We start from the raw sequence: 1048898 nt of genomic DNA on the forward strand, positions 1-1048898 counted from the left end.
TTCCTCCTGATACACATGAGTAAACTTTACCCACACAAGTAAATTCTTTAAAGATATCTGGCACATTCTTAACAATTACTTCTTGAACAGGCTGTACAATCGTGTGCACCTCGTTTGCTTCCCTTGGGCTTTTCTTTACCACTTTAACAAACCCCACTGTCTTATCCTGTTTTACCACATCAGCCTTCCCAGTACTTTTCTTCAACCACCAACACTGTGACTTTACATGGCCTAGTTTATGACGTGAAAACATTTGTAACTTTTCATTTCTTTTCCACCTTCCTGGATTTCTTTTTTAATCTGGGGTACACTCTCTTTATTGTCTCCCATCAGATCACCTTTACCTTTACCACTTGAGTATTTCTCATGTCCCCAGTTTCTATCCCTCACTGTCTGAAACTGATGTCGGAAACCAATCTTTGATTTATGAACTAATTCATAATCATCTGCCATTTCTGCTGCTAATCTCACAGTTTTAACCCTCTGTTCTTCCACTTGCGTTCTCACTACATCAGGAATTGAATTTTTAAACTCCTCCAAAAGTATAATTTCTCTGAGAGCTTCATACGTTTGGTCTATTTTCAAAGCCCTTATCCACCTATCAAAATTACTCTGTTTGAGCCTTTCAAACTCCATGTATGTTTGTCCAAATTCTTTCTTTAAATTTCTAAACCTTTGTCTGTAAGCTTCAGGCACTAGCTCATATGCACTTAAGATGGATTTCTTCACCTCCTCATACGTTCCAGATACCACCTCCGGTAGTGATGCAGGCAATTCACTAGCTCTACCTACCAGCTTTGTTTGAATCAGTAACACCCACGTATCCTGTGGCCATTTCATTTGTTTAGCTACCTTCTCAAATGAAATGAAAAAGGCTTTCCCTTCCTTCTCGTCAAACCTTGGCAATGCTTGGCCATATTTAAATAGATTCCCACCAAGCCTTCGACTATGACGCTCTTTCTCACTATCCTCATCACTATCATCCAACTGTACGTTTCCCTTTACGTCTGCCAAATTTAACTGATTGTCATGTTTCATGGCCATTTTCTGAAGTTCAAACTCACTCTCTTTATCTTTTTCCCTGATCTGTATCTCCCTTTCTTTTTCTTTTTGTTCTGCTAGGGCTATTCTTTCTTTTCTCCTTTCTTCTCTCTCCTTTTCTTTTTCCTCTCTCTCTCTCTTCCTCTTTCTTTTTCCTCTTTCGCTCTTTCTCTTTCCTCTCTCGCACTCTCGTATGCCAGCCGCTTTTTTTCTCATGTTCCATTTGTTTAATTTGGAACTGAATTGTTGCCATTTCCAATGAGTCAAACTGTATCGCAGGTAACTTTAAATGCTTAACCACCGCCATAATTACCTCACCTTTTCGCATTTTGTCAGGTAATGTTAACTGCAATGTTCTTGCCAAATCTAACAGTCTGCTTTTAGTTTCTGTCCGTAAGGTACTACGTGTAACATTCTCCACCCCCAAAAACGTCTGAGCCTCTGAAAGAGCCATTGTTCACAACACTCTCCCCAATTAAACTAAAATGCCACACCAGAAAAGCAACAATCCTTCACTGTCTTTAAGTTCCCAAAAGCCAATCCAATAGATAGACTTTTATCCCGGATGAGCCCCCAATTGTTATGGCCGAGGCCTTTTCAGAACCCCGTCTCTGCGTTGGTGGAGGATGCTGGTGAAAGTAGTGCCGTAACTTTGGTGTGGGTTTTCTGAGGGTCTGGAGGGGGAGCTGTGACCCCGGACTGTCCGGCCTCGACTGATGGGAATCCTGGAAGACAAGGAACATAACGTCAGCTCTTTGGAAGGACGGGGTTGTGGGAAATGCAAGGTTCACTTGAAATAGGATATCTGGATAAAGTTGAATTGGACTCTCACTTCTTTGACGCATGCCGAACTCCATGTCAGTCACAGCTTGCTCCTCGGCCTCCCCCATGTATTCTTCAAAAAGTGTGTGGCCGCTTATCTCAGGCATGCCCCCGCCTGTCTTCTGATGCTCCATTCGATTATTGCCCACTTTATCCTTGGGGACACAAAAAGAACATAGTGAGATGCCTGCAAGCCAGTTTTATGGGGTGTATTTCTGGTGGCATATGTGGGCAAGATGCCTGACCAAAGAGGGCAGGGCATGTGTTTGGAGTTCCTGGAGGGTGGGTTCTGAGGGACATGCTGGTAGGTGGAATGTTACTGGCATATATGGATTTGGGGGCAGTTGTCAGGCGTGATGCCACGTGACAAGGACAGGAGTGATATTAGAGTAACACAGGTGGTTATCACCCAAGCTGCTCGAAGGAGGCCATTAATCTTCTTCCTGCAGTGCATGCTGGTCCTCTCGGTGAGGCTGCCAACACTCACTGAATGTGCAACTTCATCCCAGGCTTAATTCATTACAGCTGGCTGGTATCTCTACCCCAGCCTGGGGAAGTTAATGTCCCTCCTCTCCTCAACAGCGTCCAACAACCTGTTTCCAGAGCGAGGAAGCATGGTACAGGTCTATTAGCAGCCATCTTCTAGGCTGGAATGAGAGTCTGGGGTGAGTGGTGCACTTAAAAGCAGCTCCAGCTTGTCAGGCTCACAATGGGATGCCCGACCCTAGACAATCACATGCCTGGGGAACCGGGACTCGGGCGGCATGCATGTGGGTAGCGTGCCAGCCCATTTGCCTGGATGGAGTCGCGCCACCCCAGCACTCCTAGTGGCAGCGCGAAAATGTTCTGATTCTCCTTTGGCGGGAGCACTTACTCTCTGAAATGGGAATCCTGCCCATGGCCTTCTGTTGTGTGCTGGGCAGCACGGTAGCATAGTGGTTAGCACAGTTGCTTCACAGCTCCTGGGTCGCAGGTTCGATTCCCGGCTTAGGTCACTGTCTGTGTGGAGTCTGCATGTTCTCCCCGTGTGTGCGTAGGTTTCCTCCGGGTGCTCCGGTTTCCTCCCACTGTCCAAAGATGTGCAGTTTAGGTGGACTGGCCATTCTAAATTCCCCTTAGTGTCCAAAATGGTTAGGTGGGGTTACTGGGTTACCGGAATAAAGGGGATAGGGTGGAGGCGTGGGGCTTAAGTAGGGTGCTCGTTCCAAGGGCTGGTGCAGGTTTGATGGGCTGAATGGTCTCCTTCTGCACTGTAAATTCTATAATTCTATGAACCCTATGGGGAGCTCAATGAGTGATCACCGTGGTCCTCGTGAGGGTTATCAGATCCCCACCTCCACCCCACAAGTCCAGACCCTCACTCACTTGACAATGGGGCCGCCGTTGCCTCTTTGCACACAGTCTTAAGTCTACCATCAGCAGAGCTGGGGGCATGAAGCGGATTGGGGATAGTGGTTTCCTAGCCAATCATCGAAGTGGCATCGATGGAAGCCCTTCCTCGACATTGAATTCTGGCTGTGGGTCAGTTACATCAGTCTCCATATCTGAGACCGAGCCTTATTCTTGGAGGATAACTCTTGGGTTGAACGTGGGTTGAGTTCCCTGTCTGGAAGTATGTTCCATTGGCATTGAGGGCACTTTCCTGCTCTAGTAGTTTCTGCTCCTGAGATGGTCCACATATTTCTTTACGGTCTTCTCCCTGGACTTGACCTTGTACCACACGGCTCCAGTCTTTTCCACTACAAAGCCCGGGATCCATCTCCTAAATTATGAACCTAGGAAGTATATCCTGGCCTGAAGGTCCAATCGGGTATTGTAATTATTTTTCTGGGCCTCTTGTTTTGACTCCACTTTCCCACCTAGGTTGGAAACAATAGACTGAGTCTGGTCCAGAGGCATTGGCACATCAGCAATTCCGCTGACGACACCCCCTTTGTATTTGTTTTGTGGTCCTGTAACTATATAATAATAATAATATAATAATCGCTTATTGTCACAAGTAGGCTTCAATGAAGTTACTGTGAAAAGCCCCTAGTTGCCACATTCCGGCGCCTGTTCGGGGAGGCTGGTACGGGAATTGAACCTACATCTGGCTTCCTGAGCTTGACTCCAATACTGAAAGCCCCGTGCCAATCTTAACAGGACAATCAGAAGCACCCACTGTCGACTTCGCTACACCTGTGGAAATGGCCAGGGAGAGCTAGGGTATGGGTACGGCTTTGCCGGGCTTATGGGGTTAATGAACCCACGCTGCTGGCATTGTTCTGCATTGCAAGCCAGCTATTTAGCCCACTGTGCTAAACCAGCCCCTAGACTGAATAGGAACCAAGCCAACATATTGTCGAGTGAGCTGGCGGTTTGTTTCTTCATGCCACTTTTAAACCGCTGGACCGCCCATTCCGTCAGGTCATTGGAAGATGGGTAGTGTGGCACTGTTTGGATGTGTTTTATTCCGCTGGACTTCGCGAACACCTGGAATTCTCTGCTGGTGAAGGGGGTCCCACTGTCGGACACACAGTCTCTGGCATTGTATGGGTACAAAATGACTGCCGGTGTTTCTCTATGGTGGCACTGGAAGTGGTGGAGGATACCTAATGTATGTCCATCCACTTAGAATGAACGTCAACCAAGATTAAAAACATTAACCCCATAAATGGCCCGGCAAAGCTGTACCCATACCCTAGCTCTCCCTGGCCATTTCCACAGGTGTAGCGAAGTCGACAGTGGGTGCTTCTGATTGTCCTGTTAAGATTGGCACGGGGCTTTCAGTATTGGAGTCAAGCTCAGGACGCCAGATGTAGTTCCTCATCAGCATCTTCATTTTATAAACTCCTGGGTGACCACTGTGTAAATCCTTCAAGTTTGGGCATTGGCCTGGGTGAGGGACGACCACTTGGGCTCCCCACAGGATGATGCCATCTTCCACACTGAATTCTAGGCATTTAGATAGAAAGGGCTTTAGATCCTTTGTGGCATGTGCATGAATTCCACCACTTAGGATCGCGTGGCATAGTTTTGCCAGCATGGGGTCCTAATGGAACCATGTCTGGATTTGTTTCGTGGATATGGGCAGCGTGTCCATAAAGCTTAAAATCATGATAGCTTTGTCCATTTCTGGTGTGGTTGGGGAGGGGAGCAAGCATGTGGGCAGTGGTAGACAACTCAGAGCGTCGACATTGGCTATGTATGTTCCTGGGCGGTTCTCGAAGGAGTACTCATGAGTTGCCAACAATCGTGCCCAGCGTTGGATCCGAGCCAAGGTGATGGGGGGGCATCACTTTGTCCTCCTTAAAAAGAGCCAACAGTAGTTATTGGTCCGTGATTATTGTAAAGTGTCGACCGTAGATGTACCGATGGAATTTCTTCACACTGAATATCATGGCCAAGCCCTGTTTTTCAATTTGCATACAGCAAATATGTCTATCTGCCAGGGTTCATGATGTGCATGCAATCGATCGCTTGGGGCCACGACCACTTCTGGTTCTTCTTCAACGTTGCGTGTAGGGGTGCCAATAAGGTGGCTAAGCTGGGGATACATTTCCCATAATAATTGATGAGGCCTAGAAACAACTTCAACTCCATTGTGTTTTGCAAAGTCGGTATCCCTATTATGGCCTTTACTATGTCCTCTACAGGGTGCAGGTCATCTCACTCGCCTGACACATGCACATTTCCCGTTTGAAATGGGAATCACCACAGGACTTCCTCCAAATTTGCCAGCTGTTCTTTTTCAGTGACACCTGTGATTAATGCATCATTTGGGCGGTACAGTGGCACAGCTGTTAGCACTGATGTCTCATAGTGCCAGGGACCCGGATTCAGTTCCAGCATGTGTGGAGTTTGCACGTTCTCCCCGTGTCTGTGTGGGTTTCCTCTGGGTGCTCCAGTTTCCTCCCACAGTCCAGAGACATGCAGATTCGATGGATTGGCTATCTTGAATTGCCCCTTGGTGTCCAGGGATGTGCAGGTTGGGTGGGGTTGTGGGGAACTGCAAAAGGGTGAAGGTGGGGCCTAGATAGGGAGCTCTTTCAGAGGGTCGGTGCAGATCTGATGGGCTAAGTGTCCTCCTTCTGCACTGTAGGGGTTTTATGATCCAGGTACACTGCCACCCTAGGCAGCCCTCGAAGGATATTTTCCACTACTCGCTGGAAAATGTTACACGCCAGTGAGACTCCGAAAGGCAGGCGGGTGTATTCCTATAATCCCCTATGGGTTTTGATGGTGTCATATTTTCCGGATGCTGTATCGAGTTCCAGCTGGAGGTTTGCATGGCTCATGTCCTACTTGGTAAATGTGTGACCTTCCGCCAGTTTTGCACACAGATCTTTGATGTGCGGGATGGGATATCGATCAACATAGGGTGTCCCTATATGCCGATGATGTGCTGCTGTATATTTCGGAACAGCACGTCAGTGGGGAGTATAATGGAGCAGTTTCAGAGATTTGGGACATTCTTGGGGTATAAATTGAATTTAGGAAAGAGCGAGCATTTTACGGTCTCTCCGTCTCCGTACAGCAGGGGTACTGGGGGTGGTTTTGGCAATCTATGGGAGGATCCTGGAGGAGGATAAGGTGTCCATGCAGAGGATTAAGGTGAAGTATGAGGAGGAGCTGGGTGGGGAATTCTGGAAGAGGGACTGTGGTGTGAGGTGCTGTGAAAGGTGAATGCTTTGACCTCGTTTGCGAGGTTGGGGGTAATGTCCAGGGTGCACCTCACAGGCTGTTTGAGGGGGTGGAGAATGTCTGTGAATGATGTGGGAAGGGCCCCATGAACCATGTTCATATGTTTTGGTCCGACCCCACAGCTGAAAAGGTTTTGGAGTACAGTGTTCAGTACAATCTCAGAGGTGTTGCATGTGGGTCCCAGTCTCCTAAAAGCCATATTTGGGGTGTCGGACCAGCCCGAGTTTCTGGCAGGTGCAGGGGTAGATGTCTTAGCCTTCGGCTCACTGATTGCTCACAGGTGGGTCTTGATCGGGTGGAGGGGGGACATGCTGGAGCGTTTGACCCTGGAGAAGGTGAAGTTCAAGCTGAGGGGGGGTGAAGGAGGGGATTATTCATCATGCACTTTCAGGAGTTAGCTACTGCTGATTGTTCAGGGGGGGGAAATCAAGGGATGGGGGGCGTTTCCTTGGTTTGGGTGGGATTGTTTTTGTATTGTTGAGGTTGTTCTTTTTTCTTTTCTTTTGTATGGTAAAAATGCTGAAAATTTGTTGAATAAAAATATTTAAATATGTAAATAAAAGTGGACACCAGTCAAGGCAGGAGACTCTGTTCACAGTTACTTTATAGCCTCCATAAAAACAGATTGATTTATCAGGCTTTAGCACCAGAACTGCTGGTGCAGCCCATTCTGCAAATTGTAACAGGCAATAATGTCAAGGCTCTCCAGCCGCCCAAGTTCAGCCTCTACCTTGGTCGCGCTCTGAAATACTTAAGTAGAGCCTCTGGATCTATGTAGATCTTTGCCCTTGCTCCTTTGATTTTGCCGAGGCCTTCCTGAAGTACCTCAAGATATTTCCCGGTGACTTTCTATAGGCCCCCAATTCGCATTTCGAAAGTTTGCTACCAGTCCAATCGGATTTTGTGCAGTTAATCTCTGAACGAAGAACAAAGAACGAAGAAAAGTTCAGCACAGGAACAGGTCCTTTGCCCCCCCCAAGCCTGGGTATATTATGATGCCCTAACTAAAAAAGAAACCTTCTGCCCTTACTCTGTCTGTATCCCTCAATTTCCTCCCTATTCATGTATCCATCCAGATGCCTCTTAAATGTGCCTGCTTCCAACACATCCTCTGGCAGCGCGTTCCAGACACCCACCACTCTCTGCATGAAAAACTTACCCCGCACATCTCATTTAAACTTTCCCCCTCTCACCTTTAACTTGTGCCCCTTATAATGGACACTTCCACCCATCTGGCTATTTACCCTGTCTAAGCTTCTCTATCAGCTCTCCCCTCAGCCTCCATCTTTCCAGTGAAAACAATCCTAGTTTATTCAACCTCTCATAGCCAACACCCTCGAGACCAGGCAACATCCTGGTGAACCTTCTTTGCACTCTCTCCAAAGTTTCCTTGTCCTTCTGATAATGTGGTGACCAGAACTGCACGCAACACTCCAAATGCAGCCTACTCAAGGTTTTATATAGCTGCAACATGATTTCCCAACTCCTAAACTCAATGCCCCCGCTGATGAAGGCAAGCATTCCATATGCCTTTTTAATCAGCTTGGCCACCTGTGTTGCCACTTTTGGGGAACTGTGAACCTGCACGGCCAGATCCCTCTGTATGTTAATGTTCCTAAGGGTTCTGCCATTTACAGTATAATTCCTACATAGATTTGATCATCCAAAATGCATTACTCCGGATTAAACTCCACCTACCATTTCTGTGCCCAAGTCTCCAATCTATGTTTCTCCTGTTGTATCCTCTGACAATCCTCGGTACTATCAGCAACTTCGCCAATCTTCGTGTCATCCACAAACTTACTATTCAGACCACCTATATTTTTCTCCAGATCATTTATATATACTGCAAACAACAGAAGTGCCAGCATTTCCCGTGGCTCTCATGAGGGTTAACACAAAACTATGGCAAATATTTGCGGCTTCAGCACAGATCCTAGCAGGTCCCGATGAGTTGCTCCTTTCTAATTCAAGTGCACACATACCTATTGGGCTGGACTCTCCATTTGGGAGACTGTTCTCTCGCTGTAGCGAGACCTTCCCTTCCACTGTAGGGCAATATCATCTTATGTAGGCAGCATGTTCTGTCAGTGGATGGTATAGATCTGCATCTTAATCCAAAGCCTGTGGAGATAGAGTCACACTTTCACTGCCAGTATGTGCGTCAGGCACTGCAGTTATGGGTCGTGGGCTCATGACATATTCCGGTTTGCAACCGATGATGTTCCCAGGTTCCTTGCTCTTCTAGGTAGAAGTCATGGGTTTGAAAGGTGCTGTCAAAAGAGCCTTGGCGAATTGCTGCAGCGCCCATTGCAGACGGTATGCACTTCTGCCACTGTGCACAGATGGTGGTGGGAATATATTTCATCCTGTGGTTTCAAAGCAACCACTAAGGTCACAGTGACTTGTCAAAAGGCAGTGGAATGTGCAACTTATGATTACTGTGTTACACCTTGAGATAGAGTCAGCTTACGTACTGAAGGAGCCAATTTTCTTTTCTTTAAAGCGTATTTTCTGCTGGACTCTTTACAAGTTGTTTCTCTGTAACAAAATTTAAATATTTCAAATGCTAGAAATCTGGAATGAAAACAGAAAATGCAGGTAACACTCAGCAAGTCCGGCAGCACCAGTGCTGAGAAAAACAGAAGTAGTCCCACCACAAGGGGTGGAGAGCTGGACCCGACTCAGGTACACACGGGTGAGGGAAGCTAGGAGTCCTTTTATCAGCAGTGGCCAAATCAAAGGCTGCTTCTTGACCACCATCCAAATGAGGACAGCGGCAGACATTCCAGAGCTCAGTAGCCTTGGAAGTGCCACTGGTGAAGGCAGCTGGTCCAAAGGCAGCGGGGCATATCAGAGAGTGGCGCATAGCTGCAGGGGTGGGCCTTCCCACTGGTGAGTCATTCCATGGGCCCTGGAAGTGCCATAAAGAAGACAGCCACCCTCCCCCCCATCCCCACCACCACCACCCCCGCCACCCCATCTCCGTCCTCCAGAAACCCGCTGGGAGGCTACTAAGGTTTACCTGGCCATCTCCATCGTGGTGGCAAACTTTTCTGATGTCAGTAAAATGTCGGCAGGGCGGGACGTTGTTCTTTTTTATTCATTTACTGGATGTGGGCATCGCTGGTTAGGCCAGCATTTATTGCCCATCCCTAGTTTCCCTTTAGAAGGTGGTGGTGAGCTGCCTTCTTGAACGGCTCAGTCCCTGTGGTGTAGGTACACTCACAGTGCTGTTAGGGAGGTGTAATAAGTGCACGGAGGCGAAGTCCCTTCACCAGAATTCCTTTTATTTACAAAACCAACAGCAGTACAACCATGTGTATTCAGCTTGCTGTCTACAATGAGAGTGCAGAGGATCTGACACTCCCTGTTATATACAAAAAAAGAGGTTCCCTGATTGGGCCACTAATCAGGGAACTCGTATTCCAATTGGCCAATCTCAAAGGCCTGGTCGAAGTAATTACAGGAAGGAATTTCAAGATTTTGCCCCAACATCAGCGAAGGAACGGCGATATATTTCCAAGTCATCTGGTCACCATTGCTCGGGCTAGATTTATATTCCAGATGTATGAACTGAATTTATCTCCACCAGCTGCCGTGGTGGGAGTTGAACCCATGCCCCCAGAACGTGAGCCTCAGTCACAATGGTTAGCACTGCTGCCTCACAGCATCAGCAACCCGGGTTTGATTCCAACCTTGGGTGACTATCTGCGTGGAGTTTGCACATTCTCCCTGTGTCTGCGTGGCTTTCCTCCCACAGTGCAAAGATGTGAAAGATAGGTGGACTGGTCATGCTAAGTTGTCCCTTAGTGTCCAAAGATGTGTAGGTTAGGTTACAGGCTTGTGGGGATGGGCAGGGGAGAGGGCCTAGGTAGGGTGCTCCTTCGGAGGGCTGGTGCAGACTCGATGGGCTGAATGGCCTCCTTCTGCCCTAAAGGGATTTTATGAATCTATGATTCCCAGTCCAGTGACTTTACCAAAATAGAACTGAATCCTTACAAGAAGCAGGGAGTTCAGAAGTGTAGTCAATGCAGTTGTGGGGGTCAGTGGGCACATAGATCAAATCCTTTGCCTGTATACTGTTGGGGATATCACGTCCTGTGAGTTGGAGCTCAGTGTTCATTCCCATCATCCACCACGGTTCTTTCATTTCTTCCTTGTTCAACCCAGAGAGTTGCAGGAGTTGATGCGCAATCAATTACTCTCGAGACAGGGTGAGTCATAACTAATAGGCTTTAATCTGCTAGAACTCTTCCTCAGCCGCTTCGATACAGAAAGTGAAGGCTGCTGGGACGGCATTGGTTCTTATACTCCGCCTCTTAGGGCGGAGCTATGTACATCAGCCAATGGTAGACTCCTGGCTCCAGCCAATGGTAGACTCCTGGCTCTAGCCAATGGTCATCCACCTCTCAGGTACCGCAATACCTGGTATTACCACAGGAGTCCTGAGAAAAATGTGCATCAGCAGTTAAAAGATACAGTCGTTCATCTTTTGACATATGTTAACAGCTGGCCTGCCTATCCGACAGGACTTCCAGCGCATTCAATAGCGCACATCAGTTAAATGCAGAAGTCAGCGGGTTCCTGACGGTTTTCCGACATGCCAGTCTTTGTTGATGTTTTAACCTCTTGTGCACATTGACAACTGCCCACCCTGGCAAGTTAAAATTCTCTCCCTGGTGTGTGAACTTCTGCAACAGGGAGACTGAGCTCATAAAATGTGCTCCAATATCTATAGCAGCGCTTCAATGTTATATACAGCTTCATTGTCCAATTATACAGTTACATCTTTACTTCCCCGTTTAATAGACTTGCCACTAGGAATACATTCAATAGTTCTCCATGCTTTTTTCATTCATATAAACCTGGAATATGCTCAGCAGATTTTTAACAACTGAGCATTTATGAAGTTTAATTCAAAATTCCTATATCTCCTGAAGACTTATTATACAGATTAAATCATACAGTCATAATTTAAGTACTGTTTGCATCAATTTGTATAAGGCAAGTCCAGTAAGAATATATTTAATCGGCCCAGAGGTATTCTAGTTTGTCAATGCTGTTCCTCTCAGTCAAAAGTTCAGCAAGTTTTTTTTTCTACAATGGCTCTGTTGAGCAGGGGGTGATAGTGAAATTGACTTCCTCATATTTGATGGTACTATTTATCAAGTTTTGCACTTTCTAGAACTTTAGGCCAACATATGTAAAAAGCACAATGGCAGATGTGTTGTGCTTGGAAAGTTCTTTTTCACACTAACAAATGAATTCAAATATGCAGAATCATATGGACCAAAATCATGTGCATTTGTCATTTTCATTGGGATTGATTAAATTCTGCAACATTAAGGTTTAGGAGTTCTTGTGGCATAGTGGTAGAATCCCTAACTCTGGGTTCAAGTCCCATTCCAGGACTTGGTGGCAAAGCAAGGTGCGCTCATAATGTGGTTGAGTATCAACTTGTAAATCCTTCCAATAGCCGTTGGTAAGAGTGGGAGCGATTCCTGGTCAGCCATGTGATGGAAATAAATTGGAATCGCTACCATCACTATGCATCGTCCCAGGCTACAACATGCATGGAAGAGTGCATGTTGTCAAAGCAACTCGGTCATCTTTGGGCGCCAGGCAGCTCAGTTGGCTGGACAGCCAGTGTGCATCACAAGCAAAGATACAAAGTAGGAGCTTGAGTAGTCCAATCAGCCCCTCGATTCTGCTCTGTCAATCAATAAGATCATGCCTGATCTAATTGTAACCTCAACTCCACATTCCTGCTCACCCCAATTACCTTTCACCCCTTTGCTTTTCAAGAATCTATCTACCTCTGCCTTAAAAATACCCTAAGACTCTGCTCCCAGCACTGTTTGAGGAAGAGCGTTCCAAAGACTCACGATCCTCTGAGTGAAAATAATTCTCATCATCTGTCTTTATGGGTGAGCCCATATTTTTTAAAAGTGGCCTCTAGTTCTAGATTCTCCCACAAACATCATTTCTAAATTCACCCTGTCAAGACCCCTCGGGATCTTATATGTTTCAATCACATCGCCTCTTACTCTCTAGACTCCAGCGGATACAAGCATAGCCTGTCCAGCCTTTCCTCCCATTACAGTTATTCACCTAGTAAACCTTCTCTGAACTGCTTCCAATGCATTTATATCCTTCCTTAAATAAGGAGGCCAAGACTGTACACAGTACTCCTGATGTGGTCTCACCACGGCCCTGTATAACTGAAGCATAACCTCCTTACTTTTGTATTCAATTCCCCTCGCAATAAACAAGAAAATTCTCTTAGCTTTCCTAATTACTCGGTGTACCTGCATACTAGCCTTTTGTCATTCGTGCATGAGGACACCCAGATCCCTCTTCATCTCAGAGCTCTGCAATTTCTCACCATTTAGATATTATGCATCTTCTTTATTTTTCCTGCCAAAATGGATACTACCACATTTTCCCACATTAAATTTCATTTTACAAGTCTTTTCCCACTCACAAAACCTATTTATATCCCTTTGTAGCCTTCTTATATATCTTCTTCAGAACTTACTTTCCTACCTATCTTTGTGTCATCAGCAAGTTTAACAACCAGACTCTTCAATCAAATCACTTATATAAATTATAAATAGTTGAGGTCCTAGTACTGATCCCTGTGACATAGAACATAGAACATACAGTGCAGAAGGAGAACCATTTGACCCATCGAGCCTGCACTGACCCACTTAAGCCTTCACTTCTACCCTATCCCCGTAACCCAATAACCTCTCCTAACCTTTTTGGTCATGAAGGGCAATTTATCATGGCCAATCCACCTAACCTGCACGTCTTTGGACTGTGGGAGGAAACCGGAGCACCCGGAGGAAACCCACGCAGACACGGGGAGAACGTGCAGACTCCACACAGACAGTCACCCAGCAGGGAATCGAACCTGGGACCCTGGCGCTGTGAAGCCACAGTGCTATCCACTTGTGCTACCATGCTGCCCACACAACTTGTGCTGCCATGCTGTCACACAACTCATTACATCTTGCCAACCAGGCAAAGAACCATTTATGCCTTTTTGTCTATTTCCCATTAGCTAGCCATTTTCAGCCCATGCCAATATGTTACTCCCTACAGCACGGGCTTTTATTTTCTGCAATAACCTTTGATGTGGCACCTTATCAAATGCATCCACAGGTTCCCTTTTATCCACAACATATATTCCTTCTTCAAAGAACTGCAATAAATTGTTTAAACATGATTTCTCTTTCACAAAATCATGTTGACTCTGCCTGATTACCTTGAATTTTTCCAAGTGCCCTGCTACAACATATTTAATAACAGCTTCTAACATTTTCCCTATATCAGAGGTTAAGCTAACTGGCCTGTAGTTTCCTGATTTTTGTCTCCCTCACTTTTTGAATAAAGGAGTTACATTTGTATTTTCCAATCCATTGGAACCTTTCTCCAATCTAGGGAATTTTGGAAAATTAAAAACAAAGCATCAACTCTCTTAATAGCCACTTCTTTTACAGCCCTAGGAAGTGGTCAATCAGGACCTGGGGATTTGGCAACCTGCAGTTCCCCACAATTCGTTCAGTGCCAGTTCCCTGGCGATTGTAATTTTCGTGACTTCCTCCCTCCCTTCCATTTCCTTATTTTTTTATTATTATTATCAATTTAGAGTACCCAATTCATTTTTTCCAATTAAGGGGCAATTTAGTGTGGCCAATCCACCTACCCTGCACATCTTTGGGTTGTGGGGGTGAAACCCATGCAGACACGGGGAGAATGTGCAAACTCCACACGGACAGTGACTCAGAGCCGGGATCGAACCTGGGACCTCGGCGCCGTGAGGCAACAGGGCTAACCCACTGCGCCACCGAGCTGCCCTTTCCATTTCCTTATTGACAGCTATTTCAAGAATGTTACTTGTATCCTCCATAGTGAAGACTGATGCAAAATATCTGTTCAGATTGGTGGCAACAGCATGAAGTTTGATCCCTGTTTTGGCTGGGGTGGATTCAGAACCTGCCTCCTTGCCCTACACATGGTGGAGATTATGGCGCTGTGAGTCAGACCTGCCTTTCGGCAGAGAACTGAAGGAGAAGAACATAAAAGTAAAACAGGAAAATACAAGCCGAAATCTATTTCTCTGCAATCTATCAGTAGCATTCCAGAAGAAATAGCTGGGAGATACAGTGTTCATAACAAGAGAAGTATAAAATAAAGAATAAGTTAGGAGAAAGCATACATTATACATCTTTCCTTTGCATGTTCAGACCGAACTGTCACATCTGTTGACAGGTTCTCCTCAACTTCTGCTTGCATAAGGACTGGGAAAGAATTGCCGCATTATTTAAACAATATAAATCTTATCCTCACAGCGTGGCGGGGAGTCTTAGTTCTTTTCTGATTTACTTGCATGCATATAAGTTTATAAAGCAGTCTTGAAAAACATGCATAGAATGCGATTTAAAGTTGGTGGGCTTCTTTCCCCCGACTGGCAGAATACTTGTTAAATTTCAAACAGAATTTGTAAACCACTGCTGGATACGACAAGAATATTTGATAGGTATGATCAGTGGATTGGATTTTTATGCTTCTGTACATAGCCTTGAGAGAACAATCTTAAAAAAAAGAGTAAAATCTCTTTAATGTCTATCACACATTGTTGAGCCAAATGAAAGTAATACTGCTGGAAGCACGAAGCATTTCCACAGAGTTTACAGTCTGTTGGCTATATTTGCCAAAAAGCAATGAACAATAAAAAGCTGAACTGCAAACAGAGCTCCTCATGGAATTGCAATACCTGTCCTTTGAACATAGAACATAGAAAATGCAGCACAGAACAGGCCCTTCGGCCCACGATGTTGTGCCAAACCTTTGTCCTAGATTAAAAACAAATGAATCTACATCCCATCATTCTACCGTAATCCATGTACCTATCCACTAGCCGCTTGAAGGTCCCGAATGTATCCGACTCATCGACTTCCACAAGCAGTGCATTCCATGCTCCCACTACTCTCTGGGTAAAGAACCTATCTCTGACATCCCCCCTATATCTTCCCCCATTCACCTTAAATTTATGTCCCCTTGTAATGGTTTGTTCCACCTGGGGAAAAAGTCTCTGACTGTCTACTCTATCTACTCCCCTGATCATCTTATAAACCTCTATCAAATCTCCCCTCATCCTTCTCGGTTCCAATGAGAAAAGGCCTAGCACCCTCAACCTTTCCTCGTAAGACCTACTCTCCATTCCAGGCAACATCCTGGTAAATCTCCTTTGCACCTTTTCCAAAGCTTCCTCATCCTTCCTAAAATGAGACGACCAGAACTGCACACAGTACTCCAAATGTGGCCTTACCAAGGTTTTGTACAGTTGCAACATCACCTCACGGCTGTTAAATTCAATCCCTCTGCTAATGAACGCTAGCACACCATAGGCCTTCTTCACAGCTCTTTCCACTTGAGTGGCAACTTTCAAAGATCTATAAACATAGATCTCAAGGTCTCTCTGCTCCTCCACATTGCCAAGAACCCTACCGTTAACCCTGTATTCCGCATTCATAGTTGTCCTTCCAAAATGGACAACCTCACACTTTTCAGGGATAAACTCCATCTGCCACTTCTCAGCCCAGCTCTGCATCCTATCTATGTCTCTTTGCAGCCGACAACACTATCCAAAACTCCACCAATCTTCGTATCGTCTGCAAATTTACTGACCCACCCTTCAACTCCCTCATCCAAGTCATTAATGACAATCACAAACAGCAGAGGACCCAGAACTGATCCCTGCGCAACGCCACTGGTAACTGGGCTCCAGGCTGAATATTTGCCATCCACCACCATTCTCTGACTTCTATCGGTTAGCCAGTTCATTATCCAACTGGCCACATTTCCCACTATCCCATGCCTCCTTACTTTCTGCATAAGCCTACACTGGGGAACCTTATCAAATGCCTTACTAAAATCCATGTACACTACATCCACTGCTTTACCTTCATCCACGTGCTTGATCACCTCCTCAAAGAATTCAATAAGACTTGTGAGGCAAGACCTACCCCTCACAAATCCGTGCTGACTATACCTAATCAAGCAGTGTCTTTCCAGATGCTCAGAAATCCTCTCCCTCAGTACCCTTTCCATTACTTTGCCTACCACTGAAGTAAGACTAACTGGCCTGTAATTCCCAGGGTTATCCCTATTCCCTTTTTTGACCGGGGCATGACATTCGCCACTCTCCAATCCCCTGGTACCACCCCTGTAGACAGTGAGGATGAAAAGATCATTGCCAACGGCTCTGCAATTTCATCTCTTGCTTCCCATAGAATCCTTGAATATATCCCGTCAGGCCCGGGGGAACCTGTCTATCCTCAAGTTTTTCAAAATGCCCAACACATCTTCCTTCCTAACAAGTATCTCCTCAAGCTTACCAGTCTGTTTCACACTGTCCTCTCCAACAATATGGCCCCTCTCATTCGTAAATACTGAAGAAAGGTACTCGTTCAAGACCTCTCCTATCTCTTCAGACTCAATACACAATCTCCCGCTACTGTCCTTGATCGGACCTACCCTCGCTCTAGTCATTCTCATATTTCTCACATATGTGCAAAAGGCCTTGGGGTTTTCCTTGATCCTACCCGCCAAAGATTTTTCATGCCCTCTCTTAGCTCTCCTAATCCCATTCTTCAATTGCCTCCTGGCTATCTTGTATCCCACCAGCGCCCTGTCTGAACCTTGTTTCCTCAGCCTTACATAAGTCTCCTTCTTCCTCTTAACAAGATATTCAACCTCTCTTGTCAACCATGGTTCCCTCACTCGGCCATCTCTTCCCTGCCTGACAGAGACATACATAGCAAGGACACGTAGTATCTATTCCTTGAACAAGTTCCATATTTCAATTGTGTCCTTCCCTGACAGCCTATGTTCCCAACTTATGCACTTCAGTTCTTGTCTGACAGCATCGTATTTACCCTTCCCCCAATTGTAAACCTTGCTCTGTTGCACGTACCTATCCCTCTCCATTACTAAAGTGAAAGTCACAGAATTGTGGTCACTATCTCCAAAATGCTCCCCCACTAACAAATCTATCACTTGCCCTGGTACATTACCAAGTACCAAATCCAATATGGCCTCCACTCTGGTTGGACAATCTACATACTGTGTTAGAAAAGCTTCCTGTTTTCTCTCTTCCCCATGTCGTGGGGGAGGGGGGAGGGAGGATGAGGAGCTGGGGGCGCCGGCCATTGGGGGCGGGGCCAAATGGGAAGCGCGGGCTTTGTTCCCGCGCTATGGTAATCATGGCGGGAACAGGGAAGCAGGAAGGAGGGGGCCTCGCACAGTGGGAGCCGAGGTCACGGGGGGAAGCCGAGGTCGGCCAGAGTTTGCTGACTTCTGGGAGCAACATGGGGGGTGCAATTACGCTAGTGAGGGATCTAGCCGGGGGGGAGGGCGGGTTTAACTAGGTTGCTGCTGTTGGGGAGAAGGGGGAGCTGGTATGGGGTGGGGTGGTCGGGGCGGGAAGGCGCCGTTGGGGGGAGATACGGCTACATGGGAACCGGGTGAGGAGCTGGATTGAAAAAGGAGATGGCTAGTCGACAAGTGGGGGGGGGCCAACCCGGCTGATCACGTGGAATGTGAGAGGGCTGAACGGGCCGATAAAGAGGGCACGGGTACTCGCACACCTAAAGAAACTTAAGGCAGATGTGGTTATGCTGCAGGAGACGCATCTGAAACTGATAGACCGGGTCAGACTACGCAAAGGATGGGTGGGGCAGGTGTTTCATTCGGGGCTAGACGTAAAAAACAGGGGGGTGGCTATATTAGTGGGGAAGCGGGTAATGTTTGAGGCAAAGACAATAGTGGCGGATAGTGGGGGCAGATACGTGATGGTGAGTGGCAAATTGCAAGGGGAGGCGGTGGTCTTAGTGAACGTATATGCCCCGAACTGGGATGATGCCAACTTTATGAGGCGTATGTTAGGACGTATCCCGGACCTAGAGATGGGGAATTTGGTAATGGGTGGAGATTTTAATACGGTGCTGGACCCAGGGCTGGACAGATCGAGGTCCAGGACCGGAAGGAGGCCGGCTGCAGCTAGGGTGCTTAAGGACTTTATGGAGCAGATGGGAGGAGTAGACCCCTGAAGATTTAGTAGACCTAGGAGTAAGGAGTTTTCGTTTTTCTCCTATGTCCACAAAGTTTATTCACGGATAGACTTTTTTGTTTTGGGAAGGGCACTGATCCCGAAGGTGACGGGGACGGAGTACACGGCTATAGCTATTTCGGATCACGTTCCACATTGGGTGGACCTGGAGATAGGGGAGGAAAAAGAACAGCGTCCACCCTGGAGAATGGACATGGGATTATTGGCAGATGAGGGGGTGTGTTTAAGGGTGAGGGGGTGTATTGAAAGGTACTTGGAAATCAATGATAATGGGGAGGTTCAGGTGGGAGTGGTCTGGGAGGCACTGAAGGCAGTGGTTAGAGGGGAGCTGATATCTATTAGGGCACATAAAGGAAAGCAGGAGGGTAGGGAAAGGGAGCAGTTGTTGAAAGAACCTCTGAGGGTGGACAGACAATATGCGGAGGCACCGGGAGGAGGGACTGTACAGGGAAAGGCAAAGGCTACATGTAGAATTTGACTTGTTGACTACGGGTAATGCAGAGGCACAATGGAGGAAGGCACAGGGTGTACAATACGAATATGGGGAGAAGGCGAGCAGGTTGCTGGCCCACCAACTGAGGAAAAGGGGAGCAGCGAGGGAGATAGCGAGGGAGGGGGGTGAGAGATGAGGAGGGAGAGATGGAGCGGGGAGCGGAGAGAGTGAATGGAGTGTACAAGGCATTTTATGAAAGATTATATGAAGCTCAGCTCCCGGATGGGAAGGAGAGAATGATGTGCTTTCTGGATCAGCTGGAATTTCCTAAGGTGGAGGAGCAGGAGAGGGCGGGACTGGGAGCACAGATTGAGATGGAGGAAGTAGTGAAAGGGATTGGGAGCATGCAGGCGGGGAAGGCCCTGGGACCAGACGGATTCCCAGTTGAATTCTATAGGAAATATATGGACTTGCTGGCCCCGCTACTGATGAGAACCTTTAATGAGGCGAGGGAAAGGGGGCAGCTGCCCCCGACTATGTCAGAGGCAACGATATCGCTCCTCCTAAAGAAAGAAAAAGACCCGCTGCAATGCGGGTCCTATAGGCCTATTTCCCTCCTGAATGTGGACACTAAGATTCTGGCCAAGGTAATGGCAACGAGGATAGAGGATTGTGTCCCGGGGGTGGTTCATGAGGACCAAACTGGGTTTGTGAAGGGGAGACAGCTGAATACAAATATACGGAGGCTGCTAGGGGTAATGATGATGCCCCCACCAGAGGGGGAAGCGGAGATAGTGGTGGCGATGGATGCCGAGAAAGCATTTGATAGAGTGGAGTGGGATTATTTGTGGGAGGTGCTGAGGAGATTTGGCTTTGGAGATGGGTATATCAGATGGGTACAGTTGCTGTATAGGGCCCCGATGGCGAGCGTGGTCACGAATGGACGGGGGTCTGATTATTTTCGGCTCCATAGAGGGACGAGGCAGGGATGTCCTCTGTCCCCGTTATTGTTTGCACTGGCGATTGAGCCCCTGGCCATAGCATTGAGGGGTTTCAGGAAGTGGAGGGGAGTACTCAGGGGAGGAGAAGAACACCGGGTATCTCTGTATGTGGATGATTTGTTGCTATATGTGGCGGACTTGGTGGAGGGGCTGCCAGAGATAATGCGGATACTTGGGGAGTTTGGGGATTTTTCAGGGTATAAATTGAACATGGGGAAAAGTGAGTTGTTTGTGGTGCATCCAGGGGAGCAGAGCAGAGAAATGGAGGATTTACCGTTGAGGAAGGTAACAGGGGACTTTCGGTACTTGGGGATCCAGATAGCCAAGAATTGGGGTACATTACATAAGCTTAATTTAACGCGGTTGGTGGAACAGATGGAGGAGGACTTTAAGAGATGGGACATGGTGTCCCTGTCACTGGCAGGTAGGATGCAGGCGGTTAAAATGGTGGTCCTCCCGAGATTCCTTTTTGTGTTTCAGTGCCTCCCGGTGGTGGTCACGAAGGCTTTTTTCAAAAGAATCGAGAAGAGTATTATGAGTTTTGTGTGGGCCGGGAAGACCCCGAGAGTGAGGAGGGGATTTTTTCAGCGTAGTAGGGACAGGGGGGGGCTGGCACTACCGAGCCTAAGTGAGTACTATTGGGCCGCCAATATTTCAATGGTGTGTAAGTGGATGGGAGAAGAGGAGGGAGCGGCGTGGAAGAGATTGGAGAGGGCGTCCTGCAGGGGGACTAGCCTACAAGTTATGGTGACGGCACCATTGCCGTTCTCACCGAAGAAATACACCACAAGCCCGGTGGTGGTGGCTACATTGAAAATTTGGGGGCAGTGGAGACGGCATAGGGGAAAGACGGGAGCCTCGGTGCGGTCCCCGATAAGAAATAACCATAGGTTTGTTCCGGGGAAAATGGATGGGGGATTTGGAGCATGGCAAAGAGCAGGGGTAGCACAATTGAGAGATCTGTTCGTAGATGGGACGTTTGCGAGTCTGGGAGCGCTGACGGAAAAATATGGGTTGCCCCAAGGGAATGCATTTCGGTATATGCAACTGAGGGCTTTTGCGAGGCAACAGGTGAGGGAATTCCCGCAGCTCCCGACGCAGGAGGTGCAGGATAGAGTGATCTCAGAGACGTGGGTGGGGGATGGTAATGTGTCGGACATATATAGGGAAATGAGGGACGAGGGGGAGATCATGGTAGATGAGCTGAAAGGGAAATGGGAAGAAGACCTGGGGGAGGAGATTGAGGAGGGGCTGTGGGCTGATGCCCTACGTAGGGTAAATTCATCGTCCTCGTGTGCCAGGCTAAGCCTGATACAATTTAAGGTGTTACACAGGGCGCATATGACTGGAGCACGGCTCAGTAAATTTTTGGGGGTAGAGGATAGGTGTGCGAGATGCTCGAGAAGCCCAGCGAATCACACCCACATGTTCTGGTCATGCCCGGCACTACAGGGGTTTTGGGTGGGGGTGGCAAAGGTGCTTTCGAAGGTAGTGGGGGTCCAGGTCGAACCAAGCTGGGGGTTGGCTATATTTGGGGCTGCAGAAGAGCCGGGAGTGCAGGAGGCGAGAGAGGCTGATGTTTTGGCCTTTGCGTCCCTAGTAGCCTGGCGCAGGATATTGTTAATGTGGAAGGAAGCCAAACCCCCGGGTGTGGAGACCTGGATAAACGACATGGCAGGGTTTATAAAGTTAGAACGGATTAAGTTCGTACTAAGGGGTTCGGCTCAAGGGTTCACCAGGCGGTGGCAACCGTTCGTCGACTACCTCACAGAAAGATAGAGGGAATGGAAAAGAAGAAGACAACAGCAGCAACCCAGGGGGGAGGGGGGGGGAGGGGGAGGGGGGGGAGGAATCGGACGGACTCTCAGGGATGTTATTGTATATGTATAGGCACTTGTTTTAGGTAATGTATATTGGACTGTTAGATCGTATCTTTGGAGAGTATTTATTTTTGACAAGGCAGTTGCCATTTAGTTTGGTTTTTGTTTCTGTTCATATATTATTTATTTATTTGTTTAAAACTGGCCACTGTTATTTATATTGCTTTATTGTTGTTTAAAAGAAAAACCATGTACTGTTATGTTTGGCCAAAAAATCTTGAATAAAATTTTTTTTTTTTTAAAAGAAAAGCTTCCTGGACACACTGCACAAACACCACCCCATCCAAACTATTTGATCTAAAGAGTTTCCACTCAATATTTGGGAAGTTGAAGTCACCCATGACTACTACCCTGTGACTTCGGCACCTTTCCAAAATCTGTTCCTCCACATCTCTGCTGCTATTGGGGGGCCTATAGAAAACTCCCAACAATGTTACTGCTCCTTTCCTATTTCTGACTTCAACCCATACTACCTCAGTAGGCAGATCCTCCTCGAACTGTCTGTCTGCAGCTGTTATACTATCTCTAATTAAAAATGCCATCCCCCCACCTCTTTTACCACCCTCCCTAATCTTATTGAAACATCTACAACCAGGAACCTCCAACAACCATTTCTGTCCCTCTTGTATCCAAGTTTCCGTGATGGCCACCACATCGTAGTCCCAAGTACCAATCCATGCCTTAAGTTCACCCACCTTATTCCTGATGCTTCTTGCGTTGAAGTATACACACTTCAACCCATCTCCGTGCCTGCAAGTACTCTCCTTTTTCAGTGTTACCTACCCCACTGCCTCACTCCACGCTTTGACGTCCTGAACATCGGCTACCTTAGTTGCTGGACTACAAATCCGGCTTTGCTCGGGTATTTAGATTGAACATCATTAATTTTTAGTGTAGTGGAATTATTTTTCACCAGTTGCTACGAATAACAAGAAAAACATTTCATGAGGTGATCCGTGTACTAACTCAGAAAAGGACAAGAAAATTAATTAAGAGCAAATTAAAATGTGGTAACCATTCAACATTGCTAATCTGTTACTCTATTCCCTCATAAAATGCTCCATAGATCTTTCAAAATGTGATTCAACATCTAAGCTGAATAATATTAAGTTTAATGCACTGCAAATTTTGTCACAACACTCGTTAAAATTTAATACAAGATTTAAAATCCATGGCAACAGACATTGATACTTATTCAGGTTTCAGTGCAGCTGCCAATTGACTGTTGAAATCATTAACAATGACCCAATGGAAACTGATAAAGCTTCTTAAAGAAAGGAACATTGTAATGAACCCTTCAAATATTGAATTGAAAATTTCCTCGGAGTCTGAATATGTCTTACATAAAAAAATACCTAAGATGTCCTGTCTATTTAAAGAACGTGTCAAATGAAACATATTTTATGGAATGTTCAGTCTTTTCCCAAAGCCAGTTTTTGTGAGACTGACAAGCCAACAGTCATGTCGGTGACCAGATTCCTTACAAAGTTAAATATGTCTTTTATTTTATGCCGTAGTGAAATAAGACAGCTGAGGTATAAAAATGACTCCTGATTACAGTAAATTGCTTACTTCCTTCCATTCATGGAGGTCCCACTATGTCTCCTATTGATCCAGAAGGATAAATATGAATTTCTAGATCAGTTTATGCAGTATAAAACTACTACCCAACTGTATTTCCAATTAAATAATTTCCAGAAGCAAAGGTTACGAGATAAAAGTTACTATATAAGAGGAATGTCCAAGGTGTTGTCTCTACAAGGCATGTGTCTCCTGACCCCATACAATTATTCCTACCTGCCGCCAACCTCTCTGCACTCATTTCCACTGCCCTCGCTCCAAAAAGGATAGTCTCCCTTAAGTTCCCACTTCTTGCTGGTTCCATTAAGGACCCATTGAATTTCTCAACCCTTCCTTTAAACAGCGAGTTGACTATTCATGTTTCTTGATCACTGTCAATTCACTGAAGGTATTGTATTTGAGGCCTACCCATAAAAACAGATTGAGCCTCTTGCTGATGACATCATAGATTATCATAGATTATCATAGAATTTACAGTGCAGAAGGAGGCCATTCGGCCCATCGAGTCTGCACCGGCTCTTGGAAAGAGCACCCTACCCAAGGTCAACACCTCCACACTATCCCCACAACCCAGTAACCCCACCCAACACTAAGGGCAATTTTGGACACTAAGGGCAATTTATCATGGCCAATCCACCTAACCTGCACATCTTTGGACTGTGGGAGGAAACCGGAGCACCCGGAGGAAACCCACGCATACACGGGGAGGATGTGCAGACTCCGCACAGAAAGTGACCCAAGCCGGAATCGAACCTGGGACCCTGGAGCTGTGAAGCAATTGTGCTATCCACAATGCTACCGTGCTGCCCCCCATTGCCCCAGACGTTGCGTGGACAGTGGGATCCCGGGTCAATGTAGACCCAACACAGATATCACCCGGCTGTCATGAGGAATTCGAAAGTACTTCCATTGCAAATATATAACTTTATTCTATTCATGTTACTTTTTTTTATAAATAAACTCATAAATAGTTTTAAATTTGAAATAAAATCTAAAGATATATATTTGTTTATGAACAGAAGATGAGTAAGATCTTATGGAGGCATAAAGTAAATTTGTTGTACAAAATAATTGATAAGGTTTCCTGTTTTGTTATTTGGATGCATCCAGCTAACCGAGATCTCAAGGCTATGGGATAAACTTGCAAACTAAGGGTGCTAAAGCAAAATGCAGCGGAAGCTGGAAATCTGAAATAAAAACAGCAAATGTTGGAAATACTCAGCAGGTCAGGCAGCATCTCAGTTCTGATGGAAGATCTTGACCTGATATGACAACTTTGTTTCTCTCTCCACAGACACTGCCAGTCCTACTGAGTATTTCCAGCATTTTCTGTTTTGAAGCTATGAGTAGTTAGGATTCACCCATGAACATGAGATGACGGCTAAAGTTATTGACAGATGGATGACAGAAAAAGACCCCAAAATGTAACACTATCGGCCTTATTTTTGTTTTTGATTGGACGTACTTTCTTTCTAGATTAAAAAAAAAGAATAAATATTGCTGAGAAGAGAGATATAGGGCAGGATTCTCCGACCCCCCGCCGGGTCAGAGAATCGCCGGGGATCGGCGTGAATCCCATCTACAGAAGAAACAGTGCAACCAACTCACCTCAGTTACAATGAGGTGAGGTTGGCTTGAGAAGGCGTTGTACTGAGACATAGCAGACACATTGTGCCTAATAAAGCCATGCTTCTACAGCTGGGCACCACATTTTCTGTTTTGTATGGGAACAGACCTGAATTCTGCAAATCACTGCCTCTAGGTTTTTCACTCTGATTCTGAAGCATGAAGATACTCCAACTGGGCTTCAGGTCAATGCCAATGAAGGCTCTATTGTAGGTCCTGCTTCAGTTCTCATTCATATGGTTTAATGTTGGCTCCAAGAGGTACTTTTAAACAGTACTTACATTGTAGTGTACTTCATGTGATTTTTGTTTGGTTGAATCTATACGCCTGTATGTGAGTGAACAGAGCCACATGGCTTTTAGAATGTCTGCAGACAATTTCCCTGTGATTTTGGTTGCAATTGATTCTGCTTCTTGTTTCATTCAATAAACATTCTCACTATGGTCACATCAGGAAAACATAGGAATTAAAATGTATTGAGTTTATTTTATAATACTGTTAAGACTTGGTTGTCATATCTTTAAGTATATCGGTTACAATTGTATTCTATATGTAACAGGACCACAAAAGCATACTGGATAAGCTCAGTTGAATGTTGGCTACACTCCTCTACAAGTCATCATGTTGCGAAGTGATGAAAAGGACAAATTGAGAGCATGTCAGGACACTTTGTTTAAAAGTCGTTCGAGTGTGAATAACCCCAGGGAGGCTGTTGGCTTGTTAACCAGCAATGACTGTAAATATGTCTAGCCAAATAGCTGTGAAATGGGACAAGAGCATATTAATCAGGTTAAGTGGTCATTGCTGATGAATAAACAACAAAGAAGCATTAATCTGGAGCCCCCCCCCCCCTCTCCCAAATGACAATTAGAATGACCTAAACTTGACTCAAGGAACCATCATGGAAGGGCAGTTTGGTGATGATTGACCAATCAGGTGGACAGAAACGGAGTTTTATTTAATATGGCACAGAACCAAACTGGGAACAGCCTATAAAATGAGGATTTCTACGCTATTAAGTACACGCCACTATCAAGAAGAAAAGACAGAAAATAAACTTTAATCAAGAGACAAGGCACCCAATCAACGGGAGATTGAAGACTCACGTTGCATCGTTAACATGACATGCTAAGCATCATGGTTTTTTGCTTATAAAACTTAAGAATGTCTGTGAAGCTTGTGAAATCACCCTGGTATCTCGTGCGGTTTTGTAGCTCATCTGAAGTGGAAGTCCCTTTTTAATTAGCTCTCCCAACTTAGTCTGAAATTGTAATTGACCCAAGTCTTACAGTTAAATTAAGACAATTGCCAGATTTTACAAAAAATTCACCCAAGTAGAGAGATTTTAAAAAATAAATTTAGATTACCCGATTCATTTTTTCCAATTAAGGGGCAATTTAGCGAGGCCAATCCACCTAGCCTGCACATGTTTTGGGTTGTGGGGGCAAAACCCACGCAAACACGGGGAGAATGTGCAAACTCCACACGGACAGTGACCCAGAGCCTGGATCGAACCTGGGACCTCAGTGCCGTGAGGCAGCTGTGCTAACCACTGCGCCACCGTGCTGCCCCCACTGAAGTAGGGAATTAGCTCTGTCATTCAATACACATCCCCCTCGCAGCTACCCAGTTCCACAATAAAAATCAAATATAAGTATTTATTTTAGGCAGTTGGTGGGCAGTTCATTGCAGATAAATCTACAGAGCACCATAGCTGCAGTTGTTCATGAAAGCACTCAGCACCACCTTCTCAAGGACAATTAGAGATAGGCAATAAATGCTGACCTTGCGAGCAATGCTCACATGCCACGAATGACTGAAAAAGGATTCATGAGAATGAAATCAGGAAGTGGTTGCACCTATTAAGACGGATTGAGAGAGTGGAGCTTTTCACTCATTAAGCTGAGGATGAAATATTAGAATAAACAGCATAACAACTGTTTGGAAAATTGATGTCAAGGCAAATAAATTCAGCATTCTGATTGGAACAAGAACTTAAACCTGTACTGATTGGGATCTGAAGGATCTGGACGTCACCGGGCCTTAAGTGGAGGACACACCCAAGGGGGACTTTAATGCAGAAAACAATTCCATGGTGTTTTACAGAAGTGTAATCGAACAAAAGTTGAGATTGAACCAAGATGAAGATATGAGGGATTGAATTTTAGGCTCCCCACTGGTGGGTTTTAGGCGGGAGGTTGTGAAGCATGAAATTGAAGGGGTGGGATTCTCGGCGGGTCCCCACCCGTCTTGATCACACAGCAGTTTTACGCTGGGGCAGGCAAGGCCTTGGATGGGAAGCCCACCCTTGTCCCAACTGAGGCACTTAAGCGGCTAATTAATGGTCACTTAAGGGCCGTTTTCTGCCCTTCCTCAATTTTTAGGCTGGCGGGAACATTGACTCGCCATCGATTGAGGCTGAAAAGAATCAAAGTTAAATCTTTGATATTGGGTGAGATATTGGGGGGATGGTGCCTCCATCAGAATCTCTCTTCTAACTGGGGGCACCCTCGCCTTAAGGCCTGGCACCTCTGGTCCTCACTTCATCTCCCCATCCCCCCACCAGCCTCTCAGTTGAGACCCCAATCGCCCCCCCCCTTGTGACAGCACTTCCCCCCACTCCCAGACCTCCCCACCCTGAGACCCCTTACACTTATCTTGTCCTCTGGCTCCAGTCCTAATGCTCAGGCAGGTTTGTGAACTTGCTCTTCTGTCCACTGCAGGGACTGCAGCTCCCTAAACTGAGACTTCACCCTGAGTGAGGGGCAGAAGTCCCGCCTGCAGCCAATCAACGCTCAGTGGAGCATAAATTGCCTCAGAGCAGTCGGAGGTGGCAGTGATGTTTCCCCTGCCGACTCTTTGGATGGTGGAAGGTGAGCCTCCGCCATCTGGAAAATTCAAATCCAGGAATTTTGGCTAAAATCTTGGCAAAAGAGCTATGTTTTAAATATATTATTAAAGGTGAAATGTGATAAGAAGGGAATTGTGCCGTGGAGGGGGAGAGGGCGAGTGCCGGGGAGGGGAGGGCGAGTGCCGGGGAGGGGTGGTCGAGTGCCGGGGAGGGGGGTGGGAGAGTGCCGGGGAGGGGGGAGAGACCGAGTTCCGGGGAGGGGAGGGCAAGTGCCGGGGAGGGGAGGGCGAGTGCCGGGGAGGGGGGAGAGGACGAGTGCCGGGGAGGGGGGGGACGAGTGCCGGGGAGGGGGGGGGGGATGTTGAGGAGGTTGTCCGCCTGGCCAGGTGCCAGCTTCCAACAGTCGCGACCATGCAGCCCATGGCACCTGGCTGCGAGGGGGGTGGCGTACGGGCAATGCTGACATGTCATCATTCCCCGCCCCCATCCCCCACCCCCTGCAGGCCGTTATGTTTGGTGATCACCCAGCGATGTTGGCCACCGAGGCGGGAGCTGCACTTCTACATGTTGCCCTGGGGAGCAGGAGGAGGAGCGTGCCAGGGAGGCGGCGGAGGCTGCCGCAGAGGAGCGTGCCACAGAGGGGCAGGTGGTAGCCGCCCAGGCTGGAGGGCCGCCCGCCCGACAGGACGAGGAGGAGGAGGAGCACGAGGAGGAGGAGGAGGAGGAGGTGGTGGTCCCACGGCGACGGAGACGCCCGATGAGGCCCCGTGTGTACCGGCTCTGTTCGTCGTACCAGGACCTCACGGACCGGGCATGCAGGAGGGGACTCCGGATGAGCCAGGAAACCGTCGCCCATATCTGCCACCTGATGGCACACCGGGCACCGCGTGGCACTGGGGGAGGACACCCTCTCCCCGTGGCCGTCAATGTTACGGTGGCCCTGAACGTTTATGCCATGGGGTCATTCCAGGCGCCGAGTGGGACCTGTCCGGCACCTTGCAGGTATCGGTGCACCGGTGCATCCGGGCAGTGACAGACGCCCTATATGCCATTGCGTACCGCTACATCCGCTTCCCTGTGGACCGGGCCAGCCAGGATGCCTGAGCAGCGGGCTTCACTGCGGCGGCCGGGATTCCCATGGTCCAGGTCACGATCGATGGGATGCACGTCCCCGTGCGGCTGCCTGCGGATAACAGGGCCGTGTTCACCAATAGGAAGGGGACCTATTCCATGAACATTCAGGTGGTCTTCAACCACCGCATGAGGATCCTGCACGTCTGTGCCCGGTACCCGGGCAGTGTACATAACTCATTCGTAGTGGCGCAGTCTTTCATCCCCGGCATGGGGCACAAAGGCAGCTTCTGTAGGTGTGAAAGTGATTTTATAACAAACAGTTCATGCACGTGCCCTAGCCCCTATAACTCATCTGTGCCCTGCACCCGTGCCAGCTTACTCAGTGTCTAATTATTTGGCCTTACGGGCCCTTTGACTACATCTAGGTGGTTCCCCAGATGGTACAGCAGAACTGGAGGTGGACTCCTGTGATTCCTGCCCTGTGATCCAAGATCCCTTTGGCGGCTGTTTCCTGGGGCGGCCCGGCCTAGATGGGCCAGGCTGCGGCTTGGGCGACTGGGATGGCGAGCTGCCAGCCTGTCCTGCCCGTTGCCCACCAGATGCACCTGGGACGGAAGTGGGGGGGAGTCTGTGGTGTTGCAGTGTTGCTGGACCTCCCCTACAGGGGGACCCGGAACGGGCCCCAGCACCTCCTCCTCTCTCGGGGTGCCCGATGGCTCTCGGGCCTCTACATGGGTCGGGGATGCAAAGGGACCGACCATCCGACGACCCCCAGCACCTGCCGCTGCCAGTCCTGGAGGCTCGCCCTGATACCAACAAGGGTCTGCAAGTTTGCAGCCATGGAGCTCAGGGAGTTGGCCTGTCTGTTTCTGGGCGACGCCGGACAACACCTGGGCAATGGCGCCGATGCCCTCAGCGATGGCCTGCTGGGACTGGGCCACTGCCTGCTGAGACCGGGCCACGGCGTTGAGCGCCTCTGCTATCTGCTGGTAGCTCTGGCTCATGGCTGCCTGTGAGAGGGCAGCAATGTCCTGGGCCACAGACGCCGCCTGCACGGAAAGCCCCAGGACTTGCATACTGCTCCCCAATGTCTGACACCGTCACCCCCATTGCCTCCACCGCAGACGCCACCCGTGCGGTGTCGGCCTGGGTGGCTCGCATGACCGGCACCACTCCCAGCTCCTGGATGCGGGTGGACTCCTCCACCTGCGTCTGCAGCCGCCGCAAGCCGGCCGTCACCCCCTTCGATCGTCCCAGGTTCGGTGGTTGCATCGGGTCTATGGGTGGGTGTGGTAACTCCAGGAACACGGGGCCCGTCAGGGCGGTAGATGTTTGCTTGCGCCGCGATGCCCGCCGACCTCCTGGCCCCTCGGCTGCTCCTACCTCCACCTGCTGTACCAGGACGGATATGTTGTGCGCACCAGTGAGTGTACCAGAAGCCTCATCACTAAAGTGCCCAACCGAGGTGAATGTCTCTGCGATGGTGGAGGGTGTTGGAGACAGCAGTGGCGTTGTGTCGTGCTCCTCGTCCGACCCAAAGTCCACAGTCCCCTGGGGTGGTGGTTCCTGTCCACCTGTCCCCTGTGTGTCGGTGTCCTGTGTGTCGGTGTCGTGTGTGTCAGTGTCGGGTGTGTCAGTGTCCTGGGTAGGGGTGCCCTGGGTAGCGGTGTCCTGGGTAGCAGTGTCCTGGGTAGTGATGTCCTGGGTAGGGGTGTCCTGGGTAGGGGTATTCTGGGTAGGGGTGCCCTGGCTTGGCTGCGACGGGGGCCTGTGGCTGCCCCCCTCGTCGCTGGGTGTCGCCCGCCTGCGCGCCTCACTCGCACGAGACGGGGGCATCGTTTCCCTGGTGTTCCAGGTCTGTCCCTGTCTCGTGGCCGCCCTGGGACGTCCTGGGGTGTCGTATGCTGGAGGGGCCGGGTCTCTCCCTGTCTCGTGGCCGCCGGATCGTCCTGGGGGTGGTCGGCATCCGTGGGGACGGGTGCCTAGACATTTGGTCCTGCAATACACAATACGCAGGCGGTGTTCGGGGGATATGGGGGAAGGGGGATATGGGGGAAGGGGGATATGGGGGAAGGGGGATATGGGGGAATATGGGAGGGGAAATATGGGGGATATGGGGGAAGGGGGATATGGGGTATGGGGGAAGGGGGATATGGGGAAGGTGGATATGGGGGATATGGGAGGGGGAATATCGGGGATACAGGGGAAGGGGGATATGGGGGAAGGGGGATATGGGGGATATGGGGAGGGGGGATATGGGGGAGGGGAGATATGGGGGATATCGGGGAAGAGGGATATGGGGGATATGGGGGGAGGGGATATGGGGGAAGGGGGATATGGGGAGGGGGGATATTGGGGAAGGGGGAAATGAGGGATATGGGGGAAGGGGAATATGGGGAAGGGGAATATGGGGGCAGGCGGATATGGGGGAAGGGGATGTGGGGGAAGGGGGATATGAGGGATAAGGGGAAGGGAGATATGAGGCAGGTTGGAAAGGGGAGAAGAGGGATATGGGGGATATGGGTTAAGGGGATATGGGGGAAGGGGGATACGGGGGCTATGGGGAGGGGGATATGGGGGAGGGGGACATGGGGGAAGAGGGATATGGGGAGATGGGGAGGGGATATGGGTGCAGGGGGATATGGGGGAAAGGATGATATGGGGAAAGGGGGATATGGGGTATATGGGGGAAGGGGGATGGGCCGTGGAGGGTCTCACTTGGTGGTGCGCCCCCGACCTCTGCATCTGCAACCTCCCAGTCCTCGGGTCCGCCTGCAAGTTCCAGGGCCCTCTCATCATGAACAGTGAGTGGTCTCTCATCAGCTGGACCCCCTCCGGTCCTCTCACGCTCCCTGTTGTTGTTGTGTGTGCGCTTCTCCTATGAGGGGCAGGCGGCTGGATGGCAGGGATAAAGGGCAACAGTGTTAGGCAGAGATGTACATGCAGGCCAGCGGTTGTGTGTATATTGGCAGAGATGCGCACCCCATCCTGCCACTGCAGGCTGCATGGGTGGGTGCAGCCATGTCAGTTGCACCTAGGGCATCGGAGGGGGGTGGTTACTCACCCTGGCTGCCCTGACAAGGTCATTGATCTTCTTGTGGCACTGGGTGCCTGTCCTTGGTGTTACTACCACAGCGCTGACGGCCTCTGCCACCTCCCACCACAGGCGCCGGCTGAGGTGTGGGGCGACCCTGCGGCCTTGTCCGGGGTACAGGGACTCCCTCCTCTGTTCCACTGCGTCCAGGAGCGCCTCGATGTCGCGCTCCTGGAACCTCAGAGCTGCGCGGCGGGCGGCCATCTTGATGGCTCGCCAGGGGGGGCGGCGTCTTTTGTGCTGTGACGCCACGCGTCCGTGATGAGTGACGCCATCGCGAATGGCATCACGCCGCTGCTAGCCCATTCCGGGCCGGAGAATCTGCGCCGTTTCGGGGGGCCCGACGCCGGAGTGATCCGCGCCGTTTTTGGCGCCGGGTTCCAGCGATCGCGCCGATTATCGGAAAATCCCAATGCCCCAAAAAATCAATTCACCTTCATAATCTCATTGAAAGTGGATTTGACGAGGTGTTTGCAACTGAAGAAAATAAATAAATGCGAGGAAAGAGCAGGCAATAGAATTAGCTCCAGTTAAAGATTTAGCACTGGCTCAGATAGCCTCTTTCTGTGCTGAAATTTCTGTGATTCTTTGGTTCGTCCACATCTCCAGCAGGTGTTTATCTAAAGCTATTGCATAGTCCGTAGGAGGAATTAATACGTATTATGTCCGGTTCTGTATTCATTAAGCAAACATAAGCGTCTGGCATGATCGAACAAGTGTGGAGTCTTTCAGGTCATCATTTGTCAATTAGGTAGCTAGAAAACTTTGTACTTTGGATGTGTGATTCATGCAGTTTCTGATCATACTGAACTGATCTCAAACTAAATTGTGACCTTTAATATGAGAAATATGTGAAGTTCTACATGTAAGTCAATACGCTGCAAGATGCTGAGAGGAAATATCGTTGAAATATCCCAAAACTTGGTGCACAGTTGAGCTGTTTCATCCTCTCTTCACAAATGCTGCTCGACCTGCTGAGTGATTCAAGCATTTATTAGAGAAAGAATTCAGTGCAATATGGCAATGTGCAGGTGGCTTGATGCCACCATTCCACAAGCACTGACATTCCCTGTTGGGGCAGGAGCGGCAGTACTTTGCATTCGCTATTTTGCATTTTGCGGTCAGGAATGGAGGTAGCAAAGCCAGGGGTCAATTTAGAAAATGGGCTGAAATTCAGAGTCAAGCTTGAATCCACAATCAAGAGGTCAACTTACGAACAATTGAGTCAAACTGAGATTTTTTTTAAAGTTACTGGCAGGATGGGAGCATCACTGGTAAACCGTAATAATTGCCCTTCTCAAACTTCCTTTGTATACAATTGAGCGGTTTAATCAGCCATTTCACAAGGCAATTAAATGTCACACACTGGACACAGCAAAGTCTATGGTCACTGACAGCATCCTGGCTGTAGTACTGAAGACGTACGCGCCTGAACTAGCTGCACCTTTAACTAAGCTGTTCCAGGACAGCTGTAACCCTAATATCCACCTGACAATATGGAAAATTCCCCAGGTGCATGCTGTCCATAAAAAGCAGGACAAACCCAATCTAGCCAACATAGGGGAGGCGGTGGCGTAGAGGTATTGTCGTTGGACTAGCAATCCAGAGACCCAGGATAATGATCTGGGGACTCAGGTTCGAATCCCACCACGGCAGGTGATGGAATTTGAAACTCAATAAAATGTCTGGAATTAAAAGTCTAATGATGACCATGAAACCATTGTCGATTGTCATAAAAACCCATCTAGTTCACTAATGTCCTTTAGGGAAGGAAATCTGCCGTCCTTACCTGGTCTGTCTTACATGTGACTCCAGACCCACAGCAATGTGGTTGACTCTTAACTGCTTCCTCAAGGACAATTAGGGTGGACAAGAAATGCTGGCGCACCCTGCGACGCCCATGTCACGTGAATTAATTTTTAAAAACACCCCATCAATCCACTCTTGATCATCAGCAAAGTGATGAAAGGTGTCTTTATCAATGTGATCAAGGAGCAATAACCTGTTCACGGACATTCAGGGTGTGATCGAACGGCCTCGTCGCACCAGACTCAGTAACGCAACAAGGCATGAAATCTTGATCCCGGCCCCGGAGTTTGCACATTCTCCTCCTGTTTGTGTGGATCTCACCCCCACAACCCAAAGATGTGCAGGTAGATGGATTGGCCAAGCAAAATTATCCCTTAATTGGAAAAAAATAATTGGGTATTCTAAATTATTTAAAAAACGAGGCATTAAATCCCACGAGAGGCCTATCGCGAGATTTGCGATGCTCGAAACGCCTCGCAAAATCGAACAAGATCTCGCAATCTGGATCTCACCCAATAGGCTCATTTAAATATGTCGGGGCCCGATTCTCCTGAGGCCCGGGAACGAACGGCCGTGCCTGGGAGAACATGCCATGGCACCATTTAGCACTGGTTCACATAAACGTGGACAACATCTTGGGGGGGGGGGTTCTCCCAGGCCAATATTGAAGACCCTTGGCTGGTCAGGAACAGGGCAGGGTGTCACTGTGGCTCTCCCTCTGGCACTGAGCATCTTGGCAGTGCCAGACTGGCACCTTGGCACTGCCAAACTGGCACTGCCAAGGTGCCAGGGTGGCACAGCAAGATGACAGGGACACTGTCAGGGTGTTTGTGTGGCAATGCCAGGGTGGCACTGTCAGGGGCTGGAGCCTGAGGGGGGTCATACCATGAAAGGGAGGATGAGGGGAGAATGAAGGGTGAGGGGTGATGGGCGGGTTTGAAATAGCCTCATAAAGGTGAAATGAAAATGAAAATCGCTTATTGTCACAAGTAGGCTTCAATGAACTTACTGTGATAAGCCCCTAGTCGCCACGTTCCAGCGCCTGTTCGGGAGGCTGGTACGGGATTTGGACCGTGCTGCTGGCCTGCCTTGGTCTGCTTTAAAAGCTAGCTATTTAGCCCAGTGTGCTAAACCAGCCCCTGGTTGGGGGGGTAAAGAGTGTGGTTCCAAAAAGGGGGGGCCCGAAAGGGGTGGGAAGGGTAGGTCAGAAAAGGCAGGGTCCCTCAGCGACTCCATAGCGGGCTGTCCTCACTTAGGGGGGTGGTAATGCCCTTGTGTGTGACATTTCCCGAGGGTGGGGATCCTCAAAGTCATTTTGAGATCGGGGCACCCTTTCAAAATGGTAGCCTAATCTCTGACAAACCGGTCTCACAGGTGAGTTTAGCTCCTTCCTACTGAAAGCACCCAAATGGCACTGCCTGGGTGCCAGGATGGCACTGTCAGGGTGCCAGGCTTGCAGTGCCAAGGTGCCAGCAGTCCCAGTGGCCACCTTGCCTGAAGGCCAACCACCCAGACAGCCTCCATTCACCTGAGAGACCCATACCCGGTACCGTTCCACCTGGACCTTATTTGTGGGGGCCAGTACTGAACGGCACCCAGCTGGGGTCTCTTCAGCGAGGGTGGTAGATCAGCGAGGTGGCCATTCAATCCAACGACAGCATGGCTAAGTGGATTCTTAAAATCACTTAGCCATTGTGGGTGGGACTCCGATCGTGATGTCTCGCGAGGTCTGGTTAGATCTCGTGAGGCATAACGGCCGTCGGGAATCCTGGGGGAGGTCTCTCCCGGGATTTACCAGCCGCGTCCCGCTCCAATTCCGCCAGGATGCGGCTGGTAGATCCCGCCTTTAGCAATTTTTTGGGAACCTTGGGGAGTTTCTCCCCGGTCTAGCCCACACTTAGAAATGTTTTCAGCAAAGAGAAGCTGAACCTGCCAGAAAGAGCCGCCATTTTAAAAGGGTGTCCCGCTCTCACAGTGAGCCCTCACCCTCCACCCAGATGGTTGGAGATGCTTACTGATTGACACTTGTGTGTCACAAAGGTTACTTGCCATTAGCCTGAATGTCGACCAGAGCTTGCTGCATGCCAGCATGATCTCCTTCGGTATAGGAGTAGAAAATGGTGCTGAACATTTGCGAACATTCCCACTACTGACCTTATGGTGGAAGCAGTTGACAAAGCAGCCCACTCGTTTGACAGTCCATCCACCAAATTAAGCATTCACTCCCTCTACGTTTGACACACAGTGGCAGCAGTGTGTACCATACACAGGACGCACTGCAATAACTCACCAAAACTCCTTTGACAGCATCATCGAAACCCCTGACTCCTAGAAGGACAAGGGCAGCAGATGCATAGGAAACCAGCATCTGCAGGCTCCCCTTTAAGCCACACACCATCCTGACTTTGACCTATATTGGCACTACTTCACTGTCGCTAGGTCAAAATCCTGGAACTAGCAGGGGATGCCTACGCTACATATACAGATCAGAGGCTGAATGCCCTTGACTGCTGAAGTGCTCCCCGACTGGAAGGGAACATTCCTGCCTGGCGATTGTTGCGCAATGTCCATTCATCCGTTGTCGCAGTGTCTGCATGGTCTCGCCAATGTACCACGCTTCGGGACATCCTTTCCTGCAGCGTATGAGGTAGACAACGTTGGCCGAGTTGCACGAGTATGTACCGCGTACCTGGTGGGTGGTGTTCTCACGTGTAATGGTGGTACCCATGTCGATGACCTGGCACGTCTTGCAGAGATTGCCAAGGCAGGGTTGTGTGGTGTTGTGGTCGCTGTTCTGAAGACTGGGTAGTTTGCTGCAAACAATGGTCTGTTTGAGGTTGCGCGGTTGTTTGAAGGCAAATAGTGGGGTGTGGGGATGACCTTGGCAAGATGTTCGTTTTCATCGATGACGTGCTGAAGGCTGCAAAAAAGATGTTGTAGTTTCTCCGCTCCAGGGAAGTACTGGACGACGAAGGGTACTCTGTCGGTTGTGTCCCATGTTTGTCTTCTGAAGTGTTCCCTTCCAATCAGGGAAAAACTTTAGCAGTCAAGGGCATTCAGCCTCTGATCTTCGGGTAAGCGTTCTCCAAGGCAGCCTTCAGGCCGTGAGACAACACAGAATCGCCAAGCAGAAACGTATAGCCAAGTTCCGCACACATGAGTACAGCCTCGACCGGGACCTTGGGTTCATGTCGCATTACAGTCACCCCCCACCATCTGGCCTGGACTTGTGAAATCTTACCAACTGTCCTGGCTTGAGACAATTCACACCTCTTTAACCTGTGATTATTCCTCTCTCCAGTCGCTCCGTCTGGACCTGTAAAGACTTAATTACCTGCAAAGACTCGGATTCAAAGTATCGTATTGCATCTTTGACTTTGCCGATATATATGTTTCTGGAACCCACCTCTTTATTCACCTGAGGAAGGAGCAGTGCTCCGAAAGCTTATATTCTATGCCTCAGTTAATGAAGGAAAGTATCCCATAAGCCTTCTTAACCATCTTATCGACCTGTCCTGCTGCATTCAGGGACCTATGGACATGCACCCCAATGTCCCTCTGGTCCTCTTTATTTCCTTGCGTCATACTGTTCATTGTATATTCCTTTGCCTCGTTAGTCCGCTCAAAATGCGTCACCTCACACTTTTCAGGGTTAAACTCCATTTGCCACTGTTCTGCCCATTAGACCATCACATCTATATAGTCCTGTAATCTAAAGCTTTCTTCCTCGCTATTTACCACACCACAAATTTCTGTGTCATCTGCGAACTTACTGGTCATACCAGCCACATTCCTATCTAGGTCATTAATGTACACTATAAACAGCAAGTGATCCAGCACCAATTCCTGCAGTACTGGACACAGGTTTCCAGTCACAAAAATAACCTTCCACCAACACCCTGTGGCTTCTGCCACAAAGCCAATTTTGGATCCAATTTGCCAAATTGCCCTGGATCTCATGGGGTCTTACTTTCTTGATCAGTCTCTCATGCGGGACCTTGTCAAAAGCCTTATGTAGACTACATCAACTGCTCTGCTCTCACCTACACACCTAGTCACCTCCTCGAAAAATTCAATCAAATCTGTTAGACATGCCCTCCCCTTGACAAAGCCATGCTGACTATCCTTGATTAATCCTTGCCTCTCCAAGTGGAGATTAATTCTGTCCCTCAGAATTTTTTCCAATGGTTTCCTTACCACTGATGTTAGACTCACTGGCCTGTAATTACCTAGTTCTTTCCTAATTCCCTTCTTGAATAATGGTACCACATTATCTGTCCTCCAGTCCTCTGGCACCACTCCTGTGGCCAGATTGGATTTGAAAATGAACATCAGAGCCCTTACAATCTCCTCTCTTGCCTCAGAAAGCAGCCTAGGATACATCTCATCTGAGACTGGGTGTTTAACACCTCCTCCTTCACAATGCTAATCTGTTCAATTATATCACAGTCTGTCTCCCTGCTTTCTATACCTAAATTGTCCTTCTCCATCATGAACACAAATGCAAAATACTCATTTAATACCTCAGCTGTGTCTTTCGGCTCCACACGCAGGTTGGCACTTTGATCCCTCGTAGAATCCATAGAGTCCCAACATTGCTGAAGGAGGCCAATCGGCCCATCGGGTCTGCACCAACCCTCTGAAAAAGCACCCTATCTAGACCCAATCCCCCATCCTATCCCTGTAATTCCACTTAACTTACACATATTTGGACACTAAGGGACAATTTAGCATGCCCAAACCACCTGATCTGTGCATCTTTGGACTGTGGGAGGAAACCGGAGCACCCGGAGAAAACACACGCAGACACGAGGAGAACATACAAACTCCACACAGATAGTCACCCAAGGCCGGAATTGTACCCCTGTCCCTGGCGCTGTGAGGCAGCAGTGTTAACCACTGTGCCACCATGCCTCCCTGGTTACGCTCTGGCCCTTAATATACTTATTAAACACCTCGGGAGTCTCCTCTATGTTCCCCGCCACTGTTTTTTCATGCCCCCTCTTCACTCTCCTGATTGCTTTTTTAAAGATCCCCCTGCACTTTCTACACTCCTCGAAGGCACCCATTGTTTTCAGCCCTCTGTATCTGCCATGAACTTCCCTTTTTTCCTGATCCAATTCTGTTCAAGGAGGGAGCTTACACCACCTCTTCAATTAAATTTAGGGATGGGCAACAAATGCTGGCCTTGCTGGTGATGTTTGCATCCCATGAACACATTTTTAAAATTTAGGCTAGTGTGGGTAAGGAAGGCAGATGTCCTTCCCTAAACCAGGTCATTTTTTCACAATCCAGTTGTTTCATGGCTAATATACCAGCTTTTAATTATATACTTAGTTGATGTAAATATTCCCAGCTTTGTTGAGTTTAGTAAGTACACCTCTAGTTTACTAGTTCAGTGACATAGTCACTATGCTACTATATCCCACAATCAATTTAATAGCCCATTGTAAATTGCATTACAATATCATCAGACTTATTTACCATTTATTTAATCTTGGAGGAACACATATAGGACTGCAACAACATGTTACAATCTACCTTTCTGTAATAGAATCCTTACAGTGCAGAAGGAGGCCATTCGGCCCATCGAGTCTGCACCGGCCCTTGGAAAGAGCATCCTACTTAAACCTATGCTTTCACCCTATCCCCAGTAACCCAGTAACCCTACCTAACCTTTTGGACACTAAAAGCCAATTTAGCATGGTCAATCCACCTAACCTGCACACCCTTGGTCTGTGGGAGGAAATCGGAGCACCCGGAGGAAACCCACGCAGACAAGGAGAGAAAGTGCAAACTCCACACAGTCACCCAAGGCTCCGAACCCAGGTCCCTGGAGCTGTGAGGCAGCAATGCTAATCACTGTGCCACCGTGCCATGCAATATGCATCATAACACGCTTACTCAGCCAAATACAAATTGCAAAATGTTGCTTTGAAAAGCAATGAAAGTTTGTGTTCATTTGGAATAAAGATCTGTTTTCAATACTTTTTTTCAATACGTATTGCTCCATCTAGTCAGGATCTGCAGTGAAACCACAGGCCAAACCTCTTTTACGCACATTCAAACCACAGCAAGACCATGTGGAACAACAAAAATAAGACATTTGCAATTATTTATAGATGTAAATTACTGAAGGCAGGAGGAAATATGCAAAAGCCATGGCAACTTGATGTGATGTGCTTTTCTTTTCCTTCAACTGCACAACCTCACACAATATTTACAGTTTACTCCTTATTAACTCCACAAAATAAAGTTTTAACCATTAGATTGTCGAATAATTTAATTTCTTATCTAAATTATAGATAAGGATGTTCATTCAAGGTATCATTCAAACAGCAAAATAAAAGACCTCATCATTATCTTAAAGAGTCCTTCATGATTTCAGTACAGATATCACATATTGCAGAAATGCATGCACTAAAGCAATAAACATAAGTCAAATTTGTTGAAATGTTGAAAGATTATTTGTTGGCATCAATTAATTTGATACCACGCTCCTCAGTTCTCAGAAGACCAAAGACTGAGGGCACGATTCAGCGGACTTGAGTTAAAGTCTGCTGAATAACGCATTTAGCGAGTGTTTCTCGGCACTGGCTATTCAGCACTTTGCCATTTTTCTTTTGGCCTCGAAAAGGAAATTCCCGTTGAGGGTTCTCTTTAAGTCATCAAAGTGCTGAGCTCGCCAGTGCAGGAAGACTACTCGCCGATTGAGGCACCATTTTTAAAGGCAGCCCCGATCCTTGGACCCCTTCAGCTGCACTGCAGCCTTCTTAACCCTCCTCCCTCTCCGCCCCACCGCCCAACATACCTCTTCCGGGTACTCGAAACCCCCCACCCCGGCTTTTATGGGCAAGCCCCCTCCCTGATCTGACCCCTGGAACAGGCACTCTGGCACCTTGGCCTTGGCACTGGCAGCCTAGCACCCTGGCAATGCCATCCAGGCACCGTGGAAGTGGTGCGAGTGGGATGAGAGTGTCACTGGCAAGGCCAGCATTTGTTGCTCATCCCTAATCGCTCTTGAGAAGATGATGGTGATCTGTCTTCTTGAACCAGTCCATCTGGTGTAGGTACACCTACAGGGCTGTTAGGAAGGGAGTTCCAGAACTTTCATCCAGCAACGTTGAGGGAATGGCGATAGAGTTCCAAGTCAGAGTGGGGTGTAGCTTGGAGTGAATTTGCAGCAGGTGGAGTTCTCATGTATTTACTGCCCTTGTCCTGGCAGAGGTTGTGAGTTTGGAAGGTGCTGTTGAAAGAACCCTGGTGAGTTGCTGCAGTGTATGGGACATACTGCTGGTTCTTTGTGCCAGTGGTGGAGGGAGTGAATGTTTAAGGTGGTGCATGTGGGCACCAAACAAATAGGCTGCTTTGTGTTAGATAGTTTGGAGTTTCTAGAGTGTTGTTGGTGCTGCATTCATCCAGGCATGTGGAGAGTATTCCATCATACTTGCGCCCTATGGAGAGTCAGGAGGTGAGTTACTTAGAATTCTCAGCACCTGGCCTGCTCATGTAGCCACAGCATTTATGTGGCTGGATCAATTAAGTTTCTGGTCAATGGTAACCCCCAGAATGTTGATGGTGGGGCATTCAGCAATGGTAATACCGTTGAATGTCAAAGGGAAATGGTTAGACTCTCTCTTGTTGAAAATGGTCAATACTTGGAACTTGTGTGGCAAGAATGTTACCTGCTACTTATCAACCCAAGCCTGAATCTTGTCTAGGTCTTGCTGCCTATGGGCATGGACTGCTTCAATATCAGTAAAGTCACCAATGGTACTTGGCAATGTGAAACCATTAGTGAATACCCTCACTTCTGACCTTATGTTGGAGGGAAGATCATTGATGAAGCTGAAAATGGATGAACCTAGGACACCTCTGCACTGATGAGTGAGATGATTGGCCTATAAAAAAATAGAGCCATCTTCCTTTGTACTCGGTATGACTCCAACCAGTGGAGTATTTTTCCCTGATTCCATTGACTTCAATTTTGCGAGAGTTCTTTGATGCCATACTTGGCTAAATGTTGCCTCAATGTCAAGGGCAGTCACTTTCACCTCACATCTGAAATTTGACTCTTTTGTCCATTTATGGACGAAGGCTGTCATGAGGTCAGGAGCCATGTCCCCCTGGTGGAACCCAAATTGAACATCTATGAACAGGTTATTACTGTGTAAGTGCCATTTGATAGCACTGTTTGATGACCCCTTCCATCACGTTGCTGATGATCAACAGTAGACTATGTGGTGGTAATTGGGTGGATTGGATTTGTCTTGCTTTTTGTGCACAGAACATATGTGGACAATTTTACACACTGCCGCGTAGATGCTGGTGTTAAATCTATGTCCCAGGCTATTGACCTCACTGCCTATAGGATTCCTATCCATTGCATCTTGACCCCTCATATACCTCAATTAAATTTTCTTTTTGCCTCCTCCTCTGATCTAAAGAAAACAACCCCAGCCTATATCTAAACTTTCCTCATAGTGAAAATTTCCATTCCTGGCACCTTCAGGTGGTGGGGTTCCAGGTATCTGCTGCTTTTGTCCTTCTAGATGTTAGTAGTGGTGGGATTGGAAGGTGCTATCGAAGGAACCTTGGTGAATTACTGCAATGCATCTTATAGATGGTACACAGGGCTGCCACTGGTGGAGGGTTTGAATGTTCTTCGGTAGAAAGGGGAGCAATCAAGCGGGCTGCTTTGTCCTGGATAGTGTTGAGCTTCTTTAGTGTTGTTGAAGCTTGTCATGTGAGAGTACCTTTAAGAAATGGGTGTTTATTACTGCAGTGATGTCAGAGTTTGGGTGGAGCTGGGCTGTCTGTCAGCTTTTAGTTTCACTTTGAGGAAAGCTTGGGCGTGACTGTTTTTGTTTTTGTTTCGTTTCAGTGTTGGAGCTGCAGTCAGCCAGCCAAAGGTATAATGTTGTTTCTTTCTGCCATGTAAAGACTATCTCTTGATCATTTGGTGAATTCAGAGTTACAACTGTTCTCAATAGTGAATTTAAACCTGATCTTTGTGTTAAAAAGAGTCTTTTGTCTTCCGGATGTTGTTTGGGAATTTATTAAGGGTTATCCATTGAGTACTGTATTCTTTGGGGATTTAGTAGTGTTGATAGTTGTTAAGATGTTTACTGTGGGTTTCTAAAGTGTTAACTGGTTTCATAAATAAATATTGTTTTAATTTAAAAGTACTGTAGATTTCTGTTTGCATCACACCTGTAGAGTGGGCCGTGTGCTCCCCATACCACAATCTGTTAAAAGTTGTGGGTCAGGAACTTCCGGTTGCGGCGATGCACTGCTAAGCCGCACGTTTCGGCAGCTCCCGTTCTAACGGACTTTTGGGCTCTTTTTGGGAGCCCCAACGGAATTTTTTTTGGGACCAAGCCCAGTGTGGGGTGACGAAGGAAGGAGTCCCCCCGGGTGTGTATGGAAAGGATCGGTGGTAGTGGCCAGATTGCGAAGGATCCCTTGGAGCAGCGGCGGAGAAGAGAAGGAAGAAGCAAGATGGCGATGGATGGAGCCCAGACAACATGGTCCCCGGACCAGAAGGAATTCCTCCGACGGTGTGTGGAGGAATTAAAGAAGGAAGTGCTGGCACCAATGTTATTGGCAATCGAAGGGCTAAAAGAAACGCAAAAGGCCCAGGCGATAGAGCTCCATGGGGTGAAGGCGAAGGCATCTGGGAACGAGGATGAGATTCTGAGCCTCGTGGTAAAAATGGAGACGCACGAGGCGCTACATAAGAGGTGTATCGAAAGACTCGAAGTCCTGGAGAACAGCTCGAGGAGAAAGAACCTCCAGATTCCTGGGTCTCCCTGAGGGAGTGGAGGGAGCTGACGTTGGGGCTTATGTGAGCACGATACTCCATTCGCTAGTGGGAGCTGAGGCCCCCTCGGGCCCCCTGGAGGTGGAAGGGGTTCACCGGGTCCTTGTGAGGAGACCAAAGGCTGGAGAACCACCAAGGGCGATAGTGGTGAGATTTCACCGCTTCACCGACAGAGAGGCGGTTTTGAGCTGGGCCAAGAAGGTACGGAGTAGCAGGTGGGAGAATGCGGTGATACGAGTGTATCAGGACTGGAGCGCGGAGGTGGCGAGAAGGAGGGCGAGCTTTAATTGGGCCAAGGCAGTGCTTCACAAGAAGAAAATTAAGTTTGGAATGCTGCAGCCGGCGCGATTGTGGGTCACGCACCAAGGCAAACATTACTATTTTGAAACGTCGGATGAGGCATGGACCTTCATCCAAGAAGAGAAATTGGACCAGAACTGAGGAACTGATGCTGTGGGGGAGACGACGATTTTGATGTATAGAAATGTAAATTGGGGAATGGGAGGTTCACAGTATCGGGACGATAACGGGGTTTTTTTCTCTTTTCTTGACGGGGGGACACTGAGAAATGTGGACGCCGGTGTAAAAAGGGACTGAGGGGGGGGGATGGGGAATGGGGGAGCTGCGCCATGGGGGGCGGGGCCGATCCAGGAAAGCGCGGGGTTTTTTCCGCGCTAGGGAGATGATGGCGGGAAGATAGGCGCAAGAAGGATGAGAGTTCCACACATGGGGGAGGGTCAAGGAGAGAGCGGGGGAAGCCGGGGTCAGTTGGAGTCAGCTGACTTTCGGAAGCACCATGGGGTGAGTAACCATGCTATATGGGGATCTAGCGGAGGGGGTGGGGGGGGTGGGGGAGGGGTTCAACTGGGTTGCTGCTGCTGGGAGCGAGAGGGAGCTGGCAAGGGAAGAGGTGGTCGGGACGGGAGTGCGCCGCCTGGGGGATGGGTGGGTGCGCGGGACCTGGACGGGGGACTGGCCTAGAATAGGGGATGGCTAATCCGGGGGAGGGGGGGGGCGGGCGGCCCCCCCAATCCGGCTGATCACTTGGAATGTGAGAGGCCTAAATGGGCCGATTAAGAGGGCCCGAGTGTTCGCGCACTTAAAAGGACTGAAGGCAGACGTGGTCATGCTTCAGGAGACGCATCTGAACGTGGCGGATCAGGTTAGATTAAGGAAAGGATGGGTGGGACAGGTGTTCCACTCAGGGTTGGACACGGAAAATAGAGGGGTGGCGATATTGGTGGGGAAACGGGTGTCGTTCGAGGCTAGGAATATAGTGGTGGACAACGGTGGTAGCTATGTGATGGTGAGTGGTAGATTGCAGGGAAAGGAGGTCGTGCTGGTAAATGTATGTGCCCCTAACTGGGACGACGCGGGATTTATGAAGCGGATGCTGGGACGTATCCCGGACCTGGCAGTGGGAAGCCTGGTAATGGGGGGGATTTCAATACTGTGCTGGATCCAGGGTTAGATCGGTCTAGATCCAGGACCGGAAGAAGGCCGGCAGCGGCCAAGGTGCTCAGGGGGTTCATGGAGCAAATGGGAGGAGTGGATCCGTGGAGATTTGCCAGGCCGTTGGCCAAAGAGTTCTCCTTTTTCTCCCATGTCCATAAGGTATACTCCTGGATAGATTTCTTTGTTTTGAGCAGGGCACTGATTTTGAGGGTAGCAGGAACGGAGTATTCGGCCATAGGCATTTCAGACCATGCCCTGCACTGGGTGGATCTGGAACTAGGAGAGGAGAGGGAGCAGCGCCCACTCTGGCGACTGGATGTGGGATTATTGGCGGATGAGGGGGTCTGTGGGAGGGTGCGGGGATGTATTGAGAGGTACCTGGAGGCCAATGATGACGGTGTGATCCAGGTGGGGGTAGTATGGGAAGCGCTGAAGGCGGTGGTTAGGGGAGAGTTGATCTCCATTAGGGCTTACAAGGAGAAAAAAGAGGGCAAAGAAAGGGAGAGATTAGTGGGGGAGATTTTGAGTGTGGATAAAAGATATGCGGAGGCCCCGGACGAAGGACTATATAGAGAGAGGCGAAGACTTCAGACGGAGTTTGACCTGCTGACCACAGGGAAGGCAGAGGCGCAGTGGAGGAAGGCACAGGGGATGAGATACGAATATGGGGAAAAGGCGAGTTGGCCGTTGGCCCACCGAGCTTCGTAAGAGGATAGCGGCGAGGGAAATAGGGGGAGTCAGGGATGAAATGGGAATAACGGAGCGGAGAGCAGGGATGGTAAATGAGGTGTTTAAGACCTTTTATGAGAGGCTATACAGGTCCCAACCCCCGGAGGGAATAGAGGGGATGCAACAGTTTCTGGACCAACTAAGGTTCCCGAGGGTGGAGGAGCAGGAGGTGGCAGGTCTGGGGGCACCAACTGGGGTGGATGAGGTGACTAAAGGGCTGGGGAACATGCAAGCAGGGAAGGCCCCGGGTCCTAACGGGTTCCCGGTGGAATTTTGCAGGAAATATGTGGACTTGTTGGCCCCGCTGCTGGCGAGAACCTTTAACGAGGCCAGAGAAGGGGGGACTCTACCCCCGACAATGTCGGAGGCGACGATATCACTAATCCTGAAGCGGGATAAAGATCCGCTGCAATGCGGGTCATATAGGCCTATCTCGCTCCTGAATGTGGACGCCAAGTTGCTGGCAAAAGTGCTGGCGATGAGGATCGAGGATTGTGTCCTGGGGGTGGTGCATGAAGACCAGACAGGGTTCGTAAAGGGGAGGCAACTGAATGTCAATGTGCGACGGCTGTTGGGGGTGATCATGATGCCCCCAGCGGAGGGGGAGGCAGAGATAGTGGTAGCGATGGATGCAGAGAAGGCATTCGATAGGGTAGAGTGGGAGTATTTATGGGAGGTGTTGAGGAGGTTTGGGTTCGGGGAGGGGGTTTGTCAGTTGGGTCAAACTCCTCTATGGGGCCCCAGTGGCAAGTGTAGTCACAAATCGGCAGAGATCGGAGTATTTTCGGTTATATAGGAGAACAAAGCAGGGGTGCCCCTTGTCCCCACTACTGTTCGCGCTGGCAATTGAACCACTGGCCATAGCGTTGAGAGCCTCTAGGAAATGGAGGGGGGTGGTTAGAGGGGGAGAGGAACACCGAGTGTCACTCTACGCAGATGACCTACTGCTGTATGTGGCGGATCCTGTGGAGGGGATGACAGAGGTTATGCAGATATTGAGGGAGTTTGGCGATTTTTCAGGATATAGGCTTAATATGGGGAAGAGTGAGCTTTTCGTAGTACACCCCGGGGATCAGGGAAGAGGGATAGACGCCCTGCCGTTAAGGAGAGTGGAAAGGAGCTTCCGATATTTGGGGATTCAGGTAGCCAAGAGCTGGGGAACTCTACACAAACTCAATCTGACGCGGCTGGTGGAGCAGATGGAGGAGGATTTCAAAAGGTGGGATATGCTGCCGCTCTCACCGGCGGGTAGAGTGCAGGCGGTCAAGATGATGGTCCTCCCAAGGTTTCTTTTTGTGTTTCAATGTCTCCCCATTTTGATCACTAAGGCCTTTTTTAAGAAAATAGATAGGAGTGTTATGGGTTTTGTGTGGGCAGGGAAGACCCCGAGGGTAAGGAGGGGGTTCCTGCAGCGCAGCAGGGACAGAGGGGGACTGGCGTTGCCGAATCTGGACGACTATTACTGGGCCACCAATGTGGCGATGGTTTGCAAGTGGATGAGGGAGGGAGAGGGGGCGGCGTGGAAGAGGCTGGAGATGGCGTCCTGTAAAAGAAGGAGGCTAAAGGCGCTGGTGACGGCGCCGCTACCGCTTTCCCCGAAAAGGTATACCACAAACCCAGTGGTGGTGGCAACCTTAAGGATCTGGGGGCAATGGAGGCGACATAGAGGGGTGACGGGTGCCTCGGTGTGGTCCCCGATCAGGAATAACCATAGGTTTGTCCCAGGAAGGATGGACGGAGGGTTCCAGAGCTGGCATCGTGCAGGAATTAGGAGATTGAGAGACTTGTTTATTGATGGGGAGTTTGCGAGCCTGGGAGCGCTGGAGGAAAAGTATGAGTTGCCCCCGGGGAATATCTTTAGATATATGCAAGTGAGGGCGTTTACGAGGCAACAGGTGAGGGAATTTCTGCTGCTCCTGACACAGGGGATCCAGGATAGAGTGATTTCGGGGGTATGGTTCGGGGAGGGCAAAATGTCCGAAATATATCAGGAGATGAGAGAGGAGGGGGAGGCGCTGGTAGAGGAGCTGAAAGGAAAATGGGAAGAAGAGCTGGGGGAGGAGATTGAGGAGGGTCTGTGGGCTGATGCCCTAAGTTGGGTAAATTCCTCTTCCTCGTGTGCCAGGCTTAGCCTGATACAATTCAAGGTTCTACACAGAGCACACATGACGGGAGCAAGACTGAGCAAGTTCTTCGGAGTGGAGGACAGGTGCGGGAGGTGCTTGGGAAGCCCGGCAAACCACACGCATATGTTCTGGTCGTGTCCGGCACTGGATGAGTACTGGAGGGGAGTGGAAAGAGTGATTTCAAAGTTGGTGAAGGTCCGGCGTCAAGCCAGGCTGGGGGTTAGCTATATTTGGGGTAGCGGAAAAGCCGGGAGTGCAGGAGGCGAAAGAGGCCGATATTCTGGCCTTTGCGTCCCTGGTAGCCCGGCGAAGGATCTTACTTATGTGGAAGGAAGCGAAACCCCCCGGTGTGGAGGCCTGGATAAACAACATGGCAGGGTTCATAAAACTGGAACGGATGAAGTTTGCGTTGAGAGGATCGGTTCAGGGGTTCTCCAGGCGGTGGCAACCGTTCCTTGACTATCTCGCGGAACGTTAAGGGAAAATAAATCGTCAGCAGCAGCAGCCCAGAGGGGGGGGAGAGGGGAAGGGGGGGAGGGAAGGGGGGGGAGCACTATTTCTTGTTACTTTGCTAGTTCACTATTTTATTTAAATAATGTTACTTATTAGTTATTGTGTTATCTCTTATGTTGATTTGTAAAGTGGAAAAATTGTGTTTGAAAACTTTAATAAAATATATATATTTTTTTTAAAAGTTGTGGGTCAGGTGAACTCCATGATACACTTTGGGGTTCTCTAAACCCTGCCCCATAACAAATTGGGGGCTCGTCTGGAATAACAGTCTATCTATTGGATTGGTTTAGTGAACTTAAAGACAGTGAGGGGTGAGCATATTGAAGTTGCTTTTCAGGTATGGTATTTCAGTTTAAGTAGGGAGTGTGTTGTGGACAATGGCTCTTTCAGAGGCTCTGAAGTTTTTGGGGGTGGAGACGGTCACATGCAATACATTACGGACAGAAACTAAAAGCTGACAGACAGCCCAGCTCCACCCACACTCTGACATCACTGCAGTAACAATCACCCATTTCTTAAAGGTACTGTCACATGACAAGCTGCACTTAATAATAATATAATCTTTATTGTCACAAGTAGGCTTACGTTAACACTGCAATGAAGTTACTGTGAAAAGTCCCTAGTCGCCACATTCCGGCGCCTGTCCGGGTACAGAGGGAGAATTCAGAATGTCCAATTCACCTAACAGCACATCTTTTGGGACTTGTGGGACGAAACTGGAGAATCCAGAGGAAACCCATGCAGACACGGGGAGAACGTGACGGGAATCGAACCTGGGACTTTGGAGCTGTGAAGCAACAGTGCTACCCACTGTGCTACCGGCATTTATCCAGGCAAGTGGAGAGTTTTCCATTACACTCCTGACTTGTGCCTGTAGATGGTGGACAGACGTTGGGGGGTCAAGAGGTGAGTTACTTGCCGTAGGATTCCTAGCCTTTGACCTGTTCTGGTAGCCATAGTATTAATATAGCTAGTCCAATTCAGTTTCTGATCAATGGTAACCCCCAGGATGTTGATTGTGAGGGATTCAGCAATGGTAATGTCATTAAATGTCAAGGGACAGTGGTTAGATCCTCTGTTGTAGGAGATGGTCATTGCCTGGTACTTGTGTGGCATGGATGTAACTTGCCACTTGTCAGCCCGAGCCTGGATATTGTCCAGATCTTGCTTCATTTGCACATGGAAGGTGCAATTCTCCGGAAAAATTTCGAAGTATGGTAGCGAGGAGGAATTGCCATGAACTTCCCGAGGCTCGTCCCAGCGCGGCCGGCAAAGCAATTCAAGGTGAATTGGTCCACTTAACGAGGCCTCACAGGCCTCTTGCCACAAATGAAGGCTCGCCAGCTGATTAGTCGGCACCGCACTCGCAAGCCCCCTGCGAACAAGGTCGAGCAGCACTTAAGCTGCATTTGCTCAGACAACCCCAGCCGGCTCGCAACAATGGCGCCGAGGAGACCGGCCCCAGGATTCGGGGATACTGACCTAGGGAGGCTGCTAGACGCTTTGGAGGCCAGGAGGGATGTCCTGTTTCCCCCGAATGTTCCGGAGAGTCAGCCACAAGGCAGCCAGTGCTGCCTGGGATGAGGTGGCGGCAGCTGTCAGCACGGGGAGTGTGACCAGGAGGACTGGCCTCCAGTGCAGGAAGAAGGTCAACGACCTACACCGGGGCAGCATGAGTGAGTGGAGACCAATGCCCCCCACTCCCAGCCACCCCCTCCAAGGGAGCATCCACCCCTCAACTCCCCATGCAAGACAGCAGTCGGAGGGCTGCTGGAACCCACGACCCAGCTGGGTCCCAGCCTGATGCTGAGCCTGTGGTTCAGAGGTACTCTGAGCTGACCGAGACGATAGGGTGCAGCCAGGACATTCAGGGGAAGATGTCAGTGTAACTCCAGCAGATCCATAGCCGATTGGAGGAGTCCCAGAGATGGCACAACACTCCTAGGGTGGCGACTGTGGAAAGCCTGGTGCAAGACGTCAGCACCACGGGTGAAGATGGCCAAGGAGCCGCGCCGTCGGTGACGGCCTTGACTGAGGGACTCGGCAGAACATCCAACATGCTGGAGGTTGTCAGCCAGTACCAGACTGATCTTGATGAGGTTCTGCGGGACTTGTCTCGCTCTCAGGTGGGCAGGTCTAGGCGCTGCGCAGCTTGTCCAAGTCCCAGTTGCAGGTGGGCATTGCCGAGGTGCTGCAGTGCATGTCCCAGTCACTGAGGAGCATCACTGAGGGCGTCGACACAAAGGTGTAGACCATGGTGCACCGCCAGGGCTGGCAGAGCCAGATGATGCAGGGGCAGCCGGGGCTCGAACCAGCTGCCCCTCCACTGCAAGGTGAACCCAGGGCCCAATGGGCACCAAGCAGGAGAAGGGGGCGCTGAGTACCAACCTGGACCTGTCCCATGGAGTGGTCAGTGGCTACCAGCTCCCCTGGGTTCCACCCCTTTGATGAGGCTACGTCTCGAGGTCAGCACACAGGACATGGCGGCACGGCTGTGCCTGTACCGACAACAAGTAAGCATGGCCCCGGCTCTCCAGCCCCAGAACCACCTGAGGATGCCCGCCAAGGGCATCAAAGACGACGGGACGAGGTAGGCAGCTGGCTGCCTTCACCTCAGATGTGCATCCTGAGGAAACATCTAGACGTAGCGTAGAGCTTGGAGGGCCAAGCACGTTGAGGATCACTGAGGGCACCGGGGGAAGAGGAAGAGGAGAGTAGGTAGTGGGTGAGGGGGCTGGGGGAGGGGGAGGGGGGTGGGGGGGTGCGACACCATCGGGAGTGGGGTACTGTATAACACATTGAACACCTTTTTGCGCAACCATCATTATGCCTGTGTCACTTTCTTCCGCAATGCGGGCTGACCTCCGGACCCTTTGCCCATCTCCAGGCATCTCTTGCCCCCCCCCCCCCTTCCCGATAGTGCTCACCCACCCTCCGTCGTGGACATGGCCCCGGAGCTGTGTCCCATACCCTGGGTGTTCGGGTGTTGGCTGCTGTGTGTGGGGTGTTGCCTCCTGCAGTATTCAGGCACAGTGTTGAGGCGTCAGGGTGCGATTGGGATGTTAGGCAATGACCTCCACATGCTACATGGCCCGTCCACGCACAGGAATCCACTTGGCATGTGTGAAGTGCTCACTTAACCACAATTGCCAATTTCCTATTCGCAATAGCCTTCAACCGCAAGGCCAGAGGCCTCAGCTGTCGGTGGGGCTTATAGGTGGTCATTGGAGAAGACTGGCAGGCCAAGGGTTGCCCCACGGGTCCACATGATCCATGGGTTGACATAGTTGACCCCCCTTACCCGGTTGCCCCCCTAGAACCTTCCCCCCACCCCTGAGGAGGGTTTCCCACCCCCAGCCGAGGGTCCCTCACCCCCCACCGAGGACTGGGGTGGTACGCCCAGCGCCCCTAGGCTCTTTGCCTGTGAGCAAAGATGGCTACTTACCTCCTTGGCTTCCCACAGAAGCCCTTACGCCAGGTTTACGTATTTCAAAAGGAGTACTAATTGGCACCAGCGTGAGCACTTGCTGGGGAGGCCGCTGAATGACCGGGAGAGGGCTCAGTCCAGGAGGGGAGGGTCACTCCAGAAGATGGGGGGGGGTTTGGGGGAGTCAGACCGGAGACCACAGAGGGCGACAGGGAGGTGCAGGGTCAGATCAGAGAGAGTGGAGAAAGGGGTGGGTCAGACTGGACCAGATGGATCAGTCCAGGAAGGGGTGGGGGTTTGTCCCGAGGGGGGGGGTCAATCTGGGAGAGGGGGGTCGGTCGGGGAAGGGGCTGGGTCAGTCCGGGAAATGGGTGAGGTTCGGATCGGAGGGAGGGCAGTCCGGGAGAGGGCGTGTCAGCCTGGGATAGGGTTGCGGTGGAGCAGGAGGTTGGGGGGGGGGGGGTTTGTATCAGGGCTGGGGGTGGTGCAGTGGGTCCCCTGGGGGGGATCGTGTGTGTGGAGGGTGTGCCCTGTAAGGCTGGGTGTTTGAAACAGTTACTCTGGAGTTCAAAGTTATTTTTTTTCCTCTAATCCTTTCAGAGTAACTATCAGGGTAAAACTGTCAGATCCATCCAAAGTGTTTTTAAAATAAATTCTTTTTTCCCCAATTAAGGTGAAATTTAGTGTCGCCAATTCACCTACCCTTTTTGGGTTGTGGGGTGAGTCGCATGCAGACCTGGGGAGAGAATGTTCAAAGAACCATCTGAAGTTAGCAATTTAAATTACTTTGTCGGATGTTTCCAGCCCTTAGCCTCAAGAGGAAGTTTGCACTTTTGGGCAATTGCTGGGTAAATTCTTACGTGGGAACTTCCTAGAAGAATTCCCCTGCACATCATTGGGATACCCCCATGGGGGAGGGAGTTGTTCAGAGGGAGTGGTCAGTGCTGTCAATGCTGGAAACCTTGGGGTTAAACCAAGGATACTGGTGGTAGGAGGGTATTATGACTGTGAGAGGGGGCAGTGGATGTGGTGGGGTGAGGTGTGGCAGGAGTAGATCCCTTCAGGAGGGTTGTTCATAGGGATAAGAATTTTCATATGGCTCTTGAGTATGAGTAAGGTCAGGCATGGCCATGGGGGCTGTGACAGGTTTGGGCACTGTGGAGAGGGAAGGCATTTGAAGGGAAATGATGATGCTTTCTAGGGCAATGGTTCCAAACCTGTGGCACACGGACTGCTGGTGATCCATGAGAGTGCTGCAGGTGGTGCGTGGGAACAAATATACACTTGCATGTACCTTGTATGTATCATAATCGATGTTACAGTCGTATTCGCAATGTAATTTGATTCACAAACAACCTTGTGCAATATAATCCGCAATGTGTTTGTGACTGTGCATCATAAACTATTAGCGCACGGTAGCACAGTGGCTAGCACTGTTGCTTCATAGTGTCAGGGTCCCAGGTTTGATTCCCGGCTTGGGTCACTGTCTGTGAGGAATCTGCACGTTCTCCCCGTGTCTGCGTGAGTTTCCTCCGGGTGCTCCAGTTTCCTCCCACAAATCCTGAAAGATGTGCTTGTTCGGTAATTTGGACATTCTGAATTCTCCCTCAGTGCACCCAAACAGGCATCGGAATGTAGCGATGAGGGGTTTTTCACAGTAGTTTAGATTTGGATGGATTTGGATTTGTTTGTTGTCACGGGAACCGAGGTACAGTGAAAAGTATTGTTCTGCGAACAGCTCAAACAGATTATTTAGTACATGAAAATAAAAGAAAAAGAAAATACATAAAAGGGCAGCACAAGGTCCACAATGTAAATACATAGACACCGGCATTGGGTGAGCATACAGGGCTGTAGTATTAATCAGGTCAGTCCATAAGAGGGTCGTTTAGGAGTCTGGTAACAGCGGGGAAGAAGCTGTTTTGAGTCTGTTTGTGTGTGTTCTCAGACTTTTGTATCTCCTGCCAGTTGGAAGAGTGAGCAAGTCGGGTGGGAGGGGTCTTTGATTATGCTGCCCGCTTTCCCCAGGCAACGGGAGGTGTAGATGGAGTCAATGGATGGGAGGCGGGTTTGTCTGATGGACTGGGCGGTGTTCACGACTCTCTGAAGTTCCTTGCGGTCTTGGGCCGAGCAGCTGTCGTACCAACTTCATTGCAGTGTTAATGTAAGCCTACTTGTGACACTATTAAAGATTATTATTATCGTTAGAAATAATTGTGTTGTTATTACCCATTGATATTGATGCACGATCAATTACACAAAGTCAAGAGTAGGATGTAATCGAGGCTTTATGACACTGAGTTGTGTGGCCTCCTACAGCAGCTGACGAAATGGCTGCTGTATTGGGAGCACACATATTAATACTCCGCCTACTGGGCGGAGCCAGCAGGCAGGGATCTACCCCCGTACCTGTAGTACAGGGGCCTTACCGTAAAGCACTTATATCAACATCCTATATATACAATATATACATCAGTGGTGACTACCACAGATATATAAGTTTGACTCCTGTCAGCCGTAGGCTAGATAAAAAATGTTTATAAAACTTGCGTATGTTGTCATCCACAAAAGCCTTTGATGGCAATTTACCAGGTGTGCACGGTCTGGCCAGTAGAAGTGCGGTTTACACTCCGTGCAGACCTGGCCGTCTCTGGTGATCGCCCTGACTTCCTCGATGGAGTAGGGCAGGTTGCGGGCCTTCATGAAATGGTAAAAACCTGTGACCCCTGGGTGACAGAGGTTTTCATGCAGGGTCCGGAGTCGGTCCACTTGTCCGCTGGCACATGTACCTCGGGATAGGGCATCGGGGGCTCGTTGAGCTTACCGGGGCGATACAAAATCTCATAATTGTAGGTGGAGAGCTCGATCCTCCACCTCAAGATTTTATCGTTTTTGATCTTGCCCCGCTGTGTGTTATTAAACATGAAGGCAACAGTGAGTGAGGAGAGTGAATCTCCTGCCGGCCGGTTAAGGCCTCCAATGCCGCACAGCTTCAACGATGGCTTGGGCCTCTTTTGCGACGGAGGAGTGCCGAATTTCGGAGGCATGGAGGGTGCGGGAAAAGAATGCCACGGGCCTGCCTGCCTGGTTGAGGGTGGTGGTCAGAGCGACGTCTGATGCATCGCTCTCGACTTGGAAGGGGAGCGCCTCGTCGACCGATGCATAGAGGCCTTGGCGATGTCGGCCTTGATACGGTTGAAGGCCTGGTGAGCCTCGGCCATCAGAGGAAAAACAGTGGATTGAATGAGTGGGCGGGCCTTGTCTGCATAGTTTGGGACCCACTGGGCATAATATGAAAAGAACCCCAGGCAACGTTTGAGGGCCTTGGGGCAGTGGGGGAGAGGGAGTTCCATGAGGGGGCGCTCCATGAGGGGGCGCATGCGATCAGGGTCGGGCCCCAGAACTCCGTTCTGGACCACATAGCCGAGGATGGCTAAGCGGTTCGTGCTGAACACGCACTTCTCCTTGTTATACGTAAGGTTGAGGAGTGTGGCGGTGTGGAGAAATTTGGCAAGGTTGGCGTCATAGTCCTGCTGATCGTGGCCACAGATGGTGACATTGCCAAGGTCCAGGAAAGTGGCCCGCAGCCCGTACCGGTCGACCATTCGGTCCATCTCCTTTTGGAAGACCAAGACCCCGTTGGTGACGCCGAAGGGAACCCTAAGAAAGTGGTAAAGGCGGCCGTCTGCCTCAAACGCAGTGTATGGGCGGTCCGCCTTGCGGATGGGGAGCTGGTGGTAGGCAGATTTCAGGTCCACTGTGGAGAAGACCCGGTACTGTGCAATCTGATTGGCCATACCAGAAATGCTTGGGAGGGGGTACACGTCGAGCTGCATGTACCGATTGATGGTCTGACTTCAACGACCATCCTGTTTCTCCCCCGTTTTCACCACTACCACTTGGGCTCTCCAGGGGCTGTTGCTGGCCTCGATGATGCCTTCCTGAAGCAGCCGCTGGACTTCAGACCTGATGAAGGTCCTGTCCTGGGCGCTGTACCGTCTGCTCCTGGTACCGACGGGTTTGCAATCCGGGGTTAGGTTTGCAAAAAGGGAAGGTGGGTCGACCTTAAGGGTCGTGAGGCCGCACACATTAAGCGGTGGTAGGGGCCCGCCGAATTTCAGGGTTAGGCTCTGGAGGTTGCTCTGGAAGTCCAGGCCGAGTAGCAAGGCAGCGCAGAGGTTGGGGAGGACGTAGAGGCGGAAGCAGCTGAACTCCACGCCCTGGACAGTGAGAATGGCGATGCAGTACCCCCGGATCGCCACGGAGTGGGACCCGGAGGCCAGGAGATTCTCTGGTTAGCGGGGTGTACCGTGAGGGAGCAGCGCCTGACCGTATCGGGGTGAATGAAGCTCTCAGTGCTCCCGGAGTCCAGCCGGCAGGAGATCTCGTGCCCGTTGACCTTCACTTTAGCTGAAGCAGTCGCGAGGTTGTGTGGTCGAGACTGGTCAATCATGACCGAGGCGAGACGCAGCTGGTCGTTGGCGGTTTCAGGCAATGAGCGGCCGGATGAGATGCCCGACGGGCATGGGTCCTGAGTCGGGCCGCACGTGTCGTGCAGAAAGCAGGATGGCGCCGCACGTTGGTCCTGGGAGGAACAAGATGGCGGCGCCCACGGGCTGCACGTGTTGCGAGTCGAGCAAGATGGCAGCACCCACTGGCCGCACGTGTTCCTAGGAGGGGAAGATGGCGGCGCTCACTGGCTGCACGTGGGGGGTGCCGGGACAATAGTAGCAATTGAGCGGGCCTGGCACACTGCAGCGAAATGTCCTTTCTTGCCACAGGAATTTCAGAGGGCCCTCCACGCCGGGAAGCGCTGTCGGGGGTGTTTTGACTGCCCACAGAAGTAGCATTTGGGCCCTCCGGGGTTGGTTGGCTGCCGCGCGGATTGGCTGAGGGCGGTCGCTGATGGGGTCCACGATGGGGCGGCCGTCTGCGCAGTCCATGATGCACAGGGTGGGTGAGCCGCGCGGTCGGGGGCATAGGCCTGAATGTTGCGTGATGTGACCGTAAGTGAAAGCGCTAGTTTTTTGGTCGCCGCAAGGTTGAGCATGGCCTTCTCTAAGAGGCGCTGGCGGATGTAGTCAGACCCTATGCCCGTAACAAATGCGTCTCTCATCAGCAAATTCGAGTGTTCCGTGGCCGAAGCGGCCTGACAGCCACAGTCTCTAACTAGGGGGAGCAGGGCGCACCAGAAATCTTCCACCGTCTCACCGGGAAGATGACGCCGCGTGGAGAGGAGGTGCCTGGCATAGGGTGTGTTAGTCCACTAAGCGTAGTTTTCCTTCAGTAGCGCCATGGCCTCTGCGTAGGTCGGCGCGTCCTGGACAAGTGGAAAGACGTTGCAGCTCAGCCGTGTGTAAAGGATCTGGAGCTTCTGTGCTTCTGGAATTTTGTCTGGCGCAGACCCGATGTACGCTTCAAAACAGGCGAGCCAATGTTCAAAGTCCTTTTTGGCGTTGTCTGCTTGCGAATGCAGCTGCAGGCGATCTGGCTTGATGTGGAGGTCCATCTTCTGAAAAACTCAGTGCAATAAATTGATGCACGATCAATTACACAAAGACGAGAGTAGGATGTAATTGAGGCTTTATTACACTGAGATGTGTGGCCTCCTACAGCAGCTGATGAAATGGCTGCTGTACTGGGAGCACACATATTTATACTCAGCCTACTGGGCGGAGCCAGCAGGCAGGGATCTACCCCCGTATCTGTAGTACAGGGGCCTTACCGTAAAGCACTTATATCAACATCCTATATATACACAATATATACATCAGTAGTGACTACCACAGATATATAAGTTTGACTCCTGTCAGCCGTAGGCTAGATAAAAAATGTTTATAAAACCTGCATATGTTGTCATCCACAAAAGCTTTTGATGGCAATTTATGGTCCGCATAGAGGAAAAAGGTTGGGAACCGCTGGTATTGGGAGATGGGGGAGGGTCAAGGGTAACCAATGGGAGGGTGAAGGTAGCAGGGGGAGGGACAAGGGGGGGCAGGACGATGAAGATTGGGGTATGGGATGGGTCACAGAAGGAGGGTAAAAGGTGTTGGACGGTGTCTGGAAGGTGGTGTGCACCATGCTGAAGCTCAGGCAGATCAGGATTTTGACGGCCTCGTCCAGCAGAAGAAATTCCAAGTGGGAGGTGGGTCATCTGGTGGGTGGGGCTGAAGGACAGCTCAATGGGACAATCGAGGCAGAACACTGGTAATCTATCCTGATAAGGCAAAGGCCTGCCTGGAGAGTCTACAGCGTAGTGGAGGGAAGAGGAGTAATGTAAGTGGGAGGTTTCTCACACATGGCTCTCACTCATGTCCCTGAGCAAAGAGCATGATTCAGGGGAGCGCAGACCTAGCATTAGTCCCCCTAGAAAGGGGGTGGAGTGCACACCGCCAAGAACTCACACAGCAGCAAGAAAAATCCAGGAGACCCCCATGAAGTGAAATGATTAATATATTTATAACGGTGCTAAATACATTGGTTGAACACCCCTGTCACCAGTGTTCATTCAATACTTCTTCATTTTTCGTAACCTACCACTACATCAAGGGTCTTTTCTGCCATTCACAGCAGAGATGGAGGCAGCCTGCTGACTACTATGACCTCTTCCCATTCATGACTTTGGCAGGTGCTCTCAGAAGGCCAAGGCCTAGAGGACCCAGCCTTCTTTGGATCTCCTGTTCTGGGGCAGGCGCACCCTCAGCAGTTTCAGAGGCTGGGGTCACAACCAGGGGTGACTCTGAACGCATGACGATCTGGGAGTGCCCTGGGTGGAAGCCCCAGGGGTGTCCACCTGACACACCCCCTCCAGTTGGGTGCCCGATGACCTCTCCCTGACTTCTTGAAGAGAAGGACCAGCACTCCTTTTTTCCCCAATTTTTTTTTTTAGCCATATTTCACAGCCTGTTTTTGTTCGCAATGAAGGAGCCCAAAGAAAGCAAGCTCATCCAGGCCTATTCTCATCATGTGTACTTGCAATATTCTTAACTGTGAACTGTTACTGTGAAAGGTAAATCCAGGAGTGCGTTTTCTAGCTGGTTGGCCCAACACCATCAGTATGGAACATGCAAATGAAAGCCAGGATCCCGATTCACGCTGTGAATTATTCTCCTGCCAGTTAAATTTCAATCTGGATATCCATTGAACGTATGCTAATAAATCATAGTGCATTTCTATCAGTTTAGCATATGATCTGGTGTGTACGAACTCTATTCCCCCATCTGCAGTAGATGAAGAGATAAGTTCTATACTGTAGTGAAGATTTTAAGGGAACTGATCCTTCCTTTACCAGTGCTGCCTAGTTCTTTTCGGTGCTGTTTCCAATCCTTTGTATTTCTTTGGTTTCTTTCATAAATATATTTGTTGATATTTTACATCTTTTAATTTTAATGATTTTAAGAACCTGTTAATGAAGCCTCAACTGCTTCCAGGTAGCGGCCTGGAAAAATATAAAATTGTCTGATAATAAGGTGGACCATCACGAATCTTGATGTCCGCTCTCCAAGTACCCCGAGGCTCATCCAGAACGGTCGAGGTGCACTGTTTAAGCATCTGGGGTGCCCATTTTATCACAGTTTGCTGTTTGCCATATAGTGTGTGTGGGCTGCGTACCAAAGTCAGGAGCCATTTCCTCAAAGGACAGTGCTTGTCACCCACTAGCCATCCTCTGCTTTGTCATGGTGACTCAAAAGCAGGTGACACAATGAAGGCTTCATGATAGTTGCCAACATACCAGGTATTGACCTGCATGGTGGGTTGAATATGGCCACACACCAGCTGGACAATGTAGGAGTGGTATTCCCTTCAATGTTGGTGCTTCTCAGGGCTGACATGCAGTGCTGTCAAAGTGGCATTCCTGCAGGTAATGGCAACCTGCACATTGGGAATTCCTGCAATCCTCACAAAGCCTGCTTCTCTCTGGCGAGAGTGAAAATGTGTTCAGATTTCTTAGCATAGAGTGCCTCATTGACCTTCCTAATGCATATAAGATATACATATATTCTAAATATAATCTCTTCCAGTCTGGAAGGAGTGAGACACATGAAAGTTCCTGACCACAATCACTTTCACAGCCACTGACAATACCATCCTCCCACTTAGTCAAGGTTTCAGGCTAGGGCTGCAGCAGGTGGCAGATTTCAGTCATGGTGTCCATATTGAAGTTCAGCAACCTTAAATAATGTTTCTTATACACAACACCACCAGCAAAGAAGGCATCAGCCCCATTCCCTTTGAGATTGCAGAACTAAAGAATATCCTACAGGGTTTGAAGTGTGGCAGGCAGCAGGTATGACAATATCACGCCACAAGTTCTGAAACACCTGGGGCCCCGAGCTCTTGCCTGGCTGACCCCGATTTTGCACAATGGTCATAAACACCATTCCATAGAAATGGTGGACAGCAAATGTTATCGCCATACCAAAACCCAGAAAAGACGCCATACTTGCAGTTATCTACCATCCAATCTCTCTCCTGTCGGTCCTATATAAAATCCTTGAATGTCTCATCCTTTAGCGCATATCCTCAATTGTAGAAGAAGCCCTTAGTGTCGACCAAGCTGGTTTCCACAAGCACTGCAGTACAGAGGAGCAGGTACTGACCCTTACCATCCACATTGAAAACGGCTTTCAGAAACACCTGAAAAAACATGCTGTGTTCCTTGATCTCGCAGCTACCTATGACATTGTTTGGTGGTCGATAGGACACTGACGTTCCGGGAACATCTAAAAGCAACTGCAGGAAAGGTTAAGTCCAGAAATAACTTGATTACCAAACTATCTGGCTCAATGTCCGTACCTCAGCACTCACACTCTCATACTCAGGAGCAGAATACTGTGCCCTTGTTTGGTCAATATCATCACACGCACACAGTGTTAACACCCAGCTGAATGCTCCATGCGTAGCATTCATGTGTATCATTACTGGAACACTATGCTCAACACCACTCCCTTGGCTCCCTGTCCTGGAAAACATCACTCCTTCACCTATCCGCTGACTTGCAATAACCCTCAAAATGATAGGAAAAGTTTACATGTCCCCCACCTACCAGTCCATGGTGGCCTATTCAGGCCACCCAAGGAATGACATCAAGAAGATCTGGAAAAACACTCCCACACGCACTTAAATGCAAATTCCACCTGGACAAATGAATGGGAATCATTGGACATGACAAAATAAGTACCTGGTCTCAAACCCAACCCAACAACTTCCTGGTTTGAACCTTCCAAGGAAAGAGTGGTGCACCCTTAACATGTTCAGGACCTGCCATGGCCCCTGCTTGGCCAACTTCCACAGATAGGGCATTAGTGTCAGCCTCCTATGTGCCTGTGAGAGAGAGAGAGCAAACCATGCACTACATCATGGAAGAATGTCGAATCCACAGACTCATGAAGGCCTAACCGCACTCAACACAGCAGGACCCAAGTCATAGATCATAGAATTTACAGTGCAGAAGGAGGCCATTTGGCCCATCGAGTCTGCACTGGCTCTTGGAAAGAGCACCCTACCCAAGGTCAACACCTCCACCCTATCCCCATAACCCAGTAACCCCACCCAACACTAAGGGCACTTTTGGGTACTAAGGGCAATTTATCATTGCCAATCCACGTAACCTGCACATCTTTGGACTGTGGGAGGAAACCGGAGCACCCGGAGGAAACCCACGCACACACGGGGAGGACGTGGAGACTCCGCACAGACAGTGACCCAAGCCGGAATCGAACCTGGGACCCTGGAGCTGTGAAGCAATTGTGCTACCACAATGCTACCGTGCTGCCCCGCCTGAACTCCTTGGTTTAGGGACTTTGCATTGGCTAAATAAAAATAACTGAGTTTTAGGGAGGAGAATCGCTCACTGAGTAGATATCGGGTGGGATTCTCTGAGCCTCCGCGCCGGAATCGCGCTCGGCGCGAGACAAGAGAATGGGCATCAGACCCGCTATCGGATCCGACACCGCTCCCGCGATTCTCCGGTAGGCGGAGAATTGCCGCGAAGTGGGTGCAAGCGATCGACGTGTTGCCGGTCGGGGGCCATTGAAAAAGGCCCCCGCGCCGATTCTCCAAAGTCAACTGGCCGAGTTCCCGCCGGCGTGGTTCTCTCATGGTTCCACCCGATGGACACTCGGCATGGCAGCTGCGGACACAGTCCACGGCCGCCCTGGTGGGGGGCGGGGGGATTCTTCCCTGCCGGGGGGCTCCAGGACGGCCAGGCTTCTGATCGGGGGCCACGATCAGCGGGCGCGCGCAATCTGGAGGGGGCCTATGTTGTCGGTGCTGCGGAACGAGGTGTGGGTTGGCCATGTCGCGCAGCACAGCCGACGAGGCCGCCGCCATGCGCATGCACGGACCCCCGACTGGAAGTGCAGGGCCTCGTATCGGCAGCTGGAGTTGCGAGGACCACTCTGGGGCCCTGCTAGCCCCCTGGAAATCACAGAATCACCTTGGACTTACTCCAGGTAAGTCCAGAGTGATTCACGTGCGTTTTTTCACAGGCGTGGGGACATAGCCCCATTACTGGAGAATTCCATCCATGATCTGCTGCTAAGAACCCATATCACCCTTCTTCTCCTCCGTGTTCCAGCAGCATGTCCTGCTCTGTGTTTCCTCTGGTCAATCTCCCTGCTATGCTATACTCTAAGGGGGTTACATACTGCTGCCCCCAGATTTGGGAGCAAGTGATTTGTGCAGAACCTTTGAAATCAGGACAGACTTTCAAGACATGCCACACTGTTCTCTGTCGACTTTAGAAACGTTAAACAACTTAAGAAAGTACCAGACGTTTCTAAAATCACAGCAACAGCCAATAAGAAATCAATCAGAAATTAGTTTGCAGAGCATTGTTGGGGCAAGAGGGGTCTTTCTTCTGCTGAGCACACGTTCAGTTGTGTATGTTTAAGAGCAGTGAGTTCCAAAACTGCTCCGCTGGTACCCAATCAGTATTGCGATTTTAGTATTGAACAGCTGGCTAGATGCAATTGTCATGGAACAACATATGTCGGTTCCTCACAAGCATTTCCATTGAAGGCGAGGAATGCTCTGACTACCACACAGCACACGGTGCAGGATGGTTCAGACTCTGAAGACGAGGATCGCTGTTTCTCAGATGTCCTGTACCTACAGGGAGGAGGATGACACCTCATCCTCTGCTCCCTTCTGTCCCTCTTACTTCTGCAGAAGCTGTTGTTTCTTTGCCTCCTCACATTCACCATGCAAGCCAAGGGAAACTCCCAGTAAGCTGCTCATAGCCAAGAACTCATGTCCTTCTTTTGACTCCTATAAGGTGTGGTAGCAAAGCACTTATTCATTTTAGGTGAAGTCCACAGAAAAGTTCAGGAATAAATATTACTCGAGTGTTGAGCAAGTCATAATGAAGTGTCCCAGAAAGTCTCCTGATGTTTTAGAGATCCTCATTACAGCTCCAGCAACATTGAACCTGAATTGCTGAGTATCCCTTCAAGGATACTTGAAATCGATACCAATGCTGTGTTTATTCCAAAACAGCTGGTCGCTGTTAGGAGAGAGGGAGTCAGTTGAGGCCTTAGCTATTGAAATGCCTCGCAGCCTCTCACAGGCGCTGGCTTCAACTCTTTTACCAACTTGGCATGTTGTGCAAAACATGGGCTAAAGGGGAGGCAGTGGCATAGTGGTCTTGTCACTGGAGTAGTAATCCAGAGACCCAGGGTAATGTTCTGGGGACTCAGGTTCGAATCCCACCATGGCAGATGGTGAAAGTTGAATTCAATACAAATTTGGAATTTAAAGTCTAATGATGATGATTAAACCATTGTCGATTGTTGTAAAAACACATCTGGTTCACTCATGTACTTCAGGGGAGAAAATCTGTTGTCCTTACCTGGTCTGGCCTATATGTGACTCTTAAATGCCCTTGGGGATGGGCAATAAATGCTGACCCAGCCAGCGCCAGTAATGGCCACATCCCATGAACGAATAAAAAAATAAATAGTCTGATATTTCAGCTAAAGGCTCCATCTTGGCAATGGTCAGTAGCGCCTGAATGCACAGTCGAAAATTGCCTTGACACACTATTCTCTCTGGCAAGGAAATCTGACTGAGACTAAGGACAGAAGTTAGAAGAATTTTTTTTGTCAACAAGAGTTATTGGAGCATGGAATGCTTTGCCACAGGGAGTGATTGAGTAAAAACTATTGTACTTTTCAAGGAAAAGTGCACACAAAGAAAAACACAGGGCTGTGGGGAGATAGCAATTTCTGACACCTACTCGATTAACTGAACATCTATGGAAATGTAATCATTGTTTGTAAACTCGATGAATATGTATAATGTAATATAATATATTATATATATTCATGGAGACAAAGCAGACACTGAAGGTTTTACTGTTTAGCCTTGCTCCTGTTCTTTATATGTTGAAGGTTTATGCAATGCCAAAAATGCGATAATGCAAAACCTTTACGTTTGGTGCAGGAAACAGTTGCCACTTTCAGATAACTATTTGCGTCATTCGGGTTATTTTATGGCCACATTTGTGGTTGCAAAGGACAGTTTGCTGAATCTGTGTGACAGAAACCTTGCAGCTGGTTTGCAGAGCTTATGATCTTTCAGCAGGCACATTTGCTACACCAGGGACCATCTCAAAAATCCTCACGCTTGCTTTAAATGAATAACATCTCATTTGAATGTGGCTGGTTCAAATTCCCTTCATTTGGAGGTTGAATGATACAATCAGAATAAAAATATTCAACACTGAAAACATTTTAAAGAGAAACTAATGACCTCAACAAAAAATGTGTAAGTTATATTGGATAAATGCAAATGAATTGGAAGCCTACTTTCTATTTCACTTTGAAATAACTTGTTGGCTGACTTCCTTTTCCAAATCGCTTTCAGATTAGATCGGCTAAATGAGATTTCTCTCAGTGACAGCATTAAATCAAGTAACACTTGTAAAGTAAGAGCCTCCAAAGATAAACATAATGAAAATTAATTTCCCTTTTAATTTCTATAAAACTGCATCACTTGCAAATGAAGAACTGAAAATGCCAGATGCCTCAAACATGTTTATTTTCGTTACCTGGGGTTTCTGTATTTTCTGGCACTTTCCTTACGCACTTCCATCCACTCCTTGCAAGGTAAACAATGGGAAGATATTAGGGTTCGGGAGTGAGAGCCAGTAGGCAGGGCCAGGGATTGAAATATCCTCAGCAGGATGTTCCCATTCCTGTTTTACAATCAAGATCTGGAACTTGTGTTGTGGGCAATACATCAAGATCTGGGCTCTACAGGGGTTCATATGAGCCCTACCAGTGAGGATGTGACCAGGGAAGTGCCTGGACTACTGAAGCTCCCCCAGGTTTTTCTTCCCCTGAAATGTAAAGTAATCATCTCCTTTGCTCAGACAACCATAGGCATAATTGAGGGGTCAGGCCCTTTCCGGTAGCATGAATGAGTGAGAACTAAATCTCTGGGGGATATGGCCGGAGAAGTGCCAGAGATGGTCCACACTTTGACCTGCTTCACCCATGCAAAAATGTACCATTGAGGCTGACTCTACAAATTCAAGCAGGGTCATGGTGGAGGGCACCATAAGAATCCAATGTTTGGAATTTCAATTTGAAGAATTTAAGTATCAGCATTTTCCAGGGAGAAGAAAATGTCTAAAGATCGATGCCTGTTCATGTGACCTGTCATTTATTGTGTTCTGTTGTCTTGCCCTTGCAATGATGCACACAGAGCTGCTGGTGACTTAACTAGGATGATGAATTATTGATGAGTTTTTCGAAGAGGTCACAAAGATGATTGATGCAGGTAGGGCAGTGGATGTTGTCTATATGGACTTCAGTAAGGCCTTTGACAAGGTCCCTCATAAGACATAGGAGCGGAAGTAAGGCCATTCGGCCCATCGAGTCCACTCCACCATTCAATCATGGCTGATTTCAACTCCATTTACCCGCTCTCTCTCCCTAGCCCTTAATTCCTATAAGACATAAGACATAGGAGCGGAAGTAAGGCCATTCGGCCCATCGAATGGCAGACTGGTACAAAAGATGAAGTCACATGGGATCAGGGGTGAGCTGGCAAGATGGATACAGAACTGGCTAGATCATAGAAGGCAGAGAGTAGCAATGGAAGGGTGCTTTTCTGATTGGAGGGCTGTGACTAGTGGTGTTCCACAGGGATCAGTGCTGGGACCTTTGCTGGTCGTAGTATATATAAATGATTTGGAGGAAAATGTAACTGGTCTGATTAGTAAGTTTGCAGACGACACAAAGGTTGGTGGAATTACAGATAGCAATGAGAACTGTCAGAGGATACAGCAGGATTTAGATCGTTTGGAGACTTGGGCGGAGAGATGGCAGATGGAGTTTAATCTGGACAAATGTGAGGTAATACATTTTGGAAGGTCTAATGCAGGTAGGGAATATACAGTGAATGGTAGAACCCTCAAGAGTATTGACAGAGAGATCTAGGTGTACAGGTCCCCAGGTCACTGAAAGGGGAAACACAGGTGGAGAAGTTAGTCAAGGTGACATACGGCATGCTTGCCTTCATTGGCCGGGGCATTGAGTATAAGAATTGGCAAGTCATGTTGCAGCTGTATAGAAAGTTAGTTAGGCCACACTTGGAGTATAGTGTTCAATTCTGGTCGCCACGCTACCAGAAAGATGTGGAGGCTTTAGAGAGGGTGCAGAAGAGATTTACCAGGACGTTGCCTGGTATGGAGGGCATTAGCTATGAGGAGCAGTTGAATAAACTCGGTTTGTTCTCACTGGAACGACAGAGGTTGAGGGGCGATCTGATAGAGGTCTACAAAATTATGAGGGGCATAGACAGAGTGAATAGTCAGAGGCTTTTTCCCAGGGTAGAGGGGTCAATTACTAGGGGATTGATGCACGATCAATGACCACTAAAGCGAGGTTGTAGTCCAACTGAAGGCTTTAATAAGATAGATGTTTCCCCCAGCAGCTCAGGTACAGAAAGAAGGCTGCTGGGGCGGCACGGGCTCTTATACCCCACCTTGCAGGGCGGAGCTACAATACAGCTTGACCAATAGAAAACATACAATATCTACCAATGGTGTTCCAGCATTACCAGATACCGGAATACCTCTCCACCGACTACCACATTCACCCCCTGTTTTGATATTATAATATGGTAACGTGGTAGAAATTATAGTTATGGAGGTACCGTAATACCTCCGTACAGAGCTTTGTCTTATTGTCGTAACTATTTACAGATTCACAATTAACGATATACACTTTAAAATGAAGCAATCAGTTGATCGAGGGCCCTGGACGTCCTCTGTGATTGTCGAAGCTCTGGTGGTGACGCCGGTGGAGACTCGTACGTCTGTGACTCCGGGAGCGTGGCCTCGATCTCTGTGGCAGCTTCAACACCCCTAGACGGCGCTGGTGGGAAAGCCGGTTGACCTGGGAAGGGAGCGTCTGCGGGGTGCGTTGGAGGGCGGGGGGGCTAGACGGGGCCAGCGGAAGGACCGATCCTCCTGGGAAGGGGGTGGCCATAAGGTGCACCGTGTGGGAGGGAGGGTGGGACTGGTGGCTGGGGTGTGCGTGGGGATCCGGCGGGCGCCAGGTCTCGTAGGGAGACCGTATCTTGCCGGCCATCGGGGTACGCCACGTAGACGTACTGGGGGTTAGCGTGGAGAAGATTGACCCTCTCGACCAACGGGTCCGACTTGTGTGCCCGCACTTGTTTTCAGAGCAGGATGGGTCCGGCAGCTGCCAGCCAGGTCGGGAGGTCCCAGAGGAGGACTTCCTCGGGAAGACAAGGAGACGTTCATGAGATGTTTGGTTGGTTATGGTACAAAGCAGTGACCGGGTGGAGTGGAGGGCATTCATGAGGATTTCCTGCCAGCGGGAGACTGGGAGATTCCTGGACCGTAGGGCCAGTTGGACCATCTTCCAGACCGTTTCGTTCTCCCTCTCTACCTGTCTCTTACCCCGGGGGTTGTAACTGGTCGTCCTGCTCGAGGCGATGCCCTTCCTGAGCAGGAATTGACACAGTTCGTCGCTCACAAAGGAGGATCCCCCTATCATTATGTATGTAAGCGGGGAACCCGAACAGTGCAAAGATGCTATGGAGGGCCTTGATGACGGTGGTTGCGGTCATGTCGGGGCAGGGGATGGCGAATGGGAACCGGGAGCACTCGTCAATCACGTTCAGGAAATACGTGTTGCAGTCGGTGGAGGGGAGGGGGCCTTTGAAGTCCATACTGAGGCGTTCAAAGAGACGGGGAGCCTTTATCAGGTGCGCTTTCTCTGGCCTGTAGAAGTGCAGTTTGTACTCCGCGCAGATTTGGCAATTCCTGGTGCTGTCCTGACCTCCTCGATGGAGGAGGGCAGGTTGCGGGTCTTGATAAAGTGGAAGAAGCGAGTGAGGCAGAGGTCCTCGTGGAGGGCTCGGAGGCGGTCCACTTGTGCGTTGGCACATGTGCCAAAGGACAGGGCATCAGGAGGCTTGTTTAGCTTCCCAGGACAATAGCAGTTATCTCGTAGTTATAGGTGGAGAGTTCGATCCTCCACTGCAGGATCTTATCGTTTTTTATCTTGCCCGCTATGCATTATCGAACATGAAAGCAACCGACCGTTGGTCAGTGAGGAGAGTGAATCTCCTGCCGGCCAGGTATTGCCTCCAATATCGCACAGCTTCCACTATGGCCTGGGCCTGCTTTTCGACTGAGGAGTGGCGGATTTCGGAAGAATGGAGGGTACGAGAGAAGAAGGCCACGGGTCTGCCCGCTTTGTTGAGGGTGGCCGCCAGAGCAATGTCAGACGCGTCGCTCTCGACCTGGAAGGGGAGGGACTCGTCGATGGCGTGCATCGTGGCCTTTGCAATGTCTGCTTTGATGCGGCTGAAGGCCTGGCGGGCCTCTATCGACAGGGGAAAAACTGTGGATTGGATCAGGGGACGGGCCTTGTCCGCATAGTTGGGGACCCACTGGGCATAGTAAGAAAAAAACCCTAGGCAGCGCTTCAGGGCCTTGGAGCAGTGAGGGAGGGGGAACTCCATAAGGGGGCACATGCGTTCAGGGTCGGGGCCTATAACTCCATTTCGCACTACGTAGCCGAGGATGGCTAGGCGGTCGGTGCTAAACACGCATTTATCCTTGTTATACATAACGTTAAGGATCTTTGCTGTCTGGAGGAATTTTCGGAGTATGGTGGTATGTATTAGGGGTAATACGGTACACCATGATGCCGAGGAGCTATTGGAGGACAGATGCTGGGTTCTGATTGGATCTGCCGCCTTATGGGCTCCACCCAGATAGGCGGGGTATAAGAACCCGGTTTCTCCCAGCAGCTGCAATCTGTAACTGAGCTGCTAGGGAACAAGTCTGCTCAATAAAGCCTCGATTGAAGTTCTCTACGTCTCGCCTCGTGTGTGATCGATGGTGCTACAATTTATTGAGCAGACTTAAAAAGAAATATGGAGCTCCGGATCGCCCCGGAGTGCCTGCGAAATGGCCCCCAAGCAGCTAACGCAACATCGGCGTTTAAGCACTGGCTGGCGTGCTTTGAGGGGTACCTCTGAACAGCCCCCGGCAGACCAACAGAAGACCAGAAGATGCAGGTCCTGCATTCCAGGGTGAGTCCCGAAATCTACCCACTCATCGAGGACGCGGAAGATTTCCCAGCGGTGATCACCTTGCTGAAAGAGACCTACATTCGGCCCGTCAACCAGGTCTATGCACGCCACCAGCTCACGACGAGACGACAGATCCCCAGGGAATTTCTAGATGAATTCTACAATGCTCTAACGACCCTGGGAAGAAACTGCGACTGCCCAGCGGTAACGGCGAATGAACACACGGACCTCCTGATCAGAGACGCATACGTAGCAGGTTTGGCATCGTCGCAAATTCGCCAGAGACTTTTAGAGAAAGACTCTCTCGGACTCACAGAGGTACGGGCCCTTGCAGCCTCCCTCAACGTGGCCTCCCAAAACGCTCGTGCCTATGCCCCCAACCGCACTACAGCCCCTTGGGCTCCGTGGACCCCCGCCGCAACCGACCCCCCGGCACCCCCCACACCCCCGCAAGCGTGCGCGGCCAGAATCCCAGACCACCCGGAGGGGCCCCGCTGCTATTTTTGCGGGCAGCCGAAACACCCCCGCCAGCGCTGCCCGGCCCGCTCGGCCACCTGTAAAAGCTGCGTCAAAAAGGGGCACTACGCAGCGGTGTGCCAGTCCCATGGGGTCGCCTCTATCTCCGGGGAAGAAACGGGACCACGGACTCAACCCCCCCAGCGACCCATGTGCGGCCAACGGGCGCTGCCATTTGGACCCCAGACACCACGAGGGGGGGACGGGAGCCGCCATCTTCTTACCCGCGGGCCGCGTGCGATCCATGGGAGCAGCCATTTTGTCCACCCCCAGCCGCGTGCGACCCATGGGAGCGGCTATTTTGTCCACCCCCGACCGCATGCGATCCATGGACGCCGCCATCTTGGCTGACAGGCAAGGACCCCAGCGTGGATGGCTCCACGCTGCCTGAAGACAACGACCAGATGCACCAACCACGTTTGGCATCGGTGACCCTGGACCAGTCGCGGCCCCAGACGCTCCAGACGACAACGACAAAGGTGCTGGTGAACGGGCACGAGACGCCGTGTTTGATCGACTCTGGGAACACGGAGAGTTTTATTCATCCGGACACGGTAAGACGCTGTTCCCTTGTAATTCGTCCAAGCACCCAAAAAATTTTCCTGGCGGTGGGGTCCCACTCCGTTGCAATCAAAGGGTTCTGCATCGCAAACCTAACGGTGCAGGGGAGAGAGTTCAAAAATTACCGGCTGTATGTCCTTCCCCACCTCTGTGCTCCCACCCTCCTGGGGTTCGATTTCCAATGCAACCTCCAGAGCTTAACATTCAAATTTGGTGGCCCTATACCACCACTGACTGTCTGTGGCCTCGCGACACTCAAGGTCGAACCACCTTCCTTGTTTGCGAACCTCGCCCCGGATTGCAAACCCGCCGCCACTAGGAGCAGACGATACAGCGCCCAGGACCGGACGTTTATCAGGTCCGAAGTCCAGCGGCTGCTGAAGGAAGGCATAATCCAGGCCAGCAATAGTCCCTGGAGAGCTCAGGTGGTAGTTGTGAAGACCGGGGAGAAGCAGAGGATCGTCGTAGACTACAGTCAGGCCACCAACAGGTACACGCAGGTAGATGCGTACCCTCTTCCCCGCATATCCGACATGGTCAATCGGATTGCACAGTACAAGGTCTTCTCCACCGTGGACCTTAAGTCCGCCTACCACTAGCTCCCCATTTGCCCCGGTGACCGCAAGTACACTACCTTTGAAGCAGACAGGCGGCTGTACCACTTTTTAAGGGTTTCATTCGGCGTCACGAACGGAGTCTCGGTCTTCCAACGGGAGATGGACCGAATGGTTGACCAGCACGGTTTACGGGCCACATTCCCGTACCTCGACAATGTAACCATCTGCGGCCACGACCAGCAGGACCACGACGCCAACCTCCGAAAATTCCTCCAGACCGCAAACGCCCTCAACCTCACCTACAACGAGGAAAAATGTGTGTTTAGCACTGACCGTCTAGCCATCTTGGGCTACTTAGTGCGTAATGGAGTGATAGGCCCTGACCCTGAACGCATACGCCCCCTCATGGAGTTCCCTCTCCCCCACTGTGCCAAAGCCCTGAAACGCTGCCTGGACTTCTTTTCTTATTACGCCCAGTGGGTCCTCAATACGCAGACAAGGCCCGCCCACTAATCCAGTCCACTACTTTTCCCCTGTCGACAGAGGCCCGTCAGGCCTTCAGCCGCATCAAAGCGGATATCGCAAAGGCCATGATGCGCGCCATCGACGAGTCCCTCCCCTTCCAAGTCGAGAGCGACGCATCCGACGTAGCTCTGGCGGCCACTCTCAACCAAGCGGGCAGACCCGTGGCCTTTTTCTCCCGGACCCTCCACGCTTCAGAAATTCACCACTCCTCAGTAGAAAAGGAGGCCCAAGCCATAGTGGAAGCTGTGCGACATTGGAGGCATTACCTGGCCGGTAGGAGATTCACTCTCCTCAGTGACCAACGGTCGGTAGCCTTCATGTTCGATAATGCACAGCGGGGCAAGATAAAAAAACGACAAGATCCTGCGGCGGAGGATCGAACTCTCCACCTACAACTATGAGATCTTGTACCGTCCCGGAAAGCTGAACAAGCCTTCCGATGCCCTATCTCGCGGCACATGTGCCAACGCACAAGTGGACCGTCTCCAAGCCCTCCACGAGGACCTCTGCCACCCAGGGGTCACTCGTTTCTACCACTTCATAAAGGCCCGCAACCTCCCGTACTCTGTCGAGGACGTCCGAACAGTCACCAGGATCTGCCAAATCTGTGCAGAATGCAAACCGCATTTTTTCAGGCCAGATAGAGTGCACCTGATAAAGGCTTCCCGTCCCTTTGAACGCCTCAGTTTGGACTTCAAAGGCCCCCTCCACTCCACCGATCGCAACACCTACTTCCTTAACGTCGTTGACGAATACTCCCGTTTCCCCTTCGCCATCCCCTGCCCCGACATGACCGCGGCAACGGTCATTAAAGCCCTCTGCATCATCTTTACCCTGTTCGGTTTCCCCGCCTACATCCATAGCGATAGGGGGTCCTCCTTCGTGAGTGACGAGCTGCGTCAACTCCTGCTCAGCAAGGGCATAGCCTCGAGCAGGACGACCAGCTACAACCTCGGGGGGAACGGGCAGGTAGAGAGGGAGAACGGAACGGTCTGGAAGACCGTCCTACTGGCCCTACGGTCTAGGAATCTCCCAACTTCCCGCTGGCAGGAAGTCCTCCCGGATGCCCTTCATTCTATCCGGTCCCTGCTGTGCACCACCACTAACCAAACGCCTCACGAGCGCCTCCTTGTCTTCCCTAGGAAGTCCGCCTCTGGAACGTCACTTCCGACCTGGCTGGCAGCCCCGGGACCCATCCTGCTCCGGAAACATGTGCGGACGCACAAATCAGACCCACTGGTGGAAAAGGTACATCTACTCCACGCCAACCCGCAGTACGCCTACGTGGCGTACCCAGACGGCCAACAGGACACGGTCTCTCTGCGGGACCTGGCGCCCGCCGGAGCTCCCCACACCCCCCCAACGCCAATCACCACCCCCTCACTCCCGCCGGTGCACCCCACAGCCACCCCCTTCCCGGGGGGATCGGTTCTCCTCCCAGGCCCGTCCAGGAGTAAGGAAACAGAGAGGGATAGCGCGATGCTCCCAGAGTCGACCGGACCCGAGCCAGCACCACCACCACCACTTGGGCTGAGACGATCGGAGGGCTGAGACGATCGGAAAGGGCGACCAGGGCACCATCTCGACTCATCGAATCGGCTTAGGATGTAAATAATTCAGTGGCCCAGTAAAGCGGCATTGTTGTAAATAGTTAATGCTGCGAATCGGGTTAAGGTGTAAATAATTCAGTGGCCCAGTAAAAGCGGCATGGTTGTATATAGTTAAATGGTTAAGGCACCAACCCTGTAAACCCCTACCACCATACCACCCACCACCCCGCCGGGTTCTTTTTTAACAAGGGGTGAATGTGGTGGTATGTATTAGGGGTAATACGGTACACCATGATGCCGAGGAGCTACTGGAGGACAGATGCTGGGTCCTGATTGGATCTGCCGCCTACTGGGCTCCACCCAGATAGGCGGGGTATAAGAACCCGGTTTCTCCCAGCAGCTGCATTCTGTAACTGAGCTGCTGGGGAACAAGTCTGCTCAATAAAGCCTCGATTAAAGTTCTCTACGTCTCGCCTCGTGTGTGATTGATGGTACTACATGGAGGTTGGTGTCGTGGTGCTGCTGGTCGTGCCGCAGAGGGTGACATTATCGAGATACGGGAATGTTGCCCGTAAACCGTACCGGTCAACCATTCGGTCCATCTCGCGCTGGAAGACTGAGACCCCGTTAGTGACATTGAAGGGAACCCTTAAGAAGTGGTAGAGCCGCCCATCTGCCTCGAAGGCAGTGTACTTGCGGACACTAGTGCGGATGAGGAGCTGGTGGTAGGCGGACTTAAGATCCACCGTGGAGAAGACCTTGCAATGCGCGATCCTGTTTACCAGGTCGGATATGCGGGGGAGAGGGTACGCGTCCAGCTGCGTCAACCTGTTGATGGTCTGACTGTGGTCGATGACCATCCTATGCTTCTCCCCGGTCTTTACCACCACTACTTGAGCTCTCCAGGCACTGTTGCTAGCTTCAATGACTCCTTCCCTCAGTAGCCTTTGGACCTCTGACCTAACAAAGATCCGATCCTGGGCACTGTACCGTCTGCTCCTGGTGGCGACGGGTTTGCAATCCGGGGTGAGGTTCGCAAACAGGGAAGGCGGATCGACCTTGAGGGTCGGGAGGCTGCAGACAGTGAGAGGGGGTATAGGGCCGCCGAATTTGAAAGTTAGACTTTGTAGATTGCACTGGAAGTCTAAACCTAAGAGTGTGGCTGTGCAGAGGTGGGGAAGGACGTAGAGCCGGTAATTTTTAAACTCCCTTCCCTGGACCGTGAGGTTTTCTGCACAAAACCCCTTTATCTCTATTGAGTGGGAACCAGAGGCCAGGGAGATTTTTTGATTAACGGGGTGGACGGGGAGAGAACAGCGCCTTACCGTGTCAGGATGTATGAAGCTCTCCGTGCTCCCAGAGTCGATTAAGCAGGACGTCTCGTGCCCATTGATTAGTACCGTTGTTGTAGCAGTCGAGAGTGTTTGAGGCCGGGACAGGTCCAGGGTCACCGAGGCTAATCTCAGCAGCTGAGTGTTCTCTTCGGGCGGTGTGCGGTCAGCCGAGTTGGGGTCCTGGGAGTCCATCCAAGATGGTGGCGCCCATTGATCGCACATGGCTGGGGGTGCACAAGATGGCGGCGCCCATCCATCGCACGTGGTGTCCGTGGGACAAGATGGCGGCCCCCGGGGCCGCACGTGGCCCAGGAGAAGGAAGATGGCGGCGCCCGCTGGCCGCACGGGGACCGTGGAGAGGATTGTGGTGGCGGTCCGCATTCTCCACCGGAGACCGCAGCGACCGCCTGGGCCTGGCATACCACCACGAAGTGGCCCTTTTTACCACATCCCTTGCAGGTGGATGCGCGGGCCGGACAGCGCTGCCGGGGGTGCTTGGCCTGACTGCAAAAGTAGCAACGGGGCCCCCCGGGGTTGCCAGCCCATCTTGCAGCACAAGCTTGTGGGGGGATGGGAGATGTCTCGGGGTCGGCCGCGGAGGGGTTCCCCGCTGCCCAGGGGGCTGCCGCGCGGTCGGGGACGTAAGCGCGGGCATTTCGGGAGGCCACATCCAGGGAGCCTGCAAGGGCCCGTGCCTCCTTGAGACCTAGGGTTTCTTTCTCCAGCAATCGCTGGCGGATTTGGGAGGACAGCATACCTGCAACGAAAGCGTCCCGGATCAAAAGTTCTGTGTGGTCGCTCGCCGAAACTTGCGGGCAGCTGCAGTTTCTCCCCAACACCAGGAGCGCACGGTAGAATTCTTCCAGCGATTCCCCAGGGATTTGTCGCCTCGTTGCTAGCGGATGTCGGGCGCAGAACTGGTTTACCGGGCGAATATAATGTTCTTTTAGCAGCTCCATTGCTGCATCGAAGTCGTCCGCGTCCTCGATGAGGGTGTAAATGTCCGGGCTCACCCTCGAGTGCAGGACTTGCAATTTCTGTTCTCCCGTGGGTGTGTTTTCGGCCGTTCCGAGATATCCGTTAAAACACGCCAGCCAGTGCTTGAAGGTTGCCGTTGAGTTTGCCGCGTGGGGGCTGAGTTGCAAACACTCCGGCTTGATTCGGAGCTCCATCCTTTTAAATCTAGCTTATTAAATTGATGCACGATCAATGACCACTAAAGTGAGGTTGTAGTCCAACTGAAGGCTTTAATAAGCTAGATGTTTCTCCCAGCAGCTCAGGTACAGAAAGAAGGCTTCTGGGGCGGCACGGGCTCTTATACCCCGCCTTGCAGGGGGAAGCTATCATACAGCTTGACCAATAGGAAACATATAATATCTACCAATGGTGTTCCAGCATTACCAGATACCGTAATACCTCTACACCGACTACGACAGGGACATCGGTTTAAGGTACGAGGGGCAAGGTTTAGAGGAGATGTACGAGCTAAGTTTTTTACACAGACGGTAGTGGGTGCCTGGAACTCGCTGCTGGGGGAGGTTGTGGAAGCAGGGACGATCGTGATATTTTAGAGGCATCTTGACAAATACATGAATAGGATGGGAATAGAGGAATACAGACCCAGGAAGTGTAGAAGATTGTAGTTTAGGCGGGCACATGGTCGGCACAGGCTTGGAGGGCCGAAGGGCCTGTTCCTGTGCTGTACTTTTCTTTGTTCTTTGTTCTTTGTACATGGAAGGATAACATACAGAATGCTATACAGATTAGGTTACTCTGGAACTACCCGATGTGTCCTGTTGTACGCCTTACTACCAACTGATGAGTCTCCCATGCCATGTGGCTAAGGTCTGAAGCCACGACTGAGGCCGCATTGCTAACTATGTGCAATACCATTCACGGGCATATCGCCACATCACCCTTCCTTTGGAGATGCTAAAATTTACACACAGAAACATAATTTGTAATATACAGAAACATTCTTTGTGTTATTTTTTAACACATGTGGCATATGTTTGTACAGATTTAACTAGGCGTCAATTAACATGATAGAACATAGAACATAGAACAATACAGCGCAGTACAGGCCCTTCGGCCCACGATGTTGCACCGAAACAAAAGCCATCTAACCTACACTATGCCATTATCATCCATATGTTTATCCAATAAACTTTTAAATGCCCTCAATGTTGGCGAGTTCACTACTGTAGCAGGTAGGCATTCCATGGCCTCACTACTCTTTGCGTAAAGAACCTACCTCTGACCTCTGTCCTATATCTATTATCCCTCAGTTTAAAGCTATGTCCCCTCGTGCCAGCCATTTCCATCCGCGGGAGAAGGCTCTCACTGTCCACCCTATCCAACCCCCTGATCATTTTGTATGCCTCTATTAAGTGTAGCTGCAAAATGTGTCCTTTGTGCAGAGCTCATTGTGCATCTCCGATGGGATCACCCACTGATTGTCTTGGCTCTTTTCAGCTTTCTGGAAGACTGGTTTCTGTGCCGGTCTTTTGTGCCTTAGCCTTTTGACACAATGCACCCTGAAGACTGGTATTCTTGTTGGCCATTCCTGCACCTTCAGCTTTTGCGTCACCAGCTTCTTTTGTTTCTTTACGTGGTACTTTTGCTGCTGCATTATGTGCTCTCGTGATACTCTTTGCTGCTGCCTTGTTGTGTGGTCTCTGGCCTGTCGGCCACATTGCCGATGTTTTCTTGCGTAGTGTCATCGATGGGACTCACGGCATTCCCCCACTCTCCTTCTCTTCCTTTGTTTTTGTTTTGAGTGTGATTTTGTGACTGATTTTATGACCGCTGCTCTCGTTTATCTTTAGAGCGATTTTGCGACTACTTTTTTTCCGTTTAGCTCTGGTAGCACCCATCGTGCCGTTGGCCTGTGCCATGGAAGCAGTGGTTTGTGGGTCATCTGCAGAGACGTGTCATGTGAGTGTGCTTCTGAGAGACTGTGTGGTCGTGGTCAAGTCTGCCCCTTCAGCGACCGGCTGCAGAGCCTCAAACTCTAGTATCTGGGTTGGATTGCACTGTGGTATCTGGGTTGGATTTCTCTCTGGTATCTGGGTTGAATTTGCATTCCCAGCATTGAGTGTTGTCCCTACATCTTGCGCTTGAGCCAAGTGATGGTTCCTCGGCACTCAAAATTAATATGCACAAACCATTTTTTCCAGAGAGACCAGGTAGTGACTCATCCTTGTCTTGTGATAGTATATACGTTTCATCCATCACCATGGAACTGCATATAGATGCTGACATCAGCTCCTCTAACTACGTGTTCTTCAAACTTTTTTTGCGGGGACCCATTTTTACGAACCGGCCAACCTTCGGGACCCAACCCAGCCAGCGGGTCACGACCCATGCGTGCCGACCTTCACGATCCACGCCGGCCGATCTGCACGACCCACAATTTTCTCTTACCTTGTTTGCTGCTGACAAAAATGGAGGAAATGAACAAAGAACAAAGAACAAAGAAAATTACAGCACAGGAACAGGCCCTTCGGCCCTCCCAGCCTGCGCCGATCCAGATACTTTATCTAAACCTGTCTTCCATTGTCCAAGGATCTACTTCACCCTGTTCCCCACCCGTTCATGTATCTGTCTAGATGCATCTTAAATGATGCTATCGTGCCCGCCTCTACCACCTCCGCTGGTAAAGTGTTCCAGGCACCCACCACCCTCTGCGTAAAAAACGTTCCACGCACATCTCCCTTAAACTTTCCCCCTCTTACCTTGAAATCGTGACCCCCTTGTAATTGACACCCCCACTCTTGGAAAAAGCTTGTTGCTATCCACCCTGTCCATACGTCTCATAATTTTGTAGACCTCAATCAGGTCCCCCCTCAACCTCTGTCTTTCCAACGAAAACAATCCTAATCTACTCAACCTTTCTTCGTACCTAGCACCCTCCATACCAGGCAACATCCTGGTGAACCTCCTCTGCACCCTCTCTAAAGCATCCACATCCTTCTGGTAATGTGGCGACCAGAACTGCACGCAGTATTCCAAATGTGGCCTAACCAAAGTCCTATACAACTGTAACATGACCTGCTGACTCTTGTACTCAATACCCCGTCCGATGAAGGCAAGCATGCTATATGCCTTCTTGACCACTCTATCGACCTGCGTTGCCACCTTCTGGGTACAATGGACCTGAACACCCAGATCTCTCTGTACATCAATTTTCCCCAGGACTCTTCTGTTGACCGTATAGTCCGCTCTTGAATTAGATCTTCCAAAATGCATCACCTCCATCTGCCATTTCTCTGCCCAACTCTCCAATCTATCTATATTTTGCTGTATTCTCTGACAGTTCTCCTCGCTATCTGCAATTCCACCAATCTTAGTATCATCTGCAAACTTGCGAATCAGACCACCTATACCTTCGTCCAGATCATTTATGTACATCACAAACAATAGTGGTCCGAGCACGGATCCCACTAGTCACCTTTCTCCACTTTGAGACAACCCCTTCCACCACTACTCTCTGTCTCCTGTTGCCCAGCCAATTCTTTATCCATCTAGCTAGTACACCCTGAACCCCAGACGACTTCACTTTTTCCATCAACCTGCCATGGGAAAATTTATCAAACGCATTACTGAAGTCCATGTATATGACATCTACAGCCCTTCCCTCATCAATTAACTTTGTCACTTCCTCAAAGAATTATATTAGATTTGTAAGACATGACCTTCCCTGCACAAAACCATTCTGCCTATCACTGATAAGTCTATTTTCTTCCAAATGTGAATAGATCCTATCCCTCAGTATCTTCTCCAACAGTTTGCCTACCACTGACGTCAAGCTCATAGGTCTATAATTCCCTGGATTATCCCTGCTACCCTTCTTAAACAAGGGCACAACATTAGCAATTCTCCAGTCCTTCAGGATCTCACCCATGCTCAAGGATGCTGCAAAGATATATGTTAAGGTCCCAGCTATTTCGTCCCTCGCTTCCCTCAGTAACCTGGGATAGATCCCATCTGGACCTGGGGACTTGTCCACCTTAATGCCTTTTAGAATACCCAAAACTTCCCCCTTCCTTATGCTGACTTGACCTAGAGTATTTAAACATCCATCCCTAGCCTCAACATCCATCAGGTCCCTCTCCTTGGTGAATACTGATGCAAAGTACTCATTAAGACTCTCACCCATTTCCTCTGACTCCACGTATAAATTCCCTCTTTTGTCTTTGAGTGGGCCAATCCTTTCTCTAGTTACCCTCTTGCTCCTTATATACGAATAAAAGGCTTTGGGATTTTCCTTAACACTGTTAGCCACAGATATTTCATGACCCATTTTAGCCCTCTTTATTGCGCGTTTGAGATTTGTCCTACTTTCCCGATATTCCTCCAAAGCTTCATCAGTTTTAAGTCGCCGGATCTTATGTATGCTTCCTTTTTCATTTTAGCTAGTCTCAACTGTCATCCATGGTTCCCTAATCTTGCCATTTCTATTCCTCATTTTCACAGGGACATGTCTGTCCTGCACTCTAATCAACCTTTCCTTAAAAGACTCCCACATTTCAAATGTGGATTTACCCTTAAACAGCTGCTCCCAATCCACATTCCCTAGCTGCTGCCAAATTTTGTGATACTTGGCGTTTCCCCAATTTAGCACTCTTCCTTTAGGACCACACTCGTCTTTGTCCATGAGTATTTTAAAACTTACGGAATTGTGATCACTATTCCCAAAGTAATCACCGACTGGATCTTCAACCACCTGGCCGGGATCATTTCCCAATACCAGGTCCAGTATGATCCTTTCCCGAGTCGGACTATTTACATCGTGCTCTAAAAAAACTCTCCTGGATGCTCCTTAGAAATTCTGCTCCATCTACGCCTCCAACACTACATGAGTCCCATTCAACGTTGGGGAAGTTAAAATCTCCCATCACGACCACCCTATTGCTCCTACATTTTTCTATAATCTGTCCACATATTTGTACCTCTACTTCACGCTCACTTTTGGGAGGCCTGTAGTAAAGTCCCAACAATGTTACTGCACCCTTCCTATTTCTTAGCTCTATCCATATTGCCTCAGTGCTCCAATTCTTCATCGTGCCCTCCTTAATCACAGCTGTGATATCATCTCTGACCAGTAATGCAACTCCTCCACCCCTTTTACCTCCCTCCCAATCCCTCCTGAAGCATCTGTACCCTGGGATATTTAGTTGCAAGTATTGCCCTTCCCTCAACCAAGTCTTAGAATACCAATAACATCATTTTCCCAGGTACTAATCCAAGCCCTAAATTCATCTGCCTTACCTGCTACACTTCTCGCATTGAAACAAATGCACCTCAGACCACCTGTCCCTTTGTGTTCATCATCTCTTCCCTGGCTACTCTTCCCCTTAGTCACATTGAGTTTATTATCTAGTACCTTACTGGCTTTAGTTGCTGCCTCTTTACTGACCTCTAACTTCCTAATCTGGTTCCCATCCCCCTGCCGCATGAGTTTAAAATCTCCCCAACGGTGTTAGCAAAAGCACCCCCTAGGACATTGGTTCCAGTCCTGCCCAGGTGTAGACCACCCTATTTGTAATGGTCCCACCGCCCCCAGAACCGGTTCCAATGTCCCAAAAATCTGAACCCCTCCCTCCTGCACCATCTCTCAAGCCACGTATTCAGTCTGACTATTCTTGAATTTCTACTCTGACTGTCTCATGGCACTGGTTGCAATCCTGAGATTACTACCTTTTGAGGTCCTACTTTTTAACTTATCTCTGAACTCCCTAAATTCTGATTGTAGGACCTCCTCCCGATTTTTACCTATATTGTTGGTGCCTATATGCACCGCGACAACTGGTTGTTCACCCTCCCCCTTCAGTATGTCCTGCAGCCGATCTGAGACATCCCTGACCCGTGCACCCAGGAGGCAACATACCATTTGGGAGTCTCGTTTTCGACCACAGAAACGCCTGTCTACTCCCCTTACGATTGAATCCCCTATGACCATAGCCCTGCCAGTCTTTTTCCCGCCCTTCTGTGCAGCAGAGCCAGCCACGGTGCCATGAGCCTGGCTACTACTGCCTTCCCCTGGTGAGTCATCTCCCCCAACAGTATCCAAAACGATATACCTGTTTTGGAAGGAGATGACAGCAGGGGACACCTGCACTGCCTTCCTGCTCTTTCTCTGCCGTTTGGTCACCCATTTCCTGTCTCCCTCACCAATCCTAATCTGCGGTGTGACTAACTCACTGAACGTGCTATCCACGACCTCCTCAGCATCACGGATGCTCCAAAGTGAGTCCATCCGCAGCTCCAGAGCCATCATGTGGTCTAACAGGAGCTGCAGCTGGACACACTTCCCGCACATGAAGGAGTCAGGGGCATCGGTCGCATCCCTGAACGCCCACATTGAGCACGAGGAGCATAACACGGGTCTGGGATCTCCTGCCATTTTTACACTTTACCTTAACTGATTACAGATATAATATCAAATAATGAATAAGTGAAAGGAATAAAGATACTTGCCAATCGCATTACTTACCAACACACGAAGAGTTAAATTTCTCCCAGCTACTGCTAATTGGAGCACTTTCATTACCAGCCAATCAGGTCACTGCTTTGCTGTGATGTCACTCTTCAAGGTAAGTTTTTAAAGAGGAAAACTTACCTTCCCGACAGACCCCTGGCCACTGCTCCCGCCGAAAATCTGAAGGCCGCTTCTCCGGCAGCTGTGTCCCGGCCGCTCTTTTATCCTGTGTCCCCGCTGCTCTCCTCGCGCTCTTTCACTGTGTCCCCGCCGCTCTCCTCACGCTCTTTTATCCTGTGTCCCCGCCGCTCTTCTCGCGCTCTTTCACTGAGTCCCCGCCACTCTCCTCACACTCTTTCACTGCAGGCTGTGCAACTGCCAATCAGCAGCTCCGCTCTACTGCCCTCTGAAGAATGGTTTTGGTTCCCTTTGGCCTTCGTACACGCTCTTCCAATGGAACCTGTTGGATGAAGGTGAAGCCTTCCGGTGTCGGAAAGTATGGAGTCTCCATCTGTCCAAAGTTCTGCATATTTTTCCTGTAAAACTTTATCAAATAAACCCCCCCCCGAACTTGTAAAAAAAAATGAATAAAATAATTGTAAAAAGTAAAAATTAAATGAATAAATAAATGAATAAAAAACCCCAAACTTGTAAAACAAAAATCTGCGACCGTTTTTTAAAAAAGCAGCCGCACTGCGAATGCGTACCAGATCATTGGCGCGCATGCGCAATGCGGCCGCATTTTTTTTACATGTTTGCGGCCATTTTGAAGGCTGCTTGCAGCCGGCGTTATTAACAACCGGCTGCTGCGGCTGTTGCACGCAGATTAGCGCGATCGGGAGTGCCATGACGGATGGCTCCGCGACTCACTCGACAGCCGCCTGCGACCCACCCGCGGGCTGCGCCCCCGCGTTTGACAATGCCTGCTCTAATTCACCTTTCGGTGGAGTGGCCTCAGGTATTGGGGAGTCCACTATCGGAACTATTTCATACACCCGAAATGATTCCCCGCATGCCTCTGAAGTTAATTTCTCCAGAGTGGATACTATGGGCGGGATTCTCTGCAATCGGCGCGATGTCCGCCGACCGGCGCCAAAAATGGCGCGAATCGGTCCGGCATCGCGCCGCCCCAAAGGTGCGGAATTCTCCGCATCTTGAGGGGCCGAGCCCTCACCTTGAGGGGCTAAGCCCGCACCGGACTGATTTCCGCCCCGCCATCTGGCGGGAAAGGCCTTTGGTGCCCCGCCAGCTGGCGCGGAAATGACTTTGCCATGCAGCGCATGCGCGGGAGCGTCAGCGGCCGCTCACGGCATCCCCGCACATGCGCAGTGGAGGGGGGTCTCTTCCGCCTCCGCCATAGTGGAGACCATGGCGAAGGCGAAAGGAAAAGAGTGCCCCCACAGCACAGGCCCGCCCGCGGATTGGTGGGCCCCGATCGCGGGCCAGGCCACCGTGGGGGCACCCCCCAGGACCCCGGAGTCCGCCCGCGCTGCCTTGTCCCGCCGTTCGAAAGGTGGTTCAATCCACACCGGCTGGCGTGGGTTGACAGCGGCGGGACTTCGGCCCATCGCGGACCGGAGAATCGCCGGGGGATTTCCGCCGACCGGCGCGGCGCGATTCCCGCCCCGCCGAATCTCTGGTGGCGGAGAATTCGGGACACGGTGGGGGCAGGATTCACACCGGCCCCCGGCGATTCTCCGACCCGATGGGGGGTCGGGGAATCGCGCCCTATGTCTTCTATTTTTAGTTTGTTTGCAGCTAAGTCGTTTTCCTCCAAGGTATCTGCTACTGCAATTTTACTTTTCATCTCTGCGTGTGCCATTTCAGAGCGTTCGCACTTCTTGATGTCCGGCCAAGGCTGGGCTTCCCTTGTGATCACTCCCGCCAAACCACCGATGTAGCGTTGCACAGGCTCCCTCGCTGAGTTTGCCATCTCTTACCAGCATTTCATAGTCATCCTCCTCCAGCTTATCCTCCGAACCTTCTTCTTCGTCTTCATAAATATCATCGTAATACTCATCATCGGAGTCACTATCATCTGCAAAGACTTCTGTAAAGTACAACATTGCACATGGAAATATGTGTTCACCCAGGAGGCGACCAACTTCAAAGTCAGCAGCGAGTCTTGCTGCAGAACTTTTATTGAACACTCCGTGCCGCAGAGCTTCTGGCGGACTGGAGAAATTAAAGAATAAGTCACTTGGTACAGTTTTCGTTACTGTTTTGCGTGTGCTCCGACCATTATACTTCAGCTTCATTTTAATGGTTTTCAATGCAACATTTTATCCTTTCTTCCAGTCGATCTGGTACCTTGTGCATCCCGTGATTTCTAGTTCATCACCGAATGTGAATTCACTCTCGTCAGGCTGGTATGCTTTCGTATGCTTTCGTAATTACTCATTTGTAAAATATTCATTTGGCTCAAACGTAAACTCCAGAGTGAAGCTCATTGGCTGTTCACGTTCTGAACATTTAACCTTCACATTTTGTAGCTGCTTTAATATAGGCTCATCATGCTCCTGTATCATACCACTGAGTATGTACACCTTCTTGAAGACTGTTAACCAGAAATCTGGAATTCCCTTTGGCTCTTCCTTCACCTCATCTGATTTGTCATCTTCCGCCTGGACTTTCGCTTGCTCCTCATCGAGTGAGTGCACCATCATATCTCGTTGATCGTCTGGCCTCTGCTGTCTGGACCATACAACCGCTCACTACTATTCAGAAGGACTTCTACATTTGTTTTGGTCAGATTGGTCTGATCCTTGGTTGAAATGAGATCAATGAAGTACTGTTCTTCTGGGGGCATCTCATCAACTGCGTTAATTGCTCTGATTTGGTCCTCTGTCAGACACGAAAAACATTGTTTCGCAAAGTGATCTGTGTGGCCATATGCTGGATATTGCCATGGGCCATGTCAGTTGCCACATTTCTGGCATAAGATGGCGGACCTGGTCAGCCGCTTAAAATGGCCACCCACACTGAGACCACGCTTCTTATTGAACTGTGTCACAGTGCTGATGGCGATGGCGTCTTGTTCCATGTTGCCACCAAAATGTTTTGAGCTGAGTGTACTAATTTGCTGTGCAGTCAACCCACCCACATGGCAAATCTATATCAGGTGTTTGTCTAATTCAAAAGCTCCATTAGAAAGACAACTTCAAGCTACAGTTATTGATTGTTACGGTACGGAACATAGAACATAGAACGATACAGCGCAGTACAGGCCCTTCGGCCCACGATGTTGCACCGAAACAAAAGCCATCTAACCTACACTATGCCATTATCATCCATATGTTTATCCAATAAACTTTTAAATGCCCTCAATGTTGGCGAGTTCACTACTGGAGCAGGTAGGGCATTCCACGGCCTCACTACTCTTTGCGTAAAGAACCTACCTCTGACCTCTGTCCTATATCTATTACCCCTCAGTTTAAAGCTATGTCCCCTCGTGCCAGCCATTTCCATCCGCGGGAGAAGGCTCTCACAGTCCACCCTATCCAACCCCCTGATCATTTTGTATGCCTCTATTAAGTCTCCTCTTAACCTTCTTCTCTCCAACGAAAACAACCTCAAGTCCATCAGCCTTTCCTCATAAGATTTTCCCTGCATACCAGGCAACATCCTGGTAAATCTCCTCTGCACCCGCTCCAAAGCCTCCACGTCCTTCCTATAATGCGGTGACCAGAACTGTACGCAATACTCCAAATGCGGCCGTACCAGAGTTCTGTACAGCTGCAACATGACCTCCTGACTCCGGAACTCAATCCCTCTACCAATAAAGGCCAACACTCCATAGGCCTTCTTCACAACCCTATCAGCCTGGGTGGCAACTTTCAGGGATCTATGTACATGGACACCTAGATCCCTCTGCTCATCCACACTTCCAAGAACTTTACCATTAGCCAAATATTCCGCATTCCTGTTATTCCTTCCAAAGTGAATCACCTCACACTTCTCTACATTAAACTCCATTTGCCACCTCTCAGCCCAGCTCTGCAGCTTATCTATGTCCCTCTGTAACCTGCTACATCCTTCCACACTATCGACAACACCACCAACTTTAGTATCGTCTGCAAATTTACTCACCCACCCTTCTGCGCCTTCCTCTAGGTCATTGATAAAAATGACAAACAACAACGGCCCCAGAACAGATCCTTGTGGTACTCCACTTGTGACTGTACTCCATTCTGAACATTTCCCATCAACCACCACCCTCTGTCTTCGTTCAGCTAGCCAATTTCTGATCCACATCTCTAAATCACCCTCAATCCCCAGCCTCTGTATTTTCTGCAATAGCCTACCGTGGGAAACCTTATCAAACGTTTTGCTGAAATCCATATACACCACATCAACTGCTCTACCCTCGTCTACCTGTTCAGTAACCTTCTGAAAGAACTCGATAAGGTTTGTGAGGCATGACCTACCCTTCACAAAGCCATGCTGACTATCCCTGATCATATTATTCCTATCTAGATGATTATAAATCTTGTCTCTTATAATCTCCTCCAAGACTTTACCCACTACAGACATGAGGCTCACCGGTCTATAGTTGCCGGGGTTGTCTCTGCTCCCTTTTTTGAACAAAGGGACCACATTTGCTATCCTCCAGTCCTCTGGCACTATTCCTGTAGCCAATGATGACATAAATCTTTACTATTTTCAACACAACTGATATTTAAACCTTCTTGGTTATCCGTGACAATTGAATGGAGTTATGAATGTTACAAGGAATTCAAAAACAGCACGAGGTAAGTTCATTCTTGCTCAGTCAGCTCAAATCACAGTCAGGCTGTGGCTGAAATACAGGGAGCTGTAGTACAGTCTAAGTTGAATGAACGTTTTTTTGCATCAATGGTCAGGTGTGATCAGTGTAAACAGCATCTTGTGAAAGGTGCGCAGTGAGATTTCATTGCACCATTGTGGCACTGCATTGAAATCTTGGGTGCAAATTTCTCACCGCATTGTGCCCAAATGCCAATCTAGTTGTGCCATGTGTATCATGGGAGAGGACCAAAGCAGGTTACGCACTGGGCGCCAAGCCGATTGGAAGTCACCCGACTCGCTATGCCCAGCGCAATCTGGATCACACCCTCGCTGGTGTGACCTAGATAATCATATTTCATAGAATTTACAGTGCAGAAGGAGGCCATTCAGTCCATCGAGTCTGCACCGGCTCTTGGAAAGAGCACCCTACCCAAGGTCAACACCTCCACCCTATCCCCATAACCCAGTAACCCCACCCAACACTAAGGGCAATTTTGGACACTAAGGGCAATTTATCAAGGGCAATCCACCTAACCTGCACATCTTTGGACTGTGGGAGGAAACCGGAGCACCCGGACTAAACACACGCACACACGGGGAGGATGTGCAGACTCCGCAGAGACAGTGACCCAAGCCGGAATCGAACTTGGGACCTTGGAGCTGTGAAGCAATTGTGCTATCCACAATGCTACCGTGCTGCCCTTAAGAACAAATTAATCTACACTATATCATTCTACCGTAATCCATGTACCTATCCAATAGCTGCTTGAAGGTCCCTAATGTTTCCGACTCAACTACTTCCACAGGCAGTGCATTCCATGCCCCCACCACTCTCTGGGTAAAGAACCTACCTCTGACATCCCCCTATATCTTCCACCATTCACCTTCAATTTATGTCCCCTTGTAATGGTTTGTTCCACCCGGGGAAAAAGTCTCTAACTGTCTACTCTATCTATTCCCCTGATCATCTTATAAACCTCTATCAAGTCGCCCCTCATCCTTCTCCGTTCTAATGAGAAAAGGCCTAGCACCCTCAACCTTTCCTCGTAAGACCTACTCTCCATTCCAGGCAACATCCTGGTAAATCTCCTTTGCACCTTTTCCAAAGCTTCCACATCCTTCCTAAAATGAGGCGACCAGAACTGTACACAGTACTCCAAATGTGGCCGTACCAAAGTTTTGAACAGCTGCATCATCACATCACGGTTCTTAAATTCAATCCCTCTGTTAATGAACGCGAGCACACCATAGGCCTTCTTCACAGCTCTATCCACTTGAGTGGCAACTTTCAAAGATGTATGAACATAGACCCCAAGATCTCTCTGCTCCTCCACATTGCCAAGAACTCTACCGTTAACCCTGTATTCCGCATTCATATTTGTCCTTCCAAAATGGACAACCTCACACTTTTCAGGGTTAAACTCCATCTGCCACTTCTCAGCCCAGCTCAGCATCCTATCTATCCAGCTCTGCATCCTATCTACTAATAGCCGCGCTATGTAAACCCCCCGTCCTGCTATTTGTGGACAGAACATAACATTTGCCAGGTAGATGCCAGTGTGTAGCTCTACTGGAACAGCTTGGCTCGAGGTTCTGGAGCAAAAGTCTTCAGTCCTATCAGCAGAATGTTGTCTGGGTCATAGCTTTTGCAGTATCCAGTGCCTTCAGCCATTTCCTGATATCACATGGAGTGAATTAAATTGACATCTGTGATGCTGAGAACCTCAGGAAGGGGCCGAGATGATTATCCGCTCGGCACTTCTGGCTGAAGTTGGTTGCATATACTTCAGCCTTATCTTTTGTGCTGGGGTCCCCTATCATTGGGAATTGAGATATTTGTGGAGTCTCCTCCTCCAATTAGCTGTTTAATTGTCCATCACCATTCACGACAGGATGTGACAAGACTGCAGAGATTAGATCTGATCCGTTGGTTGTGGGATCACATTGCTCTGCCCATCGCTTGCTACATCTGCTGTTTGGCACACAAGTAGTCCTGTGTAGTAGCTTCACCAAGTTGACACCTCATATCTAGGTATTCCTGGTGCAGCTCCTCGCATGCCTTTCTGCACTCTTCATTGAACTAATGTTGTTCTCTCGCCTTGATGGTCATGGTAGAATGGGGGATATGACAGGCCATGAGGTTATACAGTGTGGTTGTATACTGTTCTGCTGCAAATGAAGGCACACAGCACCTCATGGATGCCTAGGTTTGAGTTGCTAGATCTGAAATCTGTTCCATCCAGCACTGTGGTAGTGGCACACAGCATAATGAAGGGTATCCTCAATGTGAAGATAGGACTTTGTATCCACAAGGACTGTGCAGTAGTCACTGTAATGGACAGATGCATCTACCTCTTTAAAAAACAAAATTGTAATACTCTTGGAGGCTCTGGCAGTGCTATATTGTTTGCTCCCCACTCTATTCAGACATCTGGGGCAGGATTCTCTATTTGGAAGATTATGGGCTGGATTCTCCGATTTTGAGGCTATGTCTGGAGCATGTGTCTACTATTACGACCAAAAGGTCGGCGCCAACCCCGCACTGACACTCTGCCCGGTGGGGGGGCTAATAGCCGCGCTACGTAAACCCCCCCGGCTTTCCTTGCAGATACGGATGAAGAATTGCCGAGTCCATAGCCACGCATGTGCACAGCGGCGACCTGCAGCAGTACAACGTGGCGCCAGTTGCGCACGGTCCCGGCCTGCCAGATAGTGCCCCCCTGTAACCCCCCTCGTCACTCCCAGACCACCCTCCACCAGTCATCCCAGCCCATGCCGAAGCCCCCCTGGCCAGCAGAATGGTTCCCTCCTACTGACGTGCCGCTGGACACAGCCCGCAGATGCCACATGAGGTTGATGAAACCTTAGACCACAAGTGATCCACGTCGTTGGGAATTCGGCCCATCGGGGATGGAGCATCGGGGACGGACTTTGGGTGATGTCCTGAGGCCGTCCCAACGGCGTCTGACGTACTCACTGATGATGCCGTTTTGGAAGGGGTGGAGCATCCAAATACAGGCGCTACCCCCAATTTTGGCGTCTAAAGGGATTCTCCGCTCAATCGCGAATGTGATTTCGGCATCGGCAATCAGAGGATCCCACCATATGTTCTCCCACCAAAGCTGAAATGCACCTGAATTGCACCAACTAACAGCACTTTACTCTATTTGAATGGTCCAGGAGCTGTCAATCAAAGCTTATAAACAATGTGGTTAGTTTCACAGCTGACTACTTCAAAGTTACTCAACCCTAAAAAGAGATGAATGGAGCAATGCTGACAGCTGGGTGCATATGGAAGCTGCCAATCACAGCCTAGTAAAATCAATATCAAATAGAAATGAATGAATGGCCTGAAGATCAAATATCTGAGGGGGTTTAAACCCAGCTGACTGGTTTTCTCTTTCTAGGATTTGACAGGTACTTCTTCCTGTGTCTGAGCCTGAAGGTGTATTGCCCAGGTGAGTGTTAAAGCAATGATTTGTGACTTCCGGTTGCGGTGAGGATGAGCTAGCCGCACGTTTCGGCAGCTCCAGCTCCGACGGAACTTCGGGCTCTTTGCCGGCCGAAAAACCCGGTGTGAGGTGCGTGGGAAGGGAGTCCCCCCCGAAAGACGGAGGGAAAAACCGGCGGCGGCGGCTGCAGCCCGAAGAATCTTCAACCACAAGGTCAGAGGGAGTGGAGAACAAAATGGCGGCGGAGAAATCGCAGGCGACATGGGGGCCTGAGCAGGACGAGGTGGTGAGACAGTGCGTGGATCTGCTGAAGAAGGAGGTAATGACCCCGATGTTACAGGCAATTGAGGGGCTTAAGGAGACTTTAAAGACCCAGGAGACTGAGCTTCGCGTGGTGGAGCAGAAGGTGTCAGGTATTGAGGACGAGGTCCCGGGCCTGGCGGTTAAGACTCAGACGCACGAGGCACTTCATAAAAAGTGTTCTGATAGGATTGAGGCCCTTGAAAATGGAGCGCGAAGGAAGAACCTTAGGATACTAGGTCTCCCGGAGGGTGTGGAAGGAGTGGACTGTGGAGCATATGCAAGTAAGATGCTGAGCTCACTGATGGGTGCTGAGGCCCCTGCGGGCCCCATGGAGGTGGAGTGGGCAAATCGGATCCCGGCGAGAAGACCAAAAGCGGGAGAACCACCGAGGGCGATAATCGTGCGATTCTACCGCCTTAAGGACAGAGAAGAGGTCCTGAGATGGGCTAAAAAGGTGCAGAGTAGCAGATGGGAGAATGCTGTGGTAAGGATCTACCAGGATTGGAGTGCGGAGGTGGCGAGAAGGAGGGCGAGCTTCAACCGAGCCAAAGAGGTTTTGCACAAAAGGAAGGTGAAGTTTGGGATGCTGCAGCCGGCAAGACTATGGGTCACGCATCAGGAGAGACACTATTATTTTGAGACGGCGGAGGAAGCATGGTCCTTCATCAATGAAGAGAAACTGGACCGGAACTGAGGGACTGATGCTGCAGGGAACTGTTATTGTTGTTATTGTTATTGTTTTTGTTAATGTGATGGTGAAAGTTAATCGAGAAGTAAACAGGGAAGGGGGGGGACATTGGGGAAATGTGGGCGCCGGTGAGGGGGGGAAAGGCGGGACATAGTCGGAGAATGGGGAAGGAGAGGGGGAGGGGAAAGGGAGCTGCGCCATAAGAGGCGGGTCAGGTAAAGGGATGTTCCCGCGCCAGAAAGAATAAGGCGGGGAAACAGGCGCAAGGCGGATGGGAGTTCCCTCACACGGGGGGGATCGAGGAGCGAGCAGGAGTAGCCGGGGTCAGTTGAAGTCAGCTGACTTACGGAAGTGATATGGGGGGAGCAATCAAGCTAGATAGGGATCTCGCGGGGGGGGGGGGGGGGGGGACAACTGGGTTGCTGCTGCGGAAATCCAAAAGGAAATGGCTAAAGAGTGGGTGTTCGGGGGCGGAATGCGACGCTGAGGGAGCGAGCGGGAGCGCGGAGGCGGGATATGGGACTGGCCTAGAGAAGGTAATGGCTAGTCGACACGGGAGGGGGGCAGGTAGCCCCCCAGTGAGGCTGATCACGTGGAACGTGAGAGGCCTGAATGGACCGATAAAAAGGGCCCGAGTGCTCGCGCATTTGAAAGGACTAAGGGCAGACGTGGTTATGCTCCAAGAGACGCACCTAAAGGTGGCGGACCAAGTTAGGCTAAGGAAAGGATGGGTGGGACAGGTGTTCCACTCAGGACTGGACGCAAAGAACAGAGGGGTGGCCATTTTGGTGGGGAAACGGGTAGCATTTGAAGCAAAGAACATCGTAGCAGATAGTGGAGGTAGATATGTAATGGTGAGTGGTAGGCTGGAGGGAATGGAGGTCGTGTTGGTTAATGTGTATGCCCCAAATTGGGACGATGCGGGGTTCATGAGACGGATGCTAGGGCATATTCCGGACCTGGAGGCAGGAAATTTGATTTTAGGAGGGGACTTCAATACGGTGCTGGACCCGGGGCTAGATAGATCCAGCTCAAGGACTGGAAGAAGGCCGGCAGCGGCCAAGGTACTTAAGGGGTTTATGGACCAAATGGGGGGAGTGGATCCATGGCGATTTCTTAGACCCAGGGCTAGGGAGTATTCCTTCTTCTCCCACGTCCATAAAGTGTACTCCCGGATAGATTTTTTTGTTTTAGGAAGGTCGTTGATCTCTAGGGTGGAAGAAGCTGAATACTCAGCCATAGCGGTTTCGGACCATGCCCCACATTGGGTGGACCTGGAAGTAGGAGAGGACAGGGAGCAGAGAACACTCTGGCAATTAGATGTGGGACTGATGGCGGATGAGGGAGTGTGTGCAAGAGTGAGGGGGTGTATTGAGAGATACCTGGAGGTCAATGACGACGGCGAGGTCCCTGTGGGAGTGGTCTGGGAAGCACTAAAAGCGGTGGTCAGAGGAGAGCTGATTTCTATTGGGGCCCATAAAAGGAAAACAGAGGCCAAGGAAAGGGATAGACTACTTGGGGAGATTTTAAGGGTGGACAGGGAATTTGCAGAGACCCCGGAGGAGGAGCTGTACAGGGAGAGGAGACGACTCCAGACTGAGTTTGACCTTCTGACCACCAGAAAGGCGGAGGTACTGTGGAGGAAGGCACAGGGGAGGAGGTATGAATATGGGGAAACGGCTAGTCGCCTGTTGGCGCACCAACTGCGAAAGAGGGCAGCAGCGAGGGAGATAGGAGGAATTAGGGATGAAAGGGGAGACACTGTGCGAAGGGCAGGAAAGATAAATGAGGTGTTTAAGACCTTTTATGGGGAACTGTATAGGTCTCAGCCCCCAGAGGGAGAGGAGGGGATGCGGCAGTTCCTGGACCAATTGAGGTTCCCGAAAGTGGAGGAGCAGGCGGTGGCAGGCCTGGGGGCGCCGATTGAGGTGGACGAGGTTATTAAGGGACTGGGAAGCATGCAAGCAGGGAAGGCCCCGGGGCCGGACGGGTTCCAGGTGGAATTCTACAGAAAATATGTGGACTTGTTGGCCCCGTTGTTGACGAGGACGTTCAATGAGGCCAGGGAAGGGGGGACTCTACCCCCGACGATGTCGGAGGCGACGATATCGCTAATTTTGAAGAGGGACAAAGATCCGTTGCAGTGTGGGTCCTATAGACCTATTTCACTATTGAACATGGACGCCAAATTGCTAGCAAAGGTGCTGGCATCGAGGATAGAGGACTGTGTCCCAGGGGTGGTGCACGAAGACCAGACAGGGTTCGTAAAAGGGAGACAATTGAATGTTAACGTGCGACGACTATTAGGGGTGATAATGATGCCCTCAGTGGAGGGGGAGGCAGAGATAGTGGCGGCAATGGACGCAGAGAAGGCATTTGATAGGGTGGAGTGGGAGTATTTATGGGAAGTGTTAAGGAGGTTTGGGTTTGGGAACGGGTTTATTCGCTGGGTTAGACTACTTTATGGGGCACCAACGGCAAGCGTAGTTACAGGTCGACATAGATCGGAGTATTTCCGATTATATAGGGGAACAAGACAGGGATGCCCGCTGTCTCCATTGTTGTTTGCGCTGGCAATTGAACCTCTGGCCATGGCGTTGAGAGACTCTAGGAAATGGAGAGGGGTGACTAGAGGGGGAGAAGAACACCGAGTCTCGTTATACGCGGATGACCTATTGTTATACGTGTCGGACCCAGCGGAGGGGATGATAGAGGTTATGCGAATTTTGAGGAGGTTCGGGGAATTTTCGGGGTATAGGTTAAACATGGGGAAGAGTGAATTATATGTGATTCATCCAGGGGACCAGAGTAGAGAGATAGAAGGCTTACCGCTAAGGAAAGTGGAAAGAAACTTCCGATACTTGGGGATTCAGATCGCTAGGAGCTGGGGAACCTTGCACAGACTTAATCTGACATGGCTGGTAGAACAAATGGAGGAGGACTTTAAGAGGTGGGACATGCAGCCTTTATCGCTGGCGGGCAGGGTGCAAGCAATTAAGATGATGGTCCTCCCGAGGTTCTTATTTGTATTTCAATGTCTCCCTATTTTAATCACCAGGACCTTTTTTAATAAAATAGATAGGAGCATTACGAGCTTTGTGTGGGCAGGGAAAGTTCCGAGAGTAAGGAGGGGGTTCCTTCAGCGCAGTAGGGACAGATTATTATTGGGCCGCCAATGTGGCAATGATACGTAGATGGATGATGGAGGGTGAGGGAGCGGCATGGAAAAGGCTGGAGAGAAGGTCCTGTAAAGGGACGAGTCTAGAGGCGCTGGTGACGGCACCGCTACCGCTCTCACCGACAAAGTACACCACGAACCCGGTGGTGGCGGCAACACTGAACATATGGGGACAGTGGAGGCGACAGAGAGGGGTGCGGGGAGCCCTGGTGGGGTCCCCTATCAGGAACAACCATAGGTTCGCCCCAGGAAGAATGGATGGAGGATTTCAGAGCTGGTACCAGTTGGGAATTAGGAAGGTGGGAGATTTATTCATAGATGGGACTTTTGCGAGCTTGGGAGCACTGGAGGAAAAGTATAAGTTACCCCGGGGGAATTTCTTGAGATATACGCAGGTGAGGGCGTTTACTAGACAACAGGTGAGGGAATGTCCGCGGCTCCCGACACAGGGGATACAGGACAGGGTGCTTTCAGGGGTGTGGGTCGGAGAGGGCAAGGTGTCAGAGATTTACAGAGAGATGAGGGAAGAGGGGGAGGAGTCGGTGGGCGAACTAAAAGGAAAGTGAGAAGAAGAACTAGGGGAGGAGATAGAGGAGGGTGTGTGGGCTGATGCCTTAAGCAGGGTAAACTCCTCTTCCTCATGCGCCAGGCTTAGCCTGATTCAATTTAAGGTGCTACATAGAGCACACATAACGGGGGCAAGATTGAGCAGGTTCTTTGGAGTGGAGAACAGATGTGGGAGGTGTGGCGGGAGCCCGGCAAACCACGCACATATGTTTTGGGCGTGCCCGGCACTGGTAGGATATTGGAAGGGAGTGACGGGAGTGATCTCGCAGGTGGTGAATTTCCCTGGTGTAAAACCAAGCTGGGGGTTAGCTCTATTTGGAGTTGCGGAAGAGTGCAGGAGGCGAAAGAGGCCGATGTCGTGGCCTTTGCGTCCCTCGTAGCCCGGAGCAGGATCCTACTCATGTGGAAGGAGGCGAAACCCCCCGGACTGGAGGCCTGGGTAAACGATATGGCGGGGTTTATTAAACTGGAGCAGATAAAGTTTGCCCTGAGAGGATCGGCTCAAGGGTTCACCAGGCGGTGGCAGCCATTTCTCGACTACCTCGGGGAACGTTAGAGGGAAGACGGATGACCAGCAGCAGCAACCCAGGGGGGAGTGGGGGGGGAGGGGGTGGAGGAGGTTTAGTTGAGTATAGGTCAATAGAGTACGAGGTTTTGTTACTTGTGTATTATTATTATTATTATTATTGTTAAAAAGTTAAAAATTTCTGTTTTGTTATTGTTATCATTTCGTTTGTTTTGTAAGCGGGAAAAATGTTGCTCAGGGGAAAAAAAATTTCAATAAAATATATTTTTTAAAAAAGCAATGATTTGTTTTACTGCCTCTGTCTGGCTCTCTGGCTTCAATGGGGTCTCTCTTCTGGGGGGCTTCCTGACAGGGGTCTCTCTCTTCTGGGGTGCTTCCTGATGGGTCTCTCTTCTGCAGGGTCTCTGGGGAGGCTCTTTATTTAGGGGGTCCCTAGGAGATCTGTTTATTTAGGTGGTTTCTGGGGGTCTCTTTATTTAGGGGGTCTCTATGGGAGTTTCTCAATTCAGGGGGTCACTGTGAGAGTCTCTTTATTTACGAGGTCTCTGTTGGGGGTCTCATTATTTAGGGGAGCTCTGGTGGAGGGCAGTGGGGGGGGGTGAGCAGGTCTTGCATTGAGGGAGGCCCTTCAATGGACTTTGGGGCAACTCCCTTAAAAAGTCACCCCCTTGGCCCACCACGAGGTCCACAGCATCAAGTTTGTCATGTTTGTCAGGACCAGCACTAGTTCTCGCCTACATGATTCCCTACCCAGAGGACCGGAGAATCATGCGGGCCAGGAGAATATGGTGCGCTGCCCATCGATCCCGATGCCAACAGGATCGGAACAGTGGAAACAGGAACTCCTTTTATTCCCGATGCTGGATTCTCTGCCACATCAGGAACTCCGCCACCAGAAGCATGAGGCAGAGAATCTAGCTCCAGTGCTGTTTTAAGTGTTTTACTATAGTGTGTTCAATAATGAACCCAGTAGCTGTTTTAGTCCTGGATGCTGATGCTTTTAACAGTTTTAGAGAAAGGAAGAGCCAAGGTGGAAGAGGATAACATAGGCCTCCTAGGTGCCATTCACATGTTCTGATTTTTCTATCAAAAAATCTTGACATGGTGAATCATTTTGATTGAAGGTATAATAATTGTTTGGGATTGAGCGCTCACTGGTTTGACAATCACGAACAGCTTAGAATAGAAGCTTTTGCATTTTATGCAATTGGATGTGTGCAACTCTTATGGATAGAAATCATCAATGAGACATTGAATAACCCTATAATTTTGCTGGGGAAAAGTGCTGATATTGTCTGCCTTTGAAAGCAGTGCATCAGCCACTTGTTTAATATGTCTGTGAAATATGGGCTGATTGATATGGCCAATGTCTGCTATGGCATCTTGAAACAATCCAAAAATATAAAGGTTCAGAATATGATGACTCTGGCAGTCACTGACAATACTTTCCTATGGCGGAGATAGGTTACAAACAAGATATCAAGAGATGACATAATTCTGTCTGTGTCTTTCTATTGACCCGGAGTCTACAAAGGTAGTTTTTCTTCGGAATTTCACAGAAGCATTTCATTAGTATGGATAAGAAGTATCTGATGTGACGTGACATACTAGATATATTCTTCCTCCAAATAATACCAAAACAGAAGAATCCTCATTGGAATGCCCAATTTCAAATTTATAATTGTAGCAATTAAAAAACTAACTCTTAAAGATCAGCTTTCAAAATAATATAAAAGACCAGCTAAATGGCCTCCATCTTTGCTGATTATTTCTCTGGCCGGGATTTCCATTCCCATTCTCTTTGGGCAGGTTTGGCAACGGGAGTGGAAAATTTCTCAAGAGGCCCAAATCGCGTCTTACGTTGATGCAAACCTCGCCGAAATCACCCCCTTCCCCTGCAAAATCAGAAACCTAATTTCAATACGTAAGTATTTCATTATCAGGCCTCCCCACAGCAATCATCCGCCCACATTCAAAAGTTTACCCATGGCTGCATGTCACAACGGTGTGAATCAGGACTGCTTTCAAAAGACATGAACCTGGCGTGCTCATCTCTGAGGGGAGTTCAGAGCTGAGCGCACAGCTCATCACTTGGCACCACTTCTTCAAAGGGCAGAGAGGGCACCAGAAAGGGTGAGGGAGCAAGGGCAAGGGAGGTACAGGCGAAGGTGAGGGGGTACTCCATCCTTTCTCTCAATCCGAGTAGTGTAGCTGACATCCCTTCCTGATGTTCCCGGCCTTGCCTTTAGAGCTTTAGCAACTGAGACATGACCGAGTCCAGAGTCATGTCATCTAACTGAGCCTCAGCAGAATCTGACTTCCAGCTAACCTCTTGAGTGCCGGTACCCTGGGATGTCCCTGCCTCCACCTGCTGTAAATCACCAGTTTGTGACCCCCGAGACCCCTTCAAAACCTATTCCCACCAAGGTCTGTGTCTCTGTGTTGGTGGAGGGTATCGATGAAAGCTGTGATGGTTCTTCAATGTCAACATCTTCGATGGTGCAGAGCTTTCTTGGAATGGGCTGGTGGACTCCTTGGGCTGCTCCCCTGATGGGAGAAGGGAGATTTCATCAGTCCATGGCAGAGGCCTTCACATACAGGAGACATGACTCATGTTGGTTTGGTGTGACAGGTGATGGTGTTCTGGTCTTCACTTCATTTGTTGGTGCCAACATCACCATCGGCACAGGAATTGTTGAACTCCTCCCCAGCCAGTTGGGGGGCTCTCTCCTCAAATTTGGAGAGGACTTCCACCTCGGGCATCCGTCCTCCCATCTGAGATCTCTCCCTCTTATTGTTAACCCACTTGTCCTGCATGAAAACAGATGAAGAGTAGAGTGTATAGGCAGAACGCATGCCAGGCCAGATGCTAAGGATTCCTGGCATCCAGGTGAATGGTGAGTGGGAGCTGTGAGGTGATGAGGGGGTGATCTGCAGCGGAGATGAAGATGTGTGTGGGAGAGTGAGTGGTGGTGTCTATTGAGCTGGCAGTGTGTGAGCTCCCTGTGGATGTGCGATGGGTGTGTGAGTGTGAGAGTTGAGTGATGGGAAGAGTAATTTCCCCTGGCAGATCGGAAGAGATCACCCTCTTACAGCACTGGATGTCGGTCTTCCTCTGCAGGGCATTGGCACTGACTACCGCTGCCACCATCTCCCATGGTGGGTTGATGTCCCTGCTAGCTGGTCTCCTCTCCACAACCCCGCCCCCCCTCCCCACCCCACCAAGTGCCTAAAAATATGGCGCAAAAACCCGCCATTGCCGCTGACAGGCTAAACATTGCTTTTCCCGCTCGCTATCCCAAATGCAGGAACGTTTCCACCTTATGGTGGCACAGTAGCCCATTGCTTCCTCACAGCGCCAGAGACCCAGGCTCCATTCTGGCCTTGGATGACCGTCTGGAGTTTACATATTCTCCCCATGTCTGCGTAGGTTTCCTCCGGGTGCTCCGGTTTTCTCCCACAGTCCAAAGATGTGCCGATTAGGTTGACTGGCCTTGATAAATTGCCCTTGGTGTCCAAAAGGATGCACAGGTTAGGTGGGGTTTCAGGGATTGGGCGAGCCAGTGGGTCTAGGTAGGGTGCTCTTTCAGAGGGTCAATGCAGACTCGATGGGCAAAATGGCCTCCTTCTGCACTGCAGGGATTCTATGGATATGGATTCTATTATTAAAATAATAGTGACAATTGGGAGGATTCTCCATTTTCCACTCCCATTTCGTTTGAGTGGGTTTGGCGATGGAAGTGGAAAATCTCCAGAGAGGCCCAACTTACGTATCACGCCAATGTAAAAGTATAACATGCTTGCCCCCGTCCCCGCCAGTGACATAATAGGAATCTTGGCATTCAATGCTGGGACATCATTAGGATACATTTACATATCATTATGAGATCTCATTCCCCCCAACCCCCCAGTACGAATATCCATTCATGTTGGTGTGAGAGCAGACTGCGTGAATTACAACTGGCCTCCCACCTGCCAGTCTTCCCAGAGAAACAGGTGAGTGCATTGCTCAGGGGGTGGAGAGGGTCATGCCTGAGCACTACCCAGGCACTGTCCCCTGTTGCTGCCTGGCCTGGGCAGTGGCAGCGAGCAGTGCCTGAGCAGTACAAGAGGCCTGTCCCAGAGGCCAGTGCTTGGGGCAGTGTCTGGGCAGTACAACAGGCCTGTCCCAGAGGACAGTGCCAGGGCAGTGTCTGGGCAGTACAAGAGGCCTGTCCCAGAGGACAGTGCCAGGGCAGTGTCTGGGCAGTACAAGAGGCCAGTTCCAGAGGACAGTGCCAGGGCAGTGTCTGGGCAGTACAAGAGGCCAGTTCCAGAGGACAGTGCCAGGGCAGTGTCTGGGCAGTACAACAGGCCTGTCCCAGAGGACAGTGCCAGGGCAGTGTCTGGGCAGTACAAGACGCCAGTTCCAGAGGACAGTGCCAGGGCAGTGTCTGGGCAGTACAAGAGGCCAGTTCCAGAGGCCAGTGCTTGGGGCAGTGCCTGGGCAGTACAAGAGGCCTGTCCCAGAGGCCAGTGCTTGGGGCAGTGTGTGGGCAGTACAAGAGGCCTGTCCCAGAGGCCAGTGCTTGGGGCAGTGTCTGGGCAGTACAAGAGGCCAGTTCCAGAGGCCAGTGCTTGGGGCAGTGTCTGGGCAGTACAAGAGGCCTGTCCCAGAGGACAGTGCCAGGGCTGTGTCTGGGCAGTACAAGAGGCCTGTCCCAGAGGACAGTGCCAGGGCAGTGCCTGGGCAGTACAAGAGGCCTGTCCCAGAGGCCAGTGCTTGGGGCAGTGTCTGGGCAGTACAAGAGGCCAGTTCCAGAGGCCAGTGCTTGGGCAGTGTCTGGGCAGTACAAGAGGCCTGTCCCAGAGGACAGTGCCAGGGCAGTGTCTGGGCAGTACAAGAGGCCTGTCCCAGAGGACAGTGCCAGGGCAGTGCAAGAGGCCTGTCCCAGAGGCCAGTGCTTGGGGCAATGTCTGGGCAGTACAAGAGGCCTGTCCCAGAGGACAGTGCCAGGGCAGTGTCTGGGCAGTACAAGAGGCCTGTCCCAGAGGCCAGTGCTTGGGGCAGTGTCTGGGCAGTACAAGAGGCCTGTCCCAGAGGCCAATGCTTGGGGCAGTGTCTGGGCAGTACAAGAGGCCTGTCCCAGAGGCCAGTGCTTGGGGCAGTGTCTGGGCAGTACAAGAGGCCTGTCCCAGAGGCCAGTGCTTGGGGCAGTGTCTGGGCAGTACAAGAGGCCAGTTCCAGAGGCCAGTGCTTGGGGCAGTGTCTGGGCAGTACAAGAGGCCTGTCCCAGAGGACAGTGCCAGGGCAGTGGCTGGGCAGTACAAGAGGCCTGTCCCAGAGGACAGTGCCAGGGCAGTGCCTGGGCAGTACAAGAGGCCTGTCCCAGAGGCCAGTGCTTGGGGCAGTGTCTGGGCAGTACAAGAGGCCTGTCCCAGAGGACAGTGCCAGGGCAGCGTCTGGGCAGTACAAGAGGCCAGTTGCAGAGGACAGTGCCAGGGCAGTGTCTGGGCAGTACAAGAGGCCTGTCCCAGAGGACAGTGCCAGGGCAGTGTCTGGGCAATACAAGACGCCAGTTCCAGAGGACAGTGCCAGGGCAGTGTCTGGGCAGTACAAGAGGCCTGTCCCAGAGGCCAGTGCTTGGGGCAGTGTCTGGGCAGTACAAGAGGCCTGTCCCAGAGGCCAGTGCTTGGGGCAGTGTCTGGGCAGTACAAGAGGCCTGTCCCAGAGGCCAGTGCTTGGGGCAGTGTCTGGGCAGTACAAGAGGCCAGTTCCAGAGGACAGTGCCAGGGCAGTGTCTGGGCAGTACAAGAGGCCAGTTCCCGACGCCAGTGCTTGGGAGCGGTGCAGGATGCTAGGGCCAGAGGCAGTGCCAAAGGGGCAGTTTCTGGGCAATACTAGAGGCCAGTTCCAGAGGCAGTAGCAGGGTGCAGTGCAAGAGGCCAGTGCCAGAGGGTAACCAGGGATGATGGGCAGGAAATCCTGCCTGAAATTCCAATTGGAAATATTGTAATGATCAAGCACTGGAATATGAAATCATTTTCCCTCTCCCATGATATCAAGGCCAAGCAAAGCATGCCAACAAATTAGGTCTGAACCTGGGCCTTATATATAAGCCTATCAGGGAAATGCTTCTTTAAATTGAATGGACTTTGCACCATCATTTACTGCTACTCTGGAAATAATCTTCTATATTCAAGTTTCAGTAAAATAAGCATTTAAAATATTTCAAACAGCACACTAGTTTCCACCACGATTTTGTACCCACCCCTTGTAGTGTATTCACCACCTCCAACACCAGCATTCCAGATGCCCAAATTTGTTCTGAATTAGAGTATACACTTGAATTTCCTCTAACCATATCCACTGCTCAATGTGATCTTTACACTGAGGAGTCCAGGCTCAGATTAGGTGATAGCTTTGCTGAAATCACTGTTCTGGCCACATGCTTGACCCTCACTTAGCTTCCTGTCACTTGGCAACTTTAATATCCCATTCCACTCTCACTCTTACCTCTCTTTCCTTGTCCTTCTCTACTATTCCAATGGGCATTGACTTTTGACTGATGGGACAGGAATCACGGCGTATTTAGTCATGGGGGAGACGTCAGTCTCCACGAGGTGGGAAACAACAGAAAGCGGAAGGGACTTATGAAGGATTCCCGGTGACTGGTGGTGGGGGTTCCTTCACTATCAGGCACTCTGTGCCTAATTGAGGCCGTTGGAAGCCACCCCACATCTGTTCTTGTCTTCGACCTTCCATTCCCCCTTTTGCAATACCCATTCTGCCTTCACTCACTTCTGACCTGGGGGGCCCTCTGTGACCCTGGGCCTCATGTGGGTGCAATGCCACCAGTAACCAGCAGCACTCCTACTGGTGCTGGCAGCACGAGGAGTTGTTAGCCTCTGATTGGCAGGTCATCTACTGCCAGGTGCTGGCCAGTGTGCTGGATTCCATTGGGACTCACCCCTGGAACTGACGAGACGGTTCCCTGCCTGATCTCCAATGCCCATCAGCCTGATAAAATCCTGCCCAATGAAGATCATCATAAGCTTGAACAATAATACCTCATCCTTTGACCTGGCACTTTGCTCTGTGGTTTTAATATTAACTTCAACAATTTCAGGCTTTATCTCGCCGGTAAGCACTGGTAACATAGAATGGGGGAGCGAGCGGGTTAGTACTGTTGGGAAAGTGTTTAGCACCTCTGGTATTGACTTGACTTTTTCATTCGTCAGACTCCTGGGCCGCTGGAACCTGACTGTCTTTTCATGCTTGAAATTATCCTGCTTTAAATATTCACACATTCTCTTAATCTGGTATATAGCTTTTATTTGTCTCATCATGCCTCTGTCTTCCTTGCGACATGATCACTACTGTAATTTAACTACATCCTGTTGTCCACTAATTCAATTCACGGTTCATTACTTCTCTTTTCTGGTGTATGTCTCTGATCCACCCACCTCCTTGTGCTCCGATCCTTCATCAGTAACATTTTCCAGTTCTGACAAAGCCCCATACCCAAAACCTTTATTCTTTCTTCACAGATGCTGTCTGACCCACTGAGTGCTCCCTGTGTTTACTGCATTTATAGAGCTGGATTGATTTGATAACCCAGTCACTATAATTCAACAATTTCAAGAAAATATTAGTAAATGTCCAGTAAGCTGACTTATTTCAAAGATGTTGTATTAAGTCACATTAGGGTGCACACACTGCAGACTCTCTATTCTCGGGCAATTTGCAGAGTGAGCGTGCTGGTTTGAAATGAGCTTCTATCGAGATCTAATACATAGCTTTTTGCTGCAGAGTTTGGTACAGAACAAACAGGCTGTATCTTAAAATGCAAAATCCCCACTTGATCAGAATTACTCCTGTCTGCAGACTGGTCGGAGATCCTTCTCTGAACTTTCCTTTTGGTCACTTACAGAATTGTTTCTCCATTTCTCCTATCTCTTCTGTCCTGAAAACACTTGGGATTTTATCTCACTCAAAACCCATTCATTTACACAGAGTTCAAATCAGGCCCACAGACTCCCAATTAAAATTAATTTCCTAAGGTTCTGCAGAGGAACTTGCACTCATTTGGTGTGCAAGCAGTTTATTATCTCATGAGGGATTCGCAATCAAATCAGGTTCTTACCTGTTACCAACAAACATAATCCAGTGGAGTGGATCACAGTGAGCAAGAGCAGAAACTCTCCCTAATCCAAGTGCACTGACGATTGTAGAATCAGTACTGTCATCTCAGCTGGAATCAACTTACTGTGTAATTCCCAGTGTGGGAATTAAACTCTCTCTTCCACACAATACACCTACTCACTTGCCACGTTTAATGAGACAATGGAGAAGCTCACCATTAGTTTGCATGTTTTTTCTAATGATCCTCCAGTGAATCTCCCATGTTGTATGTTGAGAGATTGCAGCAACACCTCTGGGGCAAGTAAAAACAGGCCACCTGTATGACTGATTTTTAGAGGTTATACTGCCATCATGTGGGAGAAGGAAATATAGCCGGCATGCCAGGTATTGTTATCTGCTGAAGGATATAAATTAGGGCTGGGACTTTTCACTCGACGGGTCTTCTCAGGCAGGCACCTGGTGAGCAGGCCTCCCAGGTGAGCTCAGGTGAATGCAGCACTCAGAGGGAACGTGCCTGGGCAGGACTAGGGAGCAATGCCAGGGGGCAGTGTCAGTGCCAGAAGGCAATGCCAGAGGGAAGTGTCGAGGGAAATGCCAGTGGGATAGTTCTGGGCTGAATTCCTTTGTGCTGGGGAGCCTTTAAAAATTCAGCGACTCGATAGACTAAGTCGCTGGCGGGGTGGGCGAATCAGAGGTCAACCCGACAGTGATACGTCGCAGGATCCACCCATGATGCTTTTTCTTTCTCTGTGTTGTTTCTCTCTGGAGAAAGGTACCATCGATGGCAGCGGCTTCAACGCCAATTTTTCCCGCTCTTGCGGATTTCTGGGAAAATTTCATCCCAGGCTATAGACACTTGTGACTGGGCGGGATTCTCCGCAAACGGCACGATGCCCGCCGACCGGCGCCAAAAACGGCGCGAATCAGTCCGGCATCGTGCCGCCCCAGAGGTGCGGAAGTCTCCGCATCTTGAGGGGCCGAGCCCTAACCTTGAGGGGCTAGGCCCGCGCCGGACTGATTTCCGCCCCGCCAGCTGGCGGGAAAGGGCTTTGGTGCCCCGCCAGCTGGCGCAAAACTGACTTTGCCGGGCGGCGCATGCGCGGGAGCATCAGCGGCCGCTCACGGCATCCCCGCGCATGCGCAGTGGAGACCATGGCGAAGGCGGAAGGAAAAGAGTGCCCCCACGGCACAGGCCGGTCACAGGTCGGTGGGCCCCGATCGCGGGCCAGGCCACCGTGGGGCCCCGGAGCCTGCCCGCGCCGTCTTGTCCCGCCGGTAAGAGAGGTGGTTTGATTCTCGCCGGCGGGGCAGGCATTCCAGCAGCGGGACTTCGGTCCATCGCGGGCCGGAGAATCGCCGGGGGGGCCCACAAACCGGCGCGGTGCAATTCCCGCCCCCGCCAAATATCCGGTGCCGGAGAACTCGGCAACCGGCAGGGCAGGATTCACACCAGCCCCCGGCGATTCTCCGACCCGGCGGGGGGGTCGGAGAATCCCGCCCCAGATTTTCATGTCAGGCATAGGAATCAGATTGCAGGGCTAATCCCACCAGCCTGTTCCCACCTTTTCTGGGGCTCCCGGTGGCTCATCTATATTCAGTTGAGCACCCCCCCCCCTCTCACCCTACTCCCTCACCCCCTCCTTTTGCCCTCACCCTCACCTCCTGACCCTCACACAACCTCAGTCCTCTTCATGAGCCCCTTAAGTCCCTCACCATACTCCCTCATGACTTTATGCTCTACCATTATCCACTTAAAGAACAGAAACCACAAGCCCTATTATAACAGTTAGAAGCTGGTGAATAGCCCATAAAACTCCATGGGTGGGATTCTCCAACCCCCTACCGGGGTTGCTGGCGCACCCGTGCATGCGCCAACTTGCGCCGGATGGCGGAGGCCCTTAGGCGCCGGTTGGCATGGCGCCAAGCCCCTTCCGCTACGGCTGGCTTGGCGCAAACCACTCCGGCGCCAGCCTAGCCCCTGAAGGTGCAGAGGATCCCGCACCTTCCGGGCGGCCCCGCGCCGGAGTGGTTCACGCCACTCCTTCACGCCGGAGTTGCCTGCCCCACCGGTTTCCTAAGAATCCTGCCCCATAAGTAAACAAAATGACTCTTCAAACCATCTGTGTAAACAAAGTCAACCACTTGTAAATCATTTAGGCAGTTGCATTGTGCCAAGAGCCCATAGAATTCCCTGAGTAAACAGACTTCAGAATTGCTATCTTAACAGATGTCTAGACTGAATACATAAAAATAATGGGAAAATATTAAACATTTACACATTGTTAATATACTACTACACTTTTAACAATGTGAAATGTGCTCTTACCTTTTTAAGCATTAGATGAACATTTTTTAGCACCTGAAGACTTTTCCACATTTAAAATGTTATCTTTTGCTTGACAGCTTGTGAGTTTCAGAAATAACAATTTGGCAAGCATATTGTTTAATGGGTAGTTACATGTTCCAATCCTAGCACCGTCACAACTCACCTTAATGTATACAGATTCAACTCATGCTAATGGTGAGCTATATAAAAAGGTTTTGTGGACCATGAAGGAGTCCACACCGAGTAGTTTAAATGAAACAAAGTTTCATTACGCTGAACTATTACTCACACAACACGAACGATCCCTGCCATGTCTCTTCCTGTCGGTATGAAAACCGGCCAACTTTATACGAGAGGTAATTACACATGGTTTGGAGTTCCCTGCCCCCTTAACGGAGAGTCCGTTTTTGGCGAGGTTAACAGGGATGCTAATTGTTGCCAACACACAAGTCCCCTGCTGGTTATGACGGGAGGCAAAACTATTTTACTTGTCTTTGAAGCTCTTCCCGCCTTCAATCCGGAGTTCATGCCTTCATGCAGTTGGCGTCAAGCCCACCAGCTGCTGAAGTCCAGTCACCGCCATGAAAGTTAAAACGTTTACTGGAGATGGACTCCCAATGAACCTACAATACTCCTTAATAGGAGTTGAGGCATTCCACACTGGAGGGTGTGCAGAGGACTTTCACTAGGTTGGTTCCGGAGTTGAGAGGATTAGTTTATGAGGAGAGACTAAGTAGACTGGGGCTATACTCATTGGAATTTATAAGAATGCTGGGGGATCTTATAGACCTTATAGAAACATATAAAATTATGAAGGGATAGATAGGATAGAAGCGGGGAGGTTGTTTCCATTGGCGGGTGAAACGCGAACTAGGGAAATATGGAAAAGTCTGCAGGTGCTAACAAATGTTCATCCATGTGAAGCAGTTGAGGCTACCATGTTAAATGTTTTTAAGGTAAAGGTAGATAGATATTTGAACAGTAAAAGAATAAAAGGTTACGGTGAGCGGGCGGGTAAGTGGAGCTGAGTCCAGAAAAAGATCAGCCATGATCCTCAAGAGGCCAAATGGCCTACTCCTGCTCCTAGTTCTTATGTTCTTAATCTGGGGCTCATTCCCTTCCCCACCCTTGTGAAAATGGAGGGGCCTCCGGGCATGCCGCTCGATAGATTGTTTTTCCATCTCACCTCTATTTGGTGCAGAGTAGGACATAAAAATCCAGTTTGTCTATATCCATCTTGTGGCATTGCACCAATTCAACCAAATATATATAGTATAAGATGCCAATGGAATTGGAAGAGAAACGTGCTCCACTGAGCGACCTATTTGGCAGAGCACGAAACTACATGTTATATTTATAAAATAAAATTAAATGAGAAACGTTAAGCTCACAATTTACAATTGCAAATGCTGGCAGGAAAGAGTGACCAAACATTATGACAATTGAAGCCAGATATATTGGCTAGAAATGTGCATACTATACAAGGTAACTTAAAACATACAGGTAAATGATAATTTGATAACACGAAGGTCCAAAGATGGTGCTTCACAAGAAGGGAATGTGGGTTGGAAATTGAATTATAAAAGTATTGGCCCATGTCTGAAGGTCATGCTCCTGTCTAGCAGATTCCACACAAAAGTGGAAGGCTCCCAAAATTGTCCTAATAAATTCAATAGTGGGAAGCTACTTTTCCAACACTGTGGCACTCTTCCATTCTCTTAGGCTCCAAAATAAATGCTGTAATTTCTCTGTCATGTCACATATAATAGGAATTTACTATTCCAGCTGAGCCATAAAACGCTACAGCTTACGCCTGAAAGGCCAAAAAAAACCTAGTGTTTAGATTTTCTTTTCTGTTGCTGAGCAGCACCAGAAATAAACCCATAAACTTGGCTTCAAGTCAGCCATATTTTTGTAAAATAATGGCTGGAACACAAGACCTTCAGTTATTATATTTCTTTGAATGTGCTTATTTTTACTGTTCCCAGTTCATGAATTGCCTGCCTTGGTAAGTGTGGGCAGCACGGTAGCACAGTGGGTTAGCACAGTTACTCCACAGCGGCAGAGTCCCAGGTTTGATTCCCGGCTCGGGTCACTGTCTGTGTGGCGTCTGCATGTTTTCCCTGTGTCTGCGTGGGTTTCCTCCGGATGCTCCGGTTTCCTCCCACAAGTTCCGAAAGGCGTGCTGTTAGGTGAATTGGACATTCTGAATTCACCCTCTGTGTACCCGAACAAGTGCCAGAATGTGGCGACTAGGGGCTTTTCACAGTAACTTCATTGCAGTGTTAATGTAAGCCTACTTGCGAAAATAAAGATTATTATTAGTATCAGGAATTAAGTTTGACTGTCCTAGCTGCTGATCTGCCAAGTGTCATCTGAAGATCTGGGAGGGGATTCAATACATTGCCACGATAGGATGCTGCTGCAAATCAGGTTGTACCATTCGTTTTATGAATTCATGCAAACATTTCCAGCGCTTAGAAGACACTTTTTCGAAGAGCATGCTTCATTGCAAATTATTTTTACTCAGGATAAGAGCAAAAACAGCAGATTAAGATCATACACTTACTCACAGGCAGCTCATCAACAGTTATTGTGACTGAATTCCTCTTACAATGGATTTGCTAGCAACTGAGAAAAATTGCTTATTAACTATTAGTTAGTCCAACGCGTAAAGAGCGAAGAGTTTTTACATCAAAATGTTTTCCCATCTTTTATCTTTGAAATTTTGACAGACCTTCCATTTCTTCCATTTAGTTTTTCTTTCAAGATTTTCAGTGTGTACATTTTTGTACCAGTTAAAGAATGAAAAACCAGGAAACTGATTAGTTACTTTGGGCAGGATTTTATCTCTTTTTGACTGTGTCAACCAAGGCTGGAAAAGCCAAGTGTGGCCCGCAGACTCTTCTGCCGGTTTCTCCTGCAATATTTTTTGACAGTTAGTCAGATAATATCCTGGAGGTGGATCTAACAATGTCAGATGGCAGTGCGGCTCTAAATGAGCCTGTCCCGGTCCCGTGTCGATCCAAAAAAATAAAAATGACCCTCCAAAATGGCCCTGAAGACACCGTCCACGGAATCCCCCCACCCAGCACATGAACACGGGAGACCCCACCCCATGGACAGGGAAACAACCCCTCCCCCCAATGAACCTCTCCAACAGAAGCCCCCCTCCCCGACAATGCTCCGTGACATGCTGCCTGGTACTGCAGGCACGATCCTCTCTCCCTGGGGGCTGTACTTACCTGTGCGCCTTTTGTAAGGGCCCCGAAGAATCCAGCACGAGTTTTAAGGATACAAAATAATAAAGTTTATTTACTATAACAATATATACATAGTAGCAGCAGTAACTTCCCTTGCTACCTTCTCCTTCCTCCTGGCTCCTGGACTGGCCAGCTTATTTATAGTAGGAGTTTCTCCGCCCCCCTCATTGGGGAAGTTCATACTCCCATAGGATTGTGGGATAATCATTAGTCCCCAGCCAATCGTCAGTAGGCAGGTTATAACAGCGCCCCTGGTGGAGACCGTTCACCAGGTTGCCATTTCTCAAAAGCTCTTGATGGTGATACACTGAGCTGGTGTTACACTGGGGAAGCCCACTCATGGGCCGGGATTCTCCAAGCCCCGCGCCGCGCTGGAGGATCGCCGCAACCGTGCCACGCTGCCCCAACACCGGCACGTGATTCTCCAAGGAGCGGAGAATTGGCGCCATTTGCACCGGCAGTCGCTGGCCACTGTCCACGGCCGGGCTGCCGATTCTCCGGCCTTGATGGGCCGAGCGGCCGCGCCAAAATGGCAGATTCACACCGGCGTCGTCCACACCTGCTCACATCCGGCGGGAACTCTGCGCGCAGGGTCGGGGGGTGGCCTGTGGGGAGGGGGGCTCCTTCATGGATGGGGCCTCCGATGGGGTCTGGCCCGCGATCGGGGCCCACCGATCGGCGAGCCAGCCTCTCCAGCTCCGGCCCTATTTAGTTACGCAGCTGGCCCCTGAACCCCGCGCCATGTTGCATCAGGGCCGGCGCATTGAGGAAGTCACCCGCGCATGCGCAGGTTGGCGCGGCGCTCATGTTGGCGCCGGGAAGGGAGGCTGGAGCAGCGTGAACCGCCCCAGCGCCGTGCTGGCCCCCTATGTGGGCCAGAATCGGTAGTGCCCGCAACCGTTTCACAATGGCGTTCATGACGGCGTGGACACTGCCTCCATTTCGGAGAATCCCGCCCATGATATTTAAATGTATGCAAATGGGGTTCCTGACCTTTCATGGCAGGAACCCCATTGCGCCATTGGTGGGGGGGGGGGTGCGGGGGGGAATGGAAATGGGAAATTCCGCCAGTGTAAAAAATGCTTCGGGATTCTCCTCCCCCAATGGCTTTCTTGCCTGTTGAAATGGGGGTGGAGAATCTCGGCTTTATTTTGAAATTGCAGTCACAAGATGAAGCCTCTTTAAACGGAGATCATATTGTTGCCTGTCATATGTTCCTCAGCTGCTCTGCTGCCAAAACCCTCACCCATGCTTCTCATCTCTTCCCACCAGATTTGACTATTCCAATGTTCTCCTGGCTTCCATGTATCGTAACCTGAGTTCACCTGAAAAAGATTCATCCTAACCCAAACCAGGTTCCCACCCTTAACACTTATTCTTCCTGGATCCTGGGCCATCAGCTTCTCAAATTTAAAATTCTCATCCTCCTGCCTAAACACCTTCATGGTCTTGTTCTTCCTTCAAGCAGCTATTGGATAGGTACATGGATTACGGTAAAATGATATAGTGTAGATTTATTTGTTCTTAAGGGCAGCATGGTAGCATTGTGGATAGCACAGTTGCTTCACAGCTCCAGGGTCCCAGGTTCGATTCCGGCTTGGGTCATTGTCTGTGCGGAGTCTGCACGTCTTCCTCGTGTCTGCGTGGGTTTCCTCCGGGTGCTCCGGTTTCCTCCCACAGTCCAAAGATGTGCAGGTTGGGTGGATTGGCCATGATAAATTGCCCTTAGTGTCCAAAATTGCCCTTGGTGTTGGGTGGAGGTGTTGAGTTTGGGTAGGGTGCTCTTTCCAGGGGCCGGTGCAGACTCAAGGGGCCGAATGGCCTCCTTCTGCACAGTAAATTCAATGATAATCTATGATTAATCTAGGACAAAGGTTCGGCACAACATCGTTGGCCGAAGGGCCTGTTCTGTGCTGTATTTTCTATGTTCTATGTTCTATCTCTGAAAGTCCCTCCAGACCGACAACCCTCCATAAACTCTGCAAGTCTACAACACTGGCCTCCTGTGTAAGCCCTCTCCTCTTCCTTCTCCAATGAGGGACGTACCTTTTGCCAAAAGTGATGGAATTACCTCCATAAACCCCTCCGCCTCCTCCAATAATTCCCTTCTTAAAACTTACCTCTTTTACCACCCACCCGTCCCTTGGAATTTTCTAATTCTAATTAAACTTTTGGAGGGTTTTTAAATTTAATTTCAATTACACATTATAGGGTTACAAAACATACACATAGTCCAGAATGTAAATAAATTGCTACAGTAAAAATGTCTGGTGTAAGATTTACCCATCCTTAACTGCCTTGTCAAGCTGGTGGTGAACAACCTTCTTGAAACACTGTAGTTCATGTACTGAAGGTGCAAAGTGCTCTTATGTACTGTTACAATAAAGCAAAGATTATTTATACAGCTATTTTCACAGCAGGAGTGGGTTCCAAAGTGCTTACAACAAATTAGTTACTGGAAGTGCAATCATTGTTCATTTCCACTATCCTATATCTGCCTGAAAGATCTGGGGGTGTTAATGACAATATCCCTCAATTCAGAAATTTCTCTTCTTCAAAAGTGTATTTCTTCGGTCTATTCTGAAGGCAACTGAATGAACACCTGGTTGGACAAACCTTGATACAAATTACTGAGATAGTTTATTTCAGATATAAGAAGCAACAACTATCATCACATGTTTTAGTCAATGCCACTTGTCTTTGATGAAACTGCTGCACTTAGTCACATCCGTGAGTATAGTCTTATTTGACTTAAATAGGATAACTCCTTTGCATTCTGTTCTTTAGCCCAGGGTAGAATCTCTTCTATTCCACCAGCCCGCTACCACTTTTTCAGTCAGCTTGATTTCAACATCTGTTTTTAGTCAAGCTGACTACCACTAACCAAGAGGAGAAATAGATAAGAAACGGACATAAGTAAGAAATACTGGCATAGGAAAGATATACTGGCATTGGAGGCAGTCCAGAGAAGCTTCACTAGGTTGATCCCGGGTATGGCGGGATTTTCTTATGAGGTGAGGTTGAGTAGGCCTGTACTCATTAGAGTTTAGAATAATGAGAGGCGGCCTTATTGAGTGAAGCACCATTAGTCTAATAATAATAATCTTTATTGTCACAAGTAGGCTTACATTAAACTGCAATGAAGTTACTGTGAAAAGCCCCTAGTCGCCACATTCCGGGGCCTGTTCGGGTACACTGAGGGAGAATTCAGAATGTCCAAATTACCCATTAGAATATTGAACTATTTTTCATTGGGCGCGATCCAACGGAAAGGTTTCTGGGCACGATCTACTTGAATGGGAACAGAGTTCGTAGCGCGTGATTAGTCGAGTGTTTCTCAGCGCTCAGAGCGCCGGGTACACCACGCTATCGAACGGCCATTCGGGTAGATATGGGGCCTCAACGGCGAACATGCTTCCGAGGCCGCACTTAGTCCCGTTTTCTGAGCAGCTCCGCGCGTAACGGCACCTCCGGGGGTCTCCCAGGTTATCAGAGGCATCCGGGTGGTCGGGCTCTGTGCAGGGTGGTAACCTCACACTACTGCTGGCACCTGAGCACCATGGCATTGCCACCATTTTTAATCACTTGGTCCGTTGCCTTGTATGATATGTCATTTCAAATGCTCATCCAAAAGCCTCTTAAACGTTGTGAGGGTCCCACCTCTACCACCCTTTCAGGCAGTGAGTTACAAATTCCAACCACCCTCTGGATGAAAAAGTTTTTCCTCACTCCACTAAACCCCCTGCCCTTTGCAGTAAATTATGTCCCCTGGTTACTGACCCCTCCACTCAGGGAGAAAAGTTCCTTTTGATCCACCCTATCCAAATCCCTCATAATTTTTACATCTCAATCAGGTCCTCCCTCAGCCTTCTCTGCTCCAGGGAAAACAACCACAGTCTATCCAGTCTCTCTTGATAGCTCTCCAGCCTGGGCAACATCCTGTTGAATCTCCTCTGCACCCTCTCCAGTGCAATCACTTCCTTCCTATAGTGTGGTGACTAAAACTGCACACAGTACTCCAGCTGGGGGCTAACCAGCATTTTATACAGCTCCAGCAAAATCTCCCTGATCTTACATTCAATTCCTTGGTTAATAAAGGCAAGAATCCCATAAGCCTTCTTAACCACCTTACTGCTGTCTTCAGAGCTCTATGGACATGCAAACCAATGTCCCTTTGATCCTCTGTACTTCCTAGGGTCCGACGATTCCTTGTATTTTCCCTTGCCTTGTTAGTCATCCCAAAATGCATTCCCTCACATTTTTCATGGTTAAATTCCATTTGCCACTCTTCTGCCCACCTAATCAGCCCATCTATATTGTCCTGTAATCTAAGGCCTTGCTCCTCACTATTTACCACACCACCAATTTCTGTGCCATTTGTGAACTTACTTATCATATCTCTTACATTCACATCCAGATCATTGATGTATACTATAAGCAACAAGGAACCCAGCACCTATCCCTGCGGAACACCATTGGACACAGGGTTCTAATCACAAAAACAACCCACAACCATCACCTTCTGCCTCCTACCACTAAGCCAGTTTTGGATCCAGTTTGCCAAATTTCCCTGGATCCCATGGACTCTTACCTTCTTCATTAGCCTCCTATGTGGGACCTTGTCAAAAGCCTTAGTAACGTCCATGTCGACCACATCAACCACACTACCCTCATCTACACACCTAGTCACCCCCCCAAACAATTCAATCAAATTTGTAAAACATGATCTCCCTTTGACAAAGCCATGCTGACTATCCTTGAATAATCCTTGCGTCTCCAAGTGGAGATTAATTCTATCCCTCAGAATTTTTTCCAGTAGTTTCCCTCCCACTGAAGTCCGACCCACTGATCTGTAATTTTGTCCCTACTTCCCTTCTTGAATAATGGCACCACATTAGCAGTCCTCCAGTCCTCTGGCATCTCTCCTGTGACCAGAGAAGATTTGAAATTTTTTGTCAGAGCATCTGCAATCTCCTCCCTTGCCTCCCACAGCAACCTGGGATACATGTCATCTGGCCCTGGTGATTTGTCCACTTTTAGGCCAGTTAAAACTATTAATACCTCCTCCCTCTCAATGTTTAAGTGGTTCAAGTAAATCACAATATGTCTCCCTGACTTCTGTACCTATATCATCCATGTCCGTAGTGAACAGTGTTTTTTCATCCCCCTCTTTACTCTCCTAATTTATTTATTTTTCTTAAGTACTTTCTATACTCCTCTAAGGCTTCTGCTGTTTTGAGCCCTTGGTACCTGCCATTCGCCTCTTTTTTTTCCTATCCAACCTTGGATATCCCTTGACATCCAGAGTTCTCTTGACTTATTGCTCCCACCCTTCACTATCATAGGAACATGTTGGCCCTCTCTATTTCCTTTTTGAATGAATCCTGTTGCTCTGATGTAGATTTTCCTACAAGTAGCTGCTTCCAGTTAACTTTGGACAGATCTTATTTTGTTGAAATTGGCCCTCCTCCAATTCAAAATCATAATTTCCGGTCTATCTTTGTCCCTTTCCATAACTAACTTAAATTCTAATGAGTTATGGTCACTGTTTCCAAAATGTTCCCCCACTGAAACTTCAAACACCTGCCCGGCTTCATCCCCTAAAACTAAATCCAGCACCACCCCCTCCCCTGCAGGACTTTCTAGATATTGGCATAAAAAGCTCTCCTGGTTGCATTTTAAGAATTCCACCCCTTCTAAATCTTTCACACTTTGACTATCCCACTTAATATTGGGGACGTTGAAATCCTCTAATATTATTGCCCATTTTTTGTTCCAATTCTCAGATGCTTATCTAGGTAAGCACAACTTTTGATTTGTAAGAATTATGGCCAATTTTGCTTCTGCCCTAAGGTCTAGGTTTTTCATCCTCACCATCCATGTTCATGATAGGCAGCCAATAGGAGGAAAAAGGTCAAAGCCCCCCTCACCAGAAATGTATCCAAATTACACCCAACACATTTTCTGGAGGGCAAGAGCAGTTATGATAAAAATATCTGTCTCAGACAGATACCTCATTTCAATATCAGTTTTGGGGTATCTATACTGTATTTCCTGGAAAGGCGAAGCTAAATGCACCATTTGTCAGCATGGTTTTATGAAGGGTAAGTTACGCTTGAATTCTTTGCGGATTTAACCAGCAAGGTGGATAATGAAGAACCTGTGGACATGGTACATCTAGCCTTCAAGAAGGCATTTGAGAAGGTGCCACATAAAAGGCTGATCCTGAAGGTAAAATCGCAGGGGATTGGGGTAAAGTACTAGATTTGATTGAGGATTGGCTGGCTGACAGAAAGCAGACGGTAAGGTGAAATGGTCCTTCACTGGCAGGAGAACTGTAACTAGCAGGGTGCCGTAGGCTTCATTCCTCAGACCTCAACTGTTTACAATTTATATAAATGATCCGCAAGCATGGACAGGGCGTAACATAGCAAAATTTGCGGATGATACTAAAGTAGCTGGGAAAGTAGACAGTAAAGAGGAGATACAGATTTTACAGACGGATATAGATAGATAGGAGATGGGGCCAAAATTTGGCAGATGGAGTTTAATGTGGATAAGTGTGAAGTTATTCATTTTGGCCAAAAAAAAGTTCGGCAAATTATTATCTAAATGGAAAGTAGATTCAAATGCATCTGAGCAGAGGGATCTGGGTGTCTTTGTTCATGAATCGCATGAAGTTTGTTTGCAGGTACATAATGTAATAAGAAAGACAAATGGAATGTTAGCATTTATTGAAAAAGGACTGGGGTATAAAAGTAGAGAAGTATTGTTGCAATTGTGTAGGAGGTTGGTGAGACCACATCTGGAGTATTGTGTCCAGTTTTGGCCTCCTTATTTGAGGAAGGATGTGGTGGCATTGGAGGCAGTTCAGAGGAAGTTCACCAAATTGATTGCGGGGATGAAAGGATTGACCTATAAGGAGAGATTGAACAGTTTGGGCTGATGCTAGAGAGGATCTGATTGAGGTATATAAAATAGTAAAAGGGATTGATAAAGTAAATGTAGACCAAATGTTCCCCCTTGTGGGGCAATCTAGAACAAGAGGTCACAGATAGAGGTTTTAGAGGCGGTAGATTTAAAACTCAGATGAGGATGCACTACTTCCTGCAGAGGGTGGTGAATTTGTGGAACGCACTGTCCCATAGTTTGGTAGAGTCCACATCATTAAGTGGTTTCAAGAGGGAGAGAGATATATTTCTGATTTAAAAATGGGTTAAGGGGATATACAAGTAGGGGGTGGCTTTGAGACCAGGAGGAGATCAGCCATGATCTGATTGAATGGTGGAGCAGGCTCAGTGGGCTGAATTGCCCACTTCTGCTCCTAACTCCTATGTTCCTATGATTCCTGCAGTCAAAAATAAACCTTGCAGACTGTGAAATGGACACTGGTAAAGGAAGTGGAGTTTGTGGAAAGGTCATGGTTTGGGCAATTTATAAGTTCTTGAAAGACTTTGTGTGTTGTAAGCCGGTTCAGCTCAGTTGGCTGGACAGCTAGTTTTTTAAAATATATTTTTATTCAACATTTTCAATTTTATACATAATAATAAAAAACAAAACAAACAACCCAGAACCATTCCCCCACCCCTCCCCCTCAATGCAAAGAACCCCAACACCCTCCTCCCTCCCTAGCAACTATCGGTGACCAGCTCTTTAAAGTAGAGAATAAACGGCTGCCATCTACAGAAAAAACCCTCAATTGCCCTCCTCATGGTGCACTTGACCTTCTTGAGATACAAAAACTCCATAAGATCCCCCAGCCATACGGAGGCACTGGACAGAGAAGCTGACCTCCACCCCAGCAACACCTGCCTCCAAGCAACCAACGAGGCGAAGTCCAGAACATCAGCTCCCACCCCATCTGAAGCTCCGGCACGTCCGACACCCCAAATATGGCCCCTAAAGGTTCCATTTGCAGAATTGCCGACATGGTACTTGATGTACCGTCAATTACCACGAGACAAGGATGGTGAAACAATCGAGGCTTTATTGCACAAGATGTTGTGCCTCCTGCAGCTGGAACTAGAATGGGAGCAGCGCAGGAGAGCATACACTTTTATATGCCGCCTGCTGGGAGGAGCCAGCAGGCTGGGATTTACTGTGGTACCTGTAATACAGTGGCAGTACCGTAATACATGCAATGTGTTACCAGTGGTGTTTCCCACATTCACCCCCTGTTTAAAAAAAGAGTCCGGCAGGGATGAAGAAAAACGTTACAGATTGATTCTGTCAGGGGCTCTGACCCTCCGCTGCGATCGCCTCAGTCTTGGTGGTGATGTGGGTCACCTGCGACTCCGGGAGCACGTTATCCTCTTCTTCGTCACCCCTTAGTGGATCCAGTGAGGGGACGGATCCTGCTGGGGTGGGGGCTGCGGTGATGTTCGCTGGTGGGAGGGTGGGTGGTGCAGGGGTGAATGAGGCAACCGGAGGGGGGGGGAGCGGTATCAGGTCTGGGGTTGTGGGTGGGAGGGAGACTGTGTCCTGTCGCCCGTCGGGGTGTGCCACGTAGGCGTACTGCGGGTTTGCATGGAGGAGGTGGACTTTCTCGACCAAGGGATCCGATTTATGGCTCCGCACATGCTTCCTGAGAAGGATGGGTTCAGGAACTGTCAGCCATGTTGGGAGCGAGACCCCGGAGGTGGACCTCCTAGGGAAGGCAAACACACGTTTGTGAGGGGTTTCATTAGTAGCGATGCACAGGAGCGACCGGATGGAGTGGAGCGCGTCAAGGGAGCACCTCCTGCCTGCGGGAGACCGGAAGATTTCTAGACTGAAGGGCCAGCAGTTCTCCCTCTCCACCTGCCCGTTTCCCCTGGGGTTGTAGCTGGTCGTCCTGCTCGAGGCAATGACCTTGCTGAGCAGGAACTGACGCAGCTCATCACTCATGAAGGAGGATCGCTGCGGATGTAGGTGGGAAAACCAAACAGAGTGAAGATGCTGTGCAGGGCTTTGATGACCGTGGCAGAAGTCATGTCGGGGCATGGGCTGGCAAAAGGGAACCGGGAGTACTCACAATTACATTGAGGAAGTACACGTTGCGATCGGTGGAGGGGAGGGGCCCTTTGAAGTCCATGCTGAAGTGCTCAAAGGGGCGGGAGGCCTTCACCAGGTGCGCTCTATCTGATTGGTAGAAGTGCGGCTTGCACTCTGCGCAGACTTGGCAGTCTCTGGTTACGGTCCTGACCTCCTCAATGGAGTAGGACAGGTTGCGGGCCTTGACAAAATGGAAGAACCGGGTGACCCCCGGGTGGCAAAGGTCATTGTGGAGAGCCCGGAGTCGGTCCACTTGTGCGCTGGCACATGTACCGTTGAATAGGGCATCAGGGGGCTCATTGAGCTTCCCCGGGCGATACAAGATCTCATAGTTATAGGTGGAGCGCTCGATCCTCCACCTCAAGATCTTGTCATTTTTGATCTTGCCCCGCTGTGCATTATCGAACATGAAGGCAACAGACCATTGGTCAGTGAGGAGAGTGAATCTCCTGCCGGCCAGGTAATGTCGTCAATGTCGCACAGCTTCCATAATGGCTTGGGCTTCCTTTTCGACAGAAGAGTGCCGAATTTCGGAGGCATGGAGGGTGCGGGAAAAGAAAGCCACGGGTCTGCCCGCCTGGTGAAGGGCGGCGGCCAGAGCTACGTCTGATGCATCGCTCTCCACCTGAAAGGGGAGGGTCTCGTCGACTGCGTGCATCGTGGCCTTGGCGATGTCATCCTTGATGTGGTTGAAGGCCTGGCGGGCATCAGCGGTCAGGGGAAAAACTGTGGACTTGATGAGTGGGGGGGGGCTTGTCTGCATAATTAGGGACCCACTGGGCGTAATACGAGAAAAACACCAGGCATTGTTTCAGGGCCTTGGGGCAGTGGGGGAGAGGGAGTTCCAGGAGGGGGCGCATGCGGTCGGGGTCGGGCCCTAGGACTCCGTGTTCCACAACGTAGCCACGGATGGCTAAGCAGTTGGTGCGGAACACGCATTTCTCCTTATTGTAGGTGAGGTTAAGGAGTTTGGCGGTATGGAGGAATTTTTGGAGGTTTGCGTCGTGGTCCTGCTGACCGTGGCCACAGATGGTGATATTATCTAGGTACGGGAAGGTGGCCCGCAGCCCGTACTGGTCAACCATTCGGTCCATTTCTCGCTGGAAGACCGAGACCCCATTGGTGATGCCGAAGGGAACTCTAAGGAAATAATAGAGGCGGCCATCTGCTTCGAATGCAGTGTATTAGCTGTCCTCCGGGCAGATGGGGGGCTGGTGGTAGGCGGACCTCAAGTCTACTGTGGAGAAGACTCGATACTGCGCATTCTGATTGACCATGTCAGATATGCGTGGGAGGGGGTACGCGTCGAGCTGCGTGTACCAATTGATGGTCTGGCTGTAGTCAATGACCATCCTGTGCTTCTCCCCAGTCTTCACTATCACTACTTGAGCTTTCCAGGGGCTGTTACTGGCCTCAATGATCCCCTCCCGCAGAAACCGTTGGACCTCCGACTTGATAAAGGCCCTGTCCTGCGCACTGTACCGTCTGCTCCTAGTGGCGACGGGCTTGCAGTCCGGGGTGAGGTTTTCAAACAGTGAAGGTGGATCGACCTTAAGAGTCGTGAGGCCGCAGATGGTGAGGGGGGGGGCAGGGCTCTGCCGAATTTCAAAGTAAGGCTTTGGAGGTGGCATTGAAAATGCCACCTCCAAGACCTAGTAACAGGGCATCACAGAGATGGGGGAGGACGTAGAGCCTGAAGTTGCTGAACTCCACGCCCTGAACGGTGAGGGTCGCGGCACAGTACCCCCGGATTTCACCGGAATGGGATCCGGAGGCCAGGGAGATTTTCTGGGTGACGTTGAGTACCGGGAGGGAGCAGCGCCTTACCGTAACAGGGTAGATGAAACTCTCTGTGCTCCCGGAGTCAAAGAGGCAGGTCGTCTCGTGCCCGTTGATCTTCACCGTCGCCGTAGTGGTCGCGAGGTTGCGGGGCCAAGACTGATCCAGGGTGATGGAGGCAAGCTGCGGAAGATGTTGGGAGTTCCCGGGCTGATCAGCGGTGGTGGAGGTATCGGCGGGCCGCGAATGGCCAGGCGAGCAGGGGTCCTGAGGCGCGGTCCGAAATGGCGCCGAAGATGGCTGCGCCCATGGGGCGCACATGGCGGGCGGCGTCAAAGATGGTGGCGCCCACGGGCCGCACGTGGCTTGTGGTGGAGAAGATGTCGGCGCCCCTGGATCACACGTTGGGGGTGTAGCAATGCCGGGAAACAGCGGCGACCGACCGGGCCTAGCAAACGGAAACAAAGTAGCCCTTCTTCCCGCACCCGTTGCAGGTCGCGCTCCGCGCCGGGCAGCGCTGCCTGGGATGTTTGCTCTGGCCACAAAAATAACACTTGGGCCCTCCGGAGTTGGCTGGCTGCCGCGCAGCGCAGGTTTGCGGTGTACTCGAGTCAGCCGCTGGTGGGGCCCACGATGCCCACGCGAGTGCCGCGCGGTCGGAGGTGTAGGCCTCCAGATTACGGGAGGCCACTTCTAGGGAATTGGCACGCTGCACAGTCTCTGCAAGATCGGGCGTACCCCCTTCCAATAGCTGCTGGCGAACGTACGTAGACTTCGTGCCCGTGACATAAGCGTTTCTGATTAGTAGTTCGGTGTGTTGGACTGCCGAAACTGCCTGGCAGTCACAGTTCCTATCGAGAACCTTTTTTTAAAAATATATATTTATTAAGAGCTTTTTTCACAAAATTTTCAACCATAAAAACAAACCACTCCCCCCCACCCACCCCCCCCGTAACAAAAGAGAAAGAATGCTCACATAGCAAGACATGAACATGGCAAGTCAATATGATACAGAACTTTGTACATTGGATTCCTCCCGTACATGTTAGTTTTCCGGATCGTTCCTGTGTTTTCTTGTTCAAATGCCTCCTTCCCCCCCCACCCCCCACCCACGAAAGATATCCCCCCCCTCCCCCCCTGGGTTGCTGTTGCTGCTGTCCGACCTTCATCTAACGCTCCGCGAGATAGTCTAGGAACGGTTGCCACTGCCCGTAGAACTCCTGCGCAGACCCTCTCAAGGCAAACTTTATCCTCTCCAACTTGATAAACCCTGCCATGTCATTTATCCAGGCCTCCACGCTGGGGGGCTTCGCCTCTTTCCACATTGACAAGATCCTTCGCCGGGCTACTAGGACGCAAAGGCCAGAATGCTGGCCTCTTTCGCCTCCTGCACTCCCGGCTCGTCCACTACTCCAAATAGTGCTAGCCCCCAGCTTGGCTTGACCCGGACTTTCACCACCTTAGATATTGTTCCCGCCACTCCCCTCCAGAACCCCTCCAGTGCCGGGCATGACCAAAACATATGGACATGGTTCGCCGGACTTCCTGAGCACCTCCCACATCTGTCCTCCACTCCAAAGAACCTACTCAGCCTCGCCCCCGTCATATGCGCTCTGTGCGCTACCTTAAACTGTATCAGGCTAAGCCTGGCACACGAGGAAGAGGAATTAACCCTATTTAGGGCATCAGCCCACAGCCCCCCCTCAATCTCCTCCCCCAGCTCCTCTTCCCATTTATCTTTCAGCTCCTCTACCAAAGACTCCCCATCTTCTTTCATCTCCTGGTATATCGCCAACACCTTGCTCTCTCCGACCCATGCACCCGAAATCACCCTGTCTTGAATCCCCTGTGCCTGGAGCAGCGGGAATTCCCTCACCTGCCGCCTCACAAACGCCCTCACTTGCATGTACCTGAAGGCATTTCCCGGGGGTAGACCAAATTTCTCCTCCAGCGCCCCTAAGCTTGCAAACGTTCTTTAGCGTTGCCGCCACCACCGGGCTCGTGGTGTACCTTGTCGGCGAGAGCGACAGCGGTGCCGTCACCAGCGCCCCCAGGCTCGTTCCTTTGCAGGACGCCATCTCCAACCTCTTCCACGCCGCCCCCTCTCCCTCAATCACCCACTTACGGATCATCTCCACGTTGGCTGCCCAGTAATAGCCACCCAAATTCGGCAACGCCAACCCTCCTCTATCCCTGCTACGCTCCAGGAACCCCCTCCTTACCCTCGGGGTCTTGCTCGCCCATTTTTGCCAGCAACTTAACATCTACGTTGAGGAGCGAGATTGGTCTATACGACGCACATTGCAGTAGGTCCTTATCCCGCTTCAAGATCAAAGAGATCGTCGCCTCCGACATTGTCGGGGGCAGGGTCCCCCCCTCACTTGCTTCATTGAAGGTCCTTACCAGCAACGGGGCTAATAGGTCTACAAACTTCCTATAGAACTCTACAGGGAACCCATCCGGCCCCGGGGCCTTCCCTGCCTGCATGCTCCCCAGTCCTTTAACTAGCTCCTCCACCCCAATTGGCGCCCCCAAACCAGCCACCTCCTACTCGTCCACCCTCGGGAACCTCAGTTGGTCCAAGAATCGTCACATCCCCTCTTTTCCCCCTGGGGCTGGGACCTATACAGCTCCTCGTAAAAGGCCTTGAATGCCTCATTCACTTTCACCGCACTCCGCACCGTAGTTCCCCTGCCATCCTTGATTCCACCTATTTCCCTCACTGCCATCCTCTTACCGAGCTGATGTGCCAGCATCCGACTCGCCTTCTCCCCATATTCATATATTGCCCCCTGTGCCTTCCTCCACTGTGCCTCTGCCTTCCCTGTGGTCAACAGGTCGAACTCCGTCTGGAGACTTCGTCTCTCCTTGAGTAGTCCCTCATTAGGAGCCTCTGCATATCTCCTGTCCACCCTTAAAATCTCCCCCACTAACCTCTCCCTTTCCCTGCCCTCTCTCTTCACCCTATGAGCCCTGATGGAGATTAACTCTCCCCTGACCACCGCCTTCAGCGCCTCCCATACTACTCCCACCTGCACCTCCCCGTTGTCGTTGGCCTCCAGATACCTTTTGATGCACCCCCCCACCCTCCCACACACTTCCTCGTCTGCCAGCAGTCCCACATCCAACCTCCACAACGGGCGTTGGTCCCTCTCCTCCCCCAGCTCTAGCTCCACCCAGTGCGGGGCGTGGTCTGAGATGGCTATGGCCGAATACTCCATTCCCTCCACTTTCGGGATCAATGCCCTGCCCAGACCAAAAAAATCTATCCAGGAGTAGGCCTTATGTACGTGGGAGAAAAAAGAAAATTCTCTGGCCAAAGGCCTGGCAAATCTCCACGGATCTACTCCCCCCATCTGGTCCATAAACTCCCTAAGCACCTTGGCCGCAGCCGGCCTCTTCCCCGTCCTAGATCTCAAACGATCTAATGCTGGGTCCAGCACCGTGTTAAAATCCCCACCCATTATCAAGCTCCCTACCTCCAAGTCTGGAATACGCCCCCAACATCCGTTTCATGAATCCAGCATCGTCCCAGTTCGGGTCATATACATTCACCAGTACCACCTCCGTCCCCTGCAACCTATCACTCACCATCACGTATCGGCCTCCATTGTCCGCTACTATGTTCTTGGCCTCAAACGACACCCGCTTCCCCACCAATATTGCCACCCCTCTATTCTTCGCATCCAGCCCCGAATGGAACACCTGTCCTACCCATCCCTTCCTTAACCTGACCTGATCTGCCACCTTCAGATGTGTCTCCTGAAGCATGGCCATGTCTGCCTTCAGTCCCTTCAGGTGCGCGAACACTCAGGCCCTCTTAACCGGCCAATTTAGGCCTCTCACATTCCACGTGATCAACCGGATTGGGGGGCTACCCACCCCATCCCCCCCCGCCGACTAGCCATCTCCTATCTTATGCCAGTCCCGTGCCCGCGCCTCACGCACCCTCCAGTTCCCCAGACGGGGATCCCCCGCCCCGACTATCTCGTCCATGTTCAGTTCCACCTCGGACAGTGCAGCAGCAACCCTGATGTCCCCCCTTCTCCCACCCTTCCTCCCCCCCACCCCCCCCCCCCCCGCTAGATCCGCATCTAGCACTTTTGCTCCCCCCACATTGCTTCCGTGAGTCAGCTGACTTCTGCTGACCCCGGGGTCCCCCGCCTTCCCGTTGATCTCCCCGTGTGGGAGTCCCTTTTCCTCCTTACCTTCCTCCTTCCCCTCCCCCCTAGTGTGGGAAAAAGCCCGCACTTTCCTGAGCCAGACCCGCCCCCTGTAGCGCAGCTCCTGTCACGGCCATTGTCCCAGTTCCCCCATCCCCGAGTCTCACCTCCCTCCAGCACCGACGCCCACATTCCCCACCATTTCGTCTACAGAGAGAAAAAAAAAGACTTTTAACCAGAACTCTACCCACATCGCCATCCATCATCCCACCCACGAAATATACTTAACCCATATTTACAACCCCATATACAACCAACATCCCCCACACAACCGCAGCCCCTCAGTTCGAGTCCAATTTTTCCATTTGGATAAAGGTCCAAGCCTCTTCTGGCGTTTCAAAATAATGGTGTCGGTCCTGATAAGTGACCCACAGTCGCGCAGGCTGCAGCATGCCGAACCTGACTCTTTTTTTGTGCAGCACCGCCTTGGCCCGGTTGAAGCCGGCTCTCCTCCTTGCCACCTCCGCGCTCCAATCCTGGTAAACCCGGATCACAGCGTTCTCCCATCTACTGCTCCGCACCTTCTTGGCCCATCTCAGAACACTTTCTTTGTCCGCGAAACGATGGAACCTTGCCACTATCGCCCTTGGCGGTCCATCAGCCTTGGGTCTCCTCGCCAGGACCCGGTGAGCCCCTTCCAGCTCCAGGGGGCTCGGAGAGGCCTCCGCACCCATCAGCGACTGGAGCATCGTACTCACATACGCCCCGGCATCAGCTCCCTCCACTCCTTCGGGGAGACCCAGAATCCGGAGATTCTTCCTCCTCGACCTGTTCTCCAGGACCTCAAGTCTCTCGGCCCACCTCCTGTACACCACCTTGTGCGCCTCCATTTTTACCGCCAGGCCCAGGATCTCGTCCCCGTTCTCATTAGTTTTATCCCTCACCTCACGAAGCTCCACCGCCTGGGCTTTCTGGGTCTCCTTCAGCCCCTCGATCGCCAACAACATTGGCGCCAGCACCTCCTTTTTAAGCTCCTCCACACAGCGCTTAAGGAACTCCTGCTGATCCGGCCCCCATGCTGCTCGATCTCCGCCCTCCGCCATCTTGTTTTTTTCCCCCTCGTTTTTGCCGCTGCTCCACCGTTAATTTCTGCCATACAACGTAAGGGGGGAGCTTACTTCACCTTCCCACACGGGATTAAATCAAAAAATTTCCGTTGGGGCTTCTCTGGAGAGCCCAAAAGTCCGTTATAGTGGGAGCTACCGAAATGTGCAGCTTAGCTCCGCATCGCCGCAACCGGAAGTCCTCCTATCGAGAACCTGTAGAACCCGCAAGAAATCGTCAAGAGTTTCCCCCGGGAGTTGCACTCTCGTGGCCAGGAGGTGCCTGGCGTACACTTGATTCACCGACCTAATGTACTGTCCCTTTAGTAGCATTATCGCTTCTGTGTAGGTGGGCGCATCCCGGGTGAGGGGAAATATTTGATGGCTCACCCGTGAGTAGAGGACTTGGAGCTTCTGTGGGTCCGAGAGTTCTTCAGTGGCTGCTCTGAGGTAGCCTTCAAAGCAGGCTAGCCAGTGCTCGAAGGCGGACGTGGCGTTGGCTGCGTGAGGGCTCAGCTCCAGGAGATCAGGCTTGATTAGGAAGTCCACCTTTTAAAATCTTGTGCAATAAATTGATGTACCGTCAATTACCGCGAGACGAGAATGGTGAAACAATCGAGGCTTTATTGCACAAGATGTTGTGCCTCCTGCAGCTGGAACCAGAATGGGAGCAGCGCAGGAGAGCATACACTTTTATACACCTCCCCTGCACCGACCGCAACACGTACTTTCTGAACATGATTGATGAGTACTCCCGGTTCCCATTCGCCAACCCCTGCCCCGACATGACCGCAACCACCGTCATCAAGGCCCCCCATAGCATCTTTGCACTGTTCGGGTTCCCCGCTTATATACACAGTGATATGGGGTCCTCCTTTATGAGCAGTAAATCTGCAGGCTGGGATTTACTGTGGTACCTGTAATACAGTGTGTGGTATTATAGGTATTACAGTACCTATAATCCAATCCACAGTTTTTCCCCTGTCGATAGAGACCCGCCAGGCCTTCAGCCACATCAAAGCAGACATTGCAAAGGCCACGATGCACGCCATCGACGAGGTCGAGAGCGATGCGTCCGATGTAGCTCTGGCCGCCACCCTCAACCAAGCGGGCAGACCCGTGGCCTTCTTCTCACGTACCCTCCATGCTTCCGAAATCCGCCACTCCTCAGTCGAAAAGGAGGCCCAGGCCATAGTAGAAGCTGTGCGACATTGGAGGCATTACCTGGCCGGCAGGAGATTCACTCTCCTCACAGACCAACGGTTGGTTGCTTTCATGTTCGATAATGCACAGCGGGGCAAGATAAAAAACAACAAGATCTTGCGGTGGAGGATCGAACTCTCCACCTACAACTACGAGATCTTGTATCGTCCCGGGAAGCTAAATGAGCCCCCTGATGCCCTGTCCCGTGGCACATATGCCAACGCACAAGTGGACCGCCTCCGAGCCCTCCACGAGGACCTCTGCCACCCGGGGGTCACTCGTTCTTTCCATTTTGTCAAGACCCGCAACCTGCCCTACTCCATCGAGGAGGTCAGGGCAGCCACCAGGGGCTGCCAAATCTGTGCGGAGTGCAAACCGCACTTCTACCAGCCAGAGAGAGCGCACCTGATAAAGGCTTCCCGTCCCTTTGAACACCTCAGCGTGGACTTCAAAGGTCCCCTCCCCTGCACCGACCGCAACACGTACTTTCTGAACGTGATTGATGAGTACTCCCGGTTCCCATTCGCCAACCCCTGCCCCGACATGACCGCAACCACCGTCATCAAGGCCCCCCGTAGCATCTTTGCACTGTTCGGGTTCCCCGCTTATATACACAGTGATATGGGGTCCTCCTTTATGAGCGACGAACTGCGTCAATTCCTGCTCAGCAAGGGCATCGCCTCGAGCAGGACGACCAGTTACAACCCCCGGGGTAACGGACAGGTAGAGAGGGAGAATGGAACGGTCTGGAAGACCGTCCTACTGGCCCTACAGTTCCGGAATCTCCCAGTCTCCCGCTGGCAAGAAGTCCTCCCGGATGCCCTCCACTCCATCCGGTAACTACTTTATACAACCACCAATCAGACACCTCACAAACGTCTCCTTGTCTTCCCAAGGAAGTCCTCCTCTGGGACCTCGCTCCCGACCTGGCTGGCAGCACCCGGACCCATCCTGCTCCGAAAACACGTGCGAGCGCACAAGTCGGACCCGTTGGTCGAGAGGGTCCATCTGCTCCATGCTAACCCCCAGTACACCTACGTGGCGTACCCCGACGGCCGACAAGATACTGTCTCCCTACGGGACCTGGCGCCCGCCAGAACCCCACGCACATTCCAGTCACCAGTCCCACCCTCCCCTCCACCGCAGCACCTTACAGGAGGATCGGTCCTTCTGCCACCCCTGCCTAGGCCCCCCCCCCACCCACCGACGCCCCCCCCCCCGCAGGCGCTCCCTCCCCAGGTCAGCCATTTTCCCCACCAGCGCCGTCTAGGGGTGACGAAGCTGCCATGGAGATCGAAGCCATGCTCCCGGAATCACAGACGCCGAGCCTCCACCGGAGTCACCACCGAGGCTCCGACGATCACAAAGGACGACCAGGGCCCCCAATCGACTGATTGCTTCATTTTAACTGTAATCTGTAAATATAAAACACCAAATGTACATTGCTACCAGACTTGTAAATAGTTACTGAACACTGCACGGACGTTTTACTAATTATACCATGTTGTTATGTTTTGTAGTTGCTGGCCACCACCTCCATCGGACTTTTTTTTAACAGGGGGTGAATGTGGTATTATAGGTATTACGGTACCTGAGAGGCTAAAGTACCATTGGTAGAACCTGTATGCTTGCTATTGGCTAGAGTGTATAATAGCTCCACCCTGATAGGCGGGGTATAAGAACCCGTGCCGTCCCAGCAGCTCTCATTCTGTACCTGAGTTGCTGGGGGAAACATCTAGCTTATTAAAGCCTTCAGTTCGACTACAACCTCGTTTTAGTGGTCATTGATCGTGCATCACAGTGGCAGTACCGTAATACATGCAATGTGTTACCAGTGGTGTTTACCACAGTACTAAAGAAGGAGACCCAGAATCTCACGAGTTTAGGACACAACCAGAATATGCACATGGTTAACTGGACCCTCTCACAACGCGCGCACTCATCCGCCACTTCTGCAAACACCTACTCATTCTCTTTTATAAAATATTTTTTTTAACCCCCCCCCCCCTCGTAACAAAATAACAAGAAGTCGCACAGAGCAAGATATATACATGGTAAAATGATATGTTACATAGCTTTGTACACTGGCTCTCTCCCGCACGTGCCAGTTTCCCCAATCCTTCATGTTATCTCTTGCTCATCCACCCTGCCAGGCAAGCCCCCATTCCCCCCTCCTCCCCCCCCCCCCCCCCCTCCCAGGACGTTCCCCCCCCCGCCCAGGTTGCTGCTGCTGCTGACCGACCTTCCTCTAACGCTCCGCGAGATAGTCTAGGAACGGTTGCCACCGCCTGTAGAACCCCTGCGCAGACCCTCTCAAGGCAAACTTTATCCTCTCCAGCTTTATGAACCCAGCCATGTCGTTTATCCAGGCCTCCACGCTGGGGGGCTTCGCCTCCTTCCACATTGGCAACATCCTTCGCCGGGCTATTAGGGACGCAAAAGCCAGAATGCCGGCCTCTTTCGCCTCCTGCACTCCCGGTTCGTCCACTACTCCAAATATTGCTAGCCCCCAGCTTGGCTTGACCCGGACTTTCACCACCTGAGATATTGCTCCCGCCACGTCTCTCCAGAACCCATCCAGGGCCGGGCATGACCAAAACATATGGACATGGTTCGCCGGACTCCCTGAGCACCTTCCACATCTGTCCTCTACCCCAAAAATCCTACTCAACCTCGCCCCCGTCAAGTGCGCTCTGTGAACCACCTTAAATTGTATCAGGCTGAGCCTGGCACATGAGGAGGAGGAATTAACCCTACCTAGGGCATCAGCCCACAGACCTTCCTCAATCTCCTCCCCCAGCTCCTCCTCCCATTTACCCTTCAGCTCCTCTACCAGCGCTTCCCCCTCTTCTTTCATCTCCTGGTATATTGCCGACACCTTGCACTCCCCGACCCATACACCCGAGATCACCCTGTCCTGAATTTCTTGTGCCGGGAGCAACGGGAATTCCCTCACCTGTCACCTCACAAACGCCCTCACCTGCATATATCTAAAAGCATTTCCCGGGGGTATCTCAAACTTCTCCTCCAGTGCCCCTAGGCTCGCAAACGTCCCGTCAATGAACAGGTCCCCCATTCTTCTAATCCCCGCCCGATGCCAGCTCTGAAACGCCCCGTCCATCCTCCCCGGGACAAACCGGTGGTTACCCCTGATCGGGGACCACACCGAGGCTCCCTTTGCTCCCCTGTGCCGTCTCCACTGGCCACAGATCCTTAGCGTTGCTGCCACCACCGGGCTCATGGTGTACCTTGTCGGCGAGAGCGGCAGCGGTGCCGTTACCAATGCCCCCAGGCTCGTTCCTTTACAAGACGCCATCTCCATCCTCTTCCATGCCGCCCCCTCTCTCTCCATCACCCACTTGCGGATCATCACCACATTTGCTGCCCAGTAGTAGCTCCCTAGGTTTGGCAGCGCCAACCCTCCTCGGTCACTACTGCGTTCCAGGAACCCTCTCCTTACTCCTCGGTGTCCTATTCGCCCACACAAACCCCATAATACTCCTACCTACTCTCTTAAAAAAGGCCTTGGTGTTCACGATGGGAAGGCACTGAAACACAAACAGAAACCTCGGAAGGACCACCATTTTGACCGACTGCACTCTACCCGCTAGCGAGAGCGGTAACATGTCCCATCTTTTGAAGTCCTCCTCCATTTGCTCCACCAACCTCGTCAGATTCAGTTTATGTAGGGCCCCCCAACTCCTGGCTATCTGGATCCCCAGGTACCGAAAGCTCCCCTCCGCCCTCCTCAGCGGTAGATCCCCTATCCCTCATTCTTGGTCCTCTGCCTGTAGTACAGAAAGCTCCCTCTTCCCTACATTGAGCTTATAGCCCGAAAACTCCCCAAACTCCCTTAGAGTCTGCATGACCTCCACCATCCCCTCCATTGGATCTGCCACATACAGCAACAGGTCATCTGCGTAAAGCGACACCCGATGCTCTTCTCCCCTCGGACCACCCCCCTCCATTTCCTAGACTGCCTCAATGACATGGCCAAGGGTTCGATCGCCAATGCAAACAACAGGGGGGACAGGGCGCACCCCTGCCTCGTCCCTCGGTACAGCCGAAAGTACTCCGACCTCCGCCGGTTCGTCAATACACTCGCCACCGGGGCTCTGTAAAGGAGCTTAACCCAACTGATAAACCCTCCCCCAAACCCAAACCTACGCAGCACCTCCCAGAGGTATTCCCACTCTACTCGGTCAAAGGCCTTCTCCGCATCCATAGCTGCCACTATTTCCACCTCTCCCTCCTCCGATGGCATCATTATCACGTTTAAGAGCCGCCGCACATTGGTGTTTAATTGCCTGCCCTTTACGAATCCCGTCTGGTCCTCGTGGATCACCCCCGGGACACAGTCCTCGGTCCTCGTGGCCAGCACTTTTGCCAGCAACTTAGCATCCACATTGAGGAGCGAGATCGGCCTGTACGATCCACATTGCAGTGGGTCCTTGTCCCGCTTTAGGATCAAAGAAATCGTCACTTCCGACATTGTCGGGGGCAGGGTCCCCTCCTCTCTTGCCTCATTAAAGGTCCTCACTAGTAGCGGGGCCAACAGGTCTACGTACTTCCTGTAGACCTCCACTGGGAACCCGGCCGGTCCCGGGGCCTTCCCTGCCTGCATGCTCCCCAAACCCTTGCTCAGCTCCTCCAACCCAATTGGTGCCCCCAAACCAGCCACCTCTTGCTCCTCCACCCTCGGGAATCTCAGTTGGTCTAGGATCGTCTCATCCCCTCTTCCCCCGCTGGGGGCTGGGATCTTTACAGCTCTTCATAGAAGGCCTTGAATACCTCGTTTATTTTCGTCGCACTCCACACCGTGGCTCCCCTTCCATCTTTGACTCCCCCTATTTCCCTCGCTGCCATCCTCTTACGGAGCTGGTGTGCCAGCAACCGACTAGCCTTTTCCCCATACTCGTAGGTCGCCCCCTGCGCCTTCCTCCACTGTGCCTCTGCCTTCCCTGTGGTCAACAGGTCAAACTCCGTCTGGAGCCGTCGTCTTTCCCCAAGTAATCTCTCCTTCCACTCTTAAAACCTTCCCCACTAACCTCTCCCTTTCCATGCCCTCTGTCTTCTCCCGATGAGCCCTGATGGAGATTAGCTCTCCCCTGATCACCGCCTTCAACGCCTCCCATACCACCCCCACTCGCACCTCCCCGTTGTCGTTGGCCTCCAGGTACCTTTCGATTCACCCCCTCACCTTCCCACACACCACCTCATCTGCCAGCAGTCCCACATCCAGCCGCCACAGCGGGCGTTGGTCCCTCTCCTCTCCCGGCTCCAGTTCCACCCAGTGCGGGGCGTGATCCGAAACGGCTATGGCTGAATACTCCATCCCCTCCACCCTCGGGATGAGCGCCCTGCCCAGAACAAAGAAATCTATCCGGGAGCAGGCTTTGTGCACGTGGGAGAAAAAAGAAAATTCCCTGGCCTGCGGTCTTGCAAACCTCCACGGGTCCACTCCCCCCATCTGATCCATAAACCCCCTAAGTACCTTGGCCGCCGCCGGCCTCTTTCCAGTCCTTGATTTGGAGCGGTCCAATGCTGGATCCAACACTGTATTGAAGTCCCCTCCCATTATCAGGCCTCCTACCTCCAGGTCCAGAATGCGCCCCAACATGCGCTTCATGAATCCAGCATCATCCCAGTTCGGGGCGTATACGTTTACCAACACCACCCACGTCCCCTGCAACCTACCGCTCACCATTACATATCGCCCTCCATTATCCACTACGATAGTCTTGGCCTCAAATGACACCCGCTTCCCCACCAATATTGCCACCCCTCTATTCTTCGCGTCCAGTCCCGAATGGAATACCTGTCCTACCCATCCCTTTCTTAACCTGACCTGGTCCGCCACCTTCAGATGTGTCTCTTGGAGCATGACCACGTCCGCCTTGAGTCCCTTTAAGTGCGCAAACACTTGGGCCCTCTTCACCGGCCCCCTTCAGGCCCCTCACGTTCCACATTATCAGCTGGATTGGAGGGGGCTCTCCCCCCCCCCCTCCTGCCGACTAGCCATCTCCTTTTCTAGGCCAGTCCCGTGTCCGCGCCACCCTCACCCTCCAGTCCCCCAGCCGGGGGACCCCCGCCCCGACCACCTCTTCTGTGTCCCATTCCCTTTCGGCCAGTGCAGCAGCAACCCTTTTTCCCCCCTTCAACCCCTCCCCTCCCCCCCGCTAGACCCCTGTCTAGCTTTTTTGCTCCCCCCATATCACTCCCGTAAGTCAGCTGACACCTGCTGACCCCGGCTTCCCCCGCCGTCCCATTGACCTCCCCGTGTGGGAGTGTTCCAATCAGTATGCGTTCCTCCATTCCCCTTCCAGCCTTTCTTCCCTCGCGCGGGAAAACCCCCACGCTTTCCAAAGCCTACCCCGTCCCCTCTGGCGCAGCTCCTGTCGCGGCCTTGTCTCTCTCCCCCAGCCCATGTAACATTTCCTGCGCGTGATTGACCCCCTATATACAACAACCATCACACATCAAACCTCAAACATCCCCCCCACCCTCACAAACCCTCAGTTAGAGTCCAACTTTTCGGTTTGTATAAATGTCCACGCCTCTTCAGGCGTTTCGAAGTAATAGTGTTGGCCCTTGTATGTGACCCACAGTCGCGCTGGCTGCAGCATTTCAAATCTCACTCCTTTCTGGTGCAACACCGCCTTGGCCCGGTTGAAACCTGCTCTCCGCTTTGCAACCTCCGTGCTCCAGTCCGGGTATATTCGGATCTCTGCATTGTCCCACTTACTGCTCCGCTCCTTCTTGGCCCATTTCAGGACCCTCTCTCTGTCCGTGAACCGGTGAAATCTCACCACCATCGTCCTTGGCGGCACATTTGCCTTGGGCTTCCTCGCCAGCACCCGGTGTGCCCCGTCCAACTCCAGCGGCCTCGAAGGGGCCTCCGCGCCCATCATCTCCCCGAGCTTCGTGCTCACGTATGCCCCGGCATCGGCCCCCTCCACTCCTTCAGGGAGACCCAGGATCCTCAGGTTCTTTCTCTTCGACCTGTTCTCCAGATCTTCGAGTCTTCCCGCCCACCTCTTGTGTAGCGCCTCGTGCTGCTCCACTCGCACCGCCAGGCCCAAGATCTCGTCCTCATTCTCACTGACTCTTTTCTGTACCTCCTGGATCTTTACCTCGTGGGCCTTCTGGGTCATCCCTAGTCCTTCAATCGCCGACAGCATAGGCGCCAGCATCTCCTTCCGCAGCTGCTCGAAGCAGCGCTTGATGAACTCCTGCAGCTCCGGCCCGCATTCCGCTTTGTCCCCGGCCGCCGCCATTTTGCTTTTCTTCCCTCGCTTCTCCCGCTGCTCCAATGCCGCATTTTTGGCCGTTTCACTTCTGGTCCGGTCCATAAAAGTTGAAGGGGGACCTCTCTCTTCCCTTCCCCACGGTTGTCTTCGAAAAAAATTCCATTGGGGCTCCTCTAACGAGCCCGAAAGTCCGTGATAGCGGGAGCTGCCGAATCGTGCGGCTTAGCTCTGCATAGCCACAACCGGAAGTCCACCTACTCATTCTCTACCTAGTCAAATGGACCCTATGCATTACCTTCAACTTATCAACCTTAACCTTGCACAAAGACATCACATTCATGTTCCGCAGAGCCTCGTGCCATACCCCATCCTCCAATTTCAACCCCAACCCCTCTTCCCACTTGGCCTTGACCCCCTCTACCGACACTACATGGCTGGACAACTGATTTGTGATGCAGAGCAAGTCCAATGGCAGAGGCTCAATTCCCGTACCGGCTGAGTTTATTCAGGAAGGCCCCGCCTTCTCAACCTTGCCCCTCACCTGAGGTGTGGTGGTCCTCAAGTTAAATCACCAGCAGTCAGCTCAACCCATCAAAGGTAAAACCATCCAATGGTCATCATGGCAATTTTATTTACTTTTTAATATCAGTGTTCACGTTAGTCTGTAGTTTGTCACATTTGCTGGATTAAATAAACCAGATTTAGAGTAAAATGACATATTTTTGAAAGTTTTGATGAGTAACTATTTCCTACTGCTTGGTTGAAGCTCCCAGAACAAAAGAGCAATGACTACAGTTGCAGCTTTCTCCCACACGCTTGGTTGTACAAACAGCTTGACTGTTTCCATAAGCAGGCCACTCGCCTCTGACCTACTTTCTACATCTTTATTCAAAAACTTAACCCTAAATCGTGGAAAATTACTCATTGCAGAATATGTAGGTTGTCCATCATTCTGTCGCCTAAAATACCACATCACAACATATTGCGTAGAGGCTAAAGCTCCTATTCATATTTGTTTACAGGTTAAATAATACATGAGCTGAAAGATAAGCAACAAGTCTATATTGTATAAATCAAACTCGCACAACATATATTTAAAATAGTTTTTTTCTAGTCGGTTCTTTTGAAACCAGGTCCATCTTTGGTAAGCTCTTAGAAAGACATGGATGCGAACATTCCATCCTCACGCTGCATGCATCTCAGGCACTGCTTCAGGGGATGGAGGGGTGTGGAGGGAGGGAGGTCGGTGGGGTGCTGGCAGGGTGGCGAGGGTCAGACAGAACTCTAATTCACTGGTATTCCATTCTGTGGAGAGGGGTCTTGAGGTACCCTCAATAATGACGCTTAGAGTGCCTTTGTAGAACTTGGAATGCGACCATTAGCAGGTGATTAAATCTTTACAGCTTAGAGTGTAAACGGTAAAGAAGGCTTTAATAGACTAAGAACTATGCTAGAGCTGAGACATGTGCTAACTGCTGCACAGCCCACAAGGCAGCCCCTTATATATGGCTCACAGATGGGCGGAGCCAGAGGCGGAGTCCCCAGGGTTCCAAGCCGGTCTTAAAGGCGACATCACCTTACATGATGACAAGGCAGTAACCGTTCATCACAGGGCTGAGAATTGCAAGAGTGGGGGTGTGGGTGGATCTAATGCCAGCGCCCTCTGTACTTAGGCCAGAGGATGTTCCCAGGCTTCCCTAGGAAATGCTGGCCAGTACACCATGGGCAGATTTCAATGGAGGCCTCGTAAAGACCCCAAGAAGCCACGGGGCACAGATAATCTATCTATCCTGATAGGGATTGAGTACATTTTAGCAATCATTCCTTTAATTGCAGAACTGTAGCTACTCCGTGCCTGTGAGGCCTTTTCTGCAGTCTACCTGGTACAAGGATCTGCTTTTCATATTCAGGGGTGTCAGTCAGTGTGGTCAAAGTCATCGACCCAAACTTTTGGAATAACCATGTCCCTTTAATTTCAGCTTCGGTAGCCACAGGTTGTGCTGCAGCCCGAGTGCAATTGGTCAAGTTGGCCAATCAGATGCCAGCCCCCACAGCCTCCTCTCATCTATAGATCTCCAGCCAACCTCTTTGCCAAATAAAGGCAGCGTGAAGAACGCTGAAAAGTTTCAGGAATGGTGAGGATTGTTTGTGTTGTAAAGTTAAATTGTGAAGTTAAACCTGGCAGTAGTCAATTAATGAAAATGTTAGGAGTTTTAATAGCGCGGTCAACAAAATAAGACTGGTTTGCGATAGTTGTTTTTCTTCTGCACAGTTTTAACCAGTGATACACCATCAATAATAGACGATGAGTGATGAACGTAACTGAGGCTTTAATACACTAAACAGCAAGCCTCCTGCCTCTGGACCCGAACTGGAGAGACCTGCCACTTTTATACAGAAGCCACGAGGGAAGGAGCCACAGGCAGAGCCAGCCTGGACAAGTCCAGGCATGTACAACACAGCACAGTGAATATAATACAATGGACACAATAACACGGTTTACCACATTCACCCATGTTTAAAAAAAGTCCGGGGGGGGCAAAGTGGTGTTAAAGGTCAAGTCTGTCGGGGCCTTGACCTTCCACTGTGATCGCCTCAGTCCCGGCTGTGGTGTTGGCGCCGGCGTCGAGACCTGCGCATCCGGGAGCGTGTTGTACTCTTCTTCACCCAGATGTTGAGTCGGCGAATGGGGGGGGGGGGGGGCAGTGTATGGGCAGGGGTGGTGGTGCTTGTCCTCGGTGGGCCTGCGGGAGTCAGTTTGTGAGGGAGGTGGTGGAGGTGGGGGGAGACGGTGTAGGGTGGGGTGTGGTGGTGATTGTCGCCGGGGAGCCTGCAGGAGCCAAATCTTGAAGGGAGACCGTGTCCTGCCGCCCATCCTGGTGTTTCACGTAGCCATATTGGGGATTCGCATGGAGCAGCAGGACCTTCTCGACGAGGGTGTCGGTTTTATGGCTCCTCACATGGTTGCAGGGAAGAGCGGGCCCCGGGACTGTCAGCCAGGACGGAAGCGAGACACCGGAAGTGGACTTCCTGGGGAAGGCAAACATACATAGAAGCGACAGGATGGAGTAGAGCGCATCGAGGAGGACCTCCTGCCAGCGGGAGACTGGGAGACTTTTCGACCGTAGGGCCAGGAGGACGGCCTTCCAGACCATCGCGTTCTCCCTCTCCACCTGTCCGTTTCCCCGGGGGTTATAGCTGGTCGTCCTGCTGGAGGCGATGCCCTTGCTGAGCAGGAACTGACGCAACTCATCGCTCATAAAGGAGGAGCCCCGATCACTGTGGATATAGGCGGGGAACCTGAACAGGGTGAAAAGACTGTGCAGGGCCTTGATAACGGAGGCAGAGGTCATGTCAGAGCAGGGGATGGCGAAGGGGAATCTGGAGTACTCATCAACGATGTTGAGGAAGTACACGTTACGGTCAGTGGAGGGGAGGGGCCCTTTGAAGTCCATGCTGAGGCACTCAAAAGGGCGGGAGGCCTTTACCAGATGTACTCTGTCTGGCCGTTAGAAGTGCGGTTTGCACTCCGCGCAGACCTGGCAGTCCCTGGTCACGGACCTGACTTCCTCGATGGAGGAAGGCAGGTTGCGAGCCTTGATAAAGTGGAAAACGCGGGTGATCCCCGGGTGACAGAGGTCGTTGAGGAGGGCCCTGAGGCCATTCTACTTGTGCGCGGGCACATGTACCCTGGGAGAGGGCATCTGGGGGCTCATTGAGCTTCCCGGGCCGATACAAGATGTCATAGCTGTAGGTGGAGAGCTCGATCCTCCACCTCAGGATCTTGTCGTTCCTGATCTTGCCCCGCTGTGTATTGTTAAACATGAAGGCAACCGACCATTGGTCAGTGAGGAGAGTGAATCGCCTGCCCGCCAGGTAATGCCTCCAATGTCCCACAGCTTCTACAATGGCTTGGGCTTCCTTTTCGACGGAGGAGTGTCGAATTTCGGAGGCATGGAGGGTACGGGAGAAGAAAGCCCCGGGCCTGCCCACCTGTTTGAGTGTAGCGGCCAGAGCAAAGTCCGAAGCATTGCTCTCCACTTGGAATGGGATGTACTCGTCCACAGCGTGCATCGCGGCTTTGGCGATGTCTGCTTTGATGCGATCGAAGTCCAGTCAGGCCTCAGTCGCCAGGGGAAACGTGGTGGATTTGATCAGTGGACGGGCCTTGTCAGCGTAGTTGGGGACCCACTAGGCATAGTAAGAGAAGAACCCCAGGCATCTCTTCAGGTCCTTGGGGCAGTGGGGAAAGGGGAGTTCCAGGAGGGGGGCGCATGCAGTCGGGGACGGGCCCTAGGACTCCGTGTTCCACGATGTAGCCGAGGATGGCCAGGCGGGTTGTGCAAAAGATGCATTTTTCTCTATTGTAAGTGAGGTTCAGGAGTTTTGCGGTGTGAAGGAAGCGCCGGAGGTTCTCGTCATGGTCCTGCTGGTCACGGACGGTTATAGTAGATTTCGCGAGGTGGTGCGGCCGGGGCTGGTCCAGTGTGACGGAGGCGAGTGTCGGAAGACGGTCGCCGGACCGGTCGGCGGTAGCGGCGGCCAGCGTACGGTCAGGCGAGCTGGGTTCCCGGGAGGCAGCGGAAGGGTCCCAAGATGGCGGCCCCCATGAGTCGCACCTGGCAGGTGAGGTGCAAGATGGCATCTAAGATAACGGCCCCAGTGGGTCGCACGTGGCGGGCGAGGTGCATGATGGCGTCCAAGATGGCGGCCCCCATGGGTCGCACGTGTCGCCTGAGATTAAAGATGGCGGTGCCCACTGGTCGCACATGGCGGGTGGCGCGGCAGCTGGGGGTGGCCCCGACCTGCAGCAGGCAGCGCTGCTGGCCCTAGAAGATTTAGGGGGGGGTCTGGCCTGGCAGGCTTTTGCGAAGTGGTCCTTCTTCCCACAGCCGTTACAAGTAGAATTCCGTGCCAGGCAGCGTTGTCTGCTGTACCCTGGCAGCAGAAGTAGCACTTTGGGCCTCCGGCGTTGGTGGGCCGCTGTGCGGCGCAGGCTTGCGTCGCACCCGGATCGGTTGATGGCTGCGCCCATGAGGCCCACGAGGGTACCGCGCGGTCGGAGGTGTAGGTCCCCATGTTCTGGGAGGCCACCTCCAATGAGTTGGAGAGCTGGACTGTCTCTGGGAGGCTGAGTGTCCCCGCTTCTAATAAACGCTGGCGGATATAGTTCGAGTGCATGCCCGCAATATAGGCATCCCTGATCAGCAGCTCCGTGTGCTGGGTAGCCGATATCGCCCGGCAGTCACAGTGTTGACAGAGGCTGCACAAGGTGCACAGGAATTTTGCGAGTGATTCCCCAGGGCATTGGCGTCTCGTGGCGAGGAAGTACCTAGCACATACCTGGTTGACGGAATTCACATAATGTCCTTTAGCAGTGTTATCGCCTCTGCGTACGAACCTCTGTTCCTTCCCCCCAACTTCCACCCCGGCTAGACTCATCGGAACCTGTTCTGCCGGGCTCCGATGGCCGCAGCCCCTCCCCCCACCTCACTCCCGTTTCACTGACCAGCTTAAACAGGACAGCGTGGAGGCCCACGCCCGGGTCTCTTTCCCCCTTGCCCGGTCCTAGGAAAACCAAGAAAACCCCTTTAGCACACAAACCCCGCATACACACCCAAGCCCCAAAGAACCATCATTGCAAGTGAAAGTCCCATCTCTTCCCTTGTCCAAATATATACGTTGGCTCATTTAGCACATACACCGGCACGCAGTGAAAAAATACAGTCACATGAGGCTACATCAGTACATGACCATTTCTCAATTCAGCCACAGTCATTCAGCCTTCACAAACTCCTCCGCTGCTTCCGCCGCCCCAAAATAAAAGTCCTTCGATTTGTAGGTCACCCTCAACTTAGCTGGGTATACTGTGCCGCACTGCACCTTACTGATGTACAGTACCTTCTTCACCCGGCTGAAGGCAGCTTGCCTCCTCGCCAGCTCCACCGTAAAGTCTTGATAAATGCGTATACCAGCTCCAGCCCACTGCATCAACCGCTTCTGCTTGGCCCAGCTCAGGACCTTCTCCTTCACACTGTACCTACGAAAGCACAGAGTCACTACTCTTGGCGGCTCACTCTCCTTTGGTACAGGCCTCCACGGCCGATGAGCCCGATCCAGTTCATATCGGGAGGGATCATCCCCCTCCCCCAATAGCTTCGCCAACATCGTGGCAAAATACTCAGTCGGCCTCGGGCCTTCCACTCCCTCGGGCAGACCCACAATCCTCAGATTCTGTCGCCTGGATCCGTTTTCCAAGTCGTCCATTTTGGCTCGCAGACCCTTGTTGATCTCTACCACCTACTGCATCTCCTCCCCCATCGAGGTGAGTTGATTACTGTGCTGCAATAATGTCTCTTCCACTTCCTTCAGTGTCTCACCTTGCTCCTGCACCTCCGCCACTGCGCTCAATACTGCCGCCCTCACCGGGGCAATCGCCTCCTCCACCAGCACTTTCAATACCGCCCCCAACTCCTTCCTCATCGCCTCCATGTGTTTTGTGAACTGCCTTTCGAGTTCCACGGCCATCACCTTGTTGCTAACTTTTCGGTTGGTTCAATTGGCTCTGTTTTATAACCTTTGCTCTCGAGTCGCCAGGTATCTTTATGATACCGCCACGAGGTTCAAGTCCAAGTAATGATCAATAACTCAATACACCGATTAGTAAGATTCAAATCAAAGGACATTTATTATACACAGTAATCGCTACTCATGTACAAATTCTACATCTAAGCTACTTCTACAACTAACAGGCCTATACTTAACTTTGGACTGGCCCACCAGGTCAGGGGAACAAATGGCCTCTCGTTCGGGTTTTGAGTCTGCGGGATTCGAAGTTGGTACGGATTGGTAGCTAGGAGCGCCTATCTCGTAGCGAGCGTTGAATTAAGACTTACGGTCTGTCGGCGGTCACTGCACCGGTCACGGTCAAGGTTGGTTCGTGTTGCTGGGTGACCCGGGCAGGAAGAAGAGAGCGAGTTGAACTTGGGGGCTTAACTTTATAGTCCCCAGGCGCTTCCCTCCTTTCGGGGCGGACCCTGTACCTGGTCCTAGGTGATTGGACTTCGTTCCAATCGCTTGGTTCGATTTCTCCAATACTGGAGCGGTTCTCTGATCGATGGCCGGTCTTGAGGTGTCCGCTAAACTCTTTTGTGTTGGCTCCTGCTGGCGCCAGGGAGTCTGGCTTAGTTTTGTGTGTCCCAAATGTTGCTACTGTTCCCGGGGATTGCTCATTTGTATGTAGATGGCTGCTACATTATCATGCTGATGGCCGCTGGTATCGATGCTGTCTGGGCTTTTGCAGAGTTTTAATACACAGCAAACCTGCACCTGCTGTTTTCTGCCTGTGTTGGCAGAATTTCCCTTCAGCCTTTGCCGTTCGCCATTTTAAATCGGGAGTTGGCCAATTTAGGTGGCTTCACACCTTAGTCATTTCTTCAGCCGTGGGCAATGCGGCCTCCCCTGGTGCCCCAGCCTCCACTTTTCTTGCCGTCCCTGCGGTGACCTTTCCACTCCCCAACGGACTTTCAGCTGCTTTTTTCATGGCCGTAGTTTTACTTATTTTCGACATTTCCCTTCACTGTGCCTTCTCCCTGCTTTTGCCGCCTCCGTTGCCCCTGGGACCAGGTGTTAAACCCCGAAAATGCCGTTTCTGAAAGGGGGCCCTCCAATGTGTGGCTGCCTCCCGCCTGCCGTCACCGGAAGTCTGGCTCAATGTTGTTTTGATCAACTTTAATAGGTAACTTAATTTCTGAAAAATATCAAATAAGCCTTTAAGCGGGGGCAGGGGGGAGGGGCACAGATATTACAGGGTGCAATTTCTCTTCAGCAATAATGTTAAATGGGAGTGTCATAACCCCCACGATGTCCATGGGGAAACCATCATTGTTTTCTCATGGAGCTCACGGAGTACAAACTTCCCAGATAGTGGGGGTAGGCCATATGCCTGGGCCTCGCTCTGTACTGACATAAAGGTTGGCCCAAAACAGGAACTAGACAGACTAGTCCTCCCAGCAAGGATTGTACTTGGAGTGAGGTGCTGCTTTACGCAGAACTTTTTACATAGTTAAAAGAAATTAATTTTCAATTTTCGCCTCATTCCTCAATTTACTAAAAGGAGATAGTGAGTGGAATTTTCCTGGCCAAGAGGTGGGACGCTTGGAGATAGGGGCTGAGAAAATAGTCTCCCTGTGGCAATTTGGGAAACTATCCCAGCCAGATGCTCCTCAAGAGGGGGCTGTATACAGAAAAAGCCCCATCTAAGGCCCAATTCCTACCACTGGAGGGGTTCCCTCCTCTGTGAAGGGCCTTTGGCCCCTCTGAAATTTACCTTAACATTTACACCTCCAAAGTTGCCGCCATATTGAGATGCATCTCCCATACTGAACTGCCTCAACAGCATCCACCCCTCCCAGGATGTTGAACTGCAGACCCTCTAATTGGACCAGTAGCAGAAAGAACCTGCCCGCTCTCCTTAGTTGAACAATGAATGCGGACGCAGCCAACTTGACGGCCGTCTCTGGGAAGATTGCACTGTTGATCTCGCTCTTGGCACATGTGGACTCAGGATCCCAATTTGCTCCCAATATCATGGATCAAATCCAGCCTAATCACCCAGCAACCTGTTTTGCATCTCACTTCAATGGCTCAGACTGTTAAACAGGTGACCAATTTGCAAAGCCTCAGGCTGGTGACAGGCCTCCGGTCGCAGCCACAAGAAACCTTCTGGAGTGGCAGCAATAGGCAAGGGTACATCTGGCTGAGTTATCAGAGGCTACGCAAATCTATGTGTGGATGATGGAGGAGTCCATCTAGGCCATGTCTCAGGCATGCAAGTACAGTTCTTCCTCCAAGGAGAAATTGGCAACCGTCATAGAGAGCCAAATTGAGCAGAACACTCAGTCATTGCCGAATATGTGCCTGGGCCTGTATTCCTTTGTTCTGGTCATGATTTCGATGCACTTATTTTTTACTATTCTTTTATGGGATATGGGCATCACTGGCCAGGCCAGTATATTACCCACTCTTAATTGCCGCTGAACTGAGTGGTTTGCTAGGCCATTTAAGAATCACATTGCTGTGGATCTGGAACCCCATGTAGGCCAGATCGGGTATGGTTGGCAGATTTCCTTCCCTGAAGAACATTAATGAATCAGGTGGGTTTCTATAATAATGGTTTCATGGTCATCATTTGACTTTTAATTCCAGATTTTTATTGAATTCAGATTTCACCATCGGCCATGGTGGGATTTAAATGCGGATCCTGAGGGCATTACCCTGAGCTCTGGATTACTAGCCCAATGACAATACCGCTAGGCCACTGTCACCGCTGTGACTAGGCGAGAGGGAATCTGAAATCTGGACATCCTTCAGGTGGCCTTCCTCCTCAAGTCATCAGGAATGCAAGTGAGGGAGGGGGGTCTGCCAGTCTGCTTCTTCTGGGAGCTCCTGTCAGGGTGATCCAAGAGTGAGCAGATGTTCCTCTGCCCCTTGGCCTGTAATCCCGGTGCTGCCAGTATTTGTGAACAAAGAGAATGTACTTTTAGAGTAGATGGGTGTTAGAGTGGTTTCACAGGTCGGCGCAACATCGAGGGCCGAAGGGCCTGTACTGCGCTGTAATGTTCTATGTTCTATGTTCTATGTACTTGTATCTGTGCAGGAACCCCTTGGCATGATGGTGCCTCCCAGACCTTGGGCAACCAGAGGACAGCCGGCAACATTATCTCAGGCAATGAGGCATCGCATTCAGTAGCCTGCCTCCACCTTAGCTGCACTACATTGTAACATTCTTAAACGTTTGAAAGAGCACATTGCCAGTGTTACGATCCCAATTAATGTTATAACTGAAGAAACAGATTCCAGAATGGAACCCTGGCTGAAAAGACCTTAACTTTTTATAAAACATGAAGGAACAGAGTCACAGGAGCCCAAATTAGCTTTAACAACAAGAAAAAATCATGTATTGAACATGAAAAAATTGTATTATGATACAATACTTCTTTATGCCCCCCTTAGCTTCACAATTACACAGATTTTAAGGTTATGACTGATGGCAAAGCTACAACGGTCTCAGGAACACAACGTCTCTTTAAACACGCAAGATGGCTGTGGTCAAATACACTCTCCACTCTGAATTTTGGATGCTGCGACACATTATGGAAGGGGGAGTTGCCTGGATGCTGTGTTTCATGAGGCAGTCACACCCCTTAGATTAACTACCTTGAATTCAGCCAGTGGTCAGGGACAAGAGGGTGTGGCTGTGAGTGAGTTAGGTAGAGGGATCCAGGAGGTAAGGTTGCAGGAGCGTCAGCCCTTGTCCTTGTCCAACAGTAAGAAGTCTTACAACACCAGGTTAAAGTCCAACAGGTTTGTTTCTAATCTGTTTGAAACAAACCTGTTGGACTTTAACCTGGTGTTATAAGACTTCTCACTGTGCTCATCCCAGTCCAACGTCGGCATCTCCACATCTTGTCCAACAGGTTTGAGATTCTTGCTCCCTGTGTGGATGAGAGCAGGGACCGTGGGGTAAATGAGAAAATTGACCAAAGTACCATGGTACAGGGAACCATTCAAATCTGGGAAGAGAAAAGAAGTGTCGTCGTAATCATGATAGTACAGTTAGAGGGATAGAAACTGTCCTCTGTCACAGAGGACACAAAACCGAAAATCTCGATGGTTGCATTGCCTACCTGGGGCGTGATTCTCCGACGCCCCACCGGGTCGGAGAATCGCCGAGGGCCGGCGTGAATCCCGCCCCCGCCGTGTCCTGAATTCTCCGCCACCGGAGATTCGGCGGGGGCGGGAATTGCGCCGCGCCGGTCGGCGGAAATCGTGCCGGTCGGCGGGCCCACCCCTTGCGATTCTCCGGTCCACGATGGGCTGAAGTCCCGCCGCTGTCAACACACGCCAGCCGGCGTGGATTGAACCACCTTTCGAACGGCGGGACAAGGCAGCGCGGGCGGACTCCGGGGTCCTGGGGGGGCGCAGGGCGATCTGGCCCCGGGGGGTGCCCCCACTGTGGCCTGGCCCGCGATCGGGGCCCACCGATCCACGGGCGGGCCTGTGCTGTGGGGGCAGTCTTTTCCTTGCGCCTTCACCATGGTCTTCATTATGGCGGAGGTGGAAGAGACCCCCTCCACTGCGCATGCGCGGGGATGCCGAGAGCGGCCGCTGACGCTCCCGCGCATGCGTCGCCCGGCGAAGTCATTTCCGCGCCAGCTGGCGGGGCGGAAATCAGTCCGGATCGGGCCTAGCCCCTCAAGGTGAGGGCTCGGCCCCTCAAGATGCGGAGAATTCCGCTCCTTTGGGGCGGCGCAATGCCGGACTGATTCGCGCCGTTTTTGGGCCCCGTATCCAAGGAAGGATGTGCTGGCCTTGGAAAGATTCCAGAGGAGATTCACAAGAATGATCCCCGGAATGAAGGGCTTGTCATATAAGGAGCAGTGAGGACTCTAGGTCTATACTCGATGGAGTTTAGAAAGATGAGGGAGACCCTATTGAAACTTACAGGATACAGAGAGGTGGACGTGGGAAAGATGTTTCCACTAGTAGGAGAGTCTAGAACCCGAAGGCACAGCCTCAAACTGAAGAGACAATCCTTTCCAAAGAACAAAGAAAAGTACAGCACAGGAACAGGCCCTTCGGCCCTCCAAACCTGCGCTGACCATGCTGCCCGTCTAATCTAAAAACATCTGCACTTCCAGGGTCCGTATCCCTCTACTCCCATCCTATTCATGTATTTGTCAAGACGCCCCTTAAACATCACAATTGTACCTGCTTCCACCACCACCTCCCGCAGTGTTCCAGGCAACCACTACCCTCTGCTTAAAAAAATGTTCCTCGCACATCTCCTCTAAACTTTGCCCCTCACACTTTAAACCTGCATCCCTTAGTAATTGACTCTTCCATCCTGAGAAAAAGCTCCTGACTATCCACTCTGTCTATGCCCCTCATAATGTTACAGATTTCTATCAGGTCGCCCCTCAACCTCCGTCGTTCCAGTGAGAAAAAAAGAGTTTATCAACCTCGTAGCTAATGCCCCCCCATACCAGGCAACATCCTGGTAAACCTCTTCTGTACCCTCTCCAAAGCCTCCACATCCTTCTCGTAGTGTGGCGAACAGAATTGAACACTATACTCCAAGTGTGCCTAACTAAGATTCTATACCTGCAGGATGACTTGCCAATTTTTTTCTCATGCCGTATGCCTTCTTGACTACCTTCTCCACCTGCATTGCCACTTTCGGTGATCTGTGGACCTGTACATCCAGATCCCTCTGCCTGTCAATACTCTTAAGGGTTCTGCTATTTACTGTATATTTCCCACCTGTATTAGACCTTCCAAAATGCATTACCTCACATTTGTCCTGATTAAATTCCATCTGTATTCTGTCCTTTTAAATCTCCACCCGATCTATATCCTGCTGTATCCCCTGACAGTCCTCATCGCTATCCACAATTTCACCAACCTTTATGCGTTCGGAAACTTACTAATCAGACCAGTTACATTTTCCTCCAAATCATTTATATATACTACAAACATCAAAGGTCCCAGCACTGATCCCTGCGGAACACCACTATCACAGGCCCCCATTCAGAAAAACACCCTTCCACTGCTAACCTCCATCGTCTATGACCGAGTCAGTTCTGTATCCACCTTGCCAGTTCACCTCTGATCATGTGTGATTTCACCTTCTGTACCAGTCTGTCATGAGAGCCTTGTAGACAACATCCACTGCCCTACCTTCATCAATCTTCATCACTTCCTCGAAAAACTCAATCAAGTTAGTGAGACATGGCCTCTCCGTCACAAAACCATGCTGCCTCTCGCTAATGCATCCATATGGGAATAAATCCTGTCTCGAAGAATCCTCTCCAATAATTTCCCTACCACTGACGAAAGGCTCACCAGCCTGTAATTTCCTGGATTATCCTTACTACAATTCTTAAACAAAGGAACATTATCTATTCTCCAATCCTCTGGGACCTCACCTGTAGTCAGTAAGGATACAAAGATTTCTGTCAAGGCCCCAGCAATTTCCTCCCTTGCCTCCCTCAGTATTCTGGGGCAGATCCCTTCAGGCCCTAACCCTAACCCTATCTAATGTTTTTCAAAGCGCCCAACACCTCTTCCTTTTTGATCTCAATGTGACCCAGACTATCGACACACCCTTCCCCAGACTCATCATCCGCCAAGTCCTTCTCTTTGGTGAATACTGATGCAAAGTACTCATTGAGTACCCCACCCATTTCCTCTGGCTCCATGCATAGATTTCCTCCCTTGTCCTTGAGTGGGCCAACTCTTTCCCTGGCTACCCTCTTGCTCTTTATATGCGTACAAAAAGCCTTGGCATTTTCCTTAATCCTGTTTGCCAATTACTTTTCATGGTACCTTTTAGCCCTCCTGACTCCTTGCTTAAGTTTCTTCATACTTTCCTTGTATTCCTCTCGGGTTTTGTCTGTTCCCAGCCTTCTATTTTTTTTTTTAAAGTATGTTTATTAAGAGTTTTTTAACAAAATTTTCAACCATACAAACAACCCCCCCCCCCCGTAGCAAAAAATGTAGCTCGCATAGCAAGACATGAACATGGCAAGTCAATATGATACAGAACTTTGTACATTGGATTCCTCCCGTACATGTCAGTTTTCCAGATCATTCATGTGTTTTCTTGCTCAAATGCCCCCAGAAGAAAAACCCTTCCCCCTCCCTCCCTCCCGCCCCCCCCCCCCCCCCCCCACGAAAGATATCCCCACCTCCCCCCCTCCCTCCCCCCTGGGTTGCTGCTGCTGCTGTCCGACCTTCATCTAACGCTCCGTGAGATAGTCAAGGAACGGTTGCCACCGCCTGTAGAACCCCTGCGCAGACCCTCTCAAGGCAAACTTTATCCTCTCCAACTTGATAAACCCTGCCGTATCATTTATCCAGGCCTCCAGGCTGGGGGGCTTCGCCTCTTTCCACATTAACAAGATCCTTCGCCGGGCTACTAGGGACGCAAAGGCCAGAATGCTGGCCTCTTTCGCCTCCTGTACTCCCGGCTCGTCCACTGCTCCAAATATTGCTAGCCCCCAGCTTGGCTTGACCCGGACTTTCACCACCTTAGATACTATTCCCGCAACTCCCCTCTAGAACCCCTCCAGTGCCGGGCATGACCAAAACATATGGACATGGTTCGCCGGACTTCCTGAGCACCTCCCACATCTGTCCTCCACCCCAAAGAACCTACTCAGCCTCGCCCCGTCATATGCGCTCTGTGCACTACCTTAAACTGTATCAGGCTAAGCCTGGCACATGAGGAAGAGGAATTAACCCAACTTAGAGCATCAGCCCACAGCCCCTCCTCAATCTCCTCCCCTAGCTCCTCTTCCCATTTACCCTTCAGCTCCTCTACCAAAGCCTCCCCCTCTTCTTTCACCTCCTGGTATATCGCCGACACCTTGCCTCCCCGACCCATATGCCCGAAATCACCCTGTCTTGAATCCCCTGTGTCGGGAGCAGCGGGAATTCCCTCACCTGCCACCTCACACCGCCCTCACTTGCATGTACCTGAAGGCATTTCCCGGGGGTAGTCCAAATTTCTCCTCCAGCGCCCCTAAGCTTGCAAACGTCCCATCGATGAACAGGTTCCCCATTCTTCTAATCCCTGCCCGATGCCAGCTCTGAAACCCCCCGTCCATCCTTCCTGGGACAAACCGATGGTTATCCCTAATCGGGGACCACACCGAGACTCCCAACGCTCCCCTGTGTTGTCTCCACTGACCCCAGATCTTTAGCGTTGCTGCCACCACCGGGCTCGTGGTGTACCTTGTCGGCGAGAGCGGCAGCGGTGCCGTCACCAGCGTCCCCAGGCTCGTTCCTTTGCAGGACGCCATCTCCAACCTCTTCCATGCAGCCCCCTCTCCCTCGATCACACACTTACGGATCATCGCCACGTTGGCTGCCCAGTAGTAGCCACCCAAATTCGGCAACGCCAACCCTCCTCTATCCCTGCTACGCTCCAGGAACCCCCTCCTTACCCTCGGGGTCTTGCTCGCCCACACAAAACTCATAATGCTCCTGCCTACCCTCTTAAAAAAGGCATTGGTGATCACGATTGGAAGGCACTGGAACACAAAAAGAAACCTTGGGAGGACCACCATTTTAATCGACTGTACCCTGCCCGCCAGCGAGAGTGGCAACATGTCCCACCTTTTAAAATCCTCCTCCATCTGTTTCACCAGCCACGTCAAATTAAGTTTATGCAGTGCCCCTCAGCTCCTAGCTACCTGAATCCCCAAATATCGAAAGCTCCTTTCCGCTCTCCTCAACGGTAGGTCGTCTAACCCTCTTCCCTGATTCCCCGGATGCACCACAAAGAGCTCACTCTTTCCCACGTTGAGCTTATAGCCCAAAAAGTCTCCAAACTCCCTTAGGATCTGCATGACCTCAACCATCCCCTCCACTGGGTCCGCCACATACAGCAACAGGTCGTCTGGGTACAGCGACACTCGATGTTCCTCTCCCCCTCGGACCACCCCCTTCCATTTCCCCGACTCCCTTAACGCCATGGCCAAAGGTTCAATTGCCAATGCAAACAGCAGAGGGGACAGGGGGCACCCCTGCCTCGTCCCTCGATACAGCCGGAAATACTCGGACCTCCGCCGGTTCGTGACCACACTCGCCACCGGGGCTCTATACAGGAGCTTGACCCAACTAATAAACCCTCCCCCGAACCCAAACCTCCCCAACATTTCCCAGAGATACTCCCACTCTACTCAGTCAAAGGCCTTCTCCGCGTCCATGGCTGCCACAATCTCCGCCTCTCCCTCCACCGATGGCATCATTATCACATTTAGGAGCCTTCGCACATTGGTATTTAGCTGCCTACCCTTTACGAATCCCGTCTGGTCCTTGTGAATCACCCCCGGGACACAGTACTCAATCCTCGTAGCCAACATTTTTGCCAGCAACTTAGCATCTACGTTGAGGAGCGAGATCGGTCTATACGACCCACATTGCAGTGGGTCCTTATCCCGCTTCAAGATCAAAGAGATCGTCGCCTCCGACATTGTCGGGGGCAGGGTCCCCCCTCCCTTGCTTCATTGAGGGTCCTTACCAGCAACGGGGCAAACAGGTATACAAACTTCCTATAGAACTCTACTGGGAACCCATCCGGCCCCGGGGCCTTCCCTGCCTGCATGCTCCCCAGTCCTTTAACCAGCTCCTCCACCCCAATTGGCGCCCCCAAACCAGCCACCTCCTGCTCCTCCACCCTTGGGAACCTCAGTTGGTCCAAGAATCGTCGCATCTCCTCTTTTCCCCCTGGGGACTGGGTCCTATACAGCTCCTCGTAAAAGGCCTTGAATGCCTCATTCACTTTCACCGCACTCCGCACCGTAGTTCCCCAGCCATCCTTGATTCCACCTATTTCCGCACTGCCATCCTCTTACCGAGCTGATGTGCCAGCATCCGACTCGCCTTCTCCCCATATTCATATATTGCCCCCTGTGCCTTCCTCCACTGTGCCTCTGCCTTCCCTGTGGCCAACAGGTCGAACTCCGTCTGGAGACTTCGTCTCTCCCTGAGTAGTCCCTCATCAGGGGCCTCTGCATATCTCCTGTCCACCCTTAAAATCTCCCCCACTAACCTCTCCCTCTCCCTGCCCTCTCTCTTCACCCTATGAGCCCTGATGGAGATTAACTCTCCCTGACCACCGCCTTCAGCGCCTCCCATACTACCCCCACCTGCACCTCCCCGTTGTCGTTGGCCTCCAGATACCTTTCGATGCACACCCGCACCCTCCCACACACTTCCTCGTCTGCCAGCAGTCCCACATCCAACCTCCACAACGGGCGTTGGTCCCTCTCCTCCCCCAGCTCTAGCTCCACCCAATGCGGGGCATGGTCTGAAATGGCTATGGCCGAATACTCCGTTCCCTCCACTTTCGGGATCAATGCCCTGCCCAGAACAAAAAAATCTATCCGGGAGTAGGCCTTATGTTCGTGGGAGAAAAAGGAAAATTCTCTGGCCAAAGGCCTGGCAAATCTCCACGGATCTACTCCCCCCATCTGGTCCATAAACTCCCTAAGCACCTTGGCCGCAGCCGGCCTCTTCCCCGTCCTACATCTGGAACGATCTAATGCTGGGTCCAGCACCGTGTTAAAATCCCCACCCATTATCAAGCTCCCTACCTTCAAGTCTGGAATACGCCACAGCATTCGTTTCATGAATCCAGCATCGTCCCAGTTCGGGGTATATACATTCACCAGTATCACCTCCGTCCCCTGCAACCTACCGCTCACCACCACGTATCGGCCTCCATTGTCTGCTACTATGTTCTTGGCCTCAAACGACACCCGCTTCCCTATCAATATTGTCACCCCTCTATTCTTCGCATCCAGCCCTGAATGGAACACCTGTCCTACCCATCCCTTCCTTAACCTGACCTGATCTGCCACCTTCAGATGTGTCTCCTGAACCATGGCCACGTCTGCCTTCAGTCCCTTTAGGTGCACGAACACTCGGGCCCTCTCAACCGGCCCATTTAGGCCTCTCACATTCCACGTGATCAGCCGGATTGGGGAGCTACCCACACCCCCACCCCCCACCGACTAGCCATCTCCTATTTTAGGCCAGTCCCGTGCCCGTGCCCACGCCTCCCGCACCCTCCAGTCCCCCGGACAGGGAACCCCCGCCCCGACCAACTCTTTCATGTTCAGTTCCCCCTCGGACAGTGCAGCAGCAATCCTAATGTCCCCTCCTCTCCCCCCCTTCCCTCCCCCCCTCCCCGCTAGATCCACATCTAGCACTTTTGCTCCCCCCATATTACTTTCGTGAGTCAGCTGACTTCTGCTGACCCCGGCTTCCCCCGCCTTCCCGTTGATCTCCCCCGTGTGGGAGTCTCTCTTCATCCTTACCTTCCTCCATCCCCCCCACCCTAGCGCGGGAAAAAGCCCACGCTTTCCTGAGCCAGCCCCGCCCCCTGTGGCGCAGCTCCTGTTGCGGCCATTGCCCCAGTTCCCCCATCCCCGAGTCTCACCTCCCTCCAGCACCGACACCCACATCCCCATCTATCATCCCACCCATGAAACACTCTCCACCCATATTTACAACCCCGTTTACAACCATCATCCCCCCCCTCAGTTCGAGTCCAATTTTTCCGTTTGGATAAAGGTCCAAGCCTCTTCTGGCGTTTCAAAATAATGGTGTCGGTCCTGATAATTGACCCACAGTCGCGCAGGCTGCAGCATGCCGAACCTGAATCTTTTTTTGTGCAGCACCGCCTTGGCCCGGTTGAAGCCAGCTCTCCTCCTTGCCACCCCCGCGCTCCAATCCTGGTAGACTTGGATCACCGCATTCTCCCATCTACTGCTCCGCGACTTCTTGGCCCATCTCAGAACACTTTCTTTGTCCGCGAAACGATGGAACCTTGCCACTATCGCCCTTGGCGGCTCATCAGCCTTGGGTCTCCTCGCCAGGACCCGGTGAGCCCCTTCCAGCTCCAGGGGGCTCAGAGAGACCTCTGCACCCATCAGCGACTGGAGCATCGTACTCACATACGCCCCGGCATCAGCTCCCTCCACTCCTTCGGGGAGACCCAGAATCCGGAGATTCTTCCTCCTCGACCTGTTCTCCAGGACCTCGAGTCTCCCGGCCCACCTCCTGTGCACCGCCTCGAGCGCCTCCATTTTTACCGTCATGCCCAGGATCTCGTCCTCGTTCTCATTCGTTTTATCCCTCATGTCACGAAGCTCCACCGCCTGGGCCTTCTGGGTCTCCTTCAGCCCCTCGATCGCCAACAGCATTGGCGCCAGCACCTCCTTTTTAAGCTCCTCCACACAGCGCTTAAGGAACTCCTGCTGGTCCGGCCCCCATGCTGCTCGATCTCCGCCCTCTTGTTTTTCCCACTCGTTTTTGCTGCTGCTCCAAAGCCTCTTTCTCCGACGCTCCACCGCTAATTTCCACCATACAACGTAAGGGGGGACCTTACTTCACCTTCCCACACGGGATTAAATCAAAAAATTTCCATTGGGGCTCCTCTGGAGAGCCCAAACGTCCGTTATAGCGGGACCTGCCAAAATGTGCGGCGTAGCTCCGCATCGCCGCAACCGGAAGTCTGTTCCCAGCCTTCTAGCCCTCACAACTGCTTCCCTTTTCTTTTGGACTAGGCTCACAATATCCCTCGTTATCCAAGGTTCCCGAAACTTGCCATACTTATCCTTCTTCCTCACAGGAACATGCTGGTCCTGAATTCCTATCAACTGACATTTGAAAGCCTCCCACATGTCAGATGTTGATTTATCCTCAATCAATCGCCCCCATTCTAGACTCTCCGGTTCCTGCCTAATATTGATATAATTAGCCTTCCCCCAATTTAGCACCTTCACCCGAGGACTACTCACCTTTATCCAACAGTACCTTAAAACCTACTGAATTATGGTCACTGTTCCCAAAATGCTCCCGTACTGAAACTTCTACCACCTGGCCGGGCTCATTCCCCAATACCAGGTCCAGTACAGCCCCTTCCCTAGTTGGACTATCTACATATTGTTTCAAGAAGCCCTCCAGGATGCTCCTTACAAACTCTGCCCCATCCATGCCCCTAGCACTAAGTGAGTCACAGTTAATATTGGGGAAGTAGAAATCACCCATCACAACAACCCTGTTGCTTTTACACCTTTCCAAAATCTGCCATAATATCTGCTCCTCTATCTCCCACTGACTGTTGGGAGGTCTGTAGTAAATCCCCAACATTGTGACTGCACCCTTCCTATTCCTGAGCTCTACCCATATTGCCTCACTGCATGAGCCCTCTGAGGTGTCCTCCCACAATACAGCTGTGATATTCTCCTTAACAGTAGTGCAACTCCCCACCCATTTTACATCCCCCTCTAACCTGCCTGAATCATCTAAATCCTAGAACGTTTAGCTACAAATTCTGTCACTCTCTCAACCAAGTCTCTGTAATGGCAACATCATAGTTCCAAGTACTAATCCAAGCTCTAAGTTCAGCTGCCTTACCTGTTATACTTCTCACATTGAAACAAATACACTTTAGACCACCAGTCCCGCTGTATTCAGCAACGTCTCCCCACCTGCTCTTTCTCTGAGTCTTACTGGCCCTATTCTCTAGATTCCTCCTCAGTTATTTCACCTTCTGGCCTATTGCTCCGGTTCCCACCCCCTTAAACCTGAGATGAGGTGGAATTTCTTTAGCCAGCGGGTGATGAATCTGTGGAACTCATTGTGCAGAAGGCTGTGGAAGTTAAATCACTGACTGTTTTTAAGAGAGATAGATAGGTTCTTGATTAAAAAGGCGATCAGGGGTTATGGGGAGAAGGCAGGAGAATGGGAATGAGAAAATATCAGCCATGATTGATTGGCAGAGCAGACTCGATGGGGGGAATGGCCTAATTCTGCTACCATATCTTATGACCTTATGGTCTAAGCATAATAGAGTCAGTTAGAACTTAACCAACCCCCACACATACAAACATCTGTCAAGCATAAATCTTTTTTTTAATAAACATTTTATTGAGGCATTTATGGTTTTACAACAACAAAATAAACAATGTACATGAATTTATAAACATAGTGCAAAAGCCATCTTCCTCCCTTACAGGTCCCACCTTTACTAACCCCCTACTCTAAACTAAGCTTCGAGCATAAATCTAACTATAGTTTTTACCCTTCCAGGCACAGAAACATTAAATTAAACCCACTTAAAACTACATCTTTAGATCCCTTCAAACTACCTTTGTTTTCCGAACATCAGGCTGGCAATGGAGTTCAACCATTTTATCATCTTTTATGGCAGTGTAAGATGAAACAATCTTTTTTCATTTCTTCATGTGTTGAATGGTTTTAGTATCGTCCCTTCGTTAGCTGTGTATCTGCAGAATAAGTAACAAGGTCACCTCTTCATGGTTGGGGTAGCCAGCATCGGGGGTGGGGAGGGGAGATTGTTGACAGACAATGGTGAGTTACACTTGGGAGGACATGTCGCGAGGTTCCATGGGTGAAAGGTCTAAAGCATAGGGATTATAAAATGCATCATGCCTGCTGCAACCTGGTGTGAATGAGGAACTCAAGGGCCTCCCTCACGTCTTTCCATCACCCTTGCTTCTCATGCTGGAGCCTAATCTTGTTCAAACAGTTTCACAAAGTTGATAGCTTGCTCACCTAGTTAGCTCCATCTTGACAGCCCTCAGCATTTAGACCTATTGCTCAAAGGCCTCCTGTCATTGGTACCTTTGCACCCAGCACCAAGCTTCTTGAGTGCTTCTTTTCCTCTGCCTGAGGCTCCAGGAACTCTTGATGAGATCCACATTGGCTCCAAAGATTCTACAATGTCAAAGCCCCTGATAAGGATGTCTTCCACAGAGTGCCTGGCTTTCAAGGAACACCTGTTTCCTGTGCTTCTACAGTCACCAAGCTCCTTCGGCCAGTTAAATCTACCCTTGTCCACCCGAAGATTACCTTTGTTCTCCCTAAAGTGACCCACAACCTCCCTACAGTGACCCATAACCTTGCCATAGTGACACTTTTCCTCCCCGTGATGATTCACAGCTGCCTCTCCCCTCTTTGAAGAAGATAGCTGAGCTGTGGCAGGCTGCTCCAAATGGCTCAACTCCCCCTCGTAGACACCACCGCTTTAAATGGCCAGGAAATTGACGGCCACTGATCCCCATGTACCTCACCTTTCGAATTAAGTGTACTATTAATCACATTAAGTTCCAAGTTAATGAGTGGGAAACATGTTAAACCATTAAAATTTACTTCATGACATTAATATTGGCATTGCCATTCCACTTCCTCCTTTCGCTGGGATAATTCAGGCCTTTTAGCCCAACGTTGGAAATCTGAGACGGCGCCTCCTGCACGATTCATCACCCTCCCCCCACAGCGCCCCATCCATCAACCAGAATTCAATTCCACCCTCAGGGTGTCCAACAGTTTAGCAGGATACAATAGATTTAGTCATATGAATAGCTTTTCATAGTGGGTCTTGTCATGTAAGTGCCCCTTTAAGAAAGGTTGGTGGGCAGCACAAGTGGATAGCACTATGGCTTCACAGCTCCAGGGTCCCAGGTTCGATTCCCACTGTCTGTGCGGAGTCTGCACGTTATCCCTGTGTGTGCGTGGATTTCCTCCGGGTGCTCCGGTTTCCTCCCACAGTCCAAAGACGTGCAGGTTAGGTGGATTGGCCATGATAAATTGCCCTTAGTGACCAAAAAGGTTAGGAGGGGGTTATTGGGTTATGGGGATAGGGTGGAGGTGAGGGCTTAAGTGGGTCGGTGCAGACTCGATGGGCCGAATGGCCTCCTTCTGCACTGTATGTTCTATGTTCTATGTTTTTGTCTTATCACATGGCTTCAGTGATGTTATTTTGTGGATGGAGCTGGGCCGAGGCTGTGAGATGAGAGTGGATTTCAGTTTGACTGCTGTGGACTCAGAAGAAGAAAGACGTATTTTTCCCTGTCTTTCTATGTTTTCATTTTAAAGATCTGTTCCAGTAAAAAGCACATTACTTGTGGCCAAATTTAAAGATATAGTTGTTTTCCGGAAGGAGCTTGAATCTGCTGTTTGAGACTGGATCAGAAGTTCAGGAAAAGGACCAATCCGATTCAAGTGAGAATATAGAGTGCTGGGCCACTCCCTTAAAAAGGGATTTTTGGTTTATTGGATTTTGTTATTGAATTTGAACAGTTAAAGGGGGAATTCATTAAGTGTTATACATAGATTACTGTAGCTGTGTGGTGTCTTTATGTTTGTAATTGATAAAGATTCTTGCTGTGATTTTATATACATAATATTTATATATATATATCTTGCTGTGTTTATATATATATAGATGTTAACGACATTCTTAGAATAAACCTTGTTTGAATTAAAGTGTCTAGGAAGTCTGAAGAATCACATCTGCAGCAAAGGCTCATCCTACAAATTCAACAGAAAGGTTGTAGGTCAGGTGGACTTCATAATACGCTTTGGAGTTTCTAAGCCCTGGCCCATAACAGTCTTTACAAACAAATATCCCAATTTACCACCATAATAATAATAATATCTTTATTGTCACAAGTAGGCTTACATTGCAATGAAGTTACTGTGAAAAGCCCTTAGTCGCCACATTCCGGCGCCTGTTCGGGTATGCAGAGGGAGAATTCAGAATGTCCAAATTACCTAGCAGCACGTCTTTCAGGACTAGTGGGAGGAAACCGGAGCACCCGGAGGAAACCCACGCAGACACGGGGAGAACATGCAGACTCCGCACAGACTGTGACCCATCCAGGAATCGAACCTGGGATCCTGTGAAGCCACAGTGCTAACTCACTGTGCTACTGTGCTGCCAATCGGTCATATGATTAATTCATTTTATATAAATTAATGTAAAGACCATTGGATCTATTTAAAATTTAATATTGTACATAAATGCAACTTAAGTAATATTTTCAACTGAAAAGCTTTGATCTTCACCGTTAACTGTCCCAAAAGGGTCCCTTTTTATTTTTATTTGCAGGTGGTGGAAATAAGACATAAGTGAGAAGGAGAATTACAATCAGGGTTCATTTAAACTAAATTGGTAAATGCCGAGAGAGACCAGTTATTGTTGCTGCTATAGAAGTTATGTTCAGAATACAGAGATGAATTGAACAGGAATGGTTCACAAAAGAATAAGATGAGCTTAAATCCTATATAACAACATAAGGAACATTAGGAATGAACAGTTAGCATTCAAATTGTGCAGAACTAATAAGATTTTAATACTATTTAAATCATGTAAAAATGGTGTAAGGTAAGCATCAGGGTTTTGATGGGATAAATAAGAAACGGTTTCCAGACCACATGGATTTAGGTGATTGGCAAAAGAACCAGAGGTGACTGTGTCGTGAGTTGTAGGAATAGGAGCGTGCTTCCTGAAAGAATGAGGAAGCAGATTCAATAATCATTTTCAAAAGGGAATTGTATAAATACTTGAAAGAGAAAAGACTGGGGGGTGAGGGGTAAGGGAATGAGACAATTGGATAATTCTTTCAAATAACTGGATCAGCCACGAGGGGTTGAATGGCCTCCTTCTTTTTGCATTGTACTATTCTTTGATTCTATAAGATAAGGAATACTTTGCAAAAATAAAACTGATAAACCTGGCACAGAGCAGCAGTTAATTAATAAATAATGGAACAACTGTGTAGCTGATAGAAGAGTAAAATGAAGAAAGGTATGAGCAACGAGCTCAGAGTAGAGAGATCAATGAGATCACTAAATAGGTGGGATACTAAGTTGCAATGAGGAAATAAGAAACTTACAAATGGATATAGATAGGTTTGGTGAGTGGGCCAAAATGTGGCAGATGGAGTTTAACGTGGATAAGTGTGAGGTCATCCATTTTGGTCGGAGAAATAGGAAGGCTACTTATTAAATGGGGAGACTTTAGGGTGCTCCGATGCAGAAGGATCTGGGTGTCCACATGCATGAGTCGCAGAAACCTATCATGCAAGTATAGCAGATAATAAAGAAAGTGAATGGAATGTTGGCATGTAAGGAAATGTTGTTGTAAGTGTATAAGGGATTGGTGAGATCGCACTGGAGTATTGTATACAGTGTTGGTCCCCTTATTTGAGGAAAGATGTAGTGGCATTGGAGGCAGTTCAGTGGAGGTTTGTTTATTAGATGGATTATGAAGAGAGATTGAGCAGGTCCCAGGTTCGATTCCGGCTTGGGTCACTGTCTGTGCGGAGTCTGCACATCCTCCCCGTGTGTGCGTGGGTTTCCTCCGGGTGCTCCGGTTTCCTCCCACAGTCCAAAGATTTGCAGGTTAGGTGGATTGGCCATGTTAAATTGCCCTTAGTGTCCAAAATTGCCCTTAGTGTCCAAAGTTGCCCTTAGTGTTGGGTGGGGTTACGGGGTTACGGGGATAGGGTGGAGGTGTTGACCTTGGGTAGGGTGCTCTTTCCAAGAGCCGGTGCAGACTCGATGGGCCGAATGGTCTCCTTCCGCACTGTAAATTCTATGAAATTCTATCTATTGAGCAGTTTAGGCCTATACTCTCTAGAGTTTAGAAGAATGAGGGCGTGATCAAATTGAGGTACATAAGATGATAAAAGGTATGGATAAAATGTAGGTGGAGTGGATGCTTCCTCTTGTGGGGCATTCTAGGACGCGAGGTCATAGTCTTAGGGTAAGGGGTAGCGGATTTAAAACAGAGATGAGGAGAAACTACTTCTCCCAAACGGTCGTGATCTGTGGAAATTGCTACTACAGAGTGTGATGGATGCTGGGACAGTGAGTAAATTTAAGGAGGAGTTAGTTAGTATTTTAATGAGTAATGGGTTGAAGGGTTACGGAGAATGGGCGGGCTGGTGGAGATGAGGCCACGATGAGATCAGCCATTATCGTGCTGAAAGGTGGAACAGGCTTGAGAGGCTAAATTGCCTAGTCCTGCTCCTAGTTCTTATGTTCTAAGAAAAAACGATTCTGTTTAATTCCAGCTCTTGTTCTGTTGCCCTGTAGGTAACAGCACCTCAGGCATAAATCTGGTGTTCTTGATTGGGAAGGGGATTTCTTGATTAATGAGGGGATCAGGGGTTATGGCAAAAAATAGGAGAATGGGGATGAAGAATGTATCAGCCAAGATCAAATGGCAGAGCAAATTTGACAGGCTGAATGGCCTAGTTCTGCTCCTATATCTCTGGTCTTATGGAGTGATAAAGATGTTGGAACCACAATAAGCATAAATGAGATAATAAGCACTTGCTTCTTAATAACATGAACAACGAAATACTGCAGCAGACTTTGTACCATGTTTAGCATTTAGAACTTCACCACACAGGTCATTAATGTTCTGATGAAGGATGCAGACCCGAAATGTCACAACCTGCCTTTTGTCTTTAGAAATCTTGACTGAGATATCCTTTATTTCCAAACTTTTCTGCTTGCATTTCCTTAATTTGATATATCAATGCATTCATCCTAAAAAAGCCATGACATAAAAACCTTTAGTAGTATGTATGTTGAACTTCATAAAATATATTTCTTTTTATTCACCATTGTCTCAAGTTAATAAGTCAAGCAGCAAGCCTTTTGTGAGTTTTAAAATAAAGAAGGTAACTTAATATCACATACTTGCTCCAGAAGTTTAAAACACAATGGCCTGGATTCGCTACTGGGGGGTTCCTGGGGGTTCTACTAGGGGGCTCTTGATGTTGCCAAGCATCGAAGAATCGGGATTGGTGCTGGGCATCGATCCGAGCAACATTTTCATTTCTAGTAGTGGGCTGTGATTGACAGCTTCCACAAAACAGCTGCAGCCTTCATTCATTTATCTCCCTTCATGGGTGAGTGACTCTAAGGGCTGAAACCTCAATGTTTACAAATATCAACCACATCAAAGAGCGATAAGTGCATTGCAATGACATGCTTGAGTGATTGGAATGCACTTAGTGATTGGAATGTACTTACCTCTCTTTGATTTGCAGTGCGGTAGGGGCGGTGGATGGTCGCAGGACTTCGCTATTGGGCTCCCCATTCAAAATGTTGCCCCGATAGCTGGATTCCCTCCAGATGGTTTGTACACATTTAAAGTTATTTTCCCAAAAAGGAATGTGTGTTGATTACACATCCTGCGCTGTCATTTGACAATGTGAAATTCACCCAGTCTAGTTTGGATGAAGGACCATCAGAATACAATGAAGAATCGATGGGATCCATTCATATTCCATTCAAATATTGTGGCGAGAAGAACATTTCAGAGGCTAGAAGTCATGTGGCGAGTAAAGCAGGGCAAAGACGCGTTGGAGGCGACTGATATGCTCCTGCGCTGTGGTCGACCAAATAATGATATCGTCCACATAGATGCGCACGCCTTCGATGCCCTCCATCATCTGTTCCATGATGCGATGGAAAACTTCAGAGGCCGATATGATTCCAAATGGCATCCTATTGTAGCAGTATCTGCCAAATGGAGTGTTGAAGGTATACAGCTTCCTGCTGGACTGATCCAGCTGAATCTGCCAGAAGCCCTTTGAGGCATCAAGCTTGGTGAATATTTTTGCCCGAGCCATCTCGCACGTGATCTCCTCATGTTTGGGTATAGGGTAATGTTCCCTCATTATATTGCGATTTAAGTCTTTCGGGTCAATACAGATCCGGAGCTCGCCAGAAGGCTTCTTGATGTACACCATGGAGCTGACCCATGCAGTTGGCTCCCTCACCCGGGAAAGCACTCCTTGCTCCTTAAGGTCCTGCAGCTGCTGCTTGAGGCGGTCCTTGAGGGGTGCTGGGGCTCTGCGAGGTGCATGAACTACCAGAGTGGCATCCTGTTTGAGCAGGATTTTGTATGTGTAGGGCAGTGTACCCATGCCCTCGAAAGCATCCTGGTTGTGAGAGAGGATTGAGTTTAGTTGAGCCCTGAATTCCGCATCTTGGAAGTCAGATGTGCCTTCTGGAGAGAGAGAGAGTGTACTCGCTGAACGAGGTGGAGGAGTTTGCACGCCTGTGCGCCTAGCAGAGAGTCCTTTGAAGAGCCCACGATCTCGAAGGGTAGGATGGCTTTACGCGAGTTGTGCGTCACTTCGAGTTGGCACGACCCCGTGGCGGGGATGACGTTGCCATTATAGTCGACCAGTTGACAGATGGATGGAAGGATTGCTGGTTTGAAATGCTGACCATGCGAGGAGATTTGCGGAAGCACCAGTGTCCAGGCGGAATGTGATCTGGGATCGGTTGACCGTCAGGGTAGCACACCACTCGTCGCCCGGATCAATGCTGTGCACCGACAGCGGCTGGTGCGTTCGACTCGGGGACAGCTTGTTATTGTTGATGACAGCAACGCAGAAAGGCTCCCTGTCCTCAGTGTCACTGGTATCTATAATGTCAGGATTGGACTCAGTGAACGTGGGTAGAATTGCCCGAACATCTCTGTGAGGCTGGTTAAACTGTTGTGAGTTGGCAGGCTGAGGTGCTCGACAGCAGGCAGCATAGTGGCCAAGCCTGCCACAGGGTAGGCATTGTCGCACTTTGGCCGGACATTGTCGCTTTAAATGGGCAGAGCCACAGTTGCCGCACGTCATGACGTCAGTGCGTTTGTTGCGCCACCGCACATGTGCGGTGCGGTCTTGCGTAGTGCCGCGTTCCTCCGCGTCAACGTCCCCTCTTTTGGCGCATACAAGCACGGGAGGCGTCGGAAAGTGCGCGAAGTGGCCACCCTCCTCCGGGCCGCGGGCTGGAAGGTACTCGATCGTCTGGCCCCGCTCTGCCTCGTGGGGCCCCTGCCGCGCCGTTTCAGCCGCCTGGATGTGTGAGTACCGGCTGGTGGCTTTCTCATGCAGGACGCAGGTCTCGATGGCCGTCGCTAGGGTGAGTTGCTTGATTCCAAGGAGCTGCTGGCGCAGGGTGTCCAACATGACCCCGAAAACTATCTGGTCGCGTATCATGGAGTCAGAGGTGGGCCCAAAAACCGCAGGACTGCGCGAGGATGCGGAGGTGCGTTAAATAAGACTGGAAAGGCTCATCCTTACCCTGCAGGCGCTGCTGGAACAGGTTGTTCTCCATGCTGCAGGATGGCGGATTGCTGATAAGTTACAGGTAGGTCTCACAGGGGCTAGTATGCTTCCACTCCTGGAACCTTGTTGTGTTGGTTGTTCTGGTCTACAACAGGTCAACATGGCTGGAGATGGTGTAACTCTATTTTATTAACAACTCAACTGTAATAACATATTGTAACTTTGGGTAAGTGCATTAGCAGCTTATCTGTGGACCCTGTCCTGTCACTATCTAGGTGAGGCACTCAGCACATGGTGAATGTGTGAGAGGCAGGCTGTGAGCTCTGTGCTCTGAGCTGGCTGCTGCTGGACAACCTGGAACTCTGGTGTCCCCTGTCTTTATAGTGCGTGTGCTCTCACTGATGATTGGCTGCGATGTTGTGTATACTGGTTGGTCCTACTGTGTGTCCATCAGTGTGTCAGTGTGTGTGTAATTGCACCATGATATGCTGATGTATATCATGACGGGACCTGATGAAGGTCTTGTCCTGGGTGCTGTACCGTCTGCTCCTGGTGGCGACGGGCTTGCAATCTGGAGTTAGATTGGCAAAGAGGGAAGGTGGGTCGACCTTTAGGGTCGCGAGGCCGCACACAGTAAGGGGTGGTAAGGGCCCGCCGAATTTCAGGGTTAGGCTCTGGAGGTTACACTGGAAATCCAGGCCGAGGATTAGTGCAGCGCAGAGGTAGGCGGAAGCCGTGGAATTCTACGCCTTGGCCGTACAGTACCCCCGGATCGCTACGCAATGGGATCCGGAGGCCAGGAAGATTTTTTGATTGGCGGGGTGTATCGTGAGGGAGCAGCGCCTTACCGTATCTGGGTGTATGAAGCTTTCGGTGGTCCCGGAGCCCAGCAGGCAAGAGGTTACATGGCCGTCGACTTTCATGCTGGTGGATGCGTTGGCCAGGTTATGCGGGCGAGACTGGTCGAGTGACATGGAGGCGAGCCTTGGTTGGTCGTCGGGTAATGGGGCGGCCGTTGAGTTCAGGTCCTGGAACGCTGGTGGTGTCCATGTGCTGAGGGGTAGACAAGATGGCGGCGCCCGAAGATCTTGCGGGTTACAAAATGGCGGCGCCCATGGAACGCACGTTGCGGGGGTGGGACAAGATGGCAGCCCCCATGAAACGCACGTGTTGCGCAGAGGGGAAGATGGCGGCACCCACTGGTCGTACATGGTCTGGGCGGGGGGGAGGAGGAGATGTCGGCGCCCATTGTCCGTGACTGGGGGGGGGGGCGATCATAGCTACTGAGCAGGCCTGGCACACTGCGGCGAAGTGGCCTTTCTTCCAGCAGGCTTTACAAAGGGCAGCGCGGGCCGGGCAGCGTTGGCGGGGGTGCTTTTGCTGGCCGCAAAAATAGCATCGGGGCCCCCCGGGGTTCGCTGGCTGGCGTGCAGCGCAGGCGTATTGGGTGGGCAGTGCCCCCGCTGGGGCAGCTGTCTGTGGGGTCCACGAAGTGTAGGAGGGGTGGGCCACGCGGTTGGGGGCGTAGGACTGGACGCTGCGCAGGGCAACCGTCATGGAGAGTGCGAGCGTTTTAGTCTCTGCGAGGTCCCGCGTGGCCCCTTCTAGGGGCCACTGGCGTATGATATCTGATCCAATTCCAGTCACAAAGGCGTCCTGCATAAGGAGGTCTGTGTGTTCCTTGGCTGTAACGTCCTGGCAGTCACAGTCCCGGACTAGTGGGATTAGGGCCCTCCAGAAGTCTTCTATGGACTCACCAGGTAGTTGAGAGCGAGTGGCGAGCCGTGCCTGGCGAAGAGCGTGTTTGTCTTCTGCTCGTAGTTGTCTTTGAGTAGAGTCATGGCTTCGGCGTAGTTCGCCGCATCCTGGATTAGGGGGAAGACTTTGAAGCTCAGCCTGGAATATAAGATCTGAATCTTCTGAGCCTCCGGAACAGGGGTTGGTGCCGTGTTGATATACGCTTTGAAGCAAGCTAACCAGTGCTGGAAGTCCTTTCTGGCGTCGCTTGAGTGCTGATCCAGCTGCAGGCGATTCGGCTTAATACGGAGGTCCATCCTTCGAAACTGATAGCAATAAATTGAGGCATGATCAATTTGACTTAAGACGAAAGTTGAATCCAAACTGAGGCTTTATTGCTATCAGATGTGTGGCCTCCCACAGCAGCTGGCGAAATGGCTGCAAGCAGGAGGACATGCATATTTATACCCCGCCACCTGGGCGGAGCCAGCAGGCAGGGGCCACAGGCGAACCTGTAGTGCAGGTTCTACCGTACATCGTCTAATATAGGTACAACAGTGGTTTACCACAATGGGTACAAACTAATTTCTCCGCAAAACATTAGCACTTGTCTGTTCCCATATAAGTACCCTTTTAACAGCATGATGAATCTTAATTCCTGCCAAAGAACGTCTCTGCACTGAAAATTACCTTTTGCAAGTGTTGAATCGCGTTACCTCAGTTTTTAATTATTGTTGGAGATTTATAAAAGTTTGTACTTTTCCTTTCTGTCCCTTTTATGTCGTGTTCACAATCCAACCCTTTTTTTTTCAAACACTTCCTGGTTCAGGCACTGTGCTGCTCATTAATAATTCTTCAATCTGAATGGTTAAGGAGATGTGCAGTTGCTTGTTCTGTTCTCACGGATCCCAGACGCTCTGTAGATACTGCTGGCAGCAACACACCATGTAAAATGCTATGGAAAGTCTTCGGGGAAAGCAAGTCTGAAGAACAGATGGAGCCATTTGTTCCTTGCTCACAGAAAAATCTGGCCCTTAATCTATTAATTAATTTATTTTCCAGGAACTGATCCAGAATCACATAGTACAATCTGTGAGAAGTTCTCTTACCAAACTCTTTCCATTCTTTTCCAATGGCAAGGTGCTCTCACTTAGGTATCCCAGCATCATCTTGGATTTATTATAAGGAATACCATGGAGATTTGGTATATTTAAAAAATATTGTGCCCAATCCATGTTTTATCCATTGTGCTTCAGAGATCACACTTCTTGTGACACCTGGCATACAAAGGAAATGTAATTATCCCATGTTAATTGACTCAGAACATTTACTACAATAGAAGAACAATATTGACATAAGTATTTACTATTTACGCACATTCAAATTCATCTTCCATTCCATTATACAATTGCTCCAGATCTCTTCCAGTGTTGTTTATCTCCTTTATGCTTGATAAATGACTATTTAGCCTAGTGGCAACAGGACATTTTATATTACAGAAAGCATTCTCCTCCAAATTATACTAACTGAAGGGACGCCAGAGCAGGATTCTGACAAACATTGGGCGGGATTCTCCATAGCCCAAACTCAAAAGCCGGGTGGGCTTTGCCATGGCTGTGGGAGTAGTAGAGGGTGGCCAGAAGGTGGGCTGTGGGGTCGGGGTGGGCGGGTACGCGGTCCAGCATGGCTGGTGCCGTTTTTCCCAGCACGACCAGTGCATGTGTGGGGTTTGTAGATGTGCGCGGCTGCAGCTTGTCAGCCCTGCGCATGCGTGGCCCGGGACCCGGGTATTCTCTGACCGTTTTCCGCGCGTTCCATGGGTATTTCCACGCGGCGCCGGTGCTAGCCCTTCACCGGTACCGGAATTGATGAGGGTTTTGTGCCGATTTTCCAGTCGTGAAACATCACGGATCCTCCGTTGGCACTGGCGCTTAGCCTCAGGAACGGAGAATCTAGCCCATTGTCTCTCACTCCATTTTTATCCTGCTGCAAACCATAAGCAAACCATTTTTAATCCTTTGAGGCAATTTACATTACCCCCATTGAATTAATTTTGGCTTTAGATGAGAGTTTAAAATGCATTACAGCGACTGTTAAATATTGCTGCAGACTTTCACTTCCATTGCCTGAGGGATAAACTATGGTTGGAAGACAGGGCGAATTCCCCTGTTTTATTTTGAATCATGCCATGGAATCCTTTATGTTAAGATGTGGGAGTTGACATGGCCTGAGTTTGATCTGACAGATAGCAAAATACATGGCCCTGCAATGAATGAGCAGCATAGATGAGTTTGTGTCTCTGGAGTGGAGCTCCATCCCACAACCTTCCCTGATTCAGAGACAACAGTGCTACCAACTGAGCCAAAAGTAACACCATCCACTCCTTCAATAAAATTAGTAAACACAGCAATCTCATTCTTCAACTTATTCCATATAACACCGGTCACTATTTCTAAAATAGGTTGTTATTTTTGGCAAAGTATCTTCAAAAAGGAATTGGGAGAATTAAATGAAGAACGGTGTTGAATATTATGCTGCCTTGGAGTCACAAAGCTAAACTAAATTTTTGTGGCAGTAAAATTAATGGGAGGACGCGATTTAGGATTTTTCAAATGTTAATGTATATGTTAGGTTTTTTAAACTTGGACTGAAAGAAGAGTTCAAATTAACAAGCCTCAAGTGAGTATAGAGATTAAATGAAAAAAATGTTAATACAGAGTTGTGAAATATTTGAAAATCTCAGCTAACTAAATAAATAAATACTGAGTCAACTATTGGACAATAACTAACTGGAAATGGGATTGAAGACCTGAGGTTTCAGTATAACTTGCAATGATCCACAGGACATGATGGTTCTTGTAATGCTGAGACTGAGAAAGGTGGTCTCATATTTGCACATCACCGAGACAGGGTTTAAATAATAGGGATAAACATTCAGGGATTTTACTGAATTATTTTTTGGGAATCAGGAAATATTGATGTAGAACCTTCCCACAGGTCGGTAAATGAATGATGTACGGGCATTCATTAAACCAATTGCATGAAGCAAATAAAAACAGAAAATGCTGGAAACACGCAGGTCTGGTAGCATCTATTTGTCCGTATGACTTCTTCATAGCTGCCTGAAGACATTTTCTTGTCCTTAATGCACTGGAGAGGCTGCCAGTGTAGAGGGTTCCATCTCTGCTACTCCACTACTGGGCCGATATCTGGGCTTTGAGTTTCTGTGTGTGTCTCTCTCCAGCTGGCACTGAAACTTCAGAGGCCAGGGGATGCCGCACTGGGACACCCCCACGGGAGAGAGCACTGAATCAAGCCTGCCGTTTATCCCTAACCGGAAGCCTGAGGCTTATATCACACTGATATCCAGACCCCCACCAATGCCCAGGCGATTCTCTCTCTTGCCGGTGGTACAACACCCACCCGGTTCCTACTTCGCTGGAGTAGCTTTCCCAAGAGAGAGAATAGGACACTGCTGTTTATTACCTAACCAGCAGCCTGTCCTGAGTGAACGGGTTCGAATCGTTCAAGATGACCCTAGATTCTCGACCCCGGAATTAAGGTGAGGAATATCTTAACAATGACTTGGTCAGAGATCGCTGGTGAGAGATTGAAGAATTTAAACGACTCCAATTATCAGCAAATCGAGGTTTATTGCAAAACCCAGGTCAAAATCATCAAACAGAAGAAATTATAATAAAATCTTAAGCTCTAACACAAACTAAGTCTATTCAGGAAGTACTATAACGGACACAACGTAAAATCTTATTGTTACACAATTTTAGCAATGGCACAAAACACAAATCAAGCCCCCTGCCCCAAAGCCTCAACCACTATCAAAGTCAAGGGAGTTTCGCAAGCTGCTGCAGGGTACTTACGGTCGCAGGCTGCGGGAGGTCAAGGCGAAGGTGGAGAGGTCAAGCCAACAGACCCTCAATCGAAACACAGCCCCTTTTATATTGTTTTACCTGTGTTTTTCCTGTGTTCGGCCAGCCCCTTTTGCATTGAATTGGTAAGGTTTAAAGTTCCCGCTGGCCCCGTCCCCTTTGAGCCGGGCAGACCTGTCGACTTCCGGGTTCTCCTCGCAGGTCCGCTCCTTCCAGCCAGGCAGACCTGTCCAGATTTGAATTTGGCGCCGACTCCGCCCCCTCCACCCAGTGAGTTCCTGCCGGTGGCTTGTCAAGATTGGAGTACCTCCCCCAGGTCCGCCTCCAACTTCAAGGGGCTTTTCCAGCGCAATATACTAAGCCCAGACAGTCTGCCTTTTGGGATAACGAGGTTAAGCTCTCTTGTGAAGATTTTCAAAGTCTTCCATCTGCTCCGGAGATTGCTGCTCTTCTCACCTCGCTATGTTGATGGGGTGTTGATTGGATTCTGCTCTGGTGGAGGCAAAGTCATTTACATCTGCATGGGGGCTATGACCATCCCATTGTCCTGCTTGCAGGCAGGCCCCTTTGTATTACCATGCCCCTTTGTCTGTGTTTTAATCTTATCTAGTTGTCTGGCTCCTTCTTCCTTGTAGCCCCTGGGGGGGGGGGGGGGGGGGGGGGGTTGTAAGTATCCATACACCTACCCAGCTCAGCAGGCCAAGCCTGCTGGGAAATTTGGTTATGTTCCAGTCGCTGGATTTTACTCTTGAACAGTCCAAAAAAGGCCGAATTGCCCGAAAACCTTACAGATGCCCCTTCGATACGTCCCTACCTGCTTGGACCGTATCGACACAGGTGAAGGGCAATCATTTCCTTTTGTGTGGACCGTAGGCCCCCCCTCAACAACATGCGAAACTACAAGTCCCAAGACAGTTCCCTTAATCTAGGCTACCCCTAATTTCATTGAATTAATTTAAACACACAGTAACATACACACATTTCACCGGAACCCCAAACGTAAGGGTCCCTGTACATATATCACAATCAAATAACTGAAACCCGCGAATCCATACAACTATTTACATTTGAATCTCTTTATTACACTAAGGATCCTCTTTTCTGGGCTGCACTTCGCTTCTTCCCAAAAGCCCGTTGAAGGCTCTTCATTTTCCTCCGTCGTCGATACCTGCAGCTGAGAGGTTCAGTACAACTGAGGCGACAGCATAATGTACCCCCTGGTACAACATTTTCTTTGTGGGGACAAACACTAAACCATTCTCAGGCCCCCTGGTGGTGATCAGACAGTTGTGTGGGTCGATTGGTTGGGCTGTGGGCAGGGGTATCTTTACCTGAACCAGCAGTTCGGTAGCCTTTACAGTCATCCCTTCCCTGGGTGTTACACATCCCTCCCCACTGCGGTCAATTCATCCCGTTCCCTGGGTTCTGCCACCACCTTACAAAAGTGATCGATGCCCCTTGTGGACATGCCTTGGCAGACCCCCATAAACACAAATAAATGCCCTGGTCAGAAGCCCACCACTTATCCCAGCAAACGGTGATCCTACCCGGTGACCCCGTGATGGTCCGGTAGGTGTTGTTGTCCAGGCGTTCCCAGTCCGAGGACCGATCCCTCATGTCCAGGCTCAGCTTCCTGGGCCAGCACCATCTCCCCAAAGGAACGTCCCCCTTACAGGTTAAACACACCCGCCTGCCCTCAGTCACCCTAACCCGGTCAGTCGCCACCTGTATCTCCTCGCAGAGTACAGAGGCCTCTCCATAGGTGAAGCTCTGGTGGCTGGTGTACCTGGTCGAGTTCGACCCCAGCCATCCAGGCCACCTTCCCAGGTGTGAGTAGCGGGTCTGCTCTGTGACCACCTGGTCTCCCTGTCCGGTAGTGACAAGAGGAGCTCTGCCGCCAGAGCACCCATAGACAAAGGACTCTTCTGTCTTGCCTCTGCGGAGTTCTCCCGGTCCCACCATCGCCAAGATCATCAGCAAACTCCACCTCGTCGGGTGCCCCATCTGTAAAACAGACAAAACACATCCTTGCCTCTATAGAACTACCTACCTTAAAGTACATGGTTTCTATCCAGCGGCAGCAGCAGCTCCCGCTTTGAAGTTGGGAAATCGACATGAAATTGCCGCAGCCTATCTGTGATTCTGTGTCCACAGCCCGGCTCCACCAGGGTCCTAGTGCCTGCTGCTCATTCATTATATCACTGCAGTATGCGCTTCTGTGATCCCATGATCCTAAATAACCCACACACCACTAAACACTAATTAGAACTAACAGGGGGGGAATGCTATATACAATGCCACCCGTCTCCGGGTGGCCAAATTAAAACTGGACCCCGCTATACTGGGGCTGTTCACCTGTTTGGACCAACGGCTCGGGCCAGACCTCCCCCTCCCGGGGGTCCGGACTGCCCCTTGCCTCTCCTTCCCCAAAGGGGTTCGGGGATCCCTTTTTGCTCCCTCCGGAGACTGGGCTACCTGTGGCAGCACAGGGTAATGTCCTACATCCCTCACCGTTCCCTTCTACTGGGGACCATCTTACCGGGGGCTTGGAGACCCGATTGCTCCTTCGTCCCCTGGATGGTTCCCAAGCCCAAGGTGATACCTCCCTCTCCTCTGCCTCCCTAGCCTCTATACTAAGGCAGGCTACCTGACCCACAGGTAAGGGCTTGGGAATCGTTACTGTCCCTGGGCTGGGTGCTTGCAGCACCGTCGGTCTCTTTGGGACTGCCCCTTCGGGACAGCACATTGTCACTGGTTGTGTGACCGTGGAGTCAGGGACCTCCCCCACCATTGTTAATTCTACGGGGGGTTTCTCCACTACCACCCCCAGTCTTCCCCCCAACTTGCTCTTTCTTGCCCTTATGGGGTGGAACAATTTAAATTGACTGATGTGGCATTCGCAGGGGTCCCACCTTAAGGGATTTAAACTGCAAATAGCCGCTGAGGCAGCCTCCAGAATGGGACCCTGCACCTGGACCGGACCAGGGTCTAGGGCTAGAACTACCCCTGCGCTCCCTTTTTCCTGAGGCTGCTCCCTGGGTAGTCATACGGGTTCTTGTGGTGTGGGTGTGGGCAGGTCCTGGCCCGTTGCCATTGCCACCTGTCCCGACCCAGCTGCTAGGCTCTGCAAAAAGGCTAAAAGTTTTTTTAAATCGATGGTTTCCGGGGCAGCTGCTCCTGCCGCCGGGGTCTGACTCTCTACTGCGGGAGCCCTCTCCTCCTTGCTAGAGTTCTTACACTCCCGCTTGAAATGCCCGGCCTTACCACACCCGTAGCATACCGGTTTCTTGTCGGAGGTTCGGGTGCCCTTATGCTTCCACTCTCTCTTAGGGGGTGCTGGCGCGATTTCATGCACCTTACCCTTAAGGGGCTTTTCCTCACTCCTCTCCCCATTGCGATATGCGAGGGTGAGTTTCCTAAGGACCTCTGCCTCATTAAGGGCCGGGGTCTGCGGGTCGAACCAGTGTTCGGCTTTTGCCCTAACGTTAGGGAGACAGTTGGCTACTAGGGTCTTTAGCCAGTGGGCTGTTCTCTCTCCTAAATTCTGTCTATCCGCGGGAACCCCGCATGCCTCCACATAGACAATCCACAGCCTGTCTGCGAACATAGTGGGAGATTCCCCTGGTTGCTGTTTGGTTTCCCCCACCCTCATGAAAGGGCTCCCCAGATTCAATCCCATTACCTCCAGGACAGCAGTCTGTGCTGCCGCCCATGTGTCAGGTCTTCCCCCATTCCCGGAGGTCACTGCCCTGCATAGCTGTGCATCTAGGGTCATCAGGAGCATCCTTACCTGCTCCCCCTCGTCGCAGTCATTAATGCTGGCTGCCTGCTCCACCTCCATAAAATGAAGCGACGGATCCCCTTTCGGAGTTAGCCTGGGAACGTGGGCCACCATCCCCCTGAGCGCGGATGCCCCATGAGGAATGATAATGTCGCCCTCAACCAGTCCCCTATTTGCCAGCCCCGCATACCTTCTCTGCCTGACAGGGCACATCTGCCCTACCTGGGGTTCCTGCTCCTCCGCCTCCCCGGCGTCCAGCTCTCCTGCCCCGTTGGGTAGCCCCCCTGTCCCCGGGCTAACTACCCATATAGGAGACGCCGCTATCTGGGGATACACCACTGACCCCCCTTGGACCTGCCCCTGACCGGGCGGTCCGAGCCCTACCTGCTGACCCGGCCCCATCACCGGCATCCCAGGCAGCGGTCTGTCCTCATCCCATGGGGACCCATATACGAAACCAGGCGGGCAGGCCGCCAGCTGGGGGTACCCTGCCGACCCCCCTTGGACTTTCCCCTGAATGTGCAGTCCGATCCCCCCCTGCCGACCCGGACACAATCCCGGCGCCTCAGGAGGCGGTCTATTCCCCTTGGCCTTTGGGGAATCATCCGCTGCGAGGCGCACCTTGCCCCTTGGGAACCCCCCTGGACCTACCAGGTGTACCTGTCCCGACCTTGGACAAGGACTCCTCCAACTCCGTTATCCGTGCCTGGCACGGGCCATGAGCACAGTCCCCTACTTCCTCGCGAGCCACTCGGTACGTTGCCTCCAGCTTCCTACACTGCTCTGTACTCCGAGCATAGAGTTCCTGGAGCCTCCGTTCCTTTGTCTTACCCTCCACTATCTGGCAGTGGAGATATTCCTTCTCGCACCGGTTAGACTCGCTTTCCTGTAGGCTGCCCTGTTTCATTTCTGCCAATTCCTCCCGCAGTCGTTCAGCTGCGCTAGCGCTGTCCCCTGCGCTGGCCCTAACTTCTCCCAACTCCTGCTCTAATTCTTCGACCCTTCGCTCTGTTTTGGCTACCTGCTGGGACAAGCAGACCAGCCACACTGCCTTCTCCAAGTGCCTTTTGTGTGCCTTACTTTCTGTCCATGCGGCCGCCGCCATTACGGGTCGCTCCGCATTGATTAGCTCTGAGACCCAAGGTTTGGTGAGGTTGACCTTTTGCCACATATACGAGGAGATTCTCTCCTCCATTTTACTTTGTTCCCTCACCCCCTCTGCCAAGTCACATACTCCAAACCACCGGGCTCCTGCCGCGGTCGCCATTGTAGAGGGTTCCATCTCTGCTACTCCACTACTGGGCCGATATCTGGGGTTTGAGTATCTGTGTGTGTCTCTCTTCAGCTGGCACTGAAACTTCAGAGGCCGGGGGATGCCGCACTGGGACACCTCCACGGGAGAGAGCACTGAATCAAGCCTGCCGTTTATCCCTAACCGGAAGCCTGAGGCTTATATCACACTGATATCCAGACCCCCACCAATGCCCAGGTGATTCTCTCTCTTGCCGGTGGTACAACACCCACCCGGTTCCTATTTCGCTGGAGTAGCTTTCCCAAGAGAGAGAATAGGACACTGCTGTTTATTACCTAACCAGCAGCCTGTCCTGAGTGAACGAAACACAGCCCCTTTTATATTGTTTTACCTGGGTTTTTCCTGTGTTCGGCCAGCCCCTTTTGCATTGAATTGGTAAGGTTTAAAGTTCCCGCTGGTCACGCCCCCTTTGAGCCGGGCAGACCTGTCGACTTCCGGGTTCTCCTCGCAGGTCCGCTCCTTCCAGCCAGGCAGACCTGTCCAGATTTGAATTTGGCGCCGACTCCGCCCCCTCCACCCTGTGAGTTCCTGCCGGTGGCTTCTGTCAAGATTGAAGTACCTCCCCCAGGTCCGCCTCCAACTTGGTTTTTTCTACCGTTTATCTTCAAGGGGCTTTTCCAGCGCAATATACTAAGCCCAGACAGTCTGCCTTTTGGGATAACGAGGTTAAGCTCTCTTGTGAAGATTTTCAAAGTCTTCCATCTGCTCCGGAGATCGCTGCTCTTCTCACCTCGCTATGTTGATGGGGTGTTGATTGGATTCTGCTCTGGTGGAGGCAAAGTCATTTACATCTGCATGGGGGCTATGACCATCCCATTGTCCTGCTTGCAGGCAGGCCCCTTTGTATTACCATGCCCCTTTGTCTGTGTTTTAATCTTATCTAGTTGTCTGGCTCCTTCTTCCTTGTAGCTCCTGGGGGGGGCGGGTTGTAAGTATCCATACACCTACCCAGCTCAGCAGGCCAAGCCTGCTGGGAAATTTGGTTATGTTCCAGTCTCTGGATTTTACTCTTGAACAGTCCAAAAAGGGCCGAATTGCCCGAAAACCTTACACCAGAGACAGGAAATAGGGTTTGCGTAGCAACTTGAAGGGTTTCTGCCGCATTTCCAGAGGAAATGGATAAAGGGGAAAACTTCCACCCAAAGCAGACTGAAACATTAAATCCCAATAAACAATACAGAATAAACAATTGAATCCAACCTCAAGGTAAAGTTTAACAATGTTAAGCAAAATCCCTGGAATGCCTGTACTTTAAAAATTTTAATGCAAGCAAAAGTTAAAGGCTGCAAAATTGGGCTCTGCAGCACCATTAGTTTTGGTGCCATGACTGCTGTTTTAGAACCAAAATTGTTAAGGTGCCACTTCCAGTGCAGTTTGCGGAAAATGCCATCTTGGCAAGTGATGAGTGTGCACCGATTATGCAGAGTATTCAGATAATGACATTTCTCACTGTATAATGCTGACTGGATGTCAATATTGCCATTTTGGACCTTGCCACTCAAGCTAATGCTCTCTATTAAATGCATTCAGCTGCATGAAGCACTTCCCACCAACCCGATTTAAAAGAGTCATTAACAACGGCCAGGTTATTTGTTGAAAAGTTTCTACCAGTTCAGTTTGAGTTTGTGGAAGATTTGGATGTTTTGAGGAGTTGCCTACAGTTAGTAAAATCTGCAGGGAGTGGGGCTGCATGGAGAGAAGGGCTGTGGCCACATGCTGCCAGTAATGGTGGCTATAGCAGCAGGCCCCTTCGGTTGCAGCATGACACAGATGAAAAAAAGACTGCAAATAAGATGGCAAGCTGCTCACAGAGTGGGAGGAGCAGAACAGAGGGGAGAAGGGTTCTAATTAGGGATGAGCAACAAATGGCCAGTGAAGCTCACACCCGGTAAAACTGAATTTTTAAAAAAGCAAGAGGACATGTCAAATCTCCACTTGTCTGGATGAGTGCCGCTCCAAGAACCCTCAAAAGCTCTATACCATTCAGAACAATGCAGTGCCACTTGACTGGAGCCCCATCTACCACCCGGGCAGCACGGTAGCAAAGTGGTTAGCACTGTTGCTTCACAGCGCCAGGGTCCCAGGTTTGATTCCTGGCTTGGGTCACTGTCTGTGCGGAGTCTGCACATTCTCCCTGTGTCTGCGTGGGTTTCCTCCCACAAGTCCCAAAAGACGTGCTTATTAGGTGAATTGGACATTCTGAATTCTCCCTCTGTGTACCCGAACAGGCGCCGGAATGTGGCGACTCGGGGCTTTTCACAGTAACTTCATTGCAGTGTTAATGTAAGCCTACTTGTGACAAGAAAGATTATTGTTATTATAAAGATTATTATTATTGTTAATAAACATTCACTCCCCTACAGCTGACCCACCGTGGCTGCTGTGTGTACCATCTACAAGATGCACTGCAGAAACACAACAAGGCTCCTTCAACCGCACTTTCCAAACCCGTGACCTCAACCACCTTGAAGGACAAGGGTAACAGATGCATGGGAACACCCCACCTGCACGTTCCTCTCCAAGTCATGTAGAATCCCAAATTTCTTTCTCCGTCAGTCTGGCCTCAATAAAAGTCGAGATGGATTTGCAAGTAAAAAGAAGTTATTTTATTCAGCTTGCAAGCTACCTAGTCCACAGTGATACAGATAACATATTGCTTTCTGCAGCCCCGGGAACTAAGTGAAGGTCCCAGACAAAGAGATCAGTACTCATACATTCAAATGGCATCAAGTTTCACATACTCGACACCCATAGGTCATCCTATGTCCCTCCTGACTTGTTTGATCTATTCTGATTGGCTCACTTCCAATCCCTTTCTTCGGCCCCTATCAATGCAGCATCACTCTCATAGACACACCTCTTCCTGCTTTTTCCATGCGGTCTAAAATCCTTTGTCTCTACTTGCCAGAATCAAAGTGGCTTATTTCTACATTACATTAACTAATATCTCTAAAGTAACTATTTTATATCACATTCGTCATTCCCTCCTTTTATCATTCCATGATAACCGAACTATCCAATCCATAGCTACGGTTCCTCATCTAAAAAGATCCGTCGCTGCATTTCCAATTCCTGTCTTAGCCCCCCTTCATCTGCTTCACCCTCATGGATTTTAACAGTTAAATTTTTTGGGGGGTTAAATTTTACCCATCACACATTTAAGGATGGCCAGGCCCACAAAGATGCAGCCGATAGCTACCACTAGATACATGGCCATATTTATCAACCAGTCCTTCCAACCTCCAAATCCCCAGTTACCCCAAGAGCCAGGATCCTGCATTCTGTCCAGGTGATCCCGTATGTGATCCATAAATTTAGTGATGTTATCCTGAACTCCCATGATACACTTGCCCTGCACTATGGCGCATACCCCACCCTCATGGGCCAGAAGATAGTCAAGAGCATACCAGTTCTGCATTGCAAATAACCGTAGCTGAGACAATTCCTTGGTTATTGCCCCGAGGGCTCCCAAGGTTTACTACCCGGGTTTTCCTCAGTTTGGCCTTTAACTAACTTAAGTGTATCTCCCGGTAACCTACGTTCTAGCTGTACTTCCCTTCTCATACGCCCCATCCTCTCTCTAGTCCCTTTCACTTCCTCATAGCCTCTTCCTACGCTCTTCTGACAGCCTGATATTACCTTTATTGCACCACTCTTAACACATCCAAAATCGAATTTACATGTATTCCAAAAACAAGGCAATGTCCATATAATGTTCCCTTCCCATCGCCGGGACCGGTGCAACTGCTTCATGACTTCTGCATTCTCCTTAACTTTGATGACCTTCCATGAGTCGATACCATGTCCTCGTATATGGGGGCAGCGAAGAACATCACCTTTGCAGAGGTGATGTAACCTTGTAGATTGGTTGGGGCTACACAGATACATAATATTCCCCTTTTCCATGTCCATCGCCAATAACACGCCAAGCGAAGTGAGGCCAAATATCATACAGACGATGCGCAGCCACTCCATCATGCTCCACACCTGTAAAATAGCACTGGAGAAGGGAGGCAGGTTAGTATCCGACCTTTTACAGTAGTGGAGATGGACTCAATTTACAGTGATGTAGGTGGACCCAAGCACTTCGCCCCTCCACTTTAACTGCTGTGGGGGTGGTAAGGAGAACTTGGAAGGGCCCGTCCCATCGCGGCTCCGACCCCTTCCCAGTCCAAGTTTTGACCATGACATAACTACCGGGCTGGACTGAAAGTGAGCTAGGTACTGGGGGCGATGGCTGGTGAGCCACGCGGACCTGGCCATGGAGTTCCTTGAGCACTAGCGTGAGGGCTAGAACATAGGTGGTCATCTCTTCAGTCATCTGATGAAACTGAACCAGTCTGGGAACCTGCAGGCTCCAGGGAGTTCTAAGAGGCCTGCTGTTATAACCTGCCTACTGACGATTGGCTGGGGACTAATGACTATCCCACAATCCTATGGGAGTATGAACTTCCCCAATGAAGGGGGCGGAGAAACTCCTACTATAAATAAGCTGGCCAGTCCAGGAACCAGGAGGAAGGAGAAGGTAGCAAGGGAAGTTACTGCTACTGCTATGTATATATTGTTATAGTAAATAAACTTTATTATTTTGTATCCTTAAAACTCGTGCTGGATTCTTCGGGGCCCTTACAAAACTGGCGACGAATGTAAAAGTGAATAGCTGTCTACACTGCTGAAGCCACCTCCCTGGATTTTTGTTGGATACAGGTTGGAAGTTGTTTTCTATTATACCATGCCTCTGTACGGACGTTTGGATGTTTTTGATGCTGCGCTGGAAAGCTGGAACCAGTATGCACAACGGATGCGTTACTATTTCCGGGCAAACAATATCACCGAAAACGAGCGCCAGGTGGTCATATTGCTCACCGCCTGCGGGCCGCATACGTTTGGGGTGATTAGGAGCCTTACGTACCCATCTGCGCCGGACACCAAAACGTTTGACGAACTTGTGAATATAGTGGGGCAACACTTTAACCCAACCCCGTCCACGATAGTCCAGCGTTACCGGTTTAATACCGCTGAGAGGACCCCTGGAGAATCCCTTGCCGATTTTTTATCCAGGCTACGCGGGATTGCGGAATACTGTGACTATGGTGAGACCTTGTCAGAAATGTTACGCGACCGTTTGGTTTGCGGTATTAACAATGCGGCCACCCAGAGAAAGTTGTTAGCGGAGCCAACATTGACTTTTCAACAGGCAATACAAATAGTCTTGTCCCGAGAGAGCGCAGAGCGAGGAGTACAGGAGCTACAGGGAATGGAAGTGCATGCCTTGGGGCGAAACCCTTTCCGCCCAAAAACGTCCCCCCGCACTCCTGCGGTACCTTGGGCGAGGCAACGACCAGACCGACGCCAGTGGCCATCGGACATTCCTCCCCGAAGGAAGCCTTCTCCAGAGCCAATGGATGAGGAGCCATGTCCGTGTCAGACTTGTAGGCGCCGACCCCGTCGCGGACGGCGGTCCTGGGAACGCCAGAGGCGCCGTCGTTCCGACCGAAACTGGGACCAGCCCAGGGGCCGTAACTGGGACCAGCCCAGAGGCCGTACATTCCATGTGGATGAACCTGCGGCGACCACTCCTGAGGACGTGGAGACGGAGGACGACTGCCTGCAGCTGCATTGTGTGGCAGCTCCCCGTGTGGGCCCCATTAAGGTGACAGTACGGGTCAATGGCCACACGCTGGAGATGGAGTTGGATACTGGCGCAGCAGTCTCCGTGATCGCCCAGAAGATCATCCCCGCAAAAGATTCCCCGCCCCCGGAGCTCAGTTCAACAGCGGCAAAGACCACAAACAAGGGAAGGTAGTCCTCCAAATCTTCCACTGGTGCCTCGCTCAAAGCCTGCGCAGGTCATGACGGATGACGGGACCGAATGGGGACAGAGACGCTGACATGACGGAGGCAGCAGACTCTAACTCCGAGATGGAGACACAGGATGAATCAGAGGGGGAATCCTCAGGTCCACAGGCCGTGGATGTACAACCGCGCCGTTCATCACGGAAGCGCCGGTCTCCGTCTCGTTATACGCCGCCTGATCCAGCGCCGCGTGCAAATGGCGTCCGGCCTGCGGCCAAACGAGTTTGACGCCTTCCTTCGCCAGGGCCTACAGTGGATTCCTTGGACTTTGGGGGGGAGGGATGTTATAACCTGCCTACTGACGATTGGCTGGGGACTAATGACTATCCCACAATCCTATGGGAGTATGAACTTCCCCAATGAGGGGGGCGGAGAAACTCCTACTATAAATAAGCTGGCCAGTCCAGGAACCAGGAGGAAGGAGAAGGTAGCAAGGGAAGTTACTGCTACTGTTATGTATATATTGTTATAGTAAATAAACTTTATTATTTTGTATCCTTAAAATCGTGCTGGATTCTTCGGGGCCCTTACAAAACCTGCCATAAAGAATCTCGGCGGGAGAGAGCCGGGCCGGTCCCGCAGGTGTAACCCGCAGCTGGAAGAGGGCAACGGGGAGCAACTTAAGCCATGTCAGTCCCGTGTCTGCTCTTAATTTAGCCAATTTAGTTTTGAGGGTCTGATTGTGTCTCTCAACCAACCCGGCCGCCTGCGGTCTATAAGCACAGTGTAACTGCTGGCGTATGCCCAACTGGGAGCAAAACTCCTTGTTAATTTGTCCAATAAAATGAGGCCCATTATCAGAACTTAACTGAGCTGGTATACCGTACCGGGGAATGATTTCCCTCATCAGTAGCAGCTTTATTATCGATAGTCGGATACGCCTCGACCCATCTGCTGAACACATCCACAATGATCAAAACATATTTATAACATTGACACCTTTCCAACTCAATGTAATCCATTTGGAGCGTCTCAAAGGGACCACTGGGCAACGGGGTTTGCCCCTTCCCACAAGGGATACCTTTTCCGGTGTTATATTGCTGACAAATCAAACACCGATTACTGATACTTTGGGCCAACCCCTGCATTTTAGGGTGCCACCAAGTGTCCAGCAACAAATCACTAGTCCCTCGAGCCCCACAATGAGTTGCAAAGTGTACACATTCAATGACCCATAAAGCCAGCACATCAGACATACAAGTCTGATGTGCAGGCGTGGTCCATAAAGAGGAAACAGAATCATATGTACAACCTAACCGTTTCCACATTTGTTTATCACTCTCAGGAGCGTCCTCCTGTAACCTTATGACGTATTGGATGGTTGGCATTGACTTGTCAGAAGCAGACATATTTATAGTAGATTGTTTAGTCTGACTTAATATCTTAGGCACCATCACTTGCTGAATTTGCGCGGCTGTTCGCGCTGCACAATCTGCTCGTTCATTACCAACGTCAACTGGGGTTGTACCATTCGTGTGGGCAGCGCATTTAATAACGGAAATCTGCGCGGGCATAAGGATGGCCTGCAGTAGGTCATTAACTAAACCCCGGTGGGATATTTGACCACACATAATCATGTCAGGTTGTTCTGACGAAATGTCACTCAAATCGCCCCTTATTGTGGTAGTTTCCTGAATCAAGGCTAAACAGTCGTGGCCAGGTGCGTCTTCATGGACAGGGGGACCACTAAGAAAACAGGCTGGATTGATAGTGGTACAGTATTTAAATGTCAGACGTGGATTGTTCAAAAGGTATATCTCATACCTATTCTGACGAGCTGCGGTATGATGCTGAGTCTGCAGTTGCCTCAGTAGTGCGATGACCGAGTGGGAGCTATACACCGTAATATCCTGTTGGAGGGTGAGAGCATGTAACGGCTATGCGATGGCATTGATTGAACGTAAATCCTGTACTAATCGGTACTGGTCTGGTTTGGCTGGTTTAGGCACAGCAAGTATGGGGGTGTTACATTCTGATTGGCAAGGGACCAAAATACCCTGTTTCAACAGCTCTTGAATTAATTTATCTATTGATGGAGCAGCTTGAGATTTCAGGGGGTATTGTCGAATGGAAGGTAGCTTTACATGATCCTTAATCATCACCTTAATAGGTTTAACATTTGTCTTTCCCACTTGTGATGGGTATTCCGCCCAGACCTGTGGATTGACATATTCCAACACATCATGTCCCCTGTGATGCTGCAGTCGAGTGTTAATCGTTTCAGGGACCTCAAAATATTTTATGGTAGTGCCGTCCAGCATGACTTGAAGTGCGTAGTCTGTTGGATCCGAATGATCCACTGCCCTCCTGACCATTCGCCCCATATCCCTGGCATGGTACTGGTCATGGACCTGACGTGTAATATGAGGGTTTACCGAAGCTGACTGTGGCCATAAATGTGGTGATATTGTAACAAAATCGGCTGTACCTTCTTTTCCCGTGACTGTGGCTGTAACCTTGACTGGCCATTCGGTCTCAAGTAATGGCCGGTATTTGTCCTCCAACTCCCTATTTCGTCCAGTTCTGTCATAGGCCAGGGTAACGTGATGCAGTGACTGTTCAACGTCTAACGTCCACCACTGGGGGGTGATAGAAATATAGCACTGTTGTCTCATCCTCCATGATGTAACCGTTACCCCCTCATCTCCGCATTCTAGCTGTAGCTGGAAGATACACAGTAAATCTCGGGCCAACAAGTTACAGTCCAATCCAGTAGTCACTACAACCTGATGCTCTGCAGACTTATTCTCGTAACTGACTGTCACAGGTTCAGAAATAGGATACTCACACACCTGTCCTTGGAACCCTGACAATTGCTGCGTGTGGTCGGATAATGGTAATTTAAGTGCTAATTGCACAGAAGACATGGCTGCCCCGTCCTCTTCTTCCAGTAGACCAATGGCCCCTCAGAGGGGGCTGCGGTTGTAGAGCTGTTGATTCGTTCGGTGGGCCATAAAAAGGGGGTGAGGGTCCCTTTGGGTGGGTTTGGTATCCTCCTCTTCGCTGATCCACCCACCCAAAGTCACTATATTGGGGCTCCTGCTGGTAAACTACCATTTCTGCCGCTTGTTGGGATCGCCAATCATCCTTTTTCATTACATACTCAGTCTTAACCTTTGTAACTGAGCCTCCTTCTTGGCCTACACCCTCTTTCCAATAAAATCTGACTGCCCTTGCCATCTGGGAAGGGTCGTTCTCTGTCCAATTCATGTTATTACATTTCACAGCAGTAACCACAGAAGGTGGTAGGCAATGCATTAACATAGCACAATATTGAGGGGAATTCTGACCATTTTGATACAGCAAATCGCCTGACTGCCCCCGGTAGATTTCATTAAAACGCTCCAGAAATTCCTCTGGCTCTTCAGTCTTCTTAGGTTTTAGGTCTAAGATAACAGAAAGATTTATGGGCCTTTGAAATGTGCTATTCAACGCATTCAAGATCTGTGTCTTTCTATCGTCGTCTAACGCATAGGCCTGCTGAAGTGCGGCATGACTAGCATAATTCAGGTGGTTAAGATAATTGCGGTACTCTGCTGGGGTTAAAATCTGCTGGACTAGGGCCCAGAGGTCCCTTAAATCAGCTTGATAAATTGAGATGGTAGTTCTCAAGGAATCCATGAAGGCAGCAGGAGATTTTTTCTATCTGGGATTGTAGACATAATAGCCATCATCTCACTGGGTGTCCATGAGAAGTAAACGTCTATCGTGGGGTTCGCTCCCGCAGTCACTGCGTCAGGGTTTCGCATCTTCCTAATCGGTAACTGTCTCCGAATGTCACCAGGGGGCACTCTAGCTATTTCCCCTGGTTGTTCCAGGACTTCAACATCTCTCCCTGTCACTAGGGGGAGTTCTTTCTCTTCAAAAGAATCTGTTTCAGCTTCCTTTGTTCCCGAACCTTGTGGTTTCTGCTTAGTTTGGAGAGACTTAGGTGATATGCTTACTTTTCCAAATTATTGAATTTTTCTTTTTCTGTCAATTCAAGGCCAGCCATTGAACTACGTAGCTCATCTCTTGCGCTTTTTTTTTAAAACTTAAAAATGTTTGAAAATTCAAATTGAATTACTGCAACTTGCAAGCTTAGCTCTGATCTCAACTCAGAACTAAATTTACAATTTGCTTAACACAAACTTGTATAACATTTACAACTTAATTATTTCTTTATCTTAACAATTTTTCTTTTAACAAGTTTTTTTTCTTTTACATACACATAAGTATTAGCAAAATCAACTATCATCTCCAGATTTACACTTTTTAAAATGGTGTCCATGATCTTCTTTAAGTTTCTATTAATCTCCAGATAAAATGAGATAAACCTTATTTCAAGTAAGTAAAACTTAAGATTCTGGCAATTTCAATCAATTGCTTTCGAAAATAATAACTTTTATCAAAGAGGTGGAGAAACCCACTGGTTTCCTTTAATTAATTCAAAACGTAACTTTGCCGGTGTTCACTGACTCAAAGGAAAGGTATCCGATTACACTACAGACTGGTGCTGTTATCTCAAGGCCTGAGTGAGAAGCACTGTCTGTCTTTAACTTTTCCTGCTGCTGTTAACCCTTTGAGAGACTTCTGCTTCAACCAATATGCAGCATTCCCCACAATCTCAACTCGTCCTCGGAACTGCGTTTTTCGCCAATACAGTCCAAGGAGACAATTTTAGCTTAATCAACTATATATTTAAAACACTCACATAGAGTTGAACCATCTTCAGATTTAAAGACAGTTATACTGGACTGAACCTTCAGTACTGAAGTCCCATCAGCCCCTGAACCCATATAATAGACTGAACCTTCATTACTGAAGTCCCATCAGCCTCTGAACCCTTATACTTGGAATTGAATAATCATTTGAGATGTCACATCAACCCAAAACCCTAACCCAAGCCGAAACAACAATATGAAATCCCATCAATTAAATTGCGAATCCCCAGACTGACCTGTGATTTCGTCGAGGCGGTCTTTCTGTGCCAACCGCGAGTGACCAGACTAATCAGACGATAAGAAGAGGGGAACAATCAATGCGCGGTCATTTTCCAGTTCTACATTGAGGGCCCTCATTCCCCATCCTCCTGTTCATAATCAGTCTAATTCTGATTTCGCAGTTGGACCAGGATCACCCTGAGAAATCCCGGTTTTCGGCACCAAATGTAGAATCCCAAATTTTTTTCTCCGTCAGTTTGGCCTCAATAAAAGTCGAGATGGATTTGCAAGTAAAAAGAAGTTATTTTATTCAGCTTGCAAGCTACCTAGTCCACAGTGATACAGATAACATGTTGCTTTCTGCAGCCCCGGGAACTAAGTGAAGGTCCCAGACAAAGAGATCAGTACTCATACATTCAAATGGCATCAAGTTTCACATACTCGACACCCATAGGTCATCCTATGTCCCTCCTGACTTGTTTGATCTATTCTGATTGGCTCACTTCCAATCCCTTTCTCCGGCCCCTATCAATGCAGCATCACTCTCATAGACACACCTCTTCCTGCTTTTTCCATGCGGTCTAAAATCCTTTGTCTCTACTTGCCAGAATCAAAGTGGCTTATTTCTACATTACATTAACTAATATCTCTAAAGTAACTATTTTATATCACATTCGTCATTCCCTCCTTTTATCATTCCATGATAACCGAACTATCCAATCCATAGCTACGGTTCCTCATCTAAAAAGATCCGTCGCTGCATTTCCAATTCCTGTCTTAGCCCCCCTTCATCTGCTTCACCCTCATGGATTTTAACAGTTAAATTTTTTGGGGGGTTAAATTTTACCCATCACACATTTAAGGATGGCCAGGCCCACAAAGATGCAGCCGATAGCTACCACTAGATACATGGCCATATTTATCAACCAGTCCTTCCAACCTCCAAATCCCCAGTTACCCCAAGAGCCAGGATCCTGCATTCTGTCCAGGTGATCCCGTATGTGATCCATAAATTTAGTGATGTTATCCTGAACTCCCATGATACACTTGCCCTGCACTATGGCGCATACCCCACCCTCATGGGCCAGAAGATAGTCAAGAGCATACCAGTTCTGCATTGCAAATAACCGTAGCTGAGACAATTCCTTGGTTATTGCCCCGAGGGCTCCCAAGGTTTACTACCCGGGTTTTCCTCAGTTTGGCCTTTAACTAACTTAAGTGTATCTCCCGGTAACCTACGTTCTAGCTGTACTTCCCTTCTCATACGCCCCATCCTCTCTCTAGTCCCTTTCACTTCCTCATAGCCTCTTCCTACGCTCTTCTGACAGCCTGATATTACCTTTATTGCACCACTCTTAACACATCCAAAATCGAATTTACATGTATTCCAAAAACAAGGCAATGTCCATATAATGTTCCCTTCCCATCGCCGGGACCGGTGCAACTGCTTCATGACTTCTGCATTCTCCTTAACTTTGATGACCTTCCATGAGTCGATACCATGTCCTCGTATATGGGGGCAGCGAAGAACATCACCTTTGCAGAGGTGATGTAACCTTGTAGATTGGTTGGGGCTACACAGATACATAATATTCCCCTTTTCCATGTCCATCGCCAATAACACGCCAAGCGAAGTGAGGCCAAATATCATACAGACGATGCGCAGCCACTCCATCATGCTCCACACCTGTAAAATAGCACTGGAGAAGGGAGGCAGGTTAGTATCCGACCTTTTACAGTAGTGGAGATGGACTCAATTTACAGTGATGTAGGTGGACCCAAGCACTTCGCCCCTCCACTTTAACTGCTGTGGGGGTGGTAAGGAGAACTTGGAAGGGCCCGTCCCATCGCGGCTCCGACCCCTTCCCAGTCCAAGTTTTGACCATGACATAACTACCGGGCTGGACTGAAAGTGAGCTAGGTACTGGGGGCGATGGCTGGTGAGCCACGCGGACCTGGCCATGGAGTTCCTTGAGCACTAGCGTGAGGGCTAGAACATAGGTGGTCATCTCTTCAGTCATCTGATGAAACTGAACCAGTCTGGGAACCTGCAGGCTCCAGGGAGTTCTAAGAGGCCTGCTGTTATAACCTGCCTACTGACGATTGGCTGGGGACTAATGACTATCCCACAATCCTATGGGAGTATGAACTTCCCCAATGAAGGGGGCGGAGAAACTCCTACTATAAATAAGCTGGCCAGTCCAGGAACCAGGAGGAAGGAGAAGGTAGCAAGGGAAGTTACTGCTACTGCTATGTATATATTGTTATAGTAAATAAACTTTATTATTTTGTATCCTTAAAACTCGTGCTGGATTCTTCGGGGCCCTTACAAAACTGGCGACGAATGTAAAAGTGAATAGCTGTCTACACTGCTGAAGCCACCTCCCTGGATTTTTGTTGGATACAGGTTGGAAGTTGTTTTCTATTATACCATGCCTCTGTACGGACGTTTGGATGTTTTTGATGCTGCGCTGGAAAGCTGGAACCAGTATGCACAACGGATGCGTTACTATTTCCGGGCAAACAATATCACCGAAAACGAGCGCCAGGTGGTCATATTGCTCACCGCCTGCGGGCCGCATACGTTTGGGGTGATTAGGAGCCTTACGTACCCATCTGCGCCGGACACCAAAACGTTTGACGAACTTGTGAATATAGTGGGGCAACACTTTAACCCAACCCCGTCCACGATAGTCCAGCGTTACCGGTTTAATACCGCTGAGAGGACCCCTGGAGAATCCCTTGCCGATTTTTTATCCAGGCTACGCGGGATTGCGGAATACTGTGACTATGGTGAGACCTTGTCAGAAATGTTACGCGACCGTTTGGTTTGCGGTATTAACAATGCGGCCACCCAGAGAAAGTTGTTAGCGGAGCCAACATTGACTTTTCAACAGGCAATACAAATAGTCTTGTCCCGAGAGAGCACAGAGCGAGGAGTACAGGAGCTACAGGGAATGGAAGTGCATGCCTTGGGGCGAAACCCTTTCCGCCCAAAAACGTCCCCCCGCACTCCTGCGGTACCTTGGGCGAGGCAACGACCAGACCGACGCCAGTGGCCATCGGACATTCCTCCCCGAAGGAAGCCTTCTCCAGAGCCAATGGATGAGGAGCCATGTCCGTGTCAGACTTGTAGGCGCCGACCCCGTCGCGGACGGCGGTCCTGGGAACGCCAGAGGCGCCGTCGTTCCGACCGAAACTGGGACCAGCCCAGGGGCCGTAACTGGGACCAGCCCAGAGGCCGTACATTCCATGTGGATGAACCTGCGGCGACCACTCCTGAGGACGTGGAGACGGAGGACGACTGCCTGCAGCTGCATTGTGTGGCAGCTCCCCGTGTGGGCCCCATTAAGGTGACAGTACGGGTCAATGGCCACACGCTGGAGATGGAGTTGGATACTGGCGCAGCAGTCTCCGTGATCGCCCAGAAGATCATCCCCGCAAAAGATTCCCCGCCCCCGGAGCTCAGTTCAACAGCGGCAAAGACCACAAACAAGGGAAGGTAGTCCTCCAAATCTTCCACTGGTGCCTCGCTCAAAGCCTGCGCAGGTCATGACGGATGACGGGACCGAATGGGGACAGAGACGCTGACATGACGGAGGCAGCAGACTCTAACTCCGAGATGGAGACACAGGATGAATCAGAGGGGGAATCCTCAGGTCCACAGGCCGTGGATGTACAACCGCGCCGTTCATCACGGAAGCGCCGGTCTCCGTCTCGTTATACGCCGCCTGATCCAGCGCCGCGTGCAAATGGCGTCCGGCCTGCGGCCAAACGAGTTTGACGCCTTCCTTCGCCAGGGCCTACAGTGGATTCCTTGGACTTTGGGGGGGAGGGATGTTATAACCTGCCTACTGACGATTGGCTGGGGACTAATGACTATCCCACAATCCTATGGGAGTATGAACTTCCCCAATGAGGGGGGCGGAGAAACTCCTACTATAAATAAGCTGGCCAGTCCAGGAACCAGGAGGAAGGAGAAGGTAGCAAGGGAAGTTACTGCTACTGTTATGTATATATTGTTATAGTAAATAAACTTTATTATTTTGTATCCTTAAAATCGTGCTGGATTCTTCGGGGCCCTTACAAAACCTGCCATAAAGAATCTCGGCGGGAGAGAGCCGGGCCGGTCCCGCAGGTGTAACCCGCAGCTGGAAGAGGGCAACGGGGAGCAACTTAAGCCATGTCAGTCCCGTGTCTGCTCTTAATTTAGCCAATTTAGTTTTGAGGGTCTGATTGTGTCTCTCAACCAACCCGGCCGCCTGCGGTCTATAAGCACAGTGTAACTGCTGGCGTATGCCCAACTGGGAGCAAAACTCCTTGTTAATTTGTCCAATAAAATGAGGCCCATTATCAGAACTTAACTGAGCTGGTATACCGTACCGGGGAATGATTTCCCTCATCAGTAGCAGCTTTATTATCGATAGTCGGATACGCCTCGACCCATCTGCTGAACACATCCACAATGATCAAAACATATTTATAACATTGACACCTTTCCAACTCAATGTAATCCATTTGGAGCGTCTCAAAGGGACCACTGGGCAACGGGGTTTGCCCCTTCCCACAAGGGATACCTTTTCCGGTGTTATATTGCTGACAAATCAAACACCGATTACTGATACTTTGGGCCAACCCCTGCATTTTAGGGTGCCACCAAGTGTCCAGCAACAAATCACTAGTCCCTCGAGCCCCACAATGAGTTGCAAAGTGTACACATTCAATGACCCATAAAGCCAGCACATCAGACATACAAGTCTGATGTGCAGGCGTGGTCCATAAAGAGGAAACAGAATCATATGTACAACCTAACCGTTTCCACATTTGTTTATCACTCTCAGGAGCGTCCTCCTGTAACCTTATGACGTATTGGATGGTTGGCATTGACTTGTCAGAAGCAGACATATTTATAGTAGATTGTTTAGTCTGACTTAATATCTTAGGCACCATCACTTGCTGAATTTGCGCGGCTGTTCGCGCTGCACAATCTGCTCGTTCATTACCAACGTCAACTGGGGTTGTACCATTCGTGTGGGCAGCGCATTTAATAACGGAAATCTGCGCGGGCATAAGGATGGCCTGCAGTAGGTCATTAACTAAACCCCGGTGGGATATTTGACCACACATAATCATGTCAGGTTGTTCTGACGAAATGTCACTCAAATCGCCCCTTATTGTGGTAGTTTCCTGAATCAAGGCTAAACAGTCGTGGCCAGGTGCGTCTTCATGGACAGGGGGACCACTAAGAAAACAGGCTGGATTGATAGTGGTACAGTATTTAAATGTCAGACGTGGATTGTTCAAAAGGTATATCTCATACCTATTCTGACGAGCTGCGGTATGATGCTGAGTCTGCAGTTGCCTCAGTAGTGCGATGACCGAGTGGGAGCTATACACCGTAATATCCTGTTGGAGGGTGAGAGCATGTAACGGCTATGCGATGGCATTGATTGAACGTAAATCCTGTACTAATCGGTACTGGTCTGGTTTGGCTGGTTTAGGCACAGCAAGTATGGGGGTGTTACATTCTGATTGGCAAGGGACCAAAATACCCTGTTTCAACAGCTCTTGAATTAATTTATCTATTGATGGAGCAGCTTGAGATTTCAGGGGGTATTGTCGAATGGAAGGTAGCTTTACATGATCCTTAATCATCACCTTAATAGGTTTAACATTTGTCTTTCCCACTTGTGATGGGTATTCCGCCCAGACCTGTGGATTGACATATTCCAACACATCATGTCCCCTGTGATGCTGCAGTCGAGTGTTAATCGTTTCAGGGACCTCAAAATATTTTATGGTAGTGCCGTCCAGCATGACTTGAAGTGCGTAGTCTGTTGGATCCGAATGATCCACTGCCCTCCTGACCATTCGCCCCATATCCCTGGCATGGTACTGGTCATGGACCTGACGTGTAATATGAGGGTTTACCGAAGCTGACTGTGGCCATAAATGTGGTGATATTGTAACAAAATCGGCTGTACCTTCTTTTCCCGTGACTGTGGCTGTAACCTTGACTGGCCATTCGGTCTCAAGTAATGGCCGGTATTTGTCCTCCAACTCCCTATTTCGTCCAGTTCTGTCATAGGCCAGGGTAACGTGATGCAGTGACTGTTCAACGTCTAACGTCCACCACTGGGGGGTGATAGAAATATAGCACTGTTGTCTCATCCTCCATGATGTAACCGTTACCCCCTCATCTCCGCATTCTAGCTGTAGCTGGAAGATACACAGTAAATCTCGGGCCAACAAGTTACAGTCCAATCCAGTAGTCACTACAACCTGATGCTCTGCAGACTTATTCTCGTAACTGACTGTCACAGGTTCAGAAATAGGATACTCACACACCTGTCCTTGGAACCCTGACAATTGCTGCGTGTGGTCGGATAATGGTAATTTAAGTGCTAATTGCACAGAAGACATGGCTGCCCCGTCCTCTTCTTCCAGTAGACCAATGGCCCCTCAGAGGGGGCTGCGGTTGTAGAGCTGTTGATTCGTTCGGTGGGCCATAAAAAGGGGGTGAGGGTCCCTTTGGGTGGGTTTGGTATCCTCCTCTTCGCTGATCCACCCACCCAAAGTCACTATATTGGGGCTCCTGCTGGTAAACTACCATTTCTGCCGCTTGTTGGGATCGCCAATCATCCTTTTTCATTACATACTCAGTCTTAACCTTTGTAACTGAGCCTCCTTCTTGGCCTACACCCTCTTTCCAATAAAATCTGACTGCCCTTGCCATCTGGGAAGGGTCGTTCTCTGTCCAATTCATGTTATTACATTTCACAGCAGTAACCACAGAAGGTGGTAGGCAATGCATTAACATAGCACAATATTGAGGGGAATTCTGACCATTTTGATACAGCAAATCGCCTGACTGCCCCCGGTAGATTTCATTAAAACGCTCCAGAAATTCCTCTGGCTCTTCAGTCTTCTTAGGTTTTAGGTCTAAGATAACAGAAAGATTTATGGGCCTTTGAAATGTGCTATTCAACGCATTCAAGATCTGTGTCTTTCTATCGTCGTCTAACGCATAGGCCTGCTGAAGTGCGGCATGACTAGCATAATTCAGGTGGTTAAGATAATTGCGGTACTCTGCTGGGGTTAAAATCTGCTGGACTAGGGCCCAGAGGTCCCTTAAATCAGCTTGATAAATTGAGATGGTAGTTCTCAAGGAATCCATGAAGGCAGCAGGAGATTTTTTCTATCTGGGATTGTAGACATAATAGCCATCATCTCACTGGGTGTCCATGAGAAGTAAACGTCTATCGTGGGGTTCGCTCCCGCAGTCACTGCGTCAGGGTTTCGCATCTTCCTAATCGGTAACTGTCTCCGAATGTCACCAGGGGGCACTCTAGCTATTTCCCCTGGTTGTTCCAGGACTTCAACATCTCTCCCTGTCACTAGGGGGAGTTCTTTCTCTTCAAAAGAATCTGTTTCAGCTTCCTTTGTTCCCGAACCTTGTGGTTTCTGCTTAGTTTGGAGAGACTTAGGTGATATGCTTACTTTTCCAAATTATTGAATTTTTCTTTTTCTGTCAATTCAAGGCCAGCCATTGAACTACGTAGCTCATCTCTTGCGCTTTTTTTTTAAAACTTAAAAATGTTTGAAAATTCAAATTGAATTACTGCAACTTGCAAGCTTAGCTCTGATCTCAACTCAGAACTAAATTTACAATTTGCTTAACACAAACTTGTATAACATTTACAACTTAATTATTTCTTTATCTTAACAATTTTTCTTTTAACAAGTTTTTTTTCTTTTACATACACATAAGTATTAGCAAAATCAACTATCATCTCCAGATTTACACTTTTTAAAATGGTGTCCATGATCTTCTTTAAGTTTCTATTAATCTCCAGATAAAATGAGATAAACCTTATTTCAAGTAAGTAAAACTTAAGATTCTGGCAATTTCAATCAATTGCTTTCGAAAATAATAACTTTTATCAAAGAGGTGGAGAAACCCACTGGTTTCCTTTAATTAATTCAAAACGTAACTTTGCCGGTGTTCACTGACTCAAAGGAAAGGTATCCGATTACACTACAGACTGGTGCTGTTATCTCAAGGCCTGAGTGAGAAGCACTGTCTGTCTTTAACTTTTCCTGCTGCTGTTAACCCTTTGAGAGACTTCTGCTTCAACCAATATGCAGCATTCCCCACAATCTCAACTCGTCCTCGGAACTGCGTTTTTCGCCAATACAGTCCAAGGAGACAATTTTAGCTTAATCAACTATATATTTAAAACACTCACATAGAGTTGAACCATCTTCAGATTTAAAGACAGTTATACTGGACTGAACCTTCAGTACTGAAGTCCCATCAGCCCCTGAACCCATATAATAGACTGAACCTTCATTACTGAAGTCCCATCAGCCTCTGAACCCTTATACTTGGAATTGAATAATCATTTGAGATGTCACATCAACCCAAAACCCTAACCCAAGCCGAAACAACAATATGAAATCCCATCAATTAAATTGCGAATCCCCAGACTGACCTGTGATTTCGTCGAGGCGGTCTTTCTGTGCCAACCGCGAGTGACCAGACTAATCAGACGATAAGAAGAGGGGAACAATCAATGCGCGGTCATTTTCCAGTTCTACATTGAGGGCCCTCATTCCCCATCCTCCTGTTCATAATCAGTCTAATTCTGATTTCGCAGTTGGACCAGGATCACCCTGAGAAATCCCGGTTTTCGGCACCAAATGTAGAATCCCAAATTTTTTTCTCCGTCAGTTTGGCCTCAATAAAAGTCGAGATGGATTTGCAAGTAAAAAGAAGTTATTTTATTCAGCTTGCAAGCTACCTAGTCCACAGTGATACAGATAACATGTTGCTTTCTGCAGCCCCGGGAACTAAGTGAAGGTCCCAGACAAAGAGATCAGTACTCATACATTCAAATGGCATCAAGTTTCACATACTCGACACCCATAGGTCATCCTATGTCCCTCCTGACTTGTTTGATCTATTCTGATTGGCTCACTTCCAATCCCTTTCTCCGGCCCCTATCAATGCAGCATCACTCTCATAGACACACCTCTTCCTGCTTTTTCCATGCGGTCTAAAATCCTTTGTCTCTACTTGCCAGAATCAAAGTGGCTTATTTCTACATTACATTAACTAATATCTCTAAAGTAACTATTTTATATCACATTCGTCAGTCACATAGTCCTAATTTGGAACTATATTGCCATTCCTTCATTGTCGCTGAGCCAAAATCCTGGAACTCCTTTCCTAACAGCACTACACCTACATAAAATGGACTGCAGTGGTTCATGAAACCAGCTCAGTAGCACCATCTCAAGAGCATTTAAGGATGGGCAATAAATGCTGGTTTAGTCAACAATGTCTTCACCCTGTGAAGAAATCAAACATTTCAGTCGGGTCTCTACTGCCCTTCTATATCTAATGGACTTGAACACTCCAAATCCTTAGACCAGATATTTATCAAAACCTGGACGTTTGGACTGGATACTGTATCAATGAATTGTATATAGGCTGAGGTTTCTTAGGCCTTCCATTTAGTTCTGGAAAGGTTGTCCCTTCAGATCTTCTCCAACCATTGTAAGGTTTAAAACTCTTTGTTCAATATAGGTGTCCCTGGTGTCCTAAACATTGCCACCTCAGGTATTAACTCTCCAAGTCCTAATATTCTTCAACTGTGGAATTTTGTATCTAAAACTCTCTTTCTCTCCTCAGCTTCATTAGACCATAAAGTCAACTCCCTGTTAATAAAGTCCTTCAATTAACAAGAGGTTTAACTTTCTTTGTTGACACCCAGAATTTCAACCAAATTATGTTGAAAAAGATGTTTCCTTCACCTTAGCTGATTCAAAGTTCTCAAACTGTTTGAACCAAGAATTGGCCCTTGGAACCTACTCACCCCAATAATTAACTTGTTGACCCTTTTATTTTCTATTATTTATCTCCTGGACAACCTGGTCCCAGGATGATTCACTGGAACCCATCTGTTTTTTAACAAGAAATCAGATCCTAGTTCTTCAAGGGGCCACCACTCCACATAAAATGTAGCTTCCCTCCTCCCTCCCAAAGGCACATGAGGCGTCACAATATGGACATTCAAAATAATAATGATAATAATCTGTATTAGTGTCAAAAGTAGGCTTACATTAGTACTGTAATAAATTACTGTGAAAATCCCCTGGGCACCACACTCCAGCGCCTGTTCGGGTACACTAAGGGAAAATTCAGAATGTCCAGTTCACCTAACAAGCATGTCTTCCGGGACTTGTGGGTGGAAACTGGAGCACCCAGAGGATACCCACGCAGACACTGGGAGAATGTGCAGACCCCGTACAGACAGTGACCCAAGCCGGGAATGGAACCCAGGTTCCTGGAAGCAACAGTTCTAACCACTGTGCTACCGTGCTCCCCTAGGCATATGACAAAGGACCACACAATAGACTTATTCAGAAATAAAAGCACAAGGTATTAAATGTGTGGTAATAACTTAGATCTCTAAACAGAAAAATGATAGGAGGTACAGAGTGGTGAATGGTCATTTTTCTGACTGGAGAGAAGTATGTAGTTGGATTGATATTAGTGCTGTTGCTTTTCTTGTTTTATACCTGGACTTGTGCATAGGAAGTATAATTTTGAAGCTTGTAGCTGATACAAATCTTAATAATATAGTAAATACTAAGCAAGATAGATTTCAGGAGGACATAGACTCAACCGAGGCAGATGCAATTTAATGCAGGTAATTGCAAAGTGATGCATATTGGAACAACAATGGAGAAGCAGTGTAATCTTATTGGTCACAAAAGCAAAATACAACAGAGGCAGGAAATCTGAAATGAAAATAGAAAATGATGGGAATACTCAAAAGATCAGGCAGCATCTGTGGTGAGAGAAAGTTAATGTTTCAGGTCAATGATTTTTAATTTGTTTCAATGGCAACATAATATAACACACAATAGAACATTCATTCAGCAAAATCCATGCAATTAAACCTATACCCAGCAAAGAGCATCAATGAAATGTACTGAAGAATCATCTATACTAAACTTTCATCATTAATCACAATATTAGAAAAGCTTTTACACCAATGACAGAAAATTGAACATTTTTAGATCAAAAGACATGGGGTGCGATCAAACCAATATAAAACGGAGACTGTTCTGGATGGGATTGCTGAGAGCGACCCTGCTATCTAATGACACTCTGTTTTGTTTTCACGCCCCGCCAGGGAATGCCCTCCTGAGGCTGCACTTAGCGTAATTTCCTGCACAGCGGAGCTCCTCAGGGCAGGAAGAGAAAATGGCACCTCAATCTCTAGACCACTAGATGCGCCTCAGACTCTCCCCAACGTCCCAGCCACCTATAAGGGGGTTCTTGCCCCCCCCCCCACACCCCACCTCATACAGGCTGGGCACCTCTGGGCCCAATCCCTGGCTCAAACGAAATGCCAGTTTGGCACCTTGGCACTGCCACTGGGCATCCTGGTAGTGCCCCTGCCAGCCTGTCAGTGCCACCTGGGGGCACCATGGCAATGCCAGGCTAGCACCACCTGGGAGACCTGCCAAGTGCTGTTTCACCTTGTCCCCATTGGTGGGACTAGTGCTAAACGGCAACAAGCTGCGGTCTCCTTGGAAAGGGGATTTGATCCCGGGAGCCGGTTCCATCTGGTGAAGGGATAGTTAAGTTAATTTCTAAACTTACCTAACTCTGCCAGTCTGGATCCCGCCCTCCCATTGTGGGCAGGATCCAGATCGCAACACCTTGCGAGATCTGGTTAGATCTTCCGAGGCGCAAAAACCGTCGGAATCCTGGGATGGGCCTCTCCCAGGATCTTTCAGTCTCGTCCTGTCCTAATTCCGGCAGAACGCAGCCGGTAAATTGCGCCCATGGATGAGGAGGTTCCTTCCCAACATATACAGAAAGCAACATTAGAGTCATAGAGGTTTACAGCACAAAAAGAGACCCTTCGGCCCATCATGTCTGCACTGGCCATCAAACACATATCTATTCTAATCTCATTTTCCAGCACTTGGTCGCCTTGTATGCTATGCCATTTCGTGCTCATTTAAATGCGTCTTAAATGTGAGGCTTTACGCCTCTACCACCCCTTCAGGCAGTGAATTTCAGATTCCCACCACCCTTTGCGTGAAAAAGCTTTTCATCACATCCCCTCTAAATCTCCTGCTCCTTAATCTATGTCACCTGGTTATTGACCCCTTTACTAAGGGGCAATGTTCTTTCTTATCTGCCCTATCTCTGTCCCTCATAATTTTGTACACCTAAATGAGATCCCCCTTCTGCCTTCTCTGCTATCAGGAAAACCCCAGCCTTTCTTCATAGCTGAAACACTCCAGCCCAGGTAACATCCTGGTGAGTCGCCTCTGCACCCTCTTGAGTGCAATCACAAATTTCCCACAGTGTGGTGACCAGAACTGCACACTGTACTCTGGCTGTGGTTTAACGAGCATTTTATACAGTTCCATCATAACTTTCTTTCTCTTATATTCTATGCCTCGGCTAACAAAGGAAAGTATCCCATATGTCTTTTTAGGGGAGGGATAGTGGCACAGTGGTTGCACCACTGCCTCACAGCGCAAAGGACCTGGGTTCAATTCCAGCCTCGGGTGACTGTGTGTGGAGTTTGCACGTTCTCCCTGTGTCTGTGTGGGTTTTCTCTGGGTGTTCCGGTTTCCTCCCGCAGTCCAAAGATATGCCGGGTAGCTGGATTGGCCATGATAAATTGCCACTTAGTGATCAAGAAGGTTTGGGCTACTGAGTTACAGGGATGGGGTGGGGGCAGGAGGCGATGTATGGTGCTCTTTCAGACTCGATGGGCCGAATCTGCACTGCAGTGATCCTATGATTCTAATCTATGAACCACGTTATCTACCTGTCCCGCTGCCTTCATGCACCCTAAGGTCTTCCTGGCCCTTTCTAGCGTCCTACCGTTCATTGTGTATTCCCTTGCCTCAGTGCATGTACCTGAATGAACTGGGATTCTAGCGTCCTACCGTTCATTGTGTATTCCCTTGCCTCAGTGCATGCACCTGAATGAACTGGGATTCTAGCGTCCTACCGTTCATTGTGTATTCCCTTGCCTCAGTGCATGTACCTGAATGAACTGGGATTCTAGCGTCCTACCGTTCATTGTGTATTCCCTTGCCTCAGTGCATGTACCTGAATGAACTGGGATTCTAGCGTCCTACCGTTCATTGTGTATTCCCTTGCCTCAGTGCATGCACCTGAATGAACTGGGATTCTAGCGTCCTACCGTTCATTGTGTATTCCCTTGCCTCAGTGCATGTACCTGAATGAACTGGGAACTACCTGAAGTTCGGACCTTCCTGAATGGACTGGGATTCCCCGCTGCCCTGCCGGGTAGGGGTGCTGTGATTGCCAGCTGCGACCAGCAGGGGGGATGGCGGGGCGGGGGGCTGGGCGCAGGCGCGGCCAGGGCGATTGTGACGCACTTGGAGCCGCCCGCTCCCCTCTGGTCGCCACAGTCGCGCGCAGCCTGATCCTGATCCGCAGCGGGAATCCCGGCACCGGGAATAACGGGAACCTCACCGAGTCCAGCCCGGCTTCACAGCCGCGCCTCGCCGCTCCCTCCCAGGTCAGCAATCCGCGCCATTGGTTTCTCGCTCAGAATCGGCTCCCTCAGCCTTGTTGTCATGGCGTGAGGCGGTGCCGGCGTTGCTAGGCCGCCGTTTCAAACAGAGCGGGGCGGGGTCGGGCCGAGTGCATCCCCCGAAGCCTAAACCCTGCCCATGGTGAGAGAGGGTCTGCATTCTGCCAGAATCAGGTGAGTGCTGCCTGCCGCCTGTGCAGCCACCTCTTGTCGCCTGATTCTCCTCATGTTGGAATGGGTATCTCCCGCAACACCTGCAAATTTATCAGTATTATGCCTGCTATTTTCTGGTTTTAATGCAAGACCGGTTTTATCATTTAAAATGCACTGGGCTCAGTAACACAAACGAGCAACAATTGTGGAGCAACATCACCTGACACAATGGAATGGGAATAATAACACTTTTAAATATTGACATGTGGATTCATTAATTAGTCAGTATACGCAAGCGAAGCAGATTTGCCTGTCTTTTGGAAGTATACATGAAATAATTCCAGTGAAATTAGTGCAGGTAGCTAAAACAGTATTGACATAGTAAGTCTTACAACACCAGGTTAAAGTCCAACAGGTTTGTTTTGAATCACAAGCTTTCGGAGTGTAGCAGCTCCTTCAGGTGAATGAAGAAGTGGGTTCCAGAAACATATATAAACAAAGTCAAAGATGCAATACGATACTGTGAATGTGAGTCTTTGCAGGTAAATAAGTCTGGCATGAGACAATTCACACCTTTTAAATCTGTGATTACCCCTCTCTCTGGATCTGCAAAGACTTAATTACCTGCATAGACGCGCATTCAAAGTACTGTATTGCATCTTTGTCTATATATATATATATATGTTTCTGGAACCCACCTCTTCATTCACCTGAGGAAGGAGCAGTGCTCTGAAAACTAGTGATTCGAAACAAACCTGTTGGACTTTAACCTGGTGTTGTAAGACTTCTTACTGTGCTCACCCCAGTCCAACGCCTGCATCTTCACATCATGGCTACCATTGTTGACATAGTCATTATCTGTTTTGTAGGCAGCAATTTCTATCGTCCAACATTTATTTAACTGAAGCTGATGGGTTTCTCTGGGAAAAACTAGTTTTTAGCGCTCACAGGACACATACAAGGTAAGACCGAATCCTTGAGAGTACAGGTAGACTTCATTTAAGATCTTTATGAATATATATTGCTTCAGGGCACAATAACTGGAATGACTTTGCCATCTAAAATCATGAAGAAAATCAGTATGTCAGAATGTGCGCATGGAGTTTAATTCCAAGGTGGTTTTTGCAATGTTGAATTTCTCCCATTCCTTTGAATATTGGCACCAAAATGCTTGGCATCCGTGCCCTTGCGATTTGCTGTTATCATAACACAATTAATTAGCTTGTTCAGGACATGGACCCTATATTCACAAAGGCAGGTCCATACTGCAATTATTTCATCTGATTCCACTGCTTCGGCATTTTCCAATCCTTTGTTCTGCCTTGATTAGCAAGCTATCTCTTCTGGTGTCCTTCATTCATAAGCCAATTAAAGTATTGGACCTACCCCACTTTGATTTCATACTCTTTTACTCCGGTTATGCCATCTATCCTTTATTGTATGCATATTTCCCACATCTTTTGTTAATCTGTCTCCTCAATGTGTTATGATTGCAATTTCTATGATCACGGCTCTCCAGCTTCCACAGTCTAGATTTAGATTTATTGTCACGTGGTGCAGTAAAATGTATTGTCTGCACAGTCCAAGGCAGATCACTCCATACATGAAAACATATAACATAGAATAAATATCTGAGGATACATAATAAAAATACATAAACATAGACAGTGGGTAAAGTGTATATAGTGCTACAAATATAGAGAAAATGTGTATAAAGATCTGTTCAGACCCTAAGAGGGTCATTCAGGAGTCTCATAATAGCGGGGAAGAAGCTGTTTTTGAATCTCTTGGCGCGTTTCTCAAACTTTTGTATCTTCTGCCTGATGGAAGAGGTTGGAAGAGAGAATAGCCCAGATGGGATGGGTCTTTGATTATGCTGCCCGCTTTCCCAAGCCAGCGGGAGAGTGTCGACAGAGTCAATGGTTGGGAGGGGGCTCGTATGATGGACTGAGCTGTATTCATAACTCTGTCTTTGATGAAAGTCAACATCTTGGCGTTTTCAAACCCTGCACCTTTCCAGCTGGCGGATGTGTTCGCGGACATCTTCAACCTCTCCCTACTCCGTTCCGAGGTCCCCGCCTGCTTCAAGAAAACCACCATCATACCGGTGCCAAAGAAGAACCAGGCAGCATGCCTTAACGACTATCATCCAGTGGCTGTGACAGTGATCATTTTGAAGTGCTTCGAGAGGTTGGTCATGAGACACATCAACTCTATACTCCTAGAATGCCTAGATCCACTGCAGTTCGCATACTACCGCAGCAGAAGTCATCTCCCTGGTCCTACACTCATCCCTGGAGCATCTCAACAACAAGGACTCCTACCTCAGACTCCTATTCATTGACTACAGCTCCGCCTTCAACACCATAATCCCAGCCAAGCTCATATCAAAGCTCCAAAACCTAGGACTTGGCTTCTCCCTCTGAAATTGGATCCTTGACTTTCTAACCCATAGACCACAATCAGTAAGGATAAACAACAACACCCCCTCCACAATAGCCCTCAATACTGGGGCCTTGCAAGGCTGCGTACTTAGCCCCCTACTATACTCCCTATACATACACGATTGTGTGGCAAAATTTGGCTCCAGCTCCATCTACAGGTTTGCTGATTACATGACCTCAGTGGGTCGGATCTCAAACAATGATGAGTCAGAGTACAGGAGGGAGATGGAGAACCTCGTGGTGTAATGACAACAATCCCTCAATGTCAGCAAAATTAAAGAACAGGTCATTGATTTCGAGAATCAAAGCCGTGTAGACACCCCTGTCTGCATCAACAGGGCCGAGGTGCAAATGGTTGACCACTTCAAATTCCTAGTTAATGCATCATTAACAATCTGTGCTGGTCCACCCATGTTGACGCAACGATCAAGTAAGCATAACAGCGCCTATACTTTCTCAAGAAACTAAGGAAATTTGGCATGTCCACATTGACTCTTACCAACTTTTTCAGATGCACCATCTGGCTGCAACCCAGCATGGTATGACAACTGCTTGACCCAAGACCGTAATAAACTACAGACAGTCGTGAACACAGCTCAGTCCATCATGCAAACCTGCCACTCGCTGCCTTGGGAAAGCGGGCGGCATAATCAAAGACCCCTCCCACCCGGCGTATTCACTGTTCCAACTTTTTCCATTTGGCAGGAGGTACAAATACACTAACAGATTCAAAAACAGCTTCCCTGCTGTTGCCAGACTCCTGAATGACCCTCTTGTGGACTGATCTGATCTCTTCACTCATCTTCCCTAATGAGTAGTACTGCACTCCTATATGCTTCACCCGATGCCTGTGTCTATGTGTATTTATGTATACCCTATGTTTATTTCATGTGTGGCATGATCTGTCTGGACTGTACACAGAACAATACTTTTCACTGTACCTCGGTACACGTGACAAATCCAATCCAATCCAACCTTTTCTGCTTCGAACTGTCAATGTATTTCCTCATTTGTCTCCCTCTTGTTCTGCTGCCCACAATTTTGCCACTCACTACCAAATTATGTAGTTGCTCTACCCTAAGTACGTGTCCAAGGAGTCTTGTTGTCCCTCAGTAGTCAAAGCTCTTGTGTACCAGAATGAGTGAGAAGCAATGGGAATATATTGTTGAGCTAGAGAATCAGCCATAAGAACATAGAACGTAAGAACTAGGAACAGGAGTAGGCAATTCAGCCTCTTGAGTCCACTCCACCATTCAATATGATCATGGCTGATCTTCTCTTCGTCCCCACTCCACTTTCCTGCCCGTTCCCCATGAACTTTCAACCCATTGCTGATTAAAAGTGGTCTCTCTTCCAATTTACTCAAAGTCCCCGTATCCGCCGCACTCTGGGTTAGTGAATTCCACAGATTCACGACCCTTTGAGAAAAGTAACTTTTTCTCATCTCAGTTTTAAATCTGTTGCTCCTTATCCTAAACTATGACCTCTCATTCTAGATTGCCCCACAAGAGGAAGCATCCGCTCTATGTCTACTTTGTCAATAACTTTTATCGTCTTATATACCTCAATTAGATTTCCTCTCCTTCTAAACTTGAAAGAAAATATGCCTAAAATGCTCAATCTCTCTTCATATGACAAACCCCATCATCTCTGGAATCAATCTCGTGAACCTCCTCTGAACTGCGTTTAATGCAACTACATCCCTCCTCAAATATGGGGATCAAAAGTGTACACAGTACTCCAGGTGCGGTCTCACCAATGCTGTATACAGTTTCAGCAGCACTTCCCTACTTTTACACTCTCTTCCTTTCGCTGTAAAGGCCAAAATTCAATTTGCCTTCCTTATTACCTGCTGTACCTGGATACTAGTTTTCTGTGTTTCATGCAAGAGGACACCCTGATCCCTCTGCCCTGAAGCATTCTGGACTTTCTATGTCATGATCATCACATTGAATGGCAGGGCAAACTCGATGGGTCAAATGGCCATCTCCTAATTTCTATGAGGGAGAGAGTGAGTGTTTCAAATCCAAATTTGGATTACATCAAGGATTGTCAATGAGCCTCTTCCTGATTGGCTTCCTGATGTTCTGACTGAGCAGGTGGGACGGGGGTCATAGTCAGATGACATTGAGCAATGTGAGGATGATGAAGATTTTTTTTACGAAAGTATTTTTATTTCAACAAATTTTCAACATTTTCACAATACGGCCCCAAGCAACCCCCAGGCCCTGTTATGCTTTCTTGATTGTAGCGTCAACATGGGTGGACCAGCACAGATTGTTAATGATGCATTAACTAGAAATTTGAAGCGGTCAACCATTTGCACCTCGGCCCTGTTGATGCAGACAGGAGTGTGTACACGGCTTTGATTCCTGAGATCAATGACCAGTTCTTTAGTTTTACTTCTCCAGTAAATCGCCCCGCTACACCGAGGCGCAGGGTGGAGAGGCTGACCTCCACCCCAACAAAAACCGCCTTCGACCGATCAACGAAGCAAAGGCTAAGACATTTGCCCCCGTGCCCACCTGCAGCTCGTGCTGGTGCGACACCCCGTAAATGGCTTCTACAAGGCCGGGCTTCACATCCACATGTAAGATCCTTGAAATTGTTCTGAATATCGACCTTCAAAAATGTTCTAGTTTTGCACAGGACCAAAACATGTGAACATGATTCCCACATTGCTCACAGGTATCCTCCACCCCCTCAGGATACCTGTGAGCGATGTGGGAGGGCCCCTAAACAGCTGGCTCATCCTTGACTTAGTGAGGTGTGCCCTATACACTACTTTGAGCTTTATCAGCCCCAACCTCGCACAAGAAATCGAGGCATTCACCCTCCGCAGCACCTCACACCACAGTCCCTCTTCTAGGACCATCCCCAACTCCTCTTCCAATATCATCTCCAATCCCCTCCATGGACATTCCGCCCTCCTCCAGGATCCTCCCATAAATCGTCAAAATGACTCCATTCTCCAGTCCTCCCGCTGACAAGACTTCCTCCAACAATGAAGGGGCCGGCGCTACAGGGAAGGTCGGGAACATCTTCCTTGTGAAGTCCCGCACCTGTACATACCTAAACCCCTCTCTCTGTGTCAATCCATATTTCTCTCCCAATTCTTCTAGTCTTTCGAATCGTCCCCCAAGGAACAAATCCTTCATTTCACTAATACCCTTCTCGCAACCCCAAACCGCGACCATCCTTCCTGGCCCAAAACCGTGATTCCCCCTAATTGGCATCCCCCCCCAACCCAGCCCTCAATTTAAAATGCAGCCTAAACTGCCTCCAAATCTTCAGTGTGGACACCACCACCTGACTCGCCAAATACCTTCCTGGGGCCATTGGGAGCGGTGCGGTTGCCTACGATCGCAATCGCGACCCCCTGCAAGAGCCCGCCTTCATCCTTACACCATCCTCTCACCTTCTCCGCATTTGCTACCCAATAATAGTAAAGCAGGTTCGGGAGGCCTAGTTCCCCCCTTTCGCCTCCCCTCTGCAATATCACCTTTCTAATCCTGGGAACCCACACCCTACCCCAAATGAACGAGGAGATCAATGTATCCAACCCCTTGAAGAACGATTTAGGTAGAAAGACTGGCAGACACTGGAACAGAAACAGGGACCACGGCAACACATATTTTGACAGCCTGTACCTGGCCTGCCAATGACAAAGGGAGATTGTCCCACCTTGCCAAATCAGCCTTCACCCTCACAACCAAACTGGTAAAATTAAACTTCCGGAGCCCTGCCCAGTCATGAGCCACGTGCACCCCCAGAGTGAGACGCGCCAAGCAGAATGGCTGCTACTCCGACACCTGTTCCCACTCCCAGTGGGGAGACCATAAAAACCTCAATTTTTCCTCGGTTTAACTTGTACCCCGAGAACTTCCCAAATCTCTGAAGCAGCTCCGTTGCTCCCCCCATCGATACCTTCGACTCCGAGACGTATAGGAACAGATCATCTGCATATAGGGACACCCTATGTTCTACCCCACCTCTCATTATCCCCTTCCACAATCCTGAGCTCCTTAGAGCAATGGCCAAGGGTTCTGTAGCCAATGCAACCAGAAGGGGGGACATAGGGCAGCCCTGTCTCATACCCCAGTGCAATGCGAATTACCCCAAGTTCAAATTATAGATAGGGTGAACAGTTGGAGGCTTTATCCCAGGCCGGAAATGACAATTACAAGGGGGCACAAGTTCAAGGTGAGGGGGTAACAGGTTCATTGGCAATGTGCGGCAAAAGTTCTTTTACACAGAGGGTGGTGGTGGCCTGGATGCACTGCCAAGTGAGGTGGTTGAGGCAGATACGATAGCGACCTTAAGATAGGCACATGAATAGACGGGGTTTAGAAGGATACAGGCGGTTGCTCTACATAGGACTCATGATCGGTGCAGGCTTGGAGGGCAGTAGGGCCTGTTCCTGTGCTGTATTGTTCTTTGAACGAAATTACCTCCCCCCTTACTATGCCTGCAAAGCTTCCCAGACCACCGATTGGGAGACTCCTCCTCCCCCCCCCCCCCCCAGATTTAGGATAACACCCATCACCTTCTTTGCAAACCCCGCATCGTCCCATTTGGGCGCTCATTAAAGCGCCAACCTACCCTCCAGCAAATTTGTCACTACTACGTACCTGCCCCCCAGATCCACCACCACTTTCTCCATCTGGAACTTGCTTACCAGTACCGCCATGCCCCGAGCCCTACTGTCAAACCCCGAGTGTGACTCACCCAGTCCTTCCTAAGCCTCACCTGATCTTTCACCCACAGATGTGCCTCCTGTAGCATCACTACATCAGCCTTTAGGCTCTTCAAATCAGTGAAACCTTCAATCTCTTCACCGGTCCCCCAATCCCCTCACGGTCTATATTACTATTCTGACTGGGGGTCTCTCATCCCCCGCTCTTCCTATCAACCATCATCATAGCCCCGGGTCCTTCCTCTCAGGCTAACCCGTCCCAGCCTTTTGTTACCTTCGAACACCACCACCTCCAAAAAAAAACAACTACTTCCCCATATCAACCCATTACCCAGTATCACCCCCCCCCCCCCCCCCCCCCCCTCATGCCTCCCAGGCCCAGCAAAACCTGCTCAACCAGACTTCGATGGCTGCGACCCTCCCCCCCCCCTCCACACTCCCGTTCAGTAACCACACTCTGCTTGCTTGTGTGGGGGCCCCTACCCAAACCCACCTCCTCCCAAACCCCCCTTCTATTAGCCAGTCCCAGGAAATAAAAAACACCCCCACCAAAGCCAGTGCACATATTCCCCAAGCCCAAAGTACCTATAACAACCGTCCCATATACAACTAAACCCAAGACCCCTACATTCTCACCACCCAGTACAGAAATGTAAAACACCATAAACAAAAAATAAAGCCCAGTCCCCTTCCCCTCAGTTCAGACCTCATACCCAATTCCATCACATTTCAGCCCCAATTCTTCAGCCTTCACGAACGCCTCCGCTGCCTTCACCATTCCAAAGTAGAGATCTTCCGAGTTTTGCGTCACCCTCAACTTGGCGGGATAGACCCCTCCAAACTGCACACTTTTGTTGTAGAGTGTCGCCTTCACCCTTCTGAAAGCCGCCTGCCTTTTCGCCAAATCCATCGTCAAATCATGGTAAATTCGTATACCAGCAGCACCCTCCTATTTCACCTCTCGCCTTTGCTTCGCCCAGTTTGGGACCTTTTACTTGGTACGATACTTATGGAAGCGAAGTATAATTGCTCTTGGTGGCTCATTTGCTTTTGGCTTCAGCCTTAACGACCGATGTGCCCTGTCCAGATCATATCGGGAGGGTTCTTCCCCCTCCTCCATCAACTCCGCCAGCACCTTTGCGAAGTATTCAGTCGTTCTTGGGCCCTCCACCTCCTCCGGCAGACCCATGATCTGCAGATTTGGCCTCTTTGACCTGTTCCCAGGTCCTCCACCTTAGCTTTGAGTCCTTTATTCCCCTCCCCAACTCCTTGCCCATCAAAGTGATCTGGTCGCTATGCTGCGACATAGCCTCCTCCATCCTTTTCAACTTCTCTCCTTGCTCTCTTATCTTGGTCGCATTCTTCGACACAGCCGCTATTACCGGGGCAATTGCCTCCTCCACCCACGTTTTCAGCACAGCCATCATTTCCCTTCGCATTACCTCCATATGCTTGTTGAACAGCCTTTCAAAATATCCGGACATGAGTTCGATCAGAGAATCCACCGTGAAGGGAGCGGCGCCACATTGTACTCCTTCCCCCGCCATCTTTTTTTCCTCCTGAGACATCGGCTCACTCTACAACGGATTTTCGTACGCCCCCTCCTTTCCGCCGTTCTTCGTCTGGGCCTTTGACATCACAATATCTTCCTACGCCGATTTATTCAAAAATTGCCCCTGAGAGCGGGCAATAAAGTGTTTTAAAAATCCAAAACTTTGGGAACTTCCCCAAGTGTGACCTCTGCTTACATGACGTCACCGCAATTCAGATTAAGACATGACTGAGTGTCTGGAGTAACTGGAGAAAAACACCGGAAGACAAGAGTATGAAGATTAGGAGACCAAAGACCCAGTAAATGGATTGTCAGTTTGAACATAGGAAAGTGGGTCAGAGCGAAGGTGTATTATGGGAGAAGACTTGGAGCAAGTGAATGGTTTGAAGTACATGGGGTCATGATGATGGAAGTATAGAAATTAATGGATTAGCTCTGGTTAGATTGATGGGAAGAAGCTCAGTGGGTTGTTATGTGATAGAAAAGTTTTGCCAAAACTAAAAGGAAGGCTCCAGAGGACAGTTGTGAAACTGGCCATGTTATATTGTGCAGGAACTTGGGGCAACATCAACAAGAGAGGATCAAGGACTGAACATTGAGATGCAAATGCTGAGATGAATGTGTGGGGTGACCAGAAAGGACAAGATCAGGAATCAGTACATTGGGGGTCAGTGAAAATTGTGGAAGCATCGAAGAAAGTGGCGAAGAGATTGAAATGGTATGGTACTTTATTACAGGAGAGAGAAAAGGAATGTGGTGAGCAGAGTGATGGTCATGGAACTGCCAGGAAGAAGAGAAAGGTTTGAAGACCAGATGGCAAAATGCAGTGAAAGACTTGAGTGCAGTGGGATTGGAGGAAGAGTAGTTACTGACAGGAGGTGGAGAAGGGGATCAACCAGCATTGTGGCGATCCCAAGTAAAATGAGAGAAGCTGAAAGAAAAAGTGTGAACACAACCATATGCACACACGGGCTGGAATCTTAATCAAGCATATTAAAAAAATATATATAACTTTAGAGTACCAATTATTTCCTTTTCAAATTAAGGGGCAATTTAGCGTGGCCAATCCACCTAACCAGCACATCTTTGGGTTGTGGGGGTGAAACGCACGCAGGCACTGGGAGAATGTGCAAACTCCACACGGACAGTGACCCAGGCTGGGATTCGAGCCGAGTCCTCAGCGCCGTAGTCCCAGTGCTAACCACTGCACCACATGCTGTCCCTTACTCAAGTACATTTTGGGTGGGGTGACAGGCAGGGAGACATGTAAAAGTGGGCTCCATGACAGTGACACTTGAGGCTCCCGGGTTCAATTCCCACTTGGGTCACTGTCTGTGTGGAGTCTGCACATTCTCCCCGTGTCTGCGTGGGTTTCCTCCGGGTGCTCCGGTTTCCTCCTACAAGTCCCGAAAAACGTGCTTATTAGGTGAATTGGACATTCTGAATTCTTCCTCAGTGTACCCGATCAGGCGCCGGAGTGTGGCGACTAGGGGCTTTTCACATTAACTTCATTGCCAATGTAAGCCTACTTGTGACTAATAAATATTATTATTATTAGTAGTAATAATAAATAGTCTCATTTAGTTTCTAACAATTGCACATTTGATGTATGTGCACAGAAATGGAAAATCCAAGAACATTGTGCATTGTTTCTTCCTGAAAACTGAATAATTTAATTTGTAATTTTTTTGTTAGCTGCCTTTTTTGCCCAAGTTGTACAGGAATGATATCTGTACAAACCACTGAACCTTTTCTTCTAAAGATACGACTCTGTCTGTCTTTCCTTTGTTCTTTGAAACAAGGCACTGTTTGTTTCCTAAGGTGGAAATTCAAGGTCAAGTGTTTTGAAGTCTGGTGTCCAACCTAATGTTTCTCCCTTATTCAACATGATTGTAGACTGGCTATTCATCTGCTTGTTCGTGGGACTTTGTGAGAATTGGCTGCTGAGTTTGCCGTGATATGAATCTCTTGGGCTTAATGACAAAAGGAGGCCTTTCCCCCCCATTGTGACTGTGCTCAGTGTTTGCAAAAGCAACCCAAACTAACCTGCTTATCCTGCTCTCACCCCATTGCCATCTCTGTTTCAAATATTTATCTAATTTTCCCTGAAGGATGAACTGGTTTCCCCTGAACCACCCACTAATGCACAGCATCCCAATCTCCAACAAACCTCCATGTTTTACAAAACAAACCTCAACCATAGTTTCTTGGTGACATTTTTAAATTAATAGTCTTGAGGTAATTGTTTTATGTAACAAACACAAATACTTACCTTGATTTAAATGGCAGTTTGAGGACCTCGGTTCCCAACGGACCTCAAGACTGCTGTGCCTGCGCAGACCAGGGACTAGCAGCACATGCGCAATTCACTCCTTTTCATTCGATAGGTTTCCTGCGCACTTGCACAGAAGGGAAGGAAAAGAAAAAGTGAAACTGTGCTCAAAGCAGATCATGTGACCTGACATGGGGAGTGGAACGCAAAGAAGGTCCTAAACCAGGGAGTGGAGCAGAAAGAAATCCTCAGCAGCGACAAAGATAGAGGTATATCCCATTATAAAAGTATGGGATTCACCTGAGGAAGGAGCAGCGCTCCGAAAGCTAGTGACATCGAAACAAACCTGTTGGACTTTAACCTGGTGTTGTAAGACTTCGTACTGTGCTCACCCCAATCCAACGCCGGCATCTCCACATCATGGCTACCATTATAAAAGGCTTGAGGAATATAGGGCGTAGCTGTTAATGAGGATAATATGAATCGGGATCAGTTTGGGCAAAGACAAAGATTTCAGTGTTGATAGAACATAATTGCACAGATTCTGACTGCAATTTTTCTAAAAACTAATCAGCTAAATTTTCACTTATGAAAAAAAGGTAATCTCTTGCCAGTCAGTAATTCTGTTTGAATGTTATAAAGGTGACTAGGACACATTTTCAACATCAAGCCTATCTTTACTACCCAAAACATATCATTGTGGCAGTATTTTGATGTATTGTCCGATGGCTGGCAGAAAGTACTTGGCAAGAAAATAGATTGATTTGTTCATCCGAATAGAGATTAGCACCCTTTCTGTTCATACGCACTGATCTTGGTGCAATAAAACCATTGAAAAGTTTGCTGAAAAATGTAGACTTCTGTAGTTGGGCTGTATTTTGGGCACATAGCGGGAGAAACACTGTCATAGTTTCTCTGATGATGAATAACGCCAAGGTTCGTTTTTAAGCAGTCAAGAATTGCACGGGTAAAGTGGCCCCTGATGCACCATGTATAAGGTAAAAGCAGGTAGCCACCACCAACTGTACAGGGCCCCACTATTTTCACATGATGCACAAATTTGTATGTACTTCAAATCTGATTATACCACATTTCTAGCTTAAAGTGTGCTATCTTTGCCGGACAGACTAAAAATACCTCAGCGACTGCTTTGCTGTTCTGTTCCAAAGTATGATAAGTTTCCTTTGGGGTACCACTTCAACTTCCTGTCTCATTCACAGTATTGGCTTTTTACCTTCTTTTTTTTTTTCCTACCCTTCCTCCTTACACCATCCACCAATGTATAGGTTTTTTCTTACTTGTGGTTTGTAAACTGTTGTCACAGTTTCATGCTTCAATGCCAACTGAGGATTTTTAAAATACTAGCTAAAAAACTGAACTCAGAGTTTTTAAAACAGGCTAAAAGTATGACTTGCGTTCACTATAAAGGTGGCTATGCAATTTGTATTGCTGTGTTTCTAACCCACTGAGGTGGAGAATCCTTGTCTGCAAAAACCAAACAATGGCCAGACCAGAATTTGAGAAAGCCACCGATCCTGTCCTCATTCGCAAGGCTTCAAGACAATCATCTGGGATATTCAACAAGGGGAGGTGGTGTTCCCAGACATGAACTCATCAAGCTACAATGGGAGTGTGTTAAACTCTATGACTTGAACAGTGGGACACTGGCTGATAGAGAGGATTTCCAGTCATGAACCACGTTACAAGGGAGAATACCCTAGACTTGACGATGTTCGAATCAATGAGTGACAGTCATGCGAGAGACCTTCCATTTGTTTGTTTAAATTTATACGTTCTCTGCAGAAAGAGGAAAAGCAGCTGAGATGCTGACAAGAGAAGGCCTGTGTGGACTTCCTCCTTCCTCCCTCTCTCTCCAACCCACCTTGCAAGCTGACTGTGACAAACCAGGGATGCCCCTGCTGCAAACAAAACTTTTTAAAAGAATTCAACCTAGCACTTCTGTCTCTAGGACCATAGCCAAAACTGGCTTCTAAATCGGAAGCATTGGGACCTCCAAAGCAAAGTTGCAAAGAGCACCAAATTCAGCCTCAAGCCAGCCGCATCACCAACTACAGACTTGACTGTAGATAGACCGTATACCCCTTTATTTCTCTGGACTGTAATCTATTGGCATGCATACGTGAACTTCCAGTGAGTGTGCATGTGCGCCTGCTATGTATTTTATTTTACTTCTATCAGTTTAAGTATAGTGACCTCATTCTTTGTTACACTCAAGAAAATCTCTCCAATTGGTTCTTTATGATCACAGCGTGTAAACAGTTAAACAATCACTGAATTAGCAGATGTATCCTTTTCAAAACAACCTGTTGCAGTCAGTTGGGGAGAGGGAAGAGTGGGGCAATTCAACCGCTCCGCACCTGATTGTAGCACTTAACCCATTAATTGCTTTCTTGTGGCAGGAAGCAGCATAACTGGCTTCTTTTTCTTTCCTACCATCTCCCCACCCCCTTTATTTTGTTGTACATTTAATCAGGTGTTTAAAGTTTCTGGTTTTGATGAAGTCTGTATGCCTGAAATATTAAACTGATGGATTTTCTGTGCAATTTTTGCTTCTGGAATTTACTGTTTTCTTTAAGAAGCTCAAACCGAAGAAACTGAAGATGAGACCGGGGGTGGGGCAGATGCGGTGTCCAGGCACGGACCCCCATTGCCGCGGCCTACAGGACAGTCATCTTGCGCGCACCACTGAGAAACATGTGGGGGCAGGGGCTGCAGTGCAGGCCGGGGCCAATGTGTAGCCTGTTGGGCATGGGGGTATGCACCATGCTACTGCCTTTCATCCCCTGCAAACCATGGACTTCGGAATCCAACCAGGGATGGTGGCCTTTGTTAGCCTCTGGCTGCTGTTGAGTAAAGAGTCAAGAGATCTGCTCCTTTTCCCAAATGCCTTTATTTTTCTTTGAACACACTCAGCACCAAACTCTATCATCACATCACATGCCCCAAAGGCCACCTGTAGCGTCTTTACATATCAGTGCCAATTATTGAAACAATGAGACATCTAATTGGAATGTTTCTTAACCCATTCCTTAACAGTCTCCCCTTCCTTGGAGAGAAAAACTAATTTGGTGAAAATTTCAAGAAACTCAATCACACGCAATTTCCCCCCTCTTTTTTTTTTTTTGAAAGGAAAAAAAACAGTAACAGAAACAGGCGCCATTCATTAACAATATCCAAGATCCACTGCAATGTGGGTCGTATAGACCGATCTCGCTCCTCAATGTTGATGCTCAGTTGCTGGCAAAGGTGCTGGCTACGAGAATTGAGGATTGTCCCGGGGGTGATTCATGAGGACCAGACGGGATTTGTGAAGGGTAGGCAATTAAATACAAATGTGCGGAGGCTCCTCAATGTGATTATGATGCCCCCGGTGGAGGGGGAAGCGGAGGTAGTGGCAGCTATGGACACGGAGAAGGCCTTTGACCGGGTGGAGTGGGAGTATCTTTGGGAAGTGTTGCGTAGGTTTGGGTTCGGGGATGGGGTTCATCAGCTGGGTCAGGCTGCTATATAGAGCCCCGGTGGCGAGCGTGGCTACAAATCGGCGGAGGTCGGAGTACTTTCGGCTGTACCGGGGGACGAGGCAGGGGTGCCCCCTGTCCCCCTTGTTGTTTGCACTGGCAATTGAGCCTCTGGCCATGGCACTGAGGGAGTCCAGGAAATGGAGGGGACTGGTCCGGGGGGGAAGAGGAACACCAGGTGTCGTTGTCTGCTGACGACCTGTTGCTGTATGTGGCAGATCCAGTGGAGGGGATGGCGGAGGTCATGCGGATCCTAAGGGAGTTTGGGGACTTTTCGGGGTATAAACTCAACGTAGGGAAGAGTGAGATCTTTGTGGTCCATTCAGGGGACCAGGGAAGAGGGATAGACAAGCTACCGCTGAAGAGGGCGGAAAGGAGCTTTCGGTACCTAGGGATCCAAGTAGCTAGGAGTCGGGGGGCCCTGCACAAGCTCAATTTGACGCGGTTGGTGGAGCAGATGGAGGAGGATTTTAAAAGATGGGATATGCTGCCACTCTCACTAGCGGGTAGGGTGCAGTCGGTCAAAATGACGGTCCTCCCGAGGTTTCTCTTTGTGTTCCAGTGCCTTCCCATTATGATCCCCAAGGCCTTTTTGAAACAGGTAAGTAGGAGCATCATGGGTTTTGTGTGGGCGAATAAGACCCCGAGGGTGAAGAGAGTGTTTCTGGAGCGTGGCAGGGACGGGGGCTGGCGCTGCCGAATTTGTGCGGCTATTATTGGGCAGCCAATGTGGCGATGATCCGTAAGTGGGTAATGGAGGGAGAGGGGGCGGCGTGGAAGAGGCTAGAGATGGCGTCCTGTGTGGGCATGAGCCTGAGGGCGCTGGTGACGGCACCGCTGTCGCTCTCGCCGACAAGGTACACCTCGAGTCCGGTGGTGGCGGCAACGCTGAAGATTTGGGGGCAGTGGAGGCGAGATGGGGGCCTCGGTTTGGTCCCCGATTCGGGAGAACCATTGGTTCGTCCCGAGAAGGATGGACGGGGGGTTTCGGAGCTGGCATCGGGCAGGGATTAGAAAAATGGGGGACCTGTTCATTGATGGGACATTTGCGAACTTAGGGGCGCTGAAGGAGAAGTTTGGGCTACCCCCGGGAAACGCTTTCAGGTACATGCAAGTGAGGTGGTTTGTGAGGCGGCAGGTGAGGGAATTCCCGCTGCTCCCGGCACAGGGGATTCAGGACGGTGATTTCGGGTGTATGGGTTGGAGAAGGCAAAGTTTCGGCGATTTACCAGGAGCTGAAGGAAGAGGAAGAGGCTTCGGTGGAGGAGTTAAAGGGCAAGTGGGAGGAGGAGCTGGGGGAGGAGATAGATGAGGGTCTGTGGGCTGATGCCCTGAGTAGGGTTAATTCTTCCTCCCCTTGCGCCAGGCTCAGCCTAATACAGTTCAAAGTTACTCACAGAGCGCATATGACTGGGGCGAGGTTGAGTAGGTTCTTTGGGGTGGAGGACAGATGTGGGAGGTGCTCGGGAAGCCCGGCAAATCACGTCCATATGTTCTGGTCGTGCCCGGCACTGGATGGGTTTTGGAGGGGTTTTGCGAGGACTATGTCCAAGGTGGTGAAAGCCCGGGTCAAGCCGAGCTGGGGGTTGGCATTATTTGGGGTAACGGATGAGCCGGGAGTGCAGGAGGCGAAAGAGGCCGGTATTCTGGCCTTTGCGTCCCTGGTAGCCCGGCGGAGGATTTTGCTATTATGGAAAGATGCGAAGTCCCCTAGTGTGGAAGCTTGGATCAATGACATGGCAGGGTTCATCAAGTTGGAGAGGATAAAGTTTGCCCTGCGAGGGTCTGTGCAGGGGTTCCTCAGGCGGTGGCAACCGTTCCTAGACTATCTCGCGGAGCATTAGGAGGAGGTCAGCAGCAGCCCAGGGGTCGGGGTTCTTTTGGGGGGGCGTTTGGGTGGGTGGGTGGGGGGGGGGGGGTTCCCTATTGGTGCTTTTAAATGTCATATGAGGGGTTATTGTATATGGGGGAAATCCAATGTATAATTTTTGATTGTTCTCATGTTTTTTTTCTTTTTGTTGGGGGGGGGGGGGGGTTTGTTGAAAATCTGTTGAAAAATTTGAATAAATATATATATTTTAAAAAAAATTATTTGCTTTATTTGCTCTCTATGTATTCTACTTTAGGATCATTAATTTTTGTACTCAACTCTAAGACATCCGGTCTAGTCTGTCTACCTAACCAATTCAGTTGCCCAAATAAACTTCGCAGTTGCTCTTTTTCCATCTTTGAAACCACTGTGTCTTTTTGTGAAACCCGACTACGACTAGGAACGGGAGAGAGAGAGGGAGCCGGTGCAGCTTGGGATTCAGGTTGGTGTTTAAACTTGCCCCCATGTTCCAGCGGCCTTCATTTCCGGGAGCGGGAGAGAGAGAGAGAGCCGGAGTGCAGCTTGGGATTCAGGTAGGTGTTTAAACTTGCCCCGAGGTTCCAGCGGTCTTCATTTCCAGGAGAGAGAGAGGGAGCCGGAGTGCAGCTTGGGAGTCAGGTAGGTGTTTAAACTTGCCCCCAGGTTCCAGCGGCCTTCATTTCCGGGAGAGAGAGAGGAAGCCGGAGTGCAGCTTGGGATTCAGGTAGGTGTTTAAATTTACCCCCAGGCTCTACCGGCCTTCATTTTCAGGGATTCAGGTAGGTGTTTAAATTTACCCCCAGGCTCTACCGGCCTTCATTTTCAGGAGAGAGAGAGGGAGCCGGAGTGCAACTAGGGAATCAGGTAGGTGCTTAAGTGTTTGATTTTTACCTCTATTTAAGTTGGACGGTTGCTAAACCCGAGACACTACTCTTGTAGTGTCTCCCACCCTTCCACCTCCTCTAACCTAAGGGGGTGAGTGAATATCAGGTAAGCTCTCTCTTTGCTTTTTCTTTTATCTGCAAGTTATAGCTTCAGATTTTCGGCGGGAGCAGTGGCCAGGGGTCTGTCGGGAAGGTAAGTAGCTGCGAGAAATTTAACTCTTCGTGGGTTGGTAAGTATTGTGATTGGTAAGTAAAATCCTTATTCCTTTCACTTATTCATTGTTTGATATATTTGTAATCAGTTAAGGTAAAGTGTAAAAATGGCAGGAGATCCCAGACCCATGTTACGCTCCTCGTGCTCAAATGTGGGAGTTCAGGGACGCAGCCGATGCCCCGACTCCTTCATGTGCGGGAAGTGTGTCCAGCTGCAGCTCCTGTTAGACTGCATGACGGCTCTGGAGTTGCGGATGGACTCACTTTGGAACATCCGCGATGCTGAGGAGGTCGTGGATAGCAAGTACAGTGAGTTGGTCACACGCAGATTAGGATTGGTGAGGGAGACAGGGAATGGGTGACCAAAAGGCAGAGAAAGAGCAGGAAGGCAGTGCAGGTGTCCCCTGCAGTCATCTCCCTCCAAAACAGGTATACCGTTTTGGATACTGTTGGGGGAGATGACTCAGCAGGGGAAGGCAGTAGTAGCCAGGCTCATGGCACCGTGGCTGGCTCTGCTGCACAGAAGGGCGGGAAAAAGACTGGCAGGGCTATAGTCATAGGGGATTCAATCGTAATGGGAGTAGACAGGCGTTTCTGTGGTCGAAAACAAGACTCTCGAATGGTATGTTGCCTCCCGGGTGCACGGGTCAGGGATGTCTCAGATCGGCTGCAGGACATACTGAAGGGGGAGGTTGAACAGCCAGTTGTCGTGGTGCATTTAGGCTTCAACAATATAGGTAAAAAGCTGGGTGAGGTCCGACAATCAGAATTTAGGGAGTTAGGAGATAAGTTTAAAAAGTAGGACCACAAAGGTAGTAATCTCAGGATTGCTATCAGTGCCACGAGACAGTCAGAGTAGAAATTCAAGAATAGTCAGAATGAATACGTGGCTTGAGAGATGGTGCAGGAGGGAGGGGTTCCGATTTTTGGGACATTGGAACCGGTTCTGGGGGCGGTGGGACAATTACAAATCGGATGGTCTACACCTGGGCAGGACTGGAACCAATGTTCTAGAGGGTGCTTTTGCTAACACTGTTGGGGAGGTTTTAAACTAATGTGGCAGGGGGATGGGAACCAGATTAGGAAGTTAGAGGTCAGTAAAGAGGCAGCAACTAAAGCCAGTAAGGTACTAGATAATAAACAATGTGACTAAGGGGAAGAGTAGACAGGGAAGTGATGATGAACGCAAAGGGACAGGTGGTCTGAGGAGCATTTGTTTTAATGCGAGAAGTGTAGCAGGTAAGGCAGATGAATTTAGGGCTTGGATTAGTACCTGGGAATATGATATTGGTATTACGGAGACTTGGTTGAGGGAAGGGCAAGACTGGCAACTAAATAACCCAGGGTATAGATGCTTCAGGAGGGATAGAGAGGGAGGTAAAAGGGGTGGAGGAGTTGCATTACTGGTCAGAGATGATATCACAGCTGTGATTAAGGAGGGCACGATGGAGGATTCGAGCACTGAGGCAATATGGGTAGAGCTAAGAAATAGGAAGGATGCAGTAACATTGTTGGGACTTTACCACAGCTCTCCCAAAAGCAAGCGTGAAGTAGAGGTACAAATATGTAGACAGATTATGGAAAAATGTAGGAGCAACAGAGTGGTCGAGATTTTAACTTCCCCAACATTGAATCAGACTCATGTAGTGTTGGAGGTGTAGATGGAGCAGAATTTGTAAGGAGCATCCAGGAGAGTCTTTTTAGAGCAGTATGTAAATAGTCCAACTCGGGATGGGGCCGTACTGGACCTGGTATTGGGGAATGATCCCGGCCAGGTGGTTGAAGTTTCAGTCGGTGATTGCTTTGGGAATAGCGATCACAATTCCGTAAGTTTTAGAATACTCATGGACAAAGACGAGAGGTCCGAAAGGAAGAGTGCTAAATTGGAGAAAGGCCAAGTATAACAAAATTCAGCAGGAGCTAAGGAATGTGGATTGGGAGCAGCTGTTTAAGGGCAAATCCACATTTGAAATGTGGGAGTCTTTTAAGGAAAGGTTGATTAGAGTGCAGGACGGGCATGTCCCTGTGAAAATGAGGGATAGAAATGGCAAGATTAGGGAACCATGGATGACGGGTGGAATTGTGAGACTAGCTAAGATGAAAAAGGAAGCATACATAAGATCGAGGCGACTTAAAACTGATGAAGCTTTGGAGGAATAACGGGAAAGTAGGACAAATCTCAAACGCGCAATAAAGAGGGGTAAAAGGGGTCATGAAATATCTTTGGCTAACAAGGTTAAGGAAAATCTCAAAGCCTTTTATTTGTATATAAGGAGCAAGAGGGTAACTAGAGAAAGGATTGGCCCACTCAAAGACAAAAGAGGAAATTTGTGCGTGGAGTCAGAGGAAATGGGTGAGATTCTTTTTTAAAAAAAAAATATTTATAAAATTTTTTAAACACAATTTCTCACCCTTACAAACAAACCCCACCCCCCCTCGTAACAAATAGAAAGAAAGCGCACATAGCAAGACATAAACATAGTAAAACGATATGTTACAGAACTTTGTACATTGGATTCCTCCCGTACATGCCAGTTTTCCAGATCCTTCATGTATTATCTTGCTCAAATAACCCCCAGACAGACCCCCCCCCCCCCTCGCAAGACATTTCCCCTGGGCTGCTGCTGCTGACCGACCTTCATCTAACGCTCCGCGAGATAGTCTAGGAACAGTTGCCACCGCCTGTAGAACCCTCTCAAGGCAAACTTTATCCTCTCTAGCTTGATAAACCCTGCCATATCATTTATCCAGGCCTCCACGCTGGGGGGCTTCGCCTCCTTCCACACTAGCAAGATCCTTCGCCGGGCTACTAGGGACGCAAAGGCCAGAATGCCGGCCTCTTTCGCCTCCTGCACTCCCGGCTCGTCCACTGCTCCAAATATTGCTAGCCCCCAGCTTGGCTTGACCCGGGCTTTCACCACCTTAGATATTGTTCCCGCCACTCCCCTCCAGAACCCCTCCAGTGCCGGGCATGACCAAAACATATGGACATGGTTCGCCGGACTTCCTGAGCACCTCCCACATCTGTCCTCTACCCCAAAGAACCTACTCTGCCTCGCCCCCGTCATATGCGCTCTGTGAACCACCTTAAATTGTATCAGGCTAAGCCTGGCACACGAGGAAGAGGAATTAACCCTACCTAGGGCATCAGCCCATAGCCCCTCCTCAATCTCCTCCCCCAGCTCCTCCTCCCATTTGCCCTTCAGCTCGTCTACCAACGCCCCCCCCTCTTCTTTCATCTCCTGGTATATCGCCGACACCTTGAACTCTCCAACCCATACGCCCGAGATCACCTTGTCTTGAATTTCCTGTGCCGGGAGCAACGGGAATTCCCTCACCTGCTGCCTCACAAACGCCCTCACCTGCATGTATCTGAAAGCATTTCCCGGGGGTAGCCCAAACTTCTCCTCTAGTGCCCCTAGGCTCGCAAACGTCCCATCAATGAACAGGTCCCCCATTCTTCTAATCCCCGCCCGATGCCAGCTCTGAAACCCCCCCGTCAATCCTCCCCGGGACAAACCGATGGTTACCCCTAATCGGGGAGCACACCGAAGCTCCCATTGAACCCCTGTGCCGTCTCCACTGGCCCCAGATCTTTAGCGTTGCCGCCACCACCGGACTCGTGGTGTACCTTGTCGACGAGAGCGGCAGCGGTGCCGTCACCAGCGCCCCCAGGCTCGTTCCTTTGCAGGACGCCATCTCCAACCCCTTCCATGCCGCCCCCTCTCCCTCAATCACCCACTTACAGATCATCGCCACATTTGCTGCCCAGTAGTAGCCCCCCAGATTCGGCAGCGCCAATCCTCCTCGGTCCCTACTGCGCTCCAGAAACCCTCTCCTTACCCTCGGGGTCTTATTCGCCCACACAAACCCCATAATGCTCCTGCCTACCCTCTTAAAAAAGGCCTTGGTGATCACGATGGGAAGGCACTGAAACACAGAAAGAAACCTCGGGAGGACCACCATTTTGACCGACTGTACTCTACCCGCTAGTGAGAGCGGCAACATGTCCCATCTTTTGAAGTCCTCCTCCATCTGCTCCACCAGCCTCGTCAGATTCAGTTTATGTAGGGCCCCCCCAACTCCTAGCTATTTGGATCCCCAGGTACCGAAAGCTCCTTTCCGCCCTCCTCAGCGGTAGAGCGTCTATCCCCCCTTCCTGGTCTCCTGCCTGTACTACAAAGAGCTTACTCCTCCCTGCATTAAGCTTATTGCCCGAAAAATCCCCAAACTCCCTTAGAGTCTGCATGACCTCCACCATCCCCTCCACTGGATCCGCCACATACAGCAACAGGTCATCTGCATAAAGCGACACTCGATGCTCCTCTCCCCCTCGGACCACCCCCCCTCCATTTCCTAGACTCCCTTAATGACATGGCCAAGGGTTCAATTGCTAATGCAAACAACAGGGGGCACCCCTGCCTCGTCCCATGGTACAGACGAAAATACTCCGACCTTCGCCGATTCGTAACCACACTCGCCACCAGTGCTCTGTAAAGGAGCTTAACCCAACTAATAAACCTCCCCGAACCCAAACCTACGCAGCACTTCCCAGAGGTACTCCCACTCTACTCGGTCAAAGGCCTTCTCTGCGTCCATAGCTGCCACTATCTCCGCCTCTCCCTCCACCGATGGCATCATTATCACGTTTGGGAGCCGCCGCACATTGGTGTTTAGCTGCCTGCCCTTTACAAATCCCGTCTGGTCCTCGTGAATCACCCCCGGGACACAGTCCTCGATCCTCGTAGCCAGCACTTTTGCCAGAAACTTAGCATCCACGTTGAGGAGCGAGATCGGCCTGTACGACCCACATTGCAGTGGGTCCTTGTCCCGCTTCAGGATCAAAGAGATCGTCGCCTCCGACATTGTCGGGGGCAGGGTCCCTCCCTCCCTTGCCTCATTAAAAGTCCTCACTAGCAGCGGGGCCAACAGGTCTACGTACTTCCTGCAGAACTCAACCGGGAACCCGTCCATGGGTGAGATTCTTAATGAGTACTTTGCATCGGTATTCACGAAGGAGAAGGACATGACGGATGTTGAGGCTAAGGATGGATGTTTAAATACTCTAGGTAAAGTCGGCATAAGGAAGGGGGAAGTTTTGGGTATTCTAAAAGGCATTAAGGTGGACAAGTCCCCAGGTCCGATGGGATCTATCCCAGGTTACTGAGGGAAGCTAGGGACGAAATAGCTGGGGCCTTAACAGATATCTTTGCAGCATGCTTGAGCACAGGTGAGGTCCTGGAGGACTGGAGAATTGCTAATGTTGTCCCTTTGTTTAAGAAGGGTAGCAGGGATAATCCAGGGAATTATAGACCTGTGAGCTTGACGTCAGTGATAGGCAAACTGTTGGAGAAGATACTGAGGGATAGGGTCTATTCACATTTGGAAGAAAATAGACTTAGCAGTGATAGGCAGCATGATTTTGTGCAGGAAAGGTCATGTCTTGCAAACCTAATAGAATTCTTTGAGGAAGTGACAAAGTTAATTGATGAGGAAAGGGCTGTAGATGTCATATACATGGACTTCAGTAAGGCGTTTGATAAAGTTTCCCATGGCGGGTTGGTGGAAAAAGTGAAGTCTTATGGGGGTCAGGGTGTACTAGCTAGATGGATAAAGAACTGGCTGGGCAACAGGAGACAGAGAATAGTGGTGGAAGGGAGTGTCTCAAAATGGAGAAAGGTGACTAGTGGCGTTCCACAGGGATCCGTGCTCGGACCACTGTTGTTTGTGATATACATAAATGATCTGGACGAAGGTATAGGTGGTCTGCTTAGGAAGTTTGCAGATGATACTAAGATTGGTGGAGTTGCAGATAGCGAGGAGGACTGTCAGAGAATACAGCAAACTATAGATAGATTGGAGAGTTGGGCAGAGAAATGGCAGATGGAGTTCAATCCAGGCAAATGCGAGGTGATGCATTTTGGAAGATCTAATTCAAGAGTGGACTATACGGTCAATGGAAGAGTCCTGGGGAAAATTGATGTACAGAGAGATCTGGGAGTTCAGGTCCATTGTACCCTGAAGGTGGCAACGCGGGTCGATAGAGTGGTCAAGAAGGCATACAGCATGCTTGCCTTCATCGGACGGGGTAGTGTGTACAAGAGTTGGCAGGTCATGTTACAGTTGTATAGGACTTTGGTTAGGCCACATTTGGAATACTGCGTGCAGTTCTGGTCGCCACATTACCAGAAGGATGTGGATGTTTTAGAGAGGGTGCAGAGGAGGTTCACCAGGATATTGCCTGGTATGGAGGGTGCTAGCTATGAAGAAAGGTTGAGTAGATTAGGATTGTTTTCGTTGGAAAGACGGAGGTTGAGGGGGGACCTGATTGAGGTCTACAAAATTATGAGAGGTCTGGACAGGATGGATAGCAACAAGCTTATTCCAAGAGTGGGGATGGCAATTACAAGGGGTCATGATTTCAAGGTGAGGGGGGAAAGTTTAAGGGAGATGTGCGTGGAAAGTTTTTTACGCAGAGGGTGGTGGGTGCCTGGAACGCTTTTCCAGTGGAGGTGGTAGAGGCGGGCACAATAGCATCACTTAAGATGCATCTAGACAGATATATGAATGGGCGGGGAACAGAGCGAAGTAGATCCTTGGAAAATGTGACAGGTTTAGATAAAGGATCTGGGATGGCGCATGCTGGGAGGGCCGAAGGGCCTGTTCCTGTGCTGTAATTTACTTTGTCCTTTGTTCTAATTGCTATTGGGCTGATGCTCTCCAAATAAGATTTTTGACGTAAAGTTGCCCCTAACTTGGTCTGTCCGATTTCTATTCCAATATATTTAAATGCCCCGGAAACCTGACGTCCAACCCTGAATCTTTTCCTCAACTCGGAGATTACAATAGCTTTGAAATCACCAGTCCCACCCCACAAAAAAATCATCGACATGTATCATAAATATGCCAGAAAGATTTCCCTTATAGTGCCAGTAAAACATTGCCAGATCTGCTTTTAACTGGCAACAGTTTAACAATCAAAACTGACCTTACCGAAAAATGCCAGACTCCAGACGCATCATTTAATCCACATACACATTTGTTCAACTTCCAGAGTACCCCTTCTGTGTTAGCTGCCTCTTTAGGAGGACGGAGAAAATTTTCTCTCTGAAACTGATGCCCCTGCAAAAAGGCAGCTTTTATATCTATTGATTTGCATTCCAATGTCTTTGTGGGTAATAGAGCCAAGAAGATCTTTAAAATAACCTTTCTTGCCTTCGGTGAATCTACCCTTAAATACTGATTTTCTAAGTTTTCTTCAAATCCCCTTGCCACAAGCCTGGCCTTTGCCTTATCAGTTCCATCTGAAAGAACCTTTTCCGTGCAAATCCATCTGTGGGATAGAGCTCTTCGTCCCCTATCCGGTACTTCCATGTATACCCCAAGATTTACTACAACTATGCAGTTATTGCTGTTTGGCATCTTTGATAACTTTTTCATCTAATTTATTGGAAGCCACCGAAGTCTCACATGTATGTGGGCTTCTACTCCTGGTAGCATTCATAGTCTTACCCATGTTCCGAGACCTTGACAAACGACGTCCCCTATCTCTCCTGGTATTTCGTTCTGTACTGCTACTGCTTGATCTTTCCCTTCTGCTGTGGGATGGCCTTTCAGTAGTTCTTGACCTTTTCCTGTGAACCTGTTCACTAGCCAATGTACTATCTGAACTGGCACTTTCTGTGCGTTCCATTTTTGAACTTCATGTTCCCAATCTATTGTCTTGACATCCTCCCCTGTACGCTGTACATTCACCAGTGTTTATACTTTCCAGTGGCCTTCCCTGTTCTACTAATAACAGTTCCATTGACTAGACCCTTCAGACAAGTATGTCACTTTTGTACCAACCTTTGGCAGTTGTCCTTATGGAAAAACGGCCTGTTCTAATTCATCAGCAGTATTGTGTTCCTCTACAGAAACCCTGTCTATATCAGTTAACTGGCCATCATAATTCTGTAACACGTGCTTACCAGATGATCCTGGTTCCTCATCATGTCTGTCTGCTCTGTCTAAACTTGAAAATTTGTAGTCTGTACCCATTATCCTTGATGATTGTACCCTAACAGTCTGATTGCCATGTTGCAAAATAATTGTTTTGCCATCTATGCCTATGATCTTCCCTGGGCTTTTCCATTCATTAAAATTGTCTCTCTTATAGTACACTATGTCTCCTTGCTTAAAAATGGTATTTGATGGCCGTACATTATGCCTTAAAGCACTGCGAATTCTTTCAGAGATATCTGCTTCCAAAAAAGCTTTTCTACTACTATGTAATTTAAATGCTCAGCCAAGGCAGAGCTAATTGTAGTCCCTTCCCAAGCTGGAGGCTGGTCATCCAAAATGGATGGAATATTAGGATTTCTACCAAACACTAATTGATAGGGACGATAGCCCCCAACCAGCTGCAATGAATTCTTTGCATGTACCGCCCATGCTAAGGCTGAATTTAACTTGCAATTTGGTCTATCTGCCAAAATGTCCCGGAGCATTTAATCTGTTACTGCATGATTTCTTTCACACCATTACTAAATGGGCTTTCCGCAGCCATATTCATAACTGTGATATTTACGTTTTCACACATTTCCTGAAACTCACCATTAGCAAATTCTCCCCCGTTGTCTGTGAGGAATTTTGCCGGTGCGCCCATTCCTGTCCCTATCCATTTTTCCACGATTGGATCCAGGATTACTCTCTCTTCTTTACTTCGTACAATGGTTGATTGACTAAATCTGGTTGCTAAAGCTACAAAACAAAATGCTAAAATATATTGTTAGTTTTATCCCAGATCTTAAGGTCCATGGCCACAATATTGTTAAATTCCTGGCCAAAGGTAGGGTTACTATCGGTCGTGATGGTGTCCTTCTGTACTTCCTACAAACCTCACAGCGATCACTAACCTGTTCTATCAGGTTAGTATAGTCTTCATCCCTTACTCCTGCATCCTTTAATACATTTTTCAGCCTCGGAGGAGACGGATGAGCAAATTGCGAATGCTGTTTTAATACAAGCTTTTTATCAGCTAAAGTCCCATATCCTGCTGCCAATAACACATCCTTAACAACTGCGCCTGAAATATTATTTTTCAGTAATGGAATACAATCGTGTCCCGACTGTAAATTGTAAGTCCACCATCTTTCCAAAAACTGTTGCCTTATCCTGTTCCATATCCAGTTTCATGTGCGCTTTCTTCATCGACGGTCAGCTCAGAAGCAAAGGTATCTCACTTGATACAACATCTGTGCTAATGAAATGATTCACTCCAGCAATATTGCGACTTCAGAGTATTATCATCCCCAAACCTGAAACTTGTGGAACTTTCAAATTCCTTAACTGTTTTGTTATGTTTCCTTTGTAACATAAGCGGCTTCCTTGTGTTGCATTTGTCAAGGAAGGTCGAGACGTGTAAATAACTTCAACTCATTTATTTACACTATGTACACTTTTATAACTTGAGTTCGACACTACTGCTAATCCTATTGTAGCTACCTAAACTGACGAACCAGTTGCTGTCTTCCACGTGGTGGGTGTGATAATGAATCAACCCTGTGCCTCTCCTCACTGACTGTCTCCACTGGCCAAAGGGCTGATCATGTGTGTGGTGTCCTTTATGTATGGGTTGGTGTAATGCCCCCCTGTGGTCGTGTCACCTCCTTGTGTATCGTGAATGTCCATTGGTCGCCTCCTATCTAACTTATCTATTGGTTGAGTGTGTGTGTGTGATGTTTCTGGTGCTCCCTCTAGTGTCTGTCTAGCTTACATGTATTTACAGTGATGCACATCACCACATCCTCCCTTTTTTATATGTTCATATTTTCTGTACACTTTAAGAAAAACTGAACAAAGAAAAGGTAGAGAAGGTAAGGTATATACAAGTCATGGGAACGGTGATTAAACAATAAGTCCAAATCATTCATGTGAATCCATAAACCATCAATCATCATGGTCAAATGTCTCTCTTGGTTATGAACGCCATCAGCAGGAACCAATAAGTGGTCAATTCACTGCGCTGTCCGATTTGGAGTCTTTTTCTTTTTTCTTTTTATGTTTGTGGTGGTGTTGTCGGGTGGCATCTTGTAGTTGATAGGTCGTTGACATTGAAGAGGTACCATCAACAGTATCATTCGAGGTCATGGATGTGCCAGATGTTGAAGTCGGATGAGACTGTGCATACTGGTTCTGGCCACATGCTGTGCTGGAAGGGTGATTCTGCTGAGAAGCGTTGTAGCATGTCGATTTGGAGACAGAATTGCTGCTCGCATCAATGTCTGGTGATGGTGTGAAACTAGAACCTTGCATCTGATAGGAATATGCTGTCTGGCCAGGCTGTGGTGCAGCAAATCCTGGGCAGTAACTAAGGCATCCAGTCTGTAGTGCAGATTGCGCTGGCGGTAGTCCTCCTTTGGTCTTGATTCCATTAGTGGGCAATCCGTAGTGCTGGCCAGTTTGAGAATATGCTGCATAGACTGCTGGCTGCTGCAGGCTTGAATACTGGGTTTGTCCAGCATGAGCTGTCATTGGCCGCACTGTCGGTGTGGAACAAATGTGTGGACATAGCTGTGGTGAAAATTGGTGTATTCCTCTTGGACTGTAGCTGCTGCTTGTTATTGCTGACCCAGTGTGATTGTCACGTGATCCATCTCCTGTCGTTGTGGCATCTACTGTCACCATGAGCGTGCCATCACTGAGGTTGCGACACTGCCTGTCTGGAGTAAAGTCTGGCTTACGTGAATCAGAGTCGGCGTTTGGTTGCTCCCCATCTGGAGTCTGGTCTGTTTTTTGTTGATGCTCCCCGTCCGGAGTCTTAGCAGGTTCACTGGAGTCAGCTGAGATTTCTTGAAGCTGCACGTCTGGAGTCGGAACATGCAGGAATGCATTGACTAGTGGAGAGGTTTGAGCAATTGAGGGTGGAAGTAGTGTGGTGTCACCGGAGTCACCAGTGGTCTCACCGTGATTGTCGAGTGCCTCTGTACGCACTAGTTGAGGTCTGTCACTTTGCACCTTTTGCATGGGAAGTGGTATGCTGTCGTCACTAGTTTCACATACCGTGGGTAGATCCTCAGTAGCTGCTTGCTGTTCACTAGGGTTGGGTAAATTGTCAGAGTTTTCATCTGGTGGTGCAAACAATGTGGGTGGACTGTCATTGTCTTGCCGTTGTCCTTCATTTGGGCTTTTCTTCTTTGGAATTTTAAATCTTCCCCCAGACATTACAGAACCTTGTTCATTTCCCTCAATTTCTCCCATATGTAGGGCATCAAATGTTAGATCCAATGTTTCTTTCGTCATTGTACTAGTTTCCAAAGAACAGTCCGTTTCAATTTTCTTCTCAGTTACTTCATATGCATCCTTTTCTAATGTACGTGCCTTCTTAGTCTCTGGCTCTGATTTTGCTGGGACTGGCACAGTCACAGTCTCTCTTTTACTGTTCTCAATTGCCCATATTCTACTCCCCAGACATAAATGCTTAATCTCTGGAGTTAATGTGGTACAATGGATAATCGGGTCGACCTTATCTGCATCTTCACCATCACTGGAAAGCACAATTGGTTCACTTGAAACTGTTGCGGGTTTTAAGTGCTTTATCTGGCTACTCGATGTCGGTGTCCTCCGGATTCTTGCTCCAATGTTCTGCTCATTTATCAGTGGAGTGTGCAGAGGTTCAATGTGATTAATATTCCCATCAGGGGTTGAAGAGTCATTACTGACTAACTGCTGGTCTCTGTAGTTGGGACTTTGCGGTTTTGTGTTGAAGGGAGACAGTTGTCCCTGCTGTAGATACGATTCAGGTTGTGTTATTTCCATTAAATGAGGATCAATGTCTTGTCCATTTTTTCGATCCGTACTAAAGCAATGGCAATTTTCAGTCTGCTCCTTGTAAGTTAGACATACAAGCAATTTCTTTAGCAAATCCTCAGCATCCTTCTGTGACTGTGCAGCATTATTAATATCTCTTTGGCTAGAATGATCCTGAAGGTCAGCGCATAATCCTTTTTTTCTTCGGGCTTGGAAGAGGCGATTCCTTTGGCTTGTCTTCATTTGGGCTTGAACAGTCATCAGCGCTGTACCCTTCATTGTAGCATGATAGACCGTCATGGTCGTCCTGTTGTGCAATGGCGCGTGGTAGACTGTTATAGCCTTCTTGCTGTTTACGTGAGCATGGCAGACTTGTATCGTCTGCCGCTAGTTGGTCAGAGGAGGTTGCTAGACCCTCATGGTCTTGTTCCTGCAAGGACTGCGCATCGGAGTCATGCGTTTCTGCAATTGTGGAGTCTGTCCACGAGCTTGCTGTGGAGTCTTGTGACACTGGAGTCACGTCTTGTTCCTGCAAGGACTGCGGTGTGGAGTCTTGCATGTCTTCTTTCGTAGAGTCGGGAACCCTGAGCCGGGCGTGGACCACGCTCTGTGTGGCAGCAGGCCGCTCTCTGTGGGCTTGTACTGCTTTCTGTCTCTTAATTTCAGGCTGCAGCATCATCCTGCACTGATGAGTTGGGACGTCATATCTGCTGGGTTGAAGATCCTCAAATCCGAAAAATGAATCCGCATCTGCGTCGGATTCAATGCGGGGGTCGCCAATGTGCAACACGAAAGGTTCGTCCGAGTCTTAGTCATCTAGGACCATGGAGCTGTCATTGGGCTCGCGAGGTCCAGAAAAAAATGTAAAGGTCGGTATCGAAGTATTCGAGGTCGGAATCATCGGTTTGCGCGTAGGTAACTGCTTGTTGCAGGGTTCTTCGGAAGTTAAATTCATTTCCTGGTTCAATTTGGGGCATTGTGCTGTCATTCCAGGTGCAGGAAGGTTTTACAGCTTTAAAAGATTTTTTCTTTGATTTGGGATGTTTCCCCTTTAAATTGGATTTGGGACGTTTCCCCTTTAAATTGGTGCAGTCTGGGGCCTCTGACGTCATGACGCGCGTAGCACGTAGGAAGCGATTGCGCATGCGCAGATCGCTGTTCCTTTACCGATGGCCGATTTCCTGATTGCGCATGCACGGCGTCTCGCTCATGCGCAAACGAACCTTCCGGTTCTGCGCACTTCTCGCGCAACTGCGCTAGTGTAGTCCCTTTAGCAAGATGGCCGCCGACCTCGACCCAAATTGCTCTCTGGTCCGGGATTTCGGCCTCGAGGTGAGTACTGGCGCTTTCCTTGCCGATTGGAGTGTGTTTTCCTCACAGTATTTGCCGAATTTGTCCAGGACTGCCTGGAAGTCGTACCTGTTTTGCCCCTTGGAGAACTTGAATTTTTAAAAGATTTCTTCTGCTCTTGCACCGGCGATGGTGAGGAGAAACTCTATTTTTCATCTTCGGCCAGGTCTTTAAGTTCGGCTGCCACCAGGAAGAATTCAAACGTATGCCGGAATCGCTGCCAGTTTTCGCGGAGATCGCTGTGGCACTGGAGCTGCTGCGGAACCGTGAGCTCGAACATCTTGCCTGGGTATTGCTGGTTGTCACTGTACGCCGAGGTATGGCTATCTGGATTTAAGCAGTTCACTACTGGTACCATGTTTTGTTATGTTTCCTTTGTAACGTAAGCGGCTTCCTTGTGTTGCATTTGTCAAGGAAGGTCGAGACGTGTAAATAACTTCAACTCATTTATTTACACTATGTACACTTTTATAACTTGAGTTCGACACTACTGCTAATCCTATTGTAGCTACCTAAACTGACTGACCAGCTGCTGTCTTCCACGTGGTGGGTGTGATAACGAATCAACCCTGTGCCTCTCCTCACTGACTGTCTCTACTGGCCAAAGGGCTGATCATGTGTGTGGTGTCCTTTATGTATGGGTTGGTGTAATGCCCCCCTATGGTCGTGTCACCTCCTTGTGTATCGTGAATGTCCATTGGCCGCCTCCTATCTAACTTATCTATTGGTTGAGTGTGTGTGTGTGATGGTTCTGGTGCTCCCTCTAGTGTCTGTCTAGCTTACATGTATTTACAGTGATGCACATCACCACATTAACCTTGTTACAATTTTCAGCATTCAAAGAGTCCAGGTAACATTTTAACCAGTCAGTTCCACACACAGTAGATGTGCAGCCACTGTCCAATACAACACAATTGAAGGATTCTGCAACCAACACCCTCATTACCGGAGTAAAACTACTTGTTAATAGAACAATGGCTTCTTTTCGGTCTCTTATCTTTTTCCTCTTCTGACTCTTCCGTGTCATGTGTAGCTTCAAACACTCTATTATAACGTGTTGGACAGTTGAAAGCATAATGGTATTGAGAGTCACACCAAAAACATCGATTTATCATACCCCGGACATTTCTGGGGTTCATTTTCCTATTTCCATTCTCCATGTCCCTCCTATTATAGGTTTTAAATGGGTTTCTGTCTTCATAATTTCCGGGTCCCGAACTTCTTCCATATTCTCGTAATCTGAACGTAGCCGTAGGATCTCGCCTCCTGTCAGTAGCGTATCTTCCATTGTCTGCTTTATTTCTGACTGACCCATTTGTGACATAAGAGCCATAGGAATTGAATGTTTCCCCAGGAACTTCTTTAAGGCCTCTATCATCTGATCGAATAAGGTATCATTATCCGCAAACTTAACTCCTGTCAAAGCCAGGAGCCTATCCATTATTGGACACTCTAGCACAGTCCAGTAACATAAATGACAACACAGATTGTGGAAATTCCAGGCGGTGTTTGTGCAGCCTTCTGTATAGTCTGCTAAATTCCATTATGTAATCCTCAATAGAGATATACTCGTTTTTTGCGGAATCTATCGAATTCTGACCAGGCTTCATATGCACTTAACAAGTCATCCTTTTGATAAATCTTATCCACGAAACGCAATAGAGTCTCCAGACCTCCTTCTGAGTCTAATTGTTCCAATTCCAGTTCAGAAAACACTTTGCTTCAGATTTTACTCATAAGGTAGAGAAAGAGCCATTGCCATACCTTGTTTCCTCTTTTCCACGTAACAACTGCACTTCTCCATTGGTCATACGATCCCCTTTCAGAAAATAATGGTGGATAGTCATCGTTATCTGAGATCCAGCCATATTTTCTTTTTTTTCCTTCTCACTCCTTGGTTGATGCAGAATTTTTTTTTCCCTGGAGAAGTATCTTTCAACCCTTTACATTTACACAGCAACCATCCTCTGCTACCACTGTTGGCGTCTGGCTGCTGTTGAGTAAAGAGTCAAGAGATCTCCTTTTCCCAAACACCTTTACTTTTCTTTGAACACACTCAGCACCAAGCTCATCATATCACATCACATGCCCCAAAGGCCACCCTGTAGCCTCTTTACATATCAGTGCCAATTATTGGATCAATGAGACATCTAATTGGAATGTTTCTTGACCCATTCCTTAACAGCCTTCATCCTAGCTGCCGCAGCCCTGGGGGATGTACTGAGGCTGTACGAGCAGGAGTGCTCGGGTAAGGAACATGCAGCAGCGGAGTCTGCCGTAAGGTACAGGAGGCAGCTGGTGAGGATGGAGAGCTGGCCATCCAACAAGCCAAGGAGAAGGTGGGAAGGAGGCGCTGCCTTAGGCCTCGTATGTACTGGCAGCGCCCGTCATTTGAGGACCTGTCGGAACAGGCCTGCTGGAAAAATCTCCGGCTGAGCAGGGGTACTGTGTGACATATCTGCAGGATCATCGCGCACCTGGAACCGCGGGAGTATGGGAGCGGGTGTCCTCCCAAACTGACGGTCGCTCTGAATTTTTATACCATGGGGTCCTTCCAGGCGCCGAATGGGGACCTGTCTGGGATCTCGCAGACCTTGTTGCACAGGTGCATCCGCACCTTAACGGAGGCCCTGTGTGCCTGCACGGTGAAATATATCAAATTCAATGTGGAACGAGCCTACCAGGATGCCGGGGCAACGGGTATCGCTGCCATCGCCGGGATGCCCCAGACCAGGAGGTGGTCGATGGGATGCATGTCCCCTTGCGAGCACAGGCCCATGACGGGCTGACTTCAGAAACCGAAAGGGATTCCACTCGATGAACGTGCAGCTGGTGTGTGACCATGAGCTGCACAGACAGTTCCTGACATCTTCGAGGTGCACCCCCAGATGAGGGGTTGGCTCTTGGGCGACAGGGGTTACCCGCTACAGTCGTGGCTGATGATGCCTAACTGGAGGCCACAGATCGACGTGGGAACCGTTACAACGACACCCATGCCACAACCAGGGGCGTGATCGAGTCATGCTTCGGCATCCCGAAGATGTGGGGAATTATAAAACACAATAGACACCCTTGTGCACAGCCAGTATGTTGCCTCTCTCACTTCTGCAATGTGGGTCGGCTCCGAACCTTTAGCCCATCTCTCCAGGCATTCACCCCCCCCCCCCCCCACCTCCCTGGGCACACTGCACACACGTGATGTGTGAGTGAGCACTCAGCTGAGGGCTCCGACTACAAATTCCCAATAGCCTTCAGCTGCATGGCCAGAGGTCTTGGCAGTCGTTGTGCGATGGGTGGTCGGTGGGGCAGATGGGCAGGGACAAGGGTTGCCCCCGGAATGGATACATATGAACCAGGGGTTGGCATGGTGGTAGGCCACCACTGCGGAGGGTTCCCCACAACCAGCCGAGGATCTCCCATCCCCCGCCGAGTATTGGGGTGGCAAGCCCAGTGCCCCTGGGCTCTTTGCCTGTGAGCAAAGATGGCGACGCACCTGCACGGCTCCCGCAGAAGCCCTTCCGCCAAGTTCACGTTTTTAATAAGGATTACTAATCAGCGCCAGCGTGACCTCTTGCTGGGGAGACTGATGAATGACAGGAGACCGTTGGATATGGGGTAACTCCCGTTAATTCTATGTAAATAGGGACTAAGTGGTGATAATTGGTTTCTTGCCACGCTACGGTGAGATCCCGATTTCGCCTACGGGAGTGGGCCGGTTGAATCGCAAGCTATTTGGTGCCTGCCGCGGTTCTCATTTCTGGCGCCTCCCGCTATTCACCAGCCTCAATTCGCTTGAGCTAGGGTGCAACAAGGTTGGAGAATCGCAATCAAAAGATCTGTCAAGAGGAGATGTAAATGACAATTGTAAAGAGCTGCCACCTGAAAGGAAAAAGAGAGCTAACAAGGGGGGACATAAACAAAACCAGCAAAGAAAAATAAAATAAAATAGGGTACGGTCTAAAATAGATGAACTTAGTGTTGATTCTAAAAGGACACAAAAGGTCAAGAGCAAGGTGAAGAATTAAAGTGACGACTGGAAGCTCTGGACCACATTTACATATCAAATGGAGGGGCTCACAAAGCGGTCATCCAGTCTGCATTTGGTGTTCCCAATTTAGAGCTGACCACATTGTGAGCAGCAAATGCAGTATGTTAATTTGAAAGAGGCAGAAGTAAATTGCTGCTTCACCTTGAAGATGGGGTGGCACAGTGGTTAGCACTGCTGCCTCACAGCCCCAGGCACCCTGGTTCAATTCTGGCCTCTGGTGACTGTCTGTGCGGAGTCTGCACGTCCTCCCTGTGTCTGCGTGGGTTTCCTCCGGGTGCCGGTTTCCTCCCACAGTCCAAAGATGTGCAGGTTAGCTGGATCAGCCATGATAAATTGCCCTTCGTGTCCAAAAGATGTGCGGGTTGGGTGGGGTTATGGGGATGGGGCTGGTGTTGCCTTAGGTAGGGGGGCTCTTTCAGTGGGTCGGTGCAGATTCGATGGGCCAAATCGCTTCCTGTACTGTAGGGAACCTATGATTCTATATGGTAACTAGACCACCAAAAGGTAGTTGAAACGGGTTGTAAAAGTTAATCTTGATTTTAAACTTGGTTATTTTTATATCTTAGATTATGGATTCTAAAACTGGAGCAGCTAGCTAAACATCGCAATAATAGTAACGGAATAGAATCAGAACTAACAACAGTTAAATACTGTTAATATATACAGGTAACAACTAATTACATCATCCCACTTAAAGTCAGAAATGCAGTGTCATTAATGCCTTAATTAAACGTCAGTCTTTCAGGAGCTTTGCGACTACTCCACAGTACCACTGGTGACTGTCAACTCTGATGTTGTTTGACTTAGTTCAGCTGAACATGTGGGTACAGGAGTAGGTTAAGTATCTGTGCATGAGTGTCCCTCTCCGGAAGTAGAGTCCACTGGAAGTCCTGGTACAACAGGGACCACTTAAGTTAAATTTCCACAGCAGCATTTCCTTCTGTTGTGTTATCTGGAACTTTTGCTGTCTCTGAGTCATGGTGCAGACGGATATGATCTTGGTGCCCGCGAACAACTCTTCCATTGTTCAATTTCACTGCCAATGACACTGGACCACTTCGGTTAAGAATAACTCCAGGTAGCCAACGCTGGTTACTGCCAAAATTCCTGGTATAAACACAATCATTCGGGTTAAAACATCTCTCCTTGGCATGATAATCAGGACTCTCCACTTTCCTCGTCTCCTTCCCACCTTTGCTTTGACATCTGGATGTAGCAGATCCAGGTGAGATTTCAGACTCCTACCCATAAATAATTCATCTAGTTAGAGCCCTGTAGTTGTTTGTGGTGTGATACGATATTGAAATAAGAACCTCGAGAACTTGGTCCCGAAAGTATCACCCATCATCCTCTTCAATCCGTCCTTCAATGACTTCGCTCTGCCAAACCATTTGAAGCTGGATGAAAAGGCGAGATATACACATGGCGTATTCCACTCCTTTGCACAACATCTTGGAATAACTCGCTCGGAACTGTTGTACCATAATCAGAAACGAGAGATCCAATAACCCATGAGTTGCAAAGACTTTGTTTGGCTTCTCTATGGTACTGGGAGCTGTAATGTTACTTACGAAGTATACTTGTAACCACTTAGGATGTATATCCATGATGACGAGAAACATGTGACCCATGAAAGAACCTGCAAAATGCACATTAATTCTCAACAAAGGATGATCAGGCCCCTCCCAAGAATATAATGGTGTTAGTGGTGCCACCCTCTGGTTAGATTGACATGCAAAACAGGATTTCACTTTGTTCTCCAAATCCTGGGCCATATTAGACCACCAAACATACAACCGCTGCCTCAGGAAGGCAGACAGCATTATCAGCGAACCCTCCCATCCAGGCATTGCCTTCTTCCAGACCCTTCCATCAGGCAGAAGGTACAGAAGTCTGAAGGCCCGCACATCCAGACACAGGAACAGCTTCTTCCCCACAGCTACTAGACTCCTCAACGACTCTCCCTTGGACTGATCTGTTCCCTGTAAGAACACTATTCACAATGTCTTATGCTACTCTTGCTCAAGTATTTACTTTGGCCCCTTGTTCCGCACTGTAACCAATCACTGTTTGTCGATGTACCATTTGTCAATGTACTCTGTCGATTATCCTTTTTTTTGTCTACTATGTACGTACTGTGTAAGTTCCCTTGGCTGCAGAAAAATACTTTTCACTATACTTCGGTACATGTGACAAAATCAAATCAAATCAAATTTTCTTTCGAGAGGCACTTGGATGAGCCTCATGAATTTCATCCATTGCTTGCGAATGACCATGAGGTGAAACGACCTGCACACTTAACTCGTCTTTGTGCCTCATGTAAGGCTTCATTCCACCATTGTCTATGATAGATGGCCATCCTTGCATCAGAAATCTTTTAACTTGTGACAGAATAGGATCCCTTTCCGACCACCGCTTAATTTGTTTAGCACTCACTGGAGAATGGGCAAGTCTCTAGTAAGAAAATCATCTTGGGAAGACACAATACCTGGGTTGGCAAATCAGCAAAGGGAGACAATTTAACACGTCCACATTAGCATTGTCCTTCTCTGCCCTGTGCTGATGCATTGACAATTGTAAACGCCCAGCCCTGTATTCTTGCTGAGGTCATGGGAAGGATACATTTTGACACGTTGAAAAGGCTCACCAACGGCTTGTGGTCGGTACATATGGTGAACGAACGACAATTGAGGTACCGAGGAAATCTTTTTACTGCAAAAGTGATAGCTAGACCTTCTTTTCCAACTGTGAATACCCCTTTTCAACCTTTGTCAGCGTTCTAGATGCAAAACAAATGGGTTTTTTGGACACATCCTTCATTGCATTAGAAAGTACCCATGCCCTACACCATAGGGTGATGCATGACAGAATAAGTTCCATGTCTAAATCAAATTGGATAAGCAGATTTTTCAATTGCAGCAGCACTTTCACATCATTGAAAGCCGCCTTCTGTGCAGACTCCCACTTCCATTTTGTTTCTTTGTGCAGCCAACACTAGACAGGTCTGGCAAAATCTTTCCACAATAGTTTATCAAAACTACAAATGTCCTGATCTCAGCCACATCCCTGGGCTTCATCGCTCGAACATTGCTTTCTAAAGGAGATAATTTTGAGCAGCCATTCTGTGGCCTGGAAATTCCACACCTGATGCCTGTAAAGTGCACTTGCTCTGCTTCAGATTCAGTCCTGCCTCTGAAAACCTTTTTAAAACTCGATTCAGGTTGCTGAGGCGCTCCTCCCCAGTCTGACCAGTTTTGAAAATGCCATCAGGTAGATTGCAACATGAGGAATGCCTTGTAACAGGTTGTTCACCGTCCTTTGGAAGATCGCTGGACTTGAGGATATGCCAAAAACCAAAACAATTATAATTGAATAATCCTGTGTGTAGTGATGGTCTTCCTCAGTAAGAGTTGTTGATACTGTTGATACTTGTTGAACTGGCTCATGTCCAGTTTTGAAAATATCTTGCCTCCTCCAAGGGTTTAAAACTGATCTTTACCCTTGGCAATGGGTAAGCATCCAACTTGGAAACCTGATTAATGGTAAGTTTGTAATCCCCATATATACGCACAGTACCATCACTTTTAAGAACAGGAATAATTGGAGCTGCCGAATGTGAAAACTGAATGTCATCAATGATTCCTAGCCTTTGCAGCCACTCCAACTTGTCTTCCACTTTGCCTTTCACAGCGTAGGGCACTGCCCTCAGTTTGAAAAAGTAAGCAGTAGCCTGAGGATCTACAAACAATTGAACTGTAGAGCCACGCAATGTACCCAGTTTGTCTTTGAAAGCCTCATGTTATTTCTGAATTACATCCTCTGTCACTGTTGTGTGCTTTATCTCATCCCAGGTGAACTGAATTGTCCAGAGCCAGTCACGCCCTGGTAGACTAGGCCATGCCCTTTTACTACCAGGAGCTGTGCTCTTGCTTCTTGGCTGTTATATTCCATGCAATGGTATAGACTCGCCAATGTATGTCCGAAGGTTGATTCCTGCTTCAGTGAGGCCTGCTTAGAGCCTCAAAGCTTCATGAAGGTATCTCCCATTCATTTTTTAAAAAATGTATTTTATTAAAAACATGTATCAAAACAGGTTATGGCAAATAAACACCCCGGGAGACATACTTCCCAGCAATCAACTATACAGTCTGTATAGATTTTTTCCCTTTTTCACCCTCTCCCACCCCCCACTGCATGCGACAAACAGATCCTCAAACACGCTCACAAACATCCCCCACCTTTTGTCAAACCCCCCCTGCAGAGCCCCGTAACTCATACTTTATCTTCTCTAACGGCAGGAAGTCGTACAGGTCACCCAACCAAGCCACTAGCCCCGGTGGCGATGCTGACCACCACTCCATTGTGCAATCAGAGAGGCGAAGGCCACAGCATCGGCCTTCCTTTTCTCCATGTGCTCCGGCTTCTCTGAAACCCAAATATCACCATCAAAGGATCCGGGCCCACCTCCTCCTCCACTATCCTGGCTAAGATCGTGAACACTCCCACCCAGAATCGTCCCAATTTTTCATAAGCCCAAAAGATGTGCACGTGATTAGCTGGCCCCTGCTCACACCTCTCACACTCATCTGCTATGCCCTGGAAGAACCCACTCATTTTCCCTCGAGTCTTATGCACCCCCCCGGCTCAAACCCATGATTCTCACACAGCGGCGTTAACATCAACATCCCTTCCACCCTAAAGTGCCTCCTCAACTGATTCTATATCTTCACCATGGACTGCACCACTGGGCTTCCTTATTACCCACTCGGAGCCATTGGCAATGCTGCCGTCACATAGCCCTTAAACTAGACCTCTTACAAGATTCCTCCTCCATCCTAACCCACTCTACTCCTTCTCCTGCCCACTACCACCACACATTATCCACATATGCCGCCCAATAATAATGAAGCAAGTTTGGCAACGCCAACCCCTCCTGCTGCCTCTGCTTCTGTAGCAGAGTCCTCCCCACCCTCGGCACCTTCCCCGCCCATACAAAGTTTGAAATGATCGTGTTCAATTTCCGAAAAAAAGGCCTTTGGTATAAAGATCGGGAGACCCTGAAAGATGAACAAGAACCTCGGCAGATTATTCATTTTCACCACTTGGACCCACCAATGTCAAGTGCAGTGTATCCCACCTCTTAAGATCCTCCCTTGCCTCCTCCACCAGCTTCGTTAAGTTGCACTTATGGAGCCCTGTCCATTCCCTCACTACCTGAATCCCCAAATACCTAAATCCCTCGCTACGTAAATGGCATCCCCCCTCTAAATTAGCCCGCTGTCCCAGATCATTCACTGGGAAAACCTCACTTTTAATAGAACATAGAACATAGAACAATACAGCGCAGTACAGGCCCTTCGGCCCACGATGTTGCACCGAAACAAAAGCCATCTAACCTACACTATGCCATTATCATCCATATGTTTATCCAATAAACTTTTAAATGCCCTCAATGTTGGCGAGTTCACTACTGTAGCAGGTAGGGCATTCCACGGCCTCACTACTCTTTGCGTAAAGAACCTACCTCTGACCTCTGTCCTATATCTATTACCCCTCAGTTTAAAGTTATGTCCCCTCGTGCCAGCCATATCCATCCGCGGGAGAAGGCTCTCACTGTCCACCCTATCCAACCCCCTGATCATTTTGTATGCCTCTATTAAGTCTCCTCTTAACCTTCTTCTCTCCAACAAAAACAACCTCAAGTCCATCAGCCTTTCCTCATAAGATTTTCCCTCCATACCAGGCAACATCCTGGTAAATCTCCTCTGCACCCGCTCCAAAGCCTCCACGTCCTTCCTATAATGCGGTGACCAGAACTGTACGCAATACTCCAAATGCGGCCGTACCAGAGTTCTGTACAGCTGCAACATGACCTCACGACTCCGGAACTCAATCCCTCTACCAATAAAGGCCAACACTCCATAGGCCTTCTTCACAACCCTATCAACCTGGGTGGCAACTTTCAGGGATCTATGTACATGGACACCTAGATCCCTCTGCTCATCCACACTTCCAAGAACTTTACCATTAGCCAAATATTCCGCATTCCTGTTATTCCTTCCAAAGTGAATCACCTCACACTTCTCTACATTAAACTCCATTTGCCACCTCTCAGCCCAGCTCTGCAGCTTATCTATATCCCTCTGTAACCTGCTACATCCTTCCACACTATCGACAACACCACCGACTTTAGTATCGTCTGCAAATTTACTCACCCACCCTTCTGCGCCTTCCTCTACGTCATTGATAAAAATGACAAACAGCAACGGCCCCAGAACAGATCCTTGTGGTACTCCACTTGTGACTGTACTTCATTCTGAACATTTCCCATCAACCACCACCCTCTGTCTTCTTTCAGCTAGCCAATATCTGATCCACATCTCTAAATCACCCTCAATCCCCAGCCTCCGTATTTTTTGCAATAGCCTACCGTGGGGAACCTTATCAAACGCTTTGCTGAAATCCATATACACCACATCAACTGCTCTACCCTCGTCTACCTGTTCAGTCACCTTCTCAAAGAACTCGATAAGGTTTGTGAGGCATGACCTACCCTTCACAAAGCCATGCTGACTATCCCTGATCATATTATTCCTATCTAGATGATTATAAATCTTGTCTCTTATAATCCCCTCCAAGACTTTACCCACTACAGACGTGAGGCTCACCGGTCTATAGTTGCCGGGGTTGTCTCTGCTCCCCTTTTTGAACAACGGGACCACATTTGCTGTCCTCCAGTCCTCTGGCACTATTCCTGTAGCCAATGATGACATAAAAATCAAAGCCAAAGGTCCAGCAATCTCTTCCCTGGCCTCCCAGAGAATCCTAGGATAAATCCCATCAGGTCCCGGGGACTTATCTATTTTCAGCCTGTCCAGAATTGCCAACACCTCTTCCCTACGTACCTCAATGCCATCTATTCTATTAGCCTGGGGCTCAGCATTCTCCTCCACAACATTATCTTTTTCCCTACATTTACTTTGTACCCGAGAACCCCCCAAACCCCCACAGCAGGCCCATAATCCTTCCCATACTCTCCAACGCACCCGAAACATACAGCAAGAGGTCATCGGCATAGAGCGTCACCCGATGCTCCCTCTATCCCCTCATAATCCCCCACCACTCCGCCGACCACCTAAGAGCCATCGCCAACGGCTCTATGGCCTGCGCAAACAGCAACGGCGACAGCAAGACACCCCTGCCTCGTAGCCCTGTGTAAGTCAAAGCTTCGTGAACTCGTCCTCGCAGTTGCCTCGATGCCACATACAGCAACCACACCCATGCCACAAATCCCGGCCCAAAGTGAAACCTTCCCAAAACTGCGAACAAGTATCGCCACTCCACCCGATCAAATGCCTTCTCCGCGTCCATGGACACCACCACCTCCGGTACCAGAGCCCCCAACGGATTCATCATCTCATTCAACAGCCATCTTGTATTACTCGTAAGCTGCCTGCCCTTCACAAAGCCTGTTTGATCTTCTGCAACCACCCCGGGACACAATCCTCCATCCCCCGCGCCAACAACTCAGCCAATACTTTCACATCCGTGTTCAATCATGATATGGGCCTAAATGACCCACATTCAACCGGGTCCTTTCCCTTTTTTGGGATTAGTGTGATTACTGCCTGCGCCATCTTCTCTGGCAACTCCCCCTTCTCCAGTGCTTCATTAAACGCCCCCAACAGACGTTGTGCCAGGTCCGTTGAAAATTCCTTATAGAATTCTGCCGGGTACCCATCCGGCCCAGGGCCCTTCCCCAACTTCATACCCCTGATACTATCCAGCACCTCCCTCAGTCCCAGGGGGTCCTCCAACGCCTGCCTCTGCTTCTTCCACCTGGGGAAATTCTACCTTGTCCATAAATCGCCCCATGTCCCCCTCCTCTCCCCCACAGGTCCGTCTCGTAAAGTCTCTGGTAGTACTCCCTAAACGCCTCGTTTATCTTCCCTGGCTCCAACACCACATCCCCAGCCCCAGTTCATATCTTCAGTATTTCCCTGGACGCAGCCTACCTCTGCAGCTCGTGCGCCAGCATGCGGCTCGCCTTCTCCCCATACTCTTTTTGCACTTCTTTTGCCCTACGCAGTTGCTCTACCGCCCTCCCCGTTGTCAGCCTGTCAAACTGTCCCTGCAACCTTTTCCTTCTTTCCAATCCCTCCGCGGTGAGCACCCTCTAATATACCCTGTCCACCTCCACTATCTCGCACACTAGACGGTCATGTTCCTCACTCCTTTCCCTATCCGCATGAGCCTTAAACAAAATAATTTCCCCCGGACCACTGCCTTCACTGCTTCCCAAAAAATGGCCGCTGGCACCTCCCCATACTCCTTAATCGCCGCCCGCACCTTATCACAAAAAACTCCATCCGCCAACAACCCCAAGTCAAACCTCCATCCAGGTCTCTGCTCTCGTCCCGATCTAAACCGAATCTCCAGCCAGTGGGGCTCATGGTCCGAGATAACTATCCCCGCATACTCTACCCTCTCCACTCCAACCAAAATCTCCTGACTCACTACAAGGTAATCAATCCTTGAATACACCTTATAGACGTGTGAAAAGAAGGAACACTCCCCCTGGGTTCTGAAAGCGCATGGATCCACCATACCCATCCTCTCCTTAACCCCCCCTCCAGCTCCCTTGCCATTCATATCCTACCCATTTACCTGGGACTCGACCTATCCATCCTCGGCTCCAGGGCACAGTTAAAATCTCCTCGGGTATCCCCATTGATGACCAATGCTGAGGCTTCTGTGTCCACCACCTCCATCTTGGTTTTCTGTCCATCGATCTCCTCTGTAGCATAAATAGGCTCTGCACTCCCGTCATTCATATTAAACATGTTGTAGTGCTCCTCTGCCTGGTCTGAGCTTTCCAAGTGATGCACAGTCAACTGAGGCTTCCTTACATTTGAAGTTGCCTGCTCAGCCTTCAACTTTCTCTTCACACCCTGGCACTTCTTCGCTATATGTCCCGTCTTGTTGCATTGGTGACAAACAGTGTCCATAAACTTAAAATGATTCACAGTGTGACCTTTCACACCTAAAACACTCTACTGTCCTCACCTTTTTACTTACAGCACCTTTTTCTATTTGATGCAGTGCACCTGCCTGCGTGCCACCATTGGCCGTCTGAATATATTTTGCATTATTGGCAGCCGCTTCCATGCCCTGATAAATATCTAGAGCCTTCTTAAAAGTAATTTTGGCTTCTTCCAACAAATATTGCTGAATTCTATCCTTGTTAATGCCACAAACTAGTCTGTCCCAAAGCATGTCTTCCAAAACTGCAGCAAACTCTCAATGTTCATAGAGCTGGTGCAATTCAAAACGAAGTTAGCTACAGACTATCCCGTCATCCGAAAATGACTATGGAATTTGAAGCGTTGTACAATTACTGAGGGTTTAGGATTGTGGTGATTCCGAATGAGTGTAACTAAGTCTGCAAATGAAATTCCCTCAGTTAGCTAAATCTCTCACTAGCTTGTAAGTCTTCGCCCCACACACACTCGGGAGAATTGAGCACTTTCTAGACTTGTCTGCAATTCCATTTGCCAAGAAAAAATGTTCCAACCTTCAACATTCAGACATGATGGACCCAAACATAGCCATGGTGCTGCTAACCTGTCTTCCATCAGTAACCTTAGCAAAACTTCATTTTGAACATGCTGAAACTTGAACTTTTTTATTCTCATCGCCAAAAAGATGTGGCAACGTGACCACAAAAAAAAGTCAAAATGTGTTGTGAAAGTTAATCTTTAATATACAAAAATAACAAAAGTTTAAAATACAATATGGACTCAAAAGAAGGAGCATCGAGCTAAACATCAAAATAACAGTAATGGAAAAGAATCCGAACCAACGGCAGCTAAATATGAATATACACGGTAACAACAACTAATGATGTTATGGCACCTCCTATTTTGACTAGGCACTATATAGCCTTCCAGATTCAACACAGTTCAAAAACTTCTTTTGCCTCTCCCCATCCCACTTTGTTTCCTTTTGCTGCGATTTTGTTTTTTTTCCTCTTGTTTCTTTCTCTCTCTCCCTTTTCTTTGTTTTCAGACAGTATCTGATCATGGTTCTGCCATTCAAACCTTGGTTATGGGAGATTCAAGGGGGATTAGATAGGTGTTTCTGTAGCCGCCAACAAGACTCCAGGATAGCATGTTGCCTCCCTGTTGCTGTCGTCAAGATGACCGGGAGTACCTTCAGGACATATTCTGGAGGGGGAGGGTGAACAGCCAGTGGTCATGGTACATATTGGTACAAATGACATAGGTGAAAAAAGGGATGAGATCCAAAAAGCAGAGTGTAGGATGTTGGACAGTACGTTTTAAAAAATAGGGCCCCAAAGGTTCTGATCTCAGGATTACTGCCAGTGCCATGTGCTAGTCAGAGCAGAAATAGCAGGATATATCAGATGAATATGTGGCTGAAGAGATGGTGTGAGGGGGAGGATATCCTGCACTGGCCTCCCCGAACTAGTGCCGGAATGTGGCGACTAGGGGCTTTTCACACTAACTTAATTGAGCCTATTTGTGACAATAAGCCATCATTATTATTATATCAGATTCCTGGGGCATTGGGACCGGTTCTGAGGAAGATGGGACCAGTTGAAACTGGACAGGTTACACCTGGGCAGGACTGGGACTGGTGTCCTAGGGGGGAGTATTTTCTAGAGTAGTTGGGGAGGGGGAGGGGGGGGTTTAAACTAAAATGGCAGTGGGCTGGGAACTTATGCAAGGAGTCAGGAGGGGGAAATCGAGGATAAAAAGAAAAGACTAAAAGGGGAATAAGAAAAGTGATGGGCAGAGAAACCAAGGGCCAGAATCAAACAGGGCCACAGTGAAAAATAATGGGAATGGGACAAGGAATGTTAAAAAAGACAAGTCCTAAGGGTTTGTACCTTAATGTGCGGAGCATTTGCTATAAAGTGGATGAATTAATTGCGCAAGTAGGTGTATTTGAGACATGGCTGCAAGGTGACCAGGGATGTGAATTGAACATCGAAGGGTATTCAGTATTTAGGAAGGGAAGACAAATCAGAAAAGGTGGTGGGTTGTATTGTTGATTAAAGAGAAAATTAACGCAATAATAAGGAAAGATATTGGCTCCGATTATGTGGAATCTGTATAGATAGAGCTGAGAAGAAACACCCAAGGGGCAAAAACACATTAGTGGGGATTGTGTAAGTAGACCCCTAAACTTTAGTGTTGAAAAGGCATTAAATCACAGTAAAGTTAATGGGGCAATGCCAAACAGAGTGATATTGGGACATGAAACAAAAGATAGAAACATAGAAAATAGAGAACAGACGTACTCCATTCGGACCTTCAAGCCTGCTCTACCATTCATTATGATCATGGCTGATCATCCAACTCAGTAACCTGTTCCCGCTTTCCCCATCTATCCTTTGATCCCTCTATTCCAAAGAGGTAATAAAACAGGAAGGATTGCCAAACCATGACTTACAGTGGACATTAAAGATAGCATTAGACCCAAGGAAGAGCCATACACATTGGTCAGGAAGAAATAGCAGACCTTTTTAAAAATAAATTTGGGAGTACCCAATTAATTTTTTCCAATTAAGGGGCAATTTTCCATGGCCAATGCACTGACCCTGTACATCTTTGGGTTGTGGGGACGAAACCCACGCAAACACGGGGAAAATGTGCAAACTCCACACGGACAGTGACCCAGAGCCGAGATCGAACCTGGGACCTCGGTGCCGTGCTAACTATGCGCCACCGTGCTGCATGCCCTTAAATAGCAGACCTGAGGATTGGGAGCAGTTTAGAATTCAGCAAAGGAAGTGTGGCGACTAGGGGATTTTCACAGTAACTTCATTGTAGTGTTATCGTAAGCTTACTTGTGACACTAATAAAGATTATGTAACTTGAGACCACAAATAAGGTAGTGAACTGTGTTTTTTCGGAAGAAAGAACTTTATATAAATAAATACCAAAGTGCAACAACAGTAACTCAGCAGAACAGTAGCAAGAGTGAAAACAGAAGTTCTCGTAAAGGAACAAGCCACCTCTTGCAGACTGAAAAATCCTGCCCAAAATTCGCACATGCTTAGAACCCTCAACAGATGCCAGTAAAACAATTACATAGGCTTATAAGAACACTCTGTACTCAAAATTACACTCTGTAACATGTTCAATTTTCACTAAAGTTATTGCTGTGGAATTTCCTCTCCCTCCTCCCCAGCGAGGATATGTGGTCGTCTCTTGGTGTATCCCATGGTGCCTTAATGGGTCATAGGCACACTTTCAAAATATTTACATGTAGCGGCAGCATGTCAGTGAATTTGTATGCAGTTGTGCATCTAACAAGGGATCTTTGAGATCGGCTTGCTTTCTTTTAATGTAAGCGTGAAAAATCTTTGGGTATATTATGCTCTGGTTATAAAACAGCTAAAAACAAAATTAGCACTAACGTTAAGCAAGGAAAATTTTATTCACAGTAAATTGTACTCAGTTGAAAACATGATAGCATGATAAGAAATATCAGAGAATGTTGCAGCTTGCTTGTAAAAAAGAATTGCAATAGCGTAGTATAAATGCTTTCGGCATTACTCATGGTTCATCAGTATCTCTTGTTTCCTTCGGTACGGGTAAGCTGGAAGGCAATTACCTTGACATTATCATAGCAACAATTTGATAAGTGATAAGTTTCCTCGCTGAATATTGTTGCTGCTCAATAACTAGATTCAGGAATGTTTCCTAAAGATTGCAAGGTGGCAAATGTCACCCGACTATTTAAGAAGGGAGGGGGAAAGAAAACCGGGTACTACAGACCTGTTAGCTTTACATCAGTGGAAGGGAAAATGTTAGAATCTATTATAAAGGATGTGATAAATAGACTCTTGGACAATTATTTCCAAGTTTGCGGATGATACAAAGCTAGGCGGGAATATATGTTGTGAGAAGATGTAAAGTGGCTGCAGGAGGATTTTGACTTAGTGAGTGGGCAAGAATATGGCAGATGGAACATAATGTGGAAAAATGTGAGGTAATCAGCTTTGGTAGAAGGAACAGATATGCAGAGTCTTTCCTAAATGGCAAGAGATTAGAAAGTGTATAAGTCCTTGTCCATAAAGCACTGAAGGCTAACATGCTGATGCAGCAAGCTATTAGGAATGCTAATGGAATGTTAGCCTTTATCACAAGAGGGGTTGAGTACAGCAGGAGAGAAGTCTTGCTTCAATTGCATAGAAGCTTGATTAGACCATACCTGGAGCAGTGCTGGGCAGTTTGGTCCCCGTACCTCAAAAAGAATATTATTACCATAAAGGGAATGTAGCGAAGGTTCACCAGACTTGTTCCGGAGATGACGGGACTCTCTTATGAAGAGAGATTGGCAAAATTTGGCTCCAACTCCATCTACAGGTTTGCTGTTGACACAAACGTAGTGGGTCAGATCTCAAACAGCGATGAGTTAGAGCACAGGGGAAAGATAGAGAACCTAGTGGAGTGGTGTAATGACAACAATCTCTTCCTCAACTTCAGCAAAATTAAGGAGCTGGTCATTGAGTTCAGGAAGCGAAGTATCGTACCCACCACTGTCTGCATCAATGGTGCCGAGGTGGAGATGTTGACAGCTTCAAATTCCTAGGTGTGCACATCACTGATAATTTGTTCTGGTCCACCCAAGTCGACGCCATGATCAAGAAAGCACAATCACATCTGTACTTCCTCAGGAAACTAAGGAAATTTGGCATGTCCACATTGACTCTTACTAACTTTTACAGATGCACAATTGAAAGCATCCTATCTGGCTGCATCACAGCCTGGAATGGCGCTTGGCCCAAGCCCATAAGAAACTACAAGAGAGTTGTGAACACAGCCCAGTCCATCATGCGAACATGCCTCCCATCCATTGACTGTCTACACCTCCCGCTGCCTTGGGAAAGCGGGCAGCATAATCAAAGACCCCACCGGGTTATTCTCTCTTCCAACCTCTTCCATTGGATAGAATGAAAATGAAAATCGCTTATTGTCACAAGTAGGCTTCAAATGAAGTTACTGTGAAAAGCCCCTAGTCGCCACATTCCGGCGCCTGTTCGGGGAGGCTGGTACAGGAATTGAACCATGCTGCTGGCCTGCTTTGGTCTACTTTCAAAACCAGCGATTTAGCCTTGTGCTAAACCAGAAGATACAAAAGTCTGAGAACGCACTAACAGGTTCAAAAACAGCTTCTTTCCTGCTGTTACCAGACTCCTGAATGAACGACCCTCTTTTGGACTGAACTGATCCCTTCACACAGTAGTACTACACTCCATATGCTAACCCAATGCCTGTGCCTATGTATTTACATTGTGTATCTATTGTATGTCCTATGTTTTTTCATGTATGGAACGATCTGTCTGGATTGTAGGCAGAACAATACGTTTCACTGTACCTCATTACACGTGACAATAAATCAAATTAAAGGTTGGACAAACTGGGCCTGTATTCTCTGGAGTTTCGAAGAATGAGAGGTGATCTCATTGACACCTACAAAATACTTGAAGGAATAGACAGGATAGATGCAGATAAGATGTTTCCCCCTGTTGGGGAGTTCAGAACTAGGGGGGAGCCACTTAGGACCGAGATGAAGAGAAATTTCTTCATTCAGCGGATTGTGAATCTTTCAAATTCTCTTCCCCAGAGGGCAGTGGAAGCTCAGTGATTGAGTATGTTTAAGGTAGAGATTGATAGATTTCTGATTACCAATTATGTAAAACGTTAAAAGGTATCGAAATGTCCAATCAGCCATGATCGTATTGAACGGCGGAGCAGGGTCGACGGGCTGTACGGCCTACGCCTGTTCCTGCAATCCTGCATGCACAAAACCATTTACTTTAGTGCCTTACGTTGCTCCTTTCTTTTACTTGTTTTTAGGTTGACTATCAGCTAAAGGTTTTTAACAAAAATAATTAATAAGAAAAATCTCCACGATCTTCAGGAAGATGCCAGCAGGTATGATTTGGACACAACTTTCTTGGTTTTGATAGGAAAATACACTAGACATTTGAAATGAAAAGATATTTTGGGAGTAAATAATTAAGGTCGGTCAGTGTCTGGAGTGGGGGGAAGGCGTGAAGAAATTACAACAAAAAGCTGGAAATACTGCATGTCCGTGAATTCCTCCGGAGAAAACATTTTTAATGGATTTTCAGCATTTGTAGTTCTTGGAAAAAGAATCTGCTTGATATTGAAACAGGCTTCAATGAAGAACGGTTTATTTTTTGTGCATGTTGCACACATCAGATTGAAGGATATTTGTGCTGGAAAATGCAACACTTCAGTACTCCGTACTCATCGCAATGGGTCCCAATTCAGATGCAGTGTGAAGCTCTCTGCTCTGTCCTAACACAAATTTTTGGCCCCAGCCTCAGAATGGCATCTCCACTGTAATTTAACTTTTTTATAATTTGTGCACACGCATTCTCTGGCCCTTTGGTTCTTGACTTAGGTGAATTTTCAGCTTTTGAATCAAACTGGGTTGATACTTTATGCACTCACTTTTGTAACCAACCCCATGGGGAAAACATAAAACCAAAATTACCGTGTTAAAATGTTTTTCTCATTCATGGTGTGTGGGCGTCGCTGGCTGGGTCAGCATTTATTGCCCATCCCTGAGGGCATTTAAGAGTCAACCACATTGCTGTGGATCTGGAGTGACATGCAGACCATACCAGGTAAAAACAACAGATTTCCTTCCCAAAAGATATTAGTCAACCGGATGGGTTTTTACAACAATTGGCAATTGGTTATCATTAGCTTTCAATTCCAGATATTTATTGAATTCAAATTTTCCCATCTGTCCTGGTGGGATTAGAATCTATGTCCAAAGAGCATTATCCTGGGTCTCTGGATTACCAAGCCACTGCCTCCCCATTTACCCAATGGCCTCCCCAAGAAGAGCCGCCAAGGATATTCATGTTCATTTCCCCATGCAATATACCAAAAACAAATGCTGGAAAGTTCTAATGAATCAATTTTAGTCTCCGGGAGCTCAACCAATTTTATTATTATCCCCAGGGGGAATGGCAAACTCAAGATTATCAAATGACCACTGAAGAAAAAAGATTTCACACTTTTGTAACTTTTACTTTCATTTAATGTAAATTAAACTTGAATTAACAGAAGTACGACCTTTAAATAATGATAAATTTCACTTTAAATAGATAATACAATAAAGATGCATTTTACACAATCTTGAGCACCTGCATCTCTCCCCATAGACATGTGACGACACTATGTGCAGTTCAAAGGTTCTCTAATTCAAGAGTCTAGTATGTAGGATTCCCCACCTTCCCATTCTATTGATTAAGTCCTCGAATCACAATCACCAGCAGCTGTATTCCATCCAAAGTTCCTGAAAACAATTGTCAACCGAATGGCTCACTCCTACAGAACTTCCTTACCTTGGTTCACGACAGTCTTGAAGGTGCAGATTCCCCAGAGATTCCTTTGTCCATGCCCTTTAATAAATGTGAAAAATTGCCCAATATGTCCTGTCCATAAAAAGCAGGACAAATCCAACCCGGCCAATTACTACTCCATCAGTCGACAACTATCATCAACATAGTGAGGGAAAATTTTGCTGACTGTGCTATCAAGTGGCTCTTACCAGTGAAAACCTACTCACTGCTTAGTTTGTGTTCCACCAGGGCACTCAGATCCTGACTTCATGACAGCCTTGGTCCAAGCCTCATTAAAATCTTGGTCCAAACATGGACAAAAGAGCTGAACTCGTGGGGTGAGAGTGACTGCCCTTGACATCAGCCAACATTTGACCGAGTGTAGCTGCAAGGAGCCCTAGCAAAACTAAAGTCAATGAGGATAAGGGGGAAGTCATCATGCTCTGTTTGCAGAGCCGGTGCAGACACAATGGGCCAAATGGCCTCCTACTGTACAGTAACAATTCTGTGATTATGTGAAAACTTTATGCTAGTTGGAGTCATATCTAGCGCAAAGCAGTATAAGTTATGGTTATTGGAAGTCAATCTGCTAAATTCCATGGCATCACTGCAGGAGTCCCGCAGGGTAATCGTCTAGGCTGAATCATCTTCAGCTGCTTCATCAATGGCCTTCCCTATTTCATAAGATCAGAAGTGGGGATGTTTGCTGATGATTGGACAATGTTCAGTACCATTCGCAACTCCTCAGGTACAGAAGCAGTTTATTTCCAAATGCAGAAAGATCTGGACAACATTCAGGCTTGGGCTGAGAAGTGGAAAATAATAGGTGTGATTCTCCCAAAAGCCTGCGTGTTTCTGGGTACTGACAGTGCCCATGCCAGCTGGCAGTGCCACCTGGGCACCTTTGCAGTGCAAGGTTGGCACCCAGGTGACTGCCAGGGTGCCAGGCTGGCAATGCCAGGGTATCCAAGTAGCACCAGCAATTCCAGGGTGCCACCCTGCCCAAAGAGCATGCAGCCGCGGGCCTCCAATCCCCTGGGAGACCCTCACGAGTGTCTGGTCCCCGTTTGTGGGAACCAGTGCTAAATAGTGCTCGCCTGAGGTCTCTGAGGCGAAGGGGTTGAATCCCAAAGCCTCGGGTACCTCAGGAATCTGCACATGAGAGTGAGGCTTACTGCCTCACTCTAATATGCCGATTTGCTAAAAGGTGATCTGCCCATTGTGGGCGGGATTCACATCACAGCATCTCGGGAGATTGCGTTGAATCTCGTGAGGCGTTGCGAGCTAGATAGATCCCAGGAGTGGGGTCTCCTGTCTTTTAACAGCCAGGCTGGGCCGTGGCGCACTGCTTTTCTGGCGCTCCGTGGCTGTTGGATCGCACCCAATATCACGCCACACTAATGTCAGGCAATGACCATCTCCAACAAGAGAGAATCTAACCATCGGGCAGCACGGTAGCACAGTTGCTTCACAGCACCAGGGTCCCAGGTTCAATTCCCGGCTTGGGTCACTGTCTGTGAGGAGCTGCACATTCTCCCCGTTTCTGCCTGGGTTTCCTCCGGTTTCCTCCCACAGTCCAAAGATGTGCAGGTCAGGTGGATTGGCCATGATAAATTACCCTTAGTGTCCAAAAAGGTGGGTGGGGTTACTGGGTTACGGGGATAGAGTGATGATGTGGACTTGGGTAGGGTGCTCTTTCCAAGGGACCGTGCAGACTCGATGGGCCGAATGGCCTGCTGCACTGTAAATTCTATGATCTCCCTTGGCATTCAATGGCATTTCCATGCTCAAGCCCTGAGCAGAAACTGAGTTGGTCTAGCCATATAAATGCTGTGGCTACAAGAGTAGTTACAGCCATTCTGTGATGTGCAACTCCATCCCTGACTCCCTAAAGGCTGTCCACCATCTACAAGGCAAAGTCAGGAATGTGATGGAATACTCTCCACTTGCCTGGATGAATGCAGCTCCAACAATCCTTAAGAAGCTTGACACCCTCGAGTAACATAGTGGCCTGCTTGATTGGAACCCCACCCACCTTATTAAACATTGACTCCCGCACCACTGATGCACAGTGTAAACTGCATATATCACCTACAAGATGAACTGCAGCAGCTCACTAAGGGTCCTTCAACAGCCCCGTCCAAACTCGCATGAATCGCAGTGCCTGTAAAACATCAATTTCTAGCCCCTAAATTTGCCGTTGGATTGTTTTGACCAATTATGGCTTATGTTTCAGGAGAAAGTGAAGCCAAAGCAAAGACTAAAGCTCAGTTTGAAGAGGTGTTCAAAAGCTATTCTGGTTTAGCTGTCGAGAAAAGGAAATCCAGAAAAAAAAGTGTACCTTCACAAGACGATATTGTGGTGAGTGTAGATTGAAGGATGTCATTGTCTGATCCGGCTTGTTTTTATGCTCGTGGACTCGCCCAAAAGTATTTTATTTTAAAAAATATATATATTTTATTGAAAATTTTTGGCCAACTATCACAGTACATTGTGTATCCTTTACACAGTAATATCACAATATAAATAACAATGGCCAGTTTTATAAACAAGAAATAAATAATATATAAACAAAATTAAATGGCAACTGCCTTGTCCCAGATAAATATTCTCCAAAAATATGTTTTAACCGTCCAATATACATTTATCTATAACAACAACCTATACATATTATACTTATATACTTATATATTAACATCCCTGAGAATCCCTCTGGTTCCTCCCTCTCCCCCCCCCCCCCCCCCCCCCCCCCCCCCCCCCCGGGTTGCTGCTGCTGTCTTCTTCTTTTCCATTCCCTCTATCTTTCTGTGAGCTATTCGACGAATGGTTGCCACCGCCTGGTGAACCCTTGAGCCGATTCCCTTAGGACGAACTTAATCCGTTCCAGCTTTATAAACCATGCCATGTCATTTATCCAGGTCTCCACACCCGGGGGCTTGGCTTCCTTCCACATAAACAGTATCCTGCGCCGGGCTACTAGGGACGCAAAGGCCAAAACATCAGCCTCTTTCGCCTCCTGCACTCCCGGCTCTTCTGCAACCCCGAATATAGCCAACCCCCAGTTTGGTTCGAGCTGGACCCCCACCACCTTCGAAAGCACCTTTGTCACCCCCACCCAAAACCCCTGTAGTGCTGGACATGACCAGAACATGTGGGTGTGATTCGCTGGGCTTCTCGAGCATCTCGCACACCTATCCTCTACTCCAAAAAATTTACTGAGCCGTGCTCCAGTCATATGCGCCCTGTGTAACACCTTAAATTGTATCAGGCTTAGCCTGGCACACGAGGACGATGAGTTTACCCTACTTAGGGCATCAGCCCACAGCCCCTCCTCAATCTCCTCCCCCAGCTCTTCCCATTTCCCTTTCAGCTCGTCTACCATAATCTCCCCCTCGTCCCTCATTTCCCTATATATGTCTGATACCTTACCATCCCCCACCCATGTCTTTGAGATCACTCTGTCCTGCACCTCCTGCGTCGGGAGCTGCGGGAATTCCCTCACCTGTTTTCTCGCAAAAGCCCTCAGTTGCATATACCGGAATGCATTCCCTTGGGGCAACCCATATTTTTCGGCCAGCGCTCCCAGACTTGCAAACGTCCCATCTACAAACAGATCTCTCAATTGTGTTACTCCTGCTCTTTGCCATGTTCCAAATCCCCCATCCATTCTCCCCGGAGCAAACCTATGGTTATTTCTTATCGGGGACCACACCGAGGCTCCCGTCTTTCCCCTATGCCGTCTCCATTGCCCCCAAATTTTCAGAGTAGCCACCACCACCGGGCTTGTGGTGTATTTCTTCGGTGAGAACGGCAACGGCGCCGTCACCATGGCTTGTAGGCAAGTCCCCCTACAGGACGCCTTCTCCAATCTCTTCCACGCCGCTCCCTCCTCTTCTCCCATCCACTTACATACCATTGAGATGTTGGCGGCCCAGTAGTACTCACTCAGGCTCGGTAGCGCCAGCCCCCCCCCTATCCTTACTACGCTGCAAAAATCCCTTCCTCACTCTCGGGGTCTTCCCGGCCCACACAAAACTCATGATACTCTTCTCAATCCTTTTGAAAAAAGCCTTCGTGATCACCACCGGGAGGCACTGAAACACAAAAAGGAATCTCGGGAAGACCACCATTTTAACCGCTTGTACCTTCCCTGCCAGTGACAGGGATACCATGTCCCATCTCTTGAAGTCCTCCTCCATCTGTTCCACCAACCGCGTTAAGTTTAACCTATGCAATGTACCCCAATTCTTGGCTATCTGGATCCCCAAGTAGCGAAAGTCCCTTGTTACCTTCCTCAGCGGTAAGTCCTCTATTTCTCTGCTCTGCTCCCCTGGATGCACCACAAACAGCTCACTTTTCTCCATGTTCAGCTTATATCCTGAAAATTCTCCAAACTCCCCAAGTATCCGCATTATCTCTGGCATCCCCTCCGCCGGGTCCGCCACATACACCAATAAATCGTCCGCGTAACGAGATACCCGGTGTTCCTCTCCTCCCCTGAGTACTCCCCTCCACTTCCTGGAACCCCTCAATGCTATTGCCAGGGGCTCAATCGCCAGTGCAAACAATAATGGGGACAGAGGACATCCCTGCCTCGTCCCTCTATGGAGCCGAAAATACGCAGACCCCCGTCCATTCGTGACCATGCTCGCCATCGGGGCCCTATACAGCAGCTAATATACTCATCTCCAAAGCCAAATCTTCTCAACACCTCCCACAAATAATCCCACTCCACTCTATCAAATGCTTTCTCGGCATCCATCGCCACCACTATCTCCGCTTCCCCCTATGGTGGGGGCATCATCATTACCCCTAGCAGCCTCCGTATATTCGTATTCAGCTGTCTCCCCTTCACAAACCCAGTTTGGTCCTCATGGACTACCCCCGGGACACAATCCTCTATCCTCATTGCCATTACCTTGGCCAGAATCTTAGCGTCCACATTTAGGAGGGAAATAGGTCTATAGGACCCGCATTGCAGCGGGTCTTTTTCCTTCTTTAGGAGAAGCGATATCGTTGCCTCCGACATAGTCGGGGGCAGCTGTCCCCTTTCCTTCGCCTCATTAAAGGCTCTCATCAGTATCAGGGCAAGCAAGTCCACATATTTCCTATAAAATTCGACTGGAAATCCATCCGGTCCCGGAGCCTTCCCCGCCTGCATACTCCTAATTCCTTTCACTACTTCCTCTATCTCGATCTGTGCTCCCAGTCCCACCCTCTCCTGCTCCTCCACCTTAGGAAATTCCAGCCGGTCCAGGAAGCACATCATTCTCTCCTTCCCATCCGGGGGCCGCAGCAAGTCAAATTCTACGTGTAGCCTTTGCCTTTCCCTGTACAGTCCCTCCTCCGGTGCCTCCGCATGTTGCCTGTCCACCCTCAGAAGTTCTTGCAGCAACCGCTCCCGTTCCCTACTCTCCTGCTTTCCTTTATGTGCCCTTATTGATATCAGCTCCCCTCTAACCACTGCCTTCAGCGCCTCCCAGACCACTCCCACCTGGACCTCCCCGTTATCATTGAGTTCCAAGTATTTTTCAATGCACCCCCTCACCCTTAGACACACCCCTTCATCTGCCATTAGTCCCATCTCCATTCTCCAGGATGGACGCCCTTCTGTTTCCTCCCCTATTTCCAAGTCTACCCAATGTGGAGCGTGATCCGAAATGGCTATAGCCGTATACTCCGTCCCCCTCACCTTCGGGATCAACGCCCTTCCCAAGACAAAAAAGTCTATTCGCGAATAAACTTTGTGGACATAGGAGAAAAACGAAAACTCCTTACTCCTAGGTTTGCTAAATCTCCACGTGTCTACTCCTCCCATCTGCTCCATAAAATCTTTAAGCACCTTGGCTGCAGCCGGCCTCCTTCCAGTCCTGGATCTCAACCTGTCCAGCCCTGGCTCCAGCACCGTATTAAAATCTCCCCCATTACCAACTTTCCCACCTCTAGGTCTGGGATGCGTCCTAGCATGCGCCTCATAAAATTGGCATCATCCCAGTTCGGGGCATATACGTTTACCAAGACCACCGCCTCCCCCTGTAATTTGCCACTCACCATCACGTATCTGCCCCCGCTATCCGCCACTATGGTCTTTGCCTCAAACATAACCCACTTCCCCACTAGTATAGCCACCCCCCCTGTTTTTCGCATCTAGCCCCGAATGAAACACCTGCCCCACCCATCCTTTGCGTAGTCTAACCTGGTCTATAAGTTTCAAGTGCGTCTCTTGTAACATAACCACGTCTGCCTTAAGTTTCTTAAGGTGTGCGAGTACTCGTGCCCTCTTTATCGGCCCGTTCAGCCCTCTCACATTCCACGTGATCAACCGGGTTGGGGGGCTTTTTACCCCCCCCCCCCTTGTCGATTAGCCATCCCCTTTTTCCAGCTCCTCACCCGATTCCCATGCAGTTGTGTCCCCCCCAGGCGGCGCCCCCCCCCCGCTAGATCCCCCACTAGCGTAGTTACACCCCCCATGTTGCTCCCAGAAGTCAGAAAACTCTGGCCGACCTCGGCTTCCCCCCGTGACCTCGGCTCGCACCGCGCAACGCCACCTCCTTCCTGCTTCCCTATTCCCGCCATGATTATCATAGCGCGGGAACAAAGCCCGCGCTTCCCTTTTGGCCCCGCCCCCATGGCCAACGCCCCATCTCCTCCACCTCCCTTCCTCCCTCCTCCACCACCTGTGGAAGAGAGAAAAGTTACCGCATCGCCGGATTTATAACATAAAACTCATCTACCCCCCCCCCCTTTTCCCCCCTCTTCGCCCCCCCCATACTCGCCCCACCACTTTGTTTCAAACGTTCTTTTTTAGTAACCCGCTTATTCCAGTTTTTCTTCCACAATAAAAGTCCACGCCTCATCCGCTGTCTCAAAGTAGTGGTGCCTCCCTTGATATGTGACCCACAGTCTTGCCGGTTGTGGCATTCCAAATGTTATCTTCTTTTTGTCAAGCACCGCCTTGGCCCGATTAAAGCTCGCCCTCCTTCTCGCCACCTCCACACTCCAGTCTTGATATACGCGGATCACCGCGTTCTCCCACCTACTGCTCCGAGTTTTCTTTGCCCATCTAAGGACCATCTCTTTGTCCTTAAAACGGAGGAATCTCACCACTATGGCTCTGGGAATTTCTCCTGCTCTCGGTCCTCGCGCCATCACTCGGTATGCTCCCTCTACCTTCAGCGGACCCGCCGGGGCCTCCGCTCTCATTAACGAGTGCAGCATCGTGCTCACATATGCCCCGACGTCTGCTCCTTCTGCACCTTCAGGAAGACCAAGAATCCTTAAATTATTCCTCCTCGCGTTATTCTCCAGCACCTCCAATCTATCCACACATCGTTTATGGTGTGCCTCGTGCATCTCCGTCTTCACCACCAGGCCCTGTATATCGTCCTCGTTCTCGGCAGCCTTTGCCTTCACGACCCGAAGCTCCCGCTCCTGGGTCTTTTGCTCATCCTTTAGCCCTTCGATCGCCTGTAATATCGGGGCCAACAGCTCCTTCTTCATCTCCTTTTTAAGCTCTTCCACGCAGCGTTTCAAAAACTCGTGTTGTTCAGGGCCCCATATTAAACTGCCACCTTCCGACGCCATCTTGGTTATTGCTTGCCTTCCTTGCCGCTGCTCTGAAGGATCCACCGCAATCCGGCCACTTTCCTCTCCTTTTTCCATCCGTATCCAGGGGGGATTCCCTTCTGGTTTACCGCACAGTGCTTTTAGCCGTTAAAATTGCCGTTGGGGCTCTTATTAAGAGCCCAAAAGTCCGTTCCACCGGGAGCTGCCGAAACGTGCGAGTTAGCTGGTCATCGCCGCACCCGGAAGTCCCCCAAAAGTATTTTAAAGTTGCTTATCAGGTGCAATGTTTCAGTAGCCTCTGCAGTGCTTGCCTGCCTCCTCCCCCCGTGACTGAGTGCTTGCCCGCCCCCCCCCCCCGCGACCGAGTGCTTGCCCGCCCCCCCGCGACCGAGTGCTTGCCCGCCCCCCGCGACCGAGTGCTTGCCCGCCCCCCGCGACCGAGTGCTTGCCCGCCCCCCCGCGACCGAGTGCTTGGCCGCCCCCCCGCGACCGAGTGCTTGCCCGCCCCCCCCGCGACCGAGTGCTTGCCCGCCCCCCGCGACCGAGTGCTTGCCCGCCCCCCCCGCGACCGAGTGCTTGCCCGCCCCCCCGCGACCGAGTGCTTGCCCGCCCCCCCGCGACCGTGTGCTTGCCCGCCCCCCCGCGACCGAGTGCTTGCCCGCCCCCCGCGACCGAGTGCTTGCCCGCCCCCCCGCGACCGAGTGCTTGCCCGCCCCCCGCGACCGAGTGCTTGCCCGCCCCCCCCCGCGACCGAGTGCTTGCCCGCACCCCCGCGACCGAGTGCTTGCCCGCCCCCCCGCGACCGAGTGCTTGCCCGCCCCCCCGCGACCGAGTGCTTTGCCTCCCCGCGACCGAGTGCTTGCCCGCCCCCCCGCGACCGAGTGCTTGCCCGCCCCCCGCGACCGAGTGCTTGCCCGCCCCCCCGCGACCGAGTGCTTGCCCGCCCCCCCGCGACCGAGTGCTTGCCCGCCCCCCCGCGACCGAGTGCTTGCCCGCCCCCCCGCGACCGAGTGCTTGCCCGCCCCCCCGCGACCGAGTGCTTGCCCGCCCCCCCCGCGACCGAGTGCTTGCCCGCCCCCCCGCGACCGAGTGCTTGCCCGCCCCCCCGCGACCGAGTGCTTGCCCGCCCCCCCGCGACCGAGTGCTTGCCCGCCCCCCCGCGACCGAGTGCTTGCCCGCCCCCCCGCGACCGCGTGCTTGCCCGCCCCCCCCGCGACCGAGTGCTTGCCCGCCCCCCGCGACCGAGTGCTTGCCCGCCCCCCCGCGACCGAGTGCTTGCCCGCCCCCCCGCGACCGAGTGCTTGCCCGCCCCCCCCGCGACCGAGTGCTTGCCCGCCCCCCCGCGACCGAGTGCTTGCCCGCCCCCCCGCGACCGAGTGCTTGCCCGCCCCCCCCGCGACCGAGTGCTTGCCCGCCCCCCCCGCGACCGAGTGCTTGCCCGCCCCCCCGCGAACGAGTGCTTGCCCGCCCCCCCGCGACCGAGTGCTTGCCCGCCCCCCAGCGACCGAGTGCTTGCCCGCCCCCCCCGCGACTGAGTGCTTGCCCGCCCCCCCCCGCGACCGAGTACTTGCCCGCCCCCCCCCGCGACCGAGTGCTTGCCCGCCCCCCCGCGACCGAGTGCTTGCCCGCCCCCCCCCGCGACCGAGTGCGTGCCCGCCCCCCCGCGACCGAGTGCGTGCCCGCCCGCCCCGCGACCGAGTGCGTGCCCGCCCCCCCGCGACCGAGTGCTTGCCCGCCCCCCCGCGACCGAGTGCTTGCCCGCCCCCCCGCGACCGAGTGCTTGCCCGCCCCCCCGCGACCGAGTGCTTGCCCGCCCCCTCGCGACCGAGTGCTTGCCCGCCCCCCCGCGACCGAGTGCTTGCCCGCCCCCCCGCGACCGAGTGCTTGCCCGCCCCCCGCGACCGAGTGCTTGCCCGCCCCCCGCGACCGAGTGCTTGCCCGCCCCCCCGCACCGAGTGCTTGCCCGCCCCCGCCACCGAGTGCTTGCCCGCCCCCCCGCGACCGAGTGCTTGCCCGCCCCCCCGCGACCGAGCGCTTGCCCGCCCCCCCGCGACCGAGTGCTTGCCCGCCCCCCCCCGCGACCGAGTGCTTGCCCGCCCCCCCGCGACCGAGTGCTTGCCCGCCCCCCCCGCGACCGAGTGCTTGCCTGCCCCCCCGCGACCGAGTGCTTGCCTGCCCCCCCGCGACCGAGTGCTTGCCCGCCCCCCCCGCGACCGAGTGCTTGCCCGCCCCCCCCGCGACCGAGTGCTTGCCCGCCCCCCTACGACCGAGTGCTTGCCCGCCCCCCCCGCGACCGAGTGCTTGCCCCCATGGGCCCCCATGGGCCCCCATGAACATACATGACAAGAAGGACTATAATACACTATGACACTGATGTATAATGATGACTATACACTCATAATTTTACATAAACTATCCCTTGGTCTCCAACTATCTATGTTACCTGAACTCTGAAACAGCCCTTTCCCCAAACAATATCCAATTTCAAGTAACTCAATGAGCTAAATCCAGCAGATATTTGACACATCCAGGTTAATATGGCGACATCTGGGAAATAGTCTTCAGATTCAGCGTAGCCAAAAGGTGGCTGCTTCTTTTGGGAGATGATGGCTGGAGTTCTCCGTTCATTCACATCGGTGGGATTCTCCGGTCCGCCTGCAGTGAATGGAGTTTTGTCTGAGCGCCAAATTCTCCATTCTCGCTGGCAGCAGTGGCGGCGGGAACGTGGATCGGAGAATCCCGGCCTATTGGCAGGTGTATCCGGCCTCCCAGCCACGTGTTTCTCGGCAGCAGGAGGCGGCGCGCCATTCTCTGGCAGCGGGATTCTCTGCTCTTTCTGCTGTCAATCGGAATTCCCACTAAAGCCACCTTATGCCGTTGGGAAACCCGTGGGCGGGAGGTGCAATGCCAGCGGGACCAGAAAATTCCGCCGCCAGTGAACGGCCAAAAAACTCCGGCCTATACCTGCAACTGTTGTAGTTGTGATGTCAGCTGTCTCTTCCCTTTCCCCTTTTTGTACTGTGCAATAAATGAAAACGAACAGCAATGTATATAATTTTGAAAATGCTAATAAAAAGCTTTTATTAAAAAAAAATTAGGTGGATTGGCTACGCTAAATTGCCCCTTTGTTTCCAAAGGTTATGTGGGGTTACTGGGTTACGGGGATAGGGTAAGCATGGGATTAAGTAGGGTGCTCTTTCAAGGACCAGTGAAGACTCAATGGGCCGAATGGCCTCTTTCTGCACAGTAAATTCTAGGATTCTATGACACACTCAACCTATTTGGCCAGTCAAGTCCTGGGGTGGGACTCGAACCTGGGGCTTCTGGTTCAGGGGCAGGGGTACTGCACCACAAGAACTCCAAGAAATGAATTACTGTTTTTAGGTTTCCTGCTGCCTTTCCAAACACTATCCACAAGCCATTTTGCCTGTAGGGTAATCTGCAGTTGAATGGGAAGCATCATCCACCCCAATTCTACACTTCCAGGCTGCTCATCGTTTTGTATCCTACGGTACTGTTGATCTGCCTTGGTTTAGGTGACAGATTAACTGGTGATTGATTTGGTTCCAAATTTCCATTACCAGATGTGTCATTGTGGGGCACCTCAATCCCAAATAGAAGCTGTTTATATTATTGATCTCCCATGGAGACACTCATGGTAAATATTAAGTGTTAAGAATTGGGGAAAAATAAGATTAAAAAAACAAAGCAAAACAGGGAGTTGATTAGAGACGGACGTCTGGAGAAACGATGAGATGCAAATTCATCTATTGGTGGAAAACTTTGACATTTGTGCCTAGAGAAAACAATGGGGCTACAGAGGTGGTAATTTCAAAGTGGAGAGATACGGAAATCGACAGATGCCTACCAAAAAACGACTCCACACGGTGAATCACATCAAAGGGAAGTAAATAATATAACTGTGGAGCTATTTGACTGGTTTGTGGCTTTTCCTCGTGTTGTGCATGGCCTTGACACATTGTTATGAATTGGTATAAAATCGTTTTGTTTTTAATTTTGTCTAGCTTGAAAAATTGAGGAATAAACTTGGTCTGGATAAGGATAATGAAGATGACAGAACTATTTTAAATAACACGTACAACCCAGAGGAACAAAGTCCCCGCTTCTCAAAAAACAAGCTGAATGAAAGAACCTCCGTGGCAGAAAAAGTTAACAATGATGAGGTCGGTGAAGATGAAACCCCCCCAAAAAAAAAAAAAAACAAGAAAAAGAAAATGGGAACTGAAGAAAATCCTTCCGTAGAGGAAGCGGCTGCTCCCGAATCTGTAACAACTCTGCAAAAATCAAAGGAAAAGAGGTCAAAACGGACTTCTGGAGTGGAAGACCAAACCGAGAATGTGCGAAAGAGCAATTTGGGAGAGGATGTGGATTCCCTAATCCAAGCTTATCAGCAGCATATAGCGGCCAAAGATGCAGGAGGTGGCAGAGATGCAGGAGGTGGCAGAGATGCAGGAGGTGGCAGAGATGCAGGAGGTGGCAGAGATGCAGGAGGTGGCAGAGATGCAGGAGGTGGCAAAAAGAAAACTGAGAATATCAGGATGCGTTCACGAGAAACATTTTCACGTGTCTCTTCAATATTAACCAAGCAACTGGACAAACTGAAAACGCCAAAAGAGTTACCGTTGACAAATGAGAAGGAAACGAGGTAAGAATGAGAACGCTTAGCAATGTGATTTTGCAAAGTAAAGGCCGTTGCAGTGGTACAAAGCCATTGTAGCTGCGGATACAGTCGCAGAATTGCTGGGTTCGTGACCGCGCATGGGCATGGCGCAGCCTACAGTGGCCGCGCCGTGCAACATGGCGCCTGCCGCAGGCGGACCCGGCCTGCCAAATAGTGACCCCCTTTGGCCAGTCTTACCCCCCCCCCCCCCCCCCCACTGTGGTGGCACTGGACATAGTCCGCAGTTCCCGAAAATAAATACCACCATGCGACCGACACCATCGGGAACTCGGCCCATCGGGGGCAGAGCATCGCGGGGAGGGCCTCAGGTGACGTCCTGAGGCTGTCCCTATGGCGTGCGGCGTACTCCTCGAGTATGCCGTTTGGAGGGGCGGAGCATCGCAAAAGCGGCGCCGCCCCCGGTTTCTGCACCAACGTGGATTCTGCGGCCGATCGCCAAACACAATTTCGGCGTCAGACCGAAGAATCCCGCCCATTGTGTTTAGCTTTAGTATGATGATGTAGTCAATGGGAGGAGCCAGGGGCTGTTGAGTTTTGGGGTTCAGTTTTGATCTGTCCGTGAATAGACCAGCAGTGTCTCTCAGAGCAGTTGAATTTTAAAGATTTTGCCTGTGAACAGGACAAAGGTTTCTGAAAAGGATGATGGAGGCAAGAACCTGCAAGCTGGTTCCTGAAGGATCTCTCACAGCAGTTTATCCAAGACATCTCTTTACAGCAAGTATTCCTGGGTCTGCTAACTGTATTTAAAAGTATATTATGACCTGAGATAGGTTTTGCTTGAGTGGAGATAGAAGATAGCAGTTAGGAATTATTGTTTCATTTCATTGTTAAGCATTGTTAAGCTATTTTCTTTATGCTATTAGAGTTAGTTTTAAGACTGTATTAATAAAGTTAGTTTTAATGCTCCGTATCTCTATTTGTGCGTGAAACCACTCTTGGAGCGAAGTATCTTTTCCCCACAGCTCTACAAATTAAATTAAATATTGGGTTTTCAGTCAGGTATCCTGGCAACTGCTGGGGTCTAGTCCGGGATCGTAATAAAGCCCATCGTTCTTTACAAGCAAACCTTCCAAAGAAATTATATGAAAATCGCTTATTGTCACAAGTAGGCTTCAAATGAAGTTACTGTGAAAAGTCCCATAGTCGCCACATTCCGGCGCATGTTCGGGGAGGCTGGTACGGGAATTGAACCGTGCTGCTGGCCTGCCTTGGTCTGCTTTCAAAGCCATCGATTTAACCCTGTGCTAAACCAGCCCCTTCTTTCTTTACTGAATCAAAGATCGTTACAAAGTACTGAACTATACATGCAAGAATCACTTCTTTTGCAACAACAGTATGGGAATTGAAGATGAATAACTATTTCACAGTTCAGTTGAAAATGGTTTGTGTAGAAAATAAATTTACAAACCTTTGTGTACTCAATTTGGGCACTCAATTTCGGGCGGCACGGTGGCACAGTGGTTAGTACTGCTGCCTCACAGCGCCAGGACCCGGGTTTACTTCCGACTTCGGGTGACTGTGGAGTTTGCACTTTCCCCTCATGTCTGCGTGGGTTTCCTCCGGGTTCTCCAGTTTCCTTCCACAGTCCAAAGATGTGCAGGTTAGGTGGATTGGCTATGCTAAAATTGCCCCCTAGTGTCCAAAAGGTTAGATTTGGTTACTGGGTTATGGGGATAGAGTGGAGGTGTGGGCCTAGGTAGGGTGCTCTTTCCTAGGGCCGTTGCAGACTTGATGAGCCGAATGGCCTCATTCTGCACTGTAGGGATTCTATGATATTATTCAAGAAGGACATGCGTTTTCAAAAAAAGTCAAATTATATTTATTTTTAAAACACCCTTTTGTCTTCTTATGCCCAAGTGAAATGCATCTTTCAGAGCTGGAGAATAGCCGGGATGAAACTAAAACTAAAGAGATGATTCCTCATAGAAAATTGGTTTCTGCATTAGAAGAGATGAACAATGAAAAAAAAGAGTGGGACGAGGATGAAGAAAAACAACAAACAGCAAGAAAAAAGACCAAGAAAACTAAAAAAGGTACAAAAAATGGTAAGTTAAATTTCATTTATAGAGGGATATCAAAACTGTGATGTAGAACATAGTGCAGTATTTATTTTAGATGTAACTATATACTTGATATTTCATTATGAGAGCATTTTTGATGTAAAAGTTTTGTGCAATGGAGGAGTAATTTTTTTCTATTTGTAAAATGATTTCTGTAATTTCAGAAAGAACAAAACCAAATTGTTTGTATGACATGTAAATGATTTGGAGTGGTAATAGGAGCTTGGACCAGTTGCAACTCAATGTTGGGGATTTTGGGAGGTGGGGAAGGGGAGGGAGATGAGGAGAATAAAGAATGTCACACTTTCAAAGTCCAGAATTGAGATGTCTAGTTGATCATGTGCCTAAGGAGTAACTGACTGGTGCAGTGGATACCTCATGACCTTTTCATCTGAAATTTAGTTCGAGTTTAGCCCAAACTTAAGGATTCAGCACCTCCTGCTGCTGGTACTGAGAATCCTATAAATTGGGACAGTTTCCACTGAGTTTCTAAAGTTCCATAGCATAAATGTGCCTCCGTTTGGCATTAATTACATCAAAATTAGCAATTTCTCTTGGCGAGGGTACAAGAATGGCTAGTGTGTGAAATAGAAGTGTTGCACTGTTCTAAGCTCCGTCCATGCTTAACAATGCAATTGTTAATACAGTGCCAACTAAGAAATGTTTGATGCTGAAACTTTGGGCAGAATTTTCATTTGCCAACTGGATCGGGTGCAGACGAGATTTAAACATTCCATTCCCAAAAGCACCTCTGGATCCCAATGCTTCTGGGTAGGCACCTTGATTTTCAAAGAGAAGGAAGGAATGAGAAACTTGCTTGTTAAAGGGTCGGGGAAGGCAAGGAAGGGATTCTATTACCAATTGGGTGAACTCAACTGCCTGGTATTTGTTAGAAAGAGTTGTCAGGTTTACTGCAGGAAGAGCTTAATGTTTGTTATTATTTGATGTAAAGTAACTGTGCCTGGTGGATCTTGCACTAGCGTGTATGCGCGCATTACCTTTATTTTGACAGTGTGGCCAATTTCCTTTGAGTTAGCACTGTTGATCCTCAAGAATTGCCTGCTTTTGTGAGCAAGACAGTAATCGCAGCAGCCCCGTCACAGCTGGTGTTACTTTTGCCACTCCCGCTCTGCTGGAAGCTCCTGCCTCCTGGAGAAGTTCAGTGCCACCAGTTGGGCATCGAGCCCACCTCCAGCCCAATTAGGATATTTGCATTTAAAATTAGTGTTGCATGAGTGACACAGTGGCAGTGTGGGATCGAGAGCCGGAAATGATCTGGGTATCAGATTCCCAACCTCATTTAGGAAATCTGGTCCTTGTGCTTCCTTTCATTTGTCTACGTTTACAGTATATTTTAAAAAAACATTCATAAATGGAACAATTTAAAGTTAATTGCCCAATGAAAATGATACCACATTGACCACCCATTTTTCATCGCACCTGATTATATTCTCTGGCAATGAAAGTTAAAGTTTCACTCAACGTGAAAGGCGATTACTCATTTATGATTCATTTGCTATGTTTTCGGAGAGCTGCACAAAGTGTTTGCCCAAGTCAAAATGAAAAAGCATTGGACTATTTTGGTCATGGTCAATGTTTCGTTGATTGCTGGTATTGTGAAATGTGATTTGGAAAGCAGTTTAATGCATTGTACTACACAATGTATTTCCCATCACTACTGGTAATGATGGCTCTCCAAAACCAACAAAGCTCTGACCAACTCATACATCATTTTTTCTTGTCAAAATAACTCCAGAAATGATTTTTTGCTCTGAATGTGTACATTGGACAGCCCCACTGAAATAATTCTCATTAGAGGGATATGGACCAGATACAGGCAAATGGGGTTAGCTTCGATGGACTTTTTGGTTGGCATGGACCAGTTTGGGCCAAAGGGCCTGTCTCCGTGTCGTAGCTTCTATGATTCTGGCTTAATTTTTCAAATTATGTCACTATTAATTGGTATATTCTCCATGGCAACAACTCTGCCAATTTTTAACCATGTTCATATCTGATATCTCGCCTACCTGCTCCTTTATAATGCCAATCTGTCGCTATTATCATGTGTTGGTGAGATTTTCCATACAGCAAATTGGCAGCACACTATATTTATTGCATATTTCATTTATTATTTGTGTTTACTACACCCTCCTTTACTGGCAGCGTCCTCCTTAATGAAAACACATTTAGGTCCTCTTCCTCCACAAGATCCACTCCTTAGCATTTAAAAAAAATCTTGGTGTATCTTAGCTTCAGATCATTGTGAACAGTTGAATGGACAGCATTCAGGCCCTGAAAACTTTCAGGGATATCATAAAATTCAGCACTTAAAACTTGCCACTCCAGTTGGAATTGAATCGAATGAGTGTTCAAAGAAAACTAATTTCTTTATTATAAAATTATTGTGTACCCTAATGAATATGTCCATGTTTTTGGTTCACTTTTCCTTTTTTAAGTACTAAATTCAGTGCCATTAAATTAATGTTTTATTTGTGCTTTTTTTTAAAGAAGCTTTTCTGATAAAATGATCAAACTAAAGACAGATTTCACTTGGCATATTACTAGATAATTGATATTGGATTTGCAGTACTGTTTACAGAAGCGAATTCAATTGTTCTGGTTTGATCAGAGAACTTCAGCTGGACAAATGGGCAACACATTTGACAATTTGGAACTTTAATTATCGAGCTAATTCTTTATTTTACACGTATGCAATTAAAAGGAAATATATTCACTAAACAAGCACCGGTAGGTGTCACAATTGCCATGTGTTTACGAGATTTTCCATCCAGTGAATTGACAGTTCCCTCTGTGTATTACATAATTAATTATATGTGGTGGACAATGCTATGAAAACCCTACATCAAGTGTAAGAAAATCTCCTTATAATAGTGTCTGCATTTACCTACAATAGCCATGCCTAAAGGTGAGGGTGTGATAGGTGGTTTAAATGTTAAAGATGTCGCAACCCTATCCGTTTTTGGATTAAGTGTGATGTCATCCACTAGCTGCAGAGCTGCACTGATATAGTTTTTTTTAAAAAACACTTTGCAAGCAGTTATGGAATGTGGCCACTTGTTGGAGCTGCAGCACAAAATTTAAAAAAGTTATTTTTCAGTCATCTATGTATGGATTTCAGTTTTCCGAATTACATGTAAGCAGGAAAACTTATATAACTTCATGTAAATTTTAGTTTTTTGGTGTCTTGTTCCTCTCTTTTGGTTTCATTACCCTGTATTGTCTTGTTTCTTGTCACCTCACCAATTCTGCTGTTCTATCTTTCCACTACTCCCCAGCCCTTTCCTTTACTGCTCTCTCTTCCTTACAGAGAACCCTTTAAAACTGTGTAGCGATGTGCAGGCCAACAATTATCTGTTTCATGGCCTATTCAAGTTTTTTTTTTCCTGCAGTTGCTCCTCTCTAAAGCTATGATCAGTTTACCTGCAATAATTATGGAAAGGTACAGTTGAAAATAGGAGACAAAAGTATTCTTGTGAGTGAGGGGGGATGAAGAAAAAAAAATTAGGGGAGACAGGCATTTGAATTTTAAGGGTGCAGTCAGAAAGGCAAATTGATAGACCAAAGGAACAGATTGAGCGAGTGGATGAAAAGACAAAGAAAATCGAAGGACAATGAGAGATTTGGGGCAAAGGAAATTTAAATTAAAAGACACACAGGGACAGAGACTGACATTGCTGGGAACCGAGAGCAATGGACATGTAGGGAAATACATCAAAACAGCAGAAAACATTAAAAGAGCGATTTGTGCGACAAATACGTAACAACTGTAGCCACTTAAAATGGCCAACTCCTGATTCAAAATGGCGAACGGCAAAGGCTGATGGGAAAGTCAGCCAACAAGACAAAAACCAGCAGCTGCAGGTTGGCTGTGTATTTACCTCTGGAAAGGCCAGACAATATCGAGACCAGCAACCATCAGCATAACAAAACAGCATCCATCTGCATACTAATGAGCAATTCCCGGGAACAATAAGCAACATTTAGACACACAAAGCCAAACCAGACTCTTCGGCACCAGCAGGAGCCTACACAAAAGGAGGTTAACGAGCACCTCAAGACCGCCCATCGATCAGGGAACCGCTCCAGCATTGGAGAAAATTGAACCAAGCGATTGGGACAAAGTCCAATCACTTGGGACCAGGTACAGGGTCCGCCCGAAAGGCGGGAAGCCCCTGGGGACTATAAGAATTGAGCCCCAAGTTCAAATCGCTCTTCTCTTCTTCTCCACCTCTTTGCTCTCTTCATGCTCTTCTTCCTGCACGGGTCACCCAGCAACAACGAACCAACATTGACCGTGACCGGAGCAGTGAAGATCGTAACAGTAAGTCTTAATTCAACGCTCGCTACGAGATAGGCGCTCCTAGCTACCAATCCGTACCAACTTTGAATCCCGCAGGCTCAGAACCCGAACGAAAGGCCATTTGTTTCCCTGACCTGTTGGGCCAGTCTGAAAGTTAAGTATAGGCCTGTTAGTTGAAGAAGTAGCTTAGACGTAGAATTTGTGCATGAGTAGCGATTACTGTGTATAATAAATGTGCTTTGATTTAAACCTTGCTAACCGGTGTATTGGATTATTGATCATTACTCGGACTTGAACCACGTGGCGGTATCATAAAGATACCTGGCGACTTGAGAGCAAAGGTAATAAAACAGAGCAATTGAACTAAGGCAAAGTTAGCAACATTATTTGGCGACATCCTGACGGGACCCGATCTAGAAGTGGAAAACCACTCCGGGAGAACCCAGAATTTGAATTAGAGGTCCAGTTGGAAAAAGAAAACCACAAGTGTTCAAGCAGTTCTGATCAATACTCATAATTCGGAAGTGTGTGTATGCATGCGTAACTAACAGGGCTATAAGATAAAACAGATTTTTTTTTGTTGCGACAAAACTGTCGAAAGTTTGTATTTCGGAAAGCCGTACCCGTATTTACAGCACCGCCTTAATACCCCTGTCCCAAATTTGAAGAGCAGCATTCGGATAGGAAAGATGGCAATGCAGCGCCTCATGAACCCAAGAGGAATTTACGGTCACAGCGACCAGCAGCAGTAGAGTGGGACAATGTCCCATTTGGGAGGAAGAGATCAGGAAATATCTCAAAGGGAAAGGATGGCCCCTTTGGAATGAATTCTGTGACGACGAGGAATCAGGTCCCAGGAGTATAGGACATACTTGGTGGGAGAACCTGGGCGAGATCCACAAAAAGAGCTTAGGGAAAGCTCGCAAGCCGATGGCAATCGTGTCCTGCTTGGCACAATTGCGAGGCACAGAGGAGGTCGTTAGGACGCTCCGGAAAGAAGTTGAGGGCATATATCGAATGAGTAAGGTCGATGTAAGCGAGGTAGAAAAGGAGAATTTGGAATTGAGAAGGAAGTTGGCGGCAAAAGATGGAGAGATGGATGACGCCAAAAGGGCTCACCAGTCTTGTCTGGTGCACTTAAGCAGCTTCCAGTCTCAATACGAAAAGGCCTATCAGGACACGCAACATGCAGTCCTGGTACGTGAAGAAATGGAAAAGCAGGGAGAGGCATTACAGAAACAGTGTAGTGACCTCAAGGCAGCATTAAGAGCACTCCATGCTGCCACCACAGAACAAAGACCAAGCACGCTAGATCACGTAAAGTGCCGGAAGCAGATTGCAGAGCTGCAATCGCTGCTTTCAGTTCAGAAAGGTTTCCAGGAAACCTTTGGAGAAAAATTAGATCAGGAAGACGGCCCTGATTGGGAAGAATTGAACGAAACAGCGCAGAGATATGTTCAGGGAACATGTGCGCAGGGAAAGCTACAAAAAAGGAAAGCGCCCCAACCCCCCACACAGCAGATACTTCTAGCTCCAATGAACCCAGTAACCACCCACCGCTCAGCCACATCGGACGATGCAGAATTTCTATACTCCACCCCCTTAACAGTGACCCAATTACGGGACGCGTGCGATAAGATCACTCCGTTCCTCCCCACCTCAGACCCCCACCATTTCTTTGCCACAGTTAAGCATCAGGCGACCATGTACGGCCTGGATGAGCGAGAACATGTAAAGCTCACAGTTTTAAGTTTAGACCCTTCAGTAGCAGCAGCCCTTCCCGACCCACAGAATGTAGGAGGAGGCACCCTTGCAGAAATACATACCGCGATCCTGGATGCGATCGGGTAAAACCGGGGTGACCCCGTAGATGGCCTCAACAAATGTAGGCAAAAGAAATCCGAGCACCCCACAGCGTTTGCTGGACGCCTGTTGATCCACTTGGCAGCAGTCTTTGGAGACTTAGACTGTGCCCATTTGTCCCCAGACAACATAGCCAAATGGACCTGCACCCTTATCTCCCATGCCACAGAAACAGGACAGAAAACTTGCACGAGTTATGATCCCTCAGAAGAGGCCCATAACGAGAAGTGGGTAGTGAAAAGATTGCCCCGCGCTTGGGAGCAATCTATACAAAGCAAACCCGCAGTCAAGAATCCCGAGGAAAAGCAGGCCGGAGCACATATGCAGGCAGTAAAAAAACACCAGAACCCTGCATGGGTGAATGAGGGAAAGAACAGCCCCCCCACCCAAGTTACAGGAGTGTTACAACTGCGGACAGTTGGGACACTTCGCAAGGGAATGCAATGCCCCTAAAAAGCCACAGAGAGCCCAGCAGACGGGCACTCTGAGTAAGAAAAAGACAGAGCCCATTCATAGCGTTAGCGCCCGTTCAGATCAGACGGACTTGACCGTAACGGACTGACGGTGTACGGGTTCCCCAGTTGGGTAGTTGCAGCAAAAATTCAGGGAGAGCCCATCGAATTTCTCTGGGACACAGGAGGATCCCGCACCACAATAAATTCCTCCACCCTATTTCAAAAAGACACGTGGCCCACTACAGCCACTATCACCCTCAGCGGCTTTACAGGCCACTCACAGCAGGGACACATCACAGCCCCTGTACCCATTCAAATCGGGACCATCACCACCAAGCACCCTGTAGTTTTAGTTCACCTGCCCCACACAGCAGAACACATTTTGGGAATCGATTTCATGAATTCCCAGAATCTTTCATTTGATCCAGTCAACCAGTGTGTCTGGAAGATAGCAAAATCCGCAAGAGCCCCCGCAACGCTCAACATAGGAGAGTACGCGAACAAAATTAGCGCAGTAGACGAATTTTGGTACAACCCGACCACGCTTCTTACGGACAAGCAGGTTAGGGCAGTTCTGCAAAAGAACAGGACAGCATTCGCGACCCACAAGCACGACTGTGGACGGATGACTGGCTCCGTACAAATAACAGGACCTGACCCTAGACCCCAAAAACAGTATGGATTTCCCCAAGAGGCAGAGGGAGAAATCTCAAAGGTAATAGAAAGCTTATTAGAGCAGGGCGTACTTAGATCAGTAGCCTCCACTAATAATGCCCCGATTTGGCCAGTGAGAAAGCCCGATGGATCATGGCGACTGACCATCGATTACCGGGAACGCAACAAAGTCACCCCAGCAGCAGCCCCCACAGTAGCAACAAGTCCTGAGACCATGCTCAAGCAGGGGCTCAATTCCCGATACTTTCCGGTTTTGGACGTCAGTAATGGATTCTGGTCCATTCCATTGGCAAAGGCGTGCCAGTACAAATTTGCCTTCACCTTTAAAGCACAGCAGTACACGTGGACCTGCCTGCCACAAGGCTTCCACAACTCCCCCTCCATTTTCCACCGACAGCTGGCAAATGGTTTCACCAAATTCTCTCGCCCTGAATGTCTGGTTCAGTACGTAGACGACCTACTACTGCAGACAGACACCAAGGAAGAGCACATTGAGCTTCTGTCCGAACTCCTGGAACTCTTACACTCAATCGGTTGTAAAGTCAACCCCAAAAAGGCCCAGATTTTGGAAGAAAAGGTGATATATTTGGGAACAATTATCACACATGGTAAACGCGAGATCGAGCATAAAAGGATTGACTCGATTGCTAAATTGCCCCTTCCCCAGAACGTTTCAGCCCTCCGGTCGTTTTTAGGACTGGTTGGCTACTGCCGAAACCACATTGACGGTTTCGCCAGCAAGGCAGCACCCCTCTCAGACCTCCTAAAGAAGGGAGCCCCCTGGGAATGGCTTCCGCAGCATACGGATGCTGTGGGCTCTTTAAAACAGGCACTCATGGCAGCCCCCGCACTACAAGTTCCAGACCCACTTTCCCCTTACGCCATAGAGGTAGCGACCACAGACCGCACCCTTTCGGCCGTGCTCCTCCAGGAACGGCATGACCAGTTAAGGCCCGTAGCTTACGCCTCCAGAATTTTAGATGCTGTGGAGCAGGGATTTTCAGCCTGTGAGAGGCACCTGCTCGCAGTATTTTGGGCAGTGCAGTATTTTTCATATATTACCAGACTGAACCCCATCACAATTCTCACCGAACCCACCCCCACCCAACATTTAGTGGACGGACGACTCAAGGACGGTACAGTAAGCCAGATTAGAGCAGCGAGATGGACCCTTCTCTTGCAGGGACGGGACATCACTGTTAAACGGACAAAGATGCACACCTTTTTAGCTGACAACTTACAGTACCCCGGAACCCCCCATGAATGTGAAATTATCTCCACACCACGACACAGGCCCCTTTATCGCTAAAACACCCCCCAGAAAGATAGGTCGTTCAAACCAGGGCCCCCAACACACAGACACGTGTGAGCCCATAAAGATCTATGTGGATGGATCTTCCACAGTCTTGGATGGGAAGCGCATAACAGGTTGCGGTATCTATGTCGAGGACACGCAGTGACGCGCCCTCTAAATAACGATAAAACTGCCAGGACACTTAGGCGCACAGGCAGCAGAACTTGCGGCCATCGTGTATTTAGTGGAACGCCCAGATTCTTTCCCCAGCCCAGCAGACATATACTCGGATAGCCTCTATGTCTGCAACAGCCTCACGGAATTTCTGCCCCTGTGGAAAGCAAGAGGATTTGTTTCCGCAGACGGAAAACCCCTCCCCTCAGCCCCATTGCTCCGTCGCATTTTAGAGAGAGCACAGAACAGGACTTTTGGGATAATCAAAGTCCGCAGTCACCATCGTCCCTCCACCCCCCCCCCCCCTGGAAATGTGAAAGCTGACGCACTGGCTAAAGCAGGTTCCAGGCGTGGATATTTTTGGACACCCCCTGAAAGCACACCAGTGAGTGCAGTTCAGGTCTCACAGACAAAGATCGAGGATCTAGTGGAGGCCCAGAAGCAGGACAGCAAGCTCAAGGAGATTGTAAAAGGAAAATATCCAGCTCCCTATGAGAGGTTCAAAAATGCGCTGACCACACATGACGGTGTGGTGTTGAAAGACATCCTTTATGTGGTTCCTGAACAGGACAGGAATCAACTGATTTGTTTGTTCCATGACGGTCATGGACATCAGGGAATCGATCCCACTACAGCCCATCTCAAGCAGCTTTGTTGGTGGCCGAATTTAAAGGAAGATGTAAACCATTACATCGAGAATTATCTTTTCTGTGCCCAGAATAATCCGGACAGATATGCCAAAAAGGCTCAACTCAGCCACACCCGACCCGTTAATGGCCCCTGGACTAACCTCCAGATTGATTTTACAGGACCATTGCCCCCTCGCAGGAATGGCTATAAATATGTACTTGTGGTAATTGACACATTTACGAAATGGGTGGAAGCATTCCCAGCCCGCACAAACACTGCAAAAACCACAGCCAAGATTTTGACCAACCACATCTTTACAAGATGGGGATTTGTATTGCAGCATTGAATCAGACCAAGGTTCCCATTTTACGGGACGTGTCATGCAGAATGTCCTCACGATATTTGGCATCACCCAAAAATTCAACATAGCATACCACCCACAGTCGAGTGGTATCGTCGAGCGCATGAATCGGACCCTAAAGTCCACCCTCAGAAAAATGGTCCAGCAGAACAACACCACTTGGGACTCAGTCCTCCCTGTTGCGCTGATGTTTTTGCGTAATATAATTTCTACTTCCACAGGTTACATCCCACACACCCTCATGACCGGACGCCCCATGAAAGGCACAGAATATTTATTAGGTTTAGACTTGACCAGCCCCGAAGTGACGGCCCTCACACACGAGAAAGCAGTGGAGCAATTAGTTGAAAATGTTAAAACGGCTCAGCTAGCAGCCCCAGTAAAATTGGGCACCAGAAAGAAACAGAGCAAGGCTTGTTTCGACAAGACAGTGCATGCGACTGAGTACAGTATAGGACAGCAAGTTATGCTCTCCGTATATAACCCCAGCACATTCCTGTCACCAAAATGCTCGTGTCCGTACTCCATTGCGGACAAAGTAAGCCCTTCCGTATATAAAATAAAGTATCCCAACGGTAAGACTGCGTGGTTCCATATCAACCAACTGAAGTCATATGGTACACAGTCTAACCACGCACACCACGTCATGCTCGACACAGCACACCACGCCCCGCCCACAGCCGACGTAACCCTACCATCCCCCAACACGTCCAGCCCAGCCACGGACTCGACCTCGACTCCACTCCCGAAATATACACTCCCGCCCCGGAACGCCCACAGACTGCAGCAGCAGAGACAGTGACTGTGACTCGGACGATAGCCACAGCACGCCTCCCTACTATCCCCATGCAACAGGACCCATACCCAGCGATTCCGACTACGATCCGAGTGATCCCTTCATGATCACTTTCCTAAATAAACCCAGTAATAAGTCTTACAACACCAGGTTAAAGTCCAACAGGTTTGTTTCGATGTCACTAGCTTTCGGAGCGCTGCTCCTTCCTCAGGTGAATGAAGAGGTATGTGCCAGAAACATATATATAGAGAGATTCATAGATGCCAGACAATGCTTGGAATGCGAGCATTAGCAGGTGATTAAATGTTTACAGATCCAGAGATGGGGTAACCCCAGGTTAAAGAGGTGTGAATTATGTCAAGCCAGGACAGTTGGTAGGATTTCGCAGGCCAGATGGCGGGGGATGAATGTAATGTGACATGAATCCCAGGTCCCGGTTGAGGCCGCACTTGTGTGCGGAACTTGGCTATAAGCTTCTGTTCGGCGATTCTGCGTTGTTGCGCGGCCTGAAGGCCGCCTTGGAGAACGCTTACCCGGAGATCAGAGGCTGAATGCCCTTGACTGCTGAAGTGTTCCCCGACTGGAAGGGAACATTCCTGCCTGGTGATTGTCGCGTGATGTCCATTCATTCGTTGTCGCAGCGTCTGCATGGTCTCTCCAATGTACCACGCTTCGGGACATCCTTTCCTGCAGCGTATGAGGTAGACAACTTTGAATCTGTCTCTCTATATGTTTCTGGCACATACCTCTTCATTCACCTGAGGAAGGAGCAGCGCTCCGAAAGCTAGTGACATCGAAACAAACCTGTTGGACTTTAACCTGGTGTTGTAAGACTTCTTACTGTGCTCACCCCAGTCCAACGCCGGCATCTCCACATCATGGCTAAATAAACCCCACCACTGAACTACACAGACGACCCCGATTCCGTCCCCACACAGCTAGACACCAACTATTGGCACCGAGATAACTCGTTCCGACTCGTCCACAATGACGAGAGCGACCCCACCTCACACCATGCAGCCCTTTCAGCCCTGATACACTCAAACGTTTGGCACCAGGGAGAAGATGACAACCTTGGGTCTGACTCCCATACCGAGAACTCCTTTGCGACCCTGTTCGCAACCAAGAACTGAGGTGTCCAGATGATGTTTTAAAAGGAACCGCTTGGGCGTAGTGGTGTCCTTTCTTTTTTTTAAAAAATATTTTATTGAAAATTTTTGGTCAACCATCACAGTACATTGTGTATCCTTTACACAATAATATAACCGAATAAATAACAATGACCTGTTTTATAAACAAAGAATAAATAATATATAACAAAAACGAAAACTAAAACTAAATGGCAACTGCCTTGTCTCAGATAAACACTCTCCAAAAATATGATTTAACAGTCCAAAATACAATTATTTATAGCAACGACCTATACATATTATACATATATATTAACAACCCTGAGACCCCCCCCCCCTTGGGCTGCTGCTGCTACCTTCTTCTTTTCCATTCCCTCTATCTTTCTGTGAGCTATTCAACGAACGGTTGCCACCGCCTGGTGAACCCTTGAGCCGATCCCCTTAGGACGAACTTAATCCGTTCCAGCTTTATAAACCCTGCCATGTCATTTATCCAGGTCTCCACACCCGGGGGCTTGGCTTCCTTCCACATCAACAGTATCCTGCGCCGGGCTACTAGGGACGCAAAGGCCAAAACATCGGCCTCTCTCGCCTCCTGTACTCCCGGCTCTTGTGCAACCCCAAATATAGCCAACCCCCAGCTTGGTTCGACCCGGACTCCTACTACTTTTGAAAGCACCTTTGTCACCCCCATCCAAAACCCCTGTAGTGCCGGACATGACCAGAACATGTGGGTGTGATTCACTGGGCTTCTCGAGCATCTCGCACACCTATCCTCTACCCCAAAAAATTTACTGAGCCGTGCTCCAGTCATATGCGCCCTGTGTAACACCTTAAATTGAATCAGGCTTAGCCTGGCACACGAGGACGATGGGTTTACCCTACTTAGGGCATCCGCCCACATCCCCTCCTCAATCTCCTCCCCCAGCTCTTCTTCCCATTTCCCTTTAAGCTCATCTACCATAATCTCCCCCTCGTCCCTCATTTCCCGATATATATCTGACACCTTACCGTCCCCCACCCATGTCTTTGAGATCACTCTGTCCTGCACCTCATTCGTCGGGAGCTGCGGGAATTCCCTCACCTGTTGCCTCGCAAAAGCCCTCAGTTGCATACACCGGAATGCATTCCCTTGGGGCAACCCATATTTCTTGGTCAGCGCTCCCAGACTTGCGAACTTCCCATCCACAACAGATCTTTCAGTTGCGTTACTCCTGCTCTTTGCCATATTCCAAATCCCCCATCCATTCTCCCCGGGGCAAACCTATGGTTATTTCTTATCGGGGACCCCACCAAGGCTCCCGTCTTTCCCCTATGCCGTCTCCACTGTCCCCAAATTTTCAAAGTCGCCACCACCACCGGGCTTTGGTGTATTTCTTCGGTGAGAACGGCAATGGGGCCGTCACCATAGCTTGTAAGCTAGTCCCCCTACAGGACGACCTCTCCAATCTCTTCCACGCCGCTCCCTCCTCTTCTCCCATCCACTTACTCACCATTGAGATATTGGCGGCCCAGTAGTACTCACTTAGGCTCGGTAGTGCCAGCCCCCCCCTATCCCTACTACGCTGTAAGAATCCCTTCCTCACTCCCCTCGGGGTCTTCCCGGCCCACACAAAACTCATGATACTCTTTTCGATCCTTTTGAAAAAAGCCTTCGTGATCACCACCGGGAGGCACTGAAACACAAAGAGAAATCTCGGGAGGACTACCATTTTAACCGCCTGCACCCTCCCTGCCAGTGACAGGGATACCATGTCCCATCTCTTGAAGTCCTCCCCCATTTGTTCCACCAATCGCGTTAAATTTAACCTATGCAATGTACCCCAATTCTTGGCTATCTGGATCCCCAAGTAACGAAAGTCCCTCGTTACCTTCCTCAGCGGAAAGTCCTCTATTTCTCTGCTCTGCTCCCCTGGATGCACCACAAACAACTCACTTTTCCCCATGTTCAGTTTATATCCTGAGAATTCTCCAAACTCCCGAAGTGTCCGCATTATCTCTGGCATCCCCTCCGCCGGGTCCGCTACATATAACAACAAATCATCCGCATACAGAGATACCCGGTGTTCTTCTCCTCCTCTAAGTACTCCCCTCCACTTCTTGGAACCCCTCAATGCTATTGCCAGGGGCTCAATCGCCAGTGCAAACAATAATGGGGACAGAGGGCATCCCTGCCTTGTCCCTCTATGGAGCCGAAAGTTTGCAGAACCCCGTCCATTCGTGACCACACTCGCCACTGGGGCCCTATACAACAGCTGCACCCATCCAACATATTCATCTCCAAAACCAAATCTCCTCAGCACCTCCCACAGATAATCCCACTCCACTCTATCAAATGCTTTCTCGGCATCCATCGCCACCACTATCTCCGCTTCCCCCTCTGGTGGGGGCATCATCATTACCCCTAGCAGCCTCCGTATATTCGTATTCAGCTGTCTCCCCTTCACAAACCCAGTTTGGTCCTCATGGACCACCCTCGGGACACAATCCTCTATCCTCATTGCCATTACCTTGGCCAGAATCTTTGCGTCTACATTTAGGAGGGAAATAGGTCTATGCGGGTCCTTTTCCTTCTTTAGGAGAAGCGATATCGTTGCCTCAGACATAGTCGGGGGCAGCTGTCCCCTTTCCTCTGCCTCATTAAAGGTCCTCATCAGTAGCGGGGCGAGCAAGTCCACAGATGTCCTGTAAAATTCAACTGGGAATCCATCCGGTCCCGGAGCCTTCCCCACCTGCATGCTCCTAATTCCTTTCACTACTTTCTCTATTTCAATCTGTGCTCCCAGTCCCACCCTTTCCTGCTCCTCCACCTTGGGAAATTCCAGCCGGTCCAGAAAGCCCATCATTCTCTCCCTCCCATCCGGGGGTTGAGCTTCGTATAATTTTTTATAAAATGCCTTGAACACTCCATTCACTCCCTCCGCTCCCCGCTCCATCTCTCCTTCCTCATCCCTCACTCCCCCTATTTCCCTCGCTGCTCCCCTTTTCCTCAATTGGTGGGCCAGCAACCTGCTCGCCTTCTCCCCATATTCGTACTGTACACCCTGTGCCTTCCTCCACTGTGCCTCTGCAGTACCTGTTGTCAGCAGGTCAAATTCTACGTGTAGCCTTTGCCTTTCCCTGTACAGTCCCTCCTCCGGTGCCTCCGCATATTGCCTGTCCACCCTCCGAAGTTCTTGCAGCAACCGCTCCCGTTCCCTACTCTCCTGCTTTCCTTTATGTGCCCTTATTGATATCAGCTCCCCTCTAACCACTGCCTTCCGCGCCTCCCAGACCACTCCCACCTGGACCTCCCCATTATCATTGAGTTCCAAGTACTTTTCAATGCACCGCCTCACCCTTAGACACACACCCTCATCTGCCATTAGTCCCATGTCCATTCTCCAGGGTGGGCGCCCTTCTGTTTCCTCCCCTATCTCCAAGTCCACCCTATGTGGAGCGTGATCCGAAATGGCTATAGCCGTATACTCCGTTCCCCTCACCTTCGGGATCAACGCCCTTCCCAAAACAAAAAAGTCTATTCGCGAATAGACTTTGTGGACATAGGAGAAAAACGAAAACTCCTTACTCCTAGGTCTGCTAAATCTCCACGGGTCTACTCCTCCCATCTGCTCCATAAAATCTTTAAGCACCTTGGCTGCTGCCGGCCTCCTTCCAGTCCTGGACCTCGACCTGTCCAGCCCTGGTTCCAACACCGTATTGAAATCTCCCCCCATTACCAACTTTCTCACCTCTAGGTCCGGGATGCGTCCTAGCATCCGCCTCATAAAATTGGCATCATCCCAGTTCGGGGCATATACGTTTACCAAAACCACCGTCTCCCCCTGTAGTTTGCCACTCACCATCACGTATCTGCCCCCGCTATCCGCCACTATAGTCTTTGCCTCAAACATTACCCGCTTCCCCACTAATATAGCCACCCCCCTGTTTTTCGCATCTAGCCCTGAATGGAACACCTGCCCCAACCCAACCTTTGCGTAGTCTCACCTGGTCTATCAGTTTCAAGTGCGTTTCCTGTAACATAACCACGTCTGTTTCTTAACGTGTGCGAGTACCCGTGCCCTCTTTATCGGCCCGTTCAGCCCTCTCACGTTCCACGTGATCAGCCGGGTTGGGGGGCTTTTTACCCCCCCCCCCCTTGTCGATTAGCCATCCCCTTTTTCCAGCTCCTCACCCGGTTCCCACGCAGCTGTGTCCCCCCCCAGGCGGTGCCCCCCCCGCCCATCCCACCCCATACCAGCTCCCCCCTCTCCCCAGCAGCAGCAGCCCAATAGGTCCCCCCTCCCACCCCCTCTCCCACCCCCCCCCCCGCTAGATCCCCCACTAGCGTAGTTACACCCCCATGTTGCTCCCAGAAGTCAGCAAACTCTGGCCGACCTCGGCTTCCCCCCGTGACCTCGGCTCGCACCGTGCGACGCCCCCTCCGTCCTGTTTCCCTATTCCCGCCATGATTATCATAGCGCGGGAACCGAGCCCGCGCTTCCCCCTTGGCCCCGCCCCCAATGGTCAACGCCCCATCTCCTCCACCTCCTTTCCTCCCCCCACCACCTCCTGTGGAAGAGAGAAAAGTTACCACATCGCAGGATTAATAACATAAAACTCCTCTTTACCCCCTTTTTACCCCCCTCTTCGCCCCCCCATACTCGCCCCACCACTTTGTTTCAAACGTTCTTTTTTTTTAATAACCCGCTCATTCCAATTTTTCTTCCACGATAAAAGTCCACGCCTCATCCGCCGTCTCAAAGTAGTGGTGCCTCCCTTGATATGTGACCCACAGTCTTGCCGATTGCAGCATTCCGAATTTTATCTTCTTTTTGTGAAGCACCGCCTTGGCCCGATTAAAGCTCGCCCTCCTTCTCGCCACCTCCGCACTCCAGTCTTGGTATACGCGGATCACCGCGTTCTCCCACTTACTGCTCCGAGTTTTCTTTGCCCATCTAAGGACCATCTCTTTGTCCTTAAAACGGAGGAATCTCACCACTATGGCTCTGGGAATTTCTCCTGCTCTCGGTCCTCGCGCCATCACTCGGTATGCTCCCTCCACCTCCAGCGGACCCGCCGGGGCCTCCGCTCCCATTAACAAGTGCAGCATCGTGCTCACATATGCCCCGACGTCCGCTCCCTCCGCACCTTCAGGAAGACCAAGAATCCTTAGGTTGTTCCTCCTCGCGTTGTTCTCCAGCGCCTCCAGCCTTTCCGCACATCGTTTATGGTGTGCCTCGTGCATCTCCGTCTTCACCACCAGGCCCTGTATGTCGTCCTCATTCTCGGCAGCCTTTGCCTTCACGACCCGAAGCTCCAGCTCCTGGGTCTTTTGCTCCTCCTTTAGCCCTTCGATCGCCTGTAATATCGGGGCCAACAGCTCCTTCTTCATTTCCTTTTTGAGTTCTTCCACGCAGCGTTTCAAAAACTCGTGTTGTTCAGCGCCCCATATTAAACTGCCACCTTCCGACGCCATCTTGGTTTTTGCTTGCCTTCCTTGCCGCTGCTCTAAAGGATCCACCGCAATCCGGCCACCTTCCTCTCCTTTTTTCATCCGTATCCAGGGGGGATTCCCTTCTGGTTCACCGCACAGTACTTTTAGCCGTTAAAATTGCCGTTGGGGCTCTTATTAAGAGACCAAAAGTCCATTCCACCGGGAGCTGCCGAAACGTGCGACTCAGCTGGTCATCGCCGCACCCGGAAGTCGTGGTGTCCTTTCTGATGGAACCTGCCACATGTTTTCTGTTGTTTGTAAGTTTGTTAAATGTTGTTTGTCAGACCGAAAGAAAAATTCACGGCCCCAGGCCTTTTCAGCAGAAACCTCTGAGGACTTGCCCACAGAGACTCACTATTGCCAGACACTAGTTCAGCGGAACTAGCTTGTCTGCAGAGACTTGTTCAGGTACCAGACGCCCGTTCGCAACTGCCCTTCTGGTTCAAGGCAGGAACCACTACGGCAGCCCCCCCACGATGACTACATTTCTTGCCCGTTCTTGTCGGTTGCTCAGGCAGTGGAGAAACGACTTGGGACCCGCCCTGCCTGGGAATCCCCCCTCTGGTCAACTACGCTCGGGTAGGGGAGACACGGCATTGGTAGCCGTCCTACCCGGGGGCACCATCCAACTCTTACCCGTCGCGGCCCAGACGCACCTCATTTTGGCACTTTCAGTTCAAAAAGTTTTGTTTTGTTTCAGTTAACCCTTAGGTTGCCAACCACATGCTATTTACATCCTGAAACATGTGGATGGTAAATTGCGCAGTCTGCGAGACGGCTCGCACTGGTTCATTATTGGGAAGTGTGTCTTGTCCTAAAATTCGGTTTTTGAAAAAGAAGTAAAAAATGACACATAGTGGTCACATAGTGACCAGTTAAAAAGGGAGTAATTGGCACTAAAGGACAGACAGACTATCGTACGAGATGTTAAACAAAGATAGTTGCAGACACTATGCTTGTTTCCACAGAACTCCAGAAGCTCCAGGACCAGAGAAGAAAAGAAAAGAAAAGGAAAGAGAAGAGCCATGAGGACTTCCTCCACATGGATCAGCATCGTACTAATGGACATTTGGTTGCGAGTGAACGCGAACCCCATGACTTCAAGCCCCCCAGCCGTTAATGTTTCACTTCCCCACAGTACCCAGAGCCCAGTCACCAGCGACACCGCACCATCTTGGTGTGCCAGGTTTATAACCTGGTACTCTGTCATATGTAATAGAAACCTTACTGGTATTAGCGATGCTCTGCTGCATCGTGCAGACTATGCGTCTAAGGAAATGGGGAAGGAGAGCCTACTGCGCTCGAACCCTGGTATATAGGATCAGATCCCCTATTTTCAGATACGACCAGACCCCCGACCCCCACGATCTATAATAAAGAGCATTCATTTGTGGTTTTATTGTAAATAAAGAAATGTAAAGAAATGTTCATGAGAAAATTGTACGATCCTGAGCTTGACTGCCAAGCCAGGAAAAATGTGTATAGACTGCTATGATTTTGTTTGTATGGTTGAGGAAGTTGGAATGATGAAATGTTTAAGTGAGTGTAGTGTATTAAGAATAGTTAGAGGTTCCCAGTTTATTGGTTTGTAATGCATATCCCTGTTTGACATAGCGCCCTTAGAATTGTCAGTTAAAAATGTTTGCATAGTTATGGTCAGTGTAGAGGCCATGAAGGAAGTGCCCCCCCCCCAGGTCAGGGAATGGAAAGCAACATAGTTATGTGACCCTTCACGCTTCGCATTAGGATCACAAGAAGGGTAGTTGGCCACTTAAAAGGACCAACTCCTGATTCAAAATGGCGAACGGCAAAGACTGATGGGAAAGTCAGCCAACAAGACAAAAACCAGCAGCTGCAGGTTGGCTGTGTATTTACCTCTGGAAAGGCCAGACAATATCGACCCCAGCAACCATCAGCATAACAAAACAACAGCCATCTGCATACTAATGTGCAATCCCCGGGAACAATAAGCAACATTTAGACACACAAAGCAAAACCAGACTCTTCGGCGCCAGCAGGAGCCTACACAAAAGGAGGTGAACGAGCACCTCAAGACCGCCCATCGATCAGGGAACCGCTCCAGCATTGGAGAAAATCGGACCAAGCGATTGGGACAAAGTCCAATCACTTGGGACCAGGTACAGGGTCTGCCCCGAAAGGCGGGAAGCCCCTGGGGACTATAAGAATTGAGCCCCAAATTCAAATCGCTCTTCTCTTCTTCTCCACCTACTCGCTCTCTTCATGCTCTTCTTCCTGCACGGGTCACCCAGCAACAACGAACCAACATTGACCGTGACCGGAGCAGTGAAGATCGAAACTGTAAGTCTTAATTCAACGCTCGCTACGAGATAGGCGCTCCTAGCTACCAATCCGTACCAACTTTGAATCCCACAGGCTCAGAACCCGAACGAAAGGCCATTTGTTTCCCTGACCTGGTGGGCCAGTCCGAAAGTTAAGTATAGGCCTGTTAGTTGTAGAAGTAGCTTAGACGTAGAATTTGTGCATGAGTAGCGATTACTGTGTATAATAAATGTGCTTTGATTTAAACCTTACTAATCGGTGTATTGGATTATTGATCATTACTCGGACTTGAACCACGTGGCGGTATCATAAAGATACCTGGCGACTCGAGAGCAAAGGTAATAAACCAGAGCAATTGAACTAAGGCAAAGTTAGCAACACAACACTGTACTGAAACATAAATAGGTAGAAAAAGGACACCAACATCCTTGAGCAAAGAGACTTGGAGATTACGAGGCCAATACTTTCCCAGTGTTTAACTGCAGGAAATTGTGGCTCATCCAACCCTGGCTGCCAAACAACACAAGAAAAACAGTGGAATAAAGGTGAAATACAGCAGGTGCTAGAGATCTGAAATAAAAACAAAGTGCTGGAACAACTCCGCAAGTCTGGTAGCATCTGTGAAAGACAAAACTGAATTAACATTTCGGTATTAGACTTGAAATGTTAACTCCATTTCTCTCTCCACGGATGCTGCCAGACTGAGAATTTTCTGTTTTTATTTCAGAGAACTGATGGACCTACCTCTGCTCCGCTCTTTGGAAAAGTTTTCTTTAATTCATTTTGCCTCTTTAAAGTGAGAATGTAAAAAGCTTTCTCAAAACACATCTCTACATTATTCACTCATCCTCTCATAAGACTCAATTCCCAATGTCTTTACCCTCTATGAAGCATGCTGGAATATTTTTCTGTGCCAAAAAATTTACTGTTTTTAAAAGTGCAGGAGACTTGTTCTTGACAACTACTGGGAATGCAGGTTTTGGCTGTGGGAGTCATAGAAACATAGAAAATACGAGCATGAGGAGGCCATTCAGCCTTTTGAACCAGCTCTACCATTCATTATGATCATGGCCGATCATCCAACTCAGTAGTCTGATCTGTCCTCTCTCTTTCTCTTCTCCTCCCAATATCCTTTGACCCCCTTCGCACCAAGTATTATATCAAATTACTTCTTGAAAACAGTGTTTTTGGTGTCAACTGTTTTCTGTGGTCATGAATTCCACAGGCTGACCACTCTCTGGGTGAAGAAATTTCTCCTCGCCTCAGTCTTAAATGGTCTACCCCATATCCTCAAACTGTGACCCCCACCATCGGTATATCCTTCTTTCAGCTACCTTTTCTAATCTAGTTTCTATGAGATTGCCCTCTTTCTTCTGAACTCCAGCGAATACACCGAAGCTTCACACAGTCTTGCCACGAATCAGTCTGGTAAACCTTCTCTGCAATCCTCTGTAGCAAGAACACCCTTCCTCAGATAAGGAGACCAAAACTGTACACTATTCCAGGTCTGGCCTTACCAAGAGCACACCTGCAAGACATCCCTGCTCCTGTACTCTAATCCTCTCGTTATGAAGAACATTTGCCACCTTTACTGCCTGCTGCACCTGCATGCTTGCCTTCAGCGTTTGGTGTATGAGGACACCAAGGTCTCCTCTCCTAATTAATGGTCATTCAAAGTGGATAGCTTCATATTTCTCCAAATTATGCTGCATCTGCCATGCATTTATCCACTCACTCAACTTGTCCAAATCACACTGGAGGATCTGCACTCTCCTCAGTTCACCCATCCAGCTTTATGTCATTTGCAAATTTGCATTTTGTTTCCTCATTTAAATCACGAATATACATTCTGAATAGCTAGGGTCCCAGCACCGATCCCTGCAGTACCCCACTAGTCACTGTCCGCATTTGGAAAAAGATCCGGTTGTTCCTGCTCTTTGTTTCCTGTTTGCTAGCCAGTTTTCTATTCATCCCAATACATTACCCCTAATCCCAAGCGCTTTAAATGACCTGCTAATCTCTTGTGTAGGACTATGTCAAAAGCCTTTTGAAATTCCAAATAAACCACATCGACTGATTCCCCTTCATCAACTCTGCTAGTTACATCCTCAAAGAATTCCTCGAAATATTAATTTCCCTTTCACAAATCGACGATGCTTAAAGTCACCATTTGTTCCCCATCCCTCATTGCCTTTCAGAAGGTGGGAGTGAGATGCCTTTTTGAACTATTGCAGTCTCTCTGATGTAGGTACATCCACAGTACTGTTAGGAAGGGAGTTCCAGGATTTTGACCCACTTCCAGCAGTACATTTTGGAGCTCTATTCATATGGAGTATTCCACCAGTTGCTAAAAAGAAAAAAAACTAATCCTGCCTGGCAAAAATGGGGTTATAACACATTTTTATTCCAATTTATTTGAATATTATTTACTTGAATATTATTTTTAAAAACAAGACACCTGAATCGTTCATTGTGCAGTATTACAGAAGTGATATAAGTGCATGCTTCACATGTTTATAATATACGCCTTGCTATTGGGAAGAGGGAGTAAACTGGAAAGAGAGTATATCAATTTGGGTACCCTAATGTAACTTTCAAAGAGGTTTTTTAAAAAATTAATTGCAGTAATGATATCTCTCCATGCTAGCAGCAGCAGCAGCAGCAGTAGCAGAGGAAATGGCGATGAAAGAAGAGATAATCCAAGACTATCATAAAGAGGAAGAAACCGCTCCCGAGTTAGAGACTGAACTTCAGCAGCAGAAACAAAAGTATTTGACTGATGAAAATCTGGTTCTCGGTGTATATATCCACAAAGCAGACCTATTGAAAACAGATATTCTGACATCCCACCCCTCAGTCAAAGTTCATGTTGTTGACGAAGTGTCAGGGAAATATATAAAGAAAGAACACAGGTGAGATTCAACGCTGAAAAGGTCTGCTCAGTCAAACGATGCATAACAAACTGAGTTGGTGATTGAGAATGCAAAGATGTCTTTTATGTAATTTATAATTACAGGATAAACAATATACATTTCTAAGATGGCATGAAACATTAATGCAACTTCAGCGGCCAAAGGAAGGGGTTTTATTGAGAGCCTTTTGGATTATCAGGATGTCCCAAATTATTTTAAATTACTTATTTTTGAAAATAGGTCACTGATGTAATGTTGGGAAGCAAGGCTACTGATTTTTGCGTAGTAAAGACCAACACACAGCAAAGAGATAAATGACGTGTTAATCTGTTTTGATGATGTCTGTCAAGGGATAAGTATTGGCCTTGACACCAGTTTGACTGTTTGCACTTCAAATTGAGCTATGCAATTTCTAAACGATTTGTCAAGGCAAAGGGCTTGAGTTAATGGGCTGGATACCCCGTCACCCGATGTCGATATCGGGGTCCACGATGCGGTGCAAAATCGAGATATTGGGATCGTCGGCAGACACTGATCCGATTGCGGTGTTCTGAACCCCCCCCCCCCCTTGCTGGTGGCAGGAACGAGGTCCACGAACGCGTGCCAGCGGGAGGATGTAAATGTGACCCCATGAATAGATAGAATCCCCCACCCCCAGGACCCCATGAATAGGGAGAACCCCCCCCAAATTCTCTAACTGACGGAACACCCCTGGAGGGACCCCCTAACTTGGGGGGACTGGGAGGGACCCACTAACTGGAGGTATCCCCTCACAGAAACACCCTGACTACAGGACCCCCCCCCCCCCCCCCCCCCCCCCCCACACACACACACACACACACTTACCTCTCTTTGATGTGGTCAATGTTTGTAAACTTTGGGGTTTCAGCACTTGAGTCACTGATCCAGTGAATGCACCAAGGATGCAGTAGTTTTGTGGAAGCTGTCAATCACAGCCCACTACTAGAAAGTGTTCTGGCTGTAATTATTTTCACCGCCTCTGTGTGGACTATTCTCGTCCTTCCATTCAGGGGCCTCTTTTCTGGGGGGATTGGGGGGGGAAGGGGAATCTCTGTATGGGTCCCCTTTAGTTAGTGGGGGGCTCAGTAGGGGGTCCCTTTAGTTCAGGGGTCTCTGTAGGGGATCCCTTCAGTTAGGGTGTCTCTGCTGGGGGGTTGCTTTAGTTAGGGGGGTCAGTTAGGGGTTCCCTGGGGGGGTCCCTATTACAGGGGTCTCAGGGCGGGGGAGAATCTCCCTGTTGCAGGGATCTCTGGGAAGGAGGGAATCGAATTACAGGGGTTTGGAGGTGGGGAATCTCTCTATTTCAGGGGTGCCGAAGAGGGGGGGTAATCTCCCTATTTCAGGGGTCCCGAAGAGGGGGGATTTCCCTATTTCAGGGGTCACGGAGAGGGGTTGGGGGGGGAAATCTATCTATTACAGGTGTTCCTTCGGAGTGTGGGGGGGGGAAATCTCCCTACTATAGGGGTCCAGGGGAGTTGGGGAGGTAATCTCCCTATTACAGCGGTCCCGGGGAGTGGAGGGGGGAATCCCTATTACAGAGGTCCCGAAGAGGGGGAGGGGGGGGGGGGGGGAACTCCTTATTACAGGGGTCCCGGGAAGGGCGGAATGGGGGAGGGGGGTCTCCCTATCAGAAGGATCACAGAGAGAGGGCATCTCCCTATTACAGGGGTCCTGAGTGGGGGGGGAATCTCCAGGGGTCCCTGCAGGGAGGGGCACGGGGTCTCCCCGTTACAGGGGTCCACGGTTGGGGAGATGTGGGGGGAATCTTCCTATTGCAGGGGTCCCTGGGGCGGTGGGTCACCCCCAGTACAGGGGTCGGGGGGTGTCTACGTATTTCAGGAGTTCTTTGGTGGGATCTCCTTGTGAGCGGGTCTGGGAGGCGGGGGGCGGTTGCGTTACCCCTGTACTTGGGTTGTGGTGCTGATTTGCGGTGCATGGGGTGGGGGGGAGGGGGGGGGGGGGGGGGGGGGGGGGGGGGCATGAACGGCCGCGGGGTTTCGCGATCAGGCATCCTGCTCAAATTCCTCGTATTCCTCGCCAGGCATAAATTTGTATGTCAAGGGACACGGAATTGCATCCTGAGTTGTGCTCCCAAGGGGATCGTGAAAGGGTTCAATTCTCCTCTGGCGGGAGAACATAGATTCTCCGCCCCCCCGACACTGAAATCGCGTTCGGCGATGATGTGGAGAATCCATTTTGGCAGCGAAATTGGGAGTGGCGTCGGTTTTTTAAATTCTCTGCCCCCCCAAAATAGCTGTGCTCGTGGAGTATGCCACGCTGAGTATCCACTGCCTCAGGCCATTGCCTGAAGCCCATCCCGCAATGCTCCGTCCCCGACCAGCCAAATTCCCGACGGCGTGGGACTCTCATGGTCCCACCGTGGTGGTTGCGGACTCAGTCTGTGGTCGCCACAGTCGGGGGAGGGCCAATGGGCGGGCAGCAGGGGCTTCATTCGGGGCTGGGGTCAATGTGTGCGGGCGGTCCGGGGTGCGCGAGCGGCTGATGCGGGGTACTACTTTGCCGGTCCAGGTCTGTGGGTTGAGTCTGCCATGGAGCACGGCGCGGCTGCTGCAGGCTGGTGGCCGTATCGCCAGCTGGAGCTGCGAGCCCTATGACAGCCCACTGCTAGCCCCCAGCAAAACGGGGAATCGGTGGCCTTTTGACGCCAGTTTTCCTGGCATAAAAGATCACAGTTTTCACGACGGCGTGGGGACTTAGTCCCAAACACGGAGAATCCAGCCCATAGTCTCCCAAACACGGAATCCACCCCAGTGTCTTATTCGAAAGATGGCAATTCTAATGGTGCAGCACTCTTTCAGTACCTTACTGAGGGTGTCATATTCAGTTGTGTGCCAGTGTTTCTGGCGTTTGATGCTTTAAACTACTAAATGCGATAAAAGCGCTATCATTGAACCTTTTAATTAAAAAGCCACCCAGAAGGGGGGAGGACTTGTACCACGAGTGCGAAGCATCGCCTTTAATTAACTGGTCATGTTGTGTTTCATAAGCTTCTATGAAGCACCTTGGGACATCGTCTTACGTTAAAGGTGCTATATAAATGCAACTTTGTGGCTTTGGGAGGATGGTATGCAATTTAATAAATTTACAAAATAATTGGTGACCAAGTAAGTCACATTGAAAAATGAGGCTTTAAATTTGTTTGCCTGGTATTCTTGTACCTTTTGAAATTAGTGAGATTATCCGTGTGAGTGTGTTAATAGTTTTCCATCTATTTCTTTGAAGTTTTATATCTAGCACATGTTTGTAGACCATGGGCACATGTCCATGTGCCATTGTGATAAAAACAGAGAACTGCTTTTTAAAAATAAATTTAGAGTACCCAATTCATTTTTTCCAATTAAGGGGCAATTTAGCGTGACCAATCCACCTAGCCTGCACCTCTTTGGGTTGTGGGGGTGAAACCCACACAAACGCGGGGAGAATGTGCAAACTCCACATGGACAGTGACCCAGAGTCGGGATGGAACCTGGGCCTCGCCGTTATGAGGCAGCAGTGCTAACCACTGCGCCACCGTGCTGCCCAGAGAAATGCTTTTTAGTGGCTTATGATCAAATTAATCAGAAAATGGTAAACACGAGCTGTTCTAATTCACAGACCTCATTAACATACTATTGGATCACCTAATGGGAATGGGTAAAGGAAAACTGCCAGCCTTCTAGCCACCAGCCTGCACTTGGTTAAGAGTGGGGTACGATTTTCCAAGAGTCTTGTGATTAGGGATGGAAAGGGGCAAGTCCAGAGCATTCCAGCTCCACCTGACCTCACACAGAATTTTAAAAAAAATCTTTCATAATTTAAAAAAAAGCTATCTCTTCAGATTTTGATCCTCCCTTGACTTGTTTCAGCCCGTAAGTAAAATTCTAATAGCTTCCCCACTCCGGCCTGAGTTAAAATTGCCTACGGGCCCTGATGTCTACATTGAACCATTTATTAAATGAAAGGGCCCAACTGGCTTTTGGTTGAACAGTTTAGTCACCTGTCCTGGAGACAATATAGATAGGCTGACCACAGTAGTCACAGTGGTTTCAGCTATTAGGTTTACCCAATCTCAAATGATCACAAACTAAAATGTCTTCAAGGCTATGCCAGCACCCCTGCCAATGGGAAGTGGAAAGTGTTCATCAGACCCTGATATAACGAATATTTTAGCACAACAAGGGCAATAAAATAAAAACAGAAAATGCTGGAAACACTCCAGTTCAGCCGCACATGTGGAGGGAGAAGCAGACTTAATGTTTCAGGTCTAAGGTCATCACAGGCCTCGAATGTTAACTTTGGGCCATAACTTGGGTGGAAAATCATGGTCCACAGGCGTTCCAAAAGTTTAAAGCTCACTTACCTGTTCCAGAAAACTTTGTTCAAACCTCCACTGGTTGGATGGAGCTGCTTGGAACCTGCAGATAAAACGTCCCCGCAGGCCCTAGTGCGGAGCAACTGCAGTGAACTCTGAAGGCCCCCCCCCCCACCACCGCTTTTTTTTTTTACTGCACCAGGCTGCCATAAAGCAGGGAGGTTTAAAGGGCCCACTGAAATTGGCAGGCCAGGGAGAAGGTAAATAGATGGTATTTATCTGGTTGGGAGGGTTGTGTCAATGGAGGGGTTAGGGTTGTGTCTTGCGAGGGGAGGGGGCTGTCAGGCTGGGTGGGATGTCAGAGGTCAGATGTCAGGGTGTTGTGAGGTGAGGCTGGTGGGGGTGACTTGAAGGGGCAGGAGTGGCGAGTGGGGGGGAGGGGGGGGGGAGGCAGGGGAGAGAGTTGGAAATGTCCTGGCTGGGGTGTGATTATTCAGGGTATGGTCCGTCTGGTGTGTGGGAGTGTGTGCTGTGCGCGCCTCGGTCTAGGTGTTTAAAATAGTTACACTGAAGTTATAAGTCAGACTTCTGACTTTTCCACAGTAACTATCCCTGTAACACTGGCAGAACCATCCTAAGTTAGCAATTTAAATTGTTTTGTCACATGGTTCGCACAGCAGCGCAGTGGTCCTATGGAAGTTTATGCTTCTGGACATTTACCGCTGAGAAAATTGGATACCCACTGAACCCATCGTTGTAGAGCAAGGAAGTTGAGAGTTTCCAGATTTGCTTTTGTAAGTGTGGTAAGCTTCTGCACAGCTTTGCAAATATGTTTGAATTGCTAGATTGAATTTTTTTGTTGCGTTCCTTGTTATTCTGTTGTACATTCTCTCATGTGAGATCCATAAATGTCTTCCGCATGTTTATTGCTTGGTATCTCCCTTTGTTATCTCCTGCGAATATACGAGAGTCTCATTGGCATGTTTTGTGAGACCATTTGTCTGCAGGGGGCATTATAGCTTAGCCCAGTCTTGTACTGAATCAAGGTTCATATACACTTGCTTCTAATAGTCCTCACTTAAAAGTGAGGCATCTGGATGGAAATTGTCCCATTGGGCAGACGCAGCATGGGTTCATAAAGGGCAGGTCGTGCCTAACAAATTTAGTGGAATTTTTTGAGGACATTACCAGTGCGGTAGATAACGGGGAGCCAATGGATGTGGTATATCTGGATTTCCAGAAAGCCTTTGACAAGGTGCCACACAAAAGGTTGCTGCATAAGATAAAGATGCATGGCATTAAGGGGAAAGTAGTAGCATGGATAGAGGATTGGTTAATTAATAGAAAGCAAAGAGAGGGGATTAATGGGTGTTTCTCTGTTTGGCAATCAGTAGCTAGTGGTGTCCCTCAGGGATCAGTGTTGGGCCCACAATTGTTCACAATTTACATAGGTGATTTGGAGTTGGGGACCAAGGGCAATGTGTCCAAGTTTGCAGACGACACTAAGATAAGTGGTAAAGCAAAAAGTGAAAAGGATACTGGAAGTCTGCAAAGGGATTTGGATGGGTTAAGTGAATGGGCTAGTGTCTGGCAGATGGAATACAATGTTGACAAATGTGAGGTTATCCATTTTGGTAGGAATAACAGCAAAAGAGATTATTATTTAAATGATAAAATATTTAAACATGCTGCTGTGCAGAGAGACCTGGGTGTGCTAGTGCATGAGTCACAAAAAGTTGGTTTACAGGAGCAAGAGGTGATTAAGAAGGCAAATGGAGATGGACTTCCGGGTGCGGCGATGACCAGCTGAGTCGCACATTTCGGCAGCTCCCTGTGAAACGGACTTTTGGGCTCTTGATAGGAGCCCCAACGGCAATTTTGACGGCTAAAAACACTGTGCGGTAAACCAGAAGGGAATCCCCCCTGGATACGGATGGAAAAAGGAGAGGGAAGTGGCCAGATTGCAGTGGATCCTTTAGAACAGCGGCAAGGAAGGCAAGCAAAAACCAAGACGGCGTCGGAAGGTGGCAGTTTAACATGGGGCCCTGAACAACAAGAGTTCTTGAAATGCTGTGTGGAAGAGATCAAAAAGGAAATGAAGAAAGAGCTGTTGGCCCCGATACTACAGGCGATCGAAGGGCTAAAGGAGGAACAAAAGACCCAGGAGCTGGAGCTTCGGATCGTGAAGGCAAAGGCAGCCGAGAATGAGGACGATATACAGGGCCTGGTGGTGAAGACGGAGACGCAGGAGGCACATCAGAAACGATGTGTGGAAAGGTTGGAGGCACTGGAAAACAACGCAAGGAGGAACAACCTGAGGATTCTTGGTCTTCCTGAAGGTGTGGAGGGAGCGGACGTCGGGGCATATGTGAGCACGATGCTGCACTCGTTAATGGGAGCGGAGGCCCCGGCAGGTCCGTTGGAGGTGGAGGGAGCATACCGAGTGATGGCGCGAGGACCGAGAGCAGGAGAAATTCCCAGAGCCATAGTGGTGAGATTCCTCCGTTTTAAGGATAGAGAAATGGTCCTTAGATGGGCGAAGAAAACTCGGAGTAGTAAATGGGAGAACGCGGTGATCCGCGTTTATCAAGACTGGAGTGCGGAGGTGGCGAGAAGGAGGGCGAGCTTTAATCGGGCCAAGGTGGTGCTTCATAAAAAGAAGATAAAATTTGGAATGCTGCAACCGGCAAGACTGTGGGTCACATATCGAGAGAGGCACCACTACATTGAGACGGCGGATGAAGCGTGGACTTTTATTGTGGAAGAAAAACTGGAATGAGCGGGTTATTAAAAAGAACGTTCGAACAAAGTGGTGGGGCGAATGTGGGGGGCAAAGAGGGGTTTTATGTACTAATCCTGCGATGCGGTAACTTTTCTCTCTCCCACAGGTGGTGATGGGGGGAGGAGGTGAGGTGGAGGAGATGGGGCGTTGGCCATTGGGGGCGGGGCCAAGGGAGAAGCGCGGGCTTGGTTCCCGCGCTATGATAATCATGGCGGGAATAGAGAAGCAGGAAGGAGGGGGCGTCGCACGGTGCGAGCCGAGGTCACGGGGGGAAGCCGAGGTCAGCCAGAGTTTGCTGACTTCTGGGAGCAACATGGGGGGAGTAATTACGCTAGCGGGGGATCTAGCGGGGGGGGTGGGAGGGGGGAATTACTGGGTTGCTGCTGCTGGGGAGAGGGGGGAGCTGGTATGGGAGAGGATGGGCGGGGGGGCACCGCCTGGGGGAGATACAGCTGCGTGGGAACCGGGTGAGGAGCTGGAAAAAGGTGGTGGCTAATCGACAAGGGGGGGGGTAGGAAGCCCCCCAACTCGGCTGATCACGTGGAACGTGAGAGGGCTGAACGGGCCGATAAAGAGGGCACGGGTACTCGCACACCTTAAGAAACTTAAGGCAGATGTGGTTATGTTACAGGAAACGCACCTGTAACTGATAGACCAGGTTAGGCTACGCAAAGGATGGGTGGGGCAGGTGTTCCATTCGGGGCTAGATGCGAAAAACAGGGGGGTGGCTATATTAGTGGGGAAGCGGGTAATGTTCGAGGCAAAGACTATAGTGGCGGATAACGGGGGCAGATACGTGATGGTGAGTGGCAAACTACAGGGGGAGACGGTGGTTTTGGTAAACGTATATGCCCCGAACTGGGATGATGCCAATTTTATGAGGCGGATGCTAGGACGCATTCCGGACCTAGAGATGGGAAAGCTGATAATGGGGGGAGATTTTAATACGGTGTTGGAACCAGGGCTGGATAGGTCGAAGTCCAGGACTGGAAGGAGGCCGGCAGCAGCCAAGGCACTTAAAGATTTTATGGAGCAGATGGGAGGTGTAGACCCGTGGAGATTTAGCAGACCTAGGAGTAAGGAGTTCTCGTTTTTCTCCTATGTCCATAAAGTCTACTCGCGAATAGACTTTTTTTGTGCTGGGTAGGGCATTGATCCCGAAGGTGAGGGGAACGGAGTATACGGCTATAGCCATTTCGGATCATGCTCCACACTGGGTGGACTTGGAGATAGGGGAGGAAACAGGAGGGCGCCCACCCTGGAGAATGGACATGGGACTAATGGCAGATGAGGGGGTGTGTCTAAGGGTGAGGGGGTGCATTGAAAAGTACTTGGAACTCAATGATAATGGGGAGGTCCAGGTGGGAGTGGTCTGGGAGGCGTTGAAGGCGGTGGTTAGAGGGGAGCTGATATCAATAAGGGCACATAAAGGGAAGCAGGAGAGTAAGGAACGGGAGCGGTTGCTGTAAGAACTTTTGAGGGTGGACAGACAATATGCGGAAGCACCGGAGGAGGGACTGTACAGGGAAAGGCAAAGGCTACATGTAGAATTTGACTTGCTGACTACAGGCACTGCAGAGGCACAATGGAGGAAGGCACAGGGTGTACAGTACGAATATGGGGAGAAGGCGAGCAGGTTGCTGGCACACCAATTGAGGAAAAGGGGAGCAGCGAGGGAAATAGGGGGAGTGAGGGATGAGGAAGGAGAGATGGAGCGGGGAGCGGAGAGAGTGAATGGAGTGTTCAAGACATTTTATAAAAAATTATATGAAGCTCAACCCCCGGATGGGAGGGAGAGAATGATGGGCTTCTTGGATCGGCTGGAATTTCCCAAGGTGGAAGAGCAGGAAAGGGTGGGACTGGGAGCACAGATCGAGGTAGAAGAAGTGGTGAAAGGAATTAAGAGCATGCAGGCGGGAAAGGCCCCGGGACCGGATGGATTCCCAGTCGAATTCTATAGAAAATATGTGGACTTGCTCGCCCCGGTACTGACGAGGACCTTTAATGAGGCAAAGGAAAGGGGACAACTGCCCCCGACTATGTCTGAAGCAACGATATCGCTTCTCAAAGAAGGAAAAGGACCCGCTACAATGCGGGTCCTATCGACCTATTTCCCTCCTAAATGTAGATGCCAAGGTCCTGGCCAAGGTAATGGCAATGAGAATAGAGGAATGTGTCCCGGGGGTGGTCCACGAGGACCAAACTGGGTTTGTGAAGGGGAGACAGCTGAACACGAATATACGGAGGTTGTTAGGGGTAATGATGATGCCCCCACCAGAGGGGGAAGCGGAGATAGTGGTGGCGATGGATGCCGAGAAAGCATTTGATAGAGTGAGTGGGATTATTTGTGGGAGGTGTTGAGGAGATTTGGTTTTGGAGAGGGGTATGTTAGATGGGTGCAGCTGTTGTATAGGGCCCCAGTGGCGAGCGTGGTCACGAATGGACGAGGATCTGCATATTTTCGGCTCCATAGAGGGACAAGGCAGGGATGCCCTCTGTCCCCATTATTGTTTGCACTGGCGATTGAGCCCCTGGCGATAGCGTTGAGGGGTTCAAAGAAGTGGAGGGGAGTACTTAGGGGAGGAGAAGAGCACCGGGTATCTTTGTATGCGGACGATTTGCTACTATACGTGGCGGACCCGGCGGAGGGGATGCCAGAAATAATGCGGATACTTGGGGAGTTTGGGGATTTTTCAGGGTATAAATTGAACATGGGGAAAAGTGAGTTGTTTGTGGTGCATCCAGGGGAGCAGAGTAGAGAAATAGAGGACCTACCGTTGAGGAAGGTAACAAGGGACTTTCGTTACCTGGGGACCCAGATAGCTAAGAATTGGGGCACATTGCATCGGTTAAATTTAACGCGGTTGGTGGAACAGATGGAGGAGGATTTCAAGAGATGGGATATGGTATCCCTGTCAATGGCAGGGAGGGTGCAGGCGGTTAAGATGGTGGTCCTCCCGAGATTCCTCTTTGTGTTTCAGTGCCTCCCGGTGGTGATTACGAAGGCTTTTTTTAAAAGGATTGAAAAGAGCATCATGGGTTTTGTGTGGGCCGGGAAGACCCCGAGAGTGAGGAAGGGATTCTTACAGCGTAGCAGGGATAGGGGGGGGCTGGCACTACCGAGCCTAAGTGAGTATTATTGGGCTGCTAATATTTCAATGGTGAGTAAGTGGATGGGAGAGGAGGAGGGAGCAGCGTGGAAGAGATTGGAGAGGGCGTCCTGTAGGGGGACTAGCCTACAGGCTATGGTGACAGCCCCATTGCCGTTCTCACCGAGGAACTACACCACAAGCCCGGTGGTGGTGGCTACACTGAAGATTTGGGGACAGTGGAGACGGCATAGGGGAAAGACTGGAGCCTTGGGGGGGTCCCCGATAAGAAACAACCATAGGTTTGCCCCGGGGGGAATGGATGGGGGATATGGAATGTGGCAAAGAGCAGGAATAACGCAACTGAAAGATCTGTTTGTGGATGGGAAGTTCGCGAGTCTGGGAGCACTGACCGAGAAATATGGGTTGCCCCAAGGGAATGCATTCAGGTATATGCAACTGAGGGCTTTTGCGAGGCAACAGGTGAGGGAATTCCCGCAGCTCCCGACACAAGAGGTGCAGGACAGAGTGATCTCAAAGACATGGGTGGGGGATGGTAAGGTGTCAGATATATATAGGGAAATGAGGGACGAAGGGGAGACTATGGTAGATGAACTAAAAGGGAAATGGGAAGAAGAGCTGGGGGAGGAGATCGAGGAGGGGCTGTGGGCAGATGCCCTAAGCAGGGTAAACTCGTCGTCCTCGTGTGCCAGGCTAAGCCTGATTCAGTTTAAGGTATTACACAGGGCACATATGACTGGAGCACGGCTCAGTAAATTTTTTGGGGTGGAGGATAGGTGTGCGAGGTGCTCGAGAAGCCCAGCGAATCATACCCATATGTTTTGGTCATGCCCGGCACTACAGGGGTTTTGGATGGGGGTGACAAAGGTGCTTTCAAAAGTAGTAGGAGTCCGGGTCGAACCAAGCTGGGGGTTGGCTATATTTGGGGTTGCACAAGAGCCGGGAGTGCAGGAGGCGAGAGAGGCCGATGTTTTGGCCTTTGCGTCCCTAGTAGCCCGGCGCAGGATATTGCTAATGTGGAAAGAAGCCAAGCCCCCGGGGGTGGAGACCTGGATAAATGACATGGCGGGGTTTATAAAGCTAGAGCGGATTAAGTTCGTCCTAAGGGGGTCGGCTCAAGGGTTCACCAGGCGGTGGCAACCGTTCGTCGAATACCTCGCAGAAAGATAGACGGAATGGGAAAAAGAAGGCAGCAGCAGCAGCCCAGGATCGGGGGGGGGGGAGGAGGGGGGGGGGGAGGAGGAACCAGAAGGACTCTCAGGGTTGTTAATATATACTGTATAGTATGTATAGGTCGTTGCTACAGATAATTATATATTGGACTGTTAAATTATATTTTTGGAGAGAGTTACTTGTGACAAGGCAGTTGCCAATTAGGGCTAGTTTTCATTTTTGTTATTTATTATTTATTCATTTTTTGTTTATAAAATAGGTCATTGTTATTTGTGTTGTTATAATATTGTGTAAAGGATGCACAATGTACTGTGTTGGTTGACCAAAAATTTTCAATAAAATATTTAATTAAAAAAAAAAGAAGGCAAATGGAATTTTGTCCTTCATTGCTAGAGGGATGGAGTTTAAGACGAGGGAGGTTATGCTGCAATTGTATAAGGTGTTAGTGAGGCCACACCTGGAGTATTGTGTTCAGTTTTGGTCTCCTTACCTGAGAAAGGACGTACTGGCGCTGGAGGGTGTGCAGAGGAGATCCATTAGGTTAATCCCAGAGCTGAAGGAGTTGGATTACGAGGAGAGGTTGAGTCGACTGGGACTGTACTTGTTGGAATTTAGAAGGATGAGGTGGGATCTTGTAGAAACATATAAAATTATGAAGGGAGTAGATAGGATAGATGCGGGCAGGTTGTTTCCACTGGCGGGTGAAAGCAGAACTAGGAGGCATAGCCTCAAAATAAGGGGAAGTAGGTTTAGGACTGAGTTTAGGAGGAACTTCTTCACCCAAAGGGTTGTGAATCTATGGAATTCCTTGCCAGTGAAGCATTCGAGGCTCCTTCATTAAAGTTTTTAAGATAAAGATAGATAGTTTTGTGAAGAATAAAGGGATTAAGGGTTATGGTGTTCGGGCCGGAAAGTGGAGCTGAGTCCACAAAAGATCAGACATGATCTCATTGAATGGTGGAGCAGGCTCGAGGGGCCAGATGGCCTACTCCTGCTCCTAGTCCTTATGTTCTTAAATCCATGAACAATTGCTTATCTTCGTTAAAGGGAAGCTATGGTCAATTGTAGCATCAGACCTTGAACTAGTTCAGTGACCAATGGTGAAACCTCTTTCTTACATTTTGTAGTGACAGAAATGAATTTTTCTTTTAAGATAAATGTATGGGGCTCTGGGGAAATCTTTTTTATCATATGCAAGAGAATTGTGCCCTTTATCCTCAAATTGTTTTTAAATATGTGAGTTGAAGACTTTTTCAAAAATGAAACAAAAATTAACGATGCAAGAGACTAAAACAGAAATGAAAGAAAACGAAGGACAGAGGGAGGTCAAATTGGTTGTCTTGGTGGAAGCATATAAAATACACTCCAGCGTTCTCTATGTCACATATTTCAACTTAGAAATGTGCATTCTAGATTAAATAAATTTGATGTTTAGATTACAGAAACTCTTCGTTTGACAGTGAAATGCATTAGTGTAGTAGTTAGTGTATGAGTTACTGTGTGTGCTAACCTATAATCAGTGACACTCTAGTCTGGACTATTTATTTCACCCCCTCACTTCCAATAAATGTGCATCATGCTTTGCACTTGACACATTTCTAAAGTATTCTGATGAGAAGTAAATGCAGATGGGAATGCGAGACATGACGTCTATTCTATCCTCTAACTCGCTTGGACCATCCCTTAACTATTGCATCAACAAAATTAATTTTGCAAATTGGTCATCTGCAATGTTAGGCCATACTTTGTAACCAAATATAGATACTTAGTCATTTTGCAATTCTCTCATGCTTGCTTTGAATACTATGCACGCAATATTTTGCAAAACCACAAGCCAATAAAGATGCTCAATATTACAAGAATGATTTTCAAATATGTGAGTAACATTTGTCTGTGGTAATACTATAGTTTGTATTAATAGGCAATACGTCTAACTGGTGATCCATGTTTTGAAAGACTAACTTGGGTAACTGACTCTACAGACACTGATATGTGTGTCATAGCTATTGGTCTGAGTAAATCTGCAAGGTTATGCAAATAAAAGTGTTAAATTAACAGCGAAAGATGATGTTGTATTTATATAGCACCTGCTCATGTTTTTGTGAAGTGCTCCAAAACCCTTCAAATACTTAGAAAGGTTGGAGGTGGAATTTTCTGCTTTCTGGTGCAGCATGCCCCCCCCCCCACAGACAGCGGGATCCTCCACCCCGGCAGCCAGCCAATGGGATTTCCCATAGTGGGCACCCCACGCCGTCGGGAAATCCGCAAGTGTGAGTGCACTGCTGGCGAAACGGAGGATCCCGCCAACAGAGAATCCAGCCCAGGGACTTTTATGCAGCAAAATACAGCCGATAGAATCATAGAGTTTGACAGCACAGAAAGAGGCCCTTTGGCCCATTGTGTCCTGGCCGGCCATCTATTCTAGTCCCAATTTCCAGCACTTATGTATGCTAAAGTGTTTCTTTTCTTTATTCATTCATGGGATATAGGCATCGCTGGCCAGGCCAGAATTTATTGCCCATCCCTGAGGCCATTTAAGAGTCAACCACATTGCTATGGGTCTGGAGTCACATGTAGGCCAGACTAGGTAAGGATGACAGATTTCCTTCCCCAAAAGACATTAGTGCACCAGATGGGTTTTTGCGACAACCAACAATGGTTTCATGGCCATCATTAGATTTTTAATTCCAGATTTCTATTGAATTCAAATTCCACCATCTGCCCTGGTGGCCTTTGAACCCGGGTCACCAGAGCATGTCCCAGGGCCTCTGGATTACTAGTCCAGCGACAATACCACTATGCCACTGCCTCCTGATTTGTAGTTCTGTCAGTTGAGGCAGGATTTCCAGCCAGGATTGATGGAGAACCTGCTACTTAGTGGTTTCATGTGATCTTTAATATCCTACAAGGCCAAGAAGACAGAGTTATCAGTTTAATGTTTCATCCAAAGAAGCATATCTGAAAATGCAGCATTCCCTTGGGGTTTCAGTGTGAATGTAGTGGATGAAGTCAAGAGTAGGGTTGGACTCATATCCTTCAGCAGTGAGAATGCAATCAGCTAAGTCAAGCTGCTGCTGCCATTCAGAGTTGTATTTGTTACTGCAAACCAGTAGAAATGAAAATGAAATGAAATGAAAAAATGAAATGAAAATTGCTTATTGTCACAAGTAGGCTTCAAATGAAGTTACTGTGAAAAGCCCCTAGTCGCCACATTCCGGCGCCTGTTCGGGGAGGCTGGTACGGGAATTGAACCGTGCTGCTGACCTGCCTTAGTCTGCTTTCAAAGCCAGCGATTTAGCCCAGTGAAGCGAGTTTGTACTTTGTTCTGCTTTTGTAATCTTTATCAAGTACTTGTTGACTGAAGTGAAAAATTGCAAAAAAGATTGGGTTACACTAAAATTGCCTTCAGAGTATACATTGAACATGATTAAGTCATCGGTAAATAGCAAATTCAACATCATTTTTAAGATAGGATTTGGCCCTCTGCACTTACATTTGATAATACTCCCTTAAATGCCTTCTCATCTCATCCAAAAATGCCATTTATCTTTAAAAATGCATCTAGTTGCCTCTTAAAGCAATTTCTACTGTCTACTTCAATGTTCCTCCCTCCTTCCCTATGAATTTGTTGTGGGAGTGGAATCAAGTTTTACTTTGATTCCCTTTTACTGCAGTGAATCATTTGTCCAGCAAACCTTAATAATCCCCTTCTAATAAAATATTTGAATTACAGGAAAAGGAAGTGTTATTTTTTTGTTCCATTAACTAACCTAAATGTGATTTTTTAAAAAAGATGCAATTTTTTTCTGTCAGCGTAGTCTTCGGGGCAAGGTCTGTGCTACTGCAGTGAGTGTTTTGCAGTGGTTACAGTGCAAGCATCAGGTGTGCACACACTGGTCAGTGCACTGCTTGAATTTCCCTTCCCTCAAAGCATATAAAAATATAAGGACTGGACTCTTGGTGGTGGCGATGTGCTGAACAATTGCACGAAAGGTGGCTCTCTCTTGGAAACTTCAATTTAGACCCTTTTAACCTGTAAATCAGACACCAAAACAAGAAACCTACCAGCCCCCCCCCCCTTCAAAAACCCTTACCCTGAACTAACAACCACCTGAGGAATGCCTCCAAACCAGCCACGGAGCTTGAAAAATAGTAAGAGCAGCAAAAATGAGGAGAGGAAGATTCAGACAAGCAAAGCGGAGAAGAGCATGGTGGACCGAGTGGGATCGCCAGTGTGAATGATGGCCCACCCACTGACACGGCAGTGGATGGAGCTCCTTACACAAGAGCTCCAAAAATACGGAGTTCATCAAGGAGAACTTCATGTCGGCCATGGGGGTGGCCATAGAAATCACGTTGGGCCCCCTTCAAAGAGGCGCTGGAAAGAACGGAGTAGAGGCTGGAGATCCAGGAGGCAACAGTGCGGGAACTGGAGAAAGCAGCCAGCAACCAGAGCAATCGTTTCACCTCACTCAAGGCAGAAGTTGAAAAACCCAGAGAGCGCATACAGTCCGCATCTATCCAGGACATTGGGGCTGACCTGGCCAAGCGCTGGGCTGAGTTCAATGGGGCCTCGGCGGTTTTATTCAAAAGAAGGTGCATTTCGGAATGCTGAACCCGGAGAGACTCTGGGTAACAATAGACAATAAGGAACATTATTTTAACACACCGGAGGACGCAGACATGTTCATCCAGAAAAGCAGGCTGGGAAGACAGCAATAGCGGACATATATGGACCATTAACAATGTTTCTTCATTCTCTGGACTGAACACTTACACATCCTGGGTGAGGGGCGGGGGGGGGAAAGAGGAGAGGAGGAGGCAAAGGCAGAGGTACACCAAAGTGAAAACGGGGATGGAGGGGAGGGTGGGAGAACAAAACTGGCAGAGGAACCTAGGAATTAGCAGAAGTAGGCAATTCAGCCCTTCAAACCTGCTACGCAATTCAGTCATATGGCTGACCTCTTCCTGGTCTCAAATCTACCTCTCTGCCTGTTCTCCATATCCCTTTAACCCTTTTTTAAAATCAGAAATATATCTCTCTCCTTCTTGAAATCACTTAATGATTTAGACTCACCGCACAATGGGACAGTGTGAGTTCCACAAATTCACTACCTTCTGCGAGAATCTCCCTCCATGTACTCGAATAGGAACCGGAATGTGGCGACTAGGGGCTTTTCATGGTAACTTGTAGAGCTGCTCCCAGGGGTGAGCCACCACACTGGTGAATATGCTAATGCATTTAAGTAAGAGAAGGGCGTGGGGTGCTGCAGCACCGCTCCCGAAAGGGAGGGAGCACCTGCCAGAATTGGGGACAAAACAAACAAATTGGGGGGAAGGATGGGGAGAAGGGAAAAGGAGAGGGAGGCAAGGGGGGAAAGCAATAGGGGTACTAGGAAGGGAGGACTCCTGAAGCGATGGGCTTTGGGGGCATTGGAGATTAGGTAGGGGGAGGGAGGGGAGATCGGGTAGAATGCTGGTTACAACAATTGCACCTGGAGGCAGCCAGAACAAAGACGACAATGGTGGACATCTTGGATGGCCCACAAACACAGGGAAACGCCGGCGTGCAGGGGCACATCCACGTGGTAAGTATGGCTGGCTCCGCAGGCTGGTGGGGGACAGAAATCCCCAATCGGGGTAGTCACCTGGAATGTGAGGGGTCTAGACGGCCCGGTGAAAAGATCCAGAGTCTTCGCCCACCTTAAAAGCCTGAGGGTAAGAAAGAGCTGGATAGGACAGACCTACCAAGTGTGCTATGGTACGAGTGTGAGGGTGTGTGGCCATCCTGTTTAGTAAAAAAAAATTACCGTTACAGCGACGACTACGGTGCCGGCACCGGGGGAGGGACAATATATACTGGTCAAAGTGTCCTGAAAGTGTCCAACGGAGAATCCAGCCCCCTATTCCTATACTCAAATTCTCTTGCTTTGAAGGCCAACGTACCATTTGCTTGCTGTACCTGCGCGCTTACTTTTAGTGACTGATGCACAATTACATCCAGGTCTCTCTTGAGTATCCACCTCTCTCAATTTACACCCATTCAAATAATAATCTGCCTTCCTATTTTTGCTACCAAAATGGATAATCTCACATTTATCCAGATTATACTGCATCTGCCATGCATGTACTCACTTACTCAGCCTGCCCAAATCCTGCTGAAGTATCTCTGCATCCTCTTCACAGCTCACCCTCCCACCCAACCTGGTATGAATTGATCTGTTTATACTTATCCGGTGTTTATTCCTTTTTCTTATTTCTGAACAGGTGTTAACATTTTGCACCCTTCCAATCATCTAGTACAGCTTTATATCCATAAGGGTGTTTGAAAATTTGCAGTTAGAGTCTCTGATCCTTTCTGACTTTGCTTAGCGTTCATATGCTAACTTTAGCTTTTGCTTTTTGCTCTTGGCTCTGATAATGTCAGAATTAAACTGGTTCACTCAAATTGCTTTTACAGAATGAAGTGTTGATAAAGATCAAAAGCTGTATGCCTTGAAAACTATTGATTTTGAGATGTTACTGATACAGAAATCAGAAATCCACAGTGCACTAGCATTGCTTATTTTTTAAAGAAAATAACCTCTTGGGTCAACATAAATTGCAGCGTGAATAAAACAAGTATAGTTAGCGTGGGCAAGGAACTAATGATGTTTTCATAAATCAATTTAAAGTTTTACCTTATTCATTGTTTAAATCTTTGAAACCGATGGGCCCCATTTGTAAAAAAAAAAAGCTTTGGGACGTGATCCAATGGCCACACTGTGACCGAAAACCAGTGCGCCGTGGTGCAGCGTGACGATAAAAGTCAGGAAACCATACTCCCGGGATCTATCCGGCTCGCAACGCCTCGTGAGATCCAATACGATCTCGTGAGACAATGCGATGTAAGTCCCGCCCATTATGTACGGCATCACTTTTCAGTAAATCTGCATATTCGAGCGAGCCATCTAGTGTCACTTTAATCCTGAGGCTTTGGGATTTGGCTTTGGGATTTATCCCCTTCGCCTTGGAAATCTCGGGTGAGCGGCATTTGGTACTGGTCCCCACAAACGTGGACCAGACGGAACGCACTTGTGGGGGTTTCCCAGGTGATTGGAGGCCCCTGGCTACATGCCCTTTAGTCAGGGTGGTGCCCTGGCACTGCTGGTGCCACCTGGACACCCTGGTGCTGCCAGCCTGGCACCCTGGAAGTGCTACCTAGGTGCCAACCTGGCACTGCCAAGATGCTCAGGTGGCATTGGCTTGGGCACTGCCAGGGTACCAGGTTGGCACTGCCAAGGTCCAAGCTGGCATGTTTGCACACGTGATCGGGCTAGGGAAGCCCTGTGTGGGTGTTGGAGGGGGATGTTGGGGTGGGGGGGGTGGGGGAGGTTGCCAGGGATCCTCCCATAGCACGTTTGGGCTGGGGGGGATCAGGGGTGGGTGCTTTGGTGGCCTCGGAGATCGGGACCCCATTTAAAAATGGTGTTCCCATCTTTCGCGAGCAGATCTCCTCAGTGGACAAAATGCGGCTATGTGCGGCCTCGGTAGTGTGTTCCCCACTGACGCCGCTTATACAGCGAGAGTCGCGTTGTATAGCCATGTATTTCTCGGTGGTGTGATCTCTGGGAAACACGTAGCTAAACGCTCTTGCAGTGGGATTTTGTTCCCAATTAGTTGAATCGTGCCCTTTGTATTTATTATACAAAACCTTGCTGGAATAAAAAGCTCTAGGAGATTTAAAACTTTTGGGAACATTTCCTTCTTGTTTTGTCATTCTAATTCTTTCATGTTGATAGCAATCGACCTGTCACTTCATATTATGAGCACGAGAACGTGGAGCACATCCTTCCCATCATGACACAGCCGTTCGATTTTCGGAAACAAAAGTCACCAATTCCAGCATGGGAGGAGCAAATTATCTTCAATGAGAGATTTGGTTACTTCCTTCAAGGATCATTGGATTCACCTTGTAGCCTTCTATTTTTTGAGGTATCAAATATTTTGGTTGGATCCTGCATACCAATTCTGCACTCTATCCTCTTAACCTTTTTATATGCTAATTGGACCTAGGTGAGTGATATACAGTTGTATATTTTGGAATGAGTAGAGCAACTTTTTTTGAATGTTCCAAATTAGTTTAATTTAAACGCATGCATGCTAATCAAAGTTAGAGATAGACCTCAAATGTTGAAATTGCCATTGAAAACATTAGTGCAGTGTTTGTTTTGCTGAATTCACAGTTTTGCACGGCTTGAACCCCAAGCCCCACATTTCTGATTATGGAGGTAAATTTATTAAAACATTTTAACTGCATAGATTTAATCAATATGATTGCACATCGTGCAAATTTAACTGACGGATAACGAGAGATTTTCCATATCATTGTGCCTCAACAACGTTTACTTTCAGGCTCAGTAAGTGGAAAAAGGGATTGAGGTACATTGCACCATATGTTCACCTCCACTTCGCTGCCCTGGAATTTCCAGATTTCCCTAAGATAGAATAATTTGAGCAGAAGCTGAAGAAAGCACGGGCCCATTTTAATGTTGAAGTGAGACAGAATGGCGTGTTCCTAGCCTTCTACTGCAGATTCTTCTCAATGTAGCTCCATTGTTCGTCAGTATACAGATACCTGGATAATTCTGGCATTAGGATCTGTGATCCTCTATGAACTGGAAATTCTATAGGGCCACCGAGGGGTTAGGCTGATGGAAACAGGAATGAAAATGTGTCTCCCCTCCCAGCAGAATCCAAAAGGCCTGTGGACAGACTAGTGGGTAGGAGGAACAGCTGTAGACATGGAAGGCCTGCAGCTGCACTCTTTCTGCCACCTCTTGATTCAAGTGTAAGGCCCGTTAAGGCACAGAAGATCGTCTCTCCCCTCATAGTTACAGTACACTTCCCATACATTGCATTTGTTCAAGTACCTGCTGAGAGCGTAGATGAGAAACTACCACATAACATATTTTCAGTGTAATGAAAAATGAAGTTATGAAAATAAATATTCAGGCTTTTACCACAAGTGTCTAATCTGCCCTGGAGTGAGACCAAGTGGAAAATCTTAAGTGAATTTTATTTTACACTTGTATTTTAGAGCTAATCTGAGTTAGATATTTTGCATCATTTGTTTTGGTTTGTTTGAAGGTCTAATCAGCTATTTTGACGCTTGTACAGATCCTTGAATTTGTAAGTATGGATGAAGCCAGAGTCAACTATGCAACTCAAAGTAGTGAAGGTGGTTGGCGGAAAATAGCCTGGGCATTTCTAAAGGTAAAGTGTTATGGACATAGCCATATTCTGAAGCATAATGCAGGCAATTGTCTGCAATATTTGCAAGGTCTTAGCAGATTTTTGTTTCTAACATAGCCAGTTCTGATTTAACTGTGCTTCATAATACCTGACTTTGTGTAAATAGCATTCCCTTTTCCAGTCTGAGATCATTTTTAATAATTATTCACAGCTTAATTAGATTGGGAATGATGCCACTTCGAGGAAAGGAGATTCAGTGTACGCAAAATAAAAGGAAGCGTCCTCTTTGGCTGCTGAAATCGAAACAATGCTGCATGCGTTGCTTGCTGCTTTTGCCACTCCACAGCACCATCCCAAAGGTCATAACTGCAGTATTGCCTACAGCCAAGATCTAAGCCACCAATGTATACGCAAACTTCATATCGCATGGTAGCCACAAATGTCCTCATACCACAAAGCTCGATATCTGCTCCTCTACTGATCCAGACCCTGTGGATGCAGGTTAGCACCGTCATCACTAGTTTGATAGGACCTACACAAATTACTAATGGCACCTTGGCAGATGTGGTCAAACTAGCAAAGCTGGCTCCCGATCACTCTGGAAAAGCTCTCTTTTGAGCAGTAAGTGATAGCGTGCTGTCACTTGCAAGCCACTGCAGAATCTTTCAGATTAGCAGTTAAGCATTCACATCTCAGTGATGACACTGGGGTTTCATATGTTGGCAATGCTTATGACGAGCAGAGGAGCCTCAACCAGTACAAAGTCTACCAAAGCACAATGTTGTTTTCCTGAAAATGGGGTGCACAGATTACCTTCTGAACTGCCGGACAAAGAAGTGAACTGCCGGACAAAGAACAATACAGTACAGGAACAGGCCCTTTGGCCCTCCAAGCCTGCGCCGACCATGGTACCTGCCTAAACTAAAACCATATGCACTTACAGAGTCCGTATCCTTCCATTCCCACCCTATTCACATATTTGTCTAAACAAAGAACCTGCCTGGCATCACTCCATATGCTCTGCTGCCTCTGAATCCATCAGATCATAGGACGCTGAGTGGCAACCTTCCAGTGCTGCTAAAGAAAGTTAAATCTAAAAAAAATAATTCTGGTGATAGGCCACATACCTGAAGCATTTAATTCTTGTTTCTCTCTCAACAGATGCTGCTAGAACTTCGGAGTATTTTCTGGCATTTTCTATTTTTATTTCAAATATCCTAAATCCCTCAGTAATTTGCTTTGTAAATATCAAATGCAACTGGAGCAAATATCCAAGTACCAGAAGGAAAATAAAATCTGCAGCCCATCTTCTATCTGCAGATCCTTCCAATGGCTCTTTCAGGTTATTATGGACATTCTGAGGTCTCAGAATCCAGGACTGCCTTAGCTGGAAAGAGGCACAAAACTAATTTCTGCTCCCCATTTTTACATAAGACAAATTGAGAATTTTGCTATATCATAGAATCCCTACAGTGCAGAAGGAGGCCATTTGGCCCATAGAGTCTGCACTGACCCCCTGAAAGAGCACCTTACCTGGGCTCAAACCCCACACTATTCCCGCAACCCCACCTAGGGCCAATTTAGTATGGCCAATCCACCTAACCTGCACATCTTTGGACTGTGGGAGGAAACTGAAGCACCCGGAGGAAACCCATGCAGACACGGGGCGAATGTGCAAACTCCATACAGACAGCCACCCGAGGTTGGAATCGAACCCAGGCCCTTGGCACTGTGAAGCGCCTCTAACCCACACACCACCCAGGCTTGGAATTGTGTAGCCGTCTTTCACTATCGCTGGGTTAAAATCCTGAAACTCCAGGTGGACTGAAGCAGTTCAGGATGGTGGCTCACCATCACCTTCTGGGCAATTAGGGATGGCCACTGTGCCCCAGTGCTGCCATATTTCTGCCTTCACATGCCTGCCGTAGACCAAACTGGAATATTTAGCTAAGCCCAAAGTCAGCGGTACACTTGAGCACAAAGACGAAAATAATTTGCCTTACTTTATATTTCAACAATCTTCTTTGATTGTGTTCTCCTTCTCACAGAGACGTGCACTGGGTGAATCTGAAGTGATTTGCTCTTCATTTGAGAGACTGAACAAGCATTTTGACCATAATATGTAATACTTTTTTTTAGAATTTCTCTTTTTTTAGAAGTTTGTTCTCAAGATTTGGGTGCTGGAATTGGTGTTCTATAACTTCCCTGAGAAGCTATAGTCTTCTGTTGTAATTGTTTTAGTGACTTGCTTTGTGGTGTCAAGAGTCATGTAGTACATTTGTAAGCCACACCATGTGAAGGTAGTGTTCACCCTTCTCTGAACAGCATTAGTGAACCATTGGGTTTATATCTTTTTCTTTCCTGGTCCCAACCCTGAGTTTAACTAAATCAATTTCCCACTTTGAAATGTTGGGATTTGAAGACTAAACCTCCAATGATCCTAGTCAGTGCAATAATTGCTACATTATCACATCTGTCTACATGTACTGTTGGTGGATTGCAGTAAAAAATAGCTTCTAATCAGCATGAAATATTCACTCTCTCCACCATGACTCTCTGATAGTAGTGTGTACCATCTACAGATGCACTGCATCAACTCACCAAGGCTACTTCGACAATACCTTCCAAACTCATGACCTACACCATATAGAAGGTTACGGAAAGCAGATACATCGAAACAACACCATCAGGATGTTCCCCTCTAACCCACACACCATCCTGGCTTGGAATTATATAGCCTTTCTTTCACTGTCGCCGGGTTAAAGTCCTGGACCTCCCTTCCTTAACATCACTGTGGGCGTACCAACACCAGGTGGACTGAAGCAGTTCAGGATGGTACCTCACCATGACCTTCTGGGCAATTAGGGATGGCAAATAAATGATCTTGTCAGCGATACCCACATCTTGTGGAAAAAATAAATAAAACCTTTTTCCTCCTGGATAAGATTTCCTAGCTCATCACAACTAAATAACTTTACTGCTGTGTAGTACTATGGAATGGAACATTTTTTTCAAAAAATAGCTTTTTTTTCTATTGAAATGTTTAAAAAAATGAAATTATCATATAAAATAGCAGTTCAGGAAGGGATTTTGTTTCTTTACGTAGTTACAGGCGAAAATATACCCATTGGCCATGAAATTCCTTAGGATGAAGATTTTGGGGGGGTGGGATGGTTTCATCTGGGAGGACTAGATTACTTCCGGATTCAACCCAGTTTATCCTGGCCTTTTAAAGTTTTTGCAGGAGGCCGAAATTCCTCTTTCCCTTCCCACCCGCACTCCCCATTTTGGGGAGGTGTGTTGAAGGGGTGGAGAATTCCAGGACTTCGCTGAGAAGGCATGCCAGTTCAGAACCAGTGTTCCCAATTGAGATAATTTTTCCCAGTGGGGATTGATTTACCTTGCCCAGGGGTTCACCTGCTGCCTTTTTTTCAAACCAGGAATTAAAGAATGGTGTTTTTCTTCTTTCCTGCAATCTGATACAGTTTCGGGACGAGGGCATGCAAGGTGGATCCTCAGGAATTTGGAGCTATTGCCTTTGGTCTATGTTTGTAGTTGTTTTATTTGTCCTTATAAAAATATTGTATGATATTATAAAATTTTGTTCAATGAATGCTGGAATCACAGATGCTTCAGTTAACATGTGTCACTTATAAACACAAGCATTTCTGTTGTCATTAAATAGTTGGTAGGTGCTAATGGAGTGTTGAATATTGATCGGAAACTGCGTCTACAGTTGTATTATCCGCCTGTAAAAATCAAGAAGCTTTCCAATTCCATCGAAGTATTTGAATGGTGGAAGAAACGCCCTTGGAATCAATACCCTTCAACTTTGTACGTTACAGTGAAAGGCTTAAGGCTACCTCAAAATGTGAGTCTAAATTAAGAAACTTCAAAAGCCTGTACACACACTGTACATTTTCTGGAACTGTGAATTGCTTCTTCAAACCTTAAAAAAAACTTCAAGCAACCTTTCTTCAATGAGGAATTGAGTAAAACAGAATTTTATATGGAAGAATTTTAAAAAAGATATTCACAAAATTACATTCTTTGGAAAGAGTATTTTTGATGGGCATATAAACAAAATATGCAAGACAAAATCACATGCTGTGATTTAAATTTATATGGCTATGATTTTCTTTTGTGTTTTTTACTCAGGAGAACTTGGGTCTAGAATTTGCTTACAGTAGGAGAAGGCGATGCATCATTCAAGCATAAGCCAGACAATATACTGACTCACAAATCAGAATTATAGCTCACTATTGTGTTACTACCAATGTTTTGGTTAATTTAAATCTTGAAGGGATTTCACTTTGTTTTCTCTCAAATGGATCTCTCCCTGCTTGTGTTTCTACAGTATTAGATTTTGATCAGTGTTTGTACCAGGGTACAGCCAAACCAGAGTTGGTGTTATGGAGCGGACAGTGAGGGGTGCAATGCTGGATTTCAACATGCATTTTTCCTGCATAATACTACCAAAATGGTGCTGGTCATATGGGCTGGGAGGCTTTCTAACATGCAGGATGTGCACCTGAAAAGGAAGGAAAGCAACCCCCATCCCAAAAATAACCAGACCATTGAAATGACCGGAGCTCGGAGTAATCACAAGGCACTACGTCAAATTTGGATATGGTCTTAGGCCAGCACAGATTGGGGTACAGTGATATTACAGCAGTTGTAGGCATAAGTCAACTTTCTTGGCAACTCGTCATTTTATGTTAATTATCTTTTAACACTTAGAGTGGATCTTTATGGTCCCTCGCTGGCAGATTTGAAGGGGGGGGCTCTCATAAATGCAACAAGTTGGCCTCCCGCCATCTACCCACCCACCACACTGACCCATCTCCCATTTTATGGTGGAGATGTCAGGAAGCCCCCTCGTCCATGAGCCTATTGAGTGGCTAATTTATAGGCAAAACGTGGGTTGGCTGGCACTGTAGCTCTGCAGGCTGGTATTGGGAAAGGTTGATACCTCCTTTTGGAGGTCCCTTCATCCATCAGAGTTTACCCCCCCAACCCGGGTCATACCTTTCCACTTGACCTTTTCTCCCACTTTCTCAAACCTGATCCCCTAACCCCCTTACACCCTTGTTGGGGCCTGCCAGCCAGGTTCCCCAATATACGGCACTGCGGTTAAAACTGCTGCTTCACAGCTCCAGGGACCTGGGTTCAATTCCGGCCTTGGGTGACTGGGTGACATTCTCCCCGTGTCTGAGTGAGTTTCCTCTGGGTGCTCCGGTTTCCTCCCACAGTCCAAAAATGTGCATGTTAGGTTGATTGGCCGTGCTAAATTGCCCTTGGTGTCCAAAAAGGTTAGGTGGGGTTACTGGGTTTAGGGGTGGAGGTGTGGGCTTAAGTAGGGTGCTCTTTCCAAGGGCTGGTGCAAACTCGATGGGCTGAATGGCCTCCTTCTGCACTCTAAGGATTCTCTGATACCTGGATTTACCTTCAGAGCATCCTCAATAAATTTCCAAGTTACAACAGTGACTAGATTAGTGAAATAAGGATGTCCTGAGGTTGTGAAAGGCACTCTGTAAAACTACAAGTTCTTTATGTTGTTGTATCTCTTCAATAGGTGAATCCTTCTGTACGTTCCATGATAGCTATTCAACGAGAACAGGGCACTATTTCATACAATGAGTTTCAAACTGAGTTGGTGGAGAGAGGTGTTTCATCAACTGTAGATTACCAGAAGTTGGATATTTTGAAATGGGTCAGACTACCTGGACAGGTAAAGAAGCTTGCTTAACCTGTGCTGTGACTGCAATAGAAATAAAAATCAGGAAAGATATAAAAATGGGCGAGAAGATTCACTGTTGCTCAAAATAAAGCATTACTTCCATTTATAAATTTTGTTCATTTTTTTAAAAATGATTTTATTCTTCTGAAGCCCCCTCTTGCAAACTTCTTAGAAGTTACCTTATACAAAGTGTAGAAGGTTATGTTTAATGATAATGCTAACATGTAAAATTTACAACTTGTCTGCCTTTCTTTTAGGTCTGTCGTATTCCTAACCATCTTCTGCTGTCATTTCGGGGAGGACAGATAGGATGCTTCTTTATCGAATTTTCTCATGATGGAAGAAGTTTGGCAGCATCGTGTGCTGACCGGAATGGCCATTTCATTGTAGGTGAGAATTAGCAAGCGTGAAGAAGCAAAAAGGTGGAGACAGATTTATACATGCAGCTGCTCCGTGCTTGATTTCTACATTTCAATGTCAGTTCACCTGTGATCCTTGAGTGAAAATAGCCATCAACAATTATGCCACCTCTAATGCAATTGAGTATCCTAAAATTTCAGGCAATTAAGAATCACGATATGAGGCCTAAGTTCTTGCCATTATATTTTTTCTGCTTGCATCCTGTCACCTTTATGACATTAATGATTTTGCAGAGCTTCACAAAATTGTCCAGCACCTTACACCATTTTGCACAGTAACAGGGTTACAGAATCACCACCTCTGCCGTAGCTACTGCGAAAGAGAAGGCTGTCCAGGGTGGACAGCAGTACCTATCCTGCTCCAGTGCTCCATTGTCAAACTGTACATCAGAGTTGTGTAACACAGCGGTAAAATAAACAATTAGGTGACCAGGAATGTGTAAAGATCAACCATCCCATGTCCTGTGGAGAAACTTAGTTATCTGAAACTTCAGCTCCTCTATTTAAATAAGAGCAGTGAGCAGTCACTAATATCCATCCTGCCCAACAGTCCCTGAAATAAATAACATGCTACTTCAGTTGGTTCAAGTAAGCAGACTGAAAGTCACAGTTTTAGAGGGAAATTATTCTATATGGACATGTGTTAATTTTTAAAAAAAATCTTGTTTCCCTTTTGTGTTCAGCGTGGACCACTGATTTGGTTATTTGGAAGTAAGTAACAGTGGGAAAAGAGAGAGGTTATTAACATTCTGGGTTGGAAGCTTAGCCGGCTTGCATTGGGTCTGAAAACCTCCCAAGGGGCATTTCAGTCACGCATTGTCTTTGGTCTCCAGGTTTGGCATAAGGAAACTTAACACTTAGTTTTAGGATCTGTTTCGCCACCTCCAGTTATATTCTTCCTCAGCAATGACATCATTACCCTACTTAACCTTTGGTATCTTTATAAAACGTCCTCGGCTGAATTCTCAGTTTGGGAGACAAATGTTCTCACTGGAACTGAATTGCATTCCCGTTGGGTGCTCTGTTTGTTCCGAGATTCAGGAGATACAAGTGGGTCATGACTCTGCCAGCGTGAATTGGAAGCAATTCCTATCCCTGCAGCAGTTTGTTGGGGCCGGAATTGGGAATTCATGCTAAAGAGCTCCACCCTACCCTGGTTTCGGGAGACTGGCATCAAGCAGTGAGTTTGCTTCATTAAGGAGAGGACAGACACCCTCTTCCCCAGTATGGGTCGCAGTGAAGCCCGCCATCCTGAACAGTGCCTGGTAGGAGGTGGCAGATGCAGTCAGTGCTGCCAACCTCACCAGTAGGAGACAGCTCATGGTCCTGAGGGGTGGGTGTCACTGGTGAGGCTTCTACTCTGAGAGGGGCAGTGTGTCAGGGAGGGTTCCAAAAGCAACAGTGCAGTTGTCATTTGGTGGTGGCTGTGCAACTGAGAAGTGCCACCACCTGGTGGGCTAGCGACTGAGCATGGCCCATGACTATCCCCTTGATGATACTGCTGAGGTATGAGGGTTTCCAAAAGGGGGAGGGCGGGTGGGTTCCCACAGAACCAGAACCTCTCTAAGCATTTGCAGGACACAGTGAGCAGTCAGCAATGTGAACAGGCAGGAGCCTGTAAATAGCACCAGAGGGGTGTGTTTAAATCACATATTGCAAAAATGGCACCCTGATCCCAAGGGGGGCCCCCACCCCTCCCCATTCCAAGGGGGACACCCCGAATGTAAGGACTTGGCACTGTCGTTCCCCAGTCTCCCCCTCTCGCCCGCCCCCACCCCTGCCAAATCTCCAGCAAGCAGGGAACGTTTTGAGAGTTTATTTTATCTCCTCAATAGCAATGGCGCTCAGGTCCCCCTTGTAAATACTCGCACCAATCTGTGCCTGCGTGGCTCTCGCCTGAGAGGTGTGAAGCATTGCGGAGGAGTGAAACATACTTGTGTCAAACCCGTAAATGAGATTTGAATCCATGCAAGTTTTTTCTAGAAAAACGTTTATCGAGACATTTTTCATAATAATCAAATCAGAACAATCCGAACCAATCAAACAGAAAAATATCATAGAAGGGAAATTACAAAAAGGCAAAAACATACACCTAATTAACTTAACTCAAAAACTAACGGGTGACTAACTCATTAAAACTGGAAATAAATGGTTGCCATCTTTAGTAGAATCTCTCCACCGCACCCCTGATGGTGAACTTGACCTTTTCCTTTTTTAAAAAAAATATTTTATTGAAAATTTTTGGTCAACCATCACAGTACATTGTGTATCCTTTACACAATAATATAACAGTATAAGTAACAATGACCTGTTTTATAAACAAAGAATAAATAATATATAACAAAAACTAAAACTAAATGGCAACTGCCTTGTCTAAGATAAACACTCTCCAAAAATATGATTTAACAGTCCAATATACAATTATTTATAGCAACGACCTATACATATTATACATATATATTAACAACCCTGAGAGTCCTTCTGGTTCCACCCCCCCCCCCCCCCCCCCCCCCCGGGCTGCTGCTGCTGCCTTCTTCTTTTCCATTCCCTCTATCTTTCTGTGAGGTATTCGACGAACGGTTGCCACCGCCTGGTGAACCCTTGAGCCGATCCCCTTAGGACGAACTTAATCCGTTCCAGCTTTATAAACCCTGCCATGTCATTTATCCAGGTCTCCACCCCCGGGGGCTTGGCTTCCTTCCACATCAACAGTATCGTGCGCCGGGCTACTAGGGACGCAAAGGCCAAAACATAGGCCTCTCTCGCCTCCTGCACTCCCGGCTCTTGTGCAACCCCAAATATAGCCAACCCCCAGCTTGGTTCGACCTGGACCCCCACTACTTTCAAAAGCACCTTTGTCACCCCCACCCAGAACCCCTGTAGTGCCGGACATGACCAGAACACGTGGGTGTGATTCGCTGGGCTTCTCGAGCATCTCGCACACCTATCCTCTACCCCAAAAAATTTACTGAGCCGTGCTCCAGTCATATGCGCCCTGTGTAACACCTTAAATTGAATCGGGCTTAGCCTGGCACACGAGCACGATGAGTTTACCCTACTTAGGGCATCCGCCCACAGCCCCTCCTCAATCTCCTCCCCCAGCTCTTCTTCCCATTTCCCTTTCAGCTCATCTACCATAATCTCCCCCTCGTCCCTCATTTCCCTATATATATCTGACACCTTACCGTCCCCCACCCATGTATTTGAGATCACTCTGTTCTGCACCTTATGCGTCGGGAGCTGCGGGAATTCCCTCACCTGTTGCCTCGCAAAAGCCCTCAGTTGCATATACAGGAATGCATTCCCTTGGGGCAACCCATATTTCTCAGTCAGCGCTCCCAGACTTGCGAACTTCCCATCCACAAACAGATCTTTCAGTTGCGTTACTCCTGCTCTTTGCCATATTCCAAATCCCCCATCCATTCTCCCCGGGGCAAACCTATGGTTATTTCTTATCAGGGACCCCACCAAGGCTCACGTCTTTCCCCTATGCCGTCTCCACTGTCCCCAAATTTTCAAAGTCGCCACCACCACCGGGCTTGTGGTGTATTTCTTCGGTGAGAACGGCAATGGGGCCGTCACCATAGCTTGTAGGCTAGTCCCCCTACAGGACGCCCTCTCCAATCTCTTCCACGCCGCTCCCTCCTCTTCTCCCATCCACTTACTCACCATTGAGATATTGGCGGCCCAGTAGTACTCACTTAGGCTCGGTAGTGCCAGCCCCCCCTATCCCTACTACGCTGTAAGAATCCCTTCCTCACTCTCGGGGTCTTCCCGGCCCACACAAAACTCGTGATACTCTTTTCGATCCTTTTGAAAAAAGCCTTCGTGATCACCACCGGGAGGCACTGAAACACAAAGAGGAATCTCGGGAGGACTACCATTTTAACCGCCTGCACCCTCCCTGCCAGTGACAGGGATACCATGTCCCATCTCTTGAAGTCCTCCTCCATTTGTTCCACCAATCGTGTTAAATTTAACCTATGCAATGTACCCCAATTCTTGGCTATCTGGATCCCCAAGTAACGAAAGTCCCTCGTGACCTTCCTCAGCGGAAAGTCCTCTATTTCTCTGCTCTGCTCCCCTGGATGCACCACAAACAACTCACTTTTCCCCATGTTCAGTTTATATCCTGAGAATTCTCCAAACTCCCGAAGTGTCCGCATTATCTCTGGCATCCCCTCCGCCGGGTCCGCTACATATAACAAGTCATCCGCATACAGAGATACCCGGTGTTCTTCACCTCCTCAAAGTACTCCCCTCCACTTCTTGGAACCCCTCAGTGCTATTGCCAGGGGCTCAATCGCCAGTGCAAACAATAATGGGGACAGAGGGCATCCCTGCCTTGTCCCTCTATGGAGCCGAAAGTATGCAGATCCCCGTCCATTCGTGACCACACTCGCCACTGGGGCCCTATACAACAGCTGCACCCATCCAACATACTCATCTCCAAAATCAAATCTCCTCAGCACCTCCCACAAATAATCCCACTCCACTCTATCAAATGCTTTCTCGGCATCCATCGCCACCACTATCTCCGCTTCCCCCTCTGGTGGGGGCATCATCATTACCCCAAGCAGCCTCCGTATATTCGTATTCAGCTGTCTCCCCTTCACAAACCCAGTTTGGTCCTCATGGACCACCCTCGGGACACAATCCTCTATCCTCATTGCCGTTACCTTGGCCAGAATCTTAGCGTCTACATTTAGGAGGGAAATAGGTCTATAGGACCCGCATTGCAGCGGGTCCTTTTCCTTCTTTAGGAGAAGCGATATCGTTGCCTCAGACATAGTCGGGGGCAGCTGTCCCCTTTCCTTTGCCTCATTAAAGGTCCTCATCAGTAGCGGGGCGAGCAAGTCCACATATTTTCTGTAAAATTCAACTGGGAATCCATCTGGTCCCGGAGCCTTCCCCGCCTGCATGCTCCGAATTCCAGCCGGTCCAGAAAGCCCATCATTCTCTCCCTCCGATCCGGGGGTTGAGCTTCATATAATTTTTTATAAAATGCCTTGAACACTCCATTCACTCTCTCCGCTCCCCGCTCCATCTCTCCTTCCTCATCCCTCACTCCCCCTACTTCCCTCGCTGCTCCCCTTTTCCTCAATTGGTGGGCCAGCAACCTGCTCGCCTTCTCCCCATATTCGTACTGTACACCCTGTGCCTTCCTCCACTGTGCCTCTGCAGTACCCGTTGTCAGCAAGTCAAATTCTACGTGTAGCCTTTGCCTTTCCCTGTACAGTCCCTCCTCCGGTGCCTCCGCATATTGCCTGTCCACCCTCAGAAGTTCTTGCAGCAACCGCTCCCGTTCCCTACTCCTGCTTTCCTTTATGTGCCCTTATTGATATCAGCTCCCCTCTAACCACTGCCTTCAGCGCCTCCCAGACCACTCCCACCTGGACCTCCCCATTATCATTGAGTTCCAAGTACTTTTCAATGCATCCCCTCAACCTTAGACACACCCCTTCATCTGCCATTAGTCCCATGTCCATTCTCCAGGGTGGGCGCCCTTCTGTTTCCTCCCCTATCTCCAAGTCCACCCAATGTGGAGCATGATCCGAAATGGCTATAGCCGTATACTCCGTTCCCCTCACCTTCGGGATCAACGCCCTTCCCAAAACAAAAAATTTGCGAATAGACTTTGTGGACATAGGAGAAAAACGAAAACTCCTTACTCCTAGGTCTGCTAAATCTCCACGGGTCTACTCCTCCCATCTGCTCCATAAAATCTTTAAGCACCTTGGCTGCTGCCGGCCTCCTTCCAGCCCTGGACCTCGACCTGTCCAGCCTCGGTTCCAACACTGTATTGAAATCTCCCCCCATTACCAACTTTCCCACCTCTAGGTCCGGGATGCGTCCTAGCATACGCCTCATAAAATTGGCATCATCCCAGTTCGGGGCATATACGTTTACCAAAACCACCGTCTCCCCCTGTAGTTTGCCACTCACCATCACGTATCTGCCCCCGCTATCCGCCACTATAGTCTTTGCCTCAAACATCACCTGCTTCCCCACTAATATAGCCACCCCCCTGTTTTTCGCATCTAGCCCCGAATCGAACACCTGCCCCACCCAACCTTTGCTTAGTCTCACCTGGTCTATCAGTTTCAAATGCGTTTCCTATAACATAACCACGTCTGCCTTAAGTTTCTTAAGGTGTGCGAGTACCCGTGCCCTCTTTATCGGCCCGTTCAGCCCTCTCACGTTCCACGTGATCAGCCGGGTTGGGTGGCTTTTTACCCCCCCCCTTGTCGATTAGCTATCCCCTTTTTCCAGCTCCTCACCCGGTTCCCACGCAGCTGTGTCCCCCCCAGGCGGTGCCCCCCCGCCCATCCCACTCCATACCAGCTCCCCCCTCTCCCCAGCAGCAGCAGCCCAATAATTCCCCCCTCCCACCTCCCCCGCTAGATCCCCCACTAGCGTAGTTACACCCCCCATGTTGCTCCCAGAAGTCAGCAAACTCTGGCCGACCTCGGCTTCCCCCCGTGACCTCGGCTCGCACCGTGCGACGCCCCCTCCTTCCTGCTTCCCTATTCCCGCCATGATTATCATAGCGCGGGAACCAAGCCCGCGCTTCCCCCTTGGCCCCGCCCCCAATGGCCAACGCCCCATCTCCTCCACCTCCTTTCCTCCCCCCACCACCTCCTGTGGAAGAGAGAAAAGTTACCACACCGCAGGATTAATAACATAAAACTCCTCTTTCCCCCCTTTTTACCCCCCTCTTCGCCCCCCATACTCGCCCCACCACTTTGTTTCAAACGTTCTTTTTTAAAAAAATTATTATTAAATAACCCGCTCATTCCAATTTTTCTTCCACGATAAAAGTCCACGCCTCATCCGCCGTCTCAAAGTAGTGGTGCCTCTCTTGATATGTGACCCACAGTCTTGCTGGTTGCAGCATTCCGAATTTTATCTTCTTTTTGTGAAGCATCGCCTTGGCCCGATTAAAGCTCGCTCTCCTTCTCGCCACCTCCGCACTCCAGTCTTGGTATACGCGGATCACCGCGTTCTCCCACTTACTGCTCCGAGTTTTCTTTGCCCATCTAAGGACCATCTCTTTGTCCTTAAAACGGAGGAATCTCACCACTATGGCTCTAGGAATTTCTCCTGCTCTCGGTCCTCGCGCCATCACTCGGTATGCTCCCTCCACCTCCAACGGACCCGCCGGGGCCTCCGCTCCCATTAACGAGTGCAGCATCGTGCTCACATATGCCCCGACGTCCGCTCCCTCCGCACCTTCAGGAAGACCAAGAATCCTTAGGTTGTTCCTCCTCGCGTTGTTCTTCAGCGCCTCCAGCCTTTCCACACATCGTTTATGGTGTGCCTCGTGCATCTCCGTCTTCACCACCAGGCCCTGTATGTCGTCCTCATTCTCGGCAGCCTTTGCCTTCACGACCCGAAGCTCCAGCTCCTGGGTCTTTTGCTCCTCCTTTAGCCCTTCGATCGCCTGTAATATCGGGGCCAACAGCTCCTTCTTCATTTCCTTTTTGAGTTCTTCCACGCAGCGTTTCAAGAACTCGTGTTGTTCAGGGCCCCATATTAAACTGCCACCTTCCGACGCCATCTTGGTTTTTGCTTGCCTTCCTTGCCGCTGCTCTAAAGGATCCACCGCAATCCGGCCACCTTCCTCTCCTTTTTTCATCCGTATCCAGGGGGGATTCCCTTCTGGTTCGCCGCACAGTACTTTTAGCCGTTAAAATTGCCGTTGGGGCTCTTATTAAGAGCCCAAAAGTCCGTTCCACCGGGAGCTGCCGAAACATGCGACTCAGCTGGTCATCGCCGCACCCGGAAGTCCAACGTGACCTTTTCCAAATGCAGAAATGATATTAGGTCACTCAGCCAAGCAGAGGCACTAGGCAGAGTGGGAGACATCCACCCAAGCAAAATCCGCCTCCAGGCTATCAAAGAGACAAAGGCGAGGACATCCACCTTCATCCCAAACTGTATCACCAGCGATCTGACACCCCAAATATGACCACTAGCAGACACGGATCCAAATCTACACGCAATATCTCTGACATGGTGTTAATATAAGACGCCTAGAAGCCAGTCAACAGGAAACAAAGGGTAATGGTCGATGGCTGTCCTTACAATTGGAAAGTGTTTCAAGGTGTGTTCCAGAGAGCTCGGTGTTGGGACCCTTACTGTCTGTGTTGTATATTAACAATTTGGACGTGAACTTGGGGAGCACGATTGGGAAATTTGCAGACGACGCAATGATTGGTTGAGTAGTGGACAGTGTAGAGGATAGCTACAATTTCCAGAATGATATAGATGGATTGGTGGAGTGGGCAATAAAGTGGCAGATGGAATTTAACACAGAAGTGTGAGGGCATGCATTTAGGGAGGTCAAACAGTTGTAGTGAGTACTCAATAAATGGGAATATACTAAGTGGGGTGAATGAAGTGAGAGATCTTGGCGTATAAGTACACAGGTCCCGAAAGACAGCAGTTCAAGTAGATAAGGTTCTTAAAAAAGCATATGGAATGCTCGCCGTCATTGGCAGAGGTATAGAATATAACAGTAAGGATATAATGTTGGAATTGTATACGACACTGGTGAGGCCACAACTGGAGTATTGTGTGCAGTTCTGGTCACCACATTACAGAAAGGACGTAATTGCTCTGGAGAGAGTGCAGAGGAGGTGGATAAGAGTGTTGCCAGGGCTAGAAAAGTGTAACTATGAGGAAAGATTAGATAGGTTGGGGTTATTTTTCTTGGAACAAAGAAGGCTGAGGGGTGACTTAATTGAGGTGTATAAAATTATGAGGGGAAGACTTCCGGTTGCGGCGATGACCAGCTAAGCCGCACATTTTGGCACCTCCCGTTTCAACGGACTTTTGGGCTCTTATCGGGAGCCCCAACGGAATTTTTTTACAGCCAAACCCAGTGTGAAGCGACAAAGGAAGGAGTCCCCCCGGGTGTGGATGGAAAGAAGCGATAGTAGTGGCCAGATTGCGGAGGATCCTCTGGAGCAACGACAGAGAAGAGAAGGGAGAAGCAAGATGGCGGCTGAGGGAGCCCAGATGGTATGGGGCCCGGAACAGCAGGTGTTCCTCCGACGATGTGTGGAGGAGCTCAAGAAGGAGGTGCTGGCGCCGATGTTGCTGGCGATTGAGAGATTGAAGGAGACGCAAAAGACCCAGGCGATGGAGCTCTGTGGAGTGAAGGCAAAGGCAGCCGAGAATGAAGACGAGATACAGGGCTTGGTGGTGAAGACGGAGACGCACGAGGCACTACATAAGAGGTGCATAGAAAGGCTGGAAGCCCTGGAAAATAGCTCGAGGAGGAAGGATCTAAGGATTTTGGGTCTTCCCGAAGGGACAGAGGGAGCTGATGTTGGGGCGTATGTGAATACGATGCTCCATACTTTAATGGGAGCTGAGGCCCCGACGGGCCCCCTGGAAGTGGAGGGAGCATACCGGGTCCTCGTGAGAAGACCAAAGGCAGGGGAAATACCGCGAGCAATAGTGGTGAGGTTCCACCGCTACAAGGACAGAGGGAGATGGCCCTGAGATGGGCTAAGAAGACACGGAGTAGCAGGTGGGAGAACGCGGTGATCCGCGTGTATCAAGATTGGAGTGCGGAGGAGGACGAGTTTCAATCGGGCCAAGGCGGTGCTCCACAGGACGAAAGTAAAATTTGGAATGCTACAGCCGGCAAGACTGTGGGTTGCACACCAGGGCAAACACCACTACTTTGAGACGGCAGAGGAGGCGTGGACATTTATTCAAGAAGAGAAGTTGGACTAGATTTGAGGAATTGATGTTTGGAAAGAAGTAGCAAGGAGAGAGGGAGCTGCGCCACTAGGGGTGGGGCCGAGAGGGAAGCGCGGGTTTTTTTCCCGCGCTATGGAAATAGGGGTGGCAATACTGGTGGGGAAACGGGTATCGTTCGAGGCTAAGACCATAGTGGCGGACAGTGGGGGCAGGTACGTGATGGTGAGTGGCAGATTGCAAGGTGAGGCGGTGGTGCTGGTGAACGTATAGGCCCCGAACTGGGATGACGCGGGTTTTATGAAGCGTATGTTGGGGCGCATCCCGGACCTAGAGATGAGAAATTTGGTAATGGGGGGGACTTCAACGTGGTGCTGGACCCAGGGCTGGACCGGTCCAGATCTAGGACCGGGAGGAGGCCGGCAGCGGCCAAGGTGCTTAAGGGGTTTATGGAGCAGATGGGAGGAGTAGATCCCTGGAGATTTGCTAGACCGAGGAGTAAAGAGTTTTCCTTCTTCTCCCACGTCCATAAAGTATACTCCCGGATAGACTTTTTTGTCCTAGGAAGGGCGCTGATCCCGAAAGTGGTAGGAACGGAATATTCGGCTCTAGCCGCTTCAGATCACGCCCCACATTGGGTGGATCTGGATCTAGGAGAGGAAAAGGAGCAGCGCCCACTTTGGAGATTAGACATGGGACTGTTGGCGGACGAGGGGGTATGTGGAAGGGCGAGGGGATGTATTGAAAGATACCTAGAGGTCAATGATGATGGAGCGGTCCTGGTGGGAGTAGTATGGGAGGCGCTGAAGGCGGTGGTTAGGGGGGAGCTGATTTCCATAAGAGCCCACAGGGGGAAACAAGAGGGTAAAGAAAGGGAGAGACTGATTGGGGAGATTCTGAGGGTGGATAGGCAATATGCGGAGGCCCCGGATGAAGGGCTATACAGGGAAAGACGGAGATTACAGACGGAGTTTGACCTGCTGACCACGGGTAAGGCGGAGACGCAGTGGAGGAAGGCACAGGGAATACAATACGAATATGGGGAAAAGGCGAGCCGATTGCTGGCCCGACAACTTGGGAAGAGGGGGGTGGCGAAAGAGATCGGAGGAGATAGGGACGGGGAGGGAAGGATGGAGCAGAGAGCGGGGAGGGTGAACGGGGTGTTTAAGTCATTTTATGAGAGGCTGCATAAGTCCCAACCCCCAGAGGGGAAAGAGGGAATGATACACTTCCTGGACCAGCTGGAGTTCCCGAGGGTTGAGGAGCAGGAGGTGGCAGGTTTGGGAGCGCAGATTGAGGTGGAGGAGGTGATTAAAGGAATTGGGAACATGCTGGCAGGAAAGGCCCCGGGACCAAATGAGTTTCCGGTGGAATTTTACAGGAAATATGTGGACCTACTGGCCCCACTCCTGACGAGAACCTTCAATGAGGCCAAGGAAAGGGGGACACTACCCCCCGACAATGTCGGAGGTGACGATATCGTTGATCCTGAAACGAGACAAAGACCCGCTGCAGTGCGGGTCATACAGGCCCATCTCCCTCCTAAATGTAGATGCCAAGTTACTAGCCAAAGTGATGGCGACAAGGATAGAGGACTGTGTCCCAGGGGTGGTACATGACGACCAGACAGGGTTTGTTAAAGGGAGGCAATTGAATGCCAATATACGAAGGTTGCTGGGGGTGATGATGCCCCCACCGGAGGGGGAGGCGGAGATAGTGGTGGCGATGGATGCAGAGAAGGCATTTGATAGAGTGGAGTGGGACTATCTGTGGGAGGTACTGAAGAGATTTGGATTTGGAGAGGAGTTCATCAGATGGGTTCAGCTCCTGTACGGGGCCCCGGTGGCAAGCATGGTTACAAACAGGCAACGATCCGACTATTTCCGATTACATAGGGGCACAAGACAGGGGTTCCCCCTGTCCCCGTTACTGTTCGCGTTGGCAATCGAGTCATTGGCCATAGCGCTGAGGGGCTCTAAGAAGTGGAGGGGGGTGCTCAGAGGAGGAGAGGAACATCGGGTGTCATTATATGCGGATGATTTGCTGCTATATGTGGCGGACCCAGTGGAGGGGATGCCAGAGATAATGCAGACACTCAGGGAGTTTGGAGAGTTCTCGGGATATAAATTGAATATGGGAAAGAGTGAACTTTTTGTGATGCACCCCGGGGAACAGGGCAGGGGGATAGATGATCTGCCGCTGAGGAGAGTAGCAAGGGATTTTCGATATCTAGGGATCCAGGTGGCCAGGAACTGGGGAACCTTGCATAAACTTAACTTGACGCGACTGGTAGAGCAGATGGAGGACGACTTTAAGAGGTGGGACATGGTGCCCCTGACATTGGCGGGCAGAGTACAGGCGGTTAAAATGGTGGTCCTCCCGAGGTTTCTTTTCATGTTTCAGTGCCTCCCCATACTGATTACAAAGGCCTTTTTCAAGAAAGTGGACAGGAGTATTATGAGCTTTGTGTGGGCTGGAAAGACCCCGAGGGTAAAGAGGGGGGTTCCTGCAGCGCAGTAGGGACAGAGGGGGACTGGCACTGCCGAGTCTGAGTGACTATTATTGGGCCGCCAACGTGTCCATGATATGTAAGTGGATGAGGGAAGAAGAAGGGGCGGCGTGGAAAAGGCTGGAGATGGCGTCCTGTAAGGGAACAAGTTTAAAAGCACTGGCGACGGCGCCATTACCGTTCCGCCCGAAAAAATACACCACAAACCCAGTAGTGGGGGCGACTTTGAAGATTTGGGGGCAGTGGAGACGACATAGGGGAGTGACGGGTGCCTTGGTGTGGTCCCCGATAAGGAACAATCACAGGTTCGTCCCGGGGAGGATAGATGGGGGATTCCAATCTTGGCAGCGAGCAGGAATTGGGAAGTCGAAGGACTTGTTCTTGGACGGGACGTTCGCGAGTTTGGGAGCATTGGTAGAAAAATACGGGTTGCCACCTGGGAATGCCTTCTGATATATGCAAGTGAGGGCATTTGCGAGGCAACAGGTGAGGGAATTTCCGCAGCTCCCGGCGCAAGGGATCCAGGACAGAGTGATTTCGGGGGCATGGGTTGGTGAAGGTAGAGTGTCCGATATATACAGGGAAATGAGAGACGAGGGGGAGACGATGGTAGAGGAGCTGAAGGGTAAATGGGAGGAGGAGCTGGGGAAAGAGATTGAGGAGGAGCTGTGGGCAGATGCCCTAAGTAGAGTAAATTCCTCGTCCTTGTGTGCCAGGCTTAGCCTGATCCAATTCAAGGTTCTACACAGGGCGCATATGACGGGAGCAAGGCTGAGTAGATTTTTTGGAGTGGAGGATAGGTGCGGGAGGTGCGCGGGAAACCCGGCGAACCACACTCACATGTTTTGGTCATGTCCGGTATTGCATGGGTTCTGGGTGGGTGTGGCAAGAGTGATCTCAAAGGTGGTGGGGGGTCCGGGTCGAACCAAGCTGGGGGTTAGCTATATTTGGGGTTGCAGAAGAGCCGGGAGTGCAGGAGGCGAGAGAGGCCGGTGTTTTAGCCTTTGCGTCCCTAGTAGCCCAGCGAAGAGGTTCGGCTCAAGGGTTCTGGCAACCGTTCCTTGACTATCTCGCAGAGCGATAAGGGAAAACAGGAAAGACAGCAGCAGCAACCCAGGGGGGAGGGGGGGGGGGGGGTTCTTTTTTTTTCCATCCTAGTTGTTTATATTTATTTTTTCAGTATTATTATTTCTCTTCTCTTGTTCTTTTTCTGCACTTGTTGTTAGTTTAATATATTGTTTAAATAACGGTCAATGTACATTTTGTTACAAAGTTGTAAAAATGAAAAATTCTTTTTGATCGAAAAACTTTAATAATTTTTTTTTTGGAAATATATTTTATGAGGGGAAGAGATAGGGTGACAGAATCAAATTTTTCCCTTGAAGGAGTGTTCTAGAACATGGGAACATAGATTCGAGATAAGAAGCAGAAGGTGTAGAGGTGACATGAGGAAGAATATTTTTACACAGAAGGTAGTGGGAGTCTGGAATTCGCTGCCCGAGTTGGTGATGGATGCAGAGACCCTAAACTGTTTTAAAAGGCACCTGGACCTGCACCTTAAGTGCTGTAAGCTACAGGGCCATGAACTGGGTGCAGGAAGGTGGGATTAGAAAGGGCATCTGGGTGTCCTCGGGCTGGCATGGACAAGGTGGGCCAAAAGGCCTCCTTCTGTGCTGTAACTTTTCTATGATTCTATAACTTGGGACAGGACCAGAACATATGTGTATGGTTAGCCAGCCCAAGTGAACAGAGCTCACACTTCTCCAGAGAAAAACCCATTCATCCTAGCCCTGGTCAAGTGCATTCTATGCAAGACCTTAAACTGAATCAGACTCAGCCGAGCACATGAAGACATGGAGTTAACCCTGTGAATGGCCTCATTCCACATCTCACCATTAATAATGGGACCCAATTCACCCTCTCATTTCGCCCTCGCACCACTCAATGGAGCAGAATACATTGAAACCATATAGGTTTGAAATAGACCCCTCATCAGGCCAAGCCAGTGACAGAATCTTGCTCAGCAGGGAACAGGGTAGTGCCAACGGAAAGTAGGGAAAGGCTTTAAGTGAAAAAATCGTGAATTTGGAAATACCTAAAAAAGACTGGAACTGGGGCAGCTGGAACTTCGCAGCTAACTCCTTAAAAGTAGCAAACCTCCCCTCCAAACCGCTCCAGACCCTTCCCTTCCCAAAATTTGAATGTTGAGTCTGAACCAGCTAGTAAGAAAAGATGATTATTACATATGGGGGCTAGTGAAGACAGGGAACGGTGCTTGAAATGCTGCCTAAACTGCTTCAAAATTCTGAGGGAGGAAACCACCACTAGATTCGAGGAAAAGTTTACAGAGGAAAAAGACAGTCGTGCAGTCACTACTACATGAAGACTAGAGATAGTGCAGAAGTACACTTCCATTTTTCTCCATGTGAACCCTGTATTGCTAAACCACAACAACATTTTCTGAATATTGGCTATCCAATAATAAAACACAAAATTGAGAAGGGCCAGTCCCCTTGATTGTGTGTCCCTTTGAAGCAGAACCCCACCGATTCTGAGATTGCTACCCTCCCAATTAAAAGAAGATGTTAATTTGTTGACCTTTATAAAAAGGGATTTGGGGAGACACTGAAAGAAAGAAGAAAGGGGCTGGTTTAGCACACTGGGCTAAATCGCTGGCTTTGAAAGCAGACCAAGGCAGGCCAGCAGCATGGTTCGATTCCCGTACCAGCCTCCTCGAACAGGCGCCGGAATGTGGCGACTAGGGGCTTTTCACGGTAACTTCATTGAAGCCTACTCGTGACAATAAGCGATTTTCATTTCATTTTCTTTTTCAAATATCTCTGGTAGCTTTGGGCCCCCCAGACCTCCAGATAATGAAGGCTCGTCTTGGCAAGGCGTAATGGTACTATCCCCAGTTGGGCTCTCCTTCCCTGGGGATTAACCGGGAGACAGTCACTCTTACCTAAGTTCAACTTTTATCCAGAGAAGGGGCCAAAAATGTTAATTAACTTCATTATGTTGTCCAGGGAGGATAATCGATCCATAATACAGAGAGTTAGATCATCCGCATAAAGGGACACCCAATGCTCCACCCCTTCCCGAATAAATCCCTCCACAACGGAGTACCTCAGCGCAATAGCAAGCGGCTCTATTGCCAGAAAAAAACAGAAGGGTGAAGAGTGGACAGCCCTGCCTTCAAAGAGAAATAATCAGAGTTCAGGTCATTCTCACAAAAACTGGCAGTGGGGACCTTATACAGAAGACAAATCCAAGAAATAAATTTGTGGCCAAAACCAAACCTCCCAAGAATCTCAAATATGTACTCCCACTCCACTCTATCAAATGCCTTTTGGGCAGCCAGAGAAGCAATCAACTTGGGTTCTGTACTTAGGAGGGGAAATAGACAATATTTAACAGGCGACGCACATTGGCCGACAATTGTCAACCCTTCACGAAGCCCGTCTGATCCTCCGAGATTATATTTGTGAGTCAAGGCTCCAGCCAAAGTGACAGCACCTTGGCTAGTAGCTTGACTTCCATGGTCAAAAGTGAAATAGGTTGATACAACCCACACTCTGTTGCGTTCTTGTCCCTCTTAAAAAGCAAAGAGATGAAGCTTGAGTGAGGGAGTGATCCCCAGGATAGGGAATCATTGAACATGTCCAGAATTAAAGGCACTTGCTGCTCTGAGAACATCTCATAGAATTCAATCGACAAACCATCCAGTCCAGGGGCTTTGCCAGATTACATCAACCCAATGGGTGAGAATCTCCGGAAACATTTCTAAGTGTGGTAGCAAGCAGGAATTGCCGCGGGCTTCCTGCTGGTCGGCCCAGCTCAGCTGGCAATATAATTCAACGTTAATTGGTCTACCTAACGAGGCCCCGTGGGCTTTTCGCCCCAAATGAAAGCTCACTAGCTGATTCGGTGACACCATGCTCGCTAGCCCCCCGCTAACGACGTCAAGCAGCACTTATGCTGCACTTGTTCAGCCAACCCCAGCCAGCACGCAACAATGGCGCCGAGGAGACGAGCCCCAAGATTCGGGGACACCTATCTGGAGAGGCTGCTAGATACCAGGAGGGATGTCCTGTTTCCCCCAAAGGTCCCGGAGAGTCAGCCATAGGGCAGCTAGTGTTGCCTCGGATGAGGGGGTGGCAGCTGTGAGCTGGGGAAGTGTGACCAGGAGGACTGGTCAACGACCTACCGACCGGGCAGCATGTTGAGTCGACACCAACGCCCCACGCGGAGGCTTGCAGACACCAAAGAGGTGAGGAACCATGGGGCTCCACCCGGAGGACCTGTCGAACGTGAGTTGTTATTCCCTTACTGACTGACCCATCCCACTGACTACATGTCCATTCTCCCACAGGTCCTCCAGCCAATGGTGCCGGCCCATCCCGGGCGGCACCCTTACCTGACTTCCAGGAGAACACCTTGGAGGAGAACTCCAAGGATGCAACCGTTATAGTCGCAGCACAGCTGTCATCCCCACCCTCCAGCGCAGATACAAGCACCTTTGTGGTTTATGTTAGTGGACAGGCTTCTGGGGCACAATCTGGTGAGCAGCACATTGCTGTTGATGCACATCAGGTGGAGGCAGAAACATCAAGGCGAGACAGCAGTCGGAGGACTGCTGGATCCCAGGACCTAGCTTGGTCCCAGCCTGATGCTGAGCCTGTGGTTCAGAGGTACTTGAGCTGATTGAGGAGATAGAGTGCCGCTGGGACATTCGGATGGAGATGTCAGCGTCACTCCAGCAGAACCTTAGCTGCTTGGAGGAGTCCCAGAGGCTACAGGCTAGGATGAAAGCCTGGTGCACGATGTCGTCAGTGAAGGTGTCCATGGCGGCGCGCAGTCGGTAACAGCCATGGCTGATAGCCTTGGCTGAATGTCCGACTAGCTGGGGAATGTCATCCAGTACAAGGCCGACCTTGGTGAGGTTCTGGGGGACGTAACCCGCTCTCAGATGAGCATGGCCGAGACGCTGGGGAGCTTGGCCCAGTCGCAGATGGGTATGCCGAGGCGCTGCAGAGCGTGGCCCAGTCACCGAGGAGCATCGCCGAGGGCGTCGACATGATGGTGCAGACCATGGGGAACCGCCAGGGTTGGCAGAGCCAAATAATGCAGGCCCTATGGGCACCGATCAGGAGGAGGGGATGCTGGGTGCCAACCCAAACTCATCCCATGGAGTGGCAATGGCGGCCACCAGCTCCCCGAGTTCCACCGCTCTGATGAGGCTAGGTCTCGAAGCCTAGCACAGGGACATGGCGGCATGTCTGTACATGTGCCGTCAACCTGTGCGCCGGGCTCCTCCGGCCTCAGGCCCCAGAGGATGTATGCCAGGAGTATCTAAGGCCATGGAAATGGTAAGCAGCTGGCTGTCTCCACCTCAGATGTGCATCCTGGGGAGACATCTAGACATAGCCTAGAGCTAGGAGGGCCAAGCATGTTGAGGATCACCGGAGGTAGGAGATAGGTAGGGGTTGGGGTTTGGGGGGGGCTGCACCATTGGAAGAGTGAGGATTATAAAACACATTAAACACCTTAGTCCACAACCATTATGATGCCTCTGTCACTTTCCTCCACAATACGGACTGAGCTTCGAACCCGTGGCCCATTTCTTCAGGCATCCCCCTGCCCCATGACACCCACCCACCCTCTGGCTGTGGATGCCCTGGGTGTTCGGTGTTGGCTTCTGCGTGTGTGGTGTTGCCTCCCGCAGTGTTCAAGCACAGTGATCAGCCATCAGGGTGTGATTGGGATTCTAGGCAATGACTCTCACATGCTACATGATCCACGGGAATCCACTTTGGCTGTGTGAAGTGCTCACTTAACCGCGATTGCCAATTCCCGATTAGCAATAATCACCAGCTGCATGGGGTTGGCATGGAGGTGCGGCGAGCGGTTGCTCCCACCCCTCCCACCACCTCCCATGGCGGCCCACCCCTGCGGAGGGTCCCCCACCGAATACTGGGGCGGCAAGCCCAGCACCCCCAAGCTCTTGCGAGAAAAGATGGCTACTCACCTTCTACCGGCTTCACGTTTGTCAGAAGTACTAATCGGTGCCAATGTGAGCACTTGCTGGGGAGGTCGCTGAATGACAGGAGGCCGTTGGCTATGGGGTGGCTCCCGTTAATTGTATGGAAATTGAGCTTCAGTGGTGAGAATTGGTTTCTCGCCTCGCTTCAACGCGATCCTGATTTCGCCTATGGGAGAGGGCCAGTTGCATTGCAAACTGTTTGCAGCTTGGCACGGTTTTTATTTTTGGCCTCTCTCGCTATTCGTCGGCCTCGTTTTGCGTGAGCGAGAGCGCAACGAGGTTGGAAGATTGCCCCCAAAGATTTTAACATTTCATCAGGGTGTAACAGGGATTCTACCTCACCGCCCTCTCCACCTCAACTGTTGGGATAAGTAGGCTGTCGAAAAAGTAAGTCATGACCGATCCATCCTCATGAGGCTCCGTTCTATAAAGATCGTTGTAAAAAAATTCAAAAGTCACATTAACCTGGGGAGAACAGAAATGAGGTTACCTTTTGAATTGCGTATCTGTGTGATCTCTGGGGAGGCTGCCTGCAGTTTCAGCTGATGAACTAAAAGGTGACTAGTCCACTCCCCGTATTCATAGAACATATCCCTTGAACACCACAATTGGCTTACCGCACTGTTAGTCGACAATAGTTCGAACTATGTTTGCAATTTTTTTCCCCACTTGCCAGCAACTCCAGGGCAGGTTCAAACCAGTACTAATGGTCCACCTCGAGAATGGAGTCCACCAGTCTTTGCTGCTCCACACTTGCTGTCCTCACCAAATGCGTTCTTTAGGAGATAATTTCCCTCCTAAGGACCACAACGTGGAAGGTGAGACTGACTCGATTATTTTAAATTTGATATAGTCTTCCGTGGCAGTGAACATACGCTCAGAAATCTTTTTATAAGCTAATAGTGTTATGTCTAACTTCCATGGTGGACGTTGGGTGGGGCCAGACTGCAGCAATAAATCAACAAACTGCGGGGCATGGTCCGAAATAACAATTGCTGAATACTCACGTGCCACCACTGAAGGGAGGAGAGACCTATGTAGAACAAAAAATCAAATCCGCAAATATACTTGATGGACGTGCAAAAAAAACGAAAAATCTTCATCGCTAGGATGCAAGAAGAAGCACCAAGGGTCTACTATCCCCCCACCCCCCCGTCTGCATCATGAAAGATGACAAAACCCTGGCCACCCCCGATGGTGAAAAAGATTTATGCTTGGAATGATCCAATCTAGGGTCCAAGATGCAATTTAGGCCCCCACGCAAAAAAAGCTAATGTGAGTCTAAATTGGGGAGAGAGACCAGCAGGGTATTAATAAAGTTCATACTGTCCCAATTGGGGGGGTAAATGTTAACCATGACCACCGGGGTGCCCACCAGGGAGCCACAGACAATAAAGTAGCGACCACTTGAATCCTTTTATTAATTAAAATCGCTGGCCTAACATCAAAACCTGAATGAAAAACCTGCCCTACCCTCCCCTTACGCAGCCTAATTTGGTCTCTGACCCGCAAATGGCTCGCCACGTCAGTGTTTAAACTTTTATGGTTAGCATATTCCCTCGATCTTTTCACTGGGCCATTCAAACCCCTAACGTTCAGGTGACCTGCAGAACAGGTCTCCATCCCCCCCCCCCTCCCGAGTCTGAAGTCAGCCATTTCCACTAAGAGAGATTACCCAAGGGATAACTAAAAGGTTCAGCAAACAAATCCACCCAAATGCTATCAAACCAAGTCAAAGGACTAGACAAAGAAAAGTCTACAGACACCATCTGCAAACTACCCCCACTCCCCTACCCCTCCTTTTAACGTCCTCACCCTTGAATACAACCACATCCAAGTACAAATACAAGCAAGGCAAGCAAAAGCTATTAAAACCTACGTCTAACAAAGCTAAACAAAACAAAAATGCTAAGCTTATTATCTATAAAAAAAACTACGAGAATGAGCTGCAGCGAACCCTTCAAAACCGCTCCCATTAGCTAAATCTTTAGTAGCTCCATATACCTATATTTATATAAGCTATATGTCATCATAACAAACAAAACTCCACATTGTGTAAAACCCCAAATTTAACCAAGAACTATAAGAACTCAACCCCAACAAGAACAAAAAAATCCAGAACAAACGTGAATCCCCAACAATGTAACAATTCAACATGCCTGTCGACAACCGAAAAAACCCATTTACACCATGCCCAACTTCTGTCTTTTAATGAAAAAGTCCACCTCCTGGCTTGTCGAAGAAATAGTCTTTTGTCTCAAAATTAACTCTGAGCTGAGCTGAGTAGACCGCACTAAACCAGACTCCATTCTTATACAGGGCGGCCTTGACTCCACTGAACGTGGCCCCCTTCTTCACTAGCTCCCCACCCAAGTCCTGATGGAACCTAATGGAGTGACAATCCCAATCGCAGTGCTCCTTTGCCAATCGCAAAACCTTCTCCTTCTTGAAGCTGTGGAGCCTCATTATCACCGCATCTTCAGGACGAGGCCTTGGCTGAAATGTATGATGGGCTTGGTCCAACTCAGGAGGTGATGTGAATCTACCCATACCCACCATCTTGCCGAATATGCCCAAAAATTACTCCCTGGTCCTTGGGCCCTTCATCTCCTCTGGCAACCGCACAATCCGAATATTTTGCCTTCTGGACCAATTTTCTAGGTCGTTTATCTTGGCTCTCAATGATCTATTTGTTTTGATCACCAAAGACACCTTGTCTTTCCCCAACATTGCACCACAGGAAGTCTAAATCCGTGCAAATGGTGATTTTGCATGGGCCCACCGGGCATGGGGTGCGAACATCACTAACACAGACAGCGGGTAACCGGAGTATGGCGTCGGAATCGCGGCCGGGAGCAAATCGCGCTTTTTGCAATACCACTCTTAATCGCAATTCTAGCTGCTGGCTTCAGGAAGCGGTGAATTCAGCCCCCATATCATTTAGCTCCATATCCCATTCACAACCATTTTTATATTTACAGTAGTTTCACCAAATGGCATAAACTAATTTTCAAAAAGTAGTTCTAAATGCTCTTTACGTGGTTATAGAAATATCCAACTTCCATCAGATCTTCAGAAATATCTAGCCTCATCAGATATCCTTTTTATATTTCGATGATCTCCATTATACTTGCATTTTTTTTTTTCCTGGAGAAAAATTGGACGTAATTCTCGGAATTTGGTAGGAATCCCAGAAATGGTTTCATGCCAGTGTGAATTGACAGTGGAATCTTCCACTGGTGCCCGCCATGGCAGGTCAGAAAACGTTTCAGAGGCCAGAGGGCACCTTATTTGCATCCCGTTCATGGGATACAGGTGAAGGCCCCCAACCCCCGCACCAGATTTTCCGGCAGGAAAACACACTGGTGTGAAAAATGTTTAGAACAATGTGGCCTGCAGGTGTTGGGATTTGCCGAAAAATGTCTGTGGCTGCCTCCAAATTTTGGGATGGAGGCTGCCTGAAACCCTGGAACACCACAACAGTGGGACAGGTGCATTTGGAGTTGGACCTTCCAAATTCGGTGTCCTGGAGGTTGTCAATCTTCCAGCCTCAAAATGTTCCTGGAAATTCATCTTCATTCTCAGGATGTCCACCTCTCTTAGAGAGCTCCGGGAAATCTATCTTTATTTTCAGGCGATCCACCTTCTTTCTTTAATAGTAGGTCAGTGATGTTGGGCACTGTTTCAATATGGCATTTGACATGTTGGCGGACTACGCATCACCCAGGCCTGCCCCGCCACTGAATGCGGCGTAAAACACTGGGTGCATAATTAATGAAGTAGGGCCAGAAGATTTGGCGGGTTTTCCTGTCGGTCTTCGCAGCAGGAAACACTCCACATTCCAGACCAAGACACTTGGTCTCAAAAGGGGTGAATTTTGCCCATTATGTAACCTAGACCATTATTTACTTGCTGATATATTTCACCACTCTCTTATTCTCCTCCCCATCCAAACCTAGTTTAAGTGGCTCCTACTTAAGTGTCTTTGGCATTGGAATTCCTCAAGTGTCCGCTGGTCTCCAATCATAGTCGACTGGAGCCCACAGGAAAACTGAAATAAGTTGGCTTTGCTGATTTTCATTGTTTCCAGGAGTTTGCTTAGTGCCAGTGTGTCACACTGCTGTATAAAAACGAAACATTTTTAAAAAGTGATACACGCAAGATACCAAAGTTGTATGAAATGTAAAATAGCATATCTGGACTAAATAAAGCAAAGGAAATGTTTATATTTGTTCAGAATTAATATCTAGACAATTAATTGCAAAATGATAATGCTACCAGAAAGCAGAAAAATGCGATATTGTCATGTGAGAGTACCTTTAAGAAATGGGTGTTTAAGAAATGTACCTTTAAGAAATGGGTGTTTATCAGTGATGTCAGAGTGTGGATGGAGCTGGGCTATCTGTCAGCTTTTTACTTTTGTTTTGGGCTGTTTGCTGCAGGGTGTGTTTTAGTTTCGATTTCAGTGTTGGAACTGAAGCCAGACAGAGCAGGTGTACTGCTGTTCTCACTGCCATGAAAAGACTATCTCTTGATCATTTGGTGAATTCAGAATTATAAATGTTCTCAGTAGTGAATGTAAACCTAATGTGCTTCTGTTAAAAGGTGTTTCTTTTGTCTTCTGAATGTTGTCTGGGAAGTTATTAAGGATTACTTAGTGTTGTATTCTTTGGGGGTTGTATTTGAATTAATGGTTGCTAAGATGTTCACTGTATGTTTTAAAAAGGTTAACTTGAGTTCATAGAATAAACATTGTTGTGCTTTAAAAAAAAACGTTTCAATTTCTTCTGTACCACACCTATAGAGTGGGCCGTGTGCTCCCCATACCACAATCTATTAAAAGTTGTGGGTCAGGTGAACTCCATGATACACTTTGGGGTTCTCGAAACCCTGGCCCATAACACTAACTCGGGGCAGACACATTATGGAATTCCTAACATCTGTGATCCGCTCTCAGTCCAATGCATTCTGTAAACTATGGGATCCCTATCTTAAATTTGTATAATCTTTGCCCCTGTTGGGTTTTCCGTGAGCCATATTTTAAGTCATAATCTCGCAATACATAATGGTGTGTGGCCTGAACTGTTCTCCTTTCGTACTCATATCGCCTTATCCTCTTTCCCCCGAATCTGTTTTTGGATTGATCCATTATCAAAACAGGAGGCACTAGTTCCTTAAGTCTGTTGTTCAAAGTTCATCCTGTCTTGGTTGTTCCTATGTTTGCAATAATTTTTGTTCTGTACTGTACCTGTTTTGCATTGATAATTATTTTCTTTTATTATTTGTAGTGATATTTGTAAAAAATTTTAAAAATCTAATAACATTTCTTAAAAAAAAGAAATTGCATACATGTAGTTAAAAATAAGTGAGAAAAATTTGGTAATTTACTCGTTCCAGACTAATTTGCGCCTTTATGTCTATTGATTTAGTTTATGAAATTCCTTCTGGACATCTATTAGGAGAATTCAATGGACATTTTAACATTGTTTACTCTCTTTGCTGGTCGAATGATGATAAAACTCTTCTATCAGCATCATCAGATGGTACAGTAAGGTTAGTGCTACAAAATTACTATTTGTAGAATAAATTTAATTTTAAACCTACTGATTGCCACTTTTTTCTCTTGACAACTTTACTGCCCTCCCTTTACTTAAAAACATTAACTCCATTCCTGTTTACAATATCATTGATATTGGTCAGCCTTGGGTATCTCATCCATGTAGCCATCATGTTTTCGAAAGATCAATAAGAATTTAGATTTGTTTGCTGTTTGCCTGAACTTGCTGTGTGTGGTTAAACTTGGCTATATCTTGGCAGTGTTATGACATCCTGGGTAATGCGCGTTCAATTCTAGCCCCACTTGTTACGGAGTCACAACACAAGTGAATTAACCAGTAATTCTTAGAAGATACCTGAAGTCTTTGGCCCTTGACTACCCAATAATTACAGTCAACAGGTTTGTAAATATAAACACAATTACTGTTTATTTATAATGAAATGCGCAACAAATACAACTAATTAACTATTATCTAACTCCTAATTCCCCACCTTAACTTTCCCCCACCCTCTACATATCTTTGTTTCAGATTATGGTTTTTAGCATATCTTTCTTCACAGCAAGCTTGCAGGTTAAAGTCTCTGTTTGGAGCCTGTAATGGTCTTCTCTGTAGATTCATTCATTCAGGTTCTCTGTAGTTTCAAGAATGCAGTACCCTCAGCTTTTCTGGGGAAAAGAAAAAATAATCTTTAAAATAATCTTTGTGACTTCCGGTGGCAGCTATGAAGGAGTAAGTCGCACATTTGGTGGCTCCCGCTCTGGTCAAACTTTTGGACCTTTCCCCCGTTTTTCTACTGGACTTGAATTGTAAAACGGATGTTAGTGGCAATTGTTTACTGAATTCCCACTTCGGTGCATGGAGAGAAGGACTAGAAGTGTTCGTAAGGGCAGAAACAAAAAGATAGAGAAGGCTTGGGCTGTAGCTGCAACAGAAGACAGCATGGCGGAGGTTCGGACCTCTGGCTTGTCGACCCAGCAGTCTATGGAGCAGCTGATGCAAGTCATTCAGGAAGGCTTTGCTACGCAGAAACGGGACTGCTTGGACCCAATAAAAGAGTCGATTGAGCGGCTGGAGCATAGATTGGACGCCCAGGACCGGGCGATCCAGACGGTGGAGAAGGTACTGGCTGAGCAGGAGGAATGCGGGCTGCGGTGGAGCTGGAGGTGGGGATGCTGAAGGACCAGCAGAAAAAGCTCCTGGAGATGGTGGAGGACCTAGAAAATAGGTCCCGCCGGCAGAACCTAAGAATCGTCGGGCTCCCAGAGGGGTCCGAAGGAATGGATGCTGGGGCATACATCGCAGACATGTTTGTGAAACTGCTGGGGGATGGGGCATTCTCCCAGCCCTTGGAGGTGGATAGGGCTCACAGAGCTCTCGCGAGGAAGCCGCATATAGGAGTTTGACAATAGCATCCTGTGGGTTTACCAGGACCTGAGTGTAGAGGTGGCCAGGAGGAAAGCAGGCTTCAACCAGATCAGGTCGATCCTTTTTAAGAAAAAGGTGAAGTTTGGACTGTTATACCCAGCCCGTCTCTGGGTCACGCATGAAGATCAGCACTTCTACTTCGAGTCGCCTGAGGACGCGCTGGACTTTGCGAAAAAGAAGGGGCTGGTGATGGATTGAGAACTTTTGAACTTGGCTGCAACGTTCATGTTTTTGTTTTTTCTTTTTGTTTCTCTGTTTTTGTAAAATGTTTCCCGTTTTGAGTTTCATGGAAGATGTTTGTGATGCCGTTTGCATTGATTTGGAACCAGCGGTAGAGCTGAGTGAGTTAACGTTTTCATTTGCACTGTTGGGGGATGGGGGATGGAGGGGTGCTTGTTTTGATCTTGGTGTTTTTCTGTTGGGCAATTGTGTGGGGGTTGTTTGATGAAATGAAAATGAAAATCGCTTATTGTCACAAGTAGGCTTCAATGAAGTTACTGTGAAAAGCCCCTAGTCGCCACATTCCGGCGCCTGTTCGGGGAGGCTGTTACGGGAATCGAACCGTGCTGCTGGCCTGCCTTGGTCTGCTTTCAAAGCCAGCGATTTAGCCCTGTGCTAAACAGCCCCATGTTGTTGGAGTTAGTTTGTATGAGCGGGGGGGGGGAACTATCTGGCGCCGGGGATGGGGGCCACCAAGCTAGCTGGGTGAGATAGCTCTCTGAAGCAGAGGGGTGTGTGCATATGTTTGGTTTAGTAAAGGGGTTGGGTTACAGGGTGTTGTTACTAGGGTGGAGGGGGGTGAATGTTCTGCTGACGAGGGAGGGACTAGGCTGAGGGACAGAGAGGAGGTTGGGGGCGGGGGCTGCCTGGGGATGGACCGGTGGACGTGCAGAGCACGGGCTGGAGGCGAGCCTAAAAAAGGGGATGGCTGATCGGCGGAGTGGGGGGGGGGGGGGCGGCAATGAGCCCCCCAACTAGGCTGATCACCTGGAACGTTCGAGGGTTAAATGGGCCGGTCAAAAGGCCATGTGTGTTCGCGCATCTTAGGGGATTGAAGGCGGACGTGGTAATGTTGCAGGAGACGCACCTTAGAGTTACGGACCAGGTTAGACTGAGGAAAGACTGGGTCAGTCAGGTCTTTCACTCGGGACTAGATTCAAAGACTAGAGGGGTAACGATCCTGATCAATAAGCGGGTGGTGTTTGAGGTGGGTAGAATAGTCTCAGACGTGGAAGGTCGGTACATTATGGTCAGTGGGAAGCTAGAGGGGGTGCAGGTGGTATTAGTAAATGTGTATGCGCCAAATTGGGATGATGTGGAGTTTATAAAGAGGATGCTGGGGAAGATACCGGACCTGGACTCGTACAGGTTGGTCATGGGAGAGGACTTCAACACAGTTATGGACCCTGGCTTGGACTGGTCAAGCTCAAAAACGAGCAGGTTGTCAGCAATGGCAAAGGAACTAAGAGGGTTCATGGAGCTGATGGGAGGGGTGGATTCATGGCGATTTGGGCGGCTGAGGGTGAAGGAGTTCTCCTTCTACTCACATGTGCATAAAGTGTATTCCCGGATTGATTTCTTTATTTTGAGCAGGGCCTTGCTGGCTGGGGTGGTGGACACGGGGTACTCGGCGATTACAATCTCAGACCATGCTCCGCACTGGGTTGACCTGCAGGTTAGTAAAGACAGTAACCAGCGCCCACACTAGAAGTTGGATGTGGGCCTTTTGGCGGATGAAGGGGTGTGCGAGTGGCTGAGGAAATGTATTCAGAGCTACCTGCAGGTCAATGCCACGGGGGAAATTTCAGTAGTGGTGGTGTGGGAAGCACTGAAGGTGGAGGTCAGGGGAGAGCTGATCTCGATCCGGGCCCATAGGGAGAAGGTGGACAGGGCGGAGATGGACCAACTGGTAAAGGAGTTACTACAGATTGATAGGAGGTATGCGGAGACCCCAGAGGCAGGGCTTTTAAGGGAAGGGCGAAGGTTACAGGCGGAGTTTAACTTGCTGACCACAGGGAGGGCGGTGGAGCAGTTGAGAAAGGCGAGGGGGGCGATCTATGAGTATGGAGAGAAGGCCAGCAGAATGCTTGCACAGCAGCTTAGGACGAGGGAGGCAGCTAGGGAGATAGGGAAAGTAAAGGACGGAGATGGGAACCTGGTTGGTGATTCAGTAGGGGTGAATAAGACGTTTAGGGATTTCTACAGCAGGCTGTACAGGTCGGAACCCCCTACGAGGCCGGAGGGGATGAGGCGCTTCTTGGAGGGGCTGAATTTCCCAAAGGTGGACAGAGAGCAGGTAGAATGGATTGGTGCCCCCAATTGGGCTGGAGGAGATAGTGGAGGGCTTGAAGGCCATGCAGGCGGGTAAGGCCCCGGATCCGGACGGGTACCCAGTGGAGTTTTATAAAAGGTTCTCTGGGATATTGGGGCCGGTGTTGTTCAGGGTGTTCAATGAGGCAAGGGAAAGAGGGGTGTTGCCCTCGGCGATGTCACAGGTAACAATATTGCTGGTTCTTAAGCGGGACAAGAACCCGGAGCTGTGTGGGTCCTACAGGGCGATCCCCCTGTTGAATGTAGATGCCAAGTTGCTGGCCAAAATCTTGACCTCCAGGATTGAGGATTGTGTTTGGGACGTTATTGAGAAGGACCAGACGGGGTTTGTTAAGGGCAGGCAGTTGGTGGCCAATGTAAGAAGGCTGTTAAATGTGATCATGTGCCCCCGGAAGGTAGGGAGGTGGAGTTAGTGATCGCAATGGATGCAGAAAAGGCTTTTGATCGGGTAGAATGGGACTATCTGTGGGAGATACTGGGACGGTTCAGATTTGGGCGGGGCTTTATTGACTGAGTCAGGTTACTGTATCAGGCTCCTGTGGCAAGTGTACGGACGAATAGGACGACATCGGACTATTTTAGACTGCACCGGGGGCGAGACAGGGATGTCCCCTCTCCCCACTTTTTTTTACGCTGGCTATAGAGCCGTTGGCAATTGCTCTGAGAGCCACAAGGGGCTGGAGCGGACTGGTCCGGGGTGGGGTGGATCATGTTAAACGTTTTAGTTGCTGTGAAATGAAGAGTCTAAAGTTCTTGTTCCCTTTCACCAAACGCCATTTATTTCACTTCCACAGCCTCTGCACAAAACTCTTAACAACACACCACCTGACAGAGGCCACCTGAAGCCCCTTTACATATCAGTGTCAATTAATGGATACTTAACATAAATGAGACAACTAATTGCAATCTCTCTTAACCCATTACTTAACAGAGCACAGGGTTTCACTCTATGCGGATGACCTGCTTCTGTACGTTTCGGACCCAATAGAGGGGATGGAAGAAATCATGAGGACTCTAGGAGAATTTTCGGGGTCTAAGCTTAATATGGGAAAGAGTGAGATGTTTGTGGTCCAGGCGAGGGGACAGGCGAGGCGACTGGGAGAGCTGCCGTTTAGGTTAGTAAAGGGAAGCTTTAGGTACCTCGGCATCCAAGTGGCGCGGGAATGGGTCCAGCTGCATAAATTATGGGGTCGGACGAGACGCACACCGAGGAGCTGAAGCGCAAGTGGGAGGAGGAGCTGGGAGGTGAGATAGACGATGGTCTATGGGCAGACACGTTGAGTAGAGTCAACGTGTCTGCATCATGTGACAGGCTCAGCCTGATACAATTTAAGGCTGTTCACCGGGCTCACATGACAGTGGCCTGGATGAGCAGATTCTTTGGGGTGGAAGACAGGTGTGCAAAATGTGCGGGAGGACCGGCGAACCATGTCCACATGTTTCAGACATGTCCAAAGCTTAGGGGATTTTGGCCGGGGTTTGCGGACGTCATGTCCACGGTGTTAAAAACAAGGGTGGCGCTGAGTCCAGAGCTGGCGATTTTTGGGGAGTCAGTTGAACCGGGAATCCAGGAGGAGAAAGAGGCAGATGTTCTGGCCTTTGCTTCCCTGGTAGCCCGGAGACGGATACTATTAGCATGGAGGGACTCAAAGCTCCCGAAGTCGGAGACCTGGCTATCATACATGGCTAGCTTTCTCTGTTTGGAGAAAATCAAGTTTGCCTTGAGAGGGTCACTGTTCGGGTTCACCCGGAGGTGGCAAGGGGGGGGGCGGGGGGGAGTAGTTTAGATTAGCGGAGGGGGTCAATAAGTGTGGGACCTGTACGAGAGGTAAATGGCTTTTGCACTATCTTTATGGTTTCATGTATATTGTTCTCTTTTGTTGTTGTTACCAAAAATACCTCAATAAAATGTTTATTAAAAAAATAATAGTAATCTTTGTCACAAGTAGGCTTAAATTAACACTGCAATGAAGTTACTATGAAAATTCCCTAGTCCCCAACTTTGGACTTTTTCAGGTACACTGGAGTACTGTGTGCAATTCTGGTCGCCACATAGGAAGGATGTGATTACACTGGAGGGGGTGCAGAGGCAATTCACCCAGATGTTACCTGGGATGGAGGATTTAAGTTCTGAAGAGAGGTTGGATAGGCTTGGGTTGTTTTCGCTGGAGCAGAGAAGATTGGGGGACAACCTGATCCAGGTGTACAAGATTGAGGGGCGTGGACAAGATAGGGAGCAGCTGTTCTCCTTAGTTGAAGGGTCAGTTACGAGCGGACACAAGTTCAAGGTGAGGGGCAGGAGGTTTAGGGGGGATTTGAGGAAAAGCTATTTTACCCAGAAGGTGGTGACGGTCTGGAATGCACTGCCTGGGAGGGTGTAGAGGTAGGTGCCTCACATCCTTTTAAAAAGTACCAGGAGAGCACTTGGCACCTCATAACATTCAAGGCTGTGGGCCAAGTGCTGACAAATGGGATTAGGTCGGCAAGTCAGGTGTTTTTCATGTGCCGGTGCAGACTCATGGGCCGAAGGGCCTCTTCTGTGCTGTATTATTCTGTGATTCTGTAATTCAACACAAAGCATGTTTTCGATAACCCTGGATTCAAATTGGCACACAAAAATAACTTATCTGTGTCAGGAATCATGCTTCAGAAATAAGACTGTTTTTTAAGCAAATACTATGGCACAGTTTGAATTGGCAGTCTAAACCTTTTTCTCCCCCAACCAAGACTCCAGGATGTTGGCATGGCAGCCGGGTTTAGCTTTGATATTGACTCTGTTTTCAAACCAGAAAATCAGGTTTACAAAAGAGGTATGTTATCTCAAGTTGGAATGGTGAAATGGAGTTTGATTTAGAGATTGTTTGTAACTGCATTTGCATAATTTTGACTGGCCGATTCCAGGTGGATGATAGCACTTCTTCCTATCATATTGCCAAAAGACCTGCTCGAGGAGTCTCAGTCAAATCTTTTCTATTGACCATGATTCTCGGCAGCAGCCCTGAATTAATGCCAGTTTGGCCAGTGCTGTGAATTATCACAATAGACATAGTAATTATGAATAAATATTTATGAACAAACATTCATCACTGAGGAAGTTAATATTAATATGAAGGCTTCTGCTAATTGAGACATAACTTTTCATGTACCTTTAATTTCTAGATATCTAGTAGTATTGTGCTTTGGCACAATATTTCGAATGCAACAGGCTCTAAACAGAAATTTGATTAAATGAATATTCAATATGTCTAATTTTCATCTATACAAGTAATTAGGTGGCTCAGTGAGTAAATGCATTGCATGATATAGAACTGAGTCCTTCAGACCAGGTTGGTCTCAGTTCTGATATTTGCCTATTCTGACCTGGCTTGTCTCAACAAGGGTGGTATCAGAGAATTGCAGTTCATCTTACTACTTCTTCCTGGTGAAAAGACATAACTAAAATCAACAGGGTTACAGCTTCTAATCAATATTTAGCAATTCCAGCTGGGAATGAGAATGTCTCGATGCTGAGTGATGAGGCCTGGACATAATATGCCCATCTCAGTTCTCCGATCAAGCAGACCACTTTTGTTCACTGCTTGGCTCTCGTGTGTATTCGGATGAGGTACTGTTGGGCTACCATGTTTGTGGAATATTACTGCAACATGAAACAGTGCTTTCAGTTGCCTTGCCTTTAGGGTAAAAGAGTTAAATTCACCATGTTTCCCATTCTGGATCACCATCTAGTTGCTCCTGTGAGGAACGTTGGTGCCTGCTATGTGTAGATGTTGGACCTTGAGAGTTGAGAAGGTCAGCATTCTTCTTTAAAAATTGTTTTATTTAACATAATTTCAGAGTTTTGCTATTTGATGCTCTAGGACCTCATTCTTGGAGCAAGTAATCTAGGATAACTGATTAATACAGAGATCTGCTCGGCAGTTCCTATACAGTAGGTAAGATTGAAATTTTAAATGTGGTGAATGTATAGTAATAACTGGTTGGTATTGTTGATGCCAGCTCCGTACTGTGGAGGTAGTTATAGAAAACTCCAATACCTATAGGTCTTTGAAATATTTCAACAGTTTTTGTGTATTTATCTGATTTGTAAACTTTGTACAACTGCTAAATTCTGTATTGTAATATGAGCATTCTAAGTACTGGATGCTCATGAAACCTATGGGGGTGAGTTGTTTTAGAAAAGATCAAACAAACTTTACCGTGATGTGTTTACTGTTTTTAGGGTTTGGAATACAGAAAACTATCAGAGCCCAGCTGAAAAGATCCTTCCACATCCTTCATTCATCTATACTGCAAAATATCATCCGTTTGTGCAGTATCTTGTAGTTACAGGAGGCTATGACACTATAATCCGTGTCTGGGATATAAATGTGAATGAAGCGAATGGTCAGTTACTCCAGGAACTTGATGGGCACAAGAGCTTCATTAACGTACTTTGTTTTGATGCTGAAGGTTAGTTTAGTAATTACTACATTATATTTGTATAAACAAGCAAAAAGTAACTACCTAACTTGTCATATAGCTTTTTGAAAGTTACGAGGCATGGATCTTACCAATATTTTGAAGGTCTTTTTTATATTGAGTATATTAAAAATAATAAAAGGTTTGCAAAGTCAGATTTAAGAATGCATTAAAAGCTGTTGTGTCAGACATTGTCCATGGGAATACCCATTAGAAATGTATCCACGACTTCTGGTAGCGGTGACGTACTGAGTGGTCGCACACATGGTGATTCCCGGCGGGGCACTCTGTTTTCATCCCTTTCTGCCCGATATACAGGTAATTTATGTCATAATATACACCAGTATATCATGGTGCAGACACACACACTGATGGACACACAGTGGGACCAATCAACACACACAACACAGCAGCCAATCACCAGTTAGAGCACACATACTATAAAGACAGGGGGCATCAGAGTTCCCGCTCATTCGAGCTGCAGCTTCCTAGTAGGACAGAGCTCACAGCCTGCAGCACAGACATTCACCATGTGCTGAGTGCATCGACTGGTTAGGACAAGGCAAAGGTCTTTAGTTCAATCTAATATCATGTTAACCCACAGTGAGAGTATGTTAAACAGTTAATGACTCAATAAAATAGTGTTGCACTATTTCAAGTGTTGGTGACCTGTATGTGTTCCACGGATCCAGAGCGTCCAACACAACAATTTATTTTTCGTGGGAGAAGAAACAGGAACAGTTTGTGTGACAAAGATCCCCCTCCTGTTTGTATAATGTTGAGCAGAAGTAATTACAAGGAGAAGTTGGTTGATGGCGTCTAGAGCCCTTAGAGCCCCAGCAGGGGAAAACATGGCGACGGTGGCTTCTGTTGAGGCTGGGGCCCCTCAGTGGACAAGCGAGAAGTTGGTTAGCTTTCTGGCCGATGAATTTCGGAAGCAGCTGCAGAAGATAACTGAGAATCTAAAGAAGACAATGGAGGAGGCTTTGGCCCCAATCCGGGCGACCATTGAGATGTTGGACCGGCGGATGGAATGAGACAGTTCAAAATGAAGTTCCTGTGAAAAGCCCCTAGTCGCCACATTCCGGCGCCTGTTCGGGTACACAGAGGGAGAATTCAGAATGTCCAATTCACCTAACAGCACGTCTTTCGGGACTTGTGCGAGGAAACTGGAGCACCCGGAGGAAACACGGAGAATGTGCAGACTCTGCACAGACAGTGACCCAAGCCGGGAATTGAACCTGGGACCCTGCCGCTGTGAAGCAATGGTGCTAACCACTGTGCTACCGTAGAGATTGTACTGTTGAGCATTGTATTTTGGAGGAGGGGTAATGCTTATTGTTTCTTTTTCCTCCAGGGTTCTCTATTAAAGTTTGGTTTGGGTAGCGGGGTTGATCGTTGATATATTGTTGTGTTGACTTTGATTCTTTCCCTGTGTGGGGATCACCCTGCTAGTGGTATAGCTAGTTAACGGGAGCGGAGAAGAGGGATGTCTGCAGCCTGTTCCCATGTGGGACTTTCTTTTATGGTAAAACTTTTTGTTTGGCTTGGGGATTAAGGTGGGGGTGGGGTTGATTGGTTATTTGCTTGGTTTCTGGGGTGGGGAAGAGAGGGAGGGATAAGATTGCTAACATTGACAATTCCTTGGTTCTTGGGCTGGTTTTATGGGGGTGTGGCGGCCATCTTGAGTGGGCCTGGAGCTGGTGCAGCTTGAGGCACTGCTGAGTTGCCTCACAGTGGGGTATGATTTGTGGAGGATCGCGAGGGGGCTGCTGGGCGCTGGGACTGGAGGCCCCGATCCGATTGATAACCTGGAATGTGAGAGGGTTAAAAGCCCCAGTAAAAATATCCCCGATGTTTGGGCACTTGAGAAGTTTGAAGACGGATGTGTGTAATTTTACAGGAGACCCATTTTAGAATTAAGGATGAAACGAGGCTGCGGAGGGGATGGATGGGGCAGGATTCGACGGCGGGCGATCAGGGAGGCAAAGGCAAGGGTGTCCGCCCTCCTCCCCAGGAATAGATCTGGCTCGTCTGAAACCCCGAAGACCGTCACTTTCGGGCATAACTCCACCCTCACCCCCACCACTTTGGACATTGCCTTGAAGAAGGCAGTCCAGTACTCCACAAGTCTGGGGCAGGACCAGAACATGTGGGCGTGGTTGGCCGGGCCTCCTTGGCACCGCTCACATCTATTCTCCGCCTCCGGGAAGAACCTACTCATACGGGTTCTTGTTAAGTGGGCTCTATGTACCACTTTTAGTTGTGCAGGTTGAGGTGAAGTTGACCCTATGCAGTGCTTCGCTCCAGAGTCCCCACCTTTAGGGGGAGGATTTGAGGTAAAACGTTTTTACCCAAACAGTGATAACAGTCTGGAATGCACAGGCTGGGAGGGTGGTAGAGGAGGGTTGCCTCACATCCTTTAAAAAGTACCTGGAGAGCACTTAGCATGTCGTAACATTCAAGGCTACGGGCCAAGTGCTGGAAAATGGGATTATGTAGGCATGTCAGGTGATTTTCATGTGCCGGTGCAGACTCGATGGGCTGAAAGGCATTTTCTGCATTGCATTATTCTGTGATTCTGATTCTGTGGCAGCTGGACCCACTTTTGCTTTATGTTCAATGATTCCATATCTCAGAGGGGTGTTGCCACCCACGTTGACACAGGCATTGATTTCCTTGATCCAGAAGAAGGACAAAGATCCCATGTAATGTGGATTCTATCGTTGTTAAACACTGCTAAGTTGGCAATGGTGTTGGCAACCCTGTCTACCGGAGATGAGTTTGGAGGAGCAGACTGGATTTCGGAAGGGCCGCCAGTTGTCAGTTAATATCAGTAGGTTGTTGAATGTTGTGTTGTTGCCCTGTTCTGAGAGCAAACCAGAGGTGTGCGGAGGCTGCCATTTTGTCAAGCCAAGACTAGCTTTCGCTATTTGTATATTCAGGTTGACCAAGATTGGCCCACGCTTCAAAGACTCAACTTTTCTGGTCTGGTGGATGGGGTGAAGAAAAGGTGGGATGCCCTCCCTCTGGCCGTAGCAGGAAGGATACAGACAGTGAAGATGAATATTATCCCAAGGTTTTTGTTTATGTTCCAGTGTCTCCCAGTCTTTCTTTGCAAGATTTTCTTTTTTTGCAGGGTTAACAAGTTGATTTCTACTTTTGCATGGGCGGGTAGGATTTGGGTGTGTGGGAAGATTTTGTAGAGGGTCAGCAATTGGTAGATGGGGGTTAACTTTACCCAATCTGTTTTGTTATTGCTGGGCGGTGAACATTGATAAGGTGGGGGTGTGGTTTGAAGATCTGGGATCTATCTGGGGCGAATGGAGGAGGTTTCAAGCAAGGGGTCTAGTCTGAGGGCTCTGGTTACACCGCCACTTCCTTTATCTCCGGCTAGATTTTCTTCTAATCCAGTGGAGATTGCTATCTTGTGGACTTGGAAACAGTTTAGACAGCATAAGCTGGGTTCCATGTTTCTTCTCGCTTCGATCTGTAGCAACCACAGGCTGTGTGCCATTTGACTTTTATAATAATAATCTTTATTGTCACAAGTAGGCTTACATTAACACTCCAATGAAGTTTTTGTGAAAAGCCCCTAGTCGCCACACTCCGGCGCCTGTTCGTGTACACAGAGGGAGAATTCAGAATGTCCAAATTACCTAACAGCACGTATTTCGGGATTGTGGGGGGAAGCCGGAGCACCTGGAGGAAACCCACCGGGACACGGGAAGAATGTGCAGACTCCGCACAGACAATAACCCAAGCTGGGAATCGAACCTGGGACCCTGGCGGAGTGAAGCAACAGTGCTAGCTACTGTGCCGCTCACTCAACGTTTAAAGCATGGGACAAAGGAAGGCTGGAAAGGTTTAGAGATATGTTTTTGGAGGGTAGGATCGCCGACCTAGACGAGCTGCTGGAGAAGTTTCAGTTCCTGAGGGGGAATGTATTTAGATACTTGCAGGTGTGTGAATTTTTGCGCAAGGTGCTCCCTTCATTTCCTTTGGTGCCATCACCCTCGCTTATGAAAAGGGCTCTGGCCATGGGTGAACTAGGGAAGGGTAAGATCTTGGGTTTAAACTAGTGTGAAAGAGTGGTGGGAACCGGAACAGCAGGCCAGTAAATGTAGAGACTAGGGAAAAAAGGGAGACTGAGATAAACATAGTGCAGAGTAAGAGCCGGTAGAGGAAAACTGCAGGGCTAAGCGGGACTGTAGGCCTGGAGTGCGTTTGCTTCAATGCAAGAAGTATAACTGGTAAGACAGATGAACTGAGAGCCTGGGTTACTGCATGGAACTATGATGTAATTGCAATTACGGAGGCATGGTTAAAGGAGAGACGGGACACGCAGCTTAACTTTCTGGAATATTGTTGTTTTAGACAGGACAGAAGGGGAAACAAAAGAGGTGGGGGAGTTGCATTGCTAATTAGGGAGCAGATCACAGCTATGTTGAGGGAGGACACATTGCAGGGATCTTGTAGTGAGGCATAATGGGTGGAGCGCAGGAATAAGAAGGGTGAAATCACAATGTTGGGAGTGTACTATAGACCTCCCAACAGCCCGCAGGAGACAGAGGAGCAGTTGTAGTCAGATATTGAAAAGGTGTGAAAAAAGCAGGGTAGTTGTGATGGGTGACTTTAACTTCCCTATATTGACTGAGAATCCTTTACAGCCAGGAGCTCGGATGGAGAGCAATTTGCTAGATGTGTCCAGGAGAGCTTTTTGATACAGTACGTTGACAACCCAACCAGGGAGGGGGCCATAGACTTGGTATTGGGGAATAAGCCAGGCCAGGTGATTAATGCTTCAGTGGGGGGGCATTTTGGGCTTAAGGACCATAATTCCGTAAGGTTTCGATTAGTCATGGATAAGGACAAGAGTGGCCCACGGAGTGAGGGTGCTTAATTGGGCGAGGGCCAATTACATCCACATTAGACAGCAACTGGGGAATGTGGAATGGGAGCGGCTATTTGAGGATAAGTCCACCTCTGACAAGTGGGAGGCTTTTAAAGGCCAGTTGATTGAAGTTCAGGACAGGCATGCCTCACAAAAATGAAGGGTAGAAATGGCAGGATTCGAGGATCATGGATGACCAGGCAAATTGCAAGCATAGTCAAAATCTTTAGCAAACATGGTCAAGGCGAATCGCAAGGCTTTTAATGCATATATTAGGAGCAAGAGAAAGAGTAGGCCCACTCAAAGATAATGGAGGAAAGTTATGCGTGGAACCACAGGAAGTGTGTGAGATCTTTTTTTAAAATATATATATATTTAGTCAAATTTTCAACAAAACACTCCAACCAGAAGAGAAAACAAAAAGCACAAAACAAGCAAAAATTATACGTGAGACTTCCAACAAAATACAATATACAAAATACAATAACCCCCGTGTGTGAGATCCTTAATGAGTACTTTGTATCAGTATTCACCAGGGAGAAGAACATGACGGATGTTGAGGTCAGGGAATGGTATGTGAACGTTCTTGAGAACATCAATATATCAAAGGATGAAGTGTGGAGATCCTAAATTGCATTAAGGTAGACATGTCCCCAGGGCCGGATGGGATCTTTCCAAGGTTACTGCGGGAGGCAAGGGGAGAAATAGCTGGGGCCTCAACAGATATCTTCACTTCCTCTTTGACCACAGGCGAGGTTCCAGAGGACTGGAGAATAGCCAATGTTGTGCTCTTGTTGCAGGGACAATCCAGCAAATTATAGGTCCGTGAGTGACATCAGTGGTGGGGATGTTTTTGGAAAAGATACTGAGGGTCAGGATATATGCACATTTGGAGGAAAATGGACTAGTTAGTGATGGGCAGCATGGTTTTGTACAGGAAGACCATGTCTCACCAACTTGATTGAGTTTTTTAAAGAGGTGACAAAGAAAATTGATGAGGGAAGGGCTGTGGGTGCAGTTTATATGGACTTTAGTAAAGCGTTTGACAAGGTCCACATGGTACAAAAAAACTAAAATCACATGGGATTTGGGGTGGGTTGGCTAGATGGATATAGAACTGGCTTTGTTTTAGAAAATATTTAATTGAGGCATTTATAATTCTTACATTTTAACATTCTAAACAACAGAGCGGTCCAGCACATGCAAAAACCCAACAATAACATACCCAATTTCCCACTGCCCTAACTCCTAGCTACCCATATATTAGATTCCCTGCTCTTAGTCTTCACTTCTGTGCCCCCCCCCCCCCCCACCCTACCCCACCCTGCTCCTGCTGACGGTCAGTTTTCCTTAAAGAAGTCGATGAACGGCTGCCACCTCCAAGCGAACCCCTGTACTGAGCCCCTTAAGGCAAACTTAATCTTCTTTAGCCGAAGAGACCCTGTCATGTCACTGACCCACACCCCTGACTTTGGAGGCTCTGAGTCCCTTGATTGCATTAAAATCCGTCTCCAGGCGTCGTCCTCTCTCCCCTCCTGGGCTCCCGGATCTTCCGACGCTCCAAATATTGCCACCTCTGGACTCGGAATCACCCTCCCTTCCAGGACCTCTGACATGACATCTGAGAGTCCCTGCCAAAATACCCTCATTTTCAGACAAGCCCAAAACATATGTACCGCCCACATCTGTCCTCCACCTCCTCAAAAAACTTACTCATCCGGGCCACAGTCATATGAGCCCTGTGGACCACCTTGAACTGGATCTAGCTGAGCCTGGCACACGATGAGGATGCATTGGCTCTTCTCCGGGCCTTCTCCCATAGCCTGACTTCCTTATATATTTCAGTTCCTTATATATTTCCGAGGCCCTCATCACCCCAACCCCTGTTCTGGACATCACCTTACCCTGTAGTCCCCTTAGAGGGAGGCGAGGGAAGCTTGGAACTTGCCTCTGGACAAAATCCTGTCCTTGCAGGTACTGGAATCCGTTCCCACCCGGTAACTCAAACTCCTTCTCTATCCGAGATACCCAAATCTCTCAATCCCTGCCCGCTGCCACCTCCTAAAGCCCCCGTCGAGCCCCCTCCAGAACTGGCTTGGTTATAGATGACAGAGAGTAGCGGTGGGAGGCCGTTTTTCAGAATGGAGATGTGTAGCTAGTGGTGTTCCGCAGGGATCAATGCTGGGACCTCTGTTGTTTGTAGTATATATAAATGATCTGGAGGAAAAGGTGGGTGGTCAGATTAGTAAGTTTGCGAATGACATGAAGATTGGCGGAGGATAGTGCCGAGGATTGTCAGAGGATACAACAAGATATAGATAGATTGGAGATTTGGGCACAGAAATGGCAGATGGAGTTTAATCTGGACAAATGCAAGGTAATGCATTTTGGAGGATCCGAATTACACTGTAAATGGCAGAACCCTTCAGAACATTAGGTGTACCCGGAGGAAACCCACGCAGACACGTGAAGAATGTGCAAACTCCACACAGTCACCTGAGATCGGAATCGAACCTGGGTCCCTGGCGCTGTGAGGCATCAGTGCTTAACCACTGTGCCACCTCCCCCCTCCCCCCTGCCACCCCCAATGGTTTGCTACGGTTTTGTTGTCTTTAAGGGGGTGGGAGGGGGTTCAGGCTGGTTGTAGTTGAGGGACAGGATCGGGTTGGGGTTGTATTGTTGGTGGGTTTGTTAGTTATAATGAAAATGCTGTATTAATAAAAATAAATTTATTTTCTAATATATCAGCGATTAGTTGCAGTTCTGCCTATAGGTGGTGCTGTGCTCTAGTCTTCTGTCTTTGCTTAGCTTTTGAACTAATGTCACGTGGCAGGCTACACACTAATTGATCTGATTCTGCTTTAAATTGGTTTGGCAGAATAGGACCAGCAACTGCTTTCACAAATGAGAAACATCCAAACATATCGCAGCAATAAATTGTTTTGCCTCGGATAAATGTTACGGTATGTTACAAATACTTCTCAAAATGCAAGAGCATCATCTTTCGGGCCTTTTTCCCGCCGCCTCTATTCCATCCCCTTTTGACTTGATTAGTGCTTTTCAAGTTAGTTATGGATAACTCCCTCCAATTTCTGTGTAACACCAGCTGATGATTTGTGCCTTAAGTATTGACTCCTTCCCCATTTTCGCCGTTGGAACTTTTTGAGCTAAATATTTTCAATGAACCCTGTAAAATCAGCACTTTAATGCTTGGATCCAGGCATCTTCCACTCCTCTACCCCATTAATATACTGGACTAGAAGATGGAGCTTCCTACATGCCTGCTAAATCCTTTGCTATCCATCCCCAAAATCGTTCAGGAATTTTGTGGTGATACATGTATAGCAACTGTAAGTACAGAAATCTTGATTCTAAACCACTATACCTCTCACCTCCCCCTTCATCACACACCCTGAAACAAGAGTGTCACTGGCCTTCCCCAAAACCCATTCCTCGACACTGAGAATCTTCTTTAGGACATTTTTTCCACTAAACTCTCTCGAGAATTGTACAAGCTTTTCAATCACTCTTCTGTTCCTGGTGTGAGTCTTAACTCTTGGAAACAAATAATTATCGAATGGCCGAATAGTACAGCGCAGAAGGAGGACTTTTAGCTCATATTCTGTGCACATTCTTTCTGTGAGTAATCCCGTTTGAGCAACAAACTCATTTTTGACCTATTTCTCCGAAATTATTTCTTCTTCGTGTATTTATCAAATTCTGCTTTGAAACGACATTTGAATCTATATTCATTACCCAGCAGGCAGTGAATTCAAAATCCTAACCATTCCTTGCATAAGTAAAGTCTTTCCTCTTGTCGCCACTGGGTTATTTTTGACAATCACCTTTGAATCTGTGACCTTTGGTTATTGACCCTTCAGCCATGTAGCTGTTCTGCTTTAAAGAGAACAAACCCAGCTTCTCCAGTCTATCCACGTAACTGTATCCTCATCTCTGGAACCATTCTAATGAATCTCTTCATTCCCTCTCCAATGCCTTCATGTTCTTCCTGTCCTTCTTAAGTGTGGTGCCCCCAATAGGACTCAATAGTCCGGTTGAGCTACAATATGATAGGTTTAGGATATCTTCCTGGCTTTTGTATTCTACACTTATGTTTGCTTTATTCACTGCTTTGTAAACCTATTTTACCATCTTCAAATATTTGAGCACAAACCCCCCCCCCCCCCCCCCCCCAGGTCTCCCTCCCCTCTTGCACCTTTTTAAAATTGTGCTATTTAGCATGTATTGTTTTCATAGTCTTCTTGTCAAAATATATCCCTTCACGTTGAACTTTGCGTTGAATTTCATCTACCCAAGCATCTGCCTTTTCACCACCCTGTCTCGGTTCTCTTGAATATATTACTATCTTCCTTACTGTTTCTACACTTCAGGTTTTGTGTTATCTGCTGGGAGAGATGAAATTGTACCCTGTAACAAAGCAGCAGTTGTCCTCGTACTGAACCCAGGGAAATTCCACTGTACTACCTCACCAATCTGAAAATCAGCAGTTCACCACAACTTTTTTTCCAATAGATTTGCGACTGCCCTGGTGGGGGGTGGGGGGGAATCAAGTACTGGGGCGACCTTATGGGCGGGTAATATGGAGCAGCGCGGGGCCAATCATTGGGATCTTCTTTCCTGGTCCAGGTCCACTGGCTGAGTCCGCCATGACCCACAGGGACATTTTGGGAGAATCCAGCCCCCTATCTCTGAGAATCTTTTCCAACAATTTCACTATCACTCACTGACATCAAGCTCAGTGGCCTATAATTACCCGGATTATCCTTACAACCCTTCTTAAATAGCGGTACAACATTGGCTATCCTCCAATCCTCTGGGATCTCACCTGTGGCCAATGAGGACACAAAGATTTCAGTCAGAGGCGTAGCAATTTCATCTCTTGCTTCCCTCAGTAATCTGGGATAGATGCCACCTGGCCCTGGGGATTTGAAACCTTAATGCTTTTTAACACACCTAACACATCCTCCCTCGTAATAACGACTTGTTCTAAACTGTTTACACATCCCTCTGAGACACCACCAATCAGCATGTCCCTCTCCTTTGTGAATACTGATGCAAAATACTCATTAAGGACCTCACCTACTTCCTCTGGTTCTACACATTTCCCTCCTTTGTCCTTGAGTGGGCCAACTCTTTCTCTATCTACCCTCTTGTTCCTAATATACGTATAAAATGCCTAGGGATTCTCCTTAATCCTGTCTGCCAAGAATTTTCGTGACCCCTTTTTGCCCTCCTAAATCCCTGCTTGGGCTCTTTTCTACTTTCCTTGTATTCCTCAAGTGTGTTATCTGTTTTTAGTTGCCTGTACCTCACATATGCATCTTTTTTCTGTTTGACAATATTCTCAATTTCACTGGTCATCCATGGTTCCCGAATCCTGGCTTTCCTTTTACTGGGGCTGATTTAGCACAGTGGGCTTAATAGCTGACTTGTAATGCAGAACAAGGCAGCAGCGTGGGTTTAATTCCCGTACGGGCCTCCATGAACAGGCGCCGGAATGTGGCAACTAGGGGTTTTTCACAGTAACTTCATTGAAGTCTACTTGTGACAAGCGATTATTATTATTATTATTATTATTATTATTATTATTATTATTATTTTTACCGGCACATGCCTGTCCTGCACTCCCATCAACTGCTCCTTAAAAGACTCCCACATGCCAAATGTGGATTTACCCTCAAACAGCCTCGCCCAAACACCAGCCTCTAAATCCTGCCTACTCTGGTTGTAGTTAGCCTTCCCCCAATTTAGCACCTTACCCCTAGAACAACACTCGTCCTTTTCCATGAGTATCTGAAAGCTTACGGAATTGTGGTCACTGTTCGTCACATGTTCTCCAACTACAACGTTGATAAGCTGGCCGGGCTCGTTCCCTAGTATTAGGTCCAATATAGGCCCCTCTCTAGTAGGGCTATCCACATATTGTTCCAAAAAACCTTCCTGGCCACCTTTACAAGTTCCTTACCATCCAGACCCCTAGCCTTAAGGGATTTCCAGCCAATATGAGGAAAATTAAAGTCTCCCACTACAACAAGCCTATTATTTCTACATTTATCCAGAATCTGCTTACATATCTGTTCCTCAACTTTCCGTGGGCAGTTGTGAGGCCTGTAGTACACCCCCACATAGTGACTGCCCCCTTCCTATTTCTGAACTCTACCCACAATGCCTCGTTATTGATTTTTCCATAGTGTCCTCCCTCTGTACAGCTGTAATATGTTCCCTAACCAGTATTGCAACTCCCCCACCTCTTTTACCTTCCTCCCTGTCTCACCTAAAACACCTATATCCTGGAATATTTAGCTGTCAGTCCTGTCCCTTTTTTAACCAAGTCTCCATTACAGCAACCACATCCAAGTTCCGCATGTGAATCAAGAGGTATGGGGGAAGCGCGGGATTACAGAATTGAGTTAAAGGACCAGCCATGATCGTCTTGAATAGCAGAGCAGGTTTGAAGGGCCGAATGACCTACACCTCCTATTGTCTCTGTTTTATCTATACAGTACGGCGAGTAGCTGAGGAGGAGAAACGGAAGGGAAATCTAGACAAATCTTTTATGATCAGGCTGTCTGTGAAGAACTCACCTGAATGCAATACCAGTAAACACAGCTCCAATTCCTATTTCATGAACAAGAATACTACACCTTATCTGACCCCTTTCACTGACCATCACAGCATCGGTTTGGCCACAATATAAAACTCAAATCCACCAAAAATAAATATCCTAAACCAAATTTATATCCATATTTCATTAAAACATGAAGAAATTACATTGTGAATTCCTTTAATGAGTCTATGAGCCTTTGCCTGTTTTAGTGCTTCTGGACAGTGCTATCCTACGGGCTACAGCATGGAAGGTAGATGACTGGTATCTTACAATGGGGAGACTGAAAATAGCCTTGAAGGATGATTGGAAGGCCAAGTTTAGACTGTACGACCTCAGCATGGATGTCAGCAGTCTGGCTGACGGACACTGGTAGAGTAGCAGGCATGGGAGGAGGATGTTGCTATCCAGAGAAAGGATAGCAGGGTTTGCTCCTCATTCACCTAGGTTGATGCCTCAGCAGTCCTCATAATCAGCTGGAGGATGGAATGCTGTAACACCCTGAAAACTGCTCAATGCAATCCCCCATCATAATTGCAGTAATTGAGCTCACAAGGCAGAAAGCTGACCTTGTTTGAAGTCTGAGCTTCCATTGCAGCATCCATTCATTGACTGACTTCACCTTGTGCTACAGTGGAAGCTGAGACATCGATTATTAAATGCTGGATTGCTGTTGGGTCTGTAATTGTGCTATTTGAATTGGCTACTGCTTCCATTCTGGGAAGGATAGGCTCAAAGCTCTAAGTGTCTGCAAAGGTTGGCACTGGAGACCTCAATGCTCTTTGTTGGACACAGGTTTTCTGACAGACCTGTCAATGCACTAAGCATATCATTGTGCATGCCTGACAGCCTTTTCCTATAAACTGCCCCATTGAAATGTCATTCACAGAACTATTATGCAGAGTCTTTTAGCGTTTTGGCATCTGCACAACTGTTGGCCACTTGTGGCCAGTGCCTCTCCATGTGCAGATCCAAACTTCTGTGCTATCCTCTAAATTTTGCCAAGTGTCGGTACTGCAGCTGGTAACTGCAAATGTGAAATTGATGACAGTGTTGCTTCTTCATCACTATCTTGTCTTCTATATCAAAAGGTGCATGCTTCATCTGTAATTTGTAAATCAGAAGAGATTGTGGGAAGTGAGAAATAGAGTCTGTTACAGGCATATTGTCATTTTCAATGCCCTGCCGCTTGGTAGGGCCTTGGCAATGGCCACTTGAATGATGGTAAGCACCATCTCTTTTTGGTGTTCAGGACATGTATTTGTGCTCTGCAAATTAACTCCTGCCTCCAGATAAACACCATCTTGTCCTACAAGGGAGAGGGAAATGTGTGAGTGTGTTGTGGTACAATCTGCTTGGATGATGTGGCTGTCGTAGTTAAATAGCTGGCAGCATGCATAAATTGTGTGATGTGGTTGGGGCTTGCAACCAGTGCTAAGTGTGCGCGGATGCGTTGTAATCATGAATTTTAATTGAGTCTGTTAATAAAGATTGTTGGCAGTTGAGTGATAATGTAGCGCATTGAATAGTATTTGCAGTTATTGGGATATGGTACTTGAGCATTCAGTGAAGTTGCCCACTCGTGGGATCATTGAACATTTTGTGGTTAACTCCTGCCATTGATTACTACAGTTATCTAGACTCTTGTCTTCTGAAAGTTTGTCTGAGAAACTTATCGCCACCTGTGGAAATGGCACTTCTAACTCATTTGCCTCTGCTCCGTCGATACCTCCAGTGAAGCATTAGAAAGTATTGAGTACGTACTTTCTCTCATGTTGTGCTATTATTGAGTCTTTTCCATGTTACAATGACGTGCTAAGAATTCCACCAACTGCTGAGCCCAACGTGCAACATCCCTTTAAGAGGTGCAAGCTAGTTTTAAGTAGTGGAGACTAACTTGCAATGGTTCTCGTTTTCTATGATTTTGAATCCCTTCCTAAGGTTTGAAGCCACTAAACAATGCATTTAGCACTAGCTGCATATCACAGTCATGGTAATTACTATTGAACATATGCAGGGTAATCTCGCTGCACACCCTTTCCCACTCGATTTTAGCAAGCAGCCCAGCTGAATGAAGCATCAATGTTGGGAGTAGCCTCTCTCTTGTGTCTGTTTGGAGTGTTCATTTGTACAATACCAGTTAACACATCCTTCCCGATTACAATTGTTTCCACAGACAATTTGTGCCATTCCCTTAAGTATTTCATAGGTGATAGCCCTGCGGGACACACAAAGCTGGAAGGGAACCTGGAGAGGAGACAGAGAACACAGAGTCTCACTCTATGCAGGTGACCTGCTCCTCCATGTCTCGAAGCCACAGGAGGGACTGAAGGCAATACTGCAAATACTGAAAGAGTTTGGAACCTTCTTGGGCTACAAACCTACCCTGTGCAAAAGCGAGGGTTCCCAATGTACCCAAAAGGGGGAGGGACATAGAACATAGAAAAATACAGCACAGAACAGGCCCTTCGGCCCACGATGTTGTGCCGAACCTTTGTCCTAGATTAATCATAGATTATCATAGAATTTACAGTACAGAAGGAGGCCATTCGGCCCATCGAGTCTGGAAAGAGCACCCTACCCAAGGTCAACACCTCCACCCAACACTAAGGGCAATTTTGGACACTAAGGGCAATTTATCATGGCCAATCCACCTAACCTGCACATCTTTGGACTGTGGGAGGAAACCGGAGCACCCAGAGGAAACCCATGCACACACGGGGAGGATGTGCAGACTCCGCACAGACAGTGACCCAAGCCGGAATCGAACATGGGACCCTGGAGCTGTGAAGCAATTGTGCTATCCACAATGCTACCGTGCTGCCCTTAGTGAACAGAACAATATTTGAGGTTTATTTTCACTGCACCTGTTTGTTTTACCACTCACTGCAACAACAATGGGGGTTTCACTGATGAAGAATGAAAATATTTGCACAGCACTCCATTGCCTTTATTTAAAGCCTTGTCTTGCCTGAAAACTACTTATTTTTCTTCCCACTCCACTTGTGGGCAGCACGGTAGCACAGTTGCTTCACAGCTCCAGGGTCCCAGGTTCGTTTCTCGGCTTGGGTCACTGCCTATGCGGAATCTGCACGTTCTCCCCATGTCTGTGGGTTTCCTCCGGATGCTCCGGTTTCCTCCCACGGTCCAAAGATGTGCAGTTTAAGTGGATTGGACGTGCTTGCTAAATTGCCCCTTGGTGTCCAAAAAGGTTGGGTGGGGTTACTGGGTTACGGCGATAGGGACGGTGCAGACGCGATGGGCCGAATGGCCTCCTACTGCACTGTAAACTCTATGATGCTATGACTCACAGAACCATTAAACCAAAGAAACCAGCTTTGAGACAATATAATGGGCGGAAATACAGATTTTCCATGATTTTAAAGTTATCTTAATTTATGAAATTGACACATTTCTAGACACTAAAACCACATTCAATTCAGGCTGTTAACGTGGTTGATAAATTATTGCTAAAAGGATAACCAAAGTTTCAGAAGCCTTGTAACGTCTAAGGTCTGTTGGAAATGCATAATATATCTGTAAAGTGCAGCTAAGAGAAAAACAAAATTCATAGTTGGGGGGGAAAAAAAACAAGCAAGAAACATTGCTGGACAGCAACATTCCTAAGATGGACCAAAGAATGAATTTTTCATGATATTCCACCATTGATGCTACTCCTGACTCCACTAATTCTGGTGAGCGTGGCATTTTTTATGAAACATTTTTTATATATTAAGGTTTTTGTTAATATGTGATATCTAACATTCTTTTGAAGTATATACAACTATTGTATTCTTCCTTCTGTAATAATTTGCTTTTCCACACGTTCAGCAGTTCTACTTAACAATTCCAATCTTTATGTGCGTTCTTCAAAGTCAATTAAATTAAACTTTGTGTTCATAGGTGACTGTTGTTGTCCTCCGGATCGACATAACAGGAAGCCATGATGCTCTTTGTGTCGGAGCTCAGGCACAGTTATGACTGAAGATGGAATTGAAAATCAACAAAACAGATCTTCAAGCATATTATTAGGAGAAAGAAAAAATATTGTGGGTGCTGGAAGTCTTAAAAGTAGCAAGTATGCAAAAGCTCAGCGCGTCCGTCAGCATCTGGGGAGAAAAACAGAGTTAATGTTTCGAGTTGAATGTGACTCCTTCCAAATTCAAAGTGTTAACTCTGTTTCTCTCTCTCCACCGATGCTGTCAGACCAGCTGAGTTTTCCAGCACCTTCTATTTTTACACCAAGGGTAGCTTCCCTGCTTTTCTTCGAAATATTGCCATGGGTTGTTTTTTTTTTTTTTTGTTCCCCCCCCCCAAGAAGGTAGACTGGGTCTCTGACTGATGTGTCAGCCTTGATTTTTGTTTGTGTGGAGTTGCAATCATAGAATCCCTACAGTGCAGAAGGAGGCCATTCGACCCAATGAGTGCACCGACCCTCCGAAAGAGCAACCCAATCCCCCGCCCTATCTCTGAAACCCCACCTAACCGTTGGACATTTGGGGGCAATTTAGCACGGCCAATCCACCTAACCCACACAACTTTAGACTGTCGGAGGAAACCCACGCAGACAAGGTGGCAAGGTCAGAATCGAATCCGGGTTCCTAGCTCTGTGAGACAACAGTGTTAGCCACTGTGCCACCGTGCTGACTGAAATACACATTCCTCTGACTCAGGCAAGCATGCTACCTATTGAGTCACGGCTGATACTGAGGAGACAGGCTATCATCTTTTGTGCAAGATGTCCTCCAATACAGAAAAAAAAGGACCACAGCAACTGAAGGTTGTAGCTGTCCTTTTCATCATCACTACCCCAGTCATGGTACTGACAGCTACTGCATGTTGGAAACTTATGGAAGCTATCTGGTGTGGATTTGCAGTATCAAAGGAGTTACTGCAGAAGATCGCCAATTCCCATCCATCCCTGTGTTCAATGACCTACATTAACTCCTGACCCGGCAGCACCTTGATTTTAAAATTCTCAATGTTTTTGAATCTTCCATGGCCTATCTCTGTAACCTATTTCATCCCATAACCTGTGCTTTTCCAATTCTGATCTGTTGCATGTTCTCAATTTTAATCTCTATACCATTGACAGCTGTGCCTTCAGTTGCCTAAATTGTAGAATTATCTTCTAAACATCTTGCCTATATCTCCTCCTTTAGTTGCTCCTTAAAACTTATCTATTTTTTCATTGAATTTCATAGAATCCTTACAGTGCAGAAGGATGACATTCGGCCCATCGTGTCTGCACTGGCCGTTTCATCGATAGCGCACCTACCTAGGCCCAATCCCCTGCCCCTATCCCTGTAACCCCCCCTAACCTTTGAGCATCATTAGCATGGCCAATTCAACCAACCTGCACATCTTTGGACTGTGAGAAGAAACCGGAGCACTGGAGTACATGGGAGAATGTGCAAACTTCACACACAGTCATCTGAGGTCAGAGTCAAACCCGGGTTCCTGGCACTGTGAGGCAGCAGTGCTCACCACTATGCCACCGTGCCATGATAAAGTCTGATACGATTCCTCTCCTAATGTCTCTTTGTGTAGTCTGGTGTCAAATTTCTGTTTGACAATCCTCGTCTGAAGCATCTTGGAATGTTTTGCAATTTTAAAGGTGCTTCATCAATGCAGTTTGGTGAAGGTAAGGTAAAGTTGCCATAGTCCTATTTGACCATAGGCTGTTTTGCCCTTTGAGGAGAAGAGCTGACTGGTGGTGATTTAGCCTGAGGATCACCACACCTCAGGCGAAAGGCAAGGTTGAGAAGGCGTGGCTTTCATGAATAACCTCAGCCGGTTCGGAAATTGAACCCACACTGCTGGCCTCGCTCTGCATCACGAACCAATGCAATTGCACTTCAGAAATATTAATCAATGCAACAATTATTGTTAATGTTTTTAATTTAAGATAAAGTAATGAGTCCCACTCCATTTATATTAAATCAAGTTACAATAAAGGATCATTGTTAATTATTGTAGAACTCTTTCTGTGTTCAAGATAAAAGGCAAGCATCAACTCATACTCCGTCTTTCATATTTCACTTAGTATCTTTAGGTTATAACCTGTATCTGTGTTGAAATGTTTCTGGGATCATTTGTCAACAGCCATATTTCCCACTGTGGGTCCTTTTATCCATTCACACGTTAGTACACAGTTGGAAATGTACTATTTTACAAATAAATTCAAACTTTGCACAAGGAGTAAACTGGCAATAGCAGATGCATGATGAGTCTAAAATCGATTTATGGTGCTTCGTATTTGGCTACATTTGCATTTATTTCCAATGTGAAAAGCAATTTTTGTCCAGGTAAATATAGGGCTGGACGATGTCTCCAGCTACCATAAGACCATAAGACATAGGAGTGGAAGTAAGGCCATTCGGCCCATCGAGTCCACTCCACCATTCATTCATGGCTGATTTCAACTCCATTTACCCGCTCTCTCTCCATAGCCCTTAATTCCTCGAGAAATCAAGAATTTATCAACTTCTGTCTTAAAGACACTCAACGTCCTGGCCTCCACCGCCCTCTGTGGCAATGAATTCCACAGACCCACCACTCTCTGGCTGAAGAAATTTCTCCTCATCTCTGTTCTAAAGTGACTCCCTTTTATTCTAAGGCTGTGCCCCCGGGTCCTAGTCTCCCCTGCTAATGGAAACAACTTCCCTACATCCACCCTATCTAAGCCATTCATTATCTTGTAAGTTTCTATTAGATCTCCTCTCAACCTCCTAAACTCCAATGAATATAATCCCAGGATCCTCAGACGTTCATCGTATGTTAGACCTACCATTCCTGGGATCACCCGTGTGAATCTCCGCTGGACCCGCTCCAGTGCCAGTATGTCTTTCCTGAGGTGTGGGGCCCAAAATTGCTCACAGTATTCTAAATGGGGCCTAACTAATGCTTTATAAAGCTTCAGAAGTACATCCCTGCTTTTATATTCCAAGCCTCTTGAGATGAATGACAACATTGCATTTGCTTTCTTAATTACGGACTCAACCTGCAAGTTTACCTTTAGAGAATCCTGGACTAGGACTCCCAAGTCCCTTTGCACTTCAGCATTATGAATTTTGTCACCGTTTAGAAAATAGTCCATGCCTCTATTCTTTTTTCCAAAGTGCAAGACCTCGCACTTGCCCACGTTGAATTTCAACCGCCATTTCTTGGACCACTCTCCTAAACTGTCTAAATCTTTCTGCAGCCTCCCCACCTCCTCCATACTACCTGCCCCTCCTATCTTCGTATCATCGGCAAACTTAGCCAGAATGCCCCCAGTCCCGTCATCTAGATCGTAATATATAAAGAGAACAGCTGTGGCCCCAACACTGAACCCTGCGGGACACCACTCGTCACCGGTTGCCATTCCGAAAAAGAACCTTTTATCCGAACTCTCTGCCTTCTGCCTGACAACCAATCGTCAATCCATGTTAGTACCTTGGCTCGAATACCATGGGCCCTTATTTTACTCAGCAGTCTCCCGTGAGGCACCTTATCAAAGGCCTTTTGGAAGTCAAGATAGATAACATCCATTGGCTCTCCTTGGTCTAACCTATTTGTTATCTCTTCAAAGAACTCATAACAGGTTTGTCAGGCACGACCTCCCCTTACTAAATCCATGCTGACTTGTCCTAATCTGACCCTGCACTTCCAAGAATTTAGAAATCTCATCCTTAACAATGGATTCTAGAATCTTGCCGACAACCGAGGTTAGGCTAATTGGCCTATAATTTTCCATCTTTTTCCTTGTTCCCTTCTTGAACAGGGGGGTTACAACAGCGATTTTCCAATCCTCTGGCACTTTCCCTGACTCCAGTGACTTTTGAAAGATCATAACTAACGCCTCCACTATTTCTTCAGCTATCTCCTTTAGAACTCTAGGATGTAGTCTATCTGGGCCCGGAGATTTATCAATTTTTAGACCTCTTAGTTTCTCTAGCACTTTCTCCTTGGTGATGGCTACCATATTCAACTCTGCCCCCTGACTCTCCGGAATTGTTGGGATATTACTCATGTCTTCTACTGTGAAGACTGACGCAAAGTACTTATTTAGTTCCTCAGCTATTTCCTTGTCTCCCATCACAAAATTACCAGCGTCATTTTGGAGCGGCCCAATGTCAACTTTTGCCTCCCGTTTGTTTTTAATGTATTTAAAGAAACTTTTACTATCATTCCTAATGTTACTGGCTAGCCTACCTTCATATTTGATCCTCTCTTTCCTTATTTCTCTCTTTGTTATCCTCTGTTTGTTTTTGTAGCCTTCCCAATCTTCTGACTTCCCACTACTCTTTGCCACATTATAGGCTTTCTCTTTTGCTTTGATGCATTCCCTAACTTCCTTTGTCAGCCATGGCTGCCTAATCCCCCCTCTGATAACCTTTCTTTTCTTTGGGATGAACCTCTGTACTGTGTCCTCAATTACTCCCAGAAACTCCTGCCATTGCTGTTCTACTGTCTTTCCCACTAGGCTCTGCACCCAGTCGATTTTCGTCAGTTCCTCCCTCATGCCCCTGTAGTTACCTTTATTTAACTGTAACACCTTTACATCTAATTCTACCTTCTTTCTTTCAAATTGGAGATTGAATTCGACCATATTATGATCACTGTCCTAAGTGCTCCCTTACTTTAAGATCTTTAATCAAGTCTGGCTCATTACATAACACTAAGTCCAGAATGGCCTGTTCCCTCGTGGGCTCCATCACAAGCTGTTCCAAATAGCCCTCCTGTAAACATTCAATGAATTCCCTTTCCTTGGGTCCACTGGCAGCATTATTTACCCAGTCCACCTGCATATTGAAGTCCCCCATGATCACTGTGACCTTGCCTTTCTGACATGCACTTTCTATTTCGTGGTGCATTTGGTGCCCCCGGTCCTGGCCACTGTTAGGAGGCCTGTACATAACTCCCATTATGGTTTTTTTGCCTTTGTGGTCCCTCAACTCTACCCACACAGACTCCACATCATCTGACCCTATGTAATTTAGTGCTATTGATTTAATTTCATTCCTAATTAACAAGGCAACCACGCCCCCTCTGCCCACCTCCCTGTCTTTTCGATAGGTTGTGAATCCCTGGATGTTTAAATGCCAGTCCTGAACCCCCTGCAACCATGTCTCTGTGCCTACCACATCATACCTGCCAGTCACAATCTGGGCCACAAGCTCATCTACCTTGTTCCGTACACTGCGCGCATTTAAATATAGCACCTTTAATTCTCTATTGACCGTCCCTTTTTGTTTTCTTAGTGTGGTGGACCTTGGTTTACTGAGCCTTTCCATACACTGTGTCATATTTTGTGGGATTGGGACTATCATAACCTCTCCTGAGTTTTGTCTTTTCGTGCTTTTTTGTATTCCTAAGCTACACCTCCTGGAAGCCCGGGTTTCGGAGTAGGAGTGGCGGCTGGGGACACTGTGGAACATCCCCGAGGCAGAGAATGTCGTGCATAGCACGTATAGAGAGATGGTCACACCACAGGCTCAGACTCCACAGGCAGGAAGGGAATGGGTGACCACCAGGCACAGCAAGAGAACCAGTCAGGCAGTGCAGGAATCTCCTGTGGCCATTCCCCTGCAGGACATATATACTATTTTGGTTATTTGTGGGGAATGATCTCTCTGGAAAGCAGCAACAGCCAAATTCAGAAGGGAGGAGTAAAAAGTGTCTGAGTGCAATAGTTATAGGATACAATTGTAAGGGGAATAGATGGGCGTTTCTGTGGCCGCAAACGAGACTCCAGTCACAGCGCCGAAGACCCGGGTTCGATCCTGACCCCAGGTCATTGTCCGTGTGGAGTTTGCACATTTTCCCCATGTCTGTGTGGGTCTCAATCCCACAACCCAAAGATGTGCAGGGTAGGCTAAATTGTCCTTTAATTGGAAAAAAAACCGAGACTCCAGGATGGTATGTTGCCTGATGCTAGGGTCAAGGATGTCTCTGAGCGGTTGCTGGACATTCAGGAGGGGGAGGATGAACAGCCAGTGGTCACGGTACAAACGACATTGTTAAAAAAATGAATGAGGTCCTAAAAGCAGAATATAGGGAGTTAGGAATAAAGTTGATAAGTTGGACCTCAAAGGTACTGATCTCAGCATTACCTACCAGTGCCTCGTGTTAGTCAGAGTAGAAATAGTAGGATAGATCAAATGAATACGTGGCTGAAGTGACGGTGTGAGGAGGAGGGTTTCCGATTCCAGGGGCATTGGGACCGGTTCTGGGGGAGGTGGGACCAGTACAAACTGGATGGGTTAGGCCTGGGCAGGACTGGGACTGATGTGCTAGGGGGAGTATTTGCTGGACTGGTTTAAACCGAAATGGCAGGGAGATGGGAGCCTATGCAAGGAGTGATAGGCATAGATACCAAGGGCCTAATTCAAAAAGGGCCACAATAAAAAATATTGGGAGCAGGCAAGTATGTTAAAAAGACAAGCTTAAAGGCTTTGTGCCTTAACACGTGGAACATTTGCAATAAAGCGGATGAATTAATAGCGCAAATAGACATAAACGAGTATGATTTAGGGGCTGGTTGAACACAGTGGATTAAACAGCTGGCTTGTAATGCAGAACAATGCCAGCAGCATGGGTTCAATTCACATATCAGCCTCCCTGAACAGGTGCCGAAATGTGGCGACTAGGGTCTTTTCACAGTAACATCATTGAAGTCTACTTGTGACAAGCGATTATTATTAGGGGCTGGTTTAGCATAGTGGGCTAAACAGCTGGCTTGTAATGCAGAACAAGGCCAGCAGCGCGGGTTCAATTCCCATACCGGCCTCCCTAAACAGGCGGCGGAATGTGGCGACTAGGGGCTTTTCACAGTAACTTCATTGAAGCCTACTTGTGACAAGCAATTATTATTATATGATATAATTGGGATTATGGAAACATGGTTGCAGGGAGATTAAGGATGGGAACTGAATATCCAGGGGTATGAGAAAGGACAGACAAAAAGGAAAAGGTGGTGGGGTTGCATTGCTGGTTAAAGAGGAAATTAACGCAATCGTGAGGAAGGATATTAGCTCTGAGAATGTGGAATCTGTATGGATAGAGCTGAGAAACACCAAGGGGCAAAACATATTAGTGGGCGTCGTATATAGACCCCCAAACTGCAGTGGTGATGTTGGCAATGGCATGAAACAGGAAATTAGAAACACATGATAAAGGAACATCTGTAATTATGGGTGATTTTAATCTGCATATAGATTGGGCAAATCAAATTATCCACAACACCACAGAGGAGGAATTTCTGGAGTGTGTAAGGGATGGTTTTCTGGACCAATACATTGAGGAAACAACTAGAGAGCAGGCCATCCTAGACTAGGTAATGTGTAACGAGAACGGAATCATTGGCAATCTAGCTGTGCGAGACCCCTTGGGGATGAGCAACCATAATTTCAAGATGGAGAGTGAAGTTATTGATTCTGAGACACGGATCCTGAATCTTAATTAAGGAAAATACTATGGTATGAAGTGCATATTGGCTACAATAGATTGGGAAATGTTACTGAAAGGGATGACGGTGGATAGGCAATGGCAAACATTCAAGGAGAGCATGGGGAGCTGTAACAATTGTTTATTCCTGTTTGGCACTAAAGTAAAACCGGAAAGGTGGTAAATGCAGGGCTGACGAGGGAAATTAGAGATAGTATTTGATCCAAGGAAGAAGCATACAAATTAGCCAAGAAAAACAACAGGTCTGAGGATTGGGAGCAGGATAGAATTCAGCAAAGAAGAACCAAGGGATTGATTAAGAAAGGGAAAATAGAGTACGAGAGTAAGCTTGCAGTGAACATAAAAAACGACTAAATGTTTCCATAGGTATGCAAAGAGAAAAAGATTGGTGAAGACAAATTTGGGCCCTTACAGTCAGAAACAGGGGAATGTATTATAGAAATTGTTGAGCAACTAAACACATACTTTGGTTCTCTATTCCCAAATAAGGTCACAAATCAGGTACCAGAAATGTTGGGGAACGCAGGGCTTAGTGAGAGGGAGGAACTGAAGGAGATCAATATCAGTGGAGAAATGGTGTTGGGGAAATTGATGGGATTGAAGGCTGATAAATCCCCAAGACCTGATGATCTACATCAAAGAGTACTTGAGGAAGTAGCTCTAGAAATAGTGGATGCATGAAGATCATCTTCCAGGATTCTATAGACTCTGGAAAAGTTTCTGCAGATTGGAGGATAGCTAATGTAACCCCATTATTTAAAAAGGGAGGTCGAGAGAAAGCAGGGAATTATAGCCCAGTAAGCCTGACATTAGAATTGGGGAAAATTCTAAAATCCATAATCAAAGATTTTAAAGCAGAACACGAAGAAAACAATGGCAGGAGCAGACAGACTCAGCATGGATTTATGAAGGAGCAATCATGCTTGACAAATCTACTGGAATTCTTTGAGGATGTCACTCGTAGAATTAACGAGGGGAAACTAGTGGATGTATATTTGGACTTTCAGAAGGCTTTTGACAAAATCGTTCATAAGAGATTAGTGTGTAAAATTAAAGTGCATGGGATTAGGGGTAGTGTATTGAGATGGGTAGAAAATAGGAAACAAAAGAGTAGGAATTAACAGGTCTTTTTCAAATTGGCAGACAGTGACTAGTGGGGTACTTCAAGGACGGTGCTCGGACCACAGCTATATATAAATGATTTAGATGAAGGAACAAAATGTAATATCTCCAGATTTGCAGATAACGCCAAGTTGTGTGGGAGGGTGAACCATGAGGAAGATGCAGAGATCCTTCAGTGTGATTTGGACAAGTTGAGTGAATGGGCAAATGAATGGCAGATGCAGTATAATTTGGAGAAATGCGAGGTTATCCACTTGAGTAGCAAAAACGAGAAGGCAGACTATTATTTGAATGGCCATAAATTAGGCGAGGGGAATGTGCAACGAGACCTTGATGGCCTCGTACACCAGTTACTGAAGGTAAGCCTGCAGGTACAGAAGGTGGTAAAGAATACAAATGGTATGTTGGCCTTCATTGCGAGAGGATTCAAGAATTGGAGCAGGGATGTCTTGCTGCAATTATACAGGGCCTTGCTGAGGCCACACCTGGAATATTGTGTGCAGTTTTGGTCTCTGAGGAAGGATGCTCTTTCTCTAGAGGGAGTGCAGCGATGGTGTACCAGACTTATTCCTGGAATGGTGGGACTGACGTATAAGAGATTGAATCACTTAGGATTGTATTCGCTGGAGTTCAGAAAGGCTGAGGGGGATCTCCTAGAAACCTATAAAATTCAAACAAGTTTATTGGGCGGCACGGTAGCAGTGGTTAGCACTGTTGTTTCATAGTGTCAGGATGTCCCAGGTTTGATTCCCAGCTTGGGTCACTGTGCAGAGTCTGCACGTTCTCCCTGTGTCTGCGTGGGTTCCCTCTGTGTGCTCCACAAGTCCCGAAAAACGTGCTGTTAGGTAATTTGGACATTCTGATTTCTCCTTCCATGTACCCGAACAGGTGCCGGAATATGGCGAGTAGGGGCTTTTCACGGTAACTTCATTGCCGTGTTAATGTAAGCCTACTTGTGGCATTAAAGATTATAATTATTAGACCGGGTAGATGCAAGAAGGATATTCCCGATGGTGGGTGTGTCCAGAACCAGGAGTCCCAGTCTGAGGATACGGGGTAGACCATTTAGGACAGATGAGGAAAGATTTAATCCCCCAGACTGGTCGGCCTGTGGAATTCGTTACCACAGGAATTAGTTGAGGCCAAAACATTGCATGTTCTCAAAAAGCAGTTGGATGCATTATGTTGGGCAAAGGGATCAAAGGATATGGAGGTAAAGCGGGATTAGGCTATTGAGTTGGATGATCAGCCATAATCCTAATGAATGACAAAGCAGGGCCAAAGGGCCTCCTGCTTCTATTTTCTGTTTCTATAACTCTATTTGCAAAGTAATTCTATAAATTTAATGGCAATATGTTGATATGATTGAAACCATTAAATAGATGGTCAGCAATCCAGAGTGATGGTTTAGCAGAAGGTGGACTTGAGAAAACAATAGCTGTAAGAAATAGTTTCATGCAGAATGCATTAAAGAAGGGTAGCTGTCTTATCGTTTCAAAACCTCAACAATTGTTCACAATATATTGAACTGTGTAATTCAAGGAAATGTTACCTTTTTAAGAGAAACAAAGAATAAGAGTTCCAGAAACCCAAAGAAGTTGAGGCATAAATGACACAAACATTACTGCAGCACAACTAGAAGCTACAACAGGAAGTAGGCCTGAGAGCCAATCCTGACCAAACATTTCACTTCGGTTTTCTGAGAAGGGAAAAGCTGGTTAGGCGTGTAGCAATGTAAAACCTGTACTGTGGGGTCAAACAGGATGTGACAATTTCATGTGGTCTGAATCAGTCTGTACAAATGGCTGAGGAGCTGGGGTGGGTTAGTGATAAGTTTGCTGAGTTAATAGCAGGGAATGAAAATGAATTTGATATTCCAAGTGTTCAGTTGTTATTTTTGCTTAAAGTCATCTGCCTTAACATGAATGAACTTGAACTATTGTCAATACTGAGATTCAAGCTATTAAACAGTGACTGGGAGTGCAATGCCCAGGAGCCAGAACTGGTTGGTTGCCTTGATACTTGTACCATGGATCCATTCTGGGTTTTTTTTAATACTCAAAATCTAAATTTTATTTTTAAATCTCTGCTTTGTATTTTATAGCATAGTTTTCTTATCACTGTTGTACACTGGGTGTCAGTATTACAACAGCATTAAAACATGTAACATGATTATTTTTGGGTGTTTTATAAAAGCTATTAAGGTTTTTTTTTTTGTTGAACAGGACTACGCATGTTCTCGGGAGACAATTCAGGACTCATCATTATTTGGAGCACTTTTGTACATCAAAACTCGCAGGAAACGTTAGTTCAGCAGTGGAATATTGCCGAGGTACAGTAGCGGGGGGAATTCAACTGCTCTGCAGTTCACACCTTGAAAGGATTATTGTGTCTGGATTCTAATAAACCAAAGTTTGCAATACAAAAGCAATCATCAATTTGTTGATAAGTGGTAACTACTTCTATATTTTATGATATGCATTGTAGAAATCTAATGGAAACCCCTCCCTGGAAACCTCACGTAATTCTTCATCTGTGTTAAGTAAATACCACCGATCCTGATTGATGATGATGTGTCCTATAATAGTATTAAATCATTTCTAACAGCTGCTACAAAAAGTGCCTACCTGACAAATTGATTGACAACTTCCTGAGAAATAGGTCTATTCTGAGGAAGTATCAGATATTTCAAAGTCTTTGAAACTTGTAACCAGCAACTGTCACAAAGGGTTAATTATTTGATTAACAATGGCCTGATTAGCGTTTGTGAGTCAGGTGCGCAGAATAGGGAAAATTCCCGGCTCCAGGAACCCGGCTTTTAAAAATGGCTGCCTTTGAAACTTCCTCTGACTTTTTAACCTCCCTATCCAATTGTAAAAATCACCTTCCAACCCCATTTCTTGGGCAAAGCTTTTCAGGTATTCATTTTAACATTCACAAAGTCTCGACACCCATTTGATTTTCTCCTCTGAAGTAACTGGGGCCATTTTCTATATGAAAGGTGAAATATAAAAGACAATTGTGATTACTAGAATGTTTTAACTTGTATCTTGTAATATGGTATCATCATACAGGTGAGATGAGAAGATTGAGTATATTATAAATTTTGATTTGATTACATTTTTCTTTGATGTCGCAAATGTATTTACAAAATATTGTGAAGGTTGGGTAGTTACAATGTATTTAAAATAATAATCAAACTTCTTTACAGAATATAATGCAGAATGATCTAAAGGGTGTTCCTATAAATCATCTGGAAGTTCATCCAAATGGCAGGCGTCTACTAATTCATGCCAGAGACAGCACTCTGAGAGTGATGGACCTAAGAGTGTAAGTTATTAAATCTTAAAATAACAAGACCCCAATCTGACACACATGCACCTACTGTCAAGTTTATGATGGCAGGCAGCGAGGAGTTTGTGTCCCAACTTGAAGAATCAAGGAACTTCATTAGCATACTTAAATAAGCTTCCCACAGTATATTGTGAGACTGACTTGCATTTAACAGTTGGCACATGGTTTTCCAGATTGGAAACTTCGAGGAAGCATGCAGGAGTTGTTAGCCCCGGAAGGTTAAGTGCTTTTTATTGCACCCTTTGTGGAACAGGAAGAGACAGCCCTGCGAGGAAACCTTTAGCCTTTCATGACCTCTGCAGCCACCATTGGTAGAGTGGTTCAAATTGGGGGTGCTCAAGAGGACAGATCCCCCCCCCAGTGAGTCTCCAATCGTGAAGTGTTGTCTTTAACCCTGGCTTCGAAAAGGCAACCTGCAAAATTCCTGGGTATGGTAATTGAACACCTGGCCATACTGTCCCCTATTACTATCACGTTAATTTTCACTTCTCTACATGCACCACCCACCCTCCCTTTGACCACCACACTGCCGGCCATGTTCTCAGACTCGCAAGAAGTCTCCGACACTCGTGCGCTGTGTTCTCCGACACTCGTGCGCTGTGTTCTCCGACACTCGTACGCTGTGTTCTCCGACACACGTGCGCTATGTTCTCCGACACTCGTGCGCTGTGTTCTCCGACACCCGGCGCTGTGTTCCCCGACACTCGTGCGCCGTGTTCCCCGACACTCGTGCGCCGTGTTCCCCGACACACGTGCGCCGTGTTCCCCGACACTCGTGCACCGTGTTCCCCGACACGCGTGCGCCGTGTTGCGCCGTGTTCCCCGACACGCGTGCGCCGTGTTCCCCGACACGCGTGCGCCGTGTTCCCCGACACCCGTGCGCGTGTTCGCCGACACGCGTGCGCCGTCTTCCCCGACATGCGTGCGCCGTGCTCCCCGACACCCGCGCGCCGTGCTCTCCGACACCCGCGCGCCGTGCTCTCCGACACCCGCGCCCCGTGCTCCCCGACACCCGCGCCCCGTGCTCCCCGACACCCGCGCCCCGTGCTCCCCGACACCCGCGCCCCGTGCTCCCCGACACCCGCGTGCCGGGCTCTCCGAACATTGCACTGTCTTCCCCACCCGCACGTAGTGTTCGGGAAGGTGCCGCCCGCTTGCGCTCCTTTCCTTTACTTGCATTGCCACCAAGTTTTGTGTCATCAGCAAATTTGGAAATTACATTTGGCCTCCCCATCCAAATAATTGATGCAACTTCTGAATAACTGGAGCCGAAGCACTGATCCTTGTAGGCGGTACAGCATGAATATAATGGTGTTGAAACGTATAATTAGAAATCGCTTATTATTGTGGGTCCTTGTGAGTTTTAATGTATTTCTTTTCCAGTCAGTTGGGATTCCCATTTTTCATATTCCTTATTTATTTTCTAGATTGGCTGCAAAGAAGTATACAGGGGCTACAAATTACCGTGAGCAGCTGTACAGTACATTCACGCCCTGTGGAACTTTTCTTTTTTCTGGCAGTGAAGATGGGATATGTTATGTTTGGAATTCAGAGACGGGTATGATTCAGCTGTTACCACCATTCAATCATGCCTGATATTTTCTCATCCCCATTCTCCTGCCTTCTCCCCATAACCCCTGATCCCCTTATTAATCAAGAACCTATCTATCTCTGTCTTAAAGACACTCAGTGATTTGGCCTCAACAGACCTCTGCGGCAAAGCGTTCCACAGATTCACCGCCCTCTAGCTGAAGAAATTCCTCCTCATCTCAGTTTTAAAGGATCATCCCTTTAGACTTTAGGGCAGCACGGTAGCATTGTGGATAGCACAATTGCTTCACAGCTCCAGGGTCCCAGGTTCGATTCCGGCTTGGGTCACTGTCTGTGCGGAGTCTGCACATCAAAGAACAAAGAAATGTACAGCACAGGAACAGGCCCTTCGGCCCTCCAAGCCCGTGCCGACCATGCTGCCCGACTAAACTACAATCTTCTACACTTCCTAGGTCCGTATCCTTCTATTCCCATCCTATTCATGTATTTGTCAAGATGCCCCTTAAATGTCCCTATTGTCCCTGCTTCCACCACCTCCTCCGGTAGCGAGTTCCAGGCACCCACTACCCTCTGCGTAAAAAACTTGCCTCGTACATCTACTCTAAACCTTGCCCCTCTCACCTTAAACCTATGCCCCCTAGTAATTGACCCCTCTACCCTGGGGAAAAGCCTCTGACTATCCACTCTGTCTATGCCCCTCATAATTTTGTATACCTCTATCAGGTCTCCCCTCAACCTCCTTCGTTCCAGTGAGAACAAACCGAGTTTATTCAACCGCTCCTCATAGCTAATGACCTCCATACCAGGCAACATTCTGGTAAATCTCTTCTGCACCCTCTCTAAAGCCTCCACATCCTTCTGGTAGTGTGGCGACCAGAATTGAACACTATACTCCAAGTGTGGCCTAACTAAGGTTCTATACAGCTGCAACATGACTTGCCAATTGTTATACTCAATGCCCCGGCCAATGAAGGCAAGCATGCCGTATGCCTTCTTGACTACCTTCTCCACCTGTGTTGCCCCTTTCAATGACCTGTGGACCTGTACTCCTCGATCTCTTTGACTTTCAATACCCTTGAGGGTTCTACCATTCACTGTACATTCCCTACCTGCATTAGACCTTCCAAAATGCATTACCTCACATTTGTCCGGATTAAACTCCATCTGTCATCTCTCCGCCCAAGTCTTCAGACAATCTAAATCCTGCTGTATCCTCCGACAGTCCTCATCGCTATCCGCAATTCCACCAACCTTTGTGTCGTCTGCAAACTTACTAATCAGACCAGTTACATTTTCCTCCAAATCATTTATGTATACTACAAAGAGCAAAGGTCCCAGCACTGATCCCTGTGGAACACCACTGGTCACAGCCCTCCAATTAGAAAAGCATCCCTCCATTGCTACTCTCTGCCTTCTATGGCCTAGCCAGTTCTGTATCCACCTTGCCAGCTCACCCTTGATCCCGTGTGACTTCACCTTTTGTACTAGTCTACCATGAGGGACCTTGTCATAGGCCTTACTGAAGTCCATATAGACAACATCCACTGCCCTACCTGCATCAATCATCTTAGTGACCTCCTCGAAAAACTCTATCAAGTTAGTGAGACACGACCTCCCCTTCACAAAACCGTGCTGCCTCTCACTAATACGTCCATTTGCTTCCAAATGGGAGTAGATCCTGTCTCGAAGAATTCTCTCCAGTAATTTCCCTACCACTGAAGTAAGGCTCACCGGCCTGTAGTTCCCGGGATTATCCTTGCTACCCTTCTTAAACAGAGGAACAACATTGGCTATTCTCCAGTCCTCCGGGACATCCCCTGAAGACAGCGAGGATCCAAAGATTTCTGTCAAGGCCTCAGCAATTTCCTCTCCAGCCTCCTTCAGTATTCTGGGGTAGATCCCATCAGGCCCTGGGGACTTATCTACCTTAATATTTTTTAAGACACCCAACACCTCGTCTTTTTGGATCACAATGTGACCCAGGATATCTACACCCCCTTCTCCAGACTCAACATCTACCAATTCCTTCTCTTTGGTGAATACTGATACAAAGTATTCATTTAGTACCTCGCCCATTTCCTCTGGCTCCACACATAGATTCCCTTGCCTATCCTTCAGTGGGCCAACCCTTTCCCTGGCTACCCTCTTGCTTTTTATGTACGTGTAAAAAGCCTTGAGATTTTCCTTAACCCTATTTGCCAATGACTTTTCGTGACCCCTTCTAGCCCTCCTGACTCCTTGCTTAAGTTCCTTCCTACTTTCCCTATATTCCACGCAGGCTTCGTCTGTTCCCAGCCTTTTAGCCCTGACAAATGCCTCCTTTTTCTTTTTGACGAGGCCTACAATATCACTCGTCATCCAAGGTTCCCGAAAATTGCCGTATTTATCCTTCTTCCTCACAGGAACATGCCGGTCCTGTATTCCTTTCAACTGCCACTTGAAAGCCTCCCACATGTCAGATGTTGATTTGCCCTCAAACATCCGCCCCCAATCTATGTTCTTCAGTTCCCGCCTAATATTGTTATAATTAGCCTTCCCCCAATTTAGCACATTCATCCTCGGACCACTCTTATCCTTGTCCACCAGTACTTTAAAACTTACTGAATTGTGGTCACTGTTACCGAAATGCTCCCCTACTGAAACATCTACCACCTGGCCGGGCTCATTCCCCAATACCAGGTCCAGTACCGCCCCTTCCCTAGTTGGACTGTTTACATATTGTTTTAAGAAGCCCTCCTGGATGCTCCTTACAAACTCCGCCCCGTCTAAGCCCCTGGCACTAAGTGAGTCCCAGTCAATATTGAGGAAGTTGAAGTCTCCCATCACCACAACCCTGTTGTTTTTACTCTTTTCCAAAATCTGTCTACCTATCTGCTCCTCTATCTCCCGCTGGCTGTTGGGAGGCCTGTAGTATACGCCCAACATTGTGACTGCACCCTTCTTATTCCTGATCTCTACCCATATAGCCTCACTGCCCTCTGAGGTGTCCTCTCGCAGTACAGCTGTGATATTCTCCCGAACAAGTAGCGCAACTCCGCCTCCCCTTTTACATCCCCCTCTATCCCGCCTGAAACATCTAAATCCTGGAACGTTTAGCTGCCAATCCTGTCCTTCCCTCAACCAGGTCTCTGTAATGGCAACAACATCATAGTTCCAAGTACTAATCCAAGCTCTAAGTTCATCTGCCTTACCCGTAATACTCCTTGCATTAAAACATATGCACTTCAGGCCACCAGACCCGCTGTGTTCAGCAACTTCTCCCTGTCTGCTCTGCCTCAGAGCCACACTGCCCCTATTCCCTAGTTCTCCCTCAATGCTCTCACCTTCTGACCTATTGCTCCCGTGCCCACCCCCCTGCCATACTAGTTTAAACCCTCCCGTGTGACACTAGCAAACCTCGCGGCCAGGATATTTATGCCTCTCCGGTTTAGATGCAACCCGTCCTTCTTATACAGGTCACACCTGCCCCGGAAGAGCTCCCAGTGGTCCAGATAATGGAAACCCTCCCTCCTACACAGGCTGTTTAGCCACGTGTTTAGCTGCTCTATCTTCCTATTTCTAGCCTCACTGGCACGTGGCACAGGGAGTAATCCCGAGATTACAACCCTCGAGATCCTGTCTTTTAACTTTCTGCCTAGCTCCCTGAACTCCTGCTGCAGGACCTCATGCCCCTTCCTGCCTATGTCGTTAGTACCAATATGTACAACGACCTCTGCCTGTTTGCCCTCCCCCTTCAGGATGCCCTCTACCCGTTCGGAGACATCCTGGACCCTGGCACCAGGGAGGCGACATACCATCCTGGAGTCTCTTTCACGTCCACAGAAGCGCCTATCTGTGCCCCTGACTATAGAGTCCCCTATTACTATTACTCTTCTGCGCTTTGACCCTCCCTTCTGAACATCAGAGCCAGCCGTGGTGCCACTGCTCTGGCTGCTGCTGTTTTCCCCTGATAGGCTATCCCCCCCGACAGTATCCAAAGGGGTATATCTGTTCGAGAGGGGGACAACCACAGGGGATTCCTGCACTGACTGCCTGCCCTTTCTGGTGGTCACCCATTTCTCTGCCTGCACCTTGGGTGTGACCACATTTACATAACTGCGATCTATGACGCTTTCCGCCACCTGCATGCTCCTAAGTGCATCCAATTGCTGCTCCAACCGAACCATGCGGTCTGTGAGGAGCTCCAGTTGGGTGCACTTTCTGCAGATGAAGCCATCCAGGACGCTGGAAGCCTCCCGGACCTGCCACATCTCACAGTCAGAGCACAGCACCCCTCTAACTGACATTGCGTCAATTAATTAAAATTAAAATTAAAAAATCCTTTTTTTTTTTTTAAATTATTTTTAAATTTCAAAGTTACTGTTAACTATCTGTTTCCTAGCACTAGATTTCTAATAGAAATGCGAAAGCTAAATATAGTACTCTCCGATCTCTGGCTTAGATATCCCTCTAAATTATAATTAAGTTATTATATGTTTAATTAGTTACCAATGCTCAAATTTTTTTTAAATTTAGTGTAGAATCCCAACCAGCCACTCAGGCCACAGCTTTTCTGTGATGTCACTTCAGTTTCCCCCCGACACACAATTTGAAAAAGGTATAAAAGTAAAAATGAGTAAAAATCACTTACTTACCTTCTTACCTTCTGAGCGTCTTAGATGTTCTCAGGTTCTCTCGCTGACAGAGACTGCTCCTCCACCTCCGAACCTTGACCTGCACAATGCTAATAATATAATATGGCACTTACCTCACACCAATGGGTATTATTATTAGGTTAGAGGAGGAGGGCGGGTGGGAGACACTACACGCGTAGTGTCTCGGGTTTCCTCTCCACCAGAATTTATTGGTTGGGGGGGGGCCTTCCCAGAAGTCCGCGGGTCGAACTTCCGGTTCCCGCCTTATATAAAAAAAATAAAACAGAAAAGAAGAACAGACACGGGACCAGGTAAGGGTTTTTAAAGTAACTACTCACCTCCCAGAAGGCCCCTGCGCACCGCTGCCGCCGAAATCCAAAGGGCTGCTCCTGCAAAGGTAAGGGTTTTTAAAGTCACTACTCAACTCCCAGAAGGCCCCTGCGCACCGCTGCCGCCGAAATCCAAAGGGCTGCTCCTGCAAAGGTAAGGGTTTTTAAAGTCACTACTCACCTCCCAGAAGGCCCCTGCGCACCGCTGCCGCCGAAATCCTCCCCGTGTGTGCGTGGGTTTCCTCCGGGTGCTCCGGTTTCCTCCCACAGTCCAAAGATGTGCAGGTTAGGTGGATTGGCCATGATAAATTGCCCTTAGTGTCCAAAATTGCCCTTCGTGTTGGGTGGGGTTACTCGGTTATGGGGATAGGGTGGAGGTGTTGACCTTGGGTAGGGTGCACTTTCCAAGAGCCGGTGCAGACTCAATGGGCCGAATGGCCTCCTTCTGCACTGTAAATTCTGTGACTGAGATGGTGTCATCTGGTTCTAGTTTTTCCTACAAGTGGAAACATCCTCTCCACATCCACTCTATCCAGGCGTCACCGTATCCTGTAAATTTCAACAAGATTCCCTCTCATCCTTCTAAACTCCAATAGGTACAGACCCAGAGTCCTCAGCCTTTCCTCATATGACAAATTCTTCATTCCAGGGATCATTCTTGTGAACCTCCTCTGGACCCTTTCCAAGACCAGCACATCCTCCCTTGGATACGTGGCCCAAAACTGCTCACAATACTCCAAATGGGGTCTGACCAGAGCCTTATACAGCCTCAGAAGTACATCCCTGGTCTTGTATTCTAGCCCTCTTGACGAATGCTAACATTGCCTTCTTAACTGCCGATGAACTTGCACATTAACCTTAAGAGAATCGTGAACAAAGACTCCCAAGCCCCTTTGTGCTTCTGATTTCCTGAGCATTTCCCCATTTAGAAAATAGTCTATGCCTAAATTCCTCCTTTCAAAGTGCATAACCTCACACTTTTCCACATTGTATTTAATTTGGCACTTCATTGCCCACTCTCCTAGCTTGTCCAAATCGTTCTGGAATTGCTTCCTCAATACTACCTGTCCCTCCACAGATCTTTGTATCATCTGCAAACTTAGCAACAGTGCCTTCAGTTCCTTCTTGCAGATCATTAATGTATATTGTGAAAAATTGTGGTCCCAGCACAGACCCCTGAGGCACACCACTAGTCACCGGCTGCCATCCTGAAAAAGACCCTTTTATCCCCACTCTCTGCCTTCTGCCAGTCAGCCAATCCTCTATCCATGCCAGGATCTTACCCTTAACACCATGGGCTTTTAACCTATTTAACAATCTCCTATGTGGCACCTTGTCAAAGGTCTTCTGGAAATCTAAATAAATCATGTCCACTGGTTTTCCTTTGTCTAACTTCTTTGTTACCTCTTCAAAGAACTCTAACAGACTTGTCGGACGTCACCTCCCTTTGACAAAGCCGTGCTGACTCAGTCCTATTTTACCATGCACTTCCAACTACTTCACGATCTCATCTTTAATAACAGACTCTATAATTTCCTGTCTTATGCCTCCCTCCCTTCTTAAACAGCGGTGTTACATTAGCCACTTTCCAGGCCTCTGGAACCCTTCCTGCCTCCAGTGATTCCTGAAATATCACCACAAATGCCTCCACAATCTCCTCAGCTATCTTTTAAGACCCTGGGGTGTAGTCCATCTCGGTCCAGGTGACCTATCCACCTTCAGATCTTTCAGTTTCCCCAGAACCTTCTCCTTAGTGATGGCCACTGCACTCACCTCTGCCCCCTGATTCTCCTGGCGCTCTGGCATCCCACTGGTGTCTTCCAGCGTGAAGACTGATGCAAACTAACTATTCAGTTCGTCTGCCATTTCTTTGTTTTCTATTATTATTTCTCCAGCCACATTTTCCAGTGGTCCAATGTCTATTTTTTGCCACTCTCTTCCCTTTTGTATATTGAAAGAAACTCTTCCTATCTTCTTTTATATTACAAGCTAACTTGCACTCGTATTTCATCTTCTCTCCTATTATTGTTTTTAGTTGTCCTCTACTCGCTTTTAAATAATTCCCAATCCTCTGGCTTCCAACTAATCCTTGCGCACTCCGGGGGGGAGGTTTGTTATGGTGAGTGGGAAATTGGACGGAATGCCGGTGGTGTTGGTGAATGTTTATGCTCCGAACTGTTACGATGTAGAGTTTATGAGGCGGGTGCTGAGGAAGATCCTAGACCTGGACTTGCACGGGCGGATAATGTGCGGGGGGATTTTAACATGGTTCCGGAGCTGAAGTTGCATCAGTTGAGCCCAAGGTCGGGGAGGGTGTCGGCGGTGGCGAGGGAACAGGGGTTTTATGGAGCGCCTGAGGGAGTGGAGCAGTGGAGGTTTTGTGGGCCAAGAGCGAAGGAATTCTCGTCTTTCTCCCATGTGCATAGAGTGTACTGCCGAATCGTCTATTTTGTGTTGGACAGGATGTTGTTGGCGGGGGTGGTCGGTTCGGAGTACTCTGCAATAGTGGTTTTGGATAATGCTCCACTTCAGGTGGACTTGCAGGTGAATCGGGGGTTGGGGGTTGGGGGGGGGTGCACACTGTGGAGGTTGGATGTGGGGCTGTTGGTAGCTGAGGAGGTGTGCAAGCGGGTGAGGGCTGCTATTAGGGGATATGGGGAGCTGAATGACATCGGTGAGGTTTCGGACGCCACATTGTGGGAAGCACTGAAGGCAGTAGTAAGGAGGGAGTTTATTTCAATACGGGCGCACAGAGATAAGACAGAGATGGGCGGAGATGGCGAGGCTAGTGGAGGAGATTTTGCAAGTGGATAAGAAGTATTCGGAGGCTCTGGAGAAGGTTGTTGAGGGAATGACAGAAACTTCAGATGGAGTTTGGACGGATATCCACGGGTAAGGCAGTAGGGTAGTTGAGGAGAGCTAAAGGGGTGGTCTATGAGTACGGGGAAAAGGCAAGTAGGATATTGGTGCATCAATTGAGGAAGCAGAAGGCAGCGAGGGCGATCGGAAAGGTGAAGGATAGGGGAGGGAACACGGTCTTGGATCCGGTGGGGTGAATGGAGTGTTCGGGGATTTTTACAAGAGATTGTACGAGTTGGAGCCCCCGGCCGGGGTGGAGGAAATGAGGCGTTTTTTGGCTGGTTGAAGTTCCCTCGGGTGGAGGAGGACCTGGCGGAGGATTGGGAGCCCCAATTGGGCTGGTGGAGGTGGTGGTGGAGGCTATGGGGGCGATGCAGGCGGGGAAGGCCCCAGGCCCCGACGGGTTCCCGGTGGAATTCTACAAAAAGGTTTGGGGGACTTGGTGCTCCTACTGGTAAAGGCGTTCAATGAGGCAAGGGAGTAGGGGGTGCTCCCCCCGACATTATCGCAAGCCTTGATCTCAATTTTAAAGAGGGATAAGGATCTGGAGCAGTTGATTCTGGCGCGGTTGGTGGAACAGATAAAGGGGGATTTTAGAAGGTGGGATGTGCCCCCGCTGTGGCTGGCGGGACGGGTGTAATCGGTGAAGGCGATGGTCCTCCCCAGGTTCTTTGTGTTCCAGAATCTACCGATCTTCATTCCTGAGGCTTCTTTTAGGAGGGTGAATGCACTGATTTTGGGGTTTGTTTGGGCCGGTAAAGCCCCACAGGTGAAGAAGGTGCTGCTGGAATGGGGTCGGGTGGGGTGTTAGCTCTCCCAAATTTGATGAATTATTACTGGGCGGCGAATATAGTCATGGTTAGGAAGTGGGTAGTGGGGGAGGAGTTGATATGGGAACGGAGTTGGTATGGAGGCAGCCTCTTGGAAAGACTGGGGTTTGGGGGCACTGTTGACGACACCTTTACCATTCTCGCCGGCCAGGTACTCCACAAGCCCGGTGGTGGTGGCGGCAGCCCCTAAGGGTGGAGGTGGCCTCAGTTTGTGCACCGATTTGAGGGAATCATAGGTTTGCTCCGGGAGGGCTGGATGTGGGGTTGTGAGGGGTGGCAGCTGGCGGGGTTTGGGGACCTATACGTTGGGGGTCGGTTTCCGAGCTTGGAGGGGGTTGGTGAAGGAATTTGAGTTGCTTGTCGGGAATGGGTTCCGGTATTTGCAGGTGAGGGATTTGGCCAGAAGCGGGTACCATCCTTTCCTCACCTGCCACCCCAGAGCCTACAGGACAAGATGGTGTCAAAAATGGGTAGGCGAGGGTAAAGTGTTGGAAATTTATAAGGAGTTGATGGATTAAGAGGGAGTCCTGATAGGGGTAGTGAAGCGTAAGTGGGAGGAAGAGTTGGGGAGGGAGGTGGAGGCTCTGAGGTGAGTGAACGCATCCTTGTGTGCTAGGCTTAGACTTACACAGTTCAAGGTGGTCCACAGGGCACACTTGACTGTGGCCAGGATGAGCAGGTTTTTTGAAGGGGTGGAGGATAGGTGTGGGCAGTGCATGGGTGGGCCCGCGAGTCATGTCCACATGTTTTGGGCCTGTCTGAAGCTTGGGGGGTGGGGATTGTGGCAGCGATTTCCCGACGTTATGTCGGAGGTCTTGAAGGTGTAGGTGATCCCGAGTCCAGAAGTGGCGAATCTGGGAGTGTCAGAAGACCTGGAAGTCCAGGGAGCGAGAGAGGCCGTTGTCTTGGCCTTTGCCTCACTGGTAGCCCGGAGACGGATCTTACTGGAATGGAGGGAATCGGGGCTGCCGAAACCGGGGGTGTGGGTGAGTGACCTGGCAGAGTTTCTTCGGCTGGAGAAGATAAAGTTCGTCTTGAGAGAGTCTGTGGAGGGTTTGCCCTGTTCATTGCTGTTCATTGACTTCTTTGAGAACAGTTAAGATGTCGGCGCGGGGGTAATAAAAAAAAAAGGAGGTTGGGGAGTGGGAGGAAGGATGGGTGGGGTGCTAGGTATAGAACATAAAAAATACAGCACAGAACAGGCCCTTCAGCCCACGATGTTGTGCCGAACATTTGTCCTAGATTAAGAACAAATCAATCTACACCCCAGCATTCTACCGTAATCCATGTACCTATCCAGTAGCTGCTTGAAGGTCCCTAATGTTTCCGACTCAACTACTTCCACAGGCAGTGCATTCCATGCCCCCGCTACTCTCTGGGTAAAGAGCCTACCTCTGACATCCCCCCTATATCTTCCACCATTCACCTTAAATTTATGTCCCCTTGTAATGGTTTGTTCCACCCGAGGAAAAAGTCTCTGACTGTCTACTCTATCTATTCCCCTGATCATCTTATAAACCTCTATCAAGTCGCCCCTCATCCTTCTCCGTTCTAATGAGAAAAGGCCTAGCGCCCTCAACCTTTCCTCGTAAGACCTACTCTCCATTCCAGGTAACATCCTGGTAAATCTCCTATGCACCTTTTCCAAAGCTTCCACATCCTTCCTAAAATGAGGCGACCAGCACTGCACACAGTACTCCAAATGTGGCCTTACCAGGGTTTTGTACAGCTGCATCATCACGGCTCTTAAATTCAATCCCTCTGCTAGTGAACGCTAGCACACCATAGGCCTTCTGCACAGCTCTATCCACTTGAATGGCAACTTTCAAAGATCTATGAACAAAGACACCAAGATCTCTCTGCTCCTCCACATTGCCAAGAACCCTACCGTTAATCCGCATTCATATTTGTCCTTCCAAAATGGACAACCTCACACTTTTCAGGGTTAAACTCCATCTGCCACTTCTCAGCCCAGCTCGGCATCCTATCTATGTCTCTGCAGCCGACAACAGCCCTCCTCACTATCCACAACTCCACCAAGTGTCGTCTGCAAATTTACTAACCCATCCTTCAACTCCCTCATCCAAGGCATTAATGAAAATCACAAACAGCAGAGGACCCAGAACTGATCCCTGCGGTACGCCACTGGTAACTGGGCTCCAGGCTGAATATTTGCCATCCACCACCACTCTCTGACTTCTATCGGTTAGCCAGTTTGTTATCCAACTGGCCAAATTTCCCACTATCCTATGCCTCCTTACTTTCTGCATAAGCCTACCATGGGGAACCTTATCAAATGCCTTACTAATATCCATGTACACTACATCCACTGCTTTACCTTCTTCCACGTGCTTGGTCACCTCTTCAAAGAATTCAATAAGACTTGTGAGGCAAGACCTACCCCTCACAAATCCGTGCTGACTATCCCTAATCAACTAGTGTCTTTCCAGCTGCTCAGAAATCCTATCCCTCAGTACCCTTTCCATTACTTTGCCTACCACCAAAGTAAGACTAACTGGCCTGTAATTCCCAGGGTTATCCTTATTCCCTTTTTTGAACAGGGGCTCAACATTCGCCACTCTCCAATCCCCTGGTACTACCCGTGTTGACAGTGAGGACGAAAAGATCATTGCCAATGGCTCTGCAATTTCATCTCTTGCTTCCCATAGAATCCTTGGATATATCGCATCAGGCCCGGGGGACTTGTCTATCCTCAAGTTTTCAAAATGCCCAACACATCTTCCTTCCGAACAAGTATCTCCTCGAGCTTACCAGTCTGTTTCACACTGTCCTCTCCAACAATATGGCCCCTCTCATTCGTAAATACTGAAGAAATGTAATCGTTCAGGATCTCTCCTATCTCTTCAGACTCAATACACAATCTCCCGCTACTGTCCTTGATCAGACCTACCCTCGCTCTAGTCATTCTCGTATTTCTCACAAAAGTGTAAAAGGCCTTGGGGTTTTCCTTGATCCTACCCGCCAAAGATTTTTCATGCCCTCTCTTAGCTCTCCTAATCCTTTTCTTCAGTTCCCTCCTGGTTATCTTGTATCCCTCCAGCGCCCTGTCTGAACCTTGTTTCCTCAGTCTTACATAAATATCCTTCTTCCTCTTAACAAGACATTCAACCTCTCTTGTCAACCATGGTTCCCTCATTCGACCATCTCTTCCCTGCCTGACAGGGACATACATATCAAGGACACGTAGTATATGTTCCTTGAGCAAGTTCCACATTTCAATTGACAGCCTATGTTCCCAACTTATGCACTTCAGTTCTTGTCTGACAGCATCGTATTTACCCTTCCGCCAATTGTAAACCTTGCCCTGTTGCACACACCTATCCCTCTCCATTACGAAAGAGAAAGTCACAGAATTGTGGTCACTATCTCCAAAATGCTCCCCCACTAACAAATCTATCACTTGCCCTGGTTCATTACCAAGTACTAAATCCAATATTGCCCCTCCTCTGGTCAGACAATCTACATACTGTGTTAGAAAAGCTTCCTGGACACACTGCACAAACACCACCCCATCCATACTATTTGATCTAAAGAGTTTCCACTCAATATTTGGTAAGTTGAAGTCACCCATGTCTCCTACCCGATGACTTCTGCACCTTTCCAAAATCTGTTTCCCAATCTGTTCCTCCACATCTCTGCTGCTATTGGGGGGCCTAGAGAAAACTCCCGACAAGGTGACAGCTCCTTTCCTATTTCTGACTTCAACCCATATTACCTCAGTAGGCAGATCCTCCTCGAACTGCCTTTCTGCAGCTGTTATACTATCTCTAATTAATAATGCCACCCCCCACCTCTTTTACCACCCTCCCTAATCTTATTGAAACATCTACAACCAGGAACCTCCAACAACCATTTCTGCCCCTCTTCTATCCAAGTTTCCGTGATGGCCACCACATCGTAGTCCCAAGTACCGATCCATGCCTTTAAGTTCACCCAGCTTATTCCTGATGCTTCTTGCGTTGAAGTATATACACTTCAACCCATCTCCGTGCCTGCAAGTACTCTCCTTTGTCAGTGTTACCTTTCCCACTGTCTCACTACGTGCTTTAGCGTATGTATGTCGTTGGTTTGATTATTTGCAGTCCTGTTGGCTTGTTTTGTTTGATGGTTGTGTTTGATGTGTAAATATATAAATGCCTCAATAAAATATTTTTCAAAAAATAAAAGACTAGCAACATGAACCTAAAATTCCTGAGGTTGAGGATCATTTTCCCAATCCAGGCTGGTTACCACAGGTTTTCTATCTGGGATAAAAGAGCTCCACAGAGTTGAATGCAGGCAACTGGATTTACATTGAATCCAAGCGATGATAAAGAGATGGGATTCCTCCAGGGCATCTTCTAAACACCGAATAAAAATCCCAGAACCTGCTACAATAAAAACAGAATTGATCAATGTGAAACCATAACCCTTTATAAGGAATGTTAGTGATACATTCTTGACTTTATTATTATTTGTTCATGGGTGACATGGTGGCACGGTGGTTCGCACTGCTGCCTCACAGCTACAGGGACCCGGGTTCGATTTTGGCCTCTGGTGACTGTGGAGTTTGCACTTTCTCCCCGTGGCTGCGTAGGTTTCCTCTGGGTGCTCCGGTTTCCTCCCAGTCCAAAGATGTGTAGGTTAGGTGGATTGGCCATGCTAAATTGCCCCTTAGTGTCCAAAAGGTTAGGTGGGGTTTCTGGGTTATGGGGATAGGGTGGAGGCATGGGCCTAGATAGTTGTCTCTTTCCAAGGGCAGGTGCAGACCCGATGGGCCGAATGACCTCCTGCACTGCAGGGATTATATTTCAAGGATGTGGGGATTTCTGACACAGAAAGCATATTTTGCCAATCTTATTTACCCTCGAGGTCGTGAACTGCTATCATGAATCGCTGCACGATGTGATGAAGGTACTCCTTGTTAGAGTACCCAATTCATTTTTTCCAATTAAGGGGCAATTTAGCATGGCCACTCCACCTACCCTACACATCTTTGGGTTGTGGGGGCTAAACCCATGCAAACTCCACACGGACAGTGACCCAGAGCCGGGATCGCACCTGGGACTCCTGCAGTGTTATTCGATAGCAAGTTCCTATATTTTTCCTCGGCGAGATTGAAAGTGAAGGAATAGATTTCCAAGTCCAGCGTGGCTTGGAAAGGAGCTTGTGTAAACACCAGGGGCGGGATTCTCCCCTACCCGGCGGGGCAGGGGGTCCCGGCGGGACGGAGTGGCGTGAACCACTCCGGCGTCGGGCTGTCCCAAAAGTGCGGAATCCTCCGTACCTTTAGGGGCTAGGCCCGCCTCGGAGTGGTTGGCGCCCCGCCGGCTGCCGTGGAATGCCTTTGGTGCCACGCCAGTCGTGGCCGAAGGGACTCCGCCGGCCGCCGCGAGTCCAGCATGTGCGGGAGCGTCAGCGGCTGCTGACGTCATCCCTGCGCATGCGCGGGGGGGGGTCACCTACTCGTCGGGCATGGCGGAGGGTGATGGTCGGCGAGTAGGAAAAGAGTGCCCCCACGGCACAGGCCCGCCCGTGGATCGGTGGGTCCCGATCGCGGGCAAAGCCACCGTGGGGGCACCCCCCGGGGCCAGATCACCCCAGACCCTGGAGCCCGCCCGTGCCGCCAGGTCCCACCGGTAAGAGACCTGGTTCAATTTACGCCGGCGGGACCGGCGTAGAAGCAGTGGGACTTCGGCCTATCGCGGGCCGGAGAATCGCCGGGGTGGTCCCGCCGACCGGCACGTTGCGATTCCCGCCCCCGCCGAATCTCCGGTGCCGGAGAATTCGGCGGCTGGCGGGGACGGGATTCACACCGCCCCCCGGCGATTCTCCGACCTGGCGGGGAGTCGGAGAATCCCGCCCCAGAATTGCATTAAAAGGTCATGGGAGCTCAAAGCATTAGGCTGGTTCCTACTAAGGAGTGATCATTAAACTGGATAGTGAAATATGTTTCCTCATGTTTGTTGAAATTCACCTTGAAAGTGTAGATCTTATACAGTGCCTTAAATTGCACAGTTCATTTGTGAGACAGAAAAAAATCCAAGATGGCGCCAGAGCATGGTGATTCTCTGCTAACTCTCAACCAGACCCTTTTCTTTTATCTCTTATCACCGTTCTGACTTACTACAACTCTTTTCCACCTCATATATAATTACTATTACTTGTTTGGTCTTTATTCTGCACTGTAACCAATCACAATTTGTCGATGTACCATTTGTCAATGTACTCTGTCAGTTACTCTTGCCTAATATGTACGTACTGTACGTTCCCTTGGCCGCAGAAATTACTTTTCACTGTACTTCCTTTGGTACATGTGACAATAAATATCAATCAATCAGCTAAATTATTTTTATCTTGATTCCAACAGCCCAGTTTGAATAAGGGAGTGTTTACTCAGAAGGGCACCATATTTAAGCTTTCTCCATTTTGAAGACACGTTTTTTTCTTCTGCTGTCGTGGGAGGTGTGCATCGCTGGCTAGGCCAGCAATATTATTGCCGTTGAGAAGGTAGTGGTTAGCTGCAGCCTTGAACCACTGTTGTCCATGTGGTGTAGATACATCCATAGTGCTCTTAGAGCAGGAATTCCAGGATTTTGACCCAGTGATAATGAAGGAATGGCAATGTGCTTTCAAGTTGGGGTGGTGTGTGACTTGGAGGGGAGCTTCCAGGTAGTGGTCTTCCCATGTACCAGCTGCCCTTGTCCTTCTAGGGGTAGTGGGAGCAGTTTTGGAAGTTGATGTCGAAGGAGCATTGGTGAGCTCAGTGCATTTTGTATCGGGCGGCACGGTAGCAGAGTGGTTAGCACAGTTGCTTCAAAGCGCCAGGGTCCCAGGTTTGATTCCCGGCTTGGGTCACTGTCTCTGTGCGGAGTCTGCACATTCTCCCCGTGTCTGCGGGGGTTTCCTCCGGTTTCCTTCCACAAGTCCCGAAAGACGTGCTGTTTGGTAATTTGGGCATTCCGAATTCTCCCTCCATGTACCTAAACAGTCGCCGGAATGTGGCAACTAGGGGCTTTTTACAATTAATTCATTGCAGTGTTAATGTAAGCCTACTTGTGACAATGAAAAATATTCTTACTATTAGTATTCACAGCTGCCAGTGTGTGCAAGGGAGTGAATGTTGAAGGTGGTGAATGGGGTGCCAATCAAGGGGCTGTTTTGTCCTGGATGATGTGGAGCCTCTTGAATGTTGGTATAACTGCACTCACCCAGGCACATGGTGGCACATATTTAAAATGGTTCTGCCCCCCTCCAACTCCTCTCTCCAACCCCCAACTCCTCACTCCATCCCCCTCCACTCCTCTCCAACCCCACTCCTCCCTTCAGCCCCACTCCTCCCTCCAGCCCCATTCCTCTCTCCAGCCCCACTTCTCTCTCCACCCCCTCACTCCTCTCTCCAGCCCCACTTCTCTCTCCACCCCCTCACTCTTTCCATTGCCTCCTCTCTCCAGCTCCCCACCCCACTCCCCATCCCCTACTCTCTCCATCCCCCCCCCCACTCCTCTCTCCACCCGCCCACTCCTCTCATTACCCGCCCACTCCTCTCATCACCCGCCCGCTCCTCTCACCACCCGCCCACCCCTCTCATCACCCGCCCGCTCCTCTCATCACCCGCCCACTCCTCTCATCACCCGCCCACTCCTCTCATCACCCGCCCACCCCTCTCATCACCCGCCCACTCCTCTCATTACCCACCCACTCCTTTCATCACCCGCCCACCCACTCCTTTCATCACCCGCCCACTCCTCTCACCACCCGCCCACTCCTCTCTCCCCGTAACTCGTCGCTCCACCCCCCTCTCTCCAGCCCCACTCTTCTTTCCATCCCCCAGACCTTTCACCACCCCCACACCTCTCTCTATCCTCGCACAGCTCTCCCTACCCCCCACTCCTCTCCAGCCCTACTGCTCTCCAACACCCACTCCTCCCTCCACCCCGTCACTCCTCTTTCACCCCCCCCACTCCTCTCTCCCCCTCTCCTCTCCAGCCCCACTCCTCTTTCCCCCCCCCACTCCTCTTTCCCCCCCCCTCCTCTCTCCATCACCCCCACTTCCTCACTCCTCTCCCCAGCCCCCAATCCTCTGTACCCTACTACTTTCTCCATCCCCCACCTCTCTCTCCACTCCTCTCCCTACCCACACTCCTCTCCCTACCTCCACTCCTCTCCCTACCTCCACTCCTCTCTCCACAGCCCCCACTCCTCTCTGCATCCCCCCTCCTCTCCACCCACCACTCCTCTCTCCATCCCCCCTCCTCTCTCCCCACTCCTCCATCCCCCCAGTCCTCTCACCAGCACCCCCCCACCACTCCTCTCTTCTTTCCCCACTCCTCTCTACACCTCCCCCACCTCTCTACACCCCCACTCCTCTCTACACCCCCCACTCCTCTCTACACCTCCCCCACTTCGCTCTACACCTCCCCCACTCCTCTCTACACCTCCCCCATTTCTCTCTACACCCTCACTCCTCTCTACACCTCCCCCACTCCTCTCTACACCTCCCCCACTCCTCTCTACACCTCCCCCACTTCTCTCTACACTCCCACTCCTCTCTACACCTCCCCCACTCCTCTCTACACCTCCACCACTCCTCTCTACACCTCCCCCACTTCACTCTACACCTCCCCCACTTCACTCTACACCTCCCCCACTCCTCTCTACACCTCCCCACTCCTCCCTACACCTCCCCCACTCCTCTCTACACCCCCACTCCTCTCTACACCTCCCCCACACCTCTCTACAGCTCCCCACTCCTCTCTACACCTCCCCCACTCCTCTCTACACCTCCCCACTCCTCTCTACACCTCCCCCACTTCGCTCTACACCTGCCCCACTCCTCTCTACACCTCCCCCACCTCTCTACACCCCCCACCTCTCTACACCCCCCACCTCTCTACATCCCCCCACTCTGCTCTACACCTCCCCCACTCCTCTGAACACCTCCCCATTCCTCTCTACACCTCCCACACTCCTCTGAACACTTCCCCCACTCCCCTCTACACCTCCCCCACTCCTCTCTACACCTGCCCTACTCCTCTCTACACCTCCCCCACCTCTCTACACCCCCCACCTCTCTACATCCCCCCCACCTCTCTACATCCCCCCACTCCGCTCTACACCTCCCCCACTCCTCTGAACACCTCCCCATTCCTCTCTACACCTCCCACACTCCTCTGACCACCTCCCCCACTCCCCTCTACACCTCCCCCACTCCTCTCTACACCTCCCCCACCTCTCTACACCCCCCCACCTCTCTACACCCCCCCACCTCTCTACACCCCCCACCTCTCTACACCCCCCACCTCTCTACACCCCCTCCCTCTACACCTCCCCCAGTCCTCTCTACACCTCCCCACTCCTCTCTACACCTCCCCCACTTCGCTCTACACCTGCCCCACTCCTCTCTACACCCCCCACCTCTCTATACCCCCCACCTCTCTACAACCCCCCACCTCTCTACCCCCCCACCTCTCTACACCCCCCCCAACTCCCCTCTACACCTCCCCCACTCCTCTGAACACCTCCCCATTCCTCTCTACACCTCCCTCACTCCTCTGAACACCTCCCCACTCCCCTCTACACCTACCCCATTCCTCTCTACACCTCCCCATTCCTCTCTACACCTCCCCCATTCCTCTCTACACCTTCCCACTCTTCCCTACACCCCCCAGCTCTACACCCCCAGTCCTATCTATACCCCCAACTCCTCTCTCTCCCCCCACTCCTCCATTCCCCACTCCTCTTCCACCCCCACTCCTCTCTGCACCCCCCACTCCTCTCTGCACCCCCCACTCCTCTCTGCACCCCCCACTCCTCTCTGCACCCCCCACTCCTCTCTGCACCCCCCACTCCTCTCTGCACCCCCCACTCCTCTCTGCAACCCCCACTCCTCTCTGCACCCCCCACTCCTCTCTGCACCCCCCACTCCTCTCTGCACCCCCCACTCCTCTCTGCACCCCCCACTCCTCTCTGCACCCCCCACTCCTCTCTGCACCCCCCACTACTCTCTGCACCCCCCACTACTCTCTCCACCCCCGCAGTCCTCTCTCCAACCCCCCCCCACTCCTTTCATCACCCCCACACTCCTCTCTCCCCCCCCACACTCCCCTCTCCCCCCCCCACTCCTCTCCCCCCCCACTCCTCTCTCCCCCCCCCCTCTTCTCTCCACCATCCCCCACTCTTCTCTCCACCATCCCCCACTCCTCTCTCCAGCCCCACTCCTCTCTCCAGCCCCACTCCTCTCTCCAGCCCCACTCCTCTTTCCAGCCCCACTCCTCTTTCCAGCCCCACTCCTCTCTCCATCCCCCAGACCTTTCACCACCCCCACATCTCTCTCTACCCCCATACATCTCTCTATACCCCCCCCCACTCCTCTCTACACCCCCCCCACTCCTCTGTACACCTCCCCCATTCCTCTCTACACCTTCCCACTCTTCCCTACACCCCCCCAACTCCTCTCTACACCCCTACTCCTATCTATACCCCCCCCACTCCTCTCTCCACCCCTCACCCATCTGCACTACATATGCAGAATGTCACCGTAATTCAAAGGAAAAAATAGATCATTACCCAAAATAGATCATCTTATATAAGAACTGAGCAAGTATTAGAATTGGGGAACTTCGATCATGAGGCATGATAAAAGCTCCAATTCAGAGAAATTGAAACTGAGAATTGTTAGTGTTTCATTCTCCCACCTGGAAATGGTTGGGTATGGTCTGTGGCATTTCTTATAATAAATAAGACTCAGTAGAAACGCAGAATTTTTACAGTGAAGAAGTAGGCTATTCGGCCCATCAAACCTGCACTGGCTCTCTGAAAGCGCATTCTACCCAGACCCACTCCCCTGCCTTATGTTATATACCTTGCACGTTCTTTCTTTACAGATAGCAATCCAATTCCCTTTTGAATACCTTGGTTGAATATGCCTCCATATCCTCACATCACTTTTACTCTTTTTGTCAATTATATTGAATGGGCGCATCTAGTTTTTGATGCCCCCTTAAGTAGGAACAGTTTCTCACTATTTACCCTGTCGATACCCCTAAGGATCTTGAGTACCTCTATTAAGCCTCTTCTCAGCCTTTTTTTCTCCCAAGAAATCAGCGTCAACCAATCTATCCTCAGTTACAATTCTTTATTCCCGGAATCATTCTTGTGAATCTCCTCTGTACTCTTAAAGAACAAAGAAAAGTACAGCACAAGAACAGGCTCTTTGGCACTCCAAGGGGCTGGTTTAGCACAGTTGGCTAAACAGCTGGCTTGTAAAGCAGAACAAGGCCAGCAGCGCGGGTTCAATTCCTGTACCAGCCTCCCTGAACAGGCGCCGGAATGTGGCGACTTGGGGCTTTTCACTAACTTCATTTGAAGCCTACTTGTGACAATAAGCGATTTTCATTTCATTCATTTCATTTCAAGCCTGCGCCGACCATGCTGCTCGTCTAATCTAAAACCTTCTACACTTCCGATGTCCGTATCCCTCTATTCCCTTCCTATTCATGTATTTGTCAAGACGCCCCTTAAACATCACTATCGCACCTGCTTCCCCTACCTCCCCCGGCAGCAGGTTCTGGGCATCCATTGCCCTCTGTATAAAAAAACTTCCCTCTCACATCTCCTCTAAACTTTACCCCTTGCACCTTAGTGCCCCCCTAGTAATTGACTCTCCCACCCTGGGAAAAAGCTTCTGATTATCCATTCTGTCCATGCTCCTCATAATTTTGTAGACCTCTATCAGGTCGCCCCTCAACCTCCGTCATTCCAGTGAGAAAAAACTGAGTTTATCCAACCTCTCCTCATAGCTAATGCCCTCCATACCAGGCAACATCCTGGTAATCCTCTCCTGCACCCTCTCCAAAGCCTCCACATCCTTCTGGTAGTGTGGCGACCAGAATTGAACACTATACTCCAAGTGTGGCTTAACTAAGGTTCTATACAGCTGCAACATGACTTGCCAATTTTTATACACAATGCCCCGGCCAATGAAGACAAGCATGCCGTATGCCTTCTTGACTCCCTTCTCCACCTGTGTAACTATTTACAGTGACCTGTGGACCTGTAGACCCAGATCCCTCTGCCTGTCAATACTCCAAGGGTTCTGCCACTTACTGTATTAAACCTTCCAAAATGCATTACCTCACAATTGTCCGGATTACACTCCATCTGCCATCTCTCCACCCAAGTCTCCAGCCAATCTGTATCCTGCTGTATCCTATTGCCAATTTTTTTTTTTTGAGTATAAAAATTGGCAAGTCATGTTGCAGCTGTATAGAACCTTAGTTAGGCCACACTTGGAGTATAGTGTTCAATTCTGGTCGCCACACTACCAGAAGGATTTGGAGGCTTTAGAGAGGGTGCAGAAGAGATTTACCAGGATGTTGCCTGGTATGGAGGGCATTAGCTATGAGGAGAGGTTCAATAAACTTGGTTTGTTCTCACTGGAACGATGAAGGTTGAGGGGCGACCTGATAGAGGTCTACAAAATTATGAGAGGCATCGACAGAGTGGATTGTCAGAGACTTTTTCCCAGGGTAGAGGGGTCAATTACTAGGGGGCATAGGTTTAAGGTGAGAGGGGCAAGGTTTAGAGTAGATGTACGAGGCAAGTTTTTTACGCAGAGGGTAGTGGGTGCCTGGAACTCGCTACCGGAGGAGTTGGTGGAAGCAGGGACGATAGTGACATTTAAGGGGCATCTTGACAAATACATGAATAGAATGGGAATAGAGGGATACGGACCCAGGAAGTGTAGAAGATTGTAGTTTAGTCGGGCAGCATGGTCGGCACGGGCTTGGAGGGCCGAAGGGCCTGTTCCTGTGCTGTACTTTTCTTCTTTTTTCTCTCCAAAGCCTTCACATCCTTCCTGAAGTATGGCACCCAGAACCGGGTGCAGTACTCTAGGTGAGGCTTAACCAGTCTTGTACAAGTTCAATGTGACCTCCTTACACCGGTACTCATTGTTCCTATTAATGAAACCTAAGGTGGGCAACACAGTGGCGCAGCGAGTTAGCCCTGCTGCCTCACGACGCCAACGTCCCAGGTTCGATCCCGGCTCTGGATCACTGTCCATGTGGCGTTTGCACATTCTCCCCGTGTTTGCGTGGGTTTCACCCCCACAACCCAAAGATGTGCAGGGTAGGTGGATTGGCCACGCTAAATTTCCCCTTAATTAGAAAAAATGAATTGGGTACTCTAAATTTATTAACAAAAATAACAATAAAACCCAAAATTCTATATGCTATATTAACTGCTCTCTCAACATGCCCTGCCATCTTCAATTACTTATGTACCCTCTGCTCCTCCACCCCTTTTAAAGTTTTTCCCTTTATTTTGTGCTGTCTTTCCATATTCTTCCGATCAAAATGAATTAACTCACATTTCTCTGCCTTGAACTTCATCTGCCACTTGTCTGCCCATCCACCAAGATATCCATGTCCTTTTGAAGTTCAAGACTATCCTTATCACAGGTGACAATATTTCCAATTTTGGTATCATCTGCAAATTTTGAAATTATGCTCTCAATGCCACCATCAAGGTCATTAATGTATATCGGGAAGAGCAAGAGTCCCAAATCTGACCCCTGGGAACTCCACTACAAACCTTCCTTCAACCTGAAAAACAACCTTTTACCAATTTCTTATTCAAATGCCTACTTTTCCTTTTATTCCATGAGCTGGAGTTGCGCTCACAAGTCTGTTGTGTGGGGAGACAGAGTCACGTCCACGGCTGCAAAAGCACCTGCCTTCTCCCCTAACTATAGAATCACCTATCACTGTAGCACTTCCACTCTTTCTCCCGTGCAGCTAAGCCACCTGTTGTTACAGTCCTCTGAGGAACCATTTTGCTCACCAGTATCCAAAATGAAAAAGTGGCTAAAGAGCGAGATAGCCTCAGGGGGTTCCTGCGCTACCTGCCTGTTTCGCTTGAATATTCTGGTAGTCACCCATTCAATCTCTGCCTGTGTGATTCTTCGCTGTGAAGTGACTGTCTGTAAAAATGCTATCCAGGTAATTCTCAGCTTTGCAGATGCACCACAGGGACTCTAGTTGCTGCTGTGAGGGATATCTCTGGGCCATATTGAGATAACATCCGAGCCACTGATTTACAGAGAAGAAATAAACCACTCCATTTTTTATTAAATAATCGCACCGCGGGCAGCATTGCTGCCTCACAGCGCTTGGGACCAGGGTTGTTTTCTGGCTTACGAGACAGTTCAGAAACACAATGTAGTCCCATTTTTCTATGCAAATTCTGCGCATTTTCCACTAGTATGTGCATGTCACTTGATGTAGCCAACAGTGACCTATTGGGCCAAGTGATCTGTTTCTCTCCTGCAAATTCTATGAGTGAAATCTGTCATCTTTTCCTTTCCGGCCTAAATGGGATTCTCAGATCCACAGCAACTTAGTTGATTCTTAGCTGCCCTTTGAAATAGCCGAGCAAGCCATTCAAGATGGGGCTCACCACCACCACCTTTTCAAGGGCAATTTTTTTTCATAGAATCCTACAGTGCAGAAGGAGGCCATTCGGACCATCGAGTCTGCACCGACCCTCCAAAAAAGCACCCAAACCGAGGCCCATTCCCCCGACCTAGGATAGGCAATAAATGCTAGTCTTACCGGTGACTCCAACTTTGAGCAAATGGGTAAGGATAGCAGGTTTCCTTATCCACAGGGTAGTAATTGAACCAGTTGGGTTTTAGCTTTGTGGTGACTTTACTGAATGCAGCCCTTTTATTCCAGATTGATTTATTTTAATGGAATTCCAATTCTCAAGCTATTAAGTACGTTGCTGTGGATCTGAGAGAAACATATAGGCTACACCAGGAAATGATGGCAGATTTCTTTCCCATTAATAACATTAGTGAACCCCTGGATTTTTCAATTTTGTAGCTGCTGAGATGGGATTCAAACTCATGTCACTGGATCATTAGTTTGGTCCTCTTGATTACTAGACCAGTAACATAACCACTCTGTCACTGCACCCCTAATATGATCTGGCCTCTCTACTGACTGACGTGACTGACTCTTAACTCTCCTCTGAAGTGACCTTGCAACCAGTTGTATCAAACTACTGCAAATATCAATAAGAAGATTGGATGGACCACTTGGCTATGACCTGGAGGAGTGTTTTTCAAGCTTTCTTTCCCGGGATCCACTTTTACCAACCGGCCGTCTTTGGGACCCAGGCCGGCCGACCATCACCAACCACCATTTTGATATACCGGGCGCATGTCCTCTCTGCCCCTGCTTCTGGCAGGAAGACTCCATATTTAAAAGCCAGCCACAGCTATTGCGCGCTTCTCCCCCGATCGGGAGTGCCGCGACCAATCACTCGCGGCCCTCCCGACACTTGCCCGCTTTCCACCCGCAGATCATGACCCGTAGTTTGAAAGACCCTGACCTAGGGTATTAAATCAAGACAGAACAAGGATTTGAACTTTGATTCTTTTTATTTTTCGAGTCGCATGTTGTTCAGGAACGGAGTACAATAAAATAAAGCTGGTAGTTCACGCGTTTTCAGTTCTGAATTTTAAATATCTAAAAAGAATACATACAATCCGTACAGTGCAGAAGGATTTTGAGCCTTCACCAACCCTCTGAAAGAGCATCCCACCCATGTCCATCCCCTGCTTTATCCCCATAACCCCACCAAACTAGCATATCTTTTGAACACTTAAGGGACAATTTTTTTTTAGCTTGGCCAATCCACCTAATCTGCACACCTTTAGACTGGGCGGAAACTCGAGAACCTGGAGGAAACTGGAAGACACGGAGAGAACGTGCAAACACCACGCCGCCACCTAAGACCGGAATCGAACCCGGGTCGCTGCCACTGTGAGGCAGGCGTGCTAACCTAAAATATGATCATTTTAAAATTATTTTTCACGAAAATATTGCACTTAAAATTTAACTTTTCTCTTCAAGCACTTCTGGTTTTATTTGATTAAAGTATCCAGATTTGAGGCTCAATTATTGTATGTTTTGTTGCCTTTGTAGTTCACTTAAGATCACTGTCCAGTTGATTGTTTTTGACTATCAATGTTGACCATGATTGCAGACCTTTCTTTTTCCTTTTGGTAGGTGACCAAGTGGCAATGTATTCTGACCTTAATTATACTTCAGCAGTCCGTGATGTAGCCTTTCATCCTCATGAACACATGGTGGCTTTTTGTGCTTTTGGACCGAATCAGCCTATACTCGTCTTTGTGTACGATCAGAAAGGTGAGCTTATTGTTCAACTGCTATCTGGAAGGACTATAACTAAGTGTCCACTCCAGTTTACACTAGTGCTTAATAATGTACAAAAAGTAGCTACTTTACAGATATGGTACTCCTGAGCACAAGTGTGTGTGTGTGTGTGTGTGTGTGGAAGTGGGGGGGGGCGAGTTGCATAAGCATATTGTGCTTTTTTTTAGCCTACCTATTTCTAAGTTTGCTCAGAAGTGGTATTGTTTCAATAGTGTAGCTATTCTGTAGAATTGTTTTTAATCAATTGCAAGACCACAAGCGATATGCTTTGGATTCCCGTGGAAGTTCTTAGTGTTTTGCTAAAGAATTGCTGAATAAAGTAATCAGAATAAAGTTGGCCACAAGATTCAGCTAGAGTTTCAAAACTTAACTCCTAATTAAGAATGACTTGCATTGTTTAGCTCCGGGAGGACCAATATAATGTAGGTCAAACCAATAAATTTCATATTTGAATATGATTCAGCTGTGGAAATGAACTCAGTTTCTGTTATATATGTTAGTACGTCATTCAGTTGATGGAAAAAAAAATCGAATGGGAATAGACAAGCTGTGTTTGTGTGTGGGTGGAGGAAGAACACCAAACATTTTAGTGGAAACTTTGTGCTCCTAAGTCAAGTCTTATGTGGTGCAATGGTGTTAGCACTGCCCTTTCACTTCTGCAGGCTGAATTCAACCCATACTGATGAGATAAAGGTTTTCACTCCAATAACTAATGTTCACTAGTGAAATGAACTTCGATACATTTGGAATTGTCAATTTCCCATGACAAAGTTCACTGGTTTTGAAATGGAAAAGTTGAATTGTGGAGTAGCAGCTGCATCTGAGGTTGAATTTCATTACCTGTTCTTAGAATTTGGAAACAATGGTAATGCAATATATATTACCCCCCCCTCTCTCTCTCTCTCTCTCTCTCTCTCTCTCACCCCCCCCCCCCCCCCGACATCCCTTGCTTAACCCTGAAGACGTTGAAAACTTGTGGACTGGAGTAACACACATGTGAGCTAGTTTTGAGTTTTCAACAATCTTGCAGCTGTCATTGTAATTTTCTAAAGTTAGTCCACAAATTGCCATTTTTTTAAAAAACAGTTTACCAATTTGCTATTTGGAATTTGAATAATGACCCCTGAATTTATCCTCTGGTACCAGAACCATTAGGCTGCTTTGTTAGTTTGCTCTAAATCTAAGAACTGCTATACTGGTTTGAAAGCAATTAATAGTGGGGGGAAATTGTTCCGATTTCCCTTATAGGTTTGCTCACAACGTTGCTGCATATGAAATGAAGAAATAGGAACAAGAGTAATCCCCGAGGACGGTAGCACGATAGCACAAGTTGATAGCACTGTGGCTTCACAGCGCCAGGGTCCCAGGTTCAATTCCCTGCTGGGTCATTGTCTGTGAGGAGTCTGCACGTCCTCCCCGTGTCTGCGTGGGTTTCCTCTGGGTGCTCCGGTTTCCTCCCACAGTCCAAAGACGTGCAGGTTAGGTGGATTGGCCATGCTAAATTGCCCTTAATGTCCAAAAAGCTTAGGTGAGGTTATTGGGTTACGGGGATCGGGTGGAAGTGAGGGCTTAAGTGGGTTGGTGCAGACTCGATGGGCCGAATGGCCTCCTTCTGCACTGTATGTTCTATGACCCGTTCCACCATTCAATAAGGCGATTGCTAACCCTATCCTAGCCTCAACTCCACCATCTTGCCTGTTCCCCATACCCCTTGGCATCCCTATAGTTTAAAAATTTGTCCATCTCACCTGGGGCTGTACGGTGGCACAGTGTTTCAATAGGTTCACCTCATTTTTCTAAACTCCAATAAGTATAGGCCCAAAGTGCGCAACCTTTCCTCAAAAAACAACCCTTCATGAGACTTTCGGTGACGGCGGGCAGGAGGCGGCCGCAAAATGGAGGGCTCCCGGTCGGCAACGGCATTTTCGGGGCTTTAAGCCCGGTCCCAGGGTCCCCGGAGGCGGCAGAAGAAGGGAGGAGGCACGGAGGAGGCACAGTGGAGACACAGGAGGAAAAAAGGAACCAAGAAAAATGTCGAGGGTGAGCAAGAAAACGGCCGGAAAAAAAACAGCTGGAGGTCCGTCGGGGAGTGGAAAGGTCACCGCGGGGGTCACCAGGAAAAATGGAGGCTGGAGCACCAGGGAAGGCCGCACTGCTTACGGCTGAAGAAATAACTAAGGTGATGGCTGCGGAATTTGAAAAGCAGTTGGCGCAGATTGTGAAATGCATGGGGACGGTGAGGAAGGAGATGAGGGAAGTTTTGAGTATGCTGGTGGAGGAGGCGGTTTCCCCGGTGGCGAGCGCAGTGGCGGAGGTGTGAGAGCAAGGGGAGGCGCTGAAGGAAGTGGAGGAGACGTTATTGCAGCACGGTGATCAACTTGCCTCGATGGGGAAAGAGTTGCGGAAGGTGATGAATACTAACAAGGATCTGCGAGGAAAAATGGAAGACCTAGAAAACAGATCCAGGTGACAGAATTTGAGGATTGTGGGGCTGCCCGAAGGAGTTGAAGGACCGAAGCCGACTAAGTACTTTGCTGCGATGCTGGCAAAATTATTGGGGGAGGGGGAGGATCCCTCCCGATATGAACTGGATCGGGCTGATCGGTCATGGAGGCCTGTACCAAAGGCGAGTGAGCCACCAAGGGCAGTGACTCTGTGCTTCCGTAGGTACAGTGTGAAGGAGAAGGTCCTGAGCTGGGCCAAGCAGAAGCGGGTGGTGCAGTGGGCTGGAGCTGGTATACGTGTATACTAGGACTTTACGGTGGAGCTGGCAAGGAGGCGGGCTGCCTTCAACCGGGTGAAGAGGGCACTGTACATTAGCAAGGTGCGGTGCGGCATTGTATATCCAGCAAAGCTGAGGGTGACTTATAAGCTCAGGGACTTTTATTTTGGAACGGCGGAAGCAGCGGAGGAGTTTGCGAAAGCAGAAGGACTGTGGCAGAACTGACAAATTGAGGAATGGCCATGTGCCGATGTAACCTCATGACTGTATTTTCTTCTTTTTTGTATCACTGCGTGCGGGTGTAGAGATTAAAGGAGCCAATGTGGTATATATCTGGACAAGGGAAGGGACTGGACTTTCACTCGAAATGAGAGGTCTTTGGGGTGTAGGTGGATATGCGGGGTTTGTGTGCTAAAAGGGGATATTTGGGCTTTCCTAGGGCCGGGCAAGTGGGAAAGGGACCGGGCGGGGGCCTCCACGCTGGCCGGTTTAAGCCGGCCAGTGAATGGGAGTGAGGTGGGGGGAGGGGCTGTGGCCATCGGAGCCTGGCAGAACAGGGTCCGAGTGGTCTAGCTGGGGTGGAAAGTTGGGGGGGAAGGAACCGAGGTTGGGAGGAGGAGTTTTACAAGAGGCAGTGGACAGGAGGAGCTGGAGACCTGCGGTGGGGGGGTGAGGGGTGGGGGGTGGGGGAGAGCTGTGTAAGATTAAGGGTGACTACGGGTAATCCCCGATTCCTTTTTGCCATTTGTCTATGTAAACATGCGGGTTGAGGGTTGGGAGTTGGTGGGTAGATGGGATCGTTGTTATTATGGGGACTGACATATCTTGCTGATTATTGTTTATTGTTGATGGATGTAAATGTGGGAGAAAATGTGAAAAAAGAGGAGAATTTAAAAAAAAAATTTTAAATAAAAAAAACAACCCTTCATGCTAGGAATAAACCTAATGAATGTTCTCTGAACTGCCTCCAATGCAAGTATGTCCATTCTTAAATAAGGAAAGCAGAAGTACACAGTACTCTAGGTGTGATCTTATTAATGCCCTGTGCAGTTGTAGCAAGTCTTTCCTACTTTTATACTCCACCCTCTTGCAATAAATGCCAACATTCCATTTGCCTTTCTAATTACCTTGCTGTACCTGCACATTAACCTTCTGTGATTCATGTACGCAATCCCTCAGTACCCCAGCATTGTGTAGTAGGTCTCCATTCAAGTAACATTTTGCGTTACAATCGTTCCTCCCATTTTCTCACATTATACTCCATCTGGCAAATATTTGCTGACTCTCATAACCCGTCTATATCCCTGTTCAGACTCTGTGCACTCCTCACACCTTGCTTCTCCACCAAGCTTTGTATCGCTAGCAAATTTAGCTACAATACACAGTCCCTTCCCCCAAGTCATCAGTACAGATTGTAAGTAGTTGAGATGTCAGCACTGATCCCTTTGGCATCCTACTCGTTACAATTCGCCAATTTGAAAATGACCTACTTACCTGTTTTGTTATTTGGCTAATCCCTTTGTCCATGTAAATATATTGCCCTAACACCTATTTTCTGTCGTAACATTTTATGCATCTTATCGAATACCTTTTGGAAATCCAAATCTATTGGTTCCTGGTTGTCCATCTTGCTTGTCATATGTCTACTAACAGACTTCAATCATTTCATAAGACCATTTCGAGTCTGCTTGGTTGTCATGATTTTCTAAATGTCCTGCTACTGCTATCTTAATAATGAATGATAGCTGTTCGGCTAACTGGCCTATAGTTTCCTGCTTTGTGGCTGCCCTCCCTTTTTGAATAAAGGTTTTACATTTGTAGTTTTCAATCTACTGGGATCTTTCGGGAATTTTAGAAGATTGCAGCCAATGCATTCGCTATCTCTGCAGCCGACCATCAGGTCCAGGGGACTTGTCAATGTTTAGCCCCATTAGTTTGTCCAACACTTTTACTCTTGTGATAGTGATTGTTTTAAGCTCTTCCCTTCCTTTCTAACCTGAGTTTTATTAGCTTGAACCTATGCCCCCTTATCATCCTTCACAATTCAATTTCAATTAATATTCTTCATATAATAATTCTGTCCTAAAACTATTTTGCATGCCTCTTTAAGATCACCTCTCAGATTCTTTCTTTTTAGATTGAAAGGCCAAGTTTCTGTAGTCTTTCGTCGTAATTCGGTTGTCTTAAAATTAGGAGCGAAATTATCTGGCCCTCCTGGAGTGGATGCAATGAGCCATTGGCTGCCAGCGGGGTCTTCCCACATGACACCTTTGCATGACTCACGTGCTCCGCTGATGGGGAACACGCCACAGGGAGTCACCTTCAGCAGGGCTGGAAAATCCAGTCCTAGAAGTTCGACTTGGGACACTTCTCTGCACTACCTCCAAAACTTTAATAACAAAGAAAAGTACAGCAATGGAACAAGCCCTTCGGCCCTCCAAGTCTGCCCCGACCATGCTGCCCGTCTAAACTAAAATCTTCTACACTTCTGGGGTCCGCATCCCTCTATTCCCATCCTATTCATGTATTTGTCAAGATGCCCCTTAAACGTCACTATCGTCCCTGCTTCCACCACCTCCTCCGGTAGCGAGTTCCAGGCACCCACTACCCTCTGTGTAAAAAGCTTATCTCGTACATCTCCTCTAAATCTTGCCCTTCGCACCTTAAACCTAATAGTTCCATTGATTCTTGGCAACCAAGAGCTGACCATAGTATTCAAGGTGTTGTTGGAATATCACACTTTTTGGGCTGGATGATTTCTTCATAGATGTATTCTACTATTTTGCTTATGCAGTGGTTCACTGTTGCTGAGCCAATATCCTGGAAATGCCTCCAAAGCAGTATTGTGGGTGTACCTATACCAAATGGACTGCAGTGGTTCAGAAGGACAATTGGGGATGGGCAATAAATGCTGGCATAGCCAGAGACATTCACATTCCATGGAAGAATAATAAACAAAAAAGTTCAGCATTGTATTGGCATTGATGCTTCATTGTTTGGACACATTGAATGTTGAATACAAAGTCCCCTCCAATTTCTTCCTTTGCTATTTCAACAGCATTGATGCAGTTTGTGATTTTTCCCATTTTTCTAAGTATGCAAAATAATTTACACTTATCAGCATTAAATCAAATACTGTTCATTTGCTCACGTGCATGTTTTGCCCATATCTTTCCATTTTAATTCCTGCAACTTAACTCCCCTTTGTAAATTTGTCCACTGCGTTTCTTAATCCAAGTTTTTGATGCAAATTGAAAGCAGGGTCATCCCAATGCAAATTCCTCAGCACCTCACCCCCTCAGGATGTTAACAGTGGAGGATTCAGGGATGGTAATGTTTTGAACACCAATGGGAGATGGTAAGCTTCTCTCTTATTGGATATGGTCCATGCCTCATACTAATGAGTCTGTAGTTGTCTGTGTTGGTTTTGTTACTCTTTTTGAAATTGGTTCAATTTTTCCTATTTCCATTGGAATATCTCATCTAATGATTCCCTTGGACTGACAAATTTCCAGTGAAATATTGTTTAGCCCTGCAAATGTTTTTGTTTTGAATACTTTAAGCCTGCCTAGAAGTTGTATCTTTATATTAAAGTAAATCATTTTTCCTATTATCTCGCATGTTGCACATGTCTTCCGTGTTGAAAACTGAGTTAAGGTTGACCTGATTAAGACATTTTTTAAAAAGAAGTTTCGTAACAGGGAGCTCTTCAGAGGGTTAATAAAATTTAAACTAAGATGTAAACCATTTAAAGGGCAATGCAGTGACTATGGACATAATAGAACATGCAAAAGTTAAATATACTACTCGGGGATCATAGCGGTGTTTGCTTTAAGCTGTAACCATCTCGAAGTTCCAAGTCAAGCACAAGTTAACCCTTTTAAGTTACAACAAGTGAGTAGCTGCGCAGAAAAGTGCAAAGGTCCGTCCACTTAACTGAATAGGCAGCACACAACAAAAGGAAATTAGGGTTCGTTGGACCACAGATGTAGAATTCGCTGAGCTAATGATAAGTTAATGCGTATAGAAAATGGCATACATTTGGGAATTAAAAAGGTGAAAGATGTTGAGTTTTACCAAATGGCGCTTGGTAAATTGAACCGCCTACCCTTTTTCGTATGTTCCTTTGTGCTATTGGGATCTTGAGATGATTTGAGCACAATTACCCAGACTCTGCTTTAAATGTTGAGGCCCACATTCTTTGGTTTCAGTGATGACCATTTGACGCAGCCATAGAAAGAAGAAATAACAAAGCAGAAGAGTCAGAATGAATTTGGAAATGAGGGATGGACAGGATTTCCTGTAATGGGACATGAGACTCGATTTGAATGTTTTTTAAAAACCATAAACAGTTCTACAGGATATCAAAACACTGAACACTTCAGTCTGGTGATGTGTGGTCTGACACCAGAATAAATGACCATGTAAGCTACTGGGTTATTGTACAAAGCCAAATGGTTCCCCAGTGTCCTTCAGACAAATTAATCTAATTTCTCAACCTGGTCTGGCTGATCTGTAAATGGGCAAGAGAGGGGGAGATTTTTAATTTCCCCTAAAGTGCTGTAGCAAGTCAGTCAGTCTGGTTATATAATTGGTTCACGAAGGGGGACTATCACAACCTTTCCAGGATGAATAGGGGTGCAGCTTGCATGCATTGCCACCAGCTTAATTTTTTGAATACTTTGTTTAATAACATGTATTCTCCCCGGTACTTCGCACAATTTTTGCTGACTTCCCTTGATGCATAGCTTTGAAAAAATTGACCCCTTTCAGACAGGAGTTTGTGATGAATTACCATTAACTCAATGGCTATTCTGCTAAAAAGATGGCAACATTTGATTCATGCAGCTGCAGGGAGTGCTCAGGTTTCAGTTCTGTATAGAAACAGACTTATATATCAAGGTGGTGAATTGAGCAGAAGTAGGGAGTGTTTCTAGGAGTATTATGTATCCTGTTCATGCAATGATGTGCACCACCTTGCATAACAAGGGAGATGTAGTCCTTTGGGGGTTAACCAACACTAGAACCGTGATTTCAGAATATCCTTCCAAAGGCAGTGCATTTTGTTGCATACACATGCTTGTGTTGAGTTACGGCTGCCAACCCTCCCCAATTGCCCAGCAGTATTCCAGAATAGATGATTGATCACTTGGCTGCTGCTCTTAGAGACTTGGAAGAAAAGTAGATGATTTGCACCTGGACAGTACAGAAGTTGCTGTTTTGTGTATGTAGCCTTCCAATGTTTTCAGAAGTGGTTCCAGTTGTTTCTGATTTTCTTTCATCAGTTTAGGGTTACTTGCTGCAGAATTCCCACATCCATGGCTGGGGATTCTGCAGCAAGTAATTCACCTCCTGACTGCCCAAATCCTGTCCGCCATTTACAAAGCACAAGTCAGGAGTGTGATGGAATATTCTTCACTTCCCTAATGAGTGTAGCTGCAACAGCACAAAAAGCTTGACACCATCCAGGACAAAGAAACCCACATGATTGCCACCCCATCCACACCTTAAACAATCATTCCTTCTACCACCGACACACAGTGGTGTGGATCACCTACAAGATGCACTTTACCAATTTGCTGAGGTACCTTCAGCAGCACCTTCACTACCTAGAAGGACAAGAGAAGCGGAGGCAAGGGAACACCACCATCTGAAGCTCCCCTCCCAAGTCGCACACCTTCTTGACTTGAAATTATATTGCTGTTTCTTTGACCCTGTTGCAGGCTCAAAATCCTGGAACTCCCTCCCTGACATCTTTTGTGTATAACTACACCACATAGACTGCAGTGGTTCAAATAGGCCACCATCACCTGAGAGATGGATAATGCATGCTGGCCTTGCCGGCAACGTCTGCATCCTGTGAACCAGTAAAGAAAAGAGCTAATCCTTAGAAAATATGTTTTTTTTTAACTCAGTGAGTTGTTATAATCTGGGGAATGCACTACCTGATAGGATGGTGGAAACATATTGAATAGTAAATTTGGATATATTGTTGAAAAATAAAAATTTGCAGAGCTCTAGGTAGAATGGTGGAGTGTTACTAATTCGATAGCTCTGCAGAGCTTTAGGTAGAATGGAAGCAAGTCACTAATTCAATAGTTCTTTCAAAGACCCAGCACAGACATGATGGGCCAAATGATGGCCTCCTGTTCTGGAACATTCTCTGATATGTGAAATGAAATGAAAATCGCTTATTGTCACAAGTAGGCTTCAAATGAAGTTACTGTGAAAAGCCCCTAGTGGCCACATTCCGGCGTCTGTTCGGGGAGGCTCGTACGGGAATTGAACCGTGCTGCTGGCCTGCCTTGGTCTGCTTTAAAAGCCAGCCATTTAGCCCAGTGTGCTAAACCAGCCCCAGCAGCTTGTTTAGCAGATATGTTTAGCAGATATATTTGCAAACTAAAGTAAATGTCATGTGACCGAATTTAAGGATTAAGCCCGATTATGGATTGCAACACTACCTGGAATTAGAGCTTTAGATTTATTTCAGTATAAAATTGTGAGCACAATATAGCCTAAGAGATTGGCCAGTCCCAAACAGTAAATTAATAAAATGGATTTTTAAAATCAGCTAGCCTTAGATCAGTTCTAAGTATGTTTCACTAGTCAAATTGCCAGTTACAGAAACTTTGAAGCTCCTAATCTCAAGTATGTATATAAAGCTACCACTTGATGGAGTAGTATTCATATATTTTTAACACGATTGCTTGAATCCATCTATCATTGTAGATTCAAGCCCCACTGATAATTGAGCATTTAATGTAGGCCAAGCTTGTCAATCTTTTTTGTCATTCACCCATGTCAAAGCCAGTCAGTGGACACATCTGATTATACAGAAGTGCAAGATTCTCCAGACCCTGTGGCATTCACTACCCCAGGTGGATGCCAGAACATTGACTGTTGGCGGAGTGGGCTTGAGGGACTGAATTGCCTACTCCTGCTCCTAGTTCTTATGAAAAAAAAAATGAAAGTACCCAATGAAACAAAATGTGAGCTGTTGATGCCTTCATCCTTCATTGCCTTATTTTTACCCTTCCCTTGTATTGCCACCTTTTTTACCTCCTCTTTCCTTTCTTCTAAGCCTGCTTCTTATCTTTTCCTCTCCTCATTCTTTCTCAAGCTTTAAAACTCCCACATTTTTCTCTTTTTCTTTCTGTGTAAAACTCACGCTTTTCACCAAACTTCTGGTTACTGCTCCTTAGGTTTGCTGCCTGTTTTTCTCTTATGTCTCTGGGAAGCACCTTGGACATCTTCTACGTTGAAGGCATCGTGTGACTACAAGTTGCTGTTGGCACAAGGATGATTTGTGGGAAAGGTAGATTACTTAGAAATATGGCAGTGACTCTCACTCTAATTCAAGTTTTAACCAGACTGTTGACCTACTGATCAGTTTTTTGAGGTCAGGATCCCTGGAAGAATAATTTTCCCTCAGGTCCTGTCAAATATAGCAGGGAGAATTGATTAACATGTTTTGTCTGTTTTATGACCACTGCCATCTAGATTGAGTGGCTGGCTGTTGAGTGGGTTGGCTATTAGCACCATGCCACAGTGGGATGGGACGAGGAGGGAGTGAGGGATCGGCGTTCTCAGGAAGTCAGAAGGCTGAGTGTTGAGGGAAGGTTGGAAGGGCTTTGGGGGAGGGAAATGAAATGAAATGAAATGAAAATCGCTTATTGTCACAAGTAGGCTTCAAATGAAGTTACTGTGAAACGCCCCTAGTCGCCACATTCCGGCGCCTGTTCGGGGAGGCTGATACGGGAATCGAACCGTGCTGCTGGCCTGCCTTGGTCTGCTTTCAAAGCCAGCGATTTAGCCCTGTGCTAAACAGCCCCAGGGAATGTGGTGGGAATGGTGATAGGAGGATCAGAAGTACCTCAGGGCAGACCTGAAGGGTTTTGGGGGAGGGGAGATTGGAGGCCTGTTGAATGAAAGGGGATCAGAGGTCTGTGGCATGAAGTGGACGAGAGGCCTTGGGAATGGGGGGAGGAGTTGTTCAGAGGACTCTGGGGGGTTTGAGCGGGAGCTGAGATTTGAAAGGTCGAGATTTGAAAGGTCACTATGGGAAGATTGTGTGTGGTAGGTGAAGCAGAGAATCTGGATCCAGAAGCTAAGTGGAAAGTCACTTGCCTCCTGGATCCAAATGGCCTCACCTCCCTTTAGTTAGTGTATTTCCCGAGGCTTGGAAAATGCAGCCACACTGGGTTAAATTTAAAATGTTGGTTAATTTTGAGGCATGTAGCCTCCAAATATTTAAATCACCAGTCTGTCTCCTGTAGGTGGATTGGTTGCCCGTGCCCCAGTTAAAACCGCAAGTGGACAGTGATGGATGCGTTTTGAATTTTTTTACATAGATACCGGCAACCCGACCAAAATCCAGGTCTTTTTGGGGATTAAATTTCTCCCTATAGTGTTTTATTCAAATTAATATACCTGAATAGGGATAGCATCGTGACCAGTGTTCCCTCTAATTTTTTCTGTTTGCTGTGTTTACTTTAAGTTTTTTAACAGCCACAACCACATTATATTCATTGAGGCAACTTGAGTGGTCTCCAAGGTACTTCCAGGTTATATAGAAACATTGGTTGTGACCAGGTGCACGATTTAATGCCCACATTGTGCCTGAAAAACAACTCACCTCAGCGCAGCATAACCGATAAAAGCTGGGAGACCATGCTCCCACCACCTAGCCTGCTCGCAATGCCTCACGAGAGCCAACAGGATCTCACGAGAAGTTTTGATGTAAATCCCACCCATTGAGAGCAGGATCACTTTCCAGCAAATCTGCATATTAAAGCGAGACAACTAGTCTCATTTTAACCTGAAGATTCCTGAGATATCTGAGGCGTGGGATCTATCTCCCTCACCTCAGAGACTCGGGCGAGTGCTGTTCAGTACTGGTCTACACCAATGCGGACAAGACGGGATGGCACTCGTGGAGTCTCCCAAGGCATCGGAGGCCCCAGGTGCATGTCCTTTGGGAAGAGGGGCACCCTGGCATTGGCATCCTAGCAGTGCTACCATTGGCATGGCCAAGGTGCCAGCTTGGCCTTTTTCACAGTGGTGCGATCAGGCCAGGGGTGCCCTGTGTGGTTGTTTTTGGGAGGGGGTGAAATGGCACCTCACATAGTGCCTTGGGGCTTAGCAGGGGTTGGGGTTGCTTCGGGGATCACCAGTGTACAAAACAGGGTTATGTGCGGCCTCGGGGGCGCGTACCTTGTTGAGGTCCCTTATCTCAAATGCGACTCGCGTTTTATAGCCTTGTGTTTCTCGGCTGTACACATTATTGCTATGGGACTTTGTTCGCATTTAAATCACGCCCCATGTGTTTTTAAGAATATTAAATCTTAGTTCGTCATTATTATTCTTCTATAAGTAGCGACACAAATGACCTAATTCACCAAAAATTTACCCATAAAATTGTGTTTTTAATGTTTGAAATCCTTAGAAATATTTTACATCAGAGTTTGCAGGTTTCTCAGACATGTAGCAATCCTAGTTTTCTTAGTTATAACTGTATACAGACCTCTAAATTGAAAAGAGTTAAAAAATATAAAGAACTACAATCTTCAAAGTGCACGGTTATCACTCTGCAGGTGTACTGTAACTCACAGAATACAATGTAAGTCTTCTCACCACCCTGACATTTTAGTGCAGAGAGCGGAGCATAACACAAAGGGCCCGATTTAAATCACTTGCACAGTCAGATTGAGTCCAAGACGTCTTTTCTGATTCAAAGTAAGATGAACTATCACTTGTGGCTTGTTCTAAGTATGCTGTGCCCTCTTCCTTTATCACTGATAAAACCTTTCTATCCTTGGTTCCCTCCTCTTCCCCACCCCCCCCAACTTGTGTTGCCCCATGGCTACATATTGCAAAACTAAGGTGTCCAGTTCAGTGTATAAGCTGATGATACCAGTTCTACAACTCCTGCCACTCTCAATACGTCACCCACCACCCGCTGCCAGTAATTGTGCATAGTCGCCTCACTTGTCTGACGTTCGGTGCTGGAGGAGTTGTGAATTTTTAACTTAAACATAACGAAGACTGGAGCCATTCTCTTTGGCCTCATGACATGAATGCTATACGTTGACACCGATTCTACCTTCCCCTCAGGTCACGGTCTCAGGTTGAATCAAACTGTTTGCCACCTTGACGTCCTATTTGACGTAAAGCTAAGATTTCAGCCTGAACCAAAACAAAATTGGCGGTGCTATTCCCCATCTCTATATCTGTCTTAGCCCATCTGCTGTCAAAACCCTTATGCTAGCTGGCAGTTTTGTTTTTGTGACTGCACATTGAGAATGAACAAATGAACTTCCATATCCAAATGCAAAGCTCCTTGAACTTTTAAACCAGTTTGTTTTGATGCTTTCTCGCTTTGTGTGTTTAATGTCTTATAGTTACAGGCTTTAGCATACTTACATTCAAATGATTTTCCCCCCCAATTACTGCATATGAAAATATCGCCAAAGACTATTTCTAAAACACAGTCCATAGCTGCATTTAAACAAAAAGATATTTGCCTGACAAAGAGAAATATTGAAAAGCTTGGTCAATAAACAGGAATGTAGGGTTGGACTGATTGGTTCATTTAGAGATAAATGCTGACACAGACTGGATGGAATGAAAAGCCTGTTATGTGCGTTTTATGATTCTGCGCCGACTGCTGAGCAATGCATGGATGAGCACTCGCCTGAAACGGTGCAGTAGATTTGGGTTTGGGAAGCTCCAGAGCTACATTGAAAGAAATACTGCCTGGACAAAGAATTCCCCCAGTGGAACAAGGAAAATTCCAAACAGTATGTAGAGATAATCTTCAAAGAATCTTTCAAAATGTTGAAAATTTATTTTTTGTAACAGAAATTGAATTAATCCATCTATAACAAAATGTTTGACCAGATTTATGTTTAACACTTTATTTCATAATCATCAAGGGAGATTCAACAGTCTGTTTGATTTTAGAGTTACCATCATTTACTAGACAGTGAAAAATATTGTAAAATTGTTCAAAATTATACAGTTCAGCTCTTGTTGATGTATACATAAATGCAGGTGCAATCTGGATTATTTAAAACTTAACAGCAGCAGACTTCCTCACGTGCATGGCTGCAGCTGCGTGAAATTGAATTGAATATTACAAGCATATCTTAGAAAAATTGAGTATTAAGCACTTTGCTCAGAGTGAAATATTTCTGCACCCTCCAAGTAAACCTTTTGTTTCCTTCCTATGATGGCAAGGCCAGCATTTGTTGCCCATCCCCAATTGCCCTTGGTGGTGGTGAGCAGCAATCCATGTGGTGTCAGTTCACCCACAGTCTTGTAGGGGAGGAGGTCCCTGGATTTTCCCTCCAGTGACAGTGAAGGTGCAGTGATCTGGTTCCAAATCAGGCTGGTATATGGGTTAGAGAGAGCTTGAAGGTGGTGGTGTTCCCATATGTTTTCTGCCGTTGTCATTCAAGGTGGTATGAGTCAGGGTTTGGACTGTGCTTCAAATATACCGTGGCGAGTTTTTGCAATGCATCTTGTATATCGTCAATAATGCTGCCACTGAACGCAGTGGTGGAGGGAGTGAAGGCAATGAATGGGGTAGGTGTCAAGTGGGCTGCTTTGTCATGCATGATGTTGAGCTTCTTGAGTGTTTGTTGTTGGAGCTGCTCTCATCCAGCCAAGTGAAAACTATTCTATCACACTTGGGCCTTGTAGATGGGAATCGGGAAGTGTGTTATTTTCTGCAGAATTCCCAACCTCTGGCCTGTTCTTGTAGGCACAATATTTATATCTCTGACCCAGTTAAGGTCTTCAAGGTTGTTAGCCCCAAGGAAGTTGATGAGTTACCAGGAATGACAATGTCGAGATTATGTTACTTGACACGTAATCTAGTAACACAAGTTCAAATACCACAAAGGCAGCTGGTGGAATTAAAATTCAATTAATTAATCTGGTGTAAGATCGTAACTGACCATGAAACTACTGAATTGTCTTAAAAACTCATCTGGCTCACTAATGCCCTTCAGGAAAAGAAATCTACCATTCTTACCCAGGCTGGCCTCCCTGTGACTCCAGACCAAGAGAAATTAGGTTGATTCTTAATTGGCCTATGAAATGGCCTAGCAAGCAAATTGACATAAATGAAAGTGGGAATAACAAGAGACCATGTTGAGACAATATTTTAGTGCAGCAGTAACTTGCATTTGTATAACACTTCTCGCGTAATGAAGTATCCCAAAGCACTACACATTTGGCACCAAGCCCTATAATGCGATGTTAAGCTAAAAGTCCAGTCAGCTGACTTACGGGAGTGTTATGGGGGGAGATTTTAAGAGTGGACAGGAGATATGCAGAGGCCCTTGAGGAGGGATTACTTAGGGTAAGGCAACGTCTCCAGACGGAGTTTGACCTGTTGACCACAGGGAAGGCAGAGGCTCAGTGGAGGAAAGCGCAGGGGGCGACCTACGAGTATGGGGAGAAGGCGAGTCGGATGCTGGCACACCAGCTCCGTAAGAGGATGGCAGCGAGGGGAATAGGTGGAGTTAAGGATGGAAGGGGCGCTACGGTGCGGAATGCGACGAAAATAAATGAGGCATTCAAGGCCTTCTATGAGGAGCTGTACAGATCCCAGCCCCCAGCGTGGGAAGAGAGGATGAGACGATTCCTAGACCAACTGAGATTCCCGAGGGTGGAGGAGCAAGAGGTGGCTGGTTTGGGGGCACCAATTGGGTTGGAGGAGCTGAGCAAAGGTTTGGGGAATATGCAGGCAGGGAAGGCCCCGGGACCGGACGGGTTCCCGGTGGAGTTCTACAGGAAGTACATAGACCTGTTGGCTACTAGTGAGGACCTTTAATGAGGCAAGCAACTAAACACCAATGTGCGGCGGCTCTTAAACGTGATAATGATGCCATCGGTGGAGGGAGAGGCGGAGATAGTGGCAGCTATGGACGCGGAGTAGGCCTTTGACCGAGTAGAGTGGGAGTACCTCTGGGAAGTGCTGTGTAGGTTTGGGTTGGGGGGAGGGTTTATTAGCTGGGTTAAGCTCCTTTACAGAGCCCCGGTGGCGAGTGTGGTTACGAATCGGCGGAGGTCGGAGTATTTTCGTCTGTACCGTGGGATGAGACGGGTGCCCCCTGTCCCCCCTGTTGTTTGCATTAGCAATTGAACCCTTGGCTATATCATTAAGGGAGTCTAGGAAATGGAGGGGGGTGGTCCGAGGGGGAGAGGAGCATCAAGTGTCGCTTTATGCAGATGACCTGTTGCTGTATGTGGCGGATCCAGTGGAGGGGATGGTGGAGGTCATGCAGACTCTAAGGGAGTTTGGGGATTTTTCGGGCTATCAGCTTAATGTAGGGAAGAGTGAGCTTTTTGTAGTACAGGCAGGGGACCAAGAAAGGGGGATAGGCGATCTACCGCTGAGGAGGGCGGAGGGAAGTTTTCGGTACCTGGGGATCCAGATAGCCAGGAGTTGGGGGGTCCTACATAAACTGAATCTGACGAGACTGGTGGAGCAGCTGGAGGAGGACTTCAAAAGATGGGACGTGTTACCGCTCTCGCTAGCGGGTAGAGTGCAGTCGGTCAAAATGGTGATCCTTCCGAGGTTTCTCTTTGTGTTTCAGTGCCTTCCCATCGTGATCACCAAGGCCTTTTTTAAGAGGGTATGCAGGAGCATTATGGAGTTTCTGTGGGCGAATAAGACCCCGAGGGTAAGGAGAGGGTTTTTGGAGTGCAGTAGGGACCGAGGAGGGTTGGTGCTACCGAATTTGGGGAGCTACTACTGGGCAGCAAATGTGGCGGTGATCCGTAAGTGGGTGATGGAGGGAGAGGGGGCGGCATGGAAGAGGTTGGAGATGGCGTCCTGCAAAGGAACTAGTCTGGGGGCGCTGGTGACGGCACCGTTGCCGCTCTCGCCGTCAAGGTACACCACGAGTCCAGTGGTGGCGGCAACGCTAAAGATCTGGGGCCAGTGGAGACGGCACAGGGGTGCAATGGGTACAGTGGTCCCCGATCAGGGGTAACCACCGGTTTGTCCTGGGGAGGATGGAGGGGGGGTTTCAGAGCTGGCATCGGGCGGGGATTAGAAGAATGGGGGACCTGTTCATTGATGGGATGTTTGCAAGCCTAGGGGCACTAGAGGAGAAGTTTGGGATACCCCCGGGAAATGCTTTCAGATACATGCAGGTGAGGGCGTTTGTGAGGCGGCAGGTGAGGGAATTCCCGTTGCTCCCGGCACAGGAAATTCAAGACAGGGTGATCTCGGGCGTATGGGTGGGAGAGGGCAAGGTGTCGGCAATATACCAGGAGATGAAAGAAGAGGGGGAGGCGTGGTAGAGGAGCTGAAGGGTAAACGGGAGGAGGAGCTGGGGGAGGAGATTGAGGAGGGGCTATGGGCTGATGCCCTAAGTAGGGTAAATTCCTCGTCCTCGTGTGCCAGGCTTAGCCTGATTCAATTTGAGGTTCTACATAGAGCACATATGACGGGAGCAAGACTGAGCAGGTTCTTTGGGGTAGAGGACAGATGTGGGAGGTGCTCAGGAAGTCTGGCGAACCATGTCCATATGTTTTGGTCATGCCCGGCACTGGAGGGGTTCTGGAGGGGAGTGGCGGGAACAATATCTAAGGTGGTGAAAGCCCGGGTCAAGCCAAGCTGGGGGCTAGCAATATTTGGAGCAGTGGATGAGCCTGGAGTGCAGGAGGCGAAAGAGGCCGGCATTCTGGCCTTTGCGTCCCTAGTAGCCCGGCGAAGGATCTTGCTAACATGGAAGGAGGCGAAGCCCCCCAGCGTGGAGGCCTGGATAAATGACATGGCTGGGTTCATTAAGTTGGAGAGGATAAAGTTTGCCTTGAGAGGGTCTGCGCAGGGGTTCTACAGGCGGTGGCAACCGTTCCTAGACTATCTCGCGGAGCGTTAGAGGAAGGTCTGTCAGCAGCAGCAACAACCCGGGGGGGGGGGGGGGGGGGGGGGGGGTTCTGCCTGGGGATATTTGAACAAGAGAACACATGAAAGATCTGGTAAACTGGCATGGACGGGAGGAATTCAGTGTACAAAGCTCTGTAACATATCGTTTTACCATGTTTATATTTTGCTATGTGCGTTTTCTTTCTATTTTTGTTACGGGGGGGGGGGTTTGTTTGTAAGGGTGAAAAATTGTGTTAAAAAACTTCAATAAATATATTTTTTCAAAAAGCTAAAAGTTCAAAAGCTTGGCTAAATAGTTAGGTTTTAAGGAAGGTGGAAATATGGAGTGATTTAGGGAAGGAAGCCAGAGCTTAGGGAGCTAAAGACAGCCACCAATGGTGGAGTGATTAAAATCAGGATGCACAAGTTGCCAGAATTGGTGGAATACAACGGTCGAGGTGGCTGTGGGACTGAAGGAGATTGCAGAAATGAGGACGAACAAGGCGTGGGGGGATTTGAAAATATTGATGAGAATTTTTTAATTGAGCTGTTACTTGACTGGGAGCCAATGTAGGTCAGCGAGCACTGGGAAGACAGGTGAACAGAACTTGGTATGTGTAAGTGCACAGACAGTAGAGTTTTTAATGATCTCAAGTTTGCAATGATAGAACCTAGAAAGCTGACCAAGATTGAGTTGGAATAGTTGAGTCTTAAGGTAACAAAGGCATGGATGAAGGTTTCAGCATCGAATAAGCTTAGAAATGCCCAAAGTCAAGCGATTTTCCAAAGATATGTATAGTGGTCTTCGTGATCGTGTGCGTATGCGGTAGAAAAGCTCATCAAGGAGTCAAATGTAACACCCTAGGTTGCAAGCAGTTCCTTACAGCAGCAGACATTTGTCAAGGAAAGGGGTGGAATCTGTGGTAAGGAACAGTGCTTGTGGTGGGGACTGAAAGCAGTGACTTCTGTTTTCCCAATGTTGAATTGGAGGAAACTTCTGTTCATCCAATACGAGATGTTGGATAAACAGCCTGACAGTTTAGAGATCTAAGAAGGATCAAGAGAGACAGAGGAGAATCAGATCTGGGTGCTGTCAGCACATTGTCAGACTGACATCATGATTTTGAATAATGTTGCTAAGGGGAAGTATCTTGATGAGAAAAAGGAAGGACCAAGGATAGATCCTCTGAGGAAACCATCAGTAATGGTGCAGGCACAAGACAAGCCATTAAGGCGATTTGTTGACCATGACAGGATGGATAAAAATAGAACCAGGTAAGTAACTGATGACCAGTTTAGTATGAATAGGGTTTAGAGAGTGTGTCTCGTTGACACTAAAAGTTCAGAGGCGATATGTAGGTAAAAACGAGAAACTAGAAAAATATGTGAATTCCGGGTTAGCGCAAGGAGGAACTTTAATAGGAAGTTGTAGTTCTGAGCTGCCAAAAAGGGAAAAGATATGGAGGTGCTACACACTTGGTTTTATTGCAATGAGAATTTTTTTGGGGAGCTGTTGCTCATATAATCTAAGATGGGGAACAGAAGCTTTCACAAACACTCTGCTGACATGATTACCTATTACGTGATGTTCCACCAGCAAGGATATATTCTCTGATAAGTAATTACCCCTCCCCTTTGCTTCTTCATTACAACAACTGCTTAACATTTTTATAACAGACCCACTTATGCATTATTTCTATATGTATATAGAACTTAATATGACAGTCTCACAGGTGGACGTCTGGTCCTTTTGGGTTATAGTCTATATTCTGGAATCTGGCTTCTTGAGACCTTAGAAGTATTCTCTTTTCCTTCAGTAGGTGGTACTTCCTGGAAAGTTACTCCAGTGTCCGCCTCTATAGATATTAGGAAATCGTCAGAAGCAGAATCTGAACTTGTCTCTGTTTGTTCCCTATTCAGAAGTATCCATAAGACCATAAGTCATAGGAGGGGAAGTAAGGCCATTCGGCCCATTGAGTCCACTCCGCCATTCAATCATGGCTTATTTCAACTCCATTTACCCGCTCTCTCTCCATAGCCCTTAATTCCTCGAGAAATCAAGAATTCATCAACTTCTGTCTTAAAGACACTCAACGTCCCGGCCTCCACCGCCCTCTGTGGCAATGAATTCCACAGACCCACCACTCTGGCTGAAGAAATTTCTCCTCATTTCTGTTCTAAAGTGACTCCCTCTTATTCTAAGGCTGTACCCTCGGGTCCTAGTCTCCTCTGCTAATGGAAACAACTTTCCTACGTTCACCCTAGCTAAGCCATTCATTATCTTGTAAGTTTCTATTAGATCTCCCCTCAACCTCCTAAACTCCAATGAATATAATCCCAGGATCCTCAGACGTTCATCGTATGTTAGGCCTACCATTCCTGGGATCATCCGTGTGAATCTCCGCTGGACCCGCTCCAGTGCCAGTATGTCCTTCCTGAGGTGTGGGGCCCAAAATTGCTCACAGTATTCTAAATGAGGCCTAACTAGTGCTTTATATCACTGTTTAGATTTTCCAATGGAAACACCTCTTGAGAAGTTTCAGCGATTTCACTTTGTGAAGGTAGTAGTTGGTCAGTATGACGTTGCCAAACTCTTTCATCATCTGTCTGTACGGTGTATGATATTGGACCTGTGTTTGCTAGGATCACAGTAGGTACCCATTTCTCATTTGTGGTGTAGCTTCTGGCTAACAGTCACTGTCCTCAGTTGAATACTTTGTAAGAGTTTTGTTCCCTCGTCACAATCTGTGATTGTTATTGTCGTTTGACAATCACTGAAGTATCAGGTGGGATCAAAAGCTCTGACTGAAGAGTCATCCAGACTCTAAACATTAGCTCTGTTTTCTCTCTCTACAGATACTTTACCTATAAAGACTCGCATTCCAACCAATCCGCACATTAAAACCCATAATTATCTTGCAATTGTGTCTCCTATATATGCTGTGTTTGTGAACCTGCCTCCACTTCGCCTGATGAAGGAGCAGCGCTCCGAAAGCTTATGATTTCACATAAACCTGTGGGACTTTAACCTGGTGTTGTGAGACTTCTTACTGTGCCCACCACAGTTCAGCGCTGGCATCTCCACATCACAGATGCTGTCAGGCTCGCTGAGATTTTCCACCATTTTCTATTTTTGGTTCAGATTCCATCATCTGCAGAAATGTGCTTTTATCAAAAGATCAATCTGTGTTCTCAGTTTCATTGAAACATAGAAAATAGAAGCAGGAGGAGGCCATTCGGCCCTTCGAGCCTGCTCCGGCATTCATTCTGATCATGGCTGTTCATCAAGTTCAATACCCTGATCCTGCCTTACCGCCCCCCCCCCCCCCGTATCCTTTGATCCCTTTAGCCCCAAGAGCTACGTATAATTACTTATTGAAATTACACAACGTTTGACCTCAATTACTTTTTGTGGTAGTGAATTCCATAGATTCACCACTCTCTGGGTGAAGAAATTTGTCCTCCCCTCAGTCCTAAAAGGTTTACCCCTTATCCTCAAACTATGACCCCTATTTCTGGACTCCCCCACCATCAGGAACATTCTTTCTGAATCTACCCTGTCTAATCCTGTTAGAATTTTGTAAGTTTCTATGAGATCCCTTCTCACTCATCCATCCTCCAAGGAATATAATCCAAACCAATTTAGTCTCTCCTCATGTGACAGTGTCGTCATCGCAGGAATCAGCCTGGTAAACCTTTGCTGCACTCCCTCCATAGCAAGAGCATCCTTCTTCAGATAAGGACACCAACACTGCACACAATACTCCAGGCATGGCCTCACCAATGCCCTAAAGAATTACAGTAAAACATCTCTATTCCAAGGCCAACATACCATTTGCCGCCTTTACTGCCTGCTATATCTGCGTGATTACTTTCAGCGACTGATGCACAAGGACACCAAGGTCTCGCTGAGTATCCACCTCTCAATTTCGACCAATTCAGATGATAATCTGCCTTCCCATTTTTGCTATTGAAGCGAATAACCTCACATTTATCCACATAATACTGCATCTGCCATGCATGTGCTCACCCAGCATGTCCGAATCCCACTGAATCATCTCTGCATCCTCCTCACAGCTCACCATCCCACCCAACTTTGTATCATCTGAAAATTTGGAGGTAATACATTTAGTTCCCTCGTCCAAATCATTAACATATAATGTGAACAGTTGGGGTCCTAACACACATCTCTGCGGTTCCTCACTAGTCACTGCCTGCCAATCAGAAAAAGACTAATTTATTCCAACTTTTTGTTTCCTGTCCGCTAACCAGCTTTCTATCCATCTCAAGACACTACCCGCAATGTCATGCGCTTTAATTTTACATATTAATCTGCTATGTGAGACCTTGTCGAAGCCTTCTGAAAGTCTAAGTAAACGTCATCAACCGGTTCTCCCTGGTCAACTCTACTAATTACATCTTCAAAGAATTCTAGTGGATTTGTCAAGCATGATTTTCCTTTCGTAAATCCATACTGACTTTCTCTGATTACACCACTGCTTTCCAAATGCTGTGCTGTGAAATCCAGCAACTTCCCTACTACCGACATTAGGCTCACTGGTCTATAGCTTCCTGTTTTCTCTCTGTACCTCCCTGAATAGAGGGGTTACATTCGCAACCCTCCAATCTGTAGGAACCATTCCAGAGTCCAAAGAATTTTGGAAAATGCCACCAATGGATTACTATTTCTAGGGCCACTTCCTGAAGTACTTTAGGATGAAGATTATGAGGCCCTGGAGATTTGTGCACCTTCAATCCCATTAATTTCCCCAAAACCATTTCTTTACTAATACTAATTTCCTTCAGCTCGTCACTAAAACTTGTGCTTCTCAGAACTTCCAGTACATTATTCCTGTGTTTCTTTGTGAAGACAGAAGCAAAGAATGAATTTAGTTCCTCAGCCATTTCTTTGTTCCCTGTTATGAACCCCCCTGTTTCTGACTGCAAGGGGCCTATATTAGGTTTTTATTAATCTTTTTCTCTTTACATACCGATAGAAACTTTTACAGTTAGTTTTTATGTTCCCCGCTAGTTTACTTTCAAATTGTATTTTCCCCTTCTTAATCAATCCCTTGGTCTGCCTTTGATGAATTTTAAACTGTTCCAATCCTCAGTTCTTGCTTTTTCTTGCTAATTTGTATGCCTCTTCTTTGAATCTAATACTATCTCTAATTTCCCTTGTAAGCCATGGTTTGGCCACAGTTCCCTTTCTACTCCTGCGGCAAATAGGAATAAACAACTTTTGGAGTTCACCTATTCGTTCCTTGAATGCCTGCCATTGCCTATCCGCTGTTTTTTTTAATTTTTTCCTTTTCTTTCAGTAATGTTTCCCAGTCAGTCATTGCCAGCTCATGCCTCATACCATCATAGTTACCTTTATTGAGGTTCAGGACTTTGCTCTCAGAATCAACTACCTCACTATCCACCTTGATAAAGTAGTCTGCCATATTATGGTCACTCATCCCAAAGGTTCTCTCCACTAGATTGCCAACTAATCCTTTTTCATTGCACAACACCCAGTTCAACATGGCCTGTTCCCTTGTTGGTTCCTCAATATATTGGTCCAGAAACCATCCCGTATACACTCCAGAAATTCCTCCTCAATTGTACTGTGACTAATTTGACTTACCCAATCTATATGCAGATTAAAGTCATCCATGATCACAAATGATCCTTTATCATCGGCATCTCTGATTTCCTGTCTAATGCCATTCCCAAAATTGCCACTGCAGTTTGGTGGTCTGTACACCACCCCTACGAATGTTTCCTTTTGGACAGCATCATTGCTGGTGAACTCTGTGTCGTTGCAAGTACAGTATTCCGGTAAGATATTAGGAATTTGTTCACTCTTCCTGCCAATGTATCTTGGTCCTTTGTACCCTTTGATGGAATATTTAAACGACTGAACGAATCATTGTGTGCCGTGTATACCATTTTCCTTTAATATTATAGAGATTATAGAATCATAGAATTTACAGTGCAGAAGGAGGCCATTTGACCCATTGAGTCTGCACCGGCTCTTGGAAAGAGCACCCCACTTAAACCCACACCTCCACCCTATCCCCATAACCCAGTAACCCCACCTAACCTAAGGGCAATTTAGCATGGTCAATCCACCTAACCCTGCGCATCTGTGGACTGTGGGAGGAAACCGGAGCACCCGGAGGAAACCCACACAGCCACGGGGAGAACTCCACGCAGACTCCACACAGACAGTGACCCAAGCCGGGAATCAAACTTGGGACCCTGGAATTGTGAAGCAACTGTGCTAACCACTATGCTACAGTGTTGCCCTTTAAGTAGCCTTTGAACTCCTTAGAAGCAAACCGAGTACCATTGTTACCTACAATCTGCTCCAGTGTACCAAATCTTGAAAGTACTTTGGCTAGCTTCTCAATAGCCTCTTCTGTCATCATGGATTTCATAATCACTACTTCTGGCCACTGTGCATCCACAACATGTGTCCTCCACTGGACCAGCATAATCTATGCGTATTTTCTGCCATGGTTGTGTCGGCCATCCCCACAGATGTAATGGTTGCAGTGGTGGAATATTCCTTTGTTTTGTATTGGACAGATACTGCCCCACTTTCTCTTCAATTTGAGAATCTAATCCGAACCACCAAAATAACTGCGTGCAAGTTCTTTCATCCTCGCCACACCAGGATATCCCTCATGTAGTTGGTCATGGACATTATTCGGCAAGCACGGAGGAATAATCATTCTGATTCCCCATAATAAAACTCCATTCTAAACTGTCAAATCAAGTCTTCCCGTGACTTAGGGCCTAAGGTCTGGATTTTTACTGTGAAGGTCGTCACTGTTCCTTTTTGGGCCACGTCCTTCACCTTCCCCATCACTGTATCACTGTATCTCTGAACTTGAGATGAAATCACAGGGATGTTATCCATGGGTGAGAAATACAGGATAGATCATAGAACATACAGTGCAGAAGGAAGCCATTCGGCCCATTGAGTCTGCACGGACCCACTTAAGCCCTCACTTCCACCCTATCCCCGTAACCCAATAACCCCTCCCAACCTTTTTTGGATGCTAAGGGCAATTTAGCATGGCCAATCCACCAAACCTGCACGTCTTTGGACTGTGGGAGGAAACCGGAGCACCCGGAGGAAACCCACGCAGACACGGGGAGAACGTGCAGACTCCGCACTGACAGTGACCCAAGCCAGGAATCGAACTTGGGACCCTGGTGCTGTGAATCCATCGTGCTAACCACTGTGCTACTGTGCTGCCCCCTGTTGACTAAATATTCTTCAGGTTCTTGCTTGACAGCAATCCTTTTTTCAAATTTCGAGTACCCAATTCTTTTTTTTCCAATTAAGGGGCAATTTAGCGTGGAATCCACCTACCCTGCACATCTTTGGGTTACTGTTGTAAGACCCACGCAGACATGGGGAGAATGTGCAAATAGTGGACAGTGACCTGAGATGGGGATCAAACCCAGGTCCTTGGCGCCATGAGGCAGCAGTGCTAATGTAACGGCAATCTTAACAAAGCATCAGCATTTGCATGTTGCTCCGACTTGCGATATTGGATATCGTTCTTGTGCGCCGATGATATCAAAGACCATCTTTGTAATCTAATAGCTGCTAAAGAAAAATATCTTTATATGGCCCAAAGATTGGTGTCAAGGGTCGATGATCTGTCAAAAGAGTAAAATGTCGTGCCTCCCCATTCTGATCACAAAGGCCTTTTTAAAAAAAAATAGACAGGAGCATTATGAGCTTTGTGTGGGCAGGAAAGACCCCGAGAGTAAAGAGGGGGTTCCTGCAGCGCAGTAGGGACAGCGGGGGACTGGCGCTGCCGAGTTTGAGCGACTACTACTGGGCCGCCAATGTGTCGATGGTCTGTAAGTGGATGAGGGAGGAAGAGGGAGCAGCGTGGAAGAAGCTGGAGATGGCGTCCTGTAAGGGAACGAGCCTAAAAGCGCTGGTGACGGCGCCGCTGCCGTTCTCCCCGAAAAGGTACACCACAAACCCAGTGGTTGGTGCAACCTTGAGGATCAGGGGGCAGTGGAGGTGACACAGGGGAGTGACGGGTGCCTCGGTGTGGTCCCCGATAAGGAATAACCACAGGTTTGTCCCAGGGAGGATGGATGGGGGGGTTCCAGTGTTGGCAACGAGCAGGAATTAGGAAGCTGAGGTACCTGTTTATAGACGGGACGTTTGCAAGTCTGGGAGCGCTAGAAGAAAAATATAAATTGCCCCCGGGGAACGCCTTCTGGTATATGCAAGTGAGGGCATTTGCTGAGGCAACAGGTGAGGGAATTTCCGCAGCTCCCGACGCAGGGGGATCCAAGATAGTGATTTCTGGTCGGAGAGGGCAAAGTGTCCGAAATATACTGGGAGATGAGGGACGAGGGGGAGGCGATGATAGAGGAGCAGAAGGGAAAATGGTAAGAAGAGCTGGGGGAAGAGATTGGGGAGGGGCTATGGGCTGATGCCCTAAGTAGGGTAAATTCCTCATCCTCGTGTGCCAGGCTTAGCCTGATTCAATTTGAGGTTCTACATAGAGCACATATGACGAGAGCAAGACTGAGCAGGTTTTTCGGGGTGGCGGACAGGTGTGGGAGGTGCTCGGGAAGCTCGGCGAACCACACACACATGTTCTGGTCGTGTCCGGCACTGCATGAGTTCTGGGGGGGCGTGGCAAGGGTAATTTCAAAGGTGGTCAAGGTCTGGGTCAAGCCAGGCTGGGGGTTAGCTAAATATCGGCGAAAGAGGCCGATATTTTGGCCTTTGCGTCCCTAGTAGCCCGGCGTAGGATTCTACTCGTGTGGAAGGAAGCGAAACCCCCAGGCGTGGAGGCCTGGATAAACGACATAGCAGGGTTCATAAGATTGGAACAAATAAAATTTGCGTTGAGAGGATCGGCTCAGGGGTTCTCCAGGCGCTGGCAACTGTTCCTTGACTATCTCGCGGAATGATAATGAAAAGATAGAAATGACAGCAGCAGCAACCCGGGGGGGGCCCTATTTTGTGTTTTTGCTATTTGTTTTTTCTTTTTTTTTTTTAGTTGTTGTTGTTAGTTCACTATATTATTTAAATAATGTTATTTACCAGTTAATGTATAATCCCTTGTTGAGTTGTAAAAACGGAAAAATTTTTGTTTGAAAAATTTTAATAAAATATATTTTTTTTAATAAGAGTAAAATGTCGACCATGAAAGTAGTTGTGAAACCTCCTTACCCCGAAAATAATGCTGAAAGCCTCTTTTTCTAGCTGAGTGTAATTTGTTTCTGCGCTAGTAAGAGTTCTTGAAGCAAATGCTATCTCTCTTGTTGGCATTATATGCAAGGCAACTGCACCAACCCCATATGGTGATGCATCGCAAGCAAGCTGCAACTTCAGCTTGGGATTGTAGTAAACCAATAGCTCTGATTTCTTTAAGGTATATTTTACCAGATTATATACACTTTCACACTCTTCTGACCGATGCCTTAGCCGTTTGGCACATAAAAGTGTGTCATGATTTCAACCGTGTTGCTGAATTTGGAATAAATCTGCCATAATAAATTATCAATTCTAAAAACGACGTCCGTTGTGTCACATTTTGAGGACGTGCTTGTAAGATTACTGTCACATTTTTTCGCTCCTTGTGCAAGCCAACTTTATCGGATGATGTGAACTAGGTAATTTATGGATGTCTTGAATAATTCACACTTTTTCTTTTTAACTCTGAGATTATGTGTTTGTAAGAGAAGCTTCCAAGTTCTTTTTTTTCTTTTTTTAATAAAAATTTACAGCACCCAATTTTTTTTTTTCCAATTAAGGAGCAACTTTAGAGTGGCCAATCCACCTACCCTGCACATCTTTGGCTTGTGGGGGTGAGACCCATTCAGACACAAATTTCCAAGTTCTTCAAGTTTTTTGCTCATTTTAACTTGTGATGAGAATGTCATCTAAGTAACAGTACACCTCATTAGCCCGCTCAGAATTTGATCCATCAACCTCTGGAAAAGACCAGGAGAAAATGTCTTCTGTAACATAGAATCATAGAATTTACAGTGCAGAAGGAGGCCATTCGGCCCGCCCTCGGAAAGAGCACCCTACCCAAGCCCCCGCCTCCACCCTATACCCGTAACTCAGTAACCCCATCTCACCTTTTTGGACACCAAAGGCAATTTATCATGGCCAATCCACCTAACCTGCACATCTTTGGGCTGTGGGAGGAAACCGGAGCACCCGGAGGAAACCCACGCAGACACGTGGAGAATGTGCAGACTCTGCACAGACAGTGACCCAAGCCGGGAATCGACCCTGGAGCTGTGAAGCAACTGTGCTAACCACTGTACTACCGTGCTGCCCCAAATGAAGCATATCTTTGTGCGTCGTGATAATGAGTGGTGGTTGTAATTTTGCAGCCACATTCATTTGTAAATATGCCTTTGATAGATCAATTTTACTGAATTTCTGCCTTCAAACGTCCAGCAAACAGATCATCCTCTCAGCAGCAGTGATATGCACACAGTGCCAGCTTAATAGTTGTTTTAAAATCTTCATACATTCTCACAGAATCATCGTGTTTCAATAAAGGAACTATTGGTGTTGCCCAATTGCTTATAGCAACTGGTTCACTTACTCCTACTTGGACTAACCTTTACTTTTGGCTTGATGGTGTATGGTATGGTTCTGGCTTCCTGACATTTTGATGTACTCTTTGGATTGATTTTCAGTTGCACTTCAACTCCTGTCTTTTAGCCCAGTGAATCTTCAAACTCATTTTCACACTTCTCCAGAAGTCGCTGTAGGTTATTCGTTGAATCCACTAGTTGATTCACTGCTCTGCAGTTGAATTTACCTTTTGCAAACCAGACTCTACAAAATAAGGAAAATTTCCACGGACAATGTGGAGAGGCAACCCCACTGATTGTCCATTTATTTCTAATTTTACCATAATGCATCCTTTTAATAGTACAATCTCTTCTGTGTACACCCTTACGGTAACATTGATGGTTTTAAAGGCAGAAGCTTCAACTTCTGATTATAAATTGTCTCGGGCATCAAAGATACAGCTGCATCGTATGCACTTCTATTTTGATTTGGTTACCATCAAGTTTTGGGAATGCCCAGAAACATCGTTGATTCTCCCGCACCAACATGATGCCTCGTTTCAGCTCCTGAAGTTGTTCTCTTGACTGGTCTTGAACTTCATCTACTAATTTAGTGACATGACTAGTCTGCTTTTTCTTGCACATCTTTGGCCTTGGTGATGTTTTCAGAGCCCAGCATGCTTTAGAAATATGGTCCATTATTCCACAGTTCTTGTACTTGTTTTCTCTACTCCAACCTTCCCCTGTTGAGTGTCCAACTCATTATGCGTGTCGAAAGAGAAAATGCTGGAAAATCTCAGCAGGTCTGGCAGCATCTGTAGGGAGAGAAAAGAGCTAACCTTTCGAGTCCAATGACTCTTTGTCAAAGCCAAATATGTGTGTACATCGGTGACATGGTTCATAGAATAATAGATTCCCTACAGTGCAGGAGGCCATTCAGCCCATCAAATCTGCACCAACCCCCAAAAGAGCACCCTACCTTGGCCCACTTTCCCTGCCCTATCATGTAACCCCACCCAACCTCTTTGGACACTAAGAAGCAATTTAGCATGGCCAATCCATTTAACCTGTACATCTTTGGACTGTGGTAGGAACCCGGAGCACCCGGAAGGAACCCACACAGACACTAGGAGAATGTACAAACTCCACACAGACAGTCACCCAAGGTCAGAATGTAACCTGGGTCCCTGGCGCTGTATGGCAGCAGTGCTTGCCACTGCTGCTCCTTGCAGCATTATTTCTGACAGCCTCCATTTTGTGCATCTTTCCCCCAACTCCTACCTGTGAAGTTTCTTTTGTTGCTAGCTCCATAGACGTAGCAACTTCCACAGCAGCTTTGAGTAAGCAGCTTTTTCTGAAAAGCTTCATTGTGGAGTCCACATTTCAGCCCATCACAAAGGGTGTCATCTAGTGTTGCACCAAGTTGCAGACATCTTAAAGTCGTGAGGAATGGTAAAATTATTTTACCTTTTTTCTGACTCGGACGTGGAGTCAAAACCTTTTTGCGATCACAACCACCTAGGTAAGAAATGCCCTTCTAAAATCTTCATTGTTTGCTAGATGAAATGTTCCAACCTTTAGGGCCTCTGCTGTTTGATTTGTAATGAGATACAATTGAAATCTCTTTTCAAATGAATTCCAAGTCTCTCAGTCTTTATCAAATGCATCCATGGTGCCCATTTTTGACGCCATTCCGGATACTGGCTCCGAGGGTCAATACTCCATCCAACTTCCTCCCTTATAATTATTTTGTATATATGGAACAAGCAATCCCCTTATTCACAATGCAGCTTAGAAACTTGTCTTTTTGACTGATTGTGGTCTGAAGTTTTCCCCGAGTACTGACCTGTAAAGACTTATGAATCCCTATTCCCGCAGTCCATTTAGAATAATAATAACCTTTATTGTCACAAGTAGGCTTATATTAACACTGCAATGAAGTTACTGTGAAAAGTTATCTGGTTGCCACATTCCGGCGCCTGTTCGGGTACACAGCGGGAGAATTCAGTATGTCCAAATTACCTAACAGCATGTCTTTCTGGACTTGTGGGAGGAAACCAGAGCACCCGGAGAAAACCCACTCAGACATGGGGAGAACGTGCAGACTCCGCACAGCCAGTGGCCCAAGCCCGAATCGAACTGGGACCCTGGCGTTGGGAAAAGCTTTGTCACATGCGCAAGTCCTGCAGCACAAATTCTACCCAGTTCAATGGCAAGCAATTTTTGAACTGTAATTCTTCTTACTCACGGTTGCGTTCTGTTATTTTTTTTAAAGCCTTCAGCATTAGAAACTCTGCTTTGCCTGACTTGAGTCCAGTCCCGAAAATCCTTTCTCCACTCTTGACGCCACCTCCATTGTGTCTATTGACTAGTTTTTTTTCAGCAATTTTGTTTTCTTGCCTCAACGCTCGTTGCAGTTTTCCCTTTGTTATATCCCTGAGTTGCCGCAAGAGAAAAGGTGAGGAGGTACCACGCATTTGGATTTCTTACAAACACGTAAGGTGAGAGGAATTATTAGGAGATGTTGCTCATACAATCTAAGATGGATTGATGCATAAGAAGCTCTGATGCATAACAGGTTAAATCCAATGGGCTAGGGAAAAGGAGGGAAGCAGAAAGGTGATTAAGGAAGATGGTTAATAGAATATCTGTGCAATTAAAAATACCAGCTCAGAGAATTTCCAATTGTCCAACTGTCAGACTAAGCTAAAGTCACAGACTAATGACACAGACTCTCGTCGGATGTGGCAAGGCTTAAACAACATAACAGGCTACAAAGCAAAGCTGAGTAGAATCTCTGGCAGCTGGGCACCCTTCCCCGATGAACTCAATGTATTCTATGCTCGTTTAGAGCAGGAAACCAACATACCATTGTCAACTGCCCCAGCAGCCCTGGACACACTCATACTTACTGTCACGGCTTCCAAAGTCAGATTAGCCTTCTTGAAAGTGAACCCTCTGAAAGCAACGGGTCCTGCCAAAATCCCTGGTCGTGCACTCAGATCCTGCGTGGACCAACTGGCGGGTGTGTTTGCGAACATCTTCAACCTCTCCCTACTCCATTCCAAGGTTCCCACCTGCTTCAAGAAGACCACCGTCGTATCAGTGCCAAAGAACCAGGCAACGTGTCTCAATGACTACCGTCCGGTGGCCTTGACATCCATTATTATGAAGTGCTTCAAGAGGTTGGCCATGAGACATGTTAACTCTACACTCCCAGAATGCATTGATCCACTGCAATTTGCATACCATAATCCCAGCCAAACTCATATCAACACTTCACAACCTAGGACTTGGCTCCTTCCTCTGCAACTGGATCCTCAACTTCCTGACCCATAGACCACAATCAGTAAGAAGAAACAACAACACCACCTCCACGATAGTCCTCAATACCAGTGCCCCTCAAGGCTGTTACTTAGCCCCTTACGAGACTTCCTATACACACACAACTCAGCAAAATTTGGCACCAAATCCATCTACAAGTTGGTGATGACACGACCGTAGTGGGTTGGATTTTGAACAATGATGAGTCAGAGCACAGGAGGAAGATAAAGAACCTAGTGGCATGGTGTAACGACAACAATCTCCCACTCAACATCAGCAAAAATAAGGAGCTGGTCATTGACTTCAGGAAGTAAAGTATCGTGTACATCCCTGTCTGCATCATTGGTGCCGAAGTGGAGATGGTTGACAGCTTCAAATTCCTAGGTGTGCACATCACCAACAATCTGTCCTGGTCCACCCATGTCAAAGCTACGATTACGAAAGCACAAAAGTGCCTACGCTTCCTCAGGAAACTAAGGAAATTTGGCATGTCCACATTGACTCTTACCAATTTTTACAGATGCACCATAGAAAGCATCCTATCTGGCTGCATCACAACATTGTACGGCAACTGCTCAGCCCAACGCTGAAGAAACTACACAGAGTCAACACAGCCCAGTCTATCACACAAAACAGTTTCCCATCCAGTGACTCTATCTACACCTCCCGCTGCCTTGGGAAAGCAGACAACATAATCAATGACCCCTCCCACCAGGGTTATTCTCTCTTCCATCTTCTTCCATCAGGCAGGAGATGCAAAAGCCTGAGAACACGCACCAACAGATTTAAAAAGGTAGCACAGTGATTAGCACTGTTGCTTCACATCGGCAAGGACACGGGTTAAATTCCTGGCTTGGGTCACTGCCTGTGCGGAGTCTGCACGTTCTCCCCGTGTCTGCGTGAGTTTCCTCTGGGTGCTCCGGTTTTCTCCCACTAGCCTAGCAAGATGGGCTGTTAGGTGAATTGGTCATTTGGAATTCTCCCACCGTGTACCCTAGCAGGGGCCCTAGTGTGGCGACTAGGGGATTAGCAGTTGTACCATGCTGCTCTAATAGCAGGAGGAACAAGGCTTTGTCATTGCACCAACTCACTTCTCCATTTTTCTCGCTGCAATACTGCATCTCACCTCTAGCAAATTACTCTCAGGCATGCAAATCATTTCCAGAACAGACAGGTCACTGTTCAAACGACACCGCCTTTAATCCAAAACAACTCCAACCTCATTCATGGAGTTTCATTTTGCAGATTGCACTTATGTATGCGCTTACTCAGAAACTGAGCTCCAGATCATTGTCTGCTCTTTCTCCAAAGACATATGAGAAAACTTCCCTCTCACTAAACTCAGGCAGACATAGTCAACAACATTCATCATCACCTCCAGTGTACTAGCTCAGCCTTTGGCGGAGCAAAAGAGTATTTGAGAACCAGGATCTCAAACCCAAGGCGAAAGTCATGGTTTGTCAGGTAGCAGTGATCCCCATGCTCCTATATGCTTTGGTGACTTTGGCAGCCTTTGGTGATTAAGCATTAAAAAGCACAGGTGAGGTATCAATAGTGGTGCCTTTGCAAGATCCGCCATTCCTAGTAGCAAGAAAGGTGATCCAACAGCAACGTCCTTTGCCGGGAACATTCAGAGGCCAAGTCAAGACAATGGAACGAGTGCACAAACTTAAACAACTCTTCAAGCACCACCTGCCTCATGTGCCAGAATCTGCAAATTATACCTTGGACTTATCAGCCATCTAAGAACGATCAAACTGGCATTGAAGCAAGGCATCCTCGATCACGGGGGATTGGCTAAGAGTGAAGAAGGATAGCAAAACGGAAGTTAAATTAATTAACCCTCTTCCAGATCAAATTCCTCTCCCTACTCCCACCCCCGCACCACCACCACCAAAATAAAGCATTTGATTTGATATCCAATTGAATATGAAACTTATCTGAAAGTTTTTTAAAGTTCATTCTCCAGCTCATTTTCAAATAATTTGGAAAATTGAAATTCAAAATCCTTTTACAGGCTGAGGAAAGATTTGCTTTGAATTATACCAAATATGCAAATATGCAGACGCTACAAAATTTTGCTCGGACTGTAGTATCCTGGTACTTGCAAATGGTGGTGATTACCTTTACCTGAATAGCATGATAGCCCTGGGAAAAATATCAAATTCAAGCTTTTTTGAGAATGGATAAATTAAAATCTTCATTAAGGTACTCTGGTAGCCAGAGGAATGTTTTGCTCACTTCCTGTGAGCACAGGGAGGAAAGGGACAGAGGATGTAAGTCAGTTAAATAAAGAGCTGCAAAAAGCAGGCCTTGTCCTGGACTGGAAGTTACGGTAAGTCAGTCGGATTTAGAAACAAAGAACAGAGTAATTTCTAGTTGAAAGAAGACCCAAGGCACATCGATTCACCTTCTGCCATCCTGGTAGTTTCATAAAGTAATCATAATCGAGTTGTTGAGAAATCATATCAATTGATTTTTATCAGTTAGCTGACAACAGACTGGGACAGGAGTTTCCTCAAAAGATCAGAAGATTAAAAAAATATTGGCAGGAGTAAGTTGTACGGCCTCTCGAACCTGCTCCACCATTCAGTAAGATAATGGCTGATCTGATTATGACCCTGTTAGGGACCGGTAATGTTTAATCAAAACATTACCAGTCAAAATCAAACACTTGGCAATTAACCAACAACTGCTTTTAAACAAATATAAACTTTTATACATATCAAAACTAATTAAACGACTTCCGGTGGCAGCGATGAGGGAGTGAGCCGCACATTCGGTGGCTCTCGCTCCGGCCGGATTTGAAACCTGGTTTCCCGACTTTTTGGAACTTTTGAGCGCTAGAAAAGACGGCCACAAAGTTGCTGATTGAAGTGTGTGGAGCTGCATGGAAACAAAGAAGAGCAGAAAGCAGCGAATGCAGGAAAAGAAGGGGCAGAGACAAAGTGGTGTGGGAGCTGACCCGGGACCAAAGATGGCTGACCGGACCGCGGACCAGACAATCCAAGCAGCGCTGGACAATATGCTGCGGGTCATAAAAGGAAGTTTTGAAGACTTGAAGCGGGATAACTTAGAACCGCTTCAGAAAGCGATGGAGCAAGTGAACCAAAGACTAGAGGCCCAGGACAAAAAGGTCAAGGAGCTGGAGCAAGCGGTGGAGGAACAGGCAGACACACAAACGACCGCTGCAATAGAAATAAAGGAGCGACAGAGAAGGCTGCTTGACAGACTTGAAGACCTGGAAAACAGAGCCCGCAGACAAAATCTGAGAATTGTTGGCCTCCCAGAGGGGGCCGAAGGAGCGGACGCCACGACGTTTGTGTCAGACCTGTTCCAGCAGCTGATGGGGGCTAACTCCTTCCCGCGACTGCTGGAGCTGGATGGGGCACACAGAGTGCAGGTGAGGCAGCCGCGACCGGGGGGTCCCTCCCGACCAGTGGTGGTCAGATTTCACAGGTTCACGGATAAGAAGCGTGTCCTTCAGTGGGCAAAGAGTACAAGGAACTGTACATGGAACAACAATATCCTGCGCATCTACAAGGACCTGAGTCAGGAGGTGGCCAGGTGACGAGCACCGTTAAACGAATTAAGGAGATTTTGTTCAAAAAGCACGTGAAGTTCGATCTGTTCTTCCCAGCACGTCTTTGGGTCATGTACCAGAGCCAGCATTACTACTTTGTGGACCCCGATGAGGCGATGGAGTTCGCAAAGGATCTGGGACTGGTGCCGAACTGAGGACCCACGGACTCAAGCCAGAGTCTGAGTATTATTGTTTACGTGACTTTTATTTTTCTTGGAATGACTTTCTATTTTTTTGGTGCTTCGCAGGTACTTTGAACTTTTTTCGCTGCCTTTGGTTACAATGGGCAAGGGGGGGGCGGGTGCCTTTGGTTACAATGGGTAAGGGGGGGCGGGTGCCTTTGGTTACAATGGGCGAGGGGGGGACGTGTGCCTTTGGTTACAATGGGCAAGGGGGGGGCGGGTGCCTTTGGTTACAATGGGCGAGGGGGGGGGGACAGGTGCCTTTGGTTACAATGGGCGAGGGGGGGACGGGTGCCTTTGGTTACAATGGGTGAGGGGGGGACGGGTGCCCCCTCCCTCTTTTCTTTTTTCGGCTTGCTTTTTCTTTGTGTTTTTTCTGTCTGGAGCTTCCATCGTAACAGAAATTTGGCCGGGAAGCAATGGGGGTTAAAGTTATTTGATGCAGGGGGGTTTACACGGGCACTGTGTTGCTGTGTTTTTCTTTTATTAATGCGCAGAAAGGGGCGATTGGTATCATTTAGCTGTGTACACGACTGGAATAGCATTACAGCTGGAGCGGTCTCAGGTCTTTGTTTGATTGCCCTTTTTTGTTTGATCTTCCTTATCTCAAAGAGACTGCTCGAGCAGGACAGACCAGGGGAATTGGGGAGGATGAGATCGGGGGAACCATGGGAGCGAGACAAGTGGGCGCCGGAGAGATTAGTCACCGGGCTAGCAGGAAGCTAGTCAAGGAAGTCAGGTGGGGGATATGCATACAGCCAGTGTATGGCAGGGGTCGGGTTTCAGAGGGTTGTTGTTGCTGGGGAGGGGGGGGAAGCTATTCTGCTGACATGGGAGGGATTTAAATTAGGTAACAGAGAGGAAGTCGGGGGTGGGAACTGCCAGGAGGTGAAACCGGGAGGGGCGCGGCACATGGGCTGGGGGCGGGCCCAAGAAGGGTTATGGTTGACCGTCACCGGGGGGGGGGGCGGGGCGGAGGCAAGCAGTCAGGTGCCCACCAACCAGGCTGATCACCTGGAATGTCAGGACTAAACGGGCCAGTCAAGAAGGCGCGTGTGTTCGCGCATTTGCGGGCTCTAAAGGCGGACGTAATCACGCTGCAGGGGACACATCTGAAAGTGACTGACCAGACCAGACTAAAGAAGGGCTGGATTAGCCAGGTCTTCCACTCAGGCTTAGACTCTAAGTCCAGGGGAGTGGCAATCATGATCAATAAACAGGTTCAATTTGAGGCGGAGGGCACAATTGCAGACGGAGGTGGTAGATTTTGTATGGTCCGTGGTAGGCTTGAGGGGGTGAGGGTAGTCCTGGTGAATGTATATGCTCCAAATTGGGATGATGCTGACTTCATTAAAAGGTTTCGGAGCGCTGCTCCTTCCTCAGGTGAATGAAGAGGTCTGTTCCAGAAACACATATATAGACAAATTCAAAGATGCCAAACAATGCTAGGAATGCGAGAATTAGCAGGTGATTAAATCTTTACAGATCCAGAGATGGGGTAACCCCAGGTTAAAGAGGTGTGAATTGTCTCAAGCCAGGACAGTTGGTAGGATTTTGCAGGCCAGATGGTGGGGGATGAATGTAATGTGACATGAATCCCAGGTCCCGGTTGAGGCCGCACTCATGTGTGCGGAACTTGGCTATAAGTTTCTGCTCGGCGATTCTGCGTTGTCGCGGGTCCTGAAGGCCGCCTTGGAGAACGCTTACCCGGAGATCAGAGGCTGAATGCCCTTGACTGCTGAAGTGTTCCCCGAACGGACATCACGCAACAATCACCAGGCAGGAATGTTCCCTTCCAGTCGGGGAACACTTCAGCAGTCAAGGGCATTCAGCCTCTGATCTCCGGGTAAGCGTTCTCCAAGGCGGCCTTCAGGACCCGCGACAACGCAGAATCGCCGAGCAGAAACTTATAGCCAAGTTCCGCACACATGAGTGCGGCCTCAACCGGGACCTGGGATTCATGTCACATTACATTCATCCCCCACCATCTGGCCTGCAAAATCCTACCAACTGTCCTGGCTTGAGACAATTCACACCTCTTTAACCTGGGGTTACCCCATCTCTGGATCTGTAAAGATTTAATCACCTGCTAATGCTCGCATTCCTAGCATTGTTTGGCATCTTTGAATTTGTCTATATATGTGTTTCTGGAACAGACCTCTTCATTCACCTGAGGAAGGAGCAGCGCTCCGAAAGCTAGTGACATCGAAACAAACCTGTTGGACTTTAACCTGGTGTTGTAAGACTTCGTACTGTGCTCACCCCAGTCCAACGCCGGTATCTCCACTTCATTAAAAGGGTGCTGGCGAAAATCCCAGACTTAGATTCACGCAAACTGATCATGGGGGGGGGATTTCAACACGGTCCTCGACCCCGGACTAGACCGGTCATGCTCCAGAACGGGTAGGCTCCCAGCGATGGCAAGGGAACTGAGGGGGTTCATGGAGCAGATGGGGGGGGGGGGGGGGGGGGGTAGACCCATGGAGAGCCAGACGGCTGACGGGAAGAGAATATTCGTTCTACTCGCATGTTCACAAAGTATATTCTAGAATCGATTTCTTCATCATGAGCAGGGACTGTGTAGGCTGGGTAAAAAACACAGAGTACTCGGCGATCACCATCTCGGATCATGCCCCACACTGGGTCGACCTGCAGGTCTGCAAAGGGAGATACCAACGCCCGCAATGGAGGTTAGACGTAGGGTTGCTAGCAGATGAGGGGGTGTGCGAGAGATTGCGGAAGTGCATGCAGGACTACCTGCAGGTTAATGACACAGAGGAAGTCTTAGCAGCGACCCTGTGGGAGGCGCTGAAGGCGGTGGTAAGGGGGGAGCTGATTTCAATCCGGGCCCACAGAGATAGAACAGACAGAGCGGAAATGGACAGACTGGTCAAGGAGATTCACCGGACAGACAGGGAAGACGCAGAGGCCCCGAGGGAGGACCTACTTAGAGATAGACGGAGACTGCAGGCCGAGCTGGGAGTGCTGTCCACGAGCAAAGCCGTGGAACAACTTAGGAAGGCAAAGAGGGTGGTATATGAGCATGGGGAGAAAGCTAGCAGAATGCTTGCGCAGCAACTCAGGAGGAAGGAGGCGGCCAAAGAAATAGGCAGGGTAGTGGATGTTATGGGAACAGAGTGGAGGACCCGTCAGGACTGATCAAGGTGTTTCAGGAGTTCTATAGCAAGCTCTATACCTCGGAACCCCCTGAGGAGCCGGAGGAGATGAAGCGCTTCTTAGTGGGACTGACCTTCCCAAAAGTGGGCAGGGGGCTAGTAGACGGACTGGGGGCCCCGATTAGAGCTGAGGAAGTACTGGGGGGCTTGAAGGCCATGCAGTCGGGTAAATCCCCGGGGCCGGATGGATACCCAGTGGAGTTCTACAAAACGTTCTCGGAGATAGTGGGGCCGGTGCTGACCAGGGTATTTAACGAGGCGCGGGACAGCGGGATTCTACCTCCGACAATGTCACAGGCTACCATCTTGCTGATATTAAAACGGGATGAAGACCCGGAAGCGTGTGGGTCATATAGACCAATCTCCCTGATCAACGTCGACGCCAAGCTTCTGGCTAAGATTTTGGCGCTTAGAATTGAGGACTGTGTCCCGGAGGTGATCAGGGAAGACCAAACAAGGTTTGTTAAAGGCAGACAGCTGGTAGCCAACTTAAGAAGACTACTCAACGTGATGCCCCCGGAGGGCAGAGGGGTAGAGGTAGTGGTGGCAATGGATGCCGAGAAGGCGTTTGACCGGGTGGAGTGGGACTATTTGTGGGAGGTACTCTTGACGGTTCCGGTTCGGTGAGGGCTTTGTCGACTGGGTCAGACGATTGTACCAGGCCCCAAAAGCTAGCTTAAGGACGAATAGGACAACATCGGAATATTTTAGACTACACCGGGGGACCAGACAGGGATGTTCACTCTCCCCGTTGCTGTTCGCACTGGCTATAGAACCTCTGGCGATTGCCCTGAGAACGGCGAGGGGGTGGAAGGGAAAAATTAGGGGAGGTGTGGAACACAGGGTCTTGCTTTACGCAGACGACCTGCTTTTGTACGTATCAGACCCACTGGCCGGGATGGACAGTATACTGGGAATATTGAGAGAATTTGGCTGGTTTTCAGGGTACAAACTGAACATGGCTAAGAGCGAGATGTTTGTAGTGCAGGCGAGGGGCCAGGAGAATAGGTTAAAGGGGCTGCCATTTAGGTTGGTCGGAGAAAGTTTCCGATACTTGGGGATACAGGTGGCGCGAGACTGGGGCAGGCTGCACATGCTAAATTTGACTAGAGTGGTGGAACAAATGAAGAGCGAGTTTCGGAGATGGGATGCGGGGAGAGTGCAGACGGTAAAGATGACAATCCTCCCAAGATTCCTGTTTATTTTTCAGTGCCTCCCGATTTCATCCCGCAGTCCTTCTTCAAAAGGGTCAACAAGATTATTATGGGCTTTGTCTGGGCGGGAAAGTCCCCGCGGGTGAAGAAAGCGATGCTTGAGAGGAACCGTAGCGAGGGGGGGCTGACGCTGCCGAACCTTAGCAACTACTACTGGGCGGCCAACATAGGCATGGTAAGGAGTCGGATGGTGGGTACGGGGTCTATTTGGGGGCGAGTGGAGGCGGCTTCGTGCAGGGGCACCAGTTTGGCAGCCCTGGTCGCGGCTCCCCTGCCGCTCCCGCCAGCCAGGTACTCCACCAGCCCGATAGTGGTGGCAGCCCTGCGGATCTGGGACCAGTGGAGGAAACATGTTGGGGAGGTGGGAGCATCGGTCTGGTCTCCATTATGCGACAACCACCGATTCACCCCCGGGAGCATGAATGGTGGATTCCGAGCATGGCGGCGGGCGGGGGTGGGGAGGATGGGCGATATGTTATTGGGGGGAGCTTCGTGAGCATGAAGGTCTTGGAGGAGATATTCGGACGAGTAAGGGGGAATGACTTTAGGTACTTGCAAGCGCGTGACTTCATACGCAGACATGTCCCATCCTTCCCACGCCTCCCACCAAATGGGATCCAGGATAGAGTAGATTCCAGGGGAGAGGTAGGAGAGGGGAAAGTCTTGGACATTTACCAAGAACTCATGAAAGGGGAGGAGTCCCAGACGGGGGAACTGAAGCTCAAGTGGGAGGAGGAGCTCGGCGAGGAGATGGAGGACGGGGTATGGGCGGAAGCCCTGAGTTGGGTAAATTCAACTGCAACATGTGCTAGGCTCAGCCTGATTCAGTTCAAGGTCGTCCACCGGGCCCACATGACGGTGGCCCGGATGAGCAAATTCTTTTGGGTGGAGGACAAGTGTGCTAGGGGGACCATGCGCAGGGGGACCAGCGAATCACGTCCACATGTTTTGGGCAAGTCCAAAACTTAGGAGATACTGGGAGGGATTTGCGGACATCAAGTCCCAGGTACTGAAAACTAGGGTGGTGATCAGTCCAGTAGTGGCAATTTTTTGGGTCTTGGAAGACCCTGGGGTCCAGGAGGAGAATGAGGCCAACGTCTTGGCCTTTGCTTCCCTGGTAGCCCGGCGACGCATACTGCTGGCATGGAGGGACTCAAAGCCCCCGAAGACCGAAGTATGGCTCTCGGACATGTCGAGCTTTCTTGGTCTGGAAAAAATTAAGTTCGCCTTGACAGGATCTTTGTCAGAGTTCGCCTGAAGGTGGCAACCATTCATCGACTTCTTCGTGGGGAATTAAACGTCAGCGGGGGGGGGGGGGGGGGAGTAGAATAGGGGGGATAAATAGGCGGGTACTGTTTATGAGAGAGGTTTGGTTATTTGCACTATGTTTTTGTTGATATTTGCACGTTACACTAACTGTTTACAATGCCAAAAATACCTCAATAAAATTGTTTATTAAAAAAAATGTTGTGTTTGGTGTTCCGATACACAAACGAACCAACACGGTTGTAGATGGTACAACTCTGTTTTATTGTTCTGTACAATAATTATTAACTTCTGGCTGTGGTTCGTACTTCACCAGCTAACCTGTGGACCCAGCCTTGGCACTATTTTTGTGAGGCACTCAGCACATGGTGTGTGTCTGAGTGGCACGCTGTGAGCTCTGTGCTCTGAGCTATCTCCTGGTAGAATGAGCGGGAACTGTGGTGTTCCCTGTTTTATAGTGCGTGTGCTCTCACTGGTGATTGGCTACGATGTGTGTGTGTTGGTTGGTCCAACTACCTGTCCATCAGTGTATGTGTGTGTATGATTGCACCATGATATGTTAATGTGGATATCATGACAAAAAACTAATTAAACAAAGTAGACACTGTTAACTTAGCACTGGCCTACAAAGACTTGTGCTATAAGCTCAGTTCTACTTTTTAACTAACTCCCCCACCAGCTGCCAAAGAGTTCCATCGTCTTTAAAATCGCCGTCAGTGGTATGGGAAGCATTGAAAGAGGTAGTGAGGGGCGAGGTCATCTAGTTTAAGGCACAGGTGGACAGGGAGGCAAGGGAGGAGTGGCAGCGGTTGATGGAGGAGATGTTGGAGGTAGATGGAAAGTAAGTGGAAGACCCGATGCCAGATCGTCCGGCAAGGAGGAGGGAGCTACAAGCGAGGTCTGATCGTCTGTCCATGGAAAGGCAGTTCGGCAGCTGAGGCGAGCGAGGGGAGTTGTGTATGAGTATGGGGAGAAGCCCAGCCGCTTGTTGGTGGGCTAGCTCCTCCGGCGGCGAGAGAGATTGTTCGGGTCAGGGGTGGTGGCACTGGAACAACGTTTTTGAAGAGTTCTACAGGGATTTGTCTAGATCAGAGCCGCCAGATGATGTGTCGGTATGAGGGAGCTTTTGGGGCGATTGGAGTGTCCTGAAGTAGGAGAGGAGGAGAGGGCAGGATTGGAGGAGCCAGTGATGGGAGGAGTGCAGGTGGCAATCGGGAGAATGCAGATGGGTAAGGCACTGGGGCTGGATGGTTTTCCGGTGGAATTTTATAAACGATTTAAGGATGAGTCGGCGCAGCTGTTGGTGGAAATATTTGAGGATGTGATGGTCAGAGGGACATTGCCAGAGACGATGGGTCAAGCATCCATTTCATTGCTGCTTAAAAGGGACGATCCGGTGGAGTGTGGGTTGTACAGGCCCATATCTCTGTTGAATGCGGATTGCAGGATATTGGCCAAGGTGCTGGCGCTTAGGTTGGAGGTGTGTCTTCTGAAGGTGATTGGGGAGGATCAGATGAGGTTTGTAAAGGACAGGCAGTTGTCGTCAAACATGCGACTGCTGTTGAATGTGGTGATTTCTCTGGCAGAAGGAAGTTGGAGTTGGTGGCACTGGATGCGGAGAAGGCATTTGATCGGATAGAGTGAAGATATCTGTTTGCTGGTTGTCGAGGTTTGGGAATGGGCCCACCTGGGTGAAATTGTTGTCTCAGGATCCGATGACGTGTGCGAACAAATGACATTAATTCAGGGTACATTCCGTTGTACGGGAACGAGACAGGGATGCTCTGTGTCCCCCTCTTCTGTTTGCGCTGGCGATAGAGCCAAAATGTTGAGGTGCTCGGATAAATGAAAGGGGGAGGGGGGGAGCAATGGTGTCCCTGTACGCTGATGATCTGTTGTATATTTCGGACTCGAGCTCTTCGAGGGGAATATAATGGGACTGCTTAGAGGATTTGGGGCATTTTCAGGCTATAAGCTGAACTTTGTAAAAATTAGCGTTTTGTGTTGTCGTCTCCAGGGGTGGGAGTCGGTGTGCGGGGGAGTGGTTGCCATTTCAGGTGGCATCAAGCCACTTCAGGTATTTGGGAATGCAGGTGGCCTGGGATTGGGCCCGGCTTCGTAAATTGAACTTTACGAATCTAGATCGGTAGGGTTAAGGTGGTTCTACGGAGGTGGAATAGTCTTCCCCTGACGTTGGGCAATATCATAGACCTCCAACGAGCAGATGGCGGTGCAGACATACCATGGGGTCTCTAGACCATGGTCATGTGATCAGCGACTCCCGTATAAGTGGAGACACATCCGGCCATCAGGAGATGGTTGCAGAGGGTAGTAAAACATACAGGGATAGGGTGGAAGTGAAGGCTTAAGTGGGTTGGTGCAGACTCAGTGGGCCGAATGGCCTCCTTCGGCACTGTATGTTCTATGTACTATGTACAAGAGAATGGTCGATGCTGGATGTAGTTCCATAGGAGTAATAAGGAGACTCCATGATAACGTGCTCTAACAGATTGCTATCTTACCACACGAGACTCAATAAAGATCCTGGTTTCGACAAGTCAAGGTGTTTAGTGGATTCCTTTGCAAGGTTCAGAAGATCAAACACCACGAGTACTGAAGATTGAAAGATAGCGACGGCAGTGATAACGTTAGGCATTCGGCTTGAAGACCAATGTGATGAACTGCAACCTGAGGTGACCAACGCGCTAGACGATGCTGAAGCTCGATATGAACTGAGAGCTCCCCACCAGCTTCAGATGTCCGGTAATGTAGGTGAGAACTGGCGGCTGTTCAAGCAGCAGATTGAACTTTAGGTTTCGGCCCTGGGCATACAGGCCCAGCTTGATGAAAGGTGAATTGCGTTGCTGCTGAGTGGCAGGTCCACAAGCGATTGAATTGTATAACTCGTTTGCGTTTGATGATGAGGACGATCGCAAGAAATATGATGAAGTGATGAGGCACTTTGATAAACATTGTTCCCCTAAAAAGAATGAAACTTTTGAACGATGCATGTTCCGTATGCGTACCCAAAGACATGGCGACGGTTTTGTCACAGATTTGAGGCTGAAAGCCCAGTCATGCAACTTCGGCGACCTGAAATCTTCATTGAATCTTAATCAGATTGTCTTTGGTGTAGCTCATGATGAGCTTTGGGAAAGTTTATCACGGGAAGATTTGGTGCTGGAACAGGCAGTGAAGATTTGGCAGGCGAGCAAGATAGCGGCACAGAGAATAGGCGCATTCTGCTCAAAAAAGTTTGCCGCCAATTCGGAAGAAGAAACCAGCGCCATTAGTGCTGTGACGCACGTCATGAGAAACATGGTCTCAGTGTGGGCGGCCATTTTAAGCAGCCCAGGTGCTGCCGCCGCCATCTTATGCCAAAAGTGTGGCACTCTTCATGCCCAACGGCAATGTCCGGCCTCTGGAAATGTTTGCTCCAGGTGTGGCCGTATTGGGCATTTTGCAAAACAATGTTTGTGCGTTCTACAATGGAACATGCACGAGCGGTGCACACAGTTGATGAGATAAATACCAAAGAACAGTTTTCCATCGATCTCAGCCTGGCGAGGAACCAGAAAAGTCCGAACAAGAATGATGAAAACAATATCTTAAGGAAGACACAAGATAGCAAGAACTTTCCCAAGTCCTTTACATCTAAATTGAATTCGATGGTGATACTGAACAATTCTTTAATACGTTGTGACTTTGACCCTAAAGCGACAGCCAACCTCGTGAGTCGATCTGCAGCGAAAATTCGCCGATCGGCCAGGGCTGATGATAGACTTCGGAACAAGAACTATGGAGACCATCGATGTCTGTTAACTGGTGCTCTCCGTGGCAGACATGAAGCATACACTACTTTTTCATATTGTAGATATGGACGTTGATTCCGTACTTAGTGTAAAATCATGTCAATCCCCGAATCTAGTCCAACGACTATGTGTCCAAGAAGGTGGCTGGTCAGCTGAACACTCTGGATCCCTACAAGACATTACAGTGTGCACGGTGTGTGAGGATTCAGAAGAAACCCTAGTGGAGGACGACAAATCAGACAAGAGGACGGAATTGCCGGTGAGCATTCCGCAATTCTGGTGAACAGTCTTCAAGAACCTGCATAGGCTCAATGGCATGATACGAGAACGTGACGAACCTGCATTAAAGCATCTGCAAGGTGTGAGTGTTAAACAGACAGAGCATGGGAAACCGTGGAGCTTCACTCTATAGAGTTTACATTCAAGCCTAACTAGTATTTAACAAATGAGATGATCACTAAAGTATATCAGCTGGACTCGCAGCCGCTTAAACCACTCTTTGCTGAACCACAAATCATCGGTTCCACAGGCTGCACAATCGACTGGAGGGAGGGCAAGAATGTAACGAGGAGAACAATCTGAACGAAACCAAAGCACAAAGGTCGAAGCACTCCAAGAACAGTGACAAATAAATCGTTCTTCAATTTCTTCAGTCCCGCTGAAGTTCCACAGCGTGGAATCTTAAGCCAAGCTTTGGTGGCCAAACAAATGGCTGACTTTGAACTTGGCACCCCATTACATGAACAATAATTCCGTATGCGATGTTACATTTTTCAGCTGAAACCTTTGCAGACGATGCCGAATATGATGGCGAATACGACGGATATCTGCTCGCCGATGTCGATGATGATGCAGAAAGTGGAGGTGAAGCAGTTGAAGACCACCATGAACTACTTGCAAATCTCTTTTCCAGCAGCACTGCCAAAGCTCCAGAAGCACTGCTCCGGTGGTCTGGAAGGAATGGCGAGATGGTCATGGGGGACGCCCAGACCGGGCTGGATTCTGTGGAGAGCGGGAGTTTGCAGATGGCACATTTAAAAATCGAAGCTGCTGATACAACAGAAAATCAGCCATTGACTGGGCCACAGACGGAAGAAATCAACCAGATATTAGAAAAACTGGCCTCAGTGGTACATGATGACTCATTCCAGGTCTTTGAAACGGTTCCTGTACTTCACTCCCAAACCATCGACAACACCGATGATGAATGGGAAGACAGATGACGACAGTGATGACAGCGACTTGGAGGTTGCAGTATTAGGCGACTCCGAGATTGACTCTGAGGAAAAACTGATGACAATTTCATTTTGCAGCTCCACAGACCACTCACACATTGTGAGTGTGACCAAGATGACCCAGTGTCTGGATTGACTCAGCCAGAGAGCATTGTCATTTCGAATGGCGAATAGCAAGTGCTGGACGAACTATACACAGTAATAAACAACTACGAAACAGAACACCAGGAGGCCTTGTTCATCGTGGCCGGAGACTTCAACAAGGCCAACCTCAAGAGTGTACTGCCAAAATTCCACCAGCACATCTCCTGTCCCACCAGGGGCGACAACACTCTTGACCACTGCTACTCAAAAATCAAGGGCGCCTACCGTTCCATCCCCCGACCGCACTTTGGGAAATCAGACCAGAAGACGGTGCTCCTTCTCCCAGCATACAAGCAGAAACTCAAGCGGGATAATCCAGCTAAGAAGGTTGTGCAGTGCTGGTCCGAGGAGACAGAAGAGCTCTTATGTGATGGTGATCCCATGAGAGAGGCACAAATGATCCGTGCGAAGGAGAAAGACACTTGCCAGGCACAGCCTGTTTATGGACAACTTAGTAAAACTCGTTCACTTTGTTAGACGAATATCATGATTGTATAAAGATTAACAAATCAATGTTGCTTGTAAACTTATCTTAATGTTTTGTGAGGAAGGGGGATGTGGTGATTTGCCTATGGGCAATATCATAAATGATTGGTGTGCGACCTCCAACCAGCAGGTGGTGGTGCAGACACACCATGCGGTCTCTAGGCCATGGTCATGTAACCAGCAACTCCCATATAGGTGAAGGCACATCTGGCCATCAGGAGATGGTTGCAGAGGGTAGTAAAACATACAAGTGATTGGTCGATTCTAGATGTAATTCCATAGGAGAAATAAGGAGACTCCAACGTGCTCTGTAACAGATTGCTATCTTACCACACGAGACTCAATAAAGATCCTGGTTTGGATAAGTCAAGGTGTTAGGTGGATTCCTTTGCAAGGTACAGAAGACCAAACACAAGAGGGTGCAGGCGGTGAAGATGAATATTTTGCCGTGGTTTTTTTTTCAGTGCCTGCCGGTCTTCCTGCCGAATCGCTCTTTAAGGAGGTGGATAGGCTGATTTTGCCACTTGCCTGGGCAGATAATATGACTAGGATTAGGAAGGCAGTACTTACGAGGGGGCAGTATTCGGAGGAGGGGGGGGGGGCGGTGCTGGGTTGGGCCTCCGAACTTATTGTGCTATTACTGGGCGTCAAATGTGTAGAAGGTGCGGAATTGGAGTAGGGAGACGGAGGCTTTGTGGGTGAGGATGGAGGCAGGTTCTTTTAAGAAGACGGGGTTGTGGGCGTTGGCAACAGCGCCGTTCCCATTTGACCCAGGGAGGTATTTGGTGAGTCCTGTGGTGGTTGCCATGCTGAAAATATGGAGGCAATTTGGGCATCATTTTAGGTTAGGGGCCGGGGTGGAGGTCGTTGCCGATCCGAGGGACTCATGGGTTTGAGCCGGTGAGGATGGGAGGAAAGAGGGGTGAAGGACTTGTTTTTGGATAGGTGGTTCGCAAGTTTGGAGGAGTTAGGGGCAAAGGTTGGATTCCTGCGTGGGGAAGGTTTTAGGTACATGCAGGTGCGGGAATTTGCGAAAAACATCTTTCCAACATTTCCGGTAGCACCTTCCTCCTCGGTGCTGGAGGAGGTGTTGTCGGTAATGAGGGTTGGCGAGTGGGGTCATCTCGACGATTTATGGGAAAATTTTGAAAGAAGATATGGGGCTGGATTCTCCGGTCGCCGATGCCAAAATAGTGTTCGCCGATCGGCTGGAGAATCCAAGTTTCCAACGAAATCGGGAGCAGCGTCACTTTCGCAATGCACCCCCCCTCCAAAGAGGCGTACTCTAGAAATGTGCCATCCCACTATGCTCCATCCCCCGATGCTCTGTCCCCTTTAGAATGCTAAAATTAGTAATTGTATTACCTCACATACTTATGTTTCAGTGAAAACATGTCCAAATTACATAATTGCTGTAGCTCTCGTGTATCCTTTTAATAGCTGCAATATCCTTTATGGACACAGTATTCTATGTGTGGTTGCTGTTTTGCAAAGTATCAGAATAATCCCACAACTTTGGCTCATTAGTGAACTTGTAACGCAACCAAGGTCTGATTTGCTTCACAGCCGAAGCACAGCATTGTGATTACTTCAGTACATTGTCAACCTGGACTCCCACATCTTTATTTATCTATTTTGCATTTCTCCACTTCAGAATTGCCAAGTATTTTCAAATCCTCAAGTGCATTCTAATCAACCTTGGAGTCTACCACTTTCATTATCTTTGTATTATGTGCAAATTTAGCCATTGTACTTAGGATTGGTAGCTCCACTTCATTTATGAAGGTGCTAAACAAAAGAGGTTCCACACCTGTGGAGCCTCACTGATAATATTCTTATAGGCTGGTGACTGTCCTTATGCCACAACCATCTGTGTTCTATCAAATAAATAAACAGCTTTTCACAACTACCAGTAAGACCGAAAAGAAAATTTTAAAATATGCTTCCGCCCTGCCTTTCAGGATAGCCGTAGCTTGCTGTTTTTGTTTTGTTTGGCATAGCAAGTGTTGTGGATTAATTTTAAATACTTGGATATACTAACCCCTTCACTCACATTAGGCTGGATTTATGCACCCCCACTGACAGGTTTGAAGTTTGCTTGTAAAATCCAGCAAGCGGCTTTCCTGCTGCCTAACTGCCACCCTGAACTGTCTGAAATTTGTATGGGGATATAAGGGAGACCGGCATTGGACCGATCGAGTCCCTTAAGTTGCCAATTAATGGCCACTTAGGTCCTTATCCCACATTGCTGGTATTTCTTTAAATTCCTTTATCAGAGTTACAAAGCTAGAGCTCAGAGTGTGGACAGGGGCAAACCCCTAATCCAGCTCCTTGCCTGCTCTAAAAACTAATTCAATTTCAAATTGAATCCAATTCATGGTCCCCACAAGAGAGACATACCAGGGGCCCAAGTCATGCAAGAGGTCCGCCCACTTTAGCTGCATGGGCAGAGTGGTGGTGGGGGAGAGCTCCTGGGGCCAATTAGTGTAACCTCCCACAAAGGTCACCCATCTTTAATCCTTCCCCCTCACTTTGTGAATGTGGGCCCCCTTTCCCCTCATCGCCAAGCCCCCCCAGCCCCAGAATTACCCGGTTCCTTGAGATGGTGTGGTTGCCTGTAGTCCGAGCAGTTGTCAGCCCTCCTGCTGGAGCTGGTGGGTCTACATGGCCAGCAACACTGTAAGGCAGGACTTCCTCACGAGAAAAGAGAAGTAGTCTCACCTTAAAACTATGAGCATCACTGCCACCACTAAATCCCTGTGGGCAGCTGCTGGAATGTGGGCAGCTACCCACTGACCTTTTAGTTGGTGAGGTGGTGCAGACCGCGGTATCCCATAAAATCAAGCCCCCAAATCCTATAAAGTAAACCTGCTTCATGATTTTACATTGATACCTCCTTATTCGTTCTGCCTAGAAAAGGGGAAATGCACATGGAAAAGACATATGAACCAGTTCATATGACAAAGGGAACAGATTGTCTATATTGTACTGTCATGTAATTAGAGATTGGCAGTGTGAAATAACTGCAGAATGCAAAAGACACTGGGCTTACTTACCAGAAAGTCCCGTGCCACTGAACTCAAGAGAATAATTTGAGCAGACTCAATTTTTTAATTATTAAGTTTATTTTTGTTATTAAATGTATATTTTTAAAATTTTGATCAGAATCTTATTCTGAGTTCATGGTCAACAGGTTGAGGGGCACACAACAGCAGCCAAAACTTTTTCAACAAGTGTTTTAATAATTTGTTTAAGATTTCCTTGTCTTTTCTTTTGTTAGGGTCTCTTGACTCCTCATTTGGAAAAAGTCACCTTTCTAAGTCCTTTGTGGTTCCTTGTTCATAGAATCATCGAATTTACAGTGCTGAAGGAGGCCATTCGGCCCTTGAAAGAGCACCCTACTTAAGCCCACACCTCCACCTTATCCCTATATTCTAGTAACCCCGCCTAACCTTTTTGAGGCACTAAGGGCAATTTATTATGGCCAATCCACCTAACCTGTACATCTGTGGGAGGAAACTGGAGCAACCGGAGGAAACCCACGCAGACACGGGGAGGATGTGCAGACTCCGCAGAGACAGTGGCACAAGCCGGGAATCGAACCTGGAACCCTGGAGCTGTGAAGCAACAATGCTAACCACTGCTACTGTGCCGTGATAGCTTTCCAGCTGCTTTCCTTGGGTTTATATTATTACCAATCCCCTTAGTTATAATTAGTCCTTGCTATTCTTTGAGTCAAATAAAATAAAGTGAGATGAGAAGGATGTCGAGGTGTACAGATTTTATGTTGGTGGTCATATAAATTTTTTAATTAAATTTTCAAATTATTGACAGACTGAATTCCTGCTAATTTTCATATTTGTACTTATGTTTTCTGGTGAAAACACGGCTGCACTTGATGTTTTCTAGTTGGGAAATACCTTTTACTCGCAACTTGGTGTTGGGATGTCTAACACCACGGGCAGCACGGTAGCATGGTGGTTAGCACAATTGCTTCACAGCTCGAGGGTCCCAGGTTCGATTCCCCACTGGGTCACTGTCTGTGCGGAGTCTGCACATTCTCCCCGTGTGTGCGTGGGTTTCCTCCGGGTGCTCCGGTTTCCTCCCACAGCCCAAAGATGTGCAGGGTAGGTGGATTGGCCATGATAAATTGCCCATAGTGTCCAAAATTGCCCTGAGTGCTGGGTGGGGTTGCTGGGTTATGGGGATAGGGTGGAAGTGTGGACTTGGGTAGGGTGCTCTTTCCAAGAGCCAGTGCAGACCCGATGGGCCGAATGGCCTCCTTCTGCACTGTAAATTCTATGATTCTATACCATTGCCGCGATTTTGCACCTGCGCTCGCTGTGAGCGGAAATGATAATGTGGGCGCAAAATATTGCAAGACTCTGAAAAGAGAATCTTGCCGGCGAGACTTTTCAGATTTTCCCTGCTACCCATTGATGATGTAAGGAGGTTCCTGCCCAGGAAGATCAAGAGCCTCATTTCAATACATTGACCTACAACTAATGGATTTCCCTGCCGTATCCTTCCCCACACATTATGAATTCCCTCCTCGTTGACTAGGTTTACAACTGTTTTCTTTTAAAACGGGAACCAGGCACCCCAATCTCAGATTCCTGGCTGCTGGCTTTTTCTGATCCTGCATTGCTAGCGTGTCAGCATGGGCTACGCTGCAGATTTCTTCTGCAAAGAGTGCTAGATTATTTGGCAAATAAAGCTGGCTGTGCGGCTGCGAGCTATGCGCCAGTTTTCTCACCTCAGCCAGGATTCTATGCAGAAAATGGAAAATTCCACCCACGGCTTTTAAGTATTGCAAGTGTGCAAGGACATTTACAGTCATCTGTGCCCGTAGAAAATGTCATCAATGTTGGTGAAAGCATAGTTGAGCCGTAACTCCATTTCCTTAAGTCTGCACCACAGCCACCATATTCGAGGAATAGAAGCTGATATCATAGAATTGTATCTTCAAGAGTGAGGTAGAGGATGCCTAGCAAGGTTCTGTGTAACCAACATTGGTTGCATTAGGTTTATTGGAGATCTCTTGAGTAACCTCGAGATCTGACTCTACATTCCACTCTAGTGTGACAGTAGGATGTATTTTCTCAATAGTACTTTCTGACATAATTAGGAAGAGAGGCAATTATGAAACACATTGATGTTGATGTCAAAGCAGTTTTGACCCGGGCAGCACGGTGGCACAGTGGTTAGCATTGCTGCCTACGACACTGAGGACCCGGGTTTGAATCCCGGCCCTGGGTCCGTGTGGTGTTTGCGTGGTTTTCACCCCCACAACCCAAAAGATGTGCAGGGTAGGTGGATTGGCCATGCTAAATTGCCCCTTAATTAGAAAAAAAAATATTTGGGTACTCTAAATTTATTTTAAAAAGCAGTTTTGACCCATTCTGTGACAGAGCAAAATTTATTTGCACTGTTTGTTGCTTTTGTGTTTTATGAATTGGATTATTTTGGCACCATTATTTCCCAGCAGAAATTTGCAAAATAGTTGGCAGATTTATATCCATGTCATCATGGTTAATAAGGAGAATTGCAAGGCAAGGCTGCTGCCTAGCTCAAATACTTTCACCAAGCATCATCGCTTGGATCCTTCAACCAAGGAACACTAAAGCTCTGACAGATGATTGTTGAATACAAATGCATTATCTAGTCTAAGATTAATTTGTGTTTTCTCCTCATGAATATTGCTGGAGCATTCTTTTAGACTATATACAAATGTTGGAATTAAGAGCAAACAAAGTTATGTACAATTATTGTACCTTTCCTGCACTATAGAAACATAGAACACAGGAGCAGGAGGGGGCCATTCAGCCCTTTGAGCGTGCTCTGCCATTCATTATGATCATGGCTGATCATTCAACTCAATAGCCTAATCCCATTTTCGCCCCATATCTTTTGATCCCCTTCACCCTAAGTACTATATTTAACTACTTTGCAATAAGAACTAGGAATAGGAGTCGGCCATCTGGCCCCTCGAGCCTGCTCCGCGATTCAATAAGATCGTGGCTGACTGTTTTGTGGACTCAGCTCCACTTACCCGCCCGCTCAACGTAACCTTTTATTCCTTTACTGTTCAAAAATCTATTTACCTTTGCCTTAAAAACGTTAAACGAGATAGCCTCAACTGCTTCACTGGGTAGGGAATTCCACAGATTCACGATCCTTTGGGTGAAGAAGTTCGTCCTCAACTCAGTCCTGAATCTACTCCCCCTTATTTTGAGGCCTTAATGCTAGTTTTAATACCTTTTTGAATCCTAACACCTCCATAAATAACATCTCCTGAGTCTTTCTTCGCTTTATCTTTTCTCATAACTTTAGATGTAGTTGAACCCACCTTCCCACATGCTAACCTGCTGCTTTACTTCCCATTAACCATTTTACTTCCCGCAGTGTTCCCCCCCCACTTGTTAGTTTAAAGTCATTGAAACCACCTTATTTATCCTTTTCACCAGAACACTGGTCCCAGATCGGTTCAGATGGAGACCGCCCCAATGGTACAGCTCCCTCCTGTTCCAATACTGATGCCATTGCCCCAGGAAATGAAACTTCTCTTTCCCGCACCACTCCTTTAGCCACGTGTTTACTTCTCTAATTTTCTCATCCCAATGCCAATTCGCAGTTGGCTCAAGTAGTAATCCAGAGATTATGATCCTTGAGGACCTGTTTTTTAATTTAGTTTCTCGTGTCTGATAATCCCCCAACAGATCCTCTTTCTACGTCTTGCCTATGTTGTTTTTCCCAATGTGGACCACAACAACTGGATCCTCCCCTTCCAATAAGCCGGTCAGAGATGTCCCTCACCCTGGCAGCGGGCAGGCAACATATCATGCGGTCTCAACTACTTCCTGTGCTCATGAATTCCAACGGCTAACCACTCTCTGGGTGAAGAAATTTCTCTTCATCTCTTTCCTCAATGGTCTACCCCTAGCCTCAAACTGTGACCCCTGGTTCTGGACACACCCACCACCGGGAACATCCTTCCTGCATCTACCTTCTCGAGTCCTGTTAGAATTGTACAGGTTTCTATGAGATCTCCCCCTCATTCTTCTGAACTCCAGCCAATTCAATCTTAACCGATTCAATCTCTTCTCATAACTTCAGTCCCACCATCCCAGGAATCAATCTGGCAAATCTTCGCTGCACTCCCTCTAGAGCAAGAACACCATTCCACAGACCATATTCCAGGTGTCTCCTCATCAAGTCCCTGTATAATTGCAACAAGACATCCCAGCTCCTGTACTTTGATTCCTCTCGCTATGAAGGTCAACACCTATTTTTGAATAGGTGATGAAGAAAATTGATGAGAGAAGGGCTGTGGATGTAGTTTATACGGTCTTTAGTAAGGTATTTGACAAGATCCCACATGGCAGACTGGTACAAAAACTAAAATCACGTGGGATTCGGGATGGGCTGGCTAGACGGATACAGAACTTGCTTGTTTATACAAGACAAAGAGTAGTGGTGGAAGGGTGTTTTTCAGAATGGAGATCTGTAGTTAGTGGTGTTTTGCAGGGATCAGCTCTGGGACCTCTGCTGTTTGTAGTATATATAAATGATCTGGAGGAAAATGTGAGTGGCTTGATTAGTAAGTTTACAGATGACACAGTGATTGGCGGAGTTGCTGATAGTGCCGATGATTGTCAGAGAATACAACAGGATATCGATAGATTGAAGACTCGGGCACAAAAATGGCAGATGGAGTTTAATCTGGACAATTGCGGGGTGATGTATTTTGGAGGATCAAATCGAGGTATGAATTATACTGTAAATGGCAGAACCCTTAGGAACATTAACATACAGAGGGATCTAAATGGGTTCATGAATAGGGAGGGAACAGAGGAAGTGCAGAAAGATTTTTTTTAAGCTAGGGCATCATGATCGGCACAGGCTTAGAGGGCCAAAGGGCCTGTTCCTGTGCTGTACTTTTCTTTGTTCTATACCATTTGCCTTCTTTAGCACCTGCTGCACCTGCATGTTTACCTTTAGTGCCTGGTGTACGAGGACACCCAGGTCTGGTTGCACATTCCCATCTCCTAACTTATGGCCATTCAGTAAATAGATAATAGTCTAAATAGAAGTATCTATATTTGCTGCAGTGGTTTACTGCACTGTAATGGCCTGACTTATCTGGCAAAAAGAACTGATGCATTAGCTAGGGGCGGCCTCTTTGTAGGGAAAGAAGTCATGTGAACCCTTAATGCATCAGATCTTAAAAAGTGTCACGTTTTGTGTTGTCATCCTCCAACCACCCCACCTCCATTTTACTTTACATGGAGAGCTCAATTCAAAAGATAATTACAAGTCAACTCATGGGTGATTGTAGATCATATGGAGGTAAGGACAAAGATCTCAAACCAGTAACTTTTGTAGATCCTATATTTGAATAATCATAGAATTTACAGTGCAGAAGGAGGCCATTCGGCCCATCGAGTCTACATCGGCCCTTGGAAAGAGCACCCTATTTAAGCCCACACCACCCTAACCCAGTAACCCCACCAACCTTTTTGGACACAAAGGACAATTTAGCATGGCCAATCCACCTTACCTGCACATCTTTGGACTGTGGGAGGAAACCCACGCACACATGGGGAGAACATGCAGACTCCGCACAGACAGTGACCCAAGCCGGGATTCGAACCTGGGACCCCTGGAGCTGTGAAGCAACAGTGTTAACCGTCGTGATATCGTGCTACTATTGATTGATTGATATTTATTGTCACATGTACCGAAGTACAGTGAAAAGTATTTTTCTGCCGCCAAGGGAACGTACGTACACCGTACGTACAAAGTAGACAAAAGAATAATCAACAGAGTACATTGACAAATGGTACATCAATAAATAGTGATTGGTTACAGTGCGGTACAAGGCCAAACAAGAGCAGATTAAGGCGTCATGAATAGTGTTCTTATAGGGAACAGATCAGTCCAAGGGAGTCATTGAGGAGTCTAGTAGCTGTGGGGAAGAAGCTGTTCCTATGTCTGGATGTGCGGGTCTTCAGATTTCTGTATCTTCTGCCTGATGGAAGGGTCTGGACGAAGGCAAAGCCTGGGTGTGAGGGGTCTCTGACAATGCTGTCTGCCTTCCCGAGGCAGCGGGAGGTGTAGACAGAATCAATGGGAGGATGGCAAGCTTGTGTGATGCATTGGGCTGAGTTCACCACACTCTGCAGTTTCTTGTGACCTTGGGTCGAGCAGTTGCCATACCAAGCTGTAATGCAGCCAGATAGGATGCTCTCTATGTCACATCTGTAGAAATTTGTGAGAGTCGATGCAGACATGCAGAATTTCTTCAGCTTACGTAGGAAGTAGAGACGTTGGGCTTTCATGACTGTTGCATCAACGTGAGTGGACCAGGACAGACTGTTGGTGATGGTGACCTCATGAATTTAAAGCTATTGACCAACTCCACTTCAGAGCCATTGATGTAGACACGGGGGGGAGGGGCTTTGTACTACGCTTCCTAAAGGCTATTACATGCTTGTATCGGTTTTTTCCGTAATGGTGTGTTGGTTATATGGATGATTTTGTCTGAAAAACACTGGAGCTCAATCAAGACTGCTATAAAACATGCAGGTGTGATGCTTCTGCCCATGAGGTATTGCTATTTCACACCAGTAGATTACAAATTATTGCCTTTCTTGACAAGGCATCCAGTGTTGTGTCAGTGACCTATTTGAAAATATTCCAATGTTTTTCCTTTGCAATGCAACAACAGGAGTTGCTAATTTGCCTATCATTTGCAGCTTTTTCTTGTTATAGAAAAACATAGAAAAATACAGCACAGAACAGGCCCTTCGGCCCACGATGTTGTGCCGAACCTTTGTCCTAGATTAATCATAGATTATCATAGAATTTACAGTGCAGAAGGAGGCCATTCGGCCCGTCAAGTCTGCACCGGCTCTTGGAAAGAGCACCCTACCCAAGGTCAACACTTCCACGCTATGTCAGGCAGGGGCATGCATTTACAAAATAAAAAAACTTGGAACCTCTAATTTTACCTAAATACACTATACTCACGAACATTGCATTATCCTATCTTCCTAAAACATACAACAACAATCACGACATTTAATATACTCTTTCCTGGCTTGGCAGTCAAGCTCAGGATCATACATTTTTTGTTCATGAAAAGTTTTGTACATCTTTTTATTTACAGTAAAAACGCAAGTGCATGTTCTTCATTATTGTGTTATAGGTCGCGGGTGTCGGGGGTCTGGTCATAACCGAATATAGGGGATCGGATCCGATATACCGGGGTTCGAGCGCGGTACGCTCTCCTTCTCCACTTGCGGAGGCGCATAGTCTGCACTACACAGCAGAGTATCGCCAACGCTAACGGTGCTTCAATCACGTAGGACAGGGAGTACCAGGTTATGAACCTGGCACAGCAGGAAGATGCAGTGTCGCTGGTGACTGGGCTCTGGGTACTGCGGGGCAGTGAAACATTAACGGCAGGGAGGTTTGGAGTAATGGGGTCCCCGTTCCCGCGCAACCAAATGTTCATCAAAAGAGTGTTGAGCACGATGAAAGAAGTCCTCATGGCTGTCCTCTTTCCTTTTCGTGTCCTTTTGTTTTCTCCGGTCCCGGGGCCTCTGGAGTTCTGTGAAAACAAGCATAATATCTGTAACTACCTTGGTTTAATATCCGGAATGTTAGTGTGTCTGTCCTTTTGGGGCCAATTATACCCTTATAATTAGTCACTATGTGTGACTCCCTCATTTTTTTTTTTTAAAACCAAATTTTAGGACATGGCACACTTCCCAATGACGGACCAGTGCTGATTTACCATCCAAATGTTCCAGGATGTAAATAGCATATGGCAGCAACCTAAAGGTCGCCGAAACAAAAAAACCTTTTTGAAATGAAAAATGCCAAATGAGGTGCATATGGGCCGCGACGGGTAAGATTTGGATGGAGTCCCCGGGTAGGACGGCTACCAGTGCGTATCTCCCCTACCCGAGCGTGTTTGACCAACGGGGGGGTCCCCAGGCAGGGCGGGTCTCACGCCTTTTCTCCATTGCCTGAGCAACCGACAAGAACGGGCAAAAATGTAGTCATCGTGGTGGAGTTGCTACAGTGATTCTATCCTTGAATCACAAGAGCAGCTACGATCGGGCGTCTGATACCCGAACCGGTATCAGCTGAAGTGTCTGCAGACAAGCTAGTTCCGCTGAACAAGTGCCTGGTCTGTTGACCAGTTATCTGCAGATAAGTTGGTACCGCTGAACAAGCGTCTGGCCGCGGTGGGTCTCTGAGGGCAAGTGCTCAGAAGTTTCAGGTGAATGGGTGTGTGACAGTGAGAAAAATTCTCCTGTCGGACGAACAACACAAAACAAACGTACGAACAACATAAAACATCCTGCAGGTTCCATCAGGAAGGACAACACTTCTCCCAAGCGTTTCCTTTAGACATCATGTGGACACCTCCGTTCTCTGTTACGAACAGGGTCGCAAAGGGGTTGGCGGCTTGGGAGTCAGACACAAGGTCGTCCCCTTCTCCCGGGTGCCAAACTCTGGAGTGAATTAGGGCTGAAAGGCCTGCGTGGTGTGAGTTGGGGTTGCTTTCGTCGTTGCGGACGAGTCTATAGGAGTTGTCGCGGTGCCAATGAGTTGTGTCGAGTTGTGTGGGGACAAAGTCGGGGTCGTCCATGTGGTTCGGTGGTGGGATTTGTTTAGAAAAGTGATCATGAAGGGATCACTGGAGTCGAAATCGGAGTCGCTGGGTGTGGGTCCGGTTGTATGGGGATAGAGTCACAGTCGCTGTCTCTGCTGCTGCAGTCTGTGTGCGTTCCGGGCGGAGTGTAGATTTTGGTGGTGGAGTCGAGGGCGAGTCAGTGTCTGGGCTGGACGTGGTGGGGGTTGGTCTGGTTACGTTGGCTGTGGGCGGAGTGTGGTATGCTGCATCAAGCATGACGTGGTGGGCGTGGTTTGACTGTGCTCCATAAGCCTTTAACTGGTTGATATGAAACCACGCAGTCTTACCATTTGGGTATTTTATTTTATATACCGATGGGCTTACTTTATCCGTAATGGAGTACGGACCCGAGTATTTTGGAGACAGGAATGTGCTGGGGTTATATACAGACAACATCACTTGTTGTCCTATATCATACTCCGTTGCATGCACTGCCTTATCAAAACAGGCCTTGCTCGGTTTCTTTTTGGTGCCCAATTTAACTGCGGCTGCTAACTGAGCCGTTTTTACATTAGCAACTAATTGCTCCACGGCTTTCTCGTGGGTGAGGGCCGTAACTTCAGGGCTGGTCCGGTCTAAACCTAACAAGTATTCTGTCCCTTTCATGGGGCGTCCGGTCATAAGAGTGTGTGGGGTGTAACCTGTGGAGGTGGAAACATTGTTCCGCAAAAACATCAGCGCAAAAGGGAGAACTGAGTCCCAAGTGGTGTTGTTCTGCTGGACCATTGTTCGAAGGGTGGTTTTTAGGGTCCGATTCATGCGCTCCACTATACCACTCGACTGTGGGTGGTACGCAATGTGGAATTTTTGGGTGATGCCAAATATCGTGAGGACGTTCTGCATGACCCGTCCCGTAAAGTGAGAACCTTGGTCCAACTCAATACTGCGGGGGAGTCCCCATCTTGTAAAGATGTGGTGGGTTTGGATCTTGGCTGTGGTTTTCGCGGTGTTGGTGCGGGCTGGAAATGCTTCCACCCACTTTGTAAAAGTGTCTATGACCACCAGAACATATTTATAGCCATTCCTGCAAGGGGGCAATGGACCTATAAAATCAATCTGGAGGTTAGTCCAGGGGCCGTTAACGGGTCGGGTGTGGCTGAGTTGGGCCTTTTTGGCATATCTATCGGGGTTGTTCTGCGTGCAGATAAGGCAATTCTCAATGTAATGGCTTACATCTTCCTTGAGATTTGGCCACCAACAAAGCTGTTTGAGGTGGGCTGTGGTGGGATCGATTCCCTGGTGTCCATGAGGGCAAGTGCAGCAGCAACCCAATAAACAAATTAATTGGTTCCTATCCTGCTCAGGAACTACATAAAGGGTGTCCTTTAACACCACACCGTCATGTGTGGTCAGCGTATTTCTGAACCTCTCGTAGGAGGCTGGAAACTTCCCTTTCACGATCTCAGTGAGAGCGCTATCCTGCTTCTGGGCCTCTACTAGATCCTCGATCCTAGTCTGCGTGACCTGAACTGCGCTCACTGGCGCACTCACTGGCGCGCTTTCGGGGGGTTTCCAAAAGTACCCATGCCTGGATCCAGCCTTAGCCAGTGCGTCGGCTTTTACATTTCCAGGGGGGGAGGAACGATGGTGGCTGCGGACTTTTATAATGCCAAAAGTCCTGTTCTGGGCTTTTTGTAGAATATGGTGGAGTAATGGGGCTGAGGGGAGGGGTTTCCCATCCGCGGAAATAAATCCTCTTGTTTCCCACAGGGGCAGAAATTCTGTGAGGCCGTTGCAGACATCTAGGCTGTCTGAGTATATGTCTGCTGGGCTGGGGAAGGAATCTGGGTGCTCTACTATGTACGCGATGGCCGCAAGCTCTGCTGCCTCAACATAAATCCCGCAACCTGTTATGCGTGGCCCATCTAAGACTGTGGAAGATCCATCCACATAAATCTTAATGGGGGAACTTCCGGGTGCGGCGATGACCAGCTAAGTCGCATGTTTCGGCACCTCCCGTATTAACGGACTTTTGGGCTCTTATCGGGAGCTCCAACGGCAATTTTCGAAGGCTAAACCCACTGTGAGGCGACATAGAAGGGAGTCCCCCCGGATGTGAATGGATAGTAGAGATAATAGTGGCCAGATTGTGGAGGATCCTCTGGAGCAGCGGCAAAGAAGGGAAGTGAGAAGCAAGATGGCGGCGGAGGGCGGCCAGTTGGTATGGGGCCTGGAACAGCAGGAGTTCCTCCGGCGATGTGTGGAGGAGCTCAAGAAGGAGGTGCTGGCGCCGATGCTGCAGGCGATTGAGGGGTTAAAGGAGGCGCAGAGGACCCAAGAGGTGGAGCTCCGTGGAGTGAAGGCAAAAGCTGCCGAAAATGAGGACGAGATACAGGGCTTGGTGGTGAAGACGGAGACGCACGAGGCACTGCATAAGAGGTGTATGGAGAGACTGGAAGCCCTGGAAAATAGCTCGAAGAGGAAGAACTTAAGAATCTTGGGTCTTCCCGAAGGGGCAGAGGGAGCGGACGTTGGGGCGTATGTGAGCACGATGCTCCATACCTTAATGGGAGCTGAGGCCCCGACGGGCCCCCTGGAACTGGAGGGAGCATACCAAGTCCTCGTGAGAAGACCAAAGGCAGGAGAAATACCTCGAGCAATAGTGGTGAGGTTCCACCGCTACAAGGACAGGGAGATGATCCTGAGATGGGCGAAAAAGACACGGAGCAGCAGGTGGGAGAACACGGTGATCCGCGTGTATCAGGATTGGAGTGCGGAGGTGGCGAGAAGGAGGGCGAGTTTCAATCGGGCCAAGGCGGTGCTCCACAAGAGGAAAGTGAAATTCGAAATGTTGCAGCCGGCAAGACTGTGGGTTACACACCAGGGTAAACACCGCTACTTCAAGACAGCAGAGGAGGCGTGGACATTTATTGAAGAGGAGAAGTTGGACTAGATTTGAGAAAGAGTGTTTGAAATGAAGTAGCAAGGTGGTGTCAAGGGACTGTGAAGCAGATGGGGGAAAATTTTCTTTCCCCTCGAACCCCTCGAAGGGGGGACACACGAAGAAATGTGGGCGCCGGTGGGGAAGGGGAGGGGGAAGGAGAGAGGGAGCTGCGCCATCAGGGGCGGGGTCGAGAGGGAAGCGCGGGCTTTGTTCCCGCGCTATGGAAATTGTGGCGCAGGAAGGAGGGGGCCTCACATAATGGGAGGCTAAGGATAAACGGGGGAAGCCGAGGTCAGCCAGAGTTTGCTGACTTCCGGAAGCAATATGGGGGGAGCAACTAAGCTGGAGAGGGATCTAGCGGGGGGGGGGGGGGGGGGGCGGTTGACTGGGTTGCTGCTGCTAAGGGGAAGGGGGAGCTGTTACGGGATGGGATGGTCGGGACGGGAGGGCACCGTCCGGGGGATAAGCGGGTGCGTGGGAACCGGGTGAGGAGCTGATCTAAAAAAGGGGATGGCTAGTCGACGAGGGGGGGTGGGTAAAGAGCCCCCCAACCCGGTTGATCACGTGGAACGTGAGAGGGTTGAATGGGCCGATTAAGAGGGCAAGGGTATTTGCGCACCTAAAGAAGCTAAAGGCAGATGTGGTCATGCTTCAGGAGACGCACTTGAAACTGGCGGATCAGATCAGATTAAGAAAAGGATGGGTGGGACAGGTATTCCACTCGGGCTTGGATGCGAAAAATAGAGGGGTGGCAATACTGGTGGGGAAACGGGTATTGTTTGAAGCGAAGACCACAGTGGTGGACAGTGGGGGTAGATACGTGATGGTGAGTAGCAGATTGCAAGGTGAGACGGTGGTGCTGGTGAACGTATATGCCCCGAACTGGGATGATGCGAACTTTATGAAGCGTATGTTGGGGCGCATCCCGGACCTGGAGATGGGAAAGTCTGTGCTGGACCCAGGGCTGGACCGGTCCAGAACTAGGACCGGGAGGAGGCCAAGGTGCTGAAGGGCTTTCTGGAGCAGATGGGAGGAGTGGATCCCTGGAGATTTACTAGACCAAGGAGTAAAGAGTTTTCCTTCTTCTCCCATGTCCACAAAGTGTACTCCCGGATAGACTTCTTTGTCCTGGGAAGGGCGCTGATCCCGAAGGTGGCAGGAACGGAGTATTCGGCTATAGCCATTTCAGATCATGCCCCACATTGGGTAGATCTGGAAGTAGGAGAGGAAAAGGAGCAGCGCCCACTATGGAGATTAAATATGGGACTGTTGGCGGACGAGGGGGTATGTGTAAGGGTGAGGGGATGTATTGAAAGATCAATGATGACGGAGAGGTCCAGGTGGGAGTGGTCTGGGAGGCGCTGAAGGCGGTGGTTAGAGGGGAGCTGATCTCCATAAGGGCCCATAAAGGGAAACAAGAGGGTAAAGAAAGGGAGAGATTGTTGGGGGAGATTTTGAGGGTGGATAGGCAATATGCGGAGGCTCCAGATGAAGGGCTATACAGGGAAAGACGGAGATTGCACACGGACTTTGACTTGTTGACCAAGGGTAAGGCGGAGGCACAATGGAGGAAGGCACAGGGAGTGCAGTATGAATATGGAGAGAAGGCGAGCCGGCTGCTGGCCCAACAACTTCGGAAGAGGGGGGGCGGCGAGAGAGATCGGAGGGGTTAGAGACGAGGAGGGAAAGATGGAACGGGGAGCGGAGAGGGTGAACGGGGTGTTTAAGGTATTTTACGAGAGGCTATATAAGGCTCAACCCCCGGAAGGGAAAGAGGGAATGATGCGTTTCCTAGACCAGCTGGAGTTCCCGAAGGTTGAGGAACAGGAGATGACAGGACTGGGAGCGCAGATTGAGGTGGAGGAGGTGGTAAAAGAAATTGGGTACATGCAGACAGGGAAGGCCCCGGGACCGGATGGGTTCCCGGTGGAGTTCTATAGGAAATACGTGGACCTGCTGGCCCCACTTCTGACGAGAACCTTTAATGAGGCTAGGGAAAGGGGGACACTACCCCCGACGATGTCGGAGGCGACGATATCGCTGATCCTGAAAAGAGACAAAGACCCGCTGCAGTGCGGGTCATACAGGCCTATTTCCCTCTTGAACGTAGATGCCAAGCTTTTGGCCAAGGTGATGGCGACGAGGATAGAGGACTGTGTCCCTGGGGTGGTGCATGATGATCAAACGGGGTTTGTTAAAGGGAGGCAATTGAATGCTAACATACGGAGGCTGTTGGGGGTGATGATGATGCCCCCACCGGAGGGGGAAGCGGAGATAGTGGTGGCGATGGATGCAGAGAAAGCATTTGATAGAGTGGAGTGGGACTACCTGTGGGAAGTACTGAGGAGATTTGGATTTGGAGAGGAGTTCATTAGATGGGTTCAGCTCCTGTACAGGGCCCCGGTGGCAAGTGTGATTACAAATAGGCAACGATCTGACCACTTCCGACTATATAGGGGTACAAGACAGGGATGTCCCCTGTCCCCGTTACTGTTTGCATTGGCAATTGAGCCATTGGCCATAGCGCTGAGGGGCTCTAGGAAGTGGAGGGGGGTACTTAGAGGAGGAGAAGAGCATCGGGTGTCATTATACGCAGATGATTTGTTGTTGTATGTCGCGGACCCAGTGGAGGGGATGCCTGAGATAATGCAGACACTCAGGGAGTTTGGAGAATTTTCAGGATATAAATTGAATATGGGGAAGAGTGAACTGTTTGTGATGCACCCCGGGGAACAGGGCAGGGGAATAGACGATTTACCGTTGAGGAGGGTAAGAAGAGATTTCCGGTATTTAGGGATCCAAGTGGCCAGGAACTGGGGAACCTTGCATAAGCTTAACTTGGCACGACTGGTAGAGCAGCTGGAAGAGGACTTTAGGAGGTGGGACATGGCGCCCCTGTCACTGGTGGGCAGGGTGCAGGCGGTTAAAATGGTGGTCCTTCCAAGGTTTCTTTTTGTGCTCCAGTGCCTCCCTGTACTGATTACAAAGGCCTTTTTTAAGAAGGTGGACAAGAGTATTATGAGCTTTGTGTGGGCTGGAAAGACCCCAAGAGTAAAGAGGGGGTTCCTGCAGCGCAGTAGGGACAGAGGGGGACTGGCACTGCCGAGCCTAAGTGATTATTATTGGGCCGCCAACGTGTCAATGATATGTAAGTGGATGAGGGAAGGGGAAGGAGCGGCGTGGAAAAGACTGGAGATGGCGTCCTGTAGGGGAACTAGCTTAAAAGCACTGGCGACGGCGCCGTTACCGTTCTCCCCGAAAAAATACACCAGAAACCCAGTGGTGGTGGCAACTCTGAAAATTTGGGGGCAGTGGAGTTCTACTTATGTGGAAAGAAGCTAAGCCCCCGGGTGTGGAGGCCTGGATCAACGACATGGCAGGGTTTAAAACTGGAGCGGATAACATATGCATTAAGAGGTTCGGCTCGGGTTCACCGGGCGGTGGCAACCGTTCCTCGACTATCTCGCAGAGCGATAAGGGAAAATAGGAAAGGCAGCAGCAGCAGCCCAGGGGGGACGGGCTCATTCGGGTCTTCAGGGGTTTTATGTGTGTGTTTATATATTAGTTATTTATATTTGATTTCACAAAGTTACTATTTTAGTTATTATTTCTGTTGTTTCTTATTTTGTTGTTCGCAGCTGCCGTTAGTCAGCATATTATTTATTTAAAAAACGATCAATGTATATATTATTACAAAGTTGTAAAATGGGAAATTTTTGTTTGATTGAAAAACTTTAATAAAATATATTTATAAAAAAATGTTTAAAAATCTTAATGGGGTCACATGTGTCCGGGTGAGGGAGGCTCTGAGATGGATTTGCTAATTTTCTGGGGGGTGTTTTAGCTATAAAGGGGCCTGTATTATGGTGTGGAGAGATGATTTCACACTCATGGGGGGTTCCGGGGTACTGTAAATTGTCCGCTAAGTATGTGTGAGTCTTTGTCCTTTTGACTGTGATGTCCCGTCCTTGCAAGGGAAGGGTCCACCTAGCTGCGCGTATTTGGCTGACGGTACCGTCCTTAAGTCGTCCGTCCAGTAAACGTTGGGTGGGGGTGCTCGGTCAGAATGGTGATGGGGTTCAGTCCGGTAATGTATGAAAAGTACTCGACTGCCCAGAAAACTGCAAGCAGGTGCCTCTCACAGGCTGAAAATCCCTGCTCCACAGCATCTAAAATCCGGGAGGCATAAGCCACGGGTTTTAACTGGTCGTGCCGTTCCTGCAGGAGCACGGCTGAAAGGGTGCGGTCTGTGGTCGCTACCTCTATTGCGTAAGGGGAAAGCGGGTCTGGAACTTGTAGTGCGGGGGCGGCTATGAGCGCCTGTTTTAATGATTCCACAGCATCCGTATGCTGCGGAAGCCACTCGCAGGGGGCTCCTTTCTTTAGGAGGTCTGAGAGGGGCGCTGCCTTGCTGGCGAAACCGTCAATGTGGTTTCAGCAGTAGCCAACCAGTCCTAAAAACGACCGGAGGGCTGAAACGTTCTGGGGAAGGGGCAATTTAGCGATCGAGTCAATTCTTTTATGCTCGATCTCGCGTTTGCCGTGTGTGATAATTGTACCCAAATATACCACTTTTTTTTCCAATATCTGGGCCTTTTTGGGGTTGTCTTTACAGCCAGTGGAATGTAGTAATTCCAGGAGTTCGGATGTTTGTTTGTTGGGCTCTCGGTGGCTTTTTAGGGGCATTGCACTCTTTTGCAAAATGTCCCAAATGTCCGCAGCTGTAACGTTCTTGCGGTTTTGTTGGGGGGCTGTTCTTTCCCTCATTTACCCAGGCGAGGTTGTGAGGTGTAGCTTTTACTGCCTGCATGTCTGCGGCGGCTTGCTTTTCCTCTGTGGATTTAGCGGCGGGTCGATTGTGAACAGACTGCTCCCAAACGCGGGACAATCTTTTAACCACCCACTTCTCGTTATGAGCCTCCTCCGAGGGATCATAACTACTACAGGCATTCTGTCCTGCCTCTGTGGCATGGGAGATAAGGAGGCGAGTCCATTTGGCCATATTGTCTGGGGACAAATGGGCACGGTCTACGTCTCCAAAAACGGCTTCGAAGTGAATCCACAGGCGTCCTGCAAACGCTGTGGGATGCTCAGACCTCTTATGCCTACACTTATTTAGGCCATCTACGGGGTCCACCCCGGTTATACCCGATCGCATCCAGGATCGCGGTATGCATTTCTGCAAGGGTGCCTCCTACGTTTTGTGGGTCGGGAAGGGCTGCTGCTACCGATGGATCTAGACTTAGAACCATGAGCTTTACATGCTCTCTCATCCAGGCCGTACATGGTCGCCTGATGTTTGACGGTGGCAAAGAAATGGTGTGGGTCTGAAGCGGGGAGGAACTGTGAGATTTTTGCACACGCGTCCCGTAATTGGGTCACTGTGAGGGGGGTGGAATATAGGAATTCCGCCTCGTCTGACGTGGCTGTGCGGTGGGTTGTTACAGAGTTCATCAGAGCCTGAACTACCTGCTGTGTGGGGGGTGGGGGTGCTTTTCTCCTTTGGGGCTTTCCCTGCACACATGTTCCCTGAACATATCTCTGCGCTGTTTACTGTAATTCTTCCCAATCAGGGCCATCTTCCTGGTCTAAACTTTCCCCAAAGGTTTCTTGGAATCCCTTTTGGACAGAAAGCAGTGATTGCAGGTCTGCAATTTGCTTCCGGCACTTCGCATGGTCTATGGTGCTCTGCCTTTGTTCCGTGGTTGCAGCGTGGAGCGCTCTCAAGGCTGCCTTGAGATCACTACATTGTTTCTGTAGCGTCTCCACCTGCTTCTCTGTCTCTTTCTTTACCAGAACTGCACGCTGCGTGTCCTGATAAGCCTTTTCGTACTGGGACTGGAAACTACTCAAATGCGCCAGACAAGACTGGTGACCCCGTTTGGCGTCAGCCACCTCTTCGTCCTTTGCTGCTAATTTCCGCCTTAATTCCAGATTCTCTTTCTCCACCTCGCATACATCGACTTCACTCATACGATGTATGCCCTCTACTTTTTTGCGGAGAGTCCTGACGACCTCCTCTGTGCCTCGCAATTGTGCCAGACAGGACACAATTGCCATCGGCTTGCAAGCTTTTGCTAAGTTCTTTTTGTGGATTTCACTCGTGTTCTCCCACCAAGTATGCCCTATACTTCCGGGACCTGAGTCGTCATTATTACAGAAATCATTCCACATGGGCCATCCTTTGCCCAATAGGTATTTCCGAATTCCCTCTTCCCAAGTGGGGCACTGTCCCACTCTACTGCTGCTGGTCGCTGCGACCGCAAATTCCTCGGGGTTCATGAGGCGTTGCATTGCCTGCATGGCCATCTGTCCTATCTGCTTGCTTCGGTTAAATTTGGAACAGGGGGCTAAGGTGGTGTCGTAGATGCGGGTACGGCTTGCGATAATTTTCGAAAATACAGACTTCCGACAGTTTTGACGCAACAAAAATCTATCAGTTTTACCTTATAGCCCTGTTAGTTTTGCATGCATACACACACTTCCGAATTGTGAATTATTAAACAGAACCGCTTGAACACTTGTGGGTTTTTTTTTTGTTTCCAATTGGATTCTATCCAAATTTCTTGGGTTCTCCCGGAGTGGTTTTCCACTTCTAGATCGGGTCCCGGCGGAGTCGCCAAAATGTTGCTCTTATTAGCCTTAGTTTTATTAGCTCTAATTCTGTCACCTTTGCTCACGAGTCGCCAGGTATCTTTCTGATACCGCCACGTGGTTCAAGCTCAAGTAATGATTAATAATACAGCACACCGCTTAGTAAACGTTAAATCAATGATCATTTATTATATACAGCAATAAATACTTATACAATAATCCTACTTCTAGACTATTACCTACCACTAAAGGCCAATACTTAACTTTGGTGATGGCCCACCAGGTCAGGGAAACGAATGGTCTATCGAATAGGGTCTGGCCTGCGGGATTCAAAAAGGCTGGTACGGGTCGATAGTCTGGAACACCTATCTGGTAGCGATCGCTGGAGTAAGACTTACTTGTTCTTTCGTCGAAGGGACTCGAAGGTTGTGAGGAGGAGAAGGGGGCTCGATCTGAACTTGGCCCCTATTTTTATAGTCCTGAGGGGCTTCCCGCCTCTCGGGGTGGACCTTGACCCTGGTCTCAAGTGATTGGACTTGGTCCCAATCACTGGGTTCGATATGCTCCAATAATGGGGCGATTCCTTGATCGGGGGGTGGTCGTCCACCTTTCTTTGTCTCAGCCACTGCTGACGCCGAGAGGTCTGGATCGGCTTTCAATTGCTAATTTGTAGCAATTGTTCCCGGGAATGGCCAATTAAAATGCAGATGGCTGGGTTGATGTGCTGTTAATGGTTGCAGGTATCAGTCTGGGCCGACTTCCCCAGAGCCGAATGCACTGTTCTGCCTGCAGCTGTCCGTTTTGAGTCCTGTTGGCTGATTTTCCCATCAGCCTTTTTAGTTCGCCATTTTAGATCGGGGTTTGGCCAAATACTCGGGAATCAGCCATTTTAGGTGGCTACACTACCGTGCTGCCCTTAAGAACAAATTAATCTACGCTATATCATTCCACCGTAATCCATGTACCTATCCAATAGCTCCTTGAAGGTCCCTAATGTTTCCGACTCAACTACTTCCACAGGCAGTGTATTCCATGCCCCCACTACTCTCTGGGTAAAGAACCTACCTCTTGACATCTTGGGGATATTATTTATTAACCACACAGACTTCTCTGTCCAAAAGTGCCCTCTTCGTTGCACAGTCATTTACAATGTTATTTTGCAAACTATCAGCAGGAGCAATAATTTAGTGGAATTCGTTCACCTGTTGTAGGCTGGGTTTTTTTAAATTCATTTATGGGATGTGGGCGTCACTGATTAGGCCAGCATTTGTTTTTATGCTGGCCTTCTTAAACCGCTGCAACCCTGAGGGAGAGGTGTCAGGGAGAGAGTTCCAGGATGTTGCCCCAGCTACAGTGAAGGAACGGCCATATATTTCCAAGTCAGGATGGTGAGTGGGGAACTCTCACTGGTGGGGTTTTTTAGACGTTTTAGTTGCTGTGATATGAAGAGTCTAAAGTTCTGTCCCCTTTTCACAAACACAAATTTCATTCCAACAGCCTTGGCACAAAACTCTTAACTATACATCACCTGACAGAGGCCACCTGAAGCCCCTTTACATATCAGTGTCAATGAATGGATACTTAACATAAATGAGACAATTAATTGCAATGTCTCTTAACCCATTACTTAACAGTCTCCCCTTCCTTGGAGAAAAAAAATAATTAGGTGAAATCAAAATTAAGAAACTCAAAAACAACACATGATTTCCCCCTTTTTTTATTGGACGAGAAAGAAAAAAAACAGTCACAGAAACAAGCACCCTTCATTAACAATATTCAAAAGTTTCTGTGAATTCGCCCCTCTTTTCATAAAACAGTCTAACAGTTGATAGCTCCTGTCGACCCATTTAATGTTTGTTATTTCCCCTCTGTCCAACATCTGCTTCAAACTTGCGATGTCTATCCGTAACCTCTTTTCATTGACACTTTTTGTAGAGTGCACATTTTCCCACAGGGATTTATTGTCAATGTGACAGTCAATAGGTATATTACCCAAATCTCCTAATCGCAAAATTTCTGTCAATATCATACTTATCTAAAAGGCCATATCCACCGCCTCTACAAGGCTTAATGTCTCAGCAGCCAAAGTGCTTTTTACCACTCCTTATTTTCTTTGTTTCCCACACAAGCGGGCAACATTTACCATTGTTCCCCAAAAGGAAAATTATAAATCCTCCTGCGCTTGAAACCCCATCACATAAATTTGCATAGGACGCATCACTATAAACTGAGTTTCAAGTGCCTACGGTCACCTAAAACCGGAAACTTCAAAACACACTCCTGCATTTTTAGTTTGGCCAACGCTTTATTTGCTCTTATTATGTCTTCCACTTTGGGATCATTCATTTTTGTACTCAACTCTAAGACATCAAAACTCACGTCTGGTCTAGTCTGTCTACCTAACCAGTTCAGTTGCTCAATTAAGCTTCACAGTTGCTCTTTTTCTATCTTTGAAACCATTGCATCTTTTTGTGAAACTCGGCCACGACTAATTACTATTAGGCTGATGCTTTCCAAATAGGATTGCTGACGTAAAGTTGCCCCTGACTTAGTCTGTCCAATTTCCAGTCCAATATATTTAAATGCACCGGAAGCCTGACTTTCAACCCTGAATTCTTTCCTCAAACCAGAGATTACAATAGCTTCAAAATCACTAGTCCCACCCCACAAAAAATCATCAACATGCATCACAAAAATGCCAGAAAGATTTCCTTTATAATGCCAGTTAAACATTGCAGGATCTGCTTTCAACTGGCAACAGCCTAACTTTAACAAAACTGACCTTACTGAAAAATACAGAAGATTGTAGTTTAGTCGGGCAGCATGGTCGTCATGGGCTTGGAGGGCCGAAGGGCCTGTTCCTGTGCTGTACATTTCTTTGTTTGTTCTTTGTTCCAGATGCATCATTTAATCCATATACACATTTGTTCAACTTGCAGAGTACCCCTTCTGTGTTAACTGCTTCATTAGGAGGACGGAGAAAAATGTCTCTCTGGAGCTGATGCCACTGCAAAAAGGCAGCTTTTATATCTATAGATTTGCATTCCCATGCCTTTGTGGCTAATAGAGCCAAGAAGATCTTTAAAATAACTTTTCCTGCTGTAGGTGAATCTACCCTTAAATCCTGATCTTCTAAGTTTTCTTCAAATCCCCTTGCCACAAGCCTGGCCTTTGCCTTATAAGTTCCATCCGGAAGAACCTTTTCCGTGCAAATCCATCTGTGGGATAGAGCTCTTTGTCCCCTATCCGCTAGTTATAATGTATTATACATCTGTAAACCAAATTATTTCAGAGACGAAATTTTTAACAGTTTACTTTTAACAGGTACTTCTGTGTATTCCCCAAATTCACTCCAACTATTCAATTCTTGCTGTTTAGCTTCTTTGATAACTTTTTCATCTAATTTATTTGAAGCCACCAAAATCTCACGTGCATGTGGGCTTCTACTCCTATTAGTATTCGTAGTCTTACTCATGTTCCGAGATCTTGATAAACTACGTCCCCTCTCCTGCCTGGTATCTCGTTCTGTACTGCTACTGCTTGATCTTTCCCTTCTGCTGTGGGATGTCCTTTCAATAGTTCTCGACCTTTTCCTGCGAACCTGTTCACTATCCGATGTACTATCTGAACTGGCACTGCGTTTCTGTGCCCTCCATTTTTGAACTTCGTTTTCCCAATCCATTGTCTTGACTCCTCCCCTGAATGCTGTACATTCAACCAATGTTTATACTTTCCAGTGGCCTTCCCTGCTCTACTAATAACAGTTGCATCCTTCCATTGACTAGACCCTTCAGGCAAGTATGTCACTTTTGTACCAACATTTGGCAGTTGCCCTTTCGAAAAAATGGCCTGTTCTAATTCATCAGAAGTGTTGTGTTCCTCCACAGAAACCCTGTCTATATCAGTTAATTGGTTCTCATAGTTCTGTAACACATGCGTACCAAATGACTCTGGTTCCTCGTCATGTCTGCCTGCTCTGTCTAAATTTGAAAATTTGTAATCTGTACCCATTATCCTTGATGAATGTACCCTAACAGTTTGATTACCATGTTGCAAAATAATTGTTTCGCCATCTATGCCTATGATCTTCCCTGGGCCTTTCCATTCATTAGAATTGTCTCTCTTATAGTATACCATGCCTCCTTGCTGAAAAACGGCATCTGATGGCCGTACGTTATGTCTTAAAGCTCTGCGAATTCTTTCAGAGACTTCTGCTTCCACTACTGCTATGTAATGCATTTAAATGTTCAGCAAAACCAGAGCTAATTGTAGTCCCCTCCCAAATTGGAGGCTGGTCATCCAAAATGGACGGAATTTTAGAATTTCTACCAAACACTAATTGATAAGGACTATAGCCCCCAACCATCTGCAATGAATTCTTTGCATGTACTGCCCATGCTAAAGCTGAATTTAGCCTGCAATTTGGTCGATCTGCCAAAATTTTCCAAAGCATGTCATCGATGACAGCATGATTTCTTTCACAGACACCATTACTAAATGGGCTTTCTGCAGCCGTATTCATAACTCTGATATTCATGTTTTCACACATATCCGTAAACGCATCATTAGCAAATTCTCCCCCATTGTCCGTAAGGAATTTTGCCTGTGGACCCATTCCTGTCCCTATCCATTTTTCCACGATTTGATCCAGAATTACTCTCTTTTCTTTACTTCGTACAATCGTTGATTGACTAAATCTGGTTGCTAAATCTACAAAATGCAAAATAAATATTTTATTTGCTTTATCCCAGATCTTAAGGTCCTTGGCCACAATGTCGTTAAAATCCCTGGCCAAAGGTAGGGTTACTATCAGTCGTGCTGATGTCCTTCTGTAGTTCCTACAAACTTCACAGCGGTCACTAACCTGTTCTATCAGTTTAGTATAGTCATCATCCCTTATCCGTGCTCATGAAATGATTCACTCCGGCAATTTTGCAAGGGATAACCACTCTTTTCAGCGACTTCAGAGTATTATCATCCCCAAACCTGAAACTTGTGGAACTTTCAAATTCCTTAACCTTGTTACGATTTTCAGCATTCAAAGAGTCCAGGTAACATTTTAACCAGTCAATTCCACACATAGTAGATGTGCAGCCACTTGCCAATACAGCACAGTTGAAGGATTCTGCAACCAACACCCTCATTACCGGCGTAAAAATGCTTGTCTTTATGACAATGCCTTCTTTCTGGTCACTAGCTTTTTCCTCTTCTGACTCTTCCGTGTCATGTTTCGCTTCAAACACTCTATCATAACGAGTTTGACAGTTGAAAGCATAATGGTATTGAGAGTCACATCGAAACATCGATTTATCATGCCCCGTGCATTTCTGGGGTTCATCTTCCTATTGTAGGTTCTAACTGGGTTACTGTCTTCATAATTTCCTTGTCTCGGTCTCCTTATATAGTCTTGAGCCCTGTTCATAGCCATACGATTTCGCTATCCTGTTAGTAGTGTATCCTCCTCCATATTCTGCCTTATTGCAGACTGACCTATTTGGGTCATCAGAGCCATCGGAATCGAATGTTTCCCCAGAAACTTTTGTAAAGCTTCTGTCATCTGTTCGAGTAAGGTATCCTTATCAGTAAACTGAACTCCTGTCAAAACCAGGAGCCTATCCATGTTGCTCACTCTAGCACAGTCAAGTAATTTAAAGGCCAACACAGACTGTGGAAATTCCAGATTGTGTTTCTGCAGCCTTTTATATAGTCTGCCAAATTCCATTATATCGTCTTCCATGGAGATATCCTCCATTATCAAAATCCAACCATGCTTCATACGCACTTCAGTCATCTTTCTTATAAATCTTATCCATATAATGTAATAAAGTCTCCAGACCTCCCTTTGAGTCTAACTCTTCCAATTCCAGCTCAGAAAGCACTTTGTTTCGGATTTTACTGCCAAATGGTAAAGAAAGAGCCAATGCCATACCTTGTTTTCTCTTTCCCAAAGCAGTTACTTTAGTCCACATAACTACTGCACTTCTCCATTGGTCGTACGATTCCCTTTCAGAAAATAAGGGAGGATAGTCATATCCAGCCATCTTTATCCTCGATTCAGCCATATATCCTTTTTTTTTTTCCTTTTCTCACTCACTCCTTGGTTTGATCTGGAAAAGTTGTATCTTTCAACCCTTCACATTTACACAGCAACCATCCTCTGCTGAATGTTCAATGTTTTAGTTGCTGTGATATGAAGAGTCTAAAGTTCTGTCCCTTTTTCACAAATACGCATTTATTTCATTCCAACAGCCTTGGCACAAAACTCTTAACTGCACATCACTGACAGAGGCCACCTGAAGCCCCTTTACATATCAGTGTCAATTAACGTAATTAACATAAATGAGACAACTAATTGCAATGTCTCTTAATCCATTACTGAACAGAGTTCCAGGTATCTGCTGCTCTTGTCCTTCTAGATGGTCATGGCCATGGGTTTAGAAAGTGCTGCCTGAGGAATCGTGGTGAGTTACTGCAGTGCATCTTGTAGATTGTGCACGTGGTTGCCAGTGTTCGTCGGTGGTGCAGGAATTAGACCATAAGACCAGAAGACATAGGAGCGGAAGTAAGGCCATTTGGCCCATCGAGTTCACTCCACCATTCAATCATGGCTGATTTCAACTCCATTTACCCGCTCTCTCTCCATAGCCCTTAATTCCTCGAGAAATCAAGAATTTATCAACTTCTATAAGAATGTTTGATTGAATGTTTGTTGAAGGGGTAGCAATCAAGAAGACTGCTTTGTTCTGGACGTTGTCGAGCTTCTTGAGTGTTGTTGGAGCTGCACTCAACCAGGCAAGTGGAGAGTATTCTATCACATTCCTGACTTGTGCTTTGTGGATGGTGGGCAGGCTTGGGGGTGGTCAGGACATGAGTTCCTCGCTGTAGGATTCCTAGCTTTTGACCTACTCTGGGAGCCACAGTATTAATGTGGCTAGTCCAGTTCAGTTTCTGATCAATGGTGACCCCAAGAATGTTGATTGTGCGGGATTCAGTGATGGTAATGCCATTGAATGTCATGGGCAATGGTTAAATCCTTTCTTGTCGGAGATGATCATTGCCTGGCTCTTGTGAGGTACGAATGTAACTTGTCACTTGTCACCCCAAGCCTGGATATTGTCCAGGTCTTGCTGCATTTGGACATGGACTGCTTCATTATCTGAGGAGTCTCAAATGGTGCTGACATTGTGCAGTGATCTGCGAACACCCCCACTTCTGACCTTATGATGGAAAGGAGGTAATTGATGAAGCAGCTGAATGATGGTTCGGCCTAGGACACTAGCTGGAGGATCTCAGGAATTGTTGTGCCAACAAAATAGGGGCAACCTAGATCTGCCTGCCCTGATATGAAATGAAATGAAATTAAAATTGCTTATTGTCACAAGTAGGCTTCAAATGAAGTTACTGTGAAAAGCCCCTCGTCGCCACATTCCAGCGCCTGTTCGGGGAGGCTGGTACAGGAATTAAACCGTGCTGCTGGCCTGCCTTGGTCTGCTTTAAAAGCCAACGATTTAGCCCTGTCCTAAACCAGCCCCTAACAGTAACATGGCTGTATGCTGACTAAATTTACTCTCAAAAACAATTAAGTTTGAAAGAAAAGCAGTCAAATTGACAATCTTTGTGTATTAAATTATGATCTTATTGACATTATCTTTTGGCAGCCTTCTGATAGCATCTCCACCCATGTTCAGACTAAGAAAAAGAGACAACTTATGAAAATAGCATCAAAACCACGGTAGCATAGTGGTTAGCACTGTTGCTTCACAGCGCCAGGGTCCCGGGTTCAATTTCCGCTTGGGTCACTGTCTGTGCGGAGTCTGCACGTTCGCACTGTGTCTGTTTGGGTTTCCTCCGGGTGCTCTGGTTTCCTCCCGCAAGTCCCGAAAGACGTGCTTGTTAGGTGAATTGGACATTCTGAATTCTCCCTCTGTGTACCCGAATAGGCGCCGGAATGTGGCGACTAGGGGCTTTTCACAGTAACTTCATTGCAGTGTTAATGTAAGCCTACTTGTGACACCAATAAAGATTATTATTATAAAAGACACCTCTGAGTGGTTATAACATTGTTTCTGTGATGTAACTGTAGGCTGTGACTTCCGAGCTCCCCAGCGTATCCCAAAGAAGCACTGGGGAACCTTCTCGGAACTTCAAAGGTGTAAGGGTTTGCATGACAGTTGCCCAGAAATGCTAAATTCCTCTGGGCAATTTCCCTTTGCTGGGAACAATCTGAAAATGTAATTTAAATTGCAAACTTTGGATGGTTCCAGCTGTGTTATACAAAGTTGCCCAGGAAAAATTAGAAGAATTAAATCCTCGTCTAACTTCTGGGTGACTATAGTAAGACCAGACCAACCCCTCCCACACCACGGAACTCTTTCTCAACTTCCCAACAGAACTCTTCGTGCCACCTCACCAGCACCTGACCAATCTCAGTGGACACTTCTTCAACCCCTCCAACCTCCCTCCCAGAAGGTATTCCTGGATTCCTGTTGCGATTCTCATTCTCTCTCTCTCTTCTCTCCTTCCCCCCCCCCCCCCCCCCCCCCCCCCCTTCCTGGATTGCGATGCTGGGCTTCAGAGACAAGTGCGCTGACTGGATCATCTCGCCCGGCCTGAGTTGGAAGGTCAGGCGAGACAGTCACGGAAGACATTTTGCATAAGTATTGGTAAGAATGGCAATCTGACACTGATTGCCCCTCCAAGGATGTTACGGCCCATATTTTCTGTCTTTGTTGTGGTAAAGGGTATTTCCATTCCTATTGCAACATACCTGATTTCATTACTGTAAATTAGATATAAATCTATTTTTTCTATAAATGTAACCACACAAAGCAGACACGTTCAATTTTATGTTGCAGTGTTTAAAACAGCATAAAATGATGTTTATGTAAATTACTATTTTTTTCCCTCCCTTATCTTTTAGTTGCTCAAATGGAAGCTGAGACTATGAAAGAAGTGTGCAAAGCAAATCTGAAGTCTGGATCTACATCTACACCAAAAGGACCCAAGATATTTAGCAGCACTTTTGATAGTAGTACTTTTGACAGCAGCACTATATATGATGCTTCATTTTCTTCAATTAATCATTCATCCAGGATATCTATGAAAGTGCAAAAAGTCAAACAAAAACTGGACTCCGTCATGGTATGTACCATTTATGAAACCGCAATCAAAAATGAGGACTTTATTGCAATGTTCATTGCAACAAAAGGGTCATTCCCAATCATTTCAATTAGAACATAAAGTATGCCTGGAAGGATGGGTAGAGTGTTTTTAATTTTGAAAATATACCATTAGTCAGCATTCTTTGCCTAAGACAGACTCATGGAGTGTGGGTGCTCATTGAATCTGAACCGACAGAGGATTGCAGCACCGGAAGCCAGAAGAGGGGAAAGGGAAGTGGTGACCTCTGAAATTTTGTAATTATTGGATAGTAATATTCCAAATGGATATAGTCACTCATTATGCCTCGGCTAATGCAAATTGCTTCCATTTGGCTATACCATTATCTATAAATACTTGATGAATACAAATTGGTCTAAAAATAAATGTATGTAATTATTTATAATTCACTATTATAAAAATATCTTGCATTTATATAGCTGCCTTCATGACTTCAGGACTTGCCAAAGTACTTTACAGGAAATGAGATGTTTTGTAGAAGATGTAAAAATGAATGTAATAATTTACATAAATATTTATTGATATAGAAAAGGCAGAAATTCTAAAAATAAACTTAATATTTATTCCATACTGCATCAATATTTTAAAATGTTTATGGGCCAGCTGCTAAACTAGGCAGGGTTGCAGCAGGTGTTAATAACCTGATGCCAAACATTCAGTCCTGACAAACACAGGTCTGGCAAGGATGCAGTGGTTGATGGGGATGAGAACCCGCAATAGGCCAGCAGCTAAAAATAGTCCACAGGAATGAAGCGGCTAGACCCAGGTTTTGTGGAAGGTGCATTGTGGGGCTCAGGCAGAAGGGAAACCCAATTAGAATCTCTGTTGGTAAAACAAAATGTGCTAGTTATTTCACTGGCACGAAATGGCAATATAGGTGACTGACATCAACACCGATGCTTATTGAGACTTCCGGTGGTGGCGATGTGGTGAGCAGTCACACACAGGGTGGCTCTCGCCAAGGTACTTGATTTTTGGCGCTTTATGTACGTCCTGTGGGAGATGTTTTTTGTTTGTAATTTATTGGAATAAGACCCTCTCACAGAAACACAGAAAAAATACAGTGCAGAAGAGGTCCTTTGCCTCATCGAGTCTGCACGGACATATGGAAAACACGTGACCTACCTACCTAATCCCATTTGGCAGCACTTGGCCCATAGCACTGAATGTTATGATGTGCCAGGTACTTTTTAAAGGATGTGAGGCAACTCGCCTCTACTACCCTCCCGGGAAGTGCATTCCAGACTGTCACCACCTTCTGGGTAAAAAGGCTTTTCCTCACATCCCCCCTAAATCTCCTGCCCCTCACATTGAACTTGTGCCCCCCTCGTGGCTGACCCTTCAACAAAGAAGAACGCTGCTCTCTATCCGCCATGTCCATGCCCCTTATAATCGTGTACATAGGTCGCCCCTCAGTCTTCTCTGCTACAGCAAAAATATCCCAAGCCTATCCAACCGCTCTTCATAATTTAAATGTTCCATCCCAAGCAACATCCTGTGAATCTCCTGTGCACCCCCTCCAGTGCAATCACATCTTTCCTATAACATGGCGACCAGAACTGCACATAATACTCCAGATGTGCCCCCCCCTCCCCCAAACTGGTTGATAAGCTGGAATGTGAGGAAGTTAAATGACCCAGTAAAAAGGACCCAAATGGTAGCGCAGTTGAGAAGTTTGAAGGTGGATGCATTTTTTTTATTTACAGGAGACCCATTTGAGAATTCGGGATCAGAGAGGTTGTGGAAGGGATGGGTGGGGCAGGTATATGACTCAGGATTTGATTGTAGGGAGCGGGGCTGCCACTGTGTTGATTTATAAGAGAGTGGCTTTTTCTGCAAGCAATATATTGGCAGACTCGGGTGGGAGGTATGTAATAGTTAACAGGTCATGGCAGGCACGCCAATGGTGTTGGTCAATGTGTATGCACCAAACTGGGATGGCACAACATTCATTAACAAATACTGTTCTCTATCCCAAATCTTGATTCTCATCAGCTAATTATGGGGGGAGGGGAACTTCAACTGTGTTTTGGACCCTAGACTGGGTAGGTTGAGTCCCAAGTCTGAGTCCATCAGGGGTGGTGAAGGAGTTACTAGTGTTCATGGAAAAGCTGGAAGGAGGGTGGGAACAGACGCGTGAGGTTTATGTTTCTGAGGAATAAGGAGTTTTCTTTTTTTTTTTCTCGTCCACCAGAACGCCCGAGTTGACTTCTTTGTGGTGGGTCGGTCTCTTCACCCTGGGTGAGGGGGTGGGTGGGTTACTTAGCGTTCATTATATTGGACCATGCTCCACATTTTGTGGACCTGATGTTGGAGCCGAGCTGCTCTCAGAGACCCCCGTGGAGACTAAACACGGCATTGCTTGCAGGTAAAGAAATGAAATGAAATGAAAATCGCTTATTGTCACAAGTAGGCTTCAAATGAAGTTACTGTGAAAAGCCCCTAGTCGCCACATTCCGGCGCCTGTTTGGGGAGGCTGGTACGGGAATCAAACGGTGCTGCTGGCCTACCTTGGTCTGCGTTCAAAGCCAGCGATTTAGCCCTGTGCTAAACAGCTAAACAAAATAATTTTTGTGAGTGAGTATCCTCTGCCAATGGGGACTATGTTAAGTTCAACAGGAACGGGGAAGTCTCCCCGTCCACGCTCTGGGAGGCCCTAAAGGCAGTGGCTAGGAGGGAGATGATCTCTTTTAAGGCGCATTGGTATAAATCTGGTAAGGTGGAGAGACAGAGATTGGTGGACTCCATTCTCAAAGTGGACCACCAGTATCTGATTGCCCTGACGCCAGAGTCATTGGCAGACAGAAAGAAATTGCAAATGGAGTTTGAGTTGTTGTCACCGGGTAAGGCGGTGACCCAGCTGCATTGCTCGAGGGGAACTTTCTGTGCATATGGGGAGACGGCCAGTCGCCTGTTGGCTCACCAGCTGAGGCAGCAGGCTGCCTCCTGGAAGATAGCACCGGTCGGACTCGGTTGGCAGGATAGTTTCGGCTCCAGAGAAAGTTAATGAGGTGTTTGAGGCAGAAATTTATTTCATGGATTAAACTTTAATACAGGGCCCCCATCGCGAGTGTAAGTATTATTTACAACTGGGCAGGGGTACAAGAACAGGAGTGCCCGTTGTCCCCATTGCTGTTCGCATTAGCAATCGAGCCACTGGCCATTGCTTTGAGGTTGTCTACCAGTAGGAAGGGGATAGAGAGCAGGGAGGAAGCATAGGGTGTACTTGTATACGGACGATCTGTTACTCTAAATTACGAACCCTCTCTCCAATATCAGGAAGATAATAGAGTTGCTGAGGAAGTTTGGCTCCTTTTCGTTGTACAAGCTAAATCTGGGTAAGAGTGAATTTCCCGGTAAACCCCCGCCCCCGGGAGAGAAGCTGATCTGGGAGGCTGCTGTTTCGTCCGGCCAAGACTAGCTTCTCGTATCTGGGAATCTGCATGGCCCATGACTGGGTCTCGCTCCATAAGTTTAACGTTTCTAGTCTGGTGGATGGGGTGAGGGCCAATTTGAAAAGGAGGCCTCCCTCTGACCGTAGAGAGAAGGGTACAGACAGTGAAGATGAATATTCTCCTGAGGTTTTTGATTTTTCTTTCAGTGTCTCCTTGTCTTTCATCCCAAAGCTTTCTATTGCAGGATTAACAAATTGATTTCTACTTTTGTTTGGGTTGATAAGACTCCTCTGATTCGTAGACATTTTTTTCAGAGAGATACGTCATCTGAGGGGTTGGCATTACCCAATCTGTTATGCTATTATTGGGCGCCAAATATTGATAAGGTGTGGGGATGATTCGGGGGTCTGGACGCTCTATGGGGGAGGATGGAGGAGGCTTCGTGCATATGGTCAGGTCTGAGGGCCCTGGTTACAGCACCACTCCCTTTTTCCCCTGCTAGATTCTCTTCTAGTCCGGTGGTAATAACTACTTTGAGGGTTTGGAATCAGTTTAGACAGCATTTTAAAATGGGCACCATGTCTCTGTTGGCTCCAATTTGCAGGAACCATAGGTTTGTGCCTCTTGGCTTAAATTCATTGTTTAGGCCAAGGAAGAGAGAGAGGGGTGGAGAGTTTTTGGGATATGTTTCTGGAGAGTAGGTTCACAAGCTTGGACTAGATATGAGAGAAGTTCCAGCTCCCGAGAGGAGCCCAGTGATCTTCAGGTATGTATTTCTTTACACAAGGAACTGTCTTCATTTCCTCTGGCACCGTCGCTCTCGCTTTGGACACGGTCCTGTCCATGGATGAATCAGGGAGGGTACGATTGCGGAGGTCTATGGGTTGGCGATGGAACAGGCATCGTTGGAAGAGATGAAATGAAATGAAAATCGCTTATTGTCAAAAGTAGGCTTCAAATGAAGTTACTGTGAAAAGCCCCTAGTCGCCACATTCCGCCGCCTGTTCGGGGAGGCTGGTACGGGAATTGAACCATGCTGCTGGCCTGCCTTGGTCCGCTTTAAAAGTCAGCTATTTAGCCCTGTGCTAAACCAGATAAAGAGGAAGTGGGAGGATGAACTGGGTTTGGTCTTTGAGGAGGGGATGTAGAATGAAGCCTTGCATCGGATCAACTTCGCATCCTCATGTGCGAGTTAAGCCTGATCCAGTTCAAGGTGGTGCACAGGGCACACCTGACTAGGGAGCATATGAGTGGGTTCTTATCTGGAATGGATGATAGGTGTGAGCGGTGCTCTAGGGGGCCGGTGAATCAGACACGTGTTTTGGTCTTGCCCCAATTTCTTAGTTTCTGGGACTCCATTTTTGATACAATGCCAGGGATTTTGAGTGTTCAGCGAGAGCCGTGCCCGTTGGTGACCAGTTTTGGAGTTTCGGACTCACTGGTGCTGCAAATGGTAACAAAGGCAGATAGATACCTTGTCCATTGCCTCGCTAAAAGCCTGGAAATGAATTCTGCGTGGGTGGAGGTTCCCGGTGCCGCCTAAGACCTTGACTTGGTTGGGGGACCTGATGGAAATTTTGCACCAAGAGAAGATGAAGTATGAAGGGGGTCGGTGCAAGGGTTCTATTCGAGGTGGCAGTCTTTTATCGTTTCAGGGAACTGGCTATTGTCAGCTGTTGGGGGGGAGAAGGGGGTTTGTCCTTTTAGTTACGTTAAGGTTTTGTTTTATCTATGGGGGGATTTAGTGGATGCATTTGGGGAATAAGGTGGGGTTGAGGTTGGGCTTGTTTGGTTGTTGTGTTTGTTACAATGAAAATTTTGTTTGCATAAAAATATTTTACAAAGCTTATTGATGCTTATTGAACAAATATTTTGCAATATTTTATATTGTATCATTGCCTGTAATTTATATATCTGCCAGCACGGTTACAGTGGTTAGCACTGTTGTTTCACAGCGCCAGGGTCCCAGGTTCGATTCCCGACTTAGGCCACTGTCTGTGCAGAGTCTGCACATTCTCCCTGTGTCTCGTGGGTTTTCTCTGGCAAATCACGATAGATGTGCTTTTAGGTAATTTGGACATTCTGAATTCTCCCTCTGTGTACCCGAACAGGCGCCAGAATGTGGTGACTAGGGGATTTTCACAGTAACTTTATTGCAGTGTTAATGTAAGCCCACTTGTGACAATAGAGATTATTGTTATTATTAAAAATTTTATTATTAAAAGAATATTGACTTCAGGCTGGAAAGTACTTTCCAGTAACGGTACTGTTGTAAAGAATTGGAATAAACAGGAAAATTTTTGGATGAGCATTTAAAGAAAACATTGAAAATACTGTTAGAGTGAGCAAGAAAGTTACTGAGCAAGAAAGTTAGGAGTGGTTAAAGGTGTAATAGCTGTAGACAAATTAGTGTAACAGGATTTAGGAAAAAGAATTTGAATTGAATAATACATTTTAAAAAATATATTTTGCGGTTTTAATTTATAATGTGCTTGATTGGAGACCTGTGTGCTCTTCAGCTGTCTGGTTAATTATTTCACCAGAAGCACTGTTGTATAGTAAGCAGAATTGTTTAATTATTCAGCACTGACGTAAATACTGAAGAGTAGGCCATTCTTATTTTTAATAGAATTTGTTGTTTTGAAGCTCATGAAAGCCAGGTGTTCCTGATTTGTAAAGTCTTTGCCCAGGTGCATTCACCCTGTGGGTGTAATCCAGGGAATCCTGCCAAGATGAACCACTTTCCATTAAAAAAAAATTAGCATTACATTTTCAATAGAAGCAATTGTTAACAAGGCTATGGGGGCAACAAGATGGAGAATTACCGTGTGTGCTGGTGCTATTAGCAGAAATATCTATGGATGGTGCACCTGTTTGTGTGTGTGTGGAGGGGAGGAGGTGTCAATTGACGGAGGCTATTAAGATTTATGCAAGCAGATGTGGTCTTGGAATATTGTCACCTCGAGTACATTGAAGCTTAAGATTGTTAGACATGTATACATTTAGAGAACAATTGTTTTAATGTGTGAGTGGTGATCCATTTATTGTAATGGAAAAATAGGAATTTCATGCCAGAGCTTTTTAACTCATTTGTGTATCTAATTTATTTAAATATAGTTTTCACTATTTTCTGCAACCACACTGCCAGCATGACAGTGTGAAGTCAGACTTCAGTGTCATTGGGCAAATTGCATCATTTCAGGCTTTCAACTTCCCTTCTATGGACCTGACCAATAAATACCAATTTCAGATTTGGTCAAGACTGATAATTCAAGACCTGTTTATTGGAATCTATCCTTGATTTCGGATCCACACCATGACAAAGGCTACCTGCTTCCACCTCTGTAAAATCACCTGGGATAGGGATGGAGACAAGAGGGATGGGTGGGTGGATTTTGGAGACCAGGTGGGTGGCACATAAATGAGTGTATGATCTTGTCCTGATGCGCACAAGAAACTCCCAAAGGATATACCCTGTTCCTTCCTGCCCTTTTTAGCAGATTAGATGCATTCTGGGGACGGGTCTGGGGTGGGCAAGAAGCTAGTGACCTAAAATATTTCATGTACCCTACTCTGCTGAAACTATGCCCAGTGGGGCCATATAATCTAGTCTAAGGTTGGAGGCGGGGAACCATGTCAGGACTTTCCCAAGGCAAATTGGGAACTGGTCAGCTGTCAGGTCCATGCAGAAACGCAGACTTAAAATGCAATTAAGGCCCTATTTTTGGGCCATTTTGCACTGGTCCACTACTTTACCGACCTCCAAGTGTTGTCTCGTCTTATGTCAGCTCAATTGTGCCCATTAGAGCCAGGCTGCTGTCTGACAATTAACAGTCCTTTGTAGGGGTTACAGCTCTACCACCTCTACCTCAATGGCCCTACAGGCTTCAGAGATCTTATTGTTTACTTCTGCACAGGTAGCTGAGGATATCTCCATGCTGTCTGCGTCGGCAGCACCTAACCTCACCTGGTGGGGCTGTTGACCTGAAGTTAGGCCAGCCACCTCTGAAGGCCATTCACGTTTGGCAATAGGATAGCAAGCCTGTGGAAGCATTCAATAAAGAGGGCCTCCTGGACAGTTGTGTCGCCCCCCCCTATATATTCTGCACCTTTGATTTCGACTGCCTCCTCCAAGTCATGTTTAAGGAACAATAGTTTGTAACAAATTATCCCCAAGGTGTTTCTTCCCCTGAAGTCGAGACATTCAGTGGTGCCCCAAGTCATCGTTGTTGACTACCGATAACGCTCCTCCCACTCTGATGAGTCCCTCCTTCCCAGAATGGTGATGGAGGAGTCTGAGATATTGGCTGTCGAGCTGTTTCCTAATTGGTCTGTAAGTCAAATCTCTCAACTTGGACACCCATCCCAGATTTAAAAGGAGTTTCTTGATGCACCAGTTACATTGCAAATACAGCACAGACTCGTGACAGTTCACACAAATACCAACATATGACCTGCACATGCTTTTATTCTTGGCCTCCTTTTTGACTTTTCATCGATCTGTTAGTGGTTCCAGGAGAACTGAGAAAACACATAGGTGCCTGAAAGAATTTTCAAATTGTTTTAGAATGATTTTCTTGATTATTTTTTTATTTGCCTCATTATTTGTTTATTGGGGCTGTTACTGCATTGGGAACCTTTTAACTTCATAACTGTTTATTCATATATTGGCTTTTCTGTTCAGGAATATTGTAGGCAATGAATTTTGCTTTTTACATTCTTTCATTGCCGGGAAGTTGTCAGGGCCCATATATTTTACGTTGTAGTCAGTCGTTTCTTAATATCATGTGGAGTGAAACCAAATTGGTTGACGATTGACATCTGTGACATGAGGAGGTGCACTTCTAGCTGAAAATGCTTGCAAATGCTTATCTTTTGCACTGATATACTGGGTACCCCCATCATTGGTAGTGATACACAACACAGTGGAACCAATGCCTAGTGTAAAGTTGGGACTTGTTTGCACACAGACCCCTACCTATGTTATCATGGACCGATGCACCTATGACAGGTAGATTGCTGAGAACAATCTACCTGTTATGGGGAGAAGGCTGGAGAATGGGGATGAGAAAAATATCAGCCATGATTGAATGGCAGAGCAGACTCGATGGGCCAAGTGGCCTAATTCTGCTCCCATTTCTTACAGTCTTAATAAGGCTCAGTAGGTTTTTCCCCTCTCGTTGGTTACTTCTCCAACCGCCAAAAGTCCAGTCAGAAGATATGTTCTTCAGAACTTGATCAACTTGGTCAGTAGTGGTGCCAGCCAGCTACTGTTGGTGATGGACCTTAAGATCTCCCACCAAAGTACATTCTGTGCCCTTGCCACCCTCAGTGCTTCCTCCAAGTGGAGTCAACATGGAGGAATACTGATTCATCAGTTGAGGGAGAGGGTTAGGTGGTAATCAGCAAGAGGTTTCCTTGCCTATATTTGACCTGATACCATGTCACTTCATGGGATGCAGAGTTAATGTTGAGGACACCCGACTGTATATCATGGTGTCGCCACTGCTGGGCCTGTCCTACCGGTAGGACAGGACATACCGGTGATGGTGGTGTCTGGGCCATTGCCTGGTACCATAGAACCATTGAACATTACAGCGCAGTACAGGCCCTTCGGCCCTCGATGTTGCGCCGACCTGTGAAACCACTCTAAAGCCCATCTACACTATTCCCTTATTGTCCATATGTCTATCCAATGACCATTTGAATGCCCTTAGTGTTGGTGAGTCCACTACTGTTGCAGGCAGGGCATTCCACGCCCTTCCTACTCTCTGAGTAAAGAACCTACCTCTGACATCTATCCTATATCTATCGCCCCTCAATTTAAAGCTATGTCCCCTCGTGCTAGACATCACCATCTGCGGAAAAAGGCTCTCACTGTCCACCCTATCCAATCCTCTGATCATCTTGTATGCCTCAATTAAGTCAGCTCTTAACCTTCTCTCTAACGAAAACAGCCTCAAGTTTCCTCATAAGATCTTCCCTCCATACCAGGCAACATTCTGGTAAATCTCCTCTGCACCCTTTCCAATGCTTCTACATCCTTCCTATAATGCAGCGACCAGAATTGCACGCAATACTCCAAATGCTGCCGCACCAGGGTTTTGTACAGTTGCAACATGACCTCTTGGCTCCGAAACTCAATCCCTCTACCAATAAAAGCTAACACACCGTACGCCTTCTTAACAACCCTCTCAACCTGGGTGGCAACTTTCAGGGATCTATGTACATGGACACCGAGATCTCTCTGCTCATCCACACTGCCAAGAATCTTACCATTAGCCCAGTACTCTGTCTTCCTGTTATTCCTTCCAAAATGAATCACCTCACACTTTTCTGCATTAAACTCCATTTGCCACCTCTCAGCCCAGCGCTGCAGCTTTAGTGTCATCTGCAAATTTACTCACCCATCTTTCTACACCCTCCTCCAGGTCATTTATAAAAATGACAAACAGCAGTGGCCCCAAAATAGATCCTTGTGGTACACCACTAGTAACTGGACTCTAGTCTGAACATTTCCCATCAACCAACGCCCTTTGTCTTCTTCCAGCTAGCCAATTTCTGATCCAAACTGCTAAATCACCCTGAATCCCATGCCTCCGTATTTTCTGCAGTAGCCTACAGTGGGGAACCTTATCAAATGCTTTACTGAAATCCATATACACCACATCAACTGCTTTACCCTCATCCACCTGTTTGTTCACCTTCTCAAAGAACTCAATAAGGTTTGTGAGGCACGACCTACCCTTCACAAAACCGTGTTGACTATCTCTAATCAAATGATTCCTTTCCAGATGATTATACATCCTATCTCTTATAAACCTTTCCAAGATTTTGCCCACAACAGAAGTAAGGCTCACTGGTCTATAGTTACCAGGGTTGTCTCTACTCCCCTTTTTGAACAAGGGGACAGACAACATTTGCTATGACTGTCAGGTTGTTGCTTGACTAATCTGTGGGACAGCACCCAGTACTTAATGAGGAGGACTTTGTGAGTTCGAACAGGCTAGTTCTTGTTTTTTCCCATGCCTAAGTCAATGCCAGGTGCAGTTTGGGACAATTGAGTAGCTTGCTAGGCTATTTCAGAGGGCCTTTAAGAATGAACAACATTGTTGTGGGCCAGACCAGGTAAGTATGGCTGATTTCCTTCCCTCAAGGACATGAATGAATCAGATGGGATTCAATGACAAATCAATGATAATTCCAGATTTTTAAAATTAATCAATTGAAATTGCTAATGGAACTTAAATTCCACCAGCTGCCCTGGTGGGATTTGAACCCATGTATTAATCTGGGCCTCTGGATTACTAGTTCAGTTACTCTACTATTACAGTTCCATCTCCCCAGAATGATTATGAATATATTCCAACCACTCAAGGAAGTTGGACACTCAATGTAATACATACTTTGCCAATGTAATGCATACTTTGACAGTTGCATGATACGCTGAGGGCATAGATGCATAAGATAAGTTCCCTTTTTTAAAGTGTGGCAAGCTCACATTAAATGCAGCACTGTTAATGATAATAGATTGACACGATTATTTAATATCAAATAATTCTCTGCATTGAAATCTGAATTTAATTTATTTTAGGAGTCAGGACAGCAGGGTACTTCAGAAATGGATCGCTATTTTTCTCAGCCAGGTATGTGAATGTACAGATACTGACTCACCTATTATTTGTTTCTAGCATTTTTATTTCACATTTTATCAGCCTTTGTCGGTTTCCCCCCCCCCCTCCCTCAGATCTTTGGCTGCAGTAATTTTTAAACCCTTGAGCAGGTTGTCAGATTCAGGTGAGATCAGTCTACTTTTGGCACAGATGTAATCACTTGTGCAACACTGGTGCTAGATGAGTGTGTTAAAAAGAGTGTGCTAACATCAGAATCACACTTCACTGTTCAATTAGAAAACACTATTCTTGAGAGGCATTTTATTAGGCCAATCAGAGGCCAGCTTTTTGGATATTATGAAGGTCCTGGAGACAGAAGCAAAGGTAAGAAAACCGGCTATTTTAAAGGTATACGCTGTAGAAAATATAGAACCTGCAATTTTAAAAAGCTAAGATAAAAATAAAAGAGTGAGTAAATTACAAGAAGATAGTCTAACAATTAAAGGGAAGGTGATGACTAGAAATAGCAATTGAAATTTGTATTTAAAATAGTTTTGTCTTTATGGACTGTTGGGCCGAATGGTCTGTTTTCATGTTACAACTTCTATATATTCTTATTTAATTAGAGTAATAAAAGTGACAACTGAGTGGCTGCATTATTTCCAATGCTTGATCAAAATGTTGCAGTGTGAAAGATCGAAAGAATATACAGCTGGGTCAAGAAATCTGGAGTTTAATTTGCAATGCAGTAATCTAAATTTAAGTTTACAAATTGCAAGAACAAATGACCAACAATAGCAAAATACTTCAGATGTTGGGGATGAGAAATGAAAACAAAGCGCTAGGAAAACTCAGCAGGTCTGGCAGCATCTGTGTAAAGTGAAACAGTGTTTTAATGTTTCGAGTCCCAATGACTCCTATTCAGAACAATTCTGTTGTGTTGTACTTCCTTAGAGCAGGCTTCTTTAAACACCTCTTTATCCATTTTTTCTTCAATAGGTATGGTTCCCATGATGTCGTTGGATATGAAATGGGATTCAACTTTTCGTTCAATGGACAGTTACTACTTCAACAGTGTAAGTACTGGTGATAGGTTTTGCACAGCTGTTAAACTATGGAACTTTCAGTTGTGAATGATGATTTCTGTGCTGCACAACCTTCCATTAGAAGCTGTTTGAACAGGCTGCAGTGTAAACATATTTTGGCTAAATTCCATAGCCCTCAATCATAAGTGACTAACCTGAACCCCATTGAATGCAGTGCAGGCGGCACGGTAACTTCAAGCTGCTTGCTCATTTCAATTATTTCAACATCCAGCCAGTTCTAACTTCATTCAGCTGCGAGTATTGTGAGTGTCTAGCACTGCTTAAATAGTTAACCTGCACCTCTTAAAAAGGAGGTGCATTGTGTCTGGAGCAGGTGCTGGCCATTGTGCAGGAAGTGAATCTGACCCAAGGAACAGTGAAGAACGGCAGAAGAGGGGAGGGAGCAGACTCCCAAGGTTTTCAGCTGCTGCACTGGCGACTGTGGTGCTGTGGGTGGAAAGCAGAGAGATGTCCTGTACTGGCAGAAAACCAGGAGGCCCGTTAAACATGTCAAAAGGCAATGGGAGAAAATAGCCATGGTGATCAAAGCCAGGGGTTCTTCCCAAGGTCCTGGATGCAGTGTCACAAGGTGCTCAGTGACCTTAAGCAAAAGATAAAGCTCAATGAATATGTTTTCAAGTGCCATATCTTACCAATTGCAAGAATAACCCCAGCCACTGCTCAATTTCCCACAGCCCCATCATTCACCTACCAACAATTTCTATCAATCAGAACCTGTATCTGAATTCATGACATTCACCGCACCCTCACTCACTTATCACTGCTGCAAGCCTCACACCCAGATCTCAACTTGCAAACACTGCTAGTTATTCAACCATGACAGCCACAACACACAAACAGATTTGTGGCACGCAATAACATGCTGTGCCTTGCAGGACAACTGAAGCCAGCAGGTTCCAGTGATGGGGAACAGGTGCACATGCTTATCTTAACCCCAGTGGAGGAGATGCAGAAGCTACATCCAGCGATGGGACTGAAGCCATCAAAGATGATGGTCTTATATACAATCCTCCGTTTAACATCCCGCCTGCCCTTCATCCCACGCTCTTCTGATTTCCAAGCTGCAGTTGTTTGAAGCATGCACCTCTTACTTCCCTTTTCATCCCTCCTGCACCACAACCTTACACTTGTGCCTTTCTCTTTCTGGATATCCAGGAATTGCAACATGACCAGACAATAGAAGAACAGCAAGAAGTTGTTAATGAAAACATCACTCAGTTCCTCACACTCAGCCACTACCGCAGATACTGAACTGCATCGAGGGTAGCATAGAGGTTTGTTGGACACCCAGTGCAAGTGGCCTGCACACTGCACAGGGGGCAAGGATAGTATAGTTGCCAACTTCCAGAGAGTGAGGTAGCACACTGGGTTTGCTGCAGAGAACTCAGATGAGTAATTTGATGGGGAAGTCTACAGGAGAAAAAAGGACAATTTGAATTTATATAGTGTGTTTCACAACCTCCAAACATCCCAAAGTGTTTTACAACTAGTGAAGTTCTTTGAAGTCTAGTCTTGGAATGTAGAAACAGCAGCAACAAGGTTCCAATGTGGTAATGACCAAATAATCTGTTGTTATGAAGTTGACTGAGGATAAATACTGGCTATATGCCATGGAATATTACATCAGGGTCTCAGCTTAAAGTCTAATTTAAAGACAGCACCTCTGTCAGTGCAGTATTCGCTCCATACTGCACTTGAGTATCAGTTTAGATTTTGTGTTCAAATCTCTGGAGCGGGACTTGGAACCAAAACCTCCTGACTCCGAGAGCATGCAACAAAATGTATCGGGCGTTGTGAAGCCTGCTGAAAAGCCTACAATCAGTATCAAGGAATCTGAAGGTATGTGGTAACAACTTGGTACAGTGCTTTGCACAGTGATTAGACCCTGTCCTTTACAATGTAGAAGTGGTGGGCAGCCTATTCTCACACTTGTGGACTCAACCATGATGCAGCAGCTGTTGGCTGATGTTGCAGCTTCCATTGCAACACCGACCTCCAGCCATTCACTTTGAGTGCTACAAAGGAAACTCATACTGCCAGTCATACAAGGACAAGCTTTTCAAGCTCAAACTGTTGCCATCGTGGCTGTGGATTACAGTAAGCAAAGGGACTTGCAGGTTGTCCAAGAATTAGTCCTTCACCAGATTATTAAAATTGTGGTGGTTCCATGGAAAACAAATCTGTTGTCCTTTTTCAGGCAGACATATTCTTCCTGCCTTCTCTGACACTTGCTGTTACCTGCCAGCCCAGGCATCTGCCACCCATGCAAGCTGGTGAAATCTGCATCTGGAACTTCTAAAGCCATGAGCCTCTTGAGATCATCCTCCAAAGTCATCTGCAGTCATAGATCATAGAGTAGAATTTACAGTGCAGAAGTAGGCCATTCGGCCCATCGAGTCTGCACTGGCTCTTGGAAAGAGCGCCCCACCCCGTAACCCAGCAACCCCACCTAACCTAAGGGCAATTTACCATGGCCAATCCACCTAACCTGCACACCTTTGGACTGTGGGAGGAAACCGGAGCACCCGGAGGAAACCCACGCACACACGGGGAGAACGTGCAGACTCAGCACAGACAGTGACCCAAGCCAGGAATCAAACCTGGGACCCTGGAGCTGTGAAGCAATTGTGCTAACCACTGTGCCACCGTGATACCCTCCACAGAGAGTGCGCAGCCTTCATCAGCCATGTGTAGCACAAATGTTCTTTTTGGCTTGGAGGAAAACTTGCTGGTTCTGGTGTTCCCATGCATCTGCTGCCCTTGTCCTTCAAGGTGGTGTTTGTGTGTTTGGAAGGTGTTGTCGAAGGGGCCTTGGTGAATTGCCTCAATACATTCTGCAGATTGTAGACACTATGCATTGGTGGTGAGGGGAATGAATGTTTAAATTGAGTAGGAACAATAGAATCAGAAAAAGCCCAAGGAAGCCAAGCACTAAAGAATGCATGAATGTGATTAGTTGATTGTTGTATGCAAAATGGCATGAGTTCATTTACAAATTTGCATTGGATTGTATTGGATTGTTTAGTTTATAATGGTTTCTGTTTTTGCATTCTGGTGATGTGACACTGATTGTCAGCGACAGAGGAAAAGTAAGGTGTAACGACTGTTGGTGAATAGAGAATTGTAGTTTCTGTTATCGCACTTGGAAAAGTTCTTTGTTGTCATTCCAACCAGAAATTGTCTCGGTTGCCTCCTCCATTTTTCATCCTCCTGCTCCTCAGCTGCCCATCCTATAGCCGATAACAATCGCATTATAGCAAGGTTGTTAAATATGGTCCACTACGCCTGAAGAGCATGTTTCCCGTCTCCAGCAGGTATTCCGCCGTGTCCATGCCAATGGCCTGAAGCTGAACAGGTCCAAATGTTGCTTTGGCATGTCGACACTCAAGTTCCTAGGTGACCAGATCTCTCAGCAGGGCGTGCGCCCGGACACAGACAAGGTCAAGGCCATCGAAGCCATGAAGGTCCCTGAAGACAAGAAGGCGGTATTGCGCTTCATGGGCATGGTCAATTTTCTGGGCAAGCTCATCCCAAACCTGGCCTCACACACCACGGCCCTATGATACCTGGTAAAAAAAGTCCACTGCCTTTGAGTGGAAGGCAGCACATCAGGCAGAGTGGTTGGAGCTGAAGGCCAAGCTCTCCACTGCACCCATCTTGCCATTTTTCGACTGACACAGGGAGCCAGATCTCAACAGATGCGAGCCAGGATGACATCGGTGCGGTGCTGCTTCAACGCGATGACACTTCATCCTGGGCTCCGGTAGCCTACGTATCGAGGGCCATAACGCCCACCGAAACAAGGTATGCACAAATAGAGAAGGAATGCCTGGGTCTTCTCACTGGCATTCTCAAGTTTCACGACAATGTCTACGGCCTGCCGACATTCACTGTCGATACGGATCATAGGCCTCTGGTCCACATTATCCACAAGGACCTGAACGTCATAACGTCTCGGTTGCAGAGCAGCCTCCTCAAACTCAGGCGGTACGACTTTGACTTAGTGTACACGCCTGGCAAGGAGCTCATCATCGCTGATGCAGTGTCCCACTGGAAATCATCCAGCAGATTGAATCACAGGTGCAGCTGTGTGCTAGCACCCTCCCGGCGTCTGATGAGAAGGTGGTTCGTATCCGCGAGGAGACAGCCAAAGACCCCCTCTTGCAGCGTGTCATGCACCACCTCGCCAATCGCTGGCAGAAAGGGCTGTGCCCTCAATTTTACAATGTAAAGGATGACCTGACAGTGATTGATGGTATCCTCCTCAAGCTGGACCGGATTGTCATTCCACTCAGTCTCCAGAGCTTGGTGCTCCGCCAAATCCATGAGGGACACCAGGGCGTCGAAAGAGTGCAGACGCAGAGCCAGGCAGGCTGTCTACTGGCCCGGTATTAGACAGGACATCTCGAACATGGACCTCAACTGTGCGACCTGTCAACGCTTCCAGCCAGCGCAGAGCAAAGAGACGCTCCAGCAGCATGAAATCGAGACCTCCCCGTGGTCCAAGGTTGGTATCGACCTCTTTCGTGCGAATGGTCATGACTACGTGTTGATTATTGGCTATCTCTCCAATTACCCTGAAGTCGTGAAGCTCTCAGACCTCACATCTCGGACCGTCATCAAGGCCTGTAAGGAGACGTTCTCCAGGCATGGTATCCCACCCACTGTCATGAGTGACAATGGCCCGTGCTTCAACAGCCACGAGTGGTCTATGTTTGCCAAGTCATACCATTTCAAACATGTCACTTCCAGCCCACACTATCCGCAGTCCAATGGGAAGGTTGAAAAAGGGGTGCACATTGTGAAACAGCTCATTTGCAAGGCCGCGGATTCTGCTTCTGACATCTACCACCCGCTGCTTGCGAACAGGGCGACCCCACTGTCCACTGGCATGTCGCCGGCTCAACTGATGAACAGGGACCTGTGGACGACACTTCCAGCCATACACTTGCCCAACCTGGATCACCTCCCGGTCCTGCAGAAGGTGCAGCAGCTCCGAAACCAGCAAAAGCAGGGCTATGATGCTCATGCCACCGATTTGCCCGTGTTATCCCCGGCAGACACTGTCAGGATCAAGATACCGGATGGTGGCTGGTCTGCTCCAGCTGTCGTTGTTCGGCAGGCTGCGCCCCAACGAAACAGACGCGCACTGCGCAAAGTTGCCTGCCCCAACCGCTTTCTTCTCCGTTTCTGTTCGTTGTTTTGCCACCTCCTGATACCTCGAACTATGAGGCCACCAGTCAGGCTTCCATTCCGCCTGTCAAGGCGCCGTCGTCCCCACCACCACCTCTCCTGCGGTCGACAAGGATCAGACGCAAGCCCCAGTGACTGGAATTATGAACATTTGTTTTGTTTGCTATGTTCTGTTTTCTCACATTAGACAGCTGTCTTCACATGTACAACAAAGAACAAAGAAATGTACAGCACAGGAACAGGCCCTTCGGCCCTCCAAGCCCGTGCCTACCATGCTGCCCGACTAAACTACAATCTTCTACACTTCCTGGGTCCGTATCCCTCTATTCCCATCCTATTCATGTATTTGTCAAGATGCCCCTTAAATGTCACTATCGTCCCTGCTTCCACCACCTCCTCCGGTAGCGAGTTCCAAGCACCCACTACCCTCTGTGTAAAAAAACTTGCCTCGTACATCTACTCTAAACCTTGCCCCTCTCACCTTAAACCTATGCCCCCTAGTAATTGACCCCTCTACCCTGGGGAAAAGCCTCTGACTATCCACCCAACGTATGTAAATACGTTCACATATGCCACCGCTTGTAAATACGTTAATATATGCCACCACATGTAAGTATGTTCCTATGTGCCAACAAAACATTTTTAAAAAGGGGACGATGTCATGATATGCAGACATGCAGATAATGATATACAGACAGGCAGCTAATGAACACAGAGAACAGGACATGACCAATGAGCAGGCAGGACACTCGGGTGATATCTCACTATAAAAAGCATGAGGCACTTACTCCGCCTCTTTCCACTGATGAACATCTATAGAGTGAGTCAGGGTGTATGTGCAGCATCACACCTCCAGCACGTGGCTAAGAGCTAGTCTGGTTCAGTCAGACAGAGTAACCATACTTGGGTTAGCAGAGAGTCGAGCTCTTAGAGAACTGTGCTCCTGGTTCAGTAAATCAGATTGAACTAACTTCAAGATCTGGAGTATCTTTTGGTTAAAGCTGCATCCAGTTGCAGCCTGTGTTATCCCAGAGTACGTAACACGACAACTCTGTCTCATTTTGTGTGGCAGCCTTGTTTTCAGTGTATGCATGTGGCACGTTGGTTGTGTACTGAGTGCATCAGCCATGTTGTCAGCAAATAGCCCTTATTACCCAATATCCACTATTTGGTTTGTCATGGTGACTCAAATGCAGCTGCCACAGCAAACTGCAGCATGAAAGCATCATTATTGCTGCCAGATTATTGAATATTAACTTGCATATCTCATTGTGTATGTTCACACAGCAGCTGAATGTTGACTGAGTGACATCCCTCTTGATTTCAATATAGCGCAGAGTTGACAGGTGGTGTGCACAAAGCAACATGCATTCAGTTAATGGCACCCTGTACTTTGGGGAAACATATTGTCCTAATGAAGTCACGTGCTCACACTGCCTGTTTCTCTCTGGTAAGACAATGAGATGTAGTTAGTTCTCATTGCATAGTGAGTCTCAGTGACCTTCCTTACTCAGCAGTGCTCAGAAAACTGAAATGTTACAAATATTTCCAGTCCCAGCCTGGAAGGTACGCAATGGTGGGGACGATGGCGCCTTGACAGGCGGAATGGAAGCCTGACTGGTGGCCTCATAGTTCAAGGTATCAGGAGGTGGCAAAACAACGGACAGAAACGGAGAAGAAAGTGGTTGGGGCAGGCAACTTTGTGCAGTGCGCGTCTGTTTCGTCGGGGCGCAGCCTGCCGAACAACGACAGCTGGAGCAGACCAGCCACCATCCGGTATCTTGATCCTGACAGTGTCTGCCAGGGATAACACGGGCAAATCGGTGGCAATGAGACAGGTAAAAGTTGATTGCCATGATCACCGTTACAATCACCGGCAATGTGGTTCCTGCTTTCTCGGAGGTTGCAGTTGTGACTGAGTAGGTGGCAAATTTCTGTGAGGCTGTTCTTACTGAAGCACCAAACATCACACACGTTGTTGTTCGCTGAGGTTGAGATAGAACAATTGTATTCACAACACCCTGGGTAGTTATTGCCTCCTGCTGAGAGCCCTTCTTTCTCGCTCCCTCTTCTAAAAGCTTGCACTGCTCTGTGTGACCTCCCTTTACTCTTCAAGTCATGCTGCTTTCCAAGGAGAATGTGCATTGCTGCATCTAGGCCTAGAAGCACCTAGTTTGTGAAGAGAATTAAAGTCAGCAAATGTTTCGTTTCAACACCATCACAAAACTAATTATAGACTGCAACCATCTATGCCCCAGGACATTACAGCAGGAGTTCCTCAATGCAGTGCCCCAGGGCCAGTTTCTTAAACTGCTTCATCATTAAACTCCCCACCATTTTCAACATACTCCTTGGTTACTTATTAGTAATGAGGCAGTGATATGTGCTTCAACAAGCCAAGACATAACAAACTACTCTTACATAGCACCTTTCTCAACCTCAGGGTGTACCAAAGCAACGTGGTGCTAAATAAGCACGTCTGAAATTGTATTACTGTGGGTAGAGGGAAGATCCATGGGATCAATATATATAAGTATAGGAGCAGCTGTGGACTAGGAACTTGGCCAACCTTTCGAGCTCAATCTAATAATCAGTCCAGCAGAGGGCAGTAGAATGGAGCTGCTGATTGGCTGTTACGGGGAAAATTTGCATCAGTGCATTGCGGTCACTGCATCCAGAAAGTGTAACTGAGCAAAACATCCTAGGTGTTCAAGTCAAGGCAAGCATCCAGTAGAGGGCAGTTGAGCAGAGCTGCTGATTGGCTGTTGCGGGGTAAATTTGCATCAGTGCATTGCAGTCAGTGCATCCAGAAAGTGTACCTGAACAAGACACCCTAGGTGTTCAAGTCAAGGCAAGCATCCAACAGACGGAAGTAGAGCGGAGCTGCTGATTGGCTGTTGCGGGGAAAATTTGCATCAGTGCATTGCGTATCTTGAAGGTGGCTTGTGGAGGAGCTGTTGTCAAGTGACAGTTAAACCCGAAACACTTCTTCAGTGTTTCCCTCCCTACCTCCTCCTCTAACCAAAAAAAAAAGACAATCACTGTAAGGATCCCAGCCGAGTAAAGATCAAGAAGGAGACTCGAGGGCAGGTAGAAGTTGAACTGTGACGTCACAGCCTGCAGTGAAAGAGCACGAGGAGAGCGGCGGGGACTCAGTGACAGAGCGCGAGGAGAGCGGAGGAGACTCAGTGAAAGAGAGCGAGGAGAGCGGCGGGGACACAGGATAAAAGAGCGCGAGGAGAGCGGCAGGGACACAGTGAAAGAGCGCGAGGAGAGTGGCGGGAACACAGGATAAAAGAGAGCAAGGAGAGCGGCGGGGACGCAGGATAAAAGAGCACGGTGAGAGCGACGGAGAAACAGGATAAAAGAGCGCGAGGAGTACGGCGGGGACACAGCTGCTGGAGAAGTGGCCTTCAGATTTCCGGAGGAGCAGTGGCCAGGGGTCCGTCGGGAAGGTAAGTTTTCCTCTTTAAAAACTTTAAAAACTTAGTTTGACCTGATTGGCTGGTAAGGAAAGTGTCCAATTAGCAGTAGCTGGGAGAAATTTAACTCTTCGTGTGTTGGTAAGTATTGTGATTGGTCAGGAAAATCTTTATTCCTTTCAGTTATTCATTATTTGATATATTTGTAATCAGTTACGGTAAAGTGTAAAAATGGCAGGAGATCTCAGACCTGTGTTATGCTCCCCGTGCTCAATGTGGGAGTTCAGGGATGCGGCCGATGCCCCTGACTCCTTCATGTGCCGGAAGTGTGTCCAGCTGCATATCCTGTTAGACCGCATGACGGCTCTGGAGCTGCGGATGGACTCACTTTGGAGCATCCGCGATGCTGAGGATGTCGTGGATAGCACGTTCAGTGAGTTGGTCACACCTCAGATTAGGATTGGTAAGGGAGACAGGGAATGGGTGACCAAAAGGCAGAGAAAGAGCGGTCATCTCCCTCCAAAACAGGTGTACCGTTTTGGATACTGTTGGGGGAGGTGACTCACCAGGAGAAGGCAGTAGTCGCCAGGCTCATGGCACCGTGGCTGGTTCTGCTGCACAGAAGGATGGGAAAAAGACTGGCAGGGCTATAGTCATAGGGGATTCAATCATAAGGGGAGTAGACAGGCGTTTCTGTGGTCGAAAACGAGACTCCCGAATGGGATGTTGCCTCCCCGGTGCACGGGTCAGGGATGTCTGAGATCGGCTGCAGGACATACTGAAGGCAGAGAGTGAACAGCCAGTTGTCGCGGTGCATAAAGGCACCAATGATACAGGTAAAAAAACAGGATGAGGTCCTACAATCAGAATTTAGGGAGTTAGGAGATATGTTTAAAAAGTAGGATCTCAAAGGTAGTAATCTCAGGATTGCTACCAGTGGCACGAGACAGTCAGAGTAGAAATTCAAGAATAGTTAGAATGAATACGTGGCTTGAGAGATGGTGCAGGAGGGAGGGGTTCAGATTTTTGGGACATTGGAACCGGTTCTGGGGGCAGTGGAACCATTACAAATCGGATGGTCTACACCTGGGCAGGACTGGAACCAATGTCCTAGGGGGTGCTTTTGCTAACACTGTTGGGGAGGTTTTAAACTAATGTGGCAGGGGGATGGGAACCAGATTAGGAAGTTAGAGGTCAGTAAAGAGGCAACAACTAAAGCCAGTAAGGTACTAGATAATAAACTCAATGTGACTAAGGGGAAGAGTAGACAAGGAAGAGATGATGAACGCAAAGGGACAGGTGGTCTGAGGTGCATTTGTTTCAATGCGAGAAGTGTAGCAGATAAGGCAGATGAACTTAGGGCTTGGATTAGTACCTGGGAATATGATGTGGAGATGCCGGCGTTGGACTGGGGTGAGCACAGTACGAAGTCTTACAACACCAGGTTAAAGTCCAACAGGTTTGTTTCGATGTCACTAGCTTTCAGAGCGCTGCTCTTTCCTCAGGTGAATGAAGAGGTCTGTTCCAGAAACACATATATAGACAAATTCAAAGATGCCAAACAATGCTTGGAATGCGAGCATTAGCAGGTGATTAAATCTTTACAGATCCAGAGATGGGGTAACCCCAGGTTAAAGAGGTGTGAATTGTCTCAAGCCAGGACAGTTGGTAGGATTTCGCAGGCCAGATGGTGGGGGATGAATGTAATGTGACATGAATCCCAGGTCCCGGTTGAGGCCGCACTCATGTGTGCGGAACTTGGCTATAAGTTTCTGCTCGGCGATTCTGCGTTGTCGCGGGTCCTGAAGGCCGCCTTGGAGAACGCTTACCCGGAGATCAGAGGCTGAATGCCCTTGACTGCTGAAGTGTTCCCCGACTGGAAGGGAACATTCCTGCCTGGTGATTGTTGCGCGATGTCCGTTCATTCGTTGTCGCAGCGTCTGCATGGTCTCGCCAATGTACCACGCTTTGGGACATCCTTTCCTGCAGCGTATGAGGTAGACAACGTTGGCCGAGTCACACGAGTATGTACCGCGTACCTGGTGGGTGGTGTTCTCACGTGTAATAGTGGTATCCATGTCGATGATCTGGCACGTCTTGCAGAGATTGCCATGACAGGGTTGTGTGGTGTCGTGGTCACTGTTCTGAAGACTGGGTAGTTTGCTGCAAACAATGGTTCGTTTGAGGTTGCGCGGTTGTTTGAAGGCAAGTAGTGGGGGTATGGGGATGACCTTGGCAAGATGTTCATCGTCATCAATGACGTGTTGAAGGCTGTGAAGAAGATGACGTAGTTTCTCCGCTCCGGGGAAGTACTGGACGACGAAGGGTATTCTGTCGGTTGTGTCCCATGTTTGTCTTCTGAGGAGGTCGGTCCGGTTTTTCGCTGTGGCGCGTTGGAACTGTCGATCGATGAGTCGAGTGCCCTATCCCGTTCGTACGAGGGCATCTTTCAACGTCTGTAGATGTCTGTTACGCTCCTCCTCGTCTGAGCAGATCCTGTGTATACGGAGCGCTTGTCCATAGGGGATGGCTTCTTTAATGTGTTTAGGGTGGAAGCTGGAGAAGTGGAGCATCATGAGGTTATCCGTGGGTTTGCGGTAAAGCGAAGTGCTGAGGTGACCGTCCTTGATGGAGACGAGTGTGTCCAAGAATGCAACTGATTTTGGAGAGTAGTCCGTGGTGAGTCTGATGGTTGGATGGAACTTATTAATGTCATCGTGTAGTCGTTTCAGTGATTCTTCGCCGTGGGTCCAAAGGAAAAAAATGTCATCGATGTATCTGGTGTATAACATCGGTTGAAGGTCCTGTGCGGTGAGTAGGTCCTGTTCAAACTTGTGCATGAAGATGTTGGCGTATTGGGGTGCGAATTTGGTCCCCATGGCTGTTCCGTGCGTCTGGATGAAGAACTTGTTGTCGAAGGTGAAGACGTTGTGATCCAGAATGAAGCGGATGAGTTGCAGAATTGCGTCTGGGGAACTGCCAATCTCCAGACGCAATTCTGCAACTCATCCGCTTCATTCTGGATCACAACGTCTTCACCTTCGACAACAAGTTCTTCATCCAGACGCACGGAACAGCCATGGGGACCAAATTCGCACCCCAATACGCCAACATCTTCCAAGCACAAGTTTGAACAGGACCTACTCACCGCACAGGACCTTCAACCGATGTTATACACCAGATACATCGATGACATTTTTTTCCTTTGGACCCACGGCGAAGAATCACTGAAACGACTACACGATGACATTAATAAGTTCCATCCAACCATCAGACTCACCACGGACTACTCTCCAAAATCAGTTGCATTCTTGGACACACTCGTCTCCATCAAGGACGGTCACCTCAGCACTTCGCTTTACCGCAAACCCACGGATAACCTCATGATGCTCCACTTCTCCAGCTTCCACCCTAAACACATTAAAGAAGCCATCCCCTATGGACAAGCGCTCCGTATACACAGGATCTGCTCAGACGAGGAGGAGCGTAACAGACATCTACAGACGTTGAAAGATGCCCTCGTACGAACGGGATATGGCACTCGACTCATCGATCGACAGTTCCAACGTGCCACAGCGAAAAACCGGACTGACCTCCTCAGAAGACAAACATGGGACACAACCGACAGAATACCCTTCGTCGTCCAGTACTTCCCCGGAGCGGAGAAACTACGTCATCTTCTTCACAGCCTTCAACACGTCATTGATGACGATGAACATCTTGCCAAGGTCATCCCCATTCCCCCACTACTTGCCTTCAAACAACCGCGCAACCTCAAACGAACCATTGTTTGCAGCAAACTACCCAGTCTTCAGAACAGTGACCACGATACCACACAACCCTGTCATGGCAATCTCTGCAAGACGTGCCAGATCATCGACATGGATACCACTATTACACGTGAGAACACCACCCACCAGGTACGCGGTACATACTCGTGTGACTCGGCCAACGTTGTCTACCTCATACGCTGCAGGAAAGGATGTCCCGAAGCGTGGTACATTGGCGAGACCATGCAGACGCTGCGACAACGAATGAACGGACATCGCGCAACAATCACCAGGCAGGAATGTTCCCTTCCAGTCGGGGAACACTTCAGCAGTCAAGGGCATTCAGCCTCTGATCTCCGGGTAAGCGTTCTCCAAGGCGGCCTTCAGGACCCGCGACAACGCAGAATCGCCGAGCAGAAACTTATAGCCAAGTTCCGCACACATGAGTGCGGCCTCAACCGGGACCTGGGATTCATGTCACATTACATTCATCCCCCACCATCTGGCCTGCGAAATCCTACCAACTGTCCTGGCTTGAGACAATTCACACCTCTTTAACCTGGGGTTACCCCATCTCTGGATCTGTAAAGATTTAATCACCTGCTAATGCTCTCATTCCAAGCATTGTTTGGCATCTTTGAATTTGTCTATATATGTGTTTCTGGAACAGACCTCTTCATTCACCTGAGGAAGGAGCAGCGCTCCGAAAGCTAGTGACATCGAAACAAACCTGTTGGACTTTAACCTGGTGTTGTAAGACTTTGTACTGGGAATATGATGTTATTGGTATTACTGAGACTTGGTTGAGGGAAGGGCAAGACTAGCAACTAAATATCCCAGGGTATAGATGCTTCAGGAGGGATAGAGAGGGAGGTAAAAGGGGTGGAGTAGTTGTATTACTGGTCAGAGATGATATCACAGCTGTGATTAAGGAGGGCACGATGGAGGATTCGAGCACTGAGGCAATATGGGTAGAGCTAAGAAATAGGAAGGGTGCAGTAACATTGTTGGGACTTTTCTACAGGCCTCTCAAAAGCGAGCGTGAAGTAGAGGTACAAATATGTAGACAGATAATAGAAAAATGTAGGAGCAATATGGTGGTCGTGATGGGAGATTTTAACTTCCCCAACATTGAATGGGACTCATATAGTGTCGGAGGCGTAGATGGAGCAGAATTTGTAAGGAGCAACCAGGCGAGTTTTTTAGAGCAGTATGTAAATAGTCCAACTCGGGAAGGGGCCATACTGGACCTGGTATTGGGGAATAATCCCAGCCAGGTGGTTGAGGTTTCAGTCGGTGATTACTTTGGGAATAGCGATCACAATTCCGTAAGTTTTAGAATACTCATGGACAAAGACAAGAGTGGTCCTAAAGGAAGAGTGCTAAATTGGGGAAAGGCCAAGTATAACAAAATTCGGCAGGAGCTAGGGAATGTGGATTGGGAGCAGCTGTTTAAGGGTAAATCCACATTTGAAATGTGGGAGTTTTAAGGAAAGGTTGATTAGATTGCAGGACAGACATGTCCCTGTGAAAAAGAGGGATAGAAATGGCAAGATTAGGGAACCATGGATGACGGGTGGAATTGTGAGACTAGCTAAGATGAAAAAGGAAGCATACATAAGAAGGGGAGTAGAGACAACCCCGGCAACTATAGACCGGTGAGCCTCATGTCTGTTGTGGGTAAAGTCTTGGAGGGGATTATAAGAGACAAGATTTATAATCATCTAGATAGGAATAATATGATTAGGGATAGTCAGCATAGCTTTGTGAAGGGTAGGTCATGCCTCACAAACCTTATCGAGTTCTTTGAGAAGGTGACTGAATAGGTAGATGCGGATAGAGCAGTTGATGTGGTGTATATGGATTTCAGTAAAGCGTTTGATAAGGTTCCCCACGGTAGGCTATTGCAGAAAATACGGAGGCTGGGGATTCAGGGTGATTTAGAGATGTGGATCAGTAATTGGCTAGCTGAAAGAAGACAGAGGGTGGTGGTTGATGGGAAATGTTCAGAATGGAGTTCAGTTACAAGTGGCGTACCACAAGGATCTGTTCTGGGGCCGTTGCTGTTTGTCATTTTTATCAATGACCTAGAGGAGGGCGCAGAAGGGTAGGTGAGTAAATTTGCAGACGACACTAAAGTCGGTGGTGTTGTCGACAGTGCGGAAGGATGTAGCAGGTTACAGAGGGATATAGATAAGCTGCAGAGCTGGGCTGAGAGGTGGCAAATGGAGTTTAATGTAGAGAAGTGTGAGGTGATTCACTTTGGAAGGAATAACAGGAATGTGGAATATTTGGCTAATGGTAAAGTTTTTGGAAGTGTGGATGAGCAGAGGGATCTAGGTGTCCATGTACATAGATCCCTGAAAGTAGCCACCCAGGTTGATAGGGTTGTGAAGAAGGCCTATGGAGTATTGGCCTTTATTGGTAGAGGGATTGAGTTCCGGAGTCATGAGGTCATGTTGCAGCTGTACAAAACTCTGGTACGGCCGCATTTGGAGTATTGCGTACAGTTCTGGTCACCGCATTACAGGAAGGATGTGGAGGCTTTGGAGCGGGTGCAGAGGAGATTTACCAGGATGTTGCCTGGTATGGAGGGAAAATCTTATGAGGAAAGGCTGATGGACTTGAGGTTGTTTTCGTTAGAGAGAAGAAGGTTAAGAGGAGACTTAATAGAGGCATACAAAATGATCAGGGGGTTAGATAGGGTGGACAGTGAGAGCCTTCTCCCGCGGATGGAAATGGCTAGCACGAGGGGACATAGCCTTAAACTGAGGGGTAATAGATATAGGACAGAGGTCAGAGGTAGGTTCTTTACGCAAAGAGTGGTGAGGCCGTGGAATGCCCTACCTGCAACAATAGTGAACTCGCCAACATTGAGGGCATTTAAAAGTTTATTGGATAAGCATATGGATGATAATGGCATAGTGTAGGTTAGATGGCTTTTGTTTTTTGACTTCCCATGTCGGTGCAACATTGTGGGCCGAAGGGCCTGTACTGCGCTGTTTCGTTCTATGTTCTATAAGATCTAGGCGACTTAAAACTGATGAAGCTTTGGAGGAATATCGGGAAAGTAGGACAAATCTCAAACGCACAATAAAGAGGGCTAAAAGGGGTCGTGAAATATCTTTGGCTAACAGGGTTAAGGAAAATCCCAAAGCCTTTTATTCGTATATAAGGAGCAAGAGGGTAACTGGAGAAAGGATTGGCCCACTCAAAGACAAAAGAGGGAATTTATGCGTGGAGTCTGAGGAAATGGGTGAGAATCTTAATGAGTACTTTGCATCGGTATTCACCAAGGAGAGGGACATGACGGATGTTGAGGCTAGGGATGGATGTTTAAATACTCTAGGTCAAGTCGGCATAAGGAAGGGGGAAGTTTGGGGAATTCTAAAAGGCATTAAGGTGGACAAGTCCCCAGGTCCGGATGGGATCTATCCCAGGTTACTGAGGGAAACGAGGGACAAAATAGCTGGGGCCTTAACAGATATCTTTGCAGCATCCTTGAGCACGGGTGAGGTCGCGGAGGAATGGAGAATTGCTAATGTTGTCCCTTTGTCTAAGAAGGGTAGCAGGGATAATCCAGGGAATTATAGACCTGTGAGCTTGACGTCAGTGGTAGGCAAACTGTTGGAGAAGATACTGAGGGATAGGATCTATTCACATTTGCAAGAAAATAGACTTATCAGTGATAGGCAGCATGGTTTTGTGCAGGGAAGGTCATGTCTTACAAACCTAATAGAATTCTTTGAGGAAGTGACAAAGTTAATTGATGAGGGAAGGGCTGTAGATATCATAAAAATGGACTTCAGTAAGGCGTTTGATAAAGTTTCCCATGGCAGGTTGATGGAAAAAGTGAAGTCGTATGGGGTTCAGGGTGTACTAGCTAGATGGATAAAGAACTGGCTGGGCAACAGGAGACAGAGAGTAGTAGTGGAAGGGAGTGTCTCAAAATGGAGAACGGTGACCAGCGGTGTTCCACCAAGATCCGTGCTCGGACCACTGTTGTTTGTGATATACATAAATGATCTGGACGAAGTTAAAGGTGGTCTGATTAGCAAGTTTGCAGATGATACTAAGATTGGTGGAGTTGCAGATAGCGAGGAGGACTGTCAGAGAATACAGCAAAATATAGAAAGATTGGAGAGTTGGGCAGAGAAATGGCAGATGGAATTCAGTCCAGGCAAATGTGAGGTGATGTATTTTGGAAGATCTAATTCAAGAGCGGACTATACGGTCAATGGAAGAGTCCTGGGGAAAATTGATGTACAGAGAGATCTGGGAGTTCAGGTCCATTGTACCCTGAAGGTGGCAACGCAGGTCGATAGAGTGGCCAAGAAGGCATACAGCATGCTTGCGTTCATCGGACGGGGTATTGAGTACAAGAGTCGGCAGGTCATGTTACAGTTGTATAAGACTTTGGTTAGGCCACATTTGGAATACTATGTGAAGTTCTGGTCGCCACATTACCAGAAGGATGTGGATGCTTTAGAGAGGGTGCAGAGGAGGTTCATCCGGATGTTGCCTGGTATGGAGGGTGCTAGCTATGAAGAAAGGTTGAGTAGATTGGGATTATTTTCGTTGGAAAGACGGAGATTGAGGGGGACCTGATTGAGGTCTACAAAATTGAGAGGTATGGACAGTGGGGATAGCAACAAGCTTTTTCCAAGAGTGGGGGTGTCAATTACAAGGGGTGACGATTTCAAGGTGAGAGGGGGAAAGTTTAAGGGAGATGTGCGTGGAAAGTTTTTTACGCAGAGGGTGGTGGGTGCCTGGAACGCTTTGCCAGCGGAGGTGGTAGAGGCGGGCACAATAGCATCATTTAAGATGCATCTAGACAGATATGTGAACGGGCGGGGAACAGAGGGAAGTAGATCTTTGGAAAATAGAAGATAGGTTTCGATAAAGGATCTGGATCGGCGCAGGCTGGGAGGGCCGAAGGGCCTGTTCCTGTGCTGTAATTTTCTTTGTTCTTAATAAAGAGTGATGGAGGAGTTAAATCAGCATAAAGTGAAAAGCCTGAGAAAGGGACAAGAATCTCAGCTTGCAGGTGAGGAGCAGGCCAGTTAGTGGAATAAAATCATTCCAGCAGATACTGCATGCTCAGTCGAAAGCACCTCAAAAGGTCGAACTCATTGTTCGGCCCTCGAGGAGCAGAGAAATTATATTTAACCCAGAGGAAATAGTTTTTAGCCCAAGTCACAGAATAGCAGTAGAGTAAAGATCAGAGATAGAAATACACTGGAGTGTCGTGCAGAAGTCCAAAAGATAACAGCAGGAGTTCGAGGATTCACATTCTGGGCTGAAACAGGTTATATGGAACTTAAAACAATTGTTTTTCAATTCTGTTTGAGCCATGTCACTTCCGCTCTCTGAAGTTCCATTGTTCATTCTAATTCTTCAATGTTTTGCACAATTTCTGAACTACCACAGTCCAGTTCTCAGTAGGGTTTGAATGGTCTTTGGTAAACTATTCACTGGCCTTTCTTCCAACTACTACATCTTGTGTACTATCACCAGAAAACATTTTTAAATCAGTGCATGTAGTCATTGACTCAGAAAAATCACTTTGAAATTTCTGGTTTACATATTTGTAATTTTCAATTTTGAAATTACTTCAGTTTTCTTATTGTCCATTACTGACTTTGATACATCAGTACTTTTACTTGGGTCAGTTCTTTGCTCACCTCGATTTCTATTCAAAAATGAGTTTTTATTCACAGGGTCAACCTTTGAATTGCCGCACTTCATACCATTCACCTTCTTCATTTCCGACAATTTACTTTATAGTTCAAAAATCTCATTGTTCTTTTCACGACCAAGTTTGAGCAGTGAGTTAGTTATGCTTTTTAATTCTACATTCAACCAATTATTGTGATTTCCCAGAACCTCCTTTTGTTGTTCAAGGCATTTTCCACAATACTTCACAAGTACTTCTGATGCTTGAAGTTCATCAGGTTTTAACTGAAAATCAGCCTATGATAAGTTTGTTTATTTTGGTTTGTCCTTTAGACAGCTCAAAAAATCCTTCGTCAAATATTCCACTTTTCCTGACTGATTGTCAAATTGTTCTCACCAGTTCTCTTTTAATTCGTCAAATCTTCTTCCATACATGCAAGTTGATTTTCTGTGGTTAATTAGGTTTTCTTTCAATTGTTTATTATCTGTAAGAAGTGTCTCATTTGTCTCCACAGTAGTTTTCAAAAGTTTGTTAAAAACACCATGATCGAGGGCGGCATGCTTCATGGTGACGGGGACCCGGGTTCGATCCCGGCCCGAGGTCACTATCCATGTGAAGTTTGCACATTTCCCCCCCCGTGTCTGCATGAGTCTCATCCCCACAAGCCCAAACCTGTGTAAGGTAGGTGGATTAGTCATGCTAAATTGGCCCTTAATTTGAAAAAAAGGAAATGGGTACTTTAAATTTTTTTCAAAATCACCATGATCCATTGCCTGGTGCAATACAGTTGTCATACCATTACTGTCTCCACACGCCAAATCATTACCTAGGATGAAATCTATTCATCCAATAGATAATTTAGGAATATTTCCCACTGTAACAATTCCATTTACAAAATTGCTTCTTAAATTAACTTTACACAAAGAAATAGGTTTATCCCTTCTATTAATATCCCTTATTAATCAATCCTTTTTTCTTCACAAAACTTCCTGCAATACAAATTGTATCATCTGCTACCGTCAATGATCTGCCCCTGTATCTCTTAAAATTTTAATTTGTATACTTATTTTGTTAGACGAGCAGGGGAAATCTTCTCCCTCTGAAACAAAACATCCAGATCCTCCAATATCCTGCCTTCCTTCACCAGTACTCAAATTATTCTCTGAACTATCTTGAGTACTAACCCCCTTTCTCATTGATTCTGAATGAACATATTACACCTGCACCACTGCGACAGTTTCATCAAGCATTTTCTTTTGAAATGCTTCCTTTCCTACTCCTGTAATTGGTCTTTAATTTAATTTCCAACAATGTGTCCCACTTTGTTGCAATGGAAACACTTGGGCCTCTGAATGTCACTTCCACGTGGCCTCAGCACCTTCCTTTTTGATCCAAGGTGAAATTTCCTGACCATTCCCAACTGTTCCACCTCTTTCTTGACTATTTGTTTATGTTTCTCCTTCCCACCTTCTATCCTTTATAAAAGGATCTTGTTTAAAAGGATGACGGAGAAAGGTTTAGTTCTATGGACCAGTTCGTAATCATCAGCTAATTCTGCTGCCTGTCCAGCAGATTGAACTTTTTGTTCCTTCACATGCATCTTAATAACCAAAGGAAATTAATTTTTAAATTCTTGTTAAAGAATCTCCTCTCCCAGGGCTTCATAAGTTTTCTCTATCTTTAACACCCATATCCAATGTTCAAAACTATTTTGCTTCACCCTCTCAAATTCAATATGAGTTTGTCCTGGCTGTTTTCTTGTGTTTCAAAATTTCTGCCTGTATGCCTCGGGAACCAACTCATATGCACTAAGGATAGCTTTCTTTATTACATCGTAATTTACAGATACCTGTTCCAACAATGGTGCATATGCTTCACTAGGTCTACCTAACAGTCTATCAGTGATGTCCAAATTCCTGGTGGCCATTTCACCTGTTTAGCTACCTTTTCAAAAGAAATAAAGAGTGCATCCACATCCTTTTCCTCAACCTTTGGAGGATCTTATACAAATTCAAACATTTCCCCACAAGGTTCATGTCTAGAATTACTTCTTTCCTAAACCTGCTCTAATATCTCTGCTTTAACGTCCAGCATATTCCCATTCATTCGCTCTCTCTCTCTCTCCTCCTCTTTATCTCTCTCCTTCTCTCTCTTCGCTCTCTCCTCTTCGCTCTCTCCTCTCCGCTCTCTCTCCCCTCCTCTCTCTCCTCTCCTCATTCTACCATTGCTAATCTTTCCACTTCCATATCAAGTTTTCTCATTTCAATTTCTTTTTGAAAAGCTCTCTCTTTTTCCTTTTCATTTTCCTACATTTCTAATTGTTTCATTTGTAATTGAACTTTGGCTAATTCAGTTTCCTCATTTTTTTTGAAATACTGGTCTATCTGACAACCCTTTCAACTTTAAATGTTTCGCTGTGCATTCAATAATGTCAGATTTTCTTGCCCCTGCAGGTAATCCCATCTCCAATTTACCTGCCAATTCAGTTAACTGACTCTTAGTTATTTTTTAAAACCAGTTAGAGTTACATCTTCCATCTTTAGGAAAGTCTTAACAATTTCCATTGCCATTTTGGATTTTAACGTGCACAATATACCTCACAGTACTCCAATTCTTTTTGTTCAGCATCTCAGTACCCCACTTAGTCCTTCTAAGGATTCACAGATCCCATCATTTAACAATAAATCCCAGACCAAGTTTTGCTATTCAGCATCCAATAGCTTGCTTTTCACCTTTCAAAATATTCTAACACATTATTATTAGTCTAATCCAAGAACCCTTTCTCTACATTTTGAAATCCCGCAAGAGTCCCCACTTTTGTTACGATCCCAGTTGGTGTTATAAGTAGACAGGAAGTCCCAGAACGGAACCCTGACTCAAAAAAACATAACTTTTACTTGCTTTTATAAAATATAGAGGAACAGAGTCACAGGGCTACTAATTAGTTTTAACAAGGAAAAAAAAAATATTATAAATATGTAAAAATTGGATTATACAATACTCCTTTACTCCACCCCCCTTAGCTAAACACAGATTTTAAGATTAACAAGGATTAGAAAGCACATCTTGAGCTATAAAGGTTTCATTACACACAGTGCTTTTAGTACGAAGTCTTACAACACCAGGTTAAAGTCCAACAGGTTTGTTTCGATGTCACTTCCTTTCGGAGCGCTGCTCCTTCCTCAGGTGAATGAAGAGGTCTTCAGGTGAATGAATGTCTTCAGGAATGAAGACCTCTTCATTCACCTGAGGAAGGAGCAGCGCTCCGAAAGCTAGTGACATCGAAACAAACCTGTTGGACTTTAACCTGGTGTTGTAAGACTTCGTACTGTGCTCACCCCAGTCCAACGCCGGCATCTCCACAACAGTGCTTTTAAGCACACAAGGTGACTCCTCTCTGAACCCAAGTGAATGTCTGTGGATTTCTCCTCAAAATTTCCCACGGTGATTCTTATGCCGTAAGCTATCTTAGCTCACTGAACTGCGGCCACCTGTCAAGTGATTTCAAATTACACTTTCAAGAATCACCCTTTTAAATCATCTTGTAAATTATGTTTTCCTTCCCTCAGATGCTTCCATCCAGGTTTCGCTTTCAGGATTTGATTTGATTTATTATCATATGTACCGAAGTATAGTGAAAAGTATTTTGCTGCGGCCGTGGGAACATACACAGTACGTACATAGTAGACAAAGAGAATAATCAACAGAGAACATTGACAAATGGTACATCGACAAACAGTGATTGGTTACAGTGCGGAACAAGGGGCCAAACAAAGCAAATACATGAGCAAGAGCAGCATAGGGCGTCGTGAATAGTGTTCTTACAGGGAACAGATCAGTCCAAGGGGGAGTCGTTGAGTAGTCTTGTAGCTGTGGGGAAGAAGCTGTTCCTATGTCTGGATGTGTGGATCTTCAGACTTCTGTACCTTCTGCCTGATGGAAGGGTCTGGAAGAAGGCAATGCCTGGGTGGGAGGGGTCTCTGATAATGCTGTCTGCCTTCCTGAGGCAGTGAGAGGTGTATACAGAATCAATGTGGGGGTGGCAAGCTTGTGTGATGCGCTGGGCTGACTTCACACTCTGCAGTTTCTTGCGATCTTGGACCGAGCAGTTGCCATACCAGGCTGTGATGCAGCCGGATAGGATGCTCTCTATCGCACATCTGTAGAAGTTTGTGAGAGTCGATGCAGACATGCCAAATTTCTTTAGCTTCCGTAGGAAGTAGAGAAGCTGTTGGTCTTTCTTGACTGTTGCATCAACGTGAGTGGACCAAGACAGACTGTTGGTGATGGTGACCCCCAGGAACTTGAAGCTATCAGCCATCTCCACTTCGGAGCCATTGATGCAGACGGGAGTGTGTGTCGTGCTACACTTCCTGAAGTCGATGATCAGTTCCTTGGTCTTTCTGACATTTAGAGAGAGGTTATTTTCGCTACACCATGCAACCAAGTGATTTATCTCCCTCCTGTAATCTGTATAAAGGGAGATAGCATCTGCTTTGGACCGGTTGCGGTGATAGGCAAACTGCAGTGGATTGAGACTGTCTGGGAGGCTGGCAGTGATCCGTCTCATGACTAGCTGCTCGAAGCATTTCATGATAACAGACGTCAGGGCCACCGGTCGGTAGTCGTTGAGGCAGGCTAACCTGTTCTTCTTTGGTACTGGTGTTATGGTGGTCTTCTTGAAGGAGGTGGGGACCGCAGAGCGGTGGAGTGAGGTGTTGAAGATATCTGCAAATACACTCGCCAGCTGGTCTGCGCAGGCTCTGAGTGCTTGCCGAGGGACTCCGTCGGGGCCCGTCGCTTTCCGCGGATTCACTCTCAAGAAGGCAGCTCTTACCTCTGAGGCTGTAATAGTGGGTATGGGTGTGTCCAGGGCTGTTGGGGTGGATGGCACTGATGCATTGGCTGACTGCTCAAAGCGGACATAGAACTTGTTCAGATCATCAAGGAGGGTTGCTCTAGCCCCAGATATTGCGCCTGGTCTTGCTTTATAGCCTGTGATCGTGTGTAGGCCCCAGGAGGTTTTACTCCTCTCCCTTCAAGTTTTCCTTGTCTTAAAGACTTTTACACAAAATTATTTCCACACTTATTTCAAATATTATCTCACTAACTGTAGTAATTGCTCACAAACCTGAGCACGATAGCTGAAATCACTCTAGCCTCTCATGATCCAATGCATTTTCAACTCTGTGAGTTTCCAGGTTCCTCTGTTCCATTAACACTTCTTGGAAATCTCTGTTAATTTCTCTAGTTTCCTTAACTGGCTGGACTTTAGATTTCCAGCATTTGTTTTCTTAACCATTACTCCATAGTTTGACATTCCTTCCAGCAAGGCTGAGGGAGGTATTCCCTCTTCAGCCCTCTAAAACAAATTGCTTCCAGCAGAGCTGTGAGAGATGCCATCTCTCTTACTACCTATCTTCAACTGCAATCAAATTAGCTAACCTAAAACTTAAAGGAATCTCTACCTTTCAAGGCCCCAGTTGCTAAGCATCTACTGCTGGTTTATTTACTTTTCACACCGTAGCCCTCTCTCAGCACAATGGAATCACAGTTGGAATTGAAACCAACTCCCCAAACATATAAACATCTTTGTCCAGCAAGAATCTTGCTATAGATTTTACCCTTCCAGGCACAGAAACATTAAATTCAACACACTTAAAGCTATACCTTATTTCTAATGTTTACCAATACAAATAGAAATCCCTTGAAACTACCTTTATTTACCTAACAATACCAACCATAAGGATTGGGGATCTTAAGCAATGTGTAAGAGGAGATGGTAGAGGGCGGGGAAGGAAAACGTATGGCATTGGATGGTAGCAAATGGGATTGTAAACAAGAGGAAATATGTCATGATCTGCCACCAAAGCATTCCATGGAGTGTGTGGGAGAGGTGTTACAATGCTTAGATAATTGTTAGTTGGTGTAGTTCCAGTATGTTGCATTGTTATTAATTGGTCGCACTGTGCTGGCAATAATAATAATCTTTATTGTACCAAGTAGGCTTACATTAACACAGCAATGAAGTTACTGTGAAGAACCCCTAGTCGCCATATTTTGGCACCTGTTCGGGTACACAGAGGGAGAATTCAGAATATCCAATTCACCTAACAGCACGTCTTTCGGGACTTGTGGGAGGAAACCCACGCAGACACGGAGAACGTGCAGACTCCACACAGACAGTGACCCAAGCCGGGAATCGAATCTGGGACACTGGAGCTGTGAAGCAATAGTGCTACCCATTGTGCTACCATGCCGCCCATATGCAATGCATTTACAGTTTCTGTAGGTTTCAGGTCATGTATTGACCATCGGGGAATCGTTTTCTCAAAGAAAAAGTCACTCCAACATTTGTTCCCAGGTACACAGCATCATATCTAATGCTTTCTAGACAGTGTCATGGTGGTATTGTCACTGGACTAGCAATCCAGAGATTGTTCTCGGGACCCAGGATTAAATTTCCCCATGACTGATGATGGTCAATAAAAGACTGGAATTAAAAATCTGATCAAGACCATGAAACCCTAGTTGACTGTTTAAAAATCCATCTGGTTCACTAAAGTCTGGAAATCTGCTGTCCTTACCTGTGACTCCAGACACACAGCAAATGTGATTGGCTCGTAAATGCCCACTGAAATGGCCTAGCAGTTTAAGGGCAAATTGGGATGGGCAGTAAGTGCTGACCCAGCCAGTGACCGCCCACATAATCTTTATTAGTGTCACATGTAGGCTTACATTAACACTGCAATGAAGTTTTTGTGAAAATCCCATGAATGAATTTTTTAAAAGTGCAGGGGAAGAAAATAGTATGGTGATAGATAGACCTTCCCTTATTTCAAATATGTATGTGTGTGTGTTAAGGATTTATATATATATATATATATATATATATATATATATGGTAATAAGATTAATATATGTGGGAATTAAATTCTTTGGGTGATGTATTTAGAATGGTTGGCTTAGAGGTTCAATGGTGTAATTGAAATATGATATTTTATTAGGTATTCAATATAAACCTTGTTTTTGGATATGTTTTCCGAAGAAATTTTTTTCTCATAATAGGCCTATATGAATTGCAGTCTATAAAAGTTTATGAAGTATAATTAAAAGGATAATTTGAATGAACAGACAAGAGTATTGCCCTCAGGCAATGAATGTCAACTGTAAGAAGACTAATAGTAGAACGCAGTGCTCTGCTAATAGGTAAAGAGTGGCAGAAAATTTGACTTGCAAGTTTATGCAAATTAGTATTAGCTCTTGAAGGTCAAATGTTTGCAGTTGATATGGTGAAGCACAGATGTGATCTTTTTTAGAAAGGTAGTAATCTTGTTTTTTTTTGTCAGATTTCAAATTTAATTGTTTCAGTATGGAAATTTTACATTTCTGGAAATCCATGTCCTTTACATCATTTGCATTATATAAATATGAAATGCAAAACATTCTGTATAGAACTTGGCACCTATTTTTGAACGTTTGTTCCTTTTGCCTAATACAGACAATTTACATCTGTACTATTACACAACCCAGGACCTGTATTGAAAGTAGTTTTGTTAAATTGTGACTTATTTACTGACGGAACGCTGTGAAAAATACCCAAGTGTTGGTTACCTTTAATACAGCCACCAAATTTTATGTGTGATCAGTTATGCAATTTTTTTTCTCTAATGTAATGATTACTTCATTTTCTTTCATCTGTGCCAAGATAAACTTGCAAAACATGAAACCCGAAGGTTTAGATGAGAATATTTAATGTAGTAACAACTGTAAGGTGAAGAAAAACCATATGATGTCAGCATATTTTCATTTTAAGGCAACTTAATAGCTACCCTGATCAGATGATTTTGTGCATACAGCAAGCAAACTCATGTATGGGCCCAAAGCCACTACTTTTGGCCCTGAGAAGTGCCCAGTCAATCGCTTGATTATCCTTGAAGTGCAAGGTTGTTTTTGTGATTGGAAGGCTGTATCCAGTGGGCGACTACAATAATCGGTGCTGGGTCCCTTGATGTTTGTACTGTACGTAAATGGTGTAGGCGTGAATGTGGGAGGTATGATCTGGAAGTTTGCAGATTACATTAAAATTAGTGGTGTAAATAGCGAGGAGGAAAGGCTTACATTACAGGACGATATAGATGAGCTGGTCAGATGGGCAGAAGAGTGGCAAATGGAATTTAAGCCTGGAAAGTGTGAGGCGATGCATTTTGAGAGGAGAAACAGCGCAAGGGAATACTAATGACTGATAGGATGCTAGGAAGTACAGAGGAACCTTGGGGTATATGTCCAAAGAACTGTGAAGGCAGCAAGACAGGTAGATAAGGTGATTAAGAAGGCATATGGGATATTTATCTTTATTAGCCGAGGCATAAAATATAAGAGTAGGAGGTTATAATGCAATTGTGTAAAGCACTGGTTAGGTCACAGTCAGAGTACTGGGTGCAGTTTTGGTTGTCACACTATAGGAAGGATGTGATTGCACTAGACAGGGTGCAGAGGAGATTCACCAAAATGTTTCATGGGGTGGAATGTTTCAGCAATGAAGAGAGGCTGGTTCGGCTGTCATTTTCCTTGGAGAAGGCTGGAGTGGGACATGATTGAGGTGTGCAAGATTGTGAGGGACATAGAAAAGGTAGATATGAAGAAATCTTTCCTCTTAGTGGAGGGGTCCATAGCCAGCGGGCATAGATTTAAGGTAAGGGGCAGGAGATTTAGAGGGTACATGAGGAAAAGCATTTTCACCCAGAGGGGTGGCAGGAATCTGAAACTCACTGTCTGAAAGGTTGGTAGAGGTGAGAACCTTCAACATTCAAGAAGTATTTAGATGGACTTCCGGTGGCGTCTATGGAGGAGTAAGTCGCACGTTTGGTGGCTCCCGCTCTGGTCCTTTGGACCTTTTCCCCAGACTTTTTCCGGTTTTAAACTGTAAATTCGAAGGCTGAGGCAATTGGGCACCGTTTCCATGTATTGGTGTATGGAGAAAAGAACCAGAAGTGCACGAAAAGGCAGAAGTAAAAAAAGACAGGCAAGGGCTGTGCGGAAGCTGCAGCAGGAGACAGCATGGCCGAGGACCGGACCCCTGGTGTGTCGGCCCAGCGATCAACGAGCAGTTGATGCAGGTCATCCAGGACGGCTTTCCCAAGCAGAAACGGGACGGCCTGGACCCGATTAAAGAGTCGATTGATCAGCTGGAGCACAGATTGGACGCCCAGGATCAGGCGATCCAGAAGGTTGAGAAGGCGCTGGCTGAGCAGGAGGAGCATCAAACTGCGATGGAGCTGGAGGTGGGGATATTGAGGGACCAGCAGGAAAGGCTTCTGGAGAAGGTGGAGGATCTAGCGAATACGTCCAGTCGGCAGAACTTAAGAATTGTCGGACTCCCGGAGGAGTCTGAGGGAGCTGATGCTGGGGCATACATAGCGGGTATGTTTGAGAAGCTGCTGGGGGAGTGGGCATTCTCCCGTCCCTTGGAGGTGGCCAGGGCATACAGAGCGCTTGCGAGGAAGCCGCGAATGGGGGACCCTCCGAGAGCAATGGTGGTGAGATTCCACAGGTTCCTGGACAAGGAATGTATTCTTCAGTGGGCCAAGCGAACGCAGAGCTGTAAGTGGGACAACAGTATCCTGCAGGTTTACCAGGACCTGAGTGTGGAGGTGGCCAGGAAAAGTTAAGTCAATCTTCTTCAAGAAACAGGTGAAGTTTGGACTGCTGTATCCGGCTCGTCTCTGGGTCACATCTGAGGACAAGCCCCATTATTTTGAGTCTCCCGAAGACGCGCTGGACTTCGTAAAAAGAAAAGGACTGATGGTGGGTTGAGAACTTTTGAACTTTAGTGCAACTTGTTGGCTTATATTGTTTTTTTTATATTTTCTCTTCTGTTTTTGAGTTCTGTTTAAGAAGGGGGGGGGAAAGTTTTTCGTTTTCGGGTTTTCTTTCTGGTGAATGTTGGCAATGCTTTTTGCTTTGATGTGCACTTTTGTGGGATGGAGACATGCTTGTTTGTGTTTCGGTGTTTTTCTTACAATTGGGTGATTGTGTGGGGATCGTTAGATGAGGGAATTTGTTTGTATGAGCGGGGGGAGGGGAGTTAGGGAACAATAGGTGGGAGACTATTTGGCGCCGGGGGCGGGGACCACCAAGCTAGCTGGGTGAGCTAGCTCACGGAATCGCAGTGGGGGGTGTGCATATGTTTAGTTTATTGCATGGGTTAGGTTTCGGAGTGGTGTTGCTAGGGGGGAGTGGGGGGTTGTTCTGCTGATGAGGGAGGGACATCAGTTGAGGGACAGAGAGGAGGGCGGGGGCGGCCGGGGGGCCGGCTGGAAGTGGTGTGGCGCATGGACTGGAGGCGGGCCCAAGAAATAGGATGGCTGATCGGCGGGGGGGGGGCACTTTGCCCCCAAACTAGGCTGATCACCTGGAATGTTTGAGGGTTAAATGGGCCGGTTAAGAGTGCACGTGTGTTCGCGCACATGAGGGGACTGAAGGCGGACATGGTAATGTTGCAGGAGACGCACCTTAGAGTAGTGGACCAGGTTAGATTGAGGAAAGGCTGGGTCAGTCAGGTCTTCCACTCGGGTCTGGAACAAAGACTAAAGGGGTTGCGATCTTGATTAATACGTGGGTGATATTTGAGGTGGGTAGAATAGTTTTGGATGTGGGAGGTCGATATATTATGGTTAGCGGTAAGCTGGAGGGGTTGAAGGTAGTGCTGGTTAATGTGTACGCATCAAATTGGGATGACGTGGAATTCATGAAGAGGATTATCATAGAATTTACAGTGCAGAAGGAGGCCATTCGGCCCATCGAGTCTGCACCGGCTCTTGGAAAGAGCACCCTACCCAAGGTCAACACCTCCACCCCATCCCCATAACCCAGTAACCCCACCCAACAGTAAGGGCAATTTTGGACACTAAGGGCAATTTATCATGGCCAATCCACCTAACCTGCACATCTTTGGACTGTGGGAGGAAACCGGAGCACCCGGAGGAAACCCACGCGCACACAGGGAGGATGTGCAGACTCCGCACAGACAGTGACCCAAGCCGGAATCGAACCTGGGACCCTGGAGCTGTAAAGCAATTGCGCTATCCACAATGCTACCGTGCTGCCGAATGAAGTTACTGTGAAAAGCCCCTAGTCACCACATTCTGGCGCCTGTTCGGGGAGGCTGGTACGGGAATTGAACACGCGCTGCTGGCATTGTTCTGCATTGTTCTTTATTACAAGCCAGCTGTTTAGCCCACTGTGCTAAACCAGCCCCTGTTTTTTAATAATCTTTCATTAGGCTTACTTTAACACTGCAATGAAGTTACTGTGAAAAGCCCCTAGTCGCCACACTCCTAGTTTGGGTACACTGAGGAAGAATTCAGAATTTACGGCTGGTACCGGAATTGAACCCACGCTGTTTGATGTTGGGGAAGATGCCAGACCTGGACTCGCACAAGCTGGTCATGGGAGGGGACTTTAATACAGTTATTGATCTCGGCTTGGATCGGTCATGCTCAAAAACGGTCAGGGTGCCAGCAATGGCAAAGGAACTGAAAGGGTTCATGGAGCAGATGGGGGGGTGGATCCATGGAGATTTAGGCAGCCGAGGGTAAAGGAGTTCTCCTTCTACTTCCACGTACATTTCGGCGGGAGAAGAGCTGGTGAGTCAGTTTCAGCGGGAGCAGTGCGGAAGTGGCTGCTGGGAGGTAAGTCTGTCCTTTAAAAGCACTTGTCTTTGCAGGGGCAGGCCAATCGATTTCGGCGTGAGAACAGCTGGTGAGTCAGTTTCAGCGGGAGCAGTGCGGAAGTGGCTGCTGGGAGGTAAGTCTGTCCTTTAAAAGCACTTGTCTTTGCAGGGGGCAGGCCAGTCGATTTTGGCGTGAGAACAGCTGGTGAGTCAGTTTCAGCGGGAGCAGTGCGGAAGTGGCTGCTGGGAGGTAAGTCTGTCCTTTAAAAGCACTTGTCTTTGCAGGGGCAGGCCAGTCGATTTCGGCGGGAGAACAGCTGGTGAGTCAGTTTCAGCGGGAGCAGTGCGGAAGTGGCTGCTGGGAGGTAAGTCTGTCCTTTAAAAGCACTTGTCTTTGCAGGGGCAGGCCAGTCGATTTCGGCGGGAGTGGAGCTGGCTGGTTAGTCAATTTCAGCAGCAGCTGAGAATTTTTTTTTTTAAATTAGTGTTTTAGGCGGGAACAGGAAGTCGACCCGCGGACGTCTGGGAAGACCCTCACCAATAAATTCTGGTGGAGAGGAAACCCGAGACACTACACGTGTAGTGTCTCCCACCCGCCCTCCTCCTCTAACCTAATAATAAAACCCATTGGTCTGAGGTAAGTACCATATTTTATTATATTATTATTATTTTTTATAAAAAATTTAATTTAGTTGTTAGCCAGATCTTGGTAGAAAGTTAGAGGAATGGCAGGGAAGGGAGTGCAATGTTCCTCCTGCAGGATGTTTGAGGTGAGGGATGCAGTTAGTGTCCCTGCTGATTTTACCTGCAGGAAGTGCTGCCATCTCCAGCTCCTCCAAGACCAAGTTAGGGAACTGGAGCTGGAGTTGGAAGAACTTCGGATCATTCGGGAGGCAGAAGGGGTCATAGATAGCAGCTTCAGGGAATTAGTTACACCAAAGATTGGAGATAGGTGGGTAACTGTAAGAGGGACTGGGAAAAAGCAGTCAGTGCAGGGATCCCCTGCGGTCGTTCCCCTGAGAAACAAGTATACCGCTTTGGATACTTGTGGGGGGGGGGACTTACCAGGGGTAAGCCATGGGGTACGGGCCTCTGGCACGGAGTCTGTCCCTGTTGCTCAGAAGGGAAGGGGGGAGAGGAGCAGAGCATTAGTAATTGGGGACTCTCTAGTCAGGGGCACAGATAGGAGATTTTGTGGGAGCGTGAGAGACTCACGTTTGGTATGTTGCCTCCCAGGTGTAAGGGTACGTGATGTCTCGGATCGTGTTTTCCGGGTCCTTAGGGGGGAGGGGGAGCAGCCCCAAGTCGTGGTCCACATTGGCACTAACGACATAGGTAGGAAAGGGGACAAGGATGTCAGGCAGGCTTTCAGGGAGCTAGGATGGAAGCTCAGAACTAGAACAAACAGAGTTGTTATCTCTGGGTTGTTGCCCGTGCCACGTGATAGTGAGATGAGGAATAGGGAGAGAGAGCATTTAAACACGTGGCTACAGGGATGGTGCAGGCGGGAGGGATTCAGATTTCTGGATAACTGGGGCTCTTTCTGGGGAAGGTGGGACCTCTACAGACAGGATGGTCTACATCTGAACCTGAGGGGCACAAATATCCTGGAGGGGAGATTTGTTAGTGCTCTTTGGGGGGGTTTAAACTAATGCAGCAGGGGCATGGGAACCTGGATTGTAGTTTTAGGGTAAGGGAGAATGAGAGTAGAGAGGTCAGGAGCACAGATTTGACGTCGCAGGAGGGGGCCAGTGTTCAGGTAGGTGGTTTGAAGTGTGTCTACTTCAATGCCAGGAGTATACGAAACAAGGTAGGGGAACTGGCAGCATGGGTTGGTACCTGGGACTTCGATGTTGTGGCCATTTCGGAGACATGGATAGAGCAGGGACAGGAATGGATGTTGCAGGTTCCGGGGTTTAGGTGTTTTAGTAAGCTCAGAGAAGGAGGCAAAAGAGGGGGAGGTGTGGCGCTGCTAGTCAAGAGCAGTATTACAGTGGCGGAGAGGATGCTAGATGGGGACTCTTCTTCCGAGGTAGTATGGGCTGAAGTTAGAAACAGGAAAGGAGAGGTCACCCTGTTGGGAGTTTTTTATAGGCCTCCTAATAGTTCTAGGGATGTAGAGGAAAGGATGGCGAAGATGATTCTGTATAAGAGCGAAAGTAACAGGGTAGTTATTATGGGAGACTTTAACTTTCCAAATATTGACTGGAAAAGATATAGTTCGAGTACAATAGAGGGGTCGTTTTTTGTAGTGTGTGCAGGAGGGTTTCCAGAAACAATATGTTGACAGGCCAACAAGAGGCGAGGCCACGTTGGATTTGGTTTTGGGTAATGAACCAGGCCAGGTGTTGGATTTGGTGGTAGGAGAGCACTTTGGGGACAGTGACCACAATTCGGTGACGTTTACGTTAATGATGGAAAGGGATAAGTATACACCGCAGGGCAAGAGTTATAGCTGGGGGAAGGGCAATTATGATGCCATTAGACGTGACTTGGGGGGGATAAGGTGGAGAAGTAGGCTGCAAGTGTTGGGCACACTGGACAAGTGGGGCTTGTTCAAGGATCAGCTACTGCGTGTTCTTGATAAGTATGTACCGGTCAGGCAGGGAGGAAGGCGTCGAGCGAGGGAACCGTGGTTTACCAAGGAAGTGGAATCTCTTGTTAAGAGGAGGAAGGAGGCCTATGTGAAGATGAGGTGTGAAGTTTCGGTTGGGGCGATGGAGAGTTACAAGGTAGCGAGGAAGGATCTAAAGAGAGAGCTAAGACGAGCAAGGAGGGGACATGAGAAGTATTTGGCAGGAAGGATCAAGGAAAACCCAAAAGCTTTCTATAGGTATGTCAGGAATAAGCGAATGACTAGGGAAAGAGTAGGACCAGTCAAGGACAGGGATGGGAAATTGTGTGTGGAGTCTGAAGAGATAGGCGAGATACTAAATGAATATTTTTCGTCAGTATTCACTCAGGAAAAAGATAATGTTGTGGAGGAGAATGCTGAGCCCCAGGCTAATAGAATAGATGGCATTGAGGTACGTAGGGAAGAGGTGTTGGCAATTCTGGACAGGCTGAAAATAGATAAGTCCCCGGGACCTGATGGGATTTATCCTAGGATTCTCTGGGAGGCCAGGGAAGAGATTGCTGGACCTTTGCCTTTGATTTTTATGTCATCATTGGCTACAGGAATAGTGCCAGAGGACTGGAGGACAGCAAATGTGGTCCCTTTGTTCAAAAAGGGGAGCAGAGACAACCCCGGCAACTATAGACCGGTGAGCCTCACGTCTGTAGTGGGTAAAGTCTTGGAGGGGATTATAAGAGACAAGATTTATAATCATCTAGATAGGAATAATATGATCAGGGATAGTCAGCATGGCTTTGTGAAGGGTAGGTCATGCCTCACAAACCTTATTGAGTTCTTTGAGAAGGTGACTGAACAGGTAGATGAGGGTAGAGCAGTTGATGTGGTGTATATGGATTTCAGCAAAGCGTTTGATAAGGTTCCCCACGGTAGGCTATTGCAGAAAATACGGAGGCTGGGGATTGAGGGTGATTTAGAGATGTGGATCAGAAATTGGCTAGCTGAAAGAAGACAGAGGGTGGTGGTTGATGGGAAATGTTCAGAATGGAGTACAGTCACAAGTGGAGTACCACAAGGATCTGTTCTGGGGCCGTTGCTGTTTGTCATTTTTATCAATGACCTAGAGGAAGGCGCAGAAGGGTGGGTGAGTAAATTTGCAGACGATACTAAAGTCGGTGGTGTTGTCGATAGTGTGGCAGGATGTAGCAGGTTACAGAGGGATATAGATAAGCTGCAGAGCTGGGCTGAGAGGTTGCAAATGGAGTTTAATGTAGAGAAGTGTGAGGTGATTCACTTTGGAAGGAATAACAGGAATGCGGAATATTTGGCTAATGGTAAAGTTCTTGAAAGTGTGGATGAGCAGAGGGATCTAGGTATCCATGTACATAGATCCCTGAAAGTTGCCACCCAGGTTGATAGGGTTGTGAAGAAGGCCTATGGAGTGTTGGCCTTTATTGGTAGAGGGATTGAGTTCCGGAGTCGGGAGGTCATGTTGCAGCTGTACAGAACTCTGGTACGGCCGCATTTGGAGTATTGCGTACAGTTCTGGTCACCGCATTACAGGAAGGATGTGGAGGCTTTGGAGCAGGTGCAGAGGAGATTTACCAGGATGTTGCCTGGTATGGAGGGAAAATCTTATGAGGAAAGGCTGATGGACTTGAGGTTGTTTTCGTTGGAGAGAAGAAGGTTAAGAGGAGACTTAATAGAGGCATACAAAATGATCAGGGGGTTGGATAGGGTGGACAGTGAGAGCCTTCTCCCGCGGATGGAAATGGCTGGCACGAGGGGACATAACTTTAAACTGAGGGGTAATAGATATAGGACAGAGGTCAGAGGTAGGTTCTTTACGCAAAGAGTAGTGAGGCCGTGGAATGCCCTACCTGCTACAGTAGTGAACTCGCCAACATTGAGGGCATTTAAAAGTTTATTGGATAAACATATGGATGATAATGGCATAGTGTAGGTTAGATGGCTTTTGTTTCGGTGCAACATCGTGGGCCGAAGGGCCTGTACTGCGCTGTATTGTTCTATGTTCTATGTACATAAGGCATACTCTCGGATCGATTTCTTTATTTTGGGTGGTGCCTTGCTGGCAGGAGTGGTGGATACGGGTTGGAAGAGATAGTGGAGGGCTTGAAGGCCATGCAGTCACGTAAGGCCCCGGGCCCAGACGGGTACCCAGCGGACTTCTATAAAAGGTTTTCTGGGATATTAGGATCGGTGCTGATGAAGGTGTTTCATGAGGCAAGGGAAAGAGGGGTTCTGCCCCAGACGATATCACAGGCCACGATTTCGCTTATCCAGAAACGGGACAAGAACCCGGAGATATGTGGATCCTACAGGCCGATATCCTTATTGAATGTAGACGCCAAACTGTTGGCCAAAATTTTGTCCTCCCGGATTGAGGATTGTGTACCGAACGTTATTGTGGAGGATCAGACGGGGTTCGTTAAGGGCAGGCAACTGATGACCAATGTAAGAAGGCTGTTAAATGTGATCATGATGCCCCCGGAAAGTAGGGGGGTGGAGGTAGTGGTCGCAATGGATGCGGAAAAAGCTTTTGACCGGGTTGAATGGGATTATTTATGGGATTGGGATGGGGACCGGCTATATAAATTGAACTTGGCCCGGTTGGTGGATCAGATGAAAGATGATTTCCGGAGATGGGATGCACTCCCATTGTCTCTAGCTGGGAGAGTCCAAACGGTGAAAATGACGGTCCTCCTGAGATTCCTGTTTGCATTCCAATGTCTCCCCATCTTTATTCCACGGTCCTTTTTTAAGCGGGTCAATAAAGTTATTGCGGGCTTCGTGTGGGGGGGCAAGTCCCCGCGAGTGAGAAGGGTAATGTTTGAGCGGAGTCGGGGAGAGGGAGGGCTGGCGCTGCCGAACTTTAGCAATGATTACTGGGCGACTAATATAGCCATGATCAGGAAGTGGGGGGGGGGTGGGGGGGGGGGGGGGGGGGGGGGGGGGGGGGGGGGGGGGGGGGGGGGGGGGGGGGGGTGGGGGGGTCGGCAAGGGTGTGTATGGAGGCAGCGTCATGCAAGGGCACAAGTCTGGGGGCGCTGATAACTGCCCCTCTGCCGTTCCCGCCGGCGCGGTACTCCACCAGCCCCGTGGTGGTGACGACCCGGAGAGTCTGGGAGCAATGGAGGAGATATGTGGGAGCATCAGTCTGGTCCCATATCTGCAATAATTGCCAGTTTGCCCCGGGGAGTATGGATGGGGGGTTCTGAATATGGCAGAGAGCGGGGATTGAGAGGAGGGGGACTTGTTTATAGAGCGGACCTTTTCGAGTATGAGGGCACTGGAGGAGAAGTTTGCATTGATGAGGGGAAACAAATTTAGATACCTGCTGGTGAGACAGGTATCAACCTTCCCACTCCTACCGCTAAGGGGGATTCAGGGCAGGGTAGTTCCCAGAGGGTGGGTAGGAGAAGGGAGCGTCTCGGACATTTACAAGGATCATGGGATCAGAGGAGACACAGACCGAGGAGCTGAAGCGAAAGTGGGAGGAAGAGCTGCGGGGAGAGATAGAGGAGGGCCTTTGGGCGGACGCATTGAGAAGAGTCAACGCGACCGCAACTTGTGCCAGGCTCAGCCTGATTCAATTCAAGGTCGGTCACCGGGCCCACATGGCAGTGGCCCGGATGAGCAGATTCTTTGGGGTGGAAGACAGGTGTGCAAAATGTGCGGGAGGACCAGCGAACCATGTCCACATGTTCTGGGCATGTCCAAAGCTTAGGGGATTTTGGCAGGGGTTTGCAGATGTCATGTGCAAGGTTTTAAAAACAAGGGTAGCATTGAGTCCAGAGGTGGTGATTTTCGGGGGTGTCGCAAATCCAGGAATCCAGGAGGAGAAAGAGGCAGATGTTCTGGCCTTTGCTTCCCTGGTAGCCCGGAGACGGATACTACTAGCATGGGGGGACTCAAGGCCCCCGAAGTCGGAGACCTGGCAATCGGACATGACCAGCTTTCTCGGTTTGGAGAAAATCAAGTTCGCCTTGAGAGGGTCACTGTTAGGTTTCGCCCGGAGGTGGCAACCACTCATCGACTTCTTCGTGGAAAATTAATCGTCGGCGGGGGGGGTTATATTCTCATGTACATTGTTTATATTGCTGCTGTTACAATGTCAAAAAAATACCTCAATAAAATGTTTATTAAAAAAAAAAAGTATTTAAATGAGCACTTGAAATGCCATAGCATACATGGCTACGGACCAAGTGCTAGAAAATGGGATTAGAATAGATAGGTGCTTGATGGCTGGTGCAGACACGCTGGGGCCGAAGGGCTTCTTTCTGTGCTGCGAAACTCTTATGACTCTGAGTCAATGACTCTAACATTTGAGCAGCAGGGGAATCTAGCTGTTTCACACTGCTACTCTGCAGTAGCAACACAAGTGGTATTCGTCACCAACAGGATGCTGCTGTCATCAAGCCAAAAAGACGTTCTGCCTTTATTTTCTATTATTCATTTACGGGTTGTGGACGTCACAGATGTGGCCAACATTTATTGCCCATCCCATGTTGCCCTTCAGAAGGTGGTGGTGAGCTGCCTTCCAGTCCTGTGTTGTAGCTTCACCAGGTTGACACCTCATTTTTAGGTATGCCTGGTGTTGTTCCTGGCATGCTTTCCTGCACTTTTCAATGATACAGGGTTGATCCCCTGACTTGGTAGTAATGGTAGAGTAGAGGGTATGTTGGGCCATGAGGTTGCAAATTGTGGTCGAATACAATTCTGCTGCTGCTGATGGCCCACAGTGCCTCATGGATGCCCAGTCTCGAGTTGCTCGACCTGTTTGAAGTCTCTCCCATTTAGCACAGTGGAGGGTATCCTCAATGTGGAGATAGGATTTTGTCTCCACAAGGACTTGGCGGTGGTCACTTCTACTGAAACTGTTATGGACAGATATCTGCAGCAGGCAGGTTGGTGAGGATGAGGTCAAGTATGTTATGTCCTTGAGGACTCTAGGACCCGGCCAGCTAGGTCTACCTAGCTGGCTGGGACTACCAAGCCACTCTTGGTGATGGACATTGATGTCCCGCACTCAGAGCACATTCTGCACCCTTGCCACCCTCAATGCTTCCTCCAATTGGTGTTCAACATGGAGGAGTGTTGATTCATCAGCTGATGGTGGCCAGTACATGGTAATGAGCAGGAAGTCTATGTTTAACTTGAAGCCATGAGACTTCATGGGGTCCAAAGTCAATGTTGACTCCCAGGGCAACTCACTCGCGACTGTATACCACTGTGCTGCCACCTCTGTTGGGTCTGTCCTGCCGGTGAGACAGGGCATAACCAGGAATGGTGATAGTGGTGGTCTGAGACATTGTCTGTAAGGTATGATTCTGTGAGTATGACTATGTCAGGCTGTTGCTTGAATGGTCTGTGAGATGGCCATCCCAACTTTGTCACAAGCCCCCAGATGTTAATAAAGAGGACTTTGCAGGGTCAACAGGGCTGGGTTTGCCGTCGTTGTTTCCGGTGACTGGTTCAATGCCGGGTGGTCCGTCCGGTTCAATTCCTTTATTGTGTTTTTGTGGCGGTTGAATACAACTGAGTGGCTTGCTGAGCCATTTCAGAGTGCATTTAAGAGTCAACCACATTGCTGTGGGTCTGGGGTCACATGTAGGCCAGGCCAGGTAGGGATGGCAGATTTCCTTCCCTAAAGGACATTATTGAACCAGATGGGTTTTTCTGACAATCGACAATGGTTTCATGGTTATCATTAGACTTTTAATTCCAGATATTTTATTACCTATCACACAAATGAGTCATGTGATATCTGAATTTCATGCCAATAGGCTGCATGTCCCTTCCAATATGCGCAACGGCAAAATATAGACCATGCCCAACCAGCCATGGTCCAACAGGTTTGCTTCGAATCACTAGCTTTCAGAGCACTGCTTCTTCGTCAGGTGAATGAAGAGGTAGGTTCCAGAAACATATATCTATATATATATATAGACAAAGTCAAAGAGGCAAGATGATACTTTGAATACCTACCTCTTCATTTACCTGACGAAGAAGCAGTGCTCTGAAAGCTAGTGATTCGAAACAAACCTGTTGGACTTGTTGTAAGACTTCTTACTGTGCTCACCCCAGTCCAACGCCGGCATCTCCACATCATGGCAACCAATCGGAGTCCACTTACCAACCAATCGGAATCCATTTCCAACCAATCGGAGTCCACTTACCAATCGGAGTCCACTTATCAACCAATCGGAGTCCACTTACCAACCAATCAATCAGAGTCCACTTACCAACCAATCAATCAGAGTTCACTTACCAACCAATCAATCAGAGTCAACTTACCAACCAACAAATCAGAGTCCACTTACCAACCAATCGGAGTCCACTTACCAACCAATCGGAGTCCACTTACCAACCAATCGGAGTCCACTTGCCAACCAATCGGAGTCCACTTGCCAACCAATCGGAGTCCACTTGCCAACCAATCGGAGTCCACTTGCCAACTAATCGGAGTCCACTTACCAACCAATTGGAGTCCACTTACCAATCAATCGGAGTCCACTTACCAACCAACCAATCAGAGTCCACTTACCAACCAACCAATCAGAGTCCACTTACCAACAAATCAGAGTCCACTTACCTACCAATCAGAGTCCACTTACCTACCAATCAGTGTCCACTTACCAACCAGTCAGAGTCCACTTAACTGCCAATCAGAATCCACTTAACTACCAATCAGCATTCTCTTATCATACAGTACAAATTATTGTTTGCCGAGTGCAAGACAAAAAGCTTTGATAACTCTTTTTTCAGCAATACTCTTGACAAGTGACTAGAAGTAGCAATATTAAAACCAGTATCAGAGAGTTTAATATTTTTCCTTTACTGGCAATGATTAGTTGCAGATGAAGGTTGTATACTGTTACAGTTTATAATTATCTCAGTCTCTTTCATGGCAGGCCTGTAGTTTCTGAGATGAAGTCAGTCTTTAAGTTGAAGTGAAGGTCTTGTGTAAAGTGAAGGTTTCTAAGCAGGTTGTAAAATTTCTTGTACTTGAATTTCTATGAGTGTGCTTCTCTTGTGAACTCAAAATTGGAGCAGGTTGGGGGGTATTTCTCTTGGAATTCCCCACTTGCAAGGTATTGTTGGTGACTACCTTAGCTGCTTGATGGCTTGCAGCCAATTCAATGGCTTGTGGTCCTGTCTGCCACCTGATTTTTAAAGTTTGATTTGTAAGTTTGATTAGTAAGTTTGCGGACGACACAAAGGTTGGTGGAATTGAGGATAGCGATGAGGACTGTCAGAGGATACAGCAGGATTTAGATCGTTTGGAGACTTGGGCAGAGAGATGGCAGATGGAGTTGAATCCGGACAAATGTGAGGTAATGCATTTTGGAAGGTCTAATACAGGTAGGGAATATACAGTGAATGGTAGAACCCTCAAGAGTATTGACAGTCAGAGAGGTCTAGGTGTACAGGTCCACGGGTCACTGAAAGGGGCAACACAGGTGGAGAAGGTAGTCAAGAAGGCATATGGTATGCTTGCTTTCATTGGCCGGGGCATTGAGCATAAAAATTGGCAAGTCATGTTGCAGCTGCGTAGAACCTTAGTCAGGCCGCACTTGGAGTATAGTGTTCAGTTCTGGTCGCCACACTACCAGAAGGATGTGGAGGCTTTAGAAAGGGTGCAGAAAAGATTTACCAGGATGTTGCCTGGTATGGAGGGCATAAGCTATGAGGAGAGGTTGAATTAACTCGGTTTGTTCTCACTGGAACGACGGAGGTTGAGTGGCGACCTGCTGGAGGTCTACAAAATTATGAGGGGCATAGACAGAGTGGATGGTCAGAGACTTTTTCCCAGTGTGGAGGGGTCAATTACTAGGGGGCATAGTTTTAAGGTGTGAGGGGCAAGGTTTAGAGGAGATGTACGAGGCAAGTTTTTTTACACAGAGGGTAGTGGGTGCCTGGAACGTGCTACCAGAGGAGGTGGTTGAAACAGGGACGATAGTGACGGTTAAGGGGCATCTTGACAAATACATGAATAGGATGGGAATAGAGGGATACAGACCCTGGAAGTGTAGAAGATTTTAGTTTAGACGGGCAGCATGGTCGGCACAGGCGTAGAGGGCCGAAGGGCCTGTTCTTGTGCTGTACTTTTCTTTGTTCTTTGTAAAGCAGACAGAAAACATGGTGGTCAATTATGCAGCCTTTTACAAGTTCAAAGTCCTTTACCAAATATGGTGGTGGGCGGTTATATTAAATACGCTTGGTGTGTTGTGAGTTTGAGACAGTCAGGATCTTTGTTTTTGAATAATCGTTCAATTTGCTAATACTTTTTTGGGTTAGTTTCAGGAAAGGGCATTGATTCAGCATTAGTCTGGAATGTTCCTCTTGTTTCCTCTTGATAAGGTTTCATTCTGCAAGCGTAATTAGATGACATTCGGACAGCTATCTTTTGCAGCCATTTTGGTCAGGTTTAAAATTCAAAGTACACTGGGGCATATCACACATGTATTTCTTTTATTATCTTTCAGAGACCTTGGGCTGGATTCTCCGCTGGCCGGATTCTCCATTGTGCCAGCAGCGCACCGACGCCGGAAGATTTCCCGACAGCATGGGACTACCCACAATGGGAAATCCCATTGGCCGGCTGGTGTGGCAGGATGGAGAATCCCGCCCTTTTGTCTTTTTGATATTGTTCAAAATTTCACTGTTAGATTCCTATTCAGATTTTAAGTAATCTTTCATAGTCATGCAATTTCAAAATATATTTCTATTCCTCCTGTGGTCTTCCCCATAATGACTCAGCAGAGAAATGTGGTCGAAGTCCTCGCACCACCCACACCCCACTTGTTTTTATTGATCTCCAATTTCCCCTCTGAACCCTGCTTTTGCCATTGGTCACAACCTTCTAACTCAAGAGGTGGAGTGCGACCAACTGAGACATGGCTGACATGCTAAGGATTAAAGGGATAGTCTGTTGTTCCCTCTTGTCGCATTGATGCGTGGTCAGAATATGACACCGAGTGTGAAAGGTCTGGTTCAGTCTAAGACAGCTCCTAGAGAAAAGTATTGTGTTGGTGGCTGGTGTTTGTAGTAGCCTTGATCTTTCCTATATTTTTGTTGGACAAAATTTCTACTCATCCAGAGTAGGAAGTTGAACATGTAGTCTCACAATTTAGAGACGGTTGAGCAGCCCTTATTAATTGTCTTTAATTTTCTTAACTTGTCCCTGTTGTCTCAGCTTTATGCATCAAAATGTCCTGCTTTTCTTTCACTTCTGCGCTGTGCTGTTATATTCTATCATCGTGTTCACTCAGCTTTCAACCGACAGTTCCAAGGAAGGCCCTGAACCATAACATTGGTTTGACTTTTCTTCACATATGCTGACTGACGTCCTGTGCCATACCAGCATTTTCTGTTTTAATTCAGCATTATAGTTTTCAAAGATTTAATTTCCTTATTTTCCTGCTTTTTCTCTGATGCATATTATTTATAGACCAATAGGTGAATTATTCATACACCACCCGCTGTTGTCCAGCTGGGTGGGACTGTATTTTCCTGCTTCTTAGCCTGTTCCCCCACCGTTACCTCTAGTGTCCCAAAGTGATCTCTCCTTAGCAACCTATTTCTTGCCTGAATGTTGCTCCTAAGCAGCATCATTAAATTAACATTGCAGGTTCCGCATGATGCAGCCGGCACCCAGCTCTGTTTCACCAGCTCTGTCTGATGTCATGGCTCCAGCATACGAGCGTATTGAGGCAGGCTGCCTCCACTTCTGCAGGGGATGTCAGGACTGTACCTGAGCAAAACGATAGTGTACGGTAAATCAAGAAATTGTGAATGCACAACAGTGGCATGGGTGTTCAACCATTGTCTGTACACTTGACTTTGGTAAATATATTTTACTTTTATACCTCTCGCCTTGGAGATCCGGGTCCAGCAGAATGCATAGTTTCTGTTGGATATGCGTTTGGATGGACCTGCACTCGATCACCCAAGCAATGAGTGTGTTCCCGTAGTGGCTCAGCGACAGGGATTGCAAGGGGGGGCACTTCGACCTCACTCAAGCAGCCTAGGAGGGGCCTTGGACACCCAAAAGGACAAGGAGAATCAGCCAGACAGCCTGGGGACATTTACCCAAGAGTCTCCAAGGATGCCCTGCCATTCAAATCCCCTCCATCTATGACACCATGAACTCCAGCAGGTGAAGCCAAAGAAGATTCAGCTGCCCTGGAGCAGATACTCTTAGCAGGCCGGGGCTCTCCAGGCCTCTGGCCCTCAGAGGAATCCCGCCAAAGTCCTCTCAGGACATAGCAGTTAGTAGGCTGCCTCCACTTCTGCTGGGGTGTCAGGACTGAACCTGAGCATAACGATAGTGCACAGTAAATCAAGAAATTGTGAATGCACAACGGTGGCATGGGTGTTCAACCATTGTATGTACTCTTGACTTTGGTAAATATATTTTACTATTATACCTCTCCAAGTCTCACAGATTGACTCACGGATGTGATGCAATGTCTGCTCCCCAATTATCTCCCATCTTGTCCTCGATTCCATGAGGTGTCACTCTCTCATCTCAGTCAATTGCATTTAGTTGCACATAAGCAGCATGAACAAAGACAGTTCCTATATGAACCATGTACATGTAACTCTTGCATCTGCAGCTCACATTATGGATCTCATGAGAATTGTTCATGGAAATTCAGTGATTATTCTCATGATGCCACAGGTAAGTCTCTTTTGTGGATGTTGTACTATGTATCACAACCCATATTTAAGACTTATTCCTCCAAGTGCACTTTGCATGGTCTTTGTTTTATGACTGAGAGATTTTGGTAAAAGTATTAGTCAAGCACCATAACTTTGCTGCACCATTATTTATCTCTGCTTTTTAAGGCTCAACATGACTCTTTTATTAGTTTCACAGTGGTTAGCACCGTCGCTTCACCACTCCATGGTCCCAGGTTCGTTTCCCGGTTTGGGTTATTGTCTGTGTGGAGTCTGCACGTTCTCCCTGTGTGTGTGTGGGTTTCCTCCGGGTGCTCTGGTTTCCTCCCATAGTTCAAAGATGTGCAGGGTAGGTGGATTGGCCATGCTAAATTGCCCTTAGTGTCCAAAAAGGTAAGGTGGGGTTACTGGGCTACGGGGATGGGGTGGAGGTGTGGGTTTAGGTCGGATGCTCTTTCCAGGGACCGCTGCAGACTCAATGGGCCGAATGACCTCCTTCTGCACTGTGGATTCTATGATACTCCACGTGCTGACACTAAGTGATGGAGGTTGGTGCCACTCGGTGACGTTTAAAACGTTTACTAGACAGCTGTAAGTGTGTGATGTCATAGTTGTCTGCTCATCCTGATAAAGCCATCCAGTTACCTATGAGGATGTTACTTTGCTGCATAGCCTAGCATTGCTTGTCGGAATCCCTCTGTGGGGTAACAACTCCAATCAGTATGGGATTTCTTTACATGACTGTGCAATCAGTGTCTTAGGATTCATAGCAAGGATTGACCTTTGTGAGGTGGACAAGATCAAGGATGTAATCGTATGAAAATGATGGTCCAGCACATCTCGTGAGTGCTCATGAATATCTAAATAGGGAATAAGTTATCATTAACTGCTATGTCAAAACTGGGCCACATCTTTCCTGGATCCCAAGGCAATGAAGGACGTAAACTTGGTAAGCTTCCGACAAATGCAACGTCACGAGTGATTGACAAGAACCAAATTACAGTACGACTGAACATCTCCGTGAGTACGTTGCTCCCCTAACTTGCAGATTTGCGTTCATGCTGCCATGTTACGGATCGCTGTGTCCTGATCATAGAATCCCTACAGTGCAGAAGGAGGGCATTCGGCCTGTCGAATCTGCACTGACCTTCTGAAAGCACACCCTACCTAAGCCCAATACCCCGCCCTATCTCTGTAACCCCATCTAGAGGCAAATTTTTCACAGTAACTTAATTGCGGTGTTCATGCAAGCCTACTTGTGACAATAACGATTATTATTATTAAAGGGCGGCACGGTAGTACAATGGTTAGCACTGTTGCTTCACAGTGCCAGGGACCCGGGTTTGATTCCCGGCTTTGGTCATTGTCTGTGCAGAGTCTGCGTGGGTTTCCTACGTGTGCTCTGGTTTCCTCCCACAAGTCCCAAAAGACGTGCTGTTAGGTGAATTGGACATTCTGAATTCTCCTCAGTGTACCTGAACAGGCGCTGGAGTGTGGCAACTCGGGACTTTTCACAGTAACTTCATTGCAGTGTTAATGTACATAAATTCCAAACTAATTTCCTGCTGGCAGGAAACTGACTTTTGCCCTCATCCACAAATGTTGTGCCCCCACCTGCCCTGATTCCCACTGCTGAGGGGAAACAAAAATTCCATCCATTGTCTTTTTGTTTGTCACTATTTTTTGGTGACAGCATTTGTTCTCTTGCACAAATTGATCCATAGCTGCTCAGAAGGGAACTATTTGTTGTCCCGGTGCCAATGTCTGTGGTCAGAATGGGTTCTTCAGTCTATAAATGTATGCCATCGGCTAAGAACTGGGAAGTAGCATGCAATCTCGCATGTTGCAAGACGTCCAAACAAAGAAAAATACCAGATCTGGACTGTGAACGGAGAGAACAGAAAGCCCTCATCCGGTGTGATAAAAATGGTCTTTAACAGGTGTTGACCCTTCACTTGATAGGATAGTGTTTGGAAATCTCAATTCATCATTGCTGTTTCACAGGAAATTATAGTACTGTGTTCAATAATAGCACTATGTACACCATTTCAGAGATTGATCTAATAATCTGGTAACCTGGTGTTATAATTAGTAATACCGGTAAACTTGATTCTGTGTTTGTGCTTTTTTGTCATATGAGCAAAATTCTAGACAGCAACCTATTTAGTCCCGCTTTAGGTCCAAAAATAGTTTCCTTTGTTGATTGAAAGTTGATGATTTGCCTTGAAAATTTGATCTTGGCAGTTGAGGAATGTGAGTTTTATTTTAACACAGTAAAGAAAAGTGCCCTCTGTTACAATTCTTTAGTGTTGTCATGTTCAATACAAACATGAGGACATTGGGTATAATGTAATATAGTACTATAATATTATTAAGATCATATTTTGTGAAAGTGACCACAAAACCTGTTAAGATGGCTAAAATCTTTCATATGACTGGACAGTGTTCGATTCTGTGGCCAAGAAGTTAAGCATTGTCTGAAATAAGGGTACTTCACAACCAGCTGTGATGTTTATTCATCTCCTTCTTTAAGGATAAACCAGCTGTGAGATTTCTAAACTGGTCGTCTCCCAGTGTCATATTGAACAAGGGAATATTTGAGCTCAGGTTGGAGCAGAGATGGGAGTAAATGGCCAATTTCAACTGCCAAATCTATCGTGGTAGTCTTGACCCCAGAATTGTTAACCTTACAGTCACATGATTGAAACTAACTTTCGGGGTCTGCAATACTATAAATTGGACAAAGCATCTGAAACACCGGGGGGCTGGATTCTCCATTATTGGGACTATGTCCCCACGCCGGCATCAAAACGGTAGAGTTTTACGCCAGAAAAACTTGGATCAAAGGATACATGAATTCCAAGCCCTGCAGGTGGCTACCAGGGTCCCAGAGTAGATCTCGCAGCTTTTGCTGCAGATACGGGCCCCCGCACCTCCGGGCCGGAAGCCACGCATGCGCATGGCGGCAGCCTCCAGCAGCCGCGCCGTGCTCCATGGCGGACTCGGAGCGCAGAGCTAGACCCACAAAAGAGAGCCCCGATCGGCCGCGTGCCCGACCCTCAACACCCACACAAGCACTCCCCGGCCGCCCATAAGGCGCCCCCCACCCCCCCCCCCCCCCCCATGGCCTCCGATCCGCCCGTCCCCAACCAGGGCGGCCGCAGATTGAGTCCGCAGCCACCACGCGAGTATCCCGACCGGTTGAGCACATTAGTTCCACGCTGTTGGGACTTCGGCTGGTCGGGGCGGAGGATGGCTGAGCAGGCCTCTGGCGATGGCCCCAGGTAGGTCCCACTTTTCTTTTTTTTTAAATAATATTTTATTGAAAATTTTTGGTCAACCAACACAGTACATTGTGCATCCTTTACACAACATTGTAACAATACAGATAATAATGACCTTTTTAAATTTAAACAAAAACAACAACAAATAAATAAATATTAAATAACAAAAAATAAAAACTAGCCCTAATTGGCAACTGCCTTGTCTCAGGCCACACCCCCCCCCCCCCATCCCTCCCCCCCCCCCCCCCCCCCCCCGCGCCCCCAAAGTCCTGGGCCGCTGCTGCTGCCTTCTTTGTTCTCCCCTATCTATCTTTCCGCAAGATATTCGACGAACGGTTGCCACCGCCTAGTAAACCCTTGAGCCGACCCCCTTAGGACGAACTTAATCCGCTCTAACTTTATGAACCCCGCCATATCATTTATCCAGGTCTCCACCCCCGGGGGCTTGGCTTCTTTCCACATTAGCAATATTCTGCGCCGGGCTACTAGGGACGCAAAGGCCAAAACATCGGCCTCTTTCGCCTCCTGCACTCCCGGCTCTTGTGCAACCCCAAATATAGCCAACCCCCAGCTTGGTTCGACCCGGACTCCTACTACTTTCGAAAGCACCTTTGTCACCCCCATCCAAAACCCCTGTAGTGCCGGGCATGACCAAAACATATGGGTATGATTCGCTGGGCTTCTCGAGCACCTCGCACACCTATCCTCCACCCCAAAAAATTTACTGAGCCGTGTTCCAGTCATATGTGCCCTGTGTAATACCTTAAACTGAATCAGGCTTAGCCTGGCGCACGAGGACGACGAGTTTACCCTGTTTAGGGCATCTGCCCACATCCCCTCCTCAATCTCCTCCCCTAGCTCTTCTTCCCATTTCCCTTTTAGTTCGTCCATCATAGTCTCCCCTTCGTCTCTCATTTCCCTATATATATCCGACACCTTACCGTCCCCCACCCATTTCTTTGAGATGACTCTGTCCTGCACCTCTTGTGTCGGGGGCTGCGGGAATTCCCTCACCTGTTGCCTCGCAAAAGCCCTCAATTGCATGTACCTGAATGCATTCCCTTGGGGCAACCCATATTTCTCGGTCAGCGCTCCCAGACTCGCAAACTTCCCATCCACAAATAGATCTTTCAATTGCGTTATACCTGCTCTTTGCCACATTCCATATCCCCCATCCATTCCCCCCGGGGCAAACCTATGGTTGTTTCTTATCGGGGACCCCCCCAGTGCTCCGGTCTTTCCCCTATGTCGTCTCCACTGTCCCCAAATCTTCAGTGTAGCTACCACCACCGGACTCGTGGTATAGTTCCTTGGTGAGAACGGCAATGGGGCTGTCACCATAGCCTGCAGGCTGGTCCCCCTACAGGACGCCCTCTCTAATCTCTTCCACGCCGCTCCTTCCTCCTCTCCCATCCACTTACTCACCATTGAAATATTAGCGGCCCAATTATACTCACTTAGGCTCGGTAGTGCCAGCCCCCCCCCTATCCCTACTACGCTGTAAGAATCCCTTCCTCACTCTCGGAGTCTTCCCGGCCCAAACAAAACCCATGATACTCTTTTCTATCCTTTTGAAAAAAGCCTTCGTGATCACCACCGGGAGACACTGAAACACAAAGAGGAATCTCGGGAGGACCACCATCTTAACCGCCTGCACCCTCCCTGCCATTGACAATGCTACCATATCCCATCTCTTGAAATCTTCCTCCATCTGTTCCACCAACCGCGTCAAATTTAGCCTGTGCAATGTGCCCCAATTCTTAGCTATCTGGATCCCCAGGTAACGAAAGTCTCTTGTTACCTTCCTCCACGGTAGGTCTTCTATTTCTCTACTCTGCTCCCCTGGATGCACCACAAACAGCTCACTCTTCCCCATGTTCAATTTATACCCTGAAAAATCCCCAAACTCCCCAAGTATCCGCATTATTTCTGGCATCCCCTCCGCTGGATCCGCCACATATAGTAGCAGATCATCCGCATATAAAGATACCCGGTGTTCTTCTCCTCCCCTAAGTATTCCCCTCCATCCCTTGGAACCTCTCAGCGCTATCGCCAGGGGCTCAATCGCCAGTGCAAACAGTAATGGGGACAGAGGACATCCCTGCCTTGTCCCTCTATGGAGCCGAAAATATGCCGATCCCCGTCCATTCGTGACCACACTCGCCACTGGGGCCCTATACAACAGCTGCACCCATCTAACATACCCCTCTCCGAACCCAAATCTCCTCAACACCTCCCACAGATAATCCCACTCCACTCTATCAAATGCTTTCTCGGCATCCATCGCCACTACTATCTCCGTTTCACCCTCTGGTGGGGCCATCATCATTACCCCTAGCAACCTCCGTATGTTCGTGTTCAACTGTCTCCCCTTCACAACCCAGTTTGGTCCTCATGAACCACCCCCGGGACACATTCCTCTATTCTCATTGCCATTACCTTGGCCAATACCTTGGCATCTACATTGAGGAGGGAGATTGGTCTGTAGGACCCGCATTGTAGCGGATCCTTTTCCTTCTTTAAAAGAAGCGATATCGTTGCTTCTGACAGAGTCGGGGGCAGTTGTCCCCTTTCCTTTGCCTCGTTAAAGGTCCTCGTCAGTAGCGGGGCGAGCAAGTCCAAATATTTTCTGTAAAATTCAACTGGGAATCCGTCCGGTCCCGGGGCCTTTCCCGTCTGCATGTTCCTAATTCCTTTCACCACTTCTTCTACCGTGATCTGTGCTCCCAATCCCATCCTTTCCTGCTCTTCCACCTTGGGAATTTCCAGCCGATCCAAAAACTCCATCATTCTCTCCCTCCCATCCGGGGGTTGAGCTTCATACAATTTTTTATAAAATGTCTTAAACACTTCATTCACTCTCTCCGCTCCCCGCTCCGTCTCTCCATCTTCGTCTCTCACCCCCCCTATTTCCCTCGCTGCTCCCCTTTTCCTCAATTGGTGTGCCAGCAATCTGCTCGCCTTCTCTCCATATTCATACTGTACACCCTGTGCCTTCCTCCATTGTGCCTCTGCAGTGCCTGTGGTCAGCAAGTCAAATTCCACATGCAGCCTTTGCCTTTCCCTATACAGTCCCTCCTCCGGTGCTTCCGCATACTGTCTGTCCACCCTCAAAAGTTCTTGCAACAACCGCTCCCGTTCCTTACTCTCCTGCTTCCCTTTATGTGTCCTTATTGATATCAGCTCCCCCCTAACCACCGCCTTCAACGCCTCCCAGACCACTCCCACCTGAACCTCCCCATTATCATTGAGTTCCAAGTACTTTTCAATGCATCCCCTCACCCTTAAGCACACCCCCTCATCCGCCATTAGTCCCATGTCCATTCTCCAGGGTGGACGCCCTCTTGTTTCCTCCCCTATCTCCAAGTCTACCCAGTGTGGGGCATGATCCGAAATGGCTATAGCCGTATATTCCGTTCCCCTCACCCTCGGGATCAATGCCCTACCCAACACAAAAAAGTCTATGCGTGAATAGACTTCATGGACATAGGAGAAAAACGAGAACTCCTTACTCCTAGGTCTACTGAATCTCCACGGGTCCACCCCCCCCATCTGCTCCATAAAATCCTTAAGCACCTTGGCTGCTGCCGGCCTCCTACCAGTCCTGGACTTCGACCTATCCAGCCTTGGTTCCAACACCGTGTTAAAGTCTCCCCCCATTATCAGCTTTCCGGTCTCTAGGTCTGGGATGCGTCCTAGCATTCGCCTCATAAAATTGGCATCGTCCCAATTCGGGGCATACACGTTTACCAACACCACCATCTCTCCCTGTAATTTGCCACTCACCATCACGTATCTGCCCCCGTTATCCGCCACTATAGTCTTTGCCTCGAACATTACCCGCTTCACCACTAATATAGCCACCCCCCTGTTTTTCGCATCTAGCCCCGAATGGAACACCTGCCCTACCCATCCTTTGCGCAACCTAACCTGATCTATCAGTTTCAGGTGCGTTTCCTGTAACATGACCACATCTGCTTTAAGTTTCTTAAGGTGTGCGAGTACTCGTGCCCTCTTTATCGGCCCGTTAAGCCCCCTCACGTTCCACGTGATCAGCCGAGTTGGGGGACTTCCCACCCCCCCCCCTTGCCGGTTAGCCATCATCTTTTTCCAGCTTCTCGCCCAGTTCCCACGCAGCTGTATTTCTCCCAGACGGTGCCCCCCCCGCCCATCCTTTCCCGTACCCACTCCCCCCTTTCCCCAGCAGCAGCAACCCAGTAATTCCCCCCCCCCCCCGCTAGCGTAATTACTCCCCCCATGTTGCTCCCAGAAGTCAGCAAACTCTGGCTGACCTCGGCTTCCCCCCGTGATCACGGCTCGCCCCGTGCGGCGCCCCCTCCTTCCTGCTTCTCTATTCCCGCCATAATTATCATAGCGCGGGAACCAAGCCCGCGCCTCTCCCTCGGCCCCGCCTCCCATGGCCAACGCCCCATCTCCTCTCCCTCCCCACCTCCCCCCATCACCACCTGTGGGAGAAAGAAAAGTTACCATACCGCAGGATTAATCATACAATCCCTCTTCGCCCCCCCCCCACTCGTCCCACCACTTTGTCCAAACGTTCATTTTCGTAGTCCAATCATTCCAATTTTTCTTCTACAATAAAAGTCCACGCTTCATCCGCCGTCTCAAAGTAGTGGTGCCTTCCTTGATATGTGACCCACAGTCTTGCCGGTTGCAGCATTCCAAACTTTATCTTTTTTTTGTGAAGTACCGCTTTGGCCCGATTAAAGCTCGCCCTCCTTCTCGCCACCTCCGCACTCCAATCTTGATAGACGCGGATCACCGCGTTCTCCCATTTACTACACCGAGTTTTCTTCGCCCATCTAAGGACCATTTCTCTATCCTTAAAACGGAGAAATCTCACCACTATGGCTCTGGGAGCTTCTCCTGCTCTCGATCCTCGCACCATAACTCGGTATGCTCCCTCCACCTCCAACGGACCCGTCGGGGCCTCCACTCCCATTAACGAGTGCAGCATCGTGCTCACATATGCCCCGACGTCTGCCCCCTCCACACCTTCAGGAAGGCCAAGAATCCTCAAGTTGTTCCTCCTTGCGTTATTTTCCAGTGCCTCCAACCTCTCCACAGATCGTTTCTGGTGTGCCTCCTGTATCTCCGACTTCACCACCAGACCCTGTATATCGTTTTCATTCTCTGCTGCTTTCGCCTTCACGACCCGAAGCTCCTGCTCCTGGGTCTTTTGTTCCTCTTTCAGCCCTTCAATCGCCTGTAATATCGGGGCCAACAACTCTTTCTTCATTTCCTTTTTTATCTCCTCCACGCAGCGTTTCAAAAACTCTTGTTGTTCAGGGCCCCATATGAAACTGCCACCTTCCGACGCCATCTTGGTTTCTGCTTGCCTTCCTTGCCGTTGTTCCAAAGGATCCGCTGCAATCCGGCCACTTTCCTCTCCTTTTTCCATCCGTGTCCAGGGGGAACACCCTTCTGGTTTACCGCACGGTGTTTTCAGCCGTTAAAATTGCCGTTGGGGCTCCTATCAAGAGCCCAAAAGTCCGTTTCACAGGGAGCTGCCGAAACGTGCGACTCAGCTGGTCATCGCTGCACCCGGAAGTCAGGTCCCACTTTTCAGGGTCCGCAGAATGGGTGAATCGGTGCCAGTCCCAATTTCTTGTGGGAACATAGAGTCTCCGTCCCCACGCCAGCAGCGATTTTGGCTCGTGGGTGCAGAGTCCAGCCTCAGAATCAGCTGAATTTTCATAGCTAGAAGTCTTCTAATGCAGCCAAAGTACTGTACTCATTCCATCTTCCAAGTCCACCTGAGAACCCATCTTGTGACTATTTGCCACTGGAGGCTTTGCAGCTTCACAAGAATACTTAGTTTCTTTTTTTTATAAATTTAGAGTACCCAATTCATTTATTCCACTTAAGGGGCAATATAGCGTGGCCAATCCACTTACCCTGCACGTCTTTGGGTTGTGGGGGCGAAACCCACACAAACACGGGGAGAATGTGCAAACTCGACATGGACAGTGACCCAAGGCCGTGATCGAGCCTGGGACCTCAGTGCTGTGAGGCAGCAGTGCTAACCACTGCACCACCATGCTGCCCTAGAACACTTTGATTCTAAAGGATCTTCACACCAACTAAAGCAGTCATTTTCAAAGTCAGGGTCGGAACCCGTGGTCGCGGATGGTTGTCGGGAGGGTCGCGGACCGATCGGTTGTGGCATTCCCAATGGCTGGAGGAAGTGCTCGACGGCCGTCAGCGGCTTTTAATAATACCGGCCGTGACTGGCTTTCAAGAATGCCGGCCATCCCACTCATGTGCTCCCTCTCAGCCGGATGTAGCAGTACGCAGGCCAGGAGCCCAGCGGAGCAGACCACCTTCTCCGTACGTCAGCGTGCTGTTCCAGGAGCAGATTTTCTTTTTTAATCAATTAGTCTTCCTGCCAAAAGCGGCGGCGGAGAGCAGGTCACACACTCCGTCCACTGAAGCCACATACTCTGTGTGCGAAATTTCCATTTTCTAACAGCCAGAAAGTAATCAACAGGACTGCGTGAAGAACTGAAGATGGATCTTTTTGGAATAAGGAAGAGAGAACCAGAACAGGCTAGGATCTCTCCCAACTGAATTTTCATGAGAGAGCTTCGCAGGAGAGTCTACGGCAGGACACAGTAGTGCTGGTGTGAGCTCCAAGGCCTCTGATGAACAACCCATACAGAAATGTAACATTGAATGACAAAGCAAGTAAGATTGTGAGGACCAAGCAGGCTCACCTGTCGCACTGTCAGGTAATTTGGACATTCTGAATTCTCCCTCTGTGTACCCAAACAGGTGCCGGAATGTGGCGACTAGGGGCTTTTCACAGTAACTTCATTGCAGTGTTAATGTAAGCCTACTTGTGACAATAAAGATTATTAGATTATAAAGATTATTATACTAAAGATAAGCAAAAATGGTGGGTCACAAAGTTCGGGAGGCGTGGGTCGCGAAGGTCGGCCGATTGGTAAAAATGGGTCCCTGCAGAAAAAAGTTTGAAAAACGCTATTTTAATATATGTATGTTATGCATATATGCACACACACAAACATATATATAGGGGTCTTCCATATTTGTACATCACTAGTGTGATGTACATTTGAACTTCAGTATTACAGCACTTTGTTAATAAGGTATCATGTTAGGTTTGACTTACACTCTGATTGAAGTTCAGAATTTCTCCTACTTGTATAAAATTGTATAAAATCCACATTCAAAACATTGACTTTATCAAGGCATATAGTAAGGCATAGAGATTGCTTTGATGCAATTTACACAATTTGAGTGAATTTACAAAATTGTGATTAAATGTCCATGTGTTTCAAAGGAAACTGTAATGCCAAACTTAATTGAACAGAAAGGAGCAAAATAGAGGTAAATTTTGTATTCATCCCTAACTGTTTATCTATAATTATGTTTAGAGATATACTTTCTGCTAACTGGAGCATTGTAGTTGGGATGATGTTTGATAAAAGAAACAATTACAGGGGCCTTTATGCAAAAATTCTCCATGGTTACTGTAACTCTACAGACTGAATATACTCTGATATGAAAATGATTGTGCATCCAGTAGACTTCCTTTAGAGAAAGTTTTTTTTTCTGTGATGATGTCTGGAAGTTTAGCCATTCAGACTGTTACCACTAAGAAAAAATTTCAATACATAGCTACACTCCTAATCCTTAATCTGTATAAATGCATTTAATTTTACTTTGTTTAGGACTGTGCGTAATTTCTTCCCTAAGCTATTTTCATTTATCAAGAAAGGAAAAAATAGCTTTAAGCTTTTTGATCAAGTCAGGAAAGTGGCTCATTATCAGTGCTTTTTTTATTTCAAAGTAATTTCTAATGCATATAACTTTACAAAAAGCAGAAATAAATCTGTGGGCATAATCTGAATTAGTGGGGTGTTATTTACTGACAGTAGGCATTACGTCAGTGAGTAACCCAGGAAATTGCGCTTTGGTTTCTGATTTGCCTTTCCTATTGCAGGCCAGGTCAAATCTCTTTCTTCCTGCACCATCACTACTGTCGCCACACTCCAAGCTGAGGCTCCCAACTACTGTGGGTGCTCAGCTGCTGTCACAGCAGCCGCTGACCTCACAGGCTGGTGAGTATTGTTTCTAATTTGGTTGTAGTTTCAGATTTTTGCCTGCTTTTCTCTTAGAAATTGAACATACCACTGATGAATGCTTATTATGTATTTTGTAAATAAAACATGCACTTGTCTTGCCTGGGATAGAAAATATCCAGAACACATACCAAAAACTACTCTCCAGTAAATCGGAATATTTACAAGATCCTGTCCCTTTAAGAATAAAATTAATTTTGATGATGAATATTATTTCTGATAAAACTATCTGTACAAAATACCAAAGTAATAGTTCATATGACATTCAAGTTATGCTTTTCGCTGTTTAAAATTTAGATGCTAAGACGATGTGCCTGTAGATGTTTATATAATAAAGATAGCATTTTTTAAAAAGTTACAGTGCGATACACTGAACAAGAACTGTTTAATTTCAAAACATGCCTCTTGACTCTGGAATTAATTGTATACAGGGTGTAATCATTTATAGTGATATAATCTCATTTTATGTAAAGCATCCCAGATTGAATAATTAAGGGGTGTAAAAGAATTTGCCAGTCACTGCCCAGCTTTTGACCCCTTGGTTGATTAATAGTTGCAGGGTCAATTAGGGATGTTTGTAACAGCTGACTTTGAAGTAATCACATTCAATACTGGTACATTTGTGTTGTAGAACGTGGCTTTTAAAAATGAAATTTTAGACATGATATAGCAATCAGCAGCAGAATATATAGCCGGAATTATTAGTATATGAAATGAGGAACTAGACATCATGGTGTCAAAATTTCTGTGGAAATGCTGGGAATGAGACAGCAAATTGTTCAAATTAAAATAATTTTTTTGAACACTTGTTGGACATCTACTTGCCTTTCTGAAAACACTAGAAAATCTGTATAAGGAATAATTATATAATCCCATGCAGGTTTTAATTTCACAACTAGTTTTCAGTAATTCAAGTAAGTAAAACCAATGCAAATTATCCTAACTTGATATGAGTACTTTGATTACTTGAGTCAGGACATTCTTTCGGAAACCTATACTCTCAGATTATTCTTCTTTAGTTCTGGGCTTCTCGTGTCAATACCTCTATACATTCTGTTAAAGGTACAAGCAGCTATCATCCACATTAACTAAGTGTGCGACTTGTATATTGAGTCATTCTATATTTGGACATTCAGCTGAGATATAAATTTCATGTGGGTGCTGCACCCATCCAACCGAATTAGTAAATTCCATCCTGAGCCTCAGAGCCTCTCCACCAACTACAAAAAACTATGACCATGGTGGAAAACATATCACCGGCCTGGATGGATGCAACCACAAGAACACTTGAAGCACAGCACCATCCAGAATAGAGAGGTTTACTTGATTGGCACTGCCTGTCACTAAACTCAAAATCCAAAGCAAATAGAAAATGCAGGAAAGTCTCAATGCCGGTCAGTAAGCACCTGTTGAGAGAACAGATAAGTTAACATTTCAGGTGAACATCCTTTCTGCAGTGAAAACAAGTTCATTTCTATTAGTCCCACTTCATACTTTTGTCAATCTGGATGTTCTTCTAAATCTCTCCACCATTTTAATGTCACTTTAAAGGGCAGTACTACTGCCTCACAGCACTGAGGACCCGGGTTCGATCCCGGTCCCGGGTCACTGGCCGTTTGAAGTTTTCACATTCTCCCCATGTCTGCGTGGGTCTCACCCCCACAGCTCAAAAAGATGTGCAGGGTAGGTCAATTGGCCACGCTACAATTGCCCCTTAATCAAAAAAAAGAATTGGGTACTCTAAATTTATTTTTAAAATAACAAAAAAAATCTATATATATTAACGTCACCTTGAACAATTAGTGCCTAACATGGCACACTACACGCAATTAAAACTGTAGTTTGACCAATAATTCAACGGCAGGTGATACATCCCAGTACTTGATTATTTAAACAAAAACATTAATCATAGGAATCTGAAGCAAACACATAAAATGGTGGAAACATAAAGCAAGTAATTCAGCATCTAAAAATAAGAGTGATCAATATTGTGGGTGGGACACTTAATCTGAACACACATCCCATGATCATCCTTCACATTGTTTTCATCAATAACTTTTCAGTCCATGCTACCCATTCCTATGTAAGTTATATGCTTTAGATGAAAAGTGACATTCGACGTTGGTACACATTTAATCACTCTGCCCCCATCGTTTGGTATTTAACATTTAATATTATGACTGTACCTGTTATTGCCCGGGGGAAATGAGTAATGACTTGATCCTCATGCAATGGTTTCCGCAGCTCAAATCTTTAAATTTGTGCAAACCATCAATCTAATTCAGTGACTGTTAAGTTTTCTGTTATGAAAAATTGAAATTGTGACGCTGGTGTAGTAGCGATACCCCTCTGAAACTAGAGGTGAGAGATCTTATTACATCAAGCAGAAGGCACCTTATTCTGCAAGTGGGCATGTTATAATCTGTTTTGAGTGCCTGATTATGACATTGGGGAACAAAATTGGAAAGCGCAGCACTAGCACCTTCAGCTTCAGCTTGTTGAGTGAAAAACATGATAATTATATCCTCGAAAGACCTGCCAGTTGCAGTTGTGGTGAACGTTTTACCCTTTATTTTTTGACTGATGTGTTGGGGAGACAGTTTGGCTGAGCATATTGAAAATGTGCTCTACTAAGAACATGATTTAAACAGCTCACTTTTCTTTTTGCGCCTAATTTAATAGTGCAGGCATGCATAGAGGTGCATTATTGCAGGTCCACTGCAAAGGGGAAGGCCAAGTGCTTGTGCGAAGATCTAAGGGACATAAGCAAGGATTGAAATTAGAAAATACTCTTTCCGCAAAGGATTGTAGAAGTTTGGACCTCTTCCACAAATGGCAGGCTAGGTTGATTTTAAGTCTGAAACTGATGTATTTTTGTTACTCAAAGCCTTTAAGGGAGATGAAGCAGAGGTGGACATAATGTGTCAAGTTACAGATTGGCCACGATCCAGTTACATGGCGGAACTGGCTCTAGGAGCTAAATGGCTTACTCTTGTTTCTATTTCAGTATAGTACTATGGTAAAGGACACAGTCCCCTAAAATTTGTAGATTAGGTTTTACTTACAGCTACTTAAAATATATAGTGACAATGGTTAAATTTTCAACTCTAGTGATAAAACAAAATAGGTATACTAAGGGATGGAAAAACTCCAAAGCAGAAGTTTGCACTGAACTCTGGATTATTAAGTTAATCTTAAGGACAAGAAAAAGATTGCGTTTGTTACTACATTGTTGAGAATTTACTGTTGCCTTCCGAAAGTTTGGTATTTGTCCTGCATTATAAATCTAACTCTTTGTAAAATGCAGCAGGTCATGAATCTGTTGCGCAACATTTTTATGAGTGACGTTTGCCCCTGATTTGCACCCACTGTAATACTATACAGAGTTATTTGCCATGATTTTTGATGTGTTGGGTAGGCTGGGTCGATGTGGACTGCACTTGATGCAGTGTCGCGAGAGACAGACCTCCAACACTTGATAAGATGCAACATGAATTTATTTAACATCTAAACTATTATACATGTTCAACTGCGGGTTGACACTATGCTGACTTGACTGAAGGCATGATACTAGCCTAACCAGACTTACTAGCTACCACATGGTGTTTGCACTGGCCAGCTCACTAACTCTGACTGTCTCAGAGGCTGGGTCCCGAGAGAGAACGGGAAAACTGGTGCCCTCTGGCTTTCTCGTGGTCGTGTCCTGTCTGGTGATTGGCTGCTCTGTTCTGTGTGCTTACTGGTCATCCTGTGTGTCAATCACTGCCTGTCTGCACTCCATTGTATACATAGATGTATATTATGACAATTTTCATCAGCCCCACACTGGGCAAGCCGGAGAGAACGTTTAGGTGCAAGGAGCAGAGCGTAATTCAACAGCTCATTGCTTTTTATTGAGGCTCGAACAATACAATGCGTTTTGTTTTGATAACATTGCATTTTGGGTTCTGATGAAAGGTCATTGGTCAGAAGTGGCAACCCTACTTCTCTTTGTTGTCTGATGTGCTAAATATTTCTAGCATTTTTTGTTTTAATTTCAGATTGTCAGTACCTGCAGGATTTTGGTTTTGTTGATTGTTTTCAATCTTTAGATATTTCCACAGGTTCAGTATTTCAAGTTCATCCCCAAGGCAAGCTTTTAGAGTGGAAAGTTGATGTAGTGGTAATGTCACTGGACTAGAAATCCAGAGGCCAAATAATGCTCGACAGCTGGTGAAACGTATATTTCAGATTTATTAGTGGAATTGAAAATTAGGAATGTTGGTCTTCATCGATTGTTGTAAAAATCCATCTGGTCCACTGATGTCCTTTTGGGGAAGGAAGTCTTCCATTCTTACCCAGTATAGCCTCCATGTGACCCCAGACCCAAAGTACTGTGGTTGACCCTTAACTATTCTGAAATGGTCAAGCAATCCACTCAGTTCAAGTGCAGGTAGAATAGGCAAAAAATACTAACCCAACCAGCGTCACCCACGTCCCATTAAAGAATAAAAAATCTTTCTCTACAAAATGTGGTGTGTTCTGTTACCTACCCAATAACAAGGTACTTTGTCGACAGCCAATGGATCAAACAGAAAGCCCTTGTTCACCTATTTTGCTTCTTTTAGATTGCAGGTTCATCTATAAACAGCCAAACAAATGCTAACTAATAACTAGATAAGTAGCCTGAAACAATGAACCAGTGTAAATTTTCATTAGTTATAATGTTGCTCTCTTTGGTTGTTTCTAAATATGGTGGTCAATATGGTCGCCTTCCTTAATTCTAATTACGTTTGCTTTAGAGTCGCCAGGTATTTTTCGATACCGCCACAAGGTTCAATCCCGAATACTGATCAAAGAGTCGGTACACCAGTTAGTTAGTTCAAAGTCAATACTATTTATTTACACACACAGCAATATCTGCTCATGCACGAAATACTACAGACTAAACTATCACTACTGCTAAAGCCCACTTAGCTTCGGGCGCCCACTCAGTCAGAGGAACAATGGCCGTTGTTCAGTTCTGAGGCTGCTGTGGTCGAAGTGGTAGAGGGGAACAGCTAAGGTCGTCCGTCTGGTAGCGAGCATTGACCTTGGACTTACTTGCTTCTGGTGTAGCTGGTGGACGGGTCTCTCCGCTGTGAGAGCCAAGTCCAAGAGAGCGAGTCTCTCTTGGGGCCTTCTTCTTATACCCGAAGGGGGCTTCGTGCGCTTTTGGGCAGGCCTTGAACTATGCCCAAATCAATTGGACCATTTCTTGATCATTCGCATTGATCCTGACCAATAAAGGGGTGGGTGACCTGATGGCTGGGCGTGTCCTAGGTGGCCGTTGGCCTGCTTTGTTTCCTGCTTTCGGTTTGGGGGACTGGCGTCGTGAGGTCTGGGGCTAGATCGATTACTTAAGTATCTTCCTTTGTTCCTGGAGATGGGCCATCCATATGCTAATAGGCCTACAGTTTCAGTCTCGTATGGGAGCTGTTTCTTCAATATGCAGACAGGCTCTGTGCCTGCCTGCTTTCTTAGCATTGTCCATTTTTCCCTGCAATCTTTGCAAATGTCCATTTTGTATTCGGGAGGTGGCCATCCCAGATGGCTACAACAAGCTTAAAGCCTTTGTGCAAGACAGAAAGTAACCATCAGTTCAATCAACTCCACTAAGTTGCAAAATAAATTGAGACAGATGTACGATTCTAAGTTATCGACCATTCACGGTTATCCTTTTGCCTATCTAAGACTATGCAGCTCAAAATAAACATGACAGGATAAGAATGACATTATTTTCAATGACTGGAAAAATAAAATTGAGAGGTGCCAATCAAATATAAATATAGATAAAACTTGTAAGAAGTTTTTGTGTGAGTTGAATGATGGTCCCTCACTCATTCCTGACACAATTGCCAGGATCTTGTGGTCAAATCCAGAAGTTGCAGATTGCCAAAAATGGTCCAGTCATACTCATGCTCACAGTCCTGCTAATTTAAATTGATTTATTTAGGACTGCGACTCGTGAGCGTAAAGCCACTCAGGAGTGCAGGCTTTAATTCAACAGGAGCTATCAGAATACCCGCATGCTCTTGCACCTCCCCCCACTCCACCCGGCACCCATGTCTCTGCTCTGGGATGTGTTAGTATAAAATATCTATTTTGTGTTTCAAAACGAACAGGATGATTTTCAAGGATTCAACCTGTTTTTAATTCATAATGTACTGTGCTCAAAAGAAAGCTGTTGTAGACAAAATTATTTAGCAAAATATTTAGACAGATTGCTGCAGATTACTGATACTATACTGGGTTTATCCTAATGGCGTGCAAGGACACTTTTCCTGGTGCAAATGAAATTTCAGTTTCTGAAAAAAAATAATCAGGATCAATGATTTTGAGAACAATTTTGGTTGGCCAGATTTGAGAAATTTGATTAGTTGTTTCCTCATGAGTACGTTTAGCTCAGTGACTGCACCTCGGAATCAAAAGATCATAATTTCAAGCCCTGGTCAGCAATTTGGTCACTGATACTTCAACAGACTACTGAGCTGTGGCTATATTTTTAGATGTGCACTGGGCTAAATTGGAAAGGCATCAAAAATGAGTGTAGGAAACTTCCGGTTGCGGCCATGGAATGAGTGGTTGCATATTTGGTGGCTCCCATTCAAGGTCGAATTTCTTGGTCCTTTCCCACCTGATTTAGGGGGGGTACAGAGGAGGGGGTTTGGGGAGGGATGCTGACATAGATTCATAGAATTTACAGTGCAGAAGGAGGCCATTCAGCCCATCGAGTCTGCACCGGCTCTTGGAAAGAGCACCCTACCCAAGGTCAACATGGGTGGTGTTGATGTGGCACAGTTGGTAAAGCGGAGATGGCGGCGGACATCTTGGGGTGGGCTCGAGGTGTGGACCTGGGGCAGCTGGCTAAAGAGGGGGTATGGCTGATGACGGGGGGGGGGGGGGTGGGGGGGTGAATCTCTTGAGGCCGATTCTAGGGAAGATTCCATACCTGGACACGTATCGGCTAATTATGGGGGGAGATTTTAATATGGTTTTGAATCCTAGGTTGGATCGGTCGTGCCCTTGGTCCCTAAAGGTTTTGGGTACGGTGAGGGGGTTCTTGGGGTTTATGGAGCGTATGGAGTGAGTGTGGGGGGCTGGGGACTCTTTGTCGTTTGAGAGGTCGAGGGTAAAAGGGTTTTACGATTATCCCGTACATGCACAAGGTGTACTCCCGGATTGATTTATTTGTTTTAGACAAGGCACTTTTGGCAGGGGTGGTTGGATTGGAGTAGTCTGCGATTGTGGTCTCTGACCACGTGCCGCACTGGGTGGATTATAGATGGTGCAGGGGGAGGCACAGTGGCCGCAGTGGAGGTTGGATGTGGGGTTACTGTGGAAAAGGGGTTACTGTGAGAGGGTGAAGGTGGCCATCCAAAATTATATGGAACTGAATAATACGGGGGAGATTTCTGCCTCCACGCTGTGTGAGGCGCTGGAAGCGGCAGTAAGGAGGGAATTTATATCAATTTGGGCACACAGGGAGAGAGGCGAGCAGGCTGAGAGGCTGTGGTTGGTGGATGACATTCTGAGGGTGAACCAGAGATATTTGGTGGTGCCTGATGAGGTGTTACTAAAGGAGAGGCAGAGCTCCAGATGGAGTTTGGGCTGGTGTCCACTAGAAAGACGTTGGGACAACTGCATAGAGCAGAGGGGCAGTTTATGAGTATGGGGAGAAAGCGAGTAGGATGCTTGCACATCAGTTGAGGAAGCAGGTGGCAGCAAGCGAGGTTGGAAGGGTGAGGGATGAGAGGGGCACGGTGGTATCGGAGCCAGAGGGGATGAATGGATTTTTGAGGCCGTCTAACGGAGGCTGTATAACCCGGAGCCTCCGGTGGGGTAATGAGATGGTTATTGGATTGGTTGGAATTCAATGGGGCTGAGGGAGGTGATGGATTACGTCGGGGTGATGCAGGTGGGGAAGGCTCAGGGGCCGGATGGATTCCAAGCCCGGTTTTAAGAAGGACAAAGACCCGGAGCAGTGTGGATCATACCACCCAATGTCGCTGTTGAACGTAGATGCAAAATTGTTGGCAAAGTGCTGGCATTGCAGATAGTGGATTGCATGCCCAGGGTGATAGGAGAGGACCAGGGACCAGACGGGGTTCGGGAAGGATGGCGCAGAATATACAGGAGCTGCCTAATGTTATTATGATGACCTTAGAGGGTTGAGAAGTGGAAGTGCTGTTAATGGGCACGGATAAAGCGTTTAATCGGGTTGAATAACTGTATCTGTTTGAGGTGTTTGGTTGGTTCGGGTTTGGCAGGGATTTGTGGATTGGGTTTGGCTTCTGACCAAAGCACCTAAGGCAAGCATTTGGATGAACAAGATGAGTTCAGCTTACTTTAGGTTACACCGGGGGGTGAGGTTGGGGTGCCCCCTCTCCCCGCTGCTCTTTGGCCTAGTGATAGAGCCGTTGGCAATGGCACTTAGGGGTTGGAGGGGGATTGTCGGGCGGGGGGGGGGGGGGGGTGTCGAGCACCGAGTTCCTTATACAACCTTCTGTTGTATATTTAGGCCCCGATATGATGATGGGGATTCTGGGTGAGTTTGGCCGCTTTTCGGGATACTAGCTAAATATGGGGAAAAGCGATGTGTTGAGTCGTCAACGGAGGGAGGAGGGAACAATAAGTTGGAAAAAGGGGCGGGGACCGGGGAGGCAGCGAGATGAGTGGGGGCAGTTGGTGGGTGGGGATGCAGGCTGTGGGAGGTGTTGTTACCTGTTGTCGCGGTTAGCTTTTTGTTATTATGTATATATTTAAAATGCCTTAAATAAAATGTTTTTTTTTAATGTGTGTAGGGATTGGGATGAAGTCCTGTTCCTGTGCTGTATTGTTCTTTGTTCTTTCGGGTTTTGACGAAGGGTGGTATCATGATCGGTACAGGCTTGGAGGGCCGAAGGGTCTTTCCTGTGCTGTATTGCTCTTTGGAATGCAGGCAGAACGCTAACTTCACTTGAATGATTCCTGCCTGCAACCAGTGTGAACTGCACTGTTGGTTGGCTGCACACATCAGGAAGTCAATATTGTAACTTGTGAGCGCAGATTTAAGCCAGCCTGCCCGTCTTAAAGGTGAGTTGCATTGCTAGCAGTTGTGCAGAAAGTTAATCGGACCTGGGGGGCACCTACAGAAAGCAACAATTACTTAAAGAAACGGAACAGCAACAACCAGAAGAAATCAGCCCAGCAACAACCAGAAGAAACCAGCCAGCAACTAACCTGTAAGTTGTTAGCGACCGCTTTGAATTTCTGTTTGCTGTGTGTGGCCTGTTAGTTGCACATCAGGTCTCTTTAAGCTTGCTGCGCATGAAAGTATCTTAAAGGAAGCATTGTTTACATGCAGCCCTTTTGTCCTCTGAACGTATGTTCCAGATTTTGCATGTACTGCATGTCTTGGGGGGAACAGTATTGATGACCCCTTAAATAGAGTTTGTGAGGGCCCTTCTTGATGCCGAGCATGTGTGTGAGGTAAAGAGTGTGTTGCTTGGTGCATTAAAGTCCAAAATGGCACCACTGGTGTTAAGTCAGGGTTCCATGCTCTGTATACTTCTAATGGACATTATGGGCTGGATTCTCCGTTTGGGAGACAAATGTTCTCCTAGAACCCTCAAGTGTATTGACAGTCAGAGAGATCTATGTGTACAGGCCCATAGGTCACTGAAAGGGGCAACACAGATGGAGAAGGTAGTCAAGAACGTATACGGCATGCTTGCCTTCATTCACCGGGGCATTGAGTATAAGAATTGGCAAGTCATGTTGCAGCTGTATAGAACCTTAGTTAGGCCACACTTCGAGTCTAGTGTTCAATCTGGTCGCCACACTACCAGAAGGATGTGGAGGCTTTAGAGAGGGTGCAGAAGAGATTTACCAGTTTGTTGCCTAGTATGGAGGGCATTAGCTATGAGGAGTGGTTGAATAAACTCGGTTTGTTCTCCCTGGAACGACGGAGGTTGAGGGGCGACCTGATAGAGGTTTACAAAATAATGAGGGGCATAGACAGAGTGGATAGTCAGAGGCTTTTTCCCAGGGTAGAGGGGTCAATTACTAGAGGGCATAGGTTTACGGTGCGAGGGGCAAGGTTTAGAGGAGCTGTATGAGGCAAGTGTTTTACACAGAGGATAGTGCCTGGAACTCGCTGCCGGAGGAGGTAATGGAAGCAGCGACGATAGTGACATTTATGGGGCATCTTGACAAATACATGAATAGGTTGGGGATAGAGGGATACGGACCCCTTAAATAGACCCAGGAGGTGTAGAAGATTTTAGTTTAGACGGGCAGCATGGTCGGTACAGACTTGGAGGGCCGAAGGGCCTGTTCCTGTGCTGTACTTTTCTTTGTTCTTTGTTGTTCTTTGCCGGAGCTGAATTGCAATGGGTTTACGATCCCCCTGGGAGCTCAAAGCGGTAAGCAACTTAATGTTCCATGTCATGCAAATTTATGCATGGTGTGGAATAAGAGGGAATCCCACTATCGGGCTACCATTTTGAGCAGGAGGCCCAGTAGCAAGGTCCCGCTGCCGCCAAGATCTCCGCACCGCGAATCAACCCTGAACCTCTTTCCCCACCCCCCCCCCGACATACTGCACAGCAACCCCCCCCCCCCCCGCCCCCCCCTCACAGGGACCCCTGTAATACCTGGAACCCTGGCACTGTGAAGCAACAGTGCTAACCACTGTGCTACCGTGCCGTCCCCTAAACACAGATATAGAAACACAAATTAAGCTTAAACCTAAAGCTTTATCTTACTTCTAATACCCACAAAAACAAATATAAATTACTTTAACCTGTCTCTATTTCCTAACACTCCTCAGGAATTAAATCTCAGGTGTGTTTATTTAGTCATAATATTACTGTTGTTTTAATTTATACTACATTCCTATTGCTTTCTTACCACTTATGCTGTGAACTGAGTAATACACTTAGATCCTTCTTGCTTTTTGTTTGCTTGCAAAATGTACTTTTGATTTAAAGTTGCTTAATTAAAATTGTATTCATTTAAATTGCAGTCTATTTGAATGACTGATTTATTTTTAAGAAAGCAGTGGTTTTAAATTAGCAGAAGTCAACAACATGGGCATTATTTGTCACAGTAGAACTCCTATCTGTCATTTTAATCCTATCATGGTCCAACCCATCTTCCTGAGTTGGAGCTTGGGCTCAAAGCCCTTTAGTAAGGGAATCGGAGTTTTGGTGAGAAGGCAGAAGAATGGCGATGAGAAACATATCAACTATGATTGAGTAGCAGAGCAGTCTCGATGGGCTAAATGGCCTAATTCTGCTCCTATATCTTCTAGTCTTCTGGAGCAGGATTGTCAGGTGAGAACTCATCACTGCCAATGATGAAATGGCAGGTAGCAAAGCACCCACTACAGCACCAGCGGAAAGAAGCACTTTTCAAGAAGGCAAAAGATCATCAAAGACAAGTAGGTTAATTTAAAAAAATTGTGGGCACCATGGACGATAAACACTTGAGTTTGGAGCCTGCGGAGAGAGAGAGCAGGGCTGACTTTTGGGACCCTCCTAAAATAAACATTCCAAAGCTCCCCCGGGGACTACTACCACCTGCAGGCTGCTTCATCAATGGCAGAGAATAATGAAATCAACTATGTCTCTTGTCCCTCCCTCTCTGTCCTCGTTTGCATGTAATGTGATAGTGAGTGGGTCACCAGGAAACTACTCTGCTGAGACAGACGGAGGGAAGCCCAGACCAGGGCAGAACTGCAGTGTAGGCTTTTCCACCTTATTTTCTGGCAGTATAACAGAGGGAAATCCAGCTCATATATCTACTTAAGCCTTATTATCTTTGACCTGATCCAACAATTGTGATTGATATTTAAACATCAGCTGCTTAGGCTGATTATGTTGCTGAACAAATTCTGTCTAATTACTGAAACGGGCTTTCCTTGCTCTTTTGGAATTATAGAATCCCCACAGTGCAGAAGGAGGCCATTCAGCCCATCAAGTCTGTACCGAACCTCTGAAAGAGCATTCTACCTAGCCCCAGTCCTCTGCCCTGTCCCTGCAACCCCATAGCTCCACCTAGCTTGCAACCCCTGGACACTAAGGGTCACAGTCACCCACGGTTGGACTTGAACACGGGTCCCTGGCACTGTAAAGCAGCAATGCTAACTACTGTACCACCATGCCGCCCTATGTTCTGAGTTCTTCTGGGTTCTCAGTGGCATTTTTCACCTGACACTCATCATTGGCACAGTCTTCATTTTAATTTCTATCTCCTTTTTTCATCCATGGATTTGTTTGTCCTATCTTTCCCTTTTGAGGGAACATATCTTGAGTGTACCCCAACCATTTTTTTTTAAAGTTAGCCCATTATTCAGTTACAGTTTTTCCCCCCAACCTTTCGTCCCAGTCCAATGATTTAATTCATAAAACATTTGTGGCATTATTTATCTGATATAATCAAAACGCTGGTTCATATCTTATGTCCTCCATGTGTACTTTTAAGGTTGTTTCCCCATTTCCTTTTCATTTCAGGAAGTTTGAAAATCACAAACGGCCTTTCTTATCACATAGCAATGAGGCTGAAGGCACAGCAATTGTAACCAGCCTAGCTGCGCTTGGTTCCACAGATGTGTAGTAATTTTAAAGGCATATTAGATTAACAGTAGTTAATAGCACATTGATCTAAATGTTAAAATTTAGCCTCGACATTTTCATACACATAAAATTCTGACCTTGTTTCTTGGTCAGTAGTGCTGTGCAATATTTTCACGGCAGATCTCATCAGCACTCCTTCATGCTGAATGCTGCAATTTTCCTGCTTTGAAACCTCACACATGCAGACAGTGATGCCTGTCACCTCATTTTGGTCATGTAAGGCTGGCCAAGTTCTCATGTCTGAAGCTGATCTATTCTGGATGCACTGTTTGATTTTTTTTACTGCCACACTCCTTTCTTTTATTTGTTCGTGGGATGTGGGTTTCACTGGCAGTACCAGCATGTATGCCCACATATAATTACCCTTGAGAAGGTGGTGGTGGTGAACCACCTACTTTCAACTGCTGTAGTCCTTATGGTGTCACACTCGGTGTTGGTTATGGAATGTGTCTGTTAAAGAAATCTTCATAGCCTTCTGTATGTTAACAGCAAGTCTTTATTAATTATTTGTAATTATATACGTATATAAAGTAAAGGGTGCAAGCTAGAAGCTTGTTGAGGTCTTAACATGTCTTCCCAGCACCACACCGATCCTGGGACTGGATCATGTGCTTTCTTACCTCACTATGTGGGTAGTACTGTACTTACTCCCTCATTAACAGTTTCTGTGTTAGACTCTTGTACTACATTGTTGGTAGTTAGTTCCAAGATTTTCACACAGCAACAGCGAAGTGATATAGTTTCACTTCAGAATAATGTGTTAGGGGCTGATTTAGCACAGTGGGCTAAACAGCTGGCTTGTAATGCAGAACATGACCAGCAGCGCAGGTTCAATTCCTGTACCGGCCTCACCGAACAGGCGCCGGAATGTGGCGACTAGGGGCTTTTCACAGTAACTTCATTGAAACCTACTTGTGACAATCAGTGATCATTATTATTACTTGGAGGGGAACTTGCAGATGCTGGGGATCCCACACACCTGCTGCCCTTGTCCTTCTAGATGGTTGGGGTCATGGTTTGGAAGAAGCTGTTTATTATGTTGCTGCGATAAATCTGGCAAATGGCACACACTGCTGCCACTATGCTCCAGTGGTGGTGGGAGTGAATGATTAAGATGGTGGGTGGTGGATCAATTAAGGGGGCTGGTTTATCCTGGATGATATGGAACTTGTTTTTTTTTTTAATAAACATTTTATTGAGGCATTTTTACAAAGAGCAAAGAAAATGACAGCACAGGAACAGGCCCTTCGGCCCTCCCAGCTTGCGCCGATCCAGATCCTTTATCTACACCTGTCACCTATTTTCCAAGGATCTACTTCCCTCTGTTCCCCGCCCGTTCATATATCTGTCTAGATGCATCTTTAATGATGCTATCGTGCCCGCCTCTACCACCTCTGCTGGCAAAGTGATCCAGGCACCCACCACCCTCTGCGTAAATAACTTTCCACACACATCTCCCTTAAACTTTCCCCCTCTCACCTTGATATCGTGACCCCTTGTAATTGACACCGCCACTCTTGGAAAAAGCTTGTTGCTGTCCACCCTGTCCATACGTCTCATAATTTTGTTCACCTCAATCAGGTCCCCCCTCAACCTCCGTCTTTTCAACAAAAACAATCCTAATCTACTCAACCTTTCTTCATAGCTAGCACCCGCCATACCAGGCAACATCCTGGTGAACCTCCTCTGCACCCTCTCTAAAGCATCCACAACCTTCTGGTAATGTGGCGACCAGAACTGCACGCAGTATTCCAAATGTGGCCTAATCAAAGTTCTATACAGCTGTAACATGACCTGCCGACACTTGTACTCAATACCCCGTCCGATGAAGGCAAGCATGCTGTATGCCTTCTTGACCACTCTATCGACCTGCGTTGCCACCTTCAGGGTACAATGGACCTGAACCCCCAGATCTCTCTGTACATCAATTTTCCCCAGGACTCTTCCATTGACCGTGTAGTCCGCTATATTTTTGGTATAGTAACAAAAACAAAATAAACAATATACATGAAACCACATATATAGTGCAAACGCCATTGACCTCTCGTACAGGTCCCACCCTTAGTGACCCCCTACTCTAATCTAAACTACTCCACCACCCCCCCCCCCCCCCCCCACCCCCCTCTCAAGGCAAAATTGATTTTCTCCAAACAGAGCAAGCTAGCCATGTCCGATAGCCAGGTCTCCGACTTCGGGGGCTTTGAGTCCCTCCCTGCTAATAGTATCTGTCTCCGGGCTACCAAGGAAGCAAAGGCCAGAATGTCTGCCTCTTTCTCCTCCTGGATTCCCGGGTCTTATGACACCCTGAAAATCGCCACCTCTGGACTCAGCGCCACCCTTGTTTTTAACACCGTGGACATGACATCTGCAAACCCCTGCCAAAGTCCCCTAAGCTTCGGACATGCCCAGAACATGTGGACATGGTTCGCTGGTCCTCCCACACATTTTGCACACCTGTCCTCCACCCCAAAGAATCTGCTCATCCGGGCCACTGTCATGTGAGCCCGGTGCACAACCTTAAATTGTATCAGGCTGAGCCTGGCACATGTTGCGGACGCTTTGACTCAACTCAACGCGTCTGCCCATAGACCATCCTCTATTTCACCTCCCAGCTCCCCCTCCCACTTGCGCTTCAGCTCCTCGGTCTGCGTCTCCTCCGACCCCATAACCTCCTTATAAATGTCCGAGACGCTCCCTTCTTCTACCCACTCTCTGGAAACTACCCTGTCCTGAATCCCCCTTAGCGGGAGGAGCGGGAAGGTTGACACCTGTTTACGAAGGAAATCCTGCACCTGCAGATACCTGAATTTGTTTCCCCTCGCCAAACCAAACTTCTCCTCCAATGCCCTCATACTCTGAATGCTCCCTCTAGGAACATATCCCCCATCCTCTCAATCCCCGCTCTCCGCCATAACCAGAATCCCCCGTCCATACTCCCCGGGGCAAACCGCTGATTATCACAGATTGGGGCCCAGACCGATGCTCCTACTGCTCCCACATGCCACTTCCACTGGCCACAAACTCTCAGGGTCACCACCACCACTGGACTGGTGGAGTACCTTGCTGGCGGGAACAGCAGAGGCGCAGTTACCAACGCCCCCAAACTGGTGCCCTTACATGAAGCCGCCTCCATACGCACACATGCCGACCCCTCCCCCACCAACTACTTCCTGATCATGGCTATATTAGCCACCCAGTAATAGTTGCTAAAATTTGGCAGCGCCAGCCCGCCCTCTACCCGACTCCGCTCAAGCATTACCTTCCTTGCTCGCGGGGTCTTGCCCACCCAGACGAAGCCCGTGATCATTCTGTTGACCCGCTTAAAGAAGGAATGCAGAATAAAGATGGGGAGACACTGAAATACAAATAGAAATCTCGGGAGGACCCGTCATTTTCACTCTTTGCACCCTCCCAGCCAGAGACAACGGAAGCACGCCCCATCTCCGAAAATCGTCCTTCATTTGGTCCACCAGCCGGGCCAGATTCAATTCATGCAGTCGGTCCCATTCCCGCGCCACTTGGATGCCTAGGTACCTAAAGCTTCCCTCTACTAACCTAAACGGCAGCTCTCCCAGTTGCCTCTCCTGTCCCCTTGGCTGGACCATCTCACTCTTTCCCATATTAAGCTTATACCCCGAAAACCGGCCAAATTCTCCTCGAGCCCTCATGATTTCTTCATCCCCTCTATTGGGTCCGAAACATACAGAAGCAGGTCATCCACATGGAGCGAAATCCTGTGCTCCGTCACCCTCTGTTTAAAAAAAACTTGCCCACACATTCTACTGAACCTATCCCCCCTCACCTTGAACTTGTGCCCCCTTGTTATTGTAATTTCCACTCTGGGAAAAAGCCTCCACTGTTCACCCTATCTATACCCCTCATAATTTTATAAGCTTCTATCAGATCGTCCCTCAGCCTCCATCTCTCTAGGGAGAACAATCCCAGTTTATTCAATCTCTCCTCATAGCTAATACCCTCCATACCAAGCAACATCCTGGTAAACCTTTTCTGTACTCTTCCCATAGCCTCCATGTCCTTCTGGTAGTGTGGTGACCAGAATTGGACACAGTATTCCAAATGTGGCCTGACCTGCATAATGTGTATTTCTAGAAGAACAGCTATAATGTTTTTGTTTTAAGACAATTATCTGTGCCAATATTATTTGAGGATGGAGACAGAACAGAAGAATGGCTCCTGGCATACTAAGGCATTCAGCCTTGACTGTTCAGCCCTTGTGGCAGCAAGGAGCAAATGTAAAGAGCAGATATGGCAAAACTGATGCAAGTATCGATTATAAGCAGACCTTAAGTAATGTTTCAGATCTTGATGAACCAGGATGGGCATAGTACAGCTCTCTCCAAGTTTCCAAGATATGAGAGTCATTTGCAAGCTCCACAGTTTAACACTAACTGTCGTGTTAATCACCCTGGGGTAACACGGACTGCAACTGGATGCAGTTTACTGTAAAGTAGACACCAAACTTAGACGTTAGTTCAATTCGTTTTATTGAACTTCTGGAGCAGCGCACACAGCTTGCTGTGGGTTGACACTCTACTAATCTAAGTGTGCTAACTATAACTAACTAGACCAGACTAGCTCTGAGCCACATATAGAAGGTGCTAACTGATTTATACACCCTGACTGTCACTACAGTTGTCACCAGTGGAAAGAGGCAGAGTGCTGATGCCTCGTGTGTTTTATAGCGGGAAACCCCCCCTCTAATGTTCTGCCTGGTGATTGGTTGTGTTCTGTCCTGTGTGTTGATTGGCTGTACTGGGTGTCTGTCACTGCCTGTCTGTATCTCATTGTGCATGAGTGTATATCATGACATCCTCCCTTTTTAAAAAAAAAAAATTTGTCGGTTGCTTAGAGCATATGCGACTGTATGTACATGTATAACTATTTCCATTAAATGGCGAGTGAATGAATATGCACATGAAAGGTGTCTAGCGTGCAGATACAGAACAATATTTACAAGATAAATGTCTATAAGTCCAATCTTTGGGGCTGGCGTTGGATCCTTGTCGACCGCCTCCGAGGTGGAGGTGGGGACGACGACGCCTTGACAGGCGGGACTGCTGCCAGATTGGTGGCCTCATGGAGCGAGGTGTCCGGAGAAGGCATAACGACATCTGGAAAGGTGAGATTTGGTGGGGGGCAGGCACGTTTGCGTAGTGCCCTTCTGTTGCACCTGACAAAGGAGCCATCAGCCATACGAACCACAAACGATCTGGGAGCAGCCTGTAGAACAACAACAGCTGGAGCTGACCAGCCTCCTTCAGGTAGCCTGATGCGAATAGCATCTTCTGGAGATAGCACAGGCAAATCAGTAGCGTGAGCATTGTACGTCAGCTTTTGCCGGTTCCTGAGTTGCTGCACCTTTTGCAGCACTGGGAGGTGATCAGGTCTGGTAAGTGTATGGCCGGAACAGTTGTCCGCAGGTCTCTATTTATGAGGAGTTGTGCCGGAGACATTCCGGCGGACAGAGGGGTTGCCCTGTACGCCAACAGCGCAAGGTTGAAGTCAGAAGCAGAGTCCGCAGTCTTGCAGAGCAGTTGCTTCACTATATGGACCCCTTTCCCGACCATCCCGTTGGACTGCGTGTAGTGTGGGCTTGAGGTAATGTGTTTGAATTGGTACGACTTGGTGAAATTGGACCACTCTTGGCTGTGGAAGCAGGGACCATTGTCACTCATGACAGTGAGTGGAATACCATGCCTGGCAAATGTCGCCTTGCAGGCCTTGATGACTGTCCTTGATGTGAGGTCTGACAGCTTCACAACTTCGGGTAACTTGAGAAGTAATCTATGATGAGCACATAGTCACTGGACTTCTTCACCAGATGCCTGGGAGCTGTGGTGTGATGCCAGGTTGGGAATGAACTTTCCTGAGAAGTTTACCATACCGAGGAAGCGTAATACCGCTTTTTTGTCTTCCGGGGTCTTCATGGCGTTAATGGCCTTGACTTTGTCCGAATCTGGTTGCACACCCTGCTGGGATATCTGGTCGCCCAAGAACTTGATGGATGACGTACCAAAGGAGCACTTGGCCTTGTTCAACTTGAGGCCGTTTGCATGGACACGTCGAAAGACTTGTTTGAGACGAGATATGTGTTCCTCGGGGGTTGTGGACCATATGATTACATCATCTACGTAGACACGCACACCCTCAATGCCCTCTATCATCTGCTCCATGATCCTGTGGAAGATTTCAGAGGCTGAAACAATGCCGAGCGGCATCCGGTTATAACAGTACCTTCCTACAGTTGTATCTGCCAGAAACCACGCGATGCATCTAGCTTCATGTAGAATTTGGCGTGTGCCATCTCACTGGTCAGTTCCTCCCCCTTCAGGATCGGGTAGTGTTCCCGCATTATGTTCCGGTTAAGATCTTTGGGATCTATGCACATCCGCATCTCTCTTGAGGGCTTCTTCACACAGACCATCGAGCTGACCCAGTCAGTCGGTTCAGTCACTTGAGAGATTATGCCCTGGTCTTGGAGCTCCTGCAGCTGTGCCTTTTTTAAATTTTGTTTATTCTCCTTTTTCACGTTTTCTCCCACATTTACACCCATCAACAATAAACAATAATCAACAAGATATGTCAATCCCCATAATAACAACAATCCCATCCGCCCACCAACCCCCAAACCTCAACCCGCATGTTTACATAAACAAATGACAAAAAGGAATCAGGGATTACCCGTAGTCACCCTTAATCTACACGGCTCTCCACTGCTCTCCACCTCCACCCCCACCCCCCAACCAACGCCATCAAGCCTCTAAGAGAGTACCGTGCATGATACCCCACAGTTGTACCCACCCCCCACCCAAAGTCTCCAGCTCCTCCCGTCCACTGCCTCTTGTAGAACTCCTCCTCCCAACCTCGGTTCCCTCCCCCAACCTTGGTTCCCTCCCCCCAACTTTCCACCCCGGCTAGACCACTCGGACCCTGTTCTGTCAGGCTCCGATGGCCGCAGCCCCTCCCCCCACCTCACTCCCGTTCACTGGCCGGCTTAAACCGGCCAGCGTGGAGGCCCCCGCCCGGGTCCCTTTCCCCCTTGCCCGGCCCTAGGAAAGCCCAAAGATCCCCTTTTAGCACACAAACCCCGCATATCCACCTACACCCCAAAGAACCCTCCTTTCGAATGAAAGTCCCGTCCCTTCCCTTGTCCAAATATATGCAACATTGGCTCCTTTAGCCTCTACCCCCGCGCGCAGTGATACAAAAAAAAAGAAGAAAATACAGTCATGAGGTTACATCGGCACATGACCATTCCTCAATTTGTCAGTTCTGCCACAGTCCTTCTGCCTTTGCAAACTCCTCCGCTGCTTCCGCCGTTCCAAAATAAAAGTCCCTGAGCTTGTAAGTCACCCTCAGCTTCGCTGGATATACAATGCCACACTGCACCTTGCCAATGTACAGTGCCCTCGTCACCCGGTTGAAGGCAGCCCGCCTCCTCGCCAGCTCCATCGTAAAGTCCTGGTATACACGTATACCAGCTCCAGCCCACTGCACCACCCGCTTCTGCTTGGCCCTGTTCAGGACCTTCTCCTTCACACTGTACCTACAAAAGCACAGAGTCACTGCCCTTGGCGGCTCACTCGCCTTTGGTACAGGCCTCCACGACCGATGAGCCCGATCCAGTTCATATTGGGAGGGGTCCTCCCCCTCCCCCAGTAGTTTTGCCAGCATCGCGGCAAAATACTCAGTCGGCTTCGGTCCTTCAACTCCTTCGGGCAGCCCCACAACCCTCAAATTCTGTCGCCTGGATCTGTTTTCCAGATCTTCCATTTTTCCTCGCAGATTCTTGTTCGTGTCCATCACCTTCCGCATCTCCTTCCCCATCGACGCAAGTTGATCACCATGCTGCAATACCGTCTCCTCCGCTTCCTTGCTCTCGCACCTCCGCCACTGCGCTCGCCACCGCCGTCTTCACCGGGGAAACCGCCTCCTCCACCAGCACATTCAAAACCTCCCTCATCTCCTTCCTCACCATCTCCATACATTTCTCGATCTGCGCCAACTGCTTTTGGAATTCCGCAGCCATCACCTTAGTTAGTTCTTCAGCCGTAAGCACTGCGGCCTCCCCTGGTGCTCCAGCTTCCATCTTCTTTGTTGACCCCGCGGTGACCTTTCCCCTCTCCAACGGACTTTCAGCCGCTTTTTTCCCGGCCGTTATTTTTGTGTTTTTTGACATCCTTCTTCTCATTGCGCTATCTCCCCCTGCAGCAGTGCCTTTAAAAGTTCCTTCAGAGGAGCCGGCACCCAGCGTGGTGCATGGATTATAGGCGTGGCATCAGGCCTGAGTAAGATCTTGTAGCAGTATGGCAGCGTACCCATTCCACTAAACACATCCGGGTATTACGCCAGGACGTCATCAATGTCAGTCTGAAGATCCACATTGGAAGAGGACATGGCATAGACTCGCTGTACGAGGTTGAGTAGGTTGCATGCATGGGCACCAAGCAGGGATGCCTTGTCAGGCTTGACAATTTCGAATCGCAGTGTGGCATTGATGGTCTTGTTGGAGATAAACGGATGACAAGATCCTAATGCAGTTATGACATTGCCATTATAATCAAGGAGCTCGCAGGCTGGTGGAAGAATTTTGGGTTGCTTTTTAATGCGGTCAAAATCAGCTTGAGAGATGAGTTTGGCTGAAGCACTAGTGTCCAGCTTGAACTGGATACTGCATTGGTTAACATGTATGACAGCACCCCATTCGTCCGCAGAATCCACATTGAGGATAGATAGGCGTCTTGCTGAATTTGAGGAGGCATATTCACATGTAGTGATTATGCCCACACGGTTTGAGGACTCCAGGCAGTATTCCTCGGGATCCGTAGTGCTACCAGGATCAGAATCCAGTAGACCTTGCTGTACACATCGAACGCGTTTGCGTTGGAAATGGGATCGCTGGCCCTTGACGTGCAGACCTGCACAAGGCTGCATAATGTCCAGGCTTCCCACAATTTAAACATCGCCTGCCTTTAGCAGGGCATTGCCGCTTTAAGTGGGCGGTGCCGCAGTTCGTGCACCTCATGACATTGACGTCGTTCCGTGCGTCGTCGCACATGCGTAGTGCGGCCAGCTGACGATCGCACTTGCGCAGTTTGGTCTTCGGCCGCTTCGTTCTCCCGTTCGTGGTGCGCATGCGTGGGACCCCGGGAAAAGCACGCAAAATGGCCGCCTTCATCGATACTGAGGCGCCGCATCCGGGCGATGGCCTGTACACACTCTGCTTCGTGGGAGGCAAGTTGTTCCTGTTCCGCCGATTTGAAACGGGAGTACCGAGTTCTCGCCTGATCATGCACTTTACACGTCTCGACTGCGACTGGCAGGGTCATGTTTTTAATTTTGAGGAGCTGCTCCCGCAAAGTGTCGGAGTCGACCCCAAACGCGATCTGATCCCTGATGATGGAATCAGCGGTGTGACCATAGTTGCAGGACTGCGCTAATATACGGAGATGAGTTATAAAGGATGGGAAAGGTTCATCCTTACCCTGAAGGCGTTGCTGGAAGATATAGCGCTCAAAGCTCTCATTCGTTTCGACTTCACAGTGACTGTCGAATTTAGCTAAAATGGTCTTGAATTTGGTCTTGTCCTCGCCGTCGGCAAAAGTGAGCGAGTTGAACATTTGGATTATCATAGAATTTACAGTGCAGAAGGAGGCCATTCGGCCCATCGAGTCTGCACCGGCTCTTCGAAAGAGCACCCCACCCAAAGTCAACACCTCCACCCCATCCCCACAACCCAGTAACCCCACCCAACACCAAGGGCAATTGTGGACACTAAGGGCAATTTATCATGGCCAATCCACCTAACCTGCACATCTTTGGACTGTGGGAGGAAACCGGAGAACCCGGAGGAAACCCACGCACACACGGGGAGGATGTGCAGACTCCGCACAGACAGTGACCCAAGCTGGAATCGAACCTGGGACCCTGGAGCTGTGAAGCAATTGTGCTATCCACAATGCTGCCGTGCTAGGTTATTCATGAAGGCCTCGCCTTCTCAACCTTGCCTGAGGTATGATGATCCTCAGGTTAAATCAACACCAGTCAGCTCTCCCCCTCAAAGGGGAAAGTAGCGTATGGTCATCTGGGACAATGGCAACTTTACTGTTATTTTACTCGAGTCTCTGAGCCCACAAGCTTCTGGTGTTGAGATGGGAGTGCAACCCATTGAACTGTTGCTAACTTTTAGTTGGTTCACTTGGCTCTGTTTTATAACCTTTGGTCTAGAGTCGCCAGGTATCTTTATGATACCGCCACGAGGTTCAAGTTCAAGTAATGATCAATAACTCAACACACCATGGATGGCTTGGTCCCCTGCAGTGATCGGAGCAGCGCAATTTTTCTGGCATCGAACGCATGCTCGAGGCCCGAGGCCTCAATGTAGAGAAGGAACCTCTGCTTGAAGACCCGCCAGTTGGCGTCGAGATTGCCGGAGATCCGTAGCTGTGGAGGGGCCTGGATCTTCTCCATGCCTCTGGAAGGCACTCGCTGGTCGTCACTGAATCACTCGGGGTAAACCAAAGTAGACTACTGGTACCATGTCGTGTTATTCACCCTGGGTAACATGGACTGCAACTGGATGTAGTTGTACTGTAAAGTAGACACCAAACTTAGACGTTAGTTCAATACGTTTTATTGAACTACTGGAGCAGTGCACACAGCTTGCTGTTGGTTGACACTCTACTAATCTCAGTGTGCTAACTATAACTAATTAGACCAGACTAGCTCTGAGCCACATGTAGAAGGTGCTAACTGATATATACACCCTGACTGTCATTAAGTTGTCACCAGTGGAAAGAGGCAGAGTGCTGATGCCTCGTGTGTTTTATAGCGGGAAACCCCCCCTCTAATGTTCTGCCTGGTGATTGGTTGTGTTCTGTCCTGTGTGTTGATTGGCTGTACTGGGTGTCTGTCACTGCCTGTCTGTCTCTCATTATGTGCATGAGTGCATATCATGACACTAACTAGGATCTTGGCCTTTGAGAAGTCGAGAGAAACCATTCCTTAAATAAGGCCAGAACAGGATGCAGAGATTCATCGGGATGAATCCAACGAAGAACCAAGGAGTTATCTCGGTGTCCTAGCCAACATTCAACCCTCTATTCAAAGTACCAAAACAGATTTTTCCATATTTTGTTCATTTGCTGTTTGTGGGACTGTTGTGCACAAATATTCTGCTATGTTTGCCAGGAAAACCATTGTAACTGACTTCAAATGTAATACATTTACTGGAACATTTTAGAGCATCTTGAAAATGTGAAAGGAGCTTTATAAATGCAAATTCTTCAAGGATATAGTTAATGCTCTTTGTATATGCTATCCCGTTAGTCACTTCCTGCCCTCCCCAAGTGACCTCTACATTTTTTTCAGTTATCTATCCAATTTTAAAAAGAATTAATTTATGGGATGTGGGTGTTGCTGGTTAGGCCAGCATTTATTGCCCATCCCTAGTTGCCCTTCAGAAGGTGGTGGTGGTGAACTGTCTTCTTGAACTGCTGCAGTCCTTCAGGTGTAGGTACACCCACTGTGCTATTAGGGAAGGAGTTCCAGGATTTTGCCCCAGCGACAGGTACTATTGAAGCTACTTCTAACTGTCTTTCAGGCAGTGTGTAACAAGTAGGTGCATTAAGATTTTCCTTGTCTCCCTGTATATGCTTTTGCAAATTATCTTAAATCTGTCCATAAGATATAGGAGCAGAATTAGGCCACTCGGCCCATCGAGTCTGCTCCGCCATTCAATCATGGCTGATATTTTTCTCATCCCCATTCTCCTGCCTTCTCCCCATAACTCTTGGTCGTCTTATTAATCAAGAACCTATCTATCTCTGTCTTAAAGACACTCAATGATTTGGCCTCCACAGCCTTCTAAGGCAAAGAGTTCCACAGATTCACCATCTTCTGGCTGAAGAAATTCCTCCTCATTTCTGTTTTAAAGGATTGTCCCTTTAGTCTGAGATTGTGTCCTCTGGCTCTAGTTTTTCCTGCAAGTCGAAACATCCTCTCCACGTCCATTCTATCACCCGTTACCAACTCATTTGCCAATGGAAACAGAGGAAGAAAATCAAAACTATCATAGACCCTCATTATTTTGGACACTACTATTCAATCTCCCTTAACCATGGGCTGCATGGTGGAACAGTGGCTAACGCTGCTGCCTCAAGGCGCAGATACCCGGGTGACTGTGGAGTTTGCAAGTCCTCCCCGTGTCTGCGTGGGCTTCCTCCAGGCACTCTGGTTTCCTCCCACAGTCCAAAGATGTGCAGGTTAGGTGAATTGGGCATGCTAAAATTGCCCCTGTGTCCATAGATGTACAGGTTAAGTGGGAATGTGGGGTTGGGTGGGGAGTGGGCCTATGTAGGGTGCTAGGTCAGAGGATTGGTGCAGACCCGATGGGCCAAATTGCCGCCTGTACTGTAGGGATTGTATGATTCACTGCTCAAAAGAAAACAACCCCAGTTTCTCTAGCATCTCCTTGTCCACAGGCTAAGCCTCAATTAGAATAACTTTGTCCTCGGAACGTTGATACCAAAATGTTAAAACCAGAGCAGCACCTTGGCACGGTGGCTAGCACTGCTGCCTCACAGTGCCAGTGACCCGGATTTGATTCCGACCTCGGGTGACTGTGTGGAGTTTGCACATTAAAAATTAGTCACAATTAGGCTTACATTAACACTGCAATGAAGTTACTGTGAAAAGCCTCCAGTCGCCATATTCCGGCGCCTGTTCGGGTACACAGCGGGAGAATTCAGAATGTCCAAATTACCTAATAGCACGTCTTTCGGGACTTGTGGGAGGAAACCGGAGCACCCAGAGGAAACCCACGCAGACACGGAGACACGCAGACACACTCTGCACAGACAGTGACCCAAGCCAGAAATCGAGCCTGGGACCCTGGCGCTGCCATAGTGCTAATCACTATGCTACCGTGCTCCCCATTCTTCCCGTGTCTGCTTGGGTTTCCAATGGGTGCTCTGGTTTCCTCCCACAGTCCAAAGATGTACAGCTTAGATGGATTGGCTATGATGAATTGCCCCAAGGTGGAGTTACGGGGCTATGGTTGGTGATTGGACCTAGGTAGGGTGCTCTTTCAGAGGGTCGGTGCAGATCTGAATGGCCTCCTTCTGCACTGTAGGGATTCTATCTATGAAATCGGTCCTTTTATGCCACATTTCCCTCATCCTCATTTCATCCCAGTAAATTGCCTTTGAACTCTCTACAAGGCATTGACATCCTTCTGAAAGTGTAGTGCCAAAATGCTGAAATTGCGATCTGATCCTCTCTTTATCCATCTTTATTTTCGCAGTAATTGAAATTTCTAATATCTAAAGTAAGAGTTTCAGCTAAAGTTTTAAAATTAAAAATGACAGTATCAGAATACTACGGCAAAATAAATTTTGATATTTGTGTCTTTTAAAACATGGGCTTTTAAAGAATTCGGCACAATTCTGTGGTTGAGGCCAAACCAGTGACATTTGTAAAGGTTGGATAATTGTAATGCCTTTGTACTCCAGACCTCTATTGATAAGGTTGAAGATAAGCTTTTAAAACAGCTTTATTAACTTGTCAGATGTGAAACCAGGTGAATAGAATATCTCCTCTTAAGTTTTATGCGTAACTAAATTAAAATATTCCTACACTACAACTGATTGATAGTGATGCATTCTGAGAAATTAAATGCCACTGCAAATGGTCAAGCTGCACAATACAAAATTCAGCTGATAAAGTCTCAAATCTGGTCAAGAATTAAAAGATGCAAATATCAAAATTTATTTAACCATAGTATTCTGATACTGTCATTTTTAATTTTAAAACTTTAGCTTAAACTCTTATTTTAGAAATTAGAAATTTCAATTACTGCGAAAATAAAGATGGCTAAAAAGAGGATCAGATCGCAATCCCAAGTAATAGCCTCGAGCTATATCTAATTCTTTCTTGAAATTACACGTTTTAGCCTCAACTACTTTCTGTGGTAGTGAATTTCACAGATTCACCACTCTCCGGGTGAAGAAATTTCTCCTCACCTCAATCCTAAATTTTTTTACCCCTTATCCTCAAACTATGAACCCTAGTTCTGGACTTGCATCATCGGGAACATTCTTTCTGAATCTACTTTGTCTGATCCTGTTAGAATTTTATACGTTTCTATGAGATCCCCTCTAACTCTTCTAAACTCCAATGATTATAATCCTAACTGATTTAGTCTCTCCTCATACGTCAGTCCCACCATCTCAGGAATCTGCCCGGTAAACCTTTGTTGCACTCCTTCCATAGCAAGAGCATCCTTCCTCGGATAAGGACATCAAAACTGCAAACAATACTCCAGGTGTGGCCTCACCAACGCCCTATACAATTGCAGTTATACATCCCTATTCCAGGGCAGCACGGTGGCACAGTGGTTAGCATTGCTGCATACACGCAGAGGACCCGGGTTCGAATCCTGGCCCTGGGTCACTGTCCGTGTGGAGTTTGCACATTCTCCCCGTGTCTGCGTGGGTTTCACCTCCACGACCCAAAGATGTGCAGGACAGGTGGATTGGCCACTCTAAATTGCCCCTTAATTGGAAAAAATAATTGGGTACTCTAAATTTATATTTAAAAAAATACATCCCTATTCCTATACTCAAATTCTCTCGCTATGAAGGCCAACACACCATTTGCCTTCTTTACTGCCTGCTGTACCTGCCCGCTTACTTTCAGCAGGCGACAACACAACACTATGGTTTGGAGGGTTGAGCAATTGGGTTTTAGACTGACACAATATTATTCTGGCACGATGCAAGATTGAAAGGACTGATGTGATACCGGCAGGCAGCTGTTTTAATGAGCATTCACGAGATGCAAATGGAGTTTGCACCACCAGCCAGCAGGATGACCAACCCATCATTGGAAGAATTGCAATGTTATTTGGTGCCGGCATGTTTTTGTCTTTGTTGCTCCTGCTAGTGTCCGCCAGCCACAAAAGCCATCACAGGCGGGATGGGTGAATTTACGTGAATTTACTCTTGACCTTTTAGACAGAAATCTATCCAGACTCCCAGGCACCAAGACTTACAAAACAACTGAATATGAAACTGAAACCATATTACCTTTCTTTACACAGAACTATATATATATATATATGTGTATATATTCAACTTAAAAGATTATACATTCTTCATAATGCTCTTATGTTGCGATTTTGGAGAAAACAAAATATAGAATATGTTTCATACCACAGACCAACTTTTGCTGGTGAGGAGAAAAACACAAATTAATCAAGAATTATATGGTGATCACAGTTGGTGTCAGTTTAAGCATTTTTGCAGCTGCAAGTATCTGCCCACCTCCCCCACCACAGGATAACAAAGCAAGCACGAACCTGCTCCATGCCAGCTTGCCCCTTAGCCATAATACACTTACAGCAGGCTAAATTGGAGCAAGGTGAAACTTAATAATAATAATCTTTATTGTCACATGTAAGCTTACATTAACACTGCACTGAAGTTACTGTGAAAATTCCCTAGTCGCCACATTCCGACGCCTGCTTGGGTACACACAGGGGGAATTCAAAATGTCCAAATTACCTAACAGTGTGTCTTTCGGGACTTGTGGGAGGAAACCGGAGCACCCGGAGGAAACCCACACACACACACGGGGAGAACGTGCAGACTCCACGCAGACAGTGACCGAAGCCCATAATCGAACCTGGGACCCTGGCGCTGTGATGCAATAGTGCTACCCACTGTGCTACCGTGCTGCCCACCGCTTACTGGGAGGAAGTCATACCCTCGGGAACTGCCCGCAAATCCGACTGGTCAGCAGCTCCATCAGTCTCAGCAGAACCACAAGCTCATTGGTGGGCACTGCCAGAACTACAAGAATCCCCAAGAAAGCGGCCCATTGGTCTATGAGCCAGATAAGTCAGAGATCTTGAGCAGAGAGGGTTTGGGCAGTTTAGGGAGATGTGGGATGATGTTGTATTTTATAGAGCAGGCAGTAGGAAGAAAAGGGGATGCCATCTTAGCGGAGCTACCCCTCAATGCACAAAGGACAACCCTAGAAGATAGTACTCTCTTCCTAATCCTTGAAAAAAAAATGTTTTAACTGCCCACACCAACCATGTGTAAGCAGAGTATTATTGGGATCAATTGACTTGTTAACCAGCTCAATTGATGCTTGATTATTTATTTAAATATGGCAGGTGGAGTGTTGATTTCTACCCCCAACCACCTCCTCATATTCTGGGGGATGAGCTCGAGGTGGGGGAGAAGGTGACCTAATGGTCACCTGCACTATTTTACGCACCCTCCTCCCTGCCAAACACATGCCTGGCGGGGGCACATGAAATGCAGCCCCACTGCTTTTGCATTCTGATTTTATTTTACTTAAAGAAAGCAGTTTAGAAAGGAGTAATGTAATTCACAATAAATATAAATCTTTATGAGTCAGCCTTGTTAAAATTAAAGTTCTGGTATTGTAATTATGAATCATGCTTTATCGAATGTTGTCCATACACATTTCGCAATGATATAGTAGTCTTTTACAAAAATTTAATTAATGATATGAAATTGTATACAGCCGGAAGATTAATACGCACCTTTCAAAACTTTCATGTAGATGTTTTGTTTGCTTCATGAGAGATGGGGACAATGGAATAATTTGCATCCCTCACATGTAAATTTAATAAAGCTTCACTGCAGTTAATGGTTTTAATATCATTGCATTGTGTAAACATTTTTGATAATCAGATGATCATATTTATTTTGTAAGTTTCTTTTGATGCTCACATTTCTAACAATGTATGTTCAATCATACCAGAATCTAATCACTACTCTGACACCTTTTGCACCAAACAGGAGTATAGTAGTCTGACTTCTATCACATTGATGAAAAAGGTTTAGAGACAGTGAAAATGTAAATTTCCATGATGTCAAAGCACCTTCTTTAAGTAAGAACAATAGCGTTTCAGATAGGTACTGTAGGTTGTAAAGCATTTTTTAAAGAATTTTGTATAAGCTACGTGGACTCCATTATTTGAACAATTTTACGTATGAACTTTGTTGTCTTTACTGTCAATGGTTTTGGCAAATCCATTGCCAGCCATTGAAACAAAATTACCTTAGGGAAGAATTCTAACTATTCTATGTCTATCACATTAAAAATATGGCTTTTAGAACAATGAAGGTCAAGGTTGTCATGTTAGACTCTCAATGGGTTGAGCTGCTGGGATTTGTGAAGTCTCTCATATTTTAACTTCCGCTATGGTTTGTCAGTTATCTAATAACAATTCTGTGATTTGTCTATACCAACAAACTTCATTCCTATAGCCAATAATATCTGCCTGAATCAATGAATAATTAGGAGAGGCGATTTGTTACTGCTTAGATTCTGAGAGAAATTGATCATTTCATTTTTTGAGGACCTTGTATGAAGCATTTGTTACTCGAGTAGCATATAGAACATGTGGCAAGGGTAGAGGTTCACAACATGTCAACTGCCCAAAACCATGTGCTCTATTTATATCTCAACTACTGTCCAATGCATCATATTGATGATTAGCTGTGCCTTTTGTTCAGTATGTTTAGGAAATAGGATTCGAGAGTAGTAATGACAGCTGAATTCTTGAGGCTTTCCCTTGTAAGTTGCAGCTTCAACTTCGAAAAATATGGGATATTCAAGGTGCAGTGAAAGAGCAGCAAAGTATGAGGTGGACAAATAGTATGGGTTGAAATGCAGCATGAATCTTATGGTCTTATCTTGAAAAAGGAACTTTTTTGATTAAATGAGTAGGACAAAACTGGCAGACGGTGTGGTGATATGCATCACTGTAAATATGATGTGGAGATGCCGGCGTTGGACTGGGGTGAGCACAGTACGAAGTCTTACAATACCAGGTTAAAGTCCGAATGAATGAACGGACATCGCGCAACAATCACCAGGCAGGAATGTTCCCTTCCAGTCGGGGAACACTTCAGCAGTCAAGGGCATTCAGCCTCTGATCTCCGGGTAAGCGTTCTCCAAGGCGGCCTTCAGGACCCGCGACAACGCAGAATCGCCGAGCAGAAACTTATAGCCAAGTTCCGCACACATGAGTGCGGCCTCAACCGGGACCTGGGATTCATGTCACATTACATTCATCCCCCACCATCTGGCCTGCGAAATCCTACCAACTGTCCTGGCTTGAGACAATTCACACCTCTTTAACCTGGGGTTACCCCATCTCTGGATCTGTAAAGATTTAACCACCTGCTAATGCTCGCATTCCTAGCATTGTTTGGCATCTTTGAATTTGTCTATATGTGTTTCTGGAACAGACCTCTTCATTCACCTGAGGAAGGAGCAGCGCTCCGAAAGCTAGTGACATCGAAACAAACCTGTTGGACTTTAACCTGGTGTTGTAAGACTTCGTACTGTGCTCACTGTAAATACACAAGGGGTTAATGTAAATACACTAAGACTAAGTAAACACTAGAGGGAGCACCAGAGATGTCATGACATGCAGACATACAGCTAATGGAGACATAGAATAGGACACGACCAATGGGCAGTCAAGACACCCAGAGGTGACACTAACATAAGGGGGCAACCCATATAAAAGGACAGGGCACACATGCTCTTTCTCTTTTCCACTGGCGACACTCAGAGAGAATGACAGGGGCAGATCAGAAGCATCACACTCATCGCATGGCTTAGAGCAGACTGGTTAGTTAGACTGAGTTACTATAGCAAGATTAGCAGGAGCGTTGAACTCAAGTAGGAGAATTGTTAACTGTTCAATAAATGTGTTAAACCTATCTCCAAGTCTGAACCTTCCTTTGTCAGAGTATACATCAAGGAAGCAGCTTATGCTACATGAAGGAGCATAACACAACATGGTACCAGTAGTGCCCTGTTGAATCTATATAGTTCAACTCAAGATCCGTGACTACCAGCAACAGCACCCAGGCAATATGTTCGAAATTCCAGTGCCTCAGCAACTCGGGTACCACGGCAATCTCAGTGCCAACTGACGTGCATTCAGGCAGAGATTTGAGATTTACATGGTAGCATCTGACCTAGATGGCGTGGGCGGATGCAGAGAAAATAAAGCTTCTGCTCACCATTGCGGGTGCAAGTGCAGCAGAAATCTTCAAGACCTTCAAATACTCCAAGGCTAAGACAAGAGAGACTTCCAGACTGTCCTGGACAAGTTTGAAAAATACTGCGAGGAAAACACAAAACAAATCGGTAAAACTGGAGCCCATACTCATCACGAGGCACAGGTAGGCTTGCTGCAAAAGCAAACAGCAGTTTTGATTGGCAGCCATCTTGCGAAAGGAGCCGCACATGCCCAGATGCGAACCGGCAAAACAGTGTTTTGCGCATGCGCGAGAAGCCGCGCATACGCAGTTGCGCAAAGAGCGCACAGTAAAGGAAAAGCGATCTGCGCATGTGCAATCCATTCCTACGCTCTACGTCACAGGCGGCATGACGTCAAGAGGCCCCGGACCACGCCCACTAAAGGGGAAATGTCCCAAAATAATGAAAAACAATTTTAATGCCGGAAAACACGATTCTTTCAGCTGGAACGACAGCACAATGCCTGAACATCGACCAGTAGCTGAAAATAACCTCGGCAGAACCCTGCAACAAGCAGTTAGCACCGGCCAAAGAAATTATTTGGTCCTTGAAGACTACGACTCAGACGTTGATTTCTTCTTTGGACATCGCGAGCAAATTGACAGCTCCAACACAGAAAGTGATGATATGGTCCTTGAAGACTACAACTCAGACGATGATTTCATCATTGGTTGTGGCGACCTCAGTACCAAATCCGAACCTCAACAAGATGTGTTGTACAGTGAAGAATCCGACACAGACATGGATGAGTTCTTCGGATTTGAGGATCCTCAGCCCAGCATAGACGACATCCCGACCCGTGAGTACAGATTCTGCTGCGGCCTGAAACCAAGAGACAGAGAGCAGTACGAGTCCACAGAGAGCGGCCTGACGCCAAGAGACAGAGAGCGGTACAAGCCCACAGAGAGCGGCCTGACGCCAAGAGACAAAGAGAGATGCAAGCCCATAGCCTGTCCACGCACCACGAACAGTGCTCCACGCACACGAAGAGTCCCCCACTCCACACAGAGAGTGGTCCACGCACCACGAAGAGTCGCCGACTCCGCACAGAAAGCGATGACAGACTCCAGAGCAAGACCACTGCACGACTCCGTTGAGAGCGCACAGATCGATTCCACAGCGAGACCACTGCATGACTCCACACAGGGAACGATGCCAGATTCCACAGAGAGAGCGATACAAGCCTCCACAGCGAGTTCGTTGACCGACTCCATGATGGAAGCAACGCAAGACTCCAGAACGCAGTCCTTGCATGAACAAGACCATGAAGATCTAGCAACCTTATCTGAGCAATCAGCAGTAGACGATGCAAGTCTGCCACACTCAAGTGCTCAGCAAGACGACTATGCCATTTTACCACACTCACGTGAACAACAAAAAGACTATGACAGTCTACCCAGATTATTTGAGCCACTAGAAGAAGACTGACAGTCTACCTAGCTCATCTAACTGACAAGAAGACACTGCAGTCTACCTACTGTATATGCGACAAGTGACAAAGGCTTCACAATTCCCATACAAGATGTGCGACATCTCAGCGAGACTGATAGATCTCAGCTAGTATGTACAGAGGCACTCGACGATCGAAGTGAGGTTACTAGTGACTCCAGTGACACCACGTTAATTCAAACCTCATCCACTCGAGCCTCTCCACAAGAAAATGCATTCCTGAACGTTTTGACTCCGGACGGAGAGCATCACAACACCTCAGATGATTCAAGTGACACCTCAGATGACTCAAGTGAACCTGAAATGACTCCGGACAGGGAGTGTCAAGAAACCAAAGCTGATTCGGGTGAACCAGAAAGGACTCCAGACTGGGAGCATCGACAAACCAAAGATGATTCAAGTGAACCGGACATGACTCCAGACGGGGAGCGCAGAGGAATCAGAGACGGCACGCTCAATGAAACAGCAGATGGCACAAAGGACACCAACACAAATAACTTTATGAAGGACTCGAATTCTCCAGTCGGTGTGGTCATTGAGCGCAACAAACACACAACAAAACCTACGAAAACAACAGTAAAGACAACAACAAGAAGCGTACCAAAGACACCAGCGTCAACAACAAGAACAACACTGGAACAACGACATGGTACAACTCTGCAAATGCAGAACAATTTAACAGCTCAGCTCCTAACACTGACAAGAGTACAGCTATACCATGGCATGACAGCAAATCTCACCGATTCAAGTTTGCTCCGCTACAAACAAACAGACCAGCTTTCAAGGCAGCTGACATGCAGCCTCAGTATCGCAATCACAAGAAACAGTCCAGGCCAGACGACACAGATTACATACTGCATCGCTACCACAAGCATAGAAAAAAAAGAGTCCAAATCGGACAACGACGTGATTTGACCATTTGCACATCTCCTGATGACTTCTTGGTTCCTTAAGCACAGGGACACTGATGGCGCTCACCAGGGAATGACAACATCAACATCGACACTTCCATAACAAAACAAGAAAGCCACTCGACCATATTAATTCATGAACTTTGGACTCATACATATTATTTGGTATTGTGTAATCATCACTGTCATCATGACTTGTACATGTCATCACTTATCTACCTATTTTGTTCAATTTTCTTTAACACTGTACAGAAAATATGTAACACGAAAAAAGGGGGCTATGGTGATATGCATCACTGTAAATACACAAAGGGGTCTATGTAAATACACTAAGGCTAAGTAAACACAAGAGGGAGCACCAGAGATATCATGACACGCAGACATACTGCTAATGGACACATAGAATAGGACACGACCAATGGGCAGTCAAGACACCCAGAGGTGACACTACCACAAGGGGGCAACCCATATAAAAGGACAGGGCACACATGCTCTTTCTCTTTTCCACAGGCGACACTCAGAGAGAATGATAGGGGCAGATCAGAAGTATCACACCCGCCGCATGGCTTAGAGCAGACTGATTAGTTAGACTGAGTTACTATAGCAAGATTAGCAGGAGAGTCGAACGCAAATAGGAGAATTGTTAATGTTCAATAAATGTGTTAAATCTATCTCCAAGTCTGAACCTTCCTTTGTCAGAGCATACATCAAGGAAGCAGCTAATGCTACATGAAGAAGCATAACACAACAGATGGATTTCAAGGTGGATAAATGTCTGGTTGTATTTCCACTTTGAACCTGAGAAAAATAAATCCAATATTTTCTTAATGATATGAGTCTGTGTGCTATGGAGGCATAAAGGGTTTTAGATGCAAATGATTTGAGCCTGTGCACAGGTACAAATAATCAAGAAAGGCTAAGGCAAGGCAGTTGCAACTCAAAAATGAGCGTCATCCTTCAGCTTTACCTTTACCAGTCACCATGGACAGGATCTTTGAGGTTGGGAATTAAGGCAAACAAAGCCCGGAAATAAGGCATGCCGGTACTCAATCACTTCCCTGTGCCATCCACAAGACAGGAAACTAATTTGGCTTGCTAAAGGTAGGTTAAGGAGGCTGACAGAGATTTTCTAGTCAGACTCCAATTTACCAATGCGATAGGGCAAATTAACTGCTTGGAGGTGGACATCCAGCAACAGGCTGGGGTACCAGCACTCCAGGCAGACCTCTAGCCCTTCCCTTCCAGTCCGAGTGGGTACAGCCAAAAATTACCCTTCAGATGAATCTTCTCAATCCTCCTCCCCTCTTGGCTGCTTTCCTTATTTTTAAATTATTATTTTTTTAATTGATAGAGAGCACCTTCATTTGAAACACCCTCTCAGTTACTTGCCACTCATTGCAGCAGGTGCTGCTCTAAAGCTGGAAGGCCTCTAACCCTCCAGCTTAGAGTGCCCACCTGTCACCCTTAATTGTAAAGGGAACAATCTCCATGCCAATTAAATGGGTGCCCCGGCCGAAATCCCAGTGTGGGTCCCATAGGTTTGGGACCCAGAAACAAACCTGCCACCTGTTTCCCACCCACAAAGCAATAATTCAATCCCATCTATAGTACTGTGTTCAGTTTTAGGTGCCAAACTCAGGGAAGATATATTGGCCTTGGAAGGGATAGTGCACACAAGTCACCAGAATTTATCATAGAAGGTTGGGTAAACTTACCTTCTGTTTCCTTGAGTGTAGAAGTTTGAAGGGTGATCTAATCAGGTGTTTAACAAGATAGATGGATTCATGGGGAAGATAGGGAAATTATAGAACATAGAACTATACAGCGCAGTACAGGCCCTTCGGCCCACGATGTTGCACCGAAACAAAAGCCATCTAACCTACACTATGCCATTCTCATCCATATGTTTATCCAATAAACTTTTAAATGCCCTCAATGTTGGCGAGTTCACTACTGTTGCCGGTAGGGCATTCCACGGCCTCACCACTCTTTGCGTAAAGAACCTATCTCTGACCTCTGTCCTATATCTATTACCCCTCAGTTTAAAGCTATGTCCCCTCGTGCCAGCCATTTCCATCTACGGGAGAAGGCTCTCTCTGTCCACCCTATCTAACCCCCTGATCATTTTGTATGCCTCTATTAAGTCTCCTCTTAACCTTCTTCTATCCAACGAAAACAACCTCAAGTCCATCAGCCTTTCCTCATAAGATTTTCCCTCCATACCAGGCAACATCCTGGTAAATCTCCTCTGCACCCGCTCCAAAGCCTCCACGTCCTTCCTATAATGCGGTGACCAGAACTGTACGCAATACTCCAAATGCGGCCGTACCAGAGTTTTGTACAGCTGCAACATGACCTCCTGACTCCGGAACTCAATCCCTCTACCAATAAAGGCCAACACTCCATAGGCCTTCTTCACAACCCTATCAACCTGGGTGGCAACTTTCAGGGATCTATGTACATGGACACCTAGATCCCTCTGCTCATCCACACTTCCAAGAACTTTACCATTAGCCAAATATTCCGCATTCCTGTTATTCCTTCCAAAGTGAATCACCTCACACTTCTCTACATTAAACTCCATTTGCCACCTCTCAGCCCAGCTCTGCAGCTTATCTATGTCCCTCTGTAACCTGTTACATCCTTCCTCACAGTCGACAACACCACCGACTTTAGTGTTGTCTGCAAATTTACTCACCCACCCTTCTGCGCCTTCCTCTAGGTCATTGATAAAAATGACAAACAGCAACGGCCCCAGAACAGATCCTTGTGGTACGCCACTTGTAACTGAACTCCATTCTGAACATTTCCCATCAACCACCACCCTCTGTCTTCTTTCAGCTAGCCAATTTCTGATCCACATCTCTAAATCACCCTCAATCCCCAGCCTCCGTATTTTCTGCAATAGCCTACCGTGGGGAACCTTATCAAATGCTTTACTGAAATCCATATACACCACATCAACTGCTCTACCCTCGTCTACCTGTTCAGTCACCTTCTCAAAGAACTCGATAAGGTTTGTGAGGCATGACCTACCCTTTACAAAGCCATGCTGACTATCCCTGATCATATTATTCCTATCTAGATGATTATAAATCTTGTCCCTTATAATCCCCTCCAAGACTTTACCCACTACAGACGTGAGGCTCACCGGTCTATAGTTGCCGGGGTTGTCTCTGCTCCCCTTTTTGAACAAAGGAACCACATTTGCTATCCTCCAGTCCTCTGGCACTATTCCTGTAGCCAATGATGACATAAAAATCAAAGCCAAAGGTCCAGCAATCTCTTCCCTGGCCTCCCAGAGAATCCTAGGATAAATCCCATCAGGCCCCGGGGACTTATCTATTTTCAGCCTGTCCAGAATTGCCAACACCTCTTCCCTAGTACCTCAATGCCATCTATTCTAATAGCCTGGGTCTCAGCATTCTCCTCCACAACATTATCTTTTTCCTGAGTGAATACTGACTATGGACCCATACTATGATATTTTTCCTGAGTGAAAAATATTCATTTAGTATCTCGCCTATCTCTTCAGACTCCACACACAACTTCCCATCCCTGTCGTTGACTGGTCCTACTCTTACCCTAGTCATTCGCTTATTCCTAGCATACCTATAGAAAGCTTTTGGGTTTTCCTTGATCCTACCTGCCAAATACTTCTCATGTCCCCTCCTTGCTCGTCTTAGCTCTCTCTTTAGATCCTTCCTCGCTACCTTGTAACTATCCATCGCCCCAACTGAAACTTCACACCTCATCTTCACATAGGCCTCCTTCTTCCTCTTAACAAGAGATTCCACTTCTTTGGTAAACCACGGTTCCCTCGCTCTAAGCCTTCCTCCCTGCCTGACCGGTACGTACTTATCAAGAACACGCAGTAGCTGATCCTTGAACAAGCTCCACTTATCCAGTGTGCCCAACACTTGCAGTCTACTTCTCCAACCTATCCCCCCCCAAGTCACGTCTAATGGCATCATAATTGCCCTTCCCCCAGCTATAACTCTTGCCCTGCGGTGTATACTTATCCCTTTCCATCACCGAATTGTGGTCACTGTCCCCAAAGTGCTCTCCTACCTCCAAATCCAACACCTGGCCAGGTTCATTACCCAAAACCAAATTATGGTGAGGGAATCTGGGCCAAGCGGCCATTTAGGAGAGAAATTAGGAAACCTCTTTCTACGCAAAGGATACTGCAAATCTGGAACTCACGCAAATGGTTGGAGATGCTGGGTCATTTCATATTTTGAAGAAGGAGATAAATATAGACTTAAAGATATCAATGGATATGGGACAAAAGCAGGTTAATTGGGTGCAGCTCAGTCCTGATTCAATAGAATAGTGAGTAGGGTCAAGGGACAGAATGACCTGCTTTTGGTCCTGTCATCAATTTGCAATGTGATACGATTGCTCCTAGAATCTTTATATTATTCCATCTTCTCCTACATTTGTACCTGGGTCCTGCAGACACCATGCAGTATTCAATCTTTCTATAACTTTCTGCAAGTGTGGTGTCTTGTTGTTTTATGGGAAAAGATGGAAGGTAATGGCTTCCACACATTTGACTCATGGAGGAAAGCATTTACATTGTCATCCGACAGTAAGTATCCCTTCATCACTTGCCAGCAAAACATGTTTTAATGCCTTAACTTTTGAAATTTAAATATCTACCCTCCCATGAGGCCACATAATTTCCCTTCAATTCTGAGAGTAATCTATCCCTCAAAACTTTGTCTCCTATCATATGAGTCGTTGAATGTCAATGATGGCACAGATTTCCTTTCTGAATGTCCATTATAGTGCTCAGAATAGAAGGAACCACAATGACATTCTGTGGCTCTGCACATTCCTATTCTAAGGAAGGGAGGATCAAAAATATTGATGTTAAAATATGTATATTCTCATCAATAGCAGCACCTTGCATTTGTATGACCCCTTAAACATCATTGTCATGGGTGCTGAAACATTCAGTCATGTTTCCATGTCATTTTCAATTTATTCAACAATTCCTTGCTGGCTTATCCACCTTCAGTCTTGCACAACCTCATCAAGATCAATCCGTCAAGATACCTCATAAAGGGGAACAGCCACAAATATTAGTAGAGTTCAGATTACTAATAGAAAACATGTTTGAAAATACAGGCATTGTGAAGTATTTAAAAAGTAGGGGAGTTATTTATCTTGCGACTTGTAAAGGGCAAAAGTAGCTCATGGTTCCACGACCAATTGTGAAACAACAGGAATGGGATACTTAAGAAAAATGAGGACTGCAGAACATAAAGGAGAATGCAGAGGTATGGGTGATGGAACCGTGGAGAATTTATCAATGAATTCAGTGCATTGATTGACAGCGTACTCAAGGCACGCAACAGAGGCTTAGGCAAGTTAGAGGTTGTGCAAGACTGAAGGTGGATAAGCCAGCAAGGAAATTGTTGAATAAATTGAAAATGACATGGAAACATGACTGAATGTTTCAGCACCCATGACAAAGAGGTAGAAGTGGAATGGTTGATTGAATAGTTGTGGAGATAGACTGTTTTTGGTAATGGATGGGATGTAGTGTTTTACATCTCAATTCCCATTTGGCTTGAAGAAGCTCCTGAGTCTGAATGCATCAGAGCAAGAGCCTGAGAGTTTATTAAGGAGCTGAATAGACATTAGACTTGACAAAATTCACCGAGAGCAAGTTCTGGTGCATTCACTTGTTGAGAGAGTGTATTTAAATGGCTGTTGCAAAGCTGGTAGAAGTGAGTACATCGGAGTGCAGCAGGCAAAAATAGAAACAAATATCAGAAATTCAAAGGTGGTCTCTGCAGGGTTAACAAAAGGCAATTGCTTTTTACTGATAATGGATTTCAGTTGTTTCTAGAGTCTCTATCTGACAGCAGTGTATCACTCTTTGCCTTAAGTTGAACTGTTTGTGGGTTTTAAACTTGCTTTGTCCTTAAGGTTTCATGGTAAATGGCATTTGGAGTGAATCTGAAGAGCATTTTTTTTGTGGGTTTCTGTTTTGTTTTGAATTGAAACTCCATTTTTGCCAGTTTCTTACCTTTTTTGTTTCAAGCAGATTTCTCTGAATCATATGCATCCTTGTTGCAGAGAATTTTTATGAAGCAGATCAGTTTTACTCAAAATGAAAGTAGACTCAGCAATAAGTATATCCTAACAAGGAGAGCAAAAATAAATTGTACTGCAGATGCAAATGATGCAGTAGTTCTGTACTACGGTTATCTTTCCAACACACCATTTAAGTTGGGGACTAGTTCAAAATATTTTCTATTTTTAAACCTATGGTGTATTACAATATTAACCTATTTTGTGAAAATGTGAGGAGCAGTGGGAATGTTTAACCAATACTTTGCAGCGTCTATCATGTTTCTAGAAATTGCAAACTAAAATTGCAATGGAACACGAAATATGGATCATCCTACCTATTCTTCTCAATAAGCACCCCGACGACATGCATACCGAAGCATGTTTTTCCTCCGATCTTTTGTCGTAACAAAATAATGTACTTTTGGGATTCTTGGTTGTTGATACTCAGTAGTTTCCTGGCAGTCTTATCAACAAATGAATAGTCATTCCACTCTGAAAGTGCTAGCTCAAAGGAGAATGAATTAAACATAACAGGCAGTGGTTGCAATGAAGTGCAACTTTAAATTAGAGTTTTAAACTAAAGTATTTTACCCCCTCTACAAACTCGAAAAACCTAATGTTCCAAGTTTTCTGCCAGATGAAATATGATCACGCCAGAATCACAGTAATTTATATTTTAGGTGAATGTAACAAGGGATTTTCTTTCTTTTAAAAATTAATACTTTTAGTCACAGACGGATGACATATTTTGAAACTCAAGTGCTGCTAAGGTGCAAGCAATGACTGGTCATTTTCTGTAGCTTGAAGTGTTTTTGCATTGCAAATTTCTAAATGCATATGAAGAGTGTAGAATGATAGCAACTGGATCATGAGCACAGTTCATCTTTCTGTAGTTGTGTTTGTTGCTAGACCGTGTGTCACAATACTGTAATTATGACCATCAGACTAAATGATGGCGAACGTTGCATAGTGTTGATAAAACATTTGCTAGATTAGTTCAGGCATGCAGTGGAACTATGATTGCTTAGAGTGTTGTGTTAAGCACACTGAGATAACACGGGCTGCAACTGGATGCAGCTATAACTGAAATATACTCCAGACCTTGAAGTTAGTTCAGTTTGATTTATTGAACCTGTCACACAGTTAGCTCAGTTCTCTGTGAGTTCGACTCGCTGCTAACCTAAGTGTGATTACTCTGTCTGACTGAACCAGACTAGCTCCTAGCCATGTGCTATAGGTGTTATGTGATAAATACACCTGACTCACTCGGTAGATGTCCCCAGTGGAAAGAGGCGGTGTGTGAGTGCCTCGTGCCTTTTATAGTGGGAAACCACCCCCAAGTATTCTGCCTGCTGATTGGTTATGTCCTGTTCTCTGTGTTCATTAGCTGCCTGTCTGTATCTCATTATGTGCATGTCTGCACATCATGACATCTTTCCTTTTAAAATGTTTTTCTGTAGCATATGTGAAAGTATTTACATGTTTACATGTGAAAAACTAACTTAATTACATAAAATGGCAGATGGGAACATATGTACACGTGAAAACAGGTGTCTAATGTGCGAAAACAGAACATAGCAAACAACAAATGCTCATAAGTCCAGTCTCTGGGGCTTGCGCCTGATCCTGGTCGACCGCCGGAGAGGTGGTGGTGGGGACAACGGCATCTTGATAGTTGGGATTGAAGCCGGACTGGTGGCCTCGTGGTTCGAGGTATCAGGAGGAGGCACAATAACAGATGGAAACAACGAAGAATGTGGTTGCGGGTGGGCAACTGTGCGCAGGGCCCGTCTGTTTCGCAGCACAACAGAGCCATCAGCCATACGCACAACATACGATCGAGGAGCAGCCTGCCGAACAACAACAGCTGGAGCTGACCAGCCTCCATCAGGTAGCTTGATCCAAACAGCATCTGCCAGGGATAGCACATGCAAATCGGTGGCATGAGCGTCATAGCCCTGCTTTTGCCGGTCCCTGAGTTTCTGCAGCACCGGGAGGTGATCCAGATCAGGCAAGTGTATGGCTGGCAGAGTCGTCCGCAGGTCCCTGTTTTTTTTTTTAATAAACAATTTTAATGAGGTATTTTTGGCATTACAAACAGCAACAGTATAAAAAACAATATACAAAGAACAACAAACATAGTGCAATCACTGACTCCCATCCCTCCAAGACCCCCCTATTTGACCCCCTATTCTACGCCATCCTAACCCCCACCCTCCCACCTCCTCCCCCCTGCTGACGATTAATTCTCCGCGAAGAAGTCGATGAATGGTTGCCACCTTCGGGTGAACCCGAACAGTGACCCTCTCAAGGCGAACTTAATCTTCTCTAGGCCGAGAAAGCTCGCCATGTCAGTTAACCAGGTCTCCAACTTCGGGGGTTTTGAGTCCCTCCAAGCTAGCAGTATCCACCTCCGGGCTACCAGGGAAGCAAAGGCCAGAACATCTGCCTCTTTCTCCTCCTGGATTCCCGGGTCTTCCGACACCCTGAAAATCGCCACCTCTGGACTCATTGCCACCCTTGTTTTCAATACTCTGGACATGACGTCCGCAAACCCCTGCCAAAATCCCCTAAGTTTTGGACACGCCCAGAACATATGGACATGGTTCGCTGGTCCTCCCGCACATTTTACACACCTGTCCTCCACCCCAAAGAATCTACTCATCCGGGCTACTGTCATGTGGGCCTGGTGGACCACCTTGAATTGGATCAAGCTGAGCCTGGCGCATGTTGCGGTCGCGTTGATTCTGCTCAACGCTTCTGCCCATAAGCCTTCCTCCATCTCACCACCAAGCTCTTCCTCCCACTTACGCTTCAGCTCCTCTCTCACCACTGTCTTCAGCGCCTCCCAGACCGCCGCTGCTGAGACTTCCCCTGTGTCATTAACCTGCAGGTAGTTCTGTATGCACTTCCTGAGCCTCTCGCACACCGCCTTGTCCGCCAACAAGCCCACGTCCAACATCCATTGCGGGCGCTGGAAGCTCTCCTCACCCACCTGCAGTTCCACCCAGTGTGGGGCATGATCCGAAATAGTGATGGCCGAATACCTCGTGTCCACCACCCCTGCCAGTAAATCCTTGCTCAAAATGAAAAAGTCTATCCGGGAATAAACTTTATGAACATGCGAATAAAAAGAAAACTCCTTCCCCGTCGGCTGCCTAAACCTCCATGGGTCGACCCCCCCCAATCTGGTCCATGAACCTTATCAGTTCCCTTGCCATTGCTGGCACCCTCCCCGTTTTCGAACACGACCGGTCCAGGCCGGGATCGATGACTGTATTAAAATCCTCTCCCATAACCAACTTGTGCGAGTCCAGGTCCGGTATCTTCCCCATTACCCTCTTTATGAAGTCTACAACGTTCCAGTTTGGCATGTACAGGTTAACCAAGACTACCTTCCTCCCCTCCAGCTTACCGCTAACCATGACGTAATGGCCCCCCTGTCCGAGACTATACTGCCCACCTGAAATTGCACCCGCTTATTGATTAAAATCGCCACCCCTCTAGTTTTGGTGTCCAGCCCCGAATGAAAAACCTGACTGCCCCAACCCTTCCTTAGCCTGACTTGATCTGCCACTTTCAGGTGTGTCTCCTGCAGCATTACCACGTCCGCCTTCAGAGCCCTCAGATGCACGAACACACATGCCCTCTTAACCGGCCCATTCAACCCTCTAACATTCCAAGTGACCAGCCTAGTTGGGGGGCACCGTGCCCCCCCCGCTGATTAGCCATCCTCTTTCCTGGGCCCGCCTCCAGCCCATGCGCCGCGCCTCCATCGGCCCACTTCCTGGCAGCCCCCACCCCCGACCTCCTCTCTGTCCCAAATCCTAAGTCCCTCCCTCGTCAACAGAGTAACTCACCCCCCCCCCCCCCCCCCCCAGCAACACCACTTTGTAACCTAACCCCTGCCATATATTGATCATATATACCGCCCCCCCCCCCCCCACCACCCCACTGTGCTTCCATAGACTAGCTCACCCAGCTAGCCTGGTGGCCCTCGCCTCCGGCACCAAGAAGTCTCCCACCTATTGTTCCCTCACTCCCCTCATCAAACCTACTCCAAACAATCGCCCAATTACCATAAGAGACAACCCAAAACGAAAAACCCCACCAAGAACCCCCCCATAGTGCAAATCAAAGTAATAAAAAGTAAAAAGCCCCACCAGCTACCCCCACCAAAACACCGAAAACCCATAGAAACCAAATAACTTTTACTTCCCCCATCTTCACCCAAACTCAAATGCAGAAGAAAAACGACAATCAAAACGTATAAACATCACTCAGGAAAGTTACAACTTAAAACAAAAAGTTCTTAGTTCAGCACCAGCCCTTTCTTCTTGGCAAAGTCCTTTGCGTCTTCGGGCGACTCAAAATAATGGTGCTGGTCCTCGTGCATAACCCACAGACGCGCCGGGTATAGCAGCCCAAAATTCACCTTCTTAAACAGGATCGTCTTCACTTGATTGAAACCTGCCCTCCTTCTGGCCACTTCCACGCTCAGATCCTGATAGACTCGCAAATTGCTATTGTCCCATTTGCACCTCTGCATAAGCTTGGCCCACTGGAGAACACACTCCTTGTCCAAAAATCTGTGGAACCAGACCACCATCGCCCTTTGGGGGGGGGGGGGGGGGGGGCGGCTTCCTCGCCATCGCCCTGTATGCCCTGTCCACCTCCAACAGTCGGGGAAAAGCCTCCTCCCCCAGAATCTTCTGAAACATACTCGCCACAAACACGCCTGCATCAGCCCCCTCAGCCCCTTCTGGGAGACCGACAATTCTTAAGTGCTGCCGGCGAGCTCTATTCTCCAGGTCTTCTACCTTCTCCAGCAGCCTCTTTTTCTGATCCTTCAGCATCCCCACCTCCAGCTCGATCACTGTTTGGTGCTCTTCCTGGTACACCAGCGATTTCTCCAGCTTCTGAATCGTCCGATCCTGGGCATTCAGCCTGCGCTCCAGCCGATCGATCGATTCCTTTATCGGGTCAAGACAGTCCCGTTTCTGTCTGGCAAAGCCCCCTTGGATGACCTGCATCAGCTCCTCCGTTGGTGGTTGGGCCATCGCAGCAGGGGTCCGAACATCAGCCATATTGCCTTCAGCCGCAAGCTCCAGCCAACCCTTGCTTATCCTTTTATTTCTTCCTTTTTGATCCCTTGGGGTTCTCCGTTCCATACACCAATGTGTGGATCCAGTACCAAATTATCTGCGCCTTCAAAGCCAGTACTCAAAACCACAAAAATGTCGGGGAAAAAGGTCCAAAGGTCCGGCCAGAGCGGGAGCCACCAAATGTGCAACTTACTCTCTCATAGCCGCCACCAGAAGTCCTCCGCAGGTCCCTGTTCCATCAGGAGTTGAGCAGGTGACATGCCGGACAGAGGGGTTGCCCTCTACGCAAGCAGCGCAAGGTTGACGTCAGAAGCAGAATGCGTGGCCTTGCAGATGAGCTGCTTCACTATGTGCACCCCTTTCTCACCTTCCCTTTGGACTGCGGGTAATGTGGGCTGGAAGTAACGTGATGAAACTGATATAGCTGGGAAAATCTTGACCACTCTTGGCTTCTGAAGCAAGGACCGTTGTCACTCATGACAGAGAGTGGAATACCATGCCTGGAGAATGTCTCCTTACAGGCCCTGATGACGGTCTTGGATGTTAGGTCTCAGAACTTGAGACTTCCGGGTGCGGCTATGCAGAGCTAGGTCGCATATTCGGTAGCTCCCGCTTGGAACGTACTTTTGGGCTCTTTTACAGGGCCCCCACGGCATTTGTTTGACATTTCCCGGTGTGGCAAGAAGACTGCAGCATTCCCCTGACAGTGTCCCCCAGGAATGTTATGTCTTTTGGCTACCAAACCCGGCAGAAACAGTAAAAGATTTGGCTTTGGCTGCAGGTTTAGACAAGGGCCTCTTCCAGCATGCAGGCAGGGGAAGGGCAAGCTTAAAGCTGCAATCTGGCTTGACTCTATCAAAGGTGAATTCTAGCAGCAGAGGGAACAACTGTGAAAGGATCTACCAGGGCCATTGAAGAAGCAGGGACGAGGCTTCCGGTGGCGGCTATGGAGGAGTAGGTCGCGCATTCGGCAGCTCCCGTCTGGAACTGACTCTCAGACCTTTTTCAGGAGTTTCCATAGACTTTTTAAACGGACCAGAAGTGTAACGGCCAAAGGAGCGGCACTGGAGCAACGGGAGAAGCGAGGGAAAGAAAACAAAATGGCGGCGGCCAGGGACAAAGGGGAGCTGCAGGAGTTCATCAAGCGCTGCTTCGAGGAGCAGCGCGAGGAGATGCGCAAAGAGATGTTGGCGCCTATGCTTTCGGCAATTGAAAGACTCGGGATCACGCAGAAGGCCCACGAAGCTAAGATCCAGGAGGTACAGAAAAGAGTCAGTCAGAACGAGGACGAGCTCGTGGGCCTGGCGGTGAGAGTGGAGCAGAACGAGACGCTACACAAGAGGTGGGCGGGAAGACTCGAAGACCTGGAGAACAGGTCGAGGAGAAAGAATGCGAATCCTGGGTCTCCCTGAGGGAGTGGAGGGGGCTGATGCCGGGGCATACGCGAGCACGATGCTCGAGGCGATGATGGGCACGAAGGCCCCTTCGAGGCCGCTGGAGTTGGACGGGGCACACCGGGTGCTGGCGAGGAAGCCCCAGGCAAATGAACCGCCAAGGGCGATGGTGGTGAGGTTCCACCGGTTCACGGACAGAGAGTGGGTCCTGAGATGGGCCAAGAAGGAGCGGAGCAGTAAGTGGGACAATGCAGAGATCCGAATGTACCCGGACTGGAGCACGGAGGTTGCAAAGCGGAGAGCAGGTTTCAACCGGGCCAAAGCGGCGTTGTACCAGAAAGAAGTGAAATTCGGAATGCTGCAGCCAGCGCGACTGTGGGTCACATACAAGGGCCAACACTATTACTTCGAAACGCCTGAAGAGGCGTGGACCTTTGTACAAGCTGAAAAGTTGGACTCTAACTGAGGGTTTGTGAGGGTCGGGGGGATGTTTGAGGTTTGATGTGTGATGGTTGTTGTATATAGGGGGTCAATCACGCGCAGGAAATGTTACATGGGCTGGGGGAGAGAGACAAGGCCGCGACAGGAACTGCGCCAGAGGGGCCGGAGCGGGCTTTGGAAAGCGTGGGGTGTTTTCCCGCGCGCGGGAAGAAAGGCGGTAAGGGGAACGAAGGAATGCATATGGATAGGGAGACTCCCACGCGGGGAGGTCAATGGGACAGCGGGGGAAGCCAGGGTCAGCAGGCGTCAGCTGACTTACGGGAGTGACATGGGGGGAGCAAAAAAGCTAGACAGGGGTCTAGCGGGGGTGGGGGGGGAAGGGTTGCTGCTGCACTGGCCGAAAGGGAATGGGACACAGAAGAGGTGGTCCGGACGGGGATCCCCCCTCTGGGGGACTGGAGGGTGAGGGAGGGAGGCGTGGACACGGGACTGGCCCAGAAAAGGAGATGGCGAGTCGGCGGGTGGGGGGGGGGGGGGGGGGGGGGGGTGAGAGCCCCTCCAATCCGTCTGATAACGTGGAATGTGAGGGGCCTGAATGGGCCGGTGAAGAGGGCTCGAGTGTTCGCGCACTTAAAGGGACTGAAGGCGGACGTGGCTATGCTCCAAGAGACACATCTGAAGGTGGCGGACCAGGTCAGGCTAAGAAAGGGATGGGTAGGACAGGTATTCCACTCGGGACTGGACGCAAAGAATAGAGGGGTGGCAATATTGGTGGGAAAGCGGGTGTCACTTGAGGCCAAGACTATTGTAGCGGACAATGGAGGGCGATAGGTAATGGTGAGCAGTAGGCTGCAAGGGATGTGGGTGGTGTTGGTAAACGTATACGCCCCAAACTGGGATGATGCAGGATTCATGAAGCGCATGTTGGAGCGCATTCCGGACCTGGAGATAGGAGGCCTGATAATGGGAGGGGACTTCAATACAGTGTTGGATCCAGCACTAGACCGCTCCAAATCAAGGACTGGAAAGAGGCCGGCGGCGGCCAAGGTACTTAGGGGGTTTATGGATCAGATGGGGGGAGTGGACCCATGGCGGTTTGCAAGGCCGCAAGCCAGGGAATTTTCTTTCTTCTCCCATGTACACAAAGCCTACTCCCGGATAGATTTCTTTGTTCTGGGTAGGGCGCTCATCCCGAGGGTGGAGGGGACGGAGTATTCGGCTATAGCCGTTTCGGACCATGCCCCACACTGGGTGGAACTGGAGCTGGGAGAGGAGAGGGACCAACACCCGTTGTGGCGGTGGATGTGGGACTGCTGGCGGACGAGGTGGTGTGTGGGAAGGCGAGGGGGTGTATCGAAAGGTACTTGGGGGCCAACGACAATGGGGAGGTGCGGGTGGGGGTGGTGTGGGAGGCGTTGAAGGCGGTGATCAGGGGAGAGCTCATTTCCATTAGGGCTCATAGGGAGAAGACAGAGGGCATGGAAAGGGAGGGTTAGTGGGGGAGATTTTGAGAGTGGACAGGAGATACGCAGAGGCCCCGGAGGAAAGATTACTTGGGGAAAGACGACGGCTCCAGACGGAGTTTGACCTGTTGACCACAGAAAAGGCGGAGGCTCAGTGGAGGAAAGCGCAGGGGGCAACCTACGAGTATGGGGAAAAGGCTAGTCGGATGCTGGCACACCAGCTCCGTAAGAGGATGGCAGCGAGGGAAATAGGGGGTGTCAAAGATGGAAGGGGAGCCACGGTTAGGAGTGCGACGAAAATAAACGAGGTATTCAAGGCCTTTTATGAAGATCTGTACAGATCCCAGCCCCCAGCGGGGGAAGAGGGGATGAGACGATTCCTAGATCAGCTGAGATTCCCGAGGGTGGAGGAGCAAGAGGTGGCTGGTTTGGGGGCACCAATTGGGTTGGAGGAGCTGAGCAAGGGTTTGGGGAGCATGCAGGCGGGGAAGGCCCGGGGACCGGACGGATTCCCGGTGGAGTTCTACAGGAAGTACGCAGACCTGTTGGGCCCGCTACTGGTGAGGACCTTTAATGAGGCAAGAGAGGAGGGGACCCTGTCCCCGACAATGTCGGAAGCGACAATTTCTTTGATCCTAAAGCGGGACAAGGACCCACTGCAATGTGGATCGTACAGGCCGATCTCACTCCTCAATGTGGATGCAAAGTTGCTGCAAAAGTGCTGGCCACGAGGATCGAGGACTGTGTCCCAGGGGTAATCCACGAGGACCAGACGGGATTTGTAAAGGACAGGCAACTAAACACCAATGTGCGGCGGCTCTTAAACGTGATAATGATGCCATCGGAGGAGGGAGAGGCGGAGATAGTGGCAGCTATGGACGCGGAGAAGGCCTTTGACCGAGTAGAGTGGGAGTACCTCTGGGAGGTGCTGCGCAGGTTTGGGTTCGGGGTAGGGTTTATCAATTGGGTTAAGCTCCTTTACAGAGCCCCGATGGCAAGTGTAGTGACAAACCGGCGGAGGTCGGAGTACTTTCGACTGTACCGAGGGACGAGGCAGGGGTGCCCCCTGTCCTCCCTGTTGTTCGCATTGGCGATCAAACCATTGGCCATGTCATTGAGGGAGTCTAATAAATGGAAGGGGGTGGTCCGAGGGGGAGAAGAGCATCGGGTGTCGCTATATGCGGATGACCTGTTGCTGTACGTGGCGGATCCAATGGAGGGGATGGTGGAGGTCATGCAGACTCTCAGGGAGTTTGGGGAGTTTTCGGGCTATAAGCTCAATGTAGGGAAGAGTGAGCTCTTTGTATTACAGGCGGGGGACCAAGAAAGAGGGATAGGGGACCTACCGCTGAGGAGGGCGGAGGGGAGCTTTCGGTGTCTGGGGATCCAGTAGCCAGGGGTTGGGGGACCCTACATAAACTGAATCTGACGAGGTTGGTGGAGCAAATGAAGGAGGATTTCAAAAGATGGGACATGTTACCGCTCTCGCTGGCGGGTAGAGTGCAGTCGGTCAAAATGGTGGTCCTTCCGAGGTTTCTGTTTGTGTTTCAGTGCCTTCCCATCGTGATCACTAAGGCCTTTTTTAAGAGAGTAGGCAGGAGTATTATGGGGTTTGTGTGGGCGAATAAGACCCCGAGAGTAAGGAGAGGGTTCCTGGAACGCAGTAGGGACCGAGGAGAGTTGGCGCTGCCAAACCTGGGGAGCTACTACTGGGCAGCAAATGTGGCGATGATCCGCAAGTGGGTTATGGAGGGAGATGGGGCGGCATGGAAGAGGATGGAGATGGTGTCCTGTAAAGGAACGAGCCTGGGGGGCGTTGGTGACGGCACCGCTGCCGCTCTCGCCGACAAAGTATACCACGAGCCCGGTGGTGGCGGCAACGCTAAGGATCTGTGGCCAGTGGAGACGGCACCGGGGTGCAATGGGAGCATCGGTGTGGTCCCCGATCAGGGGTAACCACCGGTTTGTCCCGGGGAAGATGGACGGGGGGTTCCAGAGCTGGCATCGGGCGGGGATTGGAAGAATGGGGGACCTGTTCATCGACGGGACGTTTGCGAGCCTAGGGGCACTGGAGGAGAAGTTCAAGTTACCCCCGGGAAATGCCTTTAGATATATGCAGGTGAGGGCTTTTGTGAGGCGACAGGTGAGGGAATTCCCGTTGCTCCCGGCACAAGAAGTTCAAGATAGGGTAATCTCGGGTGTATGGGTCGGGGAGGGCAAGGTGTCGGAAATACACCAGGAGTTGAAAGAAGAGGGGGAAGCGCTAGTAGAAGAGTTGAAGGGTAAATGGGAGGAGGAGCTGGGGGAGGAGATCGAGGAAGGTCTGTGGGCTGATGCCCTAGGTAGGGTTAATTCCTCCTCCTCGTGTGCCAGGCTCAGCCTGATACAATTTAAGGTGGTCCACAGAGCGCACTTGACGGGGGCGAGGTTGAGTAGGTTCTTTGGGGTAGAGGACAGATGTGGAAGGTGCTCGGGGAGCCCAGCGAACCATGTCCATATGTTTTGGTCATGCTTGGCACTGGAGGGGTTCTGGAGAGGAGTGGCGGGAGCAATATCTCAGGTGGTGAAAGTCCAGGTCAAGCCAAGCTGGGGGCTAGCAATATTTGGAGTAGTGGACGAACCGGGAGTGCAGGAGGCGAAAGAGGCCGGCATTCTGGCCTTTGCGTCCCTAGTAGCTCGGCGAAGGATCTTGCTAATGTGGAAGGAGGCGAAGCCCCCCAGCCTGGAGGCCTGGATAAATGATATGGCTGGGTTCATAAAGTTGGAGAGGATTAAGTTCGCCTTGAGAGGGTCTGCGCAGGGGTTTTACAGGTGGTGGCAACCGTTCCTAGACTATCTCGCGGAGCGTTAGAGGAAGGTCGGTCAGCAGCAGCAGCAACCTTGGGGGGTGGGGGGGGGGGACATCCTGGGAGGGGGGACGGGAGAGGGGGGACTGCCTGGGAGGGTGGATGAGCAAGAGATAACATGAAGGGTTGGGGAAACTGGCACGTACGGGTGAGGGCCAGTGTACAAAGCTGTGTAAATATATCATTTTGCCATGTATATATCTTGCTGTGCGCGATGTCTCGTGTTTTTTTTGTTACGGGGGGGTTATTGTTTGTAAGGGAGAAAAATTGTGTTAAAAAACTTTAATAAATATATTTATTTAAAAAAAAATTTTAAAGGTCTGAGAACTTCACGACTACTGGGTAGTTGGAAAAATAATGATTAGCACATAATCACAACCATTGGTGTAAAAGAGGTCGATGCCCACCTTGGACCATGGGGAGGTCACGATTTCGTGCTGCTGAAGCATCTCCTTGCTCTGTGCTGGCTGGAAGCATTGACAGGTCGGACAGTTGAGGACCATATTTGAGATGTCCTGACTAATCCCAGGCCAGTAGACAGCTTGTCTGGCTCTGCGTCTGCACTTCTCGACACGCAGATGTCCCTCGTGGATTTGCCGGAGCACCAGGCTCTGGAGACTGAGTGGAATGACAATGCGGTCCAGCTTGAGGAGGATACCATTAACCACCGTCAGGTCGTCCTTCACATTGAAGAATTGAGGGCACTTCCCTTGTTGCCAGCCATTGGTGAGGTGGCGCATGACACGCTGCAGAAGAGGGTCTTTGGCTGTCTCGTCGCGAATGCGGATCACCTTTTCATCCGACGCTGGGAGGTTGCTGGCCCACAGCTGCACCTGTGATTCGATCTGTTGGACGAGTGCCAGCGGATCAGCATGCAAGATTATGGAGCGGGACAAGGCATCCGCAATAATGAGCTCCTTGCCAGACGTGTACACGAGCTCAAAGTTGTACCTTCTGAGTCTGAAGACGATGCGCTGCAGCCAGGGCGTCATGTCGTTCAGGAACGAACATGTGGATAATGTGGACCAGAGGGATGGGGTAATGTTCCCGCATTATATTCTGGTTGAGATCCTTGGGATCAATCCAGATGCGCAGCTCCCCCGAAGGCTTTTTTACACATGCCATTGAGCTGACCCAGTCAATCGGTTCTTTAACTTTGGAGATGATGCCCTGGTCCTGAAGATCCTTTAACTGCGCCTTCAGGCGCTTCTTCAGTGGAACCGGGATCCGGAGTGGTGCATGGACCACAGGCGTGGCATCAGGCCGCAGCAGGACCTTGTACCGATATGGCAGAGTGCCCATCCCGTCAAATACATCCGGATACTGAGCGAGGATGTCGTCAATGCCGGCTTGAAGATCCACGTTGGGGCAGGACATTGTGTAGACCCACTGCACAAGGTTTAGCTGCTTGCATGCATGTGCGTCAGCAGGGAGGCCCTGTCTGGCTTGACGATTTCAAACTTTAGCCTTGAATGCTCCTGTTGGAGACGAGCAGATGGCAGGATCCCAGTGCTGTGATGGCATTGCCGTTATAGTCCAGGAGCTGGCAGGCTGCTGGAAGGAGCTTGGATGGCTTCTTGATGCAGTTGAAATCTGCCTGTGAAAGATGATTGGCAGAAGCACCTGTGTCCAGCTTGAACTGGATAGAGCAGTGATTTACTTGCATCACCGCACGCCATCTGTCCGCAATCCACAGTGAGGATGGGCAGGCTCCGTGATGATGTCGGTGGGGCATGTTCACGTGTGGTAATGATGCCCACATGGTAGGGGGACTCCAGGCAATCGTCCTCTGGATCCGTTATACTGCCAGGATCAGAATCCCTGTAAACCTTGTTGGACACTCCGAACGCACCTGCGTTGGAATTGGGAGCGCTGACCCTTGACTGGTGGTGCAGACCTGCACAAGGCTGCATAGTGTCCAGGCTTTCCGCAATTTAAACAGCGCCTGCCTCTTGCAGGGCAGTGTTTCTTTACGTGGACGGTGCCAGAGTTCGGGCAGGTTATGATGTTGTTACGCTCCCTGCGTCATCGCACGTGCGCAGTGCGGTCGGCAGACGTTCGCACCTGTGCAGTCTGATGATCGGCCGCTTCGTTGTCCCATTCGCATCGCACCTGTGTGGGGCTCCAGGAAGAGCGCGCAAAATGGCCGCTTTCAACAATGCTGAGGCGCTGCATCCGGGCGATGGCCTGCACACACTCTGCCTCGTGAGAGGCAAGTTTCTCATTTTCAGCCGATTTGTATTGGGAATACCGATTTTTGGCCTGTTCATGCACTGTTTCAATCGCGACTGACAGGGTCACATGCTTGATTTTTAAAAGCTGCTCTCTCAGAGGATCAGAGCGAACTCCAAAACCGATTTGGTCTCTGATCGTGGAATCAGCAATATCACCAAAGTTGCAGGACAGCGCTAGTAGACTGAGATTAGTTAGGAAGGAGTTGAAAGATTCATCTTTACCTTGTAGGTGTTGTTTAAATATTTACCACTCAAAGATTTCATTGGTGTCCACTTCACAATGACTGTCAAACTTGTCCAGGATGGTCTGAAACTTTGTCTTGTCCTGGCCTTCGGTGAAGTTAAACGAGTTGAAGAGTTGGATGGCTTGATCCCCCGCAATTGAGAGGAGAAGCGTGATCTTTCTTGTATCAGACGCACCCTCGAGGCCTGAGGCTTCAATGTACAGCAGAAACCTTTGCTTGACAGTCCGCCAGTTGACACTGAGATTGCCGGAGGTCCGCAGCTGTTGAGGAGCCTGGATCTTCTCCATGGTGTCGGGATACATTTGCTGGTCGTCACGGAACAAATTGAGGTAAACCACCTAGGGATAGCAGTCTTCTGGTACCATGTCGTGTTAAGCACACTGAGATAACACGCGCTGCAACTGGATGCAGCTATAACTGAAATATACTCCAGACCTTGAAGTTAGTTCAATTTGATTTATTGAACCTGTCACACAGTCAGCTCAGTTCTCTGTGAGTTCGACTCTTTGCTAACCTAAGTGTGATTACTCTGTCTGACTGAACCGACTAGCTCTTAGCCACGTGCTGTAGATGTTATGTGATATATACACCAGACTCACTCTGTAGATGTCCCCAGTGGAAAGAGGCAGAGTGCGAGTGCCTCATGCCTTTTATAGTGGGAAACCACCCCCAAGTGTTCTGCCTGCTGATTGGTTATGTCCTGTTCTCTGTGTTCATTAGCTGCCTGTCTGTATCTCATTATGTGCATGTCTGCATACCATGACATAGAGTCGTTAAGAGGTGCCAGTATCCTGAACAATTCAACTTTGTAGATGAATGGAAAGAGAATATTGGAAGTGATTAAAAAAATATTTAAGCATGCACAACAACAACCTTTTAAGCTTACTGCATGAAAGTCAACCGATATGTGGGATTAGGTGGATGGTTCACTTTTTGGCAAGTGCAGTCACGCTGGTTCAAGTGACCTCTTCCTGTGCTGTAAACGTTGTATGATTCTGTGTGGCATAGATTTTGATATCCTCAATGTTTTAGAAAATAATTCAAGCAAGTGAGCAGAAAAAATGGTGGTCCAATTAATTCCAAGAGTCCCGAAGTATTGTGAAAAATGATATGTTTCAGCTCTGAGGTATTCTGTGATTACCTCACATCGATAAGAAATATAAAATATAGTAATAGGAAACACAAGCCGCTAAGTATTTTTAAGTGGGAATCAAGGGGATGACTTTCTAGGACTGTTTTCCACTTGTTTTCCATGGTTTTGGTAGATGAACTATTTTACCAGGGTTTCCAAGGCATTTCTACCCAAGTTAATGAACAAACTAGAACACTCCTATGGAAGTTTACCTTGGCTGGATTCTCCATCTGGGAGACGATGTTCTCTTGCCGGAGCTGAATCATTTTTGGTTTGCGATGGCATGAGGAGCGGCAGCCAGAATCGATTCACTCTCTCGCCTTGAAAATTTATGCATGGCATATTCCATTCTGAGTCCCGCTATCGGGCTGCCATTTTGAGTAGGCGGCCCAATAGCAAGGTCTGGAAGCAAGCAGCCCTACCCCCCCACATCTCAAATCCTGCCCCCTCTCACCCTTCCCCCACACACACACTTACAAACACAAACGCACGCACACACACACACGCATTCGTAAGGGTGAACCGATGCACCCCCACCAGAAACCCATCCCCACCAGAGTCCGACTCAACCAGAGGCTTCTCCTCTGCCAGAGATCCCCCCCTCCGCCAGAGATCCCCCTCCGCCAGAGATCCCACCACCGCCAGAGTTCCCCCCCCCTCCGCCAGAGTTCCCCCCTTCCGCCAGAGATCCCCCTCCACCAGAGATCCCCCCTCTGCCAGAGATCCCCCTCCACCAGAGATCCCACCTCCGCCAGAGTTCCTCCCCTCTACCAGAGATTCCCCCCTCCACCAGAGATACCCGCTCCGCCAGAGATCCCCCCTCCGCCAGAGATCCCCCCTCCGCCAGAGATCCCCCCTCCGCCAGAGATCCCCCCCACTGCCAGAGATCCCCGCTCCACCAGAGATCCCCCCTCTGCCAGAGATCACCCTCCGCCAGAGATCCCCTCCGCCAGAGATCCCCTCCGCCAGAGATCCCCTCCGCCAGAGATCCCCTCCGCCAGAGATTCCCTCCGCCAGAGATCCCCTCCACCAGAGATCCCCTCCGCCAGAGATCCCCTCCGCCAGAGATCCCCTCCGCCAGAGATCCCCCTTCGCCAGAGATCCCCTCCGCCAGAGATCCCCCTCCGCCAGAGATCCCCCGCCAGTGATCCCCCGCCAGTGATCCCCCGCCAGAGACCCCCCCGCCAGAGACCCCCCCGCCAGAGATCCCCCCTCCGCCAGAGATCCCCCCTCCGCCAGAGATCCCCCCTCCGCCAGAGATCCCCCTCCGCCAGAGATCCCCCTCCGCCAGAGATCCCCACCTCTGCCAGAGATCCTCCCTTCCGCCAGAGATCCCCACCTCCGCCAGAGATCCCCCCTCTGCCAGAGATCCCCCTCCGCCAGAGATCCACCTCCGCCAGGGATCCCCCCTCTGCCAGAGATCCCCCCTCCGCCAGAGATCCCCCCTCCGCCAGAGATCCCCCCTCCGCCAGAGATCCCCCTCCGCCAGAGATCCCCCCTCCGCCAGATATCCCCCTCCGCCAGAGATCCCCCCTCCGCCTGAGATCCCCCCTCCGCCAGAGATCCCCCCTCCGCCAGAGATCCCCCCTCCGCCAGAGATCCCCCCTCCGCCAGAGATCCCCCCTCCGCCAGAGATGCCCCCTCCGCCAGAGATCCCCCTCCGCCAGAGATCCCCCCTCCGCCAGAGATCCCCCTCCGCCAGAGATCCCCCCTCCGCCAGAGATCCCCCTCCGCCAGAGATCCCCTCCGCCAGAGATCCCCCTCCGCCAGAGATCCCCTCCGCCAGAGATCCCCCCTCCGCCAGAGATCCCCCCCTCCGCCAGAGATCCCCCCTCCGCCAGAGATCCCCCCTCCGCCAGAGATCACCCTCCGCCAGAGATCCCCCTCCGCCAGAGATCCCCTCAGCCAGAGATCCCCCTCAGCCAGAGATCCCCCTCAGCCAGAGATCCCCCTCAGCCAGAGATCCCCCCTCCGCCAGAGATCCCCCCTCCGCCAGAGGTACCCCCTCCGCCAGAGGTACCCCCCTCCGCCAGAGATCCCCCCCCTCCGCCAGAGATTCCCCCCTCCGCCAGAGATCCCCCTCCGCCAGAGATCCCCTCCGCCAGAGATCCCCTCTGCCAGAGATCCCCTCTCTGCCAGAGATCCCCGCTCTGCCAGAGATCCCCGCTCTGCCAGAGATCCCCGCTCTGCCAGAGACCCCCGCTCTGCCAGAGATCCCCGCTCTGCCAGAGATCCCCGCTCTGCCAGAGATCCCCGCTCTGCCAGAGATCCCCGCTCTGCCAGAGATCCCCGCTCTGCCAGAGATCCCCGCTCTGCCAGAGATCCCCGCTCTGCCAGAGATCCCCGCTCTGCCAGAGATCCCCGCTCTGCCAGAGATCCCCGCTCTGCCAGAGATCCCCCCTCTGCCAGACATCCCCCCTCTGCCAGAGATCCCCCCCTCTGCCAGAGATCCCCCTCCGCCAGAGATCCCCTCCGCCAGAGATCTCCCCTCCGCCAGAGATCCCCCCTCCGCCAGAGATCCCCCCTCCGCCAGAGATCCCCCCTCCGCCAGAGATCCCCCCTCCGCCAGAGATCCCCCCTCCGCCAGAGATCCCCCCTCCGCCAGAGATCCCCCCCCTCCGCCAGAGATCCCCCCTCTGCCAGAGATCCCCCCTCCGCCAGAGATCCCCCCCCCCCCTCTGCCAGAGATCCCCCCTCCATCCACCATTGATACCCTCCTCCAGAGCAGGGACCACCCCACCCTCAGTCATCCCTGCCTGGAAATTAAAGAGCAGTCCAGGCAGAAACAGTGAAAAATCACTGCCTTTCCACTCACCAGTCTGTTATACCTGCTGCCTGAACAAGAGGTATAGAAAGCAGCAACTGTTCCTTCATAGACAACCAAAGCCACATCACAGGGTTTTAAACGCCCTCAAATCCTTTGATCTGCAAGGCTTTTATTCATTTTCAAAGAGAAAAAGCTTTTAATAAGATGAAATCGACAGGATAATAGTTCCAGACAGCCGGGTTCGGGATTGTTCATTGCTATTTCACTTCACACTTGAATGCATCCCATGTATCCTGCTTTGAACCTAACCTCAATGTTTATAAATAGCTAGGAGTTGAGTCCTTTCACTTCCTCTGTTTCTCTGCAGAAATAACTTATTTGCTTTTGATTTGGTCAGGAGCTGTCAATCATAGCCAGATGAGGCGGGCCTGGACGACCCCGCCTCATCGCCCGGTGAGCCGAGGGTTGCAGCTAGATGATCCCTCTGTGTCTGGCTCAGTTCAGCCAGCGCCAGGCCAATGCTCTCGACGCCCGAAGCCATGGCCCGTTGGTTGTGAGTGGGCCATGCTCTGGAATGCCGCAGCAATGTCCATGTGGCCCTAGTACATGGCTACCTGTTACATGGCTGCCCTGTCCTGTACCTCAACCACCGCCCACAGAGTACCCCAAGCCTTGAAAATCCTGACCCACGGCTGATATGTTCACACCCAAGGCCTCCACCGCAGACGCTACCCGTTCAGTGTTGGCCTGGGTGGTACGCTTGGTCGGCACCGCCTCCTAGGGGCGTGGGAGTCCGTCAGCCCGCCTCGTTGCCCGGTGAGTCGGGGGATGCTGCTGGGGGCTGGTAGGCAGCAGCCGGTTCTACATTGTCTGGTGGTGATCCTACAAGACAAAAGACAAGCCGCGTGGTGACATCATGGGTAAGGCGTGGTGCGGGGGTGAGAAGTGGCTCACATGCCATTGGGACATCACAACGCATTGGTGGCTCACTTGGTTGACCCATGCCGACCTCTGCGACTGCAGCTGCCCGCTCTCCCACCCCGCAGACCAGGTCCAACGCCCTCTGCTCTGCAACGATGAGGGGCCACAGGTCCAGTGGCCCTGCCCCCTGGACATTTCCCTCTCTTTGCTGCTATGGGCCGCCTTTTCCTGGGGGGACAAATAATGCACAATGTGAGACACTCGGACGCGGCAGCGCAGGGAGTCCGTAACTGGTGGCCTGTGTGTGTGGGACACCCATCCATTGCGGACAGTATAGGTGTTGGCACCTGGGACAGGGTGGGGTGCGATGGGGCTGCCGCCAGTTGGGGTGTGTTTGGAATGGATTCCAATTGAATACTAATTTGATGTAAATTATCCAATAGAAGTTACTGATGTATAAAGGGGTTACAGTATTTGTTGGTGGAGATTGTGTGTGAAGTTGAATCAAAGAAATAAAGGTGTTTTGTGGTGAAGTAGAACTCTTGTCTTCTTTACTCTACAGCAACCCACAAGCTTAAACAGGGTGTAGGGATGGGGGTAGTGTCAGGGGCACAGAGGTCGTGGCTCACCCGGGCCACCCTGAGGAGGTTGTGCAGCTTTTCCCAACATTATTGCCCAGTCCTTGCGATGGGGCCCATGGTGCTCACATCTCATTCTCACCCCGGGGAACCGGGTGTCCCGACTATCCTCCATGACATCCAGCAGTATCTCAATCTCGGTATCCATGAATCTCGGGGCCACTCTCTGTGGTAGCATCGTCTTGGCTGTGTGGGGAGTGGAGTACTTGCATGCAGCTCCATGCTTGTCAGGCTCTCCAGTGCCAATCCCGACTGCAGAGAATACGATGCCGCCACCTGTTGGAATTGCACTAGTTTGACGTGGCGTGGGGGCTGGCCCATTAGCATGTCCTGAATTGCACCTGCACTTAGTCTCTCACATGGAGAATCCTGCCTATCTTTCATGGGATGTGGGCATTGCTGGCAAGGCCAGCATTTAAAACCCATTCCTTAATTGCCCTTGAGAAGATAGTGATGCACTGCCGCCTTCTTGAACCACGACCTCCCATATGGTATAAGTACAGGAAAAGTGCTGTGAGGAAGGGTCTTCCAGGATTTTGATTCAGTGACATTGCAGGAATTGAATATAATTTTAAGTCAGGATGGTGTGTGACATGCAGGAGAACTTGCAGGTGCTGGTGTTCCTATGCATCTGCTACTCATGTCTGTTTAGGTGGGAGAGGTCATGGGTTTAGATGGCGCTGTTGAAGAGCCTTGGTAAGTTACTGCGGTGCATCTTGTATATGGTGCACACTGCCGCAACTGTGCGTCAGTGGTGGAGAGAGTAAGTATTTAAGTTGGAGGATGGGGTGCTGATCAAGGGAGCTACTTGGTTCCGGATGGTGTTGAGCTTCTTGAGAGTTGTTGGAGCTGTACTCATCCAGACAAGTGGAGAGTATTCCATCACACTCCTGACTTGTGCCCAGTAGATGGTGGACAGACGTTGAGGAATCAGGAGGTGAGTTTCGCACCTCAGAGTTCCTAGTTCTGATCTCTTATGGCCACAGTATTTATATGGCTGGTCCAGTTCAATTTTTGGTCAATGGTAACCCTTGAGGTGTTGCTAGTGGGGAATTCAGTAATGGTAATGCCAATAAATGTCAAGGAAAGATGGTTAGATTCTATTGCATGTGCAGCAGAATTTTGGATGAGCTCAAATTAAACAAGGATAGAAGGTGGGAGGCTAGCTAGGAGACCATTGGAAAAGGCAAGTCTAAAGATCACAAAGGCATGGGTGAGGGTTTCAGTAGGAGATATGCTTAAGCAACGTGAAGTCAGGCAATATTACGGAGGTGGAAGAAGGAGCTCTGGGTGTTGGAATGGTTAGCTAGTTGGATGCTCGTTTCAGGATCAAAATAGCAGTACCAAAATTATGAACAGTGTAGTTCAGCCTCAAACAGTTGCCAAGGAGAGGAATGATATTATTGGTTCAGGGAAAAAGTTTGTAGTGGGAACCAAAGTCAATGGGTGGGATTCTCCGTTGCCCGACGCCGATATCGTAATCAGAGATTGGGCGGAGAATCTACTCCGATGCCCAAATCAGGGCTGGCGCTGGTTGGACGCCACTCAGCCATACACCGCCCCCTCTGTGAAGTGGTGTAAACGCGTCGCACACCATTGCGACGGCATTGGTACGTCATCTGCAGGCCCTCCCATGATGTTCTGCCCCTGATGGGCTGCGCGGGGGGCATGTGATCTCAGCAGTCGGGAACCTGGCGTGGCAGCTGCAGACTGTTTCCAGCACTGCCACACTAGGCCGGGATCCGTTCCGCTGGCTGGGGGGCTTCCGCGAGGGCTGGGGGACTGATGGTGCTTGGCCTGTGAGGTCGGGAATGCCGGGTCGGGTCTGCGCACGGCCAGCGCCATGTTGTGCGGCGCAACCGCTGTAGGTCATCGCCGTGCGCATGCACGGCCAGGAACCCGGCCATTCTCCGGCAGTGTTGAGCACTGGAGCCGGGGGGTTCATCTGGCAACGCTGTTAGCCACTCACCGGTCCCAAAATCATTGAGGGTTCGGCTCCGATTTTCAGGTCATAATTCTCCGTCTGAGCCGGCATTTAGCCGCTGAAACGGAGAATCCAGCCCAATGGCTTTGTCGTCTCAATATTTAGTTGGAGGAAATTTCTGTTCATCCAGCAATGTGACAAATCAAAGATGCTGGAAAATTTGTAAGTTGTGATAGTGAGGTGGAGGGGACGATCATCAGCATAAATATGCAATCTGCCATTGTGTTTGTGGATGGTATCATCGAGTAACAACATGTAGTTGAGAAATTGAAGTGGACCAAGGATAGATCTTTGTGGGACTCCAGAGGTAACAATGGGGAAAAAAGGAAGTTAAGCTTATGCAAGTGATTCTCTGACTAGATTTGAACTAGGCAAGGACAGTCCCACCCAACTGGTGACAGGAGAGGATTTGGATGAGGATTGTATGGTAAATTATGTCAAAGGTTACTCCTGACTGTGAAGGATGGTTTCCCATGGTCACACTTACATTTTACTTTTAATTTTGATAATCTTTATTGTCACATTAACACTGCAATGAAGTTACTGTGAAAATCCCCCAGTCGCCACACAGGCGCCTGTTCAGGTTCGCAGAGAGAGAATTCAGAATGTCCAGATTACCTAACAGCACGTCTTTCGGGACTTGTGGGAGGAAACCGGAGCACCCAGAGGAAACCCATGCAGACACAGGGAGAACGTGCCGACTCCGCACAGACAGTGACCCAAGCCAGCCAGGAATTGAACCTGGGACCCTGGTGCTGTGAAGCAACAGTGCTAACCACTGTACTACCATTATATTTATACAATGACCTCAATAGTATCTCAGATGCTTCTCAGGCGCATCATTATACAAAATTTTACTTTGAGTGATACAAGGAGGCACCAGAACAGGTCACCAGAAACTTGGATAAAGAGGTGGGTTTTAAGGAGCATCTTAAAAGTGTGAGAGAGAGGTAAGGAGGATTAGGGAGGAAATCTCAGAGCTTGGACCTTGGCAGTGAAAGGCAGAGTCATCAATGGCAATGGAATTGGAGGACTGCATATACCTTGGAGAATCGTAGTGCTGTAAGAGATGATAAAGTTAAAGAGGGATTTGAGAAGAAATTTAAATTGAGGCATTGCTTAATTGGAAGCCAATGTAGGTCAGTGAGCAAAAGGCAATATGTAAGGATTGAGATTTGGTGTGAGATGGGCAGCAGAAATTAGGACGCTCTCAAGTTTATGGAAGGCAGGGATGGGAGGCAGGACCAGGAGTGCATTAGAATCAACGTGCTGTTAGGTAATCTTGACATTTTGAGTTCTCCCTCTGTGTACCTTAACATGCGCCAGAGTGTGGCGACTAGGGGATTTTCACAGTAACTTCATTGCAGTGTTAATGTAAGCCTACTTGTGACAAAGATTATTATTATTATAAACAGTTGTTATTATTTGAGGAATGAGGGCCTTTCTGTTACCAAACCACTTCTACACATTTCTTGGTTATCAACATGGGTCCCAGCCTGCAGCTAGGATTTTGGACTCAAAATCTGCTGTTATTTACCACGTGTGTGCTAAAAGTCAGAAAATACAGTATTTAGAGGAAGGAAGACTCCTGATGGCTGCCAACATACCAAAAGAGGTTGCAACATTGCGCGCACACACTTATTTTTCAATTGACACTCATGATTTCACTTTGACACTTATTATATTGTATTTGAGATTTTTCAATAAATTTTGATTAATAAATAGTTGTTCTGTGAATTAAACTAACAGGAAAATGGGCTTGTTCCATGTCCATTTAAAGTTGCATCCAATTTGCCAACACTGCGCTTCAAGACAGCCAGAAGCATGTGTGAGTCATTGGGTGGATCAGAATGACCGCATGCCAAAATGACCATGATTTCCAAGCATTTTTATTAGCATGACATTAAATGGATTCCTCCCATTTTGAGACTAAGTTCCGTGGTGGGGACAGGAACATGGAGTCTTTCCTGCTGCGGTGGCTGGCAAAAAAACATGCCCAAATCTTCTGGGCCCCAACATCATTAATTAGGCACCCGATCAAAATCGGTGGCAGGGAAGGTCTGTAGTCTGCCGTCCTATCCAATGCCTTCTTGAAAAGGCGCCCTACATCACTGACCCACTATTGAAGGACAAGATGGGCCTCCTCAAAATGAAAATAGTCTCCAGGGGCATTCTGACCCCATGAGAAAGATGAAGAATCTTCAGGAACATTGAGGCTGGAAGAGTGACTCCCTCCAGAACATCAAATCTGGAAGATTCACCTGCAGATGAACACCCAACCCACTGCAGGGTTGCGCATGGCCTTCATGCAGAACTCCACAGACAGCCCCAAGCATTATTCCAACATCTGCACACCACTTTGTCCCAAACATGTTTGTCCTCTAATTCCAGAGTTCCGGCTTTTACCGACTTTTTCCAGGTGTGATACCCCGTCGACAGTCCGTTCTGGGGGAAAAACCAACACCGTCCACTCATGGTGCTTTTTGCACAAAAATCACCCGTTAATTGGGTAGAAAAGGTCAAGATGAACCGTCCAAGTAGGAGCCAGCTTGTGTGCGACCGTTTAGCTCGTGGCTGCCACCGGAAGTCATGTTCCAAAGATGTTTGGATGCAAACAAGGCTCACGCTGGCCTTTGACAGATTTTCCAACCCGCCATGGCGGGCACCAGTGGAAGGTCCCGCTGTAAATTCACGTTGGCGTGAAACTAATTTTTGAGCTTCCCACCTGATTTCCCCCCCCCCCCCTCGCCACACCCCCACCGAACCCACCCGCTTGGGAGAATTCCTGCCGTTGTTTCATGTGCATGATATAATTAAGTGGTATCTAGGTTTAAAGGCTGTTAGTTTTATTTTTGAAAAGTAACACAATGGGCCGATCTTCCGGCCATGTTGTGCCGGAAAAGCATCTCACCACGGCGCAGCGTGGCCCATGAAAGCCGGGAGCCCCCACTCCTGTGATCCACCCAGCTCGCAACACCTCGTGAGATTCAACGCAATCTCGCTGGATGTTGCAAGAAGAATCCCGTCCACAATGGGCAGTATCACTTTTTGGCAAATCTGCATAATAGAGCGAGGCAGTATCCTTACTCTAACGTGCAGATCTCCACTGTATGAAGCTTTGGGATTCAAACCTTTCATCTTGGAGACCCTGGGTGAGCGCCGTTGAGTACTGGTCCACACAAACGGGACCAGACATAACGGCGCAAGGGAACAAAGAACAAAGAAATGTACAGCACAGGAACAGGCCCTTCGGCCCTCCAAGCCCGTGCCGACCATGCTGCCCGACTAAACTACAATCTTCTACACTTCCTGGGTCCGTATCCTTCTATTCCCATCCTATTCATATATTTGTCAAGATGCCCCTTAAATGTCCCTATCGTCCCTGCTTCCACTACCTCCTCCGGTAGCGAGTTCCAGGCACCCACTACCCTCTGCGTAAAAAACTTGCCTCGTACATCTACTCTAAACCTTGCCCCTCTCACCTTAAACCTATGCCCCCTAGTAATTGACTCCTCTACCCTGGGGAAAAGCCTCTGACTATCCACTCTGTCTATGCCCCTCATAATTTTGTATACCTCTATCAGGTCTCCCCTCAACCTCCTTCGTTCCAGTGAGAACAAACCGAGTTTATTCAACCGCTCCTCATAGCTAATGCCCTCCATACCAGGCAACATTCTGGTAAATCTCTTCTGCACCCTCTCTAAAGCCTCCACATCCTTCTGGTAGTGTGGCGACCAGAATTGAACACTATACTCCAAGTGTGGCCTAACTAAGGTACTTCTGGTGCCAGCCTGGCATCCTGACACTGCCAAGGTGCCCAGATGGCACTGCCAACTGGCATTTTTTGTGCATGCGTCCTGATCTCTTGCTACAACGGGGAGTTCCGGCAAGCGGAGCTCTCATTGTAACAAACGGGGCTACGTACAGCCACAGCCACGTGTTCCCTGTTTAGGCCCCTTATTCAACACCAGTAGCGTTGAATAGCTACATGTTTCTCGGCGATGCGAATGCCGGGGAAAATGTGGCTAAATAAGCTCGCTTGGGGACTTGTTCCTTTTTGGGAAGCTCATGCCCAATGTGTTTTCACCTGGGAATGTTCGTCCGCTTGTGTTTTTAGTTGTTTCCAGGGAGCAGTCCTGGAGGGTGGAGCGGTGAGTATAAAGTAACTTATCTCAGGGATTTCCGGCCTTGTTTCCAGAGAGCAGCCTCAGAGAGCGGAGCGGTGAATATCAAGTAACTTACCTCGGGGATTCACGGCCATGTTTCCAGGGAGCAGTCTCGGAGGGCGGAGCAGTGAGTATAAAGTAACTTACTTCGGGAATTCACGGCCTTGTTTTCAGGGAGCAGTCTCAGAGGGCAGAGCGATGCGTTTGAGTAACTTACCTCGGGGATTTGCGGCCTTGTTTCCAGGGAGCAGTCTTGGAGGCGGAGCGGTGAGTATAAAGTAACTTGCTTAGCGGATTCGCAGCCTTGTTTCCAAGGAGCAGTCTCAGAGGGCGGAGTAGTGAGTATAAAGTAACTTACTTCGGGGATTCGCGGCCTTGTTTCCAAGGAGCAGTCTCCGAAGGCAGAGCGGTGAGTATAAAGTAACTTACTTCAGGGATTTACGGCCTTGTTTCCAGGGAGCAGTCTCTGAGGGCGGAGCGGTGAGCATAAAGTACGCAGTAACCTTGGGGATTCCACTGAGCTGAAAAAAACTAAAAAGGCGATATCACAGGAAAGCTGTGACCTGATTGGCTGGTAAGAAACTGCTAAATTTAAAATAGAACAGTACAAAACTAATTAATAAATTCATTAACTGAGTAGTGATGGCTGGGCAGGTGATGTGCTGTAGCTGTATGATGTGGGAACTGGCAGACCCCATTACAAGCTGCAGTGACCACATCTGCAGCAAGTGTTGGTTGCTCAAGGAGCTTCGGCTCTGAGCTGATGAGCTGGAGTCTGAGCTTCAAACACTGTGGCACATCTGGGAGGGGGAGAGTTACCAGGACGTTTGTTTCAGGTGGCGGTCACACCATGTAGATTAAATACCCCAAATTTGGTCAGTGAGGCAGGTAGAGGGATCCTGAATTCAGGAACGGAGGATCCTCAGCTCTTGACCTTCTTCAACAGGCATGAGGTACTTGCTCCCTGGGTGGATGAGGAAAAGGACAGCAGGGAGGATGTGTTAGCCGACCACTGCAACGTGGTACATGAGGCTATTCAAGCATGGGGAGCAAAAGGACACGTGGTAGTTGAAATGAATGAAATGAAAATGAAATGAAAATCGCTTATTGTCACAAGTAGGCTTCAAATGAAGTTACTGTGAAAAGCCCCTAGTCGCCACATTCCGGCGCCTGTTCGGGGAGGCTGGTACGGGAATCGAACCGTGCTGCTGGCCTGCCTTGGTCTGCTTTAAAAGCCAGCGATTTAGCCCAGTGTGCTAAACCAGCCCCTTTCTATAAATAGGGGGTTTAGATAGCATCCTTTGTAAGCAGGATCGAGAGACCCGCATGGTATGTTGCCTGCCCGGTGCTAGGATGAGGGACACCTCTGACCGGCTTGAAAGATATTGACGTGGGAGGGAGAAGATCCAGTTGTTGTGGTCCACGTTGGCAGAAACAATATAGGCAAGATTAGGAAAGAGGACCTGTTGAGGGATTATCAGGCACTAGGAACTAAATTAAAAAACAGGTCCTCAAGAGTCATAGTCTCAGGAGTTGAAGAAGGAAGTGTTGGCCCCGATATTGCAGGCGATTGAAGGACTAAGAGAAGAGCAGAGGACCCAAGAGCTGGAGCTTCGGGTCGTGAAGGCAAAGACTGCTGAAAACGAAGATGAAATACAGGGCCTGGTGGTGAAGGCAGAAACGCACGAGGCACAGCATAAAAGGTGTGTGAAGAGGTTGGAAGCGCTGAAGAATAACTCAAGGAGGAAGAATTTAAGAGTCCTGGGTCTTCCCGAAGGCGCAGAAGGGGCGGACGTCGGGACATATGTGAGCACGATGCTTCACTCGCTAATGGGATCGGAGGCCCCAACGGGCCCTTTGGAGGTGGAGGGAGCTTATCGAGTTCTGGCGCGAAGACCAAAGGCTGGAGAAATACCTCGAGCTATAGTGGTGAGGTTTCTCCGCTACAATGACAGAGAGACGGTTCTCAGATGGGCGAAGAAAACTCGGAGCTGTAGGTGGGAGAACGCGGTTCCTAGGTCCCACCTAGATTGGAGTGCGGAGGTGGCGAGAAGGAGGGCAAGTTTCAATCGGGCTAAGGCGGTACTTCACAAAAAGAAGGTCCAGTTTGGAATGTTGCAACCGGCGAGATTGTGGGTCACACACCAAGGGAAGCACCACTACTTTGAGACGGCAGAAGAGGCGTGGACATTCATTGTGGACGAGAAGCTGGAATAGTCTGGCGAGAGAAAGAGCTTTTGGGACAAAGTGGTGGTGTGATTACAGGGGGGGGGGGGGGATGATTTTTCAATTTGTTAATTTTGTGATCCTGTAACTTTTCTCTCTTCCCCATGTTGCGGGGGGGGAGCATGAGGAACTGTGGGCGCCGGCCATTAGGGGCAGGGCCGAGTGGGAAACGCGGGCTTTGTTCCCGCGCTATGGTAATTATGGCGGGAACAGGGACGCAGGAAGGAGGGGGCCTCGCACAGTGGGAGCCGAGGATAAGGGGGGAAGCCGAGGTCAGCCAGAGTTTGCTGACTTCTGGGAGCAAAATGGGGGTGCAACTACGCTAGAGGGGGATCTAGCGGAGGGGGGGGGGGGTTAACTGGGTTGCTGCTGCTAAGGAGAAGGGGGAGCTGTTATGGGATGGGGTGGTCGAGGCGGGAGGGCACCATCGGGGGGATATACGGGTACGTGGGAACCGGGTGAGGAGCTGGGTTAAAAAAGGGGATGGCTAATCGACAAGGGGGGGGGTAAAGAGCCCCCCAACCCGGCTGATCACGTGGAACGTGAGAGGGCTGAACGGGCCGATTAAAAGGGCACTGGTACTCGCACACCTAAAGAAATTAAAGGCAGATGTGGTTATGTTGCAGGAGACGCATCTGAAACTGATAGACCAGGTCAGACTACGTAAAGGATTGGTGGGACAGGTGTTTTATTCGGGTTTAGATGCGAAGAATAGGGGGGTGGCTATCTTAGTGGGGAAACGGGTACTGTTTGAGGCAAAGACCATAGTGGCGGATAGTGGGGGTAGATATGTGATGGTGAGCGGCAGATTGCAAGGGGAGGCGGTGGTTCTGGTGAACATATACGCCCCGAACTGGGATGATGTAAATTTTATGAGGCATATGTTGGGACGTATCCCGGACCTGGAGGCGGGAAAGTTGGTAATGGGGGGAGACTTCAATACGGTGCTTGATCCAGGGCTGGACCGGTCGAGGTCCACGACTGGGAGGAGGCCGGCAGCGGCCAGGGTGCTCAAGGACTTCATGGAGCAGATGGGAGGGGTAGACCCCTGGAGATTTAGTAGGCCTAGGAGTAAGGAGTTTTCATTTTTCTCCCATGTTCACAAAGTATACTCACGGATAGATTTTTTGTCTTGGGAAGGGCACTGATTCCGAAGGTGACAGGGACGGAATATACGGCCATAGCCATTTCGGACCACGCTACACATTGGGTAGACCTGGAGGTAGGAGAGGAAAAAGAACAGCACCCACTCTGGAGAATGGATATGGGCTTATTGGCGGATGAGGGGGTATGTTTAAGGGTGAGGGGGTGTATTGAAAGGTACTTGGAGCTTAATGACAATGGGGAGGTTCAGGTGGGAGTGGTCTGGGAGGCGTTGAAGGCGGTGGTCAGAGGGGAACTGATATCCATAAGGGCACATAAAGGGAAGCAAGAGGGTAAAGAAAGGGAGCGATTGTTGAAAGAACTTTTGAGGGTGGACAGGCAATATGCAGAGGCACCGGAGGAGGGACTGTACAGGGAAAGACAAAGGTTACATGTGGAGTTTGACCTGCTGACCACGGGTAAGGCAGAGGCACAGTGGAGGAGGGCACAGGGTGTACAGTATGAGTATGGAGAGAAGGCGAGTCGGCTACTGGCCCACCAATTGAGGAAGAGGGGAGCAGCGAGGGAGATAGGTGGGGTGAGAGATGAGGAGGGAGAGATGGAACGGGGAGCGGAGAGAGTGAACGGGGTGTTCAAGGCATTCTATGAGAGGTTATATAAGGCTCAGCCCCCAGAAGGGAAGGAGGGAATGAGGTGTTTCCTGGATCAGCTGGAATTCCCGAAGGTGGAGGGGCAGGAGAGGGCGGGACTGGGAGCACAGATTGATATGGAGGAGGTGGTAAAAGGGATTGGGAGCATACAAGCGGGGAAGGCCCCGGGACCGGACGGATTCCCGGTGGAATTTTATAGGAAATATATGGACCTACTGGCCCCGCTTTTGACGAGAACCTTTAATGAGGCCAGGGAAAGGGGGCAGTTGCCTCCGACTATGTCGGAGGCGACGATATCGCTCCTTTTGAAGAAGGATAAAGACCCGCTGCAGTGTGGGTCCTACAGGCCCATTTCCCTTTTAAATGTAGATGCTAAGCTCCTGGCCAAGGTGATGGCGACGAGGATAGAGGACTGTGTCCCGGGGGTGGTCCACGAGGATCAAACTGGGTTCGTTAAGGGGAGACAGCTGAACACGAACGTACGGAGGTTGCTAGGGGTAATGATGATGCCCCCACCAGAGGGGAAGGCGGAGATAGTGGTGGCGATGGACGCCGAGAAAGCATTCGACAGAGTGGAGTGGGATTATCTGTGAGAGAGTGGGATTATCTGTGGGAGGTGCTGAGGAGATTTGGTTTTGGAGAAGGGTTTATTGGATGGGTACAGCTGCTGTACAGGGCCCCGGTGGCGAGTGTGATCACGAACAGGCAGAGGTCTGACTACTTCCGTCTTCATAGAGGCAGGGGTGTCCCCTGTCTCCGTTACTGTTTGCATTGGCGATTGAGCCCCTGGCCATAGCACTGAGGGGCTCCAGGAAGTGGGAGGGGAGTACTCAGGGGAGGAGAAGAACACCGGGTATCTTTGTATGGAGATGATTTATTGCTGTATGTTGCAGACCCAGTGGAGGGGATGCCAGAGATAATGCAGACACTCAGGGAGTTTGGGGAATTTTCGGGATACAAACTGAATATGGGGAAGAGTGAGTTGTTTGTGGTGCATCCGGGGGAGCAGAGCAGGGGAATAGATGATTTACCGCTGAGGAAGGTAATAAGAGATTTCAGGTACTTAGGGATTCAGATAGCCAGGAGTTGGGGAACCTTACATAGGCTTAATTTAACAAGATTGGTGGAACAGATGGAGGAGGATTTTAAGAGATGGGACATGGTGCCCCTGTCACTGGTGGGTAGGGTGCAGGCGGTCAAAATGGTAGTCCTCCCAAGATTCCTTTTTGTGTTTCAGTGCCTTCCGGTGATGGTCACGAAGGCTTTTTTCAAGAAAATTGAGAAAAGTGTCATGAGTTTTGTGTGGGCCGGGATGACTCCGAGAGTGAGGAGGGGGTTCTTGCAGCGTAGCAGGGATAGGGGGGGCTGGCACTACCGAGCCTAAGTGAATACTACTGGGCCGCCAATATCTCAATGGTGTGTAAGTGGATGGGAGAAGGGGAGGGAGCGGCGTGGAAGAGATTGGAGATGGCGTCCTGCAAAGGAACCAGCTTACAAGCAATGGTGATGGCGCTGTTGCCGTTCTCCCCGAAGAAATACACCACAAGTCCAGTGGTGGTGGCAACGCTAAAAATTTGGGGGCAGTGGAGACGACATAGGGGAAGGACGGGAGCCTCGGTGCGGTCCCCGATAAGAAATAATCATAGGTTTGTCCCGGGGAGAATAGATGGGGGATTTGGAGCATGGCAGAGAGCTGGGGTTGTGCAACTGAGAGATCTGTTCGTAGACGGGACGTTTGCGAGTCTGGGAGCGCTGACGGAAAAATATGGGTTGCCCCAAGGGAATGCATTTCGGTACATGCAACTGAGGGCATTTGCGAGGCAACAGGTGAGGGAATTCCCTCACGCAGGAGATTCAAGACAGAGTGATCTCAGGGACATGGGTAGGGGATGGTAGGGTGTCGGATATATACAGGCAAATGAGGGATGAGGGGGAGATCATGGTGGATGAGCTGAAGGGGAAATGGGAAGAAGAGCTGGGGGAAAGAGATTGAGGAGGGGCGGTGGGCTGATGCCCTACGTAGGGTAAACGCGTCGTCCTCGTGTGCCAGGCTAAGCCTGATACAATTCAAGGTCTTGCACAGGGCGCATTTGACCTGAGCAAGGCTCAGTAAATTTTTCGGGGTAGAGGATAGGTGTGGGAGATGCTCGAGAAGCCCAGCAAACCACACCCACATGTTTTGGTCATGCCCGGCACTGCAGGGGTTCTGGGTGGGGGTGGCAAAGGTGCTTTCAAAGGTGGTGGGGGTCCGGGTCGAGCCAGGCTGGGGGTTGGCTATATTTGGGGTTGCAGAAGAGCCGTGAGTGCAGGAGGCGAAAGAGGCTGATGTTTTGGCCTTTGCGTCCCTAGTAGCCCGGCGAAGGATATTGCTTCTGTGGAAGGAAGCCAAACCCCCGGGCGTGGAGACCTGGATAAATGACATGGCAGGGTCCTCAGGGGTGTTTTTGTATAGATATTTGTATTAGGCTATGTATAATGGATTGTTTGATTTTATCTCTGGAGAGTTATTTTTGTTATGGCAGTTGCCATTTAGTTTATATATTATTTATTTATTTGTTAAAACGGTCACTGTTATATATATATATTGTTTTATTGTTGTAAAAAGGTAAACCTTTGTATTGTTTTGTTTGACCGGAAAAAATTTGAATAAAATATATATATTTTTAAAAGAGTCATAATCTCTGGATTACTACCCGAGCCACCTGCGAATTGGCATTGGGGTGAGAAAATTAGGGAAGTAAGCATGTGGCTAAAGGAGTGGTGCGGGAAAAAGGGGTTTCATTTCATGGGGCATTGGCATCAGTATTGGGACAGGAGGGAGCAGTACCATTGGGGCGGTCTCCACCTGAACCAATCTGGGACCAGTGTTCCAAGGGAAAGGATAAATAGGTGGTCACAAGGACTTCAAACGAGCAAGTGCGGGGGAAGTGAAATAGTTAATGGCAAGCAAAGCAGCAGGTTAGCAGGTAGGAAGATGGGTTCAACGATAGGGGAAGTTCTGAAAAAAGATAAAGGGAAGAAGAACTCTATATGTTATTAATAGAACAAAGAACAAAGAAATGTACAGCACAGGAGCAGGCCCTTCGGCCCTCCAAGCCCGTGCCGACCATGCTGCCCGACTAAACTACAATCTTCTACACTTCCTGGGTCCGTATCCCTCTATTCCCATCCTATTCATGTATTTGTCAAGATGCCCCTTAAATGTCACTATCGTCCCTGCTTCCACCACCTCCTCCGGTAGCGAGTTCCAGGCACCCACTACCCTCTGTGTAAAAAAACTTGCCTCGTACATCTCCTCTAAACCTTGCCCCTCTCACCTTAAACCTATGCCCCCTAGTAATTGACCCCTCTACCCTGGGGAAAAGCCTCTGACTATCCACTCTGTCTGTGCCTCTCATAATTTTGTCGACCTCTATCAGGTCGCCCCTCAACCTCCGTCGTTCCAGTGAGAACAAATGGAGTTTATTCAACCGCTCCTCATAGCTAATGCCCTCCATACCAGGCAACATTCTGGTAAATCTCATCTGCACCTTCGCTAAAGCCTCCACATCCTTCTGGTAGTGTGGCGACCAGAATTGAACACTATACTCCCAAGTGTGGCCTAACTAAGGTTCTATACAGCTGCAACATGACTTGCCAATTCTTATTCTCAATGTCCCCGCCAATGAAGGCAAGCATGCCGTATGCCTTCTTGACTACCTTCTCCACCTGTGTTGCCCCTTTCAGTGACCTGTGGACCTGTACACCTAGATCTCTCTGACTTTCAATATTCTTGAGGGTTCTACCATTCACTGTATATTCCCTACCTGCATTAGACCTTCCAAATGCATTACCTCACATTTGTCCAGATTAAACTCCAGCTGCCATCTCTCTGCCCAAGTCTCCAAACAATCTAAATCCTGCTGTATCCTCTGTCAGTCCTCATCGCTATCCACAATTCCACTAACCTTAGTGTCGTCTGCAAACTTACTAATCAGACCAGTTACATTTTCCTCCAAATCATTTATATATACTACAAAGAGCAAAGGTCCCAGCACTGATCCCTGCGGAACACCACTGGTCACAGCCCTCCAATTAGAAAAGCATCTTTCCATTGCTACTCTCTGCCTTCTATGACCTAGCCAGTTCTGTATCCACCTTGCCAGCTCACCCCTGATCCCGTGTGACTTCACCTTTTGTACTAGACTACCATGAGGGACCTTGTCAAAGGCCTTACTGAAGCCCATATAGACAACATCCACTGCCCTACCTGCATCAATCATCTTTGTGACCTCCTGGAAAAACTCTTATCAAGTTAGTGAGACACTACCTCCCCTTCACAAAACCATGCTGCCTCTCACTAATACATCCATTTGCTTCCAAATGGGAGTAGATCCTGTCTCGAAGAATTCTCTCCAGTAATTTCCCTACCACTGAAGTAAGGCTCACCGGCCTGTAGTTCCCTGGATTATCCTTGCTACCCTTCTTAAACAGAGGAACAACATTGGCTATTCTCCAGTCCTCCGGGACATCACCTGAAGACAGTGAGGATCCAAAGATTTCTGTCAAGGCCTCAGCAATTTCCTCTCCAGCCTCCTTCAGTATTCTGGGATAGATCCTATCAGGCCCTGGGGATTTATCTACCTAAATATTTTTTAAGACGACCAACACCTCGTCTTTTTGGATCTCAATGTGACCCATGCTATCTACACACCCTCCTCCAGACTCAACATCTACCAATTCCTTCTCTTTGGTGAATACTGATACAAAGTATTCATTTAGTACCTCGCCCATTTCCTCTGGCTCCACACATAGATTCCCTTGCCTATCCTTCAGTGGGCCAACCCTTTCCCTGGCTACCCTCTTGCTTTTTATGTACGTGTAAAAAGCCTTGGGATTTTCCTTAACTCTATTTGCCAATGACTTTTCGTGACCCCTTCTAGCTCTCCTGACTCCTTGCTTAAGTTCCTTCCTACTTTCCTTATATTCCACACAGGCTTCGTCTGTTTCCAGCCTTTTAGCCCTGACAAAGGCCTCCTTTTTCTTTTTGACAAGGCCTACAATATCTCGCGTTATCCAAGGTTCCTGAAAATTGCCGTATTTATCCTTCAGTGGGAGGTGTTAGGATTCAAAAAGAAGATATAAAAACTAGCATAAAGGCACTTTTCCTGTGCTCGTAGTATTTGAAACAAGATAAACGAGTTGATGGCACAATCATCGCAAATCAGTATGATTTAGTGGCCATTACAGAGACATAGAACATATAGAACATAGAACAATACAGCGCAGTACAGGCCCTTCGGCCCACGATGTTGCACCGAAACAAAAGCCATCTAACCTACACTATGCCATTATCATCCATATGTTTATCCAATAAACTTTTAAATGCCCTCAATGTTGGCGAGTTCACTACTGTAGCAGGTAGGGCATTCCACGGCCTCACTACTCTTTGCGTAAAGAACCTACCTCTGACCTCTGTCCTATATCTATTACCCCTCAGTTTAAAGTTATGTCCCCTCGTGCCAGCCATATCCATCCGCGGGAGAAGGCTCTCACTGTCCACCCTATCCAACCCCCTGATCATTTGTATGCCTCTATTAAGTCTCCTCTTAACCTTCTTCTATCCAACGAAAACAACCTCAAGTCCATCAGCCTTTCCTCATAAGATTTTCCCTCCATACCAGGCAACATCCTGGTAAATCTCCTCTGCACCCGCTCCAAAGCCTCCACGTCCTTCCTATAATGCGGTGACCAGAACTGTACGCAATACTCCAAATGCGGCCGTACCAGAGTTCTGTACAGCTACAACATGACCTCCCGACTCCGGAACTCAATCCCTCTACCAATAAAGGCCAACACTCCATAGGCCTTCTTCACAACCCTATCAACCTGGGTGGCAACTTTCAGGGATCTATGTACATGGACACCTAGATCCCTCTGCTCATCCACACTTTCAAGAACTTTACCATTAGCCAGATATTCCGCATTCCTGTTATTCCTTCCAAAGTGAATCACCTCACACTTCTCTACATTAAACTCCATTTGCCACCTCTCAGCCCAGCTCTGCAGCTTATCTATATCCCTCTGTAACCTGCTACATCCTTCCACACTATCGACAACACCACCGACTTTAGTATCGCCTGCAAATTTACTCACCCACCCTTCTGCGCCTTCCTCCAGGTCATTGATAAAAATGACAAACAGCAACGGCCCCAGAACAGATCCTTGTGGTACTCCACTTGTGACTGTACTCCATTCTGAACATTTCCCATCAACCACCACCCTCTGTCTTCTTTCAGCTAGCCAATTTCTGATCCACATCTCTAAATCACCCTCAATCCCCAGTCTCCGTATTTTTTGCAATAGCCTACCGTGGGGAACCTTATCAAACGCTTTGCTGAAATCCATATACACCACATCAACTGCTCTACCCTCGTCTACCTGTTCAGTCACCTTCTCAAAGAATTCAATAAGGTTTGTGAGGCATGACCTACCCTTCACAAAGCCATGCTGACTATCCCTGATCATATTATTCCTATCTAGATGATTATAAATCTTGTCTCTTATAATCCCCTCCAAGACTTTACCCACTACAGACGTGAGGCTCACCGGTCTATAGTTGCCGGGGTTGTCTCTGCTCCCCTTTTTGAACAAAGGGACCACATTTGCTGTCCTCCAGTCCTCTGGCACTATTCCTGTAGCCAATGACGACATAAAAATCAAAGCCAAAGGTCCAGCAATCTCTTCCCTGGCCTCCCATAGAATCCTAGGATAAATCCCATCAGGTCCCGGGGACTTATCTATTTTCAGCCTGTCCAGAATTGCCAACACCTCTTCCCTACGTACCTCAATGCCATCTATTCTATTAGCCTGGGGCTCAGCATTCTCCTCCACAACATTATCTTTTTCCTGAGTGAATACTGACGAAAAATATTCATTTAGTATCTCGCCTATCTCTTCAGACTCCACACACAATTTCCCATCCCTGTCCTTGACTGGTCCTACTCTTTCCCTAGTCATTCACTTATTCCTGACATACCTATAGAAAGCTTTTGGGTTTTCCTTGATCCTTCCTGCCAAATACTTCTCATGTCCCCTCCTTGCTCGTCTTAGCTCTCTCTTTAGATCCTTCCTCGCTACCTTGTAACTATCCATCGCCCCAACCGAAACTTCACACTTCATCTTCACATAGGCCTCCTTCTTCCTCTTAACAAGAGATTCCACTTCCTTGGTAAACCACGGTTCCCTCGCTCGACGCCTTCCTCCCTGTCTGACCGGTACATACTTATCAAGAACACGCAGTAGCTGATCCTTGAACAAGCCCCACTTATCCAGTGTGCCCAACACTTGCAGCCTACTTCTCCACCTTATCCCCCCAAGTCACGTCTAATGGCATCATAATTGCCCTTCCCCCAGCTATAACTCTTGCCCTGCGGTGTATACTTATCCCTTTCCATCATTAACGTAAACGTCACCGAATTGTGGTCACTGTCCCCAAAGTGCTCTCCTACCTCCAAATCCGACACCTGGCCTGGTTCATTACCCAAAACCAAATCCAACGTGGCCTCGCCTCTTGTTGGCCTGTCAACATATTGTTTCAGGAAACCCTCCTGCACACACTGTACAAAAAACGACCCATCTATTGTACTCGAACTATATCTTTTCCAGCCAATATTTGGAAAGTTAAAGTCTCCCATAATAACTACCCTGTTACTTTCGCTCATATCCAGAATCATCTTCGCCATCCTTTCCTCTACATCCCTAGAACTATTAGGAGGCCTATAAAAAACTCCCAACAGGGTGACCTCTCCTTTCCTGTTTCTAACTTCAGCCCATACTACCTCGGAAGAAGAGTCCCCATCTAGCATCCTCTCTGCCACCGTAATACTGCTCTTGACTAGCAGCGCCACACCTCCCCCTCTTTTGCCTCCTTCTCTGAGCTTACTAAAACACCTAAACCCCGGAACCTGCAACATCCATTCCTGTCCCTGCTCTATCCATGTCTCCGAAATGGCCACAACATCGAAGTCCCAGGTACCAACCCACGCTGCCAGTTCCCCTACCTTGTTTCGTATACTCCTGGCATTGAAGTAGACACACTTCAAACCACCTACCTGAACACTGGCCCCCTCCTGCGACGTCAAATCTGTGCTCCTGACCTCTATACTCTCATTCTCCCTTACCCTAAAACTACAATCCAGGTTCCCATGCCCCTGCTGCATTAGTTTAAACCCCCCCAAAGAGCACTAACAAATCTCCCCCCCCAGGATATTTGTGCCCCTCAGGTTCAGATGTAGACCATCCTGTCTGTAGAGGTCCCACCTTCCCCAGAAAGAGCCCCAGTTATCCAAAAATCTGAATCCCTCCCGCCTGCACCATCCCTGTAGCCACGTGTTTAAATGCTCTCTCTCCCTATTCCTCATCTTACTATCACGTGGCACGGGCAACAACCCAGAGATAACAACTCTGTTTGTTCTAGTTCTGAGCTTCCATCCTAGCTCCCTGAAAGCCTGCCTGACATCCTTGTCCCCTTTCCTACCTATGTCGTTGGTGCCAATGTGGACCACGACTTGGGGCTGCTCCCCCTCCCCCCTAAGGACCTGGAAAACACGATCCGAGACATCACGTACCCTTACACCTGGGAGGCAACATACCAAACGTGAGTCTCTCACGCTCCCACAAAATCTCCTATCTGTGCCCCTGACTAGAGAGTCCCCAATTACTAATGCTCTGCTCCTCTCCCCCCTTCCCTTCTGAGCAACAGGGACAGACTCCGTGCCAGAGGCCCGTACCCCATGGCTTACCCCTGGTAAGTCGTCCCCCCCACAAGTATCCAAAGCGGTATACTTGTTTCTCAGGGGAACGACCGCAGGGGATCCCTGCACTGACTGCTTTTTCCCAGTCCCTCTTACAGTTACCCACCTATCTCCAATCTTTGGTGTAACTAATTCCCTGAAGCTGCTATCTATGACCCCTTCTGCCTCCCGAATGATCCGAAGTTCTTCCAACTCCAGCTCCAGTTCCCTAACTCGGTCTTGGAGGAGCTGGAGATGGCAGCACTTCCTGCAGGTAAAATCAGCAGGGACACTAACTGCATCCCTCACCTCAAACATCCTGCAGGAGGAACATTGCACTCCCTTCCCTGCCATTCCTCTAACTTTCTACCAAGATCTGGCTAACAACTAAATTAAATTTTTATAAAAAATAATAATAATATAATAAAATATGGTACTTACCTCAGACCAATGGGTTTTATTATTAGGTTAGAGGAGGAGGGCGGGTGGGAGACACTACACGTGTAGTGTCTCGGGTTTCCTCTCCACCAGAATTTATTGGTGAGGGTCTTCCCAGACGTCCGCGGGTCGACTTCCTGTTCCCGCCTAAAAAACTAATTTAAAAAAAAAAGAAAAATTCTCAGCTCCTGCTGAAATTGACTAACCAGCCAGCTCCACTCCCGCCGAAATCGACTGGCCTGCCCCTGCAAAGACAAGTGCTTTTAAAGGTTGACTTACCTCCCAGCAACCTCCTTCCGCAATGCTCCCGCTGAAACTGACTCACCAGCTGTTCTCCCGCCGAAACCGACTGGACATGGTTGAAGGTTGGTCACAACTTGAAGTTAAATATCCAGGGGTATCAGACTATTCGGAAGGACAGACGTAAATGTAGCACTGATATTTATGGATGACATAAGGGCGGTAGTGAGAGATGATATAGGTTCTATGGTGAAAAAGGTTGAATCCATTTGGGTGGAAATTAGAAGTAGTAAAGAGAAAAGGTCACTGATAGGTGTAGTCTATAGGCCACCAAATAATACATCACGGTGGGACAGGTAATAAACAAAGAAATAACTGATGCATCTAAAAATGGTGCAGAAATTATCATGGGGGATTTTAATCTACATGTCGATTGGGTCAAACCAGTTCAGTGAGGGCAGCTTTGACGAGGAGGTCATAGAATGTATTCGCGATAGTTAACTCAAACAGTATGTACAACGAAAAAAGAAAAGTACAGCACAGGAACAGGCCCTTCGACCTTCCAAGCCTGCACCGACCATGCTGCCCGTCTAAACTAAAATCTTCTACACTTCCAGGATCCGTATCCCTCTATTTCCATCCTATTCATGTATTTGTCAAGATGCCCCTTAAACGTCACTATCGTCCCTGCTTCCATCACCTCCTCCTGCAGCGACTTCCAGGCACCCACTTCCCACTGTGGGTGGGAAAACTTGCCTTGTACATCTCCTCTAAACATTGCCCCTCGCACCTTAAACCTATGGCCCCTAGTAATTGACCCCTCTACCCTGGGAAAAAGTCTCTGACTATCCACTCTGTCTATGCCCCTGACAATATTGTAGACCTCTATCAGGTCACCCCTCAACCTCCTTCGTTCCAGTGAGAACAAAACAACTTTATTCAACCTCTCCTCATAGCTAATGCCCTCCATACCAGGCAACATTCTGGTAAATCTCTTCTGCACCCTCTCTAAGCCTCTACATCCTTCTGGTAGTGTGGCGACCAGAATTGAACACTATACTCCAAGTGTGGCCTAACTAAGGTTCTATACAGCTGCAACATGACTTGCTAATTTTTATACTCAATGCACAGGCCAATGAAGGCAAGCATGCCATATGCCTTCTTGGCTACCTTCCCCACCTGTGTTGCCCCTTTCAGTGACCTGTACACCTAGATCTCTCTGACTGTCAATACTCTTTGATTGATTTGATTTGATTGTTCTACCATTCACTGTCTATTCCCTACCTGTATTAGGCCTTCCAAAATGCATTACCTCACATTTGTCCGGATGAAACTCCATCTGCCATCTCTCCGCCCAAGTCTCCAAACGATCTAAATCCTGCTGTAACCTCTGACAGACTTCATCGCTATCCTCAATTCCACCAACCTTTGTGCCGTCCACAAACTTACTCATCAGATCAATTACATTTTCCTCCAAATCATTTATATATACTACGAACAGCAAAGGTCCCAGCACTGAACCCTGCGGAACACCACTAGTCACAGCCCTCCAATCAGAAAAGCACCCTTCCATTGCTACTCTCTGCCTCCTATGTCCTAGCCAGTTCTGTATCCATCTTGCAAGCTCACCTCTGATCCCGTGTGACATCACCTTTTGTACTAGTCTGTCATGAGGGACCTTGTCAACGGCCTTACTGAAGTCCATATAGACAACATCCACTGCCCTACGTGCATCAATCATCTTTGTGACCTCCTTGAAAAACTCTATCAAGTTAGTGAGACACGACCTCCCCTTCACAAAACCATGCTGCCTCTCACTAATACGTCCACTTGCTGCCAATTGGGAGTAGATCCTGTCTCGCAGAATTCTCTCCAGTAATTTCCCTACCACTGACGTAAGGCTCACTGGCCTGTAGTTCCCTGGATTATACTTGCTACCCTTCTTAAACATGCTTTCTTACTGGCAAGACTGGGGAGCTTTATGGCTTCTGCATATGCATTAAATCACTTAAACCATTAAATGGCCAGCACGGTAGCACAGTGGTTAGCACAGTTGCTTCACAGCTCCAGGGTCCCAGGTTCGATTCGCGGCTTGGGTCACAGTCTGTGCGGAGTCTGCACTTTCTCCCCGTGTGTGCATGAGTTTCCTCCGGGTGATCCGGTTTCCTCCCACATTCCAAAGATGTACGGGTTAGGTGGATTGGCCTTGCTAAATTGCCTTTAGTGTCCAAAAGGGTTAATTGGGGTTACTGGGTTAAGGGGATGGGGTGGTGGAGGAGTGGGCTTGAGTGGGGTGCTCTTTCCAAGGGCCGGTGCAGACTCGATGGGCTGAATGGCCTCGTTCTGTACACTCATGATTCTATGAAACTCCGATAATTAATATATATTAATTACACTGTTGAGCTTAACCAATGCGCAAGAAGAAAATTGACACAGATATAGAGAGAAAATACAACATAGGCTTGCTAGCAATGTGAATGAAGTATTAGAGATTGGATTATAAGGATAAAGGCTGGTATTTGAAATATCTGTAATTACTTTGGAAGACCGCAAGAAATATTCTATTTTTCTACATGTTCTTCCACAAATTATTCTTTTGGCTATCTGAATGGAACTGCACCTTTCAGATCAAATTACAAACAGTTTTGAACTCTGGATCCATATCAACTCGTAACCCAAGTCAAGATTCTAAAACCTCATTTTGAACCCTTTCACAGAACCACAGAATAATTGAGAGGAAAAATCATTCACCTGTTAACAAAACCTAATTCTGAATCTTGCTGTCAGGCATAATAGAACAAGTGTTCTTACCCACTCTGTTACTCAGTTCCCTCTGTCTTAAGTTCTTAAATTTAAAGATCTGAGATGTCCTTGTTTCAAAGTTATTTCTCTATCCTTTCTTGGTCATAGAATCATAGAATTTACAGTGCAGGAGGAGGCGGAAGAGATGTTGGGGCTCGGCCCCCAAAGATACGGAGCATTCCGCACCTTTGGTGCGGCGCGATGCCCGTCTGATTGGCGCCGTTTTGGGCGCCAGTCGGCGGACATAGCGCCGTTTTGGCAGAATTTCGCCCATGCTTCTTAAGTATAAGAAAAGGGAATTGTGTTTATTATTATTTTTTAAAATATTTTTTTATTCGACATTTTCACATTTTCCTTCAAAATTTACACCCCACCCACAAACAGTAAATGGTAACAAATACAAAATCAATATATGCATCCAATAAACCAAACCCTCCCACGGTGGAAACAAAAAACAAAAGAGAAAAAGAAAAAGGAGTCCGGGACCGCCCATGGTCACCATTGACCGATAGAGTCCACTCCCCCTCCCCCCTACACTCAACGCCATCCAACCTCTGAAAGAGTACCGTACATGATACCCAAGAGTTGTACACATTCCCCCCTCTAGTCTCCAGCTCCTCCCGTCCACTGCCTCTTGTAAAACTCCTCCTCCCAACCTCGGTTCCTTCTCCACAACTTTCCACCCCGGCTGGACCACTCGGACCCTGTTCTGCCTGGCTCCGATGGCCACAGCCCCTCCCCCCACCTCACTCCCGTTCACTGGCCGGCTTAAACCGGCCTGCGTGGAGGCCCCCACTCGGGTACCTTTCCCCCTTGCCCGGCCCTAGGAAAGCCCAGAAATCCCCTTTTAGCACACACACCCCGCATATCCACCTACACCCCAAAGAGCCCTCATTTCGAGTGAAAGTCCCATCACTTCCCTTGTCCAAATATACACAACATTGGCTCCTTTAGCCCATACACTCGCACGCAGTGAAACAAAAAAGAAGAAAATACAGTCATGAGGTTACATCGGCACGTGGCCATTTCTCAATTTGTCAGTTCTGCCACAGTCCTTCTGCCTTCGCAAACTCCTCCACTGCTTCCGCCGTTCCAAAATAAAAGTCCCTGAGCTTATAGGTCACCCTCAGCTTCACTGGATATACAATGCCGCACTGCACCTTGCTAATGTACCTCTTCACCCGGTTGAAGGCAGCCCGCCTCCTCGCCAGCTCCACCGTAAAGTCCTGGTATACACGTGCTCCAGCCCACTGCACCACCCGCTTCTGTTTGGCCCAGCTCAGGACCTTCTCCTTCACACTGTACCTACGGAAGCACAGAGTCACTGACCTTGGCGGCTCACTCGCCTTTGGTACAGGCCTCCACGACCGATGAGCCGATCCAGTTCATACCGGGAGGGATCCTCCCCCTCCCCCTATAGTTTTGCCAGCATCACGGCAAAATACTCAGTCGGTTTTGGTCCTTCAACTCCTTCGGGCAGCCCCACAATCCTCAAATTCTGTCGCCTGGATCTGTTTCCCGGGTCTTCCATTTTTCCTCGCAGATCCTTGTTAATGTCCATCACCTTCCGCATCTCCTTCCCCATCGAGGTAAGTTGATCACCGTGCTGCAATAACGTCTCCTCCACTTCCTTCAGCGCCTCCCCTTGCTCTCGCACCTCCGCCACTGCGCACAACACCGCCGCCCTCACCGGGGAAATCGCCTCCTCCACCAGCGCACGCAAAACCTCCCTCATCTCCTTCCTCATTGTCTCCATGTATTTTGTAAACTGCCTTTCGAATTCCGCAGCCATCACCTTAGTTATTTCTTCAGCCGTAAGCAATGCGGCCTCCCCTGGTGCTCCAGCCTCCATTTTCTTTACTGATCCTGCGGTGACCTTTCCACTCCCCGACGGACTTTCAGCTGCTTTTTTCACGGCCGTTTTTTTGCTGGTCTTCGACATTCCCCTCCACTGTGCTGTCTCCCGACTTTTACTGCCTTCGCTGGCCCTAGGACCGGGCGTTAACCCCCAACAATGCCGTTCTCGAACGGGAGCCCTCCAACACGCTGCCTCCCGCCCGCCGTCACCGGAAGTCCGTATTTATTATTTCTTATGTTATTTAATTATTTCAATACCTGGCCTGTGCTTTTTCTGATTCCAGTTTTTCATTTCCACCAATTGGGAAACTACTTGGCATCTGACCAACAAATTCTTATGAGGTAGAACTGAAATCCGTATTCGGCGTTCTCGTTGATGCAAAAGATGATGTTCATCATTTTGCTACAATGAACAAAAATGTTTTTACAAGACAAACTAAGGTGTTATGCAACATGTCGTTTCAAACATGTTAACATTAACTGACACAAAAACAAGCTTGCCAATGCAAATGAGAAACAGCAGGTAAAATGAGTGAAAGGGCAAAAATAAATGAAATTTATACATATTGGAAACAGAAAATAACTTGCCTATAGTGTAGTAAAAACTTAATATAGTTCAAAAGCGCAAGAAATATCAAACCTATCAATGGCATGTAAACCGTTGTCCAACATTAATTATAATGTTAATGGCAAATATTTTGTACTAAGTAGTTTGTAGAAAGTGCATTTCTTTCTTTATAGTAAAATGCAAAGTTTTATAATAAACTGTTCAATAACTGGAAATATTTATTGTGGAAGAATGCAGGGAAACATGGGTAAGGTGTGTTATGCTTATTGAGAAAATATTGGAATAAACTTTTAAAATTCATCGAGAAGCATATAAACACATTTTGATGCTATTGAAAGATTTGCTGCACTTTTTAAAATTCATTCCTGTGATGGTGTCGCTGGCAAGAGTGCCATTGATTTCCCACGTCTCATTGCCCTTGAGACATTCGTGGTGAGTCGCCTTCTTAAATGTTGCAGTTCATGTGAGTGAGGTATACCCACACTGGTGTTAGGTAGCCAATTCCTGCAATGATGGAAGAACCACAATATATTTCCAAGCCAAGAAGGTATGTATCTTGGAGGGGAACTTATAGGTGGTCATGATCCCATGGACCGGATTTCACTACTGAGGTGGGTAGTCTCTTATAAGAGGTAGATCCCAAGTTCTCTCTGGAACGGCAGGGTGGGATATCCCAGGAGTAAATCCTGGGCAGCCAGGGTAAGTACCAAGGCAGGCTATTAGAAGGCCTGTTTCGGTTCTCTTGAACTTTATCCCAGTTGTTTTAGAAGCTGCTAAATCCTCCAGCACTCAGCCCCTCAAACTCCTCATGCCGTCTCCATGCCAATTTGTATCCCCCCCACCTGCCCTCCACACCCTCTCATGCTGCTCATCCACCACTCTGCCTCATATCTGCCTATGCCACCTTCATAGTCATTAGCCAGTATCCACCATAGGCAGACTTCAGGAACCATGTGGAGGTGAACAAAATAAACTTGTAACAATCTAATGCAGATCTTACTCCTACACACTTGGTTGGGAAATGTTTCCACTTTCAATAAAGCCATTCAAAGCTTCTAAACCTCAAATCTCGAGCATAGTTCTATTCAGAACACACATCCAAGACTGCTAATCTTCAATAGTCTCTTTAAATTGTCAATCAAACTAGATTCAGAACCCCATGTTGAGAGAACTGTACCTTTTGAAACACGGCCAAACATTCATAATTACATAACAGCCTTTGGGGAAATGTCAACAAGGAGCTCTATTGTAATTTCATGACCAGATGGTAATGCTTTTTCTAATCTGTACCAGATGGCCGTTGAATCAAAATAGTCCTGTAGAGTTTTTTTCATTCTCGGTGACAACTGTGGCCTGTATTTGTTTAAGTTTAATGAGCAGGACATTTAAAAACTTCAGACTGTGACATTTAAGCAGACCTTATCCATCCTTCAAGAAATTCAATCAGTCCCACAATGTGGGTTAAAGCCCTTGCAACAGCCAAAATGTGGTCTGTTTGAAATCACTATCAAGTGGCCCTGCTGAGTTCAGGTTTCTCACTTATGTGAATTATGCCCTGCCCCTTCAAATTTGATCTGTTAGAAATGGGGAACCACCTTCTACGCCTGGGTCCTGCTTGTCATTTTTAAACGTCCGCAGTCTTCCCAATTTTAAGAAAATCCGCTCCTATGTGCCTACTGCCCTTCTTCTATGCAGTAAAAATCATGAGTTTGGAAGATGCTTTAAAAGAAACCTTGGCAAGTTGTTGCAGTGCATCTTGTAGATGCAACTTCACAATGGTGGTGGAGGGGACTGAATGCTTAAAGTACTGGATGTGGTGCCAATCAAGCTGGCTGCTTTGTCTTGGATGGTGGTCGAGCTCCTTACGTTTTGGTGCTGCACTCACCCAGGCAACTGGAGAGTATTCCATCACAATCCTGACTTGCGCTTTATAGAAGGTGAATACCTTTGGGGAGTCAGGAGGTGAGTGACTCGCCACAGAATTCTCAGTCTCTTATCTACTCTTGTAGCCACAGTATTTAGACCAATTTTCCACAATATTACTATAGAAAGCTTGTCAGATAGATAACATTAGTGGCGAAGGTTTATTTTCAGAATAATTTATTTTCATTTTCCACTTTTTTTAACATTATCTTGCTTTAATACTTCCAAGTGTATTTCGGTTGTAGCAAGTTGAATAGTAGACTTGAAATGTGTTAGAGTTGTAGGGCAGTTCAAGAAGCCTGATTACATCATGAACCACAAAAGGTTTCAAAACTTCATCTCAACCATATATTGTGCCATTACTTTGTGGGCCACTATCTAAGCCAATTCTTGTTTAGTGTGCATATAAAATATTTCTTTTTGCCGTTAGGATTTTTATCTTCCACTCTTCACCGACCTCCAGTTTTGACATTTGGCTCTGCACATGGTGAATCAGCACCACATGACAGGAAAAATAGTAGTAGTTTTGTTGTTCCTTTGTAGGTTATTTTTAAACGAGGATAGTAATTACCTAATTTACATCAGAAGATTTACATTGGGCACGATCCAATGGCTACGCTGCGCCGGAAAAGCAGCTCTCCACTGTTGCTAACTTTTGGTTGGCTCTTAAATGTTGCCCGTTGTATCTTTGCTTAATTTGCTCTGTTTCTATAACCTTTGCTCTAGAGTCGCCAGGTATCTTTATGATGCCGCCACAAGGTTCAAGTTCAAGTACTGATCAATAACTAAATACACCAGTTAGTAAGTTTCAAATAAAAACACATTTATTATACACAGTCAATCACTACTCGTGCATAAAACTCTACTTACTAGACTATCTCTATACTGTAGGCATATACGTAGCTTTGGACTGGCCTACCAGGTCAGAGGAACAAATGGCCTTTCGTTCGGGTTCTGAATCTGCAGGCTTCAAAGCTGGTACAGACTAGTAGCTAGGAGCGCCTATCTCGTAGCGTGCGTTGGCTGGAAACTTACTTGGTTGGTGCAGCAACTTAGGCAGTTCATTGTCAAGGGTTGGTTCGATCTGCTGAGTGATCCTGCCAAGAAGGACAATTTGAACTTGGGGACTCTATTTTCTAGTCCCCAGGGGCTTCCGGCCCCTTTGGGCGGACCCCGTACTTGGTTCCAAGTGATTGGACTACGTTCTGGACTACGGGCTGGTTTAGCACACTGGGCTAAATCGCTGGCTTTTAAAGACGGCCAAGGCAGGCCAGCAACACGGTTCAACTCCCGTACCAGCCTTCCCGAACAGGCGCCGGAATGTGGCGACTAGGGGCTTTTCACAGTAACTTCATTGAAGCCTACTTGTGACAATAAGCGATTTTCATTTCATTTTCATTCCGATCACTTGGCTCGATTTCTTCAATACTGGAGTTGTTCCCTGATCGCTGGGCAGTCCCTAGGTGTCCGTTGGCCTTATCATAGAATTTACAGTGCAGAAGGAGGCCATTCGGCCCATCGAGTCTTCCTTTGTCTTGGCTCCTTCTGGCACCGAAGAGTATGGCTTGGCCTTATTCACCTTAAATGTTTCGATTGTTCCCGGGATCGCTCATTAGTATGCAGATGGCTGTGAGTTTCAGTGCTGTCTGGGCTTTTGCAAGTTCTAATACACAGGATTTTTGCACTTGCTAGTTTTTGCCTGTGTTGAATTTCCCTGTAGTCTTTGCAGACATCCATTTTAAGTCGGGAAGTGGCCAACCCAGTGGCTACACTCCCTCCTTGTGATCCCTAACACGAAGTGTGAAGGATCACATAACTGCGTTGTCTTCTCTTCCTGACCCAGCGAGCACTCTTCCATGGCCTCTACACTGACCATAACTATGCATGAAAATTTTTTAACTAACAATTCTAAGTGGCGCTATGTCACAACAGGGACATACATTATAACAACAACAAAAACGGTACCTCTAACTATCTCTCATAAACTACACTCACTCAAACATTCAATCATACTAACTTCCTAACAATACAAAAAATAATAGCAGCATTCACATTTTTCCTCTGGCTTGGCAGTCAAGCACAGAGGTGTACAATATTTCCGTTGTAAACGAAACACATTTCTTTATTTACAAAAGATGCAACACAAATGTTCTTTATTGTAGACCAAGGGGTTCGGGGTCCTGGTGATAACCGAAAATAGGGGATCTTATCCTGTATACCGGGGTGCGAGCGCGGTAGGCTCTCCTTCGCCATTTCCTCATGCGGATAGTCTGCACGATGCTGCAGAGTATCGCCAATACTAGAAGGGATTCAATTACATATGATAATGAATACCAGGTTATGAATGTATCACACCATGATGGTGAGTCGGTGACTGTCTCGGGGTTAACTATTTCAGGGTGCAGTGTATGGTAGGGGTGGGAATCATTCACGGCCTGTGTGGTAGGGGTCAGGGAGTTCGCATTCGCGCGGAACCGGATACAAATTATAATAACGACAAAAAACACGTATGACGTCTTCATTGTTGTCTTCTTTCCTTTCCGTTTCTTCTCTCTTCCTGGAGCTTCTGGAATTCTGTGGATCAAGCATAGTTTCTGTTACTATCTTGGTTAATATCTCATGCATTAGCATGTCTGTCTTTTAGTGCCAATTTCCCTTTATAATTGGTCACCATGTGTGACTCCCTCTTTTTGTTTAAACCGAAAATTTGGACTAGACATCTAAGAAAATACTGCGGTGCTGCGAGCCGTCTCGCAGCCTGTGTGATTTACCACCCCAGTGTTTGAGGATGTAAATAGCAGAGGGAAGCAACCATAGGTTGCCAAAACCAAACAAAAGAATTTTGAAAGTAATCGAGCCAAAATAGTGTGCGTATGGGCCGCGGCGGGTAAGATTTGGATGGAATCCCCGAGTAGGACGGTGATCAATGCCTAATTCCTCTGAACTACTGTCTGGGACAAACTTGTTCCATTAACAGCCGGGGGGCGTTAAAGGAGTGGTGATGTGGGGCCGTGAAAAACTTTCCGAGTTTACACACAACACTTAACGATAACACTAACGAACAAACATTCAACAAACATGGTGCAGGTTCCATCAGAAAGGACATCGTAAATCACATTTGGACTGGGGTGTAACTAGCATATGGAGGCAATGTAGTGTGGCCGAAGAAGAGAGGAAGGAGGAGTGAAACAGAAATGAAGTGGCCTTGCTGAGGTGTCCCTGCCATGAGAACTGGTGGGTAAGCGCTCACAGTTTGCATGGGGCAACTGGGACCTTGTAGCTGCTGTGGGTGGTGTTCTCTTTCATATCTGGGGGCTAGTCTAGCTGGTGGGGGTCTCCTGCAATCTCGGGCGAAGTGTCCTGACTGCCGACAGTTGTAACATGACCCCTGGCGCACATAAGGTGGAGCAGGCTCTCTGGTGCATTGTTTCCTTGGGTATGGTTCCCTGGGTGGGGGGTCGGGGCTGTTGGTGTCTTTGCTGGTTCGGGGGGCATTGGTGGGCTGATTCGGTTGCTGTTTCAGGGGGGCTTGACATTCTCGTGCGTAATGTCCTCATTGTCTGCAATTGTAACATTCTTGAGCTTTGGGCTGGGGTTGTCTGTTCCTGCCCTCATTTACCAATCCGGGGTTCTGGTGTGCTTTAACTGGGTTCATTTCTACCTGCTCTTCATCGGGTGCTATAAATGCGGTTTTGCCTGCAATTGATTGCTCCCAAGCGCGGGACAATCTCTTCAAAACCCATTTTTCATTGTGGGCCTCATCTGAGGGGTCATAATTGGTACAGGATTTTTGTCCTGCCTCTGTGGCATGGGAGATAAGGGTGCGGGTCCATTTGGCCATATCGTCTTGGGACAAATGGGCGCGGTCTAAGTTTCCAAAAACAGCTGTAAAATGAATCCACAGGCGTCTAGCAAACGCTGTGGGGTGTTCTGTCTTTTTCTGCCTGCACTTATTCAGGCCTTCTACTGGTCACCTCTGTTATAGCCAATCGCATCTAGGATCGCCGTGTGCATCTCTGCAAGGGTGCCTCCTCCTACATTCTGTGGGTCGGGAAGGGCTGCTACAACTGAAGGGTCTAAACTCAAAACTGTGAGCTTCACTTGCTCACGCTCATCCAGGCCGTACATGGTCGCCTGCTGCTTCACTCCAGCAAAGAAGTGGTGGGGGTCTGAGGTGGGCAGGAACGGTGTGATCTTTTTGCACGCGTCCCGTAATTGGGTCACGGTTAAGGGGGTGGTGTAAAGAAATTCTGCGTCTCCTTCCGATGTGACTGTGCTGTGGGTAGTGACTGGATTCATGGATGCCTGATCTATCTGCTCTGTGGGGGTTGGGGTACTTTTCTCTTTTGGGGCTTTCCTTGCGCACATGTTCCCTGAACATACCTATGCGCGGTTTCATTTAATTCTTGCCAATCAGGGCCGCCTTCCTCATCTAATTGGGATCCAATTTGTACTGAAAGCAAAGACTGCAGTTCCGCAATCTGCTTCCTTTCGCATTATCTAATGAGCTTTGTCTGTGCTCCGTGGTGGCAGCATGGAGTGCTCTTAACGCTGCTTTTAAATCGCTGCACTGCCTTTGCAATGCCTCTACCTGTTTCTCTGTCTCTTCTCTTACCAGGACTGCACGTTGTGTGTCCTGATAGGCCTTATCGTACTGGGTTTGGAAGCTGCTCAGATGCGCTAGACAAGACTAGTGTGCCCACTTGGCATCATCCACCTCTCCGTCCTTTGCTGCCAACTTCCTTCTTAATTCTATAGTCTCCCTCTCGATCTCACTAACCTCGACCTTGCTCATTCGATGTCTCCTATCTCTTTGCGGAGTGTCCGAACGACCTCCTCTGTGCCTCGCAATTGTGCCAGACAGGACACGATTGCCATCGGCTTGCGAGCTTTTCCCAAGCTTTTCTTATGGATCTCTGACAGGTTCCCCCACCAAGTATGTCCTATACTCCCGGGTCCTGTTTTCTCATTGTCACAGAATTAGCCCCAAAGGGGCCATCCTTTCCCTTTGAGATATTTTCTGATCTCTTCTTCCCAAGCGGGACACTGTCCTACACTACTGCTGGTCGCTGCGACATCAAATTCCTGGGGGTTCATAAGGCCTTCATTGCCATTTTCTCTATCTGAATGCGCTTTTGAAATTTGGAACTAGGGGTACTAAGACGGTGCTGTAATCACGGGTATGGCGTTCACTATTTTCCGGAATACAAACTCCCGACAGTTTTTCGCAACAAAAATCTATCAGTTTTACCTTATAGCCCTGTTAGTTACGCATGCATTAACACGCTTCTGAATTATGAGGATTGATCAGAACTGCTTGAACACTTGTGGTTTTTCTGTTCCCAATTGGATTCTCAATTCAAATTTTGGGTTCTCCCGGAGTGGTTAGGCCACTTCTAAATCGGGTCCCGTCAGGATGTCACCAGTAAATGTTGCTAACTTTTGGTTGGCTCTTAAATGTTGCCCGTTGTATCTTTGTTTAATTTGCTCTGTTTCTATAACCTTTGCTCTAGAGTCGCCAGGTATCTTTATGATACTGCCACAAGGTTCAAGTTCAAGTACTGATCAATAACTCGACACACCAATTAGTAAGATTCAAATCAAAACACATTTATTATAAACAGTCAATCACTACTCATGCATAAAACTCTACTTTCTAGACTATCTTTATACTCTAGTCCTCTACTTAGCTTTGGACTGGCCCATCAGGTCAGGGGAACAAATGGCCTTTCGTTCGGGTTCTGAATCTGCAGGCTTCAAAGCTGGTACGGACTAGTAGCTAGGAGAGCCTATCTCGTAGCGTGCGTTGGCTGGAGACTTACTTGGTTGGTGCAGCAACTTAGGCAGTTCACTGTCAAGGGTTGGTTCGATCTGCTGAGTGACCCTGCCAAGAAGGACGATTTGAACTTGGGGACTCTATTTTCTAGTCCCCAGGGGCTTCCCGCCCCTTTGGGCGGACCCGTACCTGGTTCCAAGTGATTGGACTACGTTCCGATCACTTGGATCGATTTCTCCAATACTGGAGTTGTTCCCTGATCGCTGGGCGGTCCCTAGGTGTCCGTTGGTCTTCCTTTGTCTTGGCTCCTGCTGGCGCCAAGGAGTCTGGCTTGGCCTTATTCACCTTAAATGTTTCGATTGGTCTGGGAATCGCTCATTAGTATGCAGATGGCTGTGAGTTTCAGTGCTGTCTGGGCTTTTGCATGTTCTAATACACAGGATTTTTGCACTTGCTAGTTTTTGCCTGTGTTGGCTGAATTCCCTGTAGTCTTTGCGGATCTCCATTTTAAGTCGGGAAGTGGCCAACCCAGGTGGCTACACCACGGCGCATCATGGATGATAAAAGCTGGGAGACCCCGCTCCCAGGATCTACCCGGCTCACACCGCCTCGCGACATCCAAATGCGATCTCGCGAGATGTTGCAATGTAAATTCACTTTTTGGAAACCTGCATATTAAAGCAAGACAGCTAGTCTGACTAATGTGCAGATTCCCAAGGTACCTGAGGCTTTGGGATTCATCGCCTTTGCGTCAGAGACCTTGGGCAGGCACCGTTCAGCATTGGTCTCCCGCAAATGGGGACCAGACAGAACAGCACTCATGGGAGTCTCCCAGGCGATTGGCAGCCCCAGATTGGTGGTGCCCTGGCAATGCTAGTGCCACCTGGGCACCCTGGTAGTGCCACATGGGCATCTTAGTGCCAGTCTGGCACAGCCAATGTGCCCTGGTGGCACTTGCGGCTAGCAGGAGCAATGCCAGGGTGCCTTGACACTGCCAAGGATGTTGGGTGGGTGGGGGGGGGGGGGTGGTGCAGAGGAGGCCTGGAACCCTCCCATAGTATGTTTGGGCTGGTAAGAAGTTCAGGGATCATTTTGGCAGCCTTGGAGATCGGGATGCCATTTAAAAATGGCATTCCGATCTCTCGCTACTTTCAGCAAGCGGAGCTCCCCATTGTACAAACCAGGCTATGTGCGGCCTCGCTAAACGCGTTTGCTGTGGGACTTGGTTCCCTTATGGGAAAATCGCACCCATTGTTTATATTTAGTGACATTGAGTTGGTTTTGATCAGCTAATCAGTTGATTTACAGGCAATTGTATCCTCTCGTTGGGAAAAGTTGAAGCTATAAGGAGAAGGGGGAAAATCAACAAACGTTCAACCTGTAATGTATTCTGCATAGGACGACCAGTTAATACATGCATTGATGTGTCTCTTGAGAGGAGGTCTTCATTGTTCTGTGTGCAAAAATAAAACACTTTGGGAAAATGTGCCATGTTGCCTTTCTCTGTTTGAAGAAAAACCTGCTGGATGAGATTCGGTGAGTGATCTCCAGCCATCTGGGAATGCATTCTGTGCAAATCAGCCCATTTTATAGTCCTCAATGCTGATTCATTCATCGACCTATGTATCGGATATGCAGCTGAAAATTTTCAATCCCAATAAGGATTCATTATGACAGCTTTCCCCAAGGCAGTTTTCTTAAAAGGTTTTCAAGCTAGCTATTGAGAATGGTATCAGCTGAAGCAAGCACGGTGTTTCCTCGCTACAACCAAAACATTTATAGCTTGTATTTTAATTATATTTCTGGCAGTGGTTCAAGTAATGACTATTTGTACTTCAAAGCAAATCTAATGTTAAGTATTGTTTGTATTGTCACTATTTACATTTGGATGGCTATCTTTTCCCTGTATTATTAAAGCATGATTTAAAGCTGTGTTTTGATTGGAGTCTGTGGAATTCCCTTCCAGAGAACAGTGCAGAATCACACAATGCAGAAGAGATCCTTTGACCCATCGAGTCTGCACCGACACTTGAAAACCATCTGACATACCTAGCTAATTCCATTTACCAGCCCTTGTCCATAGCCTTGAATGTCATGACATGCCAAATGCTCCTCCAGGTACTTTTTAAAGGATGTGAGATAACCTCCACCACCCTCCCAGGCAGTGCATTCCAGATCGTCACCACCCTCTGGGTAACAACATTTTTCCTCCAATCCACCTTAAACCCACGGCCCCTCACCTTAAACTTGTGTTGCCTCGTGACTGACCCTTCATCTCGGGGGAACAACTGCTCCATATCCATCCTGTCCATGCCCCTCATAATCTTGTACACCTCCATCATGTGGCCCCTTAGTTTTCTCTGCTCCAACGAAAACAACCGAAGCCTATCCAACCTCTCTTTAAATGTTCATCCCAGGCAACATCCTGGTGAATCTCCTCTGCACCCCTCCAGTGCAATCACATCTTTCCTATAATGTGACGACCAGAATTCCACACAATACTCCAGCTGTGACCCCACAAGGTCTATACAACTCCATCATGACCTCCCTGCTTTTGTAACCTATGCTTCGATTGATAAAGGCAGTGTCCCATATGTCTTTTTCACCACCTTACTAACCTGCCCTTCTGCCTTCAGAGATCTGTGGATACACACGCCAAGGTCTCTTTGTTCCTCAAAACTTCCTGGTATTATACAGTTCATTGAATACTTCCTTCTCAAAATACTCCTTCCAAAGTGTATCACCTCTCATTTTCAGGGTCAGAGCCCATCTGCCACTTATCTAGCCATTTGACCATCCCATCTACATCTTCCTGCAACCCAAGACACTCAGCCTCACTGTTAACCACCTGGCCAATCTTTATGTCATCCGCAAACTTACTGATCCAACCCCCCGCATAGTCATCTATGTGTTTGATATAAATAGCAAATAATAGGGGACCTAGCACAGATCTCTGTGGTACGTCACTGGGCACTGGCATCCAGTCATTAAAGCAGCTGTCTGTCATCACCCTCTGTCTCCTTCACCTAAGCCAATTTTGAATCTACCTTATCAAATTACCCTGTATCCCATGTGCATTTGGCTTCTTTAGAAGTGTCCTATGTGGAACCTTGTCAAAGGCTTTGCTGAAATCCATATAAACTACATCAACTGCACTATCCTCATTTACACACCTTGTTGGGCATGACCTTCTGCTGACAAAGTCATGCTCACCTATCCCTGATCAAGCCTTGTCTCTCCAAGTGGAGATAGAGTCTCCTTCAGTGCTGGCAGCTGCATTTAATATTTTTAAGGCTGTTAGATTCTTGATTGACAAGGAGGTCAAAGGGTACGTTTTATAGGGTGCAGACAGGAACGGCCACAACCTGATCATCCAAGGTCTTATCAAATAACTGAGCAGGCCAAATGGCCTAATCCTTTAATTTGTATGTATCTATGGATTCCCCCCTTGGGAATGGCATTCTTTTTCTTTGCTCTTTTATGTTATTTTATGTTATTTGTTTTCTATACGATATGCAGTAGATGGGCAACCAGGCAAATTGTTCTGGCAACTCTGCCAGTGTGTTTTTAAGCTTACTACGAAGAGTGGTAAAAATGACAGAGTTGACTCCAATTGACTTCCCAACATCATCTCCCCCCACCTCTGACCATTCTGTCTCTGCTGCTCTTTACCTCTTACCCGACCTCCACCTGTGCCTCCCTGCCCTTCTTCAAAACAGCTGAGATGCCTACAGGCAGTAACTGGATGAGTGGAAATTGCAGGTGCAATTCTGTGTTCTTCCATTCCATGATGTCAGGAGCACTGACGATAAATGCTGCCTATGTTACTCAGTTATTGTGCAGAAACTAGGCTATGAACTGGTTGCATTGAGGCTTTCTGTTTATAATTTTGTTTTAAAAAATAAGCTCTTTCATCATTATAGATTTTATCTAATCTGATTGGATTTTGCCCAACATCCCATCATAAAATAAGCAAGAGCTTTGAGAGTTAAAAATTAGGCTGATCAAAAATTCAGATTATCTGATTGACTCTTCCATTGACGAGAAGTTTGTCTCTAATTTGTGCATTTTACATTTTCTTCAAGTTCTGGTAAAAACACTTGTGTTCTCAAATGTGTGGTGAGAAAAATGCTTTGTGTGCTAAAATTCTGATTAGCATTGTTATTTCAAAAACCACTTCAGGTATTGCTGCAACACTGAACTAGGTTATGGAAAAACAGCTTACCATCTGGTGCATTTAATTTCTTGCTGCTCTGACCCAAAATGCAACATCTCTGGATTCAAGAGTACGGTCCAAGTGTTCTACTAAAAGGATTGATTGATTTTTGACTATATTGAAAGTCTGTTTAATTAACAGGGAAAAGAATGATGAAGCACAGAAGTTTATTCTTCTCACCAAAACGCATGACTGTTTTCAATCTTTCCTTTGTTAGGTGGATTCAGTCCTGTAGGACATCGTATTAGCAGACCTCCATCAGTCAAGCTAGAGAAGGTATGAACTATAATTCTATTAGTTTCCAAATTTGCCACTGAGTAATCTCATTATTTAATCTCACAGAATCATGGAATGGTTACAGCCCAGAAACAGACTATTCATCCATCTTCTAGGTCTCTGAATTTTTTCTCTTGAGATGCTTTTCCAATTCATGTCGGGAGGGCTAGAATACAAGAGCAGGGATGTACTTCTGAGGCAGTATAAGGCTCTGGTCAGACTCCATTTGGAGTATTGTGAGCAGTTCTGGGCCCCGTATCTAAGGAAGGATGTGCTGGCCTTGGAAAGGGTCCAGAGGAGGTTCACAAGAATGATCCCTGGAATGAAGAGTTTGTCATATGAGGAACAATTGAGGACTCTGGGTCTGTACTTGTTGGAGTTTAGAAGGATGAGGGGGGATCTTATTGAAACTTACAGGATAATGCGTGGCCTGGCAAGAGTGAATGTGGAGAGGATGTTTCCACTTGTAGGAAAAACTAGAACCAGAGGACACCATCTCAGTCTAAAGGGATGATCCTTTAAAACTGAGATGAGGAGGAGTTTCTTCAGCCAGAGGGTGGTGAATCTGTGGAACTCTGCCACAGAAAGCTGTGGAGGCCAATTCACTGAGTGTCTTTAAGACCGAGATAGATAGGTTCTTGCTGGATAAGGGGATCAGGGGTTATGGGGAGACGGCAGGAGAATGGGCATGAAAAGATTATCAGCCATGATTGAATAGCGGAACAGCTTCGATGGGCCGAGTGGCCTAATTCTGCTCCTATATCTTATGGTCTTATGGTCTTCCTGAAAGTCACAATGGAATTTGCCTCCACCATCCTCAGACAATGCTTTCCAGATCCTAAGCCCTCGCTGCGTAAAAAGGTTTTCCTCATTTTGCTTCAGGTTCTTCTGTCACTCACCTTAAATCAATGCCCTCTAGTTCTCGACCCTTTCACCAATGAGAACAGTTGCTCCCAATCTAATCTGTCCGGATCCCATCATGATTTTGAATTCTTCTATCAAATTTCCTTTTAAGAACAACCCCAACTTCTCCAATCTATCCATGTAACTGAAGTCTGACATCCCTGAACCGTGAAATCCTGTACCTTATTTCTTTAAAGTGTGCTGGCCAGAATTCAGTTGAGCCAAACCTGTGTTTTGCAAAGGCTCATCATAATTTACTTACTTTAATACTTTTTTTCAACTTTTAGCCTATCCAGTAACTCAACTACCTCCTGTTTCATTAGACTTTAATAGTACCTCCCTTGATAAAGACAGATGTAAAGTATTCATTTGGTACCTCAACTCATGCCGTAGATACCAATATGGACCACAACCTCTTGTGTTCACCTTCACCCCTCCGAGTGCGGTGCATCCTTGAACCTGATACCAATCAAGCAACATACCATCCTGGAGTGACATCTTCAACTGGAGAAACATATTTCCCTTCCCCTAACTATAAAATCTTCTTTGGTGAATGCATTTGCAATCTTCTTCCTACCCCCTTGTACAGCTGAACCACTTCTGGTACCATGGACTTGGTTCTGCTGCACTCCTTAGCAGGCCTATCCAGCATTTTTGTCATGTGTGGTGTCGGGGGGGGGGGGGGGGGGGGGATATTTAAAACATTTTCTCACTCAAGGGGCCAATGACCAAATGTCAGAAAAATAAATTTTGACATGGCCTTACATGATTTTAAGAAAGGGTTGTGAAAAGAAACAACTTACTGAGCAGAAAAAGTGATGAGTAATAAATAAAGATGAGTATTAGGCCGTAATAGGGTGAGATTGTGAGAGTTCGGGCAGCACGGTGGCGTAGTGGTAGTACTGCAGCCTCACGGTGCCGAGGTCCCAGGTTTGAACCCGGCTCTGGGTCACTGTCCGTGTGGAGTTTGCACATTCTCCCCGTGTTTGCATGGGCTTCGCCCCCACAACCCAAAAGATGTGCAAGGTAGGTGAATTGGCCAAGCTATACTGCCCCTTAATTGGAAAAATGAATTGGGTACTCTAAATTTATAAAAAAAGAGATTGTGTGAGTTAAACCTACTCCCACACCTAGGGTGCTCACTCACTCACCCTTACCTGCTGTGAGATGCATGGCAGTGTGAGTGGATGAAGGTGAATGAGAACCCTGAGCCTCGGAGTGAGCCAGATTTATGGATACACGCTGTCCCAGCACACAACTTTTCATTATCCATTTGAGTTTATATTCCTTTTCTTTGTCCATTCAATCATGTGCTCAAAAACCGCAAGTATTTAAACATGGGAACAGGGATTAATAGGTTTCTAGCTGTCAACCTTGACAACACAATAATTACATATTTTGATGTAGTGATTCATATTAACATTCTGTATCTTGAATTCTTTATGTTTTATGGGGACTATCAAGAAAAGGTGATCATAGAACATAGAAAATACAGCACATGCACACCACTGAAATATGTAGTAAAATCAAAGAAAATTAGTTTGTCAGCCCTATCTAGTGGCTATTGAGCAACATGGGTGGAAGGCTGCAGCTGGGCTGCACAGATTGTTTGAATGATGATTATTGTGCAGTGTAAGATGAAAGAGAAAAGGCATTTAAACTATATAGGAGGCAGCAGATTTCATTGCTTTTTGGGGAGTTTGAGGATGCACTGCTTTATAGCAACAGACATGATACTTCCATATGGGGGATAACATTAGGACCACAAATGCAAAGTGATGCATAAATCAAATTTAATTTCCACTAAATGCAATATTTTAGATTTTTACTGATTCCGCATGGATTGATTTCTACTGTGTTGTTTAAAAAAACTAAAGCTGTGGCTTTATTTTATATATTATTTAAACGTCAGCCCTTTGAACACCAACCCTCTAAACATCAGCCCTCACAGCAAGGGTGGAATGCAAGATGCTCTAATTGGAGGTGGACATTTGGGATTGAATTTTTCTTCCTAAGACTGTCTGATTTAGGTGTTTTTGAAGCATAAGTTTTTTTTCTGTTAATGGGACATAAGCATTGCTGACAAAGTCAGCATTTATTACCCACCCGTGATTGTCCTTGGGAAGGTTGTGGTGAGTCGCTGTAGTCCGCTGTTAGTGAGGGAGTTCCAGGATTTTCGCCCAGCAACAATGAAGAAACAGCCATATGTTTCCAAGTCAGGATGGTATGTGACATGGAGGGGACGGGAAGGTGATGATGCCTTTTAGATGTCCGAGCTTGTTTGGGAGGTGCTGTGAAAGAAGCCTTGGAGAGTTGCTGCAATATTATCTTGTAGATGGTACACACTGCTGTAACTGTGCACTGATGGTGGAAGGAGCGCATGTTTAAAGTGGTTGTTCAGTGCCAATTGAGCATACTGCTTTGCCCTGGATGGTGGCAACCTCTTGTGTGATGTGGAACTGCACTGATCCAGCAAAGTACAGAATACACCACGCAATCTCTGACTTGAGCCTTGTAGGTGTCAGGCAGACTTTGGGAAAATAAGCGGGTGAATTATTCGCCACTGAATTTGCTACCTCTCGTTATATGCGGATGACCTATTGTTATACGTGTCGGACCCAGCGGGGGGAATGATAGAGGTTATGCGAATTTTGAGGGGGTTCGGGGATTTCTCGGGGTATAGGCTAAACATGGGAAAGAGTGAATTATTTGTGATACATCCAGGGGACCAGAGTAGAGAGATAGAAGGCTTGCCTCTAAGGAAAGTGGAAAGAAACTTCCGATACCTGGGGATTCAGATCGCTAGGAGCTGGGGAACCTTGCACAGACTCAATCTGACACGGTTGGTAGAACAAATGGAGGAGGACTTCAAGAGGTGGGACATGCAGCCTCTATCGCTGGCGGGCAGGGTGCAAGCAATTAAGATGATGGTCCTCCCGAGGTTCTTATTTGTATTTCAATGTCTCCCTATACTAATCACTAAGACCTTTTTTAATAAAATAGACAGGAGCATCACGAGCTTCGTGTGGGCAGGGAAAGTTCCGAGAGTAAGGAGGGGGTTCCTTCAGCGTAGTAGGGACAGAGGAGGATTGGCACTACCGAACTTGGGCGATTACTATTGGGCCGCCAATGTGGCAATGATACGTAAATGGATGATGGAGGGTGAGGGAGCGGCGTGGGAAAGACTGGAGAGAAAGTCCTGTAAAGGGACGAGTTTAGAGGCGCTGGTGACGGCGCCGCTACCGATCTCACCTAAAAAGTTTACCACGAACCCGGTGGTGGCGGCAACATTGAATATCTGGGGACAGTGGAGGCGACAGAGAGGGGTGCGGGGAGCCCTGGTGGGGTCCCCAATCAGGAACAACCATAGGTTCGCCCCAGGAAGAATGGATGGAGGATTTCAGAGCTGGTTCCAGTTGGGAATTAGGAGGGTGGGAGATTTATTTATAGATGGGACTTTTGCGAGCTTGGGAGCATTGGAGGAAAAGTATAAGTTGCCCCGGGGAAATTTCTTGAGATATATGCAGGTGAGGGCATTTACTAGACAACAGGTGAGGGAATTTCCATTGCTCCCGACACAGGGGATACAGGACAGGGTGCTTTCAGGGGTGTGGGTCGGAGAGGGCAAGGTGTCAGAGATTTACCGAGAGATGAGGGAAGAGGGGGAGGAGTCGGTGGGCGAACTAAAAGGAAAGTGGGAAGAAGAACTAGGGGAGGAGATAGAGGAGGGTATGTGGGCTGATGCCCTAAGCAGGGTAAATTCCTCTTCCTCATGCGCCAGGCTTAGCCTGATTCAATTTAAGGTGCTACATAGAGCACACATAACGGGAGCAAGATTGAGCAGGTTCTTTGGAGTGGAGGACAAATGTGGGAGGTGTGGCGGGAGCCCGGCAAACCACGCACATATGTTTTGGGCATGCCCGGCACTGGAAGGGTATTGGAAGGGAGTGACGGGAGTGATTTCGCGGGTGGTGAAGGCCCGGGTCAAACCAGGCTGGGGGTTAGCTCTATTTGGAGTTGCGGAAGAGCCGGGAGTGCAGGAGGCGAAAGAGGCCGACGTTGTGGCCTTTGCGTCCCTAGTAGCCCGGCGCAGGATCCTACTCATGTGGAAGGAGGCGAAACCCCCCGGACTGGAGGCCTGGGTAAATGATATGGCGGGGTTCATTAAACTGGAGCAGATAAAGTTTGCCCTGAGAGGATCGGCTCAAGGGTTCACCAGGCGGTGGCAGCCATTTCTCGACTACCTAGGGGAACGTTAGAGGGAAGACAGATGACCAGCAGCAGCAACCCAGGGGGAGGGGGGGGGGGGGGGGGGGAGGGGGGGTTTAGTTTAGGTCAAAGATAAAGGGGTTTTGTTACTTGTGTATTGTTTAAAATTTCTGTATTGTTATTGTTGCGTTTGCTTTGTAAGAGGGGAAAAATTGTTGTTTGGGAAAAAATTTTCAATAAAACATTTATAAAAAAAAAAAAGAATTTGCTACCTCTACTCTGCTCTGATAGCCACAGTATTTAATTTTTTTTAAATTAAAATGGGAGTGTTATAGCTAAAACATGTTGACCAGAATTTTACACAGATTTGTGAGGCTAATATCACTGTGTGATATTCCCCCATTAGCCTCCCTCACCTGACCTCATTTTGAAGCTAATTTTTGTCTGGATGTAGATTTTTGTAGTTTGTTGTTCCAGAGCTTCTCTGAGCCTTTTCGTGCCATTTAAAATAGTTATTACAAAAAGATAACTTTTGCATTGGAGGAATGGATTTCTCAATCTCTTTCTCTGCCTTTGTCTTGAAGAAGGAGCCTGTGGAAATGGGAGAAGCTTTGATTGCAACAACTTAGAATGAAGTAGCACAGAAAATACTTATTTCCAACACATCGATAACAAATCTCCAGGGCTTACTGTCCCAGAAGGAATTGGAGTCATTTTCGTGTTGGTGCCACAGAAGGCTATTTCTTCTCCCTACTCCCAGAGGTCTTTAGAGATTTATGGCATCGGTTGGCTGAAGATCTGCAGATCACTCAATAAGTATAGCATAAGATAAAAGCAAAAATAAAGAAAATTACTGGCGTTTCTGAAATCTGAATAAAAGGTAGAAAATGTTGGAAAATCTCAGCAGGTCTGACAGCATCTGTGGAGAGAAAACCGAGCTAACTTGTCGAGTTGGATGACTCTTTGTCAGAGCACATAAACCATAGAATTATCTATAGCAGCAAGGTGACCCCGCCTTCATTTTGGTTTTGCAACTGGACATTTTCAGATATGTCCTTTGTGTCATTGATCAAGCTGGAGCACACCACTGTATAAAGGTCTCTGATCTTTTCAGATAGGTGTTGCAGTTCATAACTTACTCAATGGAACCTGCAAAACGACCCAGCTCTATAGGCTGGCAGTTTTCCCTCTAGCATAGAGAGCAGTTGACAGAAGACATCGCTCTGTGCACTTCATATAATTTAGGAGCCCAATAAGAATCTCGAGCATTATAAAAGTCATGAGAGATGCAAAACAGAGCTAGGCTTGAATAACGTCAAAATGCCTTCTAATCACTAAATAGAGTACTCAACTCATGGAAGCCAAACACATTGTGAATTTGAATAACTTCCCTAACGCATCTCGCTGGCAAGGAGCAAGTTTGAAGCGGCAAACGCTGTATGCATTTTTACATCGACAGTATAGTAAAATCCCCGATTTGGAAGCGACCGATGGAATTGCTTTCGGAGTCTGCTCAATAGATGGGGAGTTTTGTGAGGGCCATGAAGAATCCAGCACGAGTTTGTAGAATAGAAAGGAATAACATTTATTTACAATTACATATATATACAACAGCAGCAGCAGTACTCTCTTGCTGCTCACTCCTCTCTAGTTGGTTCCATACTGGCCAGTTCTATTTATGCATTCCCCTCATTGGTTAAGCTCATACTCCCTAAGGATTGTGGGATTGTCATTAGTCCCCAGACAGTGGTAAGCAGGCAGGTTATAACATCCCTCCCCCCGAAAGTCCAAGGAATCCACCGAAGACCCTGGCGAAGGAAGGCATCAGACTCGATTTGCCGCAGGCTGGACACGAGGCGCTGGATCGGGTGGCGCGTAACGGAGAATGAGATGCGAGACAGAGAATGGCACTTCCGTGATGAATGGCGTAACGGTTGTACGCGTAACGGTTGTACATCCACGGCCTGTGGGACCGAAGACTCTCCCTCTGAGGCGTCCTGTGTCTCCATCTCGGAGAGCACATGAACGTCACAGAATTGGATTTCAAGACAATGTATATCAATGCAGCCTCCTCTGGTTTCCTTTGTCCAACGGAAAAAGAAGAGCTCCTTAATCTGTTGCATACAGCATATGGAATGAGTTAAAATGCTTGCTATTAAAAGTTTATGAAGATAATCTCGGCATCCCTATCTCCACGCGGTTCTGCAACGACCTGCGCAGGCTTTGAGTGCGGCGCCAGAGGAAGATCGTGAGGAATACTCTCCACTGGGTCTGGTCTCTGCGGCTGTAGACGTGATCTCCAGGGGCAGCGAATCTTTGGAAGAAAGGGTCTTCTGGACAGAATGTGGTCAACGTGCTTGTGCTGGAGCCAACCCTGGGCTTGCACCTGGTAAGAGATAGGGCCTGTTCGGCGAAAGATAACGCCAGGGACCCACTGGGCACCATCAACAAAATTTCGAATGAACACTGGGTCACCGGGCACAAACTGCCGAATCGGCCGATGCGAGAAAGGCCATGTCCCTGCCGTGCTCGAGTGCGGCGTACTTTTGCACCAATGTCCGGGGAAACCATGCTAAGGCGGGTGCGAAGTCTTGGCCCATTAGGAGTTCCGCAGGAGCTACCCCAGTCACCGCATGTAGAGTGGTCCTATACGAAAACAAAAACGAGCCAGTCTCGTGTCCATAGACCCGGAAGACTGCTTCTTTAGGCCCCGTTTGAATGTCAGCACTGCGCGCTCCGCCAACCCATTGGAAGCCGGGTGCGGTGCGGATATGGCGGTGCGGATATGGCGTATGCTGTTCATCTTCATGAACCTCACAAACTCCTCACTTGTGAAAGGAGTACCGTTGTCCGTGACCAGCACCTCGGGGAGGCCATGCATACTGAAAGACAAACGTATCTTCTCGATTGTTGCGCAGGACGTTGTGCCTACCATCTTATGCACCTCTAACCATTTAGACTGGGCATCGATTAATAGGAACACGGATCCTTGAAAAGGGCCGGCGCAATCCGCATGCAAGCGCGCCCAAGGCCGCCCTGACCAATCCCAGTGATGTAGGGGTGCGGCCGGCGGAAGCTTCTCATACTCCTGGCAAATGGAGCAGTTTTGGTCCACCTTCTCAATGTCGGTGTCGAGGCCTGGCCACCAGACATAACACCCGGCCAACATTTTCATTTTGATCACACCCAGATGCCCATTGTGTATCAGCTCCTGTCCTTTTTCCGGGACAATCGCACGCATTTCCCACAAGAGGATACCGTCTTCCACGCTAAATTCTGACAGCTTGAAGGAAAATGCCCGCAACGGAAATGAATGAAATGAAAATCGCTTATTGTCACAAGTAGGTTTCAAATGAAGTTACTGTGAAAAGCCCCTAGTCGCCACATTCCGGCGCCTGTTCGGGGAGGCTGGTACGGGAGCCTCACCTGGGAGCTGTCTATGTTGCCCACCATACAGGACTATGTGCCGAACCTTTGATAGGACTGGCTCCGTCTGGGTCCACTTACGGATCTGTGATGCCGTGATAGGCAAGGAATCCATAACATTTAGGGTTGCAACCACCTCACCGGTCGTGGGGGTCGACTTGGGGCCGGTCGACAAAGGCAATCGGCTCAGTGCATCGGCATTCGCTACCTCGGTCCCTGGTTTATGCTCCAGAGAATACTCGTAGGCAGCGAGCAACAAAGCCCAACGCTTTGGAAGCGTTTCACCACAAAGACCACCGCCAGGCTCTCCTTTTCGATCTGCGCGTACTTCTTTTCCGCTGCAGTCAATGTGCGGGAGGCGAAAGCTATCGGCCGCACGGCCCCGTTCTCCATCTTGTGCGACAAGTCGGCCCCAATACTATACAGGGATGCATCACACGTGATGAGCAAAGACTTTCCAGGATCATAGTGGGTTGGTAACCCAGACGACGACAATTGCTGTTTTACCCGCCAGAAAGCGGTTTCTTGCAGCTGACCCCAAACCCAGGTGTGATTCTTCTTTAGCAGAAGGTGCAACGGAGCCAGCATAGTTGCCAGATTTGGGAGTAACTTCCCGTAATAGTTTATACGAGGCCGAGAAAAGAACGAAGATGTGAAGTGTCAGTCGGGGCGTGTGTCTATTGAATTGCCCCTTCGCGGTCCACCCGATAACCCAGGTAGACTACTTCCTTTGCCTGAAAGACGCACTTTGTACGACGATAACGGACTCCAGCCTCTGTAAAGCACCTTAAGGACAGCCTCCAAATTTTCCAAATGTTCCTGCTCCGATGTCCCTAAAATCAAAACGTCATCTAAGTAGACAGCGACACGCTGTAAACCTCTCAAGGTGCCCTCTATGACGCATTGAAAGATAACGCAGGCAGAGGATACCCCAAAGGGCAACCGTGTATATTCATACAGGCCCCGGTAATTATTAATAGTTACATATGGCCGGGAGGTAGGGTCCAGCTCCAACTGTAGGCAGGTGTGACTCATATCTAATTTTGTGAACGAGAGTCCACCTGCAAGTTTTGCGTAGAGATCGTCTATGTGGGACATTGGATTTGGTCAAGCCGGGAAGCCGTATTCACTGTACGTTTATAGTCGCCGCACAAGCGAACTTGGCATCTGGCTTCATTACAGGTACAATTGGCGCTGCCCAGTCAATGAAATGGACTGGCCTGATAATACCCAAGGACTCCAAACGAGTGAGCTCCCCTTCTACCTTCTCGAGCAAGGCGTAAGGCACCGGGCACGCCCGGAAATAGCGCGGCGTGGCTCCTGGTTTGACTTGGATACAGGCTACGGCCCCTTTTATTTTCCCCAAACCGGACTGGAATACGTCTGGGTACCGTCCTAGTACCTCCGTCAACCCTCCAGAACCTGTTTGGAAGATGTGCTGCCACTGCAGCCGCAAATGGCGCAACCAGTCCCAACCCAACAGGCTGGGCCCTTGGTCGCACACCACGATAAGTGGGAAACGCTCCTCCTGACGTCCATAAACAACAGGGATCATCGTAGTTCCTGCAATGTTCAATAGTTCCCCCGTGTAGGTGGCCAACTTGGCCTGTGTATCGGTTAATTAAAAGGTCTATACACCCTGCTTGATGTGGTCGAACGCCCTCTGGGCTATCACGGAGACCGCTGCGCCAGCATCCAACTCCATCTCAAGCAGGTGATCATTGACCCATACTGTCACCTTAATGGGTGCCACACAATGCAGCTGCAGGCAGTCGTCCTCCGTCTCCACGTCCCCGGGAGTAGTTGCCACAGGTTGATCCAAATGGAAGGTACAGCCCCTGGGTTGGCCCCAGTTTCTATCGGAAAACGGCTCCTCTGGCGCCCCCAGGACCAGCGTCCGCGACGGGATCGGCGCCCACAAGTCCAACACTGACATAGCTCCTCATCCATCAGTTCTGGAGAAGGCTCCCTTCGGGGAGGAACGTCCGGCAGCCACAGGCGTCGATCCGGACGCCGTCCCGCCCAAGGTATCGGAGGGGTGCGGGGAGACACTTTTGGACGGAAGGGGTTGCGCCCCAAAGGCGTGCACCTCCATTCCCTGTAGATCCTGCACTCCCCGTTCTGCGCTCTCTCGGGACAATACTATTTGAATTGCCTGTTGAAAAGTCAATGTTGGCTCGGCTAACAACTTTCTCTGGTGGCCGCATTGTTAATTCCGCAAACCAAACTGTCACGTAACATTTCTGACGAGGTCTCACCACAGTCACAGTACTCCGTAATCCTGCGTAGCCTGGATAGAAACTCTGCAAGGGATTCTCCTGGGGTCCTCTCAGCAGCATTAAACCGGTAACGCTGGACTATCGTGGATGGGGTTGGGTTAAAATGTTGCCCCACTAAAGTCACAAGTTCATCAAACCTCTTGGTGTCCGGCGCAGCTGGGTACGTAAGGGTCCTAATCACCCCAAACTTATTCGGGCCACAGGCGGTGAACAAAATGACCACCTGCTGCTCGTTTTCGGTGATATTGTTTGCCCGGAAATAGTAACGCATCCGTTGTGCGTACTGGTTCCAACTTTCCAGGGCAGCATCAAAGACATCCAAACAGAGGCATGGTGCAACAGAAAAAAAACTTCCAACCTGTATCCAACAAAAATCCAAGGAGGTGGCTTCAGCAGCACAGACAGCTATCCACTTTAACCCTCGTCGCCAGTTTTGTGAGGGCCACAAAGAATCCAGCATGAGTTTGTAGAATAGAAAGAAATAACATTTATTTACAATTACATATATATATACACCAGCAGCAGTACTCTCTTGCTGCTCACTCCTCTCTAGCTGGTTCCATACTGGCCAGGGACTCTGCTAATGATTTCTCCGCCCCCTTCATTGGGGAAGCTCCCTAAGGATTGTGGGATTGCCATTAGTCCTCAGCCAGTGGTAAGCAGGCAGGTTAGAACAGGGAGCACATGGTTGTTGATGCTTTTAGCTTTCTTTTGTCTGTTGGTGGGTAGATGACTGGGAAGCTATAAGCCAACAAATCAACTGTAGCAGCACCATCCTCTTGCCATTAGGCAGAACGTGTTCTTGGAAAAACAAATTTGGCAACTGCAACTGCTTTTCTCACTAGCTGCTGCTGACAACCAGGGATGCAGGAGTATTGTTAAGTCCAAGTTTCAAAAGTAAAAATATTTTTGCACATTGGATATATAGGACTGGGTTTTCCACCAGCATTCTGAAGAGGGAATAAATGGCTGGAGAGACTTTCTATTGCATCGATGCACATTTTACTTAATTTTCACTGAAATTATATTGGGCACAGAACGCACCTGTCTCTTTCAAGCTAAAACCATGCAAATTGAGCAATGATGACAATGATTTCCTATGTCAGATTCTCTGTATTGCACACCTATTGGTTACTGACTCTGTATTGCACACCTATTGGTTACTGACTGGAAGCATCGTTATATAGCGAGCACTCTTGAGACAGAATAATCAAGGGTGGCAGTGACTTCTTTTGTCACAATGGTATTGGAAAGAGATTAGATAGCATTGGAGTATTCTAAATGAAAGCATTGATTAAATTAGTTGAGGCATTCACTATTTGGGGCCTCCTCTGGAGTCTCATCTTTCTTTGTTGCAATGCAAGAGATTAACAAGGAGCATCAGGTGGAGGACAAATAGAGCTCAAATATTACTGTTCCCCCGCTCCCCCCTCACCCATCAGGCTGAAATAACCAAAATATATGAACTACAGACCTTAATAGACCTGCTTTTACCATTGCCGGAGCTGTTGTTCAAAGGCTGGGATTTCACAGGAGTCGGCCATTCGATCCCCTCGAACCTGTTGCGCTATTAGATAAGACTAACTGTGCTTCAACCCTTTTCCATGATCCTAATACCTGACAATGTATATTGATCTCAACATTGAAACTTTCAGTGGACACAGCATTCACCACATCTTGTATGAAATAAAGCATCCAGATATCACCCCTGAAGCCTGGCTCCAATTTAAAGGAGGAAAGTGAGGTGGAGGCAGAGAGATTTAGGAGGGAATTCCAAAGCTTCGGCCTTGGCAACTCAAGGCATTGTCACCTGTGGTTGAGCAATTAATATTGGGGATTAAAATTGGCAGAGCACAGGTGTCAGGGAAATATAGATCTGAAGGAGATTATAGAGACAGGAATGGCTGAGACTACGGAGGGATTCGAAAATAAGACCGAGAATTTTAAAATTGAACTGTTGCTCAACCTGGAGCAAGCAGAGGGGTGATAGGTGACTGTGACTTGGTGCAAGATAAGATACAGAGTTTTGAGTGAGCTTAAGTCTATGGAGCTTGGAAGATGGGAGGCTGGCCAGTAGTGTGTTGGAATCATCAAGTTGCCCAGTGGGTCCCATCATGTGTCTAAAGTCACCATGAAGAAAGTGAAAGGGGAAGTTGGGACTCTGGACATGATGGATCTAATGTGAATTGGTGCTATGTAAATGAGGGATTTTCAAACTCAGGCTCACGACCCGCAGGTTTCGGGAGGGCTGCGGCGCTCGGCCACGACGTTCCCGATCGTGGGAGGAACAGCCGACTGCCGCGTCCGGCCTTTAAAACTGCTGGCAGCAACAGACTTTTGAGATTGCCGGCCACGCATGCGTGCCGGATGAAGCAGTGCACAGGCCCAGGAGCCCAGCGGGGTGGACAGTCCTGACGTCAGCGTGCTGTCAAGGCCAGTTTGTTTCAGAAAACGACTGAGTCCCCCCACCAAGAGCGGCAGCAAGAGAGATTCCTCAATTTTGCAGCTGCCAGCAGTGCCAGTGTGAACTCCAGGGCCTCTGGTGAACAACCCATAAAGAAGAAGCTGAAAACAGGAACAAAGCAACATAAAGCTGATTACTTGAGATGTGGGATTATTAATTGTTCCATTGCAAATCAGAATTCAAAGTTCATGTGCGTTATGTGCAGGGAAGCACTGACAAATTAAAGTTTAAAACCCTCAAAACTTCAAAGATATTTGGCGAGTTCGAGGACAAACCTCTTTTTTCAACGGATGCAGTAAATCATCAGCAAGTCATTATCAGAAATGTAGCATTGAATAACAAAGCAAGTGACATCATGAACAACAAGCAGGCTCATCTGTCACATTTGAGGTCAGTAAAAATTGTGAGGCGTGAAGGTCAGCTGACGTGGGTCGCAAAGGTCGGCCGGCATAGGTCGCAAAGGTCAGTCGGCATGGGTCATGGTCAGCCAGTGTGGGTTGCAAAGGTCAGTCGGCATGGGTCACGAAGGTCAGTCGGCGTGGGTCGCAAAGGTCAGCCAGCATGGGTCACGAAGGTCAACCGGTGTGGGTCGTGTCATGATATCCACATCAGCATATCATGGTGCAATCACACACACACTGATGGACAGGTAGTTGGACCAACCAGCACACACATAACATCGCAGCCAATTACCAGTGAGAGCACACGCACTATAAAACAGGGAACGCCACAGTTCGCGCTCATTCTACCAGGAGATAGCTCAGAGCACAGAGCTCACAGCGTGCCACTCAGACATACACCATGTGCTGAGTGCCTCACTAAGATAGTGATAGGGCTGGGTCCACAGGTTAGCTGGTGAAGCACGTACCCAAGCCAGCAGTTAGTAGTTGTCGTTGTTAAGACAATAAAAACGAGTTGTACCATCTACAGCCGTGTTGGATCATTTGTGCATCGGAACACCCAACGTGACATGATACCAGTAGTGGAAGCTAACCAGCGACTGTGAGACCTACCTGCACCCTTTCAGAAATCCGCCATCCTGCTCCATGGAAAACATCAGCCCGCCGCAGTCGCTCCAAATCGCTGGAACTCTTGGCGTCAACTGGAAGCTGTTTAAACAGCGCTTCCAGCTCTTCCCAGAAGCCACAGACAGGGAGAATGCATTGGACACCAGGAAGATAGCCCTCCTCCTCTCCACGGCGGGGCAACACACCATCCACATCTATAACTCCCTGGCATTCGCGGAAGGCGAGGACAAGACAAAATATACGACGGTGCTTCTGAAGTTCGAGGAACACTTCAGCGTGGAAGTCAATGAGAGCTTCGAGAGGTACCTCTTCCAGCAGCGCCTGCAGGGTAAGGATGAGCCTTTCCAATCTTACTTGACACACCTCCGTATCCTCGCCCAGTCCTGCGGCTATGAGGCCATCTCTGACTCTATGATACGGGATCAGATAGTTTTTGGGGTCATCTCGGACACCCTACGCCAGCAGCTCCTTAAAATAAAGATCGCCTCACCCTAGCGACTGCCATCGAGACCTGCGTCCTCCATGACAACGCGACCAGACGGTACTCCCAAATCCAGGCGGCCGAAATGGCACGGCACGGGTCCTACGAGGCGGAGCGGGTCCAGTCGATCGAGTTCCTCCCAGCCCGCGGCCCAGACGAGGACGGCCATTTCACGCCCTTTCCGAGGCCTCCCGCACTTGTACGCGCCAAAAGAGTGGACGTTGACGCAGAGGGACGTGATGCGCACGTGCGCTCTACGCAGGACCGCACCGCGCATGCACGGTGGCACAGCGAACGCCATGCCGTCACGACGTGCAGCAACTGTGGCTCCGCCCACTTAAAGCGGCAATGTCAGACCAAAGCGCGACAATGCCTCCGCTGTGGCAGGATGGGCCACTACGCTGCCTGCTGTCGAGCAGCTCAACCTGCCAACTCCCAACAATTCCGCCAGCCCCGCAGGGACGTGCGGGCGATTCAGCCCCCCTACACTGAGTCATATCCTGATAGTATGCAGACCAGCGATACCAAAGACAGGGAGCCCTTCCGCGTTGCGGTAATCCACAAGAACCGGATGTCCCCATCACGGAACCACCAGCCGCTGCCAGTGCACAGCATTGATCCGGGCGATGACTGGTGTGCCACCCTAACGGTCAACCGATCACAGATCACATTTCGCCTGGACACTGGTGCCTCCGTCAATCTCCTCGCATGGTCAGCCTTCCAGACCTTGAAGGTTAAACCACCGATTCTGCCATCCCACTGTCAGCTGGTTGACTACAATGGAAACGTCATCCCGGCCACGGGGTCCTGCCAGCTCGATGTTACACACAACTCACACAAAGCCACATTATCGTTTGAAATCGTTGGATCCTCGAAGGACTCTCTGTTAGGCGCACAGGCGTGCAAGATCCTCCACCTCGTTCAACGGGTACACACTCTGTCTCCAGAAGGCACGTCCGATTTCCCGGATGCAGACTTTAGGGTGCAGCTCCACTCCTCGCGCACAACCAGGAGGTTTTCGAGGGCATGGGCACACTGCCCTACACGTACAAAATACGCCTCAAACCGGACGCCACCCCGGTCATTCACGCACCTCGTAGGGTCCCAGCACCACTCAAGGACCGCCTCAAGCAGCAGCTGCAGGACCCGCAGGACCAAGGAGTGCTTTCCCAGGTCACGGAGCCAACGCTATGGGTCAGCTCCATGGTGTGCGTCAAGAAGCCCTCCGGTGAGCTCCGGATCTGTATCAACCCAAAAGATTTGAATAACAACATTATGAGGGAACACTACCCCATACCCAAACAAGAAGAAATCACGAGCGAAATGGCTCGGGCAAAAATATTCACCAAGCTTGATGCCTCAAAGGACTTTTGACAGATTCAATTGGATCAGTCCAGCAGGAAGCTGTGCACTTTCAACACTCCATTTAGCAGATATTGCTACAATAGGATGCCATTCTGCATCATCTCGGCCTCCGAGGTGTTCCATCGCATCATGGAACAGATGATGGAGGGCATCGAAGGGGTACGCGTCTACGCAGACGACGTTATCATCTAGTCCACCACACCACAGGAGCACAACAGTCGTCTCCAGCGTGTCTTTGCACGGATACGAGATCAGGGCCTGCGCCTCAACCGAGCCAAGTGCTCTTTTGGCCAGACTGAGCTTAAGTTATTTGGGGACCACATTTCCCGGTCGGGTGTGTGGCCGGATGCCGACCAAGTGGCAGCCTTCGCAGCCATGCAGCAGCCGTCAGACAAGAAGGCAGTGCTGCGCTTTCTCGGGATGGCCAACTTCCTCGGGAAGTTCATTCCTAACCTTGCTTCGCACACGACTGCTCTTCGCCACCTGATCAAAAAGACAACAGAATTCCAGTGGCTGCCCGCACACCAGAGTGAATGGGAGTAGCTCAAGGTCAAGCTCACCGCCGCCCCGGTACTGGCGTTTTTCGATACCACACGGGAAACAAAGATCTCAACTGACGCCAGCCAGTCCGGCATTGGGGCGGTACTCCTGCAACGGGTCGACACCGCATCATGGGCTCCAGTCGCCTATGCATCGCGGGCCATGACCCCCACAGAACAGCGCTATGCGCAGATTGAGAAGGAGTGCCTAGGCCTGTTGACTGGCGTCGACAAGTTTCACGATTATGTATATGGTCTTCCGCAGTTCACTGTGGAGACCGACCATCGCCCCCTGGTCGGCATCATTCAGAAGGACCTCAACGATATGACCCCTCGCCTCCAGCGCATTCTGCTCAAGCTCTGGAGGTACGACTTCCAACTTGTCTACACCCTAGGGAAGGATCTCATCATTGCAGATGCTCTGTCCAGGGCGGCCACACCGCCCAACTCGGAGGGGTTCGTTTGTCAGGTCGACGCACAAGTAGCCTTCACATCGGCCAATCTGCCGGCCACTGATGCACGTCTGGCCCACATTCGCCGTGAGACTGCAGCTGACCCACTTCTACAGCGTGTAATGCGCCACATGATCGAAGGGTGGCTCAAGGGGCAGTGCCCACAATTTTACAATGTCCGGGACGACTTGGCCGTCATTGATGGCGTCCTCTTGAAGTTGGACTGGATCGTGATCCCACACAGCATGCACCGGCTTGTCCTCGAACAACTGCACAAAGGCCATCTCGGAGTTGAAAAGTGCAGGCAGAGGGCCCGAGAGGCTGTGTTCTGGCCGGGCATCAGCGACGACATCACCAACATGGTGCTCAACTGCCCCACCTGCCAAAGGTTTCAGCCGGCGCAACCCCCGGAGACACTTCAGCCCCATGAGTGGTCACGTCCCCCTGGGCGAAGGTGGGCGTGGGCCTCTTTCATGCACGGGCCTCTTGCCAGCCCAGCTGTTGATGGGTCGCACCCTCAGGACCACTGTGCCATCCATTCATGTTCCTGACCCCGACCATGCTGCAGTATTGCGAAGGATGCAACAACAGCGTGCTCAGCAGAAGGTGGCATCTGACACTCGGGCGACTGATCTTCCTGCCCTGGAGCCTGGAGACAACGTCTGCATACACCTACCGGAGAGTGGCTGGTCGGCAACCACCGAGGTTCTCCGCCACGTGGCTCGCCGCTCATTCCTGGTTCGCATGCCTGATGGCTCCATTCGCCCCCGTAATCGGCGGGCCCTTTGTCTGGTTCCGCGCTCGCTACGAGATCATGCACCGGTGCCACACCCTCCTGTTGTCCCTCTTGTCGACTTTGTTGAGGTTCCTGCCACTCTGCCTCTTCCTCTCTCGCCCTTGGCCAGGCCCATTCCTCAGCTGGTGGATCCTGACCCAGCCTTGAGGCGGTCAACCCGAATTCGTCGCCCATTGAGAGACTTGACTTATGAGCCTGTTAGCACATTGGACTCACTGAATTGTTTTACAGTACTGTTAACGAGTTTCTTTTCTTGTCGTTCATTGTTCCAGAGGTTTTCTCTCGTCGTTTGCTGATTGCATTTGTTCTGTTATTGGCACAACCTCGTTGTTCTGTTGCACCTGACACCTTCCTCTGTATATAGTTTAGCCTCATGTACACACATACTCAGAAGCACTCAATACACATTTCTATTTATTAGCATGTAGGCACATATCCTTGTGAAAGGGGGGGGAATGTCATGATATCCACATCAGCATATCATGGTGCAATCACACACACACTGAAGAACAGGTAGTTGGACCAACCAGCACACACATAACATCGCAGCCAATCACCAGTGAGAGCACACGCACTATAAAACAGGGAACACCACAGTTCCTGCTCATTCTACCAAGAGATAGCTCGGAGCACAGAACTCACAGCGCGCCACTCAGACATACACCATGTGCTGAGTGCCTCACTGAGATAGTGATAGGACTGGGTCCACAGGTTAGCTGGTGAAGCACGTACCCAAGCCAGCAGTTAGTAGTTGTCGTTGTTAAGACAATAAAACAGAGTTGTACCATCTACAGCCGTGTTGGATCATTTATGCATCAGAACACCCAACACAACAGGTCGCAAAGGTCAGTCGCTGTGGGTCACAAAGGTCGGCCAGCGTGGGTCACAAAGGTCAGCTGGTGTGAGTCCTGAAGAATGGCCGGTTGGCAAAAATGGGTCAAGGGCAAAAAAGTTTGAAAAACACTGCAGTAAATATTGAAAAATATTTTTAAAAAGGGAAATTTAATATCTTGTCAAAAATCCTCATGCATACCCTCATGTCAAATGCTTTAATGTATGCTTCGGATCACTTTTTAATTAATTAATGGACGTGTGCATGCTGGCTAGGCCAGCATTTGTTTCCTCATCCCTAATTGTCCTCGAACTGAGTGGCTTGCTAGACAATTTCAGAGGGGAGCTAAGAGTCAACGACATTGCTGTGGGTGTGAAGTCACGTATAAGCTAGACTGAGTAAAGACGCCAGATTTCCTTCCCTGAAGGACATTAGTGATTCTTTGGGAGGTAGATAGCACTGCTAAGTTGCTGGATGGAGGCGCGCAGGAGTAACAAGTGAGAGACTTCCAAGTGGAGTTTTCACTTTCGCGTTCCCTTTCACCATCATCCATGTCCTTTGCCAATGCCACATTACTCCTAACACTGCTGCAGCACATCACGTTGAAGATCAGTGGTGCATGGTAGTAGTTAAGACCAGCCTGGACTCATTTGGCCACCCAAGTTGATACTCCATGACTGTTATGGCTGTCTCTTCATGCTCATTTATGAATTGTGAAACACCAGGTGAAATCATAACTAACTCTAACTGGAACCACCAAACTGCAAGTATTTGCATTGGTGCCTGCTGATATGTCCTGTGACAATGCACCTTCAGCAAAAATGGGATCCTTCAAGGAATCCTCCTCCTATGTCTCCAGCAAAACTCTCGAAGAGAAAAGAAAGTGATATCAATTATTCAAAACAAGCAAACTGTTGATACTGGCAATTTCCATAATCAGTCTACTCATAATTCAGTAATTGGCGGAGTAAAGTTAGCATGTGTATCAGATATTATTAATCCTTCACCAGGCATCTGCGAGTTCCCGGTCTCCCATCCCCAGTTGAGAGGGATACAAGATGTGCCACTTAACACCATGGCCGACACTTATGTATCTGTAACCTACACAATTTGTGGGGGTCACCTCCAGTTCTCGCCCTTGTGTTTAATACTCCCTTCTCCGACAAGAGTAAGTAAACATATGTATGGGTTAGAGATGATCATGTCTTCACCTGACTGATGCATTTTAGGTGAATGATTGTGAGGTAGATGGATCACGTTGCATAAAATTTGGGTGAGTTACAGTGATGGATACATGAGGTGGTGAAACGCAATAGAGCGAGACGGATAGATGCTGCTGAAACTGAAGTAGATGTGAGGAGTGGTGCTTGATCAAACAGAGTGAAAGGGGTGGGGTTACACCACAGGATGTTGATGAACCAACAAATGTATTCACTTTCTCTGACAGAGTTAGCCATTAAACCACTTCCTGCACAGCATTCTTTTACTGCTATTCTCCTCAACCACCTCAAAGCATATTTTCTTGATGATAGCTTCAGGTTTCTTTTTCTCTTGGCCGGGAAAAAGTATGTTCCTCCTACACTTGACTCAGGGAAACAGCATTAACCTGGGTGCTGCCATTGCTCTCTATCCAACCTCAACACCCCATCACTCTTCCAGATTCAATTTCTGCATTGGCCCTTTAAATTGTGGACTTCAGGTTACATTGTGCAGGTGTGCATTATAACGTGTTGGACGACTTGGAGGTATGAAATGCAGGGGGGTAAATATCTTGTCTCAACTTGGACTTATGGCCTTTGCGCACTCCCCAGATCAGAACCCAGTTTTACATAGTTTTCCATTGCGTGATCGCTCGTACTGAAATCCCTCCTTTCTGACTTTCCTCCATTTCCCTGACTTGTCTGAAGAATGGAATATTGAAATCCCAATTGTGTCTAACTTCTCTCTAATGGCTCCTACACTGTACACATGGATGGATAATTTGATGGTGCAAATAGAAATAACTGAGTTCAATATGATACCCATTACAGAGATGCAATTGCAAGGTGACCAGGAGTGAGACCCGAATATTTAAGGTATTAGATATTTCAAAAGTGTAGGAAGAAAGGAAAAGGAGATGAGTTAGTTTAGTTCATAAAATATATCAGTCTAGAAGATCAAGATGGAGAATCGATTTGGGTGTCAATAAATAGAAAAGGAAAAAAGTCACCGTGGGAGTAGTTTATAAACTCCCAAGCTGTAGCTACACAGTTGGACCAAACGTATATCAAGAAATAATGAAGGGAGTTCAAGAAAGGTACTGCAATTATTGTGCGCAGCTTTAATCTTCACATCGAGTGGGAAAAGTCAAATTGACAAAGGTGGCTTGGGGACAACTTCATTGACTTTATTTGGGAGAATTTCTTGGAACTATACGTTCTAGAAGCTACAGGGAAAAGGTTGTTTTGGACCTAGTAATGAAACAAGATTGATTAAAGACCTCATAGGTAAATATGATAACATTTCACATTCAGATTGAGAGTGAGGAGTATGGGTCTAAGACTCGTGTATTGAACTGAATTAAAAACAATTATAAGGGTATAAAAACAGCATTGCTTAAAGTGTACTGGGTAAATAGGCTAATTAGGTAGAGAAACAATGAGACGCTTAAGGAGATATTTCAACAAAAATACATTCCATTGAGGAAGGAAGACACCAGAAAGATTTGTGAATGACCAAGAAAGTTAAGGATGGTATCAAATTGGAAAAAAAAGGCAAACAATGCTGTAATAGATTATATAACATAGGAACAGAAGTAGGCTATTTGGCCCATTGAGTCTGCTCCACCATTCAAGGAGATTATAACTGATCTGATATGATAATCCTCAAATCCCCCTTCTCACCTTATCCCCATAATCCTTGATTCTCTTACTGATGAAAAATCTGTCTATCTCAGCCTTGAACATACTTAATGAGCCAGGCTCTACAACCCTCTGCAGTAAAGGACTCCAGGGTCCTGGATGTCTCTGAGTGGGTACAAAGCATCCTAAAACGGGAGGGAAATCAGACAGAGGTCATTGTCCATATTGGTACAAATTACATAGGTAGAAAGAGTAGCGAGGTCCTGCAACGGCAATTTAAAGAGCTAGGTAAAAGATTAAAAAGCAAGACCTCAAGGGTAGTAATCTCAGGATTACTCCCCATGCCATGTGCTAGCGAGGCTAGCAACAGGGATATAGTGCAGTTGAACACGTGGCTAAAGACCTGGTGCAGGAGGGAGGGCTTCAGTTTTGTGGATCACTGGGAAGTCTTCCAGGGAAGATGGGGCCTGTACAAGAAGGACTGGTTACACCTAAATTGGAGGGGCACCAATATCCTGGCTGGGAGGTTTGCTAATATGGTTAGGGATGGTTCAAACTAATTTGGCAGGAGGGTGTAAATCAGAACAGTAAACCAGCAAGTGTAGAGACTGGGGATGAACATGGTACCAGGGTCAGGCTGGCTAAGAGGAATGGTAGGCTGGGGGTGGTCGAACTCAGTGGGTCTGGAGTGTATCTGCTTCAATGTACGGCGTATAACAGGTATGACAGATGAACTTAAAGCCTCGATTCATGCGCGGAACTTGGATGTGGTTGCTGTAATGGAGACTTGGTTAAAAATGGGACAGGGCTGGCAGCTAAATATTTCAGGATATATGTGTTTTAGGCGAGACAGGGAGAAAGGTAAAAGAGAAGGGGGAGTTGCAATACTGGTTAGAGAACATATTACAGCTGTACTGAGCGCAGACACCATGGAAGAATCAAGTAACGAGGCACTGTGGTTAGAGCTCAGAAACAGCAGTTACAATGATGGGGGTGTATTACAGGCCTCCCAACAGCCCACGGGAAGTTGAGGAACAGATATGTAAGCAGATTCTGGATAGATGTGGAAATAATAAGGTTGTTGTAGTGGGATACTTTAATTTTCCTCATATTTACTGTAAATCCCTTGGGGCTAGGGGTCTGGATAGTGAGGAATTTGTTAAGTGTGTCCAGAAAGGTTTTTTGGAACAATATGGGGATAGTCCGACTAGAGAGGGGACTGGATTGGACCTAGTACTAGGGAACAAGCCCGGCCAGGTCATCAACGTTGTAGCGGGAGAACATGTGGCGAACAGTGACCACAATTCCGTAAGCTTTTGGATATTCATGGAAAAGGACGAGTGTTGTCCTCGGGTTAAGGTGCTAAATTGGGGAAGGCCAACTACAACCAGATTAGGCAGGATTTGGGGGCTGGTGTTTGGGAGAGGCTGTTTGAGGATAAATCCACATTTGGCATGTGGGAGTCTTTTAAGGAGCAGTAGATGGGAATGCAGGACAAGCATGTGCCAGTAAAAAGGAAGGACAGGAAAGTCAGGATTCGGGAACGATGGATGACCAAGGAAATTGAGAATATTGTCAAATAGATGCATATGCGAAGTACAGACAACTAAAAACAGATAAAGCACTTGAGGAATACAAGGAAAGTAGAAAAGAGCTCAAGCAAGTAGTTAGGAGGGCAAAAAGGGTCATGAAATGTCCTTGGCAGACAGGATTAAGGAGAATCACAAGGCATTTTGTACGTATGTAAGGAACAAGAGGGTAGCTAGAGAAAGAGTTGGTCCACCCAAGGACAAAGGAGGGAAATTATGTATAGAACCAGAGGAAGTCGGTGAGATCCTTAATGAGTATTTTGCATCGGTATTCACAAAGGAGGGGGACACTTTGATTGGTGGTGTCTCAGAGGGATGTGTAAACACTTGGGAGGAAGTGTCAGGTGTGTTAAAAAGCATTAAGGTAGACAAATCCCTGAGGCCAGATGGCATCTATGCCAGATTTCTGAGGGAGGCAAGAGATGAAACCGCTGGGCCTCTGACAGAAATCTTTGTGTCCTCATTGGCCACAGGTGAGATCCCAGAGGATTGGAGGATAACCAATGTTGTACTGTTATTTAAGAAGGGTTGCAAGGATAATCTGGGTAATTATAGGCCAGTGAGCTTAACGTCAGTGATAGTGAAATTGTTGGAAAAGATTGTCAGAGATAGGATCTATGCACATTTGGAAGTGAATGGTCTTATTAGCGACAGACAGCATGGTTTTGTACAAGGGAGGTCATGTCTCACTAATTTGATGGAATTTTTTGAGGAGGTAACAAAAATGATTGATGAGGGAAAGGCTGTGGATGTTGTCTACATGGACTTTAGTAAAGCATTTGATAAGGTCTCTCATGGCAGGCTGGGTCAGAGATGAACAAGCTGGATGGATCCAGAACTAGCTTAGCCATAGAAGACAGAGGGTAGCAGTGGAAGGGTTTTTTTCCGAATGGGGGTCTGTAACTAGTAGTGTTCTGCATGGATCAGCTCTGGGACCTCTGCTCTTTGTAATATATATAAATGACTTGGAAGAAAACGTAGCGGGTCTGATAAGCAAGTTTGGGGATGATACTAAGATTTCAGGAATTGCAGATAGTGATGAAGATTGTCAGAGAATACGACAGGATATAGATAAGCTGCAAAATTGGGCAGAGAAATGGCAGTTGGAATTTAGCCCGGACAAATGCGAGGTGATACATTTTGGTAGATCCAATTCAGGTAGGAGCTATAAAATAAATGGTAGAACCATCAGGAGCATAGAGACACAGAGAGATCTGGGTGTGCAGGTGCACAGATCCTTAAAAGTGGCAGCACAGGTGAAAATGATGGCAAAGAAAGCATATGGCGTGCTTGCTTCATACGATGGGGTATCACGTAAAAAACCTCGAAAATTATGTTACAATTATATAGAACGTTGGTTAGGCCACATTTGGAACACTGTGTCCAATTCTGGTCACCGCACTACTCAGAAGGACGTGGAGGCTTTGGAGAGAGTACAGAAATGTTTACTAGGATGTTGCCTGGTATGGAGGGTATGAGCTATGAGGAGAGATTGAATATACTGGGATTGTTCTCCCTAGAGAGAGGGAGGCTGAGGGGTGACCTGATAGAAGTTTACAAAATTATTAGGGGTATAGATAGGGTGAACAGTTGGAGGCTTTTTCCCAGGGCAGAAATTACAACTACAAAGGGGCACAAGTTCAAGGCGAGGCGGGAAAGGTTAAGTGGAGATGTCTGGGGGAAGCTATTTTACACAGAGTGTGGTGGTGGCCTGGAATGCACTGCCAAATGCGATGGTTGAGGCAGATGCGTTAGCGACCTTTAAGACTTATCTATATAGGCACATGAACAGACGCGGTATAGAAGGATACAGGCGGTTGGTCTAGATAGGACACGTGATCGGCACATGCTTGGAGCGCAGAAGGGCCTGTTCCTGTGCTGTATTGTTCTTTGTTCTTGGTACACATTCACCACCCTCTGAGTAAAGAAATTTCTCCTCATCTCTATCTTAAATGGGCAACCTCTTACTCGAAGATTATGCCCTCTAGTCCTAGACCCTCCCACAAGGGGAACCTCTCAGCGGCTACCTTGTCAAGCCCCCTGAGAACCCTGTCTGTCTAAATAAGATCACCTCATTCTTCAAAACTCTAATGAGCACAGACCCAACCTACTTAACCTCTCCTCATGAGAAAATCCCTCCATACCCAGAATCAGCCTGGTAACCATTCTCCGGACTATCTCCAGTGCCAATAAATCGTTCCTCAAATAGGGGGACAAAAACTGTTCACAGTATTCAAGATGAAGTCGAACTAGTGCCTAGTAGTTTTAGCAAGGCTTCCCCTATTTTTGTGCTCCATTCCCTTTGAAACAAAATCCAACATCCCATTTGCCTTCACAATTACCTGCTGAACTTGCATGCTAGCTTTTTGTGATTTATGCATGAGGATCTCCAGATCCCTATGTGCTGCAGTTTTCTGCAGTCTTTCTCCATTTAAATAATATTCAGCTCCTTTATTCTTCCTGCTGAAGTACATAACTTCACATTTTCCTGCATTGTATTCCATCTGTCAAGTTTTTGCTCACTCACTTAACCTGTTTATACCCTTTTCTTCTCTGAGGGTCGTTCGTATTTGGAATTTTCTTGCTCAGTGAGCAGTGGCTGCTGGGTCATCACATTTTTTCAAGGCAGACTTAGATGGATTTTTGAGTGACAAGGAAGTCGAGGGTAATAGTGGACCGGCAGGAAAGTGGACTTAAAGCTACAATCAGATCAGCCATGCTCATATTGAATGGCGGAGCAGGCCGACTCTTATTTCTTATGTTCTTGAGATGAATTTGTGCTTCTTAAGTCACTTACTGTACTTTTTAATTCTGTATGTATTTGTGTACATAATTCTGAACCTTGCCCATATTACCTGCTGATTTTATTTCTCACACTTCGACTTGGTGTGTGCATTCCCTCCCGCTAGGGTTGTTAATCCTACACGAATGGCCGAGAGACTCCTAGTATTGGCCCCAATCTCCTGGCAGCCATTGAAAGCAGTCCAGGAGATTTAAAATGATTGAATTCCCCATTAGTTAATTGACTCTCGTGCCGGCACCCAGAGTATATTTTTATAGGCAGGTGGGCAGCACTCCCCTGCAGGCAGAGCCAGCATGATGGCCAGCAGAGGGGCTGGTTTAGCACACTGGGCTAAATAGCTGGCTTGTAATGCAGAACAAGGCAGTAGCGCGGGTTCAATTCCCGTACTGGCCTCCCCGAACAGGCGCCGGAATGTGGCGACTAGGGGTTTTTCACAGTAACTTCATTGAAGCCTACTTGTGACAATAAGTGATTATTAAAATTATTATTATTAAATGACATAGCACATTGCATCGTGGCCACAAACGTGTTAAGCTCCTAGGCGCCGCTGCTTGCTGCAATGCTGTTTTTTTTTACCCCCGGCACCAAGGTGAGTGCGGTGTGATCTGGTAGGGGATCAGTACTTCTGCAGGATGTAGGCATGGGACACAAGGCCATGGTCCCAGGGATGTAACGTGAAAGTCTGTTAATGCAACCATCAGATCAGCCCAACTGCAGCCAGAGAGCAGGATCCGAGGCAGCTGTTTGTCAGCACCCGCGTCTAGTGTCTGATGTTTTGGACTCATTAAGACTGCTCCACCATTCAGTAAGATCATGGCAAAACTCATCAACTCCACTTTCCCACCCTGTCACTAATTCACCTCATTTCTTCAGTGTACAAAAATTTATCGCTCTCAATCTTAAATATACCAACTGAGCATCCACAGTCCTCTCAGGTAGAGAATTTCAAAGACTCAGAACCTGCTAAAGAAATTTATCGTCTCAGCCCTAAATAGCTGACTCCTTATCCTGAGACTGTGAAATTTAGGTCTTGATTCAAGCCAGGAGAAACGACCTCTGAGCATCTATTTGGGCAAGTACTGTCAAAACATGCAGACATTTCAATGTGATCACATCTCATTCTTCTAAACTGCAGAAATGAAGGCCCAAACTATTCAATCTTATAGGTCAGCCTTCAATCCAAGGAATAAATATAATGAATCTTCATTGTATCCCCATTAAGGCAAGTATATTCCTTCAGCAGCACATTTCAAGCCCATGACCTCCACCACCTCGAAGGCCAAGGGCAGCAGGTGCATGGGAACATCACCACCTGCAAGTTCCCCTCCAAGCCGCGCACCATCCTGATTTGGAAATATATCCCCACATGCCGTCACTGTAAATGGATCAAAATCCTGGAGCTCCCTCTCTAACAGCACTGTGGAAATACCAACACCACGTTGACCTCAGGATTCAAGAGCGTGGGTCACACCACCACCTACTCGAAAGCAATAGGGATGAGCAATAAATGCTGGCCTTGCCAGTGACACCCATATCCCATAAACCGATTTAAATAAGGCTAGCTTGGCTTTCCTTCAGTAAAGAGTACACTGGATGTAGTGTGACCAAAGCCTCTTGTAATAGCAACACTTCCAGCTGTTTGTCATAAAGATTAGCACATCCGTTGGCTCCCTAATTGCTTGCTATACCTTCATGTTAACTTTCTGTAACTGGTGTCATATTTCATGGCGAAAGCCTTGGTTCATGGGTGCTGTAGTGACCATCTCCCTTGGCCAGCGGCATGACAGGGACATGGGTGCTGTAGTGACCATCTCCCTTGGCCAGCGGCATGACAGGAACATGGGTGCTGTAGTGACCATCTCCCTTGGCCAGCGGCATGACAGGGACATGGGTGCTGTAGTGACCATCTCCCTTGGCCAGCAGCATGACAGGGACATGGGTGCTGTAGTGACCATCTCCCTTGGCCAGCAGCATGAAGGGAGATTCAGGAGAGACAGCACTATGGAGGACAAGCTGCTCACAGGAAGCAACCTCATCTCAACCTTAGTGAGAAACAGTGTGTGTGTGACATTGTTATGTGAAGTCTGCAACCTCTTGCAGGCTCAGAGCAGGGAAAGGATGCAGCTACCATTGGCTGTAAGGTTATTTGTGTTGGGATCCAACCAGACTGGCACAGATGACATCTTTAACATTTACTAGTCTGAAACACAATAATGAGACATTACAAGGTGAAAGCTCAGAGAATGTTTCCCTTTTATGGGGTGGGGGGAGTCTCAAACTAGAGGACACAATTTTAAAATTAGGGGTCTCCCATTTAAGACTGAGATGAGGAGAACATTTTGCTCTCAGAGGATCATTAGATTGTGGAATTCTCTTCCCCAGAGAGCAATGGAGCTGAGTCATTGAATATATTCAAGGCTGCGTGAGATAAATTATTGATTGACAACGGAATTAAGGGTTATGAGGGACAGGCAAGAAAATGGAGATGAGGCCACGATCAGGTCAGCTATAATCTTATTGAATGGTAGAGCAGTCTCAAGGGTCTAATGGCCGACTCCTGCTCCTAATTCTTGTAGAAGTGACTGATGATCTGCATAACAGAAGAAGGGAAATATATTGTATTCTCTCTAGCCAGAGAGAAGTAGGCAGCGTGCTCACGTGACTTTGCCAGGATAGTAGGTTTACCCATTGTGCCGGGTACCATTAACTGCACGTGGCTTTGCAGATGCTGGCTGGAATTCTCCGGTCATTGGGATTCTCTTTTCCCGCTGGCAGCACCCCCGCCCACGGGTTTCCCGGCGGCCTAGAGTAGCTTCAATGGGAAATGTCATTGACAAGCTGAGTGAAGAGAGAATCCCACTGCCAGCTAGAGAGAATCCAGCCGCTGTGTCTAAACACAGTGATGTTCCGCAACCCCACAAATCTATCAGTGAAAAATATGTCCTGCTTCAATGGCCTGAGCAATTATGACTATTTTGGCTTGCTGAGATTGACACACTCCTGGATAATTTGCAAAGCCATTAGATCATTCTCTAAGGTCCGACCAAGGGTGGCCATGAACTCGAGGTGGCCAGGAAATTGCTTTATATTCTGGTAATCTACCTACCATTCAAAGAACAAACGTTCACATAGATGGCACACTCTGCAAACATTCTTCTTTTATAAGCTGAGCCTGAAAGAAATCCCTAGATTTTACACCCAGAAACCAATATTTGATGTTGCTCACGGATTTCAGTCTGATCATGCTGCACCCCACTGGCATCCTTATGCTACATGTTCCCCTCCTCAGGATCTAGAGCCTCCAAGGTGAATATCTCTGGCCACCGCCTGAGCTATTACATGAAGAAACCAGCTTTGCATTACTTTTTGTAACTGCAACATAATATTTTTAAGAATTTCTATAGTAATCATTTGAAGTACAAACTTGTGTGGAAAATAAGAACCACCAAGGATGTTTGTGGCCAGTGTTGTATCATCGGTTTTAGCCATGTCATTGCATGCAATCTAACGTGGTTAAAAACGCTTGCTGCCACCTCATTCATCACTGCTTAAACCTAAGGTTGTAGAACATGAGTCTGTTTGTTCTTGGGGAGTGAGTCATATCACATTCGCTAAGTCGGGCACATACTCGCTCTCTCTCAGCTGAAACTGCTCAATTTAGTTTCAGTGATAGTACATACTGTGAGTAAGCACTTCCACTTCTGGGGGGATTCCTGGAATAATGCACCTATGATGAAAATATTTCTCAAAAGTAGCAGAGAGGGAAAGGAAATGTATTAAAGAGAGAAAGGGAGGTGATTTGGCAGGTGGAGTGAAAAAATGAACAGAGAGAGAAATAAAAGAGACCAAAGAGGGAAAGCCAAGCAAAGGACATGCACAAGAATGAAAAGCTGCACACGTGTGACCGAGCAGGAATGAATAGCCAGGAATAGAAGCTGATCAAGAATGGGGGGGCATTCATTGCTGTTGCTGCTAGTCCTATCAGCAACATCCTTCATGGGTGCTAGGAGATCTGAAAGTTATGTTCTTTTTGTAATAACTTCACTTGATGATTTCAGACCTTGCTCCATTTGTATGTAGTATTTGTCCCCCACATGAATATCAACAGAAACTCCCTTATGCATTCCATTTAATACCTTTGCTACCCTCCTTTTCTACCCTCCTTATTGATTAGTTATCCGAGCCCCAAAAAACATAGCTCCCGGCGTTCAATTCTTTCTTCCTACAAAGTTCTTTGTCCACTGTGGAGCTGTGGCTTGATTTACTACTATCTTCTGATGCTGCTTGCTCTACCCCACTGCAGCAATTCTGACCCACATGGTGTTTATATTGGAATTCAAACCAATTTGTCTTGCACTTTTTCTCTTGCTTAGCTGAGTGGTGTTCCCTGGATGTCATCCCTGCAGTCAACAAAGCTTCCATCTGGTTCAAAGTCAGATTTCAGTTAGCTACGTGAACATTAATCCTAACATGCTGAGGGGGAAGTCCTAAAAACCTCAGAATTTATTTATTAATAAACGCTTAGCATTACTCACCTCCTTCACCAACCTTGCAAATAGGAACAAGCAGGAACTTCATTGCAGTGTTATTGTAAGCCTACTTGTGACAATTATTATTATTATATTTAACTCAGTGGCATCATTTTTGCCTCTGACTAAGTACAGGGTTCAAGCCCTACTTGCAGCAACCAAAGATTGGAGAGCTATTCCGGAATACTTGTGTCTGGTGGTTGCCAACGTCCTATTGCATGGGTTCGGGAATCCATAAAACCGTCCTGCCGTATATGACTAGCCATCTTATTGGCTGATGTAAAGGTGTTTAAGGCTATGGAAGGAGCAGTCGTGGAAGAAGGAAAAAAACAACAAAACTCAGGACAGCTAACTATAAAACCTGGCATTAACTTGATACAGATATAACTCCCTTGGGATTGTAAAGACTCTTTTACCAGGCTTATTCTACCTTGGGATGTTGAGAGGTAGTGCCGACATGATGGGCCAAATGACCTCCTGTGCTGCAACAATTCAATTATTCTAACTGTCACCATGTGTAATGTGCTATATATAGCTCTGGACTGAAGGGGGAGGATTCTCATTAACTATTTTGTATGCGTGGATGATAGTGGTAAACTTTAATCCCGATTAATAGGGACAATTCTCATTCAGTGATTGAACAAAAATGGAACAAAAGTTTTTATGATGTTATTAATTACAAAGTAAATGTTTTAATGGCATTATCAGATCCTGTGATATTATTTCCAACACAAAATATTAATTGAAACACATTCAATAAGCTAAAAGTCACCAAAAAGTGAAGAAAATCTATAAACTGCAGGAAGGATATTGGATTGGGATAACCAGAAATTAGTTATGTGATATGCTTCAATGTGCATTCAACTTTTTAATGTAATTTTCCTTTTCTTTAGACGTGTGCAAACCCATCAATATCCTCAATCAAAGTAGAAGCTGATTCTAATGCACCAGTGGAAGAAACTGTAAGTAAGCATTTGCCACTGACGGGGATTTTTTTTTGTCTTTCCACTGCTGGACTTTCCCTGAAATCATTAGTTTACTGTGTAATAATTAACATTGCCAAGTACCTGTCTGATCAAGGAACATACTTAATTGCTCAGTTATATGACTGATGCAAAACTGATGCACTATCTTAAAAAAATTACTTTATCATAGATTATCATAGAATTTACAGTGCAGAAGGAGGCCATTCGGCCCATCGAGTCTGCACTGGCTCTTGGAAAGAGCACCCTACCCAAGGTCCACACCTCCACCCTATCCCCATAACTCAGTAACCCCACGCTACACTAAGGGCAATTTTGGACACTATGGGCAATTTAGCAAGGCCAATCCACCTAACCCGCACATCTTTGGACTGTGGGAGGAAACCGGAGCATCCGGAGGAAATCCACACACACACGGGGAGGATGTGCAGACTCCGCATAGACAGTGACCCAAGCCGGAATGGAACCTGGGACCCTGGAGCTGTGAAGCATTTGTGCTATCCACAATGCTACCGTGCTGCTTTAAAGCTACTTTATATTAGTCCCACAAAGTATTATCCTTTAACCAGGTAAGTCTAATATGCTAACCCAGAAACTGTCCCGACTGCTTCAAAAAGAGAGCACAACCCTAAAAGGTTGGCAATTCAAACAACTGTAAAAAAAATATGCCTACAGCATGTGAAAACAAGCAGGCATATGAAAGGTGTACTGGGTCTTCCATGTTGAAACTTAAACAGCAGATTTACCAAACATTCAATCACTTGAAACTGAAATAAAACGCATAAGATACATAGATGCATGGTTTTGCAACTCTGCCCAACAGCAGTTATTGAAAGATTTATTTTCTAGGAAATCTCGAGGCATTTTCCCCTTATATTTGATTCAATTTCTAATCGTTTTAAGTCAATTTTGTTTTATTTTTAAGTTGTTTCAGAAGAGATGAGGGTAATAGGAATCAGGATTCTCACCCACAAAATATTAGGTCAGAATTCCAAAGTAAGGTGCAGCCTGATGTGGGAGGGGAGAGAGTTGCTGGGTGTTGTGAAAACATATTTGTATTGGTAAATATTAGAAATAAGGGATAGTTTTAAGTCCATTTAATTTAATGTTTGTGTACCTAGAAGGATAAACCCTATAGTTAGATTTATGATGAACCAAAGGTGTTTGTATGTGTGGGGGTTGTTTAAGTTCCAACTGTCTCTATTGTGCTTGGAGAGGATTACGGCATGAAGAGTAAATAGAAATAAGTCGGTGCTTAGCAACAGGCGACCACTTTCTAGAGGACAGGGCTTTTCTTTGTTCTTAGTTTTAACTGGATGGCAGAGCAGCTGGAGACAGGACACTGGGGAATCACAGCTTTGAACTCTGCCAGGAGAAGCTGAACAGGACAATAATAATCTTTATTAGTGTCACACATGGGCTTGCATTAACAATGCAGTAAAGTTATTGTGAAAATTCCCTAGTCGCCACACTAAGGCGCCTGTTCGGGTACACTGAGGGAGAATTCAGAATGTCCAATTCACCTAACAGCTCTACTTTAACGACTTGTGGGAGGAAACTGGAGCATCCAGAGGCAACCCACGCAGACACAGAGAGAACATCCAGACAGTGACCCAAGCCGGGAATCGAACCCGGGTCCCTGGCGCTGTGAAGCAACAGTGCTAACCACTGTGTTGCCATACCACTCCTCTGGGGACAAGGGGGTTGCAAAGATGTAAGCTTCCCAAGGAACAAATTACAATCCAGATAACCAGGGAATTGTGACAGAAAGAGCATTTAAGACACCTGAAGTTAAAAGAACAGAGACCAGGGGATTGTTCAAAGAGTGAAGGAGACAATTGCAGTAACGAGACTTGAAATGGAATAGCAGACTTCAGAGGTAGATGAAACTTTTGATTGAATTTTAATACAGTCTGGGAATTGAGAGTTAAAGCAATTATGATTAGCTTGTACAGCTGTTAAGACAAGGAAATCCTAACATGAGTTAGTGTAAAATGCTGTTAAAAGTGGAGTGGAAGCTTTGTTTAAAACTCATTTTGAAAACCTGCACCACTTAAGGGAAAGCAGTATTATTATGAGAGAGGATTTTAAAGTGTGCTTTTGGGAGTGTAGTTGGGGATTCTGAGGCGAAAGCCACAGACACTAAATGGAGTGCGTGTATTTGACCACAGCCAATCGGCGTACTTAAAAGGAACTTTGTGTTAATGGGACCATTGTATTTTAAGATGTACTTTGTAATCCCTGTTAATCTCAAAATCAGTGTGTATTTGTTAAATTAAGGGGAGAGTACAAGCGTACTGTAAGTCCAATTTTTTCATGTTTAATTGATGTCTTTTCTTAAAATTAATTAGCAGTCCTGTGACTCTGTTCCTCACGATATTATTTAAAAAGTTAGTCTTTTTATCTGTGATCTTCCCATCCAGTTCCAACATAAACTGGAATTGCAACACTGGGAAAATAGAGGGGAAACATGGAGGGACTGCTTCCTGACCCATTCCTGTTTTCTGGGAGGTTTCCCAGAGTTGGATTAATTAAAGCTCCAATTAGCAGCAGTTTACAGGGCCCGCTGACATTTTGGCAGCAGCGGAGTAGCATTATTGGAGGTGGCCTCCTGCAGGACACTGGGGAGCATTCCAGCCCCCAAAGAGGGGACCATTAGTAGAAAATACTGAACCTGTTACCCCTCTACTATGACAGGCATGTCTGTTTGACGCCACTGAATTTGTAGTTTAAATTTATGCCTACAAGGGCAACTCTATTTTGAGATGTCCTACTTGCCTCAGTTTCACCCACTTCTCCCTTTGGGACACCTGAGAGTCTGGGCCTGCAGCACTGGGGAGCCTGCCGTCCTTAATTTGATGGTGAGCCAGAGGTGGCTAATTAGCTCCCCTCGTTTGGTTCCTGAGGTGGGCTTAGAACCTCCATTTGGTCCTGGCCTCGGGGTCCCAAAGCACGCAGAAAAATTATGCCCTTTCTGCTTTCAAAATTAAGGCCAGAATTTGCTATTACTAACAGCAGACAAGTTCACACCTGCTCATAAAACATTCCTTTGACTCTTATCACCATCAATAATCTCATGTTTTTGTTGACCTGTCAAAATGCGCTCTTGTATTGTGAATAAAAATCATAATGCACTTTTTTTTAATGCATATTCTTTTTGTCCAGATACAGGGCTATTACCTCTTGTGCCATCAATTGGACCTGACTGTCTCAGGCCTGGGGCGAAATTCTCCGGAAACGGCGCGATGTCCGCCGACTGGCGCCCAAAACGGCGCCAATCAGGCGGGCATTGCGCCGCCCCAAAGGTGCGGAATGCTCCGCATCTTTGGGGGCCGAGCCCCAACATTGAGGGGCTAGGCCGACGCCGGAGGAATTTCCGCCCCGCCAGCTGACGGAAACAGCTTTTGTTGCCCCACCAGCTGGCGCGGAAATGACATCTCCGGACGGCGCATGCGCGGGAGCGTCAGCGACCGCTGACAGTTTCCCACGTATGCGCAGTGGAGGGAGTCTCTTCCACCTCCGCCATGGGGGAGACCGTGGCGGAGGCGGAAGGGAAAGAGTGCCCCCATGGCACAGGCCCGCCCGCGGATCGGTGGGCCCCGATCGCGGGCCAGACCACCGTGGGGGCACCCCCCGGGGTCAGATCGCCCCCCGGAGCCCGCCTGCGCCGCCTTGTCCCGCCGGTAAGGTAGGTGATTTAATTTACGCCAGCGGGACAGGCAATTTATCGGCGGGACTTCGGCCCATCCGGGCCGGAGAATCGAGCGGGGGGGGCCCGCCGATCCCCGCCCCCGCCGAATATCCGGTGCCGGAGACTTCGGCAACCGGCGGGGGCGGGATTCACGCCAGCTCCCGGCGATTCTCCGACCCGGCGGGGGGTCGGAGAATGTCGCCCCTGGTAACTGCAATCCTTTATGGATTAATAAAGTCACTCTTCACATTTTCTGTGTGAATGTTGACTAATAAATATCATGTGATCTCTTCCTAGCTGCTGCACAGTAACAAAGGAGCCTCCTTCATTTACACACAAATTAACCAATAGCTTTCAAAGTTATGGAACTTGCCCATAAATAGGCCAATAGCCGGTATCCACATATCCAAATAGCATCCTATAGTAAAAATCCGAAAGACCATCATTTTTATAATGTAAAACTGACTAAATGTCAGTTAATGGATAGATCTTCCTTATCTCAAAAAAGCAGATGTAACCAGCCCTGAGTAAGGAATCCTTCAAATAAGACAGCTGGATATCTCCCAGAAGATCCCCCTGAGTAAATTGAAAGTGTTTACAAACCACATGTTTCCATCTTGGTCGTTATATACAACTTTTGGGGACAAATAATAAGAGAGCCACTCCATTGTGGCAAAAATAACAGAACTGTCCAAAAATTGTATATTCTGCCCCCGAAAAGCCCATATTCATTGTGGGGGGGTGCGGAATGCGGAAGGACACATTTCTCACCAGCATCTTTTACGGAGGCAGCTGGCCTTTCTGAAGTGCCTGCTCTGAAGTGAGATTTTGGGGCCTTGGAATGTTAAACCACAAGTGTATAGTTTAGACCTGGTAAGAGGTTTGACTTTGTGATTCATTTGGATAGCCAGGGTGTCCCTTTAGGAGAGGTACAATACCCCTTTGGATTTGCTCTCAGGACACCTTTTGTGGAGTTATGGTGCCCTTTGGTGGAGGTCATGTGCCATTTGGGGTCGGTCAAGTCCTTTGAAATTATTCAAAGAAGGCATAAATATACATAAACTCATTATTGTCAAGTCCACTGGAACTGTCCATAGATGTGTCAAGATCAGTTGCCAAAACTGGCAGAAACACCTGTTAAGAGGGCCAATGGGAATGAGCTGTCAAGGCATTTAAATATCCTGGCCTTTAAATTTAAAACAAATGATTGCTTGCTATCTCACTCTGTTGACATAAGCCTGAGTGCATCCATTACTGGAATAATAGTGCAAAACTGATTTCACAGCCGTCTATTATCACAGTAAGTTTGATTGATGGCTGCAAATGGTCATAGACTCTTTGATGTAGGTCTGTGAATTCCAGTGCTATAAGGGATTGTGCACTTAATGAAATATTTATTATGAGGCTTTATTTAATTGAAGAAATGTATGTAGTGAATGGCTTTTTATGAATGAGAATGATTTTTTTGATTTTGTGGAACTGTATTTTATCTAATCTCTGCATGGGCCCTGAGGCCTGTGACGTGGATATGAGATGAGTTGGCATTGCAGTGCAAGGCCAAAGGGTGGAGGGGTTTGGCTTGGCATGATTGGACACTTAAGTTGGCATAGAGGATATGATGGGTCATGGGGGGATGGAGGAGCATGTTAGCATGAAGGTTATGAGGGGGACATGGTGGTGGGTGGAGGGTCCAGAGGGATTACTTGGGAATAGCTTGGCATGGGGCATGAGAGGCTATTGGTTTGCATAATTGGATTGGATTTGTTTATTGTCACGTGTACCGAAGTACAGTGAAAAGTATTTTTCTGCGAGCAGCTCAAACAGAACATTTAGTACATGAAAAGAAAGGAAAATACATAATAGCGCAATACAGGGTACACAATGTAAATGCATAGACACTGGCATCGGATAGAGTATAGTATTAATCAGGTCAATCCAAAGGAGGGTCGTTTAGGAGTCTGGTAACAGCGGGGAAGAAGCTGTTTTTGAATCTGTTTGTGCGTGTTCCAAGATTTTTGTATCTCCTGCCCGATGGGAGAAGTTGGAAGAGTGAGTAAACCGGATGGGTGGGGTCTTTGATTATGCTGCCTGCTTTCCCCGGGCAGCGGGAGGTGTAAATGGAGTCAATGAATGGGAGGCAGGTTCGTGTGATGGACTGGGCTGTGTTCATGACTCTCTGAAGTTTCTTGCGGTCTTGGGCCAAGCAGTTGCCATACCAGGCTGTGATGCAGCCAGATAGGATACTTTCTATGGTGTATCTGTAAAAGTTGGTAAAAGTCAGTGTGGACATGCCAAATTTCCTTAGTTTCCTGAGGAAGTATAGGCGCTGTTGTGCTTCCTTGATCGTAGTAACGACATGGGTGGACCAGGACAGATATTTGGTGATGGGCACACCTAGGAATTTGAAGCTATCAACCATCTCCACCTCAGCCCTGTTGATGCAGACAGAGGTGTGAACAGTACTTTGCTTCCTGAAGTCAGTGACCAGCTCTTTAGATTTGCTGGCATTGAGGGATAGATTGTTGTCGTGACACCATTCCACTAGATTCTCTATCTCCCGCCTTTATTCTGACTCGTCGTTATGTGAGATCGTTCCACTATGGTTGTGTCATCAACAAAGTTGTAGATGGAGTTGAAACCAAATTTTGCCACGCAGTCTTGTGTGTGTATAGGAAGTATAGTGGGGGGCTAAGCCCGCAGCCTTGCGGTGTTGAGGACGATCGTGGAGGAGGTGTTGTTTATTCTTACTGATTGTGGTCGATGGGTCAGAAAGTTGATCCAGTTGCAGAGTGAGGAGCCAAGTCCTAGGTTTTGGAGCTTTGATATAATTGGGGCATAGGAATGACTGAGGGCTCGAGCTATGTTTCATGTTTTATTCTTTATATTTAAACTTGGGACACCTTGGGCGGGATTCTCCACTCCCGCGCCGAAGTGGCCGCGCCGTCGTGAACGCCGTTGAGGTTCACGACGGTGCGAAATGGCCCCGATCCCAACCGATTCAGGCCCTGACAATGGGCCGCGTCGTCTACATGCGCCAGGCCTTGTCGCCCGCGTAAAGGCGACGCCGCATTGATGACGCGGCCGGCGCCGCATAACGGGCGTCATCCGCGCATGCGCGGGTTGGCCATCCTCTCTAAGTCCGCCCTGCAAGAAGATGGCGGGCGGATCTTGCGGGGCCGCGGAAGGAAGGAGGTCCTCCTTCAGAGAGGACGGCCCGACGATCGTTGGGCACCAATCGCGGGCCACCGCACATTTGAGGTACCCCCCGGTGCAGGATCCCCCCTCGCCCCCCGCAGGCCGCCCCCCCCAGCGTTCACGCACCGCTCACGACGGCAGTGACCAGGTGTGGACAGCGCCGGGGGGAACCCAACGTTTTGGCCTGGCCGCTCGGCCCTTCCGGGCCTGAGAATAGTGGGGGTGCCGGAGAATCGCTATTTTGGGTGTCTCCGGCGATTCTGCGGCACGCGAAACTTGACCGGGCCGTTCCCGCCGCTTGGGAGAATCGCGGGAGGGCGTCGGACCGGCGATTCTCCCAACCGGCGCGGGAGTGGAGAATCGCGCCCAGTGACTTTCAGAGACGGGGGATGTGCTGAGTAGTTGCCCTCATCCGTAAGACAACAAAACTTTTGACCAAATTATCCCGCAAAATCGGACTAAAACATCCCCTCATCCTCAACGATAAGATATACAGTGAAAAATGTCAGAAAGCAGCAGCTCAAGAGGCTGCAGGGACACCAAGAATTGCGATAAGGGGCAAGAGTGACGAGCAAGCGGGTCAGCGGACCCACAGCACGAGGGGTCCCCGGCCACACCCGAGAGAGGGAGACCGGCGACCCGAAAAGCGAGCCCCGTCAGGCTGATGGACGACGTTCCTCACCAGGGAACTGAAGGCGATGAGGGATGATGACGCCCCAGGGGAGCCTGAAAGGGAAGGTCGAGGTGTCAGAACATCTGAATAATGGGCCTGCCAGAGAGAATTGAGGGCAGGGACCCGACTGACTATGTGGCCCAAATGCTGGGCAACCTAGTGGGGAGGGAGAGCTTCCCCAAACTGCCAGAAATTGACAGGGCTCCTTCACAGGTCACTCCAACTAAAATCCAAGGCAGGGGAAGAGCCGAGAGCGGTCATAGCCAAGCTGCACAATTATCAGAACCGGGAAAGGATCCTTCACTGAGCCAAATAGACAAAGGCGTGCAACTGGGAAGGACATAAAATCAGAGTCTACCTGGACATTGTGGCGGACCTGCCAAAGCTCAAGGTGGAATTTAACCAGGCAAAGTAGGTCCTATATAAAAACAAAATCCGATTTGGGACGCTGTACCTAGCCAGGCTCTGGGTAACATATCAGGGCAGGGAGCATTATTTTATTGCCCCTGCAGAGGCTGATGAGTTTGTCCATAAGAACGGTTTGGAGAGGCTGCGATGAGGAAGGCACGGTGGAGGCGGAGGAAATCAATGGACCATTTTGCATCAGACTGCATCGCCTCACTATGAACAGGGGAACCAGCTCCTAGAAAGGAGGAAGTCAGAGCGCAGGAGAGGGTAATGAGGAGATAGTAGGGACACCAGCAGAGCGGCCATAGCGGGGGGGCCATATCGACCCTGGGAGAGGGGGCCACCACACCAACGGGAAAGCTAGCCCCAGGAGGTATGAATGAGAGGGCGGTTGCATCGCATCTCCCACCAGGGAGAGTCTGTCTGGCTGGGGGGGAGGGGAGAGAGTGGGAGGGGCGGGGGAGGCAGAGGGGTAGACAGAAGTGGGGGGATACATTGGGAGGCACCGAAGGGGGGGGGGGGGGGAAACAAAACGACAGGAAGAACAAGCGATCCAAAAAGCGAACCCCACCAGGCAATGGATGGGCGACGTTCCTCACCAGGGAACTGAAGGCAATGAGGGATGGTGGCGACACAGGGGAGCCTGAAAGGGCAGGTCGAGGACCAAGAAAATCGGTCAAGGCGTCCGAACATCTGAATCATGGGCCTGTCAGACGGAACCGAGGGCAGCGACCCGACTAACTATGTGGACCAAATGCTGGGCAACCTAGGGGGAGGGACAGTGTCCCCAAACCGCAGGAGATTGACCGGGCTCCCTCACAGGTCACTCCGACCAAAATCCAAGGCAGGGGAATGAGCTCCTAGAAAGGAGGAAGCATAGCGCAGGAGAGGGTGAGGAGTTGATAGCAGGGATACCAGCAGAGCGGCCATAGGGGGGGGGGGGCGGGGGGGGCGGGTTCATATTGACCCTGGGAGAGGGGGTCACCACACTAGCGGAAAAGCTAACCCCAGGTGGTATGGGTGAGAGTGGGGGGTTGCAGCACATCTCCCACTGGAGAGAGAGTGGGAGAGACCGGGGGGGGGGAGGCAGAGGGGTAGACAGAAGTAGGGGAATGCGAGGGCCAGGGGGGGCACTGAGGGGAGGGGAAACAAAACCGCTTGAGGGACAAAACGGCAAGGGGGGAGGGCTCTCAGAAACATGGAAGGTGGCGCTGTGAGCAGCCACTTTGGAGGGTCCCTAAACAAAGGCAAATCCCAGACTGCACGGTCTCACCCACATGGCGTACACACAGTTGGCAGCCATGTTGAGTGGCCCCCGGACAAAGGGAAACCCCGGAGCGCAGGGGTCCGGCCACATGGTGAGAATAGTGACCATGGCCATTTTGGACAAACAAAGGGAAACCCTGGTGTGCAGGGGCGCATCCACAAGGTAAGTATGGTTGATCCCGCGGGTGGGGGGGGGGGGGGGACACAACAAAAAGAAAAACACCAGAATAGTCACCTGGAACGTAAGGGGGCTTACCAGCCCGGTGTAAAGATCCGGAGTCTTCGCCCAGCTGAAAGCTAGGAAAACCGACATAGTCTTCCTCCAAGGGATGCCTTGAGGGTGAAGAACCAACTGCGATAAAGGAGGGTTGGGTGGGACCACTCCTGCTATGGGGCGAGAACCAGGGGGGTAGCCATATTGATATGTAAGAGGACGAAGATGGTTATGGACCAAGGGGGATGGTACGTCAGGGTCAGCGGTGTCCTGGACGGGGCACCGCTAGTCCTGGTGAACGTGCAAGCGTCCAACTGGGATGACATGGAATTTGTAAAGAAAATCATGGTGGAAATCCTTGACATAGACACGCACCGACTGATCGTGAGGGGCGACTTTTAACTGTGTACAGGACCCACTGACGGACAAATTAAACCCCAGGACGAGGAAAACGACAGGCATGGCCAGAGAACTGGAAACATTTCTGAACAGATGGGGCAGTGGACCCATGGCTCGTTGGGGAGAAGGAAATCTCATTTTTCTCGCCAGTATACAAAGGGTCTACACCCACATCGACTTCTTTGTAGTGGGAAATCAGTGCTTCCAGAGGTAGTCAGAGCAGAATATTCCGCGATAGTAATCTCTGACCACCCTCCTGATTACATGGATAGGAGGTTAGAGGTGGGGCCATGCCCAGCGCCCCACATGGAGGTTGGACACGACCCTCCTGGCCAACAAGATCTTCTGCCAGAAAACATCACAGGCCATAGGCGAGTCCATTACTAACAACCGGAATGGGAAAGTCTCACCTTCCACGTTCTGGGAGGCACTGAAGACTGTGATTAGTGGAGAAATTATTGCGTATAAGGCACGCAGAGATAGGGAAGAGAGGGCGGCTAAGCAACAACTGATTGACTCCATCCTGGAGGCCGACAGAAAATATTCAGTCCCCGACCGTAGAGCTTCTGGAGGAGAGGAAAAAGCTACAAATGGTCTTTAACCTGCTATTCATTGAGGAAGGCAGTGCACCAACTCTGCCAGAAACGGGGGACCTTCTGCAAACACAGAGACAAGGCTAGCCACCTGCTGGCTCACCAGCTGAGAAAGCAGGCAGCCACAAGTGAAACAGCACAAGTGAAGAATTGCAGAGGCGGACTGGTAACCGAACCAAAAAAGATTAATGAAACGTTCGAGGCCCTCTACCAGAGGCTGTACACTTCCGAGCCCACCGACAGGAACCCGGGGATGAAACAGTTCCTCGACGGACTAGACTTGGCAGTCGTGGGTGACGATAGACGGAGGGGGCTGGAAGCACCACTAGAACTGGGAGAGGTCATGGACAGCATCAACTCCATGCAGGCGGAGAAGGCGCCAGGACCCAACGGGTTCCCTGCGGACCTCTACAAAACATTTGCGACAGCACTGACTCCACACCTGCGGGAGATGTTTGCAGACTTGTTCGTGAGGGGCACCCTGCCTCTAATGCTAACGCAAGCCATCATATCGCTGATACCCAAAAAGGACCCAACAGAATGCGGATGATACAAACCCATTTCGCTGCTCAATGTTGACGCGAAAATGCTCCCAAAAGCCCTGCTTTAGCGGCTCGAGAACTGCATACCAGAGGACCAGACGGTCTTTTTTAAAGGTAGACAGCTAACGCCGAACATCAGACGATTGCTGAATGTGGTAATGACTCCATACAGGGAGAGAACATCAGAGGTGATCATCTCCCTGGACGCAGAAAAGGTTTTTTTTTTTTAATCTTTTTATTGGCTTTTCTCACATTTATAAACAGTTGTTGCTTTTATACATATTTTTCTTGCCCGCGCTAATTTGCTTTATTTTACATAGAGATTTGTTTTGTCCTTCATTTGACTAACTGTACGTACATTTTGCTGCCCTCTGGATCGATCTATGATATCCCCCCGTCCTACTGACCCCCCCCCCCCCCATTGGTTTCAGCACCCTTTCTCTTTTGTGGTGGTTCCCCCTCCGCCCCCGGGGTTGCGCAGTCCTTTGGTTCTTCATCTTTTTTTTTCCCTAGCTTACTCCTCAGTGCTGGCCTCGAACAGGTTTTGGAACTGGCAGACGAACTGCCCCCAAGTATCCAGGAAGCCTTCCTCTGACCCTCGGATGGCGTTCTTAATCTTCTCCAGGTGGAGAAATTCCGAGAGGTCAGCGAGCCAGTCTGCAGCTTTGGGTGGTGCTGCCGATCGCCGTGCGAGCAGGATTCTCCGGCGTGCGATTAGGGAAGCGAAAGCAAGGGCGTTGGCCCCCTTCCCCATGTGTAGCTCTGGCTGCTCCGATACCCCGAAGATTGCCACTATTAGGCATGGCTTCTCCCTCACCCTCACCCCCACAACTTTGGACATTGCCTCAGAGAAGGCTGTCCAGAACCCAGCAAGCTTGGGGCAAGCCCAAAACATGTGGGTGTGGTTGGCCGGGCCCCTCTGGCACCGCTCACATTTGTCCTCCACCTCTGGGAAGAACCTGCTCATTCGGGTTCTGGTCAGGTGCGCTCTGTGCACCACTTTGAGCTGCATTAGGCTTAGCCTTACGCAGGAGGAGGTGGAGCTCACCCTGCTCAGTGCTTCTCTCCAGAGTCCCCATCCTACCTTTGTCCCCATTTTTGTCTGGTCCCGTCCAGTGGTGTTCGGGCTCTGTCCAGTAACTGTCCGTATATTTTCCCACACAGCCCCCCCTTCTCGCTGCTTGTGCCTATCAGGTCCTCTAGTAATGTGCTTTCTGGGGCCGTGGGGTACCCTACTGTCTCTTTGCGGAGGAAGTGCTTTATTTGGAGGTGTCTCAATTCCTGTCCTCTTACTAGTTTCCACTTCCTCGTCAGTTTGTCCAGTGTCGCCAGTGTGCGCCCTACATAGAAGACCCCGACCGTCAGTGTGCCCCTGTCCCGCCTCCATCTTTTGAAGGTGGTATCTCGCATGGCTGGGGGGAATCTGTGATTGCCGCAGATGGGGGCCATAAGGGACATTTTGGCTATCCCGATGTGCTGTCTCAACTGGGTTCACGTTCTCAGCGTGGCCGCTACCACTGGGCTCGTTGTGTACCTTGTTGAGGAGGATGGTAGTGCTGCTGTGGCCAGGGCCCGGAGGGTTGTTCCTTTACAGGATGCCTCCTCCATTTGTACCCAATCTGTGTCGGGTTCTTGTACCCATTCCCTCACTTTTTCTGCCGTTGCTGCCCAGTGGTAGTATTGTAGGTTCGGTAGAGCCAGGCCCCCTCTGACTTTCCCTCTTTGCAGTGTCGGCTTGGGAATTCTCGGGTTGTTGCCCCCCCACACAAACGCCATGATTAGCCTGTCTATGTTTTGGAAAAAGGCCTTGGGGATGGATCTGAACAGGAAGAGGAACCTTGGCAGTACGTTCATCTTGATCGTCTGCACTCTTCCCGCCAGGGAGACTAGGAGTGAGCCCCACCATTGAAGGTCTTTTCTTACTTCCTCCACCAGGCTGGTCAGGTTCCACTTGTGGACCTGTGTCCAGTCTCTGGCTATTTGGATCCCCAGGTAGCGGAATCTGTTCTGGGCCGTTTTGAACGGGAGCTCCTTTGGGTTCACTGGGAATGTCTCGCTTTTGCCCAGGTTAAGTTGTAGCCTGAGAATGTTCCAAACTCTTTCAGTATTTGCAGTATTGCCTTCAGTCCCTCCTGTGGCTTCGAGACATAGAGGAGCAGATCATCTCCATAGAGTGAGACTCTGCTCTCTGTCTCCTTTCCGGATTCCCTTCCAGCTTTTCGATGGCTTTTCGTTCTGAGCCTGCGGGATTCGAAGTTGGTACAGATTGGTAGCTCGGAGCGCTTATCTCGTAGCGAGCGTTGAAGTAAGACTTACTCGATCTCAGTGATGGCTGGACCGGTCACTATCAAGGGTTGGTTCGCGTTGCTGAGTGACCCGGTCAAGAAGAGAAGCAGAGGGCCAATTTGAACTTGGCCTCTATTCTTATAGTCCCCAGGGGCTTCCCGCCTTTCGGGGCGGACCCTGTACCTGGTTCCAAGTGATTGGACTTTGTCCCAATCACTTGGTTCGATTTTCTCCAATGCTGGAGCGATTCCTTGATCGATGGGCGGTCTTGAGGTGGTCATTCACCTCCCTTTGTGTAGGCTTCTGCTGGCGCCGAAGAGTCTGGGTTGGCTTTATGTATCTCAATATTGCGCATTGTTCCCGGGGATTGCTCATTAGTATGCAGATAGCTGGTGTTTTGTTATGCTGATGGTTGCCGGTATCGATCTTGTCTGGCCTTTCCAGAGGTAAATACACACTCAACCCACAGCTGCTTGTTTGTGTTCTGTTGGCTGACTTTCCCATCAGCCTTTGCCGTTCGCCATTTTAAATCGGGAGTTAGCCATTCTAAATCGGGAGTTAGCCATTTTAACTGGCTACATTCCCTCCTTGTGATCCTAATGCGAAGCGTGAAGGATCACATAACTATGTTGCTCTCCATTCCCTGACCTGGGGGGGGACATGTCCTTCATGGCCTCTGCACTGACCATAGCTATTCAAAAAAAATGTTACTAACAATTCTAAGGACGCTATGTCAAACAGGGACATGCATTACAAAACAATAAACTGGGAACCTCTAACTATTCTCAATACACTACACTCACTTAAACATTTCATTATCCTACCTTCCTCAATCATACAACAAAATCATAGCATTTCATACACAGTCTTTCCTGGCTTGGCAGTCAAGCTCAGGATCATACAATTTGCTCATGAAAAGTTCTTTACATTTCTTTATTTACAATAAACGCAAGTGAATGCACTTTATTATAGATCGCGGGGGTCGGGGGTCTGGTCGTATCCGAACATATACCGGGGTTCAAGCGCGGTAGGCTCTCCTTCTCCATTTCCCTAGACGTATAGTCTGCACAATGCAGCAGAGTATCACTAATGCTAGTAATGTTTCGATTATATAGGACAGAGAGAGTACCAGGTTATAAACTTGGCACACCAAGATGCTGCAGTGTCGCTGGTGACTGGGCTCTGGGTACTGCGGGGAAGTGAAACATTAACAGCTGGGGGGCCGTTAAGTCATGGGGTTTGCGTTCACGCGCAACCAAAAGTCCAAAATCATGAGGGTGATCCACGTGAAGGAAGTCCTCATGGCTCTTCTCTTTCCTTTCGTCTCTTCTCCGGTCCTGGAGCTCTGGAGTTCTGTGAAAACAAGCATAGTGTTTGTAGCTATCTTTGTTTAATATCTTGTACGATAGTGTGTCTGTCCTGTAGTGCCAATTACTCCCTTTATAATTGGTCACTATGTGTGACTCCCTCATTTTTTTTCAAAAATCGAATTTTAGGACAAGTCCCACTTCCCAATAATGAACCAGTGCGAACCGTCTCGCAGACTCTGCAATTTATCATCCAAATGTTTCAGGATGTAAATAGCATGTGGTTGCCAACCTAAAGGTTACCGAAACAAAACAAAACTTTTTGAACTCAAATGCCAAAATGAGGTGCATATGTGCCACGACGGGTAAGAGTTGGATGGAGACCCCGGGTAGGACGGCTACCAATGCCGTATCTCTTCTACCCGAGCGTAGTTGACCAGAGGGGGGGTCCCCAGGAAGGGCGGGTCCCAAGCCATTTCTCCACTGCCTGAGCAACCGACAAGAACGGGAAAAAAATGTAGTCATCGTGGTGGGGCTGCCGTAGTGGTTCTATCCTTCGAACCAGAAGGGCAGTCCCGAACGGGCGTCTGGTTCCTTAACCAGTCTCTGCAGACAAGTTCTCAGAGGTTTCAGCCGACTAGTGTCTGGCAACGGTGAGTCTCTGTAGGCAAGTCCTCAGAGGTTTCGGCCGAATAGGCGTGGGGCAGTGAGAAAAAATTCTCCTGGCGGACCTACAACATTTAACAAACGTACAAACAACATAAAACATTCTGCAGGTTCCACTTCTCCCAAGCGGTTCCTTTTAAAACATCATCTGGACACCTCAGTTCTCGGTTGCAAACAGGGTCGCAAAGGGGTTCTCGGTTTGGGAGTCAGACCCAAGGTCGTCCTCTTCTCCCGGGTGCCAAACTCTTGAGTGTATCAGGGCTGAAAGGGCTGCATGGTGTGAGTTGGGGTCGCTCTCATCGTTGCGGACGAGTCTGAACGAGTTATCTCAGTGCCAGTAATTGGTGTCTAGCTGTGTGGGGACAAAATCGGGGTCGTCAGTGTGGTTCGGTGGTCGGTGGTGGGGTTTATTTCGGAAAGTGATCATGAAGGGATCACTTGGATCGTAGTCTGAGTCGCTGGGTGTGGGTCCTGTTGCATGGGGATAGTAGGGAGGCGTGCTGTGGCTATCGTCCGAGTCACAGTCGCTGTCTCTGCTGCTGCAGTCTGTGGGCGTTCCGGGGCGGAGTGTATATTTTGGGGGTGAAGTCGAGTCCGTGGCTAGGCTGGACGTGTTGGGGGATGGTAGGGTTACGTTGGCTGTGGGCGGGGTGTGGTGTGCTGCGTCAAGCATGACGTGGTGTGCGTGCTTTGACAGTGTTCTATATGCCTTCAGCTGGTTTATATGAAACCACGCAGTCTTACCATTGGGGTACTTTAGTTTATAAACGGAAGGGCTTACTTTATCCGCAATGGAATAAGGACCCGAGTATTTTGGTGACGGGAATGTGCTGGGGTTATATACAGAGAGCATCACTTGCTGTCCGATACTGTACTCAGTCGCATGCACTGTCTTGTCGAAACAAGCCTTGCTCTTTCTTTCTGGTGCCCAATTTTACTGCGGCTGCTAGCTGAGCCGTTTTAACATTTTCCACTAATTGTTCTACTGCTTTCTCGTGTATGAGGGCCGTCACTTCTGGGCTGGTCAAGCCCAAACCTAACAAATATTCTGTACCTTTCATGGGGCATCCGGTCATGAGTGTGTGGGGTGTGACCTGTGGAAGTCAAAATTGAGTTACGTATGAACATCAGCGCAAAAGGGAGGACTGAGTCCCAAGTGGTGTTGTTCTGCTGGACCATTTTTCTGAGGGTGGATTTTAGGGTCTGATTCATGCGCTCCACGATACCGCTCGACTGTGGGTGGTATGCTATGTGGAATTTTTGGGTGATGCCAAATATCGTGAGGACGTTCTGCATGACACCTCCCGTAAAATGAGAACCTTGGTCTGATTCAATGCTGCGGGGGAGTCCCCATCTTGTAAAGATGTGGTGGGTCAAAATCTTGGCTGTGGTTTTTGCAGTGTTTGTGCGGGCTGGGAATGCTTCCACCCATTTTGTAAATGTGTCAATTACCCCACGTACTTATTTATAGCCATTCCTACAAGGGGGCAATGGTCCTATAAAATCGATCTGGAGGTTAGTCCAGGGGCCATTAACGAGTCGGGTGTGGCTGAGTTGAGCCTTTTTGGCATATCTGTCCGGATTATTCTGGGCGCAGATAAGACAATTCTCTATGTAATGGTTTACATCTTCCTTCAAATTCGGCCACCAACAAAGCTGCTTGAGATGGGCTGTAGTGGGATCGATTCCCTGATGTCCATGACCGTCATGGAACAAACAAATCAGTTGATTCCTGTCCTGTTCAGGAACCACATGAAGGGTGTCTTTTAACACCACACTGGCATGTGTGGTCAGTGCATTTCTAAATCTCTCATAGGGAGCTGGATAGTTTCCCTTTACAATCTCCTTGAGATTGCTGTCTTGCTTCTGGGCCTCTACTAGATCCTCGATCTTTGTCTGGGAGACCTGAACTGCACTCACTGGGGCGCTTTCGGGGGGGTGTCCAACAATATCCGTGCCTGGAACCTGCTTTAGTCAGTGCGTCGGCTTTCACATTTCCAGGGGGGGAGGAACGATGGTGGCTGCGAACTTTGATGATCCCAAAGGTTCTGTTCTGGGCTCTTTCTAAAATATGACGGAGCAATGGGGCTGAGGGGAGGGGTTTTCCGTCTGCGGAAACAAATCCTCTTGCTTTCCACAGGGGCAGAAATTCCGTGAGGCTGTTGCAGACGTAGAGGCTGTCCGAGTATATGTCTGCTGGGCTGGGGAAGGAATCTGGGTGCTCAACTATATATGCGATGGCTGCAAGCTCTGCTGCCTGCGCGCCTAAGTGTCCGGGTAGTTTTAACGATATTTCCTCAAGGGCGCGTCCCTGCGCGTCCTCGACATAGATACCGCAACCTGTTATGCGCTTCCCATCCAAGACTGTGGAAGATCCATCCACATAGATCTTTATGGGCTCACACGTGTCCGTGTGCTGGGGGCTCTGAGTTGAACTACCTATCTTTCTGGGGGGTGTTTTAGCGATAAAGGGGCCTGTGTTGTGGTGTGGAGAGATAATTCTGAATTCATGGGGGGTTCCGGGGTACTGTAAGTTGTCGGCTAAATAGGCGTGGGTCTTTGTCCTTTTCACAGTGATGTCCCGTCCCTGCAAGAGAAGGGTCCATCTAGCTGCTCTTATTTGACTGACGGTACCGTCCTTGAGTCGTCCGTCCAGTAAAAGTTGGGTGGGGGTGTGTTTGGTGAGAATTTTGATGGGGTTCAGTCCGGTAATATATGAAAAATACTGCACTGCCCAAAATACTGCGAGCAGGTGCCTCTCACAGGCTGAAAATCCCTGCTCCACAGCATCTAAAAGTCTGGAGGCGTAAGCTGCGAGTCTTAACTGGTCGTGCCGCTCCTGGAGGAGCACGGCTGACAGGGTGCGGTCTGTGGTCGCTACCTCTATGGCCTAAGGGGAAAGCGGGTCTGGAACTTGTAGTGCGGGGGCTGCTATGAGTGCCTGTTTTAAAGAGTCTGCAGCATCCGTATGCTGCGGAAGCCATTCCCAGGGGGCTCCCTTCTTTAGGAGGTCTGAGAGGGGTGCTGCCTTGCTGGCGAAACCGTCAATGTGGTTTCGGCAGTAGCCAACCAGTCCTAAAAACGACCGGAGGGCTAAAACGTTCTGGGGGAGGGGCAATTTAGCAATTGAGTCAATCCTTTTATGCTTGATCTCGCGTTTACCATGTGTGATAATTGTTCCCAAATATATCACCCTTTTCTTCCAAAATCTGGGTCTTTTTGGGGTTGACTTTACAACCAATTGAGTGTAAGTGTTCCAAGAGTTCGGACAGAAGCTCAATGTGCTCTTCCTTGGTGTCTGTCTGCAGTAGTAGGTCGTCTACATACTGTACCAGACATTCGGGGCGAGAGAATTTGGTGAAACCATTTGCCAGCTGTCGGTGGAAAATGGAGGGGGAGTTGTGGAATCCTTGTGGCAGGCATGTCCACGTGTACTGCTGTGCTTTAAAGGTGAAGGCAAATTTGTACTGGCACGCCTTTGCCAATGGAATGGACCAGAATCCATTCCTGACGTCCAAAACCATAAAGTATCGGGAATTGAGTCCCTGCTTGAGCATGGTCTCGGGACTTGTGGCTACGGTGGGGGCTGCTGCGGGGATGACTTTGTTGAGTTCCCGGAACTCGATGGTCAGTTGCCATGATCCATCGGGCTTTCTCACTGGCCAAATCGGGGCATTATTAGTGGAGGCTACTGATCTAAGTACGCCCTGCTCTAATAAGCTTTCTATTACCTTGGAGATTTCTCCCTCTGCCTCTTGGGGAAATCCGTACTGTTTTTGGGGTCTAGGGTCAGGTCCTGTTACTTGTACGGAGCCAGTCATCCGTCCACAGTCGTGCTTGTGGGCCGCAAATGCTGCCCTGTTCTTTTGCAGAACTGCCCTAACCTGCTTGTCCGTACTAAGCGTGGTCGGGTTGAACCAAAATTCGCCTACGGCGCTAATTTTGTTCATTTACTCCTATGTTGAGCGTTGCGGGGGCTCTTGCAGATTTTGCCATCTTCCAGACACATTGGTTGACTGGATCGAATGAAAGGTGGTGGGAATTCATGAAATCAATTCGCAGAATGTGTTCTGCTGTGTGGGGCAGGTCAACTAAAACCACGGGGTGCTTGGTGGTGATGGTTCCGATTTGAATGGGTACAGGGGCTGTGATGTGTCCCTGCCGTGAGTGGCCTGTAAAGCCGCTGAGGGTGATGGTGGCTATAGTGGGCAACGTGTCTTTTTGAAACAGGGTGGAGGAATTTATTGTGGTGCGGGATCCTCCTGTGTCCCAGAGAAATTCGATGGGCTGTCCCCGAATTGTTGCTGCAACTACCGGTCATCCGGACCTATCCCAAAGGGTGTCGCAGACCCAACTGGGGGAGCCTGTACACCGTCAGTCCGTTCTGGTCAAGTCTGTCTGATCTGAACGGACTAACGCTATGAATGGGCTGTCTTTTTCTTAATCAGAGTGCCCGTCTGCTGGGCTCTCTGTGGATTTTTAGGGGCATTGCACTCTTTTGGGAAGTGTCCCAACTGTCCGCAGTTGTAACACTCTTGTGACTTTGGTGGGGGGCTGTTCTTTCCCTCATTCACCCATGCGGGGTTGTGGTGTGTTGTGTTTACTGCCTGCATATCTGTGGCAGCCTGCTTTTCTTCTCTATTCTTAACTGTGGGTTTACTTTGAACAGATTGCTCCCAAGTGCGGGACATTCTTTTCACTACCCACTTCTCGTTATGGGCCTCCTCTGAGGGATCATAACTCGTACAGGCTCTCTGTCCTGTTTCTGTGGCATGGGAGATAAGGGTGCGGGTCCATTTGGCCATGTTGTCTGGGGAGGTCTACGTCTCCAAAGACTGCTGCAAAGTGGATCCACAGGCATCCAGCAAACGCTGTGGGGTGCTCTGATTTATTTTGTCTACATTTGTTGAGGCCATCTACGGGGTCACCCCGGTTATACCCGATCGCATCCAGGATCGCGGTATACTTTTCTGCAAGGGTGCCTCCTCCTACATTCTGTGGGTCGGGAAGGGCTGCTGCTACCGACAGGTCTAAACTTAAAACGGTGAGCTTTACGTGCTCTCGCTCATCCAGGCCGTACATGGTCGCCTGATGTTTAACTGTGGCAAAGAAATGGTGGGGGTCTGAGGTGGGGAGGAACGGTGTGATCTTATCGCACGCGTCCCGTAATTGGGTCACTGTTAAGGGGGTGGAATATAGAAATTCCGCATCGTCCGATGTGGCTGTGCGGTGGCTGTGCGGTGGGTGGTTACAGGGTTCATTGGAGCGTGAACTATCTGCTGTATGGGGGGTTGGCGCGCTTTCTCTTTTGTGGCTTTCCCTGCGCACATGTTCCCTGAACATATCTCTGCGCTGTTTCATTCAACTCTTCCCAATCAGGGCCGTCTTCCTGATCTAATCTTTCTCCGAAGGTTTCCTGAAAACTTTTTTGAACAGAAAGCAGTGATTGCAGCTCTGCAATCTGCTTCCGGCACTTTGCATGGTCTAATGTGCTTTCTCTTTGTTCTGTGGGGGCAGCACGGTCGCCTTGTGGATAGCACAATTGCTTCACAGCGCCAGGGTCCCAGGTTCGATTCTGGCTTGGGTCACTGTCTGTGCGGAGTCTGCACATCCTCCCCGTGTGTGCGTGGGTTTCCTCCGGGTGCTCCGGTTTCCTCCCACAGTCCAAAGATGTGCAGGTTAGGTGGATTGGCCATGATAAATTGCCCTTAGTGTCCAAAATTGCCCTTAGTGTTGGGTGGGGTTACTGGGTTATGGGGATAGGGTGGCGTTGTTGACCTTGGGTAGGGTGCTCTTTCCAAGAGCCGGTGCAGACTCGATGGGCCGAATGGCCTCCTTCTGCACTGTAAATTCTATGTTCTAGCATGGAGTGCTCTTAATGCTGCCTTGAGGTCACTACACTGTTTTTCCGTTTCTTCTCGTACCAGGACTGCACGTTGCGTGTCCTGATGGGCCTTTTCGTATTGAGACTGGAAGCTGCTCAGGTGCGCCAGACAAGACTGGTGAGCCCTTTTGGCGTCATCCACCTCTACATCTTTTGCTGCCAACTTCCTTCTCAAGTCTAAATTCTCCTTTTCTACCTCGCTTACATCGACCTTACTCATCCGATGTATGCCTTCAACATCTTTCCGGAGCGTCCTAACGACCTCCTCTGTGCCTCGCAATTGTGCCAAGCAGGACACGATTGCCATCGGCTTGCGAGCTTTCCCTAAGCTCTTTTTGTGGATCTCACTCAGGTTCTCCCACCAAGTATGTCCTATACTCCCGGGACCTGATTCCTCGTTATCACAGAAATCATTCCAAAGGGGCCATCCTTTCCCTTTGAGATATTTCCTGATCTCTTCCTCCCAAATGGGACATTGTCCCACACTACTGCTGCTGGTTGCTGCGACTGCAAATTCCTCGGGGTTCATGAGGCGCTGCATTGCCATCTTTCCTATCTGAATGCTTCTTTTAAATTTGGAACAGGGGAGTTAAGGCGGTGCTGTAAATACGGGTGTGGCTTTCGCTACTTTCCGATATACGAACTTCCGACAGTTTTGACGCAACAAAAATCTATCAGTTTTACCTTATAGCCCTGTTAGTTACGCATGCATACACACACTTCCAAATTATGACTATTGATCAGAACTGCTTGAACACTTGTAGTTTTCTGTTTCCAATTGGATCTCTTATTCAAATTCTTGGGTTCTCCTGGAGTGGTTTTCCACTTCTAGATCGGGTCCCGTCAGGTTGTCGCCAAATAATGTTGCTAACTTTTGCCTTAGTTTAATTGCTCTGTTTTATCACCTTTGCTCTTGAGTAGCCAGGTATCTTTCTGATACCGCCACGTGGTTCAAGTCCGAGTAATGATCAATAATCCAATACACCGCTTCGTAAGATTTAATTCAAAGCACATTTATTATACACAGTAATCACTACTCATGCATAAATTCTACGTCTAAGCTACTTCTACGACTAACAGGCCAATATTTAACTCGGAACTGCCCCACCAGGTCAGGGAAACGAATGGCCTTTCGTTCGGGTTCTGAGCCTGCGGGATTCGAAGTTGGTACAGATTGGTAGCTAGGAGCGCTTATCTCGTAGCGAGCGTTGAAGTAAGACTTACTCGATCTCAGCGATGGCTGGACCGGTCACTGTCAAGTGTTGGTTCGCGTTGCTGAGTGACCCGGTCAAGAAGAGAAGCAGAGGGCCGATTTGAACTTGGTCTCTATTCTTATAGTCCCCAGGGGCTTCCCGCCTTTCGGGGCAGACCCTGTACCTGGTTCCAAGTGATTGGACTTTGTCCCAATCACTTGGTTCGATTTTCTCCAATGCTGGAGCGATTCCTTGATCGATGGGCGGTCTTGAGGTGGTCATTCACCTCCCTTTGTGTAGGCTTCTGCTGGCGCCGAAGAGTCTGGGTTGGCTTTATGTATCTAAATGTTGCGCATTGTTCCTGGGGATTGCTCATTAGTATGCAGATAGCTGGTGTTTTGTTATGCTGATGGTTGCCGGTATCGATCTTGTCTGGCCTTTCCAGAGGTAAATACACACTCAACCCGCAGCTGCTTGTTTGTGTCCTGTTGGCTGACTTTCCCATCAGCCTTTGCCGTTCGCCATTTTAAATCGGGAGTTAGCCATTTTAACTGGCTACATGCCCCAATGTCCTGATACACCCTTCTGGTTTTCCCTTCCCACGTGCTTTGTTTCGTTTGCCGGGCCCACTTTTGGATTTTCTCCCGGTCTTGGAACCGGTGCAGCTTCACAATAACTGCTCTGGGGTGGTCCCCAGCTTTGGGCTTGGGTCGGAGCGACCTGTGCGGCCTGTCTATTTCTGGTGGGTTTGGGAATAACTCCTTTCCCACTAACTTGCCCATCATTTGGGTCCCTGCCCTCCATCCCTTCTGGCAGACCCACTATTTCAATGTTCTGCCACCTGGACCTATTTTCCTGATCCTCCACTTTCCCTCTTAGGCTCCCCTGGGCCGTTACTAACTTTTTGACCTCGGCTTCTAGGGTTATCACCCTGTCACTCTGGTCAGAGGCGGCCCTCTCCAACTCCAGAATTGTTTTTTACTGCTCCTTCACTTCCCTTTCCAGGCCTTTGATGGTCTGCTGCATTTTGTGCATTGTCTTCATCATTGCTTGGAGCTCCGACCAGAGTGCCTCCTTTATGCTGGTCGCTGTGTCCTGCTCACGCTCCACTGCTTGGTCCGCCATTGTTTTCGCTTTCAGGCTCGCCTGAACCTCCATCTCGTCTTGTGGGGCCGCCTGCCTGTGCGTCCAGCGCTCATGTGCCTCACCCTCGCTGCTGCTGCTGCTTGCATCTCGCTGTTCTTTCACCCTGGTGTTTTTCTTTCCTCCAGCCATCTGTCTGACTCTCTTTCTTTCCCCGCTGCTGTTCCTTACCCTGAGGTTGCTCTCACTTCCCCCGCTCCTCTGCTCTCGTTGGGTCGGTCTCGGGCTTCAGGTTTCCTTTTTTGTTGTTGGGGGGGGGGGGGGGGGCTTGTGGTTGGTTCCCTTCCTTTCTTCCTTTCTTTATTTATTGACTTTTATTTTTCTTCCTTCTCTTTTTTTTCCCCTTCTCCGCAGAAAAGGTCTTTGACAAGTCAAGCGGACGTACTTCATTGAGGTACTAGGGCGGCTTGGGCTAGGGACGGGGTTCCCCTCATGGGTGAAAGTCCTGTACACTGCCCCAAGGTGAGCGTTGGGACCAATGCCACCAGCTCTGAATACTTGCAGCTGCACAGAGGCACGAGGGAGGGATGCCAGCTGTCCCTCCTCTTATTCGCTGTGGCAATCAAGCTGCTGCTGATTGCCCTCAGAGGGGCGAAAAGCTGGAAGGAAATCCAAACAGGGTTTCACTCTATGCGGGTGACCTCCTCTACATCTCGAACCCGCAAACGGAATGGAAGGAATCATGAAGCTCCTGAGAGTTTGGAGCCTTCTCCTGCTATAAACTCAACCTGGGCAAGAGCGAAGCATTCCTGTGAACCCGAGAGGGGGAGGGGCAGAGCTGGAGGGACTACCATTTAAACTAGCCCAAATCAAATTCTGCTTTCTGGGGATGACTGGGCACGGTCCACAAGTGGAGCGTGACCAGTCTGGCAGAGGAAGTAATAAAAGGACCTACAGAGATGGGATAGACTCCCGCTGTCCCTGGCGGGTAGGGTACAGAAGATCAAGATGAATGTACTGCCCATGTTCCTCTTCCTGTTCAGAGCCATGCCGATCTACATACCAAGGCCTTTTTCAACTCAATAGACAAGATGATTTTGGCATTTGTCTGGGGGGAACGTATCCAAGGCTCCGCAAACAAGTCTTACAGAAAAGAAGAAACATGGGGGCCTGGCCCTTCCGAACTTACAGTACCGCCACTGGGCAGCCACGGCAGAAAGAGTGGGGCTGGGTAAAAGAACCAGACACAGAATGGGTGAGGATGGAGGAGACTTCCTTTACAGGAATGACCCCCCGGGGCCTCGCCACGATAGCGTCCCATCCCCTCCAACAAAACACTCAAAAAGCCCAGTGGTGGTAGCTCCCTCAGAACCTGGAACCAGATGAGGCAGCACTTCGGTTTGATAGAAATGTCCACCATGGCCCCCATCTGCGGCAAACATAGGTTCACACCAGCTATGCTTGACACCACTTTTAAGAGGTGGAGACAGGACGGAGGGAGACTGATGGTCAGAGACTTCTACACTGAGGGCAGACTAGTGACCCTAGAGGAACTGACGGAGGACTGGAGCTACCTCACAGAAGCAAACTCCGACATCTGCAAGTGAAGAACTTCCACCACAAGGAGATGACAGCTTACCCACGGACCTCAAGAAACACAATGAGCTACTGGACACCGACAGTCTGGGTAGGGGAAACTGCGGGGACATGTACGGATGAGTATTAGAAAGGGCACGCTTCCCTCTGGAAAAAAGACAGGAAAAATGGGAGGAAGAGCTAGGGCTGGAAATAGGGTGGATACTCTGGAGCGAAGCACTGAGCAGGGCCAACTCCATCTCATGCAGCTGAAAGTGCTGCACAGGGCACGCCTGACGGGAATCCAAATCAGCAGGTTCTCCCAGAGGTGGAGAACAACTGTGAGCAGTGCCAGGGAGGCGTGGCCAACCTCACCCACATGTTTAGGGAATGCCCCAGACTTGAGGTTTTGGATGGCCTTCTTCGAGGCAATGTCCAAGGGTACAAGGTTGTGGGGGGTGAGGGTGGAGCCTTGCCCAAGAGTGGCAGTCTTCGGGATATCAGACCAGCCAGATGTGGATTTGCTTCCCTAATTGCCGGCCAGAGAAACCAGCTCAGCTGGCGATCAGCAGCACCACCCACAGCTGCAGACTGACTGTCAGAATTTCTCCACCTGGAGAAGATCAAATTCACTATCCTAGGGTCAGAGGTTGGCTTCCACAAAAAGTGGAGGCCATTCATCAACTGGTTCCAGGGCTTGTTTGAGGCCAACAGCCAATTGAGCAAGGGGGGGGGATGGGGTGGGGGGTAGAGGGGGGGGGGGGGGGATGGGGTGGGGGTTAGGGGAGGGGGGCACACGGGAGCCTAAGAGACTGCAGGAAACAGACAAGGGAGTGTGGGGATGGACAGAAAACAGCCAGTTCAGAAATCAGGCCTAGAACAAAGCCACAAGAAATGGAACCAACCCCCCCCCCCCCAAAGAAACACTGAAAATAGGATGGGGGAGGGGGGGGCGGTAGAAGAAAGTGGTGAGGCCAATTGACATAAAGGGGGGAAGGGAGGGGAAAACACCACACACATGTAAATAAAAGATAACTGTCTATCGTATAATAAGTGACCCAGGAAAGGACCCTGAAACAACAAGAGGAGGGGATGGGGGTGCAGTTAAGGAGGTGGGGAAAGGATGGATCGATACGGGGGGAAATTACTTGTATATTGTAACCGACGCATATACCCTTGTAGAATGTACAGTGTATAAAATGTGAAAACTTCAATAAACAATTTCACCAAAAAAACTTGTGACACTGCTGGATCCCCAGTGTAGAGTTACAGAATCAAAGAATTGTTACAGTGCAGAAGGAGTCCATTTGGTTCATCATGTCAGCACCAACTCTCTGAATGAGCATTGTGGCTGTGTGATATTCTTCTGCCTTTTCCCTGTAACTCTGCACATTGTTTCTATTCAAATGATCATCTAAAGCCCCCTCGAGTAGCTAGGTTGAACCTGCCTCTACCACACATCCAGGCAGTGCATTCCAGACCCAAATCATTAATTGTGTCTAAAAGCTTTTTCTCACATCACATTTGCTTCTTTTTCAATAACTTTACATCTGTGCCCTTTTGTTCTTGATCCTTTTTTAAGTGACACAGTTTCTCCTTAATAACTCTGTCCAGCCCCCTCAGGATTTTGAAAACTTCTGCAGGCCTTCCACAGGCTCGCCCCCAGACCAAAAATCTAAAGTTCATGCAGCCATTTTTAAAGGTCTAGTTTCCGGACCTGGGAATTCTCCCTTCTCTGTGCACCCAAACCAGGAATGGAAATCAGGGCCTCATAAGTACCACTATAACGGAGAGTCTCCGATGCCATCACCACATTTTAAATCCCTTTTTACGACAAAATCGGGGGCAGTGCCTGTTTGATGCAAATTTCATATGCTCCGCCCCCTCTGAAACAGTTTCATCGCGGCGAGCACCGCACGCCGTTGGATCGACCTCAGCACATCATCTGAATGCCCTCCCCCGATGCTCCACCCCTGATGGGCCGAGTTCACGACAGCAGGGTTCACTTCTGGTCCCAGCCATGCATGAAGCCGGCGTGGCGGCTGCGGACTGTGTCCAGTGCCGCCACAGTCGGGTGGGAGCCATGCTGCTGGCCGGTGGGGGGGGGAGACTTCCACGAGGGCTGGGGGGACTGGTGGGGAGTGGCCAGGGGGTGTCCAGGAAGGCAAACTCTGGCAGGTTGGCTCCGCGCACGGCCGGCGCCATGTTTAACGGCGCACCCGCCGTCACCGTGCACATGCAATCCTCCAGCCGTTTATTTTGTGGCGACCGGGAGTTTTACGTGCCGCGGTTGCTAGCCCCTCACCGGTCACAGCATCGGTGAGGGGGCGCTGCCAATATTTCCATGTAAAACGCCACTTGGTCTTAGAATCGGAGAATCTGGCCCACGCTTTTTCCTGTGGAAAGTGAGCACGTTGGTATTTGGATTGACACACATTACTCAGCTGGCTTGCTGCAGTGTGATGCTTCAATTGGAACACTAAATCAAGCAGAGAAAATTGACTATCAGGTTTTTCCTGAGATAAGACATTTTCTGATCACGTAATGCTGCATTATGAAGCAAACTTACATGTTCTACAATAGTTGGGAATCTCAGACAGAAGCTAGTAGATGCATTCATTAATCGCTGGGACATCACTGCGCCTGCCCTACTATTCTCCCACTGAAAAGTGTTTTGATAGTTGTGAAATTAAGGTAGTATCAATTTAGATTTAGCAAAGGAGTCTTTCCTGCTATGAATTCTGGGATAATCTTTGTTCGCAGTGTTGGTCAACATTCCAGTGATATGGCTGTGAAGGGAGAAAACAACAAAACAGTAGAGAAAGAGGATAATAATGAAGAAAGAATGTATCGTCACATTGTGGGCATCTGTGAGGTTGTGAGGGATAATGTTTCCCACTTACAACCAAATTTGCTTTTGGAACAAGTGTATATGTACGCAGTTCATGAATGAATATATGCTCAGTGTGAGTTTCAGAACCCTGACTGAGGACTGCTGACATTCATTTAACTGAGACAAGTAACCTTGAGGACAGATAGTACAATGTTAATCCATTTGTTCTCTCTCCATAGATGCTGGCCAGTCTATTGTGTGTCTCTATCATTTTCTGTTTGATTTCAGAAGTTTGTTAGTTGATTGGGAAACTCCAATGAGGGGCAATTTAGCGTGGCCAATTCACCTACCCCGCACATCTTTGGGTCGTGGGGGCGAAACCCACACAGACACGGGGAGAATGTGCAAACCCAGTGCCGGGATCAAACCTGGGACCTCAGCGCCATGAAGCAGCAGGTCAAACCCACTGCGCCACTGTGCTGTCCTCTGATAAATACATTTTTTAAATAACTTTTGACCATAACAATGTTAGAAGTACTGCCGCTCATAATATTAACCTTTTCAGACATTTTTTAAAATAAATTTAGAGTACCTAATTAATTTTTTCCAATTAAGGGGCAATTTAGTGTGGCAATCCACCTAGCCTGCACATCTTTGGGTCGTGGGGGCGAAACCCACGCAAACATGGGGAAAATGTGCAAACTCCACAAGGACAGTTACCCAGGCCGGGATCGAATCTGGGACCTCGTCGCCACGAGGCTGCAGGACTAACCCACGGCGCCACCATGCTGTCTTAACCTTTTCAGACATATGATTTCAAAATATGGAAACATATTTTAATTGGTCTGATATTTTTGGTCTGTCAGCTCCTAAATGCTGGAAATCTGAAGTGGCCTTTTTCTACTTTCAAAATTGTTTTGCTGTGCAGTAGACATCGATCACCCCCAAAGCACCATTCCTTGCATCCATCCGCTTCCTTTCGCTATCCATTTGCCCTCTTTTTCTGTCCTCCTTTCAACTCCGAACATTGCTGCTGAGTTATTTCAGCCACTGCACACTGTTCCTGGTTCTCTCAGGAATTCCCATCTACCACTTCCATTCGCAGTAGGAACACCGCTGAGTGGAGAGAGGTGGGGTCGGTGCTGAATTTTAGTAAACTTTGTCATGTTGTCATGGGCAGTATGGCAGCATAGTGGTTAGCACTGCTGCTTCACAGCCCCAGGGTCCCAGGTTCGATTCCCGGCTTGGGTCACTGTCTGCGGAATCTGCATGTTCCCCCCTGTCTGCGTGGGTTTCCTCCAGGTGCTCCGGTTTCCTCCCACAGACCAAAGATGTGCAGGCTAGGTGGATTGGCCATGCTAAATAGTGTCCAAAAAAGTTAGGGGGGGTTACTGGGTGTACGGAAAGGTGTGGGCTTAAGAAGGGTGCTCTTTCCAAGGGCAGGTGCAGGCCGGATGGGCTGAATGGCCTCCTGCACTGTAAATTCTATGATTCAATGTTGATAGGGGCCCAAATACTGTCAGCACAGAACACTAACTTTTGGTATTTCTGTTTTTACTGTAATTGACAAATCATTTAACCAAAACAAGAAACATAAGTACTTTCATAGACTAGATAGTTGTAATGATTGTCAACAAATGCACCAAAATAAACCTTCCCATTTAGCTTTTGTTTAGTTACCAGAAGTATTGTGTGGTTAAGGTAATTGTGATTGGGGGAGGGGAATTCCAGTCAACTATTGTTAATTACTAACCATTTATTTTGAAAGTAAAAAAAAAACAATGACAGTGCATTATTTATAGAATCACAGAATAATACAGTGCAGAAGAGGCCCTTCGGTCCATCGAGTGCACCGATGCATGAAGGGCACCTGACCTGCCCACCGAATCCCACTAGCTTCAAATAACCTGTGCCACTGGTAATAGAAACCACGTTTTCTCGTGATAAATTCACAATTTCGGTTTTACTGTTGAAAGAGGCAGAGGTTGGAAGATAGCCCCCTCCCTCACCCTCCCTCCCTCCCTCTTCCTGCCCCTCCCCGTTCCCCCTCCTCCTCTCTCTCTCTCTCTCTCCCTCCCTCTCTCTCTCTCTCTCTCCTCCCCCCCCCCCCCTTCCCCCAAACAAAGATTGGCCTCTTTCCTGCACAGCTCAAGAGCAGCACTGGCACGGACTTTAGAGAATTTGCACCGTACCCAGCCTATCCTCAGCTTGTTTTGGGAGAACCTTAAAGAGAAAATGACTTGAACTTTGTGGGTGCGGAAAGAGGGTGGGAGAAGAACTTTATAAAACTAAAATAAAGAAAATTGAAGAGAATTTAAAAATATATTGTGTATTGAAGTCAGAAGTGCCTCCTATTTGAAGTGTAAGGGGAAAAAATTGTGAACGAAAAAATTCAATAAAATATATTTTAGAAGTGCCTCCTATATCCAGACAATTTGGTATTGTGCTGATTTTTATATTGCAGATACTTTCAATATGACAGTGTTTCCTCACATTTATAATTTAATGTACAGCTGCCACAAACTTGTCTTCACAAGATATTAATAGCAGAAAAAAAACCCAGTCAAACTTTCCAAAATGTATCAGTTTGTGATTGGAAATTAACTTGAGTACTGAATGCTTTTTGCAGCTTTCAGTGTACACTTTCTTTTAACCTGGTCGCATCTGAAAAGGAAATTATACATTTAAACAAATGTAGAGTTGGATAAATCGAATAGAATCACAAAACTAACTTAATGATGTTCTCTGAAAAAGTTAAATAAAGATGTTTTTTAAAATTTCATGCTACCGTAATCTTCAAAGAGTTAACTCCTTATATTTTGATCAAAGCAGTTTGATCAGTAACAGTGGAAAATGACGACATCTGTTCCAGCATATTACAACAGTTTTTTTTTTCTCAACAGTGCTTTTAAATTTGAGAATATGGTTTGTCATTTAAAATGTCTGCGGTATTATGTAAAAACATTTAGTAGTAAAAATGCAGGTTGGTTTTAGGCTCAAGTGTTCTGGCGCTAAAATTCTCAACATGTGCAGGTGAAGCTACAATCATTGTTTAATATGATCATAATACAACAGCAGCTGCTGTACACTAATCTTAGCAGTGTTGAATGGTTTAACCATCTCTTGAATCCCACAGTCCTTTATCTTATAACTCCTGCTACGTTCCCACCACCTCTGATCCCATCATCAAAACCCTGAGACAGCCTCAAGTCTTACCATACTGCAGCTTTGGTTTCAGCTGCCCTGCTGCAGGAGGAAGTTAGTCTTAGGGGTTTCTCTCTGTGGCATAGTTGTGATAAAACTGTGGCGGTCTTATCTCTCCCTTAGGTCGTAGCTCTTTATGACTACACAGCGAATCGATCAGATGAGCTAACCATCCAGCGTTATGACATTATCCAAGTGCTGTACAAAGATAATGCGAGCTGGTGGTTTGGTTGCCTAGCCAATGGAAAGCAGGGCTACTTTCCAGCAAATTATGTGGCTAATGAAAGTAAGTTGGCTTTCACCCTTCCTCCTTCATTAATATGCCTGTAACAGATAACAAAAGATTTTTTTCCTACTCTCTTTTAAAAAGAGGAACTTAATTATGTTGTAAATATATGCCATTTTTACAGGATTACCTGAAGAAGTAAAGCAGCATCAACAAGTCATCAGTCCTATGTCCATATCTGAAGATGGCGAGGCAGAAGTGAAATCCCCAACCCCTACCCAGGTAGAAGCAGAGGTTGAAATAGAGCGATTTAGAAAGAGAAAATATAGTTATGCAAAAACAAAATTCCACAGATGCTGGAAATCTTAAATACCTAACAGTTCAGGCAGCATCAGTGGGTGTAATAATTTTCAATCGGGGAAAGAGTGAAGGGGAGGGAAAAACGAGGGGTGACCTGTGATAGGGTGGAATACAGGAGATTAAGTGGTACAAGGCAAAAGGTGGTGGTAATATGACAAGTAAAGCATCAAAAGGTGACATTAGCAGAATCATTGCCAGCACCAGCTGTCTTTAAGTAAAAAATAGGAGCATTAATTTGTCCCTCTCTAACCTAGGCATTGTTCCAGTGAAGCTCAACGGAAGCTTTGTCTTTCAATTATGCACTTGACAGCTTACTGGCTGCATGACAATATTAGGTTCAACAATTTCAGATCATAACCACTGAATTATCATTCTTTACTGTTGTTTCATAATATTCTCCATTCACGTTAAGGAGCAGAGCTCCCATGGAAAGTGCACATCTGAACCCCCACATTTTCTACCCATTAAGATAAATAGAAAATCAATGTCTGCAAGTCCACAATTTTCTGACTAGCACACCCAGTACTGCTCCTCGTCACAACTACTCTTATATGAAATGAAATGAAAATCGCTTATTGTCACAAGTAGGCTTCAAATGAAGTTACTGTGAAAAGCCCCTAGTCACCACCTTTCCGGCGCCTGTTCGGGGAGGCTGTTATGGGAATTGAACCATGCTGCTGGCCTGCCTTGATCTGCTTTCAAAGCCAGCGATTTAGCCATGTGCTAAACAGCCCCTTGTCACAATGGTGTTTACATCTATCACATAGGCGGAAGAACATCTGAAAGAAATTGTCAGCACTCAAATAGTCTGGGTACCCTGAAATGTAAAACGTCACTTAATCTTCATTTTACTTTAAAATTCTGGAACTCTCACAGTTCTACACTGCAGAACCTTGGTGCTCTCTGGGTAATCGAGCAATAATTTCTATTTTTTCATTTTGTGGATATATAATGAATTAGAAAAAATGCTTTCCAAGTTTATTTTAGCTTTTTATAACTTTAAATCTACAAATAATATTTTGTTAATGTAATGCAATATCATAACTGCTATAAATGACGAGCAAGAGATTAGAAAATGGGGGGGGTGGGTGGGAGTGGGGAAGATCTCGGAAACTTACCAGGTGATGCAGGAGGAGGAGGAGGCCTCGGTGGTGGAGTTGAAAGGTAAGTGGGAGGAGGAGTTGGGAGAGGAGATCGAAGAGGGGACATGGGCAGATGCCCTAGGGAGGGTGAACTCTTCCTCTTCATGCGCGAGGCTCAACCTCATACAGTTTAAGGTGCTGCACAGGGCACACATGACCGGGACAAGGATGAGCAGGTTCTTTGGGGGTGACGACAGGTGTGTTAGGTGCTCAGGGAGCCCAGCAAATCACACCCATATGTTCTGGGCATGCCCAGCGCTGGAGGAATTTTGGAAGGGCGTTGCGAGGACGGTGTCAAGGGTGGTAGGATCCAGGGTCAAACCGGGCTGGGGGCTCGCAATATTTGGGGTGGCAGAGGAGCCGGGAGTGCAGGAGGCGAAAGAGGCCGGAATTCTGGCCTTTGCGTCCCTGGTAGCCCGGCGAAGGATACTCCTTCAGTGGAAAGATGCGAGGCCCCCAAGTGTGGAATCCTGGATCAGCGATATGGCAGGGTTCATTAAATTCGAGAGAGTGAAAATCGCCTTGAGGGGGTCGGTACAAGGGTTCTTTAGGCGGTGGCAACTCCTTTCTGGCAGTACGATAGACATTGGTCAAAGCCAGCAGCAGCTCGGGGCGGGGGGGGTTTACTTTATTTTGGTTTATGTTATTTACACTGGAAGGGTCTGAGGGGGTGTATACACCTGTTGTCTTAAGTCGGGGTGTTAATGTTAATTTATTATTTAGGCACGGGGGAGGGGTTTGGGGGGTTGCTTTTTTAGATTGTGTTTTGTACTTAACCCTGTTGGGTTCTTTTTTCTTTCGCATTTTGATATTGATATTTTATGAAAACCTTTAATAAAAATTATTTTTTTTAAAAAGAGATTAGAAAATAGTTAGGTATTTGTATTAGCCAGTACTATAAGGGAGGCGGTGGGGTAGTGGTATTGTCACTGGACTCATAAAGCTCTGGGGATCCAGGTTCAAATCCCCTCTCTTCTCCTCCTCTTCTCTCTCTCTCTCTCTCTTCTCCCCCCCCCCCCGGAGACACCCACGTCCTATTAACAAATATTTTAAAAAAGGAATTGCATCCAAACGTGAATACAGTAGCACTAATTTCTGTTTTAACTGCTGCCCTCCTTGGTGTGCAGAGCTGGAGGTATGGAGCTCACAGGGAGGGGGGGCAGTGTCAGAGGGGCTGGATACACCCGGGACCCCTTGGGTTGAGGGCCACAGGCTGCGTTCGTGTCGGACAGCTGGAATCAGATCCAGAAGCTCTGCATTCCTCTAGCACAAATATTTGTGGATTCCCACCAGCGCCTGCACCATGCAGATGAAGCCCTCAACCATGGAGGTCATACCCTCAGCCCTGAAGCAGATATCCCTGCCATGGAGTGCACGTCCTGCACCAAGGTATCCACTGCGGACACCAGTCTTGCAGTGTTGACCTCATTGCATAGGAGTGACGGCACCATCTCCTCAGACAGAAGACGATTGGACTCCTCCAATCCAAGGAGGGATGCTGACATGCCTTCCTGATTCTCACAATGCTGCCTTTGCAGTTCCATGAGCTCGGGGACCCTGGGTCATGTCATCGGCCAGGGGCTCAGCAGTGTCCAGAGCCCCGGCACCTCCAGATTCCTGGGACATCCCTGCCTTCACCTGCTGTGGATCATCAACCATGAGGTGCTTACCAGTGAGTGACCCAGAATCCTGCCTAGCATGTAATCACACAGAGATGTGAGTATCTGCGCTAGTGGAAGGTGCATGTGACAGATGTGATGCCTCTTCAATGGTTACATCGGAGAAGTCTCCCTCAGAGCTACACACGTCTGGCGATTTCAGGGTGTGCGAGGATGGCCCGGACTGCTCATCTGATTGCCCTGCAAGGGAAGGGAAATGACACTATTCATCACGGGGGATAAATGATGCAATGTATTTACTCACGTGAAGCTTGAGTAACGACTGTTGATCCTTGGGGTTCTCACTTTTGCTCGCTTCCCTCACCTTGCCATCAGCGCAGACATGGTCAGGCTCCTTTCCTGCAGGCTTATGGTCTCTTTCCTCATGCGGGGTCAGGTTCCGGAACTCCTGCATTACATCGGGTGGCTGTGCGTGAGGTTAAGCCTTGGGGGGGGGGGGGGGGGGGGGGGTTGTTGGAGAAGAGGGCCACATCGTCTGTGGGCAGCCTGTGAGGTGGCTGGCTGAGAGATCACCTTGGAGATGCGAGGGGTGGGTTAACTCTGCTTCTCACTCCACAGATGCTACCAGACTTTGACTTTTTCTTGACATTCTCTGCTCTAAGAACAATCTCAGCCCCTTGAATCTCGCCACATAACTAAAGTTGCTCATTCTTGGTATCATCCTGGGAAACCTCGTCTGTCCCCTCTCCAAAATCTTGCTATCTTTCCTTAAAGTGTGGCTCCCAGAATTGTACACTATTGTATTCCAGTAAGGCCTGACAGAGATTTGTAAAGATTTAACATGACTTCCTTGTATTCAATGCCCATATTTCAAAGCCAAGTATCCCATACATGTTCTCAACTAACCCCTGCCACATTCAATAATGAAAATGCACCTTCAGAACCCGCTGTTCTTGCACTTTCTCAAAATAGCACCATTTATATTATACTGCCCCTACATCTTGTTCCTGCCAAAGTATATACTTCAATCTACCGTGAATTGGGCCATTTTACTCTTCCGTCCACCTCCGCCTAAAGTCTACTACGAACATACTCATCATTTATTACGTTGTCAAGTTTTGTATCGTCTTCAAACTGCAAAATTATAATTCAGGTCATTTGTATATAACAAGAGAAACAATGGTTCTAATCCCAACCCTGGCACCACATACATACTCCTCTGCAGTCAGTAAAACATCTGCTCACCACTACCCCTGCCTCACAAGTTACCTCTGCCCCTTTAATATCATGTGTTTCTATTTTCCATGTAAGTTTGTTCTGAATTAGCTTATCAAATCGTCTCTTAGCTTCCAGGTACCACCAGCCGAATTCTCCGTTTAGAGACTAAGTGCTGACACCAGGACTGAATCTCAAGTGTTCTATATTTGCAAAAGCGGCGCCGGTCCCGGAGCAATTCAGAACCCATTAATGGGCAAGCACCAGGGCCACTTGGAACCATTGCAACTCGAATGCATAACGGCATCTGATTTGCCAGGGATGGGATTGGCATTCGAGAGGCTGACAAGCTGCAGCCGCATATAAACACTCCACTCCCCCCACACACTCATTCCAGCCAACAAGATGGCACCCTGAAGAGCGGCAGCCCGTTTTGCCGATGCAGAGCTTGAGACCCTGCTGGATGCCATGGAGGAGAGGTGGGGCACCTTGTTCCCAGGGCAGTTAGGCGACTGATGTCAACCCGGCCTAGTAGCAGAAGCCCCACTGCCAGGATTGGCCAGCAGTGTCGCAAGAAACTACACAACCTCGTCAGGACGGCCAGGATGAGTAACCAGCCCAGCCCTGTCCCACACCCATAGCCCCCCACCCCCTCTGCACCACATGCCAACAACCATACCCACCCACCATGGCCAGGTGCCCTGCACACACACACGCCATCAGCCGTGGATCCCCTGTACTGCCCCCATCTGAGTGTCTCGCACTCTGCATCATCTGTTCTCCAGGAGAAGGCAGCCCACAACGGCAGAGACAGAGGCAGTCCGGAGGAGGCCTGTCGGACTTGTGGCCCTTGACCGCTGCTGAACGGAAGGTGTTGAACCTGGTCGGTGGGGCCGGAGAGCGGGCAGTCATCGAGGTGGAGGTCGGCATCAGAGAAGCAGGTGAGCCCCCAATGGAGTGTGATATCCCTATGGCACGTGTGCTTGCCCACCCCCCTCCCCCCTATCTAACCATGCATTTTGCTGTGTGTCTTGCAGGATTACTGGGTGATGAGGCAGGCCCATCCGGTGTCCCACAGCCCAAGCCCCAAAACTCATCTAGTGGGACATGCTGGTGTCGCAAGCCCCCAGCTACAGCCCCGTGACACTTCAGAGGACACATCTGGGGACAACACCGTCTCTGCAGCACTGCTGTCACCAACATCCTCTACCACCCCAAAGACACTCGCCTCGATTGGACATGTTAGTGAAGAGGCTCCTCGGGCACTATCTACTGCACACCACACATATGCTGCGGTACATCAGCTGGAGGTGAGAGCCCCGAGGGGACGGATGGTCGGAGGGCTTCCCAACCCCAGGTGGATCTCGGGCGTCTGGAAACATTGGTCCCATCAATGCTGGAGATTCAGGAGCAGAGCCAGGGACTACGTGAAGGGTTGTCGGCAACCATCCAATGCCTGCAGGTGCAGTTGGAGGAGTCCCAACTGCCTGCAGGAGGCGATACCAACAATGCATGACACCCGGGACAACACTTCACAGGTGGCGTCCGCGGTGGAGGCCTTGCAGGCAAAGGTATTGACCATGGGTCAAGTTATCCAAGGCCTGGGTCACTATGTACGGGCGGTGGCCAAGACACAGGACCGGGCAGCCCTGTCACATGCAACCATGTACCAGTGCCACTTTGGCATTGCTGTTGTGCTCCAGAGCGTGCCCCAGTCAACTGCATTGGCCTGACGCTGGTTGACCTGAGCCAGTCACAGAGGGACCTGGCTTGATCACAGTGATGTGGCCCAGTCCCAGAGGGACGTGGCCCAGTCCCTATACTCCATAGCCGCAAGCATTGAGACCCTGGTTGAGACGAACTGGGGTCTCCAGGATTGGCAGCGCCAGGTGGTGGGGAGCCCCTGAAGCTCGCTCTGGAAGCACTCCTGTCCCCAGGAGTAGCCCGGGGGCCATTGGGCACCCCGAGGGAGGAGGGGGTGCTGGGGCCGGTGCTGGTGACACCCGCAGTAGGTGTGCCGATACACCGCAGCACCTCTGAATCCTCCCTCCTGTCCCTGAGCATCCCATGGGCATCGGGTAGAACAGGGTGACACCACGCCATCTGGGACACCTGAACGATGGCCCAGTCCACCCAGCCCCAGTCGCTCCAGAGGACAACCGCCAAAGTGGAGCCAGGTCACAGAGCAGGCTGCCTCCACTCCTGATGTACCGGCCGGGGAACCACCTAGACAGAGTGTTAGGGCCTGTAAGGCCAGAGCGCTAGACGTTGGCACGGGTGCAACGGATAAGATAGTTTAGGGACTGGGGCACATGTTTATATCACAATTAACACTAATGTTTCGACTTGCGGGGAGGGAGTGTTTGAAGGGGGGAATGTGACGGTGGGGGTGTCGGTGACCATACCCCTAATCGTTGATTGTCCAGTGCCCGGCGGCACAGGCACACATGTTGTGCGGCCTTCTGTGGCTGCCCGGGCCCCAAGCCCTTGGCCCTCCTCTGCATCCTCCTTGTTGGACGAGGCATTGTGTTCGTCATCCACACCCAGCATGTCGCCCCCTCTGCCGCATGATATTGTGGAGGACACAGCAGGCCACCGCGATGTGGGCGACTCCTCTAGTGCTATACTGGAGCGTCACTCCAGGGCAGTCCAGGCACCTGAACCACATCTTGAGCATGCCAATGCACCACTCGATCACGCTCCTGGTCGCTGGATGGGCATCATTGCAGTGGTTCTCCGCTCGTAAAACCTCTGTGCGTCCACCAGGACTGCGGCGGCTAGGATGACGGAAACCATGCCGGGTTGGATACCAAAGTTCTTTGTCTGCAGGGGGTAAAGTGCAAACATGTTAGCATGGTGGGTACCCCTGTGCCCGATTAGGCCCAATAGGTTAAAAGGTGGCCCTGGCCTGCATTGCAGCAGAGGACCACGCATGTCCCATCCCCACACCCACGTCCAGCCGATCCCTCTGGCACTCTGCACCGCAACCCTGGCCACATCAGTGCCTGGCAGCCGTGGGGGGGTCTAACCCCTGCATCAGTCCCTGCCAGCAGGGGTATCAGTGGCCGGCCCTACACATGCCAGCAGTATGCTCTACGGTGTTGCTCTTTCTAGCTTTATTCTATTTGCTCTGTTTAGGTCACCTTTGCTCATGAGTCGCCAGGTATCTTTATGATACCGCCACGTGGTTCAAGTTCAGGTTATGATTAATAACACAGCACATCGCTTAGTAAGGATTAAAACAACGGTCATTTATTATATACAACAAGCAATATTAATACCCTAATACTACTTTCTATATAACAAACCTATCACTACTGGCCAATACTTAACTTAGGAAGAGCCCACCAGGTCAGGGAAACAAATGGCTTGTCCAATCAGATCTGGCCCGCGGGATTCAAAAGGCTGCTACAGGTCGGTGGCTAGGTGTCTCTACCGGATAGCGATCGTTGGATTCAAACTTACGATACACGGTGGCTGGTCTTGCGAAGGTCTCGAGCAGGCGAAGATGAGAGAGAGATCTGAACTTGGACCTTTACTTTTATAGGGCCCAGGGGCTTCCCGCCTCCCGGGGCGGCCCTTGACCCTGAGTCCCAAGTGATTGGATTCTGTCCCCAGTCTCTGGGGTCGATGTGTCCAATGGTGAGGCGATTCCTTGATCGGGGGGTGGTCACTCACCTGTCTTTGTTTCGGCCACTGCAGCTGCCGACAGGTCTGGCCCGGTATTCAATTGCTAATATGTTGCGATTGTTCCCGGGGATAGCCGATTTAGCTGTGGATGTCTGAGTAGATTAGGTGTAAACAGTCCTGAATGCATCTGCGGATACCTGGGTTGCTGGGCTGTTGATAGCCCTGAGTATCGATCTGGGCTACGTTCCCAGAGCTGCAGCTGCAAACCTGTCTGCAACTGCCTGCTTGTGTCTTCTTGGCTGCTTTTCCCAGCAGTCTTTCGGTTTAGCCATTTTAAACTGGGTTTTGGCCAGATTAAACGGAACGCAGCCATTTTACATGGCTACAACGGCCCCTGTCCAGCGCCCTCCTGTGGCATCTACTGTAGGAGTCCTCCTTGTGCCAGCCATGTGGGGGGCACACATACGACCGTTATCGCTCTGCACAACCATGGGCCAAGGTGGCCGGTCAGTGGGGTGGACAGCAATATGGCTGCCTTGCAGGCCACGGCAATGACGGCCCATGCCTAGGCATCCTGGCCCCGGGGACAGACCTCGCTACTCTCCCATCCCTGGTAGATGCCCCCCCTCCCCCAGCCATCGGCAGCACTGGCAGCCTACAGTTGTGCCTTTGAGAACATGTCCTAACCTCCTCCCTCTCCCTCAGCAGCTATGTGCCAGCTTCCCGATTTTATATAGCACCAGTGAACCTTGCCATCGGTAATTTCTCCTGGTGGGAGAAATTCATGGGCGGCCCGGAAAAAAACCGGGGTGTGCCCATTAATGATATGCCAACGGCGGTTACTGTAATTTGCATGGCCACATCGGCATGCGACGTAGAACATATTCACTCCGCTGTCAAGGGGCATGGCATTCTGTTTGGCACCCGCCGCTGGCCACAATTTTCAGCTGATGTGCAATTCTCCGCCCAATTGTGTTGTGTTTCCTGGTTCTGGCGTCGGACTACAGAGAATCCCACCCCATTAGTTTGCCTTGTAACTTGCATTTGAGTTTTTGAAAGACTCACCAATTTTCTTCATCCTTTTGTTGTCAGCACAATCCAGATTACCTTCTCAATTCCAACAATGTTTTCCATTGTTGAGCCTCGTAGGACTTGTCATCTATCTCTGGACTCATTCACATTGAACTCTTACATGGATGTACTATTTCTCTTCAAACCAATCCTTAACCTTAAAGACTGTCATTTTCTGAATTAATTAATCCATTTATTTTCCTGGGTTTTCTCAAAAAACTAGCATTTTATCAGGTTATGTTTTAAAGAATAAAGGGATTTCTTTCCCATTAGAAGCATCAATATTCACTTGAAGTGGAGTTTCTTAGATTATCTACAATCACTAAGTGTTATCAATGGCACATGGATAATATTCCATTCCATATTTGACTGCAGAAAACCTGGCCTGTAAATCCCATCTCTGGCAAGTTGGAAATGCACATTCATCGTGGCATATCTCTGGACTTTCCCTAACGGCAGAAAAGGTCCTACCAAAACTGGCGACATGTGATTTGGCTTTAACTTATGTTTGGAGCAAACACTGCTGTTGAACTCACTAAACAGTATAGGCATCGCGATAATCCTCCTCAAGTGCCTCCTCCAGTGACTGAAATGCTCCTCCCTGAGTCTCAGTGTGGCTTCCGCCCATCAAGAGGTTCAATGGACATAATAATCTTTATTACTGTCACAAGTCGGCTTACATTAACACTGCAATGAAGTTACTGTGAAAATCCCCAGGCCACACTCCGGCGCCTGTTCGGGTACACTGAGGGAGAATTCAGAATGTCCAATTCACCTAACAAGCATGTCTTTCGAGACTTGTGGGAGGAAACCGGAGTGCCCAGAGGTAATGCACGCAGATACGGGGAGAACGTGAAGACTCCGCACAGACAGTGACCCAAGCCGGGAATCGAGCCTGGGTCCCTGATATGATCCTCAATGCATGCCAAATCCAGGAAAAGTGCAGGGAGCAGCATCAACCTCTGTACATGGCTGTCTTCGATCTCGCAAAAGCCTTGGACTCTGTAAACCGTGAGGGATTGTGGGAACATCATCCTCAAATTCGGTTGCCCACAGAAATTCATCACCTGCTCCATGGTGATATGCAAACCATGATCCTCACCAACGGAACCACCACAGGCCCATTACGTGTGTAAACTGCGTCATTGCACCAACGCTTTTCTCCACCTTCCTCACAGCAAGACTGCACCTCATCAACCTGAAGCACCCTCCTGGAGTGGAGCTAAGCTACCGGACAAGCTGGAAACTGTTGAACTTCCAATGTCTCCAGGCCAAAATCAAGACCACCCCAACCTCTGTCATTGAGATGCAGTACGCTGATGACATGTGTGTGCGCATATTCAGAGGCCGAGCTACAAACCATCGTCCACGCATTCACCGAGGCATATGAAAGAATGGGCTTCAGACTAAACATCCGGAAAACAAAGGTTCTCTACCGCCCCGCTCCTGCCACACACAACTGTCCTCCAACGATCAAGATCCATGGTGAGTCCTTGGACAATGTGGATCATTTCCCATATCTCGGGAGTTTCTTATAGGTGCGAGCAGACGTTGACGATTAAATTCAACATCAACTCCAATGCGCCAGTGCAGTCTTCGGATGCCCGAGGAACAGAGTATTCGAAGACCTAGACCTCAAATCCAGCATCAAACTCATGGTCTACAGAGCAGTCATGGTCCCCGTCCTCCTGAATGCATAAGAAACTGAGACAATGTATAGCAGTCACTTTAAATCCCTGGAGAGATATCACCAAAGTTGCCTTCCCGTACCAGCCTCCCCGAACAGGCGCCAGAATGTGGCGACTAGGGGCTTTTCACAGTAACTTCATTTGAAGCCTACTTGTGACAATAAGCAATTTTCATTTCATTTTTTCATTTCAAAATCCTGCAAATCCACTGGCAGGATAGGCACACCAACGTGAGCGTCCTCTCCCAGGCCAATATCCCCAGTATCGAGGCACTGGTCATGCTAGACCACCTGCGATGGGCGGGCCACATTGTCCGTGTGTCCAACACAAGACTCCCGAAACAAATGCTCTACTCCGAGCTCCTCAATGGCAAGCGATCACTAGGAGGGCAGAGGAAACGCTACAAGGACACTCTGAAAGCCTCGCTAAATAAATGCAACATCCCCACCGACATGTGGGAATCACTTTCCTTGGAATGCACCAACTGGAGAAGAAGCATTCGCAAATGCACCAAGCACTTCTAGTGGAGCACCGGAGACCAAGTGTAAATAGCAGAAGAGGTGCGCAGTATCCAGAGAGTCCCACCCACTCACCTCATCAAACACCACCTGCCAAACCTGTGGCAGAGTCTGTGGATCCAGGATTCAACTATTCAGCCACCGCAGAACCCACCTCCCCGGAGTGAAAGCAAGTCATCCTCGACTCTGAGGGACTTCCCAAGAAGAAGACTGTATTTTTTAAAAGCTTGCATTTATATAGTGCCTTTCACAACCTTGGGATGACCCAAAGCACTAGCCAATGAAATACTTTTGAAACATTTATCACCATGATAATGCTAAGAACCATGAAACTAGTTTTCACATAGCAAAGTCCCACAAGCAGTGATGCTGGATGCATCCTCAAAGATCTCCAATACATTTGTCAAACGCTACACAAAACCATGTTGACTCTTTGATTGATTGCATTATGATTTTCTAAATGTCTGCTCCTACTTCCTTAATAATAGATTGCAGCATATTCCCAGTGTCAGATGATTAGACTAACTGACCTATCATAGAATTTACAGTGCAGAAGGAGGCCGTTCGGCCCATCGAGTCAGCACCGGCTCTTGGAAAGAGCACCCTACCCAAGGTCAACACTGCCATTCTATCCCCATAACCCAGTAACCTCACTCAACACTAAGGGCAATTTTGGACACTAAGGGCAATTTATCATGGCCAATCCACCTAACCTGCACATCTTTGGACTGTGGGAGGAAACCGGAGGAAACCCACGCACACACTGGGAGGATGTGCAGACTCCGCACAGACAGTGACCCAAGCCGAAATCGAACCTGGGACCCTGGAGCTGTGAAGCAATTGTGCTATCCACAATGCTACCGTGCTGCTATAGCTTCCTGCTTTCTGTCTCATTCCTTTCCTTGAAATGAGGTGTTCCATTTGCAATTTTCCAATCTGGAGGGACCTATTCGAATTGAGGGAATTTTGGAAGATTACAACCAATACATTCACTATCTATGCAACCACTTACTTAATGCTCCCAGGATGCAGGTCATCTGATCCAGCGGATTAGTCAGTCAGCCTTTAGTCCCATTTGTTTGCCTGGTGCGTTTTGTCGATCCATAAGGGTAAATGTTCTGGTACTGTCCACTACAGGAATCATCACAAGCGGGACAGTAAATTTGGCATAACATTTAAAGATCTATTGACCTCAAATGGGAATTTCCGGTCTAGAAGTGGGCACAACCGGAAAATCCCACACGTATTTGTTTTATTCTTTTGCCTCCTGATCTTCTACAGTTGTTGGGGTGTGTTTCGGGCTATCAACCACAAAGACAGGTACAAAATATTTGTTCAAATCTCTGCCAGTTCCTTGTCTCTAATTATTAACTTCCTAGTCTCATCTTCTAAGAGGCCGACATTTACTTTAGCTACTCTCTTCCTTTTTATAGCTTGTAGAAGTTCTACTGTCTGTTTATTTCTTGCTAATTAACTCTCTTAATCTATTTTCTCCTTTAATTTTTTATTAGTCATCCTTTGATGGTTCCTAAAAGATTACCAATCTTCTCCCCTACCACTGATCTTTGTGAGCCTTTTCTTTCAATTTGATACCATCTTGAATTTACTTAGAGATAAAGATCAGCCATGGTCGTATTGAATGGTGGAGCTGGCTCCATGGGCTGAATTGTCTGTTCCTGCTCCTAGTTCTTATGCTCCAGTTAGCCATGGATGGCTCAACCTTCTTATAGGGTTTGCCTTTCTCAGTGGAATGTATCTTTATTGAGAGTCATGACATATCTTAAACGTTTGTCACGCTTATCTACCATCTTACCTTTTTTAAAAGTAATTTTATTCATGATATTTTCAAATTATTTACAAAGAACTGAACACAAGGAACCATCATCCACAAACCATAGTCCTAATGCCCTCCCATGTCCCAACCCGAAACACTTTACATTATATCAACAAAAAAAAACACAACACAATAAAACAGCACCAACTACCCCCCCTCCAGCTGACATTTACCATTCCTTAAAGAAAGCGATGAACAACCTCCACCTTAAAAAGAACCCCACCCCTGACCCCCTAACGGCAAATTTTATCTTTTCGAAATGAAGCAATTCAGCCAAGTCACTCACCCACCCCGCCAGCTTAGGCAGCTCCAGGTCCCGCCACCCTAACAAGATCCACCTCCGGGCTAGCAGAGAGGCAAAGGCCAACACGTCAGCTTTTCTCTCTCCATCTACACTCCCAGATCCTCCGACACCCCAAATATCACCATCCACTGGCTCGGAGCCACCCTTACCCCCAGAATCTCAGACATCATTCCCGTAAAGGACTTCCAGAATTCCTCCAACTTCAGGCAGGCCCAGAATATATGGGTGTGATCAGCCAGATCCCTTGAGCACCGCCGCATCTATCCTTCCCACTCACACACCCCCCCCGGGAAAAAAACTAATCTGCAACACTGTCATGTGCACGACTTTAAACTGAATGAAGCTTACCCTCACACACAATGCCAAATTTACCCGATGCAGGGCTTCACTTTACAACCTACTCAAATATCACCCCCAGCTCCTCCTCCCACTTCCACTTATATCCTCCACCAAGGACTTCTCCCTTTCCATCAACCCCCGTATATGTCCGAGATCCTACCTCCCCTATCTCGTCCTCAAGACACAATTATTTTGTCCAATGGCAGGCGTGGTAACTTCGGTAACATGACAAACTCCTTTCTCACAAAATCCCTGACCTGCAAGTACTGAAACCATTATCGCTCGGCAGCTGGAATTACTCCTCCAATTCTCCCAACTCCGCAAACATACTTCCCAAGGACAAGTCCCTAAAACACTCTATCCCACTTGCTCCCACACCCCGAACGTGGAATCCAGCCCTGCTGGTATAAATCTATGATTGCTGTAGATCGGTACTTACAATGACAGACCCGCCATCTTAAAATGTTGCCTGCACTGATTCCTCTCTCTGAGCGATGAAACCACCACCGGGCTGGTGGAATACCTAGCTGGCGTGAACAGAAGAGGTGCCAGTAACGGTGCCATCAAGCTTGTCCCTCTACACTAGGACTAGGTCTCCTCCATCCATCCCACACTGACCTCTCCTCCACAGCCCACCTTTCAACATATGCCACCCAGTAATAATTCAGCAAGCTCGGCAGCGCCAACCCCCCTCCCAGTCACTGCCTGTCTTTCTCCAAAAACACCCTCCTAATCTGGGGTACCTTATCCATTCATATAAACTCTGAAAGCATCCTTTTCATCCTTCCAAAGAAAGATTTGGGCACAAAAATCGGGCGGTTCTGGAAAATAAACAAAACCTTAGGCAAAATCGTCATCTTTACTGTCTGGACCCTCCCAGCCAGCGAAAACGGTAGGACATCCCACCTCTTAAAATCCTCCTTCGCCAAATTCAACTTACGTAACTGAGCCCAACTGTGCACCACCCAAATATTGAAATGCGACTTGACCAGCCAAAACAACTTCTTCAATCCCCTCCCCTGCATCCGAGCAGTGACCAGGAAAACCTCGCTCTTTCCGATATTGAGCTTGTACCCAGAAAATGACCCAAACTCCGTCAATATCCCCATAATCCTATCCAATGTGCGCCACCTGATCCGTGACGTTCAACAACAGGTTGCCCGCATCCAAGCAAACCCAGAAGTCCATCACTCTCCCTCTCAATACCCCTCCACCTCCCCGAAGCCCATAGCGCCGTTGCTGAAGGCTCGATTGCGAAGGCGAAAATACCCCAAGCCAGTATTATCCGTGCGAACACTCATTGTGGGGACCCTTTACAGCAACCAAATGCAATCCACAGATCCCCGCCCAATCCAAACTGTCCCAGCAACTCGGAACAGATAATTCCTGTCAAACGCCGTCTCCACGTCTATAGATACTATCATCTCAATTTCCTGACCCCCTCCCCCCAGCCGATCACCGCATAATCGCATGGAACAGCCTTGTTAAACTTCTCCACTAAAAGGAGCCCCAGTTCTATAACATTTTTTATGTAATTCCGCTGGGATCCCAGCCGGTTCCCAGACTGCATCGAACCCATGCACCCTATCAATTCCCCCAGGACAATCGGGGCACCCAACCTCTGCACCCTTCCCTCCTCCATCACCAAAAAGTCCAGGCCATCCAGCAACCGCCTCATGTCCAGGTCCCGTCCTCCTCCTCCTCCTCCTTTCTCTCCCCCCCCCCCCCCCCCCCGGCTGCCCAATTACCGCCCTCAGCACAGTGGCAGAGACTAACTCAATTTTATTGAGCTCTACATAAGTGCGTATGGCCATCCCTATCTTTTCACAAACCTCCTTATCGGCCAACAACCCCACATCCAGCCTCCACTGCAGCCACCTCCCCCCTTCTCCACACACCGATCCACAAGATGCAATGCATGATCCGACATCATTATCGCCGAGTACTCCATTCCAACCACCCCTGCCAACAATATTTTGTCCATGACAGAAAAATCGATCCGGGAATACACCCGATGAAAAGAATGAAAATTCCTTCACCCAAAGGTGGGTAAGCAGGAGCTCGACGTGAAAAACTAGAGACATAGAAGGGTGTTGATTGGAATGTTTGAATGGGAAGTGATGCACACAGACTGTAGAGTACATGGGCGGAGTGTTAGAGTGGCAGAGAAGGATGTGTTGCACAGAGATTCATGGAGGTGGGGGTGGGCAAAGGCTTGCACATTAGGGCCGGGGTTGCACAGCGACTTATGGAGAGGTTGGCGGAGATTGTGTAATGATCGGTCATGAAGGAACTGGAGAGCTCATCAAAAGATAGTATTGTTCTGGTCAGGAGGGCAGGTGAGAGATTATAGGTCGTCCTGGGGCTTTGTGCACCTCAGTCAGCGTGAGAGACTAAAGGCAATCCTGGGGTTTTGCAGGTGATGCTCCAGGTCAGTGCACGACACGCACATCATAATCCTGTTCCAAGGAGGGCCGTGTGCTTAATTGGGCTAAGTTACAGGTTGGTGTGCGGAACATGTTCATGGCCTTGCAGTTGGTAATGATTAGCTTGTCTGGCTCTGTACCAGACTACAGATGGGATGGTCATGGCCTGGAAAGACACCTGCAACCTGTAAATGGGGAAAACGTAATAAGGGTAGGGAGTTTGAAGCTCTCATGGGGTGGGGTTCTCTTCTGTATGTGACTGTGCACATAGCCTTGAGAAGGGATGGGATGAGGTCCACATGGGACAGTGATGGGTTCAGTGAGGAGGGCTGGAATGTCCACCACAATTACAATGGGATCCAAGGTTACTGGGGTAGGCTGGAGAATAATGGGAGGGAGCTCTACCTGCAGGTTGTGATATTCCGGGAAGATTGGAGGGACAGGAAGGGTTGAAGATCGTCTCAAAATAAAAATGCAGCACCACCATCTTGAAACCCCAAAGTTGTTGCACAGTTTGAAATTAAAACTGGAAAATGATCTGCACAGCAGGGGTCTGAGGCTGTGTGGGAGGAGCCCACAGGTGGACTAAGGGGCCCTTTTAGGCGGCACCTCTCCGATTGCTTAGAGTTGCAACATTGAAATAGAGTCTGAGCTGAGAGAAAATAGGAAAACTTTCTTTAGACGGTGCAGTTGAAGCCATTGCCTTTTGGTACGTTTTTAAAAGACGATAGGAGTCATTGGCTTCACAAGCCTATCCATTTGAGCTTTAACAGAGAGCTGTGTGAAAATGGAAAATGCTGGCTGCTGTAAAGGAAGCACAGCTGCTGCATGTCTGACAGATCATCAATGAAAGCCTCTTCTAAGCTTTATCCAATTGGCATGGGTAGTGGGCTGAAGGACATCCAGTCATTGCTGAAGTGCAAGTTGAGCTTGATCAGCATACCACATCAGAGATTGCAGGAGTGCCTTTGGTAAAGTGGCACATCTCATAAATCATCCAAACCTCTTCCAAACTCTGTAGGATTGAGATGTCAAGCATCGGGGTTGGCACCTTGATCATCTAGATCGGTGTTTGCACCCCAGCTGCAAGGCTGTATCAGCAAGAAGCTTGGCGCGCAGATGCAGCTCTAGGGCATGGCAGTGACTTTGTGAGTGGGAGGTTGAGTGCATTTTCCCATATTCATTCAGCTGTGGCATCTATCGGTCCATAGGTAAAAGGAGGATTGAACAATGGGGCTTGCAATCTATGCTGCCTTCTTGATGGCAGTGATCTGATTAAGGAGGGAAAATGTCGGGGGCTGCCTCAAACAGCTTTGAGTGGAGGCCCAGCCTCAGATCCATGGTTCAGGGGAGCCCCAGCAAGACCCAGACAATGAGCAGGTTAGACCCATCCCACAGAGGTAACTCGCACAACCAAGGGCCTACCGAAGAAAGCTTTCCTCTCTGGAGGTGAGCAAAAGGCAATATCACACATGTCTATGCTTGTCAAGAGAGGTAGTGGATTACACCTGCCACATTTTGTTGGAGGAGATAATGCCCCATGGATTGGGGGGATATTCCCTGTCGGTGTCCCTGAAGGTCATCGCTGTGCTCAATTGTTTTGCCTGTGGATCATTCCAGGAATCAACAGAGGACTAATGCATCATCTCACAGACCTCAGAACATAAATGTATCAAAGACATGACATTATCTCCACCGTAAGACTTCACACTTGATGAAGCTCGCCAGGCTGCTAGATGTTTTTGGATTTGTGGCTATCTCAGGCTTCCCTAGAGTACAGGCTGCAATCAATTGCACACGTGTGATTTTAAGAGCTCCATGGCATCAGCCCCTAACGTACATTAATAGTAAAGGGTTCCACTCCATCAAAGTTCAGCTGGTATGTGATCATCAGAAGCATGTCATGCATGTTTGTGCCAGGTATGTTGGGAGTCCCCCTCACTCCCAGGTACCTCATATATTTGAACAGCCTCAGCAATTTATACGGATAGCTACTTGAGGATAAGGTGTACCCACTCAAAAAATGGCTTATTGTGCCCTTCACAACCTGGCACTTCAAAAGGAGGATCCCTTATCAGACATGGAGGCATGGAGGAGGCCGAGAGCTCTTTGGAAAATAAAGAACAGGAAGGACAGTAAAGTGAATTGGGAGAGGAGGGTCAGCTTCCATGTGAGGATACCGTTGAAGAAGCACGACGTGGAAGATATGCCATGCCACACTGATAGCCATGAGGAGGAGTAAGGTGCAGGTAACAGGACAGAACCACATTCTTTCTGTCCCCTAGTGCCAAGCCAGTGGATTGAAAGGCTTCACAACCAGTGACATCAAAAGTAAGTTTAGCATTCAGACTTGTACCTTCAACCCTCATTGTTCACCAGGCCTTAATCTTTGGAAAGGTCACCAGCAAATCCTGTATCTGTGCACTCTGGCAAGTGAAAATCGACACAGCAGCGCAAACTCTTGACTCAGTATTCGCCACCTTGATGAGCAACCTTTAGTGGAGACTGAAATGCGTTCATGGTTGGGGAGACTGTCATGGCCGCAGGTCTTGTGCTTTGGTACTACCAGCTTTCTCATTTTGAGACGCAATTGCAGCTACTCCTCCAAGGCATGTGAGGATGCCTACCTCCATAAAACCTTCTAAGGAGTAGAGATTACTAACGTATTCAGTAAAGGGTTTGACTTATCTCCCTGATGTACCACAAGGGTAGAATTAGTATTACAAGTCAGCTACACATCACATAAATGTGAGTCTCAATGGGCGACAAATCCTGAGTGGGAGCATGGCTCTCCTCTCAATAAGAGGGCACATAGACACCTATGTACGATGCTTTAAAATGACAAGACCAATCTCATGAGCGGCAAATGTATTTACAAAGGTGCATGATATATATAACGATTGAACAACCAAGATGTCAAAGTTTCATCCTTTTTCCAAACCAACCCTAGCGCTACACCTTGGTGCATTCCTGACATCAGAGGTAGAGGCAGCCTGCTAGGCCCTGTTATCTTTGATTATAGCTGGCATCCTCAAGAGGGTCTGAGACCTGGAGGGTCCAAGCTTGCTTTGGGTGTCCTGCTGTGGCCTATACAGCTGGAAGTGATGGGGTCACACGCAAAGAGGATTGGGATTGGCTGGACTTGCTTTGAGTCACCTGGCTGGATGGCCCCAGGCTATCCAGCTGCTGGCCCTCTTCCCTGTGGGTGCACGAGGACCTGGCCCCCAACTCCGAGAAGGGAGATCTCCTGGAGGCAGGTCATAGTGTTTTTTTAAAAATCTAAAATAAATTTTGGGGTTTTTTTTTCCAATAAAGGGGATATTTAGCGTGGCCAATCCACCTAACCTTCACATCTTTGGGTTGTAGGGGTGAGGCCCATGCAGACACAGGGGGAATGTGCAAACTCCACACGGATAGTGACCCAGGGCCGGGATCGAACCCGGGTCCTCAGTGCCGTTGGCAGCAGTGCTAACCACTATGCCACCGTGCTGCCCTGCTCTCAGACAGACGAGTACTTCCAACATCTTTTGTTTCTATCACACCTAGTTTTAGATTTTCTTTTTAATTTATTTACAGGATGTGGTGGTCACTGACTAGGCCAGCATTTATTGCCCATCCATTGTTGCCCTTGAGACTGCTTGCTGGGCCATTTCAGAGACATTTGTTTTCAAAAGTAGAATAGCCTGAATTATATAAAAAAAGAAATGAGTACAGAACTGCCCAATCCCGTAGGATATAAATTTTTGTTTTATTAACATAAACAATAGAAACAAAATAAATCTTACCATTTTGATCTGTGCACAGAAATTCTATTCCAGTCATTAAAAAGTTAAGAAGATCGACACACACACAATAGAATATGGCCTCATGTTTACTTAGCAACTCTCCAAACTAGTTTGGTTTTACCTCAGTATGTAAAGTGGTATCTCCTGTATCATGGGAATGGTAGAAGGCCTCTTTTTTTTCCTGTTCGTCTACAGATTGTAACCACACATGGGTAGATAGATCAGGGCAGACAGGTTTAGCATTTTCAAACAAGCTGCATACATTCCAAGTACAGGAAGCCTGTGGCTTTGCATATGTGCTGAGACAAAGCAGCAAGAGTACCCCTCCCCTTCATTTCTTACATCTTATGCTCATCTTATTCTCCTACAGATGTCAGCAGTCATCAGTAAGTCGGGGGAACTCAAGTTGATCTCTGAGCATGACACAGATACAGAGTCACCTGTGAAACCGTAAGTAACACCAGTTCAAATCAACACACATCAAATCTTAGGAGCTTTCAGTTTTACTAAGAAATATAGGCAGTGTTTCCTTGAATTATTTCAAAATTAGAAGACTGTTGTTCAGACCATATTAACCATTTTAGCAGTATTATGCTGGGTCTGATTTCAGATGGGCCCAAGCCTTCCTTTGCATCCAAGTGAGGGTCTGTTAAATGACAAACCTATCTTTACTGAAGAACTGAAAGGTGCTGCTGAATGAAACTCAAGTGATTCAATCAGTCCAGAGGGAATGGACACCTTTCATCGGTACTTGAACCTTTCCACCTAGTATGCACAGCACTCTTGTCGACGATCCAGAATATTCCTGCCCCATGGCAGTGGATTGGCTGGACTCGCCGAAATTTCAGACATGCACCGCGTTGCCAGGCGAAAAACGCCAAAGGAGCGTATGCCTGCCTGAATCCAATTCTGACCATTTCTGCCCACTGCGGAACTTCCAGCCAATATCCGGCAACACGAAGCTCAGGCGAGTGCGTAGGCGCCGCCCCATGAGCAACTCTGATGACGCCGCCCCTATGTGTGTTCAGGGTCCGGGTTTACAGAACCTCAAAGTATTTAATGGAGTTCAGCTAACCCACAACTTTTAATAGATTGTGGTGTGGGAAGCACACGGCGTACTCTCCAGGTGTGATACAGCAGAAATGGACAAGTGGTTTTTAAAACAAAACAACGTTTATTCAATGAACTCAAGTTAACCTTTTAAAAACAAACATTGAATATCTTAACACCCATTACTTCAAAGATAACCCCAAAAGACTACAACACTAAATAATCCTTCAAACTGTTCCTTTAAACATCCAAAAGACTTCAAACCTTCAAAAATAGGAGCACATTAGATTACATCCAATATATTTATAGTCTTTGGATTGCAGCAGTCAACAGACCAGCTGTGTTTCTTCATGCAGCTCACAGCAAAACACCCAGACACTCCCAGCTGCGTTCCCAAACTGAAACTCAAAAAGTAGAAGTGAGCGCAGCTCCCCCCACCCTCTGACATCACTTCAGTAATGTGATCAGCTCCATTTCTTAAAGGTACTCTCACATTTCCCCCCCCCCCCCCCCCCCAGAAAAAAAAAAAAACATCAACTTCAAGATGGTTTCATTTTTCACCTTTGCACCATCAATTAAGAAATGCACACAGTAAAAACACTTTACCGGTTCAAGAAAACACACACTCAAACAGGTATAATAATTTAGTCCATTTTTTTTTTCCCATTCTTCTTCCTCCAATCGAAATCCTTCTCGATTGACAGTCTCTTTTAACAACAAAGTCTCTGCACGATCCATCCATTCCTCTACACCTCGGCATTTCTCTTTAAAATTAGATACTTCAGTTCAATCTGATCACAGAGTCCCTTGCAATTCTCCAATACAGGAGCACGGTTACCACAGCTTTCAGGCAGTCAAATGCATGTTGAAACTCCGCTGTCCATTGAAATTTTTTTACGTTTCTTCAGCAAGTCCATCAGTGGAGCAATCACGCTACAAAACTCTTGCACAAATGTTTGATCAAATCCACTCATGCCAAGAAATTGAATTATTCCCCGTCGTGTTATTTCCCGTCGTGTCAAGGGTATCGGAAACTCCCCAATAACTTTCGTTTTCACATCCCGTGGGACCAATCAACCCTGTCCAATTGTATGGCTAAGGAAAGTGACTTGGGCTTTTCCAAATTCACTTTTGGCTAGGTTTAGCACCAAACCCGCCTCCTGAAGTTGATCGAATAACTCCAGAAGATGTTTTAAATGTTCTTTCCATGTCTGGCTGAAAACTACCAGATCGTCGATATAGACCGCACAATTGGGTAATCCTGAAACAACTGTATTAGTTAACTGTTGAAATGTGGCTGGGGCACTTTTCATGCCAAATGGCATAACTTTGAATTGGTACATACCATCTGGAGTCACAAAAGCTGAAATCTCCTTCGCCCCTTCGGATAAAGGTTCCTGCCAGTAACCTTTAAGTAAATCCAATTTGGAAATAAAAGTGGATTGTCCCACTTTCTCAATGCAATCCTCCAAACGTGGGATAGGATAAGAGTCCGTTCTTGTAACTGCATTAACCTTTTTATAGTCCACACGCAACCGTTGGGTACCGTCTGGTTTAGGTACCATCACTATGGGCGAGCTCCATTGGCCGCAACCCACTTTAATTATGCCATTTTTAAGCATACTCTCAATCTCTTTCTTAACCTGTGCCAATTTTAAAGGATTAAGTCTATATGGATGTTGTCTGATAGGAACAGCATTTCCCACATCTACATCATGTATCACCATTTTAGTACTTCCCAATTTATCTCTACAAACTTGCCCATGTGATAGCAACTCTTTCAGGTCAGTTCGTTTTTCCTCTGGAAGGTAACTTAACAATTCATCCCAATTTTTAAGAACATCCTGATTTTCCAATTTATTATGAGGTATGTCAAATTCACAGTCATCTGGATTTGGTTCGTCACTTTGAGTTAGAATCATTAAAACCTCCTTTTTCTCTCCTCCCTTTCAAAGTACCTTTTAAGCAGTCACATGACACACTCGGTGAGTCTTCTATCTGGTGTTTTTACCACATAATTCACCTCACTTAATTTCCTTTCAATCTGATAAGATCCACAAAACCTAGCTTTTAAAGGCACCCCTACCACTGGTAACAACACTAAAAGTTTATCTCCACTGGTAAAACTACGAACATTGGATTTCTTGTCCGCTACCCGTTTCATCACATTTTGTGCAACTTTAAAATGTTGTCTAGCCAATTAACCTGCTCTATTTAATCGTTTCCTAAAATTTGACACGTAATCCGATAGTGTAATTTCCGATTTCTCACCCACCAATTGTTCTTTAATCAATTTAAGTGGTCCTCTTACCTCAGGAACAGAAATTAGTTCAAAAGGACCAAATTTGGTGGAATCATTAGGTGCATCCCTAACTGAAATAGTCCGAATGGAATTCCTTTATCCCAATCCTCTAGATAATCTTGACAATAAGCCCTCAACATTGTCTTTAATGTCTGATGCCACCTTTCTAACGCTCCCTGTGATTCTGGATGGTACGCAGTTGATTTAAATTGTTTTATTCCTAAGCTATCCATAACGCCTTTGAATAACCTGGAGGTAAAATTTGATCCTTGATCCGATTGAATTTCTGTGGGTAATCCATATCTAGTAAAGAATTTAAGTAACTCCTCCACAACCTTTTTAGCTGTAATATTACGTACTGGAATGGCCTCTGGAAACCTAGTAGACACATCCATTATAGTCAAAAGATATTGATTCCCACTTTTTGTTTTAGGAAGCGGTCCTACGCAATCAATTAGGACCCTTGTAAAAGGTTCCTCAAATGCTGGAATGGGTATTAATGGCGCTGGTTTTATCACTGCTCAAGGTTTCCCTATCACTTGACATGTGTGACATGATTGACAAAATTTAACTACATCTTTATGTAGTCCAGGCCAATTTTAGCTTGAGTTTTCCTTATCCTCAAATTATCTCACACTGGTACCTCATGTGCCACTCACAACACCTCCTTTCTATACCCTACCGGCAATACTACTTGATGACCCTCTGCCCACTTTTCATCCGCCTGCATATATACAGGTCTCCATTTTCTCATCAAGACATCACTTTTATGGTAATAACACTGGTATACTCTCAGATTCCTCTTCCGTATATGCTTTCTGATATATCCGTTTTATTTCTACATCTTTCTGTTGTAACTCCGCCAATTTACCTGAACTAAAAATATCCGCCTCATCCTCCACCTGTTCTTTTTCAACTATTTGATCAAAAATCGTTTCTGATAATTGCACTTCCACTTCATCTTCACTCTTTGATTTCTCCCCTTGTCTTAACCTGTGACTTTGCGACCTTGTTACTACACAATCCGGCCAAATCCCAGGATATTCGTCCTTCAACACTTCAGTTGTCTGATTTTCCACTGGCTTATCAACCACAGTAGGCATCACTCCCACCTGCGATCCAGCTATGTCATTACCCAAGATAAACTGTAATCCTGGAAAAGATAGTTTCTCTATTACTCCTGCTACCACTTTACCACTCTTCACTGGACTTTCCAACCTTACATAATGGAAAGCTACTCCTCTCACCCTGAATTCCACATATTACCACCTTTTCTGGCAACATTCTTCCCAAACTACATAATTCCTCATCTCTTACCATTAAAGATTGACTAGCTCCTATATCTCTTAAAATTGTGACTTCTTTACCTGCTCCTCCTGATACACATGAGTAAACTTTACCCACACAAGTAAATTCTTTAAAGACATCTGGCACCGTCTTATCAATTACTTCTTGAACAGGCTGTACAATCGTTTGCACTGCCTTCGCTTCCCTTGGGCTTTCCTTTACCACTCTAACAAACCCCACTGTCTTATCCTGTTTTACCACATCAGCCTTCTCAGTGCTTTTCTTCAACCACCAACACTGACTTTACATGGCCTAATTTATTACAATGAAAACATTTGAAACTTTTAATTTCTCTTCCACCCTCCTGGATTTCTTTTTTAATCTGAGGTACACTCTCTTTATTATCTCCCATCAGGTCACCTTTACCACTCGAGTATTTCTCATGTCTCCAGTTTCTATCCCTCACCGGCTGAAACTGATGTCGGAGACCAAGCCTTGATTTATGAACTAATTCATAATCATCTGCCATTTCTGCTGCTAACCTCACAGTTTTAACCCTCTGCTCTTCCACATGAGTTCTCACTACATCAGGAATTGAATTTTTAAACTCCTCCAAAAGTATAATTTCTCTTGAGCTTCATACGTTTGGTCTATTTTCAAAGCCCTTATCCACCTATCAAAATTACTCTGTTTGAGCCTTTCAAACTCCATGTATATTTGACCAAATTCTTTCCTTAAATTTCTAAACCTTTGTCTGTAAGCTTCAGGCACTAGCTCATATGCACCCAAGATGGATTTTTTTCACCTCCTCATACATTCCAGATACCTCCTCCGGTAGTGATGCAAACACTTCACTAGCTCTACCTACCAGCTTTGTTTGAATCAGTAATACCCACATGTCCTGTGGCCATTTCATTTGTTTAGCTACCTTCTCAAATGAAATGAAAAAGGCTTCTACCTCCTTCTCGTCAAACCTTGGCAATGCTTGGACATATTTAAATAGATTCCCACCAAGCTTTCGACTTTGACACTCTTTCTCACTATCCTCATCACTATCATCCAACTGTATGTTTCCCTTTGCGTCTGCCAATTTTAACTGATTTGCATGTTTCATAGCCATTTTATGAAGTTCAAGCTCTCTCTCTTTTTCCCTTTCCTTTCTATCTCTGTCTTTGTTTCTTTCTTCTCCCTCCTTTTCTTTTTCTCTCATTGCTTATTCAAGCTGCTTTAATTCTTTTTCATGTTCAAATTGCTTAATCTGCAACGGAGCTTTGCCATTTCTAATGAGTCAGATTGTATCTCATGCAAATTGAAATGCTCAGCTACCGCAGTAAGTACCTCATCTTTTCGCATTTTGTCAGGCAATGTTAACTGCAATGCTTTTGCCAAATCTAACGGTCTGCGTTTAGTCTCTGTCCGAAAGGTATTGAGTGTTACCGTAACCACCCCCAAAACCCCCTGAGCCTCTGAAAGAGCCATTGTCCACAACGCACTCCCCACTTGAACTAAAATACCACACCTGAAAAGCAACCACAATATGCTCACCCCTCACTGTCTTTCAGTTTGTTAAGCCAATCCAATCGATAGACTTTGATCCCCCTCGACCCCCCAATTGTTATGGGTCTGGGTTTACAGAACCCCAAAGTGTTTCATGGAGTTCAACCGACCCACAACTTTTAATAGATTGTGGTGTGGGAAGCACACGGCGTACTCTCCAGGTGTGATACAGCAGAGATGGACAAGTGGTTTTTAAAACATAACAATGTTTATTCTATGAACTCAAGTTAACCTTTTAAAAACAAACATTGAAAATCTTAACACCCATTATTTCAAAGATAACCCCAAAGGACTAGCCCTAAATAATCCTTCAAACTGTTCCTTTAAACATCCAAAAGACTTCAAACCTTCAAAAATAGGAGCACACTAGGTTACATTCAATATATTTATAGTGTTTGGAGTGCAGAAATCAACAGACCAGCTCTGTGTTTCTTCATGCAGCTCACAGCAACGCACACAGACACTCCCAGCTGCGTTCCCAAACTGAAACTCAGAAAGCAGAAGTGAACTCAGCTCCCCCCACCCTCTGACATCATTTCGGCAATATGATCAGCTCCATTTCTTAAAGGTACATTGCTTAAACATCCATTTCTTAAAGGTACTCTCACATGACAGGTGGCATGTGGTGTAGTCCTGTAACAGAAGAGGAAACGGTCCAGACGAGTCTCGATGAAAGCCGTAGTCTGTTTCTGCATCCCCCTCTTGAATGTCTGGACCGCCCGCTTGGCTAATGCATTTGATGCCAGGTGATACGGTGCAGTGCAAACTTGGCAAATCCTGTTAGTCTATAAAAAGGATCCCAAATTCTGCGCTCTTGAACGGCATCCGATTGTCCGAAACAAGGACCTCCGGTATGCCTTGTGTGCTAAACGTCTGTCGGAGCCAGTTGACTATGGCCTTGGAAAGCATTCGGTGAACGTCAATCCATTTTGAGTGGGTGTCAGGAACATCGATCCCTGGAAAGAGCCGGCAAAATCGATGTGAATATCATAGAATTTACAGTGCAGAAGGAGACCATTCAGCCCATCGAGTCTGCACCGGCTCTTCTAAAGAGCACCCTACCCAAAGCCATCACCTCCACCCTATCCCCATAACCCAGCAACCCCACCCAACACTAAGGGAAATTTTGGACACTAAGCACAATTTATCATGGCCAATCCACCTAACCTGCACATCTTTGGACTGTGGGAGGAAACCGGAGCACCCGGAGGAAACCCACGCACACACGGGGAGGATGTGCAGACTCCGCACAGATAGTGACCCAAGCCGGAATCGAACCTGGGACCCTGGAGCTGTGAAGCAATTGTGCTATCCACAATGCTACCGTGCTGCCCCTGCCAGCGTGAAGCTGAAACCAAGGTCACCATGGCCACGTGGAGGCGTGCAGCCGGTGAAAGCTTCTGGTGTTCCTGGCACAGGCTGCACTGCTGGATGAACTTTGATACCGGTTTCCATGCCTGGCCACCATACATAGCTGCGGGCCAGCATTTTCATTTTAGACACCCCAGGGTGATCGTTATGGAGATCCTGCAAAATGAGGCCTCAAAACTCCATCAGGACCACGACATGTGTCCCTCGTAGAAAGATATAGTCTTCCACACTGAGATCCGTGGACGAGGCGATGGGTCGTTCCCTGCCCTCGTCCATTCAGTGAGCCAAAACTGCTCTGATGCTGTAAGGCGAGGCATCACAGGTGACTATCAGCGGTTTGGCACGGTCAAAGTGCGTAAGCAGTCGTGAAGATCAGAGCTGTTTCTTTACCTCGGTAAAGGCTGCCTGCTGTGGCGGAACCCATGTCCATGCCTGGCCCTTCTTCAGCAAATGGTGCAGGGGGGGCCAACAGGGTCGCGAAATTCGGGATTATTATGGGCCAGGGTTTAGAGAACCCTAAAGTGTATCATGGAGTTCACCTGACCCACAACTTTTAATAGATTGTGGTATGGGGAGCACACGGCCCACTCTACAGGTGCGGTACAGCAGAAATGGAAAAGTATTTTTAAAGCAAAACAATGTTTATTCTATGAACTCAAATTAACCTTTTTAAAACATAGTGAACATCTTAGCAACCATTAATTCAAATACAACCCCCAGAGAATACAACACTAAGTAATCCTTGAGCTTTCCTTTTATCATCCATAATACTTAAAAAACACCTTTTAACAGAAGCACATCAGGGTTATATTCACTACTGAGAGCAGTTACCTCGTTGAAATCAGCAAATGAACATTCATAAGCTTGCAGAGATTCCCACACATCCCGCTGTGATTTCAGCTTGTCCAAAACTAAAATGAAACTATACCCACCCTGCAGCAAAAAGCCCAAAGCGAAAGTAAAAAGCTGACGAACAGCCCAGCTCCACCCACTGACATCACTGCAGTAATAAACACCCATTTCTTAAAGGTACTCTCACTACAGATATTTATATACACACCCATTTATAAACACCCATTTCTTAAAGGTACTCTCACATGACACGGATTAACTTCCTATAATTTATGAGTCCGAGGAATGAATGGAGTTCGGTGGGGTCGTCCAGAATGCGGGCCTGTTCACCTTGTCTTTGACCGGGTGAAAGCCACTTTGGTCCACGTGGTAACCGAGGTACGTAATTTCCCGAGCATGGAATACGCACTTCTCCATACTGAGTCTAACCCCCAGAGACCGAGAAACAGCGAAGCACCTTGTCGAGGTTCCTCAAATGTTCTTAGTCCGACGTCCCGGTTATCAGCGTATCGTCAATGTGGACCACGATACGCAGTAAACCACACAGTATGTTTTCCATCACCCGCTGGAATATCAGGCAGGCCTATGATATCCCGAAAGGCAATCTGGCAGCACGGTAGCATAGTGGATAGCACGGTTGCTTCACAGCTCCAGGGTCCCAGGTTCGATTCCCGGCTTGGATCACTGTCTGTGTGGAGTCTGCATGTTCTCCCAGTGTGTGCGTGGGTTTCCTCCGGGTGCTCCGGTTTCCTTCCACAGTCCAAAGATATGCAGGCTAGATGGATTGGCTGTGATAAATTGCCCTTAGTGTCCAAAAAGGGTAGGTGGAGTCATTGGGTTACGGGGATAGGGCGATATTCATACAAACCCCGGTGTGTATTTACTGTCATGTATTTCGTGGACACCGGGTCCAAAATCAACGGAAGATAAGCGTGGCTCATGTCGAACTTCATGAAGGAACGACCCGCTGAGCTTCACGTAAAGGTCCTCTATTCGTGGTCCTGGATAACACCCCAACCAGGAAATGCAGTTGACCATCATTTTGTAATCCATGCAAAGACATGTGGTGCCATTGGGTAAGACTGGCACTGCCCAATCTACGAACTGTACAGGGCGGATAATGCCCAAACTCCCCAGGCAATCGGGCTTAGTGTCCACCTTTGACCGTAGTGCATATGAAACCAGGCAGGGCCAGAAATACCATAGCTGTGCTGATGGGTCCATTCTGATTTTTTTCTGTGGTGGCCCAAGATGGTGCTCAACCCCTCTGGAAGAACTTGGGAAATTTTGGCAGTATGGCATCCAGCCCATCTGGACACATTTGGCAAACCCACTGCCAGTTGAGACAGAGATGTTTCAATCAATTTCTGCGGAGTGAGCTAGGGCCACCACCTCACAACACGACTAACAGCCAACAGGCACATTGCTGTCCATACACAATGGGAACCACCAAGGTTCCGGCAATCGCCAAAGGCTCTCCGTATAGGTGGTTAATCCTGCAAAGATAAGGCCTGGATTCCTGACCAGATTTGATCAAAAATGTGGAGGCTGATGGCAGGTTCTGTATCCAACTCCAACATCCATTTATGCGGAGCGTAATTAATATTGGTGCTACCCTCGGTGAAGCAATGCAATTCAGCTGTTGGCGATCGTCAGCAGTCTCGTCCACAAAAGATGCCTGAGCACGGGAAGGGCAACCATACTGACGGGGGATGATGGGCCATCTTTCGAAGCCTCTCACCATTGTCCCGGTGGTCATATGCGTTCCCGTCTTAATGGGCCTGGTCTTCAGGGTCAGGGGAAAATGCACATCTAGCATCCAGGTCCCTCCGACGTCAGTCAGGTTGGACTAATCTGACTGAGAAGGCATTTCTCTGCAGGCAGTTGAATGCTCTGGACTGAGGATCTCATGCCATGTAACACCTGCATGCCTTGCTCTTCACTCTCACGGGATACAGATTCTTCCATTGCCCTCTTGAGGCTCAGCCGTGGGTCGTTTAATAGCTATCCCCTAGTTGTCGCATTGCAAATACCGCAAACCAGCATGTCTCATAGCGTTTTGGACAGTGATGTCCCAAATTTGCAGAACTCTGCGAGCTTCCGCAGGTGGGCCAAAAATTGCGTCATGGACTTCCCCTGGGCCTAAACAGCAGTATGGAACCGGAAACACCGAACGATAATGAGCACCCTGGGGTTTAATAGACCACCCACCAATGCGACCAAGTCTGCGAATGACCATGTGTCCAGTGCATCAGGGTGTGCATGCTCTTGGACACGCTGTACATGACAGCTCTTCAAGCTGTGAAGTGGATGACCGTCTGGCGCCCATCCCCAATGACAGCATTGTTACGAAAAAATATTGCATTCTCTCCACATATTGTGACCAGTCATCTGCACCTGCATCGAAAGCCTCCAACTTTCCAATGTGTGGCATGTCTGCCATCAGTAAGGTTGCCTCCTGAGGCCCATGAAAACTGGGTCGAGTTCTGAGAAGATGGCACCGTCAGCAGCTCCATTTTATCCTCATCGCTAGTGTTAGTCCCGTACAGAGCGACCACAAGGAAACGATGATGAAGGCAACAAAAAGTTTTAATTACACAATATACTGTGATGTGTAACTCCACTCCCCAAAGGGTCTCCTGGGGCAGGGTTTTCATGTCTGGTTGGCTTCCCTTGTTAAGGGAAAGCCCGCCCCCTTAACAGGGAAGCTTGTATTCGGGGGCGCAGTGGTATTGTCACTGGACTAGTAAATCAGAAAACGAGGGTAATACTCTGGGGACCCGGGTTCGAATCCCACCACTGCAGATGATGACATTTGACTTCAATTAAAATCTGGAATTAACAAGTCTAATTATGACCATGAAACCATTGTCAATTGTTGCAAAAGCTCATCTAGTTCTCAAATGTCCTTTAGGAGTGTCGCAGTGAGTTAGCCCTGCAGCCTCACGGCGCCGAGGTCCCAGGTTCAATCCCGGCTCTGAACATAGAACATACAGTGCAGAAGGAGGCCATTCGGCCCATCGAGTCTGCACCAACCCACTTAAGCCCTCACTTCCACCCAATCCCCATAACCCAATAACCCCATCTAACCATTTTTGGACACTAAGGGCAATTTAGGATGGCCAAACCACTTAACCTGCACGTCTTTGGACTGTGGGAGGAAACCGGAGCACCCGGAGGAAACCCACACAGGCCCAGAGAGAACGTGCAGACCCCGCACAGACAGTGACCCAGCAGGGAATCGAACCTGGGACCCTGGCGCTGTGAAGCCACAACGCTAATCACTGTGCTACCGTGCTGAACCCATGCTGTTGGCGTCACTCCGCAGCCAACTACAAACCAGCCATACAGCCAACCGAACTTATCGACCCCTCAATGTAACACATAGTTTAACAAACAAGAGGTTGATTTGTACCTCAAGATGAAATTAAATTCAATAAGTTTATTTCTTCTTCCCATCTCCTGGGTCACTGTCCATGTGGAGTTTGCATATTCTCCCCGTGTTTGTGTGGGTTTCGCCCCCACAACCCAAAGATGTGCAAGGTAGGTGGATTGGCCACGCTAAATTGCCCCTTAATTGGAAAAAAATGAATTGGGTACACTAAATTTATTTTTAAAAACTAATGTCCTTTCGGAAAGAAAATCTGACATTCTTACCTGGTCTGGCCTACATGTGACTCCAGATCCACAGCAATGTGGTTGACTCTGCCCCCTGAAGGGCAGGAGGGATGGGCAATAGATGCTGGCACAGTCAGCGATGCACAGGTCCCATGAATGAATAAAACAAAATTCATCCGAGGTCAAGGGAAACCTGACAGTCCACACCATGACTCTCGTGAGGGTTACAACAGAATCCATATATGATGAGATAAGACTGTTGACACTCTCTTCTGTCCACAACATCCATAATACACTGAGTAAGGGTCACTGGATAAGCATTTGGAGCCCAACTTACATTTTCTCTTTCAGAGACACCGAAGCCACAATAGCCTCCTCAGTGGTCCCCAAGTTCAAGATTAGCATTATTGATACAGTTAAGGGATAAACCATGTATCTTCTCCATTTGCATTATTCGTTGCCGCACCATGAAGAATACTTTCCCAGTAGCATATGAGGGATGCTGCCTTTTAATGTACTTACATGGGGAATTATGAAGGCCAAAATCATGGATATTATTTTTACTGATGCACCTTTTAAAGCTTTTTGTGAAATCCTGTCATACACCACAAACCAAATTAAGCCCTGCAGCCTAAATATAGAAATCAAACCTCAAACTTTAATAAATAATACTTGCCTTTTCCAGCACATTGCAGAAAAAGAAAAAGAAGAAGAAAGTAGCATCTCAGATATCAAGCGTGACAGCTTCTGAATCCAGTTCAACACTCATTGAAAGTGAGTCGAAAATTGATGCAAGGACCACATCTAAGAAAAAGAAGAAGAAAGCTGTTACAGACCACAGTTCAAGTGGAGGAACTAATTATGCTTTTGAGCTGGACTAGAACAGCACCTCAATAAAGCAATGTCACAAATTGCAAAAGTAATTACATGGTAGAAAGCATTGGATCTGTCTATAACTTTTACACTAAGTTGCAATAGCTTTTTACAACACAAAAAATGTTGACTGGTTCACAGTATAGTACTAGCTTAATAGAGGTGATCTTTAACAGCACCAAATAAAGGAAATATTTTCTTGAAGAAATGCGTGAACAATACTGTACCAAAATAGTAGGTTTATTATGGGGAGGATTGATTAATTTAATTGAAGGAAAGCACATTTACTGTGTATTGTGCTTGCATCAGCTGCAGTGAAGTTATTAATTGAAAACAAAATGTATTATATTTAAATAAGCCTTCGGTATGAGAATAAAGGTAATGCCTATCTTGTATGTATTATATTTAAATAAGCCTTTGTTATCAGAATAAAGGTAATGCCTATCTTGTTTGTATTATATTTAAATAAGCCTTTCTTACCAAACATAATTAATGTTTGTTTCATGATTTCTTATTTCCGGTGTTTTTAGTTAAATTAAATTCTGCGTGTTTCAGTTGTTTGAAGGTCTTCTTTGTTTTTAATATTTATATTCTAGTTCATAGTAATGCAGGAAATTCAATGGATATAGAATAATTTATAAAAGTTTTTAAAGCAATCATAATAGTTTTACAAAGGCAAATTTCCTATGTCAAGTTTCCTTTCAACTCTCATTCTTCTAAAATAACTTTAAATTTATTTTTTAAAAATTACATTGAGTACCCAATTCTTTTTTTTCCAATTAAAGGACAATTTAGCGTGGCCAATCCACGTACCAACATATTTTTTCGGGTTGTGGGGGTGAGACCCACGCAGACACGGGGAGAATTTGCAAATTCCACACGGACAGTGACCCAGGGCCGAGATTGAACCTGGTGTCCTCGGCGCTGTGAAGCAGCAGTGCAAATCACTGCGCCACCGTGCTGCCCTGTAACTTAATATAAAATAACACCAATTTGTATTTTTTCACCATCATGGCAATTTCAGTTTCTGTTTAAGCAAACTGACCTCTCTTTAGAAGTTATTTAAAATTTACTTAGCATATACTTTTTCATAAATTAAGATTTACTTTTCAGAAGCTTGACAGTGAAAATTTTCACCTATCACAAACTCAAATTTTCATATTCATTAATTTTTTTTGTTTGATGTAACTATTCGAAAAAACAATACCATTTTAGCCTTAATATCAGCTAAAGAATGATGTCACATGTACACGATCAAATATTTTTGAAACCCTTGCCACATTTTGGGCCACTGTATTAATACATGTATGTCTTTTTATTTATCTTTTTCAGTAGGAAATGAACATGCTTTAAGCAATAAATATTTTATTATGAATCTGGTGCTTTGATATTTTGCTTTGTGCCCAATCAAAATTTAACTTTTGTTTTGCTTAATTAAGATACAAAGGATGTGGATGAATTCTCCAGTGTTGCCAATGGGGATCAATCATTTTCTGCCTGCCTCAGGAACAAAGCAGAATACATTTAGGGGCAGGATTTTTTGATTGGCAGGTTTCCCACCCTGCCACAGGGAAAGCATCATCACTGATTGCCGCAGCCATTTAACACTAGATGGGGCGTTAATTGGGCAAGAGTGAGATTTCCGCCCCTATCTGGGGAGAAAATGCCATCTTATAGATTTGTTGCTCACTCCAATTGGTTGGCAGCTCTTTAGTCTCAGCAGCGCCGTATTCCAGTGCTGGCCACTGCTGGGACTACAGATGGTCCCTGAATCAGAGGAGCTAATGGAGGCCAAGTTTCAGGTATGACTTGGATATCAGCGGGCCCTGGCTGGCAGGCCCCAGAATGAAAGGGTTAATGGGAGGGTGTAACTTTATTAGGAATGTGCCTCTAATGCAGATAACGGAGGCCAAAGAAAGACCCCCTCTCTTGCAGTTAAAGCTTCCCTATTACCCATCTGACATAGACCGCCCCATGCTGCAGGTAAGGTAGCAGCAAAAGCAGAATGAAGCAGTTAATTGGAAATTAATAATAAATCTTTTATTGTCACATTGTCAAATTAAGGGTCGCAATAGGCCCAAGGGCAAGTGGACTATCTGACACCTGCACCATCCATTGTAAATAGGACAGATTATGGAAGGAAAAAAAAAGGGACAGGTCAGGTAAGACGGGGCGGGGGCTACATGCTCCATTTTACAAGCCCAAATGCAAATCAAAACTTCAAACAGCAGCGGGCGGACATAAAATTGCACCCTAAATTACACTAAAATTTCTTTAGTGTAAACCAACAACAACTTGCATTTATATAGCAACTTGAATGTAGGGAAACTTTTCATGGTGATTCGCAGAGGTACAATCAAAAAATGGAGAGGTGACCAAAAGATATCATGTTTTGCTGTAGTGTTTAACAAAGATATTGGTCGGTATCCTCTAAAATCGCGGCTAAGTGTTAACGCTGGCGTAAACACCGGCGTGTTTCACGCCGGCATCAACAGGCCTCCTGGCCCAGCGATTCCACTCCCATGCAATATGGCAGAGCCACACAGCGGGCCGGCGCGTGAGAAGGTAGGCCCCCCCGGATTGCCCCTCGCCCCCCTGCCAATCGGTGGCCCCCGATCGCGGGCCTGGCCGTCGTGGAGGCCCCCCCTGGAGTCTGGTGCCCCCACCAGGGCAGCCGCGGGTCCGAGCTCCCGCTGGGTGGAATCATGTTAGAACCACGGCGGCGGGAACTCCACCGGTCGACGGCGGAGAATCGCCGCGGGGGCCTCTCAACGGCCCCCGAACAGCGCCACGTCAACTGCGCGGCCGGCGTCGATCCTCCAGTCACCGGAGAACCGACCTCCCGTCGTCGGACCGGTGTTGCGGGCCGTCTCGGCATCAACTCCGATTCCCAGAGCCACTGCAGGCTCGGAGAATCCCAGCCATTGTCTTGTTAATTTACCCTTGTTCAGGCTCTTGAAAGTCATTTCAAATCATTGGCAGAAATATTTTGTAAGTGAAAGAGCTTGATTCAGCCGAGATGCTACCTGATCTGAACAGGACCAGCTAAAGATATAACATTCAAACATTTTTCCTGACACTTTTATTCTTATTAAAACCATAGAATTTCTACAATGCAGAAGGAGGCCATTTGGTCCCTTGTGTCTGCACCGACCCTCTGAATGATCTCCCTACCTGGGCCCACTTCCCTGCCCTATCCCCATAACCCCACCTAACCTGTACATCTTTGGACACTAAGGGCAATTTATCATGGCTAATCCACATAACCTGCATATCTTTGGACTATGGGAGGAAACCTCAGCACCTCAGGGGAAACTGCAAACTCCACAAAAACAGTCACCCGGGTCCCTGGCACTGCGAGGCAGATTATGTTGCTGTGGTATTTGATGGAAATCCTTGAATCCCAGGCATTCTGCCTTTAATAGTTATAATACGTATGCACATGTTAAATATTTGATGAAGGTTTTACTTGGAGAGAGAAGTTAACCATTGCCCCTTGACATTAAATGATATTACCATCACTGAATCCCCATATCCTGGTGGGTTATCATTGACCAGAAATTGGACACATAACTAATTGTGGTTATAAGAGCAGGTCAGAGGCTAGGAATCCTGCAAAGGGTAACATCTTCTGACTTCCAAAACATGTCCACCATCTACAAGATACTAGTCAAGAGTGTGATGGAATCCTTTCCACCTGCCTGGTTGAATGCAGCACCAACAACATTCAAGAAGCTTGACACCATCCAGGAAAAAGCAGCCCGCTTGATTGGCATCCCATCCGCTATCTTCAACATGCATTCCCTCCACTACCAACACAGTGACAGCAAAGGTACCATCGACTGCAGGAACTCAACAAAACATCTTAGACAGAATATTCCAAACCCTCAACCTCTGCCACCTAGGAGCTGATACATGGGAACACCAGAGGACTGGCAGCTGATACATGGGAACACCAGAACCTACAAGTCCCCCTCCAAGTCGCACTTAATTCTGACTTGGAAATATATCGCCGTTCCTTCACTGTCACTGTGTCAAAATCCTGGAACTCCCTCCCTAACAGCACTGTGGGTGTACACCACATGGACTGTAGGGGTTCAAGAAGGCAGCTCACCACCACCTTCTCAAGGTCAGTTAGTGATGGGCAACATGCTGAACTGGCCAGCGACACCCACATTTCATGAACAAATAATAAAAAGGCTTTGTGTATAGTACAATTTATTTTTAAAATTTTATTCTCCTTTTTCACATTTACACCCATCAACAATAAACAATAATCAGCAAGATATGTCAATCCCCATAATAACAACGATCCCATCCGCCCACCAACCCCCAAACCTCAGACCACATGTTTACATAAACAAATGACAAAAAGGAATCAGGGATTACCCATAGTCACCCTTAATCTACACAGCCCCCCACCCCCCCCCCCCAACTAATGTTCGATGTTATCCAGTTCTTGAAAGTGCATAATAAATAGTGCCCATGACTTGTAGAACCTGTCCGAGCTTCCCCTCAGTTCAAACTTAACCTTCTCAAGGGTCAAGTATTCCAACAGGTCCCCCCGCCACGCCAGGGCATGGATGGAGAGGCTGCTCTCCATCCCAGCAGGATCCGCCTTCGGGCGATCAACGAGGCGAAGGCTATGATACCTGCCTCCGCTCCCGTTTCCAACCCTGGCTGGTCCGACACCCCGAATATGGCCTCCTGGGGACCCGGGTCCAGTTTCACACGCACCACCTTGGAAATTACCCTAACCACCTCCTTCCAGTACCCCTAGCTTTGGACAGGACCAAAACATATGAACGTGATTCGCGGCCCCCCCCCCCCCCCCCCCCCCCCCCGCAACACTCACACACATCCTCTACTCCTTCAAAAAAAATCGGCTCATCCTCGCCCTCGTGAGGTGCGCTCTTTATACCACCTTCAGCTGTATCAGCCCCAACCTCGCACATGAGGTGGAGGCATTCACTCTCCGGAGCATCTCACACCAGACCCCCTCTATAACCTCTCCCAGCTCTTACCCACTTTGCTTTGATCCCTTCCAGTGGTGCCTCATCCTCTTCCAAAATAGCTCCGTACACCGCTGACACTGCCCCCTTCTCCAGTCCCCTTATCGTCAACACCTCCTCCAGCAATGTGGAGGCCGGTTCCTCAGGGAAGCTCTGTATCTCCTTCCTGGCAAAATCCCGAACCTGCATGTACCTAAACACTTCTCCCTGCTCTAGCCCATACTTCGCTTCCAGCTCCCTCAATCCTGCTACAGTACAATTTACTTGCGTAATTTTATATATGAATTTTATAATCATATTGATGGCAGAGTTTTTCCAAAGTAGGTAAGCAAAAGGAGAAACCCATTCACGGGCAGCACGGTAGCATTGTGGATAGCACAATTGCTTCACAGCTCCAGGGTCCAAGGTTCGATTCCGGCTTAGGTCACTGTCTGTGCGGAGTCTGCACATCCTCCGTGTGTGCGTGGGTTTCCTCCGGGTGCTCCGGTTTCCTCCCACAGTCCAAAGATGTGCGGGTTAGGTGGATTGGCCATGATAAATTGCCCTTAGTGTCCAAAATTGCCCTTAGTGTTGGGTGGGGTCACTGGGTTGTGGGGATGGGGTGGAGGTGTTGACCTTGGGTAGGGTGCTCTTTCCAAGAGCCGGTGCAGACTCGATGGGCCGAATGGCCTCCTTCTGCACTGTAAATTCTGTGAATACAGTAAAGTACAGCTTTCCTCGCTTGAAATGAAACAATAATAATAGGTTGAATCCTAAATAATATCTTGAGATGCTCTAGGATTTCCGGTCACTTTATTTACATCACTATTATAAGTCACCTATATCAATGCATATGAGTTTTCATTCCTCGGAAGTGGGTTTCAAATGCTTTATATTGTAACCTAAATTGATTGATTGTTTTGCTGTTTCTGCCTAAAATATTTGGCAGGTGCCATTCTTTTAATCATCTTAGGGGGAAGTATGACAGACTACTTTGCTTGACTGTACACTCTGCATTAACTAGGAGTGAAAGCGTGTAAAACAGATGTGACTACCAGTGAAAAAAGTAATAAGCAAATGTGACTGCTAGAGAAAGAGTAATAAGCAATGTGATTGCTAATGAGAGTGTATAAACAAATGTGACTGCCATTGAAAGACTAAGAAACAAATGTAACTGCTAAAGAGTAATAAATACGTGACTGTTAAAGACTAGAGTATGAAAGAGTAATAAACACGTGACTGCTAGTGAAAGTAATAAACAAATGTGACTGCTAGAGAAAGACTAATAGAGTATGAAAGAGTAACCAAACAAATGTGACTGCCAGTGAAAAAGTATTAAATAAATGTGACTGCTAGTGAAAGAGGGGCTGGTTTAGCACACTGGGCTAAATCGCTGGCTTTTTTAAAAAAAAAAGCAGGCCAGCAGCACGGTTCAATTCCCGTACCAGCCTCCCCGAACAGGCACCGGAATGTGGCGACTAGGGGTTTTTCACAGTAACTTCATTGAAGCCTACTTGTGACAATAAGCAATTTTCATTTCAAGAGTATTAACAAATTTTGGGGTGGCACAGTGGTTAGCACTGCTGCCTCACAGTGCCAGGGACCCAGGTTCAATTCGTGCCTTGGGTCACTGTCTGTGTAGAGTTTGTACATTCTCCCAGTGTCTGTGTGGGTTTCCTCCGGATGCTCCGCTTTCCTCCCACAGTCTAAAGATGCGCAGGTTAGGTGGTTGGCCTTGCTAAATTACCCCTTAATGTTCAAAATGTTAGGTGGGGTTATTGGGTTACGGGGATAGGGTGGGTTGTGGTCCAAGGTAGGGTGTTCTTTGAGAGGGTCAGTGCAGACCCGATGGGCCAAATGGCCTCCTTCTGCATTGTAGGGATTCTATTTTATGAAATGTGACTGCCAGTGATAGAGTAAGAAACAAATGTGTCTACTAGTGAAAGAATGTTAAGCAAATGTGACTGCTATTAAGTAAATGTTTGTTTTCAATTAAGGGTCTATTTAATGTGGCCAATCCACCTACCCTGCACATGTTTGGGTTGTTGGAGTGAGACTCATGCAGACATGGGGAGAATGTGCAAACTCCACACGGACAGTGACCTGGGGCCGGAAACGAATCCAGATCCTCGGCACCTTGAGGCAGCAGTGCTAACCACTGTGCCACCGTGCTGCCCATATTAAGTAAATGTGCCTGCTGGTGAAAGGATATAAAACAAAAGTGACTGCTAGTAATAAAGTATTAAACAAATGTCACTTTTACTGAGAGTATTAAACCCATGACTTAAGAACATTGCAATGTGACTGACAGATTGTTACAAAGTTTTCTTTTAGAATAGGTTTTTTCCCCTTAGTTATATTGTGTGTAAAGGATGGTTAATTGTGATATATGAAAACATGCATTTAGATCAATTGTTACAGGACAGTTATTGTTGCATCTTTGGCCTGAATTATCATGGGGACAGAGTCTCTGACAAAGCCGGACCCCTGATTCCAGAACCCAGCACCCAACATTTTCTAGGGTGGGGTAGGGGAGAAGATGTTGAATAGAGACATCTTATAGTTTGCACATTTGTGATTCATGGAGGCAGCTACATATGTAGAAGTGCAGTTGCTTTCAAACAGATATGATTTTCATCACCCAGGTTTCTGCAATGCCGCTAATGAGCTTTGCACTTTTCAGGAAAAGTTCTAAATTTACTAACTAGAGTTTCCTTTTGGAGGGAGAAGGTACCCTTTTTGGAGATACAAGGTACCCTTTTGGAAAAAATGGAGAGCGAGGTCAGGTCATCTTTTGGAAAGGTAGTCAACCTCTTTGGAGAGGCAGGCAGCTCTTTGCATATGTCCAGAAGAGGTAAGGTGCTCTTTGGGAAAGGTCAAGTTCCTTTTGGATTATTAAAAATAGGTATGAATGTGCATAAAAAGTGGATAAACATGTTGGCGCTGTCAAGACATTTAACTGTCCTATCCTACAGAAATTTTATTAAAAGTCTGCAGTTTTTTTCAAAATCAGTGCTTGCCATTTTACTTGATCCGTTGACATAAACCGGACAGTTATTGCAGGATTTGTGCTGCATGTCTGATTTCACAACCTAGGATTAGTGATGTGCCTGTTAGTTCAGTTTTATTGACTGCTCCAACTGGTTATCAAGGGCAGGATTCCCCAGACCCCAGCCAGATGTTTCTCGGCGGTGCGTTGTTCGCTGTCAATGGGATTCTCTACTCAGGCAGCTTGTCAATGGGATTTTCCATTGGAAACCCACGTTCAGGGGTGCGCTACTGGTGGGAAAAGCAACTCCCAACAGCCGTAGAATTCTGGCCCAAGTCTTTGGGGCTGTGGGGCTATGAGTACAAATGCTTCTTTTATAGAGGATTAAATACTTAAAGGAAATGTTTGCTTTTGTGAAGGATTAGGTAGTTGAAGGAATTTAAATAGTGTTTTTTTATGAATTGGACTTTTAAATAATGAAGATTCTGAGAACATTAGTTTGTTTCCTCTCAGCATGGATCTTGACATCTGCCAATGGTGGGCACCAGGTACGTTGTCGGGGGATGTAAAGGAAAAGGGTGGGGATCATGGGTTGGCATGAGTTGCCACTAATGTGGCATAGGAGCTATAAAGGACTATAGGGCGGTAGATGGACATAATGGCATAGAGGCTGGAGAGGGCCATGGGGTTTGAATAGAGGGGGATAGGTTGGAAGGGAGGCCATAAAGGGAAATGGGAGTGGGTAGATAGGCATACATTTGCATAGGAATTATGAAGGGCCATGGGGGGGGGGGGCACTTGAGAGGGCATGGGGAGCACATGATTGGGAGTGGGTGTGAGGGACGAGGGCTATCTTTCGTTTTAGACTTTTTCCTACATATCCCAGAGTTCAAAAGCGAGACTTTTAAACAGCCTGCCTCTGCTCCCGGCAGCAATTTTTTTCCAGGGTAGCGGGCCTGGCTCACCACCTCCCTCCCCCACCCAGATAATGAGAGAGACTTTCTCTCGAGTCAGGTTTGTGGAGTTGGTATTTTTCCTGACTCAGCTCCTGACTTGAGTGACAGTTCAGCCCCTTGTCTTGATTGGAGCCTTAGCCCCGAAACATTTTTGGTGGATTGTTATGCAGAATTATCTGGAGAAACTCCGTGGGACAGTATTTTGCAGGGTTGCTGAAACTGTTTAAAAGATGGAGAAATTAATATGGGTGGATCACACCCAAGTTGGGACTGATTGGAGAATACCAGAAGGCACGACAGCAGAAAGTCCTTGCTGACAAGTGGCCTAAAACGGCAGACCAGCCATAATTGTTTCCTGGTAATTGTACGTCAGGATCACTTAGAGTGAACAATGGTCCTGCACAGACAGCAGTGAAAAATGGCTGGGCTGTTGGCCTTTCTGCGGAGGCTGTAGATGCAGAGTCACTAATGAGGTACTACATTCATTACTTCCTTCTGCTCTAATTCCCCAGGTGAATGGAGTAATACTTTGTGCAAAGCAAGAATGAGGAAAAGCAAAAACACTTGTTTAATAAATACAATGTAGATGGAAAGAATTTGAAATATATGTTTACAATTTTCCTCCTCCTGTCCATGCACTGTCAATACGATTATACCAGTTCTAGAGGGTTTAGCTTTTAAATCGGATGATGGTTCCATTCTTTGTCAATTGGTTAATAAGCTTCCGACTGACAGTGCTGCTCATAAAGTATCGGAATTGCAAAGATTAGTGAGTGCTTTGATAATTTGAATACATGTTTGTTTACTGATGATCTTTGTCGTTCCACATACAATAAATGGCTCGGGTATTAAATCAATGGTTTTCTTCATGGCCAAAATAAAAAATAATTACTTAGAAATTATTTGGGAATTTTAACAGTATTTATAGTCAGCTTCTTATATATCTGCTAAGATATATTGGGTGTAATTTAGTGGGAAAAGTACTAAGTGCCGTATTGGGCATGGCTTCCTGGGTGCTATCTGACGGCTGAAGTTGCAAGACTATGGCCCAGATTTAATTGCAGTTAGTGCCAGAAATGTTTTTGCCTCTGCGCTTATGCACTGCGAGTGTTGCCGCTGTAGGGCCAACACCATTTATCTTGGTTGCTGTAAGGAATTGGAGAAGGAGAGAGTCCCACAAATAGTTGGGGCTTGCACCCTGGGACTCTCAAATCACAACCTTCACATGTCCCACCTTCTCTCAGAGTGCCATCCACCAAGCCAGTTGTGCTGGAGGACCCCGCCATGCACACTCCACCCCAGCCACATCAGGAGCCCCTAGACTCCAGACCCTGCCGGGGACACTCGGGGGAACCTTGCTCAGGTACCCTCCCCTGATCCACACACTCACCCTCTGGTCGTGGGGATATCTCCAGTGCTGAAGCCCAGCTCTTGGGTGTTTGAATGTTGGCTGTTTCCTCTGTGGCATTGATGCACCCAAGGTTCAGGCAAAGTTTCCAGGCCTCACAGCGTGATTGGAACGCTACACAATAAAACATGTCTGAGACATGGCACATGCACCCACGAGTATGCACTTGAGAATATTTTGTTTATTAAACGGTCAAAGAGATAAAAACCAACTACTTAACAGTCCAGAATCACTCTAACCATGAATCAACAAAGAAAAGGCACCGTGCCATACACACACACACACGTACCTTTCAGTTGATGAATATCGATACAAACACAAAGCTACAACAGTTCAAGCATACTGTATCCACCCTCGCAGGTCCTCAACAGAATAGAGGATCCTTGCTGTTGGTTGTTTACGGTCCATTAGCCTCCATTGTACAGGCCTCCTCATACGGCCAAAGGCTGGTAGCCACATGTTCCAATGGCGTTCAATGTGCAGTAAAACAGCCTTGACATCCAGCGTGTTTGTCCCGCGGCAATGAGCTAGTCATCATGGAGGAGTTACACTCACAATAAAATCACTAGTAATCCGCAAAAGCATTTCTTCAATACCTTCAAGTTGCTCAGTCGGATCAACCTGCTTCTCTCTCTCCCTCATGCAGCTCCCAGCAGGAGACATCTCAAGTAGTGGTAAGTCACACTGACCAAAGCACTCCAGAAGAGAAAAAGAGCCCCTCCACCCCACCCCCCACTACTTCCCCTTCTCTAGTTCAGGCAGCAGGTCATCATCCCAACCTCCGTTTCCTCACTCCAAGATACAGAAAAAGGAGGAAACAGCAGCAGCCTCCAGACATTTGCAGCCACAAGCAGCACCAATCAGCAAACACAACCTGTTGCACCGCTGGGGAATATTTTGCTTAATAAGTAGTACCTTCATACAAAAAATGAACACAAACTACTCAACAGTCCAAGTAACAAGGAAAATGCACTGCACCATGCCCTTTCGCTACAGAATATCAAGACAAACACAAAGCTACAACACTGCATTTATACAAACAAAACCAAACATACTGTAAACATCAAACAGGAAACAACAGTACAATAAAGTCACCAACAATCTGCAAAAGTGTTTCTTCACACTTTAGTCAGCTTGCCCATTCGGATCAATCTGCCCCTCTCTCCTGCAGCCCCTAGCAGTATACTTTCAACAGGGGAATGTCGTTCGGAAGTAGCATGACAATAAACTGGAAAGTCACACCGTGCAGAGTACCACAGAAGACAAAAAGAACTCCCCTTCCCCCTCTCCAGCACTGGTAGCAGATTATCTAACAGCCTCCCTTTCCCCACTCCAGGCCACAGAAACAAAAGAAGTGGCAGAAATGGTCAACAGTACTTTCATACAAAAAGATGAAAACAAACTACTCAAAAACAAACTCGTCCATATATCACACAAACCAGTAATTACAGAAACCATTAATCAACAAGGAAAAGGCACCACGCCACACATCTTTACTACAAAGCTCAGCACAAATACAAAATTACAACAGTGCACTTATACAAAGAAAACCAAAAGCACTTTGAACATGAAACAATCAATAAAGTCGCCAGCATTCAAATCAACCAGTCACGCTCTTCTCTCCTTCCACAGTTCCCAGCAATAGACTCGCATCATGGAACGTTGCTCAGGGGTAGTGTAACAATGTATCAGAAAGTCGCGCCATCACAGAGCACGTCAGAAGAGCAAAAGATACCCCTTTCCATTCTCCTGCACTGGCAGCAGGTTATCTTACATCCTCCCTTTCCTTACTTCAGGCCGCAGAAGCAAAAGAGGCAGCAGCAAACAAACACACTGCCTTCAGGCATTTGTAACTACCAGCAGGAAAAATCAGCAAACATACCACTGGAGAGCTGTGAAGTGCTAACATAATTAACAATGCCAATTTCTTATTCTAAATAGCCTTCAGCTGTGAAGCTGGAGGTTGCTCACTGTCAAAGGGAGTTAAAGTGACCGTCTGCATATAACCAGGAACAGGACTGTGTCCTGGAAGTGTTTGGGAGGACAGGCAGCAGCTGTAGTTGCCCCTGTTATGGGTATACACAATATGGAGGATGGCATTTAGGACATGCAGCCACTGAGCCGCTAAGTCCCCCAACCCAGAGGTAACTCCCGACCGATGGCGCCCAGCGTTTTTTTCGAGTTTGGGGAGCTTGCCAGTGAAAAATTTCACACTTAGAATATTTTCTGGAGAACTAAAGATTCCGGCAGGACTGGCTCCAGTTAAGTTGAAGATCTCCTGCACCCCCCACCCACAGACATGACAACTTCCACAGATATAGACAACACCCTCAACCCTATATCCCGGTGGGGAAACCCCCCCCCCCCAAATCACTAAATGTCTACATCATCGCCCTACCGCCCCCCCCCCCCCCAAAGTGAGCATACCCCACTAGATGGATTCTGAGGGCTCCCCACATATAAGGCTATGCACTCTTTTGAGCCCCCTCCTTTCAAGCCCCCACTCAAGGCCCCACCTTTCATAACCCCCACCCTCATACCCCCTTCATAGCAGGGAGGCGGTGGCATAGTAGTATTGTTGCTGGACGAGTAATCCAGAGACCCAGGATAATAATCTGGGATTCACATTTGAATCCCATCACTGCAGGTTATAGACTTTAAGATCAATTAAAGTCCAATGATGTCCATGAAACCATTGCAGATTGTTGTAAAAACCCATGTCCATTAGGGAAGGAAATCTGCCATCTTTATCTTGTCTGGCCTACATGTGACTCCACACCCACAGCAGTGTGGTTGACTCTTAAATGCCCTTTGAAATGGGTTAACCAGCCACTCCGTTGTATTCAACCGTTATGCTAAATCAAAAAAGGAATGAAACCTGATGGACTGCCCGGCATCGACCCAGGCAGCGGAAATGACAATGTCAACCCTGCAAAGTCCTCCTTACTAACATCTCGGGGCTTGTGCCAAAGTTCGGAGAGATGTCTCACAGCCTAGTCATGCAACAGCCTGGCATAGACATACTCACAGAATCAAACCTTACAGACAATGTCCCAGACACCACTATCGCCATTCCTGGGTATATCCTGTCTCACCGGCAGCTCAGGGCCAGCAGAAGTGGCAGCACAGTGGTATACATTCACGAGGGAGTTGCCCTGGGAGTCAACATAGAGTCTGGACCCCATGAAGTCTCATGGCTTCAGGTTAAACATGGGTAAGGAATCCTCCATGCGTAATCCTCCATGTTGAATAGCACTTGGAGGAAGGACTGAGGGTGGCAAGGGAGGCAGAATATTCTCTGGGTGGCGGATCACCAAATGTTCCTCAGTAGTACCACCACAGGCCAAGCTGGCTGGGTCCAAAGGACATAGCTGCTAGACTGGGACTGCAACAGGTACTGACGGAACGAACAAGAGGGAAAAACACTCACCAAACTGCCTGCTGCGGATGCATCTGTCCGTGACAGGGCAGCACAGTAGCACAGTGGTTAGAACAGTTGCTTCACAGCACCAGGGTTCCAGGTTCGATTCCTAGCTTGGGTCACTGTCTGCACATTCTCCCCATGTCTGCGTGGGTTTCCTCCGGGTGCTCCGGTTTCCTCCCACAGTCCAAAAGATGTGCAGGTTAGGTGGATTGGCCATGCTAAATTGCCCTTAGTGTCCATAAAAAAAGAGGTTAAGTGAGGTTACTGGGTTACGGGTATAGGGTGGAGGCGTGGGCTTGAGTAGGATGTTCTTTCCAAGAGCTGGTGCAGACTCGATGGGCCGAATGGTCTCCTTCTGCACTCTCAATTCTGTGATCCTATGATTCTATGACAGTATCGGTAGAAGTGACCACCGCACAGTCCCGTCTTCACATTGAGGATACCCTCCATCGTGTTGTGTGGCACTACCACCGTGCTAAATGGGATAGGCTTCGAACAGATCTAGCAACTCAAGACTGGGCATCCATGGGGCCGTGTGGGCCATCAGCAGCAGAAGAATTGTATTCAACCTCATGGCCTGGCATTTCCTCCACTCGATCATTACCTCCAATCAGGGGATCAACCTGAAGAGTGCAGGAGAGCATGCCAAGAGCAACACCAGGCACACCAAAAAATGAGGTGACAACCTGGTGAAGCTACAACACAGAACTACTTGTGTGCCAAACAGCATAAGCAGCAAGTAATAGGCAGAGCTAAGCGATTCCATAACCAGCACATCAGATCTAAGCTCTGCAATCCTGCCACACCCAGCTGTGAATGGTGGTGGACAATTAAACAACTCACTGGAGGAGGAGACTCCACAAATATCCCCATCCTCAATGATGGAGGAGCCCAGCACATATGTGCAAAAGACAAGGCTGAGGCATTCGCAACAAATTTCAGCCAGAACTGCCAGGTGGATGATCCATCTCGGTCTCTTCCAGAAGTCCCCAGCATCACAGATGTCAGTCTTCAGCCAATATGATTCACTCCACATGATATCAAGAAATGGCTGAAGGCACTGGATAATGCAAAGGCTATGGGCCCTGACAATATCCTGGCAATAATACATGGAGTCATAGAATCATAGAATTTACAGTGCAGACGGAGGCCATTCGGCCCATCGAGTCTGCAATGGCCCATGGAAGGAGCACCCTACCCAAGTCCACACCTCCACCCTACCCCTGTAACCCAGCAACCCCACCTAACCTTTTTGGACACTAAGGGCAATTTAGCATGGCCAATCCACCTAACCTACACATCTTTGGACTGTGGGAGGAAACCGGAGCACCCGGAGGACATCCATGCAGATATGGGGAGAACGTGCAGACTCCGCACAGTGACCCAGCGGGAAATCAAACCTGGGACCCTGGAGCTGTGAAGCAACTATGCTAACCACTGTGCTACCGTGCTCCAGAATTTGTTGTACCCCTAGCCAAGCTGTTCCAGTACGGCTACAACACTGGCATCTACCCAGCAATGTAGAAAACTGCCCAGGTATGTCCTGTACACAACAGGACAAATCCAACCCAGCCAAATACCGTCCTATCAGTCATCATCAGCAAAGTGATGGAAGGGGTCATCAGCAGTGCTATCAAGCGGCACTTACTCACCAATAACCTGCTATGAACGTTCAGTTTGGGTTCCGCCAGGGTCACTCACCTCTTGACCTCATTACATCCTTGGTTCAAACATGGACAAAAGAGCCAAATGTCAGAGGTGAGGGGAGAGTGACATCAAGGCAGCATTTGACCAAGTATGGCGTCAAGGAGCCCTTGCTAAACTGGAGTCAGTGGGATTTAGGAGGAAAGCTCTGCTGGTTGCAGTCAAACCTGGCAAAAAGGAAGATGGTCATGATGGTTGGAGGTCAATCAATAATCTCAGTTCTAGGACATCACTGCAGGGGTTCTTCAGGGTAATGTCCTCGGCCCTACCACCTTCGGCTATTTCATCAATGACCTTCCTTCCATCATAAGATCAGAAGTGGGGATGTTCACAGATGACTACACAATGCACCATTTGTGACTCCTTAGATATTGAAGCAGTCCATATCCAAATGCAACAAGACCTGGACAATATCCAGGCTTGGGCTGGCAAGTGGCAAATTACATTCATGCCACACAAGTGCCAGATAATGACCATCTCCTACAAAAGAGGATCTAACTATCGGCCCTTAACATTCAATGGCATTATCGTCATTGAATCCCCCACAATCAACATCCTGGGGGTTACCATTGATCAGAAACTAAACTGCACTAGCCATATAAATACTATGTCTACCAGAGTAGGTCAAAGGCTAGGAGTCCTACGGTGAATAACTCACCTCCTGACTCCCCAAAGCCTCCATTATCTACAAGGTACAAGTCAAGAGTGTAACGGAATAATTTCCACTTGCTCAAACAACATTCAAGAAGCTTGACGCCATCCATGACAAAGCTGCCCAGTTGATTGCTTCCACAAACATTCAATCCCTCCACCACTGACAAGTAGTGGCAACCATGTGCACAGTCTACAAGATGTATTTCAATAACTCGCCACGGTTCCTTACGCAGCAACTTCCAAAACCACAACCACTACCATCTGGAAGGACAAGAGCAGCAGATACCTGGAGGTTCCCCTCCAATTCACTCACCACCCCGACTTGGCAAAATATTGCCATTCCTTCATTATCACTGGATCAAAATCCTGGAACTTCCTCCCTAAAAGCACTGTGGGTGTACCTACACCTCAGGCTCTGCAGCAGTTCAAGAAGGCAGCTCACCACCAACTTCTGAACGGCAGCTAGGGATGGGCAATGAATGCTGGTCTAGCCAGTGACACCCACTCCTGTAAATGGATAAAAAAAATACCCCCATTCACGCTCCCACTGTTGCTAACTTTTGCCTTAGTTTAATTGTTCTGTTTTATCACCTTTGCTCTTGAGTAGCCATGTATCTTTCTGATACCGGCACATGGTTCAAGTCAGAGTAATGATCAATAATCCAATACACCGGACTTCCGGGTGCGGCGATGACCAGCTGAGTCGCACGTTTCGGCAGCTCCCTGTGAAACGGACTTTTGGGCTCTTGATAGGAGCCCCAACGGCAATTTTAACGGCTGAAAACACCGTGCGGTAAACCAGAAGGGTGTTCCCCCTGGACACGGATGGAAAAAGGAGAGGAAAGTGGCCGGATTGCAGCGGATCCTTTGGAACAACGGCAAGGAAGGCAAGCAGAAACCAAGATGGCGTCGGAAGGTGGCAGTTTCATATGGGGCCCTGAACAACAAGAGTTTTTGAAACGCTGCGTGGAGGAGATAAAAAAGGAAATGAAGAAAGAGTTGTTGGCCCCGATATTACAGGCGATTGAAGGGCTGAAAGAGGAACAAAAGACCCAGGAGCAGGAGCTTCGGGTCGTGAAGGCGAAAGCAGCAGAGAATGAAAACGACATACAGGGCCTGGTGGTGAAGTCGGAGATACAGGAGGCACACCAGAAACGATCTGTGGAGAGGTTGGAGGCACTGGAAAATAACGCAAGGAGGAACAACTTGAGGATTCTTGGCCTTCCTGAAGGTGTGGAGGGGGCGGACGTCGGGGCATATGTGAGCACGATGCTGCACTCGTTAATGGGAGTGGAGGCCCCGACGGGTCCGTTGGAGGTGGAGGGAGCATACCGAGTTATGGTGCGAGGACCGAGAGCAGGAGAAGCTCCCAGAGCCATAGTGGTGAGATTTCTCCGTTTTAAGGATAGAGAAATGGTCCTTAGATGGGCGAAGAAAACTCGGTGTAGTAAATGGGAGAACGCGGTGATCCGCGTCTATCAAGATTGGAGTGCGGAGGTGGCGAGAAGGAGGGCGAGCTTTAATCGGGCCAAAGCGGTACTTCACAAAAAAAAGATAAAGTTTGGAATGCTGCAACCGGCAAGACTGTGGGTCACATATCAAGGGAGGCACCACTACTTTGAGACGGCGGATGAAGCGTGGACTTTTATTGTAGAAGAAAAATTGGAATGATTGGACTACGAAAATGAACGTTTGGACAAAGTGGTGGGACGAGTGGGGGGGGGGGGCGAAGAGGGATTGTATGATTAATCCTGCGGTATGGTAACTTTTCTTTCTCCCACAGGTGGTGATGGGGGGAGGTGGGGAGGGAGAGGAGATGGGGCGTTGGCCATGGGAGGCGGGGCCGAGGGAGAGGCGCGGGCTTGGTTCCCGCGCTATGATAATTATGGCGGGAATAGAGAAGCAGGAAGGAGGGGGCACCGCACGGGGCGAGCCGTGATCACGGGGGGAAGCCGAGGTCAGCCAGAGTTTGCTGACTTCTGGGAGCAACATGGGGGGAGTAATTACGCTAGCGGGGGGTCTAGCGGGGGGGGGGGGGGGGAGGGGGGAATTACTGGGTTGCTGCTGCTGGGGAAAGGGGGGAGTGGGTGCGGGAAAGGATGGGCGGGGGGGGCACCGTCTGGGAGAAATACAGCCGCGTGGGAACTGGGCGAGAAGCTGGAAAAAGATGATGGCTAACCGGCAAGGGGGGGGGGTGGGAAGCCCCCCAACTCGGCTGATCACGTGGAACGTGAGGGGGCTTAACGGGCCGATAAAGAGGGCACGAGTACTCGCACACCTTAAGAAACTTAAAGCAGATGTGGTCATGTTACAGGAAACGCACCTGAAACTGATAGATCAGGTTAGGTTGCGCAAAGGATGGGTAGGGCAGGTGTTCCATTCGGGGCTGGATGCGAAAAACAGGGGGGTGGCTATATTAGTGGGGAAGCGGGTAATGTTCGAGGCAAAGACTATAGTGGCGGATAACGGGGGCAGATACGTGATGGGGAGTGGCAAATTACAGGGAGAGATGGTGGTGTTGGTAAACGTGTATGCCCCGAATTGGGACGATGCCAATTTTATGAGGCGAATGCTAGGACGCATCCCAGACCTAGAGACCGGAAAGCTGATAATGGGGGGAGACTTTAACACGGTGTTGGAACCAAGGCTGGATAGGTCGAAGTCCAGGACTGGTAGGAGGCCGGCAGCAGCCAAGGTGCTTAAGGATTTTATGGAGCAGATGGGAGGGGTGGACCCGTGGAGATTCAGTAGACCTAGGAGTAAGGAGTTCTCGTTTTTCTCCTATGTCCATAAAGTCTATTCACGCATAGACTTTTTTGTGTTGGGTAGGGCATTGATCCCGAGGGTGAGGGGAACGGAATATACGGCTATAGCCATTTCGGATCATGCCCCACACTGGGTAGACTTGGAGATAGGGGAGGAAACAAGAGGGCGTCCACCCTGGAGAATGGATATGGGACTAATGGCGGATGAGGGGGTGTGCTTAAGGGTGAGGGGATGCATTGAAAAGTACTTGGAACTCAATGACAATGGGGAGGTTCAGGTGGGAGTGGTCTGGGAGGCGTTGAAGGCGGTGGTTAGGGGGGAGCTGATATCAATAAGGACACATAAAGGGAAGCAGGAGAGTAAGGAACGGGAGCGGTTGTTGCAAGAACTTTTGAGGGTGGACAGACAGTATGCGGAAGCACCGGAGGAGGGACTGTATAGGGAAAGGCAAAGGCTGCATGTTGAATTTGACTTGCTGACCACAGGCACTGCAGAGGCACAATGGAGGAAGGCGCAGGGTGTACAGTATGAATATGGAGAGAAGGCGAGCAGATTGCTGGCACACCAATTGAGGAAAAGGGGAGCAGCGAGGGAAATAGGGGGGGTGAGAGACGAAGATGGAGAGACGGAGCGGGGAGCGGAGAGAGTGAATGAAGTGTTCAAGACATTTTATAAAAAATTGTATGAAGCTCAACCCCCGGATGGGAGGGAGAGAATGATGGAGTTTTTGGATCGGCTGGAAATTCCCAAGGTGGAAGAGCAGGAAAGGATGGGATTGGGAGCACAGATCACGGTAGAAGAAGTGGTGAAAGGAATTAGGAACATGCAGACGGGAAAGGCCCCGGGACCGGACGGATTCCCAGTTGAATTTTACAGAAAATATTTGGACTTGCTCGCCCCGCTACTGACGAGGACCTTCAACGAGGCAAAGGAAAGGGGACAACTGCCCCCGACTATGTCAGAAGCAACGATATCGCTTCTTTTAAAGAAGGAAAAGGATCCGCTACAATGCGGGTCCTACAGACCAATCTCCCTCCTCAATGTAGATGCCAAGGTCTTGGCCAAGGTAATGGCAATGAGAATAGAGGAGTGTGTCCCGGGGGTGGTTCATGAGGACCAAACTGGGTTTGTGAAGGGGAGACAGCTGAACACGAACATACGGAGGTTGTTAGGCGTAATGATGATGGCCCCACCAGAGGGTGAAACGGAGATAGTAGTGGCGATGGATGCCGAGAAAGCATTTGATAGAGTGGAGTGGGATTATCTGTGGGAGGTGTTGAGGAGATTTGGGTTCGGAGAGGGGTATGTTAGATGGGTGCAGCTGTTGTATAGGGCCCCAGTGGCGAGTGTGGTCACGAATGGACGGGGATCGGCATATTTTCGGCTCCACAGAGGGACAAGGCAGGGATGTCCTCTGTCCCCATTACTGTTTGCACTGGCGATTGAGCCCCTGGCGATAGCGCTGAGAGGTTCCAAGGGATGGAGGGGAATACTTAGGGGAGGAGAAGAACACCGGGTATCTTTATATGCGGATGATCTGCTACTATATGTGGCGGATCCAGCGGAGGGGATGCCAGAAATAATGCGGATACTTGGGGAGTTTGGGGATTTTTCAGGGTATAAATTGAACATGGGAAAGAGTGAGCTGTTTGTGGTGCATCCAGGGGAGCAGAGTAGAGAAATAGAAGACCTACCGTTGAGGAAGGTAACAAGAGACTTTCGTTACCTGGGGATCCAGATAGCTAAGAATTGGGGCACATTGCACAGGCTAAATTTGACGCGGTTGGTGGAACAGATGGAGGAAGATTTCAAGAGATGGGACATGGTAGCATTGTCAATGGCAGGGAGGGTGCAGGCAGTTAAGATGGTGGTCCTCCCGAGATTCCTTTTTGTGTTTCAGTGTCTCCCGGTGGTGATCACGAAGGCTTTTTTCAAAAGGATAGAAAAGAGTATTATGGGTTTTGTTTGGGCCGGGAAGACTCCGAGAGTGAGGAAGGGATTCTTACAGCGTAGTAGGGATAGGGGGGGGCTGGCACTACCGAGCCTAAGTGAGTATTATTGGGCCGCTAATATTTCAATGGTGAGTAAGTGGATGGGAGAGGAGGAAGGAGCGGCGTGGAAGAGATTAGAGAGGGCGTCCTGTAGGGGGACCAGCCTGCAGGCTATGGTGACAGCCCCATTGCCGTTCTCACCAAGGAACTATACCACGAGTCCGGTGGTGGTAGCTACACTGAAGATTTGGGGACAGTGGAGACGACATAGGGGAAAGACCGGAGCACTGGGGGGGTCCCCGATAAGAAACAACCATAGGTTTGCCCCGGGGGGAATGGATGGGGGATATGGAATGTGGCAAAGAGCAGGTATAACGCAATTGAAAGATCTATTTGTGGATGGGAAGTTTGCGAGTCTGGGAGCGCTGACCGAGAAATATGGGTTGCCCCAAGGGAATGCATTCAGGTACATGCAATTGAGGGCTTTTGCGAGGCAGCAGGTGAGGGAATTCCCGCAGCTCCCGACACAAGAGGTGCAGGACAGAGTCATCTCAAAGAAATGGGTGGGGGGACGGTAAGGTGTCGGATATATATAGGGAAATGAGAGACGAAGGGGAGACTATGATGGACGAACTAAAAGGGAAATGGGAAGAAGAGCTAGGGGAGGAGATTGAGGAGGGGATGTGGGCAGATGCCCTAAACAGGGTAAACTCGTCGTCCTCGTGCGCCAGGCTAAGCCTGATTCAGTTTAAGGTATTACACAGGGCACATATGACTGGAACACGGCTCAGTAAATTTTTTGGGGTGGAGGATAGGTGTGCGAGGTGCTCGAGAAGCCCAGCGAATCATACCCATATGTTTTGGTCATGCCCGGCACTACAGGGGTTTTGGATGGGGGTGACAAAGGTGCTTTCGAAAGTAGTAGGAGTCCGGGTCGAACCAAGCTGGGGGTTGGCTATATTTGGGGTTGCACAAGAGCCGGGAGTGCAGGAGGCGAAAGAGGCCGATGTTTTGGCCTTTGCGTCCCTAGTAGCCCGGCGCAGAATATTGCTAATGTGGAAAGAAGCCAAGCCCCCGGGGGTGGAGACCTGGATAAATGATATGGCGGGGTTCATAAAGTTAGAGCGGATTAAGTTCGTCCTAAGGGGGTCGGCTCAAGGGTTTACAAGGCGGTGGCAACCGTTCGTCGAATATCTTGCGGAAAGATAGATAGGGGAGAACAAAGAAGGCAGCAGCGGCAGCCCAGAACTTGGGGGGGGGGGGGGTGGGGGGGGGGGTGTGGCCTGAGACAAGGCAGTTGCCAATTAGGGCTAGTTTTTATTTTTTATTTTTGTTATTTAATATTTATTTATTTGTTGTTGTTTTCTTTTGTTCTTGTTTAAATAAAAAAGGTCATTATTATCTGTATTGTTATAATGTTGTGTAAAGGATGCACAATGTACTGTGTTGGTTGACCAAAAATTTTCAATAAAATATTATTTTAAAAAAAAAAAAATAATCCAATACACCGCTTAGTAAGATTTAAATCAAAGCACATTTATTGTACACAGTAATCATTACTCATGTACAAATTCTATGTCTAAGCTACTTCTACGACTAACAGGCCAATACTTAACTTGGAACTGGCCCACCAGGTCAGGGAAACGAATGGCCTTTCATTCGGGTTCAGAGCCTGCGGGATTCAAAGTTGGTACAGATTGGTAGCTAGGAGCACCTAGCTCGTAGCGTGCGTTGAAGTAAGACTTACTGGATTTCAGCGATGGCTGGACCAGTCACTGTCAAGGGTTGGTTCGCGTTGCTGAGTGACCCGGTCAAGAAGAGAAGCAAAGGGCGGATTTGAACTTGGGCTTGATTCTTATAGTCCCCAGGGCTTCCCGCCTTTTGGAGCGGACCCTGTACCTGGTTCTAAGTGATTGGACTTTGTCCCAATCACTTGGTTCGATTTTCTCCAATTCTGGAGCGGTTCCCTGATCGATGGGCGGTCTTTAGGTGGTCGTTCAGCTCCCATTGTGTAGGTTTCTGCTGGCACCGACGAGTCTGGGTTGGCTTTATGTGTCTAAATGTTGCTCATTGTTCCCGGGGATTGCTCATTAATATGCAGATGGCTGGTGTTTTGTTATGCTGATGGTTGCCGGTATCGATCTTGTCTGGCCTTTCCAGAGGTAAATACACACTCAACCCGCAGCTGCTCGTTTGTGTCCTGTTTGCTGACTTTCCCATCAGCCTTTGCCGTTCGCCATTTAAAATCAGGAGTTAGCCATTTTAACTGGCTACACCACCCTACATACACACTCTTCAGACCCCCATTTTATGAATCCTCCTTCACCCTCCCCTTTTCTAGTCATGACGCACCTCAGATCCTGCCCCTTGGCAGTGCCCCGTGGCACCCAGACAGTGCCAACCCAGCACCCAGCAGTGCCAACCTGATTAACACTGGGACAGTGCCCTGCCCGATCCCCGACCACACGGGGCTCCAATAGTGTCCGAGCCTTCCCAGAGTGGCCATCACATCTCATTTTTGGAAATCTGTACTGATTTGCGCCGTCTCAAGTTGCGCAGGTGAGGCAGGCGAATCCTGGGAGCGGGGGGGGGGGGGGACTCCGGCTTCAAACGGCCAGCGAGTGTGTGATCCAGATCACATCTGGCGCCGCAGGTCAGGAGCATCGGGTTCAGCGCCTGGCACGAAACCCATTTAGGGGCCCTCCTGCTGTTCACTAGGAATAGCGCCGGGCACAACGAGGCAACAGAATCGCGTCCTTTGTTTATTTTTGTTTTCCTGCTAAATTGTTCAGTACACAGAAAGATCAAACCTAGTTATTGCTAGGCGTCCAGTTTGAACATGACTACAAGGGATCGATATCTCAATGCTAAAAAGAGACTGCCAAAATATGTTAAGTATCAATCATACTCACATTAGAAGCTAGAACAGATTTGTATTTCCCTCTCTGGCTTTAGTGAATCCCTGGCCAAATTTAGAGATTTTAAAAAGATTTAAGGAAATAAATATAATACTAGTTCATCACTATCTTTAAAGCCCACACGGAAACTGAAGTGTGAAGATTGAATCAGTACTGCTGCCACCTTAAAGAATAAGTCTTTAATTGATTTTATTGTTTAACTGCAGTATAGTAATTGTTATGGAAGATGTTTAAACTATGAAGTGCACAAATGTGAATATATGTTTTTATTATTTAATGGTGTCTATATCATATTATTTACAAGGATGAGCTCATATATGTTTGGAATGGTTTGCTAGCTTCCTAGGGACACACTCAACTTGAACTTGCCTTCTTTATTTTGTCTGCAAGTACTACAGAGTGCCTTGCACAGACCATTCTCAGAGCGGAGAATAATATGCCCCCTGGAGATTCTGAAGTGGAGCCTTGCACAGCAACAGGCAGACAACATGCTTGGCACATGTCAGCAGTCATCCAAAGACTCTTCATCTGGCATTGTGTAACTAAATAATGGACTGCTCTTTCCTTAATTACAATGGAACAGCAAACCAGTGAAATTAAACAGCTTGCATCGGGAGCATCACAATTCTTTATCACATTCCAATGCAGAAATCCTTTTAGAAGTCATTACAATACCAATGAATTAGCTACGACTGATCCTACCTAAAAGTGGAAATTAACAGAGCATTTTAATTGGAAATAAACACAGGTCCTCCGAGAAACTGTTTGTATTTTTCTTAAGAGAAATGTAATATTTAAATGTGATACATGGGGAAGATCATAAAATGCATTGTTACACAGTTGTTAACCACTTGGTGATCTAAAGTTCGCAAATTTAGAAATGGGGAAACTAAGCTCAATAGAATGTGACATGAAATACTTGGAGCCAAGCCATTTTCGCAACATCCTGCAATTAATTTTTATATGACAGGTCAGGCAAACTGAAACACCCAGTTTGGTTTGTTCCGAATACATAGCATGTGGTTGCCACAATGCTGGCCAAATGAACATTCTTTTTCACTTTATATGGAGATGTGATAAACCCACAAGGAAATTTACAGTGAAAGGGCTTGTACTGGTTTGAAACTAAGTAGGTAATAGTGTAATGTGGATTGAAAATAATGTCATTATGTTTCATTTGCCTGACCAGAAAACAAACATTTACTCTACTCAATTAAGGGATTATATATAATATATATATAGCACCAAACTGATGCACACTAAAAAGGAAACATAAGTGCAAATTCTATTTGCTTGGTGGATTGCAGTTACCATAGACTGGCTCTTTCAGTCTGTTGGGACTGAGTCTAGGATGGAATATAAACAAGAGGATGCAATGCACCTGTGTCTTAAAGCCACACTGGTAAGTTATTTCCTTAGCAGATAGAAATTATGCTCAAACAGATGATTAGAACTTCTGGATACAGATGTTTGAGGAATCACTGTAGTGCTTTAACATTTACAAATGCAAGACCTGTTTCCGCCTCAACTCCCAAGGGGTCAGCCACACATTGAGGCACATTGCACAAAACCTAGATTACCGAACACTCTTCACAGTTGAGAACAGTCAACAATTCAAAAGGTTTTTTTTTTTTTGCAAAACTATATCTGACCGTTCCACTCCATTGTCTGAAGAATGTCAGGTTTTCATTTGAAGCTTAAAGCCTAATAACAAATGATCATTTCAAATTTTTGTAAAACATTTTGTAGATTACAGGTGGCAGCAGTTTGCTTTATCATTCAATTCCTTTCAATGCTCATCTTCCTGAAAAGGTACAGAGTTACACGAGGCATGTTAACCTTTATTTATGCAATGCCTGGAATGAGCACTGTCCCAGGAGGAGTTGTTTGCTTCAAAGTGGTTCCTTTTTTTACAAAAGTTTGTTCATCACAGCTGTGGCAACATCATTATATTTACTGAGAAGCTCGTTAGGGAGAAGGTATGAAGTACTTTTTTAATTACTTTTTACGGGATGTGGGCTTCGCTGTCTAGACCAGCATTTGTTACCTATCCCTAAGTGCCCTTGAGAAGGTGGTGCTGTACTGCCTTCCTGGACATCTGCAGAAAGTGAACTGTTAGAGAAGGAATTCGACCCAGTGACATATTTCCAAGTCAGGGTGGTGAGTGACTTGGAGGGGAATCTCCGTAGGGTGGTGTCACCAGGTATCTGCTGCCCTTGTCCTTCAAGATGGTAGTAGTCATGGGTTGGAAGGTGCTGCCTAACAGCCTTGAAGATTCCTGCTACGGTGCGTCGGTGGTGGAGGGATTGAATGATTGTGGAAGGGGTAGCAATACTCCAGACCCCGTAATCCAGTCGTCAGAGTCGGAGATGGACACATTCGACGAGGCCGCCGCGACCCCTCTCCCCGAGGAGGAGGAAGAATAACTTCCAAGGAGGTCTTCAAGGAAAAGACAGGCACATATAAGGTACACCCCACCCATGTCGGAGAATGACCCGGCGGACGACAGAGGTGACAGACCCAGACAGGAGGAGCAGGAAGAAGCTCAGAGGAATGCCAGCTGGCAGGAATTCATTGGACCTTGGTGGGGTGGGTGGGTGTAATGACCTCCAATTGGCATTATTGGTTGGCCAATTAGAGTATGAGCTCCCTCAATGATAGCTCTTTGAGGGGGCCCATATAAGCACCTGTGTAGGCTTTGTGAGGCAGTCTTAAGTTGACTGGAATGCTAGCAGCACTGTTTGGAGCTGCTCTTGTATATAGTTATTGCAAATAAATACTGGTGTAGTGACAGAACCCCTGCCTCCTGTGGATTATTACAAAGCTTGACACCATCCAGGACAAAGCAGCCCAATTGCTCGGGGCTGGGGTGTGGGTATCTTTTCCGTCTGGGCTATCCCAGCTTGAGGCGGTCCTTGCTTCGCCTGCCTCCAAATGTGGTCCCGCTGCCCTTATTTGGTCTCGGTGTTTCTTCAGCACCTTACCTCCTATCGAAACTTCATAGGATAATGGCCCTGTTTGCGACTCTACCGTGCCTTTGACCCACGTTGGACCATTCCCATAATTCTTGACCCAAACCGGTGCACCCACCTGGGAATGTCTCTGCTGCAGACTATTATCATGCCTCCTGCATTGGACCTCCTGTTGTTTCTCCACTTTCCCCATTAAATTTGGGAAAAGGAGACTCAGCCTCGTTCACAGCTGCCTTCCCATTAAGAGTTCAGCTGGCGGTATGCCCGTTGTGGAATGCGGTGTGGTCCTGTAATCAAACAGCCAGCGGAAGAGCTTTGTGTCCATTGACGCTGCCGGCTGCTTCTTGAGTCCCGCTTTTAGTGTTTGGACCGCTCTCTCTGCCAGGCCGTTGGACGCTGGATGGTAAGGGGCCGTTTTGATGTGGCGGACTCCGTTTCCCTTTAAGAATTTTCCAGATTCCCCACTTGTGAATGCCGTTCCGTTGTCCGACACCAATACCTCCGGAAGTCCATGTGTTGCAAACAAGGCCCTGAGCTTTTCAATTGTTGATGCTGTGCTTGCCGCGTTTACCCGGTGGACGTCCAACCATTTGGAGTGGGCGTCCACTATCACCAAAAACATTGAGCCCATGAAAGGGCCGGCATGGTCAATATGCAGGCGGGTCCACGGTCTGCCTGGCCATTCCCACGGGTGCACTGGCACAGCTGGTGGCACTCTTTGCCCCTGTTGACACTCCTGGCACCAACGTACCATGGCTGCTATGTCTGTCCAATCCTGGCCACAAAACTTAGCTTCGAGCTAGCATGTTTATTTTAGACACCCCCGGGTGTCCGTGATGTAACTCACTTAAGATTGCCCGATGGCCCTGAGCTGGGACTATTACCCGGGCTCCCCATAATAGGATACCGTCTTCTACGGTTATTTGGTCCCTTCTGCTCCAGTATGGGTGCATCTGGGACTCCACTGGTCTCTCCAGTTCCCCCGTTAGCAGTAAATGCTTCATCTTGGCTAAAACTGGGTCTTTCTGCGTCCACAACCAAACATGTTGTGCATCCACTGGTAGGGTGTCCAAAAAATTTAGAGTCATTACTGTCTCCTCTACTTTCGGTATTAGCGGCGGGGTGTCTGGGAGGGAAAGTCTGCTCAAAGCATCTGCATTTGCTACTCGCGTTCCCGGTCTGTGCTCCAGAATGTATCTGTACGCCGCCAGTAGCAATGCCCAGCATTGGATTCTAGCTGATGCATCAGGGGTATTGACTTGTCTTCTTTTAATAACCCTAATAATGGCTTATGATCCGTCACTATGTCATTGGCCTGGAAAAAGTAACACATACTGGGACAGTCCTCAATAGTCGGGTCGAATGCATCTAACCTCCCAAAAAACGGCATTTTTGAAATAGCAAGGCTTACCCGCCGAGTGTGGCAGCTGGTCTCCGCAAGGTTCTTTGTTTACCTCATCGCCACTGTAATAATCCACAGGAGGCAGGGGTTCCATCACCACACCAGTATTTATTTGCAATAACTATATACAAGAGCAGCTCCGACCAGTGCTGCTAGCATTCCAGTCAACTTAAGACTCACCTCACAAAGCCTACACAGGTGCTTATATGGGCCCCCTCAAAGAGCTATCATTGAGGGAGCTCATACTCCAATTGGCCAACCAATAATGCCAATTGGAGGTCATTACAAGCTTCTTCAGTGTTGTTGAGCTTCACTCATCCAGGCAAGTGGGGAGTATGCCATCACAAGCCTAACTTGTGCCTTGATAGGTGGTGGACAGGCTTTGAGGAGTCAGGAGGTGTGTTACTCTTTCCAGGATCCCTAGCTTCTGACCTGCTCTTGTAGCTACAGTAATTATATGGCTAATCTAATTCAGTTTCTGGTCAATGATAACCCCCAGGATGTTGACAGTCGGGGATTCAGCGATAGCAGTGCCATTCAATGTCAAGGGCAATGTGTGATTCTCTCTTATTGGATATGGCCATTGCATGGCACTTGTGTGGCGCGAATGTTACTTGCCACTTGTCAACTCAAGCTTGGATATTGGCCAGGTGCATTTGCATGTGGACTGCTTCAGTGTCTGAGGAGTCACGAATGGTGCTGAACAATCATGAACGAATATTCCCACATCTGACCTTATGTTAGAAGGAAGGTCGTTGATGAAGTAGCTGAAGCTGGATCGGCCTAGGACCCTGAGGAACTCCTGCAATGATGCCCCAGGACTGACCAATAACCATATCCATCTTCCTTTATGCGCAGTATGACTCCAACCAGTGGGCAGTCTTCCCCCTATTTCCCATTAACTCCAGTTTCTCTAGGGCTCCATGATGCCGTACTCGATGAAATGCTGCCTTGATGTTAGGGCAGTCACTCTCACCTCACCTCTGGAGTTCAGCGCTTTTGTCCATATTTGAACCAAGGCTGTAATGAGATCAGGAGCTGAGTGAGCTTTGCGGAACCCAAACTGAGCGTCTGTGAGCAGGTTATTGCTAAAGAAGTGCCGCTTGATAGCAGTGTTGATGACCCCTTCCATCACTGTATTGATGCTTGAGAGTGAACTGATAAGGCAGTAATTCGCTGGGTTGGATTTGTCCTGCTATTTGTGGACAGAACATAAATTTTCCATATTGCCAGATAGATCCCAGTGTTGTAGCTCTACTGGAACAGCTTGGCTAGGAATGCGGCAATTCTGGAGCACGAGTCTTCAGTACTATTGCCAGAATATTGTCAGGGCTCGCAGCCTTTGCAGAATCCAGTGCCTTCAGTCTTTCCTTGATTTCAACTGGAGTGACCTCGGTCGATGCTGGGTGGTCCGTCTGGTTTCTTTCCTTTTTATCGACTTTGCAGCGGTTTTGATACAACTGAATGGCTTGCTCGACTATTTAGGAGGACATTTAAGTGACAACCACACTGCTGTGGGTCTGGAGTCACAAGTAGGCCAGGCAAGGGAAGGACGTCAGATTTCCATTCCCTATAGGACATTAGTGAACCAGCTGGGTTTTTTACGACAATCAACAATAGTTTCATGGTCATCATTAGACTTTTAATTCCAGATTTTTATTGGATTAAATTTCCACCGTCTGCTGTGGCGGGATTGGAACCTGGATCCCCAGAGTATTACCCTGGGTACCTGGACCACAAGTCCAGTATTGTCACAATTAAGATTAATTTAAACAAATTATTGTAAGAATTTACACAATAATCATTACAATAGAGTGGGCTGGATTAAATTATGTTCTGCAATATCATTTACTGGTTTGCAGTTTTGGAATAGTCACGTGGATGTACAAATTTGTAAAACTTGTATGAACAGGACTATGATATGACATTTTGAGAAAGATTGCAACGTACACACATGGAAATCTATATGTACATTAGTATGCACGGATGTAAATCAGCAGATTTAGATCTTTCATTCTCTCTGCTGAAACCTGTTTGTTTGTTTATGTAGTTTCATGAATAGTACATGAAGCACGCACACCGAACCCTCGCCCCATTACAGTATTTGACCACTTTAGGCCACTGTCAAGCCTGCACCAGACTGCTGTTTTCCTCTGAAGTTACCGTTGACGATCTGAAGAGGATCCACTGAATTCTTCCCTTACACACTTTCCAATGGCGAACACTAACTTTGAGAAACAAATTCTGCCAAACTATTCCTCTTTCCTAAGAGGTAAATTATAGCAATTGTAGCAGTTAATTCAGCATCGGCTGAGAATCAAACCCAGAAGCTCCTGATCTTTATGACTTCGCGCCACAACAGTTAATCATTTCCTACCCACCAGACCATCGACCTCTTCTCATCAATGTTTTCTTTGGGTAAATTAATTAAATTTCTGGCAGATAATCTTGCAAAAGAACTACGTGGACTAAATAGAGTGTTTGCATTCTGCTATCTGGATTCTGACATCTAGATACAGGTAGTTAATCAAGCTGGAATGTATTCACATGTTTGAAAGCCTCAAAATAGACTTCTAAAAATCTTCATTAAATGGACAGTATCATATTTAGTGAACTGCACCAGGAAGTTTGTATTGCATCAGAAATCCACAGTATCTATGGTGTTGCAACAGCCAGTTGTTCCACTGTAAAAGCATCAACAAATGTCATAGTAGATTATATCTTTAGAATGATTCAATTTACTCACAACAATATGGATTAAAGAACCTTAAGTATCCCTCCCTGACATTGAATTAATGGCACTTTCTGTACTTTTAGTGCAGTTTAGCTCATTGTCAATGAGTATTTAACGTGTGCTAGACAGCGCTGATGACAACACAAGAGACGATAATGGGAGATTGTGGAAATATCAAGAGAAATTTGGTGAAATGGAAACAGACAAGACACAGGCTAAACCGCATGGACAAAAAGTCAATGTTCAAATGTCTGTTGGACGGGATTTAACTAAAAGTCCCACAGCAAGCATATTTAGATGCGTGTTTCCTGACAATTGCAACGCCAAGAAACACAACGTTGTAAATCGCCACCCAGGTTAGATACGGCGCCTCAGCGGGGGACATGCGGTCGAGGCCGCGCATAGCCCCCTTTTGTGCACTGAGGAACTCCGCTCGCCAGATTTAATTTTTAAATGGCATCCGGATCTCTGGAGCCCCCAAAGCAACCCCGGCCTTCCCCCAAGCCCCAAAGCATTATGGGAAGGTCATTGCACCACCCCACCCAACACCCGCACAGGGCACCACTGGCCCGATTGCCACCATGCAGAAAATGCCAGCTTGATACCTTGGCAGAGCCAACCTGATACCTTGTCAATGCCCCTGCCAGGTGGCAGAGCCACGTGAGCACATTGACACTGCCAAGCTGGCATCCAGATGGCACTGCCAGGGTGCCAGTGCCAAGGTGGCACCAACAGTGCCAGGATACCACCTTGCCCAGAGGGCATGCACCAGGGCCTCCAATCCCCTGGGAGACCCCCACAAGTGCCACTCTGACTGATCCCCATTTGTGGAGACCAGTACTAAACGGCGCTTGTCTGAGGTCTCTGAGGTGAATGGGATAAATCCCAATACCTCGCATGACTCTGGAAACTGCTTTTAAAATAATACTAGCCTCGCTCTAATATGCAGATTTGCCAAAAATATCACAACGTCTAGCGAGATTGCGTTAGATTTCGTGAGGAATTGTGAGCCAGTTAGATCGTGGGAACAGGGTCTCCTGGCTTCTATCGGCCACACTGCGCCGCGGTGAACTGCTTTTCGGGTGAACCATGGCTGTTCGATCATGCCTGTTATGTCAAATGGCAGTCAGAGACATGTGACGAAATCTCATCATGGCTGCTCTTTTCCTGTTACTGATTCAAATAACATGGGGCGCGATTCTCCGCTCCCGTGCCGGTTGGGAGAATTGCCTGGGTCGCCAAATTTTCCCACGATGCCGGTCCGACGCCCTCCCGCGATTCTCCCAAGCGGCGAGATCGGCCCCGTCGAGTTCCGCGCGGTTGCAGGCCGGAGAATCGCCCGAGACACCCAAAATGGTGATTCTCCGGCACCCCTGCTATTCTCAGGCCCGGATGCGCCGAAGCCCCGACGGCGTGTCCCCAGTTCACGCCGTCGCCATTCACACCTGCTATTTAAAGTCGTCAGCCAGTCATGCTGGCTGACGCTGAGCAGGGAGGAGGTGAGCGGACTTTTCCGCAGGGCCTGGAGATCGGGTCGGCTTACCCGAGAAGGCTGCGGCCAACGGGGGGGGGGGGGGGGGGGGGGGGGGGGGGTGAGGGAGAGTGTGCAGGTGGGAGGGGGGGGGGAGTGTGCAGGTGGGAGGGGGTGTGTGGGAGAGTGTGCAGGTGGGAGGGGGGTGAGGGAGAGTGTGCAGGTGGGAGGGGGGTGAGGGAGAGTGTGCAGGTGGAAGGGGGGGAGTGTGCAGGTGGGAGGGTGTGTGTGGGAGAGTGTGCAGGTGGGAGGGGGGTGAGGGAGAGTGTGCAGGTGGGAGGGGGGGTGAGGGAGAGTGTGCAGGTGGGAGGGGGGTGAGGGAGAGTGTGCAGGTGGGAGGGGGGATGAGGGAGAGTGTGCAGGTGGGAGGGGGGTGAGGGAGAGTGTGCATGTGGGAGGGGGGAGTGTGCAGGTGGGAGGGGGTGTGTGGGAGAGTGTGCAGGTGGGAGGGGGGTGAGGGAGAGTGTGCAGGTGGGAGGGGGGTGAGGGAGAGTGTGCAGGTGGGAGGGGGGTGAGGGAGAGTATGCAGGTGGGAGGGGGGATGAGGGAGATTGTGCAGGTGGGAGGGGGTGAGGGAGAGTGTGCAGGTGGGAGGGGGGTGAAGGAGAGTGTGCAGGTGGGAGGGGGGGTGAGGGAGAGTGTGCAGGTGGGAGGGGGTGAGGGAGAGTGTGCAGGTGGGAGTGGGGATGAGGGAGAGTGTACAGGTGGGAGGGGGGATGAGGGAGAGTGTGCAGGTGGGAGGGGGGTGAGGGAGAGTGCAGGTGGGAGGGGGGATGAGGGCGAGTGTGCAGGTGGGAGGGTGTGTGTGAGGGGGAGTGTGCAGGTGTGAGGGGGGGGGTGGGAGAGTGTGCAGGACGGGGGGGGGAGAGTGTGCAGGTGGGAGTGGGGGGATGAGGGCGAGTGTGCAGGTGGGAGGGGGGTGAGGGAGAGTGTGGATGGTATCGTCCATCCGCGGATGCCACATGTCAGCTGCCCTGATATGGCAGGACGGTGACGAGGACACGGCCGCAGGTTGCGTGTGGCTGATGGGCACAGGCGAGTGGCACACTGGTGAGGAGGACGGTGTGAACTGACCGTTGGGCGCAGACAGTGACCAGATGTTAGGCTGGCTGCGTATCTGCAGCGCGACCAGGCCACCGGGGCACACAGGTATCCCATGCAACCCGGCTGGCGAGGTGTGGAAGAACCTTGGTGTAACATGTCGTTTCTCTGCCCCCCACCACCCTCCTGCAGGTCACCATGTATGCCAACCAGACAGCGATGTTCACTGCCGTGGTTGGAGCCGCAGCTCTGGAGTTTGCCATCCGGCAGCATAGAGTCGGGCGGCCCACAGTGGCTGCAGATGCAGCGGTTGCCGGTGCAGCAGAGGGGATGACCGCAGAGTGACCCGTCGTCGCCGCGCAGACCGCAGGCGCTCAGGACCCGAATGTACAGGGGGATGCCGAGGGGAACATTGACCCCCCTGACGGCGAGGAATGTAGAGGAAGTGCTTGGGGGGGGAGCAGGAGGAGGAGGAGGAGCAGGTGGAGCAGGAGGATCCACTGATGGTGGTGCCAGGGCACCACAGGCGTCCAGCAAGGCCGAAGGTGTACCGTGACAGAATGTCGTTCGAGGCCCTACTGGACATCACATGCAGGAGGAGACTACGGTTCAGCAGGGAGACGGTCGCACATATATGCCAACTCGTGGCACACCTCGCACCACTTAGAACTGGTGGAGGACACGCTATACCAGTCTCCGTCAAGGTGACGGTGGCCCTAAGCTTTTACGCTACCGGTTCCTTCCAGGCACCGAGCGGGGACCTATCCGGGATCTCACAGACATCGGTCCACAGGTGCATCAGGGCCGTTACCGACATCTTGTACGCCATCGCGGACAGGTACATAAAATTCCCCGAGGACCGAGCACAGCAGGAAGCACGGGCACGTGGATTCGCCCAGGTGGCCGGGATACCGATGGTCCAGGGTGTCATCGATGGTGTGCACGTCCCCATGCGTCCGCCTGCAGACAGCAGGGAAGTGTTCATGAACAGGAAGGGCGCATACTCCATGAACATTCAGGTGGTGTGCGACCCCCACATGAAGATCAGGCACGTGTGTGCAAGGTACCCGGAGAGTGTGCACAGTCGTTCATCCCCGCAATGTTCGATGGATGCCCCCCCGGCTGAGGGGCTGGTTGCTGGGCGACAAGGGCTATCCGTTGAGGTTTTGGCTGATGACGCCAATACGGAGGCCTCAGACCAACGCGGAGAGCCTATACAACGAGGCACATGCTGCAACCAGGGTGTGGTGGAGCGGTGCTTCGGCCTGCTGAAGATGCGATTCAGATGCCTGGACCACTCCGGAGGGGCCCTGCAGTACCAACCCGACAGGGTCGGTCGCATAGTTGTGGTCTGCTGTGCGCTGCACAACATTGCCATGCAGAGGGGAGATGACCTGGTGGAGGAGTCGGAGGGAGGACCCGACGGCACCGGAGCCAACGCAAACGAGGGGGATGGGGAAGAGGAGGATGCGGAGGAGGAGGATGATGGGGCGCATTAGGGTGGGGGAGGGGCGCAGGACACAGACACTGCCCGGGTGCTGGTTACGTCCAGGAGGCTGCGCGACGGCACCGCCGCGGACAGCGGGCACGCGACGCATTGGTGGCCGCACGGTTCACGCACTGTGGGGGTGGGATTCGCTGAACACTGCCACTTGCACCGTCACTCCTGCACACGGGCACCACACAGCACCGGACATAGCACAGAGTCTTACAAGTCAAATTCAACAGTGAGTTTATTTGTGTGATTAACATAGGTGCCCTACCCCCTACAACTAAACTGTGCCCTACCACTACGTCTAGATGTGTTCCCAGATGGTACAGCAGGAGTGGAGGCGGACTGCTGAGAATCACGCCCTTCGACATGGCTCCCCGTCGGCACGCTTTCCTGGGGTGGCCCAGCTTCGATGGGCCAGGCTGATCGGCGGGCGTGCTGGATGGCGTGGTGCCACCCTGTCCTGTCCACTGACCACCAGATGCGCCAGGGACGGAACGGGGGGAGGCCGAGTGTACCGGGACGTCCCTTGATGGAGCTACCGGGACGGGCCCCAGAACCTCCTCCTCCCTCGGGAGCCCGGTGGCCCCCGGGCCTCACTGTGGGACGGAGATGTGCTCGGAGACATGCCCCGTCGCACCACCAACACCTGGCGCTGCCAGTCCTGGAGGCCTGCAGCGGTATCGACCACGGTCCGAATGTTTGCCGAGACGGGGCCCAGGGAGTGCCACATTCCTGCCATGGACTGTGCGATCTTGACCTGTGAGTGCGCGACGCCATCCATCACGTGCGCCAGGCGGTCAATGCTCTCCGTGACTGACTGCTGGGACTGTGCCATCGCCAGCTGGGACCGGGCCATGGCATGGTGAGACTCGGCCAGGGCCCGGAGAGCGGCGGCAATGTCCTGTTGGCTCTGTGAGATGGCTGCCTGTGAGAGGGCAGCCCGCTCCTGGGCCATGGATGACGCGTGCACGTGAAGCCCAACGCCTTGCAGAACCTGACCCATGGCCGAAACCCTTTCACCCATTGCCTCCACCGCGGACGCCACCCGTGCGGTGTTGGCCTGGGTGGCTGCGATGAGCGGCACCACTCCCAGCTCCTGAACGCGGATGGACTCCTCCAACTGCGTGTGCAGGTCCTGGAAGATGGCCCTCATCCCGTTACTCAGTCCCTGGGTGCCCACATGCATCGGTTGTCCGGGTGGGTCAAGGACATCCAGGAACCCAGGAACTGTCTGGCTGGCAGCTGGTTGCTGGGCCTGGGCTGCCCTCCGACCGTCCAGCCCCTCGGCTGCTCCAAATTCCACCTGCTGTTACGGCTCGGCTGTGGGGTGCGCCAGGTGACCCGGGAGCCTCATCACTTATATGCCCAACCGAGGTGGGTGTCTCTGTGATGGTGGATGGTGTGGGAGACAGCAGTGCTGCAAGCTCGAGGTCATCGTCCGTTAGGAAGTCTGGTGTGTACTGGTCCCCCTCATGGCCCGGCACAAGATCCATGCCGGCCATGTCGTGCTGATCTCCAGGTGATTCCGCCGAGTGTGTGGCCGTGATGTGCGATTCATCTCGAATGTCTGCCCTGTGCCCCTCAGTATTGTCTCTCTCTGTGGTCTGAGCGTCCCGGTCCTGTGTCCCAGACTGTGAGGTCTGCCCTCCTGTCCGACCGACTGCCAACCTCTAGCGTGCGTCCCTGGGTGCAGTTGCGGTTGGCGATGTTGCCCTGTTTCCTGGGCGAGACGTCCCTGAAGGTTCGGTGGGTGGCCCTGGGGAACATAAAGATTCGGGGTTCGTTAGGCACGGTGGCCCAGGTGTATGGTGGTGGTGGGTGCACAGTGTGAGGGGGGAGGGGATCGGGGGTGCAATGGCCAGAGTGTGAGGGGGGAGGGGATCGGGGGTGCAATGGCCAGAGTGTGAGGGGGGAGGGGATCGGGGGTGCAATGGCCAGAGTGTGAGGGGGGATGGGATCGAGGGTGCAGTGGCCAGAGTGTGAGGGGGGAGGGGATCGGGGGTGCAATGGCCAGAGTGTGAGGGGGGCGATGACGGGTTGGGGGTGGGGAGGACATGCAGGGTTGTCTCACTTGCTTCTGCGCCTCCGACCTGGCATGTCGCGACCTCCCGGGTGGCGGATCCCCCAGCGAGGTCCAGGGCCCTCTGCTCGTGAACGTTTAGGGGGTACAGGACAGGAGAACCCCCTCCGGCTCTCATGCGCTCACGCTGGTTGTGCGCTGTCTTGTTCTGGGGGGGGGTTGGGTAAAGCATCACCATTAGGCGGGTATCATCAGGGCATGCAGATATAAACTACATTTTTGCTAGTTCAGGAGACAGCATGCCATGCTCCCAGGGCCCCATGCAAACGGCCCATTGGCTGGGGTTTGCGCATTCCAACACAATTGGCCACAAGCTGGTCGCGAAGTCCAATGAGCCTGCCCCCTTCAAGGGGCCATGCTACCACGTCCCTCCCCCATTACGTCCCTCAGCACACTACCCCAAAACTATGCACTAACGTTACAATGGTTAACAGGGGCAACTAAGGAAAGAGAGTCCATCAAAACGTCAATCAATCTGTTGACATCCGGGTCCTCCCGGATCTCCGTAGCCCAGTCAAAGTCTCAGCACTCTCTTGGGTGATCGGGTGGTGCACAGTCTCAGGAGGTCCGCCTTCAGCAACAGGCAAACGAGCCCCTCCGGCCTCAACAGGCGCAGGTGGCTGAACACAAACTGGAGTCCCTGGCTCCACTTGGCTTGATAGAGTTACAGGAGTATCCACTATGCTCACTGGACTTGTCAACACGTTGGAGGCTCCACCCGTCAACTCAGATGGTCGACGAGCTTTTAGACGGTCTTCCCATTAACATCAACCACATAAGACATTGGCCCATCCTAACCAAGGCAAACTAAGCAGCAACATTCTGGACCAAAACCAGGTCTCCACATGGAATGACCTGTCCTCTCTCTTTCTGATCGCTGACTCTGCTGGGAGGTCTGACGAAACTCCATCCTCCCTGCCAAATTTGGAAACACAGATCCAATCGGGTTCTCAACCGATGGCCCATGTGCTGCTCAGCTGGTGTGACCCCGTGGTTGAATGAAGGGTTGAGTTGTACAACAGCAAAAGATTTGCCAAACTCTGGCGAAGTGGTTTATCAGATTGGTTTTTCATGGTACTCTTGAAATTTGGACGGCCTCCTCGGCCAGACCGTTCGATGCTGGGTGATAGGGGGCTGTCCCCATCTGTTGCATGCTATTGGTTCACGCAAAAATCTGGAAATCATCGGTGAAGAGGGTGCCGTTGTCAGAAACAATTGACTCGGGAATTCCTTGAATGGCAAATACTAGGCACAAGGCATCTACCATAGCGGCCGAGGTAGTGGTCCCCATCGCTTGAACCAATAACCACTTGGAGTGGGCATCTACCAGCACCAAAAACATCTTGCCCAGGAATGGTTCCACACGATCAACCTGGATCCTGGTCTACGGGTGATTGGCCATTCCGAGGGGTGAAGGGTAGTGGAAGGTGGCAAAGATTTCTGCATTTGGCAAGGATGGCATTGTTGTACTAGCTCTTCAATGGTTTTGTCTATGCATGCCAACATCTTCATCTTTGTCTGCCCTGGGTGGGTGGTATGTAGCTCTTGATGGAGGGGCCCCTGGCCCAAGGCGAGATGATCACTGAATCACGCTGTCTTCATATGCCAATGCGGCCTGACGAGTGAAGTAGGATCTCAGCTGTTCAGGCTTCTCGTAATGCCAGCCAGACTGTATAATTTGAAAAAAATAGGGTTGCTTTGGGCCCAGCTGTGTTTGGGCCCCACAGACACTGACACGGTGTCTCGGAAGTTTAAAGCTAGAATGATCTCCTGAGGTACAGATGGTGGTGGAATGCTCTTAGGTGGGGGCAGGTGACTTAATACCACCAACGACAAGGCCCAACGCCGTACCCTCATCGAGGCTATGGGCGGGCATTAGGGTGGGGGGGCTGGTGGTGGTGATAGCTGGTAATCAGCAGGATGTTTGTTTGCTCATGTTTGGACTCCTACCATGAGACTGCATGGGGTCCAGAGTTGATGTTGAGAACTCCCAGGGCAACTCCCTCCTGACTCTACACCCACTGTGCCGCCACCTCGGGTCTGTCCTGTCGATGGGACAGGACTTCTGTAGGTGATTGTGTTGTCTGAAAGATATGATTCTGTGAATATGACTATGTCAGTTTCTTGACTTGTCTGTGGAATGTCCAAATTTTGACACAAGCCCCCAGATGTTAGTAAGATATTGGGGCTGATTTAGCACAGGGCTATAGAGCTGGCTTTTAAAGCAGACCAAGGCAGGCCAGCAGCACGGTTCAATTCCCATACCAGCCTCCCCGAACAGGCACCAGAATGTGGCGAAAAGGGGCTTTTCACAGTAACTTCATTTGGAGCCTTCTTGTGACAATAAGCGATTTTCATTTCAAGGTGGATCTATAGGGCTGGGTGTTGTTTCTGGCTCTATGTAGATCTTTGCTTTCACTCCTTTGATGCACCCTAACTCTCTCTGGAAGACCTTGTGGTATTTCTGTACAAGTTCCTGGAAACCTCATCGATAATGCTGAACATTTCTAGCCAACTTAACTTGATTTTCTTCAGCCAATCCCACCCCATGAAACTTGGCATTTGTCCTTTCATTACGATTAATGGAAACTGGACTGACTTCTGGTGTTACAAAACTGGTATGGGTGTCGTCCCCAATACCTTCAATGCCTCCCCAGTATAGGTGACTGATGTACTGCTGAGATTCACAAGCTGCAGTCCTCCCTGCAGATATCTAAACGTTTGCTCACTCACTGCTGTGGCAGCCGCCCTGGTATCAACCTTTATCTTTAGCGGATGGTCATTGATGACAAGGGCAATCTCAATGGGGATGTTTTACTTAATCCCTCCATGTTAAACTTGCATACTTCTGATTTTTCTTCAGCGTCTTCCTCAAGCTTGTTCACTGGCGATCCCAACGTTTTTAGGGGAACTTGGAGTAAACTGTCTGACTCTGCATCTGGCTTGTATATGGCCTTTTTATTCTTTCTGAAACAGATTAATTCCTTACACTTGGGAATGCTTTACCCCACAATGTTAACAAGCCTCTAACACTTGTGACTGCCAGTCACTTTTCCTCTTCTCTGGCTCTGCTGCTTCCTCGCTTCGGGAACCTCGAGAAAGCTGCTGCTTCCCACCATAACTGGTTCACCCGCTTTGCAATTCACCGCTGTTCAGCACTTTCAGTTGGTTGAGCAAAATCAGCCGCTTTGTCCAAGGATATCTTGGTTTCTACCAACAACTTCTTCTGAATATTTAAGTTGTTGATCCCACAGACCAACCGTCACACAGAATATCACTGAGAGAAGTACCAAATTCACAATGTTCCAACATCTGTCGAGGTCTGGCTACAAAGGTGGACACCATTTGTCCAGGACGTCTAACAGCTGTATGTAATTTGTAGTGCTGCATAATTATGGGGGGGTTGGGAGTTGAAATGGTCCCTCAATAGTTGCACCAATTGATCAAAGGACTTAAGAGCCCAGAGCCTCCAGAGATGCTAAGCTTTGCATGAGGTTTTATGTTTGTGGGCCGCAGACTGTAAGTAATATTACTTTCTGTTTATCTTCTACCGTGATTTCATTGGCAGCGAAAAAATATTAAAGTATTAAAGCCATATTGGCCGCAAGTGATGTGGCAGTGTAAAATCACAACAGTGATTTATTTAACTAAGAAGAACTTTAAATACAGAACGATATAACTACTCTACAGGTCCAGTCCTCTCAACTCTCGCGCATACCCTGACGATACCCCAACACCCAAGTCCACCCCGAAAGACCTGATAGGCTAATGTTCGTGCGCTCCATCCCCATAGGCTCCGGGCCAGTCATGTGGCCTGCGAAGGATCAGCCCTTAAAGGGGCTACGCTACCACAACCTGTTCTTGAAAACTGCACTGAAACTTCCAATAGCTGGAGCTGCTTGGGTCCTGCATTGAAAGAATCCCCGCAGGCCCCAGCGTGGTCCAGCTGCGTCGGATTCAAGGAGGTCACACGCTTTGTTACTGCCTTAGCTGCCACAAAGTAGCTATTTTTAAGAGCCCAGTGAAATTGACAGGCCAGGGAGAAGTTACATGTCTAAGATAAGTGGATAGGATGGGGGTGGGGTCAAGTTGTGCCAACGGGTCGGGTCTGGGGGGGCAGGGGGGGGGGGGAAATGTGCCAGGGAGAGGGTCTACACCAGCCAGGTTGGTGTGGTGAGGAAAACCATGGCGAGGGGGTAGTCAGGGATGAAGTCATGTGGGAGGGTCGGAGTGCAGGGAGTCCCATGAGGGTCATCAGTGGGTGTTTACAAATGTTTACAATAGTTACCCAGAAGTTATAAGATATTTTTATTCTTTTAACATTTTTGGAGTAAGTATTGGTGTAACCCTAGGTTCAGTTGGCAGTCAAGAAGGCAAATGCAATGTTTGCATTCATGTCAAGAGAGCTAGGATACAAGACCAGGAATGTACTTCTGAGGCTGTATAAGGCTGTGGTCAGACGTCATTTGGAGTATTGTGAGCAGTTTTGGGCACTGTATCTAAGGAAGGCTGTGTTGGCCTTGAATGGGTCCAGAGGAGGTTCACCAGAATGATCCCTGGAAAGAAGAACTTGTCGTATGAGGAACGGTTGGGGACTCTGGGTCTGTACTCGTTGGAGTTTAGAAGGATGAGGGGGGGATATTATTGAAACTTACAGGATACTGCGCGGCCTGGACAAAGTGGATGTGATGTTTCCACTTGTAGGAAAAACTAGAACCAGAGGACACCATCTCAGACCAAAGGGACGATCCTTTAAAACAGAGATGAGGAAGAATTTCTTCAGCCAGAGGGTGGTGAATCTGTGGAACTCTTTGCCACAGAAGGCTGTGGAGGCCAAATCACTGAGTGTCTTTAAGACAGAGATAGATAAGTTCTTGGTTAATAAGTGGATCAGGGGTTATGGGGATAAGGCAGGAGAATGGGGATGAGAAAATATCAGCCATGATTGAATGGTGGAGCAGACTCGATGGGCTGAGTGGCCTAATTCTGCTCCTATGTCTTATGGAACCATCTGAAGTTTACTATTTAAATTGCATTTTCAGATGGTTCCAGCGCAGTGCAATTGCCCAGAGGAAGATTGCACTTCTGGACAATTGCCGTGCAAACCCTTGCTTATAAATATCTGAGAGGGATTCCCCAGCACTGGGGAGCTCGGAAGCTCCATTTGTTCCAGGCACTATTGAGCCATTGTTAATGGAGGATGTTGACTGCAAAGATCAGAAATTGAATTGTCAGTTTGAGGAAGCTAACAAGTCTAAAAACAATTGGGAGCTTTATTAAAAATACTGTTGGCTTCAGTACAGAGAAAATTAAAACATTAAAATTCAAGTAAAAGTAAATCTTGTTACTCAAAAGTGTGTGAATTTGTGGAAGTTTGAGAAATTCATGAAAGAATGAACATTGATTGTCGAGTGTGTTCATTTCAGGTCGTTAGATTGGGTTGCAGAGTCCAGGTTGTTTCATCTGTCCAATCTGGAGAAAGGTAAGCCTTCTTACCTGACAAAGGTCATCATATGTTTTTGTCTCTTTTGGTTAGGTGTTGTACTTTTAACTGTTGTTTCTGCTTTAACCTAAACTGCTTGCGACTTCTTGAGTAACGTTACCCCAATCAAGTCTTATACCAGGGTCTTGACATGATTCCTAAAGTGTGGTGTCACACTGCTGCTTTGAAGGCAGGTTTAGCTTGAGTTCTTTATTTTTTGTATTTAATGCCACTGGTTACAAATCCAAGTATCTCATATGCTTGACTTTTTTTTCCAAATGAAGGGGCAATTTAGCGTAGCCAATCCACATACCCTGCACATCTTTGGGCTGTAGGAGTGAGACCCACGCCGACACGGGGAGAATGTGCAAACTCCACATGGATAGTGCCTCAGGCTCGGAATCGAACCCAGGTCCTTGGCGCAGAGGCAGCAGGGCTAACCACTGTGCCACCGTGTCACTCCCTCATATGCTTTCTTTTTTAAAAAAAAAATTATTCTCCTTTTTCACATTTTCGTCCAAATTTTAACCCACCAACAAACAATCAACAATAACAAATACAATGTCAAACCCCTGGTCAGCAATCCCCTCCTCCCAGCAACCCCGAAACAGACCCCAACATTTTAAATACAAACATCAAAGAAAATAATCAGGGGAGAAATTCTCCGGTATCGGCGCGATGTCCGCCGACCGGCGCCAAAAATGGCGCAAATCACTCCGGCATTGCGCCGCCCCAAAGGTGCGGAATCCTCCGCCCCTTGACCGGCCGAGTCCTAGGCCCGCGCCGGACTGATTTCCGCCCCGCCAGCTGGCGGAAGTGCCCCAGCCCCTGCCCCCGCCGAATCTCCGGTGCCGGAGAATTCGGCAACCGGCGGGGGCGGGATTCACGCCAGCCCCCGGCGATTCTCCGACCCGGCAGGAGGTCAGAGAATCTCGCCCCAAGAATCCACCATCCACCCATACATAGTCATCAACAACATACACAGTCCAAATCCTCCATGTTCGATGTCATCCAATTCTTGAAAGTGCATAATGAACAAAGCCCATGAATTGTAGAACCCTTCCATCCTTCCCCTCAACTCAAATTCACCTTCTCGAGTGTTAAAAACCCCAAGAGATCCCCCCATCACGCCAGGGCACAGGGTGGAGAGACTGACCACCACCCCAACAGGATCCGCCTTCGGGCGATCAGCGAGGTGAAGGCTAAAACATCTGCCTCCGCATCTGCTTCCAACCCCGGCCGATCCGATATCCCGAATATGGCCTCCAGAGGGCCCGGCACAAGCCTCACATGTACCACCTTCGAAATTACCCTGAAAACCTCCCTCCAATGCCCTTCCTGTTTTGGACAGAACCAAAACATATGAACATGGTTTGCGGGCTCCCCCCCCCCCCCCCCCCCCTGCGACATTCACAAACATCCTCTACCGCCTCAAAAGAGTAGGCTCAACCTTGCCTTTGTGATGTGCGCCCTATACACCACCTTAGTTGTATCAGCCCCAACCTCGCACATGAAGTGGAGGCATTCACCCTCTGGAGCACCTCACACCACAACCCTTCCTCCATACCCTCTCCCAACTCCTCCTCCCACTTTAACTTAATCCCCCTCCAGCGATGCCTTCTCTTCTCCCAGAATCGCCCCATAATTCGCCGACATTACCCCCTTCTCCATTCCCCCTGTCGTCAGTACCACTTCCACCAGTATGGTGGCCGGTGCCACTCTGTATCTCATTCTTAGCAAAATCCCGGACCTGCATATACCTAAACATCTCTCCCTGCCCCAACCCATATTTCGCCCCAAGCTCCTCCCGTCCCGCAAACCGGCCCTCCAAAAACAAATCCTTTAGTGCCCCAACTGCCTTCTCCTCCCATCTCCGAAGACTCCCATCCCACTTCCCTGGCTCAAATCTAATTTTCCCCCGAATCAGCATTTCCCATGACCCCGCCCCCAGCCTAAAGTGCTAGCGCAACTGCCTCCAGATTTTCAATGTCGCTACTACTACCGGACTCCCTGAGTATCACCCCGGGGTCATCGGGAGCGGCGTTGTTGCCAACGCCCTCAGCCCCAACCCCTGAACAGCCTCTCCTCCATTCTAACCCACTGCAAGTCCCCCCCTCTACCTATTTTCCAGGGATCTACTTCCCTCTGTTCCTCGCCCGTTCATATATCTGTCTAGATGCATCTTAAATTATGCTATTGTGCCCGCCTCTACCACCTCCGCTGGCAAAGCTTTCCAGGCACCCACCACCCTCTGCGTAAAAAACTTCCCACGCACATCTCCCTTAAACTTTCCCCCTCTCGCCTTGAAATCGTCACCCCTTGTAATTGACACCCCCACTCTTGGAAAAAGCTTGTTGCTATCCACCCTGTCCATACCTCTCATAATTTTGTCGACCTCAATCAGGTCCCCCCCTCAACCTCCGTCTTTCCAACGAAAACAATCCTAATCTACTCAACCTTTCTTCATAGCTAGCACCCTCCATACCAGGCAACATCCTGGTGAACTTCCTCTGCACCCTCTCTAAAGCAGCCACATCCTTCTGGTAATGTGTGACCAGAACTACACGCAGTATTCCAACTGTGGCCTAACCAAAGTCCTATACAACTGTAACATGACCTGCCGACTCTTGTACTCAATACCCCGTCCGATGAAGGCAAGCATGCTGTATTCCTTCTTGACCACACTATCGACCTGCGTTGCCACCTTCAGGGTACAATGGACCTGAACTCCCAGATCTCTCTGTGCATCAATTTTCCCCAGGACTCTTCCATTGACCGTATAGTCCACTCTTGAATTAGATCTTCCAAAATGCATCACCTCGCATTTGCCTGGATTGAACTCCATCTGCCATTTCTCTGCCCAACTCTCCAATCTATCTATATTTTGCTGTATTCTCTGACAGTCTTCCTCGCTATCTGCAACTCCACCAATCTTAGTATCATCTGCAAACTTGCTAATCAGACTACCTTTTCCTTCGTCCAGATCATTTTTGTATATCACAAACAACAGTGGTCCGAGCACGGATCCCTGTGGAACACCACTAGTCACCTTTCTCCATTTTGAGACACTCCCTTCCACCACTACTCTCTGTCTCCTGTTGCCCAGCCAGTTCTTTATCCATCTAGCTAGTACACCCTGAACCCCATACGACTTTACTTTTTCCATCAACCTGCCATGGGAAACTTTATCAAACGCCTTACTGAAGTCCATGTATATGACATCTACAGCCCTTCCCTCATCAATTAACTTTGTCACTTCCTCAAAGAATTCTATTAGGTTTGTAAGACATGACCTTCCCTGCACAAAACCATGCTGCCTATCACTGATAAGTCTATTTTATTCCAAATGTGAATAGATCCTATCCCTCAGTATCTTCTCCAACAGTTTGCCTACCACTGACATCAAGCTCACAGGTCTATAATTCCCTGGATTATCCCTGCTACCCTTCTTAAACAAAGGGACAACATTAGCAATTCTCCAGTCCTCCGGGACCTCACCCATGCTCAAGGATGCTGCAAAGATATCCGTTAAGGCCCCAACTATTTCTTCCCTCGCTTCCCTCAGCAACCTGGGATAGATCCCATCTGGACCTGGGGACTTGTCCACCTTAATGCCTTTTATAATACCCAAAACTTCCCCCTTACTTATGCCGACGTGACCTAGAATATTTAAACATCCATCCTTAGCCTCAACATCCGTCAGGTCCCTCTCCTTGGTGAATACCGATGCAAAGTACTCATTAAGAATCTCACCCATTTCCTCTGACTCCACGCATAAATTCCCTCTTTTGTCTTTGAATGGGCCAATCCTTTCTCTAGTTACCCTCTTGCTCCTTATATACGAATAAAAGGCTTTGGGATTTTCCTTAACCCTGTTAGCCAAACATATTTCATGACCCCTTTTAGCCCTCTTTATTGCGCGTTTGAGATTTGTCCTACTTTCCCGATATTCCTCCAAAGCTTCATCAGATTTAAGTCGCCTAGATCTTATGTATGCTTCCTTTTTCATCTTAGCTAGTCTCACAATTCCACCCGTCATCCATGGTTCCCTAATCTTGCCATTTCTATCCCTCATTTTCACAGGGACATGCCTGTCCTGCACTCTAATCAACCTTTCCTTAAAACTCCCACATTTCAAATGTGGATTTACCCTTAAACAGCTGCTCCCAATCCACATTCCCTAGCTCCTGCCGAATTTTGTTATACTTGGCCTTTCCTCAATTTAGCACTCTTTCTTTAGGACCACTCTCCTCTTTGCCCATGAGTATCCTAAACCTTACGGAATTGTGATCGCTATTCCCAAAGTAATCACCGACTGAAACTTTAACCACCTGGCCGGGATCATTCCCCAATACCAGGTCCAGTATGGCCCCTTCCCGAGTTGGACTATTTACATACTGCTCTAAAAAGCTCTCCTGGATGCTCCTTACAAATTCTGCTCCATCTACGCCTCCAACACTACATGAGTCCCATTCTATGTTGGGGAAGTTAAAATCTCCCATCACGACCACCCTATTGCTCCTACATTTTTCTATAATCTGTCTACATATTTGTACCTCTACTTCATGCTCGCTTTTGGGAGGCCTGTAGTAAAGTCCCAACAATGTTAGTGCACCCTTCCTATTTCTTAGCTCCACCTATATTGCCTCAGTGCTCGAATCCTCCATCGTGCCCTCCTTAATCATAGCTGTGATATCATCTCTGACCAGTAATGCAACTCCTCCACCCCTTTTACCTCCCTCTCTATCCCTCCTGTACCCTGGGATATTTAGTTGCCAGTCTTGCCCTTCCCTCAACCAAGTCTCCGTAATACCAATAACATCATATTCCCAGGTACTAATCCAAGCCCTAAGTTCATCTGCCTTACCTGCTACACTTCTCACATTGAAACAAATGCACCTCAGACCACCTGTCCCTTTGCGTTCATCATCTCTTCCCTGTCTACTCTTCTCCTTAGTCACATTGAGTTTATTATCTAGTACCTTACTGGCTTTAGTTGCTGCCTCTTTACTGACCTCTACCTTCCTAATCTGGTTCCCATCCCCCTGCCAGATTAGTTTAAAACCTCCCCAACAGTGTTAGCAAAAGCACCCCATGGGACATTGGTTCCAGTCCTGCCCAGGTGTAGACCATCCGATTTGTAATGGTCTCACTGCCCCCAGAATCTACATGAGTAGATATTATGACATCTCCCCCCTTTTTTTTTTTTAGATAAATAAATACTAGGGTGCGTGAGCGTATATATATATATATATGTGCCTGACTATATACAAAAGGTGTCTAGATGAACGCATATACATAGGAAGGTGTCGATAGAGCAGGATACATGGCAAACGAAACAGAGGTTAAAGCGATGAAGTCACAAAATGTACAAGAGTTCAGTCTATAGATTTAGTCCTTGTGGTGGGCGACGAATTCTTGTTGATCGCCGCAGAAGTGGATCAGGAGCTGCCTGCACTTAGATAGGCGGGATTGCTGCCATCGTGGTGGTTGCGTGGGCCGGCAGGATTGCTGGTAGACTGGTGGCCTCGTTGTAGGGTACGTCCGGAGGAAGCATCGTAGGCGGCAGTGCACGTCTGTCAGGTAACGGGCGTGGAAGTCTTCACAGTGCCCGTCTGTTGCGCCGTAGCAGGGAGCCATCAGCCATGCGGACAAGGAATGATCTTGGGGCCACTTGTTTGATCACAACAGCTGTGGCTGACCAGCCGCCCTCAGGCAACTGGATACGAACATGATCATTGGGGGCCAGCTCGGGTAGATCCGCGGCATGAGTATCGTACGTGGCTTTTTGTAGGGCCCGTGACTGCTGCATTTTCAGTAAGACCGGGAGGTGGTCAAGGTCTGGAACATGGATGGCTGGAACTGTGGTCCTCAGAGTGCGATTCATGAGCATCTGCGCTGGAGACAATCCAGTGGACAGTGGGGTTGCCCTGTCTGCCAACAGCGCCAGTTTGAAGTCAGAGCCTGAGTCTGCAGCTTTGCACAGCAACCGCTTTACAATATGGACCCCTTTCTCGGCCTTCCCGTTTGACTGCGGGTAGTGGGGACTGGAGGTTACGTGACGGAAGTATCTTTCACAGCCAGGACTGTGCAAAATCAGACCATTCCTGGCTGTAAAAGCAAGGACCGTTGTCGCTCATTACCGTGAGCGGTATTCCATGCCTGGCGAACGTTTCTTGGCAGGCTTTGATTACTGCCTTCGACGTGAGGTCGGACAGTTTCACCACCTCTGGGTAACTGGAGAAGTAGTCGACCAGGAGTACGTAGTCACGCCCCTTGGCGTGGAAAAGGTCTACACCTACTTCGGACCATGGAGAGGTCACGATCTCGTGCTGCTGCAACGTTTCTTTGGGTTGAGCTGGCTGAAACTTCTGACAGGTAGGGCAGTTGAGGACTGTGTCGGCAATGTCCTGGCTGATGCCCGGCCAATAGACCGCCTCCCGAGCTCTGCGTCGGCATTTTTCGACCCCAAGGTGACCCTCATGGAGTTGGCCCAGCACCATAGCACGCATGCTCTAAGTAATTACGATTCTGTCGAGTTTCAGCAGGATTCCCTCCAGTACTGTCAGGTCGTCTTTTACGTTATAGAACTGGGGACATTGTCTCTTCTGCCAGCCATTGGTAAGGTGCTGCATCACACGCTGCAGCAGAGGATCCTTGGCCGTCTCCTCACGAATTTGGACCACCCGTTCGTCAGAGGCTGGAAGGTTGGTGGCACACAACTGCACTTGCGCTTCTATGTGGCAGATGAAGTCACTTTGTTCACACGGTGTGGTGATGGACCTGGATAGGGCATCTGCAACGATCAGCTCTTTGCCTGGCGTATAGACAAGTTCGAAGTCGTAGCGGCGTAGCTTAAGAAGAATTCGCTGTAACCGAGGTGTCATGTCATTTAAATCCTTCTGGATTATGTGGACTAGAGGCCTGTGGTCTACCGTGAATTTTGGCAGGCCATAAACATAGTCGTGAAACTTGACTATCCCTGTCAGGAGGCCCAGGCACTCCTTCTCAATCTGAGCCTCCGTTGCTCAGTGGGCGTCATGGCCCTGGAGGCATACGCCACAGGAGCCCAGGACGAGGAGTCATCTCGCGAGATGTGGTCACCTAGGAACTTAATATCTGATTGACCAAATGAGCACTTGGCCCTGTTGAGCTGGAGACCATGTTCATGAATTCTCTGGAATACCTGCTTGAGGCGAGCGATATGTTCTCGTTGTGGACCAGATGATTACGTCATCAACGTATACTCGCACCCCCTCGATGCCCTCCATCATCTGCTCCATGATGCGGTGAAATACTTCGGAGGCAGGTATGATACCAAAGGGCATCCGGTTGTAGCAGTAGCGATCGAATGGGGTGTTGAACCTGCACAGCTTGCGACTGGACGCGTCGACCTGTATTTGTTAAAAACCATTGGAGGCGTCCAGCTTAGTAAAGAATTTGGCATTAGCCATTTCACTGGTCAAGTCTTCACGTTTTGGAATCGGGTGATGCTCCCGGATGATGTTGCGGTTTAGATCCTTTGGGTCAATGCAAATGCGAAGCTCCCCTGACGGCTTCTTTACGCAGACCATGGAGCTGACCCAGTCTGTGGGCTCTGTGACCTTCGATATGATGCCCTGGTCTTGGAGGTCCTGTAATTGCTTCTTCAGCCGATCCTTGAGGGGTGCCGGCACCCGGCGTGGTGCATGAATTACAGGGGTGGCGTTCGGTTTGAGCAGGATTTTATATCGGTATGGGAGCGTGCCCATTCCATCGAATACGCTGTGGTGCTGCGTGATGATGTCATCTATGTCGGCTTGCAAGTTACCATCAGGCGAGGCCGTCGCCGGTGATAATGACATGGTGTGGACTCGCTGAACCAGGTTCAGGAGCTTGCAGGCTCGAGCACCGAGCAGGGATGCTCTGACAGGCCCGACGATTTCAAACCGCAGCGTCGCCTTGGATAGCGCTAGTTGACAGGAGCCCCTGGCAGCTATGGCATTGCCATTGTAGTCAAGGAGCTGGCAGGCCGGTGGAAGAATGCTTAGTCTGGTGTCGAGGTCGGAATTTGAGATGAGGTTCGCCGATGCGCCGGTCGGTCCAGTTTGAACCGGATGCGAGCCTTGTTAACTGTGAGGACAGCATGTCCTGTATGTCAATCACTGCCTGTCTGTACTTCAGTATGTACATGAGTGGATATTATGACACTCCTCACCAAACTAGTTATGTTGTACCTACAGAGCACCCCCAATCCCGTGCCACCTGCATCCCCAGATATCTAAAGTGAGTCCCCGCCATACGGAATGGTAGCCCCCCCCCCCACCCCAGCCTGAGACACAACAAAATATTCACCTTGCTCTAAATTAAGTTTATATCCCGATAAAGACCCAAATAGTCGAAGCAACTCCAATATGGCCCCCATCGAACCACTCGGTTCCAATACATACAACAGCAAGTGGTCTGCACACAAAGATACCCTATGCTCTACCACCCGCCCCCCCCCCCCCCCCCCCCCACCCTGGGACCTCGGCACCGTGAGGCACAGGGCTAACCCACTGCACCACCGTGCTGCCCAGCGGCCACCTTATCTTAAAATTTCTTGTAATACTCCACCATGAACCCATCTGGCCCTGCTACCTTCCTCGACTGCATTCTCCCAATTGCAATCTTTTATCTCCTGCTCCGCTATCGCCCCATCCAATATGTCCCTATCCCCCTCCCCCAACCCCAGGTATTCCAAACCATCCAGGAATTCCTGCATCTCCCGATTCTCTCTCCCCCCCCCCGCCCACCGGTGGCTCCGACATATACAATCTCTTGTAGAACTCCTCAAACACTCCATTAATCTAATCCGAGCCACCACCAACTTCCCTGCCTAGCCCGCACCTGAGCAATTTACCTCGCCGCTGCCTCCCTCCGAAGCTGACCTGCCAACATGCCTTCCTTCTATATTCGTAAGCCGCTCCCCTTGCCCGCCTCAATTGGCACACCGCTTTCCTTGTGGACAGCCAGTCAAAACTCGCCTGTAGCTCCTTCTTTTCCAACTTCACTGGATCCCCGCCTTCTGCATACCTCCTGTCTACCTCCAGCATCTCATCTATTACCCTCTGGCGCTCCACCCTCTCCTCCTTATCCACCTTTGCATTAAACGAGATCACCTCCCCCCTCAACATCGCCTTTAGAGCTTCCCAAACCATCGACTGCAAAACCTCCCCCGTACAGTTAAAGCCCACGTACTCCTCAATTACTTTCCCAATCTTATTACAGAACCCTCGGTCTCCCAACAGTCCCACATCTAACCTCCATCCCAGTCTCTGTACTGCCCCCTTCTCCAATACCATATCCACCCAATGCTGCGCATGATCCGACATTGCAATTGCTGAGTATTCCGACCCCTTAAAACCCTGCCAACAGCGTCTTCCCCACCACAAAAAAGTCAATTTGCGAATAAACCTCGTGGACCGAGGAGAAAAAGAGAGTAATCCCACTACCCCGGGTGCAGAAACCTCCAAGGGTCCACCCCTCCCATTTCCGCCATTAGTTCAGCCAACGCCTTCGCCCAGCCTGACGAGACAAGCGAGCACGGCCGTGACCTGTCCAACCTTGGCTCCTGCACCAAGTTCCAGTCTCCACCCACTATCAATTCGTGTGAATCTCAGTCGGAGATGGCCCCAACACACCTTCTTCACAAATCCTACATCATCCCAGTTGGGACAAGACATGCTTACCAGCTCCGCCAGCCTCCCCTCCAATGCCCCTGTCACTATCACATACCTGCCTCCCTGGTCTGCAACTACTTTCCTCATCTGGAACCGTACTCTTTTGCTAACCAGGATCGCTACCCCTCGAGCCCTACCATCAAATCCCAAATGAAACACCTGGCTGACCCAGCCCTTCCTAAGCCTCACCTTCAAGTGAGTCTCCTGCAGCATCGCCACATCAGCCTTCAAACCTTTCAGGTGCACCAGCACACTTGATCTCTTGACTGGGCCACCCAACCCCCTCACGTTCATGTAACTATCCTAACCGGGGGCCCTCACCACCACCCCCCCTCCCTTCTTATCCACCATTGTCCTAACACCGGGCCCAGCCCCATGAGCCTGACCCGCCACTATCCATTGTTAACATCGAACCCCTACCCCCTCCCAGAATCCCCTCCTGCACTTCCTCCCAAAAAACCCTCACCCAGTATCGATCCCCTCCCCCCCTTCACACCTCTTAGGCCTATCGCCAGGCTCCAATGCATGCAGCCCCTCCCCCCACCACACCTCCGTTCACTAGCTGACTTACGTTAGCTAGCACGGGGGCCCCCACCCAAGGCTTTCCCTCCCCTCCCCTCTCCTCCCGCCCAGTCCCAGTAAAGCATCCCTCCCCTCCCCTCCGCCCAGTCCCAGTAAAACAATCAAACCCAAACATCTCAATAAAATAACATAAAACCATCACAACAAAGAATTACAATAAAAAAAAAGTAAACTCTATAACAGCGTGAAGTAAATAAAGAACAATGTAGGTCAAACAATAACACATTTACACACTCTCCCAACTCCCCATTCGCCATCCACAACCCCTCTTCACTTCTGTCCCAGGCCTTCTTCCTTCACAAACGCCTCTGCCGCCTCGAACTAGAAATCTCTGGCGTTGTAGGTCACCCTCAGCTTTGCTGGGCACACCACACCAAATCGCACCTCGCTGTTGTATAATGCCGTCTTAACTAGGCCGAAAGCCGCTTGCCTCTTTGCCAGCTCCACCGCGAACTCCAGCACCAGCCCACTGCACCTCCCGCTTCTGCTTTGCCCAGTTCAACACCTTCTCTTTCATGTGGTACTTGTGGAAGCAGATGATCACTGCCCTTGGCGGCTCGTTCAACTTCGGCTTGGGCCTCAGCGACCAATGAGCTTGGTCCAGTTCATACCGAGAGGGCTCCTCACCCTCTTCCATCAACTCCGCCAAGATCTTGGCAAAGTACTCCGTTGGCCTTGAGCCCTCTACCCTTCCAGGCGAACCCACAATTCTCAAATTTTGCCGCCTCGAGCGATTCTCCAGGTCCTCCAGCTTTGCTCGAAGCCCCTTATTGGCCTCGACCACCCTCCACAGCTCATCCCCCATCGAGGTGAGCTGATCACTGTGCTACGACATGGCACTCCCTTCATCCTTTCGCTCTGCTCCCTCACCTCGGCCGATGTCTTCACCACAGCTACTCTCACCTGGGCGACTGCCTCCTCCACCATCATCTTCAAAGCCACCACCATCTCCTTCCTCAACGTCTCATGTGTTTCACAAACTGTTTCTCCAGCTCCAAAGACATCACCTCAGTCATCCTCTCTGCTGTGAACAGTGCGGCCTCACCCAGCAGCCCAGCCTCCGCCATCTTGTCAGCTCCCGAGCTGGCCCTCACTCGACGGCGAACACTCACTCCCTCCCTTCTTCACGGCTGTTTTCTTAATCCTTTTGACATCCTTTGCCTTCCTTGTATATTCTTTCAATCAATAATTCGCAAATTGCCCCCAGGACCGGACTTTAAAACTCCTAAAAGCATGCCTCAAGCAGGAGCCAACAAGCACGCGACTTTCCCTCTACATGTCGCCACCGGATGTCCTCCCTCATACGCTTTCTTAATTGCCTTCTCAATTGCCTTGCCACCTTCAAAGATTTGTGAATTCAGGCAGTCTTCTACTTTACGACATTCTAGTTACAACAAACGACACTGATAACATTTATAAATTGAAATCATTAGTCTGGTAGATAGGGTTAAGGCGGACCTACTGAGGTGGGATAGTCTTCCCCTGTCATTGGCCAGTTAGGTGCAGGTGGTGAAGATTAATATTTTGCCGCAGTTTTTATTTTTATTTCAGTGCCTGCCAGTCTTTTTGCCGAAGACGTTCTTTAAGGAGCTGGATAGGCTGATTTTGTCGTTTGTCTGGGCAGGTAAGATGGCTAGGATTAGGAAGACGGTACTTCAGAGAGGGCGGCAGTCATGGGCATGGGCCTTCCAAACTATTACTGAGCGGCAAATTTAGAAGAATGAGGGAGCATCTTATAGAAACATATAAAATTATGAAGGGAATAGGTAGGATAGAAACAGGGAGTTGCTTCCACTGGCGGGTGAAACTAGAACCAGGGGGCATAGCCTCAAAATAAGGGGGAACAGATTTAGGACAGAGTTGAGGAGGAACTTCTTCACCTAAAGGGTCATAAATCTGTGTAATTCCATGCCCAGTGAAGCAGTTGAGGCTACCTCGTTAAATGTTTTTAAGGCAAAAGTAGATAGATTTCTGGACAGTAAAGGAATGAAAGATTATGGTGAGAAGGCGGGTTAGTGGAGCTGAGTCCACAAAAAGATCAGCCATGATCTTATTGAATGGCGGAGCAGGCTCGAGGGGACAGGTGGCCTACCCCTGCTCCAAGTTCTTATTTTCTTAAATGCGGAGAAGATGTGGGGTTGTAGTAGGGAGGTGGAGGCTTTGTGGATGAGGATGGAGTCAGGTTCGTGTAGGGGGGTCGGGGTTACAGGGCTGGCAACGGTGCCGCTCCCGTTTACCCCAGGTAGGTATCAGGGAGTCTTGTGGTGGTGGCAATGCTGAAAATATGGAGGCAATTTTGGCAGCACTTTGAGTGCAGGGTCGGAATTGATGCTGATCTGAGGGAATCATGGGTTTGAGCCTGGGAGGCTGGATGCGAGGTTTCAGGGATGGGAGGAAAGGGGGTGATGGAGATGAAGGACTTGTTATTGGAACGGCGGTTCGCACGTTTGGGGGTGAAGTTTGAATTCCCATGGGGTGAGGGCTTTAGATACATACAAGTGTGGGACTTTGCGAAAAAGGTCTTTCCGACTTTTCTGATGGCACCTTCCTCCTTGTTGCTGGCGGAGGTGTTGTTGGTGATGGGGTAGGAGGGTGGGGTTGGCTCGACAATTTATGGGAGGATTCTCCACTCCCGCGCCGGTTGGGAGAATTGCCTGGGCCGCCAACATTTCCCGGGACGCCGGTCCGACGCCCTCCCGCGATTCTCCCAAGCGGCGGGAACGGCCCGGTCGAGTTCCGCGGGCCGCAGGCCGGAGAATCACCTGGTCGCTGCCATCGTGAACGGTGCGTGAACGCCGGGGGGGGGGGGGGGGGGGGGGGTGGCCTGCGGGGGGGGCGAGGGGGGATCCTGCACCGGGGGGTACCTCAAATGTGGGGTGGTCCGCGATCGGTGCCCACCGATCGTTGGGCCGTCCTCTCTGAAGGAGGACCTCCTTCCTTCCGCGGCCCCGCAAGATCCGTCCGCCATCTTCTTGCGGGGCGGACGTAGAGAGGACGGCAACCCGCGCATGCGCGGATGACGCCAGTTATGCGGCGCCGGCCGCGTCATCTATGCGGCGCCGCCTTTACGCGGGCGACAAGGCCTGGCGCGTGTAGATAACGCGGCCCCGATCCTAGCCCATTGTCAGGGCCTGAATCGGTCGGGATCGGGGCCGTTTCATGCCGTCGTGAACCTCGACGGTGTTCATGACGGCGCGGCCACTTCGGCGCGGGAGTGGGGAATCCTGCCCAACGTGTCTCTGGAGGGGGTTAAGGTCCAGTGGTAGGAGGAGCTGGGGTGGTGCTAGGAGGAATAGTGGTGTGAGGTGCTGTGGAGGGTAAATGCCTCAACCTCACGTGTGAGGCTGGCTAAAGGGCACACCTGATTAAGTCAAGGATGAGCCAGCTAATTGAGGGGTTAGACGACATTTGTGAATGGTGTGGGAGAGGTCCATCTAATCCTGTTCTGGTCCTGCCTGAAGTTGGGAAAATTCTGGAGGTTGTTTTTCAGCACCATTTTGGCAACTTGCATTTGGACTTGGGAGACTCGTCCCCTGGGGGCCATATTCAGGGTGTGAGACCTGCAGGAGTTGGAGGTGGGAGCGAGGGCAGATGTTTTAGTCTTCGCCTCACTGATCACTCGCAGGCAGGTTTTGTTGGGGTGGAGGACAGCTTCTCCACCTGAGAATTATACTCCGTATGCTTCACCTGATGTTTATGTGTATTTATTGTTATGTCATGTGTGGAATGATCTGCCTGGACTGTACGCAGAACAATACTTTTCACTGTACCTCGGTACACATGACAATTTTGGGGGGGGGGGGGGGGGGGTATGAGGTTTTGTGTTGGGTTGAATTTCTGATGTAACGTTTTTCGAATGTTAAAAATTTGAATAAAAATACTTCAAAAAAATGAATTGATATTGTTTCAACTTTATAATGCCAGTTCTGACTTTACAACGCTATGTCAGTGAAATGCTGACCTTTAGCAACTGTTGTTCCTTTATGTTCTACCAAGTCATTCCCCGCTACTGGCCTAGGTAGCCCCTTCCCCTCCCAGCAATGTTTGAGACTTTTTCAGAGTTTTTTTTAGCCTCTTGCTTGCCCTCCGCAGCCACGGTGCCCATTCCCAGTTTGTAAATACTTTTCCCACCCATAAGACTTCTGCCTTAGAAAGGCGGAGCATCATTTGGGGGGGGGGGGGGGGGGTGGTGCTGGAGCATGAAGTGTCCAAGCCGCAAATGGAATTTATATCCATGCAAATGATGGTTTTGCATGGACCCACCAGTGCGGGGTGCAAACTTCGATACCGACACTAGTGAGGGACCAGAGCACAGCCAACGTTGGAATTACCGCTGGCCGCAAAACTGATTTAAAAATATTTTGTGCGATTCTCTGCCTGATCGTGATTCTCGTTGCCTGAGCCACGAAGCTGAGAATTCAGCCCGCTATTTTGCCCAAAATACATTACTACACACTGATCCGCATTAAATTGCATCTGCCATTTCACCAAATGCCCTCCGAAGTCTGACCACCTTGTTCACTTAGTACATTGTCAATTTTGTATACTTCACAAACTTCAAAGTTGGCCCACCCATACCCATGTACAAGTAATTTATATATAACAAGAAAAGCAAAAACAAAGGACATTAAACTAGCTAAGAGCAAGAAGAAATGAACTCTTACAGTACAGTAAGTTTGTACAACTTACAAATATGAAAATCGTGTTAAGTATTTTGTAGTACTAATGTAGATTTCACCCAAATTCTCCGTGTTCTCCTGAAGACTTTGAAGTCCCTCTCATCCTGCTTCCTGGCTCAGGATTTATGGAGGTGATTTATGCGTATATAATTAGAATCAATGTAGTTGGTTTAATAAAAGCAAAAACTGAAAAGTCATAGGGCAGAATTTAATGGAAAGATTTCTATGTTCATTTGTAGTGGATTTTTCAGGGAATTTCCTGCCGGCTCTGCCGACGAGTTCCCCACTGCTATTCAATGACACTTAAGTCACTTTTTTGGATCCTGGGGAATTTTTCACCGGTTTAGCCCACACTTTACAAAAATTTCAGCATGGGGAGCTGAACGGAGATCGGTCCGCCAATTTGAAAAGGTGCCACGATCTCGAAGTGAGCTTGTGGGTCCCCCACCCATGAGCAATGTCACCCCCACACACAGGGGCATTACCCCACACCCACCCATGTGAGGACACACCACTATGGGGTCCCCCCATCTTCAGTTCCTCACGCCTCCTTACAGCCCCATTCCAGGACCCCCAACCGTCACCCCAACCTCCCAGTGTACCCTACTTACCTGCCATGCACCCATCCCACCCTACAAACCCCCTCCCCCATGCTCCTTACATGGGCATGACCCTCCCCCTCCCCTCAGTCCCTGACCCTTGACAGTGCCACCCTTGTACTGCCACCCTGGCATATGGGCAGTGCTCCTACCAGCTTGGCAGTGCCAAGGTGCCCACATTCCAGGAGAGGGCCAGGGAGCCACCCTGCACTACCCCTGACCACCCAAGGACCTCCGATGGCCCAGGAGACCCCTGGGTGCTATTCCACCTGGTCCACGTTTTGGACCATCCAAACAACTTACTGTGCCTCCCAACTGTGTGTTATCTGCAACCTTAAGATATGCAACACTATTTCTTCATTCAAGTCATTAATACATCCATCGAAAAGCTGAGGACTAAGTACATGTTGTGTCAATCAGATTAAGAGCAAACAATTTTCTCAGCCTCAGTCAATTTGTTGAACTTATTGGCTGAAAACTATCTCATGAAATACATGAGCACGTCTGTCAGCTTCCCAAAGTTGGGTCACAACCCCCATTGGGGTCGCAGACAGCGAATGGGACACGAGCTTCCCCTTTCAAGATTGCATCCTGCACCATTACCATTGGTATCCTGCCCTTCACTATCTCTTCCTCTCTCCGAGCTGTGGCAGAGGGGAGCAATGGACCCAGCAGGTGGGCTGGGAGGCTTCATAAACATCACATGTAGGCCATAAACCTTGAATGAGAAGCTAGCAATGTTACATTTGCACTAAGTGGACAGCAGTGGTGGGGTTTCTCCCAGGGTTAACAACCACCATTTTTATGGGGCAGTGTGCAGCAGGATTCATGCGTGGCCATCCTGGATCAGGAAGATGAGTCTTCTGTCACCGACGAATATGGGCCGGAATGTAACGTTAATGGAGCAGGAACACACCGACCTGGTTGGAATCTTGCCCGGGCTCACACGCAACATTACAGCTTACAGGTGAGCGCGGGAGTCTGAGGTGTGCCCGCCGGCAATTAACTAATTTAGGGAGGCAATCGGTGGTAATTTTACATAGCACGCCTGCTTTTATGGTTGGCGGACGGGCCAATTGGCCACGCGTTTTTGCAGCAAATACGTTCCAGGGCGAAATCAAATGTCCAGTGTTGATGTAAAATATGTATCTTAGGGCTGAGGTTCTATGAGGTCTGCTGTCAGCTGCTTGAGTTTAGTGTAGACACAGATTGCAGCATTCCTTAGCTCATTTCATCGATACAGCGCTGCAGCTCCCTGAGGCGGCTCCCCAGCCTCAGCGAATTTGCTGGGAAAGCCCACCTTCACTTCACTCGGTGCCCGCCCCAGCAGCACAAAGCCTTTCTCTGTGCGCGTTTCACGCTGGCTGCCAGTTAATTGGCCAGCCAGTGTGATCTCGCAGATAGTATCCGATTGCAATAAGAAGCACATACCGCGTTTGCTTCAGACTACACTGATCACAAGATTGAGAAGGTCATTGAGAACTTGGCTGAAACTTACATAAGCACATGAAATAATGATATTTTAACAGTGCTTTAAAACACATAGTCATATAGGGCACATTAAAGCACATAGGGCGGCACAGTAACACAGTGGTTAGCACTGTGGCTTCACAGCACCAGGGTCCCAGGTTCAATTCCTGGCTGGGTCACCGTCTGTATGGAATCTGCACGTTCTCTCCGTGTCTGCGTGGGTTTCCTCCGGGTGCTCTGGTTTCATAAGAACTAGGAGCAGGAGTAGGCCATCTGGCCCCTCGAGCCTGCTCCACCATTCAATGAGATCATGGCTGATCTTTTGTAGACTCAGCTCCACTTTCCGGCCCGAACACCATAACCCTTAATCCCTTTATTCTTAAAAAAACTATCTATCTTTATCTTAAAAACATTTCATGAAGGAGCCTCTACTGCTTCACTGGGCAAGGAATTCCATAGATTCACAATCCTTTGGGTGAAGAAGTTCCTCCTAGACTCAGTCCTAAATCTACTTCCCCTTATTTTGAGGCTATGCCCCTTAGTTCTACTTTCACCCGCCAGTGGAAACAACCTGCCCGCATCTATCCTATCTATTCCCTTCATAATTTTATATGTTTCTATAAGATCCCCCCTCATCCTTCTAAATTCCAACGAGTACAGTCCCAGTCTACTCAACCTCTCCTCATAATCTAACCCCTTCAGCTCTGGGATTAACCTAGTGAATCTCCTCTGCACACCCTCCAGTGCCAGTACGTCCGTTCTCAAGTAAGGAGACCTAAACTGAACACAATACTCCAGGTGTGGCCTCACTAACACCTTATACAATTGCAGTAAAACCTCCCTAGTCTTAAACTCCATCCCTCTAGCAATGTCGGACAAAATTCCATTTGCCTTCTTAATCACCTGGTGCACCTGTAAACCAACTTTTTGCGACTCATGCACTAGCACACCCAGGTCTCTCTGCGCAGCAGCATGTTTTAATATTTTATCATTTAAATAATAATCCTCCCACAAGTCCTGAAAGACATGCTGTCAGGTAATTTGGACATTCTGAATTCTTCCTCAGTGTACCCGAACAGGTGACGGAATGTGGTGACTAGGGGCTTTTCACAGTAACTTCATTGCAATGTAAGACTACTTGTGACAATAAAGATTATTATTATTATATTTATACATGAACTTTGATAATTATATACCGGATGTTACTATGCTACTATATTGCCATTTTATTTTGTTAGCACCTGGGGTTGTTAGTTTTCAAGTGTTAAAATGAGGTCACATTGCTAAACAGTTTGGGAAGCACTGACAAATTCAAAACCCTCTACATCTAAACATTTCACTATCATTATTTTGTAATTATGTTACTGATTTTTTTGCAACATTATACCAAAATTACGTAAACTTAACCTTAAAAAATGTAAGTTTTGGAAAATAAATGCCAACACTAGCTTGTTCCCAATGGTACACAAAAATCTATAAAGGCGGAACTGCAGAATAATAAAGGTCCTTAATCCAAGTTAGGGCACATACATAATACAAGAAATTCAATTTAGAAGTTATAGTTTGTGCAACATTAACAATTGTTTCTAAAATAAAATGAAACATAAACCTTTTAAGTAAAAAAAAAACACACTTTTATTTTCTGTACATGGCAGTGGATACACAATAGTAATCAAAATGTTGGTGCAGGTGATTTGCACCAAACTGATACTACGGTAGTACATTTTGCAAATCAACTACTTTTGTTTTAAAATCAAGTGTTCAGTACATGTATATCAGAGGCCTTTGATATAGCAATAGAATGAAACCAAGACTTCTTGCATGAATTGTTCAATGAATTGAAAATATATCTGGGCCAGAGTGTCTTGAATTAAATATGAAATGAATGGGACAAAAGTAAAAAAATTAGTGAATATATCAGTGTTCTCCCAAAATACAAAAGGTGCATCATATTCATTTTGTCACAATAAGACAAAACATTTCACTTCCCAAAGTTTTGTATTTGTAAATGCTAGGTTTAAAAAAATACTAGCTACCAGTGCATTGTCGATCAGCTAACACCATTTTCTCTGATAACTCTACTGCCCATTTCATGCAGCATGTCTACATGCTAAAGTCTTTAGCAGCACAACACATTATCCATTTGGCATTTACAAAATTAACTTACTGGATAAAATATACATTTTTCATACATAAAACTTTTTTTTTTACATACAGTATCAGTATTATCCAAGCTACACACAAAAACACACATGCACATACATATTATATACATGTATATATAATATGTATGGCTCAAAACAAGGCCCAAAAAAACCAAACAAAAACAATACTTCAAACCCTGTCAATTTATGTCTTTGAAAGCTTGATTTTTTTTCATCTAATTTGGTTTGCAGTAATGCTATACCTCTATTTTGTCAACAGTGCATTTCATTTAATTTATTAACTTACATGTTTAAATTACATCAGTATTGAAGTACTTCCAAAGACTAATTGCTTTTCTGCCACCCAATACAAATGAAATACTGATATATTCCAGTGTGCTGCCCACAACTGAAAATATTTATTCAATCCTTTTTTAAATACAAGGAGTAACTGTTGTAAATTCAAGCATCTTATTATGTAGGTAATTGTGATACTTGTCTTTTTGGCTGGTGACGAACAACAGAAATGTGCTTAGTGAGGAATGAAATTTGTGCCATTTTAAATTATTGTAATACAACATTGCTCTACATCCATCAATGGAAACTTCATAAGAAGAAATGCTGATCATGACTCAACAATATGTGTTTCAAAACTTCTTAATGCTTAGATGGAAAAGATTACATTACTAATGTTCTGGTAGAAAATGTGTTCATGTATTTACGAGCTTGTTCAGTTACAATTAGTTGATCTTCTGTTTTTCCACAAGCCACAGCCTCCCAAGTATTAGCAAACTGCAAGAAAGGATAGAAGTTACATTTCAGTTTGAAAAATTATCAATTAAATCCTCTGCCCAAAACCTGGAGTTCAAAAGACTCCACTATGGCCAACTAGCAGATACAGGGAAAGTTTAATTTAGCCCATTGTAGTTACCTACATTTTTCATTAAAGTGACTAATCTGTCTAATTCTGTAAGGAGGTACATTGTGGTAAATAATGCCACCTCAAAGTATTTACTTCATTTTTCACCAAGACAATACACATTTAACAAAAAAGGAAAAATATAAATGTATTTAAATAAAAAGAACAATTAAATATCTAATTGTTCCTATTATGAATCTCTTACTGGCTCTATGGAGTGCTGGAACAGAGTTTCAGCTAACCAGGGTTCCAGGTCCAGGGACTTCTCAAATCCAGCTGGGATACCTGAAAATATATTACACGAGTCCAGCTGCCAGTATTTCACATTCAAGTACAGAATGTACACAATAATTACACCATCATCAAACTTTCCCCATCCCAGAAAAGATCAAATTTTGGAATTCTATCGGGACTAATTTCCTTGAATGATGAAAACAGGTTTTGATGGAATGGATAATATAGTGGGTTGGAAATGCTTATGAAAAATTTGGGGTCTTGGGTTTGAATCCAGTCTAGGCAACATGCAATTTGTGTTAAATATAGATTTCATTTCAGGCTTCAATGAATGAAAATTAATAGCACAAGGTTCTCACATTTTAACAATGGAAATGATGGGAGTATTTTAAGCATTTAGGGAGCCTGAAGCTGTACCATGTAACTCCTTAACTGCAAGAATGTGATGCTGTTAATTAGTACCTGCAGGGAAGGGGCGGGATTCTCCCCTACCCGGCGGGGTGAGCCGTAGCGGCGCCGAGGAGTGGCGTGAACCACTCCGGCGTCGGGCCGCCCAGAAGGTGTGGAATCCTCCCTTTACGCAGAGGGTAGTGGGTGCCTGGAACTCGCTACCGGAGGAGGTGGTAGAAGCAGGGACAATAGTGACATTTAAGGGGCATCTTGACAAATACATGAAGAGGATGGGAATAGAGGGATACGGACCCAGGAAGTGTATAAGATTGTAGTTTAGTCGGGCAGCATGGTCGGCACGGGCTTGGAGGGCCGAAGGGCCTGTTCCTGTGCTGTACATTTCTTTGTTCAGGGGCTAGGCTGACGCCGGCGGGGTTGGCGCCGCACCAGCTGGCGCGGAAGGTCCTCCACCGGCCGGTGCATGCGCGTCATCCCAGCGAATGCGCAAGGGGGTTCTTCTCCACGCTGGCCATGGCGGAGGTTGACAGCAGCCGGCGCGGAGGGAAAGAGTGCCCCCACGGCACAGGCCCTCCCGTGGATCGGTGGGCCCCGACTGCGGGCCAGGCCACCGTGGGGGCACCCCCCGGGGCCAGATCCCTGCACGACCCCCCCAACTCTGCAGGCCGCCCGTAGAGCCAGGTCTCGCCGGTATGGACCTGGTTTGATTTACGCCGGTGGGACCGGCCGGAAACGGGTGGCCGCTCGGCCCATCGCGGGCCGGAGAATCGCCGGGGGGGGGGGGGGCCGCCGACTGGCGCGAGTCCTGCCCCCGCCAATACCCCGGCACCGGTGAATTCGGCAGCCGGCGTCAGGGCGGGACTCACGCCGCCCCCGGAGATTCTCCAACCCGGCAGGGGGGTCGGACAATCCCCCCTGATGTTTCTCAATAGTTGAAATGCTTACTTTAATAATCACATAAGCAGCACAAAAAAGCTAAATTTACTTTGGATTCTTGCACATGTAACTCTAAATTTGTTTTTATTCTTTTCCAAAAACATAAATTAAATAAATGGAAATAATGCCTCAATATGACAGTGTCAAAAAGTTGAGACCATCCTCCTGGTTTAAAACCAGTTATTTGTAAAATCTTAAGACTTTACACAGCAAAAATTAAAAACATTTTGGTTGCTATAAGAATAAGAAACTAGAACTACCATTGTGAGAAAATACCCCAGGATATGTAAATGCAACAATTTTATATTCTGGATGCTGATTTAAAATGCACATGCATATTTGATTTTTTAAAAAAGTTTTAAAGGGAATTTAAACTTTGCAAACTTATGCAATATTGTGCTTACAGCGTGACATTCATAGATAAATGATAATTGTTTACTTACTTCCACATTGATTAAATGCAATTAAACTGCACAATTAAAAGATGATGAGGTGAAATTCAACTTCTGCAGGCCAACAATATGACTGCCTGTTATACACCCATCCAATGAATTCAATGGAAAGTCTGGTAAAGTGTATAATGGGTAGACAATCCATGAACACGTTTGTTCCCTCTGACAAAGTTGAATTTTACATTGTACCCATTACTACACAATGAATCAGAATAGTAACAAATTACATGCTATAAGGTTGCAAATCTCAAGTTATGTAGCTTAACCTTTGTTCAGAAAATTTTATACACACCTGTAAGGGACTGCCCATTTGCTTGCTCATTTGTACTGCAAATGCTTTGTTAAGAAAATCATCAGTCTTCTCTGATACAGGCATCATTAATACAGAACTAGTCAGGATATTTTGCATCTAGAATGAAGCATATGATCAAAATCAATTTCCATTTATACTTTTTAAAAAGGTAATTTATTCTTCCTTTTCCCCTATTTTTCTTAAGTGTGTTCTATCAACTCATGTGATTATTGCCAGCTAACTTGCTCCCACGCCTCTCCTCACATAGGGCATCGGATGTTAATGGAAGCTATTCAGGGAAACTTTAATCTTCCTTTCTTCTGTCACACAATGTCTGATATTCAATTGGAAACTTACTGTTTGTTTAAAGTAAAAGTCACATCACAAAACAACTCCTTCGAAGGGTCATTTATCCTGCTGTGAGGACAACAACCTTTTCATTGCCCTTGAAAGTTTTCTTCACCTCAACACTTTCTACAGCCAAGTCAGAAAGTTGGACTTTAAGCTGCCCTTGGCTGTGTGAGTAAGAGAGAGAGGTCCACAAGGCTGACATTAAGAGAATGTACAAGGATGCAGCTTTGTATGTACTATTGGAATATTGTTCAATATTAAGTCCCAAAAGATGCGCTTGTTAGCTCAGAGCAGTAATTTTCAAATTCAAGGTTGCGACTCGCGGGTGGGTCGTGCGTGGGTGTCGGGAGGATCTCGGGGCCATTGGTCACGGCATTCCCGATCGCGGAAAGAAGTGCACAACAGCCGCAATTGGCTTTTAAAAATGCGTGCCCCTCAGCAGTGCACAGGCCCAGAACCCAGAGAGGCAGACCGCCTCCTCCTGACGTCAGCGTGCTGACCCAGGAGCAGATTATTTAAAAAATTTGATGGGAGTCTTCTCCCCAGAAGCGACAGCAGGTCATGTGCCACATATATTGATATCACATGCTCTGGACGTGAGGGAGGTTCCTCCATTTTGTAGCAGTCAGCAATGCTGGCGTGAGCTCCAGGGCCTCGAATGAACAACCCATTAAGAAAAAGCTGATATCAGGAACAAAGCAGTGTCAAGATGATTTTTTGAGGTATGGGTTTATTAATTGTGCCACTGTAAATCAGGATGCAAAGCCCATGTGTATTATATGCAGGGAAGTACTGGCAAATGAAAGTTTAAAACCCTCAAAACTTCAAAGGCACTTGGAGGACAAACCTCTTGAATTTTTTCAACTGATGCAGTGAGAGCTTAAATCATCAGCTGAAGTCCTTGGCAGAAATGTAACATTGAGTAACAAAGTAAGTGAGATCGTGACGACCAAGCTGGCTCACCTGTCACATTAAAGGTAAGCGAAAATGGTGGATCGTGAAGTTCGGGCGGCATGGGTCACGAAGGTCGTTTGGCGAAGGATGGCCAGCTGGTAAAAATGGGTCCCGGGCAAAAGTTTGATAAACACAGGCTTAGAGGATTGAACACAGAACGCATGCGCTACTTTGATCGGCAAACCGTAATATTGCTGACTGCCTATGGAGTACATACTTATGGAGTGATGAAAGGCCTTGCATATCCTGCAGCTCCAGACACTAAAACTTATGAGCAATTGGTGACCCTAGTGGCGCAACCTAAACCATCCATTATGGTGTAGATACTGTTTTAATATGGCAGAGAGGACTCCTGGAGAGTCTGCAACCGAGTTATTGACAAGGCTATGAAAACTAGCCAAATATTGTGCATATGGAACTTTCCTTTCTGAAATGCTGAGTGGCCATTTGGTCTGCAGCGTAAAAAAGTATGGCTACTCAAAAGACGTTGCTAGCTGAACCGTCCCATGATCTTCAGCAGGCTGTACAAATTTTGCTTTCCCATGAAAGCACTGAGAAGGGAGTGCAAGATATCATGGGGATGGAGGTAAACACCTTAGAACCCCCTCCCCCCCAAAGCCCCAGGATTGATACCCCACCCTGGACCAAGTACCGTAGGGGCCAGGTCCGTTGGTCAAGGACCGAGTCGTCCCGATAGTTGTCTATAAAGGGAAAGCCCGGACGTTTTGGGGTATGTGGATGTTGGGGCCAAAGGGAGCGCCAGAGATACAGGCAGACGCCCAGCAAGAACTCACACTTTACACCTGGACCAGAGGAAGAGTGTATGCATCTGAATTGTGTTACGGTACACTGAGTGGCCCCCATCAGGATAACTGTGCAAGTTAATGGGCATCCAATCCATTAGCCATTGAGCTAGACATGGGAGCTGCTGTTTCTGTTATTGGGAGGCGGGCGTTTGACAGGACAAAGTCGGGGGTGCAGCAGTTGGATCTGCAGGGCATGAGGCAAGATTAGCGACATATATCGGGGACCGTTAGCCATTGCGGAAATGGCAATAAACACGGTAGTTTATGGACAGCAGTTGGTGTGTCTCCCATTGATCATAGTCAACAGACACAGCCCCAGGTTGCTAGGCAGAAATTGGCTAAAACACCTGGACTGGCAGCAAATTTTCCAAATGCAATCTGGTGGCCATGTAAGAAGTGTAAGGAAAATACCTTGAGGTTTTCCAACGCGGACTGGGGAGAAGAAAAGGGGCCATGGCAAAAATCTTGTCGACTCGGACACACAACCAAGGTATTTCAGAGTTTGCCCGGTGGTCCCTTACTCGTTTTCGCAAAAGTTGAGGCCAAATTCAGCTGGCTCAAAGGCGTTGGGATCATTAGGAATGTTTTGCCGATTGGGCGGCGCCAGTGCTCAAACCTCATAAGATAGTCAGCTTGTGTGGGGACTACAAGTTAACGGTCACCAGGGCTCCCGGTCGGATCGTTACCCGATGCCCTGCATTGAGGACCTATATGCAAAACTGGCCGGCTGACATTCGTTTACCAAGCTCGATATGAGTCATGTGTATTTGTAGTTAGAACCCTGCCTCCCGAAAAAATGTCACTATAAACACCCATTGAGGACTGCACAAATACACCAGACTACCCTTTGGAGCATCATCGGCGTGTGCCATATTCCAGAGGATAATGGAAAAAATACTGCAAGGTTTGCCGTGAGTGCCAGTATATCTGGATGATGTGTTGGTCACAGGGGCAACCGAACAGGAACATTTAAGTAACTTGGGCGAGGTGCTCCTTCCTTTCTCAGAGACGGGCATTCACCTGTGAGAGAAAATGTCTTTTCCATGTGAGGGAAGTGGTGTACCAGGGCTACCAAGTTGACGGGTTATATCTGGTCGCGGAGAAGGTACGGCCTATTCAGCAGGCTCCTACATCTGAAAACACTACAAAATTGTCTTTTTTAGGATTGGTGAACTATTACAGTTCACCAGGGGCTGGTTTAGCACAGGGGCTAAACAGCTGGCTTGTAATGCAGAACAAGGCCAGCAGTGCGGGTTCAATTCCCGTACCGGCCTCCCCGAACAGGCGCCGGAATTTGGCGACTAGGGGCTTTTCACAGTAACTTCATTGAAGTCTACTTGTGACAATAAGCGATTATTATTATTATAGCAAGTTCATCCCCGGCCTCACGACCATGTTAGCCCCCTTACATTTTCCTTTGAAAAGACCAGGAATGGGCGTGGAGAAAACATAGGAATCAGCGTTCACGCAAGTAAAAACAATAATTGAGTTCCTCCGGCTTGTTAACAAATCATGATCCCGCCAAACAGCTAATTGTCACGTGATGTGTCACCATATGGCATTGGCGCCATTTTATCACATCGTGTGGAAGATGGCAGTGAGAGGCCGATCGCCTCCCAGACACTGGCATGGCCAAGCGCAATTATGCGCAAATCGAGAAAGAAGGTTTGGTAGTTGTCTTTGCCATGAAGAAATTCCATCAATATGTGTACGGTTGATGTTTCATGACCGTCACGGACCACAAACCACTGCTCATCACCTCCGCCAGGATCCAGGGTTGGGTTCTCCTGCTGGCCGCCTACGAGTACTCGTTTGAACATCGTCCTGGTACTCAGATCGCAAATGCGGATGCATTAGCCGACTGCCTTTGCAGATGCGCACTCTTTCTCTTCCCAAGACAGACGAGGTAGTTACCACGCTTAACTTCATGGATTTGTTGCCTATTACAGAGTCCCATATCTGTGTGGACACAGACCAACCCAGTCTTTTTGAAAGTTCGACACATAGTCCTATATGGGGTCAGCGTAGGCGGCTACCAGACGGGTTACAGCATTCTTGAAGAAGATCTCCAAGTTTAGCGTGGAAGATGGCATCTTGTTGTGGGGTATGCGTGTATTCGTCACAGCAAGGACCAGGACTTGATCCTCAGGGATCTGCACAACAGGCACCCGGGGATGTCCAAAATGAAAATGCTAGCACGTAGCTACGTTTGGTGGCCAGGCCTGGGTGCTGAGATAGCGAGAGCAGTCCAGCAGTGCGTTGTATGTCAGGAGCATCAGACCTGCTAGCCGCACCTCTTCACCCATAGGAATGGCCGGGGCGTCTGTGGATACGGTTACATGCCAACCGGCCCGTTACAAGGCTCGATGTTCTTCCTCCTGATAGATGCCCACTCTAAGTAATTGGAAGTCCATAGAATGTTGGCGACCACCTCTAGAGCAGCCATTGAAAAATTGCGCTTGTCCTTCAGTACACACGGTAACCCAGAGGTGTTTGTTACCGACAATGGAATGTCTTTTACAAGTGAGGAGTTCTTGGGATTCATGAACGCTAACGGGGTATGGCATGCAACCAGCATTTAGATACAGCAGATAATAAAGAAAGCAAATGGAATTATAGCTGAAGGGACAGAGTATAAAGGTATGGAAGTGAGGCCACACCCGGTATATTGTATACAGTTTTGGTCTCCTTATTTGAAGAAAAATGTAACGGCAATGGAGGCAGTTCAGAGGGGGTTCAGTAGGTTGATTCCAGAGATGAGGGGTTTGTCGTATGAAGAGATATTGAACAGTTTAGGCCTATACTCTCTAGAGTTTAGAAGAATGAGGGGAGATCAAATTTAGGTATGCAAGATGATAAACAGTATGGATAAAGTAGATGTGGAGCGGATGCTTCCTCGTGTGGGACATTCTAGAATGAGAGGTCATAGTCTTCGGATAAGAGGTAGCAAACTTAAAAGAGTTGTTTCGATGTCACTAGCTTTCGGAGCGCTGCTCCTTCCTCAGGTGAATGAAGAGGTCTGTTCCAGAAACACATATATAGACAAATTCAAAGTTGCCAAACAATGCTAGGAATGCGAGCATTAGCAGGTGATTAAATCTTTACAGATCCAGAGATGGGTCATATTCTCAGAGAGGCCATATTCTCAACTTGCGCTCAGGATGCAGCAGACCAGCTGCGGAACACCGCCAAACAGATGAGACAACAATACTATGCCACCTATATGCATACCAAGAACAGAAAGCTTGAGAAACTTGGCATCACCACCGGCAGCAACCAAGCCACCCCCGGTGTCACAGTAGAAAACAATACAGGGAAATCTATTGTCAACTTGTCAGACTACACCCTTCAACCAGATGAAATCGAAGTCCTCAGCAGAGGGCTTAATTTCTGCACCACCACCAAAATGGACCCCATCAGTCTCGCGGCAGACACGGAGGAATTCATCAGGCGAATGAGGCTCCGGGAATTCTTCCACAGACCCCAAGAGGCCAACAGCGAACCCAAGCAGACTACCAATGAACCGGAACAGCAGACCGAGAGATCTGCGGTGCGGCAACCGAAGAGGAAAGAGTTGAATTGGACCCCTCCGGAAGGCCGCTGCCTTAGACTCGACATGTATGCTCAAGCCGTCAGGAGTCGCGTCAATGCCAGATTCATCAGTCGCATTCACAAGACAGCCCCGAACGTCACCCAAGCACAACGCAATGCCATCCGCGCTCTCAAGACCAACCACAGCATCGTCATCAAACCAGCAGACAAAGGAGGGGCCACTGTCGTACTGAACAGAACGGACTACTGCAAAGAAGTATACCGACAACTGAACAACCAAGAACACTACAGACAGTTACCCGCAGATCCGACCAAGGAACACATCCGCCAACTTAACAGACTGATCAAGACCTTGGATCCAGATCTTCAGAGCCCCCTACGTGCTCTCATCCCACGTACTCCCCGCATTGGAGATCTCTACTGCCTCCCGAAAATACATAAGGCCAACACACCAGGCCGCCCTATCATTTCAGGCAATGGGACCCTGTGTGAGAACCTCTCTGGCTACATCGAGGGCATCTTGAAACCCATCGTACAAGGTACACCCAGCTTCTGTCGCGACACGACGGACTTCCTACAGAAACTCAGCACCCATGGACCAGTTGAACCAGGAACATTCCTCGTCACAATGGACGTCTCGGCACTCTACACCAGCATCCTCCATGACGACGGCATTGCTGCAACAGCCTCAGTACTCAACACCGACAACTGCCAATCTCCAGACGCAATTCTGCAACTCATCCGCTTCATTCTGGATCACAACGTCTTCACCTTCGACAACAAGTTCTTCATCCAGACGCACGGAACAGCCATGGGGACCAAATTCGCACCCCAATACGCCAACATCTTCATGCACAAGTTTGAACAGGACCTACTCACCGCACAGGACCTTCAACCGATGTTATACACCAGATACATCGATGACATTTTTTTCCTTTGGACCCACGGCGAAGAATCACTGAAACGACTACACGATGACATTAATAAGTTCCATCCAACCATCAGACTCACCATGGACTACTCTCCAAAATCAGTTGCATTCTTGGACACACTCGTCTCCATCAAGGACGGTCACCTCAGCACTTCGCTTTACCGCAAACCCACGGATAACCTCATGATGCTCCACTTCTCCAGCTTCCACCCTAAACACATTAAAGAAGCCATCCCCTATGGACAAGCGCTCCGTATACACAGGATCTGCTCAGACGAGGAGGAGCGTAACAGACATCTACAGACGTTGAAAGATGCCCTCGTACGAACGGGATATGGCACTCGACTCATCGATCGACAGTTCCAACGCGCCACAGCGAAAAACCGGACCGACCTCCTCAGAAGACAAACATGGGACACAACCGACAGAATACCCTTCGTCGTCCAGTACTTCCCCGGAGCGGAGAAACTACGTCATCTTCTTCACAGCCTTCAACACGTCATTGATGACGATGAACATCTTGCCAAGGTCATCCCCACACCCCCACCACTTGCCTTGAAACAACCGCGCAACCTCAAACGAACCATTGTTTGCAGCAAACTACCCAGTCTTCAGAACAGTGACCACGACACCACACAACCCTGTCATGGCAATCTCTGCAAGACGTGCCAGATCATCGACATGGATACCACTATTACACGTGAGAACACCACCCACCAGGTACGCGGCACATACTCGTGCGACTCGGCCAACGTTGTCTACCTCATACGCTGCAGGAAAGGATGTCCCGAAGCGTGGTACATTGGCGAGACCATGCAGACGCTGCGACAACGAATGAACGGACATCGCGCAACAATCACCAGGCGGGAATGTTCCCTTCCAGTCGGGGAACACTTCAGCAGTCAAGGGCATTCAGCCTCTGATCTCCGGGTAAGCGTTCTCCAAGGCGGCCTTCAGGACCCGCGACAACGCAGAATCGCCGAGCAGAAACTTATAGCCAAGTTCCGCACACATGAGTGCGGCTTCAACCGGGACCTGGGATTCATGTCGCATTACATTCATCCCCCACCATCTGGCCTGCGAAATCCTACCAACTGTCCTGGCTTGGTACAATTCACACCTGCTAATGCTCGCATTCCTAGCATTGTTTGGCATCTTTGAATTTGTCTATATATGTGTTTCTGGAACAGACCTCTTCATTCACCTGAGGAAGGAGCAGCGCTCCGAAAGCTAGTGACATCGAAACAAACCTGTTGGACTTTAACCTGGTGTTGTAAGACTTCGTACTGTGCTCACCCCAGTCCAACGCCGGCATCTCCACATCTTAAAAGAGTTGAGGAGAGACTACTTCTCCCAAAGGATTGTGAATCTTTGGAATTCGCTACCCCGGAGAGCGGTGGATACTGGGACAGTAAGTAAATTTAAGGAGTTAGACAGATGTTTAATTGGGAATGGGTTGATGGGTTATGGAGAATGAGCAGGACTGTGGAGTTAAGGCCAGGATAAGATCAGCCATGATCGAATGGCGGAGTAGACTCAATGGGCCAAACGGTCTAATTCTGCTCCTATATCTTATGAACATCTATGTGGCCCTGTACCGCCTGCCTTCAAATAGGATGCGGAAAGGGCGGTACAAACTTTCAAATGAGGACTAAAAAAGTAGACTTTGGGGATGATGGACACAAGACTGGCTAGGCTTTTGTTCTGCTGGAAGACCACTCCGCATGCCACGACCGGGGTGGCGCCGGCTGAATTGCTAATGGACTGGAGGCTCCAAACCTGTCTTTCCCTGATATAGGCGGGAAGGTATGTCACAGCCAGGAGCTCGAAGGGCATTGCCCTGTTCTACGAAAACCACCCAGACTATTTGTACCAGGTAACGTAGTCTATGTTTGAAACTTTGCAGACAGCGCTCAGTGGATCTCCGGAACAATCAGCCATCAGACAGGGCCGGTATCTCCCAAGTTCAGGCACAAGGGCGTGTCATGAAAAAACATCTCATATACAATTCAGACAACTAGTTTTACGCAAAATTCCTCGGTAGAGGAAAGTTACAGTCAAACAAAATCCGCTCCTCGAAGATGCTAGAGCATTACCCTAAGCGGGTCAAGACGCCAAAATGAGAGGTTGTAGATACAGATTCTGACATGGAAACACAGACGTTAGAGGTCTCCGAAGGGGAACAAGCAGTGCAGCAGCCTCAGACAGTGCATCTTCCACGATGTTCTGATGGGAAGTGGCGTTCGCCGTCCAGATATATGCCGCCAGATCCAGCAATGAGAGTACAGGAAGCACAGCCAAGTGCAAAGAGTCCAGCGCCCTCCTACTCCGCAGTCGTCGGACTTTGCGGGGGATGGGGAATGATGACCAATCAGTCTCCCCACGAGTCCCGCCAAATAAGAGCTCCTCCGCTGAGGGGGAGGGTTGAAGCGATCTTTCATGATTAAGATCTGTATAAAGTCGGTCAGGTTTGGAACCAGAGAAATCCAGCTGGATCTGATATATATTGTAAATATAATTGCTTTGCAATAAACCAAGTTATTTTTTCACTAACATGGTTCGGACTTGTTTTTGGTCTACAAAACCAACCAATCTAGTGTTTTAGGTCTGGGTGGGGACGTGTTCACAGTACGATGTATCCTTGTGAGGAAGCAGGGGCGGGATTCTCCCCTACCCGGCGGGGCGGGGGGTTCCGGCGTAATGGAGTGGCGGGAACTTTCCGGCGTCGGGCCGCCCTAAAGGTGCGGAACCTTTAGGGGCCAAGCCCTCACCTTGAGGGGCTAGGCCCGCGCCGGAGTGGTTTCTGCTCCGCCGGCTGGTGGGAAAGGCCTTTGTCGCCACGCCAGCCGGCGCCGAAAGGTCTTCGCCGGGCGACGCATGCGTGGGAGCATCAGTGGCTGCTGACGTCATCCCCGCGCATGCGCAGGGGAGGGGGGTCTCTTCCGCCTCCGCTATAGTGAAAACCATGGTGAAGGCGGAAGAAAAAGAGTGTCCCCACGGCACAGGCCCGCCCGCGGATTGGTGGGCCCCAATCGCGGGCCAGGCTACTGTGGGGCGCAACCCCTGGGGCCAGATCGCCCCGCACCCCCCCCCAGGACCCCGCCGAATCTCTGGTGGCAGAGAATTCGGGACACGGTGGGGGCGGGATTCACGCCAACCCCCGGCGATTCTCCGAGCCGGTGGGGGGTCGGAGAATCGCAGCCCTGAACACAATCATTTTGCAGAACTCAGAATTTGTTCACCAAGGAGGCTGTAGTGCTAAAAACTACCCTTTAAAATTTGCAGACCATACAAAATTCAAATTGGCAATGAAGAAATACGAGTGAAAATTGGATACCACAGGATTGATAATGAGAGCGGGTTAGTGTTGGTTCCATTTTTAATTTTAATAATCTTTGTCACAAGTAGGTTTACATTAGCACTGCAATGAAGTTACTGCGAAAAGCCCCTAGTCGCCACATTCCGGCGCCTGTTCGGGTACACTGAGGGAGAATGCCCAAATTACCTAACAGCACGTCTTTTGGGACCAGTGGGAGGGAACTGGAGGAAATCCACGCAGAGAATGTGCAGACTCTGCACAGTGACCCTAGCGGGAATCGAATCTGAGATCCTGGTGCTGTGAAGCCACAGTGCTAACCACTGTGCTACCATGCTGCCCTATAAACTACAGCTGAATTATTCCCATTCTTCCTCCTGAGGAATCGAATATGCTGCCTTCACAGTTTATACATGGAGCGTTGGAATTATTTTCAACAAGAAGATACTGTCCACCCTACCTCATTTTTCGAAATTATTCTTTTATGGGACATGGGCATTGTTAGCAAGACCAGCATCTGTTACCTGTCCCTAATTGCCTTTGAACTGATGGACTTGCTAGGCCATTTCAGTCGGTGGGTTAAGAGTCAACCACATTGCTGTGAGTCTGGATTCATATTTTGGCCAGATCGGGTAAGGATGGCAAATTTCTTCCCTAAAGGACATTATGAACCAGATGGGTTTTATGAAAATCAATGACAGTTTCATGGTCACCATTACTGAGACCAACTTCCAATTCCAGATTTTTAAATTAATCAATTGAATTTATTCATCAACTGAATTCAAATTCCACTGACTTCAGTCAAGGAATTTGAATCCGTATCCCCAGGGCATTAGCTGTGGTCTCTGGATTACTAGTTCAGTAACATTACCACAACACCACCATCTCTTCATCACCTCCAAAGCAGCTGGCAATGCATTGTATTTGAACATGAATTGCTATCTTATTAACTGAGATGGTTGAAAGAGAACATACGCGTAGAAAGATTAAGCATACATACTGGTACTTCTTCCAAAGGACCCTGTGAGAAAAGCTGAGTATGCAAGTGTTCCCTTTCCCATGGTGCCAATGTAAGGAATTTTCTCATTTTCTTATCAGGAGACTCCACCTGAAATTGACATAGTTATTACACTATGCTGGATTATCAGGAAAAACATCTTGAATTACCAAGAAACAGTATATAATTATCAGGATATAACAGACAATAGTCAATTTGTAATGCAGTAGATATAATTTTTTGATCTTTTCAAAAGGTTTTCGATAAGGTGACCCATAATGAACTAATGAGTAAGGTCAGAGAATGTGGAGTCTGGAGACAAGTGGCAGAATGGATAGTTGGCTGGCTTCAAGACAGAAAGCAGACAGTGAGAATAAAGGAAAGTTATTCAGAGTGGCAGAAGGTAGAAAGTGGTATTCCTTAAGGATAAGTTCTGCGACCACTGCTATTCACAATTTACATAAACAATTTGGACTTTGGAATTAAAAAATCAATTTCAAAACTTGCAATTGACACCAGACCGTGGGCCTGGGGAATAGTCAATAATGAGGACTGCAACAAATTACAGGATTTCAGGCACGATGGAAGGCCTCATCACGTCATTGAGCGGGTGTGATACGGTTGTTAAATCTTGCGAGAGGCTCTTGCGATATCTGCGATGCTCGGGACGCCTTGCGAGATCGAACGGGATCTTGCAAGATGTCATGATCTGGATCTTGTCCTTGCTGGGTGAGATCCAGATATACCTTATCCAGTAATAGCCTTTCAAAATGGCGGCTTGATCTCAGAGGAGCCGGTCTCGCCGGCGAGTTCAGCTCCCCACTGCTGAAACAATTTCTAAGTATGGGCTAGACCAGGGAGAAACTCTCCAAGGCCCTAAAAAATGAACCTAAAAAAAGGACGCGACCTACCTACGCTGCGCCTGAAAAAAAGTGTGACGCGGCGCAACATGGCCGGTAAATGCCTGGAGACCCTGCTCCTGGGATCTACCCGGCTCGCTATGCCTCACAAGATCCAACGCAATCTCGCGAGACGTTGAAATGTGAAGCCCGTTCATTGTGGGTGGGATCACTTTTTGGTAAATTGCATATTCGAATGAGATAGCTAGTCTTAATCTAATATGTAGTTCCCTCAGGTAACCAAGGTGTTGGGATCTATCCCCTTCGCCTTGGAGGAATGCCATTCAGTACTGGTCTCCATGAAAGGGGACAGGACGGAACATCACTCGTGGGGGTCTCCCAAGGGATCGGAGGCCTTAAGATGCTTCCCCGCTGGATACGGTGGCCACCCTGGCACTACTGATGCCAGACTGGCATTGCCAAGGTGCCCAGGTGGCACTGCCAGAGCACCTGGATGCCAAGGTGGCATTTTTTGCATGGCGGCGATCGGTCCTGGCATGCCCTGTGCACGAGGGGTAAGGGGGCCGAGGACCCCCTTATAGGTGAGTTGAGCTTGGGGGGGGGGGGGGGGGGGGGGGGGGGGGGGTGTAAATGGCGCTATGATCTCCAGGGGACTTTTGGCAAAAGGGGCTCCTCAGTGCAGGAAATGGGACTAGGTGCACCCTTGGCTGCGCGTTCTCCACTGAGGCCCTGTATCTAACGATATCTGGGTGTGTTTCCTCCGGGTGCTCCGGTTTTCTTCCACAGTTCAAAGATGTGCAAGTTAGGTGGATTGGCCATGCTAAATTTCACCTTAGTGTCCAAAAGGTTAGGTGAGGTTACTGGATTACGGGGATAGGATGGAGGTGTGGGCTTAAGTGGAGTGCTCTTTCCAAGGGTCGGTGCAGGTTCGATGGGCCAAATGACCTCTTTCTGCACTGTAAATTCTATGAAAAAGAGTAAACCATGCACTAGGATTTATTTGTAAAGGAAAATAATTGAAAGTAGGGACATTACGTTAACCCTGTATCAAGGGCAATTAGAGATGGGCAATAAATGCTGGCCTAGCCAGCCACCGAAGCACGCATCTCTGGAGTTTAAATTAAAACAAAACCTTGGTTAGGCCACACCAAAAGTACCATTCTGGTCGCCATATTATAAAAACGATGTGATGCACTGGCAAGGCTGAGGAGAAGATTTGCAAAGATGATACCAAAAGTGTGGGGGCAGTAAAGGATTACAGGCTGGGTCTCTTTACTACTGAAAAAAGGAAGGTGATTTAATAAAGATTTTTAAACTTATGAAAGATTTTGAGAGAATGGATAGAAAAAATGTTTCCTCTTGTGGAGAAGACCTTAACTTACTGCTTAACTAGCGGCCATCAATATAAGATAATTACCAAGAATCCAATGAGGAATGCAGTAGAAACCTCTTTACCCAAAATGTGTCGAGAATGTGGAATTTGCTACCATAGCGAGTGGTTGTTTTCCCAAGGGCAATTAAGCATGGGCAACAAAATGTTGGCCTTGCTAGCAACACACATCCCATGAAAGAATAAAAAGTAAAGCAAATAGTATTTAAGAGCAAATTAGGCAAGATTAAAGGGATAAGCAAGTAGAGAGTTACGATAATAGATTTAGAAAAGTAAAGATGGGCTCAAATGGAGCATATAAGCATGGACTGGTTGAGCCAAATGGTCTGGTTCTGTGCTGTATATTGCATAAAATCCTATATAATGATCCTCATTCTCTGAATGAAGGTCTTCTCGACACAGACAAGATGCTCCAATAGGCAATGCCATTGTTAGAATTAGTCAAAACAGCCATGTTGCACATGGAAAATCTACTTTTGTTGACAGAAAGCAAAGTTTAGCACAAAATCAGTATTCAAAAACATATTTAGCACCATTCCTGAATTTTACCTAGGCATCTAAGTGAAAGAAGAACTAAAAATGACTTTGTCAAAGTCATGAAACATTTCTTGATTTAGCTGCCAATTGATAAATTGTAGTAAGAATTCAAGACTTTCATGAATAAAAGTTTCAAAGCTACTTTACAAAAGGCATATCGATGCAGTGATTAATCAGTGTTACACTATTAACCATGCAGATAGAAAGAATGCGACTGTCATTGAAGTAAATAAATATAACCATAGAATTATGAGAGATAATGGGTGGGATTTATCGGATGTTCACGCCGGCGGGAAATTTCTGGTCCCATGCCGGCACATGGGCTTCCTGGCGACGAGCGATGCAGTCACCAGGAAATCCCGTTGACAACGGTGGGGTCGGTAGATCCAGCGGCGGGCCGCCTCCGTTGCCAAAAAAACACGTGGTCGGTAAATCCCGCCCATTATTGTACGAATGCTGAATATGCTTTAAATTCCTCTCCCGATAGTTGTTGATCCATTTAAAATAAACAGGTTAAGGCTTTGTTTAAGTAACAATCAAACCTTGATAGAGCAATTAAACATTTGTATAATATCAATAACAATTTAAAATTTTGAGGCTTACATCACTGCCTCCAATATGCTAAGGATAGAAGAAAGATTCGAGAAAGAATCAGTGTAAGAGATGGTTCTTTAATCGCAAGCATATGTTCTCTCAGTAAAATGCAATATCCAAAATCTTGCACTGTAGGCTTTCTGCCTGTTCAAGATTTGTTGGGCGGACTTCCGGGTGCGGCGATGACCAGCTAAGTCGCACGTTTCGGCACCTCTCGTTATAACGGACTTTTGGGCTCTTATCGGGTGCCCCAAAGGCAATTTTCGAAGGCTAAACCCACTGTGAGGCGACAGAGAAGGGAGTCCCCCCGGATGTGAATGGATAGAAGAGATAATAGTGACCAGATTGTGGAGGATCCTCTGGAGCAGCGGCAAAGAAGGGAAGTGAGAAGCAAGATGGCGGCGGAGGGCGGCCAGTTGGTATGGGGCCTGGAACAGCAGGAGTTCCTCCGGCGATGTGTGGAGGAGCTCAAGGAGGTGCTGGCACCGATGCTGCAGGCGATTGAGGGGTTAAAGGAGGCGCAGAATACCCAAGAGATGGAGCTCCGTGGAGTGAAGGCAAAAGCTGCCGAAAACGAGGACGAGATACAGGGCTTGGTGGTGAAGACGGAGACGCACGAGGCACTGCATAAGAGGTGTATGGAGAGACTGGAAGCCCTGGAAAATAGCTCGAGGAGGAAGAACTTAAGAATCTTGGGTCTTCCCGAAGGGGCAGAGGGAGCGGACGTTGGGGCGTATGTGAGCACGATGCTCCATACCTTAATGGGAGCTGAGGCCCCGACGGGCCCCCTGGAAGTGGAGGGAGCATACCAAGTCCTCGTGAGAAGACCAAAGGCAGGAGAAATACCTTGAGCAATAGTGGTGAGGTTCCACCGCTACAAGGACAGGGAGATGGTCCTGAGATGGGCGAAAAAGACACGGAGCAGCAGGTGGGAGAACGCGGTGATCCGCGTGTATCAGGATTGGAGTGCGGAGGTGGCGAGAAGGAGGGCGAGTTTCAATCGGGCCAAGGCGGTGCTCCACAAGAAGAAAGTGAAATTCGGAATGTTGCAACCGGCAAGACTGTGGGTTACACACCAGGGTAAACACCACTACTTCGAGACGGCAGAGGAGGCGTGGACATTTATTGAAGAGGAGAAGTTGGACTAGATTTGAGAATGAGTGTTTGAAATGAAGTAGCGAGGTGGTGGCAAGGGACTGTGAATCAGATGGGGGCAAATTTTCTTTCCCCTCGAAGGGGGGGGGGGGGCACGAAGAAATGTGGGCGCCGGTGGGGAAGGAGAGAGGGAGCTGCGCCATCAGGGGCGGGGACGAGGGGGAAGCGCGGGCTTTGTTCCCGCGCTATGGAAATTGTGGCGGGGACAGGGGGCGCAGGAAGGAGGGGGCCTCACATAATGAGAGGCTGAGGATAAACGGGGGAAGCTGAGGTCAGCCAGAGTTTGCTGACTTCCGGAAGCAATATGTGGGGAGCAACTAAGCTAGATGGTCGGGACGGGAGGGCACCGTCCGGGGGATAAGCGGGTGCGTGGGAACCGGGTGAGGAGCTGGTCTAAAAAAGGGGATGGCTAGTCGACGAGGGGGGGGAAGCAGGAGAGGAAAAGGAGCAGCGCCCACTATGGAGATTAGATATGGGGCTGTTGGCGGACGAGGGGGTATGTGTAAGGGTGAGGGGATGTATTGAAAGGTACCTAGAGATCAATGATGACGGAGAGGTCCAGGTGGGAGTGGTCTGGGAGGCGCTGAAGGCGGTGGTTAGAGGGGAGCTGATCTCCATAAGGGCCCATAAGAGGAAACAAGAGGGTAAAGAAAGGGAGAGATTGTTGGGGGAGATTCTGAGGGTGGATAGGCAATATGCGGAGGCTCCAGATGAAGGGCTGTACAGGGAAAGACGGAGATTGCACACGGACTTTGACTTGTTGACCACAGGTAAGGCGGAGGCACAATGGAGGAAGGCACAGGGAGTGCAGTATGAATATGGAGAGAAGGCGAGCCGGCTGCTGGCCCAACAACTTAGGAAGAGGGGGGCGGCGAGAGAGATCGGAGGGGTTAGAGACGAGGAGGGAAAGATGGAACGGGGAGCGGAGAGGGTGAACGGGGTGTTTAAGGTATTTTACGAGAGGCTATATAAGGCTCAACCCCCGGAAGGGAAAGAGGGAATGATGCGTTTCCTAGACCAGCTGGAGTCCTGAAGGTTGAGGAACAGGAGATGACTGGTTGGGAGCGCAGATTGAGGTGGAGGAGGTGGTAAAAAGAATTGGGAACATGCAGGCAGGGAAGGCCCCGGGACCGGATGGGTTCCCGGTGGAGTTCTATAGGAAATACGTGGACCTGCTGGCCCCACTTCTGATGAGAACCTTTAATGAGGCTAGGGAAAGGGGGACACTACCCCCGACGATGTCGGAGGCGACGATATCGCTGATCCTGAAAAGAGACAAAGACCCGCTGCAGTGCGGGTCATACAGGCCTATTTCCCTCTTGAACGTAGATGCCAAGCTTTTGGCCAAGGTGATGGCGACGAGGATAGAGGACTGTGTCCCTGGGGTGGTGCATGATGATCAAACGGGGTTTGTTAAAGGGAGGCAATTGAATGCTAACATACGAAGGTTGTTGGGGGTGATGATGATGCCCCCACCGGAGGGGGAGGCGGAGATAGTGGTGGCGATGGATGCAGAGAAAGCATTTGATAGAGTGGAGTGGGACTACCTGTGGGAAGTACTGAGGAGATTTGGATTTGGAGAGGGGTTCATTAGATGGGTTCAGCTCCTGTACAGGGCCCCGGTGGCAAGTGTGATTACAAATAGACAACGATCTGACCACTTCCGACTATATAGGGGTACAAGACAGGGATGTCCCCTGTCCCCGTTACTGTTTGCGTTGGCAATTGAGCCATTGGCCATAGCGCTGAGGGGCTCTAGGAAGTGGAGGCGGGTACTTAGAAGAGAAGAAGAGCATCGGGTGTCATTATACGCGGATGATTTGTTGCTGTATGTCGCGGACCCAGTGGAGGGGATGCCTGACATAATGCAGACACTCAGGGAGTTTGGAGAATTTTCAGGATATAAATTGAATATGGGGAAGAGTGAACTGTTTGTGATGCACCCCGGGGACCAGGGCAGGGGAATAGACGATTTACCGTTGAGGAGGGTAAGAAGAGATTTCCGGTATTTAGGGATCCAGGTGACCAGGAATTGGGGAACCTTGCATAAGCTTAACTTGGCACGACTGGTAGAGCAGATGGAAGAGGATTTGAGGAGGTGGGACATGGCGCCCCTGTCATTGGCGGGCAGGGTGCAGGCGGTTAAAATAGTGGTCCTTCCGAGGTTTCTTTTTGTGTTCCAGTGCCTCCCTGTACTGATTACAAAGGCCTTTTTTAAGAAGGTGGACAAGCGTATTATGAGCTTTGTGTGGGCTGGAAAGACCCCAAGAGTAAAGAGGGGGTTCCTGCAGCGCAGTAGGGACAGAGGGGGACTGGCACTGCCGAGTCTAAGTGATTATTATTGGGCTGCCAACGTGTCAATGATATGTAAGTGGATGAGGGAAGGGGAAGGAGCGGCGTGGAAAAGACTGGAGATGGCGTCCTGTAGGGGAACTAGCTTAAAAGCACTGGCGACGTCGCCGTTGCCGTTCTCCCCGAAAAAATACACCACAAACCCAGTGGTGGTGGCAACTCTGAAAATTTGGGGGCAGTGGAGACGACATAAGGAAGTGACGGGTGCCTCAGTGTCGGCCCCGATAAGGAACAACCATAGGTTCGTCCCGGGAAGGATAGATGGGGGATTTAAATCTTGGCAGCGAGCAGGAATTGCGAAATTGCAGGACTTGTTCTTAGACGGGACGTTCGCGAGTCTGAGAGTACTGACAGAAAAATATGGGTTGCCACCTGGGAATGCATTTCGCTATATGCAAGTGAGGGCATTTGTGAGGCAACAGGTGAGGGAATTTCCGCAGCTCCCGGCGCAAGAGATCCAGGACAGAGTGATATCGGGGGCATGGGTGGGTGATGGTAGGGTGTCACATATATATAGGGAAATGAGAGACGAGGGGGAGACGATGGTAGAGGAGCTGAAGGGAAAATGGGAGGAGGAGCTGGGGGAAGAGATTGAGGAGGGGCTGTGGGCAGATGCCCTAAGTAGGGTAAACTCTTCGTCCTCGTGTGCCAGGCTCAGCCTGATACAATTCAAGGTTCTTCACAGGGCGCACATGACGGGAGCTAGGCTGAGTAGGTTTTTTGGAGTGGAAGATAGGTGCGGGAGATGCGCGGGAAGCCCGGCGAACCACACCCACATGTTTTGGTCATGTCCGGCATTGCATGGGTTCTGGGTGGGTGTGGCAAAAGTGATCTCGAAGGTGGTGGGGGTCCAGGTCAAACCAAGCTGGGGGTTGGCTATATTTGGGGTTGCAGATGAGCCGGGAGTGCAGGAGGCGAGAGAGGCCGACGTGTTGGCCTTTGCGTCCCTAGTAGCCCGGCGAAGGATTCTACTTATGTGGAAAGAAGCTAAGCCCCCGGGTGTGGAGGCCTGGATCAATGACATGGCAGGGTTTATAAAACTGGAGCCGATAAAATTTGCACTAAGAGGTTCGGCTCAGGGGTTCACCGGGCGGTGGCAACCGTTCCTCGACTATCACGCAGAGCGATAAGGGAAAATAGGACAGGCAGCAGCAGCAGCCCAGGGGGTAGGGGGGGGGGCCTCATATGGGTCTACAGGGGTTTTATGTGTGTGTTTATATATTAGTTATTTATATTTGATTTCACAAAGTTACTATCTTAGTTATTATTTCTGTTGTTTCTTATTTTGTTATTGGCAGTTGCCGATAGTCAGCATATTATTTATTTATAAAACGATCAAAGTATATATTATTACAAAGTTGTAAATTGGGAAATTTTTGTTTGATCGAAAAACTTTAATAAAATATATTTTTTTTAAAAAAGATTTGTCGGGCGGCAAGGTGGCGCAGTGATTAGCACAGGGTTCGATCCTGGCCCCAGGTCATTGTCCATGTGGAGTTTGCACATTCTCCACGTGTCTGCGTGGGTCTCACCCCCACAACCCAAAGATGTACAGGATAGGTGAATTGGCCACGCTAAATTGCCCCTTCATTAGAAAAAAGAATTTGGTACTCTAAATTTATTTAAAAAATATATTTGCTGTATGTGGATGAGACCAGTTATAGAGAAAGGAAATAACTTACTTCTTGCTTAATTTTCTTTAAAAGGGGTTGCCCATTTTCATGAATACTTATAATTGTAGTTTCATTGGCTTCTTGTTTAATTACGTCTCGAGTCACTTCCGCAAGATGAGATGATGTCTTACAATGTAAGGAAATGAGACATTATCAAAATCTTTCTATCGATCAGTTTCAAATTAATATTTACGCAATGCTAAGCCATCACCTAGACATTCTTACCAGCATCTTCAAGGGTCCATATTTTATTTCTTGAGCAGCTAGTGCATTTTTAAAAGGTGTGGGTGTTCTAGGTGAGCCTTCTAATATCGATCGTCTGATATTTGGAGTTCTGAAACTGATTAAACAAGAACTGAATTACTACTTTTTTAAAAATTCAACGTGTTAATTCATCCCTTTTAAACTTCCCTGCATACATGCCATTGTCAAAATGAACACACAAGAACTCAACTGCTAATTTTAACATGATTCCTGGAAGGTGCATAAAAGCAGCATCAAGTGACACATATTTTACATGCAAACTCTGAATAAGTGTCTACCTGTCACCCCATGGCTCTGACAGAGTATTATCACTGCTGAATCCCCCACTATCAACATTCTGGGGGTTACCACTGACCTGAAACTGAACTGAACGAGCCATATAAATACTTTAACTACAAGAACAGCTCTGAATCTGGCAATTCTACTGCGAGTAACATACCGCCTAACTCCTCAAAATGTGTCCACCATTTAGCATCCCTTCCTTTGAGCCAGAAGCTCTGGGTTTGAGACCTATCCCAGGACTTGATGGCCCCGTAAGGTGTGTTCATAAAGTGGCCAAACAGATCGAAAATATCCACCTGAAAATCCGTCCAATGGCTGGGTGTAAGAGCGGGAGAGATCCATGGTCAGCCATGCTTTATGCAGAATGGCACTTTTCAAGCTGTAAGCCTCTGGCGACCTATTCCGGAAAATACTAGTTATGGGAACTGCCTTAGTGCACCACTAGACGTGCGGGATGAGAATTGGAATCTACAAAGCATAAGTCAGGAGTGTGATGGAATACTCTCCACTTGCCTGGATGAGTGCAACTCCAATTACACTCAAGAAGCTCGTCATCCTCCAAGACAAACCAGCCCACTTGATTGGCACCACATTCACAATAAATGTTCACACCCTGCACAACTAACTCACAGTGGCATCAATGTTTACCATCTACGATTTGCAATCAGCAACTCACCAAGGTTCCTTTGACAGTATCTTCCAAATCCGTGACCTCCACCACCAGAAAGGGCACGGGCAGCAGATGCATGGGAACACCGCCACCTGGAAGTTGCTCTCCAAGGCACACTTGAAACTATATAGCCATTCCTTCACTCTCACTGGGTCAAAATCCTGGAACTCCCTCGTTAACAGCACTATGGGTGTCCCTGCAACACATGGACTGCAGCTCGCCACCACCTTTTCAAGGGCAGGAAATGCTGGCCTAGCCAGCAGCGCCCACATCCATCCCATGAACAAATATAGAAAACTGTAATAGGGATGTAAATTTGTCTAGTGGAAAGCCACAGTTGTAGTGTATTATAAAATAAATCCATTGTCCAAGTTGCCAGGCTCAATAATTATATTAGGGAAGGCAAATGTACGTTAAAGCAATATCGTTCGATGTGACTATGGTGATATTTGCATATATTCTTTCAAAATGCTTTGTGTATGTAATTAAACATTTTTACATGAACTACAAAATGACAGCTTACTTTAATAACTGAAAATATTGTCAAACAAGTAACAACATATTTAGACAAAACATTCTGATTCAATTATGACAAAAATACAATTTCTTGAACAAATGACAGTCATATTACACCAAACGTTGCTTAAAAACCCATCGCAATTTTTTTATTAATTAATGCTATGGGAAAACAAAAAAAACCGACAAGAAGCAGAAGCATACTGACGCATCATTTTCTTTTTGAGGCTTAGGCGTTTGGTCACGATGTAGTGGAGTTGTTGCAATGATCTTTTGATTGCACACTGGGGTAGAAGTTAATGCGGGAGATTCCATTTCTAGATGGTCATTTGTGGATGTATTTAAAAACTGAAAGATAAAAGAGCCAATAGATTGAACTGAATACAACCAAAAACTGAAGTGTAAAGTACCATCTGTGCAGGCCAGAGAAAAAAAAGTAAACCTCTAGTAGAAATTATTCTCATTTGTGTATTAAAAATACGAGAAGGTGCAATCACGCAACACAAGATAACACCCAAGAGAAAAAAGTTCTGTTTCCAGTAACTTCATAATGTGACTTTCAGGAGTTTTAATAAAAGTTTGAAACAAGAAGAAAACTTATGAAATGTTGTAAAATTTCAGAATTTAAACTTGGAAGCAATTCACTGTTAAACATCTGTTCTCCTTTTGTCAAAACAAAGAGGGAAAAATGGGCCCGAAAAATCCACAGACCAGTAATTCTACAGGCAAAATTCTCTGCCGCCGCATTGGTGTTCCCGATGCAGCAGAGAATCAAACATCAAGGATAAAAACGGGATTGGCGTGTTTGTGATGCTCTGACCCCCCGCTGCCGGCTGGATTGGGGTTCTTGCCCGTGCGCCAGCTGGTGGATGCAAAAGGGTCTTAATGACCAATTTGCATCCACTTAGCGGGACGGGCACCATGTTCTCCAGGACCTCACGATTCTCCGGTCCGGGAATCACATGGGTGTGAATTACAACACATATGGGCAGCACGGTAGCACAAGTGGATAACACTGTGGCTTCACAGCGCCAGGGTCCCAGGTTTGAATCCCGGCTTGGGTCACTGTCTGTGCGGAGTCTGCACGTTCTCAGTGTGTGTGCATGGGTTTTCTCAGGGTGCTCCGGTTTCCTCCCACAGTCCAAAGACGTGCAGGTTAGGTGGATTGGCCATGCTAAATTGCCCTTAGTGTCCAAAAAGGTCAGGAGGAGTTATTGGGTTACGGGGATAGGGTGGAAGTGAGGGCTTAAGTGAGGGTCGGTGCAGACTCGATGGGCCAAATGGCCTCCTTCTGCACTGTCTGTTCTATGTGGGCCTGACATGGTGGGCCTCACTGTCGGCCAAATGGGTAACCCCTTAAATGGGTTTCCCTAAAGTCCACCTGAGAGCCCCCCCCCCCCCCGTCAAAATGCCAGATATGCCCACCCCGACACAGGACCCCTGAAATAGGGAGAATCCCCCAAGAGACCCCTAACTAAAGGTATCCCCCCCTCCCAAAAGATCCCCTAACCAAAGGGACACCTCCCCCAGACATCCCCCTAACTAAACAAACCCCCCAGAAAAGAGACTCCTGTCTGGAAGCTAGAGAATAGACCAGATAGGGGCAGTGAAAAAAATTATTGTTGTAACACTCGCCTGGGCGTACACCTCAGGGGTCTGTTTTCTGTGGGGGTCCCTTTATTTAGGGGTCTCTGGAGGGGGTCCCTTTAGGTAGGGGTTAATGGGGGCCGATTTCTCTATTTAGGGGGTATGTGTGTGGGGGTCCCCCTATTTAGGGGTCTCTGGGGAGTGGGCATGACTGGTCACCCTGTACTTGAGGGAAGGGGAGGGACCCAGAAAATCCGGGGGTGCGGAGCTGATTTGTGATGTTGGAAGAGGGGGGTGGGGGGTCAGCCATCCACCTCGCTAACGGGCCGCCCACTTAAAATTGCAGCCTGATAGCAGGATTCCCTCAGGAATCTCTCACAGTCCTCGCCATGCATAAATTTGCAAGGTTGAGAATTGGGAATCGCTTCCTGATTGGGAGGGCAAATCAGTAGCAGTTCAACTCCGACGGGCGAACATAGGAGAATGTCACCCTACATTTTTGTTTGCATTGATCGATGGAACCTCTGTTACTGACTGTGAAAAATTTTCTTTGGCATTAATAAGTTGTCTAATTTGCAAAGGGGGCCTAGTTAGAAATGAAAAAGAATTGCTTCCAAATCTTATAGATGCAGCCATGATCTCAGCCTCGGTCGTTAGACGCTTCCCACATTTGCCTATTGGTCAGCCAATACACCTACTCTCACCAGACATAATAATAATCACTTGTCACGAGTAGGCATCAATGAAGTTACTGTGAAAAGTCCCTAGTTGCCACATTCCGGCGCCTGTTCGGGGAGGCTGGTACGGGAATTGAACCCGTGCTGCTGTCCTTGTTCTGCATTACAATTCAGCTGTTTAGCCCACTATGCTAAACCAGCCCCATAGCACTGAGTTCCAATGAAGTTCCAGAGAGTAGGAATGCAATAAGCTCAAAGTAAACATATCCTTTTACACTGTTGGTCATATTTAGGGCAGTTAGAAGATCTGCCTCCAAAAGCCCATCCTAATTTTGATGGCAAGCCGAGTGATTCAGCATGCTTTTGCCGTGCATTACTTTTCAATAAACTCAAAAATAGTGTTTTAAAATGCAGTCTTAGGACAATTCAGCCAAAAGGACACATATTAAATGCATTAAGATGCAAACAAATTGTGTTGAAATTGCAACATAGGATACCTTTGTATCCGGGAAATCAGAGAAAGAGGCTAAGTCTTGGTTACAGGAAACACAACTTTTGACTAAACTGAATATAAAATGTAAAAGAGAAGCCAATCGTATTGCAGAAAATTAAATGAAAAATGTTGGCATTTTACTGCAGAAAAATGAAAACATAACTAATTAGCATTGTGCTGATCTGAGAAGAGTGGTCAGAGGGACAGTAGTGAGTGGGTTAAAAATACATAGTCAAATCAGTGAGTACAAAAAAGTGATTAGTCATTTGTTCCATAGAATTAGTTTCTAAATTGTTAACCATTTCATGTCTGTTGCAGCATTAGTAATATCTGTTGATTACTGTTCATCTACCTGCGAGGGAGAGAAGGGCAGACCTTTGACATGGATACGCTTATGGGTAGAGCAGCTGAAGTCAGCTAATGTGGAGCAATTATTATCAGCACTAGTTGAGTGATTAGGATGCCCTCTCTTTTTGCGGCGAAGGATAGTTGGTGGAGTGCTGAACTTTGAAGGAGAGGGTGAGCTGAGCGAAGAAGGGGAGCCCTGGCACACCATGCTTTTGCTTAGGCTTGTGTTAGTATGTCCTTCACACTGGCAAACGCTGCTCTCTTTGTGCTGAAGCTGCGCGATTTTGGCTGTAACATTTTTGCTAGGTGTGTTGTCTTCCCCTTCAAGGAAGTCGAAATTGCTGAGATCACCCCAAGTAGATGGATCCTGAAACAATTTGGGAGGCACGAATCTATAAACGGCGAACAGTGCCACCTGTGTAACTAAATGCTATAGCTTTCAAAGACATGGTAACGTTTGCTGGGAATACCCTTTTTTCAACTACTTGTACTTAAGTCAGTTAGTAAAAACATGATTAAAATTCTCACTTCCTCCAAGATTTTCAGTCAGTAAGATCTATACAAGCTACCTAAATGCAATGCATTGTATATAAACTTGCTGAGCCCAAATCAACACTTTACAGTTTCTGCCAATCTTACCTGTTGATTCTGAATGTATTAAAATTCATTAAAATATAGCTTGTGTACATTTTTCCCACAAACCCAACCTGGTTCTAAGGTTTAACAGTGTAACTTGATTCACGATACTGAAAAAAGCAAACTCATAGGATGAAACATGCAAAATTTACAGAGTTGCAAAATGAGTGATGTTGGATAGTCTGCCTGTTCTACACCCCACCCAATTTTCCTTTCCATTGAGGTATATATAGAGGCAGCCCATCTCAATACAGCCGTTTTACAACCCCACTGAAATTGATAGCTGAAACGATAAATTTCACATACAGATATTTTTGCTTTTTTGTTAGTTATCTTGAATTTCACATTATGTACCGTTGTTAACATTTAAAGATTAAGTAATTAGCTTTAGTGATGATACTATGCATTATTTTAAACTTCTAATAGACTCATCTATTACCCATAATTCTGAATCCCACTCTTCAGATGCAAATCCTATATAAAAACATGAGTCATACACATCTGACTTTAAACAAAGACCCCAAAACTGATAAAGTCACTCACTGAATCTATGAGTTGAAGTGTTTCTGTGTATTCAGAATTTGGAACATTTCTCAACGGTGAGAGTATTCCATTAGAATGAATCATGCATCTTGCTGGTGATGCACTTTCTTCCGGCAAACAACCATGATCCATATGAGGTGGATGTGCTGGCTGCCTATGTTCTCCCAGGCAAGTAATGGCCACACTGCTGTTATGAACTCCTGCATTATCAATGACTACAGTACCGTTCCAACTAGAGTAGTCTACTGCTTGAGTCTGCAGAAAAGGAAGAGAGAAAGTAAAGGAAGTTAGCCATTAGATTGCACAAGGTTGAATCAGATATTAGCATAAACATTTTAGTAGTTGCATCATCCTTGTAAATTACTTTTGAAACACCATGTAAAGAGCTTTTTCTGCACTACAAAAAAGTGCCCTCCTGTCTACTTCACATTTGCTAGACATACTCTTGTCTTTTTTCTTCCCTCAACAAAAAATTTCAGATATTATGATATAGTAACCAAGGTTTAAATATCTTCTTCAGCCAATAAAACAACTGAATAATGGGCAATGGCTTCTGTCTAATCAAGGAAACATTTTGGACAACATACTAGTTTGTGGAGTTGTGTGTTCTATGTGGCTTTCATCCTGTGCTAGTTAAAATTGTACTGCAGGCTATTTTAGAATGGTGAGTTAGAGTTGCTTTTGTAGCAGTGAATTACTGCAGCTAACCTTTTTAATGCTGCAGCTCACACCAACGCAACACAGAGGTGTGCAAATCAAAATTATCAGAAAATAGAGGAGAAATTAGAGATAAGCTTAATGTGTAGTCAGATGATTGAAGAAATGATAAACTTTTAAAATAAAATCAGGTTTACATAGTTTCTAAATGTAAACTATTAGTGTGGTTACATAAATTCTCATGCAGGTTATTTTTCATGCAAACCCACTGTACCAACAATTCCCCCTCAAAAACCCCGGGTTTGCTGGCCATTTATTGTCAATTGGGTTTGTCTGGCTTTTACCACATACAGTAAAACCAAAACCAGTACAGTTGCTTTTATAACTGAAATACTGCTCATACATCGTGGAATTGATTGAAAAGCCAGCAAGAGTTTTTGTCATGCATCACTATCTGCTGATAATTTAAACAAAATGGGTTAATGTAACCAGCCAGGAAAATAATGCATAGTTTAAAAAGAACATTGAAGTAAACAGTCAAAACATGCACTTTAAAAATTAATGTAGGCAAGCAATGAAATGCAGTGCAAAAAAGAGCAAAGCCATAGAAAGCAAAAGATAGATTTGGAACTTGGCTCTAGATTATTTTTTCAGCAAGTTAAATTGTTTCGGGTATGATATTGTTTGAGTACTTCAGTAAATCAGTGTTAAATGAATGTATTTATTGAAATTGTGACTTTTTGGAAATGAAGTAGATGTATTTAAAGCGAAAATGCATCAACTATTACTCTAGTTACCTTGTAGATAGCAATTTAAAATACATTTTTGGTTTCATTTGAAATTAATATAGAGCCTTTAAAAGGTGGAAATGAAAGAGAGGAGCACTGGGGTGAAGCTGCTAGCCCTTTATCCAAGCCACACAGTGACATTCTTACTGGTAATGCCTGCTGCCCTCTCAGTTCATTTTCAGTCGACATTAGTAGCAACTCTAATTCCTTTATTCTTTTCTCTTTTTCAGGATCTTCATCATTATAGTGCCTCTGAAATTAAGAGTTGAGGGAAAAGAAAGAAAAGATCAAAGGGTATGATTTTAAATATAATGTTACACTGGTCAACACTTCCAGACTTCAGCTACCACAGCTGGCAACCATGAAGGTCAAAACCAATTATTAAATGAACTTTTTTTCGTGGATAAATAGTAATGACTTGCTGCTCATATAGAGAGGATACATTTCTTCCAAAAATCAACATTTTGTTTGTATACTATGTTTTCTGAAAGATGCATTTTTTGAATTTAAAACTAACCTTGAAGAACAGTGGTCTTTGTAGCTCATATAAAAATGATCAAGAAGAAAATAAATTTAACCTACCTGAATAGCTGCAGTGCCTGGTTGGGGAATATTGGCCATGTTCATATGTAGAGCTACTGGGTAGGGCATCTGATTAGAAATCTGAGAAAAATGACAAAGCATGGTTAAAATCAATACTGCAAGAGCCACTGGTATTTATCTGTTTTATTTTTACATGTATTGCAGTACAAAGAGTAATATTTATTAACTCTGAAACAGCTACAATCTTCAATAATTTAAGAAAAATTACTTCAATTTGTAATAATGAATTCATTTAGAAACATTTTGCACTCAAATACCTCTAAAGCTCATCTTCTATGCAATTAAGGATATATAGCATTTATGTTTTAATTTATGCATAAAAGTAACTTGAACGGAAAGTAGAAATACTACTTGAATACAAAGCTGCATTCCAGAAAACGTTACTGAGCAGTTTCTATTCCATTAACCTTTCAAAATTAATAGATGGCTATGCATACTATAGCACACTAGGATACAAAAAACACAAAGTTACTGGAAGAGAATAAAACGGATAACGAAAATAGGTTTTAACATCTTACCTCTTGTGGATCAGGAATGTGAAAATATGCATAGTCACCATTTATTTGGGGTTGGGTAGTTGGCAACTGGGCAGATGGAGGAGCATGGGCAAAACCCATAATGTGATTATTCTTTTGAAAATTTGTGGCCACTGCTGGTTGGCTAATTTTAGAAGACTCTTGCAGATAGCCCTCTTGCTCTACTTTACGACGCATTGTGGAATTCCAATGGTTCTTGATAGCGTTATCAGTCCTTCACAGAGATAATATAAAAAATGTATATAAATCAACAATTTATGGACAAATAATAAAACTGGAGAAAACAAACGTTTGGTTGATATACAGATCTTGGACAAACAATTTATGTACAAATTGGCCATCCCCTTTAACTTGCAGTGGTAGCAGTTCATTTTACTTATCTAGCCATGGTACTCACACAGAGACTTAAATATTTTTTGTTCAAGTTACTTATGACTGCAAATATGTTCATTTAGGGATAAACACTGATATGGACTAGAGGTCTGAACAGCTTGTTTCCATGGTGTAATCTCTCTGTGATTCTATTAATCAAAATTCTAATCATGTTGGTATTGCTCTTCTAAAAACAACCTACTGAAATGACTTCAGGCTTGTTGTACATCAGACATAAGAATTGAGATGCTATGGAAATGTATCCATAAGTTCATGAGATATAGGAGCAGAATTAAGTCATTCGGCCCATCAAGTCTGCTCCGCCATTCTGTCATGGCTGATATGTTCCTCATCTGTTACCACAATGCTACAGACCAAGAGCTGGATTGCAAAATCAGCCAGATCATCTCCTCCCTAGAACATATGACCTAGGAATGGGAGAGGGCAATTTAGCCTACCGAGCCGAACACCCTCAATGTGATCATGGCTGATCCCATCCTGGCTTCAACTCCACCGTCCTGCCCGTTCTCCCTTCAACCCATTACCAATTAAAAATCTGTCTAACTCCTCCTAAAAATTTACTCACTGTCCTTGCATCCATCGTACTCGGGGATAGTGAATTCCAGATTCACAACCCTTTGGGAGAAGTAGTTTTTCCTCAAATCTGTTTAAATTTGCTACCTCTTATTCTAAAATTATGACCTCTCATTTTAGAATGCCCCACAAGAGGAAGCACTAGCGCCACGTCTACTTTATCCATAACTTTTAGCATCTTGTATATCTCAATTAGATCTCCCCTCATTCTTCTAAACTCTAGAGAGTATAGGCCTAAACTGTTCAATCTCTCTTTATACGACAAACCCTATATCTCTGGAATCAATCTAGTGAACCTCCTCTGAACTGCCTCCAATGCCACTACATCTTTCCTCAAATAAGGGGACCAAAACTGTTCACAATACTCCAGGTGCGGTCTTACCAATGCCTTGTATAGTTGCAACAGCACTACCTTGCCTTTATACTCAATTCATTTTGCTATAAATGCCAACATTCCATTTGCTTTATTACCTGCTGCATGCTCGTTTTCTGTGACTCATGCACGAGGACACCCAGATCAAGCACCCCAAAGTCTCTTTCCATTTTTTCAACCAAAACGCATGACCTCACACTTATCCACATTAAGCTCCATCTGCCACATTTTGGCCCACTCTCCTAACCTATCTATCCATTTGTAAGGTTCTTATTTCCTCATTGCAACTTACTGTCCCACCTATTTTGTGTCATCGGCAAATTTGGGGCTATAGGCCTCTCTATCCCTGTATCCAAGTTGTTAATATAGATTGTAAATAGCTGGGGCCCAAGGACTGAACCCTGTGGCACCCCACTAGTTACATCTTGCCATCCAGAAAAAGACCCATTTATCCCGAATCTAGTCTTCTATCCAAGCTAATAAGTTACCCCAAATCCCATATGATCTCACCTTGTGAATTAACCTTCTGTGCGGCACCTTATTAAACGCCTTCCGGAAGTACAGCTATACTACAACTACAGGATCCCCATTATCCACTTTGCTCAAGCAAATTAGTCAAACATGATTTGCCCTTCATAAAATCATGCTGACTCTGATGGGTAGCGCTTTGGCTTTCCAAATGTCCTGATATTATGTCCTTGATAATTGATCCGAACAAGTTTCCAACAACAGCTGTTAAACTATCTGGTCTGTAATTTCCCACATTCTGCCTCCCTCCCTTTTTGAATAAGGGCGTAACTTAAGCATTTTTTCAATCCACTGGAACCTTTTCCGTGTCCATGGAATTTTGGAACATTATAACCAATGGATCCACTATCTCTGCTGCCACTTACTTTAACACCCTAGGATGTAGGCCATCAGGCCCTGGAGACTTGTCTGACCTCAATCTCAAGAGTTTGTTGAGTACCGTTTCCCTATTGATGCTGATTGTTCCAAATCCCACCCTTTCTATCACCTCTGAATTGCCCGTTCCTATAGAAATGGTACTGGTATCCTCCACTGTGAACACTGAGGCAAAGTATTGATTTTGCATCTCTGCCATTTCTGTGTTCCCCACTTTATAAAGCATTAGTTAGGCCCCATTTAGAATACTGTGAGCAATTTTGGGCCCCACACCTCAGGAAGGACATACTGGCACTGGAGCGGGTCCAGCGGAGATTCACACGGATGATCCCAGGAATGGTAGGCCTAACATACGATGAACGTCTGAGGATCCTGGGATTATATTCATTGGAGTTTAGGAGGTTGAGGGGAGATCTAATATAAACTTACAAGATAATGAATGGCTTAGATAGGGTGGACGTAGGGAAGTTGGTTCCATTAGCAGGGGAGAGTAGGACCCGGGGGCACAGCCTTAGAATAAAAGGGAGTCACTTTAGAACAGAGATGAGGAGAAATTTCTTCAGCCAGAGAGTGGTGGGTCTGTGGAATTCATTGTCAGAGGGCGGTGGAGGCCGGGACGTTGAGTGTCTTTAAGACAGAAGTTGATAAATTCTTGATTTCTCGAGGAATTAAGGGCTATGGAGAGAGAGCGGGTAAATGGAGTTGAAATCAGCCATGATTGAATGGTGGAGTGGACTCGATGGGCCGAATGGCCTTACTTCCACTCCTATGTCTTATGGTCTTATTAACTCACCAGTTTCATCTTCCAAGAGGCCAACATTCATCTTAGCGACTCTCTTCCCTTAATAATAATAATAATCTTTATTGGCACAAGTAGGCTTCCATTAACACTGCAATGAAGTTACTGTGAAAAGCCCATAGCCGCCACATTCCGGCACCTGTTCGGGTACACAGAGGGAGAATTCAGAATGTCCAAATTACCTAACAGCACGTCTTTCAGGACTTGTGGGAGGAAATCGGAGCACCCAGAGGAAACCCACCCAGACACAGGGAGAATGTGCAGACTCCGCACAGACAGTGACCCAAGCCTGGAATCGAACCTGGGACCCTGGCGCTGTGAAGCTAACCACTGTGCTACCTTGCCGCCAGCTTTTGCTATCCTTGTTGATATTCTGTGCTATTTTTATTTCGTAATTTGCCTTTGTTTTTTATTACTTTTTTAGTATCCCTTTATGTTTGAAAGTTTCCCAATCTTCCAGTCTGCCACTGGCCTTTGCAATATGATACAACTTAGTTTTTGTCTTTACATTGTCCTTGACCTCGTTTCGCTAGGGATACTTTTACCCCTCTTCCCATCTTTCTTCCTCACTGGGATATATTTTAGTTGTGAGGAATTGAGTATCTCCTTAAACAACTGCCACTGCTCATCATCAGTCCCACCTTTTAGCCTTCCTGCCCAGTCTACGGGCCAAATATGACCTCAAGCCGATGTAATTTCCTTTGTTTAATTCCAGAACACTAGTGTGGGACTCCGCTTTCTCATCCCCAAACTGAATCTTGAATTCTACCATACTATGGTCACTACGACTCGTGGATCCTTAACTATGTGGTCATTAATTAATCCCTCATTACAGAATACCAAATCGGGAGTAGCCTCCTCCCTGGTTGGTTCTTCAACATACTGTTCCAGGAAACAATCGCTAATGCATTCAATGAACTCTGCCTCCAGGCTACCCTTGCCAATTTGATTCCTCCAGGCTATGTGCATATTAAAATCACCCATTATTATTGCTATATCTTTCTTGCAAGCCCCCAGTATTTCCTGGTTTGTACTGCACCCCACTGTAGAACTACTGTTTGGGGACCTATAGATTACTCCTACCAGTTTCAAAAATCATGGGAGAAAAAATGTTTTGCATCTATTTGGAACCTTTCACAACCTCAAGATGTCCCAAAGCATTTTACAGCCAATGAAAGTGTTATCACTGCTGTAATGTACTCAATAAGTCGTGAAATCACTATGTTTATAGATTCATGTATATTGTTTATTTTGTTGTTGCTGCAAAACTAAAAAATACCTCAATAAACTGTTTATTTAAAAAAATAAGTCGTGAAACTATTTGAATTTTTCTTATTTCTAGCCCACACCAAAGAGCATAGTGCCACCATTCTCTGTAAGAATGCAAAGACGATGTTATGTGTTAGTCTATCAAATATGGAAAGTCAAAACAGTGGAAACGAAAGTCCAGACATCGATGAAACAAGAAACTGCAAAAGTACACCCTCATATGAACATCTGCTGCTGTATATTGTACGGCTCAATTCTTAATGTATATACAAAGTATTTTATATATGGTATATTGTGAAACAATATGCAACTACAAGTTACACAAGATAATGACCCAGATATTTACAGGAAGGCAAGAAGGAAGCATGGGGCAGGTTTGGGTGCCATTTTGCATTACGGGAACCTGCAAGAGTGAGTTTGCCGCAAAGTCCTGCCAAATTCACACTAATTTTGTCCCTGTTTCCCAAACACAGCCAGCCAGATTGCAGCCAACAACCTGTCAAAATGGTAAGTGTTCGGCAACAAGCTACAGCCAGGGAATGGAGAGAAGGACTGGTGGTTGGAGCAAGTTCGGAAGGGCCAGGGTGAGATTCAAAATATCAGGGGGAAATCGGAACAGTCAAGGTAATTGAAAGAGGCAGGGTGAGATCAGAGGATCGAGAGTAGATTGAAGATCATCGCTGGGGAGTGCATAGAAAGGAATGAGAGAGCAACAATGCAAGGTCTGTGGGAGATCACGTGTAGCCAGTCATTCAGCAAGAGCACAATCAACTTTAAAGAAGCCAACATTTAAAATCCCAATAAGATAATGTATACTTTTCAGATAAAAGCAAATTACTGCGGATGCTAGAATCTGAAACCAAAGAGAAAATGCTGGAAAATCTCAGCAGGTCTGGCAATATCTGTAGGGAGAGAAAAGAGCTAAAGTTTCGAGTCCAGGTGACCCTTTGTCAAAGCTGCTTTGGCCAAACTCTGGCTCCCAACATGCCACAGGACTTTGAAAATCTGAGACACAATGAGTGACTTTTTCAATATATTGGTCAAGAAATAGCTAACAAAGCTATCAGGCCACACAATGGGTATGGGCCTAGCTAGTTAAATAATTTGCATTGACCATAAAACGCCTGTGATGAAAATTATAGAACTGTAAATAGCTCCTGGCTAACAAGCTTTATGGAACCATTGCGAATGTGGCCCCAATTCCTTGGAAAAGTTAATTCCAGAGACCTTCTGGATTAGAGCAAAATCTACTTTACATGGTAACCAAGATCTTCCCCATCACAACCACCTTTGCAGTTAATGGTCTATTCATAATCCAGGATATGAAATTGCTACAATATGTAAAGAGACACAGGTTTGTGGGGGGTTTTGTGGCAATCATTGTCACGGGTGTGATTTTTTTGGTAGTTCAAAGAAACAATTGGCTGGATTCTCCAAAAATGTTACACCGGCGTTTCACGCCACTTTCCTTAATATGCTTTACAGCTATTCACCAACCTTGAAGGGGCTGGCAGGGCCCCGATGCTTCTCGCAGCTTCAGCTGTGGATACAGGACCCCGCACTTCCGGTTGCAAGTCTGCGCATGCGCACGGCGGCGGCCTACAGCGGCCGCACCGAAAGCGATGGCGGTCTCAGCCGGCGGACCTGGACCAACAAAGAAAGTCCCAATGATCTGCCCTGCGCCGCTCGATCCAACCCGCCCGATCGCTGCCCATAAGGCCCCCCTGGTACTTGATCCCCCCACCAGGGCAGCCGCGGACTGAGTGTGCAGCCGCCGCGCGAGAGTCCCGACCGGCCAGGCGTGGTTAGAACCATGCTATTGGGAATTCGGCCTGTCAGGACAGGAGCATCGGCCACCCAGCTGCGCTGCCTAAATTGCACACGAGCGATTCTCCGGGGACCGGAGAATCGTGGGAGCAGCGCCGGGCCCGATCTTGTCGTAAAAGTGGATTCTCCACCCCGCGCCAAACGCGATTTTGGCGCGCGGCTGCGGAGAATCCAGCCCAATGTGTTTAACAGTAAGAGTAGTGCAGTAGCAGTAACAGCAGAAACAGATAACAGTAAAAGCAGCAGCACAGCAATGCCAGCACTGCACAGTATAAAGCTTCTCAGAAAGTAAGTTTAATAAGGGTATTGGAGAAATTAACAAGGGACAACCAAGCTAAAGGAACAGCAGGAACCGGAGCAACAGCATTTCAAGGGTGATCAGCACGAGTGCAACTGAGAAGTTACAAGAACATTGTAAGTATGATACTTAAAAGGGGACAGGGTACTGACGGTTTTAACTTTATCGCTGTTACAATAATCTACTAAAACAAGATATGAGCATTGACCAGTTTCTCCACCTTGGACGGGTTCAGAAAAGACCCATAAGAGTTACATGTGGGTTCACCTATCTACACATAGGTGGGGGTTTGGAAGTCAGTCGGTCCATTACACTTTAGGGATCAGGGGTAAGCAATCCTTCTCCTCCTAGCCCACAGATAGTGCTATAAAAGCACATAACTGCTAGATACTGTAGCAGTTCTCACCTCCATCTACCTGCTGTGATGTGGGCAATCTATTGGTCTTGTGCTGATAGCGAGCTCCCCATTAAGCATTTCTTTGGGAATACAACCATTCAACATACATGATCCAGCCAGAGTTGCCGCTGACTCAAGAGGGCCAACCTGCTGGGGGTCCCTGCACGCTGGTGCACTTTCATATTCGGCATTCCAAGATTAATAACAATTTAATATCCACTTTGATTAATGCATCCAAAAAGACCCTCAATTACCTCTGTCACAGCATCCAGTTGGTTCTTACATGATTTCTTGCCTCTACTACTCAGTCATTTTCATAGTTCAGATGGGGTTTAGTTTCATAGATTTTCTCTTGCAGGCTTCAGTATCCATCTGTCCCTTTTGTGCTCCAGTGGCCATAATACTATTCAAGGTATGGTCTGACCAGAGTACTATACAATTAGATCATAGCACCCCCTGACCTATATTCATTCTTCTGTTTGGATTATAATATTTCATTAGTTTTGAATGCTGCTTTGCATTGGTTTGATAGACCAAGCATTGGATTTATTAAGATTTCCAGGCCTTTTACTTCTTCTTTAGCTTTGTCATTGTATGTGTATTGATAAATTTATTTCTACATGCAACATTTTACACAGAGCTCCTTTTAATTTTATTTGCCAGCCGACTCAATGTAATTTCTGAGTTTCCTCCTTATGTGCCTTAATTTAATATCATCTGCAAATTTGCATAGTTTCTGAAATCCCCATACCAATACTCCTGCCCACACCCATTCTGACAATTCCTCCAATAATTACGTTGGTGTTCCTACCCAATTTCTTTCACTAGAGGTTGCAAGGTATTCCAAAGACCCCCAATTTTATGTAGTATTGTAATATGGATGCTACCATTCTACAATTTATTACAGGACTACTTTTTCACCATCCAGGTTAGGCTTCAATGTTTATTTCTTCAACGCAGCTTACCTTCCAGGAAGTAGCTTTGCTATTTCTGCCCATCTATTTCCAAGTCTTTTATGTGCTTGATATATAATTCGGTCTTCTTCTTCAGTCCAAGAAGTTTTTTTCACTTCAGGATTCAGATGATTGTGCCACCTCTCCCGGCATTGTTTTCCTATTCTTCCTTTTAAGTGTTTTGCGATAACAGACCAGCGTTTTGGGCCATATTTCTGAACAAGTTCTATTACCTATAACAAAATGTTTGTTTTAAAAATACCATATGCAAATTATATAAACTGTAACATTATTCTGAATTAATAAATTTATCTTAATAGTGAAGAAGTTCAGAATTTCTAAGTAAACAAAAACATTGTTCATTCTTTAATCATTTTTGTCTTAAAATACTTTATTATTATTCACCAAAGGAAAGCAGATCTTGCACGTCTAAAATTAAAATGTATGTAATATGTTTTTATTTGAATGAAGCACAGACAGAGAAATAAGAACTATTGGATATGGTACCAACAACACGGAGTATGAAAAAAAAAAATTGATCTAGACCATAATTGTTATAATGTTCTATTAATTGGTAGTCCTCCTTGCAATTGTTCTGAATTGTACCTAATACATTAGAAACTTGGGAACAGTGGAAGAGGTAATTTAGCACCTCAGACGGTTTTGAAAAATTCTCTGGACAATTATGGCATTCCAAGCCTATTAAACTGTTTATTATGTCATATATTACTTGCATCATAATATCAAGCAGAATTAAAAACACAAGAAATAGGAGCAGGAATAGGCCACAAGCCATATGAGACTGCTCTGCCATTCAGTAAGATCATGGCTGATCTTCAGTCGCAACTCAATTTCCCCATCCAATCGTCATGTCCCACATATCTCTTAGTATCCAAACATCTATTGATCTCAGCCTTGAATACTCTCAATGAATGAGCCAACACAGCCCTCTGGGGTAGACAATTCCAATGATTCAAAACCCTCAGTGATGACACTTCTCCTTATTTCAGTCCTAAATGGCTCACCCTTTATCCTGAGACTATGCACCTTAGGTCTAATCTCTTTAATTAGGGGAAACAACCTATTAGCATCTACCCCATCAAACTTTCTCATTCTTCTAAACTCCAGAGTGTATAGGCCCATTCTGCTCAATCTCTCCGCATGGGACAACCTTCTCATCCCAGGAATCAATCTAGTGAACCTTTGTTCCCTCCAAGGCAAATATATCCTTCCTTAGGTAAGGATGCCAAAACTGTAAATGACACTCCAGGTGTGGGTTTCACAAAAATCGATAACATTTCACCAAGACTTCCTTACTTTTGTACTCCAATCCCTTGCGGTAAAGGCCAATATACTATTAAATGAATTGCATGTTTTATCTTTTGGTAAGAAAGGTACTTCTCTGGTTCTTATTCCGTTCACAAACTATTTCCAAATTATTTTTCTCCTTTTTTAGATTCTGATTGTATTACATCTAGGTTGAATAAGCAATCAGATTCCCTACTAATAAGGTGCACGCAAGTATGGGCTGGAGCGGGGGGGGGGGGTGTTTAGAAAGTATGGGCTGGAGAGGGGGGGGGAAGTGTTTAGATACATGCAGGTTCGGGATTTTGCCAGAAAGGAGATACAGAGCTTCCCGAAGGAACCAGCCACCACATTGCTGGAGGAGCTGCTGACGACAGGGGGACTGGAGAAGGGGGTAGTGTCAGCGGTTTACAAAGCTATTTTGGAAGCGGATAAGGCATCACTGGAAGGGATCAAAGCAAAGTGGGAGGAAGAGTTGGGAGAGGTTATAGAGGAGGGGTTCTGGTGTGAGGTGGTCCGGAGAGCCGTTGGAATTCTTGACTCTTGAGAAGGTTAAGTTTGAACTGAGGGGAAGGATGGAGGGGGTTCTACAATTCATGGGCATTATTCATTATGCACTTTCAAGAACTGGATAATATCGAACATTAGTTTGGGGGGGGGGGGATGGGTGGGAGGGGGGCTGTGTGTATTAAGGGTGACTATGGGTGATCCCTGATTCCTTTTTGTCATTTATTTATGTAAACATGCGGGCTAATGTTTGGGGTTTGGTGGGAGGATGGGATCGTTGTTATTGTTATGGGGATTGACATTTGTTGCTGATTATTGTTTATTGTTGGTGGGTGTAAATTTGGGAGAAAATGTGAAAAAGGAGAATAAAAATATTTTTTTTTTTTTAAAAAGGTGCACGCACTTCTGGAAGGTATCCAGAAGATGATACTCCTCACTGCAGTTTCCCCTCCCTCCTCTATATGCATGGCCCGACAATATTTGACATTTCTCTTGGGCAGGTGGTGAGTTTCTGATCTCGGTTGGGTTCTTTGCATCAAAAGCCAGGTCAAAAAAACAGCACACTCTAACTACTCAACTGTTTAATAAATAACATACCCTTTGATCCTCTTCTTTTGTCCAAGGGCCTTTAATAAGTTCGGGATTTAGAACTTTTTGCCATCGGTGTTGGCACTGCACATCGGTCCGATTCTAGATTTGTAAAGGAATACAGGAACTAATTCTAATGTTATAAAGAGTTTTCAAGAGAATGTACAACACTTTGTGGCTTTAATTCAATGCAATACTCAGCAGACAAGTTTCATTTCTGCATTTCACTTTTCAAGCAAATGTGTAAGATGATAAGGGAAATAATTTATCGAATGCAACAATTGCATATATCAATAAGCATTTAATATATCAATGTGCGATAGTGAGTAAATTATTCAATTAAACAAATTTAAACTAAAGTATTTTGTCTTTTGGTATGGCATATTTTTCAGTTCTTGACATCATCAAACTACAAATAATCTTAATGGACAGCTGCAGCAAGTCAGGTGTCAGATAATTTACCAGGTGTTCAGCAGTAAGACTGTTCAATTCTGATTACTGAAAGTGAAATTAAATGATCCATAAATTAAACAACCAAGTTCAGGGTTATCAAATAAGTGTGACATGTCTTACAGTTTGAGTGACCCAAAACTTGTATAATACTCAACATTCAAATTTCTGGAAGAGTATTGTAACAGCATTACAGTAATAAAACATATTCAACCAGGTATTGTAAAGTAAATCCTTTCATCAGGCCTCATTTCAAACTTGGTCATTGAGTCATGGTGAGATGATGTTAAACAATTGATTTATTATTTCTAAAATATTACTATACTTTGTACATGGCTTTATCCATATATGCATTTATACATTTAGTTTTACTAGTTTTCAAAAACAAGGATAACAATGAATTTTCAGAAAATCGGTTATATATTTACTTTAATGAGAATAGCATCTTGAAGTATACATAAATACCACATAAAATAGCACTTACTGGAAGGAAATTAGCAATCACTTTCCAGTCTTCTGTTCCATGTTGTTCAACTAATTTCTTCAGCTTTTCATCCTTTTAAAAAAAATGTTTTTTGTTTTTATTGTCTCTCTGGATACAATTATGCTAAATCAAAGGAACGTGGTATAATTTGAATATGTCAAACCATTTTTAGCTTAATTTGATTACACTTTCAGTTTAAAAAGAACTTGTTCAGTTAATCTTGACATACCTCTTCACGTGTCCACCTGGTTTTACTTAATTGACGTTTACAAGACTTTGGTTGTGGACCATCATAATCATGATCAAACATTTCAATTTCTTCTTCTTCTTCATCACTACTGTATAAACTACCAACGAAATAATTTTTAAAATTAGGCATACATTCTCTTCGAAGACAATTGCAGAGTTCAACAAAGAAGGAAAACAATTACTGAATTTTAAAATACAGAATCTGGAAATATCAGACATTTAGGTTCAGTAGAGCATTTACAAACATATTCCAAACAAAGTTTTGGGTGCTGCCTGGAAAAATAGGAGTTTAATGCCACAAAATAGTTAATAGTAGAATCCAATTACTTCACAGTTAAATATATATTTATTCTAATACATTTAATTCTATTTTAATAGCCAGATCATTTAAAACATATTCAATAGAAAAATAATTGTATTGATGAGTGAAGAATTGCTTCGAATTAACATTTGTAAAAGACACTTAATGGATCAGTGAAAACTTTCAGATACCATCAGCGAAATTCTCCAGAAACGGCGCGATGTCCGCCGACTGGCGCCCAAAACGGCGCAAATCAGTCGGGCATTGCACCGCCCCAAAGGTGCGGAATGCTCCGCATCTTTGGGTGCTGAGCCCCAACCTTAAGGGGCTAGGTCGGCGCCGGACAAATTTCCGCCCCGCCAGCTGGCGGAAAAGGCCTTTGGTGCCCCGCCAGCTGGCGCGGAAATGACATCTCCGGGCGGCGCATGCGCGGGAGCGTTAGCGGCCGCTGACGGCATTCACGCGCATGCGCCCTGGAGGGGGTCTCTTCCGCCTCCGCCATGGTGGAGGCCGTGGCGAAGGCAGAAGGGAAAGAGTGCCCCCACGGCACAGGCCCACCCGCGGATCGGTGGGCCCCGATCGCGGGTCAGGCCACCGTGGGGGCACCCCCCGGGGCCAGATCGCCCCGCGCCCCCCCCAGGACCCCGGAGCCCGCCCGCGCCGCCTTGTCCTGCCGGTAAGGTAGGTGGTTTAATCCATGCCAACGGGACAGGTATTTTAGCGGCGGGACTTCGGCCCATCCGGACCGGAGAATCGCGGGGGGTGGCCCGCCAACCGGCGCGGCGCGATTCCCGCCCCCGCCGAATATCCGGTGCCGGAGAATTCGGCAACCGGCGGGGGCGGGATTCACGCCAGCCCCCGGCAATTCTCCGACCCGGTGGGGCATCGGAGAATCTCGCCCCAGATATGCATTTCCACACACAAGAAGCTATTAGCATATTTTACAATTGCATCTAATATGTTGACCATATAGTTCTAGTTTTATTACAGATTAGTAAATTTTTGTCCACTTAAAATTTCAGCCCGAAAGAAGTAAAAGATTTGTGACAATTTTTATTCTTGCATTTGTAAGACATACATAAATTAATTTATTACACTTATGGTCTATATATACTTAGAATAAAAAAGAACTTAGTATATTTCCCCAATGGTTTATCTAATGCACAGCTGAGTCATACAGACAAAGAAGTCAGCATTCTGATACTCAGTATGAATTAGCTGACCCGGGCTGAGGTAGTGAAAGGAGCATTAAAATTGACCTCATAACCCAGTTATGTGGAGAGGAGAATATTTAAATTGGATTAAATTCCCATTCTTTACTTTTAATAACTTCCGTAAGTGTGTGCATGTATGGATGACAGATGAGGACACATTCTGGCTCACTGTAAAGGCTTTTATGAAAAATGGCCATTTGGGAAAAATAGGGCAACCGTATCCGATCCTAGGATAGATACCAGGAAGTTTCCACTTGTGGGAGAGACTGGTAGAGAACATAGTTTAAGAGACCTTCCTTTTCAGATAGAAATTAGGAGGGTTTTTTTCTGAGGGTCGATAGCATGTGGAATTCTTTTCCCCAGAAAGCAATGGATGATCATTGAGTTTATTCAGGCAGAGTTAGACAGATTTTTAATAGACAATGGTTATGGGAGGTAGATGGGAAAGTCGAATTAAGGCCACAATTAGATCAGACATGATCTTAATGAATGACAAAGCAGGCTTGAAGGTCTGAATGGCCTATTCCTGTTCCTATGGATTCAATATTAAAAGGTAAGATTAGTTTTGGGTATCCCTTCAAAATGAGATATAACATAGACCTCTCGTTTGTGCACTCTCAGCACCAAGTTTCAGATCAGCAATAGATGAGAGCAGTGGATAAGTATTCTGCATGCCACTGGAAGCCAAAAGGGGGAAAATAGCTCAAGTTTTTATTCCTGAAAAGTGAAATAAAAGCTTTAAATATATTATTTTGTTTCAATTCTTTGTCAAAGTTAACTTGTCTAACCACAATGTAACTGGATATTTGAAGAGTCCAGCATCAATAACCTTAGCTGATTAAGCATGAATTCTTATTAACGGACAAAGCACGATTTCAGTCAGTCATTCCAATCTCTTCAAAAATATATAATTGCACTTTAAAACGGGTACCACAAAGGGGCTAGTTCAATTACTTTTCACTCTATTTTCCATTGCTTCAACTACAATTGGACTAAACTTCTTAATCAGTATCAAGTTCAGCCTACAGGAGGCACTGTTCCAGCAGGCTGATTTTTAAAAGTTCATTTTTCTCACCTAACATATCACTCCATCTAGTGGTATGGACAAGAACTATCAAAACTGCCCCACTGGAAACACTGGGTCTGGATGCCAGGTCTGGAATGTCAATCCATTATTTTTGGCGTTGTGAATCAAATAATTAACTCATAATACCAAAGTTCACAACCCTAGCCATTGATTTTCCTTAACCCTTGATAGAACAGATGTTTATCTGCAATTTTTAAGTTGGGAGCACACCTTATTGCTGCATGAGTACTTTCTTTGCTCTAGAAAGTTATTTGGACAATATGAACTCAGCATGGGTCCACAGCAAAAAAAAAAGCAACGGTGATAGGAACTGAAATATGCAATTAATTTTCCTACTACTCTCTCACCTGGGCTCAAAATCATTCTAAATTAATGGAAGGAATTTATCTTCCTGCTGACTGTGCTAAGGCACTCTCCATCCCGATTTTAGCAATATGTTTTCACAGCACAAAACTGTCTATCATTGAGAAATAATTGACATTTTCACTCAAGAGGGAAGCAGAGGAATTCACATTGTTGCAGTAGGCATGCACTTCTGAAGTTAGCATATCGCTGACTAAGGAGTGCTTGAGAGGTGACAATATTCATTTGGACACAGTAAAACAATTTGAATGAAATGAAAATCGCTTATTGTCACAAGTAGGCTTCAAATGAAGTTACTGTGAAAAGCCCCTAGTCACCACATTCCGGCGCCTGTTCGGGGAGGCTGGTACGGGAATTGAACCGTGCTGCTGGCCTGTCTTGGTCTGCTTTAAAAGCCAGTTCTTTAGCCCTTTGCTAAACCAGCCCCACTTATAAACTTCATAAAGTTTATAATTTATAAATTTATAAACTTCAATAAGATTACACTAATTTTCTGAGTATATTATCCATACGGCTCAACTTTATAGGCAAATGAAACCTACGTATTTAAAATTCAAGTGCACTTATAGGTTAAATATAAACTGAAAATTATTTTATTCAACTCTTGCATTCTGCTAAGTATCACTGATGGTAAAAAAAAACCGTTGTGAAAATAGAATAAAAGGCATATTTTTTACAAAACCAATACAATGTTGAGTTCATAGTATCGTGATTATAATGTCCCTGCATCCAACTATGAGATTTTAGGTAGTTTTGTTCGTGAACTATAAATGCGAGCAAATTAAACTACCAACTCGGCAGTTAATGAGTTAAAGTATGTCAACTGGGGACCTCTTGTCTAACTAGTCAAATTAGCAATCTGTAGTTTCGTGCATGGACTAAAAAAAGGATGCTTGCCACACTAAATTAAAAATAAACATAAATTTACCGTAATACTATAATTCTGTGGGTGTTTTGGTAGCCCTGAAATTTTGAAAGAATCCTATTGGAAACTGGTTTCTTTTGATAGACTAGGTCGACCCGTATGGAATTTCCACACGATCAGCGTACAAAGGACCTGCGTGGCTTCTGCGAGCGTACTGCACACTCGGGCAAGTGTCACTGTTCCCCATTTCATTCACATTTTAATGACGAAAATGCATCAGATATATTCAGTTTTCTTAGACCACAAATATCAGTCACGCACGAATAGCCAAATACGAGAAAAAGCTCTTAGCAATTTCTGCCACTGCTACGTATAACTTTGACAACTAAGGTCACAACCTTCGCCAAGTTCAGTTCATCATGACACATCCAGGAACCACCTTACTATGTTGAAAAATTAGGATCAGAAAGATCTTGTGTTAAATAGTTTTATACAGCTTGCAACAATTTAAAATCCACGTGTCATTTCACCAGCCCATGTACTAGCACTAAATATGCGATCTAGTTCATTGATCAATACTGGATACTTATTTTCTTTTCATGCATGAAAGCATTCGGCCACGTCAATAACATACTGAACTAGAACTTGTATCACTCGTGCGGAGTTCAGTGGGTGCTGAACATAGCAACTGAGAATCTATAATGCTAACACATAAACACGAACCGTCAACTATTTCCTATATGAATATGATGGAGGACCAGAAATATTATTGTCGCAGCTTGACTTACGTGAATATTTTGGGAGACATACAACGTAAAGTCTGACTCTTCAGCCTGTACAGCGATTCGTACAAGATACTGCAATGTCCTTCTCAATTTAAGACTGTTATTGCCACTCAGAACTTGCGCATATGAATGAAAATTCTGCACATTTTAAATCTGCTCGGTCTACAGCATGCCCACATAATTTAGAATACAAAATTGAGCCACCGATATTTAATCACCATATTAACAGCTTTTAAATTACGATTGAAAAGTTTATTGCAGAAACTCAGCTGGGCAGACATAAAAGGATCCTATCCATTCATAATTTAGCTGTGTGAAGTATGAGAACAGGACGTAGTTTCTCGCTCACTGCTTAACAAGTCTTCTCTAACTATTATAAAGATCACAAAATTAAAGTGAAAGTTCTTCCTCTCTGCAATAATCATTTTTGTTCATTAGGCAGCAGCCAAAACATATATATCAGTTACCTATTCCGTGGCCGCCGAGCCATGAGTCTCTGAGTGCGGAAGAAGTGTCGCTGCAAGTGATCACCCAAACTCACACGAGGAGGAAGCAAATTGAGATTAAAGTGTACGGTCTGTAAACACAGATTCCTACAAACAAAGCCCTGGACCCTCCCCTCCCGCCAAATCTCGCGCCCAAAGCAGTCAGTGCAGTACGCAGGCGCACTGCTGACCTTGGCGGTCCTCCGTAAAACCCGCCTTTTTCCTGCAATCCCCGCTCAGTCTGGTACCGCCCCCATGAATTTTAGAAAGTAAACAAGTTAAGATAATGTGCTTTTGTCCTTCATCTGTCAGCTTTTTCACAGCATCCAGTCGCGGAGTTCCCTGTTAATCTACACAATTACCATATTGCTTCTAAAAGACTTACTTTCTCCCGCAGATAGAAAGTCAGACGCAAGCAGAGATGATGTACAACCCAATAAATATAATAGTTTGATTATTAGTGAAATGGTGCTTGAGGAACACATTTGAAAATGTGTGGAGGAGGCTATGCCCATGTTACCGTTTTTCGGAACTGAATAGAAAATGGTTTGTTAGAAAATATGATTTTATGAACATTTATACCAACAAGAAAGACAAGCTACACATTTAAAAGTGATTATATGACACTTTTTTGGACTGAACGAAAAGTACATATTCCATAGATGGCGCAACCTGCAGTTTTGCAATGAAACCTATATATGGAGTAACGAGGGTCCTTTGTTCGTAAACGTATTCGTATTCAAAACAAAATAATGCAACTGTGAATGTTTCCTCTATTATCTTCCGATATCCAAGCTTAATTATAAAAACGTTTGCTATGTTTTTGTGATAAATACAAATTATATTCAAAACCATGGATTAAAATTCTAGGTTGTTTCGCTATATTTACAAATTAATATCTTCATTTATGTTATAGATCCTATAAAGCAACAAAAACTTCCTACATTTATTGTCCGCATCAATAGGTTCACAAGTTTAGTGAAAGCAGTCATTTGGGATCACTGATAGACTTCCTCTTTCCTGCACACTCCTGGCACGTGTGCAATACAACGGGACAATAAACCTATGAAGCACTTGGAGTCGCATGAGCACAAGATGTTGGGGTCATGTTTCTCATGTACCGACTCAGAATGCAGAAACTTCAGATCAAAGCAAACTCCAAATCAAAATGACAAATCCCAAATGTTTTGCCCATATACTTAACCCCATCTGATTAATGCTGTACTATTATTTAACATTTAAATAAACAAAATATTGCAAAGTTTGTAATTTGCTATGTGTTTCCCACTTAATTCGGTTAGCCTTGCATTTAATTGCCACTAATCTATAATACGTGTTAACTTGTCATTTAGGTCCATTGATATAATTTATTTCTGCAAAATTCCTCCCAGAAACTCCCTATTACAAAGTATTTTCTCCGGATTTATAGTAATGGTTTCTTTTTCGCGTTCACATTTTTGTTACTGCAAAATGTTGCTATCTCAATATGGATCCACGTTGAGACTGGGAAAACTTGGAATATCGTCAGTGTTCGGTTTCTATCCCAAATTTTATGGCAACGTGCTACACTTGTTTTATTTTGCTTAGATCCTCTTTTTGTTACTTTTTTAAACAATTATGTCAGGAGAAAAATGCACACCAGGTTGTTGCTTGGACTCTGAACCTTCAACCAACTTTAACATTTTTAATATTTGACTGGGCTGCACTGTCCTGCCTGCACCCTTTTTTGTTGTTTGGTCGTGCCAATTCTTTTTTTAACTTTTATTGCTATATTTCTTGCCTTCAGTTTGTCATCTTTCTTCCTCTTTTTGTAGATTAGTTTCCTCATTTCCGTTATCGTCACTTTCCCCTTGTGTTTCTCTTCCCCCCCCCCCCCCCACTCCACCCCTTTGTTTAGTGGTAATATGTCCCCCCTCGATTTTTTCCTCCACCTTCCCTTTACCTGTGCAAAATAACCCAGTCAGTTTGCAGTTCCATCAGTTGATGCTCCTTTTCTGGAAGCCACCCTGTTTAGATTTCCCAAGCTCTGATGCAGGAAAGGGGGCTTTTAAAAAATACTTTATATATATTCAGCATTTATATTTAAAAAATAAGTCAAATCAAAGATTATCATAGAATTTACAGTGCAGAAGGAGGCCATTCGGCCCATCGAGTCTGCACCGGCTCTTGGAAAGAGCACCTTACCCAAGGTCAACACCTCCACCCTATCCACATAACCGAGTAACCCCACCCAACACTAAGGGCAATTTTGGACACTAAGGGCAATTTATCATGGCCAATCCACCTAATCTCCTTTGGACTGTGGGAGGAAACCGGAGCACCCGGAGGAAACCCACGCACACACGGGGAGGATGTGCAGACCGTCCGCACAGACAGTGACCCAAGCCGGACCTGGGACCCTGGAGCTGTGAAGCAATTGTGCTATCCACAATGCTAACGTGCTGCCCTAAATGCATCACTTTAACCAAGTGCTGTTACACTGCCTGCCTCTCTAGTCCCCAGCAAAGAATTGCAAAGGCAGGGTGGGATTCTCCGTCCTGCCAACTCTGTTTTCCGGCACGGTGCACCTCTGCCGGCAGCAGGGTTCTCCGTTCCTGCAGCTGACTAATGGGGTTTCCCATTGTGGGCCACCCCATGCAGTCGGGAAATGCACGGGCTGCCGGCGGGGCGGAGGATCCTGCAGAGGGGTTGGGTAACAATGCTAACTTGACCACAAAAAGGTAGTCGAAACCCGTTGTTAATAAATAAAGTTAATCTTCTTTAATATATCAGAACAATGACATTTAAAATAATGTATGGACTCAAAAATGGGAGCATCTAGCTAAACATCGGAACAACAGTAACGGAATAGAATTAGAACAAACTGCAGTTGTATACGAATATACACAGGTAACAACAACAATTAATGACATCACAGCACTTACTGATGACATCAGCAATGGATTTAAATAAGAAGATGCATAATAATAACACTGTATAACATTTAACCCCCCCCCCCCCCTCCTTAACGGCAGAAATGCAAGAAAGAAATACCTTAAATATATTTCCATCTTCTGGAGCTTTGCGACTATGCGGTGATCTGCGCAGTAGCACTGGTGACTCCGTCAACCCCTCCTCCACTTTGCCTTTCATAGCGTAGAGCACTGTCCTCAGTCTGAAAAAGCGAGTAGCCTGAAGATCTACAAACAATTTAACTGTAGTGCTCTGCAATATACCCAATTCGTCTTTGAAAACCTCAGGATATTTCTGAATGCCAGCCTGTCACTTTTGTGCGCTTTATTTCAATTCAGTTCAACTGAATTTTCCTGAGCCAGTCATGTCTGAGTAGACTAGGCCCATGCCCGTTTACCACCAGGAGTTGTGCTCTTGCTTCTTGGCTGTAAAATGCAATGTCCAACTCCAAGCAATGGGATAATGTTGCTGGTGTACATCCGAAGGTTGATTCCTGCCTGAGTATGGGCTAGTGCCTGCTCAGAGTGCCAAATCTTCCTGAAGGTTTCCTCAATGATTACCGATGCACAGGCTCCTGTGTCCACCTCCATCTGATTTCCTGTCCATCGACCGTCACTGTAGTATAAATAGGCTTTCCATGTCCCCAGTCAGATTACATATGTTGCAAGAGTGCTCCTCCGCCTGGTTTTAGCTTTCCAAGCAAGGTGTAGTCGACTGAGGCTTCCTTGCCTTTGAAGTTCCTTGCTCAGCCTTTGACTTGCTCTTAGCACCCCGGCACTTCTTCGCTAAATGGCCCTTCTTGTTGCACTGGTGACTAACAGCATTCATAAACTTACAATAATGCGCATAGTGTGATATTTCATATCTAAAACACTCCATCGTCTTCACCTTTTCACTTGCAACTTCTCTCTTTACTTGATGCAGTGCACCCACCTGCATGCCATCATTGGCCTTGTGAATATCCTTTGCATTATATGCGCTGAGAAATTTCTAGTACCTTTTTAAAGTGTGGCTTCTCCCAGCAAACACTGCTGAATGCCGTCCTCGTTAATGCCACAAACTAGACTATCCCAAAGCAGGTCTTCCAAAACTGCCCCAAACCGGCAATATTCAGAGAGCTGGCGCAATTCAGCAACAAAGTTAGCTACAGCTGGCCATGTCTTCCGAAAATTTGAAACGTTGTGCAATTACTGAGGGATTAGGATTGGGATGATTCTAAATGTGTAACTAAATCCGCAAGTGAAATGTCTCCCAGTTTCCATGGTGTAGCTAAATTTCTCACTAGCTTGTAAGTCTTCGCGTCTCCATTCCCCCACACACACTCAGAATAATTGAGCGCTTTCTAGCCACATCTGCAAATCCATTTGCAAAGAAAAAGTGTTCCAACCTTTCCACATGTTCAGTCTAGGTGTCGTTCTCTTCCACAAACTCACTGATAGATACAAAGATATCTATGGTGCTGCTCCTGCTAGTAAACTTCGGAAAACTTTGTGTTGAGTGTGCTGAAACTCAAATTTCCTTTTACCTCATCCTGGTCGCCAAAAAGTGGTAAGTTGATGATAAACATGTAGTCGAAACGCGTTAATACAATTAATCTTCTTTAATATATAAAAATAACTAAATTTAAAATACAGCATGTGCTCAAAAACGAGAGCAGCTAGCTAAACATTGAAATAAGAGTGACTGAATAAAATTAGAACTAAGGACCGTTCTCTACGAATATACACAGGTAACAACAACTAATTATGTCATTGCATTTACTGATGATATTAGCAATGGACTTAAATATGAAGATGCATAATAACACACTCAACACGCTGACAGCATTTGTGGAGATTATAAAATTAGATTTTGAGATAAAAATGACGGGCAAGGCTAATGGGATGAATAAATGGTACATCAATGGCCGAGAACTGTAGCACCTCTCGCTTCCTCCCAGGTCCTGGTGAAATAAAGTAGTCCTGGAGATGGGAAGATAACCCCCCTCACTACCTGCATGACCTGCTGAATGGTTTCCAAAATGTTCCAGCTCCCGTTTAAAGGTTTGCAGCAGTGTTTAGTATTTTGCTTCTTTGTCTGGGTCCAGATCAGACGCCCTTACACCTCGGCCCTTGCCAAGGGTCGGCAGGTGAACGCCCAGCTCGACACAACACACCTGGCATAGACCAATCTCTACACACGTCAAACCCCACCCTTGCCGTGAGGCGCTCGCCGCCCAGTGAATCCCCTCCGTCCCATCGCTCTGCCAGGTCTCTGACACTCTGCGGGGTGAGGGGCAAAGGGAGAGGTGTGTCCCCCCCCCCCGCCCCCTAAACGGCCAGCAGCCCCACCACCCCCGAGAAAGAGGCGAGACCCGCTCCCCCCCACCCCGCGGCCACGTGACGCCGCTAACGGTCGCCGGCGGCCCCCTTGGTTTCACACGTACCCGAAGGTGTCCATGGGCGGCAGTCGATCCGTCCGCGTTACCTTCCTCAGCACCAGCGAAACACCCACCCCCCCGGGGGTGGGGGAGGCAGCAGACGGCGCCCTGGGGTGGGGGGGAGTTATAGCGATGTGATTCTTATCCCAAATATCGATACTTTGAAAACAATGATCTCAATGTTTACCCCCCCCCCCTCCCAAGAATTTGTTGATTATTATTTTCTGTACTTGTTCTGACTGTCTACACCCCTATTCACAAAGTCCGCCCCACATCTGGAATCCTCTCTCGATTCAAATTGCGGCGGGTTCTCTCCCGGGGAACGCCCTCGCGCCCGCCCAGCGCACGTGCTTGGGTTGGGGGGGGGGGGGGTTGGGGAGTCGTCGGCGGAGTAATGAACCTCGCATGCGCGGGGTTGTGGGATAGGGGGAGGTCAGCCGGGCTGGGTGGGGGGAAAGGTTCTGGTGGGCGGGCTCAATCTCGCACGCGCCGCTTGTGTGTGGGGTGGGGGCGGCGGCGGCCAGTGTGTGTGTGTGTGTGTGTGTTGGGTGGGGGTGGAGAAAGGGGTTGGGCGTCGCGGGTGTGATGAATCGCGCACGCGCGGCTTGTGTGTGAGGTGGGGCGGGGGGGGGGGGGGAGGAGGCAGCGTGGCTGGGAATGGGGTGATGCGTTTTTGCACGCGCGAGGGTTGTGGTCTCACGGGTGCCCGTTAATGGGCGAGAATGCGCAGCGTCGGGTTCAGAGGGCGCGTGCGGCCAATTCCCTCACCTTGTTGGCAGGTTCACCCCGTCTCACCTCCAGGCAAGCTAACTAAGCCGGGCCAGCCAAAGGAGCTTTATTGTTTTGCATTTGACCGTCTTTCCCCACACCTCTTCTGGTCCAACATCATGCCCTGGAAGCGTTACTCGACCACTGTCATGAACGCCTGCCAAAAACAAAATCCATTGTTTAGAGGGAGGGGAGGGCGGTTAGAAACACTGCCAGTGTTGTCAGCTTTGACATTCTTGTCAGAAGTTAGCCTGATAAGAAAAGCAGCAGCAATTGTTTTTTCTGGAAATTCCCTTCCACACCCTGTTATATTCCATAAATTACAAGACCTGCTTTCATTTGTGAACATCTGAAACACTAGCTGTTCTAGGGAATCTCTTTTACCATGGAAAACATTTGCACTCTAAAAATTAATATAATTGCAATTAGCCCCTTTATAAATCAATAATATAGACATGTTCCTTTAAGATTGCATAACATTTATTTACTATGCATTACTAAAATTAGAAATGCTTTGATAATTTTCAGCCAAGTGCAAGCACGAAACAATCTTATTTTGTTCACAAATAATTATTTTTTAATGTTTCCATATTACTTTCTTTAAATAAAAAGTTTAGGTAGTCCGTAGACAATATTCATGGCTTACGTGAAGCAAAAACACCAGAGTGGACTGTTTGGGCTAACTAGCCATATCATTTATGTAATATTTCAATTCAGACTTAACATTTGCAGTAGCTAAGTGAATAAAGGATAGAAACACCATTTACAAGGTGTTTCACAAGGATAGAAGGCCATTTACCTCGTCCCTTATCCAGCCAGAAAATTCCTCACCGTTGCATACAGCTATTTTTTGCACCATTACTCTGTCGAGACTACTGTTTGTCTATAAGTAGGTTATCATTCTGATTGAAGTTCACAAATATGTTCATACTATTTTTCTTTCTGAGTTCTATACAAGTGTGTGTCTGTTTAAAACTAAACTTTTCATCCTAATTTAAAATAATGTACATGGGAAAGTAGTACTCGCATGTTAGATGCTCATGTGACTTGTTGAATAGAATTTCTCACCATTGATCTTCAAGACTACAAACACCTAATTAACGCTTAATTACTTCAAAACTAATAGAATATTTGTACCTGTTTTTTCCTAAGTGCAGACTTTACATTTGTCCATATTAAATGTCATCTGGCAATTGACCTGTCCCATTACATATCTTCAAAATAATTCTGTAGTGTCTCATTAGATTCAGTTGCCTCTTCTAGTTTGGTGTTATCTGAATATTTGACCGGTTTGCACTAAGCGTCTGAATGAAAGGCAATGAAAATTTGAATTATCACAGTCCTATCACTGATCTTTCAAGCAACTCACTCAGCATATATCTAAGACAATATCCTGCTGTTTTCTATATTTCGATTAATTTCTTATCCTTTCCGACAAAGATTTTAACAACTGAAAATAAAATGCGTGCAGTTACCTCTGCTGGAAAGGATGTTTCTGCAGATAAAAGATAGTTCATTGACAGATGGCTAATAAATTACTTTCAAGAAGTTAGGCATTTTTGAAACAATAAAAATTCAAATTAAATGATAAAAATGGTGACAATTTCAGCAAAATATATTGAATAGGCTCATAAAGCACAATGTGATGCAATGGGCCAGTGTATCGACACATTATATAATGCCTCTAAATAGTTACTCAATTTGGAAGCATAAAACCAGACAGTACTTTTAAAAAAATATATGAGCACATGTATGAATCTGTCAACAAGATCCTGCTGTGGTCTATAAGTAACTCAGTTCCACATGATGGACATTTCTTAATCCTCTCTGAAGTGGCATAACACACCATTCATCTGTAAAAGCAATAGTTTAATTTTGAATAACTATTTTGATTGGGCAAGATGGGAGGTGGGTGGTTAGATACAGTGAAACTGTAACTTAGAAGGAGGCTTTGCCATTTGAGGAGGTGGGGAAAGTAAAGGCTAACATTTAATCTGAGCGATACCAGCCTTAACAGGCTAAATTATGAGGACAGGTTGCAAAAGTTGAATTTGTAGATGACACAAATAATTTCCTCTGGTGGAGGTATCCAGAACAAGGAGATATAGAATCATATGAATTGCAAGCAGAATAGGCCACTCAACCTTCGAGCATGCTTCAATAAGATCATGGCTGAATTGATTGTAACCTCAGCCCCATATTCCTGCCTATCCCAATAACCTTTCAATCCTTGCTTAACAAGAATCTATCTATTTTGAAAAATATTCAAAGACTTTTTCACCACTTTTTGAGGCAGAGAGTTCCATGGACTCACAATCCGCTGAGAGCAAAAACTTATCTTGATCTCTGTCCTTAATGGGTGAACCTTTATCTTTAGAGTGACCCCTAGTACTAGATTCTCCGAAAGAGCAAACACCCTCTCTACATTGATCCTGACAAAATCCCCCAGGATCTTATGTTTCAATCAAGTTGCCTCTTACTCTTCTAAACTCTAGCAGATACAAGCATAGCTTGTCCAACCTTTCCTTATAAGACAATCCGCCCAATCCAGGTATTAGTGTAGTAAGTATTCTGCGAACTGCTTCAAGTGCATTTACATCCTTTCTTAAATAAGGAGATCAATAATGTAGATGTGAGGCAGGATTCTCCATTTGGGAGACGATGGGCTGGATTCTCCATTGGTGGCCACCGGCAGCAGGGTTCCTGATGTGGCGCAGAATCAGGCATCAGGGAAAAGACGGGATTGCTGCCAATGCTCTGACCTCCTGCTGGCAACAAAATTCAGGATTCTCGGCCGCGTGCCAGCAGGAACATGCAAATGGATGCAAACGGGTCTTAATGACCCACTTGCATCTACTTAGTGGGCAACATATTCTCAGAGTCCTTGAAATTCTCCGGTCCTCCGGGCCAGGAATCACGTGGGTGTGAATTACAATAATATTAACAATAATCTTTATTATTGTCACAAGTAGGCTTACATTAACATTGCAATGAAGTTACTGTGAAAATCTTGACCAGCATGGTCCTGACGTGGACCTCGCCGCGGGCCAAGGGGGTTGCTCCCAACGTCCACCCGAGGGCCTCCCTTCCTCCCCCCACAATGTCAGACATGCCTGCCACAACCCCACTAGACCCTCCCATGACCCCCCCCCCCCACCCCACCATATTTGCAAACATAAACCACTTCAAAGAGAGTTAAGTGCATTCCAATCACCCCCCCCCCCCTCACTCTTAAATGATTTGGAAGCGCTAAGCTGGAAACTGACTAGTTTTTTTTCTTTTTAAAAATAAATTCAGTGTACCCAATTAATTTTTTTCCAATTAAGGGGCAATTTAGCATGTTCAATCCACCTACCTTGCACATCTTTGGGTTGTGGGGGCGAAACCCACGCAAACATGGGGAAACATTGTAAACTCCACACAGACAGTGACCCAGAGCCAAGATCGAACCTGGGGCCTCGGTGCCATGAGGCAGCAAGGCTAACCCACTGTGCCACCATGCTGCCCCGGAAACTGACAGTATTTAACTCTATTTGAAGTGGTTGATGTTTGTAAACATTGTGATTACATCACTTCAGAGTTACTCATCCATGAAGGTAGATGAATGAAGCAAGGCTCACACCTGAGTTTATGGAAGCTGTCAATCATAAGATAAATTAATGAATGGCTTGCAGCTAAAGGATCTGAAGGGTTTAAACACAGGTCACTGCTTTTCCCTTTCCAGAAATGGGCACGTGTTGGTTCCTCTGTCTGAGCCAGCAGGTATATGCCCAGGTGAATGTTACAGCAGTAATGTTTTTCACTGCCCCTGTCTGGACTACTCTCTAACGTCCAGACAGGGACCTCTTTTCTGGGGAATCTTTGGGGGGTTCTCTGAAGAAGGTTCCTTTAATCAGGCGATCTCGGGGAGTCGCCCCATTCAGGAGACCTCGGGCAGGGTCCCCCTATTCAGGCACCCTGGGAGGGGCGGGTGGTTGGGTCACCCCGTACTGGGGTGGGGACCCAGAATAACCGGGGGTGGAGGGGCTGATTCACGATGCGGAGGGGGTGGGGGGTGGGTGGCCAGCCAGCTACAGTACCTCGCTATTCGGCCGCCTGCTCAAGATGCCGGCCTGATAGCGGGATTCCCTCGGCAATCGTTTGCAATTCTCGGCATGCATAAATTTGCATGGCTGATGATTGGGAATTGCTTCCCTCAATTCAGTTCCAGCGGGGGAATATAGGGCAGAATTGTTCTCCCGCCAGAGTTGAATTTCTCCTGATTTGCGCTCCTGCTCAGAGAGCAAATCAGGAGAAATTCAACTCTGGCAGGAGAACAATTCTGCCCTATATTCCCCCGCTGGAACTGAATTGAGGGAATTTGTGCTCCGACTGGGAGTGGCATGCAGTTAAAATTCAGGTCATGCAAATGGGTCAGCGCGCTTCCCAAGTACAGCCCAAGCAATTCCTGGCCCAGCTGGCGTCTGATTCGCTGGGGCCAGGATTCACGCTAAAGAGCCGTACAAGCTGCAGTTCTAATAAGTACTCCACAGACTGTAATTTCAGCTAAGAAGATGGCTGCACGAAGACCTGCACTCCCCCCACCCCCATTCCGAGATTGACCGTATGCTGGATGCCTTGAGGAGAGAAGAGACGCCCTAGAGGCGGAACCTCAAGCCCAAACTCTCAATAGTGCCTGGGAAGAGGAGGCAGAGGCTGTCAGTGCTGGTAACCTCACCAGGGGGACCGGCTCGCGATGCAGGGAGAAGATGAATGACCTCCTTAGGGCAGCCCGGTGAGTCACCACCTATGTGCCCCTGACATCACTCCCGTCCTTCACATCTGCCACCAATCCCTAGAGGCCAGCAACACCCCACTTGAATGCATCTCTCTTACAACCCACCCTCCATCAAAGCCCAATACATGTATTGTCCTCTTTGGCCAGGAGTCATGCTTAAACATGCCACCAGCTCCAAACCCTTCACAGAACCCATCTTACAGCGTCCCACTGAGTCTCTTCTGCGTACACAAAGGATAAGGTGACCCATAATCGGCAGAAGCACGGGAAGTCAGGAGGGGGGATCACACACATTCGCGTCCACACCCCCTCTGAGGCCTTGCAACGCGCAGGGGAAGCTGAGGAGAGGGCAGTGGCTGCGCTGGAGGTCTGTATGTGATAAACAATTGAGAGCTCAATGCATAGTAGACAAAAGAATGTTACCTGCGCCATCGCAGAGACTATCACCTTGGTGGATAATGTTAGCAATCAGGCTCTTGGGTGACCCTCTGGTGAGCACCACGCACATGCTGCAACAGACCAGATGACTCCCCAGGAAGCGGACGGTCAGAAGGCTGCCGATCCAAGGGAACAGCTGTCGTCCAGCCAGATGTTGTGCTTCTGGAAAATATGAGCTCTTCACTGGTGCAGATGCAGAAGCAAAGCCAGAATCTACAGGATGGGGTGTCAGCAACTTTGCAGTGCCTGCAAGCACAGCTGGAGGAGTCCAACTGCCTTCAGGCACAGGAGATGCTGCTAACAATACGTGGCACCCGGGCCAACACTGAAAAGGTGGCGTCCGCGGTGGAAGCCTGGGCAAGACATCAGAGCCAAGGCTTGGGGCGCCCTGCACCATTCATGACTGATGCAGTAAAGGAGAGCCCAGTTACAGGACATGTCACAGGCTCAGAGGGACATGACAGAGGCAATGAGGGCATGTCTCACTCGCAGAGAGACATGTCTCAGTCTCAGTACGCCATGTGCAGGGTGTCCTTGACACATGAACGTCCCACATGGTGACACACTCGCCGAGAAGTGGCAGGGCATGGGGGCAGCAGTGGAATACAGCCTTGTATGACAACAATCCCAGTGAGTGAGCCCTAACCATTCACCATCTGCCGCAACCTCCCCTCCCAAGATATATGGGTCCACGAGAAGGATTTGCCAGTTCACATGCAGGGATCATCTGGGTAAGCAGTGGTATGTTATCCCAAAGACAGGAGTCAGACTTTGCCAGACAATGAGGAGCAGCAAGTCATCAACATCCTCCATCTCCTGGAAACATCTGCTGATATTGCCAATCCAGGGCCAACACCCTGTGGTGATACTGGTATGATCCTCGGAGGGGGGAGGGGAGCTGTGGTAGTGGGAAGGAGTGAAAGGTTAAGGGGAAGTTGGAGTGAAGCACTGAGGGAGGGGGAAGGGGTGAGAGGTTCAAGTGAAGGGGCATTCTGTGGGATGGTGGGGCGAATGATGTACGGTGGGTGGGAACTGGTGGAACAGGGTAGCGGAGCTGCCGGTGGCAGGCTTCCTCAGCTGAGGCTGAGGTGGCACTGCAGATCACCCAATGTGAGCTCCAGGGCTTCCACAAGCTCACCTCCCGGCTTACCAGAGGAAGCCCCCAAGCGTGGAGGCTTGGATCAATGACATGGCGGGGTTTCTCAGGTTGGAGAAGATAAAGTTTGCCTTGCGAGGGTCTGCGCAGGGGTTCTCCAGGCGGTGGCAACCGTTCCTTGACTTTCTCGCGTAACGTTAGGTGGAGGTCAGCAGCAGCAACCCGGGGGGGGGGGGGGGGTTCTTGTTTTGGGTTATGTAAGGGGCGTTTGCCCCATTTTGTTCTTAATTTGTCAAATCGTTTAAGGGTTAGAGGATTAAGTTGCTTTGTTTGTTGGTGCATTGCCCTTTTTATTTTTATTTTGTATATTTTCTTTCCTTTTTGGAGTGTTCTGTAAAAATTATTGAAAAACTTTGAATAAACATATTTTAAAATAAATAAATAAATAAAGGAAACCGCAGGCCACCAGGATGCCTGAAACCATTTGTGAAGTATATTGGAGTGCCCCTTCACAGCAGTCCAGGCATCAAAAGCTCATCTTGAGCAAGCCGGTGCACCGCTCGATGACGCGCCTGGTTCCTAACTGAGCGTCGTTATAACGGCTCTCCGCCTTGATCTGGGGCCTCCGCACAGGTATCATTAGCCATGATCTTATTGGGTAAGCCTTAATGCCCAGGAACCGAGTAAGGGTCTTAAAGGTGCCAAGAACTGGCGAGTGCACCAGGGTGTATGCGTCGTGCACGTTGCCTGGATATTGGGCGCAGATGTGCATGATGTGCAGCTGATGATCTCATGCCAACTGCACATTCATGGAGTGGAAGCCCTTCTTATTGATGAATGGCACCCCTAGTCAAATTGGTGTTCGGAGGGTGACATGCGTGCCATCGATTGGACCTGGCAAGCTAGCAATGGTGGCAAATCCTGCCACCTGGGCATCCTGGTGGGCCTGGTCCAGGTTGAAGTGATGCAGTCCGATGCCCGGGCACATAGGGCTTCTGCTATGGCGCTGATGAACCTGTGTGCGGACGTTTGCGAAATCCCAAACAGGTCCCCTCTCGAGTTCAGGGTGACTGTTCTCCTCCATATCCTTGCGGTGCCATTATGCGCCACCATATGGCACAGATAGCGCACGGTCTCCCTGGTGAGTTGGCATCTGAAATGAAAGCATCGGCCAGGTAGATAGTGAGCATAGGTGGCTGTAGTCCAAAATGCATGTCTCTGCAGATGGCGGGAGTAGAGACAGAGAATGTTAGCAAGGTGAGGATTCCCTTGACCACCCAATGCCACCAGGTTACATGGTCACCCTGAGTTATACTGTTGCGCCACCTTCAACATGCTGTGTCTCCCCCCATCCCCCCGGCACTGATGTTATCCGCACTGCACTCCTGTTCCCATCAGTGCCTGCCACTTGGCCTGTGATGTGGGGAGCCTCTAGCCTCACCACCCGTCCCTGTCAACAGGGGTACCGGTTGGTGCCGCTACCAGTGTTAGCAGTAGGTTCTGTAGCCCCTACCCTGTTGCACCCTGTGGTCCTCCTCACTGGGTGGGCCGTGTGCTATCCCATCAACAGGGTGGCAAATGGTTGTGTGGTGGAGAAGGTCAATGTGTGCTGTTCGTCACCTCCAAGTTAACAGGTTGGTCCTACAGATGGGGGTGAGCGAGGGATGTGCGCGGGTGCTGAGACCTCAGCTGCAGTGATATGTGGAACCTGGGGTTCACACACAGGTTGTGACAGAGAGGTGGCCAGGTTTCCTGGCTGGACCAGGATGGATGGGATCAGGGGTGTGGTGAACAGGCAAAGTTTGGAGACAGCTCATGATCCTTGGGGGTGGGCTAGCTGATAGTGTCACTGGTGAGGCTTCTACTCTGAGGGGGGCTGTGTGCCAGGGAGGGTTCCATGGCTCTGCTAATCCCCTGCATCCCCTGCTGTGCAGCTGCGCTTCTGAGGAGCGCCAACACCTGGTGGGCTGGTGATTGAGCATGGCCACACCCATTCCTGTGATGGTACTGCTGGGATATGAGGGTTTCTAGAGGAGCAGGCTGGGTGGGTTCCCACATGACCAGAAGCCTGAGTTGAATCCCTCACAATCAACATCCTGGGAGTTACCATTGATCAAAAGCTGAACTGGACTAGCCATATTAATTCAATGGCTATCAGGGCAGGTCAAAGGCTAGGAATCTTACGGTGAGTAACTCACCTCCTGACCCCCCTCAAAGCCTGATCACCATTTACAAGGCACAAGTCAGGAGTGTAATGGAATACTCCCCACTTGCCTGGATGAGTGCAGCTCCAACAACACTCAAGAAGCTCGACAACGTCCAGGACAAAGCAGCTCGCTTGATTGCTCCCCTTTCCACAAACATTCAAACCCTCCACCACCGATGAACAATGGCAGCCAAGTGTACCATCTACAAGATGCACTGCAGTAACTCACCAAGGTTCCTCAGACAGCATCTTCCAAACCCACAACCACTACCATCTCAAAGGACAAGAGCAGCAGATACCTGGGAACCCCACCACTTGGGGGTTCCCCTCCCAGTCACTCACCAACCTGACTTGGAAATATATCGCCGTTCCTTCACTGTCGCTGGGGCAGAATCCTGGAACTCCCTCCCTTACTGCACTGTGGGTGGACCTACGCCTCAAGACCTATAGCGATTGGCCTAACCAGCGACGCCCACTTCCCGTAAAATAATTTTAAAAAACAGGACACAGTGAGCAGTCTGCAGTCTCAACAGCCAAGAGCCTGTAAATTACAGTTAAGGGGTGGGTTTAAATGACATTCTGTAGCAATGGGGTCTGAACTCCGATCCCAAGGGGGACAATCTGGGTCCAAGCACTTGCCACCAAATCGTTCCCCGCTACTCCCGAGGTCCAGGCAACCACCCCCCAGCAAATCTGAAAAGTTTTGAGAACTTTCTTACCTTCTTCCTCCCTCTCAACTGCCATGGCATGGCGTTCGGGCCCTGCTTGTAAATACTTGCACCAATTGTCTGCATCTTTCAGGAATCACTGGAGGCAGGAAGGGTCCCAGAGGACTGGAAAGTGGCTAATGCAACACCACTGTTTAAGACGGGAGGGAGGCAGAAGACGGGAAATTATAGGTCAGTTAGCCTGACTTCGGTCATTGGTAAGATTTTAGAGTCCATTAGTAAAGATGAAATCGAGGAGTATTTGGAAGTGCATGATAAAATAGGACTGAGTCAGCAAGGCTTCGTCAAGGGGAGATCATGTCTGACAAATCTGTTAAAATTCTTTGAGGAAGTAACAAGGAAGTTACACAAAGGAGAACCAGTGATTTATTTAGATTTCCAGAAGGCCTTTGACAGGGTGCCACATAGGAGACTGTTAAATAAATTAAGAGTCCATGGTGTTCAGGGTAAGATCCTGGCATGGACAGAGGATTGGCTGACTGGCAGAAGGCAGAGAGTGGGGATAAAGGGTTCATTTTCAGGATAGCAGCCGGTGACTAGTGGTGTGGCTCAGGGGTCGGTGCTGGGACCACAACTTTTCACAATATATATTAATGAACTGGAAGAAGGTACTGAAGGCACGGTTGCTAAGTTTGCAGATGATACAAAGACCTGTAGAGGGGCAGGTAGCATTGAGGATTCAGACGGGCTTCAGAAGGACCTGTACAGGCTAGGAGAGTGGGCAATGAAGTGGCAAATGGAATATAATGTACAAAAGTGTGAGGTTCTGCTCTTTGGCAGGAGAAATGGAAGCATAGACTATTTCTAAATGGGAAGATGCTTATGAAATCATAAGCACAAAGGGACTTGGGAGTCCTTGTTCACGATTCTCTTAAGGTTAACGTGCAGGCTCAGTCGTCAGTTAGGAAGGCAAATGCAATGTTAGCATTCATATCGAGAGGGCTAGAATACAAGACCAGGGATGTACTTCTGAGGCTGTATAAGGCTCTGGTCAGACCCCATTTGGAGTATTGTGAGCAGTTTTGGGCCCCGTATCTAAGGAAGGATGTGCTGGCCTTGGAAAGGGTCCAGAGGAGGTTCACAAGAATGATCCCTGGATCGAAGAGCTTTTCGTATGAGGAACGGTTGTGGACATTGGGTCTGTACTCGTTGGAGTTTAGAAGGATGAGGGGGGGATCTTTTGAAATTTACAGGATACTACGAAGCCTGGATAGAGTGGACATGGAGAGATTGTTTCCACTTGTAGAAAAAACTAGAATCAGAGGACACAATCTCAGACTGAAGGAACAATCCTTTGAAACAGAGATCAGGAGGAATTTCTTCAGCCAGAGGGTGGTGAATATGTGGAACTCTTTGCTGCAGAAGGCTGTGGAGGTCAAATCACTGAGTGTCTTTAAAGCAGAGATATATAGGTTTTTGATCAATAAGGGGATCAGGGGTTATGGGGAGAAGGCAGGAGAATGGGGATGAGAAAATATCAGCCATGATTGAATGGCAGAGCAGACTCGATGGGCCGAGTGGCCTAATTCGGCTCCTATGTCTTATGGTCTTATGTCTTATAACTGAGAGGGGTGGAGCATCCAGTGTCCAGCCATTGTAGTCAAATGATATATATATGGAACCTCAGTTCCTGCACCTATTTTAAATTTATACCATTTAGTGTAGATTACTTTTCTTCATTCTTACCAAAATGAATACATAGAAGCATGCATAGAAAATAGAAGCAGGAGGAGGCCATTCGGCCCTTCAAGACTGCTCCGCCATTCATTATGATCATTTCTGATCATCAAATTCAATCCCCTGATCTCGCCTTTGCCCCATATCCCTTGATCCCTTTAGCCCCAAGAGCTATGTCTAATTCCTGCTTGAAATCACACAACATTTTGGCCTCAACTACTTTCTATGGTAGTGAATTCCACAGATTCACCACCCTATAGATGAAGAAATTTCTCCTCACCTCAGTCTGAAAAGGTTTACCCCTTACCCTCAAACTATGACCCCGAGTTCTGGACTCCCCCGCCATCGGGGACATTCTTTCTGAATGTACACTGTGATCCTGTTAGAATTTTATAAGTTTCTAGGAGATCCCCCCCTCACTCTTCTAAACTCCAATGAATATAATCCTAACTGAATATTTCCACTGCTCTCAATTTAATCTGCCATATGTCTGCCATATATCTGCCTACTTCACCAGTCTTTGTCCCCCTGAAGTCTGTTACACTCCTCACAGTTTATTAGTTTTGTGTTATTTCCAAATTTTGTAATTATGTCCTATACACGCAAGTTCAAGGGAGGATTCTTCGGCCGCACCCGCCCGGTGACCGAAAATTCCGGCCCGAGGTCAACGGGCCTTTACATGGTCCCCCATCCCTCTCGTGCGGCAGGCATGACCGAAGAATCCAGCCCCAAGTCTTTAATATATATCGTAATGACCTGTGGTCCCAACACTGATCCTTGACAGTCCCAATAGTTTGCTTCCCTCCAGTCTGAAAAACAATCACCCATCATTACCTGCTTTCTGTCCCTCAGTCAATTTCAGATCCACACAGACACTTCCCCATGGACTTCAACTTTACTATGATGTCTATTACGTGCTATTTTAAAAAGCAGCTTCTGAAAGCCCATGTAATACAACATCAAGTGCTCTCCCCTCATCAACCTTATTCATTACTTCATCAAATAACTCAAAAAAGTTAGACAAATACAATTTGTCTTAAACAAATTGCTACCTTTTTTTTAGCTTCATTTAATCTCTATGTGCGAAATTCAAATCAGTAGTATGTTTGTACCAGTGTCTCACAGAGAAGGCAGAAGAGTAAGCGACCTGTTCAGCTACAGGCTGCAGCAGATACGGGGACTGCAGTTATGGTGCCTCTTGTTCTACAGAGCAACAGCAAGATGAAGCAGAGGCGTCAGAGAGGGCAAGCTCTGAACAATGCCTGCTACGAACGTGGAGCCAGACCCTTCTATGCTCCTTGACTGTGATAAGATGTCTGGCAGGCCAGCCCCTGCACTCAGTATCTTGGTGTGCATGAACATCAGAGTTCTGTATCAATGTCCTCAAGGCCCGACCTCTGTAGCATTATTGGACTGTGGCCTTGCCCTCAGGGGCCTTAGTACACATACCGGGCGAATTCTCCAGTTTCAACGAAGTCGACATCAGGGACAACAGGAGGGCATGGCACCGGTGTATGATCTCGTAGCGAGTGCGGAACCAGACGATGGGCCCACCGATTACAGCGGCGAATGGAGCCATCAGGCATGCGAACCAGGAATGAGCGGGGAGCCACGTGGTGGAGAACTTTGGCGGTTGCCGACCAGCCACCCTCCGGTAGGTGTATGCGGACGTTGTCTCCAGGTGCCAGGGCAGGAAGATCAGTCGCCCAAGCGTCATGTGCCACCTTCAGCTGAGCACGCTGTTGCATCCTTCGCAGTACTGGAGCATGGTCGGGTTCGGGAACATGAATGGACGGCACAGCGGTCCTGAGGGTGCGACCCATCAACAGCTGGGCTGGCGAGAGGCCCGTGGACAGTGGGGCCGAGCGATAGGCCAACAGGTCTAAACAGAAGTCACATCCGGCATCAGCAGCCTTGCAGAGGAGCCGCTTCACAATGTGGACGCCCTTTTCCTCCTTGCCATTCGACTGAGGATGCAAGGGACTGGACGTCACGTGCGTGAAGTTGTGCGAAGTGGCAAAGGAAGACCATTCTTGGCTCGCAAAGCAAGGCCCATTGTCAGACGTGACGGTGAGCGGATTTCCAGGGCGAGCAAAGGTTTGTTTGCATGCCCGATTGACAGCTGATGATGTCATGTTGTGCAGGCGTATGACCTCCAGATAATTTGAGAAGTAGTCAATCAGAATGATGTAGTCCCTGCCGAGCGCATGAAAGAGGTCCATACCCACCTTCGCCCAGGGGGACGTGACCACTCATGGGGCTGAAGTGTCTCAGGGGGTTGCGCCGGTTGAAACCTTTGGCAGGTGGGGCAGTTGAGCACCATGTTGGTGATATCGTCGCTGATGCCCGGCCAGTCCACAGCCTCTCGGGCCCTCCGCCCGCACTTTCCAACTCCGAGATGGCCTTCGTGCAGTTGTTCGAGGACAAGCCGGTGCATGCTGTGTGGGATCACGATCCGGTCCAACTTCAAGAGGACACCATCAATGACGGCCAAGTCGTCCCGGACATTGTAAAATTGTGGGCACTGCCCCTTGAGCCACCCTTCGTTCATGTGGCGCATCACACGCTGTAGAAGGGGGTCAGCCGCAGTCTCACGGCGAATGTGGCCCAGGCGTGCGTCAGTGGCCGGCGGATTGGCCGATGTGAAGGCTACTTGTGCGTCGACCTGACAAACAAACCCCTCCGATTCGGGCGATGTGTTCACTGCTCTGGACAGGGCATCCGCGATGATGAGATCCTTCCCTGGGGTGTAGACAAGTTGAAAGTCGTACCTCCGGAGCTTGAGCAGAATGCGCTGGAGGCGAGGGGTCATATCGTTGAGGTCCTTCTGAATGATGCCGACCAGGGGGCGATGGTCGGTCTCCACAGTGAACTGCGGAAGACCATATACAAAATCGTGAAATTTGTCGATGCCGGTCAACAAGCCCAGGCACTCCTTCTCAATCTGCGCATAGCGCTGTTCTGTGGGGGGTCATGGCCCTCGACGCAAAGGCGAGCGGGGCCCATGATTTGGTGTTGTCCCGTTGCAGGAGTACTGCCCCAATGCTGGACTGGCTGGCGTCAGTTGAGATCTTTGTTTCCCGTGTGGTATCGAAAAACGCCAGTACCGGGGCGGTGGTCTGCTTGACCTTGAGCTCCTCCCATTAACTCTGGTGTGCGGGCAGCCACTGGAATTCCGTTGTCTTTTTGACCAGGTGGCGAAGAGCAGTTGTGTGTGAGGCAAGGTTAGGAATGAACTTCCCCAGGAAGTTGACCATCCTGATAAAGCGCAGCACTGCCTTCTTGTCTGACGGCCGCTGCATGGCCGTGATGGCTGCCAGCTTGTCGGCATCCGGCCGCACACCCGACCGGGAGATGTGGTCCCCCAAAAACGTTAGCTCAGTCTGGGCAAAAGAGCACTTGGCTTGGTTAAGGCGCAGGCCCTGATCGCGTATCCGTGCAAAGACACGCTGGACACGACTGATGTGCTCCTGTGGTGTGGTGGACCAGATGATAACGTCGTCTACATAGACCCGTACCCCTTCGACGCCCTCCGTCATTTGTTCCATGATGCGATGGAACACCTCGGAGGCCGAGATGATGCCGAATGGCATCCTATTGTAGCAGTATCTGCCAAATGGAGTGTTGGAAGTACACAGCTTCCTGCTGGACTGATCCAATTGAATCTGCCAAAAACCTTTTGAGGCATTAAGCTTGGTGAATATTTTTGCCCGAGCCATTTCGCTCGTGATTTCTTCTCGTTTGGGTATGGGGTAGTGTTCCCTCATGATGTTGTTATTCAAATCTTTTGGGTTGATACAGATCCGGAGCTCGCCGGAGGGCTTCTTGACGCACACCATGGAGCTGACCCATGGCGTTGGCTCTGTGACTCGGGAAAGCACTCCTTGGTCCTGCAGGTCCTGCAGCTGCTGCTTGAGGCGGTCCTTGAGTGGTGCTGGGACCCTATGAGATGCGTGAATGACCGGGGTGGCGTCTGGTTTGAGCCGTATTCTGTACGTGTCGGGCAGTGTGCCCATGCCCTCGAAAACCTCCTGGTTGTGCGCGAGGAGTGAGTGGAGCTGCGCCCTAAAGTCTGCATCCGGGAAATCGGACGTGCCTTCTGGAGACAGAGTGTGTACCCGCTGAACGAGGTGGAGGATCTTGCACGCCTGTGCGCCTAGCAGAGAGTCCTTCGAGGATCCAACGATTTCAAATGATAATGTGGCTTTGTGTGAGTTGTGTGTAACATCGAGCTGGCAGGACCCCGTGGCCGGGATGACGTTTCCATTGTAGTCAACCAGCTGACAGTGGGATGGCAGAATCGATGGTTTAACCTTCAAGTCTGGAAGGCTGACCACGCGAGGGGATTGGCGGAGGCACCAGTGTCCAGGCGAAATGTGATCTGTGATCGGTTGACTGTTTGGGTGGCACACCACTCATCGCCCGGATCAATGCTGTGCACTGGCAACGGCTGGTGGTTCCGGCTTGGGGACATCCGGTTCTTGTGGATTACCGCAAAGCGGAAGGGCTCCCTGTCTTCGGTATCGCTGGTCTGCATACTATCTGGATATGACTCAGTGTAGGGGGGCTGAATCGCCCGCACGTCCCTGCGAGGCTGGCGGAATTGTTGGGAGTTGGCAGCTTGAGCTGCTCGACAGAAGGCAGCGTAGTGCCCCATCCTTCCACAGCGGAGGCATTGTCGCGCTTTGGCCGGACATTGCCACTTTAAATGGGCGGAGCCACAGTTGCTGCACGGCGTGACGTCATGGCGTTCGTTGCGTTCGTTGCGCCACCGCGCATGCGCGGTGCGGTCCTGCGTAGAGCGCACCTGCGCATCACGTCCCTCTGCGTCAACGTCTCTTTTGCCGTGTACAAGCGCTGGAGGCCTCGGAAAGGGCGTGAAATGGCCGCCCTCGTCCGGGCCGCGGGCCGGGAGGAACTCGATCGACTCGACCCGCTCCGCCTCGTGGGCCCCGTGCCGTGCCGTTTCGGCCACCTTGATTTGGGAGTACCAGCTGGTGACATTCTCATGAAGGATGCAGGTCTCGATGGCAGTCGCTAGGCTGAGGCGCTTTAGTTAAAGGTGCTGCTGGCGTAGGGTGTCCGAGATGACCCCAAAGACTATATTATCCCGTATCATGGAGTGGGAGGTGGCCTCATAGCCGCAGGACTGCGCGAGGATACGGAGGTGTGTCAAGTAAGATTGGAAAGGCTCATCCTTACCCTGCAGGCGCTGCTGGAAGAGGTACCTCTCGAAGCTCTCATTGACTTCCACGCTGAAGTGTTCCTCAAACTTCAGAAGCACCGTCTTATATTTTGTTTTGTCCTCGCCTTCCGCGAATGCCAGGGAGTTCTCGATGTGGATGGCGTGTTGCCCCGCCGTGGCTTCTAGGAAGAGCTGGAAGCGCTGTTTAAACAGCTTCCAGTTTACGCCAAGATTTCCAGCGATTCGGAGTGGCTGCGGCGGGCTGATGGTTTCCATGGAGCAGGATGGCGGATTTCTGAAAGGGTGCAGGTAGGTCTCACAGTCGCTGGTTAGCTTCCACTACTGGTATCATGTCGCGTTGGGTGTTCCGATGCACAAATGATCCAATACGGCTGTAGGGGCTTTTCACAGTAACTTAATTTGATGCCTACTTGTGACAATAAGCGGTTTTCATTCATTTCATTTTCATTCAGATGGTACAACTCTGTTTTATTGTCTTAACAACTGTAACAACTTGCTGCTGGCTTGGGTATGTGCTTCACCAGCTAACCTGTGGACCCAGTCCTAGCACTATCTTAGTGAGGCACTCAGCACATGGTGTATGTCTGAGTGGCACGCTGTGAGCTCTGTGCTCTGAGCTATCTCCTGGTAGAATGAGCGGGAACTGTGGTGTTCCCTGTTTTATAGCGCGTGTGCTCTCACTGGTGATTGGCTGCGATGTTGTGTGTGTGCTGGTTGGTCCAACTACCTGTCCATCAGTGTGTGTATGATTGCACCATGATATGCTAATGTGGATATCATGACAGTGGATATCATGACAGTGGTGAGAAGGGCCCTCCCTGTCCTTTCCTTCATGTACACCCGAAGTCTCAGTGCCGTCAAAACGCTGCCCTCGGAGTGGCTGTGGGGGAGATGAGACGGTCGCCCACCTCCTTGTGGAATGTGCCTTTGCAAAGAAGGTCTAGAGAGAGATGCAGTGGTATTTGTCAAGGTTCATCCCGAGCAGCTCTGTGACACAGGACTCTGTGCTCTACAGACTGTTTCCAGGGACACACACCGAGACAAGCATCAGCTGTTGCTGGAGGGTCATCAACTCGGTGAAAGATGCTCTTTGTTCTGCCCGAAACTTGCTGATCTTCCAGTGCAAAGAATTGTCCTCGACCGAGTGTTGCAGACTGGCACATTCCAAGATCCAGGACTACGTGCTGAGGGACGCACTCAAGTTTGGAGCAGCTGCCACCAAGGCGCAATGGGGAAAGACCACTGTGTAAGGTCTTCCAGCAAATGTACACCGAGGGGCTGGTAACCGTGTAAAACCCCTCGGTCTGGGTTATTAACATTCCAATGCATAAAAGTATTGAAAGAAACATGACGATGTAAATATTTAAGAAAGAACTGTAAAGTAAACAGGGAAACGTGTGTAATGTCATCCCAATTGAATGGAAGAAGGTCAAGTGAATATGTATCTTTGGAGGAAATGTACAGTCATAACAATTCAAAATGTTCTGTAATGTTTATTAGAGATTTTATGAATAAAGTATATTTTTGGAAAAAAAAAACATGTCCCAACAAACAGGGACCAGACGGAATGGCACTTATGGGGGTCTCCCAGGCTATCGGAGGCCCCAGCTGCATGCCATATGGGCAGGGTGGTGCCAGGCACTGCTGGTGCTACCTGGGTACCTTGGCAGTGCTAGCCTGGTGCCTTGGCAGTGTGAGCCTGGCACCCTGGCAGTGCCACCTGTGTGCCTGACTGGCACTGCCCAGGTGGCACTGTCAGTTGGCATGGGCACTGCCAGGGTTCCAGGTTGTGTGATTGGGCTGGGGATGCCTGGTGTGGGTGTTAGGAGGGGCAGGAACCCACCCACAGTGCGTTCAAGCTGGGGCGGGAGGTCAGGGGTTGTGTCAGGGGCGTCTGAGATCGTGACACCATTTACAAATGCCGTCCCGATCTCTCACTACAATGGGGAGTTCTGGCAAGCGGAGCTCCCCACTATACAAAACAGGGCCTCGGCCGTGCATTTCCCATTCAGGCCCCTTATTCAACACGAATTGTGGTGAATAGCCATGTGTTTCTTGGCACTGCGAGTGCCGGGAAAAAGGCGGCTAAACACCTCGCTAGGGGTCTTTGTTCCCTTTTGGGAGATTTGCGCTCAATATGTACACCAATTTAGTTGTGGGACAGCCTGCACCTAATATCCCATAGGGTTCCACTGCCAAATCTATTCGGTCCCTTAAATCTGTAAACGACAGGCCTAATACCTGTTGAGGAATCCATTCATAAATTTGTATCTGATGAGCAGGACAGGCTTTGGGCCGAGATGATTTTCAACTCCCTCCTATCCTGCTCATTCTCACTCACTCCTTCTATTGTGCTCACTCCCTCGATACTGTACTGGAGAATCAGCCTTGATTTTTGTGCTCAAGTCCTGGAGTGGAACTTGGAACCCAGAACCTCGCTCTGACTGAGATTAAACTATTTCACTACCTTCTGTTAGCTCTTGCTGGAAAGTTGTTTGAAAATTAATTGTTATGATATGGGCACCATTGACAAGGCTGACATTTATTGCCCTGATGAGATAGTGTTGGTGGACCTGAGTCAGCTCCAGGAGAGGATACACTGGAGGATCTGGGAGTTCCCCCTCTAATTTTTTCTTTCTTCTCCCCCTCTGGATCTTCACCTAGCACGTCCCTCAGAAATTCAGAGGTGTGAATTATCAGACTTGCTTGCTGTACTGTTGCTTGTAGGAGCTTCAATCTGATTAAATCTAGTTACAGCATGAATAATACACCATTTATAGATGTGCTTGGGGAATCCTGTGGTGAATCATACACTGTAATTTGTCAGGCCCAAGAGTTTTTAGAAGTGCAACAAATAACCTGCTGGAAACTCCAGTTAAGGTTTCTCACATTGGTAAAAGCTCCCCATGTCGAAGTACCTGTGCTTAATTGAACTGATTTAGACTTTTATTTAGCAACTTGTACAAGTATTTTTAAGCTTCCAGTACTGTTGCTAGGGTTTCTGTAACACGCTCTGTGAAGTGTATAAAAACAAGCAAGCAATTATCAATGCTGCTAATTCAAATGTATTTAATTTTTGATCTGCGTATATACTTTCGAGGGGACTGGTTTTGCAACTGTCCACTCAGTATATTCATATTCCATTCCACCAAACTGACTTAAGCTTAATTAAAAATTCCTCCCGGTGAAATTAATAAAGCATTTGCAAATTACTCTACCTCTCTCTACTGCTCAGCTGCAAGTCACATAGTGGGAAGCGAAATGCCACTGAAGCAGTTATTTCACTCCTCCGCATATCAAAAGAGAACGCACATCAACCATATAATCTAATTTTGGCTAACGAATTTAAAAATGCAGTTAGTGACTTGTAGTTAGGCAAAGCTTCGGGGTCAAAGACCCTCCGTTTAATCAATTAATTACCTGCACGGCAAGGTATTCCCAAAACGCACTACCTCGCCAAGCTTTGCTCCAAGCAGATATAAAGTGAATTCCTCAGTTCTGACATAATCAGAACACACACTATAGCAAACATGTGAGCAAGAACATCTCTGGTACACCAGTTAAGTGTTAAAAATTTGACAGACTGCACCTGGAGCCAGGAAAATGCCAAGAGAAAGAACTTTCTCCCTGTTTGACCACCTCTCCATCATTCCAAGCCTACATCCAAAGGGATGACCTCTGCTGACTCACAAAATGACAGACCAATGGCATCCGTATAAATCTCACACTCCCCAAGTTCCAGAGATGGCACCATATCAGACTCCTTGACACTTTCTGCCTTCCTCCCATAACTTGTGTTTGCTGGTACAGGAACAACATCAGATTGGACAGCCGTAACCCTGATCCAGAATGAAGAATTGCGTAATAGTGCACGGACCTCAGTTTATGCATCTGCAGATTCTGTGCTACCTACACAGCAAGAATTCTGGTTCCCTGTTAATACATGGAGCTCAATTCTCTAGCCCCGTTGCTCTCTCGCTCGAGCGAATCGATGCCAGTGAATAGCGGGAGAGGCCAAAAACAAGAACTGTGTCAGGTGCCAAACAGTTTGCGAGAAAACAGGCCCGCTCCCATAAGCGAAATCAGGATCTCGCTGTGGTGTGGCAACAAACCAATTATCACCACCTAAGCCCTATTTCCATACAAATAACGGGAGCCACCGCATATCTAGCGCCCTACCGTCATTCACTGGCCAACCCAGCAAGTTATCACTCTGGCGCCGATTAGTACTCCTTCTTACAAATGCGAACCTGGCGGAAAGGCACCTGTAGGGAGCCGAGGATGTGAATAGCCATCTGTGCTCACAGGCAAAGAGCTGGGCTTGCCACCCCAGTGCTCGGCATGGGGTGGGGGACCCTCGGCTAGGGGTGAGGACCATCCCTGTATCTCTGTTCCAGGGGCAACTCTTGTCCCTGTCCATCAGCCCCACCGACCACCCAGAACCCTCACTGACTGCCGAGGCATCTTGCCGTGCGGCTGAGGCTATTGCTCATAGAGAATTGGCAATTGTGGTTAAGTGAGCACATCACACAACCCAAGTGGATTCCCATGGGTGAGCAGGCCATGTAGCATGTGGGAGTCAATACCTAGTATCCCAATCAGACCGTGATGCCTAGACACTGTGCCTGGACACTGCAGGAGGCAACAGCACACATGCAGCAGCCAACATCAGAACACCCAGGGGATGGGACACAGCTCCGGGGACATGTCCACGGCTGGAGAGTGGGTGAGTGAGTGGGGGGAATGGAGGGTTCCCATTAATTGAGTGGGGGGAATGAATGGCTGGGAGCCACCGCTGTCTGTCAGTATAACACCCTCCCCCAATGCCTTACAGATTTTGAATGCTATGGCAGGGATTTTTGACCCAGAACTTGTCCTCATGGTGCTGTTGCTAGGCCGGCGGCTTGTCGCTGGAGATGGCGGTAGCAGCTGCATCTGCAGATGCTTGAGGTGGTGGACCATGTGCTGGACCCCGCCCCACACCCTGAAGACCCAGCCGCCCATCAGGCCAGGATGGGACCAGAGGGGGAGTCCCGCGACGGCCCACAGCATACAGGCATCACTGGTTGTTTGACAGATGACAGACAATGCATGCAGCAGGAGGCTCTGCCTCAACAAGGAGATGGATCTGCACCTGTGCCATGTCCTTGCGGACATGGCTCCACTTGAAAAGGAGAACACCCGCTCCCGCTGGCCGTCAAGGTCACCACAGCCTTGAACTTTTATGCTTCAGGATCATTCCAGGCCTCGACCTGTGTGGAATCATAATGGCCACAGCCCACAGGTGTATCCGACAGGTCACGGATACCCTGTTTGCCTGGGCAGAAAACAACATCAACTTTGACATGGAGCAAGCCCAGCAAGTTGCCTGGGCAGCAGGTTTCTCTGCCGGCGCTGGGGTGTCCCAGATCTAGGGGGTAATAGACGCCAGGCATGTTGCCCTGTTCTTAGCGGGCCACCTGGGAATGCCCTACATTAACAGAAAGGGGTTCCACTCACTGAACATACAGCTTGTGTGTGACCACCACATGAAGATAATGCTTGTGTGTGCACGCTTCCCGGGGAAAGTCCATGACACATCCTGGGACAGTCAGTCATCCCCAGCCTCTTTGATGGGTGGCTGGCTCTAGGGCGCTAAGGTGTACCTGCTGAGGAACTCGCTAATGAAGCCAGTAGAGAGACCGGAGACCAAAGCGGAGACCCAGTACAACGAGGCGCATGTGGCCACCCAGGCTGTGATTGAGCGTGCATTGGACTGCTCAAACTGCGGTTCCAATACCTCGACCGCTCTCTTACACTGGAGGGTCACCAGCTTTGTGGTGGTCTGCTGTGCCCTCCACAAACTCGCACAGCAGCGGGGCGACAGGCTGGAGGTTGATGATAGAACATAGAACATTACAGCGCAGTACAGGCCTTTCGGCCCTCGATGTTGTGCTGACCTGTCAAACCAATCTAAAACCCAGCTACACTATTCCCTTATCATCCATATGTTTATCCAATGACCATTTAAATACCCTTAATGTTGGCGAGTCCACTACTGTTGCAGGCAGGGCATTCCACGCCCCTACTACTCTCTGAGTAAAAAACCTACCTCTGACATCTGTCCTATATCTATCTCCCCTCAATTTAAAGCTATGTTAACCCTCATGCTAGCCATCACCATCTGAGGAAAAAGGCTCTCACTGTCCACCCTATCCAATCCTCTGATCATCTTGTATGCCTCAATTAAGTCACCTCTTAACCTTCTTCTCTCTAACGAAAACAGCCTCAAGTCCCTCAGCTTTTCCTCATAAGATCTTCCCGCCATACCAGGCAACATTCTGGTAAATCTCCTCTGCACCCTTTCAAATGCTTCCACATCCTTCCTATAATGCGGTGACCAGAATTGCACGCAATACTCCAAATGCGGCCGCACCAGAGTTTTGTTCAGTTGCAAAATGACCTCATGGCTCCGAAACTCAATCCCTCTACCAATAAAAGCTAACACACCGTACGCCTTCTTAACAACCCTCTCAACCTGGGTGGCAACTTTCAGGGATCTATGTACATGGACACCGAGATCTCTCTGCTCATCCACACTACCAAGAATCTTACCATAAGCCCAGTCTTCCTGTTACTCCTTCCAAAATGAATCACCTCACACTTTTCTGCATTAAACTCCATTTGCCACTTCTCAGCCAAGCTCTGCAGCTTATCTATGTCCCTCTGTAACCTGCAACATCCTTCTGCATTGTCCACAACTCCACCGACTTTAGTGTCATCTGCAAATTTACTCACCCATCCTTCTACACACTCCTCCAGATCATTTATAAAAATAACAAGCAGCAGTGGTCCCAAAACAGATCCTTGTGGTACACCACTAGCAACTGAACTCCAGGCTGAACATGTCCCATGAACCACCACCCTCTGTCTTCTTACAGCTAACCAATTTTTGATCCAAACCGCTAAATCACCCTCAATCCCATGCCTCCGTATTTTCTGCAATACTCTACCGTGGGGAACCTTAACAAACGCTTGACTGAAATCCATATACACCACATCAACTGCTTTACCCTCGTCCACCTGTTTGGTCACCTTCTCAAAGAACTCAATAAGGTTTGTGAGGCACGACCTACCCTTCACAAAACTGTGTTGCCTATCCCTAATCAAACTATTCCTTTCTGGATGATGATAAATCCTATCCCTTATAATCCTTTCCAAGACTTTGCCCACAACAGAAGTAAGGCTCACTAGTCTATAGTTACCGGGGTTGTCTCTACTCCCCTTCTTGAATAAGTGGACAACATTTGCTATCCTCCAGTCTTCTGGCACTATACCTGTAGATAATGACGACATAAAGATCAAAGCCAAAGGCTCTGCAATCTCCTCCCTAGCTTCCCAGAGAATCCTAGGATAAATCCCATCCGGCCCAGGGGACTTATCTATTTTCACACTTTCCAGAATTGCTAATACCTCCTCCTTATGAACCTCAATCCCGTCTAGTCTAGTAGCCTGAATCTCAGTATTCTCCTCGACAACATTGTCTTTTTCCTGTGTGAATACTGACAAAAAATATTCATTTAGCGCCTCTCCTATCTCCTCGGACTCCACGCACAACCTCCCACTACTGTCCTTGACTGGCCCTACTCTTACCCTCGTCATTCTTTTACTCCTGACATACCTATAGAAAACTTTAGGGTTTTCCTTGATCCTACCTGCCAAGGACTTCTCATGTCCCCTCCTGGCTCTTCTTAGCTCTCTCTTTAGGTCCTTCCTGGCTAACTTGTAACTCTCAAGCGCCCTGACTGAACCTTCACGTCTCATCTTTACATAAGCCTCCTTCTTCCTCTTGACAAGTGTTTCTACTACTTTAGTAAACCATGGTACCCTCGCTCGACCACTTCCTCCCTGCCTGACAGGTACGTACTTATCAAGGACACGCAGTAGCTGTTCCTTGAACAAGCTCCACATTTCAGTTGTGCCCATCCCCTGCAGTTTCCTTTCCTATCCTACGCATCCTAAGTCTTGCCTAATCACATCATAATTGCCTTTCCCCCAGCCATAACTCTTGCCCTGCGGTATATCCCTTTCCATCGCTAAAGTAAATGTAACCGAATTGTGGTCACTATCACCAAAGTGCTCACCTACCTCCAAATCTAACACCTGGCCTGGTTCATTACCCAGTACCAAATCCAATATGGCCTCGACTCTCATTGGCCTATCTACATACTGTGTCAGGAAACCCTCCTGCACACATTGGACAAAAACTGACCCATCTAAAGTACTCGAACTATAGCATTTCCAGTCAATATTTGGAAAGTTAAAGTCCCCCATAACAACCACCCTGTTACTTTCGCTCCTATCCAGAATCATCTTTGCAATCCTTTCCTCTACATCTCTGGAACTTTTCGGAGGCCTACAGAAAACTCCCAACAGGGTGACCTCTCCTTTCCTGTTTCTAACCTCAGCCCACACTACTTCAGTAGATGAGTCCTCATCAAATGTCCTTTCTGCCACCGTAATACTGTCCTTGACGAACAATGCCACACCTCCCCCTCTTTTACCACCTTCCGTGAGCTTACTGAAACATCTAAACCCCGGAACCTGCAACAATCATTCCTGATCCTGCTCTATCCATGTCTCTGAAATGGCCACAACCTCGAAGTCCCAGGTACCAACCCATGCTGCAAGTTCACCCACCTTATTCCGGATGCTTCTGGCGTTGAAGTAGACACACTTCAAACCACCTTCCTGCCTGCCGGTACACTCCTGCGACCTTGAAACCTTACTCATGACCTCATTACTCTCAACCTCCTGTACACTGGAGCTACAATTCAGAATCCCATTCCCCTGCTGAATTAGTTTAAACCCTCCCGAAGAGCATTAGCACATTTCCCCCCCAGGATATTGGTACCCCTCTGGTTCAGGTGTAGACCATCCCGTTTGTAGAGGTCCCACCGACCCCAGAATGAGCCCCAATTAAGCAGCAATCTGAATCCCTCCCTCCTGCACCATCCCTGTAGCCATGTGTTCAACTGGTCTCTCTCCCTATTCCTCGTCTTGCTAGCACGTGGCACGGGTAACAACCCAGAGATAATAACTCTGTTTGTTCTAGCTCTAAGATTCCACCTTAGCTCCCTGAATATCTGCCTTACATCCCCATCCCTTTTCCTACCTATGTCGTTGGTGCCTATGTGGACCACATGATGAGGACCATGTGGCCACTTCCGAGGAGGAGGAGGGCAAGGATGATGAGGTGGTGCTGGACCAGCAGGGGGATGAGCCCAGAGAGGAACCGGAAGCCAGCTGGAGGCTGCAGGACAAGTGACAGCGGTGAGGGTCCGGTACGCCCAGAGGGCCAGGGAGGCCCTCATACTCACCTGATTCACTTAGGCAATGACCTGGTCCGTCACCCCCCAGTCCCATTTTCCACCCTCTCAGGGTCTGTGTCACATCACTCCAGGGTGCTGGGACTGTGTCAACACCATCAGCGGGCCCTTCTTGAGGGCAGGGGAGTAATGATAACCCGCAGGGAGATGAGCGCCAGTGCTCCTCAATCTATGTCATAGTCTGACACCATCACCTGCACACAGTGTGCCCGGGGAGGGAGGGGGATGCGAAGAGAGATGGACCAAGGGTTTGGAGATTGGCCCGCATTGTGGAAAAAGTGACAGAGGCATCATGCTGGTTGTGGACAAGGATATTGTGTGCAATAATTCCCCACTCTCCTGTTAAAGGAGGGTTGGGCGGGTTGAAGGGAGGGTTGGGGGTCACATGGAGAGTTGGGGGGGTGGATGTTCGCGTGGGGGCAGAAAGGTATTGGTGTGGGGGGGGGAGGGGGGGGGGCGGGGGGAGCATTGGTGTTGACTCGCTCATGCTGCCCGCTGTAGGTTGTTGATCTTTTTTCCGGCACTGGAGGCCAGTCCTCCTGCTCACATTCCCGGCACTCACAGCCACCGCCACCTCATCCCAGCCAGCACTGGCTGCCCTGTTTGATTTGATTTATTATTGTCACATGTATTAGTATACAGTGAAAAGTATTGTGTCTTGCATGCTGTGCAAACAATGCATACCGTACATAGAGAAGGAAGGAGAGACTGCAGAATATAATGTTACAGTTATAGCAAGGTGGAGACAAAAGGTCAACGTAATACGAGGTAGGTCCATTCAAAAGTCTGATGGCAGTAGGGAAGAAGCTGTTCTTGAGTCGGTTGGTACGTGACCTCAAACTTTGGTATCTTTTTCCTAACGGAAGAAGGTGGAAGAGAGTATGTCCGGGGTGCGTGGGGTCCTTAATTATGCTGGCTGCCTTTCCGAGGCAGCGGGAATTATAGAAAGAGTCAATGGATGGGAGGCTGGATTGCCTGATGGACTGGGCTACATTCACAACCTTTTGTAGTTTCCTGCGGTCTTGGGCAGAGCAGGATTCCATACCAAGCTGTGATACAACCAGAAAGAATGCTTTCTATGGTGCATCTGTAGAAGTTGGTGAGAGTCGTAGCTGACATGCCAACTTTCCTTAGTTTTCTGAGAAAGTAGAGTCGTTGGTGGACTTTCTTAACTATAGTGTCGGCATGGGGGGGACCAGGACAGGTGATCTGGACACCTAAAAACTTGAAGCTCTCGACCCTTTTTACTTCGTTCCCATTGATGTAGATAGGGGCATGTTCTCCACTACGCTTCCTGAAGTCGATGACAATCTCCTTTGTTTTGTTGACATTGAGGGAGAGATTATTGTCGTCGCACCAGTTCACCAGATTCTCTATCTTATTCCTGTACTTTGTCTCGTCATTGTTTGAAATCCGACCCACTACTGTGGTGTCATCAGCAAATTTAAAAATCGTGTTGGAGGGGAATTTGGCCACACAGTCATAGGTGTATAAGGAGTATAGTAGGGGGCTGAGGACACAGCCTTGTGGGGCACCGGTGTTGAGGATGATCGTGGAGGAGGTGTTGTTGCCGATCTTTACTGATTGTGGCCTGTGGGTTAGGAAGTTCAGGATCCAGTCGCAGAGGGAGGAACCGAGGCCAAGGCCACGGAGTTTGAAGATGAGTTTCGAAGGAATGATAGTGTTGAAGGCTGAGCATTAGTCGATAAATAGGAGTCTGACATAGGTGTCGTTGTTATCTAGGTGTTCCAGGGTAGAGAGCAGGGCCATGGAGATGGAGTCTGCTGTGGACCTGTGCAGCAATAGGCAAACTGTAGTGGATCAAGGCAATCCGGGAGGCTGGAGTTGATTCGTGCCATGACTAACCTTTCGAAGCACTTCATGATGATGGATGTCAGAGCCACTGGACGATAGTCATTAAGGCACGCTGCTTGGCTTTTTTTTGGTACAGGGATGATGGGCGTCTTCTTGAAGTAGATAGGGACCTCATATTGTTGTAGAGAGAGGTTGAAGATGTCTGCGAATACCCCCGCCAGCTGATCCACGCAAGGCCTGAGTGCTCGACCGGGTACCCCATCCGGGCCAGTGGCTTTCCGAGGGTTGACCCTCGAGAAGGATGCTCTGGCGTCTGCAATGGTGACCACAGATACAAGTTCATCCAAGGCTTCTGGGGTGGAGGGCTTGCTCTCGCTGATCTCTTGTTCAAAGCGTGCATGTGGCTGACTCTGCAGGACCCTTGGGGGAACAGGACATCCCACCTGGCCTCCACTGCATCTAGGAGCCTGGCCAGATCTACATTTCCGAATCTTGGTGCTCGTCTCCTCGGCACCATTGTTGAAGCTGGCTGGGGTTGGCTGAGCAAGTGCAGCTTAAGTGCTGCTCGAACTTGTTAGCGGGGGGCTGGCGAGCGCGCTGCCAGCGGATAGGCTGGTGAGCATTCATTTGCGGCGAGAAGCCCATGATCCTCGTTAAGTGGACCAATTAACATTGAATAGCGTTGTCGGCCTCGCTGGACCAAGCGTTGGGAAGCTCGCGGTAATTACCGCTCGCTATCACACTGACAAATCTTTCTGCAGAATCCCACCCATGAGAAAATCTGCTTATAGTTTTATGTTAATACTGAAAAGGACAACAACCTTTATCGTCTGAGCTATGTGCGATCATTTATTTACAGTGGCTTAGATTAATTAATACACTTCAAGCACAAAAAACTACCCTACAGTATAAAGCATATACTTAATTTTTCCAAACCTTCCAACGTCTGTTGGCAAACCTTAATTGGCTGTTCCGTAAGAATGCTGAAGTTAGATTTAACAGACTGTTGGAAAAATACTATGAACTGCCAGAGTTTTAACATGAGCTGCAGCATGCAAATGATTGTGTTTTCTAAATTCCCCCATGAATAGCAGCACATTCATTTCTGCACGATTAATGATGGAGTGAGGATGAGCAAATACTCAAAGAGACACTACTGAACGTGTTAAAGTTATGTGGCAAGTTTCCTCCTTAGAATATCTTTATGGGTTTCCAACACCACAAATCATGCATTGATGGGAATGACAGGCACATTACTTCACCACAAGTCATTTCAAATTCTACTTTCAGCTATCAGCTGGAGCTACATGGAGCAGACTAGGAGAGTTCTTTCTGGCTTTCCTTCTCTCCACGTTCTGGAGAAGGATCTGGCCTGCTTCACGACAGCATGACTAAAGGTGAAAATTGAATGTTAATTTTAAACCCAATAGAACTTTGTTTTTAATTAATTATTCTAAGTTTTGAATGAATATCAAACATAAAAAACAGAGCATTTAAACATAAAAAACAATATAATCATTAGTAAATAAGATCATGGTGAATTCCATCTCGTAAGATGGTGGATTGCGCTGCAGTTATCGACTCTGTTAACCATCTCTCGATGTGGCTCAGTGCCCCACTCTGGCATGGCAGCCTCTTCCTGCTCCATTTCCTGCAGAGCAAGACAGAGATTGCCTGACATTCTTTTTGGCCAAAAGGTGTTGGTGTCAGAACACAACACTGTTTGACCTAACTGCGATCTCAAAGGCTTCTTTTGTTGCCGTGTCAGAGCTAACTGTAAAAACTTGGAAGGAGTGTCGACCACCAAGCAGAGTAACTATAGAATTACTTATTCACAATATAAGAGAATGGTATTGATGCTACCGATGTCTTCGACTCCATTTTCTAGACTGAATAGGAAAATTTGCGCTCAGCCCAATGGCCAAACGGGTCACATGACCCTCCACGAACCCACACCCTAAAGGTGCACATTACCACCCTGACCTCATCCATCATGTTGTCAGGTAAAGAGATCACACTGAGCAGCTTTGCTGGACAGCCAATGTTATCCAGGAGTTTAAATAGAACACGCTGGAGCTCAATCTGGAGTACAGGACGTTTATCTTCTGAGCCTCCGTTGGCTCAGGGTCCGCAGCCTTGATGTAGGCCTCAAAACATGCTAGCCAGTGAGTAAAGTCTTTCCTGGCGTCGGGCGAGTGAGGATCCAGCTGCAGGCGATCGGGCTTAATTCTGATATCCATTCTGTGGAAAATCTGACTGTAATAAATTGATGCACGATCAATTGCACAAAGACTAAAGTTGGGTACAACTACGGCTTTATTACAGTCAGATGCGAGGCCTCCTGCTGCAGCTGGATAATTGGCAGGGCACTGGAGGTCATGCATATTTATACAGTTCTCCCTGGGCGGAGCCAGCCGGCAGGAGCTACCGGCGAACCTGTACTGCAGGTCCTACCTTACACCTCCTATTACAGTGGATCACCACACCGGGCTGCCAGTGAAATGGAGAACCCCGACAGTGGAGAATACAGCCGTACATTTTTTTAAACTGTCAACAAGATCACAGGTTGGCTAATTAGCAACAAAAGGTTTCTACTTCGGACTCCAGTGGTTAATTTGAGCACAGGCACAAAGCTAGCCTACAATGAAAGTCATGCTGCCACCAGAAATATATTTGAGAAAACTGCCGGAGTGCTCATGCAATATTTTTGCTGTCTGGACCATTTGGAAGGAATGCTACAATACACGTCTGACCAGGTTACCAGATTTTTGGTTGTGCACTGAATAACTTTGCTGCACTGGGAGACCAGTCCTCACCAGCACGTGGACACCCACAAGTGAGGGAAAGAGGAAGAACAGCACCTGATTCATGTGCATACATTTTTGAAGGTGACTGTACATATCGAGAGAACAGTCAGCAAAGCAAATGGGATCTTGGGCTTCATAAAAAGAGGCATTGAATACAAAAACAGTGATCACCACACTTGAGGAATGATGTGAGAGTCTATGAGAGGGCATGGAGGGGATTTACCAGACTGGTTCCAGGGATGAGGGATTTTAGAGACCTGGGGCAAAATTCTCCCCCAACGGCGGGATGTCTGCCGACTGGCGCCAAAGCCGGCGCCAATCAGACGGGCATCGAGCCAGCCCAAAGGTGCGGAAAGGCTCCGCATCTTTGGCGGCCGAGCCCCAACATTGAGGGGCTAGGCCGACGCCGGAGGGATTTCCGCCCCGCCAGCTGGCGGAAATGGCGTGTGTTTCCCGCCAGCTGGCGCGGAAATGCGGCGCATGCGCGGGAGCGTCAGTGGCCGCTGTCAGTTTCCCAGCACATGCGCGGGAGCGTCAGCGGCCGCTGTCAGTTTCCCGCGCATGCGCAGTGGGGAGAATCTCTTCCGCCTCCGCCATGGTGGAGGCCGTAGCGGAGGCGGAAGGGAAAGAGTGCCCCCACGGCACAAGCCCGCCCGCGGATCGGTGGGCCCCGATCGCGGGCCAGGCCACCGTGGGGGCACCCCCGGGGTCAGATCGCCCCGCGGCCCCCCCCAGGACCCCGGAGCCCGCCCACGCCGCCTGGTCCCGCCGGTAAATACCAGGTTTGATTTACGTCGGCGGGACAGGCAATTCCTGGGCGGGACTTAGGCCCATCCGGGCCGGAGAATCCAGCGGGGGGTCCCGCCAACCGGCGCGGCCCGATTCCCGCCCCCGCCCAATCTCTGGTACCGGAGACTTCGGCGGGGGCGGGGGCGGGATTCACGGCGGCCAACGGCCATTCTCCGACCCGGCGGGGGGTCGGAGAATGACGCCCCTGATTAGCTTGGAAAATGTGGGGTTGTTCTCCTTAGATCAAAGGAGATTGAGGGGAGATTTATCGTACTTTAGATAAGGTAAACAGAGAAGAGCTGTTGCAATTAGCAGATAATAAAAGGACTAAGAGACATAGATTTAAGACAACAGGTGCAGGGTGGATGTGAGGAAAATCTTTTTTACGGAGCAATTAGCAATCAACTAGATCTTGCTGCATAGGTAGAAGCAGAGACAATGAATGATTTCAAAAGGAAATTGGATGGGAATATCAAAATAATCTTAGAGGGTTAAGGTGATAGAGTGGGTAAATGGGCCTGGATTGTTCTGGAGAGTCGACATGGACTTGGGCCGAGGGGGTGGGGGTTGGTGATGCCCCCTCCTATCTGGCGGGATATTATGCCTTCGCTGAAGTAAATGGCAATTTAAATGGCATTCCAAAAATCCTGGCACATGACCATAATAACTCAATTCATATTCTATAACAGTTAACTTGCTGAATCACTCTTTTGAAAGTTGTTAGTGCCTTTTGTTGTGTTCCATGACCTTGGCTTGCAATGATTCTACAGAACTGCTGGTGACTTAGCCAGAATGACGATTTATTGATGTACATGTGGTATGGTAATGATCAGAATGCTATACAGGCCAAGTTGTCATCGAGTTACATTAGACTCTCCTGGAACTACCCATATGTGTGACTGTCCTCGTGTACCCCTTACAACCTTCTGCTGGTAGCTGGATGTCACCTGACTGATGTCTGATGCCACCTGCTGGTGGGAAGTCACACTGCTGAGTACATGTAATACTATCTAAAGGCATATCACCACATCCCCCTTCCTTTGGAGATATTGATGTTTATGTACAAACATGATTAATATCTTTACTCTACACATTTGGTTTATGCATAAACAATATAAGCAAATTTGACTTCCAGTTGCGGCTATGCCTGGGTAGGTCACGCGTTCAGCAGCTCACGCCGTGAACGTACTTTTGGGCCCTTTTAAGGAGCCCCAGCGGCACTTGGATGACGATTCCCGGTGTGGAAAGGCAGCAGTGAGGTTCCCTCAGCACTATATCGAGTGGACCATGAGCAGAGTGGTCAAAAAAGCGGCACTGGAAAAGAGAGGAGAGTGAGGGCGGAAAAGCAAGATGGCGGCGGGTGGAGACCAGGCAGCTTGGGCTCAGTGGTCTCGGGAGCAGCAAGAATTTTTGAAAAGCTGCTTTGGGGAGTTGAAGGCGGAGATGTTGGCCCCTATGAAGGTGTCGATCGAGAGGCTGGTGGAGACCCAGAGGGCGCAGGGGGCGGCGATTAAGGTGGTGCAGCAGAAAGCCTCTGATAACGAGGACGAGATCCTGGGCCTAGAGGTGAAAGTGGAGGCACACGAGGCGCTGCACAAAAAGTGGCAGGAGAAGTTCGAGGACCTGGAGAACAGGTCGAGGAGGAAGGATCTGGGTCTCCCTGAAGGTGTGGAGGGGTCGGATGTCGGGGCGTACGTGGCTATGATTCTGGGCATGCTAATGGGCGCGGGAGCCTTCCCGAGACCCCTGGAGCTGGATGGGGCACACAGAGTCCTGGCAAGGAGGCCGAGGGCGAATGAGCCGCCGAGGGCTGTGGTGGTGAGGTTTCACCGTTTCACCGACAGGGAGTGTGTCCTGAGGTGGGCGAAGAAGGAGCGGAGCAGCAGGTGGGAGAACACTGAAATCCGCATCTACCAGGACTGGAGTGCAGAGCTGGCACAGAAGAGGGCAGGATTCAACCGGGCCAAGGTGGTCCTCCATCGAAAAGGGGTGAAATTTGGGCTGCTGCAGCCAGCGTGGCTGTGGGTCACGCATCAGGACCGACAACATTATTTCGATACGCCGGACGAGGTGTGGACCTTCATCCAAAATGAAAAGCTGGACTCGAATTAATGGTTTGCTGCAGGTTGTGGGGATGCTGGGGAGTGGGAAGGGGTGATTTGATTAGATGTGTGTATTTTCTGGGCATGTGTATCGATTTGGAGGGGCTGTTCCCCGTGCTTGAAGGGGGGAGGGGGGCCGGAGGCCCTGGGGCGTTGGGAATTGGGGAGAGGCTGCAGGAGAAAGGAGCTGCGCCACAGGGGGCGGGGGCGGCCCAGGCAAAATACGCGGGCTTTTTCCCGCGCAAAAAGGGGGGGGCGTGGCCCGATGCGGGGGGCGGTACCGGATGGGAGCGCGCACTGACTCGTAGGGGGAGGAGTGGGGGGGACGGGACTTCGAGGGGGAATTCAATCGGGGGATCGTCGGCAGAGGCGGGAGCAGCTGGGGTCAGTAGGAGTCAGCTGACTTACAGGAGTGCAATGGGGGAGCAGGGGGGCTCAGCAACTGCCTGGCCGGGGGAAGGGGGGGGAGGGGGATCTGGGTTCCTGCTGTACTGACCAAGGGGAGCTGGAGGTAAGAGGGAGAGTCGGGGTGGGGAGTCCCCATCTGGGGGGCTGGAGAGTAGGGGAGGTGTGGGCACGTGGCTGGCCTAAGGCGGAGGGGCGGGGGGAGGGGGGGGGGGGGTGGTGGCTCCGCTGCAGTGTGGCTCGTATAGGCCGATTTTGCTCCTTAATGTGAATGCCAAGTTGTTGGCGAAGGTCCTGGCCACTAGGATTGAGGATTGTGTCCCGGGAGTGATACATGAGGATCAGACGGGGTTTGTGAAGGGCAGGCAGTTGAATGCAAACGTGCGGAGGCTCCTAAATGTGATTATGATGCCCTCGGAGGGGGGGGGGGGAGGCAGAAGTGGTGGCGGCAATGGACGCCAATAAGGCTTTTGATCGGGTGGAGTGGGAGTACCTGTGGGAGGTGCTGGGCAGGTTTGGGTTCGGGGAGGGGTTCAAAGGGTGGGTCACATTGTTATACTAGGCCCCGGTGACGAGCGTATCGACGAATCGGCTGAGGCCAGAGTACTTCAGGTTGTACCGTGGGACGAGACAGGGGTGCCCCCTGTCTCCCCTGCTGTTTGCTCTGGCAATTGAGCCACTGGCTATGGCACTAAGCGAGTCTAGAAACTGGAGGGGGTTGGTCCGGGGAGGGGAGGAGCATTGGATCTCGTTATATGCAGATGACCTGCTTTTGTATATCGCGGATCCAGTGGAGGGGATGGCAGAGGTCATGGAGACCTTTAGGGAGCTTGGAGACTTCTCAGGATCCAAGCTCAATGTTGGGAAGAGTGAGCTTTTTGTGGTGCATGCGAGGGATCAGGAGAGGAGGCTGGAGGAGCTGCCGCTCAAGAGGATGGAGAGAAGTTTCCGGTATTTGGGCATCCAGGTGGCCAGGAGTTGGGGGGTCCTGCACAAGCTCAATTTGCCACGGTTGGTAGACCAGATGGAGGAGGACTTTAGGAGATGGGATGTGTTGCTACTCTCCCTGGCGGGTAGGGTGCAGTTCGTTAAGATGACGGTCCTTCCGAGGTTCTTGTTCGTGTTCCAGTGACTGCCTGGGGCAGCACGGTAGCATTGTGGACAGCACAATTGCTTCACAGCTCCAGGGTCCCAGGTTCAATTCCTGGCCTGGGTCACTGTCTGTGCGGAGTCTGCACATTCTCCCCGTGTCTGCGTGGGTTTCCTCCGGGTGCTCCGGTTTCCTCCCACAGTCCAAAGATGTGCAGGTTAGGTGGATTGGTCATGCTAAATTGCCCATAGTGTTCAAAATTGCCCTTAGTGTTGGGTGGGGTTACTGGGTTATGGGGATAGGATGGAGGAGTGGACCTTGGGTAGGGTGCTCTTTCCAAGGGCCGGTGCAGACTTGATGGGCCGAATGGCCTCCTTCTGCACTGTAAATTCTATAATTCTATGATTCAATTCTCATCCCTCACTCAAGCGAGTGAGCAAGAGCATTATGGGGTTTGTATGGGCAAGTAAGACCCCGAGGGTTAAGAGACTGTTCTTGGAGCACAGTCGGGGAGGGGGGGGGGGGGGTATGGGGGTGGGGGAGAGGGGGGGGTTATGGGGGGGGGGGGTTGGCTGACACTGCCGAATTTGTGTAGCTACTACTGGGCAGCTAATGTGGCAATGATTCGGAAATGGGTAATTGAGGGAGAGGGGGCGGCGTGGAAAAGACTAGAGGTGGCGTCATGTGTAGGTACTAGTCCTAGCCTGGGGGCACTGGTGACAGCACCATTGCCGCTACCACCGACGCGGTACACCACGAGCCCGGTGGTGGCGGCGACACTGACAATTTGGGGGCAGTGGAGACGGCACAGGGGGGAGGTGGGGGCCTCGGTTTGGTCCCCGATACGGAACAACCATAGGTTTGCACCGGGCAGGATGGATGGTGGATTTCTAAGTTGGCATTGGGCGGGAATTAAAAGGATGGGGGACCTATTCATTGACGGGAGTTTTGCCAGTCTGAGCGTGCTGGAGGAGAAATTTGGGTTACCCCCGGGAAATGCCTTCAGGTATATGCAGGTCAGGGCATTTGTGAGGAGGCAGGTAGGGGAATTCCCGCTGCTGCCAGCCCGGAGGATACAGGACAGGGTGATTTCGGGCGTGTGGGTCGGAGAGGGTAAGGTCTCGGAGATATACCAGGAGCTGCAGGAGGTGGAGGAAGCCTAGGTGGAGGAGCTGAAGGGCAAGTGGGAGGAGGAGCTGGGTGAGGAGCTGGATGAGGGCCTGTGGGCTGACGCCCTGGGCAGGGTCAATTCCTCCTCATCTTGCGCCAGGCTCAGCCTGATCCAGTGGAAAGTGGTGCACCGGACGCATATGACAGGGGCGAGGATGCGTAAGTTTTTTGGGGTGGAGGACAGGTGTGTGAGATGTTCGGGGAGCCCAGCAAACCACACCCATATGTTCTGGGCGTGTCCTGCGCTTGCGGGGTTTGGGAGGAGCTTCGCAAAGGCTATGTCCAGAGTCTTGGACACTCGGGTAAAACCGAGCTGGGGGATAGCAACATTTGGGGTGTCAGACGAGCCGGGAGTACAGGAGCTGAAAGAGGCCGGAGTTTTGGCCATTGCCTCTTTGGTAACCAAGAGAAGGATCTTACTAATGTGGAGGGACGCGAAGCCCCCAAGCGTGGCGGCTTGGATCAATGACATTGCGGGGTTTCTCAGTTGGAGAGGATAAAGTTTGCCTTGCGAGGGTCTGTGCAGGGGTTCTCCAGATGGTGGCAACCGTTCCTTGACTTTCTTGCGGAACATTAGGTGGAGGTCAGCAGCAGCAACCCGGGTGGGGGGGGGGTCTTGTTTTGGTTTATGTAAGGGGCGTTTGCCCCATTTTTGTTCTTAGTTTATTAGATAGTTTAATGGTTAGAGGATTAAGTTGCTTTGTGTGTTGGTGCAATGCTCTTTGTATTTCTCTTTTGTATATTTTCTTTCCTTTCTGGAGTGTTTTGTAAAAATTTATTGGAATTTTTTTTAAAAAACATACTTTAAAAAAAAAACAAGCAAATTTAACTAGTGTGGCCTTAGACATGATGTGCCTGCTTGGTGTATGTCCCTTGCACACAGCTCATTGCATTTCCCTCACGAGATCGCCCCTCTAATCACTTGGGCTGTTGCCAGCCTTATTGAAGACTGGTTTGCGTGCCGGTCTCTTGCTTCGTATCCTTTTGACGCAATGCTTTTTGAAGGCATGTATCCTTGTTGGCCACACGTGCGTCACCAGCTTTTTCTATTTTGTTTCTTCCCACATTGCTGTTTGCTGCTTTGTTGTATGTCCTCTGTCTCTGGTTTGTCAGTTACAACATCAACATCTTCTCTTTTGCTTTCATCAGTGGGATGTGCGAGCTCTCCCACTCTTCTCCTCTTCCCCTTTTTTGTTTTCCTGATCATGTGGTGAGTGCTTTTCTTTTTGTGTTTGTGTTTGGCAATCCCTGTCTTAGTACTGATCAGCACCTGTGCATAGAAGTGTGCAGATCCTCAGGTGGGACCTCTGACGCCGACGTGCTTCCGAGGGATTGTGTAGCCACACCCAATTCTGTGCCCTCAATTGGAGGTTGGAGAATTTCGCTCTCTGATGCCTGGGTGGAAGTCACACCTATATCAGCAGGTGCTGTGGCTTCTTGGCTTGTGGGAACATCGATTAATAGCTCCTCATCACTGGAAATTACGATACAAACGTTCTCTGGCCCTGACGATGCAGGCGATGGGTCATTCTGGTCTTGCGCTAGTATGTATGTGTGATCCGTCGAGTTACATAACAATATAGTCATCAGCTCCTCTAATTCATCTTTCGGTGGAGTAGCCTCGAGCATCAGGGAACTACCCTTATGTGCGACTGTCCTCGTGTACGCCTTACAACCTTCTGCTGGTAGCCGGATGTCACCTGACTGGTGTCTGATGCTACCTACTGGTGAGAGGTCACAATGCTGAGTACATGTAATACTATCTACAGGCATATCACCACACCTATCTTCCGTCCTCTTGTAACTTTCGTAGTGCTCCTATGAGGTGTTTCTTCAGTGGCTACAGCCCGGGCGATGGTCAGCTGCTCTGCTTCTCTTGAGGTCAATTCAGATGCCTGTGGTGGGCGACCATGAGCAGCTCCAATCCAGCACAGCCTGGATACAGACTGGTTAGATCAAGCAGCGCTTCATTTTCAGGAAGGCAGCCTTCCCCTTTCTGAACCAGCACAGCATCTGAAATTAAAGAGAGACATGATTGACTGTCGATGTGTGCGTGGGGTTCCTCTGGGTGCTCCGGTTTCCTCCCACAGTCCAAAGATGTGCAGGTTAGGTGGATTGGCCATGCTAAATTGCCCTTAGTGTCCAAAAAGGTTGGGTGGGGTTACTGGGTCACGAGGATAAAGGGGGATAGGGTTGAGGCGTGGGGCTTAAGTAGGGTGCTCTTTCCAAGGGCCGGTGCAGACTCGATGAGCTGAATGGCCTCCTTCAACACTGTAAATTCTATGATATCTATGAGAGCAGAGAGAGAGAAGTGGCTGATGAAAGCAGCTGTTTACGGGGCACAATCGAACTTTTAGAAGTAGGTGTCTGACACATGAAGATGCTGATTTTCCCGATATGAACATGAAATTTCAAACAGGATTAAGTTGATGTGACCAGTAAGTTTCCCAATGGAAGCTAGCACTTCACAGCAAACCTGGCTCCTTGCAGCGTGATGATCTAAATTCTGTGTTCATATAGATCAGTATTTGTAATCTGAGAACAATTGTTATCCCCTTTAGCCTCATTCCAGACAAAATGTGGCAGAATCATGCCATGTAGTCTACTCAATTTTCCACTGAATTTTAGCTTGTTAAGAAAATATATATATGCCTGCCCATGAAGTTTTGAAGTTCTATAAATTATTTCACTTTAAAATCAAAAGAATATAAATTGTGTTACTTTGTGGTTGCATAACACCTGGAAAATGTCAACTTTCCTTTCAGCTTCAGGCAGTGAGTAGCCTGGGTGGGAGGAAGTGAAATTAGAGTGAGATTATCTTCAAATTTACAAAAAAATTACAAGCATATATCTGAAAAAGGTCTGCTTCTATGCAAAAAGCATTCATCAATCTACAGCATTTCTAAGGTGAATGTTGGTTCCTTGGAAGATGAAACCGGAGAGTTAATAGTGGGGAACACAATAGCGGCAAAGATGATAAACCAATGCTTTGCCTCAATTTTCATGGTGGAGGACACTAGTACCATTCCTTTAGGAACGGGCAATTCAGAGGTGATGGAAAGGGTGGGATTTGGAACAATCAGCATCAATAGGGAAACAATACTCAACAAATTCTTGAGATTGAGGGCAGACAAGTCCCCAGGGCCTGATGGCCTACATCCTAGGGTGTTAAAGTAAATGGCAGCAGAGATAGTGGATCAATTGGTTATAATGTTCTGAACTTCCCTGGACACGGGTAAAGTTCCATTGGATTGGAAAAATGTTAACGTAACGCCCTTATTCAAAAAGGGACGGAGGCAGAATGTAGGAAATTACAGACCAGTTAGTTTAACATCTGTTGTTGAAAAATGGTTCAAATCAATTAGAGTTCTTCGAAGATGGAACAAACAAAGTGGATAATGGGGATCCTATAGATGTGGTATATCTGGACTTCTGGAAGGCATTTGATAAGGTGTTGCACCATATCCAACCTTAAGGTCAATTCACAAGGGGTGATCACATGGGATTCGGGGTAATTTATTAGCTTGGATAGAAGGTTGGCTGACGGACAGGAGACAGAGAGTCGGGATAAATGGGTCTTTTTCTGGACGGCAAGATGTAACTATTCGGTCCACAGGCCCCAGCTATTTACAATCTATATTAACGGCTTGGATACAGGGATAGAAGGGTCTAAAGCCAAATTTGCAGACACAAAAATAGGTGGGACAGTAAGTTGCAATGAGGAAATAAGAACCTTACAAATGGATAGATAGGTTAAGAGAGGGGCCAAAATGTGGCAGATGGAGTTTAACGTGGATAAGTGTGTGGTCATGCATTTTGGTAGAAAAAATGGAAAGGCAACTTATCTAAATGGGGAGCGACTTCGGGATGCTCCGGTGCAGATGGACCTGGGTGTCCTCGTGCATGAGGCACAGAAAACGCAGGTGCAGCAGGTATTAAAGAAAACAAATGGAATGTTGGCATTAGCAAAAGGAATTGAGTATAAAGGCAAGGTAGTGTTGTTGCAACTATACAAGGCATTGGTAAGACCGCACCTGGAGTATTGTGCACAGTTTTGGTCCCCTTATTTGAGGAAAGATGTAGTGGCATTGGAGGCAGTTCAGAGGAGGTTCACTAGATTGATTCCAGAGATGAGGGGTTTGTCGTATGAAGAGAGATTGAACAGTTTAGGCCTATACTCTCTAGAGTTTAGAGGGGAGATCTAACTGAGGTATACAAGATGCTAAAAAGTGTGGATAAAGTATTTTATTTTCCAAATTTAGAGAACTAATTAATTTTTTCCCCAATTAAGTGCAACTTAGTGTGGCATATCTACCTACTCTGCACATCTTTGGGTGTGTGGGGGTGAGGCCCACGCAGACACGGGGAGAATGTGCAAACTCCACATGGACAGTGACCCGGGGCCAGGATCGAACCTGAGTCCTTGGCGCCTTGAGGCAGCAGTGCTAATCACTGCACCACCGTGCCGCCAACAGGTATGGATAAAGTAGACGTGGAGCAGATGCTTCCTATTGTGATGCATTTTAAAACGAGAGGTCATAATCTTAGAATAAGAGGTAGCAAATTTAAAACAGATTTGAGGAGACTACCCCCAGAGTGCAATGGAGGCAGGGACAGTGAGTAAATTTAAGGAGGAGTTAGACAGATTTTAAATTGGTAATGGGTTGAAGAGTTATGGAGAACGGGCAGAACAGTGAAGTTGATGCCATGATGGGATCAGCCATGATCACAGAGAAAGTCTTTAGGCTCAGGAGGCTAAATTGCCTACTCCTGCTCCTAGATCATGGGCGGGATTCTCCGGAATCCGGCGGGCGGGCCGTACCGGCGGCAAAGAGTGGCGTGAAGCACTCTGGTGTCGGGCCGCCCGGAAGGTGCGGGATCCTCCGCACCATCAGGGGCTAGGCCGGCACCGGTGGGATTGGCGCCATGCCAACTGGCGCCGAAGGGTCTCCGGCGGCGGGTGCGAGTTGGCGCATGTGTGGGAGCGCCAGCGTGTTCTGGCGTGATCCCAGCGCATGCGCAGGGGGGTTCTACACTGCGCCGGCCATGGCGGACCGTTACAGCGGCCGGCGCGGAGGGAACGAGTGCCCCCACGGCACAGGCCTGCCCGCAGATCGGTGGGCCCCGATCGCGGGCCAGGCCACTGTGGCCCGGGCCCCCCCTCCCCCCCCCCGCCCCCCCCAGGCCAGATCTCCCTGTGCCCCCCCGGGGACTCTGCAGGCCGCCCGCAGAGCCAGGTCCCGCCAGTAAGGACCTTGTTTGATTTACGCCGGCGGGACCGGCCGAAAGCGGGCGGCCACCACGCCCATCGCGGAGCGGAGAATCCCACCCCATGTGATCTAGGGAGGAGATGTTCTGGCTGATTTCACAATACAGCTCTTGGTCTGTAACATTGTAGGTAAAAGGTGAGGAACATATCAGCCATGATAGACTCGATGGGCTGAATGACCTAATTCTGCTTCTATATCGTAGGAATTTATGAACATCCCCAGCACAATCCGGAGCACCAGTCCGGGCAAGTCACTGCTGTCACCTGCGCCCTCCACCATTGCAGAGGCTATCACCGAGGAGGGATATTTTGGTAAGTGGCTCCTGGGTACCTACCTAGGTGCTCACTTCACACATGCTGCGGCGCATAAGGTGGAGGCAGGGACTCTCGAGGGAGTGGGAGGTTGGAGGTCTGCCTGATCCCGGGAGACAGCTGTCATCCGGACTAGTGTGGCACTTCTGGAAAGTATGATCCTATCATTGGTAGAGATGGAGCCAGGATTCACAGGAGGGGAAAAGCGGCACGTGGCAGGGCATGGGGCCAGAAGTGTGAGCCTGCCTTGTATGACAGCGTTCCCAGTGTATGAACCCTAACCGTTCACCATGGCCTCCTGTAACCCATCCCCCACCCCACACACTCAAAGATATATGGGCCTGTGAGATGGACTGGCCAGCACGCATGCAGGGATCACTCCTGAGGACAGTGGAATGCGATCCTAAATGCAGGAGTCAGACTTTGTTAAATGATGAGGAGCACCAGAGCTCATCTCACAGCGAGTTGTCATCATCCTCCATCCTGTGGACAAGACCCGCTGATACTGCCAACTCACAGCCAGCACCCTGTGATGATGTTGGTACCACCCTCGGAAGGGGAAGGGGGAACTCTGGTGGTGGGAAGGAGAGGAAGGCTAGGGGAAGGTGGAGTGAAGGACTGAGGGAGAGGGAATGGGTGGGTGATTATGGGGATAGGGGATTTTATTTGAGGTGGGGAGGGGGCCGGGGGTGGGGAGGGGCTGGGTGGGGGGGTGAGGGGGGTGGCGGGGAGGTGGGGGGGGGGGCAGGAGAGGTGGACAGGGCGGCGGTGGCCAAGCCTCCTTGTTGGTAAATCAGAGGTTATGAGGTTGGCCTGTGTGCGGTGACCTGCCCATCAGCCAGGGCTCCATGATGGATCCTCCTTGACACCCTCCTCATCCTCATCAGATGAGGCCTGCCATTCTTCCTCATCCTCCAGCATGTTGCCTCTCTGCTGCATGTTGTTGTTCAGGATGCAGCAGGCCAGCACAATGCTTGAGACCCCCCTGAGGCTATATTGGAGAGCCCCACCAGAGCGGTCCAGGCATCGGAAGCGCATCTTGAGGATGCTGATGCACCGCTCACTAATGCTCCTGGTTGCTGCATGGGCGTCGTTATAATGGTTCTCGACCTTGGTCTGGGGCCTCCACACAGGTGTCATAGCCGTGACCTCAGCAAGTTAACTTTGTCACCCAGGAGCCAACCCTTCACCTGTGGGAGCGCCTTGAATGTGCCTGGAACCTCAAATTGCACCCGGATGTAGGCGCCATGCACATTGCCTGGGTACTGGGCGCAGACGTGCATGATTTGCCGCTGGTGGTCGCACATCGACTGCACGTTCAGGGAGTGCAAGGCCTTCCTGTTGATCAAGGACACCCCCTGTTGAACTGGTGTTCGGATGGGGACGTGCGTCCATCGATCACCCCATGGACGTGGGACATGCCAGCGATGGCGGTGAATCCTGCTGCCTAGGCATCTTGGTGGGTCTGGTCAAGATTGAAGGTTAAATATTCTGTCACATCTTGGATGCACCTACGTGCAAATGTTTGCGATATCCCACACAGGTCCCCGCTCGCGCCCTGGAATGATCCAAAGATATAAAGGTTCGGGTCGACCGACACCTTGACGGCCACTGGGAGCGGGTGAACTCCTCCATACCCCTGTGGTGCCAGGTTTGCTACCACCTGGCACAGGTGGTACATGGTCTCCATGGTTAACCAGAGTCGGCGACGGCACGGGACAGAGAATGTTAGTTAGATGAGGGTTTCCTTGACTATCAAAAATTACCTGATTTGTACCGTTGCGCCACCCTCAACATACCCCCCCCACCTCTACCCCTTGATATGTTGCTGTCCGCACTGCACCACTGTCCCCATAGTGAGCGGCCCTGGATGTATGGATCCTCTATCCTCACCACCCGTCCCTGCCACCAGGATGTACTGGTGGCTGCCGCTACCTATGTCAACGATAGGCTGTGGCCCCTGTCCTGTTTCCCCCTGTGGAGTCTACTGTGGCCCCTGTCCTGTTTCCCCCTGTGGAGTCTACTGTGGCCCCTGTCCTGTTTCCCCCTGTGGAGTCTACTGTGGGTCTCCTCACTGGTGGGCCATGTGCTGTATCGCCAGAACGGTGGCAAATTGTATTGTGGTGGAGCCAGTCAACCTGTGATGCCAATCGCCTTGGGCCTAGAGGCTTGAGTATGGGCAGGTCCTACAGATGGGGGTGGTGAGCGAGGGAAGTGTGTGTCTGCTGGGGGCTTAACTGCAGGATGATGAGGAGCCTGGGTTCAACACACAGATTGTGAGAAAGAGCTGGCCATGATTCCTGGCCGGGGGCTGGGTGGGTGGGAACAGTGCACCGGCAGGGCTTGGAGACAGCTCGTGGTCCTGATGGGTGGGATAGCTGATAATGTCACTGAGAGGGGCTATGTTCAAGGGAGAGTGCCAAAGGCCACGTTGTGTGTGTTCTTTGTTTGGGGCGAGCTCTGCTAATTCCCCTGCTGCCTGTGCTGTGGGACTGCACTGCTGGTGAGTGCACTGAGGAGTGCCAGTACCTGGTGAGCCGGTGATTGAGCTTGGCCACGGCCATTTCATTGATGGGGTTTGAGGGTTTCCTGGATGGGCTTCCCAGATGATCAGAGGCTCACAGAGCATTTACAGGATATAGTGAGCAGTCAGGAGCCTAAGCAGCACCAAAGCGGTGCGTTTAAATCACATACTGCAGCAATGGCGGTCTGAGCCAGGCCACCCCGATCCCGAGGGGGACACACCGAATGCACGGATTAGCACCACGTCGTTCTCCGCTACTCCCTGCGGCCCAGGCAGCCACCCCTCAGCAAGCCCGACAGGTTTTGAGAGTTTTTTACCTTCTCGTTCCCCCTCAACAGCCATGGCGCCCAGGCCCTGCATCTAAACACTTGCAGCAATATGCGCCTGTGTGGCTCCTACCTGAGAGGGGCGGGGCATCACAGAAGGGTGGAGCGCGCAGTGTCCAACCTGCTAATGACATTCAAATCTATGCAAATGACGGATTTGCATGGGCCCGCCGACACAGGGCGCGAACTTCACGAACGCAGCCAGCGGGGGACCGAATCATTGCAACGGAAACAGGGCCGGCGCAAATCGCGATTTTTGCATGACCCTCTATTCTCCGCCCAATCGCAATTCTAGCTGCCGATGTTGGGAGGCGGAGAATTCAGTCCACAGTATTCTAAAAATGGCACAACACCACCAATGGATGTTGAGCTAAGAAAGATATTGGGCTGGCTGACTAAAGGTTTGGTCAACGATGTCAGTATTACGGAGGGTTTTAAAAGAACTGTTGAGTTTTAAAGGAGCAAGCAAAGTAGAGAGATTTTGTGTGAAGGTTTTAGAGCTGAGATCTGGATAGCTGAAAGTACAGCCACCAATCATGCTATCCCGACTATTTGGAACAGCTATTCATCAATAAGCTAAGCTATTACAGGTAGGTATAACATTAGTGCAGATTGTTTTGCCACACAGACGTATCCTTTGAAACAAGAAGACGAGATGCTTTCAACATTGGCAGATGTGGTGAACGTATTGTACTAACCATTCACCATGTATTACACTGTATCATGCTGTTGCCCATGTGGGCTCCACCTATGGACCATTGTACGATATTACACAGAATGTATCATGTTGGTGCCCTTGTGGGCTCTGCCCCCTTGAGGGGAGGTATAAAGAGCAGCTGCCCTGTAGGCGGCCCGCACTAGCAGAGCAGTCGCAGGCAGGCACTGTTCTAGCCGATTAAAGCCACTGTTCACTTCAACCCTCTCTTGCGTGAATTGATGGTCGCATCAACAGGTAACAGAAAAAAAGCTGTGACAGGATGGACAAAAGAAGAATTCTCACAAAACCAGGTTAAAGTTCAACAGGTGTATTTAGAACATAGAACATAGAACAATACAGCGCAGTACAGGCCCTTTGGCCCACGATGTTGCACCGAAACAAAAGCCCTCTAACCTACACTATGCCATTATCATCCATATGTTTATCCAATAAACTTTTAAATGCCCTCAATGTTGGATAGAACATAGAAAACATTTAAAGATATGTTAAGTCTTAAATGAAATGAAATGAAAATCGCTTATTGTCACGAGTAGGCTTCAATGAAGTTACTGTGAAATGCCCCTAGTCGCCACATTCCGGCGACTGTTCGGGGAGGCTGGTACAGGAATTAAACCGTGCTGCTGGCCTGCCTTGGTCTGCTTTAAAAGCCAACGATTTAGCCCTGTCCTAAACCAGCCCCTAACAGTAACATGGCTGTATGCTGACTAAATTTACTCTCAAAAACAATTAAGTTTGAGGAACGGGACTTCTACTTCGAAATACCAGACGAAGTATGGACTTTTATTAAAGAAAAGAGGCTGGAGGTGAACTAAAAGACACTGAAGCCTTGGAGAGTACTGTGGCGGTGATTTGTTGTGCTGGGCTGTATAAGTACAAGTAGTGCTATGTGTAATGAACTGTTACTCAGGGACAAATGGGAGGTTGGGAATGGCGATTGCCCGAGGGGGGGGCTCGAGGATGCGGAGGGCGTGAGCTAGAGGCTGGCCCAAAAAGGGTAATGGCTAGTCGGCGGGGGGGAGGGGGGGAGCCCCCTGACCGGGCTGATTACATGGAACGTCAGAGGGTTGAATGGGCCGGTCAAGAGGGCTTGCGTGTTTGCGCATTTGAGGGGGCTGCAAGAGACACACCTAAAGGTTACAGACCAGACGAAATTGAGCAAGGGGTGGGTTAGCCAAGTATTCCACTCAGGGCTGGACTCAAAGACCAGGGGGGTAGCGATCTTGATCAACAAACGAGTGGCATTCGAGGTAGGGAGAAATATGTCAGACAAGGGGTGTAGGTACATAATAGTGAGTGGGAAGCTGGAGGGGGTGTGGGTGGTACTCGTGAACATATATGCTCTGAATTGGGATGATGTGGAATTGATGAGGCGGGTGTTAGGTAAGATCCCAGACTTAGAGTCACATAACCTGATCATGGGAGGAGATTTTAACAGTCATTGATCCGGAATTGGACCGGTCAAAATCCAGGACAGGAAGGAGGCCCACTGCGGCAAAGGAACTGAAGGGGTTTATGAAACAGATGGCTGGAGTAGACCCATGGAGGTTGCACGGCCAAGAGCGAAGGAGTTTTCTTTTTTCTCACATGTCCACAAGGTATGCTTGTGATAGTCACCACTGTTGTATTATATTGTATGTATGGGTATTACGGTAAGGCCCCTGTACTACAGGTACGAGGATCCCTGCCTGCTGGCTCCGCCCAGTAGGCGGAGTATAAATGTGTGTGCTCTCCAAACAGCAGCCATTTCGTAAACTGCTGTAGGAGGCCACACATCTCTGTGTAATAAAGCCTCGATTACATTCTACTCTTGTCTCGTCATAATTGATAGTGCATCAATTTATTAGACAGAGATTTTTCAGAGATGGACCTCCTCATCAAGCCGGATCGCCTGCAGCTACATCCTCAAGCAGACAACGCCAAAAAGGAGTTCCAAAATTTGGCTAACTTGCTTTGAAGCATACATCGGATCTGCGCCAGACCCAATCTCAGAAGCAGAGAAGCTCCAGATTCTGTACACGCGACTGAGCTCCAACGTTTTTCTCGTCGTCCTGGACGCGCCTACCTACGCAGTGGCCATGGCACTACTGAAGGAGAATTACGCTCAGCAGACCGACAAGATCTACGTCAGGCACCTCCAATCCACACGGCCCCGACTTCCGGTGAGTCTGTGGAAGATTTCTGGCGTGCCCTGCTCGCCCTGGTGAGAGACTGTGACTGCCAGGCCGTTTCGGCCACTGAACATTCGAACCTGCTAATGAGAGACACGTTCGTTACGGGCATAGGGTCTGACTACATCCGCCAGCGCCTCTTAGAAGGGGCCACGCTTGACCTCGCAGCGACCAAGAAACTAGCGCTCACGCAACGTACAGGCTTATGCCCCCGACCGCACGGCCCACCCCCCCCCGAGCATCGTGGACCCCGCCAGCGACCGCCCTCAGTCAACCCCACCCTGGTTAATACCTCCTCATCATGTGCCAGGCTTAGCAGATACAATTTAAGGTAGTCCACTGGGCACACATGACAGCGGCTAGGATGAGCAAGTTTTTCGGAGTAGAGGATAGGTGTGCGATGTGCGCGGGAAGCCCAGCAAATCATGCCCACATGTTTTGGGCATGCCCGAAGCTTGGAGGGTTTTGGCAGAGTTTTGCTAAAGCAATGTCCACGGTACTAAAAACACGGGTGGTGCCGAGTCCGGAGGTAGCGATCTTTGGAGTGTCGGAAGAACCAGGAGTTCAGGGGGCGAAAGAGGCCGACGTCTTGGCTTTTGCCTCCCTGGTAGCCCGGAGACGGATTTTATTAATGTGGAAGGTATTTTGTTATGCTCTTGACGTAGCATAAGCTGTTTCCTTGATGTGCACTCTGACAAAGGAAGGTTCAGACTTGGAGATAGCTTCAACACGTTTATTACTGTTAACAATTCTCCTACTTGGATTCGATGCTACTGTTAATCCTTCTATAGCTACTCAGACTGACTAACCAGTCTGCTACAATCCACGTGGTGGGAGTGAGGTACAATCAACCCTGTGTCTGTACTCACTGAGTGTCTCCACTGGAAAGAGACTGAGTATGTGTGATGTGTCCTTTTATATGGGTTGGTGTAATGCCCTCCATTTGGTAGTATCACCTCTGTCTGTATCTTGAATGCCCATTGGTCGTGTCCTGCCTTACTGACCTATTGGTTGACTGCCTGTGTGTCATGTATCTGGTGCTCCCTCTAGTGTCTAGCTAGGTGTATGTACATTAACCCTTTGTGTACTTACAGTGATGTATATCACCACAGAGGGACTCGAAGCCCCCAACTGTAGTGACCTGGGTCAGTGACATGGCTGGGTTTCTCAGTCTCGAGAAGATAAAGTTCGCCTTAAGAGGGTCAATGGTTGGGTTCATCCGGAGGTGGCAGCCGTTCATCGACTTCCTCGGGTAAAATTAAAATGTCAGCAGATGCAGTATTCCAAGGGGGGAGGGGGGGGGGGGGTAGGAGAGGGTCGGATTGTTGTTTTATGGTTGGGGTGTGTGAAGATTGGGATGGGGGGGGGGAAATGTTTATTATACCATGTGTATGTCATTGTTATTGTTATTATTATAAAAATGTTCAAATAACTTAATAAAACTATTTCTAAAAAAAGTAAATATACTGATGAGAATGTATTAATTTATTCCTTCAAAGGAAAGAGGATGTAGTGATATCATGGTTGTGTTGTAATTCATCGACTCACCACTAGGAGTCTCATTATTATATAAGTGAATGTTAGAGTCGGGGGAGAGGGGGTAAATTTTTCAAATACCTTAATAAAAATATTTTTCAAAAAAAAATGAGAGACACCTGACCTACTAGCTAATCCCATTTGCCAACAGGTGACGCGCCATGATGCAAGTGCTCATCCAGGTATTTTTTTTAAAGGATGTGAGGCCATCTACCTCTACCACACTCCCAGTCTGCATTCCAGACTGTCACCACCCTCTGGGCAAATGCTTTTCCTCAAATCCCCCTAAGTCTCCTGCCCCTCACCTTGAACTTATGTCCCCTCATAACTGACCCTTCAACTAAGGGGAATAGCTGCTCCCTATCCACCTTCTCCACGCCCCTCGTAATCATGTACACCTTGATCAGGTCGCCCCTCAGTCTTCTCTGCTCCAGTGAAAACAACGCATACCTATTCAACCACTTTTCATAACTTAAATGTTCTATCCTAGGCAACATCCTGGTTAATTGCCTCTGCACCCCCTCCAGTGCAATCACATCCTTCCTGTCACGTGGCGACCAGAATTGCACACAGAGCTGTGGCCTCACCAAAGTTCTGTACAACTCCAACTTGACCTCCCTGCTATTGTAATCTGTGCCTCGATTGATAAAGGCCAGTGTCCCACATGCCTTTTTCACCACCTTATTAAGCCGACCTTCTGCCTTTAGAGATCTATGACAAACACGCTAAGGTCCCTTTGTTCCTTGGAACTTGCCAGCGTCAGGCCATTCATTGAATACTTCCTTGTCAAATTACTCCTTCCGAAGTGTAAACTTTGCAGTGTTAATCACTGAGAGAGTACATTGATTGTTATGTTCTGAATCACCAACTAAATTAATTATTATGGTTTGAACTAATATGATTAAATTAAGCAACCAGCAGTTTGCACCCTTTTGTAGTAAATATGTATAAAACAAAACATATTTGAAGCGAAATATAACACTAATGTTTAACTATACATTTGCTTCCTAAAATGTTCTCAGGATGTTGACAATACTGACATAGCCATAGTTATTGCTGCTCAAGGGCATTCACAGCAGAAGTTAGTCATTCAGCCCCTTGAATCTCTTCCACCTTTCAGTTAAATCATGGCTGATGTGAATCCCAATTCTACTGACCTAGCTTTGCTTTAAATCACTTGATACTTTCAGTTCTGGATTTCCACTACCCTTTGTGTGAAATATGTGGTATTATCAGGTATTGCAGTACACGAGAGGCTGAAGACCATTGGTTAAACATAGGAGTTTACCATTGACTGTTTTGTATGTAGCTCCGCCCTGACAGGCGGGGTATAAGAACTGGTGCCATCCCAGCAGCCCTCATTCTGTACCGAAGCTGCTGGGGAACAGTTCTGGTCTATTAAAGCCTTCAGTTATGTTACTACCTCGTTTTAATAGTAATTGATAGTGCATCAATTTAATAGACTATTACTTAAGCTGAAAGGATGGATCTCCGAATCAAGCCAGAGTGTCTGCAACTCAGGCCCCACGCGGAGAACTCGGCGGTGATTTTCAAGCACTGGCTGGCGTGCTTTAAATGCTACCTCGAGACGGCCGGAGGCACACCCTCGGGGGAGCAGAAACTGCATCTCCTGCACTCAAGGGTAAGCCCTGGGATCTACACCCTCATCGAGGAGGTGGAGGACTTTGATGCAGGGATCGAACTGTTAAAAGAACATTATATCCGCCCTGTAAATCAGGTCTACGCATGTTACCTGCTTGCAACAAGACGGCAAAGCCCCAGGGAATCGTTGGAGGAGTTCTACCGCGCACTACTGGTGCTGGGCAGAAACTGTGGCTGCCCGCAGGTTTCGGGAGCGAGCACACGGAACTCCTAATCTGGGATGCCTTCGTAGCAGGTATGTGCTCCTCAGAGATCCACCAGCGACTCTTAGAAAAAGACACCCTGGGACTTAGAGAGGCACGGGCCCTGGCAGGGTCCATGGACATTGCCTCCAGAAACGTGCAATCCTACGTCCCCGACCATGCGGCGGCCCCCCTGGGCAGCGTGGCAACCCACAGCGGCAGCCCCACAGACTTTCCCCGTGTCCCTGCAGGCCTGCGCGGTAAGACGGCCCGTTAACTCCATCGGGCCCCGCTGTTTCTTCTGCGGGCAGGCGAAGCACCCCCGCCAGCGCTGCCCGGCCCGCACCTCCACCTGCAAAGGGTGCGACAAGAAGGGCCATTTTGTGGGGGTCTGCCAGGCACGAGCGGTGGCCGCGGTCTCCAGCGGCGACTCCGGACCGCTGCAGCAATCTTCTCTTCGGGCCCCAGGCGGCCAACATTCACCGCCACCCCCCTTATCCTACGGCCACGTGCGGCCCACGGACGCGGCCATCCTGTTCCTCGGACACCACGCTGGACATTTTGTCCATCCCCAACCACCATGTGCGACCCATGGGAGACGCCATCTTGGATGGGGCCCCAGGACCCCAGCACGGCCAACTACACGCTGCCCGATCAAAACCCGCAACTACTTCATCTGGCCTCGGTAATTCTGGACCAAAATCGACCTCGGGCACTCTCAACAGCAACGACGACGGTCTTCATCAATGGCCACGAGACGTCCTGCCTGATCGACTCTGGGAGCACGGAGCGCTTTATACAGCCCGACACAGTAAGGCGTTGTTCACTTGTTACCCACCCTGTAAACCAAAGAATCTCCCTGGCCTCCGGTTCACACTCAGTGGAGATAAAGGGGTTGAATCATAGATTCATAGAATCATAGAATTTACAGTGCAGAAGGAGGCCATTCGGCCCATCGAGTCTGCACCGGCTCTTGGAAAGAGCACCCTACCCAAGGTCAACACCTCCACCCTATCCCCATAACAGTAACCCCACCCAACACTAAGGGCAATTTTGGACACTAAGGGCAATTTATCATGGCCAATCCACCTAACCTGCACATCTTTGGACTGTGGGAGGAAACCGGAGCACCCGGAGGAAACCCATGCACACACGGGGAGGATGTGCAGACTCCGCACAGACAGTGACCCAAGCCGGAATCGAACCTGGGACCCTGGAGCTGTGAAGCAATTGTGCTATCCACAATGCTACCGTTCTGCCTAGCAAACCTCACAGTCCAAGACAGGAAATTCAACAATTTCCGCCTTTATGTCCTGCCGCACCTCTGCGCGGCTACACTCCTGGGGTTGGACTTCCAATGCAATTTGCAAAGCCTCACTTTTAAATTTGGCGGCCCTATACCCCCCCTTACTGTCGGCGGCCTCGCGACCCTTAAAGGTCGACCCGCCTTCCCTGTTTGCGAACCTCACCCCGGATTGCAACCCCGTCGTCACCAGGAGCAGACGGTACAGTGCCCAGGACAGGACTTTCATCAGGTCAGAGGTCCAAAGGCTACTGAGGGAAGGGGTCATTGAAGCGAGCAACAGTCCTTGGAGAACTCAAGTAGTGGTGGTAAAGACCGGGGAGAAACATAGGATGGTCATTGACTACAGTCAGACCATCAACAGGTTTACACAGCTGGACGCGTACCCTCTCCCCCGTATATCCGACCTGGTAAACAGGATCGCGCAATATAAGGTCTTCTCCACAGTGGATCTTGTCATGATATCCACATCAGCATATCATGGTGCAATCACACACACACTGATGGACAGGTAGTTGGACCAACCTACACACACACAACATCACAGCCAATCACCAGTGAGAGCACACGCACTATAAAACAGGGAACACCACAGTTCCCGCTCATTCTGCCAGGAGATAGCTCAGAGCACAGAGCTCACAGCGTGCCACTCAGACATAGACCATGTGCTGAGTGCCTCACCAAGATAGTGATAGGGCTGGGTCCACAGGTTAGCTGGTGAAGCATGAACCTAAGCCAGCAGTTAGTAGTTGTTGTTGTTTAAGATGCCATCCACATCTACAACTCCCTGGCATTCGCAGAAGGCGAGGACAAGACTAAATATAAGACGGTGCTTCTAAAGTTCGGAACACTTCAGCGTGGAAGTCAATGAGAGCTTCGAGAGGTACCTCTTCCAGCAGTGCCTGCTGGGTAAGGATGAGCCTTTTCAATCTTACTTGACACACCTCCGTATGCTCGCGCAGTCCTGCGGCTATGAGGCCACCTCCAACTCCATGATACGGGATCAGATAGTTTTTGGGGTTATCTCGGACATCCTGCGCCAGCAGCTTCTCAAATTTAAGCGCCTCACCCTAGCGACTGCCATCGAGACCTGCTTCCTCCATGAGAACGTGACCAGCCGGTACTCCCAAATCCAGTCGGCCGAAACGGCACGGCACAGGTCCTACGAGGCGGAGCGGGTCCAGTCGATCGAGTTCCTCCCGGCCCACGGCCCGGACGAGGGTGGCCATTTCGCACGCTTTCCGAGGCCTCCCGCACTTGTACGCGCCAAAAGAGGGAACGTTGACGCAGAGGGACGTGATGCGCAGGCGCGTTCTACGCAGGACCACACGGTGCATGCGTGGTGGCGCAACGAATGCCATGACATCACAACGTGCAGCAACTGTGGCTCCGCCCATTTAAAGTGGCAATGTCCGGCCAAAGCGCGACAATGTCTCCGCTGTGGCAGGATGGGCCACTACGCTGCCTGCTGTTGAGCAGCTCAACCTGCCCACTCCCAACAATTCCACCAGCCCCGCAGGGACATGCGGGCGATTCAGCCCCCCTACACTGAGTCATATCCAGATAGTATGCAGACCAGCGACACCGAAGTCAGGGAGCCATTCCACTTTGCGGTAATCCACAAGAACCGGATGTCCCCAAGCCGGAACTACCAGCCGCTGCCAGTGCACAGCATTGATCCGGGCGATGAGTGGTGTGCCACCCTAACGGTCAACCGATCACAGATCACATTTCGCCTGGACACTGGTGCCTCCGCCAATCCCCTCGCATGGTCAGCCTTCCAGACCTTGAAGGTTAAACCACCGATTCTGCCATCCCACTGTCAGCTGGTTGACTACAATGGAAACGTCATCCCGGCCACAGGTCCTGCCAGCTCGATGTTACACACAACTCACACAAAGCCACATTGTCATTTGAAATCGTTGGATCCTCAAAGGACTCTCTGTTAGACGCACAGGCGTGCAAGATCCTCCACCTCCTTCAGCAGGTACACATTCTGTCTCCAGAAGGCACGTCCGATTTCCCGGATGCAGACTTTAGGGCGCAGCTCCACTCACTCCTCGCGCACAACCAGGAGGTTTTCGAGGGCATGGGCACACTGCCCTATGCGTACAGAATACGGCTCAAACCGGACGCCACCCCGGTCATTCACGCACCTCGTAGGGTCCCAGCACCACTCAAGGACCACCTCAAGCAGCAGCTGCAGGACCTGCAGGACCAAGGAGTGCTTTCCCGGGTCACGGAGCCAACGCCATCGGTCAGCTCCATGGTGTGCGTCAAGAAGCCCTCCGGCAAGCTCTGGATCGGTATCGACCCAAAATATTTGAATCACAACATCATGAGGGAACACTACCCCATACCCAAACGAGAAGAAATCACGAGCGAGTTGGCTTGGGCAAAAATATTCACCAAGCTTGATGCCTCAAAGGGCTTTTGGCAGAATCAATTGGATCAGTCCAGCAGGAAGCTGTGTACTTTCAACACTCCATTTGGCAGATACTGCTACAATAGGATGCCATTCTGCATCATCTCAGCCTCTGAGGTGTTCCATCGCATCATGGAACAAATGACGGAGGGCGTCGAAGGGGTACGGGTCTATGTAGACGACGTTATCATCTGGTCCACCACAGGAGCACATCAGTCGTCTCCAGCGTGTCTTTGCACAGATACAAGATCACGGCCTGCGTCTCAACCGAGCCAAGTGCTCTTTTGCCCAGACTGAGCTAAAGTTTTTGGGGGACCATATCTCACGGTCAGGTGTGCGGCCGGATGCCGACAAAGTGGCAGCCATCGCAGCCATGCAGCAGCCATCAGACAAGAAGGCAGTGCTGCGCTTTCTCGGGATGGTCAACTTCCTGGGGAAGTTCATTCCTAACACGACTGCTCTTCGCCACCTGGTCAAAAAGACAACGGAATTCCAGTGGCTTCCCGCACACCAGAGTGAATGGGAGGAGCTCAAGGTCAAGCTCACCACCGCCTCGGTACTGGCGTTTTTCGATACCTCACGGGAAACAAAGATCTCAACTGACGCCAACCAGTCCGGCATTGGGGCGGTACTCCTGCAACGGGACGACACCGCATCATGGGTCCCGGTCGCCTATGCGTTGCGGGTCATGACCTCCACAGAACAGCGCTATGCACAGATTGAGGAGTGCCTAGGCCTGTTGACTGGCGTCGACAAGTTTCACGACTATATATATGGTCTTCCGCAGTTCACTGTGGAGACCGACCATCGCCCCCTGGTCGGCATCATTCAGAAGGACCTCAACGATATGACCCCTCGCCTCCAGCGCATTCTGCTCAAGCTCCGAAGGTACGACTTCCAAATTGTCTACACCCCAGGGAAGGATCTCATCATCGCGGATACTCTGTCCAGGGCGGTCACACCGCCCGATCCGGAGGGGTTCGTTTGTCAGGTCGACGCACAAGTAGCCTTCACATCGGCCAATCTGCCGGCCACTGACGCACGCCTGGGCCACAGTCGCCGTGACACTGCGGCTGACTCTCTTCTACAACGTGTGAGGCGCCATATGACGGAAGGGTGGCTCAAGGGGCAGTGCCCACAATTTTACAATGTCCGGGACGACTTGGCCGTCATTGATGGTGTCCTCTTGAAGTTGGACCGGATCGTGATCCCACACAGCATGCACCGGCTTGTCCTCGAACAACTGCACAAAGGCCATCTCGGAGTTGAAAAGTGCAGGCGGAGGGCCCGAGAGGCTGTGGACTGGCCGGGCATCAGCGACGACATCACCAACATGGTGCTCAACTGCCCCACCTGCCAAAGGTTTCAGCCGGTGCAACCCCCTGAGACACTTCAGCCCCATGAGTGGTCACGTCCCCCTGGGCGAAGGTGGGCGTGGACCTCTTTCATGCGCTCGGCAGGGACTACATTATTCTGATTGACTACTTCTCAAGTTATTCGGAGGTCATACGCCTGCACGACACGACGTCATCAGCTGTCATCCGGGCATGCAGAGAAACCTTTGCTCACCATGGAATTCCGCTCACCGTCATGTCTGACAACGGGCCTTGCTTTGCGAGCCAAGAATGGTCCTCCTTTGCCACTACATACAACTTCACACACGTGACGTCCAGTCCCTTGCATTCTCAGCCGAATGGCATGGCGGAAAAGGGCGTCCACATTGTGAAGCGGCTCCTCTGCAAGGCTGCTGATGCCGGATCTGACTTCTGTTTAGCCATGTTGGCCTATCGCTCGGCCCCACTGTCCACGGGCCTCTCGCCAGCCCAGCTGTTGATGGGTCGCACCCTCAGCACCACTGTGCCGTCCATTCATGTTCCTGACCTCGACCATGCTCCAGTATTGCGAAGGATGCAACAACAGCGTGCTCAGCAGAAGGTGGCACATGACGCTCGGGCGACTGATCTTCCTGCCCTGGCGCCTGGAGACAACGTCTGCATACACCTACCAGAGGGTGGCTGGTCGGCAACCGCTGAGGTTCTCCGCCACGTGGCTCGCCGCTCATTCCTGGTTCGCATGCCTGATGGCTCCATTTGCCGCCGTAATCGGCGGGCCCTTCATCTGGTTCCGCGCTCTCTACGAGATCATGCACCGGTGCCACACCCTCCTGTTGTCCCTGATGTCGACTTTGTTGAGCCTCCTGCCACTCTGCCTCTTCCTCTCTCGCCCGTGGCCAGGCTCATTCCTCAGCCGGTGGATCCTGACCCACCCTTAAGGCGGTCAACCCGAATTCATCGCCCACCTGAGAGACTTGACTTATGAGCCTGTTAGCACATTGGACTCACTGAATTGTTTTACAGTACTGTTAACGAGTTTCTTTTCTTGTCGTTCATTGTTCCAGAAATTCTATCTCGTCGTTTGCTGATTGCATTTGTTCTGTTATTGGTACAACCTCGTTGCTCTGTTGCACCTAACACCTTCCTCTATATATAGTTTAGCCTCATGTACATGTTGTAAATATTGCATACACATACTCAGATGCACTCAGTACACATTTCTATTTATTAGCATATAGGCACATATCCTTTGTGAAAGGGGGGGATGTCATGATATCCACATCAGCATATCATGGTGCAATCACACACACACTGATGGACAGGCAGTTGGACAACCAGCACACACACAACATCGCAGCCAATCACCAGTGAGAGCACACGCACTATAAAACAGGGAACACCACAGTTCCCCCTCATTCTGCCAGGAGATAGCTCAGAGCACAGAGCTCACAGCGTGCAACTCAGACATACACCATGTGCTGAGTGCCTCACCAAGATAGTGATAGGGCTGGGTCCACAGGTTAGCTGGTGAAGCACGTACCAAAGCCAGCAGCAAGTTGTTACAGTTGTTAAGACAATGAAACAGAGTTGTACCATCGACAGCCGTGTTGGATCATTTGTGCATCAGAACACCCAACACGACAACCACCAGCCAAGCTAGCTCTTGGTGCTTGTTTGACAGTTCTGGTGATGAGGCGTTCTGCCAGATGACTCTGACAGTCTGCTCAGGGAACCATCCAACATCCTCCACAGTATCCTTTTCTCTAAGAGCCTCAAGGACATTACGTGCAGACGACTGCTTCATTGCCTTGTGGTCAAAGGTGTTTTTCTGAATAAACTTTTCCCTGAGGGACAGGTGATAAGGCACGGTCCAATTACTTGGAGTGTTCCGCGGCAATGAGGCCAGACCCATCCTTCGTAACATCGGGGACAGGTAGAACCTCAGTACGTAGTGACACTTGGTGTTTGCGTATCGGGGGTACACGCACAGCTTGATGCAGCTGCACACAAAAGTGTTCATCAGGATGAGGGAGATGTTGGGTACGTTTCTCCCTCCCTTATCCAGAGATTTGTACATGGTGTCCCTTCGGACATGGTCCATCTTGTATCTCCAGATGAATTTAAAGATGGCTCGGGTGACTTCTGCGGCGTAGGGGCGGGTAATGGGCCAGACCTGCGCCACGTACAGCAACACCGAGAGTACCTCTCACCTGATGACCAGGGTTTTGCCCGCAATGGAGAGGGAGCATTGCTCCCATATGCCCAGTTTCTGTCTTACCTTGGCGATGCATATAGAAACATATAAAATTATGAAGGGAATAGGATAGATGCGGGCAGGTTGTTTCCACTGGCGGGTGAAAACAGAACTAGGGGGAATAGCCTCAAAATAAGGGGAAATAGATTTAGGACTGAGCTTAGGAGGGACTTCTTCACCCAAAGGTTTTGAATCTATGGAATTCCTCGTCCAGTGAAGTAGTAGAGGCTCCTTCTTTAAATGTTTTTAAGATAAAGATAGATAGTTTTTTGAAGAATTAAGGGATTAAGGGTTATGGTGTTCGGGCCGGAAAGTGGAGCTGAGTCCACAAAAGATCAGCCATGATCTCATTGAATGGCGGAACAGGCTCGAGGGGCCAGATGGCCTATTCCTGCTCCTAGTTCTTATGTTCTAATGTTCTTATGATGCGCTCCTCCCAGGTTTTGGTGCACGCCCCAGCCGCTCCGAACCATATCCCCAGCACCTTCAGGTAATCTGACCTAACAGTGAAGGGGACAAAGGACCGGTCGGCCCAGTTACCAAAGAACATGGCCTCACTCTTGCCGCAGTTTACCTTGGCTCCCGAGGCCAGTTCAAACTGGTCGCAGGCATTCAAGAGCCTGCGTACCGACACGGGATCTGAGCAGAAGACGGCGACGTCGTCCATGTACAGGGAGGCCTTGACTTGAGCGCCTTCGCTGGCTGGGATCGTCACTCCTCTTATACCCGGATCCTTCCTGATGGACTTGGCAAAAGGTTCTATGCAGCACACAAACAGGGCAGAGGAGGAGGGGCAGCCCTGCCTGACTCCAGATTTGATCTGGAAACTTTCTGATTCCCACCCATTGATTGAGACTGCGCTACAGATGTTTGTGTAGAGCAGTTGGTTCCAATTGCGAATTCCCTCCCCAGAGGGCAGCACGGTAGCATTGTGGATAGCACAATTGCTTCACAGCTCCAATGTCCCAGGTTCGATTCCGGCTTGGGTCACTGTCTGTGTGGAGTCTGCACATCCTCCCCGTGTGTGCGTGGGTTTCCTCCGGGTGCTACGGTTTCCTCCCACAGTCCAAAGATGTGCAGGTTAGGTGGATTGGCCATGATAAATTGCCCTTAGTGTTCAAAATTGCCCTAAATGTTGGGTGGGGTTACTGGGTTATGGGGATAGGGTGGAGGTGTTGACCTTGGGTGGGGTGCTCTTTCCAAGAGCCAGTGCAGACACTTGATGGGCCGAATGGCCTCCTTCTGCACTGTAAATTCTATGACATATGACAAGCCCCATTTTGGAGAGCACATCCATCATGTAGGTGTGCGATATTCTGTTCAAAGCCTTCTCCTGGTCAAGGCTGATGAGGCAGGTGTCCACCCTCCTGTCTTGCACGTAGGCGATCGTATCCCTGTGTACCGTGAGGCTATCAGAGATCTTCCTGCCGGGTACAGCACAGGTTTGGTCAGGGTGGATCACTGACTCCAGAGCAGACTTGACCCGATTTGCGATGACCTTGGCCAGTATTTTATAATCCACATTCAACAGTGAAATGTGTCGCCAATTTTGAATTTTGTGATATATTTTTAGCTGTAGCATTTTCAAGAGAGCTTAAAGAAAACGGGTATGCATTAGGGAAGGTCTATCAGTGCTAGAATGCAGAAATTTCCTATTGAGTTGAGTTAAGATCAAATCCACACGGATACAGTTCAGATCTATGAATGGAAATTGTACATTACATAGTGGACTTTATAGGCTACAAAACTATAGGAGTGAGATGGAGGAGATCAGTTCAGAAAGATCTACATGAACCAAAGGACAATACAAATAGTGATTTTTACTATTCCACAATAACTTGTATTAAAGATTACACCTGTACACATGGTGACTGTGTTCTAGAATGCATAAAAGCCAACTTCCTCAATCAGCATGGTTATGGTCTAATAATACGCATTGCTTGATTTAATTATGGGAGATTAATTGGGGTAAAAAATGGATGTGAGAGTAGGAGAACAATTGGGAAATATTGATCATAACATAGTTTTTTTTTTAAAAACCATTTTAATAAGGCATTTATGATTTTATAACAATAGACAATACAAATACAAATGTACACATAGTTCAGTGCGTAACACATCCCCCCATCTCCCCTTGTTCCCGCCTACTCTAAACACAAAATAGCCTAACTCTCCCCTACCCCCTAACTCTCCCCCCCCCCCCCCCCCCTCTTATCAAATCTGCTGACAGTTTAGTTTTCTACAAAGAAGTCGATAAACAGCTGCCACCTCCGGACGAACCCTAACATTGATCCTCTGGGGTGAACTTAATTTTCTCTAGTCTGAGAAACCCAGCCATGTCACTAACCCAAACCCCTGATTTTGGGGGCTTCGAATCCCTCCAAGCTAATAAGATCCGTCTCCGGACTACCAAGGAGGCAAAGGCCAAAACGTCAGCATCTCTCGCTTCCAGGACTCCCAGATCTTCTGACATTCCAAAAATCGCCACCTCTGGACTTGGCGCCACCATTATTTTTAGTACCGTGGCCATGACATCTGCAAATCCCTGCCAGTATCCCGTAAGCTTTGGACATGCCCAAAGTGTATGGACATGGTTTGCAGGCCCTCCCCCACACCTCACACACCTGTCCTCTATCCCAAAAAACTTGCTCATCCGGGCCACCGTCATGTGTGCCCGGTGAACCATCATGAATTGTATCAGGCTGAGCCTGGCACATGATGAGGACGTGTTGACTCTGCTCAGAGCATCCTCCCACAGTTTCCATCTCAACCTCCCCTCCCAGCTCATCTTCCCATTTACGCTTTAACTCACCTATCTGAGTTTCCTCCCACTCCATGAGTTCTTTATAGATATCCAAAATCTTCTCCTCCCCCACCCCCATTTTAGAAACTACCCTGTCCTGTATCCCCTGTGGCGGTAGAAGCGGAAAGGTCAGAACCTGCCTTCGCACAAAATCCCTTATCTGCAGATATCGAAACCCATTCCCTCCTGGCAATTCAAACTCCACCTCCAAATCCTCTAAACATGGAAAGCTCCCATCAATAAACAGATACCCCAGCCTCTCAATCCCTGCTCTCTGCCACCTCCAAAAACCCCCATCCAGCCTCACTGGGACAAGATCATAACATAGTTAAGAATAGAAAAAGACTATGAGGAACCAAAGATGATTGTAATCAATTTTACATAAACTCTTATTAACCAGTTCATTGTTGTTCATCAGTTCGTATTTTGCATTGGTACTGGTGTACAATAGGGAGGCATACATCAGCTCAGTGTTCAGAGTTGATGTGGCAATGGCAGGGATTATTGATGAATTGATAGGGTGTTTGTGGGGTATGCAATCAATGGTAATGTCCATTGATGATTTGCTGTCATATTGATTTAGTTGTATTGCTGTTCCTTGCATTTCCTGTCCATCCTTGCTTCATGTTCATCCTCTTTGCCTCTCCATCTCTTCCTCCTCTTGAGGTGGATCCAATCGTTGTTCCCTTTGCGTGGTGAAGTTTTAGAGAATGTTGTATGACAAACCTACACACCCTCGTTGGACAGTATTGAAGGATACCTCCAGGTATATCCTTTAGAAGGCTAATTGGTTGCTTTATCAGAGGTGTGACTTTTGTTGTCAGACTCCCCAGTATCATAAAGGAGAACCCCTTGTTCTCAGTCTGTCTCCCTGAGACATAACGGACTGAATGGAAGAGAAGGAGAAATTATGACTGGCACAAGAGAAACGCATCTTCAGTACTGCTGGGAATGGAGCCTGCATGGTCCATTCATGTGGTGGCTGTAGAATATAGGCCCATTCTGTTGATGAATAATCTGGGGCTTCAGATGAAACATTTGCAGAAATGTACGTAAAATCAATGATGGCTGTGGTATGGGAAGCTCACAATTCTGGCAAAGCCGAGAGCTGTTTTCTGTTGTTTAGTTGCATCTATTGGAAAGGTGATAAATTGGTTGCACGCTTTGAAATGGGTATCCGTGACCAAACCGATGCAGCAGTGCACATGCAACATATTGACTGATGTTGCTTATGTCACATATTAATGCCTGGAATTCTCAGAGGCATAAAGACTGAGGCACACTGAGTCATGTTATGTGAATGATAACGCAAAAGGTGACTTAGCTCTATAACATCCTCCCTTGTGAAGCAGAACGGCCAGGATAACGTCTTTTTACTTCGTTGGAGGTAGGATTTTCCATTGCGGAAGACCTGAAAGGTGGGAGGCCTCCTTCTGTCACCAATTGCAGTTCCCTTCCCTCCTCCCAATTGCTGCTGTTCCTATTCCTCATTTCATAGACGCAATGACAGTCTGAGCAACACACCCAGAATGAGCTGAAGCCCTGACACAAAGATAGTGCTGGAGCTTCCAAAAGTTACTTGATTTGCATTTTGCAAACAGCTATGACAACAACAGCCACAAAGGACTTACAAAGCTCACCTGCAGTCTAAAAATTCTAATCAGAGGCTTACTTTTATGCACCTGGCCTGCACTCTGCTGCAGACTGTTGGCACCAAGAATTACTGGGTGGGTTTTCAACAGATGAAAGACCTTAATTTTACTATTTTAATGAGTTGTTGACAGGTGGAGACTTGTGACAGCTAAAAAGGCAACCTGGCATGGGAGATTGTGATCTGAGATTCCTTGTTTGCCCCCAAACAAATATAGCGATGTCAAATTTTACCCTCATGATCCTTCAGTCACTGACACTGGAAGCACATACCACAATCTTGCAATCCACTGTGTTAGACTGTCCGTTTCTATCTACTCATTCTCATTTTTTAAACTGTCTTAATCTCCCCTGTTTCAAGTCTTTCTTCATATTTGTATTTCCTCATACTAGGCAGCATCCTGGTGAATCTGCACTGCACCTATTGCCTCAACATCCTTCCTATAGTATGGAACCCAAAACTGCACAGTTCTCCAACTGTGGTCTTACTAGGATTCTAAAAAGGTTTACTTCGTCATTTTATATTCTCTATATTATGCCATAAACCGACGATTACATTTGATTTTTTAAAAAGCTTTAACGTTTGAGGTAGTGCACTTCATGTCTTATGAGCACAAACCCTTGCACATCATCCAACTTTCGCTCATTCAAAGTCTAATTATTTTTTCCACCAAAATCAAACTCCCTGGGCGCGATTCTCCCCTCCTGCGCCGAAGTGCCCACGCCGTCGTGAACGCCGTCGAGGTTCACGACGGCGCGAAACGGCCCCGATCCTGACCGATTCAGGGCCCTAAAATGGGCTAGGATGGGGGCCGCGAGAACCTCGGGGGGGCGTGCAGCGAAGGCCGCGTCGTCACCGCGCGACGCCCAAATGAAATGGCGCGATCTGCGCACAGAGGACCCGGAGGAGAAGAGAGGAGATGGCTGAGCCCCGAAGAGCCGCACCGAGGTTCCGGGACACGGACCTGGACACCCTGGTGGATGAGGTGGAACGGAGAAGGGACACCCTCTGCCCAAGACGTGGGCATCGCCAGCCATCCAGCGCGGTGAGGCGCGGCTGGCGAGAGGTGGGCACCGCAGTCAGTGCTGAGGGGCAGACCCCCTGGACGGGGGAGCAGTGCCGCAAGAAGCTGCACGACTTCACCCAGGCTGCCAGGGTAAGTGCCATGAGGGTGCCCCCAGGCTCCCCCCCCCGGCACGGGGGGGAGTGGGGTGGGGGGGAGGGGGGGTTGGGAGTGTTGGGGGGGATTGGGGCATCAGGGGCGGTGCTGGGGGGGGGGCACCAGGGGCGGTTGTGTGTGTTGGGGGGGACTGGGGCATCAGGGGCGATGTTGGGGGGGTCAGGAGGGTTGGGGGGGGGGGGGGGGGTCACGGTGCCCAACTATCTACTCGACCCACATGAGCCCCGGGACCCCCCTGGAGCGAAGCCATGGCGTGCTGTCTCCTGAACCAGCAACAATGTTGTCTATATTGCATGCCCTGATGATACCCGCCTAATGGTGATGCTTTATCCAACCCCCCCCCAGGACAAGACAGCGCATAACCAGCGTGAGCGCATGAGAACCGGAGGGAGTTCTCCGGTCCTGCACCCCGTAACCGTTCACGAGCAGAGGGCCCTGGACCTCGCTGGGGGGTCCGCCACCCGGGAGGTCGCGCCATGCCAGGTCGGAGGCGCAAAAGCAAGTGAGAGAACCCTGCATGTCCTCCCCACCCCCAACCCGTCATCGCCCCCCTCACACTCTGGCCACTGCACCCCCGATCCCCTCCCCCCTCACACTCTGGCCACTGCACCCTCGATCCCATCCCCCCTCACACTCTGGCCATTGCACCCCCGATCCCCTCCCCCCTCACACTCTGGCCATTGCACCCCCGATCCCCTCCCCCCTCACACTCTGGCCATTGCACCCCCGATCCCCTCCCCCCTCACACTCTGGCCATTGCACCCCCGATCCCCTCCCCCCTCACACTGTGCACCCACCACCACCATACACCTGGGCCACCGTGCCTAACGAACCCCGAATCTTTATGTTCCCCAGGGCCACCCACCGAACCTTCAGGGACGTCTCTCCCAGGAAACAGCGCAACATCGCCAACCGCAACTGCACCCAGGGACGCACGCCAGAGGTTGGCAGTCAGTTGGACAGGAGGGCAGACCTCACAGTCTGGGACGCAGGACCGGGACGCTCAGACCACCTGGACAGACATTAGTCAGGGGCACAGGGTGGACAGTCATGTCGAAGCGCACAGCACGGCCACACACCCGCTGGAACCACCTGGAGGTCAAGACGACATGGTCCGCATGGAGCTTGCGCCGGGCCATGAGGGGGACCAGTACACACCAGACTTCCTGACAGACGATGACCTCGAGCTTGCGGCACTGCTGTCTCCCACACCGTTCACCATCGCAGAGACACCCACCTCAGTTGGGCATATAAGTGATGAGGCTCCCGGGTCACTGTCTGGTGAGCACCCCACAGCCGAGCCGGTACAGTAGGTGGAGTTTGGAGCAGCTGAGGGGTTGGACGGTCGGAGGGCAGCCCAGGCCCAGCAACCAGCTGCCAGCCAGACAGTTCCTGGGTTCCTGGATGTAATTGACCCACCCGGACAACCGATGCATGTGGACACCCAGGGTCGGAATAACGGGATGAGGGCCATCTTCCAGGACCTGCACACGTAGCTGGAGGACTCTATCCGCGTCCAGGAGCAGGGAGTGGTGCCGCTCATCGCAGCCACCCAGGCCGACACCGCATGGGTGGCGTCCGCGATGGAGGCAATGGGTGAAAGGGTTTCGGCCATGGGTCACGTTCTGCAAGGCGTTGGGCTTCACGTGCACACGTCACCCATAGCCCAGGAGAGGGCTGCCCTCTCACAGGCAGCCATCTCACAGAGCCAACAGGACATTGCCGCCGCTCTCGGGGCCCTGACTGAGTCTCACCATGCCGTGGCCCGGTCCCAGCTGGCGATGGCACAGTCCCAGCAGTCAGTCGCGGAGAGCATTGACCGCCTGGCGCACGTGATGGATGGCGTTGCGCACTCACAGGTCGAGATCACACAGACCTTGGCAGGAATGTGGCACTCCCTGGGCTCCATCTCGGCGAACATTCGGACCGTGGTCGATACCGCTGCAGGCCTCCAGGACTGGCAGCGCCAGGTGTTGGTGGTGCGACGGGGCATGTCTCCGAGCACATCTCCGTCCCACAGTGAGGCCCGGGGGCCACCGGGCTCCCCGAGGGAGGAGGAGGTTCTGGGGCCCGTCCCAGTAGCTCCATCAAGGGACGTCCCGGTACACTCTGCCTCCCCCCGTTCCGTCCCTGGCGCATCTGGTGGGGAGCAGGCAGGTCAGGGTGGCACCATGCCATCCAGCACGCCCGCCGAGCAGCCTGGCCCATCGAAGCTGGGCCACCCCAGGAAACGCGTGCCGACGGGGAGCCATGTCGAAGGGCGTGATTCACAGCAGTCCGCCTCCACTCCTGCTGTACCATCTGGGAACACATCTAGACGTATTGGTAGGGCCCGTAAGGCAACGATGTTAGGCACGTAAGAAGTTGGCACGGGTGCAGGGCACAGTCTAGTTGTAGTGGGTAGGGCACCTATGTTAACTACACGAATAAACGCACTGTTAAATTTGACTTGAAAGACTGTGCTATGTCCGGTGCCAGGGGGCTCGTGAGGGTGCCCGATTGGCGTAGTGGTATACGAGCCATTCAAGGTCTGTTCCGGATGTGCTGACCCTTTCCCCCCCCTGCCTCCCATAATCGGACACCGTTGTCCTCGGTACACCGACGGCAGCCACCCCACGGGCATGTGGTGAAATATCCGTCACGAAGGCTGTGACCACCGGAGTGCATGGTTCATTTTTGTCATGAGTCAGACCTCGGCTGGCCAATCTGAGCACACAGCTCATCGCAGAGCGGGCTGTCATCATTCAACATGGCACTGTTCACACCCGCTTACCCAATCATTAATGTTGTGCAATCCCGTAGTGCCGCAGTGGTAAGGTGATGTGGAATTGTTGCCGTGAACGCGGTGTGGGGTGCGGGGGGTGGGGGGGGGGTGCGCGGGGGGGGGGGGGGGGGGGGTGGTGGGTGCCCGTGTACAGGACTGGCGGGGCAAGTGGCAGTGTTCAGCGAATCCCACCCCCACAGTGCGTGAACCGTGCGGCCACCAACGCGTTGCGTGCCCGCTGTCCGCGGCGGTGCCGTCGCGCAGCCTCCTGGATGTAACGAGCAGCCGGGCAGTGTCTGCGTCCTGCGCCCCTCCTCCCACGCTAATGCGCCCCATCATCCTCCTCCTCCGCATCCTCCTCTTCCCCATCCCCCTCGTTTGCGTTGGCTCCGGTGCCATCGGGTCCTCCCTCCGACTCCTCCAGCAGGTCTCACACTCTCCCCCCCCCCCCCACCTGCACACTCTCCCACCCCCCCTCCCACCTGCACTCTCCCCCTCATCCCCCCTCCCACCTGCACACTCTCCCACACCCCCCTCCCACCTGCACACTCTCCCACCCCCCCTCCCACCTGCACTCTCCCCCTCATCTCCCCTCCCACCTGCACACTCTCCCACCCCCCCTCCCACCTGCACACTCTCCTCCCCCTCCCACCTGCACACTCTCCCTCACACCCCCTCCCACCTGCACACTCTCCCTCACCCACCCTCCCACCTGCACACTCTCCCCCCCTCCCACCTGCACACTCTCCCTCACACCCCCTCCCACCTGCACACTCTCCCTCACCCACCCTCCCACCTGCACACTCTCCCCCCCCTCCCACCTGCACACTCTCCCTCACACCCCCTCCCACCTGCACACTCTCCCACACACCCCCTCCCACCTGCACACTCTCCCACACACCCCCTCCCACCTGCACGCACTCCCTCACCCCCCCCTCCCACCTGCACACTCTCCCTCACACCCCCCTCCCACCTGCACTCTCTCCCACACCCCCCCCTCCCACCTGCACACTCTCCCTCACCCACCCTCCCACCTGCACTCTCTCCCTCATCCCCCCTCCCACCTGCACACTCTCCCACCCCCCCTCCCACCTGCACTCTCTCCCTCATCCCCCCTCCCACCTGCACACTCTCCCACCCCCCCTCCCACCTGCACTCTCTCCCTCATCCCCCTCCCACCTGCACACTCTCCCACCCCCCCCTCCCACCTGCACTCTCTCCCTCATCCCCCCTCCCACCTGCACTCTCCCACACCCCCCCCTCCCACCTGCACACTCTCCCTCACCCCCCCTTCCACCTGCACGCTCTCCCTCACCCCCCCTCCCACCTGCACACTCTCCCACCCCCCCACCCACCCGCACACTCTCCCACACCCCCCCTCCCACCTGCACACTCTCCCACCCCCCCTCCCACCTGCACTCTCTCCCACACACACCCTCCCACCTGCACGCTCTCCCTCACCCCCCCTCCCACCTGCACACTCTCCCTCACCGCCCCTCCCACCTGCACACTCTCCCTCACCCCCCCTTCCACCTGCACACTCTCCCACCCCCCCTCCCACCCGCACACTCTCCCACCCCCCCGCCCACCCGCACACTCTCCCACCCCCCCGCCCACCCGCACACTCTCCCTCACCCGCCCTCCCACCTGCACTCTCTCCCTCATCCCCCCCTTCCACCTGCACACTCTCCCACATCCCCCCCCCCCACCTGCACGCTCTCCCTCACCCCCCCTCCCACCTGCACACTCTCCCTCACCGCCCCTCCCACCTGCACACTCTCCCACCCCCCCCTCCCACCTGCACACTCTCCCACCCCCCCGCCCACCCGCACACTCTCCCACCCCCCCCGCCCACCCGCACACTCTCCCTCACCCGCCCTCCCACCTGCACTCTCTCCCTCATCCCCCCCTTCCACCTGCACACTCTCCCACATCCCCCCCCCCCCCCCCCCACCTGCACACTCTCCCTCACCCCCCCGTTGGCCGCAGCCTTCTCGGGTAAGCTGACCCGGTCTCCAGGAGCTGCGCAACAGTCCGCTCACCTCCTCCCTGCTCAGCGTCAGCCAGCACGACTGGCTGAAGACTTTGAAAAGCAGGTGTGAATGGCGACGGCGTGAACTGGGGACACGCCGTCGGGACTTCTGCCCATCCGGGCCTGAGAATAGCAGGGGTGCCGGAGAATTGCCGTTTTGGGTGTCTCGGGTGATTCTCTGGCCTGCACAGCGCGGTACTCGACGGGGTCGTTCTCGCCGCTTGGGGGAATCGCGGGAGGGCGTCGGACCGGCGTCGCGGGAAAATTTGGCGACCCAGGCGATTCTCCCAACCGGCACGGGAGTGGAGAATCGCGCCCCCTATATTTACAAACTTTCAGTTCTATGTTGTGTCCTGCTGTGATCCTGTTCTGCATCACCGCAAGTAACCTGTCTAGAGTGTTTTCAGTTGCAAGCTATATCTAGTTTTCAGCCACCAGTATGGGTCGTACAGTACATATGCCTGCAGCACTGGAGGCTCGAGACAGCCGACGCCTCCAGAATTCCAATGGGACCACTGCTCGTAAAATTTACATCGCTCCATAGCCTCACCTGAGATCATAGCCTCTCTGGACAAAGTAATCAATTTGTTTCACGTTATTTTATCTGTGACTCTGTTTTGATCATCAAAAAAATATATATGTTTGTTTTTGAGATGTGAGCATTGCAAGCAAGTATAGTATTTACTTCCCATCCCTTATTGCGCTTGAGAAGGTGGTGGTGAGTCACTTCCCTGAGCTAGTGCAGTCTGTGTTGGGTACACCCAAAGTGCTTATTTCTTCAGCGATTTGATACAGCTGAGAGGCTTGCTGGTCGGCCACATTGTATGTGGATCTGGAGTCAGATGTAGGCCAGACCAAATAAAGATGATAGATTTCCTCTCCTGCAGGAATTACTGAACCAGATAAGCTTTTATGATAACCCAGTAATTTCATGATCATTATTAATAAGATGAGCCATTAAATTCCCCAAGTGCCACGTGAGATTTGAATTTCTGGTTCCAGATAAATTGTCCAGGCCTCTAAATTGCTAGTCCAGTAACATGACCACAATGCTACATCCTCCTCGAGAGTCTATACTGCAGAATTATTTGTTGGTGAGATCCTCCGCTTCGCCAGCAGCGTACCCACGCCCACGGGTTTCCCGACTGTGTGGTGGTGGCCACAATGGGAAACCCCATTGGTCAGCTGCGGGAACAGAGAATCCCGTTGCCGTCGGGGGCACGCTGCGCCAGAAAACAGGGCTGGCGGGACAGAGAATCCTGCCCATGGGGTACTCCTCTTATCAACTTTAGTTCAATGTTCCTTCGACATGTTTCACCTGTAAGAAGTGTGAGTTAAATAACTGTGGATGTGTGTGGGAGCTGTTTGGAATTGAGGTGGCCCAGTGCCTCCTGTCTAGCATGAGATGCAAGTGTTGTCATCTTATCTGCTGGCTGATTTGTCCTGAATTCTGTACGTCTTGTCATCGGAGTGGGGTCATATGAATTGAGCATGACATCACTCTGAGAATATACTGGTCTAACTGTACCCCGGTGACTGGATATCTCCTCAATCTATCCAGCAATCATGTGGGAACAGGTCTCTGGGCAGTAATGATATTTATAGAGCCCAACGGGAAGGTACTTGCATTCCAAACCCCAGGTGCTGACATGGCACAGAAAAGCCCACTGTCCATTGATGCTTTGGCAACTGAGGCCTCCATGGCCATTCCCCTTCAAAATAAGTATACCGTTTTGGGTGCTGTTGTGGGGGATGACCTACCGGGGGAAGGTCCTAGCGGCCAGGTCTCTGGCACTGAGCCTGGCTCTGTGGCTCAGAAGGGAAGGGGGGAGAATGGGAAAGCAATAGTGATAGGAGACTCAATGGTTAGGGGAACGGAGAGGAGATTCTGTGGTCGCGAACGAGACTCCCGGAAGGTATGTTGCTTCCCAGGTGCCAGGGTCAAGGATGTCTCGGATCGAGTCTACATGATTCTTAAGGGGGAGGGGGAGCAACCAGAAGTGGTGGTGCACATAGGCACCAACGACATAGCTAAGAAAAGGGATGAGGATCTAAAAAGTGATTTTAGAGAGTTAGGTTGGAAGCTAAAGAGCAGGACGAGCAGAGTAGTAATCTCAGGATTGCTACCGGTGCCACGTGCATGTGAGACAAGGAACAGAGAGCGAGTGCAGCTGAACACGTGGCTACAGGGCTGGTGCAGGAGGGAAGGCTTCAGATATGTGGATCATTGGGGTACCTTCTGGGGAACGTGGGACCTCTACATGAAGGATGGATTGCACCTAAACTGGAGGGGCACCAATATCCTGGGCGGGAGGTTTGCTAGAGCTCTTCGGGGGGGGTTTAAACTACTTTTGCAGGGGGGTGGGAACCAGAGCTATGGATCAGAGGATAGGGTAGCTGTTGAACAGGCAGAAATAGTATGCAGCAAGTCTGTGAGGATGGATAAACTGTTGATAGGGCAAAGTTGCACTCAGTGGAATGGGTCAAAATGGGTCTGTTTCAATGCAAGGAGTGTCAGGAATAAGGGAGATGAACTTAGAGCATGGATCAGTACTTGGAACTATGATGTTGTGGCCATTACGGAGACATGGATTTCACAGGGGCAGGGATGTTTGTTAGATGTTCCGGGCTTTGATATTTTAAGAAGAATAGGGAGGGAGGTAAAAGGGGAGGGGGAGTCGCACTGTTAATTAGGGAATGCATCGACTTCCGGTGGCGGCTATGAAGGAGTAAGTCACACACTTGGTGGCTGCCGCTCTGGTCGGACTTTTGGAGCTTTCCCCCAGACTTTTTTCAGTTTTTAGACGGCAATTGGGCGCCATTTCCACGCATCAGTGTATGGAGAAAAGGACCAGAAGTGCACGGAAGGACAGAAACAAGAGGTCAGTCGCGAGCTGTGTTGAAGCTGCAGCGGGAGACAGTATGGCCGAGCTGGACCCCTGGGTGGCAGAGCAGCGATCACCGGACCCAGTGATGCAGGCCATTCAGGATGGCTTCGCCAGGCAGAAGCGGGAATGTTTGGACCGATTAAAGAATCAATTGATCGTCTGGAGAGCAGACTGGATGCACAGGATTGGGCGATTCAGAAAGTGGAGAAGGCGCTGCTTGAACAAGAGGAGCATCAAACAGCAGTGGAGCTGGAGGTGGGGATGCTTTGGGAACGGCAGAAAAGGCTCTTGGAGAAGATGGAGGACCTTGAGAACCTGTCCCGTCGGCAGAACTTGAGAATTGTCAGGCTCCTGAAGGGAGCAGATGCTGGAGCATATGTGGCGGGTGTGTTCGAAAAACTGCTGGGGGAAGGGGCATTCCCCTGACCGCTGGAGGTGGACAGGGCTTGCTAGGAAGCCGCGAGCGGGGGACCCTCTGAGAGCAATGGTGGTGAGATTCCACAGGTTCCTGGACAAGGAATGTATTCTCCGGTGGGCCAAGCGCACGCGGAGTTGCAAATGGGACAACAGCATCCTGCGTGTGTACCAGGACCTGAGCGTGGAGGTGGCGAGGAAGAGGGCAGGTTTCAACCAAGTCAAGGCTATTTTCTTTAAGAAGTTCGGTCTGCTGTATCCGGCGCGTCTTTGGGTTACGCATGAGGACCAGCATCACTATTTTGAGTTGCCCGACGAGGCATTGGTCTGTGCTAAAAGAGAAGGGCTGGTGGGGGTCTGAGAGCTCTCAGACTTAGAGACAACTTGCCGGCCTATATTGGGCCCCTTTTTTCTGTGTCTCTGTGTTTTTCCTTTTCCCTCCCTTGGTTTTTGATGGGGTTTGTTTTCCTGGTTTTTTGTTTTAAATTGGTTATGCTTTCACTTATTGGTTTTGTGTCTGTTTTTGGAGCTCTGTGTAGGGAACAGGGGGGGTGGGCGGGGAAGTTGATTTTTCGTTTTTGGGTTCTTTCTCTTGGTAGATGTTAGCAATGTCTTTTTTGTGTTTTTATTGATGTGCACTTTTGTGGGATGGAGACGTGCCTGTCTGAGTTTCGGTGGGTGGTGCTTTTGTCTTTGTGTTTTCTTGCTGTTGGGTGTTTGTTTGGGGATTGTTAGATGAGGGATTTTGTTTGCATGAGCGGGGGGAGGGGAGAGAGGGAACAATAGGTGGGAGACTTCTTGGCGGCGGGGGCGGGGGCCACCAAGCTAACTGGGTGAGCTAGCTCATGGAAGCACAGTGGGGGGGTGGGGTGTATACGCTTAGTTTACTAGATGGGTTAGGTTTTATAGTAGAATTGCTGGGGGGGGGGGGGGGGGAAGGGGGGATGGGTTCTGCTGATGAGGGAGGTGTCATAATATACACCAGTATATCATGGTGCAGACACACACTGATGGGCACACAGTGGGACCAATCAACATACACAACAGCGCAGCCAATCACCAGTGAGAGCACATGCACTATAAAGACAGGGGGCATCAGAGTTCCCGCTCATTCGAGTAGCAGCTAGTTAGGAGCACAGAGTTCACAGCCTGCAACACAGACATTCACCATGTGCTGAGTGCATCAACTGGTTAGGACAAGGCAAAGGTCTTTAGTTAAAGCTAATATCGTATTTACCCACAGTTCAAGTATGTTTAAATAGTTAACCTGTTAATAAAATAGTGTTGCACTACTTCAAGTGTTGGTGACCTGTGTGTGATCCAGAACACCCAACGCATCATGATACCAGGAGGGTTGCATACTAGCACTTCTTAGACCTACCTGCAAGTGATCTTCCTTCCGCCAGCATTCCGTCATCCTGCATCATGGACAACATCAGCCCGCCGCCGCTTTGCATCGCCGGCAACCACGGGGCCAACAGGAAGATTTTCAAACAATGCATGCCCACTCTACCTCGAAGCCACGGACAGGGAGGGTGCCTCGGTCACCAGAAAGATTGCTTTTCTCCTCTCCACGGCCGGGGACCATGCCATCCACATTTTCAACTCTCTCACTTTGCAGATGATGAAGACAAGACGAAGTTCAAGCAGTTCTCCTCAAATTTGACACTCACTGCAGCGTAGAGGTGAATGGAAGTTTTGAACGCTACGTGCTCCAGCAGTGTTTGCAGGGTAAGGACGAACCTTTCCAATCCTTTCTAACGCACCTCCGCATCCTTGCGTAATCTTGCAGCTACGGGCCCACCCCCGACTCCATGATACGCGACCAGATCATTTTTGGTGTTCAGTCAGACCCCCTACATCAGCAGCTCCTCAAAGTAAAGCAACTCACCCCAGCGACTGCCATCGAGACCTGTGTCCTACATGAAAATGCCACCAGTCGGTACTCCCATATACAAGCGGCTGAAACGGCGCGGCAAGGTCCCCACGAGGCGGAACGGGTCCAAGTGATTAAGCACCTCCAGGGCCACAGCCTGGATGAGGGCGGCCATTTTGTGCGCTTTTCGTGGACTCCCGTGCTTGTACGCACCAAACGAGGGGACGGCGATGTGGAGGAACATAATGCGCAGGCGCACACCACGCATGACCGCACCGCGCATGCGCGGTGGCGCAGCGAATATGCTGACATCACGACGTGCGGCAACTGTGGCTCCACCCATTTAAAGCGGCAATGCCCCACAAAATTGCGACAATGCCTATGATGTGGAAGACTTGGCCACTATGCTGCCTGCTGTCGAGCAGCTCAGCCTGCCAACTCATATCGCTTCAGCCAGCCTCGCTGGAATGTTCGGGCAATTCAACCCACGGTCACCGAGTCCGATTCTGACCTCCCACACCGCAGTGACACCGAGGACACGAAGGCACCTTTTTGAGTCAGTGTCGTAACAAAAAACAGGCTGTCCCCGAAGCAAAGACACCAGCCACTGTCGGTATACAGCATCGATCCAGACGATGAGTGGTGTGCCACCCTGACGGTCAACCAGACTTCGTCGCCCACCTCAGAGACTTAATTTGTGAACTTTGTGTACTAATGGACTCGCTGGTCTGTTCTGTTCTTCCGTTTCATCGCTCAAGTGGTTTGTATATAGTGTTCATCTCGTTATTTGTGTGACGTGCTGTTTTTCTGCACCAGGCACCTTCCCATGTAAATAGCTTAGTTTTATGTACATAGTCCTGTAAATATTTCGCATACACGTAGTCAGGAACATTCACCACACACTATTTATTGTCACGCAGGCACATTTGTTTATATAAAAGGGGGGATGTCATAATATACACCAGTATATCATGGTGCAGACACACACTGATGGACACACAGTGGGACCAATCAACATACACAACAGCGCAGCCAATCACCAGTGAAAGCACACGCACTATAAAGACAGGGGGCTTCAGAGTTCCTGCTCATTCGAGTAGCAGCTAGCTAGGAGCACAGAGCTCACAGCCTGCAACACAGACGTTCACCATGTGCTGAGTGCATCAACTGGTTAGGACAAGGCAAAGATCTTTAGTTAAAGCTAGTATCGTATTTACCCACAGTTCAAGTATGTTTAAATAGTTAACCTTATAATAAAATAGTACACTTGCAGTACTTCAAGTGTTGGTGACCTGTGTGTGATCCAGAACACCCAACACATCAGGAGGTACTTCTATGGAGGGACACTGAGGGGGTCGGGGACCACCGGGGGGCGGGCAGGAAGAGGTGCGGCGCATGGGCTTGAGGCGGGCCCAAGAAAGGGGATGGCTGACCGGTGGGGGGGTCACTTTGCCCTCCAACTAGGCTGATCACCTGGAATGTCCGGGGGCTAAATGGGCCAGTAAAGGGGGCACGTGTGTTTGCGCACCTGAGGGGACTGTAGTAATGCTGCAGGAGACGCATCTTAAAGTAGTGGACCAGGTCAGGTAGAGGAAAGGTTGGATTAGTCAGGTTTTCCAATTGGGGCTGGATACAAAGACAAGAGGGGCTGCGATTCTGATCAACAAGCGGGTGGCATTTGAGGTGGGAAGAATAGTCTCGGGTGTGGGAGGACGATATATCATGGTTAGTGGCAAGATGCAGGTGATGAAGGTAGTGCTGGGCAATGTATACGCGCCAAATTGGGACAATGGGAATTTTATAAAGAGGGTGCCAGGGAAGATTCCGGACCTGGATTCGCACAGGCTGATTATGGGAGGGGATTTTAATACGGTTATTGATCCAGGCCTGGACCGGTCATGTTCAAGAACGGGCAAGGTGCCAGCAGTGGCAAAGGAGCTGAAAGAAGCAGAAGCAGAAAGATCCATGGAGATTTAGGCAGCCGAGGGCAAAGGAATTTTCTTTTTACTCCCACGTACATAAGGTGTATCCCCGGATCGATTTCTTTGTTTGGGGTAGGGCCCTATTGGCAGGGGTGGTGGATATGGGGTACTCGGCGATTACGATCTCGGACCATGCTCCGCACTGGGTGGACCTGCAGGTTAGTAAGGATGCAAGCAGTGCCTGCAATGCACTGTATGTTCCCGTAACAGCCTCCCCGAACAGGCGCCGGAATGTGGCAACTAGGGGCTTTTCACAGTAACTTCATTTGAAGCCTACTCGTGACAATAAGCGATTTTCATTTTCATTTTCATTTCATTTCATTTCATTTCAATGGAGGTTGGAGGTAGGGCTATTGGCGGGCGAAGCAGTGTGTGAGAGGCTGAGGAAGTGCATGCTGAACTGCCTGCAGGTAAATGATACGGGGGAAGTCTCAGCAGCGGTGGTCTGGGAAGCGCTGAAGGCAGTGATCTCGATCCGGACTCACAGGGACAGGACGGATAGGGCAGAAACGGACCGACTGGTAAAGGAGATTTTATGAGTTGATACGAGGAATGCGGAGACTCCAGAGGCAGGGCTGTTAAGGGAACGCCGGAGGCTGCAGGCGGAATTTGGTTTGTTAACCACAGGAAAGGCAGTGGAGAAGCTCAGAAAGGCTAAGGGGGCGATTTCCGAGCACGGGGAGAAGGCCAGCAGGATGCTGGCACAGCAGGTATGAAAGAGGGAGCAGCTAGAGAAATAGGGAAGGTTATTGATGGGGATGGGAACATAGTTGGGGACTTGGCAGGGGTGAGCGAGGCCTTTCAGGATTTTTATAGCAGATTGTACAGGTCGGAACCTGTGCGGGGCCGGAGGGGATGAGGCACTTCTTGGATGGGCTGACTTTCCCAAAAGTGGAGGGGGAGCTGGTAGAAGAGCTGGGGCCCCTGATCGGGCTGGAGGAGATAGTGGAGTGTTTGAAGTTCATGCAGTCGGGTAAGGCCCCGGGACCGGACGGGTACCCAGCAGAGTTCTATAAAAAGTTCTCTGGAATACTGGGGCCAGTGCTGATGAAGGTCTTTAACGAGGCTAAGGAAAGAGGGGCTCTGCCCCAGACGATGTCACAGGCCATGATCTCGCTCATTCTGAAAAGGGACAAGGACCCGGAGCTGTGTGGGTCTTACAAGCCGATTTCCTTGCTGAACGTAGATGCCAAACATCTGGCCAAAATCCTGTCCTCCAGGATTGAGGACTGTGTACCGGGCGTTATAGTGGAGGATCAGACGGGGTTCGTTAAGGGCAGGTAGTTGGTGGCCAATGTAAGAAGGCTGCTAAACGTTATCATGATGCCCTCTGAAGGTATGGAGTTGAGGTAGTGGTTGCGATGGATGCGGAGAAAGCCTTTGACCGGGTTGAGTGGGATTATTTGTGGGAGGTGCTGGAGGGGTTCGGGTTTGGAAGGGGCTTTGTTGACTGGGTTAGGTTGCTGTACCGGTCTCTGTTTGCAAGTGTACAGACAAATAGAACGACTCTGGACTATTTCAGACTGTACTGGGGGCGAGACAGGGATGCCCCCTCTCCACACTGCTGTTTGCGCTGGCGATAGAGCCGTTGGCAATTGCTCTGAGGATCTCAAGGGACTGGAAGGAGCTGGTTCGGGGGGGAGGGGGAGGGGGGCTGGAGCACAGAGTCTCGCTGTATGCAGATGACCTACTGTTGTGTGTCTCAGACCCAATGGAGGGGATGGAAGAAATTATGGGAATTTTAGGGGAATTCGGCCGGTTTTCGGGGTATAAGCTGAATATGGGGAAGAGCGAGATGTTTGCGGTCCAGGCGAGGGGTCAGGAGAGGTGACTGGGGGAGCTGCCGTTTAGATATGTAGGGGACAGTTTCAGGTACCTGGGTATCCAAGTGGCGCGGGATTGGGACCGGCTACATAAATTGAACTTGGCCTGGTTGGTGGATCAGATGAAGGAGGATTTCCGGAGATGGGATGCGCTCCCGTTGTCTCTGGCGGGCAGAGTTCAATCGGTAAAAATGATGGTCCTCCTGACATTCCTATTCATTTTCCAATGCCTCCCCCTCATCATCCCAGGGTTCTTTTTTAAGCGGATCAATAAGATTATTGTGGGCTTTGTGTGAGGCGGCAAGTCCCCGCGGGTGAAGAGGGCAATGCTCGAGCGGAGTCGGGAGTTGGAGGGCTGGCGCTGCCGAATTTCAGCAATCACTACTGGGCGACTAACATAGCCATGGTGAGGAAGTGGCTGGTGGGGGGTGAGCCGGCGTGGGTACGCATGGAGGCGGCTTCTTGTAAGGGCACAAGTCTGGGGGCATTGGTAACAGTGCCTCTGCCATTCCCGCCGGTGCGATACTCCACCAGTTCAGTGGTGGTGGCGGCCCTGAGAGTCTGGGGGCAGTGGAGGAGACATGTGGGAGCAGAGGGGGCATCGGTGTGGTCCCCAATCAACGATAATCACTGGTTTGCCCCAGGGAGGATGGACGGGGGGTTCCGAATTTGGTGGAGAGCGGGGATAGAGAGGATGGGGGACTTGTTTATAGAAGGAAGCTTCCCGAGTATGAGGGTGCTGGAGGAGAAGTTTGCATTGGCGGGGGGAAATGAATTTCGATATCTGCCGGTGCGGGACTTTCTGTGGAAGCAGGTACCTACCATCCCACTACTGCCGCGAAGGGGGATTCAGGATAGGGTGGTCTCTAGAGGATGGATAGGAGAGGGGAGCGTCTCGGACATATATAAAGAGCTTATGGGTTCGGAGGAGACGCAGACAGAGGAGCTGAAGCGAAAGTGGGAGGAGGAGCTGGGGGGAGAGATAGAGGAGAGCCTCTGGGCGGACACGTTGGGAAGGGTCAACACTACCGCAACATGTGCCAGGCTCAGCCTGATCCAATTCAAGGTCGTTCACCGGGCTCACATGACAGCGGCCCAGATGAGCAGATTCTTTGGGGTGGAGGATAGGTGTGCGAAGTGTGCGGGATGGGGGGGGGGGGGGGGGGCAGCGAACCAGGTCCATACGTTCTGGGCATGTCCAAAATTGAGGGGATTTTGGCAGGGGTTTGCTGACGCCATGTCCACAGTATTAAATACGAGGGTGGCAATGAGTCCAGAGGTGGCGATTTTTGGGGTGTCGCAGGATCCGGGAATCCAGGAGGAGAAAGAGGCAGATGTTCTGGCCTTTGCTTCCCTGGTAGCCCGGAGGCGCATGCTACTAGCGTGGAGGGACTCGAAGCCCCAGAAATCAGAGACCTTGCTTTCGGACATGGCTGGCTTCCTCTGCCTGGAGAAAGTTAAGTTTGCCATGAGAGGGTCTCTGTTGGGATTCGCCCGGAGGTGGCAACCATTCGTCGACTTCCTCGCAGAGAATTAATCGTCAGCAGAAGGGGGGGGGGGAGGGGGTTAGGTTAGCATAGATTAGGGGGGTAAACAATGGTAGGACCTGTGGGAGTGGGAGGCGGTATTTGCACTATGTTAATATTTTCCTTGTTATGTACATTGTTGATTTTGCTGCTGTTACAATGCCAAAGAAATACCGCAATAAAATGTTTATTAAAAAAAAAATTAGGGAATGCATCACAGCTGCAGTAAAGGAGGTAGTCGAGGAGGGTTTGTCTACTGAGTCAGTATGGGTGGGAGTCAGAAACAAGAAAGGAGCAGTCACTTTATTGGGCGTTTTCTATAGACCCCCCAATAGCAGCAGAGAGATGGAGGAACAGATTGGGCGGCAGATCCTGGAAAGGTGCAGAAATAACAGAGTTGTTGTCATGGGTGACTTCCCTAATATTGACTGGAACCTCCTTACTGCAAATGGTTTGGATGGAGCAGATTTTGTCAGGTGTGTACAGGAAGGATTCCTGACTCAATATATAGATAGGCCGACTAGGGGGGAGGCCATATTGGATTTGGTGCTCGGCAACGAACCTGGCCAGGTGCCAGACGTCTCAGTGGGAGAGCATTTCGGTGACAGTGACCACAACTCCTTGACCTTTACCATAATCATGGAGAGGAATAGGAACAGACAGTATGGGAAGGTATTTAACTGGGGGAGAGGTAATTATACTGCTTTTAGTCAGGAGCTGAGGAGCATAAAGTGGGAATAGTTGTTCTTGGGGAAATGCACAACAATAATGTGGGGGTTATTTAAGGAGCATTTGCTGCGAGTGCTGGATAGTTTTGTCCCACTGAGACGATGGAGGAATGGTAAGGTGAAGGAGCACTGGATGACAAGAGAAGTGGAGCTTCTAGTCAAGAGGAAGAAGGAAGCTTACGTAAGGTTGGGGAAGCAAGGATCTGGCACGGCTCTAGAAAGTTACAAGTAGCCAGGAAGGAACTTAGAAATGGACTTAGGAGAGCTAGAAGGGGGCATGAAAAAGCTCTGGCGGGAAGGATAAGGGAAAACCCCAAGTTGTTCTACACTTATGTGAGAAACAAGAGGATGATCAGAGTGAGAGTAAGGCCGATCAGGGATAGTGAGGGAACTTGTGCCTAGAGCCTGAGGAGATAGGGGAGGCCCTAAATGAATATTTTGCTTCAGTATTCACTAGAGAGAGGGACCGTGTTGCTCAGGAGAACAGCGTGAACCAGGTTAATAGATTTGAACAGGTTGATATTAAGAAGGAGGATGTGCTGGAAATTTTGAAAACATCAGGATAGATAAGTCCCCTGGGCCTGACGGGATATACCCAAGGTTACTACGGGAAGCGAGGGAGGAGATTGTTGCGCCGTTGGCGATGCTCTTTGCAGCCTCACTCTCCACTGGAGTAGTACCGGATGATTGGAGGGAGGCAAATGTTGTTCCCCTGTTCAAGAAAGGGAATAGGGAAATCCCTGGGAATTACAGACCAGTCAGTCTTACGTCTGTGGTGAGCAAAATATTGCAAAGGATTCTGAGAGATAGGATTTATAATTATTTAGAAAAACATAGTTTGATTAAAGATAGTCAGCATGGCAGGTCATGCCTCACAAGCCTCATTGAATTCTTTGAGGATGTGACGAGAAACATTGATGAAGGTCGCGCAGTGGATGTGGTGTATTTGGATTTCAGTAAGACATTTGATAATGTTCCCCATGGTAGGCTCATTCAGAAAGTTACTAGGCATGGGATACAGCAAAATTTGGTTGTCTGCATACAGAATTGGCTAGCCGAAAGAAGACAGCAAGTGGTAATAGATAGAAGGTATTGCACCTGGAGGTCAGTGACCAGTGGTGTCCCACAGGGATCTGTTCTGGGACCTCTGCTCTTTGTGGTTTTTAATAAATGACTTGGATGAGGAAGTGGAAGGGTGGGTTAGTAAGTTTGCCGATGACACGAAGGTTGGTGGAGTTGTAGATAGTGTCGAGGGCTGTTGCAGGATCGACAGGATGCAGAGCTGGGCTGAGAAGTGGCAGATGGAGTTCAACCTAAATAAATGGGGTGATTAATTTTGGAAGGTTGAATTTGAATGCTGAATACAGGGTCAAAGGCAGGATTCTTGGAAATGTTGAGGAACAGAGGAATCTTTGGGTTCATGTACATAGATCCCTCAAAGTTGCCACACAGGTTGATAGTGTTGTTAAGAAGGCATATGGTGTGTTGGCTTTCATTAACAGGGGGATTGAGTTTAAGAGCCTCGAGGTTTTGCTGCAGCTTTATAAAACCCTGGTTAGACCACACTTGGAATATTGTGTGCAGTTCTGGTCGCCTCATTATAGGAAGGATGTGGATGCTTTGGAGAGGGTACAGAGGAGATTTACCTGGATGCTGCCTGGACTGGAGGGCACCTTCCTTATGAAGGAAGGTTGAGGCAGCTAAGGCTTTTCTCACTGGAACGAAGAGAGGAAGAGAGGTGACTTGATAGAGGTGTACAAGGTAATGAGAGGCATGGATAGAGTGGATAGCCAGAGACCTTTCCCCAAAGCGGAAATAGCTGACACGAGGGGACATCATTTTAAGGTGATTGAAGGAAGGTACAGGGGAGATGTCAGGGGTAGGTTCTTTACACAGAGAGTGGTGGGTGCGTGGAATGCACTGCCAGCAGAGGTGGTGAAGTCAGAGCAATTTGGGACATTTAAGCGACTCTTGGACAGCGGTAAATTAAAGGGGTGTTGGTTGGGTTGATCTTAGATTAGGCCAATTAATCAGCAGCTTTTCTCATGCAGAATAAATAATTGCTCCGTATTAAATCTAGCACTCTTGCTTTTCTCCTCATGAGGGCAAGACAAAAAGCTTCCGCAGCATGTCTCTTCCTTCAGTAATGCTCAGGAAAGGATTCTCCTCTAGCGAGACACTGTTCTCCTAACAGAGCTGAATGCATCTGATATGCACTCATGTTGGAAATGTAAATCAGGAAGTGGGTCCCAATCTTTTGCCATGCAATTTTATGCATAGTGAGGATTGCAAGGGATTCCTTGCGGAAATCCTGCTACTGGCCCACCATTTTCAGCTGGTGGCCCAATAGCGAGGACCGGCGACTGGGCCCCCTGTAACACAATTCAGCGTCTCCCTGGGATTATCTGGGTCACCACCCCCCCCCCACACACTACAAGGGTGACCTGACACCCCCGCCACCAACCCCCACCAGGGACCCCCATGAGAGAGACCCCCACCAGAGACCCCCTAATTAAAGAGACCCCCTAATTAGAGAGATCTGCACCAGAGACCTCCTAATTAGAGTGACTCCCATCATAGATCCCCCATAAGAGAGACCCCTGCCTGGATGCCAGAGAGCAGTCTGGACAGAGGCAGTGAAAACAATTACTGCTTTAAAACCACAATGTTTATAAACATCTAGCTATGATTGACAGCTCCTGGACTACATCAAAGACAGTTAAGTGCTTTCTGCAGAGTAAAAAGAGGAAGTGAGAGCACTTAAAGCATTGAATTGACTTGTTTCACCACTCAGTATTTCAAAGGCACTCAAGCATGAAGGAGATGAATGAAACAATGCAGACAGCTGTGTAGAAGCTGTCAATCACAGCCTCCTGAAAGCAATTTCACAGAGAAATGAATTAAAGGTCTTAAATGAATTAAAGGAATTAAAATCCAAGGGGGTTTAAACCCAGCTGACTGGTTTTCTCTTTCCAGGAATTTACAGGTGCTGCATCCTCTGCCTGAACCAGCAGGTGTATTGCACAGGTGAGTTTTAAAGCAGTGATTGTTTTCACTGCCTCTGTCAGACTGCTCTCTAGCTTCTAGATAGGTGTTACTCTTATGGAGGGGCATCCCAGGAAGGGGTCTCTTTCATGGGAGTCTCTGGTCAGAGTCTCTAATTAGGGGGTCCCTGGTGCCACTGCTACTTCATCCTAGGCGGCACTGGGAGAACAGAACACCCCTCCTGTCCTCAACCGCCCTTAAGAACCTCCCCTGGTCTGCATCCCCGAATTGTGGGGCCAGTCATCTCGATGCCATGGCTGCGAGCTGAGCGCGGTTGACTGTGCAAGAGCTGTTTAAATGCTGCTCGACCTTGTTAGCTGGAGGCTGGCCAGCGTGGTCCCAGTGTATTGTCTGGCGAGCCTTCATTTGCAGCATGAAGCGCATGAGTCATCGTTTATTTTTTTTAAAAAAAATTTTATTAAAGGTTTTCATAAAATATCAATAACAAAATGAGAAAGAAAAAAGAACCCAACAGGGTTAAGTACAAAACACAATCTAAAAAAGCAACCCCCCAAACCCCTGTACATAAATAATAAATTAACATTAACACCCCGACTTAATACAACAGGTGTATACACCCCCTCAGACCCTCCAGTGTAAATAACATAAACAAAAATAAAGTAAACCCCCCTTCCCCTCCCCCCCGAGCTGCTGCTGCCATTGACCAATGGTGAGTCACCGTTAAGTGGACCAATTAACGCTGTATTGTGGTGACGGTCTCGCCGGGCGGAGCGCCAGGAAGCTCACGCCCATTCCCACTCACTACCACAGTTGGCAATCTTTCCAGAGAATTGTGCCCTTAGAAACGTTTTGGAAGAATCGCGCCCTGAGGCAACCTCTCAAAATGGCTCTGAGTTTGACTCCCCAGTGCTGAAACAAATTCTCAGTGTGGGCTAAAATAAACCAGAGAGAAACTCCCCAGGGCCCAAAAAAGTGACTAAGGGCGCGATCTTCTGGCCATACTGCGCCGGAAAAGCAGCTTGTTGCACTGGCAGGGGCTGCCAGGTTGGCAGTGCCAAGCTAGCATTTTTTGCGCATGTGCGACCAGGCCTGGATTGCACGGTGGGGGTGCCGGGGGTCCTTCCCATGTTGAATTCGAGCTGGTTGGGAGGTTGGGGATTCTTTTTGGGGCCTCTGAGATCTAGGTGCCCTATAAAAATGATGTCCTGATCTGTCTCTACAATGGGGAGTTTTGGCGAGCGGAGCTCCCATTGTAAAAAATAGGGCTATGTGCGGCCTCGGCCGCGCGTCCCTCGTTTAGGCCCCTTAGTCAAAGCAAGTCACGTTGAATAGCCATGTGTTCCTCAGCACTGCGAGTGCCAGGAAACACACGGCTAAATGGCCCGCTCAGGGACTTTGCTCCCTTTGGGAAGGTCGCGCCCTTCAAGTGTCGTTTGATTGCGGTTGGGAACCCGCCAGCAGAGCCGGCGGGAAACTCCCTGCAAAATCCGCCACAAATGGACTTAGAAGTTTTTCATTTAAATTCCGCCCCTGGAATTCTTTCCCCAAAATGACTATGAGTCAATTTAAATCCTCAAGACTGAGATTGATGGATTTTTATTGGGTAAGTTTATTAAGGAAAATGGACCAAAAGCGAGTAAAGACTGTTGAAGTGCAGGTGTATCATGATCTATTTGGCTTGAGGCGCTGAATCACTTACTTTTGTTCTTTTGTTACTAAATAAATAGTAACGTCAAACCTACTCAGTTTTTAACTACTCAGTTTATTTTACTTTGTTCATAATGCATAAACATTTATTTGCATTTTTCTTGTTTGGAAGTCTTCTTCTGGATAGCTGTGCTGTATGTTTCTGTTTTCATTTGAGGTCAGGAATGGTTGGCACACCTTTTTATCACATAGTTTACAGTACATAAAACCGCGGACCCTTTAGGTCTATTTTACAAAATGAGTTTTAACAGGGCCAGCCGTGTCACATTTTTCAAACTTGTATACCTATTCCATTCCATTCAGGTGCTCAAAACCAAAATGCCTTCGAGTTTTAACTGCCAATTTAAACAAATAAAAGCCCTGGGGTGAAGAACATAAACAATTAATTTTCAGTCTCATTATTCCTGCAGCATGTTATATTCTGTGAGCACTTTTACAGGCAGTTTTGAATGTTGCCGGTAGTTAACAGTAGAATTTCATTAGAAAATTGTAACTGGGTACTATTCCTTCTTTTCCACCCTTTCATTATGAGATTAATCAATCTTTGTTGACTCTGTCGTTAAGCATAACCACGGGTCATTATCAGTGATAGCAAAATAAATTACAATTACATCCTGATGGTGTATTCATCTCAACTCTGTAATAATTATCACTGCTAATAAATTGAGAAGGATGCTTATGGCATAGAAATATTTAGGCCGGAGAGCCTCATTTTATTTGTTGTACAGGACACAAATTTTCACAGATGAATTTTGTTCCAGGTACAAATGCTAAAATGTTTTGTGGGTCGTGCCATTTAGCTGTTTTTATCCATGTAGATGAGAAAGTTGATTACCCATGCCCATTTCTGAACTTTATACGTGCATTAACAACCAGTTACTTTGCTGTTTCCCCCTTTCAATTTCATAGCCAAAGTCTGGATATCAAGAGCATGTTTTGAACTAGATTTTAAGTGTATTCAAAACATAAATAGATGTGGCGCAGCAGTGAGATGCAAAGGAATCACCAGAGCTTTATTTGATTAAATATAGATATAACACTGACAATACAATTTATGATAAATGGCATTACTATATTGAGACACTTTTCTTATTTTGTGGATACCCAATTTGAGAAAAGCATTTTAATTTATCTTATACCATTTATACTGGTGGGAAGTGCATAAACAAATTTCTGGCATTTCGGCATCCAATATTTGATCCTTGTGTCAGAATTCAATGTTTTAGTCAAGCACTCCAAACAATGAACCAGAATCAAACTCACAAAATTTAAAAACTGGTCCATTCTATCAGTTTATTGCATTCATGTCAATGTGCTACCTTCTCACCAGGTTACAACTGTGGGCAGCATTCTCCGTTGGCTGACGGCAGAATCGAGAACCGCGATTGGGTGGAGAAGCGGTGCCTCGACAGTGGCGTCAATGCGTTCCAGAACGCACGTACAATAAAGGCTGATGGCACATCATTAGTAGGCCTGACCGGTATTCTCTGGGGCCTCCGCAATTCTCCTCCTCCGCTGGGGGGGATCTCCCGGTGGTGAGGTTCATTTATGTTTTGAAAAATCGTGAAATTGGCACTGTGGCTGATGAGGGAAAGAAAGGGAGTATGGAAAGTGCCTGATAATGCCATAGTTTGCTGTCAGTCGTGCGGCGGGCCGGAGGACCTCCGCAAGGGCTGGGGGGAGTAGCAGAGGATGGCCAGGAGGTGGGCTGTGGGGTCGGGGTGGACAGGCACAGAACACTATTGCTGCAGCCTGCAAGGCAGCCAAGCAGCTGCGCATGCCGCTGACTGCCTACTGTGAACTTAGGACTTCCGGATGCGGCTATGCAGAGCTAGGTCACATATTCGGCAGCTCCCGCTTGGAACGGACTTTTGGGCTCTTTTACAGGGCCCCCACGGCATTTGTTTGACATTTCCCGGTGTGGCAAGAAGACTGCAACATTCCCGTGACAGTGTCCCCCAGAAATGTTATGTCTTTTGGCTACCAGACCCGGCAGAAACAGTAAAAGATTTGGCTGCAACAGGATAAACTGGGCCTCTTCCAGCATGCAGGCGGGGGAAGGGCAAGCATAAAGCTGCAATCTGACCTGAGGGCCTGTATCAAAGGTGAATTCTAACAGCAAAGGGAACAACTGTGAAAAGATCTCACCAAGGCCACTGAAGAAGCGGGGACGAGGCTTCCGGTGGCGGCCATGGAGGAGTAGGTCGCGCATTCGGCAGCTCCCATCTGGAACGGACTCTTAGACCTTTTTCAGGAGTTTCCACAGACATTTTGGGGCAGATTGGTGAAGCGAACACTGCCAAAAGGATTCCCTCTCGAGACTTCCGGTTGCGGCTATGCGGAGCTAAGTCACACATTCGGCGGCTCCCGCAAAAACGGACTTTTGGGCTCTTTTCAGGGCCCCAAAGGCACTTTTTCGACATTTCCCGGTGTGGGAAGGAGTTAATAATAGCTCTCCGTCAGTATATGGCTTTAACTAGGAGCGGGGTGGCAAAAAAGGTGGTGGTGGACCAGAAGAAGGGAGGGAAGAAGGACAAAATGGCGGCGGGCAGAGGCCAGGCAGCGTGGAGGCAGTGGGCGGAGGAGCAACAGGAGGGTATCCAGCGCTGCCTCAGAGAGATTAAAACGGACCTGCTAGAGCCGATGAAGGCTTCTATTGATAAGCTGCTGGAGACACAGATGTCCCAGGGGATGGCGATCCGAGAGGCTCAACAAAAGATCTCTGACAATGAGGACGAGATCTTAGTCCTGGCGGTAAAGGTGGAGGCGCACGAGGCGCTCCACAAGAAATGGCAGGAGCGGTTCGAGGAGATGGAGAATCGGTCGAGGCGGAAGAATCTGCGGAGGGGCTGGAGGGGCCAGACATGGGGGCCTATGTGGTCACCATGTTAAACTCGCTGATGGGAGCGGGGTCCTTCCAGGGGCCCCTGGAGCTGGCAGGGGCCCATAGAGTGTTGGCGAGGAGGCCCAAGGCTAACGAGCCTCCGCGGGCGGTGCTGGTGTGGTTCCATCGGTTCGTCGATCGGGAGTGTGTGCTCAGGTGGGCCAAGAAGGAGAGCAGCAGCAGGTGGGAGAATGCGGAGGTTCAGATATATCAGGACTGGAGTGCGGAGGTGGCGAAGAGGAGGGCCGGGTACAATCGAGCGAAGGCGGTGCTGCACAGGAGGGGGGTGAAGTTTGGCATGTTGTAGCCGGCGCGACTGTGGGTTACAAGGACCGGCACCATTATTTTGAGTCTCCGGAGGAGGCGTGGGCCTTTGTTCAGGCCGAGAAGCTGGACACATGCTGAGGGTCGGGATGGGCGATTGGGGACTGCGGTGGATATGTTATGCCTATTTTTGGTTGGGGGGGGGGCCTTTGCATTGTTTTGGGTTTCTTTTTCTCTGTGTTTTTCTCTTTCGGGTTGGGGAGGGTGGATGGAGCGGGTTGGGCACTCTTTTGGTTGGTGGCGGGGCCTGGTAGGTGGAGAGCGCGGGATTTTTTCCCGCGCTGAAGACTGGGGGGGGGGGGCGGGACCGGGGCGGGGAAGCGAGGATTGTTTCCCGCGCTTAGAATGGAGGGGGAGAGCCTGTGAATGGGGAGCGGGAGAGGAGGGTGTGCCACACAATGGGAGGAGTCGAAGGGGAGGCGGGAGTGGCGGGGGTCAGCAGGAGTCAGCTGACTTGCGGAAGTGCAATGGGGGGAGTAAACCAGCTAGGATGGGTCCTAGCCGGGGGGGGGGGGGGGGGGTTGGAAGGGAATCGAGTTGCTGCTGCTAAGATCAAGGAGGAGCTGGAGCGAGTGGGGTGGGTCGAGATGGGGGTATGCCGCTGTGGGGAATGGGCCGGGTGTGGGGTGCGGGCGCGTGGCTGGCCGAGGAGGGGGTCATGGCTAGTCGGTGGGGGAGGGGGGCGGGTAGCCTCCTGATCCGCCTGATAACCTGGAATGTAAGGGGACTGAATGGGCCAGTTAAGCGGGCCTGCGAGTTCGCGCACCTGAAGGGGCTCAAGGCGGATGTGGTTATGCTCCAGGAGACACACCTGAAGGTGGCAGACCAGGTAAGACTGAGGAAAGGGTGGGTAGGTCAGGTGTTTCACTCGGGGCTGGATGCCAAAAATCGAGGGGTGGCGATCTTGGTGGGAAAGAAGGTGTTATTCGAGGCGTCGAGCATTGTGGCAGATAATGGCGGTAGGTCCATAATGGTAAATGGTAAGTTGCAGGGAGAGAGGGTGGTACTGGTCAATGTGTATGCTCCGAACTGGGACGATGCGGGTTTAATGCGGCGTATGTTGGGTCGGATCCCAGACTTGGAAGTGGGGGGCCTGATAATGGGGGGAGACTTTAACATGGTGTTGGATCCTGCACTGGATCGCTCCAGGTCTAGGACTGGTAGGAAGCCGGCGGCGGCTAGAGTGTTGAGGGGATTTATGGACCAAATGGGAGGGGTGGACCCTTGGAGATTTGCAAGGCCGGGGGCTAGGGAATTTTCATTCTTCTCACATGTCCATAAGGCTTATTCTCGAATTGACTTTTTCATTTTGAGTAGGGCGCTGATAGCGAGAGTAGAGGATACCGAGTAATTGGCAATAGCCATTTCGGACCACGCCCCGCATTGGGTGGACTTGGAGATGGGGGAGGAGAGGGACCAGTGCCCGCTGTGGCGCTTGGAGGTGGGGCTGTTGGCGGACGAGGAGGTGAGCGAGCGGGTCCGAGGAAGTATAGAGAGGTACTTGGAGACCAACGACAATGGGGAGGTCCGAGTGGGGATGGTATGGGAGGCACTGAAGGCGGTGGTGAGGGGAGAGCTGATCTCCATCAGGGCCCAAAAGGAGCGGAGGGAGCGGGGGGGGGGGAGAGGGAGAGGCTGGTGGGGGAGATGGTGTGGGTAGACAGGAGGTATGCGGAAGAACCTGAGGAAGGATTGTTGAGGAAGAGGCGCAGCCTCCAGTTCGAATTTGACCTGGTGACCACCAGGAAGGCGGAGGTGCAGTGGAGGAAGGCCCAGGGGGCGGTCTACGAGTATGGGGAAAAGGCAAGCCGGATGCTGGCGCATCAGCTTCGGAAGCGGGACACAGCTAGGGAGATCGGGGGAGTTAAGGACAGGGGAGGGAGCGTGGTGCGGAGTGTGGTTGGCATCAATGGGGTCGTCATGGACTTCTACGAGGAATTGTACCGATCCGAGCCCCCACGGGAGGAGGGAGGGATGGGCCATTTCCTGGACCAATTGAGGTTTCCAAAGGTGGAAGCGGGACTGGTGGCGGGACTGGGGACCCGATTGGGCTGGAGGAGCTGATCAAAGGGATAGGAAGCATGCAGGCGGGGAAGGCACCGGGGCCGGACGGTTTCCCGGTCAAGTTCTATAAAAAATATTTGGACCTGTTGGGCCCGCTGTTAGTTAGGACCTTCAATGAGGCAAGGGAGGGGGGGGCTTTACCCCCGACGATGTCCCGGGCACTGATCTCCTTGATCCTGAAGCAGGACAAGGATCCCCTGCAATGTGGGTCTTACAGACCGATTTCCTTGCTAAATGTAGATGCCAAGGTGCTGGCGAAGGTCTTAGCCACGAGGATTGAGGATTGTGTGCCGCAGATCATCCATGAAGACCAGACGGGGTTTGTGAAGGGGAGACAGTTGAACGTGAATGTGTGGAGGCTTTTGAACGTTATCATGATGCCGGCGAGGGAGGGGGAGGCGGAGATAGTGGTGGCGATGGACGCTGAGAAAGCCTTCGATAGGGTAGAGTGGGGGTACCTGTGGGAGGTGCTGAAGAGGTTCAGGTTTGGGGAGGGGTTTGTCAGGTGGGTTAGGCTGTTGTATGAGGTCCCGATGGCGAGTGTGGCCACAAATAGGAGGAGGTCCGCGTACTTTTGGTTGCACCGAGGGACGAGACAGGGGTGTCCCCTGTCCCCCCTGCTCTTCGCACTGGCGATTGAACGCCTGGCTATGTCACCGAGAGAGTCGAGGAACTGGAGGGGGTTGGTGCAGGGTGGGGAGGAGCATAGGGTGTCGCTTTATGCGGACGACCTGCTGCTGTATGTGGCGGACCCGGTGGGGGGGAATACCGGAGGTAATGAGGATCCTTAGGGAATTTGGGGACTTTTCGGGGTACAAGCTCAATATGGGGAAGAGCGAGCTGTTCGTAGTTCAGCTAGGGGACCAGGAGAGGGGGATTGGCGAGCTCCCACTAAAAAGGGCGGAGAGGATCTTCAGATATTTGGGGGTCCAGGTGGCCAGGAGCTGGGAGGCCCTGCATAGGCTTAACTTTACAAGGCTGGTGGAGCAAATGGAGGAGGAGTTCAAGAGGTGGGACGCGTTGCCGCTGTCCCTGGCGGGTAGGGTGCAGTCAATCAAAATGACGGTGCTCCCAAGGTTTTTGTTCCTGTTCCAGTGCCTCCCCGTGTTTATCCCGAAGGCTTTTTTCAGGCGGGTTAACAGGAGTATAATGGGGTTTGTGTGGGCGCGAGGGACTCCGAGGATGAGAAGGGTGTTCCTGGAGCGGAGTAGAGATAGGGGGGGCTGGCGCTGCCCAACCTCTGTGGGTACTACTGGGCCGCCAATGCGACAATGGTGCGCAAGTGGGTGATGGAGGGGGAGGGGTCTGCATGGAAGAGGCTGGAGATGGCGTCCTGTGTGGGTACGAGTCTGGGGGCGCTGGCAACGGCGCCGCTGCCGCTCCCTCCAAGGAGGTATACCACGAGCCTGGTGGTGGTGGCGGCCCTCAAAATTTGGGGGCAGTGGAGGCGGCATAGGGGGGAAGTTAGGGCCTCGGTGTGGACCCCATTACGGGGGAACCACTGGTTCGCCCCAGGAAGAACAGGTGGAGGGTTTGCGGGGTGGCACAGGGCAGGGATACAAAAGTTGGGGGACCTGTTTGTGGACGGGAAGTTCGCGAGCTTTGGTGAGCTGGAGGAGAAGTACGGGCTCCCCCCGGGGAACACCTTCAGGTACTTACAGGTAAGAGCGCTTGCCAGACGGCAGGTGGTGGAATTCCCACGGCTACTGCCACACACAGTACAGGACAGGGTGCTCTCGGGGGGGTGGGTGGGAGTGGGGAAGATCTCGGAAACTTACCAGGTGATGCAGGAGGAGGAGGAGGCCTCGGTGTTGGAGTTGAAAGGTAAGTGGGAGGAGGAGTTGGGAGAGGAGATCGAAGAGGGGACGTGGGCAGATGCCCTAGGGAGGGTGAACTCTTCCTCTTCATGCGCGAGGCTCAGCCTCATACAGTTTAAGGTGCTGCACAGGGCACACATGACCGGGACAAGGATGAGCAGGTTCTTTGAGGGTGAGGACAGGTGTGTTAAGTGCTCAGGGAGCCCAGCAAGTCACTCCCATATGTTCTGGGCATGCCCAGCGCTGGAGGAATTTTGGAAGGGCATAGCGAGGATGGTGTCGAGGGTGGTAGGATCCAGGGTCAAACCGGGCTGGGGGCTCGCAATATTTGGGGTGGCAGAGGAGCCGGGAGTGCAGGAGGCGAAAGAGGCCGGAATTCTGGCCTTTGCGTTCCTGGTAGCCCGGCGAAGGATTCTCCTTCAGTGGAAAGATACGAGGCCCCCAAGCGTGGAATCCTGGATCAGCGATATGGCAGGATTCATTAAATTGGAGAGGGTGAAATTCGCCTTGAGAGGGTCGGTACAAGGGTTCTTTAGGCGGTGGCAACCGTTCGTAGACTTTCTGGCAGAACGATAGACATTGGTCAATGGCAGCAGCAGCTCGGGGGGTGGGGGGTGGGGGTTTACTTTATTTTGGTTTATGTTATTTACACTGGAAGGGTCTGAGGGGGTGTATACACATGTTGTCTTAAGTCGGGGTGTTAATGTTAATTTATTATTTAGGTACAGGGGGAGAGGGGTTGCTTTTTTAGATTGTGTTTTGTACTTACCCCTGTTGGGTTCTTTTTTCTTTCTCATTTTGTTATTGATATTTTATGAAAACCTTGAATAAAAATTATTTACTGTGAACTTAGGGCCACAGGTCATATGGGTCTCCCCCCAGGGCACATCTCCGAGGAGCCCTCTGGCCCTAGCCGACCCATCAGCAGGCGTGCTCCAGTGCACCCAGTGCCATTTTGTTAGCTGTGATGAGTCTGTGTGGGGAGTGAAGTGTGCAGCTTGTCTCCCACACAGACCTGGCGAATACCGCACTGTTTCTCATTGGAATCGATTGAGTTCCACGTGGCACCGTTGCTAGCCCCTCCACGGTCGTTGAAATGGTCCAGGTTCGGCGCCAGTTTTGCAGTCATGGAAGTCCATGAATCCTGCTCCGGCGTCAACACTTAGTCTCAGGAACGGGGAATCCCACCGGTGAAGTTTATTTATGCAATCACATTTTACAATTCATTATGGATAAAAACAGATTAGCCCTTGTACAATATCAGAAACATTGTCCTTCTCTGGGGCTTACCAGATGTATTTGCGCTGCTTAACACTGGATCAAATTACATTTCTTTGTACATAATAACTGAACTTGTCAGATCCGAACTGTCCAGCTCATCTTCACCACAGTATTCTCTTTAAAGACTATGGACATTCCTTGCTTGTTTTGCATCCAGATTCAAATCGGTGTAGAATTTGGAAAAAATAAAGCCCCAAGATACAAAGCTAAGCTAAAAACACAACTTTGTCATATGTCCATGACCTTTAACTAGCACGGTGTAATTAGTATGTGATAGGCTAACGCAACACTCTGGCTGCGCATATCTTTGTAAGGATGTCATTCAAAGTCAGGACTAGGGTATTTCCCCACCTACTCTGATCTTAGTCACTGGTTATTTTGAACTCCTAGCACACTAACCCAATAGCTACTACAGAAAATATTTTAAAATGCCTTTTCCACTGAGATTAATATTCTGAACCTTCACATAACATTACCTAGGAGCTCCTGCACTAACTGGATCACTGAACATGTATTTTTGAGATGACTTGCATTTTGTATGAAATATGGCAAACGAGTTAGAGAGATAAGGGTTTCTTGGAGGATATTAAAGCAAAACCTTTTGTAGCGACACTAAGGTTATGAGCAGCAAAAAAGGCCATATAATCTAGTTACACTTAATGTATTGAAAAAACTTGACAGCTAGGGCAGCACGGTGGCGCAGTGTTTAGCATTGCTGCCTCACGGTGCCGAGGTCCCAGGTTCGATCCCGGCTCTGGGTCACTGTCCGTGTGGAGTTTGCACATTCTCCCCGTGTTTGCGTGGGTTTCGCCCCCACAACCCAAAGATGTGCAAGGTAGGTGGATTGGCCATGCTAAATTGCGCCTTAATTGGAAAATATGAATTGGGTACTCTAAGTTACTTGACAGAAGGAAATTGTTTGTGAAATCTGATAAAGATACACACTAAGTAACAAAGTGAATCAATTCTTCGGCAACCATGTTGAGCAGGTCACGTAGATAAAAATGACAACAGGAATTAACTCTGTGTTGCCACAGACCTCACTGGCATTGCAATGTAAGACATTAAGTGGCTGGTTACATGTGTTTATAGGACTGACGTGTGATCCTATGAGCATCTTTTTAATTAGGCGTTAGGTTAATGTTTAATAACGACCTACTTCAATTTCACATAAAAAAACTTGAGGAAAGTAAAGTCTCAGCAACTTTTGAAACATTACTTTGAAGAGCACTTGCATGTCTTTTTAGAATCCTTAACGTTTAAGTCTCATCATCAGTGGTACAAAACACCAGGGATATTGCTATTTTCGGAATGAAAATATCTGATTACAAACTTAAAAATCCGAGCTGCAAGGTTATCATTGCTTATTGCCACTGGCAATAGATTAGATTAAAAAGCTGCAACATTTACAGGTTGTGGAAAGAGAATAAGTTTGGTGGGGGAAAGGTGGTTGTAGAGGCCACGAAATGCAAATAGCAGATATGGTGGAAGCCAAGACTGAAAAGCAAGCCTGAGAGCGGACACCAGCTTCCCAGCTCCCGCAGGTAACAGAAGCAAGTTCTTCTGGCTCATAGGAGGTGCCTGAACATTCCACAATTGCAGCACAACTTCAAAGAAAGATTAAAAAGTTGCGGCAGATGTTGCACAGGTAAGGAAAGATAGGGCAACCAAGCGGCAGAAAATTGAAATGCCAGAGACCCGAAATTTAAAGCTGCAAAATGCACTGGCAGAGACAGGTAAGTCATCTACCTGTACACCCCTCCGCTTTTCTTACAGCAGCATCGGGTGGGACGAATTATTTTTTGTCATTGCAGTTCAAACGGCAGCACCCGGAGGTGCAGTAGTGTAAGGCAGTCATCACCAACACTTGTAGAACCTGGAGATGCAGCCGGAAACCTGTATGAGGCAATTGATGGCATGTTAATTAATCTAAAATAATTCTCACCATTTATGATGGCGAATAATTTAACAAAAACTCTCCCTTTCTGTTTTTTCTACCAAAGTGAATAGCTTCACACTTATTCACATTGTATTCCATCTGCCATGTCCTTGCCCACTCACTCAGCCTGTCAAAATCCCCTTGAATCCCCCTTGCATCCTCCTCACAGCCAGTTTGGTGTCAGTGCTGGGAGGTTGCATGCAACAGCATCTGAATAGGAATGAAATATGTGATTTTACCTTTGAATGTGTATTAACTGCCTCTCCTTTCACCTGCAGGTCCAATTCCCTGGCGGGGCACCACCAAAGATCACACGGCTCATGGCCAGGGGACATATTCACTCCTTGTGAAGACTGGCCATTGACATCTAGGGCACTGAGACCCTGCGGGAGAGATCGGTCTTCGGCCGAGTATGCTCACGGTTCGTGGGCGGTGGGCAAACCCCAATGTCAGCACTTTTACTTGTTCAACTGAATACAGTGAAAGGTAATTACTCTAACGTAACTCCTAATGTTAATACTTGTCATCCTCTTCTGTTTCTGAGAGATCCTGCTGCTCTCACTTGCCTGTGTCACTTGTGTTGTCATGGCTTCCCTTGACAATGAGGAAATTTAAGCAGGATTTAGACAGATTTTTGATTAGTAATTGGTTGAAGGGTTAAGGAGAACAGGCAGGACGTTGGAGATGATGCCATGATGAGATCAATCATGATCGTATTGACCATTGGAACAGGTTTGAGAGGCTAAATTGCCTACACCTGTTCCTAGTTCTCGTGTTCTTATGTTCTAATGTTCTAAGAAAGAACTATTCTGTCTAATTCCACATTCCAGCTCTAGGTCTGTAGCCCTGTAGATTATAGCACTTCAAGCACAAATCTGGTGTTCTTGATTAATATGGGGATTTCTTGATGCATAAGGGGATCTGGGGTTATGGGGAGAATGGGGATGAGGAACATATCAGCCATGATCAAATGGTGGAGCAGACTCGATGGGCCGAATGGCCTAATTCTGCTCCTAGATTTTATGGTTTTATGAATTACAATCGCTGTTTTCTTTTCCCACCAGTATGCTTTATACGCCACCTCCACAGCCAGGGTCTCAGTGCAGGGGATGTGTCAAAAGAGATGCAGAATATGAACAATCATGTATCTGACAATTTCCAGGAGCTAAGTAAGAAGTATATCAGAAGCATAGTTGTGCCTGGGCTTTTGGAAAGTGTATTGTGTGGTTCAGTTTAGTTTTGCATCGTTTGATTTCTGATTTTGCAGTTAAAGTTTAAAATCAACTACTGTCTCCTTGACTTTCTTAACAACAATTAGTCACAATTCTACACCCACCTACACACTTATGAGATTACTTCATGTGGAATGGACCTTCTGGGAGATTAGGAATTCTTGTCTTCTTGTTCAACCTTTCTCAGCATGAAACCAAGCTCAGCCAAACTGGATTTTCATAATAACACACCTCACTGTCACGGTGAGGCACAAAATGTCATCATGGGTCGGGTAATGGTGCCATCATTAATATTTGGATTTGGATTTATTGTCACGTGCGCCGAGGTACAGTGAAAAGTATTGTATTGTGTATAGTCCAGCCAGATCGTTCCATACATGAAAAAGGTAGGACATACGATAGACACAGATAGACATGGACATCGGGTGAAGCATACGGAGTGTAGTATTACTCAGGAGAGAAGATGTGTGGAGAGATCAGTTCAGCCCATAAGAGGGTCATTCAGCAGTCTGGCAACAGCGGGGAAGAAGCTGCTTTTGAATCTGTTAGTGCGAGTTCTCAGACTTTTGTATCTCCTGCCCGATGGAAGAGAGAATAACCCAGGTGGGAGGGGTCTTTGATTATGCTGCCCGCTTTCCCAAGGCAGTGGGAGGTGTAGACAGAGTCAATGGATAGGAGGCTGGTTTGCATGATGGACTGGGCTGTGTTCACGACTCTCTGCAGTTTCATACAGCCTTGGGCCGAGCAGTTGTCAGACCAAGCTATGATGCAGCCAGATAGGATGCTTTCTATGGTGCACCTGTAAAAACTGATAAGATGTGGACATGCTGAATTTCCTTAGTTTCCTGAGGAAGTATATGTGCTGTTGTGCTTTCTTGGTCGTAGCGTCGACGTAGGTAGACCAGGACAGATTGTTGGTGATGTGCACACCTAGGAATTTGAAGCTGTCAGCCATCTCCAACTCGGCCCTATTGATGCAGACAGGGAATATCAATGCCCTGTAAGTGGCAGATTACAATCAGTTAAGATGAACTCCACATTGACCGGGATCAACCGGTTTCCAACCACCTATACTTAACCATCAGTTTACCGAATCAACTGGCTTTCAATCACCCATGGTTAACTGTCTGTTAATCGGAATAACCGGTGTCCAAAGCATAGTTGGCTACTGGCCTATAACTAATTTTTCCCTCTGGGAACCTCGAGATTCAGGCCAGATTGAGAGGTTGATTTTCTGTCCTGTGGGAAGGCCCTGCAGTAGCAGCCAGAGAAGGGGGCGGAATAGAGGGAAGCAGGCATTACAGATGCCAGGGTGGCATGGGACAGATTGGAAAAGTTGGGGTGGGGGTGTGAGGGAGGGAGAATGGGAGGAACAATGGGAGCCAGATTCTTGTTTTCATTGGAGCTGCCCCAGTGAGGGTGAAAATCCCAAATATTTTTACTTGCATCAACAGATGTGCAATGAGCAAGATAGCATGATAAGAACAAGACCCCCAGTGTGTTACCCCTGGTGAGTTACAAGGGAAGAGAAATGAAAGTGAGAGAGGGGGGTGTCCATCTCAACGGAAAGAGTTGGAATGACATTTGTAACAGAAGCCATAGCGGACAGAGCAGTGGGAATTTTTTCATTGGTTCCTAGAAAATAAATAAACAGGCCCCAAAATTCCATCGTGGTTCCCATGACATCTCAGTTTAAGGGTGCGATTGTACGGCCTCGTCGTGCCTGACTCAGTGATGCGACGAGGCTGTTAAATCTTGCGAGAGGCCTTTTGTGAGATTTGCAACGCTCATGGTGGCTCGCTAAACCTAACGAAATCTCGCGAGGTGCTGTGACCTGGATCTCGCCCTCACTGGGAGGGTTCCAGATTTGCATATTTAAGTGAGCGGGTAGCTGGAGTTTATGCTGGAGTCTCCCAAGGCCTGGGATCGAACACCCATGCCTGGGAGACCTCGCCATGGCACCGTTTAGCAGTGGTTTCCACAAACATGGACCAGGCGTAACGGCACATGAGCGGGGGTGGCTGGGGTGGGGGTTTTTCCAGGGGGGGGGCCTCCCAGATGATCGGAGGTCCCCGGATGGTCAGGCACATCGCAGGGTGGTACCCAGGCACCCCTGGTGCTACCTGAGCACCTTGACACTGCCAGCTTGGCACATTGGCACTGCCAGCATGGCATATTTGCACAACCACACAGGCACCCAGACACCCTGTCAGTGTCACTCTGGCATTACCAGGGTGCTCAAGTGAACTGGCTGGCAGGGGCACTGTCAGGGTGCCAGGTTGGCAGTGCCAAGGTGCCCAGGTTGCCCATGCCGGGGATTGGGCCTGGGGTGCCCTGCCCTAATGAGGTGGGGTGAGGGGGGACGAGGACCCTTTAATTGGTAAATTGGGATGTTCTGGGGTTCCAGAGCCCACGGTGGGAGGGGGGGGGTTGAGTGATCGGGGAGGCATTTAAAACACAAAATGAATGAAAGTGCGGCTTCGCCGGGGCGTTCCTCGCCGAATCCCGAGAAAAGTGTCCCGTTGAATAGCGGGGTCGTTCTCGGTGCTGCAGGTGCTGAGAAACACCCTGCTAAACGCGCCCAAAACGGGACTCTGTTATTTTCCGCCATTAAATCACGCCCAATATCTGGCAGGAGACCAAGCAAACCCACAAAAAAAGCAGGTGGAGATTTTGTTATGCACCTTCAGCAGATTCCAAGAATTTTAGCATAATTCGCAAGGGACATTGTTACTGCTTTTTGGGGCGGCACTGTGGCGCAGAGGTTAGCACTGCTGCCTCACGGCGCTGAGGACCCGGGTTTGATCCCGGCCCCGGGTCACTGTCTGTGTGGAGATTGCACAAGTCTCCCCGTGTCTGTGTCGGTCTCACCCCCACAATCCAAAAATGTGCAGAGTAGGGGGATTGGCCACGCTAATGTTAATGCTTTTTCTCGACTTGTCTACTGCCTAAATCAGGGCATGCAAATACCCTTTTCGAGTAATCTGAAGCTGATCCAATTTCCACCTCCCAATTCGGATTAGAGCTGTGGACATTGTAGCCACCTAAATTGGCCAACTCCCGATTTAAAATGGCGAACGGCAAAGGCTGATGGGAAAGTCAGCCAACATAGACAGAAACCAGCAGCTGCAGGTTTGCTGTGTATTTACCTCTGAAAAGGCCAGCCAACATTGATACCAGCGACCGTCAGCATAACAAAGTAGCAGCCATCTGCATACTGATGAGCAATCCCCGGGAACAATAAGTAACATTTTGGACACACAAAGCAAAGCCAGACTCCTCGGCGCCAGCAGGACCCAACACAAAGGAGGTGAACGAGCACCTCAAGACCGCCCATCGATCAGGGAACCGCTCCAGTATTGAAGAAAATCGAACCTAGCGATTGGGACAAAGTCCAATCACTTGGGACCAGGTACAGGGTCCGCCCCGAAAGGCGGGAAGCCCCTGGGGACTATAAGAGTTGAGCCCCAAGTTCAAATCGCTCTCTTCATCTCTGCGTCCTGCCCGGGTCACCCAGCAACACGAACCAACATTGCCTGTGACCAGTGCAGTGACTCCTGACAAAGTAAGTCTTAATTCAACGCTCGCTACGAGATAGGCGCTCCTAGCTACCAATCCGTACCAACTTCGAATCCCGCAGACTCAGAACCCGAATGAAAGGCCATTTGTTCCCCTGAACTGGTGGGCCAGTCCGAAGTTAAGTATAGGCCTGTTAGTTGTAGAAGTAGCTTAGACGTAGAATTTGTGCATGAGTAACAATTACTGTGTATAATAAATGTGCTTTGATTTGAATCTTACTAATCGGTGTACTGGGTTATTGATCATTACTCGGACTTGAACCTCGTGGCGGTATCATAAAGATACCTGGTGACTCGAGAGCAAAGGTAATAAAACAGAGCAATTGAACCAAGGAGAAAATCAGCAACAACATGAATATTTAATCTCACCTGTGAAATTACTCCAGAAGGGAAATTAGATAAGTGGCAGGATTTTTCCAGTCCCACCCACCCCGAGACCGGAAATTCCCACTGCAAATCAATATGCTTTTCAATGGTCCGTCATATTTTCCGTCCCACCTCAGATGATTCCCGCGGCAGGTGGGAACAGAACATTTACCCAAGGTTTATCATGGGCTGCTGATTCCATATCACCTCTTTTGCTCTATTGTCAGAAGTTACAATGATTTTGATTTTAGAAGGTGGTTTCCGAATAATCAACTCCAATTTATGATACCACTCTTAGGATCAGTAACAAAATATTGGATCTCCGGGAGTGATCACAATATTGCAATTAACACACAGGACTGGCTTTTGTGGTTTCAGGCAGGGTAAGGGAGGCCGAACAGGAAGTGTGTGATCCTCTCCCTCACACCCACCCATGCTGTTTCAACACGGAAAATCAAGCATTGGCTGGCCACGTAGCGGTCTCTTGGTGGGACTGCCAGCCATTTAGTGCTGGGATGGAGGTTTATGTACAAATTAGGCGTATAAAGTGGGGAATTTGGCTGGAGAAGGGTTAGGCCGTGAACCAGAAGCCACCCATTTAAAGATGTGGAAGAATCGGCTTGATGGCAGCTTCACAAGAAATCCACCTTTGGTGACAGCAAACTTTGAAGAAGGCGGCATCTATAGTGGACACTGAAGCAATGGAGCATCAGAAGGATGAGAGCCACTTTTTGTATTGTATGGACTGTTGTGCTGGCAGTGTGTCATTCAGGGTCCTTGCCAGGAAGAAAGCAACACCACAGCATACCGGCCCCATTCCCCTTCGGAATGATAAGTGCTCCGAAAAAGAGTCATATTCTAACCTTTAACTCTATTTTTCTCTCCACAGAGGCTGGAAGACCACAGCATTTCCTGCTTTGAATGCCAGTCAGCTCTTGCAGGGGTTACGATCCAAGCTGATGGGATGAATTCTCCGTCCTGGGACACCCGAAGCACGCTTCCCGATGGGACGGAGAATCACAAAATCTAGATTGGCGTTAAGCGCTGGGTTTTAATGACCCATTTGCATCCATTCAGCGGGTTTGGCGCCCTAATATCCGGCCCTCTGAACTCCTGGGCCGGGAATCACGTGGGCAGGGATTACTACAGGTCTGATCAAAGGTGAGCCTGGCATGGTGGTCCTCGTGGTAGGTCAAGGAGGTAGCCCCTTGATGGAGATGCTCCAAAGTCCACCCGAGGGCCAGCCTCCCCCTGCCACCCCACAATACAACTCCCGCCCACCCCTCCTCTACACCTTCTGTTACACCAACTAGTCTCACTGAAACTCACTGAATTCTCCAGCCAACCCGCTTGTGGGATTTTATGGTCCCGCCAAAGGCAGCTCCTCCATGGTAGTTTCCCCAGCCTCAGGGTGGGCGAGCCATGCAAACCAATGTAGACATTCACAGGACAGGTGGATCATGCAGGCGGTTAATGGAGAGCTGCCTCTGCTGTTGGAATACACGCAGTGAGGTAGGGAGCCGGGAAATCCCACCACTGAATTTTTCAGAAGGACTTTCAATCTCCACGCTCAAACAAATCGCCTTGGAATTCGCTCCCAAATGTCGCCTCCACTTGAATGCCTTCACCAAGGATTCACCTTCAGGGTTTCAATCTTGCCTTCCTATGATCCTTTCCCGGGTCTCCACATTTATACTAGCTTCATTTTTCAAACACTTTCAGACATTCAGCTGTACTAAGCAGAACACCACTGCTCCAAAAGCCCTCAGCTTCTGATGCATCTCAGGACGACTCTGAGGACGGGCAGGACATCATCAGTGAATCGTGGGGCTGTCTGTGATCGCAGCCTCACCATTTTGTCTGACTGCCCGCAGTCTGCAAAGACACTGGCACTCTGAAAGCTGAAGGTAAACCATCCATTGCCTGGAGGACCAGCACAGGATAGTATCTACCATGAACGAGCTGTTGTTAATGCCTGTCTTGTTCTGGAGGTTGTGCAGCAACAGGTCCCTCACTTGTCTGTGCCGCAGGATGAACTTGACCTGGGACATCTGGCCTCTTCTGTCGCCTTCCCTTTGGAGGAGCCTGCTTCAGAGTGCACAATCCCCATTAGTGTCCTCATCCTCTATCCAGGATAGTGCTGAGCACAGGCTTCTATCCCTCTTACTCTCTCCTTATTTGTAATGTCAGTTTATAATAACTGAAGATATAAGGTTTACTAACAGCCAAACGCTGCCACCTTCAGCAGCGGACTCCACTGTTACATGCAGCCATGGTCCTGTTTGCCGGCCTTTCCATCCAGCCTTGTGCCGCCTTCTCGAACCTGGTGTAAATCACACCCAACGTTTTTCCCATGGGGAATTGAGTGGGCAATGTAAAATTGCAGCCAATTACCTCTTTAGCAAGCTCAGCAGTCTGCTAATTTTTGTTTTGAAACGGCAGACAGGTTTCCACTTTCAGTGCCTGCTTGCTTCCTGTATTATTGGAAACTGGTGGGAATAGGCGTATTGCTGACCCAATGTCATCACACGGTAAGAGCAGGAATGCAGGGGAGGGGTGTGGGCTGTCCAGCAGCTCGCCTGATTTGCAGTTGGAAAAATCTGCCCATGCATCAGAAACTGTAAATGAACAATTTAACATTTTGCTATGTCAACTCTCACCTATGGTTAAGTTTTTTGCTGCAAATTGTTCAGTTTGTTTATATACATATGTAAATATTTATATGTATATATATATATATACAGATATATGCATGTGTATAAGAACATTTGTGTGTGTGCAATCTATACATGTATATGTTTTATTGTTGGTAAGTGATCCTTATTTCGGGATGGCCAATACTTGCCTCGCCCTTTATTGTTCTCAAAACCAATTCAATCCAATCAATCAAAAGTATATCAGCGCTCCTGAATATCTTTATTGTTAGATTTATCAAACAAAATAAGCTTACTCAAAACATTTCACTGGTCTATGTCCCAGCATCTTAATGGTTCCATTCATTGAAATATTTGGTTTATTGATGCACCATCAATAACACACGACGAGTGATGAACGTAGCTGAGGCTTTAATACACTAAACAGCAAGCCAACTGCCTCTGGACCTGAACTGGGTCGGACGCGGAGACTTGTCACCTTTATACATAAGCCCGAGGGGAGGGGCCACAGGCGGAGCCAGCCTGGATAAGCCCAGACATGCACAAGCATGCACAATACAATACAATACATATAATGCAATAATGTGGTTTACCACATTCACCCCCTGTTTACAAAAAGAGTCTGGCGGGGGTGAAGTGGTCTTAAAGGTCAAATCTCTCAGGGGCCTTGACCTTCCGCCATGATCGCCTCAGTCCCGGCTGTGGTGTGGGCGCCGGCGTCGAGACCTGCGCGTCCGGGAGCATGCTGTCTTCTTCTTCTTCACCCAGATGTTGAGTCGGCGAAGGGGGGGGGGGGTGCGGTGTATGAGCGGAGGTGGTGGTGCTTGTCGCCGGTGGCCTGTGGGTGTCAGCTCGTGCGGGGGGTGGGCAGGGGTGGGGTAAGACGGTGTAGAGTGGGGGGTGGTGGTGATGGCCGCCTGGGAACCTGCAGGTGCCAAATCCTGAAGGGAGACCGTGTCCTGCCGCCCATCCTGGTGTGCCACGTAGGCATATTGTGGATTTGCATGGATGAGCAGGACCTTCTCGATGAGGGGGTCGGTTTTATGGCTCCTCGCATGCTTCCGGAGAAGGACGGGCCCCGGGACTGTCAGCCAGGACGGAAGCGAGACCCCGGAGGTGGATTTCCTGGGGAAGGCAAACATAAGTTCATGAGGAGTCTCGTTAGTGGCTGTACATAGGAGCGACCAGGTGGAGTGGAGCGCATCGGGGAGGACCTCCTGCCAGCAGGAGACTGGGAGACGTTTCGACCGTAGGGCCAGAAGGACGGCCTTCCAGACCGCCGCGTTCTCCCTCTCCACCTGTCCGTTTCCCCGGGGGTTATAGCTGGTCGTCCTGCTGGAGGCGATGCCTTTGCTGAGCAGGAACTGACGCAAATCGACGCTCATAAAGGAGGAGCTCCGATCACTGTAGATGTAGGCGGGAAACCCGAACAGGGTGAAAAGACTGTGCAGGGCCTTGATTATGGTGGCAGAGGTCATGTCAGAGCAGGGGATGGCGAAGGGGAATCTTGAGTACTCGTCAAAGATGTTGAGGAAGTACATGTTACGGTCAGTGGAGGAGAGGGGCCCTTTGAAGTCCATGTTGAGGCGCTCAAAGGTGCGGGAGGCCTTTACCAGGTGTGCTCTGTCTGGCCAATAGAAGTGCGGTTTGCACTCCGCGCAGACCTGGCAGTCCCTGGCCACGGATCTGACCTCCTCGATGGAGTAAGGCAGGTTGCGAGCCTTGATGAAGTGGAAAGAACGGGTGACCCCCGGGTGACAGAGGTCATTGTGGAGGGCCCGAAGACGGTCTACCTATGCGCTGGCACATGTACTGCGGGAGAGGGCATCTGGGGGCTCATTGACCTTCCCCGGTCGATACAAGATATCATAGCTGTAGGTGGAGAGCTCGATCCTCTACTTCAGAATCTTGTCATTCTTGATCTTGCCCCGCTGTGTGTTATTGAACATGAAGGCAACCAACCGTTGGTCAGTGAGGAGAGTGAATCGCCTGCCGGCCAGGTAATGCCTCCAATGTTGCACAGCTTCTACGATGGCTTGGGCTTCCTTTTCGACGGAGTAGTGTCAAATTTCGGAGGCATGGAGGGTACGGGAGAAGAAAGCCACGGGCCTGCCCGCCTGGTTGAGGGTAGCGGCCAGAGCAAAGTCTGACGCATCGCTCTCCACCTGGAATGGGATGGACTCGTCCACAGCGTGCATCGCGGCTTTGGCAATATCTGCCTTGATGCGGTTGAAGGCCAGTCGGGCCTCAGCCGTCAGGAGTAAAATGGTGGATTTGATAAGTGGACGGGCCTTGTCCGCATAGTTGGGGACCCATTGGGCATAGTAAGAGAAGAACCCCAGGCATCTCTTCAGGACCTTGGGGCAGTGGGGAAGGGGGAGTTCCTGGAGTTGCTGGCATGCGGTCGGGGTCAGGCCCTAGGACTCCGTGTTCCACGACGTAGCCGAGGATGGCAAGGCGGGTTGTACGGAAGAAGCATTTCTCCTGGTCTTGGCCGCAGATGGTGACATTGTCTAGGTACGGGAACGTGGCCCGCAGCCCGCACTGGTCAACCATTCGGTCCATTTCCCTTTGGAAGACCGAGACCCCGTTGGTGACGCCGAATGGGACCCTGAGGAAGTGGTAGAGGCGGCCATCTGCTTAGAAGGCAGTGTATTGGCGGTCCTCTGGGCAGATAGGGAGCTGGTGGTACGCTGACTTCAAGTCGACTGTAGAGAACCGACGTGTACCGGTTAATGGTCTGGCTGTAATTGATGACCACCCGGTGCTTCTCCCCAGTCTTGACGACCACCACTTAGGCTCTCCAGGGGCTGTTACTAGCGTCAATGATCCCCTCCGCAGGAGTCGCTGGACCTCCGACCTGATAAAGGCCCTCCGACCTGATAAAGACCCTGTCCTGGGCACTGTAGCGTCTGCTTCTGATCGTGACGGACTTACAGTCCGAGGTGAGGTTTGGAAGGGAGGGTGGGGCGACCTTAAGGGTCGCGAGGCTACAGACGGTGAGGGGGGGGGGGGGGCAGGGGTCCGTCGAACTTTAAGATAAGGCTCTGGAGAAGGCACTGGAAGTCGAGCCCCAGTAATAGGGCAGCGCAGAAATGGGGGAGGACGTAGAGCCTAAAGTTAGTGTACTCTACGCCTTGTACATAGAACATAGAACAGTACAGCACAGAACAGGCCCTTTGGCCCTCGATGTTGTGCCGAGCATTGTCCGAAACCAAGATCAAGCTATCCCACTCCCTGTTATTCTGGTGTGCTCCATGTGCCTATCCAATAACCGCTTGAAAGTTCCTAAAGTGTCCGACTCCACTATCACAGCAGGCAGTCCATTCCACACCCTAACCACTCTCTGAGTAAAGAACCTACCTCGGACATCCCTCCTATATCTCCCACCTTGAATCTTATAGCTATGCCCTCTTGTAACAACTACATCCACCCGAGGAAATAGTCTCTGAACGTCCTCTCTATTTATCCTCCTCATTATCTTATAAACCTCTATTAAGTCACCTCTCATCCTCCTCCGCTCCAAAGATTAAAGCCCTAGCTCCCTCAACCTTTCCTCATAAGATCTCTCCTGCAAACCAGGCAGCATCCTGGTAAATCTCCTTTGCACCCTTTCCAATGCTTCCACATCCTTCCTATAATGAGGTGACCAGAACTGCACACAATTCTCCAAATGTGGTCTCACCAGGGTCATGTATAGTTGCAGCATAACCCCGCGGCTCTTAAACTCAAGCCCCATGTTAATAAACGCTAACACACTATAAGCCTTCTTCACGGCTCTATCCACTTGAGTGCAACCTTCAGAGATCTGTGGACATGAACCCCAAGATCTCTCTGTTCCTCCACATTCCTCAGAACCCTGCCGTTGACCCTGTAATCCGCATTCAAATTTTTTCTACCAAAATTAATCACCTCGCACTTATCAGGGTTAAATTCCATCTGCCATTTTTCGGCCCAGCTCTGCATCCTATCAATGTCTTTTTGCAGCCTACAACAGCCCTCCACCTCATCCATTACTCCGCCAATCTTGGTGTCATCAGCAAATTTACTGACCCACCCTTCAGCCACCTCTTCCAAGTCATTGATAAAAATCACAAATAGTAGAGGACCCAGCACTGATCCCTGTGGTACACCGCTGGTAACTGGTCTCCAGTCTGAAAATTTTCCATCCACCACCACCCTCTGTCTTCTATGTGATAGTCAGTTACTTATCCAATTGGCCAAATTTCCCTCTATCCCACACCTCCTTATTTTCTTCATGAGCCGATCATGGGGAACATTATCAAACGCCTTACTAAAATCCATGTATACGACATCAACTGCTCTACCTTCATCTACACACTTAGTTACCGCCTCAAAGAATTCAATCAAATTTGTGAGGCAAGACCTACCCTTCACGAATCCATGTTGACTATCCCGGATTAAGCTGCATCTTTCCAAATGGTCATAAATCCTATCCTTCAGGACCGTTTCCATTATCTTCCCGACCACCAAAGTAAGACTAACTGGCCTATAATTACCTGGGTCATTCCTATTCTCTTTCTTGAACAGAGGAACAATATTCGCCATTCTCCAGTCCTCTGGCACTATCCCCGTGGACAGCGAGGACCCAAAGATCAACGCCAAAGGCTCTGCAATCTCATCCCTTGCCTCCCAAAGAATCCTTGGGTATATCCCATCTGGCCCAGGGGACTTGTCGACCCTCAGGTTTTTCAAAATTGCTAATACATCCTTCCTCAGAACATCTACTTCCTCCAGCCTACCCGTCTGAATCACACTCTCATCCTCAAAAACATGGCCCCTCTCCTTTGTGAACACTGAAGAAAAGTATTCATTCAACGCCTCTCCTATTTCTTCTGACTCCATGCACAAGTTCCCACTACTGTCCTTCACCGGCCCTACCCTCACCCTGGTCATTCTTTTATTTCTCACATAAGAGTAAAAAGCCTTGGGGTTTTCCTTGATCCGACCCGCCAAGGACTTCTCATGCCTCCTCCTAGCTCTCCTAAGCTCTTTTTTCAACTCATTCCTTGCTACCTTGTAACCCTCAAGTGACCCTACTGAACCTTGTTTTCTCATCCTTACATACTCTTCCTTTTTCCTCTTGACAAGACATTCAACCTCAGTTGTGAACAATGGTTCCCTCACTCGGCCATTTCCTCCCTGCCTGACAGGGACATGCCTATCAAGGACACGCAGTATTTGTTCCTTGAACAAGCTCCACTTTTCATTTGTGCCTTTCCCTGACAGCTTCTGTTCCCATCTTATGCTCCGTAATTCTTGCCTAATCGCATCATAATTATCCCTCCCCCAATTATAAACCTTGCCCTGCCGTATGGCCCTATCCCTCTCCATTGCAATAGTGAAAGACACCGAATTGTGGTCACTATCTCCAAAGTGCTCTCCCACAAACAGATCTAACACTTGGCCCGGTTCATTACCCAGAACCAAATCCAATGTGGCCCCCTCTCTTGTCGGCCTATCCACATATTGTGTCAGGAAACCCTCCCATACACACTGTACAAAAACTGTCCCATCCGAACTGTTTGATCTATAGAGGTTCCAATCAATATTTGGAAAGTTGAAGTCACCCATGACAACTACCCTGAGACCTCCACACCTATCCATAACCTGTTTTGCGATTCCTTCCTCCACATCTCTATTACTATTTGGGGGCCTCCAGAAAACTCCTAACAATGTGACCACTCCTTTCCTATTTCTACCTTCGGCCCATATTACCTCAGTAGGCAGATCCCCTTCAAACTGCCTTTCTGCAGCCGTTAAACTATCCTTGATTATCCTTGTACAGTAAGGGTCGCGACACAGTACCCCCGGATTTCTACTGCGTGGGATCCGGAAGCCAGGGAGATTTTCTGGGTCACGGGTAGGATGGAGAGGGAGCTGCGCCTTACCATATCTGGGTGTATGAAGCTGTCTGTGCTCCCGGAGTCGAAAAGGCAGGCCGTCTCGTGCACGTTGATCCGGACGGTCATTGTGTACTTCGCGAGGTAATGCGGCCAGGACTGGTCGAGTGTGACGGAGACGAGTGTCGGAAGGCGGTCGGTAGGCCGGTCGGAGGTAGCGGCGGCCAGCGTGCTGTCGGGTGAGCTGGGCTCTCGGGAGGCTGTGGAGTGGTCCCAAGATGGCGGGCCCCATGAGTCACGCGTGGCGGGTGGCATCTGCGATGGCATCCAAGATGGCAGCCCCTATGGTCACGCGTGGCGGGTGTCAGCGGCAATGACGTCCAAGATGGCGGCCTCCGTGGGTCGCACATGTTGGCTAAAATTAAAGATGGCGCCGCCCATGGGTCGCACATGGCAGCTGGGGGTGGCCCCGATAGGCAGCAGGCAGCGCTGCTGGGTCTAGAAGATTTAGGGGGGATGGGGCCTGGCGGGCTTTTGCGAAGTGGCCCTTCTTCCCACAGCCGTTGCAAGTTGCGTTCCGTGCCGGGCAGCGTTGTCTGGGGTGATTACCCTGGCCGCAAAAGTAGCACCTCGGGCCTCTGGCATTGGCGGGCCGCTGTGTGGTGCAGGCTTGTGTCGCACCTGGGTCGGTTGATGGCTGCGCCCACGGGGTGCCGTGCGGTCGGTGGTGTAGGCCCCCATGTTCTGGGAGGCCACCTCCAGTGAGTTGGAGAGTTGTACTGTCTCTGGGAGGCCAAGTGAACCCCCTTCTAGTATTCGCTGGTGGATATAGTTAGAGTTCATGCCCGCGACATAAGCGTCACTGATCAGCAGCTCTGTGTGCTGGGTAGCCGATATCGCCCGGCAGTCACAGTTCCGGCAGAGGATGCGCAAAGCACGCAGGAATTCTGCGAGTGATTCCCCAGGGCGTTGCCGTCTCGTGGCGAGGAGGTGCCTCGCATATATCTGGTTAACGGATTTCACGTATTGTCCTTTTAGCAGCGTTACTGCATCCGCATACGAGAGGGCGTCCCTGATGAGGGGAAAGACTCTTGGGCTCACCCGTGCGTGGAGGACCTGCTTCTTCTGGAAGTCTGTGAGGTCTTCGTTGAAGGATGCGAGGTACGCTTCGAAGCAGCTTAGCCAGTGTTCAAACGTTTCTGTAGCGTCGGCTGCCTGTGGGTCCAGCTCCAAGCGATCAGGCTTGAGTGATGAGTTCATCTTTAGGAGTTTCGTGTATTAAATTGATACACCATCAATAACTCACGACGAGTGATCAACGTAACTGAGGCTTTAATACAGTAAACAGCAAGCCTCTGCCTCTGGACCCGAACTGGGTCGGAGGTGGAGACTTGCCACCTTTATACATAAGCCCGAGGGGAGGAGCCACAGGCGGAGCCAGCCTGGACAAGCCCAGACATGCACAAGCATGCACAATACAATACAATACATATAATGCAATAACGTGGTTCACCACATTTATATAACTTTGCTTGCTTAATCTGGAACACCGTGACCACTAAAATGCCTTCCACCATTCATTGCCCATGGTCCTAATACCTGGTAATGTTGGGAGTGGATGTGTTATGATCCATTAGAGGTCACAGACTATGGACCATCCGTTTCCCCATGACCATCACGGAGCATGACCTTCCCCAGTAAAACAGGGCGGAGCTTCTCCTTAACAAGGTACCTCATTGCATAAAAACCCCAACTTGGGTGCAGGTCGGGGAGGGTGGCCCTTCAGGGCAAGGATTAGTTGTGTGCACCAAATAAACCTAAGTTCATTTTATATCCTACTGTGTGTTCCAGTGTGGCTCTTCATTGATGCTACAGGATAAACAGTAAATATATCTACACGCCTCAGGCTACAAGTTAAATATGCGTAGGGGCGAGGTGTTCTCGAGCCAGACATGTCGGCAGCAGAGGAAATTGAGGGAGTTACCGTTTAAAGTGGTGGGGAAGAGTTTTAGGTACCTGGGGATCCAGGTGGGTAGGGACTGGGGTCAGCTCCATAAGTTAAATCTGGGCAGTGTGGTCGAGCAAATGAAAGAAGACTTCCATAGGTGGGACATGCTCCCTCTGTCATTGACGGGGTGGGTACTGACTGTGAAGATGACAGTCCTCCCGAGATTGCTGTTGTTTTTCAATGTCTTCCAATTTTTATCCCTAAAGCTTTTTTCAGGAAGATGAACGCGACGATCTCGGGTTTTGTATGGGCTGGTAAGACCCCAAGGGTGAAGAAGGTACTTTTGGAACTGAGGCGCGGGGAGGGGGCTTGGCCCTTCCGAATTTTATTAACTATTACTGGGCCACCAACATATCGATGGTTAGGAAGTGGGTAGTGTGGGATGGGTCAGTGTGGGAGAGAGTGGAGGCGGCATCTTGCAAGGGTACGAGTTTGGAGACTTGACGAATGGTGCCCCTGCAGTTCTCGCCGCCTCGGTACTCCACAAGCCCAGTGGTGGTGGCAGCCCTGCGGAGACAGAAACTTGAGATTGGAGGGGGTGTCAGTGTGGTCACCGATCTGTGACAATCACCGTTTTCTTCCGGGGTGGGGGGTGGTTGGATGGGAGCTTTAGGAGGTGGCAGCGGGCAGGGATTGAGAGATTTGGGGATCTCTTCATTGAGGAGGGTTTTCCGAGCCTGGAAGCCTTAAGGAGGAGTTTGAGTTGCCGGGTGGGAACGGGTTTCTGTACCTACAGGTACGGGACTTTGTCTGGAGGCTGGTTCCAAGCTTCCCTCACCTCCCCCTAAAGGGACAACAGAATAAAGTGATGTCAAAAATGGGCGTTGGGGAGGGGAGGGTTTCGGAGATAGACAAGGAGTTGATGGAGTGGGAAGGGATCCCTATCGGGGAGGTGAAGAGGAAGTGGGAGGAGTTGGAAGTCGGACTATTAGAAAAGGCCCTGAAGAGAGTCAATTCATCCTCGTCGTGTGCCAGGAATGGGTTAGTAGCGGCGTGACACAATTCGCGACGGCGACACCAATCACGGACGCGTGCTGGGTCACGGTCACGGACCCGTCACTGCACAAAAGATGCCCACCCCCCAGAGACCTGGCAAAATGGTCGCCCGCCACGCAGCGCCAATTGACACCCCCCACTGCCTGCCCCCTTTCCCCCTTCCCCCATTCCCACTTCCCCCATAACCCCCATATCCCCTACCCCATATCCCTCTTCCCCATATCCCCCCTTCCCCCATATGCCCCTTCCCCCATATCCCCCCTTATCCTCCCTATCCCCATATCCCCTTCCCCCATATCCCCCCTTCCCCCATATTCCCCTTCTCCCATAACCCCCCTTCCCCCATATCCACCTTCCCCCATATCCCCCAATGGGGAAGGGGGTATGGGGGAAAGGGGGAATGGGGAAATGGGGGAAGAGGGATATGGGGGAAGGGGGGATATAGGGGAAGGGGGATATGGGGGGAGGGGGTGATGGGAGGGGGATATGGGGAAGGGGGGATATGGGGAAGGGGGAATATAGGGGAAGATGATATGGGGGAAGGGGGATATGGGAGAATATGGGGAAGGGGGAAATGGGGGAAGGGGCAATAGGGGGGATATGGGGGCGGGGGGATATGGGGGAAGGGGGATATGGGGCAGGGGGTTATGGGGGAAAGGTGATGTGGGGGGAAGTGGGGAAATGGGGAAGGGGGATATGTGGGAAGGGAGGCTATGGGGAAGTGGTGAGATGGGGAAGGGGGATATGGGGGAAGGGGGGATATGGGGGAAGGGGGATATGGGGGAAGGGGATATGGGGTAAGTGGTGATATGTGGGAAGGGGGATATGGGGAAGGGGGATATGTGGAAGGGGATATGGCGAAGGGGGGTATGGGGGGATATGGGAGAAGGGGGATATGGCGAAGGGGGATATGGGGTATGGGGGGATATGGGAGAAGGAGGATATGGGGTAAGGAGGATATGTGGGAAGGAGATATGGGAGATATGGGGGAGGGGGGATGTGGGGAGGGGGAAAGGGGGGCAGGCAGTGGGGGGTCTCACTTGGCGCTGCACGCCGGGCGGCCTGATCTTCAGAACCATGTTTTGGAATGTGATTTCATCTATCGGCAGAATGGTTACATCATCACCAGAAATGCAATGTGCATATGTGCACTTGAGTGGGCCAAATCAAACCCTGAGTCCTGCGACAATTTCATAGCAACAGCTATTTGGTGTAGTTGTTTTATGGGACAAACAAAACATTCTAGTCTTGCGGCAGGTGGCCAAGGTTGCTCAGAGTCAACCAAAAGATCTCAATGCGGAAATGATCAGTTCCCAGCATTCATCATTATACAGTGACAAAAACATGAGTATCCATTGAGCCACATTGGTGAAATGGATAAAATAATGCGTTGTGCATGATCATGATAATGGTTGGAGGGAAAAGGCTGGAGTGGAATTATGAATCAATAAAATGTGGAATAACCATCCTGGTGACCTACAGAAAGAATGCTGCTTATTAGTGCGAGACTCGTTCAGAATGCATATAACTGATTAAATTATGAGATGCCCATGAAGAAATAACACCTCTTTGCAGTTACACCAGGGGATCGATCATCCATTGTTCAACCTTTGGCTGTGTATCTCAACAATCCATTCAACATTCATGCTTTTATCAAATGGAATAGATGGCTGGTTGATGGATTCCAAAACCTTCATAAAGAGTGGAAACATGAGGGGGACTTCCGGTGACGGCGGGCGGGAGGCAGCACACTCCCGCTCGGGAACAGACATTTCAGAGTTTTAACGCCCAGTCCCGGGGGGAAACAGAGGCTGAAAAAGCTGTAAGAAGGCACAGGGAGGAGAAATGTCCAAGTTTGGGGAAAAAACGGCCGTGAAAAAGGGGGTTAATGAAAGTCTGCCGGTGAGTGGAAACGTCAGCGCAGGAACTGTAAGGAAAGCCAAGGCTGGGGCACCAGGGGAGGCCGCATCGCTCACAACAGAAGAAATGACCAAAGTGATGGTTGTGGAACTTGAAAAACAGTTCACAAAACACAAGGAAGCGATGAAGAAGGAGATGGGGGTGGTATTGAAAGTGCTGGTGAAGGAGGCGATTGCCCCGGTGAGGGCGGCGGTATCAAGCGCAGCGGCGGAGGTGCGGGAGCAAGGTGAGACACTGAAGGAAGTGGAAGAGGCATTATCGCAGCACAGTGATCAACTCACCTCGATGGGGAAGGAGTTGTAGAAGGTGATAGAGACCAACAAGGGTCTGTGAGCCAAGATGGAAGACCTGGAAAACAGATCCAGGCGACAGAATCTGAGGATTGTGGGTCTGCCCGAAAGGGTGGAAAGCCCGAGGCCGACAGAGTATTTTGCCACGATGTTGGCGAAGCTATTGGGGGAGGGGGACGATTCCTCTCAATATGAACTGGATCGGGCTCATTGGTCGTGGAGGCCTGTACCAAAGGCGAGTGAGACATCAAGAGTAGTAACTGTATGTTTCCGTAGGTATTACATGAAGGAGTAAGTCCTTTGCTGGGCAAAGCAGAAGCGGGTGGTGCAGTGGGCTGGAGCTGGTAAACGCATATACCAGGACTTTACGGTGGAGCTGGCGAAGAGGTGGGCTGCCTTCAGCCGGGTGAAGAAGGCACTGTACATCAGCAAGGTGCAGTGCGGCATAGAATATCCAGCTAAGTTGAGGGTGATCTACAAATCCAAGGACTTTTATTTTGGGACGGCGGAAGCGGCGGAGAAGTTTGTGAAGGCTGAAGGACTGTGGCTGAATTGAGAAATGGTCGTGTACCGATGTAGCCTCATGTAACTGCATGTTGGCATATGTACTACATGAGTCGACGCTGTATATTTGTACGAAGTCTTACAACACCAGGTTAAAGTCCAACAGGTTTGTTTTGATGTCACTAGCTTTCGGAGCGCTGCTCCTTCCTCAGGTGAATGAAGAGGTCTGTTCCAGAAACACATATATAGACAAATTCAAAGATGCCAAACAATGCTTGGAATGCGAGCATTAGCAGGTGATTAAATCTTTACAGATCCAGAGATGGGGTAACCCCAGGTTAAAGAGGTGTGAATTGTACCAAGCCAGGACAGTTGGTAGGATTTCGCAGGCCAGATGGTGGGGGATGAATGTAATGCGACATAATGCGATGAATCCCAGGTCCCGGTTGAGGCCGCACTCATGTGTGCGGAACTTGGCTATAAGTTTCTGCTCGGCGATTCTGCGTTGTCGCGGGTCCGGAAGGCCGCCTTGGAGAACGCTTACCCGGAGATCAGAGGCTGAATGCCCTTGACTGCTGAAGTGTTCCCCGACTGGAAGGGAACATTCCTGCCTGGTGATTGTTGCGCGATGTCCGTTCATTCGTTGTCGCAGCGTCTGCATGGTCTCGCCAATGTACCACGCTTCGGGACATCCTTTCCTGCAGCGTATGAGGTAGACAACGTTGGCCGAGTCGCACGAGTATGTACCGCGTACCTGGTGGGTGGTGTTCTCACGTGTAATAGTGGTATCCATGTCGATGATCTGGCACGTCTTGCAGAGATTGCCATGACAGGGTTGTGTGGTGTCGTGGTCACTGTTCTGAAGACTGGGTAGTTTGCTGCAAACAATGGTTCGTTTGAGGTTGCGCGGTTGTTTGAAGGCAAGTAGTGGGGGTGTGGGGATGACCTTGGCAAGATGTTCATCGTCATCAATGACGTGTTGAAGGCTGTGAAGAAGATGACGTAGTTTCTCCGCTCCGGGGAAGTACTGGACGACGAAGGGTATTCTGTCGGTTGTGTCCCATGTTTGTCTTCTGAGGAGGTCGGTCCGGTTTTTCGCTGTGGCGCGTTGGAACTGTCGATCGATGAGTCGAGTGCCATATCCCGTTCGTACGAGGGCATCTTTCAACGTCTGTAGATGTCTGTTACGCTCCTCCTCGTCTGAGCAGATCCTGTGTATACGGAGCGCTTGTCCATAGGGGATGGCTTCTTTAATGTGTTTAGGGTGGAAGCTGGAGAAGTGGAGCATCATGAGGTTATCCGTAGGTTTGCGGTAAAGCGAAGTGCTGAGGTGACCGTCCTTGATGGAGATGAGTGTGTCCAAGAATGCAACTGATTTTGGAGAGTAGTCCATGGTGAGTCTGATGGTTGGATGGAACTTATTAATGTCATCGTGTAGTCGTTTCAGTGATTCTTCGCCGTGGGTCCAAAGGAAAAAAATGTCATCGATGTATCTGGTGTATAACATCGGTTGAAGGTCCTGTGCGGTGAGTAGGTCCTTTTCAAACTTGTGCATGAAGATGTTGGCGTATTGGGGTGCGAATTTGGTCCCCATGGCTGTTCCGTGCGTCTGGATGAAGAACTTGTTGTCGAAGGTGAAGACGTTGTGATCCAGAATGAAGCGGATGAGTTGCAGAATTGCGTCTGGAGATTGGCAGTTGTCGGTGTTGAGTACTGAGGCTGTTGCAGCAATGCCGTCGTCATGGGGATGCTGGTGTAGAATGCCGAGACGTCCATTGTGACGAGGAATGTTCCTGGTTCAACTGGTCCATGGGTGCTGAGTTTCTGTAGGAAGTCCGTCGTGTCGCGACAGAAGCTGGGTGTACCTTGTACGATGGGTTTCAAGATGCCCCCGATGTAGCCAGAGAGGTTCTCACACAGGGTCCCATTGCCTGAAACGATAGGGCGGCCTGGTGTGTTGGCCTTATGTATTTTCGGGAGGCAGTAGAGATCTCCAATGCGGGGAGTACGTGGGATGAGAGCACGTAGGGTGCTCTGAAGATCAGGATCCAAGGTCTTGAGCAGTCTGTTAAGTTGGCGGATGTGTTCCTTGGTCGGATCTGCGGGTAACTGTCTGTGGTGTTCTTGGTTGTTCAGTTGTCGGTATACTTCTTTGCAGTAGTCCGTTCTGTTCAGTACGACAGTGGCCCCCCCTTTGTCTGCTGGTTTGATGACGATGCTGTGGTTGGTCTTGAGAGCGCGGATGGCATTGCGTTGTGCTTGGGTGACGTTCGGGGCTGTCTTGTGAATGCGACTGATGAATCTGGCATTGACGCGACTCCTGACGGCTTGAGCATACATGTCGAGTCTAAGGCAGCGGCCTTCCGGAGGGGTCCAATTCGACTCTTTCCTCTTCGGTTGCCGCACCGCAGATCTCTCGGTCTGCTGTTCCGGTTGGACTGGAACAGTCTTCAGAACAGTGACCACGACACCACACAACCCTGTCATGGCAATCTCTGCAAGACGTGCCAGATCATCGACATGGATACCACTATTACACGTGAGAACACCACCCACCAGGTACGCGGTACATACTCGTGCGACTCGGCCAACGTTGTCTACCTCATACGCTGCAGGAAAGGATGTCCCGAAGCGTGGTACATTGGCGAGACCATGCAGATGCTGCGATAACGAATGAACGGACATCGCGCAACAATCACCAGGCAGGAATGTTCCCTTCCAGTCGGGGAACACTTCAGCAGTCAAGGGCATTCAGCCTCTGATCTCCGGGTAAGCGTTCTCCAAGGCGGCCTTCAGGACCCGCGACAACGCAGAATCGCCGAGCAGAAACTTATAGCCAAGTTCCGCACACATGAGTGCGGCCTCAACCGGGACCTGGGATTCATGTCGCATTACATTCATCCCCCACCATCTGGCCTGCGAAATCCTACCAACTGTCCTGGCTTGGTACAATTCACACCTCTTTAACCTGGGGTTACCCCATCTCTGGATCTGTAAAGATTTAATCACCTGCTAATGCTCGCATTCCAAACATTGTTTGGCATCTTTGAATTTGTCTATATATGTGTTTCTGGAATAGACCTCTTCATTCACCTGAGGAAGGAGCAGCGCTCCGAAAGCTAGTGACATCGAAACAATCCTGTTGGACTTTAACCTGGTGTTGTAAGACTTCGTACTGTGCTCACCCCAGTCCAACGCCGGCATCTCCACATCATGGCTGTATATTTGAACAAGGGAAGAGATGGGACTTTCATTTGCAATGATGGTTCTTTGGGGCTTAGGTGTGCATGCGGGGTTTGTGTGCTAAAGGGGATTTCTTGGTTTTCCTGGGATCGGGCAAGGGGGAAGGAGACCCGGGGGGGGGGGGGGGGGGCCTCCACGCTGGCTGGTTTAAACCGGCCCGTGAACGGGAGTGAGGTGGGGGGAGGGGCTGCGGCCATCGAAGCCTGGTAGAAGAGGTTTCGGTGAGTCTAGCCAGGGTGAAAAGTTGTGGGAAGGAACCGAGGTTGGGGGGAGGAGTATACAAGAGGAAGTGGAGGGGAGGAGTCTGGGAGGGGGGGTGGGGGGTGTGTCTACAATCCATGGGTGCCATTCATGGTACTCTTTCGGGGATTGGATGGCGTTGAATATTAGGGGAAGGTGGGTGGGGCGGACTGTATCTGTCAATGGTGACCATAGGTGATTCCTGATTCCTTTTTCTTTTTTCCTTTTTTTCCACCTTGGGAGGGTTTGTTTTATTTGATGCTTTTATTGTCAGGTGGGCCGTTGTTTGGGGGGTGGGAGGATGGGATCTTTGTTGTTGGTAGGGGGATTGACATTGTATTTGTTACCGTTTACTGTTTGTTGGTGGGGTGTAAATTCTGAAGAAAATGGGAAAATGGAGAACAAAAATATATTTTTTTAAAGAGTGGAAACGTGCATGCTGTCCCACTTGATGTTTGTGAGGACTCATCATCAAATTGTGGGATATTATCAATGCACAAGCTGTCATCAGATCATTTAACAAAATGCAGAATATCCAATTCAATGGATGGAGAGTAAGATGATTTGTCGTAGAGGGATGATTAAGAAACTGAGGGCGGGAATCTCCGGCCGCGTTCGCCCGGCAACCAGAGAATCCTACCCAGGCCAATGATTTCTTTCCATTGTCGGCGTCTCGACCGTGGTGTTCCAGCAGCGAGAGGGGCAGGAGAATCCAGCCCTGAAAGTGCCACAATTGATCCAGAGTGGGATCCTTACAATGATGCTATGGCCAAAGTGATTCAGAATGAATTTGATGAGCTCTTCGCTTCAAATGCTGAAGGCTATGAGTTTCACTTTAAAAAAAACTTTTTGTATTATTTCTTTCATCACTGGCAAGGTCAGCATTTGTTGCCCATTCCTAATTGGTCTTGAACTGAGTGGCTTGCTAGGCAATTTCAGAGGGGAGTTAAGAGTCAACCACTTTTGTTTTAGGCCTGGAGTAAGAATATATTTCCTTCCCTAAAGTACATTACTGAACCAGATGGGTTTTTGCAATAATTGCTGACAGTTGTCCTGGTCACCATTACTGAAACTAGCTTTATAATTCCAGATTTATGAATTGAATTTAAATTCCACCAGTTGTCATGGTGGGATTTCAACCCATGTCCCAGGCATTAGCTTGTGCCTCTGGATTTCTAGCCCAGTGACATGACCATTATGCCACCAGCTCCTCCACTTTGTGGACTGAATTCAATAAAACGTGTCACATTGATTGCATCTGAATTGCTGGAGTTATTTTTTTTTCGCTTCTCAAAATGGCATCCACCTACTTCAGCACCGGCAGTTTGATACTCAGATACAAGTCACCACCGGGCCCTCCTGCACCCATTTTTGGAAGGATTTTTTTGAAGCTTCAAAGGTTGACTTATATGTCTTGGTCTATCTCGAAGAACAATACAACTTGAATATGTTTCAACGATAAGTTTATTGCATACAAACACCTATGCGTAACTTACTTGTTTCATGCTGCTCTTGTAGCATCTTCAATTGTAGTCAGCTTGTACTTTTCCATATCATAATCTTGGATCCCACGTCCAATAAAACAACACATTAAAAGGTCAAAGTAGGCATCCAGATGCTGTTTGAGTGCTGCAGTATCATTCTTGCACCACATCAAAAATAATAGAAGCTTAAAATGTTCCATTTTCTACATGGTATTGCGAATCGAGACATGCACCTTGTGTTGTGTACTTTGTTCCCATTGTACCTACAATATTTGTCAGTACATACTACTAACTGAAACATTTCCATCATCTAAAACTATTAATTTTATGTGTGAATACCACACTGAGCAAAAATGATTTTACAGATATGTAGTAATAAACTTCTGATATCGGACTTCCGGTGACGGCGGGCGGGAGGCGGCCGCACAATGGAGGGCTCCTGTTCGGGAACGGCATTTTCGGGCTTTAAGCGCAGTCCCAGGGTCCACGGAGGCGGCAAAAGCAAGAAACAGTAAAGGCACAGTGAAGAAGAATGTCGAGGGTAAGCAAAAAATCGTCCGTAAAGAAAACAGCTGAAGGTCCGTCGGGGAGTGGAAAGGTCACTGCGGGGTCACCGAGGAAAATGGAGGCTGGAGCACCAGGGGAGGCCGCATTGCTTACGGCTGAAGAAATAACTAAGGTGATGGCTGCGGAATTCGAAAGACAGTTTACAAGATACATGGAGACAATGAGGAAGGAGATGAGGGAGGTTTTGGGTGCGCTGGTGGAGGAGGCGATTTCCCCGGTGATGACGGCGGTGGCGAGCGCAGTGGCGGAGGTGCGAGAGCAAGGGGAGGCGCTGAAGGAAGTGGAGGAGACATTATTGCAGCACGGTGATCAACTTGCCTCGATGGGGAAGGAGATGCGGAAGGTGATGGACATTAACAAGGATCCGCGAGGAAAAATGAAAGACCTGGAAAACAGATCCAGGCGACAGAATCTGAGGCTGCCCGAAGGAGTTGAAGGACCGAGGCCGATTGAGTATTTTGCCGTGATGCTGGCAAAACTATTGGGGGAGGGGGAAGATCCCTCCCGATATGAACTGGATCGGGCTCATCGGTCGTGGAGGCCTGTACCAAAGGCGAGTGAGCCACCAAGAGCAGTGACTCTGTGCTTCCCGAGGTACAGTGCGAAGGAGAAGGTCCTGAGCTGGGCCAAGCAGAAGCGGGTGGTGCAGTGGGCTGGAGCTGGTATACGTGTATACCAGGACTTTACGGTGGAGCTGGCGAGGAGGCGGGCTGCCTTCAACCGGGTGAAGAGGGCACTGTACATTAGCAAGGTGCAGTGCGGCATTGTATATCCAGCGAAGCTGAGGGTGACTTACCAGCTCAGGGACTTTTATTTTGGAACGGCGGAAGCAGCGGAGGAGTTTGCGAAGGCAGAAGGACTGTGGCAGAACTGAGAAATTGAGAAATGGCCATGTGTCGATGTGACCTCATGACTGACTGTATTTTCTTCTTTTTTTGTATCACTGCGTGCGAGTGTATGGGCTAAAGGAGCCAATGTTGTATATATTTGGACAAGGGAAGTGATGGGACTTTCACTAGAAATGAGGGCTCTCTGGGGTGTAGGTGGATATGCGGGGTTTGTGTGCTAAAAGGGGATTTCTGGGCTTTCCTAGGGCCGGGCAAGTGGGGAAAAGGGACCCGGGCGGGGGCCTCCACGCAGGCCGGTTTAAACCGGCCAGTGAACGGGAGTGAGGTGGGGGGAGGGGCTGCGGCCATCGGAGCCTGGCAGAACAGGGTCCGAGTGGTCTAGCCGGGGTTGAAGTTGGGGGGAAGGAACCGAGGTTGGGGGGAGGAGTTTTACAAGAGGCAGTGGACGGGAGGAGTTGGAGACTGGGGTGGGGGGGGGGGGGTGTACAACTCTTGGGTATCATGTACAGTACTCTTTCAGAGGTTGGATGGCGTTAAGTGTAGGGGGGGAGGGGGACTGGACTCTATAGGTCAATGGTGACCATGGGAGGTCCCGGACTCCTTTTTCTTTTACTCTTTTGTTTTTTGTTTCCACCGTGGGATGGTTTGTTTTATTGGATGCATATATTGACAGGTGGGCCGTTGTTTGGGGTGGTGGGAGGATGGGATCTGTGGGTGGGGTGTAAATTTTGAAGGAAAATGTGAAAATGGAGAATAAAAACATTTTAAAAATAAATAAATAAAATAAACTTCTGATATCCCGCATGGGTCCTACAGGGTGGCAATGATTGTCTTCCCCGTGCTCCTTGCGGAGTACAAGCACCGCCACTAGGGGTGCAGTATCTCAATTACCCAGTGTATATAAGGTTGGCCAGTAAGGCACCAACCAGAAGGAAACCGGTAGGGGTCAGCCGGGAAGGGTATATATATTGTTTGGAAATAAAACTTCGAGTAAAAATAAGAATTAAGTTTTAGTTCCAAACAATACATATTCAAGTTGTATTGATCATCGAGATAGTCCAAGACATATAAGTCAACCTTTGAAGCATCAAAAAAATCCTTCCAATTAAGAACTAATGGCTGGATGTTTGTGACTGGGAACAGACCATCTTTCCAACAACCTCAGGAGGTAGAAGGGGAATTGGGATATCCCTCGAAACGGTAGTTTGTGACTGCTCTCATACTCAGTCAAGTAGGGAGGGACACCTGTCACCTAAACTGGCCTCCAGCAGGAAACAGGAGGTTGACAGCAAAATCCCCTTATTTAGGCTTTTTGGCTATCAATTGCATTGAGGTAATTAGCCCTGCTTGTACCAAACCCGCGTGTAAAAAATGGGCAGCACTGTGAATTGGGGAATCAGCACACCAGCTGCTGCCAATGCTCTCAGGCCCTGTCCCTAGTAGAGTCCAAATTTCCGTTCCAAAGTTTGATATTGGAAATTAAGTTTCCCTTGGAATTGAACCGCTACGCTTTTTTTTCCTCTACTACGGTACTTAGAACATACAGTGCAGAAGGAGGTCATTAGGCCCATCGAGTCTGCACTGACCGACTTAAGCCCTCATTTCCACTCTATCCCCGTAACCCAATAACCCCACCTAACCCTTTTGGTCACTAAGGGCAATTTAGCATGGCCAATCCATCTAACCTGCACGTCTTTGGAAGGAAACCGGAGCACCCGGAGGAAACCCATGCACACACGGGGAGAACGTGCAGACTCCGCACAGACAGTGACCCAGCGGGGAATTGAACCTTGGACCCTGGTGCTGTGAAGCCACAGTGCTATCCACTTGTGCCACCATGCTGCCCAAATCTTTTGTTCTTGCCACAATATAATTATCACCTAATCACTAATATTGGGGGGTCTTAATGAGTTTTAAATATTACAACATTGGAAAAGCATATGCTTGTTAGCAATAGGAAGATCAAAAATTTGAAAACGTTGAAACCTTTTCTTGATTGATAGTTAAAGCAAGTTATTTCCTAGGTTGCAATGATCCACTTTGAGCAGCAAAGGGGCGGGGATAAGGAAAACAGAATCACCAATATAAACAGCACAGTTGGTTGTAAAGAAATCTTTGGCCAAAGCCTAGTTCAATGAAACAGATGTAAGCAGCAAATTAGGACTTAAAGGATAAAAATGGATGAAAGAAAATAAGTTGAGAAAAAAAGGCATAATTCATTTTACCCCAAAAAATTTCTGAAATCCTCTGAAAGACTATTTGGTCATATGCAAAGGAGCAATGGACTTATTATGATCCCCGTAGAGACTATAACGTTTAAATAGAAATTTGAACTCCAGTAAATAGTTGAAAAGTATGACAAGATTTTACATTTTAAAATTTTTACTGTAACAAATTATTAAAAAGCACTGTTGAATAAATGCTATTTTCTTTTTGTGGGCAACTTTACTACAAAAAGAACATACCTTTTTTATACTTACCACACATTGCAATCTCCATGGATTTGCAGACTTTACAGCAAACAGTTACTCCTAGTTTCCAATGTATTCACCTTTTCCTATTTCACCGAGTACTAACCTCAAGTGACCTTAGTTTCCAGAGAGCTTACTAAATCCATTGTCAGCAGTAAAGCCTGTCCCAATGATTCTATGCCTCTAGTCACACTAGGAGAGGCGGTGGCTAGTGGTATTGTCACTGGACTAGTAATCCAGAGACCCAGGGTAATACTCTGGGGTCCCGGGTTCGAATCCCACCACAGCAGATGGTGAAATTTGAATTCAATAAAAGTCTGGAATTAAAAATCTAATGATGACCATGAAACCATTGTCGATTGTAGTAAAAACCCATCTGGTTCACTAATGTCCTTCAGGGAAAATAAATCTGCTGTCTAGCCTACATGTGACTCCAGACCCACACAGCGATACGGTTGACTCTTAACTGTCCCCCACTGAAATGGCCCAGCAAGCCACTCAGTTCAAGGACAATTAGGGATGGGCAACAAATGCTGGTCCAGCCAGAAATGCCCACATCCCATGAATGAATAAAAAACACCAGGCCAAATCTTCCAGAATCCTTTTGTGGCTACGGAATGCATCTCTTCACCTCGTGACTATCTCCCTTCTGTATCTGGCTCTGGTAGTTCACAAAGCCAAGCAGACTCTTCTCTAACTGACCACACAAGTCTTTCTATGATATTTATTGATTTGTAGCAACGCTGCAATCTGATCTCAAAAATGGCTTCCTCTGCACTCTTCCCCATGGCAACACTAGCCTTACATCCAGGTAGAAATGCTGATTACCTACTTTTGTCCACAACAGTTCAGAACACAACTGTTTAGAACTCAATACTTTCAATACCTTTCTGGGACTTTGGGGGGTCTCCGTGTTTACCCACTGGGAACTCACAGACTACTTCTATTGTCTGGTTTGACACAATTCACACCTCTTTAACCTGGGGTTACCCCATCTCTGGATCTGTAAAGATTTAATCACCTGCTAATGCTCGCATTCCAAGCATTGTCTGGCATCTTTGAATTTGTCTATATATATGTTTCTGGAACATACCTCTTCATTCACCTGAGGAAGGAGCAGCGCTCCGAAAGCTAGTGACATCGAAACAAACCTGTTGGACTTTAACCTGGTGTTGTAAGACTTCGTACTATTGTCTCCAACCATGAAGACCTTACACATTCTTCCAGTAAAACAGTCTAAGCCTTTATTTGATCACTAACACTCAAACCATCCAGGCTTACTGTTAGACAGACGTCAGAACAGGTCAAGGTCAAAACAGAGAAGGCAGTGGTGTAGTGGTATTGTCACTGGACCAATAATCTAGGGTAATGCTCTGAGGTTCCCGGTTCAAATCCTAGCATAGCAGATGGTGAAATTTGAATTCAATAAAAATCTGGAATTCTAAAAATCTAATGATGACCGTGAACCCATTGTTGATTTTCATAAAAACCCATCTGGTTGTCGAATGTCCTTTAGGGAATGAAATCTGCCGTCATTACCGGATCTGGCCGACATGTGACTCCAGGTCCACAAATGGCATAGCAAGCCATGCAGTTCATGAGCAATTGGGATGGGCAATAAATGCAGCCCCAACCAGTAACACCCCCATCCCATGAACAAATTTTTAAAAATGATGGGCGAGATTATCTGTTTGAGAGAACAAGTGTTGATGCCGGGACTGAATGGGGGGTGTTCCACGGTCCCGATGAGGGTATGACTGCCAGAACCATTCAGAACATCGTGTTAGTGGATCAGCACTCGTGCCATGGAGGTAGTGCAATCCCAACGCACGCCGGCATTGGATTGGCTGGGGTCGGGAATGACACTCGAAAACCAGACAAGCTGCAACTGCATATAAGCACTCCATTCCCCACACAAGCAGATGCCCCGAGGCTTGTGGAGGCAGAGCTCATGATATTGCTGGATGCCATGGAAGAGAGGTGGGGCATCCTGTTCCTTGGGGTGGGAAGGAGGCTGCCACCCGTCGATATTAACTGGGCCTTGGCGAAGGTGGCAGAGGCCATGAGCACCATGAGCCCCACCGTGAGGACCAGCCAGAAGTGATGTAATAAGCTGTCTGACCTACTCAGGGCTGCCTGGGTGAGTCACCAGCCCCTGGCACCACCACCGACTCACCCCAACGCACCCCCCCCCCCCCCCATGCAGCCCCAACCAGGCGGATTGGTGGGCAGTGCGGGGTGAGGATTGGCAACCCCCCAGGCCATCCAGGGTGAGTCACCATCCCCGTCCCACACGCCCCACACCCATTCCCCTGCTGCGCCCCCGTCCCACATTCCCTCAATCCACCCACCCTTCCTAGAGCAGTCGCACGCACCCCACCCTGCAGCACATGCCAACAACCACGCCACCACCATAGCCAGGTGCCCTGCACACACAAGCCACTACCTGCGGACCCCCTGTGCTGCCGTATCCCACGCACCCCACATCCATCCCCCTGCCGCCCCCCCCCTCCCCCCCCCCCGTCCCGTCCCGTCCCACACTCCCGTAATCCACCTCCCTCCTAGAGCACGACGGAACCTCACCTGCCGGCAGTCCGTGCCAACACACATACCTCCTGCCATGGGGCTGCCCTGCACACAAAGGCCACAAGCTGCAGACCCCCTGCTGCCCGGGTTCGAGTGTCTCACACTGTGCATTATCTACCTGCCCAAAAGAAGGTGGATCACAATGACCAGGTGCAGGAGAAGACTAGAGGGGCCGCGCCAGACCTGCGGCCCCATGCCATCGTGGAGCAGAGGGCGATGAACCTGGTTGGCGCGATGGGAGAGCAGGCAGTTGCAGAGGCGGCGGTCGGCGTGGGACAACCAAGTGAGCCCCCAATGCGTTGCGGTGTCCCTTTGGCACGTGAATCACCCCTGCCCCCCAATCCAGCCTAGCCTCGATCTCACCATGATTTCTGCCTTAATTTTGCAGGGTCACCTCCCGATGAGGCAGACTGTCTGGTGTCCCTCGCCCCCCAACCGAGACACTGCAACTAACCTGGTGATGAAGCGGGACCGTCCGGGGTCCCTCGCCCCCAGCTGCAAACCTGATGGGGGTTGTCATGTCTGTAGACTGGCCGAAGTGAATGATGAACTGCAGAACATGTAGTTTAAAATAATGTATTGTAGAACAAACTGCATGGTAAGATAACTAGGTAAATTAACTAACCAACAACTAACACTAAACAACTCTCGTGGAACTACAAATACGTCTATATCCTAACACGACCAACTCCCAACTTCCAGGTCACATGGTGACATGATGGTTTACAATGCCACCTAGTGGTCAGAGGTCGTGCATAACATTATATATAAACTTACATTATGCATATCATCACATCCCCTTTCCTTTGTAAAAGAAAATTATTTACAAGCACTAAATTACTGTTTACATTTCATCATGATGTGTATAACTATATACATGTTCAGATATATTTTCTTTTACTTCACAGTCTGTTACAAGTTCAGTCTTTCTGACTGGCACCTTATTCTTGTGGCTCTTCTTAATGTTTGCTGAACTGGCACTGGCTCTTTAATGTTTTGTGTTTTATTTTGGTGTTGTTCATGTGTTGGTGTATCATCCTCTTGTTGTGTTGATTCCTCTTCTTGTTGTGTTGGTTCCATGCTTTCTTGAGATGTTTCAGGACTGTTGTATTCTTGCTCTAGTGATTGCAGCACAAATGGTTGCCGTACTTTGAGCAAAACTCTTCTATTCCGTCTCAAAACCACACCGTCATCCGTCATAACAAGATATGAGTTTGGACCTGCTGGCCACAGTACCTTTGCCTATTTAGACTATTCATTGGCTTTATAATCTTCAACTCTCACTGTATCCTCCTGCTGCAGAGGTTGAAGCCTTTTGGCAGACCTATCATAGAACTCCTTCTGCCTTTTTTTCTGAGAGGTCAATTGTCTCGCTAACCAGTGGTTCACGAGCTCAATAGGAAAACGAGGTAGAGTCTTGCTTATTTGCCTGTTCATCAGCAGTTGAGCAGGCGAGAGGCCATTGACTATTAATAATAATCTTTATTATTGTCACAAGTAGGCTTCCATTAACACTGCAATGAAGTTACTGTGAAAATCTCCTAGCGGTGCCGAACGATAGCTGAAGAGTGCAAGATGCGTATTCTGACAACTGTCGAGTGCTTTCTTTAGGAGTTGTTTGACAATATGGACTCCCTTTTCAGCCTTGCCATTCGACTGAGGGTAATGCGGGCTGGAAGTAACATGCCATAAATCATACTGCCATGTAAATTCCGTCCATTCACAACAGTCAAAGCGAGGACCATTATCGCTCATGACCACATCCGGAATGCCATGTCGCGCAAAGATTTCCTTGACATTTTTTATCACACATCTTGCCGTTGAACTCGACAATTGCACTATCTCCGGATAGTTCAAGAAATAATCTATGATGAGAAGGAACTCCTTTCCATTGAAATGGAAAAGGTCCATGCTAACCTTCTGCCATGGAGTAGTGACTGTCCTACCTATTTACATGGGTTCCTTACTCTGCTTGCGCAGAAATCTTTGGCATGTTTCACAGTTGTCCACCATCAGCTCAATGTCCCAGTTGACCCCAGGCCAATAGTCTGCCTCCCTGGCTCTCCTCTTGCACTTTTCCATCCCTAAGTGCCCTTCATGCAACTTGACTGCAATGCCTGTAGAATCACAATCCGCTGATTCCGCAACAAAAATCCATTCACGTCACTTAATTCTGCTCGAATGGCACAGAAACGCGATTATGATCCTTTGGGCCATCCTTCACGGATGTATTTTCTCACTTTCTGCAATGTTGGGTCCTTCTTAGTTTCTTCTGTGATGACCTTTGACTTGTTGTCAGAGACTGGCAGAGAGACTGGGAGAGACTCTGTCACCATGTTTACATGGAGTTATACGTCCTCATCCAACTGGAGTGGTTCCTCAGTGCCAGTTGCTCTGCAAAGTGTGTCAACCACAATAAATTGTTTACCCGATGTATACACCAATTCAAAATCGTACCGTTGGAACTTCATAAACATCCGTTGTAGTCTCGGCGACTAAGATTTTCTATTATGAGGGTGAGTCTCCACAATGAAGGGTGGAAGCCCATACACATAATCATGGAACTTCGTCAGCCCATTAATGAGCCCCAGGCACTCTTTTTCAATTTGTGCGTATGGTCGTTCAGTGTCGGACATGGCCCTGGACACATACACCGCTGGCAGTGAGTCTCCTTCCAGATCCTGCTGGAGCAGGACTGCCCCCAAACCATCCTGTGATGCACCGGTTGAGTTTTTGTGCTCCTGGTTGGGTCAAAAAACGTGAGCACTGGCGCCATGGTAAGCGAAGCCGGCAGTGCTTGCTGGACCACTGGAATGTTACATCTTTCTTTCTGGTCTCCCTCAGATGTGCTGTTTTGGCTGTCAAGTTGGGGATGAACTTGCTCACAAAATGTATCATGCCTAGCATTCTTAAATTGCCTTTTTTATCCGTAGGGCGTGGCATCTGTAAGAATCGCTCTTATCTCGTCTTGATCGGGCTGAACCCCTTGTGCGAACAGCTTGTCTCCCAGGAAGGTGATACTATGCACTCCGACTTGACATTTCACCCTGTTTAATTTCAGACCGTTTTTGGATACTCTTTAGGACCCTTAGTAGATGCTTAACATGTTCTTCCTGAGTTGACCCCCAAATAGTAATGTCATCTACATACACATGGAGCCCCCCCCCCCCGGGATTCCTTCAACTGTATGTTCCATGGCACGATGAAATATCTCTGAAGGCGAGATGATACCAAATGGCATTCATAAAAAACGATACCTCCCGAATGGTGTGTTGAACGTGCACATTTTGGTGCTTTCTTTATCTAGCTTCAATTGCCAGATGCCTTGTGACATGTCCAATTTGCTGACACAGGTTGCTCCTGCCATTTCACATGTTACTTCCTCCCTTTTTGGTATAGGGTAGTGTTTCTTTTAATATTGAGATTCTAATCCTTCGGATCCATGCAGATTCTTAGATCCCCATTACGCGTCTTTACACAGACCATGGAACTAACCCAGTCGGTAGGGGCTACAATACGTTTAACGACACCAAATACAGTCATTCTCTCTAACTCTGCCTTTAGTTTACTCCTTAATGGTGCCGGCACATGTCTTGATGCATGAATCACAGGCTTTGCATCTTCCTTCAACTAAATCTTGTGTGTGTTTGGTAACGTACCAAAACCTTGAAACATTTCAGGAAAATCATTCAATATGGAGTCTCCTGAGGGATGAGAGCCTGTCTCAGAATTGTCCGCACTGCAGACTTGTCGGACGAGCTGTAGGTCTTCAGGCGCCTCAACTCCAATTAAGGACTTATGGTCCGCCGCCACAACAGAAAATTTCAGCTTGTACCTTTAGGTCTTGACTTCGACATCAAGCTCACATGCGCTTAAAGATGAAATGTCATTACCATTATAATCTCTCAATAATAACTATTTTGGGGGCAGCATGGTGGCCCACTTGTTTAGCACAGTGGGCTAAACAGCTGGCTTGTAATGCAGAACAAGGCAAGCAGCGCGGGTTCAATTCCCGTACTGGCCTCCCTGAACAGGCGCCGGGATGTGGCGACCAGGGACTTTTCACAGTAACTTCATTGAAGTCTATTTGTGACAATAAGCGATTATTATTATTATTTATCTGTATAATTATCAGCCTTCAATTAAGTATTGCTGCAGATTGGAACAAATATACTTCTGTTTGATATACCTTGAATTTCCTTGACTTTACTGGAGATTACAAAGAACGGGTTCTCTAGACACGCCTCATCAATGGCACCAATACTCTTTGTTTGTTCAGGCCTTAATCTTGTACAACATTGAGCTATGAAATGATTCCTGCCGTTACAGATGGCACATGTTTTTCCATAAGCAGGGCATTGCCATGGCATATGCCGTTTGCCACATCACGGACACAAAATCGGGGGTCGGGTCGGCTGCTCAAAATGGCCGTCCGCACTGGGAGCACGTTTCTTATTCAGCTGCGTCACCACACTAATGGCGTCTGTCACCTTTTCTGCCTTTGCGCCAAAACTACGGAGATTCAACGTGTCGAGCTGCTTTGCAGCAAGCTCACTAGTGTGACATATTTGAATGGCACTTTCAAGTTTCAGATCTGTTTCCCGTAATAGCCGCTCGCGCACTTTATTATTGGAGATTCCAGACATTATCTGGTCTCGTATCATTGACAACTGGCGTGTGCTGAAGTTGCAAGACTGCGCTTTCAATTGCAAGTCAGTGAGGAAGCTATCGAATGCTTCTCCCGCATTCTGGGTGCGTGTATGGAAAATATAGCGTTCAAAGGTTTTGTTTTTTCTAGGGGAGCAATGCTGAGTGAAACTTTTAAACACTTCTTCGCAGCTTTTGCCATCAGCCTTGTCTTCAAATGGAAAAGTATCGAAGATCTCAATTAATTGGGGACCTACCACAGTGATCAGCAACATGATACACCTCTCATCGGGCTCTGCCTGCAGACCAAGGGCTGCAACATCAAGTTTAAACTGCTGCTTAAACACCCTCCAATTCTCGTCTACGTTACCGGCAAACCGAAGCTGTTGGGATGCCTTGAGATCTTCCATTCCAGGCTTCGAAGTTTTACCACGCGTTGAGCACAAGATGCCAGTAGCTTGCAAGGTTAATCGCAAAGATCTGTTTCCTTTCTTATCCTGCAGAGTTATCTTCAGTGGTTCAAATTTTCTTGTACAGAATCTTAAAGTTCTCGTTAAATCATCAATGCTGGTACCATGTCATGTTCTGTAGACTGGCCGAAGAGAATGATAAACTACAGAACATCTAGTTTAAAATAATTTATTATAGAACAAACTGCGTGGTAAGATAACTAGGATAAATTAAATAACAAACAAGTAACACTAAACAACTCTCATGGAACTATTGAAAATACGTCTATCTCCCAGCACGATTAACTCCCCACTCCCAGATCACATGGTGACGTGATGGGTTTGCAATGCCACCTAGTGGTCGGTGGTCATGCATAACATTATGTACAAACTTACATATCATCACAGGGGTAGGGGCGCAGTAGGCAGGTGGGGCTTGGTGACAGCCAGTAGTCCTGCAGAGTGGACTAGCTACTCATGCATCCATCCTGAGAGGGGCAGTGTGCCAGGGTATGTGCCAAAGGCCATGGTGCATGCTTCCGCTGTTCGGTATCTGCTCTTCCCCTGTTCCCCCTACAGTGGTGCAGTCCCTCGGATGGGTGCACTGAGAAGTGACAGCACCTGGTGGGCCACTAGCTGCGCTAGACCACACCCATCCCATTGATGGGGCGGCTGAGGTCTGAGGGTTCCTAAGGGTGCACCCATACAGGCAGTGGCGCTCTGCACACTTACGGACACAGAGGGCAGAGTGTGCAGCCAGATGGCTGCCTCGTGGACTGTGGCAATGGCAGTCCATGCCCAGACATCCCAGTCCCAGGGGGCACCATGAACCCACGGCCCATCTCCTGCTTGCCCAGCGCGGGGTGAGGAACGCGTTCACGCCGCCATCAAGACACTGGAGCATGGCGCTCAGTTGGGCTCGGTGGACGTACGGCACGGTGGTTAGCACTGTTGCCTCACAATGCCTTGGACCCAAATTCGATTCCGATCTCGGTTGACTGTGTGGAATTTGCACGTTCTCCCCGTGTCTGCGTGGATTTTCTCCGGGTGCTCTTGTTTCCAAAGATGTGCAGGATTGGCCATGCTGAATTTCCCCTTTGTGTCCAATGGTTAGGTGGGGTTATGGGGATGGTGCGGGGAATTGGGCCTGGATCTGGGTCTGGGTAGCGTGCATTCTCGGTGGTTTGGTGCAGACCTGATGGGCAGAATGGCCTACTTCTGCGCTGTCGGTATTTTATGACCTTGACTTTCGGCTGACGCCAGATTCTCTGCTCGATCGAGATTTGAAATTCCTGTGTCACTGTACGGAAAAATCCCATCTTTTACCTTAAATTGAAAGACACAATCTGCAAAACATAACAATCCTATATACCGATAAACCTCAAAATTGTAACATATTAAAATTCCCCCCAGGGCAAATTCACTATTTTGCACAGATGCTAGTAGAGAGGATAAATTAGGTGAGTCACCCATACAGTTTTTAGTTACTGGTTACATAGCCATTAATAAGAATGGCCAACTAGAGATCTTGATTACATATTCCATATCTAGCAAGCAGGGGCACCCTATAACATTTGAATTTCTCTACTCCCCTTGGATGGAATCTTCTGTTCCCGGCAGTCGTGGGAAGTGCGGTGAGCAGGGGGGTCTTAATTTGGCATGAGGCCAAAATTCAATTTCCTGAATTTGGGATGAACAATAGGAATTGCGTTCTCGGGACTTTAAAGGTGGGTCTTGCTTCCCGACGAACAATGTTGGGAAGTCCTTTCGCATGTCTTGCATGCTCATGAAAAGGTCACCTTCCTGGCATTAGGTTCCCGCAGCAAATTAAGTTCCCCATCAACAAGAAATTATAATATTCACTTTTAGGGCTGCATATAAATAATGTGCACCTGGCGAACTTGACTTTTTCCACTTTGAGGTGAGTAGACGCTGCTTTCGCCTTCTTCGAGACCACTCACAATTTGACTCACATCGGATGCGGGTAGCACAAGCTGCACCAAGGCCGGACCTGGGAGGCAGGTGAAGTGGGGAAAGAAGGGAAGCTGTCTGGATGCCCTTTAAATATGGGGTCGCTGCCCAGATCGGCCTCATGAGGTAATGGCGGGAAGACCAACCTCCTGCTCACCCCCGTCACAAGATCCATTGTGCTCTGCACTATGCATAACTAATAAGCTGAACAGTACACGGGCGCCTGTGGTCAGCCATGCTGTACCCCCAGCGGAAATTACTCATCTGGAACAGCCAAGGATAATGGTATGGGATTAATTATCCAGTTTGTTAGTTCCCAATGCACAACGGGAAATTTAATCACTGACCATAAAATTGGACAGCATCTGAAAATGGGCATGGGGATTGCAATTCAGGATTACCCTGTGCATCCAAGAAGGAATACAAGTGGGGAAAAGGGAACTAGCATTATCCCTTTCTGGCCGTGCTGTCTGTGATCGACTTGTCCAATTGCAATACCAGTGAATGCATTCACAATTCCCCATTCATTATCAGTCCCACACCTTACCTTTGTTACGGTTCGTCACTTCGCCACAAGGTAAAAATAACGGTCACACAAAGCAAATATTCCAAACCACATTTGTAGATTAAGCCATGCCAGATTGCATACGAATGTCAAATTGCGCAATCCGTCAGGTCTTCCGTCTGCCTTTGCTTCGACATAGTGTTACCCCAGGGCTGCGACATTACTCGTGGAAAGCTGCTGACCTTCAGTGGAAGAGACTACAGCTCGGCCAACCCAGCCTCAGATGGCTCTGAACATCGAAGCCTGGCCTTAGGGTGCGCCATCAGCTTGGACAACAGCTGCCTGAGCTGCTTGCTGCCCTGACAGGCAACAACAAAGGCAGCGACAGAGTGGGAACGCTGTCATTGTGAGAGATGCCGACAGGCTTAAGCTCCACTGGGCCTCTCCCACTCCCCCGGGCAGGCGCTTCAGCAATCCTGTTGGAGGTCAGTTTTCTGGTCTACTCTGACACTCCAGAAACCCCTTTGAACACCAGCATCTGTAGCCATGATAGCAACCAATTAAACTTCTGTACCCTGCAAGAGAGAGAAATATATCATTGAGAATCCGTGTCAGCACTGCCCACATGCTGTAAGAATTAATAAATTAAGTGCATTCCTGTATCGTGGCAGCAGATGGAGCTTCTGTCCCTACTGCCTGGAATAAATGATGGAGGAGAGGGTATTTATAATCATGCTCGGCCCTGTTTTTATGGTGACTGATTGGAAATATCCTCCAATGTTAAACTTTATCCTCCAAACTAAATTTACAATTCCACCAGTTTCTGTTCTTAGCTTTAATTCAGTGCCATCACTCAGACTTCATTCTGGACACTGCTGTACAATAATACATGTATCTCTCTGGTAATTCTGAACAGTATCAATTCCTTTGCTCTTTAAGGTCAGAATTTCACAGCCCCTCCCGCCGGTGGGATCTTCTGGTCCCGATGAAGTCAAAGGAGTTTTGTTCAGCTCGCCGCATTTTTCAGTCCCCCCCCCAACCCCCCCCCCCCCCCCCCGCTATGAGGAGGACATAAAATTCCACCCAAAGTCTTTTTCCAATGTAAAATTCTCACCTTCTTAGTCTGAAGAATAGCATTCATGGTAGACAATATAAAAGAAGGGGGAAAAAACACATTTAAAATCGAGAATAGGTATACAAAGAGGTATGCAATGAATAGGTATCCAAATAGGTATATACTGCAAACTACAGGTGGAATCATCCCAGAAACCGGCAATGTCGGGCACGGAAAGCAATGTTTGACCCATTGGCGCCTATGATGGGTTTTTCTGCCATATTGTGCAGCACTTCGTGCAAAATATAATCAGATGCGAGTTTTACGTCTTATTGCTGATGGGACGGCCTCTGATTCACCCACCTCAGAGATTCATTAATCTGGGCACCATATTCAAAGGCTGTCCCTGCATAGAGCGAGCACTCTCCAAAACTAAGAAGCTACTAGGAACTCATCGTTTTCAAAGCTAAAAAGCATCCCGCCCCCCCCAACTTTAGTGACACCTCTCTCGAGGCCTGCAGCAATGTCCTCGTTCTCTGGGCGAAGACCACCAAGCAAGGTGTTATGGGCCAGGGTTTATAGAACCCCAAAGTGTATCATGGAGTTCCCCTGACAGACAACTTTTAATAGATTATGGTATCACAAAAGCTGAAATCTCCTTCGCCCTTACGAATAAAGGTACCTGCCAGTAACCTTTAAGTAAATCCAATTTGGAAATAAAAGCTGATTGTCCCACTTTCTCAATGCAATCCTCCAAATGTGGGATAGGATAAGAGTCCATTCTTGTAACTGCATTAACCTTTCTATAGTCCACACACAACCGTTGGGTACCATCTGGTTTTGGTACCATCACTATGGGTGAGCTCCATTGGCTGCAACCCACTTCAATTATGCCATTTTTAAGCATACTCTCAATCTCTTTGTTAACCTGTGCCAATTGTAAACGGTTAAGTCTGTATGGATGTTGTTTGAATGGAACAGCATTTCCCACATCTATATCATGTATAGCCATTTTAGTACTTCCCAATTTATCTCCACAAATATGCCCATGTGATATCAATAACTCTTTCAGGTCAGTTCGTTTTTCCTCTGGAAGGTAACTTAACAACTTATCCCAATTTTTAAGAACATCCTCATTTTCCAATTTAATTTGAGGTACGTCAAATTCACAGTCATCTGGATTTGGTTCATCACTTTAAGTTAGAATCATTAAAATCTCCTTTTTCACTCCTTCCCTTTCAAAGTACCTTTTAAGCATATTCACATGACACACTCGGTGAGTCTTCCTTCTATCTGGTGTTTTTACCACATAATTCACCTCACTTAATTTCCTTTCAATCTGATAAGGTCCATAAAACATAGCTTTTAAAGGCTCACCTACCACTGGTAACAACACTAAAACTTTATTTCCACTGGCAAAACTACGAACGTTGGATTTCTTGTCCGCTACCCGTTTCATCACATTTTGTGCAACTTTGAAATGTTGTCTAGCCAATTCACCTGCTCTATTTAATCGTTCCCTGAAATTTGACATGTAATCCAATAATGTAATTTCCGATTTCTCATTCGCCAATTTTTCTTTAATCAATTTAAGTGGTCCTCTTACCTCATGACCACAAATTAGTTCAAAAGGACTAAATTTGGTTGACTCATTAGGTGCATCCCTAATTGCAAACAGTACGATTAGAATTCCTTTATGCCAATCCTCTGGATAATCTTGACAATAAGTCCTCAATATTGTCCTTAATGTCTGATGCCACCTTTCTAACGCTCCCTGTGATTCTGGGTGGTACGCAGTTGATTTAAGTTGTTTTATTCCTAAGCTATCCATAACATTTTTGAATAACCTTGAGGTAAAATTTGATCCTTGACCCGATTCTATTTCTGTGTGTAGTCCATATCTAGTAAAGAATTTAAGTAACTCCTCCACAATCTTTTTAGCTGTAATATTACGTACTGGAATGGCCTCTGGAAACCTAGTAGACACATCCATTGTAGTCAAAAGATATTGATTCCCACTTTTTGCTTTAGGAAGCGGTCCTACACAATCAATTAGGACCCTTGTAAAAGGTTCCTCAAATGCTGGAATGGGTATTAAGGGCGCTGGTTTTATCACTGCTTGAGGTTTCCCTATCACTTGATATGTGTGACATGATTGACAAAATTTAACCACATCTTTGTGTAGTCCAGGCCAATAAAAATGTTTTTGGATTTTAGCTTGAGTTTTCCTTATTCCTAAATGACCTCCCACTGGTACCTCATGTGCAACTCGCAACACCTCCTTTCTATACCCCACTGGCAATACTACTTGATGACCTTCTGCCCATTTTTCATCTGCCTGCATTTGTAAAGGTCTCCATTTTCTCATCAAGACATTACTTTTACGGTAATAACACTCTGGTATACACTCAGATTCCTCTTCTGTGTATGCTTTCTGATACATCTGTTTTATTTCTATATCTTTTTGTTGTAACTCCGCCAATTTTCCTGAACTAAAAATATCCGCCTCATCCTCCACCTGTTCTTGTTCTTTTTCAACCATCTGATCAAAAATCGTTTCTGATAATTGCACTTCAACTTCATCTTCACTCTTTGATTTCTCCTTTTGTTTTAACCTATGACTTTGCGACCTTGTTACTACACAATCCGGAAAAATCCCAGGATATTCGTCCTTCAACACTTCAGTTGTCTGATTTTCCACTGGCTTATCAACCACAGTAGGCATCACTCCCACCTGCAATCCAGCTATATCATTACCCAAGATAAATTGTATTCCTGGACAAGATAGTTTCTCTATTACTCCTACTACCACTTCACCACTCTTCACTGGACTTTCCACCTTACCTTATATAATGGAACACTACTCCTCTCACCCTGAATTCCACATATTACCATCATTTCTGGCAACATTCTTCCCAGACTACATAACTCCTCATCTCTTACCATTAAGGATTGACTAGCTCCCGTATCTCTTAAAATTGTGACTTCTTTACCTGCTCCTCCTGATACACATGAGTAAAGTTTACCCACACAAGTAAATTCTTTAAAGACATCTGGCACCTTCTTATAAATCACCTCTTGATCAGGCTGTACAATCTTTTGCACCTCCTTCACTTCACTTGGGCTTTCCTTTACTACTTTAACAAACCCTACTGTCTTATCCCGTTTTACTCCACCCTCCTGGATTTCCTTTTTAACCTGAGGTACACTCTCCTTATTATCTCCCATCAGATCACCTTTGCCTCTACCACGTGAGTATTTCTCATGTCCCCAGTTTCTATCCCTCACAGGCTGAAACTGATGTCGGAAACCAAGCTTTGATTTATGAACTAATTCATAATCATCTGCCATTTCTGCTGCTAATCTTGCAGTTTTAACCCTCTGTTCTTCCACATGAATTCTCACTACATCAGGAATCGAATTTTTAAACGCCTCCAAAAATATAATTTCTCTGAGAGCTTCATACGTTTGATCTATTTTTAAAGCCATTATCCACCTATCAAAATTACTCTGTTTGATCCTTTCAAACTCCATGTATGTTTGACCAAATTCTTTCCTTAAATTTCTAAACCTTTGTCTGTAGGCTTCACGCACAAGTTCATGTGCACCTAAGATGGATTTTTGTCACCTCCTCATATGACTCAGATACCTCCTCTGATAGTGATGCAAACACTTCACTAGCCCTACCTACCAGCTTTGTTTGAATCAGTAATACCCACATGTCCTGTGGCCATTTCATTTGTTTAGCTACCTTCTCAAATGAAATGAAAAAAGCTTCAACCTCCTTCTCGTCAAACCTTGGCAATGCTTGGACATATTTAAATAGATTCCCACCAAGCCTTCGACTATAACGCTCTTTATCACTATCCTCATCACTATCAACCAACCGTATGTTTCCCTTTACGTCTGCCAATTTTAACTGACTGTCATGTTTCATGGCCATTTTCTGAAGTTCAAACTCTCTCTCTTTATCTTTTTCTCTGATCTGTATCTCCCTTTCTCTTTCTTTTTGTTCTGCTAGTGCTATTCTTTCTATTTTCCTTTCTTCGCTCTCTTTTTCCTCTCTCTCTTTCTCTTTCTTTTTCCTCTCTCTCTCGTTCTCTTTCTTTTTCCTCTCTCTCTCTCTTTCGTATTCAAGCTGCTTTAATTCTTTCTCATGTTCCATTTGTTTAATTTGCAACTGAATTTTTGCTATTTCCAATGAGTCAAACTATATCTCAGGTAACTTTAAATGCTTAGCCACCGCCATAATTATCTCATCTTTTCGCATTTTGTCAGATAATGTTAACTGCAATGTTTTTGCCAAATCTAACAGTCTGCTTTTAGTCTCTGTCCGTAAGGTACTGCATGCGACCGTCTCCACCCCCAAGAACTTCAGAGCCTCTGAAAGATACATTGTCCACAACACACTCCCTTCTTAAACTAAAATACCACACCTGAAAAGCAACCACAATATGCTTATCCCTCACTGTCTTTAAGTTTACTCAGCCAATCCAATAGATAGATTTTTATCCCGGATGAGCCCCCAATTTGTTATGGGCCAGGGTTTAGAGAACCCCAAAGTGTATCGTGGAGTTCCCCAGACCCACAACTTTTAATAGATTGTGGTATGGGGAGCACACGGCCCACTCTACAAGTGGGTACAGCACAAATGGAAAAGTATTTTTTTTAAAGCAAAACAATGTTTATTCTATGAACTCAAGTTAACCTTTTTAAAACATACAGTGAACATCTTAGCAACCATTAATTCAAATACAACCCCCAAAGAATACAACATTAAGTAATCCTTTAAGCTTTCCTTTTAACATTCATAAGACTTAAAACATCTTTCAACAGAAGCACATTAGGTTAAAGTCACTACTGAAAACATTTATAATTCTGAATTCACCAAATGATCAAGAGACAGTCTTTTGATGGCAGAGAGAACAACAGTGCACCTGCTCTGTCTGGCTTCAGCTCCAACACTGAAAACGAAACTAAAACACACCCTGCAGCAAATAGCCTAAAACAAAAGTAAAAAGCTGACTGACAGCCCAGCTCCACCCACTCCCTGACATCACTGCAGTAGTAAACACCCATTTCTTAAAGGTACTCTCACTACAGATATTTATATACACACCCATTTATAAACACCCATTTCCTAAAGGTACACTCACATGACAAAGGACACCCAGCATGGGAGACAGTGGCAGTGGTGGTCGGCATCAATGCCCTCCAGGGCAGCATGGCGGCACAGTGTTTAGCACAGCTGCCTCATGGCGCCGAGGTCCCAGGTTCGATCGCGGCTCTGGGTCACTGTCCGTGTGGAGTTTTCCGTGTCCCCGTGTCTGCATCGGTTTCGCCCCCACAACCCAAAGATGTGCAGGGTAGGTGGATTGGCCACGCTAAATTGCCCCTTAATTTGAAACAATTAATTGGGTATTCTAAAAAAATTTCTTTAAATCAATGCCCTTCAAAAGAGGAGAGCCCCATAAGACCATAAGACATAGGAGCAGAATTGGCCACTCGGCCCATCGAGTCTGCTCCGCATTCAATCATGGCTGATATTTTCTAATACCCATTCCCCTGCCTTCTCCTCATAACCCCTAATCCCCTTATTAATCAAGAACCTATCTATCTCTATCGGAAAGACATTCAATGATTTGGCCTTCACAGCCTTCTGCGGTAAAGAGTTCCACAGATTCACCACCCTCTCACGCTCTGGCTGAAGAAATTCCTCCTCATCTCAGTTTTAAAGGATCATCCCTTTAGTCTGAGATGGTGTCCTCTGGTTCTAGTTTTTCCTACAAGTGGAAACATCCTCTCCACGTCCACTCTATCCAGGCCTCGCAGTATCCTGTAAGTTTCAATAAGATCCCCTCTCATCCAACGAGTACAGACCCAGAGTCCTCAAATGTTCCTCATACGAAAAGCTCTTAATTCCAGGGATCATTCTTGTGAACCTCCTCTGGATCCTTTCCAAGGCCAGCACATCCTTCCTGAGATACGGGGCCCAAAACTGCTCACAGTACTCCAAATGGGGTCTGACCACAGCCTTATACAGCCTCAAAAGTACATCCCTGTTCTTGTATTCTAGCCCTCTTGACATGAATGCTAACATTGCATTTGCCTTCTTAACTGCTGACTGAACCTACACATTAACCTTAAGAGAATCGTGAACAAGGACTCCCAATTGAAAATGAAATGAAAATCGCTTATTGTCACAAGTCGGCTTCAATGAAGTTACTGTAAAAAGCCCCTAGTCGCCACATTCCGGCGCCTGTTCGGGGAGGCTGGTACGGGAATTCCCTTTGTGCTTCTGCTTTGCGCAGCATTTCCCCATTTAGAAAATAGCCTATGCTTAAATTCCTCTTTCCAAAGTGCATAATCTCACACTTTTTCACATTGTATTTCATTTGCCACTTCTTTGCCCACTCTCCTAACTTGTCCAAGTCCTTCTGCAGCCCCCTTGCTTCCTCAATACTACCTGTCCCTCTACAGATCTTTGTATCATCTGCAAACTTCAGTGCCTTCAGTTCCTTCTTCCAGATCATTAATATATATTGTAAAAGGTTGTGGTCCCACCACTAGTCACCGGCTGCCTGCAAAAGACCTCTTTATCCCCCACTCTCTGCCTTCTGCCAGTCAGCCAATCCTCTATCCATGCCAGGATCTTACTCTGAACACCATGAGCTCTTAACTTATTTAACAGTGTCATGTGCGGCACCTTGTCAAAGGCCTTCTGGAAATCTAAATAAATCACATCCACTGGTTCTCCTTTGTCTAACTTCCTTGTTACCTCCTCAAAGAACTCTAACAGATTTGTCAGACACGACCTTCCTTTGACAAAGCCGTGCTGACTCAGTCCTATTTTACCATGCACTTCCAACTGCTTTGCGATCTCATCTTTAATAACAGACTCTAAAACCTTACCAATGACTGAAGTCAGGCTAACCGGCCTATAATTTTCCGTCTTCTGCCTCCCTCCCTTCTTAAACAGTGGCGTTACATTAGCCATGTTCCAGTCCTCTGGGACCCTTCCTGTCTCCAGTGATTCCTGAAAGATCATCACTAATGCCTCCACAATTTCCTTAGCAATCTCTTTTAGGACCCTTGGGTGTAGTCAAAGAACAAAGAACAAAGAAAAGTACTGCACAGGAACTGGCCCTTCGGCCCTACAAGCCTGCGCCGACCATGCTGCCCGTCTAAACTAAAATCTTCTACACTTCCGGGGTCTGTATCCCTCTATTCCCATCCTATTCATCAAGATGCCCCTTAAACATCACCATCGTCCCTGCTTCCACCACCTCCTCTGGCAGCGAGTTCCAGGCACCCACTATCCTCTGTGTAAAAAACCTACCTCATACATCTCCTCTAAACCTTGCCTCTCGCACCTTAAACCTATGCCCTCTAGTAATTGACCCCTCTACCCTGGGAAAAAGTGATGTTCCGCAGGGATCAGTGCTGGGACCTTTGCTGTTCATAGTATATGCCTGACCCTGTTTGAAATGCACACAGTTGTGTGCCTTCATAAAGATGGCATCCATGACCCCTGGATGCACTTGTGCGTGAAGGCTTGCAAGATTCCACAGGTATCACCTGTGGAGTCCAGGGAAGAGCCAATGTAATAGAAATTGCTCGCTGCAGTCAGTTTCATGGACACTGGCAGTGGATGCCCTCCAAATCCCCATGGCACCAAATCCTGCAGCAAGTGGCAGATGTGACCAACCAGTTTCCTGGACATGCACAGTCTTCAGTGACACTGGCTCTCGGTCATCTGAAGGAATGATAAGCACCACCTGTAGATCCTGGGTCAAGCGAGGTACCTACAAGTGGCAGCCCACAGGGGTTCATCTTCTTCATGTGGAGGAGGCCCTGCTGTTCCTTGATCTTGAGGGTTCTGCTCCTGCCTTTGGCGACCTGAGCACCGGAGTCAATTGCATCTTCATCTTCTCTCCTGCCTGTAAGCAAAGAGGCAGACAGTGATATCACCATGTTCCATCTTCCTGACGGTCTCCTCACTGCAGTATCAAACAAAGAGACGTGACAGTCGCTATTGGTCTACTAAGGACCACTCTTTGTCAAGTCATCACCTACACCTGCCTCTCAAGGTTCCTTTATGTATGCTGTAGACTCCTGGCCAAGTGCTCATCTAAATACTTCTTAAACGTTGTGAGGGTTTCTGCCCCCACCACCCTTTCAGGCAGTGAGTTCCAAATTCCCACCACCCTCTGGGTGAAAAGGTTTTTCGTCAAGTCCCCTCTAAATCTCCTGCTCATTACCTTAAACCTATGCCCTTTGGTTATTGACCCCTCTACTAAGGGGAAAAGTTTCTTACTGTCAACCATATCTATGTCCTTCACAAATTTATACACCTCAATCAGGTCCCCCTCAACCTGCTGAGCTCTAAACAGGACAACCCCAGCCTAACCGGCCTCTTCATAACTGAAACACTCCAGACCAGGCAACATCCTGGTGAATCTCCTCTGCACCCTTTCTAGTGCAACATCCTTCCTATAGTGTGGCAAACAAAACTGCACACAGTACTACAGCTGCGGCCTAATAAGTGTTTTATACAGCTCCACTGAACTCCCCTGCCCTAATCGAGCATGGAAATTCACGGCCTAAAGGTTACATGGTACAGGTTAAATTATAATCAGGTGTGAACAATGCAAACACACAGAAACACAGGACTTAAAAGAAACCCTAATGACCTTGGGTAACAGTGCGGCTGTTACCGATGGCATCCCAGCAGCAGACCGGTAGATAGACAGAGGTTTAGGCAGGCTTAGCATCTTTCCCCACTACCAGGCTTTAGCAGGAGGCCGCCTTGTGGAGTGCACTGGCTATCTGGCAGCTGACATCCTTTTTCAATTTAGGAGAAAGGGTACATCCATCTTGGTGTGCCCTCTCTCCCACTGACCTAAAAAGGTAGCTTTTTGCTTCTTCAGTGTGAGCTTTGTGAGCCAGCCCACCCTCTGGCTGCTATTTGGCCAATTTGTGGAATATCACAGCCGGAACTATTCCGGGTGGACCCCTATTTGACAATGAAAGCTAGGTTCCAAAGCGAACGTGGAAACCTTGTCTAAAAAGTGAAAAGAAACACATAACTTCAAATGCAATAAGAAAGAGTCAAACACATCTTTAGGAGATAAATTCTCAAAGGCGAGAGTGGCAATTCCCAACAATTTCTATTTTACATGGTCAAAAGTAATAACAATAATCTTTATTAGTGTCACAAGTAGGATTACATTAACACTGGAATGAAGTTACTGTGAACATCCCCAAGGCGCCACACTCTGGCAGCTGTTCGGGTACACAGAAGGAGAATTCAGAATGGCCAATTCACCTAACAAGCACGTCTTTCGGAGTATGTGGGAGAAAACCGGAGAACCCGGGGGAAACCCACGCACACACGGGCAGAACGTGCAGACTCCGCACAGACAGTGACCCAAGTCAGGAATCGAACCTGGGTCCCTGGCGCTGTGAAGCAACAGTGCTAACCACTGTGCTACCATGCCAATCAGTATTAATGGAGTGGGTAAGTTAAAAGAAAGATTGGTGACTTTGACATGGAACCAATTTACAGAAGACTGAATTAAATTAAGATACAAATTGGGGCTCTTTCTTTTTTTTCTAGGTCTCCAAAGAATTAACACAAACTTTATAGTGCTTTTTAAGAATCCAATACTTGCGCCCATTAACATTTAGCAAGGTACTCTGATCGAATGTATGGCTGCATGCCATTGTTGGATTGGTCCAACGGTAATAGCTGGGCTAGATAAGTTTAAATGAAAGATAATAAAACATACAAGTCTTTTCAAACTATTGGTAAGGCACTGCTGTCAACAAGCTTTAGTTTTGCAGTTATTGGAGAATGGATTCTTATCTAAATTAGTTTGGGAGTTGTAAGTGTCTGTCACGCGGAGATGGGAATCCTGTATCTGCTTTGCAATCGGTCTCCATTGCATCCATGTGGATTCCCATGAACATAGAAACATTAAGACATAGGAAATAGGAGCAGGAGTAGGCCATTCGCCCCGTGGCTCCATTGTTCAGTCAGGCTAAAGCTGATCTTCTGCATTAATGCCATTTTCTTTCGCTATCCATGTATCTTTTGACACAAATCTATTGATGTCTCTTTTGAATATACTCATTGACTAATCCTTCACAGCACTCTGAGGTAGTGAATTCCAAAGATTTACCAACCTGGGTGAAGAAATTCCTCATCATCTCGGTCCTAAACGGTCTCCTCTAATTCTGAGACTGTGTCCCCTGGTGCCAGAACCCCCGGTTGTGGAAGCATCTGTGGTAAACCACTGTGTTCTGATATTAGAGGTTGTACAGTAGAACCTGCACTACAGGTTCACTTGTGGCCCCTGCATACTAGCTCCGCCCAGGAGGCGGGGTATAAATATGCGTGGCCTCCAGCTCGCAGCCATTTCGCCAGCTGCTGTGGGAGGCCACACATCTGATACTAATAAAGCCTCAGATTGGATTCAACTTCGTCTCCAGTCAAATTGATCGTGCCTCAGCATCTTTCCTGCATTTACTCTGTCGAGCTCTGTAAGAACTTTGTATGCTTCAATGAGATCACCTTTCATCAATACCGGCCCAGTCACCTCAGTGTCTCCTCACAGGACAATCTCACCCTCCCAAGAATCAGTCTGGTGAACTTTGCTGCACTGCCTCTATGACAACTATATCCTTCCTTAGATAACGAGACCAAAACTGCGCACACTACTCCAGGTGCGGTCTCACCAAGGCCTTGTACAATTACAGCAAGACCTTGTTACACCTGTCCTTACCCTCTTGCAATAAAAGCTAATATATCATTTGCCTACCTAATTTCTTTCTGCACTGCCTGTTAGCTTTCAGTGCCTTATGAACAAGGACACCCAGGTCCTTTTGGACATCAACACTTCCCAATCTCTCACCAGTTAAGAAATACTGTTCTGTTTTTCCCAACAAAGTGGAAAAACTCACAATTTTCCACATTATATTCCATCTGTCACATTCTTGAAACGTTTTAGTTATAGGAAGGACAGATGAAACGCATTCCCCTCCACATTAATGCGGCACTTAACTGAATATGTCACTCAGCGGCCCTAGCAGAGCGGAGTATACTGGGAGTCAAAGAGAAAGCCCTTCCGTGCTTGCAGTCATACTCCCTGAGATTAACTCAGTGCTGGGTAGCACATACAGTACAGAAGGAGGCCATTAGAACATAGAACATAGAACGATACAGCGCAGTACAGGCCCTTCGGCCCACGATGTTGCACCGAAACAAAAGCCATCTAACCTACGCTATGCCATTATCATCCATATGCTTATCCAATAAACTTTTAAATGCCCTCAATGTTGGTGAGTTCACTACTGTTGCAGGTAGGGCATTCCACGGCCTCACCACTCTTTGCGTAAAGAACCTACCTCTGACCTCTGTCCTATATCTATTACCCCTCAGTTTAAAGCTATGTCCCCTCGTGCCAGCCATTTCCATCCGCGGGAGAAGGCTCTCACTGTCCACCCTATCTAACCCCCTGATCATTTTGTATGCCTCTATTAAGTCTCCTCTTAACCTTCTTCTCTCCAACGAAAACAACCTCAAGTCCATCAGCCTTTCCTCATAAGATTTTCCCTCCATACCAGGCAGCATCCTGGTAAATCTCCTCTGCACCCGCTCCAAAGCCTCCACGTCCTTCCTATAATGCGGTGACCAGAACTGTACGCAATACTCCAAATGCGGCCGTACCAGAGTTTTGTACAGCTGCAACATGACCTCATGACTCCGGAACTCAATCCCTCTATCAATAAAGGCCAACACTCCATAGGCCTTCTTCACAACCCTATCAACCTGGGTGGCAACTTTCAGGGATCTATGTACATGGACACCTAGATCCCTCTGCTCATCCACACTTCCAAGAACTTTACCATTAGCCAAATATTCCACATTCCTGTTATTCCTTCCAAAGTGAATCACCTCACACTTCTCTACATTAAACTCCATTTGCCACCTCTCAGCCCAGCTCTGCAGCTTATCTATATCCCTCTGTAACCTGCTACATCCTTCCACACTGTCGACAACACCACTGACTTTAGTGTCGTCTGCAAATTTACTCACCCACCCTTCTGCGCCCTCCTCTAGGTCATTGATAAAAATGACAAACAGCAACGGCCCCAGAACAGATCCTTGTGGTACGCCACTTGTAACTGAATTCCATTCTGAACGTTTCCCATCAACCACCACCCTCTGTCTTCTTTCAGCTAGCCAATTTCTGATCCACATCTCTAAATCACCCTCAATCCCCAGCCTCCGTATTTTCTGCAATAGCCTACCGTGGGGAACCTTATCAAACGCTTTACTGAAATCCATATACACCGCATCAACTGCTCTACCCTCGTCTACCTGTTCAGTCACCTTCTCAAAGAACTCGATAAGGTTTGTGAGGCATGACCTACCCTTCACAAAGCCATGCTGACTATCCCTGATCATATTATTCCTATCTAGATGATTATAAATCTTGTCTCTTACAATCCCCTCCAAGACTTTACCCACTACAGACGTGAGGCTCACCGGTCTATAGTTGCCGGGGTTGTCTCTACTCCCCTTCTTGAACAAAGGGACCACATTTGCTATCCTCCAGTCCTCTGGCACTATTCCTGTAGACAATGATGACATAAAAATCAAAGCCAAAGGCCCAGCAATCTCTTCCCTGGCCTTTACCCACTACAGACGTGAGGCTCACCGGTTTATAGTTGCCGGGGTTGTCTCTACTCCCCTTCTTGAACAAAGGGGATTTGCTATCCTCCAGTCCTCTGGCACTATTCCTGTAGACAATGATGACATAAAAATCAAAGCCAAAGGCCCAGCAATCTCATCCCTGGCCTCCCAGAGAATCCTAGGATAAATCCCATCAGGCCCCGGGGACTTATCTATTTTCAGCCTGTCCAGAATTGCCAACACCTCTTCCCTACGAGTCTGCACCGACCCAATTAAGCCCTCACTTCCACCCTATCCCTGTAACCCAATAACCCCTCCTAACTTTTTTGGTCACTAAGGGCAATTTATCATGGCCAATCCACCTAACCTGCACGTCTTTGGACTGTGGGAGGAAACCGGAGCATCCGGAGGAAACCCACGCAGACATGGGGAGAACGTGCAGACTCCGCACAGATAGTGACCCAGCAGGGAATCGAACCTGGGACCCTGGCGCTGTGAAGCCACAGTGCTATCCACCTGTGCTACCGTGCTGCCCACTGATGGGAAGGATTTTCAATTGCCTTGCATTATATGCACATTTGGAGGAAAATGGACTAGTTAGTGACAAACAGCCTTGTTTTGTACAGGGAAGGTCATGTTTCACCAACTTGATTGAGTTTTTGAAGTGGTGACAAAGAAAATTAATAAGGGAAGGGCTGTGGACTCAAAGTTTATATGGACTTTAGTAAGGCATTTGACAAGGTCCCACATGGCAGACTGGTACAAAAACCACAATCACATGGGATTTGGGGTGGGCTGGTTAGATGGTTACAGAACTAGTTTGGTTATAGAAGACGGGGAGTAGCGGTGGAAGGGTGTTTTGCAGAATGGAAATCTGTAGCTAGTGGTGTTCCACAGGGATCAATGCTGGGACCTCTGTTGTTTGTAGTATACATAAATGATCTGGAGGAAATGTGGGTCGGCTGATTAGTAAGTTTGTGGATGACATGAAGATTGGCGGAGTTGCTGATAGCGCCGAGGATTGTCAGAGGATATAACAGGATACAGATAGATTGGAGACTTGGGCACAGAAATGGCAGATGGAGTTAATCCGCACAAATGCGAGGTGATGCATTTTGGATGATCAAATCAAGGTATGAATTATACTGTAAATGGTAGAACCCTTAGGAACATTAACATACGGAGGAATCTGGGCGTGCAGGTCCACAGTTCCCTAAAAGTGGCAACACAGATGGCCAAGGTGATTAGGAAGGCAAATGGCATACTTGCCTTCATCAGCCAGGGCATTGAGTACAAGAGTTGGGAAATCATGTTGCAGCTATATAAAACCTTGGTTAGGCCACATTTGGAGTACCGTGTGCAATTCTGGTCACCACATTATCAGAAGGACGTGGAAGCTTTGGCAAGAGTGCATAGAAGGTTCACCTGGATGTTGCCTGGTCTCGAGGGTGTTGGCTATTGGAAAGGTTGAATAAACTACGATTGTTTTCAATGGAAAGACAGAGGCTGAAGGGAGACCTGATAGAGGTCTACAAAATTATGAGAGGTATAGACAGGATGGATAGTCAGAGGCTTTTCCAAGGGTGGAAGTGTCAATTACAAGGGAGCACAGGTTCAAGGTGAGAGGGGGAAAGTTTAAGGGAGATGTGTGGGGTATGTTTTTCCACACAGAGAGTGGTGGGTGCCTGGAACACGCTGCCAGAGGATGTGGTGGAAACAGGCACATTAGCAACATTTAAGAGGCATCTGAATGGGTGCATGAATAGGGAGGAAATAGAGGGATACATACTGAGTAAAGCAGAAGGTTTTTTTTTAGTTAGGACATCATGATCGGAACAGACTTGGAGGGCCAAAGGGCCTGTTCCTGTGCTGTACCTTTCTTTGTTCTTTGTTTTTTAGTCGCTGGTAAATTTCACGAAGCTTAGGAAATGCACAGATGTGATATTAAACTTAAAGTGTGTTCATTCCATTTGAGCAATTAGCATACATCAATAGGCAACTAGACGTTCCTCAGGGGATTTCATACAACCAACCTAATATGTTTGGGTTAAACATGGAAGTTAGCAGCTGCTTCCTGACGTACTTATATTTTTGCTGGATTTAACTCTCCCACCCACACCCAAAGCCACAACGTTTTCCAGGTTAAAGTTCCCCTCCTTGCTTCCTTTTTGCTCACTTCAAGGCGGCAGCAGCACAAGATGCCACAACACTCTAACAAGCAGCAAACCTCCCAAACTCAAAGCCTGGAAGCTGGCAAATCTGTGTCCATCCAGATTATATAAATAGGAAGTCATTCATTCCTTTTAGTTGCCTTTGATATTACACAAATTGTTCATAATAATAATCTTTGTTGTCACAAGTAGGCTTACATTAACACTGCAATGAAGTTACTGTGAAAATCCCCTAGTTGCCACACTCCGACTCTGGTTCCGGTACACAGAGGGAGAATTCGGAATGTCCAATTCACCTAACAGCATGTCATTCGGGACTAGTGGGAGGAAGCCTGAGCACCCGGAGGAAACCCATGCAGACATGGGGAGAAAGTGCCGACTCCGCATAGACAGTGACCCAAGCGGGAATCAAACCTGGGACCCTGGTGCTGAGAAAAAACAGTGCTAACCACTGTGCTGCCATGAGGAGTATCCCTGGAGCAAGAGGGCCAAGCAGAACGTTATGAGACTTTGGCATAGTGAAGGAGCAAGAACCAAATTTTTGAAGGCTATAGGAGCCAGAATATCTTCTACATCAATCACTGGTTAACACAATGTCCACCTCCATCTGGAACTCAGCCGAACACAAGCAGTTCTGTCCTGTTCTGCAAGGTACAGTGGTCCTATGAATATCCTCCCCTCTGAACAGCTGTGCCTTGATTACCACAAATACATCATTGCATGCTACCATAAAATGATCCTTCTCTATAGAACACCCAGAATCAAATTAAAAGTAGAGTGAAACCAACTAATTTCCTTAATAATGCTCTGTGTCTGTACTATTAATGTTTGGTTCCCTGGTACTTCCCTTTTTGTGACAATATGATATGTGCCCTCTGTTATTTGATCTGCTACAGCTGCTGAATGTCACATCAGTGGAAGTGGAAGTATGTGGGTAGCCACTCACCAGTTCAGGGATTAAGAACTTCCCGTGACCATGTACTTTGTGCTGGGTTATGAGATGAAGTGGGCTGAATTTTCATGGGGTGGGAGATAACCTGAGAAGGGGACCAGTTTCAGATCCCGATCCCACATGGCATGATGCAGATGTGCCCATTGTTATTTTTAAAGCAATGACTAATTCAAGACCAGGCGGCAAGTTTGCCATCAAATTAGGGGTGATGGGTGGGCTCCCTAGGCTGGAGGGCCAATCAGAAGCCCTCCAACACTCAAAGGAGGGTAGTTTCTGATGTGAAGAATGAGAGGGAGAAAGGCAGATCATCTCTTTAGTCCCTTTAATTTTAAAAATTGCTCATAGCTGCCTGACAATGATCTTGAAGAAGCATCCCCTCCTTAAAATGGCCAGTGGTCGCAGCTGTGGTCTCGCAGCCACTATGAATGCAGGGCGGGTCCCTTGCGAGATTATGCGCAGCCCTCCCCCTGTTCCTAACCTGAGACAAACAATACAGCCTGGACATGTTCCAGGCCAATGTGGGTTGCTCACATTCCAACTGGAAATCCCATTTGACACGGATTGAGGCCTTAATGGGTCTCTATATTACATCAATTTCATCTAAGCAGAATACCTGCTACTTCATAGATTATCATAGAATTTACAGTGCAGAAGTAAGCCATTCGGCCCATCGAGTCTGCACCGGCTCTTGGAAAGAGCACCCTACCCAAGGTCAACACCTACACGCTATCCCCATAATCCAGTAACTCCACCCAACACGAAGGGCAATTTTGGACACTAAGGGCAATTTATCATGGCCAATCCACCTAACCTGCACATCTTTGGACTGTGGGAGGAAACCGGAGCACCCGGAGGAAACCCACGCACACACGGGGAGGATGTGCAGACTCCGCACAGCCAGTGACCCAAGCCAGAATCGAACCTGGGACCCTGGAGCTGTGAAGCAATTGTGCTATCCACAATGCTACCGTGCTGCCCTAATGACTTGCAGGCAGAAAGCAGGCTTTTACCTGACCCGGAATCTCTGAAGATGGTTTGGGGTTGGGATCATAGCGTCACACCGACAGAAGGCCAGTGGGGCCAAATTGCAGGCCCATCTCCAGTCTCAGTTCCTACCTTCTCTGAAAACTCAGTCCTGTCTAGATTTCCACAAATTCAAGTAAGATATTCTTACTTGAGGAAATAAGTTCAAGTGAACTAAATTTCTCAGTGATATGAAATGGGTTAGTTATGATTCATTTGCAGAAAACACGGTCACAAATGTCATGAATTATAGACTGTAGCACCATTTTTGTTTTCGTGATTTAAAGTTGGTGTCAGGAAATTTCTCTTTTGAGCTGCGTCAAGTGTTTCTTTTCTTTTTGGTTTCTACTTTTTAACTCAGAAAGATGTTTCGTTTAAGTCCACGGTGCAATTGTCCTTTTCGTTACTTGTAGGCATTGTTCTATTCTCAAACCCATTTTCCAAATTCACATGTGGTAAATAAGCAATTCAATTTAATACAGTCAAAATGTCATTTTTGTGCATCCTGTCTCCTTTCTTCTCTTGTCAAAATCTCTTTTAGCTGTTTCAAGAATGCTTCTTGTGTTCACTTAAAATGGTTTTGTATCCTTGCTTTGTTTGTTCTTTGAACCTTTAGTGATCTTGTTGTTTCTCCCAGTTCCATTTCAAACAAGTTATTCTCAATTCTGTTTTCTATGTCTGCTGTATGTAATTCTGTTTGAGCCACATAGATCACTTACTCTCTCTGAAGTTTCATAGTTCATTATAATCCTTCAAATTTCTTGCTCAATTCCTGAACTATCTCAGTCCAGTTCTCAATAGTGTTTGAATGGTCTTTGGCAAACAGTTCACTTGGCTTTCTTTCAACGACTACATCTTGTGCAGTATCACCGACAAGCATTTGTAAATCAGTTTCTCTGGTGATTGACTTAGAAAGATCACTTTGCAATGTCAGCACTTCTGGTTGATGATTCGTACTTTCCAATTTTAAAAGTACTTCAGTTGTTTTCTTATTGTCCATTGCTGACTTTGATACTACTTGGATTAGTTATTTTCTCAACTCACTACTTAACACTGAGTTTTCATTCACTGGAACAACTTTCAAATTGTGACACTCCATACCGTCCATCTCCTTCTTCATTTCCTCCGTTTTGCTTTGAAGTTCAAAAATCTCATTGTTCTTTTCATCAGGAAGTTCTCACAGTTTATTAGTTTTGCCTTTTAATTCTTCATTCAACCAATTATTCTGATTTACCAAAACCTCCTTTTCTTGTTCAAGGCAGTTTCCACGCTATTTTATAAACACCTCTGCTGTTATATAATAATCTTTATTGTCACAAGTAGGCTTACATTAACACTGCAATGAAGTTACCGTGAAAAGCCCCTAGTCACCACATTCTGGCGCATGTTTGGGTGCACAGAGGGAGAATTCAGAATACCCAATTCACCTAACAGCACGTCTTTTGGGACTTGTGGGAGGAAACCAGAGCACCCGGAGGAAACCCACGTAGACACAGGGAGAACGTGCAGACTTCGCACAGACAGTGACCCAAGCCGGGAATCGAACGTGGGACCCTGGAGCTGTGAAGCAACAGTGCTAACCAATTGTGGTAATACCAGGTATTGCGGTACCTGAGAGGTGAATGACAATTGGCTAGACCTAGGGGTCTACCATTGGCTAATGTACATAGCCCCGCCCTGAGAGGCGGGGTATAAGAACCAATGCCATCCCAGCAGCCTTCACTTTCTGTATCATCGCTGCTGGGCACAGTTCTAGCTGATTAAAGCCGATTAGATATGACTCCTCTTTGTCGCGAGAGTATTGATTGTGCATCAATTTAATCAGCTAGTACTTTTGAAGGATGGATCTCCGCATCAAGCCGGCGTGCCTTCAGCTCAGCCCCCATGCAGACAACTCCGCTGCTACTTTTAAGCATTGGCTGGCATGTTTTGAGAGCTACCTCGAAACGGCTGCCGACACCCCCACGGAAAGGCAGAAGATACACCTCCTATGCTCGCGGGTCAGCCCGGCGATCTACCCCCTGATCGAAGGGGCGGCGAACTATGCTGCAGCTATGGAGCTGCTAGAAGGACATTACATCCGTCCACTGAACCAGGTCTACGCCCGTCACCTGCTGGCAACGAGACGGCAGAGCCCAGATGAGAGACTGGAAGACTTCTACCGGGCCCTGATAGTGATGGGCCAAAACTGCGGCTGCCCAGCAGTGACGGGGATTGAGCACACGGAACTTTTAATTCGGGACGCTTTCGTGGCAGGTATGGCTTCCCCCGACATCCGCCGAAGTCTCCACGAAATGGACACACTGGGCCTTACTGAGGCACGGGCCCTGGCAGGGTCCATGGACGTTGCGTACAAGAACGCACTTGCTTATGCCCCCGCTCGCACAGCGCCCCCCTGGGCTGCGTGGCACCCCGCCGCGGCAGCCCCCCAGACTTACCCGCTAACCCCGCAGGCCTGCGCGGCATGACGGCCCGCTACCGCCGCCGGCCAGGCGAATCACCCGCGCGCGCGCTGCCCGGCCCGCACCGTCGCCTGCAAAAGGTGCGGCAAGAAAGGCCACTATGCCCGCGCTGTGGCCGCAGTCTCCAGCGACTACCAACAGCCTTTCTTCCAGGTCCCGGCCGTCCAAGGCCCACTGCAGCCGTTCTTTCAGGTCCCGGCAGCCCAAGGCCCACCGCAGTCTTTCTTGCATGTCCCGGCCGTCCAACGCCCACCGCCGTCCTTTTCCCTCCAGGCAGCGTGCGACCCGCGGCCGCGGCCATTTTGCCCCCCCAGCAACCACGTTGGATGGGTGGGCGCCGCCATTTTGCCCCTCGCCGCCACCATCTTCGGAATCCCCGTCCCCGGTCTCCATGTGCAACCCATGGCCGGCGCCATCTTGGATGGGGCCTCAAGCCCCCAGCACGGCTGACTACGCGCTGCCCGACCAGAACTCCCCCTTGCTGCAGCTGGCCTCCGTTACCCTGGATCAGAGTCGGCCCCGGACGCTAGCGAAGGTCACCACAACGATCGCCATCAACGGCCACGTGACGTCATGCCTGATCGACTCCGGGAGCACGGAAAGCTTTGTCCACCCCGACACGGTAAGGCGCTGTTCTCTGGTCACCCATCCCGTCAAACAAAGGATCTCCCTGGCCTCCGGGTCACACGCAGTGCAGATAAAGGGGTTCTGCCTCACGAACCTCACCATCCAAGGCAGGGAATTCCGCAATTTCCGCCTATACGTGCTGCCGCACCTCTGCGCAGCCACCCTTCTCGGGCTAGATTTCCAGTGCCACCTGCAAAGCCTGACTGTCTGCGGCCTCGCGACCCTTAAGGTCGACCCGCCTTCCCTGTTTGCGAACCTCACCCTGGATTGCAAACCTGTCGCCACCAGGAGCAGACGGTACAGTGCCCAGGACTGGACCTTCATCAGATCCGAGGTCCAACGGCTGCTGAAGGAAGGGGTCATCGAAGCCAGCAACAGCCCTTGGAGGGCTCAAGTAGTGGTGGTAAAGACCGGGGAGAAACATAGGATGGTCATCGACTGTAGCCAGACCATCAACCAGTTTACGCAGCTGGACGCGTACCCTCTCCCCCGTATAGCCGACATGGTAAACAGGATTGCGCAATACAAGGCCTTCTCCGCGGTGGATCTCAAGTCTGCCTACCACCAGCTGCCCCTCCGTCATGGGGACTAAAGCGCTGCCTCGGCTTTTTTAGCTACTATGCACAATGGGTCCCTAATTACGCCGACAAGGCTCGACCCCTGATCCAGTCCACAACCTTCCCCTTGTCGACGGAGGCCCGCCATGCCTTCTGCCGCATCAAAGCGGACATCGCAAAAGCCACGATGCGCGCCATCGACGAGTCCCTCCCCTTCCAGTTCGAGAGCGATGCGTCCGACGTAGCTCTGGCGGCCACCCTCAACCAAGCGGGCAGGCCCGTGGCTTTCTTCTCGAACTCTCCACCTGCAATTACTAGATCTTGTATCATTCCGGGAAGCTGAACGAGCCTCCTGATGCCCTGTCCCGTGGCACTTGTGCCACTGCACAAGTAGACCGCCTCCGAGCCCTCCACGAGGACCTCTGCCACCCGGGAGTCACCCGGTTCTTTCATTTCGTTAAGTCCCGGAACCTGCCCTACTCCATCGAGGAGGTCAGGACAGTCACCAGGGACTGCCGAATCTGCGCGGAGTGCAAACCGCACTTCTACCGACCAGAGAGGGCACACCTGATAAAGGCTTCCCGTCCCTTTGAACGCCTCAGCATGGACTTCATAGGCCCCCTCCCCTCCACCGACCGCAACACGTACTTCCTGAACATGATTGACGAGTACTCCCGGTTCCCGTTCGCCATCCCCTGCCCGGACATGACCACAACCACCGTCATCAAGGCCCTCCAAAGTATTTTTACACTGTTCGGTTTCCCTGCATACATCCACAGTGATAGGGGGTCCTCTTTTATGAGCGACGAACTGCGTCAGTTCCTGCTCAGCAAAGGCATTGCCTCGAGCAGGACGACCAGTTACAACCCCCGGGGAAACGGGCAGGTAGAAAGGGAGAACGGAACGTTCTGGAAGACCGTCCTGCTGGCCCTTCGGTCCAGGAATCTCACAGTCTCCCGCTGGCAAGAAGTCCTCCCAGTGGCCCTTCACTCCATTCGATCACTGCTATGTACTACCACAAGACACCTCACGAACGTCTCCTTGTTTTCCCCAGGAAGTCCTCCTCCGGGACCTCGCTCCCCACCTGGCTAGCGACACCCGGACCCGTCCTGCTGCGGAAACATGTGAGGTCGCACAAGTTGGACCCGTTGGTCGAGAGGGTCCACCTGCTGCATGCCAACCCCCAGTACGCCAAGTAGCGTTCCCAGACGGCCGCCAAGACACGGTCTCCCTTCGGGACCTGGCGCCCGCCGGAGCCCCACGCGCACCCGCACCATTGCCCCCACCCCACCCCCCATCGCAGCACCTGACTGGAGGGTCAGTATTGCCGCCGGAGCCCCTACCCAGCGCAGAACAGGCACCAACGCCTGGGTCACTGTCCATGCACCCCTCCTCCTGCCCACTTTTCGCCCCAACAGCGCCACCTAGGGGTGACGAAGCTGCCTGGGAGGAAGACACCACGTTCCCGGAGCCACAACTGTCGGGGTCCCCACCAGGTTCGTCGCCGAAACTCAGACGCTCCAGAAGGACGACCAGGCAAACCGATCGTCTGATTGCTGCACCATAGACTTTTCTTCCGTTACCCTCAACATCACGGTACCTCCATACCTGGTCCTACCATGCAAAAAAGGCGACAGTAATAGCTGGCCATCACCCCGCTGGGTTCTTTTTAACAGGGGATGAATGTGGTAATACCAGGTATTGCGGTACCTGAGAGGTGAATGACCATTGGCTAGATCTAGGGGTCTACCATTGGCTAATGTACATAGCCCCGCCCTGAGAGGCGGGGTATAAGAACCAATGCCATCCCAGCAGCCTTCACTTTCTGTATCATCGCTGCTGGGTACAGTTCTAGCTGATTAAAGCCGATTAGATATGACTCCTCTTTGTCTCGAGAGTATTGATTGTGCATCACCAGTTTATCCTTTAGCCAGTTCAAGTCCTCAGTCCAATGTTCCACTCTCACTGACTGATTCTCAACTGTTCTCTTTTATCATTCGCAAACTCCTATTTCATATGTTAAAGTTGATTTTTTTTTGTGTTAATTTGGCTTTCCTTCAATTGCTTGTTATCTGCAATAAGTGTCTAATTTTGTCCCCTGTAGGTTAAGATCATCACAATCAACTGCCTGCTACAATACAGTTGTCATCACGTTACTGTCTCCACAAGCCAAATCATGGCCTAAGGTGAAGGGCGTGATTTAATGGCCTCGCGCACCGACTTGGTGACGCAACGAGGCCGTTGAAGCTCGCGAGAGGCCTCTCCCGAGATTCCCGATGCTTGAAATGGAACTTCGGGAGGCATTGCGATCTGGATCTCACCCTCGCTGGGCTCATTTTTAAGAAACTTTTAGGGTACCCAATTCATTTTTTCCAATTAAGGGGCAATTTAGCATGGCCAATCCACCGACCCTACACATCTTTGGCTTGTGGGGGAGAAATCCACGCAAACACGGGGAGAATGTGCAAACTCCACATGGACAGTGACCCAGAGCTGGGATCGTACCTGGAACCTCGGCGCCATGAGGCACCAGGGCTAACCCACTGCGCCACCGTGCTGCCCTCGCTGGACTCATTTAAATATATCTGAACTGGATTCTCGCAGGACCTTACAGCCTTGTCTGGGAGACCTCGCCCAGGCGCTGTTAGCACTGGTTTCCATAAACGTTGACAAGGCATAACGATAGCTGGGGGGGATGTCTCCCAAGCCATTAAAGACCCCCTGGTGGTTGGGGACAGGCCATGGTGGCACCCTGGCACTCCTGCTGGCACCTAGACACATTGGCACTGCCAGCCAGGCACTGTTGCAGTGCCACCCTTGCACTGCCAAGGTGCCTGAGTGGCACTGAGAGGATGGCAGGGATACTGCCAAGGTGCCAGGCTGGCAGTACCAAGGTAAGCAGGTGTCAGGTTGCCGTTCCAGGGCCCGGGCCCGGGGATGCCTTGCCATTAAGAAGTGGGGTGAGGGGGAGGCTCGAGAACTTCGGGAGAGGTAACTTGGCTACAGTGAGGAGGTCCAGAGGCCACGGTGAGGTTGCTGAAGGGGTTGTAAGATTGGGGCTGCATTTAAAAATTGTTCTCTATAACCCACCTGTACTCTGACTTATCGTTGTCTGAGATCCGACCCACTATGTTCATGTCATCAGAAAACGTGTAATAGAGTTGGAACCAAATTTTGCCAAACAGTCGTGTGTGTACAGGGAGTATTATAGGTGGATACGTTCGCAGCCTTGTGGGGCCCCGGTATTGAGGACTATTGTTGTTTATCCTTACTGATTGTGGCCTACGGGTCAGGAAGTCGAGGATCCAGTTGTAGAGGGAGGAGCCAAGTCCTAGGTTTTGGAGTTTCGATATGAGCTTGACTGGGATTATGGTGTTGAAGGCAGAGCTGCAGTCAATGAATAGAAGTCGGGTGTACAGGTCCTTGTTGTCGAGATCCTCCAGGGCTGGGGAAATAGCGTCTGTTGTAGACCGGTTATGGCAATGTGCGAATTGCAGTGGATCAAGGCATTCTGGGAGTATGGAGTTGATGCGTCTCATGACCAACCTCTCGAAGCACTTCATAATGATAAGATATCATGGACACCGGACGGTAGTCATTGAGGCAAGTTGCCTGGTTCTTCTTTGGCACCAGTATGACGGTGGTCTTCTTGAAGCAGGTGGGAACCTCGGAATGGAATAGTGAGAAGTTAAAGATGTCCACGAACACATCCTCCAGTTGGTCCACTCTCGATCTGAGTGCACCATCAGGACCCGTTGCTTTCCGAGGGTTCACTTTCAAGAAGGCCGATCTGACTTTGGAGGCTGTGACGGTGGGTATGGGTTTGTCCGAGGCTGCTGGTGCAGTTGACAATGGTTTGTTGGTTTCCTCCTCAAAACGAGCATCGAGTGCATTGAGTTCATCGGGAAGGGGTGCTCTGTTGCCGGAGATTCTACTCGGCTTTGCTTTGTATCCTGTTATGTTGTTTAAGCCTAGCCACAACTGATGAGAGTCCGTGTTGTTAGTCTGTGACACTAACTTAGTCTGGTATTGTCTCTTGGCATCCCAGATGACTTTGTGGCGGTCGTACCTATATTTTTTGTATAGGTCAGAGTTGCCTAACTTGAGCGTCTCAGACCTTGCCTTCAGCAGGAAGTGAATTTCCTGGTTAAACCAAGGTTTCCAGTTGGGGAACGCACGTACTATCTTCTTTAACACACAATCTTCTACACACTTACTGATGAAGTCTGTGACGGTGGTGACATACCCGTTTATGTTGGCCACTGAGTTCTTGAATATGTACCAGTCATGTAGGAGCTCTTCCATTGCCTCGGACCAGCATTGCATGACCTTCTTAACTAGATTCTCCCTCTTAAGTTGCTGCTTGTACGCAGGAAGAAGGGGCAACTCTTGGGGCCCAATTTTCTGAAGTGCAGTCGGCAGATGGATCAGTAGGCGCCCTTGATGTTTGTGTGGCAGTGGCCAAGGATGTTGGGATCCCTGGTGGGACAGGAGATGTGTTGGTGGAATTTTGGCAGTACACTCTTGAGGTTTGTCTGGTTGAAGACCCTGCCACAATGAACAAAGCCTTCGGATATTCTGTTTCACTGTTATTTATAGCGGTGTACAGTTCATCAAGCGCCTTCTTCACTTTCGCTTGGGGTGGGATGTAGACCGCTGTGATGATGGCAGAAGGGAACTCCTGTTGAAGGTAGTAAGGGCGGCATTTCACAGTCAGGTATTCCAGGTCTGTGAGCAGTAGGTCACCAGGGTCGCCACATCGCTAAGCATACAAATTGGCCAAGAAAAATAATAGGTCTGAGGATTGGGAGCAGTTTAGAATTCAGCAAAGAAGGACGAAGGGATTGATTAAAAAGGGGAAAGTAAAGTACGAAAGGAAGCTTGCAGGGAACATAAAGACTGACACTAAGAGTTTCTACAGATATGTGAAGAGAAAGAGATTGGTAAAGAGAAATGTAGGCCCACGACAGACAGAAACAGGGGAATGCATAATAAGGGGCAAAGAAATGGCTGAGCAATTGAATACATACTTTGGTCCTGTCTTCACAAATGAGGACACCAATCAGATCCCAGAAATGTTGGAGAGTGAAAGGTTTAGTGAGAGGGAAGAACTGAGGGAGATCAACATTAGTAGAGAAATGGTGCTGGGAAAACTGATGGGATTGAAGGCGGATAAATCCCCACGGCCTGAGAAGCTGCATCCCACCTTCCGGGATTCTATAGACTCTGGAACTGTCCCTGCAGATTGGAGGGTAGCTCACGTCACTCCGATATTCAAAAAGGGAGGTAGAAAGAAAGCCGGATATTATAGACCAGTAAACCTAACATTGGTAGTGGGGAAAACGCTTGAATCCATTATGAAGGACTTTATAGCGGAACATTTAGAAAGCAGTGGCAGGATCAGTCAGCATGGATTTATGAAGAGGAAATCATGCTTGACAAATCTGTTGGAATTCTTTGAAGAGGTAACCAGTACAGTCGACAACAGGGAGCCAGTCGATGTGGTATATTTGGACTTTCAGAAGGCGTTTGACAAAGTCCCGCATCAGAGATTATTGTGCAAAATTAAAGCGCATGGGATTGGGGGAAATGTATTGAAGTGGATAGAAAACTGGTTGGCAGAGAGGAAACAAAGATTAGGGATTAATGGGTCCTTTTCAAATTGGCAGGCAGTAACCAGTGGGGTAGCACAGGGATCGGTGCTGGGACCACAGCTATTCACAATATATATCAATGATTTGGATTTGGGAAAAAAATGTAACATCTCAAAGTTTGCAGACAATACCAAATTAGGTGGGAGGGCGAATTGTGACAAGGATGCAGGGATCCTACAGCAAGACCTGGACAGGTTAGGCGAGTCGGTAAACCAATGGCAGATGCAGTATAATTTGGATAAGTGTGAGGTTATTCATTTTGGAAGCAAAAACAGGAAGGCAGATTACTACCTGAATGGTTGTAAATTGGGAGAGGGGAGTGTGCAGCGGGACCTGGGTGTCCTTGTGCACCATTCGCTGAAGGTAAGCATGCAGGTGCAGCAGGCGGTAAAGAAGGCTAATGGTATGTTGGCCTTTATTGCAAGAGGTTTCGAGTATAGAAGCAGGGATGTGTTGCTGCAATTGTACAGGGCCTTGGTGAGGCCACACTTGGAGTATTGTGCATTGGAGTAATGGAGTTTTGGTCTCCTTTTCTGAGGAAGGATGTTCTGGCTCTCGAGGGAGTGCAGCGAAGGTTTACCAGACTGATTCCAGGGATGGCGGGACTGTCATATGAGGAGAGATTGACTCGGTTGGGACTGTTCTCGCTGGAGTTCAGAAGAATGAGGGGGGATCTCATAGAGACTTATAAAATTCTAACAGGACTAGACTGGGTAGATGCAGGGAAAATGTTACCAATGATGGGTGTGTCCAGAACCAGGGGTCACAGCCTGAGGATTCAGGGTAAACCATTTCGGACAGAGATAAGGAGACATTTCTTCATACAAAATGTGGTGAGCCTGTGGAATTCATTACCACAGGAAGTAGTTGATGCTAAAACTTTGAATATATTCAAGAGGTGGCTGGATATAGCACTTGGGGAGAATGGGATCAGGCTATTGAGTTGGATGATCAGCCATGATCGTGATGAATGGCAGAACAGGCTCGAAAGGCCAAAAGTCCTCCTCCTATCTTCTATGTATCTATGTGTCCGAGCACCAGGAGGAGTTGACGAGGAGGCAAACCCCTCCACCCTTCACTTTGCCTGAAGCTGCCGTGCGGTCCATCCGGTGTATTGAGAAGTAGTCAGGTTGTATAGAATAGTCCGGTGAGGCAGGAGTGAGCCATGACTCCATGAAACAGAGCACACAGCAGTCTCTCACTTCCCTCTGAGAGTTAAGTCTAGAGCTAAGTTGGTCCAGCTTGTTTTCGATCACTTGGACGTTTGCCAGGAGTATGCTGGGGAGAGGAGCCTTGAAACCACGTTGCTTTAGTGTCACCTGCAGACCGCCGCATTTCCCTCCCTTGGTTGGTAGCTGCTACTGGGTGGTCCCGGGATCCGATGGGAGAAATACGACCTTGTGGAAGGTAAGTGGTTGCGTCTGGCGGGGTCCCGGGTGCTGGTTGCGATTTTGAGGTTCGCGATCTGGTTGGGCCCCGGGGATCCACTAGGATGGGTCTACTATTCGGCGTGTTCAGGGGTCTTCACTGTTTTGGGGGTGTTCAGTCTGGGTTTGGGTCGCAGGCAGGGTCTTCCTGGGTCAGGTTGGGCCGGGTCACGTGCTTGGTTCCAGCTTTGGTGGTTGGGTCGAGTGTTCTTGGAATTGGACCATGGAGTAGGCCTGGTCGGGCCTCCACATCAATTCTCCTCTTCTCCATCTCCCGGGTCAGGTCGGGTCTCATGGTCGGGGGCCGGGTCAGGCATTCGAGGTGCTGTGGTCACTTCCTAGGTCGGGTCAGGTGCTCTGGGAGCCGGGTCGTTTTCCACGGGATGCCGGGGTCCGGCTTCCACGTCAGGCCCCTTCCGATTGCAGGCCGAGGTCAGGGTCGGGTCGCCAAAGGATGCCTGCTTGGTCGCGTGCTGTCGGGTCATGTGGACCGGCCCATGGATGTCGGATGATCTTCAGACCTGTAAGTAAACATAAAAGAGAAAGGTTAGAGATAATGGGCGAAATTCTCCCCCAACGGCGCGATGTCCGCCGACTGGCGCCAAAAACGGCACCAATCAGACGGGCATCGCGCCGGCCCAAAGGTGCGGAATGCTCCGCATCTTTGGGGGCCGAGCCCCAACATTGAGGGGCTAGGCCGGCGCCGGAGGGATTTCCGCCCCGCCAGCTGGCGGAAATGGCGTTTGTTGCCCCGCCAGCTGGCGGAAATGGCGTTTGTTGCCCCGCCAGCTGGCGCGGAAATGCGGCGCATGCGCGGGAGCATCAGCGGCCGCCGACAGTTTCCCGCGCATGCGCAGTGGGGAGAGTCTCTTCCGCCTCCGCCATGGTGGAGGCCGTGGCGGAGGCGGCAGGGAAAGAGTGCCCCCACGGCACAGGCCCTCCCGCAGATCGGTGGGCCCCGATCGCGGGCCAGGCCACCGTGGGGGCACCCCCCGGGGTCAGATCGCCCCGCGCCCCCCCCAGGACCCCGGAGCCCGCCCACGCCGCCTGGTCCCGCCGGTAAATACCAGCTTTAATTTACGCCGGCGGGACAGGCAATTTCTGGGCGGGACTTCGGCCTATCCGGGCCAGAGAATTGTGCGGGGGGGTCCCGCCAACCGGCGCGGCCCGATTCCCGCCCCCGCCCAATCTCCGGTACCGGAGACTTCGGCGGGGGCGGGGGCGGGATTCACGGCGGCCAACGGCCAGTCTCCGACCCGGCGGGGGGTCGGCGAATGACGCCCAATGTTAGTGTTAGAATTAAATTTTAAATGGTTAGTAAAAGGTTATAAGAGATGTAGGAAGAGGATCTGTGAGAGAGAGCTTGTAGAGAGTCGCCACGCTCTGACTGTTATCTGGACTGTAACTTGTTCCTTAGGAAGCTTGTATCTTTGCAACTCCCTTGTCCTGTTCAGCTTCTCCTGGTAGAGTTTGGAGATGTTCAGTGCTGTATTCTGTCCCCAACTGCTAACAAATTCAGCTAAACTCAGAACAGAAAGCCCTCCTACCTTAAAAGGACCTCCAATTGGTTAAAAAAAAAACCCTGATACTACTATTTATTCTTCACACCGTAACCTCCTCTAAGCCCAATAGAATCACAGTTGGAATTGAAATCAACATGCACACATGAATCTAACTATAGGTTTTACCAGGCACAGAAACATTAAATTAAACACATTTGAAACTATACCTTATTTCTAATGTTTACCACTACAAATATAAATCCCTCACGTTTGTCAGGGAGGTGCTGGGGAAGATCCCGGACCGGCTGATTATGGGGGGAGATTTTAACACGGTTCTAGATCCGAGACTAGACCGGTCGAGTTCCAGGTCGGGAAAGGTGTCAGCAATGGCGAAAGAGCTGCGGGGGTTCATGGAGCGCATGGGAGGGGTGGATCCGTGGAGATTTGGGAGACCAAGGAGTATTCATTTTACATCAGCTGAGGAAACAGGAGGCGGCGAGAGAAATTGGGAAAGTAAAGGATATGAGGTGGAAGGTGGTGGTGGACCCCGGGGCGGTAAATGATGTGTTTCGTAAATTCTATAGTCGACTTTATAAATCGGAACCCCCAGCCGGGGAGGAGGGTATGAAGCGATTTCTGGGAGGACTAAAGTTCCCAAAGGTAGATGAGGAGCTGGTGGAAGGCCTGGGGGGGCCCAATTGGGTGCGGGGAGGGGATAGATGGATTGGGGGTGATGCAATTGGCCCCGGGATCTGGTGGATACCCAGTGTAGTTCTACAAAACGTTTTCTGGGTTTCTGGGGCTGCTCCTGGTTAAGGCTCTTAATGAGTCAAAGGAGATGGGAGTGTTCCCCCCAACGTTATCACAAGCACGATCTCTCTCATTTTGAAGCAGGATAAGGACCCAGAGAGCTGTGGATCATACAGGCCGACCTCCCTTTTGAACGTAGATGCTAAATTGCTGGCAAAGATCTTGGCCACACGTATCGAGGACTGTGTCCAGGAGGTAATCGGTGAGAATCAGACAGGATTTGTGAAGGGTAGGCACCTGATTTCCAACATTAGACGGCTCTTAAATGTTATAATGATGCCAGCGGAGGGGAGCGAGGTTGAGGTGGTAGTAGCCATGGATGCAGAAAAGGCCTTTGACCGGGTGGAGTGGAAGTACCTATGGGATATTCTAAGCAGGTTTGGGTTCGGGCAGGGATTTGTGGTTTGGGTCTGTTGCTATACCAGGCTCCGTTGGGAACGTAAGAACCTGCAGGTACGGGACTTTGTTCAGAGGAAGCTTCCAAGCTTTCCTCGCCTCCCCCTGAGGGGACTACAGGATAACGTGTTGTCAAAAACAGAGGTTGGAGAGGGGAGGGTCTCGGAGATATACAAGGAATTGATGGAGTGGGAAGGGGTCCCAATCGGGGAGGTGAAGTGGAAGTGGGAGGAAGAGTTGGGAGGGGAGTTGGAAGTCGGAATACGGGAAAAGGTCTTGAGGAGAGTTAATTCATCCTCGTCGTGTGCCAGGCTTAGCCTGATCCAGTTCAAGGTGGTGCATCGGGCTCATATGACTGTGGCCTGGATGAGTAGGTTTTTTGAGGAAGTGGAGGATAGATGCGGACGCTGTGGGGGAAGCCCAGTGAATCACGTACATATATTCTGGGCGTGTCCGAAGTTGAGGGGATTCTGGCAGGGATTTGCGGACGTCATGTCAGAGGTCCTGGAAGGGAGGGTGACTCCGAGTCCAGAAATGGCAATATTTGGGGTATCGGTAGATCCGGAGGCCCGGGGGGGGGGGGGGGGGGGTAGGGAGGCCGATGTCCTTGCCTTCTCCTCCCTGGTGGCACGGAGACGGATTTTGCTGGGATGAAGGGACTTGGAGCCTCCAAGGTCACGCATGTGGGTCAGCGACATGGCAGGGTTTCTCAGGCTGGAAAAGATTAAGTTCACCTTGAGAGGTTCAACCCAGGGGTTTGCCCGAAGGTAGCAGCCGTTCATCGACTTCTTTAAGGAAAATTGAACGTCAGCAGCTGGGGGGGTGAGGGGAAAAGGGCAGGGTGGAAAATGGGAGGCATGATAGTGTAAGAGAAGGACAGGGAATATAATATACGGGTAATCAGGAGATAGGGCGGGGGGGTAGTAGGGGATGTTATTTTAATGTTGTTTCGTGTGTCGGCCCACTCGGTTGTCTAAGAAATGTTTTTTTTTTTTTAATATTTTTTTATTCTACATTTTCACATTTTCCTTCAAATATTTACCCCCCGCCCCAAGTCTCCAGCTCCTCCCGTCCACTGCCTCTTGTAAAACTCCTCCCAACCTCGGTTCCTTCCCCCCAACTTTCCACCCCGGCTAGACCACTCGGACCCTGTTCTGCCAGGCTCCGATGGCCGCAGCCCCTCCCCCCACCTCACTCCTGTTCACTGGCCGGCTTAAACCGGCCAGCGTGGAGGCCCCCGCCCGGGTCCCTTTCCCCCTTGCCCGGCCCTAGGGAAGCCCAGAGATGCCCTTTTAGCACACACACCCCGCATATCCACCGATACCCCAAAGAGCCCTCATTTCGAGTGAAAGTCCCACCCCTTCCCTTGTCCAAATATATACAACATTGGCTCCTTTAGCCCCTACACCCGCACGCAGTGAAACAAAAAAGAAGAAAATACAGTCATGAGGTTACATCGGCACATGGCCATTTCTCAATTTGTCAGTTCTGCCACAGTCCTTCTGCCTTCGCAAACTCCTCCGCTGCTTCCGCCGTTCCAAAATAAATGTCCCTGAAAGTTATTAAAATAGTTATTTCACCCTCAGCTTCGCTGGATATACAATGCCGCACTGCACCTTGCTAATGTACAGTGCCCTCTTCACCCGGTTGAAGGCAGCCCGCCTCCTCGCCAGCTCCACCGTAAAGTCCTGGTATACACGTATACCAGCTCCAGCCCACTGCACCACCCGCTTCTGCTTAGCCCAGCTCAGGACCTTCTCCTTCACCCTGTACCTGCGGAAGCACGGAGTCACTGCCCTTGGCGGCTCACTCGCCTTTGGTACAGGCCTCCACGACCGATGAGCCCGATCCAGTTCATATCGGGAGGGATCCTCCCCCTCCCCCAATAGTTTTGCCAGCATCACGGCAAAATACTCAGTCGGCTTCGGTCCTTCAACTCCTTCGGGCAGCCCCACAATCCTCAAATTCTGTCGCCTGGATCTGCTTTCCAGGTCTTCCATTTTTCCTAGCAGATCCTTGTTAATGTCCATCACCTTCCGCATCTCCTTCCCCATCGAGGCAAGTTGATCACCGTGCTGCAATAACGTCTCCTCCACTTCCTTCAGCGCCTCCCCTTGCTCTCACACCTCCGCCACTGCGCTCGCCACCGCCGTCATCATCGGGGAAATCGCTTCCTCCACAAGCGCATTCAAAACCTCTCTCATCTCTTTCCTCACCGTCTCCATGCATTTTGCAAACTGCCTTTCGAATTCCGCAGCCATTACCTTAGTTATTTCTTCAGCAGTAAGCAATGCGGCCTCCCCTGGTGCTCCAGCCTCCATTTTCTTTACTGACCCCGCGGTGACCTTTCCACTCCCCGACGGACTTTCAGCTGCTTTTTTCACGGCCGTTTTTTTGCTGGTCTTCGACATTCCCCTCCACTGTGCTGTCTCCCGACTTTTACTGCCTTCGCTGGCCCTAGGACTGGCCGTTAACCCCCGACAATGCCATTCCCGAATGGGAGCCCTCCAACGCGCGGCTGCCTTCCTCCCGCCGTCACCGGAAGTCGGTTGTCTAAGAAATGTTAAATTGTTAAAACTGTGAAAATTACAAATGCTTCAATAAAATATTTTCTAAAAAAAACCCAAATATAAATCCCTGAAAAGTACAATTGTTTTCCAATATACATGAAACCATAAACATAGTGCAAAAGCCTTTCGTACAGGTCCCACCCTTATTACCCCCCTACTCTAAGCTAAACTACTCCCCCCACCCCTCCCCACTCCCCCTGTCTGCTGATGATCAATTTCCCGCAAAGAAGTCGACGAACGGTTGCCACCTCCGGGCGAACCCTAACAGTGAACCTCTCAAGGCGAACTTAATTTTCTCCAAACAGAGAAAGCTAGCCATGTCTGATAGCCAGGTCTCCGAATCGAGGGTTTGAGTACCCCCCAAGCTAATAGTATCCGTCTCCGGGCTACCAGGGAAGCAAAGGCCAGAACGTCTGCCCCTTTCTCCTCCTGGATTCCTGGGTCCTCTGACACCCCAGAAATCACCACCTCTGGACTCATTGCCACCCTTGTTTTTAATACCGTGGACATGATGTCCGCAAACCCCTGCCAAAATCCCCTAAGCTTTGGACATGTCCGAAACATGTGGGCATGGTTCGCTGGTCCTCCTGCGCATTTTGTGCACCTGTCCTCCACCCCAAAGAATCTGCTCATCCGGGCCACTGTCATGTGAGCCCGGTGCACAACCTTAAATTGTATCAAACTGAGCCTGGCACATGTTGCGGACGCGTTGACTCTACTCAACGCGTCTGCCCATAGACCATCCTCTATCTCACCTCCCAGCTCCTCCTCCCACTTGCGCTTCAGCTCTTCGGTCTATGTCTCCTCCGACCCCATAAGCACCTTATAAATGTCCGAGACGCTCCCTTCTCCTACCCACCCTCTGGAAATTACCCTGCACTGAATCCCCCTCGGCAGTAGGAGCGGGAAGGTTGACACCTGTTTACGAAGTCTCTCACCTGCAGATAACTGAATTTGGTTCCCCTCGCCAGCCCAAACTTTTCCTCCAACGCCCCCATCCTCTCAATCCCTGCTCTCCGCCATAACCGGAACCCCCCATCCATACTCCCCAGGGCAAACCGGTGATTATCACAAATTGGGGCCCAGACCGATGCTCCCACTGCTCCAACATGCCGCCTCCACTGGCCCCAAACTCTCATGGCCGCCACCACCACGGGGCTGGTGGAGTACCGCGCCGGCAGGAGCGGCAGAGGCGCAGTTAGCAATGCCCCCAGACTGGTGCCCTTACATGAAACCGCATCCATATGCACTCATGCCGACCTCTCCCCCACCACCCACTTCCTGATCATGGCTATATTAGCCGCCCAGTAATAGTTGCTAAAATTTGACAGCGCCAGTCCGCCCTCTCCCCGACTCCACTTAAGTATTACCTTCCTTACCCGTGGGGTTTTGCCCGCCCAGACGAAGCCCGTGATCCCGCTTAAAAAAGGACAGCGGAATAAAAATGGGGAGACATTGAAATACAAATAGGAACCTTGGGAGGACCGTCATTTTCACCGTTTGCACCATCCCGGCCAGAGACAACTGAAGCACGTCCCATCTCTGAAAATCGTCCTTCATTTGGTCCATTAGCCAGGCCAGATTCAATTTATGCAGCCGGTCCCATTCCCGCGCCACCCGGATGCCCAGGTACCTAAAACTACCCCCTACCGACCTAAACGGCAGCTCCCCCAGTTGCCCCTCCTGTCCCCTCGCCTGAACCACAAACATCTCACTCTTTTCCATATTTAGCTTATACCCTGAAAACCGGCCGAATTCCCCTTAAATCTTCATGATTTCTTCCGTCCCCTCTACTGGGTCCAGAATGTACAGAAGCAGATCATCCGCATAGAGCGAAACCCTGTGCTCCCGTGCTCCCCCCCCCCCCCCCCCCACCAGACCAGGCCCCTCCAGCCCCTTGAAGCTCTGAGCAATTGCCAACGGCTCTATAGCCAGCGCAAACAACAGCGGGGAGAGGGGGTATCCCTGTCTCGTCCCCCGGTGCAGTCTAAAATAGTCCGAAGTTGAGCAACTATATTTTAAATTCAAAGTACAACAGAGATTCTGGATAAACACCACTCCTTGGATGCGTGCCCATTTGATCTGGTTGCCATGGGGAAAGAAACTCAAACAGAAACGCATTGAGATGGGGCTGGCAGTTTTAACACCTTTTCACAATACCTCACAGATGAAGGACAGCTACTTTTCGAGGTGGGCTGAATGGAACAATTGTTGAAGGACACTAAACATTTTGACTGAACATGGCAGGAGAAGTATCCATCGCTGCTGGAGATCTGGGAATGAGTGTAGGACCATTTCTGTGATGCTACATATCTGCCCGAAATGTGACATAAAGGAAAACTGTTTTGTCAGATGTATTTCAGTTGCGTTAGTTCATGTAAAAGTATATTTTCTTTAGCTTCAAGTGTTATTTGCTTATTAATTAATGTACAATATCTGTTGATTTTAGTTTTTTGTGTCACAGTAAAAAGTCTTAAACTGTGAAATCTTGCCCTCGAGTTTATTTCTGTTGATCGTTTGGGAATTTAGTCTCTTTTAAAATGTTAATGGTCTCCAGGAATTTGTAGCACGGTAGCATTGTGGATAGCACAACTGTTTCACAGCTCCAGGGTCCCAGGTTCGATTCCGGCTTGGGTCACTGTCTGTGCGGAGTGTGCACATCCTCCCGTGTGTGCGTGGGTTTCCTCCGGGTGCTCCGGTTTCCTCCCACAGTCCAAAGATGTGCAGGTTAGGTGGATTGGCCATGATAAATTGCCCTTAGTGTCCAAAATTGCCCTTAGTGTTGGGTGGAGCTACTGGGTTATGGGGAAAGGGTGTGGAGGTGTTGACCTTGGATAGGGTGCTCTTTCCAAGAGCCGTTGCAGACTCGATGGGCCGAATGGCCTCCTTCTGCACTGTAAATTCTATGAAAAAGATGGAAAAACAAAAAAAACTGCAATGGTTAAATACAGTTGCAGCTGATTGACCACTCATGGTGGGTCAGTTAGAAAGGGGGAGAGATACAAACAGAGAGCTTATAGCTACATTTGAACACTAAATATCAATGGCAGAAGGAAGAGTATCATTTGAAGGGTCTGCAATGACCAAGGCCCCAAGATTCTTAGTAGCTGTAATAAAAACAGAAAACACTGGAAAAAAACTCTGCAGGTCTGGCAGCATCTGTGGAGAGAGAAACAGAGTTAATGTTCAAGTTCATATGACTCTTCAGAGCTGAAGAGAGGTAGAAATGTGATGGATTTTATACTATTGAAGAGAGGTGGGTAGGGCAGGTGGAGAAGGTCAGGGATAGGTGGAAGCTCAGGAGATTTGACAAAGGTGTCATGCAACACAATACAATGGGGAGTGTTGATGGTAATGTTAAAGACTAAAGAAGGTGCTAATAGTGGCATAACGGTATGATATCAGAATGTGTTCATTGCAGAACAAGAAATAGCACTCTGTGAAAGCAAAAGCTCTCATGCCCACATTTCCATCCTTGCTACAGTATTCCAGTGAAGCCCAATACAAATTGGAGGAACAGCATGCATTCTTCAGATTTGGCACTTTACAGCCTTCTGGACTTAACTGAGTTCAACATCTTCAGGCCATGAACTTTGATTCCTCTCCCAATCAAGACCATCTGTAACTTGTTCTTATGTTTTGCTTTCAGAGTGCTGACCCTTGTCCTGCTACATACACATTCTGCTATTTTATTTCATTTTATGCCACCATTGGAATGCTCTTTTGTCTTTAACACTAGCAATTAACACTCCCTTTGTCTTGTCTCCATGACATCATTGTCAAATCTCTCCTGAGCTCCCACCTATACCTGACCTTCTATTTTGATCCACCATCTCCACCCTCCTCTCAACAGTATAAATCCCATTACCTCTCTTTAACTCTGAAGAAGATTCACACGGACTCAAACGTTTAACTCGGAGTCTCTCCACAAAGGCTGCCAGATCTGCTGAGTTTATCCAGCATTTTCTGTTTTTATTTCGGATTTCCAGCATATGCAGTATTTTGCACTGATTCTTCGTAGCTGCAATGGAGATAATGATGGCAGAGATAAAAAATAGAAAACAAAGGCTCCTCAGCACCCAAGGAGTCTGACCCATAAAAAGATATGCAGGAATCTGCACAGAAATAGCACTGGTGGTCAGTGCTAACACCAGCACCCATATACAGCAATGCTGAAAATGATTTACAGTAAAAAGTCTTACAATACCAGGTTAAAGTCCAACAGGTTTGTTTCAAATCACTAGCTTTCGGAGCACTGCTCCTTCTTCAGGTGAATGAAGAGGTATGTTCCAGAAACATATATATAGACAAAGTCAAAGATGCTGTCTTGCGACAATTCGCACCTCTTTAACCTGGGGTTACCCCTATCTCTGGATCTGTAAAGACTTAATTACCTGCAAATGCTCGCATTCAAAGTATCGTCTTGCATCTTTGACTTTGTCTATATGTTTCTGGAACCTACCTCTTCATTCACCTGAAGAAGGAGCTGTGCTCTGAAAGCTAGTGACATCGAAACAAACCTGTTGGACTTTAACCTGGTGTTGTACGACTTCTTACTGTGCTCACCCCAGTCCAACGTCGGCATCTCCACATCATGAAAATGATTTAGTGAATTCACCAGGCTGGCCAAGATAAGTAAAGGTACCTAAAAAGATACAGAAATACTGCTGGCAGTAAAATTCACCTCCATATTATCCAGAACCACATGGAGAATGAGATAAAATCAATGACACATAAGAAATGCCATTTGATATATCTGCTCTCCTCCATTCCACATTTAAATGTAGCAGGGCAGGTATTCTTTGCGTTTTAAAGGGAAATTACATTTTTTTAAAAGACAATTCTAGTCAATGTTTTTACTAACCATGTGAAGTGGCAAGACCGTTTTACTGAGTTTAGTATCCCAAAACTGCCTGCAAATAGCTGTTAAATCAAAGGAAACTCAAGTCAATCAGTTTTAATTAGTCTAGCGGAAGCAGCGATTCTGGGTATCTAAAATGTGTTCCTCTTTTCCGTGCTGAAAATGTGGAATCAACCTTATTATGGTTCCTCCATCAACCAGGTCAACTTGGCTCATGCAGTTCTTATAGCTGTCAGCGCTGCCCTGTGATCAAGCAACTGAACACAGGATTCAGAGAAAAGACCAGACTGCCACTTCTTCCTCAGCTAATGTTCCACGTTGCAAAGCCAAATGAAAACAGACAAAAGAGCTCACCCTAAGTGAGTTCAAGTGTCTTGCAGCTTTGTGTAGGAGTGTGCTGTAATAATAAAAAAAAGTAATAAAACATTTTGTCCTTACTTTGATGTAAACATTGCAGTATTTCACTGAAATGCTATGTACACATAACTTTTTCCTATGTGGGAGGATTTGTTGTCGCTAAAGTTCACTGTTTGGTTTTGTCACATCCTGTAGAAATGCATGATGATACGTGACCATGTACTGTGGCTGATATTCTTTTCACAACGTATTTTAAAAAATAGATTAAATTAATGTAAGACAAGAGATCTTCATCTATACTGGAAGCTAACACAGCAGTATTGCCCAGGTGGTTTCTTTATGCTACAAATGGTCCATAAGTCAGACTGCCATAAATACATTTTCCACTGTATTTTTGAAATCTAAATACATTTAAGAGCTAAAAACGCGCTATCTATCTAAGATAGATGAGTTTGGAAACAGTGTCATAATAGGTCAGAAAGGTCAGAAAGTAATGTCATTTTGCATTGCTTAAGAACTCGTGGTTAAAACATAAATTAAAAGCATTACAAAGTCAACTTAAAATAACCCACAGAACATTTTTACGTTCAGTCAGTACCATAAAACCAAAAAGATATTCATGGCCAGCATTCTTCAGATAAAATTGACATTTCCATTTCGAACAGCGCGGTGGGAGTAATTTCCACCATGTAAACTGATTGTGCTGGTTCAGGAAGATGCTCACCGTCACATTCTCAAGAAACTAGGGATGGCCTAACAATTCTCATAGAATTTACAGTGCAGAAGAAGGCCATTCGGCCCATCGAGTTTGCACCAGCCCCTGGAAAGAACACCCTACTTAAGCACACGCCTCCACCTTCCATCCCCATAACCCAGTAACCCCACCTAAACCTTTTGACACTAAGCGGTAATTTATCATGGCCAATCTACCTAATCTGCACATCTTTGGACTGTGGGAGGAAGCCGGAACACCCAGAGGAAACCCACGCAGACACGGGGAGAACGTGCAAACTCCACACAGTCACCCGAGTACAGAATTGAACCCAGGTCTCTGGAGCTGTGAGTCAGCTGTGCTAACCATGCCGCTGCCTCTTTGGATGATAAAGAAAAGCATGCGCACAGATACTGTGATTTGGCTAATATTCAAAGGATAGTTATCCATTTGCTTCCATTTGAGATGGAGATGAGGAGGAATTTCTTCTCTCGGAGGGTGTTAATCGATGAAATTCTCTTTCACGGAGAACAGTAGTGGTTGGGTCAATAAATATATTTAAGGCTGAGTTAGGCATACTTTTGATCTACAAGGAAATCGAGCATGAGAGTAGAGTTAAGGTCAAAATCAATTCAGGCAGGATCTTATTGAATGGATGAGCAGGCTTTAAAAAAATTTTTTTTTTTAAATTTAGAGTGCCCAATTCATTTTTTCCAATTAAAGGGCAATTTAGCGTGGCCAATCCACCTAGCCTGCACATTTTTGGGTTGTGGGGGCAAAACCCACGCAAACACGGGGAGAATATGCAAACTCCACACCGACACTGACCCAGAGCTGGGACCGAACCTTGGACCTCGGCGCCATGTGGCAACAGGGCTAACCCACTACGCCACCGTTCTGCCCTGAATGGAGGGGCAAGCTTGAGGGTGGCATGGCTTCCTCCCGCTCCTATTTCTTAATAATCTCATGTGCTGGGATTTTCCTGCCCTTCCTGTTGGCGGGATCTTCCAGTCCCGGCGAAGGCAACTTCCTGTGGCAGGTTCTCAGGTGGCATGGCCAGCGAGCAATGCAAATGGTTATTGACTTTGGTGGCACAAGAGGATCCTGCCTGCGGCCAATGGCAAGCTGCCGCCAGAATACATGTCGCCGATAAGCAGAAAATCTCACTCAACCATGATCTTACACTTAAACATGGAATTCGGGTGCCATCAATGAGCATGTAGGACTGTGGAGGAGGGAGGTCCTTCCAGCTGTTGGGCCTTTCCACAAATCTGCACCAACAGCCAAGGGAAAAAAAAAATTGTCCGCCAGCTTGTGGAACAGATCTGACCACCAAAAAGGACCTATAAGGAGATCAGGGCCTCTAAGTTAATGATCTGTTCTCCAGCTGAGAGATTTGGGATGGAAACTTTACTTTGCATTCATGACCCCTCCCCCACAACAAAACATGGGCTGGATTCTCCAATCACCGCGCCGAAATCGCATTTGGCGATCGGTCGGAGAACCCCAGTTTACTCCGGAATCAGGGGCAGTGCCGTTTTTGCGATGCTCCGCCTCCTCAAAAACGGAGTGGTATAGACGGCCTCAGGACATCAACTGAGGTCCTTTCCTGTTGCTCCGCCCCCGATGAGCTGAGTCCCCTATGGCATTGGGACACGTGTGCTCACACCATTTGGGGACCTTGCGTGGCGGCTGCTGACTGAGTCCAGCGCCGCCACCGTCGGGGGGTGGGGGAGTCGATCTGCTGGCAGAGGGCTTTGGCGGGGCTGGGGGATGGTCTGGGAGTGGCAAGGCTGGTTACAGGGGGGCAGGTTTGGCAGGCCGGGTCCGCGTGCAGCGGGCGCCATGTTTCACGGCCCGACTGTTGCAGGCCCCCAGCCACGCTGTGAAACATGCGCGCTCATGGACCCGGCCATTCGCCGGCCGTAACCGCAGGTAAAGCCGGGGGCTTTATGCTGCGCGGCTGCTAGTCCCCTATCGGACGGTGGAACAGTGCGGGGGCGGCACCGACTTTTTGGTCGTAAGACTCCAGACGGATTCTGCAGACATAACCGCAGGATCGGAGAATCCAGCCCCATGTTTCTCAGCGCCAATGAGCGGAAAAACATGAAACGCAAAAACAACCCAGCTAGCAAATTCTAGACACATACCTGATCCCTCAATTGAAACAATAATTGGGGAGTCAGAGGCTACATTTCATGGAAAGTCCTATTGATCCCAGGAGTTAGTTTATTCAGCACACACCAACATCCCCTCTTCCACCGCATCTCAAAACGCACCACTCTCTGAGGAAGTCTCACTTTTCCCCATAGAAAAGGCCTCAATTGCACAAGTAAAAGTTTTTAAAAAATAAGGAGGGTTGAATTTCCTCAGAGCTCCAACCGCTCTTCTAAGATAGTTTCAATGGGCATTCCATTTATGGATGATAAGGTGACAGAGCCAGGGAAGCATTACAGAAATTCACCTTGCTCCTCATGAATTAAGAAATAACTTGCCTTTCTGCAGAAGAATTTGCTTACTCCCGTAAAACATGTATGTTCACGAATGATTGGGGTGGGTCAAAGCTCTGTAGCATTGTCCTCTTCCAAAGGCATAAATATTGGGCATCCTGCTCAACAAGCATTCTGCCAGTCACATTAGCACAGGCACAGAGGCGGAACGGTTGCACAGTGGTTAGCACTGCTGCCTCAGAGCACCAGGGACCAGGGTTCAATTCTGGCTTTGGGTGACTATGTGGAGTTTGCAGTCCAAAGATATGCAGGTTAGGTGGATTGACCATGCTAAATTGTGCCTTAGTGTCCAAAGATAGGGTGGGGTTGCAGGGATGGGGCGGGGGAGTGGGCCACGGTAGGCTGCCTTTCAGAGACTCAGTGCAGACTCGTCTTTTGCACTGTGGGGATTATATGATGCATCCCCATGCTTTGGCGAGCAGAGCCTTGGGCAGGAAACCTACCTATTTGCCTATTAAAGCTCTTTAGTGGCCATTTAGGGGCTTTATCCTAGCGAGCCTCAATTCCTTGGATGTCGTGGATGCCGGGAGGGAGCGAAATAGATATTTGCACCTTTCCTCACCTCGGGTGGGACGTCGGTTGGGGGGGCGCGGGGGGGGGGGGGGCTCACTCTGAAGGGGGCGCCCCCTGTTTTGGGGCATCTTAACTTCCCCCTCTACCCCCGGGACATTGCAGCTCTGGCTCCCCCACCGCACACCCCCTTCCTCCGTCGGCTCTCATGGATGGGGCTTCCATCCAAGGCCGGACAGAAGTCCCGCCCAGTGCCAATCAAAATTCAATTGAGCGTGAAATGACACTCGGAGTGCGAGAGTCTGCGTTTCAGGCGCCAACCCTTGGGATGGTTGGTTAGGCCACATTTGGAATACTGTGTCCAATTCTGATCACCACACTACCAGAAGGATGTGGAGGCTATGGGGAGAGTACAGAAAAGGTTTACCAGGATGTTGCCTGGTATGGAGGGTATTAGCTATGAGGAGAGATTGAATAACCTGGGATTGTTCTCCCTAGAAAGACAGAGTCTGAGGGGCAACCTAGTAGAAGTTCATAAAATTATTAGGGGTATAGATTGGGTAAACAGTTGGAGGCTTTTTCCCAGGGCGGAAATGACAATTACAAGGGGGCGCAAGTTCAAGGTGAGGGGGGAAAGGTTCAGTGGAGATGTGCCGGGGAAGGTTTTTACACAGAGGGTGGTGGTGCCTGGAATACACTGCCAAGTGAGGTGGTTGAGGCAGATACGTTAGTGAGCTTTAAGACTTATCGAGATACACACATGAATAGACGGGGTATAGAAGGGTACAGGCAGTTGGTCTAGGTAGGACACCTGATCGTTACAGGCTTGGAGGGCCTGTTCCTGTGCTGTACTGTTCTTTGTCCTTTGTATGATATAGCCCATAGGCATATCAGCACATTAGATAAAAGAGATGTGTCGGCTTTCAATCCCATTAATTCTCGGGAATCTTTTTTTCTTAATATTAAATACTGATTTATTGTCCCGCTGCAGTAAAAATAGTGACTTGCCTGATTAACTCTGTGCCAGCTGTTTCGAGGCGTGGCATGAGAAGGAAATAGTGAGTTGGATAAGCTGCACTGCCTGGGTTCAGGTCATGTCCTGTCATCAGCTAGCTGAAAGTTCTGTGAGACCCAGAACTGTGGTCCTTGGTCCAATAGGCATCAGGTAATGTGGCAGGAGGCTCCAGAGGTCTACAACAGCCTTTCTGGAGAAGGGCAGGTCAATGCTCTGCTTTTCAGGAAGATCCAAACAACTGGCCTTTACATTCTGTGTGCTGGGTATCTGTTATAACCTGCCTGCTTACCATTGGCTGGGGACTAATGACAATCCCACAATCCTGTGGGAGTATGAGCTTCCCCAATGAGGGGGGCGGAGAAATCATTTGCAGACTCCCTGTATAAATAAAGCTGGCCAGTTTGGAACTAGCAGGTCACAAAACTGGCGACGAAGATGGGATGTTATAACCTGCCTGCTTACCATTGGCTGGGGACTAATGACAATCCCACAATCCTGTGGGAGTATGAGCTTCCCCAATGAGGGGGGCGGAGAAATCATTTGCAGACTCCCTGTATAAATAAAGCATATATATATATATATATATAACAAAGTAGGAAGAGAGTGGATTGTCCTTTGAAATGATTTCAACTGTCCAATCTGTTTCCACAGAGTTAAAATCTTTCTGAAAGCTTCTTTTGCTGCTTCTCTCATGCACCTTCATTCTCATGTGTTTTTTTCATTCACTTTCACTTCCTCACACATTCATACAGAAAATTAATCATGGACTTAAAAATAATTTAACTGGACCTGCGCCAACTTTGTAATGTATTTGCCAGAGGACCAAGTATTCCTGTAACGAGGACAGACCTCACAGCACAAGTCAATACCCAGGGGGAATTTAATTCATGCAATTTTATGTTTTACAGTTTTTACTATAGTTGTAAACCTTGCTACATTTGGATTTTTAACTCCACTTGTAGGTATTGTGTAATATTGAAAGCGGCAATTCTCTTAAACAATTTTGCTGCTGAGATTTGGGCGAGGGTGAGGAAGGGGGAGGGAATTTTTTTTAATTAATGCCATGGATAATTACCTACACCATAAAGACTGCAGCTCTTCTCAAGGGCAATTACGGATGGGCAGTAATTGCTGGCCTACCCAGCGACTCCCACATCCCATAAATCAATTTTTAAAAGTCATTTGATTTTGTAAATAACGTAGTTCTTTCAGTTGCATTGTTTAATTTCTGTCTTTACAATAAAAGCTTGAAGTCAGCTACTGTCACTTTCAGCTTTTTGATCAACAGTTTAGTTGCAATTTTGCACACCAAAGGACTACTTGATCATTTGGGTTGGGTCTTCTGAATGATTAGGAAATCATATACCTAGGGGCAACACGGAGGCAGAGTGGTTAGCACTGCTGCCATACGGCACCAAGGACCCAGGTTCAATCCCGGCCCCGGGTCACTGACTGTGTGAAGTTTGTACATTCTCCCCGTGTCTGCGTGGGTCTCACCCCCACAACCCAAATAGATGTGCAGGGAGATGGATTGGTCATGCTAAATTGCCCCTTTAATTGGGAAAAGAATTGGGTACTCTAAATGTATTTTAAAAAAGGAATTTATGCAGCAGTTATGATGACTTAATTCATTTTTTCCCCAGTAAGCTTGAAGCTTAGCTCAGTCAGTGTCTGGATTTTCACCATCACACACAGCAATGATGCAGCAAAGCAACACACCACGGTGGAGCCACTATTAATAATATCATGTCTTGTAATGGGCAGGGACGGGTCAGGCTCATGGGGCAGGGCCCGGTGGTATGGTGATGGTGGATAAGAAGGGGGGGGAATGAGAGACCCCCAGTTAGGATAGTCACCTGGAACGTGAGGGGGCTGGGAGACCCAGTCAAGAGGTCAAGGGTGCTTGCACATCTTTAAAGTTTGAAGGCAGATGTAGCAAAGCTGCAGGAGACTCACCTGAGGGTGAAGGACCAGGTGAGACTTAAAGAGGGCTGGGTTAGCCAAGTGTTTCATTCTGGATTTGATGGAAGGGCTCGAGGGGTAGCGGTAATGGTCAGCAAAAGGGTACGCTTCCAGATGGAGTAGGTGGTGGCAGATCAGGGGGGTATATATGTGATTGTGACAGGGGCATTGGAGGGGAGATTAGTGGCGCTGGTAAGTGTATACGGTCCCAAATGGGACAATGTGGGATTTGCGAAGAGGGTGTGTGGGGCCCTCCCTGACTTGACACACACAAATTGATAGTGGGAGGTGGGGGGGGGGGGGGATTGGAGCTTGCTGCAGGAGCCAAAATTGGGATAGGTCACGACCGCGCTCACTGGCCCAGTCAGGGGGGGCGCGAAGATGCTGGCTGGGCTAATGGTGGAAATGGGAGGGGTGGACCCTTGGAGGTTTCTGCACCCGAGGGAGCGGGAATACTCGTTTTTCTCAGCGGTCCATAAGGTGTACTCGCGGATTTACTTTTTCATGGTGGAGAAGGCGCTGCTGGCTGGGGTAAATGGGTTGGAGTACTTGGCAATTGCAATATCAGATCATGCTCCGCATTGGGTGGATATGATACTGGAGAAGGGGATGGTACAGAGACCAGGGTGGAAGTTAGATGCGGGACTGTTGGGGGACCGAGGGTTTGTGACAAAATTGAAAAGGTAATCGAGGAATATGTATGTTTTAACTGCAAGGGTGAGGTGTCAAAGGCGGTTGTCTGGGAGGCTTTAAAGGCGGTGGTGAGGGGTGAGGTGATCTCGTTCACGGCTAGGCTAGACAAATAGGAGAGGTTGGAACGTCAGAGGGTAATAGATGAGATGCTGGAGATAGACAGGAGGTATGCAGAAGATAGGGACTCTGCGCAGTTGGAAAAGAGGAAGGAACTCCAGGCGAGCTTTGACCGACTATCTACCAGGAAAGCGGTGCACCAACTGAGGTGTGCAAGGGGGGCAGTTTACGAGCATGGAGAGAAGGCGGGTCAGCTCCGTAGAGACGCTGCGGCAAGGAAAATCGTCCAGGTGTGGGACAGGGCAGGGAAGTTGGTGGTAGCTCCAGATCAGATTAACAAGGTCTTTAAGGAATTCTATGAGAGATTGTACAGGTCAGAGCCACCTGGGGGAGGCTGGGAGATGCAGGAATTTCTAGATGGTCTGGAGTATCCGCGGTTAGGGGAGGGGGACAGGGCTACATTAGAAGGGGCGATAATGGAACAGGAGATAAAAGATGCGATTGGGAGGATGCAGTCGGGGAATGTGGTGGGGCTGGATGGGTTTCCGGTGGAATATCATAAAAAATTCAAAAATAAGCTGGTACCGCTGATGGTGGGGATGTTTCAGGAGGCGATAGGGAAGGGGGTGTTACCACAAACATTGGGGCAGGTATCGATTTCCCTGTTACTTAAGAAAGATAAGGATCCGACGGAGTGTGGGTCGTAAAGGCCCATATCACTTTTAAACTGGAGGCAAAGATATTGGCCAAGGTACTGGCAGGTAGGCTAGAGAAGTGTCTCCCGAAGGGGCTAGGTGAAGATAAGATGGCGATTGTGAGAGGGAGGCAGCTTTTTTCGAACATTAGGAGGGTATTGAACGTGGTTATGGTACCGGCGAAGGGGAAGGAAACAGGTGGTGTGGTGTTGGACGCCGAGAAAGTGTTTTGACCGGGTACTTGATGGCAGTTCTAGAGCGGATTGGAATTGGGCCCAGATTTGTGGACTGGGTAAAGCTACTATATAAGGGGCCGAGGGCCAGTGTCCGCACAAATAACATCAGCTCGAGATACTTTTCTCTCCATCGTGGGACTAGGCAGGGATGTCCTATGTCACCCCTGCTGTTTGCACTCGCGATTGAGCCGTTGGCCATCGCATTAAGAAGTTCGGGGGTATGGAAAGGGATAGTACGGGGGACAATAGAGCATAGGGTATTCTTATATGCTGATAACTTGTTATTATACGTGTCGGAGTGAAGTGTGTCAATAGGCGGAGTATCGGAGCTGCTTTGAGTGTTTGGGTCTTTCTCGGGGTACAAATTAAATCTAGACCATAGTGAATATTTTGTGGTGTCTCAGCCAGGGGTGGGGTTAGGGGTGGGGGGGCTGCCATTCCATAAGGTAGGGACTCACTTTAGATACCTGGGGGTGCAGGTTGCCTGAGATTGGGGGGGGGGGGGGGGGAGGGGGTGGGCTCCGTAGGTACAACATTTCTAGTTTGGTGGGGAGAGTGAAAGCCGATCTGGCAAGGTGGGATGGTCTCCCTCTGTCACTGGCGGGTGGGATACAGGCGGTTAAAATGAACGTGTTGCCGCGATTTCTGTTTATTTTTCAATGCCTGCCGATTTTCCCCTGCCAAAAGCATTTTTTAGAGAGATTGAAGGGATGATTACCTCGTTCATATGGGGAGGGAAGATGGCCAGAATTAAAAAGGTGCTACTACAGAGAGAAAGGCAGGCAGGGGGTTTGGGTCTTCCGAACCTGATGTATTATTACTGTGGGAGAAGGTACGGAGCTGGGTCAGAGGGGTTGACTCCCAATGGGTCAGAATGGAGGAGAGTTTGTGTAGGGGGTTGGGATTGAAGGCGCTGCTCCCGACGGCCCCGGGGAGACACTCAGGGAGTCCGGTAATAATAGCTTCGTTGAGAAGTTGGAGGCAGTTTCGTCAGCACTTCCGGTTTGGGGCAGGGCCGAGGGAAATGCCGATTCAGGGGAACCATAGATTTGAGCCAGGGAAGTGGATGGAAATTTTCGGAGATGGGAGGAGAAAGTAAATTAGAGCACTAAAAGATTTATTTCTTGGGATTCGGTTTGCAGGATTGTTGGAGCTGGGAGCGAAGTATGGGCTGGAGCAGGGGGAAATATTTAGATACTTGCAGGTTTGAGACTTTGCCAGAAAGGAGATACAGAACTTCCCAGGAGAGCCGGCTTCCACATTGCTGGAGGAGGTGCTGACGACAGGGGGACTGGAGAAGGGGGTCATGTCGGCGGTTTACGGGGCTATTTTGGAGGAGGAGAAGGCACCACTAGAAGGGATCAAGGCAAAGTGGGAGGAAGAGTTGGGAGAGGATATGGAGGAGGGGTTCTGGTATGAGGTGCTCCAGAGGGTGGACGCCTCCACCTCGTGTGCGAGATTGGGGCTGATACAGCTGAAGGTGGTGTACAGAGCACACCTCATGAGGGCGAGGATGAGCCGGCTCTTTGAGGGGGTAGAAGATGTGTGTGAACGTTGCGGGGGAGGCCCCGCAAACCACGTTCATATGTTTTGGTCCTGTCCAAAGCTGGTGCACGTGAAACTGGCCCCGGGCCCTCGGGAGGCCATACTCGGGGTGTCGGACCAGCTGGGGTTGGAAACGGGCGCGGAGGCAGATGTTTTAGCCTTTGCCTTGTTGATCGCCCGAAGGCGGATCTTCTTAGGGTAGAGATCAACCTCTCCACCTTGCGCCCTGACGTGGCGGGTGGACCTGTTGGAATTCCTAACGCTTGAAAAGGTCAATTTTGAACTGAGGGGAAGGATGGAGGGATTCTACAATTAATGGGCGTTATTCATTATGCACTTTCGAGAATTGGATCGCATCGAACATTAGGGGGGTTGGGGCTGGGAGGGTTGGGGGGAGGGGGACTGTATGTGTTAATGGTGACTATGGGTGATTCCTGATTCCTTTTTGTCATTTGTTTATGTTAACATGCGGGCCAATGTCTGTGGTTTGGCGGGAGGATGGGATCGTTGTTATTGATATGGGGACTGACATTACATTTGTTACCGATTATTGTTTATTGTTGGGTGTAAACTTGTGAGAAAATGTGAAAAAGGAAGGAAGAAAAAAATGATACCACGGTTTGTTCTGCTCACCCCAGGGGATAGCCTAGGATTAATGCCTCCAACCACGAGCAGATGAGCTGGCAATCAGCAACAACAGCATTTCAACTCGATGGAGGACAAATGCCCACAAGCTGGGATCAGCCTGGGTTCAACCGGCTGAGTTCAACTGCCTGCTTTCCGGGATTAAGCAGGTTTTCAACCAGTCAAATGCAACTGCCCTTCAACCAGGGATCGACCGGCTTCCAACCTGCCAGGGCTGCCACATGCGCTAACCAGTGGATCGACTGTGGTTCAAACCATCCCAAAACACAGTTCCTAACCAGTCTGGTGGTTATTTTTATCAAGGTGGGGGAAGTACCACACCATACACTTGCTAGTAGCCTGAAAGATCATGGGATTAATTGTACAGTGGCATTATGGACATGGTATCGGCTAATCAAAGAAACCAGAGAGTTGTAGTGAACAGTTGTTAAGGGAAGCATACAGTGGTGTTCACCAGAGGTCTATTATTTTAATTGAAGTTTTCCCATTTTAACAATGAACATCAAAAACCTCTAGGTTGGTACAGCACCGCATAAATGACTCAGCATACATAAATGCACAAGGGGATAAGAGAACAACAATACAGATGATTTAAGAACAAAGAACAAAGCACAAAGAAAATTACAGCACAGGAAAAGACCCTTCGGCCCTCCCAGCCTGTGCTGATCCAGATCCTTTATCTAAACCTGTCACCTATTTTCCAAGGATCTACTTCCCTCTGTTCCCCGCCCATTCATATATCTGTCTAGATGCATCTCAAATGATGCTATCGTGCCCGCCTCTACCACCTCTGCTGGCAAAGCGTTCCAGGCACCCACGACCCTCTGCGTAAAAAACTTTCCACGCACATCTCCCTTAAACTTTCCCTCTCTCACCTTGAAATTGTGACCCCTTGTAATTGACACACCCACTCTTGGAAAAAGCTTGTTGCTTTCCACCCTGTCCATACCTCTCATAATTTTGTAGACCTCAATCAGGTCCCCCCTCAACCTCCTTCTTTCCAATGAAAACAATCCTAATCTACTCAACCTTTCTTCATAGCTAGCACCCTCCATACCAGGCAACATCCTGATGAACCTCCTCTGCACCCTCTCTAAAGCATCCATATCCTTCTGGTAATGTGGCGACCAGAACTGCACGCAGTATTCCAAATGTGGCCTAACCAAAGTCCTATACAACTGTAACATGACCTGCCGACTCTTGTACTCAATACCCCGTCTGATGAAGGCAAGCATGCTGTATGCCTTCTTGACCACTCTATCAACCTGTGTTGCCACCTTCAGGGTACAATGGACCTGAACTCCCAGATCTCTCTGTACATCAATTTTCCCCAGAACTCTTCCATTGACTTTATAGTCCGCTCTTGAATTGGATCTTCCAAAATGCATCACCTCGCATTTGCCTGGATTGAACTCCATCTGCCATTTCTCTGCCCAACTCTCCAATCTATCTATATTTTGCTGTATTCTTTGACAGTCCCCCTCGCTATCTGCAACTCCACCAATCTTAGTATCATCTGCAAACTTGCTAATCAGACCACCTATACCTTCGTCCAGATCATTTATGTATATCACAAACAACAGTGGTCCGAGCACGGATCTCTGTGGAACACCACTAGTCACATTTCTCCATTTTGAGACACTCCCTTCCACCACTACTCTTTGTCTCCTGTTGCCCAGCCAGTTCTTTATCCATCTAGCTAGTACACCCTGAACCCCATGCAACTTCACTTTTTCCATCAACCTGCCATGGGAAACTTTATCAAACGCTTTACTGAAGTCCATGTATATGACATCTACAGCCCTTCCCTGATCAATTAACTTTGTCACTTCCTCAAAGAATTATATTAGGTTTGTAAGACATGACCTTCCCTGCACAAAACCATGCTGCCTATCACTAATAAGTCTATTTTTTCCCAAATGTGAATAGGTCCTATCCCTGAGTATCTTCTCCAACAGTTTGCCTACCACTGACGTCAAGCTCACAGGTCTATAATTCCCTGGATTATCCCTGCTATCCTTCTTAAACAAAGGGACAACATTAGCAATTCTCCAGTCCTCCGGGACCTCACCCGTGCTCAAGGATGCTGCAAAGATATCTGTTAAGGCCCCAGCTATTTCGTCACTCGCTTCCCTCGGTAACCTGGGATAGATCCCATCCAGACCTGGGGACATGTCCACCTTAATGCCTTTTATAATACCCAAAACTTCCCCCTTCCCTATGCCGGCTTGACCTAGAGTATTTAAACATCCATCCCTAATCTCAACATCCATCATGTCCCTCTCCTTGGTGAATACCGATGCAAAGTACTCATTAAGAATCTCACCCATTTCCTCTGACTCCATGCATAAATTCCATCTTTTGTCTTTGAGTGGGCCAATCCTTTCTCTAGTTACCCTCTTGCTCCTTATATACGAATAAAAGGCTTTGGGATTTTCCTTAACAATGTTAGCCAAAGATATTTCATGACTCCTTTTAGCCCTCTTTATTGCGCGTTTGAGATTTGTCCTATTTTCCCGATATTCCTCCAAAGCTTCATCAGTTTTAAGTCGCCTAGATCTTATGTATGCTTCCTTTTTCATCTTAGCTAGTCTCACAATTCCACCCGTCATCCATGGTTCCTTAATCTTGCCATTTATATCTTTAGCACAGGGCTAAATCGCTGGCTTTAAAAGCAGACCAAAGCAGGCCAGCAGCACGGTTCAATTCCCGTAACAGCCTTCCCGAACAGGCGCCGGAATGTGGCGACTAGGGGCTTTTCACAGTAACTTCATTTGAAGCCTACTTGTGACAATAAGCGATTTTCATTCATTTCATTTCATTCTCATTTTCACAGGGACATGTCTGTCCTGCACTCTAATCAACCTTTCCTTAAAAGACTCCCACATTTCAAATGTGGATTTACCCTTAAACAACTGCTCCCAATCCACATTCCCTAGTTCCTGCCAAATTTTGTTATACTTGGCCTTTCCCCAATTTAGCACTCTTCCTTTCGGACCTCTCATCTTTGTCCATGAGTATTCTAAAACTTACGGAATTGTGATCGCTATTCCCAAAGTAATCACCGACTGAAACTTCAACCACCTGGCCAGGATCATTCCCCAATACCAGGTCCAGTATGGCCCCTTCCCGCGTTGGACTATTTACATACTGCTCTAAAAAACTCTCCTGGATGCTCCTTACAAATTCTGCTCCATCTGCGCCTCCAACACTACATGAGTCCCATTCAATGTTGGGGAAGTTAAAATCTCCCATCACGACCACCCTATTGCTCCTACATTTTTCGATAATCTGTCTACATATTTGTACCTCTACTTCATGCTCGCTTTTGGGAGGCCTGTAGTAAAGTCCCAACAATGTTACTGCACCCTTCCTATTTCTTAACTCTACCCATATTGCCTCAGTGCTCGAATCCTCTATAGTGCCCTCCTTAATCACAGCTGTGATATCATCTCTGAACAGTAATGCAACTCCTCCACCCCTTTTACCTCCCTCTTTATCCCTCCTGAAGCATCTATACCCTGGGATATTTAGTTCCCAATCTTGCCCCTCCCTCAGTAATACCAATAACATCATATTCCCAAGTACTAATCCAAGCCCTAAATTCACCTGCCTTACCTGCTACACTTCTCGCATTAAAACAAATGCACCTCAGACCACCTGTCCCTTTGCGTTCATCATCTCTTCCCTGTCTACTCTTCTCCTTAGTCACAATGAGTTTATTATCTAGTACCTTACTGGCTTTAGTTGCTGCCTCTTTACTGACCTCTAACTTCCTAATCTGGTTCCCATCCCCCTACCACATTAGTTTAAAACCTCCCCAACAGCGTTAGCAAAAGCACCCCCTAGGACATTGGTTCCAGTCCTGCCTAGGTGTAGACCATCCGATTTGTAATGGTCCCACCGCCCCCAGAACCGGTTCCAATGTCCCAAAAATCTGAACCTCTCCCTCCTACACCATCTCTCAAGCCACGTATTCATTCTGACTATTCTTGAATTTCTACTCTGACTGTCTCGTGGCACTGGTAGCAATCCTGAGGTTACTACCTTTGAGGCCCTACTTTTTAACTTATCTCCTAACTCCCTAAATTCCGATTGTAGGACCTCATCCCGTTTTTTACCTATATCGTTGGTGCCTATATGCACCAATACACCTGGCTGTTCACCCTCCCCCTTCAGTATGTTCTGCAGCCGATCTGAGACATCCCTGACCCGTGCACCCGGGAGGCAACATACCAATCGGGAGTCTCGTTTTCAACCACAGAAACGCCTGTCTACTCCCCTTACGATTGAATCCCCTATGACTATAGCCCTGCCAGTCGTTTTCCCACCCTTCTGTGTAGTAGAGCCAGCCACGGTGCCATGAGCCTGGCTACCACTGCCTTCCCCTGGTGAGTCATCTCCCCCAACAGTATCCAAACCGGTGTACCTGTTTTGGAGGGAGATGACCGCAGGGGGTACCTGCACTGCTCTTTCTCTGCCTTTTGGTCACCCATTCCCTGTCTCCCTCACCAATCCTAATCTGCGGTGTGACCAACTCACAACGTGCTATCCACTACCTCCTCAGCATCGCGGATGCTCCAAAGTGAGTCCATCTGCAGCTCCAGGGCCGTCATGAGGTCTAACAGGAGCTGCAGCTGGACACACTTCCCGCACATGAAGGAGTCAGGGGCATCGGTCGCGTCCCTGAACTCCCACATTGAGCACGAGGAGCATAACACGGGTCTGGGATCTCCTGCCATTTTTACACTTTACCATAACTGATTACAAATATAATATCAAATATCAATTGGGCAGCACGGTAGCCTTGTGGATAGCACAATTACTTCACAGCTCCAGGGTCCCAGGTTCGATTCCGGCTTGGGTCACTGTCTGTGCGGAGTCTGCACATCCTCCCCGTGTGTGCGTGGGTTTCCTCCGGGTGCTCCGGTTTCCTCCCACAGTCCAAAGATGTGCAGGTTAGGTGGATTGGCCATGATAAATTGCCCTTAGTGTCCAAAATTGCCCTTAGTGTTGGGTGGGGTTACTGGGTTATGAGGATAGGGTGGCGGTGTTGACCTTGGGTAGGGTGCTCTTTCCAAGAGCCGGTGCAGACTCGATGGGCCGAATGGCCTCCTTCTACACTGTAAATTCTATGATAATCTATGAATGAATAAGTGAAAGGAATAAAGATTTTACTTAACAATCACAATCACGAAGAGTTAAATTTCTCCCAGCTACTGCTAATTGGAGCACTTTCCTTACCAGCCAATCAGGTCACTGCTTAGCATAATCATTATAAGCTTGGTGCCTCCGTATGCACCAATAGATATAGTGGAAATCAAGGGAGAGTAGGAAATGGCCATGAAAACATAGTAAAATGGCACACACCCTACCACGCAGCAAGTGCTTGCACTGCCCATGAGAGTCCAGGATAAAATCTTGGCGTCATGCTTGGACGTGCCAGAACACATCTCCCCCAGCTCCAGTCACACCAAAGGCATCAATAGCCCATCTTTACGTCCCCTTCTCGGATACAAGACCTGTCTGCACCTTTGCAGGAACCAGTCAATGATTCTTTAACCCAAAAATAACAGACACAAAGGTTACTGAGAAAATTTATGAGAACAATAGTTCTTAAAAGGATATATTACATATAGCCATCAGACGCAACAAATCCCCAACTCTGGCACAGCACAGAATGATCATCGATCCACACTATCACGCAGAGAAGACCAGCAAATATTCATGCAGTTGGTACAGGATATAATCGATGCGGCCAGCGCCTCAGAACATACAAACAATGACAAAATAAAGAAAAGTATTACAAAAAGCAGAGGATCTCAGGATAACAGAGACCTAGATACAGTTTTGTGCACAAGGTCCCCTGGCACACACCCCTCACTAAAAGGTAAAAAAGGTGTTAATTTGAAACCTCACTCAGCCTTTCAGGACATCCTGGCCAAGAAGGAATCTCCCAAACACAAGGGGGTCAACAGGATACCGACCACAGTATAAGACCTGACCCGGCCCTGCACAGAGGAGTCAGAAAACCAAGGATACCCACATTATGCCAGAACTCACTACACACCCGACCTCACTCCTCTCTCACCTCATCTGAGGCAGTGCATTATCCCCGTCAACACGATAGGATTCAAGCAGTCCTCCACCAACGAGACCCCACCCACAAGGAGAGGAAGAATTACCGAGACACCCATCAACTGGCCGTCTCAGAGGGGTAAGACCCTCCCCCCCCCGCTCCCCCAACATGGTAAGGGAAAGCCCCTGCAACAAATAGACCAAAGTAGGGCCTGCATTGGCATGCTACCTACCCAAGTAAGGAAAGGAAGCCTCCAAAAGAGCTTCCTGAGGAGCACTAGGATTAGCCAAAGGATGCCAGACAAGGACCAGCACCGTACACCATCACAAAAAGGATAGCAGGACAGATCAGCGTTGCTGCATCAGAGACAAAACACTGCCTCTCCAGAAGAGCCCCAGCATCAAAAAGGAGTGCAACCTGAAAGTCAGCATGTAAGACCACTCCCCCACTCAGCCTGCCCGCGAGCCGAAGGGCTCCAATAACGCCAATCCACTAAACTCATTCAAAGCCTACAACCCAGTGGGGCAACATTTTGAGAGGGGGAGCAGACCAGTAGCCCGAAAAGGAGACAACTAGGGGACGGGAAACTCACTCCACCACCCAACAGACCTTTCGCCCGACCCAGGTAAACACAGTTACCCCTGGTCTAACCTACACGACCAAGCGACCACTACCCATGCAGCCAAGAGAATATTGAAAAAGGCAAGTCAAACATAATTTAAACAATCACACCCAGGCGTGTGCCATTACACATTTCCCCCCTACTCCGACAACTTCAGAGATGCCAAACACCAAGAAGAATGACAAGGAACCCGGTACTCTCTCGGATACATGATCTGTCCGGACTTTCGTATGATATAAGCACGGATTCCATAAACCCAACGTAACAAAAATTCAAAAGAAAAACATGACACAGATAGTTCTACCGGGAGCTTTTCTCATCTATAGTGAAGACGTAGCTAACCACACCACCCACCAGCACAATAACCATCCACTCAGTCGTGGAGCTACTCATCAAAACGAGTATAGGGGGATACTACAATATGCTCCCTCTTTGTAAATACAAGGATTACAGCACATAAGAGACTAAAAAGGCAAGCTTATGCACAAACGCCATGTCACCATACCGACTCAGTATGATTTTACTCATAACAGCCTGCCTCTGTGCTCATATATCATGCAGCTTTGTTAGGAAAAAAAGACAATAACATAAAATCAGTGGCATAATCACAAGGGAATAAAGTTCAGGATTATTGATGAACTGCAGGATAATAACACCATCTATGGAGTTTGGAAAGACCAAAGCCATGACATGATCATCGAACAGCATTCAGGGTCCCTCCAAAGGTCCACGGAACGAAGCGCCTTCATAGAATCATAGAATTTACAGTGCAGAAAGAGCCCATTTGGCCCATCGAGTCTGCACCAGCCCTTGGAAAGAGGACCCTACCTAAACCCAGACCTGCATCCTAGCCCCATAACCCAGTAACCCCACTAACCTTTTTTGGACACTAAGGGCAATTTATCATGGCAAATCCACCTAACCTGCACATCTTTGGACTGTGGGAGGAAACCGGAGCGCCCGGAGGAAACCCACACACACACGGGGAGAATGTGCATACTCCGCACAGACAGTGAGCTAAGCCGGGAATCAAACCTGGGACCCTGGAGCTGTGAAGCAACTGTGCAAACCACTGTGCTACCATGCCTTGACCTCTGCGATTGTCCAGCCGCCTACAACTCCCCTCGACGAGCATTGAGGACGAGATAACACAAGATCAGTGGTCAGGGTCCCCCAGCAACCCCAGGCCTCAAAGATCGGATATGATATTTTGCTGTCAAACTCAAAACGCCCAGCTTTCAAGTTGAGAATATGAAAGCATGGGCATGGCAGTCAATTCTCAAATTCGGTCAGAAACTTGTCCCCTGCTCCTCTCAAAAGACCGGGTGCACAAATGCTACCCATCCAGCCCCGACTCTCCGAAACGGCCAGGATAAACGACATACCATGCAGCAGAATTTCCAAGGATCGGAGGCGAGCCTTCACCTTGAAGACTGTCCATCAAGCGACGGGATTCTCGTCACTGCTCCCACTATTCTTATTTTGCAGTTCATCACAATGAGCACCAACACCCTGTGCCACGGAGCCGAGGCAATTGTCCATAACATCGTTCACAATGACAGCCATCATCACGATGCAGACAACACTGCTGAGATGCAGGCCCGTTCACCAGCAAAACCACCACTGCAATCTGCGCCCCACTCCCACCGCTTCAATCAAACCAGTTATTTTTGCCTTAACTCGGCTCCTCATTGCCAAAATCTAGCGAGGCTCTTCGAGTGCCATAGTACAAGACACATACACCAAAGGAAAGTCCATCAGGAGAAAATAATTTAAAGATGAGTAGCGTGAGAGCTCATGAAAACGCAGCCGCTCCTGCAGTCAAATCACATGACCCCCAGCAGATGTCTATTTTTAATATATCGTTATGAAATATATTAATGACTGTAAAGTCTCAGGCAAGTGACCACTGGGAAGCGACGTCTGTAGAAAAACTTTGCTTTATTTTACTTGTATATTTACACCTCTTACACCCCAAAGAGTCTCCCGCGCCCTGCCCACACTTGGGCCGGAGTATTTATGTCCCAGAGGCCCTAACCCCTGATTTAAGGGTGTGGCTCCGCCCCCTCATCTAGGTAGATCATACTCAGGTGACGCCATAGGGACAATGAGATTGCAGATCCCTGAGCCTCTTGTTAGGTTATAACATCCCCTCCCACCCCACTCCAAGTCCGATAGGTCTTCCATTTCAATGGAAGGAGAGGGGAGATCCTTCACCCTCTTTGCCTGGGGCTGTCTGTCAAACGTCTGCTGTTACGGATCCAGAGGGGTATAACCGGGGCTGTTCTGGAAGGGGGCCTTGGTCTGTCCTCAGGTACATGTAAAGCCTGGCTGTGGAGATGGTCCACGTGTATGTTAGAGTCTTTACCCCTGCACCCGTATGGAGTACGAGACCGAACCTGACCATTTTATTACCATTTCCACAATGCTCCGTCTGCAAATTTTGGATGTCACAGTAGTTAGCATTGCTGCCTCAGGTTCGATTCCGACTACGGGCGACTGTCTGTGTGGAGTTTGCATGTTCTCCCCGTGTCTGCGTGGTTTTCCTCCGGAAGCTCCGGTTTCCTCCCTCAGTCCAAAGATGTACTGGTTAGGTGGATTGGATATGCTAAATGCCCCTAAACAGGGTTTCAAGATGGGGGATTGGACCTAGGGTGCTCTTTCAGAGGGTCGGTGAAGACTCAATGGGCCGAATGGCCTCCATCTCCACTTGTAGCGATTCTAGGATTCTTCTTTTCCACGTAAACCGTGTCGACCACTAAGGATTCCCCGATAGGTCTGGTTCTTCTTGTTTCGATTTCTTCCTGAAGGTCGCGATCCCTGATGTCCGGCAAAACAAGGCTCAACCGCGTGCCCAGCCGATGTCTCATCAAAAGTTCCGCGGATGCCATCCCGGTGGTGGTGTGGCCCTGTAAAAAAGGAAACGGGCAAGGAGGATTTCTGGGGAACCCGAGGTATGCTTCCGCTTCCTGAGTTTAAACGTGGGCTCTACCCGTTCAGACCAACCATTTGATGGTGGGTATTAAGGCGTGTTTCACCCATGATGGACCTACTTTTATTTAAGAAAATCAGGGAATTGCGAACTTGTGAAGGCAGTGCCGTTGTCTGATACCAATACCTGGGGAATCCCATGAATACTAAAGGTTTCGCCTGAGCCGTTCGGTGGTGGCCCATGTTGTGGTGGGCATTCGGTGGACATCCATCCATTTTGAATGTGCACCCATGATAATTGCCCCTTTAAAAGGCCCGTGAAATCAACAAGAAGGCAGGACCATGGATGGGGTGGAGCGGCAGGAGGAAGCTTTTGGTGTTCTTGGCTCTATGTACATTGTTTTTCTAACTTCTTGATATCTGTGTCTATCCCAGGACACCACACAGTTTCAGGCCAACAGTTTAGAGATTCTCGGATGCCCGCTGTGGAGGTCTTGCAAAATTGCACCCTGGCCCCGCTCAGAGATGACCATCCGGGGACCCCACAGCAGGATGCCGTCCACATGCTGGGTTCGGCCACTTTCGTGGTAAAAGCACGTAGATCCTGTGGGAGGGCATGATACTGGGCCCCGTACAGCACTATGTGGCGGACACTGGCCAATAACGAGTCTGTCTGGGTCCATGCCTTCACCTGGGCCGCGTAACAGGTAAAGAGTCCATAAAGTGTAGGGCTCCGATGACCTCATCTGACGCTGCTGGCGTCCGCGCGCTGGTTGGCAAAGGAAGGCGACTGAAGGCATCCGCGTGCAGAATATTTGTTCCTGGGCGATGTTCCAATATGTATTCATAAGCTGCCAAGAGCAGAGCCCAACGCTGAATGTGGGCGGACGCCAACAGGAAGATTGCCCTATCCTCGTTGAACAAACCCAATATGGGCTTATGGTCCTTGTAAGCCATGAATGTATGTCCATAGACATAGTGATGGCATTGTTTCACTCCAGAATCCAATGCCAAATCTTCTTTCTCTATTTGAGTGTAATTTTGCTTTGCCATCGCCAAGGTGTGTGAAGCAAACACAATGGGGGCGCTCCGTACCGTCGTTCATTCAGGGTGCCAGGACTGCCCCAATTCGGTAAGGCGAGGCATCGCATGTTAACAATAAAGGTTTTGACAGGTTGAAATGAGTCAGTAGATAAGATGATAGTCGCTTTTTCACTTTGTCGAAGGCCATCTGCTGCGGCGGGTCCCAAAACCAATGTTGGCCCTTCTTTAATAACAGGTGCAGCGGGGCCAACACTGTTGCCAAATTTGAGATGAACTTGCCGCAATAATTTATAATGCCCAAGACAGAATGGATTGCCCGTACCTCGTCGTTCACTGGGTGCAAACTGCTTTTGTCTACCATGCAGTCTAAGTAGACAGCCTCTTATGCGTGGAACACGCACTTTTCCCAACGTAGGCCCCCGACTGCCACAAATCGACGTAGTACGTCCTCTAGGTTTTTCATGTGTTCCCATTTGAATGAACCTGGTTGGATGGGGCAGAGTGTATCCAGGAAGGCTTCTTGATGCAATGTGTAGATAGTCCAACGAAAGAAGGGCAGTCCTTGACCTGGTATTGGGGAATGAGCCTGGACAGGTGGTTGAGGTTTCAATAGGGGAACATTACACAATTCTGTAAGTTTTAGGGTACTTTTGAATAGGGATGGGTGCTAAACTGGGGAAAGGCAAATTATGATAACATTAGACAGGAATTGAAGAATTTGGATTGGATTGGGTGCGGCTGTTGCAGAGTAAATCAACATCGGACATGTGGGAATCTTTCAAGCAACAGTTGATTCGGATTCAGGAAAGTAACGTTCCTGAGAGAATGAAGGATAAGTATGGGAAATTTAGTGAGCCTTGGATAACAAGGGATATTGTGAACCTCGTCAAAAAGAAAAAGGAGACATTTGTACGGTCTAGAAGGGTGGGGACAGTCAAAACCCTTGAGGAGTAGAAAGAAAGTAGAAAGGTACTTAAGTGGGAAATTAGGAAGGGTCATCAAAAGTCCTTGGCAAGTCGGATTAAGGTGAATCCCAAACTTTTTATTGATATGTAAAAAGCAAGAGGGTGGTCAGGGAAAGTGGGGGAATCTATGTGTTGAACCAGAGGAAATGGGCAAGGTACGATAGGAATATTTTGCATCAGTGTTCACCAAATAAAAGGACTTTGTGGAAGATAATTCTTGGGTAGGGTGTTTGGATAGTCTGGGTCATGTTGACATCAAAAGGAGGATGTATTGGGTGTTTTAAAAGGCATTAATGTAGATAAGTCTCCTGGGCCTGATGGAATTTACCCCAGAATACTGAGGGAAGAAATTGCTGGGGCCTTGACTGACATCTTTATATCCTCATTGGCTACAGGTGAAGTTCCAGAGGACTGGAGAATAAATAATGTGGTACCACTATTTAAGAAAGGTAGCAGGGATAATCCAGGAAACTATAGGCCGGTGAGCTTCATGTTGGCAGTAGGTAAATTATTGGAGAGAATTCTCAGGGACAGGATTTATATCCATTTGGAAACAAATTGACTCATTAGCAATAGATAGCATGGTTTTGTGAAGGGGAGGTCATGCCTCACTAAATTGAATGCATTTTTTGAGGAGATAACAAAGATGATTGATGAGGGGAAGGGCGGTGGATGTTGTTTACATGGACTTCAGTAAAGCCTTTGACAAGGTGCCTCATGGCAGACAGGTACAAAAGGTGAAGTCACATGGGATCAGAGGTGAGGTGGCAAGATGGATACAGAACTGGCTTGGTCACAGAAGGCAAAGGGTAGCAGTAGAAGGGTGTTTTTCTGAATGGAAGGTTGTGACTAGTGGTGTTCCACAGGGATCAGTGCTGGGGCCCCGTTTGTGTGTCGTGTACATAAACAATTGGAGGAAAATGTAGCTAGTCTGATTAGTAAGTTTGTGAATGACATAAAGGTTGGTGGAGTGGCAGATGGTGTTGAGGATTGTCAGAGGGCATTGATAGGTTGGAGACTTGGGCAAAGAAATGGCAAATGGAGTTTAATCCGGACAAATGTGAGGTAATTAATTTTAGTAGGTCTAACATAGCGAGGAAATATTCTGTACTATTCAGTAATTCAAAATGCAGGGCAGAGTATAAAAACTGGCAAGTCATGCTACAGTTGTATAGAACTTTGGTAAGGCCGCACTTGGAATATTGCGCACAATTCTGGTCGCCACACTACGAGAAGGTGTGGAGGATTTGGAGGGTGCAGAGGAGGTTTACTAGGATGTTGCCTGGTCTGGAGGGGTTAGCAATGCGGAGACTCTAAATAGACTCGGGCTGTTTTGATTAGAAGGACGGAGATGGAGGGGCGACCTGATAGAGGTGTACAAGATTATGAGAGGCATGAATAGAATGGATGGCAGGCACTCTTTCCCAGGGTGGAGGGGTCAGTCACTAGGGGGCGTAGGTTTAAGGCCCATGGGGCAAAGTTTAGAGGAGACGTGTGAGGCAGGTTTTTTATGCAGAGAGTGGTGAGTGCCTGGGGCACACTGACAGGGGAGGTTGTGGAAGCAGATACACTAACGGCGTTCAAAAACCATCTCGACAAATACATGGATAGGATGGGTATAGAGGGATACGGCACAAGGAAGTGCTGAGGATTTTGGCCAATGGTGGCATCATGGCCAGTACAGGCTTGGAGGGCCGAAGGGCCTGTTCCTGTTCCCTATTGTTCCTTGAGCCTATGATCAACACGTCATCCAGGTAAACTGTTACCTGTGGTAATCCTCGGAGGATATTCTCCATCACTCGTTGGAATATGGCACATGCCAAAGAAACTCTGACAGGCAGCCTGGAATACTTATACAGACCTCGGTGTGTATTGATGGTCACATATTTCCGTGAGGCCGGGTCCAGAACCAAATGCAGATAAACATAATTCATGTCAAGCTTCGTGAAGGTATGCCCGCCGCTGAGCCTCAACCTTGGGCACCTGGTAATGGTCCAAATGGGCCGCTTGATTGTTATCTTGCAATCTCCACAATGGCGGATAGAACCATCAGGCTTCATTACTGGCACGATAGGCTGAGTCCAATCTGCGAATTGTGGATGATCCCCAACCACTCCAGACGGTCAAAATCCACAACAAATTTTGACTTCAATGTATAGGGTTGGGGCTGGCACGGAAATATCTTGGCTGGCCTTGGGGTCCACGGAGATCTTGGCGGAGGCCCCTCAGATAATACTGAGCCCTTTTTGTAAAACCTCACAAAAGCACGCCAATACTGTATCTGGCCCGTTGGAATACATACGGCACACTTGTTGCCAGTTCAGCCGGCGACATTTCAGCCAATCCTGTTCCAGCAAATCTAGACCTGAACCTTTCACTACCACAAATGGTAGGTTTGATGACTGTGCCCCATATGGCCCCAGGGACTTCCGATGTGACTGCGATCTCCAAAGGTTCCCCCACATATGTTGCCAGCCCTGCGTCGATGTCTCGCAATGCCAAAATGCGGATGTCCGAGCGGATTCAGTTGGAAGTGCGGCGGCTAATTACTGAGACCATGGCCCCGGTATCGAGCTCCATCCGTATCAGGAAACCGTTGATCCGGACCATCACCTGGATGGACGCTATCTGTGGTGCCGAGATGCAGAAAAGGTGGTGGGTCCCCTCTGCCTGTTTGTCCATGAAATGGGTCCGTCCTCTGGGACAGTCATTAAGGTTGTGGCGGCAGATGGGTGGGCTTCCTCACTGGTGTCCATTTCATCGGTTTCTCCGAGTACCGGTACGTCCGTCCTGTAGGTTGGGAGTCTCCAGTGTGGGGACATTATGGCATCTCTCACCAGGAAAGTGTTGTCTCTGGTCATGGTCCCCTGGGGTGCACCTCTAATGGCGAGAGTCCTGAACCTCAGCTCGGGAAGGGGGCGCGCCACACCCTGTTAGGATCCTAGGCTGAGGACGGCCATTCCTTGAAGCTCTTGGACATTGCGTTCTGCAGCCTCCCGGGATAAAGCTGGTTTGGTTGCTTTCGTCAGGTCAAGGTATGTTTCTTCCAATAAGCGTTCTTGGGTCACTGCATCACAGATGCTGCAGACCAGCTGGTCTCGAGTGCCTCAGATATTGTTGGGCCGAACTCGTAGAACTCGGCAAGTTTCTGTAAACGGGCCAGGAATCCAGTTACAGATTCTCTCTAGTTTTGGTTTCGGAAACAGCAGATAATCAGTGGCGGTTTGGATTAAAATGGTTGCTTACCAGGGAAACTAAATCTGCAAACTGGCACGTGAATCTGGAAAAGTCAAACCTTTGATGATGCTGTAGGTGTCTGCGCCACAGATCACAAGGAGAGTCATTGTATGTCTGTCGTCCCTGCCAATGTTGTTCAGTCGAAAAAAGTAGCTCATTCGCTCGATGTATTGGGTCCAGTCCCCTGTCATGGTGTCGAACGTGTCTATCTTACTAATTAGTGACATTTCCACAACCTGGATGGAGGCCCGCCGAGGCCTAGTTGAAATGGGCCTGGTCTGGAGGAAATGGCGTCTCCTGTAGCTCCATTTTACCCTCGTCACCAGTGTACCGTCTCAGGCAAACAATCACTCAGAAGCAACAACTGTAGAAAAACTTTGCTTTATTTTACTTGTATGTTTATAGCTCCTACTCCCCAAAGGGTCTCCCACACCCAGCCCACACTTGGGCCAGGGTATTTATGTCCCAGAGGCCCTCTGGTTTAAGGGGATGACTGCACCCCCTCATCTCGGTATATCGTACTCAGGTGAGGCTACTCTGAGATTGCAGATGCCTGGGCCTCTTGTCAGGTTATAACAATTACCTAGACTTAGGTATACGTGGTATGACTTTTAAATTTTCTGGTAATATGAAACTTACGACTGTGATAAGCAATGATGATAGTGGACTATCATAGACTGGTGAAATGAGCAGGTAGGTACATGACAGATAACATTTAATGCAGAGAAGTGTGAAGTGAAACATTTTGGTAGGATGATTTAGAAACATTATAAACTAAATAGTACAATATTAAATGAGATACAGGAGCAGAGTGACATTGGACTATAGAGCACAAAGAAATAGTGGGCATGATCCACCGGTCGCGTTGCGATGTCCCTTGAGCGCAGTGCGGCCAGTGAATGCCGGAAGAGGCCTCTCGCGGGCTTCCTGGAAGTCTTCAATCCTGGGGGGATCCACCCATGTTCAAGGCGTCCGAGCCAGAAATACGACCACAAGGGGCGTGAGCAAACAACGCTCGCCGAAACCGGTTTTAAACCGACTTAGGCGAACTTACCCGGGATCCACCAACCGCCCGAGCAAGACTGCAGCCGGGTGTCATTCAGCACTGGTCCACATGAACATGGACCACCAGAGACCCCTGGGTGGTCAGGGATAGTGCAGGTTGGCTCCCTGGCACTCTCCCTGGAATGTGGACACCTTGGCACTGGCAAGGTGCTCGGATGGCATTGCCAAGCTGGCAGGAGCACTGCCTGGCTGCCCAGGTGGCACTGCCAAGGGTCAAGGGCTGAGGGGGCCATGCCCATGAACGGAGGGTGAGTGGGTTTGAAGGGTGGGGGTGTGCAGGGCAGGTAAGTAGGAGCCTCTGATTGGGGAGGTAATGGGTGGGGTCCTGGGAGGGGGGGTGCTGTAAGGGGCCTTGGGGGGGGGGGCAGTTCTAGAGTGGGGGCCCCCAGGGATCCCATAGTGGGGCAGTGCCCAAGTGTGTGTGTGTGTGTGTGGGGGGGGGGGGGGGTGACATTGCCATGGGTGGGGGACCCACAAAGAGATCAGGGCACCCTTTCAAAATGGCAGCCCAATATCAAGAGTTCAGCTCCCCAGTGCTAAAGAAAAATTCTACGTGTGGGCTAAACTCCCCAGGGCCCAAACAAGTGACTAAGTGTCATTGAATACCAGTGGGGAACTCGCCGGCAGAGCCAGCGGAAACTCCCTGAAAAACCCGCCACAAATTAACTTAGAAAATTTGGGGGCAGAATTGTGAACTGGAATACACTGTTGGCGAACTGGATGGTGGAGAGTTATATAACTTTCAAAAGGAAATTAATTGGATCAGTGCTTGAAAGAAAACCTGCAGACTGGGAAAGAGCAAGGAGAGAGGCTAATTGTATAAGGATCCAGAACCGACACGATGGGCCGAGTGGCCTTTTTGTGCTGTGATTCTTATCAACGATGATGGGATAGCTCGAAGACGTAAATCAGGAACACAGTCCCGCAAAAGTACGTTATCTCAATTGAATATGGGGTCCGGTATGGCAAACTTTCTTACGGCGGGGGGGGGGGGGGGGGGGGTCCGAATGTTCATCTTATGATCGAAAAATGCAATTAAGACTTAATTGTAATTATTATTAAAAACGCCTTTGGAAACCCTGGAGTGCAGCAAATTAATTATGAACGAGTGCAGACCTCCCTAAGCCAGCTCCACCGGTACCTGGAGC

The 1048898-nt window shown here is 48.2% G+C and overlaps 2 protein-coding genes across 15 annotated transcripts; one reads left to right on the forward strand and one right to left on the reverse strand.

Moving 5' to 3' along the window:
* The first annotated feature begins 197360 nt into the window (after nt 1-197360).
* Nucleotides 197361-735051, forward strand: ahi1 (Abelson helper integration site 1). 10 transcript variants are annotated; one of them, XM_072499698.1, is made up of 29 exons: nt 197361-197507; nt 198545-198637; nt 199696-199865; nt 247207-247284; nt 250969-251093; nt 260324-260964; nt 262858-263045; nt 285184-285448; nt 304628-304820; nt 306006-306101; nt 309766-309951; nt 311656-311811; nt 312078-312210; nt 335935-336058; nt 344039-344268; nt 370595-370701; nt 371581-371699; nt 373151-373281; nt 398006-398146; nt 474885-475105; nt 486134-486185; nt 487152-487228; nt 541548-541665; nt 638021-638079; nt 669508-669576; nt 700733-700895; nt 701020-701117; nt 721137-721216; nt 733489-735051. In XM_072499698.1, exons 4-29 carry the CDS (start codon nt 247275-247277, stop codon nt 733682-733684), a joined length of 3978 nt encoding a protein of 1325 aa, XP_072355799.1. In that variant the 5' UTR covers nt 197361-197507; nt 198545-198637; nt 199696-199865; nt 247207-247274; the 3' UTR covers nt 733685-735051. The 10 variants fall into 10 exon arrangements, with proteins under 10 accessions (XP_072355799.1, XP_072355797.1, XP_072355803.1 ...); XM_072499696.1 differs by lacking the exon at nt 199696-199865; XM_072499702.1 differs by lacking the exon at nt 199696-199865 and having other exon boundaries at nt 285187-285448.
* A 59812-nt stretch (nt 735052-794863) lies between these two features.
* myb (v-myb avian myeloblastosis viral oncogene homolog) lies at nt 794864-843310 on the reverse strand. Of its 5 annotated transcripts, XM_072499708.1 has the most exons (17): nt 843149-843310; nt 838047-838164; nt 837818-837889; nt 836893-836985; nt 834496-834716; nt 826681-826912; nt 826142-826222; nt 825707-825811; nt 824115-824369; nt 822940-823302; nt 820039-820178; nt 818324-818438; nt 818108-818224; nt 809541-809648; nt 798631-798747; nt 796514-796593; nt 794864-796181 (listed from the first exon to the last, which is right to left on the reverse strand). In XM_072499708.1, exons 1-16 carry the CDS (start codon nt 843169-843171, stop codon nt 796546-796548), a joined length of 2208 nt encoding a protein of 735 aa, XP_072355809.1. In that variant the 5' UTR covers nt 843172-843310; the 3' UTR covers nt 794864-796181; nt 796514-796545. The 5 variants fall into 5 exon arrangements, with proteins under 5 accessions (XP_072355809.1, XP_072355808.1, XP_072355810.1 ...); XM_072499707.1 differs by lacking the exon at nt 796514-796593; XM_072499709.1 differs by lacking the exons at nt 796514-796593; nt 825707-825811.
* Between the last annotated feature and the right edge of the window lie 205588 nt (nt 843311-1048898).

Source organism: Scyliorhinus torazame, chromosome 4 (assembly GCF_047496885.1).
Source record: "Scyliorhinus torazame isolate Kashiwa2021f chromosome 4, sScyTor2.1, whole genome shotgun sequence".
In the NCBI taxonomy this organism is placed as follows: Eukaryota; Metazoa; Chordata; class Chondrichthyes; order Carcharhiniformes; family Scyliorhinidae; genus Scyliorhinus; species Scyliorhinus torazame.

Bases quoted from the DNA above. Each gene is read 5' to 3' on its own strand.
- ahi1 (XM_072499698.1), top strand. The intron at 260,965-262,857 runs GTAAGAATGAGA...CTTATGCCCAAG, and splicing joins ACAAATGAGAAGGAAACGAG to TGAAATGCATCTTTCAGAGC. The intron at 373,282-398,005 runs GTATGATTCAGC...TCCTTTTGGTAG, and splicing joins TGTTTGGAATTCAGAGACGG to GTGACCAAGTGGCAATGTAT.
- myb (XM_072499707.1), bottom strand. From the start codon at position 843,171: ATGGCTCGGCGGCCACGGAATAG. The intron at 836,986-837,817 runs GTAAGTGCTATT...TTACAAATCTAG, and splicing joins TGATTGCTAATTTCCTTCCA to AATCGGACCGATGTGCAGTG. The intron at 825,812-826,141 runs GTAGGTTAAATT...TCTTAATTTCAG, and splicing joins CAGGCACTGCAGCTATTCAG to AGGCACTATAATGATGAAGA.